This window comes from Homo sapiens, chromosome 10, assembly GCF_000001405.40.
Source record: "Homo sapiens chromosome 10, GRCh38.p14 Primary Assembly".
Lineage (NCBI taxonomy): Eukaryota > Metazoa > Chordata > Mammalia > Primates > Hominidae > Homo > Homo sapiens.
Genome location: NC_000010.11, coordinates 11,915,299 through 12,892,806, shown reverse-complemented (window position 1 = coordinate 12,892,806; position 977,508 = coordinate 11,915,299). Strand labels below are relative to the sequence as shown.

The following is a 977,508-nucleotide window of genomic DNA, read 5'->3' as shown; positions in this document are numbered from 1 at the left end:
CTTCATCAATATAAACCCTCACTGGATGCAACTTACCCAGCACCAATGTCTTTACTTGTACCATTTCCTCTACCTTTTGCCTTGACCTCTCTTTGTCTACCTCTATCTGAGAAAATCCTACTCAGGTTTAAAAATCTTGCCCAAATGCTATCATGATTCTCATTCCTCATAACAACTTTTGTAATTCTTTAAAATATTGTAGTTTGGAAGTGGATAGCTATTGAGAAGACCTGGGCTATCCAGTCTAAGCCCAACTGGAAAGTTTTGCTAAGTATCAATTTGTTAAATTGCACGTTAAAAAAACACATAATATAAAACTACTCTGTTAACCATATTGAAGAGTGCAGTTCAGTAGTGTTAAACATTTTCATACCATTGTGCAACAACTGAGTATCACTGAAATCTTGATTGGTGAAGTTTTCCCTAACCCCCTAATTGGAATCAATGACTCCTCCCTCTGTAATTCTATAGCATTTGGGGCATGCTCTTGTTCTAGACCACATTTCTTTCCAGTTAGCTCTTGTGTCTGTTCCTCTCACTAATGTTTGAGCTCCTTGAGGACAGGGCTTGTGGCTAATTCACTTCTGATCTTCATGGCCTGCACATTGTGACACTAACTAAATGCTCATCAAGGACAGAATAAAGGGATGAAGATGGCAGCATCAGGTACCAAGGCTGCCAGCATCATAAGAACTGGAGGTGTGAAGTGAAGGAGACAAAGAAGGACTCTTCACCACTCAGGTTTCCTCCTCTTCCTCTGCAACCTGGTCTCGCATCTAGCCTGAGCCCTGGCCAAAAGCAGGGGCCATGATAATCATTCCTTGGGTTCCAGGGTCTCATCAGTGGCTGGCCTCTAGAAAAATCCTACACCAGAATAGTTGCATGGCTAAATCCTCTAGCAGCTGAACTGCTATGATTCAAAACTGTTTGTTCTACGTATGAAGATTTTTCTAGCTTCCAACTCTTTCTAGCTTCCAACTCTCCTGGACTATAAGATCATGTGAAACATCCCCCAATAGTACCATTGGCTCCCTACCTTGCATGACCAACTATACAATAAGATGGCTACATGGCAAACTCACTTCTTGGTTTCCCAATAAATGTTTCTCCAGGGAGGGGATTAGAAAGCCCCTTGATTTTCTCCCCCCTTTGCCCTCCTGCTGCCACTCCCTGGGTGTCTCCAGATCATATTGGCTTTGGCCCTGCAGGCTGCACATAGTGAAGGGGTAAAACTCTAATTAGCTTGTCTGTGGCTTTCTTCCGCTTTTGCTAAGGGCTCAGAAAGGAGGCTGAAAAAGAGAACTAAAGTGAAACATTTTTGTTATGTTTTTTTCCAACTAATCCTGCTTCCCTTGAAAGGATCACAAGTTGGCTGCATTATTCTGCCCCTACAAGATGAATCTCCAGTTGCCAGATGCTTGGGCATGAACTAAATGGCCTGGCATTTCATTTCTTCCTGTCCAATAAAATGAGAATATTTAAACCAGATACAGAAACGTCCTTTTATTAAAAACATGTCTTTATTGTGTAGCTGGGTATGCTGGGAGTAGAGTTCAATATTTCTCGGCCTTTGGATGCTGGAAACAGGGACAAAACTGCCACTATAAAAGTGCCAGACAGTTACATAATGCGACTCTAAACTAATGGTTCTCAACCCTGGCTGCCCAACAGGAACAACTAGGAGCTGTAAATGAAAGGGTACCTGCCAGCTTCCCCCTTCCTACCTGAATGGGCCTCCAGCATAGGCATTAAAAACAAAATGAAGCAAAGCACTACAAAAAAAAACTGCCTTCTGCATAAAGATACTATGCAGCCAGGATTGAAAAATCACTGCTCTAAGGGTAAAAGAGGTTCTTTCCCTTTGGAATAAACACTTTATTCTGGGAGAAATTATTTAGGGAGTCCCCTTGATAAGAAGATACAAGTTAAGGCCCTTGGAATAGCTCTGAATATCAGTAAACTGATGCAAACACTCTAGACTGATCTGTTAATTATCTATTGCTGTTTAACAAGTTACTACAAACTTAGGGGCTCAAAACAACACACATTTATTATCTCACAGTTTCTATGGTTCAGGAATCTAGGCATGGCATATCTGGGTTCTCTGCATCATGGTCTGTCACAAGCCTGCAGTCAAGATATCGGGCAGGGCTAGGGTCTTATCTGAAGGCTCGACTGGGAAGGATCCATTTCTAAGCTCACATGATGGTTGGCAGGATTTGGTTTCTTGCAGGTTGTTGAACTGAAGCCCTCAATTCCTCCCTGGCTGCTGGCTGCCTTCAGTTCCTTGCCAAGTGTGCATCCCCAGCATGGCTGCTTGCTTCATCAAAGTGTGCAGACTAAGAGGGCAAAAGAGAAAGTCTGCAACAAGATGTAAGTCACAATCCTCGGTAACCTCATCAAGGAAGTGACGTGCCATCACTTTTGCAATATTCTGCTGACTAGAAGCAAGTTACAGGTACCATGCATGCCCAAAGGGCAGGAAATTCACAGGGACATGAATACCAGGAGCTGAGGACCTAGGGGAGCCAGTTTAGTTGGCCTGCCACACCTGGGCTTTCATAATTCAACTTAACCGTATAAAAGAACGGCCTATGGTGAGGCGAGTACATACCCACAGACACAGTTTTATCACTGTCTCCACTATTTCCATTCCACCACCACTAGGGGCTTGGTATTTTTATGAGGGGCAATTGGCAACCCCCCACCATATCTGGAAATCACAGAAGCACTGGTAAGTCATCCACTGTCTCCCTGATGTAGTCCAACATCCAACAAAGAGTGTATAAGACTCAATTAAAGCACAGAGAAATCCAGGATAAAAAGGAATTCTAAGGGCTCTGCAGGCCAACTCTAATCCAAACTCAAACCCCTTCTTTAAATACCCCTCTGTTTTAGTTAGTTCAGGCTGCTATAACCATAGACTGGGTGGCTTAAATAACTAACACTGATTTCTCTTAGTTCTGGAGCCTAGAAGTCCAAGATCTGGTTTGCAGACGGCATCTTCTCGTTGTGTTTTCACATGACAGAGAGCAGAGAGAGAGAAGAACCAATTTCTCTTCTGTCTCTTCTTTTTTTTTTTTTTTTTTTTTGAGCAGTCTCACTCTGTCACCAGGTTGGCGTGCAGTGCTGCGATCTCGGCTCACTGCAACCTCTGCCTCCCGGGTTCAAGCAATTCTCCTGCCTCAGCCTTTCAGGTAGCTGGGACTACAGGCACCTGCCACCATGCCCAGCCAATTTTTTTGTATTTTTAGTAGAGATGGGGTTTCACCATGTTGGCCAGGATGGTCTCGATCTCTTGACCTCGTGATGTGCCCACCTCGGCCTCCCAAAGTGCTGGGAATACAGGCGTGAGCCACTGTGCCTGGCCTCCTGTCTCTTCTGCTAAGGGAACTAACCCCAAAGTGGGGCTCCAATCTCATGACTCAGTTACCTTCATAATTACCTCTGATGCCATCACATTGCAGGGTAGAGCTTCAACATGGGCATTTTAGGGGGACCCAAACAGGCAGGTCATAGCACCCTCTCTGCTGGCTACCCGGGCTCAGTGGGGAAATTTACAGTGACAAAGAATGTTTCATAAGGAGAAGGCCATTGCTGTGAGAGGCTAAAGGACAATGCTGACTTTTATTCTTCTTCCTCGGAAGTGCTTTCGCTGTGATGCCTAGAGATGACTTAGCTTCTCTGCACTGGTTTCTCCATGAGTAAATTTAAAATCTATCTATCTGTCTGTCTATCTATCTATCTATCTATCTATCTATCTGTCCGTCCGTCCGTCCGTCCGTCCGTCCGTCTACCCACCCACCCATCCATCCTACTATCATCTTCACATCTATCTTGCTTTCCAGTATGGCCCCTGAAAATAGGTGGAGGGCATTGATTTTTTACAATTGCTCAAGTGCATGGATCTCTTCCAAGGCGTAGCTTTGCTTAAATCCCACACTGTTGTTTGTAGCCTGTGTTTAAAACCAGTTTTCTTTGTAAGTTTGATTTTGCTTTGGGTTCCCCAAGGCCATTACTTTAGTTGGACTTAACAACTCAGACCTGAGTGTTTAGTTTGGAAGAAGCAGGCTGCTGCAGATCTCTGAGTTACCCAACCCAAGGCCACGTGGAAAGTTTTTCTAAGCATCAGCTGAAAGGAGGGGCTGGCCTGGCCTCCCCAGCGTCCATCCAGGTAGCCCTGTCTGTGTCCCAGAGGCACAGACCTTTCAGATCCACCCAGCATGCCTGATGCCAAGAACTATTCACCAGGGGGGACTTCAGAGAGGAAAGCAACACATCATGTTGAGAGAAATGATTTTTTTTTCCACAATTTTTTCTTGTTTTGACCATGAGCATCAGTGATGATGAGTAGAATATTTGTCCTGGCATCAGTGTAGAATTTCCATCCCACCCTGAACCCCAGCAAGCAAGGGCCAGGGCTCCCGCAGCCCTTCCTCACCTCCACACTGTGGCTGATGGCCCCCCTGGCACAGAGCAGGGACCCAGATTGGGGTGGGGAACGTGAAGAGTGGGAAAGCTTTCGGCTCAGGAAGCATATGAAAGAATGGTAGGATTCTCCTACAGTGCTCACTTGCATCACACAGAACCTGTTTCTGCTTTAAAAATCCCATCGGTTGCAGCTGCACTTTTTCAACCCATGCCATTGGTCTCTTTTTCATTTTCCTTTTACAGTGGGACTTTCAAGGATTGGATGGTGGCAGGAAAAGGGAACATTATCACCCACAAATCAGAGCACCCAGAAAGTAACCAGACAGCATTTCACAAAGAACCGTTCTACATCTCTGAGGAAGGGGCCCGATCCTCAACTCACCCTGACCATTTTGGTGCCAGACACCAAATGCCAACAAGCCTGAGTGGTGTGTCATACACATCGTTTTCCAGCTCTTAAATAATCAAATATCATTGAGGTTTGGGGCTTTTCTGTTTCCTTGGGCTACAAACATTTAACTCCTCCTTTTCTCCCAAAATACTGTGATTGATACATGCAGATCCTTCTAGCCCTTTATCACACTATTTAGTGAGGGAGAGACAGTTTTTCCCTCACTAAGAGGCATATACAATATTTCAAAAGAGAAACAAATTCTAGCATCTCCCTGCATTCATCACGATTTCTCTTAACTCATGAACTCTGCCCTCTTCTTCAGTGATGGAAATCGTGTGTAGGTTTTTCCTTTGCCTTCATGCCTCCCTATTGGGTAATTCACATGCGTAAATTAATACTCTTCAGCATAGAAAGAGGCTCTTATTTCAAGATAACAAATGTCTGAATCCTCCCCTCCCCTCCCCTCCCTTTGACAGGATCTCACTCTGTTGCCCAGGCTGGAGTGCAGTGGCACAATCTCAGCTCACTGCAGCCTCGACCTCCTGGGTTCAAGTGATTCTCCCACCTCCTCCACATGAGTGACTGGGACCACAGCAATGGGCCACCAGGCCCAGCTAATTTTTTTACTTTTTGTACAGATGGGGTCTCACTTTGTTGCTCCGGCTGATTTTGAACTCCTGGGTTCAAGTGGCCCTCCTGCCTTGGCCTCCCAACGTGCTGGGATTAGAGGTGTGAGCCACCATGCCCAGCCCTACTTTCTTATCTGGACCCACTGACTCCCTTCTTCCTATCTCTGAATAGATTTGGAGGATAAACCTTGCTGAGAAGCTGAGACCTGGATGATGCTTCTGGCTTCCTCTTTGGAGGACAGCTAGTGCTTAGCTTCTCATTCCAGTCTCTCTCGCAGTGGCTCATGCCTGTAATCCCAGCACTTTGGGAGGCCGAGGCTGGTGAATCACTTGAGGTCAGGAGTTTGAGACCAGCCTGGCCAACATGGAGAAACCCCATCTGTACTAAAAATACAAAAACTAGCTGGGTGTGGTAAAGCATGCCTGTAATCCCAGCTACTTGGGACGTTGAGGCATGAGAATCGCTTGAACCCGGGAGGCGGAGGTTGCAGTGAGCCGAGATTATGCCACTGCACTCCAGCCTGGGCAACAGAGACTCAGTCTTAAAAAAAACAAGAAGTTGGATACAGGCTGCATTCCCAGATCTCTCCAGTGTGTTGGGTTGGAACATAAAAATAGCCATCTCCCCTCCAGGGGACAGATCCCAATTAGAAATCTTAAATTCTTTCTCAATTTCATTTTCCATGGAAGACCAGATTTAAAACCAGGCAACTGGCAAAGAGCCACACAGTTTTCCAGCTTGCTGGCCATGACATCTCATGAGAACAACTCAAAACACTTAGAAAAATCTTTTGTTTCAGGAGCTTAGCAGGAGGCTGGAGTGGATCCATCCATCTCTGGCCCATGATCCTGCTAACAAGCTTGCATATGCCATGGTGCTCAGTGATGAATGCAAACGGTGCCCAGTGGCTGGCAGGGCTTGGAAATTTGCCATGTTGTTTGCCTCCACACTCCCTGATAATTGCTCCCTATGCCATCTTTAAAAACCCATTTCTGGCCTTGGGCTAAGGGCTTGATCTGGAATAAGGCTGCCTCAGCCCATGCTTGGAGCTTCAATTAATCCACTCTGAACCATGATATCTCAGAGATAGCTCATTAAGTTCTTCAACAGATATTTATTGAGCACCTAGGGTGTGCCAGGCACTGTGCTAGCTCTGGCTGACAAGGATCGCCACAACAGGCACACCTCCTTCCAACATAGAGTCAAACTCTCTCTCCAATGGTGGAGAGAGACAATGAACTTGAACTAGTACTAGTCATTATCATTACAAACGACTGCTTTCAGTGAAACCAACATTGTGCTGGCTGAAGAAATGCTGCCATGGGAGTGGAAGCTAAGGGAGAAGACCCATTTTAGATAGGATGGTCGAGAAAGTGCTTCTTAGAAAGTAGTCTTTTTGTTTTGTTTGTTTGTTTGCTTGCTTTTTGAGATGGAGTCTCACTCTGTCGCCAGGCCGGAGCGGGACGGTGCAATCTCAGCTCGCTGCAACCTCCGCCTCCCAGGTTCAAGTGATCCTCCTGCCTCAGCCTCCCAAGTAGCTGGGACTACAGGTGCACCCCACCACACCTGGCTAATTTTTGGGTTTTTTAAATTAATTAATTTATTTTTTTGAGATGGAGTCTTGCTCTGTTGCCCAGGCTGGAGTGCAATAGCACCATCTCAGCTCACTGTAACCTCTGCCTTCTGATTTCAAGTGATTCTCCTGCCTCAGCCTCCTGAGTAGCTGGGATTACAGGCACCTGCCACCATGCCCAGTTAATTTTTGTATTTTTAGTAGCGACGGGGTTTCACCATGTTGTCCAGGCTGGTCTCAAACTCCTGACCTCGTGATCTGCCCACCTCGGCCTCCCAAAGTGCTGGGATTACAGGTGTGAGCCACCGTGCCAGGCCAATTTTTTATATTTTTAGTAGAGACGGGGTTTCACCATGTTGGTCAGGATGGTCTCAATCTCTTGATCTCAAGTGATCCGCCTGCCTTGGCCTCCCAAAATGCTGGGATTACAGGCATGAGCCAGCATGCCCAGCCAGAAGGTAGTCTTTAAAATGAGAAGGACTGGCCAGGCGTGGTGGCTCATACCTGTAATCCCAGCACTTTGAGAGGCCATGGTGGGCAGATTGCTTGAGCCCAGGAGGTCAGGACCAGCCTGGGCAACATAGCAAGACCCTGATTATTCAAAAAATACAAAAATTAGCCAGGCATGGTGGCATGCACCACGTGACTCGGTCCCAGCTACTTGGGAGGCTGAGGCAGGGGAATCGCTTGAGTCCAGAAGGTCAAGACTGCAGTGAGTCATGATTGCCCCATTGTGCTTGAGCCTGGGTGACAGAGCTGGACCTTGTCTCCTTACAGGGAGCCTGCAAATATATATGATCCCTCAGGAAACGGACTACTCACTGGAGTGCAGTGACTGGCTATCGTGTCTCATGTCTACTGAGAACCATGAGGACCATCTCTGTGCTCGCCTCCCTTTCCTGCCCTCACACTTGAGCTCCCACTCCCTTGCCCCCACCCCTGTAGGCATCTAGGGAGAATGAAATATACTTTAGAAGGTGACAGGAGGAAGTGGTCATTCCTGCAGTGAATGCAAGGAGAGGTAACAACAAAACGCTGTACGTTGCTCTGGGCATTTCCTTACATCTTTAGCCTTGACCTTGCCTCTGAGCTCCAGATTCATATCCAGTTGCAGACCTGCCATCTCCACATGGTTGTCTAACAGGCATGTCTAATTTAGCAAGTCAAAACCAGAGCTCCAGGCTTCCTGCTTCACACTTCCTTCCCTCGGCAGAGGGCACCAACATCTACCCAGCTGCAGAAGTTAAAATCACTCAGAGCCATTCTTGAGTCTTTACTTTCTCATTCCCCTCCCTCAATACAGCAGCCTGCCCTGTTGACCCAATCGCCAGCGTGTATCCAGAGTCCACGCGCTTTGCTCCTTCTCTAAGACCACCAGCCTGGTCCAAGCCCCCGGTGCCTGTGCTAGTGTCATGACATCCTACAAATTTGCTGGCTTCCACCGTTGTCCCCACCATGAATAATTTTCCACAACATAGCCTTTGATCCAGGCTCGCCACAAACCCACTTTGAGCTATTCTTCCTGTTCCTTAACCCTCAGCCTGGCTCACTCCTCTCCAGTCATACCGGACTTTCTATTCCTTGACTGCCCAAGCTCATTCCAGCCTTTGCACTTCTTATTCCTTCTGCCTGGAGACCCATTCCTTCAGATCGTTGCACGATCTCCTCTTCCTTCTTTAAAACTTGGTTCAGACACCCCTGAAGGTTCAGGAAGCCTTTCCCTGTGCATTCTCTCCAATATATTCCCTAGGTAATGACATTACTTTGTTTAATTTCATTCATAGCATGTATTTCTACCTGCACTTGTTGTTTTACTTGTCTATGGCCTTTCCTCTCCTTTTTTAGAAAATTAGTTCCATGGAATACTATGCAGCCATAAAAAGAACTATATCATGTCCTTTGCAGGAACATGGGTGCAGCTGGAGGCCATTATCTTTAGCAAACTAACACAGAAACAGAAAACCCAATACTGCATATTCTCACTTATAAGTAGAAGCTAAATAATGAAAACACATGGATACACAGAGGGGAACAATAGGGACAGGGGCCTACCAAAGGGTGGAAGTAGGAGGAGGGAGAGAAATAGAAAAAATAACTATTGGGTACAAGGCTTAGTACCTGGGGGATGAAATAATATGTTCAACAAACCCTTGTGGCAAGAGTTTACCAATATAACAAACCTACACATGTACCCCTGAACCTAAAATAAAAGTTGTTTTTTTTAAAAGAAAAAAAAAAGCTAATAAATCCCTTCTTTAGAAAAAAGAAAATTAGTTCCATGGGCACAGAGTCCCTGTCTGTTTTATGTATATACATACAAACGTGTGTGTGTGTGTGTGTGTGTGTGTGTGTGTGTGTGTGTTAATAGAGACAGGGTCTCACTTTGTTGCCCAGGCTGGTCTCGAACTCCTAGCCTCAAGCAATTCCTCCACCTTGGCCTCCTGTCCCCCTTCTGTTTGGTTTCCTGCTCTACTTCCCAGAATGGTGCATCTGCCCTGCCTACCAACAACAGTGCCTGACTCACAGAATGTGCTCATTATATGCTTGTTGGATGAATGCATACATGAATAAAAGACAGTATGAAATACTTTCATAACAGTCTTAAAATATATATTGAGAAAACATTACTACCATTTAAGAGATGAAGAACTGAAGGCTGAGAGACCCAGAGAGATTAAGTAACTTGATCAAAAGCACATAAATAATACGTGGTGGAGCTGGAATTCAGTTCAGACACAAATGTTCTAACTCTAGTTCCTATCTTTCTTTTTGGCTGCGACCACTTTTTTTTAATTTTCAATCATCTTTGGGTCATAAATTACATACAATAAAATATAACCATTTTAACTGCCTAGCTCAGTAAGTTTTGACAAATATATACACCCATGTGACACCACCAAGATATAAAATGAGATACAGAATATTTCCACCACCCCAAAACTTTCCTTGTTCCCCTTTGCATTCAATCTCTGTCATCCTTGGCACTGGGCAACTCCTGATCTCCTTCTGCTGGTGCTCATATTTTTTGTGTATTACTTGAACAACTTTTCACCCCTAAGGCATATGGCCTCTCTAAGCTTTTGGCTTCTCGTTTGTAATATACAGGTGATAATATCTTCGTCGTAGTTATACATTAGAATAGTTGATGTCTCTAAAGTGCTTAGAATGGTATTCACCATTGTATGAGTCTACTTGGGCTGCTATTACAAAATACCACAGACCGAGTGGCTTCAACAACAGAAATTCATTTTCTCACAGTCCTGGAGGCTGGAAGTCCAGATCAACATGCTGGAAGATTCGATCTGGTGAGGGCTCCCTTTCTGGCTTGTAGACAGCAATCTTCTCCTTATGCACCCACATGGCATTTCCCTCTGCCTGGGCAGAGAGAGCAAACTCTCTGGTATCTTCTCCTCCTCTTACAATGACACCAATGCCATTATATTAGCACCTACCTTTATATCTCATTTGACTCTAATTACCTGCCAAAGTCTCCATCTCGTATCATCACATTGGGGGTAGGGCTTCAAAATAAAAATTCTGGGAGTACGCAGTTCAGTTCATTCAGCTATTATCATCACAAGGTCATGCAACTAGTAAATTGCAGAGCTGAGACTTGCCCCCAGGGCCTTGAGGGTTTGCTCATTCCATTACCCAAAGCTTCCTCCCTGTTTACCGAAGCCATCAGATGATGTACAGAGTGATATGGGAAGATGTGAGATCTTTCTTTGCAGAAGTGGCGACTTTCCGAGTAGACCTGCACTGTAGTTGTCTCATCTCAGTCCTAGAAAGGTTGGCTAGAGCAATCGCAAGGGCAAGGCTTTCAGGTCAGACAGCCCTGGAATGGATCTGTGAAATGGAACTAAAAGCATCAGGGTCCATGAGGTCATGAATGGTAAGAACTTCCCACATGCTTGACCATTAGTGGGAGATTGGCCCATGGTGACTAGCATTGATTTCATATGGGGACCCTCCCAGTAAGGGTCTTCAGGTCACTTGAGCCTCATTTGCTGACTCCAAACTCATCAATCTCCTTCACCCCTCTTCATGCTCTCTACAAGCTATCATTTCTGCAAGACAATTCCAATGAACCTAGATGGACAGAAGTTTCTAACTTATAGGCCTTCACCCAAGAGTCAAAAAACAATATGTTTTTCTTTTGTTTGTTTTGTTTTGAGACAGGGTCTCTTTTGTTCAGGCTGGAGTGCTGTGGTACAATCATAGTTCACTGCAACCTGGACCTCCCAGGCTCAAGTGATCCTCCTGCCTCAGCCTCCCAAGTAGCTGGGACCATGGGCATGCAACATCACACCTGGCTATTTTTTTTTCTTTTTTTTTTTGGGTAGAGACAGGGTCTCACTATAGTGCCCAGACTGGTCCAGAACTCCTGGGCTCAAAGCAGTCCTCCCATCTTGGCCTTCTAAAGTGCTGGGGTTATAGGCATGAGCCATCACACCCAGCTAGCTATGTCTTTTATTGATCTAATTATCCCTAAAAGCACAGACAATATAGCAGAAGTGGAAAGAGCACATCCCTAAAATCCCATTTCTTCTCCCAGGAGATGTGTTTTCCTCAGTAGAACTGAGCTTGACATCCCAGGGAAAACCACATCTTAAAGAGGAATTGTAGGGAGCTGTATTAGTCTCTTTTCTTGCTGCTGATAAAGATATACCCGAGACTGGGAAGAAAGAGAGGTTTAATTGGACTTACAGTTCCACATGGCTGGGGAGGCCTCGGAATCATAGTGGGAGGTGAAAAGCACTTCTTACATGGCAGTGGCAAGAGAAAAATGAGGAAGATGCAAAAGAAAAACCCCTGATAAAATCATCAAATCTCATGAGACTTATTCACTACCACGAAAACAGTATAGGGGAAACCGCCCCCATGATTCAAATTATCTCCCACCAGGTCACTACCACAACATGTGGGAATTATGGGAGTACAATTCAAGATAAGATTAGGGTGGGGACACAGAGCCAAACCATATCAGGAGCAATTGGAATAGAGCTTAGATTTTAATTATTTAATTTAAAAATGCAATGTCTTATGAATAGCCAACCTCAAGGCATTTAAAGAACAAAATGGTGCCCTTTCTAAATAAAAATACTTCTCCAGACATCAGAGAGCTTTTGGGAGACATTTGGTTCTTTTCAAACTAGAACTAAACTAAATGTTTAAAATCTTAATTTAGGGCAGCTGGTCTTATTTGATACTGCCAAGTTGTTCTTTCCTTAAAAGGGTGCTGTGAGGGAAGAAACTGAAGGCTAGAATAAGGTCAGCATGGTTTAAATCCCATGCTATTAAAAAGATGTTCAGCACCATGACAAGGTGCACTCTGACTGGCTGACACCATTCAAATGAATACAGAACTATACCTAATGGCTTTGACCCATGTGGAGGGGTCCCCACCAGTGTGAGGCCCTGGGCTATAATTTAGTCTGCACCAGGTTCTGGGGGTTTTTTTTGTTGTTTTATTTTTTCCTTTATTGTCTTATTGAATCTTCACAACTGGCCTGGAGCAAGTATTTTACAATAAAAAATGGAGCCCCATTTTACAGATGAGGAAAATAAAGGTCAGAAAGCCTAACTTCCTCCTCATTCATATAACTAGTAAGTGATGGAGCTAGGTTTGTGAACCTTGAGCTGTCTGCTTCCAAAGCCATCGAGCTAATTGCAGAGTATCACATTAATAAGAGCAACTATTTGGGGAGCTCTCTCTAGGGGCTGAGGCACTTCAGGATACACTTTAGGTGGGTAGAGAGTCCACATGGTGTTGGAAGATTGTAGGGATGAAGCACTTTGGAAAATGGGTAGGAACTGGAATATGCCATTGAGTGGATCTACTGGGAAGGCTTCACTTCTTAAATGATTTTCTCTTGGATACTGGGGAAAGTCATAGCACATTACTATAAAATGCATCTCACCCCCTACAATGAAATTTCATTTAATTATCCATACCCTTTAGTAGCAGGCACTAGGGAACAGGTGGAAACATGGAAAAATCCACATAGAGCTCACTTAGGGCATGAAAAGAAAAAAATTACATTGAGTGTGTCACATGTGAGAAATAGATACCTGCCAGGTTGATAGAAACAAGCTAAATATATATAGCAGTGACGTGAACTCAGTCAGGATTCTTTGGTTCCAGATGTTAGAAAACCTAATTCAAACTACATTAAACTAAAAAGGAAACTTTAATTCAAGTTAAGTTTTTAATTACTAATGCAGTCACATCTCCCCACTGGAACCAGGGACAGGGAATGCCATCCTATCAAAGGGTGTGTTAGCACCCAGCTGGCAGTAAAGTGGGATCCCAGAGGGATGAGAGAGCCCACAGACTCCAGGAGCACAGCTGACAGGCCACTCGGGAAAGACTGAAACTAATATATGCATCTTCACCATATGCATGGGAAAGAAAGGAGCCTTGAGGAGAAGAAAGGCTGATGATTGAGTTTGACATGTAGCCAGAACTTGCTTTTACCTAAACTTCATTCTTCACTTGAGAATATAAAATAATGAAATCAATTTAGATATGAAAAAACTAGACTGACTCCATTATAACCAACTGTAGAAGTTAACATGAACCGCACACAGTCCACAGAGGCTCCCATACTCCTCAGTCAATAGTTCTCAAGAAGGTCCAACAAAATCGACTCCAGCCCTCAGAGGTTGTCAGGGCTGCACTGAGCTGAATATCAAGGATGGAAAATGGTTGCTTCTCAGGGTAAGCACTAGTGAGGGGCAAGAATGCTGCTGGTGTTGTAAAGAACAGTGAGGAGGCTATCCTGAGTGAGATCATTTAGTTTCCATCTTTGATGATCCTAGCCTTTCTTAGCATTATGTAAAAATGCAGTGGAGACAAAACTTCACTTGAATGATTGTAGATTCAAACAATGACCAGTTGTTGCCTCTTGTCTTTCAATTGTTTTGTACTTTGACTCAAAATCAATTGCCAGGGAGAGGTGTTCTCTCTCCCCCTGGTGACTTTAGGGCCAAGGCACCCTCTGCATTTTGGAAGGAAATGTGCAGCTTCCTTTTTTCCCCACATACTTGCTATTTTTCACCACCATCTTGTTGCAGCTGACTCTGCTACCACCTCTAGCTCCCAAAAAACAAACAAACAAAAATCCCCAATCAATTTACAAAGTGCCATGCAATTCTGCCTCTTACAGAGCTTGGTGGAAGGCATGATATTCCTTGGATCCAAGGAACGCATACCTGGGGCTCCAGAGTTGAGTTCTGTCAGGGTTTCTTCAATCTGATTTCGAGGCAAATGCTATAGGTTTATGGTCTTCCTCCCAGGCTGCTACTCCTTGTACCGTAGCAAAGTAAAGAGGGGTAATAATGTACTGTACATTGGTGGCTGATGTCCACTTCTAACCCATCCAGAACAATACATGGGCTCCCTCTTATGTATTGTTCAGAGGCAGGGCCCCTGTTTCTATCTTTGACAGCTACATCTTTGAGGAACAGCAAATTGCAGTAGAAACACACACACACACACACACACACACACACACACACACATACATATCAGAAGAACTAGATGTTAGTTCTGATTTCTTTGGAAACTTTACCTGGGATCTTGGACAAGTCACTTTATCTCTTTGAGCCTTAGTTTCCACATCTTGAAATGAATGGGTTGAAGTAGAAGACTCGATAAGATCCTTTCCAGCTTGAGTAATGTTAGATTGATGTAAATTTCCACATGACAGATGGGATTGAATTCTCCAACGCCCTAGACGGTTGGGAAAGAAATTACTATTAGAACCAGAGAGAGATAGTAGGTAGATGTTAAAAAAAAATTCTAAAACACTGGCTGGGCACAGTGACTCACACCTGTCATTCCAGCACTTTGGGAGGCCAAGGCAGGTAGATCTCTTGAGGCCAGGAGTTCGAGACCAGCCTGGGCAACATGGTGAAACCCTGGCTCTACTAAAATTACAAAAATTAGCTGGATGTGGTAGCGCGCACCTGTAATCCCAGCTACTCAAAAGGCGGAGGCAGAAGAATCGCTTGAACCCAGGAGGCGGAGGTTGAAGTTGTAACCGGCAGAAGGTGTCCAGGTACTCGGCATCTCTAACAAAGAATTGGACAAAATGCACAAGGATTTATTGAGAACGAAAGTACATTCCACTGAGTGGGAGTGGCCCAAGTATAGGGGCTCAAGACCCCCGGTTACAGAACTTGTTGGAGTTTCAACACTTTAGAGGCTTCCCATTGGTTACTTGGCTGTAACCAAGAATGAAGTAAAGTTACAGAGTCATTTATTCAGAAGGCACCCTATTGTAAATGGAGAGGATATTACTTGGTGTGTGTGGTCTATGTAAATGGAGAGGATGAAGTGAAGTTACAAAGCCATTCATATTCCTGTCATTGCTGAAGTGCTTTCAGTTTGATTTAGTTCAGAAAGTCACCACGGGTTGGCTGGCCTTAAGTTCCCTGCCTCCAGGCCTTTTTCTCCTGCCTCACAATGAGCCACAATCAGGGCACTGCACTCCAGCCTGGGTGAACCAGGAAAACCTTGTCTCAAAAAATAAATAAATATGGCCAGGCACGGTGGCACACACCTGTCATCCCAGCAGTTTGGGAGGCCGAGGTGGGTGGATCACCTGAGGTCAGGATTTTGAGACCAGTCTGGCCAACATGGCGAAACCCCGTCTCTACTAAAAAAATTACAAAAATCAGCTGAACGTGGTGGCATACGCTTGTAATCCCAGCTGCTTGGGAGGCTGAGGCAGGAGAATTGCTTGAACTCGGGAGGTGGAGGTTGCAGTGAGCAGAGATTGCATCACTGCCCTCCAGCCTGGGCAACAGAGTGAGACTACATCTCAAAAAACAAAACAAAAAACAAAAAACCCAAAAAGCAAAAAATAAAATAAATAAAAATAAAATAAAACACCTACCACGAAAATATAGAATCCCAGAATTTGTCCTCCCACCCGACTCTAAGGGAGTAGTGAAAACTGTGAGCCTAAACATTTTGTTTGTTCTCAGATGTCTGGTCCCCACTGTGGGGTGTTGGAGCCAGCTTGGACTGGCTTGTGAGAGGTGATCGTGTGTTATCTCCTCCCACTCCCTGCTCAGTGACTTCACGGGAGAGCTTGAAATGAGTGGAAGTGGGAGCTTTTATACCACTAAGGCCAGCAAGTGTTACAAATCGGGGCTTATTGTTCCCCATGGAGAGCTGCTTCACCAGCAAAGCACAGCTCCCAATCCATGATTCACTGTGATGGGGAATTGTATGTGTCAAGCTGACCACGGGGCACCCAGAGAGCTGGTTAGACATTACTTCTAGTTGTGTCTGGGAGGATGTTCCTGGAAGAGACTTGCCTTTGGCTTGGTGGACTCATAAAGCAGATGGCACTCCCCAGCATGGCTGGGCGTCGTCCAATCCACAGAGGGCCTGAATAGAACAAAAAGGCAGAGGAAGAAGGAATCTGCTCTCTACCTGGCTGCTGAAGCTGGCGGGTGGGTCACCTCCTTCCCTCAGTGCTCCTGGTTCTCAGACCTTCAGACCTGGACTTGAATCTACACCACTAGGTCTCTAGCTCTCAGGCCTTTGAGCTATGCCACTGACTTTCCTGGGTCTCTACTTGCAGAAGGCAGATTGTGGGACCTCTTAGCCTTCATAATTGCATGGGTCAATACTTCACAGTAAAGCTCTACATACTACATACACATATAAATACATAGAAATAGGCCAGGCATGGTGGCTCATGCCTGTAATCTCAATTGTTGGGAGGGCAAGGCAGGAGGATGGCTTGAGCTCAGGAGTTTGAGACCAGCCTGGACAACACAGGGAGACCTCCGTCTCTACAAAAAAATAAAAAAATTAGCTGGGCATGATGGCACGTGCCTGTGGTCCCAGCTACTTGGGAGGCTGAAGTGGAAGGATCACTTGAGCCTGGGAGGTCGAGGCTGCAGTGAGCTGTGGTGGTACCACTGCCCTCCAGCCTGGGCAACAGAGTGAGACCCTCTCTCAAAAAAATAAAAAATCAATATAAATGTATGTGTATATATGCACACATATGTGTGTGTGTATATATAAAATAGATACTATTGGTTCTGTTTCTCTGGAGAACCCTAATATGTTCATAAATACCACTTTGTCATATATATCTCCTAATGGAACTCATACTATAAAGTTAAGAAAAATAACAATCTGCCTATTTGTAAGTCTCCTTCTACCAAACATAATTTAAATAAATCCCAAAACAAAAAATCAAGGGGAAAAAAGGCAAATAATAACCTAAGTTCATGGCCTAATTCTGAGTCAACTCATGTTTCTCCAAAACTCTGGCCAACAGCTGTTTTCGCCTGGGATCGCTTCTCCATAAATAAGGCTTCACCTTAGACCCAAGTCACTGCCTCAGGCTCACTAGAGCTTCACCGGCCACAAGTTCCATTGGATTCTCTTTGCCTCTCCCTCTAATTTCAACATTTAGACTGAGAATCATGGCTCTCTTCCACCACAAAGCTTATCTGATGCTTCGTTCTCTGGGTAAACAGATTTCCAGCTGAGGCTGCCAGCAGCCCTGAGCACCAGCCAAGTTCTACAGAAAAATTAAGAGTTTGGGGTTCTTTCTCCATGTTCTCAGCTCCAGGCTGGCCATGAACTACCTCTACTCCCCACAGCCCACCAGGCTCCCCGCCACTCCTGCCATGCACCTGGCCTTGCCGGCCCACCTTCCCTGCTAAGCCCTGTGCCCACCTTGCACCTGGCTGCCCTGTTTGGAGCCAGGGTACTGTTGGTGCCCATCCTCTGAACGGCCTCTGGGCTCCTGTCAGACCCTGCATCCCTCAAACTGCTCAAGTGGGAAAGCTGAGTTACTGTAACCAGTGGCAGATTTGGGGGGGAAGGATTAGCATCAAAAAATGTTGAGGGGCGCTCTTCCTGACCCAGAATTTGCCAGTTAAAGGCCAAATCTGAAAAAAAAAAAAAAAAAAAAAAAAAAAAAAAACCAACTCTGCTAAGTACCCCTCATACTAAAGAGAGAAATCCACAGTTGAGCCGCATGAATTGGGGTCAGGCACTGCTGCACGGTTATCGAGGAAGTGCTTCCTACCGGGCAGATGGCCCGACAGGCAGGTGCCCAAATGGGAACCCAACTGGGAAATGGAAATGCTGGTCTCCCTTTCTTGCTCCTCAACCTTCCCCACTTGGCCTCTGCAAAGGGAGAAGAGAAGGCACCCCTCTTCACCTCTGTAGACAGTCTGCCACTGTAAACACTGCTGACCACACAGTTGACCACAACTACCATTTTCTCCCTTTTCATGTCTCTTCTGATGCAAAAAGATGGAGGGGGGCCAGGCACGGTGGCTCACACCTGCAATCCCAGTACTTTGGGAGACCGAGGTGGGCGGATCATGAGGTCAGGAGATTGAGACCAGCCTGGCCAACATGGTGAAACCCCATCTCCACTAAATATACAGAAATTAGCTGGGCTTGGTGGGGCATGCCTGTAATCCCAGCTACTCAGGAGACTGAGGCAGGAGAATCACTTGAATCCAGGAGGCGGAGGTTGCAGTGAGCAAAGATCGCGCCACTGCATTCCAGCCTGGCGACAGAGTGAGACTCCATCTCAAAAACAAAACAAAACAAAACAAAAAGATTGAGGGGAAGGTGGATCAATGGTATTTTGTATCAAAGCCTTAGCATTGAGGGCTTTCCTTAGCAACACTTTATAGAAGGTGGGGTACTTACTTAGAGCCCTTTAACTCTGGACATCAGCTGAAATTGTGGGAGACCAGAAATATCCCACAAACACCTTGTACACACAGTAACCTGAGGCCACTGGTGGGCTGAATTATGGGTTTTTTTGTTTGTTTGTTTGTTTGTTTTTTGAGACGGAGTTTGATTCTTGTTGTCCAGACTGGAGTGCAAGGGTGCAATCTCACCTCACTGCAACCTCCGCCTCCTGGGTTCAAGTGATTCTCCTGCCTCAGCCTCCCGAGTAGCCGGGATTACAGGCATGCACCACGAAGTCCAGTTAATTTTTGTATTTTCAGCAGAGACAGGGTTTTACCATGTTGGCCAGGCTGGTCTTGAACTCCTGACCTCAGGTGATCTGCCTGCCTCCGCCTCCCAAAGTACTGGGAGCCACCACACCCGGCCAAGCTGGGATACTTCTAAGAGTGGAAAAGGGGCATCATCATCAAATTATGCTGAGACCATAGTGATGAAGAGGACTGTCTCAGGCAAACCAAGACATAAGGCCATTCTGTCTCCTACATCTTGAGCTATGGTGCGGTCACCTGCATGTCACGGGGGTCATTGTCACCACCATGCTGCCTTAGCAGCTCCAAGGCCCCCTACTACAGAAGCAGGGCTGGTGTCTGGCAATATCATGTCATGTTCAGAATCACCTCCGTGGGCGTTACAGCAGTGTCAATTTGCCAAAAACTTTCTAGATGTTTACCTTCGATTTCCGTGTTTGTCTCTTGGCAGAGACAACACTTTGAGCAGTGTGGAAGGCTGCCCATGTCGTAGATTTGAGGAGATTTTTATGTAAAAGAGAGACAAAATCTCCCCTTAGCTGAGATTGTAACTGGGAGAAGAGCCACACGAGCAGAGATCTGCCCTGGGCTCCTGGGAGGGAAGCAACTGGAAGGAGACAGAAGGTCACTTTCAGAATCATAAGAGAAGAACGAATGGTCACAGACACAAAAACAGAGCCAATGTTTAGTGAAATGAGATATGCAGGGGGCATGGATGTAACAAATGGAAACCAGCCAGGTGTGGTGGCTCATGCCTGTAATCCCAGCACTTTGGGAGGCTGAGGTAGGTGGATCACTTGAGGTCAGGAGTTTGAGACCAGCCTGGTCAACATGGTGAAACCCCCGTCTCTGCTAAAAATACAAAAATCAGTTGGATGCGGTGTTGGGCACCTATAATCCCAGTTACTGGAGAGGCTGAGGCATGAGAGTCGCTTGAACCTGGGAGGCAGAGGTTGCAGTGACCTGAGATCGCGCCACTGCATTCCAGCCTGGGCAACAGAGCAAGACTTCGTCTCAAAACAAACAAACGTAAACTGCTCAGATGTCAAAGGGAGAAAGCTCTGTACTGGGAGCGTGCTGTTTGGCGGATGTAAGATCTGTAGAGGTTTGTACTTCTCAACACCCCCATCACTGCCCAAAAGGGGACTGCCTTCACATGGGGTGGCTCACTCTATAAAATGGTTCCTTTAAAGATGTTTGTCTCCTGCTGCACATTTTTTTTTAATGTGGCTTTATTCTATGTAAGAAAGGATCTATAATGTGAATACCTCGAAGTCCCCTGGAGATGTTCTTTAATGGAAATAACATATGCTTCTCTTCCACGAATCTCCCAGAATGGAAAATTCTGTGGAAGTCCATGAATTGCACCCACTTTCCTAATAATTCCCAGAAGAGGATTTTGGTCTGCCTTCAGCCCTCCCCTGCGGCTCCACCCGGGGAGCTCAGTGACACTCTCGCAGGTGGCTCTGGCTCTCTGGTGCATGTCACCCCCTGCTGTCACCAGGCCCTCTCCTTTTTCACACAGGGAGGGTGTGAGGTGGAATGATGCTCTACTTCTTTACTTTCTGTCTCCTCCATGTCCCTTCCTTGCTCCGTCCTACCCCGTCCATCGCATGGGCACAGTGATCCCTGACATCATGCAACATGAAGGAAGCCTTGGAAACTGAGGGGCTGGGTCCTGAGGGGGCTCCTGCCTGAGGTCCAGCCATGGGCCTTCCAGGGTACAGCCAGGCATGGGTGGCCCAGACTCAGACATAAGAATGAAGGCAGACTAGACCTGGGATCAGCCAGGATGTAAGGGTGTAAAGGAAGGAAGGAGAGAGAAAATAAGGAAGCAATTGTTCCCTGGAGCCCATCTAAGTGGACACTGCACATTCTGGAAGGCTCTATGGTGGGGACGTAATGAAGTGCCTTGCACTGTCCTCTGAGCTCTAAGGGCCCCTGACCAGTCCTTCCTCTTCCTCACAGGAGCTCAGCTGCTCAGTCACAGCAACCAGCCCAAACTGTAGTGAACCCTAAAACAGCAACGTTCTGCCCTTCCCCCATTCATTTTGTAAGAGGAGAGACACTGCTAGCAATGAGCCAGGCACCCGAGAGAGGTGACAGATGACGCAGACATGGGCGCTGCTCCAGGATGGTCCCAGGTCTCTCAGTAACCCAGCCCCAACTCTCTGCATCTCTTTTCTTTCCATTGATGACGATACCTGGGCATGAGAGATTGCCCTAGGGACATGAGAACTGCTCAAAAGAGAGAACAAAGACATCCTGGCCAGACGTAGCAACTGAAATAGGAATCCCATTCGCTGCACTCATTTTCTTCCCAGGTGGCTGAATTATCTCTCCGGATTCTGGTTTCTGTCTTGTATCCTCAATGGTCTTTAGCATGTGTAAGCATTTATAGATGGCTCCTGGGCCTGGGTGAGGTACACCTGAGCTGCCTGAGCTGAGACACCATCACTGATGGGTTGTGGTGGCCCTTGCCTTTCTTGTCTACTACCACGTGCAACTGGGTTTGCAAAATGTGCGGTGTCTCCTTGGCAAGCTCCGCTAGTGGTTCTCAACCATGGCAGTGCCTTGAAGCTCCCTGGGTGATTCTAAGAGAAGATGGGCCAGTCTCATTCACTAATCTCTCTTCCTTCTTCCTTCCTCATTTTCCAAGTTCAAAACCCAAATATCAGGCAAATAAAAACAAGAGTCCTCCATGCTCACCATGCAACCAAAGGGCTAAGGTCACAAAACACGGTGGGCTAGAATTTGCCTCAAGAACATCCTTGGATTCTCCGTGGTTCCTACTTTGTAAGGTGAATGCTACACCTGGGGGCTCTGATAAAATGTACCTTGGCTATATGTTCCTCTCTTCCTTCCCTTCTCTCCCTTCTTTCTTTTTAAAATTAAGGTAGAGTTGACAAATAAAAATTGTATATATTAAAAATTAGCTGGGTGTGGTGGCACGTGCCCGTAGTCCCAGCTACTTGGGAGGCTGAGGCAGAAAAATTGCATGAACCCGGGAGGTGGAGGTTGCAGTGAGCCGAGATTGCGCCACTGCACTCCAGCCTGGCAACAGGGTGAGACTCTGTCTCAAAAAAAAAAAAAAAAAAATTGTATACGTTTACAGTGACCCTAGCTACTTCTAAAGACCTGCTATCCCAAAGGAGCATCAGCAACTGAGAGGGAGATAAGAAGAGATACAGGAAAAGGAGAGAAAACTTAGGGGAGAAAATGAGATAAGAGAGAGAGTTAGGATGAAGTCACAGTCCACTTCCCTGATTATCTCCAAATGTTGTCACCAGGCAACTCGGCTGATGAGGTGCGGAAAAGACTGTTAGTTGGCACCCAACAGACCTTCCCTTCTCCCATGTATTGTATCTATTTATTCATTTATTTATTTATTTTGGAGACAAAGTCTCACTCTGTGGCCCAGGCTGAAGTGCTGTGGCACGATCTCAGCTCACTGCAACCTCAGCCTCCTGGATTCAAGCAATTCTCCTGCCTCAGCCTCCTGAATAGCTGGGACTGCAGGTGCATGCCACCACATCCGGCTAATTTTTGTATTTTTAGTAGAGACGGAGTTTCACCGTGTTGGCCAGGCTGGTCTCAAACTTCTGACCTCGAGTGATCTGCCCACTTCAGCCTCAAAAAGAGCTGAGAATACAGGCGTGAATCGCTACACCCAGCCCCTTCTTTCATGTATTTTTACAACCCCTTAAGTTTCAGCTCTCTAGCTGTAGATTACAATTGCCAGCCTTCCTTGTACCTAGTTGTGACCACATGCTAAGTTCTGTCCAATGGGATGAGTGCAAGTGATGCCTGTGGTTCTGGCTAGATGCTTAAATGGGAGCTGTTTGTCCATCACTTATTTTCCCTTCTCACTGGCTGGGGGTGATGGTGTTGAGCTCTTCTTGACCATGCAGGTAGACAGAGCATCATTAATGGGATGGCGGAACAACACAATAGGAAAAACCTAGGTCCTCAAAAGACTTCCTGAAAGGGAGCTGCCCTATCTTTCTGGACTCCTTAGCAGTTGGATTTTCACATAAAAGAAGAATAAACTTCTACCTTATTCAAGACACTGTTATTTTCACTTCTAGGAAGAAAAAAGCAGCCAAGTCAATGCCCTAACATCCACCAGCTCTGAAAACAGTTGTGTGGGCTGAGTACAGTGACTCACACTTATAATCCCAGCACTTTGGGAAGCCAAGGTGGGAGGATCGCTTGAGCTAAGGAGTTGGAGGCTGTGGTGAGCTATGATCGCACCACTGCACTCCAGCCTGGGCAACAGAGCAAGACCCTGTCTCAAATAAATAAATTGCTATGGTTTGGATCTGTGTCTGCACCCAAATCTCATGTCGAATTGTAATCCCCAGTGCTGGGGATGGGGACTGGTGGAAGGTGATTGGATCGTGGGGGTAGTTTCTCATGAATGGTTTAGCATTATCCCCTTGGTGCCTTTCTCATGATAGTGAGTGCTCGTGAGATCTGGTTTAAAAGTTTGTAGCACCTGCCTGCTCTCTCTCTTGTTCCTGCTCTTGCCATGTAAAATGCCTGCTCCCACTTTGCCTTCCGCCATGATTGTAAGTTTCCTGAGGCCTCCCCAGAAGCAGAAGCTGCCATGCTTCCCGTATAGCCTGCAGAACCGTGAGCCAATGAAACTTCTTTTAAGTTACCCAGTCTCAGTTATTTCTTTATAGCAGTGCAAGAATGGACTAATACATTAATTAAATAAAATGAAAGGGCAAAACACTGAGAAACATTAAAAATCCTGACAGTGGGGGCTGGGCGCGGTGGCTCATGCCTGTAATCCCAGCACTTTGGGAGGCCGAGGCGGGTGGATCACCTGAGGTCAGGAGTTTGAGACCAGCCTGGGCAACACGGTGAAACCCTGTTTCTACTAAAAATACAAAATTAGCCAGGTGTGGCGGTGCATGCCTGTAGTCCCAGCTACTTGGGAGGCTAAAGCAGGAGAATAGCTTGAACCCAGGAGGTACAAGTTGCGGTGAGCCAAGATTGCACCATTGCACTATCGCCTGGGCAACAAGAGTGAAACTCCATCTCAAAACAAAACAAAACAAAAAACAAAAAACAAAATCCAGAAATCCTGACAGTGGGAATGATATTTTGTCCTTGGTTCTAGGGGATTTTGCTATCCATAGGCCTGTGGAAGGCAGGATTTGACTAAGAGAAGTCTGCGGCCAGCAACTAGGTAGGCCTGTCATGGGATAACCTGAGCAAGTGGTTGTCAGGCCTACCTGGGCCAGCAAAACACGTTCTGGCAGTAAGAATGCTGTTCTTCGTTGAGAGTTCAATCTTGGCCTCTGCAAAGGGAGAATGGAAGGCATCCCTCTTCACTCCTATAAACAGCCTGCCACTGTAAACACTGCTGACCACAGAGTTGACCACAACTACCGTTTTCTCCCTTTTCATGTCTCTTCTGATGCCAGCAAGACTGAGGTGAAGGTGAGAGAGAGACTGGCAAAGAGAGCTCCCGGGCCAAGCTCCTAAATTTCTTCTCTCCTCTTTCCCTTCCCTCCAGAAAGACCAGATAGGCTCTTGCTCCATATCCCAACTCACTACTTAGGAGAGATTAAAATTTATCCTAGCCCTCTGACTCTTCATTTCATATAAATTGGTAGTTGGAGCTAAAGGCTTGTTCAGACATTTGTTTAAATATGATTACTTTGTATTTGTGTTTTTTATCAGGCAAGATAGAATATCTGCTTATCTCCTTTTCTGTGATGTTAGCAGCCATTCATGATTACTGCTCAGGTCCATTACTTAATTAGGGCTTCAAATATTAATATGCTAATTCTATTAGAATAGTTCTATAAAGAACCACCCCCAACTCCATCAATTATTTAGCTACCCAGAGGTAATTTAGCTTCTAAGCCCTTTGACACAACCCAAGTAGTTACTGATAACTTCTATGAGAAGACATTTGGGCTTATTTAGTACAATTCCTGGAATCAACATTTTCTCTAAGACACTGTGTTTTTTCATAGTCCGAAATAGCATTTAGATACCATAGTCTGAGCAATGGCAGTGTTCACTGCTACTGGCTATATTATCGTTTATAGACTTTGTCTGAAGAAAGAACAGGAAATACACAAATTTTTAAAAATGAAACACATCTTAAATTTGCATTAATATTTCCAGTTCAAATTCAAACTATCTTTTACTTAACCTCTTTGATTCTTTCTCAGCTAGTAAAAATCCCAGTTTCCAATGACACAAGGTAAGAATTTGCTTCCCCCACAGTACATATGTAACAGTGTCTGATATCAACACTATCATCAACAATATGATCGTTGAGAAATGTTTAAGATCTATTTTGCAGCATTTTTTGTCTTCATGATATATCCCAATAGGGACGACAGTCAACTGTTTACAGTACCTTGGAAGAGAATAATTCCTCTTTGTGTTTTTATACCACCAATTTATTTGTAGGCTTTTTGTTTTCATTTTAAGTTTTTAGAGATGGCTTTAAAATTTTTAAATCTGGTTTTTATAATTATGTCCAATCTATAAAATTAGATATATTCAGAGAAGTCCAGCTTTTATTCCTGACTTTTCCCCTCCATTCCTCCTTCCTCTGTAGGTTAATTTTTCTGTTGCTTTTGGTTTATCTTTGCTTTTTTGTAATGCAAGACAGCATATATAACTATGTGTATTCCCTTCCTCTATAACGTACATACATTTGTAACCACCTTACTCTTTTTTACTTAACAATATATCCTGGAGGTCACTCCACAAAAATACACAGAGATATTCCTTGTTCTTTTTTTTTAATCAGTGCAAAATACTCTACCAAAATTTATTCAACCATCTTCTATATAGATGGGCATTTGGGTTGTTTCCAGTCTTTCTTCTTCTTTTTTTTTTTTTTTTTTTTTTGAGATGGAGTCTCGCTCTGTCACCCAGGCTGGAGCGCAGTGGTGCAATCTCGGCTCATTGCAAGCTCCGCCTCCCGGTTTCATGCCATTCTCCTGCCTCAGCCTCCTGAGTAGCTGGGACTACAGGTGCCCGCCACCACGCCTGGCTAATTTTTTTTGTATTTTTAGTAGAGACGAGGTTTCACTGTGTTAGCCAGGATGGTCTCGATCTCCTGACCTCGTGATCCACCTGCCTTGTCCTCCCAAAGTGCTGGGATTACAGGCGTGAACCACCATGCCCGGCGGTTGTTTCCAGTCTTTCAACAAACAGTGCTGCCTTATGCAAAAGTCCTGGCATGAACTTTGTTTGGGAGGTGGAATTGCTGGGTCAAGGGCAGTCTACGTGTACTCTTGCTAGATATTGCCAAATTCCACACCATAGCAACTGTGCATTTTGGATTTCTACTAGCAATAAATGAGAGTGGCTTTTTCTTTTTTCTTTCTTTCTTTTTTTTTTGAGACAGAATCTTGTTCTATTGCCCAGGCTGGAGTGCAATGGCGCGAACTCGGTTCACTGCAACCTCCACCTCCCGGGTTCAAGCGATTCTCCTGCCTCAGCCTCCCAAGTAGCTGAGATTACAGGCACCCACCACCATGCCAGGCTAATTTTCATATTTTTAGTAGAGATGGGGTTTCACCATGTTGGCCAGGCTGCTCTTGAACTCCTGACCTCAGGCGATCCACCCACCTCAGTCTCCCAAAGTGCTGGGATTATCTGCATGAGCCCCCATGCCTGGTCTCTGTTTTCTTTTTATAGAAGCTTTAAATAGATACTGTCTTCCTGTTTTGTTCATTTTATGTGTTTCTACAGACAAGAATACCTTTCAGGAGTCTCAGACGAAGAGCAACCTCTCCTATAAGTACTATGTGGTGTCATTTCATTAATAAATGAAAGCTTTAGGGGAGAGGTGTGTCTTTTGATCATATGACAATCTCTTGCTTCTTTCCTTTTACCATTACCCTGCCATGAGCCATCTGCAGAAAGTGCAATAAGGATTGCTGTCTTCCAGGACATTGTGCTGGGTTTTCAGAAAGTTTCCAGAATCCAGTAGAATGAAGTAGACTGGCTAGAGAAAGTAGGCCTAGGGCATTTAAAAGTATCTGAGCCGGCCGGGCACTGTGACTCATGTCTGTAATCCCAGCACTTTGGGAGGCTGAGTTGGGCAGATCATGACGTCAGGAGTTTGAGACCAGCCTGACCAACATGGTGAAACCCTGTCTCTACTAAAAATAGAAAAATGAGCCAGGCGTGGTGGCACGTGCCTGTAATCCCAGCTACTCAGGAGGCTGAGGCAGGAGACTCACTTGAACCCAGCAGGCGGAGGTTGCAGTGAGCTGAGATTGCGCCATTGCACTCCAGCCTTGGTGACAAAGCAATACTCTGTCTCAATAAATGAATGAATGAATCTGAGCCAGGACAAAGAGTGGAGCACAGGACTCCATGCATAATCCAAGCCGAATATCCCCTCTTCTCCGTGACCCTTTGAGTCTCAGAGAAATGGAGGAATCTCTACACTTCATCTTAAAATTGTAACTCTAGATCAGAGAAACAAAGTGGTTCCAGAGAAGGTGAAATGGGGCCAAGCAAAAAATCATACACACAAGATCAAAATAAACCTAGAGTCTGTACAATTGTACCCACATTAACCATAGACCATATTTTTTGTTCAGGAAAGGGATAAAAAGAAATAGAGGGAAATGTATAACAGCAGACTTATATTAGAATATCTGGAATATAAAAAGAACTCTGAAAAACCAATAAGAAAAATACAGTAAAAAATTCAGCAAAACTTGAACAAGTACTTTACACAAGAAAAAATTCAAATGAGCCAAACAACATAAGGAAAGGTGCTCAACCTCATCAGAAATTAGGAAAATGCGGCCGGGCACGGTGGCTCACGCCTGTAATCCCAGCACTTTGGGAGGTCGAGGCGGGCAGATCACCTGAGGTCAGGAGTTTGAGACCAGCCTGGCCAACATGGTGAAACCCCCGTCTCTACTAAAAATACAAAACTTAGCTGGGTGTGGTAACGCACGCCTGTAATCCCAGCTACTCGGGAGGCTGAGGCAGGAGAATCGCTTGAACCTGAGAGGTGGAGGTTGCAGTGAGCCAAGATCATGCCACTGTACTCTGGCCTGGGAGACAGAGGGAGACTCCATCTCAAAAAAAAAAAAAAAATTAGGAAAATGCATCTTAAAGCCATAATCATATCTAAGTATACAACCATTTGTTTGGCACAAGTTTGAAACTCCAGCAATATCATGGGTTTAATAGGAATAACAGGAGTAATAAGAATTCGCAAACAAAACCAGGATTCTATGTAAATTGGTACCAACACTTTGGAAAATTCTTTGACATTATCAACTAAAATTGAACACGGCATACCATATAACCTAACAATTTCACTTCTGTGCTATATTCTCTCCTCTAAAAATGTGAGCACACGTTTACCAGTATACATGGAAGAGAATATTCAGAGTCAAAAACTGGAAACAAACCAAATGCCCATTTACTGTAGGATGGATAAATACATTATTGTATATTCAATGGCATGCTGGCAGATGTTTAACAACAGGGAGAAAAAGCCCCGATTTGTAGCATTTGCTAATTTCCATGGTGCAAATATACTCATCATGGCTAATTTCAAGCTCCCAACATGACATTAACTAGCTTACAAAATTTGTGAACATTTAACAATCAATGCTCATGAGTCTGTATAAGCTGCCTCCAGCACATCCCTGAGGATATTTTTATGTTGTAATACTGTGTAGCAATAAAAATGAATGAGCTAGGCCAGGCGCAGCAGCTCATACCTGTAATCCCAGCACTTTGAGAGATCAAGGCAGGCAGATCACTTGAGCCCAAGAGTTGAAGACCAACCTGGGCAACATGGCAAAATCCCATCTCTACAAAAGATACAAAAACATTAGCTGTATGTGGTGGCATGTGCCTGTAGTCCCAGTTATTTGGGAGGCTGAGGCAGGAGGACTGCTTGAGCTGAGGAGGCCGAGGCCACAGTGAACCATGATTGTGTCACTGAACTCCAACCTGGGCAACAGAGTTAGACCCTGTCTCAAAACAAAAAAAGAAAAAAAAAATGAACTATAGCTAGATGCAACAGCATGGATAAATCTTACAAATATAATGTTGAGCAAAATAAAACACAAAAGAGGCTGGGTGCAGTGGCTCATGCCTATAATCTCAGCACTTTGGAAGGCCAAGGTGGGTACATTGCTTGAGCTCAGGAGTTTGAAACTAGTCTGGGCAACATGGTGAAACTCCATCTCCACTAAAAATACAAAAATTAGCCAGATATGGTGGTGCATGCCTGTGGTCCCAGCTACTGGGGAGGCTGAGGTGGGAGGATGGCTTGAGCCCAGGAGGAAGAGGTTGCAGTGAGCCAAGGTCATGCCACTGTACTCTAACCTGGGTGACACAGTGAGATCTTGTCTCAAAAAAAAAAAAAATCGCCAAAAAGAATACTTATACTTAGAGTATGATTTCTTTTTTTTTTTTTTTTTTGAGATGGAGTTTTGCTCTTGTTGCCCAGGCTGGAGTGCAATGGCACAATCTCGGCTCACTGCAACCTCTGCCTGCCAGATTCAAGCGATTCTCCTGACTCAGCCTCCTGAGTAGCTGAGATTACAGGCATCCACCACCACATCCAGCTAATTTTTCTATTTTTAGTAGCAACGGGGTTTCACCATATTGACCAGGCTGGTCTAGAACTCCTGCCCTCAGGTGATCCACCCGCCTCGGCCTCCCAAAGTGCTGGGATTACAGGTGTGAGCCAACACGCCTGGCCAATTTCATTTATATAAAGTTCAAGACAGGTGAAATTAAATCAGAACATTTAGGGATGCACACTTATGTGATAAAAAAGAAAAAAAGGTGTAAAAACAATAGCAGAAAAGTGACAAAAGTGGCTAACTAACAGGGAAGAAGATTATAAGGGGCATGCGGTGGACTGCTGGGGTGCAGGTGATGCTCTGTTTCTTGACTTTGGTGGAGTAACATGGGTGTTCTCTTTTACATATTTGTTAGACCTCACACATAGACTGCATGCATCTTTTCGTGTGTGGCTAAAATCCATGGTGTCCTGAATCCTGCTCTTCCTGGCTCATACCAACTTGTGAGAATCAACCATGCACGTCTCCTCCCAACTCTGCATTTAGTTACACTACTTTGTCGCTTGAAATCAGCCACAGTGGGAGGATTTACACCACAGAAATTGGCAAACACAACAAATCAGGACTTTCTGTTTTTTCTTTTTTCTTTCTGGAGAGTGGGTCTAACAACACATCACTGGTTAAATTTAACAACATATTTTTTAAAAATATGACTCACAAAATTGGCTTATTGAAGCAGATATGTTTTCACAGCTTCATGCTGTCAACAATTTTAAGGGAAAACTGTATCTTAAAAACACTAAACATGACAAGATCCCTGCAATGAAAAAGTCTTGACAGTTGAGAAGGAGAATTGGTCGTGAGAAATCTGAAGGGTCTGACATTCTTCGTTGTTCGATGTGTAATAAAAAATCATTACCTTGTTGGTAAAATTAAGGATGCTATCTAGTCACTTTTCTCATAGCAAATGTTCTTGGTGAATACTTTGCAAGATGATAAAAGAGATAGTGGATGAGAAGTTTCTCAGTCTACCGTTCAACTCAACTGCCTCCGTATATTTCCAACCAAGGTGGCCCCAAATGTTATTCTGTAGCAACTCTGGCAGTATTCTGGTCAGCTTTCCTTAGTAATTACCTGTAATAACTTGTGAAGCAGTGAAAAAATTACTTGTTATGTATATAAATCTACTTATTTATGTGAGTCTACATTCTCAAAATTTGGCGACCTTAAGCCAGGGTTATATGATGTCAATCTTTGTTCATTTCAGCTTTCCTGATGGTAAATAATTTAAAACCCTATATTAAAATTTTAAAAAGTAATTAGTTTCCAAGGTGAACCATCATCCTGCAGGGAAAGGTGGGGCTGGTACATGCCTTCTTCAGATCCTGCCTTCAGACGCTGAGGGAGTGCATAGCCCACTCCCTTACGGGTTTTTTTTGGCGGCGGGGGTGGGTTATTTATTTATTTATTTTTAATTTTTTTTATTATACTTTAAGTTCTAGGGTACATATGTACAACATGCAGATTTATTACGTAGGTATACATGTGCCATGTTGGTGTGCTGCACCCATTAACTCGTCATTTACATTAGGTATTTCTCCTAATGCTTTCCCTCCCCCTGCCCCCAACCCCACGACAGGCCCCAGTGTGTGATGCTCCCCACCCTGTGTCCAAGTGTTCTCATTGTTCAATTCCCACCTATGAGTGAGAACATGTGGTGTTTGGTTTTCTGTCCTTGTGATAGTTTGCTCAGAATGATGGTTTCGAGCTTCACCCATGTCCCTACAAAGGACATGAACTCATCCTTTTTTATGGCTGCATAGTATTCCATGGTATATATCTGCCACATTTTCTTAATCTAGTCTATCATTGATGGACATCTGGGTTGGTTCCAAGTCTTTGCTATTGTGAATAGTGCCGCTATAAACATACGTGTGCATGTGTCTTTATAGCAGCATGATTTATAATCCTTTGGGTATGTACCCAGTAATGGGATCGCTGGGTCAGATGGTATTTCTAGTTCTAGATCCTTGCAGAATCGCCACACTGTCCTTCACAATGGTTGAACTAGTTTACAGTCCCACCAACAGTGTAAAAGTGTTCCTATTTCTCCACATCCTCTCCAGCACCTGTTGTTTCCTGACTTTTTAATGATTGCCATTCTAACTGGTGTGAGATGGCATCTCATTGTGGTTTTGATTTGCATTTCTCTGATGGCCAGTGATGATGAGCATTTTTTCATGTGTCTGTTGGCTGCATAAATGTCTTCTTTTGAGAACTGTTTGTTCATATCCTTCACCCACTTTTTGATGGGGTTGTTTGCTTTTTTCTTGTAAATTTGTTTAAGTTCTTTGTAGATTCTGGATATTAGCCCTTTGTCAGATGGGTAGATTGGAAAAATTTTCTTCCATTCTGTAGGTTGCCTGTTCACTCTGATGGTGGTTTCTTTCGCCATGCAGAAGCTCTTTAGTTTAATTAGATCCCATTTGTCTATTTTGGCTTTTGTTGCCTTTGCTTTTGGTGTTTTAGTCATGAAGTCCTTGCCCATGCCTATGTCCTGAATGGTATTGCCTAGGTTTTCTTCTAGGGTTTTTATGGTTTTAGATGGATTTAAGTCTCTAATCCATCTTGAATTAATTTGTGTATAAGGTGTAAGGAAGGGATGCAGTTTCAGCTTCCTACATATGGCTAGTCAGTTTTCCCAGCACCATTTACTAAATAGGGAATCCTTTCCCCATTGCTTGTTTTTGTCAGATTTGTCAAAGATCAGATGGTTGTAGATGTGTGGTATTATTTCTGAGGGCTCTGTTCTGTTTCATTGGTCTATATATCTGTTTTGGTACCAGTACCATGCTGTTTTGGTTACTGTAGGCTTGCAGTATAGCTTGAAGTCAGGTGGCGTGATGCCTCCAGCTTTGTTCTTTTGGCTTGGGATTGTCTTGGCAATGCGGGCTCTTTTTCGGTTCCATATGAACTTTAGTTTTTTCCAATTCTGTGAAGAAAGTCATTGGTAGCTTGATGGGGATGGCATTGAATCTATAAATTACCTTGGGCAGTATGGCCATTTTCATGATATTGATTCTTCCTATACATGAGCAGGGAATGTTCTTCTATTTTTTTGTGTCCTCTTTTATTTCGTTGAGCAGTGGTTTGTAGTTCTCCTTGAAGAGGTCCTTCACATTCCTTGTAAGTTGGATTCCTAGGTATTTTATTCTCTTTGTAGCAATTGTGAATGGAAGTACACTCATGATTTGGCACTCTGTTTGTTATTGATTTATAGGAATGCTTGTGATTTTTGCACATTGATTTTGTATCCTGAGACTTTGCTGAAGTTGTTTATCAGCTTAAGGAGATTTTGGGCTGAGACAGTGGGGTTTTCTACATATACAATCATGTCATCTGCAAACAGGGACAATTTGACTTCCTCTTTTCCTAATTGAATACCCTTTATTGCTTTCCCTTGCCTGATCGCCCTGGCCAGAACTTCCAACACTATGTTGAATAGAAGCGGTGAGAGAGAGAGCATCCCTGTCTGGTGCCAGTTTTCAAAGGGAATGATTCCAGTTTTTGCCCATTCAGTATGATATTGGCTGTGGGTTTGCCAAAAATAGTTCTTATTATTTTGAGATACGTTCCATCAATACCTAGTTTATTGAGAGTTTTTAGCATGGAGGGCTATTGAGTTTTGTTGAAGGCCTTTTCTGCATGTATTGAGATAATCATGTGGCTTTTGTCTTTGGTTCTGTTCATGTGATGGATTACATTTATTGATTTTTGTATGTTGAACCAGCTTGCATCCCAGGGATGAAGCCGACTTGATCGCGGTGGATAAGCTTTTTGATGTGCTGCTGGATTTGGTTTGCCAGTATTTTATTGAGGATTTTCGCATCAATATTCATCAGGGATATTGGTCTAAAATTCCCTTTTTTTGTTGTGTCTCTGTCAGGCTTTGGTATCAGGATGATTCTGGCCTCATAAAATGAGTTAGGGAGGATTCCCTCTTTTTCTATTGATTGGAATAGTTTCAGAAGGAATAGTAACAGCTCCTCTTTGTACCTCTGGTAGAATTCGGCTGTGAATTCTGGTCCTGAACTTTTTTTGGTTGGTAGGCTATTAATTATTCCCTCAATTTCAGAGCCTGTTATTGGTCTATTCAGAGATTCAACTTCTTCCTGATTTAGTCTTGAGAGGGTGTATGTGTCCAGGAATTTATCCATTTCTTCTAGATTTTCTAGTTTATTTGCGTAGAGGTCTTTATAGTATTATCTGATGGTAGTTTTTATTTATCTGGGATCAGTGGTGATATCCCCTTTATCCTTTTTTATTGCATCTATTTGATTTTTCTCTCTTTTCTTCTTTATTAGTCTTACTGGTGGTCTATCAATTTTGTTGATCTTTTCAAAAAACCAGCTCCTGTATTCATTGATTTTTTGAAGGTTTTTTGTGTCTCTATCTCCTTCAGTTCTGCTCTGATCTTAGTTATTTCTTGCCTTCTGCTAGCTTTTGAATTTGTTTGCTCTTGTTTCTCTAGTTCTTTTAATTGTGATGTTAGGGTGTTGATTTTAGATCTTTCCTGCTTTCTCTTGTGGGCATTTAGTGCTATAAATTTCCCTCTGCACACTGCTTTAAACGTGTCCCAGAGATTCTGGTACATTGTGTCTTTGTTCTCATTGATTTCAAAGAACATCTTTATTTCTGCCTTCATTTCGTTATTTACCCAGTAGTCATTCAGGAGCAGGTTGTTCAGTTTCCATGCAGTTGTGCAGTTTTGAGTGAGTTTCTTAATCCTGCGTTCTAATTTGATTGCACTGTGGTCTGAGAGACAATTTGTTGTGATTTCTGTTCTTTTACATTTGCTGAGGAGTGCTTTACTTCAAACTATGTGGTCGATTTTGGAATAAGTGCACATGTGGTACTGAGAAGAATGTATATTCTGTTGCTTTGGGGTGGAGAGTTCTGTAGATGTCTGTTAGATCTGCTTGGTGCAGAGCTGAGTTCAAGTCCTGGATATCCTTGTTAACTTTCTGTCTCGTTGATCTTTCTCATATTGACAGGGGGGTGTTAAAGTCTCCCATTATTATTGTGTGGGAGTCTAAGTCTCTTTGTAGGTCTCTAAGGACTTGCTTTATGAATCTGGGTGCTCCTGTATTGGGTGCATATACATTTAGGATAGTTAGCTCTTCTTGTTGAATTGATTCCTTTACCATTATGTAATGGCCTTCTTTGTCTCTTTTGATCTTTGTTGGTTTGAAGTCCATTTTATCAGAGACTAGGATTGCAATCCCTGGTTTTTTTTGCTTTCCATTTGCTTGGTAGATCTTCCTCCTTTATTTTGAGCCTATGTGTGTCTCTGCACATGAGATGGGTCTCCTGAATACAGCACACTGAAGGGTCTTGACTCTTTATCCAATTTGCCAGTCTGTGTCTTTTAATTGGAGCATTTAGCCCATTTACATTTAAGGTTAATATTGTTGTATGTGAATTTGATCCTGTCATTATGATGTTAGCTGGTTATTTTGCTCGTAGTTGATGCAGTTTCTTCCTAGCATTGATGGTCTTTACAATTTGGCATGTTTTTGCAATGGCTGGTACCGGTTGTTCCTGTCCATGTTTAGTGCTTCCTTCAGGAGCTCTTGTAAGACAGGCCCGGTGGGGACAAAATCTCTCAGCATTTGCTTGTCTGTAAAGGATTTTATTTCTCCTTCACTTATGAAGCTTAGTTTGGCTGGATATTAAATTCTGGATTGAAAATTCTTTTAAGAATGTTGAATATTGGCCCCCACTCTCTTCTGGCTTGTAGAGTTTCTGCCGAGAGATCGGCTGTTAGTCTGATGGGCTCCCCTTCGTGGGTAACTCGACTTTTCTCTCTGGCTGCCCTTAACATTTTTTCCTTCATTTCAAACTTGGTGAATCTGGGGTTGCTCTTCTCAAGGAGTATCTTTGTGGCGTTCTCTGTATTTCCTGAAGTTGAATGTTGGCCTGCCTTGCTAGGTTGGGGAAGTTTTCCTGGATAATATCCTGAAGGGTGTTTTCCAACTTGGTTCCATTCTTCCCGTCACTTTCAGGTACACTAATCAAATGTAGATTTGGTCTTTTCACATAGTCCCATATTTCTTGGAGGCTTTGTTTGTTTCTTTTTACTCTTTTATCTCTAAACTTCTCTTCTTGCTTTATTTCACTAATTTGATCTTCAATCACTGATACCCTTTCTTCCACTTGATCGAATCAGCTAGTGAAGCTTATGCATGTATCACATCGTTCTCGAGCAATGGTTTTCAGCTCCAACAGGTCATTTAAGGTCTTCTCTACACTGTTTATTCTAGTGAGCCATTCATCTAATCTTTTTTCAAAGTTTTTAGCTTCCTTGCAATGGGTTCAAAAATCCTCCTTTAGCTCGGAGAAGTTTGTTATTACCGACCTTCTGAAGTCTACTTCTGTCAGCTCGTCAAAGTCATTCCCTGTCCAGCTTTGTTCCATTGCTGGCAAGGAGCTGCAATCCTTTGGAGGAGAAGAGGCACTCTGGTTTTCAGAATTTTCAGCTTTCCTGCTCTGGTTTCTCCCCATCTTTGTGGTTTTATCTACTTTGGTCTTTGATGCTGGTGACCTACAGATGAGGTTTTGGTGAGGATGTCCTTTTTGTTGATGTTGATGCTATTCCTTTCTGTTTGTTAGTTTTCCTTCTAACAGTCAGGTCCCTCAGCTGCAGGTGTGCTGGAGTTTGCTGGAGGTCCACTCCAGAACCTGTTTACCTGGGTATCACCAGCAGAGGCTCAATTGGAAATGCAGAAATCACCATCTTCTGCGTCGATCACGCTGGGAGCTACAGACGTGAGCTGTTCGTATTTGACCATCTTGGAACGTAGTCTTTTTTTTTTTTTTTTTTTTTTTGAGGCAGTTTCACTCTGTAACCTAGGCTGGAGTGCATGGCATGATCGCAGTTCACTGCAACCTCCACCTTCCGGGTTCAAGCTATTCTCCTGCTTCAGCCTCTGAGTAGCTGGGATTACAGGCACCTGCCACCATGCCCAGCTAATTTTTGTATTTTAAGTAGAGACAGGGTTTCACCATGTTGGCCAGGCTGGTCTCGAACTCCTGACCTCAAGTGATCTGCCCGCCTCGGCCTCCCAAATGTTGGGATTACAGGTGTTAGCCACCATGCCCAGCCCCTTACGTCTTTAGTGGTATTTCAGTGGAGAGGTCTCCACTGCTAGAAAAGGAATCCAATGTAAAAAAAAAAATAATTGTTATCATTTCAGCTAAAATATGAATCTGAAAATGATGGATTTGGCTAGATGTTAATATTTTTATGTATAATCTTGCAGTGTGGAAACTTAACTGGAAAATATCACTTTCATTTAGTAGTGGGGGGTGGATAAGGGGTAGGGGTGGGAGAGGCCCTTTAACTTTTGAATGGCAGCTCCCCTGGTGCTGAGACTTTTGGACTTGGATTAAGCCATGATACCAGCATCCCAGGGTCTCCAGTTTGCAGGTGACCTGTTGTGAGACATCTCAACCTCCATAATCATGTGAGCCAATTCCCCTAATAATCCCCCTCTCGTAGCTCTCTGTTTATATCTCTACATTCTGTTGATTCTATCTCGCTGGAGAACCCTAATTAATACAAATGGAGCCATTTACCTTGAATTGACAGTGAGAGAGGAGGAGGACTGGAAGAAACTAACGTATGAGAAAACTATTTTATAATTGCTAATAATTAGAACGTTGAAATGAGTTCAGAGTGGACAGGTATGAATCTACATACCTGCATATGTATCTACATACAGCTCACTGCAGCCTTAGGTGGTGGCTGTCTCTGTTCTCCAAACTCTCAGCCCCATTTTGCTATCCTACCAGCCTGGCAACCCCCTATTGAAGCCACCCTATGGTTCTTGTTTGGCTGTGGGCTTCCAGGATTCCAGCACTTTTTGATGTTGTCAGGGAGGATTTGATTTATATCAGTGGTAACACAAGGTAAAATAAGCAAAGCATTCATCCATCACCACATTTAATAATCATGTCACCAATGGCAGTTCCACCCCCAAGATATCACAGGGATGACTGTCAAAACATGTTTCTAGGAGTGAGAAGAGAAAGAACGGTGTGTTTCTCTTGGGTTCCATCCCCAACCTCTGCCAGAACCAAACCTAAACCATCTGAAGAAGGGGACCACCTCTTTTAATAAAGAAACCTCCTTTTCCAAGTCTTTTTGTGCGTGCACAAAGGTATTTCTAAATATGAGATTAAAATTGGTTAGCAGCAGGCAACGTTAGGTTGGCTGATATTTATACTAAATTATTCGCAATACAATTGTGGTATGCCATGGTGTGAGGAGGCATTGACATCAAACCACAGGCATTGTTGCTGCAGAATTCGTATTGATATTCTAAGCAATAGGAGAGAAGTATTTCAGAACTAATTTCTGAAATAACTGTGGGAAGTAGATAGCAGTTTATGAGAAATATTTGTGGGGTTCTTTAAAAACCAAAATATACATATTCCAATCTAGCCCTCCATCTCTACCTTCTCAATCAGAATGTCTTGAAGTATGAGACAGGCAACTTTGTTCTGAAAAAGTTGAGTCTGCTATATACCCCTGATTGAGATGTATGTTAAGTAGGAATGCTGACTTACTTAACTGAGATTAAAGGATAATGGAGATGTCTCCCTCATCCTTTCAGCAACTTAGAACATTCAACAAAGCGGCAAGTTGCAGTGGCTCACACCTGAAACCCCAGCGCTTTGGGAAGCCAAAATGGGAGGATTGTTTGAGGAGCTGGAGACTAGCCTGGGCAACACAGGGAGAGCCCATCTCAACAATAGAATACAAAAAAACTAGCTGGGCATGGTGGCGCCCACCTGTAGTCCCAACTACTCAAGAGGCTGAGGCAGGAGGATCACTTGAGCCCAGGAGTTCAAGGCTGCAGTGAGCTATGATTGTGCCACTGCACTCAGCCTGGGGGATAGAGTGAGACCCTGTTTGTCTTTATTTTTATTATTATTATTTTTTGAGACAGAGTCTCACTCTGTCCCCCAGGCTGGAGTGCAGCGGCATAATCTTTGTTCACTGCAACTTCTGCCTCCCGGTTTCAAGTGATTCTCGTGCTTCAGCCTCCCAAGTAGCTAGGATTACAGGCAAGTGCCACCATGCCTAGCTTCCTATCTCTCTTTAAAAAAAAAAAAAAGGCTGCATAGTATTCCATGGTGTAAATGTGCATGAAGCTGGAAACCATCATTCTCAGCAAACTATCGCAAGGACAAAAAACCAAACACCGCATGTTCTCACTCATAGCTGGGAATTGAACAATGAGAACACTTGGACACAGGAAGGGGAACATCACACACTGGGGCCTGTTGTGGGGTTGGGGGATGGGGGAGGGACAGCATTAGGAGATATACCTAATGTAAATGACGAGTTAACGGGTGCAGCACACCAACATGGCACATGTATACATATGTAACAAACCTGCACATTGTGCACATGTACCCTAGAACTTAAAGTATAATAAAATATATATATATATAAAAGAAATAAACATGAAAATACATACATATATATATTAAAAAAAAAAAAAAAGGCCAGGCACAGTGGCTCACACCTATAATCCCAGCACTTTGGGAGGCCAAGACGGGTAGATCACGAGGTCAGGAGATCAAGACCATCCTGGCTAACATGGTGAAACCCCGTCTCTACTAAAAATACAAAAAAAAACCATAGCCAGGCATGGTAGCGGGCACCTGTAGTCCCAGCTACTCGGGAGGGTGAGGCAGGAGAATGGCATGAATCCGGGAGTCGGAGCTTGCAGTGAGCTGAGATAGCGCCACTGCACTCCAGCCTGGGTGAAAGAGCGAGACTCCGTCAAAAAAAAAAGTTGTGGCCAGGTGCGGTGGCTCATGCCTGTAATTATAGCACTTTGGGAGGCCGATGTAGGCAGATCACCTGAGGTCAGGAGTTCAAGACCAACATGGTGCACCTCTGTCTCTACTAAAAATACAAGATTAGCCTGGTGTGGTGGCGGGTGCCTGTGATCCCAGCTACTTGGGAGGCTGAGGCAAAAGAATTGCTTGAACCTGGGAGGTGGAGGTTGCAGTGAACCGAGATGGTGCCATTGCACTCCAGCCAGGGCAACAAGAGCAAAACTCCATCTCAAAAAAAGACTTCTACATGCAGACGACTTCACTGGGTCAGCAGCTGGGTGAGGTGTTGGGTGCTCTCCTGCTAGAAGAACTGAGAAACCACGCAGGTCCATTATAGACTCCCCTGGGGAGCCACACACTCTGATCTCACAGATGTTCCTAATTTAGATTTTCCTTTTCTTAGGCAATACTTGTGCACATGTTTGAGATGAGTAAGAAGAGCATCTCCTCTTCTTCTGTAGGATGTAGTAGACATATGTTGCTCAAAATTCTTTCCCTTAGAAAACCACCCACACCCTGGTCTATTACAATGCTGACTATGTGATCTGGGGATTGGTTCCAGGTCCCACCCCCTCCCCACCACAGACACCAAAATTCAAGGATACTCAAGTCTCTGATGTAAGATGACATAGTATTTGCATATAACCTACACACATACTCCTGTATGCCTTAAATCATCTCTAGATTACTTACAATACCTAATACAATGCCTACACATCTCTTCATTCACATGGATTCAATGTAGTACTCAGTGTGTACAAATTCAAGTTTTGCTTTTTGGAACTTTGTGGAATTCCTTCCCCCCCAAATATTTTAATTTGTTTTTTTTTGAGATGGAGTTTCGCTCTTGTTGCCCAAGCTAGAGTGCAATGGTGTGATAACGGCTCACTGCAACCTCCGCCTCCTGGGTTCATGCCATTCTTCTGCCTCAGCCTCCCAAGTAGCTGGGATTACAGGCGCACACCACCATGCCTGGCTAAGCTTTTTGTATTTTTAGCAGAAATGGGGTTTCACCATGTTAGCCAGGCTGGTCTCGAACTCCTGACCTCAGGTGATCCGCCCGCCTTGGCCTCCCAAAGTGCTGAGATTACAGGCGTGAGCCACCGCACCCAGCTCTCCCCCAAATATGTTCAATCAGCAGTTGGTTGAATTCAGGGATGCGGAATCCATGGATATGGGAGATCTACTGTACCCAATTTCCTTGGGCACAGTGGTTCAGGAGTAGACATGTGACTCAAGCCAGAAAAACCAGTCTTCCCTGTTTTTGTAGGAGAGATTTTCTCTCTTCTACTGGGGTCATAAGCCCTTAGAGCCTTGTGGCCTGAGCCACTAGAGGCCTTCTTGCCGTATATTTGGAAAGACCTGGATGGCGAAAAGAAGAACTAAGAGATGAAGAGAGATCCCTGGATACATCTAAATACAGCCTAAATACATGGACTTTTCAGTGATGTAAACCAATAAATTTATTTTCTCCACTTTGAGTTTGAGTAGGGTTTTTGTCACATGTAACAAAATAATATTATTCTGATTAACATATCTATTACAGTCACCAGATTTATCAAATAAAAATATAGAATGCCTAGTTAAATTTAAATAATGTTTTAGTATAAGTATATCCCACATATTGCATGGGATATGCTAAAAAATTTCATTGATTATTTTCAAATCATATTTAACTTGGCACCCTGTATTAGTTATCTGACAACCCTATCTGGGATACATAATTTCTGTCAACAGTGTTTTAAAATTCCCTGCTCAACTATTCACAATAGCAACAAAGACATGGAATCAACCTAGGTGTCCATCAATGGTAGACTGGATAGAGGAAGTGTGGTATATATACACCATGGAATACTACGCAGCCATAAGAAAGAATGAAATCATGCCCTTTGCGGCAACATGGATGCAGCTGAAGGCCATTATCCTAAACAAATTAACACACGAACAGAAAACCAAACACTGCATGTTCTCACTTTTAAGTAGGAGCTAAATCTTGGGTACATGTGGACATAAAGATGGGAACAGCAGATACTAGGGACTTCAAAAGGAGAGAGGGAGGTCAGGGCTGAAAAATCTCCTACCGGGTACAGTGTTTGCCACCTGGGTGACGGGATCAACAGAACCTCAGTATCACACAATTTACCCTTGTAACAAACCTACACATGTACCCCCTTGAATGTAAAATAAAAATAACAATTTAAAAAAGAAAGAAATCAGGAGTGGCTAGTTTTTCAACATATTCTCAATTCTATCATTCTATATTTTAAAGTTAATTAAAATAATTTTTTTTTTTTTTTTTTGAGATGGAGTCACGCTCTGTCACCCAGGCTAGAGTGCAGTGGTGCGATCTCGGCTCACTGCAAGCTCCGCCTCCCAGGTTCACACCATTCTCCGGCCTCAGCCTCCCGAGTAACTGGTACTACAGGCGCCCACCACCACGCCCGGCTAATTTTTTTTTTGTATTTTTAGTAGAGACGGGGTTTCACCGTGTTAGCCAGGATGGTCTCGATCTCCTGACCTCGTGACCCACCCGCCTTGGCCTCCCAAAGTGTTGGGATTACAGGCGTGAGCCACCGCGCCCGGCCAGATAAATTTTGTTTTATAATTTAAAATAAAATTCCCTGCTTAGAAGACAGCAATCAGCAGGTGGATTTTCCCTTAAAGAACATGGAGAAAAAACAAAGACAGTTTCTGCAGAGCCATAGACAGAAACATCCTAATTAAATCTTTCTTCTCCAGGTCATTCCCGCTTTGAATAAGCCAGATGAGGAAGGTGGGCGCTCTAGGGTCAGGCTATTTAGTCCTCGTCAGATGTATAAATACTTCAGTGACCAGTGGTATCCATTTTTGCTGTACATTAGAATCACCTGCAGAAGCTTAGATATTCCAATGTCCAGGGCGCACCCAGACAGATACAATCAGAACCAGGGGACCACACAGGCGATTCCAGTGTGCAGCCAAGGCTGATACCACTGAGCTAAGCCCTTGAGAAGACTCAGCCAAATTGGAGGAGTTAAAACAAGAAATGAGAAGGGTCCTCCCCTCACCACCTCTCCTCCCTCCCGAACTGGGAGCAGATGGGAAGTAGCGCACAGGTAGGCTGGCTGCTGGGCCACCTTGCTAACCCTGCCACAGGGCTGTGGGCCTTAGCTTCAGGTTTGCCTTCACATAGCCATGTAGCTGGCAGGTGTTTGGGCCACAGAGAAGCAGACAAGGAGGCTCCCTGAGCTCATGGTTGGTGCCAGAATAAACACAGCATCTGGCAGGTTGAATGTGAGTTTCATGCCTGAGCTCAGCTCAGCACAGGGTTCCAGAGCAAAGATGAATTCCCACCAGGAAGCATGGGGGGAAGGAGGGAGGGAGGGATGGGCGAGGCACGGTGGGGAGAATGTGTGCTAGATGGCTTTCTGTGATAACCATGAACAGCTTCTCTTTCTGCTCTCACCAGCCCGCCGCTCAGGCCTGAGAGATCTGCCAGAACACATCCCTCCTGGAGCCAGGTCCTGATTCACGGCTTTTCATTACTGCGTTTCATTCTCAGAGGAATAGACCCTCCTCAGGGCCTCAAAATCACCAACAAGTCTCGAGAGGTTGGCAGGAAGTGCCTCCTCTCCCACGCCTCTCCTTGCCCGCACAGCCTCTGTTCCAGCTCGCCCTCCCCCTTGCTCACCACCATCATGTCCCCGGTGTGCAGGTCAGCACTAGCTAACTATCTCTTGGAGGAATTACTGAGCCAGTGAATGGAACAGGGGCAGCGGCTCTTAACCAGCAGCCCCTGTCAGTCCCAGATCCCGGATGAAGACACCGGATCCCCCCAAACCCTGCGTGTTCTTAATTGGGTCCCCAAAGCCCCCGGCGTTCTGCTAGGCATCCTGAATGCACACAATCAGCCGGCTGAAAGGAAACATCTGCAAGTCTTTCTGATTAAATCGACTTGGAACTCTGCCCCTTGAAGCGGTTATAAAGACTGCTAGTGGCCAGGCATGGCCAAACCTCAAGACTGGTCTGTCCTGGTGTGGGGTGGGCTTCACTGATGCTCAGGCAAGGTCCAGGACAGGCTGGCAGAATCCTGTCCCCGGTGGTGCTAAGTGGGTTCCAGCCATTTCCCAGAAGCCACTGTGGCTCTTCAATGCTAGGATGGGAGGCTCAGCTCAGAACCAAGACCTTTTCAAGTTTAAGGCCTTGAGTGGTCAGCAGGGGAGCAGAGCTTAGACAAAGGGAACAGGAGCTGCAGCTGGGACAGCCAGCACCCACACACCTGGGCTTTGGAAAGAAGTGCCCAGAGGTGAGCGGCATTGGGGGGGATCAGCTGTCTTCATCCATGATCTGGGACTGGCAGAGGCCGGCCGGGTAAGAGCCGCTGCCACCATTCCATCCCCTGACTCAGTAATTCATCCAAAAAATAGTTACCCAATGCTGACCTGTACGTGGGGGACACGATGATGGTGGGCAAAATTGTCACGGTCCCTGCTGCCGTGCCCCTCCCATTCCCACTCCACTATTTAGATTTGTAGCCAAACAGCCAGGGTGAGAAGGGGACAAGAGAACACCTGTTCTTCCTGAACAGGGAAATTAACCTGAAATGATTCCCTAGCACATTCGCTCCACGTGGGAATCTGTGGGAGGACGCTTTTAAGAGCATCACAAGCTAATTCACAGCTATTTTAGGAAACTTTCAAAACCATCTCATTTCCCCTAAGAAAGACTGGTTCACACCCCTTTGTCTCTGGGGTGTGGGGGTGTCTTGCTCTGATCTAACCAAGGTTAATGTCTACAGTCTTCCCCCCTGCAGTGGAGGGGATCACTACTAAAGGGAGGCCCTGCCAGAGAATAGACTCATCTTTCTCTCTCTTTTTTTTTTTTTTTTTGAGGCAGAGTCTTGCTCTGTTGCCCAGGCTGGAGTGCAGCAGCGCGGTCTGGCTCACTGCAACCTCCATCTCCTGGGTTCAAGTGATCCTCCTGCCTCAGCCTCCCAAGTAGCTGGGATTATAGATGCCCGCCACCACACCCAGCTAATTTTTGTATTTTCAGTAGAAACGGGGTTTCGCCATGTTGGCCAGGCTGGTCTCGAACTCCTGACCTCAAGTGATCTGCCCACCTCAGCCTCCCAAAGGGCTGGGATTACAGGTGTGAGCCACTGCGCCCGCCTGTCTTTTTAAGACAATAGAAGTTAGTAGGGGCCAGGAGATCACCTTGGAATCACAGAAATTAGATTTCCTCAAACCAGATGATGGGGAGAAGCCATGGTGGCCTGAAAGAAATGGCCACCCGGTCTTACCTTACAGGTGCAGATTCTGCTGGAACCAGCCCTACTGGGCACTCCTGAGCCGCTTGTCCCTGCTACAGCTGTGACACTGGTAGCTCCAGTCACAGAGGGACTTCCGTTCCATGAGGAGCCTCAGTGGGCGTGCTAGGTGCCAACAGCCCATGCCGAGGGGCTGCTTCCCTGGCTTCACCTGCTTCCAGCCCTCATCTTCAGCCAGAAACTCAGCTGCGCCTCTACCCTAAGACTGGTCTCCCGTTGGAGTGTCCTCCTGCCAGCGGGGGGCGCTGTGGGACCCACGAGAACCGCTCCTCCTTGGCTTGACTGCTCCGTCCGTCCCCAGAGAGGATGAGACTGAAAGAAACTTAACCCAAAGGTGCCATGACATTAGGCTGGAAGTGACACTGAGGTGCTGCTATCTGGCTGGGCAGCTAATCTGATCATTAGCTACTCCCTGTAGCTCACCAAAGCCAGCCTCTGCTTAGATCTCACACCCGTTGGTTGCTGTCAGCAAAAGGAGACAGGCTCAAGGAAGACTGGACTCCCAGTTGAGAATGCACACGGGATAGGGCCTCCTTACTCAGGGCATATGGTCTTGGACTAGCAGCGTCTGCATCTCCTGGGAGCTTCTAGAAATGCAGAATGTCAGGCCCCAGCCCAGATCTGTTGAGTCATAATCTGCATTTTATCAAGATACACAGGTATTTTCCATGTAGGTTTAAGTTTAGAAGCACTGCACTAGCGGACATCCTTGCGCCTCAGTTACCCCGCAGATGGGTCTTTTACTGTGTAAGCATTTTATCTGCATCTCTTCATTTTCTCTCCTCATTTCACTTTTTGCCCTAGGAGGTCACAAGCATCAATCGTCATGCAGACTGGAGCTAGAAAAAGATTGACAATTTCACCATGCCTGCCTTAGCATATGGCTCTTAGGTTAGTATAAGGTTGGTCACCAAGTAATAGGTTTGAGTTTTCAAAACAATCACTAAGAGGTCTGGATATTCATTCCTAAGTCCTTTCCCTCCCACTAGGGGAGTGTCTTCAAGGCATCTTGGTTATGGTCTAGGGTTGTGGAGTGGTTGCCAGGGTTGCCTAATCCCTAAGTATCCCAAGTCTTATCTGAGGATTGATGAAATATATCACATACAAGCCAGACACAGTGGCATGTGCCTGTAATCCCAGCCTCTTGGGAGACAGAGGCAGGAAGATAGCTTGAGTCCAGAAGTTCAAGACGAGCCTGGGCAACATAGCAAGACCCCATCTCTAAAAAAAAAATTGAAAGAAACACAGAAATATATCACATGCATGTATTACTATTACTCAATTATTACAGAGATACAGATGCACTTTAATAATTCATTTTGAAAACTTTTTGCAGTGTCTTTTGTTAGTTCCAATCACTAAGATGCTGTGTTCCATGGAAAGGGGCCATATTCATCAAGAATTTGAGAACCATGGCTCTAGCGGTCTGAAGCTCCAAGCTCCTAAGACTGCCTAACCAAAACAAAGACACTGGTATATATTTTCCATTCATTTATGAGTTTTCAAAAAATTTAGGTCTTTATTAAGAGTTAAATATAAACATTAACTCATTGTGTTACAGAGAAATAGGGTCTTTGGAGGAACTGTTTGAACATGGGTCACAGTTACTTGTTTATGTAACACGATTTAGAGGGGTACAAAGATCCTTGGCAGGAAGGGTAGGAGGAGGAGATGGAGGAGATGGGAGAGAAGGAAGGAAGCACCTGTGAAATCCCTACCTTCAACCTTGTCAGTTTCCAATTTGCATATGCTCATGTCCCTAATGAAAAGCACCTCCAAAATAGACTTCTTTCATTTAGATATATGTATTTTTGCGTTATGACTTTTTCCATTACAACAGCACAAAACCCAAGAAGGTAGCTGGTGTGGCGATGCACAACTGTATTCTCAGTTATGAGGGAGGCTGAGATGGGAGAATCACTTGAGCCCAGGAGTTCGAGGCTACAGTGATCTATAATTGCACCACTACACTCCAGCCTGGGTGACAGAACAACCTCGTCTCTTAAAAAAAAAAAAATTTAAGTAAACTAGACTTGAAATCAGGTTTTCAAATTGCTGTATTACAAAGTCTTAAATCACGATTAAAAAAATAACAAAACTTGCCTATAATCCCAACTACTCAGGAGGCTGAGGTGGAAGAATCACTTGAACCCAGGAGGCGGAGGTTGCAGTGAGCCGAGACTGCGCCGCTGTACTCAGCCTGCGCGACAGAGTAAGAGTCTGTCTCAAAAAAACAAAGAAACAAACAAACAAAAACATAAAAATAACAAAACCCAAGATGACATGAATGTAACAAAGATAAACATTTTGTTCTACTGAACAGTTTCTTTTATCTTGGTCTTGTCCTTCTAATTTTCTTTCTTTGTGTATGTTTTATATGTTCATAAGTAGGTATAGTATATGCCTATAATTTCCAGAAATATAAATATTCATCTATTCAGAGCACAATGTTCAAAAATATTTTATCATAAGGATGCACAACAAAAACTGTTTAGATATCCCTGAACTAGATTAATACCTCTTACCATCTTTTGTCAACAAATGGGTCAGAAAAGTCCCTTCATTGCCATTATTTACAGCCAGTGTCGTGCTACCAACATTCTCTACGCCTGAGTCATCCTTGTTCATGTTCACATTCGAGCTTGTTCATTTAGCACCAGACTTGGAAAGAAACTGCAGGAAATGTGCATTTCTGGACGACTCGAACAATTTTACCTCACGCTCTTCCCTGCTCCGGGCTGGGATCCAACTCTGAAAAAACCTGAAATTCACAGATTCAAGGGAGACTTTTCTCCATGTTTCTCAGGAAGTAAACAGGGTATGGCTGACACGGCAACACCCTTTTCCAGGCAAAGAGCAAAATGCAGCAGGGGTTTGGACCTCAGTGCAGTTTTCACTGGAACTTGGGCTGTGTCTGGGTGCCAGAGAATTTTAAAGAGCAAGCAGGTACCTCAGGGATCTTGTTGTCAAACCCCTCATTATATGAGTGAGACACAGAAGGACAAAGTTGGAATGAACTATGCAAGATCACATAGCACGCTAGTGGCACATCCGGGACCACCACCCAGTCTCTCCAGTCTCCCCCTCTGTGGCTGATGTGGGGGAGGGACAGCTTGAGGAGCAGGGGGAGTTTCTGGCTTGTGATGAGACATGGCTGGACAATGTCTGGTGGTGTTAGATCCCAGACAGCGTTTCCACAGAACTCTTCCATGCACTCTAACCCAGGTGCCTGTGTGGGGTCTCTGGTGAGAGATTCATGGGGTCCCCCGTCTGGGAAAGGCTGTTTGGTACTGCCTGCCTCTGGAAAGTAGAAAGCTCACTTACAGCTTCTTCAACCTAGAAACAATCTTTGTACAGGATGGTGGTCGCAAAAGTCCAGCTCTTCTAATGGTGTCTACGGCTCCAACATATAGAAAAGGTCTGGAAGACCTGAAGTGAGGTGGGGGATGGGTGTGTGTGTTCCCCACTGCCGTATCCATCCTCAGTGCCTAGGACAGGGCCTGCCTGACACGTAGGAGGTCCTCAGATTTTTTTTTTGAGACAGAGTCTTGCTCTTTCGCCCAGGCTGGAGTGCAGTGGTGTGATTATAGCTCACTGTACCCTTGACCTCCTGGGCTCAAGAGATTCCCCTACCTCAGCCTCTGGAGTAGCTGGGACTACAGGCACCAAACACCACACCTGAATGATTTTTGTATTTTTAGTAGAGTCGGGGTTTCACCATGTTGGCCAGGCTAGTCTTGAACTCCTGGCTTCAGGTGATCTGCTCACCTCTGCCTCCCAAAGTGCCAGGATTACAGGCGAGAGCCACTGCACCTGGCCAGGTGTTTTTTTGTTTTGTTTGTTTTGCTTTGTTTTTAAGAGACAGGATCTCGTCGTGTTGCCCAGGCTGGAGTGCAGTGGTATGATCATAGCTCACTGCAGCCTCGACCTCCTGGGCTGAAGAGATTCCCCTACCTCAGATCCCTGAGTAGCTGGGACGACAGGCACACACTACCACATCTGGCTAATTTTTAAATTATTTTTTTGTAGAGATGGGGTCTTACTATGTTTGCTCAGGATGGTCTTGAACTCCTGGGCTCAAGCAATCCTCCTGCCTCAGCCTCCCAAAGTGCTGGGATTACAGGCCTGAGCCACCGTGCCTGGCCCAGAAATTTTTGTTGAATAAAAAACGCCTCACCTGAGAAGGTGGGGGAGAGACGAGTGGAGAGGCCTAAGTTTTTCACCTACTCGGGCTGGGTTTGAGGGTGGCCAGAGGGTTAGGAGCTGGATGTCCAGCCATGAGCATAGTGAGGAAGAGATAGCCCAGTCTGCCCCTGTCTCTCTTTGTGCTGACCTGCTGTAGGCTGCGCTATATCCAAGATAGGCCCAGGAGGCCTCAGTGAACACTCACTTTATATTTTTCTTCTAGTTTTCCTTCCAGCCCTCTGCTTGGCCGTTTCTGCTGCCAATTCTTGTCTTGTTGGGTTACATGGCCACCGGCTTGGGCCGGAGGGGCCCTTACACCAGTGGCTTCCTCTCTCTGAGCCCCATCTTCCCGAATACAGGCAGAGATGAGGGGGCAGGCCATTGCCACACACCTCCCGGCCTGCCACGGAGCTGGATGATGACTCCTGGGGAGGGGCTTCAGGCACTGCAAACCCCTTTGCACGTGTGCATGGGAGGATGGGGTCACCTCTATTGGGTCCAGCTGCATGTTTTGCCTGTGAGCTTCCCTGCCCTTCTTCAGGAAAATCCAGCCTAACTGGCTGTTTTCCGAGCAGCCTCTGTGCCTGGGTTTCATCCACAGTTCTCAGAATCATTCACTGCGGGGCAGGACTCGGTTCCCACCTCCCCGTGGAGCATCAGAACCCTCATGTTCTTTAAAAAGGCACTCAGGCCGGGTGCCATGACTCATGCTTATAATCCCAGCACTTTGGGAGGCCAAGGTGGGAGGATCACCTGAGGTCAGGAGTTCGAGACCAGCCTGACCAACAAGATGAAACCCTGTCTCTACTAAAAATACAAAAATAATTAGCCAGGTGTGGTGGTGCGCACCTGTAGTCCCAGCTACTCAGGAGGCTGAAGCATGAGAACTGCTGGAACCGGGAGACAGAGGTTGCAGTGAGCTGAGATCACGCCACTGCACTCCACTCTGGGAGACAGAGTGAGACTCCATCTCAAAATAAATAAATAAGCATGTGTTGACACCCTTTGGTGGGTGGGATGTGCCTGTGGATTGGAGGCCTTTGGCCGAAGCTTATTTTTTCTCTGATGAGTTAAAAGCTCCTTCTCAGGATTCATAGGAAATGTTTCTTGACTTTTGAAGTGTCCTCAGGGAAGTTTGCTAATGCTTTGGTGTTTGTGCTGTATTCTTATAGCAATAAAGACTTTAAAGGCATGAGATAGATGTAGCTTTGAGAGCGGCTTGGCTCTCTCTGGCATCACGTTGGTTTATCACAGGGTGGTTTGGGCCTCACCATGCACACACAGACCACAGATCCACAGCCCAGGCTCCCCTACCCCTGCCATCAGCAAGGGTCAGCCACAAGCACGTAGACACAGGGAGGACGGTGTGGTTGGCAGCCTTTTAGAGGCCCCTGCTGGGCCCCATGTTCCTGGTATTTCGGCCCTGGGTTACTCCTTCCCTTGAGTGTGGGCTGAACATAATGACTTTGTTCTAACAAAGAGTACGGCAGAAGCAATGGGGTATCATTTCCAAGATTAGGTTTTAAAAAGACTGGCTGGCATCCTGGGTACCTGTTCTCTCTCTCTCCCTCCCCCCACCCCCCACCCACCCCCTTCCTTTTGCATCACTCGGGCTGGGGAAGGCAGGCTGCCTTGTAGGGACCAGCCCTATGAAGAGGCCCGCACAGTCGTGAGAACGAAAGACCAAGGCCCTTGATCCCACAGTCAAGAGGACCTAAAGCTGTCCCCAGACATAGAGTGAGCTTGCAAGCAGAGCCTTCAGTCCTGGCCAAGTCCTGGGATGTGGCAACCCCAGTGACAGCAGCTTGACCTTAACCTCGGAGCGTCCCGGAGCCAGAGGCACCCAGCCAAGTGCACCGATTTTTGACCCATAGAAGCTGCGAGATCGTGTTTGTAGCTTGAAGTCGTTTAGTTGTAAATATTTTGTTACACATCCAATAGATAATTAACGTGATGGAAAGAAATGAGGAAACGGAGAAATGGTGAAATTGGAGAAAATGAAGTGAAGAAAGAGCGAGGGGAGGGAAAGAAGGATGGAGTGGGTCCCTGTGAGCAGGACCCAAAGCTACTGCCTGCTGCCATGGCGTGGCGAGGGCGCCTGCTCTGGCCTGAGGCGGCCGGGGTCTGAGTCCTGGCTCTGCTACTGCGTTAGTTTGCCAGGGCCTGTCCTAATGAGATGCCACAGACAAGGTGGGTCTGACAACCCCCCAGAATGCATTGCCTCAAGGTGTGGAGCGCCGAAGTCCGAGCCAGTGTTGGTGAGGGTGGCTTTTTCTGATGTCTGTGGGAGCCCCTGTCCAGGCCTGTCCCCAGCCCCTGGTGGTTTTCTGTCTCAGGGTCAAATTCCCCACCCCATCCCCATTTTTTATAAGGATACCATTCATACTGGATTAAAGCCCACCCGAAAGACCCTCTTTCCAAATAAGGTCACATTTTGAGGTATTGGGGTTAGTGCGCCAATATGTGACTTTCAGGGTGGCAGAGGACACGATTTAACCCACAACAGCCACTTAGTGGTGGTGCCTGGAACAAGCCATTTCACCTCTGTGTTCCTCAGTTTCTTCATCTATAAAACTGGGATATAATCACATATTTTTTCTTTTTTCTTTTTTTTTTTTTTAAAGACAGAGTCTTGCTCTGTCGCCCAGGCTGGAGTGCAGTTGTACGATCTTGGCTCACTGACACCTCCACCTCCCAGACTCAAGCTATCCTCCCATCTCAACCTCCTGAGCAGCTGGTACTACAGGGGTACGTCAACACACCTGGTGAATTTTTTGTATTATTATTATTATTATTATTATTATTATTATTATTGTAGAGACAGGGTTTTGCCATGTTGCCCAGGCTGGTCTTGAACTCCCGGGCTCAAGCAATCTTCCCACCTCGGCCTCCGAAAGTGCTGGGATGACAGGCATGAGCCACCGCGCCCAGCCTAATTGTACTTATCTGATGGAGTTGTTACAAAGATTGAAGGAGTTAATATCACAAGAGTGTTTAAAACAGTGGCTGGCACATGGTGCTGTCTGTTAATCAATCAACCAATCAATCAATCCATCTTCTAGAATGCACCTGTGAGCAGTGTTTCTAACATGTGGTAATTGACATACATTATGGGCCAGGGGCAGGCTTGTCTATGATGATCCCCATCAGTAGCCAGGTCTGTGGGTCTTTCCCTGCTTTTGGGGGGCATTTCTCTCTGTCCTTTTCCATCTACATAGACTTTAGGGGGCTTTGCTGAGGAGTCGATGAGTTCCGGAAGGCAGGCACAGTGGGAGGGCTCCGGAAGGCTGGGAAGGGCAGAAGATTAGTTCAGACAAGAGGATGTTCCATATTCTGGCTGAAACAAAGCCTGGGAGGCCTGGAATTAATTCTGGACTGTCGTAGAGGAAGGCTGGTTATCACTTACAGTTGCAGTTCAGATTTGTTTAGCTGGAAGTTACGGGGTTTCCAGGCAGCTGCTCTGTCTCTCGGCTCAAGGCTATGTGATAACAGAGATCCTTATTCAATTGATCGAGGCCTCAGCATTTGTCAAATGCTCCCAAGATGAGTGGAATATGCAGTCAGGAATGGGAACCACAGAAAGAGTCCCTCACTACTCAAACTGTGGTGCAGGGATCAGCAGCTGTGGCACCCCCTGAGAGCTGCTTAGAAATACTCTGGTCCCAGGCCAGAGCTGCTGAATCAAAATCTGCAGTCTAGCAAGATCCCTGAGGGACCGAAGTGTGAGAAGCCCTGGGCTGCAGCTCTTGAAGCAGGGGCAGCTTGGAGGGCTCCTGCTGGGAGCACAGCTGAGGAAGTGGGGCTCTGCCCAGGGGGAGCTGGAGGGATGTGAAGTCCTTCCCACCTGCAGGGTTATTTAATGCCTTTATCAGCTCCGGAGTAAGCACTGTCTTCTTCCTGGGGGCGCCAGGTGACAAGCCCCTTGGGCTAGGTGAGTGCAAAAGTCAGCTGTCTTCCCATGTCCGCGCTGGGAACCAGCTGGCCCTCATTAGAGGAGTCGGTCACTGCACTCTTTTTACCCCCCTCCCGAGACAGAGTCTTGCTATGTTGCCCAGGCTGGAGTGCAGTGGCAAGATATCCGCTCGCTGCAACCTCCGCCTCCCAAGTTCAAGCGATTCTCCTGTCTCAGCCTCCCAAGTAGCTGGGATTATAGGCGCACACCATCACGCCTGGATAATTTGTGTGTTTTTAGTAGAGATGGGGTTTCGCCATGTTGGCCAGGCTGGCCTTCAACTCCTGACCTTGAACTCCTGATCCGCCCGCCTCAGCCTCCCAAAGAGCTGGGATTACAGGCGTGAGCCACTGCACCCAGCCGGTCACTGCACTCTTATGCGTGATGAGAGCCAGGTCGGGTTACGGTTGAGGTATTGGCAGCTCAGTATCTCGTGAGCTTTTCTCCACTTGCTGATATAAACCACCTGACCCAGCGAGCCCCCACTAGAAAGATTTAGATCTGATGTGCTCAAGAAAGAAGACATAATGTTGAAGATAAAGAAGTGTTAGAGAGAGGGAACCCACAGGCGGACAAAAGAAAAGGGGTTCACTGGTGGACCAACAACTGCCTTTTCCTGGCCCACGAAGCCTTTCTAGAGAGTCAGGCGGATGAGTTCATGCTAAATAAAGTTCCTCTCAGGGGAGGCTGGAAGAACACAAGAGATCTGAGACACTTTCTTAAAAATAAATCAGTAGCTCTGAGGGTAATCTGGAGGAGAAAAGCAGATGCCAGGCAGGCTGCGAGTCTGTGATGAACCTCCGTGTGCACGCACTGGACTTCCTGGAGTTATTCATCAGGATGAGGGGCTGGCCTAACTTTAAAAATCAAAAAGCCAGGCCAGGGGCAGTGGCTCATGCCTGTAATCCCAGCACTTTGCTCACGCTTGCAATCCCAGCACTTGGGGAGGCCGAGGTGGCCAGATCATGAAGTCAAGAGATCCAGACCATCCTGGCCAACATGGTGAAACCCTGTCCCTACTAAAAATACAACAAAATTAGCTGGGAGTGGTGGCACGTGCCTGTAGTCCCAGCTACTCAGGAGGCTGAGGCAGGAGAATTGCTTTAACCTGGGAGGCGGAGGTTGCAGTAAGCCAAGATTGTGCCACTGCACTCCAGCCTGGCGACAGAGTGAGACTCCGTCTCAAATAAATAAATAAATAAATAAATAAAATAAAAAAGCCAAAACCCAGCAGTGTTGTCATTATGGTCTGCATCTCTGACTCTAAGTCAAATCCAGCTTCTGTGATATTTCTCCTGAGAAATGGAACCAGACGTCAGAAAATAAATGGGCCGGTTCCTCGGTAATGAGTATGTTCTCGGCAGACCCTGGGTTACTGGGCTTCATGTAAGACCAGACTGAGCTATTACTGCAGATAAATTTCTCTTGAAGGTAATACAACGGTCCCTAATAATGGTGCTGTTCCAAACGTTAACTGATGTGATCATGTCACTCCTCAGCTCAATAACCTTCAATGGCTCCCAGTCACTTAATAAAAAGTCCAAATTTCATAGTTTGGAATTCAGTGACCTGCACAAAGCCACGAGACACAAGACAGCAGAATGGCCTTTGATGTCAATCAATCAGGGAGGAATTTGCAACTCTACTCACAGCTACAGCTGGGTAAATATCAAATCTTTCTGAAGCCACTTGGATAATCAGGGCGCCTTCCCTATTAAGGGCTGCTGGTGAAATGAGACATTGAATGGAATGTACATGGCACAGTGTCCAGGACACAGTAAATGGTCAATACGTGATGGTGTTAGCTCCAGAAGTTATTGTTGATGACAATGACTCCCGTGCCCCTCCAGCCCACCTTTCTCTCTCCTCCCGGGTTTGCTCACACCCTCTGCTCTGGCCCGATGAACTATGGACTAGCCCACCGAATGCTGCATTCCCAGCCTCCAAGCTCTCCCTCACATTGCACCTATTCAATCCTTCCTGTCTAAACTCTCCCCTTCCTCCCAGGCTTACTCGAGTGCTTCCTGTTTTATGCAGTGTTCGTGGGTAGGATTCATGTCAGATTGACTTTGGTGTTTTTCAGCATGAACGAAAACCCTTGGATATAAGGGGTGTTCACAAATGTTGAGTGAATGAAGGAGGGAATGAATCAATGAATGAAAGCTTATGACTGTGTTTGGTGGAAGGGCACTGATGGGAGCCTGTAGGGGGAATAGATCAGGGAGGATCTGTGGGTTCCGAGGGCGCTAAGGTCTCATGTCATTGCTGCCAATCGTCCTGAATGAAAGGCAAGACTTCCTGGGTTTCTTGGTGAAGTGAGATGGGGAGGCCAACCCATTTTCTACAGTGTGATGTCTAATGAACTCTGTAAAGTGCTTCTATATGCACCAGCCCCTTAGTGATAGTTTCCTGAAGGTTAATATACTCTTCAACTCGGACATCCCTACACAAGAGGCCAGATGAACTCCCTCAGAGCCTGCTCGATTCTGAGCTCTTAGCTGAAGTTTTCTCCAGCTTTGAAAACCTGATAAAAAGTTGCAGTTGGCCCACAGCTCACAGCCTAATGCTCACGGTCCGCTGGGCCCACCAAGCCAGCAGGCCCCCATACAGTGCCTTTGTATGAACTGGATGGGGAAAAAAAAAAAAAACATCTTTTCCCCTGAGCCAGGGTGCATGGCTTGGCATGCAGGATATGGACTGGAAATCACACCTCACCACTTCCCTCAGCTTGAAGCCCCTTACATGGTACATACACACATACATACTCTCTATGTTAGGAAGAGAATGTGAAATTGGGGTGCTCTTTTGGGAATTACACATTCTGGGGGCTCAGCACAGGTGTTGCAACCAAGTAGTATGTAAAATATGAGGCTGGGCACAGTACCTCTTGCTCAGTCTTTCTTGAGCTAAAGAGCACTGGTCCAAGCCAAGTGTATACATATGCCTAAGACCACATCCAGCCCAGCCAAATTACTCAACATGCAGATGAACTTACGGAAATCTGTTATCAGAATCTTTCTCTATGAAACAGAATTATTATTATTATTATTATTTTTGAAAGAGCCTTACTCTGTCACCCAGGCTGGAGTGCAGTGGTGCGATCTCGGCTCACTGCAACCTCCAACTCCTGGGTTCAAGCAATTCTCCTGCCTCAGCCTCCTGAGTAGCTGGGATTACAGGCGCCCACCACCATGCCCAGCTAATTTTTGTAGTTTTAGTACAGATGGGGTTTCATCATGTTGGCCAGGTTAGTCTCGAACTCCTAACCTTGTGATCCGCCCGCCTTGGCCTCCCCAAGGGCTGGACTACAGGCATGAGCCACTGTGCCTGGCCTATGAAACAGGATTTTGATGGCATAGTCACTCTCCTTGGGGGCAGAGAGAGTCAGGGGGATTTGGGTGCACACGATTTGTATCTCCTTTTTTGCCATCAAAATGTTATGTTCCATAAAACCTGCAATAACGACATCACATATTCACCCACTGAATGATAGCTTTGTATTGATGCAACTCATCATTAGGGTCTGGGCTACAGAAGCAAGAATCAACCACAAAAGAACTAGACATCAGACAGTGGGCACTGCCTTTCTTTTGGGCTCATAGCCTTTTTTCAGTAAGGCCCACCCATGCTGTTTTCATCTGATGCTGGCTGTGTGGGACAGTTTTAATTCTACATTTCTATAACACATGTCCAATTCATTTTTTTCTCCCTACACAATCCCTATTTGGATTGGAAGAATTGTCTGGCCATCAGACCCGAGCCCCACAATACATTTGATGAGCTATGAACTGTAGTTCCTCCTCCTGCATCTCCCCCAAACCCCCACAAAAGACAGCAGCCAGCCTTCTGCCTGGAAAAGAATCTTCCTTTGGGCACTGCTATGCCGAGGAAATGGAAGAACGTGGGTGTGTATTGCTGAAGCCTGAGGCTGCCAAGCCACCCATGACTCAGAGGCGCTTCCTGGGGATCAGCATTGGCTTTTCCTCCACATGACTTAGGAATATTGAGTTAGTGCGATTTGAGTTCCCAGGCTCACCTCCAGTCCCCCTCTGCAGCAGCAGGGAAAAGGGGGAGCTTTCCTGTCCAGTGATCATGGAACCTGGGCACCTGTCCCCAACCCCAAAGGCACGATGTACCATCCCTTCACCCATCCCTGCCACTCCCTGCTCACTGGGGAGGTGACCTGAAATATTTAAGGGGGACTCCATGAGTTTGGGGGGTCTCAATTCAAACTCCTTCCTTCAAATCCAAACTTCAGGAAGCAGAGGAAAGATAGAGACACTGAAACTCCACATCCTTCTCATGACAGAGGAAATGAGCATCTGAAGGTGATTAATTGTCTTTATTGGAGGAAAACAGGAAGTCATCAATCTCATTATCATTATGATAGAAATCTTGATATGTATACATGATTGTCAAGGCAGAGAATCATTTGCTACATAGACCCATGAACAATTTTGCAGTGCCGCAAACCTATGTGGGTTAAACTTCTTGCAGAGTTTATTACATGCATGGAATAAATTCACAGTTTCCCTTCTTTTGGACAAACATGTTTTTATGGGAAAATTGAACCAATTGCAAGCCTGGTAATAGTAGATGCGGGGACATTCCTGGTTTTGATGTTGTAATTTTTTGGGAAGCATGCTCACTGTTGGGGGAGCTGAAAGAAGGGAGATTACATTATGTGTAGTGACAAAAGCCAATTGAGAGATTGTTCCAATGTTTATTCTGGACAGAGGGTACCTTTGAGGTCTTCTCACCTGAACGTGGGACTAAGATAAATGTTCTCTGAAACATGGCGCCCCATCTTTCGAAGCAAAGACTCTGCTGCATGCAATGTCGCTGCATTTCTGCCACCATTCGGACAGCATTTCATGTCCCTCTGATAGGGCCAAGTGCCCCGGGAAGGAGAGTGGCAGGTGTCAGGGCTGAGAGACAAACATCCGAGCTGATGTTCTTGTTCCTTTTTAGCTCTCTCGCAGCCTGGCTGCCAACCACGTCCCAGGGCCCCTGTGCCCTGAAGTGCAGGGCTTCCAGGAGAGCCTGGGAATCTGAATCTGTCTAGATTAAGATTTTCCTCCGAGAAGCAATTTAACTAGAGTTTGGGGTTTCTGAGCCCCTGCTGAAGTCTTATCTCTAAGAGTAAAACCAACTCCTCCTCATTTTCTTTTTTCCTGTCCATAAGAAAATAAAATCACCTTTAAAATAACATGGCAAATCATCAGAAGACATAATAATCGAATGAGAAGTTCCCCGGAGACAAAAAGGTTAAAAAACGGATATGGCGAATGCAGAAGCGGTGTTATAGTACAAAGGGTGAATGCAACCGTTTGTCCCTTTATACAGACACCGAGAAGCCATTCCACAGTTTGCTTTGTCCACAAAACCAGACTCGGCAGCCGCATGCTGAGCGTTTGGCTTCCAAATGCACAGCCTTTTTGGGTTTGCAAAAGCGGAGCTCCCAGAGCCACAAACTGAGCTGCTCCTGCTGGAGGTGGCGGGGAAGTCTGGGAAGGGCTGACTCCTTCCCACTGACTCTGGAGGCATCGGGAGGTGGCCGGGCCTCGGCCAGCATGCAGGACTGACTTCACAGTGGGGCTGGGGGCCCAGAGCTGCAGACCATGATGCCCCGGGACCACCGAACAGGTGCCAGGTGAGTGGGGCGTGGGCCCTTATCTTCCTCAGACCGCCTGCCTGCTCCCCAGAGTTGAGGTTGTCAAGCTAACTCATCTGCACACTCATTTTCTTGGAGTCTTCAGGAAAGAAACCCTCCTTTTAGGAGTCTGTTTGAGCTTTTCTATCTCCACATTTTCAATTCTGAACATCGAAAGACTGGAATATCTTTTGCAAATGTCAGGCACACCTGCAGCCCCAACCGAGGACCAGGTGCCCCTCAAAAGGGTGGTGGATCACATACAGGTATATACATCTTTTTTTTTTTTTTTTTTTTTTAACAAACTGAACAGTGTTTGGTCTGGAATGTGTTTAAGGAAAAGGCAAAGTTCGCAGAGTGTGGGTAGACAGAATAGGGAAGAAGTACAGTTTCAGAAGAACATGCAAAGGTTTCGTGCACTGGCTGAATTCAAGGACCTTCAATTAATTTGCCAGAAGTGATTGTGCAAACCTGGGAAAGAGGACATCTTACTTCTGTTTATGAAAAACGGGAGGAGCTTCCCTTTGCCCGCACTTGCCTTCCTTTCTCATATCCAAAGGAATCCCAGTCGTGTGCTTGTTAAATTCTGCGAAGCAGCGAGGGCTCTGGCTGAAGCTGCGGCAGTGGCCCTACTTCCACCTTCAGCCCTAGAGCAATGGTTCCAGCGTGGCCTCCCCAACGCGAAGACTCAATTCTGGCCAAGGTTCTGGGGGAGAGGGAGAGGTGAGGGGCCACGATGCTTTCAAAAATAAAGTCTACCTGCACTGGGATATCATCTTTCCTTTCTGTTTAAAAATGCTCATAAAATAGCAAGCCCCAGTGGGTTAATCAGGTTAAGCTGTCATTCCACAGGGGAGAGGATCAATCCACTTTCCAAAGGGGATCACCTGGGCTCCCCCCATTCCCCCCACCCCGTGTGCCTGGTGTTCTCGGCTTCTGTCCCTCCCACCTACGATTCATCCAGGGCATGATGGACACTAGGGTAGACAGATGAGTGGGATGAGTACGGGGTAGGTAAACCGAGTCCGGGGCTCCCTAGGCCAGATTCCTTTCATCCTACTACAGATATTTCCTATGAGCCCAGCCTTGGCCAGCATGGCCATCTTTTTTGAGACGGAGTCTTGCTCTGTCACCCAGGCTGGAGTGCAGTGGCACGATCTCGGCTCACTGCAACCTCTGCCTCCCGGGTTCAAGCGATTCTCCTGCCTCAGCCTCCCGAGTAGCTGGGATTACAGGCACGCACCACCATGCCCAGCTAATTTTTGTATTTTTAGTAGAAACAGGGTTTCACCATGTTGGCCAGAATGGTCTTGATCTCTTGACCTTGTGATCTGCCCGCCTCGCTCTCCCAAAGCGCTGGGATTACAGGCGTGAGCCACTGCGCCCTGTCCACTGTCCATCTTCTTTTGCTCGCTCTATCCTGACTGCCGGGGCCCTGGACACTACACAAAGAGCTAGCTGGAGAGTGAGACTCTCTCAAAGGCCAGCGGTGGCTCAGAGACTCTACACCGTTCTCAAGGTCAGATGCTAGAAGTGACCAGAATTGTGGCCATGGTCAAGAACGCAAAGCCACTCTTCCTTTTTTTAACTTTGTATGGCACGCTTTGCCATAGCTCTTTTCTTTTAAAAGAAGACCTGAAGGGGTAGAATGTTTTCTAGTCTCCGACAGAGGCAGGGGTAGGAGGAACTGGTGAAAATCAGCCACTGTGCACTGCCAGAGCCGTGCATGGTCCTGGGGGTTGCCATTTCTCTAACACAGCAAACCCCGTCTCTCCTCAAGGGCTTTGGTGGTCATTGAGCTTCTCCTAGGTGTGCCCTGCGCCTCTGCACCACTTCATTCTGAGGCTCCGGACCCGTGTGCCCGCTGGGAAGCAGAGCCGTAGAGAGGCAGACAGCTGCCCAGACTCCAGACTCCAAGGCCACCTCTGTGAAAAGGGCCAAGCTGCTGGCCTGTTGGTGCCCGCTCACTGTTTGTCTCAATGAATAGAAACTCCTCCTATTGCCTCACGTATGAGATGAAGATCCGGGAAGCCAGGGAGCCCAGACAGGCAGCTGAGGGAAAGGCCACTCCAGGCCACTACTTCAACATTGAATACTCCAAGTGAGGAAAAGAGAATCCACTTGCTCTGAGAAGGGATAGTGACCAAATGGGGGACTTGGGCTCAGGAAGGAAGCCTGTGATGGGGTCTACGCGTCCACCCTTAGCCTCAGCCCAGCACCCTGGGTGCATGTAGAAATGCTCAGCCTCTACAGGTGGACTCTGACCTTGGTGCGGGTCCTAGGACTCTGAGACCCCATTTGTCAGACCTTCACGAAAGGCACATTCTAGGTTCTCTTCCTGTTTTATAAGAAAACAAATCATACCAAGCGCAGTGCAAAGACAACCTCTTTTTAACATGAGAGCTCTCTCAAAAGCACAAGAGCGCCTCTCTTTCTCTGAAGCAATAGGAAATTAACCCAAGCCTGGTGGGATCAGGACAGTACAGGCTTCCTGATGTCATGCTCAACAGTTGACTCTTGGGCTGAAACCAGTCACTGTCTCCTCGCACGATGTTGTTGAGACCCGGCGTGTGACAGGCCAAGCATGGCCAAGAACTGACCCGAACAGCGAGGGGGGCACCTGCACCACGGCTCACCTTTCAGAGGTTCTGCACTTTTTGGGTGAGGGATACTTTCAAACTAAGTGCATATAACATGCACCACATGTATCTGCTCCTGAAAATACTTCAATCACCAGTAATGGAACTCAGCTTCAAATGCTGCTTTCTGAATGCAAATGGTTGTATATAGCACACAGCACAAAGGGCTATTCATCACTATTCATGTACTCATCCTAGGTACCAGATTCGGGTGCATTTTCAGCGCTTGCAGCCTTCTATTACTTTGTCATGCACTGTATGAACTCGAATGTTTCCAAGACACTTCTTAGTAAGCAACCGCCTAGTTCTCCAATACTGCTTATAATATTCATTCATTGCATGGCCAACTCAGGTGACACTTGCTTCTTAACTGGGTCTAATGTCATCTTATAGACCTTTCCAGGGTTTTTAGATTTTGCAGAGTGACAGCTTGATTTTTCACCCTGTGAGCATGCGTGGCAGATGCCATGCAGAATTCCTGCCAAGCAGTGGAGTGCCTGTGAAGTGTGCGGGGACAGGGTAGACCAGCTGCCTGTCTTCCCAACTGCTCTTCTCTGTGCCTGCACTGCCATTCTCAGGGAGCAGGATGGAGCTGCTGTGCCTAATAACATTGTGTGTGTGTGTGTGTGTGTGTGTGTGTGTGTGTGTGTTTATTGAGAGGGTGGGGGGGCATCACTCAACATTCAGCCTGTACATACTCAAAGGTGTAGAAGTGACAAAGATGACTCAACCAACAGGACTTCCCATGACTGGCCAGCCAGAGGAAGAGGGCATGAGGACACAGCCAGCAGCGTTACTGGGTCGTGATGACGCAGACCTGCCGGGACACCCCCGTGGGCTCGAGGCATTGGATGGGCCTGAGAGCTGAAGCAGGGGCACTTGCAGGAATGGCACTTGAAGCCACCTGCCTGGCTTTACAGGGCAGCCTCCTGGAAGCCTCCATGAAACGCAGCTTTCCCTGGGCCACACACTGCCTGGCTCCACAAAGGCGAACAACACAGCCTGCTTTGCCCCGGATATTCCTGGTTTTGGCATTAAATGTCCACAGCCTGAGAAATCCTTCAGTCTCGGGCAAATGGGACGTTTGGTGACCCTACCACCATGTATCTTTGATTTTAGACTCCCCTGACCAATGGGAGGGCTGCAAGCACTGGCTGGGCCTGGCGGAGGTGGTCTTTGGTCATCTCTGTGGTGGCTGAAGTCCCATTAGCCTGGCAGGGCCCCCTCTCCTTACCACCAGAAATGGATCCTTTCCCAAGGCTGCTTCCCTCCCTTCCTTCCCTTGGAAAACATTCATGTGAGAAGAGGGTAAAAATGTGGAGAAAGAACTTTGTGTTGGAGGCCACGTGAAGTGTAAGATTAGAAATGCATTTTTTTAAAAACCACAGAGAAAGAGATGAATTTTAACACTGCATAGCTGAGCTTTCATCTGTTAGCTCTCGTGAGAAATGAGGGTTGTGTGTGGGCCCACTTTCAGCAACATGGCAGCTGGTTCCTTTTGCAAGGGAGGGTCCTGCATCTCTGCAGTGTGGGCATCTCACTCACAGCAAGTCTGGCCTGTGAAGCTGAGCCCTGCGTCTCGGGGGAGCAGGCTTATTTCTGGTTGCTGATGGCAAGAGGCCTCTAGGGTCTCTGGTGGGTGTGGGTTCTGCTGGATGGGTTGCCAGCAAAGGCTCTGTGCAGATTCTCTACCAAAGTCCCCCGCAGAGAAGAGAGCCTCGCAGAACTGAGGGGCCCCTCCTCCTGGGGAAGGGGAGAGAAACAGAAGGAGTAGAGGTGAAGGGCACTCTTAGCCTTGGAGACAGATTCATGATCCTCTTGTTAGAATTTTTTTTTTTTTTTTTGAGACAGAGTCTTGCTCTGTCACCCAGGCTGGAGTGCAGTGGCACGATCTCAGCTCACTGCAACCTCCGTCTCCCGGGTTCAAGCAATTCTCCTGCCTCAGCCTCCCGAGTAGCCGGGACTACAGGTGTGTGCCACCACGCCCGGCTAATTTTTTGTATTTTTAGTAGACGTGGGGTTTCACCATGTTGGCCAGGATGGCCTTGATCTCCTGACCTTGTGATCCGCCCGACTTGGCCTCCCAACGTGCTGGGATTACAGGCATGAGTCATTGCACCCGGCTGATCCTCTTATTAGAATTTTAAAAAATACCTTTAAATTCTCCTTTGAGGAAAAACAAATCTCTTAAAGGTTAACATAAAACTACTATTAAAGAGGAAAAGATATAGGTCATGTAACTTAGAGATACAAAGGACATACTTCTTAAAAGGAAAAACAAACCCTAATGCACAATATTTACCAATATTTAAATAATCCAGTTGAAACCTTTTTTTTTTTGTCATTAATGAAAAAACACACCATAGACGGTTACCTACACTGAGAAGAGTGGAAACGATGGTGTTAGGGGAGAGGAATAAGAAGGTCCGTTCAGTTAGAGCTTTGCAAGATTCGTATATACAGCACCAGATCCTATGAAATCAGCGCCCCTCGAGTCAGTACAGTTTGTGAGAAATGAACACTTCAGAATTGCAGTAGAAAATATGGCCATAAAAAAACTTCGGTCTTCCAGTCCTATGCAGGAAGGGGCACCATGCAAGGTGGGGTCTCGCTGGAGTGGCTCGCGGCTCTGGCGACCCTGGGGCTCCCCTTCCCCAGCCCCGACCCCGGGCCCCACCTCCAGGGCCAGTCACTTGCTTCCAGAGTGCACTGCCGTCACAGTGGTGGGCCTGGGTCTCCGCTCGGCTCCAACTCCTGAGACCCCCGACGAAGAAGAAATGAAACTACAGAGCGTGGAAGGTGCCAGACCTGCAGGGAACAGCAGAAGTGGGCTTCAGAGTTTCAGAGGTAAATTCTCACCCTGCTTCCCACTGCCAGGTGTCAGAGGGGCTGGGTTTATGGTGGGGGGCGGGGGGGCCCAATTTTTTTTTTTTCTTGAGATGGAGTTTCACTCTTTTCACCAGGCTGGAGTGCAGTGGCACGATCTCGGGTCACTGCAACCTCTGCCTGCCAGGTTCAAGCGATTCTCGTGCTTCAGCCTCCCGAGTAGCTGGGATTACAGGGGCTCACCACCACGCCGGGCTAATTTTTGTATTTTTAGTAGAGATGGGGTTTCACCATGTTGGCCAGGCTGGTCTCGAACTCCTGACCTCAGGTGATCCACCCACCTCAGCCTCCCAAAGTGCTGGGATTACGGGTGTGAGCCACCGCGCCCAACTTGCGGGGACCCAAATTTTTACCCGTGTGACTATTTTTACCTACCTGTGGGAAAGCCTTTGCAATGGGTTCAAAATGCTTTATTCTTAGACCTCTCCTCTCCTTTTTTTTGGTGTAATTTTAACTGCTTTGTGTTTGAAAACAACATGGTTTCACCACTGTGGTACAACAGGTTCCATGTACTGAGCACTTAATATGTAGCAGGCACCAGGCTAGTGTTGACTACATACTGTCATCATACGAATTGTCCACTTCTTATAATAGCTCTGTAAAGCAGGTATTTTAAGAAGGAATAAAGAATGATACTACCTTCCTACCCTTGGTTGGTGTGTTGTGTACACTCTTGGCTAGAAAGCATTTTGTGACGCAGAGCACTTTGAAATAAGGGTATGGTGGCTGACGCCTGTAATCTCAACACTTTGGGAGGCCAAGGTGGGTGGATCGCTTGAGTCTCAGGAGTTCCAGACCAGCTGGGGCAACCCTGGGTCTACAAAAAATACAAAAATTAGCTGCGCACGGTGGTACATGCCTGTTGTCCCAGCTACTCAGAAGGCTGAGACAGGAGGATTACTTGAGCCTAGGAGGTTGAGGTTGCAGTGAGCCGTGACTGTGCCACTGCACTCCAGTCTGGGTGACAGAGAGTGAGAGAAAGAGAGAAGAAGAGAGAGGAGAGAGGAGAAAGGAGAGGGGAGAAGGGAGAGAGGAGAGAGGAGAGGGGAGAGGGGAGAGAGGAGAGAGGAGAGAGGAGGGGAGGGGAAGGCAGGGCAAGGCAGGGCAGGGCAGGGCAGGTTAGTGGAGGAGAGGAGAAGAAAGACAAGAAAAGAAAGAAAGAAAGAAAGAAAGAAAGAAAGAAAGAAAGAAAGAAAGAAAGAAAGAAAGAAAGAAAGACAGACAGACAAAGAAAGAAAAGAAAGAAAGAAAGAAGGAAGGAAGGAAGGAAAGAAAGAGAGAAAGAAGAAAGGAAGGAAGGAAGGGAAAGAAAAAGAAAGAAAGAGAAAGAAAGAAAGGAAGAAGGAAGGAAGGAAGAGAAGAGAGAGAAAGAAAGAAAAGAAAAAGAGAGAGAAAGAAAGAAAGAAAAAGAAAAGAAAGAGAAGGAAAGAAAAAGAAAGAAAGAAGGGAGGGAGGGAAGGAAAGAAGGAAGGAAAGGAAGGAGGGAGGCAGGGAGGGAAAAGAAAAGAGAGAAGAGAGAGGGAAGGAGGGAAATAAAGGAGGGAAAGAAAAAGAAAGGAAAGCAAAAAGAAAAGAAAAAAGAGCAAGAATAGAGATGTTCACCTATTCCTGTGTGAGCTCAGCAGTCCCTGGCCTAGTGGAGCTCCTCAGAGGCTGCGCTGAAGCCCTCCCCCAGAGGATGTGCAGGCATCAAAAGCCTTGATATGAGAGGCCTCAGCCGCCACTGAGCTTGTTGGTGCAGGCCCCCAGGGAGTCTGTGTGCTCAGACATGGGGACAAACAGCCATACAAGGAGTGCTCCCGACGGGCTTTGCTGCCGATGCCAGTGTATGAATCTGTAAAGAAGGGATCCATCGTGGGGTTCCCTTTGACCAGAGGGTGGAAAAGATTCAGGGTGAAAGGGGAGCTATGGTATGTCAGGGGACACTCACAGAGATTTCTTGGGAAAATTTAAGGGCTGGATGGTCCCAAATGAGATGGGAAGATTCCTTAGAGAGGAAGGGAATCCTTTTCTGAGCCAAATGGGAAGGAGCATGATGCCCAGGGTGAGACCAGGCTGCAGGGCTGCTCCATGGTTAGGGAGATTAGGGCCACTGCTCTGATGTGGAGAGGACCCATGGGAAGGGCCAAACGGGATTATTTCCACAGAGAGAGGAGCAGTTGGGGAGAGAGATAAGGAGAGAGTAAGTGTGCCTTCGATGATGGAATAGCCCATGCAAAGACGAAGGACAATGAAATACTATTACTTTTATTGCAAAGTCAATGCACTTCACATAAATGAGCTCAAATTATCATTGTCTGCATCCAAAATATATACATTATGGAAGTCAATGGCAGGAGGCTGTCCTGAGGCTCTGCTCTCCCTTCCTCAATCCGCAAGAGTGACTGTACAATGAGAGGTAAATCAGAGGGAAGGATGGAGATGAGAAAGAGTCCAGGCCTTTATCCAGACAGACATGGCTGCGAGGACTTGAGCCCTGGATTCCTCAACTGTAAATGGAAATAGCAATACCTAGGGTTCCACGAGTGTTCAATGATTTTTCTTTTTTTTTTTTGAGAGGGAGTCTCAATCTGTCACCCAGGCTGGAGTGCAGTGGTGTGATCTCAGCTCATTGCAACCTCCGCTTCCTGGGTTCAAGTGATTCTCCTGCCTCAGCCTCCCAAGTAGCTGACATTACAGGTGCTCGCCACCACACCCGGCTAATTTTTATATTTTAGTAGAGATGGGGTTTCACCATGTTGGTCAGGCTGGTCTTAAAACTCCTGAACTCAAACAGTCCTCCTGCCTCAGCCTCCCAAAGTGTTGGGATTACAGGCGTGAGCCACTGCACCCAGCCCAGTGATTACATGTTAAAAAAAGTCCTAGGGTCGCATGACATGGGATTAAGTATAGAAAGCGCCTGGCAAACAGGAGGTGCTCGGCAGATGCCGGCTCCCTCCTCTCCACCCCAGGCTCGTCTTCAGTGTCAGCTGAGGGATTCTGGTTTTGCTACATACGCACAGTCTTTTTGGCTGGCCAAACTGAGGCTGCTCGAAACACTTGCATTTGAACTGTCCAGGCTGCTGCCGAGGTGTAGTTTTCTCATATGTCTGACGACGGCCGTGGCATTAAATGCTTGCTGAAATTTCAGAAAGGAAAAAAGCAGACAAATATTTCAGCTAATCGGAAAAGACTCTAACTGTGTTCTCTTGTTTATCACATTAGCCTAAGCATTTCAAACTCCTTACATCATTCTCATGCTACTCAAGAAGGAAAGCTTATGTTGTCCCTTCTTCTAAAAGTGCACTGATTTATTAACCCCTTTCCCCAACTAAATATTTTAGAGACTTAAAATAGTTTTCTTCTGACATCATAAATACATAGAATAAACATAAACCAATTCTCTCTGTAATTTAAGAGATGTGGCCTTTAGAATAAAAGGCATATTATAATACCTTAAAAATGTGAGATTTGAAAATAGTTTTTATTTTCCTAGTATTGGTACTTTTGTCTGAAAGATTTAGGTTGGTGCAAAAGTAATGGCAATTTTAATGGAAGAAACCACAACTACTTTTGCGCCAACCTAATGATAGCATGTCCTATGAATACAGCAGGCCAGCAAAATTAATTTTGTTTCCGTCTCATCTTTCACCATTGGCCCTCATGGCAAAATAGCTAGCTCTGAATTGCCATTGCTGATTGGAACACGGAGGGGAGGTCAGGTAATCAAGAGATTAGGAAGTCAGGTAATCAACAGATGATCACAAAACCTCCATGGTTTAAATCTGTCAAACTTTTATCAGGAAACATTGATGAGTACAACTCAGATTTCCTGTTTTTTCCCCCTCCATATCGCTTTAATAAAAGTCAGCTATTCAAAGTTCTAGCAAGGTGAAGAAAGACAAGGGTGATGTTGGTTAAGAAACAGCAGATGAGGAAGAGCTGGCACTATTGCTGTCTTTGATCACAGAGGGGAAGTGTTGAATTGCACACTCCATCCCTCTTACACCATAATATTCCCTCTGAGTCTTTATTACTTGCAGTTAAAATTAGCAAAATTATTCAGGTGAGGTTCTGGGGATTTCAGAAATGCTCAGATTGGAGGGCCAGTGTCACGAGGGGGTTAATCCACGGGGAATTTCATATACTCCACACTTACTCTCCATTTGCTCTTGGCAAAGTTTTTCCGGATCTGGGCGCTGACGGACTCGTGGATGTTTTTGTTGAGGGCTGTGTCACCAGCGATCCTGAAACAGAGGCAAAGGTGCTGCTCTGAAGTGCTTCTTCTGGGCCCTGACACTGCGTCCCATAAAGGGGAGTCTTACCTAGCCTCAGGAGAGCCGAGGCTCAGTCGTGGACAGGGTGGCTGGCCGCTGCCCTTCCAGGCTGCTGATGTCATCACCTGGCCATTCCCTAAACCCACCCATTCTAACCCCTCACCACAAAGTCCTATTCCAGCTTCTACACTCCGCACCCTCCCCAGACCCGCCAGCGCCCTCCTGGTTGACTACTCCCCGGCTCTCATTTTTTCCTTCTTTGACCCCAATTCCTGCAACATCAGAATCCACAGTGACAATGTCTCCCATCCTTCTCCCTCCCCCTCATCCCCTCTGCCTCCACACAAGCTTTTGAGCCACCATGCGCCACCTCCAAGGTCTCACACTTGTTCCCCAACTGGTCTCAGCACCAGACCCCTTCCCGGCCTTGCTTCCCAGCTTCCTCAGACCCGAGGTCCCTCCTCTCTGTCTTCCCCAGGGGCGCTGCTCCCAGGGCACCACTCACACCCGTGGGCTCTCAGCTTCATCTCAGCAGAGCTGAGCCTGCCACATTCTGCTTGGCAACACCTGTGAGCCCATGCCCCCCACCCACTCTATGCTGGGTGACAGGATTCCCAGCTCCACTCAACCCCGCCTGGTACATCCTCCACCCTTGCATCTCCTTGAAATTCTTAGAACTTCAAGGACGGCGTCCACCCTGCATTCACCTGAGCCCTTGGCAGCCCCGGGTAAGCTTTAACTCTAGCTGATTCCTGAGCCTGCCATGAGCAGGGAAGAACTTAGGTTTGCTCCTGGCCTTCTCTCCTGACAGTACCCTCCATCCCACTCTTTCCTCCCTCTGCTGTCTCTTTCTTGGGTCTTACAGCCTCCTCCTCTCTCTCGGCTCACAATATCCAGGCTGAGAATTACCTGGCAGTCTCCCAGCTCTTCCTTCCCTCATGCATGCCCTTCTCGATCACAGCCTCCTCCTCTCCCTACAGGCATCCACTTGGCCTTTTCCCCCTGGGCCTCTGTGCTCTGCTCCCAGTCTTTCCTGGGCTTTGATCCTTCCCTCTTCCCTTCCCTCTAGCACCAAACTATTCAATTCTGGGTTACTATCTGATGGCTAAGAAAGAGTTTCATGAATCTTGCAGAAGTTAAGGGGATCAGAGTCAGAAACCAACGTTATGGGCTGGAAGGTAACTGGTAAGGGAGAAAACCTCTCACCCCTGAGACACTGACTGCCCTGGACATTAAACAGCCCAGACACGGCAACCATCACTTCCAACTACTTCAGGAGATGAAAGGAACACGGCTCAGGCATATTCAGACAAGAGAGAATACCAGCCAGACTTTCTTTCCCATCAGGACTGCAAACAGGGTGGACAGAGTCGATATAAAATTGGGGCCAGGCTGGCCTAAGTTTAGAATCCAGGCTGATGTTCCCAGCTCAAAACAACTCTCCCCCACCACCTTTTCCCAGCAGGGCTGCAAACACACAGCCAAGGGGACGTGCAGGAAATATCTCAAGCAAACTAGGTTTTCATTTCCAACAACTGTCAACTGCCTTCCTTCCCAGACACATATTCCTGAAACAGAAATAGAGTATTTGAATGGGCAACTACATCTGAAACAAGAGTAACAAGACAAAGAGGATGAGAGAATGAGAGACATCTTTATTAAGCTTTTTTCCCCGGAGAGCCCAAGGGAGTGATTCCTCCTGGACCCTGTTGAAAAGCTACATCCTCAGAAAAGGATGCCAGTCCAAGCTTGCAGCGGCCAGCTCTTTCTTAGAAACGACAAGGCCAAAGTGGTGGGGAGTCTGGAATTCCTCAGGCTGAGCACTGCTGCAGGGCAGAGCCAGGCTCCAAAGCAAACAGGCTGGTGCTGGGGTCGGGGAGACTCTGGGCCTCGGGGTCCACCTGCTTGTCCGCAGTGTGGTCTCAGACCCCACGGCCCGTGGCCTGCTGCCTATACTCTGTGTCCCATGCTATATCTGTGGGTTCACATGGGCCCAGATGTAAGAAAACAGAAGCTTCTAATTATTTTAGGAATGCTTCATGCTCATTTCCCACAGTCCTGGGCTGTGCAGCAGTGGGGAGTCCAGCTGGGCAGAAGGTGGCCCCCAGGCTCTGTGTTACACGGTCTTCCTGCAGCAGTGCAGCCATGTCAGGCCACAATAGTGCACCGTGGCCCTCCCCAAGTACAAGCCGCAATGACAACGGTGACCCATGCTCATGATAAGCTAGGAAACTTGCAATAGTAACATCCGGACAGCGCTGATGCTCAGTGTCACTAACTTCAGCACGCTTCGCCAACAAAACCAGAGGCATGGAGTCTAAACATTGGAAGGGATCCTAGTGGTCAATGCTTCTGATACAGCAGGATTGCTTTATCAATCCATATACACACACTTAGGCAACGCTATGGGTGAACACATTTCATTCATGTCTCCCTTGCTTTTCTGTTTTCTTTTTTTTTTGAGACAGAGTCTTGCTCTGTCGCCCAGGCTGGAGGGCAGTGGTGCGATCTCGACTCACTGCAACCTCCGCCTTTGGGTTCAAGTGATTCTCCTGCCTCAGCCTCTTGAGTAGCTGGGATTACAGGCATGCACCACCATGCCAGGCTCATTTTTGTGTTTTTAATAGAGATGGGGTTTCACCATATTGGCCAGGCTGGTCTTGAACTCCTGACCTCCAGCGATCAGCCTGCCTTGGCCTCCCAAAGTGCTGGGATTACAGGCATGAGCCACCACACCCGGCCAGCTTTCTGGTTTTAATACCTACAAGAACAATGCAGATAGCATTTACGTAATCACACCTTTTACAGCCTGTCTCACTATCCACCACTCACGGACCACAGCCTAGTCTCCCCTGCCTTTCGTGGTTTTGTGTTTTGTGTGTGGTCTCTTCTACCTTCCTGGCTCTGAGTCTGCGCTTTTCTAGCCACCTGCTCAAGATGGGCCTGGTGGTGCCTGGTGTGTACCCGGGACAGCACTTGCCAGTCCTGGGCCACCTCCCAATTCCTACAGCCAACCGGAGCTCTGGTGTCTGGAGCCCAGAAGATGGGAGCGGGGGTTCGGCGAACACTCAGGAATGTGAACTTGGCTACTTGGCTAGGCCACGGTACCCAGATATTTGGCCAAATACTAGCCTGATATTGCTGGGAAAGTATTTTTTAGATGAGATGAACATTTCAATCAGTAGACTTTGAGTCAAACCGACTAGAGTCCATGCCATGGGTGGGCCTCGTTCAATCAGTCGACGGCCCTCATGAAAAACAGGAAGAGGAACTGCTGTCTCCAGTCTGCCTTCGGACTCGAGCTGCAACATCAGCTCTTCCCTGGGTCTCCAGCCTGCTGCCCTGGCCTGCAAATTTTTGATTTGCCGGTCCCCACAATTGCAGGAAACAGGCTTAAATCCTTAAAATAAATTAATCTCTCTCTCTCAGCGTCTCTTCTTATCACTTCAGTTTGCTTATCAATGAGCCTAGAGATGAATGCTCAGAACCACTGAGCTGGAGGAATGAGCTCTGGCCAGGGCTGCCCTGTAACAGGGCCTGGGTTCCCATCCTGGCCCTGGCCATTCCCTACACTGTGGCCATCAGTCGGCAGCCTGTTGGGACCTGAGCACACACCACAGAGAGAACAGCAATGCTCAGTGAAAGGGGCGGGAGCCATCTGCTAAGAGGCCGGCTGCCTCCATCTGCTAAGAGGCCGGCTGCCTTCCAAGGGGGAGCTCTGAAAAGACCCCTCTCCTGTCTGAAGTGGTCTGTTTGGGGGCTAAGGAAGGTGTCCATGATTGCCAAGGCCTCCCTCGCCCTCGGTGGCCCTGCTGAAGTCAGAAGAGCAAGTGTGGAATAAGAGATGATGCTCTCGGGGTGTCAGGGATGTGCGGAGACCACAGCTTCCAGAATGCTGCCGCTGATGAGGAGGGGCCGCCTGGAGGAATGACTCCATATTCTGCCAGCTCTCACCTGAATCTGTGTTCTACTTTGCCCAGGCAATGTTACATAAAAGAGAGAAGTATATCATAAATGCAGGCAAGCGAGAGTTTCAGCAATGCTTGGGTCAAGTGCATTAGTTTTCATCATTTTCCAGGGTTTGACTTATTGGGAGGGTTAAAATGTACTGTAGGCCGGGCATGGTGGCTCACGCCTGTAATCCCAGCACTTTGGGATCACAAGGTTAGGAGATCGAGACCATCCTGGCCAACATGGTGAAACCCCATCTCTACTAAAAATACAAAAATTAGCTGGATGTGGTGGTGGACACCTGCAATCCCAGCTACTTGGGAGGCTGAGGCAGGAGAATCGTTTGAACCCGGGAAGCGGAGGTTGCAGTGAGCCGAGATCGCGCCACCGCACTCTAGCCTGGCGACAGAGTGAGGCTCCCACCACCTCCGGTGCAGCGTGGCCCAGGCTGAACTCACTCCTCCAAGCCTGCCCCTCCTCCTAGCACAATCTTCCCCCGAGTCCCGTAAGTTGGAAACTTGGGAATAATCCTAGACCCTTCTCTTCCTTACCTCACTCTGCCACTGCTCTGCCCAATGCCCATGGCTTCTCCGTCCCTGACAGTCACTCACAGTCCTCCCTGCCCCACTCCATCCCTGCCACGCTGCCCCGCGCAGGCCACTGTCACCCTCCTCTGGGCCAGCCCCCTTTCCGCCTCTAGGCTGCACCTCTGGCCACGCTCCCACACTCCATCTCCCACCAGATTGGGTTGTCTAAAATCAAACCTCAGCACCCTGCCTAACAGATGTCAGGGACCCCACTGCCCAAAGGGAAAGGTATAAATTCCTTGGTAGAGTCATCAATTAATGGCAGCCTGTAGGTATCACAGATGTGCAACGCTTCTTCTTTGTCACATGTATTATCTCACGTAACCCCTTGAAAAGTCCTGCGGGGTCCGTATTATTGTTATTCATGATCTGATTCTCCAGGGGCAGCCCAAAGGGCTGAGGAGCTCATCCACACGGGCAGTGAGTGGTGAAGCCAGGACTTAAGAGCCGAGCAGGCCAGGCCAGGCCCCTGCCCTGCCTGCCAGTTCCTGCCCTCCTTCCCAGTCTCATTTCCTGTCTCCTGCGTCCTCTCCTACTCTGGAATACCATGTGTTCAGGGCACCAGGAACGCACATGCAGTTTTAAGCTCCCGTGTTGTATGCCCAGACGCTCATCTGCCTGGAATTCCCTCCTCTTCCCGCTGGCCTGGGGCAAGCCTTCTCATGGTGTGGCACTCAGCAGGGCCTCCACCTCCTGCTGGGCCCTCTGTGCCCCTCTCCCAGCCTCCTCGGGAAAACTGACCTCTCCCTTCTTTGTTTTTTCCAAAATGTTTGGTGAAGGAGAGAGCAGGTGTTAACTGGCCTTTTTCCTGCCTTCTACAGAGCAAGTATGGATTACCAACAAGCACTAGGCTCACATCCCTCCCTCTTTTATTGAGGTCATTTTTATTCTTTATAAGATAAATCTCAAAAGTCTTACAGCTTTAAAGGCCTAATATGTTTATAAAGTAAGAAAACCTTTATTACCTTTATCGTCGCATACTTTGACTACTGCCCAAAGTGACTTAAACAAAATCAAGACGATACACAATCACAACTGTCCACTTCTTCAGAATGTTCTTTCCTTCTCCCCCAAGCCTTTCCTTTCTTCCCCTTTTCTTCTCCTTCCAGTGTGATGGTGAAGGGAATTCATTTTGGAATCAGATAGTTTTGGCTGGAATCCTGGCTTTGCTATTAGCTAGCTGTGTAGTCTCGGCTAAGTTAATTTACCTTATTTTTTTTTTTTTTGGGACAGAGTCTCGCTCTGTGGCCCAGGCTGGAGTGCAGTGGCACCAACTTGGCTCACTGCAAGCTCCGCCTCCTGGATTCAAGTGATTTCCAGGCCTCAGCCTCCCCAGTAGCTGGGATTACAGGCACACACCACCGTGTCCGGCTAATTTTTGTATTTTTAGTAGACACGGGGTTTCACCATGTTGGCCAGGCTGGTCTCGAACTCCTAACCTCAAGTGACCTACCCGCCTTGGCCTCCCAAAGTGCTGGGATTACAGGCATAAGCCACCACTCCCGGCCATCTCTCTATTTCTTTATCTCTGAAATGAAAATACAACTTCACAGGGTTATTATAAAGGAAAAAAAGAAGACAATACATTAGAGCAATTAGCCCAGTGCTGGAATATAATAGAGACTCAATAAATGATAGGTGTTATACACTGAAATACTGTGAAATGGGGTCAGGACATTGTCTGTGAGCAGGTCCCCTTTAGAAGGCTGACCAGCACACAAGACCCCAGGGGAAATGCTACAGAGGATGGCGGGGCACACAGGGGGATGGTTTTCTGGAGTAATTTTTAGGGGGATTTTCTCCTGATCTCAAGGTTCTGTCCATTTATTTTCATTATCTTTGGTATTTTACGACTCTTGGCATTTGTTTCACAATGGATGCTCGTGGTGCTTACATAACAATCACTACAGGCCAGCGCGGTGGCTCACACCTGTAATCCCAGCACTTTGGGAGGCCGAAACAGGTGGATCACCTGAGGTCAGGAGTTTGAGACCACCCTGGCCAACATGGCGAAACCCTGTCTCTACTAAAAATACAAAAAATTAGCTGGGCATGGTGGTGCCTGTTAATCACAGCTACTTGCGGGGCTGAGGCAGGAGAATCCCTTGAATACAGGAGGCGGAGGCTGCAGTGAGCCGAGACTGCCCCACTGCACTCCAGCCTGGGTGACGGAGACTCCATCTCAAAAAAACAAAACAAAACAAAACAATAGCTACAATTAACTAAGCATTTCTGATGGACCAGAGGGTTTCTGTGCTAAACCCTCTACATGCATTATCTCCGGTATTTCTTATGTCAGCCCTGCAAATTAGGTATTGTTATTCTCATTTTAACAATGAGGAAACAGAGGCTCACAAAAGTCAAGTGTAAACCTAGCATCGCAGCTAGCTGATAGTGAAGCTGGTTTCTAAATTAGTGGCACAAAAGCAAGGTAGCCTCACGCCCACTGCTGAAAATGTGTAGAATGCCATCAACTCTCAATTAGTCCCTCTCGAGTTGAAGAAACACAAATTCGAAAAGCATCTTAAAAGGAAAAAAATATGTAACTTCATTTAACTAATGAGTAATAAACTCAAGGAATAAAATTCCGATTGTAATGCCTCATTGGGCAATTATCTTCAATATCTTTAAAGACTTTCTATGAAATGCAAAAGCAGCTATCTTTTGCATACTGATGTGGTTTGGCTCTGTCCCCACCCAAATCTCATCTTGAATTCCCACGTGTTGTGGGAGGGACCTGGTGGGAGGTAATTGAATCACAGAGGCAAGTCTTTCCCGTGCTGTTCTCGTGACAGTGAATAAGTCTCTCATGAGATCTGATGATTTTGTAGAGGAGTGTTCCCCTGCACAAGCTCTCTCTTTTTGCCTGCTCCCATCCATGTAAGATATGACTTGCTACTCCTTGCCTTCCACCACGATTGTGAGGCCTCCCCAGCCACGTGGAACTGTGAGTCCAATGAAACCTCCTCCTTTTGTAAATTGCCCAGTCTCGGGTATGTCTTTTTTTTTTTTTTTTTTTTTTTTGAGACAGAGTTTTGCTCTTGTTGCCCAAGCTGGAGTGCAATGGTGCGATCTCAGCTCACTGCAACCTTCGCCTCCCGAGTTCAAGCGATTGTCCTGACTCAGCCTTGCGAGTAGCTGGGATTACAGGCGCGCGCCACCATGCCCAGCTAATTTTTTTTGTATTTTTAGTAGAAATGGGGTTTCACCATGTTAGCCAGGCTGGTCTCGAACACCTGACCTTGTGATCCACCCACCTCAGCCTCCCAAAGTGCTGGGATTACAGGCATGAGCCACCATGCCTGGCCTCTGGTATGTCTTTATCAGCAGCGTGAAAAAGGACGAATACACATACTAACTTCTCATGGTGCTTCCAGAAGCTGTGTCCTGGGGGCACAAGAGTTCAAATGTTGGCTTGGGGAGAGGAGGAAAGTCACTGGCCAGAATGAGATGAAATTTGTAATAATCCTGTGTGGATTTCATAAATGACAACGGCCAACAGGAAGTTTCGTGCCCCCCCCAGATGGCATTAAATGGCACGGTCTGCTGAGCGGGTGCATTTCCTTACCATGGGTGCCGAGCTGCCTGCTCACACGTGTATCTTTTATTCGGGTCCTTCTCCATCAGGTTCCGAATGAAGTCTTTTGCTGTTCAAAAAGAAGGCACAAGGGAAGGAATCACTTTGCGACTTGAGATGTGACAATATGATCCCACCAGGTCTTCAGGAGGAGCGTGTGTAGCATGAAAAATATGAGACCAGCCCTCCACAGAGACTACTGTACCTTGGACACAAAGGCACCAGCGTGTGGGGAAAAGGAAAGCCAGGACTTGGCACTCTAGGGTGGCCCAGCAGTGAGGAGGTGGCCTGGGACCCTGACTTCCAGCTCCAAGGCCCTTACCTCTAGTGGCTAGTGATACCTTTGGTTGAGAGAAGAGAAGAAATATCTTTGTTATCATGTGCCTCTAATTAGTCCATCACTGCCTTAGAGAACTGTTTTGGTGACATCATCTCCATGTGTTAAATGTGGCTGATTCAACTAAACCTACTGAGCACCTGCTCAGCCCATCAGGTCCTGGGCTAGGTGCTGTGGATATCAAGTCCCCAGAAAGCACCATGTGTGGCCTACTTGGGCTATTACAAACCCTGGAGCAGAAAACTGCAATGCAGTGAGCTGTGCCCTGCTGGGGGAAGTGGGGGAGTAGTTGGCAGCCCAGGAGAGGGGATGGCCCAGAAGACCCTGGGAAAGTGAGGGGCTGGGTGGCAGAACTGATGACATCATGGGTCAGGCCCCAAACCTGCTGCACTGCAGGGTGCGGCCCCTCAATGCCCAAAGGACTGGGCTTCTGGGGGAAGGCTGTGCTCCTCTGAGCTCAGAAGGAAAATACTTCCCATGTGGCTCTTTCCCGCGAGCCTTGTACAACTATACTCCAGGCCCAGGTTTCCAAATGCTGAAGATGAAACCAAGGCATTTCCACTTAGGATGAAGTAACACAAATAATAACATGCTCTCTTTGAATAGCTCACGGAGACTAGAACGCATTGTCCCATTCATGATCTCATTTCATCCTTCTGCTATGCTCTGTGGTAGAGATGGAATATTATTACCTGCCTCATCTTACCAGCGAGAAAACTGAGGCTTAGAGAGATTTCATTAATTTACACAGGCCTTGGTTTTGATCTTTTTCCCTGAGGAAGGAACAGTGAACTTCCCTAGGAACGTTTCAGAGTGGCATTTCAAATGCCGGCTCTGCCCCTTACTAGTTGTATGATTTTGGTCAAGTTATTTCACCTTCTGGGGCCTCGGTTTCCTCGTCTGTCAAATGGGGTTAACAGTTAATACCCGCCTGACAGGCTGTCCTGAGGACTGAGTGAGTTAGCACACATACAGAGCATCTTGTGCTCAGCATACAGTCAGCACTCAATAAATGTCAGCTACTATTGGTTTACTCCTGGAGCTCCCAGAACAGGGCATGGCTAGAAGAGGTGGATGAGTGGGTCCCCATCTCTCAGCGTGGCTCGAGCCAGATGTCCCAAGCTTGTCCTCTTTGTTTGCAAGTCAAACGCAAATATGTAGCTCATGAAGCTTTCTGAGAGCTGTTATGAACTGTCTGCTGTGAGTTTGTTAATCCCCCACAGTTCATATGCTGAAATCCCAACCAATGTGATGGTATTTGGGGATGGGACCTTTTAGGGGTAATTAGGTCATGAGGGTGCAGCCCTCATGAATGAGATTAGTGCCCTTATCAAAGTGACTTGAGAGAGCTCTCTTGACCCTTTTGCCATGTGAGGACATGGTGAGAAGGACATAGTTGAGAAGAAAGCAGTCTATGAACCAGAAAGTGGGCCCTCACCAGATGCTCAATGTGCTGGCGAATTGATCTGGACTTCCCAGCCTCCAGAGCTGCGAGGAATAAATGTTTGCTGTTTGAGCCACCCAGTCTATGGTATCTTGTTACAGCAGCCAACCAAGACAGGACCCTCAGGACTGTTCTGAGCCCCCCAGGGTCCCCTGGGCCTGTCAGGGTCACGTGGTCTGGGTGTAAGTGTCGCGGGGGCCGCCCACTGGGAGCTGCCTATGGGAGACCTACCAGAGTCGGAGATGTCATCCCAGTAGGGAGAGTCAAACTCATATTCCGCCTTGAGGATCTGCTCAAAGAGCTTGGAGTCATTTTCATCATAAAAAGGAGGGTAGCCGCAGAGCCTAGGAGACAAAATGGAGTAAAAGCTGGAACATCTGCATAACCAGTGTGGTGACTGTACACTTTGCCTGGAAGGAAGAGACATTACCAACTGAGTTAAGAAAATCTGGCAAGGCACAGTGGCTCACGCAGGTAATCCCAGCAATTTGGGAGGCCAAGGCGGGCAGATCACTTGAGGCCAGGAGGTCCAGACCAGCCTGGCCAACATAGCAAAACCTCGTCTCAACTAAAAAATGCAAAAAAAAAAAAAAAATCAGCTGACATGGTGTGGTGGCTGGTGCCTATAATCCCAGCTACTTGGGAGGCTGAGGTGGGAGAGCCTCAAGGGAGAATCCTTGAGCCTGGGAGGTGGAGGTTCCAGTGAGCCAAGATCGCATCACTGCACTCTAGCCTGGGTGACAGAGCGAGACTCTGTCTCAGAAAAAAGAAAAGAAGAAAGAAAAAGAAAAAGAAAATCTGTACCGCGTGTGTTGCAAATATAATCTCAACCAAGAAAGCACACATTCCGCAAGGATAGGTGACACAGGAGTAAAACTGCGATTTAATAAATAGCAAAAAGGGTCAACTCAGGTCATGATCAAAGGTAAATAACTATTGAAGTCCCCCTTAACTCTCTGCACAGAATTAACCACAGAATCCCACACGCCCTAAAAACCTAACAGACAGCCTTCTTCACATAAATGTTATTGATCTTACTGTATGTAATACTGTCCCTAACAGAGGATGAGCTGATGGAGAAAACAAACAAAAGATATGTTTAATATCCATTTCAGGGCCCTTCCAGGTTCATTTTATTTCAGAAATCACCAGAGGAAGAAAATGAAATTTTATGACGTTGAGTTTCAAGTTGCCACAAGACACCATAACCTGCACATTGTCACGCACATAACCTGCACATCAGCACACTACCATGCCCAGACTGAGTATGCGGAGGGTTGTGGTTTTGCCCATTAACATGCAGTAAGTATCAGCAGGGCTGACAGACGTTGTAAGCCTACAATATCATAATACTACCCATTTTTCCATGGATCCATTTCAAAGTTGATTTTTAGCAGATCATATTAATGCTGGTGCAAGTGACTTATAATTTAGAGTTCTGGTGGGACAACAGGCATCTGACACACACAATGGGAGTGGAAATTCTGATTAACTAGACCCACTACAATTCATTCCATAAAGTCATGGATTCTCATTTCAGTTCTGAAATCAGTTTCAATGCTACTTTTACCAGTGATGCATTTTTTTGGACCAAAATTTCCTTCCCTGAAAACACGAGGGGCTGGCCTAGAAAACCCCTAATATTTTTTCCAGCTTTAAGATACCGTGGCTCTATGATTCAGTTTGGCTGGCTAAAACACTCAGGAAAAGACCTAGAACATGCTTGGGGCCCGTGTGGAGGCAGGGGCTGGCCTTGGTTTACACTGGACGGCCAGGAAGAGGTGGGCCTAAGGCTGCAGGAAGGCGGAGCTTGATTCCAGAAGGCCAGGGGCAATGCAGCGTGGTGCAGAACTTGCTTCTCGGGCTGCGACAACCCAGAGGGTGGCAGCCACGGTGGCAGTTCTTTTTTTTTCTTTCTTTCTTGAGACAGAGTCTCCCTCTGTCACCCAGGCTGGAGCACAATGGCGTGATCACAGCTCACTGCAACCTCTACCTCCTGGGTTCCAGCTATTATTCTGCCTCAGCCTCCCAAGTAGCTGGGATTACAGGTGCCTGCCAGCATGCTGGGCTAATTTTTGTATTTTTAGTAGAGATGGAGTTTCGCCATGTTGGCCAGGCTGGTCTCGAACTCCTGACCTCAGGTGATCCACCCTCCTCGGCCTCCCAAAGTGCTGGGATTACAGGTGTGAGCCACTGAGCCCGGCCCATGGTGGGAGCTCTGACCCAAACAAGCCCTGAATTGTACCACATAGATCAACATTGTTCAACACACAGCCACAGCCTAGGGACCAGTCTAATGAGAACAAATTAACAAGAAACAACAGAGCGCAGGACTGCGAGGGATTAGGCTGTCAGCACACAAGAAATGCAATACAGGTTAGAAACACCACCTTGGTACCGCCATTCCTCAGCTGTTCCTCCCGTGGGACGCACATCGCCAGCCATCGCTGCGCAGGGGCGTGCCTGATGACATTTTTAAAGGCTGTGAGACATTCTGTGGGCCCGTAAGAATCAAAATAATCTCTCCCCACAAGGTTGCCTTAGGGACTAAGAGCCTGGAAAATTTCATTTTTAAAGATGTGCTGCTTTTAGTGAAATGAACAAGAGCCAGGGCTTCCGAAACCACCAGGCACATAGTTCACTGCCCACGGAAATCCCGGAGCCCCAAGATGGGTCTGTCCATTTCTCCCACGATGAGGATTCAGGCAAAATGAAATGTGCATATTAGGAAACGCAGACAGAGCAAAATGTTAGTTCATCTTGGAGAAAAAACTAAATTCTAGATATGTGAGGTTTTTGTTTATTTACAACCGTGTGTGTTTTTCTTTAGGGTTTGGCTTTCTTTGCAAGGAAAAAATTCTTTAAGAAAATTCCGAGAAACATTTATTCTCTGGGTGCCAGTTTTTTAAATGTATATTCCAGTTTCTTCTGGTCTTAGCTCTTTTTTCTTTCCGTGTTTTTGTATTATAGGATATTGTGTTTATGTGGCTGAACTGAGGACACAGGAAAAGGACATGGATTGAGCTTGGAGCCTAAGTAAGTCAAAATTAAGAAAAAAGATTTAAAAGTAAGGATTGTAAAATAACAGAAGGACAAACAGAAGTTACAAAATCTTCCTTAGATCTAGAAATTTCAGAGAGCTCCCTGGCCAAGCTATGTCATTAGCAGGTTTGTGTGGAGGTGATCTAACAGAAGTAACAACCTTGGGCTGTTTAACTTGATACACAGAGGACTTCTGTGACCATGGGGCCGCCCATTCACACTGGTAATCCCAGGGTTGTTAACGAATGTTCCAGAAGTGTGGCTTCTTTTACATATCCAACCGTTTAAATAATCTACAAATTATATCGCCAAGGGTCCTCAAAGGCAATAATGCCTTTCCCAATTTTTCTAGGCTTCAAAGTTCCTGATTCAGAATAACACTGGCATTTGCAACTGTCACACCCAATCAAGGCAATTCACCTCCAAAGCACTCTTCACTGCCTCCATCCCAGCTTCGGGTCTGTCTTCTAGGAAGAACTCTTACATCTTACTGTCTTTCCTGTTGCCTTTTTCCCCTCTCCCCTCAGCCCCCTGGGTCTAGAGGTGCTCACAGCTCAGCTGCAATGAGGCCCAGGGTCATGGGTGCTATTCCTTGTGGTTCCCACACCTCCCTTTTCGTATACGGTCCTTGCACATCCCTCTTTTTAAAGGCAAAGAAACCAACATGCAGAAAAATCAGGGCTTGAGCCTATTCTGTCGGATTTTTAGGCCTGTGTTCTTAACTATTTTGCTCATGCACTAAAGGGAGGGGACTCAAGAATTGAACTTCGGGCGTTGAAGTCAATCTGACTTTGTGTTCTCTCTGTGGGGCGTTTGGTTTGCTCTACCTGCCCCTGCATCTGCAAGTGGAACCCTCTGATGGGACCCTGCCTCTCCGCCCCCATCTCCCTCAGGCAGGGTCTAACAAATAAGATGCTACCTGGGCCGGGTGTGGTGGCTCACGCCTGTAATCCCAACACTTTGGGAGGCCAAGGCGAGGAGATCACCTGAGGTCAGGAGTTCGAGACCAGCCTGGCCAACATGGTGAAACCCGGTCTCCGCTAGAAATACCAAAATTAGCTGGGCGTGGTGGCAGGTGCCTGTAATCCCAGCTACACGGGAGGCTTAGGCAGGAGAATTGCTTGAACCCGGGAGGCGGAGGTTGCAGTGAGCTGAGATCACACCACTGCACTCCAGCCTGGGCAACAAAGCGAGACTCCATCAAAAAAAAAAAAAAAAAAGTGGTGCTAGGGCAGTACCAGCCACAGCCACATGGGACACCAGGCAGTGACTGTTATATTTTATTTTGTGGTAAGGACACTTAACATGTGATCCACCCTCCTAACGCCTTTTTTTTTTTTTTTTTAATGAGACAGGGTCTCTCTCTGTCACCCAGACTGGAATGCAGAGGTGCAATCTTGGCCCACTGCACCCTCCCATCTCCCAGACTCAAGCCATCCTCCTGCCTCAGCCTCCCAAGTAGCTGGGACTACAGGTGCACGCCACCATGCCCAGCTATTTTTTTTTATTTTTGTAGAGACAGGGTTTTGCCATGTGGCCTAGGCTGGTCTGGAACTCCTGGGCTCAATCCACCTGCCTCTGCCTCCCAAAGTGCTGAGATTACAGGTGTGAGCCACTGTGCCTGGCATCTTAACACATCTTTAAGTGTACACTACAGTACTGTTGACTATAGGTGCAATGTAGCACGGGAGGTCTCTCAAACACATTTATCTTGCTTCACTGAAACTGTATACCCAGTGATTAGTAACTCCTCATGTCTCTCCCTCCAGTCCCTGGCAGCTACCATTTCCACTCTTTCATTCTATGAGTTTGACTATTCTAGATACTTTGTATAAGTGGGATCCTGCATTATATGTCTTTCTATGCCTGGCTTGTTTCACTTAGCACTGTGTCAATGTCCTCAAGGTTCACCCATGTTGTCACATGTTGCAGAATTCTCTCCTTTTTAAAGGCTGAATAGCATTCCATTATATGCATCTACCACAGTTTAACCACTCATATGTTCATGGACACTTAGCTATTCAGCTATTGTGAATAAGGCTGCTATGAACATGGGAGTGTTAATCTCTCTTCAATATCTTGATTTCCATTTTTTTGGAATTGCTAGATTATATATGGTAGCTCTATTTTTAATCTTCTGAGGAATTGCCACACTGTTTTCCATAGAGTCTACACCCACACATCCTCCCCAGCCCTTGCCTTTTTGATTTCTCAATGACATACAAATGGTCAACAGGTATGTGAAAAAATGCTCAATATCACTAATCATCAGGGAAGTGCAAATCAAAACCACAAGGAGATGCCACTTCCCACCCGTTAGGATGACTATTATCAGGCAGTGATTTTTAAAAAGTATTTCTGTATGGATTTTTTTTTTTTTGAGACAGAGTTTCACTCTGTTGCCCAGGCTAGAGTGCAGTGGCTCAGTCTTGGCTCACTGCAACCTCTGCCTGCTGGGTTCAAGTAATTCTCCTGCCTCAGCCTCCTGCGCACCTGGGATTACAGGTGCACACCACCACACCTGGCTAATTTTTGTATTTTTAGTAGAGATGGGGTTTCACCATGTTGGCCAGGCTGATCTCAAACTCCTGGCCTCAAGTGATTCACCCACCTAAAGCTCCCAAAGTGCTGGGATTACAGGGATAAGCCACCACACCCAGCCCTGTATGGATCTTATAGTATTTCACAGTTTTCGTTTTGTTTATTTGTTTGTTTTTTGAGAAGGAGTTTCGCTCTTGTTGCCCAGGTTGGAGTGCAGTAGCGCGACCTTGGCTCACCGAAACCTCCACCTCCTGGGTTCAAGTGATTCTCCTACGTCAGCCTCCAGAGTAGCTGGGATTACAGGCACCTTGACACTACACCCGGCATTTTTTGTATTTTTAGTAAAGATGAGGTTTCACCATGTTGGCCAGGCTGGTCTCAAACTCCTGACCTCAGGTGACCCACCCAGCTCGGCCTCCCAAAGTGCTGCTGTGAGCCACTGTGCTCAGCCGCTGTCTTCATTTTTAATCAGCCGACATACACATAGTCACTTGGTGCCTCCTGGCCTACGTAGGCCTACCTAGGCCAGGAGGAGGTATACCAAGCACTCACACGTCAAGTATTTGTGTTGCACCTACTATATACCAGATACTGAGTTTGATACTGGAAATACAATGCTAAGTTAAGAACCAGTTTCTGCCTTCAAGAGCTCAGAGTGGGTGAGAGAGGCACATAAAGAGATAATAATGACATGGGTGACAGTAACAATAGAAATCTGCAGAGGCTATTCCGGGTATACAAGGGCGTGCAAGCCAAGCAGCTTTGTGGGAGTGGAGGAAGTGGATGCCTATGCCCTATCTCAGGGGATAAGCAGGAATTTTACGGGAGAAACAGGTGGGCTGCCGGCAGGAGTGGCTGCCCAGGAATAAGAGCATGGGGCATAAAACAGCAGTTTATTCCAGCATGGAAGAGCAGCTTGCTGCTGCGGTGCGGCATGTGAGCTGGTTTGCAGCTAGAGCTGAGGTGAGGCCTGGCAGGGCTGTATTCCCCACCCTAAGGTGGGTGGTCTATCTTGCAGGTAGAAGGAAGCCCCTGAATGGTGTAGACAGAGGGGCGATAGGGACAATTGGCTTTGCAGCAGAGATGTGGCGGGTTTGAGTCAGGAAGACGAGTGGCCAACTTGCTGCAGCCAGAGGAGACAGGGGGGCCTGCAGTGGAGCTGGACGGAGGAACGGACAGTTCAGACAGAACCGGGCAGATCTGGTGTAGGACGGTGTAACCAGTGAAGGCCAGGATGCCTCAAAGGTCCCCAGCATGGACTACAGATGATGCCCACTGTGTGAAGAATGCAGGACAAGGAGCAGGTAGCCGGGGTGGCCTGGCTGTTATCAACCACAGCACCTGGTAATTCCAGCTCCCTCTTCAGTGGACGCTGCCTGCTCAGAGAGGCGGCTCCAGGCAGTTCTTTGAAGGCAGGGTGAGGAGGAGAGAGGGCAGCTGAGCCAACTCCCTGAGGCAGCCCCATCCCTGGTAATTAGCTCTGATAACTACACTGGATCTTGCCTAGGTTTCAACTGAACACTAAAAGAAAGCAGGGAAGAGGGCAGAGCATGGGCCGGGAGGAGAGATCTCCACTCAGTGGTGAGGCTGTGAGAGGAACCCACGCTTGTGGCCGCATCAGTGCTAGGCCTTCCAGTTCATTCCACACGAAGCTGTGCAACAAATCTCTCTTCCTTAAGGCAACTGGAGAGAATGTGTTCCATGCACCCAGAACTGCCAACATCCCACAAAGGATATCAACGAGTGATTCCTTTCATGCCGGGCAGAGCTGGACCAGGTACATGTGAGAGATTCAGGTGAAGGTAGCCAGCAGGCAGCTGGAGTTAGAGGCCTTATGCCAGGGACAGGTGTATCATGGGGGTGCTGGAATACAGCCATCAGCACATGCATGAAAACCGGGACAGCAGATAAGATCACTCAGAGTAGATAAGATCACTCAGCTCAGGGGTCGCACACAGACCCTCTACAGACCTGATCTGGCCCATGATGTGTTTGGCCAGCAGCGATTTCAAACAGATGTGACTTTGAGTGACCAGAGACAGGTGTTGATCTAGCCAGACCGCCACAGCCCCAAAGTCCCCACGGTCTTGGCATATTGAAGCATGTATGTATGTGGATGGGGACCAGACACAAATTCCCTGGAAGCCTGGCATGGCTGGCTGGCTGGGTAAGAACAGCTAGTTTATCCACTTCTTTTTGTGTGCCAGCAAGCCCCTGGCATGGACAAAAATCACCTAGCTGATTACACATTAGGTCATCTCCCTGGCCCTCCACCTGCTCAGTTGGTGACTTTGAGTCAAGGATCAAGGGTGGAGCTCGGGAGAAGGACACTTTGAAAGAGGGGAGGAGCCTCAACACGGTTAGGCCCTGCTGGGCTGCAGAGCTGCAAAAGGGACGCAAAAGGGGTGAGCCCTGCTGGCCAGGGCCCAGAGGCTGGACGCTATGGAGCAGGTGGATTCCTCCTCCACAGCTGCTGCAGGAAGGCAGGGAAGAGAGAGCAGTCTGACAGGTAATCAGGGAAGGCTCCCGGGAGGAGGTGTGACCTGCATCTACAGCAGTGATTCAGGCTGGGAAGCTTACATTAATAAAACCGCCTGTCAGGGACTCCTCTGGCTGTCACCAAAGACTGAGCACTGACCAGGTCCCAGGCATGGAACAGACGGTCTGAGTCCCTATTCTCATGCCATTTACATTCTAGTTGGGGGTCAGGGGGACAGATACCCAACACTAACCTTCAAAATAAACAGGAAGTGTAAAAAATACCCAGAAAAGGTCATTTGGAGCTGGTCAGGGGAAGCCTTGCATCCTCAATCGAGAAAATTCCTTTCTACACACCGTTCTCTGTGCCCAGGGCTGCTCTTCTCCCGCTGTGCACAGACGTGACCTGCTCTCCCCCAAAGCCCCGTGCACAGGTCTATGCTCAGTGATGTCTTTCTTGATCCCACCCGGCCAGGGCAGGCCCCCACCTTGGTGTTCTCCAAGTTTGCTAGGCACCATCATCGTGGCATGCGTGTTGGTTTCTGTCTATGTCCCATTGTCTTCTCTGATACAGTCTGAGCCCTCCAAGGGTGGTGATGCCTCATTCCTTTTTGCAACCCTGGTCCTATACCAGTACACAGCATGTGCTCAGCAAAAGGTGGCTGGATGCCCGAGTCATTAAATGCCTGTGTTTCAAGGACTGCCACCCCAACCTGACTCGGTCCCTCTCCAAACAGTTCTCATTCTTCACAGTCCAGCCCACCTCCCTCTTGGGTTCTCTTAAGAAATGTAAAGATATCGGCCTATTGGCCAGGCGCGGTGGCTCATGCCTGTAATCCTAGCACTTTGGGAGGCCGAGGTGGGTGGATTGCTTGAGGTCAGGAGTTTGAGACCGGCCTGACCAACATGGTAAAACCCCATCTCCACTAAAAATATAAAATTAGCCGAGCATGGTGGCGCACGCCTGTAATCCCAGCTACTCGGGAGGCTGAGGAAGGAGAATCACTTGAACCCGGGAGGTGGAGTTTGCAGTGAGCTGAGATCGCGCACTGCACTCTAGCCTGGGCAACAAGAGCAAAACTCTGTGTTTAAAAAAAAAAAAAAAAAAAAGAAATGTAAAGATATTATGGCTTATTATCATGATTATAATGTTTACCTTCCCACCTTGGTAATAAGTCCCTGAAGGACAAAGACTGTGCTATATCTAGTATTTCTTTTTTTTGAGACAGTCTCATTCTGTTGCCAGGCTGGTGTGCAGTGGCGCAATCTCGGCTCACTGCAACCTCTACCTCCTGGGTTCAAGCAATTCTCCTGCCTCAGCCTCCCGAGTAGCTGGGACTACAGGTGTGCGCCACCACACCAAGCTAATTTTTGTATTTTTAGTAGAGACGGGGTTTCACCATGTTGGCCAGGATGGTCTCGATCTTCTGACCTCGTGATCCGCCTACATCGGCCTCCCAAAGTGCTGGGATTATAGGCGTGAGCCACCGCGCCCGGCCTAGTATTTTTTTTGTATCTTTTTTTTTTTTTTTTTTTTTTTGAGACAGGGTCTAGCTTTATCATCCAGGTTGGAGTGCAGTGGCATGATCATAGCTCACTGCAGCCTTGAACTCCCAGGCTCATACAATCCTCCTGCCTCAACTTCCTGAGTAGTGGGAACCACAGGCGTGCACCACCATACTGGGCTAATTTTTTTTTTTTTTTTTGGTACAGACAGGGTCTTGCTGTGTTGCCCAGGCTGGTCTCGAACTCCTAGGCTCAAGAGATCCTCCCACCTTGGCCTCCCCAAATCCTGGGATTGCAGGCATGAGCCATCATACTCAGCCTGTATCTTTCATTAGCACTCAATAGTATTTATTTATTTATTTATTTATTTATTTGAGACGGAGTCTCACTCTGTCGCCCAGGCTGGAGTACAATGGTACAATCTCCACCTCCTGAGTTCAAGCGATTCTCCCAACCCATCTTCCCAAGTACCTGGGATTACAGGTACCCACCACCACGCCTGGCTAATTTTTGTATGTTTAGTAGAGATGGGGTTTCACCACATTGACCAGGCTGGTCTTGAACTCCTGACCTCAGGTAATCCGCCCACCTCTGCCTCCCAAAGTGCTGGGATTACATGTGTGAGCCACTGCGCCTGGCCTCGATACTATTTAATGAATATTTGTCGATCGATTATTCTTTGATGAACAAGAAATACTTTGTGTGAAATATTTATGCTTGTGTGTGTGTACTGACTTAAGAAGTTGTACTGAACATCCCAAAATAGGTGTTTACCCTGAAAAAGGAAAATTGAACCAAATTTTCCCAAGTGTAGTACTTTTTCAGTTATTTTTGCAGTAAAGCCTTCTGATGGCCAATGGCATCCACTGTAAATGACACCCCTCAAGGCAGACTGGAATGAACACAAGGAAACTTCAACAAATATGCCCTGGGCCCACCCCATCCAGGGCCCCAACAACGGCCTCCAGGGACTTCCTTGCTGCGGAGCTCCTCCCACCAGCAACTGCCCAGCAGATGACACAGTTGACAGGTGGCGCCTCCCGCTCCCAGCCTGAGTCCTCAAATCAGAAGCTGAAAAGTATGTTTGAAGAAGTGCTTTTCAAAGTAGGGGGATTCACACAGTCAAAGATTTTATTCTGGGGTCCAGAAGCTATCACCTGGTCCAACCCCTTGTTTAAGAGACAGGGAAAGTGAGTCCCAGGGAGCTGAAGAAGAGACCTGGGCATCTGTCCAGAGCTCTGGTCTAGAAAAAAACAAAGGCTACTTCAAGCCAATTCTATACACACACACATAGTTATTATTATTATTATTATTTTTGAGATGGAGTCTCCCTCTGTTACCCAGGCTGGAGTGCAATGGCGTGATCTCGGCTCACTGCAACCTCTGCCTCCTAGGTTCAAGTGATTTTCCTGCCTCAGCCTCCCGAGTAGCTGGGCTAATTTTTGTATTTTTAGTAGAGATGGGGTTTCACCGTGTTGGCCAGGCTGGTCTCGAACTCCTGACCTCAAGTGACCTGCCCGCCTCAGCCTCCCAAAGTGCTGGGATTACAGGTGTGAGCCACACCCACCCTTGGCCAATTCTACAGATACTGACAGGGCACTGGTGTTGTGTGAAATGCTGATCATGGAGCAGTGAGTAAGACAGACCCAGGTCTTGCCCCTCAGGGTTCCATAGTCCAGCCTTATTTAAATGGGACAGTGGAACATTTACTTTTCTACAATAGAGAAACCACTTCTAGTGAATGTGTCCTATAAACGTTAATAACCACATCTACCATGTACGGAGCTGTCACCGTGCCAGGCACTGGGCTATGTAATTTACATATATTATTGTCTTATTTAATGCATAGTTCTAAGTTTTTCAATCTTCAATTTCCAGATGAGGAATTAAATGCATGAAAGATTAGGCTACTTGCTTACATCTAAGGGACAGCACAGAATTTTAGTCTCTTTGTCCAACTCCAGAGCCAGGTCATATTAACCTTTAGGACCTCCATCCAGATGTGCCACTGCAAAGATGGGGAAACACCACACCTGCATGTTCTCTTTCAGAACCTGCCTCTGCAGTCAGACGGTCATGATTTTTCTGTATCATACTTTTAGAAACAGAGCCAGAGACGAGGCCACGTGACCTGCCAAAGAAATGAAGAGCAGGCCGGGGGCGGGGACTCACGCCTGTAATCCCAGCACTTTGGGAGGCCACGGTGGACGGATCATGAGGTCAGTAGTTCAAGACCAGCCTGGCCAACATGGTGAAACCCCATCTCTACTAAAAATACAAAAAATTGGCCAGGCGTGGTGGCACACAGCTGTAATCTCAGCTACTCGGGAGGCTGAGGCAGGAGAATTGCTTGAACCCAGGAGGCGGAGGTTACAGTGAGCTGAGATTGTGCCACTGCACTCCAGCCTGGGTGACAGAGCAAGACTCTGTCTCAAAAAAAAGAAAGAAATGAAGAACAGCCCAGAAGTCTTGCAGTTCCAAAATCAATGCGGAATGTTCTACCCAGTCTGCATTTCTGAAGACAGATGGGAGGAGAATGGCCAGGATAATGATGGCCCTGTCTGTGGAGAAAGGGCCTGGAGAAAACTGAGACTGCATTTATACTGAGAAAATCCCAACAGGACGGAGAAGCCTTTTTCAGCGCTATGCTCCCATGCAAAGCTGCAAGAAGATACAAAGGCAAAAGAGTTCCCTCTGGCGAGACCTTGCAGGGCTCTGTGAGGCTGGCCAGGGGACAGGAGTGCCTCGCTGATGGGGAGAAATTGGAAAATAAAGTTAATAGATATAAGTGAATTTTCTAAACACCTGTGAAAGTGCTGACACTTATTTTAAAATATTTTATGAAAAAATATTTGAACATAGCAGTTCACACTGATAACTGAATAATCATTAGTTAATGGCAACCCAGAACTCTCTGTTTTAATCCAACTGGGAGAAAAGGCCATGAAGGAGAATAGAAGTGATTTTTTCAAGGAAAAAGGGCGACTTTTTCCTTGTGTGGCAAGTCTTCCTCAGCCAGGAAGTCAGAGGAAAGGAGACACAGGTGCAGAGCCTAGCTCCATCAGGAACTGTGTGAGTGACACTGGGGAAATGAGTCACCCACTCTGAGTCCAGTTTATTCAGTGAATGGGGATAACAACACCCACTTTATATAAATATTGGAACATATGTCATGTATTCCATGTCCTAATATGTATGACACATAAAACACACATAGATATACAGACAGGTGATGGATAGATATAGATAGATGATAGGTTGATAGAGATAGATGACAGATAATGATAATGAAGATAGATATAGATATGAAGATAGACAGATGAGATGGATAAATAGGTAGATAGATAGATGGATGGAAGGATGGATGAATGGATAGACAGATAGATAACAGAAAGATGAATGGATTGGTGAATGGATGGATGGGTGGATGGAAGGATGAATGGATAAACAAATAGAAGATGGATAGATGGATGAATGGATGGATGGATGAATGGATAGATAGATGACGGATAGATAGATGAATGGATGGATGGATGAATGGAAGGATGGGTTGATGAATGAGATGGACAGATGGATGGATAGATAGATAGATAGATAGATAGATAGATAGATAGATAAGATAGATAGATAGATAGATAGATAGATAGATAGATAGATAGATAGATAGATAGATACACACACAGACAGAAATATGGATGGATGGACGGACAGATGGATGGATGGATGGATGGATGGATGGATGGATGGATACTAGAGATGTAACATCTGAAAGTTCCAGTGACATAGTGATCATTAAATGCTGCTTCCCACACCCTTATCCCCCTCTTCTCCTTTTCATCCCAACTCCATCTCCTCCTTCTCAGGTTCCTCCAGCTGAAAGATGCTGAAGTGAGAGGGCAGCCACACAGCATCAGGAAGAGCAATGTTGAGGTGGAGAGAGGAGCAGATGAGCCCTGAGGACTCACCCCAATGTCCCACACTCTACCCATGAAAATGATGCAACATACTTTAAAATTTTGGGCAACAACTCAGAACCACCCACTAACAACCATACACCCTGACATAACCTTCTAAGCTGCTGCAGAAGGGACAGAGGGAGACGCTGCCTCTGGTCATTATTCTGAGCGCTGTATTATGAACATGATGACAGAATGCACTCAACCTGCTTTAGAAGTTTGATCTTTGTGTGCCAGTATTTCTGAACACTTAGCCAAGGATGGATGGCTCAATTCTAGAACAGCTCAAGCTTTCCTGAGAACGCCTGCTCAAAGGCATATTTGTTAAGGAGTATTTTTTATGCAGTTAGGCCAAGGTGCCATAAAAATGACCGAAGCAACAAATCTCCATGTATATTACACACTAGGCAAGCTTCAAGGCCAACCCAGGCCCAATGGGGGTCTGAAAAACACGAGCAAAATCAATCAACTCTGGGCATTGCTCCTTAGGATGTCAGAGTGTGCCCACATGTAGCGACCACTGGGTGGCCACTGTTTGTCCTCTGCCTTGGCACTCGGTCAGTATTTAACATATGTTTATTGAATGAATGTCTGCATCCTGTAGGAAGAAATCTGAATTGTATTCATCTTACTCTGTATAATATGACAGACTTTAAGAAATAATAAAATAAAGCAAAGCTTTTAAAAGCTGATAAATCTTTTGTACTTATTTGCAAGGCCAACTTAGTAACCAAAACAGGTTTTAGCATATTATTTGGATTTATAGCATTTAATGGCCAATGAGACCTGAATCGTTATAAAAACGTAATCCAATGATTTCAGTAACCGTATATTTGATTGTGTGCGTTTCCAGAGCTTTCTCCTTGCAAACTTAGAAGAGAGCAGGCCAGGGAAACTAGGAATGGTTCACATATTAAACCATGCAGAGGGTGACTCCGGCAAAGTACTGGTGATGAAAATGCAAGGGGGATAAATGCCTGCTGCACCCTCTGAGGTTTAGACAATGCCTTGAAAACTGAGAAGGAGTAAGCAGATTAGGAAAAGATTTAGGGGAAAAAGGAAAGGGAATACCAGAGAGGAAAAGGGAAACCCACTCCTTAGAAAGTTGATGCACGACTGAAATTGAACACTGGCGGGGAGGAGGGGAGGGAGAACAAAACACATCCCCAAGCATGACTAGTGAGCAGCAAAATCCACATTTTGATTCCTGCATTAGCCAGATGGACACCACCTCGAGAAAGCCCGGAGCATGTGTGCAGAGTACCAAGCCTCCTCCTAAAGGGCCAAATACATCTGCAGGAAGTTGGGAAAAAACCACTTTCAGAGCAGCTCATGGCTAACAGTGAAACTGAGCGCACACCTGGGACAAAGCAGAGGAGTTAGTTCTCACGAGGGGTGGATTTTACACCAAAGCATGAGGGGTGCAGACACCCAACCTGGAGGCGATTAGCACCAAGCGCTAACCGATGATGCGGAACCCATGGAGAATTTCCAAGTTAGATTTCTGCAGCTTGACTTTGCTTACTTGGTGGTTAGGTTCTTCCTTCCTCCCTCCTTCCCTCCCTAGCTTCCTTCCTTCTCTCCTTCTTTTTCTCCCTCTTTCCCTCCCTCCCTCCTAGTTTGGATGGGTAAGCAGTTACGCATCTGCATAGGCTGACAATGGCCCCAGGGCAATGTCGTGCTCCCTCCACCCCATTGGCTGAGGCCTTTCACTGCACTTTCGGCGTGTCCTCTTTGCTGACTCCCAACAATGCACTTCTGAGATGGACTAGAAAACAAGCCCTTGGAACGTGGACGGCAAGGAGACCAAAAGCGGGAAGGTGGCACCGTGCACCACATTACATGGTGTTGCGTCGAGTCGTGGGCTTCTGATCAACTCTTCCAAGGATCCTCCCACCCGTGTCCTCCAGGGTTTCCCTGACTTGCTGGTGTACGATGGAATCCCTCCCCTCCTGGCCTCCATCTCTACTCTCTTCGTCACAAATGGGGCCTGAAGCCACCCGCTTGCTATTGTGCCACCCACCGTGGAGCTGGGCATTTTCCCCCTGTGCATGTTCCTTGGTTCTTTTCACCATCTATGCCCTGCTCCTGTCCTGCTGAGTGCTGCTGCTGTGCACCTCCAATACATATATAAAACCATAATAAAGAGCCCCTGATTCTTCTGTGTGCACAGTGTCCTGCTAGGGGAATGAAAAATCCTGATAATTCAGAGACTATATTTTCCCCATCCCCAAGTTTGAGATATTAAAAGTTCAAAGCTCGATCAACTCCTTCAAACTCTATTTTAAACACTATGTTTCTAATTGAATGGCATCTCTTTTCTCATACACAAACAGCACATTTTATCTTTAGATAATTGAGTCTTGAGAGGATAAACCATCAGTCTCTCTAGGCAGATATTGAAGACAGAGCTCTTCCCGCAGCCTGGACTAGCTCTCTCCTGGCAGATTCTCACCCATCTTTCCAAACCCAGATCGCTGTAACCTATCCTGGGAAGGCTTCCTCAGGCCAGGGCAGAGTCCCAGCTCTGTTCTAGGAGCTGCCCCACCACCTCCCTCCCATTTCAGGCAGCTGGTAAGACTAGATTGTAATTTATCTGTTTAATGTCTGTCACCTCCAGCAGACAGTAAGTGCCTCCTAGGCCAGGCCGGTGATACATCCATCTCTGCATCCCCATCACACTGCCTGACACATGTTAGGCTCGATAAAAGTGAGTTAAGTGAATGGATGTCAGTCCCCTGCCTTCCATTCTTCAGGCCAAATATCCCAAAGCCTTTAGCTGCTATATAAACTATGGCTTCTAGGAGATGGGGTTAAGATGAAAATAAGAGCACAGGAAGTAAAATGTTTCTCCATCTGGCCTGAAGCCACGCCATTCAGGGCACAAAAGTGACGGCTGTGAGCCACTACCTTCTGACCTCTCGCTCTGTGGTGCCCTCTCTACCTCATGGCCTTTGAAGGCAAAGCCACAGAAGTTGGTGCATTCCACACGGCCTGAGGTCACCGGCAGGGAGTTGCTCCCCTCACCATCTAAAAGCCCGATTTCCCTCAACTGCTCTGCTTGTGAAGTTTCCCCCCTCACTGTTGTGTACCTCCTGTACCTGCTCTCTGACACCAGAGTATTTTGAGGGGTTAGAGGTAGTAAACCAATTGTCACAGACAATGCCTCAAGTCCCTTGCCTCAGCTTAACAAAGCTGAAATATGGCCCAAATTCTGCCTGCAACTAAAGCTGCAGGGACTCACAACCCACAGGTGGCATTTAGCATCCCCAGGATGGACTCGGCAGAGAATGTGATGGGGAGACGAGGTCCTTTCTGAAAACCCTTGGAAAGCAGCCAAACCGAAATGCAATCCATGAACTAAAATGAGTCAACTGGAAATCATAACAAACAATCGATGCCTGCTGTAATCAAACTACGATGCTGGAGTGATAATGGGAAATGGTGGGTGGCTGGTGGCTGGTCTTTAAAGCAGAAGAAAGGAGGGTTCATAAGAACTGGTCAGTAGGGGCTGGGCACTGTGGCTCATACCTGTAATGCCAGCACTTTGGGAGGATCACTTGAGGTCAGGAGTTCAAGATTAGCCTGGGCAACATAGTGAGACCCCGTCTCTAAAAAAAAAAAGTTTGTTGTGTTTTGTTTTGTTTTTAATTAGCTGGGCATAGTGGCACACTCCTATGGTCCCAGCTACTTGGAAGCTGAGGTGGGAAGATGACTTGAGCCCAGGAGGTCAAGGCTGCATTGAACTATGATTGCACCACTGCACTCCAGCCTGGGTGACAAAGCAAGACCCTGTCTCTAAACAAAAAAAAAAAAAAAGGAACTGGTCAGCTGTGCTACCCAGCCAAGAGAAAGAGCTGCTCAGCGGAATCATCCTTCTATGGAGAAGGTGGCCTGGAGACCAGCACAGGCTTCGTGAATATATCTAAGGCCACCCGCCTCCACTGCTCTGATACCCTGTTCCAAAAGAAAGAAAACTTCTGCTTTTCATTTGGTTTCTCACGGAGCATTTCCTATAGGGGAGAGAACATGTTTGTTTGCTGACATGCATATCCAATTACCTTGTGAGGCACAAACTGCATTATGATTTAGTAAGTGGACAGTCCAGTCTTTTTTTTTCTCCTCTGAGTCTAGTTACTGTGAATCAATTCACAAAGATGTCTGAACAAGATGAATAAACAGATCAAACTAAGTTTCCAAATTTCTAAAGCCAAAATCCAGACCATGGGCCCACAGTGGCCTGAATGAGGCACCGTGCCCCACCTCACAAAGCTCATGAATATAAGCAGGCGACTGTTGCCCGCTGGCCACATCAGTGAACAGTCCCTATTAAAGTCAGCACTCCTCATGCTGATAGGAATAACAGCCATCACGACCCCCCGGGGCTTGGGGCTCGGTGACCACGCTGCATTCTCTCTGGGGGATGCCTGGGCTCAAATTCTCCTTAGAACATATGTATTCCATCAAGAGCCAGCTGTCAATTGCTCAAAGGGATGGGAACTGCCTTGGCGAGGCTCATCTCTTGTTTCAGAACATGGATATAAGCATGCAGATTAGGCCTTCCCTGTTCCATTCTTCCAAAGCTAATTCAGCTGCATGCACAGGCAAATCGACATTTATGTGAGTAAATTTTAAAAAGTGAGCAATGTAGAGGCTCACTAAAGAAAGTGGAGTACCATCAGCGTTTTGCCTAGAGTTTCTTCTAGGCAGAGAGGTCTGAGGTCTCCCCACCCATGGCCAAGTTCAGCCCACCCGTCCAGCCTGCTCTTGTGCCTCTGACGTGCCTGTTCCAATTTGGGAGTGGGAATCTCTTTAGGATCCTTCTCAGCTGTTAGCCCACATTCAGTGTCTCCTCACAATACGCAGCATACTTGAGCATAATTTAGGCAAATGATCGTTAAATAATCATTTAAAAAATGAGTATCCTTCAAGTTCTGAGAAGAAAGGCGGGCCGCATGTTATCACAGAATCAAGATTGATCTGTGAGATGCTGAGGTTCATCTTGACTGAGAAAATTTGTGCCTTGGACCTTATGCTATCTTGGCTGAGCCAAGCCCGTCACACTGGACACCAACACGCTTATCACAAAGCGCAACCCACGCCGTCCTCAGCCCTTCCTGGCAGCATAAGCTATTTGAGCAAAGATGTTTTTTGCAAGTCCTAATCCCCAAAGCAAGATTCCTGGCAGGATAAGAACTCATCACATGGGTTTTTAAAAATGAGTGTCCTTGGTAGGAAAAAATACTTCTCCTTCCAAATGATGAATAGTAGATAAATGGAGACCAAAAGAGGGCCAATTTATCAAGGGCGCACACCAGCAAAAGGAGGAATGTTTATATGGCGTGCAAGAGGAGAAAACTCGGTGCCACGGCTTGTCACGGCCACTTTGGCTGCAGTCTGATATCTCAGCGTGACAGGTTTATCAAACAAAAATAAAAAATAAGAGTGCTATGCTCCAAAACACTGCAGGGGCTGACCTCTTTTCCATTACAGTGGCTGGGAAGAATGAGGCGCTCCGTGACTTCCGTGTGGGGAGGTGGCCTCCCTGGCATGCTGCCTGTTGCTCATGGACCGCTCAGTGGCCTTGTGCATAAGTCTTTAGGTGGGAATGGGAGACCAGGCACGGTGGACCCACAGGAAGGAGAAAGAGTCTGAGAATGAGACAAACGAGTTCTGATGTCTAACGCTGCTTAAATCCAGTGCCCACCTCTGACATCGACACAAACCCAGGCTACAGAACAGTCAGAGGATAGCTTCATGAGCCCTCACACAGGCCATGGCACCCTGCTCTGGTCCTTGCCTCCCTCCCCTGTCCTGTCTGATGCTCTTATCTCTCTGCTTATCCAACCTTCTAGACCCGCCTTGATGGTGCTTTTCCCTGTCCTCAATGACCACTGCATTCTGTGACCTACTATAGCTGTGCATGGGCCTCCCTGTACATCAGACCCCCAGCCTCAAACTTATCATTCTTAGTGTCAACAACCAGCATTTATTGATTACCTTCTCTATTCCAGGCACCGTGCAAAGGGTGAAACATGGAAAGATGATACAGACTCGATGCCTCTCAACAGAGTACCAACCATCTGTATGGTGAGAAAAGATGAATTCATAAGGAGATTAATCTACTGATAATAAAGTTGAGGCTGGTGGTACTCCAAGTGCAGTCGTGTTATATGGTCAATCATACCCAGGATTTGACCTATCACCCATAGGAGTCTGAACATCTTACAGAATACAACTGAGATGCCAAGGGTCCATTCATTTTCTGCTTGGGACTCACAGAGTTCTGGAAGGCACTAGGGAAAACAGAAGCCCAGGCTGCCATCTTGAAGTCTGACAGTGTCATGAAATTGATGTGGGACTAGTCTCTGGGGCAAAGCTAGTGTGACCAGGAAACCATCAAGTAGAAACTTACCAAATTTATACTCAAAGGAATACGGCATGTCTTTGCTTAATACTACATTTGAACCCTGGCAAATGTTGCAGTGCATACGGAAATCATAAGGGTTTGGGTGCACCACTTGTCAAATCATACTCAGAAGTACGTGCCAGGATCTCTATCCTGGACCTTTCCTGAATTCCACACGTGCATACACTACTCAGTGGGTATCTTCCAAGGGTCTCAAGCTTAATGTATCCAAAACCAAATTATTGATCTCACCCCCCTTCCTAAATCACCAAATTATTGATCTCACCCACCCTTCTAAATTGGCTCCTCTACCATTCCTCTCTCTTTTTTCTTAACCATCGACACAGTTATTTAAGCCAACTCCTTGGATTGAGACTTGAAGACTACCTCTCCTTCATCCTCCACATCCAAAATATATCTGAGATCTCTTCACCACTCTGCCCATAATCACTGCCTCCCCAGGAGAAGCGCCTCTCACTGTTCCTCTGCCCAGAGCTTCCCACTCATTCTCCACCTTCCACATTTTCCTTCCAACGCTTTCTTCAGAGTGGCTGGGATAATACTCGAACGTAAATCAGATCAGATCACAACACTGTTCAAAACCCTCCCTACTGCTCTTGGGTTAAAATCCAAACTTTCTAATCAGTCTCTCTTTGTTCTGGCACTAGGTTACTTCTTGCATGTCGCTTTCTGATGTATTGTCTTGATACTATCTAGCCATGCTGGCCCTCTTTCCAACATCTTCCTACCTACAGTCCATGGTAAACGTGGTTAGTTGCCTACTGCCAACACGTTTCCTGCCTCCTTCTTCACTAGAAGAACTGTGCTTTCACTCAAGGCTTCTCCCCACTGTCAACTGCTCCACTTGGCCAACCATGATGATCCTGTTTGCTTTGCCAGTGACTGGATTAGAAAAGATACCAGAGAGCTTGCTCTTCTGTACTTTCTCTACAGCATGTGAGGACACAGCAAGAAGGTGGCTGTCTGCAAGTCAGGAAAAGAGCCCTCACCAGGAAACGAATTGGTTGATACCTTGATCTTGGACTTCCAGCCTCCAGACCGTAAGAAATAAATATCTGTTGTTTAAACCACATGGCATTTTGTTGTAGCAGCCTGATCTGACTAAGACATCATTGCTTAGTTTTAAACTGCTTATCCCAGTCATTCTAAGAAACATCTGGCAGCATCTGTCAACAAGTACCTAACCAGAGCTGTACCAATGCCCCACCCCAAGGCTGTAACTTCAGGGAAATAATTATACAAACAAACCCAAAGGGAGTCCACAGACATTCGTGCAGACCATAGTCATGGTTCAAGGTCCAGATAGACATAAAGGAACAAATAACCAGAAGGCCAGAAAAAGGGCTACTTTCCCCAGCCCCAGGGAAGGTTTCTCTAGATGACTGATACCAGCTTCAGTTCTTTGCAGGAAGAGGCCTGGCCTAGCATTTATTTCCTTAAGCCTTCCATAGTCAAGCTGGATGAGGCAGGACCTCTGATAAGATTTCTAATTGAGGACTTAGAGAGCCAGGGTGAGTAACACAGGGCTCCTGTCCAGTGTCTGCTTACCCAGGACAATGACCACACCCCCCGAGAAAATGGTATGCAAAATTGTGTGCGTGCGTGTGTGTGTGTGTGTGTGTGTGCGCGCACACATGTGATTTTATTAGGGGATAGGATCCATGACCTTCATTAGATTCTCAAAAGGATGTGAAACACACCTCAAAAGGATAAAACTGCAAAAGGTGATCAATGTCTTTTGAAAGGGAAAGCATTCTGTAAGTGCAATATGTTAGTTTTAAAGCTCAGGTGAATCTGCCCTTTACCAATTTCCATAAACGAGAGTCCTTTAGGCCAAGTATATGGCAATGGATGAAATTCTCCTGTGATAACGACAAGAATCTACAGGCACTGTTACCTAAATCCACACTAAACTACAAATGCAGCCCAGCTGAACGCTGGAGAAAGGCCATCTGCTTCTCAGATACTGCACCAAAACCAATGTGGTGGTGGTGTAGTGGGGGAATGTTTCCAGCATTCCTGGAGGAGAAGAGGATGCCACACACTGCCAGAACTTTCTCCAATCACCATCCCCTGCAGTCTTTTATTGTGTGCAGGGGGCTCTTTCTGCAAGGAAATGTTTCTCCTTGGGGGTGATGAAATGGGGAAATTCATTTCCTAGCAATTGCAGAAACAAGTTGGCCTAAGCCTACCCTAAAAGTATGTTCCATAATAAGCATTTGAAAGTATAACTTGTAAAAGAAATTGTAATTTAAAAATAACTTTACAGTAGACTTAAGCAAAACAAATAAGAAACAAAACTGATGATCCTGAAATAACTGCAACAAGCCTATGGCCTAGAATTGCATTTCCTGGGTTATGGAGATAAGACGTCTCAGAAGAAATGAGAAATCTAAAGGCGAAATTGAGATTTTCATTGCATTTTTTTCTCATTATGATTTCTTTGGGAGATGTACTATTTCCAAGTGGTTTGTATCCACCAAAAAGCCAAAGTGGCACATGAAAAGAGGCTTAATTAGCTATTACAAAAATGCAAATTGAAAACCCCAATGAGATACCACTTCACACCCATTAGAGGGCTATTATTGAAAAAAAGGAAAATGGCAACTGTTGGTTTAGATGTGGAGAAACTGGAACCCTTGTGTTTGCTGCTGGGAATGTAAATTGGTGGTGCTGCTGCTACAGAAAACTGCATGGTGGCTACTCAGAAATTCAAGGTAGAACTACCACATGGCCCAGCAATTCCACTTCTAGATAGAAACCCCAAAGAAGTGAAGGCAGGGATTTAAACAGATATTTCTACACTTGTGTTCACAGCAGCATTACTCAAAAGGTGGAAACAACCCAAATGTCTATCGACGGACCAAGGGGATAAACAAAACATGGTCTATCCACACAACGGAATATACTCAGTTTTTAAAATGAAAGGAAATTCTGACCCATGCTACACCATGGATGGGCCTTGAAGATGTTTTGCTAAGTAAAATATGCCTGACATCAAAGGATGGATACTGTGTGATTCCACTTATATGAGGTCCCCAGAAGAGTCAAGTTCATAGAGACAGAAAAGAGTACAGAGGTTTCCAGGGGCTAGGGGAGAAGGGAAAAGGAGTTTTTATGTAAGGGGTAGAGTTTCAGTTTGGGGTGATGGAAAAGTTCTAGAAGTGAATAGTAATGGTGGTTGTGCAACACTGTGAATGGACTTAATGCCACTGAACTGTACCCTTAAACATGGCCCTGAACTGCACCCTTAAACTGTACCCTTAAAAATGGTAAATTTTGTTTCATGTATATTTCACCAAACAAAAAAAGGCCGGTAGAGGAAGAACCCAAGGCAGCAGGCAGTACTTACAAGATGTAGGCAATCACTCCGATGGACCAGCAGTCAACGGCTTTGCTGTAAGGTTTCTGGGCGAGGACTTCAGGAGCTGCAGAAAGACAAAGAAAAGACACAGCCTGACAATTTACATGCCTCGGACTGAAGACAGTTTTTGGGGTCTGCTATTTGGCCTGAACTTTCAGTGAGTATAAAAACTGAGTAGAGAGACATAACCCATTTTATGTGTTGGCTTTTTTTTTTTAAAGGAAGGAAGATAGGGTCTTGCTCTGTTGCCCAGGCTGGGGTACAGTGGCACAATCATGGCTCACTGCAGTCTTGACCTCCTGGGCTCAAGCAAACCTCCCACCTCAGCCTCCTAAGTAATTGGGACCACAGGTGCATGCCACCATGCCTGGCTAATTTTTATTTTCTTTTTTTTTAAGAGATGAAGTCTCGTGATATTGCCCAGCCTGGTCTTGAACTTCTGGCCTCAAGCAATCCTCCCCCATCAGCCTCCCAAAATGCTGGGATTATAGGTATGAGTCACTGCACTCAACAGGCATTTTTAACTAGAAAGAAATATGAAGACGCTACAGTATATAAAGAATGTAAATTAAAAAAAATGAAGGGGTGTGTGGGTGAGTGTGTGTGTGCGTGTGTGTGTGTGAGATGTGAGATTACTGATGGAACTCTGTCAGTCAACAAACACATAATACATGGCTATTTTATGGCAGTGCCGTACTAAGCACTGTAACACAAATCAGGCTGACATAAAAAGAAATACTCATTTTGAGGTCTGGAGTCTGTGACGTCACCTCAAGTCAGCTCAAGGCAACATTTCTGGCCTCTGTTTAGGGCCTTCTGGGTGCTGTGGGGTCACAAAGGTGAAGCCCCTCCCTGGGCCCTCCTGGAGGTGACAGTGCAGTGGAGCTCAGAGCTAAGGCCTACCCTCTGAAATTCCTGCTTCAGGCCTGCCCCTAATTCCTTCTCTAAGGTTTGGGGAGGGTGTCAGCATGCTCATTGCATTTTCCCATCTCATCTGTGAAACAGAAAAACTGCAATTCAACCTTGCATTCTTGGTTCTAAAGCACTCTTCATCAAGAGTCATCCATGCTGGGGGCTTGGGCTTGCTCTGTATTCCCTGTTCCTGGCCTTGTGGCTTGTTCTATACTGATTCTCTTTTACTGGCCTTGGGGCTTGTTCTATACTGATCCTGACTCCCTGTTCCTGGCCTGTGGCCATCGCCCAGCATTGGCTACCCACCCACTCTGGCGACCAGCAGCGTCTGGCATAGCTGGCACTCACTATATGTTAGTGCAAAGTGTAGAAAAATACAAGAAGAGGCAGTGAATCTGAGTAAAATCTCCTTTGCCCCCAAACATATCTGATGGCAGTGTCTTTAGCACAGACTTTCCAGAAAATTTTTAAGGATAGAGACAAATAGCTAGAGCTGACAAAGTACTTGTTGGATTCTGAGTTAGGTCTTCTTTTATGATGTATTCACTCACTCACCCCAACAATCCTTGACAGGAAGTGCTGGTAGCATGGTCACTATTATTCCCAAATTACAGGGGAGGACACAGAGGTATGAGAGGTCAGGTAAGTTGGCCAACGTTACCCAGTGGGAATGTGGCGTCTACACGAACTTCCTTTCAGAAGAGACTTCATTTATATTGTCTGCCATGAACTGGGTCCTGAGTGAGTCATTCATAAATGTTTTCTGCTACAATCCTTTGAACTCTGACAACTACCATGAAGTGCACCTGATAGGTGAGAAAAATGAGCCTCAGAGAAGTTAAGTAACTTGTCCCACATCACACAGCTAGATAGGAAAGAGCTGAGATTTGAAACCAGGTCAATCTGATCCTTGTTGCAGCTCTTTTCACTCAAACGTACTGTTTGCTAAGGTGAGAGCGTCTTCAGTCTAGGTTTACATGGGTGTCCAATCTTTTGGTTTCCCTGGGCCACAGTGGAAGAAGAAGAATTGTCTTGGGCCTCACATAAAATACACTAATACTAATAGTAGCTGATGAGCTAAAAAACAAAAATCGCCAAAAAAATCTCATAATGTTTTAAGAAAATTTACGAATTTGTGTTGGGTCACACTCACAGCTGTCCTCCGGGGGTTGGACACACTTGGAAAGGAAAAGTTCTTTTGCAGAAAAATGAAAAGGGAAATCCTCTCTTTCATCCTATTGACAGTAAATATATTCCTGAGCAAGAACAGGAAGGTAGACAAACCACTGCTGAGCGCCTCTGCCTATGGCAGTGAGGGATGCACTCCACAGATAATCCCCGAAACTGGCTTTAGTCTGCAACGCCCCCAAACTTTCTATCAGATTTTTATTTTTTTTAAACAAGAGCAAAATAAATACATCTGCACATCCTTTCTTCACCATGTTCACCCTCAAAGCGGCAGCAAAATGAGAGACAGAACTACAAAGTGAGGGAACTCAACCTGGGAGGGGCCGCCCTTGGCTGGCCGGGCGATAGCTGACTCGTCCGCCCCGACTGCTAAGAGCGTATTTCTCAAGACTCTTGTCTTATGGGAACTGACAAAAGGGAGCCACATTTACCACAGTTAATGTCTTTCTGATTTAGGAGGCATGCTCTCCCTGAGCTGCCACTCTGGTCCCAGTGGCCAAACAGGCACAGAGGCGTGAGAAGCAACGACATCCACAAGGACCATCCGGGGCCAGCCTCGTGGCCTGATGGAAAGTGTCCCTGAGGCAGAGAAGGCTCCTAGAGCAACGGCTGACCAGCTTCCCCTCCCGCAGAGCTGACAGCGTGTGTTGGGAGGGAAGAGCTAAGTTAGGGGGTGGAGGCGCTAGGTTCCAGATCACAAGAATCTGCAAAGCTCTTCAGTGAGATGGCGCAGCAGCCAGGCCTGGCCACTCCACAGAACCAGATATCAAACAGCACAGAGGTGCTGGGAGCTCAGGACAAACTTCAGGGCACAACCTCCTGCCCCGTGCCAGGTGCCCAGAGTTGGAGGCTGCAGTGAGCTATGATCACGCCATTGCACTCCATCCTGGGCAACAAGAGTGAGGCCCCATCTCTAAAATAAATACATAAATAAAAATAAAATAAAAGATTTCTGCTTTGGATAACAGCATGGTTGTTATGGGGGAAAGTTTAAATTATTAACAAGTAAATATCAGGATGACAATATTGGGGATGGAGATTTACATATTTGTGTCAAGAATTTGAACAAGAATATACATCTCTTGTTCTTTTTGGTGTTGTGTCTTATCTGTGTCACATCAACCAACAAAACATAATTTTTTTTTTGGAGATGGAGTGCAGCGGCACAATCTCAGCTCACTGCAACCTCCACCTCCTGGGTTCAAGCCATTCTCCTGCCTCAGCCTCCCAGATAGCTGGGATTACAGGCGTGCACCACCAGGCCCGGCTAATTTTTGTATTTTTAGTAGAGATGGGGTTTCACCATGTTGGGCAGGGTGGTCTCGAACTCCTGACCTCATGATCCACCGGCCTCAGCCTCCCAAAGTGCTGGGATTACAGGCGTGAGCCACCGCGCCCGGCCTCTGGTGACCTTCTTAATTGTGCTTGGAAACAAACGCGGGGGTAAAGAAAGAAGCCCAAAGCAACAGATACACGAGAAAGGAGCACAGACAAGGAAGCTGCGGTGCCTCCAACAGCTGCTTACACAGCCTCTGAGCAAAGACCCGGCGGATGCCCTAGCCAAGGAAGACAGCAGGAATACAAGGCCACAGCCACCGCAGAGCAGGCTTCCTGCCTAGGAAGCGCGGATACTCTGTGTTCTCGTGAGTGCTCTATGCTCACAGTTCTCCAGCATCGTGGATGGTGGGAGGGAGGACTCTTTAAAAGAACAACCTCCTCCCCGTCTTCATCATCTGTTAGAATGAGGAACATACTGGCCACCATCCATTGCTCAGAAAAAGAAAGAATAAAGAACATGGTTTTTTCTAGAAATCCACACATCAAGGGACACTGGCACATGACACATTTCACCCTCAATCTGGCAAATCTGCTGACACACTGGGCCGTGGTGCAAGGCATGTACAGGCTGGAAAAGCAAGGGGCTAATTTTTATGCTTGGATGTTACTTGAGATGTTTAGATTCTTCTTCTTCTTCTTCTTCTTCTTCTTTTTTTTCTTTGAGAAGGAATCTCATTCTGTCGCCCAGGCTGGAGTGCAGTGGCACGATCTCAATTCACTGCAACCTCTGCCTCCCAGGTTCCAGCAATTCTCCCACCTCAGTCTCCCCAGCAGCTGGGATTACATATGTGCGCCACCACGCCTGACTACTTTTTGTATTTTTAGTAGAGAAGGGGTTTCGTCTTGTTGGCCAAGCTGGTCTCTAACTCCTGACCTCAGGTGATCCACCCGCCTTGGCCTCCCAAAGTGCTGGGATTACAGGCGTGAGCCACCATTCCCAGCCGAGATGTTTAGATTCTTGCAGCCACAGACTAACTACACTTAAATAATTTTTAAAACACGAGACTCTGCTTAAATGGTAAAGTTTATGACATCAAGCATATGGTTAAGAAAAGGTTCCTGGGCTACATGTAGTGGCTCATGCCTATAATCCAGCATTTTGGAAGGCTAAGACAGGAGGATCACTTGAGCCCAGAGTTGGAAGCTGCAGTGAGCTATGACTGCACCATTGCACTCCAGCCTGGGCAACAGAGTGAGACGCTGTCTCTAAAATAAATAAACAAACAAACAAACAAATAAAAAAATACATAAGATTTCTGCTTTGGATAACACTATGGTTGTTATGGGGGAAAAGTTCTAAATTATAAACAAGTAAATATCAGGATGACAATATTGGCGATGGAAATTTACATATTTGTGTCAAGAATATGAACAAGAATGTACATTTCTTGCACTTTTTGGTGTTGTGTCTTATCTGTGTTATATCGACCAACAAAATACAAATATTTTTTAACCAATTAGAGGTGGGTAAACTATTTGTCTTCTGGTGACCGTCTTAACTGTGCTTGGAAACAAAGCCAGAGGGTGAATATAGAAGTGACATGTCACCCAGCAAACAAGACAAAGCAAATTGATTTGGAAATGACATTTCCACCAACATGAAATATTTTTAAAATTGCATAATGGCACACACACCCATACCCTAAATTCTAATTTCACTTGTGATTGCTGGAATCAAGGGTCCTTTGAAACATTGTTTGAAAAAGCCCACCAAGATCACTTCAAATAGCTATTTTTCATCTCACGGAAATTCGTGGAAAATATAACATTCTCAGGCAATTTTCAAAACTCTCCTGATAATTTGATATGGTGGCCAAACCGGGCCAAACCGTGGAGATCCACGAGGATGTTCTCTCTCCTGCTCGCCTCCTGTGATCGGGAGTCAGCTGCACTGTTTCACCAACCTGCTGAATTCACCCGGCCTTTCTAGCATAGCCCCCAACCCATCCATTTTCTTGTTTCAGCTGTGGTGAGGTACATAGCCCTGGGAGAGTCCACTTCTCACTCTGATCTTGTCAGACGCCAGTTTTCCTGCCTGAGAACCAGCCGAACCGGCCAGTGTTGTGTTACCAGTTTTATGACGCGTGGCAAGGACTCTGCTGTAATTCCAAAAAATCACAGCGTCCAGCTTCCAAACTTGCAGAAGACCAACGAGTTTCCAGACCCAGGAGGTGCCCAGCACAGTCCCTCCGGGGCCTCGGAAAGTGATGAGGGCTCTGAACTATGCAGCCACAGTTCCATCTCCTGGCCAGTGCTGCCTGGAGATACCCGAGAGCTTCCTAGTCAAGGAGAAATTGTATTCTAATCGTATGCAGCAGAATTCACGTGTGATTGGGGAACCTGACAAGGACTCCCTGCTGCTCCCATGCCTCCTGCAAGAGGGATGCTTTGAGTTCTTGCTTATTTGGAGCTACTAACAAAGACAGGCGGTCACTGAAAGGCTCCATGGCTTGTGTAAGATGTCCCCAGCCTCCAGACAAAGCAGGAAAGGGCCTATTCTCCTGGCCCAGACACAACAGAAGGCACATCCCCTCAAATGACAAGGCAAAGTCCCTGGGGGCTCTGTCAGTGGCTATAGGGAAACCCACCCACCTGGAGATATTACAAGGGACCTATGCAAGCCAGTCGGCACGTCCAGCCTTCAGGATATCCCTTAGGCTTGCCCAAAGCCAGCGTTTTGGAGCTGCAGAGAGTGGGGTTAGCGTGGGGGCGGCTGTACTCAGTTGACACACATTGGGCACAACGGTTGGGTTCCCAGGTGCATTCATCAAAATCCTGTAACACAATGGCCTCCTCTGACTCCCTCTGTACCTCCAATGTCCCTTTACTGCTGCATAAATCCCACTGTCAAATCAGATTTCACGCTGCTGGAGGGGCAGGGCAGAGCTCTCATCTCCGTATGTCCTGATTGGTCAGCACTTGGTGATTCAACTGAACCCAACCTAGTCGCCACACACCATTATTTCTGTGGAAAAATGTCTTCCAAATTCCACACGACTGGGCTACAAGTCAACTTTGCTGCCTGAAATATTTTTGGTGAGTAGGTACAAGAAAAAATAACACAGGACGGGCAGAGGCAGGGAACAAATGAATTTGGGAATGGAAGCAACTGCCAATTGGCAAGTACCTGTATTAGGTAAAAGCAAGAGCAGTTTGCTAAATACCTTTCCATGAACACATGATTTCAGACAGGAACTTTGAGGAGAAAAGAGGCAGAATTCACCCTAACTCTCAGTGTGTGAATGTGCTTGTCACTCATGTTGCTCTCCCTTTAATACCTTTTCTCTGGCCGGCACGGTGGCTCACGCCTGTAATCCCAGCACTTTGGGAGGCCAAGGAGGATGAATCACCTGAGGTCAGGAGTTCGAGACCAGCCTGACCAACAAGGTGAAACCCCGTCTCTACTAAAAATACAAAAATTAGCCAGACGCGGTGGTGGATGCCTGTAATTCCAGCTACTCAGGAGGCTGAGGCAAGAGAATCGCTTGAACCTGGGAGGTGGAGGTTGCAGTGAGCCAAGACTGCCATTGCACTCCAGCCTGGACAACAAGAGTGAAACTCCATCTCAAAAAAAAAAAAAAAAAATACCTTTTCTCCAAGGAAGTTCGGGTCTACCAGGTTTAGGGGCAAAGGGCAGAAAGAAATACTTTGTTACACGATCTCTCAGAACCTCCTCCTGGTCAGATCTTGGGTGCTATTAACTCAGCTTTCTTTGCTATTCCTGACAAAACAATATCCCATCGGCTTATCAAGTTTACACCAGTAAATAAAAGTTAAGCTCCATGTAAACCACTCAGCCTCACCAGAGTGTCCAAGGAGCCATCAGAGACCCCTGTGGAGAGATGTGGTCCTTCTCAGAGACCACGATTAACTCATGCTTTTTATAAAACTAGGTAGAAAATTCAAAATAATTGGATTTACTACTGTGAGACTCACCACCAGCCCACTTATGGAAAATTCCACTTTGCGGGAACCAAGCTACTTTATATTGATTTAGAGCAAGTATTCCTGGCGAACGGAAAGACTCGAGAGACTTCAAAAAAACAAAAAAAGAGTTTCAGAAACCTTTCATCTTGTTTTTAAAACAATTAAATTGCCCATTTTCCTTACCAAAGAAGAGAGAAGAACAAGGCGTAACCAAGGGGACTGAAACTAAGACAGCAGCTGTCTTGTGGGTGTGGGGCTCGTGGTAATCAATCTTCATGCTCTTCTGAAGTAGAAAAGAATTTTCCCTTTCCCGAGCCCCAAGGACGTGCCAAGAAGCAGTTTCTGCTGAGAGGGTGGAGGAAACGGCGAAGCCCTTAGCCTCCTAGGAAGCCCACGTTCAGGGTGCTTTGCTCACCTCCATGGAAGTCTGTGTGGCCTCTCCTCTCTGTCCTTCACACATGACCCCTCCAGTGGGCGGAGGACGGTGACACATCAGGAGGGAGCAGCCTGGGGGACAGGGGCAGTCCTCGATGCCAGAAGATAAAAGCCAACAGTCCAGCACCAGGCCGGGTATAGTGGCTCACGCCTGTAATCCCAGCACTTTGGGAGGCTGAGGTGGGCGGATCACGTGAGGTCAGGAGTTTGAGACCAGCCTGGCCAACATGGTGAAACCCCGTCTCTACTAAAAATACAAAAATTAGCCAGGCGCGGTGGTGCATGCCTGCAGTCCCAGCTACTCTGGAGGCTGAGGCAGGAGAACTGCTTGGACCGAGGAGGTGGAGGTTGCAGTGAGCCAAGATTGCACCACTGCACTCTAGCCTGGGCAACAGAGCAAGACTCTGTCTCAAAAAAAAAAAAAACAAAAAAAAAAAAAACTGAAAATACTGAATTTACTCTAAAAAACAAGTCTGTTATCTCAGATCCAGCATGGAATCAGAGGACAGGATTATAGGCTGGGCTCTGTGCCACAGTAAACTAGAGGATTCATTACCTTGCCTATGCCTCAGTTTCCTGTCTTGATGGGCACATGCCACTGTGTCCTAGAGTTACGCCTGCAAGGAAAAGAACTGGAGCTCAATTTGGAAGAGTTGCACATGGCCTCTCATTGTAAACAATGCCAGTAGGTATCTGTGTCCAGGGTTAGACGCTCAGATCACAGCTGGTCTTCCGGTCCTTGAGGAACTTCCACCAGGAAGTGGGACGAAGCGATGCCCCCCCTGCTGGTGGGGGAAGGAACACCAGCTACTAAATCAAACTGTAATCAAGTTTCTAACAGTTTGCGACACTGCGTATCAGAGAAGACACGAGAAGATTTCTCTCAAACAGTGAGAGAGAAAGATGACATTTCTACCCAGCAGTGGCCTTTTCAGAGATGCTAAACAGAACTTAAAGATCAGGAAAAATAAAATTAAGCTTCGTGTTGTTGCAACCCCAGACACACATTTCAGTAGAGAATTTGGCCTCAGTAAGAATGACATCAAGACAAGGAGGTGATACTGAATGTGCTGGGTCAGGTCAGCTTCCTGTCAGTAGCAGAATTTGCAGCAGCAGGGATATTAAAAAAGAAAAAATTAAGACAATGAGGGACTTTTACCAGGAGCATCTTGATAAACAGCTGCTGCTTCACCCAGGTTTCCAGTATTGCAATCCAGACTGTTGGCAAGTAAAAATCAGGCTGAAACACAGGAGCGTTCTCTGCCTGAAGTCTGTCTTCCATCCAAAGTCACAGAAGAAGAGCAGAAGGCTTTTGGGACAGCTCTGATCTTTTCTGTTGGGATAGCCTCCTTCTCTGGTCTCTATCAGCCTTCACCTAGAGCTGTCATTCATGAGGAATGAATTGCCTCTAGCAATAGATCAGGATGGCAAAAAAAAAAAAAAAAAAAACAATTAAATTAAAAACATATCACCAGGCCAGGCATGGTGGCTTACGCCTGTAATCCCAGCACTTTGGGAAGCTGAGGCCGGTGGGTCACCTGAGGTCAGGAGTTTGAGACCAGCCTGGCCAACATGGTAAAACCCTGTCTCTACTAAAAATATAAAAACCAGGTGCAGTGATGCGTGCTTGTAATCCCAGCTTCTCGGGAGGATGAGGCAGGAGAATCGCTTGAACCTGGGAGGCAGAGGCTGCAGTGAGCTGAGCTCGTGCTACTGCACGCCAGCCTGGGCAACACAGCAAGACTCCGTTTCAAAAAAAAAAAAAAAAAAAAGTATCGCCAAAGAGCAGCTTACCCTGATCTGTCCAGTAGCCTCGAGTTTCACCACAGGCATGAGAAGTCCCCATGAAAGCACCATACTGGTATGTAATTACCATTCTCATCTGAGCTGGGACTGCTGTTTAAATGCTCCCAAAGCCAATCATGGAGGAGTGAGGCTAAGGAACGGGGAGGGAGTAGAAGCTGGGGCCACTGGGCTTTTGAAATGTGGGAGGGCCTTGGAACTCCGCGGGATGGAGGAAGTCAACTGTGCCAAGGAAGGCATTTCAGAGCAATGTGGCCACAAACGGCACTGCTGTGCGGCCCTTCTGGGGTCTCCCATGGGGGCCTACCTGCTGTGTGATCACGGCGTGACGCCTACTCTGTACTTAAGTCAAGCCTTTCTTGTGAAATCTGATTAAGAAGACTGCCGTAGTCATTCCAGGGTTTTGGTTTTTAATCATGACAAAGAACAAATGGAGCTCCACAATGCTGCCCTCCCCCTCTTTCCCACCACGACAAAACGTGACCTCCCTCCCACATCAAGTATCTAAAGAAGCAATTCCACAAGGAAGAAAAGTGCCTTAAAAACACTGTGTTCAGAGCGACTCTGTGGGACTGCCATGTGTGGGATGGGGCTCCTCAAAGCCAGGCTGGGTTTACGTCGCCCACGTGCGATGAGTCAGGTCCACGAAGAGGAGCAGGCCCTACAAGTCTCCCCACTTAGGGGGCCCTGTCCTCTCCAACACCGGGGGTCTGGCTGCAGCCCACGGTGTGATAAAATGTTCGCTGTGGGCTGTCACCAAGTGGCTGTTGAGAAAGAGAGAAAACTCTCATCTGGATGTTCCACCTACTCATCTGTGCCCTGTATGACAATTTCTCAGTTACATAAAACCCTGTTGTGACACTAACAGTCGGAGAGGATGAGAACAATGATGTAATGCTTATAGTCATGGACCAAAATATGGTATTTAAGTGAGAAACAAATAAAAAGCAAGCTCTGTTGGGGAGCAACCACATCGAGGAGTGAAGACGAAAGGACTGGGAACAGAGGCGCTATGGGGAAAGATGAAAAGAATCGAGATCACTCAGAAGACAGACGCTGGGGAGGTCCATTGACTGAATCCTTCTTCTTGGCTGTACGGAGTGAAGACAGGAACAATGATGGCCAGTATCCTTGACACGTAGATATTTACATACTTAAAGGATGCCAACTCACAAGTCTATAGAAACACACAATGTTAAAACCAGAAAAAAAATTTACAGGAGATATTTAGCCCAGCACATTTATTTTATATACAAGAAACTGAGAATCCCCAAGTTTAAGTGAAAGGCACAGGCCTCCTTCATATCTAATCAATGGCAGACAGAGGAGGACGCTTACATTCAAGTCCCCTGCTGGGTGGCTTTGAGGATAGAGGTCCTCGCCCCAACACTGTGCTGGCTGGAACCCCTGGTTTCCAAGAGCTCATCATAATCCCACGCCCCACATCAACTTCTAGAAGTGCAGTGATCCCTGAATTAACACCAATCCTCTAACTCAGTGAAAAAATACACCGAGAATGTTGACCAACTGTTCTCCATCTCCTTTTAGAGAAGAACAAGATGAAACACGTTTAAACTATTTTAGGCAAGTTAAGGCCGAGTTAGACCAAAGATATCTATCGTGGCTTTGCAGCCAACATGGCAACTAAGTTCCAGAAGGAAATGAACGATTCCTTCCCCGACAGCCTCAGGAACATAACAGTCAGCCACCATCTAAAGCATCAAGGTGCAGGTCTGCTTCTAGACAGAACGATGGACCAGCTGTACATGTTCCTTCTTATTTCTGAGTGACATCCGTAATGGAATAGTGTGGCTGTGGTTGTGCACTCCACATAAAATACTGCTAGGTGATGAACTGTCACTGAATAAGGCTCAAAAAAAAAATTCTCAACTAGGCACAGTGGTTAATATCTGTAATCTCAGCACTTTGGGAGGATGAAGCAGTAGGATCACTTGAGCCCAGGAGTTCAAGACCAGCCTGAGCAACAAAGTGAGACCCTGTCTCTACAAAAAAATTCAAAAATTAGCCAGGTGTGGTGGTGTGCACCTGTAGTCCCAGCTCTGCAGGAGGCTGAGGTGGGAGGATCACCTGAGCCCAGGGGATCGAGGCTGCAGTGAGCTATGATCATGCCACTGCACTCCAGCCTGGGGGACAGAGACCCTGTCTCTTGAAAAAAGAAAAGATAAAGATAGAAAACAGGCCATCCTCCACCAAATAGAAGTTTCTCATCTGTCTTGTCAATTACGTGATTGATACGGATGTTTTCTGTCACTTCCTACTGATGTTCAGTGATTCAGATATTTTAATTAATGCAGCTGAGCAGGCAATATACATAATTTTACTAACTTCCTTAGCTCTGACTTTTATCTCTTATTGCCGAGACCAAGGGGAATGTTATACTTGACTTAATTAAATGGATTCCCAATCTTGGTCAATACCATATTGAGAGCCACCATGGTATCCTGAGGAGCCACTTTCCACCAGATGGGCCCATCGTTTCTCCTAAATGATCACCAAGTACAATTCCACCAGCCCTCTCTCGAGGCTCAGTGAGTCTGTTCATTTCTCCCAGATCCTCCAAGAAGCAGCCCGTGACTCTGGGCCTCTGCTCCCCCTGCCTGCTCTGCACCTGTGACTCTCCTTACTTTTGCTCAAGTCCTACCCTTCCTCCAAATCCATGTCCTCCAGGAGTTTTCCCCTGGTCATTCCAACCCTTGATGAACCCTCTCATTCCCGTATTTTTTTAGAGATGGGGTCTCACTCTGTTGCCCAGGCTGGAGTGCAGTGGTGTGCTTATAGTTCGCCGTTGCCTCAAAGTCCTGGGCTCAGGTGATCCTCCTGCGTCAGCCTCCTGAATAGCTGGGACTACAGGTGTGTGCCACCACACCCACCTACTATTTTTTTAGAGAGACAGGGGTCTTACTATGTTGCCCAGGCTGGTCTCAAACTCCTGGACTCCAGTGATCCTCTCACCCTGGCCTTCCAAGGTGCTGGGATTATAGGCATGAGCCACTGTGCCCAGCCTTCACACCTGTATTTTAATGTTGCTTCTGAAATACACTGCCTCACATGAATCTGTGTGGCCCATCTACCACAATCTACTGCAGAACCTGTTGGTGTTAGCAGAGCCAGCCCTATGAGCCGCCCACATCTCAGTGACATGGATGGGGATGCCCACCAACTCCTGCTATCAGTGAAGTGATGTGCCGCCTCCACAGGCCACAGTCCTTGCAAAGGGTGTGTACAATCCAGGCAGCCGCCACATGTAAAAGGGTGAAGTTCCAAGTGCTTATAGTCCTCTTGCCTCCTCCTAAGGCACCCTGTGCATTGGGATACTTGGGGAAAAAGCACCAATTTCGGTTTCATTGTTAGAGAGCTCATTTAAATTGAAGTCATAGCTTCATGTCGGCAGAATTAACTATTCAGCTGAATAGTCATTTAGATAATAATCAAATGGTGATTCACAAATTGAAACCAACACTTCGACCTATCAAAAGTCTGAACTCAAGCTATAAACCTATAGATTGCCCTGAGGGGAATGGAAGCTTTTCCTCATCTTTATTCACACATTTCTTTCTAAATACAAAGACACCATGCTAGGCTGGGAACAGACAGCAGCGTCCTGCCCCTGGCTTGGGCCCAGGGGACAGTGTGGTCCCTGAATCACAAGTGGCAGCTCTCTCTCCCTCCTCCCTCGCAGCTGCCAAATGGGGCTGGGCTCTGCCCTGCTCAGATGGAAAACTTTCCAGCAGTTTCTTTGCTCAAGGTTCAAAATGGTGTCCCAAGAGCCTTGCAGGGAGAAGCCATGGCTGCGGAAGGAGGTGAGTGGCTGGGGCGAGCCCCACGGTGGACATCATGCTGGTGTACTTACCAAGACCCGTTTCACCTTCTTCCTGCCATTCCTCTGACCACAGGGCCACCACACTTAATTAATAGTTCAACCAGGGCCAGGAATGGTGGCTCACGCCTGTAATCCCAGCACTCTGGGAGGCCGAGACAGGTGGATCACCTGAGGTTGGGAGTTCGAGACCAGCCTGACCAATATGGAGAAACCCCGTCTCTAATAAAAATATAAAATTAGCCTAGGGCATGGTGGCGCATGCCTGTAATCCTGGCTACTCGGGAGGCTGAGGCAGGACAATCGCTTGAACCCAGGAGGCAGAGGTTGCAGTGAGCTGAGATCGTGCCACTGCACTCCAGGCTGGGCAACAAGAGCAAAACTCCGTCTCAAAAAAAAAAAAAAAAAAAAAAAAAAGTTCAACCAAATCCTCATCTTACTTGACTCAGTAGCAGCAACTGACATGTGATAACTTCTATGTGAAGCACTTTCTCCATGTCTGACGGGGAGCACGCCACTCTCCGCCAGCACTCTTTCTACTTCACCCACTGCCCCTTCTCTGTCTTGGTATCCTCTGCGGGATCCAGCTTGTCCCCCTGACCTCTCCACCCTGATGTCCCCAGGACTCAGCTCTGGGATCTTTCCTCTCCTTCATTGCCTATCCCGGTTCACGGCTTTAAAACGCAGCCATAAATTAACATCTCCCAAATCTAGTTGATCCTCATTACTCAAGGATTCTCTATCTGCAAATTTGCCTACTGGCTAAAAGTTATTTGCAACCCCCAAATCAATACTTTGTGGTCATTTGTGGACATGCATAGAGTGACCAAATACTTGAGCTGCCTGATGTGCAAGTTTCAAGCTCAGGCGGAATGAGGTGGTGCTCCTTCTTCATGTTTCAGCTCAGACTGTAAACGAGGGTCTTTTCTCACCCTCTATTTGGTGTCGTGTTTTTCACATTTTTGTGTTTTGTTGGAGATCTCCCTGTTTACAACAGCCCCAAGCATAGTGCTGAAGTCTGTCTAGCTTTCCTAACAGCAAAGAAGCCGTGATATGCCTTTCAGAGAAAATCGGTGGGTTAGAGAAGCTTCCTTCAGGCAGGAGTTACGGTGCTGTGGGCTGTGAATCGATGTTAATGATTCAATAACATATATTCAATAAGGTGTCTTTAAACAGAAACACACATTCTGAAAAGGTCATGTACTGATTGGTTGATGAAAATGTGACCAGAGGCTCACAGGAACCCAGCCTGTGTTTCCCTTAGGAGCAATGGTTCAGTATTGATTAATTCAGTGCTTTCAGCTATTTGCTATAACAGAACATGATGACTACGAACAGCGAGAATCGACTGCACATAGTTCCAGGGTCATGTTCCAGCTGCCCTCTTGGCTTAGTCAACTTTAACAAATTGAAACCAAGCTCCTCCTAAGGCATCTGCAATCTGTTCATCCCACAGGCTCTTCCACCTCCAGCAAAGACAACTGCACCCTCCCAGGGTTATCAGGCCCAAAAACCTTTGAATTATCCTTGCCTTCTTTCTTTCTCTCAAACCCTACTTTCAATCTTTCAGAAAACCTTGAGGACACTGCCTTTGAAATATACCTGACATCTGATAGCTTCTCATCACTTTTGTTGCTACCAATACGACCTAAACCCTTTCACCTGATCAATGCCTGAGCCTTCTCACAGTCTCACCTGATCAATGCCTGAGCCTTCTCACAGTCTCACCTGATCAATGCCTGAGCCTTCTCACAGTCTCACCTGATCAATGCCTGAGCCTTCTCACAGTCTCACCTGATCAATGCCTGAGCCTTCTCACAGTCTCACCTGATCAATGCCTGAGCCTTCTCACAGTCTCACCTGATCAATGCCTGAGCCTTCTCACAGTCTCACCTGATCAATGCCTGAGCCTTCTCACAGTCTCACCTGATCAATGCCTGAGCCTTCTCACAGTCTCACCTGATCAATGCCTGAGCCTTCTCACAGTCTCACCTGATCAATGCCTGAGCCTTCTCACAGTCTCACCTGATCAATGCCTGAGCCTTCTCACAGTCTCACCTGATCAATGCCTGAGCCTTCTCACAGTCTCACCTGATCAATGCCTGAGCCTTCTCACAGTCTCACCTGATCAATGCCTGAGCCTTCTCACAGTCTCACCTGATCAATGCCTGAGCCTTCTCACAGTCTCACCTGATCAATGCCTGAGCCTTCTCACAGTCTCACCTGATCAATGCCTGAGCCTTCTCACAGTCTCACCTGATCAATGCCTGAGCCTTCTCACAGTCTCACCTGATCAATGCCTGAGCCTTCTCACAGTCTCACCTGATCAATGCCTGAGCCTTCTCACAGTCTCACCTGATCAATGCCTGAGCCTTCTCACAGTCTCACCTGATCAATGCCTGAGCCTTCTCACAGTCTCACCTGATCAATGCCTGAGCCTTCTCACAGTCTCACCTGATCAATGCCTGAGCCTTCTCACAGTCTCACCTGATCAATGCCTGAGCCTTCTCACAGTCTCACCTGATCAATGCCTGAGCCTTCTCACAGTCTCACCTGATCAATGCCTGAGCCTTCTCACAGTCTCACCTGATCAATGCCTGAGCCTTCTCACAGTCTCACCTGATCAATGCCTGAGCCTTCTCACAGTCTCACCTGATCAATGCCTGAGCCTTCTCACAGTCTCACCTGATCAATGCCTGAGCCTTCTCACAGTCTCACCTGATCAATGCCTGAGCCTTCTCACAGTCTCACCTGATCAATGCCTGAGCCTTCTCACATCTCCTTCCTCCACCCTACCCCCACCATCTATCCTGATCCCAGCTCGTGTCCTAGAGCAGCGATCCCCAATTTTGGCACAAAGAACCCGTTTCACGGAAGACAATTGTTTCAAGGATACGGTATTGGGGATGGTTTCAGGATGAAACTGTTCCACCTCAGATCATCAAGCATTATTAGAGTCTCAAAAGGAGCGCGCAACCTAAATCTCTTGCGGGCACAGATCACAACGGGGTTCAAGCTCCCATGAGAATCTACTGCTGCTGATCTGACAGGAGGCGGAGCTCAGGCAGGAATGCCCACCAGCCTGCCTCTCACTTCCTGCTGTGCAGCTCGCTTCCTAACAGGCCCCGAATCAGTATCAGTCCAAGGCCCAGGGGTTAGGAACCCCTGTCCTAGAGGGAAGCTGTTAAAAACAATATGTCACTGCCTTAACACAGAAGCATCCCACGGCATCCTATCACCGAGTAGAAGCTAAAGTCTATACGACGATTTCCAAGTCCTGGTCCACATACCCCTGCTCAGGACTTCTCCGACTGTCTCTCCTATTCCTCTCCTTCCTGCTTCCCCTGCTCCCTGCTGCTTGCCCACATTCTCCTGCCTTCAGGCCTCTGCACTGGGCCTGGAATGCCCTCCAGATACCTGCATGGTCGGTTCTCTCGCTCCTATCAAATCTTTACCACGGCCACCCTCTTAGTGAGGGCTGCCTGCACACTGTAGTTAAAATTGCCACCACCCTCTGAACACACAAACTTCTTATCATCTTTTCTGCTTCATTTTTCTCCATAGTACTTAAGGCCACCTAACACACGAATGAACTTAGCTATCAATATTTGCTTTATAGCCTATGTCTCTCTCACTCAGATGTAAGTGCCACTAGGGAGGGGATTTTTATGTTTTATTCTTCTATTTCTATTGATGTACCCGCCCCCCTCCCCCCGCACCAGTGCCCAGAACAGAAGGTAGGCAATAAATAAATAATTCTTCAAGGGCTGAATGATGTAGCCCTTAGCATACATTAAGCTGACCTGTTTGCTTTCTCTCTCATAATACTGAGGTCAGAATTTGTACCTTATTCACATTTGTATTCTCTCATTTTTTTGTTTTTGAGATGAGTCTCACTCTATTGCCCAGGCTGGAGTGCAGTGGCGCAATCTCAGCTCACTGCAACCTCTGTCTCCCAGGTTTAAGTGATTCTCCTGCCTCAGCCTCCTGAGTAGGGAGGCTGGGATTACAGGCGCCTGCCACCTTGCCTGGCTAATTTTTTGTATTTTTAGTAGAGACAGGGTTTCACCATATTGGCCAGGCTGGTCTGGAACTCCTGACCGCAGGTAATCTGCCTGCCTCTGCCTCCCAAGGAGCTGGGATTACAGGCATGAGCCACCGCCCCCGGCCCATATTTGTATTCTCAAACCAAACATTGTACACTTGGCCCTTGTATCCATGGATTCAAAATATGCGGATCCACAGATCAAAAATATTTGAAAAAACAATACAAATAATACAAATAAAAACAATACCTATGACAACTATTTCCACAGCATTTACATTGCATCAGGTATTGTAAGCAATCTAGCAAGGACAGTACACAGAGGCCACGCCTAGGTTATATGCAAATACTATGCCATTTCATACCAGGAACTCGACCATCTGAGGATGCTAGTATCTGCAGAGGGTGAAGTATCTTGGAACCCAGCCCCTGTGGATACCATGGGACGACTGCACAGAGTACACAGCAGGAACTCAATAAATGCATGCTGAGTGAATGGAAGGGGAAGAGAGAAAGAAAACATGGCTAAGATTCATGATCTGTGTGTTTTTACTAAATTCAGTAAGTGTCTGCACAAAGATTTCATGAGACTCACAGTGCAGTGAGAGACACAGATTGATACGAACCCTAATGCAATGTGATCACACCATGACAAGGAAAGCGTCATAGAAAGAACCAGGATGTCAAAGGAGAGGACAAGGTGACAGGAAAGCAGTCAAAGGAGGTAACATTTAAATTGGGCTTTGGTGGCTGAATAGGAGCTTGCCATGCAGACTGCAAGGGAGGAAACAGCCCAAGCTCAGCTGCTAACTGCCTAAGGGATGTCCTCTAGATACAAGCTCTTCAAAGCAGCCCCTTCCCTACTCTGAAGTTGTGTCCCCTCCACACGACTCACTCCAGAGGGGCACTCTTGGTGGAGTTTCAGCGCTCAGTCAACACAAACCAATAGAAGAACGCCACTGCTACAGTCCTCCTCTCCCCCAGCCTCCTCCAGGACAACCTGGTATCTCACAACACCATTACCCAATGGCTCCCACTGGCTGCCATTTAGAGTAGCAAGAGCGATGGACTCTTCTCAACACCATTCCCGACACGTCAGTGCCAGACACAGCAATCAACAGACTCAGACCCCGCAGATGGCAGCCACTTAGAAACCAGAAAAACTGCCATTCCGTGGGCTTTGCCAAAACACAGAGCAGTAAAACTCAATTTAGAAAGTGCTGGAGCTTTCCAGCCAAACATGAGAAGCACGTGATGCGTACGTAGCTAGGGGCCGTCACTGGTTGTCAGAGCATTTAAATCACAGCCCAAGGGTCAACTTCCTGAAGGGAAGAGATGGGCAGGCCACAGTATCAGCACCTTCTCAGCCTGGGGAGACTGCTGAAAAGAGAACCAGCATCATGACCTAACAGACCTTTTCATTTTCTAATGTCTGGGATTCCCGATAGTTGGAACAGGCTCTCCCCACTCAGCTTGTCTCGTCTCATGTATTCACGGCTTCCCTGATGGCTCAGATCGAGCTGGAGAAATTCCATGAATATACCACACACACTCTTTCCTCCCGTCACCACCCCAGGCACATGTCCCCCAGGCAGGGACCATGCTATTCCTGCAACCGTTATCACGCTATCTTAGAAGAGATGATCGACTACTATGTTGTTGATTTCTATCAAAGCCTATACTGGCTTTTTTTTTTTTTCCTGAGATAGCATCTCGCTTTGTCACCCAGGCTGGAGTGCAGTGGCGCAATCTCAGCCCACTGCAACTTCCGCCCCCCAGGTTCAAGCGATTCTCCTGCCTCAGCCTCCCAAGTAGCTGGGACTACAGGTGTGAGCCACCATGCCTGGCTAATTTTTGTATTTTTAGTAGAGATGGGGTTTTGCCATGTTGGCCAGGCTGATCTTGAATTCCTGGACTCAACTGACCCAACCACCTTGGCCTCTCAAAGTGCTGGGATTACAGGCGTGAGCCACTGCACCTGGCCATGCACTGGACCTTTCAAAAATGAGCAGAGCAACCTCTTCTTCTGTGCCTTCTGCATACACACGATCCAGGGAATTGAGCCCCCCTGCGATGGTGTCCACACAGCTCCTCCCCAGCCACGTTTCCACCCCTGCATCTCCCCGCTTCTAAACCCTGCTGCTTCTTTCCCTTCCCCTTATTTTGTTCTCTGCCCGCCTCAGCCTGCTCTTGTCTTTCCTCCTCTGAGTTACTCTGAAAATGAACAGCTATGACACTTGAGCTTGACATGGCTCTGTAATTATATGCAAGGACCTGAAAGGCCACAAAGTGGCCCCAAGGTCATCTGGAGTTTCCCACAATACCCCTTGTATCTCCTTTAGTTTGAGGCCGGCTCTCCTCAGCCTGCCTGGGAAGGTTCTGTGGATGTCCCCAAAGACCCACAGGGTGATGCTGGTCACATAACATACCTCCTCTCTCAGGTGGGCTCAATGGCTATTCTCATGAAGAAAGGTCACCGCACTTCGCATGACAAGAACTTAGCCTCACTCAGGCGCGGCGGCTCATGCCTGTAATCCTGGCACTTTGGGAGGCTGAGGTGGGCGGATCACCTGAGGTCAGGAGTTTGAGACCAGCCTGGCCAACATGACAAAACCCTGTCTCTACTAAAAATACAAAAATTAGCCTGACATGGTGGCAGGCGCCTGTAATCCCAGGTACTCGGGAGGCTGAGGCAGGAGAACCACTTGAATCCAGGAAGCGGAGGTTGCAGTGAGTCGGGATTGCGCCACTGCACTCCAACCTTGCAACACAGCTAGATTCAGTACCCTACCACACCCCCCACCCCCCACAAAAAAGAAAGAATTCAGACTCAGACTTCATTTTCCATAACTCTTTTCCAACCTCATCTTTTTTCTTGCTCTCAGACATCCCTAGCTCGTACCCTCTCCCAGCCTTCAGGCTTTCGCACAAACTGGTTACTCTTCCTGGGATGCTGTCCTGTAACTCCCACATGGCTGGCTTCTTCTTGCCACTGAGACCAAGGCCCAAGTCTCCTCCCTGTCCTCTCAGCCCAGTCCTGATTCCTTGTCACTCCATGGCAGGCCCCCAGGTTTAGTTTCTTCATAGTACTCAAGATCTGAAATGACCCTGTTTGCTTACTTGTTCCAACTAAAATGTAAGCTCCATGAGGGCAGGCACCGTGTCTGTGTCATTCACTGCCTTAACCCCAGTGCCTGGTACAGCATCAGGTACATAGTAGCAACTTTACATACATTTGCTGAATGAATGAAGGAATGCATGAATACGCTGATGTCAATGAAGGTCTCAGAACAATCACAAGTATTCTAATGGTGTTTCTCCAGGACCCCGGAAGTCAAAAGATGAACATCAGAATCCAAGTGTTCAGATCCGTCAGTAGTTTCCTCTGCATTTTGGATGTTTAGTACAAAGAATTGGGGGTTGTGATTTAAGGAAAAACTTGAATGCCTAGCATCGCAGTACAGATCAGGGTTAACTGATTGATGAGAGTGACTTGGTCAAGGTCTGAACCAGGTTCCTCCATCAATGTTCCTATCTCAGTAATTGGAATAAAAAGTTTTCTTGTGTGTGCACCTTACTGTTATCTCAGTGTCTCATTGTAAATCCCTCAGAAACAGATGTATGCAGTATCTCTGGAAATGGAACCTGGGATTCATCCAAATTAACTCCCAGCCTCCAGTCAGGCCCACAACCAAATCAAATGGGATTTCTACCCAACTGTGCAAAAGTTTTCAGGGGAAATCACTTCCCTGCTATGAATTATTCATTCCAGTGTCCCTCAATCTTTTTATTCTTTCCCCCAGGGGAAGTGAAGGCAGCTGTGATTACATGCCAAGCTCATATGTTTCACACAACTGATGAGTTGACACGTGGTGACACCACACATGAGGACATCACACACACACGGGCACATGTGTGCACATGCACTGTCCTTACCGACATAGCCTGGAGTTCCACAGGCAGTGGACATCACATCTCCTTTGCCCTCCATTTTTGACAATCCAAAGTCACTGATCATTATTTTGGACTCCTCATCTTGACTGTAGTACAAGAGATTTTCGGGCTAGAAAGAAAATAAGAAAAAAACATTACAAACTACGTGTAAAGCTGGGTTAATTGTGGAAGACTCATTCAGCTGCAAAACCTATTCACAACGTCAGGACGTCCTTGACCTTTGGACACAGTAGATGCATCAACTAAAGCGGCGGCCAATAGAAACAGTGCAGAGCGCCCGGCACAGTGTGTCTGGCACACACAGGCTTTCAATCAACGTTAGTCTCTTTCCTTTACTAATATTTTGTCTACTTTAAAAAACTCACCATATTCTGAGGCAATCTAGAAAGCCGATTGCTTTGCAGACTTGTGGATTTACGTCTGGGGTTAGGGAAGGGAGATTCCAGGAAATGAAGTAACTCTTGCAGGTGCTTCTCTGCTCCTTTTTATGAGTGATTTTTCTTGAATCCAAGGGTCTCTGTTTCTGCCCTCAGCAACACGCCCTGCTGCCCTGCAGTTCTGGGAGATGTGCTGCACTGCACCCTTCATGAAGGCCAGCTGACCCGTGCTCGCTCCCCTGCCAGGAAAGCAGAGGGATGCCATCCCGGAATAAATGAATCTGGAATTGGAAGACGCAGCACTTCCAGCCATGTACCCTTAAGGGGTCCGCACTTCTGTTTGCCTTTCTGTGAAGCATGGGTTGATTTCATCCTTTGTCTGTTCCTCTGAACAGTGCTTGGGCAGCAGGAATGCACAGCAAAGGCCTTCTTCCATTTCTTATGGCCCCCGTGTTCCTGTCTTCACTACAGTTCTGCAACATACAGGAGGGGCTGAGAGTAGCAGTCCTGGGGTTGGCATGGGAACCAGTGAAGTATCATTTGCATCGTGTTTTATGTAGAATTGGGGAATCTCATTGTTCCTAGCAAGGAAGCAGGGGTGGGTCTTATGGAGGCTGAGAAGCTACAGCCTTGGACTTGTCCTTGCACTGCTGCGTGGGCCTTGAACACAAAGAGGAGCCTGCATTTTTTTTTTTTTTCTGAAGAGCTGCTGGACTTGATGACTCCTGGATTCATCATCATGGTGACGATTTATCACGGGGGGAGACGATGTCAAGGACTGTCATCTCTGCTGTTGTCCAGGAATGTCCACCCTCCAGGATAATCCTCACCCAGTGAATGAGGAATCGTTTCTGTCATTTACACCAAACCTTAAAGGGAGCGCAGCACGAAGAATCTGACATGGGAAAGGCACTTTCCCACAGCATTTCCCATCCAGCTCTCCTCCCCCGCCCCAGCGGGGACAGCCACATTCTCTCTCCTCAGGGGTTTGTGGTGAACCTTGGGTTTCAGACTTTAGAAACTATTCTTATGTAGAGTGTGAAAGGAAAATAAATCTCAGGACCCCAAAATCACTAAGCCGGAGGGAAAAGTCAAGCTGGGAACTACGCAATCCTGCCTCCCATTTTACTCCTAAATAACATAGCTACAAAGATAAAAAAGCCACATTCCTCCCTCATGATTCGCCAGTAAGGAAATTCCTTGTGGGCAAAAGACAGACAAACTCAAACTCTGGCCAGGCACGGTGGTTTACACCTGTAATCCCAGCACTTTTGGAGGCCAAGGCAGGTGGATCACCTGAGGTCAGGAGTCCAAGACCAGCCTGATCAACATGGCGAAACCCCGTCTCTACTAAAAATACAAAAATTAGCCGGGCGTGGTGGCACATGCCTGTAATCCCAGCTACTTGGGAGGCTGAGGCAGGAGAATTGCTTGAACCCAGGAGGCGGAGGTTGCAGTGAGCCAAGATCGCGCCATTGCACTCCAGCCTGGATGACAAGAGTGAAACTCCGTCTCAAAATAACTAACTAACTAACTAACTCAAAGTCCTCCCTCTGCTCACGGGAGACAAATACATACCTGATTGCTTCCTCTGCCTTATTGTTTCACTGAGCCAGACTAAAGCGTGAGTGACTATTCCTGTAAAGTGTGTATTCAGTGAAGAACTGATCAGAGACTCAAAAGAAAGCAACTCTTTGTCTCTTATCTACCTAAGACCTGGAAGCCTCTGCTTTGAGTTGTGCCGCCTTTTCATACCTAGCCAATGTACATCTTACACATACTGATTGATGTCTCATGTCTCCCTACAACGTATAAAACCAAGCTGTGCCCTGACCACCTTGGGCACATGTCATCAGGATCTCTTGAGGCTGTGTCATGGGCACATTCTTGACCTTGGCAAAATAAACTTTCTAAATTGACTGAGACCTGGTTAGGCGCAGTGGCTCATGCCTGTAATCCCAGCACTTTGGGAGACTGAGGAGAGGGGATCACCTGAGGTTAGGAGTTCAAGACCAGCCTGACCAACATGGAGAAACCCCGTCTCTACTAAAAATACAAAATTACCCAGGCATGGTGGCGGGCGCCTGTAATCCCAGCTACTCAGGAGGCTGAGGCAGGAGAATCACTTGAACCTGGGAGGCGCAGGTTGCAGTGAGCCGATAGTGCGCCACTGCACTCCAGCCTGGGCAAAAAGAGTGAAACTCTGTCTCAAAAACAAATAAAAAAATAAAAATAAATTGACTGAGACCTGTCTCAGGTATTTTTGGGTTCACAAGAGTGAGCAGACTTGTTTAGAAAAGTGGTCCTCGGCCTGTTGTGCAGCAGAGGCACCTGTGAGGGTATTCACTGGCCAGAGATCTTGCCCTTCAGCGGGTCTGAGATGGGGCCCAGGGCTCTGGATTTCAGAGCTCCACAAGCAGCATTCTGATGTGTCAACATCGCAGTGAAGAAATTTTCAGAACTCACCAAGACTCCCTCCTTGACCAAACTTGAGGCAGGTTCCTCTGACTCCCCTGCTCTCCTAGGCCTTGACCTTGGCCTTGTCTATCCCACCCCTGCCAGGCCTGCGCAGCCCTGTCTTAGCCGGTCTGCTACGTTGGAGAATCCCCCCACCACGGGTATCTGATCAAGTTCTTCACCCACCCCACCCCCACTGACAGGACTCCTGCTGAAGCCAGGCCAAGGTAATTCGGCATTGAGATTGGGGTGATACAGGAGCTAGAAAGAAATTATTTTGCAGATAGTGAGGGTAAAAGAGTCCTCGGCAAGGCTTCCCTTCTAACAAAAAGCAGCCCAATAAATTATTATTTTTTTTTCTAACAAAGAACAGCCTGAAAAATCAAGCTGCAAACATAAATAAGCAAGCTGGAAGCTTTCACTGGTGAATGCCAGCAGCTGTGCCAACAGAAAAGGGCCACCTGGGGGTCAGGCATGTCCAATATGGAGGCTCCATCTCCCTTTTCTTTGTCAGCCACGTGTACGCCACTGCACTCCAACCTGGGGACAGAGGCAACACTCCGTCTCAAAAAAAAAAAAAAAAAAAGAAACAGGCAACGTGGGGCTGGCCAGGCAGAGAACCCATCTGCATCATAAAAGATTAGGGTGGGGATGGCAGGGCACGGGGCCAGGGCTGGGGGAGGAGGGGGGGCTCACACCTGTAATCCCAGCACTTTGGACTTTGGGAGGCTGAGGCAGGCGGATCACCTGAGGTCAGGAGTTTGAGACAAGCCTGACCAACATGGAGAAACCCTGTCTCTACTAAAAATACAAAACTAGCCGGGCGTGGTGGCACATGCCCGTAATCCCAGCTACTAGGGAGGCTGAGGCAGGAGAATCACTTGAACCTGGGAGGCAGAGGTTGCAGAGAGTTGAGATTGCGCCATTGCACTCCAGTCTGGGCAACAAGAGCGAAACTCTGTCTCAAAAAAAAAAAAAAAAAAAAAAAAGATTAGGATGGGGGCAGCCAGCTTTTCATGCCCTATGGAAATGGCACACCTAGCCCTAACTAGTTTTTTGTGTCCTATACAAATGGCACACCTGGTCCAACCAATCTTTTGTGCCTTATGTAAGTCAGACACCACCTCCTCAAGCTCAGCTATAAAACCCCCCTGCATTTCACCACAGACCGGAAACCCGCTTGGGACCCCTCTCTCTACAGGAGAGAGCTCTTCTCTTTCTTTCACCTACTAAATGTCCGCTCTGAAGCTCACTCCTTGTGTGTCTGCATCCTTGATTTCCTTGGCGTGAGACAATGAATCTCGGGTATCACCCCAGACAATGAGGCCACTTCAAAGGCATTAGGGATCTGATGAGATCACGCGGGTGGAAGATTTCAGCTCAACTGATTCAGCAGGATTCTTGCTAAAAACTGGACCTACTGGACAGCCAGAGAGCAGGGTCTAATCAGAAAGAGGACTCAAAGGGGCCTTTGTCAATGTCTAAGTCCTTAGCCTGCCTTTAGCAGGAATCCTGCCAGGTCAGGTTAGCAAAAATCCCCCTAATTTCCCATCCACTACCCCCTCCCCTCTCTTCTTTGGCTATAAATCCCTACTCGTCTAGCTGTATTCCAAGTTGAGCTCAATGGCATTGCAATGGTCTTGAATAAAGCCTTCCTTACCATGTCAAGTGGTGTCAAAATAATTCTGTTCTTTAATAGAAACTAAAGAATAAATACTATCCTTCACCTCAAGTAACAACACAGAAAGGGATGGCAGTTAAGAGTCACTGTGACATTAATTTTGTGGATGAAGCAGGAGATTAGAAGAAAATCAACTGTGCACTGAAGGATGCTTCCAATGAGGTTTTTTTTTGAGATGGAGTCTCTCTCTGTCACCCAGGCTAGAGTATAGTAGCACAATCTCAGCTCACTGCAACCTCCGCCTCTTGGGTTCAAGGAATTCTCCTGCCTCAGCCTCCGGAGTAGCTGGGATTACAGGCATGTGCCACCACACACGGCTACTTTTGTATTTTTAGTAGAGACAAGGCTTCATCATGTTCGCCAGGCTGGTCTCAAACTCCTGACCTCAGGCGATCTATCTACCTCAGCCTCCCAATGTGCTGGGATTACAGGCATGAGCCACCGCACTGGCCCCAATGAGTTTTAAAAGAAAGTAAAGTCGCCAATCAGTTGAAACAAGAATGCTGTCAAGCTTAGAAAAGGGGCGGGAATGCTCGAATCATAAAGACCACATGGTTCATGTTTTCTCTGGAAGTTTAGGGATTATCCTTCACTAAACAATAAGGATCCAATCATGGGTGCAGAGAGAGGACAATGCTGTTGTTTCTGATTTTTTATCTTCCTTGTCCCAGGAGGTGATAAGGAGAGGAGAGTAAGTGATTTCACACTGCTAAACAAGGCATAATCCTGGCAAGGGGTGGCCAAAGGGCTCAGAGCATCGCACATCCCTCCTAGAAAAGATTCATCTGGGTCAATAAAATGCTGTTTTGAAGACCAGTTACGCCCAAGGAGGGTTAAATCAACTGGTCATTCACAGTTTAGATCAATGTTTTTTTTTTTTTTTTTGAGACAAAGTGTCATTCTTGTTGCCCAGACTGGAGTGCAATGGTGCGATCTCGGCTCACTGCAACCTCTGCCTCCCCAGTTAAAGCGATTCTCCTGCCTCAGCCTCCTGAGTAGCTGGGATTACAGGCACCTGCCACCACACCTGGCTAATTTTTGTATTTTTAGTAGAGATGGGGTTTCACCATGTTGGTCAGGCTGGTCTCGAACTCCTGACCTCACGCAATCCACCCGCCTCCGCCTCCCAAAGTGCTGGGATTACAGGCGTGAGCCTCCGCGCCCAGCCAATCAATACTTTTAATTGGCCCAAGACTTGTAAGGACAGCAGGGCTTTTCCTGGGGGAGGAGGGAAGACGGTGGGGGAGAGGCAGGCTCAGGTATCATCTGGGTGGGAGGCCCCATCCCCGATCCCAACAGGAGGGCTGTGGGGGTGGGGGCCACAGGGAGAGGGTCTGGCCCACATTGCATCACAATTCCTCCTGGTGTCCAAAGAGGTCCGGGACTCACTGGAAAAATTAAGTTTTCGGCATATTATGGCATCTTTGCAAGACAACTGGTGGCCAATACCTGAGTTGGAATATCAACCCCAACACTTTATAATAATCCACATAATAAGCTTTAATAAGATCGGAATCAACACACTTCTGGTAACGTTAATGTTATCCATAATCACATTCCTACTCCAGTGATTCTCAACTAGGGGCAATTTTGCCCCCCAGCGGATGGATATCTGGCAATGCCTAGGGACATTTGTAGCTGTTAACAATTCCAGACGTAGTACTCGTATCCATGGGCAGAAGCCAAGGATGCTGCTCTAAATCCCACAGTGCCCAGGGCTGAATGCCAATGGTGCAGGGGCTGAGAAACCCAATCCTAATCCACTGAGGCAGGACCAGGCACTTCCAGTCTCAGTCACTTCATTTTGCAAAAAGAGCAACTGTCTCTAATAGCTTCTCAGGGCAACAAGACATCGCATAGCTTTCTACGAAGAGAAGGAGGTACATTTGCAGGTAGGCTGGGGCAGTATTCCGATTGCTGCACTAAGCTTAAATTAACACGATCATCCTCTCTCTATTGCTCTGGGCTTGGTTATATAGGTTGTTTTAACTTTAATTTTCTTAGCTGTTTACGCAAATTTAGTAGTCCAATTTCAACTTCCTCCTCATAGATCAAACTCCTTTGTGCCTCTGAAAAGAGATCACAGAAAGGTCCTAAAATGGCAGTGTTCTTTACGTAACGACAGGCCCGGTGATCTTAAGGCTCCACAGGATGGAAGCTGCAAAGATTCCTCCAAAAGCATTACGTAGGTTAATTAAAAACATTATCTCCCATACAGCCAATCAGCCTTTCCAAGGGAGAGATAAACACTGCCCCTCCTGGATATGCCTTATTTGCTTAGAAATTATTTTTCTAATAAGTACAGACAGCTAGCCCATCACAGTGCATCCCTGTGGTCACCACACGAACGTGTTCAGAGAGAGCTGCCTATGTGTTCTGGAAGCACAGAACTGGCATTTGTGGGGGCACAAGAGAGCAGAGAAGGCCCGGAGGCCTGGCAGAGGTGCCAGGTCGGCTGAGCTAGCCCCTACCTAGCCCTCTGAAGTATCTCCAGGCCCCGAACATGAGCTGACCACGCCCACAGCCATTTCAGATGTCAAGAAGCCTGCAGAGGATGAAGGCTCAAAGGGATCCACTAAGATTCCCAAATATCCTCGCCCAGTGGTTTTCCAAGAGCAGTTCCCAGACCAGCATCCTCATCACGGGCAGACCTGTTAGAAATGCAAGTTTTCAGCCCCCACCGGAGACCTACAGAATCAGACCACTGGGGATGGGGCAGCAGTCTCTATTTTCATAGCCCTCCAGACAATTCTGATATGGGCGAACATTCGGGAATCACTGCCTGGGTCAATGGAACATGACAACATGCAGAAAAACCATGGTAGTGAGTCTTTATGAAAGAAAAAGCTACACCACTTTATTCCTTAATACCCAGTAGCAGGTAATAGCCAGGTGTGGAAACTCTGTTTATACAAATGTTTATGACTGGTTCTTTAAATTGATTTTGATTTCCCACAGTTGTGTACAGCACAGCTTCAAGATGATATGATCCTCGTGTTTATAATGAGTGGTGGGTATGTGTGCTGGGGTGGAATTTTTGTCTTGACTGGTGCAGTAAGCTCTGGGGGCTGGACCTGTAAACATCCTAGAATGAGGTCACATTGCAGCTTTGGGTCAACCGCACTGCTTTCTACTGTTTCTCAAGTTGATATGTCTGATACCTACCTTTGGTACCATATGTGTGACATCCACCCTTCAGTACTATTGTGTTTGACATCTGTCCTTCAGTGTCTACATAGACCTGCTGGGGAGGGGCATATATGCCAATATAAGGCCCAGATCCTTCTGTGCCAACGGGGAAAGGGTCAATATACCAAAACCTCATTAGGAAACTGTAAGAAAAGAACCTGCAAGACACTATTTTTATTTATTTATTTTTTTTGAGACGGAGTTTCGCTCTGTTGCCAGGCTGGACTGCAGTGGTGCGATCTCGGCTCACTGCAACCTTCGCCTCCTGGGTTCAAACGATTCTCCTGCCTCGGCTTCCTGTGTAGCTGGGACTACAGGCACGCGCCACCACACCCAGCTAATTTTTGTATTTTTGTAGAGATGGGGTTTCACCGTGTTGGCCAGGATGGTCTTGATTTCTTAACCTCATGATCTGCCTTCCTCGGCCTCCCAAAGTGCTGGGATTACAGGCCTGAGCCACCACGCCCAGCCAGTCATAGCTCTTTTAACCTGTCTTTTTCCCTTCTATTTCTCTTCTCCCTCTTCTATATCTGCTTACCTTCTGTTTCCCTTCACTTTCCTCTCATGATGTCTGACCACTGCTCTCTTTCTTTTATACAGTGTGTTGTGCTGCAATGGGGCTGGAATTGGCAAAGGTGCTGCGGAACTGCACCGGGAGGAGGGTTTCTGTAGCCTACGTGTCTTGAGCAAAATCGTCTCTTAGATAGGCTCGAAGCAATATATAACCCACCTCCCTGTAACCCTTTGGCTACATAATGGTTGTAAAAATCTCATGAACAGTGGCCAGCCATGTGAATCTTCATCTTCTTCCAAGATACTTCTGGGTCTGGATCCCAAAGGCCCTGACAACTCAAAGTACACAAATGCCCACCATCTGCTGCACCCACTCTACATCAGAGCAGCTGCATGCCCCCACTGGCATCAGCCCTCTTGGTCGCGTGCATTGCGGGCTGCAGAGTGGCTGCAGGATGCTGCTGAGCGATGGCCTCACCTTGAGGTCTCTGTGGACGATGCCCATTCTGTGGAGATAGTACACGGCGTCCAAGACTTGGCGGATCAGAGTGCTGGCATCCTTCTCTGTATAAAACCCCTTCTCCACTATCCGGTCAAACAGCTCTCCACCGGACACCCTGGCAAAAAAGAACATATTAGAAGTTTGAAAGGATCTGTTGAATTGTGAAGGGAAAGCTTCCAATGTGAAAAAAATCCCAAACTTTATTGCAAAAATGAATCCATCTTCAGATTGAGATGTTGCCCCCCTATTCCTCAGAGGCTATAGCCAGGAAATGTTTCCATGTCACAGCAGAGCAAATGTCTGGAACCAAGTAAAGGAAATTTAAAAAAACACGATCCACGGACCAGCCACACCTGGGTTCTGTCCAGGCCTCTGCCTCTGTTCTGCTGTGATGATGTAAAGTTTAAAAAAACCCTTCCTGAATACCAGCGTCCTCGGATACAGGAAGATGACCCTGAATAAAATGTCTCCTTTGCATGAGACAGTATCCTTAAATGACCGAGAGTGTTGTGGGCAAAACGCTGGCCTGCCAACGGGATGTGTGGGTTTTTGACCAAGTTCTGCTCCTAATATACTGGGATACGAACACCGCCTGAATCCCTGGACCTTGATGTTTTTATGTGTAAAATTAGGGGATGAATCTAGTCACCCATTTCAACAGTGGGTGGGAGCATGCCTTCGGAATGATCAGAACCTCAAAGCCACTTGTGATTTATGAAAAAGCAGGCAAGAAATCAAGACTATATTTCATTACTTTGCTTTGGTTTTAGTGATGCTGTATCCTTTTTATTAGCTTTGCATTTCAGATTGCATTTAACATTTTTAAACATTTTTCAAAATGGGACTAGGTTGGCAAGGGTCAAGAAGCCCTGTGGGGGCAACCTCTCTGGCACCTTTCAGCTCTGATATTTTATGCTGCCCTGAGTTCAACAAAATAATGGAAGTGTACAAGCCAGAATACAAACAACTCAACTAGTGTTCTCCAAATCATCTCAAATCATTAAGCCATCTTGGAAATAAATTTCAAGGGATTTATTAACACTACTGAAAAAAAAGAAAGAAACATTTTTCAAAAACAAGATGAGACAGATTTGAAATGCTAAAATCAAAAAGCAACTTAAATAAACAACCCTTAAAGCTTTCACAGATATAACAAAAGACAAGCCCTACGGTAACACACACTCATACACAAACACACAAAGATAAGATTCATTTTCCAAAAGGCACGACAATTTATGCGCAATAACTGATCCACTGAAACCTTCTTTTAAAAAAACTAATCAAACAACCACTGCAGCCGTAAAAGGCCTATGTGCTTGTCTCTTCCATTACCTATAGTCATAGCAGGCAATATTGTGCTTGGATAATGTTTCATTTCCAAGGCAAACTGACAATCTAGGTAAGAAAGAAAAGGTGCTCAGGAGAAATAAAAAAGCAATTCCAAGAGTGAAAAGAAACGGAAACGACTGGGAGAAACTACATTTTGATGACCGTGTTGTCTCAATGATCCATGCTTAGGTAAGCCAAGAGCCCAAGATACTCCTCCTGACACCAACTTCTCTCCTCTCATCATTTTTCAAGAACCTTCCCCCAACAAGTTTCAACATCTGAAACTTTGCAGAGCTCGAGAATGTACCAGAAGAGGTAGACTGCTGTTAGGGACAAGGTGAGTCTGGGTGCCCTAGAGACATTCACTTCTTATTTTTTCTGAGACAGGGTCTCATTCTGCAGCCCAAGCTGGAATGCAGTGGCATGATCACAGCTCTCTGCAGCCTTGACCTACAGGGCTTAAGCGATCCTCCCACCCTACATCAGCTTCCTGAGTAGCTGGGACCACAGGTACGTGCCACCACACCCGGCTAATTTTTGTATTTTTAGTAGAGACGGAGTTTCACCATGTTGCCCAGTCTGGTCTCAAACTCCTGGGCTGAAGAGATCCTCCCGCCTTAGCCTCCCAAAGTGCTGGGATTACAGGCGTGAGCCACTGCATCCGGCCTGCATTCACTTAATTATTTATTCAACTACTCACTCAACATTTCCTGGGTGCCCATTACATGCCAGTGAGCATGCCCAGTGGGATGCAATCGAGGCAGCTTTCACTCTGAAGGCGGAACGTCTGTTACGATTATGCCCTTCCACATAGGCCCCCTTCCAGTAGCAGCCTCCCTAACTGCTGTCTCCAGGGCTTGCTTCTCACTGTTCTGCCTGCTACTGCCTCCTCTCCTCTGCAACTGCTGGATGACCTCTGGCAAGAACGCTTACCCCTTCCACTGCTCCCACCACCTCCTGCCCTTAGGACCCCATGATCCAAACCTGGCCAACCTGCGTCCCTCAAAACCTACCTGTCCTGCTTCCCATTCTGTCAAGGTCCTCTTTTTTCCCATTATGTGATATATAAGGTATGGACGAATTCTACTGAATGAAAAAATCTGCATAAAATATTTTCTGTCTTACAGCAGTGCCATAGGGCAGCAATGCAGTGAAAACTGAAGCATCAAAGGATAGCATGTACTGTTGCAGAGTCTCAATGCTCTGCACATTTAATATTCTGCTTCTTACATTTCAAACTGCACCAGGGCTCTATTTTTCTGAACACTGCTTGGAAAGAATCTGGTCTCCTTAGAAACCGAGGCACAAGGGGAAAGTTTAGAATCTTGCCAATAAAGAAATATGACAATATGATATTGTCATATATTTTTATGACTAATAAAAATATATTAAATCTGCAAATCTCTTTGTACTTTTCAAAATTCTCCTTAAGCCTGCATTTCAAAAACCTATGGTACTGTTATGGACTGAATGTTTACGTCCCCCAGAATTTATAAGCTGAAGACTTAATTCCCAATGTGATGATGGCGTTTGGAGGTGGGGTCTTTGGGAGGTGATTAGGTTTAGATGAAGTCAAGAGGATGCAGCCGGGTGTGGTGGCTCATGCCTGTAATCCCAGCACTTTGGGAGGCCAAGGAGGCGGATCACCTGAGGTCAGGAGCTCAAGACCAACCTGGCCAACATGGTGAAAACCAGTCTCTACAAAAATACAAAAATTAGCTGGGCATGATGGCGGGTGCCGGTACTCCCAGCTACTTGGGAGGCTGAAGCAGGAGAACTGCTTGAACTGGGGAGGCAGAGATTGCGGTGAGCCGAGATCATGCCATTGCACTCCAGCAATGGAGCAAGACTCCATCTCAAAAAAAAAAAAAAAAAAAAAAAGAGCAGGGCCCCCATGCTGGGATCAGTGTCCCTGTAAGAAGAAGGAGACCAGAACTCTCTCTTTACCATGTGAGGACACAAGGAGAAGGCAGCTGCCTCCAAGGCAGGAATGGAGCCCTCACTATAATCTTCCCACACTAGCACCCTGATCTCAGACGTCCAGCCTCCAGAACTGTGAGAAAATCAATTTCTGTTGTTTAACCCAATCTATATGGTATTTTGTTGTGGCAGCCAGCACTGACTTATTCATAGAGCTAGTTGTGAGGTAGACACTATCCCAGAATCACTGCTGGGGAGATAAGTTTGGCGTCATGGCAACTTCATGTCTCATTTTCAGGCTTGCAGACCATGCTTAGGTTGGCTGTTTGGTTATTGAGCTGACTGAGAGGTTTTTTTTGAGTCAGACAGCTTCTATGTCAAGCCTCCTGTGTGCATGTTTGAAAGCTCCACATCAGAAATGAAGTTCCCCAATTAAAACATGCAAAGCATCAGAATGAAGTTAGAAGGGACAGGGGTCAAGTGATTGGGGAAAAGGAGTACAATCACAGTAATATATCAATAAATTAAAATGAATAAATGAGGCCGGGCACAGTGGCGCACATCTGTAATCCCAGCACTTTGGGAGGCCGGGACGGCTGAGGCTGCAGTGAGCTATGATCGCACCACTGCACTCCAGTCTGGGTGAAGGACCAAGACCCTGTCTCAAAAAAAAATAAAGTGAATGAATGGCATAATAGCTATTAGGAGAGAGGCTCAGCTTCTTAGGATGCAGATCTGGAAAGGTAAACAGGCTGGCAAAGATTAAGGAAGCAGAAGACAGAAGAGATAGTCAAAAATTCTCTACTCTTCTGAATTCCAACTTTGAGGTTTATTTACAACAGCCTGCCTCTGCACTGAACTTGGGTTTGTTCAGTTCTTTTGTTTTATTTTGAGACGGAGTCTCACTCTGTCGCCCAGGCTGGAGTGCAGTGGCATCATCTCGGCTCACTGCAAGCTCCCTGGGTTCACGCCATTCTCCTGCCTTAGCCTCCCGAGTAGCTGGGACTACAGGTGGCCACCACCACGCCCGGCTAATTTTTTTTGTATTTTTAGTAGAGACGGGGTTTCACCGTGTTAGCCAGGATGGTGTCGATCTTCTGACCTCGTGATCCACCCACCTTGGCCTCCCAAAGTGCTGGGATTACAGGTGTGAGCCACCGTGCCCAGCTGTGTTTGTTCAGTCTCTAATCTTCCTTGCCTAAGACAGTATAATGCCATTGTATTGTGTGCAAATTTTAAATATGCAAATATGAAATCGTTTGACATAATAATCTCAGTAAAATTTCAGTATGTTTGCCAAATTTTACATGATCCCATTTCTTTCAAATTAAGAAGTAATTGTCAAAAAACATAACATCATTTTGAAGTTGCTGGACCGAGTAAAACTCAGCTCTGACGACACAGTGGTATACTGCAATGCAGTCTAATAGAGTCAGTATGCAATGTATCCCTTGTTAGTCCTTGGCCAGCCATGCTGTTGCTTACATGCATTCAAAACTTCTCCATCTTGATTTTGGTAGATATCCTGTTATCTTACAATTTACTGCTAATTGTAATTTAAAGTATTTTATGTCTTGAACAATATCAACCACACATTCATTAAAAGGGAGCACTTCTGCTAATGCTGGAAGCAGGCTCCAATAATCCATTCTATTCTAGAATGGAAGCTAGATGTAATAAAATGATATGAAGAAGGCCAAACAGTACAATGCTGTGAGAGCAGTCTGAGAAATACCAGCCATGATGCTAGGGTAATAAAAAGTAGTGGCACAGCAAATATTTGAAATTCACCTTCGAAATACCTTTGAAATTCACAAAGGCTGCCCTACGACAAGGCCAGGGGAGTGGAGAAGAGACAGGGGCATGCTGCAAGAGCTGTGAGGTCTCAATGGGCCCCAGAACAAGGCTGGTTATAAATGTGTTTTCTAAGCAGCATTTCTCTTCTTTATGTTTAGTCCTAAGGGGAAGATACTCTTGAAATCTGTAGGCTGTGATGAAGAAAGGCTGCAAACAAAGCATTTTCAATGGAGAAACCCCAAGGTCCAGAAGGCAGACATTTACATTATTATTATTATTATTATTAAAGTTTTAGGGTACATGTGCTATCTCACACCAGTTAGAATGGCGATCATTAAAAAGTCAGGAAACAACAGGTGCTGGAGAGGATGTGGAGAAATAGGAACACTTTTACACTGTTGGTGGGACTGTAAACTAGTTCAACCATTGTGGAAGTCAGTGTGGCGATTCCTCAGGGATCTAGAACTAGAAATACCATTTAACCCAGCAACCCCATTACTGGGTATATACCCAAAGGATTATAAATCATGCTGCTATAAAGACACATGCACACGTATGTTTACTGCAGCACTATTCACAATAGATATTTACATTCTTAACCTGGCTTGGAGAAAGTTAGTTTCCATCTTCTCGATCTTTTCCTCAATCAAGATCCACCTTGGCTGAACCTGAGATTCCCCTCTTCCCACAAAACGCAGCTGTCCATCATCCCACACTGGTGCCTATAATCGTCATAACTTCCGTAGGTTTGGTGCCCACCTACACACACTCCCTGCTCCTGGAGGGACTCCCTCACCCACTTCTCAGAGATTAAGTTTTCATTTCATGCAACCTCTCCCCTCAATATTTTCCTCCTTCAACAAATCCTACTTTAATAATTTTTTAAAATCTTTATTCTTAGAATTCCATTTCACAGTATCTTCCAGGCCTCAATCTGTTCAGAAATTTCCAAAATATAAACACACGCCTTTCCATCTAATATACTGGCTATATTTAGCCACCTGTATTCGGTTACACTCTGATTCTGGGCGTTTTGCCTTCTCTATATCTGGGTGTTATGGACTGAACTGAGTACCCCTAAAATCCATATGGTAAAGTCCTGACCCCCCAGTACACCTCAGAATCTGACTGTATTTGGAGATAGGGCCTTTAAAGAGGTAACTAAGGTTTAACGAGGTCATATGGATGGGCCCTAATCCAATAGGACTGGTGTCCTTACACAAAGAGGAAGAGACACTGGGAATTCCATGCACACAAGGAAGACCATGTAAGGACTCAGCAAGAAGACAGCCGTCTGCAAGCCAAGGAAAGACGCCTCAAGAGAAATCAACTGACACCCTGCTGACACCCTGATCTTGCACTTCCAGCCTCCAGAACTGTGAGAAAATAAATGCCTATTGTTTAAGCCACCCAGTCTGTGGTATTCTGTTACATTAGCCCAAACAAATACACCGGGCAACATAAAGGATCTTCCATACTCAGGCAATGTGTCTTTGAATATACATTCTCTTTATATATTTTTCCCAGGTTTATTGGGGAAAACCCACCCACCATGTTTGCTACTTTATTGTGCTTTGTTTCTTCACCAAATCATGGAATGATCCTGTATGGAGCCAGACAATAGGCTGTCTCTGTTTCCATCTGGTGTGTAGTCCAGTGTGGGAGACTGACACACACAGCCAAGTAAATCAGGGTGTGAATGGCTTTGAGGGTGGAGGGAGGCACAGTGGTGAGGGTGCTTTGGAAGACTTCAAAAGGGCACCCAGAAGGGACTCCTGGGATGGGGCAGGAGGAGGTGGATCTCAGCTGTCTTAAAAGGAGGAGCAGGCTGGGCGTGGTGGCTCACACCTGTAATCCCAGCACTTTGGGCAGCTGAGGTGGGTGAATCACCTGAGGTCAGGAGTTCAAGACCAGCCTGGACAACATGGTGAAATCCCATCTCTACTAAAAATACAAAAATTAGCCAGGTGTGGTGCCACACTCCTGTAATCCCAGCTACTCGGGAGGCTGAGGCAGGAGAATCGCTTGAGCCCGGGAGGTGGAGGATGCAGTGAGCCAAGATCACACCACTGCACTCCAGCCTGGGCAACAAGAGCGAAACTCTGTCTCAAAAAAATAAGAAATAAAACTAAAAAGGAGGAGCAGTATTTAGTTAAGTGAAGAGAAGCCCAGTGGGCAGCCAAGGCCCAGTAAATGGAATTATACTGAAAAAGGGGAACCAGTGAAAGCAGCCAGAACTCACTCTTTCGGAGAATACAGGCCATGAGAGAAGGGTTAGAAATGCTGGGTGGAGAGGTCAAACAGTCTAGTGGGTGGCTGGTGCAGCCACTGTTGAGTGCGTTCAGCGATGGCCCCTCTGAAGGACAGGAACGAGGCAGCCACGTGTGGTCAGGGGAAAAGCATTCCGGGCAGAAGGGTGAGGCAGCCCGTTCTAAGATCCCAAGGACCACACGGGGTGGATGGTATTTGGAAAAAAATCTCACAACTGAGAATTGTGACTTCTGCATTAATTAGATATCTCTCTATAAACTTTTAGTCTAATGAGGACTTGTAAGATGAGGTTCAGAGCTATCAACCTAGCATGACATATTTCCTGAGGTGTCCTAGGTTAATGAACCAGTCACTGACATGGCATAGCCCCAGCTAGTGACCTTCTGGTTGAACACAGCCAGCACGAGCTTTGCACTAACAGATGTTCTCGAATGTATTAATTTTTGAAAATATTTTGTAATTAGCTCTTTGATGGTCACATATTGGCCTTTCCACAATTACCTCCAGTTAGGAAGATTGTACTTGGTATGCAGTGGCACGATCTCTGCTCACTGCAACCTCTGCCTCCCAGGTTCAAGTGATTCTCCTGCCTCAGTCTCCCGAGTATCTGGGACTACAGGCACACGCCACCATGCCCAGCTAATTTTTGTATTTTTAGTAGAGATGGGGTTTCACCATGTTGGCCACGATGGTCTCAATCTCTCAATCTCCTGACCTTGTGATCCACCTGCCTCAGCCTCCCAAAGTGCTGGGATTACAGGCGTGAGCCACCATGCCCGGCCAATTGTTTTTCAATTATACTTTTTCCGATACTAAAGTCATTTGATATTCCTTGAGTACATGACAAGTGGAAGAGACAGGAGATGGCTCTGTCAAAGGCCTCAGAATATGACTTGGTTACAGACAGTTCATAAGACCAGTGGCTCCTGGGAAGGGAATTGCCAGTGGCTGTAAGCACGTCCTGGTCTCTCTTGGGTCAGTGACTCTACTAAAAACTTACGGAGAACAATTATTCAATTACATATGCTCAAGAGATTCAGAACGTGAAGACAAATTGATAGGACCCCGATTCTATGACAAGCCTAAAAGATGCCTTTAATTCCTTTGTTCAGTTTTAATGGGAGTTTATTATGTGTATGTATATATTTTTTTTATTTGGACGAATTTAAGGGGTACAAGTACAGCTTGTTACATGGAAATACTGTAGTGGTGAAGTCTGGCTTTTAGTGTAACAATCACTCAAAGAGTGTGCCTTGTCCCCATTAGGTAATTTCTCATCCATCATCCCCCTTCTACCCTCCCGAGTCTCCAATGACTATAATTCCACATGCTAGGTCCATATGTACACATTATTTAGTATTTATATTTGTTCTAATGTTTCTCAGCCAATGGGATCTCTACTAAAACTCTTCTAGCACAAGTGTGGGTAGGCACATGCATTTAGATAATCTGGCCAGCGCGGTGGCTCACCCCTGTAATCCCAGCACTCTGGGTGCTGTCCGCCCAGATCATCTGTGGACAGATCACCTGAAGTCAGGAGTTTGAGACCAGACTGGCCAACATGGTGAAATCCCATCTCTACAAAAATACAAAAGTTAGCCAGGCATGATGGCGGGCGCCTGTAATCCCAGCTACTCGGGAGGCTGAGGTGGGAGAATCGCTTGAAAACCTGGGAGGCGGCCACTGTGGTGAGCCGAGATTGCGCCATTGCACTCCGGCCCGGGTGACAGAGCAAGACTCCACCTCAAAAAAAAAAAAAAGATAATCCAAGAAAGACCCAACAATGCCTTTGAAAGAGCAAAGACAAAACAAATATTGCCTGTCTATTGCTCAGCCTTGCAAAACTTTACTCACTGCCTTTGTTGGTGAAGTCTCAGCGGCTTCTGGGTTTACTTTCTATCAGCAGCCCTGACAAAGGTGCATGGCCCCAGCCGCCCACCACATGGCTTCCCTGCTGCGTGCCGGCTGCTGAGGCTGGGACCTGCAGAGCCCTCACACATTTTTGTCTTTCTACCCGTACTCATCGCTTAGGTCCTAGCTTGAATGTCGCTACTACAGATATGCCTTTCCTGACCCCTAGACCAGATGAGACCCCTCAATACATTCGCTCTTAGCACCTGTCTTTCTGCACAGCACACACCAGTTATACTTAGGTGGTAGCAGAGTTAGCTGGGTCAGGCTCCTCCTCCTGTCCCACCCTATCCCAGACTGTGAACTCCACGAAGGCAGGGCAATGCCTGCCTCATTTACCGCTGTTTACCCAGAGCCTTGCATGGTACTTACACAGAGAAAAAATGAACTAAATATTTGCTGACTAAAGAAAGATGATGGCCAAGCGGGGTGGAGCTCCTGTATTCCTAGCACTTTGGGAGGCTGAGATGGAAGGATCATTTGAGGCAGGAGTTGGAGGCTGCAGTGAGCTATGATCATGCCACTCACTCCAGCATGGGTGACAGAGCAAGACTCTATCTCTAGAATAATAAACAAATAAATAAATATTTTGCACAAAACTGCATAGTGAGTGGGGTGTGGTCTGGCTGGGTATGGTGACCTTAAGCAGCCATGTAAATTCTCAAAGCATGCAGCATGAAGCTCACGAAAGAAGCCTTCTGAAGCCTTCTTATCTTATCTTATCTTATCTTATCTTATCTTATCTTATCTTATCTTATCTTATCTTATCTTATCTTATCTTATTGGGGGAGACGGGCTCCGTCACCCAGGCTGGAATGCAGTGGCGTGATCTCTCAGCTCACTGCAACCTCCACTTCCTGGGCTCCGGCAATTCTCCAGCCTCAGCATCCAGAGTAGCTGGAATTACAGGCGTGTGACACCATGCCCAGCTAGCTTTTGTATTTTTAGTAGAGACATGGTTTTGCCAAGTTGGCCAGGCTGGTCTCAAATTTCCGACCTCAGGTGATTTGCCCACCTCAGACTCCCAAAGTGCTGGGATTACAGGCGTGAGCCATGGCATCTGGCCTGCCTACCTCCTTTAGCTGACTGGCCGCTGAGACAATCCTCCCTCAACTTCTACTTCATTCATTCATTCATTCATCATTCATTCATTCATTCATTCATTCTTGACTTTCCCCATCCCCTAACCTTGATAGCGGTTTGCATGTTGTACCCTTGTTTCACCAATAGTCTCTCCTCCCGGCCTCTTCTGCTCTGAGTTTGGCCTTTTAGCTTGGAGTGGGTGCCTCACACTCAGAAGAATATTCTAGAACCTCCAGCCCACCCAGGGAATGGCTGTCCCACCTGGCTGGTCCTGGCTTTGTGCAGGGACCCCCAGCAGACAAGACTTGGTGACTTCCCTCTGCAATCGAAGGTTACATCTAAACAAAAGAACCCTTCAGCGCATTTTAATAATCATCCATTTCAAAAATCATGCCAGAAAACCATTTAGAATGATCTGCTAAAGGGTAAGTGAGTGAGTGAGTGATATGCACAGCATGTGGGCACAGAGTGACCCCCGGGTGGGGACAACTGGCTGGCAATGTCACAGCCCAAACTGTGCCACATGGACAGGGCAGGGTAATCAAAACACACATACTCAGCGCCTGGGAAAAAAAACAATTAAATCATGGGAATTTGTCAGTTGCGAATTTTGACAGATAATAGTTTTAAAGCCTTCCCTTGTTATTGCACAAATGTACAGTATGTGCTGAAATGGCTTTGTCAATTGATGTGCTCTTTTAGAATTAAGATGAGGAAACAGACCAGCTGCCAGACGTTCCAGGTAAGCATCCACTGTCCTTGGCTCCTTCTCACTCAGCGCAAATGGCTGCAACCCGAGAATAGAACAAAACCTCTACTCATGGCTATGGTGTAGGCAGCTTTTAAAACACACTTTCTGGCCGGACACAGTGGCTCACACTTGTCATCCCAGCACTTTGGGAGGCCGAACGAAGCAGGCGGATCATTTGCAGTCAGGAGTTTGAGACCAGCCTGGCCAACACGGTGAAATTCCGTCTCTACTGAAAATACAAAAATTAGCCAGGTGTTGGTGGGCACCTGTAATATAAAATTTAGCATGGTGGTGGGCACGTGTAATCCCAGCTACTTGGGAGGCTGAGGCAGGAGAATTGCTTGAGCCCAGGAGGCAGAAGTTGCAGTGAGCAGAGACTGTGCCACTGCACTTCGGCCTGGGTGACAGAGCGAGACTTCATCAAAACAAACAAACAAACAAACAAACAAAAAACAAACAAACAAACAAACAAACATCCACACTTTCTATGTGTTCCAGTCCCTTATTGGACAAAAGCCATTCTTACAATGGATTTCTTTTTTTTTTTTTTTTTTTTTAACTTTCTAGCACCTACACATTCATCCTCCACATTTAGTATAGAGGAAAATAACACACGACGTGACACCGAATGGGAACACTGCAACAAGACAACATTTTTAACAACCTATAAAACCACATTATGTTGGTATTAATAGTATGCACTAGCCTTAATGTTAAAAAAAATGACAAAGATTTTTTTCCCCAATATTTATAAGGTTTACTAAGGATAGATACCACTATTCTCAAAGAATGAACAGTGACCATGTGAATTACTGTCCTGAAATTTAGGTTGCAATTTTGAATAGCTCCCAGGCATCACGCCCCAAATTTAGGAGCTGTCTTCCAGCAAAGACTATCAGTCAAGGTGTGGAGCATGGTTAGACCTAAAGTTCACGCTTTTACACTTGCAATTGTCTCTCTATAAAAACCAATCACTAATTAAAGTAATTGTAGAAACACTCATTAGTTACAATCAAATTGAACAGAGAAACAAGTCACAGAAAAATCTGCAGCCTCCTCAGCCCCTTAAGATTTCTTCATCTGTTTTCATCAAAGCACTCTGTCACTCAGGCTGCCATGCACTGCTACGATCACTGCAGTGAGTTCAAGCTCACTGCAGCCTTGAACTCCTAGGCTCAAGCAATCCTCCTGTCTCAGGCTCTCGAATAGCTGGGACTACAGGTGTGCACCACCACAACTGGCTAATTTTGCTTTGCTTATTATCAATCCCCACTGATGGACTAATGGACATTTTGGGGCTCTCCCTGCTATGGTCACTGTCAGCAGGAGCTTTCCAGGCAGGGCACAGTAAACAGCATCTTCTGGTGAGCTGTGGGACTAGCTACTGTCCTTCTCAACAGATGAGTTACTCTGGTCAACTGAGGACCCCAAAACCCAAAGCTTACAGCAGCTCCCAGTGTTTTTATTCACATTCCAGAAAGCAAGCCTTTTCCAGGAACTCTTGTCTTTTCCTCTTTAAGTTTTTCAATGGTTCTAAAGGAAAACTCTGAGTCACACGCCAGTGCCCCCATCCCTGCCCGTGGGCCCCTCCAGACCCTCGGCATCCCTCCAGCCAGAGTCCAAGTCCCTGGCTCATGCCTGCAACCGCATGAGTTTCATGCATTTTTCCCCTTCTTTGTTCTCAATGTCTTAGCACATGATGGCTCCCTGCTACTGAGGTCTTACAAGAGACCCTTGAGAAATCTATTTCTTATTGAGACTATTCTGAAAGACACTAAGCATGCTTGCTTTTGAACAACTTTTAACAAAAAGAACAGGAAGAGTTTAAATACCATGAGCTGTGGAGGGTGAAGAGAGGAATAAAATTGCATTGTTCTGGCCAGACCAGATTCTGGAATGGCTTCTTAGCATCCCTTCGCTGCATCCTCTGACTGGCGCCGTGAGGGTTAATTTTATGAAACTTGAATGGGCCACAGTGGTCAAATATTTGGTCAAACATTATTCTGGATGAGTGTGTCTGCTTTTTGGATGAGATTAACATTTAAACCGGTAGACAAAGTATAGCAAATTTGACTTCCCTAATGAGAGTGGGCCTCATTCAAAGATCTGGACAGAACATAAAAGGGTGTCCCCCACCCCGAATATGAGGGGATCCCTCCTGCTTGACTGCTTTAAAGCTGGGACATTGGCTTTTTCCTGCCTTTGGACTTTGAACTGATATAAATGCTCTTCCCAGGACTCGAGCCTGCTGGCTTTCAGACTGAAACTCATACAATCAGCTCTCCGGGGTCTCCAGCTTGCCACCTGCAGATCTTGGGACTCACCATCCTCTAACCATGTAAGTCAATTGTTTATATCAATAAATCTCTTTCTGGAGAGGTGCAGTGGCTCATGCCTATAATCCTAGCACTCTGGGAAGCCAAGGCAGGAGGATCGCTTGAAGCCAGGAGTTCAAGACCAGCCTGGGCAACATAGCACGACCAGCCCCTGCTCCCCTCCGCTCCTGTCTCTTCAAAAAATAAAAATAATTGGCCAGGCGTGGTGGTGCACACTTGTAGTCCCAGCTATTCAAGAGGCTGAGACAAGAGGATTGTTTACACCCAGGAGTTCAAGGCTGCAATGAGCTATGATTGCAGCACTCCACTCCAGCCTGAGTGACAGAGTGAGACCTTGTCTCTTAAAAGAACAAACGCCGGTAATCCCAGCACTTTGGGAGGCTGAGGCGGGTGGAACATGAGGTCAGGAGATCAAGACCATTCTGGCCAACACGGTGAAACCCCGTCTCTACTAAAAATACAAAAATTAGCTGGGCTTGGTGGTGTGCGCCTGTAGTCCCAGCTACTCGGGAAGCTGAGGCAGGAGAATCGCTTGAACCCAGGAGATGGAGGCTGCAGCGAGCCGAGATCGTGCCACTGCACTCTAGCCTGGGCAACAGAGCAGGACTCCATCTCAAAAGACAAACAAACAAACAAAAAGAATTAAATTAAAAAAAAAACAACTCTTTCTCCATTTATTTGTCTATCTATATACCTCCTATTGGCTGTTACTTTGGAGAACCATAAAACAGGGGCTTTCTGCTTCTAGGGTTCCATTAACCCCAACTAAAGGCATCTATTGTAGTATCAGAAGGATAAACTGATCTGGTCTCTAAAATGTAGGAACCTCAGACGCCTTTTAGTTAAACCCCTCATTTCATGGTGAGGAAAGCGATGCCCCCAGCTGTGGCGTGGCTCACCTCCCGCCCCCGTCACACAGTTCAGTGTGGCACAAGGGCATGGCCTCATGCTGTTTCCTGTGAAACGCTCCTTTCCTCAGTAACTCTGGTCACGATTATAGAAGGGAAAGCAGATGGCAGAAAAAATAATGTGGAAAGAGAAAAGGAATGAGAAGTAGAACAGGAGAGACGGCAAGGTCAGGGAAGCAAGAAAGAGAAGGTGTTCCAGGAGCTGTCTGCTTGCTCAGAGACCCCCAAAACATTTTCCTGTAATGTGGATGGAAATGAATGGCACAGAAAATTCACATTTCTAAACAATAAGCCTAACGTTCCAATGTCCTCCCAATTTCTGGCAAGCTTTTCTAAAATGTGTTAGCCTCAAGTGGACAGATTTGAGATTCACTAACTTTTTTTTTTTTTTTTGAGACGGAGTCTTGCTCTGTCGCCCAGGCTGGAGTGCAGTGGCGAGATCTGGGCTCACTGCAAGCTCCGCCTCCCGGGTTCACGCCATTCTCCTGCCTCAGCCTCCCGAGTAGCTGGGACTACAGGCACCTGTCACCACGCCCAGCTAATTTTTTGTTTTTTTAGTAGAGACGGGGTTTCACCGTGTTAGCCAGGATGATCTCCACCTCCTGACCATGCGGATCCGTCCGCCTCGTCAGTAACTTTTTAATAGCTCTACAGGCATCACCGGCATCGGGACAAATACAGTCGGCATCAGGACAAATATTAAATGTATCTTTGATGACAAAAACACTTTGATGCAAAACCGACTAGAAGCCTAAGATGTTGTCTAAGTACCAAAGGGGCCCTGGGACATACTTTCAACTAAGTGACTGTTCTTGAGTTGTGGTATTCTGGAAGAAAGTTGTCAGATTTCGTCAGCCAGGCAAAGTAGCTCATGCCTGTAATCCCAGCACTTTGGGGGGCCGAAGCGCATGGATCAGCTGAGGTCAGCGGTTCGAGACCAGCCTGGCCAACATGGTGAAATCCCATCTCTACTAAAAATACCAAAAATTAGCTGGGCGTGGTGGCGGGCACCTGTAATCCCAGCTACTCGGGAGGCCGAGACAGGAGAATCGTTTGAACCCAGGAGGCGGAGGTTGTGGTGAGCTGAGATCACACCATTGCACTCCTGCCTGGGCAACAAGAGCGAAACTCCATCTCAAAAAAAAAAAAGAAAAAAAGAAAATTGGCAGAGTTTCTTGCATTTGGAAAAACAAAACTAAAACAAAAATCCATATACAGCAACACTTGAAAAACTCATGTAAGTGACCTTAGATAGAGATGCTTTCTTCAGCACTACCAGAATTGTTGAACTGTCCAATTCCCTTCACCACATTCTGTTTCTAGTATTCTAGCGTGTGTGTGTGTGCGTGCGCACACGCATGTGTTTATGTTATTTGAAAATAACTATAAGCTTTGGTCAATCTGGGTCTTAAAAAATACAGCAGAGCAGCTGGGCACGGTGGCTCACACCTGTAATCCCAGCACTTTGAGAGGCTGAGGCGGGCGGATCACGAGATCAGGAAATCGAGACCATCCTGGCTAACACGGTGAAACCCTGTCTCTACTAAAAATACAAAAAATTGGCTGGGCGTGGTGGTGGGTGCCTGTAGTCCCAGCTACTCGGGAGGCTGAGGCAGGAGAACGGCGTGAACTCGGAAGGCAGAGCTTGCAGTGAGCCGAGATTGCGCCATTGCGCTCCAGCCTGGACGATGGCGAGACTGTTCAATGAGGGAGTCCAGAATGGACATCCCCATGATTCTATGAATGACAGTGGCTCTCAGCAGCCATGGCCACTATACCTGAGCACAAGGAATGAAGTTTCGTGGGCACAGAACTGAGAGCCTCAAGCAAGAATCTGACTTGTTTTGTTATTTTTAGAGACAGGGTCTTGCTGTGTTGCCCAGGCTGGAGTACAGTGGCATGACCACAGCTCACTGCAGCCTTGAACTCCTGGGTTCAAGCGATCCTTCTCCCTTATCCTCGTGAGTAGCTGGGATTACAGGCATGAGCCACCACGTCTGGCTTTTTTTTTTTTTTAATTTTTATTTTTGTAGAGACCAACTCTCACAATGTTGCCCAGGCTGCTCTCAAATTCCCAGCCTCAAGTGATCCTCCCACTTCAGCCTCCCAAAGTGCTGGGATACAGGTGTGAGCCACTGTACCCTGAGTTTTGTTTTTAAGGTTCGCCTTTCTTTGTTGCCAGTGTGTTTTTTAAAATATGCCTTTCTGCTTCACACACACTAGGATGGCTACATTTTAAAACCAAAACAGCAAAAAGGAAAATAATGAGTGTTGGCAATGAGAATGTAGAGAAAGTGGAACCTCACCCATTGCTGGTGGAAATGTAAAGTGGGGCAGCCACGATGGAAAACAGTTTAACAATTTCTCAAAAAGTGAAACTATAGCATTATGGGATGACCTAGCAATTTCATTCCTTAGGTATATACCTGTGAGATCTGAAAACACACATTCATACAAAAATCAGTGTTCACAGCAGAATTGTTCATAATAGCCAAAAAGTGGAAGCAACCCAAATGTCTATCAATTGATGAATGGAAAAACAAAATATATTTACATAATCCATATACGGAATATTTTAGCCATAAAAAGAAACGCAGTACTGATACAAACAACAACATGAGAAACACATTGAAAACATTATGCTAAGGGAAGGAACCAGACACAAAAGGCCACATATTATATGATCTCATTTATATGAAATGTCCAGAAAAGGCAAATTTTTTTTTTTTTTTTTGAAACGGAGTCTCACTCTGTTACCCAGGCTGGAGTGCAGTGGCCGGATCTCAGCTCACTGCAACCTCTGCCTCCCAGGTTCAAGCCATTCTCCTGTTTCAGCCTCTGGAGTAGCTGGGATTACAGGCGTGTGCTACCACATCCAGCTAATTTCTGTATTTTTAGTAGAGACAGGGTTTCACCATGTTGACCAGTCTGGTCTTGAACTCCTGACCTCAGGTGATCTGCCTGCCTTGGCCTCCCAAAGTGCTGAGATTACAGGCGTGAGCCACTGCACCTGGCCCGGAACAGGCAAATCTTTAGAGAGAATGTAGATTCATGACTGCCAGATGCTGGGAAGGAAAGAGAAATAGGGAGTGACTGCTAGTGAGTTTAGAGGTCGTTTTGGGGGTGGTAGGAATGTTCTGAAGTTCTGTAGTGGTGATGGTGATCCAACTCTGTGAACATATTAAAGTACTGTACTGAGTTGTACAACTTGAAAGGGTGAATTTTATGGTATGTGATTTATACCTATTTTTTAAGTGCATTCTTCCCTTTTTTTATAGACCCATTATTTCATCAACAGGAGCAGAAATGTGACAAATGAAGGCAAATTTTTATACGACCTTAGAAATAGCCTAGTTTTCCCTTGTCTTTCTTTTCCTTTTTCTTTTTTTCTTTTTTCTTTTTTTTTTTTTGAGACAGGGTCTTACCCTGTCACCCAGGCTGGAGGACGGTGGCACAATCTTGGCTCACTGCAACCTCTGCCTCCTGGGTTCAAGTGATTCTCCTGCCTCAGCCTCCCAAGTAGCTAAGATTACAGGTGCCTGCCACCATGCCCGGCTAATTTTTGTATTTTTAGTAGGGATGGGGTTTCATCATGTTGGCCAGCCAGGCTGGTCTCAAACTCCTGACCTCAAGCAATCTGCCTGCCTCGGCCTCGCAAAGTGCTGGGATTACAGGCGTGAGCCACGGCACCCAGCCTTGTCTTGGTTTCTTGTTCAATCTTCTTTGTCTTTACTCTTCCTCTTTTCTGGTGACATACCAAGATGACCTCTCATCAGAGCTATGCCTCCTTTCCCACACACCCTTCCTCTTTTAACACCTGCTGTCTTGCGCACATCCATATGTGTTTAAACAGTCCCCGTCTCTGACGCGGGCTCTCCTCTTGAAGAATAAACTGGAAGAACTCTAAAGCATGGAGCTCTTTGTCAGATGTGGTATTCTTAGACGACCTCGGGGAATAAACCACTTAACACAGGGAGCTGGAGTCATTCTCTTTGGAAACAGCTTTTAGTTAGTTACATCTCCCAAGATCTTCTATGATGTGATCTCAAATAACTGTTCAATGGCACCTCACTCGCTCATATTATTCCCAGCTAAAGAGCCCTTCAAGCTAAGAACTTCACTGAGCTGAAACCTCAGCTCACGTGATTTGCTTCAAAATCTACCAGACATAATTTTAAAAAGAGGGTGTGTGTGCCATTAGGGTGATGAAAACGTTCTGAAACTGGATTCAGGTGATGGTTGCACAACTCGGCCAATTTACTGAAAATCATTCAATTGTACATTCGAAATGAGTGAATTTTATGGTACATAAATTACGCTTCTGCTGTGCGTGGTGGCTCATGCCTGTAATCCCAGCACTTTGGGAGGCCAAGGCAGGCGGATTGCCTGAGCCCAGGAGTTGGAAACCAGCCTGGACAACACGGTGAGACCCCGTCTCTACTAAAAATTTAAAAGTTAGCTGGGCGTGGTGGCACATGCCTGTAGTCCCAGCTACTTGAGGGCTGAGGTGGAAGGATGGTTTGAGCCCAGGAGTTTGAGGCTGTGGTGAGCTATGATTGCACCACTGCACTCCAGCCTGGGCAACAGAGCGAGACCCTGTCTAAAAATATATATACACCTCAAAAACGTGTTAAAACACAAAAACAAAGGGAAGCAGTGGGCGTAGGCAGAGAGAGGGCAAGATGGGCCTTATGTGGACATTGTCCCTTCAGTGGAGGGGATGCTGCTGGGTGTGGCCTTGCTCTCCCCTTCAGGACACCCCAGATGCTGGCACTGTTGGCTGAGGCCAGCTCTTAGCTGAATCCCTCACCTTTAGCACATGAGAGCTAAAGATCCCTCTCTAGGAGCAGCTCACATCCAGACAATGAGAGGATGTAAATGTCCATCCTCCCTCCTTGTCCCAAAGCAGGAGAAATCCCTGCAGGGCCGTCTCAGTTCCAAAGTTCTGGGATGGCTGAGGCCTTGCTGAGCCTGCTCTGTGGCCCAATTCCCTTCCCTGGCCCTCTCCTGCTTCCCTCCCTTCCCGGCAGATGCGTATCCTGGGGACTCTCCGAAGAAAACCACCTGCTCCCAAACCTCTGCTTCAGAGGCTGTTTCCAGGGAAACCGACCTAAGACAAGAGGCTCCTGACATATTCTCTCTACATTTGTAAATGCTGAACATGTTTCATAAGAAATAAGAAAACCAAAAGGTTCCCTGAACAGAAGCACCACAAACTCTAGGGAAAACATATCTGATGTTTCACAGACTGTAGCCAATACAAAATTTGTTGTCCATGGAAACAGAGCAAGGCAAGCCAAGAGGGCGGCCCTCGCTGTCCCTGAATCTCAGGGTCAGGAGCCTGGTTCAGCGTGGTCAGTGCCTTTCTGGCTGTCCTGTAAGGACTGCGAGATGCATTTACCCATCTGTGCAGAGGGATTTGCTGAACTTAGGTCTAACCCGGCGGTTCGTAACTGTTACAAGAGCATGTGGTCTCTGCTAAGCATGAAGAAAGGAATATGGGAAAATCTGAGAGTACTCAGGCTCTCAGAGAGGTGATGAGAAGACAGGAAACTCTGTACCCCCGTTTGAATTTAGAATCCATGCGTTTCCTTCATTTAATACACTTGCACCCTCTGCTAGAAAGCCTGGAGGCAGGAGGATGATAAGATTTTGGTGATTAAATGATTTAAAGTCACAGATAGAGGAGAATTTGAGTGCATTCAACATTTTCAGTCTCTTCCATCAAAAGGATGATGTGGAAAATCCCCTTCCTTTAGGCAGTCCAGGAACCACCAATTATCTGAAATTGCCTTGCTTAAGGAAATTCCAAATCTCATTCAAAACTTCTGGCTAGCTCATGATTATTAACTCCCACTGGCACATGAGATGAATATTGGTGGTGCACTAAAAAGTCCTCAACCAAAGGGATGTGAGTGACCGCTTTTGTTATGCTAGGTTCAACTCAGTACCCAGTACTATGGAATGTGTTGTCCTATGCAAAAAAAACAAAAACAAAACAGAGATCTCTCCAAAAGAGGCACTGCCTCCCAAAATCTTGAACTGCCTCGGCTCAGCTATTTGTGTCTTGTTCAAACTCTCAGCTTCTCTAGCCTCATCAGTCCATCCTACCTGCCTTTCCAGCTCCATCTCCCAGTTTCTTTTCTTTTTTTTTCTTTTGAGATGGAGTCTCCCTCTGTTACCCAGGCTGGAGCGCAGTGGCATGATCTCAGTTCACTGTAATCTCCACCTCCCAGGTTCAAACAGTTCTCCTGTCTCAGCCTCCCGAGTAGCTGGGACTACAGGCACTTGCCACCACGTCTGGCTGATTTTTTATTTTTAGTAGAGATGAGGTTTCGCCATGTTGCCCAGGCTGGTCTCAAACTCCTGCCCTCAGGTGATTCGCCTGCCTCCACCTCCCAAAGTGCTGGGATTACAGGCGTGAGCCACTGTGCCTGGCCCATCTCCCGGTTTCTGATCTTGTCTCTCTCCCTTGATGTGGCACCTCCACGAAACAGTCATTTATTTACAAAACAAGCTCTGTGCATTTCCTTCATGGGGTGGCCTCTGGGTGCCTTTCCACGCAGCTACACCAGGGGTGTCAGGGAGGGCTGCATAAACGGAGAGCAGAGGTGAGGCCCCAGGAAAAAGCTGAGCACAGACAGAAAGATTCACAGAAGGAAGGTGGAGAAATAATATCCCAGATGACGGGATGAAACAGCACACAGGAACTACTCGGTTCCTACCTCAGATACTATTTTTACAAGGTAGGAAATATATTTGGCATAAGTAATACCATCGTCCAATTCATTACTACAGTAAATCTTTGACTTTTCAAAAATATTTGTGCAACTGTACAAATTCCACTTTCTTCTCACAGGAAAGCTATTGTTGGTCTTATTTTAAGAATAAGGCAACCAGGTTACAGGAAGGAAAAATGATTCGATGGGTCGGTAGCTGAGCTGTAACGAACCAAGACCGAGAGAGCACCATACAATTAGGGGTCTTTTGAAATTTCTGATTACAAGTAGTACATGCTCAGTACAAACAATATGGAATGTATACAAAGTACACGAAACTAAAATGTCATCCCAAACTCCACCACCAAAGGGCACCCAGAATTAATATTTTACCTTTATCCTCTCAATCTTTTTTTTCTAAGTTGTATTGAGATCAAAGCATATATCTCAGCCGGGTGCGGTGGCTCACTCATGTAATCCCAGCATTTTGGGAGGCCGAGGCGGGTGGATCACGAGGTCAGGAGTTCGAGACCAGCCTGGCCAACATGGTGAAACACCGTCTCTACTGAAAATACAAAAAAAAAAAAAAAAAAAATTAGCCGGGTGTGGTGGCATGCACCTGTAATCCCAGCTACTCCGGAGGCTGAGGCAGGAAAACTGCTTAAACCCGAGAGGCGGAGGTTATAGTGAGCCAAGATGGCGCAACTGTGCTCCACAGCCTGAGCAACAGAGCAAGACTCTGTCTCGGGGGGAGAGGGGAACGTATCTATCTCATTTTGTATTAACCTTTTTTCTTTTTCTGAGACAGGGTTTCTCTCTGTTGCCCAGGATGGAGTGCAGGGGCGCAATCATGGCTCACTGCAATCTCCGCCTTCTGGGCTTAAGCGATCCTCCTGCCTCAACCTCCTGAGTAGCTGAGACCACAAGTACACACCACCACGCCTGGCTAATATTTCTATTTTTTGCAGAAACGAGGTTTCCCCATGTTGTCCAACCTGGTCTCAAACTTCTCGGCTCAAGCGATCCACCATCTTCCAAAGTGCTGGGATTGCAGGCGTGAATCACTGCACCCAGCCAAACTTTTCAATGAATGTTATATTACAAATGTTTCCCAACATTCACACATACCTCATAAGGTAATTTTGAAGTTTGCATAATCTTACGTGTGGTTATAGAATAATTTATTTTTATTTATTTATTTATTTAGAGACAGAGTCTTGCTCTGTTGCCCAGGCTGGAGTGCAGTGGTGTGATCTTAGCTCACTGCAGCCTCTGCTTCCTGGCTTTACGCGCTCCTCCTGCCTCAGCCTCCTGAGTAGCTGGGATTACAGGTGCGAGCCACCACGCCCGGCTAATTTTTTGCATTTTTAGTAGAGATGGGGTTTCACTGTGTTGGCCAGGATGGTCTCGATCTCCTGACCTCGTGATACGCCCGCCTCAGCCTCCCAAAGTGCTGGGATTACAGGTGTGAGCCACTGCACCTGGCCAGAATAATTTATTTTTAATGATATATTCCCTGTGGATATTTCTGTTATTATAAATAAAAATGAACAGATCAAGTTGGCATAAATATCTTTGTTTACATTTTGGATGATGCCATTCCTAGAAAAAGAATTCTAGCACTGGACAAACGACGACAGGAAAGAGCTCACGTGTCCTTCACTCCCACCAACAGTCTAACAGAGAATCCATTCGCTTTATTTTAGTCTTCATTTCTGATTAATCTATGTGACTCTTTGCATCTCTTGTTCACTAGTTACACAAGGTTAAAATGTCCTCTTATTGACAGAAATTCTTATGAGCTCTTACTAAGGTATAAGGATATTAATCCTGGGGTCTATCATAATTTCTGAAATATTTTTCATAGTTTGACATTTATCTTTTAATTATATTTTCCACACATTGTCACCTACAGATGCTTTTCATTTTATTGGGTAATTAGATTTCTCCACACATTCCTTCACTATTTATTGTCTTGAGGAAGAGTCTTCGTTTCAAAGATCTTACAAATATTTCTTCCCAAAGACCTTGTGATTTAATTTTTGATTTTACACTGAGTATATTATTTTAAGATTTTATTACCTTATTATACATTTTGTGAATTTATGACTAGTTATTCTTTAATCCATCTAGAATTTATTTTGATGTATGGTATAGGAGTCTCATATTATACAACTGGAATATGAGTTCAATAAACTCATGTTTATTTTAGGTGCTACAACAGGCATTCTTAATAGTATTTTATATTTACTTGTGTTTATCTTGTAGCTCACGTCCCCTTTACCCCAAAGTGAGTAAAGTGCTGTAGAATCTAGGATTTGGTCATATCACAATTATTGATAATTTTCAACGATACAAATGAACATTTCCAATACACAATGCCAAGAACAGAAGTGTTAAAGGGAAGGGATGGCAGAGCAGTGGGTAAGGTCACAGGCAGAAGTAAGAGGCGAGGCCAAGGAAGGTTTCAGCTGGGACCTGGGGAAAGTGGGGTGGGACTTTGCAAGTTGAGAGGACAGCAGACTCCAAAGCTCGGAGGAAAGAGGGCAGGGGTCTGGGGAATACGAGACAGCCTGTGTCACTGGGCAGTGCAGCCCGGGGTGGTCAGGAAGGGGCCTGACTAGGAAGTTCATTCTAATGATGACAGAGACACAGCACTTTGGGCAGAAATATCCCATGTTCAATTTCTGTCTAGGATGATCCTTCTGGTATGAAGCACAGGTTAGGGGAAATAATGGGGGTATGGAAACTGTCAAGAGGCTGCTGCCCCTGGCCAGTAGAAAGAGAGTCAAGGCCAGCCCAGGACAGGAACAACAGGGAGGGAAAGAAAGTGAAGACCCTGAGGAGAGAGAGGTGAGAGGTCAGAGGCAGTAGCTGATGGATGGGGGCGAGGGTGGGAGGAAGGCCCAGGGACAGTGTTAGAGAGGCCAATGTGTGTCTGTCCAGCCCCTGGCCCCTGGGACTCAGGCTACGCACCTTCATGCCCTCCCCTGCAGCTGCATGCATTGAGATTGGTCAACGGATGCTCGCTGTTCTCTTGGGTCCCTAAGCTAGAATGAAGCAACCTTGGGGCAACTCATGGCTGTGTCCAGCTCCTCCAAGGGAGCAGAAGAGGAACCAACAGACAGAGAGGAGAAGACCGGAAAGCCAGAGAGTGATCGGGAGAGAGAAACGCAGGGGCTATTTGTCCCTGACGCAGATGCTGAGTTCTGCCAGTTCCTCGTGGGTTTCTCTCACTGGCAACCAAAGGAGTCTTGACTAAATTAAATACCACGCTGGCTCTGGCGAGAGCGGCCAGGGAGATGGTGGTGCTATTCATCAAAAGAAGCATCCCAGGAGGAAGAAAAAAAGTTTGGAAGCACATCGTGTCAACATATCCCAGTAAATGCATACAGCAGGCACTTCTACCTAAGCATATGAACTAGATTTCTTATTCATTTTTCATGTATTCTCTGTTGGGTTTTGTATTGAAATATTTTCCAAAATTGTAAAACACAAATCTTATTTAAGAAGTGCCAGAAAACTTTCAAGGATATTATAATTTGTTTTGCACTTCTAGAAATAAATTGCTTTAAAAAAATCAATAAATTCTCAGTATTACTGTTACTAGAACTCGCCGAATAGAATTATCCAGCTGAACACAATTACGATGCTTATCTAGTCAACAGTCAGAGACCTGAGCCTCTGGGGCAAGGCTACTTGGCAGTACATGTTGCTCTTATACCACTCCTTGGGGACGCCGAGGGGAAGGTGGTGGCAGGAGACAGGACACATGGGCAGGGCCACGCCATAACAGAGAACAGGAGAAGTTGAGGGGAGGCAAGAGAGGAGGCAAGTGAGCATGGTCTTCCTCACTGGGGAAGAAACTCGTAGGCTGCCTGGAGCAACCATCAGAGGCTCTCTGGAAGTCCTGCCGTTTGGCGCCATCATGGAAATTTCTGGATGAAGAAAGGCCACATTTCAAAACCTGCTGCAGATCTGGCTGTCCCCTGCATGAGCTCCCTCTGCCAGCAAGGCCTTGCAGCCAGTGCCAAGTCTCAACCAGAGGGAGCCACAGTATTCACTGGCTCAGTGCTATGTTCAAATTCCTCCATGTGCCTACAGTGGAATTTCAATCAAAATCAGCTTATCCTTCTCTTTCCTTTGCAATCTGAGTGTGGTGCCAGCCATCTCTCAACCCCACAGCAATGGAGTATCTGGAGCGCAAGGAGGGGTTACAGCTTCTTAATTTCTTATTTCTTAAAAAAAAAAAAAGATGCTGACTGTGCCACCCCATAACTCTTCGGGGATTAGAACGTGCCAGGCTGCCAGCTCTGTATCTCGGCCTACTGTTCCTTGAGTCAAGGTCATGGCAGGACAATTCAGCATCAGGTCTGGTACAGAGAGACGGTTGGTACCTCTAGAGGTGAGAGTGACCAGCTCCTTTTGGAGAGCCAGGTTTCTGCCATCACTGTCCCTTGGACACGGCATCGAAGGGCAGTGGCGAAGAGACCGAAGGTTCGCCCCTCCGCTTCTTGCTCCCTGAATTGAAAAAAAGATACTTTCTTTTCTTTTTTTTTTGAGACGGAGTCTCGCTCTGTCGCCCAGGCTGGAGTGCAGTGGCGCAATCTCGGCTCACTGCAGGCTCCGCCTCCCGGGTTCACGCCATTCTCCTGCCTCAGCCTCCCGAGTAGCTGGGACTACAGGCGCCCGCCACCACGCCCGGCTAATTTTTTAATATTTTTAGTAGAGACGGGGTTTCACCGTGATAGCCCAGGATGGTCTTGATCTCCTGACCTCGTGATCCGCCCGCCTCGGCCTCCCAAAGTGCTGGGACTACAGGCGTGAGCCACCGCGCCCGGCCGACACTTTCGTTTCTTAAACTCACATCTGTAAAACGGGCATAATTATTCCACTTATCTCTCGAGATCATCAGGGGACTGAGGAAGACCTATGAAAAGCAGACACAGAGAAAGCACTTGACAAAGGCTAGCCATTATTATTACTATTAATATTCTATTATTCTAAGGCACTTCAGGCTAGGTAAATGCTTGGAATCACACCTCCACTGCACAAATGTGAAACAAGTAAGTATTTACCATTTTAACAAATGCTTACTGAATGTTTATTCTGTGGCAGCGACTCTTGGAGGTGTGAGGAGAGACCTGTCCAAATGCCCAAATCCACCAATAATGAGCTACTTTTTCTGCCCAACTCTGTTGCAAACAGCAGGCCTGAAAGGCAGCTTGAAAGGATGCAGACAACAAAGAAAGAGAAAGCAAATTTGATACAAGTAAGAAAAATCGGGCTAAGGAGGGGATTAAATCTAAGATGAGGAGTAGGGAGAGGTTGGTGCCCAAGGCCAGGCCATGAAGTTGTCTGGACTTGGTGGAAGCAGGTCACAAACACAGCTCTGGGATTTTTCTAGTATCAGAGTCAAAGAGGGATACAGCCAAGTCAAAGAGGTTTGTGTCTATATATATATATACACATATGTGTATATATATACATATATACATATGTGTGTATATATATACGTGTATATATATGTGTGTGTGTATATATATACATATGTGTATATATACACATATGTGTATGTGTATATATACACATATGTGTGTGTGTATATATATATACATGTGTGTGTGTGTGTATATATATATATATCTATATCTATATCTATATATATATATATATATATATATATATATATTTTTTTTTTTTTTTTTTTTTTTTGAGATGGAGTCTCGCTGTGTTGCCCAGGCTGGAGTGCAGTGGCATGATCTCGGCCTCACTGCAACCTCCAGCTCCCAGGTTCAAGCGATTCTCCTGTTTCAGCCTTTTGAGTAGCTGGGACTACAGGCATGCACCAGGCTACTTTTTTTGTAGTTTTAGTACAGACAGGGTTTCACCATGTTGGCCAGGGTGGTCTCGAACTCCTGACCTCAAGTGATCCACGCGCCTCGGACTCCCCACGTGCTGGGCTTACAGGCAGGAGCCACGGCACCCGGCCTGTGTCTATAATTTAACACAAACCACTGCTCAGGGGAAGCACAAGAGATCTAGGATTTAGCCCACCACAGGGGGCTTCATCCACAGTCTTGGAGACACTTATGATGTGATCATCTCACTTGAAATCTGTGGTCCTTCAAGAACGGTTAAATAATTTAGAAAATGAGTATACATACAATGACTGTATATATAATAGATATGTACGGTTTTGAAATTTACAATACAATGAACATTTTCAATTCTTTGGCCAAAAAAAGCAAATTCAATTCAGGAACCATCGAACCATTTGAGCCAAATAACTCAAAGAAATGCTAACACGCCCTGTCATTCAAAACAAATTGGATTCGGGTGTATGGCATAACATAAATGAAATTTACTGAATGAAGAGCCACTGGCTGGCATTTTAATTCTGATGTTTCTAGAACACTACCTGGTGATATAATTCTTCTGTGGCTATACACGCTGTGGAATGGTTAATCCTGAATAACACTGAGGATTGATGAAATGAGCCCATGGTCTGATTATTGCCTAGTCTGATGGAAATTCAATTAATTAAAGAAGCCACTCTATGCCAGGAAGTGTTGAAAATTTCCTGCTGTGCTTTTAATGACATCCACCTGGTCAACGAAGCCAGAAACCTGGGAGATTGTTTATGACTCCCCACCTAACATTAACTCAGGTTTTCAATTCTGCAATTTTTCTCTTAAAATATTACTATTCTCTCCTTCTAACTCCATCTTCACTGCTACTAAGGAAGATGTCTTCTTGGTCTCTCTCAGCTGTTAGAATATCTGTCTAGCTTCACCCTGAATGACTCATCCTCCTCCAATTTACCTTCATACTACTTTGGAACAAAGGCTCAGAAAAGGTGGCAAATAAACCTTATTTAGAAAACAACTGGTGCCATATAAGAATAGAAAGGTAAACTGCCACTTTGCTCTGGACTGGAGGCACAGGGTCTCGCACAAAGATTTGGACCAGGGAGTGACATCGTATGTATCGTAATTGCTATATGCTGGGAAGCATGCTTAACATTTTTTTGTACATTATCTTATTTAACCCTCAGAACTGCTCTGTCTTTGAGGCATGTGCTATTGTCTCCATTCAACAGATGAGGAAACTGAGAAGGAGGGAGGTTAGTGGCTTGTCAGATGTAAGTGGTGGAGGGAAGATCTCAAATGAGGGCCCTGTTGGCTCCATCGCCTGCACTGTAATCATGGGCTCTAGGTGATCCTATCGGATGCTAGTACCATTGCCCCTCATTGTTGCTGTGAACCAGATTGATAGGGTTTGGCTGTGTCCCCACCCAAATCTCAACTTGAATTGTATTTCCCAGAATTCCCATGTGTTGTGGGAGGGACAGGGGGCGGGGGGGGCGGGGGTAATTGAATAATGGGGGCCCATCTTTCCTGTGCTATTCTCCTGATGGTGAATAAATCTCACGAGATCTGATGGGTTTACCAGGGGTTTCCACTTTTGCCTCCTCCTCATTTTCTCTTGCGGCCACCACGTAAGAAGTGCCTTTCGCCTCCCGCCACGATTCTGAGGCCTCCCCAGCCATGTGGAACTGTAAGTCCAATTAAACCTCTTTTTCCTCCCAGTCTTGGATATGTCTTTATCAGCAGCGTGAAAATGGACTAATAATACACAGATCATGTCCCTTATTTTTCAATGATTTCAGCTCCTCACTCACTGTCATACTGTCTAACATATTCCTATCTTGATACCTACAAACCTCAACATGCATGGAGATGACCCTGCCCATATCTGAGCCTCTCAGGTATTTGTTATTTATTTATTTTGTTTTAGACAGAGTCTTTCTCTGTTGCCCAGGCTGGAGTGCAATGGCGCAACCTGGGCTCACTGCAACCTCCGCCTCCCAGGTTCAAGCAATTCTCCTGCCTCAGCCTCCTGAGTAGTTGGGATTACAGGCACGCGCCACCACACCCAGTTACTTTTTGTATTTTTAGTAAGACGGGGTTTCACCATGCTGGTCAGGCTGTTCTCAAACTCCTGGCCTCGTGACCCACCCGTCTCAGCCTCCCAAAGTGCTGGGATTACATGCGTGAGCCACCGTGCCCAGCATCTCTAAGGTATTTGAATGGAGTCCAATTCAGTCCTCCTCCCTACCCCATCGTCCATTCGGGTTTGTGGTCATGCCCTAGACCTCGTCATTATCAGGAACTGCAACCCCATCCTAAATCTCACCATCAAGCAGCCTCCTCTCTGATCTCCACCTTCAATCTTTCCAGCCCACTCCTTCTAACACCCAGATTCCGATAATCCTCCAGTCCCATTGAGACCTCCAATCCATCTTTCCATCTGTCATCTTTTCACTATTACCTGCCAACTCGATGCTCTCTCTTGCTCCCTCTTGCTCCCTTAGATTCCACAGCTGATCACTGCTGCTCCTTGCCATACACCGTCCCTCTTCTTTCTGTCTTATTTACTTGGCAAAGCCATGGCTCTGGTTAGACCCAACTCTTACCTCCTCTGTGCCTGCACCAGTGCAGCTGAACATGAGGTGGAAACATGTACAGACTTGCTTTAAACTCCCGATCATGCTGACCCCTGATACTTTTATTTCTCTAGTCCGCTCACTTTCATGACTTTTCTCCAACAACTATTTCACAACTTCTCCTCTTCTCCAATCTCTATTTCCCAAGATTCTCAGCAGATGACTTGGCTTCCACTTTCACTGAGAAAATAGAAACAATCAGAAGAGAATTCCCACAGACTTTCACCACCAGAAGCATCTGCACCAAGTTACTCCACATTCTCTCCCTTCATAGAGGACGCACGATCCTTCTACAGCCAATCTTGCACGTACACTAGATCTCATTCCCGCTCCACTGCTCAAGGACCTGATTTGAGCAATTCTCTCCACTTTCTTTGATAGCACTGCCTTCCCTTCTCTCTGCTGGTTCACTTTAATTGGAACACAAATACACTGTACTTTTTCTCATTAAAACGAACCAAACCAAACCAAACCAAACCAAAACCAAAACCTTATCTTGATCTCATTTCCCCTGCCAGCGACTGCCCTATTTCTCTCTTCTCCTTTGCAGCAAAGTGTCTCAAACATACTCTTTCATTCTCACATTTAAATCCTCTCCCCAGGAGACTTTCTAGAACATTCAGCTCCAATCAAGCTTCTGGCCCTAGCACTTCACAAACAGCGTTTTTGTCAGAATCACCAGTATCATGATTCTATGTTGCTGAACAAAGCAGTCAGTTCTCAGTCCTCATCCTACTTGAGCTACCAGTGGGGCTGGACCCTGGAGACCACTCCTTCCTCCCTAAACCACCTTCTCGACTTACCTTCCAAGGTACCGCTATTGATTTTCTGCCTATTCCACCAGCCACCCCTTCTCAGTCTCCCTTCTGGGTTCTTCCTCTTCTCCCCAGCTCTTAATGTTGGTCAGCCCCAGAGCTCAGTCTGTAGCCCTTCCCTCTGTCTACTCTCACTACCTTGGTGCTCTCATCCTGGCTCGTGGATGAAGGTTCAAATCAATACACCAATGGTCCCCTCCACCCCCAATGTGTATCTATAGCCCAGGCTTTTATCCTAAATATATCCAACGGCCTATTCAAACTCTTCACTTGGATATGACTCAGATGTTTCAAACTCAGCACATCCAAGAATGAAATCCTGATCTTCCCCCCAAATCGGTGCTGACCCCGTGCTTCCCCATCTTAGTCATGGGCAACTCCATCTTTCAGGTGCTTTGGGCAAAAATCTTGGCATCACCTTTGACCCCTCTGTTTCCCTTACTGGCCCATCTTCAACCTACCAGGGAATGCTAATGGTCCTGAAGATACATCCAGAATCCTACCCCATCTCCCTATCTCCCTGGCAACCATCCTGGCCTAAAACACATCCTAACTAGGTCCCTCGGTCACTGGGTCACTGCCGCAGCCTCCCAACACTCTCCCTGCTTTCACCACTGCCCCCTACTGTCCATTCTCAACATAGCACAGCAGCCAGAGTGGTTCTGTTCAAACGCAAGTGGGATCACAATTCGCCTCTGTCCAAATCTCCCAGCGGCTCTGCATCCTCCTCAGAGTCAGCCCAAAGTCCAGGAGTCCTGGGGAGCCTAAAACGCTCTATGGGACGAGGCCTCCTGTTACATCTCAACCCCTATTTCTGTCTTTTGTCCCCGACCTCACCAGCATTAGCTGCACCAGCCTTCCGCTGGGCCTTGGCCACACCAGGCACCCTCGCACTTCGGGTGTCCTCACTTACCATTCCCCCTGCCTGCAATGCTCTTCCTGAAAATATCTGCAACCTCTACCCATGTGGCTCCTTTAGGCTGCTTAGCTGTCACCTGCTCCCTGAAGTTTAACCGTCCCTCCTCCTCGAATATTTAATCTCTCTACACCACTTAATCCTTTTTAAAAACAAATTATTATTTTTTGAGACAGGGTCTCATTCTGTCACCCAGGCTGGAGTGCAGTGGCAACATCATAGCTCACTGCAGCCCGGGCTCAAGTGACCCTCCCGCCTCACCCTTCCACGTAGCTGGGACTACAAGTGCACACCACCATACCTGGCTAATTTAAAAAAAAATTCTGTAGAGACGAGGTCTTGCTATGTTACCCAGGCTGGTCTTGAACCCCCGACCTCAAGCAGTCCTCCCACCTTGGCCTCCCAAAGTGCTGCGATTACAGGCATGAGCCACTGTGCTCGGTCCCACTTTAATCTGTTCTATAGGTACTCGGCATCTTCTAACATGCTACAGAATTTGCTTATTTATTATGTTTATTGGTACTACCTCTCCCTGCTCCATGGAGGTGGAGATCTTATTGAATTTTGTAACCTAGAACAGCCACGGGCACTCAGCACATATTCAGCCAGATTTGCTGAACGAAAAACACGCACAGGACTGCCCTGTCCCATGCTCCAAAGCTCCTTTATTCTTGGAATTCTATGGTGCCCAACCACGATGACATGAAGGCACAAAGGACAGCATGACGCCAAATATTAATAACTTTAGTAAGGAAGAACTATTTCACTGACTTTTCAGTTTTTTCATGCATTGCAGTATCATCTTTTTTAACTTGTTCCCTCTTGTTACAGAGTTAGTAGTAGTTATCGTTCATTTCAGAAGTGATCTGCAAATGATCATATTCAGTACTTGAATGTCTTTTAGACTTTTCTGTAGGCAGACACAAGCCTGAAGAGGGAGCAACGGCAGAGGCACGTGTGCGTGCGCACACATACACACACACACACGCACTCCCAAAGCCAGACACCAGCAGCAGTCTCCAGGCAGACACTGACTTCAGCGGCCAAGGCATGCATCTCTGTGGCATGAAAACTACGGGGTGAGGGTGGTGAGTGGAATTGAAAGGGCAGCCAGAGAAACCGATCTGCCTCATCCTAACGCAGCTGTCCACAGCGCAAAGCCATTATCCCCTTATGATAAATGTGGAAGCCAAGTCTCGGGCTCAGCCTTATTATCACACCAACAGTGCAATACTGGATCACCTCACACACAGTAACTCACAACCTGCAGTTTCTAAACACAGATCCCGTCAGACCACTTAAAACACTGCTCTCGATGCCAGTGCACAATAACGGGTTACTTTGGCCCTGTAGTGGCCAATTACTCCCAGCTAAGGGCTCTGCTAATGGACTAACATTATAACACAATTCGAATGTTTGTACCGATGTAACTAGCGCTGCCCAAGAATCTGTCCACGCAGCCAAGAAGGCTCACAATGCAAACTGGGCTGTCCCTGCAAGATGTTAGCACCAAGAGGGTAGCTAGAAAAACATGCAGCATCTTCTTATATCTTTAATCGAACAAAAATGCAAAGCTGCTACATTTACTAAGAAGGGCAATGCAGTGACTCCAGAAGCCCTCTAACACACATGACAAATCTGGAATTGCAACTCAGTGCTATGGAGGCACCATCTCTGTTTTACTCACAGGGAAGCCTTTGACACATTTGTCAGGATAAACGGCTGTAATCAAGGCCGGGAGCTGTGACTCACGCCTGTAATCCCCACACTTTAGGAGGCCGAGGCGGGCGGATCATTGGAGGTCAGGAGTCCGAGACCAGCCCGGCCAGCATGGTGAAATCCCGTCTCTACTAAAAATACAAAAATCAGCTGGGCATAGTGGCACATGCCTGTACTCCCAGCTACTCAGGATGCTGAGGCAGAAGAATCGCCTGAACCCAGGAGGCAGAGGTTGCAGCAAACTGAGATCGCGCGCCCCTGTACTCCAGCCTAGGTGACAGAGCGAGACTCAGTCTCAAAAAAAAAAAAAAGGCTGTGATTAATTTAGAAGCCTGACACATGTGAAACATTTCCTGGCTCTTAGGTGCATCCTATGATATATTGTGATACGCCAGATTCTGCCCTTGTACGTAATCAAATAAAAAAACCTCACTGCGTTGATGCTGGCAGTTGTGTTTCAGGCTGTGGTGTGTTTCCAGGAACCTCCATGATATGAAAGATTGTGCCCAGAAGACACTGTTGTCTGTTGTGTGTAACTTATGCCTCTGAATGTTTTATCATCCCAACAATGGTGCTTGTTCCATAAAACATCGTGGCCCAGTGCACACTATTCTCAATCACAGTGCAAACGTTGTCAAAACACAAATTCCTTAGGCAGTCACATGCTATCAGTAAAAATGCTTCTTGAAGGAAGCTAGTGAGAAATATCGTTACATAAGCACAGACCAGTGATGCCTGCTTTGCCCTAAATGATTATTTAACCTCAGATCCACAAATCCATTCTGCTTTGATGTCTCTGAGTCATAACCTTCTTAACACTTCTGGACTTGAAAGGGATTGTTTTAAAAAGTCTTCAGAAGCCTGTAAGTTGTAGCCTAGCATCATCAAAACGAGGCTCAGTTTTGCTTCCCTTGCTCAGATGATGAGTTTTTACAAAACCGTAAAGCCCCAGCTCCTGGCTATTTGGGCCCCATGAGCCACAAGCCTCCGTCAGCACATGTGCCATGCATGCTACACAGGCCCTGGGCTGCGCAGGCTGAGGATAACGCGGAAGGGGAGCCTGGGTGTGGGGCCACGGGCATGGCGTGCCGTAGGCCTGACTGAATACAGCCGCTCCTCACCATGGCCCTGGGCAGCTGGGAGCACAGGGGCCTGAGGGGGCTGGGTTCAAATGAATTCTCACCTGGATGCACGAACACGTGCAAAGCATTTTTTAAATGAGCTATCCCGTTGAAGCAAAAGTGAGAACTCAAAACTCTGTCCCATGTTTGAAAACCACAGTCATAGTAGGTAAGGTTGTGGGCTCAAGAACCTGGAAGACGTTTGAGCAAATCCAAGCTCCGTCACTGAGGCAAGTCACCATGTCTCCAAGTCTCAGTTTCTTCAATCATCATGGAACTAGTGTGAGAATTTAATGAATTCTATAAAGCGTTGAGCACAGCCTTGCACTATATACAGCAGGTATAAAAATAATTACTAATAACAACGATGGCATGTCCTGGTCGTGGCTTCTGTAGAATTATTTTCTGAGACATGTCTCTTTTAATTCTCCTGCGGCACTAGGTCTAATTAAAGTTGACAATGTGTAAGTCAGCTTTCCGCTTAACTACAGTATTCCCTTCTTTTTTTAATTTTTTTACTTATTTATTTTATTTTTTGAGACAGAGTCTTGCTCTGTCTGGACTGGAGTCCAGTGGTGCAATCTGGGCTCACTGCAACCTCTGCCTCCCAGGTTCAAGTGATTCTCTTGCCTCAGCCTCCCAAGTAGCTGGGACTACAGGTGCGTGCCACTATGCCCAGCTAATTTTTTATATTTTAGTAGAAACAGGGTTTCACCATGTTGGTTAAGACAGTCTTGATCTCCTGACCTTGTGATCCACCCGCCTAGGCCTCCCAAAGTAATGGGATTACAGGCATGAGCCACTGCACCCGGCCCAGTATTCCCTTTGTAACATTACCAAGTCATCAATTCTATTTTATAGGTTAAGTAAAAAGAGAAATAGTCTATATACTAGAAAACCAGGCCGGGTGACGTGGCTCATGCCTGTAATGCCAATACTTTGGGAGGCCGAGGTGGGCAGATCACCTGAGATCAGGAGTTTGAAACCAGCCTGGCCAACATGAGGAAGCCCCGTCTATACTAAAAATACAAAAATTAGCTGGGTGTGATGGTGGGCGCCTGTAATGCCAGCTACTTGGGAGGCTGAGGCAAGAGAATTGCTTGAGCCTGGGAGGTGGAGGTTGCTGTGAGCCGAGATCATGCCACTGCACTCCAGCCTGGGCAACAGAGTGAGACTCCAGCTCAAAAACAGCAAAGAAAACCATATTATTCAGTAGTGTGTAGCTGGCTAGACGAACATGACCAGTTTTGGAATCCCGTGCATTCCTTCTCCCACAGAAGCAGGTGTAGACACGCCTCATGATGTTGCTCTTTCCTGCAAGATGCCGAAATGAGAGAAGACTGTTGAGAAAATAAAGTAGTAATTGACATTGCCAGTGGGTACTTATGACTTTTTAAGAAAGCTGTTAAACTTTGTCAGATTACTAACTCTTCTGGCTAAATCATCTTTTTAGAAATCATGTTTGGATTCATATATTTGAGCTGACAATGCACTTTACTCTCTCTTGAAAATTACTACTTTGATGTCCTTTAGTGTTGAGGAAGAAAACCCCCTACTTTTGAGTTTAATGGAAAGAAGCTACAAATACTTTCACACGTAAGAATATATTAGGCTGGTGCAAAAGTAATGGCGGTTTTTGCCATTACTTTTCATTTTTACCATTAAAAGTAATGGCAAAAAGCATGATTACTTTTTCACCAACCTAAGATTCATGCATTCCAAGGGTGCCGATTTCCATGGCTGACAAAGAGCCCCTGCTGTTATTTTCTTACTGGCTCCTGTGGCAATGTGGGCAGGTACCAGGCAGGGATCTGCAAGCTGAGTCCACAGAGGACTGCGGATCTGAGGGTTCTCCAGCTGCCCCCAGTCCACACGGCTAAGGAGAAACACAGTGGGACCCTTGCTTCTGCTGCAAAACACTAGACGGATGTGCCTGGTTATCATTTGTGAAGTTTAGATTGTTGAAAGAGATGTGGTTGAAAGAAACGTGCCTTTTTTCTTTTCACAGTTACATCAAACATCTCAGGTGGCAGACGCTGAGACACGGAGAGATCACTTTTTTTTTTTTGGTTTTTTAAGAGATGGGGTCTGGCTCTGTCACCCAGGCTGGAGTGCAGCAGTGTGACCGTAGCTCACTGCAGCCTCCAACTCAGACGGATCACATTCTGTCACCTGGCTAGACCCAAGTGAAGGCCCACAGAACTCAGGCTGCCCTGAGCTGGGCTTTATTTCATTCACACAGAAGCATCTCCTTCCTATGAAGCTCAGACAGCGGTTGCCCGGTGTCAAGCTCCTCAAAGTATTAATATTTTCCCAAACAGCCATTTAAATGTGAGGACTTCTCAGTGTCTAGGACAACTGGGATGTATTCACTTGCTTTCTTTAAAGTGGATTTACAAGGTTTTGCTTTTGTCCAGCAATCACATTCCATTTTTTATACCAGAAGATGCAGAGTGATGGGTGTAGTAAATCCAAAGCAGATGAGACCTCTGCACAAGCAAAACTCCTGTAAGTGAAGTGACTCCTATCCTAAGTGACTCCAGAACCCACTCAAGGACTCGGAAAGCCCCAGAACACAAACCCTGGCCCCCAGAGTCCCTTCTCCATGCACACGAATGCCATTTTCCTCACTTTGTTAAAACAGAAGGCAGCCCAAGACAAAAAGATAGAAACACATTTAAAAACCTGCTAATGGAGGCCCAGCACTTTGGGAGGCTGTGGTGGGTGGATCACTTGAGGTCAAAGTTTGAGATCAACCTGGCCAACATGGTGAAACCTCATCTCTATTACAAATATAAAAATTTGGCCCGGCATGGTGGCCGGCGTCTGTAATCCCAACTCCTCGGGAGGCCGAGGCACGAGAATTGCTTGAACCTGGGAGGTAGAGGTTGCAGTGAGCTGGGATCACGCCACTGCACTCCAGCCTGTGCGACAGAATGTCAAAACACCACCGCATGTTCTCACTCATAGGTGGGAATTGAACAATGAGAACATCTGGACACAGGAAGGGGAACATCACACACCGGGGCCTGTTGTGGGGTAGGGGGAGTGGGGAGGGATAGCATTAGGAGATAAACCTAATGTAAATGACGAGTTAATGGGTGCAGCACACCAACATGGCACATGTATACATATGTAACAAACCTGCACATTGTGCACATGTACCCTAGAACTTAAAGTATAATAAAAAATATAAAAAAAGAATGTCAAAACAACAACAACAACAAAACCTGCTAATAGAGTTTTAAACTACTGCAAGGATATAAACATAATTATTTATGATGTATTTTAATAGAAAAAAATGCCTTTCAATTTACATAGTAACTATTCTGCCTCTTGGAGGTCTTGCTTTCATTCATAAGTAGGCTGATTAGTGATGAGCTTACACATTAGCAAAAGATGCATGTTCATCTGTACCATATTGCAATTCCTGTATGCCTTAATGTAATCAATACTACTGCGGTATTTTCAGTAGATAACCTTCCTTAAGTAGATAACCTTCCCCTCCTTTTCTGAGATGAGATGCCCCAAAAACGATTCAGGGAAATGCAGGATTTAATTAGTTTGGGTTCTGTCATTTACCATCTGTGTGAGGTCAGGGAAGCTTTCTAACCTTGTGAGCTGCAGATGCCTCATCTGTTACATGGAAGAGGTCAGACATCTTTTCCTTTTAAAGCAAAAATTCTACAATTCTCCCGTTCAGACCGTTCAAACACCTAATAAATCTCAATTCTCCCAAACTGCAGCCTGCCTCCTTCCAAATAATGATAAATTCTCAATTAATTAAGTGTGACTCAATGAGATTGCTTTAAGACGTGTGGGCCTGCAATACACAAGCCCACTGCCTGACACCCTGGGACTTTAGCCTCTTCACGTCCATTTCTTCTTTTCCCCATGTGGTGTTCACATAGTTCTTCCTCCCATGTGGACTCCGGAACACCTTCCTTTCTGCCTTTTCCCATCTACACTCAAATTCCAGCCCACACCATTTTCCACCTGCCCCGAGAGCACCGATTATACCTCCGTTAGAGATATACTAATGAACACTTTCAATATTCTGTCACATACTTATTAAATCACATTTCCTGACTCTTTACTCTCTTCTACTTCTCACTCTTGTTCCAAGTAGTTCCCAATAGATCACATCCTTTTTAGTGATCAGGGCCATGCCTTACATTTCTGTTTCCGCCTTAATGCTAGAAACTCTGTTAGGACAGGGATTTTAATCTTATAGCTTCAAGTTTAAATGGTAAGGACCTTTGAACTGACCTCGTCCAGATCCTTTGGTAGGCCGGAGGGGAAGAAACCAACATTTGCCAAATGGCTATTGTGTGCCCAGTGTTTGGCTAAGAATTCCTCATAACTTCTCTATGAAGTATCATTTTCTCCACTTACAGATGAGGATGCTGAAGGGCAAATTTCTATAACTTCTAGGGGATAACTTTGTAACTTACACTACTTTTCAAATTCTTTGGAGTTATCTTTTTTTTTTTTTTTTTTTTTTTTTTTTTGAGGCGGAGTCTCACTTTGTTGCCCAGGCTGGAGGTGCAGTGGCACAATCTTGGCTCATTGCAAGCTCTGCCTCCTGGGTTCACACCATTCTCCTGCCTCAGCCTCCCTAGTAGCTGGGACTACAGGCACCCACCACCAAGCCCGGCTAATTGTTTTGTATTTTTAGTAGAGATGGGGTTTCACTGTGTTATCCCCGGGATGGTCTCGATCTCCAGACTTCGTGATCCGCCCGCCTCAGCCTCCCAAAGTGCTGGGATTACAGGCGTGAGCCACCGCGCCCAGCCTGGAGTTATCTTAAAGTCTACCATGGACTGTCTCCCAAAATGCATATACTGAAATCCTAACACCCAAGGTGATGGTGTTAGGAATGGGGGGCCTGTGGAGGTGATTAGGTCATGAGGGTGGAGCCATTGTGAATGGGATTAACGCCCTTATAAAAGGGACCTCAGAAAGCTACCTCACTTAGGGAAACAGAGCCCCCTCTTGTTATAGAGCCTGCTGCACTTAGAAGGCAGCGAGGGGTTTCAGTAACTCCTACTGTTAAAAACTCCTACTGTCTAAAACCTCTGTTATAGACATTAGGTCTACAGTGGTAATTCTGACACCTGGAGTCTAGGGCCATGTCCGTAACCAGTGCTTGTCTATCAAAGGAGGCACTGGTCCACACAACCCTAATCTCCCCCTAGTCATTTCCCATCGAGCCATGTGGCCTAATGACTACTATCTGGAGGCACCTAGTTCATGCATGTGTGTACCTGTTACTACGGGTTACCCTCTGCTAGGTAATAAGCTCTGTGAGCACAGGGTCCTTGTCTATTTTGTTCACTACTATATTCCTGATGCCTACAAAGGCCCTGGCACCTAGTAGCTGCTCAGTAAATATTTTTTGGATGGATGGATAGATGGATGGATGGATGGATGGATGGATGGATGGTGGATGGTAGCCAGTGAAAGAACACAAAATTTTGAAGCTTGGAGCCATCTAATACCATGGATCCCAGATTTTGATCTGCTCCCAACAGTGCTAAATTGAGTAATGCACAGCCCGCCGATACATTTCCTGTGATTAAATCCTATTCTTCCCTGTATGGAGTTCCAGAAGGTGTTTTTATAAGTTGGTTATATTTGGAACAAGAAGTGAAGAAATTGCTAGCCCTCATCAAGGCTGTCCATTAAGTGAGAAAAAAGCCTGTGACTGGTCTCGAATTACTTATCGAGTAATTGAAATGTGTGGGGAACCACGACAGGATATAAGACTAACGGCCACGCTATTCTGTACGTCCAAGCTTCTCTAGACATTAGCCCCTTGACCGTGAAGATCTCGCTGATTGGGCATGCGCATGTTTGCTAATCACGTGGCACAGTTTAGCCAGTTTGTGATTATTTGTGTACAAATGTCTCTATCTCACCCAAAGACAACAAAAGCCCTGCAGGTCAGGGCCTATTTATATCATCTCACACAAAGCCTTGTCAAGAGTCTCCGCTGAATGGATTCACCAATTCCAGAAGACAGGTGCCCTGTCGTTCACTTTTGAAAAATGACTCACGTGGTTCATTTATGTCCTTGGGCCTGCAGTTAATTCAATTCTAAGGCTGAAATGACTGAGGGAGGACAAGGCACACAACAGGCTTCTCAGCATAACTTGCCAAGAACAATCTCCTTACCGTGGAGAGGAAAACCCTTGAATCCTTATTGATTCTTCGGGGCCATTCGAGAGGGAAAAATAATCTTCTCACTCTTGTAGTTTCAATCTCAAAAAAGGGTTGAAGGGCTCCTATTTCCCTGTCAAACTCTGTTAAGACATTCAGGGCACTGTGCCAGCCACTGGCTTGGGACAATGAGTCTCTGTTTGCTTAGCTAAGATTAGAGAATGTGTCAACAGTCTTATCTACCACGTCATCTCTAGATCTTATTACCCTTAAGCAATGAGTGGGTTGAAAGATTAGTAGGAATGCCTAGAAGTAACTTGTTGGAAGAAACTGGTCACAGACCTGCCAAGGTTTGTCATCACTCAGCATGTCTGTGAAGTTCAAGGGAACTGTGTCTTTAATGGGACTGTCTAAAATCATCTGTAAATGAAGGCCTAAGACCAAGAGGCACATTGTCTCCATGATGCTCTGATGCCCAGCCTCTTCTCTCACTGATACCCCAAGAGTGACTCTTCGCTAGGAATTCTGCAGACGGACCAGGCTGGGTTCTTTTATACCCTAATTCAAGTCATGAGTCCTGAGTGACATCCAGTCCTCTGTGGTTCAGATGGAAAAGCGTTTGAGTGGCTCTGTTGTTCACCTCCAAAGGCATCCCTCCTTCCAGGTGACAACAGCTGGGTATTAGAAGCATGTTCTTAAAGGTCTTGCTACTCAAAGGGTTGTCCTTGGACCAGTCCTTGGTATCACATGGGAGCTTGTTCTAGATGCAAATTCATGCCTCCTTTCCTACCCAGACCCACTGAATCAGCATCTCAGAAGGCAGGGCCCAGCAACCTTTGCTTTAGTGATACCCTCAGGTAATTCTTCTGTGTGCTAAAACTCGAGCTGGATTGCTCGCAACTGTCCCCTTCTCAACCACACTTCCCAGAGGACTGGAATCTAAAGGCTGGGATGCGATGAGCAATTATTTTCTAGTCTCTACACCTGCTAAAAGAGTGTTATCCATAGGTTTCATCCTGGGATAACTGTGAAACAGCCTTGCCAGGTAAAAAGTGCTCCCTGAAGGAGGAGGAGTAAGAGTGGCAGGGACGCAGTGGTTCAGTGCTGGCACTGGGTTCTTCCTGAGTTCCTTCAGTTTCCTAGTGAGTGGTTCTGTCAGTGGAAAGGTTAGTGCAAAGTGGCTCTAACCCTAAAAAGTGAAACAGGATTCTGTTGAAGATTGCTCAATCCAGCCTACTCACTCCTTCCTGCCTCACCCCTGCCCACAGGCGCCAGGAAAGTGTTTCCTCCCAGATTTCTCTTGATACAAGAGACCTAGGGTGGTGCATTCATGAAATGAGGGAAATTCTTTTTACAGTTTTCTTTTTTCTTTTCTTTTTTTTTTTCCTGAGGCACAGTCTCACTCTGTTGCCCAGGCTGGAGTGCAGTTGGTGTGATCTCGGCTCACTGCAACCTCCACCTCTTAGGTTCAAGTGATCCTCCTGCCTCAGCCTCCCAAGTAGCTGGGATTACAGGCATGCACCATCACGCCTGGTTACTTTTTGTCTTTTTAGTAGAGACGGGGTTTCATCATGTTGGCCAGGCTGGTCTCGAACTCCTGACCTCAGGTGATCCACCCGCCTCAGCCTCCCAAAGTGCTGGGATTACAGATGTGAGCACTGTGCCCGGCCTCTATAACAATTTTAATGGGGAACTTCCCATGAGAACCTTCGGTCAAAAATCGTGTAATTGTCGTACCTTGTCTCTATTTCTTTTTGATGAGATGAATCTACCCCACTGGGTTTCAGTGGACTTAGCAGATGTGGAAGTGCCCAAGAGTGGGGTCTATGCAAAAGAAGCAGGCAAGGCTAGCAGGGACTGTTCGTTAGATGAGCAGTACATGACTTACAGATTCTCTGGGTGTCAACTCCTAGTGCTGTCTTAGGGAGAGTTAGGTGGCCCAGTTATGAGACTGATAAGGTACGGTGTGCTCAGTAGAAAATGGTTAGTAGAGAGAAAAAGAAAGAAGAGGTGAGGCATTTCAACTTTGAATGAAAAAAACCAAAAGAGCCAACGAAGATTCTAAGTCATGATGCATGTGGTAAAACCATTTTGAAGATCTTGTATCATAACCTGTTTTTAAATCATTAAACGAAGAAACAAAAACCTCCAACGGACAACTCTAAACCTGTAACTTCAGCTCGAAACTCTGAAGACCTGCTCACATTACAAGTTTAGGGCATTATTCTAAATTTACTCGGGAAAAGTCCATTTATTTCCCCCAGGTGGAGATTTTTAAACCTAAGGGAGCCATCTGGTGGCTTGAGTGTCTACTAATTAAAATCCTTTTAGCCATAAGATTCCCACCTTGTGGGTACCGTCACTGAAGCAAATGGCGTAAGATACACCAGAGTTGACGAGAAACTTTCTTATGCTGTATAAAAATCAAATATTGCAATTTAGACAAATCAAGCCAAAATTCAAGGTGAGTGGTAATTCTGGTATTTTTTCTACCTGCTTAAAAGAAACCAAATAGTGTCTGTGAATCATTAAAAGTTGTCTTTCGAACCCTATTTCAAGACTGCATGTTTTAACATGAGACAACCCAATCATTACAAAACTAGAAATCGATCCAAAAAACATGAGTCAACGGCTTGCTGAAATGACACACGGGTTTGACGAGCTTTGGATCCTGCCCTTACTTTGTAAGGGGTCAGAAAAGAATGGTAGAAGAGAAGCTCCTACTTAGAAAAAGAAAATTTCAACTCCTAAGCATTGTGAATAAAAATAATTTAGTATGAAATATGCCCTTTCAGGTCTATAATGACACACTGCACTAGTTAATGATTTCAGTATAGTATCTATATCTTTCAATGCTGAAATTTCTTTCTTTGCATCTTTTTTTTTTCTTTTTTTTTTTTTTTTGACAGGGTCTCACTCTGTTGCCCAGGCTGGAGTGCAGTGATGCAATCGTGGCTCACTGTAGCCTCAAACTCCTGGGCTCAAGCAATCCTCCCACTTCAGCCTCCCAAGTAGCTGGGACTACAGGTGTGCACCACCACATCCAGCTTTTTTTTTTTTTTTTCAATTTTTTGTAGAGACAAAGCCTCTCTATGTTATCCAGGCTGGTCTCGAACTCCTGGCCTTAAGTGATACTCTCACCTCAGCCTCCTGAGTAGCTAAGACCACAGGCATGCACCAGTAAACCTGGCTATTTTTTTTTTTTACTTTTGTAGAGAAGAGGTCTATGTTGCCTGGGCTGGTCAAAATCTTTTTTTCGTGGAGAAAAATGTACATGTATTGTTCTCATCAGGAAGGAGAAAAGACCACTTCCAAACTTCAGATAGTGGCCTTGAGTAAGAGGCAGTTCTGCTAACAATAACTTCGCCTATTTTTCTTCCAATGTCTCCATTACTCCAAGCTGCCTGGCAGTGAATATATTACTGGGAATGGTGGTGATTATTTTTTTATAAGGACTATCCGGTGGCTTTCATGAAAGCCTAATTATACTGATTTTACTGGCAACCAAGAGGAACAAGCAGTTAAGAGTTCCTCATTATTTCCCTTATAGTTCACTGTGAAAGCATAACTTGGCTATAAACATGTACCAAAAAATTGGAGTAAATGTTGAAAATCAAAATGTAATTTTTAAAATTACTTACAAAACCAATACAAAGACTGCTTTTTAAAAAGATATTATGTCTGCTGAATAATACTTTAAACCAAATGTAATAAAAGACTGAAATGTACATTATCACTGGACTACTCCTCAAGTAATGGCATTCTGTTTTTAACACTGACCAATACATTTAAAATGAGAAAATATCACAGTGTATCCTCTGTGAATACATATACCCTGATTTATCTGGGTAGAAGCATTGCTCACAGGATCTGGTGCTGCCAGTTCACGCTTTCCCTTGCTCCCCTCCTTGCTCTAGTAAGAGAGTCCCGACAGCCAGGCCGCGGGTGATGGTACCAGCCTGGCCTCTACTCCCATCACGAATTGCAGTGAACACCACGCTAAGCATGCACACTGGGTCAAGATACCAGTTCAATTCCAGAAATATAGTTAAAAAAAATTCAGCCAGTGTTCCAGGCCCACTCTCTGCATGATGCCATACTGTTAATTTAGTTGAATTGTTCCAATTCACATGACGCAGTCGTAGCCTTCATCTCGGGGGATGGAAATGGGGCAAAGAAGGTGCAGGGTGCTGGGTGTGCAAAACACTAGGTGTGAGAAGTTCTCATGACACGGCACATACTTATTGCTATGAACCAAATGCATTTTCATTCTCAGAGCCCCTCTGTCTCCCATGCACCACTCTGAGGCTTTTGAACAAATTGGCTCAACACGTACAACACTAGACGGAACAGTAGGCAGGCCCAGTGCAAATTTTTCTGGCAAAGTCAAGAAAGCCGGAGGGTCTGATGCAATGGTTCTCAAGCTGGGGTGATTCTGTCCCGCAGGGGACATATGACAATGTTTGGAGACCGGGGATGCTACTGGCATCTAGTGGGTGGAAGCCAGGGGTGCTGATAAACATCCTACAATACACAAGACATCCTCTGCAGCAAAGAATTCTCCAGCCCCAGATGTCAACAGCGCCAAGGCTGAGAGTCCCTGGTCTAAGGGATTTCAAAACCACTTCAGAGAGATAAAGTGCGAGGCGGTATCATAGAGGCGCCAGGAAGGTGTCCCCTCATTCTCCCCCTTCCTAGAACTTGACGATAGATGCTTAGCACTGAGCCTGACGCACAGCAAGCACTCAATAACTATTTACTGAATTTATTAAAATAAGCAAAATGGGCCGGGCGCAGTGGCTCACACCTGTAATCCTAGCACTTGTGGGAGGCTGGGGCGGGTGGATCACTTGAGGTTAGGAGTTTGAGACCAGCCTGGCCAACATGGTGAAACCCTGTCTCTACTAAAAATACAGAAATTAGCTAGGCATCGTGGCGCGCACCTGTAATCCCAGCTACTTGGGAGGCTGAGGCTTGAACCCGGGAGGCGGAGGCTGCAATGAGCCGAGATTGCACCACTGCACTCCAGCCTGGGCGAGAGAGAGACTTCATCTAAAAAAAAAAAAAAAAAGGCAAATGCCATCCCACACTTCTCCCCCCGAGATCCAAGTATAATCTGATTGTGGTTATCAACTTCCCTAACTTTTGTCTATTTAACTTTTGAAAACATAGCATACTATGTTATATCACATAACATAAAAGGTGACATCACGTTTTGTATGCAAAAGCTAGATTTTCCCACAAATAATTTGAGCCTTGTATTGTGCCAATCACTTCAAGCCAAAAGTTAAGTTTGCACAGAATGGCTGTATCCATCTACAGAGCAGTATTTGTTCAACTGTTTGTTGAATATTTGGGGCATTTTCCTATTATTTATTTTAAAAGAGGAAAATGATAAAATGCACCTGAAGCAGCTAGTGATAAGAAATGAAGATATCGCAGTAGTCATGCATTTGAGAAGAGACAAAGATGGAAATGATCACACAGAACAGAAGTGACCAATTGGGTGCTCACTGGAATCTAGGTAGGCCAATGTTCAGATTTAGTTATAAAAGAATGAAAAGCAAAAAGCTATAGGCATGGGGAAATATATCATCAAGAACTGTGACGACTCATACGTGGTAGCTGAGAAAGTGGATCTCAAGGAGGTAGAGAGTAGAATGATAGATACCAGAGGCTGGAAGGGTGTAGGGGGCGTCTGAGGGGATTGGTGAGTGGATACAGACATACAGTTCGATAGAAGGAATAGTTCTAATGTTCCATAGCAGAGTAGGGGGACTTTGGTTAACAATACTGCACTGTATATTCCAAAATAGCTAGAAGAGAGGACTTGAGGTGTTCCCAACACAGAAAAGACAAATATTCGAAGTAATGATACTTGATCATTACACATTCTATGCGAGTAAACATCACATATACCCCATAAATAGGTAGAAGCATTATGTATCAATAAAAAAAGGTAACTAAAAGACCAGGGATAATCAGACATTGTGTGTGTGTGTGTGTGTGTGTGTGTGTGTGTGTGTGTGTGTGTAATTTAATGTACCTATTTTTATTTATTTACTTATTTATTTTTTGAGTTGGAGTCTTGCTCTGTTGCCCAGGCTGGAGTGCAGTGGCGTGATCTCGGCTCACTGGAACCACCACCTCCTGGATTAAAGCAATTCTCCTGCCTCAGCCTCCTGAGTAGATGAGATTACAGGCACCTGCCACCAAGCCCAGCTAATTTTTTGTATTTTTAGTGAGACAGGGTTTCATCATGTTGGCCAGGCTGGTCTCTAACTCCTGACCTCGTGATCCGCCTGCCTTGGCCCCCCAAAGTGCTGGGATTACAGGCGTGAGCCACCGCACCTGGCCTTAATGCACCTATTTATAAATATATAAATATACTTTTTATTTTAAAATTATAATTAAAAATATAAATATACTTTTAAACCTCTCTGGGCTGGGAGCATGTAAGTGTACTGTTCCATTTTGCACAGGGGTGCATGTTTTGGGGACTATGCCATGTATGAAGGTAGACGGTTGTCTGGATTCATATTCTAAAGATATAATATGTCTATGCCTACGGGGGTGGGGGGTGACGGTGGGGTCGGTCAGCAGGGTGACCATGGATAAGAGACTTAGAGAAGCCCACCACCTTCCAAGTCAGCAGCCCCTCCACAGGACCACTGGGAAAGCAGAGTCCTGGCTACATGCCGTGACCATGGGCTGTGGCAGGGATGTCCTTACAGTGGAGGTGAGGGTTCCAGACCAGCTATCACAGCCTGATGGTACCAGCTGTCAACATAACCCCGTTCCCTCCTCCTGCTCTGATCCCATCCATCCAAGCGATCTTCTGATTACAGTTTGCCTTTCTAAGTATTTTTGCCCTAAAGGGGAAAGACGATGCTACTTAGCCAACATGAGCCCACTGGATAATTATACATTTTATTATGAATCAATAATACTGGCATTCTGTCTCTGTTGAGGGATTCTGTTCCAACAAAAGCATCCACACTTGGTGTGTTGACAAACCAGCTGAAGTCTAGATGCTGGGCTGTGGGGCATCCATCCAGGTGAATGCCACTTGTTGGGGGCCCTGCTTCCATGGCCACCTGCCCTTCCCCACATCTGACCACATCCTAACAAACATCTGCAACTGAAGGGAGGACATGTAGGGGTCCCCCAATCCTCCTTTCTTCCTTTCTCCCTGCTCAGATTTCTACAAACATGGATCCTAGTCCGCATTCCCTCCCTGTTTCTTTTTGGTTTTTGATCTGACCAATAAGCCACCAGTGAACAACTGTGTACCGTGCCGACAGAGAGACCATTCCGGCCTCAAATGTCATTGCTGTGAGAAGCCAGTTAGCAATGGGCACCCCTGGAATTCGTGGGAGCAAAGTTAACCCAATGCTGCACTTCACCAACCTCAGGGTAAAACGCAACTCATGGAAACCTCAAAGCTGAAACAGGACTTAGATAAACTAAAGGCATCGTCCACAAGTTGCCTATCATTTGACTTCTTAAAAGCAGCACTCACTTGGTGAAACCCTGTTACTACTAAAAATACAAAAAATTAGCCGGGCCTGGTGGCGTGCGCTTGTAATCCCAGCTACTCAGGAGGCTGAGGCAGGAGAATCGCTTGAACCTGGAAGGCAGAGGTTGCAGTGAGCCAAGGTGGCGCCATTGCACTCCAGCTTGGGCAACAAGAGCAAAACTCCATCCCAAAAAAAAAAGGGAGGCACCCACTTAACAGAAACTCTAAGGAGATCTGAAATAGGTACCATGCCTCCGGGAATGTCAAAACCATCTTTTCCATGGAGAAGTATATATTTTTTACATGCTCATGCCTCCCTCCTTTCACAGAGGGTGGGCTCTGAGGCTCTCCCAGGTATGGAACTGACAATGAAGCTGGCTGCTGCTAAGCTCAGTACCCTCCCCTTCGCTGCTTTACTTTTCTCATCAGTACAGGGGTGTGTGTGTAGGCGGGGGAGATAATAGAGTCTAATTCTCTGAGCCTGATAATCCTACAGCTGAATCTTCCCCTCCGTTATGGACTGAATGTTAGTCTCCCCTACCCCTAAATACACACGAAACCCTAACCCCCAGTATGATGGTATTAGGAGATGGAGCCTTTGGGAGACGATCAGGTTAGATGATGTCAAACAAATGGGGCCCCCAGGATGCGATTAGTGTCCCTATAAGAAGAGACGCCAGAGCCCTCTTTTTGTCCACCATGTGAGAACACAGTGAGAAGGAGGCCGTCTGCAAACCAGGAAGAGAGCCCTCACCAGGAAGTGAATCAGCCACCACCTTGCTCTGGAACTTCCACCCTCCAGAACTGTGAGAAATACACATCCACATTGAAGCTGCCCAGTCTACAGCGTTCTGTTGTAGCAATTCCAGCTAAGACACCCTTCTTCACCCTGTGTGCCCCTCCATGGCGCTGCTGCAGGCTGGCTTGGTATTATAGTTATGTGTGCGCCTGTCCTAGCTGTGAGTACTCTAGACACAGGGCTGCATCCTGACATTCCTGAACCTGCAACACTGACCCCAGCAGTGTGACGCTTCCAAAAACATCAGCTCCTATTGTCCCTGGAGAGCTTCAGTTGAAGGAGAGCGGAGCTTCCCTTAGGGTGGCCCTCAAGCTTCTTGGTGAAGTTCTTAAAAGCATCTTCCACATCTGCTATGTCCTTTGTACCTGATAAAATGCACAAATCAGCAAATAAACCTACTCTGCCCCTCAAAAGCATCAATCAACAAAGCTAACAGAGGAACAGCTGATACATTTGCCGATCACATTTTCCACTGAAAAACTTAGGAGAAACCTGATCTGTTGGTAGGGCACACAGAAAATCTGAAATTACGTCTGAGAAAAACATTTTACCTTTATGGGAGGTATACATCTAAATAGAAATATAAGGACAGAATTTTATTTTGGACCAAGTTATTTTTCATGGCATATTGAAAAACGAACGTTTGATCATCACTGCTGTCAATGTTGCCTTCATTCTAGACTAGCACTGGTGTTTCTGTAAAAACAGGGTGTAGACAGAGTAGATATTTAGATCTGCTAGAAAGGACAGAGACCAAAGTGGTGTGAGGACTCCGGCTCCGGGCCAGAGCGTCCTTCCCTGCCTCATATTAACAGGGAACGCAATGACATTCACCTCTTCTTATGAGAATGCAGAATATTTTACCTGGCACTGCTCTCTCTGAAAAGAGCAGCAAGCAGTACCAAGAAGCAGCAAATACCCTGGCAGATGATTTTAGGATCTCCATACTCTGACAAAGAAAAATATAAATGAACATAAAATGTAAAACATTCTGAAACTCCAAAAGGCAGGAATGAAGGGAATACGTGAGAGCTCTTCCAACGATGCATTCTCATGCATATTTATCTACAAGACAGCCTGCTGAGTTCATTACTGTCTATCACAGAGGGACTGAATTTCCTTTGCCTTTAAATGCCTGTCCCCTAAAGCAAGGTTCAGTTTCTCGCTCTGTGTTTTCCCCCTTAGCCTGCAGGTGGCGCCCCCGTTCCAGTCCCCTATGACCACTGCTGAAAATGGCTAGATCTTGGATTCCTCAGAAACAAGTTCTTGCCACATCACCTTATGCGACTGAAACAGGCGGTTTTCTCTTTTGCTTTTAGCCAGAACCCAACTGTTCCTGGAATCACAGGGCCAGAAGACTTGATTAAGCTGAAATTAATACCAAGAAATAGAAGGGGAGAAAAAGAGGACAGACTTTCATGACTGGGAGCTCTATCCAACAACAGGCTTATGTGGGAGGTGGATTTTGACTGCATGATGAAATACACAAGCAATACATTCAAAACCTTAATCCACCCAGCAAAGATCCATGGTATATAGTCTGAACAAGTTGATGAAAACTCCAATAGTGATTGATCAAATGTCAAAGGCAACAGACATTTGGATAACTTTTTATATACCCTGGTGTACACTCGGAGGTACATATCGCCGGTGGGGTTGTGTTCAGCCTGGATGTCTTTGTTTATATACCAGAGGTTCTGCTGTGTGATTAGTTATTTGTTCTTAGTGGAATACAGTGTAGGTCTTTACACACTCCCCCTCTTGCCTGGGTCCTGACTCCTAAGGTTGCATTTTCACTGGGAAAGGTTGGATCGCATTCTGGGCAGCAGCAGGTGGCTGAATCCAAGCTTGCTGGTGGCAAATTATCCTGGCCCCCATCCCACAACTTGCAGGACCTGAGCCCGAAAGAAGTCTGTACACCTGGTCTCTCAAGCCACTGTCAAGAGGGCTAAAAACTTTGACGTACAAAAGACTGTATCGAAGGCATTTGTTTCTTCTCTGTCTTTGTCACTAATCTGTGGGCTCTTTATTTTTCATGTTCATATTTTCCATAGCTCATGTCATTTCTAGCATATAATAGATGCTCAATAAACATGTACGGAATGAATGACAGGGTACAGCCAAATTACCGAAAGTTATCAAGACACTGTCCAGAAATACTCTGGTGGCAGTAGTGTGTTACTTACAACGTAAATCAATGTCATTACGTCGGGATCCAGCTGTTGTGCCCATTTACAGAAATATACTTTAGGTTCTAAGTGGGAAAATTAAAGAAGAAGTTAAGTGTCTGTGAAGCTGATAGTTACAAACGGTAACACTTAATTTTCTTCTGAAAGATGATATACTGCTCTAAGCATTTATATAGTATTTCATTTAATCCTCATGACAATCTCTGAGGTAAATACAACTATGATCACATTTTAGAGGAAACTGAGGCACAGAAAAGTTAAGAAGTTTGCTCAAAGTCACACGGTAACTTGAAGAGTCAGGATGCAAACCTATGCAGTCTGACTCCAGAGCTGGGGAAACAAAAACAAGAAACTGCAGGCATCGACTCTGCGTCCTTCAATTCCCTTCCTACTGGCTTTTTATCAAAGGTAATCTTTCCTTAGACATTTCCCAACTGCTAAATATGCCTACAATCCACCAGCTACCACATAATAAAAAAGTTAAACAAAGTAACAAAACTCAGCAGAAATACTTTGAAGCTGATTAAATCATAAATTTGAATGTTTTCCCGAGGCAGTAAGTAAATAGATATTTTCATGGATGTTGCTACAGAGAGGAAACTGAATCACTCCATAATCCTACAGCTATACAAGATATCGGGTGACAGATTAAAACACACAGGCCCTCCTCTCCACCTCTATGTACCTAGAGCACTAAGTTTCCTTTTCTTGTGAAAAAGCTTCTTGCTGTTTCTGAGTTTGCAGACTCTTAGCTTTGGGCTGTCTCAATACTAGATATTTTTATTCCCCTAAGATTTCAGAATGCATTCAGTTCTTTGTATCTGTCATATTTTCATTTTCCCTCCTTAGACTCTGCATTGCAAAGTCCTTTCCATTTGCGAGTTTGTTTCAACAATGGCAAAGAGGTGGGGACAGCTGGTGCCTTCTGCAGCCACTGTCTCCCTTTACCAAGAAAAAAAAAAAAATCCTCCAACCACGGCCTTAGCACTCCTCACATTTTCTCAGCCAAGAATTTTCTCAGCTACAATGTATTCCATCTTTACAAGCCCACAAGGCCTTTTTGTTTTTTTCTAATTTTCCATTTATATAACTGTGGAGGCTCCAAGCTCCAAGTCGGCTTTCCCAGAGCCTCCACAAAGAGGTTCTCACCCGCCCCCCACATAGGTGACTCACCCAGGAGGAAGGTCTGACAAGGAGGAAAGATGTCTGAGGCTTGGACCTGGGTAGCCACCTTCTGCCAAAAGATCTGTGCCCCCCACTCCCATGCCACAGTTCAGGCCCCAGGGCATGGGTGCCTGCTCCCTTGGCTGAGACTCGAACTGGGATGCCGTTAAGAGATGCAACTCCGGGTCGGGCGTGGTGGCTCACTGACTTCAAGTGATCCTCCTGCCTCGGCCTCTCAAAGTGCTGGGATTACAGATATGAGCCACCACGCCTGGCCTAATGGGATCATTGAAAACAAGCCCCACTACATCAAACAAGTCATCCATATTTAATAACCAATAATATCGTAGATTAGGAAGATCCTATTACCAAAGAGTCCCTAACAACCTCAAAATGAATAGAAGAAAACAGCCCACCTGTCCAAAAGGCCATGATGCTTATACTGTCTTGGGAGTTAATATCTGTAATTCAAGGAAACTGGCACTTTTAAAGAGGATAGGGACATGCAAATTATATTACAGGCAAAGCGTCAACTCTTTTGCTGAGGCCGTCTGAAGCTTTATAGAAACAAGTGCAAAAGTATATTATGGAGCTTAATGAAAAAATAAATTGTGTTTACGTGATCTTAATCACAGTTTTATTATTCTATATTGAGATCCAGCTGGGATCAGGGATTGGGTGGCAAGAAGGGAAGGGGGAGTGCACAGCATATGCGTTACTCTTCCTCTGCTTCTGTGCCCATCAGATGGAGTTACGGCGCTTCCTTCTTCTCCTTCCCTCCCTCCCATCACCACCCAAACTCCATCTCTTTCATAAACAGCATGTAAACGTATCAGTCGCCACTGGGACTTTAAGAACGTCTCCCAGGCATAAGCTGGGAGTGCACTGTCATTGCAGGATACTAGCCCCACAGCACAGGTGGCAGAGTGCAAGAGGTGCATACGTGGAACCTCTGGGGGGACTATTAAGGCCCTCACTAAAACCACTGTGTGTGCAGCACTAAATAAAATGTATTGTGTTGTAGAAATGTATTCTGACCTTTAGAGAGCGAAGGTTAAACTAAATACAATGGGGGCTCTAGCCGTGGCAATGACAATGCTGCCTCGGTCACTCTTAGGCAAAGTCTATCATAGGATTCCACGTAGGGTTACAGGTCGGGCAGAGGGGGGATCCCATTTACTGAGTATCTCCTATGGCCTGCACTCTGTGCTAAGCATATTTAAATCCTTATAAATCCTCCCAACAGAAGGCCTTGGAGGGAGCATGTTTATGGCTAATTTCACAGCTATGAACGTAGGCTCTGAGAGGGTCTTGCCAAACATAATAAACTTCAAAGGCAGGTATGCGAGGCCCCCTGGTGTTCTTGCTATGCCATGCTTCCTCAAAACATTTACTTGTCCTCCTCATACTCAAAGAATCCAAGAGAGATTAGAGACAAGAAACTATCATGTTGAATAAATTGGCCTCTGCCCTCTAAGTTCTGGAATTCCCCAGAGCTGAGCAAGCCTTCCCTTCCCTAGCTCTCTATTTTCTGACTGTGCTCATTCTGCGTCTGCTCTATAACAAGCTCCAGCAGACATTTCCTGTCCTTCCTCCGCAGGCTTTGGCCACCTGCCTTGCTGCCAATGTTTTATTTGACCCTCTACCTCTCCTCTCCTTTTTAATAAACACTTTAAATTCTTGTTGGGAAGAGGATATGGGATGCCAAATTGGATTACTAAGTGAGAACTCAAAATCAAAATGACACAGATCACATTTTACCCCAGTCAACACAAATAGAACAACAAAAACTTAACATATTCAAAACAAAAACACATGATTATAATACTACTTCTGATATGCCAAGCTTACAGTGAAACCTTAATTAGTCAGGCCTCCACTAACTGGCACGCTGAATAACTGGAATTAATTTTTTCTGAATTCTGTTTTTAAGCAAAAGAAGCAAGAGACAGCTAAAGTACATCCACTGCTGGCTGAAAGGAGCAAATTCCAGGCTATGTCCTGGGGCTGGGATCTGTCCACCTCTCCTTCCGTAACTCCTATCTCTCTCCAGCTGGAAAACTCTTTTATGTGCCTGTTAAGTTGTATTTTAAATATCTTTGTGATGGGTAATGTCTTCCCAAACCGCACAGTTTGTCCGTCTTCCTTTAAAATCCCAGATACCTTCATATGTATCTCCCTCTATTCTAGCACGTCCCACCCTAAATGGCCATCATGCTGATATATCTGTTTCCTCCTATGGACCAAGGGCCGAGTTATCACCTACTTCTGTGTTCCAAGAGCACAGCACAAAGCAGATGCTCAAAGGTTGCTTGTTTCAAAGAATAACTGAGGGAATGAATGGAAAACAGAGATCTTTTCTACATTCTTTTTTTTTTTTTTTGGAGACAGGGTCTTACTCTGTTGCCCAAGCTGGAGTGCAGTGGCACAATCTTGGCTCCCTATAATCTCTGCCTCCCAGACTCAAGTTGTTTACAACAAAAACACATGATTATAATCCTCCCACCTCAGCCTCCCAGGTAGCTGGGACTACAGGTGTACCCACCATGCTCAGCTAAGGGTTTGAAAAATTTTTTATAGAGATGAGGTCTCACTATATTGCCCAGGCTGGTCTTGAACTCCTGGGCTCAAGAGATCTTCCTGCCTTGACCTCTCAAAGTGCTGGGATTGCAGGTGTGAGCCACCACACCCAGCCCTTTCCACATTCTATCTCCATCTACACTGCTGTGCTGTGGTACTGAATTTCAGAAGGACGACACGGTAGCCCCCTTAGCCTCAGTTTCAGTTACCTGCCGTCAACTGCGGTCTGAAAATATTAAATGGAAAATTCCACATATAAACAATTAATACAGTTAATAAACAATTTTAAATTGCGAGCCATTCCAAGTAGCTATGAAATCCTGTGCCATCCTACTCTGTCTCACCCAGGATATGAATCATCCCTCTGTCCAGCCCATCCATCCAAACGTTGTCTACACTACCTGCCAGTTAGTCACTTAGAAGCCATCTCAGTTATTGGATTAAAAAACCTTAGTGTACACCTACTATCTGCCATTTCTACATCCACTGGGGTCTTGGGACACACCCCCCTCAGATAAAGCAGGACTACTGCACTGTAATTATCTAAATGGATAAGGATTAAATGAATTCAGTATAACTCAGTGCTAAATAGGGATGCTAAGTTATTATAATACATCCCATGAAGATGTTCAAGTACTGCCTGGCATCATGAAACCAATGGTTAACAGTGAGCATCACTTTTAGTTAAGGTAGCTGTTTAATAAAAGCATTCTTGTCCCTAGACACTCCAGCGACGTGAGATATTGCTCCTCTTAGACTAGCACGAACCATCCATCATACTTCAATGATACTGACAGAAAGCATGTCTCAGCCCTTGGCAAGAAGGCCGAACAATGGAATTCTGGCCCAAGTCCTTGTTAGGGGCAATGTCCTTTGTTTCTGGTTGCATTTACCTTGAGTAGGATTGTCTACATGGAGCCATACTCACAATCGAGGACCAGGCTGGTCTCCCTGAACCAGCATACTTTATACGAACACACCGTTCATGGAAGTGAAATAAGAGGTGCATAAAACAAGATGTTTATTATTGTTATGATGCATGGTACACTATTATTCTATTCTTTTCTTTTCTTTTCTTTTTTTTGAGCTGGAGTCTCGCTTTGTCACCTAGGCTGGAGTGCAGTGGTACAACCTCGGCTCACTGCAACCTCTGACCCCCGGGTTCAAGTGATTCTCCTCCCTCAGCCTCCTGAGTAGCTGGGATTACAGGAGTTCACCATCACGCCCAGCTAATTTTTGTATTTTTAGTAGAGACGAGGTTCCACCATGTTGGCCAGGATGGTCTCAAACTCCTGACCTCAGGTGATCTGCCTGCCTCAGCCTCCCAACGTGCTGGGATTACAGGGGTGAGCCACCGTGCCCAGCCTATTATTTTCTATTCTGTTCTATTTTCTTTTTGTTTTAAGCCAGTCATAACTCACCAAATTGATTTCAGTATCCAGTGATGGGTCAAGACCCAGGCATGAAGAAACCTACAGTCTAAAACCCATTAAATAAGCAGTGTGTATGTCAACTAACTTAACTGATCCCTGATCACTACAGAGAAGGAACACTAGACTATGAAAGAGAGCCTAGCCACTGCCTCTATATTTTGATTCTGCCCAATGATATTTACCAGGTTTTATTTCATGTTCCTAGAACCAATATTATTGCCAATACCACCGCTGCAAGGGAACACTTTAATAGAACAAAAAGAAAAATAAGTGATCTTTAACTTGCATTATACTCATACAATAAGAAATAGACTTTCCATGGGAGATGCAGTAAATAGTTGTTCTCAAACATTTAAAGGAATGACAGAAACCACAATGTTTGCCATCGCAGATTGCAATGCACCACCCCACGCCCCACTCACAAAGCTTGACAGAACCCATTTCATTCCCAGTTGTCATTTTATAAACTGTCAATCATCCATAATATCCACTTCCCTTGAGTTTCAAAACTTGATGAATCATTCTTGGGGTAATCTTTCTTTTTTTTTTTCCTCTTTTTAAAAAATATAACACAATAACATCAAACAACCTCTTCTTTTTGAATGTTATCACCTTAGAGATGGAAAACATGAGACTCTTGAAAACAGGGTATCATCTGGGAGGGCCAGCTATAGCAGATAAATGTCTCAACATGCCCACATTTATACTGGTCCCTAGCCATTTTCACTCTATGTCTCCTACAAAACTAAGATAATAATGATCATGGTTACAATGAAGTCGTATTTCTATTCCAGCAATGATGGCAGCCTGCTGACTGTAATTAGCTACATTTATATGAAATGCTGATAACAGCCAAGGGTTTTACATAAACAATATTCTACTTTTTAACCTTGCCCTAATGAGGCTTCTTCTTAAAATTATATTTAAAAAGCTGGAAAAAAAGGGATGAATATAGCACAGCTATGGACACACCTGCAGTAAGAGTTAATAAACTCCACTAATTGGGTCTTTTGAATAACTTACCCTTTGCACATTTACACACACACACACACGTTTCAAACAGCTGGGAAATTATTCCCAGTATTGGGTGACTTTTGGCTCACCAAGAAGAGTGACTCAAGTATGCAACCCTGCATGATTCATCTATGGAATGCAAACCTTTGAATAAATATGAGAGCTTATTTTGTGACAGCTTTTCATTTCTCCTTTATTGAACTCAAATTTGTCTTTTTTTTTTTTTTTTGAGACGGAGTCTCGATCTGTCGTCCTGGCTGGAGTGCAGTGGCGTGATCTCGGCTCACTGCAACCTCCGCCTCCCAGGTTTAAGCAGTTCTCCTGTCTCAGCCTCCTGAGTAGCTGGGACTACAGGCGCATGCCACCACACCTGGTTAATTTTTGTATTTTCAGTAAAGACGGGGTTTCACCACATTGGCCAGGCTGGTCTCGAACTCCTGACCTCAGGTGACCCACCTGCCTTGGCCTCCCAAAGTGCTGGGTTTACAGGCATGAGCCACCGCGCCCGGCCCACTCAAATTTGTCTTGAAAGTATCTGGGCGACATATGAAAGGTGCTGCTGCTGTTTGACAGAGCCGTTAACTATGCCTCATTGCCTGGTCTGTGCAATGGCAGTGTCTATTACTAAGGTATTAGCAGTTGACCTAGTTCACCAGGAGCCAAGACAGCTGTGGGACTGGACTCCCATGGCCTGTGGGTCTGGTGGCTTCTGTTCCGAGCCCTGCGAGTGAGACCCATTCACAGCACTCGGTGAAATGGCAAATCCAGTCACCCAATCTTTCACCCGACTCCATTCTGTGGTTGAGTGTGTAGGTCCAATAGGAATGGCACCACAGTTGTGTTAAATTCTGGAGAGACTGAGGTTATGGTATTGACCAAAGCTGCTCATTATACAAATATGTGACAAATGACACATTTATTTTTAAAGTGGTTAAACTTCAGAAAAATCCCGGGTGTATTTGACAACTAGTTAGCTATCTTCCTAATAGTAACCAGCTATGGCTTGGATGGAAAAACAACAAAAACAATCAGATGAACTTCTTTGGAAACAACTCTGACCTACTGTAATGTAACACTGGGCATCCCTTTTACATACTAAGCCTCAGTTTCTCTGTAATGGGGACTGTATGATTATAAAATCCCCACTGGTCCCAGTTACTGGCATTATAATCTGAGAGGAACAATGCTCTCTGGCAATAATCTCAGATCATGCGCACTCCTGATGACCTTCGGGCTGCCCCTAGGAAGCACACTGTGGAATCTTCAGGAAGTACCAAAATGGGACAATGTGCCCCTCTCATCCCCAGTGCTACGCATCTTCTTTACCTCTCTCTCCCCAGCTCACAGATGGCCTGGACTTAAATACCAGCTCTGCTGCTCATGGCCACGAGGCTATAAGCAACATATGTGCCTCTGTGCACATGGTTCCTTCTCTTGTAAAACTGGGATCATCATAACTGAACCTACCTCGTATCGGGGATTTAAGAGATGAAATGAGATACACATGTAAAGTCCTAGGCACAGGTGCGGCCCACACTGCTTTCATAGGAAAAGTTAGCTACTGTTATTCCTAGGAACTTGCATTTTTGCATCATTGTTTGTTCAGTGTGCCTTTATCGAGTGTCTTTGTTTCAAGAGGCACAGATGGAGCCCGTCTTCAAGTAGCTCTCAAGAGTGTCAGAAACAGATCCCACACCCTGTACTGTGTTTGCCTGAAACTTAAAAGGGTTCTAAGCCTCTGAGGTGTGGCATATTTAACAGGGGCTTAGCTAGAATATGAGAATGATTTGACAGGAATGTTTCCAACAACCTCACCTCCTCGAGGTTGACCTCAGAGCTTAGACAAATTTCACTTCCTCGCCACCAAGAGCAGCGTCCTCCACCGTCTTCCGTTGTGTGCCAGGGATGGCCAGCTGTCCCTGCACGATTCCTGCTCCCCTATGATGGAACAGAATGCTGCTTCTAGAAAGTGGGTTCCCAGCCTAGGCATACATTTCCAGCACCCCCACTCCCTGCCCTGTGCGTCCAACGGGGAGCCACACAAATGAGCTCTGGCCAAGGAATGTGGGGAGAAGTGATGTACATTGCTTCCAGGGTCTTCATAACTGCGCCCTCTGCCCCACATACCTGATCTACTCATTTCCTTTTCCCTTCTGCTGACTAGAGATACCTATATCTATGTGTGGAATATGGCAGGATCTTGCCTGCCTGGGGCTCCAAACGCATGGCTGGGGAAGAACCCCTGGCCCCCAGCCAAGCTTCCAATAGTACATGGATGAGAAATCCACTTCTGTCACGTTCAGCCCCTAAGATCTGGAATGTAACCACTCTCGGAGAAAAGAACCATAGATTTCCTTTCTAGAAGCAAATGAGTATGTTTGGAGAATGCTCAAACTGCCTGAATTTATGGCAGTCTCCTAAAAAGAATACTGGGAAATGACATGAAGGTCACTGGAAGATAGATACTTAAACATTTTGATGTAGAAAGCCTGGGGTGATCATCACAGACATGTCACTTAAGAAGCCACACTGCCTTAAACAAAATCGAACTGAAAGAGAGGGGGCAATGCAGCCTCTGTGGCCAGAGAGGGCTGGGGTAGACCTTCGTCCTCCCCATCCCCAGGCCAGCCCATACTGGAAGAAGCCTGAGGCCTGTTCAGGGGTGTACTTAAAACAGGGAAATGATGACAAGTAACCGTAATTAATTTATTAAAGTCTTTGTAATCTTTGTGCAGGTTATTTTGGTGTGCTTTTTGTTGGTTGTTTGCAAATCACTTCCGTTTATAAATTCCACAAATAAGCCATTGGAAGTAAAAACCCTTTGGACACTAAAGAATAATGTATGAGATCCCAGCTACTCGGGAGACTGAGGCAGAAGAATCGCTTGAACCCCGGAGGCGGAGGTTGCAGTGAGCTGAGATCACACCATTGCACTCCAGCCTGGGTGACAAGAGTAAATTCCATCTCAAAAAAAGAAAAAAAAAAAAAAAGAAGAATCTATGGGCAACTTAAAAGTGGAAATATGCACTTTTAAATAGCAGTAAATTTTCAATCATAGCCAATAACAGCTTGGATCCAGCCCCTTCTCACCATTTCACTCCTTTAGGCACTGACCTTTAGACTGGAAAGGAGAAAATTTTATGCTTTATACATACGTGGAGAAAGATATTTAGTTAAGAACATTAGAATGTAAGTATGGTCAGTCCTCATTATTCACCGATCTGTATTTACAAATTCACCTGCTGGCTAAAATTTCTTTGAAACTTAGAAATCAATACTTGTGGCAATTTTGTGGTCATTCCTGGACATGGGAGCAGAGGGGAGAAAATTCGAGTTACTGGACATGCACATTCCAGGCTGAGGTCAAACAAGATGACACTGTGCCTTCCTGCTTCAGCTCTCCTACTGTCAACAAGGGTCCTTTCTCTGGGCTATTTCGTGCCATGTCTTTCATATATGTTTGCTTTTTGCTTGAGATTTTGTTTGAAACAGGCCGCAGGCACAGTGCTACAGAGCTACTTAGTGCTCCTAAGCTCAGAAAGGCTGAGTAATATTGGTTGGCTGTGTCCCCACCCAAATCTCATCTTGAACTGTAGTTCCCTTTAATTCCCACATGTGGTGGGAGGGCCCAGTGGGCGGTAGTTGAATCATGGGGGCGGTTACCCCCATGCTGCTGTTCTCATGATACTGAGTTGTCACAAGATCTGATGGTTTTTATAAGGAGCTTCTCCCTCTTGCACAGCACTTCTCCTTCCTCCCACCACGTGAAGAAGAACATGTTTGCTTCCCCCTTTGCCATGATTCTAAGTTTCCTGAGGCCTCCCCAGGCCTGCGCAACTGGGAGTCAACTAAACCTCTTTCCTTTATAAATTACCTAGTTTCTGGTATGTCTTTATTAGCAGCATGAGAATGGACTAATCTATGACGCCTTACAGAGAAAATATGTGTGTTATGTAAGCTTTGTTCAGCTGTGGGTTATATTGTGCTGTTGGCTGTGAACTCGATGCTAAATGAATCAAAAATATACTAAGGGACTTCAAAAAGTTCGTGGAAAATGAGTATTACGAAAAAACTATGCATGAATTTCCATTTTTTTTTTGCACCAAAATAAATGTGTACTAGCTTGCTACAACATGTTTAGACAGGATCTAGTTTGAGACAGTAAGAAGGAAAAGACGTCATTTTGAAAAGAGCCCCTATCAGAGCAACATGAATTCTGCTAAAATTGAAGCAAGAACAAACTGCAAATTTATGGTGACACTTGTGTGGAGGAATGGTGAAATCATTGATGCCTTATGAAAAGTTTATGTGGACAATGCCCCAAAGAAATCAGCAGTTTCCAAATGAATAACTTGTTTTAACAAGTTGATGTGGAAGATGAAGTCCACGGCGGCAAACCGTCCTCATCAATCAGCAAGGAAAAAAAAAATCATCTTGTTTTTTTTTTTCAAGTTACAGCCCTAACTGTAGAGGACTAATGATTAACAGCAGAAGCAACAACCAACACCACAGACATCTCAATTGGTTCAGCTTACACAATTCTGACTGAAAAATTAAAGCTGAGTAAACTTTCCACTCTATGGGCGCCAAAACCACTGAGCTCAGCTCAGCTTCAGACAAGAGCAGAGATCTCAACGGAAATTTTCAACAAGTAGGATCAAGATCCTGAAGCATTTCCTTGAAGAACTGTAACAGGAAACAAAACACGGCTTTCCCAGTACAACGCTTTTTCCCAGAAAAAGCACAATCAGAGCAATGGCTACCAAGAAGTAGAAGAGGTCGAGTCACAGCAAAAGCAGACCGGTCAACAGCAAAAGACATGATCACAGTTCTTTTGGACACTCAAGGCATTTTGCTTGCTGACTTTCTGGAAGGCCATAAAATAATATCTCCCTATTATGAAAGTGTTTTGAGAAAGTTAACCAAAGCCTTAGCAGAAAAATGCCTGAGAAAGGGTCACCAGAGAGTCCTTCGCCACCATAACAAGGCTCCTGCTCATTCCTCTCATCACACAAGGGCAATTTGGGGAGAATTTCAGTAGGACATCATTAGGCATCCCCCTTACAGCTCTGATTTGGCTCCTTCTGATTTCTTTTTACTTCCTTATCTTAAAAAAAAGAATCTCTAGGCCGGGTGCAGTGGCTCATGCCTGTAATCCCAGCATTTTGGGAGGCTGAGGTAGGCAGATCACGAGGTCAAGAGCTCGAGACCATCCTGGCCAACATGGTGAAACCCCGTCTCTACTAAAAATACAAAAATTAGCTGGGCGTGGTGGCACGTACCTGTAGTCCCAGTTACTTGGGAGCCTGAGGCAGGAGAATCGCTTCAATCCAGGAGGCGGAGGATACAGTGAGCCGAGATCACACCACTGCACTCCAGCCTGGTGACAGAGCGACACTCCGTCTCAAAAAAAAAAAAAAAAAATTCTTTAAAGGGCATCATTTTTCTTCAGCTAATAATGTAAAAAACACCACACTGACATGGTTAAGTTCCCAGGACCCTCAGTTCTTTAGGGATGAACTAAATGGTTGCTATCAGCACTTACAAGTCTCCCGACCTTGATGGAGATTATTTTGAGAAATAAAGTTCATATTTAAATTTTTTACCTGTTAATTCCATTTTCCCATGAACTTTTTGAAGTCTCCTCATATATTAAATGAGGTGTCTTTAAACAGAAACACACATAAAACAGGTTATGTATTGACATATATAAAACGAGGTTATAAAAATGTGTTCTCAGAGGCTGGAAGTGAACTAACCCTGTATTTCCCCTAGAAGCAATGGTTCGGTATTCACTAATCCAGTATACATGGTAACTGTAAATGTCTTAAACATTCCTGAGGATGAGGCTATTTTTAAATTTCATGAACAACTATTTTGCATCAAGTGACATCATGAGTTTATGCATCAAATAACACCATGTAAAACTCTTGGGCAAGTATTATGTTTCTGCAGTTTAGGCACACTGAAAAACTGTATTACGCCTGACAACGGAGTAGTATTTATAATGTCACTACTTTTAGAAAACTTGGCCCAACCAGTATCACTATTTCAGTAAATGGCAGCCATTCCAAGGCCACACAGCTTTCCTGTCAAACCAACAATTCCTGCCAAGTAAACTGAATGGACTTCATAGGATTTAGTAACTAACTGCTGAAAATTACAAGAGCCATTTCCTGCAGGAGGCCGCCTTCCACTGCCCGCAAAGCCTACTGACCTTTCACACCCCATGGCTGTGAAATGGACACAGCCCACAGCCTCTACTCCAGACCCTCAGCAACGCCCGGCCAAAATCCAGACTGACGGCAGAGGTTCGGGAACTTCGGTGAAATGCAGGAAAAGTACCCGTGTCAAGGGTCTTCCACTTGTCCTTGATTTTCAAAAAACATCTTTGCATTTGGCTGGGTGGAGTGGCTCACGCCTGCAATCCCAGCACTTTGGGAGGCCAAGGCGAGCAGATCACCTGAGGTCAGAAGTTTGAGACCAACCTGGCCAACATGGTGAAACCCTGTCTCTACTAAAGATCCAAAAATTAGCCAGGCATGACGGTGGGCACCTGTAATCCCAGCTACTCCGGAGGCTGAGGCAGGAGAATCGCTTGAACTGGGAAGGCGGAGGTTGCAGTGAGCTGAGATTGAGCCATTGCACTCCAGCATGGGTGACGGAGCGAGACTCCATCACCAAAGGAAAAAAATATTTGCATTCTCAAAATACTTAGCGACGCTGCTGCTCCAGTTGAATCTAGTCTCCTATTCTCCATCTTTGTTGCTTTACGTTTAGCAATGAAGTAACAAGCCAGGAGGTTAAAAGTAGAGAAACATTTTCTGGTCCCTAGAGAATCCATAGACAAATTCTAGTCTGTTTCTAGCTCTGGTTCTTGGACATATGAAAGGTTGAATCATTTTGAGAGATTTTAGGACTATTTAACTCAAATTTGCCTCCACATTTCCCTCTAAATTCTGGGTGAAAATCTGTTAATTATAAATATACCCTACTTTGACCCATACCTTCCATGGATTGCCCCTAAGCCGGGCTATTTTTTTAAGGCAACTCATATCGAATTTAGTGTCATTTTTTTCTCCTTTCTAAGTTCAGTGAGAAGTCGTACAAGTGTGACAGCAAACACTGCTTAGCTGGGAACCCTCTGATCTACTTTGAAAGGATCCAGGCAGATAAATATCCTAGAATATTAAAGAAGACTGCAAAGATGGAGAAGTTTCTAAGCATGAACTGTGTGTATTTATAGAAAACTGACACATCTTCATAAGCTATTTTCTTCGAAGGTCCCATTTTCCTATGAAAGCAAGAATTTGAAATTTATTACTACAACTACTTGTTCTATTGAGTAGAAAATTCTGAGGCTTCCAAATACAATGAAGAAGAACATCAAGAATTGCAGGTAGAATTCCGCCAGTAATGGCAGCTATTAGAGAATGACATTTTCATCTATTAATACAATTACTGTTGAACATGAATATGAATATACAACTGAAGGAGACGGCTATTTGTGAAAGCATTCCGAGTCTTGGGATAATTTTTGTTTGTTTGTTTGTTTGTTTTTGAGATGGAGTCTCGCTCTGTTGCCCAGGCTGGAGTGCAATGGCACGATATAGGCTCACTGCAACCTCGGCCCGCTGGGTTCAAGCAATTCTTCCACCTCAGGCTCCTGAGTAGCTGGGATTACAGGTGCACGCCACCATGCCCGGATAATTGTTGTGTTTTTAGTAGAGACGGGGTTTCGCCTTGTTGGTCAGGCTGATCTCAAACTCCTGACCTCAAGTGATCCTCCCACCTCGGCCTCTCAAAGTGCTGGGATTACGGGCATGAGCCACCAGGCCTGGCCAATTGAAATACTTTTAAAGCAGTGATTTTTAAGTTTTTTCCCACCCCAGGACAATTATTGAAAAATCTGGTAAATAGGCTCATATGTCTACTTACAAGACAAAAGTATGGCAAGATTTCCAAAGAGGTCAAATAATATTCGTTTATTTTATTTTATTTTGTTTTTGAGATGGAGTTTAACTCTTGTTGCCCAGGCTGGACCCAGGCTGGAGTGCAATGGCGCAATCTCAACTCACTGCAACCTCCACCTCCCGGGTTCAAGCGATTCTCCTGCCTCAGCCTCCCAAGTAGCTGGGACTACAGGCGTCCGCCACCAGGCCCAGCTAATTTTTTGTATTTTTAGTAGAGACGGGGTTTCACTATGTTGGCCTGGCTGGTGTCAAACTCCTGACCTCATGATCCACCCGCCTCGGCCTGCCAAAGTGCTGGGATTACAGGCGTGAGTCCCCATGCCCGGCCAGTATTCCTTTATTTTTTAACTGACTACATTCCGCATGGATTGTATCACAGAACCATTAAATTTAAAAGCTGGGTGGGACTTCAACACCTCTATCCAGGGTAACCAAAACATGGTCATTAGTAACAAAAAGGAGACAGCCCAAAGGACCCTCAGGAGATCTGTGGGCACTTTTTCACGGCACTGCATCCCACAGTGACTACAGCACCACACCCTTTTACGTGATGTGAAATAGTAACTTTTACTTAAAATGCTTAACCACGTGAGACCTTATTCCATCATCATGCGCTTGTTCTAATGCGGTGGCTACAGGGCCAGGGAGGAGAAGGGAGGAAGCTGAGCTGGGAGTAGGTAGTGCTGAAGCTCAAGGAGCTGGCCTATGAAGGGCACGCCTTGGGGACAGAGGCTGTGGAGGCAGGACATGGCTCTTTGGAAAGTCACAATGTGCAGCCCATATTGGAGGGGTGGGGACTTATGTTCGCCCTCTACGTGAAGGTCACCTCTTCAGAGAACCGTTTCTGATCCACAGTCCTAAAAGAAACTCCAAGTCATTCTCCGTCTGTCCTTCCATCCCATGTACTTTAATGGGATCTTTTCTTGTTAATGTATCATGTCCTGCTTTATCATCTGTACTACAATATAAGCTCCTATATTAGGGTTCTCCAGACTCCAGAAAACAGAACCAATAGGATCAATCTACCCTATATCTATGTATCTATGTATCTACCTATGTATCTATCTATCTATCTATCTATCTATCTATCTATCTATCTATCGAGAGATTTATTTTAAGGAATTGGTCCACTCCAACGAGGATTTATTTATTTATTTACTTACTTATTTTTTATACCTGAGTGTATCTTTATTGTACACTTACACATCCATGACAGTTTAGCAAAATACAAAATTACAGGTTTAAAGTTTGTTTCTTTGTAATACTTTGACAATATTTGCCCGCTGTGTTTTCTGTATCCAGTGTTGCTTTTGAGAAACCTGACAGTAATCTAATGCCTGTTCCTTTGTAGGCCTTTACTCCCTGACTGGATGCTTTCATAATTTTCTCTCTGTCTTGGGTGATTAAAATAAACGTGTCATCCTCTATGGCAGTTTAGGAGTCTTTCAATCTTACATCTTCCAACTTTAATTCTGGAAAAATTATACAGTTATATTTTAATATATATTATATGTATTTTATATATTATATATTTATATATGATATATTTTTATATATTATATATTTTATATATAATATATATTTTATACATAATATATATCATATATATTTTATATAATATATATTTTATGTTATATATCATATATATTTTATATATGATATATAACATATATATTTCATATTTTATATATGATATATAACATATATATTTTATATTTTATATATGATATATAACATATATATTTTATATTTTATATATAACATATAACATATATATGTTATATATTATATATACTTTATATATTATATTTTATATATTTTATATATAATATATATTTTATATTATGTATAATATATATTATATATTATACATAATATATATTATATATTATACATAATATATATTTTATATTATACATAATATATAATATATATTATATTATATATAATATATATTATGCATAATATATATTATATATTATATTATATATAATATATATTATGCATAATATATATTATATATTATATAATATATATTATACATAATATTTTTTATATATTATATATATAATATATATTATATGTATATTTTATATATATTATATATATTTAATATATATTATATATATTATATGTATATATAATATATATTATATATTTTATATATAATATATATTATATATTTTATATATGTTATATATATTTTTATATATATTATATATATATTTTATATATATATTTAGAAACAGGGTCTTGCTCTGTCCCCCATGCTAGAGTGCCATGGTGCAATCTTAGTTCACCGTAGCCTCCAATTCCTGAGCTCAAGTGAATCGAGGATTTATTTTGAGGAATTGGCTCACACAATTGTGAGGGCTGTCAAGTCCAAGACCTCTAGGATAAGCCAGCAGGCTGGAAATATTACAGTTTTGTGTATGAAATCAACAGAGCGGGCCAGGTAGGCTGGAAACTCAGGCAGAGTTTCTTTTTTAGGGGGGGACAGGGTCTCACCCCTTGTCACTGCTTGGAGTGCAGTGGTACAATTATAGCTCACTGCAGCCTCGACACCCATGCTCAGGTGATCCTCCCACCTCAGCCTCCTGAGGGCCCCCTCACCATGTCCACCTAGGCTTTTTTTTGTTTGCTTGGTTTTTGTTTTTGTTTTTTGGTATTTTTTGTAGAGGTGGGGTTTCACTACATTGCCCACGCTGGAGGCCAAATTCTGTCTTCTTTGGGAAAACCTCAGTCTTTGTTCTTTTTTTAGAGATGGAGTCTCGCTCTGTTGCCCAGGCTGGAGTGCAGTGGTGCAATCTCAGCTCACTGCGACCTCTGCCTACCGTGTTCAAGCAATTCTCCTGCCTCAGCCTCCCAAGTAGCTTAGACTACAGGCGCACGCCACCATGCCCGGCTAATCTTTTGTATTTTTAATAGAGACGCGGTTTCACCATGTTGGCCAGGCTAGTCTTGAACTCCTGACCTCAAGTGACCTACCCGCCTTGGCCTCCCAAAGTGCTGGGATTACAGGTGTGAGCCACCAAGCCCAGCTAGTCTTTGCTCTTAAGACCTCAACTGATAGGATTAGGCCCACCCACATTATAGAGGATGATCTGCTTTACTCAAAGTCTACTGATTGAAATGTTAATCACAGCAGCATCTAGCCTAGTGTTTGACCCAACAAGCGGGCACCATACCTCAGCCACATTTTCACATAAAATTTGCCATCACAGCTCCTTCAAACAGGATCCCTGCCTGCCTTATTCACTGCTAATTCCTATTACCTACAACATTAGAAGACGCTCCATCTTTGTGTGGTCAGAGAATCAATGAATTTCTTTCCTGGGAATTGTTTATGTCCTTTGTCTGACTTTCCTACTTAAATACCTTATACTTTCCTTACTGATTTGTAAAGAACACTTTAATGAAAATAAAAAGGAACACTTGGTCAGTTAAATGTTTTTGCAACATATATCTTGTTTCCCTTTATTTTTAAATTGTTTTGGCTATGAAGAAGTTTTTTCTTTTATTTGTATGAAGTCAAGGTTACCAACATTATTGTTTATGGCTTCTCAATTTACTTCATGCTTAGAAAGGGTTTTGCAACTCCATATAATAAACAACGTTATGACATTTCATATTTTATTATTTTATAGTTAAATCTTAGGTACATCTTTTTGTATGAAAAAGCAAGATAAACATCTGTTTTCCCTAAATTACTTGCACTATGTATTAAACAATCTACCTTTCCTACTGGCCTGAAATATTTTCCCTAACATATACCAAAGTGTGTATATGTGTGTATTCTTGTGTAACTGAGAAGGAGCATCTATTTCTGAACTCTTTCCTTTGTCTTATTTGTCTTGCATCAATAGCACAACAGAAGAAGCAGGTGACATTCTATGACCAGATTATTCAATAGGCTAATTTTGCAGCTGAAATCAACTATGAAGGCGCCATCCAATGCCTGCTGTGTGAAATCAAACAAGTGCTCTTAATACAGCCCTTTGTGCTACAGAAAAACAATTCAACCATTTGGCTTAAATAATTTTACCTTTAAAAAAAATCATGAGCAAAACAGAAGCTGCCAGGTCGTTAAACTCTGTCAGTCATAAAAGCCAAAGTGGGCTAGACAGGAAGGTCAGAGGTAGTCCCACAGCTGCAGAAGAATCAGTATCACTTGCCTTCATTGTTGCTGGCCACCTCAACATTTATACCATAGGATGTAATTTACAAGTAATAACATGCACATAAATGTAACGCGAATTACACATAAATTTACATGTAAGTGTTGATTGGTTATTCAAGGCTTTCTCCCCCTCCTCCTCTTCACTTTATTCACAGAGGGGATGCACCACATATACTGCATATTAAAATATAGAGGAGCAGATGCGGTGGCTCATGCTTGTAATCCCAGCACGTTGGGAGGCCGAGGCGGGCGGATGACAAGGTCAGGAGTTCAAGACCAGCCTAGCCAAGAGACCAGCCTGGCCAATATGGTGAAACCCTGTCTCTACTAAAAATACAAAAAATATGAGCTGGACGTGCTGGTGGGCACCTGTAATCCCAGCTACTTGGGAGGCTGAGGCAGGAGAATTCCTTGAATCCCGGAGGCAGAGGTTGCAGTGAGCTGAGATCGCACCACTGCAATTCAGCCTGGGCGACAGAGCGAGACTCTCACTCAAAAAAAAAAAAAAAAAAAAAAAAAAAAATATATATATATATATATTTATATATATATATATATATATATATTTATATATATATATATATATATATATATAGAAAACTTCAGCCCTGTAGCAGATACCCAACCTCTCTCGTCCACAGAGTTTCCCTCCCCATGAACAAGTGCCAATTGATACCGACACTGGAGGCTGCCTTCCTATTTCCTACTATTTCATGCAGCAGTCCAATTTCTAGAAAGCTCACCCACCCCAGCCTTTCTTCAGTTGCAAGCATCCCTTTACAGTCAGTCTTCAGTAAGTTGAGGGAAAGAAAGAGCAAGTTTCCAGATACCCTCTTTGCCGTTTCAGGGATTCATGGTTCAGCCACGCAGGTGTGATTGTTTGCATCATGGAACTATGGTGTTGACCTGTCATCTCTGACTTGAGTTGACTTTGTGAAACGACGCCCCCAGTCAACAGAGAGAAAGGGCTCCCTGTGGCTAAAATGACAGATGAAAAACAACACCTAGTGGCCATAACAGGGTGAGGGGTTGGTCACGTATCCCGTGTTACTAAGTGCCACAAGGCTTTCTTTTCTGTAATCAAACAGAAACCAGCTACTAAAAAACATCGTCAAAACAAGCACAGTGAAAACTTTCCCAACTGCCCCCAACTGCCTGACACCAGCTCTCCCAATCCCCATGACCCTCACCCCCGCACCACGCAGTCCTGCAACAACTCAGAGGACTGGCCTCATGGCTTTATAAACAATCTTTCCTCATAAACAGTCACAGACCTTAGGCCAGTTTCAGCCAGCTTAGAGAGACTGCACACAAACTGTGCGTCTGCAGTTCATCTTTTGACATAGGAGCCAAATTCTACCTCACTGTGAGGCTAAAACACAGCCTCAAAGTGAACATGAGATGTGTGTTACATATATGTTTATCTACTACACAGGCACTTGACCCCCCTCATAAATATTCACAGATTTCTCCCAAATCTACTAAATACGTACATAAGACAGGTCTCGTAAGGCATAAATAACAACTTCGCCCTCCCTTCTACAGGCTGTGCTTCTGTTTTACACTGGAGGCTGCGTCTCTCCAATCTACAGATTGTTTCTTATAGAAAATGACTCTTCCTCCACAAATCTCATGGTCTTTTATTAACAACCTCCATAATAGATACTGAGATATGAAATGAGTCAAGACACAGTATATGGAACAATGGCTGGCACAGGAAGTACTCCATAAATGGTGGCTACACATATTTCTGGCAGTTCTCTGGGTCACCAGGTCTACAGTCATGTGAGACAGGCGTTCAACACAAGGCCTGAGTGAAGCTATCAGGTCCACACGGAGATGGAAGAGAAATGACCAGCCACAGCCACAGAGCACGAGGCCGTACTCAGGTCACAGGACAGTGCTACTGTCAACACCAAGTCACAAAACAACATAAATATTTGCCAGCACCGACAATCTCTGTACATGACAGCCCTCCGTATGTTAATGTCTTGTTTACTTTGTATAAACCTTTCAATCAAAGGTTGAACTCCAAACCAGAATGAACCATAAAAATGAATTCACCCAACATAGACCTCATTTTCCCCCCACTTAATAATAAGCTGAATATAAAGACATTTTAAATTATAAATAGCAGGCTCAGTTCAAACCATTTCTTTTTTTTTTTTTGAGGTGGAGTCTCGCCCTGTCGCCCAGGCTGGACTACAATGGTATGATCTCGGCTCAACGCAACCTCCACCTCCTGGGTTCAAGCGATTCTCCTGCCTTAGCCTCCCGAGTAGCTGGGATTACAGGCATGCACTACCAGGCCTGGCTAATTTTGTATTTTTAGTAGAGATGGGGTTTCACCACGTTGGTCAGGCTGGTCTCCAACTCCTGGCCTCAGGTGATCCGCCCGCCTCGGCCTCCCAAAGTGCTGGGATTACAGGTGTCACCACCACGCCCGGCAAGTTCAAACCAATTCTTAATATCTACTCTTGTGAGAAAACCACTTCACGGGTACTTTTACCTGAGTTTTCTGTTCAAATGCATTTTAAATGTGGGATGAGGGTGAGAGAGAAACATGACTTCTTTATGAAGCAGGTGGTCAAACTACTAACAGGCGAAATAGGTTACTAAAGAGTATAGTTTGTTTAGTTAATGAGTATACTTAACCAATTAATATCGTTTCAGCTTTGCTTGAAAGAGCAGGGGTGGGCAGGAGGAGAGAACTGAGTAAATGACTAAAGTTGGTGCCCCAAGCTGGTTGCTTAGGGAAACCTCCTGAGACAACAGAGAGTCACCCCAACAGAGTGAGCATCATGTCCTTCCTTTCAGTTTAGTCCAAGTTGTATGAAGCAGGAAGGCAATGGGTAGAACACCATCCTCCCGCTGCTAAGCATTCTATGGGACTGAAGAGAAGGGAACTTAATATTTTCTCCCTCAGAAGCCTGAATCACCTTCTCAAAAATCTGAAAGAATGGGCTGGGCGTGGTGGCTCACGCCTATAATCCCGGCACTTTGGGAGGCCGAGGCAGGTGGATCTGCTGAGGTCAGGAATTCAAGATCAGCCTGACCAACATGGTGAAACCCTGGCTCTACTAAAATACAAAAATGAGTCGGGCATGGTGGAGGGCACCTGTAATCTCAACTACTCAGGGGGTAAGGCAGGAGAATCTCTTGAAACCAGCAGGCAGAGGTTGCGATGAGCTGAGATCGCGCCATTGCACTCCAGCCTGGGCGACAAGAGCGAAACTCTGTCACAAAAAAAATAAAAAATAAAAAATAAAAGAATGTAACTCATTTTAGAGACATCTGAGGCTAAACTAATGCTGCCAGCGTTTTGGAAATTAAAGGAATTCTAGGCCCTTGAAGGATCTGCACAACGTCACGACCTCCTTTGTGGATCTTAGGGTTCACAAGGAGTTTTCTCTGCAAACATGGCAAGAAAAAAAAACTGGTAAAATTAAGGCCCCAAATTCTACTGACCTGTTTGTAATTCTTTAAATCTTTCTCTCCTATATGTACCTTTTTTTCCAGAGGCTAAAGAGAAGTTAGTAATTAGATTGGTTTGTATTTAATCATATTTCAATAAATGATTTAGTTTTTTGGGGATGAAAGCAGAACTATGTTCCAGATGCTACGACACTAAGATTCAGTCATTCACACTAAGCAGAGTTTTGCCAACCCAGCCCCACAGGTGTAACCATAAGCCACGTGTTCACCCAGTACCCAGGAGAGACTTCAGGTGGAGAAAGAACTAAATAGGTCCTTAAAGGGTAGACTGGAAAAGGTAATGACACATGTCACAAGGATATTGCCTAACCTTACTAAACAAATCAGAACATGAAATACTTTGTCAGCAGAGCCTGCATTAAATGGATATTTCATTCGCCTTAATTCCCTCCTGTTTTGTGTCATGCCCATTTTTAGTAGGCAGCGATTGTTTTCAACTAACTTTAACACCTACATCAGACATACAGATCATTAATCAGTTGTATTTATGGCTATACTCAAAGACTATCGATCACTGAAACATGCTGTTCTTGGGCTTATGAGTCAAGATGTTCCTGAGACCTTGAGAACCTTGGGAGGAAGGAACAGGAGGTATATTGGCAAGAAAGCACAATCTATTACAGCCTTAGAGCTCATCAATGGGGAGGAAAATTCCTGACACTGTAGCCTGCAACAGCTGTGAACTTCAGCATCCCCTCTTTTTGATTTGTCTCCGGAATTGAGAGATCTGGCTTTGCTTTCAGTCATGGCTCTCTTGTTTGCACTGGGGCAAATGATGCCTCCTGTCCTAGTGTGATGCCTTCCACCCTTTGTCTTGGACACTTCTGAGCTGTACATATGCCTTTGGTTTAATGATTTGATCATGTGCCTTTGGTTTCAAGATTTGCTCATGTGAGAATATAATTTAGTTAGAATTTAGACGCCAATCACCACCATCCATCAGCCACTTCACATTACAACAAAATTAGGAGCTCGTCAGCTCACAGAGATTCCACAATCATATATTGAAGTCGTAACGGGAATCAAACTGCACCTTTTCAGCTACTACAAATGTAAAACCCAGTAGGGAGAAAACAGATGTAAAAAATTTCTGGCACATGGTTTTGGGGCACAACGCAGGAGGCATTGTGTTAAAAGGCACTTTGTCAAAACATGCTGTGTATTTTTTTTTTTTTCTGAGCATAGTATCAATAAATCAAAGAGAATAGCTGGTCCTGAATCAACATAAATTGTTCAGTGAGATAATTAAAGACCCAAGTCATTAAGGGCTCAGTACGAAGGCTGATATTAAAAATGAATATGTTCTGAGAGTGGACCACTTCAGGTCTCTTCCTATTTCAAGTATATTACACATCCCTGTACCTACCTCCTTCTCTCAATCATATCTCTCTACAGAGGAAGATTTTACGCTCTGATTGCGCCAGAAAAATGAAATTTTTTTGTCATATTGATAACTGACTCTCACTGCTGTGAGAATTATTGGTGGTATGAAAATAATTACTATTTGAGGTTGGTAGTCAAAGATCCAGTCTGCTAGAGGGAACTAAAGGTTTTTATGGATCTGGGAAGTGATTTTTATAATTAAGCCTTAAAGCCATGGGAAGAAGTACAAATAGAGCCTGTTTAATCTTTTTTAATATGGTAAAAAATTCAAATAGTACAAGTGTATACAGTAAAAAATGTTTGCTTCCCACTCCAAACACCCAATCTTCCCTCTGAGAATTAAGCCTAGCAGTTTTCTATATATTCCTCCGGACACTTCCTGTACAAATAAGCAGATATGTTTCTATATAACTCTGTTTTAAGCCATAAATAAAAGTATATATGGCCAGGTGTGGTGGCTAATGCCTGTAATCCCAGCACTTTGGGAGGCCGAGGTGGGTGGATCATTTGAGGTCAGGAGTTCCAGACCAGCCCGACCAACATGGTGAAACCCTGTCTCTACTAAAAATAACAAAAAATTAGCTGGACGTGGTGGTGCGTGCCTGTAATCCCAGCTACTTGGGACACTGAGGTAAGAGAATCGCTTGAACTTGGGAGGCGGAGGCTGCAGTGAGCCGAGATCGCACCATTGCACTCTAGTCTGGGCAACAGGAGCGAAACTCCATCTCCAAAAAAAATAAATAAATAAATAAAAAGTATGTACTACTACAACATCATGCATGGTACTTATTCATTAACATCATATCTTCGCAATCGTTCCATATCAACACGTACAAAGTAACCTCATCCAGGGCATATTCCTAAATATGTATATGGCACAGATGATGGGACTGTCAATGTGTGAACAATGTTAACTTCCAAACAGGCTAAAGTGAGCAGCAAAGAGCCTTAGAAAGAAAATGAACCCCTGCAACTACTGCTGTTCCAGCTGGTAGGTGTACATTTCAAGGCTCTCACTGTAGCCACTGTGATTCTAATCCAGAAAACTGTGTGTCTTTATCTACACAGTGAATGTATCAGCTCTCTGGGCCATAGCAGAGGGGGCAGCTGTAGTCTGGAAGTGCTGGAACAAAGTAAGATGTACTTGAAGGGCAGAGCAGAAAAGGCAGAGAAGTCCCACCTAATCCTCATAATCTCCGGCACAACTTTCCCGAAGAGCCGAAAATTCCCATGACTGCCCACTCATCTGTTCTGAAAGTGAGAGTCTGTCTCTAGGCGCTCGCCAGTCCTTCATCTTCCATGACTTGTTTCCACTCGAAAATGCCATCCTTTCTCTCTCAATCTCTCCAGCCCAGGATGATTGAGAACAGGGAGACAGTGAATCACCAGCGAGAAGGCCTAGGGTGACTTTTCTGAATAAAAATATGCATAATTCAGCAGCTGGAGAACTATTCCTGGAAACAGATGATGAACAGCCCAGGCTCTTTATAAAGGGCTGGGGTCAATTTCCTACTGGCTAAGCAAGTCGTACTTCTTAGGAAGGCATATCTTTGACCCAACTTAATACTGTAGCTATTATTGAGTCCTGGTGGCTCTTCTGAACCTGAGAAGCACAGTCATCAGTACTGAGTCCTTGTAAAAGATGCAGAAACTCAGATATATCTGGTGTTTCCAAATGGTTCTAACACTTATCTACAACTAAAGGTCACTAAAGGTTCTAGTACAGCAGAGTTAGTAATGACTATTGCTTTTGTTTGTTCGTTTTTGAGACAGAGTCTCGTTCTGTCGCCCAGGCTGGAGTGCAGTGGCATGATCTCGGCTCACTGCAACCTCCGCCTCTCCGGTTCAAGTGTTTCTCCTGCCTCAGCCTCCCGAGTAGCTGGGACTACAGGCATGCACCACCACGCCTGGCTAATTTTCGTATTTTTAGTACAGACGGGGTTTCACCATGTTGGCCATACTGGTCTCGAACTCTTGACCTCAAATGATTCACCCACCTCGGCCTCCCAAAGTGTTGGCGTGAGCCACCGCGCCCAGCCAGTAATGGCTGTTGTTAAAGACCTTTGGAAAACAAGGCTTAACTCTAGGAACCTTTGAAAAACATTATCTGCTTACAGACCTTGTTGAACTCTCAGGAGGCAGCTGTTCTCCTCCAATTCTAGTTGGAGCATTATATATGAACCACCCTGGATAAATGTTTGCCTGTTTTATACAGTAAACTTTGTTTCTAGAGTTTAAAGATCTTGACACTAAATAAATAGCACCATGATAAAAAAAAAAATTGGCCAAACTCCCAACATCTTCTGAATATATTCTCTTAGTGTTTTCTTTTCATTACAAGAATTACAAATAGGGATGTATAATATATATTTACACAAGAAGCTGACCAGTCACATTGTCTTTACCAACCACGGCTATAGGAACTTGTTCAATTCATACTGTGATGTGATTTTTTAAAAATAAGTGATCACTTAAAAATTATGTTAAAACAGTCCCACGATTTGGATGCCTTTTAGTATTTAGATCATGAATTGATCATCTTCTACTATATTGAGGAATACATTTTTTTTTAAATTAGTTATCTTCTTTGAGGAGCCTAACCAAGGGCTTATAACCTAAAATACCTGGAGCCTGTTCTTCCAAACGACTTGGCATAATTCAGCAGAAAATATCCTGGTTGTGGCTACTTCCGAGATACCCCCTTCTCTGACCCAACACAGTTTCTCTCCTTTCTTAGCACATCTGACCCTACAGAGACGCCGTTGGATATCACTGATCCATCCACCGAAAACATCAAAGTTCTCAATGTCACAAAACTCAAAGTTCTCCTCTGTTCCAGGAAGAATGTTAGCTTCTTAAAATGCTAACTATTAGAAAACACCACTGCAACCGGGTCCCTGCACACAGGCCTCTCTGACTTGTCTTAAGCAGCACAAACTGGCCGCTGGGCTCTGTAGCAAGTGTATACTAGTGATGTCTGTACACATCACTACTCTCAAAGACAAGAAATACCCTGTCCTTCATTTTTGCTATTCCTTACGGCCTAATTTGTATGTTTTAACGACATTAAATGTCACATTTGTATGCAATGAAACCTCATCATTTTCAGAGTGCACTCATGCATCTATGATGAGTGAAAAATAACATGTCTAGTTGCCCTGAAATGTTTTCAGTCTCATTTGCTTAGTCACTAGGGGTCTGAATAAGTGGTTATTGGAGGGGTTGATGAAAATAAAGGTATAATGTTGAATTTAAAAATTGTACTTATAGATTAGTCCATGTTACACACACACACACACACACACACACACACACACACACACACCTGGATTCCTAAATTCATTTACTTCATAATTTATTATGAACCTATTATGTACCAGGCATTGTGCATCTTCGGCCTTAAGGATGCGAAATTACTAAAACAATGATCCTGTTTTCAAGAAGCTCATAGTCAGAAGAGACAGACTAAATGAGAGCAAAATAAATCATGATAAAAACCACATAAGGAGCACAGTGAAAAAAGACAGGAAGGGCTATCACAGAACAAGTGTAACATTATCCATCGGTCCATCTTGAGAGTAAAAAGTGCCACTGAAGTTAGCACCATATATCTAAAATTTTAATTTATGAATTGATAAATTGGTTTTTATCATATTGGTAGGCTTATAAAAAGAATTTTATGGCCAGGTGCAGTGGCTTACACCTGTAATCCTAGCACTTTGGGAGACCAAGGAGGGCGAATCACCTAAGTCAGGAGTTTGAGACCAGCTTGGCCAATATGGCGAAACCCCATCTCTACTAAAAATACAAAAATCAGCTGGGCGTGGTGGTGCGCACCTGTAGTCCCAGCTACTCGGGAGGCTGAGGCAAGAGAAACACTTCAACTGGGGAGGCGGAGGTTGTGGTGAGCTGAGATCACGCCACCGCACTCCAGCCTGGGCAACAAAGCGAGACTCCATCTCAAAAAAAAAAAAAAAATTAGCTGGGTGAGGTGGCATGCACCTGTAATCCCAGCTACTCGGGAGGCTGAGGCAGGAGAATCGCCTGAACCTGGGAGGCAGAGGTTGCAGTGAGCCGAGATTGCACCATTGCATTCCAGCCTAGGAGATAGAGACACTCCATCTCCAAAAAAAAAAAGAATCTTACTTAATCACTATTTTTAAAAATAGAAATTTTCCAAAGATTAAAATAACTTTCTGTTAAAGCAAAAAAAAATTTAACTTCTTTGTGTTGACTAAGTAAATATCAGAAAATAACATAAGCAGAATAGTTAGTTTTGGCCAATCAAATTTTTAATTTATATGTTTCTAAACCCGTATCTGGGAAATTCATTTTTTAACATGTATTATTTTTATTTTTTCATAAAACTGTCTTCAGTCTTCTTCAAAGTTGCATTTGATGATTACTAAGTTTTAAATTGTCCACACCTTCTTCAATTGATTCTTTTCTACTGATCATAATATTTTTAACTTGGAAAATACTCTCTCTACAACTGCTGCAATATCTATATTCACAGCAAATCTTGCTAAATGAGCAAATTCTGAATTGTAAATTTTTAATCCAAGTATATAAGTAGTTCAGCCTTCAAAATATTTTTATAGGTATGATTATTTTGCTACCTTTTGACAAGTAAATAATTTTATAACATAAACCTTCTCCAATTAATGATTTAATATTTCCCCAAATTTGGATACTGCAAAATAATCAGCCTTTTCAATCTCTTTCCATTGCTGTACAGATATACAATTATCCAATTAAAAATAGGGGCGCCACAAAGACACTTTCCAGAAGACACAATCACAGAATGTCAAAACTAACTTTTTTTTGTTTTGTTTTGTTTTGTTTTTGAGATGGAGTCTCACTCTGTCGCCCAGGCTGGAGTGCAGTGACGCGATCTCGGCTCACTGCAAGCTCCGCCTCCCGGGTTCACGCCATTCTCCTGCCTCAGCCTCCTGAGTAGTTGGGACTACAGGCACCCAACACCACGCCTGCCTAATGTTTTGTATTTTTTAGTAGAGACGGGGTTTCACCGTGTTAGCCAGGATGGTCTCGATCTCCTGACCTCGTGATCTGCCCACCTGGGCCTCCCAAAGTGCTGGGATTACAGGCGTGAGCCACCGCACCCAGCCAACTAACTCTTATACATCATTTAAGCTCTCATCATTTAATTTGTTTTCTTTCTTTCTTTTGTAGGAATATATTTCAAGTTTTGTTTTCAATAATTACTATTTGCTACAAACTTCAAAATGTACTGTTTGGGGCATTTAATTTGCTGAATACTTTGATTAAAGATTTCCAACTGTTTTTTAACCAACATACCAAAATATGGGGTATTTGTTGACAAATAAGTTTGATACCATGTTAGTCTGCCTAAACTGACTTCCAGTGTACTTCTTCAAAGACTATGGGGCAGTTAGCTTAGAATGCATAATAAATATTTGGAATAAATGAAATAAAAGAGAAAAGAACATCTAACTAGGACCACAGCAGAAGAGAGCAGAATGCTGCTGAGGAATGGGCTGAGATTTCATTTCATTCAGTTTTCAGCAGCTGCCACTCATCCGACAATGTGGTTTCCTCCACGGGACCCAGCAGCCCTGCTGCAGGAGCGGAGGCTGCAGGCAGCTGCGCTGCGGTCAGGTGTTGCATCTGCAGAGTGAATGCAGCAGGCAAAGAAGGAACCATGCCAGCAGGAGAGTGATCATGGGGAGGCTGGAAGGGATTTGGCTAGATAGGGAAGCCCAGGATTGGGGCAGGCACTAGCAGTTCTCAAAGCATCAGAGAACAAGCATCAAAATAAGAAATTAAGGGGTTGTTGTCAACAAGGCTGAGGGCAGACACGGAGTGGTGGCGATCAGGATGATAGAGCCGTAGCAGCTCTGGGGAACACCACTCTAGAGCGTGGCCGTGGGGCTGTGCTGCTTAACCACGGAGTTTTAGGAGAGAAAATGGTCAAGGACACAGGAGGTTATGATGTGGGTTGTCCTGTGGACACTGACATAGTGATCCTCCTGGCTGCAGAGCTGGGGAAGGAGCTGAAATCTATGAGTCGACCACCAAAGCCGTCAATGTAAGAAAGTTAAGTGGTCAGAGGTCAGGAGGGGCAGAAACAAGGAAGGCAGGCCAGGAACAGAGCGTGAGGCCTGAGCTACAGTGGAGTAAAGATTTTTTTTTTTTTTTTTGAGACATGGTCTCACTCTGTCACCCAGGCTGGAATGAAGTGGTGCCATCATAGCTCACTGTAACCTTGAATTCCTGGGTGCAAGCAATCACGAGCAAGGATTTAGGATGTAAAATTAATCATCCGGATGTAGCAAAAGGGGATCTAGCAGAATTCTAAATGCTTCCTTCAAACCCAGAACCAGAGAGCCTTTCAATAATCCCAGCCACTCCCCTTCTTCCTCGTGGGAAACATCAAATTTCATACATTCATTGGGGCTGCCACGCCAGCATCATCACCAACATGCGTTATTCATAAACCTCCAAGGATTCAAAGAGATGAGATCCGGTTTTGGAAATATCATCTCAGGAAACAGACTTTGCTAGCAAACAGCAAACACAACTGGATTTCTAACATCTGTGCTTGTTTCATGGAGATTAACACTCAGAAAATGGGGACAACAACAACACGAGACCACAGAATTTTAGACCTGAAACCTTAGGCCTATTTAAAACAAACAAACAACAACTAAAAACCCTCTACTTTTTGGGTAGACCCAGAGAGACCAGGCGCTGAGCTATCATAGACCTCATGAGAAGCAAATGGAAGCCTAGACTCTGTGGCTCTCTACTCCAGTCCATTCAATGCTCTTACCAATTAACAACATTCCTAAATTAATTTCCTATATAAACTCTGCAAGATCTCCCCCAAATCTCTTTCCAGGTGCCTGGCAAAAATCTTCCAAACGGGAACACTAGGAAGTTTACACCTCTAGCCTCATCTCTCCCATGGTGGGGACTCCATAAATACTTGTTGAGTGAATGAATGAATATGATGATGTGTAATGATTAGTACAGATTTAAGATGTTACAGAATTTTAGGAAAGAGAAAATTTCTGTGGCTGGGGCTTCTGGGATGAGAGAGGATGTGTAGCTTACATTTTAGAGAGGAGCCACTGTAACTCGCAATGATTGCTTTCCTTGGGGATTATGCAGCATGCTTTGGTATCACAGGGAAAGCCCTGGTGGAGCAGACACCCTTGAGGAGAGGATGATGGAGAATTAGCCAGGGGGATATGCCCGGGTGCTGGGCGGGACTGTGCTCCAGGCAGATGGGTATTCAGAAGCCTGGGTCGGATTATGAGGGATTTAGTCCGTCGTGGTGCTGCAAAAGAAAAGAGAGATTCTAGATGACTGAAAGGAATAGAAGGAGCATTATGGAAATTGGGAGACATGAGAGAAAACCCAAAGCAGGAATGGATACACTGCACTTGCAGGGCATGAGGAAATTAGTTTGGTTGGGGCAGAGTGCTGTTTCTTTAATAAGTCATCAAACAGAAATGCAACTCAAGCACATCTCAAACTAGAATGCCTAATCTGATATATTCTGAAATTTATTCGTGTGTAGGTGCTCTTTTTATAAGCCCCAAGTTTTTATCTACTAGGGAGTCAGAAGCAATGAAGTCCATGGTGATACTATCCGTATTTTTTTAATATATTTTACTAGCCCCATCTTACTGACTTTGTGACATTACATATATCCTTAAATCAAATAAATGTATAAGTAAATAAACGGATAGTTTCTGAAATTGATGCTTTATATTCTAAGGATGAACAGACTCTTAATGTACTTTCTATGACTTCTTAAATTTGAGTATTAGCGACCAGATCTAACTTTTCAAAAAGGTTACAATTGTTCATATAATGTATGGAATTTTTAAACTGTACATACTTAAAGAACTTATTAGATATTTGATGAAAGATGTTGACTGTCACTCATATTGGCTAAAATGCGTAAGATGGTATTTAGAAAAGTAGTGTGAAAATGTTTAAGTCAAAAATTATTGGACCGGGTGCGGTGGCTCACATCTGTAATCCCAGCACTTTGGGAGACTGAGGCAGGCAGATCACGAGGTCAGCAGTTCGAGACCAACCTGGCCAACATGGTGAAACCCTGTCTCTACTAAAAATACAAAAATTAGCTGGGCATGATGGTGCATGCTTGTAATCTCAGCTACTCGAGAGTCTGAGGCAGGAGAATCACTCGAACCTGGGAGGCGGAGGTTGCAGCAAGCCAAGATGCAGCCTGGGTGACAGTGTGAGACTCTGTCTCAAAAAAAAAATTATTGGATTAAAAACATGATTATAAAAAGTCAAAAACTGTTATAAGAGACAAGGAAGGATATTATATAATGATAAAAGTGTTAATTCACCAAGTAGACGTAACAAATATAACCATACATGCACCAAACATTGGCGCTCCAAAATATATGAAGCAGACATCAACAGAACTGAAGGGAGAAATAGCTCTACAAGACTTCAATACCCCACTTTCAATAATGGATGGAACAACCAAACATAAGACCAGTGAGGAAGCAGAAGACCTGCATGACACTGGAGAACAACTGGACCTAACAGATATATGCAGAGCACTTCATCCAACAACAGGAAAATACACATTGTTCTCAAGTTCGTGTGGAATATTCTCCAGGGTAGACCATATGTTAGGCCACAAAATAGTGTCAATAAAATTTAAAAGACTGAAATCATACAAAGTATCTTTCCAATCACAATAAAAGGAAACTAGAAATCAACTGTAGAAGGAAAACTAAACAATTCAGGGACAGACAGAAATTAACATACTATTAAACAACCACTGGGTCAAAGAAGAAATCACAAGGGAAAATATCTTAAGATAAATAAAAACACAACATACCAAAATGTATGGAATGCTACAAAAGCAGTGCTAAGAGGAAAATTTATAGCTATAAATGCTTACATTAAAAAAGAAGACCTTGAAAAACATGATTATGTACTGGCAACTTCATACAGTTGAACCTAGTAAGACTGGCTCCAGATTATGCCTTTTTTTTTCTTTATCTTCTTAACTCTCTAAATCTTTTATGTATCAGCAGGTTTTCCAGTGGCAGAAAAAATAAAGAACAAAGCATATTCAATCGTTAGTCCGGAGAAGGACAAAGCAGCAGCAGTAGCAACCAGAGGTATTGAGTTAGCTTCTGCTGGCATCTCCAGCCATAACTCCCACCAAGATGTCACATTACCACTGACCCCAGCCAGACTGAACTCCTACAGGACAAAACCACTCATGGATTAAATCCCTCACAGACCAAACCCTCACAGACTGAGCTCTCCTTACAAAGTCCCTCATAGACTCAGCCCTCCTCTCAGACAAAGCCCCTCATAGACTGAGCCCCTCACAGACTCTTCTTCCCTCCCAGGCTCCCTAACCCTTCTAGTGGTACCTGCCCTTCTGCCTGGAGCCCAGCTACCTATCTCGTGGCAGCACCTCCATCTGGCTGACTCTTAATCACCCTCCATTTAAGGTGTCTCCTCCCAGAGTGCCCTGCACTGTCCTCACGAAAGCAACCTCCGAGGGTTATAATCTCTCCTCTCTATAAGGAGCACTACTGAGGAGCATCGATTGTGTCTTGTCTGTATCCCCCAAGCCCCTTCCCACCCCCGCAATGCTAAACAGCAGAAACCACAGGCCTGTTAGGTGTTCAATTAGTATCTGCTGTGAACAAAGATAAGATTTTGGTAATTTATATATAAATATATTAAGGTGTCATATTCGGAAACATTTTTTTCTTCGTTATTATGCTTGGCTACTTACAGAAGGCTTTCTATTGGGAGTCATAATTTGTGTTCTAATTAAAACTGTTTCTGGGAACACAGACTATGAATTATGAATACAATATCCACACGACAGCTAACAGCGGTGACCCCCACAAACAGGGAACTGTGCAAACAGCTTACTGCACAAGACAACAGAGTACAGAGACCATATTTTCTCTTGGAGGCTGATCTATTTTCATGCCTTGGGGGTACCAGGAACCAAATTAATATTCTTTAAAGAATGGGTGTTTTGTCCTTAGCTTTTCAAGCTCAGCAGGAAATCACAACACTGGTAAAAAACTCACAACATTGGTAAAAAATTATATAAGAAATAAACATAATGATTGTAGTAAATGGAACAAGATTGTTCTAGTGAATTCCTGTGATACTGCTGAGTAAACTTTACTCCCCCTCACAAACCACCACAAAATATAGGATATTTTCTGGTGAGCTCTGCTTTTTAAATACTTCTTGAATCATAACGAATATCATTTTCCAGGTAAACTGAACCATTCACATTAATGGTACCTACGAAGTTCTTTTTTTCCTAGAAAATGCTATCAGTGTATCATATTAGGCTGGTCAAGGGCATACACTGGGTTGCTCACTGATTTGGGTAAATGATCCAACCTCTCTGCTCAGGTTCCTCATTGAAAACTGGGATCACAGTAACTCCTGAGTTTACTGTAAGGACTAAATGAGTAAAGAGATATGCTAACCATTATTACATTCCCAGGTGATCATATCAGTTAAGCATTTGTTAAGCGCCTAGCATAACGTGAAAGCACTGTTCCAGCAGACAACAGGCAGAGACAACTTTTCTGATGGTGACAAGTGCTACAGAGAGAAAGAAAGTTGGGGAGAGGGATAAGGAATTAATGTATGTGTGTCACGAGGTGGTGGCGGGAGTTGCTATTTTATACAGGAGAGCTTGGGGTATATGTCAGTGAACAGGTGACATTTGGCAGAAATTCTCATATTTCCGTTATTCCATGATAGCATTAAGATAAGTGATTCTGGCTGGGCGTGGTGGCTAACGCCTGTAATCCCAGCACTCTGGGAGGTAGAGGCAAGAGGATCACCTGAGGTCAGGAATTAGAGACCAGCCAGGCCAACACGGTGAAACCCTGTCTCTACTAAAAACACCAAAAATTAGCCAGGCGTAGTGGCAGGTGCCTGTAATCCCAGCTACTCAGGAGGCTGAGACAGGAGAATCGCTTGAACCCGGGAGGCAGAGGTTGTGGTGAGCCGAGATCGCGCCATTGCACTCCAGCCTGGGCAACAAGAGCAAAACTCCTTCTCAAAACAAACAAACAAACAAACAAACAAAACATAAAAAAAGATAAGCGATTCCAGCAGAAAGAATATCAGAAACAAGGGCCCTGTGGCAGTACTGGCCTGGTATGTTTGAGGAATTGCAAGGAAGCCAGACAGGCTGCAGCTGAACGAAAGAAAGGTGGGACAGGAAGTCAGAGAGGTTTCCAGGAGCCAGGACACATAGGTCCCTGGAGGCCACCATAATGACTTTGTCTTTGACTCGAAGATGAGAAGCCAATGGGAGTTTTTCAACAAAGGCGTGATAAGATCTGACTAACACACTAAAAAAGAACAGCACAGTGGGGTAGGACTGGGGGAAGAAAGATGTTTTATATGGTGGTTTGGAAAAGAGTGGTAGGTATAGAGACGAGGAAAAGTGGTTGTGTTTGTTGTAAATTCTGAAGCTGGTGGCCACAGGATTTGCCAAGGGATGGGATTGTTGGGTATAAGAGAAAAGGATAAGTCAAGGATGACTCCAGATTTTTGGCCTGGGCAACTGGAAGAATGGAGTTGCCATTTGCTAAGATGAGATAGACAGCAGGAGAAGCAGATTTTGTGGAAAATTCAAGAGTTTATTTTGGATCTGGTATGTGAGTGATGCTTATTACCTGGCCAAATGGAACTGCTGAGAAGACAGTTGGATATACAAGCTTAGAGTTCTGGACAGGGCTCCAGGCTGGAGATACAAATTGAGGAGTTACCCACATATGGAAATAGAAGTCTTACTGGAAATATGTTCTTATTCCACAGCAATATAATCTATTTCTTTTTAAAAATATTTCTGATTTATCCTTTGCATTGTATCAGCCTGAAGTTTATTTTACTTCCTAAGTTGTTACACTTGTAAAGGGGGAGGAGTTGAGGCAGTGTCCTTTCTTATCTCCGAATATATGGACTAATGTTCTTTTTTTTTTTTTTTTTTTTGAGATGGAGTCTCGCTCTGTCGCCCAGGCTGGAGTGCAGTGGTGTGATCTCAGCTTACTGCAACCTCCACCTCCCAGGTTTAAGCAATTCCCTGCCTCAGCCTCCTGAGTAGCTGGGATTACAGGCACCTGCCATCACACCGAGCTAATTTTTGTATTTTTAGTAGAGACGGGGTTTCACCATCTTGGCCAGGCTAGTCTTGAACTCCTGACCTCGTGATCCACCCGCCTCAGCCTCCCAAAGTGCTGGGATTACAGGCGTGAGCCACCGCGCCTGACCCTGGATTAATATTCTACAAGTCAAGTCAGATGAGAAATAAATTCCAAACGAACTGACTTTCCATCTATCACTTCTCCCTATGTCATAATGACTTCCTACTATCTAAAGCAGAATGTTCCAAAAACAGAATTCTGAAAAAAAAAAAAAAAAAAGCATTTTTCCAAAAACCCAAATAAAATTTAAATATAGACTCCTGGAAACAATTAAGACTCTTGCTGCAGCAGTACAGGAACAAATCTACTGCAATACTCAGAATTGAAATAGCAATTAGACAGGTAATAATATTAAGGTGCTGAGCATCCCCTGTTGTATCTCAGTGCCCACGATGCTGTTTCCTAGGAAACTAAAACTTTCCGAGGCACAAACATTGTAAAATACAGTCCTCCAAAATGTTGTGTTTTAGATCCTCCTCATATATTTAGAAGCTAAAGACTTTCTTAGCTCTTTAGTCAAACAAAAACAAAATAAAAACAAAAACTCTTTCCACTTTCTCACTGACCCAGACAGAAAAGATGGGGGCCAGGAGCAGTGGCTCACATATCCCAACACTTTGGGAGACTGGGAGGATTGCTTGAGGTCAGGGGTTTGAGATCAGCCTGGACAACACAGCAAGACCCATCTCTACAAAAGTAAAAGTAATTAGCCAGGCATGGTGGCACATGCCTGCAGTCCCAGCTACTCAGGATGCTAAGGTGGAAGAATCGCTTGAGCCCAGGAGTTGGAGGCTGCAGTGATATATGATCACGCCAGTGCCCTCCAGCCTGGGTGACAGAGAGAGAGCCCAACTACTGAAAAAAAAATTTAATAAAAAAAGAAAAACAGATGGATTCTCAGGAGCGTAAACCACTGAGCCTTGCCAAACAAAAACAAAAAATACAACAACCAAAAATAATACAGGCTACAAAATCCTCAAACCAAACCACAGACTTTCCCAGTAGTGTTAATTCTGATATATCCAGGGCTTTCTGTCATTGCTTTTTTCTTTTTATACTCATTTGGATAACTAATGGAGGCAAAAAGGGAATAAGAGAGGCTAATTTGAATTTTCAAAATGTCTAACACAAAATATTTTAAGACATATTATTATGCTATTAAAATACACCTAATACTTAGAACTAAACTATCAAAGTTTTACCAAATAGGATTCCTTCAGGGACTAACTAGAATTAATGTAAATTTCAGACGACATGATTATTGAGATAGAAAATGGTAAGAAATCCACAAAACAACACTGGAACTAGTAAGTGAGTTTAGCAAGATCAGAGGCTAATGCACAAAAATCAATTATATTTTTATATGCTAGCAGCAGCAAGCAACTGGAAAAATGAAATAAAGATCCATTGAAAATAGAATAAAAAATATTTCAGAATAAATTGAACAAGTATATGAAGACCTACATCCTGAAAACTATAAAATGTCACTGAGAGCAATAAAAAACCTAAATAAAATGAAAACACTTACGTTTATTAATCAAAAGGCTACATGTTTTAAGCTGTCAATTGTCCTCAAATTGGTAAACAGATTCAACGTAAGCTCAAACAAAATTCCCACAAGCATTAAAAAAGGCAGCCGGGCACGGTGGCTCACACCTATAATCTTAGCACTTTGGGAGGCCGAGACAGGAGGATTGCCTGAGCTCAGGCATTCGAGACCAGCCTGGGCAAGATGGTGAAACCAAACCTGTACTCAACTATAGAAAATGACCTGGGCACCTGTAATCCCAGCTACTCAGGAGGCTGAGGCACAAGAATTGCTTGAACCCGGGAGGCGGAAGTTGCAGTGAGCCAATATCGTGCCACTGCATCAGAGCCTGGACAATAAAGCAAAACTCTGACTAAAAAAAAAAAAAAAAAAAGGCAAGCCTATTCTAAAACTTACATGAAAATACAAATACTCTAGAATAGCCAAAGCTATTTTAAGGAAAAAACAAATAAATAAAAAAACTAAAGTTGGAGAACTTACAACAAATGATGCTGAAAACTGGATAGCCCTATGACAAAAATGAATATTGTCATTACTTCATACTATATATATAAAATTAACCTGAAATTGATCATGAAATATACCTAGGTAGAAAAGCTGACCCGGCACAGTGGCTCACGTCTGTAATCCCAGCACCTTGGGAGGCTGAGGTGGGTGGATCACTTGAGGTCAGGAGTTCAGGACCAGCCTGGCCAACATGGTGAAACCCTGTCTCTACGAAAAATACAAAAAAATTATCTAGGCGTGGTGGTGCATGCCTGTAATCCCAGCTACTTGGGAAGCTGAGGCAGGAGACTCACTTGAACCCGGGAGGCAGAGGTTGCAGTGAGCCGAGATTGCACCACTGTACTCAGGCCTCGGCGACAGAGTGAGACACCATCTCAAAAAAAGAAGGCAAAAGCTAAAATTATGTAACGTCCAGAGGAAAACATTATTTGCATAGGTAAAGACTTTTAACACAGGACACAAAAAGCACAAGCCATTAAAAAAAATGAACATCATCCCCACTAAAACTTTCCTTATTCAAAAGGTACCATTAAGAATTAGGTGACAGTGGCCCGGCGAGGTGGCTCACGCTTGTAATCCCAGCATTTTGGGAGGCCGCGGCAGGCAGATCACGAGGTCAGGAGATCAAGACCATCCTGGCCAACATGGTGAAACCCCATCTCTACTAAAAATACAAAAAATTAGCCAGGCGTGGTGGCGGGTGCCTGTAGTCCCAGCTACTCGGGAGGCTGGGGCAGGAGAATGGCATGAACCGGAGAGGCACAGCTTGCAGTGAGCCAAGATCACGCCACTGCACTCCAGCCTGGGCGACAGACTGAGACTCCATCTTAAAAAAAAAAAAAAAAAAAAAAGAATTAGGTGATAACTTCTTAGTATAACACCAAAAACATAAGCAACAAAAGAAAAAATAAAGCAGACCAACTCAAAGTTAAAAAACTTTTGTGCTGTAAATGAAACTATCAAGAAAGTAGAAAGACAATCTACAGAATAGGGGAATACATTTGCAAATCATGTCTGGTAAGATATTTGTATATAAAATATATAAAGCAGTCTTACAACAATAAAAGACAAATTAATTTTACAAAGGATAAAGGATTTTAATATATATATGTGTGTGTGTATACGTGTATATATATATCTCCATATATATATATATACATATCTCCAAAGAAGATATGTAAGTGGCTAACATGGGAAAAGATGTTCAAAATCGTTAGTTATCAGGAAAATACAAACCGAAATCTTGAGATGCCACTTCACACCCACAGGATGGCTATCGTCAAAAAGACAGAGAGTAAGTGTTAATAAGGATGTAGAGAAGTTGGAATCCCCATACGTTGCTCATGGGATTGTAAAATGGTACAGTCATTTTGGAAAATAGTTTGATGAGTTCTCAAAATGTTAAAAAAAAAAAAAGAGCTATCATTCGACCCGGCAATTTCACTCCTAGGTATATACCCAAGGGAAATGAAAGCAAGTCCACAAAAGAAGCTGTACATGAAAATGCCTGCATCATTATTCATATTAGCCAAAAAGTGAGACAACCTAAATGTCCATCAACTGAAAAACAGAGAAACAAAATGTGATATATCCAGATAATAAAATATTATTTGGTAATAAAAAGGAATGAAGTACTGATACATGATACAATATGGATTAATCTTGTAATCAATAAGCTGAGAGAGAGAATCTAGTCACGAAAGATCACATGTTGTATAATTCCATTCATATGAAAAGTCTAAAACAGGCAAATCCATAGGGACCAAAGATAAGTAGTTGCAAGAGACTAAGGGAGGGAGGAATTGACAGTGATTGCTAATGAGTACAGGGTTTCTTTTAGAGGGACAAAAATGTCCTAAAATTAGGTTGTAGTGATGGATGCATAACCTTGTGACTATAACAAAAAACATTTCGGGCTGGGCACGGTGGCTCACACCTGTAATCCCAGCACTTTGGGAAGCTGAGGTGGGTGGATCACCTGAGGTCAGGAGTTCAAGACCAGCCTGACCAACAAGGTGAAACCCCATCTCTACTAAAAAATACAAAAAATAGCTGGGCATGGTGGCAGGTGCCCACAATCCCAGCTACTCTGGAGGCTGAGCTAGGAGAATCGCTTGAACCCGGGAGGCAGAGGTTGCAGTGAGCCAAGATCACGCCATTGCACTCCGCCTGGGCAAAAGAGTGAGAATCCGTCTCAAAAAAAAAAAAATTTCATTGTACACTTTATGGGTGAATTGTGTAGTATGTAAATCAGATTTCCATGAATTTTTTTAAAAGGTGCCATTAAAAAAACAGCAACACAAGCTACAAAATGGAAGAAAATATTCATATTACATGTATCTGACAAAGTATGGACTATATAAAGAACACTTTCAACCCAAGAATGTGATGATAATCCAATAAAGATTGAGCGAAAGATCTGAACAGACACTTCATAAAAGAAGATATACAAGTGGCCAATCGGGGCATAAAAAAATGATCAACATGATTCATCATCGAGACATGCAAATTAAAACCACCCTGTGATATCACTACACCCCATTAGAATGGCTAAAAGTGAAAATCTCAAGGGCTAGCAAGAATGTAGAGCAACAGGAACTGACACATACCGCTGGCCAAAAAAAAAAAAAAAAAAAGCAAAACGGTACAACCACTTTGGAAAACTGTCAGACGGTTTATTAAAAAGTTGAACGCAACATCTACCATATGACCCATTCATTCCACTCCTAGGTCTTTACTCAAACATGCATGCACACAAAGACCTGTACGTGAACGTTCACAGCAACTTCACTCGATAGAGTCCGCCAACTGGGCACCACCCAAGTGTCTATAAATACAAAAGTTTAAAACATGAGGAATATTCATAAAATAATGGAATACTACTCAGCAATAAAAAGGAATGAACCACTGAGACATGCTACATGGATGAATGTCAAAATAATGATGAGTGAAATAAGCCAGACACAAAAGGTACATACTATATAAGTCAATTTATATGATATTTTATAAAATATAAAATAATCTCTCATAAGTAAAGTAGGTCACTGGTTGACTAGGGTCATGAATGAGGAAGAGAAGACTTTGAAGGGGTCGAAGGGGTCTTGAGTGGCATGGAAATTTTCTGTCTCTTGACAGTGGTGGTGGCTTTAAGGGTATGATTCTCTCACGTTCATCACTGAAGTGTCCATTTAAATGGATACAGTGACTCGTATGTAAATGATACCCCAATAAAGTTGATTGGTATAATGAGAACCAATAAAAAAGGATACAATTTAACATTTTTTAAATTAGCATATCTAATTTTTTATATAAATAAACCTTCTGAACTACTGCGCAAATTTTTTTTCCTTAGGTAATTCAAACATTCATTGCCTCTAAACTGGATTTTGTGATTAATTTGCTCGACAAATCTCATACGATGTCCCCCAACAGTTAATCCCACCCTAATTCCTCTCTGAATTACTAAAAATTCTTAATGAGTGTGCCCCATATTAACGACGTGGTTTTTTGTGGGGTTTTTTTGTTTGTTTCGAGACAGAGTCTTGCCCTGTCGCCCAGGCTGGAGTACAGTGGCACAATCTCAGCTCATTGCAACCTCCACCTCCCAGGCTCAAGAGATTTTCCTGCCTCAGCCTCCTGAGTAGATGTGACTGCAGGTGCCCACCACCATGCCCAGCTAATTTTTACATTTTTAGTAGAGATGGGGTTTCACCATGTTGGCCAGGCTGGTCTCGAACTCCTGACTTTAAATGATCTGCCAGCCTCGAACTCCCAAAGTGCTGGGATTGCAGGCGTGAGCCACCATGCCGGGCCAATGAGGTTTTGTTTTTTGTTTTTTGTTTTTTTTTTCTTAACACAAAAGAAAGAGGAATTCCTTGACAGAAAAAGCTCAGGGAAGGGCAGGGATAGCAGTGTCCTCATATGACTTCCAGGCTTTGTTCTGAGGTTGGTTTTGTTCCAGACATTTTTATGTTTTTATGTCAACCCATATTTGCGATAACTTTTGTTGGTAGTATACAACCCCAAGTTGCTTAGAAAGGCAAATTCTAAATCGACTTGAACTTTATCTCATAAAATTAAAGACCATCTGTAGAGGCATAGTGATGAAATGATACAGATATCCATAGAGAAACCACGTGTACTGAAGACCTAATATTGTGAGATTACTTCCTACACTTTTCTCCTTCACTATCACTATAATCCTCTAATGAAAATATTATTATCCCCATTTTCCCATTATCGAAACTGATACTCAGAGCCCAGTTATTTGCCCTAGTTCCCCTGGCTAGAAAGAGGCAGAGCTGAGGTTGACACATTTGAGGTGCTTTAACTGATATTTGGTTATAGTCCCATAAACACAAAACTTAAACAAGTAGATCCATATAGCTTTAGATTGAGGATTAGTAGTTTTTGCATTACCAATGAAAAAACACACATTTAAATACACAGCTAACATTTTGCGGGGCATTTGGTTGCCACTGAAATCTCATAATCTTCCAATTAGGCAATAATATTTGATGAGAAAGTGATGTGCTTGCATCTTTATAGAGCAGAAATTGCATAAAGCAAAGTCACATGAACTTCTAGGGCATGCTCCCAAATTTGGGGAGAACTAGCTCTCTCTAGGAAAAACCAGAAATACGGCAAAGTGTAACGCAAACAGAAGAACAAGGAACTAGAAAAGGTAACTCGAGTTAACATGGTAACCAAGAAGTAAAAAAACTTCTTTGACTTATACCATGGCTGACTATAACATACAAATCTCTAAAACTGCTAGTCACCACCTGGAACTGCCATTTGACAGAGAGAAATCATACATATGCTTCTGGCATAGACAGCTTTAAAATATTTATACAAAAATATCATAACCTACAAAAATATTTTGAAGATCATGAAAGGTTAACTAAATGCACCGATGAACACTTATTTGCATCCTAACATGATCCCAAGTTAATGTGTTGTTCAAACATTCATAAGGAAAAGAAAAATCTATGGAAAAGAAATTGTGAGCCTAATCATCAATTCTCCATACCCTCAACAATCCAAAGTCTCAAAATCATTAATAAATCATGAAATTAAGTCTATATTCTAATGTTCAACAAAAATCTCCTCAGTCATTAAACTTAATCTTATGATGTTCCAGCATTTATTTATTCAGGTAATGGTTAAAGCATAATATTCCGACACAGTTTCTATCAGTTAATTCTACTAAATGTAGCCCTGGGATATTCCTAGGAATCTTATCACTTAGAGTAAAGCATTTATGCAGGCAGGGAGGCTAATTTCAGCTAAATTTTTAAAAATGCATTTTCAAGTAAAGTCTTTATTTGAATATCTGGCTTTCTGATTTCTTCCCTCTTTTGGTAATCTCCAGTGTTAATGGAATGCAAAAATAATCTAATGAGGGGGATAATGTCATGGTCTGACACCAATTATACTTCTCTTATGTCTGGCACGAATTCCCTTTTCAGTCACATGTGCTGTTATCTGTCAAAGGAATAATACAAGGGAAGAAACGGGTATACACAGTTACCATCTGCTTCCCTCCCCCGGCATCCCTGGAAAGGATGACAAGGGTGGGAGTTTCTCCTAGAGACAGGAGCAAAGTGTACCTTACAGTGGGCCCACTGAAGTGTCTTCAGGCAGCCACATTTGGCCCTGGCATATTAGAAAGCAATACAGACACCCTGCAACAGGAAGGTCACATTCACTGCTGAGCTCTAGGTTATCAGTCCAGCCCAGCAGTGCAGGCTGGTGCAAGGGAGGCCTGTAGACGCCTGTGTGCAGCCCACCGTCTTTAGTTGGATACAGGCCTCTCTAGTATCCCACAGGCCTCCCTGCTCCCTACTGCCTTACCTGGCCCACTTCAATCACTTCTTTTCCCACCTGATCCCTTTAGACATTGGAGTTTGCAAGTTGGTTCAAAACTCATCAATCAAACAAGGTACTTACAGCTGCATGACCAAGTACAGGTGATTTGGGCTTTCATAAATGTCTTCCAGGGCAACAATATTTTCATGCTTAATCCTGAAAAAAAAAATAGACGCACAAAATAGTGAGTATGATTAGATAGGAAAATGTTTCAAAACAGACAGCATTGTAGCAAAAAGTTACAAAACAGAATCCAAACTCCTGAACAAAAAGATTTCAGACTTCACAATGTTGTCCCCAGACTTTTTCCAGACCCATTTCCTAACAGTCCTTCCCTGATCTCCATTCCTCTTCGTTCCTAAGGCTCAATACCCTACAGTTTAGCAAGAGTGGATTAACAATTGTTGCTTCATGTGAATCCCAGAAATGGGCCAAACCTATTATCTTGTAGAGCCCAACTCAGAGGGCTGAGCCACTGGGCAGAATTATTCCCTCTTCTGTTGTCTCCCAGTGGCCATCACGGACTTGCCTGACCACTTAATTATATGAAAATCTATCCCCCATGACAGGCATATGTCAGGGAGCAGGGAGACCTGGTGAGACACTGGAGAATATATATGTTCCAGGGAACAGTTTCTCTGGCATGTCCATGGGTCCAGTGTAAGGAAAAAAAAAACCAACCTGACTCCCTCACTGGGGTTCATGTCCCCCCACCCCACCCCACTACCAAATGTCACTTCAGCTTCCCAAGCAAACTAGATCAGTGCTACTCAAAGTGTGGTTCTCAAACAGGCAGCACCAGCATCTACAAAGAGCTTAGCAGGAATGCAAATTATCAGGCCCCACGACAAGCACAGAGTACACAAGTTGAGGGCAGAGCCCAGGAATCAGTATTGTAATAAGATGCTCAGATAATCTACACGTGTAAACTAGAGCTTGAGAAATACTGTGTTAGACCAGCGCTGCTCAAACTTCAACGTGCAGATGAATCGCCTGGGGGTCTGGCCCCACTGCAGGCCCTGCGTCAGCAGGTTTGCTTGGGGCCTCGAAGGCTGCATTTCCAACCAGCTCCCAGGAGATATCGGTACTGCCGATCTGCAGACTGCACTCTGAATAACCAAGTTCTAACTCAAGAACCAGGGCAGAAGGAAACAGCCGAATTCTAGCCGTTGGCACTATCCATTAAGAGCAGTTTCTGCTCAGAATGTAAGGCTTGACATTATTTAAAGCATGTGACAGAAAAAAAAATGATTTCATTACTCAAGGTGATAATTAGCTCTTACCATAAGCCTCTCATTGAAATGACTGCTGAACCATTTAAAGACAAGCACAGAACACGCAGATTCTTGTGAACCTCTTGAAAGCTAGAACTACATTATTCATTTTGTTTGCTCCTGGTGCCTAGCACAGATCTGCTGAATAAATGCTTGCTGAATGAATGAATGATATTGAAAGGCTGTTGCCGCTAAACAGCAAGAAACCTTATTTAGTTAGGAAAAACGGAAACCATTTTCCTAAATGTGTGATGTCTTCCCCGCGAAAGAAGTTTATAAGGTGGAAAACAAACAAGAATATTATCTTCTTTTTGAGATGAAAGAGAACAAGATAATTAACAAAGACTGGTAAAGCTTTCCTTTGAATTCTACAGCTTGTAGTAGTTAATGCAGTTGTTTTGCAGGAGCTAAAACAATAGATTATACTAAATTCACCTTCCACCTGATTCCAAAGAATAGAGTCTAATTATTTGTCAGCCATAGTTTCTACGTGGTCTGAGCAAGATACTACCAGCCATACAGCATATGAAAATAAACTATGCCACCAAGGAAACCAAGAGAGCTTAACTTGAGACTACCAAGATCCTACAAATCACGGCATTATCATTATTGGATCTACCTAAAAGAATATGCCCACAAAAAGTAGGCATCACGTAGATTTTCCCTTTTTGGAAAAATTGTTTTAATTTGCAATTGGAATCAATCACATGCTCATAAACATTTTCTTTTAGTCCAGCTCATTTGAGAGTTAATGAAGAGCCTAGATTTCTGGAGAAATAGGAGGAATGGGATTATATGAAGAGTGGCCAGAGAAAATGCATGGCACACAGTTACATCTGAACTGTAGCAAAACGGTGAATACTTTTGTAGTTTAAGTACGTCCCAAGTATTGCATGGTTGTTTATCTGAAATTCAGAGGTAACTGGGCATGCTGTATTTTCACGTGCTAAATCTAATCACTCTGCTTACATCACTCAATCTCTAAATTGGGTTTAGAGATTGGCACCTGCAGCCCTGGCTTGCCTTGGAGGTTGAGTCAAGAAGGCTGTCTGAGCCCCAGAGTCCAGTCATTCATTCAGATTCAACAATAACACAAAGCACTTGCCTAGCTATCATTGCGGACCCCAATAAATTAGGACTACATTCCCCTCCTTTGATACACGGGATAGAGAATTAAAGCCTATTAACCTGCTATGTCTTACATGAGTGCTGACTAGAAACTGCTTTTAATCCATTGCAGCGTTCCAGAGAAGTGTTGCACACAGCAAGGACAATCCCAAATAGCAGTTTCACAGTGGCTGGAAAGACACTTTATTAATATCTCTCCATCAACCAATCAAGCAATTGTCATTTGCTGCGTTTCTGCTATGTGTCTGGAAGAAAAGAAAAATAAAAAATAAAGTTTTGCTATCAAAAAGCTTATCATCTAGGCAGAGAAACTCAGGAAGAAATTAGAAAAGAATCAAATGCTAAATTCTGTAGAATTGCCTTTAAGTTCAGAGAAAGCAGAGCCCTGAATGGGTCAGAATTATGGAGAAGGTCTCAAGAAGTTGCTGGGAGTTGAGCTGGAATGAGTAATGTTTGAATAAGCATACTTGAGAAATTTCAAATAAATCCTAAAATGGCCTCTTAATGTCTCTTAAGAAAAGTGGTTTAATTAACTTGGAGCTGTTCAAACATGGTTAAAAAAAATTATTCTGGCCTCCCACATCTGTTCTCAGGTACTTTATTCCACCCTCACATTGCTTACAATGTGCAAAATCTGAACGTAAAGTTTTAACATTATTTTAGTGCATGAGTTATTTTCAAAAAATGCCATACGACTATCCATGCATTGTGCCCTAGAAGTAGGGCACAAGCACCAAATGAAGGCCTATTCCAGGCAAAGGCTCATTTCATGCTCAATTTCCTCTTTTCATTATTCATTCAATAAATATCTGTTGGGTGCCTGCCATGTATCAGGCACAGTCCTAGGTACTCTGAATTTGGTGGAGAACGAGACACAAGAAAGGCAGTCTCAGCCCTCCTGGTACTCATGCACTGGCTGGAGCTAGAACGCTTCTCAGACAGCCTGTCTCACACTTACCAGAAATCAGCCTCCTGGTCATTAGTAATGACTCCTAGGACCAACAGAGAACTAGCTTCCACCTTCTTCCCATATATCCTGCACAGATTTGAGGGATATAATGCCTCTGCTTAGTCTTCTCAATGCTGACCAGTCTTCCTACAATACGGTTTATATTCTTCTCATTGCTCTATCATCACTCATTTGTCCAGACTCTAGCATTCAGATCTGGAAATACTGATCCCAGGGTAAAATACAGTATCATGAATACGGTATTAAATAGTAAAGTAGAGGCCGGGCACGGTTGCTCATGCCTGTAATCCCAGCACTTTGGGAGGCCGAGGTGGGCAGGTCACTTGAGGTCAGGAGTTCCAGACCAGCCTGGCCAACATGGTGAAACCCCATTCCTACTAAAAATACAAAAATCAGCTGGGCGTGGCGGCATGTGCCTGTAATCCCAGCTACTCAGAGGCTGAGGCAGGACAATCGTTTGAACCTGCGAGGCAGAGGTTGCAGTGAGCTGAGATCGTGCCATTGCACTCCAGCCTGGGCAACCAGAGCAAAACTCTGTCTCAAAAACAAAAACGAAAACAAAAACAAACAAACAAAAAAAACAAGGAAAGGAGAACTAGTAACCAACATGAACTGGATATTATACTTCTACCAATAAAAGCTAACAAGTTCATTGTCGTAGTTTTGAGCCAATGCATAACCACTGGCACACAGAAAATATAAACTCCAGGTAGGGAGGGATTTTTGACTGTTTCACTACTGTCACCCCAGTGCCAAACAAAGAGCATGGCACATAGTTAATTACTGAATATCCAGTTTAGGGCCAATTAAATCACCAGATCATTTTAATCTGAAGTTCTACCAAACACAATCTCCTTTTTTTTTTTTTGAGGCAGAGTGTTGCTCTGTCTCCGAGGCTGGAGTGCAGTGGTGCAATCTCGGCTCACTGCAAGCTCCGCCCCCCGGGTTCATGCCATTCCCCTGCCTCAGCCTCCCTGGTAGCTGGGACCACAGGCGCCCGCCACCATGCCCGGCTGATTTTTTGTATTTTTAGTAGAGACAGGGTTTCACCGCGTTAGTCAGGATGGTCTCCATCCCTGACCTCGTGATCCGCCCATCTCGGCCTCCCAAAGTGCTGGGATTACAGGCGTGAGCCATTGAACCCAGCCCACAATCTCCTTTCTTACTCGGGTTGATATTGTGAGAGCTTAATGTCTTCACCTTTAGCTTCATTAAATCCAATCATTCTGGATTCCATGCAGCGTTTCAGATGATCAGCAGTGTTCTGAATGTTGATTGACTCATCTATTGCTCTTATTATCCCTCCCAACTTTGGGCCATCTGTGTACTTGGTAAATATCCATCCCATGTGTCTTCATTCAAATTCCTAATTAAAATTTTAAATGGAAGGTTACATGTCAGAGCTCCATGGTATTCCACCAGAGACCCGCATCAAGATAACCATGACGTTAATCAGCTGGCTTCAATTGCTCTCTAGCTGCAAACCTAGCAGTACTATCATCTAGCCTGTGTTTTACCATCCCATCCATAAGGAGACAATTAGATGCTTTGCAGAAGTAGAATTCTTCAGCTCTACACACCACATAATACTATTTAAAAGGGAAATGGGATGTTCGGGAAGATTTGTTCTTAGTAACCCATGTTAGCTCCTAGCAACCACTACAGTCTTTACTAAATGATCACAAACCATCTGCTTAATTTTCTGTTCCAGAATTTTGCTGTGCATTGAAGTCAAGCTTTCCAGTCTATAGATCTCATCTTCTACCCTTTATATGTTTGGGAATTTTGACAACCTCTCTTACATTGTTTTCTCAAACATTTCAGCTGTGACTCTTCTGTGATAAGTGCAATTTCCTCAGTCCCCTGGGATGTCACAGATCTAAACCTAGTGATGAGCTAATTTTATAACTTTTGTTAGGCCTTGCTTACATTGCTGTTTTATTGTACCATTTATTGTTAACTATGTGTTAAGACTGCACTAAGTATTTTTAATTATTTCATTTACCATTAACAACAAGCCCATGAAGTAGGTATTATTTTCTCAATTTTTAAAAGAGGAGAAAATAAGGAAGGAGACTAAGATCCCATGAGGCTAGGTAAGTATTCCAAGATCACAGAACTCATAATTGTCATTGCTGAGATTCAATCTATGTCTATTCTCACTCCCTAGCCCATGTTAAAGCAATTACGCTATAACTTAACTAAGTTATGAGACTATCCAAGAGCTCATATAAATTCAGTTATTTCTATAAAATTAGAATATCTAAAGTCAAAGTATTAATGCCATCATTAACAATATAATATCCACTTCTGTGGGTGCAGAGATTTGTTGAATTATCTTGAATCTAGTGGATGTGCTCAAGATACTCGGTTGTAAACATCCTAACAGATGAAATTCCAGTGGGTCAGACAGAATCAGAAAAAGACATGTTGAAAAGCAGAAGGAATAGGGAGAAGTCCAGAGTAATTAGAAAGAGGTTCTCCTTAGCCCATATCTGCTAGTGTCATCAAAAAAGAGAATCAACTGAACAGAGAAAAGAGGCAGAGATGTCAGTTATAGGCAAATGGAAAATGGAGATTCTGTCAACTAGCACAGCGAAATCCCAGAGGTCAACACTCTTTCCAAAGTATGGCCAAGAGGATCTTCATCCATAAGGGATGTTGACTCTCAAACAGCAAAATGTCCTGAAATGTGCGTAATTCAAAGCCATAATAATGTCACTGAAAACAACTTCAGGTGATAAAAAGAAACTCAACTTAATTTTCATCACTTATCATTTACCAGGCCCAAAGTAAGCATGAGCTGACACATCTATATACAGAGAGAAAATGGTTTATATGGCAACCTACATGAAAGCCTCCATAATCTCCAATAATGCACAGAAATGGTAGAGGGAAGTGGGTCCAGGCAGAGAGAGTCAACTTGAATGGGAAAAAAGCACATGGGCATTGAAGCAGACTTCTGTCCATATAGTAACTGACAGCCAAGCAAGAAAACTCCAGAAAAAGCCAAGAAAACATTTTAAAATTAATTCATGCATAAAAAATAACTGATACCAAATGTACAAACAGGCCCCGTTACAAAGCCCCCAAGCTTTGTAAGGGAACATCAGGACCCAAAGGGTCAGCCTGCTACTGACTACACGTGCTTCTGTGGAGTGAGAGTAACATCTTCCCCTCCAGCCTCATGTACCCCAGTTCAAGGATTCACAAATTTTTAACTCCATGGCAAATGAGGAAAATTTAAGAAAAAGAAAGAAAAAGCAAAGCACAAAAGAGAGGAGAAAAAAAGTTCAGCATTTCTCACTTTTTCCATTCGATCATTTTACTGATCTGCAGGGCATCCCTGGAAGCAATTATGAGGTAATTCAGAGGAAGCAAAAGACCACAAAATGCCTTTCCTTGCTATTGCCATTCTCTAGTAATGGGCATTGACCTACTTAGGTTATGAACGCCAGATGAAGACAAGGGATGTAAGAAAATACAATCGGAAGGGAGAGACAAGAGTGAAACTGATTATAAGAGAGGATGAGGTGGGGATAGCGAGGCACAGATTGCCCTGCAATGTGCAAGGAGAAAGTTACGTCAACGAGCCGCAATCAGCTTCCGGTCCGCTTTTCAGGCACTTCCGGGTTTACAGTCTAGTCTGGGAAAGGCCTCTCTCCGCAAGCAAAGGCCATAGAGGACCAGGTCTTTCACTACCCACCATTGTCACTCTAAGCAGCCCAGAAAGCTGAAATTTTATTCACACAAAAAGAGAGGCGTGGTTCCCTGGCATGGAATTGCCTCAAAAGTACTTGAAGAATATTGTGATGTCTTGGCAAACCCTCCCGTTTATCTAAGTAAACGCTTATGTTTTTTCGAAACTGAAAAAAAAATCATTTCCTCCTTACTAGGGTCAAATTCTTGTTTTCTCACATTATAATCAGTGTGGGAAATAATGCTGAGAAAATTGGGATATTGTCAGTCACAAGAACAGTGATAGCACTGAAATATTGGCCAGATGGTATTAAAAGTAATACCTTTCATTTTAATAAACAGGCACATTGGCAGGTGTTATTTCATTCTGCAACAGCCTTATAAAGTAGGCATTATTATTCCTATCTCACAGATGATCACTCACAGTTTATAATCACTTAATTGTTCTCCCCAACTCCCTCTGGTCTCACTCTCTTCCTATCCATTTTCCGTGCTGTCTCCTGAGTGATCTCTCCAAAATATAGAACTGATAAAACTTCTTAGCATGAAATCCAGCACTGGCTCCCTGTAGTACAGGAGAAAGTTCAAACAACTGGCATGGCTTACAAGTCACTTGTTACTTGTGAAATGGGAAAAGTTCCCTTATCCCACTTGCAGGGTGTGCGACAGGGGGACTGGCTCACGTTCTCAGTGCCAGCTGTTGATAATCCTAGGGGAGCATGCAGACGGGCAGGCTGTGGGCCTCCGACCCCACAGCAGCATCTGGGGTGAATGCTTACAGCTTCCGAAGCCCCAGTGGGCATGTGTTACAGGGTGCTCTTTTAGTTTTGCCATCTGTAAGCAGCTTGTGTTAATCAGCTCTATTAGACCCTCTGCCTTATCACAAGGACAGAGGGCTTTCTGTATCCTGGGGTTCTTGCCTTGGTGTACCGGAAAAATCGGATCACACGTGGGCTTGGAGAATGAGTGCAAAGTTTCTTATGGAGTGGTAGCTCTCAGTGAGGTGGAAGGGGAGGCCAGAAGGGGAATGGAGTGGGAAGGTGGTTTCCCCTGGAGTCATGCTGCCCAGCGGCTGGGCTCTCCTCCAACTGCCCCAGCCAAACTCCACGTCCTTCTGCTGGTCAATGGCCTGATGGTGTCTTCTGCTGCCTGTGGGTCTGCCGGTGCATTCCTCTTGATGTCCAGCCATTTGTGTGTGTGCCCACTAGGGTCTCAGGGTTTTTATAGGCACAGGATGGGGACATGGTGGGCCAGGGTGGTCTTGGGGAAGGCAACATTTGGGCACAAAAACAGAAATGCCTGTCCTTACCTAGTTTTGTGCACATAGGCCTGGGGGTGGAGCACTAGGCATGGACCATGACTTTCCCTTTCCCAAGCACTTCCCTGCCCCCCTCCCCTATCACTTGGTCTTTACTTGCCCATCCCACATCATCTTCCACCCTGCCCCACACCAACATTTTACTGAACCCCGGCAGGTCTCGCACACCCCGCCCTCCCCAGCCATGCACACCTTCGTCTCTGAGTGTGCTCATCACTCTCCTGTCTTCTTACGAAAATACTCATCCTTTAAGACTCATTTCTCTATCACCTCCACTGAGAACCCTTTGCTGTTTCTCACAGCTTGCAGCACCAATCACCTTTCCTCTGGGTCACCCCAGTTCTTTGTTTTTTTTGAGACAGAGTCTCATTCTGTCACCCAGGCTGGAGTGCAGTGGCACGATCTCGGCTCACTGCAACCTCCACCTCCTGGGCTCAAGCAATTCTCCTCTCAGCCTCCCGAGTAGCTAGGACTACAGGTACGTGCCACCATGCCCAGCTAATTTTTGTATTTTTAGTAGAGACAGGGTTTCACCACATTGGTCAGGCTGTCTCGAACTCCTGGCCTCAGTTGATCCGCCCGCCTCAGCCTCCCAAGGTGCTGGGATTACAGGTGTGAGCCACCGCACCTGGCCCACCCCAGTTCTTGGATCACCTTGCTGTCTGTACTGCATTGTATCCAGGTATCTGTTTGTATGTAAATGTGTGTGTGTATATTTAAATGATCTTACAGGCAGAGTAAAACATCTAGAGGGATACATATCAAACCAGTGAGTAAACACTTCAGAAAGTACTAGAGTAGAAGATTCTCACTTTCCAGTTTTTCCTCAACTGGGGCTCTTCATCTGAACCACAGAACACAGAAAATGATTCAAGTGACTACTTTCTCAGTCCTCCAAGACAGCACCATTCTAGCTGCAAAGGAGAAAGTTAATTTAGTGTAGACAATAAATGTCTTAAGCATTAGCGCTTCATTCTCTCACTGAACCCAAGAACAGTCAAGTTGCTAAACTGTTGTATTGCCCAACTTTTACAGAAAGGTGTTTTTATTTATTTATTTATTTATTTATTTATTTTTATGAGACAGAGTCTCTCTCCATCACTAGGCTGGAGTGCAGTGGCACAATCTCAGCTCAATGCAACCTCAGCCTCCTAGGTTCAAGCGATTCTCCTGCCTCAGCCTCCCGAGTAGCTGGAACTACAGGCATGCGCCACCACACTCAGCTAATTTTTGTATTTTTAGTAGAGACGGGGTTTCACCATGTTGGCCAGGATGGTCTCGATCTCTTGACCTCGTGATCAGCCTGCCTCGGCCTCCCAAAGTGCTGGGATTACAGGCATGAGCCACCGTGCCTGGCCAGAAAGGTGCTTTTAAAAAGTTCTTGATGAAAATCATTAACCAAGTTCACCAAGTTTACCAAAATATATCCATAAAAGTGCACACAAAAAGAAATGCATACTGATTAGTGGAATTGCACAAGCAATCAAGAGATTAGCTTGCGTCTTAGCTCTGATACATCTAACTGCAAGACTTTGAACAAGTCGTTAAATACTTTCTGATTTGATTTCTCATTTGTTAAATGAACATCAAAATATGTCATCTTGTTATTTATCTATCCACGTGTATATATATGTGTTTATGTAAAAAAAATGTATATACACACACACATGTAACATATTACTGTATAGTTAGAGATCTTGTGTTGTAGACCATAGGCCACTTCAAGAAATGAGCAGAATTCAAAATCCTAAGCTTCAAATCACCTCTCTTTGCTGCCAGAAGATGGAGCTATACTCAATGGGCAACTAAGGAGCCAAGACTATGATACCTAAATCAACTAAGCTCTTAAGTCTGTAAGCTAGTTTTGTTGTTGTTTTTTAAAGATTAAGTACTACATGTTGATACTGATTGTGAAATGAGTTTTTCCTTGAATCCTTATAAACAAACAAACAAATGACAATAAAAACCCTTGTGCACAAATGGCGGTTTTTTTCTTTTCTCTTTTTTTTGAAACAGGGTCTCTCACTCCGTCACCCAGGCTGGAGCGCAGTGGTGTGGTTTCGGTTCACTGCAACCTCTGCCTCCCAGGCTCAAGTGATCCTCCCACCTCAGTCTCCCAAGTAGCTAGGACCACAGGCATGTGCCACCACACCCAGCTAATTTTGGCATATTTTTGTAGAGATGGGATTTCACCATGTTACCCAGGCTGGTCCTGAAGGTATTTTCTTAATAGCACCCCAGGCCTCCTTAGTACAATGCAGGGTACCCACTGTGGGGGCATAGCTAGCACTCATATGTGTAGGGATGCAGTGCTAGAGCCTGTAATGGTCCCACAGGAGGGGCATCAACGAGCTGGTTCTGTCTCTGACACTATGACCACATTCTGGTCACATCCCCTTCCTGGGTCTCGGTTTCCTTGTCTAGAAATCAACCAGCCAGACCAGAAAGTCCCCAAGGTCTCTTCCAACTCTAACAATCAATGAATCTAAACTTATAATGAGGCAAAGTGCATTAAGGTATCTATGAGAACCATCAACTTTGACTCTAAGTCCATATTCAGTGTTCTCTGGAATAGTCTTTGCTACACAGAAGCCTGGTGACAACTTGTGCATCAATAGGTTCTTTATCTGCACAGACAAGTTTGTCAGCTGGACACAGAACAGAATTTTCTTGAGACATGAAGTTGTTTACACAGAAAAGACCCACTTTTCCTTCTCCCACATCAGCATCCACAATGCCTGGACTAATACAGAAACGCCCAAGTGATTTGCTCTTGTCTAGAATGGCTCTAGAGGTCCAGCTGAGGCCTGGCGGTCTTTCGACCAAAGGAGAAATAAGTTAGGTCCAGTTCAGTGTGAAAAATCCAGTGTGAAAAATCCAGCACATATCAACACTCAAGGAATGTTTATGGAAGAATGAATGAATGAATGAACAATTAATTCTCACCTTCCAAAAGTCTTACAGACTCCAGACATTCCAAAGCTACACACCAGAATGAAAAAAGGTTCTAAGATTTGACTGTGTATTTCTTTCCTATTTCTGTTACCATCCATGAGAAGTTACCAGTGAATGGGTGATACAGTTTGGATAGTTTTTCTTGCCCAAATCTCATCTTGAATTTCAATCCTCAATGCTTGAACATGGGGTCTAGAGGGCAGTGTTCAAGTCATGGGGGTGGATCCCTCATGGCTTGGTGCTGTCTTTGCGACAGTGGCTTCTTGTGTGGCACCTCCCCCTCCCACTCTCTCTCGATCCTGCTTTCACCATGTGACATGCCTGCTCCCCCTTTGCCTTCCATCATGAGTGTAAGTTTCCTGAGGTCTCCCTAAAAGCCGAGCAGATGCCAGCACTATGCTTCCTGTACAGCCTGCAGAACTGTGAGCCAATTAAACCTCTTTTCCTATAAATTACCCAGGCTCAGGTATTTCTGTATAGCAATGCAGGAACGGCCTAATCCAATGGGTCTCAAGCTCAGATACGTGCTAGAATTATCTGAGGAGTTCCAAATGTACTAATAACTGGAACATTTTTGGAGATTATGATTTGATTGGCCTGCGGCGTGGCCTAGGCGTAACAAGTTCTTTATAGTTTCTCCAGTGATTCAAACGTGCAGCCAAGTTTGAGAACCACTGGTAAGTCATTTATTACTAAATTACTGAGAATCTTAGGTCATGGGAAAGGGTTCAACTTTAGATACTTCAGAGCTGATAACTTCGTGGCTTCCGTGCCCATTTTAAATTTATCTAGGCTGAATACATTTATTTGATAATAAGTCTGATTTTTAAAGGTTAAGATCCAGGGTGTCCTAAGGATAAAGATTTAAGGCTACATGGCCAACCCATTACTCCTCTCAGGATAAGAATATGAAAAAAATAACATTTCTTAGCAAGTATAATAGTATTAGCAACTAATATTTCTTAGCAAGTAGTATTAGTAATACTTCTTCTACTATTTCTTAGCAAGACTTTGAAACACTAACACATTTAAAGGAATACTGTCATTTCCTTCTTTGAATCTTTTGGTAACTTTTTGTCAAAGGGTAATATATATTTCTGTGGGCATTTTAAACATGAAAATTAGCACCAGGAGTCTCAGAAAACATTAAGGTGTTTACCCGCCTTGAAACAGAGATTAACTCTTGTAGCTTGGATTTCCTAGCTTCACTGATGTGAGAACCCACATACACCAAATCACCTTAGAAAGGGAAATCTCAGAAAGCTTGTTTCAGATTCACTGTGGATGCTTACAAGGTGAATTTAGAAGCTATTCCTGTATGAAATACTGTTAATGACACAGAACTGCTGGGGTGTATCCTGCAGCTTCCTTCACATACTCTGTGCCCCAGATTGAAGACGCTGGGCTTGAATTCAGGAAGCATCTTTGAGGTTTCTAGCTCTGAACACTTGCATTTATATGAGGATAAGTAAGTGGAAGGGAAACAAAATAATGCACTGGAATCTAGGGGAAAGGTATTGTTTCTTTTTTCTTTCCTACCACTAATGTCCTGTGCTTTCTCTGTGCTGATACCCACATGGAAGGGTCCATATTTCACAACTCAAACCCATGACCATGTCAAGCCAACAGGTGCCCTGAATAGCACCTACTGAAATTGGAGGACCCAGTGCTGCTCTTTCATTCAAACGAGATAATGAAGCATCAGGAACACAGGCCAAAATGATCCTAGGCATTGCACTAAAGCTACTGGGGTATGGCAACATTTATTTAGAAAGTGGGAAGCCAATTGTAAAAGAAAAAGATGAGATGAAAATAGTAAGATGAAAAACAGAGAGGGAAGTCTGTTTTGAACAACCATCTAATTTCAGTTCACTGTCAGACTTAGGGGGATTGAACTCATACTGTATAATGTTCCTCATCATTCTGGGAAAGTGCCCACATTCAGAGATGATGGTGCAGAATTGAGTGTTCTTTAATTTTTGCACATCAGTAATTAACGTTGTCACATGGTTGGCTCAGGTCACACTCAGGCTTCAGATAACCAGGCACATTCCAATGGAAGAAAACATCTTTCAAGCACTCATATGTTGGGAATGAATTAGGGTGTTTGTGGTTCATTGTATGTGTGTTTTTAAACATAATTTCTTATTTTCTGATCATCTCTATCAGTGTGCATAATAAGGACAACTCTGTGCTATGGTATGAATATTTGTTTCCTCCAAAACTCACACTGAAATGCAATCCCTAATGTGGCAGTATTGTGAGGTGGGGCCTTTTAGAGGTGACTGAATCACAAGGGTTCTGCCCTTATGAATAGATTAACCCATTTGTGGATTAATGGGTCATCACAGGAGTGGGCTGGTGGTTTTTTAAGAGGAAGGGAGACCTAAGCTAGCACATGAGCACGCTCAGCCCCCCAGCCATGTGATGCCCCACAATGCCTCAGGACTCTGCAGAAAGAGTTCCCCACAGCAAGAAGGTTCTCACTAGATGCAGCCCCTCCACCTTGGACTTCCCAGCCTCCACAACTGTAAGAAATAAAGAAAAGGTTCTTTATAAACTACCCAGTTTCAGCTATTTTGTTATAAGTTATAGAAAACGAACTAAGACACCGTATTCTTTCTTAAGAATTAATTTCTTCATAACTGAGATGAGTCACAATTAAAAAGAGCAGCATGTTTTGCTTTGTTGATGTTTTTTAAACGAGGGGTGTGTAATACACATCCACCTCTCCAAATTGCAGTTTTATGATAGATCATTGTTAAATGCTAAGGTGGTCTGAGCTTATAGTTCTATTATATCCTGCTAATAAAAGACTATGATCAAGGATGTCAACTCAAGAAACTTCCTAGTGTAACCTCCAGGGCTATTTGCAAATTCTCAGGAATGACATTACAAATAGGTTGTGGCTAATAAACTCGTTACTATTCACCTAGTTTTCTTTCTTTCTTTTTTTTTTCGAGATGGAGTCTCGCTCTGTCGCCCAGGCTGGAGTGCAGTGGTGCACTCTCTGCTCACTGCAAGCTCCGCCTCGTGGGGTCACACCATTCCCCTGCCTCAGCCTCCCAAGTAGCTGGGACTACAGGCGCCCGCCACCACGCCCGGCTTTTTTTTTTTTTTTTGTATTTTTAGTAGTGACGGGGTTTCACCGTGTTAGCCAGGATGGTCTTGATCTCCTGACCTTGTGATCCGCCCATCTCTGCCTCCCAAAGTGCTGGGATTACAGGCGTGAGCCACAGCACCCAGCCCTAGGGAATTTGTTTTTAAAGAAGACTCTCCTACTAAAAAGTGAAGAAAAATAAACAAACAAAAAACAGAATAAAGATGGGGGCAAGGGAGTGGAGGGAACCAGTGTAATCAACAATTCAAAAGTGAAATTAAAAGCTTTCTTCCCCACTCCAACTAGTAAAGACTATTACTGACACATTTTCAAATACAAAGAGAAGATCTTCCCTCAAAAAGTTATTTCCGGCCGGGCGCGGTGGTCACGCCTGTAATCCCAGCACTTTGGGAGGCCGAGGCGGGCAGATCACGAGGTCAGGAGATAGAGGCCATCCTGGCTAACACAGTGAAACCCCATCTCTACTGAAAATACAAAAAAATTAGCGGGGCGTGGTGGCGGGCACCTGTAGTCCCAGCTACTTGGGAGGCTGAGGCAGGAGAATGGCGTGAACCCAGGGCAGGTGGCTTGCAGTGAGCCGAGATCGCGCCACTGCACTCCAGCCTGGGCGACAGAACGGGACTCCGTCTCAAAAAAAAAAAAAGTTATTTCCAAAGATGGTAATGAGCTCCTTTGTCCTAAATCTTTGGCCTCTTTACAGTTTCTTTAAAAACAAAAAAGAAGTTGTCCAGGCAGTATGGCTCACGCCTGTAATCCCAGTACTTTGCGAGGCCAAGGCGGGAGGATCACTTGAACCCAGGAGTTTGAGACCAGCCTGGACAACACGGTGAAATCCCGTCTCTCCAAAAAGAAAAAAAAAATACAAAAATTAGCTGGGTGTGGTGGCACGTGCCTGTGGTCCCAGCTACCCAGGAGGCTAAGGTGGGAGGATCTCCTGAGACTGGGAAGTTGAGGCCGCAATGAACCATGACTGCACCACTGCACTCCAGCCTGAGTGACAGAGTGAGACTCCATTTCAAAAACATGAATAAAATAAAATTAAAAGTTGTGTTAAAATCAGGAAGAAGCCAACAGTGGGCCAAAGGCGGAGATGTGCGCATACACACACCTGTCTGTATGTAGGCATAAATGTCTGGCCACCTTCCTTAAGCCCAGTTTAAAGTCCCACAGTTGCTGGACCCACAGTGTTTGAGTTGCTATTTCATCAGAGGTGGGGCTTGGGGCGCAAAGCCGTTACTGTTTAGTTCACTAGGCAGGCAGAGAACCTGGCAGAATGATTTGTCTCAGGGGGAGGACGCTGAAAACAGTGGAGGGGTAAAGAAACACGGGGAGGAAGGAGGAGGTGGGAGCAAAGTGCCGTAAATCGTAAAAAGCCGGCAAAAGCCTGTTTCCAGATTCATTCCCAGTCTCATGAAGCCCCGTCGGGATGTGTGAAGCTTAATCCAGGGAGCCTTAGGGGAAGCGAACTCGAATCTGGGGGAGGAAGACTGGCAGGTGTGGAACCCTGCAGTAAGGGTGTGGGGCGAGATGAACCCCCTGATGGGTTTTTTTCCCCATGCATCCTTTTTCCTCTCTCTTTTTATCCTTGTAGAGTGAGGGATGATGCTGCTGGTGGACTAAGTGTCTGCAGAGCTGATGTTTTTGATAATAAATAAACACATGAAAGCTCTGCTTAATACAACAGCCGTTAGGACATCACAAGAGAACGCGGCACAAGGATGCTCCAGCTGCGCTGCAGATTGGGGCGGGTGGAGTGGGCAGGGGAGGGACAGGGAGGCACAGTCTGTTATGGTCCCCACTGCCCTTTTGCCATGTCCACTGCACATGAGGGACCCTGGAACGGCATTGCGGCACGTTGTGTGCAGACACCTCACATAAAACCCACAAACCTAGGCTTCATAAAACACAGAGAAGGGACCCAGGAGTGCCAGGCATGAGGCTAGGCAGCAGGGCCCTGAAGATAGATAAAACACAGTCCCTGAAACCAGGTGGCTCCCAGGCCAGTGTGAGAAGACAGAAGTGTACGTAAACATCATGACACAGCACGACCAATGTCCTGCCAGAGAGCCAGACACAGGGCTATGCGGGCACAGCCCTGCCCTGGCATCTGACCCTGCCCCTGGCACGCTGGTCGGGCTGCTCCCCAGGATCAATCTGCGCTCCAGTCTGGGCTGGTGAGCCCTGCACAGGAAGGCAAAGGAAAAGAGCATGTCAGAGAGAGGGAACCACATCAGCAAGGGCAGAGAAGCATGAGGGCACTACAGCCAAACAGAACACTCACGTGGTCGGCAGCCCCTCCAAGGGTAGAGGAGGGACTGCTGTGAGGGGCTTTGTCACCAAGGTCACCTGTGCGGGTTTTATCCTAAAGGAACTAAAAAGTAATATGCCAAGTGTAAAACTTCAGCTCCAGAAAAACTAAAGGCGGTGTTTTCTCTTGCAGAGATGCTGAAGTTGAACACGGTGAAATCGTTCCTGGGAAACCCTGCTTGGAGTCCTGACCCTCTCGCTCCCACTCATGGGGTGACTTGAAACTTGGAACTTCACTTTACTCCACTTTTAATTTCCCAAGTGAAAAGTTGATATACATTTTTGTTTCATCATGAACAAGTGGAGAAAGTCCATTTGACCAGAGTGTAAATGTCGAGATTTCCTTGGAGAATGAGTTGGAGTTAGGAGCTCTTCAGAGGTGATGATGGCAAAACGTATCCTGCAACATGTCAACTTCATTATTCTTTTCACCAACATTTTTTTTTGTTTCTAAAGAAAAGGGGGACTGCCAGAGGAAAGAAAAACAAAAAACAAAAACATGATCTGTCATTATCTGGGGTTTCTTTCTTTGGCGTATTCCTATATCTCCAGAATTAGAATACCATTGACTGAATACCTGTGTCTTCAGAAAATACCCTGTACATGTCTGAAAGATTTTCTCCTCTTTAACAACAAACACCTTGAATGCAGAAGGCACCAGCTACTTGGTGGAATTTCCGTGGACGCAGAGGGGACCAGCCTTAACCCATATCGAGTTCCCATGGGCTCCCCCCAGCACACAGCTCCTGGCCATTTGCCAGCCGACCTCCCCTTTCTTTCAGACACACATCCATCTATCTGCTGGCTCTTTTCTTCCTATCTTAACATTCACTCACACTTGGAACCTGACAACACAGCGCAGAGTCAAGGTAATGAACTTTCTGTGTAAACTGCCTCTCTGTGTTAGTGTGTACGCCAACTTGGCAAAGCACAGATTGTAAAAGATATTGAGTTGCTGGGTGTGGGAGCACGTGCCTGTCATCCCAGCTACTCGAGAGACAAAGTGAGAGGCCTGCTTGAAGCCAGGAGGTCAAGACCAGCCTGGGCAACATAGTAAAACCCGGTCTGTAAAAACATTTTTAAAAATTAGCTGAGCATGGTGGTGGGTGTCTGTAGTTCCAGCTACTCAGAAGGCTGAGGCGGTGGATGACTTGAGCCCAGGAGGTCAAGGTTATGACTGCACCACTGCTCTCCAGTCTAGGCAACAGAGCAAGACCTTGTCTCCAAAAAATTAAAAAATAAATTCAAACAGATGCCTATTATACAAAATCTCTTCAGATGAACACTAGCCCCTGATTTCTACACGTACTAAAAAAGGATCTTTGAAGTGAAGATTAAATAAAAAGAGAGACCGGGTGTGGTGGCTCACACCTGTAATCCCAGCACTTCGGGAGGCTGAGGTGGGTGGATCACCTGAGGTCAGGAGTTCAAGACCAGCCTGGCCAAGATAGCGAAACCCCACCTCTACTAAAAATACAAAAATTAGCCAGGCATGGTGGCGCATGCCTGTAATCCCAGCTACTTGGGAGGCTGAGGCAGAAGAATCGCTTGAATCTGGGGGGCGGAGGTTGCAGTGAGTCAAGATCACACCACTTCACTCCAGCCTAGATGAAAGAGCGAAACTCCATCTCAAAAAAGTAAGTAAGTAAATAAATAAATAAATAGCAAGCGAAAGACACTGAAGTCCATCTAGCGGAGTAGCCATTACTGATCATCAATATCCCTGCGGAGCACTGAAAACATAACCATTACCAGCTCTTACCCAGTCCTACTGAAACGCCATCGCTAGGCAGGGGGAACCTGGGAATCAGGAACATTTTTAAAAGTCTCTAGTAACTCTAATGATTAGGTAAATCTGGAAACCAATATTCTAGCCAGCCCTCCATTTACAGACGGGAGAATTAAGTGAGTGCCCCACGAACTCTTAGCTGGTTACAATGGCTGTATGTCCTGGAATATAATGTCTTTAAGGTCTATAAAAAATAGCTTTTTTATAAAGTTATAAATCAAAACAGCAAATGATTCAATAAAGAATGTTCTACCCTCTACCAGGTTTGAATTTTGAATTCTTGGACTCTTCGCAAGATGGCATCATGGCAAGAGTGGCCTCCTCGATGCTTTGCATCCTATCTCTGACTGTCCAGAACTTTGGCCTGCAGATCCAAGCTCCATCTGCACACCTGCACACAGACCTGCCTTGGCCTAAGGACATCCCATCAACAGTGCTGCCGGCTCTCAGGAGGAGGGTCCCAGGAAGCAGTCCATATGGGCCCCAGAAGTGCATTCAAAGTTGCTTCAGAAGAATTTCTGAGGTCAAGAACTCCTGAGTAAGCACACACCCACAAGCATTGGGTGGAAAGATGTCCTTGGCCCTATGTCCTTCACCCTGCAGACATCTCACTCCATGGGAAGGGCATGGCTGGCTCATGGCCAGGACAGAATCTCCTAAAGCAGGGGTTCCTCTTACCCAGGTCTAAGAATGGAACATTCTTCTGGAATACAGAACAATTCCCGCCCAACTGAAAGTCAGCCTCTCTCCCTCTCAATATATATTCATAGATGGAAATATGTATATATATATTTACAACAACTGCTTTTCTACAAAGCATTGGTATACAGAAAAATTTTAAGGAAACTGTAATATGTTTCTGAAGTAAAAAACTAGGCGGAGGGCTGGGTGAGGTGGCTCATGCCTGTAATCCTAGCACTTTGGGAGGCCGAGGCACGTGGGTCACTTGAGGTCAAGAGTTCGAGACCAGCCTGGCCAACATGGTGAAACCTAGTCTCTACTAAAAATACAAAAATTAGCCAGGTGTGGTAGCAGGTGCCTGTAATCCTAGCTACTCGGGAGGCTGAGTCAGGAGGATCGCTTCAACTGGGAACAGAGGTTGCAGTGAGCCAAGATCGCGTCACTGCACTCCAGCCTGGGCAACAAGAGTGAGACTCCATTTCAAAAAAAAAAAAAAAAAAAAAAGGCTAGCCTGGGCAAGGAGGCTCACGTCTATAATCCCAGCACTTTGGGAGGCTGAGGTGGGCGGATCACAAAGTCAGGAGTTCGAGACCAGCCTGGCCAACACGGTGAAACCCCATCTCTACTAAAACTACAAAAATTAGCCAGGCGAGGTGGCACATGCCCTATAATCCCAGCTACTCAGGATGCTAAGGTAGGAGAATCACTTGAGCCTGGAAGGAGCAAATTGCAGTGAGCCGAAATCGCACCACTGCACTCCAGCCTGGGTGACAGAGTGAGACTCTGCAAACAAAATTAAAAATTAAAAATTAAAAATAAAAATAAATAAAAGACTGCAACACAACAACTGAACGATAAAGAGTTTTTAGGTAATCGAGTAATGTCCTATAATTGAGTTGGATTCTGCTATTTCTTTTCTTGTTCAGTCCTGTGTTTTTGGTAATTACTATCATTTACTCAGAGCTTAGTATGTGCAGGATACCAGGCTAATCACGTTTCATTTCAATATCTTATGTGGACTACTGGAAACCCTAGGGGAGGGGTCTATTATCCCTATTTTACAAGGAGAAACTGAGATGCAAGGAAGTTCGGTCATTTTCTCAAGGTCTCACTGTTAGCTCTGTGGCACATCTTGGAACAAAACCTATGACTGTCTCATTCTTAAGCTCACTTCTTTCTGGCCCCATCAACTGTCTCTGAAATGAAATGTGGATATATTTCTCCACGTTTCTTTAAGATGAGTAATTTTCTTCCAGAGAAAAAAACGTTTACTATTTCTGTAATATTATAATAATACAAGCTATATAACAAGATTTGTAAAAATTTGTTTGTAATTGTGCTCAGAGACGGTTCTCTTTGGAGCCATAGAAGTGAGACAGAAGCTATGAAACATTAAGATGAAAGAATATTCAAATGCTGGCTAACATTTTAGGAAATTACTATCCTAACATAACTTTCTAGGGAAAAATCTTTTAAAATCAATTACAAGAATATTTTGCTTCAGAAATCACCTCCTATACCAAGGACTCAAGTTTTTATCCAGCTTCTGCATAAAAAGGATTGACAGAATTTTTTTAAGTAAGTAATTCTTCCCATAGCAATTTATTTTCTGTTCAGTGGAAGATTCTAAACAGAAATACTATTTACAATGTTTCAGTTACTTAAAAAAAAAAAAAAAACAACTAGCCATTTATGAGAAATCACAGAAATTCTTCCAGTAGTATGAAAATAGTTTAAAGTCAGACAGCCTCACGGTGAAAGAAGAGAAATTAACTTTTACATTTTCTTGGGAACATTGATCTCACAGGCAGCATTTTTAGATGCATTGCTGCTAAGCTATTTTTTAAATACTCAGATGGCGTGGCAGACATGATGGCGGCGCCCATCAGCCGTCCAACTCTCTTTCCTTTGTTACGTTCTTGATTTTCATTTGGTGAGCCACATCACCCCCACACAGCTTGTGTTTTGGGGAACGCTAGCTCCATCTCTGCATAGGACTAGAGCACTTGGTGCCAGCCTTAAACAAGAAAGCAATGGCTCTGGACGTCACCGGCAGCCATCTTGTGACCCCAAGAAGGAAGTGATTATGTCACGGAAGCTGTGGAGAGCAGGCAAACGGCAGGGCTGAGACCCAGCTCTTCATCTCGTTGTTTTACTGAATCAATTCTAACATAAGCCCACCCTATCTCTGGGAGACCAGATACGTCAACCAGTGAATCCCACATGTCACTTAAGCCGATTTGACGTTTGTACTTTGTTGCTTATGATCAAGGACATCCTAATTAATACAGACAGCAAGTGAAGACGTTCACAGACTTCTTACACTCTTCCATAAGTATAAACAAAAATAGAAGTGTATGTCTTATGTGGGCTTAGAAAAAAATTTTAAATAATAGCCCAATAATGAATGTCATTATTAGTCCTGACCAAAAATAGTAGGGGATAAATGATTGCTCCTGTCAAGCACAAAGTGTGGGAACATGTTCACTGAGCCTCATATACTTCATGGAAACATTCAACCACTTAAAAATGTGAAAAGAACAAAGAAGGCAGAGGAGGATATGAATTTTGGAGTGATTCTAAGACAACTGAAGTAAATGGGAAAGATGAGATATGCTAAGAAAGCAACTGCTTTGCAAAAAAAAAAAAGTCACAAATTCAAACCACTGTGAAGGTTACCTAACCTTCAAGTAAACCCACTTAGATTTCTGTATATTAGTCATCTATTCCTAACATGAAATTTCTAGGTAAGCCATTGAACACACATTTCTACTTTCTTTGGAGATAAAGAAGAGATCCTTTTAACATAGCTTTATAGGAATATTAACATGATATTAATATTAACCTGTAATGGCTTATGAAAAAATAATGTTGAAAGTCATTTTCTCTGTGGAGTTAAGATAGGAATCACAGCTTGCACTGCCAGTAAGGAAAATGTTTAATTCAGTAGAAAAGGCTAGAAGCCCCTTTAGAAGCAGAGGGAAGCCTCCGTATTGGAGGTTACTGAAGCTCTAGAGGAAGCTCCAAAGCCCAGATGACTAAGAGCTGGGGATCCTGTGGCTCACCAGGAACCCCACTAAGCATGAACTAAGCATCGCCAGGTGCAGTGACCAGGGAGAGAAAACTAAGAAGAGCCAACCTCTGAGAAGAGGCACTGAGGTCTCTAGTGTATGGGTCAAGTGCTTTGGACAAGGAAAGATTAATTTTGATGGCACATTAAGACGCTGTGAGTTCTTTGATGGGTCGCAAAAAATGAAGGGAATTGACTTTTGGTGTCAAAGGCTTAGTCACTTAACATAATCCTTGGGTTTGGGTTGTATTTATTTTTTTGACTCACATTAATGGAAAAAGGAACATTTGTTTTCGTTGGGAAACTTAGAGAGCTAACTCTGCCCTGCTTGTTTTACTCAGACAGCTACAGTGAGAGGGACCATAGGGCGGGAAGTTTACGGGGAACTCCAACAGCCCAGTGGTTCTCAACCTTTTCTGGGATCAGAAACTGGTTTCACAGAGGATAATTTTTCCATGGACCAGGACAGGGCTCAGGGGAAGATGGTTTCGGGATGATTTCAGCACATTACATTTATCGTGCACTTTATTTCTATGATTGTTACATTGTAATGTATAATGAAATAATTCTACAACTCACCATCATATAGAATCAGGAGGAGCTCTGAGCTTGTTTTCCTGAAACTAGACAATCTCCTCTGGGGGTGATGGGAGACAGTAACAGATCATCACGCATTAGATTTTTTTTTTTTTTTTTGAGTCAGAGTCTCACTCTGTCGCCCGGGCTGGAGTGTAGTAGCATGATCTCAGCTCACTGCAACCTCCGCCCCCCAGGTTCAAGCAATTCTCGTGCCTCAGCCACCTGAGTAGCTGGGATTACAGGCTTGCCCCACCATGCCTAGCTAATTTTTATATTTTTAGTAGAGACAGGGTTTTGCTGTATTGGCCAGGCTGGCCTTGAACTCCTGACCTCAAGTGATCCACCCACCTCGGCCTTCCAGATTGCTGGGATTACATACGTGAGCCACCGCACCTAGCCCCACACATTAGAGTCTCATCAGGAGCACACAACCTAGATCCCTCGCATGCGCAGTTCATCATAGGGCTCGTGCTCCTGCGAGAATCTAAGGCCGCCACTGATAGGACAGGAGGCGGAGCTCAGGCGGGTGATGGATGGGGAGCAGCTGTAAATACAAACGCAGCTTCGCCCACTCACCTGCCGCTCGTCTCCTGCTGTGCAGCCCTGCTCCTAACAGCCCACAGATAGGGTATCTGGGGTTGGGGACCCCTGCTATGGCCCAATAAGGCAAGTTCACACAGACTGCATGAAAACAAAATGTGGCCGGGCACGATGGCTCACGCCTGTAATCCCAGCATTTTGGGAGGCTGAGGCGGGTGAATCATGAGGTCAGGAGTTCGAGACCAGCCTGTCCAACATGGTGAAACCCCATCTCTACTAAAAATACAAAAAATTAGCCAGGTGTGGTGGGGGGCGCCTGTAATTCCAGCTACTCAGGCTGCTAAGGCAGGAGAATCACTTGAACCCGGGAGGCGGAGGTTGCAGTGAGCTGAGATCACGCCACTGCACTCCAGCCCAGGAAACAGAGTAAGACTCCGTGTCAAACAAACAAACAACAACAACAAACCAAAATGTAATTTAGTCAGGAGAATAAAGAAGTTACCCCTAATTTTCATAATCATTTAAGAAAAAAATAAAAGGTCTGTAACTTACCCTCCCAGGACTACTTTTAACTCATCATTTTTACATATATTTTATCTCAAGTATACTGGGAAAAACTCTTAGGTTTTCTTTACAGAATATTTCCCAACACTCGCTGGAAATGACTCTAGAACATTCTTCTACACTGTCAAGACCCAATCAGAATTACAAACCCTAAAATAAACTAAAAAGAGGGTGAGTGGTAAAATTAAAATAAAAGCATAAAAATGTGAAAAAAAAGAAATCAGTATTAGATAAAATGAATTTATGGTATCTCTCATTATTGGTAGGAATTTTTGGATCCACCTTCTGGCTGTATGCAAACTTCATAAGCAGGTCTTCCATGGGTGGATCCAAGCTATTTTCTTTCAATGTTGGAAAGAGTATGCTCTGACCCAGTCCTGGGAAAAATCCCAAGAAATTTCCTTTTGGGTTTATCCGCTACCCCCCAACCCTGACACAATCCACTGCTCAGCAGCCTTGGTGTGTGGTTGCTCAGCTATCATCCATCGTGTAACTGCAGCACTATTTAGTCCCTATTTTTCTCTCTCATCTACAAGGACAGTCAACGATTCATTCAAGAATCATCCACTGAACACTTACATGCCAGGCCCTGAAAGTGCTGGAACAAATGGCATTTGACCCTGACTTCCAGGAAATCCCTCTGAACCCATCCACAGGCCAGCACACAATTAGTATAGAAATGTGATGAATGCAGCATGATGCGTCATCACGCAGCCCGATTTCACCTGTGCCGCCTTTTGCTGGAAATTCAATATAACTGCATGCCCATTATTTTTCTGGATTTAGCAATCTAATTAGCAGGTAAAAAAGCAAAAGCCTGCGGCCTTTTCTTTCTTTTTTTTTTTTTTATTCTGAGAAAGGGTCTCACTCTGTCGCCCTAGCTGGAATGCAGTAGCGTGATCTTGGCTCACTGCAACCTTGCCTCCTGGGTTCAAGCAATTGTCCTGCTTCAGCCTCCAGAGTAGCTGGGACTACAGGCGCCCTCCACCACGCCCTGCTAATTTTTGTATTTTTAGTAGAGATGGGGTCTCACCATGTTGGCCAGGTTGGTCTCAAACCCCTGGCCTCAACTGATCTGCCCGCCTTGGCCTCCCAAAGTTTTGGGATTACATGCGTGAGCCACTGCACCTGCCCACTGCGTCCTTTTCTTAAGGTTTTGAACACTCATCTCTTCAGTGACACACTTTTAGTATCTGTCAAGGACCAACTTATTTCTTACCATCAAAACTTTGTCATCAGTTTAAATGTTTCTCTTTTTTTCTTTGCTTTTTTTTTTTGAGATGGGGATCTCACTCTGCCACCCAGGCTGGAATGCAGTGGTGAGACCATGGCTCACTGCAGCCTCGACCTCCCCAGGCTCAGATGATCCTCCCACCTCAGCTTTCCAACCAGGACTACAGGTGCACACCACCACACCCAGCTAATTTTTGTATTTTTAGTAGAGATGGGGTCCCATTATGTTGCCCAGAGTGGTCTCGAATTCCTGGGCTTGAGCCATCCTCTTGCCTCAGTCTCCTAAAGTGCTGGGATTACAGGCATGAGCCACCGTGCCCAGCCACATTTCTATTATTTTAAACATTCACTAATTTTTTAAAAAGTCAAAATAGTTTATCAGAACTGTATTTTAAGGCTGGGGGCGGTAGCTGACGCTTGTAATCCCAGCACTGTGGGAGACCAAGGCAGGTGGATCACCTGACATCAGGCGTTCGAGACAATCCTGGCCATCATGGTGAAACCCCTTCTCTACTAAAGACACAAAAATTAGCAGGGCATGTGGCACATTCCTGTAATCCTAGCTACTCGGGAGGCTGAGGCAGGAGAATTGCTTGAACCCAGGAGGTTCAAGGGAGGTTGAGGTTGCAGTGAGCCAAGATCACACCACTGCACTCCAGCCTGGGCAACAAGGTGGGATTCTGTCTCAAAACAAAAAAACAAAAAAACTGTATTTTAAGCCAAAAGACATCTGTAATTACCGATAAATTATTCTTCATAATTGATTTGAAAGAAAGAATGTACTTAGAATATGCAGTTGAGAGCAGAGATTCCCAATGTTTTTCCTGTTTCCACACACTGAAAAAAACCAATCATGTTTGCAGAATTCACTGGGGTAAAGGCTGAGGCAGGCCTCCCACAGCAAATTCGGTCACAACATGTCACACAGCACGGCACGGATGACAGCTTCGGTCAGGAATATTCTCTGAGACTGTGTAAAGTGTAAAGTGTTCTTTTTACCAGTTACAGGGAGATGCAAATAGTCTACTTATAGCTCACATAAGAAAAAAAAAGTATCTGTTTACCCGTTTCCTTCAAGGTTTCCACAGAGAAAATAAAGTACCATTTGCTTCTGAAATTTCATAGCTGTTATTTGTTCAATAGGCTTGCAAATAAGATCCCCAAATGAGGCTCATTTCCATCCATACAACATACACACAGTACTTAATGTGTTGAAAGCACCGTGCTAGCTTATCAAGGGCCTACCTGTGACGAAGATATTACAATTCCTATTCTTGCAGTGAGACGACCTAGGCACAGACATGGTTCATTAACTTGCTGAATACCACAGAGCCAGGATTTTGAGATTCTAAACTCCTTCTCCTTCTCCCCACTCCTTCTGACAGAACCTGCAACTTGGGCAAAGCTCTGCTGAACCAGAAGGGGTGGGGGCAAGCTGCCAGCAAACAAAATCAGAAATTTGGAGAAACAGACTCCCAAGCTGGAGTCTCTCAAGCAAAGCAAATGAAGAGTTTTCTAAGAGGAGAAATTGCTGGGGCTAGGAGCGCTGATTCTTCGAGAGGAAGGAGCTATTCTGCAGAATAAAAATAAGGACATCTGTCAGTTTCTGTCTTCCAAAAGGGGAGCTTCGTAGAACATGACATTACAAGTTTTTTCCTTCTCATTAAAGTCACAGAATGTGAGATGCTGGTGCTATCAGAAATCAGCAATTGTGCGAGCAGAGCTACAAGAGTTTCCATGTAGAATTCCAGGCGCATAGAAGCTTCCCCTTGAACTCCAGAGACACAAAAAGAATTCCCAAACAAACAAACAAAAAATATATATATATATCCACTTAGTCATTTGATTGTTAAATAACAATCTGTTTCCAGAAGCATTATCATGAGAAGCATCTAAGGGCTTACATTATCAAGCAATTAAAGCAACAGTATGCAAATCAATATCACTAAACAAATAAAAGACACCGAAAAACAAAATGTTAATTATAAAGTAGATAAACATTAGGCTCTCCTTGAAAACAAGGTTACACGTGATTGTGTGCTAGAGAAAATGCAGACGAAAATGCTCCTGAGGCTTCCTTGGGTTTGGGGGGAAAAATTAAATTTAAAAAAAAAATTTAAGCAAGGATGAGCTTAAAGCCCTTTCTGGTTCTGATTAGGTTTGTTTGTTTGCTTGTTTTGAGACAGAGTCTTGCTCTGTCGCCCAAGCTGGAGTGCGATGGCGTGATCTTGGCTCCCTGCAACCTCCGCCTCGCGGGTTCAAGTGATTCTCCTGCCTCAGCCTCCCGAGTAGCTGGGATTACAGGCGCCCACCACCATGCCCGGCTAAGTTTTATATTTTTAGTAGACACAGGGTTTCACCATGTTGATCAGGCTGGTCTTGAACGCCTGACCTCGGTGATCCACCCGCTTTGGCCTCCCAAAGAGCTGGGATTACAGGCGTGAGCCACTGCACCCGGCCTGATTAGGTCTTTTTAAAAGCTTCTCTATATTGCTAAAGCAGGAAAATAGAAAGGGGACTTTCTCTTTCTGAGGCGGGAGGTCCTGTACATCACTGCCCACTGAATGAATTCACATACACATTCAAATGGATACTGATCACTTTCCACGGCCCAGGAATGAGCTATGTATTGAAGCCAAAGCAGGAACCAGAGGAATGAGGTTCCCGCCCTCACGAAGACGACATTCCAAGAGGAGAAAGGAAGACAGCAAGCCAGGCAGAGCCACCGCTGACTGTGACAAGGATGCGGAGAGAAGTGGGGGGATGAGAGGGACACCAACGGGGACTACGGAGGTGAACGCCTTTCCACCCTCCCAGAGGAAGATGGGGAACCTCACCCCCTCGCTCACTCCCACTGTTCTTCCACATTTATAGATTTGGTGATACAAAATGAGGGGCAGACAGGTGGGGCTGCACAGCCTACGTGGGATGCAATCGGCCAGCCCTGCAGCAGACACGATTGCACTCTGGGGCTATGGCTATGACTAAAACCCTCAGGATGTCTAAGGAGACTCCAGCCAGCAGGCTACTCTGAGGCGGCATCCAACTGAGGGTGCAGTGCTGCAGGAGCTCACAAAGGGGGAGGCTGGCCAGGGTCGGGGGCCAAGGGAAGGCTTCCGGATGGAGAGGAAGAACAAGCAGGATTTATCCAAGGAAAGAGAGTGAGGGGTGACGGGAACGGAGTTCTCCATGCAGAGGGAAAAGCCTCTGTAAAAGGCCCGAGGTGGTAGAGAGCTTAGTGCAATGGGAACAGCAGGTGGTTTAGTGAGGTATGATTATAAAAGGATGGGGAGAGGAGGCGGAGGCTGGGTAGATGTGGAGGGATACAGTAAAGAACAGCTAGCGTGAATAGCAAGCAGGCTTAGAGTATGGACTTTATCCAGACCACGCCCAGCTGCTAAAGAGACCTGGGAGGGCCAGGCAGTGGAAGCTGTGGTTCTGCACACGAGGCAAACAGAAACATCTGCTAGAAGCCTGGCCCCTCCCACCCCCTAGCCCTTTTCATTGTACTTCCAGTCAAAGAGTGAGTTGTTACTGGGGTGGAGAGAGGGCTTCTAGCAAACCCAGAAGATGGCCTCCCCTTCTCTGAGGCCCCTCCTAATACAAGGATATCGGAATCCCCCCGTCCTCCACCATTCAGCTGCCTGTGGTCACTAGAGGCACAGGTCAGGGTGGGGATAGGATGAGGCTACCGGGCCGGGCTGTGGATAGGATGAGGCTACAAGGCTGGACATCGGTGGCCTGCCTCTGCTTGCTGAGATGAGAAGCCAGCTTGTGCCTCTGCAGCGCTTTCTTTCTCATTTGCATGCCAAACTAGAGAAAGAACACGTCTCCTTCCCTTCTCCACCATATGGTTGGTGTTCCCATCTGAGTGAGCCGCCTCAATATAGCACCACAGCCTCACAAAGGCTAAAGGAGTCACGGATGCTCTCCTGCCAATTCCTCACCATGTTCTTCAACAGACTGTATCTTCTAAGAATAAAAGAGATTACTAATATTTGCACAATTGTATGCTTACTTCCCACCCCCGCCCTCCCAAAATCAGGACATCTTTACATTAGCAAATCCAGTAGCACTACCACCAGGAATTCTGCCTGGGACCTTGGGAAATATTTGGCATTTCTGCAACCTGCCTCTATACACCCTGCTGGCCACAGATGAGATAAAGAAGTGAATGGATGTCATACGTCCATGCGTTTGCATTAAAGAAAGACGCAGAGGCTGTCTTCAACAGGCAGGAAGGTAATCGCAACACTGAAGGGACCTACTTCCTTCTGTGAGAGTTGAGAACAAACGCATGACTTTCGAGAGAGGGAGAATGTTCTAGAAGTATCTACAGTAGTCGTATTTTAGAAATATAGGTTTCCAAATTATCTTCAGAAATAAAGTATGGACGTGGCGCAGTGGCTCACACCTGTAATCCCGGCACTTTGGGAGGCTGAGGCGGGTGGATCACATGAGGCAAGGAGTTCAAGATCAGCCTGGCCAACATGGTGAAACCCCGTCTCTACTAAAAATACAACAATTAGCCGGGCATGGTGGTGCACATCTATAATCCCAACTACTTGGGAGGCTGTGGCAGGAGAATGGCTTGAGCCCGGGAGGTGGAGGTTGCAGTGAGCTGAGATGAAGGCACTGTACTCCAGCCTGGATGAGAGAGAGAGACTGTATCAAAAAAATAAAAATAAAAAGTATGGTCTTAATTCTGAGTTGCTTTTACAGATGCCTGTTCTTTTGGTGCTCGGTGGCTCCTCAGATTTCCTGAGCAAGAACACTGAAGTACACAGGAAGCATGTCCAATATTCAGAGAAAATGTGAACAGTATTCTGTTCTGTGCTGAAAACAGTTACTGACAGAAGGCAAGATGCCAGAATCAAAACTTCTAACTGAAAATCACTGTGGAACAACAGAAAAAGCCTCAGCTTTGGAGGAAGCTGGGTCCAAATGCCCATTCCGACATCTGCTGGCTGTATAACTTCAAACAAGTTATTCAACCCCTCTCAGTCTGTTTCCTCATTGGCGAAAACTGCATATAAGGCCAGGCACAGTGGCTCAGGCCTACAATCCCAGCACTTTGGGAGGCTGAGGTGGGAGAAACGCTTGATCCCAGGAGTTTGAGGCCAGCCTGGGCAACAGAGTGAGACTGCGTCACTACAAAAAATACAAAAAATAGCCTGGTGTGGTGGCACACACCTGTAGTCTCAGCTCCTCAGGAAGCTGAGGTGGGAGGATCGCTTGAGCCCCAGAGGTCAAGGCTGCGGTGAGCTATGATCGTGCCACCGCACTCTAGCCCAGGTGACAAAGCAAAATACCGTCTCAACAAAACAAAACAAAAACCACATATATAATATGCCCCTTAGAGGATTATGGTGAGAATTCAATCAGATTATGTGTAAAATACCTGGTATAGCACCTTAACTAAACCTGGTATATTGCCTTAACTAAAACATACCTGCTAGCAAGAGAAACTGGAAAACCTCCAAGGGTATTTTATAAGATGAAAAGAGCTCTGCAGACAGATGGTGGTAAGGATCATATAACAATGTGAAATGTACTTAATGCCACTGAACTGGATACTTAAAAATGCCTAAGATGGTAAATTGTATGTTATGTGTATTTTGCCACAATACAAAAGAAAAACTGCAAGGACTGTTTGGAAAGTGTTTAAAATGTCTAGATGAAGAAACCTCCACAGTAATCAAGAGGGAGATTTCTCCTACTTTAAATAGGATAGTTTTCTTGCAAGCCTAGTGAATTGTCTCTTATAACTGAAATATGCAATTTAAGTACTGAATTGTTACTAATAAAATGCTCAATGGAGTATCATTTAAATATAAAGTGAAACATCAGGTTTTATCAGGAATCACATTTTTTTTAGAAGGGAAGGAAGAAAAGAATTAATCATTATAAGATAAAAACCCCCTTTTCGCACTGCAGATCATTACTCCTAACCTCAACTTGGTTAACATTCAGAAATAAAATCCGTTTTGCCACATTAAAATCTGTAGGCCTCATTTTTAGCAAATACTGATATTTGCAAAGCCATGAACCGATAGATCTGAAAGGCAGAGGGCCTCTTCCCCCCCAGCAAGATGGCGTGGGTCCCTTCTCTCTTCTAAAGGAATCCTCACACCTCCACCCTCCCCCAGACCAGAGTTCTTTGAATCTAAGAGCTCCTGCACTGCGCCGTGGGCTTAGGGGGTACTCAACAAGCCATTGGTGAATGAACACAACTTTGTATCTAACCTATTCCCATCGGTGACATCTGAACAGTTTTGCACTGACTCACTGCTTCATTGACTACGTTTACTAAAACAAACAAGCAACTTAAAAGGGCAGTGACTTTCTCAAGAAAAGCGGATGGGAAGTCCCAGGAAATGACGATTCTCAGTGGTACCATCCAACACAACCGGATTCCGGGTCAGACCTGGGCAGCCACGGGGCAGGTATACCCAGGCTCTCACTATGCCACCCACAGGAAGGCCTCCCGAGCCCCCAAACTCTCCTCCTCCACCACACCCCACATCAACCTCTCTCATGTTCCCCACAGCTCCTATCAGCTTCCAAAATTATCTTGTTGATCATCCACTGTCCCTGCCCCTCCACTCTCCAACATACGCCCCATCAAAACAGAGACTTTGTCTGTCTGGGTCACGGCTGCATCCTCTCTTCCAGCACAGTATATGGCATCTGCCAAATGAAGGAATGAGTGAGCAACTAAACAAAGAATGGAACAAAACCAAGCCTCATCTGCTTGTGCTGCCACCCAAGTCCCACTGAACATGGGCAGAATCCCGGCCACCATCATGACCTCAAAATGCCAGACTCATTCAAGGTGAGACCTCCCCTTGGAGAACCCCGAGATGTTGCCTCCCAGCGGCAGAGAGAAGCGAAAGCTGATGGGCCGGCAGGAAGAAAAGCTGCACCGGACTCTAGCTACAAGGTTGTGAAACACCAGCATGACGAGAAAGTCAAGACTCGTAGTGACACTCAGCCCGGGAGTGGAAGGTCAGCCAGGCGGCTCTGGGGGGCTGTCTGGAAGGAGCATCTCCTACATGGATGGCATCTGACAGCAGAAAATGGATGTGCAGCTCCAGCTGGAGAGGGAACAATAGTTCCTTAGTCCCCACACCACTAAGCCATGGGATGATTCCAGCCACCTCCCACCCCGCGCTCTGTCCCTGTTGAACTCCTGCTTACGGGACAATGGGTGGGACAACAGGATGATCACTTGGGGGCAGAGGCAGGAGGATGGCTTGAGCCCAGAGGTGTGGCTGAAAACAGCTGCTGTAGGAGGATGAGGGAGCATCTGTGTTTGGAGGTGTCTCCTGACAAAGCAGATGGGCTTTTTGGTTTTATTTTCTTCTCTCCCCAATGAATCACTGCACACTCCATACTGTGCAGCGTGAAACAGAATAAAGGCAGGTGAGAAAGGACGATGCTAGGACACAAGGACCTGCAAAGAAATTACTCAGCAACATGCAAAACAGCTGTTCTTACCCAGGATGGGACTGAAAGTCACTCTTCAAGAGACAGAAAAAACTCCTGTGAGCTGATGCCAGTGCACCCTGAATCTCACCAGCATGCCTCAGCCCCCCTCCCAATTCCCCAGGAGCCGCTGAGAGAGGACTGGAGCAGCTCAGGTGATCCCTCTGACTAAAGCCAGGTGGTGCCAGACTCGGGAAATATTCTTTCTGTGCAGGTTTCAAACTCCACGGACCACGGCCTCAAAGAGTCAAACCACTGCAAAAGGGTCAGGGCATCCCTCACAAAGGCCTGTGCCTACCTTTTAAAAAGAGTAACTCCTGGCTGGGAAAGTTGGCTGACGCTTGTAATCCCAGCACTTTGGGAGGCAGAGATAGGAGGATGACTTGAGCCCAGGAGTTCGAGACCAGCCTGGGCAACATAGAGAGACCCCATCTCCACCAAAAAGATAAAAATTAGCTGGGCATGATGGTGCGTGCCTGTGGTCCCAGCTACTGGGGAGGCAGAGGTGGGTGGATCGCTTGAGCCCAGGAGGTTGAGGCTGCCCTGAGCCATGATTGTGCTACTGCACTCCAGCCTGGGCAACAGAGTGAGATGCTACCTCAAAAAATTAAGAAAAGAGTAACTCTTCAGTTTTCACGGAGCCCTCGGAACCGAGTATCTACAGCCACCCTGAGTGTCTGCTCAGGGATATAAGGACGCTGTTAATAAGCGCATCATGCCCAGGTGCTCTCTATCGCTGCACTTGAAGTTGACCTTCTCCAGGTCAATCTTCCATGGAGATGAGGTGGAACCAGCCAGAAACCTCGGTTATTTGAGGAGCACTGTTGCCTCACCACTCAGAGCTTCTTCTCAGGGAAAAAGAAATACAAATGCCTGGATTCCATTAACCTCCTCCCATGGGACCACTAATGCATCCTTTCATCTATTTTTTGCTCCTCTCTGGTACCTCTCCAATTTCCCCATCTTCTCCCAAAGTGTGGCAGCCACAACTAAACATGACACTCCAGTGATGAAACCAATATCCAAACGCATGGCTTCTCCGCCACGCTCAGCTCCTGTGTAACTATCAGAGCAGGAACGACTGACTCACTGCAGGTCAGCCTGCTGGGGCCTCACGGGGACACCAAGTCAGGCAACACTCACATTTCAACCTGAGCATGAGGCAGCATAAGACAGGACACTCAGCCAGGCGCCGTGGCTCAGGCCTGTAATCCCAGCACTTTGGGAGGCTGAGGTGGGCGGATCATGAGGTCAGGAGATTGAGACCAGCCTGGCCAAAACGGTGAAACCTCGTCTCTATTAAAAATACAAAAATTAGCTGGGCGTGGTGGTGCGTGCCTGTAATCCTAGCAACTCGGGAGGCTGACGCAAGAGAATCGTTTGAACCAGGGAGTTGGAGGTTGCAGGGAGCCGAGATCATGCCACTGCAGTCCAGCCTGGGCAACAGAGTGAGACTGTCTAAAAAAAGAAAAAACAAAAACAAAAAACAAGACACTGAACACATGAGCAGTCCAAAGATCTGGGTCCCAGCCCTCCAAACTCTTGGAGTTTCATATTCTTCATCTCTAAAACAGAAATAAATACACCTGACTTATTTACCCCAGGCTTCTGTAAGGTTCAAATATATATAGGAGAAAACAGCTAAATCAGACAATGATGCTGAAAGGTCATATTCTGCCATCAGAATATAATCCAGGCTTCTTCCAATGGCCTGCAAGGGCCCACCCTGATCCGACCCTATCAGCTGTTCTGCCACTCAACTCCCTCCCTCTGCTCCAGCCACGGGCCCTCTTGCTGTTCTCCAACTGGGTCCAAAGTTCTTACCCTTTCAGGGCCGTGACATTCCTATTCCCCTGCCTGGAAGTCTCATTCCCTAGATCCTGCATGGCTGGCTCCCTGAATTTCCAGTTTCTGCTCATAAACAGTCTCTGACTCCCCTTCCCTCATCTAAAATAATCACTTGTTAAATGGGAGAGAAAGATTTGGGAGAAAGATTTCAAGAAGGGATGCGAATCTTAGCAACAAAGTCTGCAAACCAGGAAGCCTGTAGTGAGTTGAATGAGACGTTGGTTAGGTGGAGACACTGCCCATCAACCAAAGCAACGGGGCCTTCATTCAGCACAGAGGGATGGGTTTAGCTGGAGTGACAACACCAGCCTTCGCACGGTGTGGTGCGTTAAGAGCTCGGTTCATTCGCTCACTCATTGAACAAATATTTACTGAGCACCTCCTGTGTGCCAGGGCTGGGAAGAGAGACAGAAACACGGTCTGCTCTCATGTGTTTGCAGCCTCCTGGAGAAACTTTCAGGTAGTGGAAAGTGCTTTCCTCACGCTCTATCCTGTCATATCACTTTATTTGCCTGGAGCACTTACACGATCAGAATTGTTCCCAATTCTGAATGACAGCCCCTACATGATGAAGGACCATGTCTTGGCTTTTCAAAGTGTTGGGAATGAAGCTTTTGATGTCACCAAAAAAAAAAAAAAGGATTAACGTGGGAACAAGTGATCTCTCAGCAAGGAGAGCTTTACTTTCTGCAGAAAGGGTGCTACTCAATAGCTGTCCAGCCACGAGAGCACACTGAACAAAGGAGACAGAGTTATTTATAACCTGACACGTCTACCCTACTGCTGTGTCCAGTTTCCATTGGCTGGAATAGGATCTCACATTTTACACTTTACCTGATTGGCTATTAGTTTAAAACTTTATTAATTAGGTAAGGAGAACAGAACAAAGAAAGAAAGGGAAGTTGCCCAGGGATAGTTAAGGGAGCATCTCCAAATAAGGAATGGCATGCACTATGGGCGGAGCTTGTCTAGTTCTGTCCAGGCATGCTGCAGCAAGCTAGGACAGCTGATTTGGAATACATATATTTGTACTAATAGTGGATAGCAATCTTATAGTAAGAAAGTGACTTTTTATAATCTTTGAAGAACTTTCCCATTTCTCACAAAAGTCACACTCAATAGTCTGAAACCTTTTTTTCCTAAGCAGCGCCACCCTCCTTAAAGTATCTATTCTCAACTCCATTACCCAGTTTCATGGTCAATATTTTATACACACAAAAATCACTGTGAGAATGGCCGTGCATAGATTCAAAGGGTCTGTGCCAATCTCTGAACACTTAAATCACTGCATACTTTCCAAGGAAAGGCTGCACCCTTGAGACAGCTTCTCCTACCTTCTGTTTGTGTGTTTATGTCGTAAGATAATGCATCACCAAGCACTCAAGTGGAATCCTGAGGATCATAAGGCAATCTGGTCCTCCTGTCCCTCACTGATCCCTGGGTGCACCCTCTGAAGTCCACAGCCTCCCACCCTAAAAATGGCATTTTACAAGTTGCTACATTGTGCAGTGCAGGAAGCAGGTCCAATAGGAACTCAAAGAAGGGAGGTACGGAGGACGTGAGGTCACAAGGAAAGCTCCACTGGTAAGATAAAGAGAGCAAAGGGCCAGGGGCAGTAGCTCACGCCTCGAATCCCAGCACTTTGGGAGGAGAGGCCAAGGTGGGAGGATCACTTGAGGCCAGGAATCCAAGAACAGCCAGGGCAACATAGTGAGACCTCATTTCTAGAAAATAAAATAAAATAAAATAAAACAACAAAGCAAAACAAAATAAAATAAAATAAATTAGCTAGGTGGAGTGGTGAGTGCCTATAGTCCCAGCTACTCAGGAGGCAGAAGCAGGGAGATCACTCAAGTACAAGAGTTCAAGGCTGCAGTGAGCTATGATCACACCACTGTTCTCCAGCCTGGGCTACTGAGTGAGATCCTGTCTTTTTTTTAAAAAAAAAAAAAAAGAAAGAAAAAGAAAGTAAATCTTAGCAGAATTTGGATAAGAAAACAAGTCACAATATATACGCGGTGGGGGTGGGCAGAAGGGGGATTTAAGGGGAAACAAAAGAGAGAAGGTCTTGAGGACAAAGATGCGCTCACTAGGGAGAAGATGCTGGGAAGAAGACGGAGCATGAAAGTTAGGTAAGAAGTAACCAGGTTATAAGCAGCTTCGAATATCAGGGTGAAGAGATGGGGCTTCATTTTTAGTATCCTACATCCTTATGGCTAGAAAGAACTGTAGAGGCCATCTCGTCCAATCACACCCAAAACCAAGCCAAGAGGCCACCCTACGGGGCTCAGGTGCCTCCCTGTCCCACTGTCCTTCTGACCTCAGCCTCTCCGGAACAGACCATCTCTCAGAGAGCTGCAGCCCTGCCTCCATCCACTGCAGTCTATCGTATACATCACTGGACTGAACTCATCACTGTCCCCTCTTGCTGTTCATTCACTGCCCTGGGAGGCATCAACAGACATGATCCAAGACAATCACAGGGTCAGGACCCACTCGAAGGTCTCAATGGATGTTCTCCTCCTTCTGTATCCAGAACCCCTTGCTTTTGAGGATGCTACGAGGAAACAATGGCTTGAGCCCAGAGAAATGAATGTTATAATGCTATCAGGAAACCTACTACTAAAAAACATCAGCTTGGATATTGTGAGAATTACAGTTTGGCACACTTCTGGGAGATAATGTAGAGGTTGAAACAAAATCACAGGTGGAGAACACGTCCTTGTCTGCGATGACTATAATCAGGACCCTCCCACACAATCAGCTTTTCACTTCACAGCCACACCACGGCCTCTAACTTTGCTCCCTGTAATAGTCTGACAACCTCGACATGGGGACAACACACAAGAATCTGGAAGAAAGGACTCACCTTTAGCTCTGCATCTTCACCGGATGCACATTATATTTTTATGTAAACGTGTTTATTGTCATTTTGGCCTTTCAACACCTTGGCATGAAACGTTTTTACTACATCGAGTGCAAAGTTGATTGCATAGTCATAGTTTTAGAAACCAAAAGGTAAGGCTAAAACCAGGACTGGATCAGTCTTTAAAAGGACTCTTCAGATCCTCAGATTCCCCTCCTGTCCTGAAGAAAGCCCAGAGGTTTGCTCTCTAAGAAGATTACTGCATACAGTGGAGTGGAGATTAAAGCACTTTAGAGAAAATAAGCCACTGAACAAAAGCTCCCGCCTCACCCAAGCTCAGCTCCCAGAATGCTGGCAGCTGGCCTCTGTCCCCACCAAACAAATACACACAGACATTTACAGCAGCTTTATTCACAACTGCCCAGACCCGGAAGCAACACAGTCCCCCAGTAGGTGAACAGGTAAACTGTGGTACATCTAGACAATGGACTAGTATCCAGTGCTAAAAAGAAATAAGCTATCAAGCCACTTAACTGTGCATTTCTAAGTGAATGAAGCCAATCTTGAAAGACTACATATTGTATGATTCCCATTATATGACCTTATAGAAAAGGTAAAACTATGAAGACGGTGAAAAGGTCAGTGGCAGCCAAAGATTGGAAGGAGAAGGGGAAGGGAGGGAAGAACAGGTGGAAAACAGGATTTGTATAGCAGTGAAACGATTCTGCAGGCCTCTATGATGGTGGATACATGTCATATATTTGTCAAAACCCACAGAATGTATAACATAAAGAGTGGACCCTAATGTAAACTAAGGGCTTTAGTTAATAATAATGTACCAATACTGGCTCATCAATTATAGCAAATGTACCGCTCATCAATACCAATATTGGCTTATCAATTATAACAAATGTACCACCCTAATTCAAGATGTTAATAATAGGGCAAATTGGGTTGGGGGTATATGAGAACTCCCTGTACTTTCCACTCAATTTTTCTCAAAACCGAAAACTGCTAGACTATGATAAAGTAAAAATAAGACAAAGTTATTAATTAGACACACACACAGTGAGCCATGACCACACTAGTACATACTAGAATGGCTAAAATTTAAAAGACCAACAACACCAAGGATTAATGAGCAACTAAAACTATCTTACATTACTGGAGGGAATGAAATGGTACAACCCCACTGGAAAACAGTTAAACACATATGTGCCAAATTACCCAGCAATTCCATTCGTAGATATTTACCTGAAAGAAATGAAAACATAGGTCTACACAAACACTTGAATACAAATGTTCATAACAGCTTTAACTTAATAGCCTGAAACTGGGAAAAACTCAGTTTTGTTTTGTTTTTTGTTTTTTGTTTTTTTTTGAGACAGAGTCTTGCTCTGTCGCCCAGGCTGGAGTGCAGTGGCACAATCTTGGTTCACTGCAACCTCTGCCTTCCAGGTTCAAGCGATTCCCCTGCCTCAGCCTCCTGAGTAGCCGGGATTACAGGTGTGCGCCACCACGCCTGGCTAAATTTTTTTGTATTTTTAGTAGAGAGGGGGTTTCACCATGTTAGCCAGGATGGTCTTGATCTCCTGACCTTGTGATCTGCCTGCCTCGGCCTCCCAAAATTTCGGACTACAGGCGTGAGCCACTGCACCTGGCCTTGTTTTTTTCTGTGTTCATCAACAGGTAAATGAATAAACACCTCGTGTTACATTTATGCAAAGGAATTTCATACATGCAGTGAAAAAGAACAATCCCAACAGCATGAATGAAGCTCAAAAACATTATGCTGAGTGAAAGATACAAAAAAAAATGTGCTCTATGATTCCATTTACATGAAGTCTAGAACAGACAAAAATAATATGTGGCCATACAAATCAGATGAGTGGTTGTACAGGACAGTGGGTAGAAAGAATTAACTAATAAGAGACATAAAGGAATGTTTTGAGGCTATGGAAAAATTCTATACCTTGACTGGGGTAATGATTATCTGCAAGTATATAACAGTCCAAAAATTCAGATAACTGTGTACTTTAAGTGGATATATTTTATTATATATAAATTATAACCCATATGCCAGGCGCAGTGGCTCACGCCTGTAATCCCAGCACTTTGGGAGGCAGAGGCGGGCAGATCACGAGGTCAGGGAGATCGCGACCATCCTGGCTAACATGGTGAAACCCCAACTCTACTAAAAAAATACAAAAAAATTAGCTGGGCGTGGTGGCAGGCACCTGTAGTCCCAGCTACTCGGGAAGCTGAGGCAGGAGAATGGTGTGAACCCGGGAGGCGGAGCTTGCAGTGAGCGGAGATCGAGCCACTGCACTCCAGTGTGGGCGACTGAGCAAGACTCTGTCTCAAAAAAAAAAAAAAAAAAAAATTATAGCCCATAAGAGGTCATTACAATGTTTACAAAGGTAATCAGTAACTACAAAGGAAAACAAAAGAGGTTCAAGCAAGAAAGTGTAATCAATATATCTTATGATTTTGCTGTGAACATTATTTATACAGTCATAATAATACACATGCTGATCTTTGATTTAACCAACACGTATTTGCGTGTGTCTGTGTGACTGGATAAATGAGCTAAATCCTCTAGTTAGTACAACATCAGTAGATGATGTTCTAAAACAGATGAATCAAGAAATAGTAGTAGAAATAAATTTTTAAGAAATTTAATGATAGGCTGGGTGCAGTGGCTCACACTTATAATCCCAGCACTTTGGGAGGCCGAGGCAGGCAGATCACCTGAGGTCAGGATTTCGAGGCCAGCCTGGCCAACATGGTGAAACCCTGTCTCTACTAAAAATACAAAAAATTAGCCAGATGTTGTGGCATGCATCTATAATCCTAGCTGCTTAGGAGGCTGAGGCAGAAGAATCGCTTGAACCTGAAAGGCAGAGATTACAGTGAGCCAAGATCATGCCACTGCACTCCAGCCTAGGAGACAGAATGAGACTCCATCTCAAAAAAAAAAAAAAAAGAAAGAAAGAAAATTGGTGAATACTAGAAGAAACAATGTAAAGAATTCAAAGTGAATCTCTTTGAGGAGACAGAATCAAAGAGCTGGGAAGGAACGGAGCAAAGAACTCTTTTTCATTGTAAGTCTAGCGACACTATTTGATTTTCAAAACTATGTATATTGATTTGATAAAAATAAAGTTAAAATTTAAATTAATGCAAAAGACTCACAAGAATGTTCATGTTATTAAATTGTTATTGTTAATGTTATTTGTATTGTTAAATGCAAAAAGATAGTTTTGGTGTCGTATGAGTATGACATAGCTTTCATTTAAAATAAAAGAAAACTAATCACATATGCATATGAATTATGAGTATAAAAAAAGACTGGTTAAAAACAAAATGTTAACATCAGACACCTCAGAGAAAAGGAATTAAAGATTACAGAGATGGTGCAGTAGATATAACTTTTGACATATGTATTTGTGTCATCTGACTTGTTATGATGAATATATATTAATGTTCCTATAAAATCAACAAAACAAGAAAAATCGAACCCAAGGGATTAAACTGGCTGTTTTCTACAGATCCTACAGGTCTAATATTATACAAGTGCATGGCTTTTGCCTCAGAAGTCTAGACTTCCAGATTTACTGTAATGTGACATTTATCCTAGACACGTTCAAATGTAATCTTCACGAATCTTTTAAAACTTCAAGTGAAGACGTGTAAGGAGTCTACTATAATCTGACTGACTGAATACACACATTAAAAAAGCAAGCCCTGCACAGATTTCCCTGAGGGTGGCTGGAACCAGAGAGCTGAGGCAAACCACACACCATTACACAGTAAGAAATGGGGCAGAGGGGCGGGGCGTGGGGGCTCATGCCTGTAATTCCAGCACTTTGGGAGGCGGAGGCGAGAGGATTGTTTGAGCCCAGGAGTTCGAGACCAGCCTGGGCAGCATACCCGTCTCTACAAAAATAAAAATAAAAATCAATCAGGCGTGGTGGTGCATGCCTGTAGTCCTAGCTACTCAGGAGGCTGAGGCAGGAGGATCACCTGAACCCAAGAGTTCAAGGTTACAGTGAGTTACGATAATCATGCCACTGCACTCCAGCCTGGATAACTGTTTCTTTACTTTTTTTTTTTTTTTTTTTTGTACATGGAGTTTCGCTCTTGTCACCAGGCTGGAGTGCAATGCTGTGATCTCCACTCACTGCAACCTCCGCCTCCCAGGTCCAAGCGATTCTCCTGCCTCAGCCTCCTAAGTAGCTGGGATTACAGGCATGCACCACCACGCCCAGTTCATTTTGTATTTTTAATAGAGACGGGGTTTTATCATGTTGGCCAGGCTGGTCTCGAACTCCTCACCTCAGGTGATCTGCCTGCCTTGGCCTCCCAAAGTGCTGGGATTACAGGCATGAGCCACCATGCCCAGCCAGGTAACTCTGTTTCGAAAGAAGAAGAAGAAAGGAGGAGGAGGAGGAGGAGGAGGAGGAAAGAGGAGGAAGGAGAAGGAGGAAGAGAAGGAGAAGGGGGAAGAAAGAAATGGGGCATAGGTATGAGAAGATTCTGTCAGCCAGGAAACCTGGGCCACCCATTGTGTGTAGGCATGGTCCTGGATACCCTACCTGCTGTGCCATTTAATTTTCACAACAACCGTAAAAGGAGTAAAATGAAGAAATGGAGGCTTAAAGGGGTTCAAGAGAAATGGGAAGCAAACATCACTATAGCTGAATTGGCCTCACCTGGATCAAAATGAAATGTATTTCTCTAAATGAGACAGGCTCCCCCGTAAAAAAAGGAAAGGAAGGAGGTTCACAGTAGCCAAGAGGTGTAACAGCTAAATGTCCGAGGGCAGATGAATGAAAGAAAATGTGGTAAACCGTGGACTACTATTTACCCTTACAAGAGAAGGAAATTCTGCAGGGTGACAACATGGATGAACCTTGAAGACATCATCTGAGTGAAATGGGCCGGTCACAAAAGGACAAATACTGCATGACTCCACTTACGCAGGGTATCTAAGATAATCCAGTTCACAGAATCCGAGAGTGGAGAGGTGGTTTTCAGGGACTTGACGGGAGGGAAATTAGGCAGTTACTTAATCAACATCATAAAGTTTTAGTTGCGCGAGATGAATAAGTTCTAGAGATCGGCCTTACAACATTGTACTGTAGTCAACAATAATGTATTGCACATCTAAAATTTTAATAGGGTAGATCTATTACAGGTTCTTACTGAAATAGACTAGAATAAGAAAATTTACACACACACACACACGCACACACTCTCATATGGGGATATACTCATGATACAGATCAAAATGCTAAGAATGATTTTTTTCTAAGACATTGGATTATGGTGATTCTTCGTCTTTTCCTTAATTGCAGTTTTTTGTTTTGTTTTGCTTTTTGAGACAGAGTCTCAATCTGTCACCCAGACTGGAGTGCAGTGGCAAGATCTCAGCTCACTGCAACCTCTGCCACCTGGGTTCAAGCAATTCTCCTGCCTCAGCCTCCCGAATAGCTGGGAGTACAGGTACACGCCACTATGCCTAGCTAATTTTTGTATTTTTAGTAGAGACGGGGTTTCACCATGTTGACCAGGCTGGTCTTGAACTGCTGACCTCAAGTGATCCACCTGCCTCTGCCTCCCAAGGTGCTGGGATTACAGGTGTGAGCCACCACACCCGGCCCTTAATTGCAATTTAAAAGGGTTTCTAAATAACATTTATTGCTTTTGCAAAATAAAGTAAAATGCTATTTTGGGGGGGAAAAAAAGGGAGCATGTATGTAAAATGTGTGTCACTCAGCCTAAGCTACCGGTAAAGGCCCAAATTCTCCAGGGCAACCATTTGTTTCATGATGCGGTTTCCCTAAGTTTGTTCCTCAGAATGTTATTTATTATTCCATGACAAAAGTTTTTGTGGTCCGATAAATGTGGAAAAAGTTGAGGGGGAAAAAGGAAGGAAGAGAGGGAGGGAGGAAGGGAGAAAGGAAAGAAGGAAGGGAGGAAGGAGGGAGGGAGAGAGGGAGGGAGGAAGGAAGGAAAGAAGGGAGGGAGGGAGGAAGGAAAGAAAGGAGGGAGGAAGGGAGGGAGGGAGGAAGGAGGGAAAGAAGGGAGGGAGGGAGGGAGGGAGGGAGGGAGGAAAGAAAGGAGGGAGGGAGGGAGGGACGGAGGGAGGGAGGAAGGAAAGAAAGGAGGGAGGAAGGAAGGGAGGGAGGAAGGAAAGAAAGGAGGGAGGAAGGAAGGGAGGAAGGGAGGGAGGGAGGGAGGGAGGAAAGAAAGGAGGGAGGGACGGAGGGACGGAGGGAGGGAGGAAGGAAAGAAAGGAGGGAGGAAGGAAGGGAGGAAGGGAGGGAGGAAGGAAAGAAGGAAGGGAGGGAGCGATGGAGGAAGGGAGGGAGGAAGGAAGGAAGGGAGGAAGGGAGGGAGGGAGGGAGGGAGGGAAGGGCGAAGGGAAGGGCAGATGGGAGAGATGAGATGACGGGACGGACGATTGGAGGGAGGGAAGGCAGTGACTCCCACCTTGGGCTCCTCATCTCTGAAGCAAGGCGCTTTACACCACAGTGCTTGTTCCCCACACAAGCCTTGACTGTTGTGGGCCGAGTTCTCTCCTGTTCTTTCAAACACGCTACTCACTCCTACATCCTCCCCTCTACTCAGGCTATTTCAGGAAGAAAAATTCCCCTTCTTCCCCAGCTTTTCAAAAGCTGGGAAGTTTTCTGACGAGCTTAGGTCTGACTGATGCCACCAAAGCCTCCCGGGCCGCTCCAGGGCAGCGTTTGTCTCCTTTCAGGGAGACCAAGAGCACATGGATTAAGGACAAGGACCTGGGTGCTAAACCATGGGGCTCAAAATCCAGCTGTCTGCCTCCACTTGCAAAAAGGAGTAGAAGTATGTTTCTCTATTCTTCCTAAGTATAACTGAAAACTCTGGACATTACACACACACACACACGTACACACACATCCCAAATGTAACATGATGCTGCCAGGTGGAGAGATGGGATTAGGGATCTTGGGATCCAAAGAAGAACCTGGCACTGAGACCCCTGAGTTTACTTTCTGCCTCCCGTATCCAAGATACAGAGCTGGAAAAGGTAACAATCCAGAAACACCAATGGGCTCAGACCAAAAACAGCCCCCCACAAAAGCCTACTTTCTCTCTAGCCCAGTGACCAGGGGAAGGCAGCCTAGCAAGACAAACTTGCAGACAACAACCGCTCAACTCCAGCCAAATCCTACAGGAACAAAATATGGCCCACCACCACCAGCAGCAAAGGCCAAGCAGGGGCCTAGGTGTCCACCTCACAAGGCTGTACCAAGGGGACCCCCACGCCTGGTGGTGTCAACCATGGTGGAGTCAAAGACGCCAAAGAGGAAACTGAGACTTTTGTCCCTAATGGCTAGTAACGAGGCCTAACCCCGCCACATGCAGTGGCTGTGGAGACACTGAGGAAGCCAGAATTCTACTCCCACTGCACAGTGGGAAGGAGCTCCCCGAGCAGGTGACCATGGAAGCCTAGTGGGAAACCTGGGTTTCACTCCACCTGGCAGTAACAAGGCAATACCCACTCCCTTCTTCTCCTGGAGCAGTGTCAGCAAAAGCCATCTAACATAGAAGGTTAACACCCAGGGTTTCACAAGATAATACAAGGAATGTACACACACACATACACACACACACAACTAGAACTAAAAAGTAAGTTCAGCAAGGTTGCAGGATACAAGAACAATTTGCAAAAGTCCACTGAAGTCCTGTATGCTAGCAATGAACATACGGACACCAATATTTAAAAAGCCATTTACAATCACTCAAAATAAAGAAAATGCTTAGGTATAAATCTAAGCAAACATTTATACCAATATTTAAAATGCCATTTACAATCATTGAAAATAAGGAAAATGCTTAGGTATAAATCTAAGCAAACATTTATACCAATATTTAAAATGCCATCTACAATCATTGAAAATAAAGAAAATGCTTAGGTATAAATCTAAGAAAACATTTATAGGACTTGCATAATGAAAACCACATAATGCTGATGAAAGAAGCCAAAGATCTAAATAAGTGGAGAGACATACTATATTCATGGATTCAAAGACTCAACATAGTAAAGATGCCAATTCTCACCAAGCTGACATACAGGTTTAGCACAATGCCTAACAAAAAATTTTTGTAGCCATGAGTGAGATTATTCTAAAATGTATATGAAAGGCAAAGGAACTAGAATATAGCTAAACAACTCTGAAAAACAACAGTGGGAGGAATAAGACTACTCGACCCATTATATAGCTACAGTAATCAGACAGTGTGGTACTGTTAGGGGGATAGACACACAGACTGATGGAACAGAATAGAGAACACAGAAATAAACCCATATGTCTAAGCCCAAATGAGTTTTGATAAAGATGCAAAAGCAATTCAGTGGAGAAAGACAGCCTCTTATATACACACATGGTGCTGGAACAACTGGGGCAACAGGCAAACCTGGAGTAACAGACAATAAAAGTAAACCTTTTCTTTTGTATAAATCTCACCCCTTATACAAAAATTAACTCAAAATGGGTCATGGAGTTTAACGTAGAAGTTGAAGTATAAAACTTACAGGAAAAAATAAGAGAGAACCTTTAGGATCTAAGGCAAGACAAAGAGTTCTTACAACTGAAACCAAAAGCATCCTGTATTTTTTCCAAAAAGAAAAATTGGACTTCATCAAAATTAGAAACTTTTGCTCTGTGAATGACCCCATCAAGAGGACAAAAGGACAAACTCAGAGGGGAAGAAAATATTTGCAAACCACATACCCCACAGGGGACGAATATTCAGACTATATAAAGAACTGTCAAAACTCAACAACAAAAAAAGTGAACAACCCAGATAGAACATGAGCAAAAGACATGAAGCGACATTTCACCAAAGAAGATAAACACATGGCAAGTAGGCCCATAGAAAGATGTACAACATTATTGGTCATTAGGGAAATGCAAATTAATATTCCAATAAGACACCACCACACACCTATGAGAATAGCTAAAATCACAAAATGACGGCAACGTCAGATCCTGGCGAGGATGCAGAGAAACGATCACTCACACATTACTGGTGGGAATGTAAAGTGACACAGCTACACGGTGCCAAACAGTTTCTTTACAAATGGAACATGCAACCACCATGCAACCTAGCAATTGAACTCCTGGCATTTATCCCAGAGAAATAAAAAGTTATGTTCACACAAAAACCTGTACATGGACGTTTATAGCAGCTTTATTTTTTTTTTTTTTTTTTTTTTTTTTTTTTTTGAGACGGAGTCTCGCTCTGTCGCCCAGGCCGGACTGCGGACTGCAGAGCTTTATTTTTTAATAGTCAAAAACTGGACACAAACTAGGTGTCCTTCAACTGGTGAATGGTTAAACAAAGTGGTACACTCAAACTGTGAAATACTTCTCAGTTATCAAATAGAACAACTACTGATACATACAACAACTTCGATAAATCTCCAGTGAAAGTTGAGTGAAAAAGAAGATCCCAAAAGGTTACATATTGTAAGATTCAATTTATATAACATTCTTGAAATGACAAAACCATAGAAATGGGGAAGAGACTACAGGTTACCTGAGGTTAGGCAGGGGGTGAGATCATGCAGGAGGGAAGTGGGTTTGCTACAAAAGAGCACCATGAGGAATTCCAGAAGCTTTTGTATCCTGCTTGTATCAATGTCAATATCCTGGTTGTAATACTGTACTACAGTTTTGTAAGATGTTACCATTTGGGGAAACTTGGTAAAGGGTACATGAGATCTCACTGTATATTATTTCTTATAATTGTATGTGAATCTACAACTATCTTGAAATTAAAATGTTAAAATTAAAATGTAATTTTTAATAATTTTAAAAATCCAAGTAGGGGATGGTAGCATACACCTATAATCCCAACACTTTGGGAGGCTGAAGCAGGAGGATCACTTGAGGCCAGCAATTCAAGACCAGTCTAGGCAACACAGTAAAACCCTTCCTCTACCAAAAATTCTAAAATTAGCCAGGCACGGTGGTGTACATTTGCAGTCCCAGCTACTCGGGCTGAGGCAGAAGAATTACTTGAGACCATCAGGCTGAGGCTGTAGTAAGCCATGATTGTACCACTGCACTCCAGCCTGGGCAACAGAGCAAGACCCCGTCTCAAAAAAAAAAAATCCAGCTCTATGTGAATTTGGTCATTATTCACCCTGTCTATGCCTTAGTTTCCTCAGGAGAAAAACAGGGATAACAGTAATGCCAGCTTTATGGGATTACTGTGAAATTGGAACAGTTTACTAGACATAAAGTACTTAAACTACTTAGCAGACAGCACTCAAATGCATTTACCATGATTATTTCAATCAGTAATTCAAAAGCATTTATTGAGCTCCTGCTACATGCAAAGATTCAATGGCTTCTTTAAAAACAGACATCTCAGGTAGTAGTACTGCATAGCACTGAGAGAGAGAGACTTTGGAGTAAGAGAAAACTGGGTTTAAACCTCAGCACTGCCACCATCTTTGCTGTGCATGCTTAGGCAATTTACTTAGCCACTCTGAACTGCCTTTTCTTTAACAGTAAAACAGAATTAATAATATACCTTCACAGGGTTATGCGTATTAAGAAGATATATGTCACTGATTGGTATATGACAAATAAACTGCAACTATTATTACTACTACCCATATATTCTCTTTTTGTTGCCTTCTTCCTACGCAAAGTTTAAACTTCTTGAGAAGAGTCTCTTTTTTTTTCCCATGAATCCCTCTAAATACCAAGCCTAATGTGATGAAAATAGAAAGTACTCAATTAATACTTAGTAAAAAATAAAATACTCTGGCAATGCTTAATGAAATTAAGTATTACCTGATACTTAAATGAAAAGTAACTGTATGCTTTCTTCTGAATATGAGGCTCCCAAAAAATCCCCCCACGAGTCTTTGAAGGGGCATGAACAAGGGTTTTCATCCATGATACTCTTTATGGACACACAAGTGCAAGACGGTTCAGTCATCCATCACCAGGGAGATGAAGATAAAATGGGGTAAAAGCAGCTATAAACAATGAACTAGAGAAAACAGAGTAAGTAGCACGGACAGATGTTAGAAAGAGCATGCATTGAAAGTGCGAAGCAACAGAATGAAATCTATTGAAGAATGCCATTCATGTAAATTAAAAATACAAACATTCACACACACATGCACACCACAAAATGAAAAAAAAAATTAGGAGGATGCCTGTGTATTCAAAGAGATTTAGCAAGTCCATTATAGTGGATATCTATGGAGGCAGGAATAGGAAATGAGGAAATGTTGAAGAGGAGAGAGAGACACAGAGCCCTGAATCGGCTGCTAATCATGAACCACTGGATCTAATTAAGTCACCTCTCAATACTAGATCCAAAACAAATGTGAATTAATACAAAATATGTAAATGATTACGTAAATAGTGACAGCATTCTACCCTGAACCTTACTGAGGAGGTAGCAATTAAAGAGATAATTCTGAAATGACAATGCAAAATCAGTACAGATAAACGGCTGTAATCCAATTGTTTGGCTATTTAATAAAATTAATGGTCTGAAGAGCATACCACTTCACGTTTCATTTGGAAAAAGTTCTATCAGGATTTCAAGGAGCTCACCAGTGGAAACCAGCATTTCAGTGACATGCTTTTTCTCCCCACCTCATTTATGTCTTTTGTGACTGTTCAATATTTTTATCACTGGTGAATCAGAGACATGCAATCTGGAGGAGAAAAAACTAACCCGGCAGGTATCTCAGCAACTAGAAAAACCGAAGGAAGGGCGTGCTCACCACTAGGGATGTTGACATTTGGTCCCAAGGCCAGAAAACAGATGCAGGTGGGACAGAAAATTACTTCTCTCCTCAAAGAGAAGAAACGGCTCCCCCGAAAGCAGAAAATACAAACTGCCTCGCCCTGGGGTGCGCTTATTTTCTGGCCATCATAGCCTGCATATCTGCCTACCACACAAGTGGCTTGTTCCCCTGCTCTGAGGAAAAGCTGCTGCTAATTTATTCTGGGAGCAAGAAGAGATGAATGGGGATATTTACCGTAAGTGACGCCAGAGTTAACACGGGGAATTTCTGGCTAGTGGAGTTATGAGTGTTCTTCCTCTTTTTGCTTATGTATTTTTCCTCATTTGTCTTCTAGGAATACACATTACTTTTCTTGTTGTGAAAAAATTACAACATTTTAAAATAAAATAACAGCACCAGTTAATCAGCTAGAGGGCTTAACAGTCACGATTCCTTTGGTGCACTAGTAATCTTACTGCAAAGCTTAAATGTTTTTGCAACTAATAACTTTCTTCCCAATTCTATCAGCTGCTTGCATCCTTGAGGAAAAAAAATCTACCACTCACCTTGCTTACGAGAAGTTCATGGTCAAGTGCTTAGTTGATTAGAACATGCCTTATTTTTGTGACTAGACAGGGATATTAAAAAGGCGATCCCCAAGCTACACTTCCAGTCACCACCACCCCTTCCCTACACCCCAAACACTTCACCGAATAAATGCCACTGAAGTGGGTGTCCGGTAATTCAACAGTTATAATGTATGGACTCAAGACAGAGACCACCTCGGTTCCCGCCCTGCCTCCTCTACTCTAGCTGGTGAGAAGATACTTGACCTCGGCCAGGCGCGGTGGCTCAGGCCTGTCATCTCAGCACTTTGGGAGGCCGAGGCGGGCGGATCACGAGGTCAGGAGATCGAGACCATCCTGGCTAACAAGGTGAAACCCCGTGTCTACTACAAATAGAAAAAATTAGCCGGGCTTAGTGGCGGGCGCCTGTAGTCCCAGCTACTCGGGAGGCTGAGGCAGGAGAATGGCGTGAACCCGGGAGGCGGAGCTTGCAGTGAGCCGAGATCACACCACTGCACCCCAGCCTGGGAGACAGAGCGAGACTCCGTCTCAAAAACAACAACAACAACAACAACAAAAAACAAACAAACAAAAAGATACTTGACCTCTCTGTCCTTTGGATTTTTCCGTAAAGGGTGGGTAAAAACAGTAGCTACTTAAGAGGTTGATTCGAGGATTTAATGCGCTAGTTCATGTAAAGGGTTTAGAACAGTCTGTCTCGCTGTAGCATCGATAAATGTTAGCTACTCCTATTACTGTCCAAGATAACCCGCTTTGTTATGCAATCAATTTTGAAACATTATATAAGACTAAAATATTCAAGCCTGCCCATACTTGGAAAACTAATTTTATTTCTTCCTATTTCCTTACCGTTAGCCATATTTTAAACACACATGTGCACACTCATATGAAACTACACACATATACATTCACACACGTACATTTATACACACACCTACATATACACACCCACATACACACACGCTCACACCTATACACACCAATACACGCACAAACACGCCTATCATAAACCAACACGTGCACTCACACACCCACACACACAGCAACACACATGCACACCCACAAACACACCTATACAGACACAACACACATGCACACATACACACCTATGCGCACACCAACACACTTGCAAACACACATACACACACCTATACACACACCAGCACATGCTCTCACTTATGCATACACTTATACACATACATGCATACACACCTACACCTATACACACACGAACGCACACATATACCTATACACACGCACACAACACATACCTACACACTACACACATGCACTTACACACACCTACGCACACAACTATACACACCCCCACACACATGCACACTCACACCTACACATCTATAGACACCTACAAACCACACACACCTATACACAAATACACTTTCAAATAAACACATACCTGTACAAACACGTGCACTCACACTACACATACGTATACATACTTGCAAACACAATACACACCTACACACACGCACACACACGATATACACACATAACTACACATGTACACATGCACACACACCGATATACACACACATAACTATACATGTACACATGCACACACCTACACACGTGCACACACTCACACCTACACACACACATGCACACACTCACACACTCAGACTCCCTAAGTTCCATTTCCAAAGAAGGGCAAAGAATTTGAACAACTTCCTTCCAGAACCTATACTTGAGTAAATTAATTACTCCAATATATTTTCTTATTTAGATGGAAATGGAATATAAAATGCAACAAATCTTAATCGAGGGTCAAAAATAGTGAATTCCTCTTGCTGAAAGCTACCAATGGCTCCCAATCACCTGAGGGACCTGGGTCTTCCTTCCTAGGGGTGGCCCAGGAGGCCCCCTCACCTAACTCCACCAATTCTGCCTCCTCTCGCCCATCCTCCGGTCCCAGAGACTCCCTGCTCAGGAACCCTTTGGGGCTCTCAGGCGTTCTGCCTGCCATTCCTCCTCAGAATGGATTATCAGTCCTCCAGCTCCCAGCCCCTTCCAACCCTGTAAACCCATCTCCAACGTTATCTTCACTGAGAAGCCCCAGGTCCAGGCACCTGCTGAGTTGATTAGCTGGTAATGTGCTTGCTGGGCCACACTGGGTTATAATTTGAACACACACTTCTAAGGATGGCGACTTGGGGCTGATTACTCCATGTCGGCAGTTTCTAACACAATAGCTGGTATGGCTGGTACTCAAAGAATCAGAGGATATGAGACACATCCGATTCCCAGTATAACAACAGCTGGTAGCCCTAGAGCACATGGTGAATAAGCCTTGTGGAGGGTGAGGGTGCACCCTAGTAACCAGATATCCTGGAGTAGGTGGGGTGGAGGTTTCCAAGGGCTTATCAAGGCCTCTCAACCCGGACTTAGTCAAAATTTAAAAAGAAGCTAGAATATAAAGTCAGCAAGAAAGGCAAAAGTTATTACACAGTCATCAAAATTTCCCTCGAAAATTATTTCAATTGCCCATTCAAGTATGGAGCACATATTTCTGTGTATTCAACCCTATAAAGTGAATACGTATTTAGCACTTTGTAATATATAAAACTATGGCTATTACAATATGCGGAACACATGCAAAATATAACCGTACTCTATTTTAACTTCATAAGAGAGATGCATATGGTTGCATTTGCTTAAATGTGTATATAGTGTCAATCCACAGTTGCCTATTTTTGTCAGCAATCTGGATTACATGTGCACACAACAACAACAAAGCTAGGGCATAATGACAACACCAAGTGAACACTTGCTACACGGTAGTGTGTGTGTGAAGGGCTTCCAAGTATTTATTAATTCAATCCTCACAACTCAAGGAGGGAACTCCTGTTGCCATGCCCATTTTGGAGATAAGGAAACCGAGACTCAGAGAGGTCCAGTGCTCTAGGTGACAGGAGCTACAAAGCAGAAAATCTGGTGTGAGAATCAAGGCAGTCTGGCTCTTTTAACATCACCCTATCCTACCTGTCTTGGGTTAAAAAATAATAATTAAGGAGAAAAGCAGAGTATGGGGCAGCTGTAAGTTAATAAGGATTGTGTGATGGGGGTGATGACCAGAACATGGTATTATTACACAGCCTCTGCCGTCAGACTCCCGCACTTACAGGCCAAGTCACTTTCTCTTCTCTACCTCTCAGTTTTCTTCCCTGTACAATCGGGATATTATTGCTTACCTTGAAGAAAAAACACACAACTCAACCGTACCCAGAACTCTGTGATGTTTCTGCCCCTACAAAAGGAAATGTAATCCTAGGCCGGGTGCGGCGGCTCATGCCTGTAATCCCAGACCTTTAGGAGGCCAAGGCAGGTGGATCGTGAGGTCAGGAGTGCGAGACCAGCCTGGCCAACATAGTGAAACCCCGTCTCTACTAAAAATACAAAAAATGAGCCAGGCATGGTGTCAGACGCCTGTAATCCCAGCTACTCAGAAGGCTGAGGCAGGAGAATCACCTGCACCCCCGGAGGTGGAGGTTGCAAATTGGTAGATATCGGCAAGCAAATTGGTAGATACCGACTCTCAACCACTGTATGGACAAAGTGTTGAAATGGGTTCCAAAGTTCTAAAACAGAAAAAGTTTGTAGTTTACAAGGCTGCTTCACATACTTTAGATGACAGAAATGCAATCAGGCTTTTCAATAACACTGGCCTATTTTTTTTCTTAATGGCTTGTCACAGTCTCGTGTAATGCCACAGGCTGTGATATTACCACTAGCGTGCTGCTGCAGTGAGCAAGAGCTGCCCGTTATAGGGAGCCATCTATCACGCTTAGGTGCCAATTTAGAAGGTGGAAATTCTGGATATGCATTCCTAAACTTCTGTTTGTGGAAAAGAGCTTTCTTTTTTTAAAAGTTTCCTGGAGCCTTGAGATTGCTAGAAGAAGAGCTTAAGGATGCTATAAATTGAGTTCTTGGACAAGACTGGAGTTAATTAGCCCTCAACTGTAGGGAAAAGTGAAGGTTCAATCTTTGGCTTCAACTACCTTTATTCCTGCCAATGATCGAGGGACAGAGGCACCACCCCAAACACCATCTAGTCAGGTCTTGAGAAAGAGATGCGGACACTCATTCTATTAACAATCATATTCCTTAAAGATACACTGTCCAAAAATGGATCCCTATCATGTATTTGCTTTACAAGACCACGTGCCAAGACTACATCAATTTGAGGGATTTTAAAAAATGCAACAATACTAACAACAAAAGGTATTACAATTTTATGCTGTCACCAAAATCATGGAACTTTCAGGTCTCTAGGTGTTTTGAAAAACATATGGTTCCAGCTGTTCATTATATAGATGATGACACACCTGCTCAAAGAAGAAGACTGACCTGTCCAAGCTGCACCCAGAGAGGAATATGCGACCTCCACGCCCATCCAGGACCCACTTTCTCTCTTTGCAAAGGTCTTCTTCCTCTACTAGGAACAACCGGGGAAAATCCAACTGACTCTTGCTCTGATCCTGTCAACTTCCTGGTACATCCAGGACACCATTAAACCCACAGTATTAAAACCCAACCTGAGGCCACCAGGCATGGTGGTTCATGCCTTAATCCCCACTACTTGGGAGGCTGAGGCAGGAAGATTTCTTAAGCCCAGGAGTTTGAGGATGCAGTGAGTTATGATCGTGCCACTGCACTCCAGCCTGGGCAAGAGATAGGGACCCTGTCTCAAAAAAAAAAAAAAAAAAAAGTAATTAATTAATTAAAGCCCAATTTGGGACAACAGATGTGTAAACATGCCTGAGAATATGAAACCTTCCCTCTCCCTCCGAAGTTATTTTTGTGCTTCCACGAAGTCTCTCTACAACCCTTGAAGGTGCCTTGTAGACCTTTGTTCCAGGCTGGAGTTTTGGAAGTGGAAGCTCCATGAAGCAACCCACAGCAGCTTTCCCTTAAGGTCCCAGAGAAAGAGAGGACAGAAAGCAAATGTCTCATTTCTCTTCTCACAGAGCACTGGAGAGCCAGGGAGGAGCATCCTAAGAGGGAGTGCTTTTTAGTTTATCTACCGTGTCCAGCAAGTTCCCTTTTTATTAGCCCCTTAATGGACTGGCCTCAGAAATGAAATGCTTCATGAAGTGGAGAAATAAGGCATTAGCAGGATAACCTGGGGCAAAAAGAAAACTCGAATGACATTCTGGGCTGGGCGCGGTGGCTCACGCCTGTAATCCCAGCACTTTGGGAGGCCGAGGCGGGTAGATCGCCTGAGGTCAGGAGTTCCAGACCAGCCTGGCCAACACGGTGAAACCCTATCTCTACTAAAAATACAAAAAATTAGCTGGGCGTGGTGGCACGTGTCTGTAATCTCAGCTACTCGGGAGGCTGAGGCAGGAGAATTGCTTGAACCCGGGAGGGGGAGGTTGCAGTGAGCCGAGATTGCGCCACTGCACTCCAGCCTGGGAGACAGAGTAAGACTCTGTCTCAAAAAAAAAAAAAAAAAAAAAGGCATTCTGAAACATTCAGGGAACTGGGGGTACAGAGAGGACAGGTTTCATTCAGTGGGCAGGCAGGTACCACACAGCAGAGCTCCTCCCAACCAGAGATGTCTTCTCAGGCCCAGGCGGAGCTTCCTCACCTGGAAGCAGACCTGGAGCTGGAAAATGTCTGGATTCGTCCCCAGAAACCAAAGAAACCAGGCGAGGGTAGAGGAGCTGCAGGAGCGGGAACGTCAGAATGTCAGCACGGAAGGGGGCACTTCGAGGCTCTAGGATGGCCTCTGTTGCGTCCCTTCCTTCCAGGGATGGGCACAGGGCCTGCGTTTAGTGGAGGTGGAGTCTTCCGGGTTGCCTGCACTTTGATGGGGTCCCCAGGTCCAGGGTCTCATTCTCAGCTCTGGGACTCACCAGGCAGGAACCAGCAGAAGGTGGTGATTAGGAAACAGACTGCAGAACCCCAAAGGCCTACATTCAGAACCTGGTTCTGACACTCTCTTATGTGACCTTGGACAAAGCACTAAATATCTCTGTGCCTCAGTTTCTTCATCAATAAAACAGACAGCTCAAGGGTTTGTTACTTGGTTGAATACATAAAGTACTCCTAAGAGTGCCTAGTATATACTGAGGGCTATGTAAGTGTTTGCTGCTATTACCTGTTCCCTTAAGGGGTTATCGGGTCTCCAATCCTGTTAACTAAACTCACAGAACACTGATGTATTAGCCAGGAAGTCAATGCATACATAATCTTGAATAGAAACCTTTCACCAACAATAAGACAGGGAAAGTCAGGTTAGGCTGGAAAGCATATGCATTTTCATTCAAGTAAGGGAAGTCTACTTGAGAGGCCAGATTAAGACCAAAAGGTTGCTTTTTGAGCCTAAAGTCAGATCACACATCTGGGTGGCCCAGAGATGAAAAGTCACCTTCCACTGTGAAGACCGTCCCTGACAAGTGGACCTGAGCACTTGTCTCAGTTGGTGAGGACATCTTCTGCCTTGAACTGTGGTAGTGATAAACCCCACAAGGCTCTATGCTCAAACCCTTCTGTTCTGTTCTTGACATCCCATTATACACTTACTGCTGGGCAAAGTGGATGTAAGCTTCTTCACGGTAACATGGTGGGTTTTTCTGAGAGGCAGATGGAAGCAGATACATCTGCTGAGAAGGGGGAGGAGACAGCACCATAGTATCAGAATGTGCCCAGAGAAAGGAGGGGAGGGACAAATCTCGGCGTTGAGATGCAGCAGAGGACAGCAGATATATTACCACACTGTTTAAATGAATGATACAGAAAGCTTACAAACTGGAAACATCAAGCTACCTGCCCATCTCTGCCTTGTCACCTGGCCATCACCATGACTCCGGAGATCAGGCTGTTTCAGGCATGCTCTGGAGACAGCTGGAACCACATGGTCTATGAACATCCCTTCCTAATCTGGATTCAATGACTTCAGTTGGTGGCTTTAAATTAGTCACATAGAAAGTCTTTACACCATGGAAATGGGTAAAAGCTACAGATCAGGACCTCTTCTTCCTCCCAACACTGCCCCAAGAGCCCGTTGTTAAACGTTTACCAGCACACTACTGGGCTGTTTCTCTACCACTTGATTGAAATGATCCTTATGGAAGCACAAATGACTTCACTGTCACTAAATCCAAGGGACAATTTTTAGTCTCTATTTTTCTTCAACTCTCCAGGATGTTTGAGAGCTGATCTTTCCCTCCCTCTTGAGCCTCCTCTCCTGCCTGGCTTTTAGGGGTCTCTGCTGACTTTTCTTCATTTCTAAACACATGTTCTCAGGGGTCCTCAGCCTGCAGGCCATGCACTGGTACCAGTCTGTGGCCTGTTAGAAACCAGGCTGCACAGCAAGAGGGGGGCAGCAAGTGAGCAAAGCCTCATCTGTATTTATAGCCGCTCCCCATCACCCGCATCACCGCCTGAGCTCCACCTCCTGTCAGATCAGTGGTGGCATTAGATTCTCATGGGAGTATGAACCCTATTGTGAACTGCGCATGCGAGGGATCTGGGTTCCACGCTCCTTTTGAGAATCTAACGCCTGATGATCTGTCACTGTCTCCCATCATCCCCAGATGGGACTGTCCAGTTGCAGGAAAACAAGCTCAGGGCTGCCACTGGCTCTACATTATGATAAGTGGTAGAATTATTTTATTATGTATTCCAATGTAATAATAATAGAAATAAAGTGCACAATAAATATAATGTGCTGGAATCATCTCGAAACCATTTCCCCCACCCCGTCTCCATGGAAAAACTGTCATCCACAAAACTGGTCCTGGTGCCCAAAAGATTGGGGAGCGATGCTCTACACAGTCCCCTTCCCCCAACAGGCCCTGAAATGTTCGTGTTCCTCACAGCTCTCTTTGGTCACTGAATGTGTCCTTTAAGACAAGGCTGGGTCATGACTTCCTCCAGGAAGCCCTCCCTGACCCACACGGTCTGGGTAATGCCCGTTTTTACAGTACCCTTTATCTCCATCACAGTTGAGTGTCTATGCACATGCATGGCCCCTTGGCAGGAAGACCAGAACCTGGAAGGCAAGAAGTTGGAATTACAGCAACAATAAGCAAAACAATAGTGACAAACAGCTGCTACTGGCATGCATCATCTGCCCGGCACCATTCCAAGAGCTTTCAATAGATTATTCTATTTACTCCTGCACCACTCCTGTGATTTCTCCCACAAGACTCCCGACACTGGTAGGGCTGAAATAACTTGCCCACGTTTACACAGACCAACATGAATGCCGAAGGGCCAACATACTTAACCATTTTCTACAATGCCCTTTCTAGTTTGTGTATCTCCAGAACTCAATCTAACATGTTTGAAGTAAAAAGCAAAGATAGAAGAGACGCGGGATTTTATAAAACTTGATATTCTGCAGATTCAATACAAGTTCTTGTTTATCATATTCAGTGAAGAAATAAGATAGTTCCTAATTCCAGTTGACTTTAAACATCTTGCTCATCTGTAGTGGTGGCTCTTTGCAGATGCCATTTGTTGTAGAACACAGCCTCTGGTTCCCTCCTGCCAGTGCCTGAGTGACAAATATTAATGCATCATGGAAGAAGAAAAGCTGTTACTTAAAAGCTGACAGTCTGAAATCTCTCCACACATAGCTAAACACTTTAAACCACATAAATATGTTTGTTCTTTTTTTGAGACAGAGTTTCACTCTTGTTGCCCAGGCTGGATTATAATGGCACAATCTCGGCTCACTGTAACCTCCGCCTCCCAGGTTCAAGTGATTCTCTTGCCTCAGCCTACCGAGTAGCAGAGATTACAGGTGTGCGCTACCATGCCTGCTAATTTTTGTATTTTTAATAGAGATGGGGTTCCGCCATGTTGGCCAGGCTGGTCTCAAACTCATGACCTCAAGTGATCCACCCACCTTGGCCTCCCAAAGTGCTGGGATTACAGGCGCGAGCCACCATGCCTGGCCTAAACCATGTAAATATGTTAATAGTTCCCTTCATGTCTGTACATTTTCTTTGATGAATCTGTTTTTATTAAATCTCACTTTCCCAAAAATATAAAAATAGTAAGTACCCTCTGGATTTGAGCTCCTGTTTTCTTTTCTTTCTGTCTGTCTTTCTTTCTTTACTTATTTATTATTAAAGAGACAGGTCTCCCTCTGTCACCTAGGCTGGAGCGCAGTAATGTGATCACAGCTCACTGCAGCCTCCCCCTCCCAGGCTCAAGTGCTCCTCCTGCCTCAGCCTCCCAAGTATCTGGGACTACAGGTGCTTGCCACCACACTTGGCTAAATTTTGTACGTCTTGTAGAGATAAGGTTTTACCATGTTGCTTAGGCTGGTCTGGAACTCCTAATCTCAAGTGATCCTCCCACTGCGGCCTCCCAGAGTGCTGGGATTACAAGTGTGATCCACTGCACCAGGTGCCCTATTAGTTCTAAAATCAAAAGCATCTTCGCATCTGGGTAGGAAAGTTCCAGGATACATTTGAACCATCTTCAAAGTTGTTACTTGTTTTAGATCCTCAGGGCAATTAAAGGGTGCAGGAACTCCTGGAAGGTTTATGCTTCTGCCTCTTCAGCAGACAGACACGGGACCCGCTCAGGGATGCGAACAGTGCAGGAAGATGTTATTGGAAAATGAACACCTCACTAAACGGCCTAGGTGGTTTTCTGAATGTCTCTCCCTAGAACCCACAACACCTCTCATGACAAATTTATCCTTTACAGCGATGCTTTCAGATACTTTACTAGGAGGTTCTCATACAGCAAACCCTGGATTAGCCTCACTAATGCACAGAATGAGACATGCAGATGATAAATTTCTACTTGGCTTTAAAGCCCAGTTGGAAAGGCAGGAAAGAAGAAAGGGAGGGAGGCCGGAAGGGAAAGAAGCATAAATGGGCATTCACTCCACTGGCAGGTGGCTGCACGTATGGACGAGAGAGATGGAACTGGGCTTAAATTATCTGTTACTTCTGGGCCAGGCGCGGTGGCTCATGCTATAATCCCAGCACTTTGGGAGGCCGAGGTGGGTGGATCACGAGGTCAAGAGATTGAGACCATCCTGGCCAACATGGTGAAACCCCGTCTCTACTAAAAATACAAAAATTAGCGGGGTATGGTGGTGGACGCCTGTATTCCCAGCTACTAGGGAGGCTGAGGCAGGAGAATCACTTGAACCCAGGAGGCGGAGGTTGCAGTGAGCTGAGACTGCGCCACGGCACTCCAGCCCGGTGACAGAGCGAGACTCCATCTCCAAAAAAAAGAAAAAAAAAATTATCTGTCACTTCCTTGCTGGAGAACACAGGCAAGACAAGCCTCAGGTTTCTCATCTACACTTTGCGAATGATAATATCCAATCCCCAGCAATCTCCGAGTGATTAAAGGGCACATACAGACTTCAGAGTTGGGCGTGGTGCCCGAGACGCCACAGGGATCAACGCATGAGAGCCCTGATTATACATACGGCAGGAGAGAAATGAGCACGTGCAACCCCTGGTTCTAGGCATGGGGCAAAGGGAGACTCCACAGAGGAGGATGTTTCAAATGTCCTTCCCAAACCATCAGGAAACCACGAGTTAAAATCCAGCCATCCATTCTGAGCCCTGCCCAGGGAGGGCCGTCCGTGGTTCCTACAACTATCAGGCAGATCTCAGAGCCCAAGCCCCATCGACTGATTTTTGCCATCTTAAGAACATCAGTACCAGCTCAGCCAAATGGGTTAGGCGGAAGTAGGCAGGTCAGGACAGTGGAGGAAACGTGCGTGACCGACTCTGTGCCGGGGTCGCCTGGCATCCCTGTCTCTGACTCCTGAACTGTCTGTCCCTAGTAGGTGCTGTGTGTGAGGGGCCCATGGGGCAGAGCAGAAAGTGATGCCCGATTCAGAGGCCCCGCGCTCCCTCCCCTGTGGTCCCTGAGCAGCCGCGGCTCACAGGAGGATGACGGCACCTGCGTTGTTAACTCAAAGGAAACGGTTATTCTGGCTGCTTTCAACTCCAAGCGGCGTGGCTGTGAAGCAAGCATGAGGAAGGGGCTTGCAGTTTTGCCTTTTCTCCGACCTCGATCTGACGATGTGCCCTAGAAGTCAGGCCTACGATGACCTTTGCAATGCTTCTCTCACGGCCAAATTCTGCCCCGTGGCTCCCAGCCCCCTCCACCCCAGAACATGCCCCACAGATCATCTGAGCAGCTGCTGGCACTAACCCCATCCATCCGGGGCAACAGGCTCCACAGGCCCCGGGGAGAGGCTGAGCTGTTTACTTTTGGTTTCTCAATAACTCCTGTTTCCGAGGGCTCTCTGCCAAAGGGAGAGAGAGGGAAGTGGCATCCCATGGCCCTGTCCAAGGACAGCCCAGGGCTGAGGCAGAGCTGGGCAATGCGGCAGTGTTTTCTGGGGCTGCCAGTGGCACCGCAGCCCCCAGGGCTCCCCTCCTTCCTCCCCAACTGTCACCTGCTCACTCCTGAGAAGTGTTTTGTATCATCTCTCTGAAGTGAGTGGGCACAAACTGTACTGCAGAAGTTCTGCTTGGATCACAGAGAAGAGGGTGGCGAAGAGCCACCGAGGGTCAGAGTGGGCCCCTGAGTGGCCTGGAATCACCAGGTGCTGGGCAGGGGTGGGCAGCCAGGGCTAAATGCTTTTGGAAGATGGCACGGATGCAAATACTATCTGCCACAGTAGTGAAGTTCTGGCCAAGGGGTGTATATATGTGTGTCTGTCTCTCTCTTTGACACACATACACACACACACACACACACACACACACACTTGAATGGTTTCTATCCACCATCACACTATATATTAGAAGCCATATGGTTCACAGGGAGGTGCCCTGACCTAGGAGCCAGACCTTCCTAGCCTCATGGCCTTCATGGAGCCAGGCCTGTTATTTTCTCTGTAAAATAAAAGTACTGCACTGGTACCCGGCACGGTGGCTCATGCCTCTAATCCCAGCACTTTGGGAGGCCGAGGCAGGCAGATACAAGGTCAGGAGATCGAGACCATCCTGTATAACATGGTGAAACCCCGTCTCTACTAAAGATACAAAAAATTAACCAGGAGTGGTGGCAGGTGCCTGTAGTCCCAGCTACTCAGGAGGCTGATGCAGGAGAATCACTTGAACCCAGGAGGCAGAGGTTGCAGTGAGTTGAGATTGCGCCATTGCACTCCAGCCTGGGCGACAGAGTGAGACTCCATCTCAAAAAAAAAAAAGAAAAAAAAGGATTGCATTGGATCTGCATTTCCCAAAGTGAGGTTCCATGGCACACTAGTCTCCAGGAAAAGGGTGCTTTGGTCAACTAAGTTTAAAGATGCTTCATACTACCCAAGTAGTCACTCCTTCCTTCTATTTTGGGAGCTCCTGGCACCTACAGGGAATCATATACCTTAGACACATGACAGATGATGGATATACATTCCAAAGTCAACTGGAACCTGAAACATTTGAAGCAACTCCCTAGAAATGCTCAAAATATCACTTGCAGGTGGTAAATTAATACTATTCTTGGGAATGAGTCCATTGGAGATAATTAAAAGTGGCCCTCAAGTTTCTGAGACTCTGAATAGCATCAAGTAAGTACTTCTGGAAAGTTCTCCAGAGAAGCCAAGCACCCTGATGGCGTCTCGGGTGAGGCAAAAGTTCAGCTTCCCAAGGGCCAACACGGCCAAACACTTCTGCTAAGAAGTCAGATTCACTGTATTTTTTCCCTGTTTATCTGATTCCTTATTAACGCCTGTCAGCTTCAAAGACGCTGGCACTTGTACCACTCCCTATTCCCAACTTCCACCATCCTTGGAATTTGTACCTGAATTGTTTGCGCAACCCCCATCTCCCTGCATTGCCTGTGTTCTATGACATTCGTTCACAATGAACGATGATTCTGTACCAGGCACAGGCTTGGTTGGGTGCTAAGAATTACAGAGATACATAAGAACGGGTCCCAGGCCTCCAGAGGCTCACTTCTGTCTGAGATGCAGACAGATAAGTATTTATGATGGGGGGTGACAGGAGCGATCCCAGTATGACAGAGGAACTTAACTACTATCGGAGTCCAGAGAAGGCACAGGCCAGCCCTGCCTAGGGATATGGCCACTGGCACGGTGGCTGGCTATGAAGCAGGCATGCATTTTTCAGGTAGATAAGGGCTTCCTCAGCTTAGGCAGGTGCTGCAAACTCCCAGAGACCTCTGGGTACACAGCGTTTCTAAGGAATGGTAAGATGTAATAAGTCACAGCCAGAGTGTGACAGGTGTGTTCCAGGGCTGGAGATGGGGGAAAGATGAAACAGCAAAGATCACTTCAGGCCCCTTCATGACTGGTTGGAGATGTGATGTTAAGGAGCTTGTTCCTTATCCTGGAGAAGAAGCAAGGGAAGCAAAGAGTTGTACTAAGGGAGGTGTGTGACTGGGGGAATGGGTCAAGCGGGAAAGAGGGGAGAATGATCCCCAGCGGGTGCTAATCCAGCCGCGGGCTGACTGCCTTCTGCACCCTTCTCATGGCTGTCCTGGAGCCGTGTTCTCAACCCGAGGTCCCACTCCATCGAATAGCACAGGATGGACTGGAGGAAGGCAGGTGAGAAGGCCAGGTAAGGACCTATTACAACAGCAGAAGTAAAAGGTGACAGTGGTCATGGGTTCTGGAGAGGTAATGACACACAAGTCACATTTCAGAGGCTGAAGCCATATGATATAATGATCAAGGACAGGCGTGCACGGGTCAGGGTGGGAGGCGGGGTTGACCTGGAAGGAGGTCCAGGTTCCTGGCTTCAGGCACTGCGCAACTGGTGTCCCAGCAGGACGCAGCAGGCAGAGCCAGTCTGGGCGGGGAGGAGGAATCCGGAATGCGGACATGCTGAGCTTGAGGTCACTGTAGGAAATGTATTAGGAAACATCAACAAGCAGTTAGAGGCCAGGCGCGGTGGCTCATGCCTGTAATCCCAGCACTTTGGGAGGTGGATCATCTGAAGTCGTAAGTTCAAGACCAGCCTGGCCAACATGGCGAAACCCCATCTTTACCAAAAATATAAAAATTAGCCGGGTGCAGTGACGCGTGCCTGTAATCCCAGCTATTCAGATGGCTGAGGCAGGAGAATCACTTGAACTCGGGAGGCAGAGGTTGCTGTGAGCCAAGATCGCACCACTATACTCCAGCTTGGGAGCAACAGGGCGAGACTCTGTCTCAAAATAATAATAATAATAATAATAATAATAACAAGCAGTTAGAAAGACATGTGATGCTTATGGGAGTCACTGTGGGTCCAGATCCACCACCGGTCTTTGCTCAGACGTCCTCAACTTCCCCTTCCCACACAGACAGAGGCGGAGTGTGTAGGCAGAGCGGCCTCCATGCGTCTCTGCAGGCCCAGTGCCATTACGGACCTGAAACAATGCAGGTCCTCCCCAAACAAACATTTCCTAAGTGCTCAAAGAACAGCCATCGCCTTTTATGCTGACATATTTAAATAGAGGCACTTCTGGTGTGCCAGGAATTCACAGCAGATAAAATGGATCTGCTGCCCAGGAGGGGTGAAGCTGCCCACTCTCTTCTCTAATTCAGAATGCTCCCACACCCTGTGCTCTGTCCCAAATGGCACCTGCTCCTACAAATATAGCTCCTGTCACCCAGGAATCTTTCTTTCATCAGGTTGTTTGCATCTTTTCAGGGTTGGAAAAGTCATCGGTGAGAGATTTCCTGCTATCTGTAGACCACCTATGAACATGAAATGAGAGACTGTGAGTGGGGATCGGGTGCTGTGGCTCACACTTGTCATCCCAGCACTTTGGGAGGCTGAAGTAGGGGGATCACTTGAGGCCAGGAGTTTGAGACCAGGTCTGGGCAATATAGTGAGACCCTGTCTCTACAAAAATGAATAAACAGATAAAATAAAAGATTGTGAGTAGAGATATAAAATGAGTTTATACAGGGCTTTCCTGAATTACTTTCCTGTAATCAAACTTTGCCTCAGATAGACGCAGCAGTGGTTTTATAAGACCATAGTTCTTCGGGGAGTATGAGGAAGGCAAACAGAACCACTGGGGGAGATGCTTCAAATCATAAGACAGGCATTCCCCTTGTTCTGGAACATTCTGAAGTCCCATCTACTATGAGTGGTTCCAGAATGGGCCCCCTGCCACAGGATCCCTTGCCCTGGGCAGGACACACAGGTAGAGGGGGCTTCTTCCTGTTTCCTCCTAAGAGCTCAGCTGCCTTGTCCACAGGTACCTAATGCACACCAGCTGAGCTGAAACGAGCTACCGAGGCTAAGACGATTCTGCAGGGGAGAAGAAAGCCCTGCTGATGGCTTGCCACTGTGTTTAGAATTTGTCTCTTTAAGAAATGAACTGAGGCTGGGCACGATGGCTCATGTCTGTAATCCCAACACTTTGGGAGGCCGAGGCGGGCGGATCACGAAGTCAGGAGTTCAAGACCAGCCTGGCCAACCAGGTGAAACCCCGTCTCTACTAAAAATACAAAAACCAGCCAGACGTGGTGGCGGGTGCCTGTAATCCCAGCTACTCAGGAGGCTGAGACGGGAGAATCACTTGAACCTGAGAGGCAGAGGTTGCAGTGAGCCGAAATTTTGCCATTGCACTCCAGCCTGGACAATAGAGCAAGACTCTGTCTCAAAAAACAAAAAAGAAGAAATGACTTGAGACTCTCACATAAGTCTGTGGCAGACTTATACGAGGTGCTGTGGCAGGCCACACACGTGCCAGGTCACAGGAACTAGAGAGCTCAGGTCATGTGTTTTCATGTCATATGTCTATCTTCACATAAGATACAGGCAAGACTGAGTGAAACCAAATTTATCATGCAATGAAAACTTGCTCACATTATTTACAGGACATGGAATGCTTGTAAATAAAAGCTCACACCAAAAAGACTTAATCTCTGAGCAAAAAAAAAAAAAAAACAAACAAACAAAAAAAAAAAACTATCATTTTATCCAGCAATCCCACTACTGGGTGTCTACCCAAAGGAAAGAAATGATTATATCAAAAAGATACCTGCACTCATGTCTACCACCGCACCACCCACAATTGCAAAGATAGGGAATCCACCTAAACATCCATCATTAGAAGATTGGACAAAGATAATGTGGTACATGCATACCGAGGAACACTATTCAGCCATAAAAAAGAATGAAGTCATGTCGTTTGCAGCAACATGGGTGGGTGGAAGTGGAGGCCATTATGTTAAGTGAAATAACTCAGAAACAGAAAGCTAAATACCACATGTTCTCACCCACAAGTGGGAGCTAAATAATGTGTACATGTGAACATACAGAATGGAGTAACACACGTTAGAGGCTTAGAAGGGTAGAAGAATGGGAGGGCATGAGGGAGGAGAAATTACTTAATGGGTACAATGTACATGATTTGGGTGATGGTTACACCAAAAGCTCAGAATTCACCACTACGCAATAGATCCATGTAACAAAACTGTACTTGTACTCCTTAAATTGATACAAAACAAACAAACAAAATCTCTGAGCAAACATCTTGCAGGGTTAAGTCAATTAAAGAGAAAATTCTTTCATTATCGGACTTCTTGGTTGCTAAAAAGGAAAAGTGAAATGTCGCCAGATCAACATTTACTAAACTCTTAAGGTGCTTGGAATTTCCTTGGAATCAAAACACACGTTCACTGACCCCTCTATATTCTGTTAAAACAAACCAAGCGTGAGTAGGTTACCGAGTAGGGACTCTTTCTAGGTTTGCCTGGCAACATAAAGCTTGAGCTCTGAGTGAAAACGTAGGGCCCATTGTTTCATTCCATTGTTTCTGAAGTCCCCCTTGAGTTGAGGAGGTCTCAAAGGGAATGCTGAACTAGAAACAGGGGGGCCCACCCAGCTTCCCATGTAAGAAGCGGGGAACTGGAGTCAAATATCCTTGAGTATCTCTCCTGTTTTTTTCTTTCTTCTAACTTGGGTATTTTTACAAACTTCTATTGTTCTGCTATTTCCTTCTTCCCACCCTCCTTCCCTCTCTCTTCGTAATTTGAGACAAGGTCCCACTCTGCTGCCAAGGCTGGAGTGCAGTGGCACAATCATAGCTCACTGCAGCCTCCAACTCCTGAGCTCAAGTGATCCTCCTGCCCCAGCCTCCTAAGCAGCCAGGACTACAGGAACACGCCACCACATCTTGCTCGTTCTACTGTATTTTCTTAAAAAATAAAGCCAATTGTTGACAAAAGGTTGGTTGGTTTTTTATTTGTTTGTTTGTTTGCCTTAATGTGTGCATTTAACAATCCTCTAGCTGATGATAAGGGATTTATACAATTCTGCAATTCTTCTCATCCCCAGAAGCTGGCAATGGGGAGGCTGCAAGCCCTCCTCTGGGGCCCGTGTGGAAAAGTTGTGAATACCGATGCACTATGACCCAAATGCCAAGAGCTCACAAATGCTCAGAAAACACCAGCATCTCTTCATGGAGGACACAAAGGCCAAAGTGGTAGGACTGCTCCTCTCCCTCTCCTGATCGTGTTCACGTTGCTCTCTTTCTACCACGAATAGGTTTGTCTAAAAGGGGACAAAAAGAAACCAACACAAATGCATTGCTGAGCCAAAGACTGGCTCTTTTCTTCTTACTTTATGTCTGTCTCATCCCAGAGGGTTTCTCCTTTGAGGCAGTGCACTGCCTACTCTCTGATGCCAGGTGGGCACGATGAGGTCACAACACCTCCTAGGATCCAGTGAGCCACATGCTTCCTTGGTCCACCCCACACCACCCCTCCAGCTCCAGGAGACACCTTATTCCACCAGAACCTACAACGCAGCTGCATCCCGCCTCACTGAATGGACAGAATTTCTCCCTTCCACTCTCAAAATAAGATGCAGCAGGGAATCACTTCCACCTCCAATTCTTTAAGCCAAAACCTTCACCATAATTTTTTACAACTCAAGAAAACACAGCGACTGCTCCAAGTAACCCCCAAAAAGATACTCAGTTAGCCTAACTGTTCAACAAATAATGATGATCATTATATGCGAGTTATTGGCTGTAGGAACATATGAACATACAATTCCCAGAAACACCTAAGGCCTTTCCTAAATCATGGGCAGGTCACACCCCCTCTCTGAATTCTATGAATACCTGAGCATTCTCGTGCATCATTACTCAGAAATTGTGTACATTCGTGCTAATTCCAAAGTAGTTGTTTCCCTACTCACCTCCCACCCCAAATGCAGAGATTACATCACATCACACACATCGAGATATTTTGGTCTTTGTAGGCCTCGTAAAAATAGATTTGTTATATCCAGGCATTGCACATAGAGCCAGTAGCATGTTATTTGCAAGATACGCGTTAAAAGGTTGACCCGTATTCGTTTAATTTTGCTTCTACCCCTCCAGGCTACACAAGCTCAATGGACCACCTCAAAGTAAAGGCTTTTCCAGAAACCCACCAGTACAGAGCCCTTTTCCTCCCTTCAGACCTTCGGTCCTTTCTGCATCCCTGTAGCCCAGACAGTGATGCTCTATGACAAGCATCTTGTCAGACTGAAAAGAGCATCCACGGTTTTTAAATCTCTCAGTGGGGTGTCCTGAATCTGCAGGAAGTGGTGTGACCCGAAACAGATTTCATTTTCCTTTGAAAATGAGACTGCTTCCTGAGATATGGAAAATGCTGCCCAGTACATAGTAAGTACTCAAGAAATAGTAGTTTAAACTACTCTAGAGAGCACAACCTGATGTATCTTGAGAGCCCCTTATGGGAAAATTATCGACATCGTTCGAATTTTACCATGCTGGAGAACAGCTGCAGGAAATGAAACAATCCCAGGCTGAAGTGGGAACCCACACCTAATCGCACGCTCTGAGCAGCTGCTCTGCCATGATGTCCTACCACGGATGCACATGAATAACAGAAAAGCAATTGAACATCCTTAAGTATTTTCATTTTCACAGCAGGGACCCAGGTTCTGCTATTGCTTTCCCGTGGCAACACTGAAAATCAAGGCATGAATGAGTTCTTTCTGAAGCTAAAAGTGATTATCTTTTACCAAACAAATGTGACTAGAGTGCTTGCATAGGAGGATGTCTGCAACTTACAAATGCGTGTGTTTCACGGCATCGTCCATCTTAATGTCAGCTCTTCAAAGACAGGACTGTGCATGTTGTTTTTTCCTTATCAAGCACAGGGACAGATGCAGTTGGTGCTGACGTGTTTTCTGTTATTGTTTGATAACGATGCCAACACCAACACTTTATGTCCAGGTAACTGTCTCTGAGTGTTCTGATGGTAGAGTACATCTCCCAGAGATCCAGTGAGAGCATAAATAAAGGAAGCAGCTCACATCAGCAAATACAGGGCTCCTTCATCTTTGGATAGAGGGAACAGCTGATGGTAGGAAGTGAAGACAGCCCTATGGGTGGCCCAGGAGACCAGTACAGAAGAACTGGCCAAGGATCTGAATAAAGCAAGGATTTAAAGTCAGGAAGGCTACAATCCACAGGAAGGAACCGGCTCCCCACAACGCCCTCAATGAGGGAACAACTGGGCCATGGAAGTGCCCCTCTATGAAAAGTCACGTGCCTCTGCATAGGGTCTAATCCCAACCATTCCTTTGCCTGGTAGGGGCCCCAGAGCCCCTACCATGAGGGACCTGCTAGGAAGAAAGATCCTTTAGCCTCCAGATGGTCAGCGTGTCTGTGGGAGTCAGCGAGGAAACGGTCAGCCCAGAAGGCCAATGACCGTGGGCAGGCAGAACTGAACCACAAGGCAGTGCTTCAAGAAGGTCCTGGCCTCAGTTACTGGAAGTTCAATGTCAAGTTTCCTAAGCACAAACATTATAGCTGAGTTCAGTTCCCAAGGGGGTGATGGATGCTTCCCCAATCATGGAGGGCAACCTTGCATTCAGGACAAGGAGCAGCCACCATACAGACCACGTGCAGTTTTCAAAAGCATTTTTCTTCTTTCCAAATAGATACTGCACCTCCAACTGCTTAAACCTAGGGAGGCAAGAAGTGCTAAGCTTCCCCACAAGGTTACAAGCTCCTGCACGGCAGGAGCTGTGTATTTTTTATTTTCCATCCCCACTGATGGGTGCTTTGAAGGGGCTCAATAAACGTTGGATGAATTAGACCCTGAGCTCCAGAGATAATAGCCTCATCTTAGCATTTACCTTGAGTATCCTGTTTCACTAGAGTGTTCAAAGCAAAGACAGGAACTTTGCTTTCAATCTCTAAACCAGTGGGAATGTTAATAAAGACACCTAAAAAAACCACAAGAAAAATGCAGAAAAGAGAAAAAAAATTACCAGGTCTAAAAAAAAAATGTGGGTGGGAAAGGGGGACTGGAGGCCAGGAGGAGTAGACACTAGTGATCAGAAGCAGAGTGAACACAGTGTCTCCAGAGGAACCTACCAGTTTAAATTCTAGACCCCACCATGGGATTTCGGCATCCAAATCTTTGAGGGTAGGGACCCAGAAACCATGATTTCAGACAAGCTCCTCTACTGCTCCCTAAGTTTCAATACCTCTCATCTACAGGTTTCAGATGGACTCTACCTAGAAATCGGTACCTAGGAGTAGCTCAAACTAAGAGATTTGGAGTGTTAAAAATATTTAACTGGGAGGCCACTAGGCTGAGATGGCTCCAGCACCTTGGGTTCCTAGGTAAGCCAAATGAAGCCCAATGTAAACTGTAAAGTGAAATGTAAGCCTAACCAATCAGAAACTGCCAACTAACCTCTAACTGGGGACCTCCCACCAGATCACACCCAAATAAGGCAAACCGCTAGCTGGAGCCAATCAAATAAATGCTTTACTTTGCTTCCAAGTTCAGCCTATAGAAGCCCACTGCTCATGCTGCCAAAGCCTAGATCTCTGAACCTCTTCTGTTTGTGAGGGCTGCCCAACTCATGAATCCTTTAATGCTCAAAGAAATTCTACTACATTTATTTTGTCGACAGTTTCTCTTTTAAAGGGGGATAAACTCAACCCCTCCTCCAAATGCCCACACTCTCCTCACTTCCTGCTTTCCCTTCTTGGGTCTTCCTGGGCTATGTCCCTTTTTAGGACTGAAGAGCTCTCTCATCTCCACCCCTTTTAGGGTGTCTTACTGCTTGCCAGAAGACAAAACCCTAACAACTCCTTTCCCAGACTCCCCTGCAGCTGGGTTCCATGTGTGGCCTGACTCTCCCCCAAGCAGAGACTTAGCCCTGGAAAGGAGGGAAGGCAGAAGCTGCTACTCATAGTAGGAAGCGATGAGATGCATTCAGAGTTGGCTACACAGCTTTCACAGCCCAGTGCAATACAAAAATGCCAGGCACCTTGTTCAAAAATCAGGAGGAAATACTTTCCCCTTTCTTCTGTGGTCTCTTTATTGACCTGTCATGGTATTTTTAAAATTTGCTATCTAATGTCACGCTTCCTCAGGTGGCAGTGGTCTCTGGGTGGGACCAGAAAGTGGGCAGCTGAACACTCACCCTGGAAACATGGTCAAGGGGTAGGGGACAGAACGGGCTATGGACAGAAGACGCATGGCCCAGAGCACGCACGTTGGACTTGACTTACAAAACGCAAATGCAAAGATACAATCAAGACATTCAAGATGGGCCTGGATCAATCACCCCACCTCAGATGCAAAGGTCCCAGGGACCAGGCCCAAGTTCATGAGCCTAGAATCGGGGGAAGGTGTATTCCACAAGCCAGCAGCATTTTAGTGACTGCCCACATTCTGATAATTCCTCAAGTTCCTAGCTTTAGCAAAAGAAGAATCTCTCCTAAAACCATCCTTTTTTTTTTTTTTTTTTTTTTCAGATGGAGTTTCACTCTTGTTGCCCAGGCCAGAGTGCAATGGTGTGATCTCGGCTCATTGCAACCTCCACCTCCCAGGTGCAAGCGATTCTCCTGCCTCAGCCTCCAGAGTAGCTGGGATTGAAGGCACATGCCACCATGCCTGGCTAATTTTTGTATTTTTAGTAGAGACGGAGTTTCACCATGTTGGCCAGGATGGTATTGAACTCCTGACCTCAGATGATCTGCCCTCTTCAGCCTCCCATAGTGTTGGGATTACAGGCATGAGGCACCACACCTGGTCTCCCCCAGATCACCTTGAAGATCATGCCTGGAACCTCAGCATGGAGTGAGTCTCCTTCCCCGCCTTTCATTGTCAGTGTCAGCACTTGAAATTCTCATCACCCTGTGCTTAAACCAGCTGGAATCATTTCTGCTTTCCGCAAGTGGATCCTGACCTATATAGTCAATTCCTTCCTGCAGCCTGGGCCTGGCTGCAATATGGCTGCCCCACCTACGTCAACCACTTCCTGGGACTTGAACACCGCATGAGGCCGAGCAGATGAGAACCACACGTTCAACCTCCTGGAAACAGTTTCCTGATTTTGTTTTTGTTTATTACCAGAAAAGGAAGTGTCTGAAAACTATGTATTTTCCAGCAGACAAACTGCCTGTAACCTAAACTAGCCTTTAACTTTCCAACCATGGGAAATGTTTCTATATCTGACAGAAACGCTTGAGTTCACTGACTCCCTGAAAGTTTACAGCAGGAAATGAGAAGGGACAGAAACGTAGAGCCCATTGTCATTGGCCCACTTGGTGGGTGGTTCCACATTCTGTCTGACTCTTGGCTGTGGTGGAGGCCGAGTGCTGACAGCCTCAACTGTAAGGCATTCAAAAAGCAAGAAAAATACAAGTGAAATTAACCCATCCCAAAATGTCACTTTGAAATTAGCTGCCTATAAAAACAAGGATCACACCTATAGGCTTAAACGTGGTTGAACAAAACAAACTTGTTTTGTATAAAAGAAATTACCACATCTTGAGATGCTTGGGGTAGGGTTGCTAGGTGGTGCCTGTTATTTTTTCTTGCCCCAAATCACAGCAATGAGAATTTGACATGTCCACTGTTCCTCCCTGTAATGTGGATGTTATCATGCTCTTAAGCTGAGCTCACCTCTTATAATGACAGAACTTCACTCCCATGATTGTGTTATTAGAGTGCAATGGCACGATCTCGGCTCACTGCAACCTCAGCCTCCAAGGCTCAAGTGATTCTCCTGCCTCAGCCTCCCAAGTAGCTGGGATTACAGGCATGTGCCACCACGCCAGGCTAATTTTTTGTATTTAGTAGAGATGGGGTTTCACCACGTTGGTCAGGCTGGTCTCGAACTCCTGACCTCAAGTGATCCACCCACCTCGGCCTCCCAAAGTGCTGAGATTACAGGCGTGAGCCACCGCGCCTGGCCATGTTTTAATGAGAGAAGAAGGCAACGCAACTTCCAATCCAGCACAAAAACTGCCTGACCAAGGGCAGACATTACAAGTTGAGTGGCCCAAGCTTGGGAGGACAGGTAAGTCCAGAAGGAGCTAGATTTAGGAGAGAGGGGAGGAAGGATAAAGGCCACAGGCCACGGGGGATGGTATTTTGTTTATTCACAATTTATTAATTAAAAAAAAATTCCAATAGCTTTTGGGGTACAAGTGGTTTTTGGTTAAAGGGATGAAGTTTATAGTGGTGAATTCTGATTTTTGTTTGTTTGTTTGTTTTTTGAGACGGAGTTTCGCTCTTGTTGCCCAGGCTGGAGTGCAATGGCACAATCTTGGCTCATCGCAACCTCCGCCTCCCGGGTTCAAGTGATTCTCCTGCCTCAGCCTCCAGAGTAGCTGGGATTACAGGTGCCCACCACCATGCCTGGCTAATTTTTGTATTTTCGGTAAAGACAGGGTTTCACCATGTTGACCAGGCTGGTGTTGAACTCCTGACCTCAAGTGATCCACCCGCCTTGGCCTCCCGAAGTGCTGGGATTACAGGCATGAGTCAGCGCAGACAGCCTTGGGTCTTACCTTTAAGAAGCTTCAGTCCAGAGGGAGATTGATCATCATGTAATCATACTGTGCAGAAAAAGTAAAGAGTGCCCTAAAACGGGTTCGTTAAACTACAACTGGCCCACCACCTGTTTTTGTAAATAAAGTTTTACTGGAACTCAGCCCACACATTCATTTACATATCATCTATGGCTGCTTTTAGACTACATCAGACTTGAGTAGTTGCCTATATGGCCTGCAAAGTCTAAAACATTTACTACTGGACCCCTTATAGAAAACATTCACTGACCCCTGGTCTGAAAGAGGAAAATAGGAACCCTAATTTGGACTAGAGTTTAGGAAGACTTCCCTGAGAAAGTGACATTTAAGAGGTATGTGAAAGATGAAGAGGAGGGAGCCAGGCAGAAAGGAGAGAACAAGAGAGATTTTAAGCAGAGGACTCTTAGAAAGGAGACTGGCATATTAAAGCATTCTAAGGACTAAGGCAAACATGACTAAGAGAAAGTAGCTGTTACAGGATTTCTGCCTAATAATGAGTAGTATTACTATTAGTAGCCACGGGAGAAATAGTAGCAGTAGGCTGGCATTGAACAATTACTACGGACCAGGCTGTGTTTGGAGCACTTCAGATACATTAATTCTTTTATACCAAAGAGACTTGTGATTTCAGTATGTTTGGAAATAAGGGGCATGAAACTGCATCTGCAGAGCCTTCACATAAAACTGAGAAAACGTCAGTTGGACACATCAGAGAATGGGGGGTTGGGTGGGCTGACAGACACTTGGGGATGCCTAAATCCCTGTCGCCTACCCCTCTAAATACCACGCTGGCCATGTCATTTCTTACTGACACATAAAACAGTCTCTAAAACAAGACAATGTCATCACTTTAATTAAAGTTCATTATTGATGTTTAAAAGAAAAATACTCTTGGCTGGCAAATAATGAACCTTAGTTGTGATTTCAGACTTTCTATCTATATTGAGAAATACTGGAAAACAAGAAGAATCCTCATCTTCAAAATAAGAAAGAAGAATGGATTCCGGAAAGGAGAAAGATAGAGGGTGCCTGACATCTTCCTCCTTGGGAGATCGCAGGGAGATGATGAAATGAAAGTTGTACAAGCATTTAGAAAACACTAAAGTGTGGACTTCAAGCCGGCCCAACCTTCTCTCCTGTCTTAAGTGACCAGGTCTGGAGAATGCCACCAACAGAGTGCATGTCAATTTCAGCCAAGCAATCAACGGGGGCGTTTTCATATTTCCTTTTGAAATAAGAAAAGACAAATTGGCTTTTTTAAGGAAAAAAACAGAAAACAAAAACAGCTGAGCGTGGTGGCTCACGCCTGTAATCCTAGCACTTTGGGAGGCCGAGGGGGTGGATCACAAGGTCAGGAGTTCAAGACCATCCTGGCCAACATAGTGAAACCCTGTCTCTACTAAAAATACAAAAAATTAGCTGGGCGTGGTGGCATGTGCCTGTATTCCCAGCTACTTGGGAGGCTGAGGCAGGAGAATCACTAGAACCCAGGAGGCGGAGGTTGCAGTGAGCCGAGATCGCGCCATTGCACTCCAGCCTGGGGGACAGGGCGAGACTCCGTCTCAAAAAACAAACCAACCAACCAACCCTATTATGTAGATTTAGAGCTGCCTACGTGAACAGAAACAGAGAGAACAGTCAAGTGAGCAGGGCCGGGCTTCTTCCTGGGTCTTTCCCTACGTGGAAATACATGAAGCCCACCAAAATGAGAAAAGCCGAAGCTATTTATTCAGAGCTTGCTATAATAAGAAGTCAGCCACTGTCACCTGTGTTTGGTAGAAACTCAAAGGCAGGCAGAGAAGTGTGACACTTTTTAGTGGAAGAAGGGAAAGCTCTGGGTGGCAGCTGTTGGCAGGTGCCGTAGGGGGATAACAAAAGCAGCCCATCCGGGTGATCGGTTACGGGAGCATATTTGGCCTTCTCTGTTTGGTCCGAAGTTGGAAGTCACGACAAAAATTAGGGCAGCTGCCAGTAATTGATCAAGTCCTGGGCATGCCGGGCCAATTGCTACAGGGGTTATTGGTTGGTTTCCTGGACTGGCTGCTGCAGACTGGAAGTCAGAACTCCACTTTTATATAAGATCTGGCCATTGCCCACTAGAATAATCAATCTCTGTCCCTGACCCCTCTGTGTCTAACACGGGGAGAACAGACTGTTCCAGTCAGCTTTCTTGAAAGCGGCATAAAGAAATTTTAGAAAGCAGACAGAGGAAAAACAAAGAAATGAATGAGCCACAAATTCAGAGAAGATAAAATTAAAAATCGGTTAGCTATCTTCTCCAAGGAAAATCGGAGGCATAAAGATTGATGCAATTTAAATGTACCACAATAGGTAGCTAAAACAATTGTCAGCAATGTCAGCTCTCATGTGACCAGTCATTGTCTAAGTAAGTGGGTGGCTGGTTCATGTGTCACCAGCAATTCCACCTTGGGCAAGTCACTTGATCTCCACGAACTCTCATTGTTCATCTCCAAAATAAACAGACTGAATTAAAATCTCAAGTCCTTTATAGTTCTAAAATTTTCTGCTTCTGTGATTCTAATCATGGATGGCTCTTTTATTCTACAGGCGGCAGCTTTACGTCTGCCCAGTTAGATACATATAATTCATTATGAGCTGATCTGGAAAACAAAACAAATCACATTGTGTTTTGTTCAAGTGCATTCATTCAACAATAATTATGGAACAGTAACTATGAATAAAGTACTCTCCTAGGTGCTAAGGGAAAAAGCAAAAAGACTGAGACCCAGGGCCAGGCAAAGTGGCTCACACCTGTAATGCCAATGTTTTGTGAGGCCGAGGCAGGAGGATCACTTGAGGCCAGGAGTTCACGATCAGCCTGGGCAACATAGCTAGATTTTTGTAGATCCATCTCTGCAAACACTTAAAAATTAGCCAGGCATGGTGATGTGCACCCACAGTCCGAGCTACTCGGAAGGCTGAGGTAGGAGGATCGCTTGAGCCCAGGAGGTCGAGGCTGCAGTGGGCGATGATGGTGCCACTGCACTCCAGCCTGGGAGACAGAGTGAGATGCTATCTCTAAAAATAAAAAATAAAAGACTGAGACCCAGCACCAAAGAACTCTAGTTGAGAAGTAAAGATATGCATATCATTAACTCCGCAGCAAGAAATAAAGTATTCAGTGACCTAAAATGAGACAGAAAGTGCTAGAGAAAATGGCAAATAGTCTGTACAGGCTGCACGGCCTCCCTACAGGCTCTAGAGAAGGATCAGCTTGCGGTTGTGTTTTTAGCATATTATAATTGGCAAAGAACTTGAGCTTGCTTTCAGTGTCATTTGCTCCTGTTCTTTCCCCTTGGCTCTGAGGTTTGGCACATCAGAGTTACCCTAGCAGGTCTCTACTGCAAAGGGCATTTAAAAGGAGGGTTTATGTCAGAATATCAGCAACTCTGTATTTTACAAGATGTTCTGATCAGAAAAATCCCGGACTCAGAAATTACTAAATAACTGCAATGAAGGAGGACAAATGTTCCAAGGAAGCTGACTTTCTTTAAAGTCTGTGTTCCTAGGAAGTAGTAAATGCTGAAAATTACTAATTCCTGCTGCCCCCTGCCCACCCCTATCTGAAGCTACTCCCTGTGTTGGAGGAGCTGATTTTTAAGACAGGCAGTTTCTGAAGACGAGACATTTTCACTGGTAAGAAAAGGGCCAGGGAAGATTTGTTACTTGCTCATTCCGGGCTGGGGAGCCTGCTCTTTCATTTCTGCAGCTCTGCTGGTATCATCCAAAAATGCTTCCATTTGCTCTCATTTAAGAGAAATGCATGCAAATCACAAAAGGCAAAGCAAGCACGGTCAGTGAAGCTCAGCCATGGCCTGCGGGCTTCGTTTTGAAACCACCTCCAGCCACATGGAGGTGGTCAGCCTCTTTTAGACACCAAACCATTCTGGGTCACATTTTGTATGTTTGCACAATCTGTTCCCTATTTTAAAAATTATACAGGCTGCGCGCAGTGGCTCACGCCTGTAATCCCAGCACTTTGGGAGGCCAAGGTGGGAAGATTGTTTGAACTCAGGAGTTTGAGCCCAGCCTGGGCAACATGGTGAAACCCCATCTCTACAAAAAAATTACAAAATGTTATCCGGGCATTGTGCTGTGCACCTGTGGTCCCAGTTACTTGGATGAATTGAGCCTGGGAGACAGGAGGATGGCTTAAGCCTGGGAGATGGAGGCTGCAGTGAGCTGAGATAGCACCACTGCACTCCAGCCTGGGAGACAGGGCAAGACCCTGTCTCAAATATGTGTGTATATAATGTGTCCCTTTATATATATGTATGTATGTATGTAACATGCACCTGTATATAAATATGTGTATTGTATACATGTATATATAGGGGCATGTTATATATACACACACACACACACGCACGCACACACACACACACACATATATACATATACATGTATATATACAAGCACATATATATGTATGTGCATGTGTGTATGTGTGTGTGTGTGTGTGTGTATATATATATACATATGCACTTTAAATTGACACAACTCTCTTGAGTTTGATGCTGTCACTTCTTGAAAAGAAGTTGAGAATGGCAACATGGCTTGTGGTTTTCTTGGATGTCGGGTACAACAGAGTCTTCCGCCCTCTACTCCTTCCTCTGCAGGATGTGGGAGAGCGTTGAGCAGGTGCAGGTGGTGGGGCAGGAGATCTGCATGCCAGGAACAGAAAGTTCCTGGAGACCAAGGCTCCAGGTCAGTTCGCAAAAAGAAAAAAGAAAGAAAAGAAATCACCCAAGTACCGACTCAATATTTGCTCCCTATTTGTCACAAATCCCAAAACAATTAGCGAGCACTTATTGAGAGCACGGTTTCTCTTTGTTTTCCAGCAAACTCTCATGGGTGTGCCTCTTATTTACATTCTGTGACTAAAAGCCCTTAAGGATGAAGCTAGTTTGCAAATTTGCTAAGCATGCAGTCAGCGAATATGCAGGGTGTCCGATCATTATTCTTAACAAGCTCGTCATCTTCCTGTGGCCAAACCAGCTCTGAAATTCTCCCCACCCAACCACTATTGCAAACATCTGGCAGAGCTCCGTGCCTTGCAGACTGTCACCCATTTATGGGACAAAGGGACAAAGAGCAGCTGGGGTCCCCAAATGCCCTGCCAATTTCCATAATTACTGAGCCATCCAAGTTTCTCCGCTCCCTTGGAAATATTCACTTACTTTATATTATCTACGATCTACCAACTCATTTCAACACAACTTAGCTAGGCACTACTTAATATTCAAGTGCTCCCACAAAGCTGCATGTACATATATCCTTAAATTTTTAAGTCCAAATCACCGAGAAAGGCACTATTTAAAAGAGCTTGAAGGCAGAATCTTTAATACATCAGTAAGTGCTTTCTATAGCACAGCCATTCCCTAATTTATGTCTCTGGGTTTATTGATGACAGGTCATACATCTAAAAAAAACAAATCTACGGAGATGCTAAGGCAAACTCTATTCTCTCTTGAGCATCAGATAAGACAAGGGGGAAAATATTTTTCTAAAATGATATGTAAATAGGAGTTGTTTTATTACAAGAAGGAAAGGAATTCCACTGCAGCCTGCATGAGCCACTCCATCTGCACATCCTAAGGAGTCCTCCCTGCCCTCTTCTTCCAGCTGTGTTTGTTAGTCTGGTCCAATAAATCTCAACTCGGGCTGCATATGAAGCCACCTGGGGAGACTTTTTTTTTTTTTTTTAATGATGTCTGGACCCCAGTCCCAGAGAGCCTGATTTAATCCATCTGGAATAGACCCAGGTGGTTTTAACATGCCGCCAAGCCTCCAGAAGCCCCGGCTGTCATCAAAGCTGCTAAGTCACTGTGGATCCATCACCTAACCCAGAACAAATGGAGACAACTAAGAAGTCAATGCGTTTTTAGCTCCAAGTCTCCCTGAATTTTGCATGCGGGATATGATGAGAGGGGCTCCACACTGTTGTCTGTGCCTGCTTATTTTGGGAGTCAGAGTATATTCTAGGAAAGCGATCGTGGGCTGGCTACTCCTCAGTCATTGCTTATTAATTTTCGGTTATTTACCATCACAACCTCTCTTAACATTGCAGAGAAGTTTGTTTTCCCTTAAAAGGAAAGGAACCCATGAAACCAGAGCATGGGACTCAGAGATCATTTCCAACTATCCAACTTACCAAGGAGGAGCCTCAAGCCCAGAGTGAATTAAGTCAAAACCGCTAATGGGAAGATGCCCCGAGTGAGAGGTAACCAAGAAAACACAACCATGGTCCCCATTCTCCTGTAAGGGGTTTCAGAGCAGCCTTCCTGTGAGTCATGGTCCTTATCAGCAGGAGAAGCAACCTAGAAAAGCACTTCTCCAAAGCCGCTCCCAGGCCAGACAAGTTCTCACCTGTCAGTGATGAAATCAAAAAAATAAGTATGGGAACATGAGGGACTTGGAGGTTTGCTTTCATTTATTTACTTAAAAGACTGCTCTTTTTTATGAGATTACATCCATCCCGTATTTTTTATGATTTTAAGTTTTTTGTTGTTTTTTTTCTTTCATGAAATGATTTTAACAACAGACAAGAGGTGAGCAACAGCCTAGGTCTGGTGAGGGGGCAGCAGGAGGGTGGCGGTTCTCTGCAGCTCGGGACACAGCAACTTACTCTCAAGGCTGCAGGTGGGCTGTGGGTCAGGCTAATCCTGGATCTTCTCTCAGTACTAGTTTTGGAGAATGGGTATTGTTTTTAACAAAGGAGTAGATTTCCTAACCAGATAAAGCTAACTTTTCGTGTATGCATCTATCTCCCTTCTTCAATTTTTTTTTTTTTTTTTTTTTCTTTTGAGAGGAAGTCTTGCTCTGTCGCCCAGGCTGGAGTGCAATGGTGTGATCTTGGCTAACTACAACCTCTGCCTCCCAGGTTCAAGTGATTCTCCTGCCTCAGCCGCCCAAGTATCTGGGATTACAGCTGAGGAGGCCAGATGTCTTCAGCTTCAGTGGACTGGAATCGACTTTCTTTAGCCATGACAGAAATGCTATAGTTTTGTGTTAGACTGCTGTTACTAAGAAACAGAATAGAAACAATTTTTTAAATATTTAAAATGTTTTCCAAAAATGTTTGGAAGACTTTCTCCAGGTTTGGTGGGAGAACGCCACTGTGCATTAATTCATGGTGGGGCTTCCATAAATGTTTGGATCTATAAATACCTATGCTCGGAAGGGCTCCATCCAAGCAACCGTTTGTCATAGCAGTGACCTTGGCCAATTTCACTCTTGTTCCAAAAGGCTGAAAGAAGCTGATGATGCTGGTGGCTTACCTGCCACTGCTGACCTTCAATTAAAACCTGTGACAGATGCCACAGAGCACATCAGCCAATGAGAAGAGGAACGGCCCTGAGCAGCACAGATGCTGCGTCCAGAAGCCTCCATGGAGTGTCCGAAGGATCGAGATGGCAGGTCACTGAAGACTGGCTTTAGTGATTGACGTGGTTTGGCTGTGTCCCCACCCAAATCTCATCTTGCATTGTAGCTCCCATAATTCCCACGTGTTGTGGGAGGGACCCAGTGGGAGATAATTGAATCATGGGGTGGTTTCCCCCATACTGTTCTCGTGGTAGTGAATCAGACTCATGAGATCTAATGGTTTTATAAAAGGAAACCCCTTTCACTTGGCTCTCATTCTCTCTTGTTTGCCACCATGTAAGATGTGCCATTCACCTTCTCCCATGATTGTGAGGTCTCTCTAGCCATGTAGAACTGTGAGTCTATTAAACCTCTTTTTCTTTATAAATTATCCAGTCTCGAGTATATCTTTATCAGCAGCGTGAAAACGGACAAATACAGTGGTCCAGACTGAGCCCTCCTAGGAACTGTACTTGGTCATTGCATTTGAGAAACAACTACAGGGTCAGAATGGAGACCCCAGGCGGAGGCAGCTTAAATCCATATTTTTCAATGTGTGGCCTCCAGGCCAGTAGGCCCGGCATCACTGAGTGCCAGAAATGCAGAGTCTCAGGCCCCAGCATCTGGGGACGGGGCCCAGCAATCTGCATTTTCACAAGCCCTCTGGGTGGTTCTGATGACCTTAAATTTCAGGAACTACCAGCTTCAATCTCCAATTATTCCAAGAAAGCCTGGCTGAGCTGTGAAGAATTTCTCAGCGAGGGCTTATCCTCAACAGACCTCTTTGTAGGGGAGGCAACATGTTTGATCTGAACATTAGCTCCCAGCCTAATGACTGACATGATCAGGACATAACCTAGCTGCCCAGCAGTCCAAATGTTCCTGGTAGTCTTTTAAATCTATATGTGACTTGCTTATTTTTGTTGGTTAGCTTTTTTAAATGCAGGAATTGTAAAGCATGTTTGTATTAGGAAGCAATGTGATATTCCAAAAAAAGGCTTCAATTCAAGGAACCTCGATTTTAATTTCAGTTTTGGCAAGCTACTGGGCCTTTCTTTTTCTTTTTTCTTTGGACAAGGTCTTGCTCTGTCACCCAGGCTGGAGTGCAGTAGCATGATCATTGCTCACTGCAGCTTTGACCTCCCGGGCTCAAGCTACCCTCCCACCTCAGCCTTCCTAATAGTTGGGACCACAAATGCACGCCACCACGCCCGGCTAATTTCTGTATTTTTTGTAGAGCTGTGGTTTTGCCATGTTGCCCAGGCTGGTCTCAAACTCCAGGACTCAAGCCATCTGCCTGCCTTGGCCTCCCAAAGTGCTGGGATTACAGGCGAGAGCCACCACGCCCAGCCTACTGGGCCTTTCTGAGTCTCAGATCCCTCTTCAGTAAATTGGATCCTTGATACCCACCTCTTTGTGTTGTTATAAAGTCTGAGAAAAAATATGCACAGCAACAGAAATATGTGTAGTCAACAAGTAGAATATGCTATGACCATTATCACCATCATCACCAGCATGGTCATTATCTCTCCTCCTCCGAGTCATCACACATTTATGGCCTACGTCTTAGACGATGACCTCAATGGCTTTAGTGGGGAAATCCAATTTTCTCTTCCTGGAGAATCACATTTTACTTATCCTTAATTATCCCTTAAAATGTATTGCTACTTTTCCAAATAAAATCAATATACCCTTGTTAGCTTGTCAGTTAAGTACTCACACAAGTCTTAGGGTTCAGGCATCACTTTAAGAATCTGCACTCACAAGACATTAACCAGAACCTGGGATAATCAAGTTCAACTTCCTGCTCTCTAAGCATGCAAAGATAAAAAGGAATATAGGTGCTCCCAGGGTGAAGAAACTGTTTACACTGAAGACACATAAAAACCATCCCAGAGTGCTGACAGGCAACTTGGCTATTGTCATGTCCTGATTATCCTAAATCTGGCTAGTACAATTACACTCACACAGGCCTCAAAAAGATTAAAACACAGCCAGGTGTGGTGGTTCACACTGAAATCCCAGCATTATGGGAGGCAGAGGCAGGCGGATCACGAGGTCAGGAGATCGAGACCATCCTGGCCAACGTGGTGAAACCCCATCTCTACTAAAAATACAAAATTAGCCAGACATGGTGGTGCACACCTGTAATCCCAGCTACTCGGGAGGCTGAGGCAGGAGAATCACTTGAACCTGGGAAGCGGAGGTTGCAGTGAGCTGAGATCGCGCCACTGCACTCCAGCCTGGTGACAGAGAGAGACTCCATCTCAAAAAAAAAAAAAAATAAAACAACAACAACAAAACACACACAAAACCAAAGAAACGTCAAAGGGGAAATGCTACCTGAATGAGCAAGGTCAAAGCACAGAGTGTGGCAGAAACACACAGGGACACTCAACCCTATTCACTCATTTGACAGACAACGTCTGATCAAATTTAAGGGATTTTCCTATTAAGAAAAAAGCATCATCTTTGCTGTTTATCCTAAAACATAGCTGACTAAAAATGGGATATGCTATTTTAACAATGACGAGTATCAAACCATATGTTTGCCAGGACAATTTCTTTTACGTCACACACTAAGGAAAAACCAAACTCATATCATTGGAACCATCCCAGCAGAAGAGCTTGGGAAATCAGCCCATCCATTGCCTTCTCTAGATAGAGCTACAACTGTCCCTGTACAGATGTATTTTCCAAGTTCTCCAAACAAGACACTATAGTTCCTCATTCCAATACTAGATAATCTTCCCCTGATAAAAAATTGTTGGGCTTGTTTCTTTTGTTTTTGTTTTTGAGACAGAATCTCGTTCTTTCACAGATGGGAGTCTTGCATGTTGCCTAGGCTGGTCCTCAACTCCTGGGCTCAAGTGATCCTCCAGCCTTGGCCTCTCAAAGTGCTGGGATTACAGGCGTGAGCCACTGTGCCCAGCAAAAAAATTGTTTTTATCCAATTTAAATTTCATCTAGGACTTCTGCGTCCTGGACTACCATGTGCTGATCCTAGCTCAGCCAATGACTTTGTGGTAAACAGTGGGTGTTTAATTTTCCTGGGACTCACTGTCTTCACTAAAAAGTAAAAGAGATGGATTATTGTTCTAATTCTTCAAGGACTTAAAATTAAAAAGCACACTTCTGATAAATGAATTCAGCAAAGTTTCAGGATACAAAATTAATGTACACAAATCAGTAGCTCTGCTATACACCAACAGTGACCAAGCTGAGAATCAAATCAAGAACTCAACCCCTTTTATAATAGCTGCAAAAAAATAAAATATTTGGTAATATACCTAACCAAGGAGGTAAAAGACCTCTACAAGAAAAACTACAAGACACTGCTAAAAGAAATCGTAGATGACACAAACAAATGGAAACACCCCCATGCTCATGGATAGGTAGAATCAATATTATGAAAATGATCATACTGCCAAAAGCATGCAATTCCCATCAAAATACCACCATCATTATTCACAGAACTAGAAAAACAATCCTAAAAATTCATATGGCACCAAAAAAGAGTCCACATAGCCAAAGCAAGACTAAGAAAAAGGAATAAATCTGGAGGCATCATTTTATCTGACTTCAAACTATACTATAAGGCCATAGTCACCCAAACAGCATGGTACTGGTATAAAAATAGGCACATAGACCAATGAAACAGAATAGAAAACCCAGAAATAAAGCCAAATACTTACAGCCACTGATCTTCGACAAAGCTAACAAAAACATAAAGTGGGGAAATGACAGCCTATTCAACAAATGTGCTAGGATAATTGGTTAGCCACATGTAGAAGAATGAAACTAGATCCTCATCCCTCGCTTTATACAAAAATCAACTCAAGATGGATCAAGGACTCACATCTAAGACCTGAAACCATAAAAATTCTAGAAAATAACATCAAAAAAACCCCTCTAGACATTGGCTTAAGCAAAGACTTCATGAGCAAGAACCCAAAAGCAAATGCAACAAAAACAAAGATAAATAGATGGGACTTGATTAAACTAAAAAGCTTCTGCTCAGTAAAAGAAATAATCAGCAGAGTAAACAGACAACCCTCAGAGTGGGAGAAAAGCTTCACCATCTATACATCTTACAAAGGACTAAAATCCAGAATCTGCAAGGAACTCAAACAAATCAGCAACAAAGAAATACAATCCCATCAAAAAGTGGGCTAAGGACATGAATAGACAATTCTCAAAAGAAGGTATACAAATGGCCAACAAACATAGGAAAAAAATGTTCAATATCATTAATGATCAGGGAAATGTAAATCAAAACCACAGTGTGATACCACTTCACTCCTGCAAGAATGGCCATAATCAAAAAATCAAAAAACAGTAGATGTTGGTGGGGATGCGGTGAAAAGGGAACACTTCTACACTGCTGGTGGAAATGTAAACAAGTAAAACCGCTATGGAAAACAGTGTGGAGATTCCCTGAACAACTAAAAGTAGATCTACTGTTTGATCCAGCAATCCCACTACTGGATATCTACCCAGAAAAAAAGAAGTCATTGTACAAAAAACATACTTGCACATGCATGTTTATAGCAGCACAATTCACAATTGCAAAAATATGGAACCAGCTCAAATGCCCATCAATCAACGAGTGGATAAGGAAATCGTGGTATATATATACCATGGAATACTACTCAGCCATAAAAAGGAATGAAATAATGGCATTTGCAGCAACCTGGATGGAACTGGAGACCATAATACTAAGTGAAGTAACTCAGGAATGGAAAACCAAACATCGTATGTTCTCACTCATAAGTGGGAGCTAAGCTATGAGGATGCAAAGGCATAAGAATGACACAATGGACTCTGGAGACTTGGGGGAAAGGGTGGGGATGGGTAAGGGATAAAACACTGCACACTGGGTACAGTGTACACTGCTCAGATGATGGGTGCACCAAAATCTCAGAAATCACCACTAAAGAACTTATTCATGTAGCCAAACACCACCTGTTCCCCCAAACCTATGAAAATAAAATAAAGGAAAAAAGCACAATGCCCCCACAGAATGCTGGCCATTCAACACAATAATAAATATATGTTAGCTGATGTCAGTTGTTCAATTTCTCCAGGTAAAATAATACTTTTCAAAACAATACACACATTTCCCAGAACCTAATTTCCCACCATTGGCCATTCCTGGGGTTCCCCATAGGACCCTCTCCACACACTCCTGCATTCTTCTTAGGCTGGGGTCCATATGAACAGGATGTGGTTCTCCATGACTTCTGTTTTTCTCTTTCTAGTGGGGCTTAAATGGTACAATCTTTTATGATTTACATTCCATTTTTCAAGTACAAAGTGAAGTTTCTTCTAGTTAATAAGTCCTGTTTGAAGAGTAAGAGTTCTGCATACAAAGTACATGTTTCACTCTCATCGGAAACCAAGTTCTCAGAGGAGTTAATCTGTAGCTAATTCAACAATTGCAGAGTCACTAGCTTTGTACACCAAATACTGTCACCCGGGAGACAAGGGGTGAGAAACAGCAGGCTCCAGTCTCCCATTAAAGCTATATTAAAAAAAAAAAAAAAAAAAAGGAAGGAAGGGAGGGAGGGGCATATTTTAGTCCAGATACATTGGTACAGCCTAGATGCCCAATTCCTAAACATCTGTTAGTGAAACTAGTTACAGATGATGTTGACGAGCAAATCGTAGCCTTAAGAATTATCTCAAGACAGGACAGATCTGGCTCACACAGCCAGGTCTGAATGACTAACCCTTTAGGAAACCTCTCACCAGGGAATTCTGGCTGTGCCGAAAGGCCCTGCGAGGTTCCACAGAGCAGTATTTTCCTCCCCAGAGGAGATGGCATCATGGGTTTTCTGCTGAAGGAAAAACGCCCCAGTGGAGGCCAAGGGAAAAAGCTTAGAGCAGACACTCTCCTAAAGGATTCCACCCTGGCTGAGAGTGGACACTTTTCTAAAGAATTCCACCTGAGCCAGGGCAACAAGCAGGTTCAAAACTGGCTTTTGAAACTCAAAGCCACTCCGTGAATCTCCAACCTATCTTGGTGGGAACTCATGGAGACAGATCCAGAGAAGAGATCCGACCTCTCGCTTAAGAAGTGTGAACCATGACAAGGGTGGTGCAGCCCACGGTCCCCATCACAGTGAAGGCATCTAAGAGCACAGAGAGACAATTGTGACTGGTCTGGTCCGGAAGGCTTCATGTTTGCGTAACACTGGAGCGAGCTTGAGAGATGGTCAAGATTTTTGACAGGTAGGGAAAGAAAAGGGTACAGGGAAAAAGAGTAGTAGATGGAGAGAAGAGAAAGTTATTTTTGTTTGCTCCAGTGGGAAGAGACAGACACATCATGAAAGATCCAGCAGGAAACACAGACTGACCCCCAAATACAGAAGGCCTGGAGCACCAGACTCAATGGTCTGACCACATTCCAAAGGCAATGGAGAGCCACTCTTTAATGGAGAGAACAAGATGATCAAAGAAAGCTACATGATTAAATTGGCTTAAGTAATACATGATGGATGAGAAGAAGTGGAGAGAAAAGGCTGCTGCAACTGTCCAGAGATAAGGCCACGGGGCCCAACACAGGATTCAGAAGAAGGAAAGGAAAGGAAGGGAAAGATATGAGGAATGCTATGCAGGACTCTGTAACTGCAGACCCAGGAAGTGGAACAAGAAGAGGAATGCTCCCCTCATCCTGCATCAGCCACGATGCTGTTCCCTGCCCATACCATGCTGTTCCACACCCACAGCCTCACTCAGGCGCCTTCCGAGGACTCCTCGCGCTCCCACACCCACCCAGCCAATTGTTTCTTGCTCTTTGAAGCTCTGTTCAATTTCTCGGTGAAAGCCCCTTCCCTGGAGCAGACACACTTCCCTATGCCCTTGAAGCATATGGCACTTCTTAAAGGGCTGCTGTCTTCTGCTCGTGCCTCTGGGCACCCACTAGACTGCACATTCCCCAGCACAGGGCTCATGTGCTATGCGTCTCTACCCACCGTGTTCACATAGCACCTGAAAACAGTCAATCGAGTGTAGAGCTTCAGCTTGTTGTCTCTAAAGTCAAACTGAACTGGTGCAAATCATCACAGAGGTAAAGTAACTTCCACTTGGCTACTTACTCCCTGGGTGGCCCTGTGGAGGTCAACTCACCTCTGCAATGGTCAGGTTTCTCAGCTGTTAAAAGTGGGTCATCGGTCTCGGTGCAGTGGCTCATGCTTGTAATCCCAGCACTTTGGGAAACTGAGACAGAAGTATTGCTGGAGCCCAGAAGTTCAAGACCAGACTGGGCAAACTAGAGAGACTACATCTCATCTCTACAAAACTTTTTTTTTTTTTTTGAGATGGAGTTTAGCTCTTGTTGCCCAGGCTGGAGTGCAATGGCACGATCTCGGCTCATAGCAACCTCCGCCTCCCGGGTTCAAGCGATTCTCCTGCCTCAGCCTCTCGAGTAGCTAGGATTACAGGGATGCACCACCACGCCCAACTAATTTTGTATTTTTAGTAGAGACGGGGTTTCTCCATGTTGGTCAGGCTGGTCTCGAACTCCTGACCTCAGGTGATCCATCCGCCTAAGCCTCCCCAAGTGCTGGCTGCCTAAGCCTTCCAAAGTCCTGGGATTACAGGCGTGAGCCACTGTGCCCAGCCCTACAAAACATTTTTTAAAAAATTAGCCAGGCAAGGTGGTGCATGCCTGTAGTCCCAGCTACTTGGAAGGCTGAGGTGAGAGGATCGCTTGGGCCCGGGAGGTCGAGGCTGCAGTGAGCCATGATGGTGCCATTACACTCCAGCCTGGGCAATAGTGCAAGACCCTGTCTAAAAATAAATAAATAAATAAAAAGCAGACTATCACAATACCTTCCGTGCAGAGTTGCTGTGAGGATGTAAGATAATGCAAATATAAACGCTGGCAGCTGTGCTTGCCTAATAAATGTTAGCCAATATTACTGTTAGCATTGAATACCAATTTGTTGACTGCATGGATGATTGGATGAATAGGTGGAGATTCCATCTTTGATTTTTTACGTAGATAACTGGGATCCTGGGAATGACATTAGCAAAGGTAACAAGGAGGACACCACGTGGGTGGGGAAGGAGGAAAATGGGCATAATCTTGGAGGGGCTGAGTTAACGATGTCAGCCAAGCATCATACCCCGTTATGGGGCATTGGCCGGAGTGGGGTTTAGGTCTCCAGAAGTCTCATGAATAGAACCCCTAAGACAATCTGTAGCAGGAAGAGGGAGTGAACCAATCGAGAACTGGTGGCTTAGCAGCAAAATACAGACAACAAAAGAGAAAGACAGAGACTTTTTGAAAACAAAAAAAAATCTCCTATTTGATCATTCCGAAATAGCCATGATATAGTAATAATGGCAGAAACAGAACTTTGTTGGATCTCTTTACATTTATTATATGGTTTAAAATGCTTAATTTAGTTCTTTAAATAAAGAAGAAAAGCAATGTGCTCTGCAATGTTTCAGTGCTTTGGGCCTGTAACGATCTGAATCCAGAACTGGGTAGATCCAGGCTGGAGGCCTAGAGGGAGAGGTCAGATTCAGAACTGGAGGTGGCAGGTGTTAATCCACCAAAGGGCTGGAGGCATAGTTCCTAGTGAGAGACCTGCAAGCCTAGAGCTGGAACTGGGCTGGGAACCCAACACGGCGACATACAGAACCAGCCAGGAATTTTCGCTGTGTGTCCGGGGACCTCCCCTGGGCTTGTCCTGGCTTGTGTTATTGGCCGGGGGGACTGCAGCATACATGGGTGAGTGACCAGAGGGCTTCAGCATACAGAGTCAAGGTGGCCGTCACCTCCTGCAAGTGCCCCAGCCTGGCACATATTAACAAAGGCATCCCAGTCCGTGCTAGAAACCAAGATGCACGTGAAAGTGTTCTGGAACTGGTTCCACGGCCTCTCTCCACCCCTTTCCCCAGGCTGGGTTTTGGGGCTCTGTGTCACTCGCAGAGATGTGGTTCCTTTTCTGCCAGACACTCCAGCTCTCCATTCTGAGATAGACGGCATGCAGGTGTGCTCACTGACTGACATGCACAGGACCAAGCCAGACACCAGCATGGATTTGTCTACAAAGCTCTAGAAATACAGAGCCGAGTCTCCAGAACGGCAGTACCAGGCCGTGGAACCGGGCCGCACACCAGGAAGGTGAGTGGTAGGCAAGTGAGCATTCCCGCCTGAGCTCTGCCTCTTGTCAGATCATTGGTGGCAAAAGATTCTCATAGGAGCATGAACCCTATTGTGAACTGTGTATGCAAGGAACCTAGGTTGTGTGTTCCTTATGAAAATCTAATGCCTGATGATCTGTCACCATCTCCCATCACCCCCAAGTAGGACCATCTAGTTACAGGAAAACAAGCTCAGGGCTCCCACTGATGCTACATCATGGTGAGTTGTAGAATTATTTCATTATATATTATAATGTAATAATAATAAAAATAAAGTACACAATAAATGTAATGCACATGAATCATCCTGATATCATCACCCTCCCCCTCCTCCGGTCAGTGGAAAAACTGTCATCCATGTAGGCAATCCCTGGTTCCAAGAGGGTTGGGGACCACTGCTCTAGAATAATAGTCTCCAAACTGTGTTAACTATGTGCCCCCTTCAGTACAAAATACTCAGGTACAAAACCCCCAAAATAGATACATTAATTTATAAATTATAACAGAGATACCACTGCACTCATATCTTATGTAAATTTAAAACTTACACAGCCTTAAAACTTTAAATAATTCGATCAAAGAAACAACATAAATAAACTATTTTACTTAGGAACAATGCAGTTCACATTTTTGCTTTCACTAGAAAAATGTTATGAATAAGAGAGTATTTTAAGTGAGATCAATGAAACTGAATATTTCATTTGTATTTGTATTGTTACTAAATTGTTTTATCCTTGTAACATGACTGACAAAGAACTCCCAGGAGCAGAAATCTGAGCTCTTTCATTATCCTCTTGTGTGCTTGCGCTTGCATTTTTAATATTATCTTCAAGCCATGGTTTCCTTCCAGGAATCTTCTTAAATTCTTGGTCTATTTTGTGAAGGTTGGTTTAGGTAACACTAGGGGATACAACCCACAAATCCATTTAACCAGCCACATGCAAACCACCACTGTCTTCTTAAGCTCAAGGCAGAGGAGCGCGAATTCTTGGGGGGTCCACGGGTCCCTGGGAATGAGTCACAGGCTTGTGACTGTCTGCCTGACAAACTGTCAATCCAAAACAATACTCATGATTCTTAACTTCCTCCTCATTCTAAAAGATCAAATTATAAGTGGAAGTGCTACCATTTTCTTTCTGCATCCCAATGGACCATCTTGTCTACCCACTTTGGAGACCACTGCTTTAGAGAGACATGAAGGCTGGAGATTTTGCCCTGGACGTCCTCCAAATTAAAGTGAGAGACAAACCAAGGGGGATTCCAGAGATGGACATTTGGAAAGCAAAGGAGACAGGATATCAAATTGTTTTAAATGTCCCCAGCTAAGAAACAGGAGTGATGGCTGGGTGTGGTGGCTCACACCTGTAATCCCAGCACCTTAGGAGGCCAAGGCGGGTGGATCACAAGGTCAGGAGTTCAAGATCAGCCTGGCCAACATGGTGAAACCCCATCTCTACTAAAAATATAAAAATTAGCCGGGCCCGGTGGCAGGACCCTGTAATCTCAGCTACTTGCGAGGCTGAGGCAGGAGAATCGCTTGAACCTGGGCAGCAGAGGTTGCAGTGAGCCAAGATCGTGCCACTACGCTACAGCCTGGGCAACAGAGTGAGACTCCATCTCAAAAAATAAAAAGAAAAAGAAAAAAGAAAAAAATAGGAGTGATAGGGGTTGGATCCGTGTCCTCACCAAATCTCATGTTGGATTGTGGTCCCCAGTGTTGGAGGTGGGGCCTGGTGGGAGGTGATTGGATCATGGAGGGCGGTTTCTCATGAATGGTTCTGCACCATGCCACTGGTGTTGTTCTCCTCATAGTGAGTTCTCGTGAGATCTGGTTGTTAGAAGCGTGCAGCATCTCCTCCTTCACTCACGCTCCGGCTCCTGCTCCTGAGGAGCATGTGAGACACTTTGCTCCTCCTTCTGCCATGATTGGAAGCTTTCTGAGGCATCCCCAGAAGCAGAAGCCTCTATGTTTGCAGTACAGCCTGCAGAACCATGAACCAATTAAACATCTTTTCTTATAAGTTACCCAGTCTCAGGTAGTTCTTTATAGCAGTGTGAGAACAGACTAACACGAGGAGGAAGAAGTCAGCAAAGGAGGTAAGAAAGAATCCCAGGCCAGATGCAGTGGCTCACACCTATAATCCCAGCACTTTAGGAGGCCAAGGTGGGTGGATCACTTGAGGCCAGGAGTTCAAGACCAGCCTGGGCAACATGGCGAAGCCCCGTCTCTACTAAAAAAAAAAAAAAAAAAAAAAAAAAAAATTAGCTAGGCGTGGTGGTGTGCACCTGTAATCCCAGCTACTCAGGAGGCTGAGGCATGAGAATCGCTTGAACCTAGGAAGCAGAGGTTGCAGTGAGCTGACATTGCACCACTGCACTCCAGCCCAGGCGACAGAACAAGGCTCCAACTCAAAAAAAAAAAGGACAAAACAGAAAGAAAGATCCCCTAGGGAAGGAGGGAGGCAAATGTACTTAAGCAATGTCATAATTAAAGAATCTGAGTTTTAAGAAGGGGTTGGTGGTCAAGAAGTGGTCAACAGGGCCCAGTGTTTCAGAACAGTCATGGGGACTCTGCATTCTGCAAAGGCTATGATGTTTGGCAACTCAAGAATCATTGTCAAGTCTTTAAAGAAACAGTTTCAGTACAATGGTTGGTCAAAAGACAAGTCCTAAAGGGGTTGGTGAATGAGTGGATAAGTGAGGAAGTACAGCTGCAGATGTAAAAATACAATATAAATAATTTAAAGAAAGAAGGTGCCAAGTGCAGTGGCTCACACCTGCGATCCCAGCACCTTGGGACGTCAAGGCAGGAGGATCACTTGAGCCCAGGACTTTGAGACCAATCTGGGTAGCAGAGTGAGACCCCATCTCCACAAAAAAAAAAAAAAAAAAAAAAAAAGTTTTTTTAATAAGCCAGGCATGGTGGCACGTGCTTGTAATCCCAGCTACTTGCGAGGCTGAGGTGGGAGGATCCCTTGAGCTCAGAAGTTTCAAGGCTGCAGTGAGTCCAGATCAGGCCACTGCACTCCAGCCTGGGTGACAGAACTGACTCAAAAACAAAAAACAAAAAAAAAGAAAAAGAAAAACGTAAGAAAGAAGGCAAGGAAGAAAAAGAAGGAAAGAAGAGGAAAGCTAGTAACATCCTGAAATTGTCACAGTCTATCGAGTGAAAACCATTGTTCTAGAAGCCAGAACTGCAGAAAGTGAGTCCCCCACTCACACTGCCAATAAGTGTGTGCTCCATTTGGTCCACCTGAAATATCTAGACGATGATGATGTCCTGCCTCACAGCTGACTTTCGTGCCAATGACTGCAGTGCATCTCGGCAATGCTAGCGGTAACCCACCAGTGTAAGTCAACCAGCTCTGCATGACGATAAAAAGCATCGTCTCCATCATCGTCTCCATCATGCCCTCTCTCCTTCCCGCTCCACATCTGACACCCACAGGCATCACTAACAGAAGCAAACCCAGCATCAGAGCAGCAGGCCCTGCTTTCTATCCCAGGGCTGCAGGCCTGTGGCCTGAGTGCTTGCAGGCTTGGCCTCATTCTCACAGGCCTGTGGGGTCATGTTAATTAATTCTGTCGTCAGATATCCTGTTGGAAGGAAAGAAGTGTCCAAATGAACAGCACCATGTCTTGCCTTTCTTCTTTGCTTCTCTATTTCTGTCAATGGTCCCAGCATTCTCCCAGATTAAATGAGACTTTAAACACTCGCCTCCCTCCTGTTGACCTCCTATGACTCGCAGAGCTCTGCTGATTCTTCCTTCTCAAGGTATCCAGCTGGGTCAACCTGCTTGGGTTGGGCATGGTGGTTCACACCTGCAATCCAGCATTTTGGGAAGAAAAGTGGGAGGATGGCTTGAGCCCAAGAGTTCAAGACCAGCCTGGGCAACATACTGAGACTTCCCATCTCTACAAAAAAATTTTAAAATTAGTCGTGCATGGTGGCATGCCTGTAGTCCCAGCTATTCCAGAGGCTGAGGCAGGAGGATCACTTAAGCCCAGGAGCTTGAGGCTACAATGAGCTGTGATCTCGCCCCTGCACTCCAGCCTGGGCGACAGAGCAAGATGCTATCTCTAAAAATTAAAACTTTAGAAAAAAAAAGTAAATTGCCTTGCCTAGGGCCCCTCCCCTCCAGCCAGGACTTTCACAGTCAGATGCCAGGTGGCCAACTGGTCTCTATTCTGAAACTGCCTAATCCATCCCCATCCCACACACCACCACAGGAATCATCCCTCATCTTCCCAACATTCCGCCTCAATCCTTTGCTATGCAAAAATTTTCAATGGTTACCCCTTGGCCTAGCAAATGAAATACAAACCCCTAGACTGTGATGATTTCAGGATGAAGTACAAAGGGAAGCAAGGCACGTCTTACATGGTGGCAGGAGAGAGACCTAAGGAGGAAGTACCACTTCTAAACCATCAGATCTTGTGAGGACTCCCTCACTCTCATGAGAACAGCATGGGGGAAACACCTCCATGATCCAATCACCTCCCACCAGGTCCCTCCCTTGACACATGGGGATTACAATTAGAGATGAAATTTGGGTGGGGACGTAGAGCCAAAGCAAATCAAGAGTCTTCCACTTCCCATCTGAGAAAAAGTGACAACAAAACTGAAAATTTGGTACCAATTCTGCTTGGGATTTCATGTATTCTATCAGAACTTTTTTTTTGGGGGGGGGTTTAGTTTTTGGGTGCTGCTTTCTATCTTTGAAATGAATACATATTTACTACTCTCAAAAGCTTTTTGTTAGGATACATGTGCTTACATTAACTATCTAAAATACTTGGCATTTCTATAAAATAAAGCATTTTTATTGTTTTAGAGGGAAGGGAATACCTGTTGTTTTCCTTAATCTTTCCTCTTGTGAAAATAGTACAATTTGATGCCCCTAAAAAGATACCAAATGCCTACAATGTAGCAAGGACTTTGCCAGGCACTAGAAACCCATTTGGAGCTCAGGTAGCATCCCTACCTTCACGGAGCTTTAAGTTTGCTACGAAAGAAAGACAAGTAAATGGACCATTACCTGATATGAGGACAGTGTTACAATGGAGGCAACACTGATGCTACTGGGGAACAGAATAGGCAGCGAGGTTACCCTGGGTTTCTGAAGCAAGGATTCCTACACCAGTGCCTTTCACAGGTAAATATACAAATGCATCACCGGGGGATCCAGCTTCCATGCACATTCTGATTCAGTGGGTTTGCAGCGGGGCCTGGGAGCATTTCTTTATTTCTTTTTTTTCTTTTTTTTTTTTTTTTTTGTGATGGAGTCTCCCTCTGTCACCCAGACTGCAGTGCAGTGCAGTGTTGCGATCTCAGCTCACTGCAACCTCCACCTCCCAGGTTCAAGCAATTCTCCTGCCTCAGCCTCCCAAGTAGCTGGGATTACAGGCACGCGCCACCATGCCCGGCTGATTTTTTGTATTTTCCTCATAGAGACGGGGGTTTCACTGTGCTGGCCAGGCTGGTCTCAAATTCCTAACCTCGTGATCTGCCCACCTAAGCCTCCCAAAGTGCAGAGATTACAGGCATGAGCCACTGCACCTGGCCCTGTGAGCATTTCTAATCCACTCCCAGGAGATACTGCTGTGCTGGTCTAAGGACCACACTCAGAGTAGCAAGGGGCCCAAAAGACTAGACCCCAACACTGAGGCCACATCAGTGGGGAACAACTGCATTTTGGGAGAGGAGATGATGGAAAAACAGCCAGATGTGAGACCTACAACACTGACCACTCCTGTCCTCATGGATCTTTTTTTTAATTGACATGAAGTCTCACTCTGTCACCCAGGCTAGAGTGCAGTGACGCAATCTCGGCTCACTACAACCTCCGCCTCTGGGTTCAAGTTATTCTCCTCTCTCAGCCTCCTGAGTAGCTGGGAAGCACAGGCATGCTCTACCACGCCTGGCTAATTTATTTTTTATTTTCTTTTTGTTGGCCAGATTGGCGTTGAACTCCTGGCCTCAAGTTACCTGCCCTCCTCAGCCTCCCAAAGTGCTGCTGTCCTCATGGATTTTTTTTTTTTTTTTTTTTGAGATGGAGTTTCACTTTTGTTGCCCAAGCTGGAGCACAATGGTGCGATCTAAGCTCACTACAACCTCTGCCTCCTGGGTTCAAGCGATTCTCCTGCCTCAGCCTCCTGAGTAGCTGGGATTACAGGTGCACACCACCACGCCCAGCTAATTTTTGTATTTTTAGTGGACGGTGGGGTTTCACCATGTTGGCCAGCCTGGTCTCAAACTCCTGACCTCAGGTGATCCACCCATCTCGGCCTCCCAAAATGCTGGGATTACAGGTGTGAGCCACTGCGCCCAGCCCCTCATAGATCTGAAAAAGGTAAATGAAGAGGAGGAAAAAAAAATTAACGGCATCTACAAAAATATCAATCATCTTGGAGGTGTGAGGTGACTTTCTTACACAGGTTTAAGCGCTCTTGGATTCAGAGTAATTCAAAGATGACAAATCTAAACTATTTACAAGTCTGAGTTATAAAATATATATATATACTTTTTTTGAGACGTAGTCTCACTCTGTCGCCCAGGCTGGAGTGCAGTGGCGCGATCTCAGGTCATTGCAACCTCCACCTCCTGGGTTCAAGCAATTCTCCTGCCTCAGCCTCCGGAGTAGCTGGGATTACAGGTACATGCTACCACATCCAGCTACTTTTTGTATTTTTAGTTGAGATGCGGTTTCACCATATTGGTCAGGCTGGTCTCAAACTCCTGACCTCATGATCCTCCTGCCTCGGCCTCCCAAAGTGCTGGGATTACAGGCGTGAGCCACCATGCCCGGCCTAAAATATTTTTAAAAGTAGTTACCTCAAGTACTTGTAGAGTCTTGAACCTACGGGAGGGTCACTGCCACATCCACTTAAGTGACAAGGTCACTACTGCCATTGGACACACTGGTTTCGAGCACTTAAAAATATTCCTTTTCCTAGGTAAGTTTTGTAATACGTTCACCACACAATTTTTTTTTTTTTTTTTTTTTTGAGACGGAGTCTCGTTCTGTCACCCAAGCTAGATAGAGTGCAGTGGCACGATCTCGGCTCACTGCAAGCTCCACCTCCCGGGTTCACGCCATTCTCCTGCCTCAGCTTCCCGAGTAGCTGGGACTACAGGCGCCCGCCACCAAGCCCGGCTAATTTTTTTTTTTTTTTGTATTTTTAGTAGAGATGGGGTTTCACCGTCTTAGCCAGGATGGTCTCAATCTCCTGACCTCGTGATCTGCCTGCCTCGGCCTCCCGAAGTGCTGGGACTACAGGCGTGAGCCACCGCACCCCAGCACCACACAATTTTTAAGAGTAGTAGAAAAGATACATTTCAATTGGACTTGTATGCCGAGTAAACAGAGTTCGAAATAACAAGATTTTCTGTAATCAATGTACAAGATGCCATTTGAAAAAAGACACTATGAAAAATTCTAAAATGACATGTTGATATGATTGTTGTTTTATTTAAAATAACTACAATTTATGCAAGTAAGTGAATGCTGTTTGCTACCAAAAAAGGAAATTAAAGGTCCACACTAATTGAATGATTGAGTATAGAGAATACAGGAGTCTGAAACATACACCCTGAAAAGTTTCATTGCCATGTAGACCATCTGTTCATCCGACTCAGCAACAATACCATGGAAATCTTCAGGTAGATTTCTTGAGTCAGTATTTTCTTCAGAACAGTTTCCATTTGGAAGTTTATATTACACTCCTTGTCGCTGTGATATTTACAAAGAAAAAAAAACTTTCCCACTCTAAATCGCCTTTTAAAGAGGCATATTATCTTTTTGAAAAAGTTGTATTAACTGAATAATAATAATGGACTTAATAATAACAGTGGTGACTATTCCCAAAACGAATTCCCTCCGGGAGGCAAAGCACGCACATCTGCATAAGGAAACACTGTATCACTTACTTAGTTGACTGTTTCAGAAAGTCCACACTACTGGACATATACCCCTAGGAAATTATTTCAATAAGCAGCATACTCATAGACACTGCTTGTCGTTCAAAAGCAGCTTGCTGATCTGTTCCTACAATCTTCTATAAGGTTTTAAGAAAAGAAGCACTCAAAACAAAACAAAAAAAGATGAATAAAAAAAAGAAAGAATACTGAAAAAGAAAAAGGCTGACTCTGGGCACATGGCCTAGGCGTTAGCCCTGCTCTGCAACCAGGAAGAAAGGTGAGGGGAGGGAGGGAGGGAAAGAGGGAGGAGGAGAGAGAGAGAGAAAATGAAAGAAAAGGAGAGAGAAAAGAGGAAGGAAGGAAAGGAAAGGAAGGGGAGGGGAGGGTGAGGGGAAGAGGAGCAGGAGGGGAAGGGGAGGGGAGAAGGAGAGGAGGGGAGAGGAGGGGGAGAGGAGGGGAGGGGGAGAGGAGGGGGGAGGGGTGGGGAGAGGAGGTGGAGGGGAGGGGGAGGGGTGGGGGATGGGACGGGAAGGGGGGACGGAGAAGGGTAGGGGAGGGGAAGGGAGGGGAAGGAAGGGAAGGGAGGGGCAGGAAGGGAAGGGAAGGAAAGAGGGAGAGAGGGGGAGAGGGAGGGAGGGAGGGAGGGAGGGAAGGAAACAGGGAGAGAGGGAGGGAGGGAGGGAAGGAGGGCAGGAAGGCAGGAAAGCAGACAGGCAGGCAAGGTGGGAGGGCGGGCAGGCCTAACTGAGAGTGGGTCCCAGAACAAATCAAACTTCTAACCACTCTATAGACATATTTAAAGGAAAGCTCAGTAAAAGTGGCCCCCACCTACAATGTGCCATGTTCTGAATCCAACAGAACATGGAACCAGTCAAAAACAGAGCCCACAAACAGATTTGCCTCCTAAGTTTTAACATAATCCCAGGTATCTTGACCATTCTGATTCAAGCTCGAAATTCGAGGCACTCTCTGAAATTTGCACTCTGCCGTGCTTTAGGGCTGCCCACCCCGTTGCTGTACCAAGTGGCTTTGCCCTGGAAGAGGTCCTACCAGGATTAAACAAACGACGACATCAACAAAAAGAAACCACACGTTCACAGGCAGCAAATCTGGTGTGGATTTGTGGATATGCAATTCAAACCATTTTAAAGTAAATAGCTGCATTATCACTTGGCTCTAAACCCAGCAAGAACTCATTAGAAAGAACACTGAACACCTGCGTGAAAACTTCTTTCCACAAGTTTACTTTTCTACCTAGAAAAATGTGCGTACACCTGTAGAGAAATGAGTCACGGAGGAAGACACCATGGCTTCTTGGACAGCCTGGCTTATCCCCCAAACCGTGAACGTCTCTAGATGGTTTTCAGCTCATCGGCTGCCCCATCCCTGCCTTCCCCACTCTATGCCATCCCTCGGGATGACCCAGTGTCCCCCAGACTCGCTCTGTTGTCCATCATGGTACGTGGGAAAGCTGCCTCCCTTTGTTTCTAGAACATCTTGGAAAGCTACAGAGAAAGCAAAGGATCAAACAGGACAGAGAAGGAACAGCACAGCTCTCAGGCCTGCAGCTGAAGGAGAGGATGGAAAAGGTCTTTCTGGATTATGACCTCACACCAGAGTAGCATTTGCCGTATTTTCTAGATCATTCCACGATCTGTAACTGGTTTCTTCCCACTGCACTTCCGAGAAGTAGTATCTTCATTGTATTCACAAGAAACTGGCACACTGGGCCACAATCATTAGATACACCTCAAATGAGAGCAAAGCCTCTCCAATGTTTAACCTGTACTGCAGGCTCGGCGACGGGCCTCTGAGCTCTGTTCTAGTGAACAGCAGAGCACTGGAGGCAGCTTGGAGCAGCATACGACGGCAATCCAAGCAGCTGGAAAAAACACTGCATCGCTGCCAGGGAGGGGAAGTCAGAAAGAACAGCGCATCTAATTGAAATCACCAGGGGAATTTCTGAAACCAGATTCAATATCCCATTGTGGAATCTGGCCAACCTACTGGGGTAGCTTCTTCAGTCCTGTGCAACATACCAAGGACCTCTGCAAGATGAGGAAGAGTTACTTTCCCGCATTCTCCTGAAAGAGGCTCTGCAAGTATGGTTATGTGGAAAGAGTTCTGAATTCGAAGGTCAGAAACCATCCTTCTGGCTCCGCGTCTGCCCGGCTTAGCTCCATGACCTCGGGCAATCACTTTACCTCTCTGCACCCCTTTCCTCATCTGAAAGTCTAGAGAACTGGACCAAGATGTCTAAGTTCCTTTTCTAGTTCTAATGCTCTGGTGACTCTAACATTAAGAGAAGCAGACGGTCAGATAACCGAGGAAAGCAAGAGTTTTCACAGGAGTTTAGTCAGCAAGAAAAATGGTGAAACTGATGTATCCTTGGCAACTCTGCAGCAGTGTTGGGTCTATGACAGCAGCAGCCTCACCCCTGGAAGAAGGCCGGCCACCTCATCGCTGCTGCCTCTGTCTCCTATTTCAAGAAGGGCTCCCTTAGGCTTCAACAGGGAGCCTTAGGGAGACGACACTTGCGTGATGTGACTTCTGGGAAGGAACCTTCCCCCTATTCCCGCTGTCTAGCAAGATGTCCCTTACACATAATAATAATGTACACAGCAAACATTTGGAGAGCCCACACTATGTGCCAGGCATGCACTGACTGTTTGATCCCTACAACGACTATTGGAGGCAGATACTATTATCATCCCCATTATCCTGAAAATGGGGGCTGAGAGTTGAAATGACTTGCCCAAGGTCAAGTAGCTTCTAAAGCAGGAGTCTGATGCAAACTCAGATGAGCTGATTCTCAGGACTTCACCACACTGTATCCTGCCTTTCTAGTAGCTGAGAAGCCACAGTTACGGATTTATTCTTTCACCATTAGTGAACACCTCCTACCTAGAGTGGGCTATTGCCTATATCAAGGAGAAGCGGCCCCTTTCTTCACAAGAGAACACAGGGACAGCAGACGGGTCAAATCATATTGGAAAGAGACACACAGACCTGGGTAACTTCCTCTCCACATATTACCAGTTATGTGGCCCCTAAAAATGTCTTAAATAAGTCCAAATTCCTCATCTGTGAAATGCAGATCATAATATCCACTTTACAGGTTTATGGTGACGATTAAATGAAACAATGCTTGTAGAAGTCACTTGTTGCTAACTTTAAAACCCTTGAAGGTACATTTACTAAATGAAGCAAAAGTACATTTTGTTCTTCAATAAAAAGATATACAAAACTGAGATGTCGCCAGGCGCGGCAGCTCACGCCTGTAATTCCAGCACTTTGGGAGGCCGAGGCGGGCAGATCATCTGAGGTCAGGAGTTCGAAACCAGCCTGGCCAACATGGTGAAACCCCGTCTCTACTAAAAATACAAAAACTAGCCAGGCATGGTGGCAGGCACCTGTAAACCCAGCTACTTGGGAGGCTGAGGCAGGAGAATCAATTGCTTGAACCTGGGAGGCGGAGGTTGCAGTGGGCCGAGTCGTGCCACTGCACTCCAGCCTGGGTGACAGGGTGAGACTCCATCTCAAAATAAAAAATAAAAATTAAAAATACGGAGATGTATGTAGGTATTTATTCGTTTTCAGAGACAGGGTCTTGCTCTGTCACCCAGGCTGAAGTGCAGTGGCACAGTCATAGCTCCCTAAAGCCTCAAACTCCTGGACCCAAAGGATCCTCCTGCCTCAGCCTCCCAAGTAGCTGGGACTACAGGCACATGCCACTACACCAGGCTAATTTTCTTTGATTTTCCATAGAGACAGGGTCTTGTTATGTTGTCCAGGCTGGTCTTAAACTCCTTGCCTCAAGTGGTCCTTCTATCTCAGCCTCCCAAAGTTCTGGGACTACAGGCATGAGACACTGTGATTGGCCTCCAAGACATATTTACAATGTGTGTATATGCATATTTATTTACACACCTACATATAGTACATTTACATGTGTGTATACTTAGGTCATCAGTTCTACAGCTTTTGACAAGAACCAAAAACACTACATCTATTGCAGCACTGTATTTCTTAAAAGATACCCTTTTATGTGTTTGTATCCCAAGTGATACCTCCTACTTATCCATATCATATAGTCAAAACTATTTTTTAAATATTCATAACAGAAAAATGCAAATAGCTAAAAAATGGATATTAATCCATTTACCAAATTCTATCCAACTATTACTTTAGAAAAAATTTATTCCCCCAAACCTGGCTTCAGACCAATCATCAGAGCCTCTGACCTCAACTTTAAGCTTTGAGAAAAACAGTTATATAGCTTAAAAACAGTAAACAACTCTTCAAACTACTCAAACGATAGCCCTGGACTTCACACATGTGAAATGAAATTTGTTAATCCAATTACATACAACTTAAAATACACAGTGAGTCATAAATAAAGCTTCACTAAAATAATTCATTTGCCATATGAATCATGCCAAAACCACATAGAAGACAGAACGGACACAACATAAAGCTTAACAGAAAAAAAAAAATTGAATCTTTGGTGTCTATTTCTTTTTCTATATCTGCCATCTTAGTCCATCTCAGGCCTACTTGCATTTAATCTTTCATTAGTGTGGTTCTCCAATGTAAGCTATTCTGACTTTTTAAAAATATTAGCCTATGAGAGAGAGAGAGAGAGAGAGAGAGAGAGAGAGACAGAGAGAGAGAGAGAGAGAGAGAGAGACATCTAGACAGACAGATCTATCTATCTAGATAGATATCTAGATAGATAGACAGACAGACTGCTCTTCAAATCATTTAACTGGAATCTGTATAAATCATTAGCTAAGTAAGTTTACAGAAGAAAGGGGAAAGATCTGCCAAGATATATTATTAGAGGAATTTAAACCACCAACTAGTCCACATATTAGCTGAACTCCCATGTAAATATCCACATTAGATGACAGAGATGGCACAAGGAAATAAACATGCAAAGACGCAACACTGGTTTTAAAAGTGTGATAAAACACATTGTTTCTTCAACTACTCTAAATATCTACAGAGTAATATGTATAGTATACAAGGTGGCAGGAGAGGCCAGACCAGATTTAAGTATACTCTGTTGCCATAAAGGAATCCTCATTCTCTCTCTCCCTCTCTCTCCCTCTCTCTCTCTCTCTCTCTCTCTCTCTCTCTCTCAAACCTTCCGCCTCTTCTGGAATGCCCCATATTGGTTGAGGAACCTGCCATCCACTTGGTCAATGTAATGGATAATTTTATGTGTCAACTTGACTGGCCTAAAGGATGCCCAGACAGCCGGTAAAACAGTATTTCTGTATTTCTGGTGTGTCTGTGAGGGAATTTCTGGAAGAGATTAGCATCTGAATCAGCAGACTGAGTAAAAAGATTATCCTCACCCGTGTAAGCGGGTATGTTCAAATCCATTGAGAGCCAGAATAGAAGAAAAAGGCAGAGGAAGAATCAATTTGTTCTTCTTCCCTTTTTTTTTAGAGACAGAGTCTCACTCTGTTGCCCAGACTGGGGTGCAGTGGTGTCATCACAGCTCACTGCAGCCTCGACTCCTGGACTCAAGTGATCTTCCCACCTCAGCCTCCCAAGTAGCTGCAGGTATAGGTGCGTGCCGCTACACCTGGTTTTTCTCTCTCCTGGAGCTAAGACATCCATCTCCGGCCCTTGGACGTCGGCTCCCCTGGTTCCCAGGTCTTTGGCCTTGGGCCAAGTCCAGTTGGCTTTCCCGGGTCTCCAGTTTGCAGATGGTGGATTGTGGAGCTTCTCAGCCTCCAGAATTACATGAGCCAATACCTCATAATAAATCTTTTTGTGTATCTACATATATCCTATTGCTTCTGTTTCTTTGGAGAACTAATACAGTCACCAAAGCCAGAGAGAACTGGAAGTCAGCATAGATTCCTCCCTTCCACTAAACCTTCTTTGCCTAATCAGCACCCAGTCCCAGGGTTTCTAACATCCTTAATTTTACCTGAGTTCCCCTAATCCTTGCCTCCATTCCCACCATGTTGCCTTTAGTTCAGGGCTAGATTCAGGAAGTCCACAGTTTGGAGCAGCAGAGATCCCATGGCACAGTCAGGAATGATAGAAGCAAACCTTGGTGCCGTGGAATCTCAGAGGGAAGGGCCCATCCAGACAGGAAATCAAGAGGTGTCCTGAAGGAGGTGTGTGTCAAACTGCAGCAGGAAAGATGCAATTATCTGTTCCTTTCAGGAGAACTAAACTGAAACATGGGGTGAGGGGTGGGAAGATGAAAACCAAAGAGGTAGATCACAAAGTCGGGGGCTCGTTTGCAAATGAGTTTGGATTCTATTAAGCAGGGGACTTTTTGGAATTAAGGTAGTGAGGGTGACTATCAGACAGGCATTTAAATACTCATTTGCACAGTGCTGTGGGAGAAGGAACTAAAGAAAGGGAAACTGCCATGCTTTGAGCGTGTCCTCCAACAGTTCATGTGTTGGAAACGTAAATCCTCAATGCAGCAGTGCTAGGAATTGTTTCAGTCATGAGGGATCTGCCATCATGTAGGGATGGATGCAGTTCTCATGGGACTAGGTTAGCTCTAACAAGAGCAGGTTGTTTTAAGGGGGGGTGGTCTCTTCACCTCCCCTTTCTTTGCACACACTCACTTGCCCTTCTGCTTTTCTGCCATATGCCATAAAGCAGCACAAAATCCTCACCAGAGGCAGCCACCCGATCTTGGACTTCCCAGCCTGCAGAATGTGAGCTAAAGAACCCTGTTTCCTTTGTAAATTACCTAGGATCAAAGTATTATGCTATAGCAACAGAAAATGGAATAAGACACTAACATCCACAAGAACCACACCAGGTGCACTATTTGGGAAGCAGAAACCCTAGGCAGGAAGAGGCCCCAGAGATACATGGACCCTGGAGAGATAAACCAACATGCCTACTCAAGATAGTTTCAATTCCTTGTTTTGTAGTATGGGATATAACCAACTGTATTTTCCTTCAATTCAGGGAGTGCTATAAGCAATGTCCAAGAAATTAACAGAAATGCATTGATTCTGGATCTCAAACCAAATTTAAAATGTTTTTGATTTTTGCAAGGGACAAAACACCATGAGAAAGCCACTAGAAGCACCAAATATATTCTCTCTTGTCTAGAAAGTTGCACTGGCATTAGACCACTTCTATTTCCTCTTACAGACATGCACAGTTAGGATGAAATAAACAACGATCACCAAATAATGGTCAGAAACAAAGCTGAGTTTACTGCCAACCAGGCAGGGGAAGTCTCCGGACTTAGGGGAAAGTTCAGCACAGCTCCCAGAATACGAAAGTGTAGGTATGCAGCAAAAAGGAGGAAGGACACTAAATAAGGCGGGACTCTGAACTGCTAAGGAAGGGCCATCATTATGGAAGACCTGTCAATGTCAACTCTTCTCGGTGATTAAAGGCTTCGCAGAGCCCGGTTTTCACAGGTCCAGGGTGTATTGTGTTAAGATTCCAGAAAGCCTAAGCTCATTCAGCAGACAGGCTCACATGTACGTGCCCAAAGCTTGGCAAGTTTTCGGCTTTAACCACGCACACCACCGCCACCACCATCACTAAATAACTTACTGCATCCCTCAAAGCCTGTTTTATGGGGATTGCATGGTTTTATTTGAAATCACGCCTGTAATCCCAGCACTTTGGGAGGCCAAGGCAGGCAGATCACAAGGTCAGGAGATCGAGACCAATCTGGCTAACACGGTGAAACCCTGTCTCTATTAAAAAAAATACAAAACAATTAGCCAGGCATGGTGGCAGGCGCCTGTAGTCCCAGCTACTCGGGAGGCTGAGGCAGGAGAATGGCGTGAAGCTGGGAGGCGGAGCTTGCAGTGAGCCGAGATCGCACTGCTGCACTCCAGCCTGGGTGACAGAGCGAGACTCCATCTCAAAAAAAAAAAGAAAGAAAGAAAGAAATCAAGGTAACTTTCAATATGGTTTCCCAAGGTATCCAAGTGTCTAGAATTGTAAGATATGCACCTGCCTCCCTATGTGTCATCATAAGTAAGGCTTTCAACCGTTACTTTTCACATTTCCTGCTTGTGTTCTCCATTCCAGTGCGAGCTTTCCAGAGAGGAGCTCTCTCTCTTTTAGACCCTTCTAAGCAGCTCAGATTGATCCTTAAAAAGCTGTATTGGTGCCTGAGAAATTCAAGGACTAGCTTTACCAGCTTAGCCATTTTCAGTCATTGGCAAAGTGGTTATCTTCAGCCCCAATCAATGAATTTCTTTTTTTCTTTCTTCTTCTTCTTTTTTTTTTTTTTTTTCCGAGATAGAGTTTTCCTCTCGTTGCCCAGGCTGAAGTGCAGTGGTGCGATCCTGGCTCCCTGCAACTTCCACCTCCTGGGTTCAAGCAATTCTCCTGTCTCAGGCTCCCGAGTAGCTGAGATTACAGGCGCCCACCACCATGCCCGACTAATTTTTGTATTTTTGGTAGAGACGGGGTTTCACCACGTTGGCCAGGCTGGTCTCTAACTCCTGACCTCAGGTGATCCGCCCGCCTCGCCTTCCCAAAGTGCTGTGATTACAGGCGTGAGCCACCGCGCCCGGACCCCAATCGATGAATTTCTATTGAAGTGTCAGTTTCTCTAACAGGCACAAAGACTGGCACTTGGCAGTGGTTTAAACAAGTGAACAGGGCCAGCCTCCCTTCAGAACAAAGCCGCAGGAGCAGGGGCAGGCTAGATTTCCAGAGTTCATCGACGTCAAAGCCTTTCTCTGGGGGCTGTTCCCTAATCCCAAAGCAGTTGCTTTCTTTGGCTGCAGAAGCTGCCCTCCCTCTGGTCCGCATTGAGAGGAAGGTGTCTGCCTTAAGGTAACTGGAGGATAAGGCTCCGCCCTTCCCATGACAGAGGTGCTAACTCACTCTCCCACCACACATCCTGCCATCCATCCTGACTTCGGCCCCAGGGATTTCAGGGACTCCAGCCCAGCATCCTGGGCTTTGGCACCTGCTGCCTTTAGCAGTCCTCACCCTCTTGTGAAGTACTTGGCACTGCAGCGTGCTGACTCGACCACACCCTACCCCAGCCTCCCCAGGCCTGGCACTGCCACTACTGCCCGTACTTCTTCAGCCACCCTTGAGAAGCGAGGTTCTCACTCCTGAGCCCAGTCAGTGGCTGGTGCCTGCTCCTCAATGATGGGATGATGGACTCAAGTCAATTCACCACTCTCAAAACAAAACTCAGCTCTTCCAAGGGAGCACATCTGAGTTCGCTCCTCTCAATGAAGCCTCTCCTGAAGGAAACATTGCCTGGCTTGTGTTTCTGCCTGCGGACACATCTGTACACATCTGCCCACACTCCTAGTCATCATACGGAGCAGCTCCACCCTGGGAGGTGAAATCAGCGGACAAGGGCTGGAGAGTGGTTGTTCTGACATCACACTGATTATGAGTTAGGATCAGTGGGTGGCGGGTGGGGGAGATGCTTTTTCAATTTTCCAGCACCTGCCATTACCTCCAATTCTGACTCGATTGGTCGTGAATGGGGCCTGCGCATCAGCATAATATTTTTGTTTTTTCCTTTTATTTATTTTTTTAGAGATGGTGTCTCAGTCTGTCACCCAAACTGGAGTACAGCCTCAAACTCCTCGGCTCAAGCAATCCTCCCACCTCAGCCTCCAGAGTAGATGGGACTACTGGCAACCACCACACCTGACTAGTTTTTTAATTGTTTTATAGAGACAGAGTCTCACTATGATGCCCAGGCTGGTCTTGAACTCCCAGCCTCAGACAATCCTCCTGCCTCAGCCTCCCAAAGTGCTGCAATTACAAGCATAAGCCACTCACCGTGCCCGGCTAATCAGTATGATTTTAAGAGCTTCCTAGGTGATTTTAAGGTGCAGCCAGGGCTGAGAAACACTGATTTGGAGAGAAAGAGGCAGAGACCATCATCTGAGACTCCTCAGTGTACCCAGATAGACGAAAACATGCCAATTCAAATCAGTTCCTGCCAGGGTCACTTCCCCAAGGCAAGACAATCTCTGCAGCTTACAAAGCAGGCATCAGAACAGCATGTTGAATTCTGGTGCCATGTTTCATTCAGACAGTACCCCTTCCACCAAACTGAGCCTCAGTTTTTCCAACTATTAGTAAATGGGCTGCTCCAGACACAGCTGGTTTGCTTCTCTCAGCCCCCACTTTCCAATCTATGCATCCCCCTCTCTCTTCACCTCTCATTTAAATGTAGACTGTTGATATATTTGCCTTTCTACTCCTGCAAAAGTACTTTAAGTGCTACCTTGAAATTATTGTATTTTTTTTTTTTGAGATGGAGTTTTGCTCTTGTTACCCAGGTTGGAGTGCAACGGCACGATCTCGGTTCACTGTAACCTCCACCTCCTGGGTTCAAACAATTCTCCTGCCTCAGCCTCCCAAGTAGCTGTGATTATAGGTATGCGCCACAACGCTCAGCTAATTTTTGTAGTTTGAATAGAGATGGGGTTTCACCACCTTGGCCAGGATGGTCTCAAGCTCTTGACCTCAAGCAACCCACCCACAGCAGCCTCCCAAAGTGCTGGCTTACAGGTGTGAGCCACCGTGCCGGTCAAGTTTTGAAATTAGATGTCAGCAGTGCCTGCCCTCGAAATAAATAATGCCACAGAAATCATAAACTCTGTAATCCAACCCAAAGAGAATAACACCGATGATGTTTATTCCATACCGCATAAAATACTCTGTTGTGGGATCACAACTAACTGTTCTATCTAGAGTAGCTTATGCTGAATTTTCTAGATCCAGCCGCTGATGCCAGAGCAAGGCTGCCGGTCCTCACAGCTGCAGAGCAACAGCCTACCTCCATGTTTATCAGAATGTTTCCCTCTGAGCTTCATTTAATATCTACTGATCAAGTAGAAAATTCATTTTGAAACAATTTCCAGAGCAAGTACAAAGACATCCTTAAGGACATGTTAGCTACATCACTTCAGTCCAGTGAAATAAATAAATTTCTCAGCCTACAATAAACTCAGCATAAAGGGGGGCAGGCAGTCTTTCCAATGGGCCGGCTTAGCAGTCCCCTGGTGGTCCAGCAGCTGGGATTCAAATGGGCCTACTTCCATGGAAAATAGCGTGGAAATAAACCAATGGCCAGGAAACAAACACAAATAGCGTGGAAATCAACAAACAGTCAGGAAATAAGCAAAAATAGTGTGGAAATCAACAAAGACGTTGGAATTTAAGGCAGTCTATTTGGGATCCTGTCTACAATGACTTAGTCATGAAAATCATCAAAAGACTTTTTTCTTTTTTCTTTTTTTTTTTTTTTTTTTGAGATGGAGTCTCGCTCTGTCGCCCAGGCTGGAGTGCAGTGGCGCGATCTGGGCTCACTTCAAGCTCTGCCTCCCGGGTTCACACCATTCTCCTGCCTCAGTCTCCCGAGTAGCTGGGACTACAGGCGCCCACCACCATACCCGGCCAATTTTTTTGTGTATTTTTAGTAGAGACGGGGTTTCACCGTATTAGCCAGGATTGTCTCGATCTCCTGACCTCGTGATCCACCTGCCTCAGCCTCCCAAAGTGCTGGGATTACAGGCGTGAGCCGTGGCACCCGGCCAGGACTTTTTTCTTACATGCTGTGTCTGAAAAACTTTACCAATCAGCAAGTCCAGATCACAATCTGAGTTCCAGAACTGGACAGTCAACTGGACCTCTCTACCAGGGCATCCTCCCAACCCCCAAGTTCAGCATGTCCAGACTCTTGACCTGCCCTCCCGCTCTGGTATTTCTGTTCTCAGTGAATGGGGTCATCATCCACCCAGGCATCCATGTCAGAAACTCGGCAGCCCTCCTGGAATCCTCCGTCTCCCTCCCTGCTCTCCCCATTCCTTCCGAATCTCTAAGTCCTACAGATTCCACTGTGTTCACACACTCATAACTGTTTCTTCCATCCCAACTCCAGAGCTTCTGTGTTAATGTGCTGCTTCTTCATTTCTCCACCAGATTCTTCCAACAGCCTCCTCACTATTCTCCCTACATACATAGAGTCCTGGCCCCCCAGTCCATTCTTCTCAGTTCTGCCGCAACAATCTTCAAAAATTAATCTTGATCATGTTGCTCCTTTCATCAAAACCCTCCGATGGCTCCCCCGTGTCTAGAGGATGAAGTTCAAAGTGGGTACACAAGGCCCTCCACAATCCCACCTCTCCAACCTTAGGTGTCTCCAGGCCTCCCCCTGAACCCTTTGCCCTGGAGAGTTCCCCAGCACACCAGCCTTTCTGTCTCCTATCTCCTGACCTCTGTTTGGGCTGCCACTTCTGGATGGAATGTCCCTCTGCGTTTCTGACCCTGCAAACTATGCTCATTGTCCAGGCCCTCCTCCTCCATGAATCCTCTCCTCCCATCCCACCCCAAAGGAAGAAGACAGCACCCCCTACCCTTGAGGCCCTGGCCATGCTACTACACAGCATCTGCAATGCCACTGCACGTACTTAGTGACAAAACTGTGAGCTCCCAGAGGGCAAGGAGAGCACCTTATCTAAACTCAGTGCCCAGCAGTGCGGCCTGCTGCACAGTGAGAATTTAATAAATATTTGTTAAATGAATGAATGTCTCCATGACAACATTCTGAGTGGTTTCAAACTATTTTCTTTCTAGCTCATTGACTTTGCTTTCAGCTGCTCATGATGTGGAACTGCCTCTTACTCCATATGTAAATCATTTGCAGAGGACCAAAAAAAAAAGTCAGTGCGGGAGTTACTATAGATCACCTTCGCATCCCTGGAGAAATCACTTCTTTGTTCTTGACTCCTGAAAGAGGGGTCACGCTTCCAGGTACTCCAGCAGCGGATACTGAACAACTATCAAAACAAGTTATTCCAGCCCTCTGGCCCTCCTTGGTTTTTAAATGCCCTCTCCCTGGAAGTGATTATTTGAGTGAGGCGCAGGGTGAAGACAATTAAAGCAGACCATCCACGGCATCAACAGGACTGGTTTATAAAGCCTGCATCCATGGCCTCTGCTCATGCAAATGAAAAATAATGCTAAAAAATGAAACTGACTTCCTCCCCTTTTGTACTTCTCAGCCCTAAGGGAATCACACCAAAATACAGTCATCACCCTCGATCCATCAACAGACAGCCCCTGTGCCCAACGTAAAACCTTTGGAAGGCTCTGGGCCCACCCAGAATTCAATCTACAATGTCAAATATCTGTAATGTGTCTGCAACTTAATGTCACCAGCAAATAACTTCTTCTCCAAGTACTGATTTCACATTGGAAAATGAGCAATTTAAATAAATGTCTCATTAACATCGTGTTTTCCTGCTAGATGCTAATATACTTAATTTGTTTTCCCAGATTCTCTTCCATACAATCATTTCCTGCAATCCTCCTCAGGACAACCTGAAACTCACTGGGTTCCTAATAGACAATCCAGAGAACCTAGAAACGACCAAACTACCAAACAAATAAGCAAAACCCTTAAGCTACAAAGTTAAAGAGACCTGTTTGTTCTCAAACACTTATCCCGCATGCTGTAGCTTCTTCTGTGAGTTACACAAAGGTCAGAAGAGGACAGACTGTCCTGGCCCTCTCAGCAGTGCTGGGTTTGTGCAAATGATGGCTGAACATCGTTGGGTGGACACTGCTGGTCCCAGTAAGAGAGGAGTGGGCGAGACGGTTTATTCAGAAAGAATGTGAGGAGCGTGACATTTTGTGTTGAGGCCCTAGAAGGCTTGTTCTCATTCTGCTTTGCTTATCTGTACAGAGATTCTTGCTATGTGCTGATTCCAAACCCCAAAAATTTCAAGGATATTTCCAACATCTTTTATTAATAGCAACTCTTAAAAATTTCCATAGCACACTGCTCAGACACACTCCAAACATGCAAAATCAGGTACCATACAAGGGCTTGTTCCCCCAAACCTTTGGAGATGACGGGGCAATGGCTTAATCATGACAGTGTGGGGAACGGTGTGGACACCACACTTATGAAAGAACATCGCTGGGATGGATCCAGACACATCAGAATGGTTCTGGGAGCCAGGCGCCATGGCTCATGCCTATAATCCCAGCAATCTGGGAGGCTGCGGTAGGAGGACTGCTTGAGGCCAGGAGTTCAAGACCAGCCTGGGCAACACAGTGAGCCCTCCATCTCTTAAAAAAAAAATTTTTTTTTAATTAGCCAGGCATAATAGCGTGTGCCTACAGTCCTAGCTACTCAGGAGCCAGAGGTGGGAAGATCACTTGAGCTCAAGAGTTGAGGCTGCGGTGAGACAAGACTGCCACTGCACTCCAGACTGGGCAACAGAGCAAGATCCTGCCTGGAGAAAAAAAGAAAAAATGAATGGTTCTATGTGTGCCATTATACAAGAGAGGACTTTCTTATATTTTTGCTCCCCATGTGTAATAGAAATAAATGAAAATCTTGGCCAGGCGCAGTGGCTCATGCCTGTAAACTCAGCACTTTGGGAGGCCAAGGCGGGCGGATCACCTGAGGTCAGGAGTTCAAGACCAGCCTGGCCAACATGGAGAAACCTCATCTCTACAAAAATACAAAAATTAGCTGGGCATGATGGCAGATGCCTGTAATCCCAGCTTCGGGAGGCTGAGGCGGGAGAATCGCTTGAAGCCAGGAGGTGGAAGTTGCAGTGAGCTGAGATTGCGCCATTGTACTCCAGCCTGGGCAACAGAGCGAGATTCTGTCAGGAAAGGAAAGGAGAGGAGAGGGGAGGGGAGCAAAGGGGAGGGGAGTGGGGAGGGAAAGAAAGGAAATAAAAAAAAGAAAGAAAAATCTATTTTATTTCTATTACACACAGTGAGCAAAAATAAAACTCAATGAGGAGGTAAGCACTGAAACAGTGAACTCCACGCAGCCTGCTGGGTGCCAGGCGCCATGTCTGTGGCAGAGAATGGGAGAAACCATCGGAACGTGTGGAAGTAACACTGGCCGGGTTGGTATTCCAGGCTCTGCCACATAGGAGCTGCAAGGCTTTGGACACGTGACTCTATTTTGTGAGCTTCATCACCTTATTATAAATAAAGCAGTAATAACAGCAACAGTACTCACAGCGGTGGCGACAGCACAGACCTTTACTGAGCACTTCCTATGTGGCGAGTGCTGCAGTGAGCACTTCACAAAAACTTAGTAAGCAGCATCTCACCAAATCTTTACAACACCCTGCCAGGGAGACGCCGGTAACTCCATTTTACAGAGAAGACTCAGGGCTCTGTAGCCGGCCCACGGTCACTCGGATATGGTGAGTGGCAGGGTCTCGGTTCACAAGCAAGTCTGCCTGACAGCTGTGCTCTTTGTAATTGAGAACTACTCCCAACCATGGCCGTGAATGTTCTAAGACACGAGAGGTCTATGGGAAAAGTGCTTTGAAAGTTGGTTATCGTTTGCACAGCCTGGGTCCTCTGGGGGCCCCTCTGCCCCCGGGGAAAGTCTGCCTCCGGGGCAGGACTCCTGCAGGACACACGGGCCAGGAGGTAGGGAAGGGAGGAGGGTTGCCCTCCAGCACTTACTTTCTCAGGACGGCTATCTCATTCTCTATGCTGCTTTCCTTGCCCTTCAGCGCCTTCTTAGGGATACACTTCACAGCAAAGAGCTTGCCAGTTGCCTTCTCTTCAGCTAAAACCACTTCGGAAAAGGCCCCGCTGTGAACAAAGAAGGAAAAAAGAACACTTAGATGCAGAAGTCCAGTTTCACAATGGCTCCATTCACCCTACCACCGAAGTTTGAGTAAACAATAACGACGGCACAGTTGTAAGCATTACTGTTACTTTTATCCACCGTGGCTCCTTGCTAAACATCTTTGTGCAAAGAAATACACAGGGGCAGCCCGGCGCAGTGGCTCATGCCTGTAATCCCGACACTTTGGGAGGCCAAGGCGGGCAGACCACCTGAGGTCAGGAGTTTAAGACCAGCCTGGCCAACATGATGAAACCCCGTCTCTACTAAAAATACAAAAAATTAGCCAGAGGTGGTGGCACGCACCTGTAATTCCAGCTACTTGGGAGGCTGAGGCAGGAGAATCGCTTGAGCTTGGAAGGCAGAGGTTGCAGTGAGCCGAGATCGTGTCGCTGCACTCCAGCCTGGGCGACAGAGCAAGACTCTGTCTCAAAAAATAATGATAATAAAAGTTTTTCAAAAAGGAAATACACAGGGGCAAGCAGGCCTTCCTGCAAAGGGACATGCGGATGTGGAGGTCAACACAGTTAGGCCACCTCCCGGTACCACTTGCCACACAACACAGTGGCGTCACTTTGGAGCCAACAAGAACGCTCCCACAAGAGGTTCCTCCTACAGAAAAGGACTGGATCCTTCTGCCGGTGTCAGCTCTCCCACCTCCAAACAGACTAGAAAGTCACACTAAAATCCCCAGGTCCTCACAGGCTTTTTCATCTAGAGGAAATTTCAGAGCGCTCTGCAAACACTGGACTCTTCCCAGCTGGGTAAGGATAGGACTGGGTGTGAGCGGTATTGCAGGTGGTACAGACACAGGGTAATTAATTGGTCATGGGGTGCAAGTGCTCACCGAGCAGCTTGTATCCTTTTTAAACCAAAGAAACTAACAAGCAAGGGCTATGGAGTGGGGAAGACTGTCCTGCCTGAAAATACACATTTCACTCTGCAACGGCAGAGCAACAAACTAAAACCAGAACATCTGGGGCTGGAGAGCCCACTTCTCTGGAGGGGCCCCTTATGATCTGGGAGCCCCAGAGCCAGCACCCCAGGGCCACCTCCTTTGCTGACGGTAGGCAAGGCCTGCGTGCAGAACTCCACTAATAACCCTGGCATGGAACAGCCTCCTCCATCATCTCCGGATCCTCCAGATCCCAGCAACTTGGGCTCTGTGCACAGGGAAGTACCACAGCCCACTGAGTCGTTCTCTGTGCCAAGACTTTCAACTCCTGCTTCAAGAAACCAACGTTCCCGTGTCCAGAGAAACCACTGGAAGCCCCAGTGTTATGGCAATACCAGGTCTTCAGGCCCTACCTTCTTCAGTCCAATGGTCCCCAACCTTTTTGGCATCAGGGACCAGCTTCATGGACAACAGTTTTTCCATGGACCCGGGAGAGGAGGGTGGTTTTGGGATGACTCAAGTGCATTACATTTCTTGTGCACTTTATTTCATTTTTTTGAGACGGAGTCTGGCTCTGTTGCCCAGGCTGGAGTGCACTGGTGTGATCTCGGCTCACTGCAACCTCTGCCTCTCAGGTTCAAGCGATTCTCCTGACTCAGCTTCCTGAGGAGCTGGGATTACAGGTGTCCACCAACACATCTGGCTAATTTTTGTATTTTCACCATGTTTCCCAGGCTGGTCTCGAAGTCCTGACCTCAAGTGATTCACTCGCCTCGACCTCCCAAAGTGCTGGGATTATAGGTGTGAACCACCACGCCCAGCCACTTTATTTCTATTATTATTACACAGTAATGTATAATGAAATAATTCTACAACTTGCCATAACGTAGAAATCAGTGGAAGCCCTGAGCTTGTTTTCCTGCAACTAGTCGGTCCCATCTGGGGGTGATGGGACACAGTGACAGATCATCAGGCATTAGATTCTCATAAAGAGTGTGCAACCTAGATCCCTCGCGTGCACAGTTCACAATAGGGCTCACGCTCCTATGAGAATCTAATGCAGTCCTTGATCTGACAGGAGGCAGAGCTCAGGCGGTAACGTGAACAATGGGGAGTGGCTGTAAGTACAGATGAAGCTTTGCTTGCTTGCCCGCTGTTCACCTCTTGCTGTGTGGCAAAGTTCCTAACAGGCCACATACCCTACCGGTATTGGCCCATGGCCCAGGGGTTGGGGACCCCTACTTTAGTCACTGTCAAAGAGATTCCTGAACAGGGGGAACACCCTTCCTCCTCCTCTCCTTGCCCACCTGACAGCAATGCACACTCTGTCACAATCCAAGGGACGCTAAATGCATGTTTTAAAAATCCTTTCCAGTGAGAGGAATTCACTTCCACTCAGTGCAATTAACTTCAGGACAGCGTTCCCACTGGCACATGGATGCTCACGAGAGAAGCTTGTCTATAGCTTCATGGTCTATTTTTAATTATACAAGCCCAGGGGGCAGAACATAGTCATTCCACAAAATATCCCAGATGAAAAACATCAGAAGCAGGATCTTCTGCCCAAATCCACAAATTATTCACCCATAGGATTCTCCCCTCAAAACACTACAAGCCAGAAGCCAAACCTTCTAGAACCTGCCAGAACAATCATCACTAAATATAAACACATAAAGACCCACCACAGGTTTATCACAGAGGGATACATGGAGTCAGACATTCCCAGTGACACCGGCCATGGCCAACGGCTTTTGTCCAGGAAACCCAAATCATAACAATTCCAGAGACGGCCCCTGAGCCCACGCACCATCCCTCCTCACTCATCTCTAAGCCAGGGGGAGACAGGTGGCTGCACCTCAGAGTTCTTAGGTGGGTCAAGACCCTGAATGAGGAGGTACGTGTTCCCCCTCACTACCCTCCGGGAGGTAGAACAAGAACTATGTTAGAGTAGGAGAAAAATCACTGGGGAAAGACCAAGGTTCAAGCACCATGGGTGGTTTTATACCAGATAAATCATTCATTCTTTCATTCATTCATTCGTTCATTCAGTTTCCCTGTTGGCCACTTGAGTCCCTAATGCTGATGACACCCCAATGGTCCTGAGTTTGTTGGATTTACTAAGTCCATCTTCCAGAAGGCGGAAAAGCCCTTTGGCAGCAGTGACCACAGCCAAGGGCTCGGGCTGGGAACTGCGATCAGGCCCCTCTCCTCCTGGGCTGCCCCTCGCTCCACTCTCCATCCACAGGTGCTCCTTCCTCTACAGAATCCCTGTGATCAGAAATGACCACGGCCAACGCAGAGGGGACAACCTGCTCAATCGGACCCTTGGAAGCCTGTAAGAGAAAAGCATTTCCTCGCTTGGAGGAAACAGTGAGAAGCGAGGTTGCCGCAGGACTCAGCCCGAGAGACAATAGACTGGGGAGGGGAGCGAGGGGTCTCCTCAGAGCCAGCACTGCCACGGCAGGAAGCTGACAACATGGAGAGGCAGTAGTGCCCGTGGAGCTAGGATTTTTCTGCCTTTGTCCCTGGTTAGGTGGGGATGGGCTATGTGGCGCCCCATGGGGAAGGCAGGACAACGGCACGGAGTTATGTCAAGAGAGTCACGTGCTAAACAGCCCAGGCTTGACACAACATGACCAAGGAGTCTCCATCAGAAGATCCTGAGCAGAGTCAGGGAGCCAAGGTTCCAGACCCATTCTCTGCGAATGCAAGTCAGCATGCAACTCCACACCTAGGTCTATACCCAGAAGTGAAAGCAGGGACTGAACAGGTGCGTGGACAACCACATTCACAGAGGCATTATTCACAACAGCCACGTGGTGGCAACAATCCTTGCATCCATTGGGGGACAAATGGATAAAATATGGTCCACACATATAACAGAATAGCCATAAATAGCAATGGAATTCTGACCCATGCTGGAACATGGATGAACTCTGAGGACATTATGCTAAAGGAAATAAATCAGATACAAAAAGCCAAATACCGTATGATTCTACTTACAGGAGGTGTCCAAAGTCATCAAATTCATAGAGAAAGAAAGTAGAACTGTGGTTGCTAGGGACTAGGGGGAGAAGGCAATGGGGAGTTCTGTTTAATGGGGACGGAGTTTCCATTTGGGAAGATGAAAAGGATCTGGAAGCCAGGCACGGTGGCTCATGCCTGTAATCCCAGCACTTTGGGAGGCCAAGGCGGGCAGACCACTTGAGGTCAGGATTTTGAGACCAGCCTGGCCAATATGGTGAAACCCCATCTCTACTAAAAATATAAAAATTAGCAGCGTGTGGTGGCACATGTCTGTAGTCCCAGCTACTCAGCAGGCTGAGGTGGGAGAATCGTTTGAGCCCAGGAGGCGGAGGTTGCAGTGAGCTGAGATCGCGCCTATGCACTCCAACCTTGATGACAGAGCGAGACTCTGTCTCAAAAAAATAAAAAATAAAAAGTTTCTGGAGATGCATGGGGTTGATGGTTGCACAACAATGTGAATGTAGTTGATGCCACCAAACTGTACTCTGTAAAATGGTTAAAATAGGCCGGGCGCGGTGGCTCATGCCTATAATCCCAGCACTTTGGGAGGCTGAGGTGGGAGGATCGCTTGAGCCCAGGAGTTTGATACCAGCCTGGGCAACACAGCAAAATGCTGTCTCTAGAAAAAATTTAAAAATTAGCCAGGTACGGTGGTGTACACCTGTCATACCAGCTACTTGGGAGGCTAAGGTAGGAGGATCACTTGGGCCCGGGAGGTCAAGGCTGCAGTGAGCCATGATCACGGCACTGTACTTCAGCCTGGGCCATAGAGCAAGACCTTGTCCCCTCCTCCCCCAGCAAAAAAAAAAAAAAAAAAAAAAGCTTAAAATGGTAAAGTTTATGTTATGTATATTTCACTGCAATAAAAAGATAAACATAAAAAGTCTGCTTACTTCTAATCAATGATGTTGCCTGAGGATGGACATATTGGAAAAACTAGATAAACCTTTTCACTCAATACCTCCCTAAAGGAGAAAAAAATTATATCAACTGTAGGGTGCCAGCTGGTGTCAGTGACTTGATATTTACAAAGGACTTTGGCATGTATCAGTGAATCCACTCCTTACAGCGACCCCATGAAGCAGACAAGAAGTTACTGTCATCTCCATTTTAGAGATGAGGATACTGAGTCCCATCACACAAGTGGTAAAGGACAGAAAATAGAACTCGGTTTCCTACTGCCTCCGAGGCCCTTTCTCAATGTGTCACGCTGGGCTGATACAGGTGGCTACCAGGGCGTGTGCGTGGCAAGCACCGCAGGTGACAGGGATGGAGGGGTTAGAAGACCCTGTCGTCAGATGAGCTGCCATCGCTCCGAGCCCGCACATCCAGCTGCTTTATCATTTAGCCAAACAATGTGCATTGACCCGCTTTAAGCTTTCCAAAGACAAAGTTCTCTGGTCTTCTTAAAGGATATAAGATGACCATAAATTGTTATTGTTCCCACAATAAATAGAAATCACTTGAAGACACTTCCCCTGTTCCAGGAAATTTAATTAGAAACATCAAACACAAAGCTCACGAATGAACAGTTTGAGCACTTTCTATGTAATTACATAACACAGTGGTGTGTGTGTGTGTGTGTGAGAGAGAGAAAGAGAGAGAGAGAGTGCAGGGTTGGGGGGGGGGTGTCCTCGTGACAGGAAACACTAAAGCAAGGAAAATGATCTGAAAACCTATAAAGACTTCCCCCAACCCAAGAACATACATTCCAAGGGACAAAAGAACAAAAGCAGGGACAGAGTGACAAAGTTTTAAAAATACAAAGAGGTCAAATCAGGTTGCACTCTATAGGCTGTAAAACACAAGCACTGTGCATTTAAAGCTGAACGATGGAGCACTCCAGCCAGACTGAATCATATTGGCAACCTGAAACTGTCGTCTGGGCACAGCTTGCACTGGCCTGGAGCCCGTGCCCCACTCTTCTCTCTGCAGTCGACCTTCTTCCTCCACCACCACTAGACTGGACCCTTGTGGGCTGGGCCCCCCAGGGGTCCCCTAGTTGCTAAACCCAATGGCTTCCTCTCACTGCTCATCCTACTGGTTTTTGCCTTGACCTCCTTCCTAAAGTTCTTTGCTTCTTGGTTCTACAGCATCGTTCTCTCCTTCTGCCTTTATGTCCATTTCCGCTCCATCTCCATCTCCTCTTCCTCCCTTCAAACATCAATGGGCCCCCAAGGTTTCATCTGCAACCTTTCCTTCTTTCTAGTCTGTATCCTCTACATGGAAATCTCAGCTGTTTCCACAGTCTGAGCCCCTTCTGGTCCTTTGATGGCCTCCTAACCTTCATCCATATTTTTTTTAATTATTATTATACTTTAAGTTTTACGGTACATGTGCACCACGTGCAGGTTTGTTACATATCTATACATGTGCCATGTTGGTGTGCTGCACCCATTAACTCGTCATTTAGCATTAGGTATATCTCCTAATGCTATCCCTCCCCCACCCCCACCCCACAACAGTCCCCGGTGTGTGATGTTCCCCTTCCTGTGTCCATGTGTTCTCATTGTTCACTTCCCACCTATGAGTGAGAACATGCGGTGTTTGGTTTTCTGTCCTTGCGATAGTTTGCTGAGAATGATGGTTTCCAGCTTCATCCATGTCCCTACAAAGGACATGAACTCATCATTTTTTATGGCTGCATAGTATTCCATGGTGTATATGTGCCACATTTTCTTAATCCAGTCTATCATTGTTGGACATTTGGGCTGGTAACCTTCATCCATATTTTAATCTCTCTCATGTGCAAACCTCACCTTCTCTACCCACAAAGGCCCTTCCCAGACTCTCAAAAGCACCATAACCAAAGTGAAACAGTTATCTTCACCCCAAAACTTCTCTTTTTCATTTAATCAGTAATGTGGTCTAGAAACCTGTCTACTTTACTGCTCTCTGTCTCTGTCATTTCCATCACCAACTACGTTCAGGTTTTCCGCTGACAAGACTCTCAAATGCCCGCCCGCTCCTCCATCCCTTCATCGTGGCTCTGGTTCATGTCCTCCTTCTCTCACTTCTGCAATATATCCACCACTCCTTCCTGGTCCCGTAGCCCCCAGCGAGCCCACTGCTACCTGCTATCTCCTATCTGTTACTGAAATTACTCTTCTGGAAATAAGATTTGATTATGTCATTACCCTACTTAAATCTTTGAGGTTTCATGTCTATGGGATCGAGTTCAAATCCCTTTGCACGTTACCCGTGGCATTCAAAGCCTTTCTAAACCTAACCCCAACTTCGCAGGCTCATCTGTCACTACAGCCACTGTCCCCAGTACAAACACTCCACGCCGTACACATGTCAGCTCAACCCAACCACACCGCTGAACAGCTAGTTTCCAAAACACACAGCGGCCTTTCACGCCACTGGCCTTTGTTCAAGTTCTGCCCACCCCCTCCTTCCCTGAACGTCATTCATTCCTTTTTCTTTCTGCTTGGCAAAATTCCATGTCTTTTTCTTTTTCTTTTTTGAGACGGAGTCTCGCTCTGTCACCCGGGCTGGAGTGCAGTGCTGCCATCGTGGCTCACTGCAACCTCCGACTCCCTGGTTCAAGCGATTCCCCTGCCTCAGCCTCCCAAGTAGCTGGGATTACAGGTGCCCGCCACCACGCCCAGCTAATTTTTGTATTTTTAGTAGAGACGGGGTTTCACCATGTTGGCCAGGATGGTCTCGATCTCCTGACCTCGTGATCCGCCCACCTCAACCTCCCAAAGTGCTAGGATTACAGGTGTGAGCCACTGCGCCCGGCTAATTCCATGTATTTTTCAAAGGCCCAGATGGTATATTTCCTCCTTTTTTTTTTTTTTTTTTTTTTTACTGTGAGATGGAGTCTCGCTCTGTCACCCAGGCTGGAGTGCAGTGGCGTCATCTAGCTCACTGCAACCCCCGCCTCTGGGGTTCAAGCAATTCTCCTGCCTCAGTATCCTGAGTAGCTAAAACTACAGACGCACACCACCATGTCCAGCTAGTTTTTTTGTTTTTTTGTTTTTTTAGTAGAGACTAGTTTTCACCATGTTGACCAGGCTGGTCTCGAACACCTGAGGTTTTTCTCAATTGCTTCTCACCTACGCAGAATGATGCCCTCATTCTGAAAAAAATGTGGCTTAAACGTACATTACCTATCCCATGTACACATCCCATTACAGTCCTTAACATGCTTCCTGTATGAGAACAGGAGTTGCATGCATTCTGTTTCTGTGTCTTCAGACCTAATAATACTTGTACCAACTGGTGCTCAAGACACTTCTGATGATCACCATTATTGGGGGCTCTCCTCTGATTCCCCATCAGGCTCTTCACCCTTCTCCTGTGCTGCAGATCTGCAAAGTAAGTAATGTATCCTAATGACCTTCCGCTCAACACTAGTACCATCCACTCAACACTAGTACCATCCACTCAACACTAGTACTATCCACTCAACACTAGTACTATCCACTTAACACTAGTACTATCCACTCAACACTAGTACTATCCACTCAACACTAGTACTATCCACTCAACACTAGTACCATCCACTCAATACTAGTACTATCCACTCAACACTAGTACTATCCACTCAACACTAGTACTAGAAAACAGTACCATCTCTTTTCTCCTCCGTAATATGTTTCTTTAAGTTTCAATGCAAGCCTGTGCAGAAAGAACCTCAAAGGTTTCTCTTGAGGCATAAAAATTATTTGAGTCCTTCCTGATTTATTTTAAAACATGCACTTATGTGCCTGAATGCTTAAGTAATATTATACAGTTGAATAATCCTGAGATCACTGTTTGTTTTGACTGGAAAAAGTCTTAAATTTGTTAATTTATGATATTTTCTCCCTATAAACCTTCATCCTTGTTGAATAAGTAAAATTTGGTAAAAAGAGACAGCAGATTTTTATACAGATGAAAGGACTTTATAAAATGCATAACTGTGGGAGAAATAAAAATTCCAGTGTTTCAAAAATTGCATTTTTTTCAAGTTGTGACAAGACATTTATTTGAATGATAAAGAAAGCCATTATTCTATTTAAAAAACACCAAATTTCCATCAAAAAGGAATCTCTGTGATAAATTACTGGAAAAGTCAAATAAAAATTTAATCTTGAAATGCTAAATGTTTTCTTCACCTGATGATAGGCTGTACAAATTGCAAAAGTTGAATCCTTCCTCCTTTTCCCCATATTTCAAAGAAAATCAAATCATCACCCACAGGCAGCTCATCCTGATTGTAAGCCAGGTGCCTGCGAGGAAATAATCTTTTGAGAGCTGAATTTCCAAGACTAAAGGAAACCATCCCATTTTCCATAGTGATGAAAGAATTCTAAATGACTACTTAGGCTTTTAACTTCATAAATGATGGCTCTGGAAAATAAAAGCTGTTTTGCTTTGCTTTATCTAGTCAGTTTCAATGGACTGTGGTGTTAGGATGGTTGGCTCTCCATGCTGTTAAATGTATACCCAGTCCTCTCTCAGTCCTCTCCAAGTGAAACGATCTGAGGTCCAAGCGACCAGTGAGTGGCAGGGCAAAGAAAAGAAGTGGGCTGGGCTCTGGGAATGCCTTTTCTTCCTGAGTTCTCTGAAAAAGCAACACAAAAATGCGTGTGCCCTAAGGATGCCTTGGCTAAAAACAGACATTGAAGGGTTTGTGAACTGGTTTTTTATCCTTCTCCTGTGCTTTAGATAGACATGTACCTACCAGTAGTTAAAAAATTATCATAGAGTCATTCTGAGCATCTTAACTCCAGACCTTCAGCTTATGCTGGGCCCAGAACTCAGAGCCAAGCCAAGCCCAGAGATACACTGGCTAACTCCCTCCTCACTACCAATTATTATTATAAAAAATGGAAATGAGAATCTGTTTCTATCCCAGTTTCTCATAATCTTTTCCAGTTTCTAATACCTTTACTATTTAACCTAAAGTTGTTAATAATTGGGCAATGGCCAGGCGTGGTGGCTAACACCTGTAATCCCAGCACTTTGGGAGGCCAAGGCGGTTAGATCACATGAGGTCAGGAGTTTGAGACCAGCCTGGCCACCATGCATAAACCCGTCTCTATAGAAAAAATACAAAAATTAGCCGGGCGTGGTGGTGGGTGCCTATAATCCCGGCAACTCGGGAGGCTGAGACAGGAGAATCACTTGAACCCAGGAAGTGGAGGTTGCAGTGAGCCAAGATCGTGCCACTGCACTCCAGCCTGGGTGACAGAGCAAGACTCCATCTCAAAAAGAAATAATAATAATAGCCAGGAATGGTGGCTCACGCCTGTAATCCCAACACTTTGGGTGGCCGAGGAGTGGGGAATCACCTGAGGTCAGGAGTTCAAGAGCGGTCTGGCCAACATGATGAAACCCCATCTCTACCTAAAATACAAAAATGAGCCGGGCATGGTGGCGCATGCCTGTAATCCCAGCTACTTGGGAGGCTGAGGCAGGAGAATTGCTCAAACCCGGGAGGCGGAGGTTGTTGCAGCGAGCTGAGTTCACACTGCTGCACTCCAGCCTGGGCGACAGAGCGAGACTCGGTCTCAAAAATAAATAAATAAATAAGTGCACATCAATTTAAAATAAATTCTTTTCTCATACAAGAGCAATTTAATCACAAAATGGTCAAAAATGTAGCCTCTGAACAATGTGCTGTGACTTGCATATTTTAGGTGCTCCAAAACTCTTAGTCGAATGGAACTGATGAAACCTCAAGAGGACTCCTCTGACTTTTAACAAGAATCAGGGATTTGGGAGCTGTCTTTTTGATTCATGACAGTTCACTAAACCAACCACTCGGTGAAATTATATCCATCCCAAATTAGACCAAGAAATAATCAGATGGTGCTGAAATGACCTGCCCTATTAGCTTAGTGTAGCTATTATTGGCTCTTTGCCTTTCTATGCTTTTTAGTCATTCTACATACAAATCAGACTGATGGTGTTATTAACTTTATTAACAGCATCGCTTCCAGCCTATTGCCCTTACCAGACTGTGTAACTGGGCCTGCAGACGTTACCCCCCAGCCTCCGACCATAAATTAAAATGTTCTTTTCTACTAAGCATATTATTTTCCCCAGTGTCACGTCAGCACAATATTAAAGGCTGGTTTTAAAACACTGAAAAGCTGGGGTTCCATGGCTCATGCCTGTAATCCCAGCACTTTGGGAGGCCAAGGCAGGAGGATCACTTAAGACCAGGAGTTCCAGACCAGCCTGGCCAAAAAGGTAAAACCCCATCTCTACCAGAAAAAAATTCAAAAATTATCCTGCCATGGTGGTGCATGCCTATTGTCCCAGCTACTCACGAAGCTGAGGTGGGAGGATCACTTGGGCTGGGTGGCTGAGGCTGCAGTAAGCTGTGATTGCACCGCTGCACTCCAGCCAGGGTGACAAAGAGAGACCTGAAAAAAAAAAAGGAAGGAAGGAAGGAAGGAAGGAAGGAAGGAAGGAAGGAAGGAAGATAAAACACAGCAAAAAGTGAAGTCAGTGGTACTTGGCTTGAGACCGTCTAGGAAACAGACAGGTGCCTTTTAGACCTATTGTTCCAGATCAGAATCAATTCTTCAAACAGAAAAACCTGTTTGCTAACTCCAACCCTTACAGACCCCAGAGAATCCGAATGGACCATAACAGTAGTGAAGTCAGCTGGGCGCAGTGGCTCACGCCTGTAATCCCAGCACTTTTGGGGGGCCAAGGCGGGTGAATCACAAGCTCAGGAGTTCGAGACCAGCCTGACCAACATGGTGAAACCCTGTCTCTAAAAATAGAAAAATTAGCCAGGCGTGGTGGCACACGCCTGTAATCCCAGCTACTCAGGAGGCTGAGGCAGGAGAACTGCTTGAACCCAGGCAGCGGAGGTTGCAGTGAGCTGAGATCACGTCACTGCACTCCAGCCTGGGTCACAGAGCAAGACTCCATCTTAAACAAAAAAAGAAAAGAAAGAAAAACAAAAAACCAGTAGTGAAGTCAATGGTCTCAATGTTCAATGTGTACGCAACTCTCCAGGCAGAAACTTGGCAATTTTAGAACTGACATTAACTCCTTCTGATAGAATCTTCAGCTAAAAATCTTCACTAAATCACACACCACTAATGACATTTTGTAGTGCTAATTCAGCACACTGACCGAAGAAAAGCCAGGCCCAATCTGGAAAATAAAGTTCTGCCAAGCAAACACAGCAAAAAGACTTGCTTTCACAGGCTTGAAGAACAAATATGAATCCAAGAAAATGGATATCCAATTTAGATACAATGTCTATTCATTAAAATGTGTCTTTTAAAGCCCTCCACCTGACAATTACACAGTAAGCCATACATTTGTTTATGCTAACGCTTAAGCTAAAAGTATCGAAATTCTTTTTCTTAAAAAAAAAAAAAAAAACCTATAACTCAGGTTCTCATTAACTGGGACCAGTGCCCGACCAACCAGTTCAAATTAGAAACATATCCTTAACTTTAGTAGGTAGATGCTTAGGAACAGACAGATCCTTCAAAATAGTTACGCTTTCTTACTGAAACGTTCTCATCTTCCTCTTTAACTGGTGAATTCCACAATGATAAGCAATCCTGCATAATAGCTTCAAGAACCATGATGAGACATTCTTAAATACCCACACGATTAGCTTAATTTCTGTCCAGATCAGTTTTCATTCTGAGTACAATCCTATGTCTGAAACCACCAGGGCAGGTCTAGGTTATGACAATACTTGTCACAGGGAGAAGGCATCAAAATGCTGACACAATTATTGCTTGTGATATCTTTGGTTTCTGCAGGTGTTTCTGCGGCACTAAGTCTTTACTGTTAACAGCCTCACTGATCCAAACGCAGAAGACAAATAAATTCCACATGAGTGCCTACTGCCACACTCTAAAACACACGCTTTGTTTAATAGCACTCCTTCCTTTCCTCCTTCACTTCTCTGACAGGCTCCCACATTTTATCTCTGCTCTTTTCATGCCATTTGTTAAAGGTTGATATGGAACCAAAGTGAGTCAATCATTTTTTTTTCTTATACCAACAGGGAGCATCCATGGAAGCCTGGTTTTTGAAGGCAGAGGCAGAATAAAATATTCAAGCCAGGCATAGTGGCTCACGCCTGTAATCCCAACAGTTTGAGAGGCCAAGGCAGGAGGATCACTTGAGGCCAGGAGTTGGAGACCAGCCTGGATAACAGAGCAAGACCCCCAACTCTCCAAAAAAAAAAGAAAAGAAAAAAGAAAAAATTAGCTAGGTGTAGTTGCACACACCTGTAGTCCTACTTACTTGGGAGGCTGAGGTGAGTGGATCGCCTGAGCCCAGGAGTTCAAAGTTACAATGAGCTATGATCACCATTGCACTCCAGCCTACAGTGTGACAGAGTGAGACCCTGTCTCTTAAAAAAATTCACCTCTTTTTGAGATTACAAAATCTCCTCATAGCTACAGCTTAAAAAGCTGGCAACACTCCAGGGCAAATAAAGTGTCCATGTGGGCCATGCATGCATTTGTTGCCAGGGTGCATTTTCCTTGGATGACAAAGGTACTGACGTGGATGAAACTGCAACCCCCAGGATACCCCCTTTGTTCATCACCTGTGCGGACCTCTTCGACAGCACTTCTCACTATGGTCTTCCCAGATCTCCTGTTGGAGACAGATTTCTCCCTGCAGGGGTGGCTCTTCAGAGGGGAACTCCCCTTTCTCACTCCCATCCCTGATGGTGGGGGAACCAGACCTAGCAGATGCTCATGTTCTGCTCTCTGACTGCTACAAACATCCAACATGCTCCCAATGCCAGCCGCATAGCTCCATTGTCACATGGTTGGCAAAACCTGAATGGTGAAGCAACGACGGGACAGAATGTTCATGATTAATCCCAACTGGCCATCCCTCATCTGGCCATTCCCACTCACCAGATCCTCTGACTTTAGGCACTCTTTTGAGCTTATTTCCATTCTCATTCAGGGCAGATGTCTCAACAAGTACCTTAAAGGAAAATTCTGTTAAGCTCCCAGCTAACTAAACACACATCAATACACTCTTTAAGTATGCTTCAAGCTATTCCATAAAAAAACAGAGTCCTTATAGGTAAAACAATTACTACATTAAAGGGACGTTTGGCTGTGTCTGTGTTAAAAAAAAATCAATATTCTGGCTTAAAACAATCAATAAAAGTTTGAAATAGCAGAACACTGGAAAAATCCTAAATATCCATTAATGGAGGACTGGTTAAGTAAGTTACAATCTAAAAATACGACGGAGGCCAGGCGTGGTGGCTCATGCCTGTAATCCCAGCACTTTGGGAGACCAAGGCAGGAGGATTGCTTGAGGACAGGAGTTTGAGACCACCTGTCTTGTTTGAGACAAGGCCTGTTGCTCTTGTCTCGATTCTCCCATGAGGCTGCCTACACTCTTCCTTTCTCTTTTTTTTTTTTTTTTTTTGCCTCAGTTTTGCCACCTGCAATATGGACATGAGTTCCACTGCCCCCCTCCCCCACCACTTCAGATAAAAGCTGCGAGGGAGAGCTCCTGACCTGCCCTGGGACCCCACCAAGTGGGGAAAGCCTTAAGCATGCACGGTCTGTGTGTTTGTTTTCTGCACAGTACTGGCTGGATGGAGAATAATAATGCTCTTCTGCATCTAATCACTAGTCTGCTGGACGCCTAGCAACTGGCCTGCACCTCCTCGGGCCCTTCCTGGAACTGGCACTCCATCCTCATCATCGCAAGACAATGCGTATGTCAGCAATACGTTCTGGAAATGTATCTAAACCATACACACAAAAATGTAATACTAGCATGATTTAACACTGTCCCACGTGCCATACAATTCAGTGCTTCTGAAAAGTCTGCTTAAACATAAAAACTGGATACACAGATCATTTTCACCGTTCAATCAGATACATCTCACAAGCAGCAGCAAAATGACCTCCCTTTCTCCAGTCACTGTTCCCTTCCCTTCACCTGCAGGAACAAATCACCATGTCTCACCTCTTATAAACGCGAGGGTCACAGAGCTAAAGAGATCACCTGTCAGCCACCAGGATGCTTCAGTGCTGGCATCTTTCCTGAGGGTAAATGTCACAGGCAATGATACGGACCATGTTTCTTTACTGGATTTTGAAACAAAAATACCAAGTCCAGCATAATCTAAACTAAGCGGGTCTATTTTCCCTGTATGTTCCCAGCTAGTGGCTGACGGTGCCTTCCCCTTTCCACGGGCCTCACAGTGCGCAGAACAGGAAAGATCAGAGAGTACATTTTAAAAAGGAAAAGATGGAACACAAGTCGTGTCATTGTTCTTCGGCCTAGCATTTGATACGGCATCCAGCAAGTGATATTCAGTCAGTGAGTTCCAATGCCTTGGCCGTGCTTAATTACATAGAAAGATAATCTGGGTTCCTTGAAGAATTCAGGTTGATTAAATTTCTAAATTAAAAAAATACAATGAAAATGTTGGAACATTTTAGGGGAAAAGAATTAGAAGATATACATAGGTTAATCTTCTTAAGCAAAATGCAAAATCCAAAAGTCTCAGCGGAAAGGGGAAAATATTCAAGTCCTACTAATACAATATTAATAAAGAGATAATAGCCCTGTTATGCCAAGGGCTTCCCACTAACACAGCCATGTGCACAATTCCAGGGGCACTCACTGTGCACAGAAATCATGCCCAGCAGAGACAGTCCGGGCCTGCAGATGCGGGGAAGGATACAGACATACAATTCACAGAATGGCCAACGAGCATATTAACTGATGCTCAACACTCACTAGCAGTCGCAAAAATGCTAAACAAAACCTCAGCAAGGCAGGCTTTTTCTCAGCAGGTTGGGAAAAGGTAAAGTTATGTGGGAGAGTTGCTAAGTATAAATTGCTACAACATTTTGGGAAACTAATCTGGCTATACCTGTTAAATTACATTTTAAGAACTCTATTCTATAAAAATAAAAGCATTAGGCTGGGTGCGGTGGTTCACTTCTGCAATCCTACCACTTTGGGAGGTCAAGGCAGGCGGATCACTTGAGGTCAGGAGTTCGAGACCAGCCTTGCCAACATGGCAAAACCCTGTCTCTACTAAAAAGACAAAAATTAGCCGGGCACAGTGGTACACATGTGTAATCCCAGCTACTTGGGAGGTTGAGGAAGGAGAATCACTTGATCCCAGGAGGTGGAGGTTGCAGTGAGCTGAGATCACACCACTGCACTCCAGCCTGGGCAACAGAGGGAGACACCATCTCAAAAAAAAAGAAGAAGAAAAAGTGAAAACCCACAAAAACAACAGAGATTCCTAGTAAAAGTTTAATGGTACATCTGTACCATGGAATGTCATATGGCTACAGAAAAGAATTTATCTAGAGGAATATAAATATCACAACGTATCTAGAGGGATGTAAATATCCCATATGTAAATATCCCAAATGAGGAAAGTAAGCTTAGATAGTCCGTCATTCAGCAGAATACTCTGTAGCAGTTTAACTAACTGATGAGATCTACATGCATTAACAGGGATAAACCTGGAAAACATAATTACAATTGAAAAAAAGGTTACCAAAAGATACAGTATTTCTTCCGTTTATATCAATCTGTAAAACACAAACAGCCACACCAACACTAACCGCTACATTGTTTGGGTATATAATACATACATAGGTAGTGAAAGTACAAAGACACACCATTAGGATACACCCCCCTCTTCGAGTAAAGGTTGCCTCTGGAGAGGAAAGAGGAGGTGCAATGGCTTGAAGGCCAGGTGCAGTGCGGTGGCTCACACTTGTAATCCCAGCACTGTGGGAGGCCGAGACGTGTGGATCACCTGAGCTCAGGAGAGCGAGGCCAGCCTGGCCAACATGGAGAAACCCCATCTCTACTAAAAATACAAAAATTATCTAGGTGTGGTGGTGTGCACCTGTAATCCCAGCTACTCTGGAGGCTAAGGTAGGAGAATGGCTTGAACCTGGGAGGCGGAGGCTGCAGTGAGCCAAGATCACGCCACTGCACTCCAGCCTTGGAGACAGAGTGAGCCTCCGTCTCAAAAATAAAATAAAATAAAATAAAGACATGAAGTATGGCTAGATCCATAACTTTTTTTTTTTCAGAACTCTGAAGCAAAGATGGCAAAATGTTAATTAACATTTGCTCAGTCTGGGTGGTGGGTACATGGTAATCTGTTCACTTATTTTTCTACACTTTTGGGTAAATTTGAAATCTTTCATGATTTTCAAAAAATTAACCAAAGGCATAAAAGATAAAGGTGCCTTCAGGAAACTGCACAGTTGGGAGGACACATATGGAAGGAGACCCTAGGTCCCAGCTCCCTATGCAAAGTCCAGGTTTACATACAGCATCCCAGCACAGCAGTTAACAGCCACACTGTTAAGCCCAGGGAAAGGTACTTATCCCCTCTGAGCCTGTGTCCTCATCTGTGGTGTTACCACAGATAACACACCACAACTCCATGGGGTTATGAAAAGATTCAATGAGAAGATGGAAATTCTACACTTGCTTCTTAGTGTGGTGGGTAAACAGTAACTGCATGGATGAGGCAACAGACCCTACCACAAAACTATTCACAAAACATTACAAGAACTCAGAGGCAAGAGAACTCAACTCTGCCAGCCAAAATCAAGCACCAAACCTTCATGAAGTAGCCACATTTGAGTAATCTTTCAGGAGTGGGAATTTTCAGAGTAAACCTGTCCATGTTTGCAGAGTACAGGACCAACACTGTTAGAACCTAACTAAAGAGGCCCAGGGGTCCTAGGAATGGCTTCTGGATGCTGGCCAGACAGTTTTAATAACTTTACTTAACTCCTGGCTCCATTATTTCTTGGAGCTGACTTCATGGAGGACTTATTGGCCATTCTCATGAGGAGAACACACCACTTAATGGGGTAGAGTTAACCACTAATGACAATGGAAGAAGGGAATAAAGTCCCTGTTCTCATACACTTTGGTGGGGGCAGGGGGAACAAGACCCAGAAAACACTGAACAAATAAAAACAAGTCACTTCAGAACAGAGAGTGAAATTTGGTGGTATCCTAAGAAGTTGGAGCCACAGCTGGCGTTAGCAGACAGAGCTGGGAGAGACAGGGCCTGGCCTGGCTGCGCACAGATGTGCAAAGGACCCTGCGGTGGGTGGGCAACTGAGAGCAGGCAGAGTCCCCACGGGAAAAGCAAGCAGGCGCATACGATGGGCTGTAGCAGGGACTGTGCCTCACTTCCTGTGTCTCAGCTTATCTTAACATCTTTCCAGCTAACAGGACCCTGACGTCACCAGGGCAGCAATGTGGCCAGCGGCTAGCTGCTCACCAAACCTGTTTCCTTCTCTTCCCAGGCACAGAGCTAGACTCTAGTTCCCAACCTTGCAGTTATCTGTGGCCACAAGACTGGGCTCTGCCAATGAAGCCTAAATGAATGACATGGGCACTTCCAGGCTGGCCCACAAACACCTCTCACACATGACTCGCCATTCTAGTTCACCGCCTGCTTGCTAAATGCAGAGGACTCCAAGGTTCTGGAGGAGGACAGTCCACAAGATACAAGGAGCTCAGGTCTCAGTCCCCATATGGAAGACCTACTGCCAACCAGCAACATTCGCACTGATCCCTGACGAGAGAAAAATAATGGCTTATTTTGTTAAGCTATTAAAATGTGGAGGTTTGGCCAGGCGCTGTGGCTCATGTCTGTAATCTCAGCACTTTGGGAGGCCGAGGTGGGCAGATCACTGAGGTCAAGAGTTCGAGACCAGTCTGGCCAGCATGGTGAAAGCCCATCTCTACTAAAAATACAAAAATTAGCTGGGCGTGGTGGCACATGCATGTAATTCCAGCTACTCAGGAGGCTGAGACAGGAGAATTGCTTGAACCCAGGAGGTGGAGGTAGCAGTGAGCCGAGATCGTGCCACTGCACTCCAGCCTGGGCGACAGAGCAAGACTCCGTCTAAAAGAAAATTAGCTGGGTCTGGTGGTGGGTGCCTATAATCCCAGCTACTGGGGAGGCTGAGGCAGGAGAATCACTTGAACCTGGGAGGCGGAGGTTGCAGTGAGCCGAGATTGCGCCACTGCACTCCAACCTGGGTGACAGAGCGAGACTCCATGATTGATACATTGATTGACTGATAGACAGATAGATAGATAGACAGATAGATAGATAGATAGACAGATAGATAGATAGATAGATGTGGAGGTTTGTTTGTTACAAGAGCTAACATTGGCCTGTTGCACCAAATTACAAAAGTACAGTCCCCAAAATTCCCTTTCAGCTGGAGGTAGCCAATGACACTCCAGGCAACTTATCCCGTGAAGCTTGCAGAAGAACTCTTGCAAAGGGGTTGATTCAGCTATCAGGCAGATTCTTTTGTCCCTTGCCCAGGAGACGTCCTGGAATAAGAATGTGATGGCTGGATCTCCAGCAATCAGCTTGTGACCTTGAGGATGACGTTTCTTTCTAATGGTGATGGAACAGAAATAAACAGAAAGAACCTAGGGTTTCTTGTATCTTTACAGAGCCACCATACTAGCCTTGCAGACCCTATTTTTAAAATTATTTTACATGAGATGATAATAAACCCACAATCTATTTATGCCATGTCAGAACACTAACTGTTCCTACCAATTTTTCTGTTACTATCAGCCAATTTTCCCTCTTTAGTAATAAAGTGACCTGGGTAGACTGGAGGGCCTGCGTCATTTTCAAGAGTAGAGGGAGGCAGGGTGGATCATGATAACACAGAGCCATTATAATAATGGCACTAAAGACTCAAAAGGGACAAAAGCTTAATACCTAACACTTTCCGTAAAGCAGAAATAGTATCTACACTGTGACTGGAAAGCAAACAGATCGGAAGTTTATGGCAGGAAAATTATCCTTTAAAAGGATAAACTCATGATTGGGTCAGTCTGCAAAGGAGGACAGAATCACTTTATGGAATGATAACCAGGAGATGGTACTTGGAGTGACTTATGAGCCACTTCCTTCCATTCAAATAATCTCACAGCCAGATAAACAATGCAAGGGAAAGATGATTCAGTGCAGAGAAACACCAACCACTGCCAATAAACAAAGTGGTGCCGTCAGAAAGGGCAGTCTTTTAACACTGTTTTAATTTTTGTGGGTACACAGTAGGTGTATATATTTATGGGGTAAATGAGATGTTTTGATACAGCATGCAATGCGTAATAATCCCATCATGGAGAATGGGGTACCCATCCCCTCAAGCAATTATCCTTTGTGTTACAAACAATGCAATTATAGTCTTTTATTTTAAAATGTACAATTATTATTGACTTATAGTCACCCTGTGGTGCTATCAAACAGTCTTATTCTATTTTTTGTACCAATTAACCATCCCCACTTCCTACCCACCCCCCTCCCCAACCTTTCGCAGTCTCTAGAAGCCATTCTTCTACTCTCTATCTCCGTGAGTTCGACTGTTTTGCTTTTTAGATCCCACAAATAGGTGAGAACATGCGATGTTTGTCTTTCTGTGCCTGGCTTATTTCACTTAACACGATGATCTCCAGTTCCATCCATGTTGTTGAAAATGACAGGATCGTATTCTTTTTATGGCTGAATAGTACTCCATTGTGTATAGGTACCAGGTTTTCGTTATCCATCCATCTACTGATAGACACTTAAGTTACTTCCAAATCTTGGCTACTGCAAACAGTGCTGCAACTAACACAGGAATGCAAATATCTCTTTGATACACTGATTTCCAGAAAGGTCAATCTTGAAAATAAAAAGATAGGCCGGGCACGGTGGCTCACGCCTGTAATCCCAGCACTTTGGGAGGCCGAGGCGGACGGATCACGAGGTCAGGAGATCGAGACCATCCCGGCTAAAACGGTGAAACCCCGTCTCTACTAAAAATACAAAAAATTAGCCAGGCGTAGTGGCGGGCGCCTGTAGTCCCAGCTACTTGGGAGGCTGAGGCAGGAGAATGGCGTGAACCCAGGAGGCGGAGCTTGCAGTGAGCCGAGATCCCGCCACTGCACTCCAGCCTGGGCGACAGAGCGAGACTCCGTCTCAAAAAAAAAAAAAAGAAAATAAAAAGATAAACAGGACTCTTGTGGCCAAGTGGTCAATATGTATCTTTTGAATAAAGGAATGGAGACAAAGTACCAAATTAAGAAAATTATACATTGTAAATTATAGTTTCCAATTATAAATTTTTCTAATTACAAATAAAAAAATAAGATTTTTCTGTTATAGGAATGATTTAATTGCTCAATAACCTGCCCAGGGAGAGGGCTGTCAACTGGAAATGATGGGCTGGGCTGGCCAAAGCTCTCCCCTGTGCAGTATTTCTAATAAGCCTTTATTGGGAAGAGCCGGGTAAGGGACCTGTTAGAAATTTACTATGAGAGAATTCTCTGATTCCTAGATTATAAATCTTTGTAATTAGAGACAGAAAATCTCCTTTGACTTTACTGTCAATTCCCTAGCCTCATCATTTAGCAGTTATTTGCTGTACCAACCACCCAGGTAGGAAGACCAGCAAAAGCAATTTTTCAGTTTGTGACCAACCCAGAGAGAACATGATGAGAACATTATTGCTTAGAAAACAGAGACAGGCCGGGCGATGTCAGGGGACAGCAGTTTTAAGTCTTATTCCTCAGTTATAATTAGTCTGCATTTTGTACTTCTCATTGGAGCACGCAAGTTAGGCCTCGAAGGAGTGAGCACCATCCCACGCTCTTTCTGTGCAAAATGGGAGGCGTGGTTTGGATCCGTTCCACTGTGATGATTCCCTGGAGTCTCTCCTGCTCCGTGGCAGTTCATGATGGTACACGCTGTAATCATTATGTTTATCATCAGTAACTTGGTTCCAAATAATTGGACTTTGTTCACAGACAGTATGTTTAAGCAAATATGATGCACACAGTAAGGTCCAGGCACTAGAACCTTCTGACGTTGGTAATTTCCACGTGCCCCTGGCAACCATTATCTCATCTCAGGACAGGGCAGAAGGGGGATGAATGCACTCTGGGAAGCCTCTTGGAGCCAGCCTTGCTGTGTGCCTAACTAGGTCCTTAATATATACTACGTATTTCTGAAGACAAACAAGTTATCAGCATATCATCATCAAACTGCGATGGTCTCTCCATGAAAACTCAAAGCAAGAATACTGATGTGAATAAAAACTCTGTGAAGGCATATGCTGCCTGGTTTATTTTCCACAGGAGAAGCCTCACATGTAGGGTCCTTGAAGCCTGTGTTCAAATTAATTGTCTTATCCTGGACAATCTCAACTTTTTTTTTTTTTTTTAAGCAGAGTCTCACCCTGTCTTCCAGGCTAGAGTGCAGTGGCACAATCTTGGCTCACTGCAACCTTCACCTCCCAGAGTTCAAACAATTCTCCTGCCTCAGCCTCCTGAGTAGCTGGGATTACAGGCGCCCGCCATCACACTCGGCTAATTTTTGTATTTTTAGTAGAGACAGGGTTTCACCATGTTGGCCAGGCTGGTCTCGAACTCCTGACCTCAAGTAATTCTCCAACGTCAGCCTCCCAAAGTGCTGGGATTACAGGCGTGAGCCACCACACCCAGCCTAATCTCAACTTCTGATTACCTCAGTCTCTAATTTTAATGATGGAACAGAAAGGAAGGGGTCTGAAAAAGTAATCTGCAAAACTAGTTCTTGGCAGAAACTAGGGGGAACCGCTGCCTCCCCAGACCCCGAGGCCACGGGAAGACCTTCCTGGAATCCCCGTCAATTCTCCAAGATCCCACAAAACATTCCTATAACAGGATTTTCGTACTTCTCCATTGGTTAGACTGCACAAACCAAAACTATTAGCATGTCAATTACCAAGCTGTCTTTTCCCACCAGAATATCTACCATGTTGAATGGCAAGATCACCAACTGTCAGACCTGGATGATGCAGAGATCATCAAGTTCAACCACCTCATTTCCCAGAAAAGGAAACTGAGGCCCAGAAAGGAAGAATGGCTTGCCTAAGACCCAGTTGCTTACAACACTGAGATAATTCAGTCCTGTGCTTTCCCCAAACAAGATATTCATGTCCATCTGAGAGTTCAGCCTGCCTAGGGCCCCCCACTCGCAGCCTAAAGGAAGCAGCCTCACTGTGTTCCCGTGTTGATGCCAACAGCCTCCGGGTTCAACGGGGGCAGTGCTGAAGAATGCGTGGCCTTGGGAGCCGGCCAGACCTTGATCCAAATCCCAACACCAGAGCTGTAGCTTCCCCTTACACAGAACAGGGATACTATTCCGTCCCTTAGAATCACAATAAACATTGTATGCTTACGTATATCACAAGCACATCATCAAGCTTCGTACAGGGTTGCCAGTTGGCTAAATGTCTTTTTCATTAGTTTATAAGAGAAAATTCACATTTGTTTCCATTTCCAAAGCCTTACCTCCACAAAGCACAGGACAAGAGATCCACATTCATCTCAGTGTAATATGGGGAAAAAGGGCTTCTTAACTATTCTTGCCAAGATTTAATCATATTCATCCTGAAAGGCTCATGGGTATCCAGCCCTGGAAAAAAATCATTACAATATATATTGCCTTAAGGGCTTTCTTCACGACTTTTCCCAGCACTCGTATTTTTAAATTACGTTTGCTTAAAAGAGACTTTCTTGCTCAGCCACCACGAGCAAAATTTGTGTGTGACCCCGTACATGGAGTAAGGGACTACCCGGCACTGTGTGGCTCGTCTCTATGACCTTAGAAAACAGACTCACAGACCCACTACTAAACGCTCATGAGCACCAGCACATATGTCATCTAAATCAAGCAAACTCATGGTCGATATAAATCATGCAATCCAGAAATACAGATTCATAAGGAGGGTAGCCCCTTTGTCCCAATTTGCCAGAACAATCCCAGTATAATTATTCCTAGTGCCGCTCTGCACCCAGAAAAGTGTACCAATGTGGACGAGACACTCCATGGTGATTACACATACCATTCGTATATGGCAGGTACCCACAGGTAAGACGTCCTCAGTAAAGAAGAATCCATGAACCCTGACCCCAGTGTGCCAACCTGGTTGGGCAGGTGGTCCACCCTCTCTTGAGTATTTGTTCCCTCCTATGAAAAAACTGAGAATTATGCTACCTACTTTGCAGGGTGATTTTAACATCACGGATGTTCCCCGCGGGGTGCTTGGGACATCTGTGCCTTACAAATGCAGCTATGACGATGAGGGTGAAGATGAGAGAGCAAGCACAGTGGCTCACACCTGTAATCTCAGCACTTTGGGAGACCAAGACGGGTGGATTGCTTGAGCCCAGGAGTTCAAGACCAGCCTGGGCAACAAGGTGAGACACTATCAAGTCCAGGAGTTCAAGACCAGCCTGGGCAACAAGGTGAGACACTATCAAGTCCAGGAGTTCAAGACCAGCCTGGGCAACAAGGTGAGACACTATCTCTACAAAAAATAAGAAAATTAGCCAGGTGTAACGGCATGCACCTGTAGTCCCAGCTACTCAGGAGGCTGAAGCAGGAGGATTGCTTGACCCTAGGAGTTTGAGGCTGCAATGAGCCATGATCATATCACTGCAATCCAGCCGGGGTGACAGAAAGGAACCCTGACTCCAAAAAGAAAAAAAAAAAAAAAAGATGAGGATTTCCTCACTTTACCTCTCTAGAGCTGTTTCCTTATCTATAACATCTGACACTCACAAATCATTTTACCTTTGACAAGGTGCCTTCCTACCCATGAGGGTGTGATTTTTAAAATCAGGAGGTGGGCTTAGACCCCGGGAGTCTCTTCCAGCTCTAAGCACCTATGATTCTACTATTCCAATATTTGAATATGTGGGTACGTTTGTAAATGTACCACACCTTCCAGAAAAGACAGCAGCAATCACTGAAATCACGCTTGTCTGTACTATAGAATGCTACTGGCACCTCTTCTGCAAGTCACCTGGCTTTTCTCAGATTTCCTACATGCAGAATGAATATAATTCTGACTTTAGGATGATCAATGTGAGGCACTAACCAGGCACTTCATTCTGAAAGTGATTTGTACATTTATCCCTATGGCAATTTTCTAGCTAGCATGTGCTAATATGTGATAGTCAAGTGTTAAGACATTAACATGCTTCTTCTTATTGTATAATTGTAGTTATGTCTGTGGACTTTTGAGCCATACAGCCTAGATCATTCCTTGACTAACTAGCTATGTGACCTTGGCAAATTACTTAATTCCTCCAAGGAGGTAACATCATCTCTAAAATGGGACTAACACTACCCACCTAATAGGGTTATTGCAATGATTAAATGGGTTACTATAAACATAATGCTCAGAACAGTGTCTGGCCCTTAGTAAGAATTGGATAACTGTTATTTGACTCGTTGTTGCTATTAATGGCCAAATAAAAAAGTTTTTAAAAATCAAATGCCAAAAAAATATTATGCCACTATTTGTTCTAAATATAGGGGACATACAACTTGCAGGACTGGCCAAGATGAAGCAAGCCCACTAACCCATGCCGCCCACTAATTACAGGTTAAATTTCTGCACAGAATACAAAAACCAACTATTTGAGGTTCTGCAAAGAAAACAGTATCAGAGAGATTGACAGTGAAGTCGAAAGTTGAAGAAGTATCCACTGGTAAGTTTCCTGGATTAATTTTTCCTCCTTTATCTCTTGACTTTGATCCAAAAGCAAGTCAAAACTGGGCGCGGTGGCTCACGCCTGTAATCCCAGCAATTCGGGAAGCCGAGGCAGGCGGATCATTTGAGGTCAGGAGTTGGAGACCTCAACACCAGCCAGACCAACATGGTGAAACCCTGTCTCTACTAAAAATACAACAACAACAAAAAAAAATTAGCCGGGCGTGGTGGCGCATGCCTATAGTCCCAGTTACTCAGGAGGCTGTGGCAAGAGAATCACTTGAACCTGGGAGGCGGAGGTTGCAGTGAGCCAAGATCACACCACTGCACTCCAGCCTGGGCAACAGAGCGACACTCCCTCTCAAAAAAAAAAAAAAAAAAAAAAGCAAGTCAAGTCAAGGAACCGCACCCTGGAAGAAGACACCAAAAATTCCAAGAAAAATCCCCCTTTTCTGGCCAGAGGACTGAGACAAGCAGTCCCTAAAAGTGAAGAGTCAGATGGAAGGGCCCAGGAAATTTTTTTCTTTTTTTCTCTCTTACTTTCTACCTGCCCTGCTCTAGGGCCAGCCCAGTCATGAGGTTACACTGCTACTGGGCAATATAAGCCCCTAAAATCCCAAGAAATAACCCTTCTACCTGGCCAAAGAAAGTGGGAATAAAAGGGTTCTATGGTCTACAGAGTGTAAGGGAGATTTGATTTATTTTTTATTTTTTTGAGAAATGGGGTCTTGCTACATTGCCTAGGCTGCTCTCAAACTCCTGGTTCAGTCGATCCTCCCATCTCGGCCTTCTGAGTAGCTGGGACTAGAGGCAAGGTTCTGATTTTTTTTTTTTTTTTGAGATAGGGTTTTGCTCAATGATATGATCACAGCTCACTGCAGCCTCAACCTCCCAGGCTCAATTGATCCTCCTGCCTCAGCCTGCCAAGTAGCTGGGACTACAGGCGTGCACCACCACACCCGGCTAATTTTTGTATTTTTAGTAAAGATGGGGCTTCGCCACATTGCCCAGGCTGGTCTTGAACTCCTGGGCTCAGGCGATCCACCTACCTCAGCCTCCCAAAGTGCTGGGATTACAGGCTTGAGCCACCACACCCAGCCTCTGATTATTTTTATCTTCCTTTTCTCTTGTTTTGCTCTGAGGCCAGACCCAGTTATGAAGAACTGCAAAATAGCAAAATCACGTATGTGGTGTGGGAGGGTAAAGCTCTGAGACACATCCATCTTCTGACAAGACACCTGGGAAAAAGCACCCCTGAGATCAAGGGTGTGAAAGAAATCCCAGAGAGAAGAGAGTTGAAAAAAAGAGATCCTATAAATCTGTGTATGCATCAGCACAAGTCCCGGCTCACTCAGGAAATGCTCATGCGTAAAACACACCCAAAGAAACATGGCTTCGAGAATTAAACTACAACTTGAAGAACCACGTAAGTCCCATACTAACTCCTGAAAAGTGTGTATGTGGGGCAGATACAAACAGCATAGCAAAGGCTTTGAAAACTTAACTGATACTGTTACCACTACTCACAAAAGACAGGACAGACTTGCCCTCTGAGCCTGATTTGCTTGGCTGTCTGCTTTTTAAAGAAAAGAAAAGGAAAGAAATTTCAACCTTTTCCAGCAGATTTTAACAGGATTCAGAATCTCACAACATAATGTTCAAAATACATAGGACATAGGGCCGGGTGCGGCGGCTCACACCTGTAATCCCAGCACTTTGGGAGGCCACAGCAGGCGGATCACTGGAGGTCAGGAAGGAATTTGAGACCAGCTTGGCCAACATGGTAAAACCCCTTCTCTACTAAAAATACAAAAATCAGTCATGATGGCAAGCACCTGTAATCCCAGCTACTTGGGAGGTTGAGGCAAGAGAATTGCCTGAACCTGAGAGGTGGAGGTTGTACTGAGCGGAGATCACGCCACTACATTCCAGTTTGGGCAACAGAGCAAGACCTTATCTCAAAAAAACAAAAAAGTACACAGGATATAATCCAAAATTATTCATCATACTAAACAAATAGTTAAAACACAATCAATAGATGCCAACCCCCAGACAATTCAGATGTTGGAATTATCAGACACAACTTTAAAGCAGCTCCCTAAGTAAGTGGGAACACTGTTGAAATGAATGAAAAGACAGACATTTTTAGAAGTAAAAATTTTGGAAAAAATGTGAATTTTAGACTTGAAACACAGAATAATTGAAATTTTTTTAAAAATTCACTAGATGAGTAAAAATAACAAAACGTAGATGACAACAAAATGACTCAAACTGGAAGAGAGAATGATCTTGTAGAGATAATAAAATTGAGAATAGGTGAAAAGAGCTTAAAGATACCTGGGACAATATCAAAAGATCTAATATTCATGTCACTGCAGTCAAACAATGAGTGAAGAAAGAGAAAGAGATTGGTACAGAAAAAAAATATTGAAAGAAAGAATGGCTGAAAACTTCCCATGTATGGCGAAAGACATTAGGTACTGATTACAGAAGTTCATCAAATCCCAAGCAAAATAAACTCAAAGAAAAGAATACCCACACAACAATCAAACTGCCAAAAATCAAAAATAAAGAAAAACAATCTTGAGACTAGCCGGAGAAAATCAACACATGACCCATCTACAGGAAAATGTGACGAGAATGAGTCCAATTTCTCATCATGAATGATGGAAGTCAGAAGACAATGGAAAAAAATCCTTAAAGATTTTAAATTCTATCCAATGAAAGTCTATATCCAATAAAATACCATTTAGAAATAAAGGGGAAATAAAGACATTCTCAGTGAAGGAAAAAAGAGACAGAAAAAAATACTTTATCAGCAGAAAATGTTCTCTAAAATAAATGCTAAAGGAAATGCTTCAGGTGGAAGGAAAATGATGGCAAAAGAAAACCTGGAACTTTAAGAATAAAGAGAGAGCTAAAGAAATGATAAATATCTGGATAAATATGACAAATGATTTGTCTCTGCTTAACTTCTTCATAATTAGAATGACTGTTGAAAGCAAAAATTAAAATGATTTTTTTTTTTTGAGATGGAGTCTCACTCTGTCGCCCAGGCTGGAGTGCAGTGGTGCCATCTTGGCTCACTGCAAGCTCTGCCTCCTGGGTTCACGCCATTCTCCTGCCTCAGCCTCCTGAGTAGCTGGGACCACAGGTACCCGCCATCACACTCAGCTAATTTTTTGTATTTTTAGTAGAGACGGGTTTTCACCGTGTTAGCCAGGATGGTCTCGGTCTCCTGACCTCGTGATCCGCCCGCCTCAGCCTCCCAAAGTACTGGGATTACAGGCGTGCGCCACCGCGCCTGGTCAAAATGATGTTTTTATGTATGTAGATGTAATAAATATAAAAACTATGAAGAGGAAACACTAAACAAGTCTATTTGGTTATAGGACTTTTAGATTTTCTTCAGGTGATAAAATGCTACCTTAAAGTAGGCTGTGAATGGTAGGTATGTATATTATAAATCCTGGCCAGGTGCAGTGGCTCACGCCTGTAATTCCAGCACTTTGGGAGGCTGAGATGGGCGGATTACGATCTCAGGAGATCAAGACCATCCTGGCTAACAACGTGAAACCCTGTCTCTACTAAAAAATACAAAAAATTACGATGTCAGGAGATCAAGACCATCCTGGCTAACAACGTGAAACCCTGTCTCTACTAAAATATACAAAAAATTAGCCAGGCGTGGTGGTGGGTGCCTGTAGTCCCAGCTACTCAGGAGGCTGAGGCAGGAGAATGGTGTGAACCCGGGAAGCAGAGCTTGCAGTGAGCCGAGATCGCGCCAAGCCTGGGCAACAGAGCGAGACTCCATCTCAAAAAAATAAATAAATAAATAAATAAATAATCCCTACAAAACACACACACATAAACACCACGAAAGAAAGAGTCAGTAAAGACTCAGTAGAGATAAAGTTTAAATTGGATATGAAATATATCATATACCTCTCCCGCTCCCTCTCCCTCTCCCTCTCCCCACGGTCTCCCTCTCCCTCTCTTTCCACGGTCTCCCTCTGATGCCCAGCCAAAGCTGGACTGTACTGCTGCCATCTCGGCTCACTGCAACCTCCCTGCCTGATTCTCCTGCCTCAGCCTGCCGAGTGCCTGCGATTGCAGGCGTGATCCGCCACGCCTGACTGGTTTTCGTATTTTTTTGGTGGAGACGGGGTTTCGCTGTGTTGGCCGGGCTGGTCTCCAGCTCCTAACTGCGAGTGATCCGCCAGCCTCGGCCTCCCGAGGTGCCGGGATTGCAGACGGAGTCTCATTCACTCAGTGCTCAATGGTGCCCAGGCTGGAGTGCAGTGGCCTGATCTCGGCTGGCTACAACCTCCACCTCCCAGCCGCCTGCCTTGGCCTCCCAAAGTGCCGAGATTGCAGCCTCTGCCCGGCCACCACCCTGTCTGGGAAATGAGGAGCGTCTCTGCCTGGCCGCCCATCGTCTGAGAAGTGAGGAGCCCCTCTGCCCGGCCACCCAGTCTGGGAAGTGAGGAGCGCCTCTTCCCGGCCGCCCATCATCTGAAATGTGGGGAGCACCTCTGCCCCACCGCCCCGTCTGGGATGTGAGGAGCGCCTCTGCCCAGCCGCGACCCCGTCTGGGAGGTGAGGAGCGTCTCTGCCCAGCCGCCCCGTCTGAGAAGTGAGGAGCCCCTCCACCCGGCAGCCGCCCCGACTGAGAAGTGAGGAGCGTCTCCGCCCGGCAGCCACCCCGTCTGGGAAGTGAGGAGCGTCTCCGCCCGGCAGCCACCCCATCTGGGAGGGAGATGGGGATCAGCCCCCACCAGGCCAGCCGCCCCGTCTGGGAGGCAGGTGGGGGGTCAGCCCCCGCCCGGCCAGCCGCCCCGTCCGGGAGGGAGGTGGGGGGTCAGCCCCCGCCCGGCCAGCCGCCCTGTCCGGGAGGGAGGTGGGGGGCGCCTCCGCCCGGCCAGCCGCCCCGTCTGGGAGGTGGTGGGCGCCTCTGCCCGGCCGCCCCTTCTGGGAAGTGAGGAGCCCCTCTGCCCGGCCACCACCCCGTCTGGGAGGTGTACCCAACAGCTCATTGAGAACGGGCCATGATGACAATGGCGGTTTTGTGGAATAGAAAAGGGGGAAAGGTGGGGAAAATATTGAGCAATCAGATGGTTGCTGTGTCTGTGTGGAAAGAAGTGGACATGGGAGACTTTTCATTTTGTTCTGTACTAAGAAAGATTCTTCTGCCTTGGGATCCTGTTGATCTATGACCTTGCCCCCAACCCTGTGCTCTCTGAAACATGTGCTGTGTCCACTCAGGGTTAAATGGATTAAGGGCGGTGCAAGATGTGCTTTGTTAAAAAGATGCTTGAAGGCAGCATGCTCGTTAAGAGTCATCACCACTCCCTAATCTTAAGTACCCAGGGACACAAACACTGCGGAGGGCCGCAGGGTCCTCTGTCTAGGAAAACCAGAGACCTTTGTTCACTTGTTTGTCTGCTGACCTTCCCTCCACTATTGTCCTGTGACCCTGCCAAATCCCCCTCTGCGAGAAACACCCAAGAATGATCAATAAAAAAAAAAAAAAAGAAAAAAAAAGGAAATATATCATATAACACAAAAGAAGGCAGGAAAGGGTGAAGACAGGAACAAAAACCAGAAGAGATCAACGCAAAGCAAATAATAAAATAGTAGGCCCACTATTTACTCTAATAATAATTAGAGTAAATGTAAATGGCTCAAATACATCAATAAAAAGATACAGATTATTAGACTGGATTTCCAAAAGCTAGTTCAAATATATGCTATCTATAAGAAACACCTATAATGATATATATATAAGGTCAGTTAAAAGGATGGGAGAAGAAGTATCATGCATACTAACCAAAAGAAAAATGAATATAAATAGCAAACAAAGTAAACTTCAGAACAAGAACATCCATGAAAAAGAGGATTGTCATATAATGATAAAAGAATAAATTCACCACAAAGAAGTAACAATATTAAATGTGTACCTATCTAAAAACAGGGCTTCAAAATATGTGAGGCAATAACTGAAAGAAAAATAGGACAAATCCAACATTATACTTGGATGGTTATTTCAACACCCCTTTCTTGGTAACAAATAGAACAAGCAGACAGAAAATTGGCGGGGATACAGAAGTCCTGCATGATACTATTAAATGTTTTTACCTAATTTACACTCTACTCACTAATGGCAGAACACAAAGTCTTTTTAAGCACACATGGAACATTCAACAAGATATACTACATATATAAATCAAACTTTATCATAAAACAAACTTTAAATTAAAAAAAATCACAAAGTATGTTATCTGACTGTAATTTACTTAAGCCAGAAATCAATATCAGATTATGTAGATTATTCTCAAATATGTGGAAAGCAAACAACTCACTTCTAAATAGTCCAAAAGTCAAAGACAGGCAAGTTAGAAAACATCTTGAATTAACTGAAATAAAAATACAAAGTACCAAAAATTTGTGGAATATAGCTTGGAGAGAAATGTATGACATTAAGTGCTTATATGAGAAATAAGAAAGATCTAAAATCAAACATATAACATTTCACTTCAAGAAACTAGAAAAAGAAGAGCAAATTTAACCCAAATTTGGCAGAAGGAAAGAACATATAAGGATAAGAACAGGAATCAATGAAATTGAAAACAGAAAAACAATAAAGCAAATCAATCAAACTATAAGCTGTCTCTTTTAAAAGATATAGAAAACTGATAAACCTCTAGCCAAGCTGATTTTAAAAAGAGAACACAAATTACCAATCTTAAGAATGAATAAAGCTCTCCCCCTCCCCCTCCCCCTCCCCCTCCCTCTCCCTCTCCCCACGGTCTCCTTCCACGGTCTCCCTCTGATGCCGAGCCAAAGCTGGACGGTACTGCTGCCATCTCGGCTCACTGCAACCTCCCTGCCTGATTCTCCTGCCTCAGCCTGCCGAGTGCCTGCGATTGCAGGCGCGCGCTGCCACGCCTGACTGGTTTTCGTTTTTTTTTGGTGGAGACTGGGTTTTGCTGTGTTGGCCGGGCTGGTCTCCAGCTCCTAACCGCGAGTGATCCGCCAGCCTCGGCCTCCCGAGGTGCCGGGATTGCAGACGGAGTCTCGTTCACTCAGTGCTCAATGGTGCCCAGGCTGGAGTGCAGTGGCGTGATCTCAGCTCACTACAACCTACACCTCCCAGCCGCCTGCCTTGGCCTCCCAAAGAGCCGAGATTGCAGCCTCTGCCCGGCCGCCACCCCGTCTGGGAAGTGAGGAGCGTCTCTGCCTGGCCGCCCATCGTCTGGGAGGTGAGGAGCCCCTCTGCCTGGCTGCCCAGTCTGGAAAGTGAGGAGCGTCTCTGCCCAGCCGCCATCCCATCTAAGAAGTGAGGAGCGTCTCTGCCCGGCCGCCATCCCAACTAGGAAGTGAGGAGCATCTCTGCCTGACCCGCCCATCGTCTGAGTGGGGAGCGCCTCTGCCCCGCCGCCCTGTCTAGGATGTGAGGAGCGCCTCTGCTGGGCCGCAACCCTGTCTGGGAGGTGAGGAGCGTCTCTGCCCGGCCACCCCGTCTGAGAAGTGAGGAAACCCTCTGCCTGGCAACCGCCCCGTCTGAGAAGTGGGGAGCCCCTCCGTCCGGCAGCCACCCCATCTGGGAAGTGAGGAGCCTCTCCGCCCGGCAGCCACCCCGTCCGGGAGGGAGGTGGGGGGGGGTCAGCCCCCCACCCGGCCAGCCGCCCCGTCCGGGAGGTGAGGGGCTCCTCTGCCCGGCCGCCCCTACTGGGAAGTGAGGAGCCCCTCTGCCCGGCCAGTTGCCCCGTCCAGGAGGGAGGTGGGGGGGTCAGCCCCCCACCCGGCCAGCCGCCCAGTCCGGGAGGGAGGTGGGGGGTCAGCCCCCCGCCCGGCCAGCCGCCCCGTCCGGGAGGGGGGAGGGGGGGTCAGCCCCCTGCCCGGCCAGCCGCCCCGTCCGGGAGGGAGGTGGGGGGATCAGCCCCCCGCCTGGCCAGCCGCCCCGTCCGGGAGGTGAGGGGCGCCTCTGCCCGGCCGCCCCTACTGGGAAGTGAGGATCCCTCTGCCCGGCCAGCCGCCCCGTCCGGGAGGGAGGAGGGGGGTCAGCCCCCCGCCCGGCCAGCCGCCCCGTCCGGAAGGGAGGTGGGGGGATCAGCCCCCCGCCCGGCCAGCCGCCCTGTCCGGGAGGTGAGGGGCGCCTCTGCCCGGCCGCCCCTACTGGGAAGTGAGGAGCGCCTCTGCCCGGCCAGCCGCCCCGTCCGGGAGGGAGGTGGGGGGGTCAGCCCCCCGCCTGGCCAGCCACCCCATCCGGGAGGGAGGTGGGGAGGTCAGCCCCCTGCCCGGCCAGCCGCCCCGTCCGGGAGGGAGGCGGGGGGGGGGGGGTCGGCCAGCCGCCCCGTCCGGGAGGGAGGTGGGGGGGTCAGCCCCCCGTCCGGGAGGTGAGGGGCGCCTCTGCCCGGCCGCCCCTACTGGGAAGTGAGGACCCCTCTGCCCGGCCAGTCGCCCCGTCCGGGAGGGAGGTGGGGGGGTCAGCCCCCCGCCCGGCCAGCCGCCCTATCCAGGAGGTGAGGGGCGCCTCTGCCCGGCCGCCCCTACTGGGAAGTGAGGACCCCTCTGTCTGGCCAGCCGCCCTGTCCGGGAGGGTGGTGGGGGGGTCAGCCCCCCGCCCGGCCAGCCGCCCTATCCAGGAGGTGAGGGGCGCTTCTGCCCGGCCACCCCTACTGGGAAGTGAGGAGCCCCTCTGCCCGGCCACCACCCCGTCTGGGAGGTGTGCCCAGCGGCTCATTGGGGATGGGCCATGATGACAATGGCGGTTTTGTGGAATAGAAAGGCGGGAAGGGTGGGGAAAAAATTGAGAAATCGGATGGTTGCCGGGTCTGTGTAGAAAGAAGTAGATATGGGAGACTTTTCATTTTGTTCTGTACTAAGAAAAATTCTTCTGCCTTGGGATCCTGTTGATCTGTGACCTTAACCCCAACCCTGTGCTCTCTGAAACATGTGCTGTGTCCACTCAGGGTTAAATGGATTAAGGGCGGTGCAAGATGTGCTTTGTTAAACAGATGCTTGAAGGCAGCATGCTCGTTAAGAGTCATCACCACTCCCTAATCTTAAGTACCCAGGGACACAAACACTGCGGAAGGCCGCAGGGTCCTCTGCCTAGGAAAACCAGAGACCTTTGTTCACTTGTTTATCTGCTGACCTTCCCTCCACTATTGTCCTGTGACCCTGCCAAATCCCCCTCTGCGAGAAACACCCAAGAATGATCAATAAAAAAAAAAAATAAAAAATAAAAAATAAAAAAAGAATGAATAAAGACATATCACTACAGACCCTATAGACATTAAAGGGCTAATAAAAGAACATTATGAACAACCCTAAGCCCAAGTATGAGACAACTCCAATCAGATGTGAGCAAATATTTTTGTAATGGGCAAGCAGCAAATATTTAAAATTTGTTGGTCATATGGTCTCTGTCATAACTATTCCACTCTGCCATTATAGTGCAAAGGTAGCCATGGACAATAAGCAAATGAACAGGCATGGCTGTGTTCCAATAAAACTTTATTCATAAAAAGAGGTGGCTGGCCTGTGGGCTTCAGTTTGCTAATGCTTAGCTTTGCGTAGCTTAGATGAAATAGACCAGTTCTTTAGTAGATAAAAACTACCACTTGAGAAAAAACAGGCAATCTGGATATACTACTGTATCTAGTAAAGAAATTGAGTTTGTAGTTAAAGTCCTTCCAAAAAAGAAAACTGAAGGTCCAAGTAATTTCACTGATGAATTGCACCAAGAATTTAAGTAAAAAATAATACCAATTCTACACCATTTCTTCTAGAAAACAGAAGAGAAGGAAATACTTTGCAACTCATTTTGTAAGTCAAGGATTCCTTTGATATCAAAATCAGACAAAGACATTAAAAGTTATACACTGCTGGTAGGAATATAAAATAGTACCAATATTCTCCATGAGCACAGACACAAAACTTCTTAACAAACTGTTACCAAATGGGATCCAGCAATATATAATAAAAAAAAATACACCACAACTACGTGATATGCATTTCAAGAATACAAAGCGGGTTCAACATTCAAAAATCAACCGATATAATCTACCATTTTAACAGACTAAGAAAAGCCATATGACATCTCAACAGACACATAAAAAGTATTTCATAATATTCAATATCCACATATGACTTAAAACAACTTCAGCAAACTAGAAATAGAAAGCAAACTTCCTTAACTAGATAAAGAGGATCTACAAAATTCCTACAGCTAACATCATACTTTAGGGTAAAAGCCTGAATGGTTTCTGTTCAGGTCAAGAATAAGGCAAAGAAGGATGTCTGCTCTCTCATCATTTCTATGTCCTATTCAGCATCACACTGAAAGTCCTAGTGAGGACAATAAAGCAAGGCATACAGATTGAAAAGGATAAAATATATCTCTGTTTGCAGATAACATGATTGTTTATGTTTTTAAAAATCTCAAAGAACTGACCCAAAAAAAGCATCTAGAACTATTAAGTGAGTTTGGCAAGGTCACAGCATACACATAAAAACCAACTATGTTTCTATATACGAGCAATGAACAATTGGAAATAAAAATTTTAAAAATAATACTATTCACAACAGCTGCAAAAATAAAATGCTTGGGTGTAAACATTACTATAACAACGTACATACAGGATAAAATGCTGAAAACTATAAAACATTGATTAAAGAAATCAAAGAAAACCAAAATAAATGGACAGATCATGTCTATGAACTGGAAGGTCAATACTACAAAGATATTAGTTTTTCCAAAGTTGATGTACAGATTCGATGCAATCCCAATTCAAATCCCAGCAAGTCTGCTGTAGAAACTGACAAGATAGTCTTAACATTTATATGGAAAGGCAACATCTATAAAGAACTCTCAAAATTCCACAAGAAAAACAACGTGGTTTTTAAACACGGGTAAATGATTTGAACAAACACTCCATTAAAGATATACAGATGGCAAACAGGCAGATGAAAAGATGCTCAAACTCATAAGTTATTAGGGAATTGAAAATTCATACCATAGTGAGATATCACTACATGACTATTAATTTGACTAGAATGTTTTAAAAACTGACAATAACAAGAGCTAACAAGAATATAGAGCAACAGCATCATGATACGCTGCTGGTGCAAATACAAAATGGCATAGATGCTTTGGAAAACAGTTTAGCAATTTCTGACAAGGTTCAATAAATACTTACATATGACCCAGCAATCCCACTCCTAGCTATTTATTTACCCAAGATAAATGAAAACATATGTTCACATAGAAACCTATAGGCAAATGCTTGTAACAGCTATATTCAAAATCATTAAAACTGGAGGCTGGGCGCGGTGGCTCACGCCTGTAATCCCAGCACTTTGGGAGGCTGAGGTGGGTAGATCACGAGGTCAGGGGTTCAAGACCAGCCTGGCCAGGATGGTGAAACCCCGTCTCTACTAAAAATACAAAAATTAGCCAGGCGTGGTGCTGCACAACTGTAATCCCAGCTACTCAGGAGGCTGAGGCAGAGAATTGCTTGAACCCAGGAGGCAGAGCTTGCAGTAAATCAAGATGACGCCACTGCACTCCAGCCTGGATGACAGAGCAAGATTCTGTCTCAAAAAACAAACAAACAAACTGGAAAGAACCTCAAAGCCCTTCAACTGAGAATGGTGAAACAAACCCTTCACCACCATACAATGGCTTACCATTCAGCAACGAAAAGGAACAGACTGTTGATACATGCAACGACATGGATGAATCTCCAAAGAAATTATGCTAAGAGAAAGAAGCTGTATACTGTTAAGAGTATTACATTCTAGAAAAGGAAAACTATGGCCCTGCACGGTGGCTCACGCCTGTAATCCCAACGCTTTGGGAGGCCGAGGCAGGGGGATCACAAGGTCAGGAGAGCGAGACCATCCTGGCTAACATGGTGAAATCCCATCTCTACTAAAAATACAAAAAAAATTAGCCGGGTGCTGTGGCAGGCGCTTATAGTCCCAGCTACTGGAGAGGCTGAGGCAGGAGAATGGCGTGAACCCGGGAGGTGAAGCTTGCAGTGAGCCAAGATCGCGCCACTGCACTCCGGCCTGAGAAAAAGAGCGAGACTCTGTCTCAAAAAAAAAAAAGAGGAAGGGGAATATCACACTCTGGGGACTGTGGTGGGGTCGGGGGAGGGGGGAGGGATAGCATTGGGAGATATACCTAATGCTAGATGACGAGTTAGTGGGTGCAGCGCACCAGCATGGCACATGTATACATATGTAACTAACCTGCACAATGTGCACGTGTACCCTAAAACTTAAAGTATAATGAAAAAAAAAAAGAAAAAAAAAAAAAAAGAAAAGGAAAACTATAGGCAAAGCGAACTATAGAGAAAGGCTGCCGAGGCTTCGGGCTGGACAGATAGTTGGACTGCAAAGGAGTAACACAGGGGAATCTGGCGAAGTTATGGGAATGTTCTGTATCCGATTGTGGTGGTGGTAATATGATTCTATGCCTGTGTCAGAATTCAGACTGCACACCGTAAGAGTCATTTTTACTGCATATAAATTTAAAAACTTTTTTTAAAAAGAAAGGCTAGGCCAGGTGTGGTGGCTCATGCTGTAATCCCAGCACTTTGGGAGGCCAAGGGGGGTGGATCACCTGAGGTCAGGAGTTCGAGACCAGCCTGGCCAACATGGCGAAACCCCGTCTCTACTAAAAATAAAAAATAAAAAAAAAAAATTAGCCAGGTGTGGTGGTGCACACCTGTAGTCCCAGCTAGTCAGGAGGCTGAGGCAGGAGAATCACTTGAACCCAGGAGGCAGAGGCTGCAGTGAGCCAAGATTATACCACTGCGTTCCAGCCTGGGCGACAGAGTGAGACTTGGTCTCAAAAATAAAATAAAATAAAACACAATAAAATAAAATAAAGGCTATAAACGTATACCAGTAAATACACGGCACTAGCCATGTACCACACATTGTATTAGACACTTCTTATTGAGTGGGGAAAGCGAATAATATCATTTCTTCTTTCAAGCTGCAAGACAGCTTTGACTGAAGCCTATGCTAGCTTCGTACTCTGTAAAACCTACATCAGGGAACCCATGGAACTAAGTTGTTACTAAAACATAATTATCAATAATACAGACTTTGAGGCAAGGCCAAACTACGAGCTGAAATCCTGCCTGCCCCACATACTTCTTGACTTTAGGCCTTATCTGTAAAAAGGAAATAACACTCCTATCTCTATCTCACCATGTCATCTTGCTAATTAAATTCACTAGTGTGAACCCACAGGGCAGTGTGTAGCATCTAGGCTAGAACTGAAGGGACATTATTCTTTTCATCATTGTGGTGGTAAGTGCTCTGTGCTACCTTAGAAATTTTTATTTACTTGATGCACACACTTCCAAATGTGGCCCAAAGGAGACCCACATTGCTACCGAATTTGCATAATAAGTAGTGTGATATTATAAGCAATATATGTGTGTGCAGGGTTAGCAGTGTGCTAGCAATCTATAACGTGTTCCATCACCCTCTTGCCTCATAGTGGAAGCAGCGAGATAAAACAGCTGGTTGCTATGAGCATTCACATTAATGAAATCTCACCACTGCCACGCCGCACTCCAGCTGAAAAGCACTTTCAGATCCATTATGCCATTACCTCATCATAGCAAGTCAGGGAAACTCTGTTCTCTCTAGGGGGGCAGTGACAAATGCCTGTGTGCAGATGGCATCATTCATAATCCTAGTGGTATCCAGCACAGCCCACCGCTGCAGTCAAGCGAACAGAGAGGCATAAATGTTTGAAGTGAACACAGATGAATGTAGAGATACAGCCACATCCATCACTTGCACTTTCCCTACTTTTGAGTTTTGAATTCACTCTAAACACTGGATAATGCACCATCAGTTCAGCAAACACTGATCACATCGTTTTTGATTTCGCTTTTGTTTTAGACAGGGGCTCCCTCTGTCACCCAGAATGGAGTATAGTGGCATGATCACGGCCCACTGAAGCCTCCACCTCCCGGGCTCAAGTGATCCTCCCACCTCAGCCTCCCGAGTAGCTGGGGCTACAGATGCATGCCACCACACCTGGCTCATTTTTTAATTTTTCTTTTTTTGGATTTTTGTAGAGACGTAGTTTCACCATGTTGCCCAGGCTGGTCTCGAACTCCTGGACTCAAGCAATCTGACTGCCTCGGCCTCCAAAGTGCTGGGATTACAGGCATGAATCACCACGCCCGGCCTAATTAAGTACTTTTTATAAAGTCAAAGGCTCTGCCCTCAAGAAGCTCACATATTCATAACAGGCCTTACTTTATAGGCCCACTGCACATTGTATGACTTGACCAACTACAGGTTCAGCACTGAAAGGCTGACAAAGCCCACAGATTTACAACAGTGTTGCTTTGCTCCCCAAAGACCCACACGATTCATTTATGGCCTGTCCAAAGAACTCAAAAGCCTGTCATCATGCCTTCCCCAGGGCTGCCCGCGTCCAGGGTGGCTGTGTCCTCACTCCCCATCCTGACACATCTTGTGGAGCACATTCAGGAAGGCCTCTTGTTGGTCAAGAGGCAGAAAAATAAAAGGCCAGGCAATAAAGCCAGCAAAACACCTGGCTAGGCAGCTGCAGCCAGAAACACTTGATTCAGGGAATATGACAAAGACGGATCCCCTTTCAGAATTTCCTCTTCTGAGCTGGCCTGGGCAGTCAATCCAAACCTCTCCTGCTCGTGAGGGAAAGACAACACCATCCCCACTGTGTTCCTCCAGGTGTGTGCTGTTAATTCGGCTCGGAAAAAGAAAACAACTGAGGCAAAGTCAAACAAAGTATGCTCGCTCCGGTCCATCTATTATGGGAACTGTCAATATTAGCCCCATGTGGTCGGCTTGCTTTCCCTGTTGCAGTCTCAGAACACCCTGAAATCACCTGGACCAGGAACCTTCTTTCCCTCGGAAATAAGCAAACACTCGTACCAGCTTTAGTGAGCTTTTATGAGCACAATCTCTCTTCTCAGCTGAACAAAACACAAAGATTGACCATCCACTGTGCCACACTCCCAGGCTTGATGACAGCTACAAAGGGGCACCTGGAAATCAGAAAACGATGCCCCAGTAGCCACTACGGAGTCTAATTCCTGGAAGCCAAAGTGAAGCCTTATCTATGAAAATAAAGACATGCCACATTTAGTAATGCTTCAGTAATGAGCTCCGAGTCTCCCAACGGGCAGCTGCTGAGGCAGAAGAATCGCTTGAACCCGGGAGGCGAAGGTTGCAGTGAGCCGAGATTGCATCACTGCATTCCAGCCTGGGCGACAGAGCAGGGCTCCATCTCAAAAAAATAATAATAATAAACAGTAAAGCAGGTTTTTGCTGGTGATGGAGACTCCGGGTTTGTCTGAAACCAGTGACAACGTAAGGTAGTGTTTTCTACTGCTTTAACTTCTCCCCAACGAATCAGAATTCCTAAAAGTCCACGTCCTGTGTAAGCACAGCTCCGTTTATTCCAGTACCTCTTTTGGAAGGGGTTTTATAAATGTTTTGATGAGCTGACACGTTTTGATACTTATTTGTGCTCTCATGCTAAAGTCACCAGGCACTGGGCTTTTTATCACCTCTAATATGCTAGGGTATAGCAGAGGTCCCTTTAGCATAATGCCCAGTTACAATTTCCAGCTGCTTTTCCAAACACATCTGGTTTCATTTGCACCTTTCCAACAACTCTATGGGGAACACCAGACAGGTATCTTTACACCCATTGCACAGATGAAGAAACTGAGAGTCCAAACACACTGTGGGTGAACTCGTTCAGCTTCTTCACGGCATGGAGCCAGGGAGCTCCAAGCTCACAGGACGGGTACATACTCCCCACTGCTGGAGATGCCGCTGGCTTGGCGAGAGGTTATACATTCATCGTCATGATCACTGTAGTGGAAAGAAAGTCTCGTGTCTATCCAGGAGAGCCGATCCTTCTGGGCGGCCCATGGGTTCTGCATACTGCAGCACATTTGAATCACCCAAGGGACTGATTTAAAGCAAACAAATAAACAATGTCTGGGCATCACCCAAAGATTCTGATCCAACTGGATTGGAGGAGGACCCAGATATGTGGTTTTTTTGTTTGTTTGTTCGTTTTTTGAGACAGGGTCTCACTCTGCTGCCCAGGCTAGAGTGTGGTGGAGCGATCACCACTCACTACAGCCTCAACATCCTGGGCTCAAGCGATCCTTCTGCCTTAGCCTCCCAGGTAGCTGGGGCCACAAGCATGCACCACCACACCTGACCAATTTGTTTATTTATTATTTTTTTTTGTAGAGACAGGGTCTCTCTGTGTTGCCCAGGCTGGTCTCAAATTGCTGGGCTCAAGAGACTGTCCAGCCTCAGCCTCCCAAAGTGCTGGGATTCCAGGCATAAGCTACTGTGCCTGGCCATGGATATTAATTTTTAAAGTTCCCCAGGAGATTCCAATTTGCTGCCACAGTTGAAAACCTCTGGCCTCCAGCCCTACCAGGTCAGCAGTAACTGAGCTGACTCCCACATCTGCATGGTAATCCATAAAGGCAGAGGAAGACAGACGTTCCATTGCCCAAACCCAGATTCCCCGTCACCCAGAGCATACTAAATTGGGAGCTAGGCAGATACCAATGAAGAAAAATGTGAGCATATTTACAACAAAGCAGGCCACTGAATGCAAACTAAAATTCCGCATCCCGTGTAAGTGCTGCAAGAATGAAAAGTGGAGGTCAAACCACCCTGCTTGAGAATCTGAGTCTTTTGCACAGCCTCCCAGAGCCGAGTCCTTTCCCTCCTCCAGTCTCCGTTTCTTAGCAGAGCAGGGACCGCCTTGAAGAAATGAGAAATCAATTGTGTGTGCTCTGCTGAATTAAGGCTTTTCCAGGCTTGTCGATCTGCATTCATTTGCATGCATTGGCACTGTCTTCCCTACAGAATGAATTCACAGGAATCCAGAAAATGCCACGCTTGTACATTTGTGTCCCCACCACTTCCTGCAGAAGCCGCTCCTGTGATTCATTCAGGAGTGGCCAGAATGAAATCTCCTGTCATTGGTGACTCTTGGGAAGCACTGAATTCGTAGGGGGGTCCCGGAGGTGGCACTGGCAGCAAGACCACAAGTTCCCTTGGCAAAGAGTCTGATTCTGCCTGACTTGCTTGCAGCCACAGTAGTGAAAATACATTCAGTTCTCAGATGTGCTTGTTCGAAGGAGTGTTTGTGTGGTAGGTAAAAGGAAATGATTAAACAAGATCTTTAGACAACTTCGGAACTGGCTTCAAAATGCCCACGTGGCTACACTCTTTTATTATTATTTTTTTTTAGACGGAGTCTTGCTCTGTCACCCAGGCTGGAGTGCAGTGGCACAATCTCAGCTCACTGCAACCTCCGCCTCCTGGGTTCAAGCAATTCTCCTGCCACGGCCTCCCAAGTAACTCGGATTACAGGTATGTGCCACCACGCCCAGCTAATTTTTGTATTTTTTAGTGGAGATGAGTTTTTGCTATGTTGGCCAGGCTGGTCTTGAACTCCTGGTCTCAAATGATCCGCCTGCCTTAGCCTCCCAAAGTGCTGGGATTACAGACGGGAGCAACCCCAAACCCTCTTAAACTGAACAGTGGATATCTTGAGCTAAGGGCCCACAGGGCACATTCATTGATACTGAAGGCTCAGTTTGGTTCTTATCTGCCTACATGATTTCTGTCTGAAAGCCTGACTTTCCTTCCTACAGTAATAAAAGCAGGTAACACCTCAGAATCTTATTTTCAGTGATCCCAGCCCACATAGGAAACAGGCGCCCAGCCTAGGAGGCTGTTTAACTCAGGCCTTCATGTAATTCACCCAGTTCCATGTGGCTACTTTTGAGTCACAATCACCAATGATGTCCTGGGTGAACTGAGAAATTGCTACCATGTATTATGTAGAACGGCAGGACTTTACTAGAGCCTGGTTTCAGACAAGAACCACTTAGAAGTCACATTCTTTTTGAAACAGAGTCTCCTTCTGTCACCTAGACTGGAGTGCAGTGGTGCCCTTATGGCTCACTGCAGCCTCAACCTCCCAGGCTCAATTCATCCTCCCACCTCAGCTTCCTGAGTAGCTGAGATGACAGACATGCACCACCACACCTGGATACTCATTTTGTTTCGTTTTTGTAGAAATGGGGTTTCAGCATGTTTCCCAGGCTGGTCTTGAACTCCTGGGCTCAAGTGATCCATCTGCCTTGGCCTCCCAAAGTGCTTGGGTTACAGGCGTGAGCCACTGAACCCAGCCTAGAAGTCCTAGAAGTCACATTCTAAAACCTCAAGGTTCTGGCAGAAAAGAGTGGCATCACTCCACCTGTGTCCAGACAAGCAAATTCACAGCTAAGAGGAAGCTGGCATTCCAGACCAGCTCGTGGAATGATGAAACACTGGTATGGCCAAACCTGGTCTCTAGTGGCTTTTCAAACAAGAGCTGGGTTCCATGTCACAGAATGGCTGTATTAGAAGCCTGGAGCAGGGTAGAGATCAGACCTCAGCAAAGCCAGGTGACAGCCTCTGCCTGGGGCCCCTTCCCATTGGCGGCTGCTAAAGGGAAAGTCGTGCAATTATCCAGAGGAAGGTTCCCCCCTGACCTCTCTCTCTGGGCACCTACTGCTCTCTCTGCACAAGACAAAATGCAATCAGCTGTGAATGGTCAAGACTCTGTCCCCACATCCCCTCTCCAAGGTGATTTATACCAGCAGAACTCCAGCCCAGTCCTCAGTCCTTCCCAGCGGGGTTCCATCAATGAACAGGACAAACGGAAGCAGAAAAGATTTGGGGAGCAGGACAAAGAATTTTCCAGGAGTGTCCTTGTGGCTTATGAATGTGGTTTCCTTTAATCTTCTTAAAGAGAGTCCGGGAAAGAAGGACACCGCATTTTCATGACTTTCAGCTTAAGTGCAAAAAATAAGTCAAGTGGGTCCCCCAAGCCCTCTCCCTCGGCTTTATCAGGGTTATGTGAACTGCAGAGAGGCCTCAGGATGGGGAGTTTAGTTGGGGAGGGAGAAAGGGAGGAGACCCATGTGTTTGCTTTTTTAAAAAACTGTGATAAAATATATGTCACATAAAATTTACCATTTTTACCATTTTCAGCTGTAGAGTTCAGTGGCACTAGGTACATTCACATTGTTGTCCAACCATCACCGCCGTCCACCTCCAGAATTTTTTCATCTTCCCAATGGGAACTGTGCCCACTGAGCAAGAAGTCCCCATTTCCCTTCCCCCCAGTCCCTGGTAACCACCATTGTCCCTACTGTGAAGTTGTCTATTCTGGGTACCTGAGTAAGTGGAATCATAGGACATTTGTCCTTTTGTGTCTGGCCTGTTTCGCTTAGCGCATTCTCAGGTTTCACCCATGCAGCAGCATGGGTCAGAATTTCCTTTTTTTGTAAGGTTGCATAATATTCCACTGCATGGAGAGACCACATTTTGTTTGCTCTTTCATCCGTCAACGGAAATTTGGGTTGTTTCCACCTTTTGGCCTTCATGAATAGCGATGCATTTACTTCCAGAAAGATTCAGCTGAGGTGCCAAGGACATACATAGCACAGAGCTGGAAAGCAGGATTTCTCCCTGAGAACAGGCAGCATCTGGATTTGGGAATCGTCTTCCTAGAGCTGTTTCTCCAAGTGTCTCGGGATGCTCGTTAAAAACACCAGCATCTCAGTCCTACCCCAGGCCTGTCAAATCAACGCGCCAGGGACAGGACCCAGGACTCTGCATTTCACAAGCTTCCCAGGGCATTCAGAGATCTGGGAACAATGTGGCCTGGAAAGTGTGTAGAGGCTTGGGGAAGAGAGGGATGAGAGAAGAGGGGGTGAATTCTAGAATACAAACCTGAGAAGCAGCCACAGACACAGGAAAGAAGCAAGGATCAAAATTCCCTGCCACTGGAGACAGAAAAAGACAAATGCATTATGCAAGGCAGACGGCAAGGAATTAACACGAGAGAAATAAAAGAATTGGGAACCACAGGAAGGGCCCAGCTGAGAAACAGGGGAGGGACCGGGCTGGTGGTTTTCAAGAAACGCAAACCTCAGGACACCACAAGCCCATCCGCAGTGCCTCTGTGCAATGTGAACAAGCATCCTTTCTTCCGGGCGGCCCTCAGCCAAAAACCTACACAGAGGCACACAGTTGCTGGGCCTAAATCAATCTACTAGATCACCCACTCGCCCTCTGTCATTCCTGAAAAAGGAAAAATAGGATTTCCTGATATTACAGGGAAATTATTCTAGCAGAAGAAACCAGGAGGTGAAATTCCCCTTAGACACAACGTACTCCCCCATCTGATTAACAGAAATTAAAAACAAAAAGGGTGCTTCCCTGCTGCTGGCCAGTTCCCTGTTTCTAAGGACAGAATCCTCTAAGCAACAACCTATAGCCTGCAGGCACCATCCAAGCTTATATAAGAAACCTACTGCCACTAGGTCCCAGACTTCAAGAGCTCTTTTAGCCTCTTTGTGTTTCTCCACTCCGTGTATTAGCTTGTGAGATACATTTTGCACATGATCCTGGGAATAAAGAGTCACAGGTAAACAAGGCTGCAAGAAAAGTCCAGGTGGTGTTCACACAGTAGCTGCAAACTTCTCAGAACTTTTCAGAAATTCATCCTTGCCTGTCATTACATTTTTTAATGAGCCACTCAGCATTCCAACGAACAACCCAATACATCATTTCCTCTATTAATTGGTGCAGTTAATTTGAAAACTGTTCTCAGTTCTATATTTATATGGGAAATATTAAGAGTCCATCTCCTTGCTCCTTTTTCATTAATTCCACACACATTCATGGAGCATCACGCTAGGAACTAAGGACATGATGTGACCCGAGGTTGGCAGGTCCTACCCTCGGGCTCGGGGGCACCAAGGGCTAGGTGGGCATGAAAGAGCCCAGGCCGGGCGCGGTGGCTCACGCCTGTAATCCCAGCACTTTGGGAGGCTGAGGCGGGCGGATCACGAGGTCAGGAGACCGAGACCATCCCGGGTAGCACGGTGAAACCCCGTCTCTACTACAAATACAAAAAACTAGCCGGGCGTGGTGGCGGACGCCTGTAGTCCCAGCTACTCGTGAGGCTGAGGCAGGAGAATGGCGTGAACCCGGGAGGCGGAGACTGCAGTGAGCTGAGATCGTGCCACTGCACTTCAGAGTCTGGGCGACAGAACGAGACTCCCCGTCTCAAAAAAAAAAGAAAGAGAGAAAGAGAGAGCCCAGATCTTCCCTTTATTCCTTTATGGTGTGTAGAGAAACTTACATTTCCCTACAATGGTCTAATTCATTATCTTTTCTTTTTGAGACAGAGTCTCACTGTGTTGCTCAGGCTGGAGTGCAATGAGGCAATCTCAGCTCACTGCAACCTCCGTCTCCCAGGTTCAAGCAATTCTCCAGCCTCAGCCTCCTGAGTAGCTGGAATTACAGGCACATGGCACCCCACTCGGCTAGTTTTTGTGTTTTTAGTAGAGACGGGGGTTTCGCCATGTTGGCCAGGCTGGTCTCGAACTCCTGGCCTCAAGTGATCCTCCCACCTCAGCCTCCCAAAGTGCTGGGATTACAGGCATGAGCCACTATGCCCAGCCTCATCCATTATCTTCTCTGATCCTCACAGCAACCTCAGGAAACAAGCTGAACAGGCATCATACACCATTACATGGACGGGAAAATAAAGGCTCAGGAAGTTAACGGACTTGCCATCTTCACACATCTAGGACATGGTGGAGCCTGGAATCAACCTACATTCTCCTTCCGTCTTATCTATGACTCTCATTCAAAAGAATGAATTCTAAATGGTAGATTTCCATTGACATGTGATGTGCGGAGGACTGGAACAAGGGAGGAGGAGGAGGAGGAGGAGGAAGATGACAGCTGTCTGAAAATCATTGGTTTATTAAATCAGCCCTCCTTGGCTTCTTTAGCATCTGGTACACGCTAGAGCATCAAGTCCTGGCCCTAATAAAGACCAAACAGCAATAAAGCCACAAAGAAGAGATCTGACTGCTCTGAGAAGCGTAATTAAATTCTCAGAAAACAGATTCGAGTGCTGGACCATTTGCTTTCAATATTATGTATTCTTTGTTGTGAAAATATGCCAGACAAGCAAGCAATAAAGGAGAGACACTGCTTTTGATGAGCACAATCTAAGCTCATTGTGTAGACCAAGCAAGGAGCCGGATGGACCAACAGCCCAGGAAAGAACCCTCCAGAAAGGAGAGCCTGGGCTCTGAGTGAGAAGCAGCACTGACACTGGTCACATTAGGAGGCTTTTGATCTTCCTTTGAGAGGCTTTCTACACCCGTTTTACTGCCTTTAAAATTATAGTGCAGGCCTAATAGTCTCTATATTCCTATCCAACACTGAGTTTTGCAGAGGAATTTTCACTTCCTTGGCATCCTTGAGAGAAAAGAGGTCAACAAGCTCCTCTACCTACAAACAAGTGCAATTCTTGAAGACTCCCAGGAGCCATCTGTTCTTAACACACATGGCCAACGTGGCCTCCAAGTTTCACTTTGCTCCTCTACAACCGCACGCCTCTTTTCTCTTAGACTGCTCACACGGACGGCTTCTGCATCTATCAGGATAGGATGGGGTTAACAATGCTCACAGAGCACCTCCAACATAAACAGCGATACAGGGAGGAAAATGCCAAGAACTAAAACAAAATGATGATGGTACCTGACTGCCCTGCTGTCAGTTAGAAGCGAGAGTCAGTGGCAGCCTGTGCTTCGAAGCGTTGCTTTGTTGCTACCAATGTTCTTCCAGTTTCTAAGCAGCACCACTTCAGACCCTGCCTGCAAGAGATCCGGGCCCACACCTCAGGAGAGCATCATAGGGGGCAAGAAAGCAGAGGAAGGGGTCATGGAACCTGAGGCTGTGTGCACTGCAGAATTCAAAGGAAAACCTGAGAGGAGCCCCGTCCCGGGAGGTAGTAAGAGAAAGTGGCCTCACCGTCCCGGGAGGTAGTAAGAGAAAGTAGCCTAAAGGTACAAAGAGGGTCTTGACAGGACACGTTCCCAGGGAATCTCAAATTCAGCCTTTCTAGGTTGAACACCATGATGGTCAATTTCATGTCAACCTAACCGGGTTAAGAGGTTCCCAAAAAGCTGGTAAAGCATCGTTTCTAGGTGTGTCTATGAGGCTGTTTCTGGAAGAGATGACCGTTTGAATTGCTAGTGAGTCAAGAAGGTTCACCCTCACCGATGTGGAAAGGCATCACCTAATCTACTGAGGACCAGGGTGGAATGAAAAGGCAGAGGAAGGGTGGGCGACTTCACTTTCTCTTCTTCAGCGGGGCTACCCATCGCCGCCTGACCTCGGACACTGGTGCTCCTGATTCTTGGGTCTTTGGACTCTGGGACTTACACCATGACCACCACCTCCCTCCAAATCCCCCCAGTTCTCCGGCCTCCGGACTTGGACTGTCGGACTGAATTATACCGCTGGCTTTCCTGGGTCTCCAGCTCCTAGATGTGTGTGTGTGTGTGTGTGTGTGTAAAATGTGTATTTGGAACATATTTGTGACATTTAGAAGACTCTGATCTACTTTTTGAGAATATATTACATACATCACACACACACACACACACACAGACACACACACACACACACACCCATCTTATTGGTTCCGTTTATGTTTACTGGAGCAGCTTGACTAATACAAGCATCCAACTCTTTGGTTAATATGCTCAAGGTCTCTACCAGAGAAATCCATGCCTCAGTGGATGCGGGAAAGCAGGTGCCCTGTGGAACTGTTTTCCACATGAAATCCAGCTGAGGCCCTCAGAGAGGAAATAAGTCTCCTTAAGGAAAACCCACTATCCTCAGTCCGGTATATTCCCTGCCTAAGAACTCGAACTTTTTAACACTGTAACTTTAACATTGGCACAAAGCAGGACTCCAAGGGAAAATACTCGAACCTGATCTTCCATCCTATACACTATCCTGCAGGAGCCCATGGACCTAACCCTGAAAGGTTGGCCCAATCATCATGGAAAAGGGGGAAAATCATTTTGTTAGAAATCACAAAAGAAAAACCCCCAAGCCAGTCATCCCTGCAGTTAATCCTCGCATCAAATGTGTTCATTCATAAAGGGTGGAGTCAGCTGGCTAGGTCTGGCCCAACCTGAATTTTCTGTGATAAGATCTCCACTCACAAACGTCCCGCCCCTCTCCCTGGGAGCCCGCTCTTGCCCACTCCCTTCTCTCTCACAGGCCCCCCTCTCTGCTCTCCCTTCTTCTGGCCTCTTCGCCTCACCTGCTCTCTCCTCCCTTGTTAAAAGTAGCCCAGGCTGCCAGACAGCTGTGACACACGCCAAGAGGGGACCTGCTTCTCAACTGTAAACCTGGTACCCAGGAGTTGTTTTACGTTCACTCATGTCGTTGAACGCATTTAAATACACTACACGCAGCCACCTGGCCACATCAGGCGGGGCGAGGAGCAAATGCTCCTCCCAAAATCCCAGCGGCACAAGTGCACACACACAACACACACAGACTTATACGTCTACCCACATACATATATGCACCCACACGTACATATATACACATATACACACATGCACATGCATATATTCACCTATGTGTGCACATGTATATGTGTACACACGTAGGTACATGCTTGCATACATAAGCACATGTATGCACATATACATACACGTATACACAAGTATACACACATGCACACACACACACATGCATATATACACGCGTGCATGCGAACAGCCTGAAGGGGCAACAGTGCACAACTGATGAAGCCTGTGCCAATGGGGAGAACGTGGAGACGCCACCATTGCGAAGGCAACACTGGACTGGCAAAGGCAGTGAACTGCACCCTGCAGTGAAGATGGGCTCCAAGGAGAAAATGAGCATGGCAAGTAACACACCTTCCAGGGTCGCAGGCACACCATGGGACTCAAGTCCCAGCCAGGCACCGGGTCCTACACACACCTCCTTCCCAGCGCTCTGCCTTCACCCTCTCTCCACGCCCCCACTGCCAGCCCTGGGCAGGCTGACCAGCCTTATACCTGGAACGAGAGTGGCCATGGCTAAAGAGCAAGCATCCTGGTGTCCGAGGGCCCGGGCTAAAGCCTGGCACTGCTACTTCCAGAACAAGGCCTGGGGCAGGTGAAGTGTGTGTGACAGTGTGTGTCCCCTCCTCTGTATGGTGGAGGTAAATGATGGTGTCTGCCTTGCGGGGCTGCTGAGAGGACAGGCTGAGGTTTCCCATGGGATGCTGGTCAGTAGAGGCCAGGTCCTGCGGCCGAGGACCTGCCTTGAACCCAGCGCTGCCCACAAGCCAAGACGCCTCATCGCCCTACACCTGATTTTCTCACTGGTAACCTGAGAAACAGGCCAGGATTGGCAATGCTCCCTCCAGCTTGCACGGTACATCACCGCCTGATTTTCCATTCCCTGGCTGGGTTCTCCTTCCGTTGGACTGGCCTTTCTCTGCCCCATCTTGCCCAGCACCATTGAATACCTTCCTAAAGCTCTGCATCCATCACAGCATCACTCAGCCCACGGTCTGCGATGTCTCTCATTCCTTCGGTCCAGACTGCCTGCTGCTCCCGGCACAGAGCCTCCGCCCTATGACAGGTCCTCCTCACCGTGCCACCAGCTCCACACTCGTTCCTGACCCTGAGCCTGTGCCTGCCCTGGTGGCTGCCTGCCCTGGTGGCTGCCTGCCCTCCCTGCAGCTGCCTCAGTTCTATCCCAGCTCAGCACAGTCCAGGCTTCCCCTACTCTCCCTAGGGCCTGCAGCTCTGAGCACTCCACTCTGCCGCCAGCTCCCCTCCATGGAGGTCACAGCAGCACTGCTCACCAACTGCACACACCACTCCAAAAGCATCAAATGGCTTTTGGGGACCACACCCTTGAGACATACCAGGGTTCTTAACCCAAGCACCCCTGACACTCAGGCTGTATAATACTTTAGGGTGGGGAGGCTGTGCTGTGCATTAAGGGATGTTTAACAGCATCCTCGATCTCCGCCCACAGACACTAGAAGCGGCACACACAACCCCCAAATGTTTCCAGATGTCACCAAATGTCCCCTGGCGGGAAAAAAAATCACTCTCAGTCGAGAACTGCTGGAATATGCGTATCTCCGCAGATAAGCCAGGAATTCCTGGTGAACAGAGTCCACATTCTTCATTTCTTTTTATTTCCTCCGAGCCCCTAGCACAGAGCCGTGCATACAACAGACACTATGTAAATACCTGAAAGGAATGAACACAGGAATGAGCACATGGTGAGGCCCATGACATGGCAATCCGGCAGAACAGCGCTGAGCACACGCACTCACGCCCCAGGTAAGCAGAGGCTTCCACACACCTAAAGTCCCCCTCGCCCCTCACCAGATGATAAACTAGCATCAGAACTTCTCAATCTCTGCAGCTCTTAGTGAGTTTCAGCCAGTGCACAGTGCTCTGAATATACAAGGGCTCAATAAAAATGTGAAGACTAAGTAAATTCTGCCCCCAGGGCACTATTTATAGGAAAAAGAAAAAGAAAACTAAAATAAACAGGAAATTGCTACAACCCACTTAGGCTGGGACTACCAAGTTCCATTTTCCCTGTGTTTTCCATCATTGCTTTGTGAGCAGAATGGAGTGAGTTGAGGGCGAGGTGGAGTACGGGAAAGGGGATGGATTTTGGAGTCCGGTGGACAGGGATCTGGGTGCCAGATATACCCATGATTAGCCCAGAGGTCTTTGGCACGTTGCCTCTGGAAGCTTCACTTTCCTCATCTGTAAGAGGAAATATAACACCAACCACAGGAGGTGATTGTGAGGCTGCACTGAAGCAATCTATGCGAAAGTGTTCACACAATAGGCAGTTAATAACAGCACAGTTTCCTCTTCTTCATGCTAACAAGAGAATTTGATCATGTCATTTTTAATCAACAAGTAAGAGGTGTACAACATACCTGTGTACTTCACTGCTAAGTCCCTTGCAAAGAATCCACACTTCATGTCTAATAAAAAGGAGGTTGATTCAAGGACAAATTGGCAGAATGCCCAAGCCTCTTTAGCTGGATAATCTTATCTAAACTGAAGCCCAGAAAGGTTCAGCAACTCGTCCAAGGTCACAAGGCAAAGGGTGGGGTCAGGCTTCATAATCTGATCTTTTCTACTGTATACCTCAACTTCTTACTTTTCCAGTAGAATTCTCAATCTCTGGAATGGCATGACACCCAGCCCTGGCAATGGCAGCAAAGGCCCCTCCATGCCCGCAGGGAAAGGTTCCTGGTGCTGGCTCCCTGACACCACCAGAGCAGATTAACCCTGGGCAATGCTATGTCTCACTGACCTCTGGGCTCAGTGAGGTCTAAGAAGAGGTAAGCCAAGCCCTGGACAGGTCCCCAAAGTGACTAATTCTGACCCAGGAGACAAAGAAAGAAGTCAGACAGCGTTTTTTGTGGGTTTTGTTTTTGTTTTTGTTTTGTGTTTTTGAAACAGAGTCTTGCTCTTATTGCCCAGGCTGGAGTACAGTGGCACAATCTCAGCTCACTGCAACCTCCACCTTCCAGGTTCAAGCGATTCTCTTGCCTCAGCCTCCCAAGTAGCTGGGATTACAGGCACCCTCCACTACGCCCAGCTAATTTTTGTATTTTTAGTAGAGACAGGGTTTCAGCATGTTGACCAGGCTGGTCTCGAACTCCTGACCTCAAGTGATCTGCCCACCTCGGCCTCCCAAAGTGCTGGGATTACAGGCATGAGCCACCAAATGTGGTCCAGACAGCTTTCTTCTATACTCCACAGACCCAAAGACTATGCCTTCTTGGAGCATCCTGGTGCTGTCATGGTCCTAAATGATCCGTGGACGGCTCCTCTTCCTGTCATTCCCTCTCCTTGAATAGACCATGGCCAGTGTCAGTCTCCCCCAGAGCTATGGTGAGGTTCCAGAACTCTGCTTGGCAGAGACACCCTGTTATGTAACGGGGCTGCTAACTCCCACCAATCTCTTGTGAAAGACTTTCCTCAAAGCAGCTAAGGGCAGACAACCAACCAATGACCTTGTTCTTCACTGCCTGGTCTGCTCTAAAGTGAAAATCCCTCTCTCTCAAGCACTTGTGTTGAAGAAGAGCAGAAAAATAGCCTTCCTTTGTGTGCTTCCAGCCAAATCCTATCATAAAATCCTGTGTGTGCCACCTCCCAGACACTGAGCCTCCTTGGAAGGGATTCGGATCTGGGGGGAAATCAATCCTAATGCCTCAGGGCCAACCACATCAAAGTGTTTATTTCTGCCTTCGGTTCTGACACATCTTTCTTTTTTCATTTGATTTTTTTTTCAGAAGGAACTGGAAGGTAAGAAAATCATGAAATATGCATGCAGATATGGATTGTGGGCAGCAGAGACAAAGCAGGATTCTTACCAGAATGAGAAAAGAGGGATCTGCTCCTGGCAATGAAATGAGACCCAGGACCGTCCATTTGCATCTTACTAAGGTTACTAAGTGACCTCATCAGTTCAGCCTCTGAGTACTGAGATTGGTAAGAAAAAAACCACATAGGAAAGAACTGCCCAGGAAGCCTTTATTTTCCTGGTCTCATTTCCATTCCTCTTGCTTCTAGCTCATTAATCAGCAAACAGCATATATGATTTTAAAGCACTAAGTTCAATATCGATGCAAAAAAAAAAAAAAAAAGCTGTAATTTACAAGCCAAGAGAGTAGATTTCAGGTATGACCCAGGGGAAGGCATTTGCAATCTACGCCTTGTTTTATCCACTGCTAAAACTGCTACCTAAATTCTATTGTGTAAATGAACAGAAATCCTTAATTAGATGACATTCTATGGAAGAAACAGCTCTATAGACAAAGCAAGGCAATATTATTATTGCTTCTCTTCATTACCTCTTCATCTGCAAAGTACTAAATTGAACCCCCAACAAGTTTGAATGTAAAGAAGTAGGGAGTTCATGGCAACAATGACTGTGATGATGTCTTGGGGCCCCAAGGTCTGAAGATCGGCTACTTTGCCATCCTCTCTCACCTTGGAGGTCTGCTTCCCCGTCACTCCCCACAACCCAACTCCCTCTGGAAGCCAGAGTTTCTTTTCAGTTTCATCTCCACTCTTCAAGCAGCTGTGGCCTAGCCCCTCCCTGATGACATCCAGTGATGAGAACTAACTCAACGCTTCCTGAAGTGTTCCTCCTTTTCTTTAGAATCCAGCCTTTATCCAGGCTGAAAATCAAACACATCAGTGGATATGGGATTCAGCCATATCTCAGCCAGAGAGTTCCTGAATACCTCTCTCTGTGCCACACCCACCTACTCCTGGCCTAAGGCCTTGTCTACTGGATAACCCAGAAGTCTTCTCCCTTGTTCTCCTGGTGCCAGATGCTCACTCTAAGATCTCAGTCACAGAACAAATGAGCTCTTTCCATCTGGCTCAGGCCCTCTGTTTGGAGCCCCAGGTCCAGGGTTTGGAGAGTTTGGAGCCCCAGGTCCACTCAACACTAAGTCTCCACTGCCTCTAATCACCCTCACATTCTTCCTTCATCTGTTTCCCTCTTTTCTCCCGCCCTTCCTGATATGGTTTGGCTGTGTCCCCACCCAAATCTCATCTTGAATTATAGCTCCTATAATCCCCATGTGTTGTGGGAGGGACCCGATGGGAGGTAATTGAATCATAAGGGTGGGTTTTTCCCATGCTGTTCTCATGATAATGAATAAATTTCATGAGATCTGATGGTTTTATACAGGGCAGTTTCCGTGCACACGTTCTCTTGCCTGCTACCATGGAAGATGTGCCTTCACTCCCCATTCACCTTCCGCCATGACTGTGAGGCCTCCCCAGCTATGTGGAACTGTGAGTCCATTAAGCCTCTTATAAATTCTCTAGTCTCGGGTATTTCTTCATAGCAGTATGAAAATGAACTAATACATTTCTCTATCCCACCCAAATAAATATCTTCCTGCAACATCCTTCATCTACTGTCCTCAGCCTCTGGACTTTCCAATCTAATCACCTAATTTGCACTTTCTTGCTGCTTCCAAGGCTTTAGTCAATTTTCATGAATCAGGCTTTTGTAAAATTGGACTTTTCAAGCCCAGCCATTTGGGATACAGACATAAAATTCAAATATGCTAGAGTTGGAGTAGTTGCATTTCATAATTTTAAACAAGTTTATGTCAGGTATTGCTATAAGGGAACACACACCAAATCTTAAACCTAATAGAATTTAAGCCCATCACAACCATAAAAAGAAATACAACTTTTTTTTTTTTTTTTTTTTTTGAGATGGAGTCTTGCTCCGTCACCAGGCTGAGGTGCAGTGGCGTGATCTCGGTTCACTGCAACTTCCTCCTCCCAGGTTCAAGTGATTCTCCTGCCTCAGCCTCCTGAATAGCTGGCACTACAGGCACGCACTACCACACCAGGCTAATTTTTGTATTTTTAGTAGAGACGGGATTTCACCATGGTGGCCAGGAAGGTCTCAATTTCTTGATCTCGTGATCCTCCGGCTTCGGCCTCCCAAAGTGCTGAGATTACAGGCATGAGCCACCACGCCTGGCTCAACTTGCTTTTAAATGCTGTTAACGAAAGACATGGAATCAACCCAAATGCCCATCAATGATAGACTGGATAAAGAAAATGTGGTACATATACACCATGGAATACGATGAAGCCATAAAAAGGAGCAAGATCATGTCCTTTGCAGGGACATGCATGAAGCTGGAAGCCATTATCTTCAGCAAACTAACGCAGTAACAGGAAACCAAACACCGCATGTTCTCACTTATAAGTGGGAGCTGAACTATGCGAACACACGGACACAGGGAGGAAAACACCACACACTGGTGCCTGTTGGGAGGTGGCTGTGGGGGGAAGGAGAGCATTAGGGAAAATAGCTAATGCATGCCAGGCTTCATACCTAGGTGATGGGTTTGACAGGTGCAGCAAACCACCATGGCACACGTTTCCCTATGTAACAAACCTGCACATCCTGCACATGGACCTCAGAACTTAAAATAAAAATACAATTTAAATGAATAAATACATGCTATTAGCAATGGATTGTTTCTGTTTTACTTCTAACGAAAATTTGGTATTGTCACAGAGACTCCAAGCTGTTCTTCACCAGCTATTCCCTCTTCTAGGGCATAAGGTCTCTGGTTTGGGACTAGACCCACCTCCCTCAGAATGGAGGCCATAGTTCCACCTTTGCTTGGACATTACTGCCCATGAAGCCTCTCCTCACTGACGTCAGCTCTGGGCCCCTTCTTCTGTGCCCTCTCCTCCATTCTGCTGTCTGACATGTGGAGGCCCCCATTTAGGACCATGCAATCATGCCACACAAGACAGAGCAACAAGACAGAAACAGCCCGGGTCCCAGACGCCATGAAGAGCCACAACGACCCTAGAGAGAAACAGCCCCTACCCTGGTTTAACCGCAGTTATGTGCAGTCATAGTTCTATGATTTGCAGGCAATCTTGACCCTAACTGATATAGTCATTAAAGTTTAAGTGTCTCAGGTTTAAAAACTTAACACCAACTTCATAAAGACATTGGCAACCAAGGTAATTTACCAAGAATGCATTTGCCTACATCCTTTAGAGAACCAGGAACATTTAAGAAAACACACACATAGGCTGGGCACGGTGGGCTAACTCCCAGCACTTTGGGAGGCCGAGGCAGGAGGATTGCTTGAGCTCAGGAGTTCAAGACCAGCCTGGACAACATGGTGAAACCCCATCTCTACAAAAAATACCAAAAAAATAGAGGGCACAGTGGCGCACACAAGTAGCCCCAGCTACTCAGGAGGCTGAGGTGGGAGGATCACTTGAACCCAGGAGGTAGAAGTCGTAGTGAGCTGAGATAGTGCCACTGCACTCCGGCCTGAGTGACAGAGTGAGACCCTGTCTCAAGAAGAAAAAAAATATATACATATAAAGGAATATTTGAGGAAAAAAGTTTTACCAATAGTAGGTGAATATGTATTTCCAATTTTTCAATCTTTCACCCACTAAATCCTCAACAGACAACAATGACTCCTGTTGGACATTCTTCCTTCCTGATTCTATTAGTGTAACCTGTTGGAGTATTTTCATCCTTTCAAATTGTCCACCTGTTTATTCCTCAACTTTCCAAAGGACGTCGAAAGCTAAATGAGCAATACACAAACATGAACCATTCTGGGATTCTGCATTTCTTAGAGAGCTAAATGTTTTGTGCCATTTATGAGAAAAGAGTCTTTGAATTTAAAAATTCAGTTAAAATTTTTTAAAACTGGAAAAAAACTGACCTATTAAAACAGAAGTGTCTTAGATCATCGGAAAAGGCATATCATGGTTATAACTAACTGGAAACATCCCTTGATAACATTTAGCTCATTCTAAAGACTCACTACAATTGCTATCACTATATCCTGCATTATGACAAGGTCATTTGCACACACACTCATTAGAAGAAATGGATGTTCGCCTGAATCTGAAAGTTTTTTTTAAAAAGTAAGTTGAAGCCATTTTCCTTTTGCACAAATGGTACGGGCTTTACCTGAGGCAACACATTTTTGTTCTGAGAAATTCACAACAATGACAAGATGTGCTTGCTTCAGAATTCACCTGGAATAACCAGATTCTAAGTTTACAGCCCACAAGTTCACAGCCCAGAAGTTCACAGTCCACCTTTCTTTTTAATTGAACGATTTTGATAGCGGTGTTTTTAATTCTCAATAAGAAGGTTTTCCATGAGAAGAAAGTCCATGTCTGAGCCTCTCTGACCGCAGTGATCTCGTTTAGAATCAGCTGTATCACTAGATCTCAAATCCAAAACAATGAGATACTCAGTTCTTAGTCAACCAAACCAATCATGGTGAAAAGTCACAAGAAAATTCAAGGCCAGGCTGGGCACAGTGGTTCACGCCTGTAATCCAAGCACCTTGGCAGGCCGAGGTGGGCAGATCACCTGAGGTCAGGAGTTTGAGACCGGCCTGGCCAACATGGAAAAACCCCATCTCTACTAAAAATACAAAAAAAAATTAGCCAGGTGTGGTGGCACATGCCTGTAGTCCCAGCTACTCAGGAGGCTAAGGCAGGAGAATCGCTTGAACCCAGGAGGCAGAGGTTGCAGTGAGCCAAGATCACACCACTGCACTCCAGCCTGGGCAACAAAGTGAGACTCTGTCTCGAAAAACTGAAAAAAGAAAGAAAATTCAAGGCAAAAGCAAATAGGAAATGGACACAAAAATATCTGGCTTTATGATGCACTAAACTGAAATGCAGGGTTGGGGACATCAGATTTATCTTCCTATCTATGATTTCCTAATATAAGTATATATGTGTGTGTGTGTACGTGTGTGTGTAACATTAATATTAAAAATTAGCATGCATTTCCTAATTACACACCATTTGATAAAGAAAAATGGCTAAAAATAAGCTGTGTACCAAAATACAGAGAGAACCTGGCTTGGGATTCAACATTTTTCATAGATAATCCACCACAGATAATCTGGCTCTATAACTAAAGTTAAGCTTCTTCTAGCATTTCTCTTCCTCTGATGGACTATAATATAAATGGCTAAGATTTTTTCTTGTCAATAATGACACAACACCCATCAGACGTGAGACACCCAATGTTGCTGGGCTTTTCATGACTCCTTTGGGAACCACGGCAGGCTCAGAATTTCCCCCTCCACCAGCACTGCACTCAAGAGATGTTCACTACATTAACCCAGGTCTCAAGTCCCAGCAGAAATGTCCTATGATCTTCTTCCATCCACCAGCGTATTTCCCCTCACCTCCGTCCAATGGCAATCCCCACATTTTAAAGCAACAAGCACTTTCCATTTGTCCTTCTAAATCTCGGGTGAGAGGAGAGGCTTCCAACAGAAATCCACTGTGACCTCCCTGTGGCTGCTCAGCTGCAATCCACTTGATCCCACCCCACATAACCTAGATAACTAAAAACAGATATGCAGGCAGGGCACAGTGGCTCACGCCTGTAGTCCCAGCACTTTGGGAGGTTGAGGCAGGCAGATCACCAGAGGTCAGGAGTTCGAGACCAGCCTGGCCAACATAGTGAAACCCCATCCCTACTAAAAATACAAAAATTAGCCAGGCGTGGTGGCACACACCTGTAATCCCAGCTACTCGAGAGGCTGAGGGAGCAGAATCGCTTGAACCCAGGAAGTGGAGGTCACAGTAAGCTGAGATTGCGCCACTGCACTCCAGCCCGGGTGACAGAGAGAGACTCTGTCTCAAATTAAAAAAAAGAAGAAAAAGAAAAGAAAATTGCAGGCATGAGTGTATACATGCATTTTCTTGTGAGAAGATGCACAGCTTCCATCTGACGTTTCAGACATTAAAAGGTTAAGAACATGGACTCAGCGATCATGGAAGTTTCCTTCCTGCCCCAGCACGCTGAAAGGTGGAAGGCTGTTGATGCTGGCCACATCTCCCCAGGAGCCCTGTGAGCACCCCAAAGGTAATCCTGCCCAGTCTCACACTTCAGTCTGCGCTCCTCAACCCTTATAGAAATCATTCGCTAGCCACAACACCACTTCTTATAGGACACACCAGCAAGACCTGTCCTGGGGTAGCCTGAGGGACAGACTGGTGACCGCAGAGGGTTGTTTCTAGAAACCGTGTCATGAAAAGATTTGCCTACTTGGCTCAGTAAACATGCCACAATGCCCTGTTATCAACAAGAGTACAGAAAGCAAGTGTGCAAGGGTTTCATCCATGAATAAAAGTACCCTGCACCTTCCAGGGTTGACAGCCTGTGAAGCACAGGAGCGGAGCCAGGGAAGCCGGGCATCCACCATCAGCCAGAGACAGAGGGAGTGGGACTTTAAAATCAGTCCCAAAGATGAACAATCCTATACCAAGAAAGTAACGACAGACAGTCACCTACAGCAAAGGAGCAGCCGTTCTTGTGTACAGCTCGGGGGACCTCAAGCTACCAGCCTGGAGGCTCACACATACAGGTGTGGTGGGGAGCCCACAACTGACTCCTTGGGGTGGTGAGAATCTGCCCTCGGGTCCTGTGGCCCTTAAATGGTGAGTGTCACCATGTGATACCATGACTGTCAAACAGTGGCTGTGCGTGCATTTTTGTTACTACAGTTTCATTTTATTTCATTTGAGATGAGGTCTCACTGTGTTGCCCAGGCTGGTCTTAAACTCTTGGCCTCAAACAATCCTCCCACCTCCACCTCCCAAGTAGCTGGGATTACAGGTGTGTGCCACTGCATCTAGCTAATTTTTTGTATTTTTTGTAGAGACAGGGTCTCACTATATTGCCCAGGCTAGTCTCAAACTCCTGGGCTCAAGCGATCCTCCCACATCAGCTTCCCAAAAGCATGCGAGTGGATGGCAGGTATGAGCCACTGCACCCAGTCTTTTCTTTTTTTTTTTTTTTTTTGAGATGAGGTGTTACTCCAGTTTCCTAGTAAGCAGAACCCCACGGTTTGATTTCTCTGTCCATGGCGGCAATAGCAGAATTTCACCATGATGGCGGCTCAGGCTCTGCCACAAACCTGGCACCGTGAAGGGCAGCCCGAGAGTGGAAGGAGCCAGGCCTGCAGCCGCAACAGCCACAGTAGGCACTTCCCACTGTCATCCTCTCAAAGAGACCCTGTGAAAAAAACAAAAAAATTAAGCCTCCAGTCAGAAATGCATTAAACAGGCCAGGCACGATGGCTCACACCTGTGATCTCAGCAGTTTGGGAGGCTGAGGTGGGCAGATCACTTGAGGTCAGGAGTTCGAGACCAGCCTGGCCAACATGGTGAAACCCCATCTCTACTAAAAATAAAAAATTAGCCAGGTGTGGTGGTGATGCCTGTAATCCCAGTTACTTGGGAGACTGAGGCAGGAGAATCACTTGAACCCGGGAGATGGAGGCTGCAGTGACCGAGATGGCACCACTGAACTCCAGCCTGGGTGATGGTGTGAGACTCTGTCTCAAAAACAAAGAAAAAAAAGAAATTCATTAAACAGAAGGAGACTGAGAATCGTGGCTACAGGGCTTTTAATGACTTTATCAACAATTAGCAATCGGCGGCCGGCCTTCCTGTGCCAGACTCTGCGGGAAATGCTCATGATTTCAGTTCATCCTCTCGGCGATACTGGGAGGTGTTTCACCGCTTCATAGGTGAGGAAAGGCAGGCACAACCTGCCCACTGCCTGCAGCTCAACAGGACACCTAGGGCTGACTTACAGGATCTTCTATTCTGGTAGAATTTTCTTTCATACAAGGAAATTCCCATCCACCCACCCCCTCACAACAAAAAAATATATATACATTTCCTTATTTTTGTATCACCTCCAAAAATATTTTTTGAATGACCCTGGACTATGAGGCAGCAGTCATTTTCTAATAATAAAAAGGGGTTAATAAAATAAATACAGGTGCTTCTGGCAAAAGCACTATCACCTGGTTCAACCTCTGTCACTGGTGTGAAGACCACCACATCCAGCCCAATGAACTCAATTAATCACCATCAGTTACACAGCAGAACAGCACAGCCAAATGTTCCCAGGGATTTCCTAGCAAAGCCTGAGGTTCTGTCTTCAAACACCTGCACACACATGCACGCAGACACACACACACACACACACATACTCTCATACCCTCCAGTGATGCAGTTACAACCAAGTGTGCATGGGGCCAGGTGATTCTGGCAAAAACACAGAAATCAGCATTTCTCAAATCCCCAGCATCTGCACAGAACCATTTTCCTTATTTTCCTTCATAGAAATTCCCACCTATACATGAGTTTATTTCTGGAAATTGTTTTGTTCCATTAACATTTTAAGAATAACTTTTTATGGATACCTAATCGTTGGACATATTTATGGGGCATGTGTGATATTCTGATGTGTGCATACAGTATGTCATCACCAAATCAGCGTATTTAGGATATCTATCACGCGCAAACATTTGCCATTTCTCTGTGGTTTTTCTTTTTTCTTTTTGGCTCATTGCAACCTCCGCCTCCTGGGTTCAAGCGATTCTCCTGCCTCAGCCTCCTGAGTAGCTGCGATTACAGGCATGTGCCACCACACCTGGCTAATTTTTGTATTTTTAGTAGAGACAGGTTTCACCATATTGGCCAGGCTGGTCTTGAACTGACCTCAGGTGATCGGCCCACCTCGGCCTCCCAAAGTGCTGGGATTACAGGCGTGAGCCGCCGCACCCAGCCTCTTTGTGGTTTTTCTTTTCGTTATAGAGTGAATATCAGTGAGACTGCCCTAATTCTATCACTTTAAGAAAGTAATAATGTTCTGCTACTTTTTCTCAATGCCCTTCCTCTGTCCGCCCTCTGTCAGAATACCTCTTTCTCCCATATCACTATCCTGTCTTCCCATTAAGCTGGGGAGCCAGTCCCCCAGTTCCCCCTCCACACCACAGGACCTAACATCCCTGGGCAGCAGAATAACCCCGTCCCAGCGCCCTGCAAGCAGCCAGCTTTAATGACAGTTCCAAGAACAGTCTCGCTGTTTCACACTTATCCCACTCAAAACAATGTCCTCAGGCAGGAGGGGAAGACCCTACAAGTGACTTCCCAGGCCCAAGTAAGGCTTCACAGCAGAGGCCAGGGCTGGGTAGAGGGGGCGAGTTGCTCTCACTCAGAGGCCCTCGGAGACTGCACCCAGGAAAACCTTCCCCACAGCAGTGGCTGGAGACACACCCACGTGGCACCCTTGCCCTCCCCTGCTCCAGCCAAGGAGCCACCAACACATCCAGAGCCCAGACCCGTGAGTGTGCCTGCCCCGTTCACACCTGCCCCACGCTCCCTCAAGCCAGGGAACATCACATCCAGCAACACATTCCTCTCGGGCTGAATGCCGGAATGCAGACTCGGAGGTGTCGGGGCGTCTGGCAGCTGCAGGGACATCAGCCCGTGGTCCCTGCAGAACCAGCTTCACCTAAAAGCAATCGCTGACACCAGAGAGTCCACCTCAGGCAAACTTCTGTGAGAGTTGCAGATAACAGCTCAGAAATGATGGTGGAAGAGACTAAACAGAGGGGAGAAAGGGCTCGTCCAGCATAACTACCACGAAGGCAAAGGTGGAAGTTATCCCATTCATTTATGTCGTGTAAACCAGGCATCCCCAACCTCCGGTTAGGAACGAGCTGCACAGAAGTAAGCAGGGAGAAAACGAGCGAAGCTCCATCTGTATTTCTCCCTCCTCCCAAGGCCACCCCAAGAGCCTGTTGTTAAACATTTACCAGCACACCACTGGGCTGCTTCCCTACCGCTTGATTAAAATGATCCTTATGGAAGCACAAATGACTTCACTGTCACTAAATCCAAGGGACACTTTTTAGTCTTTATTTTTCTTCAACTCTCCAGGATGTTTGAGATCCTTCCCTCCCTCTTGAGCCTCCTCTCCTGCCTGGCTTCAGGGGCTCACTGCTGACTTTTCATTTCTAAGCACATGTTCTCAGGCCCTCGACACCAGGGGTCCTCAGCCTGCGGGCCATAAACCGATACCAGTCTGTGGCCTGTTAGAAACCAGGCCGCACAGGCCAGGCACAGTGGCTCACGCCTGTAATCTCAGCACTTTGGGAGGCCGAGGCCGGCGGATCACAAGGTCAGGGGATCGAGACCATCCTGGCTAACACAGTGAAACTCCCTGTCTCTACTAAAAATATAAAAAAATTAGCCAGGCACGGTGGCGGGCGCCAGTAGTCCCAGCTACTCGGGAGACTGAGGCAGGAGAATGGCATGAACCTGGGAGGCGGAGCTTGCAGTGAGCCGAGATCACACCACTGCACTCTAGCCTGGGCCTCAGAGCGAGACTCCATGTCAAAAAATAAATACATAAATAAATAAAAGGCTGCACAGCAGGAGGGGGACGGCAAGTGAGCGAAACCTCATCTGTATTTACAGCCGCTCCCCATCCCTCGCATCACCGCCTGAGCTCCGCCTCCGTCAGATCAGCGGCGCCATTAGATTCTCACGGGAGTATGAACCCTATTGTGAACTGCGCACGCGAGGGATCTAGGTTCCACACTCCTTATGAGAATCTAATGCCTGATGATCTGTCACTGTCTCCCATCACCTCCAGATGGGACTGTCTAGTTACAGGAAAACAAGCTCAGGGCTCCCACTGGCTCTACATGATGGTGAGTTGTAGAATTATCTCGTTATATATTATATATTACAATGTAATAATAACAGAAGTAAAGTGCACAATAAATGTCATGTGCTTGAATCATCCCGAAACCATCCCCCATCCCAGTCCACGGAAACATTTGTCTTCCATGAAACCAGTCCCTGGTGCCAAAAAGGTTGGGGACCACTGAGGGAGACAGTCTGTATTCATGAAAATCTCCTCTGCCATCTGCACTAACTGGAGTCACTGCTTATGTTCATAGTGAGTTGATCCATGGAATCAACCCCTCATTTTGTGCCCTGCAGAAGACACTCTAAAGATAGTCATTTCCTCATACTATACTCATCCAGGGTGCACAGGGGAAGCACTGAGTGTTAACCACCATCACATCTGGGATTTGGGCACCCACCTCTGCGATTTCAGGGGGCTTGGAAGGCCTCCATCCTCAGAAAAAAAAATCTGCACCCATTCAACAGTCAACACTGGAAACTTGACCCAGACTTCCAACTCTGTGAAGTACAATAGCAAGTTGTTAGCAGTCTCTTCTACTTAGAGTGAATGGGGTTGGGAGAATTAGAGGGAATGATGGCTGTGAAGGGAGTGGAGCTTGGAAAAGAGGTTTCCTGGCACTTTAGGAAATACCCTCGTATTTCCCAGGCTTGTGTTCATCAAGTGAAGTTGCTCTGTTGAGATCCTGAAATGCCAAGCTTATTTCAACATGGCTGGAGGAGCCATGAACCCATGTCTATTTAACAAGCATGTATTAAATAGGTATTTTTATGCTATAGGTAATTTGTTGTCCCAAATCCACACTTCCCATTTCAGCTAATATTGACATTTGCTGAATACTCCTCAGGGTCTACAGAGAACCAACATTCTGCTGTTAGAACAGACAGAAAAATCACAGTCCCAGTGACTCCTCAGAACAGACTGCATCTTTCTGAGGACAAAAGCCCCTTGTAGGATCCACAAGAAGTGATTCCAGTTACGTGACACCTTTCTTCTGGGATCTGTGGCATTGCAATGATGAGCTGAGCTCGCTGCAGGCATTGATTTGAAAAGGATTCAAGGATGACTTTGGAGTCAACCCAATAAAATCAAACTCAAATCAACAAAAGTACAAATCAACTCAGGCTGTCTCTGCCACAGGCCAACTCCCAGGTCCATGTTAGCTGTTAGAGGACAGTCCATGAAATAAGTCATCAAATTATAAGCCTTGTGAATTGATCAATAAGGTCACTCAATTTTATGAATTAGAGGCTGGAAGAAGTGTGGGGTAGTTCATTTGAAATAATCCATGTATTCCTGGAAGAGTTCACATAAATCAAAATTTTCCATATAAAAGAGGAAACCCGATAAAGAGACCTTGAGGAGAAGCCTATTTTAATGAAAAAATTTAGCTCCTAAAATGATGAGAACATATGAACATAATGCGAGGGACAGCTGACACCGGGGCCTCCTTCAGGGTGGAGGATGGGAGGAGGAAGGGGATCAGAAGAAATCACTATTGGTTACTAGGCTTAGTAGTTGGGTGATGAAATAATCTGTACAACAAACCCCCATGACATGAGTTTACCTATATCACAAACTTACACATGTACCCCTGAACCTAAAATAAAAGGTGTTTTTTTTCTTTTAATTAGCTCCTAAATTTCTCCTTTTGCCCAGTTTTGTTTTATGTGTGAATTTTTTTATTTTTACATTTTTAGAGACAGGATCTCATTCTGTCACCCACGCTGGGGTGTAGTGGTGCGATCATGGCTCACTGCAGCCTCAAACTCCTGGGCTCAAGTGATCCTCCCTTCTCAGCCTCCCAAGTAGCTGAGACTACAGGCATGAACCACAGTGCCTGGTAATGCATGAAATGTTTTAAAAGTGGGCCCCTCGGGGCTGTAAGCCTCTGGCTCACTGCCTGTAACACAAAGATTAAACTGAGAGAGACCCCAAATTCCACGGCTCTGCTTCATTGCTGCCTTTTTATAAAATCTTGTAACAGAGAAGCTGGCATTTTGGCTGGGCTACAAAGAAGGAGTTTACTCAGCAGATAGTTGTACTAGGGTTCTCCAGAAAAACAGAACTAATAGTGTCTGTACGTGTGTGTGTGTGTGTGTGTGCACGCGCACACATGCACACGTGGGTACATGGTGCATGATTTATCATAAGCAATTATAAGAGACTGACAAGTCCCCGCCAGGTGCAGTGGCTCATGCCTGTAGTCCCAGCACTTTGGGAGACCGAGGCAGGCAGATCACGAGGTCAGGAGATCAAGACCATCCTGGCTAACACAGTGAAACCCCATCTCTACTAAAAATACAAAAAATTAGCCAGGTGTGGTGGTGGGCACCTGTAGTCCCAGCTACTCCAGAGGCTGAGGCAGGAGAATGGCCAGAACCTGGGAGGCGGAGCTTGCAGTGAGCTGGGATCGTGCCACTGTACTCCAGCCTGGGTGACAGAGCGAGACTCTGTCTCAAAAAAAAAAAAAGAGACTGGCAAGTCCCAAGACTCATAGAATTAATAGCATGTGTACGTGTGTGTGTGCACTGCATGGGTGCTTCATTTATTGTACAAAATTATAAGATGCTGGCAAATCCCAAGACCTGTAGCGTACGTCAACAAGCTGGAGACGAGACTCTCTGCTAATCTTGTGGCACTCTGCCGTGGTCCCTGGGAAGGAAACTGCCTTCAAATCAGGCCGTCTGGGTGACATGGTAGCCAGAGCCTGGGATGGACACCAAAGACTCACTCTGGGCTGAATTTGGCTCTGTTAAGCGAACAGCGCTGCTACAAGAGACAGACGCATACTCACAGGGCTATCAGGTCTTAAGCCCTAGTTAATATGCTGGGAAAAAAATAATATGACATCTTGGCATATTTAGCAATTTTCTTCTGAAAGTTCCAACCCTCCCTTATCGGTGACCCTGTTTGAACTCATGACTCCTCGAGAAAACGTTAACATTTCCTGTTTGCAGATAAAGAAGCTGAATTAGAGTTTTGAGCGGTGTGGCAGAGACGCCACAATCTGGTAGTCACAATCGAAGCCCCACCCTCCCTTCCAGGACTCCCAAAGCACCTACAGGCCCAACGAGCAGTGCCTCTGCAGCCTGCAGACCCACCGGCTCCCTGTGACCAGCCCTCCCCTCTCCTCCACCTGGGACAGGCAGGTGGCAGCAGACACATTTGCAGCTGGGGCCACCTCGCCACTGAACCTGGGGCCCAAGCTTCACCACCATTGTGCTGCCTGTTTCTACTCCCTCCCCCACGACAGGGGGCACGAGGAGCTCCACAACCAGAAAGAATCCCCAGGAAGCTCTGACCATCCCAGGAGCCACCACTGGCCACAGTCCTTCTGCTCCCCAGGGACAGCCGAGAGGCAGCCACGTCTCTCTACCCCAGGAGCTCCTCCTCCCCTAGCTCGGTCTCACTCACTCGCTGTAATAATCTGCCTTAGCCATGTTCGCTAAAAATACACTTCGCCTCTCGGTTACACTTACTAATGCATTCTATTTCAGGCCCGTGTGCATTCTTGCTTAGAAATACCCGTATGGGGAGCGGTGAAAACATGCAAGACGTGAAGGCGACTTTCCTTCCCGAAAGCCTCCTCTCTGTCCGGCTGTGCTCAGCACACCAATCTGAAAAGCAAATCTTTCCACACCAGATGGTAATCGGTGACATTACAGAAAAGGCCTGGGGTAGGAGGAGAAGGGAAGAAGCCAGTAAGGGCAGAGATTTCTGCGGGGCACACCATGAGGTACCCCTGCTTCCTGGTCATCACACCTGCCCTCCCATGACACGCCCAGCCCAGCCCCACCCCCTCCCCCCCAGAGTCACTGTGCCCACAGGAGCAGCTGCAGAGTGGCCTCTCCACTGGAGTCACATGCCACATGTTAGAAACCTGGAGAACATCTCAAGAGAGCCACAAGCTAGGCTCTCCTCCACGAGCTGCCCCCTGGAAGACACTTTCCACATCTGAGGCCAGGGGACGTCATCGCTTCCACTGCTGAGTGGTCCCCGTGAATGAGCTCACCCTCCCCGCAGCTATTTCCCTGCCTGGCTTCCACCATCTTGGAAGAACAAGTAAGCTCAGCTGCCAGTGGCTCCCTGACTTGGCTGGTGTTTCCAAGAACTTCTGCTCTCTCCTATAATTAAGGAGGATAATGACAGCTCTCCATCTCCGATCTCTGCCTTCCTGCAGGGAAGGAGGCAGAAGAACGATTGTGTGATCCCTGTTTAAAGTCCTTAATCATGTTTCTTCTTCCTGTTTTAGCCCAGGATCTCCTGTAATTGGCCCTCCTCCCTCCAAACACAGAGTTCACGCGTTTTCCTGTATCTGGAGGTGAAACACGAAGAGAGATGGCGACTTGGTGTTGCCAGCCGCAGAGCAGGCGGGGCCGGAAGCAGGGATTGCAATGCCCGGTGGGAAGCTGAAAGCAGGGAGGAGGCTGAGCCGGAGCTCAGAGCCCAGCTGGTGCATATTTATGTCTTCCTTATTGCAAAGCTCATGGGTGACAGACACTTGGATGCGCGCAGTGAAGCATTTGGAACGCCACCCAAGCCTGCCTTCTACGAGTCCAGGATTGTGGCTGCGGGCACCAACCTCACACCCCCATGAAGTCACCGGGTCACCAGCTATAAAATCAGCTCATTAAGAAAATTAAAACTGGAGGCCAAGCACAGTGGCTCATGCCTTTGGGAGCACTTTGGGAGGCCGAAGTGGGTAAATCACCTGAAGTCAGCAGTTTGAGACCAGCCTGGCCAACATGGCAAAACCTGATCTCTACTAAAAATACAACAATTAGCTGCTCATGGTGGTGCACGCCTGTAATCTCAGCTACTAGGGAGGCAAAGGCAGGAGAATCACTTGAACCTGGGAGGCGGCGGTTGTAGTGAGCCGAGATCACGCCACTGCACTCCAGCCTGGGCAACAGAGTGAGACTCTGTCTCAAAAAGGAAAAAAAAATTAAAATTGGATCTCTTTTTTTAGAGGCCAGGTGTGATGACTCCAGCCTGTAATCCCACTGCTTTGGGAGGCCCAGGCGAGAGGATCACTTGAGGCCAGGAGTTTGAGATGACCCTAAGCAACATAACAAGACCACATCTCTACAAAAAATAAAATTTATAAATAAATTTTTAAAAAATAGAAATTAAAGAAAAATTAAACATGAGACTGCTGTAATCCCAGCACTTTGGGACGCAAAGGCGGGCAGATTGCTTGAGCCCAGGAGGTCAAGAACAGCCTGGGCAACACAGCAAGACCCTGTCTCTACAAAAAATGCAAAAGTTAGCCAGGCGTGGTGGTGCACACCTGTAGTCTCAGCTACTTGGGAGGCTGAAGTGGAGGACTGCTTGAGCCCAGGAGGTTGAGGCTGCAGTGAGCTATGATCACGCCACTGCACTCCAGCCTGAGTGACCAAATGAGACCTTGTCTCAAAGAAAAATTAAATTAAATTAAAATATAAAGCATGAGACTGAATGATGCTCCACAAACACAGAATGGAGTCTCCCACAGGGTAGAATATAGGGGCTACACCCAGGTCCACCCAGACAGCAATGCAGGGCAGGGAGGAAGCTGGGCATTAGAATGAGAGATTAGAAAGAAAAATGGGAACAGGGATCTAGAAATGAGTATTTTTCTAACCATATTATCTCTTTTGCACACTTAGCTAGCACCGTAATGTGGGCAGGGAAAGGGTTATTAACCACCTGAAATATGAGATCCTACCATCTGAAAACGTCCTGAACCACAGCGGCAGCGGCAATGTTATTTATGGAGGTCTCTTCCACCCTTAGTAACAGAAAGCGCGGCTGTGAACAAGGAGCTCTCCAGCACCGTCGTGACATCCCTTTGGTGAGTTCAGAGACCAAAATTAGCCCTATCGCCTGGCAGTCTATCTTCAGGTGCTACCACTAAATGCAATTACATGTGCATAACAAAAGACAGTCACAGCCACAGGCTGTTCATCAAGCTGGCCCAGTAGGTATCAATGCAAATGTGTGTGTCACGTATACACGCATATGGGGGAAAAAACCCATTAGCACTCAGGAAAAGTTCCGCAGGTTCCCAGGCCTCATCCTTTTTCATTTTCTCTGCTATTCCTCTGAATCTGGCTCCCAAGACAGAAGAATTCACTGCTTCGAGAGAAAAAAAAATTCTATTATTCCAACTTTCTTTCCTGGAGCATAAAGAGTGAAAGTGGCCGGTGAGATTTCTTTAGCAGGAAGAAAGTTACTTCTCCATTTTGGCTACCGGGTGTTATAAAACAAGTGGATGCAAGCGCTGACCTGGAGGTCCCCTAAGTGGCCCTACATCTCCACCCAGCTCCAAAGGTGACCTGCGGGAAGGGCCTCATTCCCTCCAGAACCACCCCCAGCTTCCCAAAGTGCTGCTGGGCACAGTCTGCAAACTCTAGTGGGCAGGGGTGGGGTGAAGAAAGGAGAGGAGGCAGGAGCCAGCACTATGCTACGGTTCACATCCCTCTTTTCAGAGACAAGCTAAGAGGATTAAAGAGGTAATTGTTGCTTCTGGAGCTCTTCAGCTATAAGATGCTCTATAAATACCAATAACCACCCCCTCAAGGGAAACACATTTCATTACAGTGGAGGTAAACACTGCACCAGCCTGCAAGAAAGATGTGATGGATCACGAAGGGATTTGCTGCCATTCTAAGCAGACTGATGGAGAGTAATTATTAAGCATCGTGAGTGATCCACACAGTGTCCAGCTCTGACTGCAGGCCCGAGCTCCCTGGGCTGCTTGTAATTGCCCAATGGGTTCTTCCTGCCCACTCCACAGACAAAAGCAATTCACTGAGACCATGGCATTGCAACAAGAAAGAGTTTAGGCCAGGCGTGGTGGCCTACACCTGTAATCCCAGCACTTTGGGAGGCCAAGGCGGGCAGATCACCAGGTCAGGAGTTCGAGACCAGCCTGACCAACATGGTGAAACCCCGTCTCTACTAAAAATATAAAAATTAGCCGGGCGTGGTGGTACACGCCTGTAATCGCGGCTGCTCAGGAGGCTGAGGCAGGAGAATCACTGGAACCTGGGAGGCGGAGGTTGCAGTGAACCAAGTTCCTGCCACTGCACTCCAGCCTGGGCAACAGGGCGAGACTCCATCTCAAAAAAAAAAGAGAAGAGTTTAATTGACACAAGGCCAGCCACACAACATGGGAGACAGGTTATTACTCAAATCAACCTCAGAGGCTACGGTTTTTCAAAGATAGTTTGGTGGGTCAAGGACTAAGGGAATGGGTGCTGCTGATTGGCTGGGAATGCAATCATAGGGGTTTGGAAAATGGTCCTGGTGTACTGAGTCCCTTTCTAGGTGGGGCCACAGGACTGGCTGAGCCAAGAGTTGAGGGTCCAGGTGGGGCCACCTGGTCATCAGAAATGCAAAAGGTGGAAAAGACATCTCAAAAGGCCCATCTTGGGTTCTAACACCACAATAGTGATGTTATTTACAGGAGTAATTGGGGAAGTTGCAAATCTTGTGATCTCTGGAATAATGGCTGGTAACAATTTAATTATGCCCACGTCTTAGTAGAATTCAGGCCCCTCTCATCCTCCTAACCTGGTGGCCTTTCATTAGTTTTATAAAAGCAGCTCAGTTTGGGGGAAAGGCTATTATCATTTAAACTATAAACTAAATTTCCCCCCAAGTTAGCTTGACCCAAGCCCAGGAATGACCAAGGGCTGTTGGAGGTTAAGGGCAAGATGGCAGTTGGTTAGATCCGATCTCTTTCACTGTCTTATTTTTTCTCACTGTTACAATTTTTGCAAAGGCAGTTTCATGCTTGCATCTCATATATCTACACGTTTCCATGTGGCCATCCAATGTGCACTTATTAAACATCAACTCTATGCCTGAGAGGCAGTGGAACCTAGCAGTTGGGTGCATGGGCTCTGGGGCTAGGCAGCCTAAGTGGGGATCCTAGTTCTGCCTGCTCATCACCTACACGGCCTTGGGCAAGTCCCTTAAACTCTGAGCTCCTCCCTTTCCTCCTCTGTAACATGGGGGTGATAAGAGAACCCACCCCACGAGGTTATTGTGAGAAGTCAACAAGATCATCTGAGCCCAAGTGGTTAGACCCTAACGGACACACAGCAAGTGCTATCAAAGGGATTGCTATTAGAGGTACCTAGCAAATAATGGCTCTATAGGATTTTGTTTATTCCTTGAGTGGTTTTTTTTTGTTTTTTGTTTTTTGTTTTTGAGATGGAGTCTTGCTCTGTCGCTCAAGCTGGAGTGCAGTGGCGCGATCTCGGCTCACTGCAACCTCCGCCTCCCGGGTTCCAGTGATTCTCCTGCCTCAGCCTCCCGAGTAGCTGAGATTGCAGGCGTGCGCTATCACGTCCAGCTAATTTTTGTATTTTTAGTAGAGACCGGATTTCAGTTGGCCAGGCTGGTCTCGAACTCCTGACCACCCATCTCGGCCTCCCGAAGTGCTGAGATTACAGGTGTGAGCCACCGAGCCCGGCCAAGTATTTTAAATTAGATTATTTTGGTATCAACAACTAGAGGAAACAGGAAGGATCTGCCAAGCAGGTGTGGACCAAGCCCCTACCCAGTGACCAGAGATGTGTGGGAAACAGACAAGAAGCAGAAGACAAGGTCACTGAATTTGGAGCTTACCAGGGCCCCAACAATGAAGGGGTGCTTAGGCCTTTTTTTAGTCTTTGGCTGCCAGGAAGTGGCATTTGGGGGGGCAGAAAGCAGAGCATGTATCCAGGACGTCGTTGAGAACTGTGGACACAGTGATAATAAGCAGCAGACTGCGTTATAGTGGATTTTATTGTTGCTTTAAGTTCTGCACAGACAATGCACTCCCTCGGCTCCTCCTCCTGCCCCGTCCCTTTGCCTTGGTACACCCATGCATGCCAGGATCCCAGCCAGAAGAAAGAAGAGCCGCTCTCCTGAACCTACCCGTGCCTCCTGGGCAGTGACAGGCTTCCCTCTGCTGCGGGCTCCTGAGCTGTACATACTCTAAAGGCCAGAGCACACCTGTGGGGCGAGAGACAGGCCCAGGTGAGAGTCCCTGTCCTGCCCCTTGGCTGAGTGGGAGACTCAGCACAGAGCTGCTCAAAGCATGGTCCCCACAGCAGCGGCGGCAGCAGCAGCACTGCTGGGGAACTTGTTAGAAATGCAGCTTCTCGGCCGGGCTCGGTGCTGGCGCCTATAATCCCAGCAATTTGGGAGGCTGAGGCAGATGGATCACCTGAAGTCAGGAGTTCGAGACCAGCCTGACCAACATGGTGAAACCCCATCTCTACTAAATACAAAAAATTAGCCAGGCGTGGTGGTGCGCACCTGCAATCCCAGCTACTCGGGAGGCTGAGGCAGGAGAATCACTTGAACCCAGGAGGCAGAGGTTGCAGTGAGCCAAGATCGCACCACTGCACTCCAGCCTAGGCAACAAAAGTGAAACTCCGTCTCAAAAAAAAGAAAAAAAGAAAAAAAAATGCAGCTTCTCCAGCGTCACTGGGGACCCACTGGCTCAGCAGCGCCGTGGGCAGGGCCAGGAGCCGTTTTCACATACTCCACAGGAGACTATGATGCATCTTCAAGTTTGAGAGTCATTGGCTCCCAAAAAAGTTACTAAAATGATTCTGAGTCAGAGTTCCCCCATTCATAAAAAAAGAGTTAATTGGGCGCACCTCATAAGGCTATTGTAAGAATTAAAGGAGAAAATACGTCAAACACTTGGTAGAGGGCCCTAAACGTTGCAGGCGCTCAGGACGCTGTGGCGATGACTATTATTATCATTCATGTCAGCAGAACAGATTTACCAAACAGCAGTAACTCAGAAACAGCGGGGAGGATGGAATCTGTAACAGGGAAGCGGTTTAAAGGAGAGCATGAGAGAGAGGCTAAGATCCTACTGCACAGTGCCCAAGAGACAGGAAACTCACAGTTCCTCAGGATTTGGGGTCGCCAGTCCAGGTTACCTGTGATCCAAGTTTCAAGATCCACAGAGATCCCCACCAACTCTGACTCCTCAAGTACCTTGGATTTGGAATTCCAGGAAATAAAAGTGCACCCCGTATTACTGTTAAAATAAGGACAGGCCAGGGGCAGTGGCTCATGCCTATAAATGCTGGGACTCGTTGGGGCCAGGAGTTTGAGACCAGCCTGGGCAACATAAAGAGACACTGTCTCTACAAAAAATAGAAAAAAAAAAATTAGACAGGATGGTGGTACATGTCTGTAGTCCCAGGTACTCAGGAGGCTGAGGTGAGAGAATTGCTTGAGTCCACGAGGTTGGGGCTGCAGTAAGCCATGATCACACCAACACTCTAGCCTGGGTGACAGAGCGAGACCTTGTCTCAAAAAATAAGTACAGGTTGGGTGCAGTGGCTCACGCCTGTAATCCCAGCACTTTGGGAGGCCGAGGCAGGTGGATCACGAGGTCAGGAGATCGAGACCATCCTGGCTAACACGGTGAAACCCCGTCTCTACTAAAAAAATACAAAAAAATTAGCAGAGCGTGGTGGAGGGCACCTGTAGTCCCAGCTACTCAGGAGGCTGAGGCAGGAGAATGGCATGAACCCGGGAGGCGGAGCTTGCAGTGAGTCAAGATCACACCACTGCACTCCAGCCTGGGTGACAGAGCAAGACTCTGTCTCCAAAAAAAAAAAAAAGAAAAAGAAAAAAAGAAAAGGTGATATAAAGAGGCATAATAGCCAGATGGACAGCATCTAGAATTCAGGAACTAAGGAGAGAATGTGCTGAAAGAATCCCATCTACAAGACTGGAATAAAGCATACGGGATTCCATGGGATCCAACACCACCACTGCCTGAAACGATGGCAGAGGTCACGAAGGCTTCCCCGCAGCCAAACACGGTGGATGTTTGTCAATCACCTTTCCCCTCTGGCATCGCACAGGTGAGCACTCCCTCCGCCTTCAGCTTCTTCCCCCTTGACTTCCAAGACACCGTCTGCCCTGGTTCTCATCTGAACACCCTGCCCCTCCCTCCACAGTCTCCTCTGTGGGCTCCACTTCCCTGGCCCATGTGACTACCACACATCGTCCTGTCTCTTCCAGCCCCTTCACCTGTCTACCTAAATCCCGTTCTTCCTGCTCTGGAGTCTGCAGTGGTGCCTATGAAGAGAGTAGAATGGGACCACACTCCAGGGGAGACTCCGCCTCCTAATCGTGCCCCTTTCGTCTTCCCCAGTCATCTCAGATGGACACAGGAGTAAACAATGAAGAGGACAATCTTCTGCTTTTTTGAGCCAGAGTCTTGCTCTGTCACCCAGGTTGGAGTGCAATGGCATGATCTTGGCTCACTCCAACCTCCGCCTCCCAGGTTCAAGCATTCTCCTGCCTCAGCCTCCCAAGTAGCTGGCATTACAGGTGTCCACCACTACTCCCAGTTAATTTTCGTATTTTTAGTAGAGACGGGGTTTCACCATGTTGGCCAGGCTGGACTCGAACTCCTGACCTCCAGTGATCTGCCCGCCTCGGCCTCCCAAAGTGCTGGGATTACAGGTGTGAGCCACCGCACCTAGCCAGGACTTCTCTTCTTCTTGTGACCTGCGTTCTTTCTGACAATCCCATGCCCCGGGCATTGGCGATGACTCCATAATCCCTCAAGCTTCAGGTCCATCCTAGGCATCAGACCTCTCCACCCAACTGCCTACATAACTCTGCCTGGATATTCCAACAGCAGCACAAGAGCAAGTTACCTGCCAGTAAACTCATTGTCTTTCCCGTAACAGCCACTCCTCTAACTGTGGGCTTCACTCCAATCCCACATAACAGGACCTGGAGCAGACAGAACGGAGAGCTGGGTTTCCTCCAGTGTACAGATGGGCAGGCCTGCTGAGAAGGGACTTATGGGGCCAGACGATGAAGGGCTGGTAAGAGAAAAGCTGCCATGACTAATCCCAACTTCAAGTTCAAAGTAGGGTAAGAAAAGAGGTGGAAATACTTATCACATTTAATATCAAATTATCCTCCCAGTTTCATCTGTCACCTTCGAAACAAACCAGGAACATATGACCCTCCCCACTCCAGATTCCCGAAATTAAAAAATCTCGACATGATAAGAGAAATTTTTGTAAGGAAATATAATGATCTTCGCTGAGTAAGGATCTAAATTTACACTCATTATACGGTATCTTTATTTCATTTTTCCAGCTTCATTTTATAGTCACATTGTAATTATCTTTACCCTGCAGATCGTCTGTAGATCCCAAGGGGCTTCCTCCCCTGTTCTGGGGTGCCCTAAAATAAATGCATGCTCTGTGGTCTCTCAACCCACCCTCCCCCTTTTCCAGACATCCTAGTTCATGGTCATCTAGTCACCCAAGCTAGAGATCTGGGATTCACTCTAGACTTCTTTTTTTTTTTGAAACAGAGTCTCGTTCTGTTGCCCAGGCTAGAGTGCGGTGGTGTGATCTCGGCTCACTGCAACCTCCGCCTCCCAGGTTCAAGCTATTCTCCTGCCCCAGCCTCCTGAGTAGCTGGGATTATAGGCACGTGCCACCATGCCCAGCTAATTTTTGTATTTTTAGTAGAGATGGGGTTTCACCATGTTGGTCAGGCTGGTCTCAAACTCCTGAACTCGTGATCCGCCCCCCCTCGGCCTCCCTAACTGCTGGAATTACAGGCATGAGCCACCCCACCCGGCCTAGACTTCTCTCTTCCTCATGTACCACCATTTAGTGCAAACTGATGAATTCCCATAATGTCTATTTCCTACGCTGCGCTCAAATCACCACTTTCCCCACCCCTCCCTCTCCTGTCAACTCTTCTAGCACCGCCATCACTCAGGGAGCCATGCCTCTAGCATGAACTATGTTCACTGTGGTTCCTATTGAATACAAGTGCGAGGAGAACCAGTTCTAGAACACAGTCCCTCTGAAGTCCATCTCTAACATCATATGCATATGATTCATGTGACACAGCAGCAAAAAAAGGGGAGAAGGAAGCAACTTCCATGTCCATCAACGAACTAATCCTAGTTCCCAAACTCAGACCTAGGAGGGGTGAAGAACTCACAGAAGACCTAAAGGAACTGCAGGAAGGGTCTCAAACAGATATTTGTACACTCATGTTCACAACAGCATTACCCACAATAGCCAACAGGTAGAAGCAACCCGGGTACCCATGGATAGAGGAATGGATAAACAAAAGGTGGTACAGCCAGACAGTGGAATATTACCCAGGCTTAATGGGGAAGGAAATCCTGACCCATGCTGCAACATGGACAAACCTTGAGGACATTATGCTAAGTGAAACAGACCAGACACAAAGGACACATACAGTATGACTCCACTTATATGAGATCCCTAGAGTAGTCAAATTCGTGGAGACAGAAAGCAGAATGGTGGCTGCCAGGTGCTGGGGAGAGGAGGAATGGGGGGCTTGTTGTTTAATGGGTGCAGAGTGTCAGTTCTGCAAGATAGGAAGAGTTCAAAACATGGATGGTGGTGATGGTTGCGCAATAATGTGAATGTACTCAATGCCACCGAACTGCACATTATAAGATGATTACAATGAATTCGACCCAGCAATTCCATGACTAGGTATATACCCAAAGGAATGTGCACCATCCTACCATAAAGACACATGCATGCTACGTTCACTGCAGCACTGTTCACAGTAGTAAAGACATGGAATCAACCTAAATGCCCATCAATGGCAGACTGGATAAAGAAAATGTGTTACATATGCACCATGGAATACTATGCAGCCATAAAAAAGAACAAGATCATGTCCTTTGCAGGAACATGGATGGAGCCGGAGGCCATTAGCCTTAGCAAAAAAAAAAATGCAGGAACGCAAAACCAAATACTGCATGTTCTTACTCATAAGTGGGAGCTAAATCATGAGAACACATGGACACCTTGAGGGGAACAACGGATACTGGGTCTGCTTGAGGGTAGAGGGTGGGAGGAGGGAGAGACTCAGAACAAATAACTATCAGGTACTATGCTTAGTACCTGGGTGATAAAAAAAATCTGTACAGCAAACCCCCATGATATGAGTTTACCTATATAACAAACCTGTACAACTCCCTGAACATAAATAAAAGTTAAAACAACAAAAATAATAATATCTACCTCAAATAAATGGTTAAAAATGGTAAAGTTTATGTTATGCAATGTTTTAACACAATAAATAGGATGGTTAAAGAACCATCCTCGGGCCAGGTGCGGTGGTTCACGCCTGTAATCCCAGCACTTTTGGAAGCCGAGGCAGGCGGATTCTTAGGTCAGGAGATCGAGACCATCCTGGAAAACACGGTGAAACCCCATCTCTACTAAAAATACATAAAAAATTAGGCAGGCGTGGTGGTGGGCTCCTCAGCTACTCAGGAGGTTGAGGCAGGAGAATGGTGTGAACCCAGGAGGCGGAGCTTGCAGTGAGCCGAGATTGCACCACTGCACTCCAGCCTGGGTGACAGAGCAAGACTCTCTCAAAAAAAAAAAAAAAAAAAGAACGATCCTCATTGAAGAGGTAGCAGTTAGGGACATGGTGACACAGTCTAGCCTATTGCTTCCTGCCCCTCCCCTCTTCCTCTGACTCCCAAAGGCACTGTTGGTGGAACCACCAGCCTCCCACTGGACCCAGAAGTAAAAAGGAAGTCCAAGGGGACTCTAAATCCTGTCAACATATGACTTAATTCAAATATTAAATGCCATTAGTTTTGTTATTAACTATCCTGGGTTTAAAAATAGGTTCCAGAATTGCCTTTTCAGTACTCACAATTGTAAGAAAGAGGTTCTAAAAGAAAGTTCCATGAGAATCCCCTACAAAAACTGCAGAGGACTTCCTAGCAGTCTCCCTGGTTCAAATCTCCATGTGTCTCTCAGGATAAGGAATTACCTTGACAAATTTGAGATCCTTTTCCCTGTTACTTAACACCTCTCCATGGCTCTGCAATGCTCGCAGGATCAAGTCCAACTCTAGAGTGTGAGAGCAGCAGCTGGGCGGTTGGGAGAGCCGACTCCGCCATCTAGTCACCAGTGTAGACTCCCCGGGCTTGCAGCTGGCCCTACAGCCTGCTGCCAGGTGACCTCAACAAATCTCAGCCTCTCTGGCCTCAGTTCTTCCATCTGTAAAATGGAGACAATAGCAGTTCCTACCTCCTACAGTTGTTATAAGGATTGAGTGAATTAATATCTACGAAATACCAGACAATACCTTGCACATAATAAGGACTATGAAAGGGTTCATTATTGTTACAGTTTTTTTTTCTTTTTGAGTCAGAGTCTCGCTCTGTCACCCAGGCTGGAGTGCAGTGGTGTGATCTCAGCTCACTGCAACTTCCACCTCCCAAGTTCAAGCAATTCTCCTGCCTCAGCCTTCCGAGTAGCTGGAATTACATCACCACACCCAGCCTCAGTTCACTATTGTTATGATTTTGATAGGCAAAGGTCTTCACGATGTGGCCACAGCCTACTTTTTCCAAGTGCAACTTCTCCCCCTGGATTCCCACATGACATCGCTGCTGGCCTGTGCCCCAGCATGCCACACCTGTCTGTGCCTACAGCTTCTGCATCCACCATTGCTTCCACCTGGCGCACCCTCTCCCCTCCTGCCCCACATTGGCCCAGCAAACTCTAACAGGCATCTGTTTACCATCTACAGCTTTCCTGACTTCCGGTCAGGCATACGCTCACTTTCCTCTGTGTTTCTGCTCATCCTGGCCACCTCAGAGCAATCCCCACATGGATATTTCAGCTTCCCTGGCTCCCTGGGTAAGGAGCAGCGAGTTCCTGCAAGGCAAGAACTGAGCCACTCATCCCTGTACTCGCAGCCTCAAGTTAAGGGCCCTGCATATAGAAAATGATCAATAACAGCCGAGTGAATGAGGCCAGGCGCGGTGGCTCACGCCTGTAATCCCAGCACTTTGGGAGGCCGAGGCGGGTGGATTATCTGAGGTCAGGAGTTCGAGACCAGCCTGGCCAACGTGGCGAAATCCCATCTCTACTAAAAATACAGAAATTAGGTAGGCGGGGTGGCGCATGCCTGTAATCCCAGCTACTCAGGAGGCTGAGGAAGGAGAATCGCTTGTACCCAGGAGGCGGTTACAGTGAGCCGAGATCATGTCACTGCACTCCAGCCTGGGTGACAGAGCAAGACTCCATCTCAAAAAATAAAATAAAATAAGCTGAATGAATTGAGTGCCGAACTGAAGAGTGAGACAGTGACTAGGGATGAAGGGAGAGGAAAAAACAAGAAACAACCCAACAAGCGAGGCCTCCCTGCATAGAGGGAGAAGGGATGTGTTCGAATGAGAAGAAGCAGAGCAAGGTTTTGAATCACAGGAAGGAAAGAAGCTCAAGGCACATGAGGAAGAGCAAGCAGAATATGGGACATGGACCATCTGAGGCCTACAGAGCTCACCAGGCCTAACCTATACATGCTCGTGATAAGTTTAGACATGAAAACACAGACAGGCAAGGGGGAAATGAAGGCAGAGCATCGCTGTGTCTCAGCGTGTCCCCACACCTTAGTAAAGAGAGTTACAAGTGACTGTGAACTCGACAAAGGAGAAGGTTAAGGGTGGACGCATCTCAGATTAAACAGGAATCAAGTCAAACTCAGAGACAGCTTTTCCTTTTTTCTTTTTCTTTTCTTTTTCTTTTTTTTTTTTTTGAGACAGAGTCTTACTCTGTCTCCCAGGCAGGAGTGCAATGGTGCAATCATAGCTGAATGCAGCCTCAAATTCCTGGGCTCAAGTGATCCTCCCACCTCAGCCTCCAGAGTAGCTGGGACAACAGGTACGCACCACCAAGCCCTGCTAATTTTTTTGTATTTTTTTGTAGAGAGAGAGTCTTGCTATGTTGCCCAGACTGGTCTTGAACTCCTGGGCTCAAGCGATCCTCCCATCTCGGCTTCCCAAAGTGCTGGGATTACAGGTATGAGCCACCACACCTGGCCAGAGACAGCTTTTTCAACATATCTCTCCTTAGCAGGAAAGGAATAAATAGTGCTCGCAGGAAAGGAAGAAATCAGATCCATTCTGCAGGCAGGGAGCTCAGTGGAGAACCAGGAGGGGTGGGAGTGAAGGGGCAGGCATTCTAGCCCTGCCTTTCTTGATTCTCAGGAAGGAATGAGCTGAAAGGCCCTTGGCCAATACCCTGTCAACCTGGATAGCTCCTGCCCTGTTCCTCCTCAGGTTTTAGGCTGCTGAGCTCTAGTCAAAGGACCTCGGACACGGTTCACATGGTCACCTGATGTGTACACAGCCAGCACACAGCCAGCCCTACCCTGGCCACTAAGAAACAGGTTCACCACCTTGAACGAGGTGCTGTTTACAGTCAGCGGTCAACACAGACAGCATTTGGGTCTCATGCCCAAAGGTAAACATGAAAGAGAACCATAGAGGAAGCCACTCCCACATGGACCCAGACACATTGATCCAGACCAGGGGCTGATCCAGAGCAGGGCTGATTCCCACTTTGAAAGTGGGACAAAGCCTGTTTCCTGCAGCCTGCAGTGAACATGTGCGCTGGGGTGGGGGAATCAGTCACCAGTAGTGGCCACTCAGCCTCAAGCTTCAGATCGATACAGATACAGGCACACAAGAAAGTAGAACTAGAAAAAAGCATGGAGGAAAATAATGTGGGAAAAAGACACAAAGGGAGGAAGGAGGAAAAGGAGCAAAAAAGAAAGAGGGGAAGTCATAAAGCGGCTCTAACAAAAAGAAGGCAAATCAACCAGGGCTCCTGGAGCACAGCCCCACCACGCACACACGCACGCACGCACGTACACACACACAAGGTGGCTTGGTTTAGTACAGAGGTGGTGGCAGTACACTGGGCCATAAGCACACCTCAAGCCATGGTTTCTTGGGATTCAAAAACCACACACGACCGGGCAAGGTGGCTCACGCCTGTAATCTCAGCACTTTGGGAGCCGGAGGTGGGTGTATCCCTTGAGGCCAGGAGTTCAAGACCAGCCTGGCCAACATGGTGAAACCCTATCTCTACCAAAAACACAAAAATTAGCCGGGTGTTGTGGCAGGCACCAGTAATTCCAGCCACTCGGGAGGCTGAGGCAGCAGACTCGCTTGAACCCAGGAGGCAGAGGTTGCAGTGAGAAGAGATCGCGCCACCGCACTCCACCTGGGCGACAGAGCGAGACTCCATGTTGGAAGAAAAAAAAAAGAAGAAGAAAAAGAAGAAGAAGAAGCATACACAGTATTTTAGGGATTTTAGTGAAAAATTTACAATATGGGTAAATGCCCAAGATATGTCACTCTGTGGAAAAGGGAAGAAACAACACACAATACAAAAGCAATTGTGTTGACTATGCACAGAAAAGGTCTGGAAAATACATAAAAAATCTCACAGTGGTTATTTCTGAGTGGTGGGATTAGAGTTGATTTTTATACTCCTGGTCAAGTCTTTATATATCATACAAAGGAATGGCATGGCACACTTTCCTAAATTTAAAAAAGCTGCCCTAAATATACCATATAGAAAGCCAAAGTTTTCAAAAGCATTATAGAGAATTGTTATGAAATCCAGGAGGTAAATGCAGACCTCAAGGCTAGCTATATTTATATAATCATGGACATTTTTGAGACAATCTGAAAAACCTAACAATCTGGTTGTTTATTAACAAATGAACATTTGAAATCATTTAGACATATCTTCAAGTCCAAAGAAAAATCTAAAGCAATCAAGCAAATATTCACTATCCTTCTGTCTGGTATTCTCCCATTTATATAACTATCAGAATATGCCCTGATAAAGTGTTCGATACTTAAGAAGAATGGTACCCTAACACACCAAAAAAGTGACAACAGGAAAAAAAACAATCAGCCAGGAAGAAAAAAGGTTCTGAAAGAACTGATTATATACAATGACTGAAAAGATGAATCTAACACATGCATTTACCAAATCCTTTGAAAGGGTCATTTCCACTAAAGTGTTCTCCAAGTAAAATATAACATTGTTTTCTCCAGAAGGTGCACATTTTAAAATTGGATTCTTAAAAGCTTATGAAATAATATACTAATAAACACATTTACAAAAGCTTTTTATGATATTAGCTTTTCCCGGAAATAAGCTATCCAGGTTTCCACATCATAAGCTGTAGTTGTGTAGTTATGTGTTTATGAATTAGTCATTCCTGGGGAAGGTGGGTTGTTTATTTGCCATGACTGTAGCAGAGCACGGCAAACCTAGAAAGAGAATACGATGCAGATGTCCCCTTTCTTGGTTATGCCCCAGTGGAAGCCGTAAATATATTGCCATCTGCACACCTCTCAGGGAAGGCCTCGCTTGGAAGAAAGGGTTAATTGCATGAGCACCTTGTATGGGCTGAAATCCAGATATTTTCTAATTCTATATGAAAAGGGGAGGGGGGCGGGGGAACCTCTACCTTCTAACCTAGAATGCTGGGTCTAATTCAAGACTATAGAAATGCTGGGTGGCTTTTCTCTCCCTAAATAGAAACAAGGCCATGTTCCCATTCAGAGGAGACCCTTTAAGCTCAGCAGGCATGGACTTCAAGGGTCCCAGAATACAACAGGCTCCTTGCCCTACACAGCACCGCCCCCCTCCTCTCCTCACCCCATTTCCTCTTTATCCGGGGAGCTACAGGTCTCCATCCCCTCAGAATCTCTCCCTGTGGAGCCGTTCACTTGATTTCCATCCATGTGAATCCCCCACCTTGCCCGGGCAGGACGCTATGTAGACTGCTGAGGGCAGATGAGATTTGGGACCAGAAAGAGGCTGCTAAATAATGAATAAAAAGAAGCACCCCCAGCCCTCCAAGACCTAATTATTTGCTTGCCTGAATCCAATAAGAAAAACAACCCCATGAAAGGAAAGGATGACAAAGACAGAGGCTAATTCTTCTCAAACCTTCTGGAAATTCTAGTTCCGAAGGGGGAAGGTGTGGTCAGGGATTTGGGTGCAGATCAGACTTAAGAGCCCCTGACAAGCCTAAACTACTCCACGTCCGCCCATCACATGGGCTGGAGGGCAGGGTCATGGGGGGTTATAGGCACAAAGGGCCCCCACCAGAGGGCTGGCCCCTCCCCAGAGAACACAGGCAGTGCTCCTGTGTGGGGCTGTGAAGGAGTCTTTTTACTACTGTCCATGCCATGCCACTCCAGGACAACCTTTCCTCCCCTACTAGGGACACCCCCAATCATTCCAAACTCACCTCTCCTCTGCACCTGGGAACCAGCAGCATCCCAACAAATGCCCAGAAAGTTCTAGTTCCACCTCCGCCCCTGTGGCCCACAACATGGCTTTTATTTTCTCCAATCATACTTCACCACTTTAAAATTGCTTTTAAAAACCATATTTGAGGCCGGGCTCAGTGGCTCATGGCTGTAATGCCAGAACTTTGGGAAGGTAAGGCACGCAGATTGCTTGAGCCCAGGCGTTTGAGATGAGCCAGCCTGGGCAACAGAATGAAGACCCGTCTTTACAGAAAATATAAAAAAAATAGCTGGATGTAGTGTTAAGCACCTGTAGTCCCAGCTACTCGGGAAGCTGAGGCGGGAGGATCACTTGAGCCCAGGAGGTCAAGGCTGCAGTGCGCCATGATGGCACCACTGCCCTCTAGCCTGAGTGACAGAGTGAGACCCTGTCTCAAAACATAAAAATTAAAAAGCGTATTTGCATAAAATCGGTAGCTTGTATGAATGACATGAACTATATCAATTTCAATATCCTGGTTATGATATTGTACTGTAAACTTGTAAGATTTACCATTGGGTGAAACTGGATAAAGGGTATGCAGGCTATCTCTATTACTCCTGACAACTTCATGCAAATCTACAATTATGTCAATAAAAAATTCCATTTAAAAAACCTAAAGAACATATGTTGTAAACCTCATGTGAACAAAGACCAATCAAGAGATAATCCTACCTACAAATGATTACACAAACCCAGCCTGGGTTTTACAGGTGCTTCTGCAGCCCATTTATTCAACAAATACATATGCCATCCCTACAATGGGCTATGCCAAGCATTATGAAGTGTATCTCTGCTAACGCTCTCATAAAATGAGTGTTGATGAGAGAAAAGTCATCTATTCTAGGTAGACCTGGCATAACTGACAATTTCATTTTTTTAATCAGAGGTGAAAATATTTTGACATTCAGTGCATTTGAAAATGCATTAAGTAACTGCTCTCTTTAGGTTGGGACATGGCTCAAGTCACAATTCATAAGTTACCCTGGTCGCAGCTGTCAGGAAAACATGAGAGTGACTGGGCGCAGTGGCTCATGCTTATAATCCCAGTACTTTGGGAGACTGAGGTAGGTGGATCACTTGAGGCCAGCGGTTCAAGACCAGCCTGGACAAAATGGCAAAACCCCATCTCTACTAAAATTACAAGAATTAGCCAGGCATTGTGGCAGCTACCTGTAATCCCAGCTAATCGGGGGGCTGAGGCAGGACAATCGCTTGAACCCGGGAGGCAGAGGTTGCAGTGAACTGAGATCGCGCCACTGCACTCCAGCCAGCGTGACAGAGTGAGACTCCATGTCAATAAAAAAGAAAACATGAGAGTGGACACCCCTTTGCCGAGTCACAATATTTATTACACGTTCCACATGGCAGCATCTACCCATTCCTTCTGCGGGCCACGTACTGACAACAAGTTTCTCAGGCAGCCAAGAGAGGTGAAATTTCAACCTGAGTTCGAGGGCAACATCCTGGGGTGCTTGCTTTGCTTCAAAATGAGTCATCAAAACCCTATAAGCCTTTTGGCCAGGAAGTTCCAGAGATTTTAAACAAGCAAATGTGCCCCAGCTACGACAATCCCTGAAACATCCTGCTTCATTTTGCACCTGTCATCTGTCTGGACCAGATGTCGCTCTCAGCTCGTGTAAGAAGCCCTGTGTAGCTGCCGCCACGACCTTCCCATAAAAAACGTTCCCAAGACACATTTCCCAGGCACAGATCCTTCCTAAGGTCAGAGGCTTGAGAGGGGGACCATCTTCCTTGGCATATTTATTGCTGATGGCACTTACCAAAGTATTTTTAATGCATTATCTCATCTGTTACTTACAAATAACACCTCCCCCTAGGAAAACCTATTGACTTCTAAAAAAAAAAAAAAAAAGAAATTCAGAGACAGGGTCTTGCCCTGTCTCCCAGGCTGGAGTGTAGTGGTGTGATCATAGTTCACTGCAGCCTCCAATTCCTGGTCTCAAGCAATTCTCCTGCCTTAGCCTCTCAAGTAGCTAGGACTACAGGTATGTGCCACCACTCCCAGCTAAATTTTAAAAATTTTTGTTTGTTTGTTTTGAGACAGAATCTCGCTCTGTCGCCCAGGCTGGAGTGCAGTGGTGCGATCTCGGCTCACTGCAAGCTATGCCTCCCAGGTTCACACCATTCTCCTGCCTCAGCCTCCCAAGCAGCTGGGAATACAAGTGCTCACCACCACATCCAGCTAATTTTTTTGTATTTTTAGTAGAGATGGGGTTTCACCGTGTTAGCCAGGATGGGCTCGATCTCCTGACCTCGTGATCTGCCCGCCTTGGTCTCCCTAAAATTTTTTTTCGAGACGGTGTCTCACTATGTTGCCCAGGCTAGTCTCGAACTCCTGGCCTAAAGAGATCTTCCTTCCTCAACCTCCCAAGCAGCTGGGATTATAAGCATCAGCCACAGCATCCAGCCATAACCTCATTTTTTAAATGAAGAAACTGAGGCTAACTCTCTCAAATATTTGTCAATTCCTGGTTACTCAGAAATTGATGATTTATGATCATTTCAGTCTTTTTCTGGCCTCTTCCTATCTGCTTCTAGCAGTGGGCAGGCAGCAATCTAAAGAGAAAGAGAGAGTATGGGTCTCAAGTTAGGTGAAGTAGCAGTCCAGCTCATGACTCAAGAGATGACTTTGCATTTAGCCTCCCAGAACCTCTGTCTCTTCATCTGTAATGTGGAGTAATACCACACTGCAGCACCAAAGGGGTGATTAAATGCAACAACCTGGATAAAATACGAGGTGGTTGCTCAAAACATTACCTCTTTGATGCTTGTTAAAAATAAGATTGGCTCAGCTGGGCACAGGGGCTCACACCTGTAATCCCAGCACTGTGGGAGGCCAAGGTGGGTGGATCACTTGAGGTCAGGAGTTCAAAACCAGCCTGGCCAACATGGTGAAACGCCATCTCTACTAAAAATACAAAAATTAGATAGGCGTGGTGGTGGGCGCCTGTAATCCGAGCTACTCGGAAGGCTGAGGCAGGAAAATCGTTTGAACCTGGCAGGCAGAGCTTGCAGTGAGCCGAGATCACACCACTGCACTCCAGCCTGGGTGAAAGAGTGAGACTCCATCTCAACAAATAAAATAAAATAAAAATAAAAGATTGGCTCAATAGAAATAAGAATTAACAACCAAAGTAGAATTTTTGAATTATCAGAGAATTTTAATTATATGCAAAACTCTCTGAATTCAGGGGTAATTGGGGATTATCTATAATTAATGGCTGAGACAGAAACACCCAGATGAACAGGACTTTTATTTTCGCTTATCAGAGTTGGTAAAGAAATGCTGCCCCACTATCTTATCCTTCAATTAGAAATCTACCATTAAACCTCTGCACATAACTGAAATGCACAAACTGCGTGCTTTATGGGTGACGGACAAACCCAAGCTCTCACCCACCATTCTCATCAGATTTCAACATGACCACTGTAAAGGCATAATGGAATTTAGGATTGATTATTCCTTGCCCAATATCCAGAACGTCTCAGGAATGTGTGTGCTGTTGAATGTGATGTTCTGCTTTAGAGAATTGACTTGTGAATGGTTCTTAAGTGCTCAAATATGAAGAATATGAAATACAACAAAATACATTTGGGATGAATTTGATCACTCTTTTTTTTTTTTTTTTTAAGATGGAGTCTCGCTCTGTCACCCAGGCTGGAGTGCAGTGGCGAGATCTCGGCTCAATGCAAGCTCCGCCTCCCGGGTTCATGCCATTCTCCTGCCTCAGCCTCCTGAGTAGCTGGGACTACAGGTACCCGCCACCACACCCGGCTAATTTTTTGTATTTTTAGTACAGATGGGGTTTCACCGTGTTAGTCAGGATGGTCTCAATCTCCTGACCTCGTGATCCGCCTGCCTCGGCCTCCCAAAGTACTGGGATTACAGGCATGAGCCACGGCGCCCGGCCTTGACCACTCTTTTCTGCCTTGTCTGACATCAGCCACTAACACTAAACTCTCAAATTACAGTACACGTGGTGGGGGAGGGTAGGTAAAGCCACACGATCAAATGGTACACCTTCTGAGAGCATCAGCCTTGCTCAAGGTGAGTCTGCAAAAGCTCTGGAGATGGCCAGTTCATTTACTGACTACTCTCTGCACCTGGGAGTGCTCTGTGGCAATCGGAAAAGAGCTACTGAAGGAGAGGAAAAATACCAACTGATGGAAGACCCACCTGCCGAGGCCTCTGCTAGGTATCTGCAGAGTGTCCCATTTAATTTCTTACCTAGTCACTCAACAACCACGGGACAAAGAGGGGACCAACAGCCAGGAGCTTTTATTTATTGTTTTGAGATATACTTTAACCAGGTTTTCAGACCCCATCTAAGCAGGGGTGTATTAGTCCGTTTTCATACTGTTATAAAGAACTGCCTGAGTCTGAGTGATTTATAAAGGAAAGAGGTTTAACTGAGTCACAGTTCAGCATGGCTGGGGAGGCCTCGGGAAACTTACAATCATGGTGGAAGAGGAAGGAAGCAAGGCAGAAGGGGAAGCAAGGCATCTTCTTCACAAGGCGGCAGGAAGGAGAAGGAACGCAGGAGACACTACCACACACTTATACAACCATCAGATCTAGTGAGAACTCACTATCACGAGAACAGCATGGGGAAAACCTACCCCATGATTCATTTACCTCCACCTGGTCTCTCCCTTGACACCTGCGGATTATGGGGATTTATAGGAATTATAATCCAAGATGAGACCTGGTGGGGAAATAAAGCCTAACCATATCAGGGGGCGATACACATCAGCCCCTTCAACTCACCGAGAGGTGAGAAAAAAGCACCGAGAACATCGTAGTGAAAACAAAAGAGTGGTAATCTCAGAGGTGAGAAAACTGGCTGATAGAGACACAGATGTGCTGGCAGATTATGAATTCATGTTTACTTAAAAAGATAAGTTGTTGCATTATAAACAAACCACCAAATTTACTAACAACTAAAATACTGGTTAGTACCAACCTATGATATATTTATGCATAAATTTTTTAAAACTCTTAGAGCTGGCCAAGTGCAGTGGCTCACACCTGTAATCCCAACACTTTGGGAGGCTGAGGTGGGTGAATCATTTGAGGTCAGGAGTTCGAAACCAGCCTGGCCAACAAGGTGAAACCCCGTCTCTACTAAAAATACAAAAATTAGCCAGGTGTGGTGGTGTGCGCCTCTAATCTCAGCTACTCAAGAAGCTGAAGCAGGAGAATCACTTGAACACGGGAGGCAGAGGTTGCAGTGAGCCAAGATCACGCCATTGCTCTCTCCTGCCTGAACGACAGAGAAAGATTCCATTTCAGGAGGAAAAAAAAAAAAAAAAACTCTTAGAGCTTATTTTCATTCTCTAAGCCAAATAGGAAATAAGTTTGCTGTTATCGGTCTTGGACTCTAGATATGAGTGCCAGCTGCTGGTTGCCCAACAGAATTTTGACAAAAGATGTTTATTCTCTGGCATATGCTCATTTTTTCTTCCAGCCCAGATAGAGTGCTCTCTGTCTATGCTGCTAGGCTCTGCCCTGCAAGCTATTCTCACTAACACCACTTCACTGCAGAGGACTCCATTACCTTAACGGGTTAGAAATAAGAGCTCAAGCTGGGCATGGTGGTGCATGCCTGTAGTCCCAGCTACTCAGGGCAGGAGCTGAGATGGGAGGATTGCTTGAGCCCAGGAGGTCAAGGCTGCAGTGGGCTATGACCGTGCCACTGCACTCCAGCCTGGGAAACAGAGCAAGAACCCATCTCTAAAGAAAAAAGAGAATGAGAGCTCCACAACTCATATCAGCCCATTAGGCATGTCACATCTGAACTCTGACCCTTCTCATGTTTAATAATGCATGCTAACAGCAATATACAAATATCAGCTCTCTTTTTTGTAGTTGTTCCTGTTACTGTCATATTTTACAACAATTCTGTTAGATGGTCTTGAGACCTTCACAAATATGGTCCAATGCTTATAACCATTTATTCAAAAAAAAAAAAAAAATTCTTGGCCAGGCGCAGTGGCTCATGCCTATAATCCCAGCACTTTGGGAGGCCAGGGTGGGCGGATCACAAGGTCAAGAGATGGAGACCATCCTGGCTAACATGGTGAAACCCTGTCTCTACTAAAAATACAAACATTAGCTGGCCACGGTGGCGCGTGCCCGTAGTCCCAGTTACTCGGGAGGCTAAGGCAGGAGAATTGCTTGAACCTGGGAGGCGAAGGTTGCAGTGAGCCAAGATCACGCCACCGCACTCCAGCCTGGCAACAGAGGGGAAGACTCTGCCTAAAAAAAAAAAAAAAAAAAAAAAAAAACTCTTCATAGGCCAGAAATTCAAATTATCCATTTAGTAATGAAAAATAAGTGAATTTTCATAAAATTAACAGAATTTGGACTTCGACAGAACACAAACTCTTAGGAGCACGCACTCATTCTTTCGCTGAGTCGCAAGGGAGTTAGGGGTCTTGGTATATAAGACGTAAGAAGCGCTGGGTGGGAATATTCTGGTGAAGTGGATCCGAGAGAAGCGTGTTCATTGTTTCAGAGAACAGGGAACAGTTCCCAAGAAAAACAGTGTTTGGTTTCTGTGATGAGCAACAAACTTCCTCCTCCAAAGATACGTGGCAAAACAATACGGTCTCCACTCAAGGCATCTACTCTAAGAGATACCTTGGCTACCATCATAGAAGAACACCTAAAAATAACTGTGAAATATTTCCACCACTGTTGGGTTACTTTTGGGTATTCTTACTTTGAAAGCTTCTTTTTTTTTTTTTTTTTTTTGAGATGAAGCCTCGCTCTGTCACCAGGCTGGATTGCAATAGCATGATCTCAGCTCACTGCAACCTCCACCTCCCAGGTTCAAGCAATTCTCCTGCCTCAGCCTCCGGAGTAGCTGGGACTACAGGTGCACGCCACCACACCCAGCTAATTTTTGTATTTTTAGTAGGGACGGGGTTTCACCATGTTGTCCAAGATAGTCTCGATCTCTTAACCTCGCGACCCGCCCACCTCGGCTTCCCAAGGTGCTGGGATTACAGGCGTGAGCCACTGCGCCCGGCCAAAAGCATCTCTTCTTTAAACTGCTACCCCAAATAGTAAAAAGCATTAAAGAATCAGACGACTCCTACCCAACTGCCCTTCGTCCTTTCTTACTTTTGCTACCCTATTCTTATTTCCTGCCTAGAAAGTAAATTCAGAAAGATAACACAACACGCAGAGCACGGAACATGTATCCTCAGAGTGGCCAGGTGCCTTTCTACATCCTTGAGTACAGCTGCTTATGGAAAATCAAACCTGCTCTGGCAGGGTTGTCTCACTGGCAGCAATGGTGGATGAGGACGATCCTGTCCTCACAGGCTGGCTGCAGCAACTGCCCTGGCCAGCCCCAGAGATGCTGTCCAAGCTTCCTGTAAGGTGAATTGAGGAGGCAGAGTGGAGGTCCTTCTGCAGTCACTACCTACTTTTTTCCTTTATCTACCAGGAAGCAAAGATCACATCCTCCCAAGTCCACCCTGAGATTCTAAGAGGACAGATCTGACAAAGCTCTGAATCAGCTAGTCCTCAAAGAGAGTCCAACCCTTTTAAGCAATTAAGAATTGGGAGGCCAGGAGTGCTGGCTCACACCTGTAATCCCAGCACTTTGGGAGGCTGAGGTGGGAGGATTACTTGAAGTCAGGAGTTCAAGACGAGCCTGGGCAACATAGCAAAACTCCATCTCCACAAAAATTAAAAATAAAATAGGGTTGGGCGCAGTGTCTCACACCTGTAATCCCAGCACTTTGGGAGGCCGAGGTGGGTGGATCATGAGGTCAGGAGTTCAAGACCAGCCTAGTCAACAAAGTGAGACCCCATGTCTACTAAAAATACAAATAGCCAGGTGTGGTGGCAGGCGCCTGTAGTCCCAGCTACTCAGGAGGCTGAGGCAGGAGAATTGCTTGAACCCAGGAGGAGGAGGATGCAGTGAGCTGAGATCGCACTACTGCATTCCAGCCAGGGTGACAGTGCAAGACTATTTCAAAAAAATAAATAAATAAAATAAAATAAGCTGGGCATGGCAGTGCAGACCTGTAGTCCCAACTACTCGGGAGACTGAGGCAGGAGGATCGCTTGAGCCCAGGAGTTCAAGGCTGCAGGGAGATATGATCACACCACTGCACTCCAGACTGGGCAAGAAAGTGGAACCCCATCTCTTCAAAAAAAAAAAAAAGAATAGAGAAATAGGAAATACGACAACAAGCTTTCATTACCACCTTTTTGTGCATTTCCTAAAATGACAGAGGATGTCTGCTACTCCTGGAGCTTTTCCTTAATATACCATACAGTGGAGTTTATCATGATTAGGAAATAAGAATCTGTATGACTTTGCATTTTTTTCACCCTGAAAACAAAGCCGATTTCTGGTGTTTTCATAACTAGATCACAGATCTAGCAATGCTTGTGAATACGCCGGTTCCATGTCAGATGGAGCTATAGTCTGCACTGGTTGTCAGGAAAAGCCCAGACTCGCAAATCTGGCTGCCCAGTCTGTGTTATTTTTCCTTCATTCTCTGAGCAAAACTTAACTCTTGCTGTTGCAGACCTAGAGATGCTGGAAGCAATAACACCGCCTTTCCCCACGGCTTTGATCCATGTTGCTCATTATTTCTCAAGTTTCACCAACATTTAATTGAACCCAAAGAGACAGAGAAAAATCTCTCTTGCAAACTAATCATTTCATCGTAAAAATTTTAAAAATAACCACATTAATCTTTCATCGAATTCAGAAACTATGACAGATAAGTCTGCCACTAAAAAGACAAGGAAGAGAAAATATAAATAAATAAACACAAGACAAATATGTTTCAAATATCTACATTATCTACCATGGAGCTATCGCCCTGGGATTCTCAGACAATGACTGTCATGAAGACATATGGAATATGAGGGCTATGTGATTTATCTGAGTGTATGCGTGGGTTTTTTTTTCAATTTTCTGTAGCTAATATATCACAGTGAAGAGGAATTTTTTTAAACTACAGAATAGAAAAAAATAGACTCGTCACAGTAATGTCTCATCACCTAATAATCTATGGTTATAGTCACAAATCATTCAGAGAACATTAACCCCAGAATAACCTGACTGTTGTGAAAGCAAACTATCATGATCAAATCCACTTTTTATTTATTCAACTAAATTCTAGTTTTCCACCAACACAGTAGTGGGCTGGGGCACAGTCACCTGCCATAACGTGGTTTTTTTTATTTGAAACTTATCTGAAGTGATAATTATATTATGATAAAATATAATCCTGGCCCGGCACCGTGGCTCACGCCTGTAATCCCAGCAGTTTGGGAGGACGAGGCAGGTGGATCGCCTGAGGTCAGGAGTTTGAGACCAGCCTGGCCAACATGGCAAAACCCCGTCTCTACTAAAAATACAAAAATCAGCCACACGTGGTGGCGCATCCCTGTAATCCCAGCTACTCAGGAGGCTGAAGCAGGAGAATCACTTGAACCTGGGAGGCAGAGGTTGCAGTAAGCCGAGCTCACACCACTGCACTCCAGCCTGGGCAACAGAGCGAGATTTCATCTCAAAAAAAAAAAAAAAAGGAAAGAAAGGAAGGAAGGAAGGAGAAAGAAAGAAACTTATCTGAAGTGATAATATGATGATAAAATGTAATCCTGACTGCTGTAGCAAAAGATTAAATGTAAGATTTTACACCACTTTATTATCCTAGGTGCAAATATTGTTCAAAGGGCCAGGCGCAGTGACTCACACCTGTAATCCTGACACTTTAGGAGGCTGAGGCAGGAGGATCGCTTGAGGCCAGGAGTTCAAGAGACCAGCTGGGCAACAACACAGTGAGACCTCATTTCTACAAAAAATATTAATAATAACAATAAAATTAGTTGGGCATGACAGCACACACCTTTAGTTCCAGCTACTTGGAAGGCTGAGGTGGGAGGATCACTTGAGGCCAGGAGGTAGAGGCTGTGGTGAGCTATGATCGTGCTACTGCACTCCAGCCTGGGTGACAGTGCAAGACCCTGTCTTTAAAAAATAAAATTAAAAAAATACTGTTTGCAAATGCATGATGAACACATAGGAATATGTATCAGCAATGAACGTCCCCTCTGGCCTCAGCATGGACTCCTCTCGCCTTCCTCTCTAGGTCCTGCCGCATGAGCCTTCTCTTCCTCACTAATCACCTTTTTGTCATGTGTTTGCCCCCTCAAGAATGCCAGCTCTGGGAAAGCTTGGACCTTAATGCTTCTGTTGACAGCTGTATCCTCGGCATGTGCAACAGCAGACAGTGCATGGGAGAGGCTCGGTATGCATTTGCAGATTGAATGAATGAATGAATGCACTGACTTTGCTTCTGAGCTAAGAAATGCAGTCAACCACCTTCACTCTCCACCACCTGCTCTTGGTCTCATTCAAAGTCAAAGGCATTCCCTGGCTGATTTGCTTTTGCTGGTTGCTGACTTGCTTTTCTACATGATTCAAAGGTCAACACAATCCATCAAAAGACCCATGCAAAGGAGGCATTCCGACACCTATTCCCAATCACTCCCTTCCCCTGTGCCTCAGACAGAAGAGCATTTTATTATAACTTGTTTATCCTTCCAGTGTTTCTTGATGCAAATATAAGTAAATTCACATACATATGTTCGTATGTCCATCTTTCTTTTTTTTTTTTTTTTTTTTTGAGACAGAGTCTTGCTCTGTCGCCAGGCTGGAGTGCAGTGGCATAATCTCAGCTCACTGCAACCTCCGCCTCCTGGGTTCAAGCAATTCTCCTGCCTCAGCCTCCCAAGTAGCTGGAACTACAGGCTCGCGCCACTACACCCAGCTAATTTTTGTATTTTTAGTAGAGATAAGGTTTCACCATGTTGGCCAGGATAATCTCAATCTCTTGACTTCGTGATCCACCCGTCTCGGCCTCCCCATGGGATTATAGGTGTGAGCCACTGCGCCCGGCCGCCCAGCTTTCTTATACAAAGAGCAGCATACTCCATGCACTGTTTTTCACCTTGCGTTTTGTACTTGTTAATGTACCTGGAAATCTTCCCATTTCAAAACACTTTTTTTTTTTTTGAGACAGAGTCTCGCTCTGTCACCCAGGCTGGAGGGCAGTGGCTCGATCTCGGCTCACTGCAACGTCCACCCTCTGGGTTCAAGCGATTCTCCTGCCTCAGCCTCCAGGGTAGCTGGGATTACAGGCACGTGCCACCACTCCCAGCTAATTTTTGTGTTATTAGTATACACAGGCTTTCACCATGTTGGTCAGGCTGGTCTCGAACTCCCAACCTCAAGTGATCTGCCCACCTTGGCTTCCTACAGTGCTGGGATTACAGGCGTGAGCCACCATGCCTGGACAGAAACACAGATTTTTATCATTCTCTTTAACAGCTGCATAGCGTTCCACTGTCGATACACACCATCACCCCTTTAACCAGTCCCTTATTGACTGATGGCCACTTGGCGGCTTCCAACACTCTGGTGTCACAAAGCTTCAATGATAATTGTGAGCAAATGTCATTTCATCACATGTGGGGGTGTATCTGCAGTAAAGATTCCCAGAAACAGGACTGCTGGGTCAAAGGGTAAATGTATCCGTAATGTTAGTTCATGGCACCAGATGCCCCTCCTGTAGGGTTGTTTAAAAGTACTGTTAGGTGCTATAAAAAGGTAGAGATTTTTTTTTTTTTTTTTTTTTTTGAGACAGAGTCTCACTCTGTCACCGAGGCTGGACTGCAGTGGCGCAATCATAGCTCACTGCAGCCTTGACCTCCTGGGCTCAAGTGATCCTCCCGCCTCAACCTGGGACAACAGGCACGTGCCGCCATGCCTGGCTAAGATTTAAATTTTTGTAGAGACAGGCCCTCACCATGTTGCCCAGGCTGAGTGATACTTTAAATGTATATGTGTGGTATAGGTCCTGAGAATGTTTTCCATTCTTGTCACGGGGACTGTTAACCTATTTCTTTACTTTCATAAAACACGGGATCTTTTAAAATTTAAATCAATGCGGCATCCCCCACTGGTGGTCTGAGTTCACCTTCCCTATTAAACTTGCATCCAACAATTCTCTTAGGCTAACAGGTTTCCCCTCTAGCAACCTATTGGAAGAAAACAGCCCCTCTCAAAAAGACTTGAAAGCCTAGTTAATATGGGTGGAATTAAATTTTTATAAGAGCATTCAGGAATTCTAAATCAGCAGCAAATATTTTTCTCATCACAAGACACACAATGACATGGAAATCAAACATAAATGAATATTTTAAAACTTTATTCATTCCAATTCAGGGGATCCCCAAACCTAGTTTATATTCCCAGAGTTTTTAGTAATTCATGACTTTTTCACAGTGAGAATCTATAATGAGAAAATGGTGCCTATCTGCAGAAGCGATAAAGGGTTCTTTCCCACCCAAGCTTCTGGAGAAGGCATGAGGAAACAATGTACTTTCACATGAGAATCTCAGATTTCAGGAAATTGACCTTCTGACTTAGAACATTTATTATGGGCGGGGTGCACCAAAGCAATGATCTGCTTTCATACTGGCACGAACTGGCTAAATACAAGTCATATGAGACTAAATTCACTCCTTTGTTTAATATGGTTTTGTATAACACCTTCAGTTTACTTTAAAATCATTTGGCACGGACAGCATGATATTCTCCATGGGCTAGTTGCTGTAAATGTCAATTCTAAGAACAGTCAGTTAACCTAATCAATAACTCATACTCCATCCACCAAAGACATGGACAAGAATGTTTTCAGCTGTTTGCTTCATATTGTCCCAAACTGGAAACAACCAAATGTCCATCAACTACAGAAAGGAACCTAAACTTTATATGATGGAATTACAGAGCAATGGGGAAAAAACGAACAACTTTTACATACAACAACATGAATCAATGTCATAAAACATAAGTGCAATTCCATTTATATGGAATTTAAAAGCAGGCAAAACTAATCTAAGGTGACAACAGTCAGAACCGTGATTACCAGGCTGGACATAGTGGCTCATGCCTGTAATCCCAACACTTTGGAAGGCCAAGGCGGGCGAACTGCTTGAGCCCAGTAGTTTGACACCAGCCTGGGCCACATGGCAAAACCCCTGTCTCTACAAAAAAATACGAAAATTAGCTGGGTGTGGTGGTGCATACCTGAAGTCTCAGCTACTTGGGACACTGTGGCAGGAGGATTGCTTAAGCCCGGGAGGTCAAGGCTGCAGTGAGCCCTGGTCATGTCACTGCACTCCAGCCTGAGCTACAGAGCAAGACCCTCTATCCTTATGCGAGATTCCTAAAAAGGTCCAGCCATTGGTTTGGGAAATTTCTGGCTGCCTGAGGCTCCTCCTAGGGTAAGAGAACCCTGGTTTTGGAATACTGGAAAATCTGCCTCGAGGGAAGCTTTCATCCAAAGTGGCACTCAGAGCACACAGTAAGGCACAGAGCAGGGACTCCTGATGACAGAACCACCACCCAGACTGTACTCGGCCAGCCGGCCGGCCTGCTCACACATTTCCTAAATAAGGGATCTTATGTGAATTTGGTATGAAACTTGCTTGCATTATAACCTGGCAATGAGAATGTAGGAGAACAGCTAACTGTCATTCACCTAAAATTTTACCTACTAAAAAACCTGAGCGCGGACAGCCAGTCTGGCTTAGTTCCATTCTCCAGAGGTTTGCAGATTATTAGGTGAGTGGCAACATAGCGCAGGCACAGAGGCTCACACCTGTAATCCCAGCACTTTTAGGGGCTGAGGCAGGAGGATCACTTGAGTCCAGGATTTCAAGACCAGCCTGGGGAACACAGCGAGACTCCATCTCTACAAAAAATTTTAAAATTTGCCAGGCATGGCAGTGCACGCCTATAGTCCCAGCTACTCGGGAGGCTGAGGCAGGAGAATCGCTTGAGCCCAGGAATTTGAGGCTGCATTGAGCTATGCTGTGCCACGGCACTCTTAACCCAGGTGACAAAGTAAGACCTTGTCTCTAAAAAAAAATTAAAATTCGGCCGGGAGTGGTGGCTCACACCTGTAATCCCAGCACTTTGGGAGGACGAGGCAGATGGATCACAAGGTCAGGAGATTGAGACCATCTTGGCTAACACGGTAAAGCCCCGTCTCTACTAAAAGTACAAAAAATTAGCCAGGCGTGGTGGCACGCGCCTGTAGTCCCAGCTACTCAGGAGGCTGAGGCAGGGGAATTGCTTGAACCCAGGAGGCGGAGGTTGCAGTGAGCTGAAATCGCGTCACTGCACTCCAGCCTGAGTGACAGAGCGAGACTCCATCGCGAAAACAAACAAACAAAAAAATTAAATTCAAAAACAGAATGACAACCTGCTGTCCACATAATATAGTAAGAAATTTCCTTATAAATGAAATGAAGACAGGAGCTAGAAGCAAGAAAAACTGGACCGATAAACACCTGCACAGCAAGACCCAACCAGGGGAAGGGTTTCAACAGCCCCCCCAGAGCTCTGCTGCTGGCCCCTTCCTCTTCAGCATTTTTATTGGTGACTTGTACAGAGAGAGGATACGATCATCATGTTTGTGGACAACCCAAAATTAAACTAAACTCAGAATTCTAAAAAGATCTTGACAGGCTGATATAATGAGCTGGATCTCACAAGATTGTGCATAAAAATTAACAACTCAGAACAAAACAGGCAAGGCTCCATGATAAAATGTATCCTAGTTGTTACATTTAAAACTTTAGGGGTTTTGGATAACCAGCAGTTCAGGTAAGTCCATGTAAGTCAGAAGTGTGTTGTGGTTGCCAAAAATGCAATGCCTGTATTATATTTCAACGAAAGTTTCCTTTTAAAAATGTAATGCAACATAGTCATACACCAATATTCCTAGCAGCATGATTCACAATAGCCAAAAGGTTACTCAGACAGTCCATGGACAGATGAATGGGTAAGCGAAATATGATCTAGCCATACAATGGAATATTATTCGGCCTTAAAAAGGAAGAAAATTCTGGCCGGGCACAGTGGCTCATACCTGTAATCCTAGCACTTTGGGAGGCCGAGGCAGGCGGATCATGAGGTCAGGAGTTCAAGACCAGCCTGGCCAACACAGTGAAACCCCATCTCTACTAAAAATACAACAATTAGCCGGGCGTGGTGGCAGGCGCCTGTAATCCCAGCTACTCAGGAGGCTGAGGCAGGAGAATCGCTTGAACCCAGGAGGCGGAGCTTGCAGTGAGCCAAGACTGCACCACTGCACTCCAGCCTAGGCGACAGAGTGAAACTCCATCTCAAAAAAAAAAAAAAGAAAAAAGAAAAAGAAGAAAAGTCTGACCCATGCTTCAAACTGGATGGGTCTTGAGGACTGAGTGAAATAAGCCAGTCATAAAAAGGCAAATATTGACGAATCCACTTCAACAAGGCCCCTAGAGTAGTCCAATACATAGAGGGAGAAAGTAGAATGGGGCTGGCCGTAGACTGGGAGGAGAGAAGATGAGGAGTTGCTGTTGAATGAGGGCAGAGTTTCTGTCTGGGAAGATGAAAAAGTTCTGGAGATGGATGGTGGCGATGGCTGCACAACAATGTGAATATACTTCATGCCACTGAACTGTACTCTTAAAAACAGTCAAAATGGGCCAGGCGCGGTGGCTCATGCCTGTAATCCCAGCACTTTGAGAGGCCAAGGCGGGAGTTCAAGACCATCCTGACCAATATGGTGAAACCCCGTCTATACTAAAAATAAAAAAATTAGCCAGGCATAGTGGTGCATACCTGTAATCCCAACTACTCGGGAGGCTGAGGCAGGAGAATTGTTTGAACCCAGGAGGCGGAGGTTGCAGTGAGTCAAGACTGCACCACTGCACTCCAGCCTGGGCGACAGAGTGAGACTCGGTCTCAAAAAAAAAAAGTCAAAATGGTCAAACTTACATTAATACATATTACTATAATGTGTATTGATATATGGACCATAATGCATATTTATACATACAAATACATATACAAATAAATGTATATTTATACATTATAAATAATTGTACTGTATTGTATACAATATTGTATATTTATACAATTATTTATAATGTATAAATATTTATTCAGTCCACATAACATTCTGAGAAATTTCCTTATGATTTCTTTGTAAATGAAAGGAAGAAAGGGGCTAGATGTGAGAAAAACTGGACACTGTATATTTATACAATATAAATCAATATAAATAATTGTATAAATATTGTAAATTCAGTTTACAATAATACATATTACCATTTTTTTAAGAACCCAAAAAATGCAATGCAATCATCTGCTCCATTAATGTGAACAAAGGTCATTGTCGGGTTCCATACGCTGCTCTCAGAACACACCTGAAAACACTGTGAAAACAGGCTTGCAAAGGGATCCGCAAACATCGCCCACCTGACTCGCCTGCTCCACGAGACTCTCCTCCTTCCCTCTCAAGTGGGCTTTGCCTCTGAACCTGGATGGTTCCTCTCCCTCAATTAAGGGGCTATTGGCCACTTGGAAAAGGAGGCGGCCCCCAGCACATGTGCTGCTTCAGATCCCCAATGTCTCTGTTGCTCTGGTTCCTGGGACCCCGGTGGTCGAAGGCCCATCGGCCAGAGTAGCCCCCGGGACACTGAGAACATGGACATCCCCCAGGGAATCTTCCAGAAGCCTTAGCTCCCTGTCCCACTTCGTCTCTGACCCACTCTCCAACACACACACACACACACAAACACATAACCATCCTCAAGTCTCTGCCTCCCAATGCAACAAAGGATTGGTATATTCATTTACTCCACAAATATTCAGAGTTTGAGAGAAATTGTAAAATAAATTCTTTGAAAGATTTACCAGTTCAAGAAATGCATATCATGTATATGAATGACAATTAATATTTATTAAGTGCCACTATTATCAGAATTTATCTCATTTCTCTCGCCCCCTCTAAATAAATTAGTCTGTGAAGCTGAGACAGGAAAAGAGCTGCCCCAGGGTGGAAATCCTCAAATGGAGCCAGGGCACTGGGTCCCTGGGGATACCAGGTCCCAAGAAGAGGGCAAGAGTGAAGATGGAGCAGGTTCCCAATGTCTACAGAGGAATCTCCTCCAGGCCCTCCTACCTCTTCCTCCTCCCAAGGCAAGAGAACAGACTTACCCAGCTGGCCAGGAGGGGATGGAGGGCACCAGCCCAGCTCCTTCTCCCTCCTTTCTCTTGGGAACCCGTGGGAAGCCCACAGACTACATCTCTCCTCTGGGCCAGAGGAGGAGCCTGCAGGGGGCTAGGCGGACTGCTTCTGAGGTTGAGAGTGAGGAAGCCCTTTATTAAAACATGCCCCAGTCCTCCAATGGAACTTTTATCAGGAATGAATTTAACATTTTGATCTCCACCTGCCTGGCCCCTCAGCCCTACTTCTCAATTGGTTCAGAGCTCATGTGGGAAAGAATGGTTCTCCTCACTCCCCGGCCCATGGCAGACACCCAGCACCGCACCTCTTACATGGCGGGCAGGTCTAGGTGGGAGGTCTTCAAAGCTGGTTCTCACAGTGGGAGCCTGCATGAGGCGCAGGACATGCCAGTTGGCTCATAACCTCTGGGGCCAGCAGCACCTGATAGCCGCCAGGCAGTCAAAGCATGAGTTTTTCATCCTTCTTTTATTCTGGAACAATGGGAGTTTCCTTAGACAGGTAACCCAATAGACCCAGCATTTAGCCTCCTTGAAGAAAACACCAGAGTCTCAAATAACAAAACAAAACTAAATGCAAAGGGCTGTCCAAGTCCTCACTGTAACTCGAAATGGCATTGGGAACATTTATGGAGACTAGAAAATACAAGACCTCAAACCTGCTGGGTCTCAGACCAGGACACAGCCTCCTTCTCTCTGGCCAGTACACAAGTCATCAAACCACTGTCCATGTGTGAGCTGCCCAATCTACAAGCCAAGCCCAGCTGGAGACACCACTAACCCATCCCTATTTATTCTCTTAACCAAATAACTTCCAGATTTCCATTTCACCTGGCTAGAGAGCCACGTTTATGTCTCTAAAGCTTCGATCCTTCTTTAAGAACAAGAAATTAACAAAATCACAACGGCTCTTCCTAATGGTATTAAACATAAAACTTTCACGCTTATATAAACCTGAGAGCTCATGGAGTTAGTTCCACCTCCTCATTCCCCACACGAAGAGACTGTGGAGCTGTAAACTCAGTATATAACCCAAATGTAACTGGGGAAACTGGAATACAAACTGGATATTAAGAAATTAGTATTAATTGTATTAGTTGTGATAATGCTATTTTAATTACATAGGGAAACTTCCTTCTTCCTTCCTTCCTTCTTTCCCTTTTTCCTTCCCTCCTTCCTTCTTTCTCTCTCTCCCCACCCTCCCTCCCTTCCTTCCTTCTTTCCTTCCTTGGGTGAAGGAACAGAGATTGACACTACTGTTAGTATGGGTGTAACATCAAGATGTCTCCAATTTACTTTTTTTATATACGTGTGTATTTTTTTTGAGATGGAGTCTCGCTCTGTCGCCCAGGCTGGAGTACAGTGGTGTAATCTCGGCTCACTGCAACCTCTGCCTCCCAAGTCAAGCGATTCTCCCACCTCAGCCTCCCAGTTAGCTGGGATTACAGGCGCCTGCCACCATGCCCAGATAATTTCTATATTTTTAGTAGAGGTGGGGTTTCGCCATGTTGGCCAGGCTAATCTCAAATTCCTAACCTCCAGTGATCCACCCACCTAGGCCTCCCAAATGATTATAGGCGTGGGCCACCACGCCCGGCCAACATGTGTCTTTTTTTAAGCTTTACTGAGGTATGACTGACAAATAAAAATGGTATATATTTAGGTATACAACATGATGTTTTGATATATGTATACATCGTAACATGATGTTTTGATATATGTATACATCGTAACATGATGTTTTGATATATGTATACATCATAAAATGATCACCATGATCAAGCTAACATACCTATCAACTGCCATCATCACCCCTTGTGTGCGTGTGATGATGGCACTTGAGATCTACTCTCTTAGCAAATATCTTCACTTTTTTTTTTTTTAAACAGCTGGCCTGACCTAGGGTATACACAGCTGGTTAGTGGACGAGCTGGTTAACAGCAAGCGTGGTTCCTGCCAAGGCTGTTTTCAACATGCTATACTCTCAACACGGGAGCAGCTACACAAGACGACGGGGCCCTTCACACAGCCACACGGACCCTGCCCACTCAGCTTGGGGAGGTTCTACGTGCTCCCAATGAGGATGGCAGACAAGCCACACTTCAATGAGAGTAACTTGCTAGGTTGGCCTCTTTATCTGATTTTAATGGCCAAATACTCATGTAACATCGGCCCAGGTAACATTTGTTCTGAGTTTCAAAGACCACATCAGTGCACCAAGGAACTGGAATCTTTCATAACATAGTAACATGACGTAATAGAATCTGGATAGAATCATACAATAACAATCACAAACCGCTTGCTGTGTACCAGGAACTATTCTAAGTGTTTACAAGAATGATCTCAGTAAATCACAACATCCGATGAGATTATTATCTCCATCACATTGATGAAGTAACCAGGGCACAGAGAAGTTAAGAAAACCACCAAAACCACGGAGCCCTACACGACAGTCAGCGTTTTGGATGACTCAGCCGTACGTGCCCCTGTGATCACACTCCATTTCCGGATAGTCACATTTCATGTTTTTCACCGGGAGGAATGGTCCGGGGATAATTTCTTCTCATTCCTTTCTTTAAAAATAGTACAAAAGGATAAAAACAAAAAGTAAAAGAGAAAAATAAAATCTGCCACAGAGGCTAAAACAACATATCTGATGTCGAAAAAATGTTTTTCACTTTGTTTTTCTCAACAAAAATTCAAATCACTCAAGTACTGCTTGACTCTTCTCCAAACAAACCTAGGCAAGAAGTCCGTAGTATCTCTAAACAAACCCAGGCAAGAATCCACACGGCTCTACAGTTTCTCCTCCAGAGAACTCTGTGGGCCAGGCATGGTGGCCCATACCTGTAATCTCAGCAACTTTGGGAGGCTGAGGCAGGAGGATCACTTGAGGCCAGGAGTTCAAGATCAGCCTGGGCAATATAGAGAAACAAAAAAAAAATAAAAATTAAAATAAGCAAAAATAAAAATACAAAAAGTAAAAATAAGTAAAAAATCCAGGCATCGTGGCTCACGCTTGTAATCCCAACACTTTGGGAGGCCAAGGCAGGAGGATCACTTGAGGCCAGGAGTTCAAGATCAGCCTGGGCAATATAGAGAAACAAAAAAATAAATAAATAAAAATAAGTAAAAATAAAAATACAAAAAGTAAAAGTAAGTAAAAAAGTCCAGGAGTCGTGGCTCATGCCTGTAATCCCAACACTTTGGGAGGCCAAGGCAGGAGGATCACTTAAGGTCAGGAGTTCGAGACTAGCCTGACCAACATGGTGAAACCCTGTCTCTACTAAAAACAGAAAAAAATTAGCCAGGTGTAGTGGCACACACCTGTAATCCCAAATACTTGGGAGGCTGAGGCAGGACAATCACTTGAATCCAAAGGCAGAGGTTTCAGTGAGCCGAGATTGTGCCATTGCACCCTAGCCTGGGCAACAAGAGCGAAACTCCATCTCAAAAAATAATAATAATAAAAATAAGTAAAAAAAATAAATCAGCCAAGCATGGTGATACATACCTGTAGTCCTCGTTACTCAGGAGGCTGAGGCAGGAGGATCACTTGAGTCCAAGAGTTCAAGACTACAGTGAACTACAAAATTAACTTAAAATCAATATTTTTTTTTGAAATAGGATCTCACTCTATCACCAAGGCTGGAATGCTGTGGCACAATCTTGGCTTACTTCAGTCCCAACCTCTCAGGCTCAGGCAATCCTCCCACCTCACTCTTTTGAGTAGTTGGGACCCCAGGTGCACACAACTACACTCAGCTAATTTCTTAATTTTTTGGAGAGACGGGGTCTTGCTATGTAGCCCAGGCTGTTCTCAAACTCTTGGCCTCAAGCAATCTTTCTGTCTCAGCTTCCCAAAGTGTTGGGATTACAGGCATGAGCCACCACACCTAGCCCTAAAAATTTAAACATTTTAAAAAAGGAAAAAACTATCTGAAGGCTGCCCAGTGGCCAGCAGAGGCCTCTCATCATGATATATCAGAAAGTTACCAGTTATTCCCTTTAAGGACTCTAGGTGAGTTTCTGCAGAAAGAGTGACATGGGAAATAAATTGTTGTTGGCCTTCCAATACCTTTGCTAACTTCTCCAGTATTGATAATGACTTCGAACAAATCTTTATAATTTAATTACCTCTTGAAAGTGGTGCCTTCTGAAGCTAACACGAGATACAGACCATTCTGCAGAAGAATATACTCAGTAAAAAAAGACAGAGAGAGAGAGACACAGTGGAAAAAACTTAGACCCAAACACTGAGTTTCGAACATCCCAGAAAAGGAGACGTTGTCTTAAACAACCCATCCTAGACATGGCAAAATGTCTTAGGATGAATTGGGGAAGCTGCCAGTTGGGACACTCCCTAGTTCTATTCCAAAATCCCTTCCCTACATTTAGCCCAATTTAAGGTATCTCATGTAATTCTCAGAAAAGATCAAAGAATTCTCAAAGGAAGTCAACATCCAACTAAGATACAGCACACAGTATCTGACAGCAGGGAAGGAAGGGTAGACTCAAACCAGAACAACAAGGACAAAGAGTTCTAACTCCAAAGGGCTTGGGAATCACCGGCATAGAGCTTGCTGTAAAGTCTCCAACTGCAAAAAGAGAAAGGATTTATATCATGGCTACTATCCAGACTTTAGAAACATCTGAGCTTCCTCAAATACTAGTGTCAGAGGCACTGGAACCAGATCAACTCCATCTTGAGTAGGGACTGGGTAAAATGAGGCTGAGACCTACTGGGCTGCATTCCCAGGCAGTTAAGGCATGCTAAGTCACAGGATGAGACAGGAGGTCGGCACAAGATACAGGTCATAAAGACCTTGTTGATAAAACAGGCTGCGGTAAAGAAGCGGCCAAATCCCACCAAAACCAAGATGGCGACGAGAGTGACCTCTTGTTGTCCTCGCTGCTACACTCCTGTCAGCACCATGACAGTTTACAAATGCCAAGGCCACATCAGGAAGTTACCCTACATGGTCTAAAAAGGGGAGGCATGAATAATTCACCCCTTGTTTAGCATATCATCAAGAAATAACCATAAAAGTGGGAAACCAGCAGCCCTCGGGGCTGCTCTGTCTATGGATTAGCCATTCTTGATTCCTTTACTTTCTTAATAAACTTGCTTGCACTTTACTCTGTGGACTTGCCCTGAATTCTCTCTTGCACGAGACCCAAGAACCATCTCTTGGGGCCTGGATCATGACCCCTTTTCTGTAACACTAGCAGGCTGAAGGATGAAGTAATAATTGAGGCAAAGAGACTGTATTTCATATCTGCAAAAGAAATGAACAGTACTATCTGCAAATAACAGGTGCCTCCCACACAGAATACCTTTATTTCCCTCGCTGGGAACTTTTCATTCTTTTTCAAAATTTGTTATGGCTAAAATTAGCATTTGACATTCAGAAAAAAAACGCCAACATGTCTATATCTGCTATGATGACCTCACCATTCATTCACCTCTGAACTGACTTTCAAAACATAGTTAACTTCAGCCAGCAAACAACAGTCAGGCACAAAGATAAGGAAGACAATTAAAAGTTATACTAACAATAAAAACAAATGAGCAATATAATTCTCTGCAGTTGTCAGGACATGGTTTATGACTTTTACATTAAAAGGACTTTTTCTTTTTATTCTTACAGACAGGACAAAAGCAATGATGATCATGGCTAAAGGCAAGTCAGTGGGTGGGGAAAACGGCCTTGGGAAAGTTTCCAGTCTAAAAAAGCACGTTAACAGTACTTGATGGTGATATTTTGAATACCCAAAGAAAAGTCTGTCTACTCTTCTGCCCAGTCTGTAAGGGCAATGCTAACATTGAAACCAGCCAAGGAACAAGAGCAAACAGGACAATGGCCTGTCTTCATGTGAAAGGAAGCCAAAACAAAATGGCAGAACCAAAGCTAAGTCTGACTAAATTCTACTCATTCTCCAAGGTGAGGTTTCATTTCAGAACTCTCACATGAACTCTAATTGGTGTAAACCAAAAATGAAATTCTAAACCCCCTCAACTGACTGAATGGAGGACCTTCCTCTTGGCCAAGGGGATTCCAAAGTTAACCTGAAAGACTAGTGCAGGGCATGATGGGAAGGGAGGATCGGACACACCTCATTCTACCCTCCTCCCTTTGGAATTCGGGCACGACTGGCCGGCATGCATTAACATTCAAACAGAAATCTTAAGACTGAGAAAACAGATGCTTTGTAGCAATAAGATACCAAATTCCAGCCTGTCTCTAGTATAGCATCATGTGACAGATAGCAGGCCCTGAAAGAAATCAAAGTAGTTTACCCCAACACACATTTCTTTGACATATTTTGAAATGACCCTGCAAAGCTGTCTCTTGTGGGGAAAATCTACATTCTGTAGCGAATCCCATCCCCTTTCCACATCTTTTCCTGTTCCAAGAGAGATTTAACTAAGAGTCTGGCACCTTTACTGTCTAATCTCTCTGAAGCCTGTTACCTGGAGGCTTCATCTGCATAATAAAAACCTTGGTCTACACAACCCCTTATCTCAACCCAGACATTACTTTCTATGGATTCCACATCTTTAGATAATAACTTAACTCTTTCAACCAATTGCTAATCAGAAAACCTTTGAATGCACCTGTATTCAAAATCTATTCCAAAATCCCTTTCTTTGAATGCACTTGCATTCAGAGATTTTGGAAATCCCTGCTTCAAATTGTTCTGGCTTTCTAGACCAAACCAATGTACACCTTAAATACGATATTGACTGATGTCTGCCTCTAACTTCTGTCCCTCTAAAATGTATAAAACCAAGCTGCACCCCAACCACCTTGGGCACATGTTCACAGGACGTCCTGGGGCTGTATCATAGGCCTTGGTCATTGATATTTGGCTCAGAAGAAACCTCCTTAAATATTTTACAGAGTTTGACTCTTTTCATCGACATCAGCATATACACCTCCTCAAAGCCTCAGAGGCCAAGGAAACGCAGGTTTCCATCATGGTTCTTATGCCTGACTGTCAGAGGCGTTTGAACCAGAGCAACTCCATCTTGAATAGGAGCTGGGTAAAATAAGGCTGAGACCTACTGGGCTGCATTCCCAGATGGTTAAGGCATTCCAAGTCACAGAATAAGATAGGAGATTGGCACAAAACACAGGTCATAAAGACCTTGCTGATAAACCAGGTTGCAGTAAAGAAGCCGGCTGGCCAAAACCCACCAAAACCAAGATGGCGATGACAGTGACCTCTGGTTGTCCTCACTGCTACACTCCCGCCAGCGCCATGACAGATTACAAATGCCATGGTAACGACAGGAAGTTACCCTATATGGTCTAAAAAGGGGGGGCATGAATAATCTGTCCCTTGTTTAGCATATCATCCAGAAAGAACCATAAAAATGGGAAACCAGGCTGGGCACAGTGGCTCATGCCTATAATCCCAGAACTCTGGGAGGCCAAAGTGGCTGGATCACTTGAGGTCAAAAGTTCGAGACCATCCTGGCCAACATGGTGAAACTCCGTCTCTACTGAAAATACAAAAATTAGCCGGGCATGGTGGTAGGTGCCTATAATCCCAGCTACTCAGGAGGCTGAGGCAGGAGAATCGCTTGAACCCGGGGAGCGGAGGCTGTAGTGAGCCAAGATCACTCCACTTTACTCCAGCCTGGGCAAAAGAACGAGACTCCGTCTCAAAAATAAAAAAAAAAATAAAATAAAATAGGAAACCAGCAGTCCTCAGGGCTGCTCTATGGAATAGCCATTCTTTTATTCCTTTACCTTCCGAAGAAACTTGCTTTCACTTTACTCTATAAACTCACCCTGAATTCTTTCTTGTGTGAGATCCAAGAACCCTCTCTTGGGGTCTGGATCAGGACCCCTTTCCTGTAACACGACTATACGAGCACAACACATGGTTCGTGCCTTCGTGAAGGTCATCACGACACTATATTGCAACTACAAGCTTCTATCCTTGTTTCTGTCCCCTCCTGTGTCACCGCAGAGATTCTCAGAATGGAGGCAACATAGGTTAGCCCTCTCTGTTTGACCATGGTACCTGGTGTAGAGTGAGCACCCATCATATCTGTTCCATGAATACTGAATACATTTTACAAATAGGCAAACCCCGAGAAGATCTGCCGCACATAAACGTCTTTCCTCCTCGAGTCAGTTTCACTACTGAGGCTTCACATCTTTGAATCTGTTTTCCAGAGTCCTTAGATACATGGATAAATATATTTCTGAGAGCTCAGTATTTTTGCTACTGCTGTGAGTTCATATGTAGATGGAATAAAGAAAATGGCTCAAAATTGATGGGAAACGTTAGAAAGCAAAGAAATAGTGAGAGAAGAGAAGTAGAAAAGTAAAAGAAATGAGAAGACAAGATAAAATGGGAAGAAAGCAAAGAAATTCCAGACTTTGGCCTGAAATTTGCCATCACACTGCTGTCTCTTGTCATGGTTAAATTTTGGACGTTTCCAAATATACTCACATCTAACATGCTTCTCCTTACAAATGAAACGGATGAAGTCGGTTTTCACTTTTCCTAAAATGCTCAACAATGGTTACAAGTTCCTTTCTGATCCTTTCCTTCTTAGGAAAGAAGAAAAAAACACTCGATATAAAACCTTTCAGAACCTAAACCATGATATCAGCAGGATGACTTTGGACTCAGGAAAAGTCTAGAAAGTCTTTCAAGCTGAGATGCATTTTTGAGGTTTGGGGTGACAAAAAAACTAAAAACAGTGTCTATGTATAGAAGGGCTTTGCAAGTCTATCTGAAATAAAACATTCACAGAATAAAATTCCATTTCCATATAACGTCTAAGAGAAATCAAAGTTTTTTTGTTTGCTTGTTTTTGAGACACAGCCTCTCTCTGTCACCCAGGCTGGAGTGCAGTGGCGCAATCTCAGCTCAGAGCAAGCTCTGCCTCCCGGGTTCACGCCATTCTCCTGCCTCAGCCTCCTGAGTAGGTGGGACTACAGGCACCTGCCACCACATCTGGCTAATTTTTTGTATTTTTAGTAGAGACGAGGTTTCACCATGTTAGCCAGGATGGTCTCCATCTCCTGAACTCGTGATCCGCCTGCCTTGACCTCCCAAAGTGCTGGGATTACAGGCATGAGCCACCGCGCCCGGCCTCAAAGTTTTAAGAAAAACAAGTTATTAAGAAAGACTACCTTCATAGGTCCTTGAGCCTAGAGTTAACATTTTACTGAGTTTTGGTCCATTTGAATTCTTTAATAAGACTTGAAGAATTATTACTGCTGCATTTTATACCATCAAAGAGATTGTCTTTTATAACTTGAAAAATACACATTTCCTTTTTTCCCCACATTATTGTGCAAGAAAATTTATTTTATACAACTTCCAATCCATTCTGTGTCCTAGAGATTTGACTGAAACTGACTATAATCAAGCGCTTCTCAGTTTATCTGGGGATTTTAGTTGTCATCTTTGAGTATGGAATAGAATATAAAAAGAAAAGGTAAGTTTAGCCTTGTGGGTGCGGGGAAGAGTTTGACTTTTTACTTTTTCTTTTGAGACAGAGTCTCATTCTGTTGCCCAGGCTGGAGTGCAGTGGCACAATCTCGGCTTCACTCCTGGGTTGAAGCGATTCTTGTTCCTTGGCCTCCCGAGTAGCTGGGATTACAGGCATGTGTCACCACACCCAGAAAATTTTTTTTTTAAGTAGAGGCAGGGTTTCACCGTGTTGGCCAGGCTGGTCTCGAACTCCTGGCCTCCAGTGATCCACCCGCCTCAGCCTCCCAAAGTGCTGGGATTACAGGTGTGAGGACTTTTTTTTTTTTTTAACAAAAGGAACACATTAAAAATTTATTTAAAGGCCAAGCACAGTGGCTCATACCTATAATCCCAGTACTTTGAAAGGCCAAAGTGGGTGGATCACTTGAACCCAGGAGTTCAAGACCAGCCTGGGCAAGATGGTGAAAACCCATCTCTAAAAAAAATACAAAAACTAGCCAGGCCTGTCGCATATGCCTGTAGTCCCAGCTACCTGCGAGGCTGAGGCAGAAGGATCACTTCAGCCCAGCAGATGGAGGCTGCAGTGAGCCGAGGTCGCACCACTGCACTCCAGCCCCGGTGACAGATTGTGAGACTCTGTCTCCGAAAGAAAACAAAAATTAATGTAAGTCATATGTGACATGAGAGCCTTCAGAAATGAAGTCCAAACAACCCAGGAAAAACTGTCTATTTTTATGGACAGTCATGCTGACGTATGATTGGAGGACGAAAGGGTATCATTTAATGGTAATAAACAAGGAGAAACTTAGCAAGGGCTGCTTTTTCAAATTCTTCCTGGCCTCTGGGAATAGGGCACAACCCCACTGGAATGAGGGTCTTATGACCGACTTTCAGGCAAGCCAGAGAATTCTTTTTGGCCCACTTTAGGGGAAAAGGGTTAGAGAAGGTTAGAGAGTGACCTCCCTGCTTCTGCAGTTTCCTCCATTTCCTTCAGCCTGAAATATTCAGTATGCCAAGATGCTGTATTTTCAGGTAGCATTTCCTGCATCCCATCATATATACAGATCATTTTTGATTATGAAGCCTACAGGACAGGAACCATGTTTTATCACCTGTGTGTTGCCCAAGGCCTGAGCACTGCACCTGGCATACACCGTATCTCATATACTTTATTGAGGTATAATTTATCCACAATAAACTGCATTCATTTAAAGTGTGCCACTGAGTTCAACTTCCGTCACACCAAATTAAACAAAAAAACAGGTATCTGGCTGGGCATGGTGGCTCACACCTGTAATCCCAGCACTTTGGGAGGCCGAGGTGGGCGGATCACCTGAGGTCAGGAGTTCAAGACCAGCCTGGCCAACATGGCGAAACCCCATCTCTACTAAAAGTACAAAAATTAGCCAGGTGTGGTGGCGTCCACCTGTAGTCCCAGCTACTCAGGAGGCTGAGGCAGAAGAATTGCCTCCTGCCTCCGGAAGGCGGAGGCTGTAGTGAGCCAAGATCATGCCACTGCATTCCAGCCTGGGTGACAGAAGGAGACTCCGTCTCAAAAAAAAAAAAAAAATCCAAAAAGACTAACGTATAGTTGGAATGGCAGGAAAAAGACCTACTGTTTCATAATTACAACATAATGCAAGTAAGACTTTTATGAAGAGTTTCAAGGAAATGAATCCCAGGCCAAACCCACATCTGCCTTTCTCTGACTTAGACAATCTGCTGCTAGAAAGTAAGACAAGTGATATGGTTTGGCTGTGTCCCCACCCAAATCTCACCTTGAATTACAGTTCCCATAATTCCCACATGTTATGGGAGGGACCCAGTGGGAGTTCACTGAATCACGGGGTGGTTTCCCCCATACTGTTCTCGTGGTAGTGAGTAGGTCTCTCACGAGATCTGATGGTTTGATAAGGGGTTTCTGTTTTCACCTGGTTCTCATTCTCTCTCTTGCCTGCCGCCATGTAAGATGTGCCTTTTGCCTTCCACCATGATTGTGAGGCCTCCCCAGCCACATGGAACTGTGAGTCCATTAAACCTCTTTTTCTCTATAAATTACCCAGTCTCGGGTATGTCTTCATCAGCAGCGTGAAAACGGACTAATATGAAAACTCTAGGCCACTAAGGTCTTTCCCATTTTATTTAGAAAAACAAAATCTCCTCAGATTCGTCTTATATCAAAGACAGCAGAACAAACAAGTAAGTCCTCGATCCCTCTCTCAGGATTCCCGGGACAGTGAATTCAACTGCAAAGCACTCAGCAGTGTGGCTCTACAACCGGGACCCTTCACCGATGTGCACATTGACAACACTACCTACAGCAGGGAGGAGGACTGGTGAGAGCAAATCCCACAGCTGTTATCACAGCCAAGCCCTAAAACGCAGGCAAACAATAACATGCATATCCTTTCAGTCATGCCCATTTAACAGCAATAATGCTCCCTGAAAAAAATAAAGGGACATATACACGAGCACAGAGTAATTTTGAAAAACACGTGGCTCTCCCTGTCTGGCCTCCAGTCAATAAATGCCCCCACAGATGGGAGTTTTCGATAAATATTAAACCATAACAAACAACTGCTCAGGGCTCTGAGACGTATGCAGCCTTTTCAGCCACAGAAAGCACCTGTCAAGAATGACTTCGAATATGAGTTATGAAAAAGAAAAATAATGTTAGTCTGTGGTACACAAGGCAAAGTCCTCAGACAGCCTGCGCAATGGAACTTGGGATAATAGGCCCTGGTAGACACAGACGATAGTGCCTGATGTCTGTCCTACCCTGGCGACAGTCTCCCACACGTGACGGGCAAATGACTCTATTTTAATAAACAGGAGAGGAAGAGACAGGAAAGAGCCTGCACCAGAAAGCTGAGGTTTGGGGAAAATTCCATAGAAAGCAAAAAAATCAATTAGAAATATTAAGTCTTTCTTAAAAAATTAAAGTAACACGGTGCTGTCCAAGGATGCAGTTTGTATTTAACGTCCAAAGGCAGGTTTGCTGTTATTGTTATTTCACTAAAATCAAGACCATTAACTCTGTGGTAGAATGGAGCAAGGCAGGGAAGAAAAGCAAAGGTTTCCTCTAAGGAGAAATAATTTATTGCATCTCTACTGCAATGCCTCAACCTTCAAAAGTCATGGTGAGAATTCTAAGTCTCAAGTCATTCCTAGTGCAACAGCAAAAATGTGCAGCCACCACTCCTGGGTAAGAGGTCAGCAGTCGTTGCAAACTTCATTAAAATCTTTCATTCCCAAACCAGTGAAACAACATGTAAAAATGGCCCCAGTAAAGACAAGAATGTGACCTCAAAAAAATTTTTTTAAAGAAAGATATGTCCAGGAATTTCAACTGATGGAACACCCAGTGCTTCAAAAACAGGGTTTTCTTAGAATCTTCTTAAGAAAGAAACTGAATGAATGTCATGGGGGATTATACCTTTTTCATCTTCCCAATTCAGCAGGGACAATAGCCACATGTATAATTCCATCACGACAGGGGAAGCAAAGTCTCAGAGATGGAAAAAAGACACCAAGGGCAGCTTAACATGTGGTCCTTCTCCAAGGAAGTCAGCCATGCAGCAGCCAAAAACAAAAGGAAAAGGTCCCAAGCTCAAGGCGAAGGACCCACGACTTCAGACACCTGAATTGCACTTTGCCAAGCATGGTCCATCATGAGGTGTGCAGAAAAGAGCACGTGCTTCAAAAGGCCCCTCACAAGGTTGGCCCTTGGCTGGCACCTGAGAACCTGGATTCCAGGAGGGTTCCCACCATCCTAACTAAAGAGCAATTCACTGCACCTAAACAGTTTATGCAAGCAAAGTGGTTTTTGCTGAACATCTGCTTTCCTTCTGAGATTCTGGAATTTGGGTCTGTGCTAGGCAGCAGGTGCCTATGTGACCAGCTCTCAGTAAGAACCCTAACAAGAAGCTGATGTGAATATATACTGCAGGATTCCAAGTACATGACACTCTAGAAAAGGCAAAATACAGAGGCAGGAAAATAGTCAGTGATTGCCAGGGGTTGGAGACAGGGAGGGGAAAATATGCAGAAGAGGGAGAATTTTTAGGACAGTGAAACTACTCTGTATGATACGATCATGGTGGATCCATGTCATTAGCTATTTGTCCAAATCCATAGAATATGCAACACCAAGAGTGAGCCCTAATGTAAACTATGGACTCAGGGTGATGGTGACGTGTCATTGTGGGTTCATCAGCTGTAACAAAATGCCCCGCTCTGCTGGGGGATGTTGATAGTAGGAGAGCCTGTGCATGTGTGTAGGGCAGCGAGTATATAGGAAATCTCCGTATCTTCCATTTGGTTTTGCTATGAACCTAAAAATGCTTTAAAAACTAAAGTCTGGGCTGGGCGCGGTAGCTCACGCCTGTAATCCCAGCACTTTGGGAGGTCAAGGCGGGTGGATCACCTAAGGATGAGAGTTTGAGACCAGCCTGGTCAACATGGTGAAACCCCGTCTCCACTAAGAAAATACAAAAAATTAGCCAGGCGTGGTAGCAGACGCCGGTAATCCCAGCTACTTGGGAAACTGAGGTAGGAAAATCTCTTGAACCCAGGAGGCGGAGGTTGCAGTAAGCCGAGATCGTGCCACTGCACTCCAGCCTGGGTGACAAAGCGAGACTCTAGATAGATTACATAGACAGACAGACAGACAGACAGACAGATGGACAGATAGATGATAGATAGACAGATAGATAGATAGTCGGTCTGTTTAAGAAAAAAAAATCTGGCTGCTGAGTCTAGCAAGCTTCCCTAGTAGATGCCATTTCACACGTCACCACCACTCCTTGCTGATTGAACTAAGCTTGCCCTGTGTGCCCACCCCCCAGGAAGAGGACACTGGGAAATTTGTGCCCACCTGATCTGCGCCCTGCCCCTGGTGCCTCTCCCCTGTGCTGATTTTGCTCGAAGTCCTTTCGCTGTGATAAATCTTAGCCATGACTATGACCATAGGCTGAGAACTGTGAGTCCGTGGAGCGAATCATCAAACCTGGGGGTGGTCTTGGGGACCAACGCATGGGCACTTAATACGTGTATTGTGACTGATCACCTAAGCTCTAAAAATACCATAGATCCTGTCACACTGAGATCACCCGTTGGTCTCAGGGATCCTGTATCAAGTCCTCATGCCAGCATGCCCACACAGATGCCCCCATGGGGCTTTGCTGCCGAGACAGCTTCCTCCATGAGGGCTGAGATGGGCTAACTACAGCATCCGAGCTTATGAGATTAGAATGTCAGGCTTCCCACCAGGTAGGGGAACCTCTGCCCCCAAAGACTTTACCATCACCTCCTCGCCACCAGTGAACATAAACCCCACAGAAGTCAAAAGTTGTCCTTTCTTTCAAAAAACAAAGTCAGCAAGCCTCAATAAAATCCAGAATAATGCCTCCGACCAGCTTCCTAGATTTCCTTCGACGGTCACTGCTCTTCATTCTCCTTGGACAAGCCTTCATCCAGCGAGGCTGAGGGATGTCCCTGAGAGGGGGCATGTGGCTTCCAGTGAATGTGAAGAGGAGGCACTCCACAAACCCTTAGGTCCACAGCAGACTCTAGACTCTATCGACAGGATGCCCAGGCTGGCCCAGGGAACTAGAACCCACCCCTGGGCACACATGTGAAGCCTGTACGTGGAAGAGGAAGACCAAGGAACCAGAGTGGCTTTCAGGCCAAGGACAGGCTTGAGTCACAGATGAAGCCGGGGCCCGGAAAGCCATTGGCACTCAGTCTCCCACCCCTAGAAGCAAGCCTTCCTTCCCGAGCTGTGTGGCACAAAGGTACAGTCCTCTCAGGCTGTTCACCTGCATGCAATCACAGCTCAGAGCTGGACAGCCTAAGACTCATTCCCGACTGTCCCCACCACCCCATTCTGCTCATCTACAGACAAGGGTGGAGCCTCAGCAAGCTCTAGCATCTGATCCCTTCTTAACCTACTCTGTAAAGGAACATGCAAGGAAGGACCCACTCATGCATTTAGCACTGACTTATGGTGCCCAGGAGGCAGCACGAATACAAGACAATGAGAAGGGTTTGGACCAGCATTCAAAGAGCTCACCGCTGAGTTCTAAAACTGCATTCCCTGTCACCTCTGAAAATACCTCCAGCCACAGGCGACCTACATCCCTCATCTGTTAAAATGCAAACAAAAGAGGTCTTGTTGGAATCCTGCCAGGTATTAAAGGGTAGGAGAGTGGAAAGCAGTGGAAAAGCCTGGAGATGACCACTAAGCCATCCTCCAACCTGCTGGGCACAGAGCACGTCTCACCTTCTGACTCAGAGCTGCCAACAGACAGGCTGCTTGGGAGTGGAGGGGACGAGCAGGTCACAGGATGCCCGCCGGTATTACCTTGAGGTAACAGGAACTCCAGCCTGTTGCACAAAGGTGAGCATCTACAGGAGGCCCTTCCAAAACAAGCAGGGAAGTGCAATTGATGGAAATGAGGTGCTGAGCAGGTGAGGTAAGAAAACCACGGAAGCAGCAGAGAACCTGGAGTTAGGCTTGGAATATGGAAACCTAGGGCGGATCCATCAGTGTCAGTGGGGCTTCTTGTTCAGGGACTGCAATTGGCCTCCTGCTCCCCATCACCTTTTCTTTTTTTTTTTTTTTTTTTTTTTTTGAGACAGAGTTTCACTCCTCGCCCATGCCGGAGTGCAGTGGCACAATCTCAGCTCACTGTAACCTCTGCCTCCCAAGTTCAAGCCATTCTCCTGCCTCAGCCTCCGGAGTAGCTGGGATTACAGGCACCCACACCACCACCACACCTAGCTAATTTTTGTATTTTTAGTAGGGACAGTGTTTCACCATGTTGGCCAGGATGGTCTCGAACTCCTGACCTCAGGTGATCCACCCGCCTCAGCCTCCCAAAGTGCTGGGATTACCAGTGTGAGCCACTGCGCCCAGCCTTCCCTCCCCTCCTGATTCCTCCTGGGCTGCTTTCTCAAAGATAACTCTCCTGCAGGGAGGTCAGGGTCATGCCCAAGGGCCAGCCTTTTCTAGACGGATGATTCCCACATCCTTCAAGTCTCAGAACACCCAGCACAGACTGAAGGCGATCAAGGTGACCGGGCTACCACTCAGCATTGGGAAGCATTACCCGGTGAACATCAAATGTGTATTTACACACCGTTCAGAGTATTATTTAACAGATTTGAAAACAGCACAAGGACGTTTTTCACTTTGCAATTAGGGAAAGAGATTTGCTAATTTAGGTCCTTAAATCCTTGGAATCTTTAAGCAGTCACTTGCTGGATGTCATTATCCCTAAAGCCACCAGCTAATTCTAGGCCAGTAATGAGAGAGCTCACAGCTTGCACAAACAACGGCTGGGCTCTATGAGCCTGGAGCCAAGCCAATCTCACAATTCTGCCTAGATCCAGCCCCGTTCCTGGTCACTAGGGTAGTGGGCATCTCATGGGCATCCATGATCAAGGCTCAGCGCCAGACCCCTTGTACACAGAATCAGGAAATCTCAAGCGCTGAAGGGCACTCGTTTACAGAGGAGATTTGGAAAGGCCAAATGGCTTACCTGGGGTCACAAGTCAGGGGTGTGTCTGACTCCAAACCCCAAACACTCTATGCTATCATCCTGTACCCAGTCACAATTAGAAATATAACAACAGACTTATTTTTTTAATTTGGAAGAGAAAAATCTTAGGACTAGTTACTCAAGGTAAGAAAGCAATAGAAAAGGAAGAGAGCTCTTAGCCAGGTATGAGGGATTGCTCCTGCAGTCCCAGCAACTCAGGAGACTGAGGCAGGAGGATCACTTGAGCCCAGGAGTTCAAGGCTGCAGTGAGGTATGATCACACCACCGCATTCCAGCCTGGGTAATAGAGCAAGACCCTTTCCCCACAATAATCATAATAAAATTCACAAGGGCCAGTACCACTTCAGAGGAGGGACTTGTAGATGCAACTAAATCCAGACAGAAGGATGCACTGGGGGACCTGAAATCCCCACCCAACGACAGGAAGTCTGTGTATGTTAGGACTCTTAACATAACCCTTTACAAAGTGAGGGTTTGGCAAACTGCAGCCCCTAGAAGATGCAGAGCTGAGTGATGCCCAGGGGCAGGGGCCCAAGCACGTGGCTATCTGGCAGGTTCCTCAATGTTACTGCAAAAATGCTCTGAATCCACGAGTTTGTTTTTTCTTTTCTATGGTTTTCCATTCAGCAAATATAAACCGCATGCCAGCTTTCTGGACGCAAGGCATTGACTGGGGAGATGCCAATCACAGGCTCCAGACCCCTTACATGAGGCAAATCCTGAGAAACCACTCCAAAACTCGATGCATTCTGACCACCAGATTCCGCTTTCCTCGACCCAGTTTTATGCTTCTTTTGTTGACTAAATAACCAAGCAAAATTAAGGGAGAAGACTCTAAGGAAGCCTAGACTGTTTGTTTTGAATAAACAAATATTAAAAAAAAAAATCAAACCCTTCCACCTGAGAAAAAAATTACGCTGTACCTGGAGCAGGAAATGAGAGCAGAGGGAAAGATATCAGGCATTGGTAATTAAGTCCTGGGGTCTGCAGGAGGGAGGGCAGCTGGTAGGATGAGAATGATCAGCAAAGCTCCACAAACGTGGTAGGCAAAAAAGCAGCTGGACTGGGAAAGGTTTTCAGCAGGGAGATGGGGGATCTCCAAGCTCCTCTAATCTCTAAAAGGAGAACAGCATAAAGAGAGCAATTCTGAGGCTGTGAGAGGAAACCTGACCGAGCACCTGGTGTGTGCTTTATGGGTCTTTCCCTGGATCTTATGTAATTCACGCCCCACCTGCTCCCATGCCCGGAACACATCTGGGCACAGTCTGTGGTTCTTTTCCATGATCCGTGTGAGCTGGCTCAGGGACAGTGAAATCCCTGCATAGCACTGGCATTTACTCTAATCCCGGGGACCTTGTACATGACTCTCCCAAAGGGTCATCCTGTGCTGTGCAGCAGCTCCCATTGCCGAGACGGCACCATCTTGGGAGCAGGTGGGTGGAATCTGGCCTTCGAGAGTGTCCAGCACAGACCAGCCCAATGAGGGCAGAACACCAGTGACAAGGACACGGTAAGGGTGGACAATGGGGAATCTTCAGGGTGCAAGCAAGGCAAGCGCTGGCACCCTGACACCATTCATTCGTTCACTCATTCATTCATTATTCAACTCACCCATTCATTTATTCAACTCACTCATTTGTTCATTTGCCCATTCATTCACACATTAACTCATCTATTCACTCATTCATTCATTTATTCAACTCATTCATTTGTTCATTTGCCCATTCATTCACACATTAACTCATCCATTCACTCATTCATTTGTTCACTTGCCCATTCATTCACACATTAACTCATCCATTCGCTCATTCATTGATTTATTTATTAATTCATTCATTTATTCGTGTACTCACTCATTCATTTGTTTATTCATTCCCACTTTGGTGGGAAAGCAAAAGTCTTCAAACCAGGCCCCAGCTGGATCTGCCAGAAACACACACACAAAGACAACAGACAAATAAACCTTGGACTAAGTTTCCTGCAAACGAAGGTAAGGGTGATAGGAGAAAACTTGAGAATCACAGCCTCATGGGGCTGAGGAAAAACTCTTTGGGGCTGTCTCCCCACCACCACGGGCAAGTTTCAATCCACCTCTGTGGGTCATATGATTCCCACTCTCCCTATCACCATCTCCAAAGGCAAATTAGAGCTCCCAGGCTCTCAGAGAAACGCGGCCCAGTGTCTCCAGACAGCCCTTGGAATCTGGAAATCACTGCTCCTCTGATGTATCCAAAACCCCTCTTCCAAAGGTAGAATACCTGAGCCAAAGACTGGCCACAGTGACCTCTGCTCAAGGAGACATGGTCGGCCTTCTTGATTGCCTCTCCCCAGGGATGACAGGTCTCTCCAGACCCTGCCGCATGGCCAAAAGGGAAACACAGCTGGAGGAACTGTGACGCCAGGAGAAGAGTCAGGAATCATCAGAGGTTGCCAAGAACATCCTCAAATCCTCTGCGGATGTGAGAAGGTTGTAAATCTTAAAATGTAATATAGAAAAGCTGGATAATAGCTGTCACTTCTAGTTTTCCCAGTAATCCCTTCAGGGAAGTAGAAAAGAAGAGGAGAAAAGTCAGACCGGGTCATGCGGGTGAGATCAGAGGCTTTATTAAAGCAGGGAACGGACGCCCCCAGCTCTGGCCCTGGAGTAACAGAGCACGCTCCTCCCACCCTGGGTTCCTCAGGTGCTCCACGATAGGCAGGCGCTCTGAAGGATCTCCCTGGATTCCCCTGAGGATTAGTGCATCTTTTGAATGAGTTATTCCTCGGGAAAGTGAGGGGATTGCATCTACCTCTCGGGAGTGCACATAACTGACTCTCTTGGAGTCTGAGAATCGGCCTCTCTCCCCGACCCACCCAGTCTCTCTCCTCAGACACTGAGTGATCACAGCCTCCAGCTCACCCAGACCCACCTGTGCACCCGGCTCCTTTCTAAGCCATGAGCTGATCTCCGTTTCCACCTGTGCCCTCAATAACCAGGGATTACAGTGCAGCTGCAAAAAACAGCCCCAGGCTTCCAAGGGGCAGCAGTGGAGGTGAGATGTGTGTTTGATAACTTCCCGACAAAACTGCCTTTCACATTTTGGTTTATTGTTTTAATTTTTCTTCCTTTCTCTACTACAAGAATAAGGCAGTAAGAACAAGGTGGAGAAAGCATAATTTTTTAAAAAATAAGAAAATGAGGCTCATCTCCTAATTTATTATAAAAAATAAAAACAATAGCATTTAAAAATAATCACATGTATCAGCTGGGCATATGGTTCACGCCTATAACCCCAGCACTTTGGGAGGCCAAAGCGGGCGGATCACTTGAGGTCAGGAGTTTGAAACCAGCCTGGCCAGCATGGCGAAATCCCGTCTCTACTAAAAATACAAAAATTAGCCTGGCGTGGTGGTGCACACCTGTAATCCAGCTACTTAAGAGGGTGAAGCAGGAGAATCGGTTAAACACAGGAGGCAGAGGTTGCAGTGAGCTGAGATTGCACCACTGCACTCCAGCCGGGGCCACACAGCAAGACCCCATCTTAAAAAATCATCATCATCATCATCATCATCATCACATGTATGCACCAAAGCTCCAAGCCTGAAAAGCCCCAGAGAGCTGCAATGGAGACATATCCAATACTCGGCACGTGGATTCTATCTCCAGCTCTGCCCTAAGGAAGCGTGTGGTCGTTCACAGCCTGGGCAGCTGTCTGGTCTCAGTGTGTTTGCAAAATCAGCAATGTACTGCCTCGTTCTCAGACTCTGGTGTGTGACCCACAGACAGGACAAGGAAAAAGTCGTGTAATTAATTCAAATGACTTGGGATAAAAACTAATCTGATTTAGTGAAAGCTCTAGATGTTCTGAAGCACACTGATCCCCTTCAAGTTCATCAGATATAAAAACTCACAGCTACAGGAGGCCAAAGGACCCACAGACCTGTTCCGTGCAAGCCCACCTACCAGCAGGGCTGGTCAGTGCCTTGTGGGGCTGTGCTCTCCGGGAGAGCGGATCGTGTTCATTTGGGAATTATTGACCACAGCGCTTTGCTGAGCAATCCGTCTTTTCACGGAGCATGCAAAGGTCAACAGGGGCTTGGTCCCATCCAAATGCTCACAAATCCCAAACGAGCAGGATTGGAACAGGGGTTTTCTAGGATTATACCAGCTACTGACTTCCATCCAAGAGAGAACAGCAAGGCAGTGGGGGATGTAAGTGTTTTTGTCATTATGTATGACAAAGAACATGAAGCAGAGGAAATCAGAAGGCTGGAAAACAGTGAGAGAAGCAAGCAAGCAGGAGAGAATGTGGGAGACAAAGTGAGAGTGACTCCCCGGGGTGGGGAGGGGCAGTGCTGGGGCAGTGTTGTTCTAAGAACTGCAGTTACCCAGCCCATGTGTCCAAAGGATGCTAACCAAGTACATTAATGCAAACATTCACGCATCCTCGGTGGAGGGATTCACCAGAGGTGAAACCTTGCGTGGAGTGCAGCTGCACACAGCAACTTCCCTGGGCCCATCTCCCACAGGCACCCGGTGGTCTCAGTCACACCCACCTCGAACCTGAACTTAGTGCCAATGTTTGTCAGCCCATGTGCTAAGGGCTGGGCACAGTGAGGTGGATGACTGAAGAGGTCGTGCAGGGTCACAGGATGTTATAAGAGAGAATGGGGGCCAGGCATGGTGGCTCACGCCTGTAATCCCAGCACTTTGGGAGGCTGAGGTGAGTGGATCACCTGAGGTCAGGAGTTCGAGACCAGCCTGGCCAATATGGTAAAACCCCATCTCTACTAAAAATACAAAAATTAGCCAGGCACGATAGCGCGCACCTATAATCCCAGCTACTCAGGAGGCTGAGGCAGGAGAATTGCTTGAGCCTTGGAGGCAGAGGTTGCAATGAGCCGAGATCACACCACTGCACTCCAGCCTGGGTGACAAAGCGAGACTCTGTCTCAGGAAGAAAAAAAGAGAGAGAGAATGGGGAAGGGGAAGAGAGCATGGGACATTTGGTGGTCAGGGGAGACTGCCTGGAGGAGGTGGCATTCACACTGCAGGCTGGAGAATGAGAAAGAAGAGTGGGGGAGAAGGGGTCAGCAAAGAGGAAAGCACGTGTGTGAGGCCCTGAGACCAGAGAGGGCTTGGGGGCTGGGGAACTCAAGGCAAGCCAGAGTGGCAGGGGTGGGCGATGAGGGAGGCACAATGTGGGAGATGGCAGTGGGTGGGCAGAGGCCACACCATACCCCCATTCCTGGCCAAAGTGAGTGTCATCCTGCATTCGGGCTGCTACAGCAAAGTACCATAAACCTGGTGGCTCATAAACCACACATTGACTTCCCACGGTTGGAGGCTGGAGGTCCAAGATCACGGTGCTAGCAGGGTTGGGTTCTGGTGAGCGCCCTCTTCTGGGTATGGACAGCCACCTTCTTGCTGTATCCTGACACAGTGGCGAGGCAGCTCTATGGGGTCTCTTTGATAAGGACATTAATCTCATTCAGGAGGGCTCCCCCTTTATGACCTAATCACCTCCCAAAGGCCCCACTTCCTAACACCGTCGCATTGGGAGTGAGAATTTCAACAGAGAAATTTCGTGGGGACACAAGCTTTCGGCTCCTAACAGTAAGGAAGCTGGGTTGTGTTCTAAGGGCAGTGGGAGCCAGCAGAAGCCTGACATGGGACAGTGCCCAGATCCCGCTGGCCTCTTCCCGGGGCTGCCCTGGCTCAGTGGGGAGGCGAAGTTGAAGAGGAACGGGATGAAAGGCAGAACCCCACGGGAAAGCTATCAGATCCACCCAGAAAAGAGAAGGTGGTGTCTCAGACCAAGGTGGTATTAGCAGAGAGAGAGAGAAACGGGCACCTTGAGGAATACCATGAGATAGAATGTCGAACGTGGAGAAAGAAAAGAAATTTTGGTGAGAAAGAATAGACAGTCTTTAACAAGCTATCTATATTCAAGGGCCTAAAAGCTCCCCACCTAATTCACAAAAAGCCCAGGTAAGAGGGCTCAGAAAAGCCAGCAGGGATTCTAGGCAGGATGGACACAACCCAACTCTTTCCTGTAAGAAAGGGTAAGTTCAAATGAGAACACATGGACACAGGGAGGGGAACATCACACACCTGGGCCTGTCAGGGGATGGCGGGATAGGGGAGGGATAGCATTAGGAGATATACCTAATGCAGATGACGGGTTGATTGATGGGTGCAGCAAACCACCATGGCATGTGAATACCTATGTAACAAACCTGCACATTCTGCACATGTATCCCAGAACTTAAAGTATAATAATTAATTAATTTAAAAATAAAGAGCGGCTGGGCACAGTGGCTCATACCTGTAATCCCAGCACTTTGGCAGGCCAAGGTGGGAGGATCACAAGGTCAGGAGATCGAGACCATCCTGGCTAACATGGTGAAACCCCGTCTCTACTAAAAATGGAAAAATCAGCCAGGCATGGTGGCATGCACCTGTAATCCCCGCTACTCAGGAGGCTGAGGCAGGAGAATCGCTTGAACCCGGGAGGAAAAGGTTGCGGTGAGCCAAGGTCATGCCACTGCACTCCAGCCTGGGCAAAAGAGCAAGACTCCGTCTCAAAAAAAAAAAAAAAAAAAAAAAAACAGTAAGTTCAGTGAAGCCAGGAAAGTATCTCCAGCCCCATGAAATTCCTCCAGAAATAAATGCTTGAAACCAAATGAAGGAGAACCAAGTTCCAAGTTCCAAGATGGCCAGTGGAAGGCCAGGCTGGGGCGCTGGTTATTCTCTGCCCTCCCAGACCTGTCCCCCACCTTCTCCCTGTCCGGGGAGGCCAAGACTGGCAGACGGTGTCACCCAGGCCACTTGTCCTCCAGCTTGGGGGCCGGCTGATGGGAGACACTGTCAGGAGAGCAGAGGGCAAAAGGAGAGAGATCGGCGGATTCTTCCCCAGCCTCTCCATGCTTTGGGACTCTGCTGTCCCCGCACCCCACTTCCCTCTGGGCAGCCACCTGCCATGGCTCCAGGACTCTCCGAGGTCCTCCCCTGGCCCCTTTTGCCTAGGGGTGAACTGGTCTTTGGGTCCCTAACCCTACCCACCCTCTGGAATCAGTCCCTCCATCAAAGTATCTTCATCTTCACCATCTAAAATTTGTTCCCTTTCCTGCCGGGGCTCCATCTGAAATGCCAGTGATGCCCAGTTGTCCTGAGAAACATCTACAGCATGCCAGGACTTTGGGAGGCCAAGGCAGGAGGATCGCTTGAGCCCAGGAGTTCGAGACCAGTCTGGGCAATATAGGGAGACCTCATTTCTTTAAAAACAGAAAATTAAGGCTGGGCACAGTGGCTCAGGCCTGTAATCCCAGCACTCTGGGAGGCCGAGGCAGGCGGATCACTTGAAGTCAGGAGATCAAGACCAACCTGGCCAACATGGTGACAGCCTGTCTCTACTAAAATTACAAAAATTAGCTGGGCGTGGTGGCATGCACCTGTGGTCCCAGCTACTCAAGAGGCAGAGGCTAGAAAATTGCTTGAACCCCGGAGGTGGAGGTTGCAGTGAGCCAAGATAGCGCCATTGCACTCCAGCCTGAGTGACAGAGCACGACTCTGTCTCAACAACAACAACAAAAATTAGCTGGGTGTGGTGGCACGCACCTGGGGTCCCAGCTACTTAGGAAGCTGAGGTGGGAGGAACACTTGAGCCCAGGAGTTCAATGCTGCATGAAGCCCTGATCCCACCACTGCACCCCAGCCTGGGCTGGGTGACAGAGTAAGATCCTGTCTCAAAAAGAAAAAATTCCCAGCTGGGCATGGTGGCTCACGCCTGTAATCCCAGCACTTTGGGAGGCTGAGGCCGGCAATCAGCTGAGGTCGGGAGTTCAAGACCAGCCTGACCAATATGGAGAAACCCCGTGTCTACTTAAAACACAAAATTAGCCGGGCATGGTGGCGCATGCCTGTAATCCCAGCTATTCCAGAGGCTGAGGCAGGAGAATCACTTGAACCTGGGAGGTGGACGTTGCAGTGAGCCGAGATCATGCCACTGCACTCCAGCCTGGTCAACAAGAGAAAAACTCCATCTCAAAAAGAAAAAGGAAAAAAATATCCCTTCACAGCAAAAATACAACAGCCTAAACAGGCAAGTCTTGAGCTGCAGGATGAGCTTCCCATTACCAGGGCTGACTCCACGTCAAGCCTAAATACTGCATGGCCCAAAGACATCTCATGAAAGAGGAATTGTTGCAATGCTCAAAATAACAGCTTATCATGAACGGTGCACTAAAGAGGAAACTGTAAAATAATACCAAGATCAGCTAAAGTTAGCTAATGCTGGAGGTGACATATACCTGGCATGGGCTGTTCTCCAGTGAGCCTGAATTATTTAATAGCAGGATGAGAATTTTTTAGTCTGTTTTCTCAGTTCTTCCACCAGTGCATGCAAAAATGTTCCTGGGGCAGGATTTAAAGTCTGCCTGTCATCATATTTTAAATAAAGTGGGACAACTGATAAATTATATTTTCTTATTTGGGAGGAATCCCACTTCTGTCTCGCCCATATATTCGCTTGTTCAACAAATATGTATCAAGCAATGATTATGTGGCAGGCACTCAACTAACCTCAGCGAGCTGTGCCCAAGACATTCATCCTTGTCCTCAAGAGACTCTAGATGAGGAACAGGATAAATAAGCAATTCGGATCCCAGGCAGTAAGTGGTGCACAGGGCTAAGAAGAGGTTCTGGAGGGCGTAGGCAAAGGGGCACCTTGGCTGAGGGCGGTGGCTCACGCCTGTAATCCCAGCACGTTGGGAGGCCGAGGCAGGCAGTTCACCCGAGGTCAGGAGTTCAAGACAAGCCTGGCCAACGTGGTGAAACCCCGTCTCTACTAAAAATACAAAAATTAGCTGGGCGTGGTGGCACACGTGTATAGTCTCAGCTACTCAGGAAGCTGAGGCAGGAGAATCACTGGAACCTAGACGCCAGAAGTTGCAGTGAGCCGAGACTGCACCATTGCACCCCAGCCTGGGGGACAGAGCAAGACTCTGTCTCAAAAAAAAAAAAAAAGAAAGAAAGAAAGAAAGAAAAGAAAGGGGCACCTTATCTAGTGCTGAAGAGAAAACGGGAAGGTCTCCCAGATGGGATGGGATTTAAGTGGAGGCCTAGAGGGTGCCCAGGAGCCAGCTGGGGAGAAGGGACCATGGGTCAGACTCCATGCAGATGGACCACGTGGTCAAGGCTGGAGGTGAACATGAAGATGTGGCATAGCCCCCACCGTCCAGTGTGGCTGGAGCAGAATGTGACTCGGGTGGCACATCAATCATGGAAGGCCTTATAAGTAGAGAGACCACAGGGTGTATCACCTGAACCAGGAAGTGTTTAAGAGTGACACATTTACACCAGGAAAAATTATATATACCAGGGCTGTCTCAGACAAACCAGATGTCGTATGGTCGGACCCTCTATTAGATGATGCAAGAGGGAGTTGAATGAAGCTTCATGGGTGATGGGAAGTCCCTAATGGGTTTTTGGTTTTTTTGTGTGAGATGGGGTCTCGCTCTGTTGCCCAGGCTGGAGTGCAATGGTGCAATTATGGCTCACTGCAGCCGTGATCTCCTGGGCTCAAGTGATCCTCTTGCCTCAGCCTCCCGAAGTGCTGGGACTACAGGCATGAGCCACCACAGCCAGCCCTGATGGGTTTTAAACAGAGGAATAACATGGTCAGACTTGTACTTTGAGAATCACTTTGGACCCACTGTGGAAAATACGCTGGACTGGGGCCAAGATAGAAGGAAGCGAGACCAGCAAAGGCGCTGCTGGAGAAATTCACGGAGGAGGCAGTGAGGGCTCAGGGGTGAGTATGCATGTTTGGTGAGGGAAGGCGTTCCTAAAAATAGGTAGGGTCAAGAGATTTAAATTGAAATCTGAGAAACTGCACCAATCAGACTTGGAGGAGGGATTAGAAAAGGGGGATTGGGAGGAGAGGTGAGAGGTGGGGGAAAGAGCCAAAACTGTAACTGGACGTCCATCTTGGGTGACAAGAGGAGAATGTCAGGCCACACGGAGCTAGAGACTTGGTGGGAACATTTGTCGGGGAGAGGGAGGGGACAATGGAGCTCACTTAGACTCACACTGGGCTTGCTGACTTAGAGGTATCCAGGAGCAGCTGGATTTAGGGGCCAGAGTTCAAGAAGAGGGCCTGGGCTGGGAAAGGGGGCTTGGGAATTATCCCACCGAGTGGCCCCGGGACCAGGCAGTGGTGGGGACATGCGAGGGAGAAGTTTCCATGGCCAGTTAGGACGAACAGGCCGCACGGCGTGGATGAAGAGGCCAAAGACGGCGAGATGGGTGGCCTTGAAGGGTATCACCTGATGAGGGATGGGGGGACCGAACAACGCAGCTCAAGACCCTGCCCAGGAAGGCACAGGACCCCGCTGAAGAGCAGCAGAGACTCAATCACTGAGGCTCAAGCACAAGGCTTTTCTCATTTCAGATACACACCACTCAGGGCCTTTTTCTAGATTTTGGCACCACAGAAACCAAACCTCAGAACAACCAACTTAGTCAGGCTAACGCATTCCTGGCTGTCTGAACAACCTGAGGGGAAACGCTTCTTGTATCCAATTCTGAGACATTCAAAACTATCGTTTCAAGCTGGCTTGAATCTGATTGGGAAAAGGAAGACTGAATTTCTGCCGCTGACGCTTCCAGACCAACAGAGGTTCCCTGTACCTGGGAGTTCTGGATATTCACAGGCAACTCACACAGGAGCCGGAGGTAATAGAATTTATTTGTCATGAGGTAGAATTGAAGGGGCCTTTCTTTCTTTTTTTTCTTTAGAAACAGACTCACTCTGTCCCCTGGGCTGGAGCGTAGTCACAGGATCATAGCTCACTGCAGCTTCAACCTCCTGGGCTCAAGTGATCCTTCCACCTCAGCCTCCTAGGCAACAAGGACCACAGCACAAGCCACCATGCCCAGTAAATGTTTTCTACTTTTTTGTAGAGATGGGGTCTCACTTTGTTGCCCAGGCTGTCCTCGAACTCCTGGTCTTAAACGATCCTCCCACCTTGACCTCTCAAAGTGCTGGAGTTACAGGCGTGAGCCACTGCACCTGGCCGAAGGGGCCTTTCTTTATGATACAGCTAAGTGGTCACCCGTATAATATTAGATGAGATGGATAGTACAAAAGGAAATTGCCCAAGTCCTAGAAGAACACAGAAGCGGCATCAACATCCCTTCTTCCCTCCTTTATTCTGCATCATAAAAACATCGCGTGCTTTCTAGATACAAGCCCAAGTTTCATGTACAAAAGCAAACCCTCCCCAAAAGAAACAAGTCATAGTGTATAAATTATTACAAGCAAAACCCATTACAATAGCCGGGCTCGGTGGCTCACGCCTGTAACTCCAGCACTTTGGGAGGCCAAGGCAGGCAAATCACTTGAGGTCAGGAGTTCGAAACCAGCCTGATCAACATGGAGGAACCCCGTCTCTACTAAAAATACAAAAATGAGCCAGGCATGGTGGCAGGCGCCTGTAATCCCAGCTACTCAGGAGGCTGAGGCAAGAGAATCACTTGAACCCAGGAGGCAGAGGTTGCAGTGAGCCGAGATTATGCCACTGCACTCCAGCCTGGGCGACAGACTGAGACTCTGTCTCAAAAAAGAAAAAAAAAAAAATTATATTAACCCACATATTTCCCAAAGAGAGCTCAGACTCTCAAACACTTCCATAAGCCCAAATCCTGCTTTCCATTTCTCTACAAGCTCTTTTTTGGAGGGGAGAGCTCTAGGCCTCTTGCATTTGGCCAGGTGTTCAGGGGGCATGCTGCAGCTTGGAATCCAGCAGTCATTCGTATCCAGGCATCGCATCCCCTCGTAAGACCTGTTCTCAGGTGGCAATGCCCCAGGCATGGGCCGCCTGCAATCAGAGCTAGTGAGTTCATTTCTGATCACTGTGTAATTATCCCATTACCAACACACGCTGAAAATCAAGAATAACCGGAGAAAGGCAAGACTCCCTTCTTTGTTCCTCCTGTTACACACGACTAAAATCCGGACTATAGTCGTCACCACCAGACTTGTTTGCCCCTCAACACCTGCTAGCAGTTGAATCAAGGAGGATTTTCACACCGTATAACCACCAAATAGCAATGAAAAAATCACTCCTGAATACCTGCCCCCAAGGGAATAGAATAAAAACCACAAGGGCATGATCAGGAGCTATCAAAAAGTGTCCCAAGACTGGGCACAGTGGCTCACACCTGTAATCCCAGCACTTTGGAAGGCCAAGGCGGGCGGATCACCTGAGATCGGGAGTTCAAGACCAGCCTGACGAACATGGTGAAACCCCATCTCTACTAAAAATTAGCCAGGCATGGTGGTGGGCACCTGTAATCCCAGCTACTCGGGAGGCTGAGGCGGGATAATCGCCTGAACCCAGGAGGCGAAGGCTGCAGTGAGCCAAGATCAAGCCATTGCACTCCAGCCTGGGTGACAGAGCAAGACTCTGTCTCAAAAAAATAAGAGTCCCAAATACCTGCCCCCAAGCGAATAGAAAAAAAACCACAAAGGCATGATCAGGAACTATCAAAAAGAGTCCTGGGTAACCAGCCTGGCCAACCTTGCAAAACCCCACCTCTACTAAAAATATAAAAATTAGCCAGGCATGGTGATGCACACCTGTAGACCCAGCTACTTGGGAGGCTGAGGCAGAAGAATCGCTTGAACCCAGGAGGCAGAGGTCGTAGTGAGTCCAGATTGCACCACTGCACTCCAGCCTGGGCAACAGAGCAAGACCTTGTCTCAAAAAAAAAAAAAAAAAAAAAAAAAAAAAAAAGAATCCTGGATAAATGGCCCAGCATGACCAAGGGAGACAGTGGAATACGGCAAGAGCCACACTGAAACAGCAGCTATGGTTTGATCATTCTGGCTGGACTCAGCTATACTGCGGCTAGGGAACATCTGGGTTTGAAGCTCCGGGACATCATCGGGCAAAGCACACTGGGCTTGTCCTGCCCACACACACTGTGACCGCCGGTATTAACCGTAGAAACTAGATGCTTTATTCATAGGATTTTTCTCTGCACAGTAAAGCTCTCAGAGCAAAACACAGGCTGATCTGAGCTTGAGAGAAAGGGATTCCTATCCTAGGATGTGAACATGGGAAGGAGACCAGGCCCAGGTACCTGAAGCTTACACCCGCCTAGTCTTAGATTTCTTGATGGATTCTGGGCTTGCCTTCACCTCAACACCACGCCATTCAGCCTGTCCCGTCTCCTAAAGTGTAGAAGGCTGGAGATTATATGATACAGCCTGCAAGACTCTGAGTGGTGCTGTTCAAACCAGCAAGAAGGACTTCTCTGGCATGAGGGAAAGCAATACACCTGTCTCTCTCCCAGATAAAAGGAAGAGGCGAGCTCACAGAACAGACGTGGCAGGAGCTCCACCTGCAGCAGCCAACCTCCCCCTTGTCTGAGTACTGGAGCCCTCAGTTGTCCCAGATACCAACGTGAGCCCAGGGGAAAGATGACAGCCCTCTAAAAATGCAAGAAAACACATCGAACATTTCATTTTATAGGAGAGAAGTGGAGTCATTCTCAGGCAGGTTAGTAACTTGGCACTGGTCTTCATGGCCCTGATGTAATATACTTCGTTTTCTCCTGAAACCCCTGAAACCTTCCTGGATTATCCAACAGCTCTTAGCAAGACAGAGGCTGTTAGAAATATGCAGAATCCCTAAGTAGTTTGGGGGCACATTCCATTTTTCTAGACAATTAAAAAAAAAAGAGTATATTTGACTAAGGTGTCCACCAAAAAGTCCCAAACAAATCAATAAGGGTTAATTAGTAAACCTCAGTTACCTCAAGATCTTACTAAGCCATAAAATCCACTGCCAATAATGCCTTGTTGGAGTTATGAAAACAAAACAAAATAATTCATAAAGTAGTAAGAACTATTAAAGTAAAATCATTAAAGTTCATTCATTTGAAGTGGACCATCAAGGGTAATATGAAAAGGACTACTACTACTACATCAGCTGCCACCAGCTCTATCACTAAAATACCGTATTTTTTAAAGTTACATAGACATGGGCCAGGCGTGGTGGCTCACGCCTCTAATCCCAGCACTTTGGGAGGCCGAGACGGACAGATCACAAGGTCAGGAGTTCAAGACCAACCTGGTCAACAAGATGAAACCCTGTCTCTACTAAAAATATAAAAATTAGCTGGGCGTGGTGACAGGCACCTGTAGTCCCAGCTACTCGGGAGGCTGAGGCAGGAGAATGGCGTGAACCCGGGAGGCGGAGCTTGCAGTGAGCCGAGAGCTCGACACTGTGCTTCAGCCTGGGCGACAGAGCAAGACTCTGTCTCAAGAGAAAAAAAAAAAAAAGTTACATAGATGTCATTTTTCACTAAGGCTGAAAAAAGTATTCTATCTAATTATTCACTGCTTACTAAAAATTCTAAAAAACTCAACTTAGTTTATTAAATCACTATGACAACAGGATCCACCCAGAGTCATGTTTCTGGTGGAAAAGCTACTGTGGTAACCACTTATTTACAAAAGAAAACCTAACGAGAAAACCCAACATATACAAAGTCCTAAGAAGCTGAAAAAACAGTTTTTCTAATCTCAGTATTTTCTGCAACCTAGAAGTTAACAAGAACTCTATTTTTGCGTGTGTGTGTGTGTGTGTGTGTGTGTGTGCATTTTCTCTTCTGATCTAAGACTGAATCACTTTCTGGCTTCATTCAGAATCCACTGAGGCCCGGTGGGGAGTGAGGTGTGCAATTTTATGCACTAAGAAAACCACAGCGGTGACTCATGTCTAATATGTGCCCTGCATGTTGTCAAGAAAGGCTGTGGAAAAGTCAGGAAACAGGACTTGGCTCTGGTTATCGCGTGTATTTCCCCATTTTTCATAGTAACTTGGAAAATGTTGCTACCCAACATTGGAAAATGTTACTGCGCAGTGTTCACAGGTGTCGGGATAACCCAGTTCTATTCTGGGAACTTTGAGTTCCGTGGCCCCAGGCTCCCAACCTCACCTCCTTGAGTTTGGTTTTCTCACTCTTGCCTTTTATTTATTTTTTTTTTCATAGGGGCAGAAAGTAGGGGTGAGTATTCATGAGATCATGGCTGTTGAGTTTTGAGGAAAATATATGGTAAAGTCATTATAGCTTATAAAATCTCCCGTCCCTGGGGTTTTAAAAGGCAGGAGGGAATGCCATTCATTTGAGATGATGAAGTTTGAAACGGATGACCTCTCAGACACCTTTCCGAATGTGAGGTCCAAAAGAGACAGGGAAGTTCATTCAATAGGGAAAGTCAAGCACCAATGTTGAAACAGGCAGCTGCTCTTAAGTGTTCTGTGAGCAACGGCTTCGGACACACCACGCCCGCGACTGAGGCCTTCCACCTATGGCCACTCTCGGCTGAGGCCTTCCATCTATGGCCACTCTGCAGGACATCCCTCGGCAGGGGTGGACGGTCACTCCCCATCTCCCACCACGTGGGGGTCTGCAACTCCCAGACACACCCAGCAATTGGAACCTTTGCTCAACTGACTGATCAAGTCTTTTCTAGTAATACCTTCATTCGTTTTAATACTTTTTAAAAGGTTTCATTTTGGACTAGCAAATCAGAAAAAAAATTTAATGCTGATCACTGGCAAGGATGTGATAAGAAGGTCATGCTCACACATTGCTAGTTGGAGTGCAATACATAACTTTTTTTAAAATAAGAGAGAGTCTTGCTCTGTCACCCAAGCTGGAATGCAGTGCATGATCCTAGCTCACTGCAGCCTCAAACTCCTAGGTTCAAGCAATCCTCCCACCTCAGCCTCCCCAGTAGCTAGGACTACAGGCATATGCCACGGTGCCCAGCTAATTCTTTAAAATTTTTTGTAGAAATGAGGATGTGGCTATGTTGCCCAGACTGCTCTTGAACTCCTGGCCTCAAGTGACCCTCCCATCTCAGCCTCCCAAAGTGCTGGGATTACATGCATGAGCCAGATGCCCAGCCCATCTCCATCTCTAATCAGTCAACAGCTGGCCAAGCTTTCTTCTTTCACAAGGCATGGCCGCGTTGCAATCATATGTTTTGATGGCATGTTCTCTGCCTCATCTGACCTGCTGGACTGAGGCCTACCAAGTAATTCATTCTCCTCCCACACCCTGGGGATCCATATTCATTCTTGCTTACTGCATCATCTGGCAGGGCGAGGGCTTCTTTTAAAGAGCATCGAGGCCAGGCGTGGTGGCTCACTCTTGTGAGCACTTTGGGAGGCCAAGGCGGGCCTCTTGAGGCCTTGAGGTCAGGAGTTCGAGACCAGCCTGGCCAACATAGTGAAACCTCGTCTCTACTAAAAATACAAAAATTAGCCGGGTGTGGTGGCAGGCGCCTGTAATCCCAGCTATTCGGGAGGCTGAGGCAGGAGAATCACCTGAACCCAGGAGGCGGAGGTTGCAGTGAGCCAAGATCATGCCACTGCACTCCAGCCTGGGTGACAGAGTGAGGCTCCATCTCAAAAAAAAAAAAGGCAAAAAATAATTATTACTGTTATAAAGAGCATAGAGATGCCCACTACCCATTGGCCTTCCACATAAGAGTGTAGCCACTCCATCGCAGGACCTCCGTGTTCCTTGCTTACACAGCTCCCCAGATGGCCAGCCTCGGGCCTCCCCCAGCCCTCATTTCTGAAGGAGCCAGGAGGTAGAGGAAACACTAGGAGGCTTGGAACTCAACTGTGGCTGAACCCCAGTTCCCAGGCCAACAGCCCAGGGCCAAGCCATCTCCCCACCCCAGCCGGAGCCCCAGAGGCTGCCCTCTGCAGAACCCTGAGCAATTCCCCTGGCTGGATGCCACCTAAACAACTCCTGGTTACCTCTTGCTCTGTAAGGGATCCCGCCTCTGTTTTCTTTCTCTCGAACCTGTTTTCTCTGGCACAGCAGTATCCCCAAAATTCCTTGCTCTCTTCAAAACATGACATTGACAGTCTGTTCAAACCTCCCTGGAGCATCACCCAAATCCACAGTGTAGTTCTCCTGTTCTTTGTCTCTCTCTCTCTCTCTCAGTCTCTTTTTCTGTCTTACATACACACACAGATGGAAGAAGACTCAGAAGGTCATAGGGTCCATCATCCTGCGTCTAGGTAATAAAAATAATATTAACAGCTAATATTTTTTGAAAACTTGCTATATGCCAGGCACTGAGGTAAGTTCCTCCCATGGATGTTCTATGAGAGACAAGTACTGCCACTGTCCCCATTTTACAGATGAGGACAGAGAGGCTTCGGGGGCTTGAGGAACCTTGTCCAAAGTCCCACCATTAAACTGGGATGCAGGCCCAAGCAGTGTGACCCCGGGCCCCCAGTGACAATTAACAACCACCTCCATGGGTCTCAGCCGTCTACAGCATCGCTAGCACCGGAAGGTTTTTAGGGAGTCTACCAACAACACAATCAGACACACCCAAGGCAAAGCTCATTTTTGGCAGAACATGCCCTGGAAAGCTGGGAGCAAAGGGGAAGCCCTGGAGTAAGCTCAGCTGAACTGATAAGGAAAGGGCAGAACCCACCGGAAAAACAGAACTTCACTCTTGCTGGAAACTGACACAGAGTATGGCAAGTGAGTTCTGCTTCTCTCCACCGCCCAGTGCTAGTCAGAGCCCTCCCTCCGGTGCTCAGCAAGACCCCGGCCTTACAGCAATTCCACTCTGCAAATGAAGCCCTTCACCATGAGCAGCTTCCCCAGGGCACAACTGTGGGATTTTTCTGCACGGACTCTTGGCCTGGCCCCATCCGACAGTTTATAAATGAAGGCCTCCAGCCGGAGCTGCAGCAGAGCAGAGACAGGAGCGGAGACCCTTGAGTCATCCAACCCCTGTTCTGTGCTACACTCTTTTTCCAACTCTAAATTTTATGTGCAACCAGCAAGCAATCAAGACAGGAAAAACAAGCAAAGTTTTACATACACCGACAAAATGCTGATCTGTCTATTCTATTAATAATACAAAATCTCAGCAAATGCAAATGGCATTGCATGCATAATTCCATAAAAAGTTAAATCCACACTAAATGTTTCCACCTGAAGTGACATTTCCAGCGACTTCTCCATTAATATAGTTAACGCTGTTTTTTTAAAGAGATTATTCTGTATCTCCTAAAAAAAATGTAGATGCTAAAAAAAAAACAAGAATAATATCCAAAAAGTGAATTCTATATACCACCTTTTATTCTGAAATACTGCACGTCGTAGCACAAGACTAACCCACAATCATATAGTTAGAAATATTTCTGCCCACAGTCTAATGCGAATGGTTTTTCGCTTTCTTTTTTCTTTTTTTCCAGGTCTCAGTGTAATACTAGCGCTAAAGGAATAATAATCAACCTCAGATTCAGAACATATGCCAAACTGCTCAAACTGAGGCTGAAGGATCACTTGAGCCCAGGAGGTCGAGGCTCCAATGGGCTGTGATTGTGCCACCGCACTCTAGCCTGGACAACAGAGCGAGACCTTGTCTCAGAAAAAAAGAAAAAAAAAAGCCATCTCATTATCAACCATGTCTATCTTTTTTTAAAAGAAGACAAAAAAAAAAAAACGTAATTTTAATCCACTTCCGTAGGGAAGTGACTTCTTAGCACTGACTTTAGAATAATGACACAAAATATCTTGAAGTAGGACCTTGAAAAATAGTCATGAACATGTAACATGGAAGAAACAAGTTTCAGAAAATATAAATACAGGGGGCCAGGCACGGTGGCTCATGCCTGTAATCCCAGCACTTTGGGAGGCCAAGGCAGGTGGATCACCTGAGGTCAGGAGTTTGAGACCAGCCTGGCCAACATGGTGAAACCTCATCTCTACTAAAAAAAAAAAAAAAAAAAAAAAATTAGCCAGGCGTGGTGGTGGGTGCCTGTAATGCCAGCTACTTGGGAGGCTGAGGCAGGAGAATCGCTTGAACCTGGGAGGCGGAGGTTGCAGTGAGCCAAGATCGTGCTACTGCACTCCAGCCTGGGCAACAACGGCGAGACTCTGTCTCAAAATAAATAAATAAATACAGAATACATATATCACCAGCAAATACTCCAAGATACTCAAGGAAATGGCTAGCAGATGTCCTAAGTCACTTTGTTTTTAAAAAGAAATATCACATGCATTTTAAGTGATATTAATAGACTGGAAACCCTTTGGAAAAAGGCAGCTGCAATCTTCAAGAAAAGGAAAGTTAATGAACTAAGAAAGGTGGCCCTGACTATAATAATCAGACACATGAAAACAAGAGGAAAATCTATAAACATGGGAAGGTAACAGAATCAAACTGGGAAACATAACGGATCTATAAAAGAAAATCAAAGAGAGTTAACTAGATTTTTTTTCCCGAAGAAATTCCAAACGAGTGTTAAATGGAACCTTTTGAAAACAGAAAAGAAACTCACTCTCCATAATTTATTTCCTTAATTTGAACTGAATTTGGCCATCAAGCAAGATCTGAAAAACCTCAAATAAAACTATGTCTACACAGGCCAAGCCAAATGGAGAATTAAGGCAATCAATCATTCAACTAATCAAGGCAAAAAGCTAGGACACTATGACTAAGAAACAGCGTGTCTCAAGGAAACGATCCAAATTCAAATTAATGGGAATAGTTGCTACATTTTCTTCAACACTTTGCCTAAAATATTCCAAAACAATGATGAAAGCTCATCAGAACATTTTCAGAAAGGTGCCTACAAGTAGGCATTAGTGTTAAATTTATTCCAACAGCGAGGCTCGAGAAAACTGTAAAAAGTTTGAAAAATGCAAAATGCTTGTACAAAACGTACATCTCCCACTGACTATGAGAAATTCAGACACGACAGATAACATGGCAGATCAGAAACTCGAGCCAGGTTCCTCCCAGCCAACCACTCTCCCCAGCTATTTTTCCCTAAAACCACAGAGGAAAAAGATAATTTCAAAGATGAAACATGTCACAACTAATATAGCTACTGTACACAAATGCTGTCTTCTTTGTAAACTCACTTTACTACAAGATACCAGGTTTTTGCAACACAGAAAGTTTACTGCAATTGTCATCAGAAAACGTTATAAAACATCCAAGACTCAGCAAAACTAATAAACGCATGCCTCCTATTTCGCCATCTCCATTCCTTCTATCTCCTCTTTAGAGGGAGGAAATTTCAAATTAAAGAACTAAACTACACATTTATTATATTATGGTTTTCAGATTTTTGGATTTCAGAGAGCTGTACAATTTTCCCAACTATCAGGGAACTGGATGAGAGTTGCTAAATCTTAATTTTTCAAGTAAGGTCAGTACATCCAAACTACCATACTGTCACCACCATTTCATGAGAGAAAAGATATCTCATCGTTAGAAAACAGGAAAGACCCTCATTTTAAGGTGAAAAAGGGATAAGCCCTTCCATTTAATACATTTGGATTTCTAAAAACCCCACTGCATTATCTTTCTCATTTTACTGCATACCAGTGACAAATTCACAGCAGGTAGGCCCAAGCTCCTCATCTCCAAACTGTGAAAATATGGCTAACAGACTTTTTTTTTCAAACAAACAATGGCAAAGTTTTGGTCTGAAATATATGGCATGACAATGGAATGGAATATTTGAAATCAGAACTATCCCAAATCCAGAGATTCAATATCCACAAACACCAGCAAATTAGCAACTTCTCCTTCAAACCCACATTTCTCTGTCCTTCCATAATTAGCATCACCATCATCATCACCACCACCAGTACTATCATCATCCCCAATGTCATCATCATCATTATCACCATCATACTCATCATCATCACCATTATCACCATCATCATCACCACTGTCATCATCGCCATCATCACAAAACATACACCCCAGAGAAGAGAACAGGGCCTGACTTCTCTCTAACACACTGATAAAGTTTGGATATTTGTCCCTGCCCAAATGTTATGATGAATTGTACTCCCCAGTGCTGGAGGTGGGGCCTGGTGGGAGGTGTCTGGGTCATGGGAGCGGATCCCTCACAGCTTGGTGCTGTCTTCCTGACAGTGAGTTCTTGCAAGTGTGTGGCACTCCCCTTCCCGCCTCGCTCTCACTTGCTCCTGCTTTCACCATGTAACGTGCCTGCTCCCCCTTTCCCCTCCACCATGACTGTAAGCTTCTGAGGCTTCTGAGGTTTCTCTAGAAACCAAGCTGATGACAGACCATGCTTCCTGTACAGCCTGCAGAACCATGAGCCAATTAAGCCTCTTTTCTTGATCAATTACCCAGTCTCAGGTATTTCTTTAGAACAATGCAAGAACAGCCTAATATACACACCATTCTGCCTGGACCCACATTGGGGCTCCCAGAACCTCCCTATATGAATAAAACCCAGAGTGGGTGAGGGCAGAATCTTAGTTCCACCACAAGACAAGTGGCAAAACGCAGTAGGATGCGTTCATGAACCCTTTCCAGGGACAGAAAGACCCGGGAGGGCCAAGCACAGATGCTCCAGTGATTCATCTGAGAGAAGCAGAGGGAAGGGGCTAGAAAACTCAGTACCAAACACCCCACTTCACCACGGCCTCCCCCCAGGCATCTGCTACAACTTAAGACTGGTTTCCTTTTTAATGGACACCTGTTCCACTCTTTTTTTTTTTTTTTTTTTTGATGGCGTCTCACTCTTGTTGCCCAGGCTGGAGTGCAGTGACACGATCTCGACTTTTTTTTTTTTTTTTTGAGATGGCGTCTCACTCTTGTTGCCCAGGCTGGAGTGCAGTGACACGATCTCGGCTCACTGCAACCTCCGCCTCCAGGGTTCAAGTGATTCTCCTGCCTCAGCCTCCCGAGTAGCTGGGATTACAGGCATGTGCCGCCACGCCTGGCTAATTTTTTTTTTTTTTTTTTGTATTTTTAGTAAAGACAGGGTTTTGCCATGTTGGCCAGGCTGGTCTCGAACTCCTGATCTCAGGTGATCTGCCCACCTCAGCCTCCCAAAGTGCTGGGATTACAGGCATGAGCCACCGCACCCAGCCCCACTTTTCTCTTTCTAGTCGCTGTAAAGAGGGGCAACCAGCACACTGGGCCAGGCTACGGGAAGCGGAGGCAGGGGACAGCTTCCCCTCTATTCATCCCATCAACAGTCATCAACGCCACCAGCTCACACTACAGGTGGGGTTGCAGGAGGCACCAGGAGATGAGGACTGTGATAAAAGAAAAGCCCCATTTGCTGTAAAATGGTGGGAAAAGAACACATCTGTGTTACTAGAGCCCTGGTCTTCAATATTCTACTTTGCCTCTCTGGCCAGTTGTCACCTGAGAAACCAGCCCACGCTGATAGACTCAAACCTCAAGCAAGACTGGTGTAAAGACATCAGCGGATGTTCTATCCTTTGTTCAAAGTCATTATTTTGATTCTTGACTTTGTAGCTACTATCAACAAGAGGAGCATATGAAGCCAGGTAGGCTTGTCCGGGCACAGTGGCTCATGCCTGTAATCCCAGCACTTTGGGAGGCTGAGGCGGGCGGATCACCTGAGGTCAGGAGACCAGCCTGCCCAACACGGCGAAACCCTGTCTCTACTAAAAATACAAAAAAATAGCCAGGCGTGGTGGTGGGTGCCTGTAATCCCAGCTACTCGGGAGGCTGAGGCAGAAGAATCGCTTGAACCCAGAAGGTGAAGGTTGCAGTGAACCAAGATCACGCCACTGCACTCCAGCCTAGGCAACAGGAGCAAAACTCCATCTCAAAAAAAAAAAAAAGAAGCCAGGTAGGCCATTGCTATAACTTAGAATAATCATTTACAGTACATTTCTACTGGAAAACCCATTTTTTTTTCCATCGGCACAGGGCAAATGAAGGGTGAATGCAGTGGCATCTCATTAAGGCACTCACAGGGCACTCCTGCCAGCTCCCACTCCTGTGCTGGGAGCCGCCTGACCCAAACGCCGACCATCTCGGCCACAGGAACCTGCACAGTGATCAGGGAGCTGCTTCTGCTGGACCACACAGATGGGAACCAATGTGGATCCGCATGGTGGAAGCACAGCCTAAAGCTCTAATGTTTCAGTTCTTTTTTAAGGAAAAGTCAGAAACTTCTGAGCTCAGAATCTCCGCATTCTGCCAAGCCTTATGCCCATGGAATAAGAAAACATGACATAGCGGGCTAGTCGAGGTCGTCCCGTCCCAGGGATGGTTAGTGGGCACCCAGGCTGGCCCAGGTACTCCCTGAGCCAATGTTTGGTGAGTTGATGTGATGGGAGCCGATGGGGTGGGCTCGAAGCTTAATCCATTACAGAAGCACAATGGATTTTTGAGTACCTATTTCCACGTGAGGTGGGATCTGTGAAGACAGGAAGAGTGTAGGCTAACCATGCACTCTCTAGAAACATCACTGGTACACACGACCACCCCAACAAGTCCTCATCCTCTGCCGCCTTTGGCAATTAGTACAAAGTCAAGAAAAGCCAAGAGCACTGGAAATACCCGCAGAGATTGCCTAAAATTAATCAATAAAAGAGGGCAGAGTGAAGAATATCTTTCAAGACAGAACTGAGGCTCCACAAAGCTCAGGTCGCACCTAAGATCTAGAATGACTCTGCCTCTGGTCACAACATTAAACGTGTGTCATTCCTGCTAAACGTGTGTCATTCCTGCTAACAAAGAACTAATATCTGTTGTCAAATACATTCTATATATGCCCCAGTGCCTCATCACACTGGATGTGTCCTTCATTGATCTGTGAAACAAACAACAAAAATTGATCAATTTTGTTGATAAACTGAGCAGGCCTTCAGAGAAGTCCTTTCTTCTGTGCATTGCTTTAGCTCTGTGAGACACATTTATTACAAGGAGACAGAGTTGTGTCTGTCTTGAGCAGACTCTGAGAGTAATGGAGGGCCGAGGCTAGCTTTTCCTGTCAACACCTTCAGGAGGTAGGGGGCGAACTGTTCTAAGGCCCTGCAGTTTCACCCCTGCACCTGTATTATCTTCAGACAAGTGCACCAACTGGATGGCCTCACTTAGAAGACACACAGAGAGATACACACTCAAGAAAATACAGAGTTACACACACACACAGAAAGAGACAGAAAGAACAGGAAATGGCATTTCTGCCTTGTAACCACCATCATCTTGTTCAAAATTGCTAGCAAATTCAATTAATCAAGAAATTATTTGCCAGTAATAAGGCAGGCAAACTAATCGGATGAGAATTATGGGGAAGTGCTTAGAAAATAAAAAGTATGTATCAAGATTTCAAGTAATACAGATAAACAAAATGTGTGATATCCATACAATGGAATATTATTCAACCATAGAAAGGAATGAAGTTCTGAGCCATGTTATAACATAGAGAAGCCCTGAAGACATCAGGGTACCAGTGAAAGAGGTCGGGCACAAAAGAACAAATATTTCATGATCCCATTTCTGAGGTACCGAGAATAGGCAAATTTACAGACAGAAAATAGATTCAAGGTTACCAGTGGTGAGACAGGAGGTACTGCGGAGCTACCGCTTAATGGGTACAGAGTTTCTGTTTGGGATGATGAAAAAATTTTGAAAACAGAAAGTGGAGATTATTGCACAATGCTGTGGACGTACTTAATGTCACTGAACTCTACAAGTAAAAATGGCTAAAATGGCAGACATGGTGTTTTATATATTACCACAATTTAAGGAGAATAATATACCAAAAACACAGAATGGTACTCTTTAAAGAAGTGAACTGTATGATCTCTGAATTTATACATCAATAAAGCTATTTTTAAGAAAATTTTTCAGCCAGGTGTGATGGTGTCAACTTGTAGTCCTAGCTACTCCAGACGCCAAGGCGGAAGAATGGCTTGAGCCCAGGAGTTCAAGAGCAGCCTGGGCCACGTAGCAAGAGCCCGCCACTAAAAAGAAAAAGGAGAGATTTCAAGTAGCACTGGGGGCTTCCTGACCACCCTGTCTAGAACAGCATACACCTGCTTCCCCTCTATCCTCTATCACAGCCGTTATCACAATGTGTAACTTATTCATCTGTAGTCATTTTCAGAGCCCAGAGCCCACTTCCTCTCCCAATCATGAGTGTAGGCGCCAAGTCCACCGTAATAGGGACCATGAGGGGTCTCGGTGCCTGCTCAAACGTGGTGCTGAATACACGATTACAGAACGAGGGGATAAAGTAGGTAAATAAGGAATGGAGAAGGTAAAAAATGGACAAAAACCGGGTGCAGTGGCTCACGCCTGTAATACCAGCACTTTGGGAGGTTGAGGCAGGCAGATCATTTGAGGTCAGGAGTTCAAAACCAGCCTGGCCAACATGGCGAAACTCCGTCTCTACTAAAAGTACAAGTATTAGCCAGGCATGGTGGTGCACGCCTGTAGTCCCAACTACTACTCGGGAGGCTGAGGCAGGAGAATTGCTTGAATCCGGGAGGTGGAGGTTGCAGTGAGCTGAGATCGCGCCACTGCACTCCAGCCTGGGCGACAGAAAGAGACTCCGACTCAGAACAAAAAAAAAAAAAAAAAAGAAAGAAAGAAAGAAATGAACGAAAACCATAAAAGAGGAAAAAGACGCCTATATCACCTGACAAGGAGGCATACAGGGAAATGCCAACACGTGGGCACATCACAGACCACGTACTGTTTGCAGCATCCAAGAGGAGAAAGCGGGCCTTGCACGTTGCTAATCCTGGAGTCAGCAAATTTTCCCACACCTCCGCTGGCCACACCCACCTGAACCTGAACCACCCCCACCACCACCCACACAACGTGCACTGGAAAGAAACAATTCTCAAGGAAAAGACTGGAGATGCACCCACCTTTGGTTCCAATATTTTCATGACTGTGCCTTGCAGAATCATAGTTGTGGTGTCTCAAACACAACATTGAAAATGAAAGAGTCAGGCCAGGTGCGGTGGCTCACGCCTGTAATCCCAGCACTTTGGGAGGCCGAGGCGGGTGGATCACGAGGTCAGGAGATCGAGACCACCCTGGCTAACATGGTGAAAATGGCAAAACCCCATCTCTACTAAAAAAATCCAAAAAAATTAGCCGGGCGAGGTAGCGGGCGCCTGTAGTCCCAACTACTCGGGAGGTTGAGGCAGGAGTATGGCGTGAGCCCGGGAGGCGGAGCTTGCAGTGAGCCGAGATCATGCCACTGCACTCCAGGCTGGGCAACAGACCGAGACTCCATCTCAAAAAAAAAAGAAAATGAAAGAGGCCAGGCGCGGTGGCTTATGCCTGTAATCCCAGCACTCTGGGAGGCCAAGGTGGGTGGATCACGTGAGGTGAGGAGTTTGAGACCAGCCTGGCCAACATGGTAAAACACCGTCTCTACTAAAAATATAAAAATTAGCTGGGCGTGGTGGGACACACCTGTAATCCCAGCTACTCAGGAGGCTGAGGCAGTAGGATCACTTGAACACAGGAGGTGGAGGCTGCAGTGAGCCAAGATTGCACCACTGCACTCCAGCCTGGGTGACAGAGTGAGAGTCTCTCTCAAAAAAAAAAAAAGAAAAAAAAAAAAGAGTCAGCCAATCACACCCTTGAGGAGGAATTTGTTTTCATTTTTCCCAGGATATGTGTTTCCCGGGGGGGAAGTACCTAGAGCTTGAATCATTGTAAAATGCTCAAGCAAATCACCTATTTGGATGATGCTGGTCAACTTGGACCACAGCTGGAAATGGGAAAGTAAATCTCCTCCTAGATTTCATATTCAATCAACCAGCTCAACCAGCTCTTTCTCCATCCTTGGATGAAGACTGTATTGCAGGAGCTGGTTACTCCCTGCCCTCAGGGTCTCAGAGAGGCTTCCAGAAGAAGGGGCTACCATGAAGTAATGGAGGAGGGAGCTGGAGAGAAGGGACCTAGAGTCAGAGAAGACAACACTGTGGCTCAGCAGAGCAGACAGGGATGGGGGAGAAGGCAACCATGGGGGCGTTCCCAGAGACGCTTCAGTGAGAAGGAAACTTCTAGCTTGAGGTAGGGGATGGTGAGGAAAGAAATGTGAAAAGGAAGGCTGGTATGATTTCCTGGAGTTCCCTTCCCCTGGCAGTGGGAGCTTCTGGGTTTTAAGCTGGGGCTGGGTGACAGGATCCCATGGGCAACTGAGTCCAGTCCTCACGGCGGCTCTGCCCGCCCTGCCAGGCCTCCTGCCCTGGGTTCCTCAAGCCTGGACTGAAAGAAGTCATGGAGAGGTCTGGCCATGAACGCAGGGCATGAGAGAGGCTGGAGGGTGGCTGTGCAGGAAGATGGAGATGAGAGGGGCATTTTACAGTATAAGGAGGGTGATAGGCAGCAGGGACAGAGGAAGAGGAGAAGGCAAAATGGAAATTGGCATGGGGGTGGGGTCTGAAGGAGCAGGACTCTTGGAAGTGCAGCAGAGGGAGCCTTCCCTAGAAAGAAAGCAAGTCTGCGGTATCAAGATGTGAAGCAGTGACGTCACCCTAGGTGGCCTCGATCTCCTCTATAAAAGGTCAGAGAAAATGGGGAACAAGTTGTACTGTAAGGGAAAGAGCTAGAATAGCCCACATAAGGACAACTGGAGGCACAGACTTATTACGCAGCAATGGAGGATGCCCAGGGAGATTTGGACGCATGACTTTACAGAGTTCAATACCTTGATTTTTTTTTTTTTTTTTTTTTTTTTTTTTTGAGACAGGGTCTCATTTTGTCACCCAGGCTGGAGTGTAGTGGCGTGATCTTGGCTCACTGCAACCTCCGCCTCCCCGGCTCAACCAATTCTTGTGCCTCAGCCTCCCAAGCAGCTGAGACTACAGACTTGCACCACCATGCCCTGATAATTTTTGTGGAGGGTTTGTTTTTTGTTTTTTGTAGAGACAGGGTCTTCCTATGTTGCCCAGGCTGGTCTCGAACTCCTGAGCTCAAATGATCCACTTCAGCCTCCCAAAGTGCTGGGATTACAGGCATGAGCCACCACATCTGGCCAACAGCTTAATTAAAAAAACAATAACAATAAAAAGCTTTTGCCAGATATTAACTAGTATTTTCTTCTTGTTTTATGGGTTTTTACACTGAACTTTCTAATACCTGGAATTTGTTTTGGTGTTTGGCGCGACATGACGGTCCTGAACCAGGGAGGGAGCTGTTTCCCCAGGGGTATCTGGAAACAAGTCAGAAACAAACTTCCACGGGGTAGGAGTCAGGGAAGCTGAATGTCCGGAGTGCACAGCACAAACCTGAGCAAGGAAAGATCATCTTGGCTGTGGTGCCAATGGAACTGCCACTGAGAAACACAATGAGCTGTTTTCTTCCCAACAAGCCAACCGCTAATCCCAGCACCATTTGATTGATGCACCCATTCAATCCTACACGCGACAAGAAATGCTGAGTGTCTCCTCAAAGCCCAGTCCTCTTCCAAGCAGCACTGGTACAAACAAATCAGATGCTCGCATTTGCCCTTTCTCCCGTCGATTTCAAAACCTTCACATAAAAACGCCATTTAAGTGCTCTGAAATTCATAAACAACTTTAAAGGGCTGGCAAATTATTGCTAAGCAGAAGTCTCGTTGGTCCTGATAAGAAGTACTTGTAATAAATGTTTAACAACGCATGCCAATATTAAAGCTAAGTGTTTGTTCTTGTAAAGCAGATTAAACAATATGACCATGTCATGCTGATATCACGGGTTTGCTCAACAAACTCCTGTCTCATAGATACTGGCTCCAGCCAACTTCGGTCTAACCCTGTTGACTGTCACTTGGCATTCCAAATGTATGAGGGTCTTGATTAATGACGTTTCACTGGTTTCACTTATATAACAAGACAATTTCAGGTGTTAATTGTCCTATCTGTTTATACGTGCTAGACTGTGGCTAATTTTTAAAGACGGGCGCTTAGTAATGTGGGCATTGAGTCAATACACAGAAAGTCTAAGCAAACAGCGGAGTTTTCTCGTTAGTTCACTGCCTGTCTCTGGACTGAACATGGTGCATATTACAGCTGTATCACTGTGTCACCCATAAAGAACATGACTCCGAGGCTCGCTGATGAGTGCAACTGTTTCCTGGGCATTATGTCTGCACTAGAGATGAAATATTACTTTACAAAGTCCCCACATCTCTGACCATGGGCATGGAACTTAAACGCTTTAGGTCTGCAAAATGAGCTGGCTGGGCTGAAGCCAGCTGTGGAAACCCCCAGAAGGAGGTATGGGGAGTGCCTATTTTTAGAATTTCCAAAGACACAACAGAAACTACACATTTACCCACAATACGATGGCTCAGGCTAAACCACATTTGGTTGAATGATGTCAATTCAACATGCAGTGACCAGTCTTACCCCCAGAACAGAAGCCTCTTTGGCAGCTGGGTCTCTCCTTTATCAACAAAAATTTAAAGGAAATTACTTAATGCTCAAAAATACAGTTTTCCAGCCAGGCGCGGTGGCTCATGTCTATAATCCCAGCACTTTGGGAGGCTGAGGCAGGCGGATGGAGGTCAGGAGTTCAAGACCAGCCCGACCAACATGGAGAAACCCCATTTCTACTAAAAATACAAAAATTAGCCAGGTGTGGTGGCGCATGCTTGCAGTCCCAGCTTCTCGTGAGACTGAGGCACGAGAATCACCCACGAGGCAGAGGTTGCAGGGAGCTGAGATCATGCCACTGCACTCCGGTCTGGGTGACAGAGTGAGACTCCATCTCAAAAAAAAAAAAAATTTTTAAAAACACAGTTTTCTTGGTCATTACGGATTAAAATCTAAGGTCCCTTACGTTCTAAAACTCTATCATTCTAACTTTCAAAGGAAGTTATTCATACCAAGAATAACTCAATCTCAGCATCACCCTGTACAATACATAATGAACAGTAACAAACAGCTTTCTCTCCTAGCTTTCCTACACTTGTTTAAATCTTTGCAACTAATTAAGGTGTACCTATTTATAAGGCATACCATATTTCCAAAAAGAATTAGACACAACTGTATATTCTCTGAAGATACTAAGAAAAGGTCTGGATTTGCCCAGTTAGGAGTTTCTTCCTCAATTTCTTGCTTTTAGAAAAGCTCAAATAAGGCCGGGCGCAGGGGCTCACGCCTGTAATCCCAGCACTCTGGGAGGCCAAGGTGGGCGGATCACCTGAAGTCAGGAGTTCGAGACCAGCCCAACCAATATGGAGAAACCCTACCTCTACTAAAAATACAAAATTAGCTGGGCGCGGTGGCGGACACCTGTAATCCCAACTACTGGGAAGGCTGAGACAGGAGAATCACTTGAACCTGGGAGGCGGAGGTTGCGGTGAGGTGAGATCACACCATTGCACTCCAGCTGGGGCAACAAGAGCGAAACTCAGTCTCAAAAAAAAAAAGAAAAAGAAAAGCTCAAAAAACTACATGCCCATTTTTGTCTCTTTTATCTTTTTTCTTTTTTTTTTTTCCAAAAGCAACAGGAAAGTTTTCAATTGGCCCCAGTACTACCACCTGCCACAAGATATCAAGAACTGGGAAACCAGGGACCTGCTCTGTGACATGGATGAGTCTCACGTCTGCAATGGTAACATCAGGGCCAAAACAACCACCCTACTTCAAGGCCTATTATGGAAGAACAGTTGAGATGCTGATGGGGGAAAAAACACACTTAGAAGTTCAATGCATTATACAATATAGTTGTTACAATACAAATTATTATTAATAAAATTATTTTAAAGTATACTGAATTTTTTGCAAATCAAATATTTTTAAATGCATTAACAGGGAGGTTTCTATCCCCATTCTCTGCAGGAATTCTATGGTGCACGCCTTCATAAATGAAAAATAAATCACCTAAAAAACCAATTCTGCATCCCAGATTTACATTCAATAGTAAATTTTGAGTCTTTATAGAATAGCTGTTCATGTAAATACTTCAAGAGACAATTTTTTGAGTGCCCACTCTTCTGGAAACTGAGCTAAGAAACATCATCAATCATCTCACTGAATCCTCACAAGTAAAGTGGGATCGATTATCACCTTTATCCAAGAAAGACAGGTGGGCACGGAGCGAGGACTCACCCAAGGTCCCACACCCATGAAGGGGTGAACAACGTCCACCTGAAACCAGAACCGGTGTTCTAAGCCATTCTGCAGTTCTGCAGGGCAGATGTCCATGTGAACACAAGCTGGCAAGCGGATGCCAACTTGTTGTAAATCACTTTCAAACACCAGCTCACAACTTTTCACTGCATCTGGCTTCACGTGTCCAACGTGGTCCTCAGATCGCATCATTAGGGCTTCTGCCTTCTTCCTGAGTACTTCCACACATTTGCTGCTTGTTCCTTTTCTGCTAACAAACAGATCAACATAAATTGCTTAAGTAGACAATGCAGGCAAAACAAGAAAGCAAAACCGAAGGGAAAAAGGAAAAAAAAAAGCCTGCTTGCAGGTTATAATCCTGGAGCCGTATTTCTGCCAGAATGATGTATCTTATTCTAGCCCTGGAGAGCTCCAGGCTGAGGTCTCTCCAATCCACGCAATTCTGCGCATCTGGAACTCATCACCTTTTGCCCACATAAACCTGGTCCTGTGTATATCCTCAGTAGAAGGCACCAATCACCAATTACCCAAGCAGGAGACCTGTTAGCCCTTCACTTCCAACTGATGCTCCTAAATCCAAAATGATCCCAATGAAGTGACTGCCTCAGGGATCCTTTTGTCTATCCTGCCCCTCCAACCCCACTGCTGATTTGGGGCACTAACCTCTCCCTGACTCCCCTGTTCCAGGACTCCACGAGCAATTTAACTGGAATCCCTAACGCCAGTCTTAAGACTTTTTAACGACAGCTCCAAAGTGGTCTTTCAAACACACAAAAAAGCTAATCATGTTTCTGTTTAATTTCCTCACTGACAGGATAAAAACCAAATGACTAAGTGTGGCATAAAAAGTCCCACTTGGGAGGCCGAGGCAGGCGGGTCACTTGAGAGCAGGAGTTTGAGACTAGCCCGAGTAACATGGCAAAACCCTGTCTCTACAAAAAACAAAAATTAGCTGGGCATGGTGGTGCCCGCCTGTGGTCCCAGCTACCCAGTAGGCTGAGGTGGGAGGATCAATTGAGCCTGGGAGGTAGAGACTGAAGTGAGCTGTGATCACATCACTGCACTCCAGCCTGAGCAACAGATTGAAATGCTGTCTCAAAAAATGGCAGTCAGGCGCGGTGGCTCGTGCCTGTAATCCCAGCACTTTGGGAAGCCGAGGCACGCAGATCACTTGAGGTCAGGAGTTCGAGACCAGCCTGGCCAACATGGCAAAACCCTGTCTCTATTAAAAACACAAGGCGACAGAGCGAGACTCCATCTCAAAAAAATATATATATATACAAAAATTAGCTGGGCATGGTTGCACCCACCTGTAATTCCAGCTACTAGGGAGGCTGAGGCATGAGAATAGCTTGAACCCGGCAGGCGGAGGTTGCAATGAGCGGAGATCGCGCCACTGTACTCCAGCCTGGGTGACAGAGCAAGATTCTGTCCATATATATATATATATATAGTCTGAGAATATATATATTCCCGGACAACCAAAGCCTCTTTTCAGCTTTCTCTCTCACTACTCCCCTATACATGCCTGAATGCCAAAACAGACCGTCTTCTCATTCATCCATCCTCTGTGTCTCAGGACCAAAGCTGGTCTACCAGCTTGGAAGCCCTCTCTCTCTTGCTCACCTGGTAAACTCCTACCCATCCCTCAAGCCACAGGCCCAGCTCACCTCCTCTGTGAAGCCTTCCCTGAGTCTCCCAGACAAACTGAGGCACCCTGACGGCCCCCTTCTGAGGCTCCTTGTGGGAGCCTCCCTATCTGCCAGCCCCTCCACACTGTTGTACAGATCCTTCTCCCTAGGGAATGTGCTCCCTGACCCCAGGGCTCAGCACTGGCTGTTTTTGTGCCCCCAGCACCTAACACAGGCCCAAGAACAAAGTAGAGGCTCAGACTGATTAAGTAGCTATTAGGAGAGACAACATACATGGGAAGGAAAAGTAACTGGTGGTTTTATAATTTCTTTGGGGAGGTATATCAGGCCTGGAATCTGATTTGAGCTTTATATATATTATATATATATAAAATATATACATAATATATATAATACATATATTATATATATATAAAATATATACATAATATATATAATACATATATTATATATATATAAAATATATATATAATATATATAATACATATATTATATATATATAAAATATATATATAATATATATAATACATATATTATATATATATAAAATATATATATAATATATATAATACATATATTATATATATAAAATATATATATAATATATATAATACATATATTATATATATAAAATATATATATAATATATATAATACATATATTTATATATTATAAAACAATCTATAAAGGAGAAAGGTAAAGACAGAAAAGGCATTCCTTTTTTGTTTGTTTTTCTGGTTTTGTAGAGACAGGGGCCTCGCTATATTGCACAGGTTGGTCTTGAGCTCCTGGGCTCAAGCAATCTGCCCACCTCGGCCTCCCAAAGTTCTGGGTTTACAGGTGCGAGCCACTGTGCCTGGCCCAGGAAAGGTACTGCTAGACCAGAGGTCTGTCCTGAAGGATGAGAGGAATTAAACCAGAAGAACGCATTTCCTGGAGGCCTACGTCACACTCTGGTACAGTTGTAAGTCTCCATCTGTGAAAACATAAAGCCCTCAAGTGGGGATTCCAGAGAAATCAGGTCACATCTCAAAATACACTCAGTCCCTCAGAAGATAAAGTTCTCAACATCAAGACAATTACATTTTATATACTATTTAGTAGGGATTAAAATTTGTAGAGCTAGCGGCTATTAAGAAAAAAGTTTAAGCTACGTGAAATCAGAGAATAAATCACGGTTCTGAATGTAAATTGGGAGTCTTGGGCAGCTTCCAAACTCTGCACTCCTCTTCTGAGGTCTTTTATCTTCCGGTGATATAAGCTATAGTCAAATAATAAAAGAGTCACTGAGATGCTCTTCTCCTTACTCAGCACTTCGCTTGACTGCTCAGACTTTAGGTACGCAGCAAGAAGTGAGCTCACAGTGAAGTTTAAACGGCAAAGGCACTTCCCATCATTAGAAATCCTCCTTTGGATGCACTCAGAAGACTTTCCAATGGTTGCCACTCTGTTAGGGGACTGCTTCCAAAGACTGTCTTGTAAAAATTAAATGCTTGCCACTCCCTTGAAATTCCGAGTTAAAAACCTACCTACCTAGACATTATCCTGAAATTATTTCTTAAATTCCTAAAGTCGTAACATCCAGGCGCAAATGACATCCCATCGCGTCACATCATCTGCAGTAGTTATGTTTTCAGAAGTTGCCGTGAATGCCGTATTAGCCAATACTGAACCATTGCTCCTAGGGGAGAAACAGGACTAGGTTCCTACAGGCCTCTCTAGTCACATCATCTCACCAATATAGAACTTTGCTTTATGTGTGTTTCTGTTTAAAGACATGTCATTTAACACATATTGTTGATTCATTAATATTGAACTCACAGCCATCAGCACCACAACTCATGCTTGAAGAAACTAACATTACAAATTTTCTCTGCAAGGTACCTTACAGCCTTTCCACACTTAGGAACACTAGACACTTCTGAACTATGCTTGGGGCTACTTTAAGCAGCAAAATCACCAACAAAAATGCAAATACATTTTAGTGAATAGGTGAATTTGCAAATACAGAATCCACAAAAACTGTGGAAGCACTATAGTTTGTTTTACTCTTATGACATTACTGGCATATAGTGCAAACCCCTTCATTAGGTGTCATAGTAGGGGTGTCCCAACAGATCTAAGCCATGGTGTGGCTCCTATCCTTAGGAACCCTGCAGTCCAGCAATGACCCTCAACTTCTTTTTTTTTTTTCAGACGGAGTCTTGCTCTGTCACCCAGGCAAGAGTGCAGTGGTGCGATCTCAGCTCACTGCAACCTCCACCTCCCAAGTTCAAGTGATTCTCCTGCCTCAGCCTCCCAAGTAGCTGGGATTACAGGCGCCTGCCACCACACCCAGCTAATTTTTGTATTTTTAGTAGAGACAGGGTTTCACCATGTTGGCCAGGCTGGTCCAAACTCCTGACCTCAGGTGATCCACTGCCTCGGCCTCCCAAAGTGCTGGATTACAGGTGTGAGCCACCACGCCCAGCCGGCCCTCAACTTTTATCTTCCTGGATATACTTGGGGACTACCTCCCACTCCCTCACACCAGTAAGCCTCAAGGAGACCATGGTTTGAGAGCACTCCCATACCACCTTCACCCACCTCTATGCATATTTCAATACCATTCCCAGTAGGGCATGCTCCTTCCACTCAAGAGAGACCTGCTAGAAAGGAAAAGGCTAACAGCAGCAACTGTGATGCAGGCAGAATAAATAATGTGACACAGAAATCGGCAAGAGTCCAAAGAACTCACTGAGGGACTGCTATGAAAAACTCCTATCCCATCTACTCAGTTACATCTGGTTTCTTTGTACTAACATCTATAAAAACACAAAAATAGGAAAAGGACTAATTCTGACCTCCTTATCCCAGCAATGAGTAATCTTCATCCATATCAAACAACTGAAAGAAAAAAAAAAGACCCCAAAAACTCTATGGATTTTTATTAGGAGATATATTTCCAAATAAATTCTATATTCTCCTTTTATTTATCAAAATTTATAATATCTTTGTTTTGTTCAAATGTAGAATCATCATCACAATAACTAAATACAACAACTTTTGGGCTGGGCACGGTGGCTCATGCCCGTAATCCTAGCACTTTGGGAGGCCGAGGCGGGCGGATCACCTGAGGTCAGGAGTTCAAGACCAGCCTGGCCAACATGGTGAAACCCCGTCTCTTCTAAAAATATAAAAATTAGCCAGGCATAGTGGCAGGCACCTGTAATCCCAGCTACTCAGGAGTCTGAGGCAGGAGAATCACTCGAACTCCGGAGGCAGCGGTTGCAGTGAGCTGAGACCGCACCACTGCACTCCAGCCTGGGCAACAAGAGTGAAACTCCATCTCTAAAAATAAAGAAATAAATACAAGAAGCTTTGAAAATATGTAGGCCCTCTAGCCACAGGAAACTTAATTTAAATGTATATACATATTTTTGGCAAGAACAAATATAATATCCTAGGATAAAATTCTATGAGAATAGAATATGACTCTAAAGAAAAAAAAAGAATGAGGTAGAAATTCCAGTGGTTAAAGATGAGCTTCTTTTTAAATGGATGACAGTGGGTATCAAATCTCTGTGGTATTTAGCTCCACTGGTTACACTTAAAATAATGATGTAACTGTTTTATTTCAAGATGCCAATATTTACAATACTCTGGAAATAACATCCTTTGCCTCTCTCAAGTTACGATGAAAAATTTTGGCTATCAACTCAAAGTGTGGGAGGGGGTAGACGGCTTTACAAAATTATTTTAGAAATCAGGTGAATAAAAAGCCGAGTTGGGCCCCTCGAAAAGAAGCTCACCCCTCAGTTCCAGCCTAGGCCAGGTCTTTACATTTTTCAAGAGAAGCTGGAAATCTGGATTTTCAATGTACAGTTTACCTGCGATTTTTTCTGGTATGTTGATTCAAAAACTTTTCAACAGCATGCAAGCCAAACTAAACACATCTTTAGGCCAACATTTTTCCTACTACCTTGGCTCTAAGCAACACTCACCCTCTTCAGTCAATTTTTCTGTGCACTTCAAGGAGGTTCACTCATTCAAGAGACCATCACTGAGCGCTTCCTGGTGTACCAGGCACTCACCTAGGCCCCAGGGTCACAGGGATGGCTGAAATACTAGCCCTCCCCTCAAGGACGGCACAGCGGAAGAGGAAACTGACAGGTAACCAACATTTTCAATGCAGTCTGTTCAATTCAGGGCTAGAGTTAGGACTGGGGAGAGTGGCCTACAGGACCTCCGCTTGGGTAGGTCAAGAATAAATGGTTTTATCTGCAAAGCCGTGTGGGGGAAGAGAAGCCAGGACTGGAAGAAAAAAGGTGTGACTCCATGTTAGTGACTCAGCAGGGCTACCTTAGAAGGCTCCAAGGGTCAAGGACACACAAAGCAGACGGAACCAAAGGTCATGGCCATCCTAGGGCGCTTGAAAGAACAGAACACCTGCAGGAGACAAAAACCAGCCCCGCTCATTTTCAGCTCTTATGTTAAAAACAGGCACATGATGGAAATAAACCATTGAGACGAGATCCAAAAATAATCTTAACTGGGCACCAAAGCTCATAGAAAAATCCTTATTTTAATCACTTCTGTAAGGCAGCTGAAAGGTACAGACACCAAACTCAGCTTGGGAAGCAATCAACTTAATCTGCTTCTTTGAAAGATTAATTAAAATGGAGATTACCAATGGCTGCGGAGGAGCTGGGTCAGCCGACAGGGCCCAGTCGAGATGAGCGATAAATTGTTTTAAAATCACACAAACACAGCTGTGGGCCAAACACAGAGATGGTGCATAAAATCAGCGTCTTCCTGGGCCCCTCATTCAGCTCCTTACGACTGAGTTAAAAACCCAAACCTCAGGAAGAGCAGAAGGTAGGGCTCTGACACACCAGGCAAGGAGCCTGCCCAGTGGACGTGGACATGGCCACGGGGAGCCTACGTGGCTGGAAGTGCTAAGCTGAACCAGCAACAGCTGCTGCGGGGAGAAGGGCAGAGGCACAGCCTGCAGGAGCTGCCAACACACTTGATCTTAACTCAAAGAAGATTGTAAGTGCTTGTTTAAGCCAATTTCAAGGATCTGCTCAGCTGAAGCCTAGACAGAAAGTTGAGATAGCAAAGCAACAGAAAAGAGATCAAATACCTTCTACATAGCCCTTACATCACAGAGGGCCTGGAAGAAGTGTTCTCCAGTGGAGGGCTACTTTTCCCCCACAGCATATGGCAAAAAGGGGGTTAAGCCAGAGACTCATGAAGACTCTGGTTGGAGGGCCCAGAATGAACCCATTATCCCTGGGCATAAGCCCTGAGAGGGAGAAAACCCCAACAGCAGTCACGAGAAAAATGACGATTTTGGCAACCGTTCCCCAAGTTCTTACCTCCCCAAGAGGAACAGTGGACAATGATGCGGACACAATAGTAAAGAAGACAGGACACCAGCAGCGCCCAGCAGGAGAGGGGCTGACCTTCCAAATTCACTGCTGCTCCGAGTTAAGGAGCCCTGGACCGGGGGCTACTGAACACTTAAAAAACAACTCTTTTGACCAGGCACAGTGGCTCACGCCTGTAAGCCCAGCACTTTGGGAGGCCGAGGTGGGTGATTCACCTGAGGTCAGGAGTTGGAGGCCAGCCTGGCCAACATGATGAAACCCTGTCTCTACTAAAAATACAAAAATTAGCCAGGTGTGGTGGCGGGCACCTGTAATCCCAGCTACTCGGGAGGCTGAGGCAGGAGAATCGCTTGAACCCAGGAGGCAGAGGTTAACAACCCTTTTGTTTTTTGTTTCTTGAGACGGAGTCTCACTCTGTTGCCCAGGCTGGAGTGCAGTGGTGCAATCACGGCCCACAGCAACCTCCGCCTCCTGGGTTCATGCAATTCTCCTGCCTCAGCCTCCTAAGTAGCTGGAACTACCGGCACGCACCACCATGCCCGGCTAATTTTTGTATTTTTCATAGAGATGGCTAATTTTTGTATTTTTCACCATGTTGGCTAGGCTGGTCTCGAACTCCTGACCTCAAGTAATTCACCAACCTCGGCCTCCCAGAATGCTGGGATTACAGGCGTGACCCACTTCGCCTGGCCGAAAAACCAACCCTTCTACAGTAAGTTTTCCCCAGAAGCTAACAGAACATTCCTCACTTACATTAGGTGTCAGAAGCCCTGAATTCCAGCCTGATCCTGGTGGCCCTTTATGATACTGAAAAATATTTATTTTGTCTTAAAGTTTCCTGGCATACAACAATCCTTGGAACCTCCACAGTGATGTCTTTTGTGGGCTAATGAGGTGACTGGTGGCTGAGATTCCCTAGGTGGCTTCAGGATGGGAGCTAGGCACTTCAAAAACCAAGGCAGGATTAGAGGGTTGGGAATTTCAGCCCCATTCCCAAACCTCTGCGGAGGCGGGGGCTGCAGGTCAAGGGGATCACTTGAGGCCAAGGGTTTGGGACCCCCTGGTCTCTACAAAAAAAAATTAATTAAAAAAAATTACTTGGGCGTAGTGGTATGCACCTAGCTACCTGGGAGACTGAGGTGGGAGGACTGCTTGAACCCAGGAGTTGGAGGCTGCAGTTAGCTATGATCGCACCACTGCACTCCAGCCTGGGCAATAGAGTGAGACCCTGTCTCTGCAAAAAAAAAAAAAAAAAAAAATTAAAATTTTAAAAAAATAAAATAAGTGTAACTGTTTACCCTCAGTAAGCAGCTACAAAGTGCACCCCAAGTTGGAGGCACACCATGCTGAGATGGGTGAGCTCACCTGGGCCAGCACCATGTCCCAGCCCTGCCCTCCAAGGCCTCCTGCACGCAGCCTCTTTCCTGCCTGCCACCACACTGGTCCAGGTCCAGATCACAGCCCTGCTACAGGCTCTGAGGTCATTTTCCAAGGCTCAGTTCTGCTCATGTTTCCACATCCTGGATGTGTCACGAGCTAACACTATAAACACTTTAGCCTAGAACTCAAAACCCATCATGATCTGACCTTTACCCCCCTTTCTAACCTGGTTTCCCACTGGTTCCTTCATGCCCAGCTTGCTAATCTCCTCCCACCCTTGATGTCAACGCTACCACCTCCCAGGTGTGGCAGGGTAAGAAATCTATCTTTGGTGTCTGCCTGTGGCTCCTAGCACAGACCTCCGAAAGCCCTTGGAATTTGGAGTGATGGGGTGAAAGGAACATCTCTTGTTATTCATCATAAGCCCCTTTCAAGCATACCTAAGTTTATGCCAATGCGGTGACTCTTGGAAAAGGGGGGCTGGTTACCAGGGGAACCAACCAGGTGATGAGAGAGGGTTGGAATTTGCCAGTCCAGAAAGGGGAGAGGCACTGGAGGTTGAGTCAGTCACCAATGACCAGTGATTTACATCAATCATGGAATCTCCATAAAAACCCTAATTGGAGAGGTCTGGGGAGTTTCTGGTTGGTGAACACCTGGATATGAGGGAGGTGGGGCACCCGGAGAGGACGGCACGCTCCCCTGCTACCTCACCCCACCCTACACCTCGCCCCATGCAACTCTTCTATTTGGCTGTTCCTGAGTTGTATTTGTCATAATACAACTGTAAACATAAGTGTCTCCCTAGATTCTGTGAGCCATTATCGCAAACGATCAAACGTGTGTTGGGATGGTGTGAACCCTCAAAGGATGGCCAGTCGGCCAAAAGCACGAGCCGCAACCTAGGACTTGTGACTGGCGTCTGAAGCGGAGGGGGTGTCGGGAGCGGTCTTGTGGAACTGCCCTCAACCTGGGGGGTCTGCAATACCTGCACATAGTCAGTGTCACAGGTGAATTCTAGGACACACAGGTGTCCAAGAACTGGAGAACTGCTTAATGAGAAGGAAAAACCCACACACGTGTGAGGTGTGGAGCGTAAGCTGCCATTTTCCTTCACCTCCCGCCCTTGATGTCAACACTGTCATCTTCAGGGTAGTGTTCTGGCCGGCATGTCTGCTCAGCCACCGTCCCCACCTTCAGAGCAGGACACTTCCCCATGCCTCAAGTTTGGACACATGCTCACGCGTCCATCATGTCTTCCCCCAGGTGGGCTGGGTGTCTCCATCTCTAAACTCACACAGCATTGATTTGGTCTCTGCTTACAGGATACAGGGAGTGTCTCCCAAAGCTGGGCCTGAAGCTCAACTCAGCCACTTAATTCGCTGAATGTCCCTGGGTGAGAAAATTAAAATGTCTGACCCCATCTCACTGAGGTCAGGAGGACAGATGGTGGTAACACACATCTAAAACGCTTGCCGTGTTTTCCATTCTTTTCACCCATAACACTATGAGTTCCTTGAGTGAAATGTTTTTGCCTCTCTCAGAGAGCCTAGCACCATGAGTTGCATTCAGTAGGAGCTAAAAGAAAATGTATTCCTTAAAAAAGGAAGAAAAGGCCAGGCGCAGTGTCTCACGCCTGTAATCTCAGCACTTTGGGAGGCCGAGGCGTGCGGATCACAAGGTCAGGAGATCGAGACCATCCTGACTAACATGGTGAAACCCCATCTCTACTTAAAATACAAAAAATTAGCCAGGCATGGTGGTGGGCGCCTGTAGTCCCAGCTACTTGGGAGGCTGAGGCAGGAGAATGGCGTGAACCCGGGAGGCGGAGCTTGGAGTGAGCAGAGATTGCACCACTGCACTCCAGCCTGGGCAACAGAGCAAAACTGTGTCTCAAAAAAGAAAAAAAAAAAAAAAGTTATGTTTCAGATCCATTCATGACAGTCGATGAGCAGTCAGTTGTAGCTAAGAACCTGGTCCAGATCAGGGTATGTGTGTGTGTGTTGTGTGTGTGTATACTTTCAAAACTAGGAAAATTTGGAAGAAAAATTGAGGCTTACTATGTTTAAACTCATCAAAATTTCTAATGAAGTTGTTTTTTCACTAGAATGTAATATGGTGGTTACCTGGGCCTGGGGGTCAGGGGGTTGGGGAGACTTTTGTCAAAGGATACAAAATTTCAGCTGGGAGGAAAAAGTTCGAGAGATCTATTGTACAACATAGTGACTATGCTCAATAACAATGTATATGCTCTCAAAAATTGCTAAGACAGTAGATTTTAAGCATTCTCACTACAAAACAAGTATGTTAAGTAATACATATATTAACTAGATCAATTTAGTCATTCCACAGTGTATACGTATTTCCAAATAACATATGGTACATGATAATAAATAAAAAGGAAGAAAATTCTGACAAATGCTATAATGTAGATGAACCATAAGGAAATTATGCTGAGTAGAATAAGGTAATCTCAACAGGCTAAGTACTGTATGATGCTACTTATGGGAAGTCCTTAGAGTAGATAAATTCAGGAACAAAGTAGAATGGTAGGTGTCAGGGGCTGGGGGGAGAGGGAAGGAGGAGTTGTGGGGGTTTTGTTATGTTTTTTGTTTTTGATTTTTGATTTTGTTTTGTTTTTTTGAGACAGAGTCTTGCTGTATCACCCAGGCTGGAGTGCAATGGCACCATCTCGGCTCACTGCAGCCTCCACCTCCTGGGTTCCAGTGATTCTCCTGCCTCAGCCTCCCGAGTAGCTGGGATTAAAGGTGCACACCACTGCACCCGGCTAATTTTGTATGTTTAGTAGAAACGGAGTTTCACCATGTTGGTCAGGCTGGTCTCGAACTCCTGACCACAGGTGATCCACCACCTTGGCCTCCCAAAGTGCTAGGATTATAGGTGTGAGCCACCATACCCAGACTGTTTGTGTGTGTGTGTGTGTGTGTGTGTGTGTGTGTGTGTGTGTTTTAAGACAAGTCTCGCTCTGCTATCCAGGCTGGAGTGCAGTGGTGCAATTACCATTTATCTGATTTTCAAATCATTTCACCATTTTCAGTTATATGAGCTGTTAATGACAGTAACTATCCCATAAATTTAGTATAGATACCCCAGATTGTTCTGAGGGAGAAACTCTATTTTGAGTCCTGGATGATTCGGTTCTAGTCTTCCTAATTTCCTTATGCTTGCCATTACAGTGCACTGTATATGGCACTGTGAGGAAGATAGAATTCTTATTCTCAAATTCACCTGCTGGTACTGTAAGGACATTTTAACAGACCTCCTAAATTTAACCGACTAGGGTGTTTTGTTTTTCTTTAAGAAACATTTGAAAATCATCCTCCCGAAAGGGAATATTTTATTCATGCCAGTTTAAGTAGTGACAGGAAAATATTCAGTACTTAAAATGGAATTTTTTTTAAAAAAAACGGTCAGCATGAATTTCCACAGGCATCTGGAAAATTGGCAAAAGAATTAAGAATGTGAAAAGCAACCGGTGATCCCAGCTGGGGTGAAACTGCCTTCCTGTGGAAACCCTGAATAGAAGATAAGCTTCTAAGATTGATTGCTTGATGTATTTTCTTCACGTGTCATACCGACCTAAGACTGCTTTAGGAATTCCCACAGACAATCCCCTGGAAAGTTAATTTACATAGTGATTCCAATTTAATCAGAGAAAAAAAAGCGCACACCTACAGCTTGTTCCCAGGGCCCCACACGAGCTTGAAGTTAAAGTATTTTATTTTGTATTGAGAATAACAAGAATCCAGGCAAAGATCTTAAAAGTTCAATCTTTCCCCTCTACCCTTCATGGCCAAAAGACTGAGATACCAACGTATCATGGCCTGAGAAAGGGTTTTCCTCATTCACGAGAGAAGACAGTGTTGGCCCAACACTGAGCTCTGGAGTTTTTGCCAGAACTGAGCTTGGACCCCTTCCCACCTCCTACTCACTCAATGCTGGACTCTGAGCACATTAGTTGACCCCACACAGAATCTCATCAAGTTGATTCATAAAGTCAGGACTATGCACAGCATCCTCTTATTCACGCACGCTTGAGCCTGAGTTCATTCTGAATCTAGTGGGCCAGAAGGATGGCTCCGTGGGGACAGCTGGACCCGTATTCCAGGCTTGGATAGGTGACTCGCTCACTAGCTGTGTGATCTCAGGCAAGTCCCTCAACCCTTCTGGGCTCCCCTTTCCTCTTGGGTCCTTTACACGTTCGACTAGAAGCTTCTGCTCCCACGTGACATGACCCAAGGGGGAACACACAGACTGGAAACAGGCAGGCTGCACAAGTCCCGGAGCTCATGGTTAGCCCTGGCCCTGCACTCTTACCTGGGTTTTGCCTGGGCACAATGGACCCTATTCTACCCTCAACTAGTTGTAGGATCTTGAATAATGGGGCTTAACTTTCTGTGCCTGATGATAAAGACAGTTTAGAGACAGACGCAGAGACAGATATAGTGACAGAGATAAAGACAGAGACAGAGCTAGAGATACAATGTCTCTTCTAGCTCTAGAATTCTACTTATATGAGAAATTCCTTCCATTCTGAATAAAACAGAAACTAAGGTTGAGCAAAGTGGCTCGTTCCTATAATCCCAGCAATTAGGAAGCTGAGACAGGAGGATCACTTGAGGCCAGGAGTTTGAGACCAGTCTAGGCAATGGAGCAAGACCCCATCTTTTTTTTTAATTTTTAAAAAATAGAGACAACTACTTTATAGTTCTTCGGCCACTGGTGCAAATCACTAGCAAATGCAGTATGAAAATTTTGCATCAGCCTAGAATAAGGACACCGTGCAGTACAAGCGCTTTATAAAAGGTAAAAATATGGGAGACACAGGACTATTCATTCCTCCAGAACAGTTTATTGGTCATGCACATGTCCTCAAATTAAATTCCCCCCAAGATCACCAGCCACCTCCAAAAGTTAAACTCACCTTGCCCCATGGGGCAGGACCTCCCATGCACAGCACAAAGATGACCCACAGGAAAAATAGCCTTCTCTTTGAGGCTCAAGGAGATGTTCTACTACAAGTGCCTATGATGAATTCATCCCTTCCACTGACCTAAATGCAGACAGAAGGCATCAAAAAAAAAAAATCAAATGACAATCCAAAGCCACAGATTTTGTGACCATTTTGCTCTCAATCCTATTCCCCAAAAAGGAAGCACCTTCAGACAGTAGGTGACAAGGACACTGTGTCCAGAGAGGGCGTTTTCATCTAACTACAACTTTCAAACTCACGGCCATTAACATTCACCCAAAATAACTGGACGGTCGCCAACCAGGAAAGGGCACGTTACTAAAACCGGCCCTCCAGCCTCCGAGAGGCTCAGCAGAATTCTGCTTGCTGTGAGTAGGGAAGGAAGCAAGGTCTGTTTATTCTGCCAACGTGCAGAGAGGCACAGTAACTAGGTCACGTTCTCACTCAGGCCTGGATGAAACCACCTGGATGCTCCAAGCCCTCGACCCTGTGGTGCTGGGCAGAAGCTGAGTCTCCTGCACTGAGCACCTCTCCTTGAAGCCTGAAGACACCTCTGGCCACGCACCCCAAGGAGAGCAGTGTCGGGATGGTCCCAGAATCCTTGATGTCCCAAAGAGCCTGTCCCAAGAGCAATGGGCAGAACATGAGCCTTGGTCTAGGCACAGACCCGGGGCTGGCACGCGCCACCGCCAACCACCTGCCACCCAAGCCCCTCAGCCCCCTCTGCAGGGAGTTTAAGCAGTAACTGACCACACACACCCCCACGCCACCCTAGCATAGAGAACACTTAAATCTGGAGCTGGTGGAATCACCAGAAACCCAAATAATTAGCCTCTCTCTAAGCAGAAGCTGATGGAAGCTCACAGTTGACCCATCTCGCCTCTTCCTCCAGACCTTGGACAGATCGGACAGGAAGGACCTTCCATGGAGTATGGTGGTGTCTCCATCAGCTGCGGGATGTAAATCACACAGACGACACGACAATGTGCTTCCCAAGTGAAATCGCAAGCCACGCCTTTACCGCAGGCTCATCAAGTGTTTTCCTCCAACGACAGGCTTTCTAGAACAGCACGACGTGCCTCCAGGGGAGCGTGGTAACAAAATCACATTCGTGCTGCATCTCACGACTTCCTAAGCGGTGGGATGGTTTTCCCTTCACAGCAGACAAACCTCGCATTGCCACACAGTATCTGAAAAACTGCTGGAGCCTCTAGCCCCAGGTAATGACGGAGCTGTCTTTGAGCCCCGCAGAAGTCTCCCAAGTAGGCATTTTTAACAATTTATTAATTTGAAACGCATGTCAGGTGCGATGTGTTTTTGCTCTTGCCTTTTAACCTCTGCAATTAGCAGACAGGTATGTTTTCTTGTGCCTCTTAACAGCCCCCAACAGAGAAGACAAAACACTCAGACTGCCAAAAACATTTCCTGGGCCAAGAAGGCACACCAGCGTAGATGAAGGCTTTTTTCTCTGCTGTAAACCAGTTTTTGCCTCTGCTCTAAACCTCGACACTCTTATTGACAGACAGAGAATCTAGAAGCTGGAGTCTGGGGGAAAAGCTGAAAGCAAGAAAACTGGTTAAGTTTCAAGGTTGATTCGGGGAGAATTCGACAGTAACAAGGGCTTGGGCCGGGCACGGTGGCTCACACGTGTAATCTCAGCACTTTGGGAGGTCAAGGCCAGCGGATCACCTGAGGTCAGGAGTTCGAGATCAGCCTGGCCAACATGACAAAACCCCATCTCTACTAAAAACGCAAAAATTAGCCAGGTGCGGCGGCACACACACGCCTGTACTTCCAGCTACTTGGGAGGCTGAGCCAGGGTCTTCTTTGGTGAGCGCATTTCTGGAGACGATCCCAGAAGCCTCCTGAGAGTCACCTCAACCTACTCAAAGAACAAGCAAAGATGCCTGGCTGGCAAGATGCCTACAGAAAGGGAGGTTCCCAGGGGAGAAAAGAGCTGAGGCTTCTTCCCTCCCACAGTGGGCTCCATCTGCTCACTCACTCATGACAGCAACTAAGCATTGGTGGGGCGCCAGCAGGGGCGAAAGGGAAATTTTTGAGCCCAGTCTTTCACAATGAATAAAATAGTTCAGAACTTACATCCCGATAGAGGATAGTTAGCATTTATTGAGCAATTATTATGACATAAAGATACACACACAGGCCAGGTACGGTAGCGCATGCCTGTAATGCTAGCATTTTAGGAGGCTGGGGTGGGCGGATCGCTTGAGCACAGGAGTTTGAGACCAAGCTGAGCAACATAGCGAGAACCCATCTCTACCAAACAAAATACAAAAATTAGCCAGGGTTCCAGCTACTCAGGAGGCTGAAGTGGGAGGGTCACTTGAGCCTTGTGGGTGGAAGTTGCAGTGAGCCGAGATTGCACCACTGCACTCCAGCCTGGGCCACGGAGCCAGACCCTGTCTCAAAAAAAAAAAGCAACCGAGATACACATAATATAACTTTCATTAAGAGTTTACAATGTCTATATATATATATATATATAAAATATATATAATATATAAAATATATAAAATATATATAATATATAAAAATATATAATATATATAATATATAATATATATATTATATATATAAAATATAATATATATATCTCAAACTCAATGAAAGTTAGCCATTATATATTATACATATAATGTGAGTGTCAAAGCGTGAAGGCTGTCACTACTCTATGAATAGCAATAATTGTAAAATGAAATATGTAACGGTAACTTTTTTTTTTTTTTTGAGATGGAGTCTCTCTTGGACGCCCAGGCTGGAGGGCAGTGGTGCAATCTCAGCTCACTGCAACATCCGCCTCCTGGGTTTAAGCAATTCTCCTGCCTCACCCTCCTGAGTAGCTGGGACTACAGGTGCCCGCCATCACACCTGGCTAATTTTTTTGTATTTTTAGTAGAGACGGGGTTTCACCATGTTGGCCAGGCTGGTCTCAAACACCTGACCTCAAGTGATCCACCCGCCTCAGCTTCCCAAAGTGCTGGGATTACAGGCGTGAGCTACTGCGCCCGGCTGAGTAAAGTTATCTTCGTAGTTCTACATTATTATTATTTTTTATTAAAGTATCAAAACATTATATTGTATGTGAATTTACTTCAAACTTCTTTTTCTGCTAACTAGTACATGATTATTATAGAAAATCTAGGATACACAGCAAGGCAAGAAGGAGAAAATTAAAGTCATCTGTCATTTCATCACCTTCAGATGACTGCTGTTAATATCGTGAATGTACACACACACTTCCAGCCCTCTCCCTATAAATATAATTACAAATGTTCTTCCACAAAATTGGGATCATATTATTTGTTAACTTATTTTTTACATTAAGCAGTATATTGTCTGCCCACGTCCTTCAATAACATTCTGCATCGCAACTTAAAGTCTGCAGAGTATCCCATAATATTGATGTGCCACAGTTTATTTTACATTATTAAATTAGCAGTTTCATTTTTTTTTTTTTTGAGACAGGGTTTTTGGTTTTGTTTTTTTTGAGACAGAGTTTGTCAGTTTGTGGCCCAGGCTGGAGTGCAGTGGAGTGGTACAATCTCAGCTCACTGCAACCTCCACCTCTGGGCTTCAAGCAATCCTCCTATTGGTCTCCAGAGTAGCTGGGACCATAGGCACACACCACCATACCCAACTAATTTTTGTATTTCTTGTAGAGACAGGGTCTCACTATGTTGCCCAGACTAGTCTTGAACTTCTGAGCTCAAGCAATCGGTCCACCTTGGCCTACCAAAGTGCTGGAATTACATACAGGAGCCATCACGCTTGGCTCTATTTGAGCTTTCAGTTGCCATAGGAAATATTCCACAGAATGACTGCTTTTTTTGTAAAAGCTTCATTGAGATACAATCCAAAATTCACCAATTTAAAATGTACAATTCAGGCCAGACACAGTGGCTCACGCCTGTAATCCCAGCATTTTGGGAGGCCAAGGCAGGTGGATCACCTGAGGTCAGGAGTTCAAGACCAGCGTGACCAACATGCTGAAACCCAGTTTCTACTAAAAATACAAAAATAGCCAGGCGCGGTGGCGCACGCCTGTGATCCCAGCTACTTGAGAGGCTGAGGCAAGAGAATCGCTTGAACCCAGGTGGTGGAGGTTGCAGTGAGCCAAGACTGCACCACTGCACTCCAGCCTGGGCAACAAGAGTGAATCTCCATCTTAAAAAAAAAAAAAAAAAAAAAAAAGTACAATTCAATGGTTCTCAGTATAATTACAGAACTGTGTAATGACCATCACAATCAATTTTAGAACATTTTCATCTTTTCTCCCCAAGAAACACTGTACCTTTGATCAGTCATTTTCCATTACTCTTCAACTATCTTCCAACCCCCAGCCTTAGGCAACCACTAATCTACTTTCTGTATCTATAGATTTGTCTACTCTGGATATTTTATATAAATGGAATCACACAGTATGTAGTTTCTTGTGACCGGCTTCTTTCACTTAGCAAAATGTTTTCAAGGTTCAGCCATGAGTAGTAGCATATATCAATGCTTAATTCATTTTTACAGCCAAATATCACATCATTGTATGGATACGTACACTTTCTTTTTCCATTCATCCACTGATAAACATTTAAGTTGTTTCTGCTCTTTGGCTACATCAATAACACTGCCATGAACATTCATATACAGGTTTTCATATGGGCACATATTTTCATTTCTCTTAGATGTATACCTAGGAACAGAATGGCTGGCTCATTTAGTGATGTCATGTTGAATCTCTTGAGGAACAACTGCTTTCCAAAGCAGCTTCACCATTTTACATCCACACCAGCAGCCTAGGAATGTTCTAGCCTCTCTACATCTTCACCAACACTTGTTATTATCTATCTTTTTATTACAGTCATCCTAGCGGGTATGAAGTGACATCTAATTGTGGTTTTGATTTGCATTTCCCTGATGGCTAAAGATGTTGGGCATCTTTTCATGTACCTTCTTTGGAGAAATGCCTATTCATATCCTTGGCCCGTTTTTAATTGGGTTATCAATTATTGAGTTATAAAAGTTTTTAACATATTGTAGATTCAAGCCCTTTACAGATTTTCAAAACGCATTTCCCACTCTGTGAGGTGTCTTTTCACTGTCTTGATGGTATCCTTTGATGCACAATTTTTGATGAAATACAATGTATCTATTCCTGTTGCTTGTGCTTTCAAGGCATAAAAATTTACACCTATGTTTTCTTCTAAGAGTTTTATAGTTTTAGTTCTTATATTAGGTCACTGATCCATTTTGAGTTAATTTTTACATACAGTGTGAGACAATGGTCCAAATTCACTCTTTCATATACGAATATCTAGTTGCTCCAGCACTATTTTTTCAAAAGACTATTCTTCCCATCACTGAATTATCTTAACCAATAAGACAGTCAAAAGAAAATAAACCATAAATGTGAGAGTTTATTTCTGGACTCTCAATTCTAGTCCACTGATCTATACACCAGGACCACACTGTCTTGATTACTGTAGCTCTGTAGTAAGTTTTTAAAGTCATCCAACTTTGCTCTTCTTTTTCAAGACTGTTTTGGCTATTTTGGGTTCCCTGCATTTCCATATGAATTTTAGGATCACCATCTCAGTTTCTGCAGAAAGGGCAAGCTGGGATTTTGAAAGGTATTGTGTTTAATCTATAGATTAATTTGGGGAGTTTTGCTATCTCCACAACATTAAGTCTTCCAATCCATAGACACAGGACGTCTTTCCATTTATTTAAGTCTTCATTAATTTCTTTCAATGATGTTTTGTAGTTTGCAATGTGCAAGGCTTGAACTTCTTCAGTCAAATTTACTCCTAAATATCTTATTCTTATTGATGATATTATAAACGAGATTGTTCTCTTAATTTCTTTTTTTATTTTTCCTTGCTAGCATATACACATATAATTCATTTTTGTATACTGATCTTGGATCTTGCAGTCTTGATGAACTCATTTATTAAATGGAATAGTTATCTAGGTGATTCCTTAGGATTTTCTCTCTACAGGATCATCTCATCTGCAAATAGAGATCGTTTTACTTCTTCCTTTACAATCTGGATACCTTTTATTTCATTTTCTAACTACGCTGGCTAGAACCTCCACTACAAAGTTGAATGGGGGTGGTGAGAGCAGACACTCTTGTGTCGCTCCTGAGGCTAGTTAAGGTAAAGCGTTCATTCTTTCTCCATTAAGTGTGATTTTAGCTCTGTGAGTAGACTTTTTAAAACTATTTGTGTAAAAGGTTATTTTGCTGTTATGTCCATTCATAAAAGGACCTAAGTATGCTTATTTCCCAATACACAACTTCCTTAATATTTAGTTATCTTACAGATTTTCAATATTCTTTATGCTTGTACTAGGTAAGAAAGAGAAAATAACAAGCTCGAGTAATTCTGAAGTTCAAGAAGATTTGAAATGGGCGTATTTAATAAAACCCAATGTCTGTGGTGAAATAAACACCTGCTAATATAAAGTCCAAGCAATGGACATTCATGTCAATTTGACATTTCCCCGAGTTGCAAGTCACTCAATTTACTGCTGAAAAGAAAGGCTTTATTCTGAGCATGTTCTGAAATTCTGTACCAATTTTCCTGCTTCGACATTCCCTGAGTTCTTATTCTGTTGCTCACCAAAGTTAGTTCCACCACAAAAAGCTCTTTACAGTAACAACAACAAAAAAAAAAATTGGAAAGATCTATTCTAATTTTATTTAAATCTATAAATCCTAAAACAAAGAGGGATTTGACACTTAGCTAATTTAATTATTTAGTACCAAATACTTCAGATAAAAAAACTACACCCGGAAACCTGGATTATGTGGTTTGATGCTCTAAACAAATTATATTAGAGCAACAGCTTGGTTAGCTAGAATACATAGAGAGAAGTGCAGGGGAAATGTGTGCACTTTGGAAGAACTGGCTTCAAATCCCAGATCTGTCCATTACTAGCTGTGCTTCCTCAGACAAGTTATTTCTCTTCCATGTGCCAACTACAAAAAAAAAAAAAAATTGCTACTTGCAGGGATGTTGTACAGATTAAACGACACATTTAATCAAAGTGCTAGGAAGGAACACAGAAAGTGCTATTATTACTTGAAGTCATGTTTGTTTGTTTGTTTGTTTGAGATGAAGTCTCACTCTGTTGCCCAGGCTGGAGTGCAGTGGCGCGATCTCAGCTCACTGCAACCTCCGCCTCCCGAGTTCAAAAGATTCTCCTGCCTCAGTCTCCCGAGTAGCTCAGATTACAGAGGTCCGCCACCACGCCCAGCTAATTTTTGTATTTTTAGTAGAGATGGGATTTTACCATGCTGCCCAGACTGGTCTGGAACTCCTGACCTCAGGTGATCCGCCCACCTCAGCCTGCCAAAGTGCTGAGATTACAGGTGTGAGCCACCATGCCCATCCTGGTTTTTAAACTTTTATAGCTAAAATCTTTCTAAACAGTATTAGCATTTTTATGTCTGGGTATGATAATAAACAGACTATAGCACCTTTATTTCTGAGTATTTCATATGAAAGATCCTATGTAAGTTACCAAAACATGCGTCAGGCTCACCCACAAGTACCTTATCATCTAGTATAAACAAGTGTGATGCATACCATAAGGATTTCACATACATTATCATTACAAGATATGACACAGATAAAAGGTGTCCATGGGGCTGACTATATAGTGAGAGGCTGGGCACACATTCTACAACATGGTTTTCATTAATATATTCCAAATATTAGCTCAGACAACTGTTGTTCAACTGTTCTCCCTAAAAGGTGGTACAGCAAGTCCCCACTTAATGTCCAGTCAGTTCTTGGAAATTGACTTTAAGCAAAATGACATACTTGAATATCATCATTTTGTTCAATATCATTTCATTACAACACTGATAAAAAAATGAAAAATTGTGGTTTTGTTACGTCATTTCACTCAAAGTCACAGTTTCCAAGGAAAATGGACTGGTGTGGAAAAACCCACACAATGAGTGTCAGAAGTGTCGTGAGTATATAGCAAAACAGTTTTTTTTTCTTTTAAAACGTTTTACTCTTGCTTTATAGTACCAAGTCACCTAAAACGCCAGGTCTCTGCTATGAAAACTCATCAGGCAACAGCACAGTCGAACTCATCATTTCTACCAATTAAACATGCCCCTGGTACCAGCTAATTGGCACATCTGGGATCATCCAATTAGCAAGACAATGAACACTGACCAGACTCCGAACATGAACGCGGACTGCTTCTGTATGCCACGCCACAACCGTCAGAGAACTCAGACTGTATCGTCAATTCTCAGCAGCTTGCACTGTCTTCTTTAAAAAACTTGAGAATTGGCTGGGTGCAGTGGCTCAAACCTGTAATCCCAGCACTTTGGGAGGCCAAGGCAGGCGGATCACCTGAGGTCAGACCAGCCTGGCCAACAAGGTGAAACCCGTCTCTACTAAAAATACAAAAATTAGCCAGGTGCAGTGGCATGCGCCTGTAATCCCAGCTACTCAGGAGGCTGAGGCAGGAGAATTGCTTGAACCTGGGAGGCAGAGGTTGGAGTGAACCAAGATCGTGCACTCCAGCCTGAGTGACAGAAGGAGAATCCGTCTCAAAAAAAAAAAAAAAAAGAAAGCATTATGATTTTCTAGTCCTTCCGACATTTTTTAAGAACCACTACCCAAGATTTCTCCTTGCAGGATTCAGAAGCAATCACCCAAGTCAAGCTGTGACCACCCCAGGAAGGGAACGGCATTCATTCTACAACTTTATAAGGGGCGGGGCCCGCTGTCACTGCTCAATGTATGTACAAAGCTGACCTCCTTTTGCTATTATTTTCAAGACATGACCAGTTCTTTTCATTCCTACTTCCTTTTTTATTTCCAATAAAGGGAAAAGGCAGGCTTTCACCTAAATCAAAATGGAAGAGTCATAAAAATGTACAAGCTACTTCACACAGGCATATACTTTTCATTGATTTCATCTCAACCTCAAACCATTCATTTTAACTCAAAAACAACCTGACAAATGACTAGGCCAATTATATCATTACTAAATGTGTGAGCCTTCAATTAACTGAGAAATGCGTGGGGTTTGTTTTTTTGTTTGTTTGTTTTTGAGACAGAGTCTTGCTCTGTTGCCCAGGCTGAAGTGCAGTGGTGCAATCTCAGCTCACTGCAATCTCCGCCTCATGGGTTCAAGCGATTCTCCTGCCTCAGCCTGATGAGTAGCTGGGACTACAGGCACGTGACCCCATGCCTGGCTAATTTTTTGTGTTTTTAGTAGAGATGGGGTTTCACCGTGTTAGCCAGGATGGTCTCGATCTCTGACCTCGTGATCCGCCCGCCTTGGCCTCCCAAAGTGCTGGGATTACAGGCATGAGCCACTGCGCCCAGCTGAGAAATGGTCTTAAACATATATTGACTTGGGTGGCATCATGATAAGAAAAATCCTTCCCTTTTTTCCGGGCAATAATCACATGAAAAACTGAAGTGCAATTATGTTATCAGCTTCATAAAAGGAAGGATTTGTTTGGCCTCCTTTGGGTTGTCAAACTCAATAATCATTACAAAACCTAGGCTCCAAGTGTGACGAATTCCTTGTAGCCTTAAAAACCTTTACTCTCATATTTATAATCATTGATCCTTTTAATTGGAAGGTGAGACAGTATCATAATAATTGCTCTGCTAGATTCAGAACTAAGGAAAAAGGGTTTCACCTGATGTTCAATCAATCAGCGATGCCTCTTCTTTTTTTTTGAGATAGAGTCTCGCTCTGTCACCCAGGCTGGAGTGCAGTGGTGCCATCTTGGCTCACTGCAAGCTCCACCTCCCAGGTTCACACCATTCTCTTGCCTCAGCCTCCCGAGTAGCAGGGACTACAGTCACCCGCCACCACGCCCGGCTAATTTTTTTGCATTTTTAGTAGAGACGGGGTTTCACCGTGTTAGGCAGGATGGTCTCGATCTCCTGACCTCATGATCCGCCCGCCTCGGCCTCCCAAAGTGCTGGTATTACAGGCGTGAGCCACCGCGCCCGGCCAACAACACCCTTTTTTTTAAAAGTCCTCCCAAAAGATTTATACTGATCCATCCACTTTCTGGCACATTTTTGAAAGATATTTAGCCAGGAGTAGAGTCGTATCTGGCCATGAATCTGAATGGTAAAAACTGGCCTCAAATTAAGTTATTTTATTTTCTTTCATTGATTAATTGATTGATTGAGACAAGGTTTCGCTTTGCCGCCCAGACTGCAGTGCAGTGGCACGATCTCGGCTCACTGCAACCTCCGCCTCCAGGGTTCAAGCAATTCTCCTACCTCAGCCTCCCGAGTAGCTGGGATTACAGATGTGCACCACCATGCCCGGCTAATTTTTGTATTTTTAGTAGAGACAGGGTTTCACCATGTTGGCCAGGCTTGTCTGGAACTCCTGACCTCAGTTGATCCACTGGCCTCAGCATCCCAAAGTGCTGGGATTACAGGCGTTAGCCACCAAGACTGGCCCCAAATTAAGGGATTTTAGCTAACATTTTTGAGCACTTAAACACCAGGCATTAAACAAACAAGAAACTCTGATGATTTATCTCATGAAAACCTCATCACGACCCTAAATAATATAAACAATTATGATTTCCATTTTATGAACTATAAGTAGAGGTTCAGCATCATGCAGACAGATCCCTGGTGAGCAGTCATGCTGAGATTCAGGCCAAAACAGCGTTATATTCGTCCAGAGACCACTGTCTACTTATAAGATCCATTGACTGAGAAAGCCTGCAGGCCACCATATTTTAGGAACCCCTCAAATTTTCTTCAAAATAGTACCTCAAAGATTTTCTTGCTCTACTAAAAGAAATGCATGCTTGGTCAGGTGCAGTGGCTCTTGCCTGTAATCCCAACACTTTGGGAGGCCGAGGTGGGCAGATCACCTGAGATCAGGAGTTTGAGACCAGCCTGACCAATATGGTGAAACCTTGTCTCCACTAAAAATACAAAAATTAGCCGGGCATGCTGGTATGTGCCTGTAGTCCCAGCTACCTGGGAGGCTGAGACAGGAGAATCACTTGAACCCAGGAGGCGAAGGTTGCAGTGAGCTGAGAGCGCACCACGGCACTCCAGCCAGGCGACAGAGCAAGACTATCTCAAAAAAAAAAAAAAAAGAAAAGAAAAAGAAAAAGAAATGCATGCTCACACTTGGATAGAGATCTCATGAGAAAAAAACCTTGCAAGTGTCCAGTAAACTCTAGTGCTCAATAAACTTTCTTAACCACTAACCCTAAGAAAATTTTAGTCACTAAAAAGCCTTTGATATTAGGCTAAAAAGAGTAGAGAAGAAAGTTTTATAACTGAAAGGGATTGGGATCAGCTACCTGATTTGTGGGACCCAGTGTGAAATGAAAATGGGGATACCCTTGTTCAAAAAAAAAAAAAATACTAAGGGGCCAGTCACAGTGGTTCGTACCTATAATCCCAACACCTTGGGAAGCCAAGGCCAGGAGTTCAAGACTAGTCTGGGCAATAGAGCGAGACCCCATTTCTACAAAAAAAAAAAAAAATTTAAGTTTGCCAAGTGTGGTGGTGTGCACCTGTGGTCCCAGCTACACAGGAGGCTGAGGAGGGAGATCACCTGAGCACAGGAGTTAGAGGCTGCAGTGAGCTATGATTGCACCACCTCACCCTAGCCTGGGCAATGGAGTGAGACGCTGTATCTAAAAAATATATCTATTAAAACAAAAAGTAGTAAGGGCTTTAGACGGAGAGAGCAGTGCACTAGATGAAGTATGGAGCCCTTTGCACATGGGCCCCTGGGCAGCCAGGCAGGGTGAACGCCCATGAGGCTGGCCCAGGAAATAATTGGTGTCTAGTCCCCCAGAGGTCATACTGGACTCCAGAGGAACGAGGCCTCACAGCCTGTGAAGTGGCCTGTGAGCTGGGCCGCATGCCTGGGGTGCTTTCTCTGGAATTAACCATGTGCAAAATCAGAATCTCAAACTAGAATGTTCAACAGCTTGGCTCCTAATACCTTTGGATGTTAACCTAATGCAAGATATAGTTTAAACTTCTTCTTATTGCTATGAAATTGCCTGTGACAACATGAAAAGGTCATCTTGCACATAAATCACAAGAGCCACAGAGATTTCCAAACATATCCTAAACAGAAGCAATGAGCAACTGTGCACATCATGCCAGATCATCTGTCTTAAGAGACTGGGTGTTCGAGATTTTTAATTTTCCCATGTGCGATCTCCTGGTGTTCTCCAATCATTAAAAATATGAAGAAACCCCTTGAAGTGCATTCCTATATGGTGGGTCCTTTATTACACAGCTTATTTATAATGACTTCTTAAAATTAAGAAGCCCTGAAACAAAGTAAATGTGATCTAATAAACTCCTGAATAACGTTTGTAATACATTGTAACAAGAAAAGAAAAATCATTATTTTAGTGCGAGCAGAACAAGGACAGCAACAAAAACAAAAAAATCTTAAGGGAAGAACATTGAGCTTCAAGTCAAAGAATATCTGTTCTGCTCACTCACCTGCTTAAGTGACCAGGACAACATCCACTCATATAAGAGGACAAGGACAGAAACATGTTTTAGCCATTTGAGAAAATAAAGCTGACTTTGTCTGAATCTCTGGATATCTGACTTAATTTTCCATGACCTTTTGCCAATGGATACCTAAGCTATAAAGATCATACACTTTTTTTAAAAGTTTCAGAGAATACTACATTTTGTTTGCCAGAACACTGGGAAGAACATTTTTTTTTTAATTTGTTTGTTTTGTTTTGTTTGCCAACAGCCTGATTCAAAATCTCAGGGTTCTCTGGATGTTTCAAAAATTATTATCTTCATTTGCCAGGAGAGAAATAGCCATGCAATAACAAAATGTGTGCTTGACCTATAAAAATAAGGCCGGGTGCGGTGGCTCACACCTGTAATCCCAGCACTTTGGGAGGCCGAGGCAGGAGGATCACTTGAGGTCAGGAATTTGTGACCAGCCTGGTCAACATGGTGAAACCCCGTCTCTACTAAAAATACAAAAATTAGCAGGGCGTGGTGGCAGGTGCCTGTAATCCCAGCTACTGGGGAGGCTGAGGCAGGAGAATCGCTTGAACCTAGGAGGCAGAGGGTGGAGATTGCAGTGAGCCGAGATCACGCCACTGTACTCCAGCCTGGGCGACAGAGCAAGACTCTGTCTCAAAAAAAAAAAAGAAAAGAAAAGAAAAAAAATGGTTACTAAGGCCATTCCTCTGTCAGCACAAAGGTTTCTCAGGAGTGTGAGCAGGTGGGGGAATCCAGACCCTGCATTCTCATCTGCAGAGCCTAATATGATTTCCAGTTCCAGGCTCCAGGCAAGGCCTCCACCGGACCTCAGGAGAAGCATGACAGGAGTACAGGTTTGATGATTCCATAATAAACTAACAAAGACCCTTCACACCAACACATGAAGGTGCCCCTGGCGGCACTCCCTGGACCACTGGCCGGTGGTGGAGTTTCCCAGGACCTGCCCTAGAGGAGGCTCAAAGCCGGCTCTGGAAAAGTCTGTTCCATCTCGGTCAGCACAGCCTTCCGGAAGCTTCTTCACACAGATCTAGGTTCAAATCCCCGCCCTCTGACTTATTCTTTTAGTCACGTGACCGGAGGCCAGTTAGTTCTCCTCATCTGTCAAACAGTACTTAAGCCACAGGGTTGGTGATGGGGTAAAGGCCCCGTCGAGTGTCTAAGGAAGTACCTGATGCCAAGCAGAAATTCAAACGCCATAGACATCTTATTCTTTTTATTCTTTTTTTTTTTTTTTTTTTTTTTTTGGGACAGAGTCTCCCTCTGTCACCCAGGCTGGAGTGCAGTGGTATGATGTCAGCTGACTGCAACCTCTACCTCCCAGGTTCAAGTGATCCTCCGGCCTCAGCCTCCCGAGTAGCTGGGACTACAGGCACACACCACCACACCTGGCTGATTTTTGTATTTTTCGTAGAGACAGGGTTTCGCTATGTTGGCCAGGCTGGTCTCGAACTCCTGGCCTCAAGTGATCTGCCCACCTCAGCCTCCCAAAATGCTAGGATTATAGGTGTGAGCCACCGTGCCCGGCTGCATGCTCTGGTTTTAGAGAAATCGGCATACGGACCAAAAGTCCTAAAACTGCAAAAGAGCACAATCTGTAAGGGTAAAAAATGAAAAACGCCAAATACACACTGCTTCCCATAAATCATGTCAAGACTACAACAAGCCGTGTTTGAGAGGAGGAAACCCCAACGAGGAAATAATAGAGTAATGGCATTCAGCAGGATACCCTAGGACACAGGCAATCGGGATACCCAACAAATGGAAGGACAGAAGAAGCCAAATGTCATTTATGTTCAGCTTTGGGCCATTACTGGGCAAGAGTCTTTTTTTGGAGTACCAGCAGCACCAAGGCAGCATCCTAATGACATTTCCCTGACAACTCACCCTTTCCCAAGCACAGCAATGTGGCAGCCAAGGAAAAGGGCCTGTAAACAGGTGAGGGGGGAGGCAGGGCAAAGCCCCATGGATTAAACACTCATTGCAGCTAATCTACGCAGTGAGCAATCCTCACACGGAAGGCGGGGATGATTTATAGAGACGAAATCCAGAGGAAGAAAATAGTGGGGGAACGTTCTCAAGGACTTATCAGTAACAAAAACATTTAGAAAAGCAGGCTCTCTAAACCACCGTGGAGACAATTCCATTACTCGGGATTTTTAAAACAGAACCAAATAAACTCTCCATCCATTACTCAGTGTGCAAGGTATTTTGGAAAATCACGTGTAAGAGATCACATGTAAGAAAGTGTCCCCTGCTCTCATGAAGATTTCGGTTGCATCAGAGAAAATTTTCCCGAAAGCAAAACAGCTCAGGCGCAGTGAGTGGCTCACACCTATAATCCCAGAACTTTGGAAGGCCGAGGTGGGAGAATCACTTGAGGCCAGGAGTTCAAGACCAGCCTGGGCAACACATAGTGAGACCCCCATCTCCACAAAAATATTTCTTTTTTTTTTTTTTTTTTTTTGAGACGGAGTCTTACCCTGTCACCCAGGCTGGAGTGCAATGGCGTGATCTTGGCCCACTACAACTTCCGCCTCCCAGGTTCAAGTGATTCTCCTGCCTCAGCCTCCCAAGTAGCTGGGATTACAAGCGCCCACCACCACACCCGGCTAATTTTTTGTATCTTTAGTAGAGACAAGGTTTCGCCATGTTGGCCAGGCTGGTCTCAAACTCCTGACCTTGTGATCCCACCCGCCTCAGCCTCCCAAAGTGCTGGGATTACAGGCATGAGCCAATGCGCCCGGTCCACAGAAATATTTCTAAAAAAAGAAAAATATAGGACAACTGACCCTCAAGAGCATGAGTTGAAGAATGAAAGAATAAAGACAGAGAAGCCCAAAGTAGGCTGCAAGCATCTGGGAGCAGTGGGTGGCAGAGATCAGATTTGAGTTGGCCCTGAAGAATCAGTGGTGGGCTCTGGAAGCAGGAGATACTACGTGAGCAAGGACACAGAGACTGGGGTAAGCCTCTGGGATCTGTAGGACACGGTACCGTGTTTTAGGAGTTCACGGGGAATGGTAGGACACAGGGAATGGCTAGAAGCCAGCTCTCCTAACCATTACTGTAAAGGGGCTTCCTTGCCCTGGTTGGTCGATTTTGCCACCTAGGCTCTTTTTTTCTTTTTTCTTTTTTTTTTTTTTTTTTTTTTGAGACAGAGTCTCGCTCTGTCACAAGGCTGGAGTGCAGTGGTGCAATCTTGGCTCACTGCAACTTCCGCCTCCTGGGTTCAACTGATTCTCCTGCATCAGTCTCCTGAGCAGCTGGGACTACAGATGCCCACCATGACACCTGGCTAATTTCTATATTTTTAGTAGAGACGGGGTTTCACCATGTTGGTCAGGCTGGTCCTGCACTCCTGATCTCAAGTGATCTGCCCACCTCAGCCTCCCAAAGTGCTAGGATTACAGGCATGAGTCACTGCACCTGGACTTTTTTTTTTTTTTTTTTTTTGATAAAGAGTGTCGCTGTCTTGCCCAGCTAATTTTTGTATTTTTAGTAGAGATGGGGTTTCACCATGTTGGCCACCCTGGTCTCGAACTCCTGACCTCCAGTGATCCGCCTGCCTCGGCCTCCCAAAGGGCTGGGATTACAGGCGTGAGCCACCGCATCTGGACTGCCCCCTGAGCTCTTAACAGAGAAAATGTGACGCAAACCCATGTCCCCACCATGCAGAGCGGCAGACAGCAGGTGATGTAAGCATGCTATGAAGTGTTTTAGATGTTCATAGGGAATGGGAGATTTTGGGGTGTTTTTTTGTTTGTTTGTTTGTTTTTTTGAGATGGAGCCTCCCTCTGTCACCCGGGCTGGAGTACAGTGGCACGATCTCGGCTCACTGCAACCTCCACCTCCCAGGTTCAAGCGATTCTCCTGCCTCAGCCTCCTGAGTAGCTGGGATTACAGGCACCCACCACTACGCCTGGCTAATTCTTGCATCTTTAGTAGAGACGGGGTTTCACCATGTTGGCCAGGCTGGTCTCAAACTCCCGACCTCAGGTGACCCACCCGCGTTGGCTTCCCAAAGTGCTGGGATTACAGGCGTGCACCACAGCACCTGGACTGTTTTTATTTTTTTAATATCTTTTTTCTTTTTTATTGAGACAGGCTCTCCCTCTGTCACCCAGGCTGGAGTGCCATGGCGTGATCACGGCTCACTGCAGCCTCAACTTCCTGGGCTCAGGTGATCCTCCCACCTCAGTCTCCAAAGTAGCTGGGACTACAAGCACGCACCACCACACCCAGTTAATTAGGCATGGACACAGTACCAATTTCCAGGAAGAAGCGGACCACGTCTCTCATTTGCCACTGAAGCCCCGGCTGGGACAGCACCAGCCCTAAGCAAGCGCTTTGCAAACGTCTGTTAAAAGAATACCTGGTGGCCACCCGGGAAGTGGGTCATTTAAGCTTTACCAGAAAAACAATTCCGTTACCAGCTCTTATGATTCATCTCCATCTATCACTTCTGTTAAAAATTACTCCCATGAGGCACAGTGGCTCACGCCTATAATCCCAGCACTTTGAGAGGCCAAGGCAGGGGAATCGCTTGAGCCCAGGAGTTCAAGACCAGCCTGGGAAAGACAGTGAGACCCAGTCTCTATTAAAAATGCAAAAAAATTAGCTGAGCCTGGTGGCATGTGCCTGTATTCTCAGCTACTCGGGAGGCTGAGGTGTGAGGATCACCTGAATCCAGGAAGTCGAGGCTGCAGTGAGCCGTGATCACGAGGCTGCAGTGAGCCATGATCCAGCCTGAATGACAGAGTGAGACCCTGTCTCGATTAATTAATAAAATAAAAATTACTCCCATTCCCTATGAACCCCTGAAACACTTCATACCATGCTAACATCACCTACCACCTGCTGCTCTACATGGTGGGGACATGGGTCCCTGTCACATTTTCTCTGTTAAGAGCTCAAGGGGCAAAACTGACCAACCAGGGCAAGGAAAACCAATGGCTGGGAGCACTGGCTTTGGCCCCAGACAGATACCTTTACTGACGTTCAAATCCCAATTCTTCAAGACAGATAGGTCTATGTGACCTTGGCCAAGTTACTCAACCACTCTGGGCCTCAGTTTCCTCATCTCTAAAATGGTGGTGACAAGAGTATCTATTTTATTGAATGGCTGTGCAGGTTTAGTATGAAAATTCACGTGAAATACAGCCATGCATCACTTAACAGTCTCGGGTATGTTCTGAGAAATGCATCTTTTAGGAGATTTGTCATTGTGCAAACATCACAGTGTGCATTTACACAAACCTAGGTATGGCCTACTACACACCTAGGCTAGATGATACAGCTACTGCTCCTAGACTGCCAACCTGTACAGCATGTGATGGCACTGGATACAACAGGCAACTGTAACACAACAGTAAGTAGTTGTATATCTAAATATATCAAGATACGGAAAAGGTGCAGTGAAAATACAATGTAAAAGATTTTTTAAGCCGGGGCACCACGGCTCACACCTGTAATCCCAACACTTTGGGAGGCCAAGGCTGGCAGATCACCTGAGGTCAGGAGTTCGAGACCAGTCTGGCTAACATGGTGAAACCCCATCTCTACTAAAAATACAAAAATTAGCCGGGCCTGGTGGTGCATGCATGTAATCCCAGCTACTCAGGAGGCTGAGGCAGGAGAATCACTTGACCACCACGCCCAGCTAATTTTTCTATTTTTAGTAGATACAGGGTTTCACCATCTTGGCCAGGCTGGTCTTGAACTCCTGACCTCATGATCCACCCGCCTTGGCCTCCCAAAGTGCTGGGATTACAGGCGTGAGCCACTGTGCCTAGCCAAAAAAGTTTTTTTTTGTTTTTTTTTGGTTTTTTTTTTTTTCGGGACAGTCTCGCTCTGTCACCCAGGCTGGAGTGCAGTGGCACGATCTCGGCTCACTGCAACCTCCGCCTACTGGGTTCACGCCATTCTCCTGCCTCAGCCTCCTGAGTAGCTGGGACTACAGGCGCCCGCCACTAAGCCCGACTAATTTTTTGTATTTTTAGTAGAGACGGGATTTCACCGTGTTAGCCAGGATGGTCTCGATCTCCTGACCTTGTGATCTACCCACCTTGGCCTCCCAAAGTGCTGGGATTACAGGTGTGAGCCACCGTGCCCGGCCTCAAAAAAGATTTTTTAAATGGTGAACCTGTATAGGGCACTAGTCATGAATGGAGCTTCCGGGCCTAGAAGTCACCCTGGGTGAGTGAGTGAGTGAGTGAGTGAGTGGTGAGTGAATGAGAAGGCCTAGAGCATTACTCTACACTACTGTAGACTTTATACATATTGTACACTTAGGCTATACTAAAGTTATTGTTTTAATTTTTCTTCCATCAATGATAATATTAGCTTACTGTAACTTAACTTTTTAATTTTTTGACTCTTGTAATAACAGCTTAAAACACACACACTGTATAGCTGCAAAAAAATAAATTTTCTTTATTTCCTTATTCTATAAGCTTTTTCCTATTCTTTTAACTTTTTAATTTTGTTAAAAATTAAAACACAAGGCCGGGTGCAGTGGCTCATCCCTGTAATCCCAGCACTTTGGGAGGCCGAGGTGGGTGGATCACCTGACGTCAGGAGTTCGAGACCAGCCTGGCCAGCACGGTGAAACCCCGTCTCTACTAAAGTACAAAAATTAGCCGGGCGTGGTGGCGCATGCCTGTAGTCCCAGCTACTCAGGAGGCTGTGGCAGGAGAATCGCTTGAACCTGGGGAGGCGAAGGTTGCAGTGAGCCAAGATCACGCCACCGCAGTCTAACCTGGGTTAGAGACTCTGCCTCAAAAAAAGAAAACAAAGAACACAAACACACACATTAGCGTAGTTCAACACAGGATCGGGATCATCAATATCACCGTCTTCCACCTCCACATCTTGTCCCACTGGAAGGTCTTCACGCACAGTATCACGCATGGAGCTGGCATCATCTCCTACGATAACAACGCTTTCTGGATACCTCCTGGAGGACCTGCCTGAGGCTGTTCTACCGTTGACTTTTTTTTTAATAAGTAGAAGGAGTATACTCTAAAATAACAATAAAAAGCAGAGCATAGCAAATACATAAACCAGTAACATCATTGTTTATTATCACTATCAAGTATTAGGTGCTGCACATAATTGTATGTGCCGGACTTCTGTGCGACTGGCAGTGTAACAGGTCTGTTGACCCCAGCATCGCCACAAACATGTGAGTAATCCATGGCACCACAACATCATGACAGCGACAACGAGGCAACAGGAATGCTTCCGCTCCATTATCATTGCCCCAGGGCACCACTGTCGTATATGCAGTCCATGTATCACTGACGATGTTACAGGTGGCAGCTCACTATATTGTACTTGCCACAGTATGTAACACCTGGTAAATGCTCAGTAAATATTTGCTATTATTATTAAATAATAAATAATAAAATAATTTAATATTTAATATATTAATAACGTAATGCTTTTTTTTTTTTGAGACAGAGTCTCACTCTGTTACTCAGACTGGAGTGCAATGACGTGATCTCAGCTCACTGCAACCTTCGCCTCCCAGGTTCAAGCAATTCCCCTGCCTCAGCCTCCCGAGTAGCTGGGATTATAGGCACGCGCCACCACACTCAGCTAATTTTTGTATTTGTAGAGACGGGGTTTCACCATGTTGGCCAGGCTGGTCTTGACCTCCTGACCCCAAGCGACGCACCCACCTGGGCCTCTCAAAGTGCTGGGAATACAGGCGTGAGCCGCCACGCCTGGCCAACATAATGCTATTTAAATATATTATTAAAACTATATATTCCTTTATCCTACAGAAGCCGGCGTCCTCTTTGACACATAGCAACTCATTATATACTCACTGAGCAATGCTATGTAATTTCTGACTTCTGGAACTTTCTTAGGCAACAGCCCAGCTCACTGTCCCTGAGCCCCCATCCCGATGAGATGACCCTCTTTTCAGCTTCATATGTGCACCTTCCTACCGATACACAGTCACACTGAACTGTAATTACATGTTTTTCTGTCTCCCCAAAAAGTTCCCTCAGGACAAGAACCACGTTTTGTTTACCAACACTTTCTTAGTGCCTGGCATGGAGTAGACTCAATCCATCCTATCTGATGGTTTTGTTGTTGTTGTTTTAAAGTTCAAATCCTAACTATGTCATTCAGGACCTATGAGCCCTTTGGCAAGGTACATCATCTTCCTGAGTTTCTCGTCTCTCATATTTAAGTGGGGGTAACAGTACCTACCTTTCCAGCTTGTTGTGAGGTTTTGTTGCAATAACAAAAGCTGGAATCTGTCTCTCAATTGTCCAAAATCCTGGCTGGGTGTGGTGGCTCACACCTGTAATCCCAGCACTTTGGGAGACAGAGGTGGGCAGAGCACGAGGTCAGGAGATTGAGATCATTCTGGTCAACATAGTGAAAACCCATCTCTATAAAATACAAAAAATTAGCCAGGCTTGGTGGTGCATGCCTGTAGTCCCAGCTACTCGGGAGCCTGAGGCAGGAGAATCGCTTGAACTCAGGAGACAGAGGTTGCAGTGAGCCGAAATCGCGCCACTGCACCCCAGCCTGGGAGACAGAGCAAGACTCCATCTCAAAATAAATAAATAAATAAATAAAGTCAACGTCCTTTCATTTAGCACCTGTAATCGCAGCATGTGTTATACTCTTTCTTTTTTTTTTTTTTTGAGACAGGGTCTTACTCTGCCACCCAGGCTGGAGTGCAGTGGAATGATTTGGGCCTCCCAAAGTGCTAGGATTACAGGTGTGAACCACTGTGCTCAGCCTACAGTCCTTACTATTATTCTTGTTATTGCAACAAAACCTCACAACAAGCTGGAAAGGTAGGTACTGTTACCCCCACTTAAATGTGAGAGAAGAGAAACTCAGAAAGATGATGTAACTCACCCAAGGCCTCATAGGTCCTGAATGACACAGTTAGGATTTGAACTTCATGAATCTAATCAAAGCCTATGCTCCTTTCCTTCCACTTATCCATTCATTTACCCAACAAACTTTTTTTTTTTTAATAGGGTCTTGCTGTTTGACCCAGGCTAGAGTATAGCAGTGCCATCATGGCTCACTATAGCCTGGAACTGTGCCATCTCCCAGGAGCCTGGAACTCCTGACCTCAAGTGAACCTCCTGCTTCAGCCTCCCAAGTAGCTGGGAGTACAGGCATGAGCCACTGTGCCCGGACAATAAACATTTTATTTTATTTTTTTTTTTTTTTTGAGACGGAGTCTCGCTCTGTCGCCCAGGCCGGACTGCGGACTGCAGTGGCGCAATCTCGGCTCACTGCAAGCTCCGCCTCCCGGGCTCACGCCATTCTCCTGCCTCAGCCTCCCGAGTAGCTGGGACTACAGGCGCCCGCCACCGCGCCCGGCTAATTTTTTGTATTTTTAGTAGAGACAGGGTTTCACTGTGTTAGCCAGGATGGTCTCGATCTCCTGACCTCGTGATCCACCCGCCTCGGCCTCCCAAAGTGCTGGGATTACAGGTGTGAGCCACTGCGCCTGGCCAAAGACTTCACCTTCTAAGCCAGGGGTCCACAGCCCCCAGGCCATGGGACCTGTACCAGTCCATGGCCTGTTAGGAACTGGGCAACAAAACAGGAGGTGAGCAGCCGGCAACCAAGCAAAGCTTCATCAGTATTTACAGACGCCCCCATCACTTGCAGTACTGCCTGAGCTCCACCTCCCGTTCAGTCAGCGGTGGCATTAGAGTCTCATCAGAACACAAGCCCTGTTGTGAACTGTGCGCACCAGGGATCTAGGTTGTGTGCTCCTTATGAGAATCTAATGCCTGAGGAGCCCTCACTGTCTCCCATCACCCCCAGGTGGCTTGCAGGAAAACAAGCACAGGGCCTCGCACTGATTCTACATTACGGTGAGTTGTAGAATTATTTCATTATATTTTAATATAATAATAGGAATAAATAAATAATAGGAATAAATATAATAATAGGTAATAATAATAGGAATAAAGTACACAATAAATGTAATATGCTTGAATCATCCTGAAACCATCCCCCCACCCCTCGTCCATGGAAAAATTGTCTTCCACGAAACTGATCCCTGGTGCCAAAAAGATTGAGGACCACTGATCTAACCTCAAGAATTTCCAAAGACTGTGTTCTGAAGAGGGGTTGGCTTCAAGGTTTAGGGCATCTGCAGCTTAGCAGAAAGCAGGACTGTGCATGTAACAGTGTTTATTTTATGTCATGAAGCAACTAAGAAGCTGGCTTCCTGTGTCTTACTCTAAGCAGGGAGAGTCAGCCACACTTGGATATGAATATTTTTTATCCCCTTTTTCTCACAAGTATAATTAGCTCTCTGGAAGTCTGTGGCGTCAGGTCTCATCTTGGCGACAGGATCTGTCCCGCTGCTGATTCTGGGGATGTGTTTAGAAGTGGTCATGAGGATAGAGATGGGGACCATGAGAATAAGCCAAGCAAGGCCATCACCACCATCACTGCCAAGCTACACGAATTACTGACAAACTTCAAGTCTGACACCCACTGTGCTCACGAAGACTCTATCTTATAGGGGATAAAGCCGCCCCTATATCCACAGCCAATGCACAGTGACTCAGGCACACCACCTAGTAAAATACTGAAATACCTCCAGTGAGTCTAGATCCACAGCCCCACCTCCACAGGTCCAGCTCCACCACTAATCTCTGGGGTCTCTCCCTAGATCTGCCACCCACCCCGCAGAATGACTGACTGCCCAGGATCCATCCAGCCAATGATTGACTCTTCTTTTTTTTTTTAAGACATAGTCTCGCTGTGTCACCCAGGCTGGAGTGCAGTCACGCAATCTCAGCTCACTGCAACCCCCACCTCCTAGGTTCAAGCGATTCTCCTGCCTCAGCCTCCCGAGTAGCCAGGATTACAGGCATGCGCTACCAGGCCTGGCTAATTTTTTTTTTTATTTTTAGTAGACATGGGGTTTCACTATGTTGGCCAGGCTCGTCTCAAACTCCTGTCCTCAAGTGATTCACCCACCTTGGCCTGCCAAAGTGCTAGGATTACAGGTGTGAGCCACTGAGCCCAGCCCAACAACTGATTCTTACTGTCTTCTTTATATTCTTCCAAATTTTTCAAATTCTCTACAAGGATGGCATGTTGCTGTTCTAATTTTAAGTTCTTCTTAGGGTACCATCACTTAAAAACCGAAAATGAAAACAATACAACAACACTGAAATAGAGCCAAAGAAAACAGACTATGAAACTTTGGGGTTTGTGTTGGTAACTTTCAGATTCAAGATCAACATATGACCCAACTTCTACAGGAAGCCTGCCCAAAAGATAACAGCTATGTTTCAAGAGGTGAATGTGACACTGACACTGAGGAGAAGGAAACGTGTTTTTTTGAGACGGAGTCTCATTCTGTCACCCAGACTGGAGTGCATTGGTGCGATCTCTGCTCACTGCAGCCTCCGGCTCCCAGGTTCCAGGGATTCTCCCACCTCAGCCTCCCGAGTAGCTGGGATTACAGGCATGTGCCACCACGCCCAGCTAATTTTTTTGTATTTTTTAGTAGAGGCAGGGTTTCACCATGTTGGCCAGACTGGTCTCGAACTCCTGACTTCAACTGATTGGTCCACCTCAGCCTCCCAAAGTGCTGGGATTACAGGCGTGAGCCACCCCAGCCAGCACAGAAGGAAACATTTTTAAAGCTATAATCTTTAGGCCGGGCGTGGTGGCTTACACCTGTAATCCCAGCACTTTGGGAGGCCGAGGCAGGCAGATCACGAGGTCAGCAGATCGAGACCATCCTGGCTAACACGGTGAAACCCTGTCTCTACTAAAAATACAAAAAATTAGCCGGGCATGGTGGCAAGCGCCTGTAGTCCCAGCTACTCGGGAGGCTGAGGCAGGAGAATGGCGTGAACCTGGGAGGCGGAGCTTGCAGTGAGCCGAGATTGCGCCACTGCACTCCAGCCTGGGCGACAGAGCGAGACACTGTATCAAAACAAAAACAAAAACAAAAAAAGCTATAACCTTTGCAACATCATAATTGCTCCTGTATGGATTAATGTGAGGTCTTTACTATAATATATACCAAGCAGCACACATTCTTATCTCATTTGGGATCTATAAAAAGTCCATAACGTAAGCAGGTGTCATTATCCCCATTTGACAAACAAGGTCATCAGGACTCAGAGAGGATAGGCCGGCTTGGTGGCTCACACCTGTAATCCCAGAACTTTGGGAGGCTAAGGTGGGTGGATCATTTGAGGTCAGGAATTCAAGACCAGCCCGGCCAACATGGTGAAACCCTGTCTCTATTGAACATACAAAATTAGCCTGGCGTGGTGGTGTATACCTATAATCCCAGCTACTTAGGAGGCTGAGGCAGGAGAATCGCTTGAACCTGGGAGGCAGAGGTTCCAGAGAGTCAAGATCGCACCACTGAACTCCAGCCTGGGTGACAGTGAGACTCCACCTCAAAAAAAAAAAAAGAATCAGAGAGGATAAAACCAAGATTCCATAGTTCTTCACTGGCAGAGCTGGGACTCAAACCCAGACTCCTGACCTCTGCTTCCTTCAGTGGTATGCCACAGCCACCTTCCAGCGACTCCTAAAAGTCTAAGTCAGGAATTTTGCAAGTAGGTTGTTAAACCATGGGGAGCTTGAAATCAGACCAGGTGGGAGTATTCACACCACAGAAATCAGCAAGAGCTACAAATCAGAACTGCCGTCCCACCAAGGCCAGTTTATCAGCACACAACTGACTCCAATGGCCTCCTTCTCTTCCCATACCATAACACATGCATGCACAGAGCGTGAGGTTTTGCTTTTTTTTTTAACATCAGTCAGTACTTCTCTATCCCATCAGCTCCACTAACTAGCTTGTTAGCAGCCTGATCAAATGAGAATGATGGCCATGCGTGGTGGCTCAGGCCTGTAATCCTAGTACTTCGGGAGGCCTAGGTGGGCGGATCACCTGAGGTCAGAAGTTCAAGACCAGCCTGGCTAACATGATGAAACCCCATCTCTACTAAAAATACAAAAAATTAGCCAGGTGTGGTGGTGCGTGCCTCTAATCCCAGCTACTAGGGGCGCCGAGGCAGGAGAATTGCTTGAACCCAGAAGGCGGAGGTTGCAGTGAGCCGAGATCATGCCACTGCACTCCAGCCTGGGCAACAGAGGGAGACTCCATCTCAAAAAAAAAAAAAAAAAAAAAAGAGAATGCGCATTGGAGTCAAGAGACTCCTAACTTTCTACATGCCTCTTAGCAACCTCTTCACCTGAGTCATTTAACTTCTCTGACCCTTCATGTCCTTGTCTGTTAAATGAGGTCAGTAATTGCTGCTCACTCACTAAGAGTCAGAAGGAATCATGGATGCAAAAACCACACTGCAAACCGTAAAACACCAAGCAGCTGTGGAAAACAGTATGGCGGTTCCTGAAAAAATAAAACACAGAATGACCATCTGATCCAGCAATTCCACTTCTGGCTATACACCCAAAAGAACTGGAGGCACGGGCTCAGACATTGTACACCCATGTTCACAGCAGTACAATTCACAACAGCCAAGAGGTGGAAGCAACCTGTGTCCATTAACACACGAATGAATAAACAAAAATTAGCCAGGTGTGGTGGCACACACCTGTGATCCCAGCTACTGGGGAGGCTGAGGCAGGGGAATCACTTGAACCTGGGAGGTGGAGGCTGCAGTGAGCGGAGATCGTGCCACTGCACTCCAGCCTGGGTGACAAAGCAAAACTCTGTTTAAAAAAAAAAAAAAAAAAAAAACCTTAGGAAACAAAAACTGTGTCTGAACTGAACATATATAGCCTTTTTTGTCAGTATCCTCTAAATAATACAGTGTAACAACTATTTACATAACATTTACATTGTATTGGGTATTACAAGTAATCTAGAGATGATTTAAAGTACATGAGAGAGGAGGCCGAAGAGGGCAGATCACCAGAGGTCAGGAGTTTGAGACCAGCCTGGCCAACGTGGTGAAACCCCATCTGTACTAAAAATACAAAAATTAGCTAGGCATGGTGGTGGGCACCTGTAATCCCGGCTACTTGGAAGGTTGAGGCAGGAGAATTGCTGGAACCTGGGAGGAGGAGGTAGCAGTGGGCCGAGACTGTACCACTGCACTCCAGCCAGGGCAACAGAGCAAGAATCCGTCTCAAAAACAAAACAAAACAAACAAAAAAAAAACAGGCCGGGTGCGGTGGTTCACGCCTGTAATCCCAGCACTTTGGGAGGCCGAGGCGGGCGGATCATGTGAGATCAAGAGTTCAAGACCAGCCTGACCAATATGGTGAAACCCTGTCTTCACTAAAAATACAAAAATTAGCTGGGTGTGCTGGCGTGCACCAGTAGTCACAGCTACTTGGTAGGCTGAGACAGGAGAATTGCTTGTACCCGGGAGGAAGAGCCTGCAGTGAGCCAAGATCGCACCACTGCACTCTAGCCTCCATGACAGAGTGAGACCCTATCTCAAAAAAAAAAAAAAAGGCCGGGCGGGGTGGCTCACGCCTGTAATCCCAGCAATGTGGGAGGCCAAGGCGGGTGGATCACAAGGTCAGGAGATTGAGACCATCCTGGCTAAGACAGTGAAACCCCGTCTCTACTAAAAATACAAAAAATCAGCCCAGCGTGGTGGCAGGCGCCTGTAATCCCAGCACTTTGGGAGGCCGAGGCGGGCAGATCAGGAGGTCAGGAGATCGCGACTATCCTGACTAACACGGTGAAACCGGGTCTCTACTAAAAATAAAAAAAATAAAAAATAAAAATTAGCCAGGCATCATGGCGGGCGCCTGTAGTCCCAGCTACTCGGGAGGCTGAGGCAGGAGAATGGCGGGAACCCGGGAGGCGGAGCTTGCAGTGAGCTGAGATGGCGCCACTGCACTCCAGCCTGGGGGACGGGGCGAGACTCCATCTCAAACAAACAAAAACAAAAAACAAAAAACAAAAAGTACATGGGAGGATGTGCAAAATTTATATGCAAATACTACACCATTTTATATCAGACACTAGAGCATCCTAAAATTTTGTTATCCGCGGCAGGTTGATTCTGGAACCAGCCCCCGGCAGATACCAAGGGATGACTGTATCACATGATTCTACTTCTATGTGGTACCTAAAGTAGCCAAATTCACTGAGACAGATGGTGGAACGGTGTGTATCAGAAGGTCAGGGAGGAGGGAGTAGGGAGTTAGTGTTTCATAGGTGGAGTGGAGGTTCAATGTGGGAAGATGAAAGAGTTCTGGAGATGGATGGTGGCGATGGTTGGACAATGCTGTAATGTACTTAACACCACAGAACTGCACACTTCAAAATGGTTACGATGGCAAGTTTTATACTATGTATTTTTTAAGCACACTTTTTTGTTTTTTGTCTTTTGTTTTAAGGAGCAGAGAGTTTAATAGGCAAGAAAGAAGGGGGAAGAAAGAAAGAAGCAGCTTCCCTGTACACAGACCGGCGGGGGGTAGGGGAGGCTCCAAAGCCAGGAGACGGAACCCCAAACTTAGGTAATATCAGCCAGCTATATTCAATGGCTGGAGGAGGCGTTTAACTATAATTTTTAAAAAACAGTCAAATAGGCCAGGAGCGGTGGCTCACACCTGTAATCCGAGCACTTTGGGAGGCCAAGACGGGTGGGTCATTTGAGGTCAGGAGATCGAGACCAGCCTGGCCAACATGGTGAAACCTCGTCTCTACTAAAAATACAAAAATTAGCCAGGCGTGGTGGTGGGCGCCTGTAATCCCAGCTACTCGGGAGGCTGAGGCAGGAGAATCACTTGAACCCAGGAGGCAGAGGTTTCCGTGAGCAGAGATTACGCCACTGCACTCCAGCCTGGGCCACAGAGCGAGACTCCATCTCAATTAAAAAAAAAAAAAAAAAAAAAAAAGGGCCAGGCACAGTGGCTCATGCCTGTAATCCCAGCACTTTGGGAGGCCAAGGCAGGCAGATCATAAGGTCAGGAGATCGAGACCATCCTGGCCAACATGGTAAAACCCCGTCTCTACTAAAAGTACAAAAATTAGCTGGGTGTGGTGGTGCATGCCTGTTATCTCATATACTCGGGAGGCTGAGGCACGAGAGTAGCTTGAACCTGGGAGGCAGAGATTGCAGTGAGCCAAGATCACACCACTGCACTCCTGCCTGGGTGACAGAGCAAGACTCCATCTCAAAAAAAAAAAAAAAACAGTCAAATAGGAAGTCTTGTTATTATATCCATTTGTCAAGAAGCTGAAAGCACCAAAGAAAGCCAACATTGTTTGTCCATCACGACTAGGGCCCCAAACTCCATTTTTACTGACCATGCTAACACACACCCAAAAAATCCAAAGAGCATAATTCTTGTACGTTATTGCCACATACAGGATGTCCCCAACTTATATGCAAAGTCTGTTCCAAGAGATCATTGAAAGCTTGTTGTTGCTGTTGTTGTTGTTTTGAGGCATATTTTCTTACAGAAGTGGAATTTTTCCTGGTGACGTGGACACTATTCCAACCTAAAGAAGCCCTGGCGTCCATGGTAGAGCTGTGACAGTATCTGCAGTCCCGGCCTGGCCCGGGAGAAAGAAAGAAAGATGGGAGAGGCAGCGACACAGCAGCCTCCCTTTCCAGAGCCCAGGACAGTTTAGGGCCCAATTTGGCAATAGTTGATGTAGGTTGGTTTACGGGTTCTATTCCCCAAAGCCTCAATGCATCATTACCACCTTGCCTCACTCAGCCCTCAACTCCCCAGTTTGCGACCCATTTGAGCCTCCCGGGACGAAATTACTTCTTCCTCCTTCTGCCTGCCATTCAAATGCTAATCAAGTATTGAGAAAAAGTTCTTTCCTTAAAATCACTTACATAGTAAATGACTGGCAGCCTCTCAACCTATTTTGAGGTATTTATATCTTCTCAAGTTTTAAGGCAAATTTGAAGCAGTCTTCTTTCAAGGTTAAGGAAGTATTAGCCCATAAATGGGAGGATATTTGGGGGCAGGGGACGCTGGCCTGCTGGTCACTCCGATACCTCCTGGCTTGGTACAGCTTCTCTTCTCTCCATCCACAAATTTTTCAAAGCTACAAAGGTCTAGGGTTTTTCTTTTTCACAACACTTTGGGCCTTGTACGAAGGGACAGGGTTGTGTGGGGAGGCAGGCAAGACTGTCACTTGAACATCAGAAACTGTCTGAGGTTTTATTTAATACGATACCTTTAGGATTCCATTTACAGCACCAAATCCAATTTATTGTAAAACCAATTTCAGTGATCTGTGTTGTGGTCATGAAAGAGAGAGAAAGGTCCTCTCAACAACTAGAAATACTGACTACTTTCAGCTGGAGGAGCTTTTTCTTCCTCTGCTCAGCCTGTGATAGAGGCACCAGTAAATCAAGATCCCGGACATTGTCTGGCTTCCACAGGGACTAAAATGGACAGGTCAAGAGGAGAAATCATGGCTGATTTGGAAATTAGCTCCCCAAGTGTTAACACTAACATCCTGTGACCTGGGACATTTAAAGTTTTTGAGATCTTCTCCCAACTCCCATGCAAAAATCCCCCAAAAGGGTATTTTAAATAAATGGTTACATATGCTTATGGGGTATATACATATGCATGCTGCCATTTTTAAATACTCTAGCATTAAAATAAATTCAGTACCTATAGGTTTTAAACTACAAAACTTCATGATGGTTAGACACTGTAAGTAAGTTCCTTGAGTCATCAAATCAAAACATGAGTTTCAATAAGAAACAAAGCAGAAAGACAAGGAATTTTCCAAAAAGAAAAGCATGTTGAATCAAAGAAAAGCCACAGGCTGCCTGCAGACCTCCATGCAGTGAGAAGCCACTCTTGCCCAGGCTGATGGAGAGAGGGACAGATTTTTTTAAAACCAGCTAAGGGTGCAGGGAGAGGTGCAGAGAAAAAAAAAAAAACCGAGAAGCTACCCAGGGGGAGGGCTGAGCCTGGGACACACAGCTAACTAGGTCACTCCAGCACCGGAGCTGGGCCAGAGGACGTTTCAGGCAGAGTCTTTTGCTTAATGCTAGCATTACATGAACTAATCACCCCTGTTGGGAGCAAATGTTGAATGGCTCAGCGGGCCTTCCAAATCTGTGGAAATGGCCTCTGAGGGGCAGGGATAAATGATAGAGAGCGGGCATTGACTGCACACACACCCACGTGCCACACACGGCTCTCAGTGGTTCCCGTGCACCCTCATTTCATCTTCACCACAAGCCTCACATTAGGTCCAAGTGTCATCCTGTTTTACAGATGAGGACATGAGGCTCAGAATGGTAAAATAATTGGCCCAAAGCCATACAGCTAGGAAGCTGTGGACCCAGGATTTCCACCCATATCCGTGTAACCTCCGAGCCTATGTTCTTAGCTACTCACTGTACCAGGAAGAACAACTGTGGATTGTTCTTCTCTGGCTGACTGAAGAATTGTTTATGATTGCTGAAACCATAAATTTTGGGGGAGGTTAAATATGCACCATCCTGCCTATTTGCAACAAGAGCTTCCAAAAAATCAATTTCCAACAGATACTGACGTGTTCTTCCCCAATGGAACCTGCCCCAAATGTCCAAGGGAAGCCAACCTCAGCTGCTGGAGGTAACTACAGCTTGATGACAGTTACTGTATATTCAATCCCAGTTATGTGCCAGGTACCTCACATATGTCACTGAATCCTTACAACAATCCCACAAGGCAGCAACTCCTATCTCCCTCTTAAACTCAGAGAGATTAAGGAATCTATCCAGAGGCATTCAGCTATGAATGCCTGCACCAGAACGATCTTTCTGTTATGTTACGTTGCCTCCTTTACCCGGCCTCAGCAAATATACCCTATCAAAGGCTTGCTCTCAAGGTTCAGTGTTCACCAGGAGACAGAATCCCCCATTTCTTTTTTCTTTTATTTTTTGAGACAGAGTCTCACTCTGTCGCCCAAGCTGGAGTGGAGTGGCACAATCTCGGCCCACTGCAACCTTCGCCTCCCAGGCTCAAGCGTTTCTCACGCCTCAGCCTCCCGAGTAGCTGGGATTACAGGCATGCAACACCATGCCGGCTAATTTTGGTGTTTTTAGTAGAGACGGGGTTTTACCATGTTGGCCAGGTGTTGAACTCCTGACCTCAGGTGATCCACTCGCCTCAGCCTCCCAAAGTGCTATGATTACAGGCATGAGCCACTGTACTGGGTCCCTCATTTCTTTTTTCTTTTCTTTCTCTATGGGGACACGGTCTCTCTCTGTCACCCAGGCTGGGGTGTAGTGGTACCATCATAGCTCACTGCAGCCTCAACCTCCCAGCCTCAAGTGATCCTTCTGCCTCATTCTCCCAAAGTGCTGGGATTACAGTTGTGAGCCAGCACTCCAGGCTGGAATCTCTCCATTTCTAAGTCCTGCTGAAAGATTTGGAAAAACAGCACAAGACACAGAGAACAGATAGCTGAAGATATAAAATGAACTTGGTCTGTGGCGGAATGAACTTGACCTACGGCATGTATTTGGAGGTGACCTTTGATCTAACTGGAGCCTGAATAATCAATACACTGCATAATAAACCAAAAAAAAAGAAAAGAAAAGAAAATCAAGTGAGATCTAATAAAAAACTACCCCGGAGAAAAAGAAATCTCCCTCACCACAGAAAGTCAAAGGGGCATAGCCAACGTGAACCGAGATCAGGCTGGAATCTTTCCCGGAGTCCACGTGTCCTCCTGCACTAAATAAGCACGGAATTGACCATCTTGCATCAGGAAAATAACGTGGGTCCGCTGACTCGGGCACCAGCTTCATGGTGGCTGCCTATAAGCAGTTCCTTCATTAATTAAAGAAACATAATGGCCGAGTGCAGTGGCTCATGCCTGTAATCCCACCACTTTGTGAGGCTGAGGTGAGCAGATCACTTGGCGTCAGAAGTTTTAGACCAGCCTGGGCAACACGTTGAAACATAATCTCTACCAAAAATACAAAAATTAGCTGGGCGTGGTAGTACGCGCCTGTAGTCCTACCTACTCGGGAGGCTGAGGCAGGAGAATCACTTGAACCCGGGAGGCGGAGGTTGCAGTGAGCCAAGATCACGCCACTGCACTCCAGGCTGGGTGACAGAGTGAGACTCCGTCTCAAAAAAAAAAAGCAAACACCTGTAATCCCAGCTACTCAGGAGGCTGAGGCAGGAGAATCGCTTGAACTCGGGTGGCAGAGGTTGCAGTGAGCCGAGACTGGACCACTGCGCTCCAGCCTGGGCGACAGAGCAAGACTCTGTCTCAGAAAATAAAATAAAAACTTAAAAAGTAAAAAAAGAAAACATATCCCCGGTGGGCAAGTTGACCAGTAATGTGACAAATCTCCGCTGGACCCATGCCTAAGCCCTCCCAGAGGAGAGAGGAGGAGAAGCAGGAGGAGAGAGATTGAAGGGGATTTAAGGAGATTTATTTGGGGAAAGGAAAGATTAAAGAGATTTACAGAGACCCAGCCAAAGGAAAACTCAACAAGTTAACCCTTGAAATCCTCCCCTGAGAGCACACAAATCTCCACCTGGCACCAGCAAACCTAATTACTGTCCATTCAGTGGCCAAGTTCGAACCAGAAATTTGTACTTGAGACACAGTCATCATTAGCTTCTCTGGGAACAAGCTCTACCCAAACTCCCACTTCCCAAATCTCATTTTACTAATCAATAAGGACACTGAAGTTTGTTATCTTCACCTTTTCTTTTTTTTTTTTTTTTTTTTTTGAAATGGAGTCTCACTGTGTCACCCAGGCTGGAGTGCAGTGGCACAATCTCAGCTCACTGCAATCTCCACCTCCAGCATTCAAGCGATTCTCCTGCCTCGGCCTCCGGAGTAGCTGGGACTACAGGTGCACAGCACCACACCCAGCTAATTTTCTGTATTTTTAGTAGAGACGAGGTTTCACCACGTTGGCCAGGCTGCTCTCGAACTCCTGACCTCAAAAGAGGAGGTACCTCAAAGTCCCTCTGAGAATTTCACCTTCAAATTCAGAAATCCCTCCCCAGGGGAGCCCAGAAGCCCAAGGCTGTGTGCTTGCCCGTTTCCAGAGCCTCCCAGCACACGGGCACCCATAATGTGTAGACAGAGCAGGTGCTCCGAGAATTCCTGGGGAAACTGAACAAAACCACCAAATGAACTGTTCGTCCAAGCCCAGGTCCTTGGGGAATCTCACACCCCACATCCAGTCCACCAGCAATTCCTACCAGCTCCACCTTTAAAACACATCCGGAATTCGGCCAGGTGAGGTGGCTCACGCCTGTAATCCCAGCACTTTGGGAGGTGGGGGCGGGCAGATTTTTTTTTTTTTCTTTTTGAGACGGAGTCTCACTCTGTCGCCCAGGCTGGAGTGCAGTGGTGCAATCTCGGCTCACTGCAAAATCCCAGGCAGGCTCCCACATCAGGCACTTGCCCTTGTGGCCGCCTTTGACCGGAAGAGTCTACGTTCAGACAGCCCCATGGCTCTTTCCAGGTCTGCATTCAAGCGTCACCTCAAGCTGCCATCACCCCACCCCACACATCCCCTTTGGCTCTTGGTTCCTGCCTAACCTGCAGCTTCTAACGTGCTGTTCCTTTCCCTTCTTTGCCCCTTGTATTTTCTGTGGCTCCAGGAGAGCAGGCATTCTCGTCTGCTCACTGCCGTCTCCTCGGTGCCTAGAATATAGCAGGTGTTCAACCGATATTTTTAAATGTATGAGAGGCTGAATTTATATCACGCCTCAAAACAAGAGGACTGGGGAATCCAAACATCTAAAGAAGACTGCAGCGGGGATACCCTCGGGGAGAAGTCTAGGGGCTTCCCACCCCTCCTTTTTTCTCAGTAATGTTCTTCCTAATGCTTCTCACGGACTCTCAAATTCTAAGTAACCCCAGAAAAACAACTATGAAATTCACCAGTCAAATATACAAACCACCTCGAGTGTTTGTGCATTCTCTCCCCCACCACACACACATACACACGCACGCGCGCGCACACACACACACACGCACACACAAACACATATACACCAAAAAAGAAAAGTTGAGTCTGTTTTCCATCTGGACTTTCAGACAAACCAATCATCTGTGTCCTTAATAGGTGTATTTATTGGGCAATTTCAGAATAAGTAGCATAGTGTGAGATGAGTGGGAAAAGACGGTGCTTGACCCACGGAAGTTTCTATTTATAGTCTTCCTAAAGCAGCATCCAGCAGGCACTCATTTAATGAAAAAGGAGACACACTGCTATTGACACAAAGTGAGATCAGGGTGCTGGTCCTGAGCTCTTATTGTGCTACTAGTACAGTCACAAAAATGTCCCTCCAGAGCTAAGTGCAGTGGCCCGTGCCTGTCATCCCAGCACTTTGGGAGCCCAAAGTAGGAGGATCACTTGAGGCCAGGAGTTTGAGACCAGCCTGGGCAACACAGCAAAACTCTGTCTCTACAAAAAAATAAAAAAGTTAGCCAGGCATGGTGGTGCACACCTGTAGTCCTGGCTACTCTGGAGGTTCAGGAAGGAGAATCACTTGAGCCCAGGAGTGTGAGGCTGCAGTGAGCTATGATCGCACCACCGCACTCCAGCCTGAGTGACAGAGCAAGGCTCTGTCTCAAAAAAAAAAAAAAAAAATTTTCCTCCAAACAGAAATGAGCTGCACCTAGCCACACAAGGAAAGCCCCTCGGGAACAAAAGCAAGTGCCCTCCTTACACAGGGAGCCACAGAATCTTAGGGTTGCAAGGGTACTTGAAAATTTTCTCATCGGCTGGGCGCGGCGGCTCACGTCTGTAATCCCAGCACTTTGGGAGGCCGAGGCAGGCGGATCACGAGGTCAGGAGATCGAGACCGTCTTGGCCAAAATGGTGAAATCCCGTCTCTACTAAAAAATACAAAAAAATTAGCCGGGTGTGGTGGTGCTACTTGGGAGGCTGAGGCAGGGGAATCGCTTGAACCTGGGAGGCGGAGGTTGCGGTGAGCTGAGATCCCGCCACTGCACTCCAGCCTGGTGACAGAGCAAGACTCTATCTCAAAAAAAAAAAAAGAAAAGAAAAGAAAATTATCTCATGTTCCCTGTTCCCCACCCCCAACCTGCCTTGATTTTATAGATGAAGAAACTGAGACAGGGAGAAGGTAATGTAGGTCAATGTCCAAGCAGTCCACAGGCCACAAAACCCCTCATGGCTGAACCAGACCTAAAACCCAGTCTCAAATCCTCCACGATGCCTTGTCCAGCCATCTACAGACAGGAACAACTTCAACTTCAAATGCTCAGTCTACACGAAAAACATGCATTCATATCCCGCGGAGATGAAGATCCATTTTCTAGGGCATGCCATGTTCTGTACTCCAGGGGAAATGAGGTTTGTTGGGAGACTCATTCTGCCACGTGCCAAGTACCCAGGCCTTTCCATTCACATACATTTCACAGCCTGGAAATTGCAGAAGTGACTTCTATGAGTCTAGGGTGCTTCCTAGACACCACACCGAAGCTTTCCTCCCATCCATATACTTCTCCGAATAGTATTTTAGGGGTTTTTTTATTTTTTGCTTCAGTAGTCACTGAAAGATAGCTACGATAGGGACGGCCTGAACAGCCTTGGCAAATACACCAACAGAAATGTGTACCCCTCCTAATTTGCCATTACATAACATTTATTTGTTCTCATAGTGTGCCAAGGGTCTGAAAACATGTTGATTAATAGACAATAATTAAGTCTCACCACCTTATTCAGAGATATGGTTATGTTCTGGGATTCCCTTTTGTAGGAGGCTGCACTGAAGCGCACAGGTTGAAAGGTTTGTCCCTGAGACCTGACTCAGAGGTGCATCAGACAACCCAGGCCAGACCACAAAGCCCAGTCCTTTCTCTTATGCTGCTCTTTGCTTCCTCAATCTCATTTTCCACCCTCCTGGGCCAACCTTCACTCCCATTCGGCCCCCACTCTCCAGCAAGGTCCCTCTAACCATACAGCCTAACCGCCTTGACCCCTTAGCTTCCAACAGTAAATGCTCGGCTCCATGAGGTGAGATACCTGGATAAGGCAGTGGATATCAGATTACAAAGTCTGGCAAAATGAGTGCTCCTCCAGCCTTTGCAATGCTTTATTTTAAATACATGTGAACATTGTGAGCTGACAGCCCTGCTTCTTACAAGGCTTTCCTGCCTTCGTATCTTAAAGACGTAGGGAGAAAGTAGGGCAAACAAAGTGACTGGAACTGCGGCATACTTTGGAAATGAATGCCAGTGGTTAATTGTCGATGCCTTTCATTTGTGTTAGATTTCATTCAAAACAAGAGAAGGGCCCAGACTCAAAATCCCCACTGAAGGGACCAGAAGTCAACTCCACATTAAGACTCGGGCCAGAGTCACCGGTCATGGCCCAGGGTGGAGCAGGCATCTTGAACTGGGGACCACTTCTAGAAAGTACACAGAGGCGGCTGGGCGCAGTAGCTCACGCCTGTAATCCCAGCACTTTGGGAGGCCGAGGCAGGCGGATCATGAGGTCAGGAGATCGAGACCATCCTGGCTAACACGGTGAAACCCCGTCTCTACTAAAAATACAAAAAAATTAGCCAGGCATGGCGGCGGGCGTCTGTAGTCCCAGTTACTCGGGAGGCTGAGACAGGAGAATGGCGTGAACCCATGAGGCAGAGCTTGCAGTGAGCCGAGATTGCGCCACTGCACTCCAGCCTGGGCAACAGAGTGAGACTCCGTCTCAAAAAAAAAAAAAAGAAAGTCCACAGAAGCAAAAGGACGACAATCCAAAAGCTCTGAAATGCTTCCAAGTTTTCCAAGTTTAGATAACATTATGCTATCATTATTGCCATCATTATGTTTTCTCATTTATTTTATTTTATTTTTTTGAGACCGAGTCTCACTCTGTGGCCCAGGCTGGAGGGCAGTGGCGCAATCTCAACTCACTGAAATCTCTGCCTCCCCAGTTCAAGCGATTCTCCTGCCTCAGCCTCCCGAGTAGCTGGAATTATAGGCACACACCACCACACCCGGCTAATTTTGTTATTGTTAGTAGCAACAGGGTTTCACCATGTTGGCCAGGCTGGTCTCGAACTCCTGACTTAAGTGATCAGCTCGCCTCAGCCTCCCAAAGTGTTGGGATTACAGGTGTGAGCCACCACGCCCAGCCCATTATGTTTTCTTTACATTAATATTAAAGTTCGCGTTCCAAATACTAAAGTTAAGTCAAATTATTGACTAAGCATTGGCCATTACAGGATCTACAAAGTGTGTCAACCCTGTATGGACAATCAAAAGTTGCTCTGCCTATCTGTGAATACCAGCTCCGCCACTTAATAGTTAGCTAAGGTTTGGTAGCTCACATAATTATCTCTGCTGCCTTAGTTTTCTCATCTGCAAATTGGGTGTAATGGTAAATACCTACCTCATAAGGTTACTCTGAGATTTAAATGAGTTAATACACATAAGGCACGTAGAATAATACCTGATCCTGGGTATACATTTCAGAATACCACCTATGATTACCATGATTATTATGTGGAGTAAAAACATCTTGATCATCACACTGTTTCTATCATTCTTCTAGGTCCAATGCCAGTGCTACAGTGGGAAGCTCCTTTGCAAAGAATTCCATCCCAGGCAGAAGGCAATGCTTTAGGACCCTAAGAGAGACCCATTCCCAAAGCTCACAGGGAACATGGCTGGAGTCCAAGAGGCTGTTCTGCCAGAGAAGCGCTCTGGCACCAGAGGGCAAATCCCCATTTTTCCCCAAGGTGGAAACCACCCACAGTCATCTCCAAACACCATGCTCCAGCAGGAGCCACAGCTTGGAGCCTCAGCAGCCCCGCCACTGCAGAGGTGCAGCTGCACGAGTCAGTCAGGGGACAGGGCATCAGTCACCCGGAGGCTACAGGCAGGAAGCCAGTGTGGGGGGCTCGGGTGGGAACAAGCCACGGACAGGAAAGCATTCACACAGGGTGGGTCCCCATGCTCTCCCATCTCCTCATTGGCGGCCACAGTGCGGGTCCTGGATGACAAGCAAAGGCCATGCTTTCTTGTCTCTCAGTAACTTGAGCATCTCAGAATCACAACCCCAAACCCGAATAAACCTCAGTGGCAATTTTCAAAAGTTTTGACCCAAACTAACCCCTTACCTGGCTGCACTAAGAGGCAACCCCAAACCCCTATTTATTAAAAAGCTACATCTTTTTCTGTTTTCATTCCAACAAAGATAGCAAATAGGTGCCCTCCCTGAAAGGCAACAACCACAGCAGGGAGACCCCACTCTAGTCCTCAGCGTGCGCCTTCCCGGGAATCAGAAGCAGGACTGGGAAAGCCACCCTCACAACTTCTCTCCGGGGGACCCCCTGCAGATCTGCGTGGGGGTGAGGGGAAATGACTGAACAGCAGCAGACGCCGAGCCTGGAGGTGAAGACAAGCTGGGTAATGTGGTGCTGGAAAAAAGAAACCAAGCACAAAAACAAGCACACGGAAAAAAAGGAGGAAGGAAAGAAAGGGCACCCAACAACGCACTGATTTATCCCATGAAATAGCTCCCCTTTCTCTTCCCAGCCTAATCAACACCTCCATGAACCCCTGCAAAATGGGCATTTCTGACTGCACACCTGTGCGTGAATCCACACTGACAGATACTGATGCAGAGCAAATACTGATTGTGTGAGGGAAGGAAATAACTTGAACTTCAGACTCATTCGGCAGGTCCTGATTCTCTTTCACTATCAGCCTCCCCACCTATTCTGAGCCGCTCCGAAACAAAACAAACAAGACCCAACTCCTGGGCAGAAAGGGAACAGCAGCTGAGCTGAGCAGCACATGCTTGGAGCGTTCCTGCCATCGACTTCGGATTATTTCTGCTTTCTTGAGACACAGCCATCAGCATGGGACTCGATGCAGCCCGGAGAGAGCACCGCCCGCGCAGCGACGCGCACAGACCCTCCCTTGGAGACGCGCTCCCCGGCGCGTGCGGCCGAGCCCGCGTGAAATGCACAGACCCTCCGGTGAGGCTCTGCCCACGTGTGACCCTGAGCACTGCGAAGCCCTTCCCTTCCATCCTCGCGTGGCCACCCAAAGTCTTGCCTACACCTCGTACGTGCAGATGCCAATTCCATAGAAATACATGATGTAAGGACAGAAATGGGAACGACTGGAGGCTGATCTTCTCGTGACCACGTCTCGCCAACGCGGTGCGCCCATGCACACGGCGAGTAAACGCACACAGCCGGTAAACAGCCATCCCCACCATGCTCAGCCCACAGTCACGCGTGGGGAGAAGGCAGCGGAGAGGGCGGCGGTGGCAGGAGAAGTGGGAAGTCGCGCGCCCGCGTGGGCTGCTCCCTGACAGCCCGGCGCTGCCCCCTCCCCCTCCCGGGAACGGCGCCCACCCGGGGGTCGCAGGCCCACGCGTCGGGCGCGCTCGGGGGGGCTCCGCAGCGCCGAGAACGGGACAATGAGGACGCGGTGACAGGCTGGGTTTCTGCCGCGGTAGTGGCGGCGGCGGCAGCTGGAGCTGCCCGTGCAGCCCCTGCCGCGGCCACCTCCACCCTCGCCTCCCCGGTCCCCACTTACGTTCCGAGGGTCTCTTTGAACTCGAAGATCTTCTTGATGTCTTCAGCTTGCTTTTTCCAGGAGGAGCTGCTCTCGCCGTTCTCCCGGGCCATGGCCGACGAGCGCGGCGCGGAGGAGCGGCCGGGGGCGCGCTGGGGAGGGGGCGCCGGGGGCGCGGCGCGGGCGCAGAGGCGGCGGGGATGCCGGGCGGCTCGGGCTGCGGCGCAGCTTCCTCCTCTGCAGTTTCCTCTTTCGCTCTCGCCGCCGCCGCCGCGGCCGCGGTCCCTCCCTGGCTCTTATTTCTGCTGTTCTCGGGCACAGACTTCCTGCCGCCGCCGCGCGCCGGCTCCTTTGCCGCCGCCTGCCAGCCTCACTTTCTGCTACTTTCTTGCCTCCCTCCCGCTCCCTCCCTGCCGCCCGCCGCGCTCCCCCCCACCTCGCGCCTCCTCCCCCTCCTCCCCCTCCTCCCCCTCCCGCGGGCTCCCCGCCCTCTCCGTGCGCCCCGGCCGCTCCCCGCCTCCAGCGCGCCGCCTTCGGGGATGTCCCGCTCCCCTCCCAAGAGCGCCGGGCCACGGCCGTCGTGCCCCCTGGAGCCCCGGCGAGGGCGGGTACGGGCCCCCGGCAGGTGCGGGGCGCACGCGGGAGAGCCCCAGCCCCTCCGGGAGCTGGAAACGGAGCCCAGTCTGGGGGCGCCGGGGCTTTCCCGTCTCCGGCGGGAGGGGGCGCCTCTGCGTGGCTCGGAAGCGCCGGGCGGGCGGGGGTGCGCGGCGGCCGGATGCGGGGCGCCGAGGGCGGGGCGCCTTCCCGCGCTGTGGCCTGTGGCCCGGGGGACCCGAGGGGCAAGGCGTGGGGTGGGGGGGGTGGGGGCCGGTTGTTATGGCGACGGGCGGCGGCGGCGGCTGGGATGGAGGCGGAGGCGGGCGGGAGCTCATTCGCATTGCACCAAATCGGTTTCACGTCAGTTTCGGGACAGACCCGCGAGGAGCAAGCCGGGGAGCCTCTGGGCGGGTACGCGCAGGACGCGCCAGCAGCTGCCTCGTGGTCCCTTTGCGAGCAAAACTCCCGGGGGTGTTTGGCAGCCGCGCGGGCGCCCTGGTGCTGGGCTGGAGCGGCCGGCGGGCCTGGCCGGCCTGGTTGCCCTGGCTCACGCTTGGCCCCTTCTGGCATCTCCCTGTCTCCTCCCAGAGACTCAGTGGAAAGAAGTGATCGTCTGCCCCGCAGTCCCCTCGAAGGAGGAGCCCACCCGCGGCTGGCTTAGTAGGGTGTCCGGGTTGCGGGGCAGGCACCTGCTTTCCTATGGACTGCCAAAACTAACCCAGAGAATTCCCTCCGGACTCCCATCTCCCAGCTGTACTTTGGCCTGCCCGCCCCACTCCTGGTGTCCACCTGTCAGAGGGCAGCCCACGTGCTCCAGTTCCCTGGTCCCCAACCTGCAGGGGCGACCTCTTGATCGGAAAATTTTAGATTTCTTGGTATCAACACTTCGCCTCCCTCAGGGCCTCTCCTCGTAGTTGGGTAAACAGCTCTGTCTCTTGACTGGGGACACCTGTCCCATTTTCCCAGGACTGTTCCAATTTCACTGTAAAAGGAAAAAAAAAATCTGCTCCCTGAATAGGAAACTTCATCCAGCACCTTGTGCCTAGTTCTGACTCTGGCTGAAGTGGAGGCAGCCCAGCTGCTCTCCCTCAGCCCCTACTCTGACCCTAAAGAGGTCAGACGACACCCTGGCATCCCCATTCCTGGGACCTCCATGCTAGTTTCCATCTTTCAAAGACGGTTAGCTTAAGGTTTTCCAAACTGAGAAGAGCAAAGAGGGGATTTACTTGCCGGTTAGATGTAGAATAAATCCACAAACCCAATTTCCAACACGGATGGGTGAGAAGAATTACTAAGGAACCTCTCTTATACTTGAGGCACATTACCAAAGTTCAAGGCAAACAGCATCCCCTTCAATAAGAAACATTTGAAAAACTATCATGTATTTTACTTGTGCCAAAGGTTAGATAATACAAACAGTGGGAACCAGGGCATAAGTCAACTAAGATCCCAACTGTCGCTTTCTCATGCCTACAGTCAGCATCTTCTTGTCCTTTCTTTCTCCTTCCCTTCCTCCCACTGTGTTTCCTTCTCCTCTTTTCCTATTTGGTTCTCTGCTATGTTGCCCTTGCTGCCTGGCCTCAGGAACAGCCGCCAGAGCTCATGAAAACAATTCTCATTCTCAGCTATTATCCCCACAGCTGAAGAAGTGCTGATTCTCTACTACCCGGCCATAAAAAAGAATGAAATCATGTCTTTTGCAGCAACGCAGTTGGAACTGAAGGCCATTATCTTAGGTGAAATAACTCAGAAACAGAAAGTCAAATACCACATGTTCTCACTTAGAAGTGAGAGCTAAGGCTAGGCATGGTGGCTCACGCCTGTAATCCCAGCACTTTGGGAGGCCTAGGCCAGTGGATCACCTGAGGTCAGGAGTTCAAGACCAGCCTGGCCAACATGGTGAAACTCTATTAAAAATAAAAATTAGCCAGGCATGGTGGCACATGCCTGTAATCCCAGCTACTCAGGAGGCTGAGGCAGGAGAATCACTGTAACCTAGGAGGTTGCAGTGAGCGAAGATTGCACCATTGCACTCCAGCCTGGCGACAGAGCAAGACTCCATCTCAAAAAAAAAAAAAGGAGAAGAAGTGGGAGCTAAATAATGTGTATATGTGGACAGAGAGTGTGGAATAATGACATTGGAGTGGGGTAGGGGAAGGGATGAGAAATTAACTAATGGGCATGGTGTACCCTATTCTGGTGATGGTTAAGCTAAAAGCCCAGACCTCACCACTACGCAATATATCCATGTAACAAAACTGCACTTGTACCCCTAAATCTATAAAAATAACCATTAGAAAAAAAGAAAGAAGGCAATTTTACAGGAACAGTAAAGATGAAGGGAAAGCAAATGAGAACTTCCACGTGGCCTGTGGCCGTGACTTTTCCTACCAGGCTATAAGCTCCATGAGAGCAAGGCACCTGTTAACTTTCTCGCCACTGTTTCCCAGCACCTGACACGGTAACCTACCCATACTGACTGATCTGTAAATGTGTGTCGAATGGATAAAGAAATGAAATTGAGGCCAGGCGTGGCAGCTCACGCCTGTAAAATGCCAGCACTTTAAGAGGCAGAGGCAGGCGGATCACCTAAGATCAGGAGTATGAGACCAGCCCGGCCAACATGGTGAAACCCTGTCTCTGCTAAAACTACAAAAATTAGCCGGGCGTGGTGGTGTGCGCCTGTATCCCAGCTACTCAGGAGGCTGAGGCAGGAGAATCACTTGAACCCAGGAGGCAGAGGTTGCAGTGAGCCGAGATCATGCCACTGCACTCCAGCCTGGTCAACAGAGTGATATTCTGTTCAAAAAAAAAAAAAAAGAAAGAAATGAAATCGAGTTAAGACCGCTATTTGGTATTTGTTGTACTGGTGGAACTGCTGTAGGGAGCTTTATTTCTTTTCCAGACTTTCTGTAATGATGTTCATTTGGCATTATCAAGCTATTCTAAGCTGGACGAGGTCCTCAAGAAAAAGCATACTTCTTTTTTTTCTTTATTTTCTTTTTTTTTTTTTTAAGACAAATTCTTGCTCTGTCGCCACGGTAGAGTGCGGTGATCTCAGCTCACTGTAACCTCCACCACCCAGGTTCAAGCGATTCTCCTGCCTCAGCCTCCCGAGTAGCTGAGACTACAGACACGTACCACCATAACTGACTAATTTTTCTACTTTCAGTAGAGATGGGGTTTCTCCATTTTGGCCAGGCTGGTCTCAAACTCCTGACCTGAAGGGATCTGCCCACCTCAACTCCCCAAAGTGCTGGGGTTACAGGGGTGAGAAACTGCACCTGGCCAAGACACAAACTTTTTTTTTTCCAGAGTCTCGCTCTGTCGCCCAGGCTGCAGTGCAGTGGCGTGATCTCAGCTCACTGCAACCTCCACCTCCCGGGTTCAAGCAATTATTCTGCCTCAGCCTCCTGAGTAGCTGGGACTACAGGTGCGTGCCACCACACCTGGCTAACTTTTCGTATTTTTAGTAGAGACGTAATCCCAGCTACTCAGGAGTTCAGGACCAGCCTGGCCAACATGGTGAAACCCCGTCTCTACTAAAAATGGAAAAATTGGCCGGGCGCAGTGGCTCACGCCTGTAATCCCAGCATTTTGGGAGGCCAAGGTAGGTGGATCATGAGGTCAGAAGATCGAGACCATCCTGGCTAACACGGTGAAACCCTGTCTCTACTAAAAAAAAAAAGAATACAAAAAAATTAGCCGGGCGTGGTGGCAGGTGCCTGTAGTCCCAGCTACTCAGGAGGCTGAGGCGGGAGAATGGCGTGAACCCGGGAGGCGGAGCTGGCAGTGAGCCAAGAGCGTCCACTGCACTCCAGCCTGGGTGACAGAGGGAGACTCCGTCTCAAAAAAAAAAAAAAAAAAGCTGGGCATGGTGGCACGAGCCTGTAGTCCCTACTACTAGGGAGGCTGAGGCAGAAGAATCGCTTGAACCCGGGAGGCAGAGACTGCAGTAAGCCGAGATCGCACCACTGCACTCCAGCCTGGTGACAGAGCAAGACTCCATCTCAAAAAAATAAAAAAATAAATTAGCCGGGCATGGTGGCATACGCCTGTAGTCCCGGCTACCTGGGAGGCTGAGGCACGAGAATCACCTAAACCTGGGAGGTGGAGGTTGCAGTGAGCGGAGATCGCGCCACTGCACTCCAGCCTGGACACAGAGGGAGACTCCGTCTCAATAAAATAAAATAAGTTGGGCATTATGCTCTCCATTAAATATATTGTTTGACAACACTCTTAAGTTGGGGGTGGGTGGGGCTCTTCTCACAAATGCTGTAAAAACTGTTAGCACCTTAAATTGTGTCCTCAGTTCCTAGAAATAGTAGAGAGTTACTGGAGCTCATTTCTTATACACTGCTGGTTAACATAAGTTGTTGATGGTGTGCACTAGAATCTACACCAAGGAAACACGTAACTAAATGAGGAATCACACAAAACTGCCACCTTTGCAAAAAGCAGTCTGTCACTGAGGCAACAGGAAGACAAAGAACTCAGCACTGTAGTTTCAGATTTCTTTTGGAAGAGGTAAAGACTAAAGGAATCTTCTAACCTGGGTCATAAGAAAACTGAGCATCACCCAAGGAGAATTCCAGCTAGCCTGGAAGTCCAGGGCCCGCTCCTTAGCATGAACCTCTTGAAAGCAGCTGTTCATGCAGGAATGCATCTAGTTCAAAGATGATGAAAAATCAACAGCACAACATCTTTATGAAATTCCTCCAATTGAAAAAAAAAAAAAAAAAAAAGGCCGGAGGGGAGCTCTGGTAATGCAGGCCTAGTAAAAAAAAAAAAAGAAAGAAAAAAAAAAAGAAGGGAAGGAAGGAAGAAAAAAAAGCAAAGAAATAGGAAACAAATAGCAGTGGAGAAACAACACAAGAAAAACTTTGCTGGAGAATAGATAAAATTTGTGTTCAAACATGTCATAATTTATTTTAACTTAAAATATTGAATTTAAAGCAAAGATGCAGTTGCTCAGGGAAGACGGGGCAAAGCAATAGAAGGAATTCAAACATCAGCTGGAGTTGCTCAAGAAAGAAGCAAGGGCCGGGCACAGTGGCTCATGCCAGTATTCCCAGCATTTTGGGAGTCCGAGGCGGGCAGATGGACTGAGGTCAGGAGTTCGAGACCAGCCTGGCCAACTTGGCAAAACCCCATCTCTACTAAAAATACAAAAATTAGCTGGGTGTTGTGGCGGACGCCTGTAATCCCAATTACTAGGGAGGCTGAGGCAGGAGAATCACTTGATACCAAGAGGCAGAGGTTGCAGTGAGCCGAGATCATGCCACTGCATTCCAGCCTAGGCAACAGAGTGACAGACAGAGTGACAATCTCAAAAAAAAAAAAAAAAAAAAAAAGAAAGGCCAGGTGAAATGGCTCATTCATGCCTGTAATCCCAGCACTTTGAGAGACCAAGATGGGAGGATTGCTTGAGCCCAAGAGTTCAAGACCAGCCTGGATAACATACTAAGACCCCATCCCTACAGACAATTTTTAAATTAGCCAAGTGTAGTGGCACACGCCTGTGGTCCCAGCTACTTGGGAGGCTGGGCTGGGAGGCTTGCTTGAGCCCAGAAAGTGAAGGCTGCAGTGAGCTATGAACATGCCACTACACTCCAGCCTCAGTGAGAGAGCAGAAAAAAAAAAAGAGGCAAGAAATAAAATACTATAGATATAAAGACTACATTGGAAATGGCAAAAGGGCAAAAGGAAAATTGCAAAAAAAAAAAAAAACAAAACGACTCAAAAGAAATAGAGAACACAATCAAAAATGGGGGGAAAATAAGATGGGAATGAGCAAGATTAACTAGAAAATTATATGAAACAAATAGGAAGCTCAATTTATCCACAAATGGGATACCTTATGAAGAGACTGAAATGAAGCAATAAAAAGTATTTAAAGATATTATTCAAGAAAATCTTCCAGAAATAAAAGCTTAAATCCACAGACTGAAGAGGCACATTATGTATCAGAAAATACATGGGTGGTTAATATCAAGATATGTCCTAGTAAAACTACTTATCTCCAAAGAAATAATCCTTCCATTTTCTCAGGGAAAAAAAAAAAACGAGTCACGTATATTGGTGAAAAAAATCAGTGGCATAATCATAGCTCACTGTAACTTCAAACTCCTGGCCTCAAGTGATCCTCCTGCCTCAGCCTCCCAAAGTGCTACGATTACACATGTGAGCCACCTCACCCAGCCCATTTTTATTTACTAATCGTCACATTAATCCTGTGAGGTGGATAATATCATTGGTCCCATTTATAGTGGGATTTGGAAAAGTTCAGTAATATACCCCAGGTTACCCAGCATGAGTAACTGAAACCCAGGCTGGGCCAGTCTGCTTAGTCTCAGGGATAGCCAGGGTCAGTTCACAAATCTCTGTCAAAATGTTACTCAAATAAAAGGCACCAGATTAACACTGAACAGCTGTTAACAGAAGAAGGAGAAATGGATGTCAAGGAGACAACCACAATAGATGTCCACCATGATGTAAAAATTTTTGGGTTCTTTTGTTTTGTTTTGTTTTGTTTTTTTTGATATGGAGTCTTTCTCTGTTGCCCAGGCTGGAGTGCAATGACGCGATCTCAGCTCACCACAACCTCTGCCTACCGGGTTCAAGTGATTCTCCCTGCCTCAGCCTCCCAAGCAGCTGGGATTACAGGTGCCTGCCACCACACCCAGCTAAATTTTTGTATTTTTAGTAGAGACAGGGTTTCACCATGTTGGCCAGGCTGGTCTCGAACTCCTGACCTCATGCGATCCGCCCACCTCGGGGGTCCCAAAGTGCTGGGGTTACAGGCATGAGCCACCACGCTTGACCATAAAAGGGATTTTTAATGAAGAAAGAGGAGTGTTGTTCAAAACCAAAATAAGAGAATCAAATGACTTCTTTAAAAAATCTCCAAATGTATATATTTTTCTTAACCAAACCATTTTTTTTATTTCATTTTCTCAGACCTCACGGAACTTTTAAATGAACACATCCCATTGGATATTTAAGTAGAAGAATTAACCTGTATCTGTCTACCTTAGGCCTGAAAATAGTTCAGAATTTCTCCTAGACCTACATTTTACTACTCACATTGAAACACAATCTTGTCAGTTCATATTAGAATTAAGAGTCTATTCTTAACAACTCAATGAGACAAATTTCTTTTCTTTTTTTTTGAGACGGAGTCTCGCTCTGTCGCCCAGGCTGGTGTGCAGTGGCGTGATCTTGGCTCACTGCAAGCTCCGCCTCCCGGGTTCACGCCATTCTCCTGCCTCAGCCTCTCCAGTAGCTGGGACTACAGGCGCCCGCCACCATGCCCGGCTAATTTTTTTCTATTTTTTAGTAGAGATGGGGTTTCACCGTGTTAGCCAGGATGGTCTCAATCTCCTGACCTCGTGATCCACCTGCCTCGGCCTCCCAAAGTGCTGGGATTACAGGCTTGAGCCACCGCACCCAGCTGACAAATTTCGTGATATGCACAGATGCGTTTATAAAATTAAGGACACTACAACAGTAAATATGCTGCCTCTTATATGAGGAACGAGCCCTAAACAAAAATGGGATTTCCCCTAATTTTCTACCCTGAACTGAATTTTACTTTTTCTACAGCAGACATTGAAACAGAATCTTATCACTTTACATTACATCTTAATAGTATATTTCAAACAGCTGAGGGAGGTGCATGTGGTGATGTGCATAAGTGCATTTATAAAAACCTAGGGCATTAAATCAACAAGTATGCTTCCTCATATAAGCAGAGCCAGGCCTAAACGACCATGTGGCCTCAAGAAAACTGCCCAGGAACGTTTTCTCCAAACTTTGAGATCTTTTTTTTTTTTCCTATAAAAAGGTGCCATTATCAGGAGAGGGGAGGCTGATTGTAAGATGTTCTTAGTTTATTTTGAACTATTTGAACTATAGACAGATAATGCTGAAGCAAGGAGAGAAACCAATCTTTTAACAAATATCTTCAAATAGTTGGTAAATTCCGAGCTGGTATATCTGAGGTCATTGAGACTATGAATTCTAACTCTGTGGGCTGACCTTACCTACATCCCCTAAACTGCTGGAGTGCCTTAATTTCTCTCTCAGGCATTTTTTCGCTTGTACTTGAAATAGACACTGTGAACAGAAAAATGAATGAAGCACAGTTCCTGCCCCCCAGATGTTAACATCTAAAAAAGGAACGCAGACATGTAAGTAGACAGCAAGAATAAAATGCGATTAAGGTAACAACGGAGGTTTGCACAGAGAGCCGTGGGGAAGCACAGATTAGAGAGGGCCAACTTCCTGGAGGTGTCAGAAGAGGCTTCACAGAAAAAAAAAAATTACTTATAAACTGGAAGGATCAGTAAGAATTTGCCAAGCACGGAAGGGAAGGTGTGGATTTCAAACAGAAGAAAAAGCACTTGCAAAGACATAAAAATCAAAGACAGGTCTATCCTTCACCATAGTCTAGGTTTGGTTCCAATCACCAAATCTTAGTGGCTTATACTACCAAAGATTTGTTTCTCACTGCCATCATAAATGGGTTGGGCAGGTGCGGGCAGGTCAGCCGCCCTCTTGAATTCTGCTAGTCGCTATGGCAGGAACTCAATCCAGGTCTTGAACTGGCAATTAACTGCCCTGTCCCGGAAGTGATACCCATCACGTCCTCTCACAAGTTATTGACCAGCTGCACTCAAGGGGGCCCGGCAGTGCAATCCCATCATGTGCGCAGAAGGTCAAAAGCCAGAAATCTTTGGCAAACCCCAGCACTAATGACTCCCACAAATATGTCACCTAAAGCTCTGTGTTCAGGAAGTGGTGGTTTGTGTACCAGGGTTACAGTTCATTGAGCATGGAGGGGCAGCAGCCAATGGGGCTGGAGAAAACGGGAAGGGTCTGTTGGTGAAAGGCCTCGGGGGTCCTTCCTTTGGACCAAAATTTTTGTTAAGTGCTTCAGTGAGTGTGATAATCAGGGTTGAAAACATAGCAATACCCTGCCCTCCATTTCAGCAATGGCTCTGTCACCCATAGGAAACCTATTGGCTTGTAGTGGATTGCTTTTCTAATCCCAAATCTAAGATTTGGTGATTGGAACCAAACCTAGACTATGGCGAAGGATAGACCTGTCTTTGATTTTTATGTCTTTGCCTGTGCTTTTTCTTCTGTTTGTGCCCCCACAGGGCACAGCCTTAGCCACAGTAGAACTCTGCACACCTGTGAAGGAATTCAGCTCAATAGCTCAGGAGGAAATTGCAGAGTTGCTTCCCTTCCTACTTTGGATGTTAGTAATGGATTTCAATTCTTAGTCATTAAGAAATCTTCAAGTCCAAAGGATTTGCCAGAGATGGTGTAATCAGCCAAGATTCTGAAATGCAATCTACTATGGGGGCATTTCTCCTGGCATTAGTCTCAGGGATAGTCAGGGTCAGTTCCCAAATCTTGACTCCAGTTCGGTAGAGCCGTGCCCCTGGAATCGTATTACTGTTGAGTGGGCAGGTACACCATGCAGAAGGACTTTGCAGACAGCCTCACGCAGAAAACAGACCAACAAGTATTTGGCTTCCTCGTTCAGTCTGGTGAGAGCTGTTGGCTTGTTCAGGCTTTTGCCTTAGGGCTATGGCAAAACAACTAAGTGGGTGCAAAAGAGGGGTTTTCTGTTTTCTTGCTTTTTTTTTTTTTTTTTTTTTTTTTGAGACGGAGTCTCACTCTGTCGCCCAGGCCGGACTGCGGACTGCAGTGGCGCAATCTCGGCTCACTGCAAGCTCTGCTTCCCGGGTTCACGCCATTCTCCTGCCTCAGCCTCCCGAGTAGCTGGGACTACAGGCGCCCGCCACCGCGCCCGGCTAATTTTTTTTGTATTTTTAGTAGAGACGGGGTTTCACCTTGTTAGCCAGGATGGTCTCGATCTCCTGACCTCATGATCCACCCGCCTCGGCCTCCCAAAGTGCTGGGATTACAGGCGTGAGCCACCGCGCCCGGCCTTTTATTTTTTTTTTGAGCATGACTTAGGTGAAAGGCATCTTGCTATGTCCCACGATGCTATGGTGCACTGTATATAGAGTACAAACTAGAGGAAGGCATTGTGCAGAATAAAAGAACCAAGTCTCATCTGACATCTAACATACTCCCTGACTTCAGGCATTTTCCAGCCCTTCTTCAGATGGTGATAACATACAGAGAGGGATGAGATAGCATCTGCAAAGCACTTTGGACTTCTTAGAAGAAAGACAGCAGATAAACATAAGGTATTAATAGTATGCATTTTTTTTTTTTTTTTACTAGCTGTCACATCTGGCTCTTTGTTCTTTGCCTGGATTACAAAATGAATGGTTTCAAAGGAAAAAATATCCTAGTAAAAACACATCCACCCACAACACTTCCACTAGATGGGCACATTTTATATTAGATGTAAATAATCTTGGACTATCATAAGATTCTTGTTTCTGGCAGGGGTTTTCCAGCTGAAGAAAATCTATTAATTAGCAAGATGCTGCCAGTATGTTATTCCCTATGAATGCCTTGGAACTGTAGACATTAACTCTTCTAAACCCAAACTTTTGGACTTTAGCACCAGAAACACATAGCACTTTTCTTATTTAAACTATTGACCCAGCCGGGTGCAATGGCTCACACCTGTAATCACAGCACTTTGAGAGGCTGAGGTGGGTGGATCACCTGAGGTCAGGAGTTCGAGACCAGCCTGGCCAACATGGCAAAACCCCGTCTCTACTAAAAATACCAAATTAGCCGGGTGTGGTGGCGGGCACCTGTAGTCCCAGCTACTCAGGAGGTTGAGGCAGGAGAATTGCTTGAACCCGGGAGATGGAGGTTGCAGTGAGCCGAGATTGCGCCACTGCACTTCAGCCTGGGTGACAGAATGAGACCCTGTCTCAAAAAATAATAATAAAAAATAAATTATAGACCTATAAGTAAAGACCAATATTTTATAAAGGCGAATTACTTGTAGCTCTTTAATTTTTTTAAAAGATATTGCCACTACTGGGCCACTGTGGGTCTTTTACTTCTCCAAGTGTTTCTGAAAAAGGAGGAAGGGTAAAGGGAAAGTACCCATCCAAAATGTTACAGGGCAAAAGCTAAGTGCCTCTCAGCATTCCAGGTCCAGCTGCTTTTCCCCTGCTCACCAATTGAGGTTTCTGTGGAATTTATGCCGCAGATGGACATAAACCTTTCTGTGGGGTGCTTGGATGACAACTGCACTCGGAATGAGATGTAGGTACCCAACCTAATGCAATTGCTGGCCTTAAACTGACACATTTAAGAAAGATGTTTCAATTACCAGCCTGGACAAAAGCCTTTCTCCTAATTAAATTTACACAGTAACTAAGAAAAGAGAACAGTGAGGAGGAACTTAGCCCAGGGTGACTCTGTAGCCCCTCAGCCTTCCCCAACCATTCCCCCTAAAGAGGCCCCAGCTTCCAGATCTCAAGCATCCCCCAGTCCCCTGAAGGTTAACGATGCTGTTTCCTGCTGAACCAGCCAGAAACAACTAACACGCAAGTGGATTTATTTTTACCCCAGGCTTTGTCATCTATCATTACTGAAAAACTAAGAGGCAGATTTTGGCTGAACAGCCTGCGGAATATTCAAGATCTCCATGCAGAATTTGGCCCTCCGTCTGCCGCAATTCATCTTATTTAGAGTGGCCTTCTCCTCCCTGCCAATGTTCCTCATTAGCAAGGATATCTGCATTCACGACAACAAACTCTCTCTTTTGGTCTGGTCTGGAGTCTAAGGGATCCTGTGATGACATCACCATGCCACACCACTGACATCATAGCTTTCTTGGTGGAAGCAGTCATTGGTACCTCGGATGACATAGTCTATTTAACCAAAGACTGGGGAACAAATTTAAATATGTCTTGCAGATGTTCTCAGCACACAGACTTCACCAACAAAAGCTTATTTATTGAAGGGCATTCTCCCTGGATTTAAGTATATTTCACTTGCTGAGGGTATCTTTCGCTGGTCTGCAAGATGGAAATGATAGAGGCTGCTGATTTCATGCCTTCTGGAACCATGAGACCCAGCTGAGCACTGCATTGGTGACTCTCCATTACCTTCCATATTACATTCAAACTATTCATTCTAGGCCTCCAGACTTCACTGTTCATGGAATTGTGCATGCATCTCCTTTCTCATCCTTTTCCAGTCAAGCAAACTTGATTTGAGCCCTTCAAAGTCAATCCAGGCCAGACATGGTGGCTCATGCCTGTAATCCCAGCACTTTGGGAGGCCAAGGCTGGTGGATCACCTGAGGTCAGGAGTTCGAGACCAGTCTAAACAATAGGGTGAAACCCCATCTCTACTAAAAATACAAAAAAATTAGCCAGGCGTGGTGACATGTGCCTGTAATCCCAGCTACTTGGGAGGCTGAGACAGGAGAATTGCTTGAACAACAGGAGGCAGAAGTTGGCCGCAGTGAGCCAAGGTCACGCCACTGCACTCCAGCCTGGGCAACAGAGCAAGACTCCCTCTCAAAAAAAAAAAAAAAAAAATCAAAGTCAAAGGATTTACAAGCTGGTTCCTGTGTGGCCCACATGGTGCTGGATCCAGGCCCTGCCCCTCTGTCTCCTATTTCCATATTTAATTTAAAGCTCCCTCCTGTTCTCCATTGATTTTTTTTTTTTTTCCAAACACCAAACTACTACCCATCCTTTTCAAACCCAACAAATACTTCTTTCAGTATAGCTTGGGTTTTTTTCTTTCCAACTTTTAATTTAGGCTCAGGTGGTACATGCATAGGTTTGTCACATGGCTAAGTTGCATGTTGTAGGGGTTTGGTGTACAGATCATTTTGTCACCCAGGTAATCAGCATAACAACTGATAGGTAGTTTTTAAAATTATTGTTGTTGTTGTTTGAGACAGAGTCTCATTCTGGCACCCAGGCTGGAGTGCGGTGGCACAATCTCAGCTCACGGCAACCTCCACCTCCCAGGTTCAAGCGATTCTCCTGCCTCGGCCTCCCAAGTAGCTGGGATTACAGGCATGCACCACCACACCCAGCTAACTTTTTTTTTTTTTTTTTAGATGGAGTCTCGCCCTGTCACCCAGGCTGGAGTGCAGTGGTGCAATCTCACCTCACTGCAACCTCCGCCTCCCGGGTTCAAGCGATTCTCCTGCCTCAGCCTCCTGAGTAGCTGGGATTACAGGTGCCCGCCACCACACTGGGCTAATTTTTGTATTTTTAGTACAGACAGGGTTTTATCATATTGGTCAGACTGGTCTTGAACTCCTGACTTCGTGATCTGCCCACCTCAGCATCCCAAGGTGCTGGGATTACAAGCATGAGCCACCGCAACAAACCTAATTTTTGTATTTTTTTTTTAGTAGAGATAGAGTTTTACCATGTTGGCCAGGCTGGTCTCGAACTCCTGGCCTTAAATGATCCGCCCACCTTGGCCTCCCAAAGTGCTGGGATTATAGGTGTGAACCACCACGCTGGCATGATAGGTAGTTTTTTAATCTTCACCCTCTGCCTACCCTCCACCCTCCAGTGGGCCCTGCTCTCTGTTGTTCCCTTTTTATCCATCTGTACTCAATGTTTAGCTCCCACTTATGAGTGAGAACATACAGTATTTGGTTTTCTTTTTATTTTGAGATGGCATCTCGCTCTGTGGCCCATGCTAGAGTGCAGTGATGGCATCTCAGCTCACTGTAACCTCTGCTTCCCAGGTTCAAGCGATTCTCCTGCCTCAGCCTCCTGAGTAGCTGGGATTACAGGTGTGCACCACCATACCTGGCTAATTTTTATATTTTTAGTAGAGATGGGGTTTTGCTATGTTGGCCAGGGTGGTCTTGAACTGCTGACCTCAAGTGATCCACTCACCTTGGCCTCCCAAAATGCTGGGATTACAGGCGTGAGCCCCTGTGCCTGGCCAGCATTTGGTTTTCTGTTCCTGTGTTATTAACTTAGGATAATCACCTCCAGCTCCATTCATGTTGCTGCAAAGGACATGATTTTGTTCTTTTTATGGCTGCGTAGTATTCCATGGTGTGTATGTTCCAGATTTTCTTTATCCAATCCACCATCGATGGGCATCTGGTTGATTCCATGTCTTTGCTATTGTGAATAGTGCTGCGATGAACATATGAGTGCATATGTCTGTATGGTATAACAATCTATAGCAAGATAGCTTTTGACAGATGGGGAAATTGAGGCATCAGAACTTGCCCAAGATCACAAGGCTCATCAGAAAAGAGTGGAGCCTGCAATAAGTTTCCATCTGAAAGCAAAACCCGCTGTGCTGTCCTGCTCCAGAGAATGTCACTGAGAGGAGGACTGCAATGCTTCATTTTATGTGTCAACTTGATGGCACCACGGGGTAACGATGAAGTAGAAAACCCTCCCCATTGTGGGAGGGCATCGACCAATCCACTGAGGGCCTGAATAGAGCAAACAGTTGGAGGAAAGAGGAATTTGCTCCTTTTTCCCCTTCCTGGCTGATTGTTTGAGCTGGGACATCCAATTTCTCCTGCCCTGAGGTCAGGAGTTCGAGACCAGCCTGGCCAACGTGGTGAAACCCCGTCTCTACTAAAAATACAAAAACTAGCCAGGTGCGGTGGTACTTGCCTGCAGTCCCAGCTGCACAGGAGGCTGAGGCACGAGAATCACTTGAATCCGGGAGTTGGAGGTTGCAGTGAGCCGAGGTCACACCACTGCACTCCAGCCTAGGTAACAACAAAAAAAACCTTGGAAAAATGTCTAGGTCTGTATTTATCACTACTTGGTCCTGAGAGTGGCACTGAGGACAGAGATCACATCCAGAGGTTCTGTTCTGCTGCTACTAGCATGGGAAAGCCCAGTGTTCCTTGATACCAGTACAGATGTGAAGCCTTTTCCCTTCAGCTATCTGCCTTCTGCTGAGAAAGGAGAGAAGCCAGAAGCAGGTTTCCCCACCTGTCCCATGTGCACCGACCCCGCACACGCTCACCTATGACAATGTTACTCATGCCATTTCCCTAAGGCATTTAAGTCACCGGGCAATTAAAACCCAAGATGCTGGGTGTGTGGATCCAATCAGGGCAGCCTTCACAACGCCCAATTATTACCCGGAAATCCAGCATTGTTCTGGAATCCCTGAGGTTTCTTCAAGATGACACTTGCATTTCTAAGCACAGAACTCCAACTTCTTCTTCATTACCCTACCGGCCTATTTCCCAGGAAGTAAACAAGCACAATGTCATCATTCTATTCTATCCCGAACCTTCCTACAGCTCCCTGGCAGAAGGTTAGCGGGGGTTTTCTCTCTCTAGTTTGGCTGACTCAGATCTCTCCTCTCCCCCTGGTTGCCTTGAGGAGGCCGAGGTTCTAGGTTTTCTGGTTTCAAAATAAATTGGCAGAAATCTGAAATGATGCCAATACCGCCTTCCTGCCCGCAGGCAGCTGGGTCCCAGTGGGAGGTCTCTTAGCAACCAGGCTCAAATCAAATATTTGGGCGTCTGGACACATTCTGATTGGAATGAGATCATAAACAAAAACTTCTCTCTTTCCCTCAACCCAGTTACCAAGCCCCTGGGTTGCTGCCCTGCACCAGGGAAGTCCGTGACTCATGCGGAACCTTCAGTTACAGGCAGGCCCCACAATGAGACATCGCAGTCCCAGACGGCCAGGCCAGAGATCCACTTCTATTTCTGTCTTGATAGGTAGCCTTGCACAAGACATGCCAGCTTCAACTTTTTTGTGGCTGTGCCTACCTAAAACCCAAAGTTTTAATTTGATCCCAAAGTTTTAAAGGAGCTTCTGCACGCAGCTCCTTCCAGAAATCAAACTGTTCCCAGGTTCAAGGAGGCATGAGCTTCAGTTCAAGTCAGAAGCAAACCAGAAGAAACGAGGGTTTCTGAGTCCTCTCTTCCTCCATCTGCCATCTCGTCCTTCTCTCCACCTTCCCTGCAAGTGACAAATGACGCAGGGTTGAGAGAAGGGGCAGATGGATGCTAGCCAAGGGTAGTTTCACATCTTTTATTTTCCAACCTCTAATCCCAAGTTTTGTACACTCAGAAAAACAAAATACACCAATTTTGGCTTTGGTTGCTAATTTCAATTGGTATCCTTACACACAGGGGAGATTTTATCTCAGTTTTTTTTTTTTTTTTTTTTTTTTTTTTTTGAGATAAAGTCTCACTCTGTCCCTCAGGCTGGAGTGCAATGACGCGATCTTGGCTCACTGCAGACTCCGCCCAGCTAATTTTTGTATTTTTTTAGTACAGACGGGGTTTTGCCATGTTGGGTAGGCTAGTCTCGAACTCTTGAACTCAGGTGATCCACCCACCTCGGCCTCCCAAAGTGCTGGGATTACAGACATGAGCCACCATGCCCAGACATAAAACTCTATTGTATGGATATAAAAGCTGAGATAAAGTCTCCCCTGTATATAAGGATACCAATTGTCACCTTTAAAGATACCCTACCCCTTACCCTGGGGGACAAACATTGCCAGGTCCTAAATAAGCACTTAAAGAATTGAATTAGCACCCAAAACACCTGGAAAGTCATTTCTTCTTTCAGTGGTAATAAGCAAGTGGTAAATTAGGCACCACTGGTTTGCCTCCACCATGCTCTAATTTTGTGGCTTCAAGGGCGGCAGGTTGCGTAACTCCTCTCAGTCTCAGTTTCCATATCTGGAAAATGGAAATAATAGTAGTACAGACAGTCGTCTACTTACAATAATTTAACACATAATTTTTCTTTTTTTTTTTTTTGAGACAGAGTTTTGCTCTTGTCGCCCAGGCTGGAGTGCAGTGGCACGATCTTAGCTCACCGCAACCTCTGCCTCCTGGGTTCAAGCGATTCTCCTGCCTCAGCCTCCTGAGTAGCTGGGATTACAGATGCATGCCACCATGCCCAGCTAATTTCTGCATTTTTAGTAGAGACAGGGTTTCACCACCTTGGCCAGGCTGGTCCTGAACTCCTGCCCTCAGGTGATCCGCCCACCTTGGCCTCCCAAAGTGCTGGGATTACAGGCATGAGCCACCACGCCAAGCCTAACTTAGAATTTTTCAGCTTTATGATGATGTGAAAGCAATTTGCATTTAGTAGAAACTACTTTGAGGCCGGGTGTGGTGGTTCATGCCTGTAATCCCAGCACTTTGAGAGGCCAAGGTAGTCAGATCGATTGAGCCCAGGAGTTCAAGACCAGCCTGGGTGACATGGCAAAACACTGTCTCTACTAAAAATACAAAACTTAGACGTGTTGGCGAGCGCTTGTAGTCCCAGCTACTCAGGAGGCTGAGGCAGGGAGAATCATTTGAGCCTGGGAGGCGGAGGTTGCAATGAGCCATGACTGCACCACTGCACTCCAGCCTGGGCAACAGAGTGAAACCCTGTCTCAAAAAAAAAAGAAAAAAGGAAAAGAAACTATACTTCGAGTACCTATACAAATGTTCGCTTTTCATTTTCAGCACAGTGTTCAATACATTCCATGAGATACTCAATACTTTTTATTTATTTATTGAGACAGAGTTTCGCTCTTTCTGCCCAAGCTGGAGTGTAGTGGTGCAATCTCGGCTCACTGCAATCTCCGCCTCCTGGGTTCAAGGGATTCTCCTGCCTCAGCCTCCTGAGTAGCCGAGATTACAGACGTGCGCCACCACGCCCCGCTAGTATTTGTATTTTTAGTAGAGATGGGGTTTCACCATATTGGTCAGGCTGGTCTCAAATTCTTGACCTCATGAACCGCCCACCTCGGCCTCCCAAAGTGCTGGGATTACAGGCATGAGCCACCTTGCCAGGCATATTTATTTATTTTTTGAGAGGGACTCTTGCTTTGTCGCCCAGGCTTGAGTGAAATGGCACGATCTCAGCTCACTGCAACCTCTGCCTCCCAGGTTTAAGCAATTCTCCTGCCTCAGCCTCCCGAGTAGCTGAGATTACAGGCGTGTGCCACCATGTTCAGCTAATTTTTTTGCATTTTTAGTAGAGATGGGGTTTCACCATGTTGGCCAGGATGGTCTTGAACTCCTGACCTCAGGTGATCCACCTACCTCGGCCTCCCAAATCAACACTTTATTTTAAAATAGGCTTTGGGTGAGATGATTTTGCCCAACTATAGGCTAATGTAAGCGTTCTGAGCACATGTAAGGTAGGCCAGACTAAGATGTGATGTTGGGTGGGTTAGTTATACTAAATGCATTCTCAGCCGGGCATGGTGGCTCACGCCTGTAATCCCAGCATTTTGGGAAGCCAGGGTGGGCAGATCATTTGAGGTCAGGAGTTCAAGACCAGGTTGGTCAACATGGTGAAACCCTGTCTCTACTAAAACTAAAAAAATTGGTCAGGCGTGGTGGCTCACGCATGTAATCCCAGCATTTTGGGAGGCTGAGGCGGGCAGATCACCTGAGGTCAGGAGTTTGAGGCCAGCCTAGCCAACATGGTGAAACCCCGTTTTTACTAAAAATACAAAAATTAGCTGGGGGTGGTGGTGTGTGCCTGTAATCCCAGCTACTCAGGAGGCTGAGGCAGGAGAATCGCTTGAAGCCAGGAGGCAGAGGTTACAGTGAGCTGAGATAGCACCATTGCACTCCAGCCTGGGCCAGAGGGTGACACTCCATCTCAAAAAAAAAAAAAAAAAAAAAAAAAAAAAAAAAAGCCAGGCATAATGGCGCACACCTGTAATCCCAGCGACTCAGGAGGTTGAAGCAGGAGAATCACTTGAACCCGGGAGGTGCAGGTTGCAGTAAGCAGATGCACTCCAGCTGGGCGACAGAGAGAGCCTCTGTCTCAAATAAATAATTAATTAAAGAAATAAAGGCATTTTCAACTTAACATAATTTTCAACTTACAATGGTTTGTCAGGACAGAACCCAATCATATAAGTCAGAGAGCATCTGTATTTACTTTGCCAGGTTGTTTTAAGAACATTAGACAGTGAGTGACTGTAAAATACCTAAACCAAAGGCAGTCAATAAATAGTAGCTACTGTTGTTGTCAGGAATTTTCACTTGAAAAACAAGATGACTTGATCAGTTTTATTTGAGCATGAAATAAAAGCATACTTCGGTTACTCAGTTGTTCTGATTATAAAATTATGGTAATTCTTGGCCAGGCATGGTGGCTCACACCTGTAATTCCAGCACTGTGGGAGATCAAGGTGGGAGGATTGCTTGAGGCCAAGAGTGATACCAGCCTGGGCAATGTGACAAAACCCCATCTCTACCAAAAATACAAAAAAATAACTGAGCATGATGGTATGTGCCTTGGTCCCAGCTACTGGGGAGGCTGATGTGGGAGGATTGCTTGAGCCTGGGAGGTCAAGGCTGCAGTGAGCCATCATGGTGCCACTGCACTCCTGCCTGGGTGACAGAGTGAGACCCCCATCTCAAAAAGAAAAAAAAAATTATGGTAATTCTTTATCTAAAAAGCTGCAGAAGAATACAGAATGAGTCAGTCAGCACCCCAGCTTCTATGGCTTAAGGTAAATCACCTTACCATTTCTAAATCACTCCTTGGTTAAAAAAAAAAAAAAAAATGTACCAGTGGCAATGTTTGCTAGAGCATTTATTAAAATAATTTTGGTCAAAGGAAATACCAAAGTTTATCATTAAGATTCCACAGTGACTCTGAATTCCATTTTGAACATCCTTCTTTGATCTCCTTTGGAAATAGCCTGAGTTTTTCCCTTGGGAGGCAAAGGAATCAATTTTTGTTAATCTTGTTTATACTATAGAGGATGCCAAATTTCAAGCACCGAAAGATACTTCTGAAATGGGCCTGAACACAGTGTCAAGGTTTGACAATAGACACATTTCACCATTTTCACTGACGTCAGCTGACAAAGAAGCTGGCATTATCTCTAATAGCCCAAAACTGGAAACAGCCCAAGTGCCCAAACAGTCAAGACTGTTTCCATAAAGAAATGGAATATCAGCCTTTCACTGAAGATAAAGATCCTGTTCAAAATCATATCAAGGGGCCGAACGCGGTGGTTCTCGCCTGTAACCCCAGCACTTTGGGAGGCCTAGGCAGGCGGATCACCTGAGGTCAGGAGTTCAAGACCAGCCTGGCCAACATGGCAAAACCTCGTCTCTACTAAAATATACAAAAATTAGCCGGGTGTGGTGGCACATGCCTGTAATTCCAGCTAATCAGGAGGCAGAGGCGGGAGAATTGCTTGAACCTGGGAGGTGGAGGTTGCAGTGAGCCGAAATTGTGCAACTGCATTCCAACCTGGGTGGCAGAGCAAGACTCTGTCTCAAAAAAAAAATCATATCAAGTAAAAAATTAAAATGAAGTAAGAATGATTGTATTAATCTAACAACCAGGTTTAGAAACTAACAAAGGGAAACAGGATCTTCTGCACAGTAGATGCTGATATGAAGATTTGATCTTGATCCCCAAGAGTGCAGTTTTCTGATATGGTTTTATCTTTAAATACATGTTGGGATTTTTTTGTTTTGTTTTTTGTTTTTGGGGTTTTTTTTTTTTTTAGCTGTATCTGCCAAGCCTTGGGGCATCACCATTCTGGAACCACCTTAGTCCAAGTTCAAAGCTTGGTTTAAAAAAAAAAGTTTCAGCCGTGCACAGTGGCTCACGCCTGTAATCCCAGCACTTTGGGAGGCCAAGGTGGGCGGATCACGAGGTCAGGAGATGGAGACCATCCTGGCTAACACGGTGAAACCCCACCTCTACTAAAAATACAAAAAACAGCCGGGCTTGGTGGTGGGCGCCTGTAGTCCCAGCTACTCAGGAGACTGAGGCAGGAGAATGGCGTGAACCCGGGAGACCGAGCTTGCAGAGAACCGAGATAGCACCACTGCACTCCAGCCTGGGTGACAGTGCAAACTCTGTCTCAAAAAAAAAAAGTTTCAGACCGGGCACAGTGACTCATACCTGTAATCCCAGCACTTTGGGAGGCCAAGATGGGTGGATCACCTGAGGTCAGGAGTTTGAGACCAGCCTGGGCAACATGGCGAAGCCCCATCTCTACTAAAATATAAAAAATCAGCTGGGTGTGGTGACGCTCACCTGTAATCCCAGCTGCTCAGGAGGCTGAGGCAGGAGAATCACTTGGAGCAGGGAGGTGGAGGTTGCAGTGAGCTGAGATGGCACCAGTGCACTCCAGCCTGGGGACAGAGTGAGTCTCAAAAAAAAAAAAAATGTTTCAGAGACAAAATCTTGCTGTCACCCAGGCTGGAGTGTAGTGGTGCCATCACAGCTCACTGTAGCCTTGAACTCCTGGGCTCAAGGGATCCACCTGCCTCAGCCTTCTGAGTAGCTGGGGCTACTGGTGCATGCCACCATGCCCAGTTAATTTTTTTAAAATTATTTTTGTAGAGATGGGGGTCTCACTATGTTGCCCAGGCTTGTCTCAGACTCCTGGCCTCAAGTGATCCTACAACAGCCTCCCAGAATGCTTGGAATACAGGCATGAGCGCCTGTACCCAGCCTACATACATGTATCCTGGGTAAGTACTTGATTATCTTTACAAAGTAACCCTTCCTATAGTCCATGTTGATTGAGCATCTACTATGTATCAGGCATTGTTGGGGAAATACCAGTGAAGTGACATTCTTTTGGAGTTGACATTCTAGTGTGGGACATAAACAATAAACAAACCTGTGAGTACACCCCTTTACAAAAAACAATGTTCACTTTTAAATTGCACAGCCACACAGTCAAGTAGGTAGGGTTTACTGTGTGCATCAGATAGATGAGGAAACAAACTTGGCTGACATCAGCCAGCTGGAAGTGATAGACACACCTAGGATTTGAACCTAGGTCACCTGGTACTTTTCCCTTTGCCAATAGCAGGTTAAGTAATTTAGATCAACCCTCCTACGAAAGACAACTTAAAAGCTGGCTGAAAGATTTGTTTAGTTTTCTTAAGAGCATCAAAATGATAATAAGGTAGCGAAGAAACATCTGCCAAAATCAAGGCCAGGACAAACCCAGAAGTGGTTTGCCCAGCCCACAGAGCTTTTATTCTAAGGCATTTGTCAATCTGGAAAAAAAGAAAAAAAAAAAAAACAGCTTTGAAAATGAGCTATTCTTTCCATAGTCTCACAGGCTTTGAACACAATTCAGAGCCCAGGACCTGCCAAGGCTGGGGATCCAGATACACCACTCCCCATGTCAAGCAAGCTCCTCAGGGTTGGGGAGAAGGGCAAGTATGCAGCCCTCAGGCTCACAGTCAAGTTCAGATCGTCTGGGCGGTCCGGGAGTCTCAAACTTTGAACTTGGATTAAGGTGGTTCCAGACTGGTGGTGCCTCAAGGCCTGGCAGACACAGCTAAAAACCTCTCTGGAAGACTCCACCATTATTCATATATATATATTCATACATATGCAGTGGCCGATACCACCTAAGAGAATTCAGGCACTCAGGAAAGCAGGACATCACAGCCCAGCGTGGTAGCTCAAGCCTGTAATCCCAGCACTTTGGGAGGCTGAGGCAGGTGGATCACTTGAGGCCAGGAGTTCGAGACCACCCTGGCCAACATGGCGAAACCCCGTCTCTACTAAAAATACAAAATTAGCTGGGTGTGGTGGCACGCACCTGTAATCCCAACTACTCAGGAGGCTGAGGTAGGAGGATTGCTTGAGCCAGGGAGGTGGAGGTTGCAGTGAGCAGAGATCACACTACTGTACTCCAGCCTGGATGACAGAGCAAGATTCCGTCACAAAAAAAAAAAAGAGAGAAAAAAGAAAACAAGGCATTAAGAGCTAGGATGGCAGGAACAGCCAAGAGTGCAAACGAACTCGCAGAGACTTTAGAAATGAGAATTCTCAGACACAGGCCATAAAACAACTCTGTTTACCGCCTTCAGAAACATAAAAGCTACTCTTGACAATTATAGCAACAGGAAACTATAGAAAATGACATAAAAGATCTTTTAAATGGCCAACTAGAAATTCTCAAACTGAAAAATACAGTCATTGAAGTTAAAAAGCCAACGGCTGACTTCATAGCAGATCATCTCGGCTGAAGTGAGAATTAGTGAACCAGAAGACAGGTCAGAAAAAACTATACAGAATTCAGCTTGAAAAGAAAAAAAACAAAGGAAAATATGAAAAGGAGAGTGTGTTAAAAAGATCTAACATACATTTAATTGACATACAGAAAGAAAGAAGAATGAGATACTGGAGCAAAGCCAATGTTTGGAGAAATAATAGCCAGGAATTCTCCAGAGCTGACGGCAGACATCAACTCACAGTTTTTAAGAGCCCAGCAAATCCCAAGCAACATAAATTTGTAAAAGTCCACACTTAGGTACGATGCAAAAAACTGAAGACAGGCCGGGGGCCGTGGCTCATGACTGTAATCCCAGCACTTTGGGTGTCCAAGCAGGGCGGATCACAAGGTCAGGAGATCAAGACCATACTGGCCAATATGGTGAAACCCCGTCTCTACTGAAAATACAAAAATTAGCCAGGCGTGGTGGCACATACCTGTAGTCCCAACTACTTGGGAGGCTGAGGCAGGAGAATCGCTTGAACCCGGGAGGCAGAGGTTGTGGTGAGCCAAGATCATGCCACTGCACTCCAGCCTGGTGACAGAGCAAAACTCCATCTCAAAAAAAGTAAATAAAGTAAAAAACAAAAAAAAAAAACAGTCCAAGATACTTAATCCAAACTATATCATCATTCTTCATTAGAATCTAGAACATTTCTTTTTTTTTTTTTTTTTTTTTTTGAGACAGAGTGTTGCTCTGTCACCAGGCTGGAGTACAGTGGCACAATCTCAGCTCACTGCAACCTCTGCCTCCTGGGTTCCAGCGATTCTCCTGCCTCAGCCTCCCAAGTAGCTAGCTGGGATTACAGGTACATGCCACCTTACCTGGCCAATGTTTTTCTTTCTTTCTTTTTTTTGAGATGGAGTTTTGCTCTTTTTGCCCAGGCTGGAGTGCAATGGCGCAATCTCGGCTCACTGCATCCTACTCCTCCCGGGTTCAAGCGATTCTCCTGCCTCAGCCTCCCGAGTAGCTGAGATTACAGGGATGCGCCACCATGCCCAGCTAATTTTGTATTTTTTTAGTAGAGATGGGGTTTTTCCATGTTGGTCAGATTGGTCTTGAACTCCTGACCTCAGGTGATCCACCCACCTTGGCCTCCCAAAGTGCTGGGATTGCAGGTGTGAGCCACTGCGCCCGGCCGACATTTAGTTTTTACACTGTTCATTATGGGTGCTCCAAATCGCAGGGACTATGTTTCACTCATCACATGTGCCTAGCATGGGAACGAGGGCCTGGATTATAATCGGAATTCATACATTATTTTGTGAGTGAATGAATTAGAAGACAAAGCAAGGCAATTCTACCAGGCACACACCAGAAATACTGACTTACTGGGAAGGTTTCAGACAGACAGAATGACAGTCTAACTCCCTGGGGAGAAATGCTTCATCTTCCTTCTTTTATTGTCTCCCATTATACATTATCTACTGCAGTTTCTTTCTTTCTTATTTTTCTTTTTTAGAGTCTGGGTCTCACACTATCGCCCAGGCTGGAGTGCAGTGGCATGATCACAGCTCACTGCAGCCTCAACCTCCTGAGATCAAAGGATCCTCCCACTTCAGCCTGCCAATTAGCTGGGTCTATAGGCACCCACCACCATGCCTGGCTAACTTCTGTATTTTTTTTAAGAGATGGGGTCTAGCTATATTGCCCAGGCTGGACTTGAACTCCTAGGCTCAAGTAATCCTCCTGCTTCAGCCTCCTAAGTAGCCAGGACTACAAGTGTGTGCCACCATGCCCAACCTGCAGCTTTTTCTGCAACTACATAGATTTTTTGGCCAGGCGCACTGGCTCACACCTATAATCCCAGAACACTGGGAGGCTGAGGCAGGCGGATCACTTGAGGTCAGGAGTTCGAGACCAGCCTGGCCAACATGGTGAAACCCAGTCTCTACTAAAAAATACAAAAATTAGCTGGGCAAGAAGGTGGGAGCCTGTAGTCCCAGCTACTTGGGAGGCTGAGGCAGGAGAATCGCTTGAATCCGAGAGGTGGAGGTTGCGGTGAGCTGAGATATTGCCACTGCACTCCAGCCTGGATGCAAGGGTGAGAGTCAGTCTCAAAAAAATAAATAAATTGGCCGGGCACAGTGGCTCACACCTGTAATCCCAGCACTTCGAGAGGAGGCCAAGGTGGGCGGATCATGAGGTCAGGAGATAGAGACCATCCTGGCTAACATGGTGAAACCCCATCTCTACTAAAAATACCAAAAAAAAAAAAAAAAAAATTAGCTGGGCGTGGTGGTGTGCGCCTGTAATCCCAGCTACTAAGGAGGCTGAGGCAGGAGAATTGCTTGAACCTGGGAGGCAGAGGTTGCAGTGAGCTGAGATTGTGCCACTGCACTCCAGCTGGGGCAATAGAGCGAGACTCCGTCTATAAATAAATAAATAAATAGCCCCCTTTGTGGGGGGGGGGGGGTTCTGATAGGCCCTTTCCAGAAGCAGTCCATGCATGGGGGGGCAGGAAGGGGGATGCTCTCTTAAATGTTCTGCAATTGCGCCCCCCCCAGTCAGAAGCAGAAGTGGAGTTTATACAACAGATCCCTAGGCTCTGGCCTTATGCAAAGCACGCTTCACCACCACCGCAGATCCTGCTAGTTACTTAGAAGCCAAGCAGCAGGCTGGGCATCAGGGCTCACGCCTGGAATCCCAGCACTGTGGGAGGCCGAGGCGGTCGGATCATTTGAGTTCAGGAGTTGGAGACCAGCCTGGCCAACATGGTGAAACCCCGTCTCTACTAAAAATACAAAAATTAGCCAGGCGTGGTGGTGTGCACCTGTAATCCCAGCTACTTGGGAGGCTGAGGCAGGAGAATTGCTTGAACCCAGGAGGTTGCAGTGAGCCGAGATTGGGCCACTGCATTCCAGCCTGGGCGACAGAGTGAGACTCTGTCTCAAAAAAAAAAAAAACCATGCGGCAGGCCCTGAAACCTCTCTATGGCAAAGCAGCTCCCACGGCATGCTAATTAGCAATGGAAACACAGCCACTCAAAGCAGCTTTATGGCCGATCTGAGCTGACAACGGAAGGACGCCCACAGGCTGTCACTCGAAATCCCTTGTTCTTATCAGCCTCGTCTTTCTCCCCAATATCCTTGACAGTTGCGTTCTGCCCCAAATACCAGCCTGTGGCCCCATCTGATGTCCCCTGTCATCCCGGGAGCTTTAGAAGAAGCATCATGCTCTATACATGAAATGACACACAGAAGTCACTCCTTTAATTGGGGGCCCTTTGCAGTTTCTGAGGAGTGTTCACAAGGTAGAAAGCCTGCAGTTATGAAAGCCTGGGTGTGTGGCCTCAAGTGGATTTGGGAGCTAGAGGGAAGTGACTTCCTCTCCGTCTGAGCAGTTATATAAATCTCCCCTGAACTCATTGGCTGCAGCCCTCCGGAGGAGCACGACACAGTTACCCACCTACATGATTAATCAGTGCCCGGGAAGAACAACAGCCACCCCACTTTGTCTTCACATGTTCAAGTGACTTTGCTGCCACATCACTGTCAGTGGACCACGTGCTTTGGTTGGCTTTGCCGACTGTGGAAATGAATTTACACCAATTTGTCCACCCGCACCCTCAGTCGGCTTTCTGTCCTTGTGACTAGTGGCTGACATTTAGAGGATGTCTGGCTGTTGGCTGCAGCCACAGAAAAGATCAAAGCTCCCTGGCAGAGACCTATCCAAACATGTTCTAACGGGCAGAGGACACAGGGCAGGTAGACCCTGCCATGGAGCCAAATGACAGAATTTGGCAATTCTGTAATTCCTCTGAACTCAAATAACCAGAAGTCACAGATTGGCAGTCCACGAGTTCACTCCCTGCTATATATACACACAACTTGTTTGGCCACAGTGGTTTTTTGTTTTAAGTTACCGACTTTTTTTTTTTTTTTTTTGAGACAGAGTCTCACTCTGTCACCCAGGTTGGGGTGCAGTGGCACAATCTCAGCTCACTGCAACCTCCACCTCCTGGGTTCAAGTGATTCCCCTGCCTCAGCCTCCCAAGTAACTGGGATTGCAGGCACGTGCCACCATGCCCAGCTAATTTTTGTATTTGTAGTAAAGATGGGGTTTCACTATGTTGCCCAGGCTGGTCTTGAACTCCAGACCTCAAATGATCCACATGCCTCAGTCTCCCAAAGTGCTGGGATTACAGTGTGAGCCACCGTGCCTGGCTGTAAGTTACCAACATTTAAAATGTCAGAGATTTCATACAAAAATCTGGACTCCTCCTGCTCTGGAAAAACCAAAAGCCCTAGAAACACTTCTGATTAGCTGTCATCACTTGAGGCCAAATGATCCAACTTAACTTAGGCCAGGGCATGTTGGGTACCAGAGTTCCACCAAGGGCAAAGATAGGTTTTATCGGGCCTGAAGCTTATATTAGTTGGAGTGACTTCTCTAAGTAAAATAAATTGAAATTATAAATACAGAATTGCTAGGGTCCCTCCAGAGGCCTGAGCAAGTAAGGGCTCAGGAAGCTTAAATATCATGTACTTCCACCTCTGGTCCCACCCACAGCTACTGTTTCACACCCGCCCAGTTTGCTACATGTCTGGCCATGCAGGTATCTGAGTCTGTGACCTCTTGCCTATACCTTGTGGCCACCCACACCTGTCACCATTCTTAGGTCCTGGCCCTGATGTTCAGTATAAACACAGCTGGCCCCAGCTCTGTAAGGAAGGCCTCACTCTTCCTCAAACTCCATAACTAAAATGAAAGATTATTTCATTTTATTATTTTTTTTAATTTTTTTTTTTTTAAGACAGAGTCTTGCTCTGTCTTCCAGGCTGGAGTGCAGTGGTGCAATCTCAGCTCACTGCAACTGCCATCTCCCAGGTTCAAGCAATTCTCCTGCCTCAGCCTCCCAAGTAGCTGGGACTACAGGCGCATGCCACCACGCCCAGCTAATTTTTGTATTTTTAGTGGAGACGGGGTTTCACCATGTTGGTCCAGCTGGTCGTGAACTCCTGACCTCAAGTGAACCGCCTGCCTCGGCCTCCCAAAGTGCTGGGATTACAGACGTAAGCCACCATGCCCGGCCGATTTCATTTATTTTAAAAGGTAATAAAAAGAAGTCTTTATCCTTTACAACTCCTTCCCTTGCTAGGTTAAAAGGACAAAAGAGTCCAAGCATCTGTGTAGAGTTCATATACCAGGTGACTCTTTTCGAGCACAGAGGTGTGTGAAAAGCAACAAAAGAAGGAGGGAGGATAATAAACATCTCCTAGGTCTACAGCTGAATTTCTGTTCAATCTGGGATGCTCACAGGCTCACTGAGATTACGCAAGGTCTGGTCCATTGGTCTCTAAATGGCTTTGTTTGGGGAGGGTGAGGGGAAACATGCAAAGAAAAAAAACAGTTTCCTAAACGCATAGAGGACCATGTTGCCACAAGTAGCTTAGAAATGGGCTAATCTGGTCAGGTGCAGTGGCTCACATCTGTAATTCCAGCACTTTGGGAGGCCAAGGTGGGTGGATCACGAGGTCAGGAATTCAAGACCATCCTGGCCAACATGGTGAAACCCCGTCTCTACTAAAAATACAAAAAAATTAGACGGGCATGGTGGCGGGCGCTTGTAATCCCAGCTATTCGGGAGGCTGAGGCAGAGAATTGCTTGAACCCGGGAGGCGGAGGTTGCAGTGAGCCAAGATCACGCCATTGCACTCCAGACTGGGCGACAGAGCGAGACTCCATCTCAAAAAAAAAGGATAATCTGCAGTATTTATTGAGCACCTGCAGTGTACTAACACTACTCTTATATATAAGCATCACACTAGACAAGGTGCTTGCAATCCAGTTGCAGAAACAGATGCCTTCAGAGAAAGTTAGATAACAGAGAATTATTTAATATAACAAAGGCTTGTAGGAATTCAGAGGCTTGACTGGGAAGATGTTCTCAGAGTAGAGAGGACTTGATTTGAACCCCTGGGGACCTGGATGGACAGGGAGAAGGACTGAGAAAATTCCAGATGGAAAGAACAGCACATGCAAAGGAGCAGAGGGGCAGGGCATGGTGGTTCCTGCCTGTAATCCCAGCACTTTGGGAGGCTGAGGCAGGCGGGTCACCTGAGGTCAGGAGTTTGAGACCAGCCTGCCCAAAATGGCGAAACCTCATCTCTCCTAAAAATACAAAAATTAGCCAGGCGTGGTTGTGCACACCTGTAATCCCAGCTACTTGGGAGGCTGAGGCAGGAGAATCACTCGAACTGGGGAGGTATAGGTGGCAGTGAGCCCAGCCCGGGCGAAAAGAGCAAGACTCCATCTCAAAAACAAAAACAAAAAAGGAGCAGAGGAGACTCAGAAGTGTTTAGGGAATCGGGAGGAGGCCAGCCTGTTATGGTAAATAACAGGAACGGGAAAGTAACCAGGGACCTGATCTCCAAGGAGCTTCAATTTTAGATGAAGGACTTTGCATTGTCTAGAATTATCTAGATAACAGGCTTTTGGATTGATTGATAATGGGCTTAGAGTCTGTATTAGAGAACAATAAATATAATAAAATTGCACTTAGGCAGTGCTTTTCAGTTTAGTGAAAATAAACGTTGCTACCTCTTCCTATTTGATTGTTATTTATGCTCTGCATTATACAATCCACGCTTATGGTAGAAATCTGGGCTAGGTGCAGTGGCTTATGCCTGTAATCCCAACAATTTGGGAGGCCAAGGCAGGAGGATCACTTGAGTCCAGGAATTCAAGACCAGTCTGGGCAACATAGTGAGATCCTGTCTCTATCAATATCAATATATAAAATATATATATTTTTAAATTAGTCAGATGTGGTGGCACACACCTGTACTCTCAACATCTTGAGATGAGAGAATTGCTTGAGCCCAGGAGTTCGAGGCTACAGTGAGCCATGATTGCACCATTGCATTCTATCATGGGTTACAGAGCAAGACCCTTTCTCAAAAAGGAAAGGAAAGGAAAGGGGAGGGGAAGGGAGGGGAGGAGAGGGAAGGGGAGGGGAGGGGAGGAGAGGGAAGGGGAGGGGAGGGGAGGGGAGGGGAGGGGAGGAGAGGGGAGGGGAGGAGAGGGAAGGGAACCAGTTAACATTTTGGCATATTTTCTTCCTGTTTCATTTTAAATATGTATTTATTTCAAAATAGAACCAGTGTATCTATTTTCACACAACACCATATTATGAAACTTTCCCCGTGACATGGAATATTCTTTGAAAACAAAATGTCTTGGTCTGTTCTGTGTTGCTATTACAGAAGACCTGAAGCTGGGTGATTTATCAAGAAAATACATGTATTTGGCTCATGATTCTGGTGGCTGGAAAATCCAAGATTGGGAAGGGGCATCAGGTGAGGGCCTCCACTCCAGGCAGAAAACAGGAGGGAAGTGGAGGTGTGCAAAGATCACATGGCAAGAAAGGAAGCAAAAAAGAAAAACTGGGGAAGCCAGACTTTTTTTTTTCAGGGTCTCACACTATTACCCAGGTTGGAGTGCAGTGGCATGATCACGGCTCACTGCAGCCTCCAACCCTTAAGCTTAAGCAATACTTACGCCTTAGCCTCCTGAGTAGCTGGAGCTACAGGCCCATGCCACCATGCCTGACTAATTTTTTAATTTTTATTTTTGTAGAGATGAGGTCTTGCTATGTTGCTCAAGCTGGTCTCAAACTCCTGGGCTCAAGCCATCCTCTTGCCTCAGCCTCCAAAGTGCTGGGATTGCAGGTGTGAGCCCTGTGTCCAGCCAGACTTTTTTTTTTTCTTTTTAACAATCTCTGTCTGCTCTGGAAGGAACTAATCTATTCCTGCCAGAGGAACTAATCTATTCCTGCCAGAGGGAGAACTCATTTACCCTTGCAGAAAAGCACTAATGTAATGTTTGTTTGTTTATTTATTGAGATGAAGTCTTGCTCTGTCGCCCAGGCTGGAGTGCAATGGCGCCATCTGAGCTCACTGCAAGCTCCGCCTCCCGGGTTCACACCATTCTCCTGCCTCAGCCTCCCGAGTAGCTGGGACTACAGGCGCCCACCACCACGCCTGGCTAATTTTTTGTATTTTTAGTAGAGACGGGGTTTCACCATGTTAGCCAGGATGGTCTCGATCTCCTGACCTCATGATCCGCCCGCCTCAGCCTCCCAAAGTGCTGGGATTACAAGAGTGAGCCACCGCGCCCAGCCGCAGAAGAGAGCTAATCTATTAATGAGGGAACTGTCCCCCTCCCAAACACCTCCTACTAGGCCCTACCTCCCAAAACAGCTACATTGGGTATCAAATTTCAACATGAGTCTGGCAGGGACAAACCACATCCAAACCATAGCACAAGATGTTTACCAGCCATATAATCTTCCATTTTCTTGATATATCATAATGTTGTTTATAATTGTTCTCTGTTGAATATTTGAGTTGCTTCCAATTGTTCATTATTACAAATGATGCTGCAATAAAATCCCAGGATATAAATATTGGTCTGCATCTCTCTGATGACTGTGTGATATGAAATTACTGGAGCAAAGGGCATAAATATTTTTAGGACTGTTGATATATATTGACAAATTGATTTTGAAAAATATTTTAGCAATTTACACCTTCATCAAATGTACATAAAAGGGCTTGTTTTCCTGCAAATGTAACCTAGAGTTAAATATTCTTCTTATCTTTACTAATTTGATGAGGGAAAACTAGAATCACAGAATTGCATTTAAATAATCATTTTGTTCCTTGTATGTGTGAATTCTTTAAAATATATTTTCCATTAATGTGTATTTCTAATGAATTATCTATATTTTTGCCTACTTTTTGCTTACTTTTCTCTTGGTGCAAGCATTCATTACATATATATGTATATATAATTTTTTTTTTTTTTTTTTTTTTTAGAGACAAGGTTTTACCCTGTTTCCCAGGCTGGAGTACATGGGTGCAATCATAACTCATAGCATCCTGGAACTCCTGGGCTCAAGTGGGCTCAAGTGATTCTCCCACAAGTAGTTAGGGCTAGAAGCATGTGTCACTACATCTGATGATTTTTTCATTTTTTGTAGAGACAGGATGCTGCTATGTTTCCCAGGCTGTTCTCAAACTTCTGGGCTCAAGCAATCCTCCTACCTGGGCCTCCCAAAGCACTGGGATTACAAATGTGAGCCACTGCACTGGCCTGTTTCATATATATATATATATATATATATATATATATATATATATATATATATATATTTTGTTGTTGTTGTTTGTTTGTTTGTTTTTGTTTTTGTTTTTTTTTTGAGACGGAGTCTCACTCTGTCCCCCAGGCTGGAGTGCAGTGGCGCGATCTCAGCTTGCTGCAAGCTCCACCTCCCGGGTTCACGCCATTCTTCTGCCTCAGCCTCCTGAGTAGTTGGGACTACAGGCGCCCGCCACCACGCCCGGCTAATTTTTTGTACTTTTAGTAGAGACGGGGTTTCACCATGTTAGCCAGGATGGTCTCGATCTCCTGACCTCGTGATCCGCCCGCCTCAGCCTCCCAAAGTGCTGGGATTACAGGCATGAGCCACCGCGCCCAGCTGTTTTATATTTTTAAAGCTCTTAATATATTTCATTGGTGTTTGTTGTAATATGTGTTTTAATTTTGCTTATGATATTTTGACCAAAAAATGTTTTACATTTTATATAATGTAATCTATGGGTCTTTCCCTTTTTAATTACTTCCATTTTTTAAAATGACATTGTCTACATAGGCCGAGCATGGTGGCCCATGCCTGTAATCTCACACTTTGGGAAGCTGAAGCAGACAGATCACTTGAGGTCAAGAGTTCGAGACCAGCCTGACCAACATTTCGAAACACGTCTCTACCAAAAATACAAAAATTAGCATGAAATTTGCTTGAACCCAGGAGGCGGGGATTGCAGTGAGCAGAGATGGGGCCACTGCACTCCAGCCTGGGCAACAGAGTGAGACTCTGTCTCAATAAATAAATAGGCCGGGCGTGGTGGCTCATGCCTGTAATCCCAGCACTTTGGGAGGCCGAGGCGGGTGGATCGCCTGAGGTCAGGAGTTCAAGACCAGCCTGGCCAACATGGCGAAACCCCGTCTCTATTAAAAATACAAAAATTAGCCGGGTGTGGTGGCACACACCTGTAATCCCAGCTACTGGGGAGGCTGAGGCAGGAGAATCGCTTGAATCTGGGAGGTGGAGGTTGCAGTGGGCCAAGATCACACCACTGCACTCCAGCCTGGGTGACAGAGCAAGACACCATCTCGAAAAATAAATAAATAAATAATAAATTACAATGTCCTGTTTGACTCTGAGATCATTTAGATCTTCTTTTGGATTTTTTTTAATGGTTTTGTTACTGCATCTTACTCTTCATCCATCTTGAATTCATTTTGACATGGTTTGATCTCTGATGGTGAAGGTAAACATAACTTGAGACCTCTCTCAGATATTTCATTCTCTTACCATCATTAATTAAATAATTCATCCCTTTAGCAATGGTTTGTAAAACGCCTTTATCATAAACTCTTATTACGTGTTCTGGGATCTGCTTATGGTGGTCTTCTGTGTTCTATTCATCCATATTCTACTATTTTTACCAATAACACACTGCTTCAATTACTGTAATCTTACATACACCTATAGAACTTTTCATTGTTTCAAAGATCTTTCATGCATGTATGCATGTACCTTTTTTTTTTTTTTTGAGACAGAGTCTCACTCTGTTGCCCAGGCTGGAATGCAGCAGTGTGATCTCAGCCCACTGCAACCTCAGCCTCCCAGGTTCAAGCCATTCTCATGCCTCAGCCTCTCAAGTATCTGGGATTACAGGTATGCACCACCGCACCTAATTTTTTTTTTTTTTTTTTTTTTTGGTAGAGATAGGGTTTCCCCATGTTACCCAGGCTGGTCTCAAACTCCTAGCCTCAAGTGATCCACCCCTCTCAGCCTCCCAAAATGCTGGGATTACAGGCATAAGCCACAGCACCTGGCCTCATGCATACACTATATATATTTTTTTTTTTTGAGACGGAACCTCACTCTGTCACCAGGCTGGAGTGCAATCTTGGCTCGCTGCAACCTCTGCCTCCGGGTTCAAGCAATTCTGCCTCAGCCTCCAAAGCAGCTGGGACTACAGGCACATGCCACCATGCCTGACTAATTTGTGTATTTTTAGTAGAGACGGGGTTTCACTATGTTGGCCAGGATGGTGTCGATCTCTTGACCTCATGATCTACCCACCTCGGCCTCCCAAAGCGCTGGGATTACAGGCGTGAGCCACTGCGCCCAGCCTTACGTGTACTTTTATACATTATTCCATGTAAAAATATAGATCATTCATTTCTCTCATTTCTTTTGTCCCACTTATTACTCATGTAAAAGCAAATGTTCTCAGAAACATATGTCTGGACTAAATCTAAGAAAAGGATTTTGCAATTCTGGGCCTCTTCTTGGGTGCAAAAAAAACAAACAAACAAAATAAAAAGCGTGGTCTGGTTTTTAAAATGAAACACTACTAAATTGAAGAAACCAAAACAAAACAGTAGTGAAATCTGAGCATAAGCTTGTTTCATTTATTTTTTTTTTAATTGAGAAAGGGTGTGTTAATTTCTTTTTTTTTTTTTTTTTTTTTTTTTTTTGAGATGGAGTCTCACTCTGCCCCCAGGCTGGAGTGCAGTGGCGCAATCTCAGCTCACTGCAACCTCTGCCTCCTGGGTTCATGCGATTCTCCTGCCTCAGCCTCCCAAGTAGCTGGGACTATAGGTGCATGCCACCATGCCCAGCTAATTTTTGCATTTTTAGCAGAGACAGAGTTTCACTATGTTGGCCAGGCTATTCTCGAACTCCTAACCTCATGATCCGCCTGCTCGGCCTCCCAAAGTGCTAGGATTACAGGCATGAGCCACCGCACCCAGCCCACTTACTCTATTCTTTAGGAGTGACACATGAATCAACGATGGAGTCCACACTGAATGTCATCTACTGGGGCTCATGTTCCCAGAAAGAGGGTCTGTAGTGGCAGGTACCTATCACCAATGCAGCTCCCTCAGTATGGGGTCAACTGTCAAGGACTTAGGGAAGTCTGCTTCATCCAAGTATAAACCTTTGCAAATCAGCTTGACTTGGAGCCTTTGCCATCAGCACAAGCCACATCATAGCTGAGTGCAACAGCCTAACTGATCAGAACATGGTGGCCAGGAGGCCTGGGTGGTTGACTGTCCTTCTACTCTAACAGTCTTCCTTGCTTTCCTTACTCAGTTATCCTTGGGAAATGAGTATCCTGGTTCACAAGCAATCTCTAGGCAAGCTGTGCGTCAAGAAAACCCACCGCCATCACTAGAAAACAACTAGAAGTGTTCATCCTCTTAGGAAGAGGCAAGTCGGTCCACCTCACCATCAGTGAATGGCACATGACCATCAATCAGCACAGGCTTGTTGAATGAATGCGTGCATGAATGAATGACACTGGTCTAGGCTGTCTTTCACATGTCTTCATTCTTGTCAAAGACAGCCTAGACCACGCCCTAGGCTAAATAATAGTCAATATCAGGTCATGATCTTAGCCATTTGGAAATTTTTACATGGCCTGAACATGTGTGTAATTTCTTTTTCTTTTCTTTTCTTTTTTTTTTTTTTGAGATGGAGTCTCGCTTTGTCACCCAGGCTGGAGTGCAATGGCATGATCTCAGCTCACTGCAGCTTCCACCTCCCCAGTTCAAGCGATTCTCCCGCCTCAGCCTCTTGAGTAGCTGGGATTACAGGTGCCCACCACCATGTCTGGCTGATTTTTGTATTTTTAGTAGAGATGGGGTTTTGCCATGTTGGCCAGGCTGGTCTCAAACTCCTGACCTCAGGTGATCCGCCTGCCTCAGCCTCCCAAAGTTCTAGGATTATAGGCATGAGCCACTGTGCCCAGCCTGTAATTTCTTTTCTCTATCTTGAACAACTCAAAAGAATGTTAAAAAAAGAAAAAAAAAAAAAAGATATATGTGCCAAGCAAGCCGCATCACGTCCAAGTCTTCTTGGAGCTAGAGAGACAGCTTTGTGTGTTTTTCTGCAGATGGGTAAATAAGAATGAGATGAAGGAGAGAGAGGGGCCTGTTGATGGGAACAAGTATCAGATGCCCCCATTAAAAACAAGCGCTGGTGGCCAGGCGTGGTGGCTCACGCCTGTAATCCCAGCACTTTGGGAGGCCGAGGCGGGTGTATCACCTGAGGTCAGGAGTTCGAGACCATCCTGGCCAACATGGTGAAACCCCGTCTCTACTAAAAATACAAAAATTAGACAGGTGTGGTGGCAGGCACCTGTAATCCCAGCTACTCGAGAGGTTGAGGCAGGAGAATCACTTGAACCCAGGAAGCAGAGGTTGCAGTGAGCCGAGGATGCGAGACTGCACTCCAGCCTGACGACAGAGCGAGACTGCACCTAAAAACAAAAACAAAAACAAGCGCTGGCCCAGGAAGGCACACAGCCATCTGATTTCCTCTGCATTTTCTTTGGACTGTGTTTTCACAGAAATTGATGTTTCTGAAGAATATCTTGCCTGGAGCAGCTCATCTTTTCCAGAAATGGCCATGAAAAAAAAAGGGGGTCCTGAGCAAGGGAACACTCTTTGTGTTGCAATTAGTTGGGGTTTCTTTGGTTCACAGTGACATCCTCCCTTCTCTCTATACACACAATAAATACATGCACCCACCGTGGCAAGCCAGGTGTCGGCCGCTGCTAAAGTGTGGCAGGTATAGGCATGAAAATTTTCTGAAACAAATCAAACCTCATTAAATCAGAAGGAAGACTGATCATAATTGGAGAAAATCATCATCTCAGCATTTTAAAAAGGAGGATGACAATCTGGCCTAACAGAAAGCTGCCTCATAGAGGTGTCCATGGGGACAACATTAATAAACTGGGAATAAGACACATACTTAATAGGGATTGTTGTCTGGAAAGAAATGCATGTTACCAAGGCACTGAAAACTCCCCCAAAACAGTAAAGTCTCCAACATCTTTGTTTATTGTATTCATTTGTATGATCTTTTTTGTTTTTGTTTTTGTTTTTGTTTTTGTTTTTTGCGGGGGGTGGAGGCGGAGACGGAATCTTGCTCTGTTGCCCAGGCTGGAGTGCAATGGCGCAATCTTAGCTCACTGAAACCTCCGCCACCTGGGTTCAAGTGATTCTCCTGCCTCAGCCTCCCGAGTAGCACGGACTACAGGCACACACCGCCATGCCCAGCTAATTTTTGTATTTTTAGTAGAGATGGGGTTTCACCATATTGGCCAGTTGATCTCGAACTCCTGACCTCGTGATCTGACCACCTCGGCCTCCTAAAGTGCTGGAATTATGGGCGTGAGCCACCACACCCAGTGAAAAGAATTTTTTTTTTTTTTTTTTTTGCTAAGTAAATGCAGAAAGCCTTCAAATCAGCCATTGCTTGGTCGCTGTGAATTTTAAATTAGAAGTGTCTGAACTCAATGAACCTGCATCACAGACCGAAATTCATCATTTCATCGTCTACCATAAAACCTGCACACATGGCCAAGCCTCGGTTACCCACTTCTATAGCCACTACTTTGTTGGTGCAATAAGGCTGATTTCCAACCTCCATCTGACTTCTTCCTTGATTCCCCCTCCCAGCTTCCATACCTTGAGCTACTGTAAGCTCACAAAATGCAAATTAACATCAATATTAGCCTAAACAGAACAAGTAAGTCTCATCAATAATGGATTCCAGAGGCAAACAGGGATTTTTTTTTTTTTTTGGCAGAGTCTTGCTTTGTCACCCAGGCTGGAGTGCAGTGGTGCGATCTCGGCTCACTGCAACCTCCATCTCCCCGGTTCAAGTGATTCTCCTGCCTCAGCCTCCTAAGTAGCTGGGACTATAGGCGCACGCCACCACTCCCAGCTAACTTTTGTATTTTTAGTAGAGACAGGGTTTCACCGTGTTGGCCAGGATGGTCTCAATCTCCTGACCTCGTGATCTGCCCGCCTTGGCCTCCCAAAGTGCTGGGATTACAGGGATGAGCCACCGCGCCCGGCCTCAAACAGGGATTTTTCAAAGTCACCTGCCATTTGGACTAGCCCCACGCGCACCCTCTTGATCCCCACGGAGCACTGCAGGCAGCTGGAGGCAGGAGAGTCTGGTGGTTAGGAAAACAGGCTTCGGCACTAGACAGAACTGGGTTTCAACCCCAGCTCCGCCTAGCACATAAGTCCTCTGAGCCTCCGTTTCCTCATCTGTGAAATTGGCGAGATTGGACATAAAGACCTGGGCACACTGCTAAGGACAAAGAACAGAAACAAGAAACCATAGCTGTTACCATCAGTGGCAAAAAAGAATTACTTCTAAGGAGGCACCAACCTCCCCACTTCTAAATAAGGGACTAGGCAGGGTGCAGTGGCTCACGCTTGTAATCTCAGCATTTTGGGAGGCCATGGTGGGAGGATCACCTAAGCCCAGGAGTTTGAGCCCAGCCTGGGCAACTTGGTGAGACCCTGTCTCTAATTAAATAAAAATAAAAATAAAAATTTTAAATTAAAAAAAAATTAAAATTAAAGTTCAAAATTAAATAAGAGGCAGGCACACCTGTCATCCCAGCACTTTGGGAGGCCAAGGTGGGAGGATCACTTGAGCCCAGGAGTTTGACACCAGCCTGGCCAACATGGTGAAACCCTGTCTCTACTAAAAACACAAAAATGAGCTGGGTGTGGTGGTGTGCTCCTGTGGTCCCAGCTACTCGGGACAGGAGAACTGCTTGAACCTGGGAGACAGAGGTTGCAGTGAGCCAAGATCATGCCACTGCACTCCAGCCTGGGGGACAGAATAAGACTCCGTTAAAAAAAAAAAAAAAATTGCAGGGCACAGTGGCTCACACCTGTAATCCCAGCACTTTGGGAGGCTGAGGTAGGCAGATCACGAAGTCAGCAGTTCAAGACAAGTTTGGCCAACATAGTGAAACCCCGCCTCTACTAAAAAATACAAAAATTAACTGGGCGTGGTAACAGGCACCTGTAGTCTCAGCTACTTGGGAGGTTGAGGCAGGAGAATCACTTGAACCCGGGAGGCAGAGGTTGCAGTGAGCTGAGACCGTGCCATTGCACTCCAGCCTGGGTGACAGAGCAAGACTCCGTCTCAAAAAAAAAAAATTTAATAAGTAAATAAATAAGGGACAGAAAAGATGAAATCAATCCTCCATCTCCCTACAGCTAAGAGGTGAAGGGACATGGAAAATGGAAAATGCTTTCATGCAAATGACAAGTCATAGTGACAGTGAGAGGTGAAACCAGCTGGGCTTCTGGGTCGGGTGGGGACTTGGAGAAATTTTCTGTCTAGCTAGAGGATTGTAAATGCACCAATCAGCAGTCTAAAAATGCACCAATCAGCACTCTGTGTCTAGCTAAAGGACTGTAAACACACCAATCATCACTCTGTAAAACCGCACCAAACAGCGCTCTGTGTCTAGCTAAAGGACTGTAAACACACCAATCAGCACTCTGTAAAAACGCACCAATCAGCACTCTGTGTCTAGCTAAAGGATTGTAAATGCACCAATCAGCACTCTGTGCCTAGCTAAGGGATGGTAAACGCACCAATCAGCACTCTGTAAAATGGACCAGTCAGCAGGACCTGGGTGGGGCCAAATAAGGGAATAAAAGCTGGCCACCTAAGCCAGCAGGGGCAACCCGCTCGGGTCTCCTTCCACACTGTGGAAGCTTTATTCTTTCACTCTTCACAATAAATCTTACTGCTGCTCACTCTTTGGGTCCACACTACCTTTATGAGCTGTAACACTCACTGCGAAGGTGTGCAGCTTCACTCCTGAAGTCAGCGAGACCACGAACCCACCAGGAGGAATAAACAACTCTGGACGTGCCACCTTTAAGAGCTGTAACACACACAGTGAAGGTCTGTGGCTTCACTCCTGAAGTCAGCGAGACCACAAACCCACCAGAAGGAAGAAACTTTGGACACACCATCTTTAAGAACTGTAACACTCACCGCGAGGGTCCGTGGCTTCATTCTTGAAGTCAGTGAGATCAAGAACTCACTGGAAGGAACCAATTGTGGACACAACAGTATTTGATAACCTGAAGATCCAGTCTGTGAAGGAGACCTCCTTCAAAGGGAGCCAGCACTTGAAACATCCCGGCTGTCTCTGGAGAGTTACATAGAGGAAGCCACTGGAAACTGGGCCAGTCCAGATAGATGATCCAAAAACATAAAGTAACTGCTGGAAGCCTACCAGACCCGCTGTCTCAGAAGGAGTCCCCAGAGGTGTGGGGTGCAGTACTGTGGTAAGGGTGGGGCGACCACTTTGTAGCACAGCTCAGCCCCACCTCAGGAGCCCCAACCCCCCCTCAAATACCAACAGCCCCAATTGGATAAAGGAACGTTTTTCCAAAAGTTCATGGAGATGTTGACTTTAGAAACGCAAAGCACGTTTTCCTCCAAACCATCTTCCACACAGTTGCTGGATTTTTGTCAGATCAAGCCCACAAAGATTCCAGAGTTAAAGGGGAAGCTGGGGGGAAGGCCCGGGACTGAGCCTGAGCCCGGGGCCCAGTGCCCTGCTGAGTTGCAGCAACTGGGCAGCAAAATAAAGCCTTCTTGTGCCTCAGTTTCCTCACCTTGAATTGGAAATGACAGTGTACCTATCTCATGGCATTGTTGCAAAGATTAAGTGAGTTAATGCATATAAAGTGTTTAGGTACTTCCCAGCACATAGCAGGTGCTCAATAAATTAGCTGTTATTATCTCTCTCTTTTTTTTAAGAAACAGGGTCTGTTGCCCCGACTGGAGTTCAGTGGAATGATCACTGCAGCCTCAGACTGTTGGTCTCAAGTGGTCCTCCTGTCTCAGCCTCCCAAGTAGCTGGGACTATAGGCATATGCTATTGCACCTGGCTAATTTTTTTATTTTTGTAGAGATGAGGTCTTGCTATGTTTCCCAGGCTGATCTCAAACTCCTGGCATCAAACAGTCCTCCTGCCTCAACCTCCCAAAGTGTTGGGATTACAGGGGTGAGCCACTGCACCTGGTCCAGCTGTCATTATCTTTGTTATGAAACCATGAGGTCACAGGGTAGGAGCCTCAGGATGGCTGCAGCAGGGAACGTAGGCCTCCAAGGACGGTTAGGAAATTTACAAGAACCCTGTGGTGAAGGAGGAGGACCTGGGGCAGCAGCCTCCCACGGCGGCCATTTATTGAGCACTTAGGATGTTCCAGGCATGGTGCGTCATCCCTTTTGCCTCCTGCCAGCAAAGCTTTTAGGGAGTTGTTCTTGTGGCTGCTGTCACTTCCAGTTTGTTAATGAGGACTGGAGCCTGGAGAGGGAAAGGAACTCATTTGCACCATGACATCCCTTCAATGGCCTCCCCTTAGGTGCTGGGCCCGGAAAATGTGAGTGGCCTTTGTAAGCAGAATCTTTATCAGTAACGTCCATGTTAAGAACAACCCTTTGGGAGGCCAAGGCAGCTGGATTGCTTGAGTCCAGGAGTTTGAGACCAGCCTGGGCAACATGGTGAAACCCCATCTCTAAAACAAAAACAAAAACAAAAACAAAAACAAACAAACAAAAAATTTAGCTGGGTGTGGTGGTGTGTACCTGTGGTTCCAGCTCCCAGGGAGGCTGAGATGGGAGGATCAATTGAGCCCAGGAGTTTGGGGCTGCAGTGAGCCATGATTACACCACAGCAATCCAGCTTGGGTGATAGAACAAGACCTTGTCTCAACAAAAGGAAAAAAAAGAAAAAGAAAACACCACCACCAACGGCCTTCACACACCACAAGAGAGAAAGGCTGAAAATGTGAGCCCTGTGAGATCATCCTTTTCTCATTTTGACTCCCCAAGAAATTCCAACTTCTCTTTTTTTTTTTTTTGTTTTTTGAGACGGAGACTCGCCTGTCACCAGGCTGGAGTGCAGTGGTGCAATCTCGGCTCACTGCAACCTCCGCCTCCTGAGTTCAAGTGATTCTCCTGCCTCAGCCTCCTGAGTAGCTGGGACTACCAGCACGCACTACCACGCGAAGCTAATTTTTGTATTTTTAGTAGAGATGGGGTTTCACCATGTTGGCCAGGGTGGTCTCGATCTCCTGACCTCGTGATCCGCCTGCCTCGGCCTCCCAAAGTGCTGGGATTATACACATGAGCCACCACGCCCGGCCGAAATCCCAACTCTCAGAGCTATTAGGCAACATCTCCTATGAAGGAGCGTTGATTGTCCTCTTCTTCAGTAGAACGTTCTCTGCATACTGCCACTGTATCTCATGAGTTCCTGGATCCATTTCTATACCCAAAGCAATGAAAGCTACAAAGAGGGCATAGGTGGGCTAACCTGGGTGCCCTAGGATGGGAAGCTGACACCGGCATTTCTAGCATTTGTGAAAATTGCTGTCTGCTCCTACTGATGAAGACAATTCAGAAAGGAAGTCGTTTCCATTGCACAGGAAATTTTCAGGGGACTAGTCATCAATTATTGCTATCCTAAGAGGCAACCAAAAAGCCTGGTAGGGCCAGGTGCGGTGGCTCATGCCTGTAACCCCAGCACTTTGGGAGGCTGAGGCAGGTAGATCACGAGGTCAGGAGTTCGAGACCAGCCTGACCAACGTGGTGAAACCCCATCTCTACTAAAAATACAAAAATTAGGCAGGTGTGGTGGCGGGTGCCTGTAATCCCAGCTACTCGGGAGGCTGAGGCAGGAGAATCACTTGAACCCAGGAGGCAGACGTTGCAGTGAGCCAAGATTGCACCACTGCACTCCAGCCTGGTGACAGGGTGAGGGATTACAGGCACGTGCCACCACGCCCAGCTAAATTTTGTAGTTTTAGTAGAGACGGGGTTTCACCATGTTGGCCAGGATGGTCTCGATCTCCTGACCTCATGATCCACCTGCCTTGGCCTCCCAAAGTGCTGGGATTACAGGCATGAGCCATCACACCCAGCCAATTTTTGTATCTTTAGTAGAGACGGGGTTTCTTCATGTTGACCAGGCTGGTCTAGAACCCCTGACCTCAAGTGATCCTCCCTCCTCAGCCTCCCAAAGTGCTGGGATTACAGGCGTGAGCCACTGCGCCCAACCAGAAGTGACTCAAATTTTGACAAAAATATTATTTTGGTCTTTATGAATATATGACTATCCTTCTCATTGTTTCATTTTGCCTTTTCATAGTTTCCAGTTTTGTTCTTTGCCATGGTTGCAAAGAAAAACATCTTTAAATCCTTGAGAATCAAATTAAAGTCAAGTCAGGGAACTTTTTCCTACTTAATATTATAAGAATATTTGTCAGGGGAATCCCCTGGCATCCAACCAGAACTCACCCTCACAAACTGGAGAATTTTCTCAAGGCAGATTACTATGTCCTAGACAAGGAAACCTCTACCTCTTTCTTGCATTATTTTTTTCCCTTTTCTCTTTTTTTTTTTTTTTTTGTTTTGTTTTGTTTTGTTTTGAGATGGAATTTCGCTATTGTCGCCCTGGCTGGAGTGCAATGGCACAATCTCAGCTCACTGCAACCTTTGCCTCCCAGGTTCAAGTGATTTTCCAGCCTCAGCCTCTCCTGTAGCTGGGATTACAGGCATGCACCACCATGCCCAGCTAATTTTTGTATTTTTAGTAGAGACAGGGTTTCACCATGTTGGTCAGGCTGTCCCAAACTTCTGACCTCCAGTGATCCACCCACTTGGCCTCCCAAAGTGCTGGGATTACAGGTGTGAGCTACCGTGCTGGCCAATTTTTTTCCTTTATAATGAGAAATTCTCATTGTTAGATGCATTTTACAAAAACTACAATTGGTTTTGCAGGCTTAAGTGCTCTGAAAGTTCCGTGCATAGTACTAACAGAAGCCCCTTTTTTCAGCTGAAAAGGTCACACCAACTATGCACTCAGTTCACTTGGGATTATTTCTATTGGCAGAATACTCTAAGTTAAATGTAATTAATGGAGAAAGATCATTTAGTAAAGAAAAATTGGATTTAAATATTTGACATCTCAAGATTTCTCTATCTAATCACCTCATAGCATCATCAGCTATGGCATTTGGATGAAGAGGAGGGCAAAATAAGGTGTAATCCTCACCCTCAAGGATCTAAATTCTGTGCTTGGGACCCAAACTATTCCAGTGAATACAGTAAAATAGCGCATGACCTAATCAAATCTTGGATTCGTCTTCATAATAAAACAAGCAGGAGGCTTATTTGGCTTAAAATTATAACTGATTTGATCCTTAAAGCCGTTTGACCAAATGGATCCTTTGGCTATTTTGTTTGGTTGTCATTCATTCATTTATCTACTTAACATTTATTGGGCACCTATGACAGGGTAGGCACTATGCTGAGTGTTGGAGATTTCACAGGAAACAAGTCATCCCAATGGCTTGTTTCCATGGGTGGGTTTTGCCAGCCTTCTTTGTCATGGGGTTGGGGGTGATCACGGAAATGCCTAGAATAGTGTTGGAATAGCTTCTCTTCTCTGCTCCTGAGAGTCAGCTAAGGATCTGAAAGATGCCCAGGTGTCTGAGATGAGACTGAGGTGAGGGGTGAGATGGTTTCCTTTTTTTTTTTTTTTGAGACACAGTCTCATTCTGTCACCCGGGCTGGAGTGCAGTGGCGAGATCTCAGCTCACTGCAGCCTCTGCCTCCTGGGTTCAAGCAATTCTCCTGCCTCAGCCTCCCGAATAGCTGGGATTACAGGTGCCCACCACCACACCCAGCTAATTTTTCTTTTTGTATTTTTAGTAGAGACGAGGTTTCACCATGTTGGCCAGGATGGTCTCAATCTCTTGACCTCGTGATCTGCCCGCCTTGGCCTCCCAAAGTGCTGGGATTACAGGCGTGAGCCACCGTGCCCGGTCAGATGGTTTCCTTTCTTACCAGCTTCCCCCAGCCTTCTTAGACAGAAGCCCTTCATACTGCAAAGAGCTGGTTCCATGTCGACCTTTCCAAAGCTCTTAGTGTCCTCCTGGTGTTTCCACTCAATGCAAACCCTGTCTGAAATCCAAGTGCCAATTAAAGGAGGTCTGATGCAGAGCCGGACGCGGTGGCTCAGGCCTGTAATCCCAGCACTTTGGGAGGCCGAGGCCGGCGGATCACGAGGTCAGGAGATCGAGACAGTCCTGGCTAACACGGTGAAAACCCATCTCTACTAAAAATACAAAAAATTAGCTGGGCGTGGTGGCGGGCGCCTGTAGTCCCAGCTACTTGGGAGGCTGAGGCAGGAGAATGGCGTGAACCCGGGAGGCGGAGCTTGCAGTGAGTCGAGATCCCGCCACTGCACTCCAGCCTGGGCGACAGAGCGAGACTCCGTCTCAAAAAAAAAAAAAAAAAAAGGAAGTCTGATGCAGACCAAATTTAAGATGCTACAGATTGGGGCCTTTCGAATAGGAAATATGCACTGTTCCCTCAGGAGCACAGAAATGTCTGGAAGGAGGTATTGGGGTGGGGATAGTGGGCCACCCTGGTGCACATTCTTCCTGGTGCCTAAAGCTGTAGTCCTCTCAGTCCTTCAGTACGTCAGCACAGGCACGTTCTAGAGCATGTTTTATTTATGAGGACTTCTCTAAAAGAAACTATTCACTTTTTTTTTTTTTTTTTGAGACGGAGTGTCGCTCTGTTGCCCAGGCTGGAGTGCAGTGGCACTATCTGGGCTCACTGCAGCCTCCACCTCCTGGATTCAAGCAGTTCTCCACCCTCAGCCTATTGAGTAGCTGGGACTACAGGCACACACCTGGCTAATCTCTTGTACTTTAAGTAAAGACAGGGTTTCGCCACGTTGGCCAGGCTGGTCTCAAACTCCTGACCTCAGGTGATCTGCCCGCCTCGACCTCCCGAAGTGCTGGGATTACAGGCGTGAGCCACTGCGCCCGGCTGACTATTTACTATTCTTCATGGGCAGTGAAAGACATGTCCTGCTTGGAGACGTTGGAATTAAGTCATAGTGCATTCCTTAGTCTGCCTCTCTTACACTTCCTCCTGTGGGGGCTTTCATTTGAAGCTGTAAGCTGCATATTATCAATTCCTTACAGCTAATAAGAGGCATCTACTGTATGCAAGAAGCGTGCTAGGAAGCTGAAAGATACAGAGCCCCTGATTAGGAATGGGGAGGCTGATGGCAAAATAAAGTGACATTTTGATAGGTTCTATAACATGTGTGTATCCCGAGCTCACTGGGAATGCATGGGAGCAAGTGATTACCGTCTTTATTTTTTATTTTTACTTCTTTTGAGACGGTTTCACTGTCACCAAGGCTGGAGTGCAGCGGCACAATCATAGCTCACTGCAGCCTCGACCTCCTGGGCTCAAACGATCCTCCCACCTCAGCCTCCTGAATAGCTGTGACCACAGGTGCACACGGCCATGCCCAGCTAATTTTTTATTTTCATTTTTTGGTAGCCATATGGTCTCGCTATGTTGCCCGGGCTCGTCTTAAGCTCCTGGACTTAAGCCATCCTCCCACCTCAGCCTTTCTAGGTGCTGAGATTACAGGCATGAGCTGAGCCTGGTCGTGATGATCTTCTAAAAGGGGCTTCATAGATATGTTGGAACTCTATAGCTGCAGGGTTGGAATTGCAACATTCCAGGCAGGGGAAACACCAGGAAAAAAGAACAGATGAGAGAGCATGGTATTGGGGAGAACCTCAGACACCCACCGTACCCAGGAATAACACACACTGGGGCACGTCGTGAGATGAGGGTAAGAGGGAAGGTGGTAGATTGGAAGGCTCTCGTGTATGTTGCGCTGAGGGCGCATGACTCAACTGCTAGAAATGGGGGCCGGGCGCGATGGCTCACGCCTGTAATCCCAGCACTTTGGGAGGCCGCAGCGGGCAGATCACGAGGTCAGAAGATCAAGAACATCCTAGTTAACGTGGTGAAACCCCTTCTCTACTAAAAACACAAAAACAAAATTAGCCAGGCGTGGTGGCAGGCACCTGTAGTCCCAGCTACTCAGGAGGCTGAGGCGGGAGAATCGCTTAAACCCGGGAGATGGAGCTTGCAGTGAGCCGAGATGGCGCCAGCGCCACTGCACTCCAGCCTGGGCGAAAGAGCGAGACTCCACCTCAAAAAAAGAAAGAAAAAAAAAAAAGGGAAAACAAGGCCGGGCACGGTGGCTCACTCCTGTAATCCCAGCACTTTGGGAGGCTGAGGAGGGCAGATCACTTTAGGTCAGGAGATCAAGACCAGCCTGGCCAACATGGTGAAACCCCATCTCTACTAAAGATACAAAAATTAGCCGGGTATGGTGTAGGCCTGTAATCCCAGCTACTCCAGAGGCTGAGGTAGGGGAATTGTTTGAACCCGGGAGGCAGAAGTTGCAATGAGCCAAGATCGCGCCCCTGGGCGACAGAGGGAGACTCCATCGCAAATAATAATAATAAAATAAAAGGAGAACAGGTACGTACTCATGACACGTGTCACCCAATCAGAGGTCAGTCTCACAAAAGCAGCATTTGGAGAAGAAATCTGCCTTCCTCCTTCCTACTGGGCAGGAATGAGGGGTGACAGCCTGGAAGAGGAAGAAATTGGAAGTCTGGTGATCAGCAGGACTGGTGCCCTTGTCCCTGTAACCTGCTCCTTGCCCAGCAGACTAAGAGTTCAAACTGCCTTTGGGAAGTTCTTACCCACATGAGCCAGCTCCATCACAGAAGGGCCTGGAAAGCCAGCTGCTTCTTGCCCTAGCTAAGCCACTTCACTGGCCAGAGCTTGTCTCCATCGTCCTCATCCCTGGCCTTCCACTGTGGAACCTGGGAGGCCCTCTCAGTAGATAGCTGGCACTTTGTAGGCTGGGACCAAAGAAGACCACTCTCTCTGTGCTGGGCCCTGATTCTGCGACAATGGCTGGATGCTTGGAGAATTCTACAAATACTCACAGTTCTTACTGTCTTGACCACATTCACATCCGTGTTAGGTTTATAGTTCACATGGCCCTAACCCTGAGAAAAGTCCAGCATAATGGACTCGCGAGGTCAAACAAGAAATCAAAACTCAAGTAGTTATATATGTAGATCTGTTCCATAAGCAATTTTTTTTTTTCCTAGAGACAGGGTCCTCCTCAGTTGCCCAGGCTGGAGTGCAGCAGCACAATTATAGTTTGACTGCAGCCTCAAACTCCTGAGCTCAAGAGATCATCTGCCTCAGCCTCCCAAGTAGGTGGGACTACAGGCGTGTACCACCACACCCAGCTAATTTTTGTATTTTTGGTAGAGATGGGGTCTTGCTATGTTGCCCAGGCTAGTCTCAAACTCCTGGCCTCAAGTGATCTTCCTGCCTTGACCTCCCAAACTGCTGAGATTATGGGCGTGAGCCATAGCGCCTAGCCTGAAAAATTGTTCTTACATCTTACAGGATTCATAACCACCACACCACCTCCTCTCCAGGGTAGCTGAAAGCACGGTGTTCAAATCCTGGCTCTGTCACTGCTTCTGTAACTTTAGACAAACGACTAACTGTGAGTTCTTAGGCAAACACTCATCTACTCTGAACTTCACAAGGGGATACTAGGACCAACTCCAGTGATTTTTGTCAGGACCACATGAGATGATTTAGATAGAAGGGCTTGTAAAATGTCAAACATGACACAAAATGATAGCCATTATAATATTGATTATTATTACTGATATGGTTTGGCCATGTCCCCACCCAAACCTCACCTTGAATTGTAGCTCCCATAATTCCCACATGTTGTGGGAGGGACCCAGTGGGAGATGGTTGAATCATGGTGGCGGTTTCTCCCATACTGTTCTCATGGTAGTGAGTAAGTCTCATGAGATGTGATGATTTTATAAGGGGAAACACCTTTTGCTTTCCTTTCACTCTCTGCTTGCCTGCCACCATGTAAGGCGTGCTTCTTGCCCTTAGCCATGATTGTGAGGCCTCCCCAGCCACATGGAATTGTGAGTCCATTAGACTTTTTTTTTTTTTTTTTTTTTGAGACGGAGTCTCACTCCGTTGCCAGGCTGGAGTGGAGTGGCACGATCTTGGCTCACTGCAACCTCTGACTCCCCGGTTCAAGCAATTCTCCTGCCTCAGCCTGCCGAGTAGCTGGGATCACAGGCACGCGCCACCACGCCCAACTAATTTTTGTATTTTTAGTAGAGACAGAGTTTCACCATGTTGTCCAGGAGGACATGTCTCGATCTCCCGACCTCGTGATCCGCCCACCTTGGCCTCCCAAAGTTCTGGGATTAGAGGCGTAAGCCACCACTCCTGGCCAAACCTCTTTTTCTTTATAAATTACCCAGTCTTGGGTATGTCTTTAGCAGCAGTGTAAAAATGGACTCATACAATTACATAAGGCCCAGTTTTCATCAGACACTCAGTGTTTACAGTTTTGAATAACGGGGAAGACCCGCTGTCATGTTCATGGATGGAGCTGAGAAACGTTCTAGAAAAGCTTCTTGGCTGGGTGTAGTAGCTCACACCTGTACTCCCAGAACTTTGGGAGGTCGAGGCAGGTGGATCACTTGAGGTCAGGAGTTCAAGACTGGTCTGGCCAACATGGTGAAACCCATCTCTACCAAAAATACAAAAATTAGCCGGGCGTGGTGGCATGCGCCTGTAGTCCCGGTTACTCAGGACGCTGAAGCACAAGAATCACTTGAATCTGAGAGGTGGAGGTTGCAGTGAGCCGAGACTGCGTCACTGCACTCCAGCTTGGGCAGCAGAACAAGACTCTGTCTCAAAAAAAAAAAAAGCTTATTTTGTTTCCAGTTACTGGTCCCAGTCTCACATTGGATGGCATTGCCACAGGTTTTTTGGCAGAACTTCTGAGTCCTGAGTGCAGTTGAGCACAAACAAAAGCCTGGCTCTGACCCAACATCTAAATCAATGAATTAGTTCTCCCCTCATCCATTAACCTTGGGCCTGGAGCAGTGGAGGAATTGGGACTCTAAGCTATTTGAGATGCCTGGAGGACTGCAGCAGAAAATGCAGGAGCCCTCAGTCTCCCAAAAAAGGAGTGGCCAAAATAACCAGGGCAATCTGGTCATCTTAGTTTCATCTAATCTTCTAGACAGTTCTACGGGTCAAAATGATGAAAGAACAAAGTGACCAAGAGAGACATTACAAATGAGAGAGGGGTGTGCTCTCCCTATGAGTGATAAACTGCACCTAAGTGACTATATCACCCCTGCTTACTTTTTTTTTTTTTTTTTTTTGAGACGGAGTTTCACTCTTGTCGCCCAGGCTGGAATGCAATGGCGTGATGTCAGCTCACCGCAACCTCCGCCTCCCGGGTTCAAGTGATTCTCCTGCCTCAGCCTCCTGAATAGCTGGGATTACAGGCACCTGCCACCACACCCGGCTAATTTATTTTTGTATTTTTAATAGAGACGGGGTTTTGCTATGTTGGCCAGGCTGGTCTCAAACTCCTGACCTTAGGTGATCCACCCACCTCAGCCTCCCAAAGTGCTGGGATTACAGGTGTGAGCCACCATACCCGGCCCACCCCTACTTACTTTTAAGCCTTCACTTTCGAGATACGTCTTCCCTTCCCCCCGACTTCCCTCCCTAACCTTTCGGAGACTTTCTTAAAAGTGTGATTAAAGATTGATCATGGTGGTTCATGCCTGTAATCCCAGCACTTTGGGAGGCCCACGTAAAAGGATCGCTTGAGCCCAGAAGTTTGAGACCAGCCTGAGCAACATAGCAACATCCTTTCTCAACAAAAAATAAAAATAGCCGGTTGTGGTGGCAGGTACCCGTGGTCCCAACTGCTCAGGAGGCTGAAGCAGGAGGATCGCTTGAGCCCAGGAGTTCAAGGCTGAAGTGAGCTAGGATCTTGCCACTGTATTCCAGCCTCAACTCCTTTAGAGCAAGATCCTGCCTTTAAAACAAAAAAAAATTTTTAAGTGTGGTTGAAAAACAAAACCTAGGCCAGGCACAGGGGCTCACGCCTGTAATCCCAACACTTTGGGACGCCGAGGCAGGCGGATCACCTGAGGTCGGGAGTTTGGAACCAGCCTGACCAACATGGAGAAACCCCATTTCTAGTGAAAATACAAAATTAGCTGGGCATGGTGGCACATGCCTGTAATCCCAGCTACTCAGGAGGCTGAGGCAGGAGAATTGCTTGAACCCAGGAGACGGAGGTTGTGGTGAGCCGAGATCGCGCCATTGCAAGCCAGCCTGGGCAACAAGAGTGAAACTCCATCTCAAAAAAAAAAAAAAAAACTAGGCCAGGGCACAGTGGCTCACACCTGTAATCCCAGCACTTTGGGAGGCCAAGTTGGGCAGATCACTTGAGGTCAGGAGTTCAAGACCCGCCTGGCCAACATGGTGAAACCCCGTCTCTACTAAAAATACAAAAATTAGCCAAGCGTGGTGGCAGGTGCCTGTAATCCTAGCTACTCAGGAGGCTGAGGCAGGAGAATCACTTGAACCCAGGAGGCAGAGGTTGCAGTGAGCCAAGAACAATTGTTTATGGTTTACTGATGGTCTGGTCAGTCCTATGCTAATGAAGGTAGTAGAAAGGGGAATTTGATGTTAAAGGGCAGACGAAATGGTACAGTCAAACTGTGCTCTAAAGAGTCCTACTAGTCCACAACTTTGGACGGACCAAGAGATAGTCCCTTGTTAATGTAATGATATCTAACACAGCTCTCTGTGTTTTATCTATTTTTTGCTTTGTTACACATTGTGCATTTCCAAAAAGGATTTAAGGCACTTTAAAATAAAAGCTGAGGCATCAGAAACTATGGAGAAAAAGGCAGTCATAATTATACCAAGAACCAGGGGTGGGACAAGATTTTTATTGAACACTAAATTTAGCTCATTTTGAGCATCACAGGGACTAACGGAAAAAAAATGTGATGACTCTCTTTTCAGATAATAGCTTTTTCACAATAAAATTAAATTCTAAAAGGAATTTATTATTAAATCAAAATGAGTAAAAACACTACATTTCCTTATCTGGCTCTTTCTTGTTTTGGCCTTTGATAAAAGCCAAGAGGGGACTTGCGGCTGAGCCAGGGTGATTATTTTTATTTTATTTTTTATTTTTATTTTTTTGAGATGGAGTTTCACTCTTGTTGCCCAGGCTGGAGTGCAATGGCGGGATCTCAGCTCACCACAACCTCCGCCTCCCAGGTTCAAGCAATTCTCCTGCTTCAGGCTCCCAAGTAGCTGGGATTACAGGTACACACCACCACACCTGGCTAATTTTGTATTTTTAGTAGAGATGGGGTTTCACTATGTTGGCCAGGCTGGTCTTGAACTCCCGACCTCAGGTGATCCACCCGCCTTGGCCTCCCAAAGAGCTGGTATTACAGGCGTAAGCCACCGTGCCCGAGCCAGGGTGATTCTACAGGTCCAAATGTATTCATGTCTGATGACCAATCTTTATACAAGGGTGGGACTCAGAAGATCTAGACCACAGCCTCTCCAAGCGCCCCTGAGCCTCCGCATCAGATTCACCTGAATTACTCATAAAATATAGATTCTAGAGCCAACCCAGAAGTTTTGAATCAGAATATTGGGAGGAGGGGACATAAATCTCTATTTTTGAAACTTGGTGATTTTTTTCCTTTTTTTAAAAATTATACTTTAAGTTCTGGGGTGCATGTACAGAACGTGCAGGTTTGTTACATAGGTATACATGAGCCATGGTGGTTTGCTGCACCCATCAACCCATCACCTACATTAAGTATTCCTCCTAACGTTATCCCTCCTCTAACCCCCGACCCTGCAACAGGCCCCGGTGTGTGATGTTCTCCTCTCTGCGTCCATGTGTTCTCATTGTTCAACTCCCACTTAAGACTGAGAACACGCGGTGTTTGGTTTTCTGTTCTTGTGATAGTTTGCTGAGAATGACGGTTTCCAGCTTCATCCATGTCCCAACTTGGTGATTCTGATACCCACTAAACTTTAAGACATCGTGATGTAGAGAAGAATAAGTGTGATGGCCCCACATGCATTTACTTTGTTGTTGTGGTTGTTGTGGTTGTTGTTGTTTTCAGATGGTGTCTTCCTTTGTCACCCAGGCTGGAGTGCAGTGGCGCAATACCAGCTCACTGCAACACCAGCTCACTGTAACCTCCACCTCCCAGGTTCAAGCAGTTCTCCTACCTCAGCCTCCTGAGTAGTTGAGATTACAGGCACGTGCCGCCACACCTGTCTAAGTTTTAGATTTTTAGTGGAGATGGTGTTTTACCATGGTGGCCAGGCTGGTCTCGAACTCCTGACCTCAAGTGATCCATCTGCCTTGGCCTCCCAAAGTGCTGGGACTACAGGTGGGAGCCACCGCGCCCGGCTGGCATTTTCTTTTTTATTGTCTGCACTGCCAGTTAGAAAGAGTTCCCTATGCTTTAGATATCTGACACTAGCTACCAGAATTGACAGTTATAAAATTAAGGGTTCTCACACAGACTCTCTTTTTTTTTTTTGAGACAGAGTTTCACTCTGCCACACAGGCTGGAGTGCAGTGGTGCAGTCTTGGCTCACTGCAACCTCTGCCTTCCGGGTTCAGGTGATTCTCCTGCCTCAGCCTCCCAAGTAGCTGAGATTACAGGCTTGCACCACTATGCCCAGCTAATTTTTGCATTTTTAGTAGAGACGGGGTTTCACCACTTTGGCCAGGCTGGTCTTGAACTCCTGACATCAGCTGATCTGCCCACCTCGGCCTCCCAAAATGTTGGGATTACAGGCATGAGCCACTGCATTGGGCCCAGACTCTCTTTTTCAAAGAAAGGCCACCATTCCCAAAGTTGCAGGATTCAAATTTTTCTTGATGACGAATTATGAGCCTGCCTCAACGAGCATCTAATTACAGCCCAATATCATGCACCATACAGTATACTAGAGAGCCGGGGCAACAAAGGGGACCCTGTCCCTGCAAAAAGGAAAAATTTAAAAATTAACCAGGCGTGGGGCATGTGTCTGGAGTCCAATCTACTCAGGAGACTGAGGCAGGAAGATTGCTTAAGCCCAGGAGTTCGAGGCTGCTGTGAGCTAGATCGCGCCACTGCATTCCAGCCTGGGCTACAGAGCAAGACCCTGTCTCAGAAAAAAAATAGGCTTAAATTTCAAAGACATGTTAGCCGCTGGCCACCATGATCACAGAATTATTTCATATGGCTCCTAACACATATGTAACGTGAGAAGCAATGCCTCTAGTCACGTCTGTTATGATAAACAGATGAGTTGAGTGTGATCCCTGAATACCACCTTTAAAGAAGATTCTATTGTAAAAGAAACCACTAACACTTTCTCAATGAAAGAGCTGATTGGTAAACAGGGATACTTTTTTTTTTTTTGAAATGGAGTCTCGCTCTGTCGCCCAGGCTGGAGTGCAGCGGCACAATCTTGGCTCATAGCAACCTCCGCCTCCTGGGTTCAAGCGATTGTCCTGCCTCAGCCTCCCAAGTAGCTGGGATGACAGGCGCCCACCACCACACCTGGCTAATTTTTGTATTTTTAGTGGGGTTTCACCATTTTGGCCAGGCTGGTCTCAAACTCCTGACCTCAAGTGATCCTCCTGCTGCGGCCTCCCAAAGTGCTGGGATTACAGGTGTGAGCCATCGTGACTGGCTGGTAAACAGGAATACCATGAGCCAGTTGTTATACTATTAGTAGCCTGAATCGGCCACATGTATTTACACCATGAATATCAGCAAATGATACAAATGTGGGCTTACTTTTCCCATAGAGAACTGGTTGACCAGCATGCTGTTACTGAGAAACCCCGGATTTCCATCCAGGTCCTGTTCCTTGCTGCACAGAGAGCCATTCTCTGAGATTTCAACTACTGCCAAGGAAGAAGGCTTTCACTGGGTGCTGCAACCAAGGAGGTGGGAGCTCAGTCTCAAATCCATCTCCCTGACTGACTAAAACTAGGCTTTACTACAGCAGGGAAGAAATGTAACAATGTGTAAGAAAACAGGAACCAGGGAGTGCCAAGGAGGCACCTGCTACCCTGAATCCCTGAGTTTCAGTTCTTTGATACTTTTCTTTTTTTTTTAGACTGAGTCTCGCTCTATCGCCAGGCTGGAGTGCAGTGGTGGGATCTCGGCTCACTGCAACCTCCACCTCCCGGGTTCATGCCATTCTCCTGCCTCAGCCTCCCAAGTAGCTGGGACTACAGGCGCCCGCCACCACACCCAGCTATTTTTTGTATTTTTAGTAGAGACAGGGTTTCATCATGTTGGCCAGGATGGTCTCAAACTCTTGACCTCGTGATCTGCCCACCTCGGCCTCCCAAAGTGCTGGGATTACAGGCGTGAGCCACTGCACCCAGCCGATACTATTTTTTTTTTTTTTTTTTTTTTTTTTGAGGCAGGGTCTTGCTTTGTCACCCAGGCTGGAGTGCAGTGGCGTGATCTCGGCTCACTGCAACCTCCACCTCCCAGGTTCAAGCAGTTCCCCTGCCTCAGCCTCCCAAGTAGCTGGGACTACAGGCACATGCCACCACGCCTGGCTAATATTTTCTATTTTTAGTAGAGACGGGGTTTCACCGTGTTAGCCAGGATACTCTCGATCTGACTTTGTGATCGGCCTGCCTCAGCCTCCCAAAGTGCTGGGATTACCGGTGTGAACCAAGGGGCCCGGCAGATACCTTTTTTATAGGCCCGAAAGGCTTTTCCCGAGGAAGGAACTCAAATTTAAAAAAATACAAGTTTCAAGCTTTAACAGCAGAAGGATTCATTTCTATGTTTATCCAGAAACAACTGTCTCTGGGACTCTTAGGCTGGTTTCAGTACCATGGGTGCATACTGAAGAACGATGCTGAAACCCTTGACAAGGAGAATCACACACCCTTCCCACGTGGACACCCCTCCTGTCTTCTGCTCAGTGCCACTTCAGTAATGGTCTATGTGGAAAGTTGAGTTTCCCCAGGTAGTCAGGAGCATCTTAATGCTACGAAGCCAGGCTTAATGTGGTTGACACATAGGGGTTGTTTAAACAAACAAAAAAAAAACAAACCTTCAGTTGATATATTTTTTTCATTAAGAACGATGCTTTTGGCCGGCCGCGGTGGCTCAAGCTTGTAATCGCAACACTTTGGGAGGCCAAGGCGGGTGGGTCACTTGAGGTCAGGAGTTCGAGACCAGCCTGGCCAGTATGGCGAGACCCCATCTCTACTAAAAATACAAAAAAAACTAGCCAAGCATGGTGGCGCACACCTATAATCTCATTTACTCGGGAGGCTGAGGCAGGAGAATCACCTGGAGGTAAGGGTGGCAGGAGCCAAGACTGCACCACTGCACCCTAGCCTGGGCCACAGAGTGAGACTCCATCTCAAACAAATAAACAAAAATAAATAGATAAATGCAAACAACTAGAAGAATGCACTCTTTGATTCCAATTTCTGTCAAGGTGGGAATGGCTGATACCAGATCTTTTCCTGAGGACAGGTTTGGAGAAGAAGAAGGAAGGGATAAAGAACAGGATTGTTGGGGCCTGAAGAAAGCACGGGAAGTGTGGGCAGCAAGAAATAAGACAGCTGCAGAGTTGAGAGGCCGGCATGTGAATAAAATGTGGCTGATGGTGGCTTCATTATGCCCAGATCCTATCTGATCAAGAAGCTTGTCTTTAGAGCACAAAAGGAGAAATCAACACGAATAGACACCGCAGCTCTCTGTCTTACGCCAGCATCTCCTGGGGGAAGGAGCTCTCGCTACATTCTCTCCTGGAACTGAAAACCAATTCTACTTTACTCTGTGCACATTGATCTAGTTGTCAGTGCTGTAAAAACACCAGTTTATGTCAAAACCAGAAAAACGTATCAGATAAAAGGCAAGATTAGACTAGTGCCTACTGTTGGCAAGTATTTGAGGAAAAGACACTAAAGGAAAGAATTTGGCAATTTGGAGAAGTCTTGAAACAATGCATATACTTTGGGCCAGGCACAGTGGCTCACGCTTGTAATCATAACATTTTGGGAGACCAAAGTGGGTGGATCACTTAAGGCCAGGAGTTCGACACCAGCCTGGCCAAGATGGTGAAACCCCATCTCTACTAAAGATATAAAAAAATTAGCCAGGCATGGTGGCACGTACCTGTAGTCCCAGCTATTCGGGAGGCTGAGGCAGGAGAATTGCTTGAACTTGGGAGGCAGAGGTTGCAGTGAGCCCAGATCACGCCACTACACTTCAGCCTGGACAACAGAGCAAGACTCTGTCCCCCGCAAAAACAACAACAACAAAAAAAAAAAAACAGAAAAAGAGAAGAGCTTTGTGAGTCCTCTTCCTTTTTTTTTTTTTTAAATAAATAGAGATGGGATCTTGCTGTGTTGCCCAAGCTAATTTCAAAGTCCTGGCCTCATGCGATCCTCTTGCCTTGGCCTCCCAAAGTGCTGGGATTACAGACATGGGCCACCTTGCCAAGCCAGTAAGTCTTCTAAACTCTTCTAAACATTTATCCTAAGAGGATCAAATAAGTATCCAAAGATGTATGTAAAAAATATGTCTACAGAATTTTTTAAATCCTAAGTATCTATCAATGGGGAATGGATAAAATATTATGGTAGGCTGGGCGTGGTGGCTCACACCTGCAATCCCAGCACTTTGGGAGGCCAAGGCAGGAGGAACACTTGAGGCCAGGAGTTCACAACCAACCTGGGCAACAGAATGAGACCTCTATCTCTATAGAAAATTTAAACAAAGAAAAAGCCAGGTGTACAGACACACACCTATAGTCCCAGTACTTGGGAGGCTGAGGTGGGAGGATCAATGGAGTCCAGAAGTTCGAGGTTTCAGTGAGCTGTGATAGTGCCACTGCACTTCAGCCTGGGCAACAGAACAAAACTGTCTCTAACCAGAACAAAACAACAACCACAGCTACACACACACACACACACACACACACACACACACACACAAAATGATACCTCCACACAAAAGAACTATTGTTAACCATTAAAAATGATGTAGATGAGGCCAGGCATGGTGGCTCACGCCTGTAATCCCAACACTTTGGGAGGCTGAGGCGGGCGGACCATGAGGTCAGGATATTGAGACCATCCTGGCCAACATGGTGAAACCTTGTCTCTACTAAAATTACAAAAATTAGCCAGGCATGGTGTCACGTGCCTGTAGTCCCAGCTACTCAGGAGGCTGAGGCAGGAGAATCGCTTGAACCCGGGAGGCAGAGGTTACAGTGAGCTGAGATCGTGCTACCGCACTCCAGCCTGGGCGACAGAGAGAGACTCCATCTCAAAAAAAAAAAAAATGATGTAGATGATTAGTGATATGAAAATATGGGCTGGGCGTGGTGGCTCATGCCTGTAATCCCAGCACTTTGGGAGGCTGACGCTGGCGGATCACCTGAGGTCAGAAGTTCGAGACCAGCCTCACCAACATGGAGAAACCCCATCTCTACTAAAAATACAAAACTAGCCAGGTGTGGTGGTGCATGCCTGTAAACCCAGCTACTTGGGAGGCTGAGGCAGGAGAATCACTTGAACCCAGGAGGTGGAGGTTGCGGTAAGCCAAGATGGCCCCATTGCACTCCAGCCTGGGCAACAAGAACGAAACTCCATCTCAAAAAAAAAAAAAAGAAAGAAAGTTGGGCACAGTGGCTCACGCCTGTAATCTCAGCACTTTGGGAGGCCGAGGCAGGCAGATCACAAGGTCAGGAGTTCGAGATCAGCCTGACCAACATGGTGAAACCCACCTCTACTAAAAATACAAAAATTAGCTGGACATGGTGGCGCATGCCTGTAATCCCAGCTACTCAGGAGGCTGAGGCAGAGAATCTTTTGAACCCAGGAAGCAGAGGTTGGAGTGAGCCGAGATCACAACACTGCACTCCAGCCTGGGTGACAGAACAAGACTCCGTATCAAAAAAAAAAAAAGAAAAAGAAAAAAAAAAAGAAAATATGATCAAAATTATGCCGATGAGTGAAAAACTTTATAACGATATGTTTATTATGATACTGCTATTACATATTTACATATTTCTGTATATACACTCATGAAAAAAGAGACGAGAATGTAATTGACAAAATGGTAACAGTAGTTATGTCTGGATGATGTGATTTCAAGTGAATGCTTTCTGTTACCTGTATTTTCTAGTATTTATGCATTTATCATATATTTGCGTATTAAAAGTCATAGAGTTTTGAAAAGGAACATCGCCAATGAAAAAGGAAGTGGGCGCAGAGGATGGATGTGGCTGTCATTTTTGTCTCTGCTGACCAAAGGTGATTTAAGGATATGTGTGGATGCGCAAATAGTGGTAGAGAAAGAGTAGTCATTCCTGGGATACACAGAATTTTTTTCTTTTTGGATACAGGGTCTCACTCTGTTGTCCTGGCAGGAGTACAGTGGTGCGATCAGAGCTCACTGCAGTCTCAACCTCCTGGGTTCAAACGATCCTCCCACCTCAGCCTCCTGAGTAGCTGGGACTACAGGCACACACCATCACATCCAGCTAATTTTTAAATTTTTTTGTAGAGATGGGGTCTAACTATGCGGCCCAGGCTGGTCTTGAACTCCTGGGCTCAAGTGATCCTCCTGCCTTGGCCTCCCAAAGTGCTGGGATTACAAGTATGAGCCACGGCGCCTGGCCCACAGATTTTTTTATGTTGGGCTGGGCCTGGTTTCTATTTGTGTCTGACCACCTACCCCTGTCCCCTTGACATTGGTGAGATCTATTCATTCCAACTTCATTAATGTCTAAGAGACGTGATGTTCACTGAGAACCTTTTAAAATTTTACAGCCATTTTGTATTGGGGGAAATACCAAGTGCTACTTCTCATAAAACTGAAAAATTCTCCACAGCTTTTTTTTTTTTTTTTTTTTTTTTTTTTTTTTTTTTGAGACAGTCTCACTCTGTCACCTAGGCTGGAGTACAGTGGCATGATCTCAGCTCACTGCAACCTCCACTTCCCAGGTTCAAGCAATTCTCCTGCCTCAGCCTCCTGAGGAGCTGGGATTACAGGCTCATGCTACCATGCCCAGCTAATTTTTATATTTTTAGTAGAGACGGGGTTTCACCATGTTGGTCAGACTGGTCTCGAACTCCTGACCTCATGATCTGCCCGCCTTGGCCTCCCGAAGTGCTGAGATTACAGATGTGAGTCAGTGGGTTTTAATTAGCCTATCCTTCACATTTCCTTACATATTCCTCGAAATAGACAAATACTGAAATTTTAAGAACAGAATGTATTCCCCCTTCTGCACGCACTGCACTTTCATTCTCCTGTCCTGTTTGAACTTTGGCCAGTCGCCTTTAACATGAAAAGGCTGTTGCCCCTGGGGCGGGGCGCCCACAGTCTAAGATGTTAAAAGTCATCCTGAATGGCAGACAGAACAATGAACATATGCCCAACTAGGGTTCTTTGGAACATCATTGCCAACCCCTCCATTGAGCTCATCAATACCTAACATACCAACTCTCTCCTCGACCAAGCAATGAATGCATGATTTTGATTTTCCCTGAAGCCAGCCCTGTGTGGGCTTTTTTTTTTTGAGACAGAGTCTCACTCTGTCGCCCAGGCTGAGTGCAGTGGTGCGATCTTGGCTCACTGCAACTTCCACCTCCCAGGTTCAAGCGATTCTCGTGCCTCAGCCTCCCGTGCCTCAGCCTCCCGAGTAGCTGGGATTGTAGGCGTGCCACCACGCCCAGCTAATTTTTGTATTTTTAGTAGAGACAGGGTTTCACCATATTCGCCAGGCTGGTCTTGAACTCCTGACCTCATGATCCGCCCGCCTCGGCCTCCCAAAGTGCTGGGATTACAGGCGTGAGCCACCACACCCGGCCTCTGTGTGGGCTTTTATGGAGAATCCCAAGGAAGTTGATCTCAAGCTTCCTACTACTATCGAATTAACCTGCGAAACAGAGAACCGATGAATGAAAAATGCAAGACAATGCATATTCAGGCACTGAGTTGGTCGTAGGGCCTGGAAATGCTGGTGAGTTAGGTAAATCGGGTCTAGTGTGGACTGACACGATCAAGAAGGGGTGCTGGGTCATGATAGATGGGAAGTTTCTCTTGGGGAAGAGAAAGGCCCTTTAAGTTGGCAAACGGGCCAAGCAGAGACATGGGGTGTGTAGAGAGGTGAGGATGCTGCCTTGGAGGAGGCTTAGGTTCTTTTTTTTTTGTAGACAGAGTCTCGCTCTGTCACCCAGGCAGAGTGCAGTGACGTGATCTTGGCTCACTGCAAGCTCCGCCTCCCGGGTTCACGCCATTCTCCTGCCTCAACCTCCTGAGTAGCTGGGACTACAGGCGCCCACCACCATGCCCAGCTAATTTTTTGTATTTTTAGTAGAGACAGGGTTTCACCATGTTAGCCAGGATGGTCTTGATCTGACCTCGTGATCCGCCCACCTCAGCCTCCCAAAGTGCTGGGATTACAGGCGTGAGCCACCGCTCCTGGCCTACTTAGGTTCTTTTCAGTAGGAATTCAAAGAGGAGGTTAGAAAGATGGAATTGCACCAAATTAAGAAAGGTGGTGAAAAGCCTGGGAAAGAGCCCAGGCCTCAGGCTGTAGCAAAAGGCAGCCTTCGCATGGCAGGTGGGAGTGAGGTCTTGAGCAACAGAGGGACGTGACGAAGGCAACGTTCTACACGGTAGCACAATTCCTCAACAAGATTTTAAGGATGGTAATTCCTAGGAAACCAATAAACACGTGAGCGCATGTCCTCCCTGTTCTGGGCGAGCCTGCGTTCCCTGCTTTACCTCTTGTGGTTTTCAACTGTCTAAAACAAAGACTCTTTCTTACTCCAACCATTAACCAGTTTTCCTGCTTTTGTTTTTCTTTTTTTTTTTTTTGAGACAGAGTTTCACTCTTGTTGCCCAGGCTGGAGTGCAATGGTGCGATCTCAGCTCACCGCAACCTCCGCCTCCCAGGTTCAAGCGATTCTCCTGCCTCAGCCTCCCAAGTAGCTGGGATTACAGGCATTCACCACCATGCCCGGCTAATTTTTTTTTTTTTTTTTTTTTTTTTGTATTTTTAATAGAAATGGCATTTCTCCATATTGGTCAGGCTGGTCTTGAACTCCCGACCTCAGGTGATCCGCTTGCCTCGGCCTCCCAATGTGCTGGGATTATAGGCGTGAGCCACCACACCCAGCCCTTGCTTTTGTTTTTCTTAATTCACATAGGTTTGCAATTGCTCCACTGAATTTGGCTTTGGATGGAAAAATCCTCCATCGTCCCTCCAGCTAGAAAAATACCTTCATTTTCTCTGTGTTTGGAAACAAGACCATAGGACCTGGTGTAGTCCCAAACATAATATGTGCATGTGCTCCAGGCCACATCACCCAAGCCTTCCACACTGCTCCCAGGACCACCTACCAGGCCCCACCTGTAGGTTGGGTGACCCCTCACAGCCCAGTAGGAATTCAGGCAGGGGCTTCATGAGAGACAAAGGGGACAAACCTGAACTCCTACCTGGGAACTCCAAATACCGAGCCTTCATCCACACAGGAGCCACTGGTTGTAAGACAGCCCTCCTGAGGTGCTTCTGACCAGAGAGGACAAAGGAGCTACTTGGTTTGGAGGGAAAAAGGCTAAAGAAAGTCACCCTGACCCCTGGGCCACATGGCTCTTGCCTCAACTGTCTTCTCAGAACAGCCTAAATATCTCCAAAGAAATGCCACCTATGGTCAGGCATGGTGGCTTATTCCTGTAATCCCACCACTTTGGGAGGCTGAGACCGGAGGATCACTTGAGCCCAACAGTTCAACACCAGGCTGGGCAACAAAGCAAGACCCCACCTCTACAAAAAAATTATTATTATTATTATTTTTTTTTTTTGAGACAGAATCTTGCTCCGTCACCCAGGCTGGAGCGCAGTGGTGAGATCTTGGGTCATGGCAACCTCCACCCCCTGGGTTCAAGCATTTCTTGTGCCTCTGCCTCCTGAGTAGGTGGAATTACAGGTGTGTACCACCACGCCCAGCTAATTTTGGTATTTTTAGTAGAGACAGCGTTTCACCGTGTTGGCCAGGCTAGTCTTAGACTCCTGACCTCAGGTGATCCACCCGCCTCGACCTCCCAAAGTACTAGGATTACAGGTGTGAGCCACCATGCCTAGCCAAAAAAAATTTTAATAATAAAAAAGAGGGCTGAGTGCAGTGGCTCACGCCTGTAATCCCAGCACTTTGGGAGGCCGAGGTGGGTGGATCACGAGGTCAGGAGATCAAGCCCACCCTGGCTAACATGGTGAAACCCCGTCTCTATCAAAAAAAAAAAAAAAAATACAGAAAATTAGCCAGGTGTGGTGGTATGCACCTGTAGTCCCAGCTACTCAGGAGGCTGAGGTAGGAGAATTGCTTGAACCCAGGAGGCGGAGGTTGCAGTGAGCCAAGATCACACCACTGCACTCCAGCCTGGGCAGCAGAGTGAGACTCTGTCCAAAAAAAAAAGATACAAATAGTATACATCTGACAAAGGACTAATATCCAGAATCTACAATGAACACAAACAAACTAGCAAGAAAAAAAAATCCCATCAAAAAATGGGCTAAGGACATGAATAGATAATTCTCAAAAGAAGATATATAAATGGCCAAGAAATATGAAAAAATTCCCAACATTGTCCGGGTGCGGTGGCTCACACCTGTAATCCCAGCACTTTGGGAGACTTTGGGAGGCCGAGGCAGGCGGATCACGAGGTCAGGAGATCGAGACCATCCTGGCTAACACAGTGAAACCCCATCTCTACTAAAAATACAAAAAAATTAGCTGCGCGTGGTGGCGGGTGCCTGCAGTCCCACCTACTCGGAAGGCTCAGGCAGGAGAATGTTGTGAACCCCGGAGGTGGAGCTTGCAGTGAGCCAAGATCACGCCACTGCACTCCAGCCTGGGCGACAGAGCGAGACTCCATCTCAAAAAAAAAGAAAAAAAAGAAGTATCTCACCACCCCTAGTCAACGTAGTGTTGGAAGTTCTGGCCAGGGCAATCAGGCAGGAGAAGGAAATAAAGGGTATTCAATTAGGAAAAGAGAAAGTCAAGTTGTCCCTGTTTGCAGATGACATGATTATATATCTAGAAAACCCCATCGCCTCAGCCCAAAATCTCCTTAAGCTGATAGGCAACTTCAGCAAAGTCTCAGGATACAAAATCAGTGTGCAAAAATCACAAGCATTCTTATACACCAATAACAGACAAACAGAGAGCCAAATCATGAGTCAACTCCCATTCACAATTGCTTCAAAGAGAATAAAATACCTAGGAATCCAACTTACAAGGGATGTGAAGGACCTCTTCAAGGAGAACTACAAACCACTGCTCAATGCAATAAAAGAGGATACAAACAAATGGAAGAACATTCCATGCTCATGGGTACGAAGAATCAATATCGTGAAAATGGCCATACTGCCCAAGGTAATTTATAGATTCAATGCCATCCCCATCAAGCTACCAATGACTTTCTTCACAGAATTGGAAAAAACTGCTTTAAAGTTCATATGGAAACAAAAAAGAGCCCGCATTGCCAAGTCAATCCTAAGCCAAAAGAACAAAGCTGGAGGCATCACACTACCTGACTTCAAACTATACTACAAGGCTACAGTAACCAAAAGAGCATGGTACTGGTACCAAAACAGAGATATAGACCAATGGAACAGAACAGGGCCCTCAGAAATAATGCTGCATATCTACAATCATCTGATCTTTGACAAACCTGACAAAAACAAGCAATGGGGAAAGGATTCCCTATTTAATAAATGGAGCTGGGAAAACTGGCTAGCCATATGTAGAAAGCTGAAACTGGATCCCTTCCTTACACCTTATACAAAAATTAATTCAAGATGGATTAGAGACTTAAATGTTAGACCTAAAACCATAAAAACCCTAGAAGAAAACCTAGGCAGTACCATTCAGGACATAGGCATGGGCAAGGACTTCATGTCTAAAACACCAAAAGCAATGGCAACAAAAGCCAAAATTGACAAATGGGATCTAATTAAACTAAAGAGCTTCTGCACAGCAAAAGAAACTACCATCAGAGTGATCAGGCAACCCACAGAATGGGAGAAAATTTTTGCAATCTACTCATCTGACAAAGGGCTAATATCCAGAATCTACAAGGAACTCCAACAAATGAACAAGAAAAAAACAACCCCATCAACAAGTGGGCAAAGGATATGAACAGACACTTCTCAAAAGAAGACATTTATGCAGCCAAAAGACACATGAAAAAATGCTCATCATCACTGGCCATCAGAGAAATGCAAATCAAAACCACAATGAGATACCATCTCACACCAGTTAGAATGGAGATCATTAAAAAGTCAGGAAACCACAGGTGCTGGAGAGGATGTGGAGAAATAGGAACACTTTTACACTGTTGGTGGGACTGCAAACTAGTTCAGCCATTGTGGAAGTCAATGTGGCGATTCCTCAGGGATCTAGAACTAGAAATACCATTTGACCCAGCAATCCCATTACTGGGTATATACCTAAAGGATTATAAATCATGCTCCTATAAAGACACATGCACACGTATGTTTATAGCAGCACTATTCACAATAGCAAAGACTTGGAACCAACCCAAATGTCCAACAATGATAGACTGGAATAAGAAAATGTGGCACATATACACTATGGAATACTATGCAGCCATAAAAAATGATGAGTTCGTGTCCTTTGCAGGGACATGGATGAAGCTGGAAACCATCATTCTCAGAAAACTATCGCAGGGACAAAAAACCAAACACCACATGTTCTCACTCATAGGTGGGAATTGAACAATGAGAACACATGGACACAGGAAGGGGAACATCACACACCGGGGCCTGTTGTGGGGTGGGGGGAGGGGGAGAGATAGCATTTGGAGATATACCTAATGTTAAATGATGAGTTACTGGGTTCAGCACACCAACATGGCACATGTATACATATGTAACTAACCTGCACGTTGTGCACATGTACCCTAAAACTTAAAGTATTAAAAAAAAAAACGCTCACAATAATACCCCCCAAAAAGAAAGAAAGAAAGAAAAAATGCCCAACATTACTAATAATCAGGGAAATGCAAATCAAAATCACAATGTGATACCACCTGACTTCTGCAAGAATGGCCATAATCAAAAAATAATAGATGTCGGCGTGGAAGCAGTGAACAGGGAGCACTTCTACACTGCCGGTGGGAACGTAAACTAGTGCAACCACTATGGAAAACACTGTTGGAGATTCCTTAAGGAACTAAAAGTAGATCTACCATTTGATCCAGCAATCCCACTACTGGGTACCTACCCAGAAGAAAAGAAGTCATTATACGAAAAACATACTTGCACATGCATGTTTATAGCAGCACAATTCACAATTTTAAAAATCTGGAACTAGGCCGAGCACGGTAGCTTACATCTGTAATCCCAACACTTTGGGAGGCCAAGGAGGGCAGATCACTCGAGGTCAGGAGTTCGAGAGCAGCCTCAGCAACATTTTGAAATCTCATCTCTACTAAAAATACAAAAATTAGCTGGGCGCGGTGGTGTGTGCCTGTAATTCCAGCTACCCGGGAGGCTAAGGTATGAGAATCACTTGAACCCGGGAGGCAGAAGTTGCAGTGAGCTGAGACTGTGCCACTGTACTCCAGCCTGGGTTACAGAGTGAGGACTCCGTCTCAAAAAAAAAAAAAAAGTGGAACCAATCCAAATGTCCATCAATCAACGAGTGGATAAAGAAACTATGGTGTACATATCCATATATATATATGATGGAATACTACTCAGCCATAAAAAGGAATGAATCAATGGCATTTGCAGTGACCTGGATGAGATTGGAGACTATTATTCTAAGCGAAGTAACTCAGAAATGGAAAACCAAACATCGTATGTTCTCACTCGTAAGTGGGAGCTAAGCTATGAGAATGCAATGGCATAAAAAAGACACAGTGGACTTTGGGAACTCAGGGGGAATGGGTGGGATGGGGGGAGGGATAAAATATTACATACTGGGTTCAGGGTACAGTGCTCGGGTGATGGGTGCAAAAATCTCACAAATCACCGCTAAAGAACTTACTCATGTAACCAAACACCACCTGTTCCCCTAAAACCTATGAAAATAAAAAAAATAAAAATAAAAAAAAACTCTTAACAAAATAAAAAGTGTTCTGGGAACTGCTGGTGCAGTGCAAATCAAGGGCACAGAGAACTTCCAGAAGGATGTCTGGACAGCTAGGACTGAAGTCATCCTGTTTAGAGCCTTAAGGTGAATAGATCATCATTTCCTCCCTTTGAACAAGAAGGCTGGGCACATTGTTAGCAGGTTAGATTGGGCGGCATGAGACTAAGGGTATGTTGTGAGGGTTGGGGGGTTGGGGGTTCAGACAGACCTGAGATCCAATGCAAGCTCTGCTGTCTGCTGTGTGGCTTTAAGAAAGCTTCCTAACTTGTCTGGGCACCGCTTTTCTCATATATGAAGTCAGAGTAACAAAGACTTTTGCCAGAGAGTTCATTTGAGGACTAGCTAAACATCTGCTGAATGAAAAAAAAAAAAAAAAGATAACAAATAGTGAATCAGCACATGGAAAGGTGTTTAAAATCATTAGACATGGCCAGGTGTGGTGGCTCACACCTGTAATCCCAGCACTTTGGGAGGCCGAGGTGGGCGGATCATGAGGTCAGGAGATCAAGACCAGCCTGGCCAACACGGTGAAACCCCATCTCTACTAAATATACAAAAATTAGCCAGGCATGATGGTGGGCACCTGTAATCCCAGCTACTCCAGAGGCTGAGGCAGGAGAATTGTTTGAACCCAGAAGGCAGAAGTTGCAGTGAGCTAAGATTGTGCCATTGCACTTGCAGCCTGGGCGACAGAGTGAGACTCCAGCTCAAAAAAAAAAAAAAAAAATCATTAGACATTAGGCAAATGCAAATTAAAACCAGAGTGACATGGCACTTTACACCCATGAATGGCTAAATTTAAAAGATTGACAATATTAAACATTGGCAAGGAAGTAGAGCAACTGGACTTTTCTTAGTGTTGGTACAATTACTTTGGATAGCAGCTTAGTGGTATTTCATAATTATAGTTAAACATACACTGACTATACGATCCACCAATTCTATTCCTAGGAATGTACGCAAGAACAGTGAAAGCATATTTCCTGAAAAAGATAAGTACAAGCATGTAGGTATCAGCTTTATGCTCCGTATTCCAAAAGTAGAGATAATCCAGTTTCCATTGCCAGATAATGAGATAAAATTTTTAAGATATGGTAATCTCTCATTATATTACTAGCATGGAACAAGATTTCTTGTTTTTTATTGATAAAATTTATTTATTTATTTATTTATTTATTTATTTATTTTATTTTTAGAGAACAGGGTCTCGCTACATTACTCAGGCAGACCTCAAACTCTTGGGGTCGGTCAAGTGATCCTCCTGCCTTAACTTCCCAAGTAGTTGGGACCACAGGTGCCTGTGCCACTGTGCCTGACTAAATGAATGTTGAGGCCGGCTGTAGTGGCTCACACCTATAACCCCAACACTTTGGGAGCCAAGGAGGGTGGATCACCTGAGGTCAGGGGTTCAAGACCAGCCTAGCCAACACAGAGAAACCCCATCTCTACTAAAAATACAAAAATTTGCAGAGTGTGGTGGTACACACCTGTAATCCCAGCTACTCGGGAGGCTGAGGCAGGAGAATCACTTGAACCTGGGAAGCAGAGGATGCATGAGCCAAGATGGTGCCACTGCACTCCAGACTGGGTGACAGAGCAAGACTCTGTCTCTAAAAAAAAAAAAAAAAAAAAAAAAAAAGTTGATATATTAGAATACTATTTAGCAATAAAAAAGAAAAACATGCAATAACATGCATAAATCTCAAAATTATTATGTTGAGAAAAGATGCCAGACACAAAAAAGTAAATACTAAATGATTGTACATCTGTAATATTCTAAAACAGGCAAAACTAAAATATTGTGATAGAATTCAGAACAGTGGTTGCCTCTGCTGGGAAAAATTCACTAGAAATGGGTATGAAGAAACTTTCTGGGTTGATGGGAATGTTCTTTATCTGGACTGGGCAGCTGATTACACAGGTGTACACAGACGTCAAAACTCATCCAACTGTACACTTGACATCCGTGCATTTTATTGTACAAAAATTATACCTCTTTTTTTTAAGTACTGGAAAAGAGTACAAAGAAAGAATTGCCTATGTCTTTTCTTTTTTTCTTTTTTCTTTTTTTTGAGATGGAGTCTCGCTCTGTCGCCCAGGCTGGAGTGCAGTGGTGCCATCAGAGCTCGCTGCAGGCTCCGCCTCCTGGGTTCATGCCATTCTCCTGCCTCAGCCTCCTGAGTAGCTGGGACTACAGGTGCCCGCCACCACGCCCAGCTAATTTTTTGTATTTTTAGTAGAGACAGGGTTTCACCATGTTAGCCAGGATGGTCTCAAACTCTTGACCTCATGATCCGCCCACCTTGGCCTCCCAAAGTGCTGGGATTACAGGTGTGAGCCACCGCGCCCAGCCTGCCTATGTCGTTTCTTCACTCCTAGGCTTAGTGTTGCGCTCAATTTAACCAAGCCCTTCAACCAGCTAGAAGGCCAGCTTTGTATGTATTTTGCAAGAAGCTCCTCATTAAGCTGTGAGTCCTGTCTTGGGGAGATTTATAGGAAGGTGGATGTTGACAAAAGGCCTGAACTCTTCCAATACTTCAATTAAGATGCATTCTAGGCCAGGTGCTATGGCTCACCACTGTAATCCCAGCACTTTGGGAGGCCAAGGCAGGCAGATCACGAGGTCAGGAGATCGAGACCAGGCTGGCCAACATGGTGAAACCCGGTCTCTACTAAAAACACAAAAATTAGCTGGACATTGTGGCAGGTGCCTGTACTCCAGCTACGTGGGAGGCTGAGGCAGGAGAACCACTTGAAACTGGAAGGTGGAGGTTACAGTGAGCCGAGATCACGCCACTGCATTCCAGCCTGGGCAACAAGAGTGAAACTCCGTCTCAGAAAAAAAAAAAAAAAAAATGCATTTGAGAAATATCCACTAAAGAAGAGAAAGGCCAATAGCGAGTCAAGAGAGAGCAAGAGCTGTTTTGTTGGTGTAACTGGGATGGAATCCACACTAGAGCCGGTGGAGGCGTGAGTGGGTGGTGGGGAGATGATGAAAGGCTGGATAGTGTGAGACACGGATTGTGCTGGTTACGAAACAGCCTTAAGTATGTTCGGCATAGACGCAACAGCAAACATCAATATACACTTATAGCAGTATTTTTTAACCAACTAGAAAGAGTAGGGGGACACAGAGGCAGGAAAAAAAATAAAATAAAAAATTAGGGCCGGTAATTACAGGCTCACACCTGTAATCCCAGCACTTTGGAAGGCCAAGGCAGACAGATCGTTTGAGGCCAGGAATTCCAGACCAGCCTGGGTAACATGCCAAAACCCCATCTCTACACAAAACAGAAAAATCAGCTGGGTGTGGCGGTGCACACCTGTAGTTCCAGCTACTCAGGAGGCTGAGGTGGGAGGATCACTTGAGCCTGGGAGGTTGAGGCTACGGTGAGCTACGATTGCAGCAGTGGCTCACGTCTGTAATCCCAGCATTCTTGGAGGCCGAGGCGGGCAGATCACTTGAGGTCAGGAGTTCAAGATCAGCCTGGCCAAATGGCGAAACCCCATCTCTACTAAAAAATACAAAAATTAGCCAGGTGTGGTGGCGCATGCCTGTAATCCCAGCTACTCAGAAGGCTGAGGAAGGAGAATCGCTTGAACTCAGGAGGCGGAGGTTGCAGTGAGCCAAGATCATGCCACTGCACTCCAGCCTGGGCAACAGAGTGAGACTCCATCTCAAAAAAAAAAGAAAAAAGAAAAAAAAGAAAAAAGTGGTGTATCTGACTATATGAACTTTTAAAAATGTCAAAAATAAAAAATCAAACTATTAAAATGCAAACTGACCAGGAAAAATATTTGTACCAAATCTGACCACAGCATTAATATCTTCATTACATGAGAAAAATCCTTATTAATTGGTTTTTTAAAACTGTCTCCAGGCCGGTCATGGTGGCTCATGCCTGTAATCCTATCACTTTGGGAGTCCGAGGTGGGCCAATCACCTGAGGTCAAAAGTTTGAGACCAGCCTGGCCAACATGGTGAAAACCCATCTCTACTAAAAGTACAAAAATTAGTTGGGCGTGGTGGCACACACCTGTAATCCCAGCTACTCAGGAGGCTGACGCAGGAGAATTGCTTGAACCTGGGAGGCAGAGATTGCAGTGAGCCAAGATCGCACCATTGCACTCCAGCCTGGATGCCAAGAGCGAAACTCTATCTCCAGTGGGCCAGGCACGGTGGCTCCCACCTGTAATCCCAGCACTTTTGGAGGCCAAGGTGGGTGGATCATTTGAGGCCAGGAGTTCAAGATCAGCATGGCCAACATGGTAAAACCCTGTCTCTACTAAAAATACAAAAAAATGAGCTCGGCGTGGTGGCATGCGCCTATAATCCCAGCTACTTGGGAAACTGACACACGAGAATCATTTGAATGCAGGAAGTGGAGGTTGCAGTGAGCTGTGATCGCGCCACTGCACTCCAGCCTGGGCAACAGAGTGAGACTGTCTCAAAAAAAAAAAAAAAGCAAATTTAGCTGGGCCTGATGGCGTATGCCTCTGGTCCTAGCTACTGGGAAGGCTGCAGTGGAAGGATCCACTGAGCCTGGGAGGTTAAGGCTGCAGTAGACATGATTGCACCACTGCACCCCAGCCTGAGCTACAGCCCAAGACCCTGTCTCAAAAAAAAAAAAAAGAAAAAGAAAAAACAAGGCTCTAATGAAAAAATGGGAAAAGGACATAAAGCTATCATTCAAAGAACTATAACCAGTAAACAAATACATAAAATAAGGCTCAGTTTTTCTTTTTTCTTTTTCTTTTTTTTTTTTTTTTTTGAGCCAGAGTCTCACTCTGTCGCCTAGGCTAGAGTACAGTGGCACAATCTCAGCTCACTGCAACCTCTGCCTCCCGGGTTCAAGCGATTCTCCTGCCTCAGCCTCCCGAGTAGCTGGGATTACAGGCACCCGCCACCATACACGGCTAATTTTTGTATTTTTAGTAGAGATGGGGTTTCACCATATTGGCCAGGCTGCTCTCGAACTCCTGACCTTGTGATCTGCCCACCTCAGCCTCCCAAAGTGCTAGGATTACAGGCGTGAGTAACCGTACCTAGTCAAGGCTCAATTTTTCTAATCAAAAAAGAAGTTAAAATATTAAATTTTCATTTTGCTACTAAATCAGCCAAACAAAATTTTAAATTAATATAACTATTACAGCTGGGCGTGGTGGCTCACGCCTGTAATCCCAGCGCTTTGGGAGGCCAAGGCAGGCAGATCACGAGGTCAGGAGATCAAGACCATCCTGGCTAACACGGTGAAACCCTGTCTCTACTAAAAATACAAAAAATTAGCTAGGCGTGGTGGTAGGTGCCTGTAGTCCCAGCTACTTGGGAAGCTGAGGCAGGAGAATGGCGTGAACCCGGGAGATGGAGCTTGCAGTGACCCAAAATCGCACTACTGCACTCCAGCCTGGGTGACAGGGTGAGACTCCGTCTCAAAAAAAAAAAAAAAAAAAGAGTTCGAGACCAGCCTGGCCAACATGGTGAAACCCTGTCTTTACTAAAAATACAAAATTAGCTGGGCATGGCGGCGTGTGCCTGTAGTCCCAGCTACCCAGGAGGCTGAGGCAGGAGAATCACTGGAACCCAGGAGGCGGAGTTTGCAGTAAGTTGAGATTACGCAACTGCACTACAGCCTGGGTGACAGAGTGAGAGTCCATCTCAAAAAAAAAAAAAAAACTACATATATATATCTATATACACACACACACATATATATATAAAACTGGCAAGGAAGGACCTTATAGATGGAGAGCATATAAATGGAGAATATAATTTACATATTGTAAATCGGCATAATTCTTTTCAAAGTTATTTTGGCACAAGACCTCAACAGTCATCAAAATGTTCACACTCTTGAACCCACTTGTTTACAGAGTCAACAACATTACAATGCAGACAGCCTATGCGTAACAATGCGATGTTTCTTGTAGGGTTCATTATAATAAAAACAACAACAAAAAGGCAGTAATTTAAAGGTCTAAACAGACAGAGGCTGATTAGGCAGCTTGGTTACGAGTTTAGAACCGGGAATCAAACATGGTGAGAAGCCCAGCCCTGGCACTAACAGGCTGTGTTACCAATGGCTCTCGGAAATTCCTCATCTGAAAAAACGATCATGCTATCACCTGCATCCTAAAGTTGTGAGGATTAGATGAGCTAATGCATGGGCTCACACGGCATTCAACATAGCATACAACGAACATAGTACATGTCAGACTTTTTTTGTTTTTGAGACAGAGTTTTGCTCTTGTTGCCCAGGCTGGAGTGCAATGGCACGATCTCGACTCACCACAACCTCCACCTCCTGAGTTCAAGCAATTCTCCTGCCTCAGCCTCCCAAGTAGCTGGAACTACAGGCACACGCCACCATGCCCGGCTAATTTTGTATGTTTAGTAGAGACGGGGTTTCACCATGTTGGTCAGGCTGACCTCAGGTGATCCACCTGCCTCAGCCTCCCAAAGCGCTGGGATTACAGGAGTTAGCCACTGCACCTGGCCCATGTCAGATATTATTAACCCTGCCACTTGACAAAATACCATTTATCACCTGGGCACAGTGGCTTATGCCTGTAATCCCAGAACTTTGGGAGGCCGAGGCATGAGGATCGCTTGAGCCCAGGAGTTCAAGACCACCTTGGGCCACATGATGAAACCAGTCTCTACAAAATTAAAAACTTGGCCAGGTGTGGTTGGGGGTGGTGCCTGTGGTCCCAGCTACTCGGGAGGCGGAGATGGGAGGATAGCTTGAGCCCAGGAGGTCAAGGCTGCAGTGAGCCAAGACCACACTATTGCATGCTGCATTCCAGCCTGGGTGACAGAGTGAGACCCTGTCTCATAAAACAAAAAACAAAAACAAAAACCTAAATACCATTTAGCTACAATATAAAACAAAAATTGGGAGAAAATAGTTAGCAAAGTGCCTATGATATGCTTTTATGTGTTTTGTTTTTGTTTTGAGACAAATTTTCACTCTGTCACCCAGGCTGGAGTGCAATGGTATGACCTCAGCTCACTGCAACCTCCACCTCCTGGGTTCAAGTGATTCTCCTGCCTCAGCCTCCTGAGTAGCTGGGATTACAGGCATGCACCACCATGCCCGGCTAGTTTTTGTATTTTTAGTAGAGACAGGGCTTCACCATGTTGGTCAGGCTGTTCTTGAACTCCTGACCTCAGGTGATCCACCTGCCTTGGCCTCCCAAAGTGCTGGGATTACAGGTTTGAGCCACCTCGCCCAGCCACTATGATACGTTAAGTAGGAAAAAAAGTCCAATTCCAAATTACAGATGGATGGTGGTGATATATAATTATATATAATTTACATATTATAAATTGGTATAATTCTTTTCAAAGTCTTTTTGGCACAAATCAAGCCATATTTGCACTATAATTCTAATAGTCCATCTCTAATAGCTATATGTGACCACAGAGAACTTGGAAGTCATCAAACGAGTGCCACAGAGTTGTGTTAGGGTGATAAGATCATAGATACATTTTTTTCTATTGTAATTGTCTATAAACTTGTCATTTCATACATAAAAACAAATTCAAGGCCGGGCACAGTGGCTCACGGCTATAATCCCAGCACTTTAGGAGGCCGAGGCGGGTGGATCACTTGAACCCAGGAGTTTGAGACCAGCCTGGGCAACAGAGTGAAACCCCATCTCTACTAACAATACAAAAATTAGCCGGGCGTGGCGGCGGGCGCCTGTAATCCCAGCTACTTCGGAGGCTGAGGCAGGAGAATTGCTTGAACTCGGGAGGTGGAGGGTGCAGTGAGCCAAGATCATGCCACTGCACTTCAGCCTGGGTGATAGAATGAGACACTTCCTCAAAAAATAACATAGGCCGGGCACAGTGGCTCACACCTGTAATCCCAGCACTTTGGGAGGGCGAGGCGAGCAGATCACAAGGTCAGGAGATCGAGATCGTCCTGGCTAATACGGTGAAACCCCATCTCCACTAAAAAAATACACAAAAAAATCAGCTGGGCGTGGTGGCGGGCACCTGCAGTCCCAGCTACTCGGGAGGCTGAGGCAGGAGAATGGCGCAAACCTGGGAGGTGGAGCTTGCAGTGAGCAGAGATCGCACCACTGCACTCCAGCCTGGGCGACAGAGTGAGACTCTGTCTCAAGAAAAACAAAAAACAAAAATAAATAAATAAATAAATTCAAGACCATGAGTTCCAATTTTTGATTCAGAAATCAAGAGTTGTTAAAACAGTTTGCCTGGGCTATCAGGTCCCTTCCTTGTTTGCTGTCCTTGGCTGCAGCTCAGCTGGCCAGGAGCAGTCACTTCTTGGTACTAACTGTTAGGCTTATTGTGAGTACCTCTGAATCGTATCTAAAAGATCCCATTTTTCTCAAGCTTTCTTTTTCTTTTCTTTCTTTTTTTTTTTTTGAGACTGTCTTGCCCTGTCACCAGGCTGGAGTAAAGTGGTGAGAACTCGGCTCATTGCAATCTCTGCCTCCAGGGTTCAAGCGATTCTCTTGCCTCAGCCTCCCAAGTAGCTGGGACTACAGGCTCCCACCACCACGTCCAGCTAATTTTTGTATTTTTAGTAGAGATGGGTTTTCACCATGTTGGCCAGGATGGTCTCGATCTCTTGACCTTGTGATCCACCCGCCTCAGCCTCCCAAAGTGCTGGGATTACAGGTGTGAGCCACCACACCCGGCCAAGCGTTCTTATTCGTATTTTTATTAATTATATTATTTTTATTTTACAAATAAAATAGAGACAGGGTTTTGCTATGTTGGTCAGGCTGATCTCAAACTCCTGGCCTCAAGCAATCCTCCCACCTTGGCCTCCCAAAATGCTGGAATTACCACCACCACCCAGCCCATCTTTTTTTTTTTTTTTTCTGGAGACAGTCTAGCTCTGTCACCCAGGCTGGAGTGCAGTGGCGAGTTCTTGACTCACTGTAACCTCCACCTCCCAGGTTCAAGTGATTCTCCCACCTAAGCCTCCCAAGTAGGTGGGACTACAAGCACATGCCACCGCACCTGGCTAAATTTTATATTTTTAGTAAAGACGGGGTTTCACCATGTTGGCCAGGCTGTTCTTGACCACCTGACCTCAAGTGATCCACCTGCCTCAGCCTCCCAAAGTACTGGGATTCCAGACGTGAGCCACCACTCCTGACCCATCTTTTTAAGCTTTCTACCTACATTAATGGACACCAGCAGCTGTGTCTCTACTGCTCTCACCCTTACAGATTCTGCTCCTCTCTGCACGAGCAGGTAGGTGACGGAGCCATAGGAGATGGGCCGTGCTCTGGATGCCTTCTTCAACCCTCACAGACAAGAAAAGCCGTGTTTTCCAGGCCGAGTGTTGCCTGGAAGCCTCTCTCCTATTATTCAAAAGCCCTTCCACCTGTGCCTAATCTAGATGATTCAATGGGGCTTTGCAGTTTAACTGCTTCCTGCCCTCTACATGTTGGTTACGTGTATGCGATCCCAAGTTTGTGAGGGTGCAATTACTTGAAGCAGTAAAGAGGTTGTTGCCAAAACGGAGTCCTCAATCCAAACTCAGCCACTGTTTGCAGAAGAGAATATTCTGGGAATTTCTCAATATGAGTAGCTAATGGTAGTTGTGATTAAAACCTTCTTAGTGTAAATTATAGCAAGCAGAAACAGTGATGACATTTGTCTCTGTGACTGTGATGTAAGAAAGTCCACAGACATGTTATTTAGTACAAATTGACCATCTACTGTGTGCCAGGTGTCATACCAGGTATAGCAAACATACATTTCCATAGTTGAAAAAGAACGTAGAGATCACACATTCCAACCATCCATAGATTGTTGCATCCAATTTACAACATCTCCACCAAGAATAACTCATGGGCCAGGTGCAGCGGCTCACGCCTGTAATCCCACCACTTTGGGAGGCCAAGGCAGGTGGATCACCTGAGGTCAGGAGTTCAAGGCCAGCCTGGCCAACATGGTGAAACCCCATCTCTACAAAAAATATAAAAAGTAGCTGAGCACGGTGGCACATGCCTGTGGTCCCACCTACTCAGAAGGCTGAAGCACAAGTAATTGCTTGAACCTGGGAGGCGGAGGTTGCTGTGAGCCAAGATCACACAACTGCACTCCAGCCTGGGTGACAGAGAGAGACTCGGTCTCAAGAAAACAAACAAACAAACAAAAACTCTTATGGAGAGGAACCCACAGATTCCCATAGCAGTCCATTCTACTTTTACTCAGCTCTGACTGTTAGAAAGTGCTCCCTTGGAGGCTGAGGCAGGAGAATCACTTGAACCTGGGAGTCAAAGGTTGCAGTGAGCCAGAATCGCACCACCGCACTCCAGCCTGACGACAGAGAGACTCCATCTCAAAAAAAAAAAGAAAAGAAAAAAAGAAAGAAAGTGCTCCCTTGGGCCGGGCGCGGTGGCTCACGCCTGTAATCCCAGCACTTTGGGAGGCCGAGGTGGGCGGATCACGAGGTCAGGAGATCGAGACCATCCTGGCTAACACAGTGAAACCCTGTCTCTACTAAAAATACAAAAAAAATTAGCCGGGCGTGGTGGTAGGTGCCTGTAGTCCCAGCTGCTTGGGAGGCTGAGGCAGGAGAATGGCGTGAACTCGGGAGGCGGGGCTTGCAGTGAGCCGAGATCGCGCCACTGCACTCCAGCCTGGGTAACAGCGAGACTCCATCTCAAAAAAAAAAAAAGAAAAAGAAAAAAGAAAGTGCTCCCTTGGGTTAATTCCTTTTTTTTTTTTTTTTTTTTTGAGACCAAGTCTCGCTCTGTCGCCCAGGCTGGAGTGCAATGACGCGATCTCAGCTCACTGTAATCTCTGCCTCTTGGGTTCAAGCAATTCTCCTGCCTCAGCCTCCCGAAAAGCTGGGACTACAGGCACGTGGCACCACACCTGGCTAATTTTTTGTGTTTTTAGTAGAGACAAGGTTTCACTGTGTTGGCCAGGCTGGTCTCAAACTCCTGACTTCAGGTGATCCACCCGCCTCGACCTCCCAAAGTGCCGGGATTACAGGTGTGAGCCACCGCACCCGGCCTCCCTTGGGTTATTTCCTAATTCATAATCATTGCTTATGTGGAAGGAACTATAATCAGCTATATCTCCTCTTGCTAAGAAAAGGAATTATTCCTGTATCTTGTCCTGGCATCCACGTGTCCTCACGGTCTCTTATGATGTGACTCAACAGAAGTTGCGGGCATTTTTTTTCAGACCTAGAAGTTGACAGTTTACCAAACAGGTATTCTGTTTCCTGGCACCAAGTCAGAAATATGTTCCCAGGTTAGTTAAAAGGTGTCGAGGTGTTCGATTTCAGGCGTCTAGCTGATGCTCAGCCCATGCAATTAGGAGCCCGGCCAGAGCAAGTAAATCTTTTAGGCTCTTGGATGATGAGTCACGAATTCCATATAAGGCCCAACTTCCAGCCCCTGGCACTGAGGATGATCATAAGTGTTTGATCCTCTTGAGGCAGTTGCATTTTTACAGGGAGTTCTAACAAAAATAGATTACTCCACCCTGATTATGAGGAAATGCTTTGCTTAAGAAGCAGAAGTAGAGAGGGGGTGGAAAGGCTTGATGGCTGAAAGAAAACACTTGTTTGAAGTTTTCTTTTTCTTTTTCTTTTTTTTTTTGAGAAGGAGTTTCCCTCTTGTCACCCAGGTTGGAGTACAGTGGCGCTATTTTGGCTCACTGCAAACTCCGCTTCCTGGGTTCAAGTGATTCTCCTGCCTCAGCCTCCCGAGTAGCTGGAATTACAGGCACCCGCCAGCACACCCAGCTAATTTTTGTATTTTTGGTAGAGATGGGGTTTTACCATGTTGGCCAGGCTGGTCTTGAACTCCTGACCTCAGGTGATCCACCTGCCTCGGCCTCTCAAAGTGCTGGGATTACAGGCGTGAGCCCGGCCTAAAGTTTTCAAATGTAAAATAATTTTGCTAGAAGACAAACAATGGTTACGAAATTTTTATGGGAAACTTTTTTTTTTTGAGATAGGTTCTCGGTCTGTCATCCAGGCTGATGCGATCACATCTCACTGCAGCCTTGATAACCCAGGCTCAAAGGATCCTCCTGCCTCAGCCTCCCGAGTAGCTGGGACTACAAACACATGCCACCACATCTGGCTAATTTTTTTTTCTTATTTTTTTGTAAAGACAGGGTCTTGCTATGTTGCCAAGGCTGTTCTCAAACTCCTGGGCTCAAGCAATCCTCCTGCCTCAGCCTTCCAAAGTGCTGGAATTACACCTGTGAGACTCCATGCCCAGCTAGGAAACTATTTTGAATTTAGCATTCCCTACCCACTCAGATTATCGATCAAATGTGAAGCAATCAAAGAGACACTATTAAGATGTGCACAGGAGAACTTGGAAGATGTATTCCACAAGTACTCACCATGAAAAAGATGCTCAGGAACTACTTTGACAAAACAAAAGAGGAATTAAAGAAAGGGAAAGAAATTGGATAAAAAAAAAAAAAAAAAGAAGGACTGGCTGGGCACGGTGGCTCACTCCTGTAATCCCAGCGCTTTGGGAGGCCAAGGTGGGTGGATCACCTGAGGTCAGGAGTTTGAGACCAGCCTGGACAACATGGCGAAACCCTGTCTCTACTAAAAATACAAAAAATTAGCCGGGTGTGGTGGTGCATGCCTGTAGTCCCAGCTACTCAGAAGGCTGAGGCAGAAGAATTGCTTGAACCCAGGAGGCGGAGGTTGCAGTGAGCCAAGATCACACCAGTGTACTCCAGCTTGGGTGACAGAGCAAGACTCTGTCTCAAAAAACATATAAATAATTAATTAATTAAATTTTTAAAAGAAGGATTGTCAAGTCTCACCCAGAAGATGTGGCATGTAATGTTGGGGGTGGGCGGTGCAGGAGAGATAGGGGCCGGGGGAAGGAGGGCGGGGAAGGGGGCCGCAAGCTGGAGCTGTCAAGCGGCAAAATTCTAAAGCCAGAAGACTGAATTTCTGTTTTTATGGGTCCATACCTGTCCATTTGAGGAGTCCTTTCTTGAATAACTCAAAGCTCTTTGAAAATATTTATCTCCCTTGATCCTGGTCTCTGATCCGTCTTATCTTCCATAGCTACTGAGTCACCTAAGTATCCACAATGGTGTTTCTACTGGGAGTTGACACCTGCAATTTCCAGCCCCTGGCCTAGCAGTTTCCCAAGGGGTCTGTCTCTGATCATCTTATAGGGGATTTCCTACTGCAGGGAAGAGAGAAGTGCTGAGTTCAAAGTTTTTGAGACTGTGGTGACTGATTTTCTGAGCCAAAAGTCAGGACACAAGACGAGACTGACAAGTAAGAATGGACTTTCCTGAATCAAAGGGAGAGACTTTAAAACCAGACAGCCCTTGCAAATTCAGGGTGTATGGCTACCTTGATTGTCCTCAGGGACCTGAGGGACAGAGACAACAAAGTGGAAGCCCCCACCTGTGGGGCCCCCTCACCTGGGCAGGGTGAAGGCACACGGTGCTGTAACAGGCTCATAACTGGGCACTCCCTGAAACCCATAGTCTTTAGGGATTTCTTCGCTGATTCTGCAGATAAGAGCCTGAGACAGACGGGGCACAGGTCTGATAACTCAGCCTTTTTTGTCCCTAACAATTTAGCTCCAACTCCACACTATGTGCCCCACTTAGCGAACAAGTTCTTCAGATGGAAGGCAGTTGAGCAGCTTGGAGTTGTCACTCTGGTATGTCCTCACAAGTAGGGTGGGTGGGGAGTGGGGTGTCTTACCTCCATCTTAAGTCACTTATCAAAGTATTTCTTCCTACCACTTGGAACAGTCTATCTGATTTTTCATTTTATTATTTTTCTTTTTTTTTTTTTTTTTGTATAGACAGGGGCTCACTACATTGCCCAGGCTGGTCTTGAATTCCTGGCCTCAAACAAGCCTCCCACCTCGGCCTCCCAAAGTGTTGGGATTACAGGCATGAGCCACCATGTCCAGCCTAGTCTAACTGATTTAAAAACACACACGCACACACACATTTTAATTGACAGATAATAGCTGTACATATTTACAGGGTAGATAGTGATGTTGCAATATACATAATGTACAGTGATCAGGTCAGGGTAATTCCTATATCCACAATTGCTGGAAAAGGAGGAGAGACCCAAGAGACCAGTCTTTTGGACTTGAGTTTTTGAAAATATATATTTAATTTTAAAAACTTGCAAAACAGGCCAGGCACGGTGGCTCACGCCTGTAATCCCAGCACTTTGGGAGGCCGAGGCTGGCAGATCACCTGAGGTCAGGAGTTAGAGACCACCCTGGCCAACATGGTGAAATCCCATCTCTACTAAAAATACAAAATTAGCTAGGCATGGTGGTGCATGCCTGTAATCGCAGCTACTTGGGAGGCTCAGGCAGGGGAATTGCTTGAACCTCGGAGGCAGAGGTTGCAAGTGAACTGACATCATGCCACTCCACTCCAGCCTGAGCAACAGAGTGAGTGAGACACAATCTAAAAAAAAAAAAAAAAAAAAAAGGCCAGGTGCGGTGGCTTACCCCTGTAATCCTAGCACTTTGGGAGGCCGAGGTGGGCGGATCACAAGGTCAGGAGATTTAGACCATCCTGTGAATGGTGAAAACCCCGTCTCTACTGAAAATACAAAAAAAAAAAAAAAAAAAAAAAAAATTAGCCGGTCCTGGTGGTGGGTGCCCGTAGTCCCAGCTACTCCAGAGGTTGAGGCGGGAGAATGCCGTGAACCTGGGAGGCGGAGCTTGCAGTGAGCTGAGATTGCGCCACCGCACTCCAGCCTGGGAGACAGAGCGAGACTCCGTCTCAAAAAAAAAAAAAAAAGGCTGGGTGTGGTGGCTCATACCTGTAATCCCAGCACTTTGGGAGGCCGAGGCAGGCAGATCACAAGGTCAAGAGATTGAGGCCATCCCGGCTAACAGGGTGAAACCCCGTCTCTACTAAAAATACAAAAATTAGCTGGGCGTGGTGGCACGTGCCTGTAGTCCCAGCTACTCGGGAGGCTGAGGCAGGAGAATCGCTTGAACCCGGGAGGCGGAGGTTACCTTGAGCCAAGATTGCGCCACTGCACTCCAGCCTGGCGACAGAGTGAGACCCCGTCTAAAAAAAAAAAAAGGCAAAACAGATACACAAAAATAGAAAATCTAAATGGTTCTATATTTATTTATTTATTTAAGTCTCTCTCGGTCGCCCAGGCTGGAGTGCAGTGGCGCGATCTCGGCTCACTGCAAGCTCCGCCTCCCGGGTTCACGCCATTCTCCTGCCTCAGCCTCCCGAGTACCTGGGACTACAGGCACCCGCCACCACGCCCGCCTAATTTTTTTGTATTTTTAGTAGAGACGGGGTTTCACTGTGATAGCCAGGATGGTCTCGATCTCCTGACCTCGTGATCCGCTGGCCTCAGCCTCCCAAAGTGCTGGGATTACAGGCGTGACCACCGCGCCAGGCTATATATATATATTTTTTAATCAAATCTATAATAGAGGCCTTTCCTAAAAAGAAAAAAAAAGCCTTTTGAACATATATATTGCAGAATTACATAGGATTACATTTCTACACCAATTATATTGCCATTTAAAAATATTTCTCACTTGGTTACATAAAAATATTATTCTACAACAGTGTAATATGCATTTTTTATTCTGTCTTGAACATCTTTTTATATATTTATTGTATATTTGTGTTTTTTCCTTTATGAATTGCCTGTATAACATCCTTAACCCAATCTTATTTTGTTTAATTTTGAAGTCCTTTTATTTGTATGTTAACTATATTAAGCTTTGATCTGGCATATTTGTTACAAATTTTTTTTTCTATTAGTTTGGCTTTTGATTTGGTAAATGACATTTTAAAACATGCACTTGTTTTTAAATTGTATTTGAAATTTTTAAAAAAGAATAGTCTACCTGAGAAGACCTCTGAGAAATATGATTTTCCATCTCATTACAGCTCCATGACACTGTAGCGTGCCTTACAGATTGGCACCGCTAACAATTATACAGCGAGCTGGTCTACCTCTCAATGCCTCTTGATCATGAGCTCTCAGGAAATGACAGCTCCGGGAATTAATATCCAGAAGACGAGTCTTGGCCGGGCGCGGTGGCTCACACCTGTAATCCCAGCACTTTGGGAGACCGAGGCAGGCGGATCACAAGGTCAGGAGAGCGAGACCACCCTGGCCAACATGGTGAAACGCTGTCTCTACTAAAAATACAAAAATTAGCTAGGTGTGGTGGTGTGTGCCTGTAATTCCAGCTCTTTGGGAGGCTGAGGCAGGAGAATCGCTTGAACTAGGGAGTCGGAGCTTGCAGTGAGCCGAGATCGCACCACTGCACTCCAGCCTGGCGACAGAACGAGACTCTGTCTCAAAAAAAAAAAAAAAAAAAAAAAAAAAAAGCCTCTGGGCCCACCTCTTCTCTTCAGGGCTCCTACAGATAACACATTGGTCCTGGCCACTAAAATGTCCCAATGCCAGCTGAGAGAGGAAGATAAGAACTGGCAGGCCCCCCTTTCCTCTGGAAGTTGTGTCATATTCTGTGAACTTGGCCTCAAGAGGGAGATAAGAACTGGGTAAGGCTCACTTCCCCACGGAGATGGTTTCATGCCCAGTAGACACTTGCCCCGAGTCCGGAGAAGCAGTAGGTGCTTTGCAAATATTTACCTAGCTACATGGCAACCGGGCAGTGCTGTCAGAGTTCTGTGTCATTTCTGGGCCACACGCCCCACACCCCATTCTCTCCTCTTGCATTACAAAGGCTACGTCCCTTCCCACAGCTACCTTTCCACAAGTGTTCAAAACCACGTGAAGGTCAGACTCCTTTGATTTCTAAATCATGCCCTTAGCCAAGATTGAACTTCCAATAGAGAAAATTTTAGGTTTGCTTTCATGTGTGAGGTGAAATGACTGTCCCTTTGTCAGAGGCGTTTGAACCAGAGCAACTCCATCTTAAACAGGAGCTGGGTAAAATAAGGCTGAGACCTACTGGGCTGCATTCCCAGATGGTTAAGGCATTCTAAGTCACAGGATAAGATAGGAGATCCGCACAAAACACAGGTCATAAAGACCTTGCTGATAAAACAGGTTGCAGTAAAACAGTGGCCAAAACCAACATGGCGAGGACAGTGTCCTCTGGTGGTCCTCACTGCTACACTCCCACCAGCGCTATGACAGTTTACAAATGCCAAGGCCACATCAGGAATTACCCTGTATGGTCTAAAAAGGGGAGGCATGAATAATCCACCGCTTGTTTAGCGTATCATCCAGAAATAACCATAAAAATGGACAACCAGCAGCCCCCTGCGCTACTCTATCTATGGAGTAGCCATTCTTTTATTTCTCTACTTTCTTAATAAACTTCCTTTCACTTTACTCTATGGACTCGCCCTGAATTCCTTCTTGTGCGAGGGTCTCTTGGGGTCTAGATCGGGACCCCTTTCCGGTAACACCTTAGATTTAAGAGTTCAGGTTCATCCTTCCTTTGTCAGGAATAAGTATCATAAGCAACACAGCCTTTGCTTGTTGCTAGTTCTTTTTTTTTTTTTTTTTTTTTTTTTTTTTTTTTTTGAGATGGAGTCTCGCTCTGTCACCCATGCTGGAGTGTAGTGGTGTGATCTCGGCTCACTGCAACCTCCACCTCCCAGGCTCAAGCGATTCTCCTGCCTCAGCCTCCCCAGTAGCTGGGATTACAGGCGCGAGCCACCGCGCCCGGACACAGCCTCTGCTAGTTCTGCCACTGATCTTCCCACAGGTACATTAAGGAAACTCAGTGTTTGGCGCTTAAACAAATCAACAACAACAAAGCATGGTAGAGAGAAGGCCCAGAGCACCACCCTCCCACGCTGTCCCTCGGGAGCTGAGGGGAAAACACCCAATGCCTTCAGAGACCAGCTGCACTAAACCGCCTTCTCAGAATGAGGGAGGAGCTACTGGCTTGGGGATGTCTCCAGAGCACATTTCTAGAAACACTTGAGAATACGAGAGAAAGAGAATACGAGAGGAAGGCCTAGGTCACTGAAAGCACAGGGAGCAATTTAGGCTTTTGTCTCGGTGTAAATGACATCGTGAGCCGTGCCCCCGCCCCTGCTCGTGGCCTGAGGGCCTGGGGGAGGGCGGGCATCCACCTGGCACTGGCGGCCTCGGCCTTCACCGCCGCACGCGCGGCGCCATCTTGTGGCCCATCCCTTTCCCAGGCTGGAAGCAGCCACAGGCCGATTCTTCCAGCCTTACAAATTCTGTGAAGTACAGTATTTAGACTATTTTTGATTAGTTTAAGAAAACAGCATGGCCAGGCGCGGTGGCTCACGCCTGTAATCCCAGCACTTTGGGAGGCCGAGGCAGGTGGATCACCTGAGGTCAGGAGTTCGAGACCAGCCTGACCAATATGATGAAACCCCATCTCAACTAAAAATACAAAAATTAGCCAGGCGTGGTGGCACACGCCTGTAATCCCAGCTACTCGGGAGGCTAAGGCAGGAGAATCGCTTGAACCCGGGAGGTGGAGGTTGCAGTGAACTGAGATGGCACCACTGCACTCAGCCTGGGCAACAAGAGCGAAACTCTGTCTAAAAGAAAAAAAAGAAAACAGCATTATGCTCAACAAATTAACGCAGAAACGGAAAACCAAATACCGCATATTCTCACTTATTAAGTGGCAGCCAAACATAGGGTACACATGGGCGGAAGGAGGGGAACAAGACACTGGGGACTCCCAGAGGGGAGAGGGAGGGAGAGGGGAAGGCGTGAAAAACGACCTGTTGGTTACTGTGCTCACGACCTGGATGAGGGCTTCAGTCACACCCTAAACCTCAGCATCCCGCAATATACCCTTGTCACAAACCTGCACATGTACTTCCCAATCTAACATAAAGGTGAAATTTTAAAATCAAAAAAGAAAGACAGCTTCAGCTTCCACTTCTTAGTTGAAAAAGAGTCCATGACACATGTTCCATTGGATCTAACAGTTAATAAATATTCACTGCGACTTCCCCCACCCCAAAGTCAGCAATCATAAAATAGGAAGAAAATTTGAGGAAGGAGTTTGACAGTTCTGCAAAAATAAAAAATAAAAAGTTTTTTAAAATGAGAATTATGTACGGGCACAGTGGCTTATGCCTGTAACCCCAGCACTTTGGGAGGCCAAGATGGCTGATCACTTGAGGTCAGGAGTTGGAGACCAGCCTGGCCAATATGGTGAAACCCCATTTCTACTAAAAATACAAAAATTAGCCAGATGTCGTGGTGTACCTCTTTGGTCCCAGCTACTCAGGAGGCTAAGGCAGGAGAATTGCTTGAATTCAGTAAGTGGAGGTTGCAATGAGCCGAGATTGTGCCACTCCATTCTAGCCTGGGCGACAGAGCTAGACCCTGGCTCAAAAAACAAAAACAAAAATTATTTTTCTTTCTTTGAGAAAAAAAACCTTCATCTAGAGGTTCAAGCCATAAGACTATGTTGTACCAGCTCATGTCTGAATGGTTTAAAAGGGAAGAGAATTTTTCCAGACATAGTCATGGATAGGTTGGTTTCAGACAGACAACCTGAAATGAACCTGAGGTTTGGGTTTGTCTATTAACTGTTTTTATTTTGAGAAAGAATTAACCAGAGCTGTCTGCATGAATCTTAATGTAAACGATGCAGCTGTCCCATTTACTTAGGAAAAAGATCACACAATTGACTGTACCTGCAGAACCAGGGCTGAGACAAAGGTGTCCTTGTTTTCAGTCCCCCAGTCTTATCTGTAGATCTTAGTGTTCAATTTAGAGAGTAAACCACACTGGTTAGGAGTGGTGTGAAGTCTGTATGTTGTGTGGTTATGAAATCAAAGCTGGGGTCTGTGGCTGGGTAGTGGTGGGGGGTGGCACTGGAGTTCCAAGCCACTGGCTATCTTTACAACCTTACAGCAAATGGACCCTCAAATCCAACAACCTGTGAAACACCGCAGCCCCCTAAAGCTACAAACACCCTTCTGTGTTTTTTTCACTCTTCTCTTTGTTGATGGTGATACCACAGTGTCAAGTTTACAGAAGATGCTCAGTGAATGGTCTTGTGTGGTTGGCTGATCTCATCACAGCATCAGAAGTACTCAAGGCCTGGGACATAATGGCCCTTGAAGATATACCTGCTTGATCGTATTTTTTTTTTCAATTAAATCAGAATTCCCTTTGCTCAAACTCTTTTTTTTTTTTTTTTTTTTTTTTGAGAGAGAGTCTTGCTCTGTCACCCAGGCTGGAGTGCAGTGGTGTGATCTTGGCTCACTGCAACCTCTGCCTCCTGGGTTCAAGTGATTCTCCTGGCTCAGCCTCCTGAGTAGCTGGGACTACAGGCGCGCACCAACACACCCAGCTAATTTTTTATTTTTTTTTTTTAGTAGAGATGCAGTTCACCATGGTAGCCAGGCTGGTCTCGAACTCCTGATCTCAGGCAATCCACCCACCTCGGCCTCCCAAAGTGCTGGGATTACAGGCGTGAGCCACGGTACCCGGCCGCTCAAACTCTTGAGTTCTTTTGTTCAGATTAAGATTGCATGATCTGGCCAGGGACAGTGGCTCATGCCTGTAATCCCAGCACTTTAGGAGGCTGAGGCGGGTAGATCACTTGAGGTCAGGAGTTTGAGACCAGCCTGACCAACATGGAAACCCCTTCTCTACTAAAAACACACACAAAAAATTAGCTGGGCGTGGTGGTGCACACCACCATGCCCGGCTAATTTTTGTATTTTTAGCAGAGATGGGTTTTCACTATGTTGGCCACACTGGTCTCAAACTCCCGACCTCAAGTGATCTGCCCGCCTCGGCCTCCCAAAGTGCTGGGATTACAGGCGTGAGCCACTGCTCCCAGCCTGTCCCATATTTTGAGCTATGCTCACCCCTGGCTTCCAGAGAGCTGAGGTCAGAAACCTTCCTGACACTCAAAGTCACTTTCAGGCTCCCCCATTATTTTCCTGAGAGTTTATTGTGACACCTCATGATCATCTAACATAGTTTGGATGTTTGTAGCTGAAGTCTCAGCTACTCAAGAGGCTGAGGTGGAAGAATCACTTGAATCCGGGAGGTGGAGGCTGCAGTGAGCCAAGATTGTGCCACTGCACTCCAGCAGCCTGGGCAACAGAGCGAGACTCTGTTTCAGACAAATAAATAAATAAAAAAGATGAGACAGAGAAGCCTCAGACAGCAGCATGAATCAGGTGAGAGACGGAGGTGGGATGTGGCTGGCGGGCTGGAGAAAAGTGAAATCAAAGGCCATGTAGTGGCCGGGTACGGTGGCTCACACCTGTAATCCCAGCACTTTGGGAGGCCCAGGCAGGAGGATCGCTTGATCCCAGGAGGTCAGGGCTTCAAGGATTCTAAGCATAATCTATTGGTTAGAATCAAGTCATAGTTTTCACCTGCACTCCAGGGAAGAGGTTATACAAGGGCTCATTGGTAGTCACCTTGAGGGTGTCTGCGACAAGTTTATTATCATACTATCATTCTAGAAAAGCTCCTATATCCCAATTCAGACTGAAATTTTAAAAATCTCTTTATAAAGAGCAGCAGTTCCATCCACCTGATCATTTTGTGCCTTTATCTTGCAGGACAGACTCAGGTTTTGGGGTGTCTAAAGCTCTCACATGTGAAATGCCCTCTTAAAACCACAGTCTGGCTGGGCACGGTGGCTCACACCTGTAATCCCAGCACTTGGGGAGGCTGAGGAGGGCAGAGTTGCCTGAGGCCAGGGGTTCGAGATCAGCTTGGCCAACATGATGAAACCCCATCTCTGCTAAAAATACAAAAACTAGCTGGCTGTGGTGGTACACACCTGTAGTCCCAGCTACTCGGGAGGCTGAGGCACAAGAATTGCTTGAACCCAGGAGGCAGAGATTGCAGTGAGCCGAGATCATGCCACTGCACTTCAGCCTGGCAACAGAGCAAGACTCTGTCTGAAAACAATAAAACAAAAAAACAAAAAACCCTAGTCTGCCAGGTATAGGTGTTCCTCTGCTGTGCTCTATGCATGGGCATGGGTTTGTGTGTTTCTAATATCCTTTGTAAAGATGCATTTGGCATTTAGCAGTGCATCAGGCTAGTATTGCCTGGGAGGGCAATTTACAGGGGTTTCTGATCCTGTTAACGAATGGCATCTGCTAGCTCAGAGCTCATAAGGATGATTTCGATTACTTTCCCTAAACTTATAATTTTAATTTTCCTACACCTTTACTTCATGTGTTAGTTTGCTGGGGCTGTCATAACCAAATACAACAGACAGGGTTTTAAGGGTGGCTTAAACAACATGATTTATTGTCTCACAGTTCTGGAGGCTGGAAGTCCAAGATCAGGGTGTCGGCAGGGTGCATTTCTGAGGTCTCTCTCCACAGTGTGCAGATGGCCACCCTCTTGCTGTGTCCTGGATGTGGCCTTTCCTCTGCGCTTGGGCATCCCTGGTGTCTTTGTGTCCAGATTTCCTCTTCTGATAAGAACACCCTCATATTGGATTAGGACCCACTTCGAAGGCCTCATTTTAGCTTCATCACCTCTGTAAAGGGCCTGTCTCCAAACACAGTCAGATTCTCAGGTATGAAGGTTATAGGACTTCAACATATGAACTTTGTGGGGACAATTTCCTCTCTCCTGCCCGCTCGCAGTGACTTGGAATACTCTTGAGGGTGTCTCCATCTATTTTGTATTATATTTCATTATCTGGAAAAGCTTATTAATCTAAGCATTTTGTTCCTGCCTCAGGAGCTTGTCATATAAACAAACACCTAGACAACTAGCAATTAATACAATAAAGCAGGTAACGAGCTGCTGGTTTGATAATGTGGACTGTAGCTCTCTAGAAGCTCAAAGAAGGAGGACAAAGGTATAGTGGCTACATTGATCTGGGAGGGCCTTAGGAGCAGGAGGGGTTAACAGATGCTCACATAAGGCCTAATATTTAAATAGGGGTTCTAAACCTTAGCAGTACATTAGAATTATTTGGGGGATGTTTAAAACTACTGGGCCTTGGCTGGACGCGGTGGCTCACGCCTGTAATTCCAGCACTTTGGGAGGCCAAGGCAGGCGGATCACCTGAGGTCACGAGTTGGAGACCAGTCTGACCAACATGGGGAAACCCCGTCTCTACTGAAAAATACAAAATTTAGCCGGGTATGGTGGCACATGTCTGTAATCCCAGCTACTCAGGAGGCTGAGGCAGGAGAATTGCTTGAACCCGGGAGGCAGAGGTTGTGAAGAGCCGAGATTGCACCATTGCACTCTAGCCTGGGAAACAAGAGTGAAACTCTGTCTCAAAACAAACAAACAAACATAAACAACAAACTACTGGGCCCAGCTGGTGGCTCATGCCTGTAATCCCAGCACTTTGGGAGGCCGAGGCAGGCAGATCACCTGAGGTCAGGAGTTTGAGACCAGCCTGGCCAACCACTGCCAACATGGTGAAACTCCATCTCTACTAAAAATACAAAAATTAGCCGGGTGTGGTGGCAGGCACCCATAATCCCAGATACTCAGGAGGCTGAGGCAGGAGAATCACTTGAACCCGGGAGGCAGAGGTTGCAGTGAGCAGAGATCATACCACTATGCTCCAGCCTGGGCAACAGAGGGGAGACTCCCTCTCAAAAGCAAAAGACAAAAACAAAAACAAGAACAAACTACTGGGCCCCAGAGATTTCAGTTTAATTGGTCTGGATGAGTATTCTCCATTGATTAAGAAAAAAATACTCTCCAGGTAATTAGAATACACAACTAGGGGCCGGGTGCAGTGGCTCATGCCTGTAATCTCAGCACTTTGAGAGGCCAAGGTGGGAGGATCCTTAGGTCAGGAGTTTGAGACCAGCCTGGGCAACATAGCAAGACCCCCCCCCCACCCCACCCAATGCACATACCTGTTTCTATGTGGAAAAAAAAAAAAAAGAAAGAAAAAGAAAAAGAGTATATGGCCGGGTGCTGTGGCTCAAGCCTGTAATCCCAGCACTTTGGGAGGCCAAGGCAGGTGGATAACGAGGTCAGGAGATCGAGACCATCCTGGCTAACACAGTGAAACCCCGTCTCTACTAAAAATACAAAAAATTAGCCGGGTGTGGTGGCGGGCGCCTGTAGTCCCAGCTACTTGGGAGGCTGAGGCAGGAGAATGACGTGAACCTGGGAGGCGGAGCTTGCAGTGAGCCAAGATCGCGCTACTGCACTCCAGCCTGGGAGACAGAGCAAGACTCCGTCTAAAAAAAAAAAAAGAAAAGAAAAAGAATATACGACTAAGACTGAGAATCTCTGGCCTAAATGAACAGATGAGCTTAAGGAGGGCATTCATATTCCAGGTGAGCAGGAAGCTTCGAGGGGAGGCAGCAAGCAGGAATGCCGCGGATATTGAAAGAACATGGAGAAGGCAGACTTGCTGGGAGCTGAGGATGTTTTAAGGGTCGTGGAAAATAAGTTTACACAGATCAGAGTGAAATTACATGGGGTATATGGAATCTATATCAAACAAGAAAGGCAGGAGGAAGATAGAAGCAGGTTTGCAAGCCCAACTGGTTGGTTATTACAGACAGACAGATGTGAGGTCCTGAGGGTACTGGATGGAGATGCAGAAAGGATCATAGAGAACACTGGGAAGGGTCCCGGCGTTGTGGATCATGCTTGTAATCCCAGCACTTTGGGAAGCTGAGGCAGGAGGATCTGCTGGAGCTCAGGAGTTCAAGACCAGCCTGGGCAACATGGCAAGACCTTGTTTCTGCTAAAAATAAAAATAAATTAGCCAGGCGTGGTGGTGTATTCCCGTAGTCCCAGCTATTCAGGAGGCTGAGGTGGGAAGATAGCTTGAGCCTCGGAAATTGAGGCTGCAATGAGTCATAATCATGCCACTGCACTCTAGCCTGGGAGACAAAAAAATAATTTTAATTTTTTTTTTTTTGAGATGGAGTTCCACTCTTGTTGCCCAGGCTAGAGTGCAATGGTGCAATCTCGGCTCACTGCAACCTCTGCCTCCCAGGTTCAAGCAATTCTCCTGCCTCAGCCTTCCGAGTAGCTGGGATTACAGGCACCCGCTGCCACACATGGCTAATTTTTGTATTTTTAGTAGAAATGGGGTTTCACCATGATGGCCAGGCTGGTCTCAAACTCCTGACCTCAGGTGATCCACCCGCCTTGGCCTCCCAAAGTGCTGGAATTACAAGCGTGAGCCATGGCACCCAGCCGGATACTGAATCTTGAGCCCAGTGTCATCAGGACAGAAGGCAGAATCTCTCTAGTAGCTAAGTCCTGGGATAGTGTCTTTTGCGTCTCCAAAGTTTTCCCAGTCTCCGTTCTCTCTGTGGAGCTTACACACTTTGCGCCAATTTCCTGAGGCACCTCACATCCTTCCAGTACATGCTTTCATTAACTAGAGTTAGTTTCTGTTGTTTGCAACCAAAACTGCTTAACTGATTGACCATACTTCTTCCCATTATTCGAGTTTTGGGGGAGCATTATTTTGCATTCAAAATCCAGAAGTGAGCAAATCATACCCTGGGATCTTTGTCTCTCCTTTCTTAAGACTCATTCGGGCCTAGCGCGGTGGTTTATGCCTATAATCTCAGCACTTTGGGAGGCGAAACCCCGTTTCTACTAAAAATACGAAAATTAGCCGGGCGTGGTGGCGGGTGCCTGTAATCTCAGCTACCAGGGAGGCTGAGATGGGAGACTTGCTTGAACCTGGGAGGCGGAGATTGCAGTGAGCCAAGATTGTGCCATTTCACCCCAGCCTGGGCTACGAGAGCAAGACTCCATCCCCCCTTCCCCCCTGCTGGCCAGAAAAAAAGATTGATTTGGACATTCTCATTTTGATTTCAAAAAAGACAAGTCTGTGGCCACCAAGGGTGATGAGAGGTGGCCATATGATGTCCTTTTCACTCCTCATACCTATAAACTCATTGAGAGGTACCAGTGACCTTTCTGCACGGACTGTCTTTTAAATTGTCTGTTTACAATGCTGTATCCATTTATACTCCATTTATTTCCCCATGAGGACCTGAGAGTGGCCAGGCATCGTGGCTCATGCCTGTAATCCCAGCACTTTGGGAGGCTGAGACGGGAGGTTCACTTGAGTCTAGGGGTTCCAAACCATCCTGGGTAACAAAAAAAATGAAAGTAAAATCAGCCAGGCATGGTGGTGTGTGCCTATAGTCCCAGCTACATCTGAGGCTGAGTTGGGAAGATCGCTTGAGGGCAGCCATTGGAGGCTGCAGTGAGCTATCATCATGCCACTGAACTCCAGCCTGGGCAATAGAGCATGACCCAGTCTCCAAAAAAAAAAAAGTATTTGAGAGTATTCCTTCCTCTCCATTCCTTCTTTCCTATGTCCCTACCTGGCGCTTTTTTTTTTTTTTTTTTTTTTGAGACAGAGTCTCGCTCTGTTGCCCAGGCTGGAGTGAAATGGCATGATCTCGGCTCACTGCAACCTGTGCCTCCTGAGTTCAAATGATTCTCCCGCGTCAGCCTCCCGAGTAATTGGGATTACAGGTGCCCAGTACCACGCCTGGCTAATTTTTGTATTTTTAGTAGAGACGGGGGTTTCGCCATGTTGGTCAGGCTGGTCTCGAACTCCTGACCTCAATTGATCCTCCCGCCTCGGCCTCCCAAAGTGCTGGGATTACAGGCTTGAGCCACTGCGTCCAGCTCCTGGTGTCCTCTTTCTTTTTTTAGACGGAGTTTCACTCTGTCGCCAGGCTGGAGTGCAGTGGCCCGATCTCGGCTCACTGCAACCTCCGACTCCCTGTTTCAAGTGATTCTCCTACCTCAGGGTCCCAGGTAGCTGGGATTACAGGCATGTGCCACCACGCCCAGCTAATTTTTGTATTTTTAGTAGAGACGAGGTTTCACCATGTTGGCCAGGATGGTCTTGATCTCCTGACCTCATGATCCACCTGCCTCGGCCTCCCAAAGTGCTGGGATTACAGGCATGAGCCACCGTGCCCGGCCTCCTGGTGTCCTCTTTCTTTGGTGACTTTTTTTTTTTTTGTAAAGAACTAAGAACTCCAATGCTCTCAGCATTACCAATACATGCAAAGGAGGCTATGCTTCTTTTGTAAGTGAGAGAAACTCAGTCTGGCTTTGGAAGCTTGAGCTTTCATTGACCTGAGATATATGCCTTTCACAAGGTGGAAAACAAATGTTCCTAAAAGCAATAACATTACTTGACATTTTTGTAGCATTTTTTGTCTTCAAAGCAATTTGTAGACATTAAAGAATAAGCTGTCAGCCCTTCCCAGATAAGAATCATTGCCTAAGTGCTTAGTACAACCCTGTCCTGTTCCTCAGACCTAAACAGTGGGCCCTGCTTATAAACTGTGGCTGAACAAAATGACTTCTTAGGAGGAGAAAACAGAGGGAGGGTGGGGGAATGAACTCAGTTGGAAGGAAGAAAAGAAGACGACCTGCAATTTATCTAGTACATATTGTGAGTCTGGGGTGACAGTTTGGAGAACACTAGGGCTTCAGCCTGGCTCTGTGCCTGTTGCCCAGGCTGGAGTGCAGTGGCACAATCTCGGCTCACTGCAACCTCCACCCCCCAAATTCAAGCAATTCTCCTGCCTCAGCCACCTGAGTAGCTGGGATTACAGGCACGTGCCAAAATGCCTGGCTAATTTTTTTGTGTTTTTAGTAGAGGCAGAGTTTCACCATGTTGGCCAGGCTAGTCTCAAACTCCTGACCTCAGGTGATCCACCCACCTTGGCCTCCAAAAGTGCTGGGATTATAGGTGTGAACCACCGCGCCAGGACTCTTCCTTTCTTTCCTTTTTATCTATTTTTTTTTTTTGCGCGGGGAGGGGAGGCGGTGCAGTGGTGAGATCATAGCTCACTGCAGCCTTGAACTCCTGGGCTCAAGCGATCCTCCTGCCTCAGCCTCCTATGTCGTTAGGACTACAGGCATGCACCAGCATGTCTGGCTAATTTGTCTTTAAAAAAAAAAAACAACTTTTTTTAGAGACAGGGTCTTACTATGTTGCCAGTATCATTTTATTTTGGTTTTCTTTGATTAAAAAAAAAAAAAAGACGCACCTGAATGCATTCTCTCTTTAGGTCATTCATGCCAGACTTTTTGCCTAACCGTATAACTTTTAGCTATTTCTTCACTACATTTTTGTTACGATGTCTTAGATTTCTGTTCCTCAATCTTTTTGTTTGTTTGTTTTTGAGATGGAATCTTGCTGTTTCAGGCTGAAGTGCAGTGGCACAATCTTGGCTCACTGCAACCTCTGCCTCCCAGGTTCAAGTGATTCTCCTGCCTCAGCCTCCCAAATCGTGGGGATTACAGGTGCGCACCACCACACCTGGCTAATTTTTTGTAGTTTTGGTAGAGACGGGGTTTCACCATGTCGGCCAGGCTGGTCTTGAACTCCTAACCTCAAGCAATCTACCTAACACGGCCTCCGAAAGTGCTGGGATTACAGGCATGAGCCACCATGCACGGCCTAGTCCTCAAGCATCTTTCTTTTTTTTTCTTTTTTGGAGACAGAATCTCACTCCGCTGCCAGGCTGGAGTGCAGTGGCGTGATCTCAGCTCACTACAACCTCTGCCTCCCGGGTTCAAGCAATTCGCCTGCCTCAGCCTCCCGAGTAGCTGGGACTACAGGAATGCACCACCGTGCCCGGCTAATTTTTTGTATTTTAGTAGAGACAGGGTTTCACCATGTTGGCCAGGATGGTCTCGATCTCCTGACCTTGTGATCTGCCCGCCTCGGCCTCCCAAAGTGCTGGGATTACAGGCGTGAGCCACCGTGCTCAGCTGTATCTTTCTAAGGTGTATACATACCTGCACTGTGTGTGAGTGGTAAGTTTACCGTGATTTATTCTTTCCTTAGCATGAGCCAAGGACAACATGTGAATAAAACAATGTTTAGATCCTGCTACAGGGAAGGTTTTGGGAAAGTCAACATCTTTGGGGAGCAGTTTCGTCATCTGTCAAAAAAGAAAAGAAGGGACTGGGCGTGGTGGCTCACACCTGCAATCCCAGCACTTTGGGAGGCTGAGGTGGATGGATCACCTGAAGTCAGGAGTTTGAGACCAGCCATGGTCAACATGGCGAAACCCCGTCTCTACTAAATATATATATATATTTTTTTCTTGACTCTGTTAAAAAGAACGTGCCTTTCATATACTGTACAGAAGTCTGCCAAGCAGAATGATTGACAATAGCTACCATTTGTCTGTGGTCTGTGACGTGCAGTGCACTACGCTACAGGTTTATGAGTTATCTCACTTAACGGACTCCAGAAAACTCTTCTTACCCTTTGCAGGTAACAAACTTAGTCAAAAAAACTGTCACATAAGGTTTCTGCTTGTTTTTTAACGATCCTCAATCATCAAAAAGAGAAATGGTTGAGATGAGAAAACCTTACGAACTCAGAAAATGCAAATCAAATGAGACTCTTGAAAACAAAACTGGCAAAGCGTGCTGTCTCCAGGAGGCCCATGCGACATGACACCACCTGCAGGACAAAGCACATATTTACCCCAACCCTTCAAAGGCAACTGCAGCAGCGTCTTCTCTTCAGAAGGAAGGACTGCAGGGACACGCTGAGGAAGCACACAGGTTTCCATTTTCTGAATTCAAGCACAAGCCTGAGGTACCTCAAAGAAAGAACAAATGCCAGTAAAATAAAAGGACGATTCAAAACTTAAGAGCTGGGCGCGGTGGCTCACGCCTGTAATCCCAGCACTTTGGGAGGCCGAGGCGGGCGGATCTCTTGAGGCCAGGAGTTTGAGATCAGCCTGACTAACATAGTGAAACCCCATCTCTACTAAAAACACAAAAATTAGCTGGATGTGGTGATGCATACCTGTAATCTCAGCTACTCAGGAGGCTGAGGCAGGAGAATTGCTTGAACCCAAGAGGCAGAGGTTGCAGTGAGCTCAGATCGTGCCACTGTATTCCAGCCTGGGAGATAGAGTGAGACTCTGTCTTAAAACAGAAGTAATTTTTAGGCAGGCATAAATTATACTGGGCTTTAGGAGAATATTTCCTGCATAGTATCCTATATTTCCTGATATTAACATCAGGAAAATCAACTAAAATTAAATACACTAAGTAAACAATGCACAAAAATCACATTTTAGAAAGTGACCTGGGAGTTGAAGTCCAGTTTCCCCAGGAAAATGTGCGCAAAAGTGTAATGAGAATTGTACAGTTTATGAACTCTCTGCCAAATTTTGCTTGGGTCTTTTTATTTTATATAGTCTGAATATAGTTTTCTTTTTTGTGGGGGATGGAGGCTCGCTCCGTCACCCAGGCTGGAGTGCAGTGGTGCAATCTCAGCTCACTGCAACCTCCGCCTCCCAGGTTCAAGTCATTCTTCTGCCTCAGCCTCCCAAGTAGCTGGGACTACAGGCGCCCACCACCACACCCAGCTAATTTTTGCATTTTTAGTAGAGATGGCATTTCACCATATTGGTCAGACTGGTCTTGAATTCCTGATCTTAGATGATCTGCCGGTCTCGGGCTCCCAAAGTGCTGGGATTACAGGCATGAGCCACCACATCCAGCCTAGTCTGAATGTTTTCAATTGGTATCAAATATATTTACTTTTTTTTTGGCTTGGTAAAATGCCATCTTGACAAAGCCAGCTTCCAGAGCTAAACTTAAAATCAACCCTTGATACTAAATCCATCATAGGTGGATAGGCACCTGTAAGCAGTTTAAAAAAACAAAAGTATTTCTGAAGTACCTGTACATTAAACAGTTGAGGCCAGGGGCGGCGGCTCACACCTGTAATCCCAGCACTTTGGGAGGTCGAGGCAAGCAGATAACCTGAGGTGAGCAGTTCAAGACAAGCCCCATCAACATGGAGAAACCTCATCTCTACTTAAAATAAAAAATTAGCTGGGCATGGTGCCACATGCCTGTAATCCCAGCTACTCAGGAGGCTGAGGCAGGAGAATCGCTTGAACCCAGGAGACAGAGGTAGCGGTGAGCCAAGATGGCACTATTGCACTCCAGCCTCGGCAACAAGAACAAAACTCCATCTCAAAAACAAACAAAAAAACAACTGGCCCCACAAATGGCAATTGAGGCCAGACACAGTGGCTCACACCTGTAATCCTAGCAGTTTGGAAGGCTGACGCAGGAGGATTGCTTAAGGCCAGGAGTTTGAGATCAGTATGGGCAACACAGGGAAACCCCATCTCTACTACTTAAAAAAAAGAAAAAAAGGGCATCTGATGTACTGAATACAAAGATCAAGTACTGAGGACGAAGATTACCACCGGATACCACGTCGGGCAGGTACCCTGGGAAATTGTGATGTCTGTATCCTTCAAATTGCTTGGTGATGTCAACTAATACAGAAAGAGCTCTTAGTAGAATGTCTGGCACATCATAAAGCCTCGGTAAATTAGGCACAATTGATATCATCACTTAAAAATGGTGGCCTTTTAAAAACGCCACATGGCAAAACCCCATCTCTACAAAAAAATACAAAAATCAGCTGGGCGTGGTGGTGTGCACCTGTAGTCCCAGTTACTCAGGAGGCTGAGGCAGGACTGCCTGAGTCCAGGAGATTGAGGCTGCAGTGAGCTGTGATTGTGCCACTGCACCCCAGACTGGGCAACAGAACAAGACTGTCCCTAAACAAAACAGGGCGGGCGTGGTGGCTCACACCTATAATCCCAGCACTTTGGGAGGCCAAGGTGGGCAAATCACTTGAGGATCAGGAGTTCCAGACCAGCCTGGCCAACACGGTGAGACCCTACCTCTACTAAAAATATAAAACTCAGCTGGGTGTGGTGGCATGCACCTGTAATCCCAGCTACTTGGGAGCCTGAGGCAGGAGAATCGCTTGAACCAGGAGGTGGAGGTTGCAGTGAGCCGAGATCGCACCAGTGCACTCCAGCATGGGCGACACAGCGAGACTGTCTCAAAAAATTAAAATTAAAATAAATAAATAAAATAATGACTCGGTAGAAAAGCAACGTATTTCATAGAAAGCATTTTATTATCAGAACAGTATGGTTTTCCTATGTTTAAGATCTATTTATTATGTTATTTTTACAAGTAGCAAAGTCCCTCCGTTTTTTTCCCCAGGTGAATGTACATGAATATAAAAAGTGGCTGATGTCCACACTGCTCGGCCCACCCGCATCAGGGTCGGCAGGAAGTTGCGGCTGATGAGCAGCTCCCGGAGCGGTGGGGCGGGGCCTCCTCTTCTCCAGTTCCAGTACGCTCATCAGTCGTCCTCCTGCTGATTTCTCTTCTGTCAAAGAAAACCAAGGGGATGTTAAAATAGCACATGCTCCTTGGGATATCTGCTCAGCAGGTGTAATTTTCTAGAGGTCTTGGCAAAGGATGTAATTAAAAATTGTCATGGAAAACCATGCTTTAATTCATTAAACTAGTTTATCACTTTGACTCCTGAGCAAATTATCCTCAGGTATTTGAGTATTTTCTTCTCTTTCTTCCATACATACAAAAACTCCTACACAGAAATCCACACAAAAATATAAATATTCACATCCCCTCTTGAGTAAAATCACCACCAGAGCAGAGACCTGCTCTCCTTACAGCCTTCTAACAATATACACACTTTCTTCAAAGTTACAAGTATTTTGAAAAATGTTCAAAAGGCATGTACAGCATAAAAACATTTTCTGTCATTCTAATCAATAAATTATGCCTTCAGCTCCTATTTCATATTTAATTAGAAAATGCTCTAACTCAGTAACTTGGTTCCATTCATAACCATCAAAGTCTAGGTGATACAGGATTCCAATGAAATATTATATAAAAGCCAATTTGAAGGTCTATTTGAAAAGATGGCCAGCATACTAAATGCACATAGACTTTACCAGCTTAAGGAAGTCTATTAGCTTGTGAGCGTCCTCCCCAGTAGAGAGGTCTACAAAGTCCTTGGGTAGCCGGTAACTCAAATAGGGGCTGGGCTGGACTGTCACTTCACTGTTTGTGCAACGGAAAGCTGGGGAATCCTGTACAAAGAAGAAAAAGGAGAAAGAATATCAATCATTTATTTTTAGGCCTATTCTGTGAACTAAAAAAGAACCTAGCAAAACAATTTCAACTCCATGTTTTCCTCTGTACTTGATGAGGAGAAAGGAAGATGCTTAAGTTAAAATGAGCCGGGCACGGTGGCTCACGTCTGTAATTCCAGCTGGAGTGCAGTGGCTCACTGCAGCCTCGACCTCCTGGGCTCAGGTGAACCTCGCACTTCAGCCTCCCAAGTAGCTGGGACTATAGGCATGCGCCACCACGCCCAGCTGAGTTTTTTAAATTTTAGTACAGAAAATATCTCAGTATGTTGCCCAGGCTGGTCTTGAACTCCTGAGCTGAAGCAATCCTCCTGCCTTGGCCTCCCAAAGTGTTAAGATTATAGGCTAGGTGGGCTGTTGCACCCATGCCAAACTATTTTTTTTTTTTTTTTTGAGGCAAAGTCTCGCTCTGTTCTCAGACTGGAGTGCAGGGGCACGATCTCTGTTGCCCAGGTCTCTGTTGCTCACTGCAACCTCTGCCTCCCAGGTTCAAGTGATTCTCCCACCTCAGCTTCCCAAGTAGCTGGGACTACAGGCGCGCGTCACCACGTCCGGCTAATTTTTGTATTTTTAGTAGAGATAGGGATTTCACTATGTTGGCCAGGCTGGTCTCAAACTCCTGACCTCAGGTGATCTGCCTGCCTCGGCCTCCCAAAGTGCTGGGATTACAGGCATGAACCACCATGCCCAGCTGCCAAAACTAATTTTTTTTTTTTAGACGAAGTTTTACTCTTGTTGCCCAGGCTGGATGCAATGGAGCAATCTCAGCTCATCGCAACCTCCACCTCCCAGGTTCAAGCGATTCTCCTGCCTCAGCCTCCCGAGTGGCTGGGATTACAGGCATGCACCACCATGCCTGGCTAATTTTTTTACTTTTAGTAGAGACGGGGTTTCTCCACGTTGATCAGGATGGTCTCGAACTCCCAACCTCAGGTGATCCACCTGCCTCAGCCTCCCAAAGTACTGGGATTACAGGTGTGAGCCACCGCACCTGGCCTGTTTTTTTTTTGAGACGGAGTCCCGCTCTGTCACCCAGGCTGGAGTGCAATGGCGTGATCTTGGCTCACTGCTGCAACATCCGCCTTCCAGGTTCAAGCAATTCTCCTGCCTCAGCCTCCCAAGTAGCTGGGATTACAGGCATCTGCCACCATGCCCAGCTAATTTTTTGTATTTTTAGTAGAGACGGGGTTTCACCATGTTGGCCAGGCTGGTCTCGAACTCCTGACCTCAGGTGATCCACCAGCCTCGGCCTCCCAAAGTGCTGGGATTACAGGTGTGAGCCACTACGTCTGGCCCAAAACTATTTTTTAAAAGATATAAAATGCTCACAAGAGAACACTGTGAAAATCTCAGGACATGTAATTGAGTATGTAGTATGATTTCATTTATTTACAAAGGTCTATGCATGTGTTTAAATGCACGTTATGTATCAAAATATAAACACTGGTTCTCAAGGTTCTCAAATCATAAGTGATTTTATAATTTTCTTTAAGAATGAGCACGTTACTTTTTTTTTTTTGAGACAGTCTTGCCCTGTCGCCCAGGCTGGAGTGCAGTGGCACAATCTCGGCTCACTGCAAGCTCTGCCTCCCGGATTCATGCCATTCTCCTGCCGCAGCCTCCCAAGTAGCTGGGACTACAGGCGCCCGCCACCACGCCCGGCTAATTTTTTTTTTGTATTTTTAGTAGAGACAGGTTTTCACCGTGTTAGCCAGGATGGTCTCGATACCCTGACTTCCTGATCCGCCCGTCTTGGACATGTTACTTTTATGGGCAGAAAACAGCACTACAAAGTTGTTTCAGGAAAGTCTGGCTGTGAAGCTGGCAGGAAAGGAGAGAGTGGCTGGGTGAAGAAACCGGGTTGAACAATGTTTTGTTTTTTTCGGATGGGAGGTATCTGAGCATGACTAAATCCGGATGGACAGAGTTGATAGAGAGGAAGAATTGCAAAAAGAGCAGAGGGCATCTGGAGAAAGAGGAGGAGGACACAGTGTCCTGAGGGGGAGGTAAGAGAGGAGGACACAGTGTCCTGAGGGGGAGGTGAGAGAGGGGGACACGGTGTCCTGAGGGGGAGGTGAGAGAGGAGGACACAGTGTCCGGAGTGGGAGGTGAGAGAGGAGGACACAGTGTCCAGAGTGGGAGGTGCGAGAAGAGGACAGTGTCCTTAGGGGGAGGTGAGAGAGGAGGACACAGTGTCCTGAGGGGGAGGTGAGAGAGGAGGACACAGTGTCCGGAGTGGGAGGTGAGAGAGGAGGACAGTGTCCTGAGGGGGAGGTGAGAGAGAGGAGGACACAGTGTCCAGAGTGGGAGGTGAGAGAGGAGGACAGTGTCCTGAGGGGGAGGTGAGAGAGGGGGACACGGTGCCCTGAGGGGGAGGTGAGAGAGAGGAGGACACAGTGTCTGGAGTGGGAGGTGAGAGAGGAGGACAGTGTCCTGAGGGGGAGGTGAGAGAGAGGAGGACACAGTGTCCGGAGTGGGCGGTGAGAGAGGAGGACACAGTGTCCAGAGTGGGAGGTGAGAGAGGAGGACAGTGTCCTGAGGGGGAGGTGAGAGAGAGGAGGACACAGTGTCCTGAGGGGGAGGTGAGAGAGGAAGACACAGTGTACTGAGGGGGGAGGTGACAGAGGAGGACACAGTGTCCAGAGTGGGGAGATGACAGAGGGGGACACAAGTGTATGGAGGGGGGAGATTAGACTCAGGAAGGGACGGACAAGCTTGTAGGTGTGATGAGAAATCAACTGAGGGAATTCTCATCAGTGGGTTCCCTTTTCCGGGAAACAGCAAGTTAAATCATCTGCTGAGAGGAAGGAAGGAATGATGGGAGACTGAGAAGCATCAAGGCGTGAGCCAGTCACCGTGGAAATGGAGGAGAAAGCTGACAGGAATCCGCTGGGCTGCACGTGTGTAACTTCTCTGTCGGCCTCAGCAGCTGGGGCTGGGGTCAGAAGGAACAGATGCATGAGCTGATCTGGGACCAAGATTCCTCCAGGTGGGTGTGACAGAAGAAGCTCAGAAAAAGAACTAAAAAAACTGATCAGATGATCCTGACTTCTGTATATAAAGTTAAGTGGGGCCCCCTTCTTTGACCACCACCATGGGCAGGTTAGCTATTAGTAAAGCTGTGTTACACTCTGCGCTTCCCAAGGGTCCTGGCCATTGCCGCCTACCTATGCGTCTGAAGAACAAGCAGTCAGTCAGTAGACTGGAAAGGTTTACATTGTATCTGTCTTAAAAATGTTGTACCTGCTCTTGAGCGTCAACTTCACTAAAATCGCCGTTTAAGTTGTTCTCAGATATCAGTTCTTCCCAGGTGAACAGCAGTGAATCTGTGACTTCACCAAATGGATTAAAGTCAATGAGCCACACCTTCCCCTGTAGCACAGAGAGAGAAAAAACAAAAACAAACATCTTCTGTACTCTGTCTTCTGAGAAAGAAACACTTTTTTATTCTGAGACAGGGTCTCATGCTGTTGCCCAGGCTGCAGTGCACTGGTGTGATCACGGCTCACTGCAGCCTCGACCTCCTGGGCTCAAAGGATCCTCCTGCCTCAGCCTCCTCAGTACCTGGGACTACAGGCATGCACCACCACATGCAGCTAATTTTTGTATTTTCTTCGAGACAGGGTCTCGCCATGTTGCCCAGGCTGGTCTTGAACTCTTGGGTTCAAGCAATCCCCTCACCTCAGCCTCCCAAAGTGCTGGGATTACAGACATAAGCCACGTCGCCCGGCCAGAAAGATATTCTTCATATTATTCTAATCTTAAAAATCTTCTCACTTATTTCAAAAGATCATCTGTCTATATCCCATCTGAGAAAGGGCCGCCTGTCTGAATAGACAGAGATCTAAAGGGAGGGCCCCCTGTGAATGAAGAGAGAAGGGACCCAGTAAAGCTCTGCCTAAGAGATAACGTTCCAACTCCAGCCTCAAGCCACAGTGGAACTTTAAGTCAAAGATTCCAGCAGGGCCGGGCATGGTGGCTCACACCTGTAATCCCAGCACTTTGGGAGGCTGAGGCGGACAGACCACTTGAGCTTAGGAGTTCAAGACCAGCCTGGGCAACATGGTGAAACCCCATCTCTACAAAAAAATATAAAAATTAGCTGATTGCGGTGGCAGACGCCTGTAGTCCTAGCTACTTAGGGGGCTGAGGTAGGAGGATTGCTTGAGCCCAGGAGGTCAAGGCTACTGTGAGCCGTGATCAAAACACCACACTCCATCTATCCTGGGTGACAAAGCAAGACCGGGTCTCCAAAAAAAAAAGAAAAAAAGATTCCAGCAGGAAAGGGAACTGTCACCCAAAGGCGAAGGGTCTGCGGTCTGACCAAAGCGTCTTCCCGGAGCCTTCAGTGCTCTGTTCAGGGGGAGCCGGACGGAGCCAGGCAGTGCCTGCGACTCCAGAGAGCAGCGCTTCTGACTCGGGAAAGGCTGCTGCCAAGGGTGGATTTTTTTACCATATGCAAGGATGAAGATGCTGGGTTTTTTTCTGTGGTTTTTGTTTGTTTTTTGTTTTTTGTGAGAGTCTCACTCTGTTGCCCAGGATGGAGTACAATGGTGCGATCTCGGCTCACTGCAACCTCCGCCTCCTAGGTTCAAGCGATTCTCCTGCCTCAGCCTCCCGAGTAGCTGGGATTACAGGCATGCGCCAGTATGCTTGGCTAATTTTTGCATTTTTACTAGAGACAGGGTCTTACCATGTTGGCCAGGCTGGTCTCGAACTCCTAACCTCAAATGTCCTCCCACCTTGGCCTCCCCATGAGCCACCGTGCCCAGCCTGAAGATGCTGTTTTCTTTCTATGTGAATGTGGTAAGTGTTCCGTCTGTACAATAGAGCTTGACAGCATATGAAGGGGACGTAAAAAAAAAAAAAAAAGAAAAAAGAAAAAAAAAAAACCACCCCAACCTCTGAAAGAAATGTCTACCTTGTCCTGTTCTGAAACCACAGGTGGGCAATTTGGTGACTCTCCTCAGGGAAAGGTCACCTTTGAGCTGGGGGCACTGTGCTGAGGTAGGGCTGGGGCCTCTGAGCAGAAAACAGCCAGTGCTGACACGCACAGAGCGGGGGCACAGGGGCTGCGCCGCCAGGAATGACGGCCACGGCATCCGATCACGAACACCTATTGACACGAAGTGGATGGATGTTTCCTCGAAAGGTTTATCTTTGCTCCTTTTCACTTTTCTCACTGAAACATTCATATATTTGTGCCATCTGGTTAATAATGAATTTGTTTTTTTCTATAAATGTGTTGCCGCCATGTCCTGAGCGGGTGTGTGTCTGTGAAATTCCAAGCAACAAGACCGCTGAGCCAGCATGCCTAATATCTGGCACTGTTTCTCAGCTGAGCGAGAGCAAACTGTTAAGAAAGATGCAACATCTAATTAGGACTTGCTTCAAATACCAGAACCTCCAGTTAAGTGGCACAGGCCTGTCGCAGGATGTTTTCGCAGGATGTTTTCAGCACAACCCATTTAGGTAAGTTCCTCATTTTATACAAGCCCCAGGAGAGGCCCTGCAAATTTCTCACCGCTTGAGTTGTTTCCTCACCTCCATTTGGCACCCACTTCTTCATTCCTGGAACTATGTGAAACAGTATCAGCCGTCAAACAACTTCTTGGTAATGATGTCAACTTTATTTTGGAGAATACTGCTAAGATGTCTTCAATATATGTCATGATACAAAATGGACATTTTCTAACCTCCAAATCTTTTCTACTTGACTTTCTTTTTTTTTTTTTTTGAGATGGAGTCTCGCTCTGTCACTCAGGCTGGAGTGCAGTGGTGCGATCTCTGCTCACTACAACCTCCGCCTCCCGAGTTCAAGTGATTCTCCTGCCTCAGCCTCCCAAGTAGCTGGGACTACAGGCGTCCGCCATCACGCCCAGCTAATTTTTTGTATTTTTAGTAGAGACAGGGTTTCACTGTGTCAGGATGGTCTCGATCTCCTGACCTCGTGATCTGCCTGCCTCAGCCTCCCAAAGTGTTGGGATTACAGGCGTGACCCTCTGTGCCCAGCCTCTACTTGGCTTTTTATAGTCAGTAAAACTAACTCATTTTTTTTTAAACAATCACACTTTTAATATAGGAATATGCCACAATGCAAAAAACCAAACCACATTTTTTCCTTTTTTTTTTTTCACTCTTGTTGCCCAGGCAGGAGTGCAATGGTGAGATCTCGGCTCACTGCAACTTCCCCTTCCTGGGTTCATGCAATTCTCCTGCCTCCACCTCCTAAGTAGCTGGGACTACAGGTATGCACCACCACGCCTGGCTAATTTTCTATTTTTGGTAGAGATGGGGTGTCACCATGTTGGTCAGGCTGGTCTCCAATTCTTAAACTCAGGTGATCTGCCCGCCTAGGCCTCCCAAAGTGCTGAGATTACAGGCGTGAGCCACTGTACCCAGCCCAAAACACATTTTTAAATGAAAACAAACCACCACTGTTAATTGGTAGTGTACTCTGTAGCTCAGAAGCTATCCTCTAGTACAAAAAAAAAGAGTTTAAGTAAATTAAAAAAAACCCAGCTGTAACTTCTATAAACTAGGAGGATCAGGATCAGGATTTTATAACTTTTTTTTTTTGAGACAGAGTCTCGCCCTGTTGCCCAGGCTGGAGTACAGTCGCGCGATCTCAGCTCATTGCAACCTCCTCCTCCTGGGCTCAAGTGGTTCTCCTGCCTCAGCCTCCCAAGTAGCTGGGATTACAGGCGCCTGCCACTGTGCCTGACTAACTTTTGTATTTTTAGTAGAGACGGGGTTTCACCATGTTGGCCAGGCTGGTCTTGAGCTCCTGATCTCAGGTGACCTGCCTGCCTCAGCCTCCTAAAGTGCTGAGATTACAGGTGTGAGCCACCACGCCCGGCCATAACATGTTTTCATGTGACATCTCAAGCACAAACAGCCTGAGAAGTTAATTCTGCTTTGAGGCAATCCAATAAGCAAAGAGCAGTCGGACTAACTGTCCTTGTACCAGCTGACTGTCTCCCTGCCCCGATCAAGCTCTAGGGACCAGACACTGTGTTAGGCACTGGGCATGAAGATCGTAACACAAAATCGACTCCTTCCAAGAGCTCAGGCTTGAGCAGAACACACATCTCCACTTCCCCAAAACAGAACCAAAAGCCATCCAACAATGGCAATGTGCAGGGTATTTTGCTTCAAGAGAGGCAAGAACAGGGAACTGTGAGAGCGGAGAGGCACACAGGAGAGCCTGCCTACATGTGCGAGGGAAGGCTGGAAATGCTTCCCAAAGGACCTGGGCACCTGAGGGATAACAGAGATGCCCTGGGAGGAGGGTGGTGTTGGCAGGAAAAGCGGACCACTTAACAAGAACGACGGCTCTCACGTACAGAGGCCACGCCACGACCGCCTGTTGCGGGAATAGGTTATTTTGGCTGGAGTGTGAGATATGTGAGGGCTCCTGAAATACAGCCAGCTATGTAACTCTCAAGGCTTGCTGTTCCAAACAGGATGAAACACATGCTACGACAAGCCGTTTAAAAGTGTAATTGAGATTATGAGAAAGACCGGGAAATCCCCCGGGGCCAGAAACAAGAACCCGAAGAACAGAACTAAGCCTATCAACTCTAGTGCTGTGGGAACCCGTGGGAGGGTCTCCTAGCAGCCTGGCCACAGGAAGGGAATCAGAACTCAGACACAAACTCCAGAAGGCGACAGTCTCAGGAAAGGGAGTGTGAGGAGACAGTTCTAATGACAGGGCAGGACACAATGACTGTTCTTCTCTGAATGAGTTTTGAGGAACATGGTAGAAGCAAATGAAAAACCCAAAATTTTGGATCTTTGGGATTCTCACAAACAAAAGAACAAACAAAAAGAACAAGCTCACTGAAGATGAACTCAAAGTAAATAAATAAACTGATTTACAAAACAAAAAAGAAACAACCAACCCGGATGAGAGTCTGTAAACGCAACAGGCATTAAAGCCCCAAGAACTCTGGAAATCATCATCAATCTGAAGGACAGTATAAAATAAATATATTGATGCTAGACAAAAAGACTAAGGGGGATCCATATCGCATACCAAACACGCAAAGGAACAAAAGCCAAACATCCAATATTGAAATGGAGAACAAGAAGTTACAAAAGAACTGGACAAAAACCATGGGGAAGTATTTTTTAAAATGATGGCTGAAATTCAAAAGCCAGAAAAGAAACAAATAATCTATGTGATCTCGTTCACAGGAAAAGACTAATGACAAAGGCCTAATCTCTGTAATACATAAACAGTGCCTCTATTTTGAGGAAAATGAGACAATAGAAAAAAGTGAAAAAGACATGAAGCAATGGTTCACAGAAACGACCCTTAAATATATGAAAAGATAAACTTCATCCTCACTTACTAAGAAAAATAGAAGTAGAAATTATACTGAAACATCATTTCTCTACGAAACCCCAAAAACCCTGAAGAGTGTAACCCTATATTGTAAAGGCAAGCTCTGAGGAAGCCTGCAGGTACTGTGATGCATTCCTGGGGGGATCTGGTCAGGTGTAACCTCTACCGAGGGTAAACTGCAACATTAAAATACATTTCACTTTTGAGCCAGCAATCCCGCTTCTAGGAATTCACCCTGTAGATTCACCTGCAGCGTGTGAAATGACACACGTACGGGATTATTCACCATGGCAGACTGCAGAAGACCAGACACAACCTGGTGTTCACTGCTAGGCATGACATGTATGATCATGGCTCACTGCAGCCTCAACCTCCCAGTCTCAAGCGATCCTCCCAACTCAGCTCCCGGGAGTAGCTGGGGCTACAGGCACAAACCACCACACCTGGCTAATTTTTATGTAGAGACGAGGTCTCATTATGTTAAGCCCAGGCTGATCTCAAACTCCTGGGCTCAAGCCATCCTCCCACCTCAGCCTCCCAAAATGCTGAAAATACAGGCGTGAGCCACAACAATGGCCTAAAGCCCCTCTTTCTAGTAACTCTTAACAGACACCATCATCTTTGAAGACAAAGAGGTGAAAATATAGTGATGTCTTTTGACGTAAGAGTTAAATGAACAGTTAACAGTTATTCTGGGACATGATCATATGGGCCATATCTTTTTGTCCAAAGATGATTCGAAGATGTCCAAAGGTGATTCAGATTCAAATGACTGTCTCACTTACAATGAGGCTGATCTAAGCACGGAGAGAGAATGAGAAATATTCTGCTTGTGTGTAGGTGACACGGGAAAACGCATCTGCTAGCTTCTTCACAATGTCAAAGAGCACTCAGCACCAAACAGCATTTAGTGACCTAAACTTCTTAATAAAGATGACATGTCTTGGACAGTGAAATCTCTGCTCTAGTAATTCTTCATTAAGTCAGCAGTAAGTAACTTTACTAGTAAGTCACTTTAACTTTTTCCTTACAGAAGTTTTCATCACTTTTAAGATTTAAAAAATAAACTAATCCTCTTCTGTCTAAAGATAAAAGTAACTCAAACTTTGAGTCACTTTTAGTTGACTAAAAATAATAATAATAATTTTTTTTTTTTTTTTTTTGAGACGGAGTCTCGCTCTGTAGCCCAGGCTGGAGTGCAGTGGCGCGATCTCGGCTCACTGCAAGCTCCGCCTCCCGGGTTCACGCCATTCTCCCGCCTCAGCCTCCAGAGTAGCTGGGACTACAAGTGCCCGCCAACACACCCGGCTAATTTTTTGTATTTTTAGTAGAGACAGGGTTTCACCGTTTTAGCCAGGATGGTCTCGATCTCCTGACCTCGTGATCTGCCCGTCTCGGCCTCCCAAAGTGCTGGGATTACAGGTGTGAGCCACCGCGCCCGGCCCCTTTTTTTTTTTTTTAAAAAACAGAGTTTCGCTCTTGTTGCCCAGGCTGGAATGCAATAGCACAATCTCAACTCACTGCAACCTCCACCTCCTGGTTCAAGTGATTCTCCTGTGCCTCAGCTTCCCACGTAGCTAGGTGGCATGCGCCACCATGCCCGGCTAATTTTGTATTTTTAGTAGAGACAGGGTTTCTCCATGTTGGTCAGGTGGGTTTCGAACTCCCGACCTCAGGTGATCTGCCCGCCTCAGCCTCCCAAAGTGCTGGGATTACGGGCGTGAGCCACTGCACCCGGCCAAAATAATTATATAAATATCAAGTGACAAACTCCTGGCCAAATTTAAGTGTGCAAACTGAACTATTTTAAGCAGGCCCTGACCTCTGACACAAATGAGACATAGGACGTAAGTGCTCATTTACCTACCTGTTCAATAAAGAATCCCTAAACCATGGTACACAATGATTTCAGCTATTAAGTCCTCTAATGTTAGGTATATTTTAAGGGGAGATTTTTGACCATGGTGAATTTCAATCACCTTAGTTGATGTGAGAAAAAAAAAAAAATTTGAGGAGGGGATGGGGTCTCACTCTGTCACCCTGGCTGGAGAGCAGTGGCGCAATCAAGGCTCACTGCAGCCTTGCATTCCCGGGCTCAAGTGATCCTCCCAGCTCAGCCTCTTGCATAACTGGGACTACAGGCAAACACCACCAGGCCCGGATATTTTTTTTTTCTCTTTTGAGGCAGAGTCTCGCTCTGTTGCCCAGGCTGCAGCACAATGGCGTGATCTCCGCTCACTGCAATCTCTGCCTCCTGAGTAGCTGGGATTTCAGGCACCCACCACCATGCCTGGCTCATTTTTTTGTATTTTTAGTAGAGACGGAGTTTCACCATGTTGCCGAGGCTGATCTTGAACTCCTGACCTCAAGTGATCCTCCCACCTCGGCCTCCCAAAGTGCTGGGGTTACAGGTGTGAGCCACTGTGCCTGGCCTGGGCTAATTTTTTTTTAATTTTTAGTAGAGATGAGGGCTCACTATGTTGCCCAGGCTAGTCTCGAACTCCTGAGCTCAAATGATCTCCCTGCCTAAGCCTCCCAAAGTGCTGGGAATACAGGCATGAGCTGCTGCACCCAGACAAAATATTTTTTGAGCATGGATCCTTCACACACATAACAAAGGCATGCTCTGCCTGCTTATAAAACCAGCTCTTATATTAAAGCATATCAGAAAGAGTTTTTACTTACCCTACTGTCTCTGTATATATCGAACACAACTGTAAAGGAGAAAAAAAGTCAGTTATTAATGAACTAATATTTCACAATGTAAATCTCCTTTTGAAAATTAAAGTACATTTTAATCAAAGACAGCAGAATATAAATGACCCTGAGGACTTCATGCTTCTAAACCTCAAAACTTCAAACATAAAAAGGCATCCTGCAATGTTTTATTTATATAACTTTGCTTTACTGTTCTCTGTTCCCCAACCATAAGCCCCTATATTTAAAAATTCAAACCAAACGCCAATATCATCTCAACCAGTTCCCCGTTATAGACTGGTTCTATGGGAAAGATGGGAGTCACTGAGCAAAGTACTAGTGAAACGGGCATCAATCACTGATCTGGTAGAATGCAATGAGTAAAGCTTATAATAGAAAGCATAAAATCTAATGAGCCTTGAAGCATGATTCATCTTATTTTAAGTCAAATCTGCCACAGAGCCCAGTCTTGGCAAGTAGAGAAATTGTAAATCATAGCAGATATAATTTTCAGATGTATGAAAACTCTTACACAATATACTTTCAATTCCTAAAAACAACCCACAAATGTTTACTTTGTAACTGGTGCTGTCTTTGATCATTCAAAGAAGCTAGAAAGGTAGATAGACTTTGTTCTCTGTAGATAGCCCCTTTGAAATACACAATCAAACATCTAAAACAAGACAGGGAACTGACTTAGCAGTAAAAATAGATTTTAGTTAAATAAGATGAAATTAACATGGCTGGTGCGGTGGCTCACATCTGTAATCCCAGCACACTGTGAGGCTGAAGTGGGCGGATCACTTAGGCCAGGAGTTCAAGACCAGCCTGGCCAACATGGCGAAACTCCATCTCTACTAAACATACAAAAAATTAGCCGGGTGTGGTGACGTGCACCTGTAGCCCCAGCTACTTGGGAGGCTGAGGCAGGAGAATCACCTGAACCCGGGAGGTGGAAGCTGCACGAGCCGCGATCGCACCACTGCACTCCAGCCTGGCTGACAGAGTAAGACTGTCTCCAAATAAAAATAATAATAATAAAAAGAAATTAACATACAAACTATCAAAAATAACAAATAATAATATAGTAAAATGCTTACAATACAGTATTTCAAATCTAGTTATTAGGATACACACCATAGTAAATAAGGTCCAGTAACAATGTATATTTCATTTCATTTTACTGGATCAATAAAAAAATACTCACAGTCTTCATCTAAGAATTTGTACTGTATGTGTTTCTTGAAAAAGTCTTGTATGCATCTGCGAATTTCTTCCTTTTGTTTAGAAATATGATCATAGTATTGTGTGTAGTCTCTTTGAGAAATACCTGACAAGAAAATATTTTACATCCTGTTATTATACAATATTCTTTTCAAAAACATCAATACGTGATTTAAACATTTTGTGGAAAGAACCATTAAAGTAGATTAGAAGATCACCCTGATGGGTACGGCATTACACACGACCCAGCTGTAAGGATTCATATGAACAGGTGAATCCTGAAGTCCTACATTGCCATGTCTTCTTACTTCTGGAAGAATTTACTTTTTGTTTTGTTTTGTTTTGTTTTGTTTTGTTTTGAGACGGAGTCTCACTCTATTGCCCAGGCTGGAGTGCAGTGGCACGATCTCGGCTCACTGCAACCTCTGCTGCCCGAGAAGCGATTCTCCTGCCTCAGCCTCCCAAGTAGCAAGGATTACGGGCGCCTGCCACCACACCCAGCAAATTTTTTTTTGTATTTTTAGCAGAGATGGGGTTTCACCATCTTGGCCAGGCTGGTCTTGAACTGATCTCATGATCCACCCACCTCAGCCTCCCAAAATGCTGGGATTACAGGTGTAAGCCACCGCACCTGGCCTTTTTTTTTTTTTAGAGACAGTGTCTCATTCTGTTGCCCAGGCTGGGGTACAGTGGCACAATCATAGCTTATTACAACCTCCACTTTCTGAGCTCAAGTGACCCTCCCACCTCAGTCTCCCGAGTAGCCGGGACTACAGGCATGTGCCACCATGCCTGGCTCATCGTTTTATTTTTTGTAGAGACGGGGTCTCAGTACATTGCGCAGGCTGGTCTTGAACTCCTGGCCTCAAGCAATCCTCCAGCCTTGGCCTCTCAAACTGTTGGGATTACAGGTGTGAGCCACAGCACCTTGCCCATGGAAACAGTTATTTTCATTTAGTAAAATGGAAGGAATTCAAAGTCACAAAAAGTCTTGTTATGTAAAAAATTAAAGCAGCAATTCTAAACCTGCACACATAATCAACTGCTGCTGCTTTGCTTTCTTCCAAAGAGTCTCTGCAAATTGGTATTCTCTTCCACTTTCTTTGGGAAAATATCAAATATTCTTCAAGAGATGCCTGCCATATTCATACTGTATTGCATAGAAGCAGTCTATTTTTCTTGTTCATACATGCTACTTGGCCTTCACAGCCTGCTCTCGTTCAAGCCATGGAAAAGTAAACATTCCTTTTTTCAGAGTGACTTGCTGACAAGATTCCAAACACACTAACTGGACTATTACACAAACTCCCTGAATTTGCTCCAGTCCTAGGGAAAAGTTCTCTGCTCTGAAATACGGGCTTCCTATTCCTGAATCTTGTGCCAACAGGACCCCCCGCTTTAGAGTACTTACACTGCAGCTTCTTCAAGAATATCGAGCAATATGAGAAATGTGAACACCCCAACTTTCTTTCAGGTGGGTTCATACATTTCAACATCACATTCAATGCATCAATAGTGCTGATGTGATTGTATTCAAATTACACTTTTCTAGGTTGAAGATAAATTTTACTTCATGGAAAATATGCATTAACAAAATAAAGAACAAATTATCTTCAATATTTAAGTTAAATCAATCATAGCAAACAGAACAGTAACCTGAGAGGAAAGAAAATGGGTGACTTAGAAGAATACACTTACTTGTCCACATATTTTCTCTTGCTAGAATAATAAACAGTGCCCCAATAATAGAAATAAAGGTTCCAAAACTTGGCTTTTTATGACGCTTGAAATAAGCAGACTATTGCTAAGTACTGCTTAGGAAAATTCCATACACAGAGTTCCTGATTCCTAAATCAGGAACAGTGACAACCACCATTTTTATCTCTGGAATCCAGACAGCCATGATTATCTGACAATACCGTTTCCTGCGGCAAGTGACTCTGGGCTCAGGATTCCTGTCAACACAGCATTCCAGAGAGTCAGTATCAACTGGTTAGAGGTGGCATCTGAGATGAAAACAGATTGACATCCCTGTCCTAATTACTGGAAATTTACTTCCAACAAAAGCTTGTTTTCTTTTAAAGATGACTTTGAAGGATAAAACAAACAAACAAACAAAAACTCACCAATAAGCTTGTTTTCCTTGACAAAACATCGAAACTCAGCCCCAGGAATCAATTCACACCATTTTCGGAGAACGAGCTGTAAACAAAAGAAAAAATATTTAATATAACACACCTATGTGGTAAGGTCTACTAGGCAATTTTAGGTCAACACTGTATCTTAATGATTGCCATTATCAAATGGTTTTAAAAAAAGAGGCATATGACATTCTTGGCCGGGCATGATGGCACATGCCTGTCAGCTACTCAGAAGGCTGAGGCAGGAGAATCACTTGAACCCGGGAGGTGGAGGTTGCAGAGAGCCAAGATCACGCCATTGCACTTCAGCCTGGGAAACAAGAGCAAAACTCCATCTCAAAAAAAAAAAAAAAAAAAATTCTTCACATGAGATGTAGGGAATAGAGTTGTGATCTATTATTCTGATAACCACAGGAAAATTGTGCTAAAATTCTATGACAAAATGCATCCTTGTCACATAACTGCCATTTTGAGAGTTCTGACATACAAGCACACCACCAAGAATGTAGTCACAACTTTTCACCACAGTGCCATACGTTCATTCATATGTTCTGCACCCCTTGAGGAATATCAAATAATAAAGTAATTCCAGCCAGGTGCGGAGGCTCACGCCTATAACCCCAGCACTTTCGGAGACTGAGGCGGGCGATCACCTGAGGTCAGGAGTTCAAGATCAGCCTGGCCAACATGGTAAAACCCCGTCTCTACTAAAAGTACAAAAAAATGAGCCAGGCATGGTGGCGGGTGCCTGTAATCCCAGCTACTCAGGAGGCAGAGGTTGTAGAGAGCCCAGATCGCGCCATTGCGCTCCAACATGTGAAACCTCCTCTACTAAAAACACAAAAAATTAGCCAGGTGTGGTGGCAGGCACCTGTAGCCCCAGCTACTAAGGAGGCTGAGGCAGGAGAATCGCTTGAACCCAGGAAGCGGAGGTTGCAGTGAGCCGAGATTGCGCCACACTGCACTCCAGCCTGGGCGACAGAGCAAAACTCCATCTAAAAAATAAAATAAAATAAAATATAGTAAAATAAAATAATATAATTCTAAAGTTGTCTACCTTAAGTACCATGAGGTAATGCTTACTTTGATATAATTATTATTGAGGTTTGTCACAATGAATCACCAAAATAACTCTCTCACTATTTTCTCAATATTTTAGTCGATCAATTCTACCCTTGGCCTAAATCACAAATGGGTCTTATTACTGTAATTAATAATTATTTAATAGATATAAACTCTCATATACTAATAAGTTTCTCATCTTAAAAATCAGGAAAATTTCAGGTGGGCACTCTCAATGTATTAAAAAAACACATTTAAAGTATGCCTTAGAAATTTTAAATGCACTGATTTCATTTTTCATTTATTATAAGCTCTTAGTCAAGCCTTATTATCTGCTTTTTAAAAAAATACGTAATTATTAAATGAATCTGAAACTAAAATACTACACAGTTCTTATCTATTAAAAGCCCATACAGGCATATACATACATAATTTTATACATTTTATATATATATATAGGCTACAGTGGTTTTACTTAGCAACAAATAAATAAGCAATTGTAGCACACAATTTATTGGAAAATTTGCATAATGTTTATCAAAATACTATTTTGTGCATGTAATACATACACTGTGGTTGATTTTCACAAAACACAGAAGGGGATAGGGAGTGTCTCTCCCGAACTCTGTCCCTCTGTCTTTTTCCTGAGAGGCAACCAGTGCTATAGGTTTCTTGTGCATCTTTCCAGATTTATCCTATGAATATGTAAGTATCTATAAAGAGACAGAGAGTGTGTGTGTGTGTGTGTGTGTGTGTGTGTGTGTGTGTATTTTAAATACACACAGACAGGAGAAAATGATACAAAGGATTCTACTTGCAACTTTTTTCATTTGAATTACTTGAAGAGTATCACTTTCCTACAATTTTAAAACTAGGTTTTAAATCTTATATACATGATAATGGTGTCTTTCAAAACGGCAATAAGAGAGCAAACTGCTGGTAAATAAATCTTGGAGGTAGATGATGACTTCTTAAGAAAGACTGTGCCTCAGAGAAAGGCTAAGGAAATCCTGTAATCCCAGCACTTTGGGAGGCTGAGGCGGACGGATCACGAGGTCAGGAGAACGAGACCATCCTGGCTAACACAGTGAAACCCCGTCTCCACTAAAAATACAAAAAATTAGCCAGGCGGAGTGGCGGGTGCCTGTAATCCCAGCTCCTTGGGAGGCTGAGGCAGGAGAATGGCGTGAACCGGAGATGGCGCCACTGCACTCCAGCCTGGGTGACAGAGCAAGACTCTGTCTCAGAAAAAAAAAAAGAAAGGTAAGGAAATGATCTCTTTCTCATACCTGGCAGAAAGCACCACAGCCAGGTACTTAATAGACAGATGTTCGTTGCGTGAAGCAATAGCTGTGACTATATTATATAAAGTTATAGGAGTGTTTAATAAGCTGGGAAAATGCTCACACTATGCTATTAAGTGAGGGGAAAAAATCTCACAAGTTGTATATAAGAATCTCACCTACAAGCACTCTAAGATCTAGTAATTGGTGGCTTGGTAAGGAGTAACTTAACTAGTAAATTAACTGTTCCATGTATATGGTATAATCCTAAAAGATACATCAATATCTACAGTCAACACATTAAAAATTACTCAATGCAGTGAGTCAACAGACAAATTTTGAAAGCATGTGTACATATATAAAAAAGTAGCTAGAAGCAAACAGACACTAAAGACAGATTTTAAAATTACTGCACTAATTCGAATTGGTGTTATATGACCAAAAATGAAAATGTAATTTTCACATAAATGTAAAAATGCAATTATGGAGCAAAGATGGCCATCCTCTTTGCAACAAACTATGAGCCGTCAAAGTTTCTAAAAGTTTGCATTTTGACAGTGCAAGTGGAAGAAGGACCAGGAATCGGAGTTGAAACGTGGAGTCTGCATTTAAAAAAAGGCAGGGCGCAGTGGTTCACGCCTGTAATCCCAGCATTTTGGGAGGCTGAGGCAGGCGTTTCACTTGAGGTCAGGAGTTCGAGACCAGCCTGGCCAACATGGTGAAACCCAGTCTCTACTAAAAATACAAAAATTAGCTGGATGGTGGTTGTGCACACCTGTAATCCCAGCTACTCGGGAGGCTGAGGCAGGAGAATTGCTTTAGTCCAGGAGGCAGAGGTTTCAGTGAGCTGAGATCGCGCCACTGCATTCCAGCCTGGGCAACAGAGCAAAACTGTATCTCAAAAAAGAAAAAAAGAAAAAAAAGTTATGTTTCAGATCCATTCATGACAGTTGATGAGCAGTTAGTTGTAGCTAAGAACCTGGTCCAGATCAGGGTATGTGCGTGTGTGTTGTGTGTATACTTTCAAAACTAGGAAAATCTGGAATAAAAATTGAGGCTTACTATGTTTAAACTCATCAAAATTTCTAATGAAGTTGTTTTTTCACTATCCTCTTATTCTTTTTTTTTTTTTTTTTTTGAGACGGAGTTTCACTTTTGTGGCCCAGGCTGGAGTGCAATGGCGCCATCTCAGCTCACTGCAACCTCCACCTCCCGGGTTCAAGCGATTCTTCAGCCTCAATCTCCTGAGTAGCTGGGATTACAGGCCACCACTACCACACCCAGCTAATTTTTGTATTTTTAGTAGAGATGCGGGGTTTCGCCATGATGGCCAGGCTGGTCTCGCACTCCTGATCTCAGATGATCCACCCACCTCGGCCTCTCAAAGTGCTGGGATTACAGGCGTGAGCCACCACGCCCGGCCTATCCTCTTATTAAGTTATTTGTAAGGTGAGTGAACAATATAAAAATGGTAAAATGCTGAAACAATTAGGTGCACCTGTGAGGCGTATAAAGGTGTTTGTTCTATTAAAGGTGTCTGCGTATATCCTGTAGCAAGTGTATACTGCATACATGTATTTGGTATATACACTCTATATATAATATATATCCTTTTATGTGTATATTTCATAAATTTAAAATTTCAGTGGCTTTAGGTTCCCGAAGAAATTAATCCAAGAAACTTCATTCATTTCATTTCACTTAAGAATAAATAGCAATTCTCAACACATCTTCATCTACAATTATCAAAGAAAATAAGCTTCTTACCTCATATTCTATACATGGATCTGGAGAATCATCAGTACAATGAATAAACCTTTGGAAGAAGAAGAAAAGGCAACTGAATCTTTTTGTTACTGGTGCCAGTTTATGCACACACTTAACATATATTTAACATGAGAGTAACGTTTTACTAAAAGCATCCAGAAACAGGAGACTAACTCAAATTCGACGAACACTTACTGAGCCGTATTCAATGCTTTGCATTAGCCTAGGCAGCCTGAGATATGAACTCATTTAATCATCGAAACAATGTTATGAGCAAGACTGTACCTTCCAGGATCATTTCTATAGCTGGTCTAGTATTTGACAGCACAACAGGGTGACTACAGTCAACAACGATTTAATTGTACATTTTAAAATAACTAGAGTGTAACTGGATCATTTGTAACACAAAGGATGGATACATGTTTGAGTGGAACAGATACCCCACTTTACATGATGTGATAATTAGGCATGGCCTGTTTGTATCAAAACATGCCATGTACCCCAGGATGGGTGCAGTGGTTCATGCCTGTAATCCCACCACTTTGGGAGGCCAAGGCAGGTGGATCACTTGAGGTCAGGAGTTTGACACCAGCCTGGCCAACATGGTGATACCCTGTCTCTAGTAAAAATACAAAAATTAGCCGGCTGTGGTGGTGGACGCCTGAAATCCCAGCTACTCGAGAGGCTGAGGCAGGGGAATCACCTAAAACCGTGAGGCGGAGGATGCAGTGAGCCGAGACAGTGCCACTGAACTCCAGCCTGGGTGACAGAGCGAGACTCCATCTCAAAAAAAAAAACCCAAAAAACAAAAAAAACCCATCTTATGTACCGCATGAATATATACACTTACTATGTACCCACAAAAATTAAAATAAACAATGTTATGGGCTATTATAACCATAGAGATAGCATAATGTCCATTTTTCTGTCAAAAGGCAAAGAAACTAACACCCAGAAAAGACCAAATTTAGTGGCCACAACAAGACTCAAACTGTCTAACCCCTGATTCTCAACGAGGGCAGGAAGGCACTGTCATTGTCCACGTTCTTGTTGTGTGCATCTTACAGTGGAGCCAGCAGCCTACTTCTCTCTCAACGTAACGTTGGCCATCGAAAGTCACACAGTTAACTGAATCCTTCTCCCACGTGCCATTTTAAAACTCAGATAGATCCATTCAGCCCTCCATTAAGTATACTGCTTCCTCCTCGAAAAATCCTCACTTTCATCAACAATGTTTCATATCGCTTATTAAATGCCCATCTATGCCAAAGCTTGGGCTAGGCATTGGGAATGTTAAAATGATGAAGACTCCTTTGTTCTGGTTGAGCTTAGTCTGGTGGAGAAAGCTAAAAAATAGACACAATTTTAAAAACACTAGAGAAAAAATACTCTGCAGCACCAAGGAAGAACTGATTAGCTGGCTGCTGTGTGTCGGAGGGGAGTGGTAGTCAAGAAGGGGCCCGCATTTAAAGCACGGAGAAACGTGCTAAGGCAGGGAGGGCAGTGAGAGATCTCACAGAGCATTCAAATAACTAGAGAAGATCAGCTCTGATGGAGTGCAGGACTCAAGGGGGAACTGCGACAGATGGAGCTGGACAGAAACTCTGGACAAAGAGAAGTATCCAGGTCATGAGAGGCCTCGTGTGCCCACCCAGGGGACTTGGACTTCATTATAAGGACAAAGGGGAGCCCTAAAGTCTCCAACTACGCAAGGGAGATCATTCCATTTAGGCGTTAAGAATATCACTGTGTTCACAGGTACCAGGGGTTTAAAAAACGCATCTATATCACTATGGCACAATGGTGTTGGACAGTTTAGGGGAAGGGCAGCAACCTGGGAGGCAGAGAAGCCTGGTAGAAGGCTTGCTGCAATAGCCTCGGGGAGATGAGGGTCTAACTAAGGGAATGGGAGTGGACACAGAAAGGAGAAGCGTAGAGGCGGAGGCAAGATCACTTGGTGACTCACTGAAAGGGAGGGGGCAGACCTGGCACGGTGGCTCACGCCTGTACTCCCAGCACTCTGGGAGGCTGAGGCGGGCCGATTGCTTGAGTTCAGGAACTCGAGACCAGTCTGAGCAACATGGCAAAACCCTGTCTCTACAAAAAATACAAAAATTAGCCAGGCGTGGCCAGGCGCAGTGGCTCACGCCTATAATCCCAGCACTTTGGGAGGCCGAGGCGGGCAGATCACCTGAGGTTGGGAGTTCGAGACCAGCCTAACCAACATGGAGAAAACTCATCTCTACTAAAAATACAAAATTAGCTGGGTGTGGTGGTGCATGCCTGTAATCCCAGCTACATGGGAGGCTGAGGCAGGAGAATCGCTTGAACCTGGGAGGCAGAGGTTGTGGTAAGCCAAGATCGCGCCGTTGCACTCCAGCCTGGGCAACAAGAGTAAAACTCCATCTCAAAAAAAGAAAAACATTAGCCAGGCCTGGTGGTGTACACCTGTAGTCCCAGCTACTCAGGAGGCTGAGATAGGAGAACTGCTTGAATCCAGGAGGCGGAGGTTGCAGTGAGCCGAGATTGCGCCACTGCACTCCAGCCTGGGTGACCGAGTAAGACACCGTTTCAAAAAAAAAAAAAACTAAAAACAACCTAGTTTTTCTCTGTAAAGCAAAAATCTCTTATTTCAAATCAAACTAACTTAACAGTACATTATCTTGAGGACTAATAATCTAAAACTAGAAAACTAGCTTTCGATTAAAAATTATTTTAATAATAATTAAGCTTAACAGTTATTTTACGTCAATAAAAATTAAGGACTGGGCACAGGGCTCACACCTGTAATCCCAACACTTTGGAAGGCTGAGGTGGGAAGACTGCCTAAAGCCAGGAGTTTGAGACCAGCCTGGGCAACAAAGCTAGGTCCCGCCTCTAAAAAAAATATAAAAATTAGCCGGTACGGAGGCTCAAGCCTGTCATCCCAGCTACTCAGAAGGCTGAGGCGGGAAGATCACTTGAGCTCCGGAGTTTGAGGCTGCAGTAAGCTATGATCACACCATTGCACTCTAGCCCAGAGTGAGATCCTGCCTCAAAAATTAAGGTCATGAACTCTCACAAGTTAATAAAAATTAACTAATTATTTTTATCCTTTAAAAAACTGCCCTTTCGCCCCCAAGGATCAGCATATTGATAAGTACTACATGTATCTAGAGCTTTCCTCTATACGTTTTCTATTATTTAAGAAAATTATTTTTGGACTGGGTGCGGTGACTCACGCCTGTAATCCCAGCACTTTGGGAGGCTGAGGTGGGCGGATCACGAGGTCAGGAGTTTGAGACCAGCTTGGCCGACATGATGAAACCCCATCTCTACCAAAAATACAAAAATTAGCTGGGCATGGTGGCACATGCCTGTAAGCTCAGCTACTTGGGAGGCTGAGGCACGAGAATCCCTTGAACCCAGGAGTTGAAGGTTGCAGTGATCTGAGATCGTGACACTGCACTCCAGCCTGGGCAATAGAGTGAGACTCTGTCTCATAAAGAAAAAAAAAAAAGACAGAAAATTACTTTTGTACACATATCCAGTATAGAGCCAAATGAATATTTTAGATTAGATAATCTACATAAGGAGAAAAGGAAAACGTTCCAATGAATGTAAGAGAACAATAGACCAGAGGTTAAAAATCACAATCAGGACCTTGGGCTCCGTACTAGTATTTTATGGTCTTAGAAAAGTCAATTATTCCTCCCCTCCCCCTCCCCCTCCCCCTCTCCCCATGGTCTATCTCTCCCTCTCCCTCTCTCTCCACGGTCTCCCTCTGATGCCGAGCAGAGGCTGGACTGTAGTGCCGCCATCTCGGCTCACTGCAACCTCCCTGCCTGATTCTCCTGCTTCAGCCTGCCGAGTGCCTGGGATTGCAGGCGCACGCCGCCACGCCTGACTGGTTTTCGTATTTTTTTGGTGGAGACAGGGTTTTGCCGTGTTGGTGGGGCTGGTCTCCAGCTCCTAACCGCGAGTGATCTGCTAGCCTCGGCCTCCCAAAGTGCCGGGATTGCAGACGGAGTCTCGCTCACTCAGTGCTCAATGTTGCCCAGGCTGGAGTGCAGTGGTGTGATCTCGGCTCGCTACAACCTCCACCTCCCAGCCGCCTGCCTTCGCCTCCCAAAGTGCCGAGATTGCAGCCTCTGCCCAGCCGCCACCCCGTCTGGGAAGCAAGGAGCGTCTCTGCCTGGCCGCCCATCGTCTGGGATGTGAGGAGCCCCTCTGCCTGGCCGCCCAGTCTGGGAAGTGAGGAGCACCTCTTCCCGGCCGCCATCCCGTCTAGGAAATGGGGAGCGTCTCTGCCCAGCCACCCATCGTCTGAGATGTGGGGAGCGCCTCTGCCCCGCAGCCCATCGTCTGGGATGTGAGGAGCGCCTCTGCCCCGCCGCCCCGTCTGGGATGTGAGGAGCGCCTCTGCCCAGCCGCGACGCTGTCTGGGAACTGAGGAGTGTCTCTGCCCAACCTCCACCCCGTCTGGGAGGTGAGGAGCCTCTCTGCCCGGCCGCCCCGTCTGAGAAGTGAGGAGCCCCTCCGCCCAGCAGCCGCCCCGTCTGGGAAGTGAGGAGCGTCTCCACCCAGCAGCTGCCCCCTCCAGGAGGTGGGGGAGAGCCCCCACCCGGCCAGCCGCCCCATCTGGGAGGGAGGTGGGGGGCAGCCCCCGCCCGGCCAGCCGCCCCGTCCAGGAGGGAGGTGGGGGGCGCCTCTGCCCAGCCGCCACGCCGTCTGGGAGGTGTACCCAACAGCTCATTGAGAACGGGCCATGATGACGATGGCGGTTTTGTTGAGTGGAAGGGGGGGAAGTGTGGGGAAAGGAAAGAGAAATCAGATTGTTGCTGTGTCTGTGTAGAAAGAAGTAGACATGGGAGACTCCATTTTGTTCTGTACTAAGAAAAATTCTTCTGCCTTGGGATGCTGTTAATCTATAACCTTACCCCCAACCCCGTGCTCTCTGAAACATGTGCTGTGTCCACGAAGGGTTAAATGGATTAAGGGCGGTGCAAGATGTGCTTTGTTAAACAGATGCTTGAAGGCAGCATGCTCCTTAAGAGTCATCACCACTCCCTAATCTCAAGTACCCAGGGACACAAACACTGCAGAAGGCCGCAGGGTCCTCTGCCTAGGAAAACCAGAGACCCTTGTTCACATGTTTATCTGCTTACCTTCCCTCCACTATTGTCCTATGACCCTGCCAAATCCCCCTCTCTGAGAAACACCCAAGAATGATCAATAAATACTAAAAAAAAAAAAAAAAAAAAAAAAAAAGAGAGAAGCTAGAAAAAAAAAAGAGAAAAGTCAATTATTTTTTGGGACTGGCTCATAGTTGCCTCAGCAGTAAATGGCAGATGGTATTGGGTGATTTCTAAAGTTCATTATGCAATCAAATCTGTAGACAACTTGTCAGGCCCGCTTTTTCTTCCCTGTCTTTATATTCAGTTAACTACTTACTGCACGCTGAACCTCAGGGTGTGTCAGAGCTTCTAGAACACAGGTTTGAAAATGAGAGAGTGGAATGAGATGATTTTTCAAAATACTTCCCCAGAGATTCCAATCCAAAGTGTCCAAGATGGGGACTAGACACATATTTTCTTTTCTTTTATTCATTTATTTATTTTTTTGAGACAGAGTCTCACTCCGTGGCCAGGCTGGAGCGCAGTGGCACGATCTTGGCTCACTGCAACCTCCGTCTCCCGGGCTCAAGCAATTCTCCTGCCTCAGCCTCCCAAGTAGCTGGGATTACAGGCGTGTGCCACCAAGCCCAGCTAATTTTTGTATTTTTAGTAGAGATGGGGTTTCATCGAGTTGGTCAGGCTGGTCTCAAACTCCCGACCTTAGGTAATCCACCTGCCTCGGCCTCCCAAAGTGCTGGGATTACAGATGTGAGCCACCGCACCCAGCCCATATTTTAGAAATCATTATTCTGAGGAGTAGCTGCAGTTCAAGCTCTGTAAGGGGTTCTTGGGAAAAGCGCCAGGATATGCCTGTCCACCAACTACAGGCCTCAGCAGGAAGTCTGCACCATTCTTGGGGAAAGGAAGAAATAGGGAAAAGGAAGGAAGCATCAAACTGGAGCAGCTCGGACCCCAAGCATAGCCTTCAGGGCCGCAGCTTCAGCTAGAAAACTCAGTCTGGCTACCCTAAATCCCACCAAGGTCACTGGAGGACTCAGCACATTTCCCACGACAAAAAGGCTCCGTCTCAAGAAAAAACAAAAACAAAAACAAAAAAACCACCACCACCACAAAATATTCCCCAAATTTTTTTCCTGGGTTACTATTTAACATTAATTTGGAAGATTTCTTCAACTGAAATTTTCAACAAAGTACCAAAAGAACGTGGTATTCAACTACAGTCACTAATTTGTAGTCTAAGCTGAAAGGAGGCTCTTATGTTGAATTCAAAGTTCAAATTCTTGGCAGAATAATTATAGTCCCTCTAGCAAGCTATGAAAATTCTAAAATAAACACAAATGTGATTAAGTAATAAATGTTACATTATTTACAATGTAAGTGGCAAACTAAAAGAATTCTCAGGTATAATAATAGCAAAGATTTTATTCCAAAGAAAAAAAAAGCAAAATCCCAAAGGCCTACTTTGATGAAAGCTACTATGAAATTATGCCAGCATATTTTTACTACACTTTAATATTTGCCAGTTAACAGGAATTTTGGAAAGCAATGTTATAGACACAAATTTTTAGAAAGGAAAGAAAAAAAAAAAGAAAGGAAAAGAAAAAATATTCTATCCCCAAACTAAAGAAATATGCTTAACTAGTACTGATGACTAATCAGATGTCTTTTTTTTTTTTTTAAGGAACAAAATAATGGCATTTGCAGCAACCTGGATGGAACTGGAGACTATTATTCCAAGTGAAGTAACGCAGGAACGGAAAACCAAACATCGTATGTTCTCACTTGTAAGTGGGAGCTAAGCTATGAAGACGCAAAGGCATAAAAATGATACACTGGACTTCTGGGACTCAGGGGAAAGGGTGAGGGTTGGCGAGGGATAAAAGACTACACGTTGGGTACAGTGTACACTGCTCAGGTGATGGGTGCACCAAAAGCTCAGAAATCACCACTAAAGAATGTACCCATGTAACCAAACACCACCTGTTCCCCCAAACCTACTGAAATAAAAAAATAAAAATACAGGGGGAAATACATAGTGTACGTCAATGACAGATAATTACACATCCCTTGTCTTTACTCAGAAGCAAAATAAACACTGAAATAATTTTACCAAAAAAAAATAAAAGGAGTGCCACATTTTTTTATTTTATTACTACCCAAATCATCCTCAGCTCAAAGAAGACTTAGCTTTTCTGCCAGCCAAATGGCCTTACTATAAATAGGTATATTTATTATGCCCTAAACATGCCTTGGGACTGACATGCTATTTTTTGTGGACTTCATAATTATAATTAGGCCCGGTGTAGTGGCTCATGCCTATAATCCCAGCACTCTGGGAGGCCGAGGCAGGTGGATCACTTGAGGTCAGGAGTTCAAGACCAGCCTGGCCAACATGGTGAGACCCTGTCTCTACTAAAAATACAAAAATTATCCAGGCGTGGTGGCGTGCGCCTACAGTCCCAGCTACTTGGGAGGCTGAGGCAGGACAACTGCTTGAACCTGGGAGGCAGCGGTTGCAGTGAGCCAAGATCATGCCATTGGACTCCAGCCTGGGTGACAGAGCGAGACTCTGTCTCAAGAAAAAAATAAAAATAAAATAAAATACATAAACGAATAATAATTATAATCAACACACCGTTTCTCTCGTGCTGTTCCAAATATTTTGCACACTGAAAGATGACAAATGGGCCAGGCACACTGGCTCAAGCCTGTAATCCCAGCACTTCGGGAGACCAAGGTGGGCGGATCATGAGGTCAGGAGATTGAGACCATCCTGGCTAATACGGTGAAACCCCGTCTCTACTAAAAATACAAAAAAAAATTAGCCAGGCATGGTGGCAGGCGCCTGTAGTCCCAGCTACTCGGGAGGCTGAGGCAGGAGAATGGCGTGAACCCGGGAGGCGGAGCTTGCAGTGAGCCACGATCACGCCACTGCACTCCAGCCTGGGCAACAGAGCGAGACTCCGTCTCAAAAAAAAAAAAAAGAGGACAAATGTAACATATCCAGTGATGAGCATGTCGGTCTGGGACTGTGGGAGGCAGAGGGTGCAGTGAGCCAAGATCGCATCATTGCATTTCAGCCTGGGTGACAGAGTGAGACTCTATCTTGAAAAAATTTTAAAAAAAAATTACTAAGACAAATCAAATTCCCTGACCTGCAGTCAAATGTATTTCTCCTTCATCATGAGCCCCTCAGAGAAACAATTAACAAATTTATTTTTTCACTCAGCCCTTTTTTCTAAATGCCAATTGAGTATCAAAATGTTTTCTTGTCTACTCAGCCCACTGAAGTGACAATAAAATAATGAAAGCAGCCTGTGACTCAGCAAGTTTAATAACATAGAATGTTTATATCTTGGCAAATAACACAGTCAGCAAATTTATGTGTGTCATATTTCTTTCTTTCTCTCTTTTTTGTATTTTTAGTAGAGTCAGGGTTTCACCATGTTGGCCAGGCTGGTCTCGAACTCCTGACCTCGTGATCCACCCACCTCAGCCTCCCAAAGTGCTGGGATTACAGGCGTGAGCCACCGCGCCCGGCCACATGTCATATGTCAACCTCCACTTTTTAAAGCTTTTTGTCTACAGTAACCATTTGAAGAACAGGAAAGAAAAAAGCAGTATTTTCTAGAGTACATTATAGGCAGGGAGACAGCACTAGCTGTCTACCCTCCAGGATTCCCATCTTCAGCCTGTCCAATGGAACCTGGATTGTTCAGATGCTGGGAGCATTTGTGCTTCCTGGTTCCCTCTCTAATCATTGAGATGCATGTGCTGACTCATCTAAGCAGCCACCAAGGCGTGGGCCTGGACCAGCGGATCCACATTGCCTGGGAACAGGTTAGAAATGATCTGCTTAGGCCCCCTCCAGGCCTGCTGGACCAGAAACCCTGGAGCCCAGGAACCTGTGTTTCATCTAACTCTCTGGATAACCCTGACGCATGCTTGTGTCGAGAACCTTGGTCTAACCAGGGGTGTCCAAACTTTTAGCTTCCCTGGGAAACATTAGAGGAAGAATTGTCTTGGGCCACATATAAAATACACTAACACTAATGATAGCTGATGAGCTAAAAAATAAGTAAATAAAAAATAAATAAATAAATAAATTTTAATAAAATTTATTTAAAAAATAAATTTAATAAATGAAATTTTAATAAATAAATAAATACAAATTAAAAAAATAAAAATCTCAAAAAAAATCTTACGATGTTTGAAAGTTTATGAATTTGTGTTGTGGCACATTCAAAGCCATCCCGGGCCATGGCCCACGGGCTGCTGCAGCTTGGACAAGCTTGATCTAAACGAATCACAGCAATTCTGCTCCCTTTGCCAACTACTGGATTAGGCTGGGTAACTGTGACCAATGAGGGCTGAGAGGAAGTCTCCCAGGAGGCCTCCAGGAATGCTTTACTCGTTCACATACAGAAAAGAACAAGAGGAAACAACCTATCCCTCCTGTTTCTGGTTGAGATATGGTCATGTCTTCATATGACAGATACTTGGAACTGTAGCAGCAATCTTTTAACCATTAGGTGAGAAACCCAAAGACCGAGCCACTAAGTCAAGGATGGTGGAAGGAAAGGGCCTGAAAGAGCCCTGGCGACCTTGGTGAGCCACTGAGCATTCCTAAAAATACCCAATCTCCAGGCTCCTCGTTAAATAATGTATTTTTTAAATCCCATGTGTAAGCTATTTTCGGCTTCTGTTAACTTGCAATTCTGACTGTAACATTTTTTTTTTGTCAAGTCAAGCCTCAAAATAGTATAAACAACATAATCTCATTTTTATGTTATATAAATTTATACATATTATATATAACTGTATTATATTAAATGTTCTATTATATAATATTTTAATGGGAAGTATTTTGGAAAGAATGAATCTATAACTTTTTTTTTTTTTTGAGACAAAGTCTCGCTCTGTCGCCCAGGCTGAAGTGCAGTGGCGCGATCTCAGCTCACTGCAAGCTCCGCCTCCCGGGTTCACGCCATTCTCCTGCCTCAGCCTCCCGAGTAGCTAGGACTGCAGGCGCCCGCCACCACGCCCGGCTAATTTTTTGTATTTTCAGTAGAGACGGGGTTTCACCGTGTTAGCCAGGATGATCTGGATCTCCTGACCTCATGATCCGCCCACCTCGGCCTCCCAAAGTGCTGGGATTACAGGCATGAGCCACCACACCCAGCATTTAATCTTTTAAGAGCTCTTCAAGGCCTTTGTGACAAACATTCATCTTTACTGAGTTCTATCAATAAGGAATTTTTATGTGATGGCAACACTTCCTGTTATGCAACCGATTAATTGCTAAGCAACTACCAACAGTTACTTCTAGACAAAGTGACACGTTAGTAGCGCCCAGCTAAAAGGCTGAAAGCCCAGTGCTTGGCATTTGCTCCTGCCAATTCCCAATTATTTATAATAGCAGAAGGATGGCATTTTGTGGGTAAACACTCTAAATCCAAGACCTCAAACTCACTTGCTGATTTAACTTCCTTGCCATGCAAAAGTCAAAAAGTACAAAATGCAAAACAACAGACTATTATTCATACCATCCACTGGAACATCAGTTAAACGAAGATAAAAAGCAAGACGTAGCTTAAGAGGAGGCAGCTGATCATTAAATTGCAAAGCTGATTTAAAAAAAACATCAGCCTCAGAATTAAAAGCAATTTATAGTTAGTTCTGGAAAGGCAAAAGTGTCTTCCCACACTCACTGCAACTGACACTAAAGGCATATAAAAATCCTTATAAGGGCCAGGCACAGTGGCTCACGCTTGTAATCCCAGCACTTCAGGAAGCCAAGGCGGGCGGATCACGAGATCAGGAGTTCAAGACCAGCCTGACCAACAAGGTGAATCCGCTTCTCTACTAAAAATACAAAAATTAGTTGGGCATGGCCGGGTGCGGTGGCCCACGCCTGTAATTCCAGCACTTTGGGAGGCCTAGGCAGGCGGATCACGAGGTGAGGAGATGGAGACCATCCTGGCTAACGTGGTGAAACACCGTCTTTACTAAAAATACAAAAAAAAATTAGCTGGGCGTGGTAGCCATGCGCCTGTAATCCCAGCTACTTGGGAGGCTGAGGCAGAAGAACTGCTTCAACCCAGGAGGCGGAGGTTGCAGTGAGCCAAGATTGCACCACTGCACTCCAGCCTGGGCGACAGAGTGAGACTCCGTCAAAAAAAAAAAAAACCATTATCAGTTGAATTATCAAGTAGACAGCATTTTCAGTGTAACATATTTTAAGACCTCTTAAAGCATTAGATGTCAAAAAGCTTTACAATGGAAAAAAGAGCCACAACTTTGTTCTATTTTTCAGAGGGTATCTCCTAGAATGAAAATACTACTGGTTACTAAAACAGGCTACCAACACCTGTGCCAACACAACCAGAGGGTTGACAATTAAATGTCAAAACAATACTTGCTCAGGCACAGAAGGATCACTTGAGACCAGGAGTTTGAGACCAGCTTGGGCAACATAGTGAGACCCCATCTCTATTAAACACACACACACAGACACAGACACACAGACACACACCACACACACACACTTTTTTCTATAAAACTAGAAATACCAATACAAGTAAAATCCTTATACAATAAACATGTAATACGATGTAACACAACCACACTCACTGATTACTTAACTTCCCTTTCTTGAATTAATATAATACTACAACCTTATGTCCAAGCTGCAGAGCTCACACGCCAGAGTTGATGCACGACCGACACGTAGTGAACTTAAGTTATTCATGCCACGATCCACTTCAAAAAAAGGATTTGAGTCTGACATGGAACGAACTGGCAGGACAAACTCAACTGGACAGGGCGGAAGTGGCATGCTTATGCAAGATTTTCACTCTCATGCTCCTGCTTCTAGGTTCTGGGATATGCTTTAAAGACCAGTTTAAAGATGAGTTTACCTGAGATAACTGGTCTGTTTAAGATGCAACAGGAAGAAAAACCTAGAAAAATAGCTGCTATTTGAAGACAACAAAAGAAGCATAAAGAGAGCACCTGCGGCTCAGCAGGGCAGGTATTCCGTCCACCTACAACGCTGACTGCACTGTCAAATTCTTTAGCTATAGAGTGACTGGCAAAAGGAAAGAAATACAGCAATTCCACTTCTAGAAACTTATCCTAAGGAGAAAATTAGGGGAGTGCACAAAGAGTTAGCTCAAGGATATTCATTGCAGCTCTGGAAGAACAGAGGGTAGGTCAAATATGTCATGGTACAGCTCTCCAGAGGCGCAGCACTAAGGGAATGGAAAATAATGAATTTAGACACGCAATGATGTCACACTGGTAAGTGCAAAAGCAGCCCACTAAGAAATATAAACCACAGGCTTGGCGTGGTGGCTCACACCTGTAAGCCTAACACGTTGGGAGGCCAAGGCAGGCAGATCACAAGGTCAGGAGTTCGAGACCAGCCTGGCCAATATGGTGAAACCCTGCCTCTACTAAAAATATAAAAAATTAGCCGGGTGTGGTGGTGCATGCCTGTAGTCCCGGCTACTTGGGAGGCTGAGGCAAGAGAATCGCTTGAACCCAGAGGTTGCACTGAGCTGAGATCGTGCCACTGCACTCCAGCCTGGGAGACAGAGTGAGACCCTGCCTCAAAAAAAAAAAAAAAAAGAAAAAAAAAGAAATACAAACTATAGGATCCCATTAAAAAAATCTGTATATAGGTAGAGATAGATGTATTTATATTATATTTATCTATAGATAGAATTCTAGAAATATAATAACCAATTGTGGCAAGATCATGAGTGCTTTTGTTTTTGTTTGTTTTGAGATGGAGTCTCGCTCTGTCGCCCAGGCTACAGTGCAGTGGCACGCAATCTCGGCTCACTACAAACTCCGCCTCCCGGGTTCAAGCCATTCTCCTGCCTCAGCCTCCCGAGTAGCTGAGACTATAGGCACGTGCCACCACGCCCGGCTAATTTTTTGTATTTTTAGTAGAGACGGGGATTCACTATATTGGCCAGGCTGGTCTTGAACTCCTGACCTCAGGTGATCCACCTGTCTTGGCCTCCCAAAGTGCTGGGAATCCCAGGCGTGAGCCACCGCGCCCGGCCATGAGAGCTTTTATATTTCCTGTTTTTATTTAGCTGTAATCCCTAATTTTGCTTTTCTATGATAAATATTTATCAGTTTTATAATAGAAAAAAAATTACTGAAATGTTTAATGGGCAGAGACGCAGGAAGTCCTTAACATTTTCAGATATTCATTATACACCATTTTCTATAAAGGGAAAAGAAAGATTTGCTTTAACAGGTCATTTTGGCAATATGAAATAGCTTTGTTATATGGAGCTATGATTTATAATAGTACTATAAGTAATGGAATTTCATCTATAGAGAAATTTGCACAAATACTGAAACTATTGACATGAGAGAATAAGAGATACTTACGGCTGAGTGAAGTCACGAGTGATGAAATCGGAACTCTTGAAAAGCAGAAAGATGTCGCTGAGGGTTTTACATTTCAGAGAACTATTCATTGCTATCCAATACGCATCCTAAAGAATGAAGCACATGCTATTTAGTCCATATTCCATGTTGGCTGCTATGAATGCTCAGGCCTATAACAAAATCAATAATGCATATCACTTCAAGGGTTTAAGGAAGAAAGTCAAGTAAATTTAAGCAGTACTGTCAAATGTTAAATTATGCTTAACAACAAAAAGCGTCACCACTGCATTTCAGACACTTGGTTATGAACACTGAGATGTCAGGGTCCTCACATTTCAGCCCAGGCCTAAGTACTTCCCAGTGTTTTTCTTACTGATAATAGAAGAGAAGAAAATGAGGTATCAGAAACATCGACATTTTGGCTACAAGATTAAGGTAGTAAAGAAATAGCCTGACCAGCTACTCTCCAAGAAAAGAGAGATCAATTTCCACTCTTCCCGTTTCTGGGGAGTGGCAGCCAAACACTTGAACTTTGGCGGCTGGAGCAGTTACACCCCACGTCTATCAAATCTGAAAGAGAAGGAGGTGAGCTATTCTGAACCACTACAACTTTAAATGGTGAATGTCTCATACATAAGAACAAAAGATGGGAAGGCAAATGCAAAGCAGGCACAAAGCTCAGTGGAACATGCCTAAAAATTACAGAATAATTAAGTCATTTAAAAAATACAACTCTCCCACAGACAGATCAGACACAGGATATAACAGAATTTTGAGAAAACTAACAGTTGCAAACCACTATCCAGTTATCCACACTACATGGAAGAAAAGTACTAAAATATTTGAAAACAGCTACCTCTGGGGAGTAGGAAATGGTGAAGTAAAATAGGTGTCAAGACCTGCTGATTTTCATGGCAAGCTTCCAAATCTATTTGAAATTTTAAATTCTGTACATGTAGAGTATAATTAATTTTTAGAAGTAAAAACAAAAAAGAAAAAATAATAAAAGTAAAAACAAAACTTAGATTAAGTACAAATTATCATTCATTTTAGAATAAAAAAGGCATGAGATAACTTTTGAAATTACAAATAGGTCTCTGATTCCTTAAATAAGCTTTGCTAATACAAAACTGTTTTCTATTGGATTAAAACAACTAACGGATTTTTCCACAGGCCTTAACTTTTATAAAAATCTTGTCAATGCAGTATTAAAATAATAAGACACAATTTAAGAAAAGATCAGTTGACTTCTCCAACCACTCTATTTCTATAGCCTATGACACTATTACTTTTTTTATTTTTATTACTTTTCAACAAAGAAAAATTTCTCTGTTAAACTGAACAGCTGAAGTTTTGAAAAGGGCAGAGTATGAATTTCCTCAGAATTCAAAAACAATCAGCAACACAAGACGTGGAAACTACCTTTTGGCAGAATATACAGTATTTCACAGACCCAGGCAAGTGTATAGCAAAATCCGGAAAGTAAAACAGTAGAGGGAAATTAATAATAAATTCCACAGTATTTTTCCTAGAATTAGGAATATAATTAGACCCTCTGTAGGGATATGAAATGAAATAAACAGCAAAACAAAGAATATTCAAACAGTAAGAGAATTACTTATGTGTTCCTACCCTTGGGGCACTCCAATTAAGCTTAGGAAAGACACTGCCCCCGAGGGAATTGATAGCTTCCTGGACTTTAGTGGCAAACTCAGGAAATTCTGGTGCCTACAGAGAGAGAAGAAATCATTGGGCACGTCAATATCATCACAGTATATATATAAAACAAGATCAAAATCTCAAGGTTATAGTTTAGGGTGTTAAAAACAGAATTTAGAATACAAATTACTATCAGAATTTCTGAACCCAGCTAAATAAAATCAGTGATAAAGTACATTTACCAAAAAGAGAAATAAAATAATCAGCTGCTTAAATGGCATTTTCCAGACAATCAAAGCCTGCAAAGCTGAAATGACACAAGTCACTAGGCTTCTGAGGATGTGAGGAAGGAGTGAATGGTTCTCTGTACACCGACATAAAACCAGCATTCATCAAGAGAAAATAGACAGGTGGAATATCACCTGTAGCAATACTCTAGTTGTCAGAAATAACATCCCTACTTGAAGAGCTAGAAGCCCTTCCACTTGCAGGAAGAGTCTTAGCCATATGGTATTCCCCAAAGCCACGGAGAGAATGAAAAATAAATGATGTGGCAAACTGTATTTAAACACTGCTATTTCCAGACAAGTTTTAAAACAAGCAAAACTCAAAATGTGAACCTTAGTCAAGGTAAAACGTTCTTTCCTGTTTGGATGATTTTTAAAATGCATATTTTATATAAGCTAGTGACCAAAACGTTCTGTGTTTGTTTCGACCCGGAAGTGAATAGAAATACTGCTGTTAAACAGGAACTTAAGCCTGATGTCATTATGTCCTGCCTTGAGCCTAGGTCACTATCACAGGAGCTTATGGACATAAGAAAGAAAAAAAGGTAAGTAAGAGAGGGGGAAGTAGGGCCCTCAAGAGACATAAAAAAACAAAAACATTAACAGATTCTCCACGCAGTCATTAATTTTCATTTATACCCTGTAAAGAGGATTGCTGCCCCCTATCGGGCAACTATAAGTTCTGAAAAAATCCAGTAATCAACTTCTTCCCTAGGAAAAAAAAAAGACAGACTACATCTTGAATTAACTAAACTACACATTCCAAGATGACATCAAATAGTTATGTGGATCCCCAAGATCTAACCCAGCTATGCGAGAGAAAAAACTGTGACAAGAGTCTGAGAAAAGACCAAAGAAATGAGTTTTAAAACATGGTCATATATCCCCCAAAACAAGAAACAGCTTTGAGCAAAAGGCTAGGGAATAAAAACGAGAGCTTAAGGTCCAATTAGGCTGCCTTTCTTTCTGTTACAGATAAATCTGACCTCTAGACTGGTTAATAACTATCTATCTTCCACTAGACGACTTCAGCTTAGATACATGAAATGAGACTAGAGTAATTTAGAGAGGTTTTCAAAATGAACAGCAGCACTGAGTCCTTTATTTTCCATTCATCTCTCCCCATCCAAAGCAATTATGATTTATGTGAGGGCATTTCCTTATAATTGCCTGAAGCGGCTGACTTGGCTCCCCTACCGCTCTAGCCATAAACCCCACTTCTGTGAGATGGGCACTGGCAGTATTTCCTATGAACGGCATTGTTGCACAAACTTTACAACGGGAAAGAATTCAACTTTCAAAGACAAAGCAATTTAATTTTCCTATCCCATAAAGCTTGACATCTAAGGATTACTTTTCATGTATGCCTTTTAAAAGATGTGATCAGTCCCCTCAAATCCTCAAAATTATTCAACTTTAGGATAACCTGCCATAAGAATCCTAAAACAAATTTAAATTATAAAAAGTTTATGCACAGTCTTAAGTGGAAGACTATGTACTGTTTACATACAGCACAACCTTCTAGGTTATCTGTTTTTAGCCAGGTCTGTGAGCTACTTTACAACTTGGCAAATTCTAGGTAAGTGATAGTGACATGAACTAATTCTTACGGACAGGCAATTTCTATCTCATCTGGAAGAGGTCCAATTGTCTTTTCTCCCATACTGCAGGGAGGCAAAACCAGTTTTGCCTCATTTACATACTCATTTCAATATTCCTGATCTAAAAATATATCTTTTCTTTGGATTCTCTTTTGAACCAGTTCTAACAATCTGTCTGGTTCCCTCATGAGTTAAATAACATCTTCAACACGCATTAAAGAGTTTTATATGAGTCATGATTTTACCATTTTCTATAAATTATCTATCAAAATCACGGAACTAACACTGACACAATACAGATCTTATTCAAAATTTGCCAAGTGTCCTAGTAACGTCTTCTACAGAAAAAAAAAAAACTGAAACTTTTTTTCTGGTCCAGGCATCCAGTCTAGCCAGAATCATGGACTAAATCTAGTTGTCAGGTCCCTTTAATCTTCTTCAATCTGTGGCAGTTCCTCTCTCTGTTGTTCTTACCATTTATGACCTTGACGTTTTTGAAAAGTTCAGGGCAACTACTCTATACAATTTCTAAAAGTTGAGTCTGTTGGATGTCTCCTCCCAAGCAGACTCAGGCTGCGCAGCTGTGACAGGTGGTGTCCTTCCCATGCATCGTATCAGGAGGCACACATGACAGGTCTGTCCCATCACTGACAAGGTTAATACTGATCACTTGGCTGCCAGGTCTTTGCATTGTAACATTACTATTTTTCTTTGCGCAAACAGTAAGTAATTTGGGTGAAGATACTTAGAAAAGATGGAACTATCCTCTTTCTCACTGTATATTCACCCACTAATTTTAGCATCTATTCAATCAAATATTATTACAATGGTTGCCAAATAGTAATTCCTAATTCCATCATTCCTACTACATGTATTAGTTAGTGCCTTTAGTACTATAAAGACAAGCTTCCTTTTTTCCCCACTTATTTAATCACTTATGTATGTCACTATGGGATCAGCAATTCTTATTTTAGTCAATAGGTCATAACCTATTCTTATACTTCACATAGAGTATCCCTTATCCAAAATGGGTAAGACCAGAAGTGTTTTGGATTTCAGAATATTTGCATATACATAATGGGGATGGGACCCAAATCTAAACACAAAAGTCATTTACGTTTCATATACACCTTATGCACACGGCCTGAAGGTAATTTCATTTTTCCCTTGGGGAGGCTGAATGAGCTGGGTTGTGCACCTGCATTGTGGCTGTACCTGTCACATGAGGTCAGGTGTGGAATTTTCCACTTGTGGTGTCATGTTAGTGCTCGTAAAGTTTTGGGAGCTAAGCATGCTGGCACACACCTGCAGTACCTGCTACTCAGGAAGCTGAAGCAGAAGGATCACTTGAGCCCAGAAGTTTGAGTGCAGCCTGGGCAACACAGTGATAGTCAGTCTTTTTAAAAAGTTTTGGAATTTGGAGCATTTTCAATTTTGAATTTGGGGATTAAGAATACTCAAACTCTATTTGTTATGATGCTCATATTTTTAGACAGTGAGAGCCCAAAGCTAGCTTCTGGCATCTTTTTGTCATGTCACATCATTGTTTCAGCACTTCCACAGTTTCTGGCACAAGTTGTTGCAGGCTCATTTTTACTTTCCCAATCCCAGTCCAGAATATCTCCAAGAAGCTTCAATTTTGTTTAGTGGAGAATGGTATTTAGAAACCAAGATCAAGGCATCAGGCGTGCTCACTGCTACCAGGATGTTACATGTCATTGATTCTAAAACTTCTTAGTGAGCAGAGTTTGGTAAATACACACACACACCTTTATATTATTAATTGCTGTATCTATCATCTATACATATTTATTTTATTTTATTTTATTTTTTGAGACGGAGTCTCTCTCTGTCACCCAGGCTGGAGTGCAGTGGCGCAATCTTGGTTCACTGCAACCTCCACCTCCTGGGTTCAAGCAATTCTCCTGCCTCAGCCTCCCAAGTAGCCGGTATTACAGGCGTCTACCACCATGCCTGGCTAGCTTTTTGTGTTTTTAGTAGAGACGGGGTTTCACCATGTTGGTCCTCAAGTAATCCACCCACCTTGGCCTCCCAAAGTGCTGGAATTACAGGCATCGGCCACCGCGCCAGGCCCATCTATACATATTTAAAAATGAGTTGATACTGATACTCCCCACCACTATTAAAATCCAGGTCAGATACCACTTGTCCTGTCAGGCATTCTGGTGCCCTCAGCTGTAACTGCTGTCTCTGATCTGACAGCACTGTCATCTCCCCCTGCCTGTGTCACCTTTCCCACTGGTTTACAAACCCCTAATGGTGGAAATGAAATCATATTCATCTTTGTTCATCTCACGGAATCTAGTTTAGTGCCCTGAGTATGGCAGATAAGTAACATTTACATGACACTGAATGGAATTTTCATAAAAGGAGAGTGATCTGAATGGCATCTGGAGTAAATGAAACACGCAAACTTTCCACTTAGGCACCTGCTGGCAGGCTTCCCTTTTTAAATCTAAAGAAATATGTCAGTTTTGAGCAGCTCCACTTCTTTTTTTTTCTTCTATCCTGGCAATCATATCTTGTTCATTAAAATAAACAAGTATCTTCTTATCTAGAGCTGGATTAGAACAGACCCTCCCACAAAACTAGTTTTCTGTATTTCTGCCTTTACATTTACTTGTAAGGAGTTTCACTAAAAACTTTCCCGTCAACTCAAGGTATGAGGAGTTTCATTCACCTATTTTTAGAAATAGATCATTTGCTTCACTCACTCCTTTAAAAATACCTTCATTTAAAAAATTTTAGGTTAACTTTCACAACAGCACTCTTATCCTGAAACACTGTAATATGCTTGATAACTTCTACATTTTTATGTAAAACACTGGTAAAAGTCACATACCTCTCTACTCTCGCTTGAAAGAAACAGTAATTTTTATGCCATTTAAATACGCTTGAGGCCAGGTGCTGTGGCTCAGAACTGTAATCTCAGGACTTTGGGAGGCCGAGGCGGGTGTTATCACATGAGGTCAGGAGTTCGAGACTACCATGGCTAACATGGTGAAACCCTGTCACTACTAAAAATACAAAAATTAGCCGGGCATGGTGTCAGGTGACTGTAATCCCAGCTACTCAGGAGGCTGAGGCAGGAGAATAGCTTGAACCTGGGAGGCGGAGGTTGCAGTGAGCCAAGATCACACCACTGCACTCCTGCCTGGGCGACAGAGCAAGAATCTGTCTCAAAAATAAATACACAAAACAACTAACTAACTAAATAAATATACTTGAATAAGGAAATACAGATTTTCACTTTATGTTCCAGAGATTTAGGAATCTCAGAGTTTAATGTTAGGCGTAATTCCTTCTTGCAGAGAGTCAGAGCTTAACAGAAGTCAAGGCATCAAATACGCACTCGAAATATTTCCTTTGCAATCAAAGGGAAAAAGGGCAAATCATGTTTGCCTGCTAAATGATGCTTCAAGTTATTTTTCAAAATAAAAACGACAGCCCACAGGGAAAATAATATATGAGATGGTGACTGACTAGGAATTTAAGAGAGGTATGCACTTAAACCTTGACGCTAACCCTTGTGTGACAGTGTGAGGCTGTCCCCACGCTGAGTCTGCTGTGCTCTTACCGTAAGCGTGGCTGTGTTCTCATCATCAGACCACTGCATGAAAAAGAGGAAAAAAATAAAACATTAAATTTAAATACTGCACTGGGCTTCAAAAAGCAGTGCTCCATCTAAAAATTATAAATCAAACAGGAGACATCTTTTCCGGAATACAGCATATGTGAAAATATATGTCAAAGTAAGATTCTCACGTAATTTCTCATTTTATCAGATGTAAGATAAGATCTACAAGTCAGAACCATCTCAGAGATCATTTAAATTACAACAGTCTACAGAACAGATTATTTTATTTGGTACCAACCTGTATTTCTTCTGCTTCATCATCACTGTCTGGCTGAGAATGTGTTGGTGGATCATCCCTAAAAAAACACAAACAAACATCAAGAAAGAAAAGGACTTGGGCACCGCATGCTCCTAATTTCAGGGGTACTGAGTATATGTTTTTAAATAGCCTTAAAATTAGGCTAGGTGTGGTGGCTCACACCTGTAATCCTAGCACTCTGGCAGGCTGAGTGAGTGGATCGCTTGAGGTCAGGAGGTAGAGATCAGCTTGGACTACATGGCAAAACCCTGTCTCTACAAAATACACAGAAATTAGCTGGGCGAGGTGGCATGCGCCTGTAGTCCCAGCTATTTGGGGGGCTGAGGTGGGAGGACTGATCACTTGAACATGGGAGGTCGAGGCTGCAGTGAGTTAAGATCGTGCCACTGCACTCCAGCCTGGGTGACAACGTAAAACACTGTCTCAAAAATAAATAAATAAAAATAAAAGCCTTAAAATTGAAGAACAAGGCCAGTCATGGTGGCTCACACCTGTAATTTCAGCACTTTGAGAGGCTGAGATGGGAGGATTGCTTGAGCCCAGGAGTTTGAGACCAGCCTGGGTAACACAGAGACTCTGTCTTTACAAAAAAATTAAAAATTATCCAGGTGTGAAGGAGAACACCTGTGGTCACAGCTATTCAGGAAGCTGACACAGAAGGATCCCTTGAGCCCAAGAGTTTGAGGCTACAATGACCTAAGATCACACCGCTGCACTATAGCCTGGGCAAGAGAGTGAGACCCCGTCTCAAAAAAAGAAGAAATAAATAAATGAGAGTACAGTTGCATGAAGAGATGACAGAATAAAACCTTTCTGTCCTGTTCTCAGATATCATTAAAAACAAGGGAAAGGGAAAAAAAGACTCCATTGCTGATAATACTGAGAATCATCTAGACTCTGAACCTCAGTATATGAGAAAGTTCTCTCAAGAAAGGAAAGATGGAATAGGATAAAGGAAGACACCAGAAGCGAATGTCTGAAGACCTGTCTACACAGATGATGGAACTACTGTGGGGGCAAAACCAAGAATCTTTTCTTTGCACAGTGAAAACAGGGTGTGCGGGCTGGTGTCAGAAATTCATTCTGCATCTAGACTGAACCACAGCAAAGGGTGAGAGAGAGAGGGGAAAATAAACAGGCATGCTGTCTTTGAAGAAGGCAGAAGCAAAGCGAGGTGTGCAGTCCTCATTAGGGAAGAGGAGTTGGACTGGCGGGAGCAGAAGAAAGCAAAAAGACAAGGCAGATAAGCTGTAAGTCTGCCTTTCTTCATGGTCCAGGACACACAGCCCTCCTGCGCAAGTAACTCACTATCTTTCCATGCCCAGCTATTACCGCACCCTCAATTGACAGAAAAATGCAAGTGAGCTCACTGCAACCTTGGCATTATCAGCGCTGCACAAAGCCCTCTTCAGGACACAGCACAAGTACCATCTTATAAAATCCCCAGCAAGCCTCTGTCTCCCTGCAGTCAGCTCCTTTCTTGCTGACCTGCCCATTGTACCCTTGCAACATATTTTCACACTTTCTCTAATAAATTTGCCTTTCTCTGCCTCCAACTGTCATGGTAAATTCTTCTTACCACCCACACCATTGGCCCCAAATAGTCACTGCTCACCTGCAACACAAGGGCTGAAAAGGGCCACCCAGCAGCCCATCTTCATTGCCTAGAGGGAATCAGAGGCTGAAAGAACTCAGAGGGAAGACTCAGAACACCACTCTGGCCCCTCCTCAACACACAACTACAAATAACTAGCCTAGGAATAACTCATATCATTGAGAAAAATAATCATAAAAACTAGCATAGCAGCTATGCAAAGACTAAAGAAAGAAAAGGAAAAGGAAGATTCTGGTTAAACATGTGCTTTTATCTCTGTGTTCCCTCTGGAAACTCTACTAAAAAAAAGATCCCAAGGACAATGCTGAGTGAAAAGGAATCAACCATAGAAGAAAGAGGGCAACAAAAGTTTGGAAAACAGAAAGTCAAGGGGAGGAATAAGCCAAGGAGCAACAGGTTAGAACTTAAGAGTTATCCTGGAACATGGAAAGGAAGCTCTGAAGTCCATCCAGGGAGCAGCGAGACATATCCATCTCCTTACCTTGCACATCCTAGCAACTAATTCTCCTCAGCCCCTTTGGTAAGCAGATTTATTCTCTGGAAAAAATGAACTCAAGAGGGTTGAGGTACATAATGGCCCAAATGAATATGGGGGTGAAATGCTGGACCTGGACTATGATGACAAGTTATGTGAAAGTCAAACTGAACACTGCGACCCCTAGTCCCCTTCCTCCCACCCTGCTCCCACAACACAGACAGATTAAAGGATTCTTCTGGGCAGAAACTGAGCAACCCCAGAGGACACACCATTATCTGGGAATCTTCCATCAATGTTTGCTGCCTGCTGGCATCCTCAGGCATCAAGCTCCACCCAGGTACACAAAGTTTGCAAATATCTGTGTGTGTCCTCCTCACTCTTAAATATGAAGGAAGGCCTACAATGATTAGAAAACAGACAAAAAACTCCAAGATGAAAAACGTTTTCAAAAAGGAGAGAAAAAAGGGACATGGAAGAAAAAAAGACAATAAAGGGACCAGATGAAAGATATTTTTAAAAATCATTAATATCCTCGAATATAAAAGATGTCACATCCATTAAGGAAGAACAGGAGGCTATAAAAAAGGAACAGAGGAACTTGTAGACACTGAAAACATGATAGTTGAAATTTTAAAATTCAATAGAATGGAAAAATAATTACCTACAAAGTAGAACAAAAAAGACACGGAAAGAGAAAATAGAGAAGAAATAATAAAATTCAGAGAATTAAGCCAAAAGATCAAACACCAAAATAATAGGAGATCCAGAAAGAGAAGCAAGAAATTAGAGGAAATTATCAAAGATTCTTTTTTAATATCCTGAAACAGGAAAATTAAAGTCTTTAGAATGAAAGGGCTCACCAAGTACTTAACACAATAAATGGAGAAAAAATACCTTAAATGGGCAAAAATGGATACAATAATGCTTCCAATCTTTTTTTTTTTTTTTTTTTGAGATGGAGTCTCGCTCTGTTGCCCACGCTGGAGTGCAGTGGCGTGATTTCAGCTCATTGCAAGGTCTACCTCCCGGGTTCAGGCCATTCTCCTGCCTCAGCCTCCCGAGTAGCTGGGACTCCAGGCGCCCGCCACCACACCCGGCTAATTTTTTTGCATTTTTAGTAGAGATGGGGTTTCACCGTGTTGGCCAGGATGGTCTCGATCTCCTGACCTTGTGATCCGCCCTCCTTGGCCTCCTAAAGCACTGGGATTACAGGCATAAGCCACCGCATCTGACCTCATGCCCAGATAATTTTTGTATTTTTACTAGAGATGGGGTTTCGCCATGTTGGTCAGTCTGGTCTCAAACTGCTGGCCTCAGATAATCGAACCGCCTTGGCCTCCCAAAGTGCTGGGATTACAGGCATGAGCCACTGCACCCGGCCTTCCCCAAGTTTTAATCAACTCTTTGTAATTCTTGCTTTTCCAGATTCACAAAGCTAAGAACCAGTCAAAGCTAAGAACTGTTCTATAGTGGAAATACTAACACACTGTCAGCGTGTGAATCCCTGCCCAAGGGGCCAGCCTTTCTCTCTTACGTCTCTCTTTAAATGCCACATAATATTTTCAAATGCAACATTATCTTTAACATGGCTGCTTACCTAATCTTACAATATAAGATGAAATATGAAAATGTATTCTACCACTCTAAAAATCACTTACCATATTTGTTAGTATAACAACATACATTTTAAAAAACATACTTGTTATCAAGGTATTCATATAGTTCTTCAGAAATTATTGCAGTGCCTACTGTAAAGTATGACAAATTTTATTCACTGTAAAAGGTGACAATGTATAAAAATATGCAAGTTTGGCCAAGTACGGTGGCTCACGCCTGTAATCCCAGCACTTTGGGAGGCCAAGGCGGGTGGATCATGAGGTCAGGAGTTCAAGACTAGCCTGGCCAAAATAGTGAAACCCCATCTCTACTAAAAATACAAAAAAAATTAGCTGGGCGTGGTCGCAGGCACCTGTAGTCCCAGCTACTCAGGAGGCTGAGGCAAGGGAATCGCTTGAACCCGGTAGGCAGAGGTTGCAGTGGGCCAAGATCGTGCCCCTGCACTCCAGCCTAGGTGACACAGTGAGACTCTGCCTCAAAAAAAAAAAAAAAGTGAAAGTTTATTAGACTTGGCTTTCTAAGGTAACCCTCTGCATGCAGAGAACTAAATGGATAAAGTATGGTGCTAATATTTAGGATGCTATATTTTCTATATTACAACTTACACAGAGCTGGCACACCAGAGCAGTGGCTCTAGAGGCAGGCAGACAGAGTTTAAATATCTCAGTTCTGCCACTGTCAGCCAAGAACTTTGCATCAATATGCCATCTATAAAACTGGGAAAATAGCAACTACTTCACAGAATTGTGAAGAATCAAAATATGAATATGCCTAATGTATTTTATAATTGGCATCTACTGGTTGAGGATCCTATATCCAAAATGCTTGGGGTCAAAAGTGTTTGGGATTTTGGAGTATTTGCATATATATGAGATATCTTAGGGATGGGACCCAAGTCTAAACGTAAACTCCTGTTTGTTGCAGCACTGTTTACAATAGCTAAGATTTGGAAGCCACCTAAGTGCTCACCAACTGATGATGGATAAAGAAAATGTGGTACATATACACAATGGAGTACTATTCAGTCATTAAAAAAGAATGAGATCCAGTCGTTTGCAACAAAATGGATGAAACTGGAGATCATTATGTTAAGTGAAGTAAGCCAGGCACAGGAAGACAAACACCACGTTTTCACTTATCTGTGGGATCTAAAAACTAATTGAACTCATGGATATAGAGAGTAGAAAGATGGTTAGCAAAGGCTGTGAAGGGTAGTAGGGGACTGTGAGGAGGTGGGGGTTAATGAGTACCAAAAAAAGTAGAAAGAATGAATAAGACCTTTTTTTTTTTTTTTTTTTTTTGATATGGAGTCTCACTCTGTCATCCAGGCTGGAGTGCAGTGGCACGATCTCGGCTCACTGCAGCCTCCATCTTCCAGGTTCAGGTGATTCTCTTGCCTCAGCCTCCTGAGCAGCTGAGATTACAGGCGCCTGCCACCATGCCCAGCTAATTTTTGTAGTTTTAGTTGAGACGGGGTTTCACCATGTTGGGCCAGGCTGGTCTTGAACTCCTGACCTCAGGTGATCTGCCCACCTGAGCCTCCAAAAGTGCTGGAATTACAGGCATGAGCCACAGCACCCGACCACAGACCTACTACTTGACAGAACAATAGAGTGACTATAGTCAATAATAACTGTACATCTAAAAATAAAGACTGTAATTGGATTGTTTGCAACTTAATGAATAAATGCTTGAGGGGATGGACACCCCTTTCTCCACGATGTGCTAATGTCACATTGCATTCCTGGATCAAAACATCTCTTGTTCCCCATAAATATGTACACTATGTACCCACAAAAACTAAAAATTAAAAAATTTAAAAAAATCATTTATGTGTCAGTGTCACATACATCTTATACACATGGCTCAAAGGTAATTTTATACAATATTCAGAAAGCAAAAATGTCACTATCTCAGCACCCATCTGGACAGATTTCAGATTTTCTAATTAGGGATGCTCAACTCATTTTACTATTCAGCCTTAAGGGAGACAAGGTCAGGAAAGAACTCGTGACCAAGAAGAAACAATGAGGATTAGTGCCTGGAAGGGAGGTACCACCTGCGTCAGACCCAGTGTGTGGGCTCAGTTCAAGTATCACCTTACTGTAAACACTTTCTGGATGACCCCAGCTCACAGTGATTAATTAAACCCCAAATACATTACTTATCAGAATACCTGATACTTTTTTTTTTTTTTTTTTGAGACAAGGTCTTGCTCTGTTGCCCAGGCTGGAGTGCAGAGGCATGATCATAGCTCACTGCAGCCTCCAATTCCTGGGTTCAAGCCATCCTTGTGTGTCAGCCTCCTGAGCAGCTGGGACTACAGGTGTGTGCCAACACGCCCAGCTAATTTCTTATTTTTTTGTAGAGATGGGGCCCCACTATGTTGGCCAGACTGGTCTCCATCTCCTGGCCTCAAGTGATCCTCTTACCTCCGCCTCCTAAAGTGCTAGATTACAGGCATGAGCCACCACAGCTGGTTGATGCTTTTATTCAAAAACATTTTTCGCAACACAACTCAAGACATTTATTTATTTATTTATGTTTGACTTGCTAATAAGCCTAGACTCCTACGGTAGGATGCCCTGCTCATCTTGTTACGCTAGTATCAAGCTTGGTGCCCGTTTCCTTGGTGCCCATCTCATACTAGGCATGCAATAACTGTTCAGTGAAATTGAATCACTGTCTCTATCAGAAAAGCACATTGCCAGCCTCCTTTCCTACACCCACAGCAGGCAACGAGAATCAAACCAAGCATGCTTTCTCACCGAACCCTGGATGCAGCCTCAGAATCCTCTACATATCACTCCAGGAAACCATTACCATTAGATCTGAGTCGGCAAACAAGGTAAACTAGTCATCATACTTGGCCTATTCTATTCACTGAACTCAGTAGAGGTTACCATGGAGAGAAAGTAGGATAAGCATGTTCATTCACTCATTCAACCAATATTTATTGAACCCAGACTATGTGCTAAATTCTAACTGTAAACAAGACTATACCTTATAGAGTCTGGAAAGAAAGGCATGTACTATATGTGGAAGTAATGGAGGATGAGGCATGAAGAATTAGGGTCCATGGCAGACCTCCACAGCCATCTCCCACTTTCTTGTGAAGTACAAAGAGCTTCCGGATAGCTGAACACATGGAGCTTCTGGAAGGTGGCACGTGTAGGTAGGGCATGGAAGATCTGCATCCCTTCCCCTACACCTCACCCTACGCATCTCTTCATCTGTATCCATTATTAATATCCTTTATTTTTGTTTGTTTGGTTTTTTGAGACGGAGTCTCGCTCTGTCGCCCAGGCTGGGGTGCAATGGTGCGATCTCAGCTCACTGCAACCTCCACTTCCCAGGTTTAAGTGATTCTCCTACCTAAGCTTCCTGAGTAGCTGGGATTACAGGAGTGCGCCACCACGTCTGGCTAAGTTCTGTATTTTTAGTAGAGATGTGGTTTCGCCATGTTGGCCAAGCCGGTCTCAAATTCCTAACCTCAAGTGATCCGCCCGCCTTGGGCTCCCAAAGTGCTGGGATTACAGGCGTGAGCCACCACACCAGGGCTGTAACATCCTTTATGATAAACCGGTAAACCGAAGTAAATGTTTCCCTCAGTTCTGCGAGCTGCTCTAGCAAATGAATCAAACCCAAGGAGGGACCCTCATTTCTAGCCGCCTGGTCAGTTGCACAGGTAGAGGCACCTGGGGCTTGCAGCTGACATCAGAGTGGGGGGCAGTCTTTGTGAGACTGAGCCTCAACCTGTGGGATCTGATGCTCCTCCAGGTAGACAGTGTCAACTGAATTGGACTGGAGGACCCTTAGCTGGTGTCTGCTGCAGAACCGATTGCTTCTTGGTGGGAAGAAAACCCCACACATGTGGTCACAGAGGTCTTCTGTGTTGATTGTTGTGGTGTGAGAGCAGAGGAAAAACGGTTTGCATTTTTTCCACTTACACAGACATAAAAGAATACATACTATATAACTCCACTTATACGAAATTCTAGAACTGACGAAACTGAACTAAGAAAGGGACAAGAGAAACCTTTCTGGGGAATGAAAGTGTTCCATGTTTTGAATGGAGTGACGGTGAAACAGGTGTAACCATTTAGCAACATTCGCCAAGTTGTACACTTAAGACCTATACATTTTATCATAAATGTACCTCATTTAAATTATACTTAAAATTTTCAAGTTTTTATCTGTAGAAGTAACCTAACCTAAAATCACTAACTTTTCAAAATTCTCAACAGATTGTGAGGTTTCAAAAAGGCTCCACAGACAATGCTTCTCTCAACCTGAGCAAATGACCATCTTCATTCATCTAGTTGTTCTATTAGTAATCTGAGAGGAATTCTTGACACATTCCTGTCATCAAGTTCTGAAGGTGCAAGCTCCCAATCTTCTGAAACCCACTTCCTCCCTCAACCCCACTGTCACCATCTTAGTTCAAGCCACTAGCAGGTCTCACCCAGTCAAATGCAATATCCTCCTAACCCGTCTTCCATTTCCACAGTCACCTGCCACAGCTGCAAACTGAAATCTGATCGAGTCATTCTCTTGCTCAGAGCCCTTCAATGCCTTCCTGACGTTCTCAGAATAAATTGCAGCATCTTTAACATGACTCCCACACACACCCCTAATCTTAACTGTCCTCCCCCATGTCATCAACTGTGAATCTCATGCCACTTACCCTTCTCTCACTCCCCATACTCTAGCTACATGACCTTTCCCAAGCTTCTTGTATGTCAAGATCTTCCAGGCCTAGAGCCTTCATTAATGCTGTTCCCCCCACCTGGAAGATTCTTCCCTTCACCCTTCAACTGACTACATTCCTCCAATCTTCACATCTCAGAGGCTCCAAAGATCCTTCTTCGGAGCATTCCCCGACCCTCCTCGCGATCCTCAGCTCTCCCAGCAATTTAAGGGTAATGACCACCCCACTTTCTGCATAGCACTTATCCCAATTTTCATTATATATTCTCTTGTGTGTTTGCTATGTTCATCTTAGATCAATGATAATAAAAGTAGTTCCATGTTTTAAGAGCATACAATATAGTGGGCATTAGACTGAACATTTTATGTATTATCACTTTGTATCTTTGCAATGACCCTACAAAGTAAGTTCTATACTGTCATTTGCCCAATATTCAGACAAGGAAACTGAGGCACAGAGGGAAGGGCTAGAAAATAGCAAAGATATTACTTAAAATTAAGCAATCTGACTAAAGAAACAGCACCATGCCATGCTGGCTTTCACAAATATGAAGCTGAACTGTCAACTCCAAAAGGGCAGGGTCCCTATGTGATTTGTGGGTTACTGTAAAGCACTGTATCGTGTTGTTTAACAGTACTTTTTTTTTTTTGAGACGAAGTTTAGCTCTTGTTGTCCAGGCTGGAGCGCAATGGCATGATCTCGGCTCACTGCAACCTCCACCTCCTGCGTTCAAGTAATTCTCCTGCCTCGGCTTCCCGAGTAGTAGGAATCAGAGGTGCCCACCACCATGCCCGGCTAATTTTTGTGTTTTTAGTAGAGATGAGGTTTCACCATGTTGGTCAGGCTGGTCTTGAACTCCTGACCTCAGGTGATCCACCCAACTCGGCCTCCCAAAGTGCTGGGATTACAGGCATGAGCCACCGCGCCCAGCCCTGTTTAACAGTATTTAACATCAGTGCTTGCCTAAGCCACAGGCCATGCAAACATCTGGCCAGGGAGAATCATCATAGGAGCTCTTCAACATGTTTACACTACTGAGATTTACCAATTATTTTCTAATATTAAAAGCTATTTTACTTATAGTCTCATTTACATAAGCTTATTATATATAAGCTCATTTATAAAGCAAATAGGTACACGTATTTGAGAATAAAACTGACTGGGCACAGTGGCTCACGCCTGTAATCCCAACACTTTGGGAGGCTGAAGCAGGTGGATCACCTGAGGTCAGGAGTTCAAGACAGCCCGGCCAACATGGTGAAACCCCATCCCTACTAAAAATACAAAAATTAGCTGGATGTGGTGGCGCACACCTGTTGTCCCAGCTAGTTGGGAGGCTGTAGCAAGAAAATCACTTGAACCTGGGAGGCAGAGATTGCAGTGAGCTGAGATTGAGCCACTGCACTCCAGCCTGGCTGACAGAGCAAGACTCCATCTTTAAAAAAAAAAAAAAAAAAAAAAATGCCGAGTGCGGTGGCTCAGGCCTATAATCCCAGCACTTTGGGAGGCCGAGGCAGCCAGATCACGAGGTCAGGAGATCAAGACCATCCTGGCTAAGACAGTAAAACCCCATCTCTACTAAAAATAAAAAAAATTAGCCAGGCGTGGTGGTGGGCGCCTGTAGTCCCAGCTACTTGGAGGCTGAGGCAGGAGAATAGCGTGAACCCGGGAGGCAGACCTTGAAGTGAGCTGAGATCACGCCACTGCACTCCAGCCTGGGTGACAGAGCGAGACTCTGTCTCAAAAGAAAAACAAAACAAAAAAAATTATATCTGTAAATATCCTAAAGTTGAGACTTATCTGACTTTCCTACTGTTTCCTCAGCCTCAAATTATTCAAAGTTAATGAGGCGCTACATTAATAATTTTCAGGTTATTGAGGCTCTGTGAATACCAAAAACAGAAATATAATCCAGAAAACCACACTAAAAACCCAACAGGCAAAAATATGGGGTCCAGTTAGTAGTACTGAAAACACACAATTCTTACTGTATTTCTATAGTTCCTTCATCCAACAAATGTTTATCAAGCACTTCTGCTATATCAGGCACTGTTCCATGAGCTGGGGTGAACAAATGGGCCAAGTCCCTGTTTTCATGAAACTGCATTCTAATGGAACAATTAACAATTGTCAGGTGGAAGTAAGTGTTATGCAGAAAAATGAAGGGAGGTCAGGGCATAGGGTTACTGTCAGGCTATTTTAGAAAGGCTGGTGAGGGCTGAACACTCATAACGTGACTTCTGAGCAGACTCGAATTAAAAAATGAGAACTTCACTAAATCCTATGATTCTTCAACGTTTTCAAGTTTGCATCCAAAAGACTGAAACACAGTAACTTCTTCCCTTTATTCTATAAATAGGGAAACTACCTGAACAGCTTCTAGAAAGTGGAGGGGGGGCCACGGTAGTTCAATCGTGGGGAAGAAAATGTTGAGGAATTAGATGATAAAGCCTGTTTGCAACAGTGAATTTTTAATCGTCAAAACTGAAGGATCTCAAAGAATTTTAATATGTACTTCCCCCACCCTGCTACCGTCAGAAGGAAAAGTTGTCATCATAACTGTTTTCTAAAGACAGAGATGAAAGGAACTGCTCAATTTCACAACTTGTAATTATTAGAGGGAAAAGTACTTAATGTTGAAAATATTAAGTGAACATTGAGAAGGAATATGAGACAAAGATCAGCACATCATTTTGGCTAGGAGAGAAAAAGAGCTAAAGGGAAAGAATGGTGCCTAAGCTAATTCATTCATTTTATGTGTTTCTTTATGATAAAGTTTAAGAAATTTTTTTCTAAAATACTTTACCTTCCTGAAACCACCAGAGTTCCATCATCGAGTAAATAATCCTTCACATTCTGAGGAAGTGGAAGAATGACACTAAAAAAAAAACACCAAAAAAGGCATCATTTTAAAAGACCAACTATAAGCAGAGAGAAAAATCTCTACACTTGATTAATTTTGGAATTGTCTTTCTTTTAATATAAAGTAGAAAATGTTAATGATGTACATTTGGTAGCAGTAGACAAGAAATCAGAATAATAAGATTACTGCGGTTCATCTTATTGCCACAATGGTCTTTGTAGTAAACAAAAACCAGCCAAATCCAAACCACCAGATGGAAATCACAGTATGAAAGCAACAAGCTCAAAAGGATTCTGAGTGAGCACAACATTTATGTGTCTTTAAGAAATCAGAGACCAGCAGATATTTGCTGCAACACAGGAAATGCAGCAAACCCAACTAGAAGATGACTAGCATTTGGTCACCTTCTAAAGATAGAGGGCAGAAGTAGAGTCAAGATCTGGAAACCATTCTTGGGTTGGCAGTGAGCACCTACCGCTAAGAATTCATGATACTTTTGGATGTGTCTTGCTGGCTTTCTATTCAACTGATCACCAGAGATATAAAGCTGCTTAAACTAGGCATGCTTTAGCTTAATTTGTTTCAGGTAATCATAATTAAGGATGGCAAAGCCATACCTGAAGTCTCTTAAAAACTTATGGGATAATTTGTTTTTTACCTTGAAATAATAAATTATCAAAAAGCCCTACCACAGATCCCTAAGAGTGCTGGTATTATTTTGATTTTGAGGCATATACATCTTCAAAAAGTGGAAAAGATTACAGCCTGCTTTCCCGAAGTTAACAGAACATCAATGACTTATAACATGTCTCATTTATTTATGGAAGAAGTTTTTTTTGGCACATTACAAATGGTTTTTTTGCACAAAAAAGAGTATTCATGGGCTACTTCGGTTTTAAAAATAAGTATTTTTATTTATTTTTAAATAAATAAAAGATCACTGCCACTGCACTCCAGCTTGGGCGACAGAGCAAAAACTTCGGTTTTAAAAATAAATATTTGATTTATCAAAGGTACAATTTCACATTCAAAAATCTAGTTCTGGCCGGGCGCGGTGGCTCACACCTGTAATCCCAGCACTTTGGGAGGCCGAGGCGGGCGGATCACGAGGTCAGGCAATCGAGACCATCCTGGCTAACACGGTGAAAACCCCGCCTCTACTAAAAATACAAAAAATTAGCCGGGGGTGGTGGCGGGCGCCTGTAGTCCCAGCTACTCAGGAAGCTGAGGCAGGAGAATGGCGTGAACTCGGGAAGGGAAGCTTGCAGTGAGCCAAGATCGCTGCCACTGCACTCCAGCTTGGGCGACAGAACAAAACTCTGTCTCAAAAAAAAAAAATCTAGTTCTTCAGGCTTTTAATTTCTTCTAACAAATCTTATTACGTTTGAAAATCTACTAAATTTTAAACAATTTCAAGCGAAACTTTGCAACTTAAAAGTCTCTTTAAAATTTTAAATTCTATTCATAAACCACTCAATTTTCTTTCTTAATATGTCTATTTGCTGATTACAAATAAGCCTTCCTAAGTATTTTACTCTTACAAAGCTAACAAGCGAAATTGTTAAGTACAATGAATCTAAGGTTCTACCACACATTCCAATACTATTTAAGAACTTGAAACTTTTCTTATACATTTTAACCATTCTAAGCCAGTTACACATTTTCAAGTACATATCCGATCTTTATTGAATGAAACCATCATATAATGAATCAGCAATTACTGAAATGTTGGCTCAGAAAATCAGTTAAGTGCAAAGCCCAGATTTTCTATCAACGCCTTTAAAAAAACTGAGAGATGAAATTGTATATATTAATACTTGCCGCCTACCTGATGTTTTTAAGTATATATACACTGTGGAATAAATTTAGCTAACAAATGCATTGCCTAACATAGTTATTTTTGTGGTGAGAACACTAACATCCACTCTCCGTTTTTCAAGAATACGTATATCGTCATTAACTATAGCCTCCATGCTGTACGACATATCTGTGAACTTGTTCTCGTATCTAACTGTAATTACGTATCCTTTCACCTTCCCAATCTCCATCCTCTGGGGTGATGGCGAAAAGCAATTAATTCTCCGAGTGCACTTAGGCAGTGATCACCTTGCGCCTGGGGCCATTCTAAAAGTAGTGGTGGTGAACTCCCAAGCCTAAACTAGGTTAATCCACTATTCCTCCCGCCTCCGACCCTCACTGAAAACCACAACTGACCCTCCTAGCCAGCACACTCGCTGGCTCGCAACAGGACGCAGACAATTGCTGATGTACTTCCCTCTCGACACACTCCCTCCCATGCAGTCGCTAGAAGGCCTGCATTTTTTTGGATAGCAGTAAGATTCGCTCAGAAGTCGCAGTTCCCTTTTGCCGGTCGACCGGGCGAACCCCCTCCCATCTCACCTCTTGATGGTAACGCCTCGGAAGAACGGGTACCACGCGGAGAACTGGCAGTGAAGCACATGCTCCTTCTTCATCCTCCAGCTGCCGCCGCTGCTGCCTTTCCCTCTCCTGCCTGCACCCTCCCGGAACTCTGGGCGCCGGCCCCGGAAGTGCCCGCCGAGCTATTTTGGTTCAAGGACTCTTCCGGTCCCTAAAGCAAGAAGGAAGACCGAGAAAAGGAAGCGGAGGAGAATCCCGGGGCATACGCTTGACACACACGCATACAAAAAGAGCTTTAGTCTCGAAAGAGGAATTACCGAAGTGTCGAGAGAGGAATTTTAAGAAGTTTACAACTCCGTCTTCGCCCTAAACGCACGCTGACCCGGAAAGTAATCTCCTGAAGCTAGGTCAAAGGCGGGGGTTCTACGGATGCCGGAAGGAGGGTGCGCGCCCATCCTTTTAGCACCGCGAGAGGCGCCGGTGTTTCGAGCCGTGGCACCGGCATCGGCTGACACTGCTGCCTCCAGCTAGTTATTTCGTCCTCTTCCGTTCTTCACCCCTACACCTTGGAGTAAGTAACCGGGGCAAGCCAGTCACAGCACAAAACCTCTTTGGGGAGGAGAAGAAGAAGGGGAAAGGGACCACATCTGCATGGTGCGTGCAGCCGCGCGGTGTCTCCCAGGCTGCGGCTGGGCACGCGTCCAGGCGCCCAAGAGGGAAACTGGGGATTGGAGGGAAATTGTGGATTGGAGAGGAAGAGCCTGGGCTACTCCGAGTAAAGAAAGCGGGGAACACCACAGCTAAGTGTTAGTTCCAGTGTAAAGATTGCAGCATCTGCAGAGGAGTAGAATGCTTGGTAGAGGGAATACCGCCTGTACGATCCTGGAGGGTTCGACTTTGGGAGGTAAAAGGCGAGAGGTAAATGTGAGAAAGCAGAGGAAAGAGGAGTCTCCTTGGAGCGCTGAATTCGTTTAGTCTGGCCTCGCAAAAGTTGTCAACCTGGAAAAAACGCAGATTTTTATCAGTATTCCTGCGATGATCGAATCATAAGACTGGAAGAATTCGAATCGAACTTGTACTATCGTTTTTTCCTTTGCTTCACTCCTGTCACCCAGCAAAGTTCAGTTTTGTTTGTTTCGTTAAAAGAATGAGAAGTAACTAGCTGCTTTTATTTATTTATTTGAGACGGAGTCTCACTCTGTGCCCAGATTGGAGTGCAGTGGCGCAATCTTGGCTCACTGCAACCTCCGCCTCCTGGGTTTAAGTGATTCTCCTGCCTTAGCTTCTCGAGTAGCTGAGAGCGCGCGCGCGCCACTACGCCGGCTAATTTTTGTGTTTTTAGTAGAGACGGCGTTTCACCATATTTGCCAGGCTGGTCTCGAACTCCTAACCTTAGGTGATCTGCCCGCCTCAGCCTCCCAAAGTGCTGGGTTTACAAGGCGTGAGCCACGGCCCCGGGCCTACCAACCAGCCGCTTTTAACCCCTAGTCGTGTCGCTTACCACACGAGCTTTAGGCTTGCGCGAGGCATCTGCGTCTAAAAGTATCTCCTTAAATGTACATTCTTCCTGGTTCACCTAAGTAGTTTTAAATTAGAAACAGCCCCACCGACTGCAGGCCTCTTCAGAAGGGTGTTCCTTAGAATAATAAACAATTATCTGCGTATTTTGAGTTAGAAACTCTTCCCCCCAGGAATATATACATTGTTTTGGGTTGTGTTTTGTTTTTCTCAAAAATGTTACTGGCTAAGTGGCTAGTTGGAAGCAGTGCTTTAAAGAATACATTTTCAAAGCAGAGGTAAATAGATTATAATGTTGCAGAGTATGTTGGTGGGGATGGACAGTCATGATTCATCATTTATGCCTTGATCCGGAACTATGCAGTCCTTTCTGATTTGAGGGAAAGAAGCAATATTGTATATATGTCTGGAGGGTGGTGCCAGAAAGACTTAATGGCAGACAGGAGCAGTCGCTCAAATAATTGTTTTGATTTGACTTAGAAAGTAAAAAATTGCGCGGAAGGAGATGTTAGCATCGATGGGGGATTTATTTAGGTCAGATGTTTTCTAATGAAGATAGGAATGAATGTACGGAAGAGAATAGATCCCGGGAACATAGCCCTTCTGCGAGGAGCAGTACTTTAACAGCCCAAGAAACATTTGAGCATAGGCCGGGCGCGGTGCCTCATGCCTGTGATCCCAGCACTCTGGGAGGCCGAGGCGGGCGCATCACCTGAGGTCAGGAGTTTGACCAGCCTGTCCAACATGGCGAAACCCCGTCCCTACTAAAATATCAAAAATTAGCCGGGCGTGTTGGCGCATGCCTGTAGTCCCAGCTACTCGGGAGGCTGAGGCAGGAGAATCGCTTGAATCCGGGAGGCGGAGGTTGCGATGAGCCGAGATCGCGCCACTGCACTCCAGCCTGGCAACAGAGCGAGACTCTTTTTTTTCCGTCTCGGGAAAAAAAAAAAAAAGAGTGTAGAGATTAAGGCAGTTGCAAAGCTTTAATATAGAATTGCAGTTGTGTGTAGAAAAGCAGCTAAGTTTGTAAGCTTAAATATATAGATACTACAGGGAAGGAATTTTTATAGATACCTTTTATTCAGGCAGTATACTTTAGAAGTGTGTTCAATGACTTTTTGGTATTACAGTTGGTTTTAAGTAACTTGTTACACATTTAACCAGCATCAAATAAATTGACATTATACATAGGAGATGCTCAAATACTTTGAATGGATACAGCTAAATGAGGGTTCACTGTATTTTAACCACCGTGGTTGTCTTCACTAAGCCATGAAGTCATTGTATTCATCAAGTTTCTCCAATAAAACCTTTCAACAGTGGAAATATTTGCTTTTTCTCCTGCATGCTGAAAAGTCAGTAGTCATGTGATTATGGGGGAGGAGATTTATTGTGCAATTCCTAATGAAGTAATGAAAAAACACATTTCTTTCTCTGAATCCATAGCATGACTAATCATCCTAGATTAAGATTTTCACCTGTCTGCTGGTTTTCTTCATCTGGATGTCTGCTATCACCTCAAACAAGCGTGTACAGATTTGAGCTCTGCATCACCCCTTTTTTCTTCCGATGTCCCAGTCTCCCTTAAAACTGTCTTCGTGGAAATTAAATGTCACTTTGCCACGGCTACCACTCTACTCCAGACCTGTCATCTCCTGCCTGGACTATCTTTACAGTGTCGTTACTATACGTCTGTAACCAATTCACCTTCCCAAGGGTCATTACAGTCAGTTCACTCTTGCTCAACCAGCATTAAATGTGAGGATTTTAAACCACCTGCTAAATGATTCCTGGAGATCACCAAGTAGCATAATTTCAGTAAACGTTAATTACTCCCTGCCCACCCAACTGCCACACCTGAAGAGAATGAAAAAAAAACCCATAAGTGAATTCAATTGTGGGTACCCAAATTTTTTACCATAAATGGCACAAAAGAAGGATACATCAGAATATTATCCTTTTTTTTTCTTTTGAGACAGAGTCTCGCTCTGTCGCCCAGGCTGGAATGCAGTGGTGCAATCTTGGCTCACTGCAACTGCTGCCTCCTAGGTTCAGGCTTTTCTCGTGCCTCAGTCTCCCAAGTAGCTGGGACTACTGGCGTGTGCCACCTCACCCAGCTAATTTTTTGTATTTTTAGCAGAGATGGGGGTTTCACTATGTTGGTTAGGCTCGAACTCCTGACCTCAAGTGATCCACCTGCCTTGGCCTCCGAAAGCGCTGGGATTACAGGCATGAGCCACCGAGCCCGGCCAGAATATTATCTTTTAAAAATAGAATTTAAAAATTTTTAACTATGACCAAAATTATTAAATATAACTGCAAATTATTTGATTCTTTGTTCCTTCTAAATCAAGTGACTTTTCTTTGTAATTATTCTGCCAGAATGTAGATTGCCACTTTAGACATGCCCAATTTGATGCCTGACTTTAACAAGACAATCATAAAGTAAGTTATTACTGCAAAAAAAATTGATCCTCTCTCCCACTTAATTTCTTTTCTTTTCTTTTCTTTTTTTTTTTGGAGACAGAGTCTCACTCTGTCACCATGCTGGAGTGTAGTGGCATGATCTCGGCTCACTGCAACCTCCACCTCCCTCGTTCAAGCGATTCTCCTGCCTCAGCTCCCCACTTAATTTCTTTCAAAGTGCCTTGTTGATTTCCCTATTCAATTATTAAACTGTTCCAAGTGCCTGACCCTCTTTTGTCAGTCAGAGGCTCTACTTATGATGTGGGCTCCTGCATCTTGTATTTGGTTGAGTATTGTTGATATTAACAATATTCATCTTTTATCAGGAGAGACCTAGCCAACATACAATTTCTTGTTAGGATTTTTTGCTTCACTTTGCAGCCTCAGCAGATGGCCGGGATTCGGGTACGGTGATTGAGTAATGAGCCTCAGTGCCAACTGCAGAACCAGGCTTTTGAGTTCATAGTTTAACTTCTGGAATCTAAACTCCCACTTAACTCTTTATGCAGCTGTTGTTACTAATACTGGCATACTGAAGTTGGTGAAAAATTAATCACTTCCTCCCTTTCTGTAGAGGGCTGTACTTGCTGCCTAACCCCAAAATTAGTTTATTTTGGTGTTTGTTTTTTCATTTTTTACATAGGATCTCACTATGTTTCCTAGGGTCATCATGAATTCCTCAGCTCAAGCGATCCTCCCACCTCAGCCTCCACAAGTAGCCGGGACTATAGGCACATGCAGTGCATGGCACTGGCCCCCAAAACTACCTCATATCACAACAGTAATTTGTGCCATGCCAGTTAGCTTTGTGTGCTTTGTTGGCCTGCAGTTTTGGGGGCAGAGATCCAGCCAAATCTGTGTATGGCCTTAGAAATGTGTTCGCAAATCATCATTATATGTGGAGTTGTTTTGGGAGTTTTGTGGTGGTGGTTTTTCCTTTGTGGTTTTTTTTGTTTTGTTTTGTTTTTGTTTTTGAGACGGAGTCTTGCTCTGTCGCCTAGGCTGGAGTGCAGTGGCGCAATCTTGGCTCACTGCAAGCTCCACCTCCCGGGTTCATGCCATTCTCCTGCCTCAGCCTCCTGAGTAGCCCGGACTACAGCGCCCACCACCAAGCCTGGCTAATTTTTTTGTATTTTTAGTAGAGATGGGGTTTCACCATGTTAGCCAGGATGGTCTCGATCTCCTGACCTCGTGATCCACCCGCCTCGGCCTCCCCAAGTGCTGGGATTATAGGCATGAGCCACTGTGCCCGGCCTTTCCTTTGTTTTTTAAAGGAGAAAGTGGAGGAGGAGCTTGAGAACCACAGAGCTCGCCATACACTCAGAATTTCTCACCCTTGCCCCGGTGTCTCTGCCTTTGTTCATGTGGTGTCTTCTAGTTGGAATGCTTTCTCTGCACTCTTGGTCTCTAAACCATGTCTTCACATCAAACTATCTTTTAAAAATCTTGGCTGGGTGTGATGGCTCACCCCTGTAATCCCAGTGCTGTGGGAGGCCGAGGTGGGTGGATCACTTGAGGTCAGGAGTTCGAAACCAGCCTGGCCAATATGGTGAAACCCCGTCTCTACTAAAAATGCAAAAATCAGCCGGGTGTGGTGGTACAGGCCTGTAATCCCAGCTGTTCAGGAGGCTGAGGCAGGAGAATTGCTTCAACCTGGGAGGTGGAGGTTGCAGTGAGCCGAGATCATGCCATTGCACTCCAGCCTGGGTGTTGCAGCGAGATTCAGTCTCAAAAAAAAAAAAAAAAAAAAGGCTTTATCATTTTCCTCACTGCCTCCCAAGGGGATGTGTGTGTCCCTCCTTTAAAACATCCTGGTATGGTGGTGTCTCTGAGGCAGGTCTTTGCCCCAGATGTGCTTGCTAAACTGTAACGTGCTCAAGGGCAAGCATAGTGGTCAGTGTGCACTGAGTATATACACAGACGTTTCCACTGCTGGTGCTCTCGAAGCTAGTTAGAGACTGCTAGTTAGCCTGCCACTGTGCAAGACGTCTAAAAATCTTACAGCATTTCCCCTCACTAGTGTTTTTTTTATGCTCTGGAGAATTACACATCCAACACATCCTAGACCTTCAGTGTTCAAACTGAACTGAGTTAAAACGATTTATGAGAATTAAAACAGCTTGTGACTTTAAAGACTAAGGAAAATCATAAATGAAATTGTAGAACACTCGCTGGCGCGGTGACTCACGCCTGTAATTCCAGCACTTTGGCAGGCCGAGGCGGGTGGATCACGAGGTCAGGAGATCGAGACCATCCTAACACGGTGAAACCCCGTCTCTCCTAAAAATACAAAAAATTAATCAGGCATGGTGGCAGGTACCTGTAATCCCAGCTACTTGGGAGGCTGAGGCAGGAGAATGGCATGAACCCAGGAGGCGGAGCTTGCAGTGAGCGGAGATCGCGCCACTGCACTCCAGCCTGGGCGACAAGGCAAGACTCTGTCTCAAAAAAAAAAAAAAAAATTGTAGAACACTCAACATCGTGTACATGTATCTTTTTCATACCATACACATATTGGCAATATGCAAATTACCTTAAATTCTAACTAATGAAGTGGATAAAATTTATATCAAAGTTTGCTTTTAAATCTTGAAATAGCGTTGAGTCAGTGAAGGCAAACTCCGTTGCAGTGGCGGAGACGCTGGCTTACAAAGCACGGAATTTAAAGCTCATTTCTCGTTCTTTCTGCAGCGTGTTGCTGGCAGTGACTGGCCCCCGAATGGCACTATTTGGCTTCTGCTTTTGAAATGGTGCTAAAAACAACATTCCTTTTCTGTTTCTAAAAATTTCTGAGGTACTTTTACAGTCCTTCTGAAATGTTTGGGAATCTCATAGTTAAGAATATGCTCTTGAAATAGCTCATTTTTGTCATTCACGGAATCAGTGGATTGCTGCACGATACTGTTTCCCTTTGAGGCTGATTGCATTCCAAAGAAATACTCTCTTTTAGCGGCCAGGCACGGTGGTTCACGCCTGTAATCCCAGCACTTTGGGAGGCTGAGGCTGGTGGATCACCTGAGGTCAGGAGTTCGAGGCCAGCCTGCCCAACATGGCAAAACCCCATCTCTACTAAAAATGTAAAAATTAGCCGGGTGCAGTGGTAGGAGCCTGTAATCCCAGGTACTCGGGAGGCTGAGGCAGGAGAATCGCTTGAATCCGTGAGGCAGAGGTTGCAGTGAGCCGAGATCATGCCTTTGCACTCCAGCCGGGCAACAAGAGCGAAACTCCATCTCAAAAAAAAAAGTTTACCTAATAAATTATCATCTATGGTACTTTCAAAGGAATAAGTGCCTGTTTTCTTAGTAGGGCTGCAGGTTTCAATATGCTAATGTCTGTCTCTAAATATTTAAACTTCTACGTGGTTTACTTCCTTATTGCTTTCAGGTCTCCATTCAGAAGTCACCAAATTAAACAGGCCTTGCCTGATCACTCCGTGTAGATTACTCTTCCCATCTTCCCCACACTTCTCATCCTTTTTAATCTTTCTTCATGAAACGCTGAGTCACTTGACATAAATTTTGTGTTCTTCCTCACTGTTTTTCCTTTCTCCTCACTGGAAAATGAGGTCCGGGGGAGTGAGGGTCTTTGTCCCTCTCACCACCACTTTTTTTTTTTTTTTTTTTTTTTTAGATGGAGTCTTGCTCTGTCGCCAGGCTGCAGTGCAGTGGCACGATCTCAGCTCACTGCAACCTCCATCTCCTGGGTTCAAGCCATTCTCCTCCCTCAGCCTTCCCTGTAGTTGGGGCTACAGGCGCACCCCACCACGTCCAGCTAATTTTTGTATTTTTAGTAGAGACAGGGTTTCACCATGTTGGCCAGGATGGTCTCCATCTCTTGACCTCGTGATCCACCCGCCCTGGCCTCCCAAAGTGCTGGGATTGTAGGCGTGAGGCGTGAGCCACCGCACCCGGCCTCACCGCCACTTTCCTAAAACATCATCTCACCTTTCACAGGTTGGCCACAAGGGTTACCTATGATAGTCAATCAGATATTTGATTTGTAAACGCACTTTATGAATATTCATACAGTTGGTTTTGTTATTGATTGTATTTTAGAATAGGGAAGCTTGCTGTCTTGGGGACAAATTGAAGATCAGATGGGTAGTATGATCACTTTGGGTCCCAGAAGAAACAAAGAGCAGACTCACTTTTTCCTTTAGGACAGTTGGGAAGAGAGTTGATGCTGGGTGGGCTGTATTTTCTTTGAAGCCGAAGTTAGGTGGGGTAGGTTAGAGAACCGTGGAACGTAAGAGTGCAGTGGCGTGATCTCGGCTCTCTGCAACCCCCAACTCCTGGGTCCAAATGACCCTCCTGCCTCAGCTTCCTGAGTAGCTGGGACTACAGGTGCCCACCACCACACCCGGCTAATTTTTTTATTTTTTATTTTTGTGGAGACAGGGTTTTGCCATGTTACCCAGGCTGGTCTCAGACTCTTGGTCCCCCAAAGGGCTAGGATTCCAGGTGTGAGCCACTGTGCCTGGTCCAAGTAACAGTTCTTAAAAGAAACAACAGAGAAAACACAGGGGAGGAAATCATCAGTGAAGTCGTTCAAGAAAAAAATTCCCTGTAAAGAAGCATAGTAAGAAGTTTCCAGATTGAAAGGACCCACTTGACTTCCCAGTACAATAACATCGACATGAAAGTGACTAACTACAAGCTTCCAGAGGAGGAAGACAGGTCACATGGCAAAAAGATCAAGAATAAGAATAGCTTTGGACTTCTCAACAGCAGCACCAGAAGTAAGACAACTAAGCAATGCCTTACAGTTTCATAGACAACTGGCTTTGGGTCTATAATTCTATATACAGCTGAATTAACAACCATGTGTGTGGGTAAGAAAAAAAGACTTTGACCTTCGGACAGGCAAGGTCCGAAAATGAAGGAATAAAGAAAGAGGAAATAATAATATACAATAAATGGGATAAGGGCCTGCTCTTTTCATAACAGAACTTGTAGTACTACTCGATCCTTTCTCTGCAACTATGACTTTGATACATGCTGAAACTTAAAAGTAAGTGGGGAGGTGGGTCCAGTGGCTCATGCCTGTAATCCCAGCACTTTGGGACACCGAGGCGGGAGGAGGATCGCTTGAGCCCGGGAGTCTGAGACCAGCCTGTGAAACATAGTGAGACCCCACCTCTACCAAAAGTTTAAAACATTAGTTGGCTGTGGTAGCATGCACCTGTAATCCCAGCTACTCAGGAGGCTGAGATGCGAGGAGCACGTGAGCTTGGGAGGTAGAGGCTACAGTGAGCCATGATTTCGCCACTGCACTCCAACCTGTGCAACAGAGTGAGATCTTACATCTCAAAAAATAAGTAAGTTTAGGTGTAACAGATGGATAAAAGACTGAGAGGTGGGCATGGAGAGTGGTAAATCTTTCTTCTGTCTTCCCTTGGAAAGAGTTTAAGATTCGGAGTCAGAAAAATCAGGCTGGGCGCGGTAGCTCACGCCTGTAATCCCAGCACTTTGGGAGGCCAAGGAGGGCAGATCACTTGATGTCAGGAGGTTGAGAGCAGCATGGCCAACGTGGTGAAACCCTGTCTCTACTAAAAATATAAAAATTACCAGGCCTGGTGATGTATGCCTGTAATCCCAGCTACTCGGGAGGCTGAGGCACGAGGATCACTTGAACCCAGGAGGCGGAGGTTGCAGTGAGCTGAGATCGCGCCATTGCACTCCACCCTGGGCAACAGAGTGAGACTCTCTCAAAAAAAACAAAAAAGAAAAAAAAAAAAAGAAAAATCTGATGAAGAAGGGTGGCCTCTAAGTGCCTAGAACAGGCATGGCAGGAGCTTGGCTGTTGTGGCTGAGGGTGACTAGGACTGCTGTCACTTCCTTCCTGGCTAATCCCCGGGCCTCCCTGTTCACATTTCCACCTGCGGCAGTTCCCTCACATACTGAGACAGGCAGCGTTGATGGTAGATGAATTTTTTGCCGTTTAAGTACTTTGACTAGTGTCCTGTGGACGAATGTTTAATTCAGAAAAATAATTTTAGCCTGAACAAATCTCATTATCTTGCAGGGTGAACTTCTCACCTGAGGGCTGTAAAGACTCGTTTGAAAATGGAGAGCCAAGAACCAACGGAATCTTCTCAGAATGGCAAACAGTATATCATTTCAGAGGAGGTATAACTTGTTTTTCACTTTCCCTTCCCTCCCCCACATAAATCTGAGTTTAGCAGAAATATATAGACTGTTGTTACAATGGTGGTCTTTCATTCTTGAAGACAGTTGTAAAGATTTTTCCTACTCCCTTTTTTGGGCTCGGGCACATTTTGCTCTTGTGTGGGAGGAGTAGTGTGTCTCTCTGTGTATTAGTGAAATTGAGACTCTAGGAGATTTGGGCTCTTAACAGAAAAATTCTTAATCCTTCCTGTATTTCCCTAGATAGAAGAAGAAAGAATATATGCATTTGCGGACTCAGATATTTCATATGTAGTTGTCACAACTTGGCTGTTGATGGCCTAACATGAGTGTTTAAGAACAATAAAAACCTACGTTGTTAATTGTAGTCTAAATTCCAGTGAATTCTAGAACCAATGTATGTCTCTGTGTTATTCAATTTAGCTTTAAAAGTCTCTTCCTGCAGGAACCATTGCAGTGGATAAATTTTAAATCCTTCATCTTGGATCTCTGATCTTGACACCTTTCTGGAATTCCTTTTGGTTTAAAATCTTTCCATGTTGTCTGTGAACAGATCTGCTGAAAATGATTAGGTTGCTGCTGGCAAGAAGTGAAAGATAGGATAGTAGGAGAAAGGCTACTGCTTTATACGCAGTGACGCTTTCCTCTCAGTTCAGTATAGTGCCGTAGGTAAGTTAGTCTCCAACACCAGAACTCCCCAGTGTCTAGGCAGAACGAACCTGGGGTGTCCATCTGTGGTTGGGTGGGAAACCCACGTGTCATGATAGGAGATCCAATCCTGGATGGACCCTGTTTCCCCACAGTCCGCCTTCCTGTGTCATCACTGACAGGAAAAATACCAGTGTCTAGAAATGGCCATTTCTACATATGAAACTCACCTGTGTTGTATGCACCCAGGTCAGGGGACAGACCATCAGGAGCGTCCCAGGACACCCTCACCCCATGTGCTCCCTTCCAGTTACCTCCATGCCCCACCCCTTCCCCCAGCCCCCAGGAGTTTTTAGACTGTCATTTCTTTTCACCTGTTAACTACTACCACCAAGAAATTTCAAAAAGAAGCAGAAGTGCCCTTTAAAAAAACAACCCTGAATACCTACCTACTCTGAACTGAAAAACGTGCCCACAGATTATTGGGAAGGAAAGATGATTATTGGGAGTCTGGGGAAAGACAGAGGAAATGTGAAAGAAAAACCCTTTTAGATAAAAACAACTTGGTTTGAAAGTTTCCCAACTTATTATCTGATATCCTTTTAGTTAATTTCAGAAGGAAAATGGGTCAAGCTTGAAAAAACAACGTACATGGATCCTACTGGTAAAACTAGGTAAACTTTTTTTTTTTCTTACAAAATGTTCGTTATTTGGGTTCTCAGGTTATCTGTTGAGTGTTTTGCATAAACTTTGATGTTTTCTTTTTTGTAAACTCTGTTTTAAATAATCTGATTTAGCTGTTTTTCCAGTGTTAGGATGTTTGCATCATTTATAGTTGCTGAATAAAATTGGGTTGTAAATGTGTTACAATAACTAATCAGAAAACTATTTTAATACCATTCTCCCTAAGTAGACAAGTGTAGACCTAAAACTTTTGGGCCAAACCTAATTTAAGCTGATAAGGTGACAGAATAATTAACAGTACATGTTGCTTCCTTCTAGTAAAATCTGTTTTTAATTTCTAAATTAGAAGAAATAAAGAGAAAACAACAACATTGCTAATTTTGAGGTACGTGCCTGCCTCATGGAAATGCAAATTGGGAAAAAAACATTTTGTACACCCTATTTCATAATATGTGTCAGTAGCCCTAAAGATACTGTACCCTTTGACCGAGTAATCCCAGTTTTAACAAAGTGTTAAGGGCCAGGTGTGTTGGCTCACGCCTGTAATTCCAGCACTTTGGGAGGCCAAGGGTGGGGGCCGGGGCGGGGGGCATCGGTTGAGGTCAGGAGTTCAAGACCAGCCTAGGCAACATGGCGAAACCCCATCTCTGCTAAAAATACAAAAAATAGCTGGGCCTGGTGGCCCTGTAATCCCAGCTACTTGGGAGGCTGAGGCAGGAGAATTGCTTGAACCCGGGAGGCGGAAGTTGCAGTGAGCTGAGATCACACCACAGCACTCCAGCCTGGGTGACAGAGTGAGACTCTGTCTCAAAAAAACAAAAACAACAACAACAAAAAGAAAGTATTAAGTAAATTAGCATTCAGAATTAAATTTATGTATAGAAAATGTTCACCAAAATTTTAAAAGAAAAACTGAAAGCAACCTAAATATCTTAAAAATAGGAAATGAATTGTTATAGTGTATTCCCTTGGTAAAATCTCTGCAGCCGTCTAAAAAGCAGATTCTGAAGACAACCTAGCAATATGGGAAAAGCTCCTAAGTTGATAACAAAGTAGAAAAGTATGTATATGCTTTTCAAACTCTGCCAAATAACGTGTAAGAAAAAGCCGGAAGGAAAATTATAGCAAAATGGGAAAAAAGCTGTGTGGTTAACCTTTTTTCTTTTACTTTCCAGATTTTTGCATAGCAATCTTTTGATATTATAAACTATAAGAAGAAAATACTATGAAAATTAATTTTTTACTTAGTGAAATTTAAATGGAGTACAACAGAATGAGGATGAAATTTAGTAACCAGATCACGTGATAAAAATTCATCAGTATGAGAACTCCATTTGCAAAGTGATCCAATAAGAGTACATGATTTCTTTGTGATGAAATAGATCGTCAAGATGCAAATACATGGGCTTGCCAGTCATCTGAACAACTGTGATTATATCTACTAAACTAGCAAAGCCCTTAATAAGGCCTAATGTGGGAGAGCTGTAGGAAACATGTTAAGAGATAGATAGCACTGCTGAATTAAAACCCAGCAGTAAGAAAGCTAAGCACAGTATGATCCACCAACCATGAAAGACTGTAACTCTTCACTTAAGATGCCAAGTGAGTTTGATATGGAAAACTAAATGTACAAAATAAGTAGGGCCCAAACCCGATACAGAAATGTGGCAAGGCCCAAGTCTTAGGGAGCACCATATGTTCAAATGTATTTATATTTGTGAAACTATAGAGAGGTTGGAACCCAATGTATAGTGATACAGTTTGGTTCTCTTTTGCCTGTCAAATTAAGTTTATAACACAAAACATAGCCCTCAACTCTAATGAGTCTAAACATGTGTTTGAGGCCAAGCGCAGTGGCTCACGCCTGTAATCCCATTACTTTGGGAGGCCAAGGTGGGTGGATCACTTGAGGTCAAGAGTTCGAGACCAGCCTGGCCAACATTGTGAAACCCCGTCTCTACTAAAAATACAAAAATTAGCCCAGCGTGGTGGCATGCGCCTGTAATCCCAGCTACCCCGGAGGCTGAGACAGGAGAATTGCTTGAGCCCGGGAGGAGGTGGTTGCAGTGAGCCGAGACTGCACCACTGTACTCCAGCCTGGGCGACAGAGCGAGACTCCATCTCAAAAAATAAAAATAAAATAAAAAGATGTGTTCGCGCCAGCTCATCTCTTCGCCTGACTGGTCTTCTGCCCTTCCTGCATTTCCTAATCAGGGATGTACATCAGAATCATATGGGGACTTTTCTGAAAATACGACGAAATCTCACTTCAGAATATCTATTTCAGTAGATTGGGAGTAGGCTCTAAAATCCACCAAACTACCATATTTATAGCATGGTCATGTCCATTCTTCCATACATAGGGTTTTTTTCCTGGCCTCTGAAGAGGATTTATGTAAAGCACTAATATTTTATACCAGAATGTCACCCTTTGAAGAATGAGTCTTTGTACTTTCCTGTATGCCACGATGTATAATTTATAGGATGTGTTATCTCTGACCTGATATAAAAGCCTGCGTGTACAGGTTGAGCAGCCCTAATCTGAAAATCTGAAATTCAAAATGCTGCAAAATCCAAAACCTTTTCATTGCCAACATGATGCCCCAGCTGGAGAATTCCACACCTGACTCTGTGTGACAGGCTGCAGTCAGAACACAGGCATACAACACAGACATTCAGTGTCCCCCCAGGGGAAAAGGAACCCTCCCCTTCAGCTCAGCTATATCCTTCTTTTTTTTTTTTTTTACCCTGAGACAGAGTCTTGTTCTGTTGCCCAGGCTAGAGTGCAATGGTGTGGTCTCAGCTCACTGCAACCTCTACCTCCCTGGTTCTAGCAATTCTATCTCAGCCACTCGAGTAGCTGGGACTAGAGGTGCATGCCACTGGGCCTGGCTGATTTTTGTATTTTTAGTAGAGGCAGTGTTGTTGGCCAGGATGGTCTGAAACTCCTGACCTCAGGTGATCCACCCACCTTGGCCTCCCAAAGTGCTAGGACTACAGTCGTGAGCCACCGCATCCGGCCATATCCTTTTTTTTTAAATTTATTTAATTTTTATTTTTTTAGTAGAGACAGAGTCTCACTATGTTGCCCAGGCTGGTCTCGAACCCCTGAACTCAAGCAGTCCTCCTACCTTGGCCTCCCAAAGTGCTGGGGTTTCAGGCGTGAGCCACCACACCCGGCCCGATATATCCTTTGCACGCACACGGCGACTTCCCTCTGCAGGTACTCCCACAGAGGGTCATGAAATGGCATGTGTGCAGACCGGATGCCCAGCAGCAGTTCCCCACAACACCCTACACAGGGCTGAGACCTATGTGCATGACTCATTGTGGGGTTCTTTGGCTTATTTCCTGCTCTGTGGGGTAAAGATACTGTTCAAAATGTCAAAAAGGCCTGCATGACACCCAGAGGGTAAGGCAAATATTTCAAAATCTGAAAAACCAAACTCTGAAACACTTCCGGCCCCTCGTTTCGGGTAAGGAATACTCAACCTGTACAGCTGTCACTTGGTGTCTGTCGGGGTTGGTTCCAGGACCCCCTGCAGATACCAAAATCCACAGATGCTGAAGTCCCTGATATGAAAATGCAGATACTCAGTATGTATTTGCCTCTAACCTATGCACATCCTCCCACGCACTTCATCTCTAGAGTAATCACAGCACCTAATACAATGCAAATGCTGTGTCAACAGTCGTACTCTATTGTTTAGGGAATAATGGCAAGAAAAAGTGTGGACCTGTTCAGTATAGATGCAATTTTTTTCCTAAATATTTTCAATGGGTGGTTGGTTGAATCCATGAATGCAGAACCCACGGATATGAAGGGCCGAGTCTAAGAGATAAAATAGCAGCTAGAGAATCCTATGTTCCACCGTCTCATTCATGAAAGGGGATGTGGGGTTAATTTTAGAAATATAAAAATATTCCAGTAGTGTTGTGTCTATTGACATTCAAGACAGTGCCGAAGTCACCCTCTGACCCTCCCGCCTCTTGTGTTGGTGAACTAGAGGGAGGAAGGCCAACAGGCTTTTCCATAACAAAGAAGACTAGGAATAGGATGATCTCACTGGAAGCAGAATCCTAAAGCTAGAAGAGGTTTTGGAGAAAACATACTCATTCCTGCTTTTTACAAAGGAGGGAAGAGCCTCAGGGAGGCTGGAGCTCTGGGCTTAGCTGGCGGGCAAGTAGAGACGAAGAGCTGACTTCCAGTCAGCTGTGCATCTCACAGGCCCTTTGAAGTTGTTGGAGCTCTCACTGGGCAATCTTATTCCGAGATTTCTTATCAATGCGTTTCTGTTTTATTGCTGGTGATTTATGGCTCGTTACTGCTTGTTTCCTTCACCTTAACCACGATAATGATGCTCCTCTTTTTGTTTCCCTTATTCCTAGTGTTTGGGATGGGACCTTCAGTGCTTTTCCCAGCACTGTCTTCTTCAGTCTTTAGGACTAACCTTAGGAGGCAGCAGAGAGAGCTATGCCAAAAGGTGTTCATCTCTTGCAATCTGTATGATTTACTTACCAGCATTGCTTGTTGGTCAGCTCCTTGCTACTAACAGGAATGTTGGGCTGCTGTGAGTTGTCATAGAAGTCTGTTTGATTTTCCTGTGTTCATTTTGACATATTTGGCCTTCGGAATTTGGGTACAATGCTGAAAGACCTACAATTTCCAGACAGTCTTTTTGTTTTGTTTTTTAAAAAGCAAATTAAATATTTGAACAATTTTAATGAAAATATGACAAGGTCCAAATTTTAAGGACAGCCGGATAGGAAGCATGAGCAGGAGGGTTCCGAGGAGGATATCTTGCAGCTCTTACTATCGAGATGCAGGTGGTAACTCCTTTTTATCCCAAGCCCCAGAGCCACCCACATGTTTCACTTCCTTTAAAAGAGATCCTAAAATTGTTTGCTTCTCCACTCTGGTCTCTTACCACTGCTTTTTTCTGTTGTAGGGAGAAGAGAGTGAAGGGAGAATGTTCCTTTTATGCCTCGCCCCTTTAAACTGCATAATTGTGTCAGTAACTGGGTTTCCTGTACAACTGTGCCCCATGTTCCAAGGCCAGAAAGTAGAATAGCACAGATGTTACCCAAAAGCTGAGTTGGGTAACAGTCAGAAACCAATAGCTAACCAGGAATAAAGCCATACAAGAGAGCAGGACTGTGCTGTTACTCAGCCCACTTTTTCTAGATAAGATCTCACACATGCAAAGTAGGGGCACTTGCCTACATTTAATAATTCTTCCATTAATAAATGGGAAGGTTCTACCTTCTTAAATTGTGTGTTTTAGGTCACATATTTTAAAAATCAAAATGATATGAAAATCTCAATAGTTCACGTTGTCCATAGTAGCTTTTGTTCCTAGAGACGGGGTGAGTCTTTTCCTATGGCTTCATTTGCATTACCTGCTTATTAATCTGTCACTGGCTGTGCTCCTTGCCCAGAGACATAGGATCCAAACTAAAGTTTTCTGAGAAAGCGGCAGCTCACATGCTTAGCAGGCTTTCTGTTTCGGGGGCACCCAGAAGGTGAGGTGTAGGGTGGCAAGAGTTTTCGTTGTTAATTTTCAGAAGCTATAGGAAAGCAGAATTAGCTTCTTTAATGCAGACGTTTATTGCTGTGGTCTTCTTGACCAGTATCATGAGTACATTTGCATGCATTGCATTTAAGAAGTTCTGGTTGTACAGAGAAAACCTAAGAAAATTCTCTTCTGTAGCACTAATGACTTTTTTTTCTTCTCTGCCTGAACAGAACTTGGGAATCAGTGAAACGTACAACCAGGAAAGAGCAGACTGCGGATGGTAGGAGTGCAAACCTATTCCAACCCTTTAGAAAGGAAGTTAGCACTTGTGATCGTAAGAGGGTTTTCAATGGAACCAAGTTAACTTCTATTAGGATGTTGTGTCTTTAAATCTCCGCTTAGGTTTTGCCATACTATGTAACGAAATTAAGCTTTCTTTATAAGTAACTTCTGGCTTCTGTTATCTAAGCCCAAAACATTGTTTTTGAGGGGAAGTTGTTCTAATGTTTATAACTAAATGTAAATCAATATAGTTTGAAGCCACACCTGTGTCTAGACGTGTTATGACTTCTAGAAGTCCTTGTGTCCTGTTGGAAGGATCTAGATGAGAGGCTTTAGTTTGGAAAGTTACTTGGCACACCTTCATGCTTATGGACCACTTGCTTTACAGGTTGATGAGGACACGGAATTAATTGGGCAAAGCCTATTCCATTCACCCTCCCCTCCAGGCATGAATGCCTTGACTGCAAAGAGCCTACAAACAATCCTGAGAATCACTCTGGTCGAGGGGAAGTTGGGCACTAGGCTTTTCTTATTTTTCCATTTAGTTTTGGTTTCCATTTTTGCTGGAAGCAAACAGTAGCTATGCTGCTGCTGCTGGCTTCACAGATAGGAAGCTGTGGGGAGCCAGGGGACCCTCCTGGGTGCTTTGTGTTTTCTGAAACCCAGTCGTTTTTGTTTTTCTTAGGTTTTAATGAAGGCCAAGTAACTTGAGAGGAAAGGTCTTTTACCCTAAAACTGGAAAATCAGTCTTGCTAGCATTTATTGCAGACAGTGGAACTTACTTGATTTCTTGCTCAAAGTTGACCCAGGAGCACAGGGATGGCTGTGGCCTCACCAGTGGTAGGGCTGCCACACGCTGGAAAGTGGTTCTGTGGAAGGTCAGTGTAGTCAGAAACCTTACATCCTTGACCCTGTAGGAAATGTTTCGTTTTATTCCGATTTTAGTTTAAGAAACTGTGACAATTAAACAGCCTTTTTGTTTAAAAAAGAAAGTGTAAACAACATGGAAGTGATGATTTTTAATTACATTTTTAAAATAGCTTCCAATATTAACTGCCAGTATTGTAGATTAAAACGGAGTTTCTTAAAGTCTGGGGTTTTCATTAGCTTGCTCTAAACAATGTGCTGGCATTGCTGACCTCTCATTAGGGATTTCCTTGGTTCCATTTCCTGGTGACAGGTGTCGCGGTCATCCCCGTGCTGCAGAGAACACTTCACTATGAGTGTATCGTTCTGGTGAAACAGTTCCGACCACCAATGGGGGGCTACTGCATAGAGTTCCCTGCAGGTGAGTCACTCAACATCGAATTGCTTCTTAGGGATGTTGGCCTGAACCAGGGTAAAGCCTGAGAACTGCAAAGCTCAGCTCTGCAGTTTTTAATCTGTCCTTGTGGTTTTAAGTAAAACTAAACCATTTCGTAGCGAGGCTCCTCCAGGCCCCCAGGACACCCCAACAACCCTCTGAACCCGTGAAGGCGACACAAGGCCACCTCCCACCCATCCCAACCTCCTCTTGGCAATGCTGCCTCCAGCCTTTTTTGTTTGTTTTTGTTTTGTTTTGTGAGACGGAGTCTCGCTCTATCACCCAGGCTGGAGTGCAGTGGCACGATCTCGGCTCACTGCAACCTCCGCCTCCTGGGTTCAAGCAATTCTCCTGCTTCAGCCTCCCGAGTGGCTGGGACTACAGGCGCCCGCCACCACGCCCGGCTAATTTTTTGTATTTTTAGTAGAGACAGGGTTTCACCGTGTTGGCCAGGATGGTCTCGATCTCCTGACCTTGTGATCTGCCTGCCTTGGCCTCGCAAAGTGCTGGGATTACAGGCGTGAGCCCTTGCACCCTGCCGTCTCCAGCCTTTTGAGTAATTGCCCTTCCCCTTCTCAGCTTATTTGATTGTTTGTCATTAGCCATCTGCTAATGGAAATTTCCAATGATAAGTAGGCCAGGCTTTTTTTTTTTTTGAGATGGAGTCTCATTCTGTCACCCAGGCTGGAGTGCGGTGGCGTGATCTCGGCTCACTGCAACCTCCGCCTCCTGGGTTCAAGCGATTCTCCTGCCTCAGCCTCCTGAGTAGCTGGGATTACAGGCGTGTGTCACCACACGTGGCTAATATTTGTATTTTTTGTAGAGACAGGGTTTCACTGTGTTGCCCAGGCTGATCTCAAACTCCTGACCTCAGGTGATCCACCCACTTTGGCCCCCCAAAGTGTTGGAATTACAGGTGTGAGCCACCACGCCCAGCCTAGGCCAGGCTCTTAACTCCAAGAAATGTGAATGGAGAAGACGGTTTGCTCTGCTGTGCGGAAACAGGCCAAGGAGACTCTTCATTTCAACTAGAATATTTTTCTTGCACAGTAATTAAAGCTCTCCAAAATTTATTGCCCTATATTATTGTAGGACTTTATTGGATTGTTCCCATCTAAAGAGATTAAATCTCATCTATTTGTTATTAGTGGTATACGTTTTATTATTATTATTTGAGACGGAGTCCTGCTCTGTTGCCCAGGCTGGAGTGCAGTGGCACGATCTCAGCTCACTGCAGCCTCCACCTCCCGGGTTCAAGTGATTCTCCTGCCTCAGCTTCCTGAGTAGCTGGGATTATAGGCATGAGCCACCACACCCGGCTAATTTTTGTATTTTTAGTAGAGATGGGCTCTCACCATGTTCACCAGATTGGTCTCGAACTCCTGACCTCAGGTGATCCACCCACCTTGGCCTCTCAAAGTGCTGGGATTACAGGCCTAAACTACCACACCCAGCCAAAGTTTTATATTTTAAAAGGCTAGCTGCTGGTAACACATGGTTAACAACTATGATTTTTCTCATTTCCTCACCATTTTACTGAAGGCTATTTAATTACCTTTTTTTTTATTTTTTTATTTTTTGAAATAGAGTTTTGCTCTTGTTGCCCAGGCTGGAGTGCAATGGCAGGATCTCAGCTCACTGCAACCTCCGCCTCCCGGGTTCAAGTGATTCTCCTGCCTCAGCCTCCTGAGTAGCTGGGATTACAGGCATGTGCCACCACACCCGGCTAATTTTGTATTCTCAGTAGAGACGGGGTTTCTCCATGTTGGTCAGGCTGGTCTCGGCCTCCCAAAGTGCTGGGATTACAGGCGTGAGCCACCACGCCTGGCCAGGCTATTTAATTACTTTTAATATTAACGTGAATAAATTCTTCTCTCACTTTTTCTTTTTTCTTTGAGATGGGGTCTCTGTTGCTGAGGCTGGTGTGCTCCGGCACCATCACAGCCCATTGCAGCCTCAACCTCCCCAGGCTGAGGTGATCCTCCCACCTCATTTTTTGTATTTTTTTGTAGAGATGGGGTTTTGCCATGTTGCCCAGGCTGATCTCTAACTCCTTGGCTCAAGTGATCTGCCCGCCTTAGCTTCCCAAAGTGCTAAGATTACAGGTGTGAGCCGCCATGCCCGGGCTCTTTTTTTGAGACTATGTCTAGCTCTGTTGCCCATGTTGGAGTGCAGTGGCACAATCACAGCTCACTGCAGCCTTGACCTTCTGGGCTCAAGTGATCCTCCTGCCTTGGCTTCCTGGGTAGCTGGGTCTGCAGGCGTGCATCACCGCATTCGATTTTTAAATTTTTTGTAGAGATGGGGTTTTGCTTTGTCACCCAGGCTGGCCCCAAACTCCTGGCCTCAAGTGATCCTCCTGCCTCAGCCTCCCAAAGTGTTGGGATTACAGGCGTGAGCCACCACACCCAGCCTGAGTTTTTCATTATTTTATTTTATTTTATTTATTTATTTTTTGAGATGCAGTTTCACTTTTGTTGCCCAAGCTAGAGTGCAGTGGCACGATTTCAGCTCACTGCAACCTCCGCCTAACAGGGTCAAGCGATTCTCCTGCCTCAGCCTCCCGCGTAGCTGGAATACAGGTGCGTACCACCACACCTGGCTAATTTTTTGTATTTTTAGTGGAGACAGGGTTTCACCATGTTGGCCAGGCTGGTCTCGAACCCCTGACCTCAGGTGATCTGCCCGCCTCGGCCTCCCAAAGTGCTGGGGTTACAGGTGTGGGCCGCCACGCCCAGCCTTATTATATTTTTTAATTCCTTTCAGGAAAAAGAGTCTGCGTTGCTGCTCCCTTCCTCTTCCTTGGCCTCTCTGTTCACTCCTCACAGTGGCCATGGGAGTCCCCTAATGGCCACCAGTTTGCTCCTTTCTGGCCTTTCATTCCCAGGCCTCGGTGTTTTACTATGAGGGAGGAAGACAAGACAGGTGATGCTGTCAGCATCCTACGTGTGAGGAAGCAGAATATGAGCAGGCTTCCTGTGCTGCAGCCACACAGCAAGCTCCCAAGCCTAAGCCAGTTGGTCACCACCAAGTCACATCTCCTCACAGATGCTGCCCGTGCTGTGCAGAGCAGCGTGGAGATGGTCGTGAAGGCTCATGATGGATCTGGGTCTGAATAGGACGACTGGATGATGCCTTCAGAACCTGATTCATCTGCTCAGAGTTTTATTCTTTCGCCTTTTTGTTTCTATAAAAATTCCAAGCTGGGCACAGTGGCTCATGCCTGTAATCCCAGCACTTTGGGAGGCTGAGGCGGGTGAATCACTTGAGGCCAGGAGTTCGAAAGCAGCCTGGCCAACATGGTGAGACTAAATACAAATTAGCCTCTACTACAAATACAAAAATTAGCCGAGCATGGTGGTGTGTACCTGTGGTCCCAGATACTCAGGAGGCTGAGGCAGGAGAATCGTTTAAACCCAGGAGGCAGAGGTTGCAGTGAGCCAAGATCACACCACTGCACTCCAGCCTGGGCAACAGTGTGAGACTCCCATCTTCAAAAAAAAAAAAAAAAAGAGTTCCAATCCTCAGGTTTCTCTGTAAGACCACTTTTCACAGTGCTCCGATTCTCCTAACGTAGTGCAGCAGCAGGTGTGTTACAAGAATGAGGGGTTCAGCCGGGCGCAGTGGCTCACACCTGTAATCCCAGCACTTTGGGAGGCTGACGTGGGTGGATCATGAGATCAAGAATTCAAGACCAGCCTGGCTAAGATGGTGAAACCCCATCTCTACTAAAAATACAAAAAATTAGCTGGGCGTGGTGGCACGCGCCTGTAATCCCAGCTACTCTGGAGGCTGAAGCAGAGAATTGCTTAAACCTGGACGGGCGGAGGTTGCAGTGGGCCGAGATCGCACCACTGCACTCCAGCCTGGGCGACAGAGTGAGACTCCATCTCAAAAAAAAAAAAAGGAGGGTTTAAAGAACCGGATTTCCCGCTCCCATCACACCAATGATTTGGACTTGCAGGTCTCATAGATGATGGTGAAACCCCAGAAGCAGCTGCTCTCCGGGAGCTTGAAGAAGAAACTGGCTACAAAGGGGACATTGCCGAATGTTCTCCAGGTTGGTATTGCTTGAAAATTCACCAAGTGATGGATTCCTCCGTCTGGGAAGGGATTGATTATTTGGGTGTTCTTTACGCTCAGAATTCACTGAAGAGAAAGAAATCACAGATTAGGACTGGTCACCAAGTGTAAGGGAATCTCCCCTCCCAGGAGGAAACTGGAGCCAGAAGGGCCTGAAGTTGGGGGAGAATTAATGAAATTAAATTGCCTTTTGGCTGGATGTGGTGGCTCATGCCTGTAATCCCAGCACTTTGGGAGGCCGAGGCAGGTGGATCACCTGAGGTCAGGAGTTCGAGACCAGCCTGACCAACATGGTGAAACCCATCTCTACTAAAAATACAAAAATTAGCCGGGTGGCGCACACCTGTGATCCCAGCTACTCGGGAGGCTGAGGCAGGAGAATTGAACCCAGGAGGCAGAGGTTGCAGTGAGCCAAGATCACGCCAGTGCACTCCATCCTGGGCAATAAGAGCAAAGTGAAACTCTGTCTCAAAAAATCAATTGCCTTTAGGAATTTCCTACCCCCTGAGTTTTATTGCTCACCCATCTCATGCATGTGCTACCCTCATCACTGGAAGATTTTTTTGAGTTTGATGTGGTGAAGGGATTTTATGACTTGACAGTACCATCTAACCCCGCAGACCTAGCAAGCTTGACTCGAGAGCTCTGGGGAGAGTGTGAGTGCCCAGATGCTTTGCAGCCTGCAGATCTGCCTACCAAATGTGAGAACTAGTTTTCCCGCATCACCTCCACGTCAATGCTGAGCTGCGGGACGCATCTTCTTCCTAAGACCATAGTGAAACAAATGCCAAAGGGACTGACGCATCTGACTGTCCCTTCTCTCCACAGCGGTCTGTATGGACCCAGGCTTGTCAAACTGTACTATACACATCGTGACAGTCACCATTAACGGAGATGATGCCGAAAACGCAAGGCCGAAGCCAAAGCCAGGTATGTGTGTGTCGGCTGTGATGAAGGTGGTGTGGTTGCATTACGTGTCTTGGAACTTGCTGCTAGTTTGATTTATTAAAAGAATGTAGTCTTTCATGGAAAGAATCGGTCTTTCAAATAGACTTCATCAGTATTCTTGTCTCTCTTCCTAATCATGTATTTTAGCATTTTTCTTTTGCCACTTCATTCATCTTTACGCTTTCTTTGTAAAAAAATGTTAAATGACATATTTCCCTGTTTTCTATATGAAGTGTATTCCCACTTAGTAATATGAGCTGCAGGCTTAAGTAGTAAACAGTGAGAAACTTAAATCACCCTGGTTTCTGTCTTCATGTATATTTTAAGAATGGCCTAAGTTCCCCTGTAGTCCCAGCTGCTCTGGAAGGTGAGGCAGGAGGATCACTTAAGCCCAGGAGTTGGAGGAGCTATGATGGTGCCACTCTGTGACAGAATGAGACCATGTCTCTCTTAAAAAAAAAAAAATGGCCTAAGTAATTGTTAACGGGCAGCAGATTATTCACTATTTCTCTTTGCTCTATAATATTTCTTAGCAACTTTGGATTCAAAAGCTGTGATGTCTCTGTCAATTCCGTGTTGTCTCTCCCATCCTTTTAAAGGGGGTATTTATATGTGCACCACAGTAAATCAGTATCAGTGATATTCTTTAACTTCTTACCCTCTTCAGTTGTTCATATTTATGTTTCAGTATCCCACTGCAACTAATTTTAAGTCTTATTTTTTGCCGGGCGTGGTGGCTCATGCCTGTAATCCCAGCACTTTGGAAGGTTGAGGTGGGTGGATCACTTGAGGTCAGGAGCTCGAGATCAGCCTGGCCAACATGGTGAAACCCTGACTCTACTAAAAATACAAAAATTAGCCAGGCATGGTGGTGCGCACCTGTAATCCCAGCTACTCGGGAAGCTGAGACACAAGAATCACTTGAACCCAGGAGGCGGAGGTTGCAGTGAGTCAAGATCACACCACTGCACTCCAGCCCGGGCAACAGACTGAGACCCTGTCTCCAAAAAATAAATAAATAAATAAATAAATAAATAAATAAATAAATAAATAAATAAAATAAATCTTAATTTTTGAACTGCACATATACATATGAGACACTGTGGAAAAGTTTGGCAGTTCCTCAGCATATTAGATACAGAATTATTATATGATCTGGCATTTCATCTCCTAAGTCTACACCCAGAAGAAGTGAAACAGGGACTCATATACTTGCGTGCCTGTGTTCATGGCCGCCTCTGTGGAAACAACCCAGGTGTCTGCCAGCAGATGAATGCATCCACAAAGTGTGGTATACACACAAACACACATACACGCTGAAACATGCGATAACATGATGGGCAAATACTCTGATTCTACGTATCTGGGTGCCCAGAATAGACAAACTGATAGAGGAAGACAGTAGAGTAAGCGCTACTAGGGATGGGGAATTAGTGTTGAGTGGATCCCGAGTTTCTGTTGGGTGTCATGAAAAGTTCTGGAGATGGATACTGGTGGTGGTTGTGCACCTTTTTGAATGTTATTTAATGCTACTGAATTGTACCTTCATAGTGGTTAAAAGGTAAGTTTTTATATGTTCTGTATATTTTACATAATACGCAGATTCATATCTATAAAAATATACATACTATCGAATATGCTTTAAATTTTGCTACTTAACATTATGTGGAGAACAATAACTTCATACTGCTCGAGTTTGACAATGTATATAAATTAAGTTAGCAGAAACCCAGGCTTCTGTGAAATTCTCAAAGCCTTTTTGACGCCTCTTGTATAAAAGTCTTCCGATGTTACCACTCCAGGCCTTGCTGAAATGTTTTCCTTCTGTTTATTTCCAGGGGATGGAGGTATGTTCTGCAACTCCTGGTGGCCGAGCGTGTATGACTTAGTGTAGTGGTGATGGCTGCAGACATTTTGGGTTGTTTTGGTAGGCTCTTGACGTTAGCTTTGTTTTCACTTGCACTTTGTCTGTTTAGAGTTTGTGGAAGTCATTTCTTTACCCAAGAATGACCTGCTGCAGAGACTTGATGGTAAGCATTCTCCAGACCGCCACCCAGTTTCTCCAGTTCTCCCCGTCCCCATCCCAGCAAACTGGGTACTAAATATAACTCCATTTCTTTATCTTTTTTGTATCACTAAAGTCAAATGCCTAGCAACTTGTAAAACTGCAGGTGACCACTACTAATTTTCCTTTCTGGGTGGCACAGAGTTTGAAAATAAGAGCAAAGCATTCTGGGTCAAGTGCAAACTTTTGGTAGAGGCTTTTTCTCCTACAGAATGGCCCAGATGACATTCCTGCTGAGTAGCCAAAACGATTCTACACTTTAAACCTTCAGTCCATAGCAATGCAAAGGTGTGGGTAGATAAGCTGTTAGCTTTTCCTCAAGTATGCTAGTATGAGGGATGGTCCTTTGTGGAGGCTGTATGTTCAAGGAGAAATTGATGATGCTCCTTCAACAAATACTTGAGGTATTTCCTGTATACTCCGTGTGATATGCTTTTCACATAATAAACCAAACCAGCTGTGTGGCCCTTAGAAATCACTGGTCATGTAGATGCATTGTATAATTCTTGGCCACCCATCTTTTAGAGACTTTGTAAACAGTAAGCTTATGGGGAGAAAAGTCCTTTGATAAAACCACGAGAGGAGATACTGTATGGAGACATGAGGAGATACTGTGTGGAGACGAGGAGATACTGTATGGAGACATACCATGGGCCCTTCAAGGAGCACCTCTGTATGGGCTGGCAAATCCCTTTCACTCATCTAGAAAGAAGCAGACACTTGTCATCATGGGAATATTTTATTGGGTATAAGTGTTTTAGGTAATTGATAACTGATTTTTCTACTGTTTTTAAGTGATTACTTCAAATGTGATTTGAAGCATTGTTTGGCCTGAAGCTTTAAGACCAGTTTCTTAAGCTTTTCCCTGAGTTTCAGCAGCTTACGGTTTCAGTGAATAAGCAGAGCGCCTGGTTTTGAATTGTCTGTTGTTTGTTTGAAAATCTGAATGTGTCTTTCAAAGGCTGCTGTGATTTCTTTGGATAAAATCAGATTTCGTATCCCTTAGAGAGCTTCCACTCCTGCTTCACCTTTCCAAAAACTAGACCTAAGGTAGAAGCCACCTCGACAGCTCAAAGCCAGAGTTAGAACAATCATACTGAATAGATACAATAGTTTATCTGGTGCGTATTTGGAGAAAGGCATGACAATCAATACGAGGCAGCGCAGCTCGGAGTCACAGGCCCGACTCGGTTTGAGGCTCCGCGGACCATAATTAGCTATCACATCAAACAGGTTCTGTAGCCTCTCTCGGCTTTTTTCATAAAACAGGAACAATAACAGCCCCTCCCTCTGAGGAGGTGCGTGGAAAGCAGGGTGACGTAGGCAAGTGTGAAATGCCGTGCGGGGTTATCTTTTAGTAGAAGAGTATCCTTTTTGTAAAATGTCTTCCTTCTCCCTTCCACCTTCTTAACTTCACTTTTGGTCTTAGAAAAGGGAGAAAAAAATAGAATAAGTGAGGGGAGGTGGAGAGAGGGCTACTATGGCTATAAAGGAGGAGGGGTAAAAGAACCAAGTTGCCTAGCTTTAGCAGAATCAAAATACAGTAATCAAACCGTTTATTCAACCAGCAACATTTGAGAAGTCGGAAGGAAAGTATTACATTTTAAGATCAGTTTGCTGGCCGGGTGCGGTGGCTCACGCCTGTAATCCCAGCACTTTGGGAGGCCGAGGTAGGCTGATCACTTGAGGTCAGGAGCTCCAGACCAGCCTGGCCAACATAGTAAAACCCCATCTCTACTAAAAATACAAAAATTAGCCAGGCATGGTGGTACATGCCGGTAGTCCCAGCTACTCAGGAGGCTGGGGCAGGAGAATCGCTTGAACCCGGGAGGCGCAGGTTGCAGTGAGCCAAGATCGTGGCACTGCACTGCAGCCTGGCGACAAAGTGAGACTCCATCTCAAAAACATAAAAAAAAAATTAAAAAAAGATCAGTTTGCTACAAAGAGTAGCATCTGCCAGTTACCAAGCACCTGCTGTGCCCAGGTGAGTAGGACATGCTTCCTGCCTGCAAATGTCCCCAGGCTTGTTCCCAAACAAGCGGCTAGGAAAACAAGAGGCTGATTTTACATCTGGCAACCTCCATCTGAGTGAAACAAATTTTAATGAAAGCCTGTGGTAATAAGGTCCTGAGACCGCATTCTTGGTAGTAGATCTCCAGTCCTAACATGCACACAGTTTAACTTGCCGGGGGAACATATGTATCCCCTAGCAGCAGAAAAGATGGAATCCCTAAGATCCTACATAATCATCACCATCTGGTTTCAGAAAAGCAAAGCCCTACCCCAGCTATAAATGAGGTATAGCGATTGGCTCTATACACTTCCAACTTTGCTGTTTTCACACATAAAATCATCCCTGGCTGGGTGCGGTAGCTCACGCCTGTAATCCCAGCACTTTGGGAGGCTGAGGCGGGTGGATCACGAGGTCAGGAGATCGAAACCATCCTGGCCAACATGGCAAAAACCCCGTCTCTACTAAAAATACAAAAATTAGCTGGGCGTGGTGGCGTGCGCCTATAGTCCCAGCTACTGGGGAGGCTGAGGCAGGAGAATCGCTTAAACCCAGGAGGCAGAGGTTGCAGTGAGCCGAGATCACGCCATTGCCCTCTAGCTTGGGCAACAGAGCGAGACTGTCTCACCAAAAAAAAAAAAAATCATTATCCCTGATGTTCTTGTCTCATGCTAGGAATGTAATCTTGCCTTTATAGTCTTTATTCTTTAAGATCCTTATAGACCAAAAAAAACGTTATCACCAGCATCTAGCATAGGAAGTGACATATAGTAGTACCTGCTGCGCAAACACTGATTGAATAAGATGTTTTGTCCTTCCTTAACGGCATGATCTAAGTTGTTTTCTTTGCTTTCCACAGCTCTGGTAGCTGAAGAACATCTCACAGTGGACGCCAGGGTCTATTCCTACGCTCTAGCACTGAAACATGCAAATGCAAAGCCATTTGAAGTGCCCTTCTTGAAATTTTAAGCCCAAATATGACACTGGCCATTTTTGTAAACGAGACCACCAGGCCTTCTTCACTAAGACTTTGTATTCAACTTAGTTTAATGTAGATTTGCCATTAGCTTTTTCGTAAAATAAAAGCACAGAACAGATGTGGTGGTGGTATGGAATTGTAATTACAGGTAGGTTGTGACCTTCCTTTAAATTTGTTATAACTCCAGCTAAAATTAACAAAGAATATAAATGCAAGTATGTTTACTCCAATTTTTTTAAAGCTCAACAGCAGTTAACTACAGCTCAGTTACTTTTCTAGTCCAGTCTGGTAGACAGGGGTATTTGTATAGAGAAATAGACCTGAGTTCTCAATTAGGTCATTTCCACTCTCAACCCCCAATATAAAATTCTAAGCTGGGTATGCAAATAACCATGTACTCCGTTAGTGTTTAAAACAGCGTTAAAAAGAAAAAAAAGGCTTTTTGGCCTCTTCTAATTGAATTTTTACTATGCAAAATTTATCTAGGGTAGTTGAATCCAACTAGGGTAGGGTTCGATAGAATCCTCTACTAGTTTTCAGTTCATCTATTTACTGAGGCTGAACCAGCTTTTAAGTAAGGAAAACGGTTGACTCCATTCACTACACCAAGGCTAGGAGACTAATGAAAATTCAGGTCCATCCCGCAAGCATCTGCACGTGCTTGAGGATCTCTTTTCCTATTCTTACCTCAAAGAGTACTTGAAGTTTCTGAAAACAAATCTGTAAGACTGACATGTTTGGGGCAGTAATATCTTGATGTTAAACCATGAACAGAACCAGCAAGATCAGCCAGTACCTGAAACCCAATACAGAGTAGTTCACAGCAAGAAGTACAGATTGATCTGGTTCCCATGCCTGAAACCCTGTCATCTAGCAGTTCTACCAGTGTTCCTGGGCCATTTTCTTAGCTTCTTGAGTGAGTTTAGCTCTTTTTGTGTTGACTTTTAGGGCCTCCAGCAGCTCCATGATTTTCCAGGACTTTCCAGTCTGGCCCCCACGGAATTCTCAGGATGATTCTCATCCAGCCCTAAGTCATGTTTCTAGCCTGGCTCCAGCGGGTAAGCCAGGCCCTGAGAACCATATGAAAGGGCTCTCCAGATAAAATCAGAGTGCTAATGCCAGAATGCTGCAGTAGCCTCCGTTTGTCCACAGGCTCACTGTCTGAGCCCAGGATATTTTTATGAGTGAAACTGTAAGATCTTTACACTGGACTTCCTAAAGATAAAACAATTATGGAAATACAGAACTTTACAGATGAAGCTGTCTAGCCCTATACATGTGAAAATTAAGATCCAACTACTTCCTGTAATGGTAGCCTTCCCCTATGCCTCTAACCCTTTTTTAAATCCTGATTTCAATCACAGGCATTGTGATTCTCCAAAGCTCTAACTCTTCCTTAGGTCTGAAAGCCACATGCTATCAATCATTGAAATCAAGAGAGAAGGCATCCGTAGACGGGCGCAGCCCAGTCTTTCCACATAGCCCAGTTCCTCCCCAGCCACTCCCCATGGGAATGACCTCTGCAGCTGACCTAAGCTTATCCTCTCCTTCTTCCTAAGAGTGCAACTTAGAAGTCAGAGCCAAATCCTAGAATGTATCCCTAAATGCCATTTCTATTTTTTATAAACATGAAAAGGTTGTGCTTTGGAAATTCAGTCTGTTTGAGAACTGGCAGTCTGGCTGGCACTGTTTAAAAATGTTTATTTGCCCTGCATTTAAAAACTGAAGGTTTCCTATGTATTAAAAGCCATATTTCCACCTTCTTAAGGGAAAAAAAAATCGGACGTCATAACACTGGGTGGATGTTTTTATGGTAACAGTGGTCTGAGGCCCTTGGCGGATGCTCACCGAGCCACTGTCACTATCCTGCCTGCCTTTATCTGCCTTGCCCTGCGATTATTTGGCTTTGTAAGCATAAGCTACGTAAGACATACCACACCTAAGAAACTAAACAGCAATGAAAACCCATACTTCTGAAAAGGGTGTCTTTTAAAAATTAAGTTTGATCTTTTGGGAAATAAAGCACATAGTTTTCAAAATGATTTACCAAGATCTATGCTCTTTCAAATGGAGACTGGGATATTGTTGTTTTGAGACCACTGTTTTCCTGTTTCCTCCCAAATGTTAGTCACATATATGATTACCCTTAAGTTGGTCACTATCTATCTATCTGTCAATAATTTAGGATTAAAGTTTGAAGTGTAATTACATTTGACTTTTACAGGCATCTCAGGGTGGACTTCTTATGAATACACTGAACCTATACAAATGATCTTAGAAAACGTTTAATATCAGATTTCTTTATTTTTTCCAACACAACTGAATCAGTTTTCTTAAATAAAAGTTTATTGTCTACTGTTTACACTCATGTTGCTGCTGTGAGTACAACAACAGACACAAATTCCTAGCATGAATATATTCATTGTTCACCCCCACTGAACTACAGACATTGCTTGAGAATTAGATCTTTGCTTTAGGGATTTAAACAGAAAAGAATCGGGGCCCAGAATCTTGAAAGAATATTCTCAAGTGACTGGTTGGAGTTAGAAGGCATAGCCAATACAGGCAAACAGCACGATGATGCTGTCACTGGGAAGAGAGGAGGAGGAGAAGGAAAAGGAGGAAGAGGAAGAGGAGGAGGAGAAGGAGGAGGCCTTAGAAGCAGTTGTGGCAGAAATAACTGGAGACTTGATTTCGCCCATGTGGGCTAAGTGGCTGCTTTGAGAAGGGACAAATAAAAATGAGGTGGGGGTGGGGAGTGGGGATACCATGAGTTAAAAAAGTATAAAAAGTAATTATCTAAAATATAGATTAGATATAAATGTTCCAGAACTCATTAAATAAGCTCAAAAATACTGGAAAGTGGCAATTTGAACTACATTTATTTTTCAACAAGTGGGGGCAATATGAAGTGTTTTGAATGTTGTGTGCAAAACGAATCCATCTCACCGTCTCACTGTCATGATTTAACACAGCAAGGTAGATACACTGGTTTCCAGCATTACAGGCAACACTAGATGTACTTTTTTTAATGAATAATGTAAACTTGAGTTTTAAGGCAGCGGGTACTAATGCTGCACACAGACTTAGCTCGGTGCCCATTTCAGAAACGGGTCAGTCAGCACTCGAAACAAGAAACTGTGAGGGGAGAAAAGGGGAGCCACCAGTGTCATCTGACAAAAACGATCCGTCAAAGTGTTTTCCCTTTCACACGCACAAAATGAAATATTTGAACATTTAGAAAAACAAAGCACCCATCCCACCAACTTCGGCCTGTTCTTTAACAAATATTTCAAAATACTGGTAAATAATAGTGACTGCTAGCAGAATTCCAGTGCCAGATCCAATGGCCCCCAGGAAGTCAGCCAGCACTGACAGGGCGCCAATGCACAAACCGCCAAACGCAGCTGCGGTGGGGATGTACCTAGGAGACAGAACCCCAAGTTAGGCGGCAGCAGAGACCAGGAACAGCACGGCAGCTAGAGACGAAGACAGGTCGAGGCGCAGCAGCCATAGCTGGGTCTAAAGCCTCCCTGAACTCCAGAGGGAACAGGCTGCAGTGTGGAGGGGTGTGCAGGGCACGGCATGGGAACAGGAGCTCTGATCCAGGCAAAGACTCTGACCCTAATTTCCAGGAACCAGTCAACAGCCAAGAAAGACAATATGTAATCTTACAGGACATGAGATTCCTGGACAGATTTAAATATTAAAATGTTTAAGATTTTTAAATGAGTAACCTTTCGTTCCCTCTTGTGGAATGAAGAGTAGGTATGAACAAATTTATGTCATAAGATTTTGAGGATCCATTTCAGTAATTCAACCTTTGGCTGCACATTAGAATCACCTGGAAAACTGAAAAATGGGATTTAAAATACTCAAAAAAGATTAGAGGCAGTGATAGGTGAAACAAGAACAGCAAGATGGTGACAACTGGAGCTGGAGATCCATCATACTACTCTGCAGTCTGTGTTCTAAATAAATAAAAAGTTTAAGGAAAAATACTAGTGCCTTTTCAACAAATGATGCTGGGACAACAGGATGCCCCCAAGCAAAAGAAGGAATCTGGATCCCACCAGGCATGGTGGCTCATGCCTGTAATCCCAACACTTTGGGAGGCCAAGGCGGGTGGATGATTAGATCAGAAGTTCAAGACGAGCCTGGCCAACATGGGGAAACCCATCTCTACTAAAAATACAAAAATTAGCCGGGCATGGTGGTGCGTGCCTGTAATCCCTGCTACTAGGGAGGCTGAGACAGGAGAATCGCTTGATCCCAGGAGGTCGAGGTTGCAGTGAGCCAAGACGGTGCCACTGCACTCCAGCCTGGGTGACAAAGTGAGGCCCCATCTCAGATAAAAAAAAAAAAAAAAAAAAAAAAAAGCTAGCTGGCCGTGGTGGCACACACCTGTGGTCCCAAGCTACTCTGGAGGTTGAGGCGGGGAGGATCGCTTGAGCCCAAGAGGCTGCGGTGAGCTGTGATTGTGCCCCACTTCGCATCCATCAGGATGGCTGAAATTAAAAAGCCAGAGCTAGTGCTGGCGAGGACAGGCAGCAGTGGAACCTCATACACTGCTGGTGGGAATGTGGACTACAGCAGCCAACCTGGAAGACAGCTGAGCAGCACAAAATTTGTACAAATATGTTCACAACAGCATTATTCATAAAAAGTGGAAACAACCCAGATTTCTATCAACTGATAAAGTGTGGTAAAGCCCTACAATTGAATATTATTCATGAAAAGAATTAAGGATATGAACTGTGAAAACATGATGCCAAGTGAAAGAAGCCACTTACAAAATAACATACATTATATGATTCCATTTATATGAAATGTACAGAATAGGCAAATCTGTAGAGACAAAGTTAAAAGTGGCTGTCTGGGGCTGGTGGTTGGGAAGGTGGGCTAGTAGGTACAGGGTTTCTTTCTGGGTGGTGAAAATGTGTTTAAACTTATGACTGTACAAGTCTGAATATACTAAAAAACACTGAACAATATACTTCAAGTGAGTGAATTACATGGTATCTGAATTTTATCTCAATAAAGCTGTTACCAAAAAATAAAACCCTGATGCCTGGAACTCACCCCAGACCAAATAAGCCACAGTTCCTGGGAAATCCTTTTTAAAAGCTCTCTGGTGATTGTATGTGCAGCCAGCCAATGCTGAGAACAGCACTGATCTGCAAGATTTTATCACTGGGATGAGCAGAGCAGTGCTCACAATTTCAATGAAAAATTCAGGTGTTGGTTTTGACATGGAAAACAAGTTTTGTGTGAAATTTTGATTCATCTGTGTGAATAGAAGGGTTTTAAATATGAACTTGAACAAAGAAAAACATTTAGCCAACACTGAAAGACTGAAACACAAACACAGGCCTATAAAGGTGTCAGTCTAGCAGCCTTACCTATTAAGCTCATGAACCATAGAGGTATCTCGGTGGCCCCTCATTACCATCTGCTGTTCTTTCAGCTGTTTAGCTACCTGCCGAGAGAAAAACGACTTTCAAAATCCAACTGGAACATTTCACTGCTTACATCTACCACGTTCTATGCGAAGTGCTCGCCACACACTAACACGTAACATACAATAACCTGAAAGTTGCATTGTCATATCATTCGCATTAAGCCTGAGGAAACCAAAGCTTCAGTGCTCCTCCGCTCCATGTTACCCATATGAAACCGGTGCTTCTCAACCCTTCTTCAATTACCAAACAAGATTTTGTTTTGCAGGAGGGTTGCAAACCACTGTAATATCTAAGAATTTTTTACCTTTTGGGAACCAATTTTTAGCCTGTTGGGGTGACACTGACTCATTAAAAATGTATAAATTAAAGCTTAAGTTATAAAGGAGTGTATCCACTACTGTTTTGACAATTAAATATGAATTTTCCAAAAACAAAGTTTTATTTTACTTTTTTAAAAATTTTTTATTTATCTATTTATTTATTTATTTTGGAGACGGAGTCTAGCTCTGTCGCCAGGCTGGAGTTCAGTGGCACGATCTCAGCTCACTGCAACCTCCGACTCCCAGGTTCAAGCGATTCTCCTGCCTCAGCCTCCTGAGTGGCTGGGATTACAGGCATGCGCTGCCACGCCCAGCTAATTTTTGTATTTTTAGTAGAGAAAGGGTTTTACCATGCTGACCAGGATGGTCTCGATCTCCTACCCATGGGATCTGCCCACCTCGGCCTCCCGAAGTGCTGGGATTACAGGCGTGAACCACTGCGCCTGGCCTTTTTTATTTTTTTGAGACAGGATCTCGCTCTGTCACCCAGGCTGGAGTGCAGTGGTGCAATCTTGGCTCACTGCAACCTCCACCTCCCGGACTCAAGCGTTACTGCTCCGTCTCAACTTCCCAAGTAGCTGGGACCACGGGCTTGCACCACCGTGCCCGGCCGATTTTTATTTGTATTTTTTTAGTCATGACGGGGTCTCGCTATGTTGCCCAGGCTGGTCTCAAAACTCCTGAGGTGAAGCGATCCAGCGGCCTCAGCCTGCCAAAGTGCTACGATTACAGATGTGCGCCACCATGCATTGCCAAGAGTTTTATTTTAAAATAAACCAAACACTTACATCTTTGGCTGAGGAACCAGACACTTCAATCCATGTCTTAGAGAAGAATGCACATGACCCCAACATGAAGATGATATAAACAACGACATGGACAGGATCCTCAAAGATGGCGCCCATGGACTCAGGAGGAGAAAGATAGTAACAAAGGCCTCCAACTGGGTAAGAACGTGCGGGTCCTCCCCCACTGACATCCTACAGAACAGGAGTACAAAGAACAAGTGGTCAACCTAATTAGTCAGGAATACATTTGCATGTCACTTCAAACTTCTCAGAAATGACAGTGTTTTAAGTTCAAGGCATCTACAGCTAGTCATTCTATGTAGTTTCAGAATGTACTTTTGTGTCTACTACCTTCACTCCTTCAAAGTTATACGATGAACACCTATTACATGCAAGACACTGTGAAAATATTGAGTCATTTTTAAAAATTGTAATATATTACAAAATCTTCCATTACTGAAAATAGGAATATGATTACATTTACAATCAACCTCTGATTATACTTAAAATCTGAAATTTTCTGAGCTATGAGAGTATCCAGTCAGTACATTAAGATCCCTATGAATGATCCTTCCATATGAAAATATTAATGCAATCAACTAAAATACTGACATAAGACTTTAACTTGCTGCCTAGACTTTATGTGGTTTCTATGTTATAAGGAGCAATCTTTTAATAAATATAATAATTGGATTTTTATCTATATACTTAAATCTTACAGAAATAGGAACAGCATTATTTGCTCATATTAAATAAAGTTTTGGGGTATACAGATAGGGGGTGAGAAACCAATTTTTAGTTGCGATGATTACAGTATCTGGTTCTTGAATTTATGACTGCCCAATGATTTCTTTACTGTGCCCCTAGAATCATTAATCCCAGATCAAAAGCACTATCTCCCAATCATTCTCTCATTCAGAAGAATCTTACTCAAAATCATAACACAAATTGTACAGGACCAACTACTCAAAGCACTATCACTATGACATTCTGATCAGAGTAATAGCTGCTGCTGGACTATTCTAAGGAGGGCAGAAACAGCATTCTTCTTATTCCTGTCTCTTGACTTTCCTGTCCTCGATATAATATTAGCCAGAATACAACAGAGATCATCACATTTCTCTTAAATGAATGGGAAAGAAGTATTATGAATAAAGGGAATCCTATTCCCTTCAACTAATATATGAGTTACTGTCTTATTATCTTAAAAAAACCTTTTTTTTAAATGACATTCAGTAAAAGCAGAAAGGTATGAGTCTTTGTAACTTATAATGCAAAAAAAAAGCATATTAAGACAAATGCACAGAATAAACACCATATTTCAAGAATAACTGTACAGAAAAATACTATTCTTTGGTGGGGTGCAAATTCTAGAATTACCTACTGTGGCAAAGAATAAAGGACATTAGTCTTTTAAAATTCTATTATTTTTGAGACACGGTCTCACTCTGTCAACCAGGCTGGCATGCAGTGGTATGATCACAGCTCACTGTACCTTCAAACTCCTGGGCTCAAGCAATCCTCCCAACTCAGCCTCCCAAGTAGCTAGGACTACAGGCACGTAACACTGTGCCCGGCTAGTTTTTAAGTTTTTTTGTAGAGATGGGGTCTCGCTATGTTGCCCAGACAGGTCTCCAACTCCTGGCCTTCAAGCTATCCTCTCTCCTTGTTCTCCCAAAGTGCTGGGATTACAGATGAGAGCCAACACGCCTGGCTAAAATCTATAATTTTAAGAGGGAAAATACCCCTTTGTTAGGTGACAGAATTTAAACCAATGAAAATTCAGTCCCACAGTAACTCACGCTTCAATAACAGCGTGGCTAGATGGCTTTAGAAAAAATTATGGGCCGAGTGTGGTGGCTCACGCCTGTAATCCCAGCAATTTGGGAGGCTGAGTCGGGCAGATCACAAGGTCAGGAGATCGAGACCATCCTGGCTAACACAGTTAAACCCCGTCTCTACTAAAAATACAAAAAATTAGCTGGGCGTGGTGGCGGGCGCCTGTAGTCCCAGCTACTTGGGAGGCTGAGGCAGGAGAATGGCATGAACCCGGGAGGCGGAGCTTGCAGTGAGCCGAGATCGTACCACTGCACTCCAGCCTGGGCGACACAGCGAGACTCCGTCTCAAAAAAAAAAAAAAGAAAAAAAAATTATGATGGGGGATGTATATGAGAATGTATAGGATTATATTACTAGCAGCACCGCTGTCTCTACCGTCTAGTTAATAGCATGCCTATCTCTAGCCCAGCTCATCACAAGCTGGCTTATTGCCATTCAGACCATGAAAAATGGAGGAGGCCTGGAGGCAGGGTGGGAGATAGGAAAGGTTAGGATGAGTCCAGTATCTCACATGTTAGCAGCAGCAAATAGCATTTTTTGTTTTTATTTTTTGGAGACGGAGTCTCGTTCTGTCGCCCAGGCTGGAGTGCAGTGGCGTGATCTCAGCTCACAGCAACCTCCATCTCCTGGGTTCCAGCAATTCTCCTGACTTGACCTCCTGAATGGTTGGGACTACAAGCACCTGCCACCACACCTGGCTAATTTTTGTATTTTTAGTGGAGACGGGGTTTCACCATGTGGCCAGGCTGGTCTCGAACTCCTGACCTCAGGTGATCCACCCACCTCAGCCTCCCAAAGTCCTGGGATTACAGGAGTGAGCCACCGCACCCAGCCAGCAAATAGCATCTTTTAGAAAGCATTATTGTAGACAATACTGGAATAAGATGACAAAATAGGAAATTACTTTTATGAAATCAACCACAATTTTAGCTTAAAAGGTCATTCAAATGAGATGTGAAAGTGCTTCCTAGAGAGCAAAATAATAAAAAGCGCTTGGGCAATCTTACTTCTGCAACACTTACCAGTTCTTCCAGATAAGTACTAAACTCTGCTATATAGGTAAGTGAATCTGAAAATACAGCAAATGCTCCAATGTCGACCTCATTCCATTAAAAATACAACCATGAAATGCAAATTATAATAAACTATAAATAATGTAAATAAACATAATACTCACGGCCCACTGTCCTAGTAAATTTACTAAAAAGTTGCCACTAAATCGAACAGACAGCATCTGGGAAATAACATACAGGTTGGACACCAGGGCCGACTGGAGGATGATGGGGATGTTGGAGGTGTAGAAGAGTTTGATGGGGTAGCTGCTGTACTGTCCTCGGTAACGGGCCGACTTAATGGGCAGATCAACGCGAAATCCCTAAAAAAGGAAACGGAGAGTAAGTGGGGGAGCCAGACACATTAAGAAAAGAACAGAGACCAGAGAGGGAAAACAAAGAACAGTGCGGGGGATGAAAAGACAATGCCGGCCGGGCACAGGGGCTCAGGCCTGTAATCCCAACACTTTGGGAGGCCGAGGCGGGCAGATCACGAGGTCAGGAGATCGAGACCATCCTGGCCAACGTGGTGAAATCTCATCTCTACTAAAATACAAAAAATTAGCTGGGTGTGGTGATATGCACCTGTAGTCCCAGCTACTCAGGAGGCTGAGACAGGAGAATCGCTTGAACCCAGGAGGCGGAGGTTGCAGTTAGCCGGGATTGCGCCATTGCACTCCAGCCTGGCGACAGAGCAAGACTCCATCTCAAAAAAAAAAAAAAAAAAATTAGCCGGGCGTGGTGGCACGTGCCTGTCATCTCAGCTACTCAGGAAGCTGAGGCAGGAGAATCACTTGAACTCGGGAAGAGGAGGTTAGAGTGAGCTAAGATCGCGCCACTGCACTCCAGCCTGGGCAACAAGAGCAAAACTCCGTCTCAGGAAAAAAAAAGAAAAGAAAAGACAATGCTAACAAAGACGTTCTGCCTTTTAAACTGTCGAGAGTCTGCTTCCTGCTGATGGGTCAAAACAAAAAACAAAAAAAGTACAGAGACTCCAATATTTCACACCTTAAAATCAGAGTCTGGAGACTCTAATTGCAAAATTTTATTTCCCTTGATCTTAAACCCTGACTTGTTAAACAACAGCATGTCAGATGGCATTCTCTTTAAGAGCAAAATAAAAATCTACATCCCACTTACTTTGGTGAAAAGGTTATACTTACTTGGAAATATATAACAACAGCAAACACAAAAACTGTAGCAATGAGGTTCATGAGATTGGGTAAGTTCTGCCGATAAAAAGCCTCCCGTAAAGCTCGGACTTTGTCCGTCCTGGTGGCCAACAAATGGAACAGAGCTATGACTGCACCCTCAAACTCAGTACCTGTAAAATCAAGACAGACACGACCTGTGGACTCATCGTCCAAAGCTGTCCCAAAGCTCAAACAACTAACCGTGAAAGTCCAGTATACAGCAGAAAATATGGGTCAAAAGAATTCGCCAATGTTTGCTTTATGATATAGCCATGTGAGCAGGTTCTACAAATATTTAGATCATTGAGGCAAATCTATGTTTTTATAGCATAAATCCGAAGTTTTCTCAAGAGACTATTCTTGAAGAAAACATACAACGTAAAATTTACCAAAGCAAAATTTCATTCATAGAGATTTGCCTCTCCTCTACTTCAGGGAAGGGAGAGAGTGTTTTTAGGAAAAATAAACAGCAGCGAAGCAGAGCAGAGATGTCAGAATAAGAGACAGATGTCACTCTATCGAGCCTGCCTCGAAGTTTACCGCACCAAGAACATTAATCATCATTACAGTTTTCTTAAGGCTGGGATCAGAGTTTAGGTATTAACCACTTAGGACAGTATCTGTTAGAAGTGGAGATGAGGAAGGGGAAAGAGAGAATGAAATATTTCAAAACTTTGGTGCTATTACAAAGCCAATTAGAAGAGCAGCAGAGTAGGAGTGCTCCAGGTGGATTCAATGAACAACAGTCTTTTCATTTGAAAAATCTAAAATCCACTACCTTTTTATCCCCCTACGGATGCTGAAATCAGTCAAATAAATGACTTCTGCAGCAATGCCTTAAGCAAGGTTAACAAAAGAAATTTTGAAAATCTGTTTGCAACCACTGAAATTTTAAATAAGCAGAGGCTAAAATTTTGATACTATTCTCTCTGAGGTAGTATTGCTTACTCCACAAATCTCTGCTCATTAAGTTTTGAAGAATTCGCATTCCTTATCCCCTAGGAGAGCAAACCAGAACGGCTCTAGGCATGTACTGCGACACGATGGGTTTGTTCCCAGCACACATCCAGCAAAACGCGTGCAGTTGCAGTCGCTGTGCGATGTACCTCTGCCAGTGTTAATGGTAGTGGGACTAAAGGCCTTCCAGACAATGGTCTCACAGATGTTGGTGGCAATAAAGAGGGAAATCCCAGACCCCAAGCCGTAACCCTTCTGTAGCAGCTCATCTAACAGCAGCACAATCAAACCAGCAACAAACAACTGTGGGGAAAGAAATGCAAGTAAGCGGAAGCAAGAACAAACTCAAGAAAGGGGGAGAGGAACACCATTGGCTATTTCCAAGCTAGGGGCGTTTTGAATATTAAGGCCTGATCGTTGCAATCTCACTGTGATGACCAACTGCATCTTTTGGCCTGCTTTCATTTACTCAGGCCAATCTAGAACAGTAAGAGGACTGGAAATACTGTTGTATTATAAAGCAGACATTTCAACTTTTAAAGTCTATTTACACTTATCTGAATAGTTTCTTTTGCAATGTTTAAATAAAGCCTGTTTGAAAAGCACACTGAAACAAAAAATGATCACAGTATTCTAGAATTTATGACAGCAAGAAACTGAAAACATCCCAAATACCTCCAAGGAAGTAAAAAGTCAGATGAATTCTGGTATAATAGCAAGATGGAAATGTACACTGCCATCAAAGGATAAGTCTAAGGGCTGTGTTGATCCTTTGAAAAAAGCATTATATATATTATATATATGTATACTCTATAAAATGTGTACAGAATAAAAAACTAGAACACAAATATGTACTCAAATACGTACTCGAGCAGCAATGTAAAAATGCATTCTATACACATAGTGACAAAGATTGAATGTAAATTTGAAGACGGTTAAGGTTAAGCTCATATTGTTTTTAAAAATGAAAGCATACTGACTTTAATTTATGGGATATTGAAAATTCTGAACTTGCTTCTTGGAGAAGACATTCCTGTAAAAGTATGCATTAATTAAAAACAGTCCCTAGCCCTTCAAGTGACCTCCTCAGTCATATGACCCCTTCCCTGCACTCAAATAACCTAATCAAGACAGGAAGAAAATATGCTTCCATGCCCCCAACCTCACACATGTCCCCACTTTAAAGACACCCTCCGGCAGAAGTGAGGAAGTCACTTCCATTCCTCCCAGCTCTCAAGCCGCCCACCCTCATTTTGTACTCACTTTATCCAATATCACCTGCTGGAAGAGCGACCAAAGTAACCACATGAGACCATTTTAGGCATGCTTACCTTACACAGTGTTGTTTTTCTCCTTAACTGCCATTTCAGTAGTTGGACAGAGCCTAACTTGTCTATTTACAGGCTTTTAGTCTGAGTTTCAATGGGCAGGAGAAAGGGTACGATTCTCCAAACTTCTAAGAGAGATCATGCTAATCCTTTACTGCTTGAAAACCAAGTTCGACATTTTGACAAAATAATGTAGAGGTTAGGACTTACTACCGATTCTATTTAACCACAATCATGTAATTAGTGAACAGAGACTCCCCATCATAGAGAAACCCATCCTATGCAGGAGGCAACAGCCGTCCATGAACATCAGCCACAGAAAGCATCGTGATGGGCCTTGAGAAATGACCTCTCCAGAGTCCCACAGCAGCTCTGAAACAACTCTAATTCTCCACACCCCCTGTTCAGAACAGTGACCATCGGACTACAGAGTGGTTCACATATGTCCTGTGAAAATTAAACTTGGGTTTTTCCAAAGGGAGGAAGAAATTATACAGAAATGAGAAACGGTTTCTATAATTAAGGGAATAAAAGCCAGTAAATATCATGCATGCCTGTGAAAAGGGATGAGAACCCAGGAAGTGACAGCAGCGTCTACAGTGATGGGACCAGAACCCTAACTGCTACATGTTCACGGGGAATGGACGACATGTATGATGAGCCGGTATAAACATGGCACTTAACATTTTAACCCTGCACGACACCTACACACAACTTAGTTTTGTCAAACTATCTTTTGTTCAGTATGTCAAAACATACTTACCTTTATTATGTGCCATGCACACTGATATTCTCTAATAGTTTTTTAAAATTTTTAGTCAAGACCTGCTATGTAGATTTCTAAACTCACTAGCTGAAAAACACTAACCACGTGAATGAAACATAAACAAATAAGGTGAGAAATACCTTCCACAACGGCATGCAAACAGTTTTCAAAACCTATGTTTCTGGGTGAAACACACTGATCCAATCATAGCTCTTCAGTGTATCCACATATTTTCAATGTTAGTAACGCCTTGAAAAGACACCAATGGGTCACTGCCCACCTACAATCAAACATGACACCCCTCTTTATATATTAACATTAGAAGAATTAGCCATAACACGCATATTTGTGTATCAGAATTCATGTAAATGAATCAGTGTACATCCACTTCACTTGTTTCATTCTTGGACTGTAAGTATTTCTGATTTCTGAATACTGAAAATGAACAGCAAAATAGCTTAACTCTATTTTATATCAATTTCAATCCATAACTGACTCTGTAAGAAGTCAATCCTGTAGCTAGCTGGCTGAGAATCGCTCAGTGGAGATTCCTTAGGAATCTGAATAGATCCTTAAGTAAGATACTAGAGAGCTTTTCTTGATGTATAATGTTCTACGAGCTACATGCCAGTTCTAAGTGTCTTCTAAAAATCAAGATTATTCTAAACTCTGGATTGCAGAAAGAAAATGCTGTAAAGAAACAAAACTGAAGGCAACAATTGGCCTGTCCATAACCTCAACAATGCCTAAAGCATACGAAGAGAAACCCTAAGCCCTGAAAGATACTAAAATCAGACTCCAGAATATCATCTCTCCCCATCCAATGCGCCTCTTTCCCTAATTCCCAAGGGCTGTAAATTTGCCAATCAAGTGATTTGTAAATGGACAAATAAAGACAAAGACAAAGTTAATCTTTTTTTTTTTTTTTGAGACAGAGTCTCACTCTGTCGCCCAGGCTGGAGTGCAGTGGTGTGACCTCGGCTCACTGCAAACTCCGACTCCAGAGTTCAAGCGATTCTCCTGCCTCAGCCTCCTTAGTAGCTGGGATTACAGGCACACACCGCCACGCCTGGCTAATTTTTGTCGTTTTATTTTGTTTTAGTTTTTGAGACGGAGTCCCGCTCTGTCGCCAGGCTGGAGTGCAGTGGTGCAATCTCAGCTCACTGCAACCTCCGCCTCCTGGGTTCGGCCTCAGCCTCCCAAATAGCTGGGACTACAGGCTCCTGCCACCACGCCCTGCTAATTTTTGTATTTTTGGTAGAGACAGCGTTTCACCATGTTGGCCAGGATGGTCTCGATCTCCTGACCTCGTGATCCGCCCGCCTCAGCCTCCCAAAGTGCTGGGATTACAGGTGTGAGCCACTGCACCCGGCCAATTTTTGTGTTTTTAGTAGAGACAGGGTTTCACCATGTTGCCCAGACTGGTCTCAAACTCCTGACCTCAAGTGAACTGCCCATCTCGGCCTCTCAAAGTGCTGGAATTACAGGTGTGAGCCACCACATCTGACAGTTATTCTTTAAGGAAACGTATCTTCTACCAAATGCGAACACACTGGGGATCAGAAAGCTTCCAAATAACCTGATTTTCATTAAAAATTCCTGCCCTGGGCGGGGCGTGGTGGCTCACGCCTGTAATCCCAGCATTTTGGAAGGCCGAGGCGGGTGGATCACCTAAGGTCAGAAGTTCAAGACCAGCCTGGCCAACACGGCAAAATCCCATCTCTACTAAAAATACACAACTAGCTGGACGTGGTGGCAGGACCCTGTAATTCCAGCTACCGGGGAGGCTGAGGCAGAATTGCTTGAACCTGGGAGGCGGAGGTTGCAGTGAGCCAAGATTGCACCACTGCACTTTAGTCTGGGAGACAGAGCAGGACTCCGTCTCGAAAAAAAAAATTCCTGCCCTGGTCAAATGACAAAACAGTTCCATCTCATTAGAAAAGTCATGTTTATTGTTAACAATGCTAAATAAATACTTGAACAGCATAACTTTCCTGGATATAAGTCACACTCATTAAATAATCATGTTTTGCTTCCTACATAACATTTCTAATTTAAAAAACAGAATGCTCTGTAATCCCAGCACTTTGGGAGGCTGAGGCAGGAGAATCGCTTGAACCCAGGAGGCAGAGGTTGTGTTGAGCCAAGATTGTGCCGAGCTGAGATTGCACCATTGTACTCTAGCCTGGGCAACAAGAGTGAAACTCCGTCTCAAAAATAAAAAACAAAAACAAAAAAACCAGAATGCTCAACCATGCCAGTCTGAGACAGTCAGATTTCCTTCTATGTATATATTAATAAACTGGTATTTGAGATTATTAAAAAATATTTTTCTCAGCTTGATCTTGATCTTTTGAACAGACAGAAAAAAATACCTGGCCGGGCACAGTGGCTCACGCCTGTAATCCCAGCACTTTGGGAGGCCGAGGCAGGCGGATCACGAGGTCAAGAGATCAAGACCATCCTGGCCAACATGGTGAAACCCTGTCTCTACTAAAAATACAAAAATTAGGTAGGCATGGTGGCGCGCGCCTGTAGTCCCAGCTACTCAGGAAGCTGAGGCAGGAAAATCGCTTGAAACCAGGAAGGGGAGGTTGCAGTGAGCCGAGATCGTGCCACTGCACTTCAGCCTGGCGACACAGCAAGACTGTGTCTCAAAAAAAAAAAAAAGAAAAGAAAAAGAAAAAATTTCCTAAACTAATCCCAATTTCATAAAGTGAAGAAGAAGAGGCATTTCCAAGAAAATCAGGACTCCAGATACCCATTGTTTATTAACTTCAGCAAACTTCTTTTCAAAACACAAGAAAGATAACTTAAGTATGATCTGTTCTTGGGTAATTTATCTAAATGGTTTTTAAGGATTGTACAATAGAGAAATAGCTTCCAAACTTAACATATTTTAAGATACTTAGGGCCGGGCGCAGTGGCTCACGCCTGTAATCCCAGCACTTTGGGAGGCCGAGGCGGGCGAATCACGAGGTCAGGAGTTCAACACCAGCCTGGCCAACATGGTGAAACCCCCGTCTCTATTAAAAATACAAAAAATTAGCTGGGCGTGGTGGCAGGCACCTGTAAGCCCAGCTACTCAGGAGGCTGAGGCAGGAGAATTGCTTGAACACGGGAGACAGAGGCTGCAGTGAGCTGAGATTGTGCCACTGCACTCCAGCCCGGGCAACAGAGTGAGACTCCGTCTCAAAAAAAAAAAAAAAAGATACTTAGGACACTAATAATTATGTTGACCTTTAAAAATTCCATTCCTAAGCATCCATTTAAAAAACCCATGGAATATATTTATGTGTGTATAAACAGTGTTTCACTGACTCTAAGACATTACCATGTAAAACATCATTATTTTGTGTACTACTAAGAAAAGAATACTGCCAATTAACTTATGGCACAATACCTTATTGCAAAGAATTTTAATTTTCTACTTACAAAAACGTATTTTAGACCTAGTGGTAGATATTTATCATCTAGCTTGCCCTTCTATACATAAACTTTCATTTCAATAACAAATCACAACAGATTTTCTGAACACCTTTAGACAGCGATTGAACTCAAACACCCATTCTGTGAAGATCACACTCAGCCAACTAAGGTCAGCATGACCTGAACAGGCTGACACACGCACAGGCAGTGACACCACCATGACTGCCTCCTGGCAGACCGCAAGTGGAAGGCACTGTTTACTGTACAAAAACATCCTGATTCTAGAGACATCAAAATGTGACAAATGTGTATCTTAAGAATCAATAAAATACAATTGATCCATAATTCTTTGTATTGTGCAGTTATGAAGCTATTAGAATAAATTTGAATTTTTCACGTCAACACAACTTGAACACGTCACGGTGACAGAAGGTTTTAAAAAAATTTTACACGTATCACTTCAGTGATCAAAATACTAGAATTAAATAATTCAAAAGTAAGAAAATGAATAAGCCAATCACCTAAAGAACTGTTAGAAAAGGAAAAAGGAATCAAACTGTTTTGTTATCTGCATAGGAAAATATAGGATTTCTTACCTGAATGATGATCAGGAGACAGATTCCGGCACCCATTTCTGCAGGGTCCCCATACATCCCCGTCATGACATACACAATGGCTTGCCCAATGGTAATGATCATACCAAACACTGATGAAAGTTGGGGGGAAAGGAGAGCACGCTTACCACCAAAGACAAGAAAAGACTAGAGAAAACATCTTTACCACGAGCACTCTCAAATTTGGAGAATGCTCTTTAATTGCATTAATGCTCACGTTTCTGGGCTCCATTGAATAAAGCTCTATCTTTCGGTGTATCTCCAACTTCAATGATTTTGGCTCCAGCTAACAACTGCATAATCAAACCAGATGTTACAATTGGGGAGATACCCAATTCCATTAAAGTTCCTGGAAAGGAAGGGGAGAGAAGTGTGCAATGTTTGCTGTACACGATACAAACTGATTTAGAGGTGTCGCACTCCCTAATTACCTCAACTGAAACACACGTGAAAATTTTAACAAGCAAATTTTCATTTCTTAAACACTACTTGCTAAGAAAAGTTCTCATTTATTAACACAATCCTGCAGCAATGCCCTGAATAAAAAGTACTATAGGCTTGGCACAGTGGCTCACGCCTGCAGTCCCCACACTTTGGGAGGCCGAGGTGTGTGGATCACCTGAGGTCAGAAGTTCGAGACCAACGGGACAACATGGAGAAACCCCGTCTCTACTAAAAATGCAAAAATTAGCCAGGTGTGGTGGCGGGCACCTGTAATCCCAGCTACTCAGGAGTCTGAGGCAGGAGAATCGCTTAAACCTGGAAGGCAGAGGTTGCAGTAAGCCGAGATTGCGCCACTGCACTCCAGCCCGGGCAACAGAGTGAGACTCCATCTCAAAAACAAACCAAAAAAAAAGAATTTATAGGGAGAAATAAGAAAATCAAATATGCCAACTGTATAAGGAAGGTATGGAATCAAGTAATTCTACAGTGCCAAGACTTCCTGGGCCACTCTGTCACATCACTCCCTTCAATCCTGTTTTCATAAATGCTGAAAAGGTGGCCTTCATATGAGAAAATAGTCCACCTTACGGGGGATTTTTGATGTCGTCTCAGATACTTCCTCAATAGTAAAAAATAAAAACATGTTTTAGTGTTTAAGACATTAGATAGATTTATTGGCCAGGCGTGGTGGCTCACGCCTGTAATCCCAGCACTTTGGGAGGCCAAAGCCAACAGATCACCTGAGGTCAGGAGATTGAGACCATCCTGGCCGTCTCTACTGAAAATACAAAAATTGGCCAGGTGTGGTGGCGTGCGCCTGTAGTCCCAGCTACTCGGGAGGCTGAGGCAGGAGAATCCCTTGAACCGAGGAGTTGGAGGTTGCAGTGAACCAAGATCGCACCACTGCATTCCAACCTGGCGAAAGAGTGAGACTCCATCTCAAAGAAAAAAAAAAAGCCGGGTGTGGTGGCTCATACCTGTAATCCCAGCACTTTGGGAGGCCAAGGCGGGCAGATCACCTAAGGTCAGGAGTTCGAGACCAGCCTGACCAACATGGAAAAACCCCATTTCTAATAAAAATACAAAAGTATCCGGGCATGATGGTGCATGCCTGTAATCCCAGCTACTTGGGAGGCTGAGGCAGGTGAATTGCTTGAACCCGGGAGGTGGAGGTTGCGGTGAGCCAAGATCCCGCCATTGCACTCCAGCCTGGGCAACAAGAGCGAAATTCTGTCTTAAAAAAAAAAAAAAAAAAAAAAATGGCCGGGCATGGTGGCTCACGCCTGTAATCCCAGCACTTTGGGAGGACGAGGTGGGAGGATCATGAGGTCAGGAGTTTGAGACCAGCCTGGCCAATATGGTGAAACCCCGTCTCTACTAAAAATACAAAAATTAGCTGGGCATGGTGGTGGGCGCCTGTAGTCCCAGCTACTCGGGAAGCTGAGGCAGAAGACTCACTTGAACCTGGGAGGCAGAGGTTGCAGTGAGCCGAGATCGTGCCACTGCACTTACTTCAGCCTGGGTGACAGAGCGAGACTCTGTCTCAAAAAAAAAAAAAAAGATATTAGATAGATTTCTTAAGTTAGATCACCAAAATTTATTATTGCAAATAGCTCTAGTCCAGAAATAGACTTAATCAAGCTTTAATGAATATTTGATATAAGAAATATGGCATTTCAAATCAGTAGAGAAAAAAATGGACCTTGGCAAAAAAATTGGCCATTTTTAGGAAATTAAACCTAGATTCCTTACCTCATGCCTCATGCCTCACATCAAAACAAATGCTACATGTATAGAAATTTTTTTTTTTTTTTTTTTAGACAGAGTCTCACTGTCACCCAGGCTGGAGTACAATGGCACGATCTTGGCTCACTGCAACCTCCACCTCCTGGATTCAAGCGATTCTCCTGCCTCAGCCTCCCGAGTACCTGAGATTACTGGCGTAAGCCACCATGCCCAGCTAATTTCTGTATTTTTGGTAGAGATGGGGTTTCACTACATTGGCCAGTCAGGTCTCAAATTCCTGACCTCAAGTAATCTGCCCTCCTCGGCCTCCCAAAGTGCAGGGATTACAGGCATGAGCCACTGTGCCCAGCCTCCATGTATAGAAAATTTAAACATAAAGGATAAATGACAAAAATACTAGAAGGAAATATGGGTGAGTAGCTTATCATCTTGGGCAAGAAAGTCTTTCTAAGCATGGCAAAAAATCTAGAAGCCACAAAGGAAAAGATGGAAGATATGATTAGATACAACTACAAAACTTCCACGTGGCAAAAGGCAGCATAATGGTTAAAATAAAACTATTAAGGCAGACATGGTGGCTCACGCCTGTCATCCCAACACTTTAGGAAGCTGAGGCAGGCAGATCACTTGAGGCCAGGAGTTTGAGAGCAGCCTAGGCAACAAAGTGAGATGCTGTCTCTACAAAAAATTAAAATACTAGTCAGACATGGTGGTGCCCGGTTGTGGTCCCAGCTACATGGGAGGCTAAGGCAGGAGTATCACTTGGCCCAAGAGGTCAAGGCTGCAGTGAGCTGTTTGCACCACTGCACTCCAGCCTGGGCAACAGAGCAAGAGCCTGTCCCAAAAGAATAAAAAAAAATTAAACACAAATGACAAAAAGTTCTTATCTCTCATGTGCAAAGAGCTCTTACAAATCAATTAAAAAGTGAACAAACTGGCTGGGCGCGGTGGCTCACACCTGTAATCCCAGCACTTTGGGAGGCTGAGGCGGGCGGATCACAAGGTCAGGAGATCAAGACCATCCTGGCTAACATGGTGAAACCCCACCTGTACTAAAAAATACAAAAAATTAGCAGGGCGTGGTGGCGGGCACCTGTAGTCCCAGCTACTCAGGAGGCTGAGGCAGGAGAATGGTGTGAACCCGGGAGGCGGAGCTTGCAGTGAGCTGACATCGCGCCACTGCACTCCAGCCTGGGTGACAGAGCGAGACTCCGTCTCAAAAAAAATAAAACAAAAAAAAAAGGAAAAAAACAATTTAAAAAGGAAACAGCAGATACATGATGTGTCTGCTCCTGCTGAAGCTTTCTCAGGAAAATGCAGCACAGGAGTAGGCCCCCAGCATCCAAACCTGTACTGTGCAACCCTGGAACTCTAACTGAAGCTGATCCTGCCTGGTGAGAACCCTGGGCATCTGGAATTTTAAACAAATAATCTGGGGCCAGGCACAGTGACTCAAACCTGTAATCCCAGCACTTTGGGAGGCCAAGGTGGGTGGATCACCTGAGGTCAGGAATTCACCAGCCTGGCCAATATGGTGAAACCCCATCTCTACTAAAAATAAAAAAATTAGTGGCGCATGGTGGCTTGTGCCTGTAATCCCAGCTATTCAGGAGGCTGAGGCAGGAAAATCGCTTGAACCTGAGAAGTGGAGGTTGCAGTGAGCCAAGATCGCACCATTGCACTCCAGCCTGGGCAACAAGAGCGAAATTTGGTTTAAAAAAATAAAATAAAATAAAATAAATCTGGGAGTGTGGAGCTGAATCGCACAGAGAATGGAAAATGTTCACCAATCCCTGCTGCTGAGGCCTAAGGGCTGGCCTTGCTCCCCTTCTTCCTGGGGCTTAGCTGTTCATCTCCACTGTAGATTCCAAAAAATAACCAGTATCCTTCCAGCAAGTATCATGTTTCTGTTTAAGCTAGTCAGTGATTTCCTATTCCTTAATTTTTCTCCTTTATTTAAAACAATGTTTTTTCTTTTTTCTTTTCATGTCAGATGGGTAATGTTCCAACATCCTAACAAGGCTGGAGAGAGGCACATCTCACACACGAGCGTGAAGATCCAATCATCACATCTACGGACTACGAAAGCATCTAGTTTCCTATTACTTACAACAAAAGGAATCTAACACACTAATAAAACTCCACTTATAGAAGAAATACAAATGTTCCATAAAAACAGAAAACAATGTTCAAACTCACCAATCTATAAAGAAATCAAAATTAAATAACTGATGCCAGCTTTTACCTCTCTGACTAACAAAGACTAAAATACTAATAATATCCACTGTTGAAAGAGAAATGGTCATTCTCATATACTGTCGCTGAGAGTGTAAAATCAAACAACTGTTTTGGAAGATAATTTAGCTTTCTCTATCAAAAATTTCAGTATGCCTATCTTGTGACCCAACAGTTGAACTTCTAGAAATTCATTCTATCAAAAAGTTACAGAACGGTGTGATAGCCTTCATTGTAGCATTCTTTATAATGATATAAAATCGGGGGGAAAAAAACGTAATATATGACAAGAAAGGAACCTAGTGGCCTGCAGAAGTTTCCCATCTTCCTTAAAATGTGCTCCATCCAACGGTCTCCAAGCCCTTCATGATCTGACTTAGATACATCTGCAACATCAGGTCCCATCACTCCTCCCTCTTCTTTCATTTCTTCCACCCCACACTCACCTCCTCAATGTTCCTTTTTTTTTTGAGACAGGGTCTGGTTGTGTCGCCCCGGCTAGAGTGCAGTGGCGTGATCTCGGCTCACTGCAATCTCTTCCTCCCAGGCTCAAGCCATCCTCCCACCTCAGCCTCCCAAGTAGCTGGGACCACAGTACACACGACCACACCTGGCTAATTTTTGTGATTTTAGTAGAGATGGGGTCTCACTTTGTTGCCTAGGCTGGTCTGGACTCCTGACCTCAAGTGATCTTCCCGCTTCAGCCTCCCAAAGTGTTGGGATCACAGGCATGAGCCCCTGCGCCTGGCCCCTCCTCAATGATCTTTGAACACACCAAGCACAGGCTCACCTCAGGGCCTTTGCACTGGCTCTTCCCTAGAATATGCCTCCCTCAGGTCTTCATGTGGCCTCCTCTCTCACTTCCTGCAGCTGTCTTCAAAGATCACCTTCCTAGAGCACCTTCCCCACCCCAGGTACCTCCCCAAACAGCAAATATCAACTCCATGACAACTGGGACATTGTCTTGTTCACTGCTCTAATCTCGGCACCTTGCACAAAGGCTGACACACAATATGAACTCAGTAAGTATTTGTTGAATGAATGATCAAATAAATCACAGCGTATCCTTATAATGGAATAATAACATGGCCATTAATAGCTCATGTAAGATATTAAGTAAACAAAGTAGCAGAATAGTATATACAGGACATCTTACTTTTCAGTTATAAGAAGTATATAGATATATGTAAGTGAATGTATGTGCAAAGAAAAGGCCTCAATTGATAGTCACCAATCTACCAAATCCTCCAGAGCTCCCCTCAGAAGTGACACTTTTCTTTTCAGCTTCATATAAATCTGTATATAAATTGCTAGTGCATTTTTAAAATAATAAATCAATATTACCTTTATAACCTAAAAACATCAAAAAAAAATCTGCCATCGATTTAAAGTATGTCCAGGCTGGGTGCAGTGGCTCACACCTGTAATCCCAGCACTTTGAGGGAGGATGGCATGAACCCAGGAGTTCAAGACCAGCCTAGGCAACATGGCAAAACCTCACCTCTACAAAACTACAAAAATTAGCCAGGCATTGTGGCACGCACCAGTAGTCCCAGCTACTCAGGAGGCTGAAGTGGGAGGATCGCCTGAAAAAAGTGTTTCCAAAAAAGAGGCAACCACTGTTCCTAAATGTAAGAAACCTCACGACTGGTTGTACCCCTTGCTACTCTCACTGTCCAGCATCCTCAGCCACAATTTCCCAGATGAACAATGCTGCTTGAGGCTTCAGGCTCAGCTCCAGCTGAGCTCCCCGATTGGCTCACACACTGGACTCCCTTTTTTTTTGGAGGCAGAGTCTTACTCTGTTACCCAGGCTGGATTGCAGTGGTGCGATCTTAGTTCACTGCAACCTCCATCTCCCAGGTTCAAGCGATTCTCTTACCTCAGCCTCCTGAGTAGCTGGGATTACAGGTGCATACCCACACCTGGCTAATTTTTCTATTTTTAGTAGAGACGGGGTTTCACCATGTTGGCCAGGCTGGTCTCAAACTCCTGACCTCAGGTGATCTGCCCACCTTGGCCTCCCAAAGTGCTGGGATTACAGGGGTGAGCCACGGCGCCCCACCTGGACTCCAATTCCAATGTTATCTGGACATCACCTTCTTTGACACTGAAGATCAGGGTTTTCCAGTCCATGAAAACCCAAGAACAGATTTCTCTATGATTACATTAATCACACGGTGTTGTCATTATCTACATACTAGGCTTTTCTAGGCAATGATATCCTCCCCCTCCCTGTAGACATTGAAAACTCATTGCTAATCCACATGTTTCCATCTGTTTGCTGTGAGTAGGAGTGTGGAGACAGAAAAGACACGCATACCTCTATTGGAAGCCAGAATAACTCTCATCCAGTAGAAAGGATCTGCAGAATCTGATGACATGATTCCAAACAGTGGGATCTAAAATAGTACACAAAATAGTTTATGAAACTGTATTATATAAGGCTGAGGCATAAGAATCGCTTGAACCCAGGAGGCAAAGGCTGCAGTGAGCTGAGATCACGCCACTGCACTCCAGCCTGGGTGACAGGAGACTCTGTCTCAAAAAAAAAAAGTATAAAGTGTGCACTTAATTTACAAGGTATTCACTTACTGCTTGCAATACTTTTTTAAAAACTATTCTTATGTTCTTCAACAAAAACAAGCATATCTTCAAGGTAAAGCTGTTTATTAAAAAGAAAATAAAAAGAAAAACATTCCATCACATAGATAAGGGTTAATAAAAAAAATAATTAAAAGAACCAGAAAGTGAAAATAAAAATAAAAACAACAAATCATCACTTGGTGCATTCACTAGTAAATACATCGCTTATGGAGTGTGGTGGTACAACAATGTGAACATTCCTAATGTTACTAAACTGCACATCTAAAAATGATGAAGATGGCATATTTTCTATACTTTTACCACAATTTAAAAAACACTCCCACCAGTAGATTATGGAATATTATACCTGCCTGGTCGTAGAATGATTTTGCAAAGCTCTATATACTAAAGACAGCCAAGGTCACTCTTCTCAATGTAAGACTGAAGATGATATCCACAATGGAATATTACATGGCCACTAAAAATTATGCTTACTCAATCTGTAATAACATGGAAGAAGTACTTATGTCATAAAACTAAATATAAAATAGCAGTTCTAAACTAGGGGTGATTTTAGCCCCCACCCAAGACATTTGGCAATATCTAGAGACATTTTTGGTTGCCACAACTAGGGGCCAAGGTGGAGACCAAAGTGACTCCATCTTGGATGCTAATCTACCATGTTGACTTCTGCTCAACCCTGGTCTCAGGGATACCTCCTGATTCCTGCTTTATTTACAGTCCTTAGTGTAAGAACATGTACTCGCCATAAATCCTGCCCTGAGATCCAAGCAACGTTGATGCTATTACACAAATAACAGGCTGTGACACACAGCATTCTTGCATGTTCTGGAAAGCTGCCTTCAACTGTCCTGCACAAAGCACATACACCCCTTCCCTATGATAGATTAGCCCTGGGTCTGGGAGTAAGAATGCAGGCCTTTCCCTGTCTTACTGCTGCCCCAAACTATGCTTCTGTCTGTAAAATCACCCTCTACTGACAAACTGGATTTGTCTCCCTCATTCATTGGTTTCGCAGCTCCTTCAGTGTTTGCGGGTCATTTTGCATATATGGCCCTTTCACAGAACAGGGGGTGATGGCTAGTAGAGGCCAGAGTGCTGCTGAACATCCTGAAATACACAGGACAGACCCCTGGGGCAAGGAATCATCCTACCTCAAATTCAGGAGTGCGACTGTTAAGAAGCCCTAGTATAAAAACGAAGTACGAAAGTGTATATATAAACTATGACACTGTAAATAGATGCACAGAAAATCAAACTAGGAGGAGATATCTTTTTAAATCCTAAACAGCAATTATCTGTAGATGGTGGGATTATGGTTGACTTTTTCTTCTGTATTCTTTTCATATGTATCAAATTTTCCATAATGAGGACATTAACTTTTCATTAAAACAACAACAAAAAACAACTTAAGTTCAGATTGCTTCCTATTATATAACCCATATTTAGGATACAGCACTTGGCCTTAACCCCTCCTTAACCATGTGGGGATTAGACAAAGACATTTCAAAAACCTTCTCTATATGAAACTGATTTTTAAGAAAGTTACAAAAGATGCTGGCAGCAATTTTAAACAACTCACCTGGTCAACCTAAACCTCCCTGAAAGTCTGAATTTATCAGCTGGGTAATAAAACTGGTAAAGCATGAAACATGGATATTTTATGTGCACCTGGCAGCTGTAGACACTCTTCATTTAAAGTGAGAGGTGAGGGCCAGGCACGATGGCTCAGGCCTGTAACACCAGTATCTTGGGAGTCCAACGTGGGCACATCACTTGAGGCTAGGAGTTCAAGACCAGCCTGGCCGACATGGTGAAACCCCATCTCTACTAAAAATACAAAAATTAGCAGGGAGTGGCGGCTCGTGCCTGTAATCCCAGCTACTCAGGAGGCGGAGGTAGGAGAATCGCTTGAACCTGGGAGGCAGAGGTTGCAGTGAGCAGACATCGTGCCACTGAACTCCAGCCTGGGCGACAAAACAAGACTCCATCTCAAAAAACAAAACAAAAACAGCTGGGAGTGGTGGCTCACACCTGTAATCCCAGCACTTTGGGAGGTCGAGATGGGTGGATCATGAGGTCAGGAAATCGAGATCATCCTGATTAACACAGTGAAACCCCATCTCTACTAAAAATACACACAAAAAAATTAGCTGGGCGTGGTGGCACGTGCCTGTAGTCCCAGCTACTCCGGGGGCTGAGGGAGGAGAATCGCTTGAATCCGGGAGGCGGAGGTTGCAGTGAGCTGAGATCATGCCACTGCACTCCAGCCTGGGTGACAGAGTGAGACTCCATCTCAAAATATTCCACAAGTGGAGAGCGGCCACTCCGCCCAACGACCTTCCTTAATCCGCCATGGTTAGGCGCTCTGTGGGAAACAGCAAGCCAACCTCCCATAATTAATGGTATACCCTCCTTTCCTGCAACCAGTAGGATTATTAAAATTGGTTTCTAATTTTATTTCACTTAGTAAATTCCATAGCTAGAGGATCATGTACAACAACAGGTGGGCAACAATAGGAGCTTATTTTCTATGAATCTGTCACAGTTGCAGAGTTCCAAACTTTGCACTATATTTAATATAATAATCAGTTTCAACTTGTTAAGGCACTCTAAGCAGGTGGCCATTAGCCTGTGGTTGTTTCTGTACCCTGAAGTCTCACAAAAGAAAACTGAAAATGACCTTAGAGGATATTTAATTCTGAATGAGTTTCAGCCAATTACAGACAGTCAACCAGCCTATTGGCTACACAGAAACCTCTCACTGGAACATAATCAAATGAGGCAAACGCCTAGCTGTAGCCAATCAAGTAATTTCTTTACTTCTGCAATTCTTTACTTCTGCTACAAAAGCTCACTGCCCACACCCCTGGAGCAGCTCTCGGCCCCTCTACCCATGTTGAGTGCTGTCAGGTTCATGAATTCTTTTTTTTTTTTTTTTTTGAGATGGAGTCTCGCTCTGTCGCCCAGGCTGGAGTGCAGTGGCGGGATCTCGGCTCACTGCAAGCTCCGCCTCCCGGGTTCACGCCATTCTCCTGCCTCAGCCTCCCAAGTAGCTGGGACTACAGGTATTTGCCACCACGCCCAGCCAATTTTGTATTTTTATTTATTTTTATTTATTATTTTTTGAGACGGAGTCTCGCTCTGTCGCCCAGACTGGAGTGCAGTGGCTCGATCTCAGCTCACTGCAAGCTCTGCATCCTGGGTTCATGCCATTCTCCTGCCTCAGCCTCCCGAGCAGCTGGGACTACAGGCGCCCGCCACCACGCCCGCCTAATTTTTTCTATTTTTAGTAGAGATGGGGTTTCACTGTGTTAGCCAGGATGGTCTCGATCTCCTGACCTCGTGATCCGCCTGCGTTGGCCTCCCAAAGTGCTGGGATTATAGGTGTGAGCTACCGCGCCCAGCTCAATTTTGTACTTTTAGTAGAGACGGGGTTTCTCCATGTTGGTCAGGCTGGTCTCAAACTCCCAACCTCAGGTGATTCACCCGCCTCAGCCTCCCAAAGTGCTGGGATTACAGGCGTGAGCCACTGCGCCTGGCAAGATGACTACTATTAAAATAATCAAAAATACTAAAAGTAGACCAGGATGCAGATCAACTGGAACTCCAGAACACGGCTGGTGGAAATACAAAATGGGGCAACCGAGGGCCGGGCGTGGTGGCTCACGCCTGTAATCCCAGCACTTTGGGAGGCTGAGGCAGGCAGATCACCTGAGGTCAGGAGTTCAAGAACAGCCTGTCCAACATGGTAAAACCCCAGCTCTACGAAAAATACAAAAATTGGCTGGGCATGGTAGCACGTGCCTGAAATCCCAGCTACTCAGGAGGCTGAGATAGGAGAATCGCTTGAACCCGGGAGGCGGAGCTTGCGGTGAGCCGAAATCGTGCCACTGCACTCCAGCCTGGGCAACAGAGCGAGACTACGTCTCAAACAAACAAACAAACAAACAAACAAAATGGGGCAACCACTTGGAAAAGAGCTGACAATTTCTTATAAGTTGAGCATACATTTACTATAAAACCCAACAGCTGTACTTCTAAGGACTCACCCATGAAAAATATCCACAGAAAGACTTATACATGAATGTTCATAGCAAATTGATGTGTTGTAGCCAAAATCTGGATACAACCCAAATGTCTAACAAGCGAATGAATGAATAAACTGTGATAACTTCAACATCAGAACAGTATTCAGAAATAAAAAGGAATGAGTTACTGACGTAACGACCATATGAATTAATCTCAAAAAGATTATGAAGTTAGACACTAAAGAATATACTACTGTATGATTCCATTTACATGAAGCTCTAGAAAAAACAAATCAAAGTACAGTCACAGGATGCAGATGAGTGGTAGCCTGGGCCTGTGGAGATTCACTGAGAAAGGTTACAGTGAACTTCGGGGATGACAGAAGTGTTCTATATCCACAGAGGTTGTAGTCATGTGGGTGTACAAATTTGTCAAAACTCTTCAAAATGTATGCCTAAAAACAGGTGTACTTTACTGTATATATATTATACCTCCACAAGGTTGACTTTTTTTTTAATGGTGGGGAGAGGAGTTTCTAAGATGCTGAAAGTCAATGGTAGAAATATGGATGACTATTCTTTTTTTTCTTTGTATTTTTCTTTGTTTCTTTAAACTTCTCTCCCTGACCATTTAAAACAAATTTAAAACAAGTACAGTAGTAAAAGTACTTTAATTATCAGATCATTTCATCCTTCAGAAAGAAAATATAGTTAGGTTTTCTCCAGATTATGTACCTAATCTGTTCTACTGCTTCCTAATATAATTTTTTAAAAGTTCTTACAAGTATTTCAATAGATTTTCGAACTCCCCAAAAAACCTTGACCTAAATTATCTGGTATGTATGTATGTATGTATCTATGTATTTATTTATTTTGAGACAGCATCTCGCTCTGTTGCCCAGGTTTGAGTGCAATGGCGTGATCTCAGCTCACTGCAACCTCCACCACCTGGGTTCAAGTGGTTCTCCTGCCTCAGCCTCCCGAGTAGCTGGGATTACATGTGCACGCCACCATGCCTGGCTAATTTTTGTATTTTTAGTAGAGACGGAGTTTCACCATGTTGACCAGACTGGTCTCAACTCCTGACGTCAAGTAATCCTCCCACTTTGGCCTGCCAAAGTGCTGGGATTACAGGCATGAGCCACCATGCCCAGCCACCTTGACCTAAATTATCTTATTTAATCTTTACAATAACCCTAAAACATAGGCAGGCCACATTTTATACTCACACTGTGAACTTAATATGTCTGCAACATTTTATTTGAAAGTATCATTGGGCTGGGTGTGGTGGCTCAGGCATGTAATCCCAGCCCTGTGGGAGATACAGGTAGATGGATGGCTTGAGCCCAGGAATTCGAGACCAGCCTGGGCAACATGGCAAAACCTCATCTCTACAATACCAAAAGAAATTAACTGGGTGTAGTGGCTCGTGCCTGTAGTCCCAGCTAGTCAGAAGGCTGAGGTGGGAAGATCACCCGGGCTTGGGGAAGTCAAGGCTGAAGTGATCACTGCAGCCTGGGTGACAGAGTGAGACCCTGTCTCAAAAAAAAACCAAAAAACAAAAACCAAAAAAACACTATCATCAAATTTTAGTAATTTTTAAACACAGTACAACCCAAGATTGCAAAAATTTGGTTTTAGCTTGACCCTTTCCCTGCAAAAGAATTGAAAAATTAGCCAGACATGGTGGGGCACACCTGCAGTCCTACCTACTAGGGAGGCTGAGGCAGGAGCATCACCTGAGCCTAGGAGCTGGAGACCAGCCTGGGCAACATAGACCCCGTCTCTATTTAAAAACAAAAAATTGCCAGATAAAAAAGGGTGTGGTGGCTCACGCCTGTAATCCCAGCAATTTGGGAGGCTGAGGCAGGTAGATCACCTGAGGTCAGGAGTTCGAGATAAGCCTGAACAACACAGCAAAACCCCATCTCTACTAAAAATACAAAAATTCAGCTGGGCGTGGTGGCTCACGCCTATAATACCAACACTTTGGGAGGCTGAAGAAGGTGGATAGCTTGAGGTCAGGAGTTCGAGACTAGCCTGGTCAATATAGTGAAACCCCATCTCTACTAAAAATACAAAAATTAGCTGAGCTTGGTGGCATGCACCTGTAATCCCAGCTACTCGGGAGGCTGAGGCAGGAGAATCACTTGAACTGGGGAGGCAGAGGTTGCAGTGAGTCGAGATCATACCACTGCACTCCAGCCTGGGCAACAATGTGAAACTCCATCTCAAAAAATAAAATAAAACAAAAATACAAAAATTAGCTGGGCATGGTGGTAGGCACCCGTAGTCCCACAGCTACTTGGGAGCCCAAGGAAGAAGAGTCACTTGAACCCAGGAGGCAGAGGTTGCAGTGAGCTGAGATCATGCCCCTGCATCCAGCTTGGGCAACAGAGCGAGACTTTAGCTGGGCATGGTAGTAGGAACCTGTAGTCCCAGCTACTTGGGAGGCCAAGGAAGAAGAATCACTTGAACCCAGGAGGCAGAGGTTGCGGTGAGCCGAGATCATGCCCCTGCATCCAGCTTGGGCAACAGAGTGAGACTCCATCTCAAAAAAAAATTAATAATAAAAAATAAAAAGGATAATAATGCTCAATATATTGAGCTCAATGTATTCTTTATTTTAACAAAAAAAATTCTCAAATTCTAACCAATCAAAACCTTAGAACAATGGTGCAGACATTTATTTAATAGTATAGTTACATACCTGACAACACACTAAGAAAATGAAGAGCGTTATAGCAGTCCACAGAACCTTCTCTCTAAACTGGATCTGTACAACAAAATGTAAAGAATCATCAATCAAAACCAAGAAACAGCAAATTTTTGGGGGGCAGCAGAGTTTTGAGGTTATTCTTTGGGGCCTAATTCACAGAAATTGGGAATGTCCGTTATGTGTTATAAAGGAAGCATTTTTGTTTATTAGGTACAAAGTTTTACAAACATTTTTTTCTCTCTCATACATATACACACACGCACACATATATACAGACACACATGCACAGATGCTTCTTGATGACTGGATAAAGAAGATATGCTGTATATAAATAATGAAATACTTCTGAGCCATGAAAAGAATGAAACCATGTCCCTTGCAGCAACCTGGATGGAACGAACTGGAGGAGGTTATCTTAAGTGAAACAACTCAGAAGTGGAAAGTCAAACACTGTGGGCTCTCACTTAAAAGTAGGAGCTAAACAATGTGTACACATGGACATAGAATATGGAATGACAGAAGTGGAGTCTCCGAAGGGTACAGGGGTGGCAGGAAAAGATGGATGATGAGAAATTACTTAATGGGTACAATGAACGTTATCTGGGTGATGGATACACTCAAAGCCCAGACTTCACCACTACATAATACATTCATGTAACAAAACTGCATTTGTGCTACTTATATTTATACAAATTTAAAAAGAGAAATATGTTCTAAAAAATTAAGCTTATATTTTTTTAAATCTACTTTTACTGAGGAAAGAATTTTCAAATCTAGATTTTTCAGTTTCTCTTTTACTTCAAAATTTTTACCTTAAATATTTTTATTTTATTATTATTGTTTTAAATTTTACTTTAAGTTCTAGGATACATGTGCTGAACGTGCCGGTTTGTTACATAGGCAGACATATGCCATGGTGGTTTGCTGCACCTATCAACTTGTCGTCTAGGTTTTAAGCCCCGCATGCATTAGTATTTGTCCTAATGCTCTCCCTCCCCTTTCCCCCTACCCCCACAGGCCCCTGTGTGATGTTCCCCCTCCCTGTATCCACGTGTTCTCACTATTCAGCTCCCATTTACGAGTGAGAACATGTGGTGTTTGGTTTTCGAAACAGCAAATTTAAAGCACAAATCCACACAAAAACGTAACTAAAGTTCCCCATCGTGACATCCTATTATTCACTCTTAAATGCCCCTTTTTGAAGTACTATCCTAGGTAGACTTTTTTTCTTTTTTTTTTTTTTGAGACAGAGTCTCACCCTGTTGCCCAGGCTGCAGCGCAGTGGCGCAGTCTCGGCTCACTGCAACCTCTACCACCCCAGGTTCAAGCGATTCTCCTGCCTCAGCCTCCCGAGAAGCTGGGACTACAGGCGCACGCCACCACGCCCAGCTAATTTTTTTGTATTTTTAGTAGAGTCGGGGCTTCACCATGTTGGCAAGGATGGTCCCCATCTCTTGAGCACCTGCCTCAGCCTCCCAAAGTGCTGGGATTACAGGTGTGAGTCACTGTGCCGGGCCTAGATTGTTTTCTAATGTCCCTTTCACCTCAGTAGCAGCTACAACAAACAGCTGAACTTCCTAAATATAAGTTTCTTTACTTTTCATAAAAAAGGTAACTTAAATACAGGCAGTTCTCATCTGCATTGTACGGTGTTAAATGAAACTGAAAAGGAGCCAAAGCAAAACAGGGATCCAATGTGCACGCGATTCGGTGAACACTGCACTGTGCGAAGGTGGGCCTGCTGGTGACAGTGCCATATGAATATTTTATAGACTGCAAAGCCAGGGTTTCTCAGGATGCCTTAAATGTTAATGGAACAACTATTTTTACAATCTCAAAGCAATAAAATACTTCTAGCCGGGCGCGGTGGCTCACGCCTGTAATCCCAGCACTTTGGGAGGCTGAGGCGGGCAGATCACAAGGTCAGGAGATCGAGACCATCCTGGCTAACACGGTGAAACCCCGTCTCTACTAAAAATACAAAAAAATTAGCCGGGCATGGTGGTGGGCGCCTGTAGTCCCAGCTACTCGGGAGGCTGAGGCAGGAGAATGGCGTGAACCCGGGAGGCGGAGCTTGCAGTGAGCCTTGATGGCGCCACTGCACTCCAGCCTGGGGGACAGAGCGAGACTCCGTCTCAAAAATAAATAAATAAATAAATACTTCTAAATCAAATAGTAAGTTTAAAATTCTTTTACCTATCTCTATGTCCCTATTCCTGTTAGTTTGATGAGAAATTTGTAGTTTGATGAAGAATTTCTAGAAATTGGCCAATCTAGGATTAACAATATTTCCAGAATTTAAATACCTGAACTCTGAAAGTTTGCAATGATGGAAGAACGATTTGACCCAGTCACAATATCTTCTGAATGCATTCCTGTCATTTTTCTTTCCAACGAATGAATCAAGAAATGGGAGGTATATATTTGTGCAAATGCAATTCATTTACATAAAACAGCTGTACTCATCAAAACCTATCGAGCAGACTGGGTTATTTCTAGTCCAGTAGGTGACATCATTAGCAAACACAATACACACCCAATACTACAGGATTTATAAAGGATCACTACAGACAGGAGAATAACCTGTCTTAACTAACACATAGGCCGAAGAAACACTTAATTTGGAAATGTCACAACTTAAAGAACAGTCATTTTTGAAAGCATGAGTTAACCTATCTAGATTTAAACAGATTTATATTATTTTTATTCACTTTGTGCCTCTTGCAAGGAGGATGAACACCAATAGTTTTCCAATTACCAACAGAGAAGGACTGAGGTAAGGAAATGAATTTTGCTGGTTTCATAGAACAAGCCCTTGAGCTACCCTCTATATTACTAAAATATTATACTTACTTTCCTTTCCGGTTTCTGAATTTCTGGTAGAACTGCACAGAATGGTTTGATAACTTCTAAAAATTTGACTGTAAAAAGAAAAATAATAAATGTTCCTATTATTATGAAGTTAAAAAAAGATCTGTCTTTCTAGAAAATCAAATACAAAGATTCTCTTTCACCAGCAATTCACCCCACCCTTAAGCCCCAAATTAAATCATCATACTGTTCTCCATTTCAAATGATATGTAAAGGAAGAGATATCATTCCAGGGACAAAGAAGTCCAAATGGTTTGATGGCTGGTCAGTAGAAGTGAAGCAATCCAAGCAACCTTTTTCCAGAACTTTCTTCCTCACACTTGTATCCAATCATTTTACATATACAAAAAGGGGGCTGTTCAAAGGGCATCATACTTTCTTCCTCACACTTGTATCCAATCATTTTACATATACAAAAAGGGGGCTGTTCAAAGGGCATCACGACGTCAAAAGGGAGCAAATGTACTCTACCGTGGTACCCGTGAGACAATGCATGACAGAAGAAAGCAGGTATCAGAGGAGGAAGACAGGAGGGTGCCTTCTGCACTCAGGAAGCACAACGGCAAATGGGCTCTTCTGTAGAGAACTGCCTTAAACAACTGAAAGATGCCGAAATGCATAGGTGACAAAAAAATCATGGAATCACCTCCTATAGTTAACTTTTTTTTTTTTTTTTTGAGACAGAGTCTCGCTGTGTTGCCCAGGCTGCAGTTCAGCGGCACGATCTCGGCTCAGTGCAACCTCCACCTCCCAGGTTCAAGTGATTCTCCTGCCTCAGCCTCCCGAGTAGCTAGGATTACAGGCGAGTGCCACCAAGCCCAGCTAATTTTTTTATTTTTACTAGAGATGGGATTTCACCATGGTGGCCAAGCTTGTCTCAAACTCCTAACGTCAAGCGATCCTCCCATCTCAGCCTTCCAAAGTGCTGGGATTACAGGCATGAACCATGGCACCTGGCCCCTATAGTTAACTGGTTTGTTTTTGTTTTTTGAGACGGATTCTCCCTCTGTGGTCCAGGCTGGAGTGCAGTGCCGCCATCTCGGCTCACTGCAACCTCCGCCCCCCGGGTTCAAGTGATTCTCCTGCCTCAGCCTCGTATATAGCTGGGATTACAGGCGCACGGTACCATGCCTGGCTAATTTTTATATTTTTCGTAGAGCCGGGGTTTCACCATGTTGGTCAGGCTAGTCTCGAACTCCTGACCTCGTGATCCGCCCGTCTCGGCCTCCCAAAGTGCTGGGATTACAGGCGTGAGCAGTACCCAGCCCCTGTAGTTACCTTTTTAAAGTATGTAGGCCGGGCTTGTTGGCTCACGCCTGTAATCCCAGCACTTTGGGAGGCCGAGAAAGGCGGATCACTTGAGGTCAGGAGCTCAAGGCCAGCCTGGCCAACATGGTGAACCCCCGTCTCTACTAAAAATACAAAAAAAAAAATTAGCAGGGCGTGGTGGCGGGCCCCTGTAGTCCCCCCTCCCCAGGAGGCTGAGGCAGGAGAATGGCGTGACCCCAGGAGGGGGAGCTTGCAGTAAGCCCGGATGGAGCCATTGCACTCCAGCCTGGGCAGCAGAGAGAGACCGTCTCAAAAAAAAAAAAAAAAAAAAAAAAAAAAGGTATGTAATCTCTGTTTGATTTCATCAGACCACATTTCATTGCCTAGTTACTCTCCCAGGTAATAGAAAAGTACTTGCTTGTGTAAAATAATCAACCCAGAGAATTAACAATTACATTTCATCAGAAAGTATTGTTTTCCCAGACTACTCTTATAACATATAAAGGTAAGATAAATCAAGGTTCTTTAAGGATAGACACTGTCTTCTGGCACGGCTTAAGTCAAGTCCTGCCAGAGAACTGGAGGGTGAAAATGACAATCTCTCAAGCTTCTGTCCTTTGCCAAAGGGTCTGCAATGTGGAGAAAGACAAGCCGCAGCTAGGTATTAGTTAGGCTCTGCGGCTTTTCTTCCCCTACAGACACTGGATTCTATATACCAACATCCCAAAATTGTCTTAAAGCTGACGTGAGTGATTACGTTTCTGTAGTTGCCTAAAGTTGACTATATTATCTTTTTTAAAAAAGCCTCTACAAATGATGGGCAGTCACCGATATATGTTTGTTTATTTCGAGACGGAGTTTCGCTCTATCGCCCAGGCTGAAGTGCAGTGGCATGATCTCCATTCACTGCAACCTCCACCTCCCGGGTTCAAGGGATTCTCCTGCCTCAGCCTCCTGGGGAGCTGGGATGACTGGCGCCCACCACCACACCAGGCTGATTTTTATATTTTTAGTAGAGATGGGGTTTCATCATGTTGGCCAGGCTGGTCTCGAACACCTGACCTCGGGTGATCCGCCCTCCTCGGCCTCCCAAAGTGCTGGGATTACAGGCGTGAGCCTCTGCGCCCCACCAGTCACTGATGTTTGACAGAAGGATTAACTAATTGTCATGGGCAGATGTTTGTTACCCAAGTACTATTAGGTTGGTGCAAAAGTAACTGCGGTTTTTGAGAAGTAATTGAAAACCGCAATTACTTTTGCAGCAACCTAATATTTTGGATTTTCTGGAAAGTAAATCTGAATTATGAAAGCATTCATTGCTAACGCGAAACAAGTATCAATCACATCAGGAGGCTTCCTAGAACCTCTCCATCCCTTTTCCTCTCCACCTCAATCCAAGCCACTCTCAGATTTCTTGACACTTTATGATCATCTGTAAGGGGTATTCATGTTCAAGCAAAGCTTTTGGCTGCCCCCTGTCTATCCTTGTGATGCAAAATTTTACCACGGGTCTCTCCTACTCCTTTCTAATTTCCCCCAAATGTCCACTAGTTGGCCAATGGGTGCCCTGCTTGGGTATGCACGACCCATCATCCAACGAACATCTTCACAGCTATGCAAGTAGCTACGTGCACATATGTGGGGTTGAGTGTTACGGGGAGGGCCCTGAAAAACATTCCTATAACATAAGGCCTTGTCCCTAAGGCTTATAAAACCTTACAGTTTTCAGTAAACGCTACAGAATGAACAGTTTAAGGAAAACGCTGTTACCAATGCACACTCCTTTCCTCCCTAAAACACACGCCATGCATCACTTTTTTTAAAATTAAACGAGTTAGGGGAGCTTTCTTCAATGCAACATGCCAAGGAAAGATGACGAGGGAATAAAAACACGGGATTTCTTTAACTCCTGAAAAATTAAAAAGTGGTCCAGGTTCACCCGGTGCCCTAACTCCCCGCCCCCAAAACCAATGGCCTCCCAGCGCCATCCTCGCCCTCTATCAAACGCAAACCCCGGGCCTCCGGGTCCCGGTACCCGCCGGGCAAGGCCTCGCACGGCTAGGGGAGCCTCGGCGGAGGCCCCCGGCCCGTGCCCTCCGCTGAGGCCCGGAGCGGCCCGCGCATCCCTGGCCCCCACGACTCCGAGCGAGCGCCAGCCCCACCGCCCGCAGCCCAGGCGGGGCCTGCGTTCCCAGCCAGAGTCCCCGCTCCAGCCGCCGCTACTCACTGCCCATGGCTGCTGCTGGGGAGGCCCAGGGGGAAACCGCGGCCTCGGCGCTGCCTTCGCTCGACTCCCGCGGCTCGGGCCTCGGTACCGGCTCCCGACGCGATCCTACCGGCCCCGCGCAGGCTCCGCCCAACCCCGCGCAGACTCCGCCCTTCGCCACCTGACCCGCGCGCCCGACCGGCCCAGCCCCGCCCCCAGGGCGGGCCGTTGGCCGACGTCCGCTGCGTTGCCATGGTGACCACGGGCGCCGGGGCAGGGCGGGCCCGGTCCCAGGACCCGGGACCCGGGAGGCGGGGCTGGCGCGCCTGGGGGCAGGGCTCGGGCGGGCAGCCGTGGGGCGTGGAAGCCGCGCAGAGGCCAAGGCTGCGGGGTTCTTCGTCGTCTACAGGCTTTCGCGGCTCAGTGTGGAAAACCCGCCGTTTCCTCGCGCCCCACGTCCGACCCAGGCCTCCTGGGCACCCTTCGGGGAGGCCGCGATCTCGGCGCCGCCCAAGTAGCGCGGGGAACACGGTTCTGGCCCCGAGGCCTGGGACTGAGCCGCTGAGAGCGGACGGGACCGAACCAATCGTATTTTGCTTCCTTCTTTTTTTTTTTTTGAAACAGAGTCTCGCTCTGTCGCCCAGGCTGGAGTGCAGTGGCGCTATCTCGGCTCATTGCAAACTCCGCCTCCCAGGTAGGTTCACGCCATTCTCCTGCCTCAGCCTCCCGAGTAGCTGGGGCTACAGGCGCCCGCCACCACGCCCGGCTAATTTTTTGTATTTTTAGTAGAGACGGGGTTTCACCGTGTTAGCCAGGATGGTCTCGATCTCCTGACCTCGTGATCCGCCCGCCTCGGCCTCCCAAAGTGCTGGGATTACAGGCGTGAGCCACCGCGCCCGGCCGCTTCTTATCGTTATCTCTTGGAAGTTTGTAAACATTTGTGACACGTCGTTGTGTATAGTTAATAGTTATGAACTCCTCTGTCTCGACGTAAGCTAGTCCCCTCCGTCTTCTCCAAAATACAGAGATCAGGATCGTATGCCTCCTACCGTGGAACAGTTTTCCTGAAGCCACTGTTATCTTTTTTCTTTCTTTCTTTCTTTTTTTTTAAGAGCCGGTCTTGCTCTGTGGCTCAGGCTGGAATGGAGTGCGGTGACACAATCATAGCTCACTGCTGCCTCGAACTCCCAGTCTCAAGCGACCTGCCCACCTCAGCCTCCCGAGTAGCTGGGACTAGCAGGTTTCCGCCACCAAACTCACCCAATTTTTGTATTTTTTGTAGAGATAGAGTCTTGCTATGTTGCCCAGGCTGGTCTCGAACTCCTGAGCTCAAGCAATCCAGCTGTCTCAGCCTCCCCAAGTGCTGGGATTACAGGCATGGGCCACCAAAACCGGCCTCAATAATCTGTTCTAATGTTCAGATCTATGTTCATGAAATAAATTATATATTTCAGGGGGGCGTGCAATTTAGGTCCAGCTTGCATGAGTCTCTGCTGTACTTGAGGTCAGCTGGGACAGCCCCAGGGCTGGGGACTGGAATGATCAGGTGGCTCCCTCATTCCCCAGTCTGGCATTGGGTGCTGGTGTCAGCTCCAGCACCTCCAGATGGCTTCTCCAAGCGGCCTGGGCTTCCTCACAGCGTGGCAGCTGGGGTCCAAGGGATGTCCTCAGAACTGAACCAGCATCTTTTACTGCATTGTGTCTGTAGGGGCAGCCACAAGTCCTAGGGACACCACCTCTAGGGGAGATTGTGGCAAGATTCTGGAAGAACATGTGGGATTCAAAATACCGCTGTGGGAATTTTTGGAAAATCCAATCTGCCACAGTAATAATCTCCCATCCTGTTAATTCATCCTTACCTCACTCTACTTTGTATTAGTCATTTTTATACTTGCCTAATCTCCCCTGATATGCAGTAAACTTCTAGATAGAGTGGTCGTTCTTACTTTTTCTACTATGTACAATAGCCTACAAAATGATTGACTTAAGTGCAGTTTTGACACTCAATTATGAGCTAATTTCATGAATGCAATATCCTTTCAATAAAGATGCACTAAATTCCAGCCTGGGCAACACAGTGAGACCACGTCTCTATGAAAGGTAAAAAAAACAAAAATCAGCCGGGCATGGTGGTTTGCGCCTGTTTTCCCAGCTTTTCAGGAGGCCTCAGGAGGCTGGCTTGAGCCCTGGAGGTAGACGTTGCAGTGAGCTCAGATCGCACCACTGTACTCCAGCAAGCGGCGGGGGGTGGGGGGGGGCAGGGGGAAGATGCACTAAATTGAAAATATCACAGAAGGTGAAGAGTATCCTGTGCCTCTTTTTACTGCCTATTTCTGGGATAGTTCCATGGTTCAAGAGCCTGGGAATGAGCTTTGACACTCTGGATAAACTTTGTGAATTACCCTTCCACCATTCTTTTTTTTCTCTTTGAGACAGAGTCTCGCTCTGTCACTGGGCTGGAGTGCAGTGGCCAATCTCAACTCACTGCAACCTCCACCTCCCAGGTTCCAGTGATTCTCATGCCTCAGCCTCCTGAGCAGCTCAGATTACAGGCACATGCCACCCTGCCTGGCTAAGTTTGTATTTTTAGTAGAGACGGGGTTTCACCATGTTGGCCAGGCTGGTCTTGAACTGCTGACCTCAAGTGATCTGCCTGCCTTAGCCTCCCAAAGTGCTGGGATTACACATGAGCCACTGCTCCTGGCCCCTTCCACCATTCTTTCTACCACTACATGCCATGCCACCTAGGGCTTTTCCTTGTTTAACTGCAATGTGCCACCTAATCTACATCCATCCAGACTCTCAAGTCTACCTCCTTGATCTTTCATTGTTTTAGCACATCCAACAAGAAAATGTCTCTATGTATTAAATGCTTTGTCTTCTCAAATAGATTGTTAGCCCATTGAGGACAGTGGGCAACCCATTTTATCTTTTACTTCTGTGTATTTCTAAGGTCCATAAAAATGTAATATAGGGACTATATGTCCAATAAAGTATTTATTGATGAAATACCATTTTACTCTTAAAAGGTCATTTCTGGTGTTCAGTTCAATTTTAGCTGGATCCCCATATGAGTCAAAGAAAACAGGGACACGACACTAAAGTAATATAAATACTTTTTTTTTTTCTTGAGACAGGGTCTCACTCTGTCACCCAGGCTGAAGTGAAGTGGCACTGTATCGGCTCATTGCAACCTATGCCTCCCCAGTTCAAGCACTCTGCCTTCCTTATCCTCCCAAAGAGCTGGGATTACAGGCATGGGCCACTGTGCGCCCTGTTTAATTTTTTATGTATTATTATTTTTCACAGTATGGATCTCACTCTGTCACCCAAGCTGGAGTGCAGTGGTGAGATCATAGCTCACTGCAGCCTCAAAGTCCTTGGCGCAAAGGATCTTCTCACCTAAGCCTCTGGAGTTGCTGGGACTACAGGTACACGCCACTGGTCTGACTTAAATAATTTTTAAAAATTAGACTGGGTGTGGTGGCTCATGCCTGTAATCCCAGCACTTTGGGAGGACAAGGCGGGAAAATCATTTAAGGCCAGGAGTTTGTGACCAGCCTGGGCAATATAGCAAGACGTCGTCTCTACAAGAAAAAAAATTTGTTTAATTAGCAGGGCATAGTGGCAGGCACGTTACTTCTAGCTACTTGGGAGGCTGAGATGGGACGATCACTTGAGCCCAGGAATTCGCGGCTGCAGTGAGCCGTAATCGTGCCAGTGCACTCCAGCCTGGGGGACAGAGTGAGACTCCGTCTCTAAATAAATAAATAAATAAATAAAATTGCAATTAGCAGTGAGGAAAGGAGTCTGCTTTAGATTGTGCTTTATCAGATTTAAATAAAATGACAATGAATTACTATTTCTATAGAGTAAGAGCTTTTGGGGTTTTTTAATTGATGAATGCTAGATGTACATACTTTCAAGGTGCATGTGATAATTTAATACATTCATATAATTTGTAAATATCAAATTGGTGTATTTGGGATATCCATCACCTTAAATATTTGTCTTTTCTTTATGATAGAACCATTTGAATTCTCCTCTAGCTATTTCACAATGTATAGTAGATATTGTAAACTATGGTCACCTACTGATTAAACTATGGTCACCTACCGATCCATCTAACAGTAGGTCTTATTTCTTCTATCCAACCATATATTTGTACCCATTAATCTACTTCTTTTCATCACCCCACCCCTTCCCCTCCCGACCTCTGATACCACCGATCTACTCTCTATCTTCATGAGATCCACTTTTTTTTTTTTTTTTTTGAGATGGAGTCTTGCTCTTGTCACCTTGGCTGGAGTGAAATGGCATGATCTCAGCTCACTGCAACCTCTGCCTCCTGGGTTCAAGCAATTCTCCTGCCTCAGCCTCCCCAGTAGCTGGGATTTACAGGCATCCGCTACCACGCCCGGCTAATTTTTTGTATTTTTAGTAGAGACAGGGTTTCACCCTCTTGGCCAGGCTGGTCTCAAACTCCTGAGCTCAGGTGATCCACCCGCCTTGGCCTCCCAAGGGGCTGGGATTACAGGCATGAGCTACCGCGCCTGGCCAAAATCCACTTTTTAAGCTCCCATGTGAGTGAGAATATCCAAGTTTTGTCTTTCTGTGCTTGACTTACTTCACGTAACATGATGACTTCCAGTTCCATCCATGTTGCTACAAATGACAAGATTTTATTTTTTTTAAATGGCTGAATAATATTCCATGGTGTATATGTAACTTATTTTCTTTAATATCCAAATACATATAAGAAAAATGTAGGTGAAGCTTTTGGAACCTAAAGACTCAACAGTCTTGATCCTTAATCTGTGACTTCCTTCCAGTGTAATCTTTTTTTTTTTTTTTTTGGGCGGGGTAACCCTTTCATTTCTTCAATTTTGTAAAAGGGCCAGGTGTGGTGGCTCACGCCTGTAATCTCAGCACTTTAAGAGGCCAAAGCGGCCTAACGCTGACACAGAATCACTTGAACTAGAAAGGCGGAGGTTGCAGTGAGCCAGGATCGCACCACTGCCCTCCAGCCTGGGCCACAGAGCGAGATTTGGTCTCAAAAGAAAAAAAGAAAACCTTAGTAACTTTATACTTGTATCTTATTTATATCTATTATTTATATCTATCTATGCCATTTTAATGTTCAATGAGGACTAAACCTTAAATTGGGTATTCAAGAAGTAGAAATAGTAGCAACCATGGAAAAATGTTAGTTTTGTCTGAAATGACAAATTATTCTTAGTAAAATAAAAAATTTTTTAGTGAGAATAATAACTATTTTGCTTAGCTTTTCTGTGTCTTGCATACACATGCTATTTGGGAAAAATACTATGAAGCTTAGACATCTTTAGACTGACTATATTACCTTTGAAATTTTATTATTTTTTAATAATTCCTTGGTTGACAATAAAAATACTATCCCTTTTACACTTTTTTTTTTTTTTTTTGAGATGGAGTCTTGCTCTGTTGCCCATGCTGGAGTAGTTCAAGTGATTTCCTGCCTCAGCCTCTCAAGTAGCTGGGACTACAAGCATGCGCAACAACGCCTGGCTGATCTTTGTATTTTTTAGTAGAAACAGGCTTTCACCAGGTTGGCCACACTGGTCTCAAACTCCTGACCTCAGGTGATCTGCCCACCTTAGCCTCCCAAAGTGCCGGGATTACAAGCATGAGCCACCACGCCTGGCCTACTAAATTTTTAAGGGAAAAAAAGTAATGAGTATTTGATTTGGAATTCCTCAAATGGTCCCTCCCTGCAAGGGAATGTAAAATGCTGATCCATGTTGCAGTAGTGATTGAGAGTAGAAAGGTTAAGCCAACAGAAGACACATTTCATGACTCGAGTTAGAGAAGACATAAAAAGAAACCATGAACAGACTGTGAGGTGTAAAATTAGAAATTTGGAGAGATCCACCAGTCACAGTGGCTCACGCCTGTAAACCCAGCACTTTGGGAGGCCAAGGTGGGCGGATCATGAGGTCAGGAGATCAAGGCCATCCTAGCTAACATGGTGAAACGCCATCTCTGCTAAAAATACAAAAAACTGGCTGTGGCACGTACCTGTAGTCCCAGCTACTCGGGAGGCTGAGGCAGGAAAATCTTTTGAACCCAGGAGGTGGAGGTTGCAGTGAGCTGAGATCGCACCACTCCAGCCTGGGCGACAAAGTGAGACTCTGTCTCAAAAGAAATTCGGAGAGATTTAAAGTAACCTTTTATTTTTTGAGACAGAGTCCCGCTCTGTCACCCAGGCTGGAGTACAGTGGTGCAATCTCGGCTCACTGCAACCTCCGCCTCCCGAGATCAAGTGATTCTCCTGCCTCAGCCTCCCAAGTAGCTGGGATTACAGGCATGCACCACCATGCCCTGCTAATTTTTATATTTTTAGTAAGAGACGGGGTTTAGCCATGTTGGCCAGGCTAGTCTCGAATGCCTGACCTCAGGTGATGCACCCATCTTGACCTCCCACAGTGCTGTGATTACAGGCGTGAGCTACCACGCCCAGCCTAAACTAACCTTTTACAAAGATCTAATCTTCCATCTCATTTTTGTGCTTAGACTTTTGAAATCTTTTAATTCAAGAAGTCCAGGAGTCCTGAGGAAAAAAAATGACAATGTGCTTTTATTTTTTTTCTTGTTAAAAAAAAACAACATTGGTAAATCGTTTTCATTAAATAGACCTTTGTGATTTTACTGATTTACATGAGTGGCACTAAATTACATGATTTATAAGGCTTGACACAGGAAGGATACACTGAGGTATATGGTAAGAAAAGGGATATGAATACTAGAGAAATGTTAAATTGATAACTAAGGCACACTTTCGGATGTGAATCATAAATCTACCACTGTGGCTAGAACAGCCTATATGTACATGGATTCTGAAAGACATGATCAGTTGCTGGTAAAAGTAGAGAGGGCCTGGGCTTCTGCCAGTCCCCTGGTACTTCCCACACCACTTCAGAGAAAAAGCATCATGACACAAGCACAGTAGATGGTAGAGGCCCCCAGCACTGAGTCAGGTGAAGCTACATGGTTCGCTGTTTAGTTACGTTTCCAGTACTTGGTTTAATTTCACAGTGAGGGAGTCGGTTGGTGATCTCTAAGAAATCCCCAAGCACCTGGTGTTGGGAAAGTCCCTCAAATAAAGAAGTGTTCTTTTCTTTTTTTTTCCTCTCTCTCTCTTTCTATTTATTTATTTTTTGAGATGGAGTCTTGCTCTGTCACCCAGACTGGAGTGCAGTGGCAGGATCTCAGCTCACTGCAACCTCCACCTCCTGGGTTCAAGCGATTCTCCTGCCTCAGCCTCCCGAATAGCTGGGATTACAGACACCCACCACCACGCCCAGCTAATTTTTGTATTTTTAGTAGAGACGGGGTTTCACTATGTTTTGTCAGGCTGGTCTCGAACTCCCAACCTCAGGTGATCCACCCATCTCAGCCTCCCAAAGTGCTGAGATTACAGGCGCAAGCCGCAGCGCCCAGCCAAGAAATGTTCTTTAAACATCACAAATAAACATACTGCATCAGGGACTTGTAGGGACAAGACTGATTAACCAGGGGCTGAAATCCCCATATCAGAAACCCCAGACAGTTAAAAATAGTAAGATATCACTGTAAGAACAATTTAAAGAAAAACAAGTTTACGGCAAAACAGACTACAAATCAATTTCATTATAACTAAAACTCCTTAATTTAAAAATACAGTACTAGAAGATCATCCACCCAGAGATTTGTATTTAGTAGGACCTAGATTTGCTAGTGTTGGGGAGACACTTCATACAGTGACTGGAAAGCAGCACCAGAGATTACATAAAATGAAAATATTAGTACTGCCACAGGACTTTCAAAAAGGAGGGGGAAAATTAATGAAAGTGACATGCATCAAACAAATCAAGAGGCAGTGTTGAGGTCATCTCCACGGAGCTGTAAACTCAGAAGTGTTTCCTGGTCATATATGGTCAATTAGGGTCAAGTCTGAAATCATCTAGATAATGACCTAGTTTTCCAGCTCACTCAGAGCTAAAATCCATAACACTATCATACTTTCCTTTTAATTTATGAGATGGAGTCTTGCTCTGTCGCCCAGGTTGGAGTACAGTGGCGCCATTTCGGCTCACTGCAACCTCTGCCTTCCAGGTTCAAGCAATTCTCCTGCCTCAGCCTCCGGAGTAGCTGAGACTACAAGCGCATGCCACCACACCCAACTAATTTTCATATTTTTAGTAGAAACGGCGTTTCACCACGTTGACCAGGCTGGTCTTGAACTCCTGACCTCAGGTGATCCAGCCGCCTAAGCCTCCCAAAGTGCTGGGATTACAGGCGTGAGCCACTGCACCCAGCCATCACACTTTCTTTTTTTGTTATTGTTTTTCTTTTGTTGTTTTCCTATTTCTACCATCACACCTTCAAGGATAAATTTGCTGGTTGCATTCACATATTCATAACCAGTTCCCCTGGTTATTCCACCTATTGCAGATTAAATCACGTATATCAATCCCAACATCTTAGAGGAATACAGTCTTTTCATGTTACCCAACAGAGGGGTTGAGAGAGTGGAGGAAGGAGGCCTCTTTTAATGGGTTTTTTTTTTTTTTTTTTTGAAACGCAGTCTTGCTCTGTCACCCAGGCTGGACAGCAATGGTGTGATCCTGGCTCACTGCAACCTCCGCCTCCCAGATTCAAGCGATTCTCTTGCCTCAGCCTCCCAGGAAGCTGGGATCACAGGTGCCCACCACCACACCCGGCTATTTTTTGTATTTTTAGTAGAGGCGGGGTTTCACCGTGTTGGCCAGGCTGGTCTCGAACTCCTGACCTCAGGTGATCCACCAGCCTTGGCCTCCCAAAGTGCTGGGATTACAGGCATGTGCCACCCCACCCGGCCTTAATGGCCATTTTCTTAAAGAGAAATAGTGTTTCTTCAAAAGTCATCATCAAGCGAAGGTCTTGGCGAGGATATCTTCATGCTGGTGCAAGTGAACTGTGCCAATTCCTACAGCGGGTACTGGCAAAGGGGGCCGGCCCACCAGACGGAGCTATAAGTGCAGCAGAGAAGAAATAAAATGACATTTTGACTAGATCAGAGCTCTGCTTAGTTCCAACAAGACAGTGCATGTATTTCTCTTAGCTTGTTTAACCATAAATCACCTCTTTCAAATAATGAGTTACGCAGAAGAGATTAGAGGGACAGGGCTCCGTGCCTCAATGCCTGTAATCCCAGCGCTTTGGGAGGCCGAGGTGGGCGGATCACGAGGTCAGGAGATTGAGACTATCCTGGCTAACATGGTGAAACCCCGTCTCTACTAAAAATACAAAAAAAATTTAGCTGGGTGTGGTGGCGGGCGCCTGTAGTCCCAGCTACTTGGGAGGCTGAGGCAGGAGAATGGCGTGAACCCGGGGGGCGGAGCTTGCAGTGAGCTGAGATTGCGCCACTGCACTCCAGCCTGGGCAACAGAGTGAGACTCTGTCTCAAAAAAAAAAAAGAAAGAAAGAAAGAAAAGAAAAACAACATGCACACAAAACACAAAACACTACCAGAGAAAACGTGTGATTACCTTGCAGGCCAGCTGCTTTTCAAACCTTGGAGAAACAAACGACCACGGACCCATGTTCTGAGGTTCCTCCTGACTCCAAATATGATCTATGAGAGAAGAAATTCTTTCAGCACCTCAAGTAGACACATGCAGACGGTCCCCAATTTACTATGATCCCACCTACGATGGAGTTTTCAACTTTACGATGGTGTGAAAGGGATTCACATTCACTAGAAACTGTACTTCAAGTACCCATACAACAGTTCTGTTTTTCACTGTTGGTACAGTATTCGATAAATTATCTGAGATATTCAACACTTCATTATGAAATGTAATAGATTTTGTGTTAAATGATTGTGCCCAACGATAAGCTAATGTGAGTGTTCTGAGCATGTTTAAGGCAGGCTAGGCTAAGCTGTGTTTTGTAGTTTAGGTGTATTCAATGCATTTTCTTTTTTCTTTTTTAAGTTCTGGGGTACACATGCAGGATGTGCAGGTTTGTTATGCAGGTAAATGTGTGCCACGGAGGTTTGCTCCTCAGATCATCCATCACCTAGGTATTAACCCAGCATCCATTAGCTGTTCTGCCTGATGCTCTCCCTCCTCCCCCATGACCCTCGGACAGGCCCCATATATGTACCAAATTTTCTTTCTTTTTTTTTTTTTTTTTTTTGAGACGGAGTCTCGCTCTGTCGCCCAGGCTGGAGTGCAGTAGCGCAATCTCGGCTCACTGCAAGCTCCGCCTCCCGGGTTCACGCCATTCTCCTGCGTCAGCCTCCCAAGTAGCTGGGACTACAGGCGCCCGCCACCACGCCCGGCTAATTTTTTTGTATTTTCAGTAGAGACGGGGTTTCACTGTGTTAGCCAGGATGGTCTTGATCTCCTGACCTCGTGATCCGCCCACCTCGGCCTCCCAAAGTGCTGGGACTACAGGCGTGAGGCACCGCGCCCCGCCTGTACCAAATTTTCATGTTTTTGTGTCTTTTTTTGACACAGAGTCTTGTGCCCAGGCTGGAGTGCAGTGGCACAATCTCGGCTCACTGCAACCTCCGTCTCCCAGGTTCAAGCAATTCTTCTGCCTCAGGCTCCCAAGGAGCTGGGACTACAGGCGCCCGCCACCACGCCCGGCTAATTTTTTGTACTTTTAGTAGAGACGGGGGTTCACCGTGTTAGCCAGGATGGTCTCAATCTCCTGACCTTGTGATCCACCCACCTCAGCTTCCCAAAGTGCCAGGATTACAGGTGTGAGCCACCGCGCCCGGCCCAAGATTCAATTTTCTAATAACCCCCACCACATCTTTTCATTTAAAAGAGCTGAAATGGGTTTTGGGTATCTGAACATCAAAACCCAAATGAGAACAACCTCTTACCTTTAACATGTTTGTATTTGCTCATCTCTTGCTGTAAAGAATCCAACGGGAAGGGGCAGAGTTCCTCTACTCGGATGATGGCAAAGTCATGCTTCTTGGCCCCCAGAGATTCTCTTTGTTTCACCAGGGAGTAGAAATGTTTGCCGGAGCAGAACACGAGGGTCTTAACCCTGTTGGACAGAAAAGGAACAATAGGGTGGGGGAGAAATTTTTTAAAGTAAGAATTACGTCAGAAGAGGCCAGGTGCAGTAGCTCACGCCTGTAATCTCAGCACTTTGGGAGGCCAAGGCGGGCGGATCACGAGGTCAGGAAATCAAGACCATCCTGGCTAACACGGTGAAACCCTGTCTCTACTAAAAATACAAAAAATTAGCCGGGCGTACTGGCGGGCACCTGTAGTCCCAGCTACTCGGGAGGCTAAGGCAGGAGAATGGCGTGAACCCGGGAGGCGGAGCTTGCAGTGAGCCAAGATCGTGCCACTGCACTCCAGCCTGGGCGACAGAGCAAGACTCAACCTCAAAAAAAAAAAAAAAGAGAATTATGTCAGAAGAAACGGGAGACAGTGCAGATTTAAAGTCCTCATGAACAAGGTGGTGGGGGTCTCTGCAGCCGAGTTCAGTCACAGGCTATTCCTGGGGACCCTTCTTCAGCAACATGCGCCTACAAAGTCCACTTTCCCACCCACACTTAACTCATACTCCACTGACTTAAAGGACTTAGGATAGAGGAGGCCAGGCATGGTGGCTCACGCCTGCAATCCCAGCACTTTCAGAGGCTGAGGTGGGTGGATAACCTGAGGTCAGGAGTTCGAGACCAGCCTGGCCAACATGGTGAAACCCCATCTCTACTAAAAATAAAAAAATTAGCAGGGTGTGGTGGCGGGCACCTGTAATCCCAGCTACTTGGGAGGCTGAAGCACAAGAATCACTTGAATCCGGGAGGCGGAGGTTGCATAGAGCTGAGATTGCACCACTGCCCTCCAGCCTGGGCAATAGAGCCAGACTCAGTCTCAAAAATAAATAAATAAATAAATAAATAAATAAATAAATAAATAAAAATAGGAGAGGGGAGATCTGCATCACCTGTGATCTCTTAATGTGAACTACTTTTCCCATTAATTAAAATTCTGCCACAGAATATGAAAACAGAGATACATATCTTACTTTTTTGGATCCACAGATGAATCACCAATGACCGGGTTAAATGTTGTTCCTGGTGCCATTTCTTGAAGAGTTGACACGGCTGCCTACGAGGGAGAAGAGGCCACACATCCAGCAAGCAACAGAAAGAGGTGATGCTGTCACTTACAAGGGCCGCTATCAAACACGAGTACCAAAGTTCTAGCCTAGCACTGCAAGGAGACCCATGTCCTAATAGACGCAATGCCTTGCCAAAAAATATCAGTTCTGTATACTTCAGGGTAAAACTATGTTTCTGAGGTTACATAAGATAGCCTTTTGGAATCTTAACACTTTGGGAGGCCAAGGCAGGAGGATCGCTGGAGGCCAGTTCAAGACCCGCCTGGGCAACATAGCGAGACTCCCTTTGCACCCCCTACTCCACCATCCCCACTGGTGCCTTGCCTCTATTAAAAAAAAAAAAAAAAAAAAAAAAGGTGCCGTGGCTCATGCCTGTAATCCCAGCACTTTGGGAGGCCAAGGTGGGCGGATCACCTGAGGTCAGGAGTTTGAGACCAGCCTGGCCAACATGGTGAAATCCCATCTCTACAAAAATATAAAAATACAAAAATTAGCTGGGCATGATGGCGGGTGTCTGTAATCCCAGCTACTCAGGAGGCTGAGGCGGGAGAATTGCTTGAACCCAGAAGGCAGAGGGTGCAGTGAGCTGAAATCGCACCATTGCACTCCAGCCTGGGCAACAGAGCAAGACCTCATCCGAAACAAAACAAACCAAAACTGGCCAGTTGCAGTGGCTCCAGCCTGTGATCCTAGAACTTTGGGAGGCTGAGGCAGGTGGATTGCTTGAACTCACAAGTTTGAGACCAGCCTAGGCAAGATGGTGAAACCCCATCTCTACAAAAAAATACAAAAATTGGCCAGGTGTGGTAGCGCATGCCTGTAGTCCCAGCTACTCAGGAGGATGAGGTGGGAGGCTAGAAGTTTGAGCTTGGGAGGCGGAAGTTGCAATGAGCCATGATCATGCCACTGCACTCCAGCCTGGGTGACAGAGCCAGACCTTGTCTCAAAAAAAAAAAAAGAAAAGAAAAAGACTGGGCGCGGTGGCTCATGCCTATAATCCCAGCACTTTGGGAGGCAGAGGTGGACAGATTGCCTGATATCAGGAGTTCAAGACCAGCCTGGCCAACATGGTGAAACCCCGTCTCTACTAAAATTATAAAAGTTAGCTGGGCGTGGTGGTGCATGCCTGTAATCCCAGCTACTGGGGAGAGTGAGACACAAGAATTGCTTGAACCTGGGAGCCGGAGGTTGCAGTGGGCTGAGATCACACCATTGCACTATAGCCTGGGTAACAGGAAACTCCATCTCAAGAAAAAAAAAAAGTAAAAAGATTGCCTTCTGTGCTCATTTTGGCAGCACATATACTAAAATTAGAACACTGCAGAGAAGATTAGCATGGCCCCTGCACAAGGATGACAATAAAAATTAAAAAATGAATTTAAGAAAAGATTACCTTTTGCCTGGTGCCACGACATAATTTTAAGAATCAGGCCAGACGTGGTGGCTCATGCCTGTAATCCCAGCACTTTGGGAGGCCGAGGCAGGCATATTGCTTGAGGCCAGGAGTTTGAGACCAGCCTGGCCCACATGGCGAAACCTCGTCTCTATTAAAAATACAAAAATGAGCCAGGCATGGTGGTGCATGCCTGTAATCCCAGCTACTTGGGAGGCTGAGGCAGGAGAATTGCTTGAACCCAGGAAATGGAGGTTGCAGTGAGCTGATATTGTGCCATTGCACTCCAGCCTGGGTGACAGAGCAAAACTCTGTCTCAAAAAAAAAAAAAAAAAAAATTGCTGGGTGTGGTGGCACACACCTAATAGTCCCAGCTACGTCGGAGGCTGAGGCCTTGCTTGAACTCAGTAGGCAAAGGTTGCAGTGAGCTAAGATTATGCCGCTGCATGCCAGCCTAGGCAACAAAGCGAGACTCTCAAAATAACAAAAAAAAGAAAAAAAAGAGCCCCATCAGAAAAATGGTGCTAAAGGCATTGCATTAACTCTTCCTAAATGTTTGGTGATGCTTCCAGGCTTATGAGGTCACCTAGAAATATATAAGGTTGTTTGCGAAACACTGGGTGAGAAAGAACCGGTAGACCACTATAAGTGAACTAAAAATGAATGGCTGCTATTGGTAAGACTACTGAAATCCATTTCCTGGCTATTGACTAGATACTGACTCCCAGGGCCAGGCTAGGGTGAGTCAAGTAAGGTACCTAGTGCAAAAAGTTTAAGGAGGCACTGATTTTAGGGCCATGAAAATATCGCCCCTGAGAATGAGTACCTCCCTACTCCCCTCTGAATGCTAAAAACTGCTTAAAACAACGAGGCCAGGCATAGTGGCTCACACCTATAATCCCAGCATTTTGGGAGGCCGAGTCAGCCCAATCACTTGAGGCCAGGAGTTCGAGACCAGCCTGGCCAACATGATGAAACTCTGTCTCTACTAAAAATACAAAAATTAGCTGAGCATGGTGGTACAAGCCTGTAATCCCAGCTACTGGGGAGGCTGAGGCTGGAGAATTGCTTGAGCCTGGGAGGCGGAGTTTGCAGCGAGCGAGCCAAGATCGCGCTCTCCACTCCAGCCTGGGCAACAGAGCGACACTCCATCTCAAGAAACTGTTCAAACAGGCCGGGAGCGGTGGCTCATGCCTGTAATCCCAGCACTTTGGGAGGCCGAGGCGGGCGGATCACGAGGTCAGGAGATCGAGACCATCCTGGCTAACACAGTGAAACCCTGTCTCCACTAAAAATACAAAAAATTAGCAGGTCGTGGTGGCAGGCGCCTGTGGTCCCAACTACTCAGGAGGCTGAGGCAGGAGAATGGCCTGAACCCGGGAGGCGGAGCTTGCAGTGAGCCGAGATCGCAGCACTGCACTCCAGCCTGGGCGACAGAGCGAGACTCCGTCTCAAAAAACCAACCAACCAACCAACCAACCAACCAACCAACCAACCAACCAAGGGGTGGAAGCAAATCACTCGCAGCTTTTCTTCAGTACCCCTCAATTCCAAATATACACTCTCGAACCTTTGTGAGCAGCACAAGATATTCTTGAATGGCCAAATTCTAAACGTCTTATTTCACCTCAGCAGTCATATCCAAATAAATGTAAAAACTGTAATACTCCCGGCCGGGCACGGTGGCTCATGCCTGTAATCCCAGCACTTCGGGAGGCCAAGGCAGGTGGATCACATGAGGCCAGGAGTTCCAGACCACCTGTCCAACACAGTAAAACCCCATCTCTACTAAAAATACAAAAATTAGCCAGGCATGGTGGCGAGTGCCTATAATCCCAGCTACTCAGGAGGCTGAGGCAGGAGAATCGCTTGAACCCGGGAGTTGGAGGTTGCAGTGAGCTGAGACAGCACCACTGCAATCCAGCCTGGGTGATAGAGTGAGACTCCGTCTCAAAAAAAAAAAAAAATTTAATACTAATTCTAATTAAAACTCATATGAACCTGAAAAAAGTATAGCAGATGGGATAAATATATGCTTAGTAGTATTTATTATTTTGAACATTTCTATTTGGAAACTAGCATATTTTTGTGATTTGAAAAACAATGTACACTTAACAGATAAATAGGTAAACCTACGTATGTGTTAAATGATAAAATGATAAATTTCACGCCACTGCACTCTAGCCTGGGCAACAGCACAAGACTCCATCTCAAAAAGAAAAAAAAAAAAAAGAATGACAAATAATGCCACTCATTTTCAACAAAATACTTTGAATTCCCAAATTGCTGCTATCAAAAAAAATAGTGCTTAGACCATATGGGCTTTAAAACTTTTTCTTTTCTTTTTCAGACAATGTCTTGCTGTGTTGCCCAGGCTGGAGTGTAGTGGCATGGTCATACGTCACTGCAGCCTTGAACTCCAGGGCTCAAAAGATGCTCCCATCTCAGCCTCCTGAGCAGCTGACAGCACAGGTGTGAGCCACCACACCGGCCAATTTTTTTTTTCAGAGATGGGGTCTTGCAATGTTGCCCAGGTTGCTCTCAAACTCCTGGGCTCAAGCAATCCTCTTGCCTAGGCCTCCCAAAGTCCTGGAATTATAGGCATGAGCCACCATGCCCAGCCTAATAGCCTAAAAGCTTTTCTAAATAGTATTTCTGCTCAGGAGGGCACTAGTATAACATCTGCTATCCCTGTCCTTCATTACAATTGACAGAAAACCTACCTATCTTTCCAGGTAGTCTTAAAAGGCTGTTTAAAAAATGAAAGCAGGCTGGGTGTGGTGACTCACGCCTGCAATCCCAGCACTTTGGGAGGCCGAGGCGGGCGAATCACCTGAGGTCAAGAGTTAGAGACTAGTCTGGCCAAGATGGCGAAACCCCATCTCTACTAAAAATACAAAAATTAGCTGGGTGTGGTGGCACATGCCTGTAATCTCAGCTACTTGGGAGGCTGAGGCGGGAGAATCGCTTAAACCCAGGAGTCAGAGGTTGCAACGGGCCGAGATTGCACCATTGCACTCCAGCCTGGGCGACAGAGCAAGACTGCGTCTCAAAAAACAACAAAAAAAATGAAAGTAGCAAAGTCAGTTGAAACTAAAAAGGTGTTTCTGTAATTTAAATATAATTAGATATGGAAAATAGGGAAAAATGGAGTGCAAAAAATGACAAAAGGAGGAAGGCTTATTCACCACCTTCTGCTTACCGGGAGCCTGAGTAACATCTTAGGGGAAGCAACAATGAGTGGTTTTCTGAAGTTCCGGACCATCTGTCTCCTAAGCAAGTGGAAATACTGTGCAGGAGTTGTTGGGTGAACCACAAACATGTTCACAGTGTCTCCGTCCACCCCCTCTTCCGCACTGTCACACATCTGGGAGAGAAGTGGCAAGAAAGGAGAAGAATGTTCAGATCATCTATTTCAGTCGTAGTGACAATGGGCTGGCCAAAGGGAAACACAGGTGTTCTTGATTATAGCAGAAAAGCTATTGCCCAACATTACAGAAAAATATCAGCAGGTGAATTTATGAACGGTGCGGTATTAACCAAAGGAGAGCTCTGATGGCTTTCTCCACTGGCCCAATTCTGTGTCATCTAACACAATTGTTCCCAAACACGGCTGATAGCAAAGATAATCTGGAAAGGACTTTTTTAAAAAAAATACATATTCTGATTACTACAGGGTTAAGACAGGGGAAGGAAGCACTATCAGAATCTCACTTTCCTAATGTAATAAAACGATTGTGTGTGTGTGTGTGTGTGTGTGTGTGTGCACGCGTGCTTTAAGACAAAAATCAAAAGCAGCTAATAGAAAGGTTGAAAAATTGAGGGCAAGGAAGTTAAATCTCAGAAGATCCTGGTGGGACAGAAAGCTGAGGCATAACTCCTAACCCTTCCCCAAAGGCAGTGAAAGGAAAGAAAGAGAGTTGACAAAATCTGGACAATTATTTTTGTTGTTGTTACAGAGTCTCGTTCTCTCACCCAGGCTGGAGTTCAGTGGCATGATCATAGCACACTGTAACCCCAAACTCTGGACTCAAAAGCAATCCTCCCACCAGAGCCTCCCAAGTAGCTGGGACTACAGGTGCCTGCTACCACACCTGACTAATTTTAATATTTTTGTAGAGATGGGGTCTTGTTATGATGCCCAGGCTGGTCTCAAACTCCTGGGTTCAAGCGATCCTCCCGCCTCAGCCACCCAAAGTGCTGGGATTACAGGCATGAGCCACCATGCCTGGCCTCAATCATGATCATCTTCTTTTTGCATACACCCTTGATTCCCATGACCCTTCACTCCAACCCATAAACCTAGTTAATCCCCACTTTCTGCCTGTTCCATGTCTGCAGAGAAAGTAGCTGGAGACAACACAAAATCACACCAATGGTCTTACTTTAGAATCCTGACCAACAGTCTGAGATGGGCCCTTAGTGACCTTAGACTCTTAAACTCTATTTCCCTAACTCACTCATTCTCCTTCTTTCCCAGGTGACTAATTCACACCTTTAAACTCAGGACCTCCTCCTGCATCACCACTCTCAGCTAATGACCTAACAGCATGTCCTCAGACCATCTACACACACATTCTCACTTGCACTCATCTTCTCTGCCTTCCATTTATTGCCACCAACCATGCTGCTGTCTAAAGCTAATTTAATCCATCATGTACTAGAGCCCACCCCATTTTACCAATGCAAGGAAATCACTCAGTTATTCTATCAGCACCCCTACATCACCATTCTCTTCTTGTCTACTGGATCATGCCTATCACCAAACAGGCCTTATTTCCTACCTTTAACACAAAACAAAGGCCTGGCGCGGTGGCCCATGCCTGAAATCCTAGCACTTTGGGAGGCCAAGGTGGGAGGATCACATGAGGTCAGGGGTTCAAGAGCAGCCTGGTCAACATGGTGAAACCCCATCTCTACTAAAAATACAAAAATTAGCCGGGCATCGTGGCACAAGCCTATAATCCCAGCTACTCGGGAGGCTGAGGCAGGAGAATTGCTTGAACCTGGGAGGCAGAGGTTGCAGAGAGCCAAGACTGCAGCATTGCACTACAGCCTGGGTGACAGAGCAAGACGCCATCACAAAAATAAAAGAAAACACAAAAGGAACTCTTGACACAAATTTTCCCACCAGCTACTGTCTCATTTTCTTGTTCTATTTACAGCAATACTCCTCAAAAGAGTTAAGTTGATGTTCCTCCCTTTTTTTTTTTTTTTTTTTGAGACAGGGTCTGGCTCTCTTGCCCAGGCTGGAATGCAGTGGTGCAACCTCAGCTCACTACAACCTCCGCCTCCCAGGCTCAAGTGATCCTCCCACCTCAGCCTCCCAAGTAGTGAGGATTATGGGCACGCACCACCACCCACCCAGCTAATTTTTTTAGTTTTATTTTTAGCAGAAATGGGGTCTCACCATGTTGCCCAGGCTGGTCTCAAACTCCTGAGCAAGATATCCACCCACCTTGGCCTCCCAAAGTGCTGGGATTACAGGTGTGAGCCACCATGCTAGGCCAACTTTCCTCCCTTGAATAAGTTCTGGAGATCTACTGTACAGGATGGTAACTGTAGTTAACGTATTATATACCTGAAAATTACTAAGAGGATAGATTTTAAATGTTCTCTTCCCCAAAAATGGTGAGTATGTGAGGTGACGGGTCTGGTAATTAGCTTGATTCAATCAGTTCACAATGTATAGCTGTATCAAAACATCACATTTTATACTATTCATATATACAATTGTACATTTGTCAATTAAAAATGTTTAAATAAATACACTTTCCTTTCTCTAGAATCAGGAATCAGGGGTGTCCGATCTTTTGGCTTACCTGAGCCACACCGGAAGAAGAAGAATTGTCTTGTGCCACACATAAAATACACTAACACTAACAATGGCTAATAAGGTAAAAAAAAAAAATCACAAATAATGTTTTAAGAAAGTTTATGAATTTGTATTGGACCACATTCTTTTTTCTGGAGACAGAGTCTCGCTCTGTCACCCAGGCTGGAGTGCATGGCGCAATCTCAGCTCACTGCAAGCTCCGCCTCCCAGGTTCACACCATTCCCCTGCCTCAGCCTCCCAAGTAGCTGGGACTACAGGTGCCTGCCACCGTGCCCGGCTAATTTTTTGTATTTTTAGTAGACACAGGGTTTCACCGTGTTAGCCAGGATGGTCTTCATCTCCTGACCTCATGATCCGCCCGCCTCGGCCTCCCAAAGTGCTGGGATTACAGGAGTGAGCCACCACGCCCAGCCTGTATTGGGCTACATTCAAAGCTGTTCTGAGCCGCATGTGGTCCATGGACACAGGTTGGACAAGTTGCTCTAGATAGTCCTTAATATGTCCCAGACAGACTTTTGTCCCTACCACTCCATCAAAACCGCAGTCATCAACCAACAAATGGACTCTTGATTTCTAAATTCAGTGGTTCATTCTTATGCCTCATCTATTTATTTATTTATTTATTTTTAGTAGAGACAGGGTCTCACTATGTTGCCCAAGCTGGTCTCAAACTCCTGGGCTCAAGTGATCCTCCCACCTCGGCCTCTCAAAGTGCTGGGATTACTTCACTCCTCATCTTAATTGACACTGACACTCCCTCTTCCCTGATATGTTTCCTTCGCTTGCTTTCTAAGATCTTCCTCCCACCTCACTGGTTGCTCCTTCTTCATCTCACTTCTTCTTCTTCTCTGCATCCTCTGAGGTTGGACTATCCCAGGGCCCAGAGCTCAGGCACCTTCTCTCCTCCACTGTGCTCGCTGCTTCGATGACTTCTTCCAGACTCATGACTGTCAATGTCATCTAGTGGCTGATGACTCCGAAACTGTATCCCCCACCTACTCATTTCCTCTGTTTCTTCAACAACTAGTAGTTTTGCATTTCACATGTCATGCTTTAGTTTATCTACCATTACTCTAATCTCTTTTTAAATAAAATTCTCGATGTCATCATTAATGTAACTATCCATCTATCTGTTGTTCTGTCTACCTATCTATTAAGCTATCATCTGTTTATACATTTTAGCTGCACGCATGCCAAAATCATTAACGATATGCATGCTGAAGTACTTGGGGTGACATGTATTGATATCTCTATTTATTATTTATTTATTTATTTATTTAATTTTTTGAGACAGAGTCTTTGTTGTCCAGGCTGGAGTGCAGTGGCGTGATCTCACTGCAACCTCTGCCTCCTGGGTTCAAGCGATTCTCCTGCCTCAGGCTCCCGAGTAGCTTGGATTACAGGGATGAGCCACTACACATGGCTAATTTTTGTATTTTTAGTAAAGATGGGGTTTCTCTGTGTTAGCCAGGCTGGTCTCAAACTCCTGATCTCAAGTGATCCACCTGCCTTGGTCTCCCAAAGTGCCAGGATTACAGGTGTGAGCCACTGCACCCGGCTAATGTCTCCATTTATTTTGAAATGAATCAAAACATAAGATGCATTGAAGGATACCAGAATGACAGATGAATAGATATGTGAAAAAACAAGTATAATAAAAAATAATGGTGAATTCTAGGGAGTGGGCATATGAGTATTCACAGTAAATTCTTTCCAACTTTTCTGTATATCTGAAAGTCTTCATAATAAACTATAAGGAAATAACATGCAAAAGGAGACATTTGTAATGATTCACACCAAATGAGGACAATGGCTATTTCTGGCAGGATATTTCAAATGTTTTAATAACCAGCCAGGGTTGGTGGCTCACACCTGTAATCCCAGCACTTTGGGAAGCTGAGGCGGGTAGATCACTTGAGGCCAGGAGTTTCAGACTAGCCTGGCCAACATGGAAGAACACCAATCTCTACTAAAAACACAAAAATTAGCCAGGCATGGTGGCATACGCCTGTGGTCCCAGCTACTTGGAGGGTGAGCCAGGAGAATCGCTTGAACCCAAGAGGCAGAGGTTGCAGTGAGCCAAGATCGCACCACTGCACTCCAGCCTGGGCAACAGAGCGAGACCCCATCTCAAAAAAAAATAAAAATAAAAAAGCTCTCTGGGGGATTCTGATGATCAGCCTGGTATAAGAACTGCTGATCCTGGCACAAGAGAACTTTAATTGCCATAAAACCGTGATACAATTATACCTGAGGCATTACGTTTCCAAAGAAAATTGACATTGCATCAAATCTGTTTCACTCAAATACTAAGCTGTGTTACAGTTAGGTGGGCGTTAAGCTATCCGCAGGAGGTAGAAAAGCTCTAGGAAGCAGGAAAATGATTCATTGACTCCGGAAGACGTTACCCTTACCTGCAGGAAACGCTCTATTCGACAGGATGAGTGGTCTGGCCCAGCCCCATCGTAGCCATGTGGAAGGAGGATGACGATGCCGCTTTGTAGGAGCCACTTGGCCTCTCCTGGAAAAGTACCACGTGGGGAGTAAGAGCTCTACGAAGCGGGGACAAAGTGGCCTGACACGACTCAGCTGGGGAAATCAATGTTAGTTTTCTGCCTGGCCCCCCAAAACTGCTTTCATTACATGCACCTTCTAGAACTGTTATGCTATACTTAGGGAAATGTCCATTTCATTGAATGAAAACCTATCATGGGCTAGGCACGGTGGCTCACACCTGTAATCCCAGCACTTTGGGAGGCTGAGGCGGATAGATCACTTGAGGTCAGGTGTTCGAGACCAGCCTGGCCAACATGGTGAAACCCCGTCTCTACTAAAAATACAAAAATTAGCCAGCTGTAGTGGCACATGTCTGTAGTCCCAGCTACTCGGGAGGCTGAGGTGGGAGAATCACTTGACCCCGGGAGATAGAGGTTGCAGTGTCCTGAGATCATGCCACTGCACACCAGCCTGAGGGACAGAGTGAGACACCGTCTCAAAAAAGAAAGCCATAACCTATCACGGCACAGGCCCTGGGCTTTTACGAGTGGAAGACAAACTCAAAGGGGAACGTTCCCAGCTTCCTGGACAGCACATGCCGCTCCAATACCACCGCAGGCACCACTCTTACAAGAATGGGCAGCTCCCGGCCGGGCACAGTGGCTCACACCCGTAATCCCACCACTTTGGGAGGCTGAGGTGGGTGGATCATGAGGTCAGGAGAACGAGACCATCCCGGCTGACACGGTGAAACCCCATCTCTACTAAAAATACAAAAAATTAGCCGGGCGTGGTGACCAGCGCCTATGTAGTCCCAGCTACTCGGGAGGCTGAGGCAGGAGAATCGTGCAAACCCAGTAGGCGGAGCTTGCAGTGAGCCGAGATCGCACCACTGCACTCCAGCCTGGGTGACAGAGCGAGACTCCGTCTCAAAAAAAAAAAAAAAGAAAAGAAAAAGAATGGGCAGCTCTCACAGCCCAGCTGACAACACAGGCCACTGTCTTGAAACAGGGGGTGGTGGGCACGACAGAACAGTCTCTGGACAAGTCAGAAGTCCAGGCCCTCAGGCACTTTTCTTCCTCCCAGTGAAAATGTTACAGAGAAGCATAACTATAGGAAAGATTTAAGGCAGGTATTCAAAACCCAAGAGTGGGCATCCCTGGAAAATGGGATTCAGGGTCTGGGGAGAAGACTTAGACGTTTACTTCAATTACTTCTAATTTTTACGGTGAGCAGGTACTGCTTCGGAAGCTTTCAGACACTGGAGCGGGTTTTCATGGCCCTACTGACCCCTGAGCACAGGTGCTGGGTGGCACCAGTGCTCCTGCTGAGAGAGAGCTTGGGTTTTTGTCCCAGTAACACATTAACCTGACAGTGGCCACACTCCCGTCATAACAGGGTGACCCCAACTCCCTGGAGGCGCCGCCGCACACGGGAGTCTCAAGGCAGCAGTGGCCCCTTTTCATTCATTTGTCCCCACGAGGCTGGGGCCACGCAGGGACCCCCACCTGTACCCACCCTATACGCTGACACCAACCTCCAGAGATGAATGTGTCAAAGATGATCTGGGCACCATTGAAGAAATCGCCAAACTGTGCCTCCCACAGGGGCAGTAACTTTGGGCTCTCAATGCTCATCCCATATTCAAATCCCAGGACGGCCTCTTCTGACAGTGGGCTGTTGCTGACCTAATCCCAGAGAAGAGAAGGAAACGCTGCATGTGAGGGCCACGGCAGAGCACTGGGCTCCTGCGAACTTATCGAAGGGAGGTGGTGCGGAGAGGGAGCCTTGCTCTCGTTCATCACCACATTCTTTTTGTTTGTTTGTTTCTGCTTTTTGAGACGGAGTTTCACTTTTGTTGCCCAGGCTGGAGCGCAATGGCTCCATCTCGGCTCACTGCAACCTCCGCCTCCCAGGTTCAAGTGATTCTCTTGCCTCAGCCTCCTGAGTAGCTGGGATTACAGGCACCCGCCACCATGCCCAGCTAATTTTTGTACTTTTAGTAGAAACAGGGTTTCAGCATGTTGGCCAAGCTGGTCTCAAACTCCTGAGCTCAGGTGATCCACCCACCTTGGCCCCCCAAAGTGCTGGGGTTACAGCATGAGCCACCACGCCCGGCCTCATCACCACATTCTTTTGAGAAGAGATTTGCTGCTTGGTGTCAGTGATGCAGATGAGAAAAGTTGGGACAAAGAGAGGAAAAGATAAAAGAGGCTGGAATATGGGTATTACAGAGTTTCTTCAAGGATAAGCACATATACTTCTCAGATGACCCTCTTCTGGAGCTAGGTATACAACTGCGTCTTATAAGCTTTTCAAAAACCTGTGGCCGGGCGTGGTGGCCTCCCAACAATTTGGGAGGCCGAGATGGGAGGATCGCTTGAGCACAGGAGTTTGAGATCAACATGGGCAACATGGCAAAACCCCATCTCTAAAAAAAGCAGACAAAAATTAGCTGGGCATGGTGGCACATGCCTGTAGTCCCAACTACTTGGGAGGCTGAGGTGGGAGGATCACTTGAGCCCAGGAGGTTGAAACTACAGTGAGCTATAATCGCACCACTGCACTCCAGCCTGCGTGACACAGTGAGATCCTGTCTCAAAAAAGAAAAAAATTATCATGAAACAAAGTGAGGAAAGTTAAAAAATAAAGTCCTACCTTTGGTTAAAATCATTATTCTAACATCGTATTTGCATGGTAAATCAAAAGAACCATCATGATATGTTAACATTAAAAAAAGCAGAATACAAATTTTATCTCTGAGAAGGTTAAAAAGACATTACAATTAAATGCAAAACATAATCCCAGCACTTTGGGAGGCCAAAGCAGGAGGATCACCTGAGGTCAGGAGTTCGAGACCAGCCTGGCCAACATGGTGAAACCCAGTCTCTACAAAAAATACAAAAATTAGCTGAGCATGGTGATGCAGGCCTCAAGAGGCTGAGGTGGGAGGATTGCTTGAACCTGGGAGGTGGAGGTTGCATTGAGCCGAGATTGTGCCACTGCACTCCAGCCTGGGCAACAGAGTGAGACTCTGCCTAAAAAAAAAAAAGAAAAAAAAATTGTTGATCTTGGTTTGAGAAATACATGGTAGTCATGTCTGTGTTCATTTCCTGATTTTGGTGTGTTATGATGGAGAAGGATGTCCCCCCATTTGTGGAAATACACAGTAGGGGGCACCAGGATGGCAACTAGCTCTCAGATGGTTCAAGATGGAAAAAGGGAGCTAGGAGGATCACTTGGACACAGGAGGTCGAGGCTGCAGTGAGCAGTGATTGCATCACTACACTCCAGCCTGCGTGACAGAGTGAGACCCTGTCTCAAAAGAAAAAATAAAGATGAGAAAAAGTTCCTTACTGTACACAACATTTTGGTAATTTTGTTTCTTTCAAATTTTAAAAAAATATATGTTTAAGCTACATCTTTATAGAATATTATTTTGGAATAAAAAGGAAGGACGGGCAGAGTGTGGTGGCTCACACCTGTAATCTCAGCACTTTGGGAGGCTGAGATGATCACTTGAGGTCAAAAGTTTGAGATCAGCCTGGCCAATGTGGCGAGACCCTGTCTCTGCTACAAATTCAAAAATTAGCAGGGCCTGGTGGCGCACACCTGCAGTCCCAGCTACTTGGGAGGCTGAGGTGGGAGAACCACTTTAACCTAGGAATCTGAGGTTGCAGTGAGCCGAGGTTGCGCCACTGCACTCCAGCCTGGGCAACAGAGCAAGACTTGGTCTCAAAAAAAAGAAGGATGTACTGATACATGCTGCATGCATGGATGGACCTTGAAAGCATGATGCCAAGTCAAAGAAGCCAGTCCCAAAAGGCCACATGTTATACCGTTCTAGTCACATGAAACATCCAAAATAGGCAGATCAATAGAAACAAACAGTCGATGAGTGGTGTCCAGGGGCTGGAGGGAGGAAGGAATGGGCAGTGACTGCTAACGGGCATGGGCTTGCTTTCTAGGGTAATGAAAATGTTCTAAAATTAGATAGTGGTGATGATTACACAACTCTGTGAATAGACTACAAACTGCTCAAGTGTACACACTGAGAGGTTGAATTGTATGAGTTATAGCTCAATAAAGCTTTTACTTAAAAAAATAAAAACCCTCTAGGCTGGGCACGGCAGCTCACATCTATAATCCCAGCACTTTGGGAGGCCAAGGCAGGAGGATTGCTTGAGGCCAGGAATTCAAGATGACACTGGCCATCACAGTGAGACTCCTATCTCTACAAAATATTTAAAAGTAGCCAGGCGTGGTGGTGCTTGCCTGTAGTCCCAGCTACTTGAGAGGCTGAGGCGGGACAATTGCTTGTGCCTAAGAGCTGGAGGCTACAGTGAGCTATAATTGCACTGTGGGACTCCAGCCTAGGCAACAGAGGAGGACCTGTCACATACATACACACACACACACACACACACACACACACACACACAGATTGAGATGTACAACGAAGTTGGGGGAAAAACACACCCCAAGGACCTATTCACTTATCATGAAGGCTGCCTGACCTCTGTCCCTTCCTAGAAGCCATTATTGATAAGGGAATGCTGGTCAGTTACAAAATTCAATACTATTAGACAATGAAGGCAGATCACTACTCAGGAAAATATAGCTACTCTCACTACCAAGATCAAGCAGGAGTTTCTCCCAGGGTCTTCACATAGAGGACATGGTATTAAATAATAAATTACTCTTATTATTATTTGAGACAGAGTCTTGCTCTGTTGCCCAAACTGGAGGGCAGTGGTATGATCTCCGCTCACTACCTCTGCCTCCTGGGTTCAAGCAATTCTCCTGCCTCAACCTCCTGAGTAGCTGGGATTACAGGCGTGTGCCACCATGCCCGACTAATTTTTGTATTTTTAGTAGAGACAGGGTTTCGCCATGTTGGCCAGGCCAGTGTTGAACTCCTGGCCTCAAGTGATCTGCCTGCCTTGGCCTCCCAAAGTGCTGGGATTACAGGTGTGAGCCACCGTGCCAGGTCTAAATAATAAATTAAATCTTCGGCCAGGCGTGGTGGTTCACGCCTGTAATCCCAGCACTCTGGGAGGCCAAATAATCCCAGCTACTTGGGAGGCTGAAGCAGGAGAACTGCTCCAACCCAGGAGGCAGAGGTTGCAGTGAGCCTAGATCACGCCACTGCACTCCAGCCTGGGTGACAGAGTGAGGCTCCGTCTCAAATAAATAAATGAACGAATGAATGAATGAATGAAACTAAATTAAATCTTCAACAGTATCCACAAAACAGACACAAGGCATTTAATTGGGACTTTTTCAATAGCAAAATTCAAAACTGATAATAAATATCAAAGCACAATTCAATGAAAGCCTCATCTGAGGTAGGGGAATGCTAAACATTTCAGTATCTAGTTTGGCAATCTGACTTGATCCAAGGGTAGATTTTGGACTAACTTAAAGAAAAGATGAGCTCCATATCCCTTCAGTTATCTTCCTAAAATGTGGCTTTTGCCAAGTGAATTTTCTTTTTTTTTTTTTTTTTTTGAGACAGAGTCTCGCTCTGTCACCAGGCTGGAGTGCAGTGGTGTGTTCTCGGCTCACTGCAACCTCCGCCTCCTGGGTTCAAGCGATTCTTCTGCCTCAACCTCCTGAGTAGCTGGGACTACAGATGCATGCCACCACACCCAGCTAATTTTTCTATTTTTAGTAGAGATGGGGTTTCACCATTTTGGCCAGGATGGTCTTGATCTCTTGACCGTGTGATCTGCCCACCTCAGCCTCCCGAAGTGCTGGGATTACAGGCGTGAACCACCACACCCGGCCACCAAGTGAATTTTTTATAAGGTGTCAGTAACTCAAGATGATGTTCTCAAACTAATGGCTAGAGTAGGAAAGAAGATGACATGCCACTCAACTTACCTTAAGGAATAAGTTATTTTCATAAACATCATGTGCTAGACACTTGAATAATTGTTTGAGATAAATAAATGAAAAGACTCCACTACTATCCTTAAGGCACTACAGAGGGCACAGAGGCTGCCACACAGAAATACATGGTTATATCTGGCTGGGTGCAGTGGCTCACACCTATACTTCCAGTGCTTTGGGAGGCCAAGGCAGGTGGACTGCTTGAGGCCAGGAGTTCAAGACCAGCCTGGGCAACATGGTGAAATTCCATCTACTAAAAATAAAAAAATTAGCCAGGAATGGCACCTCATTCCCGTGGTCCCAGCTACTCGGGAGGCTGAAACATGAGGATCCCCTGAGCCTGGGAGGTGGAGGTTGCAGTGAGCCAAGATGGCACCACTGCACTCCAGCCTGGGCAACAGAGCAAGATTAAGTCTCCGAAAAAAAAGAAAGAAATACACGGTTATGTGTACATTCGTCAAGCCAATCATACCTTAGGGAACAGGTAACCTTGAGGATGTGCGATTTTGCTATCCTTAAGTAGGCAAGGAATACTGACTTATCCATATCTTTGACTAACTTTAATGAATTACAGCAATATGCAGATGATAATGTCAACTTTGAGTTGACAAAACACACATTGATTTGACATTTACATGATTACAGATATGTCACCAGAAGAAGAAAGCTCCAGCCTACTCTCTAGGGGTTACTTGCATTCCAAATTGACAGACCCACCTCATCCACCCATTTAGCACTCCTTTACTTCCAAAAGTACTGAACCCAAAGTTGCCAGCACTCCTTCCTACTTGTTCTAAGAATCCTGGAAGTGTAATCGTTGGCACCTGGATTTTACAACAGCTATAGAAACATCTCACCTCTAGAAACCCCTTCTGATTTGGGTCCATATGGTTCAGGGGGATGTAGGTGTCATCCGTCTCCTGGCAAACCACGATTGCATGCCTCTGACTGAAAGTTCCACGACCAACATCTTGGCCACTTAGACGAACATTAAAACCTTAAGCAAGCAAGAAAAAAAAAGTCAGATTCCCATAAATAACCTAATAATAAGGTGTGGTGACTGTAAATTCTTATATACTGGCTTAATCCTGAGAATTTTCCTTAGGATAACAGATAGTTATTAATATATGCTGTCCAATATTCAAAAGTCTATAGTTAAGATGAGATTGCATAAGAGTGGAGAGGTATCATGTGCCCTGCAATTTTTAGAGAAAACTATCTTTCCAGTACATCCAGCACTAGCCCTTTGTTTCCCAGGCATAACTGTCCTATGTCTATACTCTGATGAAGGTTGTCAGCATGACTTATACTACAAATAAGTAATATTGTCAGGAAAGAAAAATTAACATGCTTTAGAACCTCTCTGGTCAATGAACACAATGGGAGGTAGTTATAACTCAAATAAACTGCAAAGGTAACAGGTAGCAAACGTGATTAAAAGTACTCTCTACTAGCTAGACAGAAAATTCTTACCTTGGCTGGGCACGGTGGCTCACGCCCATAATCCTAGCACTTTGGGAGGCCGAGGCGGGTGGAACACGAGGTCAAGAGTTCGAGACCAGCCTGACCAACATAGTGAAACCCCGTCTCTACTAAAAATACAAAAATTAGCTGGGCATGGTGGTGCGCCCTACTTGGGAGGCTGGGGCAGGAGAATCGCTTGAACCTGGGAGGCGGAGGTTGCAGTGAGCTGAGATCGCACCACTGCATTCCAGCCTGGGCGACAGGGTGAGACTCAAAAAAAAAAAAAACAGAAAAAAAAAAGAAAATTCTTACCTTGAGCAAGTAAAGAACCCAAGGCAAGAGCTTCCGCGGTGGCCCAGTCTAGCTTGATTCCGTCCATCATCTTCTCCATTCTGGACTGTAAAATTCAGAGGAAGAAAAAAAAGGAACGTCTAAGAGTCCATTTCCTTTTTCACAATGAGTACAAAAAATTTAATGCAGGCCAGGCATGGTGGCTCATGCCTGTAATCCCAGCACTTTGGGAGGCCCAGGCGGGTGGATCACTTGAGGTAAGGAGTTCAAGACCAGCCTGGACAACATGGTGAAACTCCATCTCTACTAAAAATACAAAAATTAGCTAGGCCTGGTGGCGTGTCTCTATGATACCAGCTACTCAGGAAGCTGAGGCAGGGAGTCACTGGAACCTGAGAGGCGGAGGTTGCAGTGAGCTGAGATGGCTCCACTACACTACAGCCTGGGCGACAGAGCAAGACTTGATCTCAAAAAAAAAAAAAAAAAAAAAGCAACGAAATTAAGCATCAAAAACAATGCTGAATAAAAACAGAGTACAAAAGGATACATTAGAGAAGGAGAGCAATTATATACAGTTTTTATTTATTTATTTTTTTCTGAGGCAGTCTCACTCTGTCACGCAGGCTAGAGTGCAGTGGCGTGATCTTGGCTGATTGCAACCTCAGCCTCCCTGGTTCAAGTGATTCTCCTGCCTCAGCCTCCTAAGTAGCTGGGACTATGGGTGCACACCACCACGCCCAGCTAATTTTTGTACTTTTTAGTGGAGAAGGGGTTTCGCCATGTTGGTCAGACTGGTCTTGAACCCCTGAACTCAAATAATCTGCCCGGCTTGGCCTCCCAAAGTTCTCAGATTACAGGAGTGAGCCACCACACCCGGCCTATATACAATTTTAAAACAGGCAAAACAAACACGTGCTTAGGTTAGTGGTTACCTCTGCGGAGGTGGGAGGAGATGGATCAAGGAGGGGTATGTGGGGAACTGTATTTATAACATCCTATTTCCTAAGCTGAGTGATGAGTACATATTAATAGTTTGTTGTAATAGTCTCTGTACCTATAATAAAAACTTAAAGTTAGTGGGTTGGTTTTTTTTTTTTAATTTCCTCTTTTTGGAGAAACAGGATCTTATTCTGTCACCCAGGCTGGAGTACAGTGGTGCAATCTCAGCTCATTGCAGGCTCGACCTTCTGGGCTCAAGCAATCCTCCCACCTCAGCCTCCTGAGGAGCTGAGACTACAGGCATGCGCCACCATGCCAGGCAAATTTTTTAATCTTTACTAGCGATAAGGTCCACTATGTTGCCCAGGCTGGTCTTGAACTTCTAGGCTCAAGCAATCCTTCCACCTTGGCCTTCCAAAGCACTGGTATTACAGATAGGAGCCACCGTGCCTGGCCAAGTTAGTGTTTGAAAATAATTCATGTTAGGCATGGTGGCTCACACCTGTAAACCCAGCACTTTGGGAGGCCAAAGTGGATGGATCAATTGAGGTCAGGAGTTCAAGACCAACCTGGCCAACATGGTGAAAACCCATCTCTACTAAAAATACAAAAATTAGCTGGGCATGGTGGCACATGCCTGTAATCCCAGCTACTCAGGAGGCTGAGGCAGGAGAATCGTTTGAACCTGGGAGGTGGAGGTTGCAGTGAGCCGAGATCACGCCACTGCACACCAGCCTGGGTGACAGAGTGAGATTCCATCCAAAAATAACATAAAATAAAATAATTTAGAGGGCAAAGTTCCTTCATCCAAGCTTAAGAAAGAAAAAGACATTTAACTCTTTGCTCTCCTTGTTTTAGCACTTAAAGTCCCACATTCCAGAAAACCCCTAAGTCCCAGGTCCACCAGGGTGGTTTGTCATCCTATAGTGATCCTAAGACAATACGTAAAACATGAGCATGTTTAGGGGGCTACCTTGGGGTATGTGTGTTGACTTTTGTTTCTTTTATTTAAGCCACCTGAAACAAAGTGTTTTCTACTCACTGGTTGGAAAAATAAAAACAGACATTCTTGTATCTCTGTATTTCTTATAGTGTGCATGTATTCCAGGTACATGTAATGTATGAACATGCATAAATAAATAAATACATGGAGGAAAAAGAAAAGAAGAGAAAATCTGAGGTAACTGACTATCAGTACCAAAACAACACTAGGATCAGTTTCTAGAACCTAACGACACACAATAAATATTTGTCAAATGAATCAGACAACTGAAAACACCAGACCAACGTCAGCTCCTTTGCTGAGCAGGAAGGAGAAGCAATAACCAGCCATTTGGAGGCTGCCCACCTGAACATGTGTCTTCAGCAGGTGACTGTGCATCTGCAGCTCTCTTGGCACCTCTACAGACTTCATGCCAACAAACCGCAGGAGGTCGAGGGGCACACCTGTACTCCAGGTGGTGATTTGCGCTTCTGGCTGAGCCAGGCCCTGCCAGTGGGCCTGCAGGTTCAGGGCAGGGGGCCTGTAGTGGGCCATGTTATTTAAGTGATCATTCAACTTGGCATAGTAGGAGGATTTTATTTCAGACACCTCCTCCTGCGTCATGAGTCCGCCAGCAATGAGGTGCTCTGCATATGTGTCTGGAATGCTCTTTCGAGCTCTGCCCAAGAAAGAGAAGAAACAAAAATCAGTCTGACCTGTAACAATCTAATAGAGACAAGGAGAGTCACTGTCAAGGGCGGTGGAGTGTCAGCACTCTAAAAAGGCATTCGACAGGTGCAGTGGCTCACACCTACAATCTTAGCATTTTGGGAGGCCAAAGTGGGTGGATCACCTGAGGTCAGGAGTTCGGGACCAGCCTGGCCAACGTGGTGAAACCCTGTCTCTACTAAAAATACAAAAAATTAGCTTGGCATGGTGGCGGGCGCCTGTAATCCCAGCTACTCAGGAGGCTGAGGCAGGAGAATTGCTTGAACCTAAGTGGTAGAGGTTGCAGTGAGCCGAGATGGCACCACTGCACTCCAGCCTAGGCAACAAAAGTGAAACTCCGTCTCAAAAACCAAATAAATAAAATTAAAAATAAATAAAAATAAAATAAAAAGGCATTCAGGAAAAATGTTTTGGAACTTGACAGAAGTGATGGTTGCACCACTTTGTGAAGGTAAATAAATGCCACTGAGTTGTTCGCATTAAGACAGCCAATTTTATATTATGTCACGTTCATCTCAATAAGTTTATAAAACAGAAACAAAATAAATAAACAATGTTAAATATAATAAATTAATTTAATAAATGAAGGCACTCATAGTAACAACCTCTTTTCCAGGCAACTGAGAGAAAACAAATTTATAAGTTTTTGTCTGCATCCAAATAGAAATAATTAACAGAGTTTTTCTATGATTTGGTAAATTCTGACAATTATTTCCAAGACTGACCCACACTGTCTATCCAATCAGCACCCCCCTTTATCTAAAAAGGTATGGAACCCAAAGTTGCTCCAGTCTGAAAGTTGCAATCTTTCAGGTTGCATCTATCATCCTTTAACTACAATCATCAACACCTGGGTGTTACAATAAATGTCACTCTACATTCATGTCATACTTTCAACTATAAAGTCTATTCACATATATTATCATATTTAATCCTGATAAAAGAGAGAAGAAAGCAGGATAGATTTTAAAGCTAACGCCCTGGGGCCAGGTGAGGAGGCTCATGCCTGCAATCCCAGAACTTTGGGAGGCCGAGACGGGCAGATGGCGAGACCAGCTTGGGTAACGCTGTGAGACCCCATCTAGTCAGGCATAGTGGCAAGCGCCTGTAGTCCCAGGTTCTCAGGAGGTGGAGGCGGGAGGATCGCTTGAGCCCAGGAAGTCGAGGCTACAGTGAGCCGTGATCATACCACTGCACTACAGCCTGGGCGACAGAGCAAGACCGTGTCTCAAAAAAATAAATAAAATAAAATAGAACCCTGAGGTTCACTGAGTCATTCAGCTGCTAAATTCAGAGCTAAACAGAACACAATTAGTTCTTCTGAGAGCAGTCCTCTTTCTGGTACCAAGGATCAGAAACGCTCATAAAACGTGTATTCCTCTGCTTTAATTTATATCTATAAGGAAATAAACTTGGAGGAGGGGAATCTATTTTATTTTCTAGTATCTAGAAAAGGAAGTTCCAAAGTAACAAATTCCCCCTCCGTCACATTAACCATCTGAATCAGCACCATGGGACAGAAATGAAATGCAAGCCATGAGTAATTTAAAATTTTCTGGCAGTCACGTTAGAAAAGATAAAAAGAAACAGGTGAAATTAATTTCTTTTCTTCTTGTTTTTTCTTTGAGACCGAGTCTCGCTCTGTCGCCCAGGCTGGAATGCAGTGGCACAATCTCAGCTCACTGCAACCTCCGCCTCCCCAGTTCAAGCGATTCTGTTGCCTCAGCCTCCCGAGTAGCTGGGACTACAGGCACGCGCCACAACGCCAGCTAATTTTTCTTTTTCTTTTCTTTTCTTTTCTTTTTTTTTTTTTTTTTTTTTGAGACGGAGTCTCGCTATGCCACCCAGGCTGGAGTGCAGTGGTGCGATCTGGGCTCACTGCAAGCTCCGCCTCCCGGGTTCACGCCATTCTCCTGCCTCAGCCTCCCGAGTAGCTGGGACTACAGGCGCCCGCCACCACGCCCGGCTAATTTTTTGTATTTTTAGTAGAGACGCGGTTTCACCGTGTTAGTCAGGATGGTCTCGATCTCCTGACCTCGTGATCCGCCCGCCTCGGCCTCCCAAAGTGCTGGGATTACAGGCGTGAGCCACCGCGCCTGGCCAAATTTTTCTATTTTTAGTAGAGATGGGGTTTCACCATGTTGGCCAGGCCGGTCTCAAACTCCTGACCTCAAGTGATCCACCCACCTTGGCCTCCCAAAGTGCTGGGATTACAGGCATAAGCCACCATGCCCGGCATTTCAATAACATATTTTATTTAAGTCAATATACTCATTATATTGTCATTTCCATATCTAATAAATTTAAAAATATTATTTTGGGTTTATATTTTACATGCTAAGTGTTTGAAATATGGTGTGTGTATTATCCTTACAGCACATTAATCAGGACTGGCCACTTTTCAAGTACTCAATAGCCACTGATGGCTAGTGGCTTCCATCTTGGACAGCATGGTTCTGAACATTCATTAGAATCTTCTGAGTTACCTCTCACCAAGGTGCCAGGCAGGTCTGCAGCTATGGTTTGTAGAAATGAATCACTGAGGTTCTATTTCTGGTCCTGCCGACACTGCAGTAAATAGATTTGGGCGAGGTTTGCTTAATTCCCCCTGCTTCAATCTTCCCATCTGCTGAGTTTTCTATTGCCCTTTTTCTATTCAATGAGGAACCATGTCAAGTGTGAAGAGTATGGGAGGCCAGGCACGGTGGCTCATGCCTGTAATCCTAGCACTTTGGGAGGCTAAGGCAGGTGGATCACTTGAGACCGGGAGTTTGAGACCAGCCTAGCCAACATGGCGAAACCCCTGTCTGTACTAAAAATACAAAGATTAGCCAGGCGTGGTGATGCATACCTGTAATCCCAGCTACTCAGGAAGCTGAGGCACAAGAATTGCAATTGCTTGAACCCAGGAGGCAGAGGTTGCAGTGAGCCAAGACTGTGCCACCTGCACTCCAGCCCAGAACTGTGTCAGCTTTAGCTCTTAAAGTTTCATGTCCTGCCTGGGCATGGTGGCTCATGCCTGTAATCCCAGCACTTTGGGAGGGCGAGGCAGGCAGATCACCTGAGGTCAGGAGTTTGACATCAGCCTGGCCAACATGGCAAAACTCCATCTCTACTAAAAAGTATGAAAACTAGCCAGGCACGGTGGCACACGCCTGTAATCCCAGCTACTCGGGAGGTTGAGGCAAGAGGATCACTTGAGGCAGGAGGATCATTTGAACCCGGGAGGTGGAGATGGCAGTGAGCCAAGATCGTGCTACTGCATTCCAGACTGGGTGACAAAGCAAGACTCCATCTCAAAAGAATAATAATAGTAATTTTAATTTTTAGGGGGCATATCACACAAGGGTTTATAATTGTACCTGATGATTTTGTACATGATGGGGTTGGTGTAGAATGGCTCATCCAGCTCATTGTGGCCCCACTGCCTGTAGCACAACAGATCAATAATCACATCCTTGCGGAACTGGCGTTGGTATTCAAAAGCCAGTCGTGTGGCACGGACCACTTCCTCTGGGCTGTCTCCATTGACATGGATGATGGCACAGCCCACAAGCTTCCCTGAAGGACAGAAGACCAAGCCGAAACAGGACAGTTAACCCAGAATGACACTGGCCCTCTCTAAGCCCTACTTCCTGCATCAAAAGACAGCCCAATCCTCACAGGTAGATATTGGTTTGGTTAACAACCCCAGCTTTGGAGACCAGCTGGCAAGTTCCAACTCTGGGACTTATTGTGTGACCTCGGTAAAGCTACAAATCTCAACCTACTTATCTATAAATCGGGAATGGGGCTCCTACCTCTTAGTGATGTTGCAAAGGTTCGATGAGTGAATGCACAAACAATTGTAATGCCTAACAGTGCCTGGTACATAGTAGTTAATATTTATTTTGTTACTGTTATTATCATTACTCTCTTTCTCCCTGAGATAAAAGGGTCATTAAAGGATGTACCTTAGAAAAAGATAAATTTGCTCCAAAGAATCTTCATCAGACTAATCATAAAGGATTCACATAGACAAGCCCAAGAGGCATCCAGTCCAGGCTGTTTGTATAAAAGGAGAATAGTTGCTACCATCAAACAGCCTTGTAAACTGTGAAACTGGGAATGGGTAATAACAGCACTGTCTTTATCTTAAGATGACCAATTTCAGCCTGGCACAGTGGTTCACGCCTGTAATCTCAGCAGTTTGGAAGGCTGAAGAGGGATCACACAAGACCAGAGGTTCAAGACCAGCCTGGGCAACACAGTGACTCAATCTCTACAAAAATTATTTTAAAAATTAGCTGTGGCCAGGTGCAGTGGCTCACGCCTATAATCCCAGCACTCTGGGAGGCTGAGGCAGGTGAATTACCTGAGGTCAGGAGTTTGAGACCAGCCTGACCAACATGGTGAAACCCCGTCTCTACTAAAAACACAAAATTTAGCTGGGTGTGGTGGTGGACACCTGTAGTCCCAGCTACTCGGGAGGCTGAGGCAGGAGAATTGCTTGAACCCGGGAGGTGCAAGTTGTGGTGAACCGAGATGGCGCCATTGCACTGCAGCGTGGGCAACAAGAGCGAAACTCCATCTCAAAAAAAAAAAAAAATTAGCTGTGCATGGTGGCATGTGTCTGTAAATCGCAGCTACTAAGGAGGCTGAGGAGGGAGGATCTCTTGAGCCAGGGATGTCAAGGCTGCAGTGAGCCATGATTGTACCACTGCACTCCAGTCTGAGTAACAGAGCAAGACTCTCAAAACAACAACAACAACAAAAAAACCTACCAATTTCCACAGATAAAAAAGAAGCTGACTTTGATTCTTCACATCTTATTTCTTTTTTTTGCCCTTTGAGATGGAGTTTCGCTCTTGTTGCCCACGCTGTAGTGCAATGGCCTGATCTTGGCTCACTGCAACCTCCGCCTCCCAGGTTCAAGTGATTCTCCTGTCTCAGCCTCCCGAGTAGCTGGGATTACAGGCATGCACCACCATGCCCAGCTAATTTTGTGTTTTTATTAGAGACGGGGTTTCTCTATGTTGGTCAGGCTGGTCTCGAACTCCCAAGCTCAGATGATCCACCTGCCTTAGCCTCCCAAAGTGCTGGGATTACAGACGTGAGCCACTGTGCCCAGCCTTCACATCTTATTTCTAACTATACTATTTCACCAAGTTTAGTGGTTGAACACATCCCTTATCACTAAGCCCCTGGGCACTCCAAGTTTGAATATCCTAGAGATAACAACTCTGGTGTTGTACTCATTGTGTTGATCTCTGACTTGTACCAGATCACCCATCCAGTTATAAGAAATTTGAGATGGCACACTGTGGCTCCATCCTTGTCTTATTTCTTTGGATTTAAAAATCACACTGATAGGCTGGGCATGGTGGCTCACGCCTTTAATCCCAGCACTTTGGGAGGCCTAAGCAGGCAGATCACCAGAGGTCAGGAGTTCAAGACCAGCCTGCCAACATGGTGAAACCCCGTCTCTACTAAAAATACAAAAATTAGACAGGTGTGGTGGTGTACACCTGTAGTCCCAACTACTTGGGAGGCTGAGGCATGAGAATCACTTGAACCTGAAAGGCGGAGGTTGCAGTAAGCCGAGATCACGTACTCCAGCATGGAGTACAAGCTGGAAAGGGCAACAGAGCAAGACTCCATCTAAAAAAAAAAAAAAAAAAAATTAGCCAGACATGGTGGTGCACGCATGTGGTCCCAGCTAATCAGGAGGCTGAGGCAAGAGAATCACTTGAACTCGGGAGGCAGAAGTTGCAGTGAGCCAAGATCGTGCTGCTGCACTACAGGCTGGGTGACAGAGCAAGACTCCATCTCAAAAAATTAATTAATTAATTAATTAATTAAATGAAAGGAGGGATAACCAGTGAGGCTCATTGTTCTGTGTGCACCAGAGGTTTCCCTAGGAATTCCATGTCGGCTTCAGCAATATCAGTTCCTCCCTGTGTTACGTACCAATATCACTGCAGTATAAAGAAGACCTTCCTCTTTCAGCTGGAGTGGTGTAACCCAGCTGGTTATTAACAATCAAATGCACACTCCCACCAATTCTGAAATGTGGGAGATTGGACAGCGTGAATGTTTCAGGAACAATCCCTTGACCACAGAAAGAAGCATCACCATGGACCTAAATCATGAGGCAAGGGGAGCGGGTGGGGAGAAAAGAAACATAAGGGATTAAGAAATCTAGGTTTTCAGGTTGGAATAACTTTTTTTTTTTTTTTTTTTGAGACAGAGTCTTGCTCTTTCGCCCAGGCTGGAGTGAAATGGCACGATCTCAGCTCACTGCATCCTCTGCCTCCCGGGTTCAAGTGATTCTCCTGCCTCAGCTTCCCTAGTAGCTGGGATTATAGGCATGCACCACCACACCCGGCTAATTTTTTGTATTTTTAGTAGAGGCGGGGTTTCACCATGTTGGTCAGGCTGGTCTCAAACTTCTGACCTCAGGTGATCCACCCTCCTTGGCCTCCCAAAGTGCTGGGATTACAGGCATGAGCCACAGCGACCAGCCTCATTTATCATCATTTTAAAGAAAATGGCCTTTTCACCTTTTATTTCAGAAGTCAATCTTTTTTTGTTTTTTTTTGAGACGGAGTCTCGCTCTGTTGCCCAGGCGGGAGTGCGGTGGCGCAATCTCGGCTCACTGCAAGCTCCGCCTCCGGGGTTCACGCCATTCTCCTGCCTCAGCCTCCCGAGTAGCTGGGACTACAGGCGCCCGCCACCACAATCTTAAGATCAGCTCAATGTACTGGGTAAAAATGAAGGATTAAAATAGAGTATTATAAATTATGTGAAAGGTAAACAGAATGTCTGGCTAATGATTTCAAGATTTCTATTTAGAAACACCCTATCAGGCCAGGTGCAGTGGTTCACACCTGTAATATCTACACTTTGGGAGGCCAAGGCAGGAGGGTTGCTTGAAGCTAGGAATTTGAAACCAGCTTGGCCAACCCAGCAAGATCATGTCTCCACAAAATAAAATAAAATAAATCAGCCAGGTATGATGGCATGCACCTGTAGGCCCAGCTACTTGGGAGGCTGAGACAGGAAGATTGCTTGAGCCTAGGCATTTGAGCCTACAGTGAGCTATGATTGCACCATTGCACTCCTGCCTGGACAAAAGATTGAGAACCCATCTTGAAAGAAAGAGAGAGAAAGAAGAAGGAAGGAAGGAAGGAAGGAAGGAAGGAAGGAAGGAAGGAAGGAAGGAAAAAGGAAGGAAGGAAGGAAAAAAGGAAGGAAGGAAGGAAAAAAGGAAGGAAGGAAGGAAGGGAGGGAGGGCCGGCCATATCATAATGAAATCCAATTCTGCCTACTCCCAATTTATTCACTACAAGTTTCTGGCCTGTGAAAAATTAAAATGCATAGGATAACGTGGCATTTACAAACATAGAATATTTGATTGCCTTATATATTTATCTATTTCTGTGGAATTTGAAGACTGATTCTGAAATCCAGGTTTCATGATCTCCTGTAGTTAAAGGTTCATATTTAAATGAATACTCACAGAAGAAACATGACCACAGCCCAAACCTCTAAAAGATACTTGTTGTGTTACCAAAAACTGGGAGACAGGGTAGAAAAAGAACGAACCACACTGATAATTTGTGTTATGTGCCTTAATACCAAAGACTTTCATTTTCAAATAAACAAGCAAAAAAAAAAAATAGGCTAGGTATAGTGGCTCATGCCTGTAATCTCAGCACTTTGGGAGGCTGAGGTGGGAGGATCACTTGAGGTCAGGAGTTTGAGACCAGGCTGGCCAACATGGTGAAACCCTGTCTCTACTAAAAATACAAAAATTAGCTGGGCGTGGTGGCACGTGCCTGTAGTCCCAGCTACTCGGGAGGCTGAGGCAGGAGAATCACTTGAACCCAGGAGGCAGAGGTTGCAGTGAGCTGAGATTTCGCCACTGCACTCCAGCCTGAGTGACAGAGTGAGACTCGGTCTCAAAAAAAAAGCCATAAAAAAGAAAAGATAATAAAGTAAACAAGAAACGAAGTAAAACCACACTTAAAGTCTTTTTTTTTTTCACGCTTGTCTTGTTATATGTATGGGAACCACAAAGTTTCCAAGAAGGCCATACTTCCAGAGAGATAATGACATCTGTGCTCTAAGAAGGAGCAGGTTTGCCAGCCCAAACCCCAAGTTAATTCATAAGCCATGCAAGGAAAACAGAAGTGGAAGCCCCAGGCTAAAGCCAGTTGCCTGAAGACTAAACCTCATGAATCTCCTGTTAGTTTTTAAAACAATCCCAGAATCTTTTTCCAAAAGGTCATCTCAGTTTCATCATGAATGTCTGCCATGTGCTTTCAGCCCTCCCAACCCACACATTCTTCCCAGTTTTCCCCACCTCTGGCCTCAATTTCAGAAGCTCCAAGTACCTGTAAGCAAATGACCCTGTCCCCCGGCTGGGCTGAGTTGTCTGGAGAGTAATCGCCGTCTTGGCGAGACTGCTGCCTGCCGCGAGTTTTGCCCACGGCCACGGGGTTGACGGCCTCCAGGTGCGAGGGATTGGGCAACATTGTCACATGGAGGGGATGGTGCGCCCCAAAGTACAGGTCCACAGAGGAGGTCAGGTGAGACAGGACGTCTCCAGTGGCTGAGAAATTCTCTGGAAATTCACTTAAGCCTCGCATTTTACGGAACATCAGCTATTGTGGATACATTCAAAAGGAAAAAAATGGCATTCATCACAATGGAGTCTAGGGAAGAAGTGCTGAGTTGAAATCATACAACAAAAAAGAAAATTTAAAGCCAGGAGTGGTGGCTTATGCCTGTAATTCCAGCACTTTGGGAGGCTGAGACGGGAAGATCACTTGAGGTCAGGAGTTCGGGACCAGCCTGGCCAACATGGTGAAACCCCGTCTCTATTAAAAATACAAAAAATTAGTTGGGTGTGGTGGCAGGTACCTGTAATCCCAGCTAGTAGAGAGGCTGAGGCATAAGAATCACTTGAACCTGGGAGGCGGAGGTTGCAGTGAGCCGAGATCACGCCACTGCACTCCAGCCTGGGTGACAGAGCGAGATTAGGTCTCAATAAATAAATAAGTAAGTATACATGGAAAACCAATCCAAATACCAACTCTGTCAATTAACTAAACTGTCTAAGCTACCTCCTGGACCAACTGCTCATATGCTTAGTTGCCTTTCCTCTTTTTTTTTTTTAAGACAGGATCTGGCTCTGTCTTCCAGGCTGGAGGGCAGTGGCACAGTCTCAGCTCACTGCAGCCTCCATCTCCTGGACTCAAGAGATCCTCCCATCCCAGCCTCCCAAGTAGCTGGAACCATAGGTGCACCACCTAATTTTCATGTTTGTAGAGACCATGCCACCTAATTTTTATTTTTGTAGGGACAGAGTTTTGCGAGGTTACCCATGGTCTTGAACTCCTGGGCTCAAGCACTCCTCTTGCCTTAGCCTCCCAAAGTGCTGGGATTGCAGGTATGAGCCACCTTGCCCAGCCTTAGTTGACTTCCTAAAATGAATGATCACCATGAGTTTTACTTTTTAAAAATTTATTTATATTCAGGCAGCATCTTGCTTTGTTGCCCAGCCTGGAGTGCAGTGGTGAGATCATAGCTCACTGCAGCCTCAAACTCCTGGGCTCAAGTGATCCTCTGGCCTCAGTCTCCTGAGTAGCTGGGAACACGGGTGCGTGCCACCATGCTTGGCTAACTTATTTTATTTTTGGTAGAGACAAAGTCTCACTTTGTTCCACAGGGTGGTCTCAAACTCCTAGATTCAAGCCATCCTCCTGCCTCATCCTCCCAACAGGCTGGGATTGCAGGTGTGAGCCACAGTGCCCGGCCATCACCATCACCATCATTTATCACCAGAATGAAACCAGCAGTTTTATTCTGTTACAATCAATCATATAGTGCTACTGAGAAACACAGCGAGTAACCTTACCTCTGGAGGGAACTGCAGAAGGCCTGTCAATAAATTCAGCCTCCCTCTATGGGGCATCCCAATAATGACATCAGTGATCCCGCTGTAGGCCGACATTTTCAGCAGCTCGTGGAAAAAGCCCATCATGCTTTCAGCCCCTTCGCCTCCATATCGCTTCACTGTCGAGAACTTGGTGGCCAGAAAGTGGTCAAACTCCTGCAGAACATCATGTCAGACGTGAGCTGCCAGGAGACAGCCAGCTTCTCCAGTGGAAGGCAGATAAGTCTGTGTGTGTTGTGAGATGGCCCCACACTCCCCAAGTGGCCACAGCAATGCCACTTTACTACATATCCCGGAGAGAGACATAACACGGACACAGCGGGATGGTTTTCCTAGGATCCGGGACAGTAGGAGGGGCTGAGGAGAATAACCTGAGCGGCAGAATAACTCACCCCAAGGAAACCCCCTTAGAATGTGTGTTCTTCTGGACTGGAATCCAGGCCTTAGATTTCTGCTGCCTCTTCCCAGTACCCCAGTTTTCACACGGGGCTCTACGGTATGAATCAAGGCTGCAAACTATCCAACTACCCAAACTATTAGGAAGGGGCTTCTTGCCATCTTGACATTCCAGAGTCCTGGTCACAGCCCCAGCAGAGGTTCAGTTCCATTCATTTGTACTGAGCCTGTCTTCCACATGTCATCTTTTGATCATCTCAGATTAAGTTCTGAACTTAAGTATCTTTAGTTCTTAAGAAGTAAGACCAGGCCAGGCATGGTGGTTCACGTCTGTAATCCCAGCACTTCGGGAGGCCAAGGCAGGTGGATCACTTGAGGCCAGGAGTTTGAGACTTGGCCAACATGGTGAAACCCCGTCTCTACTGAAAATCTAAAAATTAGCCGGGTGTGGTGGTGTGCACCTGTAATCCCAGCTACTCAGGAGGCTGAGGCAGGAGAATTGCTTGAGTCCAGGAGGCGGAGGTTGCAGTGAGCCGAGATCGTGCCACTGCACTCCAACCTGGGTGACAGAGCAAGACTGTCTCAAGAACTGCAACTGTACATAGCCCTGAATGGTGACAGTATGTCCTGTTACCAAAAGACTTTTTTTTCTCACATATTAAAAGAAATTTTAGGCCAGTCACGGTGGCTGATGCCTTAATCCCAGCACTTTGGGAGGCCGAGGTGGGCAGATCATGAGGTCAGGAGATCGAGACCATCCTGGCTAACACATTTTAGGCTGGGCGCGGTGGCTCATGCCTGTAATCCCAGCACTTTGGAAGGCTGATGGGAGTGAATCACGAGGTCAGGAGATCGAGACCATCCTGACTAACACAGTGAAACCCCGTTCTACTAAAAATACAAAAAATTAGCCAGGCATCATGGCATGCACCTGTAGTCCCAGCTACTTGGGAGGCTGAGGCAGGAGAATGGCTTGAACCTGGGAGGCAGAGGTTACAGTGAGCTGAGATCATACCACTGCACTCCAGCCTGGGCGACAGGGAGAATCCATCTCAAAAAAAAAAAAAAGAAAAGAAAACAAAAGAAAAATAAATTTTAAATAAATTTTTAAAAAATTTTGTTTAAAAGGCCAGGTGTGGTGGCTCACGCCTGTAATCCTAGCATTTTGGGAGGCCGAGGCGGGTGGATCATGAAGTCAGGAGATCGAGACCATCTTGGCCAACATGATGAAACCCCGTCTCTACTAAAAATACAAAAATTAGCTGGGTGTGGTGGCACGTGCCTGTAATCCCAGCTACTTGGGCGACAGGGCAAGACTCCATCTCAAAAAAATAAAAATAAAATAAATAAATAAAACCTTAAGAACTATGTTTTTTTATTTTTTTGGACAGAGTCTTGCTCTGTTGCCCAGACTGGAGTACAGTGGTGCAATCTTAGCTCACTGCAGTGGTGTGATCTCGGCTCGCTGCAACCTCCGCCTCCTGGGTTCAAGAGATTCTCCTGCCTCAGCTTCCCAAGTAGTTGGGACCACAGGTATGCTCCACCACATCAGGCTAATTTTTTGTATTTTGTTTTTTTAGTAGACACGGGGTTTCACCATGTTGGCCTGGCTGGTATCAAACTCCTGACCTCAAGCAATACGCCCACCTAAGCCTCCCAAAGGGCTGGGATGACAGGCGCGAGCCACTGTGCCCAGTCAGAAGTAAGGTCTTAAGTAAGTCTTAAGTAAGGTCTTTTATAGAGTGAGTAGACACATACACGAGAAGTATTTTGACTCTGAGGAGAGCCAATAGGTCAATATTTTGGCAACCAACATTTTGCTACTTAGAATAAAGTGATATGCTCAGAACAAGGATCTCTGAGGAAAAATAAAATAATAAAATGGTGTGTGTTATATGATCTGTTGTGTTGAAGTAACGAGGGATTTAAGCTCAGAGTTAATGGCTCAATTCCCTCTCTTCAGTAGTTATATATCTTTTTTTTTTGAGACAGAGTCTCGCTCTGTCACCCAGGCTGGAGTGCAGTGGCGCGATCTCAGCTCACTGCAGCCTCCACCTCCCAGGTTCCAAGGATTCCCATGCCTCAGCCTCCTGATTAGCTGGGATTATAGGTGTGCACCATCACCCCTGGCTAATTTTTGTATTTTTAGTAGAGACGGGGTTTCTCTATGTCAGCCAGGCTATATATCTTTATAGGCAGTGAGGCTGACCTATGCCCTTGCTATTAAATGCTCCTTTTTTTTTGAGAAGGTGTTTCACTCTTGTTACCCAGGGTGGAGTGCAATGGCGCAATCTCGGCTCACTGCAACCTCTGCCTCCTGGGTTCAAGCAATTCTGCTGCCTCAGCCTCATGAGTAGCTAGGATTACAGGCATGCACCAGCATGCCTGGCTAATTTTCGTATTTTTAGTAGAGATGGGGTTTCTCCATGTTGGTCAGGCTGGTCTTGAACTCCTGACCTCAGGTGATCCGCCCGCCTCGGCCTCCCAAAGTGCTGGGATTACAGGCATGAGCCACCGTGCCCGGCCTAGATGCTCCTTTTTACCTGAGATTCCAGCATTAGTTTCGACAGATGTTTTCGCTCTTCTGTGGTAAACGTCTCCTTTTGCAGTTCCTCAAACCGCTTGGCAAACCAGTCTTTCTCATCCTGGCTCTGAAGTTGGGAGGTTTCAATAGAAATCTGCCCACAGTAGATTTGATTGAGATAGACTAACACTTCCTCAAGTGAGGCCTCTTCCTTCCCCATGTTCAATAATCCTGTGAAATACAATCAAAGGGGTCATCTTAAAAAATAATCATGTTCCTTAACATGATGTTGAGATTATTATATACTGTATTTTCTTCTAAATTAACCCCAATGTTTAAAAACTCACTTTCCCCCTTTAATTGAAGGCATTGTTTTGTTATATGCAGTAATGATTTTTACCAGAGATTATTGTTTCCTATGCAAAATAAATTTTCATATTTAAAAAAAATTTAAAAAAAAAAAAATCATGTGGCAAGTTAATTCTGGAACATACCAAAATAATTACTTCAACGCAGAGTGCTTTGTTCTTAATAACTTGGGTCATTATTGGCCGGGTGCCGTGGCTCACGCCTGTAATCCCAACACTTTGGGAGGCAAGGCGGGTGGATCTCCTGAGGTCAGGAGTTCGAGCCCAGCCTGACCAATATGGTAAAACTCCGTCTCTACTAAAATTACAAAAATTAGCCGGGCATGGTAGCGTGCGCCTGTAGTCCCAGCTACTCGAGAGGCTGAGGCAGGACAATTGCTTGAACCTGGGAGGCAGAGGTTGCAGTGAGCCGAGATCACACCACTGCACTCCAGCCTGGGCGACAGAGCAAGGCTCTGTCCCAAAATAAATAAATAAATAAATAACTTGGGTTATTATTAATGCTTATCTCGATTTTTTTCTAAAGAAAAAACTAAAAATATGGTCAAAGGTCATGAAGCAGTAAAACTAGAAGGGGGAAAGCCCCCACTTCCTTCACAAGGACAGAGCCTACTGCTGCTTTATGCCAAGTTTTGTTTCTACAGTAATTTCTTTTGTATGTGTGTGTGTGATGGAGTTTTTGCTCTTGTTGCCCAGGCTGGAGTGCAGTGGCACGATCTTGGCTCACTGCAACCTCTGCCTCCCAGGTTCAAGTGATTCTCCTGCCTCAGCCTCCCGAGTAGCTGGGACTACACGTGCACACCACCACGTCTGGCTAATTTTTTATTTTTAGTATAGATGGGGTTTCACCATCTTGGCCAGGCTGGTCTCGAACTCCTGTCCTCAGGTGATCCTCTTGCCTCGGCCTCTCCAAGTGCTGAGATTACAGGCATAAGCCACCACACCCGGCCCCAACCTTTACTTTATATTGCTTAGCAAGCTTGTCCAACCCACAGCCCACAGGCTGCATGTGGCCCAGGACAGCTTTGAATGTGGCCCAGGACAGCTTTGAATGTGGCCCAACACAAATGAATAAACTTTCTTAAAACATTGTGAGATTTTCTTTGTGATTTTTTTTTGCAGCTCATTAGCTATGATTAGTGTTAGTGTATTTTATGTATGGCCCAAGACAATTCTAATTCCAATGTGGCCCAGGGAAGCCAAAAGATTGGACACCTCTGGCCTATGGTTTCTTTTTTTTTTTTTGAGACGGAGTCTCGCTCTGTCGCCCAGGCTGGAGTGCAGTGGCACGATCTTGGCTCACTGCAAGCTCCGCTTCCCGGCTTCACGCCTTGCTATTAGATGCTCCTTTTTTTTGCCTCAGCCTCCCGAGTAGCTGGGACTACAGGTGCCTGCTACCACACTCAGCTAATTTTTTTGTTATTTTTTTTAGTAGAGACGGGGTTTCACTGTGTTAGCCAGGATGGTCTCAATCTCCTGACCTCGTGATCTGCCCGCCTCGGCCTCCCAAAATGCTGGGATTACCAGCATGAGCCACCGCACCCGGCCAACTCATGGTTTCTTACAACAAAGTTCATTGTATTTCTTTTTTGTATAAAAAGATTTAAAGTATTGGTCTTTTGAGGAAGTTAAGATGCATCACCACTATATTCCAACTGAGCCATTAATCATGTCGCTTTATGTTTTCCACATTAACGTGTTTGCTTTTATGAGGTGCTGAGAAATCAAATCTTTCTGCAGAGGCTCAAGAAAAGGGCCTTTGGAGGCCCGTCTCAAAAAAAAAAAAGAAAAAAGAGAGAAAACTACCACCTTGCAAAGCCCAGGTAACCCCCCGAACCCTAAGAGACACTAAAATGATCATTGAGGGTTTAAATGCCATTACGTCTTGGGGTAGTTTATTACACGGCATTAGATGACTGAAACATGACTCACTGATGCACACAATCAGAATTTGATATTTGCAAGATTAACTTCAAAAAGTAACATGAGGTAGGACCCTGAAATCATGACTGATGATGCAGGCCCAACTTTTTCTAAGTTCCCAGGCTGGGAAAGAAAACAGAATGAGGCGGGTATCAGCTTTGGAATGGAAGTAGCCCTGGATTTCACCCCACCTCTGCCACTGAGCAGCTATGAGTCATATAAGTCCTCTTTGTTTCTCCATCTACAAAATAAAGAGGACAATAACTACTTTTGGGAGTGATTTTGAGAATAAATTGACATATGCTAAGCATATGGCACTTTAGAGTTCAAGGTTTTTTGTTTGTTTGTTTTTTCAGACAGGGTCTCACTCTGTTGCCCAGGCTGGAGTGCAGTGGCACGATCAAGGCTCACTGCAGCCTTGACCTCCCAGGTTCAAGCAATCCTCCCATCTCTACCTCCAGAGTGCCTGGAACTATAGGCGTGCACCACCATGCCCAGTTATTTTTTTTTTTTTTTTTTGTAGAGACAGTCTCACTATGTTGCCCAGGTTGGTCTCAAACTCCTGGGCTCAAATGACTCTCCCACCTCGGGCTCCCAAAGTGCTGGGATTATGGGTGTCAGCCATTGTGCCCAGCCAATTAAATGTTTTTGAACCTTGAGAAAACAGGCCTCCTCAGAACTTCTAGAATCCCAAGAATGCTCCTCCCGGACCGTACTTCAACATGCCCCTCGGGTCTCCTCACACCTGCGGGAGCCTCAGCTCCAGTGGGGATGCTGCTTCTTCAAGAACAGAGGCAGGAGCCTGGCCTGGTGTGCAGCTCCGAGCTCCCGCCTGCTGTGCAGAAGCCATACCTGCCGTGTGGAAGGGTCCCTGCAGTGTCTGCACCAGGGCTTGGATTTCAGGCACATTCTCCAGCAGGGCTTGTCCGGTGAAGAGGGGGTTGATTTTGGCAGCTTTATGACCATGCTCACAATATACTGTCACCAACCTGGCAAGGCCATGATCAACTAAATCAGGGGAAAATTTAAAAATGCAAACAGTTTAGGAGATGACTACAAATCACAAAAATCAGATTTTCAAAGAAGCTCTTACAGCCCTAGACACCTTACTTTTTATTTATTTATTTATTTTAGAGACAGGGTCTTGCTCTATTGCCCAGGCTGGAGTGCAGTAGAACCATCACTTTTTTTTTTTTTTTTTTTTTTGAGATGGAGTCTTGCTCTGTCGCCCAGGCTGGAGTGCAGTGGCACAATCTCGGCTCACTGCAAGCTCTGCCTCCCAGGTTCACGCCATTCTCCTGCCTCAGCCTCCCAAGTAGCCTGGCTAATTTTTTTGTATTTTTAGTAGAGACGGGGTTTCACCATGTTAGGCAGGATGGCCTCAATCTCCTGACCTCATGATCTGCCCGCCTCGGCCTCCCAAAGTGCTGGGATTACAGGCGTGAGCCACCGCACCCGGCCAAGAACCATCACAGCTCACTGCAACCTGGGCTCAAGTGATCCTCCTGCCTCAGTCTCCCGAGTAGCTGAGACTACAGGCGTGCACCACCACATCTGGCTAATTTTTTTTTTTTTGGTTGAGATGGAGTTTAACCATGTTGCCCAGGTTGGTCTTGAACCCCTGAGCTCAAGCGATTCACTCATCTTGGCCTCTCAAAGAAGGCCAAGAAACACATTTTTACAATTTGTGTTTTTATTTTCAGAACCCAGAGACAATTGTTAGCATATTTTCAAACTTCTTCTTTTTCTTCTTTTCTTTTTTTTTTTTTCAGACATTGTCTTGCTATGTCACCCAGGCTGGAGTGCAGTGGTTCAATCTTGGCTCACTGCAACCTGCGCCTCCCGGGTTCAAGTCATTCTCCTGCCTCAACCTCCCGAGTAACTGGGACTACAGGTTCCCGCCACCACGCCCGGCTAATGTTTTGTATTTTTAGCAGAGATGGGGTTTCACTGTGTTAGCCAGGATGGTCTTGATCTCCTGACCTCGTGATCTGCCTGCCATGCCTCCTGAAGTGCTGGGATTACAGGCGTGAACCAATGTACCTGGCCCACATATTTTAAAACTTATAAGGTCCATTTTATGAACAAGTGTTGCTGTGGAATGATTTCAGAGCCACCCATGCACTTGGGTTTGTATTCTATGCACTGCCAAAGCACAACTTTTTTTTTTTTTTTTTTTTGAGACGGAGTCTTGCTCTGTTGCCCAGCCTGGAGTGCAGTGGCGTGATCCTGGCTCACTGCAAGCTCCACCTCCCGGGTTCATGCCATTCTCCTTCTTCAGCCTCCTGAGTAGCTGGGACTACAGGCGCCTACAGGCGCCCACAGGCACCCGCCACCACGCCCAGCTAATTTTTTCTATTTTTAGTAGACACAGGGTTTCACCATGTTAGCCAGGATGGTCTCGATCTCCTGATGCCATGATCCACCCACCTCGGCCTCCCAAAGTGCCGGGATTACAGGCGTGAGCCACCTCACCCAGCCAAAGCACACCTCTTTACTTGTAGCAGGTTTAGTGAGGAAAGAACAGAGAGGTATTGAACACACACAGGATGTGTTTGCACTCATACACCAGTTAGGTGGATCCATAATAGCTCAAATAAATGAATCAAACCATCCCAGGAAACGAACTGATTTCAGCCTGGGGGTTAGTCCTATAAATTGCTAAGGGTTCTATTTTGAACCTTATTCAAGTTCTCCATCAGTGTCATATGAAGTAGGAAACCTTTATATTTGTGGCTAAAATCCAGACAGACTATGTCTAAAGCATGTCCCTGTGGGCCACTCTCACCTTTTATTTTTTTATTTTTTTTCTTGAGATGGAGTCTCACTCTATCGCCAGGCTGGAGTGCAGTGGTGCAATCTCGGCTCACTGCAATCTCTGCCTCCCGGGTTCAAGTGATTCCCCTGCCTCAGCCTCCTGAGTAGCTGGGACTACAGGTGCATGCCACCATACCCAGCTTATTTTTTGTATTTTAGTAGAGATGGGGTTTCACTATGTTGGCCAGGATGGTCTCGATCTCCTGACCTTGTGATCCACCTGCCTCGGCCTCCCAAAGTGCTGGGATTACAGGCATGAGCCACCGCACCCAGCTCCTACTCTCTCCTTTTAAGAACATATTCTTCCCTGGGCTCTACAGCATTGCAGGAACCCGGTTTTCTTTCTAACTCCAGAGCTACTCAACCTCAGTCACTTTTGAGGGACTTCTCTTTGCCCAACTCTAAATATTGGTAGCCAGGCATGGTGGTGCACACCTATAATCCCAACTACCCAAGAGGCTGAGGGAGGAGCTTGAACCCAGGAGTTCGAGGCTGCACTGAGCTGGAAATCTCACCACTGCACTCTAGCCTGGGTGAGAGAGCAAGATCCCATATCTAAAAAATAAAATACATAAAATATTGGTACTCCCCAGCTCTGCCCAAGGCCACCTTCTCAGTCTACTTTCTCTCTGAGCGATCTCCCCCCAACTCATGATTAGTGGTATAAGAACAATAGCAAACATACAGGGCAATCTCCATTCCCATTGCAAACCAGCAGCCATATTGAAAACGTCCCCTTAGAGGCCGAGGCCAGTGGGTCACTTGAGGTCAGGAGTTCAAGACCAGTCTGGCCAACATGGTGAAATCCCATCTCTACTAAAAATACAAAAATTAGTCGGGTGTGGTCGCACGTGCCTGTGGAGGCTGAGGCAGGAGAATCGCTGGAACCTGGGAAGTAGACATTGCAGTGAGCCGAGATGGTGCCACTGCACTCCCGCCTGTGTGACACAGCAAGACTTTGTCTCAAAAAAAGAAAAAAGAAAACATCCCCTTAGAGAAGAACCCATGTCAATGCCTAGAGATCACTGCTTCTATTTCTTTTTCTTTTTTTTGAGACGGAGTCTCACTCTGTCACCCAGGCTGGAGTGCAGTGACACAATCTCAGCTCACTGCAGCCTCCGCCTTTTGGGTGCAAGCGATTGTCCTGCCTCAGTCTCCAAGTAGCTGGGGTTGCAGGTGCGTGCCGCCATGCCCGGCTAATTTTTGTGGGGTTTTTGTTGGTTTTGTTTTTTTTTTCTGAGGTGGAGTCTTGCTCTGTTGCCCAGGCTGGAGTGCAGCGGCACGATCATGGCTCATTGCAACCTCTGTTTCCCAGGTTCAGGCAATTCTCCCATCTCAGTCTCCGGAGTAGCTGGGATTACAGGCACGTGCCACCACACCTGGCTAATTTTTGTATTTTTAGTAGAGAAGAGGTTTCACCATGTTGGCCAGGCTGGTCTCCAACTCCTGACCTCAGGTGATCCACCCGCCTCGGCCTCCCAAAGTGCTGAGATTACAGGCATGAGCCACTGTGACTGGCCCACTGCTTCTATTTCTAAGTACTCACTAGCCAGGCTGCTAATGATACACTAGAATACTGACACAGAAGTTGGCACAAAATAACCCTCCTTGCCACAAAGAACATGAGGCATGTAGCAGTTTGGCACCAGCAGAAAGAGGAAGTCCTCTCTCATGTCAGGCACGTCCTCCATTCACCCTGGCAACACATGCTCCCTCAGACTACCATTTCTTCGGGCAGGTTTCTTCTTCCACCAACCCTATCTCCAACCCCTTCCCTCTCTGTCTCCACCTCCTTCCACCGAGACCTCTGGCACTCTGTTTCATGAAAAACAAACCTCTCTGAACGTTCCTCACACTCCTGGGTTTAATCAGAACTTGGCTGTCCCTAGAGAGCATGAGTACGACGTGAAGGTACTCAGTGGCCCTCACCCGCACCCTCCAATCTTGAAGACAAACGTAGGCCCTCCTCATTCTTCATTGACATCTCCCTATCATTAGTTCTCTCTTTATAAACCCATCCTCTGAGGAACAAGCAATGGCATTAACTCATCTCAAATTGCCGACAGCCATTAAAAAATAATATTGTAGAAGAATGATTGATGAAAAAGCATCCAGACTTAATGAATGGCCGGGCACAGTGGCTCATGCCTGTAATCCCAGCACTTTGGGAGGCCAAGGCGGGCCAAGGTGACCTCATCACCTGAGGTCAGGAGTTTGTGATCAGCCTGGCCCACATGGTGAAACCCTGTCTCTACTAAAAACAAGAAATTAGCCAGGCCTGGTGGCAGACACCTGTAATCCCAGCTACTCAGGAAGATGAAGTAGGAGAATTGCTTGAACCCAGGAGGCAGAGGTTGCAGTGATCCGAGGTTGTGCCATTGCACTCCAGCCTGGGTGACAAGCATGAAACTCCATCTCAAAAAAAAAAAACAAAAAACACTTAATGAATGACCACAACATATAAAGCATGCACCTACATTGTTACACTGTGTATGTACATATGAGTAGTTTATAATATATATTTCATCTTATAGTATATGTATTAGTATATGTAATTATATATACTTATATATATGCACACATATATTTTTCATAAACAAAAGAAACTGATCAAAAATTTAAGTGATAATCCTATGTAGAAATTGCCGACTTGTTCTTTTTTCTTCCTTTTTTTTTTTTTTTTTTTTATCAGAAACAGGGTCTGGCTGGCTGGGCTTGGTGGCTCACGTCTGTAATCCTAGCACTTTGGGAGGCGGAGGCAGGAGGATCACAAGGTCAGGAGATCGAGACTATCTTGGCTAACACGGTGAAACCGTCTCTACTAAAAATACAAAAAATTAGCCGGGCGTGGTGGCGGGCACCTGTAGTCCCAGCTACTCGGGAGGCTGAGGTAGGAGAATGGCGTAAACCCGGGAGGCGGAGCTTGCAGTGAGCTGAGATCGCGTCACCGCGCTCCAGCCTGGGCGACACAGCAAAACTCCGTCCCGAGAAAAAAAGAAACAGGGTCTGGCTATATTACCCAGGCTGGACTCATACTCCTGGGCTCGAGAGATCCTCCTGCCTCAGCCTCCCAAGTAGCTGGGATTACAGGTGCACGTCATCACACCCAGGCAGATTTGCTATTTTTTGCTTACTGTATTCTCACAGTTTTCCACAGTGAACATGTACAATAAAGCTCTTTTTTTTTGAGACAGAGTCTCGCTCTGTTGCCAAGGCTGGAGTGCAGTGGCACCATCTCGGCTCACTGCAACCTCTGCCTCCTGGGTTCAAGCGATTCTCCTGCCTCAGCCTCCCAAGTAGCTGGGACTACAGGCCTGTGCCACCACATCCAGCTAATTTTTTGTATTTTAGTAGAGACGGGGTTTCACCGTGTTAGCCAGGATAGTCTGTATCTCCTGACCTCGTGATCCGCCCACCGCGGCCTCCCAAAGTGCTGGGATTACAGGCGTGAGCCACCGCACTCGGCAATAAAGCTCTTTCGAATGCAGCCATTTAGCGGACTTGCTGCCTGATGCACTCACTCTAAAAGCTTTGGTTTGTGGCTTCTCTCTAGCATATGCAGCACTGCTCTCATCAGTTGACTTTGTGCTTATAAGAATCAGTTCTATTTGTCCCTAAGACTGTTGCTGTGGGAAAAAGTAAAATTAGGGGAAGAAATCAGAAAAATCTAGAGATTTTGCATTCAGATTGCTTTATTTTCTTTTTCCTTTTTTTTTTTTGAGACAGAGTCTCGCTCTGTCAAAATTGTTTTAAAAGAAAAAACAAAAGAAGTAAAAAAAAGAAGTAAAATAAAAATAAATGGAATTAACTGATCAAGTTCCAATTTCAAATGCTCTAGATAAAACGTACTTCAACTGTATTACCTTTATAATAAAGAATGAAATTAAAAGATTTAATTCTTTTTCCCTGGAAGGATAGAAAAATAAATAAAAATAAAATTTAAAAGAATGAGAGCACAGCAATAGAATTATTCATAAAATACTTCCTATTACTGGATGGCCATTGTGGCTCACACCTGTAATCACTTTGGGAGGCTGGGGCAGGAGGACCTCTTGAGGTCAAGGGTTTGAGACCAGCCTGGGCAACAGAGTGAGACCCTGTCTCTACAAAAAATACAAAAATTGGATGGGCGCAGTGGCTCATGCCTGTAATCCCAGCACTTTGGTAGACCGAGGCGGACGGATCACAAGGTCAGGAGATCGAGACCATCCTGGCTAACACGCTGAAACCCCATCTCTACTAAAAATACAAAAAAAATCATAAGCAAGACTCCATCTCAGAAAAACAAAACCAAAACCAAAAAAAACCCCACAGAAATTAGCCGGGCATGGCGAGAAGCACCTGCAACCCCAGCTACTTGGAGGCTGAGGCAGGATAATCACTTGCACCCAGAAGGCGGAGGCTGCAGTGAGCTGAGATTGTGTCACTGCACTCCAGCCTGGGTGACAGAGCGAGACTCCGTCTCAAAAAAAAGAAAAAGAAACAGAAGCAGTGATCTCTATGCATTGACATAGGTTCTTCTCTAAGGGGATGTTTTCTTTTTTCTTTTTTTGAGACAAAGTCTTGCTGTGTCACACAGGCCGGAGTACAGTGGCACCATCTCGGCTCACTGCAATGTCTACTTCCCAGGTTCCAGCGATTCTCCTGCCTCAGCCTCCACAGGCACATGCGACCACACCCGGCTAATTTTTGTATTTTTAGTAGAGATGGGATTTCACCATGTTGGCCAGACTGGTCTTGAACTCCTCACCTCAAGTAACCCACTGGCTTCGGCCTCTAAGGGGACGTTTTCAATATGGCCGCTGGTTTGCAATGGGAATGGGGATTGCCCTGTATGTTTGCTATTGTTCTTATACCACCTCTGCCTCCCAAAGTGCTGGGATGACAGGCATGAGCCACCAGGCCTGACCTGTTTATTTGTTTTTTTGAGACATAGTCACTCCGTGGCCCAGGCTGGAGTGCAGTGGAGATTTTGGCCACTGCATTCCAGCCTGGGGCAACATAGCAAGACCCGCGGTAGCTCACGCCTCTAATCCCAGCACTTTGGGAGGCCGAGGAGGGTGGATCATGAGGTCAAGAGATCGAAACCATCCTGGCTAACACGGTGAAACCCCATCTCTACTAAAAAAAAAACAAAAAATTAGCCGGGCATGGTGGCGGGCACCTGTAGTCTTGGCTACATGGGAGGCTGAAGCAGGAGAATGGCGTGAACCCAGGAGGCAGAGTTTGCAGTGAGCAGAGATCGTGCCACTGCACTCCAGCCTGGGCGACAGAGCAAGACTCCGTCTCAAAAACAAAACAAAAAAATACAAAAATTAGCTGGATGTGGTGGCACGTGCCTGTGATCTCAGCTACTGAGGAGACTGAGGTGGCAGGATCACTTGAGCCCAGGAGTTTGAGGCTATGGTAAGCTGTAATTGTGCCACTGCACTCAGTCTGGGCGACACAGAGTGTCTCAAAGAAAACAAAACAAAACAAAACAAAACAAAAAGCAAAACTTTCTATTACTGCAGAAATGAAAGAATTACTGTAAGAGAAAAATGAATACCTTTACGTTAGGCGTAATACCGCCCAAACAGTTTACTGTTCATAATATCTGCAAAAGGTCACAGGAATTAGATTTGATGTTTAAGTCCGTAACGAAGCCAGAGAGAATAGAGAAAACAACAGCAGATACACGCCTGCACTCCTCTTAAAAATAAAGGAGAATATCAGAGGCATGCTTCTGGCTCAGAAGACTAACACATGGTAGACGCTCAAGAAATATTTGTTATTATTTGAATGAAGTCCTGAGATCAAGAGTCATGCTTCATGATAAAAGCTTTTCAGAGCCCTCAAACTTAGAGTACAAGAGCTGAAGCAGCTTCTTCTCCCTCACTTTGCACCCTCCCATGCCAAGCTGTGGGGCCTGGTGGGGATGCACGCATTACTCCAGTCTGCCTTGCTGCTGGAGAGGCTGAGTCAAGCTGGGCCAGACTGAGCTTTTCCAGATTTTGAAACTCGGAATTGAGAGATAGCTTATGAGAAAAAAGCTAGCCAGAGACTGCAGCCTTCAGAAAAGCCTGGTTGAGGGCAGATGGCTTGAGCTCCGGAGTTCAAGACTAGCCTGGCCAACATGTGAAACCCTGTTTCTACTAAAAATACAAAAATTAGCCAGGCATGGTGGTGAGCACCTGTAGTCCCAGCTACTCAAGAGGCTGAGGCAGGAGAATCTCTTAAACCCGGGAGGTAGAGGTTGCAGTGAGCTGAGATCATGCCACTGCACTCCTGCCTGGGTGACAGAGCAAGACCCTGTCCAAAAAAAAAAGTAAAAGAGCTAATATTTTCATGGACTGGGTGCAGTGGCTCATGCCTATAATCCCAGAACTTTGGGAGGCAGAGGTTGTTGGGTCACTTGAGGTCAGGAGTTCGATACCACCCTGGCCAATATGGTGAAACCACGTCTCTACTAAAAATATAAAAATTAGCTGGGCGGGGTGGCATATGCCTGTAATCTCAGCTAATCAGGAGACTGAGGCAGGAGAATCACTTGAACCCAGGAGGAATAGGTTGCAGTGAGCCAAAATCACCCCACTGCACTCCAGCCTGGGCCACGGAGTGACTGTGTCTCAAAAAAACAAATAAACAGGTCAGGCACGGTGGCTCATGCCTGTAATCCCAGCACTTTGGGAGGCCGAGGTGGGTGGATCACCTGAGGTCGGGAGTTCGAGACCAGCCTGACCAACACAGAGAAACCCTGTCTCTACTAAAAATACAAAATTAGCCAGGTGTGGTGGTACATGCCTGTAGTCCTAGCTACTCAGGAGGCTGAGGCAGGAGAATCACTTGAACCCAGGAGGCAGAGGTTGTGGTGAGCTGAGATCGTGCCATTGCACTCCAGCCTCGGCAACAAGAGCGAAACTCCATCTCAAAAAAAAAAAAAAGGAAGAACACCCATGAATCACTACTCCTAAACCCACCTCCATTTTAAATTGGCATTGTTGATAAATAAATTCAAGTTTCCTTGGAAATCAAGGTTTACAGAGGTGAAAGTACAAGCTGTTACAAATACCTAGTTACAAAGAACACTCATCATGGGTCAAATTGTAACTAGTGAAACCACTGCCATCCAAAAGGTTACTAGAGGCAAATTCAATATCTATTTAATTATTTATTTGTATTTATTTATTTATTTATTTATTTATTTATTTATTTATTTATTGAGACAGAGTCTTGCTCTATCACCCAGGCTGGAGTGCAGTGGCTTGATCTCAGCTCATTGCAACCTCAGCCTCCCAGGTTCAAGTGATTCTCCTGACTCAGCCTCCCGAGTAACCGGTATTATAGGCACACACCACCAGGTCAATTTTTGTATTTTTAGTAGAGATGGGGTTTCACCATGTCAGCCAGGCTGGCCTGGAACTTCTGGCCTCAAGTGATCTTCCCAGCTCGGCCTCCCAAAGTGCTGGGATTACAGGCATGAGCCACCACACCCAGGCTCAATATCTCTTTAAAGCCTTAATACAAGGGAAGTCTTAGTGAATGATGTGGTCATCCTATGTAGACATTTATTTTAGCCAAGATAAACATATGAAGAAAGAAGGCCAGTGAACCCGGCGCACGCTGAAGTGAGCTGTGACTGCACCACTGCACTCCAGACTAGGTGACATAGAAAGATCTCATCTCAAAAAATAAAAATAAAACACGGTAATAGTTTAATATGTTGCCTAACATATAAAGATACTTGATAATTAATGTTACGTTTGCACATACAAAATGCAAATGTACTATATGTCACAAATAAATTGCGTATATAGAACCCTCTTTTCATTCCTTAGGAAGTATAAATTATTTGGGGCTGGACACGGTGGCTCGCGCCTATAATCCCAACACTTTAGGGGGCCGAGGCAAGCATTTCACCTGAGGACAGGAGTTCGAGACCAGCCTGGGCAACATGGCAAGACCCTGTCTCAAGTGATCTGTCTGTCTCGGCCTCCCAAAGTGCGGGGATTACAGGCGTGAGTCACTGTGCCTGGCCCCACGTCTGCACCACACCCAGCTAATTTTTGTATTTTTGCTAGAGACGAGGTTTCACCATGTTGGCCAGGCTAGTTTTGAACTCCTGACCTGGTGATCCGCCCACCTCGGCCTCCCAAAGTGCAGGGATTACAGGCATGAGCCACCGCGCCCGGCCTAATAAATAAAATTTAAAAAATAAAAACTAAAAAGATTTGATGTGAAATATGAGGTGAAAAAGATAAAGGTGGATTGCTCATCTCAGATTACTATACCTCTGTGGCAGAGACTGCTACGATTCCTAACTTCCATTCTGAACCCTCTCTTTGATAGTAATAGAGAGCCCAGTATATGGCCACCCAGAACAAAGAGCCACCTCCCAGCCTTCCCCATAACCTGGTGGCCATGTGACTAAGTTTTGGACAATGGGAACGTAGCAGCAATGTATGCAACTTCTGGGTCATGACCGTAAGGGGAAGGAAAGAAGATATCCCTTCTCTTTGTATATCACAGCACCTGAACTCTTCCAATCTAATACAGAATTTGGTACCAGAGGTGGGTTGCTGCCCTAACAGAGCCTAAAAATATATATGGCATTGGATTAGCAGCCAGGCAATGGGTACCAAGGACACAGGTATTTCCACCTAGAAAGCTGATGGGCAGTGTTATGCTACAGGACAAAACATTTGGTTTTTGTCCTGTAGGACAGGACTGAGGCAGACTACATGCCCTTGAAGCCTGTAGCTCAGGAGCGTATGTTCATTGTATCTTGTCACTTTCAGGAAGGCCCAAGAAGAAAGATGAGGTCAAGTTGGAGCTCCCTAATGAGCAAGTAGACAGGAAGGGGAATTCGGCTCTGCAAAAAGGAGGTTCCCTCTTGGCCAGGCACGGTGGCTCATGCCTGTAATCCCAGCACTTTAGGAGGCCAAGGCCAGTGGATCACTTCAGGTCGGGAGTTCAAGACCAGCCTGGCCAACATGGTGAAACCCCATCTCTACTAAAAATACAAAAATTAGCTGGGCATGGTGGCAGGTGCCTGTAATCCCAGCTACTCGGAACACTGGGGCAGGACAATCGCTTGAACCCAGAAGACAGAGGTTGCAGTGAGCCAAGATCGTGCCACTGCACTCCAGCCTGGGCGACAAAGCCAGACTCCATTTTAGGATTAAAAAAAGAGAGAGAGACAGAGATATGAGGTTTATTTTAAATGCCCTCCGAAGTGAAGAGCAAAATATTGAAGTTCTAGTGTGTGATTGATGGAACATTCCAAGGTCAGGTGCCCAGATGCCGAAGGGGATCTTCAACATTAATCTAATGATCAGATCAAAGATGCCAAATGATTTTCCTCTAATAAGCAATCTGTACTTATCTTCTACTCCGTGAGGATAAATAATGATACAATAATTTTGGAGCGTAAACCAAATACTCAAAATTAGTCTCGCAAATGAGCATGCAACAGAAGTTCCAAAAGCTGATATTCATGACTGTTAATTCATTAAAACCACCAGCACATATCAAGGTGTCAATAGAGTGGCTAAAAGGAAAAGAAAGAAACCCCACCAGCACATAGTTCCAAATTCAGCAGAGTTAAGAGTTAAACTCTGAAATTAAAGTAACAGACTAGCTACAAGGAGACAAATACATAATAAATATCATGCTGTCTTCCAAGACTGGAACTAACTGCCCACTTCTCCCAAGCAATGCAGTCTTGGACCCCCCCACCTGCTCACATAAAAGAAGCCTCAGAGATGGTCCTGGAAATGTATCCTTGGGAGACCTTAAAACTTTACTTCTCCCACAGCTCCGCCTCATTAAAGAGCTGGTTTTCTAGGCTGGGTGCAGTGGCTCAGCCTGTAATCCCAACACATTGGGAGGCCGAGGCTGCAGGATCAGCTTGAGCTCAAGAGTTCAAGACCAGCCTGGGCAACATGGTGGGACCCCATCTCTACTAAAAATGAAAAAAAAAAAAAAAAAAAAAAAAAAGCTGGGCGTGGTCATCCCTCTGTGTCCCCAGCTACTCGGGACGCTGAGGTGGAAGGATAGCCTGAGCCCAGGAGTTCGAGGCTGCAGGGAGCTGTGGTCGCAGCACTGCACTCCAGCCTGGGCCACAGAGCGAGACTCCGTCTCAAAAAAAAAAAAAAAAAAAAAAGGAAACAAAAAGAGAAAGAAAAAAAGAGTTTCTCACACGTTTCCAACAAAGGAAAGAAAAGCCCTTCCGAAACCAGGTCCGGACCAGCAAGATGGGAAGACCACCCAAGCGTGGACCTCAAAGATCCTCAGTTACAGAGGATGGACGGGGGATGACCCCAACACTGAGCACCCACACCTACCCTCTGCTCCCCTCACCTCCCCCTCCTCCCCACCGGCCGCGCGTTCAGGCCGGCAGCCGGTTCCCCGACCCCGACACCCCACCGCAAATCGGCCAGGGGAGGCTTCTGCGTCCCAGCCCCCGCTCCCACCGCCCGGGCCCCATCCCCGACCTGGGGGGCGCTCCAGGGCGCCCTGGGGCTCGCGGCTCTCGGGCTTCCTCGGCCGGTAGCCGTAAACGCCCCGCTCGGTCTGGTAGCCACGCCAGAAGAGAGGGAGAGCCCGGCCGAGGCCCCGTCGTGCTGCTGCCGCAGTAGCAGAGGCCATGTTCACCAGATGTCCCGGCCAGCATGCTAAGGCGGGAGCCCGAGGGGATCCCACCGGCCCTGGTAAATCCGGGACTCGTCAGAGGCGGCCGGAGCCCCGCCCCCAGACAACGCCCCCGCGCCTGATTGGCCGACGGGCCGGACCCTGGAAGCCAATCCGTGGCAGCGGCACTCACAGCGAAGCGACGCCCAGGATTGGGGCGGGCTTCCAGGGCGGTTCCGGCGGCTGAGACCGCCCTGCTCCACCGCAGGGCGGGGCAAGTAAGTGTTCCGCGGGGCGGCACCTGCTCCCAGTACGAAACAGGATGTAGCTGCAGCGCCTGTAGTCTCCCGCCAGGAGTGTTTACCCATCACGCCTCTGCCCAACCGCATAGACACAGTCTAGGGTGTCTGTTACAGAAAGGACAAATTAGCCACAGGGTGGATAGGAAATGGCTAGGACTGAGACCAAGGGACGCAAAAAGCAAAGGTTACTTAGCGCAGCTACAAAATCAATACCCCTAATTTTTTTGTTTTCTTAAGAAACATTAACAGAGGCCGGGCGCGGTGGCTCACGCCTGTAATCCTAACACTTTGGGGGGCCACAGCGGGAGGATCATCTGAGGTCAGGAGTTTGAGACCAACCTGTCCAACATGGCGAAAACCCATCTCTACTAAAAATACAAAAATTAGGTCGGGCGCGGTGGTTCACGCCTGTAATCCCAGCACTTTGGGAGGCCGAGGCGGGCGGATCACCTGAGGTCGGGGGTTCGAGACCAGTCTTACCAACGTGGAGAAACCTCGTCTCTACTAAAAATACAAAATTAGCCAGGCGTAGTGGTGGGTGCCTGTGGTCCCAGCTACTCGGGAGGCTGAGACAGGAAAATCGCTGGAACCCGGGAGGTGGAGGTTGCGGTGAGTTGAGATGGCGCCATTGCACTCCAGCCTGGGCAACAAGAGCGAAACTCCGTCTCAAAAAAAACAGAACAAAAACAAACAAACAAACGAACAAAAAAAAAAAAACAAAACAGGCTGCAGTGGCTCATGCCTGTAATCCCAACACTCTGGGAGGCCCTCTGGGAGGCCAAGGAGGGCGGATCACGAAGTCAGGAGTTCGAGACCATCATGGCTACTATGGTGAAACCCCGTCTCTACTAAAAATACAAAAATTAGCCGAGTGTGGTGGCGGGTGCCTGTAGTCCCAGCTACTCGGGAGGCTGAGGCAGAAGAATCGCTTAAACCCTGGAGGCAGAGGTTGCAGTGAGCCAAGATCGTGCCCACTGCACTCCAGCCTGGGCGACAGAGCGAGACTCTGTCTCACAAACAAACAAAAAACATTAAGAGAGAAAGAAGGAAATAGGGTAAAGGGAGCAGGGAAGAAAGGGATAAGAGTCAAAAGAAACTGGACATGAACGATTAGTTGGTCTGTCTCTGAGTGAGTTTCCCAAATGATTTTTTTTCTGTGGCTTACTTTTAACTTTGCCAGTATGGTAGGAGAGAGAGTCTGCATCCTTACCTGGTTAGTCATCCTTCGTTCCAGTAAGCTGTGCAGCTATACCCCAAACTCCTAGGAATATTATACATACAAGCCCAAGACATCCTCCTTCTTACTCATTCAACCAGTACACTCATAAAGCACTCTGCTGGGTTACAAAGATTAATAAGGCACAGTTTCTGCCCTTAGTTCCCAGTCTAGCTGTAGATAGAACTCAGCACACAGGATGATAGATTATATAATGTAGGCACATGTAAGTGCCCCCTGCAAGCACAGGAGCGTCATCCAGCACAGCTACTGTAGCTGGGACCCCTTAGGTCCACACTTTGGTGGCCTCCCCATCTTGCTAGTTTGGACCTGGTTTTGCAAGGGCTTGTCTTTTTTTTCCTTTTTTTTTTTTTTTTTTTTTTTTGAGACGGAGTCTCGCTCTGTCGCCCAGGCTGGAATGCAGTAGGGCAATCTCGGCTCACTGCAACCTCCATCTCCCGGGTTCAAGCAATTCCCCTGCCTCAGCCTCCCGAGTAGCTGGGATTTCAGGCGCCTGCCACCACGCCCAGCTAATTTTTGTTGCTGTTGTTTTTGTTTGTTTGTTTGTTTGTTTGAGACAGAGTTTCTCTCTTGTTGCCCAGGCTGGAGAGCAATGGCGAGATCTCCACTCACTGCAACCTCCGCCTCCCAGGTTCAAGTGATTCTCCTGCCTTAGCCTCCCAAGTAGCTGTGATTACAGGCATGCGCCACCACGCCCAGCTAATCTTTTTTTTTTTTTCCTTTTGAGACAGAGTCTCGCTCTATCGCCCAGGCTGGAGTGCAATGGCGCGATCTCGGCTCACTGCAAGCTCCGCCTTCCGGGTTCCAGCCATTCTCCTGCCTCAGCCTCCCGAGTAGCTGGGACTACAGGCGCCCACCACCACACCCAGTTAATTTTTTGTATTTTTAGTAGAGATGAGGTTTCACCATGTTAGCCAGGATGGTCTCGATCTCCTGACCTCGTGATCCGCCCACCTCGGCCTCCCAAAGTGCTGGGATTACAGACGTGAGCCACTGCACCCGGCCATCCATGCCCAGCAAATTTTTGTATTTTTAGTAGAGACAGGGTTTCTCCATGTTGGTCAGGACGGTCTCAAACTCCTGACCTCGGGTGATCCACCCACCTCGGCCTCCCAAAGTACTGGGATTACAGGCGTGAGCCATCGTGCCCAGCCCTGGCTAATTTTTTTGTATTTTTAGTAGATAAGGGTTTTCACCATGGTGGCCAGGCTGGTCTTGAGCTTCTGACCTCAAGTGATCAGCCTGCCTCAGGCTTCCAAAGTGCTAGGATTACAGGCGTGAGCCACCGCGCCTGGCCGGACTTGTCTTTTTTATTCCTTGGTTGTGAACCTGTGGGAACCTAGCTCTTTGGACGGGTGGGGCTGTGGGAAAAGAAAATTTCTGAGATCTGAGTGTGTTAGGGGAACCTGCAAGTGGAAGGGAAATTAGAACAGAATCTTGAGGCATGAGGAGTTAGGCAAATGCACAAAGACAAGAGCACACCAAGGAGATGGCAGTGAAGAATAGATATGGGATAACTGGATAATCTAAAGAGCTTTGAGTAGAAAGGAGGGGTTAATTACAGGATCAATGTCCCTCAAGTTGATCCACGAACGAAAAGATAATCTTAGTCAGGGGCATGGACATTTTATATAAGAAGAGGAGGCCAGGCGCGATGGCTCATGCCTGTAATCCCAGCACTTTGGGAGGCTGAGGCAGGTGGATCACCTGAGGTCAGGAGTTCGAGACCAGCCTGGCCAACATGGTGAAAACCCACCTCTACTAAAAATACAAAAAAGTTAGCCAGGCATTATGGCAGGCGCCTGTAATCCCAGCTACTCGGGAGGTTGAGGCAGGAGAATCGCTTGAACTCGGGAGGTGGAGGTTGCAGTGAGCCGAGATCCTGCCATTGCACTCTAGCCTGGGGAACAAGAATGAAACTCCATCTCAAAAAAAAAAGAAGGAAAAGCAAAGAATCAGATACATACTCATGTGCATTGATAGATTTGATCATGGAAGGATATGGGAATTCTTTTCTGCTTCTAATTTTGGTGAAAAAGCAAGATCAGCAGCTGAAAGAGGGAGTGAGGAGATATGGGAGGAGGTTTGAAAGGGAAGAAAAAATTTTGAGACAATGGGCTGAGAAAGAGGACTTATCGGGAACAGTCATGATTTGGGGGTTGCCAACAGCCCACTGAGGCTTCAAGACCAGTCAGAATGGTTGCGAGTTTTTCTCCAGATATATTCAGCTCCCTTTGCAGGTACAGGGCAGAATGGAGATGAATTTACCCAAGTATGGGGTTTTGCTTAGCAGGTTTGATGAAGACATTAGGCAAGGGAGTGTTCACAGCATTGAGCCATAGAAACTAGGCTGGGTAACGGGACAAGCAAAAGGGAGGTTGACACTGAAAAATTGATAGGACCAGTGGATTGAGGGTAACAAGAGGCAAAGAGTTGAAGTGCAGACACTAGAATGAGTGAACTGGTGGTCAGATAGTGGGATGCTTGAAACTGAGATTTTGTATGGAAGGTGGACTTTGGTACTACAGGGAGAGAAACCCCTTCTTGAGGCCTGTGGACCTCAGGTGAGAATACTTGATGTAGATTGGCAGAGTTCAAAATGTTTCTAAAAGTTTGATAGCATGCTGTGTTGGTAAAGGTATGGGCAATAGGTACTCTCATACATTGTTGGTAAAAATGTAAAGTGGTACGAACTATACAGAGGGCAGACTGTGAATATCTTACAAAATTAATAAAATACATTCTGTTTGACCCAGCAGTTCCACCTTTGGGAATTCATACAAAGAACAGACTTTCATGTACACATTCACACACAATTTTGTACATATTCATTGTAGCGTTGTCTATAATTGAAAGAAAAGATTGTGAGGCCCGGCGTGGTGGCTCATGCCTGTAATCTCAGCACTTTGGGAGGCCGAGGCGGGCGGATCACGAGGTCAGGAGATTGAGACCATCTTGGCTAACATGGTGAAACCACGTCTCTACTAAAAAAATACAAAAAAATTAGCCGGGCGTGGTGGTTGGCGCCTGTAGTCCCAGCTACTCAGGAAGCTGAGGCAGGAGAATGGCGTAAACCCGGGAGGTGGAGCTTGCAGTGAGCCGAGATCGTGCTGCTGTACTCCAGCCTGGGCGACAGTGCTAGACTCCGCTCAAAAAAAAAAAAAAAAAAAAGAAAAGATTGTGAGCACCTAAATATCCAAAAATAGGGGATTACGTAAAAGTCCTATACAATGGAATACTATATAGTTGTAAAACAGAACAAAGCATGGCTGGGTACAACGGGTCACATCTATAATCCCAACACTTTGGGAGGCTGAGCTGGGAGGATCACTTGAGGCCAGGAGTTCGAGATCAGCCTGGGCAACATAGGGAGACCTCATCTCTATAGAAAATAAAAATAAATTAGCAGGGTGTGGTGGCACACACCTGTAGTCTCAGCTATTCAAGAGGCTGAGGTGGGAGGATCGCTTGAGCCGGGGAGGTCCAGGCTGCAATGAGCCATGATCACACTATTGAACTCCAGCCTGGGAGACAGAGCAAGACCTTGTCTCAAAAAAAAAATATATATATATATATATTACTGCCATACACACAAACACACACACATATATATATCTTAGGAATTGTTCCAATTCAATAAATAATGAGCTGCTTCCTTTTTTTTTTTTTTTTTTTTTTTTTTGAGATAGGGTCTTGCTCTTTCACCCAGGCTGGAGTGCAGTGGCGTGATCACTGCAGCCTCGACCTCTCGGGCTAAAGTGATCCTCCCACCTCAGCCTTCTGAGTGTTAGGGACAAGCTGCCCCAGGAACCCCCCACCTCAATGCAGCTGGCCCTTACCCTGAATACTCTGCAGCTGCATTCCAGAAACCTTATCTAGGCACCACAGCAAGGTCACCAGACTTGCTATTACAGCCCTGTGGGCAGCATGGGGGAGGTCACAAGAAACATAGATAAACCTAAATTACACCCTCTTGTAAATTCCTATTTTCACAAGATAATGTATTGTAAGCCATTCATGAGATGATATTGGTAAAGTTAACCAACAAACAACCCCAGGGTCTGTCTCCCCCATACACACCCCTCATTTTGTAAGCTCAGGGCTGCATCCTCTGACTGTGATGGAGCAGCCTGGCAGGTTAATAAAATTACTCGCCTGACCTTGGGTCTCTCTCGTCCTGTCTTTCAGATAACCTTACACCGAGTAGCTGGTAAAACAGGTGCATGCCACCACACCAGGCTCATTTTTGTACTTTTTGTAGAGACGGGGTTTCACCATGTTGCTCACGACTGGTCTTGAACTCCTGGGCTCAAGTCATATGCCTGCCTCGGCCTCCCAAAATGCTGGGATTACAGGCATGAGCCACCGCGCCTGGATGAGAAACCTCTTTCTTACATGAGTTCACTCGTACTTTAGGATAAAGCAAAACAGGATGAAAATTAAGAACTCCCGACTGCTGCTGGCAATGCTTTTGCATAAATACTGCTTGAGGAGGATTAGGAGCTAAATCACAAAACAATTAAGGTGGCCATACTTTTCAAGTGTTTAGACTTGCAAATCTTGAACTCGTAAGACCCATCAGTTTCCGCTGACATACACAGTATCACAGTTTCATTTTACACTCCATTTAATTTGCTTGCTCCATTCAACAGAGATGGGTTTTTGGGTCTGGGATTCAGAAAAGAATGTAAAGATTTCAAAATCCATCGAAATGGTCTTTCTCTATTACTTACCATAACCGAAGTCAAGGTCTTATATTAGTGCTATTACAAATAGTTTCTTTTAATCTTCTACTGCACAAAATTAAGTATTTCAGGATTGAATGTGATGAAGCACAGATGTTAAAACCATTCCTTCCTTCTAGGAAATGACTCTGGTATTGCAGTCTAAGCACATAATAAGCCATTAATACATCTCTGTCTGATGAATGCATTGGTAACAGTTGGGAAGTCAAGTGGTCAGACAAGAGAAGGACTGCAGGACTAGGGATAAAAATAAAAAGAGAGAGAGAAAAGAGCGCTATGGCTCACACCTGTAATTCCAACACTTCAGGAGGCCAAGGCGGGAGGATCACCTGAGTCCAGGAGTTCAAGAGCACCCCGGCCAACATGGCAAAACCTCGTCTCTACTGAAAATATGAAAATTAGCCAGGCATCATGGTGCACACCTGTAGTCCCAGGTCCTCAGGAGGCTGAGGCAGGAGAATTGCTTGAACCCGAGAGGTGGAGGTTGCAGTGAGCCCAGATTGAGCCATTGCACTCCAGCCTGGTTGACAGAGGGAGACTCCATCTCAAATAAATATATTTGAGAAAAAAAAAATCACAAAAAAACTCCATAAATATGTATATGTGTATATTTCATCAGTTATCAATAGTGTTAGTATATTTTATCTGTGGCCCAAGACAATTCTTCCACTGTGGCCCAGGGAAGCCAAAAGATTGGACACTCCTGCTTTAGTTTCTTTAGAATATTTTGAACCAAATATAGCAAAATGTTAGCATTTTTCACATTGTAGGTAGAGAGAACATGCGTATTTATTTTATTTACTGTGCTTTTCAGCATTTTAAAATTATTTTTAAAATTATAACCAAAATTAGAAAAAAGAAATAAATGTTATCTTCTCAGCCAGGTCTACCTGCTGTTCCTAAAATTGCAACTAGCTGCCTCACCCCTTATACTCCTGGTCCCCTGATTCTGCTGTACTTTTTTAAATTTTTAATTTAAAATTTTTTTTTTTTATTTTTTGAGACAGGGTCTCACTCTGTCACCCAGGCTGGAGTGCAGGGATGCAATCTTGGCTCACTGCAACCTCAGTCTACCAGGATCAAGCGACACTCCCACCTCAGCCTCCCAACTGGCTGGGACCACAGGTGTGTGCCACCATGCCCAGCCCTTTTTTTTTTTTTTTTTTTTTTGGTATTTTTGGTAGAGACAAGGTTTTGCCATGTTGCCCAGGCTGGTCTTGAACTCCTGAGCTCAGTCAATCCACCTACCTCGGCCTCCCAAAGTGCTAGGATTACAGGCATAAGCCACTGTACTCAGCCTCTGCTGTACTTCTTATTTTTATTATCACACTTATTTCCTAATATACTACATAATCTGCTTATCATTGTTTGTCTATCTCCCCTGACTAATGAGTAAACTCCATGAGGGTAAAGATCTCTGTAGGTCTTGCTCACTGATGAGCTTATGAGCCTAGTGCCTGGATGAACTGAGCACTGTGCATAGATGATCACTGAAAAACCAAGTGCCTAGAATAGCGATTGCCACAAAATAGGTGCATTGTAAATATTTGTCCAATGAACGTATGGGTGTCAGTGCCCGACTGTCTGTATTCAAGTATTGATGCTAGCACTTACAGCTGTGGGGTCTTGGGAAGTTATTTAAACTCTTTAAGCCTCAAAAATGGGATTGTGGCCAGGCACGGTGGCTCATGCCTGTAATCCCAGCACTTTAAGAGGCCGAGGTGGGCAGATCACCTGAGGTCAGGAGTTCCATACTACCCTGGCCAATATGGTGAAACCCTGTCTCTACTAAAAATACAAAAAATTAGCCAGGTGTGGTGTTGTGCACCTGTAATCCCAGCTGTTTGGGAGGCTGAGGCAGGAGAATTTCTTGAACCCGGGAGGTGGAGGTTGCAATGAGCTGAGATCACGCCACTGCACTCCAGCCTGGGCAACAAGAGCGAAACTCCGTCTCAAAAATAAGCAAATAAAAATAAATAAGTAAGTAAGTAAAATGGGGTTGTAATAGTACCTACCTGATAGGTTTGGTGTAGCTATATGTAAAACACTTTACAACAGTCCCTGGCATATTGTAAGTACTTAAGGCATATTAACTATTATTATAACAAGGTCTTATTCACCATAGTGGCCCTTGGCATGATTCCTGGGATTTAATGATCTTGAACATGGATGAGGCCTGGTGAGCAAATGTGTATGTCAGGGTGCAAGACAATTAGCAATGACTGGATGTAAGAATAGGAATATGAGGCTACGCATGATGGTTCACGCCTGTAATCTCAACACTTTGGGAGGCCAAGGCAGGTGGACCGCTTGAACTCAGGAGTTCCAGACCAGCCTAAGCAACATGGAGAAACCTTGTGTCTACAAAAAATACAAAAATTAAGTCCAGGCACGGTGGCTCATGCCTGTAATCCCAGGACTTTGGGAGACCAAGCCAGGTGGATCACATGAGGTCAGGAGTTCGAGACCAGCCTGACCAATATGATGAAACCCCATCTCTACTAAAAATACAAAAAATTAGCCGAGCGTGGTGGTGGGCGCCTGTAGTCCCAGCTACTCGGGAGGCTGAGGCAGGAGAATGGTGTGAACCCAGGAGGCAAAGCTTGCAGTGAGCCGAGATATCACCTCTGCACTCCAGTCTGGTGACAGAGTGAGACTCCGTCTCAAAAAAAAAAAAAACAAAAACAAAAAAACAAAAATTAGCTGGTCATGCTGGCATGTGCCTGTAATCCCAGCTACTTGGTAGGCTGAGACATAAGAATCACTTGAACCCGGGGGGGCGGAGGTTGCAGTGAGCCGAAATCGCGCCATTGGACTCCAGCCTGGGCAACAAGAGCGAAACTCCATCTCAAAAAAAAAAGCAAGAAAGAAAAGCAAAGAAAGAAAAAAAAATTAGCTGGGCATGGTTGTGTGCACCTGCAGTCCCAGCTACTCCATAGGCTGAGGTCAGAGGATCACTTGAGCCCAGGTTGCAGTGAGCCATGATCACGCCACTGCACTCCAGCCTGGGCTGGAATATTCTAGGTATTGGCTTATTTTTTCTCATTAATAGAGTGTTCAAATATGCGAATGGTCAGTTCACTAGGCTAGACACAGGACTATTTTATTTTTGAAGAAGGGTGCTTGCTTGGACTCTTTGGTTTATTTTTTAAAGCACTGAGCATGCTAGAATTTACACTTTTTTAAATTAACGGCTGGGTGTGGTGGCTCACGCCTGTAATCCCAGCACTTTGGGAGGCCAAGGTGGGTGGATCACCTGAAGTCAGGAGTTCAAGACAGCCTGGCCAACATGGTGAAACCCAGTCTCTACTAAAAATACAAAAATTAGCCGGGTGTGGTGGCGTGCACCTGTAGCCCCAGTTCCTTGGGAGGCTGAGGCAGGAGAATCACTTGGACCAGAGAGGGGAAGATTGCAGTGAGCTGAGATGGCACCACTGAACTCCAGCCTGGACTACAAGAGTGAAACTCTGTCTCAATAAATAAATAAATAAATAAAATAAAATAACACATTTATTTATTTATTTATGAGACAGGTCTCACTCCGTCACCCAGGTTGGAGTGCAGTGGTGTGATCATGGCTCACTGTAGCCTTGACCTCCTGAGCTCAAGTGATTCTTCCACCTCAGCCTCCTGAGTAGCTGGGACTACAGGCACCTGCCAGCCACCACACCCATCTAGAATTTATACTTTTATTTTATTTTTAAAAATTTTTTGAGACAGAGTCTCGCTCTGTTGCTCAGGCTGGAGTGCACTGGTGCAATCTCATCTAACTGCAACCTCCGCCTCCCAGGTTTAAGCGATTCTCCTCCCTCAGCCTCCAGAGTAGCTGGAATTACAGGTGTGTGCCACCACATCCAGCTGATGTTTGTATTTTTAGTAGAGACGGGGTTTCACTGTGTTGGCCAGGCTGGTCTCGAACTTCTGATCTCAGGTGATCCACCCACCTAGGCCTCCCAAAGTACTGGGATTACAGGTGTGAGCCACCGCGCCCAGCCACATACCATATTTTCTACCAACAACTTTTTGTTAACAGAAATTCTCAAATGATCTTGATGATGGGGCATGTACATGTATTATTGAATTTGATATGTAACTCAGAATTTATTTATCACAACAGAGGACTAATTTCACTTGCTTTCCTTACCCCTGCCCACTTTAATTAGAGTTTTTTTTTTTTTTTTTTTGAGACGGAGTCTCAGTCGCTGTATTGCCCAGGCTGGAGTGCAGTGGCACGATCTCGGCTCACTGCAAGCTCCGCCTCCTGGCTTCACGCCATTCTCCTGCCTCAGCCTCCCGAGTAGCTGGGACTACAGGCACCTGCCACCATGCCCGGCTGATTTTTTGTATTTTTAGTAGAGACGGGGTTTCACTGTGTTAGCCGGGATGGTCTCGATCTCCTGACCTCATGATCCGCCCGCCTCAGCCTCCCAAAGTGCTGGGATTACAGGCATGAGCCACCGCACCCGGCTTACTAGAGTTTTAAGAGTAGGGTATACATGACCAACTATTCAGACCCAGAAGGGCGAGAAGATGGGATTTATTCAAATCAACTCTTTAGGGTAGACAAAAACATCCTTTTGCTATTGCTATTACTTATTCTCATTTCTTCCTTGGTTGATAGAAATTCCTTAAAAAATGATGGCTCATGCCTGAAATCCCAGCACTTTGGGAGGCTGAGGTGGGCGGATCATTTGAGGTCAGGAGTTGGAAACCAGCTTGGCCAACATGGTGAAACCTCGGCTCCACTAAAAATACAAAAAAATTAGTTGGGCCTAGTGGCAGTTGCCTGTAATCCCAACTATTCGGGAGGCTGAGGCAGGAGAATCGCTTGAACCCAGGAGGGGGAGGTTGCAGTGAGCCAAGAGAGAGCCACTGCACTCCAGCCTGAGCGACAGAGTGAGACTCTGTCTCAAAAAACAAACAAACAAAAAAACAAAACAAAAAACTACTTATTTTCAGCCAAGAGTGATGGCTCCTGTTCATAATTCCAACAGTTTGGGAAGTCAAGGCAGGAAGACTGCTTGAGGCCAAGAGTTCGAGACCAGCCTGGGCAACATAGTAAGATCCTGTCTCTATTTCATAAAATAAAATTAAAATACATGTATAACATTTTTAAAATGATGACTTCTTTTCTTTTCTTTCTTCTGGCTTATACCCACGATCACCTCTTTTTCCTTGTTTAAACACTCTCATTGTGAAATGTATCATACTTACAAAAATATATGAATGTAAGTACATGTATATGACAGTAATTTCTTTTTTTTTTTTTGAGATGGGATTTTGCTCTGTTGCCCAGGCCAGAGGGCAGTGGCGCGATCATGGCTCACTGCAGTCTTGACCTCCGGGGCTCAAGCAATCTTCTCACTTCAGCCTCCCAAGAAGCTGGGTCCACAGGCGTGCACCACCACGCCTAGCTAATTTTTGTATTTTTTTGTAGAGATGGGGTCTTACTATGTTGCCCAGGCTGGTCTCAAACGCCTGGGCTCAAGCAATCCTACTGCCTCAGCCTCTCAAAGTGTTGGGATTATAGGCATGAGCCACTATGCCCGGCTGATAGGTAATATTAAAATAATGATTATCATCGTACTAGTAATCTATTGGTGTGTGACAAATTACGCCACAACTTAGTGCCTTGATACAACAGCCATATGTTATCACACAGTTTCAGGTCAGTACGCCAGAGAGCTTAGCTTAGGGGCTCCGGCTCAAGGCCTCTCAGGAGGCAGTTGCAATTCCAGTGAGATTGTGATTCCATCTGAAGGCTCAGCTGGGAGAGAACTGGCCTCCAAGTTCAGTCACGTGGCTGTTGGCAGGCATGAGTTCCTTACTGGTTGTTGGCCAGAAGCCACCCTCAGTTCTTTGCCATGTGGGCTTCTCCGAAGGACAGCTCCCAACATGGAAGCTTGCTTTCCTCAGAGAAGAGAGAAAGGAGGGGGGCAGGGAGAAAGATAGAGAGAGAGATGACAGAGAGAGAGAGGAGAGTAAGGAGAGAGAGAGCAAGCAAGGGGAGAGAGAGAGAGACTGGGCACGGTGGCTCATGCCTGTAATCCCAGCACTTTGGGAGGCCAAGGTGGGCGGATCACTAGGCCAGGAGTTTGAGACCAGCCTGACCAACAAGGTGAAAACCCATCCCTACTAAAAATACAAAAATTAGCAGTGCGGTGGCATGTGCCTGTAATTCCAGCTACTCAGGAGGCTGAGGCAGGAGAATCACTTGAACTTGGGAAAGGGAGGTTGCAGTGAGCCAAGATCATGCCACTGTACTGCAGCCTGAGTGACAGAGTGAGACTCCGTCTCAAAAAAAAAAAAAAAAAAAAAATCTGACCGGATGCGGTGGCTCATGCCTATAATCCAAGAATCTGGGAGGCCGAAGCGGGTGGATCACCTGAGGGCAGGAGTTCGAGAGACCAGACTGGCCAACATGGAGAAACCCCATCTCTACTAAAAATATGAAAATTAGCAGGGCATGATGGCGACTGCCTGTAATTCCAGCTACTTGGGAGGCTGAGGCAGGAGAATCTCTTGAACCCGGGAGGTGGAGGCTGCAATGAGCTGAGATCGCGCCACTGTACTCCAGCCTAGGCAACAGAGTGAGACTCCATCTCAAAAAAGTAAAATAAAGATATTTTTGAGGTCCTCAGTATGAAAGAGGGAGCCTAGACTTGTAATGCCGAAGAACTCAGAAGTTTAAAGGTTGGGATGAGGAGTTCCGGCAAAGGAGAATGAGAAGTAGCAACATAATTTTTAGGAAACAGGGCTTGGGAGAGAAATATGAGGGTTTGAATGTGTTTTGTGAGTTCTTAGCTATTTGACCTGGGATCATATCTTGGTCTCCAGCTGTAAAATGGAGATAAAGAAGCCTATCTTAGAGAAAGCTAGCATAAGGTTGTGACTAAGTCACACTTGTTTTTTTTTTTTTTTTTTGAGACGGAGTCTTTCTTTGTTGCCCAGGCTGAAGTGCAATGGTGTGATCTCGGCTCATTGCAACCTCCACCTCCTGGGTTCAGGTGATTCTCCTACCTCAGCCTCCCGAGTAGCTGGGATTACAGGCATGTACCACCAGGCCCGGCTAATTCTGTGCTTTTAGTAGAGATGGGGTTTCTCCATGTTGGTCAGGCTGGCCTCGAACTCCTGACCTCAGGTGATCCTCCTGCCTCGGCCTCCCTAAGTGCTGGGATTACAGGCGTCAGCCACCGTGCCCTGCCTGGCTAAATCACTTTTAATCTAAAGAACCTGATTCCTAATCCTAGCTCTGGCACTTAGGTGTGAGCTTAGGCAGGTTACCTGACTTCTTTAACCCTCATTTTTCACATCAGTAAAATGGGCTTAATAATCGTATCTACAGCAGGGCGAGGTGGTTTACGCCTGTAATCCCAACACTTTGGGAGGCCGAGGCAGATGGATCTCTTGAGGTCAGGAGTTAGAGACCAGCCTGGCCAACACGGTGAAACCCTGTCTCTACTAAAAATACAAAAATTAGCTGGGTGTGGTGGTGCGCACTTGTAGTCAGAGCTACTCTGGAGGCTGAGGCAGGAGAATCACTTGAACACGGGAGGTAGATGTTGCAGTGAGTCGAGTTGAGCCACTGCACTCCAGCCTGGGTGACAATGAAATTCAGGCTCAAAAAAATAGTATCTACCACATAACTTATTGTGAGGATTACATAATTAAGTCACTTAAAAATATAGAACTGAATGGCTGGGTTCGGTGGCTCACGCCTGTAATCCCAGCACTTTCGGAGGCCAAGGCGGGTGGATCATGAGGTCAAGGAGATCGAGACCATCCCGGCTAACATGGTGAAACCCCGTCTCTACTAAAAATACAAAAAATTAGCCGGGCACGGTGGCAGGTGCCTGTAGTCCCAGCTATTCGGGAGGCTGAGGCGGGAGAATGGCGTGAACCCGGGAGGCGGAGCTTGCAGTGAGCCGAGATTGCGCCACTGCACTCCAGCCTGGGCGACTGAGCGAGACTCTGTCTCAAAAAAAAAAAAAAATAAAAAAAATAAAAAAATAGAACTGCCAGCAGGGCGCGGTGGCTCACGCCTGTAATCCCAGCACTTTGGGAGGCCGAGGCAGTTAGATCATGAGGTCAGGAGTTCGAGACCAGCCTGGTTAATTAACATGGTGAAACCTGTCTCTACTAAAAATACAAAAATTAGCCGGGCGTGATGGCACATGCCTGTAATCCCAGGTACTTGGGAGGCTGAGACAGGAGAATTGCTTGAGCCTGGGAGGGGAGGTTGCAGCGAACCAAGAGATCACTCTGTCGCCCAGGCAGGAGTGTAATGGCGCGATCTTGGCTTGCTGCAACCTGTGCCTCCCGGGTTCAAGCTTCCACGGAGAAACTTTAGGGATATATTATGCATATATTATTATGTCTGCAGTATACCTTCCAGAAGAAACTAGAAACTTCCAGAATCAGCTATCAAAAATGACACCTATTTCTTTACATGATTACTCTTAGCAACTGACACAAGAAGTGAATGTGCACTAAGGGAAGAGGAAGTCCTGTGTATGCAGGTTATTTGTTATGGCCGGAACTTAGGCATGTGGGGAAGTAGCGGCATGAGCCACGCCCTACCCATGCAACCACTTTTCGCTTGGACTCTGAAATGTTTGGAAGCAGTTGGGCATGGTGGCTCACGCCTGTAATCCCAGCATTTTGGGAGGCCAATGGGGCAGATGACCTGAGGTCAGGAGTTAGAGACCAGCCTGGCCAACATGGTGAAACCCCGTCTCTACTAAACATACAAAAATTAGCCAGGCGTGGTGGCAGGCACCTGTAATCCCAGCAACTCGGAAGGCTGAGGCAGGGGAATTGCCTGAACCCAGAAGGCGGAGGTTGTAATGAGCTGAGATCGTTCCACTGCACTCCAGCCTCGGCAGTGAGCCAAGATCGTGCCGCTGCACTCCTGCCTGGGGGACAGAGTGAGACTCCATCCCAAAATTAAATTAAAGTAATAAGGTTAGGGACGGTGAAGTCTAATCCATTGATTTGTAAAACGAGGGCTCTGAGTCACGGAACAGTTACAAATGACTTGCCCTAGTTTCGCTGGGTTGCACGTGCCCTGTCTGGGCTCTAAGCCTAGACAAACGTCTTTCACTTCCAGTTCAGCCTTCTTTCCTTTGTATTATCATGGTTATAGATTTAGCAACACACTGGTGTGACCCAGGCAGACATTCTTGTGTTATTATATATATTGGTCTGTCTTGTTTGAACTAGATTATAAAATCATGTCTTTTCTTTTTTTTTTTTTTTTTTTTGTTTTTTGAAATGGAGTCTCGCTCTGTGGCCCAGGCTGGAGTGCAGTGGCGTGATCTTGGCTCACTGCAAGCTCCGCCTCCCGGGTTCACGCCATTCTCCTGCCTCAGCCTCCCGAGTACCTGGGACTACAGGCGCCCGCCACCACACCCGGCTAATTTTTTGTATTTTTAGTAGAGATGGGATTTCACCATATTGGCCAGGATGGTCTCAATATCTTGACATCGTGATCCACCTGTCTCGGCCTCCCAGAGTGCTGTAAAATCATGTCTTTTCTTATTCCATATTCTGATGATGTTAATGGGGATATCTGTATTACCACTGTATGTGGTAGTCAGTTGTATAAGGTGGGGGAAACATCTTAGAATGGAAGGAAATCTTATATAAGAGTGTGAACTTTGTCATCACACAGCCTGAGTTGAGTAGCTATGTAATCCTGGGCACATTATTTAACTATGCTAAGCACGTTCCCCCCATCTGTAAAAATAGGGAAAATAGGACCTATCAAATAGAAGCATTAGATGGATTAATGCCTGACACATACTTAGAGGTGTCCATTCAACCTCTCACTGATAAAAACTTGAATAGCTTTCATGCAAATCACCAAAAGGGGTGTGTTTAGTCTGTTAAGAGTTAGTATATCACTTGGTAAATAAAAATGAAACTCCAGGCTATAATGTAATGGTTTCCTCCAAAATATCCTTTCTTGGCCAGGCACGGTGGCTCATGCCTGTAATCTCAGCACTTTGGGAGGCCAAGGCAGGCAGATTGCTTGAGCTCAGGGGTTCGAGACCAGCCTGGGCAACACGGTAAAACTCTATCTCTACAAAAAATACATAAAAATTAGCCTGGCATGGTGGTATAAGCTTGTAGTCCCAGCTACTTGTGGGGGCGGGGGTCTAAGGCAGGAGGATTGCTTGAACTTTGGCAGGTTGAGGCTGCAATGAGCTGGGATGGTGCCATTGCACTCCAGCCTGGGTGACAAAGTGAGACCCTGTCTTTGTGGTTGTTTTTTTTTTTTTTTTTTTTTTTTTTTTTTGAGATGGAGTCTCGCTCCGTTGCCCAGGCTGGAGTGCAGTGGCGCGATCTCGGCTCACTGCAAGCTTCGCCTCCCGGGTTCATGCCATTCTTCTGCCTCAGCCTCCCGAGTAGTGGGACTACAGGCACCCGCCACCATGCCCAGCTAATTTTTTCTATTTTTTAGTAGAGATGGGGTTTCACCATGTTAGCCAGGATGGTCTCGATCTCCTGACCTCGTGATCTGTCCACCTCGGCCTCCCAAAGTGCTGGGATTACAGGCGTGAGCCTCCGCGCCAGGCCAGTGAGACCCTGTCTTTAAAAAAAAAAAAATCCTACACATTCCTGCTTCAGTACACAAGTTTCTCATCCTCTCCAAAGAAAACATTCATTTACATTAATCCTTCTACCAAAATGTTACAAAGTGCTTTCCACAAGACACTTTGTATATTAGTGAGATACAAATTATAGCCCCAAGTAGCTTACAGTCTCATGAGAAAAACAGATTTTTTTTTTTTTGAGATGGAGTCTTGCTCTGTTGCCCAGGCTAGAGTGCAGTGACGTGATCTCGGCTCACTGCAACCTCCACCTCCCAGGTTCAAGTGATTCTCCTGCCTTAGCCTCCTGAGCAGCTGGGATTACAGGCGCCCACCACCACACCCGGCTAATTTTTGTATTTTTAGTAGAGACGGGGTTTCACCATGTTGGCCAGGCTGGTCTCGAACTCCTGACCTTGTGATCCTTGGCCTCCCAAAGTTCTGGGATTACAGGCATGAGCCACTGCACCGGGCCGAAAACAGATATTTTAAAGGTATTCCAATATAAGATAATGAATGTTGTAAGATGGGTGATCAGAGGCTGCTGCAGGAACCCGGATGGGGGCTGGGACCTCAGTATTTGTAAGGTGGTAGTGATAAACCACGACTTCCCTGAGGAAATAATGCTTGACTTAACTAGTCTGTAAATATTCGTGGGAGAAAGGACATTCTAGGCAAAGGCATAATGTGCACTAAGGGAAGAGGAAGTCCTGTGTATGCAGGTTATTTGTTATGGCCGGAACTTAGACATGTGGGGAAGTAGCAAGAAATGAGACCAGATGCATAGACAAGAGGCCATGATTAAGAGCTCCTGCTAAGGACTCTGAATTGTACCCTGTAAGCCAAATGGCTTCCAAAGTGGCTTGGCAGAAAGAGTTTACAAACCTCTGTCATTAACAGTTGCTTAGCTAAGAAAACTCTTCCTTTTTTCTCCCCTTTTTCATCTTCATTTGTAACCACTTCTTTTGTTTGTTTGTTTGTTTATTTGTTTTTGAGATGGAATTTTGCTCTTGTTTTCCAGGATGGAGTAAAATGGCACCATCTCGGCTTACTGCAACCTCCACCTCCCAGGTTCAAGTGATTCTCCTGCCTCAGCCCCTCGAGGAGTGTGCCAATATGCCCAGCTAATTTTGTACTTTTAGTAGAGACGAGGTTTCACCATGTTGGCCAAGCTAGTCTTGAACTCCTGACCTCAGGTGATCCACCTACCTCGACCTCCCAAATTGCTGGGATTACAGGCATTGAGCCACTGCACCTGGCTGTAAGCCCTTCTTTTTAAGCTTCATTTAATCTTCAATGTCTTGGCACAGATTCCTAATGCTTGAAGTAAAAGGTTTCAGATGCACTGGTTTCTCAACAGTGTTAAGGCAAAGAAATGGCTGTTGAAGTAGTATTTATTCAAACTGCAAAGCTATTTAGATCAAGTTTGTGGTTTCCAACATGATTTAGTAACAGCCAACACTTACAGAGCACATTCTAGAGCATGGTGCTAAGTGCTTTTATTTCAATTACCTCCTTTACTCTTCATAATACCCCATGAAAGAGTACTATTATTATCATGATTGTTAAGAATAAAAAGCTGTTATTTAAACTGGTTGAATAATGAGCCCAAGTTCAAATAGTGAGTAAATGTTGGAATCAGAGTTTGAACTCATGCAGTCTGAGTGCACAGCTGCCTGTTCCTTGCTTCCTGACCTGGTCATTTCTGTCATCTTTCAAAAACCTTGGGTCCTTTGGACTCATTCTTTCTCCCTACACTCCCACAGCTCTTCAGAATCACCGCTGGTGTCCAATTCTGTCCCCTTTCATTCACTAAAGGTTTTGGCTCCTTCCTGTCTCTTTTTTTTTTTTTTTTTGAGACAGAGGTTTGCTCTGTTGCCCAGGCTGGAGTGCAGTGGCGCGGTCTTGGCTTACTGCAACCTCCGCCTCCCAGGTTCAAGCGATTCTCTTGCCTCAGCCTCCCGAGTAGCTGGGATCTTACTGTCTACTTTGCAGAATTTTTTTTTTTTTTTGAGACGGAGTCTTGCTGTCGCCCAGGTTAGAGTGCAGTGGCATGATCTTGGCTCAGTGCAACCTCTGCTTCCCAGGTTCAAGTTAGTCTCCTGCCTCAGCCTCCCAAGTAGCTTGGACTACAGGCCTGTGCCACCACGTCTGGCTACTTTTTTGTATTTTTAGTAGAGATGGGGTTTCACCATGTTGGCCAGGCTGGTCTCGAACTCCTGGCCTCAAATGATCTGCCCGTGTCGGCCTCCTGAAGTGCTGAGATTACAGGCTTAAGCTACCACACCTGCCTAATTTTTGTATTTTTAGTAGAGGCAGGGTTTCACCATGTTGGCCAGGCTGGTCTCAAACTCCTGATCTCAAGTGATCCGCCCGCCTTGGGCTCCCAACATGCTGGGATTACAGGCATGACCCACCACACCCGGCCTCTTTGCAGCTTTTATTTACTCCAGTCTGTCCATCTTCCCCATCCACACTCATGCATTCCTCCTTTCCCTTCACCTCCCTCCTCGCCCAGCTTAGGTTCCATGATCCTCCATTCTAATCATTCTCTTGCAAACACCCTCGATTCCCTTACTCTTTGTCTGTCATTACCATCATGAAAAAAAAAAAAAAGCCCAACTGTGATTAAACCTAACTTTCCATATCTTCTGGAGAAACTGGCATGTGCCAGCGGGGTGCGGTGGCTCACGCCTGTAATCCCAGCACTTTGGGAGTCCGAGGTGGGCGGATCACCTGATATCAGGAGTTCGAGACCAGCCTGGCCAACATGGTGAAACCCTGTCTCCACTAAAAATACAAAAAAATTAGCCAGGCGTGGTGTTGGGCACCTGTAATCCCAGCTATCAGGACGCTGAGGCAGGAGAATTGCTTGAACCCAGGAGGCAGAGATTGCAGTGAGCTGAGATCCCACTCCACCCTGGGTGACAAGATTGAGAATCTGTCTCAAAAAAAAAAAAAAAGAAAAGAAAAAAACAAAGAAACTGGCATGTGAGGCTGGATAGTTTTAGTTTCCTTTTTTTTTGATATGGAGTTTCCATCTTGTTGCCCAGGGTGGAATGCAGTGGCATGATCTCACTCAGTGCAACCTCCACCTCCCAGGTTCAAGTGATTCTCCTGCCTCAGCCTCCTGGTTAGCTGACACTACAGGTGCTCACCACCATGCCTGGCTAATTTTTGTATTTTTAGTAGAAATGGGGTTTCACCATATTGGCCAGGTTGGTCTCAAACTCCTGACCTCAGGTGATGCACCCACCCGCCTCGGCTTCCCAAATTGCTGGGATTACAGGCGTGAGCCACCGTGCCTGGCTCTGGTTTTACTTTCAACTCATGACCTCAGAGCTGAAGGAGCTGCTCAGCATAACCTGGAAATCCCTAAGGGGCAGCTCACTGGCTTTCAACACTCTTCAGTCTCTCTCACATTTTCTCTTCTCTTTTCAAACCTGCCCAACTGTCTCCCTCATCTCACTCTTAGCTGATGACCGTGCCTCAAATTTCACTGAAAAATTGTAATGATTAAGAACGAAATCCAGGGCCAGGTGTGGTGGCTTACTTGTGTAATACCAGCACTTTGGGAGGCCCAGGCGGGTGGATCACTTGATGTCAGGAGATCGAGACCAGACTGGCCAACATGGAGAAACCCAGTCTCTACTAAAAATACAAAATTAGCCGGGCATGGTGGCGGGCGCCTGTAATCCTAGCACTTTGGGAGGCTGAGGTGGGTGGATTGCCTGAGCTCAGGATTTCGAGACCAGCCTGGGCAACACAGTGACACCCCATCTCTACTAAAATACAAAAAATTAGCCAGGCGTGGCGGTGTGCATCTGTAGCCCCAGCTACTGGGGAGGCTGAGGCAGGAGAATTGCTTGAACCCGGGAGGCAGAGGTTGCAGTGAGCTAAGATCGTGCCACTGGACTCCAGCCCGATGACAGAGTGAGACTCTATCTCAAAAAAAAAAAAAAAAATTAACTGGGTGTGGTGGCACATCCCTGTAGTCCCAGCTACTCGGGAGGCTGAGGCAGGAGAATCACTTGAACCTGGGAGGTGGAGGTTGCAGTGAGGCAAGATCGTGCCACTGCACTCCAGCCTGGGCGACAGAGCGAGATTCTGTCTCAAACAAATCAACAATCAAACAAAAAAACCCCCACATATCCTCTTTTATCTGTCATGTAAAAATACCAAAAATATACAAAAGTAAAAGGTGCAAAACCAAACAGATTCCTCCCTTTTCTCACATTTTCCTATGGCTACATTTTTCTGCTGCTCTTCTCAACATAATTTCTCAAATATTACTCCACTGTTTCCATCTCCAACTTAGTGTTCAACCATTCCAATCTGTCCCCACCACGTCACTGACCTGCATCTGCAAGGTAAGCATTCGTTCCCGCATTGTTAATGCAACAAGCACTTCTCTGTCCTCATGTTCTTCGCTGTCCTAGTAACACAGAAGACAGCTTCCCACTTTTCCTTTCTTGAAGCACCTCTTTTCTTGGCTTTCATGACGCCACACTCTCCTGGTTTTCCCTTTCTTTATTCAGTCTCCTTTTTAGATATTTAACCTCTGTATATGGAAGTTTCTCAGGGCTGAGTCCTGGACCTTTTTCTTTTGCTGCAGTTTCTTGGGTGATCCCATCGATTCTTTTTTTTTTTTTTTTTGAGACGGAGTCTTGCTCTTGTTGCCCAGGCTGGAGTGCAGTGGCACCATCTCGGCTCACTGCAACCTCTGCCTCCCGGGTTCACGCCATTCTCCTGCCTCAGCCTCTGGAGTAGCGGGGACTACAGGCGTTCGCCACTATGCCTGGTTAATTTTTGTATTTTTAGTAGAGATGGGGTTTTGTCATGTTGGCCAAGCTGGTCTCAAACTCCTGACCTCAAGTGATCTGCCTTACTCGGCCTCCCAAAGTGCTGGGGTTACAGGCGTGAGCCACTGTGCCTGGCCTGAACCCATCCATTCTTATGGCTTTAAATACTGTCTGTTCGGATGACTTTCAAAATTTCATCTCTAGGCTGGAGCTCTCCCCTGTGTTCCAAGTGCCCATTTGACATTTCTAGCTGCATAACCAGGAACTTCCAATTCTCCAGGTTTTACCTCAAATTTTAAATCATTCAAGAGCCTTTTCCTGACTATAAAGCAGCCTCCCTCTTCCCTCTCTCCTGTTACTCTGCATGATGTTACCCTTTTTCCCTTTGAGCATTTATTCTAACCATCACAGTTTTTATCTGTTTATTTACGATCTACCTCCTGCATTAGATTGTAATCTCATTCATTGGACTTTCACTGCTTGCCAAGTGCTGTTCTAAGTACTTTATAAGTCTTATCATTTTATTTATTTATTTATTTATTTATTTTTTGAGAGGGAGTCTCGCTTTGTTGCCCAGGCTGGAGTGCAGTGGCGCAATTTTGGCTCACTACAACCTCCGCCTGCTGGGTTCAAGCAATTCTCCTACCTCAGTCTCCCGAGTAGTGGAGATTACAGGCGCCCGCCACCATGACCGGCCAATTTTTGTATTTTAGTAGAGGCAGGGTTTCACCATGTTGGCCAGGCTAGTCTCGAGCTCCTGACCTCAGGTGATCCACCCGCCTTGGCCTCCCAAAATGCTGGGATTACAGGTGTCAGCCATAGCGCCCGGCCAAGCCAATATTAATTTACTTTTTTGACTAGCCACATTAAAAGCTTGAAAAATAAAACAGGTTAATCTCACATTGCTTGTGTTCTGTTTTGGTGGAATTCAGAGAAGCCAGTGTTAGTGAACTGATTTTCATCTTACAGTTCCACAAGAAATTCCAACATGATTTGGTAATAAGTACTAATACGTTTCGTATGTTTATATTTGTTTAAATGCACCCTCAATACTTACATTTCTTTTCTTTTTTTATTTTTTGAGACAGAGTTTCGCTCTTGTTGCCCAGGCTGGAGTACAATGGAGTGATCTCGGCTGCCTGCAACCTCCGCCTTCTGGGTTCAACGATTCTCCTGCCTCAGCCTCCCGAGTAGCTGGGATTACAGGCGCACACCACCAAGCCTGGCTAATTTTATATTTTTAGTAGGGACAGGGTTTCACCATGTTGGCCAGGCTGGTCTCGAACTCCCGCCCTCAGGTGATCCGCCCGCCTTGGCCTCCCAGTGTTGGGATTACAGGCGTGAGCCATCACGCCCGGCCGATGCTTATATTTCATATTGAAGGGACACACCTCAACACATTTACTTTTGGAAACTGTTAAGCAGATAGAGGGAACGCTGAAAAAATTTCTACCAGAGATATACCAAGAGGTGGGTATTTTTTAAAAAGCAGCTTAAACTAGGTTAGTTAAACATCGGCTTCTAAAAGATCAAAGCTGGATTTCCTCATGGAACAGAACACTCCCAGTTCTCTGAGGTCAGTGGGCAGAGGCTGTAGTTATAGCTGGTTGGCTTCATCTGATGCATTTTTCTTTTCCTTAAACTCAGGATTTGTCCTGCTCCGTAATTGTAATCTCTTTGCCTGGCCTTTGCTTTCGTCTGTGAAGCTGCCACTAGGTAGGTTTTAAGTAGGGAGTAGTATCGTGTAGGTCTAAATAAAAACTAAATAGTTTCATTCTCTTTTTTCCCCATATAGAACAGTTCTGTCAATTGGAGCAGGCAAAAATAACAATGAACATTTTTGAGACTTTTCTCAAAAATTCATCTTGAGAATGTATTTTCAGAAAATCATGAAGTTTGAATTATTATCCGAATAAAAAAATGATGGCCTCTTCAGAGCGGGGTGTTTTTTCTAGTTAAGAGATTACAATGATATTCCCACATCAGGCTTTTGGTGGCTAGCTTGACATCTGTCTTTGGAAGTAAAATGATTGGCAGCATTCTCAGTTTATGTAAAAGTTTGCATAGAGACATAGCAGAAAGAACTTGGGTTTTTGGAGTTAGATTTGAGAATACTAGATAGTATACTTATTAGTTTTGTGATAGTAAATTCATCTGACTCTATTTTTATAAAATGGTGATTGCGATGAACTAAAATCACAAATGTGAAATAGCAAATTCTCAACAAAAAGGCCCTCCTGTTTTTTGATTTTAGGTGATTTCCTTTTAACACCTGATTAAAGACAAAGGTTGACTTGATTTAGGATGAGAAGGATTTATTATATTTATTAACAAAGAGGTAAAGCTTTTTTCTTTCTTTCTTTTCTTTCTTTTTTTTTTTTTTTTTGAGGCAGAGTCTCACTCTGTTGCCCAGTCCAGAGTGCAGTGGCGCTATCTCGGCTCACTGCAACCTCTGCTTCCCGGGTTCTAAGTGATTCTTCTGCCTCAGCCTCCCGAGTAGCTGGGATTACAGGCGCTCGCCACCACATTTGGCTAATTTTGTATTTTTAGTGGAGACTGGGTTTCACCATATTGGGGCCAGGCTGGTCTGGAACTCCTGACCTCAGGTGATCCACCAGCCTCGGCCTCCCAAAGTACTGAGATTACGGGCATGAGGCACCGCACCAGCCAGAAGTAAAGCTTCTTAAGGTAATCCCATGAAATGGGAAAAGGAAACCTTGAAGAGAAGCGTGGGTGGCTATCACCAATATGGTATTTGGGGCAGTTCTCATAATTGTTTATCAATGCTGCAGAATAGCAGTATTCATCTTTCTCTTTTTTTTTTTTGAGACGGAGTCTCCCTCTGTCGCCCAGGCTGGAGTGCAGTGGCGCAAACTCGGCTCACTGCAAGCTCTGCCTTCCCGGTTCACGCCATTCTCCTGCTTCAGCCTCCGGAGTAGCTGGAACTACAGGCACGTGCCACCACGGCCGGCTAATTTTTTTTGTATTTTTAGTAGAGACGGGGTTTCACCGTGTTAGGCAGGATGGTCTCGAACTCCTGACCTTGTGATCCGCCCGCCTCGGCTTCCCAAAGTGCTGGGATTACAGGCGTGAGCCACCGTGCCCGGCCTTCATCTTTCTCTTTCACTATCCTTTAAATGACTGACCTATGTGTAGTGTATAAAAAATATATATTTTTAAATACAGGAAGCAGCAACACTCAGTATGAGAGGATAATTTGCGTGCTAAGAGTAAATGGGGAAGCAAACAGTAAATAGAGGCAAATGGGCAAAGGTTGAGTCATAGGGAACCTGGACTTGCCTCAAGTATTTGTGGTTGGTAGTAGTTCATTACGTGGGCTTGGGCACCAGGTGGGGCCCCCTCAAGTCAAGCAAACGTCAAGACCAGTTTCGCACCCTTGTTCCTCTAGCTCCGGACCAGCCAGAGCCACCTACTCGGATCATGTTGGCAGAACCCAGTACTGTTTCGAGGCCAGATGCACCATTTCAGCAATTCAGGAGGAAATAAGCAGTGTGGATAAACTGATACCCATTTTTGAAAGTCGGCCTGGGTTCGCATTCAGAAGAAATGTCGACGCTAGCCATTTTTTTTTTAAAATGGGTGATTTGATAACTCAGGGAAGTCTTGCCACTGTAATTTTTAAAAGTTTGCTTGCTAGAACCAGGTACTTTCTAAGAAGTGTATGGAAAAAGCCTTGATTCTTCTTCGCCCTGGGTGGTTTTTACGTCGAACACCTAGAAGTGCTTCTGGAAATCCCCCCGCAGGACTTTCGATGTCTTTTAGGGCATTCTTAAGACTAGACCCATTCCTAAGCGACTCCCACCTCCCAAACCAGCCATATGGTTTAGTTTCTCCAGTTTCCAATTTTCTAAATCTTCAACGTCTCCCCTCGAATTAGTCCAATCAAACTTTCTCTTCTTAGACCTCTTCCTTAGGTTCGCACCAGGAAACGCCCAGGAGAATCACGTGGCCGGGCTTGTCCTTAATGGCGCTCCGTAACCCTCCCACTATTCCACCACACTTCCTCGCCTCCCGTGAGCTCCGCCCCGCCCCATTCGCGCTTCCCACCCCCATCCCCCGCGAAGCGCCTGCGCCTGCGCAGCTCCAATTCAGGCGCTTTCCCTTTCCTGGCGACCAATCCACTTCCTGCCTCGGGTCCTCGGAACACTCCACCCCTCCGCTGGGGCCCTGGTTTGAGGTGCTGGTAGTGGCTACCTTACGTATTGCCAGTCTGAAAAATTCGCTCTTCTCATCGACTGGGGAATTTGAAAGAGCTGTTAAGTGAATGGCACTCATATGAGCCTTTGCCCCGGACCCGCCACCCCAGAGTCAAGCTGAGGGCATCGGCATGCCGCAGGGAAGACGATCAGGACTGTTTTTAATCGGGCAGTCGCGCGGATGGCCTTTTCCCTCTCGCCTCCTTCCGCCCCGCCCCCACTCTCAGCCCGGCCGCGCTGGTGAGTGGCGGGCGGGAGGGCTGGCGGGCGGAGGGAGGAGGGGGAGCTGAGGGAAGGCGGGCCCTCGGCTGCGAGATAGGTGGGGGGAGGGGAGGGGAGAGCCCGAGCGCTGGAGTTGGTGCTGGGAAACCCGGGGCTAATGTTGACAACAGGCTCGAGGTGAGTCCCGGGGATCCTCCTTCCCCTCCGCTCCAACGATCGGGAGGAAATGGGGCTGGGGGGCACCGGCCTAGACTCCTACTCCCTGGGGGACCCCAGAGGCGACTCCACACTCCAGCTCTCCGGGGTCGGCGAGCAGTGGAGGGACCGCGGGTCCGGCGTCGTTCTCCTCAGACCCCCTGTCTCCGAGGCTCCCATCAACGCGGGAGCCCCCGGGCCGGGCCATGCTTGGGGGGCGGTGGAGGAGGTGCCTGCCCCACATGCCTGGGCCGGGCCTCGAGACTGGAGGCGGGGAGCCCGCGGTGGAGGGGCGAAAGTGTTCGGGGGCGTGGAGGAGAGCGAGGGGAGGTCGGGGGAAGCTCCTCGAGAGCCGGGAGGGAAGCGAGGGCGAGAAAGTGGGGAGGGCGCGTGTGTGGGAGGCTGCGGAGTGGGGAGACCGGCCGGGAAGGCTTCTGTGGCGAGGGAGTGTGGGGCGAGAAGTTGGGGTTGGGGCAGCGATGGTCCGCGAAGGTGACCGTGGATACCTGTGGGAAGGGGAGTTGTGTCGGGGAAGTGTGGTGGGTTTAGAGGTTCCTACACCACCAGAGCAGGGGTTTGTAGGAGAGGTATGTGTAGGGGAAGGGGCTTGGGGTGTATCTGGGGATGGTGGGCATGGGCTGTTTGGTTGACTTCCTTTTAATCACATAGGCTGGTTGATTCTTCACTTTACCTTCACCTCTTCAAGGCGCCAAGCACTCTCTTCTTGCTAGGACTGTTGGACTAAGGAAGTGATCACAGGATATTTGGTCCCCAGGTTGGCAGAGCAGAGCCAGCTGGGTCCACGCTGGGGTGATCGGACCTTCAGCTCTCTTGCTCATCTTAGAGGACTTACACGACACGAAACGATGCATCAGATCAAAGTGAAACCCTCGCTGACGCTTTATCTCATTTCCATAGTTCTTAGGTGTTCCTTAACATCGTCAGTCTCCTCATTTGTGAGCTGGTACAATTTCTAACAGTTCTTAATACGTCCTTTATACTAAGGATGTTCTTTAAAAAATAAAGTCAGAAACTGGGAGATAGTGTTCCTGTGCTGTTCTGTCCTGACAGCATTTTGAATAAGAGAATTGAAAGGTAAAACCGCATTCTCTCATACTGGAGTGTTTTCGGAGCACTCTGATTGGGATTTCATACATAATCCATATGGTACTTTGCAAGGGAATGTCTTTAAAAGGGAAACACCCCCTTTTGTGCCCTCTTCCCCCCAATACACTCCATTGGTACTTCTAGTAAATTAGTTTTACTTTCTTTTGGAAGTTCAGAATGTATTTAGAATACCAAATAAAATATACAGTTCAAGTGACAGGACACTATTTTGGGAGCTAGGAAGGTGGTTTTAAAGCATGGTTTCCTTTTAAGGGTAGTCTGAATATAATTGTATTCAGCAAACTAATTTGTAACAGCTAATCGGATTCCAGTGAAAAGATCACGACTTTTTCTCCTCACTATCTTGAGAAAGGACCTATTTAAAATTGTATTTGGACTTGAAAAACTTTTGGAAACACTTTAGATGAAAAGTTTGGCTGTTAAAGCTTGAAGTTATTGAAATAAGAATTTTAGCATTTTATTAAATATCACTTAGTGCTCAGTTTTTTAAGTCGACATAAAACAAACGTGTATTGAGGTGAATCACGGTGTTTGTATATTTTATTCGTTTTAGTGTAGGTAGTGAAAAAGCACTGGGTAGTGAGTGTTGGTCCAGCCACGGAAACTAGCTGTATATATAATCTTGGGTAGGTGACTCTGCTGCTATCCTTGGAATGTAAAAATTGAGGATAGAAGTAGATAAAATCTAATAGTCTTTATCTGACTTTACAAATCTTTCATTGTATGCTGAACTTCTCAGTGTTCTTTGTGACAGAACATTTATTAATGCCTCCCTCATGCTAGTTACTATGCTAGAATTTTAAGAACTCTACAAGATAGATAGCAGTATATCCATCTTATTGATAAATAAGTGGACTCAGAGAAGTTGTTGCCTGATTTCTGTAGCTATCAGGCTGCAGAGTTGGGATGCAGATTTAAAATCAGTCCGACTTCCAAGCCCATGTATGTTGTTTTCACAAGTTGCATTGCTGCCTCTTCATGAACTTCTAGATTTTTGTCTTTTTTTTTTGTTTACGGAAATTTAGTCGCAAGTATACTTTGGGCGTATGCTTGTAATGTAAGGATGAAGTGGTTGAAAGGAGATACCAGTATCAGGACTTAAGGGTTTTACGGAGAATCTGTTTTATTATGTTCTAGGGTACAGTCTAATCCTTTTTTTTGTTTTGTTTTTTGTTTTTTGTTTTTCTTGAGACGGAGTCTGGCTTTGTCGCCAGGCTGGAGTGCAGTGGTGCCATCTTGGCTCACTGCAACCTCCGCCTCCCGGGTTCAAGTGATTCTCCTGCCTCAGCCTCCTGAGTAGCTGGGACTACAGGCGTGTGCTGCCACGCCCAGCTAATTTTGGTGTTTTTAGTAGAGATGGGGTTTCACCATGTTGTTGGCCAGGATGGTTTCGAACTCTTGACCTCGTGATCTACCTGCCTCGGCCTCCCAAAGTGCTGGGATTACAGGCATGAGCCACCATGCCCAGCCCCGAGTCTAATTCTTGCATGCCTACTGCAGCTTTATTTCTTATACTAAGTACTTAAAATTTAATGAAGACATGAATCTTATTAAAGAGTCATGAAAGTTTGGGACTTTGTTGAACTAATAAATGATGATCTTTGTGAATTTGTCAGATACTACATGAATTTCTTAATCTTTTCTTTGAAAAATTTAAGATGTTATTTTATCTTCAGAATGAGACATGCTGCCAGCCACAGTGGCTCATGCCTGTAAATCCCAGAACTTTGGGAGGCCAAGGCAGGCAGATCACCTGAGGTCGGGAGTTTGAGACCAGCCTGACCAACATGGAGAAACCCCATCTCTACTAAAAATACAAAATTAGCCGGGCATGGTGGCACATGCCTGTAATCCCAGCTACTCGGGAGGCTGAGGCAGGAGAATGACTTGAACCCGGGTGGCAGAGGTTGTGGTGAGCCGAGATCGTGCCACTGCACTCCAGCCTGGCGACAGAGTGAGACTCCATCTCAAAAAAAAAAAAAAAAAGAGAGAGAGAGAGACATAATTGTAAGTTCTGATGCCATTCTTTGTAGTGTCCTGTGGTCCTGAAATGTTACTTGTTGATGCGTCACATCAGAAAATGTGAAATCTATATAAACTTTTTTCACTTAATGATTAATATCCTTCAATAAGATCATGTTATTACCTTAGATATTAAATTGTCCCCATATGTTTCAGCCAGAGTCTGCTAAAAGTTAAAAACATTACATGAGAACTCCTTAACCATTATGAAGGATTCTTTCTACTCTTGAGATTCATAATTCTGTGGGTTGCTATAGTCAGTATTTACCAGCATGTCTCCCATCTCACAATTTGGTACTCTTAGGATTCTTTGGTTCAGAGAATGGGTTCAGATTCCCATTCTGTCACCAGCTGTGCAGGCCTTGGTCAAGTTACTTGGTCAAGTCTCAGTTTACTCATTTATAAAATAGGGAAAATAATACCCACCTCATAAAGATTTTAGTATTAAATGAGATAATATACGTAAAATGTTTAGTATGGTACCATGAGTAGTGTATTAGTATTATAGTCTTTTTGAAAGTTTGCTTGCTTTAAGGGCGTGATGTTTTCACATTAAAGTTGGATATTTAATTGAAAATGTATAAGAATCAATAACTACACTTCTAGATAATAGAAATGCTGCCCGGGTATAGTGGCTTATACCTGTAATCCTAGCACTTTGGAAGGCCGAGGCGGGAGGATGGATCCCTTGAGCCCGGGAGTGTGAGACCAGCCAGGGCAACGTACTGAGACCTTGTCTCTATTTTATTAAAACAGTTTTTTTTTAAATTAAAAAAATAGATAATATAAATGCTAATGTTGTCTTGGCATAGAAATGCTTTTTCTTTTGTTGTTGTTGTTGTTTTTTTTTGTATTTTTGAGACGGAGTCTCCGTCTTTTGCCCAGACTGGAGTGCAGTGGCGCTATCTCGGCTTACTGCAGCCTCCGCCTCCCGGGTTCAAGCGATTCTCTTGCTTCAGCCTCCCGAGTAGCTGGGATTACAGGCACCCTCCACCATGCCTGTTTAATTTTTGTATATTTAGTAGAGACGGGGCTTCCACATGTTGGCCAGGCTGGTCTTGAACTCATGACCTCAAGTGATCTGCCTGCCTTGGCTTCCCAAAGTGCTGGGATTACAGGAGTGAGCCATGGTGCCCAGCCTGCTTTTTCATATATTAAAGGTAATTTGTGTGTGTGTGTGTGTGTGTGTGTGTGTGTGTGTGTGTGTGAGATGGAGTCTCACTCTGTCGCCCATGCTGGAGTGCAGTGGCATGATCTTGGCTCACTGCAACCTCTGCTTTCTGGGTTCAAGCAGTTCTGCCTCAGCCTCCCCAGTAGCTGGGATTACAGGCGCCTGCTACCACGCCCAGCTAATTTTTGTATTTTCAGTAGAGATGGGGTTTCACCATGTTGGCCAGGCTGGACTCAAACTCCTGACTTCAGGTGATCCGCCCACCTTGGCCTCCCAAATTGCTGGGATTACAGGCATGAGCCACCGCACCCAGCCCCTAATGACGATTTTAAAAATAGGCCCAATAGCTTTTTTGTTGTTGTTGTGAGTTTTACCAGTGGGGTTAACTACAGCTATTAGGTGTCACTGTCAAAATAAATGCATAGAACAAGGGAGTGGAGAGCAATGAGGGAGTAAAAGAAAAAGGAGAAGGAAAAAGGTAGTTATGAGAAGGTACAGGCTGTGGCATGTACCTGCAAAAATTAAAGTGTTTCTGTTGGTCTAGGTTGCTTTCTGTGAAATTAACATTTTAATAGAGTACTGAAGTAAAGTATTTTTGTATTTAAAAAATATCAATATTACAAATGCTTTTTTTGGTAACCTAGTTTTAAGTGCTGTAATTTAAAACCTATATTTGAAAATATTTAAGGATACTATTGCTTTTAATAAAAAAAAACGAAGGGCTGGCCGGGCACTGTGGCTCATGCTTGTAATCCTGCACTTTGGGAGGCCAAGTCAGATGGATCACTTGAGGTCAAGAATTCAAGCAGCCTGGCCAATATGGTGAAACCCATCTTTACTAAAAATACAAAAATTAGCTGAGTGTGATGGCACACACTTATAATCTCAGGTACTTGGGAGGCTGAGGTGGGAGGTTCACTTAAACCCGGAAGGTGGAGGTTGCAGTGAGCCGAGATCACACCACTGCACTCCAGCCTAGGCAACAGAGCGAGACTCAAAAAAAAAAAAAAAAAGAAAAACAAAAACACTAAAGCTCAAAAACACAGTGGCTCATACCTGTAATCCCAGCACTTTGGGAGGCCCAGGTGGATGGATCACTTAAACTCAGGATTTCGAGACCAGCCTAGTCAACATGGGGAAATCCCATCTCTACTAAAAATACAATTACCTGGATGTGGTGTTGAGCACCTACTGTTCCAGCTACTTGGGGGGCTGAGGCAGGTGGGTCACTTGAGCCTGCGAGGTCGAGACTTCAGTGAGCTGTGATTGTGCCACTGCACTCCAGCCTGGGCGACAAAGTGAGACCCTGTTTCAAAAAGAAAACATAAAACTAAGAAATTTAGGTAATTTTCTACCTCTAAAATAGAATTTTGATTTTCTTTTTTTTCTTGAGGCGGAGTTTTGTCCTTGTTGCCCAGGCTGGAGTCCAATGGCGTGATCTTGGCTCATTACAACCTCCGCTTCCCGGGTTCAAGCCATTCTCCTGCCTCAGCCTCCCGAGTAGCTGGGATTACAGGCATGCGCCACCATACCCGTCTAATTTTATATTTTTAGTAGAGACGAGATTTCTCCATGTTAGTCAGGTTGGTCTCGAACTCTCGACTTCAGGTAATCTGCCTGCCTTGGCCTTCCAAAGTGCTGAGATTATAGGCATGAGCCACTGTGCTTGGCCGAATTTTGATTTTCTTATATACAACTCTTAGATAATTTAGGAGTTAAAACGTGAAACACCATGCCTAAAAGAAATTAGACAACTAGTTCTGAGTAGAGAAATATATTTTTAGAAAAGAAAAATTCAGAATTTTCCTGCAAAGTATAGTTTTTTGTTCCACAGTTACTTTCAGTTAACTATAAGCCTGTACTATAGGCCAATGCTATCCAATAGAACTTTCTGTGGAAATGTTCTGTATCTGCCCTGCTGTGTATGGAAGCCATTAGTCACATGTGGAATTGAGCACTTGAAATACAGATACTGACTGAAGAACTGAATTTCAAATTTTATTTAATTTTAATTAATTTACATTTAAGTAACCACATATGACTAGTGCAGCAGTTTTTGGGTGATAATTTTTTCTCCGACGGATATTTAGCAATGTCTGGAGTTATATTTGGTTGTCAAAATGAGGGAGGAGCTACTTGTATGCACTGCATAGCAGGCAGGGACACTGCTAAACCTCCTACAGAGCACATGGTGACCCCTTTCCTCTAAAACCAAAGGAGTATTTTGCCCAAACTGTCAATGGTGCTGAACTTTAGAAACCCTGGGCTAATAGCTACTCTGTATTGACAGATATAGCACAGAACATACGGATTTTAGGTTCATGTTTATTTATAAATTAACTTTAACTAATACAGATGAAGAAGTTAAAAGTCTAGTTTAATTTGAGATAGTTAACAGTTTTTGTATCTGAAAGTTTGATGATAAGGTTAGAGCAATGAAGTGAGATTCGTGAGTCCGCTGTTCTGTTTTGTCCGTTGACATATAGGAGGCAAGGGCTTGTTTTTGTTTCCTTTCTCAGCTGAAATACTGACATTGAATATTATATGAAATAGTGAACTGCCATCTTTCATGGTTGTCAAATGCTAGGGTTAAAGCTGACTCAAAATGTTCACAGATATATTCTGAAGTATTTACAATTAAATGACATATTGTTTTGGAGTTGATAGTGGCTGAATCTGAGTGATGGGTACGTGGAGGTTCCTTATATTATGCTCTCTACTTTTGTCTGGGCTTGGATTTTTCCTTATAAAAAGTAAAAAACAAGTACTTAGACATAGGCCTAACTAATAATGATAGGATGTGGAATGTGATGAATAACTTATTTTGTAACAGAAATAGTATTCATTTTACCTGCCTTTATTTACTCTTTTACAATTGCCAAGTTGCATTAATATGTTCTGTTTAAAAAAATAGTGTGATATCATTTTAAAAAGTCACTGCATCTATGGTACTGACATTCTTTCCCTCTTACAGATTGTCCTGGGTCACATAATGCCAGCTGAGCGTAAAAAGCCAGCAAGTATGGAAGAAAAAGACTCTTTACCAAACAACAAGGAAAAAGACTGCAGTGAAAGGCGGACAGTGAGCAGCAAGGAGAGGCCAAAAGACGATATCAAGCTCACTGCCAAGAAGGAGGTCAGCAAGGCCCCTGAAGACAAGAAGAAGAGACTGGAAGATGATAAGAGAAAAAAGGAAGACAAGGAACGCAAGAAAAAAGACGAAGAAAAGGTGAAGGCAGAGGAAGAATCAAAGAAAAAAGAAGAGGAAGAAAAAAAGAAACATCAAGAGGAAGAGAGAAAGAAGCAAGAAGAGCAGGCCAAACGTCAGCAAGAAGAAGAAGCAGCTGCTCAGATGAAGTAAGGCAGTTGATTGTATTTATTGATGTGAGGGAATGGGAAGATTGGAATATTTTGGGAAAAAAACATTATTTGAAATATAGCGTCCTGGGTGCAGCTCTTTAAGAATTGGGAGTATCTTAATTTACTTGTTCTGTTAGTTTCACTGACTAGAGGCATGCTTAAGGTGTGTTAATTATTCAAATTAAATAATAGTAACAATCTTTAATGAGTACTGTTTTGAGGTCCTGGGTAATCTTTTATTTATTTATTTTGAGACGGAATTTTGCTCAGTCGCCCAGACTGGAGTGCAATGGCACCATCTTGGCTCACTCCAACCTCCGCCTCCTGGGTTCAAGTGATTCTCCTGCCTCAGCCTCCCGAGTAGCTGGGATTACAGGCACCTGCCATCATGCCCAGCTAATTTTTGTATTTTTGTAGAGATGGCGTTTCACCATGTTGGCCAGGCTGGTCTTGAGCTCCTGACCTCAGGTGATCCGCCCGCCTCAGCCTCCCCAAAGTGCTGGGATTACAGGTGTGAGCCACCGCACCTGGCTGTTTATTTTTTAAAGACTTTTTTTCATACAAAATTAGTCAGGCATGGTGGCGCATGCCTGTAGTCCCAGTTACTCAGGAGGCTGAAGTAGGAGAATCGCTTGAACCTAGCAGGTGGAGGTTGCAGTGAGCCAAGACTGTGCCACTGCACTCCTGCCTGGGCAACAGAGCAAGACTGCATCTCAAAAAAAAAAAAATAAAATAATAAAATAAAAACTTTTTTTCATGGTATGATAGTACTCCATTTTTTAAAAAAATTGAAAACCTTCAGTTGGCTGATGTTTGTTGAGTTCTTATCTATCAGGCATTGTACAGAATATATTAGCATCTATCCTTAGGACAATCCCAGTGAAGTAAGTTTTATGATCCTCATTTTACAGATTAACAAAATGAAGCTTAAGGAGGGTAAGTTGCTTAAGGTCACAGCAAATAGTAGAGCTGTTGGGATTTAAAGCTAGGTTGGTCTGACTTTAAAACTTTTGACTATTCATTAAGCACAATTCCACAATGCCTTCCATTCTTATCTTTATTTAAATCTGTTTTTAAGCTTGTAAACCTGTGCAAGTAAATAATAAACTAGTGAAAAATGTAGTTCTTACAGGAGAAACACCAGAGATGCATCAGCAGTGACTACTGTTGAATAGCATAAGCTCTTCTCTAAATATAAAACTTATTAGGCCGGGCATGGTGGTTCACGCCTGTAAACCCAGCCCTTTGGGAGGCTGAGGCAGGAGGATTGGTTGAGCTCAGGAGTTCAAGACCAGCCTGGTCAATATAGCGAGACCCTGTCTCTATGAAGAAAAATAAGGGAAAGCATAAATATATAACTTATTTATTTTTAACTAAAAAAGTTTTTTTTTAATTTAAGAGGGCAACTTACCCTTTTTAAGCCTCATTTTATTGATCTCTAAAATGAGGCTTGTAGAATTTAACTTCATTGGTACTGTCTTAAGGATATTTGCTAATATATTTTGTACAGTGCCTGGTAACATAACAAGAGCTCAACAAACTCCAGCCAGGCTGGAGTGTAGTGGTACAATGCCAGCTCACTGCAGCCTTGACCTCCCAGGCTCAAGCCATCCTCCCACCACATCCTCCTTGGTAGCGGGAACTACAGGTGCGTGCCACCACACCTGGGTATTTTTGTACTTTTTGTAGATAGAGTTTCACCATGTTGCCCAGGCTAGTCTTGAACTCTTGGACTCAAGAAGTCCTCCTGCCTCAGCCTCCCAAAGTGTTGAGATTACAGGCATGAGCCACCATGCCTGGCCTAAAAAATCGTTTTTGGAAACGGTGTCTTTCTTTTTTTTCTAAGTTAGTCTGTAATTGCTGAGCTCAAGCGATCCTCCCACTACAGCCTCCCTAGTAGCTGGGACTACAGATGTACACTACTTTGCGTGGCCAAATATATAATTTAAAAACCTTTTTGCAAGCACGATTTTGTATAGATCTCTAGAACAGCCACCTTTCTTCTCAGAGTTGTTCTTTAGGACTTCTACTTTCTTCCCATTTTTGGGGGGGTGATGGTGGCATTGCTGTTGTTACCCAGGCTGGAGTGCAGTGGCTATTCTCAGGTTCCATCATAACGTACTGCAGTCTCCAACTCCTGTGCTCAAGTGATTCCTCCTGCCTCCTGAGTAGCTGTCATTACAGGCTCGTGCCACCACCCCTGGCCAGGACCTCTTTTAATAAGGAACAGAAGCCTTAGGTCTGCAAAGCTATAGTAGTGCCTAGTTTTGGAATATTCAGAACCATGATTCTTAAGAGAGTCTTTTTTTTTTTTTTTTGAGACAGGGTCTTGCTCTGTCACCCAGGCTGGAGTGCAGTGGCCTGGTCTTGGCTCACTGCGATCTCTGCCTTCTGGGCTCAAGTGATCCTCCCGCCTCTGCCTCTTGAGTAGCTGGGACTACAGATGCATACCACCATACTTGGCTAATTTTTGTATTTTTTGTAGAGACGGGGTTTTGCTGTGTTGCCCAGGCTGGTCTTGAACTCCTGAGCTCCTGGGAAAATTTCAGATATATGCAAAAATAGAATAGTATAGTGAACTAGTCCCCCATCTACCTAGCATCAATAATTACCCACTTTTTCCCCCTGGAGTATTGTAGAGCATCATAGCATTTACCCATAAAAACTTCGATATATAAGTGTTTTCAATGCAGCTGAAAATTGAGTTATTTAATGTATGTACATACTTTCTTTTCTTTTCTTTCTTTTTTTTTTTTTTGAGACAGAGTTGTTTCACTCTTGTTGCCCAGGCTGGAATGCAATGGCGCGATCTCGGCTCACCGTAACCTCCACCTCCCAGGTTCAAGCCATTCTCCTGCCTCAGCCTCCCGAGTAGCTGGGATTACAGGCATGTGCCACCATGCCCGGCTAATTTTTGTATTTTTAGTAGAGACAGTGTTTCTCCATGTTGGTCAGGCTGATCTCGAACTCCTGACCTCAGGTGATCCACCCGTTTTGGCCTCCCAAAGTGCTGGGATTACAGGCGTGAGCCACGGCACCCAGCCTTGTACATACTTTCTTAAAATGTACTTTCACTGCTCATTTTGTATTTGTGTGTTGCTGGGAGACTTCAAAGAGATACTCAACTGTCCATGTTCTCAGTGATAGAGGCCACCTTTCTGTTAATATATTGTAGCTTTTAATGGAAAAATCAAATAATTATCTTATAACTCAGGGGTGATTATCTCAGAAAGATGAAAATGTACTTTTTTAGAGATTTATAGATATGCGTATAACTTTTTGAGACAGGGCTCACTCTGTCACCCAGGCTGGAGAGCTATGGTGTGATCATGACTCACTGCAGCTTCAACCTCCTGGGCTCAAGCGATCCCCCCGTCTCAGCCTCCCAAGTAACTGGGACTACAGGCATGTGCCACCATGTCCAGCTAATTTTTAAAATTTTTTTGTAGAGATTGGGTCTTACTATGTTGCCCAGTCTGGTCTTAACTCCTGGGCTCTTCCCACCTCAGCTTCACAAAGTGGAGATTTAAGTTATGTGTTTTGTTATCTCAAAAACTTCAATAAACTTCAAAATCAGATTGTTGCCCCTCACTCGTGCCTATTTTATTACTTCTGCAATTTAAACTTGTTCTGTCTTTTTAGTGGAAAAATAGGTATATTTGTTTTTGGTTATTCTTTTCAGTATAAACTGAGTCTACTAGGTTTTTATTAAGTTTCTTATTTGATAGTTGTCTTCTGGTTCCTTTCCAAATTTTCTAAATCACTTGAATTTTTAAGAGCCCAAACATAGCAAGGTACTTTGTTAAAGGTTTGGCTAATGTGCTGAGGATGGAAAAACAATATCTAACATTGCAAAACTGTTTTGTTTTTTTTTTTTTTTTTGAGATGGAGTCTTGCTCTTTCGCCCAGGCCGGACTGCAGTGGCACTATATCGGCTCACTGCAAGCTCCGCCTCCCGGGTTCATGCCATTCTCCTGCCTCAGCCTCCTGAGTAGCTGGGATTACAGGTGCCTGCCACTGCGCCCGGCTAATTTTTTGTATTTTTAGTAGAGACGGGGTTTCACTGTGTTAGCCAAGATGGTCTCGATCTCCTAACCTCGTGATCCACCCGCCTCGGCCTCCCAAAGTGCTGGGATTACAGGCATGAGCCACCGTGCCTGGCCTTTTTTTTTGAGACAGAGTCTTGCTCTGTCACACAGGTTGGAGTGCAGTGGCATGATCTTGGCTCACGGCAACCTGCGCCTCCCGGGTTCAAGCAATTCTGCTGCCTCAGCCTCCTGAGTAGCTGGGACTACAGGCGCGTGCAACCATGCCCTGCTAATTTTTTGTTATTTTTAGTAGAGATGGCGTTTCACCATGTTAGTCAGGATGGTGTCGATCTCCTGACCTCGTGATCTGCCTGCCTCGGCCTCCCAAAGTGCTGGGATTACAGGCGTGAGCCACTGCCCAGGCCTCAAAACATTTTTAATGCATTCTTTTATAGTGCTAATTATTATTATTATTATTATTATTTTTTGAGGCAGAGTCTCGCTCTGTTGCCCAGGTTGGAGTGCAGTTGGGAGATCTTGGCTTACTGCAGCATCAGTCTCCGACTCCCAGGTTTAAGCAATTCTCCTGCCTCAGCCTCCCAAGTAGCTGAGATTACAGGTGCCCACCACCACGACTGGCTGATTTTTGTATTTTTAGTAGAGACGGGGTTTCACCATGTTGGCCAAGCTGGTCTCGAACCCCTGACCTTAGGTGATCCACCCGCCTCCCAAAGTGCTGGGAGCCACCACATCTGGTCTTGTAGTGCTAATTCTTTAAATAATTCTTTGTGTATAATTGTTTTTTTTTCTCTTTGCCCATTGCTTTTATTTGTTTCACATTTTACATCCTTCCCAAACATACTATATTTTTCACAGTAGCATTATATGTCTTACCTAGTTAGCTTGCCAGTTGGCAGAATGATTTTTAATTTTAATCTAGTGTCAGTATCCTCTGCTCTATGACATTTGTTATCGACCTCCAGTACTGGGCTTCTCATTAAGATAATACTTGTTATCGTTAGTCGTTAGTAAAATGTCTTTATGTGTTTTTTTTTTGTTTTTTTTTTTTTGAGACGGAGTCTTGCTCTGTCGCCCAGACTAGAGTGCAGTGTCACGTTCTTGGCTCATTGCAACCTCTGCCTCTTGGGTTTAAGTGTTGTGCCTCAGCCTCCTGAATAGCTGGGACTACAGGTGAGCGCCATCACGCCCAGCTAATTTTTGTATTTTTAGTAGAGGTGGGGTTTCACCATATTGGCCACGCTGGCCTTGAACTCCTGACCTCAGGTGATCTGTCTGCTTTGGCCTCCCAAAGTGCTGGGATTACAGGCATGAGCCACCATGCCTGGCCAGTAAAATGTCTTTAAAAGTAGTGAAAGGCCTTTTGAATCTTGTAGATTGTTATACTTAGATAATTTTTTTCATTGGCTTTTTACTCTTAGGGGATTTGTGTATAATGCTTCAAAATGTAGAGAGTATTTTATTTATTTGTTTGTTTTTATATAGAGAAAAAGAAGAATCCATTCAGCTTCATCAGGAAGCTTGGGAACGACATCATTTAAGAAAGGAACTTCGTAGCAAAAACCAAAATGCTCCGGACAGCCGACCAGAGGAAAACTTCTTCAGCCGCCTCGACTCAAGTTTGAAGAAAAATACTGCTTTTGTCAAGAAACTAAAAACTATTACAGAACAACAGAGAGACTCCTTGTCCCATGATTTTAATGGCCTAAATTTAAGCAAATACATTGCAGAAGCTGTAGCTTCCATCGTGGAAGCAAAACTAAAAATCTCTGATGTGAACTGTGCTGTGCACCTCTGCTCTCTCTTTCACCAGCGTTATGCTGACTTTGCCCCATCACTTCTTCAGGTCTGGAAAAAACATTTTGAAGCAAGGAAAGAGGAGAAAACACCTAACATCACCAAGTTAAGAACTGATTTGCGTTTTATTGCAGAATTGACAATAGTTGGGATTTTCACTGACAAGGAAGGTCTTTCCTTAATCTATGAACAGCTAAAAAATATTATTAATGCTGATCGGGAGTCCCACACTCATGTCTCTGTAGTGATTAGTTTCTGTCGACATTGTGGAGATGATATTGCTGGACTTGTACCAAGGAAAGTAAAGAGTGCTGCAGAGAAGTTTAATTTGAGTTTTCCTCCTAGTGAGATAATTAGTCCAGAGAAACAACAGCCCTTCCAGAATCTTTTAAAAGAGTACTTTACGTCTTTGACCAAACACCTGAAAAGGGACCACAGGGAGCTCCAGAATACTGAGAGACAAAACAGGTGATTTTCAAATGTTTCTCAGAGTTGAGAATTTATTTTGGAGCTCATACTTAAAAATGTTTAAAGTCTTCATGCCACTGAAAGAACTTATGGAAAAGGGCTCCTTACAGGTGATTTCTTAACATTCCAGGAAAATTTCAAAGTAGAACAGTCTGAGTACTCATGTTTTAATGTGAGTCTACGATAGATTTTGTTTCTGATTTTAAAAAAATCTGCCAAGTAGATGGTGATTTTTGCTTTGTGGATGTGTATTCTTCCTGTGATTTTAAATACTCCTTAATAATCAAGGGGTAAAATTTCCTTTTCTGTCACTTAAACTTACCTGCTAATATTTTTCTGTGTGCTTTAACGTTCTCTCTATAACAGGTTTGCTTTCATTGTTTTGTATTTTAAGTTCTTTATGTCACTGTTGCTCTTCTTAAGAAAATGAGTCATTAATTACCAGTGGTATTTCAGATTAGAGTTTTGGGAAATAATGCACAAAATTAGCTGTGAAAAAATTTCTTAAATGCAACTACAAAACTCATTTGTAGGAGTCTTCTTCCTGGGGGCATTCATTTAAAATTCTAAAGGAGGAATGTACTGTGCCTGTGGTAATTGGTGAAAAGACCTGACTTTGGGGCCAATTTTGGTTGTTAAAAGGTATGGTAGACTACTGTGTAGTATTTGTACCTGAGGAGCAACAAGAAGCTAGAAGTTGATGGAGTTGCTAGGCATTAGGTCAATTTCTATGGAGGATGGATTTGGAGGGGGGCTGAGGGAGTGTAGCAAAGAGGTAATAGCCATAGCACGTGGCTGAGTATTAAACTATTTTAATATTTCTACAACTATTTATATTGCATGGTTGAGAATCTGAAATTACTGTTGATCAGAAATTTGTATAGGAGGAGATCCTTTTCTAGTTTCATAAGTCTGTGGTAGGGGAGGAGTGGTTTAAGTAGTTACCACTAGAAGATGATTGACCAGAAGATTGAACAGGAGTAGTGTATGCCAGTAGTACAGTTAGGGCAGGGTCAAGGTAGAGACTGTGGTTAAATCTTTGTGGCTGAAGGTCACTCAGAGGTGAGAATTTAAGACGGCAAAGGTGTTATCAATAGTTCTTTTAGGAAAAAGGAAAAGGCTTATCCTTGTTTTGTGTTTTGATTTGCGAGGACTGGTTTAAACTTTGAAGAGGCAACCTGAGAGTGTACTTGTACCATCAGTAATGGACTAAAAAGGATTATGGTGGTGCTTTATTCATACTTCTCACTTACTTAGGGCTTAATTATGATTTCCATATGCTTTGTCAATTTCATAGTCCTTTGCTCGTACATCCTACCTAATACATCATAACTGATTTGTGAGTATGCTAATAGTATGCTAATGATTGATTAGTTCTTGGCTACTTTGAGGGTGTATGTGTGTGTATTTGCTTTTGATTGGACTCAGAATCTTGGAGAGTGGAGAGATTCTACGATGTTTTAATCCAATCCATTCACCTTTCCAAAGTAGGAATACATTTTTTAGATTATCTAACAGATAAAATTATTTTTCCTCTGAATACTTCCCAAAGGAGCTCAGTTCTCTCGGTGCCATTGCACTGTTGGAAACACTATGGGCTAGGAATTCTTTGTTACATCAGGTGGAAATTTAACTTCCCACAAAATGATTCCCTTTGATTTGGTTCTTTTTTCTGGTATGGATGGAATACAGGTACTTGAAGTAGGAAATCTATGAACTTGTAACCTGTTCACAATTTAATGAAACACAGAAAGTGAGAGTGAGCATTTAGAAATTATTATAGGAATTTTCAGGCTGGAAATGGTGGCTCACACCTGTAATCCCAGCACTTTGGGAGGCCAAGGTGGGTGGATCATCTGAGGTCAGGAGTTTGAGACCAGCCTGGCCAACATGGTGAAACCCCGTCTCTACTAAAAATGCAAAAATTAGCCGGGCATGGTGGCAGGCCCCGGTAATCCCAGCTACTTGTGGGGGACTGAGGCAGGAGAATCACTTGACCCTGGGAGGTGGAGGTTGCAGTGAGCCGAGATTGTGCCATTGCACTCCAGCCTGGAGGACAAGAGCGAGACTTCGTCCTAAAAAAAAAAAAAAAAAAAAAGTTTATAGGAATTTTCAGTGGTCATGGTATTCTTACTATATTTTTACAGAAGTGTCCAGTGGTTGGGGAAGGAAAGGTGGCCCTTTACCACAGATGGTTTGAGGAATACCAGTAGAGGACATATGTGTCCACTTTTATTCCCATGACAGTATCTCAGATATTCAGACTGCCGTGATGTTTCCCTTTTCTCGTCTCCATGTTAAATACCTCCAGTTCTTTCAGTTTGCTCCATGATTTCCAGACACTTCACTACTCTTAGGATACTTGTTTTGGATGCATTCTTTTCTATCTGTGACCTAAAATTGCCTTAGTTTTTATAGCTACCTTGTTGTTCTTTTGGTTTTTGTTAAACTTATTTGCACTGAAGCTTTATTTCTCATATGAACTGCTGACAAGCCACTTCTTCTTCACCTTAAACTAGTGAAATACAATTTTTAAAGCCTAAATGTGTACTTGCATATCTCTGTTAAACTTTATTTAGATGCTTTTTGTATATTATTTTAGCTTTATGAAAGCTTTGGATATTGATTACATGTGTATTATTAATAGTACTGGCAGGGTGCGGTGGCTCACGCCTGTAATGTCAGCACTTTGGGAGGCTGAGGCAGAAGGATCGCTTGAGCCCAGGAGTTTGAGACTAGCCTGGGCAACATGCTGAAACCCCATTGCTACAAAAAATATAAAAATTAGCTGGGTGTGGTGGCATGCGCTTGTAGTCTCAGCTACTTGGGGGCTGAGGTGGGAGGATCAGTTGAGCCTGGAAAGTCGAGACTGCAGTAAGCCATGATCGCACCACTGCACTCTAGCCTGGGCGACAGAGAGAGACCCTGTCTCGAAACAAAAACTGAATAGTGCTTATCTTCTGGTCACATTCAGCTTTGATAAGCAGCTCTTCTATTTTATTATTCAAGTCATTGATAAAAATTTGAAAAGGATGTGGTTAAGAATACAGCTTTGTGGCTTTTCCTTAGAAACTTTTATCCATTTGTTACAGAACTATTAATCCACAGTTATTTGAGAAGTTTACTTACATAGTGTAAACTGACCTTAGTATTGTCACAGCCTATTTATTTATTTATTTATTTATTTATTTATTTAGAGATGGAGTCTTACTGTCTCCCAGGCTGGAATGCAGTGTCATGGTCTTGGCTCACTGCAACCTTTGCCTCCCGGGTTAAAGCAATTCTCCTACCTCAGCTTCCCAAGTAGCTAGGATTACAGGCCTGCGCTGCTACACCCAGCTAATTTTTGTATTTTTAGTAGAGATGGGGTTTCACCATGTTGGCCATGCCGGTCTCAAACTCCTGACCTCAGGTGATCTGCACACCTCGGCCTCCCAGAGTGCTGGGATTACAGGCGTCAGCCACCGTGCCTGGCCATCATAGCCTTTTTATGATGGGAGACTTTGCTCATTTAGATGTAATGATTTGAGGATGTGAGAATCTTAATCACCATGTAGAAAATAATTGGCATATGGCTTAATAAATCACTCATGCCTTAGGATAGCTTCAACTTGAGCAGCCACTATAGAGAAGATGCAGATACGTGACTGAGCAAAAGACATGAGGAATGGATTAGTGCACAATCCCTATTGGCCTAATGATAGTTTCCTACCTTCTGCAAGGGTACATTATGGTGTTCTGCTAAAATGATCATTTTGTCCCTCCCAGTCATTATCCAGTAGCTGTGTTTTTTTTTTTTTTTTTTTTTTTTTTGTAACAGGGTCTCCCTCTTACCTGGGCTAGAGTGCAGTCGTGTGATCATGGCTCAGTGTAGCCTTGACCTCCTGGGGCTTAAGGGATCTTCCCACCTCAGGCTGTCAAGTAGCTGAGACTACAGGCACGTGCTACCATGCCTGGTTATTTTTTAAATTTTTTTATAGAGAGGGAGCTCCCTATGTTGCTCAGGCTGATCTCAAACTTCTGGGGTCAAGCGATCCTCCTGCCTTGGCCTCCCAAAGTGTTGGGATTATAGGTGTGAGCCACTGTGCTCGGTGCCACCCCACCTTTAATTAATAAATAAATTAATTAATTTTTCGAGACGGGGTTTCCCTGTGTTGCCCAGGCTGGAGTACAGTGGCGTGATCTTGGCTCGCTGCAACCTCCGCCTCCTGGGTTCAAGCAATTCTCCTACCTCAGCCTCCTGAGTAGCTGGGACTATAGGCACATGCCACCACACCCAGCTAATTTTTGTATTTTTAGTAGAGACGGGGTTTCGCCATGTTGCCCAGGCTCGTCTCGAACTCCTGACCTCAGATGATCTGCCTGCCTTGGTCTCCCAAAGTGCTGGGATTATAGGCGTCAGCCACTGTGCCCACCCCCCATCCCAAACTTTAAAAGAATTTTTGTAAACATAGAGATATGGTCTCACACTGTTGTCCAGGCTGGCCTCGAACTCCTGGGTTCAAGCAATCCTCCTGCCATGGCCTCCCAAACTTCTGGGTTTACAAGTGTGAGCCACTGCACCTCTCATCTAGTAGGTGTTTTGAGGTTTTTCTACATCATAGGACTAAATAATGGGCAATAGTTCTTCCAGTAAGGTTTCCCTGAGGTGTGATAAAGCAAGAAAACTAAGCTAGCTGATATTTAAGATTCCTACCTAGTTAAATTTCTTTAAGCATTTTATTCAATATCTTTTATTATTTTATTTTGTTTTTTTGAGACAAGGTCTCACTCTGTCACCCAGGCTGGAGTGCAGTGGCAGGCTGAAGTGCTCACTGCAGCCTCCACCTCCCAGCTCAAGCAGTCCTCCATCAACCTCCTGAGTAGCTGGGACCATAGGCACGTGCCACCACACTTGTCTAATTTTTTGTATTTTTGGTGGAGACAGGATTTCTCCATGTTGCCCAGGATGGTCCCAAACTCCTGAGCTCAAGCCACCTGCCTGCCTGAGCCTCCCACAGTGCTGGGATTACAGGCATGAGCCTCTGTGCTTGGCCAATATCTTTTTTTTTTTTTTAGATGGAGTCTCGCTCTGTCCCCCAGGCTGGAGTGCAGTGGCATGGTCTCAGCTTATCACAACCTCCACCTCCTGGGTTCAACCGATTCCCTTGCCTCAGCCTCCCGAGTAACTGGGATTACAGGCATGCACCACCACGCCTGGCTAATTTTAATTCTCTATTTTTTTTTTTTTTTTTAGTAGAGACAGGGTTTCACCATGTTGGCCAGGATGGTCTCGATCTCTTGACCTCATGATCTTCCCGCCTCGGCCTCCCAAAGTGCTAGGATTACAGGTGTGATCCACCATGCCCAGCCGAATATTATTTTTTGTTATACATTTTGGTTAAGTGATTGACCTGGTGAGTTATAATTATTATAAATTTAAAAATGTCATCCAGTAGTATTTGCCTATTTGGAATTAATAGCCTTACTTTCTCAGTGAGTTTTGCCTTTTATAATGTTAAGTGCTCTTTATATGCTTTGAAATGCTTTGTACTTTGAAATATTATAGAGGTCCTATTAGTATATTTTGGGCATTTAATTGGATGAAGAAATGATTTCATTTTCATGGCTATAACTCAATTATGTTACAGAATTTGTTTCTTTCAGTATAGTGAAATCATGAATTCAGGTAGTAGGCTAGAATTCTTGTTTGAGTAATCTCAAAATATCTTTATTCCTTTTTTTCTCCCTAATTGGTGGAAGTGGTAACAAGTTTCTCTTCAGCACCCCTGACTTAGTACCCTCATGATTGCAGGCTTAGTCTAACAGCAGTGAGTTGACAAAGTTCAGGAAAAAAAATTTAAGTAGAATGCAGACTTTTTCGTCTGCCCATTGTTAAAAAAAAAGTCAGAGGTTTCTTTTATGAATGCTAATTCTTGAGGCATTATTGACTGATATTGAAACTTAAAAACACATCAGCCAATAATGAAATGGTACTGCTTTTACTTTCACTTTCCTTCCAGGTGAGTTGTACCTTGCTTCACAGGTAGGTTGTTTAATTGGTAGTTAATACCAATTAATTAATTGGTAGTATTTAAGCACAATTAAGATGTTACTTCTCTGTACTTTAGATTTAGTGTTATAGCTGTAATGTTCTAAGAGCTCTAAAATTATGTCCTAGATATTCTAATTGTGTTTAAATGACTTTGCTGTAGTAGTAGTACCCATTTTAATGGGTACAGTTTTGCTTTGCTATGTTCTAGAGTCTTTTTACAAGATTATGAGATATCCATAAATAATTCTAAAATGAAACCAAAAGAAAATCTAAGATAATTTTTTTCTTTTTTTTTTTTTTGAGACGGAGTCTCCCTCTGTTTCCAGGCTGGAGTGCAGTGGCATGATCTCAGCTCTCTGCAACCTCCGCCTCCCAGGTTCAAGCAATTCTCCTGCCTCAGCCTCCCAAGTCGCTGGGACCACAGGCACATGCCGCCACGCCTGGCTAATTTTTTGTGTTTTAGAAGAGACAGGGTTTCACCATGTTGCCCAGGCTGGTCTCGAACTCCTGAGCTCACACAATCTGCCCTCCTCGGCCTCCCAAAGTGGTAGGATTACAGGAGTGAGCCACTGTGCTGGAGTCTCGCTCTGTCACCCAGGCTGGAGTGCAGTGGCGCGATCCTGGCTCACTGCAACTTCCACCTCCTAGGTTCAAGCGATTCTCCTGCCTCAGCCTCCTGAGTAGCTGGGACTACATGCACCTGCCACCACACTCGACTAATTTTTGTATTTTTAGCAGAGACAGGGTTTCACCATGTTGGCCAGGCTGGTTTCCTGACCTCAAGTGATCCGCCCGCCTTGCCCTCCCAAAGTGCTGAGATTACAGACGTGAGCCACTGCATCCAGCCAAGAAAATCTAAGATAATTCTGAGGCCAATTTTTATTAAAATTGGACAGAATGCTGGAGGAGATATAAAACCCAGCAGTTTTTCTGGGGTCTTCTTCATGATCATTCTTTTAAAGATTTTGTCCATGTGTTATATATAATTTTGTATGACTGCACAAGGGCAAAGTTAAAATGAATGTTCTGTATGTTTGTCAAGACTATTTTCCTTTTTAATTTGGCTAATGATTAATAGAATTTGGCATTGAAATTCTTGCCTTTCCTATGTTAGGCTTTGGCACTTTTTTTCTCATGAAAATATCATTTTACATTAACATAATAAATCCCACATATGATCCTTTTTTTTGAGACAGGGTCTTTCCCTGTCACCCAGGCTGGAGTGTCATGGTGCAGTCATAGCTCACTGCAGCCTCGCTATCTCCCACCTCAGCCTCCCAAGTCGCTGAGACCACAGGTATGCACCACCACACCTGGCTAATTTAAAAAAATTTTTTTTTTTTTGTAGAGACTTGGTTTCATTATGTTGGCCAGGCTGGTCTTGATATCTTGGGCTCAAGTGATCCTCCCACTTTGGCCTCCCAAAGTGCTGAGATTACAGGCATGAGCCACCACATCTGGCCTATATGATCTTAATTGATCCTAACAGTACCTATATTATATAAATGCCTATATTTTGAAGATGGTAAAACAAAGGGATTAAAGGGCTTGCCCAATATAACATGGAAAGTGAGTGATAGAGTCAGGTTCTTTTCTTCTTCTTCATACTGTACTTTTCACAATTATGTAATATCCACCCATATTTACATTTAGCACTTGTTTTTGAAGTGTATAGTATACATGTTAGCCGCTCAATATTTACCAAGTCAAATCCAAACGAGAGAGGGACCCAAAAGAGGAAATAAAATAAACAGTTCTGTGGTGAAGGCTTGCCTTCATGGACGTGTTTGAGAGACATTTTAACTTCACTGTAACATACAAAGTGGATAATTATAATTTGAAAGGCAGCATAGTCCAATATTTCAGAGCGTGGACTCTGGAGCTAGAGCACTGTCATTTGCACATTCTGCAATCTTGGGCAAGTTACCTGGCATCTCTGTGCTTCAGTTTTCCCATCTGTAAAATGGGCATAACAATAGTTCTGTAACTCTGAGGTAAATGTGAATCATATAGTGAATTCATATGTGTAAAAGCACTTAATAACAGTGTCTGGCACATTGTAAGTATTTAGTAAATGTTAGTTAGCTTTTATTAATAGATTGCCTGCCTGACCTTTCTGAAAGACATTTGAATGAGAATTTCTCTTTCTGTCTTTTTATGATTTTATAAATTTTTATGTTAAACTTCTTAAACTTTAGTAGCTTGGCTGAGGCTGGCGGATCACCTGAGGTTGGGAATTCGAGACCAGCCTGACCAATATGGAGAAACGCTGTCTCTACTAAAAATACAAAATTAGCCGGGCGTAGTGGCGCATGCCTGTAATCCCAGCTACTCAGGAGGCTGAGGCAGGAGAATGGCTTGAACCCGGGAGGCAGAGGTTGCGGTGAGCCGAGATTGCGCCATTGCACTCCAGCCTGGGTGACAGAGCGAAACTCCGTCTCAAAAAAATTAAAAAAAAAATAAAATTTATTTTTTAGGATAATACAAAGCAAAAATTAATAAAATGAAGGAAATATAAAAAAGTCAATAAAAATGAAAAAATGGAAAAGAAGAAAAAAGTTCTCTTAATATTAGAATTTTTTAGGCATTAATGAATTTTATTTATGATGTATAATGCTTGACTCAAAAATTGACTGGCTTTTTTGGTTGGTTTTATAATATTAAATTAGTAATATAAAAAACATTCAACTGGGCGTGGTGGCTCATGCCTGTAATCCCAGCGGTTTGGGAGGCTGAGGTGGGCAGATCACCTGACATCAGGAGCCTGAGGCCAGCCTGGCCAACGTGGCAAAACCCCGTCTCTACTAAAAATACAAAAATTAGCCGGGTGTGGTGGCAGGCTCCTGTAATCCCAGCTATGTGGGAGGCTGAGGCAGGGAGAATTGCTTGAACCTAGGAGGCGGAGGTTGCAGTGAGCTCAGATTGCACCACTACACTCCAGCCTGGGCAGCAGAGCGAGAATCCATCTCAAAAACAAAACAAAAAAAAACACTCCATAAAATCAAGGACTGACGTACTTTAGAGATTCTTCTGGACAGTGATGTCTCACGTATGTTGCCGAAAGGAAGGCAATTTTTTTTTATTTTTATAACAAAGCATAAGAGTTGGCATAGATTTTGTTCTCATTACTTACTGTTTATATCTGTAAAAGGGGACAAGTACCTCTCTAGTGTGCAATGATATTGCAGGAGAGAATGTACTAATTTATAAGACATGTAGTAGTGTGACAGGCATTGGCGAACTATGGCTTGTGGGCCAGATTAAGCCTATGACTAGTTTTTCTACAGCCTGTCACCTAAGAATGGTTTTTACTTTTTTAAATGGTTGAAAAATAGTCAAAAGTAGAATGTTTTGGGAAGCATGAAAATGATTTGAAGTTCAAATTTCAGTGTTCATAAATAACATTTTATTACAGTCACCCTCATTTGTTTACATATTGTCTGTGGCAGCTTTTGTGTTATGTTAGCAGAGTTGAGTAGTTTCAGCAAAGACCAAATGGTCTGCAGAGACTGAAATATGTATTGTATGGCCCTTTACAGAAAAAGTTTGCTGACCTCTACTTTATGACATTCTCAAAAGAATGGCTTAAATTCAGCTTTATGTAATTGATGTATTTCTAAAAAGGCAATAATTAAAATATGTGATGAAATCATATTTTCAGCTTGATTTTGGTTATATTTTCAGTGATACATTCCCATGGAATTCACATGAGAAATTTTGGTCATATTTTTTGATAACATTGATGTAAAGCAGAGATACTTGTTGGTCAGATGTGTTGTGTAATATTTAGTTCCCTCAAGTGGGTTTTCAAAAACAATTAAACTGAAAACCTTTTCCTGTGAGTTGCATAAAGTTACAAAAAATACCCTGACATTTTTAGTACCTACATTTAAACATGTTTAATTTCATTAGAATTTCTAAAGGATCCTTGGGTTTATTTATTTATTCATTTATTTTTTGAGGCAGGGTCTCACTCTGTCACCCAGGCTGCAGCACAGTGGCACGGTCACGGCTTACTGCAGCCTCGACCTCCTGGGTTCAGGTGATCCTCCCACCTCAACCTCCTGAGTAGCTAGGACTGTAGGTGCCCACCACCGCATCCAACTAATTTTTGTTTTTTTTTTGTTTTTGAGATGGAGTCTTGCTCTGTCCCCCAGGCTAGAGTGCAGTGGTGCGGTCTTGGCTCACTGCAACCTTTGCCTCCCGGATTCAAGTGATTCTCCTACCTCAGCCTCCTGAGTAGCTGGGATTACAGGTGCATGCCACCATGCCTGGCTAATTTTTGTATTTTTAGCAGAGATGGAGTTTCACCGTGTTGGTCAGGGTGATCTTGAACTCCTGACTTTGTGGTCCACCCGCCTCAGCCTCCCAAAGTGTTGGGATTACAGGTGTGAGCCATAGCACCTGGCCAATTTTTGTATTTTTTGTAAAGATGGAGTTTCACCATGCTGCCCAGGTTGGTCTCGGACTTGTTGGCTCAAGCAATCGGCCCTCCTTGGCCTCCCAAAGTGCTAGGATTACAGGCGTTAGCCGCTGTGCCTGGCCGATCCTTAGGTTTTTAAATGTTCAGGCACTATAATGAGTTATTTCTCTGCTTTGTCTGTATATTGTCTTACTGCATGCTGTGGATTTAGTCAGTTCAGTAAATGTGTATTACTTAGATGTCAAAGAAAGGATATATGGCTACATATGTCAGTTTTATATATAACAGAAGTCATACTGTATTAATTGGCATTCTGTCCTGCTAACCAAGTGCTCGGTGTAAGACATCATTAAAAACAAAACAAAACAAAAGAAAAAATCTGGGGGTTGGAGGGCCAGGGGAGGGATAACATTAGGAGAAATACCTAACGTAGATGACAGGTTGATGGGTGCAGCAAACCACCATGGCACGTGTATACCTATGTAACAAACCTGCACGTTTTGCACATGTATCCCAGAACTTAAAGTATAATAATAATAAAAAAATGGGAGTAAAAGGCTTATGGAGCTATAAAACGAACAAACAAAACCCCAAATCTAAACTTTTCTTGAGGACTATTCTCACTGAATAGTAACTTAAGTACACACTCATTAGTTAGGTAAGTTAGTGCTGTTAATGCATTTGATCATGGAATTAAGGGGAGGGTAAGGAGTATCAGTGAAGCTTTAAAGTTTTAGTTGGTTCCAGCAGTACTGGAGAGGAACTGGAAAGCAGACTCAGGGAACCATCATAGAATGAAATCACTTTTAATGGACTCAGCGCAAAGTCACAGGCAAATCCACACGTGAAAGTGAGGAAAAGGACTGTTCATTTTTGTTTTCATAAGGTAGTCATCACCTTGCTACTGCTTATATGTTAGAAATCCTTAGTGTGATTATTATGTATCTCAATGGACTGGATGTTTGTTCTTTGGATGACCAAAATGTCAGAACTTGTTAAGAGAATTAAAGTTTTGGGTTATGTTATTCTGAGATATATTTTCCGATTTCTTTTCAAGTATGAAATAATGTTGCATAGTAATTGTCATTAGGGGTTTTGAAATCTCTTAGAACCAGTATTATCCCTTTAATATAATTTGCTTCAGAATAAACTCTTCGGTTTTTGTTCTTTAATTTTTTTTCAGACTAAAGTGCCATGGAATAAACTCTTCAATTTTTACCTGTTAACATTTTTCTTAATACATTGAAGATTTTTTTTTTTTTTTTTCCGAGATGGAGTCTCGCTCTGTTGCTCAGGCTGGAGTGCAATGGTGCAATCTCAGCTCACTGCAACCTCTGCCTTCCGAGTTCAAATGATTCTCCTGCCTCAGCCTCCCAAGGAGCTAGGATTACAGGCACCCACCATCGTGCCCGGCTAATTTTTATGTTTTTGTAGAGACGAGTTTTCACCATGGGCCAGGCTGATCTTGAACTCCTCACCTCAGGTGATCCGCCTGCCTCGGCCTCCCAAAGTGCTGGGATTATAGGCGTGAACCACCGTGCCCGGCCCTACATTGCAGATATTTTTAAGTAACTTACTTCTTTTTCTTTTTTTTTTTAGACAGTCTTGCTCTGTCGCCCAGGCTGGAGTACAGTGGTGCAATCTTGGCTCACTGCAACCTCTGCCTCCCGGGTTCAAGTGATTCTCCTGGCTTAGCCTCCCAAGTAGCTGGGATTACAGGCACCTACCACCACACCCGGCTAATTTTTGTATTTTTAGTAGAGACAGAGTTTCACCATATTGGCCAGGCTGGTCTCAAACTCCTGACCTTGTGATCCTCCCACCTCGGCCTTCCAAAGTTCTGGGATTACAGGCGTGAGCCACCGCGCCCAGCCTAAGTAACCTACTTCTGAGCATTACTTATTCGAGTATTTTATTTAATTTTGGCCGAGTGTGGTGGCTCACACCTGTAATCCCAACATTTTGGGAGTTTGAGGTGGGAGGATTGCTTGAGGCCAGGAGTTTGAGACCAGCTTGGCCAACATAGCCAGACTCCCGTCTCTACAAAAAATAAAAGTAAATTAAAAAAAATTTTTTTTAAATGACTTTTCACTTCCAAAATGAGTTCTATTAGAACTTCTGATTAAAAGTTTTAACAAGCTCAGAGTGCTAATGTTGTGTCTTTCATAGGTATGAGTATGTTAAAATGCTATGGGTTTTTGTTTTAATTTTTAAAATTCATTCACAAAATTACTGAAAAAATTTTGTTTGTGTTTGTAACAGTAGTCTGAAACACATGTTTGAAGAGGGGGAAACATGCTCTCTAATGACAATATTTTTAGAGAAGCACTTTTTAGCCTGGCTTATTATGGTTAAACTATTTCAACATTTTACTAATGTGTTGGTAGAATGATATCTAATATATATTTAAATAATAAGAAAATGAAATTTCTCATTTTAGACCCTAATAGACCAGATTTGAAAAGAGGAAATAACTGGATTTCATGAATCTATGCACTGATGCACTTGTAATGGGAACTAATATTCGGAAAATTGAAAATATTGTTACTTGAATTGTTATAGTATTTATTTATTTATTTATTTATGAGACAAGAGTCTGACTCTGTCACCCAGGCTGGAGTGCAGTGGCACGATCTCGGCTCACTGCAACCTCCGCCTCCCAGGTTCAAGCGATTCTTCTGCCTCGGCCTCCTGAGTAACTGGGATTACAGGTGCCCGCCACTGCACCTGGCTAACTTTTGTATTTTTAGTAGAGACGAGGTTTTGCCATGTTGACCAGGCTGGTCTCAAACTCCTGACCTCAGGTGATCCGCCTGCCTCGTCCTCCCAGAGTGCTGGGATTATAGGCGTGAGTCACCATGCCTGGCCGAATTGTTATAGTACTGAAACAAAAGCTTATGTGAGTAGAAATAGGGTAAAATGGGAAAGTTTTGACATTGTTTCAAATAATCTGGGAAGAATAAGTATAGGCATTATTTTTCTGCCTTTTTCTCTGTAACTTTTAGAAGATGGAAGATGGCATTACAGAAAACCTCGTTTTCTTCACTGTTTGTAAGAAAACGCAAATAACAAGAAATAAAAAACTTCTAAGTATTACTTGTAAAAATAACTTTTATAATTTATAATTGACTTTTTGAAACAATGTATTTGCATTATGGTTTATAAATTTCAAATATTATAGTACCACATGGATATTTTGTATGTAAAAAATTGGATCCAGCTATATAATTCTCAGTGATTTATACGAATATAATAAGACTTTTACTCTATACATTTTGGTGTTTTCAGTAGTTTTGCATTTGTAGTTAGGGGCTTATTGGTGTATTCTTGCAAAGTGGAAGAGTGGTTATGTCCTTAGTTCCTTGATAAGGGCTGGCCTGAGTGAGTGGACTTCTCAGTATTTGTTACCTGGATAAATAACCAGTACTTGCACAGTAGATTGAGAATTGGCTGTGTGGAAGATTGTGGGCTTTTTCAAAAGATAATCTTGATTCAAATCATTATGGAAGTTTAAGGATAACTGATTCTGTTTCTTTTGAACCTATTCAAAATCTGTTGGTTTTGAAAACTGAGTTGTGTAGTTGTGTTAAATATTTTTGGTTAGTTCTGTATGTCTGAGGGGAGTATGACAGTAATAAAAAACCAAATAATTTTTGATTATTTTGTGATATATTGTTAAATATGATATTTCTGATTCAAATCATGGAGGTTTAAGAATAATTGATTCTTTGTATAACCTGTTTCTTTTGAAAATTGGCTTGTGTAGTTGTGCTAGTTTTGGTTAACTCTATATCTGAGAAGAGTGTGACTGTAATAAAATACTGAATAATTTAAAATTATTTAGATGTATATTGTTAAATATTGTATTTCAGCAAGCATGCTGCATATTCTTTGAGGAACCAGTGTTAAAATTTAAATGTTCAGGTGAATTTCATTATACATTTCAGATACATTTTGAAAATACTAGATTCAAATGTTAAATAAAAATGAAGATTTTACTAAATTTGTATGAGAAAATCAAATTATGGAATGTTTCCCATATATAACAATTTGTGATCACATCTATTTTGATAAGACTGTCAGATGATTTCATTTGTTTATAGGCGCATTCTACATTCTAAAGGGGAGCTCAGTGAAGATAGACATAAACAGTATGAGGAATTTGCTATGTCTTACCAGAAGCTGCTGGCAAATTCTCAATCCTTAGCAGACCTTTTGGATGAAAATATGCCAGATCTTCCTCAAGACAAACCAACACCAGAAGGTAAGAGATATCCTTAAAAACAAACATTGTGTTTTCTGTAAGCACTGTCACTTACCTTTAGGCTTATCAGATGTGCAGTATTGAGAATTTAAGTTTTTAAAATGGCGTCAACATTTTCAAAATGGGCCAAGCATGGTGGCTCATGCCTGTAACCTCAACACTTTGGGAATCCAAGGTAAGAGGATCGCTTGAGACCAGGAGTTTGATAGCAGCCTGGGCAACATAGTGAGACCCCATCTCTATTAAAAAAAACTTTTCTTAAATAAAGAAATGGTATTAAAACCTATTGATAACCTTGAAAAGCTATTTGAAATGATCCCTGAATGGAAGAGTCTCTGGACCTAGAAAATAATAACTCATGATAATATGATGAGTTCATTCAGGTTCTTGTGTAATAGATAGATATCTTTGAATTTCCTGGCAATTCTGTTTACTTAGAAATCTTAAGGGTGGCCGGGCGCAGTGGCTCATGCCTGTAATCCTAGCACTTTGGGAGGCCGAGGCGGGAGGATCACAAGGTCAGGAGTTCAAGACCAGCCTGACCAACATTGAAACGCCATCTCTACTAAAAATACAAAAATTAGCTGGGTGTGGTGGCACGTGCCTGTAGTCCCAGCTACTTGGGAGGCTGAGGCAGGAGAATTGCGTGAACCTGGCAGGCAGAAGTTGCAGTGAGCCGAGATTGTGCCACTGCACTCCAGCCTGGATGACAGAGTGAGACCCTGTCTCAAAAAAAAAAAAAAAAATTTTAGGGGTGAAGTATTTGTAAAATATCCTTCTATAATTAAAGAAAAATTTATATTTAATATCCTCAGTAAGAAATACCTATTGTATACTGTGAATGCATTTATTGTATTTATATATAATAATGTACATAATTCTTACACTTTTTTTTTTTTGAGACAGAGTCTTGCTCTGTCGCTCAGGCTGGAGTGCAGTGGCACAATCTCGGCTCACTGCAGCCTCTGCCTCTTGGGCTCAAATGAGTCTCCTGCGTCAGTCTCCCAAGTAGCTGGGACTGCAGGTGTGCACCACCATGTCTGGCTAATTAGAGGCAAGGTTTTACCATGTTTCTCAGGCTGGTCTCAAACTCCTTAGCTCAAGCAGTCCTCCTGCCTTGGCCTCCCAAAGTGCTGAGATTATAGGTGTGAGCCACTGCACCCAGGCTCTTATTCAATATCTCAAAGCTCATTCTCAAACTTTTTAAATGTTTTTTTTTTTTTTTTTGGCGGAGTCTTGCTCTGTTGCCCAGGCTGGAATGCAGTGGTGCGGTCTCTGCTCACTGCAAGCTCCGCCTCCCAGGTTCAGGCCATTCTTCTGCCTCAGCCTCCCGAATAGCTGGGACTACAGGCACCCACCACCACGCCCACCTAAGTTTTTGTGTTTTTAGTAGAGACGGGGTTTCACCATGTTAGCCAGGATGATCTCGATCTCCTGACCTCATGATTGAGAATTGGCTGTGGGCCGAGGTACACCTCGGCCTCCCAATGTGCTGAGATAACAGGCGTGAGCCACTGTGCCTGGCCAAACTTTTTAAATGTTTTAAAAAAGTTTCATCATAGAATTTGTGTTTTGGTTGACCCTGGCTTGTTTCTCAGAACTTTCTCAGTATATTTGTTAAGATATTTTAGAACCAAAATCTCTTTATAATATTTAGCATATGGCTGGGTGCGGTGGCTCACGCCTCTAATCCCAGCACTTTGGGAGGCCAGGGCAGGTGGATCATGAGGTCAGGAGTTCGAGAACAGCTTGGCGCAACATGGTGAAACCGTGTCTCTACTAAAGATACAAAAGCTAGCTGGGCATGGTGGTGTGCGCCTGTAATCCCAGCTACTCAGGAGGCTGAGGCAGGAGAATGGCTTGAACCTGGGAGGCGGAGGTTACAGAGAGCCAGGCTCGCGCCATTGCACTCCAGCCTGGGCAAGACTCCGTCTCAAAAAAAAAAAACATTTAGCATACTTGGGTATTGATTTAGGTGGTTTCTTTACCCCTTTTCTCTAATTGTCATACTGAAATTTAAGCTAATTTTTCTTTTCATTTTAAATGACTTTAAATTTATTATTATTATTATTATTTTTGAGACAGAGTTTCGCTCTTGCTGCCCAGGCTGGAGTGCAAAGGCGCGATCTCGGCTCACTGCAACTTCTGCCTCCCAGGTTCAAGCAATTCTCCTGCCTCAGCCTCCTGAGTAGCTGGGATTACAGGCATGTGCCACTACACCCGGCTAATTTTGTATTTTTAGTAGAGACAGGGTTTCTCCATGTTGGTCAGGCTGGTCTCGAACTCCCAACCTCAGGTGATCTGTCCGTCTCAGCCTCCCAAAGTGCTGGGATTACAGGTGTGAGCCACTGCGCCCTGTCATGACTTTAAATGTATTTTTAGACATTTTCCAGAATTAATAGACCTTGAAAAAATTCTGTCATTGTTTTTATTTTTATTTTTGGAGACAGGCTGGAATGCGATGGTGCAGTCCCGGCTCACTGCAACCTCTGCATCCCAGGTTTAAGCAACTCTTGTGCCTCAGCCTCCCAAGCAATAACTGGGACTACAGATATGCGCCACCAAGCCCAGCTAATTTTTGCATTTTTAGTAGAGATGGGGTTTCACCATGTTGGTCAGGCTGGTCTCGAACTTTGAGCTCAAGTGATCTGCCTGCCTCACCCTCCCCAAGTGCTGGGATTACAGGCATGAGCCACTGTGCCCAGCCCTGTCATTGTTTTTAAAAGATCTTTTTGGCCCGGCATGATGGCTTATGCCTGTAATACCAGGGCTTTGGGAGGCCAAGGCAGGAGGATTGCTTGAGGCGAGTTTGAGACTAGCCTGGGTAACATAGCGAGACCCTGTCTCTACAAAAAATTTTAAAAAATAAAACAAATTTAGCCAGTCATGTGGCACAAGCCTGTAGTCCTAGCTACTTGGGAGGCTGAGGTGGGAAGATTGCATGAGCCCAGATGTTCAAGGTTACAGTTAGATAATGATCACACCAGGCACTCCAGCCTGGGTGATAGAGTGAGACTCTATCTCTTAAAAAAAATTTTTTTTTCAGACATAGAACTTAAGGGCAAGAGTTTTTTTTTCTTTCAGTACTTTAAAGATGTTACTCCTCTGTCTTCTAGCTTGCATTGTTCCATCAAGAATGCTCCTACCTTTCTGACCTTTGTTCTTATTTATATAATCTATATTTTTTTCTCTCATTGTTTTAAAATTTTTTCATTATCGCTGATTTCAAGCATTAGTTATGGTGTAGCTTGGTGTGGTTTTCTTCGTTTCTTGTACTTCGGGTTCCTTGAACTTCTTAGATCTGTGGGTGTATAGTTATCATCAAATTAGGAAAATCTTGACCTTTATTTTTCAATTGTGTTTTCTCTTTCCTTCTTCGTCACCTCTCCTATAGGGACTCAATTACAAGTATTTTAGGTTGTTCAGTTGTCCCACAGTTCATTGATGTCCTTTCCTTTTTGTTCTTCGTTATTTTTTCCTGCCTTTCCTTTTGGATAGTTTCTGTTGTTATGTCTTCAAGTTCACTAATCTTTTCTTCTACGGTGTCTAATAACTTAATTCCATTTAGAGAAGTCATTTTTTATATCTATGTCTTGTCATATTTTCTTTGTATCTGACATGTTCAATCTTGTAGCTTGTTGAACATATGAAATACAGTTACAATAACTGTTTTAAAGTCCTTGTCTACAAATCTTGTCATCTGTGTGATTTCCGAGTTGGTTTCAATTGATTGCAGTTGCTTGACCTCCTTTGCATGTCTGGTCATTTTTCTACTTCTTTGGCTGCCCGCTTATGTTTTATTGGATGTGTCCTGGATATTTTTGTATTCTTATAAATATCATTAAGCGTCATCCTGGGTTGCAGTTAAGTTACTTGGAAATAGTTTCATCTTTGAAAGGATGCTTTGTTAGGAGGTACCAGAGCAGCCTTTAATCTAAAGCTAATTTTTCCTAATACTGAGGCAGTATCTTTCTGGACTTTTTCTGATAAAGTAGAGTCATAGAAGATTCTTCCAGTCAGCCTTGTGGGTATACAGACTATTCCTGGTCCCATGAGCCTCTCTGTGAGTCTTAATTCTTTTCAGTAGTTATTTTCCCAGTCTCACCTAGTTTCCTCACACATAGAGGCTGATCAGTACTCAGGTGAACATTTTGTTTCCTTATACATAGGAGCTGATCAGTACTCAGCTGAATGTTCAAGGAGACTCTGCAAATGTTTTGAAGTTTATCTTTGTGCTGGTTTCTCCTCTCTGGTACTGTGTCCTGGGAACTCTGCCTACCTTGGGTAGAGTATTACCAGACCCTCAGCTCTCATCCTCAACTCAGGGAGACTGCCTGGCTTCTCTCTTACTTGGCCACAGCCTGGAAAAATCTCTTTATGAAGTAAGCTGGGGCAATTGTAGAGCTGAGTTTTTCGTCTGCTCCCTATCAGGGATTATTTTCCTATACTGCCTGATGTCCAGTGTTTGAAAATCATTGTTTTAATATTGTTTGCTTGAATCTTTAGTTATTTTGGGTCACTGATATAGTACTTCACCTTGTGCAGAAGAGGCTTACATTGTCCAGTGATCAGAATATCCTTTATTCTATAGCCACTTTTTCCAGTTAATCATGTCTTAGATTTTTTTCATTTTAATACATTAGTGCCATCTAATTATTTTTAATTGCTACATAGTAATATCCTTTTGTATGGTTGTTCTGTAATTTACTTGTCCTCTGTTGATTAACACTTAATATTTCTGGCTTTTAGCTATTATTGTCAGTGCTGTAACAAAATCTCTGAACCTGCTTCTTTCTGTATATATGCTAGTATTTACAGGATACATTTCTAGAAGTAGAATTCTTGGGTTAAAAGGATATATGCATTTTAAGTTTCAATATATGATGCCATATTTTCTATTAAAGAAATTTACAGCAACCCAAATGCCCATCAATAATACACTAGATAGAGAAAATGTGGTACATATACACCATGGAATACTATGCAGCCATAAAAAAGAGTGAGTTCATGTCCTTTGCAGGGACATGGATGAAGCTGGAAGCCATCATTCTCAGCAAACTAACATAGGAAAAAAACCAAATACCACATGTTCTCACTCATAAGTGGGAGTTGAACAGTGAGAACACATGGACACAGGGAGGGGAACAACACACACTGGGGCCTGTTGGGAGGTTGGGGGTAAGGGGAGGGAGAGCATTAGGACAAATACCTAATGCATGCGGGACTTAAAACCTAGGTGACGGGTTGGTAAGTGCAGCAAACCACCATGGAACATGTATACCTATGTAACACACCTGCACATTCTGCACATGTATCTTGGAACTTAAAAAAAAAAATTTACATGCCACTAAGTGTATGAGAATGAATGTTTCTTTTTTTTTTTTTTTTTTTTTTGAGGTGGTGTCTTGCTCTGTCACCCAGGCTGGAGTACAGTGGTGCGATCTAAGCTCACTGCAAGCTCCGCCTCCCGGGTTCAAGCGATTCTCCTGCCTCAGCCTCCTGAGCAGCTGGGACTACAGGCATGTGTCACCATGCCTGGCTAATTTTTTGTATTTTTAGTAGAGATAGGGTTTCACTATGTTAGCCAGGATGGTCTCAATCTCCTGACCTCGTGATCTGCCCACCTCGGCCTCCCCAGGTGCTAGGATTACAGGTATGAGCCACTGCGCCTGGCCTGAGAATGACTGTTTCTTTACACTCTTACCACATTGCAGTTCTTAATTTTTAAATTTGAAGTCAGGTTTTAGCATCTTTAAGTTTATTGGCTGTTTTATAAATGTATTATTTTCCCTGTGAAATTCCTATTTGAATCTTTTATACCCCCACCCCCTGTCCTTTTTCCCCTTGTATCTTTTTAAAAAATTGATTTATAAAAGCACTTGGGAGGCTGAGGTGAGTGGAGCACTTGAGGTCAGGAGTTCTAGACCAGCCTGGCCAACATGGTGAAACCCCATCCCTACAAAAAATACAAAAGTTAGCTGGGTATTGTGGAGTGCGCCTGTAATCCCAGCTACTTGGGAGACTGAAGTGAGACAATTGCTTGAACCCAGGAGGCAGAGGTTGCAGTGAGCTGAGATTGCACTCCAGCCTGGGTGACAGAGCGAGACTCCATGTCAGAGAGAAAAAAAAAAAGCACTTTGTATATTAAGGAAATTATTATTATTATTATTATTATTATTATTATTATTACTTTGAGACGGCGCCTTGCTGTGTTGCCCAGGCTGGAGTGCAGTGGCGCGTTCACAGCTCACTGCAAGCTCTGCTCCCCGGGTTCACACCATTTTCCTGCCTCAGTCTCCTGAGTAGCTGGGACTACAGGTGCCTGCCACCACGGCCGGCTAATTTTTTTGTATTTTTAGTAGAGACGGGGTTTCACTGTGTTAGCTAGGATAGTCTCGATCTCCTGACCTCGTTATCCACCTGCCGCAGCCTCCCAAAGTGTTGGGATTACAGGCGTGAGCCACTGTGCCCGGCCGACGGAAATTATATTTTTTATATGCATTGCAACTATCACTCCTCTGTTTTTCTCTTGTCCTGTGCCTGTGATATTCCTATTTTTTATTACTTTTGATTTGGTAGTATTTTTACCTCTCAAAAGTTGAATTTCTTTTTTATGATTTACATTATTTTTTAGATACACAAAATATTTATGCATATTATAGATTAAAAAGTGAAAGTTTACTGTCAGATGCATTACATTCTCCAAGGTAACCACTCTTAACAGCTTGATAGTAATGTGTCCAGACTTTACTTTTTTCCAGAAAATATATATAATCAGATATCTCTAGCTTCATTAACTTAGGTGAGATATTTTGCATGATTTCCTTTATTGTTTCAATTATTATTTTTGAGAGCTTTCTGAGTCAGTTCTTGTAGATACATCTCATTCCTTTTAACACCTGATTAATATTACATAGTTGTCTTAGTCTTTTCAGGCTGCTGTAACAAAATACCCTAGACCGGGCAACTTATGAACAACAGAAACTTGTTCCTCTGTCTGGAGTCTGGGAAGTCTAAGATCAAGGTGCCAGCCAAGTTGGTGTCTGGCGAGGACTCTGCTTCACAGATGGGTGGGTGAGTGGGGCTGAAAGTTCTAAGCCTGTAATCACTCGGTCTTTCTGGTGACTTGGCTCCATCGTAGAGACCATCCAGAGACTCCACCCTAAGTCACCTCATTAGCATCAGCTGAGGTAGGATCAAAAAGCTTGTTATGAATAACAAAATACATTCCTTTCACTCAGGAAATTCTAAGGGTTTTAGGAGGTCTGCCAGGAACCAAGGACAAACACCAAATATATTCATTATACTATGCTCTATATATTATGGATGTATTCTTTAAATATTGTCAATATTGTCTTCCAGTTTGTTTTTTGCTTTTGTTTATACTTTTCATTAAACAGAAGTTGTAAATATGTCAGTGTTTTTCTTTTTGGTGTATGGGTTTAGTGTCCTAATAAGTCTGTGTTTAAATATATTTTCTGTAAGGAAAGTAAGGAGTTTCGAGGAGCCAGTGTTTTTTTTGTTTTTGGTGTTCTTATTTTCATAAATCACATTTAATGAATAATCTAACTTACGGTTAATTTTAATTTACATAATCTATTTATAATTCTCATTTGGAGAGAAGTATGTGAGAGTAGATAAGTTCATGAATGGGCTCATAATCATAAAGTAGGAAGTTAATTACTTTCAGTGTTCTGAGTTTATGATCTATAGTTGTATGTACTGCATGTGTGTAAATAGGTACATACTTTCCATTCTCTAATAAGAGATCTGTACGCTTCATCTTTCTTCCCTTCTTTTCCAGTTATCAATTGACTGACATTTATGGCATAAAAGAAAATAAAGGCTGAGCGTGGTCACGCATGCCTGTAATCCCAGCACTTTGAGAGGCTGAGGCAGGTGGATCCCCTGAACTTAGGAGTTTGAGACCAGCCTAGGCAACATAATGAAACCCCATCTCTACTAAAAATGGAAAAATTAGCTGGGCTTGATGACGCATGCCTGTAGTCCCAGCTACTCAGGAGGTTGAGGCAGGAGGATTGCATGAGCCCAGGATTTCGAGGCTACAGTAAGCTATGATCATGTCACTGCACGCCAGCCTTGGCAGCAGAGTGAGACCCTGTCTCAATTCAAAAAAATAAATAATAAATAAACGCTGGGCGTGGTGGCTCACGCCTGTAATCCCAGCACTTTGGGAGGCTGAGGCAGGTGGATCACCTGAAGTCAGGAGTTTGAGACCAACCTGGCCAACATGGCGAAACCCCATCTCTACTAAAAATAACAAAAAAGTAGCCAAGTGTGGTGGCGGGCGCCTGTAATCCCAGCTACTTGGGAGGCTGAGGCAGGAGAATTACTTGAAGCTGGGAGGTGGAGGTTGCAGTGAGCTGATGTTGCGCCATTGTACTCCAGCCTGGGTGACAGAGTAAAACTCTGTTTAAAAAAAATAAAATTTCAGGACCCTCTAAATTTATTATAGCAAGGGGGAAATTAAGCCTTGGAGACTGAACTACATAACCAGTATGTATCTTTCCCAAAAAAGACGACTTCTACTAATCAGGTTGTTGTAACTGTGCATTAAACCTTATGAGGAAAGATGTTGAAATTACCTAAACTTTCTCTGTATAAACAATCTCAAACTTCTACCCTTTGGAACACTGACTTCTGTTCTTTAGAATCTCTGCTTCCTGGGAGGCTGTCCTCAAACTTTGCAATTGAATAAACTCTCTTTAAAACTAGATTCTGACCTTTTTGATTATTTTAGGTTGACAGTGGCAATCTACCATGTGCCAAGGATTATGCCAAAAGGAGGGATGCTTCTTAAGTAAAGGTTTATGGTCTGTTTTTGGAGATATAAATGGTATATAAGTATGATGTAAATAGTATAGAGGATTATGAGTTGCCAAAAAAAAAAAAAATACTCATGGGGGAGGTGGGACTTTAAACGGATGTCTTAGGAGTGGCCAGGCTTATATATTTTATTTTTTGATTTTAAGTTTCATGAAAGTAGACCTAATTTATCAAATGGCTACTTAATCTCATATTAATTGCTTAAAACAAATGTAAGAGAAAAAAATCTTTATGTTGTTCTCTAGTCTGTTTTATTTTAGGGCTTTATTTAAAACACAGTTTGTGATTTGGTGTTGAAAACGGTCACATGTGCTTGTTAATTGAAGAAGTTCCTGTCAGTTGAAACACTCAAGATTCAATAGATGTAAAACTGAAAAAATAACTTATGTCATGTTTATCATGCTATAACCTCAAGTTATGTTAATTACTTGTGATTTATTTTATTGTAGAACATGGGCCTGGAATTGATATATTCACACCTGGTAAACCTGGAGAATATGACTTGGAAGGTGGTATATGGGAAGATGAAGATGCTCGGAATTTTTATGAGAACCTCATTGATTTGAAGGCTTTTGTCCCAGCCATCTTGTTTAAAGACAATGAAAAAAGTTGTCAGAATAAAGAGTCCAACAAAGATGATACCAAAGGTAAATTCTAGAGAAAAAATATTTACATTAAGTGCTATAAGAATTAGCTTCAAAATAGTATTTGTAAAAAAAAAATATATATATTGTAGTTACTAGTTTTGTAATATGAACATTGAGTCATTAGAGTAAATGAGTGACAGAATTATATGGAATGATGGAGCATTAAAGGATGATAATTGACATACTTTTAACAGTGCTGATACATTTAAGTTAATGTGAATTAATTGGAAAGTGTTTGTTTATAATGTCTTGTAGTGAATTCAAGTGAGGTCTTGGTAAGATGCACATTTCCCCCAGGTATCAGATTGTTAGGGCAGGTGTTAGCTCTATGATGCTCATTACCTGTACTGCCCTTTCTAGGCTAGATAGAACCAACTCTTTGAGAAGAAGAGTGACTTTAGAGAAGTCAGAGCTTTTAGGTCGTTAATAGAGTGGGAGTTTCTGAATGCCGGTTACATTGTGTTTCTCAGGTTTGTCTTACATTTGCTGCTGCTATTCTAATCTAACTCCCATCCTCTCTCACCCGGGTTACTGTAATACCTCCTACCTGGTTGCCCTGTATTTGCTGTTTCCTTCTATGCATTCTTTTTTTTTTTTTTTTTTTTTGAGGCGGAGTTTTTGCTCTTGTCCAGGCTGGAGTGCAGTCATGTGGTCTCAGCTCACTGCAACCTACGCTTCCCAGGTGCAAGTGATTCTCCTGCTTTAGCCTCCCAAGTAACTGGGATTACAGAAGTGTGCTGCCATGCCTGGCTAATTTTGTATTTTTAGTAGAGATGGGGTTTCACCATGTTGGTCAGGCTGGTCTTGAACTCCTGACTTCAAGTGATCCACCTGCCTCAGCTTCCCAAAGTGCTGGGATTACAGGCGTGAGCCACCGCGCTCAGCCTATGCATTCCTAAACGTTAATTTTACTCTCCTGCCTACCTGATGTCCTTGAATAACTTTACATGTACTTGGAATATAATTTAAAATTGTTAACATTGTCTCTAGGACCCTGCATAGTTTCTCTCAGGTTTGCCATTACAACTCTATTACCCTTAATTTGCCATCCTTCTCAGTCTCTGAAATGGGCCCATCTTCTTGCCTTCTTGCCTTCCTGCATTGTTCTGTTTTCTGGTTGGAACCCTCTCCCACCATACCCTATTTGACTACCTTATGCATATTAGTTTAATTTCCTCAGATAAATTGTATGTTTTTTGAGAGCAAGGGTCACATTTTAAGCTTTTTTCAGAATGTTTGACAGCTTAGCGTCATTCTGAACATGTAGCTGATTAGTAGATGTTTTAGTAGCCAGACATCAGGGGACATTGGGGAGTGACTGCATGCTCCATGTGGGCAGGAGTTTTTCTCTGCTGTACTCACAGGTATATTCCTGGTGCTTAGAACAATACCTAGCACATAGTAGGAATTCAATAAAAGTAGAATGAAAAGATGAATGAATGAGAAAGTAGAAGTCTGTTTTCATCTAGAGGTAGCAAAACTGATTCATACTAGTTAGAGTTTTCATCCTCCCAAATAAGATATGACATCAAGTATCAGTAAGACATTTCTGTGTTCAATGCATAAATTAGGAGATTAGAGACTATAAGAGATGAAGCTGAGAAATACCATACTTTCAATTTAAGTATACATTCCTGAACTCAGGTTTTATTGGCTTTTGTTTTTTATTTACGAGAATTTTATTTGATTTGCGAAAACACAAAAGAAGGCTGGTATAGTGAACTTGGATTTACCTATCACTCAACTTCAGTTATTAATATTTTGTCAGTTTTATTTAGCTAAGGTTTGGTTTCTCTTCTTTTTTATTCTTCCAATTTTGCCTTTTACCAGTTACTGGCCATTTTCCTTTGTTGTGTTTCATTTTTTGGTTTTCTCTAACCCTTCACATTGAAATGATAAGGATATTTTCCTAATTGGTCTTTCTACATCTACCCTTTTCTGACTTTCTAATTGATTTTATATATTGCTGCTAAGTTAATTTTCACATCAGATCCCTTTTAAATATTATCCCTTGCATAAAGGAGAAAGTCTCAACTCCTCATCTGGGAGTTTGAGACGCTTTTTAATGTGAGTCCACTTTAATCAGCCTTTTTTCCCCCTCATCTTTAGCATAGATAGATCCTCACGCCATGTAAGTCCTCATCCACACAATCTCTCTCCATCCAGTCATCCATCCATCTCTTCAGTTAACAAATGGTATACATAATCAGAGAAGATATAGCCTTCGTTCTCAATGAGCATAATGTATATATTTTTTTGAGACTTAGTTTCGCCCTTTTTGCTCAGGCTCAAGTGCAGTGGTGCTCTCTCGGCTCACTGCAGTCTCCACCTCCTGGGTTCAAGCAATTCTCCTGCCTCAGCCTCCTGAGTAGCTGGGATTACAGACATGTGCCACCATGCCCAGTTAATTTTTGTATTTTTAGTAGAGATGGGGTTTCACCATGTTGGTCAGGCTGGTCTCAAACTCCTGACCTCAGGTGATCCTCCCTCCTCGGCCTCCCAAAGTGCTGGGATTACAGGGGTGAGCCATCATGCCCAGCCGAGCATAATGTGTTTTATAAAATCTAAATATATTAACTTCAGTTGCCAGGTATACATGCAGCTTCTAAAAGAACCTGCAGATTTTGTGAGTCTTAATCTACTTTTGTGCAGCAGGATTTTCATATGACTTTGAATTTAGGTATACTTGTTTGTTTTTCAACAGAGGCAAAAGAATCTAAGGAGAATAAGGAGGTATCAAGTCCCGATGATTTGGAACTTGAGTTGGAGAATCTAGAAATTAATGATGACACCTTAGAATTAGAGGGTGGAGATGAAGCTGAAGATCTTACAAAGAAACTTCTTGATGAACAAGGTAAAGAACTAATTTACCAACTTTCATTTTTAATTGGTTTTTACACACAGAGCTCTTGCCTAAGAATATAGATCTTTTCTCCTTAATTCTGTATTTTTTAATTCCTTGTTTTTCTGTTGTTTTCAGTCCATCACTGTTTTCAGAATTTGATTTATAACAGGACACTACATACCCAGTATTGTGTGTCTACAAACTTTAATGATCATCTAAATTTTAAATACCTTAGTTCTAAATAATATTTTTTATTTTATTTTTTTTTCTGAAACTAAGTCTCACTCTTGTCCTCCAGGCTGGAATGCAATGGTACGATCTTGGCTCACTGCAACTTCTGCCTCCTGGGTTCAAGCAATTCTCCTGCCTCAGCCTCCCAAGTAGCTGGGATTACAGCTGCCTGCCACCATGCCCAGCTAATTTTTGTATTTTTAGTAGAGATGGGGTTTCACCATGTTGGCCAGGCTTGTCTCGAACTCCTGACCTCAGGTGATCCGCCCGCCTTGGCTCCCAAACTGCTGGGATTACAGGCATGAGCCACCGCACCCGGCCCTAAATATCTTAAAATATACTTTTCTCGCTACCCCTTCTGTGATAGAATAAAGATACTTACACTTTTCTGAGAACTTGATAGCATTCTCCTGATTGATTTAATTCTATGACATAATCTTTACAAACAACATAAATGTATTTGAAAGTTATTCTGAAATGATTACTAGGTGGGAATATGACTAGCTTATCAGTTCATCTGTTAATTTTGTCTGTCTTTATAATTGAGTTGTGTTTGTATTCAGTAATACAAATATTACATTTATTCCCTAAATGCTTCTTATCGAGTTTTGAGTTGATTAGCTAGGATTCCTTTATTTATTTACTTTTTTGAGACAGGGTTTCACTCTTGCCCAGGCTGGAGTGCCATGGCATGATCATAATTGACTGCAGCCTCAAACTCCCGAGCTCAAGTCATCCTCCTGCATCAACCTCCAAGTAGCTGGGACTGTAGACGTGCACCACCACACCCAGCTTATTTTACTTTATTTTATTTTGTTTTATTTTATTTTATATTTTTTAGAGACAGGGTCTTGTTATGTTACCCAGACTGGTCTTGGACTCCTGGCCTCAAGTGATCCCCCTGCCTCAGCCTCCCAAGGCCCTGGCATTATAGGCATGAGCCATCACACCTGGCCAAGATTCTTTATTAGAAGGATACCTTCTGTCAATATTGCTTTTCTCTCTGTTGGCTTTACCCTATCTTACTGCAGATTCTTTCTCTATGTAAACCAGCCACCCTCCTTAGAATTACATGAAATAGGGAGGCTTAGTTCTTCAAAGGCAAGAATTGGGAGTGCTGTTAATGGAAGAACATGGGGGAAGGGATGCTGGGCAGACACCAATAACATTTACCATAACACTGCATGCTTTTTCTGACCAAGTTTTTGTGCCTAATGCAAAAAGTTTGACTTTTATAGTTGATACCTGAAGGACTGTAGTGAATTGATGTTATGATTCTAGAGTTACCTAAACTTTCTAGGATAATATTCTAAAAAATGACTAATGTTTTCCTGGGCACAAAAATTGGTCTAGATTATCTATTTTCCAAATAATTCATCATTGGATGTTTTTATTCTGTGTTCTCTTTTTTTTTTAACCTATTTAAAAACTAATTTTACATTAGAACAAGAAGATGAGGAAGCCAGCACTGGATCTCATCTCAAGCTCATAGTAGATGCTTTCCTACAGCAGTTACCCAACTGTGTCAACCGAGATCTGATAGACAAGGTATTGGTATCTCTGTGTAACTTTATTCAAGCACATGGACCTTGTAGGAGTCCTCTGATAAGGAATGTCTATGGTTTTTAGACTGTTTGAGCTACAAAGTCCACCATTTCTTCAAATAAAGTCTTAGATGGGAATTCAGCATAAGCAGACAAAATTGGATGTAATTCATAGATGCTCTGTTTGGGTAGAGAATTGGCTGTAGCATCCTGTCCTGTTCATACATGGATCCCATAGTTTGGAAAATATTGTTTTAGATCAAAGGTGCTAAAAGTATGGTTTCTGGATTTTTAATGGCTTTGAGGCACTTCCTGGGGTTCTGTGAGGTCAAAAATTCTTTTGATGATAATACTAAGTTTTTTTTTCTTGTGTGTGTTTTTTTTTTTTTTTTTTTTTGAGATGGAGTCTCACTCTTTCGCCTAGGCTGGAGTGCAATGGTGTGATCCTGGCTCACTGCAACCTCCACCTCCCAGGTTCAAGCAATTCTCCTGCCTCAGCCTCTCGAGTAGCTGGGATTACAGGCACGCGCCATCATGCCGGCTAATTTTTTTGTATTTTTAGTAGAGACATGGTTTCATCATATTGGCTGGGCTGGTCTCGAACTCCTGACCTTGTGATCCGCCTGCCTTGGCCTCCCGAAGTGCTCGGATTACAGGCATGAGCCACCATACCCGGCCGATGTTTTTTTTTCTTTTTTATTGTTTTGACATTTGCAAAAGTGATGGTGGGTAGAGCTACTAGCATTTTATCATGATTCAAGGTAGTGGTACCAAATTATACTAGCATTATATTTTCACCATGCATTTGCAATTAAAAAAACAGTGCCACTGTCACTTAAGAGTCTCCTTGTTGAGTCCATACAAATGAGTTTTTTTTTTTTTTTTTGAGTGGAGTCTTGCTCTGTTGCCCGGTCTGGAGTGCAGTGGCACGGTCTTGGCTCACTGCAACCTTTGTCTCCCAGATTCAAGTGATTCTCCTGCCTCAGCCTCCTGAGTAGCTGGGACTACAGGCGTGCACCACCACGCCCAGCTAATCTTTTTATTTTTTATTTTTTTGAGACGGAGTCTTGCTCTGTTGCCCAGGCTGGAGTGCAGTGGCATGTTCTCGGCTCACTGCAAGCTCCGCCTCCCGGGTTCACGCCATTCTCCTGCCTCAGCCTCCCGAGTAGCTGGGACTACAGGTGCCCGCCACCATGCCCGGCTAATTTTTTATATTTTTAGTAGAGACAGGGTTTCACTATGTTGGCCAGGCTGGTCTTGAACTCCTGACCTCACGTGATCCACCCACCTCGGCCTCCCAGAGTGCTAGAATTACAGGTGTGAGCCACCGTGCCCATCCAAGGAGCGATTTTTATTATGTTTCAACCTTAACTACACATGCCTATAGTCTCAGCTGCTTGGCCGGGAGCTGAGGCAGGAGGATCCCTGGAGCCTGGCAGAGCAAGGCTGCAGTGAGCCATGATTGTGCCACTGCACCCCAGCCTGGGTGACAGAGTGAGACCTTGTCTCAGAAAAAAGTCTGTCCAGGTGGTAATGGTCATCTAGATAAATTCCCTGTTTTATGAAATTTTAGACAGGGGATTGAAGACAGTTGAGTTTCTTTTGGAAGAATTCTCCTCTGTCAGTTAAGGCATCTTGGAGAGAGAGAGAGAGCGCCATTTCCTGCACTTGTGAAGAGAAACAAGGGTTGGTCAGAGAGACCTTCACTGAGGCCGCTTATCAGGCTTTCCAGTTTTCTTAGTTCAAATGAAGTACTCAGCATCCAAAGAGCCATATTTTGGGGTATTGCTTTCTAAACCCTAACATTACCAAATCTGACTGTCGACACTAAACTTTTTTAGTGAATGTGGGGGCACACTTCTTCTTCTTCCATCTTCTTGGGTATAATTTGTGCCTGTCTCTTTCTCTTTGCTCATTCCCCTTTACTGCTTTTTGGTTATCCTTATTAGCATTAGTAATTTTCTTGGCTCTTGGTAACTATTCTTGCTACTTTTGAGCTCTATCAGAAAACTTTCCTGATACTAACAATACTAGTTTCTTAAAACCATTTTGAAATGTTTAAGAACAAATAAAAATATCATAGTAGGCAGGATTTCTGCTCTCCGTAACTAATTAGAGGTTTTTAAAGAAAAAGTTTACTTTTTCCCAATAGGCAGCAATGGATTTTTGCATGAACATGAACACAAAAGCAAACAGGAAGAAGTTGGTACGGGCACTCTTCATAGTTCCTAGACAAAGGTAAGTGTTATGAAAGAGAAATTTATTAGTGTTTTTACTCTGTAGTGCTGGCTGTAAGATCAAAATTCTTACCTCTTGAAAAATATTGCTTTTGATTTTATTCACTCTGTAGGTCATTAGCATTATTAGCATATTTTTTAGAACTTGTTTCCCATTAATTTTTGTTCATTGCTTGTTAGCTCTAATGGGAATATTTCTTCTGATATCTAATTATTTTAAAATAAAATGTTTAAGAGTAGCTTAAGAAGAAGAAGAAGAATTGCTAGAAGCAATTGTTTGCATTTTTGCCTCTGAGGAAAAAGTAATAAATGGAACATAATTTTTTTGGAGAGTTTTTATTTTGTGCAAAGATGAGGGTAATGTAATATATTTAGTTCTCAGATTTATGTTTAAATGAAAAATTTCAAGTTATTTAGGTAATTATGATAGTTAAGAGGTATGATAGCCTGCCTAGAGACTCATTGGATAGAATTGGAAATCATATTAATGATTATGTTGCTAGTAATTCAAGACACACATTCAGTTGCATAATGCTTTTAGAGAATTCTGATGCATTATATTACATTAAATTAAAATTTCTACTTCACCTGAACATTTCAGGACCACTCATAGACTGTTGACCTTAGAATCCTGGAGGAGATCTATTTCTGTTTATTCAACAATAAATAATTAAATAATTTTGTTAACTATTAAGATGATTACATATGACATAGCTCAGACAGATACTCTCCCCAAAAGATAAGGATTCTGAGGGATTTCAATGAAGGTTTCTTGAGCAGAATTTTAATGTGGTTCATTCATTGATGGAGGCCCATGATCTCTTGATAATGGTAAGATTTCTCAGTGAAACCAAATCACTACTTGCCTTTTTTCTTTCATATTAGTTTTTTAATCTCCTGCTAGCGTTATTCATTTTAGTGGGGCAAGGGAGAGGGAATGTGTTAATGTAGTGAGTAGGTAATTAAGAATTATGTAATTGAAGAAGTCATATGGATGAATATTTTTATAACGTAAAATTACATACTTCAGGCCAGGCGCGGTGGCTCAGGCCTGTAATCCCAGCACCTTGGGAGGCTGAGGCAGGTGGATCACCTGAGGTCAGGAGTTTGAGACCAGCCTGACCAACATGGTGAAACCCCATCTCTACTAAAATACAAAATTAGCTGGGTGTGGTGGCGCATGCCCATACTCAGCTTCTCATGAGGCCATGGCAGGAGAACCGGTTGAACCCAGGAGGCGGAGGTTGCAGTGAGCCAAGATCATGCTATTGCACTCCAGCCTGGGCAACAGAGCGAGATTCCATCTCAAAAAAAAAAAAGGTTGAATGAAGTGACAGTTTATCATAAGTATTAAAAAAAGATGCAAGTATTCTAGAGCCATGAGAAATAGATCTCGTAGTCTTATATACTTGCAGTATATAAATACAATTAAGTATATTATAATCAGCCTGATAATCAGGAAAGATTGTTATATTATTCTAAAATGTACTCATTCATTAAATAATTCGTTACGGGTCTGCTGTGTACTGTGATCCATGCTGGAGATACAGTACAGGGGTGAACAAGATCATCTTAGTTCTTGTATTCATACAGCTTACACTTTGGAGAGGAAGACAGAGGAGTAATTCTAAGTGCCTTTGTCAAGAAGAAGCGCAGCATGCTTTGAAGCATAGAGCCAAGTGGAACTGACTGATTGAGTCTGAGGAGTCAGAGAAGACTGCCTGGAACAAGGGTCATTTAATCTGAGGCCTGAGAAGAATGGACTAGTTAAGGGATGGGTGGGGATTGGGAATGTAGGGAGAGCATTGCTGACAGAGGCAACAGTATGTGCAGGGAGTCAGAGACAGGAAAGGTCATGGCATCAAACTCTTGGTAAAACCTCTTTTTTTTTGATACAGAGTCTCACTTGTCGCCCAGGCTGGAGTGCAGTGGTGCGATCTCAGCTCACTGCAACCTCCGACTCCAGGGTTCAAGCGATTCTCCTCCCTCAGCCTCCCGAGTAGCTGGGACTATGGGCTCCCACCACCATGCCCGGCTAATTTTTATATTTTTAGTAGAGATGGGGTTTCACCCTGTTGGCCAGGCTGATCTTGAGCTCCTGACTTCGTGATCCGCCTGCCTCAGCCTCCCAAAGTGCTGGGATTAGATGTGTGAGCCACCGCGCCAGCCAAACCTCTTTTTTAAATTCTTTGACATTGTCCTCTAGACTGTAAACTGCAGGAAGGAGGCCATGTTTACTGCTTTATACCCAGCACATAGCACAATGCCTGTCATGTGAAAGGTGATAAAATTAGGTAACAAGATATGTAATGCCCTTTCTTAGCTAGCTGGTTTTCAACTTCTTCAGTCTTAATTCTAACCATTCTTCCTTCTGCAGAATCTTGATCTGTAATGGTTTCTCGAATACTGTTTGCTCTCTCTACTCCCATACCTTTGCCACTGCTTTCTGCTTTTATCTGGGATGTCCTTTATTTTTCCACTGGAAATCTTTGACTCACCTTTAAGTCTTTAACAAGAGCTATCCTCTATGAACAGCCTTCCTTTTTTCCCTTGTGTAGATAGAGGTATTCTTTATAGCACTTCATGTCTTCTTACGAAGAATTAGGCACATCATATTCCGATTGTTGGTTTGCTTCCTGTCTCCCTGCCAGACTTGAAACTATCACTCTTTTTTTTTTTTTTTTTTTTTTTTTTTTTGAGATGGAGTCTCACTCTGTTGCCCAGGCTGGAGTGCAGTGGCGCGATCTCGGCTCACTGCAAGCTCTGCCTCCCAGGTTCACGCCATTCTCCTGCCTCAGCCTCCCAAGTAGCTGGGACTACAGGCGCCTGCCACCACGCCCGGCTAATTTTTTGTATTTTTAGTAGAGATGGGGTTTTATTGTGTTAGCCAGGATGGTTTCGATCTCCTGACTTCGTGATCCACCCGCCTCGGCCTCCCAAAGTGCTGGGATTACAGGCGGAAACTATCACTCTTTAGGAAAGAGGACTCGATCTTTTCATTTTGTGCATCTCCAACACCAAGTATAGTGTTTGGCATATAGTCCAAGCTTAAAATATTTGATGAATTAATCTTGGCCATATGCAGTTTTAAATAATAAATTATAAGGCTCTATAGCTCAAAATCCAGAAGTAGAAAACATTATATGATGAAAAGTATCCTTCTTATCCTTGCCTTCCCATCTACCCAATTTCCACTCCTTTCAGTAGGAAATCAGTATCTTGATGCTTGTGTATTCTCCCAAAGATTCTTTTGCGTATACAAGAAAATACAATTATAGATTCTTATTTCCTGTTTTTAACACAGTGGGCAGCTGATACATATCTTTTCATCTCAGGACATAAAGATTTCCTTTGTTCGTTATTTTAAAGCTGCAGTGTTTCTTTTGATGAATGTACTATATTTAACTGTTACAGACAGTGCCATATTTGAATTTGTACTTCCTCTTTTCTCCTCGTGGTTATGTTAGCTAATGGTTTACCTAGTTTTTTCCTACTAAAAAAACTCAGCTTTTAGATTTATTATTTATTCTCTTTAATGATTTTCTTACTGTTATTTTTGGCTTTGTTCTTTATTAATTTCTTCTTTTGGGTTTCTTCCATTTATTTTGTTTCTTTTCTAGCACTTCATATATGAGTTGTCCATTGAGCATAGTTTAAGCCATGTCTCTTGGTTCTTTTTTTTTAGAGACAGGGTCCTGCTCTGTTGCCTAGGCTTGAGTGCAGTGGTGAGATTACAGCTCACTGCAGCCTCAACCTCCCAGGCTCTAGCAATCCTTTCACGTTAGCCTCGCAAGTAGCCGGGACCACAGGCATGAACCACCATGTCTGGCTAATTTTTACATTAATTAATTTTTTTTTTTTGGTAGGGTCGAGGTCTTGTTATATTGACCAGGCTAGTCTTGAACTCCTGGGCTCAAGCAGCTCCTCCTGCTTTGGCCTCCGAAAGTGCAGGGATTACAGGCATGAGCCGCTGTGCCCAGCCATCTGTTAGTTCTGACATGTGGTAATTTTAGTTTTATTTCCTTTGTGACCCAAGGAATTTCAAAATTTCCAGGTAGAGGGGCTTTTTGTTTTGTTTTGTGGCTTTGTCAATAATTTATATTTTTATTGCATTTTGATTAGAGAATACTGTCTGGTTTTTTTTTTGGAATTTTTGAAGTTTACTTTGTCTCTAATTATATAGTCAGTAAATGTATTGATCAGGTTTACATGATTAAATAATGATTCAGATCTATTTTCTTACATTTTTGGCCTCTTGCCCAGAGGTCATGGCCTGAGAGGTGGATTAAAGGTGTGACTCCCGATGTGTTGCATTTCTCCTAATAGCTACTAGGATTCCAGCTTTCTGTATATTACTGTTGTGTTATTTGTTGTATAGATAAAACTTAATTGTGAATTACATACATCTTTTATCATTATAAAGTGTTCTTCTTGGTCTTATTTAATGCCTTTTGGCCTGAATTCCAACTCATCTGATATTAATGATTATGATTGCTGCCTTTTTTTTTTTTTTTTTTTTTTTTGAGGTGGAGCCTCACTCTGTCACCCAAGCTGGAGTGCAGTGGTGTGATCTCTGCTCACTGCAACCTCCACCTCCTGGGTCCAAGCGATTCTCCCACCTAAGCCTCACATGTAACTGGGATTTCACGCGTGTACCACCACGCCCGGGTAATTTTTTGTAGTTTTAGTAGAAACGGGGTTTCACCATATTAACCAGGCTGGTCTTGAACTCCTGACCGCAAGTGATTCACTCGCCTTGGCCTCCCAAAGTGCTGGGATTACAAGTGTGAGCCACCTGCGCCTGACTGCTGCTTTCTTTTTATTTGCGTTTGGTATACATGTGCCTTTTATTTGGTATACCTGTGCCCTTTATTTTATATTCCATCTTTCAGAATCATTTTATTTTAGTTGAGTCTCTTTTATGTACAATTGAATTGAATTTTACTCTCAGACATATTCTGAAAGTATGTTTCTTTTAATGAAAGTAATTTAGGCTATTTATGATTGGCTTGAGTTCTGTAATATTTTCCTTTTTGGTTTAATTCCTAAAAGTCTTTCATTATGTGGTCTTTTATATTTTTTAATTTAGTGTGCACGCATGAGTGTATGTTTCTTGGTTTTAGGAAGGTTTGCATTATTATTTTATTACTTTATGATTGTAAGTTTGCTTAGCGATTATTTATTTAGACAGTCTCTGTTGTTTTCTACCATGAGCAGTGGTAAGATTAGTTTGTGGTGTCTTCTTTTCTTACTCTCTTTAGTCACTCATCTGATATTAGTTAATAATGTTTTCTTCCTTAATATTTTCCTTTTTACTCTTAAATGTACTTATTCTTGTATTTGAGTGATATTTAACTTTCAGCATTATTTCAGTAGGCAAGCGGCACACCTGACTTCCTGTCTGCTTTTCCATCCCCCCTCACTTATTTTTATATTGATGACATATCCTGATAGGGAATAAAACATTTATATTAAAATTTCTTGCTCTAATGCCCTTATTTGCTGAAGGTCATTTTCATTTTTTTTTTTGAGACTGAGTTTTGCTCTATTGCCCATGCTGGAGTGCAGTGGCGCGATCTTGGCTCACTGCAACCTCTGCCTCCAGTTCAAGCGATTCTTCTGCCTCAGGCTCCTGAGTAGCTGGGATTACAGGCGCCCGCCACCACGCCCAGCTAATTTTTGTATTTTTAGTAGAGACAGGGTTTCATCATGTTGGCCAGGCTGGTCTTGAACCCTGGACCTCAGGTGATCCGCTCACCTCAGCCTCCCAAGGTGCTGGGATTGTGGGTGTGAGCCACTGCGCCTGGCCTGAAGTTCATTTTCTAATAGTTTTCTCAAAAAGTGTTCTTGGGGAAAAATGTGCCTTGAATTTCTCTATGTTCAGAATTGGGGCTATGTTACTTGAATGGCTGCTTGACTGGTTATAGTGGAGAATCCACAGCTCATACCTTTTAACCCTAAATATCATGTAGGTGTCACTCAATAGTCATTTGGCATTTGCCATTACTGTGTTGAAATCTAGGCGAGCTGGCCTTTTTTTTTTCCTCTCTTAAAATTAACTTGGTCATTTAAATGGCTGCCCAAATAATTTTTTCTCTAATTAATCAAGTAAATCCAATAACTTTCCTAGGATAAATAGTTCTTGGTGTTGATCATTCTGGGTCCTTCTTCATGCCCTTTCCATTTTCATATTGAAAAATTCAGGGAATTTTTAAAATTTATTTATTTCCTCAAATATATTTAAATACTAGTTCTGTTATCTTGTTTTGGCTTTCTTTTTTAGGTACCCCAATGATGCATATGTTGACTGTGCTGTGGTTGTTTTCTGGCGATTTTATTCTTACCAGTCACTGTTTTCAGTGTTGTCTTTTTCTTACTCAACATTCTGCAAAGTCTTTTCCCTCTACTACTCTTTTTCTCATTTCTTCTTTTAGTTCATTCAGTTCTTTAAAAAATGCATGGAAAACTGGCCAGAATTTTCATATATTTCATGGCAGTATGTTTCTGGAGAATTTTGTTTGGTAGGTTTTGAGGAATTTGTTCTTTTCATTCTTATTTTTTTAATTTAAAAAAATTGACAGTACCTTTGCACTGATGCTGTACTTACCCTCTTTTTATTACGTATCATGAGTTAGATTTGCTCAGCTTTGTTATTAACAGGTTTCCTTTTTTTTTTTTTTTTTGAGATGGAGTCTTGCTCTGTCGCTCAAGCGCTGAAGTGCAGTGGCCTGATCTTGGCTCACTGCAAGCTCCGCCTCCTGGGTTCACACCATTCTCCTGCCTCAGCCTACCAAGTAGCTGACACTACAGGTGCCCGCCACCACGCCCAGCTAATATTTTGTATTTTTAGTAGAGACAGGGTTTCACCATGTTAGCCAGGATGGTCTCGATCTCCTGACCTAGTGATCTGCCAGCCTCGGCCTCCCGAAGTGCTGAGATTACAGGCGTGAGCCACTGGGCCTGGTCAACAGGTTTCCTTTTTTTTTTTTTTTTTGAGACAGAGTCTTGCTCTTCACCCAGGCTGGAGTGCAGTGGCATGATCTCGGCTCACTGCAAGCTCCGCCTCCCAGGTTCACGCTATTCTCCTGCCTCAGCCTCCTGAGTAGCTGGGACTACAGGCACCTGCCACCACGCCCGGCTAATTTTTTGTATTTTTGGTTGAGATGGGGTTTCACCATGTTAGCTAGGATGGTCTCGATCGCCTGACCTCGTGATCCACCCGGCCTCCTAACCCTTTTTAAGGACATATTTTTGCTATTGTTTCTGATGTTGGTTGCTTTGGGGGCCGTTTCCCTGTTCTGCATGGGCATTGCATTTCCTCATGGAGCTTTTGCTTAGTCTTTGCCCTGCCTTTCCAGATGCTAAGCATTTGTTGTATGTCAGGAATATGGGTTTATCATTGAAAGGTAGAACTTGAGGATAAGTGGTCAAACTATAGAGAAACAATATGTGTTTATCATTGAAAGAAGCATGTTGATGGCATATTTGAAGATCTGCCCTGTTTGGGCCAGCTTTCCCTTTTCTTTTCATTTGCTTATCCTGCTGTAATTTACCTTGAAGCAAATCTGGACAGATTGGGTGGCTTCAGCCAGACTTTTTTTTCGAAGTTCATGTTTTCTTACATTAATATCATTCTAGCTTCCTATAACTGAAAAACTATTTTCAGCTTTATTGGTGTGAGCCATTACTTTTCCTGAGAAAATGGATAAGCCAGGATAGGTTAGGGATGTTGGAGGAACAACAAACCTCTGAAATCTGAGGTTCTCGAAGTCCTCTGGGTTTGGTGGGCTCCCTAGACTACCCTTTCAGGAGGTGACTCAAGGATCCAGACCACTTTCATCTACGTCACTAGCATGGCTTCTAGGTGGCCGTGGCATGGGAGACAAGCGTGTGAACTCAGCTTAGTCCTAGATACTTTGGACAAGAAGTGCCAAGTCATTTTTGTTCTTAGCTCATTGTCTAGGACAACAAGAGCATTTAGAAAATGTAGGGAAGCATGTGAAGCATTGGGGTAACATTGTGTCCCTTGCTACGGAAATACTCACAGGGATTTGTTTTCAGTCAGTAGACTTGTGTTAATATTTCTCTAGTAAGTTACCTTGTTGAAAACAATAAAAGAAATACTCATGGTTTGGCTGGTAGAGGACAGTCTTTTGAAAGATGTAATTTATACATAGCTTTGACTGTTACTCTTTACATTTCTATTCATTTATTTTTTAAGAGACAAGGTCTTGCTATGTTGCCCAGGCTGCTCTTGAACTCCTGGCCTCAAGCAATCCTCCTGCTTCTGTCTCCTGAGTAGCTAGGATTACAGGCATGTGCCACTATGCCTGGCACATTTTCATATTTTATATAGATTTTAATCAATTGAGCTATAATTTGTTCAAGTAGATTTCTAATTTTTATACATTTCTCATGTTAATAGTATTCTGTGTAGTCTTTTCAGGTTTAAATTAAACTTTCTCAATCTTTTTAAAGTTCATTACTGTGGGATTTGGAAAGCCAATGCCTCTGTTTACAGATCTGTAAAATGAGGTAATAGGGAGGGACTTGGACCAGGTTGACATTTCCTGGTTGGCTGTATATTTTTATTGATCAAAAAAGCCTTTCATTTTGAAGGTCTTATTTTGTCCTTCACTTCCAGGTGCATTTCTACCCTACCTGCAGGATTTGGCTTATCCCTGAGGGGGACGGCTTGATCCCTAGGGAGCCTGGAGTAGAAAGATAGTAATCAAGTGCCAGTCAATTCCCTGTCATCCCATTTCTGATTCTTCCAGACCCCATATATTCACACAGCTTTCTCTATCCTTTGAGTGACAGTGATGTCTGATAGCCCTCAAGCGAGGAGATAAGGGGAGTAAAGAGAGTTGAGTGTAGAGTAAGCAGGCAGTGAAGTGGTATTGGAGGTAGCAAGTTACTTTGAGTCTTTGGAACACTTGGGGCAGGCTGGAACACTTTGGGAGAGGGGGCAAGGAAATACTATCACCTTTTGGCATCCTGGCCTCGTCCTGCACCCATACTCACCCAGCCTGTTTGAGACTCCTTCAGTCAGATTCTCGTCCTCCTCCCTGGCATGCTCCTTCCTCCCTCCTGTAATCCCAACACTTTTGGAGACCAAGGCAGGAGGATGGCCTAAAGCCAGGAGTCTGAGACCGGCCTAGACAACATAGTGAGACCCCATCCTCTACAAAAAATAAGCCAGGCATAGTGGCATGTGCCTGTAGTTCCATCTACTTGGGAGGCTAAGGTGGGAGGATCAGTTGAGCCCAGGAATTTGAAGTTCGTGCACTCTGGTCTCACCACTGCACTCCAGCCTGGGTGACAGTGAGACTCTGTCTCTAAGAAAATTACAAAAATTACAAAAATAAACACAGCATAACAACTATTTATATAGCATTTACATTGTGTTAGGCATTATAAGTAATTTGGTATCTTTTGGGTGGGGGTAGTAGTTCCTGGAACCAGTCCCTCATGGATACCTAGGGACAACGTCCCTAATGACATATGACGTTGAGCATCTTTTCATGTGCTTAGTGGCCATTTGCATATCTTCTTTGGAGAAGTATCTATTCACAGCCTTTGCCCCTGTAAAATTGTATTTGTCTTTTTATGAATGAGTTCTAAGAGTTATTTATATATTCTAGGCACACATCTCTTATCAGATACATAATTTGGAAGTATTTTCTCCCATCCTCTGAGTTGTCTTTTCACTTGCTTGGTAGTATAATTTGCAGCACAGTTTTTAAAGTTTGATGTAGTTCATCTTTACAGTTCTTAAAGGTTTGATCTGAAGCAGTGTTTTAACTTTCAGTTGCATTCTTCCTTCATTAAATAAATAATGATGAAAAAAAATCTCAAAACACTATCATTATATCCTTTAGCCTTTTTTTTTTTTTTTTTTTTTTTTTTTTGAGGCAGAGTCTTGCTCTATCGCCCAGGCTGGAGTGCAGTGGTGTGATCTCAGCTCACTGCAACCTCTGTCTCCTGGGCTTAAGTGATTCTCCCGCCTCAGCCTCCCTAGTAGCTGGGACTACAGGCATGCACCACCACTCCTGGCTAATTTTTATATATTTTTTTAGTAGAGACGGGGTTTCATGATGTTGGCCAGGCTGGTCATGAACTCCTGACCTCAAATGATCCACCCGCCTAGGCCTCCCAAAGTGCTGTGATTACAGGCAGGAGCCTCCGTGCCCAGCCTCTCTTAGCCTATTAATTTGGACTCCACTGAGATGTAGAAATCCCCTTAGATATTTGCATTTTATTTTATAGGTAATTATAACATAGCTATACACACAACTAATTGAGATTTCACATTAAGTGTTTATATCTTTTTTTGTCTTCAACTTTTAAAGTTTAAGTGCAAGGGTCCATGTGCAGGCTGTGCAGGTTTGTTGCATAGGTAAACATGTACCGTGGTGGTTTGCTGCGCAGATCATCTCATCACCTAGGTGTTAAACCCAGCCTCCACTAACTCTTCTTCCTGAGGTGTTTATATCTAAAGTATACATATGTGTCCATCACTCCGATCAAGATATATGACATTCCCAGCACCTCAGAAGGCCCCTCACCTAAGCCAATATTTAAGTTTAAAGTCAATCAGTATCAGGGAAAGTACGTAAGAATCTCTTCTTTCCTTATGTTTAAAGTATAGATGCACTTGGTATTGTTTTAGCCAAGTGTTGGCTCTTTAGATTCATGTAAACAGAATACTCTTCAGAGGTGAAGTGCTGCCCTTGATTCTTGAACAGCTTTTCCCTATCTAGCTTTTAGGAGAGTTTGCTGGACTTTTTGTAAGAGATTTTCTGATTGGACCTCCTCCTTCACTCAATTTGGAACTGTGAGAGAATGTTTCCGTGAAATCTGTTAGTATGTTGCACCACCTGGTGGCGCTGTTGTGTTGGAAACAGCAGCATTGTGGAAAAGTCAACAGGGCATTTGGTTGTCGATTTCAGAGTAAATGACCCCAGTCTTTTGCTTATTATATTTCATTTTTTAGGAATCATCTTCTGCTTTAGTGTTTCCTATGAAATCCTTTGTATTCTTTAATTGCACCGTAACAGCGTTCTTTCACATTCATTTTTTTCCAGGCATTTTTGAGCACAGAGATAAAATTAAATAGCTTTCAACAGTCAAATTCTTCAGATTTTAAAGAGAAAAAGAGAGCTAGACATTTCTTTTAGAAAGCCAATTGATTAGGAGATGAAAACCCATAAGAATTTCTTCTTTCCCTCTCAATAACAAAAGTGTTTGTATGTTTCTGCTCTTGTTTCTGCTTGCTTGTAGTTAGTGACTGTTTACTGACTTGATAATCATTAACTGCTGGTAGGATACTTAAATGTGTGATTCAGGAGACCTTAAAAACATAAACAAGATTTTATTATTTAAGGGAAAATAGCATTCTTTTAAAGTGATTCATCGTTCATTGTTGGTAAACGTAATTTTCGCCATCTTATGAGATTATAGAATTCCGTTTTCAAAGGAAGGATCTAGGCCGGGCGCGGTGGTTCACGCCTGTAATCCCAGCACTTTGGGAGGCTGAGGCGGGCGGATCACAAGGTCAGGAGATCGAGACCATCCTGGCTATCACGGTGAAACCCCGTCTCTACTATAAATACAAAAAATTAGCCGGGCTTGGTGGCGGGCGCCTGTAGTCCCAGCTACTCGGGAGGCTGAGGCAGGAGAATGGCGTGAACCCGGGAGGCGGAGCTTACAGTGAGTGGGGATCGTGCCACTGCACTCCAGCCTGGGCGACACAGCGAGATTCCGTCTCACAAAAAAAAAAAAAAAAGGAAGGATCTAATTATTTTTCAGTTGCTTTTCAACACTCAAATTAGATGAAATACCCATCTGGCTTAAATTTTAGCACAAATTTGCAGTTGATGAAAATATTTTATTTTGTGTTATTAATAACTTTAATGTGACTGATGTGACTTTAATGTGACTGATGTGACATTTTGCACTCCATCCCATTTTTGAGCTTGTGTGCCCTTTGGAAGACAGAACACGAAGAAAGCATTCTTTTTTTTTGTTTGTTTGTTTTTTTTTTTTTTTGGAGACGGACTCTTGCTGTGTCGCCCAGGCTGGAGTGCAGTGGCGCAAGCTCCGCCTCCCGGGTTCACGCCATTCTCCTGCCTCAGCCTCCCGAGTAGCTGGGACTACAGGCGCCCTCCACCACGCCCAGCTAATTTTTTGTATTTTTAGTAGAGACAGGGTTTCACCGTATTAGCCAGGATGGTCTCCATCTCCTGACCTCGTGATCCGCCAGCCTCTGCCTCCCAAAGTGCTGGGATTACAGGCGTGAGCCACTGCACCCGGCCAGCAGAAAGCATTCTTAAGCAGGACTAACGTTGAATAACTATATAATTGATTATTTACAACATAAAGGATTTTATTTTGTGAAGTAATGGATGAACAGACACAGGACTTCAAGATTTAAATAGAGCAGGGTGGTATTTTGTATCAACTGTCCTTTTTATAGGGGTAGAGGATTCCGAGAAAATGGAGTATCTAACTTTACTTCCATAACTCCTTAACTCATAACTTCCTTAACTCATTTTAAAAATCCCTATTAAAGCTGAAAGCATTTTCCCGTGTTGTTACTTCATTGATCTGTGCCTGAACAGGTAGCACAAAACTGTCTTGCTTTAAAATGCATAGCTGGACCGGGCGCGGTGGCTCACGCCTGTAATCCCAGCACTGTGGGAGGCCGAGGCGGGTGGATCACTTGAGGTCAGGAGTTCGAGATCAGCCTGGCCACCATGTTGAAACCCTGTCTCTACTAAAAATACAAAAATTAGCCGGGCATGGTGGCAGGCACCTGTAGTTCCAGCTGCTCGGGAGGCTGAGGCAGGAGAATCACTCGAACCTGGGAGGCGGAGGTTGCAGTGAGCTGAGATCCTGTCAGTGTTCTCCAGCCTGGGCAACAGAGTGAGACTCTTTTTTTTTTTTTTTTTTAAAGAGCAAAGATGGCTATATCTGCCTTTTTGTGGGGGACTCAGTAGATTGGGCCACTTAGAAGAAAATGAAGTGAAGTGCAAGGGACAGACCAACAAGTGGAAGAAAAGTGAAACGATCTTAGACTAGGTAGCACGAGGAAGGAAAAAAAGAAGAAAAGTGAAATGACATAGTTTAAGAATATTTGATGCTGTTTTATCACAAACTTTGTTGAAAAATACATTGAAAAAGACAACTAAGATAAAAGTTTTAGAAATTCAAGATCTGGTTCCTGGAAAAATCAAAATAGAGAAGTGTGTAGAAAATATATTTTAAAGAAAAAGAACATTAAAAAGTTTAAGAAATGAGCAGATGATACGCTTAAAATATTTTAAAACCACTTGAAAATCTCAGTGAAACATAATTTTTTGAAAAATATACACATTTTCAAAATTCCTTCAAGATAAAATACCCACATAGAACGGTAATCATGGAAGAAAGCGTTAAAAGTTATTAATTGATCGGGCACGCTGGCTCACGCCTGTAATCCCAGCACTTTGGGAGGCAAAGGCGGCGGGTCACCTGAAGTCAGGATTCCAGACCACCCTGACCAACATGGAGAAACCCCGTCTCTACTAAAAATACACACTTAGCTGGGTGTGGTGGTGCATACCTGTAATCCCAGCTACTCAGGAGGCTGAGGCAGGAGAATTGCTTGAACCCGGGAGGTGGAGGTTGTGGTGAGCCGAGATCGCGCCATTGCACTCCAGCCTGGGCAACGAGAACGAAACTCCGTCTCAAAAAAAAAAAGTTATCAATTAATTTCATCTTAAATAGAATAAAACTAGGAAGCTTAACTGAGTATTTTTAGCCTTTTAAGGAAGAAATAATATCGCTTGTTCCAGAGCATAGAAAACGTGTTATTTCATATATTAAAAATTCTAAGAAGAAGGAACAAGAAAATCACAAGCATTGACCAATCTCACTTTTGAGTGTCAATAAAAAAATTCCAAGTAAAACACTAGCAAATCATATTTAATACATAGTATATTAAAAATAAGAATCCAAGGCCGGGCACGGTGGCTCATGCCTGTAATCCCAGCACTTTGGGAGGCTGAAGCAGGTGGATCACGAGTTCAGGAGATCGAAACCATCCTGGCTAATACAGTGAAACCCCGTCTCTACTAAAAATACAAAAAATTAGCTGGGCATGATAGCACGCGCTGGTAGTCCCAGCTACTCAGGAGGCTGAGACAGGAGAATGGCGTGAACCCAGGAGGCGGAACTTGCAGTGAGCCGAGATCATGCCACTGCACTCCAGCCTGGGCGGCAGAGCGAGACTCCATCTAAAAAAAAATAAGTAAATAAGAATCCAGCATGACCAAAGAAGATTGATCTTAGGAATGGAAGGATACTCTAACATAGGAAATCTATTAATATATATAACATCAGTAGGAGAGTAAGTAACTATGTGAATGTCCCATTAACTGCTAAAAGATATTTGATAAATTAGCTTTTGCTTGATAAAATGTAATGTTATTACAACAATAAGATGCTACTTCCTTAATATGGGGAAGAATGTCTTAGACTAAATGCTAACAGTATACTTAAGAGTGAGTTACCAGAGATAATTCATTTATCTAACAAATGTATATATTGAGCACCTGCCTATGTTCCAGGCACTGTTTGAGTGCTGGTGAACTGTCTGCCACGGAACTGAACAATTTTGGTGGGTAGGGGTAACAAATGAGTTAACCATAACAAATCAATTATTTACTATGTTAAGTGGTAAATTCCATTTTTAAAAGTAGTGCAGGTAGGCCTGGGCACAGTGGCTCATGTCTGTAATTTCAGCATTTTAGGAGGCTGAGGGGGGTGGATCGCCTAAGGTCGGGAGTTCAAGACCAGCCTGACCAACATGGAGAAACTCCATCTCTACTAAAGACACAAAATTAAATGGGTGTGGTGGTGCATGCCTGTAATCCCAGGTACTTGGGAGGCTGAGGCAGGAGAATCGCTTGGGAGGCGGAGGTCGTGGTGATCCAAGATGGCGCCATTGCACTCCAGCCTGGGCAACAAGAGTGAAACTCTGTCTCAAAAAAAACCAAAGTGCTTTGTAAGGGGATTGGGAGGGATATGATGGGTTAGGTGCAGTTTCCTTGGAGTATTCGGAACGGGTCAAAACAGGGAGACTGGGACTCCCTTTAGGGAGGGAGTAAACAGTATGGATGTTTAGGGAAAGCATATTCCAGCCCAAGGCAAGGACCATTGCATAGGCCCTGAGTCAGAGCATCAGTGAGGAGCCAGTGGGCCTGGTGCAGGCAAGCTGGGAGGTATGGGAGAAGAGGGTGGATCAGTCCCTGAGGTCATGGAGATGCTGTTTGCTGCTGTAGAGTTTATACCTGGGTCTCCTCACTCCCAGTGCGTTGCTTTGCCATCTTGTTACCTTTGCTGTTGTACCTGTACTTTTCTGACCTGAAATTGTGGCAATGGCAGCAAAAGAACCTCCGCATAGATTTAAATCCTATATTTGAATTTGATAATTGATCATGAGCTGAAAAAGAATACTTTATTTGTTAAAATGGATGTGGAAAATGAATAACCTTAATATTCTAACTAAAATTTGTAAATTTAATCTCAGTGTAAATTAATCTGTTATGTAAGAACATTAAATATTCATTTGCTCCAGGCTTTTTTTTTTTTAATAGTAGGAACAGTAGGGAAATTATTACATGTTTATAAGCGTAACTTATAGGGGCTGGGCGCAGTGGCGCACACCTGTAATCCCAGCACTTTTGGAGGTCAAGGCGGATGGATCACAAGGTCAGGAGTTCAAGACCAGCCTGGCCAATATGGGGAAACCCTGTCTCTGCTAAAAATACAAAAATTAGCCGGGCACGGTGGTGCTTGCCTGTAATCCCAGCTACTTGGGAGGCTGAGGCAGAAGTATCGCTTGAACCCGGGAGGCGGAGGTTGCAGTGAGCCGAGATTGTACCACTGCACTCCACTCCAGCCTGGGCGACAGAGCGAGACTCCGTCTCAGAAAAAAAAAAGAGTACCTTACAAGAACACCTTATTTTTGTAATATCTTTAGAGAGTGGTGGGACCTACTTATGTGCATTTTCCATGTGACAGCAGCTTAGACTTTAATTGATAAAACCTTAAAAATATTTTAAATCAACATTTAAATTTTATCATTAAATGTTTTTATATAATGGATTGTAGTTTTCGCTGTTTCTTTAAAGAAAGATATGGTTTATTTTAAAAAATTATTGCGGTAATACTACAAAGCTATCATATTGCTGACTTCTCTCAGCATCTGTTCCCTTATTTCTGCAATGGTGAGTGTAATATCCACCTTATAAAGTGGTTATTAGGTTTAACAAGTTGAGTTATATATGTAAGAGGCCTAGGACAGGGCCCAGCACATTAGTAAAAACTAATTTGCTTAGAAATTATAATAGCCCAAGTTTTTGAGGAGTACCATGTTTTTGAGGCTTTTAGGTATGAATTTAGCCAGTTTCCTCCATTTAACCTTACCTTTCTTCTTTATTTCAATTTTTTTTTAAATCTTTTTGAGACAAAGTCTCGCTCTGTGGCCCAGACTGGAGTGCGGTGGCATGGACTTGGCTCACTGCAACCTCCACCTCCCAGGCCCGAGTAGCTGGGATTACAGGCAGGTGCCACCGCACCCAGCTAAATTTTGTATTTTTAGTAGAGATGGGGGTTTCACCATGTTGGCCAGGCTGGTCTTGAACTCCTCACCTCAGGTGATCCACCTGTCTCAGCCTGCCAAAGTGCTGGGATTATTGACCACCATGCCCAGCCTAACCATACCTTTCAAATTTATTTCCATCCTTCTTTTTTCAGTGTCCCTTTAGCTAAGGGTTAATGTATCCATCTGAGGAGCTTTCCAGATCGAATTATGTGTTTTTTTCCCTGACCATCAAACATTTTCATATATTATTGTATGGTACAGTGATGTGCTCAGCAATAATCTTTTTTTGAGATGGAGTTTCGCTCTTGTTGCCCAGGCTGGATTGCAATGGTGTGATCTCAGCTCACTGCAACCTCTGCCTCCTGGGTTCAAGTGATTCTCCTGCCTCAGTCTCCCGAGTAGCTGGGATTGCAGGCATCTGTCACCACGCCCAGCTAATTTTTATATTTTTGGTAGAGATGGGGTTTCACCATATTGGCCAGGCTGGTCTCCAGGTGATCTGCCTGCCTCAGCCTCCCAAAGTGCTGGGATTACAGATGTGAGCCACCGTGCCCGGCCTCCACTCAGCGATAATTAAGACTCGTATGATTATTTGTGTCTGTTCTAATTGGCTTCAAGCTGTCATAATTTTTAAGCTCTTGTAATTTTATAGTTTTTAGCTTCCTCTCTCACTGTCAGCTCCATTATTTGCTGCTGTCAGTTAAGCTGCTTTTATCAGTTGCTCATTACTTCTCATCTTCAGAGTCTGATCTGCTGAGTGTTGAATCATTGATTAATCAGGTTTTACAAAATAACATCTATGGCAGGAATGGAAAATAAATTTTAGCTTGTGTGTTGATTCCAACTAGTAGTGGCCACCTGGAGTGCTGTGCTAGGCAGGATTCTGGAGCATCATTCCTGTGTAATGGGAAAGAGTGCTTTGACAATGGAAGAGGGTGGCAGTGTGAGTGCCACATATTTGCCATTTACTGTCCAAATTAAGATCCTGAATGAAGATCTGAGTGGGTTCTGTAATGAGTTGAAATACATAAATTAGTATTTAGATTTTGTAATATTATTTTGCCTTCGTAGAGGTTTTTTCAGTTATTGAGTACCATTCATTCATTCATTCATTCGTTTGATGGAGTCTTGCTTTGTCACCCAGGCTGGAGTGCAGTGGCGTGATCTGGGCTCACTGCAACTTCTACCTCCTGGGTTCAAGCAATTCTCCTGCCTTAGCCTCCCGAGTAGCTGTGACTACAGGCGCATGCCACCATACCTGTCTAATTTTTTTATTTTTAGTAGAGACGGGGTTTCACCGTGTTAGCCAGGATAGTCTTGATCTCTTTACCTCATGATCTGCCTGCCTCGGCCTCCCAAAGTGCTGGGATTACAGGCGTGAGCTACCACGCCCAGCCTATTGATTACCTTTTTACTTTAGACCTTGAGGTTTCCAAATAACTTACCCTGAGATAAATGAAGGAAATGGCTTTAAAGGATTTTGTCTTGCACTAGAGAAGTTACCTTGAGATTTGTAAATATGCAGTTACTCAGTAATTATGTGATTAAAAATTTAAGTCGTGTCAAAACATACTGTTTTTTTGTGTGTGGTGTTTCATATTTCATCAAAATTACATAATAAAACTACAGATGTGCAGTAAATTCACGGAATGGAAAATGCCAGAATATTAATAAAATTGTAGAAGGCTCATTGAATTTTCAAACACTTCTTTATGATGGCAATAAATAGGCATGTCTGTATGATTATGAGTTTTAAGATCATTTAATGTGTGAATACATCTGAAAAGTTTAAATTTTAAAATGAATTATTTTTGATATGTCTTTCCTTTGACACATATCACATATAACTTTTGCAGGTTGGATTTGCTACCATTTTATGCAAGATTGGTTGCTACATTGCATCCCTGCATGTCTGATGTAGCAGAGGATCTTTGTTCCATGCTGAGGGGGGATTTCAGATTTCATGTATGTATTTAAGCATTTATTTTGAAATATTTATATTCTTATACGTTGAGTGAGGATTCTTTAAGAATGTAATTGTTGGTAAGCATATTCTTGAAATTTGATAGTGGTATAACAGTTTAGAATTTACGGCATTCTAAATTTTTGAAATGTGATTTACTTAACGAAGCTTGAAATTGATCAGTGATATTCTGGTTGGGAGGTGAGCTGTTCCTGCTACCTTGTTCCCCCATTGCGGGAACAGCACTTTTTGCTTTTCTAAGGTAGAAATCATTCTCCAGGGTCAAGACAGCCAGAGCCTTCACTGGTGTTTCCAAAAGAAACATCATTGGCTGCCATGAGTCCGGGTGTGGTGCCACATAGGATATGCTTCTTTAGGTGCTTGGGTCCAAATGTGTGGCGTCTGCAAGTTTCCATCAATACTCTGATACTAGCAAGTGCTGCCATAGCCTGTGTTTCTTTGATTTTGCCTTAAGAAGTTTTACCTTGGACCATGGTGAGTTTTTTAAAGATCACCCTGGGAAATAACAGGGGCCTGTTACCAGATGGCTTCCCTTCCTCTCTAACCCTAGAAGTATGAACAAACTATGTGTTAGTGGTTCTCCCAACCCATGTTACCCAGTTATTTCACGGAGGTGCTTCTGCTTCAAATACAGGCTTGATAGTGGGGAAATGATACTGCCAGAGGTGACTAAAAGTGGACATTGTTAGACTGTGAAAAAACATGAAATTCAATTGTAGTTAGCCAATGGAAAAGTGGTGTTTACAAAACTTCGCTTTATCATAAGTTGCTCAGAATGCAAATGAAAACGGGAAATGTCCGCACACGCTTTCTCTCACTCACTGTGCACCAGTCAGTAGTGTTGCCAAGCTCTCGCAAGAACAGACACAATTCTGAGGTCAGGAACTCACGATGTAGTTGAGGACACAAGGTTTAAATAAAAATTAATCCTTAAATATAATAGCTGTAAGGAATTGCATGGTGAATTGCCAAGTGAATTATTGGAGAGTGGGTGCTTTGAGTGCGAAGGAAGGAGAGAGTCTCTTGCAGAGGAGAATGGTCTGTAAGCACTTCTTGTTATTATGAGATTTGTGGTTAAGATTTTTCTGGGCCAACTTTTGCTAAAGTGTTTTTCAGATTTTCATAGGTAGTAGTACGTAAGGGAAGGTTTCTATGTTTAGAGAGGTTGGAAACACTGAACTCAATAAAGTTAAGTGGTTTTGTTTTGTTTTGTTGTAAGAATTCTCAAAGCATTAATATGGTAATGTGCTCTGTGAATCTCCTGGAGGGGCATGAATATGGAGCCCCTCAAAGAACACACTTTGATAAATGCTGCTAGTTCAGAGACAGATATAGCAGAAGCCGTGATATTCTTGTTGATATGTTTAATCCCATTGTACAAAGAAGGAACTGTTTTACTAGTGGACAGTATGAGTTATTATATCGGTTATATGCCTATACCCCTCAGCCAATCCCCAAATTAAAACACAAGTTGCTGGACCAAGCATAATTAGTGCTTTTGGTGAAAAACTTAAATTAAGAAAATTCTGTCTATATGTACTCTCTCATTTGAAAATGGGGGTGAGAGTTGGGGAATTAGCATTTTTATTGTACTATTGCAATGCTTCATTACAAGGGAAGAATATCAGAACTCCAGGAGCATACTTTGGGAACCAGTGCTCTCGAAGGAGAGAAGAAAGAGCACTCTACAAACTTGATCACCTTCTACTTCCTCCAGGATCTATAGACTTTGCCAACAATTTTCTATTAGGCAGAAACACATTCACCACTCACATCCTTAAATCAAAGTGACAGCAACAAACACCTTTTCTCAGCATCCCCTGCCCTCCCCCCGCTGCAACTATTTCATTTCCTTCTTATTGAAGTGTTTTACAGTATACTTGTCTCTGTTTCTCCTGACATTTACTCTTTGATTCACCATCATAGCAGCACCCTGGCAGAGACCACCAGTGTTTTTCCAGTTGCCTGTTAGTTGGTGTCTCTGCAGATTCGAAACTGTGCCCCACTCTCCGGTGTTCTAGGAAGCCTGCCTCTGGCTCCACCACATGCTAGCATCGTAACTTTGGCCAACTTACGCAACTGTTCTAAGCCTTGGTTTCCATGTCTACCAGGTGGGGTTCATAACTGCATCTTTTAAAATAGGATTGTTCTTAAGGATTAAATGAAATAATGCACATGCAGCTCCTCACATAGCATCTGTACATAAATATTATTTTAATAATAATTATACCTTCTATACCACCATTCTCTCCTGGTTCTTACTTGTGTTACTATTCTTAATCTCCTCCACCTTTTTTCCTAGCTGAGTTTCTTTGTTGGGATTGGCTCAGCTTTCTTCCTTCAGCCTCCTTTTTAATGGGATGCATTTACCTGGCCTTTAATTCACATCTATTTCTCAACAACCCCAAATATACATATCTTGCCAGAATCTCTCTTATGATACTTAGAAAGTTTTCATGTACTTGGAGCTAAATTAGTCCCCAAACCAAATTCATTATTTTCTTCTTAAAAATGTCTTTTACTTCCTTGAATCTGCTTCTGTATTTCCCATGTAAATTTACAATGTATTTTGTCCAGTTACTGAGATAAATACCTCTACTTTTGCACCTAGACATTTAGGAGCCATTGTTTACTAAATTCATTTGATGCTGTCTTCTAAAAGAACTAAAATCTAGCATCTCCTCTTCATACCTCCTGCCACTGTCTTTCATTTTCCATACCTGGAGTTATGATAGTAGATTTTTAACGAGCTTTTCCCGTCTCTGTCTTCTACCTAGATCCAGTATATTTCTGCAGTCTGGTATGTTTTTCCCCCTAAGAACCTCAGCTGAGAAATAAAGCAGGTTAACAAAGCTGTATGAAATGTCACTGGCAGTTAAGGAAATTCTAGTTGAAACAATGGGTTTGCTAATTTCACTGACGATTAGAAAAGGTAATAGAAATTAGAAACCAACATTCTCAGATACTTCAGGTGGGAATCTGGTGAAGCTGTTTGGCACTAGATTTCAAGAGCCCTAGAGGCATTCACACATTGGACAGCTATGAGGACATGTCCTAAGTAAACAAATCTATGTACCAAAAAACTGTGATTCACAGTATGACTCTAATAGGGAAAACTGATCATCTGAAAGCCCAACAGTGGATTAATAAAATGGTCATCTAATCACAATGCTGAAATGATGGACAGCCATTTGAATTGATGTTTACAAAAACGTTTTTAGGGCCGGGCGCGGTGGCCCACACCTGTAATCCCAGCATTTTGGGAGGCCAAGGCGGGTGGATTACCGGAGGTTGGGAGTTCGAGACCAGCCTGACCAACATGGAGAAACTCCGTCTCCCTAAAAAAAAAAAAAACAACAAAATTAGCCGGGCGTGGTGGCACATGCCTGTAATCCCAGCTACTCAGGAGGCTGAGGCAGGAGAATCACTTGAACCCGGGAGGTGGAGGTTGCAGTGAGCTGAGATTGCGCCACTGCACTCCAGCCTGGGCAACAAGAGTGAAACTCCATCTCAAAAAACAACAACAACAAAGTTTTTATATCAGAAAGTGCTTTTTTCAAAAGCGAGATATAAAATCTTACATATAATAAACGGACACTTAAAATGCTTAGAAAGTAGAAAAGAGAAAACAATTACATATCAGTATGTTAACGTAGCAGTCTTTGGATGGTGGGAACATGAGGAATTCTTTTCCGTTCTAATTTTCTGTGTTCTCTAAAGTTTCAGTGTGGCCTACTTCTTTAGTGATGAGGGGGACAGCTTTTTGTTTTGTTTTAAGAGATGGTATCTTACTCTGTCACCCAAGGTGGAGTGCAGTGGCATGATCATAGCTCACTGCAGCCTCAAACTTCTGGACTCACGCAATCCTCCTGTTTTAGCCTCCCAAGTAACTACGACTACAGGCGCATGCCAACACGCCTGACTGGGGAGACAACTTTTATTTAACATAAGCAAATTACAGTCATTGACATTTTAAAAATTAATCATCTTCCAACTTTTTGATTAAGTTTCTTTATTTGTTAAAATAAGTTGACTATATACCCCCATTATAGGTATATTTATTTCAAAATTATATACCTTGGCAGTTGTACCAAATATTTTTGTGCATTATAAACCATACAAAAACAAATAGATATGTGTGAGATAAAACATATAAATAGAATTTTCAGTTTCCCCTCCCTACTCCAAGTAGATAAATAGTCTTATGCACTCTACTTTGGAGATCACTGGTTCACAAAAGTTTTTAAAGAGTTTCAAAACTCTTTAATTCCAGCAGCACATCAAAAAGCTTATCCGCCATGATCAAGTGGGCTTCATCCCTGGGATGCAAGGCTGGTTCAGCATATGCAAATCAGTAAACGTAATCCATCGTAGAAACAGAACCAAAGACAAAAACCACACGCTTATCTCAATAGATGCAGAAAAGGCCTTTGACAAAATTCAACAGCCCTTCATGCTCAAAACTCTCAATAAATTAGGTATCAATGGGACATATCTCAAAATAATAAGAGCTATTTATGACAAACCCACAGCCAATATCATACTGAATGGGCAAAAACTGGAAGCATTCCCTTTGAAAACTGGCACAAGACAGGGATGCCCTCTCTTACCACTCCTATTCAGCATAGTGTTGGAAGTTCTGGCCACGGCAATCAGGCAGGAGAAAGAAGTAAAGGGTATTCAATTAGAAAAAGAGGAAGTCAAATTGTCCCTGTTTGCAGATGACATGATCGTATATTTAGAAAGCCCCATCGTCTCAGCCCAAAATCTCCTTAAGCTGATAAGCAACTTCAGCAAAGTCTCAGGATACAAAATCAACGTGCAGAAATCACAAGCATTCCTATACACCAATAACAAACAGAGAGGCAAATCATGAGTGAACTCCCATTCATAATTGCTTCAAAGAGAATAAAATACCTAGGAATCCAACTTACAAGGGATGTAAAGGACCTCTTCAAGGAGAAGTACAAACCACTGCTCAACGAAATAAAAGAGGACACAAATGGAAGAACATTCCATGCTCACGGATAGGAAGAATCAATATCATGAAAATGGCCATACTGCCCAAGGTAATTGATAGATTCAGTGCCATCCCCATCAAACTACCAAAGACTTTCTTCACAGAATTGGAAAAAACTACTTGAAAGTTCATAGGGAACCAAAAAAGAGCCCGCATTGCCAAGACAATCCTAAGCAAAAAGAACAAAGTTAGAGGCATCATGCAACCTGACTTCAAGCTATACTACAAGGCTACAGTAACCAAAACAGCATGGTACTGGTACCAAAATAGAGATATAGACCAATGGAACAGAACAGAGCCCTCAGAAATAATACCACACATCTACAACCATCTGATCTTTGGCAAACCTGACAAAAACAAGAAATGGGGAAAGGATTCCCTATTTAATAAATAGTGTTGGGAAAACTGGCTAGCCATATGTAGAAAGCTGAAACTGGATCCCTTCCTTACACCTTATACAAAAATTAATTCAAGATGGATTAAAGACTTAAATATTAGACCTAAAACCATAAAAACCCTAGAAGAAAACCTAGACAGTACCTTTCAAGACATAGGCATGGACAAGGACTTCATGTCTAAAACACCAAAAGCAATGGCAACAAAAGCCAGAATTGACAAATGGGATCTAATTAAACTAAAGAGCTTCTGCACAGCAAAAGAAACTACCATCAGAGTGAATAGGCAACCTACAGAATGGGAGAAAATTTTTACAATCTACCCATCTGACAAAGGGCTAATATCCAGAATCTACAAAGAACTTAAACAAATTTACAAGAAAAAATTAAACAGCCCCGTCAAAAAGTGGGCAAAGGATATGAATAGACACTTCTCAAAAGAAGACATTTATGCAGCCAACAGACACATGAAAAAATGCTCATCATCACTGGCCATCAGAGAAATGCAAATCAAAACCACAATGAGATACCATCTCACACCAGTTAGAATGGCGATCATTAAAAAGTCAGGAAACAACAGGTGCTGGAGAGGACGTGGAGAAATAGGAACACTTTTCCACTGTTGGTGGGACTGTAAAGTAGTTCAACCATTGTGGAAGACAGTGTGGCGATTCCTCAAGGATCTAGAACTGGAAATACCATTTGACCGCACCATCCCATTACTGGATATATACCCAAAGGATTATAAATCATGCTGCTATAAAGACACACGCACACGTATGCTTATTGTGGCACTATTCACAAAAGCAAAGACTTGGAACCAACCCAAATGCCCATCAGTGATAGACTGGATTAAGAAAATGTGGCACATTATACACCATGGAATACTATGCAGCCATAAAAAAGGATGAGTTCATGTCCTTTGTAGGGACATGGATGAAGCTGGAAACCATCATTCTGAGCAAACTATTGCAAGGACAGAAAACCAAACGCTGCATGTTCTCACTCATAGGTGGGAATTAAACAATCAGAACACTTGGACACAGGGAGGGGCACATCACGCACCGGGGCCTGTCGTGGAGTGGAGGGAGAGGGGAGGGATAGCATCAGGAGATATACCTAATGTAAATGACGAGTTAACGGGTGCAGCACACCAACATGGCACATGTATACCTATGTAACAGACCTGCACATTGTGCACATGCACCCTAGAACTTAAAGTATAATAATAATAAAAAAAAGAGAGTTTTCTATGTCAAGGCAAATTTACTTATTTATAGAGTCAGTACTGATTTTATGTTTAGCCTACAGTAGGTTTTCAGAAAAGTTTGATGAGTGAATAAACTTCATGTAAAACAAAGTGAGCAAATTATGGAAGATAGAAAATCTCTATTTGGGTGAATAACTATTTGGCCCTTCTAGAGGGGCCAGCTTGACTAGAACAGAGGGTTCTTTCTGTAGGAAAGTGATAAATGATAGGCCTTAGGAAATCCTTACAGTTCATGTGTGTTGACATATCTGAAGAGTGTTTTTTTGTGTGTTTTTTTTTTTTTTTTTTTGAGACAGAGTCTTGCTCTGTTATCCGGGCCAGAGTACAGTGGTGCGATCTTGGCTCACTGTAACCTTAGCCTTCTGGGTTCAAGTGATTCTCCTGCCTCAACCTTCCAAGTAGCTGGGACTACAGGCACAGGCCACCATACCTGGCCAATTTTTGTACTTTTAGCAGAGACAGGGTTTTACCATGTTGGCCAGGCTGATCTCAAACTCCTGACCTTAAGTGATCCGCCTGCCTTGGACTCCCAAAGCGCTGGGATTATAGGCATGAGCCACTGTGCCCGGCCTGAAGAGTTTTAATTAGTATATACAAACTTTGTTATTCAATTAATCTAAATTTTAGTTGTCTTTAGCAGAGTTGCAAGCCACATTTTTGCTATGGATGATTGATTATATAAGTAAAATCTTACAAGAGGCATTATTGAGCTATAAATATATAGAAAATGTTACATTGTGAATTCATCCAGAAGTGTTTTGACATATTTTTGATCATAAGGTTTTAAGAAATGAGAGTGAAGACCGGGCGCGGTGGCTCACGCCTGTAATCCCAGCACTTTGGGTGGCCGAGGTGGGCGGATCACCTGAGGTCAGGAGTTCGGCCAGCCTGACCAACATGGAGAAACCGCATCTCTACTAAAAATACAAAATTAGCCAGGCATGGTGGCGTATGCCTTTAATCCCAGCTACTTGGGAGGCTGAGGCAGGAGAATCACTTGAACCCGGGAGGCGGAGGTTGCGGTGAGCCGAGATTGCGCCGTTGCACTCCAGCCTGGGCAACAAGAGCAAAACTGTCTCAAAAAAAAAAAAAAAGAAAGAAATGAGAGTGAAAAATGTTGAATGAGGAGTGAAAATGTTAGCCATTTTTATAAGTTACAACCTTTTAAAACGCCTTCAGTTTTCTCATCTGAAAATGAGGGAGTGAGATCATTGATTTATAACACTTCATTTAAATGTTGTATAATTTTATCTTTTTTATTAGATCTAACCTCCTTAACCTTTATAATATTTCAGAATAATTAGAATTAATGTAAATATATGATGTGGATGATACAGGATGTTAACATGTTTTGAAAACTAGAATGCTTAGTAATGCTTAAAATGGTGTGATACTCCATAGCAGATGATGAAGAGGATATGCATCCAACGTCATCCAAGGAGATTTAAAAATATATATATATATATTTCCCAACCCTACTGACCCTAAAGACTTAGTTTTAGTATATAGTTTTTTGTTATTTATTTATTTATTTATTTTTTGAGTTAGAGTCTCACTCTGTCGCCCGGGCTGGAATGCAGTGGCATGATCTCAGCTTGCTGCAACCTCCCCGTCCCAGGTTGAAGCAATTCTTGTGCCTCAGCCTCCCGAGTAGCTGGGATTACAGGCACGTGCCACCATGCCCAGCTAATTTTTGTATTTTTAGTAGAGACAGGGTTTCACCGTGTTGGCCAGGCTGGTCTCAAACTCCTGACCTCAAGTGATCCACCTGCCTTGGCCTTCCAAAGTGCTGTGATCACAAGTGTGAGCCACCATGCCCAGCCAGTTTTAGTGTGTAGTTTTTGATGTGCTTTCTTACGTGTTTTCTCAAACAAAGACACAAGGTCAGTGTAATTTAGAAAACATTTAAAGTAAAAAAAAAAGGAAAGAAAAATCCCAGTTTCATTACTTAATAGCAGACTCTTAACATTTTGGTGGTTGTTTTTTAGTTTTATTTTTACCTTTTTTTCTCTATAGTTTTTCATGACTGAATTATATTTTATGTATAATTTTCTGTTATTTCTCGGAAGCATTTTACCCTGTCATTAAAATACTCCTTAAACATCATTTTAAAAGTTGTATAATCTTCTTTTGTCCTGTACATTAATTGCTTAGTACCAAGTGAAGTGTAGTCACTACCATCATCATCATTATCCTTACTTTACCAAGTGGGCAGACAGGCTCAGGGAGTTTATATGACTTGCTCAAGATAATGTATCCCATAAAGTGATCTCAAGAGCACAGACATTCTAACTCTAGAACTTTTGCTCTTTCACGTCACTGCAATATGTATATTAAGCTTTAGCTTTTCAGTTATTTTTCAGCAAACATTTATTTAGTGCCCATGTATTAGAGATACAGATATACAAGGAAGGATAAAATTAGTGATAGCTAATATTTATTGAACCCTTACTGGTCCAAAGCACTGTTTTATGTGCTTTACAAGTATTATCTTATTTAAGACTCACAACCCTATTAGGTCCAATTTACAGATAAGGACATTGAGACACAGGTTAAGTAACAGGCAGTAAGTGTAAGTAATAGTGCTGGGATTGAAATCCAGCAAAACTGGTCCACAGTGCACACTCAATCAATCCTCGAAGCTCAGAAAATAAGGTAAATTAATAAGAGAAGTTTTTTATGTGCATGTATATGAAACATTTATTTGTGAAAGTTTCTTTATGAAGGCTGTACTTCTTTCTAAATTACAAGGCTAATAATAAGCAGTCAAGTTTATTGAGTATCATTTTGTTTAATATTAAAAATGAGACATTCTATTTTATATTTGTCGCTAATTGCAAAACTATTTTGTATGCTTAAATGATGTCATTAAAAAAAAGTTCTGGCTGGGAGCAGTGTCTCACACCTTATAATCCCAGCACTTTTGGAGGCCGAGGCGGGTGGATCACGAGGTCAGGAGTTCGAGACCAGCCTGACCAACATAGTGAAACCCCGTCTCTACTAAAAATACAAAAAATTAGCCGGGCATGGTGGCGGGCGCCTGTAATCCCAGGTACTCGGGAGGCTGAGGCAGGAGAATCACTTGAACCCGAGAGGCAGAGAGGTTGCAGTGGTCTGAGATCGCGCCATTGCACTCCAGCCTGAGCAACAGTATGAGACTCTGTCTCAAAAAAAGAAAAAAAAAAGTTCTAGGCTGATTGTGGTGGCTCATGCCTGTAATCCCAGCATTTTGGGAAGCCTAGGCGGATGGATCACTTGAGGCCAGGAGTTTGAGACCAGCCTGGGCAACACTGTGAAACCCCATCTCTACTAAAAATACAAAAATTTAGCCGGGCATGATGGCACACACCTGTAATCGCAGCTACTCGGGAGGCTGAGGCACAAAAATCTCTTTAACCCAGGAGGTGGAGGTCGCAGTGAGCCGAGATTGTGCCACTGCACTCCAGCCTGGGCGACAGAGTGAGACTGTCTCAGAAAACAAGAAAAGAAAGTGCTAAACTAATTCAGGGCACCACATTATGGTCACTGGTGTTAAAATGAAAGTTTTCTAGACTGTAGGTTTGGTTTTCCGATGAAAATGGAATTCTGAGGTTAAATTCAATTACATTTATCTTGATGTGTCTGTTTGCATTGTACTGTTGCAGCAGGATTTTGTTGCATCTGATAATTCTTGAAATTTGTGCCTAATTAGAGGACTTACATGTGCAAAGGACTTAAACTTTGACATACAACCATGACTGGTGATAAAAAAGAACAGTGATTATATTGGCTCTTTCCTTGTAATGTATTTATAATAAAAATGTAGCATAGTTTATAATTACAATGCACTAGCCAGCCTGAATACCAGTTTTGCTTAGGTGAGCACTTGGCATTCTTATTTTTAAAGCAGCATTTCCTAAAGTGTGTTCCTTATAGTATTAATTTAATGGGATGTTAACTAATAGTTAACATTTCAAAAAGAAGGTTGGTGTTGCCAAATAAATTTGAAAAACATTGACTTAAAGTTTTCCTTATTTAAGAACCTCCTTAGGCCGGGTAAAATTCATTTTATTCTCCAAATTACTCGACCATGGAACTGTTTTGCAGAGCACATCTTGGGACTGGTGTTATACAGAGCAATTTTTTCTTTAACTTACAATAGTTTGAATATAACAAGAATTTTTTTTTTCTTTTGAGATGGAGTCTTGCTCTTGTCACCCAGGCTGGAGTGCAGTGGCATGATCTTGGCTCACTGCAACCTCTGCCTCCGGGGTTCAAGCAATTCTCCTGCCTCAGCTTCCCAAGTAGGTGGGATTACAGGCGCCTGCCACTACGCCTGGCTAATTTTTGTGTTTTTAGTAGAGACAGGGTTTCGCCATCTTGGCCAGGCAGTCTCGAACTCCTGACCTCGTGATCCGCCAACCTCGGCCTCCTGAAGTGCTGGGATTACAGGTGTGAGCCACCGCACCCGGCCTATAGCAAGAAATTTTACCCATATGTATTAAAAATATCTGGAGTGGGCTGGGCACGGTGGCTCACGCCTCTAATCCCAGCACTTTGAGAGGCTGTGGTGGGTGGATTACCTGAGGTCAGAAGTTGGGGACCAGCCTGGCCAACATGATGAAACCCCTTCTCTACTAAAAATACAAAAAATTACCCAGCTGGGTGTGGTGGTGGGCGCCTGTAATCCCAGCTACTCGGGAGGGTGAAGCAGGAGAATTGCTTGAACCCAGGAGGCGGAGGTTGCAGTGAGCCAAGATTGCACCGTTGCACTCCAGCCTGGGTAACAAGCGAAACTCTGTCTCAAAAAAAAAAAAAAAAAAAAAACTGGAGTGAATTCGAATGCATTAAAATAATAGTTTTTATCACAGAGATTCAAAATGTTGATTAAGCATTATCTTTTCTCTCTTAATTTTTAGGTACGGAAAAAGGACCAGATCAATATTGAAACAAAGAATAAAACTGTTCGTTTTATAGGAGAACTAACTAAGTTTAAGATGTTCACCAAAAATGACACACTGCATTGTTTAAAGGTTAGTGCTGAATTAGTTGATTGTTTTTAATTGAAAAGTTTAAAGTTTTAATTATAAATGGTGGATAAAGTGAAATAATTTAATATTTGATTAATCCAAAAGAAGACCAAGAAAGGAAGAAAAAGTAACGTTAAACAAGTGTGCAAAATACAAAACAAATAGTGAGATCTTAGATACTTATGCAGTTCTACGAGTAATTACGTGAAATCTAAAAAGGGTGAAATATGTCAAGTAAAAGCCTTAAAAATATAAAACTTGATTAAAACAACTACTAGGAGCCATCTACAACAGAGTCACCCTTAAATATGAAGATGAGAAAAATTAAATAAAAAAATGGGGAAAATATGCTATACAAATACTAATAAAATGAAAGCTGGTTTCTCTGTATTATCATAGAGGTTAAAAATATTGACTGGTGGTAGTTATCTTACTCTGTCATGTGAATACAAACATTTCTACCTAAACTGAAACATCCCATACATATGAGTTGCCATCCCTGGAGAGCTGTAGAAATTTTTTCTCAGTTGGCTACCGGTGAGTTCACAGTCTTCCAAGGGGTAATTAAGTTCAACCTGTAACACTTTTGACAAAGCCATGAAGTATTATTAGAAATGAAGGGCTGGGCGTGGTGGCTCACGCCTTTAATCCCAGCACTTTGGGAGGCTGAGGCAGGTGGATCACCTGAGATCGGGAGTTCGAGACCAGCCTGACCAACATGGAGAAACCCCGTCTCTACTAAAAATACAAAATTAGCCAGGCATGGTGGTATGCACCTGTAATCCCAGCTACTCGGGAGGCTGAGGGAGGAGAATCACTTGAACCCAGGAGGTGGAGGTTGTGGTGCGCCAAGATCACACCATTGCACTCCAGTCTGGGTAACAAGAGTGAAAGTCCGTCTCAAAAAAAAGAAAAAAAGAAATAAGGCTGGTTTGTAATGATAAAGAGGTTATTTTAACAGGAAAAGATTACCTTTCTGAATCAGTATGCAACCAATAACATGGCTTCAAAATATATAAAGCAAAAATTGTCAAGTAACAGAGTAAATATCTTACAATCATAGTCAGAGACTTGAAAACACCTCTCAGTAGCTGAAACAACAGGCAGACAGAATAAGTAAGTATATACAGAATTGGAACAACACAGTTACCAATGGTGATCTAATTTATACTATATCCAACAGCAGCAGAATTTACAATCTTTTCAAATGCCTATGGATTATTTACCAAAATCAGTCATAAAGTCTTAGAAAATTTGGAAGATTGAAATTACTCAGATTATGTTTTTTGTCCAAATAGAATTAAAGTAGAAATTAATTAGTAACAGTAATTAATTATATGTGGTAAAGCTGGTGGAGAATAGATGGAATAATTCTTCTGCATTTGAAATTGATCATTCCGTTACTAAGGTTGTTTTTTTCTATAACAAATTTTTCATCAACTTGATTTCCTTGAGATCTTAATAGATATATCACACAAAACAGGTCTCATGGATTCAAATACATTTGGAACATCCTGAGGTAAACAAAATTAAACAGTTTTTTTTTTAATGCATGACTTCTTAGAGTTTTTAAAATACTAATAGAGGCCGGACGTGGTGGCTCACGCCTGTAATCCCAGCACTTTGGGAGGCCGAGGCGGGCAGATCATGAGGTCAGGAGATCGAGACCATCCTGGCTAACACGGTGAAACGCCGTTTCTACTAAACATACAAAAAATTAGCCGGGAGTGGTGGCAGGCACCTGTAGTCCCAGCTACTTGGGAGGCTGAGGCAGGAGAATGGCATGAACCTGAGAGGTGGAGCTCGCAGTGAGCCGAGATTGCGCCACTGCACTCCAGACTGGGTGACAGAGCCAGCCTCCATCTCAAAAATAAATAAATAAAATACTAATAAGTATTGTAAATATTGAAGGGATAAGTTTCCTAATCCTTCTTAGAGCATCTCTGGAAACTAGTATACTGATAAGTATATTTAGGTAAATTCCAGATAGCATTATAGAAGGGATTATGAAAATGTTCTGAGTGCTGAAATTGAAAGGAATATGCTGTGAATTGTTTAAATGTATTGGTGTATTTCTTTGTACTAATTCTTAAAAATATATAGGAAGAATATACACTTTTTTGACACAGAAATTTCTTTCCCAGGAATTCATTTTAAGGAAATAATCATAAATATGTCCACAGATTTCTCTACAATGATGTATGTCCCACCATTTTTATAATACAGGTTGATGAGCATTCCTAATCTGAAAATGTAAAATTTGAAATCCTCCAAAATTCAAAACTTTTTGAGTACCATTGTGACACATGTCACCTGACTTCATGTGGCAAGTCACAGTCAAAACACAGTCACAACTTTATTTCATATAAAATATATACTGTATAAATTACTTTCAGGCTGTGTTTATAAGGTTATATGAGACATAAATGAATTTTGTGTATAGATTTGGGTCCCATCCTCAGGCTGTCTCATTATATATGTGCAAATACTGTATTCCACAATCTCAGAAAATTGGAAATCCGAAACATTTCTGGTCCCAGGCATTTCAGATAAGGGATACTTCACCTGTAGCAAGAAATGGAAGGCAATTGGGGTGATGGATAAGAATCAAGTAAGTTTTAATCTCGTTCATATTATGTAGCACTATATACTTTGCAAATCATGCCATAGAAGGACAAAAAAGGACACAAAAAATTTTTCCTAGTAAGCCAGAAGAACCAAGTGATTAAATGATACAATAGAAACCAAATTCTCAAATGTCTCAATCTGTTTTAGTTTAGAAATACGCGTAAATGATTAGGAGGGTAAATACTAAAATGTCCTAGTGATAGGTTGTGTCTATAATTCATATAATGAGCAAATAATACTTTTGTAGTGAGAATTTTGGAAAATAAATATATAGACCAAGACAAAAGGCATTGAGAAAATGTCTGCTGTGTATGTGGCATGTGTTTAAATACAAAACATCTAACAATAAATATAGAAAGGGGTTTGACATTCGTTTCCACATATCTTTCTGTGAAAGACGTCAAATATATTGAAGTTTTTCAATAAAAATTAATGGCAGAACACAAAAGATGCTCAGCAGTGAACCCAAGTAGACTCACTTCTGTTTTTTACGTTTTCCAAGTTGTTACACACATTAGATGTATGATAATTTCTTCTCTACTAGGATTGAAGAGTTGCCTTTGTAGTTTTCATCATTCTTCCTGTTGCAGATGCTTCTGTCAGACTTCTCTCATCACCATATTGAAATGGCATGCACCCTGCTGGAGACATGTGGACGGTTTCTTTTCAGATCTCCAGAATCTCACCTGAGGACCAGTGTACTTTTGGTAAGGGCTTGAGGATGCTGGTAAGAGCTAGAGGTTCTTGATTTACCTGTGCTTCAGAGGTTGAAAATATTGACCAGTGCTGGTTATCTTATTCTTTCATATGAATACAAACATTTCTACTTAAAGTGGAACATCCCATACATATGAGTTGCAATCCCTGGAGAGCTGTAGACATTTTTCTCACTTGGCTACCAGCGAGTTCACAGTATTGCAAGGGGTAATTAAGTTCAACCTGTAACACTTTTAACAAATGATGCAGATGAGCAGGCACCCAATACTGTTTTGTTAGAGCCATGTTTATGAATGTTTTTGTTATGTTATGAATGTTTTGGTGCATCTCAAACCATTATTCATGTGTCATGTAAGCACATAAAATGTAAGCTTAAATATATTAAATTTTAAAATTAAGGCCAGGCGCAGTGGCTCACGCCTGTATTCCCAGCACTTACAAAATACCAGCCTTGGCAACATAGTGAGACCTCCTCTCTACAAACACATTTTAGAACTAGCCAGGCGTGGTGATGCTTTCCTGTAGTCCCAACTACTCAGAAGGCTGAGGTGGGAGGATCTCTGGAACTTGGGAGATCAAGGCTGCAGGAGTCATGATCTCGCCACTGCACTCCAGCCTGGGCGGCAGAATGAGACCCTGTCTCGAATGAATGAATGAATGAATGAATGAATACTCACACAGCTAGATAGGAGGGATGATAAAAAGAAATGAAATATAATTACCATCTTCAAAGTGGTTCACCTGTAATGGGTGAGAGTTAACTACGTAATTCTAATACAGTGTCGTAGGTGCTGTAATGGAGGGCTGCAGAGGATACTGTGGGCTCATGGAGGAGGTACTTAAACCAGACTGAGAGTAGCAAAGGTCTCCCCTAATGGCTTGATAGTATTTATGGGGTGTGAACTCTGTGCTAGACCCTTGGAATATAAAATTGGAAGAGTTTCTGCCCTTACGTAGTTTATAGCCTAATAGGACAGTCAGACAAATAAATAGAGAATTGAAATACATTATGGGAAATTAAAAAAAAATACATTATGATTTAATGTATAAGCCTAAGGTATTTTGAGTGTAGGTAGAAGAGGCACCTAATTTACTATATCAGGAAAGGGTTCTTGAAAAAAGCAGTTTTTATTTTAGAGACCTAAGCTGAGTCTTAAAGGCAGAGAAGAGAAACCAGTTGAATAAAACAGCTGCAGGTAAAACTGGAGAGGAGGATAGGCACGCACTAGCTTATAAGGAGCCCAGAGTGCCATGCTAAGGAGCTTGAGTTTTTTTCCTGGTGGCAGTGAATAATTGTTGAAGGATTTTAATTAAGCAGGTAGGGTGGATATGATCAGATTCACGTTTTTAGAAAGATTAGTATGGAGGCGATAACTGCTGAGACCCGAGGTAGAGAGAACAGTCAGAAGGCTGTTTCAGAAACCCAGGGGGACAACAATGCAGAAATGAATCGGGGTATGGATGGTTGGGGAGAGGCTGGAGAATTCTGACTAGCTATATGAAAATTTTTAGGAGGTAGAACTGAGGAGACTTGGTGGTGAGATATAAGGGATGAGGAAGCAGGAAGTACCCTAAGATAAGACTAAAATTCTGCCTTGGGCATCTGAGCAGATGATGGTGCCAGTCACAGATATGAGGGAATAAAGGGGAGGGAACAGATGATGAGTTTGGTTTGAAGCACATCAGTGCTTATGGGATCATCTAAAATGTATTCACATTTATTTGAGAAGACATATAACCTTTTAACTGGTTTGCCTTCAAAATTAGTCTTGGCTAATGTTAAAATTAGTTTGGGGTATGTGTGAGTGTGCGTGTGTGGGGGAAAAGTTTCTAAAGCAGGCCAGCTAACAGGTTGAGACTAATTGAGATTAAAAGCTGGATTATCTGTGTACGAGTGATAAGTTAAATGATGCATTCTATTTTGTCCAAAGAACTTATAGGGTGTGGTCATTAAATCTCTAGCTCTTTTAAACATGGGAGTCTTTTCTTGCCTGTTTGGAAGACTGAATATGTAACAGGCATTCACTAATTATAGTACAGAGATGCGTCAGTATAGGGGCTTAGCTATAGTCAGTGTACTATAGAAATCCTAGGAGACAAGAGAAACAGTTATGAAACTTGGTATACCCACAGTCGAACTTATAAATAGCAAAACTTTCTCCTAGTATATGATGATTTCGCACAGATAGAAAAGCAGTCCATAGGAAAGAGTGAATATGTTTTTAAAAATTCATTCATTTATTCATGCGTTAAATACGAATTGCATGTCTGTCAGGCACTGTTTTAGGTGCTACGTATGTGACAGTGAAAAAGATACAGCCCCCGCCCTCCTTGATCTCACATACACACACAACTTGAAATCCACCACCACCCAGCACCCCAGTCCACAACACCGCTTGAAGCTTGTCAGTGATCTCCCTCTGCACACTTAAACCCAGCCTTCTCACCTTGGTGTGCAGTGCTCTCTATTACCCGGCCCCTCCCTCCTCTTCCCTCTTCTGCTGCTCCCTACTAGGAACACACTGGCCTTCTGTTCGTGCCACATATGCCTTTCTTTCTGCTTGGGCCTCTGCATGCGTGCTCTTCCCGTGGTTCTTCAGCCTTTGTTATCCTTCAGATCCTAGTTTAAATGTCACTTTCTCAGAAAAACCTTCCCTAACCCACTCCAAACTGAAGTAGGTTCTCTGTTGTTTCGGATCTCAGTACTTATTGTTCATGCTACTGTTGCAATTATTATTGAAAAGAATAGTAGTTGATTTATTTGTTGATTTTATTCTGTCTTCTGACACAAGACTGTTAAGTTTCTTGTAAGTAGGAATCATGTCTGTCCTGTTCACTGGTGAGTTTCCCGCACCTGCCATAGTGCATAACACTAATAAGTACCAAGTAATTTTTTTTTTTTTTTTTTTGAGACAGGGTCTCCCGCTGTTGCCCAGGCTGGAGTGCAGTGGTGTGATTATAGCTCACTGCAGCCTCCAACTCCTGGGCTCAAGTGATCCTTCCACGTCAGCCTCCCAAATAGCCGGGACTATGGATGCACACCACTATGCCTGGCTAATTTTTTTATTTTATAGAGACAGGGTCTCACTACGTTGCTAGGACTGCTCTCGAACTCCCGGCCTCAAGTGATCCTCTTGTCTTGGCCTCCCAAAGTGTTGGGATTACAGGCATGAGCCAGTGCACCTGGCTACTTTCCTTTCTTTCTTTCTTATTTTTTTTTTTTATTAAGAGATAAGGTCTTAAGCTTGTCTTCCAGGCTGGAGTGCAGTGGCATGATCATAGCTCACTGCGGCCTTGAACTCCTGGGTTCAGGCAGTCCTCAAGCAGTCCTTTCACCTCAGCTTCCTGAGTAGCTGGGATGACAGCGCATACTACCGTGCCTGGGTAATTTTTTACTTTATTTTTCTTTTATTCTGTTATTTTTTATTTTAGAGGTGGGGTCTCACTCCATCACCCAGGCTGGAGTGCAGTGACATGATCAAAGCTTACTGTAGCCTCGAGCTTCTGGGCTCACGTGATCCTCCTGCTTCAGCTTCCCGAGTAGCTGGGACTACAGGTACCTACCACTGTGCCCAGCTATTTATTTTATTTTATTTTACTTTATTTTATTTTAATGTAGAGATGGGGTCTCACTTTGTTGCCCAGGCTAGTCTCAAACTCCTGATCTCAAGGGACTCTCTCACCTCAGCTTCCCGAGTTGCTAGGATTATAGGCTTGAGCCCCTGCGCCCAGCAGATGTTTTTAAAATGACTTAATTATTCAGTAATCTTAATGCTTGGTATGATGCTGTTTTAAGAATTAGGAGTGCTGTTTAAAGATCTTCAACTTGTCAGTGGTTCTCCACTGGCATCTAGTGGGTAGAGGCCAGAGTGGCTGTAAAACATTCCACAAGGCACAGAATAATCCCCCACAACAAATTATCCAATTCGAAATGTCAGTAGTGCTGAGGCTGAGAAACCATGAAGTAGACGGTGAGTGACTAGATCTGTATTTGTTAGTTACCTCTTCTGAGCTGATACTGAGCAACCCTAGACACAAAGTTATGAAAGAAGTTACCTTGGTAGTAAAGTTCTCTAGTATTTTATTGGATGAAACGTAAGGCTAAGTAGGCACGGGCTAGTATGTTCTAAAAATGATAAGTAGTATAACAGTTAGTATGCTTACATGCTCTTTGATATGCCTGTTGATTGTTTTTGTCTCACCACCCCCACCTCTCTGTGTGTTTTTGTTTTGTTTTTTTTAAGAGACAGGGTCTTGCTGTTGCCCAGGCTGGAGTGCAGTGCCAGTCATGGCTTACTGCAGCCTCCACCTCCTGGGCTCAAGCTGTCCACCCACCTCAACCTCCCAAGTAGCTGGGACTACAGGTGTGCGCCACCACACCTGGCTAATTTTTGTATCTTTTGTAGAGATGGGGTTTCATCATGTTGCCCAAGCTGGTCTTGAACTCCTGGATTCAAGTGATCCTGCAATCTCAGTCTCCCAAAGTGCTGGGATTATAGGTGTGAGCCACAGTGCCCAGTCCTTTCTTTGCCTTTCTAACCCATTACTTTGAAATAGCAAATCACTGAGAATAGAAGTTTAGTTAGGAGTAAAGGAATCTTAGAAGGAACGTGTTTTGATTAATTTGGACTTTTTATTTCAGGAGCAAATGATGAGAAAGAAGCAAGCAATGCATCTTGATGCGAGATACGTCACAATGGTAGAGAATGCATATTACTACTGCAACCCACCTCCAGCTGAAAAAACCGTGAAAAAGAAACGTCCTCCTCTCCAGGAATATGTCCGGAAACTTTTGTACAAGGATCTCTCTAAGGTTACCACCGAGAAGGTAAATCTTATGAAATCATGCAGTTAATAGTTAACGTGAGATTTGTGGTAGTGCTAAGCTTATGTAGAGTCTAGGAGAAGTGGGGGTAGAGCTCAAGTTCCTTTATAATCAGCTCTGTGTAAGTCACCCTAAGAAGGAATTCTTATGATGATATATAATATTTGGGACATAGGTTTTGTTTTCCTTTTATGATAACTTTTTGTTTTAATTGAAATAGTAACTCTAGTAAATTTTGATTTTATGTATATATTTGAAATTATTACTTTCTCTCTGGTATTCCATAACAAATTTGTACTTAAATATTATTTTGCATCAGTACACAGGATCCTAACCTTTAGTAGACGTTATAAGAGGCCCATGATCCCTCTGAAATTTCGTAATTTTGAACGTCTCTGGCTATTTGTATTTTTCTGGAAACAGGGTCTGCAGCTTTCTTTAGATTCTCAACAGGGGTTAATTTCCAGTGAAGGTAAAGAATCACTGACCTATTATCTTAATAATTGTAGTTACCATGTTAGAAACTTTGCTTTTAAGTAAGATATGTTGAACAAAACATTTCTTGGTGAACTCTACACTTGACATATAATACAGGGTAGAATTTTTTTCCTTTTAGGATGGAAGGTGATAAGGAATGATGTTGCAGGTTTGAAAATTGAAACCAGCTTCCTCAGTCAGAGGCAGTAGTTGTTTCAAATAGTTTTGGAATTGGCTAAAAGTTTGAAAAGTATAGAATGGCTAAACGAGTTCTCATACCAGCTTCGTTGGAAATGTCAGAATCATGTTTAGTGTTTGAAAGATGAATTGTGGATGATAATAAAGAGTAGAGATGAAAGGCTTACTTTGCAATTGGCTAATAGTATCCATTTTATATAAGGAGAAAAATGGAAAGACTTTGATTATGGTTTAGAGCTCTGCTGATCATCTTGCTATAGTAGAGGCTTTGAAATAGTAATTGCTAACTTTTTAAAAAAATTTAATGTAATAGAGATGGGGTCTTGCTATGTTCCACAGGCTGGTCTCGAACTCCTGGGCTCAAGCAATCCTCCTCCTGCCTCAGCCTCCCAAAGTGTTGGGATTACAGGTGTGAGCCACTGCACCTGGCCACTAACATTTTTATAATGTGCCAGACACTTTCCTATGTACTTCACATATTTTTAACTTGTCTAGTCTTTACCATAAACTAGGAAGTAAGTACTTTTTTGTTATCCCCCGTTTTACACATGAGGAAATTGAGGTTGTCGTACAGCCTCAGTCTTGATACAGTGTCCTCCACCTTAAGGGATCTTTTAGCCAGTTGACTTTGGGTTTATTTATTTGTTGGAAATTAATGATTTTATTTTTTAAGTGAGATTATTAGCTGGCATAGTGGCTCATGCCTATGAGCCAACACTTTGGGAGGCCGAGGTGGGCAGATCACTTGAGGCCGGGAATTCGAGACTAGCCTGGCCAACATGGCGAAACCCTCATTTCTACCAAAAATACAAAAATTAGCTGAGTGTGTTGGCGCATGCCTGTAATCCCAGCTACTTGGGAGGCTGAGGTATGAGAATTGCTTGAACCCTGGAGGCGGAGGGTTGTAGTGAGCTGAGATCATGCCACTGCACTCCAGCCTGGATGACAGAGCGAGACTCCATCTCAAGAAAAAAAGAAAGAAAGAAAGTGAGATTATTTATGTCAAATTATGCACCAAAGAGAGCATGTTATTTTTCATAAACCTTGGGTTTTTGTTTTTGTTTTTGTTTGAGATGGAGTCTCGCTCTGTCACCCAGGCTGGAGTGCAGTGGTGGAGTCTCGGCTCACGGCAACCTCTGCCTCCCGGGTTCAAGTGATTCTCTTGCCTCAGCAACCCTAGTAGCTGGGATTGCAGTTGCCCACCACTGTGCTTGGCTAATTTTTGTATTTTCAGTAGAGATGGGGTTTTGCCATGTTGGCCAGGCTAGTCTCGAACTCCTGACCTCAGATTATCCACCCACCTTGGCCTCACAAAGTGCTGGGATTACAAGCGTGAGCCACAGCACCTGGCCCGTTTTTGTTTTTAAAGACCTACTCCATACTGGGCATGGTGGCTCATGCCTGTAATCCCAGCACTTTGGGAGGCCAAGGCACAGGGATTACTTGACGTCGGCGTTGGAGGCCAGCCTGGGCAACATAGGAAGATCTCGCCTCTACAAAAAATATAAAAATTAGCCAGGCATGCTATTGCATGCCTGTAGTCCAGTCTATTTGGGGGACTGAGGTGGGAGGATTGCTTGAGCCATGGAGGAGGAGGTTGCAGTGAGTCAAGATTGCGCTACTGCACTCCAGCCTGGGTGACAGAGTGAGACTGTGTCTGGGGGGGAAAAAGAAACCTACTCCAAACTCCTGATTGGATATTTATTTTAATGACCTGAGAACAGTCACCTAGATTGAAGACCTGAAAACTCTAGAAAATTTGAGAGCACTATGGAAGGATTTAGGAAAGATGATAATACATTTTATTGTAATTAGAAAGTCTCAGTTTTTCTATTTCTGAAGAGGCCGATAGAGGATTTCTAATGTATTTTCTATTTCAAAAGTTCTCTGCGCAATCATAGCAAAATTTCTGTATTATTTGGTCAGGCTACTGTGTACTTATCTTAATAATTTGAACAAAATTCTCTTTTTTTAGGTTTTGAGACAGATGCGAAAGCTGCCCTGGCAGGACCAAGAAGTGAAAGACTATGTTATTTGTTGTATGATAAACATCTGGAATGTGAAATATAATAGTATTCATTGTGTAGCCAACCTCTTAGCAGGACTAGTGCTCTACCAAGAGGATGTTGGGATCCACGTTGTGGATGGAGTGTTAGAAGATATTCGATTAGGAATGGAGGTAAACAAGACTTCCTTTAATGTCACACAACTGGAATTCGTGGAGAATTTATTATTTCTAGGTTACTATTGAGACTCAAGTTATAGGAATCTGTAAATTTATTAGTTAGAAAAAGCTGATAATCATTTTATAAGAATTTCCTGTAAACACTTTCCTCTTTTTTTTTTTTTTTTGAGACTGAGTCTCGCTGTGTCACCCAGGCTGGAGTGCACTGGCACGATCTCCGCTCGCTGCAACCTCTTCCTCCTGGGTTCAAGCAATTCTCCTGTTTCAACTTCCCGAGTAGCTGGGACTACTACAGGTGCATGCCACCACGCCTAGCTAATTTTTTTGTATTTTTAGTAGAGACGGGGTTTTGCCATGTCGGCCAGGCTGGTCTCAAACTCCTGACCGTAGGTGATCACCTGTCTTGGCCTCCCAAAATGCTGGGATTACAGGCGTGAGCTACTGCGCCCGGCCTAACAGTTTCCTCTTACTGTAAAACCCAGATTTATTGTTTCCTTAATTCACTGATGGCAGAGAAAATAGGTTAAGGGTAGAATTACATTTTAACTGTTTTAGAAACAATTCATGTAATGATAGCTAAATTTAATACCTAACATGTTCTTTTTATGAAAACACTTTAAAGATAGCCATTTCCTAGAGAGAGAAAAGGACACCTAGAAGTAACCAGTTTATTAGAAAAGATCTGTCATTTCTCTATTCAGTGTTCTTTCAGTAATAGATATTTTCAAGTTACAGAGACAAGTTTAACCTGTTTTCATATACACTACTCCTCTTTAATGAAAATCTGTGGTTTTGTTGCCTTTTAGGTTAATCAACCTAAATTTAATCAGAGGCGCATCAGCAGTGCCAAGTTCTTAGGAGAACTTTACAATTACCGAATGGTGGAATCAGCTGTTATTTTCAGAACTCTGTATTCTTTTACCTCATTTGGTGTTAATCCTGATGGCTCTCCAAGTTCCCTGGACCCACCTGAGCATCTTTTCAGAATTAGACTCGTATGCACTATTCTGGACACATGTGGCCAGTACTTTGACAGAGGTTCCAGTAAACGAAAACTTGATTGTTTCCTTGTATATTTTCAGGTATATAAGCTGAAATATTCAGTTTGGCATCATTTAACATATTGCATGTGTTTTAAAAGAATACTATGAGAGAAGAAACGTTATGGTATTCATATATTATATATATGTTCATAATTAGATTATATTCTTCATATAAGAATGCTTTTGGAAATTTAAAGATATATGATGGATTCTATTGTATGAACATTCTCATTGCATATAACTTTTATGATTGATAATGATTGGTCATTAATTTTGGGAGTTGTTTTCATACAGTTTATAAATTTGGTTCAGTAATTTATGGACCGTGATATTTAATACAGTAATTTATTGATTAAATTACTTGTGATTTGTAATACATTTGTTAATGTTCTCTTCTCACTCATGTATATTCTGGTTTACATCTCAAATTCTTGTTTCTTTCTTTTTTTTTTTTTTAAATAGAAATGGGGTCTTGCTATGTTGGCCAGGTTGGTCTTGCACTCCTAGCCTCAAGTAAACCTCCCGCGTCAGCCTCCCAAAGTGTTAGGATTACAGGCATGAACCATCGCGCCCAGCCCAAATTCTTGTTTCTAAAAGATATATATATGTATATATATATATATATATTTTTTTTTTTGAGAGTAAGTCTTGCTGTGTCATCCAGGCTGGAGTGCAGTGGTGCAATCTCAGCTCACTGCAGCCTCCACCTCTCAGGTTCAAGCAATTCTCCTGCCTCAGCCTCCAGAGTACCTGGGATTACAGGTGTACTCCACCACACCCGGCTAATTTTTGTATTTTTGGTAGAGAGGGGGTTTCACCATGTTGGTTAGGCTGGTCTTGAACTCCTGACCTCAGGTGATCTGCCCACCTCGGCCTCCCAACGTTCTGGGATTAACAGGCGTGAGTCACTGTGCCCAGCCTAATTTTTTTTTAAAAAAAGAAAACCTATCATTTTTGAGGAAAATGTGTTATTTTTAATACAGTAAGAATATTTGTTCATTTATTTGTAAATTCTTGGGTTGTGTTTTCCATATCTTAATGTTGGGTTATTATATAAACTTGTGATTTAGACCAAGCACAATATAAATTAAATTCATATACAAATACAGGGACAGTACTACAACCTCTATAAAGTTTGTATTTCAGAGGTTAACTTATAGGTTGATTAGTTGGAGCCCAATTACTATTTCCCATAAAATACAATTTTCTAAGTGCCAATTAGGGTGAACAACTCACTATCAAGTGCTTTAAGTTTTACTAAGTGGTGATAGTACCATTCGATTCTATATAATCACAATTGTTAGTATTTTCATTTACCCATTATGAAGAAAATAAGTTTAATGTAACTTGAAGTATCAAAAATACATCCACATGGTGGCGTGTGTTAAGTTGGGGGTAAATATTCTTCGGGAATTGCGGTCTGTTAGCTTGCTCCTACCGCTATTCTTTTGCAGTAGAGGGAAACCTATTACTCCCTTACTTTCTGAATTGATGAGCAAAAAGTGGGGAAAAGGACTTGCAGATTTGAGGGTTGCAGTCCCTGTTGTATGTAAGGACCATCTTAAGTTGGATACTGTATTAAAAGCCAGAGTTTTGCTGCAAAATGGCAGCTATAACAGCATCCAAAGTAGAATCTCTCTCAGAAGAGAATCCTTTCGATTCACTCTGACATCTTAGGCTGAGAGAAAAGAAACACTCAGAAATATTCAGGAGCCAAAAGAGACAAAAATATTTTCCAAACTGATTAACAGACAAAAATGTGTAACAGAGCCATACCTAGGAATTGGAGTCAGAAGTGAGTGAGGCCTGGGTGATGAGGTCTGTGTGTTTCACCCAGAACATGGAGTGTACAGTTTAGTATTAGAAGGTCAGGAAGAAAGGATCCCCTGGAGCAGTGCTTTTAAACTTTCCTGTGCATCCATGTCCCCTGGGGACTTTGTAAAGATGCAGATTCTGATTCAGTTGACCTAGGGGGAGGCCTGAGATTCTACATTTCTAAGAAGCTCCCAGATGAGGTCCACACTTGGAGTAGCAAGGACCTGGAACAAACTGGAGAGGAAGAGTAAAACTCCCAGAGGAATACCTGTTCATATACTAGTAAATTCTTGGGTTGTGCTTTCAGTTAATGTAAATTTAGGAATTAAAACAAGTATAAAATAGAATGTGGGAACCAGGCTTGGAGTAGAGAGGGAAAATATCCACACCATGCCATATACACAGTAGATATTCAATAAATGCTTGTTGATGATTAGTGATTTTTATATATTTCAAAAACCGTATTTTCAGATACTTTAACTCTTCAAAAATCAAAGCAAGTAGCACAGAGAAAATAATGAACATTATCACAACGATGGCTTTGAATTTGGTTAAATTTGTAAAATTAAATATAGGAAATCAGTGCCTTGTTTTGGAGTACCTAAAAATTTATTTGGTATTTTATTTATAATATTTCCTTGCCTTAAAAAAACTGTGACAGTTATAATAAAAAGATATCTAGGGCCGGGCGCAGTGGCTCACACCTGTAATCCCAGCACTTTGGGAGGCCAAGGCGGGCGGATCACGAGGTCAGGAGATTGAGAACATCCTGGCTAACACAGTGAAACCCCGTCTCCACTAAAAATATTAAAAAGTAGCCGGGCGTGGTGGCATGCACCTGTAGTCCCAGCTGCTCGGGAGGCTGAGGCAGGAGAATGGCGTGAACCTGGGAGGCGGAGCTTGCAGTGAGCTGAGATGGCGCCACTGCACTCCAGACTGGGTGACAGAGCGAGACTCCATCTCAAAAAAAAAAAAAAAAAAAAAAAGATATTTAGTAAATTCACCAAATAGCTCAAGACCTGTATAGACAGAGGGAAATGATTGGAATAGGATCATTGCTGTTGACCATTAATAGAAATGGTAAGTGTCTTTTATAACCTTTCAGCTTAGTAGTTATAACTGGGAAACAGCACAATATAGTTTATTATTTTAAAATATTTTGTTACTAATTTCTTATAGCTAAATTTATTTTTCATTTGTTATCAGCGTTATGTTTGGTGGAAGAAAAGTTTGGAGGTTTGGACAAAAGACCATCCATTTCCTATTGATATAGATTACATGATCAGTGATACACTAGAACTGCTAAGACCAAAGATCAAACTCTGTAATTCTCTGGAAGAATCCATCAGGCAGGTACAAGACTTGGAACGAGAATTCTTAATAAAACTAGGTAAGCAATTGATTGCAGACAGAAAATGAAGGTGATATTTGGCAGATTATTTCTGGAATTTGCTTTATAATGTTACCAGTCAGAGCTTACATTGTATCTTTTCTATTTTCGGTGTTGAGTGTTACGTAGTAGTGTTAGGTAATGCCTGTGTGGTGTGCTTGATTTCACTAAGTAATTTCAAACCGGAGGACAACAGTTAAGCAGGACTTGCAGGACAGGACTTGAAGCAGGTGACAGTGATGGGGGAAAAAAAACCCACAATCCTGTCTACCTCTCTTACTTTTAGAATTTTTGGTTGCTAATATAAAATCTATTTTTTATTAAAGCATTTCTTATTTTTGCGTATATATTTTCAACAGGCATTATTTCCTAGAAAGTGCAAGCAAAGAAACTGTAGAAGGGAGTACCTGTCAGAAGTTTGGAACTCTACCCTACAGGATTTCAGAGCTTACCCACTGGCAGAGTTGCTTCTGTCTCTAAGGACTAGAGAAAATCTAGAGATAATTAGAAGGTTCTCTATATACTTTAGTATCCTGAGGTTGTTTTGGGGAGAAGAGTTAACTCTTGAACAGCTTCCACTAGAGCTGCAGGAACCTATATGTCTTTAGAAATAACCAGTACAAAGTATAGCCATACCAATCTGGTTTATATGCTGATAGTTCTTAGCATGTTTTATTGTAGTCATTTTAAAGTGACACGTTTTGGCCAGGTGTGGTGGTTCACACTTGTAATCCCAGCACTTTGGGAGGCCGAGGCAGGCAGATCACCTGAGGTCAGGAGTTTGAGACCAGCCTGGCCAACATGGCAAAACCCCATCTCTACTAAAAATACAAAAATTATCCAGGAATGTTGGCGCACACCTGTAATCCCAGCTACTCAGGAGGCTGAGGCAGGAGAATCGCTTGAACCCGGGAGACGGAGGTTGGAGTGAGCCAAGATCACGCCATTGCACTACAGCCTGGGTAACAAGAGCGAAACTCCATCTCAAAAAAATAAAGTAAATAAATAAAAAGTGACCCGTTTTCAGACTATTAAGCTAGTGTTTGATTTCCCACTAGAACTTGGTACATTCATGTCTGTCATTAAGGGATCTTTACTTTCGCCAGTTATGCAAATTATATAAATTTACGACATCGCATATCTGAAGAACCACTTTTCATGGTAAAGGTTTTACAAGTGCTGCTACTGATTGTGCAAGTATTAACTTTTCCTACAACTTAACCCGTAAAGGCATATATGATTCTTTTTGTTCTTTGAACCTTTTTCCAAGTTACCTACTTTCTTTTCCTTTTGAAATTTCTAATTGAATACATGATCTCATATTGAGCAGAGTATTTATGAACTTATTTCACTTGCTTTGGATCCTTGGAAAATTGTTAAGTCTTAGCCTTGTTTCCCAAAAACCTGCATGAATGGTATTCTCTGTATAGTGGACATGAGTAAATATTAGTGTGACACCTAGTTTAGTGACAGAAAAGAGAACAGTTGTGCTTTGTCCTTTGTAGATCAAAAGGCTAAATTAAAGGACTGCAGGCTTCTTGTGAGGACTTTGTCCTTGTTTAGAATATGGAGGTAAAAATAGATCGCTGTTTGTGAATGAAACTCTAAAGATGGTAGCGGCCGCAATCAGTGCACTCCCAAGTCTCCATTTGCTTCCTGGTTGAGGAAGAAGACGTATGCAGAAAAATCAATATTAAATCCGTTTCCTACTGATAAACCAAAAGATAATACAGTATTGTGCCTTTGGTAGTTTTTTGTTTTCAGACACCTGAAAATTCATTGTCTCATGTTAGTTTTATAGTATCCCAATGTTAACATAATAGTTAATTGGAAAACACTAAAACCATTTTTATCATATTTTAAAAATAACTTTTAATAGTATTAAAAGTAATGTGTTCATGACAGTAATTTTTAAAAAACCAAGAAAGCAATACCAATATTCCATACAGAAAGATAATCGTGTTAATATTTTAATACATATTTTTCTACTCTTTTTAAATTTTTTTTGTGTTTGTGATTTTCTAACCAATTGGTTCTACTTAATACATTATGAAATTTTTTCTTGACATTACACATATTCTCTTAAAGCTTTATTTTTTGTTTTGTAATTGGCTGTATTCATTTGTATCTATGTGCCATAATTTACTTAATACAGCTGTTTCACTCTTAGGTTGATTCTAGTTTTATACCACTGTAAATAATATTTTTAGTGTACCTGTGATTTTCTCAGGATAGATAGGATTACTGGCTCAGATTTTTATTTTAATTTAAGAACAAAACTAAAATGGTAATTGGCAATGTTATTTAATTCTGGTTTGGAAGTGTTCAAAGCAGTATTCATGAAATGAGAGGGTTAAATCACATCATCGCTAAAGTTTCTTCCTGCTTGAATCCTCTAAGATTCTATGCATGAACAGGTATTTATTTAACACCTACTGTGTATTTATTAATATATGGGCTGTCTTAAGTTTTGAACATTTAAGACAAGTTCTTTGTCCTCAGGGGTCTTATAATCTGATGTAATATTTATGAGATCGTTAGGAAAAAATAACAACATGCTATATCATCAAATGTAAGATGCTGTAAGTTCTCCACATGCTTTAGGAGCAAATAGGAGAAAAAGTAATAGATTGAAGTACTCATTGACAGTTCATGCAGGAAGTAAAACTGAAACTGAACATGAAGAGTGGATGGGATTTGAAAGTGCATATTGAAGGGTATTCTCTATTGAGAAGGATATTGGGCAAGCAAGATTTCAAAGCAGTGTGTTCTGTGACAGGAGACGTCTAAGGCAACTTCAGGGGAGGGCTTAGGAGAGAGGAGTGGGTAGCAGATCAGTGGGATCAGATGAGACCACATTGTGTGCATATCAAAAGTAGAGAGGGTGGATTGGAATTCCAACAGGAAGAAGAATTGACTGGGCAGTGAAATGTGGGATGGACACAGGAGGTGAAAGCAAATTCAGGCCAGGGAGTTCCATTAGGCTTAGGAGGAGAATGCTGTTATTGAAGAAAAAAAATTAGTCTGTATGGTGACAAAGCTGCTATGGCGTTTTGCCCCATTCCCCCGTCTTAATTTGCATACATTCAAATTGATAGCCACATATGATTTCTCCATTAAAGTGGCACGATTTTTTTCATGTCTTTTGAGTTTTTGGAGACTCTTTAAATCTCACTTGGTAAAGAGTGTGGCCAACGCTGTATCTTACATATGGCTGAGACTGTACCTCATCTGTTACTGTTTTCTACCTTTGTCCAAGACTGAGATATACAAGATTATCCAAGTATTTAAAGCTGTAAGAAAAGAGGGAAAAGTATACACACACATACACTTATTTTTTCTCGCTTTTTGTTAGTTGTGTTTATTTGTTGAAATGTAGGCCTACACATTTAGTTTTTTAAATGTTTCTCACCGTAGTTTTTAATTCTTTTACCTTTGTTCTGAGAAAATGGCTGTTGAATTCTTAATGCATACTTTTACATGAATTGGTATAGTGTAGAAAACTAGCCTGTGTCTATTTTTAATGTATTTTTCCATTTCCACCTTCTCATTTCAAGGCCTAGTAAATGACAAAGACTCAAAAGATTCTATGACAGAAGGAGAAAATCTTGAAGAGGATGAAGAAGAAGAAGAAGGTGGGGCTGAAACAGAAGAACAATCTGGAAATGAAAGTGAAGTAAATGAGCCAGAAGAAGAGGTGATGACTTTTATATGTAGCAACATAGAGTACATTTGTATAAGAGTATTTTGATTATATGAGCCAAAATTTTTTTAATACATAAGACCTCCTCCTGGTTTTTTTTTTTTTTTTTTTTTTTGAGACAGAGTCTTGCTCTGTCGCCCAAGTTGGAGTGCTGTGGCACAATCTCGGCTCACTGCAACCTCTGCCTCCTGGGTTCAAGTGATTCTCCTGCCTCAGCCTCCCGAGTAGCTGAGATAACAAGCACTCGCCACCACGCCCAGCTAATTTTTGTATTTTTAGTAGAGATGGGGTTTCACCATGTTGGCCAGGCTGGTCTTGAACCCCTGACTTCAGGTGATCTGCCCCTCTCAGCCTCCCAAAGTGCTGGAATTGCAGGCATGAGCCACCGCACCTGGCCTCCTCCTTAGTTTTATTATAGTAAATGTAACTAGTAGTATGTTTTTATCATAAAACCCCTTGTTTAATTAAAAGTTTTTAAAGAAAGTAATAAAATACTGATTATAGCATTTTTATTTAATAAGCAATTTAAAGAAAAAATTGATCTCCACATGTCTTTTTTTTTTTTTTTTTTTTTTTGAGACAAGGTTTCTCTCTGTTGCCAAGGCTGGAGTGGAGTGGTGTGATCATAGTTCACTGCAGCCTCAACCTCTTGGGCTCAAGCAATCCTCCCACCTCAGCCTCCTCAGTAGCTGAGACCGTGTGGACGTGCTACCATGCCCAGCTAATTATTTTGGGGTTTTTTTGTAGAGATGGGGATCTTGCTATATTGCCCAGGCTGGTCTCAAACTCCTGGGTTCAAGCAGTCCTCCTCCCTCAGCCTTTCAAAGAGCTGGGATTATGGGTGTGAGCCATTGCACCCCACTTCTTGTGTATCTTAATCTCGCTGTTGAATATGGACTTTTTAGTCAGTGGATTTTATACTCTTCAAAACAAAATTACTGGCTAGATATTAATGAGCTTTGCTTTATTTTTCCCAGATCTCATGGTTATATGAAATCTGAAATTCAACATATACGATAGTAATTGATACACCCTTTTTGTATCTATGACTATTAAGTTAAACCATATGAAATTGTTCTTGTACTGTTTCTGACTTAGCAAAATGTCATTTCTGTGTGATTAAAACTAGCAGTTTTAATTCTTTGGGTTTTGTTGATGTTGTTTGAGACAGCCTTCACTGTCGCCCATGCTGGAGTGCAGTGGCATGATCTCGGCTCACCGTAGTCTCCACCTCCGTAGTTCAAGTGATTCTTGTGCCTCAGCTTCCCAAGTAGCTAGGATTTTAGGTGTGTGCCACCATGCCCAGCTAATTTTTGTATTTTTAGTAGAGATGGGGTTTCACCATGTTGGCCAACCTAATCTCGAACTCCTGGCCTCAAGTGATCCCCCCACCTTGGCCTTCCAAAATGCTGGGAGTACAGGCGTGAGCCGCATTTGGCCCATGATTCTTCAGTTTTTTCTTCCAAACTCACTTACGTTTAAATGTTCCATGAAGCTGTGCACATCTATAGTACCAGCTACTCGGGAGGCTGAGGTGGGAGGATTGCTTGAGCCCAGGAATTCATGTCCAGCCTGGACAACATAGTGAGACCCTGTTTCTTTAAATTGAAAAAAAAAGTCGATCAAAATAAAAGGATGTCTGAGATTTGCTTTATAATCTCGAGGTAGATTGGGGAATGGGTTAGGGGTATAGAAGAAACAAAACGAGAGTTTAAAAAGTTAGAGTGAGTAAAGATACGAATAGAATACTGATGAAATTAAAATTTAAGTCATGAAATTAGCAGTTTTTCACTGGAAGTATGATTTTAATTAAATATTGAAAGAAGTTTAAATTTGCAGTCAATACTTAAGTGTTTTGGGGAAATTTAATTTCACTTTTAAAGTTTTTATTTGAGTAAATGGGATGTAAATATTTTGAGAATGTTGGTTTAATATTTAAAGGAATGTTAATTGTTTATGACATTCATAAGATAGATTTGCAAACTGGATTTTTAAAAAGCTTTATTTAGAATTAAAGAGAAAGGACTCATAATTTAAGGTGATTAAAGTTTTCTACGGTCAGATGTAAAAATCCATAAGGCTGTGTTTCCTTTAGCCCTAAAGCTTTGTAACTTATTGGAAATTTGGAATGGTTTAACTGCATAACAAATTGCTTTGCTATTAGTTAAAAAGGATTGGTTGTGAAAAGACAGTATAGGCAATAATGTATGGTTTTCCTAATTGGCTAGTATTTATAGGCAGTGGAAATGCACCATTAAGTATTTATGTTATTTGCTACCACTTTTTCTTGACAACCTTAGAACTTCCTTAGATATAAATAAGTTAGTAAAAATTTAGAACTGGAATATGTTTCTTTAATTGGCTTCAGTATACTAGATGAACATTATATTGCTTTGTTTTCAAAATGAGGTTGTAATAGAAACATTCAGTAATAGAATTCAAGTTGACTCATTAAGTATTTTATAACAACAAAGGGAAATGAGAAACTATTTCCATTTCATATTTTCAGACTAATCTTATGGTTGTCTTGGATTTGGCTACTGTACTAATTACATGAGCAGTATCTAATAAATCCAGCATTGTTGGTAAATATGATATTGAGGAGGGCTCATTTTCTTATTAATTTCTCATTTGAAGAGTTCTGATATGTTTCCTCCTCTAAGTGCATTTTCTCCTTTTTAAACATGAACTTTATAATTTTGATAGTTATATCATTTGTAACTATTACTTACTTTTCCAGTTGGAGAATGCATGTTGCACAGGATACATGTGTGTTTGCTACATAAAAATGCAAGCAAAATGTGCAGAGGGAGGTTCCAAGTGCTTGTGTGTGGGAGAAGTGAACTGGGACTCTGGTTCACTTTGTGAGAAATTAGGTTGGAATAGTTCACTTCTCCTTTCACCCCAAGACCAGTTTCCTATGACCGCCCTCCAAACATAAGGAGGAGAAATTTATTAAAGAAAGATGCATTGATTATGAAGTAATAAGAGCAATGGATATTCTACAGTTATTTACTTTGAGACAGAAGGGTTAGAATTCAGCTCTTAAAAACAAATGCTGTGTTCTATTTTTATCTTGGTCTTCAGCTGTTTAAAGTTCTATTTGACATTTTGAAGAGTGGGGGTGACTTTGAGCACCTAACAACCTGAACATTTTCTCTTAAATGTCAGCTCTATAAGTTAAAGATAACTGTTTAAATTAAATGTTCTTCCGTGATAACTCCAATATTCTCTAGCATTATGTAATTTATCAACAGAAAGTGCAAGATTCATTCTTATAATAGCAGTAATAGTTATTTACTGAGCATTTATTGTTCATGGTTACTGCCCTAAGGGCTGTATTTGTATTACCATTTCTCATACTACCCTTGCAGTAGGTGGGAAACAAAGGCACAGATAGGTTGAATAATTTGCCCAAGATCATAGAGCAGGTGATGGCAGAGCCGGTATTTGAACTCAGGCAGTTTGCCTTTTGCGACACTGTTCCTCTTGCTTTCCCTAGCCTGCTTAGGTTTTGTGGTCCATTGATGAGCACTTCTTAATTCCACCCATTATTATATCAGTGTACACTGGGATAGGACAAATGAAATTCTTGTTCAAAATCTTAATTTGAAAAATTAATGCATGCTACATTCCCTGAGTAATATGAAACGTAAAGGATGGAGAGAGGGGAAAAGTTAATGTATTTTAGCTTAGTTTATGAATGGGAAGTGTCTTTTAAGTGTTGAGAAAGGATTCATTTTTTCAAGAGCAAATTTAAGAGTACCTCTATTGCAAATTTAATTTTGAATTATAAAATTAATTCAGAAAACATTAATGCATTTGGGGGGAAAAGGTAATGTATTGGTGTACATTTTTCTTTTTGGTGGGGGATGGAGTCTCGCTCTGTCACCCAGGCCGGAGTGCAGTGGTACAACCTTGGCTCACTGCAACCTCTGCCTCCCAGATTCCAGTGATTCTCCTGCCTCAGACTCCTGAGTAGCTGGGATTACAGGTGCCTGCCACCACGTCTGGCCAATTTTTGTATTTTTAGTAGAGACGGGGTTTCGCCATGTTGGCCAGGCTGGTCTTGAACTCCTGACAAGTGATCCCCTGACCTCAGCCTTCCAAAGTGTTGGGATTACAGGTGTGAGCCATGGCGCCGACCATTGGTATACGTTTTTGAAACGTTTTCATTTTAAGAACTCAGAATCTTCAGCTGTGTATACACTGTTGGGGTTTTGGAATTAATTGCTACATACACTAAAGATAATGTAACACATTTAAGTATTTGTTTCAGGAATTATTTCTCAGCCATCATGGCACAGTGAGAGGCAGCTCTGGGTTTAGTGGGTTTTTGGTTTTTTTTTTTTGTTTGTTTTTTGTTTTTTTTACTCTTAAGGAACCATGCGGGGGTGACTTGGGATACTGGGGTGGAGGGGTAAATGAAGCTCCACTCTGTGCTTTGTGCCCTTTGAAAATCTCTCGGTGCTCTGCCCCATCTTCTGTTTGACAAGAAATTTCAGCTGATCGAAGTGGAGGGAGGCAGGGACTGACTGTGAGGATGGGGTGAAGTAGTCCTTGAAAACCACCAGTTAGGGGAGCTGAAAGGCCAGGTCTTCTGCTTAACAGCAGTGTGCCCTTGGGCAGATCACTTAACTTTTCTGAGCCTCAGTTTTTTCATGTGTAAAATAGGAACAATAAAGCTTGTCCTTCCATCCTCAGACTTGGGTAGAGCAAACAAAATGAAGTGTATGAGAACACCTTCCAAATCGAAGTGCTTTGTAAAAGGTAATGCTGTATCACTGCTTTCAGCTGGTAATGCTGTTACATTTGAACTTTTGTTGGTTTCCATTGCAGTTAGATGGGTATTAAAGAACTACTGTGAGACATTCAGCCTCTCCAGATTTGTTTCAGGAGGAGGAGAACACAAAAGGCTCAGGAAACTTCTTCATTGTGGAATTCAAGAAAGAGCTTCTACAATAGATCTCTGTATTGTTAGATCAGTTGAAGGTAGTGAGATGGGTTTTCAACTACTGATTTGTCTTAAACGTTGCTAGCTGACTTTGCCCTCCCATTGGAAACCAACTACCTAAAGAGCTAAAACTTGAGAATAATAAACAATTATACAGAAGTTTTGAAATCTTTTTAAGGCATGTAAAATATGGTTACACTTCGAAAAGTTATTTAATCTTCTAATGTTCAATAATTTCAGGAGGGTTCTGATAATGATGATGATGAGGGAGAAGAAGAGGAGGAAGAGAATACAGATTACCTTACAGATTCCAATAAGGAAAATGAAACCGATGAAGAGAATACTGTACGTATGGCTGAAAAATTTACTTTTTGAAATTGTGCAGCATTTTTATAGTATTTGAATTTTAGTCACGAAACTGAATTTGTTTCTTTTGATTATGAAAAATATTTCTTTAGAAATTCATTTTCAATTTGTTTTCCTAACCATTTTCTTTAAATTCTTTTAACATTGAATAATGTTAGATATTTTACTCACTTTACTCCTTGAGTTATGTTAAACAAGTTGTCAATACTAAAAGGCTTTGCCCTAGAAAACATTACAGTTAAAATTTCTGGTCTGATTTTGTTGTTTTGTTTTAATAAGGAGGTAATGATTAAAGGCGGTGGACTTAAGCATGTACCTTGTGTAGAAGATGAGGACTTCATTCAAGCTCTGGATAAAATGATGCTAGAAAATCTACAGGTATTAAATGTCATTTGTTTCAAAGACTCTTCTCAATACAAAACATTGCAGCCCATTACATTCTGGTTCATGTGAAGGCCTCTCCTATCTAAGTGTCTCTTCTGCAGCAGCTTTTGCTAGATCATGTGTAGACAGCTTGCAGCCAGCTTCTTGTCCTTCTTGTATCCCACATCCTGATTTGCATGAGGTAGAGTCGGTGAAAATGCAACACACACAAGATTTGGAACAGAATAATTTCATTGTGCCAATCTTTGCCTTTTATTTCTTAAGTCATATTTCTTTTTTTTTTCTTGAGACAGAGTCTCACTCTGTTGCCCAGGCTGGAGTGCAGTGGCACGATCTCAGCTCACTGCAACCTCTGCCTCCTGGGTTCAAGCAGTTCTTGTGCCTCAGCCTCCCTAGTAGCTGGGATTACAGGCATGTGCCACCACCCCGGGCTAATTTTTGTATTTTAGTAGAGACAGCGTTTTACCGTGTTGGCCAGGTTGGTCTCGACCTCCTGACCTCAGGTGATCCTCCTGCTACGGCCTCCCAAAGTGCTGGGATTACAGCGTGAGCCACCATGCCTGGCCTATTAAGTCATATTTCTAAGACTTCTTTCTTGCAGTTTGTTTGGAAGCCAAACTGTGCAGAAGATAGACATTTGGGGTCATTTAATTCAGTAAATTCTTCCATTTATTAGTTGAATAGCTTCTATGTTAATGGAAAAATGTTTGTTATTTAATGTTTAAAGAAATGCTAGTTGTTTAATGTATTCATAACATTAATAAACTGAATTTTCTAAAAAACACTACTTAGCAGTTTTTTGAATGCCACAGTAATTTCAAGTAACTATATTTTTCTAGAGTTAGAGACAAAATCTTAGACTGCTTACTTCAGCCCTATATGTACTTGTTGTTAACCCTTTGGTGACGTGACGAGTGGGTTTGTTCGAATGGCAGGATGCAGGCCCCACTGGGGTGGGTTTGGTGGAGAATGGGAAGGGAGGGAGTGAAGATACTACATATAGATAAGTCTTGAGGAGTTTTGCCAGAAAGGGAAGAGAAACGGGGAGGTAGCTAGAGAAGGTCGTAGAGTTAAAAGACAGGGTTTTTTTTTTTAAAGGTAGAAGATATTATGGAATCTTTATATGCTCATGGAGCAGTCCTTTAGAGTTGAAATATTGGATTTTACTTTCCTTGATGCTGCTACAGCCAAAGGTATGATCAAGTACAAATTAGTGTTATAGGTGTCTTAGGTGATCTTCTTTCTTTATATATTAAAATAACATGTCTTCATATATCCAGAAAGCTCCTAATTTATGAAATAAATCTTACATTTATGTTATTTAGGAGCGCAAGCAATCAAATAAAACATAATCATTATAATCCCTTGGAGGAGAGAATAGTTTACTTCTCTGAGAAACTTCCCATCTTATATAAATCAGTAGCCATTTACTCAGCCACTCATTTCTTTAGCAGATATGTTTATTGGGTACCTATTGTGTGCTTAACAGTGTGCATCGGGCTAAGTATAAAGTGATAAATACAACTGAGGTGGTTCCTGTTCTAACAGAAGGTAGATATTTAACAACTAAACAAATATATCATTTCAAATTGTGATAAATGCTAAGAGCAGAATGCTTTGGTAGAGATTAAGGGAAGGGCATTCCTAGATAGGATAGTGGGGAAGAAGTCTCTGAGGTCATGAATTTCAAACAGGGCAAAGTAAAGTGGAGCCATCCATCCAGGTGAAAATTTAAGGGAAGATGGGAACAATGTGTCAAATGTCTTGAGGGAGAAAAGAACCTGTATTTAAAAAACTAAAAGGCGGCCAGCACTAATAGAGGGCGGGGCACAATCCTGTGTGGGAGGGCAGAGGTACCCACCAGGGCAAGGCTAAAAGCAGGGAGCCTGGACAGAAGGCTTTTGTAGTGATTCAGGTGAGAGATGACAGTCAGCTGTCTAGCATATGGCAAGGCACATGGAGAGAAGTCTGGATTTGAGCTATTTCGGAGGTAGAACGACCTGGCTTATTTGGCGCTGGATTGGATATGGGTGTGTAGGGGGTGAGGCATCAAAGATGATAGTTGGTTTTCCAGATTGGGCCACTGGCTAATCTCTGGGACAGGAAACAAGGGACCAATGAGCAAAAGTTTCCCTTTGGCCGTGTCCACTTGAGAAGCCTTTGAGGTGTCCAAGTGGAAATGTATGGAGATCAGAAGGTTACGTGGAGTGAAAACAGAAATGTGATGGGTAGAGTATATTGAAAGCATCGGAACAAATGATTCATCCCCGGTGTAAAGTGTGGACAGAGAAGAGAAGCAGGGTCAGGATTGAGCCCTGAAGAACCTTAACATTTAGAAATAAGGTAGAAAAGCTGATGAAGTCAAAGGAATAGAAGTTTTTGATATGGTCCAATAATTTTTGCTTATTGACAGTTCTTGAAGAAGCAAGCTGGAAGGATGGGAAGATGTAATCGAGGAGGGAAGTTCGAATTCACATTTTTGCAGGAGATGTGCTTTTTGTGCTGGAGAAAAACTTAATTCTATATTAGGCCCTAGTTTTTCAGCATTATCAAAATACTGAACAACTGTACAGAGTCTCTTTGTTTTGATGAGAATGTCATAGGAGGATGCAGTATCCTAGAGATATTATTTTTCCATAAATCAAGCCCTTAAACTTAGTATAATCCTAATTATATCACACCAGGAAGATGTTTTGTTTTGTTTTTCCAAGGGAAAGAGAAGAGCAGGGAGATCAATGCAGAATGAATTTAAAATTATTTCTTAAAACATCTGTAAGAATAAGCAAAATAGCTAACAGATTTTCAGGAAATGAGTGAAATGCTCTACAAGATATGAAAACATGGCTGGGCACTGTGGCTCACACCTGTAATCCCAGCACTTTGGGAGGCCGAGGCGGGTGGATCACCTGAGGTCAGGAGTTCAAGACCAGCCTGGCCAACATGGTGAAACCCTGTCTCTACTAAAAATACAAAAAAATTAGCCAGGCATGGTGGCAGGCGCCTGTAATCCCAGCTACTCAGGAGGCTGAGTCAGGAGAATCACTTGAACCTGGGAGGTGGAGGTTGCAGTGAGCCGAGATCACGCCATTGCACTCCAGCCGGGGGAGACAAGAGCGAGACTTCGTCTTAAAAAAAAAAAAAGATAAAACATTTTAAACTGACAATAATAGTTTGATACAGGAACAGATTAATGAAATGGAGAAGAATCCAAAATAGACCCAAAACATGACCGTTTAGTAATATGATGAAGATAACGTTGCAAATCAGTTAAGGGAAAACAGACAATAAACAAAAATAAAGTTGACGTTCTGTTTTATTTCCACAGCAGAATTAATTGCAAATCTATCAAACACTCCAATAATTATGAAGACTGTTGGGCCCTGCATCAAGTGCTTTACATCTATTCTTTGCATAGTGCTGTCAGATACTGTTAGTATTCCTTTGCTTTAGCTAAAGAAACAGAGGCTTGGAAAGACAAGAAACTTGCTGGCCAGGCACAGTGGCTCAATGCCTGTAATCCCATCACTTTGGGAGGCCGAGGTGGGAGGATCACGAGGTCAGGAGATCGAGACCCTCCTAGCTAACACGGTGAAACCCCGTCTCCAGTAAATACAAAAAATTAGCTGGTTGTGGTGGTGGGTGCCTGTAGTCCCAGCTACTTGGGAGGCTGAGACAGGATAATCGCTTGAACCCAGGAGGCAGAGGTTTCAGTGAGCTGAGACTGTGCCACTGCACAGTCTCTCTGCATGGGGGGGACAGAGTGAGACTCCGTCTCCAAAAAAAAAAAAAAAAAAAAAAAAAAAAACAAAAAAAAAACTTGCTTAAGACCACATGGCTAGGACGTGGTGGAGTTTGTTCTCAACTGTTTTACTGTGTTGCCTTCTAGCACAGGATGCTATAAGAAACTTGAAGAAATGACAGGCCAGGAAGAAAATATTTATGGTCTACACAAAGGCCTAATACTTTTACTATAGCAAATCAATGAGAAATGATGAATGATCTAGTTTTTTTTTTTATTGTGTGAAAGGTAATGGCAAAATCATGCCAAAGGTCATGAGTAATAAAATAGTATGCAAATTAAGATGAGCCTTTTCACTTATCAGACCATCAGATATTGGGATTTACTAAGTGATAATATCCAGTGTGGTTTTGTTTGAGTAATGGTTTGGTTTGTAAATGTCTATCAGTCCAGCTTTTTTAGAGGGAAATTCAGTAAACCTGTCGAATGGGCTTGCCAGTTGATCTAAAAATTTACCCCTAGTAAGTAATTCTCTTTATAAAGCTAAATATACAAAGATGTCACATTGTGATAGAAAAGTCCTTCCATGTGTGGGAAGGATCATTTAAAAAAAAAATTGTCTGTCAATAATTAAATAATAAGGGCATATCAATGTAATTAGCTCTGTATATACTCAAAGAGAAAGATAACCAAGATATAGGATTAAACAGAAGAAAAAATATGTATGTTGAGTGTACAGCAATATGCATTGTGGTTGCTTGTGTCTATATGTATATATTATTAGTATATGCAAGAAAAAATCCAAAAGAACATACTGCATTGTTAATAGTTGAAAAAATCCGAAAGAACATACTCCATTGTTAATAGTTGTTGCATCTTGGGGTTGGGGCAGTGGGAAGTCGCTGGAGGAGTTAGTATGGACATACTTACCAACACATTTTTGTATTTAAATATTTTATGAAAAGAATATGTTAATTTTATAATCAAGGAGAAAAATCAAGATTTGTCTATTGTGATCCTTTTGAATTTTAAGTAAAAAGTCTTTATAAATCTTACGAACCTGGGAAGACTTCAAGCAGATTATGATAAACTAGAGCTTAAAAAAGAAACAATAAAACAGGATTTTGCTTGATTTGCAAGTCTCTTGAATATATGGAGCCTATATCAGAAGACTATTTAAATGGTGGTAGAGCAGTTTCTAAGACATTGAGGGCCTTTCAGCATGACCTGCCTACCTTCCTGGAACATTCAGCTCGTCCCTCTTTGCTGCTCATTCATCAGTCATGTGTTTGCAGTTCCCTAAGTGTACCATGCTGGTCCATGTCCTTGCTTTGCACCTGTTCTTCCCCTGCCTCGATTCCCTCCGCATTCCCCAAACTGCTCTTTTACCATCTGCTTAGAAGAAGTTTATGAAGTCTTTAACATTCTCAAATGTGCCATTTCTATTCAGCCTTTCGTGAAGGGCACGCAACCACTCTCAGCCAGGTACAGGTAGTCACTTCATCTCCTCCACAGGTGCTGTACACCTATGATGTATCATCATCATTGTTTCTGTATCTGTCTTAACAAGCTTATGAGCTCTTTGAGTGTAGAGGCTAAGTATTTTTAACATTACTATCTCCAAGCCTGTAACACATGGCAAGTCTTCGGTGAAGGTTCATTTAATTAATTGGTTGGAAAATTCAGTGTAAATGCTAAAAATAATTGATATTACCAACCAAGGAATTAATACAAATGGTCATAGATTCCATTCATTCTTCAGTACTCCCTGAACTCCTGCTGTGGGTAACGCCCTGCTGGGGAGCCCTGGAGAAAGGGATGCAGTGATGAGCCCACCTTGCCTGGTGATTATGAAGGAAGATGTGATCTAGGAGGATGAATAGAAGGGTGTAGTGTATTTGAGGAGCAGGGGGATTTGGTAGAACCCGCAGCACTGCGTGCTTGGGAGAGGCTGGAGCAGTCAACAGCAGCCAAGTCCTGCATTTCCTTCCATGTCATAGGCAGAGGTGTTAGGTGGAGGGAGAAATACTCCCTAGATTTATCCACGTTTCAGAAAGAGTATTATGGTGGTTGTAATTGTTGACTGTTATGGCTCTTATGATTGTTGTGTTTTAAGAAATACAGCATTGAATGAGTTTGCAATTTATATTGACATATATCCGTATATATCTTGGAGTGTTTATTATGTCCTTTTTAATTTCTTTTAGCAACGAAGTGGTGAATCTGTTAAAGTGCACCAACTAGATGTTGCCATTCCTTTGCATCTCAAAAGCCAGCTGAGGAAAGGGCCCCCACTGGGAGGTGGGGAAGGAGAGGCTGAGTCTGCAGACACAATGCCGTTTGTCATGTTAACAAGAAAAGGCAATAAACAGCAGGTAAGAAACTGCCCGCCCTGTAATTATAGCTGATTGTGAGTTATACAGTTAGGTTTTAACTTATCTTTGACCTACAAGGGGATAAGGGTTGGACAGTTTTAAACCATTCAGTGGTAGAATAATTTCTTCCCTTATATAGTTTTTTTTGTTTTTGTTTTTGTTTTTGTTTTTGTTTTTTTTGAGACGGCGTCTCACTTTGTCGCCCAGGCTGGAGTGGCAGGGTCTTGGCTCACTGCAACCTCCTCCTCCCAGGTTCAAACGATTCTTCTGCCTCAGCCTCCTGAGTAGCTGGGATTACAGGCGTCCACCATGACGCCCGGCTAATTTTTGTATTTTTAGTAGAGACAAGGTTTCACCATGTTGGCCAGGCTGGTCTGGAACTCCTGACCTCAGGTGATCTGCCCATCTCGGCCTCCCAAAGTGCTTGGATTATAGGCGTGAGCAACTGCACTTGGCCCCTTATGTGTTTTAAATCATACATGTTTGTAAGAATATGTAAGTACCTTGACTTCTAGCACAAACTTCCACAAGCAAGCCCCAGGCGGGGAAGGAAAGGAGGATGGCAACCGATGCAGCTCAGGAAGAGGCTCGGCTGCCGTCAGTTGAAAATCACACCAACCCTTCTCCATATCCCTCTCCATTCTTCTTGTTTGCCCTTTCCCCCTTCATACAAGATGGTCCCTCAAAACCGTTTCCCCCTCTACCAAGCTGTTACTCTAGCGATCCATAGTTGATTTGTCAACTATTGAGCATCACTACGTGCCAGGTACTATTCTATTTCAGGTCCTGAGGCTACAGTGATAAACAGAACAATGTTCCTGCCCTTGTGGAACTTATCTCCTACTGAGAGAGCAGAGAGACAAACGCACATATTTGCAGATAGTGAAACATGGTATGAAGAGAATATAGGCCAGCTTTCAGATACACCTTTAGGTGTATTTAGGTCAATTCTGTAAAAATTTGTTTACATCTTAACATTTCTGAGATCAAGTTGCTTCTTAGAGTCCATGAAATCCTGTGTTAACTGACAGCATTTCTTTCTGCTTTAGTGATAAGTAAAATAATGGTGTATCTTAGAATTAATAGAATGTTAGATTTTGTTGCATATGGTAGCTGCCACAGTTATCTTAGACAAGTCCAATACCACATTCGTCTACACAGTCATTTAACAAGTATTTATTATTTACCTGCTACACACCAGGCACTTCTGTGTGCAGAATATAGAGGCAGTTAGCCAGAGTCCTTCCTCTCTTGCGAGCTTTCATTCTGGTGTTGGGAGGCATATGAGAAATACACCAAGTCACGTTGGGATGGCTACCAAGGAGGATAAAGCAGGGTAAGAGGATAGAAAGAGACACGGATGGTGAGATGCCAGGAGAGGGAGGCTGCCTCTTAGGTAGGATGATCAGGGAAGACCCTACAATAAGTTGCATCTGAGATGTCCTCCCCACTAGCACAGCCTCAAACAGATGATGCCTAAATTTTATCCCTGCATTTGTCAGGCAACTTCTCATGTACACCGAGATCAAAATTGTGCACTATACTTGTGCAGTATACAAGTGATATACTTGTACAGCATGAAAGTGATATACTTGAGCAGTATACTACTTGTTGCTGCAGTGATACCACCTATATACCAATTAGAATTGTGGTGTGTGGCCGGGCATAGTGGCTCACACCTGTAATCCCAGCACTTTGGGAGGCCAAGGCGGGCGGATCACAAGGTCAGGGATTCAAGACCAGCCTGACCAACATAGTGAAACCCCGTCTCTACTAAAAATACAAAAATTAGCCAGGCTTGGTGGCGTGTGCCTGTAATCCCAGCTACTCAGGAGGCTGAGGCAGGAGAATCACTTGAACCCAGGAGGTGGAGGTTGTAGTGAGCCAAGATCACACCATTGTACTCCAGCCTGGGCGACAGAACGAGACTCCGTCTCAAAAAAAGAAATAAATAAATAAAATAATCATGGAGTGTGGAGCTGGCAAAGACTTCACGGCATGACTCATGTATTGAGAGTTAACTTTGACAGGATCAGAGCATTGCTGAATCTTCCTCAGACACTGCCATCGTCCGGCCTTGCCTCCAGTCCAGGCTCCAGCCAGGCCTCCTGGTGCTTTCAGGAGAGCCACACCCCTCCCCTCCTTCGACCAGGGTTGGGCTCTGGCACATCCCCATTCCTTTACTCTCCATTCTCTATCTGTGAGGAAAATGAGAGCTTTTTAAAAAATCAGGCCCTAAATTTGGCATTGTCCTGAGATCTTTGCTAAGACTGCTGTCCTCAGAGCACCTGGAAATGCTAATTCACCACTGTTACGAGGATTCACAAATCCCAGCATTTTTGCTTTTCTAGGGACTATTTAATTCTCTGAACCAGACTTTACTATTTCAGTTATCACGTTTTAGATCTCCTTCATTCTCTTTCTCTTTAAAAACTCTTAGCTTCCTCCTCCATTCCCCCCATCACCGGCTTTCTTGGCACACAGTTTCTAAAGGTAATTAGGCTGTAAAGTTGGAAGGCATGCACACATGCACATATCTGTCTGTTGAATTGTGGAGGGCAGTACATGGCAGCTTCAGCTAGATATACCTTGGTCTCCATTCCTGCACAGCTGCTAGATAATGCTGTTACATTGGCACAGGAAGGCCATGATTTTTGTTAACTAAAAGAGAGTTTAGGAATATCTCTTTTTGAAGGTCAGATTGTACAACAGTAAATAATGAGTTTTTTTCCTTCCTCCCTTTCATGAAGTACATGAATATTCATTAACACCTTTGTCAACTCTACACCCCATCTGGCCCTTATAGAACGTGTAGGAATTGAAAATAAATTAATCAATGCCTACTTAAAAGAAACTTGTGGGCTTTGGAAAATAAGTATACTCCAGCAGTCTGAAATTCTAAATTGTATGGGTCAAAATAAGATTATGTGTATTTTAGAAGGAATATTTTTGGTTCAAAGTAGGTAGATTATAAACCGGGTGGCTTATGTAATTTTATGTAAATGAATTTGAAGTCCTTGTTTCTTAAAATGTAGCATTTAGTTTAAATTTTAATTTTTAAGGATATATTATTACTAAATTTTAAAAATATTAGCAGACATGAAATGAAAACTCAGAGTACTTGGTTATTAAGTAAATTTTCAGTGCTTCTAAACTTTATTTGGAATTTTGGAAAATATTCAGTTTTTTGGAACATTATTTGAAGAAACATCGCTGGTATGTTGTGGTCTGAAAAAGAAAGTAGATTTTGTTCTGATTTTTATTCCTTTATTTGGCTTTTGGGTGTTGGCCCTTCTGGTGCAACGGTTTTTCTACAAATGTGAAATGTCTTGCCTTATAGGAATCTTTGGATTTTAAGTGAAAGACCTCTTTGTGCATCAAATTTGTACTCAGAAATAACTTTCTGTTGTGGTCATTAGGGGAAAAAACATTGCACCAATGAAGTGAGTAGTTGCAGAGAAAGAAAAAGATAATGCTTTTAGCCATTTATTTTTTTCTAGATTTAAATATTTCTGAATTAGAATAATAAATGTCAATTAAAACAAGTTTTAATGTAATATAAATGTTATAAAATGCTTTAAAAAGCTTTTTTATTCAAACAAATGCATAACATAGTATAGTTTAATACTGGCAGACAAACCATTTTTGCAATTAATATTTATATAAGGAGTTATTTGTTGTATTTTGACTAGAATAATTGATAGTTACATGTCATAGTAACTTGGGATTGTATGTTTTTTAATTTTAGCTACAGTCATGGAGTAGCTGCAAAATATCAGCTAAATCACCTTCATTGCTATTATGTTCAGGAAATTTAGTTTGAGTGACTTCAATATTTTTATCATCTAATTTGCTATAAAGTAGTGTGTCTCTGTTAATAGTATCTTAGCAGCTCTGCAGTAAAGGCAGTAGGCAAAGGTGGCCATCAGTAAATTTGTCTCTTCATTTCCCCGTATTTATTACTGTCTCTTTTATGTTTTTTTTAAGTACATAATACTTGAGAACTTTGCCTTTTGTAAAACTTGTCTCAGAGTTCATAAAATGTGTTTTTGTTCATCTTTTATTTATAATTGTTTCCCTTTAGAAGATCTAAACGAAGAAATTGTTAATCTTATACGTGAATAAGAAAGCCTATATTTCTCACCTTTTTTGATCACATTACGAAATTTTCTTTATAATGTTTTATACTATTTTATTATTGTGATTAGTACCATCATCATTAGGCTTATTAGTAGATTATGAAGGAAATTTCAAATTTTATCATCAGGAACCTAAAAAGGGGGAAAAATGGCCACCCTGTTTTATTTCTGAGTGTTTAGATAAAAACATCTTAGAGTTGCAACTTCCAGTTCATGATGATTAAGAAATTATCTATCTACCTTTTTTTTTTTTAATTGAGTTGGAGTCTTGCTCTTTTGCCCAGGCTGGAGTGCAGTGGCACAATCTCGGCTCACTGCAACCTCCGCTTCCTGGGTTCAAGCAGTTCTCCTGCCTCAGCCTCCCGGGTAGCTGGGGCTACAAGTGCATGCCACCACACCCAGCTAATTTTTGTGTTTTTAGTAAAGACGGGGTTTCATCATGTTGGCCTGGATGGTCTTGATCTCTTGACCTCGTGATCCGCCCGCCTCGGCCTCCCAAAGTGCTGGGATTACAGGCGTGAGCCACCGTGCCCAGCCTGTACTTGCTATTTTATTTGAAGTCTGTTTTTTCTTTCTCTCAGTGTTCTCAAACTATTTGTAACTCCTTTGTTATTTTCTCCCAGTTTAAGATCCTTAATGTACCCATGTCCTCTCAACTTGCTGCAAATCACTGGAACCAGCAACAGGCAGAACAAGAAGAGAGGATGAGAATGAAAAAGCTCACACTAGATATCAATGAACGGCAAGAACAAGAAGATTATCAAGGTATAAAATCATCTATAAGAGAAGTGGAAATTTTTGTTGCCTTTTGAGCATCAAAATTGTTATTTTGTCTCATCTTCTCATGTCATATTTTTCCATATTTATGCTGAGAAATTCATTTTGTATCCCACTGTTTTTCTTTCACTTATTTGTAAAATAACAATAATATAATTTTCACCATATTTTGCTCTAATTAAATTAGAGTATAAACTGCTAAGCTACGTTTGCAAGCAAGGTGATAATCAATTTTTAATTGCTTCACATTGCCAGCCAGTTGTGTGCAGATTCATTTAACAAACAGTATGCCTTGCTTAATGACAGGGATGCATTCTAAAAAATGTGACATTAGGCAATTTCATCATTGTGCAAACATCATAGAGTGTACTTGACAAACCTAGATGGTGTAGCCTACTACACACTGAGGCTGTATGGTGTAGCTGTTATGAACTGATGGGACCACCATTGTATAGGTGTCTGTCATTGTCTGGAACATGGTCACGCGGCACACGACTGTATTTACCTCCTTTTGTCTACTTGGAGTCCTGGTCTTGAGGAAGCTGTGTTCCTTCAGATTTGAGGAAATACTCAAATTAGGATTCTCATTTTATGCATACATACCCAGCATTTTTCAGTTAGTTGGAACCTTACACATCGAGTCCATGGAGACTTCATAGGCTAGCGTTTTGGTGTTCCTGTGGTATGCAGATTTTACAGCCGTAATAGTTGTTTCTACAGCACTGTACTGAATGAATAAACCGCCATCTGTGCAGGAGAGTGTGTGTAAATCAGTATTTGTGGTTTCCAATCTTTTAATCTCACTTGTAGAATGTTCTCTCCCAGTCGATACCCAACAGTGTTTTTGTTTGTTTTAAGAGCCTTCCTCTGTCACCCAGGCTGGATGGAGTGCAGTGGCGCAATCACTGCAGCCTCAAACTCCTGGGCTCAAGTGATCCTTCTGCCTCTGCCTCAGCCCCCAAGTAGCTAAGATTACAGACATGTGCCACCATACCTGGCTAATTTTTAATTTTTTGTAGAGAGGGGATCTTGCTATGTTGCCCAAGCTCATCTTGAACTCCTGAGCTTGAGCAGTCCTCCCGCCTCTGCATCCCAAAGTGGTAGGGTTACAGACATGAGCCGCCACACCCGGCTCCAACATTCTTAATGATAATAGCTAACACTGGGTGCTTACTCTTTGGCCAGACACTGTTTTATGTACTTTTTCAAAGCATATAATCCTCATAACAATTCTTTGAGATAAGTGTTGTTGTTATCTGCATTTTACATTGAGGGAAATTGAACCTAAAGTCTCACAGCTAGAAAGTGACAGAGCTGGGATATTAACCAGTAGTCTCGCTCTACACACGATGCTCTTAGCTATTGCAATGCACTGCCTCTTAGGCTTTTCTACTGCCTCATAATATAGCTATGTGGTGGCTAGATTCATAGTAAAGGGAACATTGGGTATTAAAAGAGTCTCCTCTCTTGATAATGCTCTTTTAAAACTTCTTAATCATTTTAGTCTGTATAATGGCTATTTTTCTTTAGTCAGCTCCCTGACAGGACTAATAAACTTAATCTCCCCAACATTTCGTTCACTCTGTAGGAGGAGTACATTTCTAAGAGTTAACAGCATTCTCTTTTTTTGCTCCTAATTACAGAAATGTTGCAGTCTCTTGCACAGCGCCCAGCTCCAGCAAACACCAATCGTGAGAGGCGGCCTCGCTACCAACATCCGAAGGGAGCACCTAATGCAGATCTAATCTTTAAGACTGGTGGGAGGTAAAGCAGTCATTACTCCTTCCTTAGCTGTTTGTTTCCATGATGTCCATAAGAATAAATTAGGGAATTCTGGATTATAGTTTTTGGCAAAGGCCCGATTTTTAGCAAAATAGAAAAGTCTTTGATATTTTAGCAAAATAGAAAAGTAGATATTTGAGGGGGAAAAACCTGCTTTATACCATAGTATGGCTGTTCTGTTTTTTTTATTTTTATTTTTATTTTTTGAGACAAGGTCTTGCTCTGTCGTCCAGGCTGAAGTGCAGTGGCACAATCGCAACTCACTCACTACAGCCTCACCCTCCTGGGCTCAAGTGATCCTCCCACATCAGCCTCCCAAGTAGCTGGGACTATAGGCATGCACCACCATACCTGGCTAATTTGTATGTCTTTTGTAGAGACAGAGTCTCGCCATATTGTGTAGGCTAGTCTCGAACTCCTGAGCTCAAGCCATCTGCCCACGTGGCTGTTCTTACAAAGACATTGGTTTCAGCTAGATCTTGGCTTTTGTCCTGTCTGAGTGGACTTCTTTTTTCTTCTTTTGCTTTAATAGGAAGGAGTTGTTATAGATGAGCAAGAGAGAGACATCATAGGCTTTGTGTTAGAATTTCTCAGGTCAGGGTTAATTAATATCGATGTTTACAAAAACTAAAAATCTATTTTCTAGACTTTTAACCATGCAAGTAGAGTTTGTTCCTAAGCTCTTACTTATTTATTTTTTGAGACACAGTCTTGCTCTGTCGCCCAGGCTGGAGTGCAGTGGCGTGATCTCGGCTCACTGCAACCTCTGTCTCCTGGTTCAAGCGATTCTCCAGCCTCAACCTCCCGAGTAGCTGGGACAATAGGGCATGCCACCGCATCTGGCTAATTTTTGTATTTTTAGTAGAGACAGGGTTTCACCATGTTGGCCAGGCTGGTCTCGAACTCCTCACCTCAGGTGATTGCCCGCCTTGGCCTCCCAAAGTGCTGGGATTACAGGCGTGAGCCACCATGCCCGGCCTGTTTTTTTAAATTATAAAATTTCCTGATGGAATTCCTACCAGTTCCACTTAAAGTTAAATTGTTTAATGTGAGATAATTTAAAACTCTATAAAGAATTTGAAAATGAAGATGTTCCCTAATAAGACCTCTTTTATGGTTTTTAGTTTTTTTTTTTTCTGAGGCGGAGTCTGGCTCTGTCGCCCAGGCTGGAATGCAGTGGCGCCATCTCTGCTCACTGCAAGCTCTGCCTCCCGGGTTCACGCCATTCTCCTGCCTCAGCCTCCCGAGTAGCTGGGACCACAGGCGCCCGCCACCAGGCCCGGCTAATTTTTAGTATTTTTAGTAGAGACGGGGTTTCACCGTGTTAGCCAGGATGGTCTCGATCTCCTGACCTCGTGATCCGCCCGCCTCGGCCTCCCAAAGTGTTGGGATTACAGGCGTGAGCCACTGCGCCCGGCCTCTTTTATGTTTTTTAAGGGTAAGTAATTTAAAGTGTTTCTGGGACATGATCTAAAGACCCATATCATCAACTAATTTTGTTCTTTTTTTTGAGACCGAATCTCACTCTGTCACCCAGGCTGGAGTGCAGCAGCGTGATCTTGGCTCTCTGCAACCTCTACCTCCCGGGTTCAAGTGATGCTCCTGCCTCAGCCTCCCAAGTAGTTGGTATTACAGGTGCCCACCCAGCACGCCTGGATAATTTTTGTGTTTTTAGTAGAGATGGGGTTTCACCATGTTGGCCAGGCTGGTCTCGAACTCCTAACCTCAGGTGGTCCACCCACCTCAATTAATTTTGTCTTGCGGTTAAGTTAAAGGGACAGTGGCTTCTGCTGCCCTTACTGATCTCACTTAGTGGATTAGTGTTTAAACCGAGGCTCTACAACAGCCCAAGATGTCACTTTGTTGTTGGGAGCAGGGGAGCAGGTGTAGATGGGGAGTGTGCTGGGGCTGGCAGAATTAGATCATGATTCAGGAGGGTAGCATGGGGGAAAATGTAGTCATCAGAGCCTGTGTCTGTTACTCACTGGACATCACTGAACATATTCATGTGTTCTGGTGGCATCTTTGAACTATTTGCTCAGATAACTCTAATCAAATTGTAATGTAGAAAACTGGCTTGTCAAGACAGTTTAGAGATCTGTTCTTTAGCATCTGTTGAGTATAATTTAAAAAAAAAATCCAAGTTGGAAATGACCTGTAAACCCATCTAATTAGGCACAATAAGATATTAGGTTATTTTTAATTATCCAAACTTTATTAAAGTCCTTTAATTAAGCCTGTTTTATTGCTGCTAAAATGTGGACACTAGCTAGGTTAACAGGCAATGAAAAATGTTCATTTCCTGCTTTTGCATTTTCTTAGAGTAGCTTTAAATATATGCCACAGTGTTCTTGATAACATCTATTCCCTCCTGTCTCATCATCAGAGACCAAAACTGTTAGAATATTTGTATTTCGGTTGGTAAAAAGTAATGCGGTTTTTGCCAATAAAAGTAATGGGAAAAACTGCAATTACTTTTGCACCAGCATAATATCTTGATGTTTTCCATCATCTTCACCTGTTCATATTGCAGCCTAACGTCTCTGAATAGCACGTTTTTATTAATCCCTAACCCCCTCACAATTCATGTATCGCAAGTATAGTGTCTTAGTAATTTGTGTAGACTCACTATGGAGTTGGATGACATAAGGGGCATCCAGTAGGATTTGCCTCCCTCCGTGTACACTCATCCAGGACTGCACTGTGGAAGATGGAGTACAAGACAGGGTCTTTACCTGCACGGTTGTGGTCCAGTAGGGAAGCCGAGTATGGGTACTTGAAAGATAATTCCACCCTCTTCATTTGTCTGTTTCAAAAACCTTGGGTGAGAGTCTGTTAAGGACCAGGCAGGAGATATGTAAGCATGTGTGTGCTGTCATCGACGTGAGCATGTGTGTGCTGTCATCGACGTGCGTGTGAACAGAGGTAAGCCTTTCTTAACCTGGTTACCGGTGTTAGTCACTTTGCAGAGTTCCTTCACTTTCTATTTTCCCTTCCTCCCTCCAATTCCTCCTTGGAAGAATCGGCTACACTTGCCCCTTCTTCCTTGCTCCCACTTGGGTGGCTTACCCCTGCCAAGTCACAGCTGGCAGTGGGAGGCATTGCCCACCCCAGTGGCTATGCTAGAAAAGAGGTTCATTATTGACTCCTGTCACCTTCTCAGTCCCTAGGTCTAGGCAGCTTCTGCCATCACTGGCATCCCCACCTGCCATCTCTTGGCCTCATCTCAGCAGCACTTTGCATTGTAGGCCCTCCTTGTTCTCCCAACAGACCCTTCCTTGGCATCTGTGATTCTGCTGGCTTCTGGGTTTTCCCTTCCCGCGATCACTGTGGCTCCTGCTGCTGACACTGCCTCCTTTCTGCGCTTCCCTGCCTAGGGATGTCTGTGTTCCTTGGGCTCAGCCTGGGCCCTCTTCTCCTTCTGCACTCTCAAAGGAGGTGTCATCCCTCCCAGTGGCCTGACTTCCATCCAGGTCTCCAGCCCAGATCTCACATTTTCATTTCTGACTTTCCACCCCACTGTGACTCAGAGATGGAAGACTCGTGCCCCTGCCCCAGACTCCTCTTCCCCAGGGTCTCCAGTGCAGGGAGAGGAAGCGTTGTCTGCCCTCTTGTCCACAAAAGAAAAGGAAGTTGTGTTATTGACAGCTCCTCCTCCCTCAATCCCTAAATGTAGTTCATTAGCAAATCCTCTGCATTCTGCTCCCAAATGGCCCTCACTCTTGCCTTTTCTATTCTCTGCCCATAGCCAAGACCATGGGTCAAGCCACCATCACCTCTTGCCTGGATTGCTGTTGCTGCCTCAGCCTCCTCATCAGCCTCTCCGTCTCAACCTTCAACCCTTTCCAATTCATTCTCCCGCTATAGACCCAGTGTTCTTTCTAAAACACAAATTTGATATCTGTGTGTGCCCTTCTGCTTAAAATCATCCAATGGCTCCTCGTGGCTTGTAGGATAAAAAGTCTAAACTCCTCAACTTGGTTCCCAAGGCCCTGTGGTGCAGGTGGACATACATTACTGGCTTCATCTCCTGCTGTTCTTTCTCCTGCTGCAGCCTAGCTGACCTTTAGTTCTGTGTTCTTTTTGCCTCCTCTGTGTGGAACAGTCTCCAGCTGTTCCCCTGGAGAACTCCTGCTCCTTCGGGTCCTGCCTTGGTGTTCCTGAGTCTGACATAGGTCAGTGCGGATCTGCTGCCATGACTTATGGTATTTCTGCAGACCTTGTCCTCCTTAAGTGCCGCTTAGCTTGTCTCTATTCCCCATGAGATTACAGGCGATGAGGGCTGGGACCAAGTCTCATGTTGTTTCCATTCTGTCTCCTTCACAGCTCTTGGTGCCTGGCACCTAGTAGGTGCTCAGTAAATATTTGGTGAATGGACAAAAGAACTTTTCACAGTCTGTGTTCAGTCACTGAATAAACGTTCTCATTCCAGTTCTGCTCCCTAGCTCTTCCCTCTGTTTTTCTTTTTTGTAAGAGTCCTAGCTTTTGAGCTAGCCACTCAACCTGTTTTAAGATCTTTTCTTAAAATAGCACCTTAAAAAAAGAAAACCTAACTTGTCCATCAGTCTTAAGAATAGCACTCTGTAAAGTATCACGAATGGAATTTTTATAGTCAATGCTCCTAAAGTATAGGTGCGATAAACATGGTAGATGAACAAACATGGAAACATGAGATTTTACCCTTTAGAGGACCAGATGTTCTTTGCCTTTTTTAAAATTTACATTTTAAGGCTGGTTGTGATGGCTCATACCTGTATCCCAGCACTTTGGGGGGCCGAGGAAGGCAGATCACCTGAGGTCAGGAGTTCGAGACCAGCCTGACCAACATGGTGAAACCCCGTCTCTACTAAAATTAGAAAAATTAGCCGGTCATGGTGGCGGGCACCTATAATCCCAGCTACTCGGGAGTCTGAGGCAGGAGAATCACTCGAACCTGGGAGGTGAGGTTGCAGTGAGCCAAGATTGCGCCATTGCACTCCAGCCTGGGCAACAAGAGCGAAACTCTATTAAAAAAAATCAGTTATTAATATTAGTAATGTTATACAGCAGATAAAGGGAAATTTATTTGGAAACTGATTATAAAGTAGTTTAGGTCTAGGAGCAGTGGCTCACGCCTGTAATCTCAGCACTTTGGGAGGTCGAGGTGGAAGGATCGCTTGAGCCCAGGAGGCAGAGACTGCCAGATCACACCACTGCACTCCAGGTTGGGCGACAGAGCCAGACCCTGTCTCAAAAAAAAAAGTAGTTTAAAAAAAAGATTTTTTTTTTTGAGACGACATGTTGCTCTGTTACCCAGGCTGGAGTGCAGTGACACAATCTCAGTTCAGTGCACCCTCCACCTCCTGGGTTCAAGTGATTCTTCTGTTAGCCTCCCGAGTGGCTGGGATTACAGGTATGCAGTCCACCACTCTTGACTAATTTTTGTATTTTTAATAGAGACATGGTTTCGCCATGTTGGCCAGGCTGGTCTTGAACTCCTGACCTCAGGTGATCTGCCTGCCTGGACCTCCCAAAGTGCTGGGATTATAGGTGTCAGCCACCACGCCCGGCATAAACTATTTTTCTCCTGTAGCTTTTGATGGACTCCCAGATTTTAATTTGTATTTGTATATTTTCTAACCAGGAGATCCTTGAAATAAGGACATAAATTAAAATTTCAGCCCTTTAACAAATAAGAGGCATTTGCTTACAATGAGTTGAAACGGCAGCAGTGCTGTAAGTAAAACTATTATGTAGGGTTTTCTGTATTGCAGAACAAGGTTGTTTTTCTAATACACTAGTATTGAAAATCTGTGAAACTTAACATTTTTGGCAAGTGTTAATACTTACATGGCTTAGATGGTACTAATTCATATGGGTTATTTCAATGCTTCTCAAACTTTAAAATACGTATTAACTCTCTAGACTCTTACTAAAAAGCAAGTTCTGATTAGTTTCTTTTATTATTATTTTTTAATTATTGTGGAAAGCTTCACGAATTTGTGTGTCATTCTTTTTTGTTGTTTTTTGAGATGGAGTCTTGTTCTGTTGCCCAGGCTGGAGTGCAGTGCCGGGATCTCGGCTCACTGCAACCTCTGCCTCCCGAGTTCAAGCAATTCTTGTGCCTCAGCCTCCCAAGTAGCTGTGATTACAGGCATGTGCCACCACGCCCAGCTAATTTTTTTTTTTTTTTTTTTGAGATGGGGTCTCGCTATATCGGAGTGCAGTGGCGTGATCTCTGCTCACTGCAACCTCCGCCTCCCGGGTTCAAGCAATTCTCTGCCTCAGCCTCCCGAGTAGCTGGGATTACAGGCACCTGCCACCACACCTGGCTAATTTTTGTATTTCTAGTAGAGACGGGGTTTCACCATCTTGGCCAGGCTGGTCTTGAACTCCTGACCTCATGATCCACCCTCCTCGGCCTCCCAAAGTGCTGGGATTACAGGCATGAGCCACCGCGCCCAGCCAAATTTTTGTATTTTTAGTAGAGATGAGGTCTCACCATGTTGGCCAGGCTGGTCTCCAAAACTCCTGACCTCAAGTGATCTGCCTGCGTTAGCCTCCCAAAGTGCTGAGGGTACAGGCGTGAGCCACTGCACCCCACCTGCATGTCATCCTTGCACAGGGCCATGCTAGTCTTCTCTGTATCACTACAATTTTTAGTATATGTGCTGCTGAAGTGAGCACAACAAGCTCTGGTTACTTTTAAACAAGATCTCCAGTGATGTCAAAACTGCTGGTGTGTGGCCTACACTTAGCGGCATAGGAGTATACTATCTGACTTTTAAACCCATCTTTTTAAAAATGATTTTGTTGTTGTTTTATTTTGTTTTTGAGACAGGTTCTTGCTCTGTCACCCAGGCTGGAGTACAGTGGCGTGATCACAGGTCACCGCAGCCTCGACCTCCTGGGCTCAAGCAGTCCTGCCTCAGCCTCTCAGTATCTGGGACTATAGGCACACACCACTACAAATGGCTAATTTTTTTTATTTTTAGTGGAGTCGAGGTCTCACTATGTTGCCCAGGCTGATATTGAACTCTTGTAAACCTATCTTAAGTAGAGTCTGCATTTTTTCATCAGATTTTTTTTTTATATATCTTTATGTAAGGTTAAATTAGTGATAGTTTTGTTATACAATAGAGTCCATTGTAGAATTGCATTTAATCCAAAGTGTATATTGTATTAATAAACAGTTTTTGAGCTGATAGATTTTTGAGTCACTCAGAATGATTGTTTGCTTATAAACCAGTCAAATGACACCTTACACTATAACTAGTGATATAACTATACCTTACTTAGCAAAGATTTTGAACATTTTTTTCCTGTCATTTACTGCATTTATTTAAAGTATTCTAGGTTAGATAGCTGCCTTTTCTTGACTTCAGGAGAGATGCTTGAATCTTCTCTTTCATTCCCTCAGGGAATACTTGTGTTCTTTCCATCAGTTCATTTCTGGAAGAGTTACGGATCTTATCCAGCTGAGGATATACTTTTCCATATTTGCATCTTAACGCTTTGAAAGTTTCTTGCTAAGGTAGCTTGCTCTGTAAGAAACAAACTGTTCATCTGCTTGGGCTGCCATGACAAAATATTACAGCCCTAGTAGCTTAAACGACAGATGTCTGTTGTCTCGCAGCACTGGAGGCCGCCGGCAGGAAACCTGAGGTCAGGGAGTCAGCGGGGCTGGTTCCTTCTGAGGCCTGGAGGAAGACTGCTCCAGGCCTGCCTTCTACTGCTGGGGGTGCCGGCAGTCTTTGGCTTCCATACCTTGTCATACCTCACCCTGGTCTCCGCCTTTGTCTTCACGTGGCCTTTTCCCCCTGTGTGTGTCTGTGTGCAAATTTCCCTTTTTATAGAGATGCAGTCATATGGGATTAGGGCTCCACCCTGCTCCAGTATGGCCTTATCTGAAGTAATTACGTCTACAGCAACCTTGTTTCCAAATACGGTCACATTCTGAGGTCCTGCAGTTCAGTGTTAACATGTGAATTTTGGGGATACACAACTGAACCATAACACAAACTGTGAATTCTTAGCACCTTAAGAATAAGTTGTAGAAGAGAACAGAGCCACTCCTCCAGCCATTGCTCCAATGGCTCTGGTTAAGTTGTAGCTCAGTAGAGAGCATGAATGCTCTCAAAAAAGCACTACAGTTGTCCTCGGTATCCACAGGGGGTTGCTTCCTGGATCCCCTCAGACACCAAAATGCACAGACATTCAAGTCCCTGGTAAAAAATGGTGTAGCATTTATGTATAACATATGCACATCCTCCCGTGTACTTTACATCATCTCTACATTACTTGTAATACCTAATAAAGTGTAGATGCTATGGAGATAGTTGATATACTGTATTGTTTTTAATATTTATGTTATTTTTTATTGTTTGGGTTTTTTTCCCCCGAATATTTTTGGTCCATGGATGTGGAACCCGCAGATGCCAGGGCCACCTGTAACTTGGGGGAGTGACTTGGTGGTGGTGGGTAGCGTTGCAGACGCCATCTTGCTGGACTTTGTCCTGTGGCAGTAAGCTCTCTGATGTGACCCTGTTTGTTCCTTTAGGAGACGTTGATCCAGCAGCACGTGTCATTTCATTAGGTCCTGTATCTGATGTTGTGGTTAGTGGAGTCCTCCAGCAATTGAATGAGAGCAGTGGACACATCTCAGCAGGTCGGTCTAGAGAGTTGCGAATCTAAACCTGGGACAGGCTGGGGCCAGGAGGCAGAAACACCAGCCTCTGCCAACACCGGAACAAGCCGACGCTTCCAGACAAGGCGGAAAAGGCCTTTTGTAATGGAAATCTCGCGAGGGTTAATCTTCTCTTGAGAATGGCAGTCAAGAAATGAGATGGTTCACTTGACTACTGAGCAGTTACACCAAGGAGAGCGTGAAGGAGATGATTGAGCCAGAGAAGAAACGGGTTGTGATGGTAATGGTGTGGGGGAAATGAACTTGAGCTTTAAACTTGATTTGAGTTTCAGTGTCTCTGAATTGAACATCCCACGTTGGAAGAAGATACATTTGGGGGCTCCAGGACTACAGTAGAAAAGTATAGAGCAAGCAGGAAAATCTTCTAGTAAAACTTACATGCAGGACAACAAAATGATGAAAGATATCCAAATACCAGATAATCCACCAGGAAGGCTTTTGTTTAGGAATTTGTTTCAAGAGGAACAAGGGATGAGGGAGAAAAATCCGTTTTATCCATCAGAGTCAGTGCTATAAAATTGCCTATTAAGGTAAAAGAAAAATGTGGAGACTATTTTACTATACAGAGAGCATTAATTCAGATGGCTTAGAAAAGTGATACCAGCCCAAGAACAGGGATCTAGGTGAGCCCATTGTAAGTATCATTGAAAACAAAACATGCCCGTCAACATGTCACAGAAAACGAACGAAGGACAACAAGAAGTGGATGAGAATATTTTGTTGACCTTCATGGGTTTACAGCCTCTGTCTCTAAACAAAGTATGGAAACAAGTAGAGCTTTTATTTTGCTTTTGTTTTTGTTTTGTTTTTTTTTTTGTTTTCCCCCACTAAATAGAAATGAGGGTCCTTAGTCTGTTTCTGACAATCTGTTAATTTCTTAGGACAGCTGTCTTTGGTTTGCTTTCCAGCAGGCGTAGTATATTTAGTCGGAGAGCACATCTGTATGCGACAACTTGATTACATCTTTTTTTCTAGCTATTTTGCATTTTTTCTTTTACCATGTTTCAGTTTCTGCATGTAGATTTAAATAAAAAACAAAACTTGTAAAGTTGTAACATTTCACATGGAAATGCTGCCCAATCTTCACCAGCTTCAGAAATCTGACCTTTGCCGATGCTGCAATAAAGTGTTGTAATTTAGATTTGGCGTGGTGTTGTTTTGTTGGGTTTGGGTTTTGGAAACCGATTGAACGGGTAAATTGGTATCTCCCAGCGTCATCTTTGTGCTTTAAAAATACATTCTCGGCCGGGTGCGGCGGCTCACGCCTGTAATCCCAGCACTTTGGGAGGCCGAGGTGGGCGGATCACGAGGTCAGAAGATCGAGACCATCCTGGCTAACACAATGAAACACCATCTGTACTAAAAATACAAAAAATTAGCCGGGCGCGGTGGTGGACACCTATAGTCCCAGCTACTCGGGAGGCTGAGGCAGGCGAATGGCGTGAACCCGGGAGGCGGAGCTTGCAGTGAGCCGAGATCGCGCCACTGCACTCCGGCCTGGGCGAAAGAGCCAGACTCCGTCTCAAAAAAAACAAAAATACATTCTCAGACGACTAGTGTTGTGTTCACCTTAAGGATTCCATCTCTGCATGACTTTTCTTAGGTGCCGGAGTTAATGTACCTTTGGGGCTAATGAAAAAAAAAGTAGCCTACACAGACCAATAGAATGCACATTTTTAGAAGAGGCCAAATACTGATGAAGATGGGAAATGGTACAGCGTGGTTCAGCCTGGGGCAGTGTTTGTGATTTATGTGGGCAGAGCCTCTGCAAAGCAGGTAACTCACAAAGGAACAGCAGGAACCACTCTTGGTCATCTCTTGCCAGGTGTTAATTTTAAGGCTGATTTACACACTCCAAACGGAGTTACTGTAATCACCATTGCTAAAATTTCAAAAATTGAGCTGAGAGTTCTTATCATTTGGAAAAAAACAAGGATTTATTAAAGAAAGAACCTTCCAGATCTCACTTACCGGAAGTTTATCATCCAGCCCTTATCACCATCTTCATCACTGACTTGTGTACTGTTACTCACTGTCCTTTTGTTGGGTTTACAAGTTTATCATTTTTATATTATTTCTAGGTGTCAGATTATTTATTACAGGGAGCCAGGATCATTCTAAATTCACCCTTTAAATTTCATGTCATACACAAGGCAGACAATGTGAAAATCAGGTGCATGGTGATGATTTACCTTTATTCACCTTTCATCTAGAAAGAATAAAGTCACTAGCAGGTGTAATATGTTGGGGAACCAGAAAGTGGGCCAAATTAGATTCTTCACAACATTGCATCTTCAGTTTGAAAGGACAAGCCCCCTGAATTTTGGAAATGTTTATGATTCTCATAACTGTCAGTCTTTTGGGCCTCCTTTTTCCCCCTTGTGATCAGGAGAGGTAAGCAGGTGTTAACACATCTGGCTGTCAGACTTCTTCCTTTGAGACTTTGATTCTTTTTGGGGGAGTGATAAGCTGGAAAGGCATCCCGGCAGCCTCAGGATCTGTCTCAAGGTCAGTCCCCTTAATTCCCTATGGGAGCCTCACAGGCCCTTGGACACTCTGCGTTTACATACAGCTACTGCAGACCTGAGGTGTGCAAAACCAAGCAGCCTGACGGAGGGTGCAGAAAGTGCACAGTGGCTAGGAGAGCGCGAAGCAAGGATCGTGATGAGAAAACAAAAACCCAAACAGAAGCCAGGCACAAACACACAAAAGAGCAAAAACCGGAGAAGCTCAGTATGGTCTTAACCCCAGAGCATACAGAAGATTCGCATTGGAAGAAACACTCATTTTATAGTCAAGGAATCATGCTGAGAGGTGTGTTAATGCCATTCAGTACAGTAGAATCAGTAATTGATGGTTTCAGGATTTTTATAATGAGCAGAAATATTAGTAACTTCATTATAGGAAGGAATACAGTTGACGCTTGAACACTGGTGGTTAGGGTTTATGACCCCCCGTGCAGTCAGAAATTCACAAAGAACTTTTTTTTTTGAGATGGAGTCTCACTCTGTCCCCAGGATGGAGTGCAGTGGTACGATCTCGGCTCACTGCAACCTCCGCCTGGTGGGTTCAAGAGATTCTCCAGCCTCAGCCTCCCAAGTAGCTGGGATAACAGGTGCCTGCCACCTCATCTGGCTAATTTTTGTATTTTTAGTAGAGATGGGGTTTCACCATGTTGGCCAGGCTGGTCTCAAACTCCTGACCTTAGGTGATCCACCTGCCTCGGCCTCTCAAAGTGCTGGGCTCACAGGCATGAGCCACTGCGCCCGGCCTGCATGTAACTTTTGACTCCCCACAGACTTTACAAATATAGCCTGGTGTTGACTGGAAGCCTTGGCAATATCATAAGTAGTCAGTTAACATGTTTTGTATGTTATATGTATTATGTATTTTATTCTTACAATAAAGTGAGCTAAGGATAATGTTATTAAGAAAATCATGGGCCAGGTATGGTGGCTTATGCTTATGATCCCAGCATTTTGGAGGCTGCGGTGGGAAGATCACTTGAGCCATGGAGCTTGTGGCTGCAATGAACAGAGATTGTGCCACTGCACTCCAGCCTGGGCAACTGAGTGAGACCCTGTCTCTAAATAAATACATAAATAAATACATAAATAAATAAATAAGAAAACCATAAGGAAGGGAAAATATATTTACTATTAAGTGGAAGTGGATCGTCATAAAAGTCTTCATCCTCGTCTTCACGTTGAGTAGGTGAGGAGGAGGAGTTGGTCTTGCTGTCTCAGGGGTGGTAGAGGTGGAAGAAAATCCATGTGTAAGTGGGCCCATGCAGTTCAAACCTGTGCTATTCAAGAGTCAACTGTAGTCCTGGAGTAGTGAGACCTACAGTAGAGAGGTGAGACCGCAGATTTCCTGACTCCACCCATGTCATGTAATATCTTCATGATACTCAGAGTGAAAAACTCAAGATATTCTTTGGAAAAGGCAGAGATGCAACATGTCTCAGGTTCCTTTCTAAAATTGTTTTCAAGTTTTTACATATTCAGAGGTAAACTTTCAGCTACTGGGAGCCCAATGTGTCTTGTAGGTTTTTTTGTTTTTGTTTTTTTTGAGTCAAGAGTCTCACTCTGTTGCCCAGGCTGCAGTGCAGTGGCATGATGCCGCTCACTGCAACCTCCCCGTCCCAGGCTCAAGTGATTCTCCCTCCTCAGCCTCCCAAATAGCTAGGATTATAGGTGTGCACCGCCATGCCCGGCTAATTTTTGTATTTTTAATAGAGATGGGGTTTTTCCATGTTGGCCAGGCTGATCTCCTAACCTCAAGTGCTCTGCCTGCCTTGGCCTCCCAAAGTGCTGGGATTACAGGCGTGAGCCACTGCGCCTACCACCCAATGTGTTTCTTAGTTGCAAATGGAAGGTATCGAAATAGCAACTTCTTGTTTGTTTGTTTGTTTGTTTGTTTGTTTGAGACCGAGTCTCACTCTGTTGCCCAGGCTGGAGTGCAGTGGCTGATCTCGGCTCACTGCAGCCTCCACCTCTTGGGTTCAAGCGATTCTCCTGCCTCACTCTCCCGAGTAGCTGGGATTACAGGTGCCCACTACCACACCTGGCTAGTTTTTGTATTTTTAGTAGAGCTGGGGTTTCACCATGTTGGCCAGGCTGGTCTTGAGCTTCTGACCTCAAGTGATCCACCCGCCTTGGTGTCTCAAAGTGCTTGGATTGCAGGCGTGAGCCACCGCACCCGGCCAGATTTAAACTTGTATATGAATACTTGGAGACCCAGGGAAAACAGAGATTCATTGGACAGATAGCTATTGATCTCACTCTATGTGCTAAGGCACTGTTGTAAGCCCTGGGGATAGAGGTGGAGGGATAGTCACTGCCCTGGAGGAACTAACATCCTTCCAGCAGGGGAGACAGACAGAAATGTGAACAATTCAGTGAATTTAAGCCATGGTATCTGTGAAGTGCTTAGAGCAAGGCTTGGCACGTAGGAAGGATTCCTTCAGTGGCCGCTGCTGTAATTACACCTTTGCGTGTGCTGTTTCCTAGGCTCATGCCCTCTAGCCTTTTTTTTTTTTTCTGAGACGGAGTCTTGCCCTGTCGTCCAGGCTGGAGTGCAGTAGTGCGATCTCGGCTCACTGCAGCCTCTGCCTCCCGGGTTCAAGTGATTCTCCTGCCTCAGCCTCCCGAGTAGCTGGGATTACAGGCATGCACCACCACTTCCAAGTAATTTTGTATTTTTAGTAGAGGCAGGGTTTCTCCATGTTGGTCAGGCTGGTCTCGAATTCCTGACCTCAGGTCATCCATCTGCCTCAGCCTCCCAGAGTGCTAAGATTACAGGCATGAACCACTGCGCCCGGCCGACACACACGACTTTCAACAACTACGCTTTATTGGGCATAGAAACGTACCTGAACAGTAGTGGGAACCATGGGAATGCCACTCTTCAGGGAATATGGCCTTGCCAAGCAGAGAGAGAATGTTCCCACCTCCCCAGAGACCACTGAACACTTAAATTCAGGCACAAACCTTTTATTCTCTCATTAATGTTTCTTCTGTATGCTCTTCCCTCCCAAAGTTGGGAGGCCATTTGAATATCAAGGAGAAATATGTAGTATTCCCAGTTTATATGATTCTTTCATCCAAAAAGTATCATGGCAGCTTCTGAGCCCTGCAATGTGCCTAGACAGGAACTGGCCTGGGTCAAACCACCCCAGGTGTTAGTTTCTGAGATACATTGTGGATGGCGGTCAGGACAAACAAAATCCAAGGTGCCCTTTGGAAAAGATGGGAATTCTATTTTTTTTTTTTTTTTTTTTTTTTTTGAGATGGAGTTTTGCCGCCAGGCTGGAGTGCAGTGGCGCAATCTCAGCTCACTGCAACCTCTGCCTCCCAGATT

At 44.8% G+C, this 977,508-nt stretch overlaps 6 protein-coding genes, 2 long non-coding RNA genes, 5 other non-coding genes and 4 pseudogenes across 33 annotated transcripts, besides 69 other annotated features; 8 read left to right on the top strand and 9 right to left on the bottom strand.

The window, feature by feature from the left end:
* Nucleotides 43,151–43,650: an enhancer, noted in NCBI's record as "H3K4me1 hESC enhancer chr10:12891157-12891656 (GRCh37/hg19 assembly coordinates)". NCBI's record gives its function as "activates a minimal SCP1, AML or CMV promoter by ChIP-STARR-seq in naive H9 embryonic stem cells {active_cell/tissue: H9 hESC(naive)}" and the evidence as "EXISTENCE:reporter gene assay evidence [ECO:0000049][PMID:30033119]".
* On the bottom strand, nt 57,262–543,260 carry CAMK1D (calcium/calmodulin dependent protein kinase ID). Of its 10 annotated transcripts, none has more exons than XM_047425537.1 (12): nt 502,808–503,825; nt 489,438–489,705; nt 339,451–339,582; nt 225,997–226,071; nt 131,721–131,859; nt 123,008–123,134; nt 101,574–101,649; nt 78,500–78,612; nt 76,479–76,557; nt 68,255–68,342; nt 67,117–67,234; nt 57,262–64,038 (listed from the first exon to the last, which is right to left on the bottom strand). In XM_047425537.1, the coding sequence occupies exons 4-12, from the start codon at nt 226,002–226,004 to the stop codon at nt 63,920–63,922; spliced, it is 867 nt and encodes a 288-aa protein (XP_047281493.1). In that variant the 5' UTR covers nt 226,005–226,071; nt 339,451–339,582; nt 489,438–489,705; nt 502,808–503,825; the 3' UTR covers nt 57,262–63,919. The 10 variants fall into 10 exon arrangements, with proteins under 10 accessions (XP_047281493.1, XP_006717546.1, NP_705718.1 ...); NM_001351032.2 differs by lacking the exon at nt 57,262–64,038 and having other exon boundaries at nt 66,343–67,234; nt 502,808–502,936; nt 503,720–503,825; XM_006717483.5 differs by lacking the exons at nt 489,438–489,705; nt 502,808–503,825 and adding an exon at nt 542,897–543,260 and having other exon boundaries at nt 67,113–67,234.
* Nucleotides 72,096–72,700: an enhancer, noted in NCBI's record as "H3K27ac-H3K4me1 hESC enhancer chr10:12862106-12862710 (GRCh37/hg19 assembly coordinates)". NCBI's record gives its function as "activates a minimal SCP1, AML or CMV promoter by ChIP-STARR-seq in primed H9 embryonic stem cells {active_cell/tissue: H9 hESC(primed)}" and the evidence as "EXISTENCE:reporter gene assay evidence [ECO:0000049][PMID:30033119]".
* Nucleotides 72,701–73,305: an enhancer, noted in NCBI's record as "H3K27ac-H3K4me1 hESC enhancer chr10:12861501-12862105 (GRCh37/hg19 assembly coordinates)". NCBI's record gives its function as "activates a minimal SCP1, AML or CMV promoter by ChIP-STARR-seq in primed H9 embryonic stem cells {active_cell/tissue: H9 hESC(primed)}" and the evidence as "EXISTENCE:reporter gene assay evidence [ECO:0000049][PMID:30033119]".
* Nucleotides 73,306–73,911: an enhancer, noted in NCBI's record as "H3K27ac-H3K4me1 hESC enhancer chr10:12860895-12861500 (GRCh37/hg19 assembly coordinates)". NCBI's record gives its function as "activates a minimal SCP1, AML or CMV promoter by ChIP-STARR-seq in naive H9 embryonic stem cells {active_cell/tissue: H9 hESC(naive)}" and the evidence as "EXISTENCE:reporter gene assay evidence [ECO:0000049][PMID:30033119]".
* Nucleotides 85,062–85,562: an enhancer, noted in NCBI's record as "H3K4me1 hESC enhancer chr10:12849244-12849744 (GRCh37/hg19 assembly coordinates)". NCBI's record gives its function as "activates a minimal SCP1, AML or CMV promoter by ChIP-STARR-seq in naive H9 embryonic stem cells {active_cell/tissue: H9 hESC(naive)}" and the evidence as "EXISTENCE:reporter gene assay evidence [ECO:0000049][PMID:30033119]".
* Nucleotides 88,329–88,829: an enhancer, noted in NCBI's record as "H3K4me1 hESC enhancer chr10:12845977-12846477 (GRCh37/hg19 assembly coordinates)". NCBI's record gives its function as "activates a minimal SCP1, AML or CMV promoter by ChIP-STARR-seq in primed H9 embryonic stem cells {active_cell/tissue: H9 hESC(primed)}" and the evidence as "EXISTENCE:reporter gene assay evidence [ECO:0000049][PMID:30033119]".
* Nucleotides 88,830–89,330: an enhancer, noted in NCBI's record as "H3K4me1 hESC enhancer chr10:12845476-12845976 (GRCh37/hg19 assembly coordinates)". NCBI's record gives its function as "activates a minimal SCP1, AML or CMV promoter by ChIP-STARR-seq in primed H9 embryonic stem cells {active_cell/tissue: H9 hESC(primed)}" and the evidence as "EXISTENCE:reporter gene assay evidence [ECO:0000049][PMID:30033119]".
* Nucleotides 95,904–96,405: an enhancer, noted in NCBI's record as "NANOG hESC enhancer chr10:12838401-12838902 (GRCh37/hg19 assembly coordinates)". NCBI's record gives its function as "activates a minimal SCP1, AML or CMV promoter by ChIP-STARR-seq in naive H9 embryonic stem cells {active_cell/tissue: H9 hESC(naive)}" and the evidence as "EXISTENCE:reporter gene assay evidence [ECO:0000049][PMID:30033119]".
* Nucleotides 103,778–104,277: an enhancer, noted in NCBI's record as "H3K4me1 hESC enhancer chr10:12830529-12831028 (GRCh37/hg19 assembly coordinates)". NCBI's record gives its function as "activates a minimal SCP1, AML or CMV promoter by ChIP-STARR-seq in naive H9 embryonic stem cells {active_cell/tissue: H9 hESC(naive)}" and the evidence as "EXISTENCE:reporter gene assay evidence [ECO:0000049][PMID:30033119]".
* Nucleotides 104,278–104,779: an enhancer, noted in NCBI's record as "H3K4me1 hESC enhancer chr10:12830027-12830528 (GRCh37/hg19 assembly coordinates)". NCBI's record gives its function as "activates a minimal SCP1, AML or CMV promoter by ChIP-STARR-seq in naive H9 embryonic stem cells {active_cell/tissue: H9 hESC(naive)}" and the evidence as "EXISTENCE:reporter gene assay evidence [ECO:0000049][PMID:30033119]".
* Nucleotides 126,000–126,500: an enhancer, noted in NCBI's record as "H3K27ac hESC enhancer chr10:12808306-12808806 (GRCh37/hg19 assembly coordinates)". NCBI's record gives its function as "activates a minimal SCP1, AML or CMV promoter by ChIP-STARR-seq in primed H9 embryonic stem cells {active_cell/tissue: H9 hESC(primed)}" and the evidence as "EXISTENCE:reporter gene assay evidence [ECO:0000049][PMID:30033119]".
* Nucleotides 151,898–152,397: an enhancer, noted in NCBI's record as "H3K27ac hESC enhancer chr10:12782409-12782908 (GRCh37/hg19 assembly coordinates)". NCBI's record gives its function as "activates a minimal SCP1, AML or CMV promoter by ChIP-STARR-seq in naive H9 embryonic stem cells {active_cell/tissue: H9 hESC(naive)}" and the evidence as "EXISTENCE:reporter gene assay evidence [ECO:0000049][PMID:30033119]".
* Nucleotides 152,398–152,899: an enhancer, noted in NCBI's record as "H3K27ac hESC enhancer chr10:12781907-12782408 (GRCh37/hg19 assembly coordinates)". NCBI's record gives its function as "activates a minimal SCP1, AML or CMV promoter by ChIP-STARR-seq in naive H9 embryonic stem cells {active_cell/tissue: H9 hESC(naive)}" and the evidence as "EXISTENCE:reporter gene assay evidence [ECO:0000049][PMID:30033119]".
* Nucleotides 161,656–161,705: a silencer, noted in NCBI's record as "silent region_2148". NCBI's record gives its function as "represses an Ori minimal core promoter by ATAC-STARR-seq in GM12878 lymphoblastoid cells {active_cell/tissue: GM12878}" and the evidence as "EXISTENCE:reporter gene assay evidence [ECO:0000049][PMID:35858748]".
* Nucleotides 167,454–167,553, top strand: MIR548Q (microRNA 548q). Its single transcript, NR_031752.1, has one exon. It is a non-coding gene; the product is annotated as a microRNA 548q (primary transcript).
* Nucleotides 235,923–236,217: a silencer, noted in NCBI's record as "tiled region #13393; HepG2 Repressive DNase unmatched - State 12:CtcfO". NCBI's record gives its function as "represses a minimal TATA promoter and a strong SV40 promoter by Sharpr-MPRA in HepG2 cells {active_cell/tissue: HepG2}" and the evidence as "EXISTENCE:reporter gene assay evidence [ECO:0000049][PMID:27701403]".
* Nucleotides 236,546–236,605: an enhancer, noted in NCBI's record as "active region_3048". NCBI's record gives its function as "activates an Ori minimal core promoter by ATAC-STARR-seq in GM12878 lymphoblastoid cells {active_cell/tissue: GM12878}" and the evidence as "EXISTENCE:reporter gene assay evidence [ECO:0000049][PMID:35858748]".
* Nucleotides 239,610–239,669, top strand: MIR4481 (microRNA 4481). The gene has a single exon (NR_039701.1). It is a non-coding gene; the product is annotated as a microRNA 4481 (primary transcript).
* Nucleotides 253,577–254,077: an enhancer, noted in NCBI's record as "H3K4me1 hESC enhancer chr10:12680729-12681229 (GRCh37/hg19 assembly coordinates)". NCBI's record gives its function as "activates a minimal SCP1, AML or CMV promoter by ChIP-STARR-seq in primed H9 embryonic stem cells {active_cell/tissue: H9 hESC(primed)}" and the evidence as "EXISTENCE:reporter gene assay evidence [ECO:0000049][PMID:30033119]".
* Nucleotides 287,005–287,054: an enhancer, noted in NCBI's record as "active region_3047". NCBI's record gives its function as "activates an Ori minimal core promoter by ATAC-STARR-seq in GM12878 lymphoblastoid cells {active_cell/tissue: GM12878}" and the evidence as "EXISTENCE:reporter gene assay evidence [ECO:0000049][PMID:35858748]".
* Nucleotides 304,427–304,496: an enhancer, noted in NCBI's record as "active region_3046". NCBI's record gives its function as "activates an Ori minimal core promoter by ATAC-STARR-seq in GM12878 lymphoblastoid cells {active_cell/tissue: GM12878}" and the evidence as "EXISTENCE:reporter gene assay evidence [ECO:0000049][PMID:35858748]".
* Nucleotides 313,984–314,054, bottom strand: MIR4480 (microRNA 4480). Its single transcript, NR_039700.1, has one exon. It is a non-coding gene; the product is annotated as a microRNA 4480 (primary transcript).
* Nucleotides 338,918–339,115: a silencer, noted in NCBI's record as "fragment chr10:12595691-12595888 (GRCh37/hg19 assembly coordinates)". NCBI's record gives its function as "represses an EF-1alpha promoter that drives an FKBP-Casp9 reporter gene in an ReSE screen in HepG2 liver carcinoma cells {active_cell/tissue: HepG2}" and the evidence as "EXISTENCE:reporter gene assay evidence [ECO:0000049][PMID:32094911]".
* Nucleotides 339,354–339,854: an enhancer, noted in NCBI's record as "H3K4me1 hESC enhancer chr10:12594952-12595452 (GRCh37/hg19 assembly coordinates)". NCBI's record gives its function as "activates a minimal SCP1, AML or CMV promoter by ChIP-STARR-seq in naive H9 embryonic stem cells {active_cell/tissue: H9 hESC(naive)}" and the evidence as "EXISTENCE:reporter gene assay evidence [ECO:0000049][PMID:30033119]".
* Nucleotides 343,256–343,325: a silencer, noted in NCBI's record as "silent region_2147". NCBI's record gives its function as "represses an Ori minimal core promoter by ATAC-STARR-seq in GM12878 lymphoblastoid cells {active_cell/tissue: GM12878}" and the evidence as "EXISTENCE:reporter gene assay evidence [ECO:0000049][PMID:35858748]".
* Nucleotides 352,223–352,272: a silencer, noted in NCBI's record as "silent region_2146". NCBI's record gives its function as "represses an Ori minimal core promoter by ATAC-STARR-seq in GM12878 lymphoblastoid cells {active_cell/tissue: GM12878}" and the evidence as "EXISTENCE:reporter gene assay evidence [ECO:0000049][PMID:35858748]".
* Nucleotides 383,307–383,356: an enhancer, noted in NCBI's record as "active region_3045". NCBI's record gives its function as "activates an Ori minimal core promoter by ATAC-STARR-seq in GM12878 lymphoblastoid cells {active_cell/tissue: GM12878}" and the evidence as "EXISTENCE:reporter gene assay evidence [ECO:0000049][PMID:35858748]".
* Nucleotides 402,223–403,183: an enhancer, noted in NCBI's record as "H3K4me1 hESC enhancer chr10:12531623-12532583 (GRCh37/hg19 assembly coordinates)". NCBI's record gives its function as "activates a minimal SCP1, AML or CMV promoter by ChIP-STARR-seq in naive H9 embryonic stem cells {active_cell/tissue: H9 hESC(naive)}" and the evidence as "EXISTENCE:reporter gene assay evidence [ECO:0000049][PMID:30033119]".
* Nucleotides 407,389–407,648: an enhancer, noted in NCBI's record as "active region_3044". NCBI's record gives its function as "activates an Ori minimal core promoter by ATAC-STARR-seq in GM12878 lymphoblastoid cells {active_cell/tissue: GM12878}" and the evidence as "EXISTENCE:reporter gene assay evidence [ECO:0000049][PMID:35858748]".
* Nucleotides 407,699–407,748: an enhancer, noted in NCBI's record as "active region_3043". NCBI's record gives its function as "activates an Ori minimal core promoter by ATAC-STARR-seq in GM12878 lymphoblastoid cells {active_cell/tissue: GM12878}" and the evidence as "EXISTENCE:reporter gene assay evidence [ECO:0000049][PMID:35858748]".
* Nucleotides 409,777–410,383: an enhancer, noted in NCBI's record as "OCT4-NANOG hESC enhancer chr10:12524423-12525029 (GRCh37/hg19 assembly coordinates)". NCBI's record gives its function as "activates a minimal SCP1, AML or CMV promoter by ChIP-STARR-seq in primed H9 embryonic stem cells {active_cell/tissue: H9 hESC(primed)}" and the evidence as "EXISTENCE:reporter gene assay evidence [ECO:0000049][PMID:30033119]".
* On the bottom strand, nt 415,696–419,399 carry LOC107984209 (uncharacterized). Its single transcript, XR_001747366.1, has 2 exons — nt 418,997–419,399; nt 415,696–416,019 (listed from the first exon to the last, which is right to left on the bottom strand). It is a non-coding gene; the product is annotated as an uncharacterized LOC107984209 (long non-coding RNA).
* RNU6ATAC39P (RNA, U6atac small nuclear 39, pseudogene) lies at nt 436,176–436,324 on the bottom strand (annotated as a pseudogene).
* Nucleotides 443,202–444,401: an enhancer, noted in NCBI's record as "P300/CBP strongly-dependent group 1 enhancer chr10:12490405-12491604 (GRCh37/hg19 assembly coordinates)". NCBI's record gives its function as "activates an origin of replication core promoter dependent on BRD2, BRD4, P300/CBP, MED14 and CDK7 cofactors, with strong dependence on P300/CBP, by STARR-seq in HCT116 cells {active_cell/tissue: HCT116}" and the evidence as "EXISTENCE:reporter gene assay evidence [ECO:0000049][PMID:35650434]".
* Nucleotides 467,140–467,199: an enhancer, noted in NCBI's record as "active region_3042". NCBI's record gives its function as "activates an Ori minimal core promoter by ATAC-STARR-seq in GM12878 lymphoblastoid cells {active_cell/tissue: GM12878}" and the evidence as "EXISTENCE:reporter gene assay evidence [ECO:0000049][PMID:35858748]".
* Nucleotides 487,500–487,609: an enhancer, noted in NCBI's record as "active region_3041". NCBI's record gives its function as "activates an Ori minimal core promoter by ATAC-STARR-seq in GM12878 lymphoblastoid cells {active_cell/tissue: GM12878}" and the evidence as "EXISTENCE:reporter gene assay evidence [ECO:0000049][PMID:35858748]".
* Nucleotides 487,740–487,789: a silencer, noted in NCBI's record as "silent region_2145". NCBI's record gives its function as "represses an Ori minimal core promoter by ATAC-STARR-seq in GM12878 lymphoblastoid cells {active_cell/tissue: GM12878}" and the evidence as "EXISTENCE:reporter gene assay evidence [ECO:0000049][PMID:35858748]".
* Nucleotides 503,516–504,016: an enhancer, noted in NCBI's record as "H3K4me1 hESC enhancer chr10:12430790-12431290 (GRCh37/hg19 assembly coordinates)". NCBI's record gives its function as "activates a minimal SCP1, AML or CMV promoter by ChIP-STARR-seq in primed H9 embryonic stem cells {active_cell/tissue: H9 hESC(primed)}" and the evidence as "EXISTENCE:reporter gene assay evidence [ECO:0000049][PMID:30033119]".
* Nucleotides 504,066–504,565: an enhancer, noted in NCBI's record as "H3K4me1 hESC enhancer chr10:12430241-12430740 (GRCh37/hg19 assembly coordinates)". NCBI's record gives its function as "activates a minimal SCP1, AML or CMV promoter by ChIP-STARR-seq in primed H9 embryonic stem cells {active_cell/tissue: H9 hESC(primed)}" and the evidence as "EXISTENCE:reporter gene assay evidence [ECO:0000049][PMID:30033119]".
* Nucleotides 536,201–536,250: a silencer, noted in NCBI's record as "silent region_2144". NCBI's record gives its function as "represses an Ori minimal core promoter by ATAC-STARR-seq in GM12878 lymphoblastoid cells {active_cell/tissue: GM12878}" and the evidence as "EXISTENCE:reporter gene assay evidence [ECO:0000049][PMID:35858748]".
* Nucleotides 542,112–542,271: an enhancer, noted in NCBI's record as "active region_3040". NCBI's record gives its function as "activates an Ori minimal core promoter by ATAC-STARR-seq in GM12878 lymphoblastoid cells {active_cell/tissue: GM12878}" and the evidence as "EXISTENCE:reporter gene assay evidence [ECO:0000049][PMID:35858748]".
* Nucleotides 542,446–542,945: an enhancer, noted in NCBI's record as "H3K27ac hESC enhancer chr10:12391861-12392360 (GRCh37/hg19 assembly coordinates)". NCBI's record gives its function as "activates a minimal SCP1, AML or CMV promoter by ChIP-STARR-seq in naive H9 embryonic stem cells {active_cell/tissue: H9 hESC(naive)}" and the evidence as "EXISTENCE:reporter gene assay evidence [ECO:0000049][PMID:30033119]".
* Nucleotides 542,982–543,071: a silencer, noted in NCBI's record as "silent region_2143". NCBI's record gives its function as "represses an Ori minimal core promoter by ATAC-STARR-seq in GM12878 lymphoblastoid cells {active_cell/tissue: GM12878}" and the evidence as "EXISTENCE:reporter gene assay evidence [ECO:0000049][PMID:35858748]".
* Nucleotides 543,242–543,801: a silencer, noted in NCBI's record as "silent region_2142". NCBI's record gives its function as "represses an Ori minimal core promoter by ATAC-STARR-seq in GM12878 lymphoblastoid cells {active_cell/tissue: GM12878}" and the evidence as "EXISTENCE:reporter gene assay evidence [ECO:0000049][PMID:35858748]".
* Nucleotides 543,842–544,101: a silencer, noted in NCBI's record as "silent region_2141". NCBI's record gives its function as "represses an Ori minimal core promoter by ATAC-STARR-seq in GM12878 lymphoblastoid cells {active_cell/tissue: GM12878}" and the evidence as "EXISTENCE:reporter gene assay evidence [ECO:0000049][PMID:35858748]".
* Nucleotides 551,733–551,782: an enhancer, noted in NCBI's record as "active region_3039". NCBI's record gives its function as "activates an Ori minimal core promoter by ATAC-STARR-seq in GM12878 lymphoblastoid cells {active_cell/tissue: GM12878}" and the evidence as "EXISTENCE:reporter gene assay evidence [ECO:0000049][PMID:35858748]".
* On the top strand, nt 564,418–564,675 carry RN7SL198P (RNA, 7SL, cytoplasmic 198, pseudogene; annotated as a pseudogene).
* Nucleotides 568,783–569,283: an enhancer, noted in NCBI's record as "H3K4me1 hESC enhancer chr10:12365523-12366023 (GRCh37/hg19 assembly coordinates)". NCBI's record gives its function as "activates a minimal SCP1, AML or CMV promoter by ChIP-STARR-seq in primed H9 embryonic stem cells {active_cell/tissue: H9 hESC(primed)}" and the evidence as "EXISTENCE:reporter gene assay evidence [ECO:0000049][PMID:30033119]".
* Nucleotides 569,284–569,784: an enhancer, noted in NCBI's record as "H3K4me1 hESC enhancer chr10:12365022-12365522 (GRCh37/hg19 assembly coordinates)". NCBI's record gives its function as "activates a minimal SCP1, AML or CMV promoter by ChIP-STARR-seq in naive H9 embryonic stem cells {active_cell/tissue: H9 hESC(naive)}" and the evidence as "EXISTENCE:reporter gene assay evidence [ECO:0000049][PMID:30033119]".
* Nucleotides 628,092–628,630: an enhancer, noted in NCBI's record as "NANOG-H3K27ac hESC enhancer chr10:12306176-12306714 (GRCh37/hg19 assembly coordinates)". NCBI's record gives its function as "activates a minimal SCP1, AML or CMV promoter by ChIP-STARR-seq in naive H9 embryonic stem cells {active_cell/tissue: H9 hESC(naive)}" and the evidence as "EXISTENCE:reporter gene assay evidence [ECO:0000049][PMID:30033119]".
* Nucleotides 628,118–628,217: an enhancer, noted in NCBI's record as "active region_3038". NCBI's record gives its function as "activates an Ori minimal core promoter by ATAC-STARR-seq in GM12878 lymphoblastoid cells {active_cell/tissue: GM12878}" and the evidence as "EXISTENCE:reporter gene assay evidence [ECO:0000049][PMID:35858748]".
* Nucleotides 628,438–628,497: a silencer, noted in NCBI's record as "silent region_2140". NCBI's record gives its function as "represses an Ori minimal core promoter by ATAC-STARR-seq in GM12878 lymphoblastoid cells {active_cell/tissue: GM12878}" and the evidence as "EXISTENCE:reporter gene assay evidence [ECO:0000049][PMID:35858748]".
* Nucleotides 629,068–629,117: a silencer, noted in NCBI's record as "silent region_2139". NCBI's record gives its function as "represses an Ori minimal core promoter by ATAC-STARR-seq in GM12878 lymphoblastoid cells {active_cell/tissue: GM12878}" and the evidence as "EXISTENCE:reporter gene assay evidence [ECO:0000049][PMID:35858748]".
* CDC123 (cell division cycle 123) lies at nt 642,218–696,619 on the bottom strand. 2 transcript variants are annotated; one of them, NM_006023.3, is made up of 13 exons: nt 696,488–696,619; nt 694,031–694,102; nt 682,783–682,840; nt 682,485–682,517; nt 676,972–677,067; nt 675,340–675,446; nt 661,811–661,859; nt 657,684–657,759; nt 655,541–655,663; nt 654,322–654,350; nt 646,530–646,658; nt 643,089–643,226; nt 642,218–642,496 (listed from the first exon to the last, which is right to left on the bottom strand). In NM_006023.3, exons 1-13 carry the CDS (start codon nt 696,559–696,561, stop codon nt 642,470–642,472), a joined length of 1,011 nt encoding a protein of 336 aa, NP_006014.2. In that variant the 5' UTR covers nt 696,562–696,619; the 3' UTR covers nt 642,218–642,469. The 2 variants fall into 2 exon arrangements, with proteins under 2 accessions (NP_006014.2, XP_005252695.1); XM_005252638.5 differs by lacking the exon at nt 676,972–677,067.
* Nucleotides 654,835–654,979: an enhancer, noted in NCBI's record as "145 bp enhancer 241 fragment used in the MPRA reporter construct; PK_construct_1190". NCBI's record gives its function as "activates an SV40 promoter by MPRA in HepG2 cells {active_cell/tissue: HepG2}" and the evidence as "EXISTENCE:reporter gene assay evidence [ECO:0000049][PMID:23512712]".
* Nucleotides 654,902–654,913: a transcriptional cis regulatory region, noted in NCBI's record as "FOXA motif; enhancer activity is reduced when this motif is scrambled". NCBI's record gives its function as "necessary for full MPRA enhancer 241 activity {active_cell/tissue: HepG2}" and the evidence as "EXISTENCE:site-directed mutagenesis evidence [ECO:0005528][PMID:23512712]".
* Nucleotides 665,232–666,165: an enhancer, noted in NCBI's record as "H3K27ac-H3K4me1 hESC enhancer chr10:12268641-12269574 (GRCh37/hg19 assembly coordinates)". NCBI's record gives its function as "activates a minimal SCP1, AML or CMV promoter by ChIP-STARR-seq in primed H9 embryonic stem cells {active_cell/tissue: H9 hESC(primed)}" and the evidence as "EXISTENCE:reporter gene assay evidence [ECO:0000049][PMID:30033119]".
* Nucleotides 666,166–667,101: an enhancer, noted in NCBI's record as "NANOG-H3K27ac-H3K4me1 hESC enhancer chr10:12267705-12268640 (GRCh37/hg19 assembly coordinates)". NCBI's record gives its function as "activates a minimal SCP1, AML or CMV promoter by ChIP-STARR-seq in primed H9 embryonic stem cells {active_cell/tissue: H9 hESC(primed)}" and the evidence as "EXISTENCE:reporter gene assay evidence [ECO:0000049][PMID:30033119]".
* Nucleotides 696,603–696,872: an enhancer, noted in NCBI's record as "active region_3037". NCBI's record gives its function as "activates an Ori minimal core promoter by ATAC-STARR-seq in GM12878 lymphoblastoid cells {active_cell/tissue: GM12878}" and the evidence as "EXISTENCE:reporter gene assay evidence [ECO:0000049][PMID:35858748]".
* On the top strand, nt 696,916–727,477 carry NUDT5 (nudix hydrolase 5). Of its 3 annotated transcripts, NM_001321648.2 has the most exons (11): nt 696,916–697,037; nt 706,475–706,578; nt 707,851–707,918; nt 712,318–712,412; nt 713,675–713,724; nt 714,907–715,014; nt 718,994–719,089; nt 719,941–720,042; nt 721,899–721,907; nt 722,037–722,090; nt 724,996–727,477. In NM_001321648.2, exons 6-11 carry the CDS (start codon nt 714,984–714,986, stop codon nt 725,103–725,105), a joined length of 402 nt encoding a protein of 133 aa, NP_001308577.1. In that variant the 5' UTR covers nt 696,916–697,037; nt 706,475–706,578; nt 707,851–707,918; nt 712,318–712,412; nt 713,675–713,724; nt 714,907–714,983; the 3' UTR covers nt 725,106–727,477. The 3 variants fall into 3 exon arrangements, with proteins under 3 accessions (NP_001308577.1, NP_054861.2, NP_001308576.1); NM_014142.4 differs by lacking the exon at nt 712,318–712,412; NM_001321647.2 differs by lacking the exons at nt 712,318–712,412; nt 721,899–721,907.
* Nucleotides 701,879–702,729: an enhancer, noted in NCBI's record as "H3K27ac-H3K4me1 hESC enhancer chr10:12232077-12232927 (GRCh37/hg19 assembly coordinates)". NCBI's record gives its function as "activates a minimal SCP1, AML or CMV promoter by ChIP-STARR-seq in naive H9 embryonic stem cells {active_cell/tissue: H9 hESC(naive)}" and the evidence as "EXISTENCE:reporter gene assay evidence [ECO:0000049][PMID:30033119]".
* Nucleotides 722,849–763,166, bottom strand: SEC61A2 (SEC61 translocon subunit alpha 2). 5 transcript variants are annotated; one of them, NR_024577.3, is made up of 14 exons: nt 763,013–763,130; nt 759,499–759,566; nt 756,637–756,702; nt 750,242–750,374; nt 749,612–749,690; nt 743,081–743,212; nt 742,846–742,955; nt 736,876–737,029; nt 735,740–735,900; nt 734,702–734,899; nt 731,686–731,877; nt 730,518–730,594; nt 724,914–725,054; nt 722,849–723,549 (listed from the first exon to the last, which is right to left on the bottom strand). NR_024577.3 is itself a non-coding variant. In NM_001142627.3 (12 exons), exons 1-12 carry the CDS (start codon nt 763,017–763,019, stop codon nt 723,480–723,482), a joined length of 1,314 nt encoding a protein of 437 aa, NP_001136099.1. In that variant the 5' UTR covers nt 763,020–763,130; the 3' UTR covers nt 722,849–723,479. The 5 variants fall into 5 exon arrangements, 3 of the variants coding, with proteins under 3 accessions (NP_001136099.1, NP_060614.2, NP_001136100.1); NR_024576.3 differs by lacking the exon at nt 750,242–750,374; NM_001142627.3 differs by lacking the exons at nt 724,914–725,054; nt 750,242–750,374.
* On the bottom strand, nt 747,041–747,144 carry LOC124902579 (small nucleolar RNA U13). The gene has a single exon (XR_007062412.1). It is a non-coding gene; the product is annotated as a small nucleolar RNA U13 (small nucleolar RNA).
* On the top strand, nt 761,991–762,047 carry MIR548AK (microRNA 548ak). The gene has a single exon (NR_039699.1). It is a non-coding gene; the product is annotated as a microRNA 548ak (primary transcript).
* Nucleotides 762,779–763,438: a silencer, noted in NCBI's record as "silent region_2138". NCBI's record gives its function as "represses an Ori minimal core promoter by ATAC-STARR-seq in GM12878 lymphoblastoid cells {active_cell/tissue: GM12878}" and the evidence as "EXISTENCE:reporter gene assay evidence [ECO:0000049][PMID:35858748]".
* Nucleotides 762,779–764,205: a biological region, named in NCBI's record as "H3K27ac-H3K4me1 hESC enhancer GRCh37_chr10:12170601-12171480".
* Nucleotides 763,326–764,205: an enhancer, noted in NCBI's record as "H3K27ac-H3K4me1 hESC enhancer chr10:12170601-12171480 (GRCh37/hg19 assembly coordinates)". NCBI's record gives its function as "activates a minimal SCP1, AML or CMV promoter by ChIP-STARR-seq in primed H9 embryonic stem cells {active_cell/tissue: H9 hESC(primed)}" and the evidence as "EXISTENCE:reporter gene assay evidence [ECO:0000049][PMID:30033119]".
* Nucleotides 769,586–823,853, bottom strand: DHTKD1 (dehydrogenase E1 and transketolase domain containing 1). The gene is made up of 17 exons (NM_018706.7): nt 823,620–823,853; nt 811,180–811,335; nt 808,056–808,267; nt 805,078–805,272; nt 803,552–803,821; nt 801,123–801,294; nt 798,536–798,734; nt 794,811–795,123; nt 792,545–792,629; nt 791,626–791,765; nt 786,411–786,561; nt 784,792–784,898; nt 779,743–779,907; nt 775,052–775,134; nt 773,889–774,058; nt 772,540–772,625; nt 769,586–772,020 (listed from the first exon to the last, which is right to left on the bottom strand). Exons 1-17 carry the CDS (start codon nt 823,771–823,773, stop codon nt 771,919–771,921), a joined length of 2,760 nt encoding a protein of 919 aa, NP_061176.4. The 5' UTR covers nt 823,774–823,853; the 3' UTR covers nt 769,586–771,918.
* Nucleotides 770,089–770,178: an enhancer, noted in NCBI's record as "active region_3036". NCBI's record gives its function as "activates an Ori minimal core promoter by ATAC-STARR-seq in GM12878 lymphoblastoid cells {active_cell/tissue: GM12878}" and the evidence as "EXISTENCE:reporter gene assay evidence [ECO:0000049][PMID:35858748]".
* Nucleotides 770,919–770,968: an enhancer, noted in NCBI's record as "active region_3035". NCBI's record gives its function as "activates an Ori minimal core promoter by ATAC-STARR-seq in GM12878 lymphoblastoid cells {active_cell/tissue: GM12878}" and the evidence as "EXISTENCE:reporter gene assay evidence [ECO:0000049][PMID:35858748]".
* Nucleotides 771,029–771,168: an enhancer, noted in NCBI's record as "active region_3034". NCBI's record gives its function as "activates an Ori minimal core promoter by ATAC-STARR-seq in GM12878 lymphoblastoid cells {active_cell/tissue: GM12878}" and the evidence as "EXISTENCE:reporter gene assay evidence [ECO:0000049][PMID:35858748]".
* On the top strand, nt 776,428–776,527 carry RNU6-88P (RNA, U6 small nuclear 88, pseudogene; annotated as a pseudogene).
* Nucleotides 814,147–814,196: an enhancer, noted in NCBI's record as "active region_3033". NCBI's record gives its function as "activates an Ori minimal core promoter by ATAC-STARR-seq in GM12878 lymphoblastoid cells {active_cell/tissue: GM12878}" and the evidence as "EXISTENCE:reporter gene assay evidence [ECO:0000049][PMID:35858748]".
* Nucleotides 817,366–817,465: an enhancer, noted in NCBI's record as "active region_3032". NCBI's record gives its function as "activates an Ori minimal core promoter by ATAC-STARR-seq in GM12878 lymphoblastoid cells {active_cell/tissue: GM12878}" and the evidence as "EXISTENCE:reporter gene assay evidence [ECO:0000049][PMID:35858748]".
* Nucleotides 823,518–823,677: a silencer, noted in NCBI's record as "silent region_2137". NCBI's record gives its function as "represses an Ori minimal core promoter by ATAC-STARR-seq in GM12878 lymphoblastoid cells {active_cell/tissue: GM12878}" and the evidence as "EXISTENCE:reporter gene assay evidence [ECO:0000049][PMID:35858748]".
* Nucleotides 823,778–823,827: a silencer, noted in NCBI's record as "silent region_2136". NCBI's record gives its function as "represses an Ori minimal core promoter by ATAC-STARR-seq in GM12878 lymphoblastoid cells {active_cell/tissue: GM12878}" and the evidence as "EXISTENCE:reporter gene assay evidence [ECO:0000049][PMID:35858748]".
* On the top strand, nt 846,730–849,008 carry LOC105376416 (uncharacterized). Its single transcript, XR_930666.2, has 3 exons — nt 846,730–846,906; nt 847,084–847,152; nt 848,846–849,008. It is a non-coding gene; the product is annotated as an uncharacterized LOC105376416 (long non-coding RNA).
* Nucleotides 849,581–849,830: an enhancer, noted in NCBI's record as "active region_3031". NCBI's record gives its function as "activates an Ori minimal core promoter by ATAC-STARR-seq in GM12878 lymphoblastoid cells {active_cell/tissue: GM12878}" and the evidence as "EXISTENCE:reporter gene assay evidence [ECO:0000049][PMID:35858748]".
* UPF2 (UPF2 regulator of nonsense mediated mRNA decay) lies at nt 849,637–972,785 on the top strand. 5 transcript variants are annotated; one of them, NM_080599.3, is made up of 22 exons: nt 849,637–849,893; nt 857,366–857,748; nt 863,283–864,062; nt 878,623–878,783; nt 888,080–888,277; nt 890,982–891,131; nt 892,798–892,901; nt 895,050–895,135; nt 913,642–913,750; nt 925,353–925,466; nt 928,682–928,798; nt 933,451–933,636; nt 936,284–936,487; nt 937,300–937,575; nt 940,558–940,741; nt 944,299–944,438; nt 949,639–949,743; nt 950,044–950,142; nt 956,095–956,262; nt 961,025–961,166; nt 962,822–962,942; nt 971,500–972,785. In NM_080599.3, exons 2-22 carry the CDS (start codon nt 857,384–857,386, stop codon nt 971,507–971,509), a joined length of 3,819 nt encoding a protein of 1,272 aa, NP_542166.1. In that variant the 5' UTR covers nt 849,637–849,893; nt 857,366–857,383; the 3' UTR covers nt 971,510–972,785. The 5 variants fall into 5 exon arrangements, with proteins under 5 accessions (NP_542166.1, NP_056357.1, XP_047280942.1 ...); NM_015542.4 differs by lacking the exon at nt 849,637–849,893 and adding an exon at nt 849,998–850,052; XM_047424986.1 differs by lacking the exons at nt 849,637–849,893; nt 971,500–972,785 and adding an exon at nt 849,998–850,052 and having other exon boundaries at nt 962,822–963,021.
* Nucleotides 850,271–850,410: a silencer, noted in NCBI's record as "silent region_2135". NCBI's record gives its function as "represses an Ori minimal core promoter by ATAC-STARR-seq in GM12878 lymphoblastoid cells {active_cell/tissue: GM12878}" and the evidence as "EXISTENCE:reporter gene assay evidence [ECO:0000049][PMID:35858748]".
* Nucleotides 850,431–850,480: a silencer, noted in NCBI's record as "silent region_2134". NCBI's record gives its function as "represses an Ori minimal core promoter by ATAC-STARR-seq in GM12878 lymphoblastoid cells {active_cell/tissue: GM12878}" and the evidence as "EXISTENCE:reporter gene assay evidence [ECO:0000049][PMID:35858748]".
* Nucleotides 851,001–851,090: an enhancer, noted in NCBI's record as "active region_3030". NCBI's record gives its function as "activates an Ori minimal core promoter by ATAC-STARR-seq in GM12878 lymphoblastoid cells {active_cell/tissue: GM12878}" and the evidence as "EXISTENCE:reporter gene assay evidence [ECO:0000049][PMID:35858748]".
* Nucleotides 864,893–864,962: an enhancer, noted in NCBI's record as "active region_3029". NCBI's record gives its function as "activates an Ori minimal core promoter by ATAC-STARR-seq in GM12878 lymphoblastoid cells {active_cell/tissue: GM12878}" and the evidence as "EXISTENCE:reporter gene assay evidence [ECO:0000049][PMID:35858748]".
* Nucleotides 870,645–870,704: a silencer, noted in NCBI's record as "silent region_2133". NCBI's record gives its function as "represses an Ori minimal core promoter by ATAC-STARR-seq in GM12878 lymphoblastoid cells {active_cell/tissue: GM12878}" and the evidence as "EXISTENCE:reporter gene assay evidence [ECO:0000049][PMID:35858748]".
* Nucleotides 969,519–969,626, bottom strand: RNU6-1095P (RNA, U6 small nuclear 1095, pseudogene; annotated as a pseudogene).

What these genes read in the sequence shown, in the direction of transcription:
- CAMK1D (NM_153498.4), bottom strand. Translation starts at nt 542,988, where the DNA reads ATGGCCCGGGAGAACGGCGAGAGCAGCTCCTCCTGGAAAAAGCAAGCT. An exon ending in TTCAAAGAGACCCTCGGAAC is followed by an intron (nt 339,583 to 542,896) that starts GTAAGTGGGGAC and finishes CTTTGTTCACAG; the next exon opens with CGGGGCCTTTTCCGAAGTGG. An exon ending in TGGAACTCCAGGCTATGTCG is followed by an intron (nt 101,650 to 123,007) that starts GTAAGGACAGTG and finishes GTCTTTCTGCAG; the next exon opens with CTCCTGAAGTCCTCGCCCAG.
- CDC123 (NM_006023.3), bottom strand. Translation starts at nt 696,561, where the DNA reads ATGAAGAAGGAGCATGTGCTTCACTGCCAGTTCTCCGCGTGGTACCCG. An exon ending in AGAACACAGCCACGCTTACG is followed by an intron (nt 677,068 to 682,484) that starts GTAAGAGCACAG and finishes CTCTCTCTGTAG; the next exon opens with GCACCAGAATTTCCTGAGTT. An exon ending in ACTCGTGACTTCACTCAGCC is followed by an intron (nt 661,860 to 675,339) that starts GTAAGTATCTCT and finishes CTTCTTCCAAAG; the next exon opens with GTTTATTCATTGTACTGATG.
- NUDT5 (NM_014142.4), top strand. Translation starts at nt 706,516, where the DNA reads ATGGAGAGCCAAGAACCAACGGAATCTTCTCAGAATGGCAAACAGTAT. An exon ending in GATCCTACTGGTAAAACTAG is followed by an intron (nt 707,919 to 713,674) that starts GTAAACTTTTTT and finishes CTGCCTGAACAG; the next exon opens with AACTTGGGAATCAGTGAAAC. An exon ending in CTGCATAGAGTTCCCTGCAG is followed by an intron (nt 715,015 to 718,993) that starts GTGAGTCACTCA and finishes TTGGACTTGCAG; the next exon opens with GTCTCATAGATGATGGTGAA.
- SEC61A2 (NM_018144.4), bottom strand. An exon ending in GTCTCCTGATCATCATTCAG is followed by an intron (nt 737,030 to 742,845) that starts GTAAGAAATCCT and finishes CTTTCCCCACAG; the next exon opens with TTGTTTGTTGCTGGTTTGAT. An exon ending in ATGGTTCATGAGCTTAATAG is followed by an intron (nt 728,540 to 730,517) that starts GTAAGGCTGCTA and finishes TCTGTCTCCTAG; the next exon opens with GTACATCCCCACCGCAGCTG.
- DHTKD1 (NM_018706.7), bottom strand. Translation starts at nt 823,773, where the DNA reads ATGGCCTCTGCTACTGCGGCAGCAGCACGACGGGGCCTCGGCCGGGCT. An exon ending in CGCCCTGGAGCGCCCCCCAG is followed by an intron (nt 811,336 to 823,619) that starts GTCGGGGATGGG and finishes CCCCTGATTTAG; the next exon opens with TTGATCATGGCCTTGCCAGG. An exon ending in AACTAATGCTGGAATCTCAG is followed by an intron (nt 805,273 to 808,055) that starts GTAAAAAGGAGC and finishes GATGTTCTGCAG; the next exon opens with GAGTTTGACCACTTTCTGGC.
- UPF2 (NM_080599.3), top strand. Translation starts at nt 857,384, where the DNA reads ATGCCAGCTGAGCGTAAAAAGCCAGCAAGTATGGAAGAAAAAGACTCT. An exon ending in TGATGCTAGAAAATCTACAG is followed by an intron (nt 950,143 to 956,094) that starts GTATTAAATGTC and finishes AATTTCTTTTAG; the next exon opens with CAACGAAGTGGTGAATCTGT. An exon ending in GAAAAGGCAATAAACAGCAG is followed by an intron (nt 956,263 to 961,024) that starts GTAAGAAACTGC and finishes ATTTTCTCCCAG; the next exon opens with TTTAAGATCCTTAATGTACC.